At 37.8% G+C, this 1,153,433-nt stretch overlaps 12 protein-coding genes and 5 long non-coding RNA genes across 54 annotated transcripts; 6 read left to right on the top strand and 11 right to left on the bottom strand.

Annotated features, from left to right (window-relative positions):
- Positions 1-212,040: 212,040 nt before the first annotated feature.
- Positions 212,041-240,905, bottom strand: LOC148132384 (uncharacterized). The gene is made up of 3 exons (XR_015747931.1): positions 240,781-240,905; positions 212,707-212,903; positions 212,041-212,611 (listed from the first exon to the last, which is right to left on the bottom strand). It is a non-coding gene; the product is annotated as an uncharacterized LOC148132384 (long non-coding RNA).
- Positions 240,906-241,317: 412 nt separating this feature from the next.
- On the top strand, positions 241,318-815,003 carry ADGRL3 (adhesion G protein-coupled receptor L3). 28 transcript variants are annotated; one of them, XM_087957252.1, is made up of 28 exons: positions 241,337-241,485; positions 357,547-357,612; positions 440,032-440,166; positions 459,943-460,186; positions 480,006-480,219; positions 521,667-521,776; positions 553,526-553,540; positions 558,951-559,751; positions 590,040-590,120; positions 605,003-605,305; positions 608,426-608,529; positions 622,158-622,343; positions 631,470-631,508; positions 633,807-633,990; positions 641,607-641,729; positions 645,362-645,570; positions 645,968-646,144; positions 656,972-657,181; positions 660,729-660,949; positions 685,703-685,769; positions 688,979-689,070; positions 703,858-703,884; positions 716,780-716,948; positions 728,841-728,966; positions 738,189-738,285; positions 760,561-760,689; positions 788,808-788,825; positions 805,630-807,455. In XM_087957252.1, exons 4-28 carry the CDS (start codon positions 460,129-460,131, stop codon positions 806,424-806,426), a joined length of 4,557 nt encoding a protein of 1,518 aa, XP_087813378.1. In that variant the 5' UTR covers positions 241,337-241,485; positions 357,547-357,612; positions 440,032-440,166; positions 459,943-460,128; the 3' UTR covers positions 806,427-807,455. The 28 variants fall into 28 exon arrangements, with proteins under 28 accessions (XP_087813385.1, XP_087813378.1, XP_087813395.1 ...); XM_087957253.1 differs by lacking the exon at positions 241,337-241,485 and adding an exon at positions 241,625-241,831; XM_087957269.1 differs by lacking the exons at positions 760,561-760,689; positions 788,808-788,825 and adding an exon at positions 809,140-810,665 and having other exon boundaries at positions 805,630-805,719.
- LOC148132383 (uncharacterized) lies at positions 256,430-341,759 on the bottom strand. Its single transcript, XR_015747929.1, has 4 exons — positions 341,658-341,759; positions 335,918-336,016; positions 315,644-315,785; positions 256,430-257,903 (listed from the first exon to the last, which is right to left on the bottom strand). It is a non-coding gene; the product is annotated as an uncharacterized LOC148132383 (long non-coding RNA).
- LOC148132382 (uncharacterized) lies at positions 353,297-357,960 on the bottom strand. Its single transcript, XR_015747930.1, has 2 exons — positions 357,723-357,960; positions 353,297-354,341 (listed from the first exon to the last, which is right to left on the bottom strand). It is a non-coding gene; the product is annotated as an uncharacterized LOC148132382 (long non-coding RNA).
- LOC148132379 (uncharacterized) lies at positions 453,490-984,493 on the bottom strand. The gene is made up of 2 exons (XR_015747932.1): positions 984,075-984,493; positions 453,490-453,527 (listed from the first exon to the last, which is right to left on the bottom strand). It is a non-coding gene; the product is annotated as an uncharacterized LOC148132379 (long non-coding RNA).
- Positions 787,877-819,629, bottom strand: LOC148132381 (uncharacterized). The gene is made up of 4 exons (XR_015747928.1): positions 819,387-819,629; positions 816,480-816,599; positions 816,388-816,446; positions 787,877-788,811 (listed from the first exon to the last, which is right to left on the bottom strand). It is a non-coding gene; the product is annotated as an uncharacterized LOC148132381 (long non-coding RNA).
- SYCE3 (synaptonemal complex central element protein 3) lies at positions 836,356-844,297 on the bottom strand. Its single transcript, XM_026675523.2, has 3 exons — positions 844,162-844,297; positions 838,335-838,443; positions 836,356-836,612 (listed from the first exon to the last, which is right to left on the bottom strand). Exons 1-3 carry the CDS (start codon positions 844,174-844,176, stop codon positions 836,446-836,448), a joined length of 291 nt encoding a protein of 96 aa, XP_026531308.1. The 5' UTR covers positions 844,177-844,297; the 3' UTR covers positions 836,356-836,445.
- On the bottom strand, positions 848,505-880,411 carry FBXO40 (F-box protein 40). Its single transcript, XM_026675422.2, has 6 exons — positions 880,288-880,411; positions 878,651-878,763; positions 873,806-873,911; positions 860,989-861,018; positions 855,032-856,909; positions 848,505-849,283 (listed from the first exon to the last, which is right to left on the bottom strand). Exons 4-6 carry the CDS (start codon positions 860,989-860,991, stop codon positions 849,038-849,040), a joined length of 2,127 nt encoding a protein of 708 aa, XP_026531207.1. The 5' UTR covers positions 860,992-861,018; positions 873,806-873,911; positions 878,651-878,763; positions 880,288-880,411; the 3' UTR covers positions 848,505-849,037.
- KPNA1 (karyopherin subunit alpha 1) lies at positions 880,462-919,865 on the top strand. 4 transcript variants are annotated; one of them, XM_087957248.1, is made up of 15 exons: positions 880,462-880,568; positions 886,591-886,711; positions 887,043-887,176; positions 890,255-890,362; positions 893,226-893,325; positions 901,591-901,685; positions 904,206-904,337; positions 904,643-904,731; positions 905,075-905,174; positions 908,629-908,792; positions 910,462-910,540; positions 914,837-914,962; positions 915,497-915,624; positions 916,374-916,552; positions 917,398-919,865. In XM_087957248.1, exons 3-15 carry the CDS (start codon positions 887,048-887,050, stop codon positions 917,583-917,585), a joined length of 1,617 nt encoding a protein of 538 aa, XP_087813374.1. In that variant the 5' UTR covers positions 880,462-880,568; positions 886,591-886,711; positions 887,043-887,047; the 3' UTR covers positions 917,586-919,865. The 4 variants fall into 4 exon arrangements, with proteins under 4 accessions (XP_087813374.1, XP_026531223.1, XP_087813376.1 ...); XM_026675438.2 differs by lacking the exon at positions 886,591-886,711; XM_087957250.1 differs by lacking the exon at positions 914,837-914,962.
- Positions 923,560-934,452, bottom strand: FAM162A (family with sequence similarity 162 member A). The gene is made up of 5 exons (XM_087957251.1): positions 934,354-934,452; positions 934,033-934,167; positions 927,744-927,846; positions 925,932-926,040; positions 923,560-923,853 (listed from the first exon to the last, which is right to left on the bottom strand). The coding sequence occupies exons 1-5, from the start codon at positions 934,376-934,378 to the stop codon at positions 923,764-923,766; spliced, it is 462 nt and encodes a 153-aa protein (XP_087813377.1). The 5' UTR covers positions 934,379-934,452; the 3' UTR covers positions 923,560-923,763.
- On the top strand, positions 938,113-962,036 carry MIX23 (mitochondrial matrix import factor 23). The gene is made up of 5 exons (XM_026675453.2): positions 938,113-938,267; positions 942,170-942,295; positions 948,639-948,785; positions 957,242-957,301; positions 958,011-962,036. The coding sequence occupies exons 1-5, from the start codon at positions 938,217-938,219 to the stop codon at positions 958,059-958,061; spliced, it is 435 nt and encodes a 144-aa protein (XP_026531238.1). The 5' UTR covers positions 938,113-938,216; the 3' UTR covers positions 958,062-962,036.
- Positions 969,995-974,932, bottom strand: LOC113417201 (cystatin-B). The gene is made up of 3 exons (XM_026675457.2): positions 974,343-974,932; positions 971,511-971,612; positions 969,995-970,289 (listed from the first exon to the last, which is right to left on the bottom strand). The coding sequence occupies exons 1-3, from the start codon at positions 974,406-974,408 to the stop codon at positions 970,161-970,163; spliced, it is 297 nt and encodes a 98-aa protein (XP_026531242.1). The 5' UTR covers positions 974,409-974,932; the 3' UTR covers positions 969,995-970,160.
- On the top strand, positions 982,053-993,469 carry VTCN1 (V-set domain containing T cell activation inhibitor 1). Of its 2 annotated transcripts, none has more exons than XM_026675447.2 (4): positions 982,053-982,256; positions 983,350-983,754; positions 986,278-986,562; positions 993,227-993,469. In XM_026675447.2, exons 1-4 carry the CDS (start codon positions 982,193-982,195, stop codon positions 993,259-993,261), a joined length of 789 nt encoding a protein of 262 aa, XP_026531232.1. In that variant the 5' UTR covers positions 982,053-982,192; the 3' UTR covers positions 993,262-993,469. The 2 variants fall into 2 exon arrangements, with proteins under 2 accessions (XP_026531232.1, XP_087813407.1); XM_087957281.1 differs by having other exon boundaries at positions 982,140-982,256; positions 983,330-983,754.
- A 5,777-nt stretch (positions 993,470-999,246) lies between these two features.
- SIDT1 (SID1 transmembrane family member 1) lies at positions 999,247-1,066,778 on the top strand. Of its 5 annotated transcripts, XM_087957243.1 has the most exons (27): positions 999,366-999,481; positions 999,579-1,000,174; positions 1,004,835-1,004,956; positions 1,007,948-1,008,118; positions 1,012,497-1,012,542; positions 1,018,210-1,018,311; positions 1,019,967-1,020,050; positions 1,022,366-1,022,459; positions 1,023,202-1,023,273; positions 1,023,740-1,023,833; positions 1,026,026-1,026,063; positions 1,028,946-1,029,017; positions 1,031,435-1,031,583; positions 1,033,128-1,033,201; positions 1,037,493-1,037,559; positions 1,042,200-1,042,273; positions 1,043,146-1,043,269; positions 1,044,066-1,044,183; positions 1,045,454-1,045,590; positions 1,046,978-1,047,083; positions 1,054,816-1,054,830; positions 1,056,592-1,056,668; positions 1,059,079-1,059,125; positions 1,060,794-1,060,899; positions 1,061,620-1,061,730; positions 1,062,544-1,062,657; positions 1,066,020-1,066,778. In XM_087957243.1, exons 2-27 carry the CDS (start codon positions 999,968-999,970, stop codon positions 1,066,080-1,066,082), a joined length of 2,484 nt encoding a protein of 827 aa, XP_087813369.1. In that variant the 5' UTR covers positions 999,366-999,481; positions 999,579-999,967; the 3' UTR covers positions 1,066,083-1,066,778. The 5 variants fall into 5 exon arrangements, with proteins under 5 accessions (XP_087813373.1, XP_087813372.1, XP_087813369.1 ...); XM_087957246.1 differs by lacking the exon at positions 999,579-1,000,174 and having other exon boundaries at positions 999,250-999,481; XM_087957244.1 differs by lacking the exon at positions 999,366-999,481 and having other exon boundaries at positions 999,571-1,000,174; positions 1,026,026-1,026,060.
- Positions 1,066,779-1,072,296: 5,518 nt separating this feature from the next.
- Positions 1,072,297-1,099,274, bottom strand: USF3 (upstream transcription factor family member 3). Its single transcript, XM_026675424.2, has 6 exons — positions 1,099,138-1,099,274; positions 1,087,128-1,087,189; positions 1,083,938-1,083,966; positions 1,082,613-1,082,695; positions 1,082,016-1,082,112; positions 1,072,297-1,080,535 (listed from the first exon to the last, which is right to left on the bottom strand). The coding sequence occupies exons 1-6, from the start codon at positions 1,099,246-1,099,248 to the stop codon at positions 1,074,168-1,074,170; spliced, it is 6,750 nt and encodes a 2,249-aa protein (XP_026531209.2). The 5' UTR covers positions 1,099,249-1,099,274; the 3' UTR covers positions 1,072,297-1,074,167.
- A 4,755-nt stretch (positions 1,099,275-1,104,029) lies between these two features.
- Positions 1,104,030-1,114,610, bottom strand: NAA50 (N-alpha-acetyltransferase 50, NatE catalytic subunit). Of its 2 annotated transcripts, none has more exons than XM_026675450.2 (5): positions 1,114,477-1,114,610; positions 1,109,330-1,109,466; positions 1,108,179-1,108,298; positions 1,107,697-1,107,763; positions 1,104,030-1,106,593 (listed from the first exon to the last, which is right to left on the bottom strand). In XM_026675450.2, exons 1-5 carry the CDS (start codon positions 1,114,482-1,114,484, stop codon positions 1,106,413-1,106,415), a joined length of 513 nt encoding a protein of 170 aa, XP_026531235.1. In that variant the 5' UTR covers positions 1,114,485-1,114,610; the 3' UTR covers positions 1,104,030-1,106,412. The 2 variants fall into 2 exon arrangements, with proteins under 2 accessions (XP_026531235.1, XP_026531236.1); XM_026675451.2 differs by having other exon boundaries at positions 1,109,330-1,109,463.
- A 3,983-nt stretch (positions 1,114,611-1,118,593) lies between these two features.
- On the top strand, positions 1,118,594-1,151,420 carry ATP6V1A (ATPase H+ transporting V1 subunit A). Of its 2 annotated transcripts, none has more exons than XM_026675433.2 (15): positions 1,118,594-1,118,853; positions 1,129,135-1,129,233; positions 1,131,273-1,131,401; positions 1,131,744-1,131,958; positions 1,132,853-1,132,990; positions 1,133,576-1,133,727; positions 1,134,852-1,135,014; positions 1,136,398-1,136,506; positions 1,137,705-1,137,827; positions 1,137,934-1,138,048; positions 1,138,835-1,138,898; positions 1,140,156-1,140,359; positions 1,142,074-1,142,168; positions 1,147,904-1,148,075; positions 1,149,832-1,151,420. In XM_026675433.2, exons 2-15 carry the CDS (start codon positions 1,129,152-1,129,154, stop codon positions 1,149,922-1,149,924), a joined length of 1,854 nt encoding a protein of 617 aa, XP_026531218.1. In that variant the 5' UTR covers positions 1,118,594-1,118,853; positions 1,129,135-1,129,151; the 3' UTR covers positions 1,149,925-1,151,420. The 2 variants fall into 2 exon arrangements, with proteins under 2 accessions (XP_026531218.1, XP_087813368.1); XM_087957242.1 differs by lacking the exon at positions 1,118,594-1,118,853 and adding an exon at positions 1,126,424-1,126,445.
- Positions 1,151,421-1,153,433: the final 2,013 nt, after the last annotated feature.

Below are 1,153,433 nucleotides of genomic sequence, written 5' to 3'. Positions count from 1 at the left end.
GCATTCCATACTCATCTCTAAAAGTGTCACCTGGTAAGTTCAACTGTATTTTAACAGCAGGGGAAAATAAAAGCTCTCCCCCACAAAAAAAATTACCTCCAACTCATTCTTCAGTCAAAATTTCCTGTATGTAAAGTATATTATATTAAATTTAAGAATTCATGACAAAAAGAACTTCATAATATTCTGGTAGTTCCACTGGGAAACCAGGTTGGTCAGATCCCCTGATTTCTCACCTCCACCAAATCTACAGGGTCTGTGTAAATCAATGCTGAATACTTAATATTCTGTCAAATTGTACTAATCTAAAAAGTATTACTTGTGTGAGGCAATATGGTGGTCTTGCAAACAACCATTAAGTACACAGTTCAATGTGATCTTCACCTCCAACCAAGTAACCCTAGCCAGTTACATTCCAAGATATACAGAATAAAACACACCCAAGGATATGTGAAGACATCTGAACAAGTACTTTTTCAGGGTTTCTCAGCCAAGTAAAGTGAGACTCCGCTTGTAATCTACGATGTGACTGATCCACAACAAAGGTTGGTAGACATGTAAAAGACTCCAGTTTGCTCCTCCAAATTCAGATTCACTTAATTAAAAGTTTTTTTAAAAAAAACAACAAATCCTTCCCAGTTGATGGATTGCTTTGTCTGAGCCCTTTTGAGAGGAATAGGCTCAGTCAAACTAGAAAATACAGTTATTTTGTTAATCACACATGACATTCTGAATGTGTTAAAGTGATTAATTAATCTAGGCGATAACTTCTCGAATCCTTGAGGTAGAAATCTTTACCCCATCTAATAATCCCTCTAAAGCAGTATTCTCTTGTTGCAATGCACAGGGGACTTGGGTAAGATCTTTCAGATCACCCTCATTTCCAAATGCACTGTAGGTGTTAGCCAGCTATTGGAGAGGGATGCATGGATGGGTGCGTGCATTCAAATAGGATTTCATAACATAATGATACAAGAGTGTTAGAATTTTCAATTTGCAAATAGTCTCTTTGGAGACCACCTTTGCAACAATCTTTTAAAAAATATAAAAGATAGTGGCAGAGTTCACTGTCATGGAGACTAAAGACAAAGCAATAGTGGCTAGAATGAGGATTGGGTGAATTTCTCCACAGAATTGCTAAATGGCTTTAGCTTTTCTCAAGACTGCATAAGTGCTATTAGTTGTATGCTTGCAGAATGAAAAGACCAATTGTCTCATTTTTCTGTCAATTGAATTTATATAATACTACTAGCAGAAACCTGTGTCATTGCTGTATACAATTATCTTTCCCATTGTTTTACAATGAACACTAAATCCCAGCATGTGATGACATGCTTTGTTACTGGGAAATCATTCATAGGCAGAAAGATAAGGATATCAGTGCATTATGGAAAAAGAGAATGATTCATTCACTATTCTTTTCATGAATACCTCAGCATCAGGGCCCATAATGCCGTTTGCAGTTTTGTGTGATGAATCTAAGCTTTCATCCATAAAATATAGCTGTAAAATTGAAGAGATTCATGTCTTATTTTTTACATAAATCCAGGGGCAAAGGTTTCGGTGTCACAGTTACAGCTACCTTCAATCAGAAAGACAAATGTTAGTCTATTTTCTTTCAAAAAAATGAATATTATATTATAAAAAATACAGATAACATAAAGAATAGACAATAACATACAGCATAGATCAGGTTTTTTAAAGAATAAACCATCTCCAAAGCCTTTAAAAGTAATGCTCAAATTAGACATCCAGGGAAGCAGTACCTTTTGAAATTTCTCTGTAGATGCAAAGATTCCCATCTACAGATCAGATTTAGTCTAACTAATCTCCAGGGTAGCTTACTGAAATTCTACCCTTTCACCAAAATTCCTCCTATTGCCTAAATTCATGCTTCACATAAAAACTATATCACTGAGCAGTAGGCTGGGCTGGGGTGAATGGGAGTTGCCCTCTCAGAACTACAGTACACTCAGCTGGGTTTGGTTGGCACCAGTCAAGAGCTCAGGGGAGGAGAGATAGCGGTTTTAATCCAGGAATCTCTGGTGGCTGCAAGGGGCCCTGCTCCACAAGTTTTCAGTTGTGAGACCCTGTTCCTCATGGGAGCACTTGGGATTGTTGCTACAGCACCAGCCTCCTTGCTGCATAGCAACTTCTCTGCCTGAGTTTCCCAGGTTTATAGTCCTAAGGGACTTCCACTTGCTGTCCCCGGGGCATATGTCCAAAATGCATGAGAGCTCATGGCCTCCATAATGGCCATGGGCTTCTCCCAGGTCATTCACTCACTCACTCACTCACTCACTCATTCCCTGCCTTTATTATTTTCACAAATAACTCAAGGTGGCAAACATATTCGACACACTTTCCTCCTTCTTTTTTTCCCACAACAGCAACCATCTGAGGTAAGTTCAGCTCAGAGAGAGTGACTGGCCCAAATCACCCAGCTGGATTTCATGATGAAGTCAGGATTAGAATCACAGTATCTTGCTTTGTAGCCTAGGCCTGGCTTGGGACAGTGGCCTCAGACTTGGTTTTCTTGCTGGAGTCGTGCAATGTGAATTGAGAGAGAAACTCTTGTGCAACCCCCTCTCGAAAGGAGACGGGGCCCATTCGATTGATCTGCCCCTGGCAACTGATGGATCCAACTGAGTTTCAAAGGGAGCAAGGGAAAATACTTGCCAATCTGTTTCAGAGTCCTGTGGAGACTTTGTCAGATCCTTAGACAGGATTTATGGGGTCTTCTCCTGGCCCTTCATTCCCATTACTCCCAGAATCTCACTGAGCAGCCCTGTTCAGGGTCACCCAGACTCCAGTTGCCTAGGAGGTGTCATGTGGATGGATCCAAGTAATGGTGAATTCATCCTTGTTGGAGGGATGTTCCTGACTCCTTTTAAAGCGGTGCTGGTATGCCCCCTATTCAAGAAGCCATCTCTGGACCCCACCATTTTGGATAATTTTTGTTCAGTTTTCACCTCCTCTTTCTGGGAAAGATGGTTAAGAAGGTGGTGGCATTGCAACTCCAGAGGATCCTGGAGGAAATGGATTATCTGGACCCTTTTCAGTCACATTTCAGGGCTGGATATGGGACTGAAACTGCACTGGTTGCAACCATGAATTATCTCTGGCAGGAGCAGGGTGGAGGTGCTGTTCTTGACCTCACAGCTGCTTTCAATACAATCTACCACAGTATCTTTTGGGTTGACTTAGGGAGATGGGAATGAGTGGCACAGTTTTGTGCTGGTTCCTCAGAGGCCGGTCCCAATTGGTTTTAATAGGGAGTGAAAGATCCAACTCATGGCCCCTGCTTTGTGGGGTACCACAGGACTTGGTGTTTCTCCTTTTTAACATCTAATGAAACTGCTGGGTAAGAACAGCTGGGTAAGATCATCCATCAATGCAGGATGAGGTATCATCAGTACAGTGATGATAACCAGTTATATATCTCTGTCCCATATGAAGTGAGTGATCTAGTGGACTCTCTTCATGGTGCCTGGCTTCGGCTGAAACCTGGTAAGATGAAGTGGTTCTGGGTGGAGCCCTCTGTATCCAGGAGTTTATCATCATTGGTCTTGGGATTGCACTACCCCAGATAGACTTGGGGATCCTCTTGGACTCACAACTCCTGCTCAGGGAGCAGGTGGCAGTTGTGGCTAGGAGGACCTTTGGTCAACTTCATACTATGTGCCAGTTCCTCCTTTTCCTAGATAGGGAGGCTCTCCGTATGCCCTTATCATCTCTTGTTTAGACTACCACAATGTGTTCTCATGGAGCCATCCTTGAAAGTATCTGGAAGCTTCAGCTGGTGCAAGCTATATTGAGCCATGCAAGTTATATGGCCCAAGTAACACTCTGTTCCATGAACTGAACTGCATCTAGTTTGCTTCTGGGTCCAATTCAAGGCATTGGTTATGATCTACAAAGCCCTACATGGCATGGGGCTAGGCTATCTACGAATCCAGCTTTGTCCCATAACATCAGCCCATCCTACCCAGCCAGCCAGAAAAAGTATGTTGCAAACTCCATCAGTTGAAGAACTCTGGCTGGCAGAGTCTAGGAAAAGAGCCTTCTCTGCCATTCTCCCTGCCCTATGGAATGATCTTCCCTCAGAAGTTAGGCAGACCCTCCCATTCTCCTGGCTTTCTGAAAAGGGATTAAAACATGGCTTTACAGCAGGGGTGTCCAACCTTGGCAACTTTAAGACTTGTGGATTTCAACTCCCAGAGTTCCTCAGCCAGCAAAGCTGGCTGAGGAACTCTGGGAGTTGAAGTCCACAAGTCTTAAAGTTGCCAAGGTTGGACGCCCCTGCTTTACAGCCTTGTGTAGGGAGCCCAAAGAAGCACGCAGTCCTGGGTTGGATGGTGCTATGAAAGTTTTCCCTTTACTTTGTCAACTAATTTTTAACAGTATTTAATTATTCTTGCCTCCTTAATTTAAAAAAAAAATAATTTAAATTTTTAACCGAAGCATTTTGATTTTTCTATACTGCTTTATATTTTGATCTTTTATTGTACACCACCCAGAATCCCACTTTGAGGGAGATGGGCAGTTCAGAAATGTGAAAAATCAAACAATCAATGTATTTTGTTTCCAACCTGGAGCCTTTACTTCCCTTTTCCCCCTGCTTCTCCAACCACTAAAATCCTTAGTTTTTTTTCCCCTCTCTGCTCTGTCAACCACTTCTGACTGAAGCCAAACACATGCATTTCATAGTGAAATGCACGTCTAAAAAGATACCAAGCACACATTTCAGTTCAGTTTGTATCACTCAAAAGCAGCTCTTTTGTCTAATGAATGTAGGGAATGTTTTGCTTATTCCTGTAGGCAGCTACTACTGAAAGGTGATGGAAACTTCTTGAAAAGATTATTTTTCAGAAACTCTTGGTCTTCAGTTAAAGAACAAATACAACGGATGTATTTCAATTTCAGTGGAGTTGATGTTTCAAAGCGATGTGCCAGGAAGTAACTATTTCATGAAGATGATCATAAATTTTTAGGATGAGTTTGCAACTAAGAAATGTTTAAAACTATTCTTTTTGCAAATATTCCAGCAACAAGGCCATATGTGAGAATTGTGTGTGCAGGGGGAAAAAGTGAGGTCAAAGAGTATGGGCAGAAATTGGAGGTTGATCAGCTCCCAATTTTCTCCTTTGTATCAATGTGGCTTTTAAGTAAAGACAGTTATTGTAGCATAGAATTGGTATACTGAAGAAAATAATATATAATATATCAGAATTAAAATTGTTGATTGTTATTTTATTATTTGTGGAATTTTGCCATTCTGATCAAATCACACTTTTTTCAGTAGTATGGATTCCTTTCTTATCCATTAGGTATGCAGATACAAAAATAGATTTAAATATCATATAAATTATTTTTTTTCTTGAATGTCAATGATTGTAACAGATGCAGTGTCAGAAACAATACCAAAAGATTACAACTTTGCTTTAGAAAACATTATGTTAGTAGTTTGGCAGGAAGAAAGAAAGAAAAAAGAAGGAAAACCATTTCTGCCCAGTGTTTGCCTGAATTAGATTAGCATGGTTGGTTTCTTCATGCTGAACTGCCTCCATGTTTTTCCAGCAAGTGCTAACAAAATTTCAGAAGCAGTGCACAATAAAAGGAGAAGCCAGTTAACATGCTGGAGCCAATAAATTTAACCTGGTGCCCAAAAAACAATTAAAGTGGGTGCTGTTAGTCAGATAGTTGTGGTGGGAATGCCAGAAACTGGGCACTCTTGGTGGTCTTTGAGCCTGGTTGTTTTCTTGCAGGATCTCCCAGTATTTTTTTAAGATTCAGGCAGGCTTAGCTAGGGAGAGACATTCATGATGCTTGTTTGCAATCCAGCAGCAGATTCCTGTATTCCTTGACTATAAAGGTAGTCCTTGACTTACATCCACAGTTGGGCCCAAAATTTCTTTTCCGCAGCAAAAGAGTTGTTAAATGAGTTTCGCTCCAGTTTACAATCTTTCTTGCCACAGTTGTTAAGTGAATCACTATAATTCTTAAGTTAGTAACATGGTTGTTAAGTGAATCTGGCTTCCCAATTGGCTTCACTTGTCAGAAGGTTGCATAAGGCGACCACATGACCCTGGGACACCACAACCATCATAAATACAAGCCAGTTACCAAGCATCCGAACCAGCATTCAGGGGGTATGCTGCAGTGGTGGTATTCGACTAGTTTGGCCCGGTTCTGGCAAGTCGGTAGGAGCTATGAGCAGCGGTTCTCTGCTGGCTCTGCTGTTGGGCCCACCCACCCACCTAGGCTCTCATACTCACTTTTATCGGCTGAGTTTGAAGCTCAGCTGTTTTGCGCAGCACAGAAGAGTGCCACGCAACAGCTGCTGAAGAGACCGGGATTGTGCAGGCTTGCAGGAGGCGAGTTAGAACGTCTCTGCGCCTGCACAAATGCCTCTGCACCTCTGAGCCTGCACAAAGTGCACATTTGGTGCACGAGTGCACGCAAAGTGTGTGCATGCGTGCAAAGCGCGCCCACCAAGCCACGCCCACCAAACCGGTGGCAAAAATATTTGAATCCCACAACTGGTATGCTGCAACAATCATAATGGGAGGGGGGAGAGAGATGGTCATAAGTCACCTATTTCAGTGCTTGTAACTTTGAACAGTTACTAAACAAACGGTTGTAATTTGAGGACTACCTGTGCAAGTTATTTTGCTATGCTAATTCTTGGTCTAACTATTGAGGGAGAAGTGGATTCTATTACATCTAAATGTCCATTAGATCTAGTTTTATATCACATATGTAAATTCATACAATTGATAAAAGAAAATCCATTAGTTAATTTTCTGAATGGGTGGAAACAATGTATCAAAGTGGATTGATTATATCAATTTTCCACCCTACTTCAGAGACAATGGAGTTTCTCTATTACTTGGGGATGAATTCTGAAATAAAATTCTTCCTTAAATCTGCTGAATAGAGAACTGGAGAATTCAGGTTTTACTACATTCCAATCAGTGGTGGGATTCATTTTTTTTATTACTGGTTCTGTGGGCGTGGTTTGGTGGGTGTGGCAGGGGAAGGATACTGTAAAATCTCCAGTCAGAGATGGTATTTGCCAGTTCTCTGAACTACTCAAAATTTCCACTACCGGTTCTCCAGAACTGGTCAGAACCTGTTGAATAACCTGATTCCAATTGCAAGCATGAATATGCATCCTGAATAGTAGTTCTAGATGATGAATCAATAGAAAGTGGTGAAAGGCACATCTGGACTTTTAAAGTGTAGGAAGTACCAGATATGGAGATCATCTGCCTATTATACAAAACCTCCATATTTTGGAGATTCATCTTCAGTTTGTATGCCTTCATTCTGCCCTTTATTAATACTCCTTTTCCTAGAAGCTGGTATTGATGGAACTCCTAAAACCTTCTGGCTGAGTTCTGTGATATTTTCCAGCATCCCCGTTGTTCTCTTGTCTGCACATTTCCAATCTCTTATGCCGTAGTGCAACAATGTCATTTATTTGAAAATAATATTTTTGCAAATACATTCTCTGCATTTATTTTACTATCACTGCAAATCAATCAGAAAGACAATATAATGTACCAAAATATCAATGCAATTCAGTTCAGTATTCTCTTCCAAAAATATATAACTTCATTTAAGATCACTGAATAGCATTTAAAGAAGCATATCTCCAACGGGGCCAAAATTTCTAATATAGATTTTTAAATCAACTGCAGGTCCATTTCTAACAAGAGTATATCTTACAAGAGTTTTTCATAATGTTTACAAAGGGAAACAATGCACGATTCTCTGTACAGTATGAGAATCACACCTTCTGGGAATAGATGCTTGCAATATTTGTTTTTCTCCATAGAGGCATAAAATTACGGGGTGCTCATTGATCCATGCTCCCTAAAAGCTGATTTTTAAAAAAATACACAAGATTTTCAAAGACTGTTGTGGCAGGGAATAAGGAAAGAATCCTTATCTATATACCAAGAAGAAGGGCAGAGATGTAGGATAAAAATAGTGGTGGACAGTCAAAAGAGAAGATGCATTTTATTTTATTTTATTTGTTGTTTCTTGCAACTGAGTTGTAATCATTATTTACAGCTAGTGAAACTTTAATCCATAATCTGTATTCCTTCTTTTTCAGTATTGGGGAAAAAGAAACATATTTCATTATTTATGAGGGAAAATATTATTTTTTCAGTGATTAATTAGGTGATTTTTTTTAAAAAAATTCTCTGCTATGGATCTGTGACTGAATTTGATATAAACACAAAATTGTTCATATACATGCAGCTTATTTAGACTATCTGCTTGCATGCTCTTTTAAATCCCATTTCTTGATTATAGCATAATTAAGTGTAGATTTATTTATGCTCTGCCACTGATTACCAAGCTGTGTTTCTGGATAGTCATGCACTTTCTCTGATTCTTCTCACTCTCACAAAATCTATTCCATCTTTTCTCTTCTTTCTTTCCACAGTTCTTTACTATAACCATTTTCCTAACTCTTCTACCAGGTATTACTGGAAAACATTTATTACTTATTCTTCAAACTCTACTAAACTTTTTATTTCTAAATTTATACTCCATTGTTTAATAGTAAATTGCTTTCCCAGGCAGAAAAACTACAGTATTTATGCTATTGTATTTTTAGTATTCAACTAATAATAAAAATACAGTAGCATAAAATAACATGATAATAGAAGATCTAACAGCAGAGGTAAATTTTCAGGATAGTAAATAGAAACAGCTGTCAAATATAGATTGTTGATTATAGATTTAATGGGCCTACAGTATGTAAAATCTGGCATTAAAATGTAGTATTAACATAGGATGTTGCTTCTTTTCTATCAAGATCAGGCACTCACTTGTGGCCACGTAATTGTAATCCAGTCCAATCGTGATGCGGAGGCCTTACTGAAGACTAATTTCTCAGAAGGAAATCATTGTTACATTCCTGTATCTCAGAGTTTCCTCCTCCTCCTCCTCTCCCCCCTTACTCCTCCTCCTTAACAAAAAAGTTGACCAACAGATCTAAGTTCAACTTTAGAAACTGAATCAAGCCATGGAAGTTGTACTGATCCAGTATCTCAACCAGGGGATGGAAGACCTTTTGGCTCAGCAGCCAAATGTATTTCAATGGATTTCAACTATGTGTCCATCTCAATATTCAGCATTAAACTGCATAGCTGAAAAGTTTGTTTGCTTGCTTGCTTGCTTTTATATCTAGTTTTCCTGAAAATTAAAATAAGAATCATTAATGCAAAATAGAAACAAAGGCCATCAACATCATCAGAGCTGAGTTCTCAAAATGTGAAGTATATGCAACAGCCTCTACTATGACAGAAATGCTATATTCTGGCTCCTCACATTGGCAATTTAATTACAGTACCTGTAAACCCATGCTTACCAAAATTCCTGAAAAGATTCAAACCTTCCCTGACTTATAGTTGAAGACATTTTCTGTTCTGTCTACTGGTTTCTCATCCCAACCACAGAGTAACTGGATTGTTATACATACAATTGTGTATTCCTAAGCACTGAGAAGTTTCAGTAATTTTAACACTCATACAGAATTCAGTTTCCATGGAAGATATTTGCTGGAGGCTTGTAGCTTTACTGTGAGAAGATATATAACCTACGATGATATATTGCTACTACAATAAATTCTTGCTTTCCATCTGATTTCGGGGGGAATTTATAGTCCCTACTGGTTCTCTACAGCAAGTGCTTGGCTCTCTGCGCTCTTTCCTGACCCAGTTCTAACACCAAATGACTTCTTACTGTGTACACAGGTCTTACTCCTCAGAGATGAGTTGTCTCAATGCATCACCCATGTCTTCCTTAGCAACCTATGTCTCACTGAAATGCATCATCAGAATATTTTCAGCTTCAATGGGCAGCTGAACAAAGAAGTTAACATTCTTCAGCTCTGGCTGTCTCTAAATCATCCAGCCCTGTGAACTTTGCTCACAGCTTCTGCCAACTTTTCCCAAGTTTGTTGGACAAAGCAGAGAAAATTGGCCAATATTACCATTATGCAATTATTGTATTTAATTTATTTCGATCAGAAATCGGGGAGAGTAAAGTATAATAATCTGTATGTAATTAAGCCATGTTTCCAAGGAGAACAAATAGCTAAGTACTCAGCAATTGAAACATATAGCATAACCATAAAATAAAAAATACAAAAAACAAAGATTTCTGCTTTTTTTCAGTAGGTTTTTTTTCCTAGGGGAGGCTTCAACTTTACCTTCTTGCATAGTTTCTGCTCATAGTTATTTTCCTCTTCTGTTTTAATTTGTTTTGTCTCTCTCTCACAGAGAGTCTCTCTCTCTCTCTCTCTCTCTCTCTCTCTCTCACACACACACACACACAGAGAGAGAGAGAGAGAGAGAGAGCATACACTGCTTTGAAATTGAAACATCTGGGAGTTTTCCCTACAGTGACTAATGCTGCTGCACCAGCAGAATTCAGTTACATGGACACCATGATGAGGATGTCAACTGAGGAGTGGTAGACTCTACAGAAATTTTCATATATTTCCAGAGGTTTATTTCATATTTTAATGTCCTGGAAGCAATTAATTAGCAGGATTCCTGCCTGAAATCAAAATTAGTCAGTTATATGAACTGACAATTCTGCATGTAAAGGTGAAGGATTATTTCATCACTAGTTTTATCTAGTTAATGCATCTCATGTTACAGTGAGAGTAATTTCTGTATTTATTCCTAAGAATGATGGGTTAGAGCTGAGGATCTAATATACCTTTCAACCATACAGAAATTAGCAGGAATCACTCCTGCAGCTAGAAAAACCTTGTATTAAACTCTAACAACAGCAGGGAACTCAACATTCCAAAATTTATATCAAAGCATCATTAGGCTTTAACACAAATATTATACATTATTCACAATTAGAAAAAAACATTTATTTAAGACGAGAGTAAATGTGCACACACACACACACACACACACACACACACACACACACACACAACTATATCTATTTATCTAGATTTAGATCTATCTATATACCTAGATCTATACCTATAAAACCTTGAAGAGTTATTTTTTAATTATAATTATATTCCGCCTTTTGTTCAAGAGTTCAAGGCAAGATGATTTCCACCCATCAAAACAGTCTAGTCAAATGGAGAGAGAAAATGGCTAAAAATAATCCTTATGTTGATTGAGAATTTGCTGCTTGACTTAAATAGTTTTTGCATTTCTTAAACAATAAAAGTATTTCACACTTTCACCTATCATTCACTCATACATATCAAGCACATGCACTTTTAAAGTGCTTTATGATTTTAAATAATTTATAAATTGCTTTGGATGAAACTGGTGTGAAATGTCACCCATTTTTAAATGTCAGAATAAATAATTATTGCAACAACATATAAATTCCCCATGTAACCCACTATTTTTTCTAATTTAGAAACTGGCATCAGTGTCAGATGCTATTAAAAAAAATTCAGCTGCAGAATTTTACTATATTTTTCTAGAAGATCATATTTAAGAGCTTAAATCACAACACCAAAAATAACTAGGAAGAGCCTTTAAATAGAATAAAACTTTGCAGTCAAGATTGTGTCATGAAATATTTGTATCTAAAATACACTTCACTTTGGTTCTTCTTCTATTCGGTTGACTTGAACAAAAATTTTAATGGTCAGAATTTCCCCTTTCCAAAAGTCTTTAGAAACAATTTTATTCCATCAGAGTCTGCTGCTCTTTTTTTTGCCTCCAAACTCTGAATTGATTGCTTAAACAGGACACAGAGTCAAACCTAGTTGAAACAACTGAAGAGGAAAGAGGGGAGAAAGATACTTGAGGGAGTTTTTCTAGTTACACTTTGGGGACATTTTGAACTCAGGAACTGAGAACATGTTTTTTTTTTTTTTTTTCCGTTTAGACTGTCAGTTCTACTGGCTATATTTCTTGTACTTCCAAGTAGGTTGAGCTGGCAACTAGTAACAGAATCCAGCTTGCCTGAGGTGTGGTTGAAGATCTAACTGCAGACTATTTTACCATGAATCAAATCAGCTGAAATGTCCTTGGAACCAGGAAGTGAGGGGAAGAATGGTGGACAAAAGCAAACAATATATTTTGAGCATACTGTTTTCTATCTTCCATATTTTTAGCTATTGATAGCATCATAAAAATATGAAAAATGTGGATTTTACTGTAAACATGTTACAGATCTTTTTTATTCAGAAGGTCTGATCACCTAAAAATGCTGATACATTGCTTTTCATTCCCATCAAGCTGTGATTTCCCTTGGACAGTGATGATGATCAATGAGATCTGATGGGGGGTTTTTAGCCAATAAAACCTATTGGCCAGGAAAACAGATAATTCATGAAACAGGTTTTCTCTTGGAAATGAAAAAGCATGAGAAGAAGGAATGGGGGGGTGGGGGGGTGGAATAAACCCTAAACTAAACTTGAGAGTCCTTTAATGTACTACTGCTAAGGGAAGAATTGATCTGAGCCATAAAAGTCTAAAAAGCATAGAAGCAAATGTTTACTTTGGATTTCTATTTGAAATTAATGAGGAATGTTTTTATGTCAACAGCCCCATTAAATATTAGGAGACTTATTTCCAAGTAAACATCCACAGAATTAATGCCTGTATGCCACTCTTAGAACTGTATGTCTGTATGCCACTCTTAGAACAACCTAGAATATATTTGGAACCAATGCAGATTTGCATGACACTTGAAGAAAGGCTAGGTGTGAACAGCTAAGCCCTGTTAATTAGACAGGATGAGCATTAATCAGATCAATAAGAGGAGCTATTCTGTTAGGAATTAACAGACAAAGCAACTCTCCATATGCAAGACAATCAAAGGAGCAAGCCCAGTGGATGAGAATGACAACTAGAAGCAAAGGCATAAAAGATACTCTGTGCTGCTGCAAGTCAGAAATAGTTTTCAGCCCTTTATAAAAGAAACGGGGTCTGAGTTCTCAAGTAGATAAAAAAAAGACATTTTTAGCAGGAAGTTTGTTCCCTGAAAGGCAGAAGGAATGCAACAGTGCCCCATAGAATTTTGGTTAGCTAATGACTAATTACTATGAGGAACAAAAACTAACATGTACAGTCAGGGTGAAGGGTGCAGCAGAAACTCAGATTCGTAGTAGTTGATAATTTACTACTATGAGGAACTGAACTGAAACTGTGCCAATAAGATAGGTCAAGTAGGCTGCCTCCTAAAATCAGGGATGATACAGAAAACCTAGAAGACTTACCACTGATAATTCTTTTTTCCTACTAATCCATGGGGAACAAACTGCACCACGGAGAGCAACTTCAAACAACCAAGCCATTGAAGATCTAGGAAGGAAGCCCAAGCACTGGGAGCTCAGGTAATTATCTGAATGATGAAAGGCTGGCACAGCAAGGGTTGCACCTCCAAGGATTATTAAATTCGCCTTTGGCCAATGCACGATGAGCTTGATCAGGAGGACTTTAAAATGAATCTTCTCAGGGTCTGAAGATAAAAACCTTGAAGTGTGAATTTCAGATTATTATTTGTACAATGTAAATGGAGATAGGGACAGTGGGGCCTATTAAAGCACTGCAAATAAAATCAGAGAAATAATTAAGTCATAAATTTCCCGGCCTTTGTGGAAACATTCAAGAGGAACTTTTAAGTAAAAGCAAGTGGACTGTTACTGAACCCAGTTCCTGGTCTGTATGTGGAGGCGACCATGCAGTTTGCTCTCTGAGTTTGGTTGTTTTCTTGAAGATGTTTCATTATCCAAACTAGGTAACATCATCAGTGCTGTTAAGGAGTGGGGTTTGCTCTCAGGTTATATTCTAGTGGCTTGCCCTGCCAGTATTGGAGATGGTATTAGTGCAGGGCTGTCTAACTCCCAGCCTGTGGGCCAGATGCATCACGTGCTGGCCACACCCATGCCCAGTTTAGAAAAGAGGGGAAAAGTCCCGATATGTCACATGACACCACCATGATGACGTAAATTTGACACCCCTGTCTTAGTGGTTCTTTGGCTGGGCTGTTTACTGTTGGCTTGTTTGGTCTAATGTTAATCTTGAAATTTATCTATGCTTATCTGGGTGCTGATTGATGGTGGGAAATGTTTTAGTCTTTTTGTTCCCTTTTTGGCTTGTTGATTGTCTCTTTTGCATAGTTTATAGAAATTGTTTATATCTATGGGTCTATTGATGGCTAATTTGTCAGAGTGCCAAGCTTCTAGAAATTTCCCAGCATTTTTAGACTTGGCTTGGTCTAGCATAATCACAATAGTTTCCAATTGAAACTAGGTTTAAATGTGCCCATATGTTGTGAAATCAAAGAGTTTTTGTCATGTCTTTTAACTGCTACTTGATGTTCATGTCCATACTTGTCCTACATTTTGACTGTTACAGTCATTACACTGTGTATTATAGATGATCCCTGTTTTTTATTCTGGAGCTGCTGGGTATTTTAGTTTACTTAGGATGTTTCGAAGAACTTTAGTTGGCTTGTTTGGTACACTGATTCCATTTGGTTGTAGTAGTCTGGTGATTTCTGAGATGTTCTTGATGTATGGCAGTGTTATTCTTTATAAGGCTTGTGTTGGTTGTGCTATATTGTATTGAGTGGTCAGATACTTTTTCATAAAGATGCACGGATATCCATTCTGTTGGAATATGTTGTATAGATACTCTATTTCCTTTTTCCTGCTGTTCAAGGTTGTTCAGTGAGCTTGTGCTTGTCTAAATAAAGTTTTTATGCAGCTTTTCTTGTGGGAGATTGGGTTGTTGTTTTGTAGTGGAGCACTTGGTTGGTGCGGGTGGTTTTTCTGTACACTTGTGTTTCTAATTTGCCATTATGGTATCTGCTAATCAAGATGTCCAGGGAGAGTAATGAATTGTTGTTTTCTTCTTCTTTGGTAAACTGGATTCCTTTGAAGAAGTTGTTGGTTGGTGTGTAGGTGTTTTCTAGTTTGTCCTTTTTTATTATGATGAAGGTGTCATTTATATATCTGATCCAAGTCAACAAGCCAACAGTAAACAGCCCAACAAAAGAACCTCTAAGATCACCCCAGGGCAAGCCACTAGAATATAAACTGTGAGCAAACCCCAATCTCTTACTACCACTGATGATATTATCTAGTAATGAAACGTCTGCAAGAACACAACCAAGCTCAGAGAGTATCACTAAATGTCTATGGAGATTCCCAGTCATCCATGTCATGGTTGTAACTAAAGGTACTTTTCCAAAAGAAAAACCAGAAAGCCTAGTTGCCTCTTGAAAAAGCACTTTTGGGACAAGCTCACCCTCATTTCATCCCTGTGCTACAAATTTTTTTAGCTGAGGCAATTTTTAGCTGAGGTAATTTTTCCCTTTATTGTGATCAGACTCAAGAATTGGGTATCATTATGGAAGAATAATTCAGACAGTACAGAAGCTTCAGATAAAGGAGACGGGGGATGACAACTAAAAACTAATTTAAAGAGAGATTGATGGAACTTGGAACATTTAGGCATGAGAAGATGAATGAAGAGGATTCTTGAAATACTAGAAAAATGGTCAGTCAGAGAAAAGGCCTAGTTCAGTTTTCTCTCATACTTGTGGATGGGGCCATGCACAATAGATTTGGTTTACAAACAGATAGGAAAATTGTTGAAATTACAAGGGCAATTTCACAAAGAAATTATAGCACAATGACCTAGGGAGGTGGTGATGTCCCCTTCTGGGCAGAATGGCTTGATTAATCTGGATTTCTACTAAACTACTGAGTAACAACCTCCAAGCTAAGTGGGGACTTGCATTTCTCAATGTCACGTTCTTTTTAGGAATGGATGACTATCATTTTGGATTTCTTTCCATTTCCTATATTCCAAAAGCATTAAACTTTTCTTCATTTCTCATTGTTGCAAAGAAGCGATTGCCATACCTGAGGGTTATTTGTATGCTTGCAAATATTTTCAATTCCACAACATTTTGCTTTTAATTTTTGCCTAATATATATTTTAAAAAACATTTTTCCTTTTTGACTATATTTAACATAATTGTGGGCCAACTGGCAAAATTCTCAGAAAATTGAGAGTTTGGAAGTATAAGAAAGTGTTGGTCTATGTATTGATTTAAACATGCATCACTACACAATTTCACATTCAATGTAAAGTAAATGAACTTCATTCCTTAAATCTCCACACAGTAACATTCATATATTATGCATTCATAATTGTGTATACTATATACTTTTTAGCAGAATGAATTTAACCTCACTAAAGAAGATTCAAGGATGTAAATACACTTGAAAAAAAATGGACATGGCAAGAAAAATATTCTGTTCTTTTCAAAAATAAAAAAATCTACCTGGTTTGCTTAATGAAAGCAAACAATGTGCCCTTTCATTGTGTGGGAACTTGGTGCTGTTTACAATATTGCTTCTATTGTCTAATGAGTTTTTTTCAGAATCAAATTGTGATTACATCTTTGGGGCCCAAGGACAAATCAAAGTCTAACAGTATTTCATCCTCAGGACAACTAAAGTCTTAACAATCTCATTTAATTCAGAATTTTTTAAAAAACACTATTGCCAGCCATACAAATTATTCTTTTCAAACATTTCTGTGTTACATATACCTTTTATTTATATTGCTCAATCTGTAATATATGCCTATTATTTATACTTATCCACCATCTTAAGCATTGGACTCTGTCCAACAAGATGCAGCTCACTGGATACAAAAGTAAGATTCTGCACTTAGCAAAAACCAAATGCACAGGTACAGAGTAGGCAGTGCTTATGAGAGGGATTTGGGTGTCCTAATGGATCATTACTTAAGTAGGAACCAGCAATATGCCACAGCTGCCAAAAAACCCAATGCAGTCCTAGATTGCATCAACAGAGGGATAGCATCAAGATCATAAGAAGAGGTAAGACTGCTGCACAATACTGCACTAGTGAGGCCGAATTTGGAGTAGTGTGTCCAGTTCTGGTCACTTCAATACCAAAAAAGATGTTAAGGCCCTAGAAAGAGTACAGAGAGAAGAATAGAATAGAATTCTTTATTGGTGTAGTGTGATTGGACACACAAGGAATTTGTCTTGGTGCAAATGCTCTCAGTGTGCATAAAAGAAAAGATACATTCATCAAGAGTCAAGAATCATCAGGTACAACAATTAATGATAGTCATACGGTATAATAAGCAATGAAATCATACAAGGAAGAGTCAATATAAATTGTAAGGATACAAGCAACAAAGTTACAGTCATACAATCACAAGTGGGAGGGATGGGTGATAAAGAGTGATGAGAAGATTAATAGTAATAGTAGTGCAGACTTTGTAAATAGTTGGACAGTGCTGAGGGAATTATTTGTTTAGCAGAGTGATGGCGTTTGGGGAAAAAACGTTCTTGTTTCTAGTTGTTCTGGTGTGCAATGCTCTATAGTGTCGTCTTGAGAGTAGGAGTTGAAACAGTTTATGTCATGGATGTGAGGGGTCTGTAAATATTTTCACAGCCTGCTTTTTGACTCATGCAGTATACAGGTCCTTTATGGAAAGCAGGTTGGTAGTAATTGTTTTTTTCTGCAGTATTAATTATCCTCTGAAGTCTGTGTCTGTCCTATTAGGTTGCAGAACCAAACCAGACAGTTATAGAGGTGCAGATGACAGACTCAATAATTCCTCTGTAGAACTGGATCAGCAGCTCCTTGGCAGTTTGAGCTTTCTGAGTTGGCGCAGAAAGAACATTATTTCTTGTGTTTTTTTTATGACATTTTTGATGTTAAGTGTCCATTTTACGTCTTGTGATATGATAGAACCTAGAAATTTGAAGGTCTCTACTGTTGATACTGTGTTGTCTAGTATTTTAAGAGGTGGTAGTATGGGAGGGTTTCTTCTAAAGTCTACCACCATTTCTACAATTTTGAGTGTGTTCAGTTCCAGATTGTTCCGGTTACACCATGAGGCAAGTTCCAGTTACACCATGAAGCAAGTTGTACAACAAGTTGTCTGTATGCAGATTCGTCATTTTCTCAAATGAGACTAATCGCTGTTGTGTTATCTGCAAACTTCAGTATTTTAACAGATGGATCATTTGAGATGCAGTCATTGGTATATAGGGAGAAGAAAAGTGGAGAAAGTACACAGCCTTGGGGGGGCTGTGCTAATTGTATAGATGTGATTCTGCCTAGCTTCACCTGCTGCTTCCTGTCTGTTAGGAAGCTTATGATCCACTTACAAGTGTGTTCAGGTACTGCTAGCTGGTTTAGTTTAGTTAGAAGAATGTCTGGAATGATGGTGTTAAATGCTGAACTGAAGTCTACAAAGAGGACCCTTGCATAGGTATTTGGAGATTCAAGGTATTGTAGGATGTAGTGCAGGGCCATATTAACAGCATCATCTGTCGATCTATTTGCTCAGTATGTAAATTGCATGGGGTCTAACAGTGGATCCGTGATGGTTTTCAGGTGGGACAGCACTAGCCTTTCAAAGGTTTTCATAACTACAGATGTTAGAGCAAGTGATCTGTAGTCATTCAGTTCCCTGATGGAGGGCTTCTTTGGCACTGGGATTTAGAGCATTTGAAGCAAGAAGGAACATAGCACACCTCTAGTGATTTATTGAAGATTCGGGTGAAGATGGGGGCCAATTGGTCAGCACAGACTTTTTAAGCAAGATGGTGGGGGGTGAGGAATCAGAAAGCTGCTCCTTAAAGAAACATTGCCCAATTCTTAGCAAATGGTCTGGAGGCTAAACCATATGTTGAACAGCTAAGAAAACTAGCTATGTTTAGCCTAACAAAGAGATGCTTAGGGGTGACATGTTAGCCGTCTTCCAACATTTGAAGGGCTGTTATAGAGAAGAGGGGGTTGATTTGTTTTCCAAAGCCCCTGAAGGCAGGACAAGAAGCAATGGGTTGAAGCTGGGCAGAGGAAGATCCAACTTTGAAATAAGGAGGAATTTCCTGACAGAATGAATAATCAGTGGAAATGCTTGCATCCCGGAGTTGTGGGTACTCCATTGTTGGAGGTTTTCAAGAAAAGCTTACACAACCATTTGTCTGGGATGGAATAAGTACTCCTGCCTTGAGCAGGGTGGAGGGGATTAGAAGACCTCCAAAATCCCTTCCAGCCCTATGATTCTACGACCTGTACTTGTGACATTTTTTTATAAAGAACTAGATCTTCTATTATTCAATTGCATGTTAGCATTTTATGTACAATCTGTTTTTAAAGAATTTTAACAGTAAAGCCTTTAAAAACATTAATCAGGAACCAGTATCAACTGCATATTAAAATGGCTATAAAACAAGTTCTGAATATTACTAGTATTTATTTTTGTGTAATAAAATGTTTTTGCAAGAATTTCTCATAACAAATATGTCTTTTCATATCAACAGAAATCTAATTAGGTTTGTCACAAAATAAAGATTCATCAGGAAGTTGGATTCATGTTTATTAATTATTTATAGCACAATTTTTATTCCTCTCAAATGCATATTTTCTAAAACAACTGCAAATTATATTTTTAAATCATGTAATACTTCATGACTTTAAAAACAGCAAAATATTTAAATAAAAGTTCCAAGCACAAAGGGAGAGAGGAAAGTATAAAATGGTTTGCAATGAAATATATGTACATGTAAACTCAATCATCTAGGCCAAAAGCATGTAAAAGATTAAATCATGGCAACCAGACCAAAGTTTATTAAGCTGAGGTGTTTTGTTACTCATCCAAGTAACTTCTTCAGTCAAAAAAATGATAATTTTTGGTTAAGCATAGAAGTCTATATTTAATCAAAAATTGTCATTTTGATTGAAGAAGTTACTTGGATGAGTAATGAAATGTGTCAGTTTAATAAACTTAGGTCCAGTTGTCATGGTTTAACCTTAATTTTGCAATGAACTGTTGTTACCTGGTTTATTCATATGTGAATCCTAAGTTATCTCTTCTTTTTTTTAAAAAAAAAACATTAAGCTGGAAGGTTAAAAGTGTGGGAAAGAAAAGAGAAAAAAAAACTAGAAAAATAACTTCCAACTTTCATCAATTCAGATATTGATATATAATTAAGTAATCTCTTATTCTAAATTAAAAATAATATAACCAATATCTAACTCTAACAACATATCTAATATTTCTACAATCTTAAACAAATCTAATTATCCAGTGATTAATTAAAATGCTCATTATCAAATAATTATAAAAATAATCTTTATATTAAAAATAAACCTAAATAAAATCTTAAAATAACCAAATAGTCAATAATAACTTCTCCATCAATTCATTTTTTTCAAATCCACTCTTTCGTTACTAATTGTTATTTCTTTCATCTCTGTACATTATGTCACCACACCAATATAATCCTAAAAAAAGAAGTCCCATATTTCCCCCATTCTGTTCATTTATCATAGCAAAAGATCCATATTCTCAATTACACTTTGTCTTTACATTTTTATAAAAATCTCACTGAAGATACAATTCACCATAAACTTAACTCTTTAAGCCCACATATTTACCAATCATCAAAATTAATAGATGTAGACCAGATTCCCAGGAGGGAGGGAGTATATTCCAACACAGATAAACATATACATCCTTAATAAATATATCTTTCCTTGTATAATTGTCTTCTCATTACTAAAAAATAATTATTTCAACAGAGGTCATTTACTCAGTGTAGTAAATCCATTTTTAAAAAATCCTTTTTAGCATGTCACTTCAGTCTTACATGTTTCCAACAAGCAACTCTTTTCCCTCTATATCTTCCAATCCTTCATCCATAATCTCCAGGCTGTTGCTGGTCATGTATCCCCTCCTCTTCCATTTCTGTAAAAGAAGTTTAGTACAGAATACAGAAAACATAGACACACATTTGATTGGTGCATTTCCTCTTGTTGCTGCCTCTACCATAAAGTGAGATTATCACCTTGTCCACACAGATGTACCAGAAGAGATTAGATAACCATTTGTCTGAAATGGTATAAGATTTCCTGCCTAAGCAGGGGATTAGACTAGAAGACCTCCAAGGTCCCTTCTGACTCTGTTATTCTATTCCACCAAGTGAGGAGGGGACGCCCTTAACAGGCCCTATTTAGATTGCCACTGCACATGCTCACATGCAGCCCTTAAAACAATAACTGGGATCCAACTGGTAATTGTAAGGCCATTATTTATATAACTATGCATTTTTAGTGTCAGCCCTGGAGCCATTTTCTTTTAGCGTCTCCAGGGCTGCAGTGGCTGGGAGAGCTGGGGGAAGCAGGATGGGGGGAGGTAGAGATAACAAGGGCTTTGCAACCAAAATAAAATTCTTTCCTCTGTGAGCCAAGGACGTTCCCAGCAGGTGCGAAGAGGCAGGGACTGAGTCTGGGTGAACTTTGGACTGTGACCTGATCGGACCATGTGAGGGTCTGAAGGTGCAGGAGGAGGAAAATTGTAACTTTTTACTAGGGGGAAACCCGGGGGGGGGAGATTTTAGATTTGGGTTTCCCCAGATGTGCCAATATGACATGCCTAATAAATCTGTGCTTTGAGGAAGATGTTTGCCTCAGAGGTTTGATTCCATTGGGGGTGTTACTTGGAACCCTGACATTTAGTTTATAAATATATAACTGTCAGTCCATGTATCTTTAGTTTATATTTGTGCTAGTTTATACTTTTACCTGTTCTGTCTGCATTTTGCTATTTTGCTTTTTAAATTTGCCCTCTGACTCTAAATGGAATAAAATAAATATTCTTCCAAGGTAGATAGTAATATTTACGAGGATTATTGCAAGATGTTTTGTTCCAAATGGAGGTGTTAGTTTTTCATGAGCACCCACATAGCTATTTCTGTTCTTATCTTTGAACTCCATAGTTTCCCTCAAGTTTCTATATATTACATCTTCATGCTAGAGATCACTTACTCAAACAAGGCTTTCTGCAAGATATATGTTTCATTTAATTGCCTTTCATTGCTGTTACTTACATTTATATGCAAATAAAATTGTTAGAATACCACATTTATTTTTTTCCTCTAACTAAGACCTAATTGTGTGGATTATGTTTGAGCAGATAGAGGTAAATGTGAAATAACTCAACACTACTACAGGTGGAATTCTATCTGATCCTATAAGGGTGGCACAATATTGTCTTTGTCCAATCAAATTCTATTTTTTAAATTATTTCAGTTTGCTCCAATTAAGTGTGATGCTACAACGCTACAAAATAGATATGACAATAGCAATAGCACTTAGACTTATATACCACTTCATAGTGCTTTACAACCCTCTCTATGTGGTTTACATAGTCAACATATTGCTCCAACAATCTGGGCCCTCAACCTTGAGCTGATAAGGATCAAACTGCTTTTAGAACTTGTTACTTGTATTCTGGTGAGTTGGAAGAATTGGAAATGTTTACACTGTAAAGTATGCCTTTGGTGAGCCTGAGTAAATCCCCTTTTGGGTTGTGTGGTTTCTTGAGGCTGGTGGTGCAGTGGTTAGAATGCAGTATTGCGGGCTAAATCTGCTGACTGCCAGCAGTTCAATTCTGACTGGCTCAAGGTTGACTCAGCCTTCCATCCTTTCAAGCTCAGTAAAATGAGGACCCAGATTGTTGCGGGCAATATGCTTGATTCTGTAAACCACTTAGAGAGGGCTATAAAGTACTGTGAAGTGGTATAGAAGTCTAAGTGCTATTGCTGTTTCTTTCTTTTCATTCCCATTCAGTTTTTTTTTTATCCTTGCCATTTTTATTCTTAATTTGTGTCTATCAATGCATTTCTCCCCTTGTTTTTAACATTTTTTATTTATAAGAATCAATTTCAAGGTGCTGATTATCATCTTTAAAGACCTTGCCCATATTACTTTCAGGCCTGGCTCTCCCTGAGAGTATCTTCCCATCCTACTAGGTTAGATATGATGGGTGCACTCCAGGTCCCTTCTATTAAACATTGTCATCAGACCGGACCTCAAAAGTGCATCTTCATGATGACCACCTTTGAAACAGCTTCCCATCTGAGATCTGAGGGATCTCTGCTCATCTGGCTTCCCAGAGAGTTATAAAGATAAAGATAAACTAAAAGACTCAAGGTCCATCCCACCCCTGATAGGACCTGACGGTAAAGACTGCAACGATGACACCATTAAAGCCAACATCTTTAACACATTCTTCGGCTCAGTATTTGTAAACAGCAATGGATCATGCCCAGTATTTCCTAGCCGTACCACAGATAACCACAATGATCTAATACATATCGATTTTACAGAAGACAATGTTGAAAAAGCACTACGCAATCTAAATCCATCTCTATCTATTGGACCGGATGGAATATGTGCCTACTTCTTAAAAAAGCTATCCACTGCCATAGCCAAACCTCTAAGCATAATCTTTGAAAAATCTTTCAGGACCAGCTCCTTGCCTAACCTATGGTCACAAGCCACTGTCATCCCCATCTTCAAAAAGGGAGACCCAAGCCTAGTTGAAAATTACAGACCAATCTCCTTATGCTGCGTCACTTGTAAAGTCATGGAATCAATTATTAACCAATCCATCATCCTCCACTTAGAGACAAACAACCTACTCTCCAATAAACAATTTGGTTTCAGAAAAAAACTATCCTGTAATCTGCAACTCTTACACTGCAAAAACATATGGACGACACAACTCGACCAGGGCAAAGCAATAGACGCAATCTACATAGACTTCTGTAAAGCCTTTGATTCAGTGGTACACGACAAACTACTCCTAAAAATAAAATCCTATGGTATCTCTGGACAACTGCATAACTGGATAGTAGCATTCCTGGCAAACAGACAACAAATGGTCAAAATTGGGAGCATCCTATCAAATTCTGTACCTGTCAATAGTGTCAATAGTGGTGTCCCCCAAGGCAGGGTTCTAGGACCAACTCTCTTCATACTCTACATAAATGACCTCTGTGATCATATTAAGAGCAATTGCGTTCTTTTCGCTGATGATGTAAAGCTGTTCAATACCACAGACAATACTGCAACCCTACAAAAAGATCTTGACTATGTATCAGAATGGTCAAACAAATGGCAACTTCAAATCTCAACAAATAAATGCTCTGTCTTACATATTGGCAAAAAAAATCAGAAAATAAAATACAAGCTGAATAGTCAAGATCTTGTTGATGACCCAAGCTCTGTAAAGGACCTTGGAATACTCACCTCTAATGATCTAAGTGCTAGAGCCCACTGCAACTACATAGCCAAAAAGGCATTAAGAGTTGTTAACCTAATCCTATGTAGCTTTTTCTCTGGTAATATCACACTACTAACCAGAGCATACAAAACATTTGCTAGACCAATACTCGAATAAAGTTCATCAGTCTGGAACCCACATTACGTATCTGATATTAGCACAATTGAGAAAGTCCAGAAATATTTCACAAGAAGAGTTCTCCACTCCTCTACTCATTGTAGAATACCTTATGCCACCAGACTTGAAATTCTAGAACTAGAAAACCTTGAATTACGCCGTCTTCGGTTTGATTTAAGCATGGTATATAAAATCATACATTGCAATGTCCTACCTGTCAATGAATACTTCAGCTTCAACCATAACAACACAAGAGCACACAATAGATACAAACTCAAAGTTAACCGCACAAACTTGATTGCAGGAAATACGACTTCAGCAATAGAGTGGTCAATGTCTGAATACTCTACCCCAGGGTCCCCAACCGCGGTCGGACGGAGCAATAAGCCTTACCGGGCCGCTGGTTGCTGGGCACCGCCATCTTTGGTAAAAAAGCAATTTTCTCAAAAAGATGGCGGCGCCAGGAGTGAGCTTTCCGGGTGAAAGCCATTTCTACCCTCACCAGCGCTAGCGCCTCTGACGAAATCACTCGTGACGTCACGGAAGTGATTTTTCAAAAGATGGCGGCGCCAGCTGACGCGAGGCGCGGCGCCAGCTGCGCCGGAACCGGGCGCGGCGTCGAAAGGTTGGGATCCCTGCTCTACCGACTCTGTAGTTTCTTCCCCAAACCCCAAAAACTTTAACCTTAGACTGTCTACTATTGACCTCATCCCTTTCCTAAGAGGTCTGTAGGGGGCGTGCATAAGCGCACCAATGTGCCTACCGTCCCTGTCCTATTGTTTCTCTTATTCTTCTTTTATTTTTCTTATATGTACCCATTTCGTGTATTCACAACTATGTATACACTTATACTTATTATCTTGTAAACAATTGGCAAATCAAATAAATAAAAGGGGTCTGAGGATCTCATCTTGGTACCAAAAAAAAAAAAGAGAGAGACCTGGCTTTTCATACAAGCATTGGGCTAGAGAGAGAAGAATTGCAAAGGGGTGATTAGTCTGGAGCCTGGGTTGGTGAGGGGAGGATAAGCTATGTTTTATGGATTGTTGTGAGTTGTTCAGAGTCATCATATGAGATAGGCGGCCACACAAATAGATTAATAAATAAGCAGATCACCAGCAACTATATACTATAATGCTGTGCTATAAAATTGTTTTTACATTATCTGCCAAGGATCCAATCCAAAAAGTGTTTATACTCATTCTAACTCATGGTGATTTTCAACTACATGCAGCTGAAGAAATTCCAGAAATTGGTAAGTCCAATATACACCTAATCATATACTTGACCTGCTTAGAAGATCCTAGACTAAGATGTTATGATTACATTTCTAGAAATGAAGAAATAACAACTTTGTTAGTCTCCAAAAACATGCTTATTAGAAATAGAAATATCAAAGTTGATAATCTCAATAATGAGAATTGAAATGTTAAGATTATGGGACCTAGTACAGCTATGTTACAACTTCATTATTTTGTTTGATAAGTGATATAACTGAAATTGAAAATGATGTTAAAGCAGAGAATATTGATAAAGATAGAAAAAATAAAGTGATCGTCTTAAGGATATAACTGCCTAACTAGCACACTTTTTTTTTTTATTTAAAGCAATAAACAGCTTGCAGAAGAAATGTCAGGGTGAAGGAGGAGTATCACTGGAGCTCTCTATTTAAACTTACAATAAGCCACAAAGTACCTTAAAAGTCTTTAAAGTCTTCAAATAATTAAGATTAGTACCTCCCACTGATTTATACAAAGCTACTGATTTGTATTGTAATTGCTGCTGAGGAATTTGCTTAAGATGCTCAAGCAAGCTTTGGCTTTGGCTTTCACTCTCAAGAGGTAATTTCTTCAACTCAACGTATGACCACAATTGAACCCAAAATTTATGTTGCTAAGCTAGACAGTTGTTAGGTGAGTTTTGCCCCATTTTACAACTTTCATTGTTTCAGTTGTTAAGTTATTAACACAGTTGTTAAGTGACAGATTACATACCAGAGTTCTGAAGGAATTGGGCAGACGTGATCTCAGAATCACTGTACCACATCTTTCAAAGATCCTACCAAAGAACCAGAAAAGAGCTGATGTGGTTCCCAATTTCAAAAAAAGGGAAAAAATAGATCCAGGAAACTACAGATTGATCGGCCTGACATCAATACCTGGGAAGATCCTGGAAAAGATAAACAAGCAATAGATCTTTGAACACCTAAAAGCAAGCAAAGTTATAACCAGTAACTTCACAAATGGGTTTGTCAAAAATAAATCATGCCAAACAAATCTTATTTTATTCTTTGTTAAAGTGACTAAATTAGTGGACCAGCAAAATGCAGTGGACATAATATACTTGGATTTCAGCAAGGCATTTGAAAACCTACTTCTTGGTAAGCGAAAAAAAAATGTGGGATAGACAGCATCACCACACGTGGGTGACAATTCATACTCAATAGAACTATGTCTACATGGAGGGAAGTAAGCACCCCCAGGTTCCTTTTTAGGCCCAGTACATTTCAACATCTTTATTCCCTCATCTAAACTATTTAAATGAGGGAATAAAGGGAACTCGTCAAATTAGCAGGTGACACTAAACTGGCAGGAATAGCCAACACCCTAGAAGATAGGCTCAAGATCCAGATGAATCTTAACAGACGTGGTAAACCACTTCTGAAAAACCTTGCCAAGGAAACTGCAAGGACTTGTCCAGTCAGTCTCTAAGAATCAGATATGATTGAAAAATGAGAGGTTTTAAGCTTTGCCCAACATGCTGATGGAGTTATATGTCATATTCATCTCCTTGTCTGAAGTATCTGATCTATAATATGAACAAGTATTACTGTAGCTATCGAGATATTATATTTATTTAATAAGAACATTATATTTATTTCATAAATTTATTTATTAATTAAATAATAAGTATATCAATATTTATTTATTCATTATTTATTTGTTTCTTTGTTTAATTTGTTTGCTACTCATCTCACCTCTGGGTGGCTTACAGTGTTAAAAGCTCTAAAACTTTAAAACATAAATATTTCTAAAGACAATAAAATAGAATTAAAATCAGGAGTAAAATTACAGTTAAAAGCTGAAAAGGGAGGAACAGGATATGCAGTGGGAAGTAGGATTTTGTCATAATCTATCAACCATCTTCAGTGTGATGCTCCCCCGTTGGGTCACCAAGACGTCTGGCAGAACCAGGTCTTCAGGCCCTTATGGAAGGTGAGAGGCTGGGAGCCAATCTCACTTGGGGAGTGGGGTGGTTAAGATGTTCCAAAGGGCTGGAGCCATGGCAGAAAAGGCTTGTGTCCTGGACCCCACCAGCTGGAATTCCTTGGACAATGGGGCCCGCAGCATGCCACTTTTGCCAGCACAAGAGAAATGGGTCAGTTCCTCAAGTAACCTGGACCCATGCCACACAGGACTTTAACTCAGACCAGAAGCCAGTGGAGCTCACAGAACAATGGTGTAACATGGGCCACAAAAATTTGGTTGTCCTCCTAGGTCTTGGGAAAAGATGGATGGAGTGCCTTGATGGAACTGCTTTTGGTACCAAGAGACCAGATCCCATAAATTTTTGGATTGTGTTTTTGTTGTTTGTTATATTATGAGCTACCCAGAGTTTGTCTAGAGTCAGGCACTGCCTTAATTGAATGGAAATAAATAAATATTATAACATATCTCAATATACAGTCATTGGTGCCAGGAGATGTGATTATCTAGAGCAGTGTTTCGGCAATTTTTAGATGTGTAGATTTCAACTCCCAGAATTCCCCTACTGAGGAAGTCCACACATCAGAAAGTTGCCAAGGTTGAGGAACGCTGATCTAGAGCATCCAATTGCTTAATTAATTCATTTTGCTCCCGTCTTTTGTAATTCATAAAGCTGAGAAGCTGATAAATCCGATTTCAATGAGATTTCTCAGCTAAGGAAACTCCCTCCAAAGGAAATATATTCTTCTTTGGGTTGATAGTGAGGGGGCAATTGTTGTTGATGTCTGTACCATTTTTGGTACATTTTTACTAAATGCATTTTGGAAAATTACATTATATAAGGAGAATAAAAACATCATTTATCATTAACCTAACCCTTCTCATCTCTATGGGTGGTATGTGTCTTCCTCAATTTCAGATCCTCTACCAGAAGCCTAGGAATTTAAGAGCTGCACAGGATCTTAGCTTTTTCCAGTCCTGCAGTCTTCTGGACAGAGACCTCTGATGTCATTCCTGGGAGCTGTTGGAGCCCCTGCTCCAGCTTAGCAGTCCCTACCACCACTACGGTTACTTTCCAAATCAACTCTAGTTCCTCCTTCAAGCCCTGATACTTATCCAGCTTCTCGTAGTCCCTTGGCAACACTACATCTATTACCACCATTGTGTTCTGGTCCTTGCCTACTACCACACTATCTGGTCAATTGGCTACTTGCCTGTCTGACTGGATATGGATGTTCTACAGGATCTTCTCTTTCTTATTCTCCATGACCTTCTGTGGGATCTCTTCATTTGGACTTCGGAGGGTCTAGTCCATGTTCTATGCAAAAGTTCCTATATATTTCTCCTGGATGACAATGGCTTTGCCACTTACCAGACCCCACTCTCCCTCTTGATTGCTGGTGTGCAATTTGGATTTTGGATTTGGAGTGAAAATCTTTGTACATTGTGAGGAACTTCCAGGTCTTCACATCAGCAGTTTCCATGTCCTTTTTTGGCCAGCTCACTAAATTGAGCTGGCTCTTCAGGATCTCTTATCCTTTGGGATGTTGCTATCTACCTTACCTCCTCACTGAGGTGCCTGTATGACTGTGGAATATCAAAATTAGTCTGTATGTCTTCTGGGTGGCCCTCTGGTAGGTCTTACCCACCAGTTTTAACTACCTTCCCTCTCTTGACTACTATCCAGCCCTCGGAAAATGCATGGTGATCCAATTCTATGGAGGCTTGAGGAAATGTCTTGCAGTGCCCCTTCAAAGAATGTTACAGTCTTTTTGACAAAATAAATTTCATCAAAATGTAAACTAATACAAAATGGAGAGAACAAATAGAAAAAAAGAAAAACAAAAGTGCACCAAGAAAGAATAAAAAGAAATATGATGTGGTTTGACGATTAATCATAAAGCGATACTGGAAAAATGTGAGCTTTTTTGTAATTATAAAGTAAGAGAAAAGTTGTGATCAACCTTATACAGTATTTGCTGCAGAGGATATCAGAAGCTTCTGCTTTCCATTTCTTCTTATTCTGCATCCTTTCTCTTTGACAAAAATTGCTTTGTGTCCATGGCACAAAATGTCTGGTATAGGCACACCAAAGTCACGCCGTGTCACACCATTAAGTCACAGTTTTGTTTCCACAAAACCCTCATCTCGCAGAAGACTTTGATTGATTCCAAAAAACCCCACAAAATATTTATCAAAAGCATTTTGGAAGATAGGTATATTGTTGTTGAGTCAATGTACACTATAGACCTAAGGAGGGACAAATGTCTAAATACACCTGAGAGTCAAGTTCTATTAGCAGGCAACTCAAATTGAGCAAATTCTCAGTGAGCATTGAGAAGGAATTACATGTTGTTAAATGCACATAGCAAATTGAACATGATTAACTTGATTAAAGCTTAAAATTCATCAAATTACATATATTTTTATATTTAGTTGATTAATTGATTCCCAGTATTTCCCTTGCTGCAATTTAAATGGTGGCAGTAAGAACTGCAGATAGTCCTCAATTTACAATTGGTCATTTAACAACAGTTCAAATTTATGACTACCTCACAAAAAGTGACTTATAATCTGTTCTTGAAGTTATTCCCATCACACATGATCACAATTTGGATATTTGGCAGCTAGCTGACACTTGAAATGGTTAGAGTATCTAGCAGCCACATAGTCATGATTTGTGACCTTCCCACCTGGCTTCCAACAAGACAAATCAATTGAGGAAGACAGACTCCAGTAGTGACTATGTGATTCAATCATAAAATGAGCTTTGGTCATGTGCTGACTCACTTAAGTACTACATCACTTAGTGACTGAAATTCTTGTCCCAATTATGGTTGTAAATCAAGGACTATCTGTATCAAACCACTAACAAATACCACCAAAAAAGGGCTAAATAAAGATTTGTATCTCTTCTGGGAGATGAATTTTGAAACCTCCAGCTTTCTCTTCGTAGGCTCAGCCATTCCACTACAAATGCAATATACCAGATATACCAAAGCTTTATTGGCTCTCTTATTATTACATTTTATCTCAAGCAGGTAGAAGCTCTATTTCTTAAAAAATGTTATTGAAAATGGAACACAAGTTAATTTCTATAATTAATCACTATTCTCACCAACACAAACAGCAATTAGTATCAATGAATTGGATACACAACTTTTGAATAAAGAGGGGCACCAGACAAATATACCTATTCTCATCTATTTTACTCAATATAATTAAAGAAACATTAACACTGAGTAGTACGAATAATATTAGTATTAAGGGTTTCAAAATAAAAATTGAACATAATACAATTAATCTCTTTGATATGGTCCTTTTTCTTAAAGAGTTAGGTATAATTGCAGTTCTAAGTTAAAATAAATTTCATGCAATTGTTGGTTTATAAGTTGACTGTAATAAATCTTTGCTTTGTTAATTAAGTTCAGTAAAGAATAATAAAACAGCTTCAAGAAGTTCCTGGACTTCATATTGAAATGGACCAAAGGATGGAAGAGTAATTATCACAAAGGTTCCACATCAATTATAAATATGTAATTAAGACCTCTTTTGCTGAAGATTAAAACACAACTGAAGTCATGCCAACATTTTCATTATTACTGTTTGATAGACAAGCAGCTGTTAAAATGACTATGCTCCTCCTTTTTTATAGAGGTAAAATCTCTATTCCATTGCCCCTTGGTTTCCTAAATGACAATAAACTTTTTTCCTTCATTTACACATTATTAAAAATCAAGAAATATGCAAACTATACAGAGGTTTAGGAATATCACATTTGAAACATTTTAATATATTTCACATAAGTCAATTCATTTATGTCATTATAAAATCAAATTCATTTGTTTTTGCACAACTCACATGAAGTGACTTTGTGGAGCACATAACAAATACAAAGCCATTCAAAACATTTAAAAGAGTAAACATAAAGTTAAAACCACAGCAGGAAAAATATTACATTTAATACAGATAACACGTGGGCTCTGTATTATCTAAGAATCTCCAGAGTGCTGGAAAAACCAAGTTTTAAGGATTTCTACCAGATTGTAAGGATGGAGTTAACTTCACTTTCAGGAGGATGAGGTTCCAGAGGGTGGGTGCAAATGGCAGAAAACACTCTCCTCCTAGGTTCCATCCAAATTCTTTTGCAGACAGGACCTTGCAGCATGCTTCTTCTGCCAGACCTGATAGGACAGGATAATATAATCAGGAAGAAATGGTAGCTCAGATAACCTGGTGCCATGCCATGTAGGGTTTTAAACCACACCTTGAATTTGTACCTGGAAGCAAACTGGCAACAAATGCAGCTCACAGAGCAGAAGTGTAATGCATATCCTCCGAAGGGGACACATAACTACCCTTAAGTTAACAGTAATAAAAACAAATTTCATCAACATAACAGCATCATAGATTGCCTTAATCCACTCCATACACCCCTCCTTCTAAATCAACCCCCATAAGAAATCTTTCAGAGGCAATTTAAGTAGTCCTCAGCTTATAGTTCATGTAGTGACTGTTTGAAGCTACAGCAGTACTGAAAAAAGTCATGTGATCAAAATTCAGACACCTGGCATGATGGTTGCAGTCTTCTGGGTCTTTTGTGACCTTCTGACAAGTCAATGGAGAAGTCACATTCACTTACTGTAGTAACAACCATGTTACTAAAATAACAACTTCAGTTATTCACCTGTGGCAAGAAAGGTCATAAAATGGGACAAAACTTATTCAATAAATGTCTCACTTAGCAACAGAAATTTTGGGCTCATTTGTGGCCATAAGTTGAGGACTATCTGTATAGTGAGAAAGAGCAAAAATGTACTTTTTAATGAAATAAATTATTCAAATTATTGAAAAATTGATAGAAAGGAGGTAACCAGCTAATCTCTCTCTCTCTGTCCCCTTCTCCCTCTCCCTCTCCCTCCCTCCCTCCCTATCTCTCTCTCATTCAATATTGTCATATTTCTTTTCTCCAGCAGCTTCTTGTTAATTAATAATATACTGACACATGGTTCTTAAACATTGTTTAGGAAGGAAGTTAAATACGGGCTGAATTATATATCTCCTTGGTGAAGACATCAAAAGCTCCTCACCAAAGTGGCATGAGGCATTGAACAGCATGACTCACAATTTACAGTTTCAATCTACTCAGTATAGTTCAACATTTCTATTAATGACTTGAGAAAGAGAATGCAGAAACAAAATGAAAGGAAATTGTTCAAATATAAATGGAGACAAAAGACATTTCTTTTTGGGGAAAAAAATCAAAAGCACAAGTACGGAATAAGAAGTAATGTAATTTTTAATATATGTGTGTGAAAAGATATTATAGTGGATTAGAAGCAGATTATGAATCAAGAAGGCAGTGCTGCTGCAAAAGGCCAACATCATTTGAGTTTGCATCAATAGAGATAGCTTCCAAGTCAGGGAAAAGAATAATTGTACAAGTAGTTCTCACTTAGCAATCTCTCATTCAGTGACTATTCGAAGTTACAAATGGCTCTGAATGAGGAGACTTATGGCCAGGGATCCTTACAGTGTCTCCACAGTCACATGATCATGATCCAAACAGTTGGCAACTCGCAGTTACAATGATTCAGGGTCCTGCAGTCATCTGCCCACCATTTGAGACCTTCACTGTCCACTTCCAAACCAGGAGAAGCTGGTAGGAAGTTGCAAATTATGGCCATGTGACATTGCACTTAATGACTGCAGGATTCATTTAATGCCTACAACTGGAACAGCATTGTAAGTTGGCACAGCCAAGTGATTTTTCCCCCTGTTTATAACCATGTTGCTTAGCGACAGAGTTCCTGTTCCCAATTACAGCTATTTACTGAAGCCTGTATGTGTAGTTTATTTTGTAACTGTATCCAGTTATGAGGACTACCTTTTAAGAGTTGCAAAACTCTCGTGCGCTGCCCAGAGTCCCCTTTGGGGGGAACAAATGGCTTTATAAATTTGATTAATACATAAACAAAAATAAAAAGAACAGAAGCTGCAAAACTAAATCTTACAAGCAAAGATTAAATTACTGCTTGTGTTTAGCCTAGAGAAAAGATAACTTTGGGGGAGAGTGGGTGACTGGCATTATATCACAACAACAACAACAACAACAACAACAACAACAACAACAACAACAACGCCATAATTTCTGTTTCAGACTGCAGGATTTGTAGTAATGGTTTTGATTTATAGAAAGATTCTACAGGATGTTAGAAACAATTTTCGAATTGCAAGAGCAAGTCAATAGCAAATCAAATTAGCTAGAATTGATTCTCTGTAAAAGCAAATTTTGGCTGGCCATTTGGCTGAGTTTCTTGCCTTTTGATTACTGCACTGAGCTAGCAGCTGGGATCAATGGCCTAGAATGGCTTATTCCAGCTTGATGAGTCTATGATCCAGGCACCAGAGGCAGAAAACGAGCAAGGGAGTAGCTATCATAGATATGGAAAGCAGGCAGTAAAACAGATGAGGAAGTGAAGTTACTATATACAGTATGCTCTCAAAAACCCAGAAGACCGGTAGAGGGCAACAAAGAGAATGATATTTTTATCCTACTATTACTGCCATCCAGTGCCTGTGCAGATTTTTATACTACAGATGCAATAGTCCTATTTTCTTATCAGCCCCCCAAGGACAGCTACTCTTTCCCACATTCATTTCCCACATGTATATATATGTTATTTAAGTCATAGGTGCCTAAAGGCATTCCACATCTCAGTTTCCACACAATTTTCCTTCTTTGTCTGATAACATGCAAAGAACCATCTTTGCTGCACCTTGCACCTTGCTACTTGAAACCTCAGCAAATGTGCCACAATAACTTGAGAAAAAGTATGAGGTGCAAAGTGATTGCATCAGAGACAAATCAGAAAAGGTGAAATATAACTACAGGAGGAAACAAGGCAGCCTGATTTCCAAGTTAGACATTAATGAAGATTTGAAAAGCGATAAGTTTAACCCCAAATAATTATTTGATAAGGTCAGAGCTTTGTGAATTGACAGCTCTAAAACTAGAAGTTAATATGCTATCTGGGTTTGAAATAAAAGTGGTTTGCTTCAGCAGCTGAAGATAAGAAATCAGTATGGATGGGGGTTTTTCTCTAGGAGTTTGTGTTGCTTAACAATATAGCATTCTGTATGAATTATATGGAATGTAGAAGCCATGCATATTGCAGATGTGGGTCTCAGTAAGACCTTGAGACAATTAATATTATTATTATTTATGGTGGTCACATCATCAGATGTTCACACTTATCTATGGATAGGCAGATGTTGTTTGATGGGGTTAAATGTATCATTGCAGGATGTAAGCTATTCCAAGTAAAGCTGCATTTTGCAATTGACTAATGGTAATTTTGTCAATGCTGATGGTGTTCAAGGGGTGCTCCAGATATTTTGGATTTCACCCAAGGCACCTTTTAATATTGGTACTATCTCTGCTTTCTTTGCCACAGTCCTTCTATTTGCAGGTCTTTTTATTTTGTAATTTTCTCCAATTCTCTCTCTTTTATTCTGGTGTCTCCAAGTACTGAAACATCCACTATTCAGACTCTTCTGTCTTTCTTATTGACAGCAGCAGCTCTACATAAAAGAGATCAGAATTTCCCAAATATTTTGCCAGATAAAGAGTTATAAAATGAGTCCACGTGTCCTTTTAGAGGGTACAATATAACAGGACATGAGCTGCAGTTTCAATTGGCACCTTGTCCACATGGGCACAATCTGAGCTTCTATGGGACTTTTTTGTATCAGCCCTCAAGAACCATTGTGGAGAGAGCATCACAACATGCTAGAGTTAGTGCTCTCTGAAATTTATACAAATTCTTTCTCTCTATTCACTCATCTCTCTCTTCTCTTCCAACCACACACACACACACACACACACACACACAAACACACTTTTAATTATTGCTCTGATGTTATTATATTCAAAGCAGTAGGAGCTATATTCTTTCATTTCCCCAATTCTTTTTTTATGTCTGTGGGAAGTCCGAAGCAAGAATGAATATATATAGTTCAGCTCCAGAAATAAGGTGGCAATGTTCCTACACTGCAACTTAAAGGTGTTTTCTTAAGAAACAGGAAAGGAAGCTTGGGAGCACTGTGGGTAAGGAGTGGGGGATCATGTTTCACTCATCCTAGGCAGATCCAAAAAGAGTGTCCATTGAGATATGAAAGGGTTGAATGGAGGCTGACCTCCAATAGACAGATGAGGACAGTTCATTGAGTTAATTGGGAATTGTTGAATCAATAGAAATATTATGAAGAATAGCAGCTCCTGACTAACAGAAATGATGGCAACCTGGCAGCTGAGGAAAAAATGGCACAGGCAAATGCAGCCATTAGGAGAGAGTGGGTGTGCCAGGCAATGCAGCCAATCAGAGCTGGGACTGCCACCAGGTCAAAGTGGATTGCCTCCCCCCCCCCTTTCAAATGATGTAAGATGGTTCAGGCCAGAAATTTTGAACCAAATTGGGAAATTTGAGCAAAGGCTGTATTTGTACCAAGGTGGGAAGGGGAGGAAGATGATATCATTAGTTGCTGCACTCAGGAAACATAGGTGGCCCATATGGATGCTGAACCAAGCAGAAAGTGCAGCCCTGCCCCAGTTTGAAGGAGCAGGGGGTTTCCACTGGACCTGGCAAGAGAATTATCTGTCCCTGCCCTGGAAACCTAGACACAGTCTCCAAATCCGTGAGAGTGCTATTGCTTCTGACTTCAACATCAAAGAAGATAAAGACTACAAGAACAGTGGGAAAAGTTCCTTGGATAGGGTACTCTTGGGCAGGGATGGGATTCAAATTTTTTTACAACTGGTTCTGTGGGCGTGGCTTAGTTGGTGGGCATGGCTTGGTGGTCATGTTATTGACTGGGCATGCCCAACTCAATATCACTCACATCAAGGCACGCATCTCCTCGCCTGGCCTCTCATGCTGCAACAGTCGTAAGAGTGAAAAACGGTCATAAGTCACTTTTTTCAGTGCCATTGTAACTTTGAATGGTCACTCCACACAAGCAAAGTACCAGCAAAGGAGGGGGGAAAAACTCCAGAGAGGTTCCTGAGACAGGAAGTCTAGTCCTGCCAAGAATGTAATAAGGGTTAACAGAGAGGCAGTTTCTGTAAGCAACACCAGAATGTTTCCTTCCTGTCTTCCTTACAGGATTAGGCCAGTAATTTCTTCTAACAACTGGTTAGAATGTTAACAACCAGTTCTAACGAATAGGTGCGAACTGGTAGAATCCCATCCCTGCTCTAGGGACATTGCTCTTGATTACCTCTTGCTCCCAAGTAGGCCAGCAATTTCAATTCAGTCTGAGCAGTACCAACACAGGTTTAGATGGAGACTGGGAGATTTTGAGAAAAGAAGCATTTGCTTGGGCTGATTCCAACATTGAAGGTTCTGGACAGTCTGGCCTAGCCTGCTAAAATCAAAACAAACTCTGGTTTTCTATAGAACACAATCTTTTTCAGAAATCTAATAACCCTGCTTGCCTGGTCTTTGAACCCTAAACACAGGGTGTTCAGTGTGACTATACACTTTTTAGCAACTTTGCTGTAACAATTTCTTGCAAAGTGATTTGACTCAAGATTGCCTGAGGCATGACCTCACGCATTGAGCCGGAGAACATTCCCGTTGTGTGGGCTGTGCAGACCATTCAAAGGGGTGTTTTCCATGGCATGTTGTACAACTGAAGTGCTCCTGAAGCACTGAGCAACCCTTGTTTCCCCAGCTGTCTGTGCATTTGTGTCAATGCACACATCACACTTCCACAGGTATGCCAGCCAAGCAGGGCAGAAAAGGAATTCCGGCTGGCTGGCTGAAAGGCTTTTAAAGTAAATTTGGTGATCCAGAAAGTTCCCAAGGGATTTGTAATACTGTAATCCCAAATCAATCTCCCTTTTTATTTTACAACTTTCAAGATAGTTTGTCATGTTTAATGTAAGAAAATTATATGACATTGATGAGATTTTTTTGCTGTTAAATGAAATAGATATACACCTTATTTTAAATGTTTAATAATCTTAACTGAAAAATCTTGGTATTTTAGAAAGGAGTGATTGAACTTTACTCATCTGGGACCAAACTGACACTTGTAATCTGCTTGCAAAATGTATTCATTTTAAATCTATAAAATTTTCTGCCTTTTTGTCTCTGGGCAAATTTATCAACTAATTTCAAAATGAAAGTAAGGAAAAGGAGAAAAAAGATATAGTAAGTTTTAAATACAGGTTTGAGATATGTTCAATGAAGCATTATATGATTTCCTTATGGTAGGAATTATCTTAGTTGAAAAATATCCAAATAAAGATTCAGATTTGACATTTCTAAGCCTCCCTCGTGTTTGTTAACATTTGATGTAATGCTTAATATTTTTTAAGTTTATAAAAATTTACTTGAACTCATGTAAAGAGCAGTAGAACTGGGACTTGGAAAAAAACCAACATTTGTGTAAGTATAATGAATTTAATTTTGTCCTCAAGCCGTAATAATAGAAAATATTGCTGCCACTTAAGCTTCATCTTAGTCTTGCACGAAAAAGAGTCATGATTATATTTTAAATTTTGAATTTAAATTTAATTAAGTTAAATCATTTGTAGTAATTATTTCTAAATATCTTCCTTTTGGATTAATGTGAAGTCCAGTCACTCTTGAAACACTTTCTGTGATTCTTTGTCAGTGTTAATTATTAACACAGCAGAAAATGTGACAAGTTCACTTCTCAACCTACTGTGAGTTCATTTAATTCAGATTTCAATTGAGCCATATCTCTGCTTGTACTTTTAAGAAAATGAGCATATCATCTTGAAACAAATGTATTATGGTTAAATTCTATTTTTATACTTTGGCCTTAAATATTTTTATTCTATTATTTTTTGCTTCCATAATGTTGCCACATAGTTATTAAAATTGTGGATCCTTCTAGGAAAAAATGTACTAGTTCTCATTAAGACATAATACACAGGGATTCTTAGCCAGATGTTTTGAGATGTAACTCTCCGACCTGCAGTGGACAGTTTCACTTTCTCTGTCAAATGTGTACCTTCTCCATGTGAGACTGAAGCACAATCTGGTAGTCCTTTTGGACTCATAAGTCAAAGAACAGGTGGCAGCTGTGGCCTAAAGGGCCTTTGCACAGGTTCACATTGTGCATCAGTCACATTTGTTCCTGTACTGTGAGGGCCTCTATGGTTTGTCTGAAATGGTATAGGGTCTCATGCTTGGACTAGAACAGGGGTCGCCAAGCTTTTGGACCTCAGGGACCACCAAACTCATAATTTTAAATCCTGCGGACCACTAATATGAATTTTGACTGAGGGTGGCTTGCTGACGTTGGTGGGAAAGTCGGTCCCCTATTCCAGAGCTGCAGTAGCCACAGGACTGGCCCTTTGGTCATCCTGGAACAGCTGCTCTTCCACCCAGGTGCACCGGCCTGCGATAGACTGGAGGAGCAGCTGCTCTGGGATAACCAAAGGGCCAGTCTTGTGACTACTGCAGCTCTGGAATAGGGGACAGACTTTCCCACCAACATCAGCAAGCCACCCCGGGGCAGATTTCCTTCCCCCATCGTTGGTCTCACTTTCCAGTTCTAGCTCGCGTGGCTCTACTCAAGGTAAGGTTTGTGCCCGGCCGAAGGGTGGGGGCCAGCGGGTGGGTGGGACATGTGGGCGGTGCAGCCTTGTGTTCCTACACAGCCTGGATTAATTGCTTTGGAGGGGGGACATTTCTCTGTGGACCACCAAAATTTTCTTGCGGACCACCAGTGGTCCCCGGCCCACTGGTTGGCAACCACTGGACTAGAAGACCTCCAAGGTTCCTTCCAAGTTTGTTATTCTGTTATTCTGTCATCTTTCAACTGGATTACTGCAGTGTGCTCCAAATGGGGCTGTCTTTGAAGACTACTCAGGAGCTGCATCTGATCTAGAATGAGTGGTGTGGACAGTGATGGGTATGTCTCAGTATGTATACATCTTTACTGCTTTGCAAGTTGCACTGGTTCCCAGTTGGCTTTTGAGTGGCTGTCTCTCTGCTACTTTATGATAGTAGCTGTTCCACCTGTAGTTACCTTGCTCTCAGACCCATAGAGGAGAGACATGTTGCTCACCCCTCAAGAGAAGGAGCTGCAAACAGATGCAGTAATGATCCCTCTGTTAGTATCTTTATATGTTTTTCCCCTTTTGAATTCCTCTCCTTTTGTTCTTTGCCTCATAATATTGGTCTTTACTGGTCTGTGGCCTTTTGAATTAGTTATTTGGATCATGGTGAAAACCTCTTCTCTTGAGTTAAAATAGTGAATTTCAGCTTCAGAATATTTCAACTGCATTTTAAGGAAAGACATCCTAACTGCACAAGCATTTTGGAATCAATTATGCAAGGAGATAATACAGCTCACTGGATAGAAGAGGGAGAAGGACACCATCTTCCCCTCAGACAAACAAAATACATTGTGCGCTGAAGGAAGCGACCAATTTACTTCTGCATAGAGTGGTGATGGTGGAAGGAATGGCCTATTCAGAGAGTTGCTTGATGCCTTGTCAGTGCGCTTTTGCAGAAACTGAAAGGTGACACAACTCTGCAAGCATACTGATTAGAATTTCAAGGTTGAGTCCCAAAGTCCTGAGTATGTTCTGTTAGACAGAGTGGCATACCTGAATTGCCAGATGCTTTAATAGCAATACAACCTCTTTGCTTCACCTCTCTCATTCTGGAGGCTTTCTTATAAACTCAACATCAATAAATTGCTCTCAGGTTATGTTTGTGTTTGGCTCATTTCCTAAATACTGAATTTGTCTTTGTCCCCTCTGCTAAAACTGGCATGAAAGAGAACCAAAGTCCTCTCTGTGCAACTTTCTACCCTAGTTAACACCCATGATTAAATTAATTCTGATAATAATATATGACAACAGAGGTTCTGGCAGGCACTCCAGCTCTTAGCCAACGTTTTCTGTTCAGCATAAAATTGCTTTTCACTCAAACAATTGCTGCTCTCCTTCTGTTTATACAGGCTGAAACTTGTTGATAATAAATGCCGGTATTCAAGATATTGTACAATTTGATGAATTGTGCTTCTTGGGAGATGGACAGGAAGCTACAATTTATTATCCAGGATTTCATGGGTGCAATAAATATATAGCTTGCTTCTCATCTCCCCATTTGTCTTTTCAAGGTTGATTCTTGGTGTCTTCATGGGTATGTTTATGTCATTTTCTTAGCAACAATAGGGAAGTGGTTTGCCACAGCTGCTGCCTGTGAGACTACTCCTTATTTTGCTTTTTTGTCTGCCCAGAACAACCTGCAATCCTGTTATTCTTTGGAAATCTTATTCCCAAGTACTAACACGGCCAAACTGTGCTTAGTCTCTGCTCCAATAGGACCATCCAGATGCTGCCACCCGCAGAAAGACATATCTTTTACATATATGTATCATTTTGTAGAGCAGCATGGTGGCCTGGTGGTTAAGATGTTTGCCTGCACTCAGAAGGTTGAGAATTCTAGTCTAGGTAGTTTCTCTCCTAGGACGCAAAGAAAAAATATCTGCTGTGAACTCTACATGGCATCAAGAAGGACATTTCGCCAATAAGCAATCAGCTTGATCCAGTTGCCCCAACTTTACCTCTAATTAAGGGATTACAGGTTCATTAAAAATGTCATCACATTTTGTAGTGTAATGACAACCCCCAGCCGAGATCTACTGAGCCCTTCAGCAAATCTCAGCAGGCCTAAATGTAATCCCAAATGGACCCAATCACACACACAAGATTAAATAAACTCTCTATCCAGTGTGTTGTGTCATGGGAATTCCATAACCCAGTCAATGGATCCATTTTGTGCACCTAGTTAAAGAAATCTGGAAGAAAAGACAAAGCCCTCTCAGATTTGCCCTTCCTTGTAATGAAGTACTCTACCACATTCTTTGTTAACGTTTTCCATAATTGCTTTCAGTCAAATAATGATGCTCTAGACATATATGTGAGACAAGGCAACAGTGAGACGTGCATTTAAAAGGCTGTGCTGATGAGCACCATTGAAGAAAACACAGGATAAACATGAAGATCTACCACTGACATTTTTGTTTTTGATGTTATTATGTGCTGATTATAAAGTCACCTAAGTTGAACATTTCTCTGTTCTATCAAATTTGTGCATCTCAACTATAACAGACTTTACATTATGAAAAGTTAAACAGGTTGCTTAATGTGCCTCCACGCAGTTGACTACACAGTTGTCATACAAAGACAGTTATCAAATTTGGTCTAAAAATTTTAGTCAATTAATCACTCCAGAAATACATAACAATCTTGTGCTCTGTACCCAACTTTGGTTATTCTTTATAATAAACACAATGTAAATTGAAAAAAAGCCAACCAACCAAGACCAAAAAAAAGGGTGGGGGGGTCACGTAAGTAGCTGGTTGGAAAGCATTGTTAAATTTCAATAAAGGGCAATATCTGGACTGATACTTGAGTCATTCTGTAAATCGGAGTGGAGAACTATGGCCCTTTTATGACTTGTGCACTACAACTCCCACAATTCCTGAACCAAGCTGGATCAGGAATTCTGGGAGTTGAAGTCCACAAGTCATAAAGGGGCCATAGTTCCCCACCCTTATTGTAGCCAAAGATCCCCCTTTCAGTGTTTTACTTTTTGGGACCTAAAAGATAACATATTCTAAAGAAAGGACTAATCTAAGAGGGAGTTTTTCCAACTATGGGCTTAGGGTTGGCCATATAATATGCTTTGGCCTCCGCTGTCACAACTGCATTTTTAAATGCAATCTGGCTCTCAGCTGTTTCTCCGAATTCCAGACAGGAAGGAAAACAAAGGTCTCAAGGTAATGATCAAATGAGTCTTTATTCGTCCATACAATGCTCCGGATTCAGGTAACAACGAGTATCCAAAAGGATTTAAAGTCAGCTCTGGTGCGCCTTGCAGCCAGAGCTGTATTTATACACCAGTTAACAACTTAATGAGTTTATCCATTTATTTATTTGACCTTGAGCTATATACAATATATTCCATAGCCTAAGCAAAAAAGGCTATTATTTAAATCCATAATAAGATAACATTTGGAAACAATTTTTAGCATACCTGTAGAGTTAATCAACCTGATTATTACATTTCCAACAATTTTTAGAAAATGAAATACCTATTTTAGGAATCAGTACTGCAGTAATATACCATCAATAAAATATCTTGAATGGTTTTCTCCAACCGTAATACTCACTGTAAATTTAATATTATTCTATTGGTATTCCTATTGTTGCATGTCACTTGTTTTGTACACTTCTGCATTCATTTAATCATATTGTCATTGACTTGTTCAGTTTCTGAATCCTGTCTGCAGCAAGTCCAGCAAATGTTTGAAGTTTTCTGTTGCAAGTTTTTCTAATTTGGACAAAGTCTTTAAATATTCTACTTCAACTTTGTAATTATACTTTAGAAATGTACTACTTATGTGGAGATATTGAAACCACTTAGGTGATTGTGAACATTTTAAAGAAAAAAAATCAGAAAAGATTTCATATTTTTCTTATTAAATGTTATTATAGTATATATAGTTTTCTTATTAAACGAAGAGCTTGTTCTTCCTGAGACCATCATCTGTGAACTGTCCTTAAATATCACATTTCAATTCTTACTATGCTGCAGAGCCCCTGATTATGACACCAAACATGTAAACAAGCTAAATTCACTACTAACATGGGCAACATCCTGCCCACACACTTTTATCTTTCTTGGTGACTTCAATCTACCACACATTAACTGGACCCTAAACAAATGTAAAACTGAACCCATACATGCAACCTTCTACAATGCTGTAACAAACTTGGGACTGGAACAACTAGTAACCAACAATACTAGACTTAACAACTGCCTCAATCTCATCTTCTGCAATAGTTTGAATTCAATTTACAGAATACAAATTAAAGAACCTTTTTCCAACAGTGACCACAGCATGATTGAATTTTGTCTCGACATACATCCACACAAAAATAAATACAACGATGTGATCCCCAATTATAACTTCACAAAAGGCAACTATGATCTAAAAGACAACGATCTCTCATCCCTTGATTGGCAATTTCTATTCACTGGATGTAATACTGTTAAAGACCATTACAACATATTTTTACTTGAAGTCAAACTATATGTACCAATAACAACTCAAAAAACCAGAAAAAACAGATTACCCATAACAAAAAGGAAGCTTCAATCCAAAAAGAGATCACTTTGGCAGAAAAACAAATTTGGTCACGTTGCCAACTTCCAAAGCCGATAAAAAAATTTATGCCACCAGATAAAGACTGATTGCACCAATTATCACATTAAACAAGAAGAAAACCTTCTACGCACCAATTCCACCCGCGTTTTCTACAATTTTGGAAACAACAAACTAAAAGACTCAAGGTCCATCCCACCCCTGAAAGGACCTAATGGTAAAGACTGCAATGACGACACTATTAAAGCCAACCTCTTTAACACATTCTTTGGATCAGTATTTGTAAACAGCAATGGATCATGCCCAGTATTTCCTAGTCGAACCACAGACAACTACAATGATCTAATACATATTGATTTTACAGTAGACAACGTTGAAAAAGCACTACGCAATCTAAAACCATCTCTATCTATTGGACCGGATGGAATATGTGCCTACTTCTTAAAAAAGCTATCCACTGCCATAGCCAAACCTCTAAGCTTAATCTTAAAAAAAATCTTTCAGGACCAGCTCCTTGCCAAAACTATGGTCACAAGCCACAGTCATCCCCATCTTCAAAAAGGGAGACCCCAGCCTAGTTGAAAATTACAGATCAATCTCCTTATGCTGCATCACCTGTAAAGTCATGGAATCAATTATTAACCAATCCATTATCCTCCACTTAGAGACAAACAACCTACTCTCTAATAAACAATTTGGTTTCAGAAAAAAACTATCCTGCAATCTGCAACTCTTACACTGCAAAAACATATGGGCTACACAACTCTATCAGGGCAAAACAATAGACGCAATCTGCATAGATTTCTGTAAAGCCTTTGATTCAGTGGTACACGACAAACTACTCCTAAAACTGCAATCTTATGGTATCTCTGGACAACTGCATAACTGGATAGAAGCATTCCTGTCAAACAGACAACAAATGGTCAAAATTGGAAGCGTCCTATCAAATTATGTACCTGTCAACAATGGTGTCCCCCAAGGTAGTGTTCTAGGACCAACTCTCTTCATACTCTACATAAATGCCTTTTGTGATCATATTAAGAGCAACTGCGTTCTCTTCGCTGACAATATAAAACTATTCAACACCACAGACAATACTGCTACCCTTCAAAAAGGCCTTGACTATGTATCAGAATGGTCAAACAAATGGCAACTTCAAATCTCAACAAATAAATGCTCTGTCTTACATATTGGCAAAAAAAAAAATCAGAAAATAAAATACAAGCTGAATAGTCAAGACTTTGTTGATGATCCAAACTCTGTCAAGGATCTTGGAGTACTCATCTCTAATGATCTAAATGCTGTAACTACATAGCCAAAAAGGCATTAAGAGTTGTTAACCTAATCTTATGTAGCTTTTTCTCTGGTAATATTACACTACTAACTAGAGCATACAAAACATTTGCTAGACCAATACTCGAATACAGCTCATCAGTCTGGAACCCACATTACGTATCTGATATTAACACAGTTGAGAAAGTCCAGAAATATTTCACAAGAAGATTTCGCCACTCCTCTACTCATAGCAGAATACCTTATGCCACCAGACTTGAAATTCTAGACCTAGAAAACCTAGAACTATGCCGCCTTCGGTCTGATCTAAGTATAGTATATAAAATCATACATTGCAATGTCCTACCTGTCAATGAATACTTCAGCTTCAACCATAACAACACAAGAGCAAACAATAGATACAAACTCAAGGTTAATCGCACCAAACTTGATTGCAGGAAATATGACTTCAGCAACAGAGTGGTCAATGTCTGGAATACTCTACCTGACTCTGTGGTTTCTTCCCCAAACCCCAAAAACTTTAACCTTAGACTGTCTACTATTGACCTCACCCCTTTCCTAAGAGGTCTGTAGGGGGCATGCATAAGCGCACCAACATGCCTACCGTCCCTGTCCTATTGTTTCTTTTATTTTTCTTATATGTATCCATGTATTCATAGCTATGTTTTTACTTATACCTATTACCTTGTAAACAATTGACAAACCAAATAAAATAAATAAAAATAAATAGATTTTGCAGCCTTTGCAAATTAGTATCTCTCCACTGGTCACATTTCTTGGTACATTCACCTTCATAGAAACAGATATCTAATACTGAAGCAAAAAGCAAGGAGCCTGATTTAATTATATACTTTTAATATTCTGCTTATTATCAAATTTATTTTACAAGTTATATTTTTTCATTTGTATCCAATCAAAAATATTATACAAACCATCAGGAAGCTCTTTAGCTACTAAATGATATAATCTAGCCAGTAATCCAAGTTTAACAACCAGCTGGGTAACACTGGTTGTACTTTGATACTGCCACGATATTGCCTCTTTTGTCCTTAGATTGTCTTATATCAACATTAGTTAAATCTCAGTCAGGTGCCATGGAATGAATGTGTTATCATCTGCAACCATTTTGGCCCTGATGTCTCCAGCTAATCTCTAAATTTTATTAATTTAAATAGATGTTCCTTAAGTTAGTTCCATATCTCCTTTATCTGCAATATACTTACCTTTGAAAGGAGATCAACATTAATTGCAGAAGGAAATGTGCTGTAACCATGATGCAATTAGGTAGTACAATATTAATCCAAGGACTTCATAAATGAGGCCATAAACTTCAAGGATACAAAAATATCTCATTTAAACTTTGGAAGGCCCAAATACTATCAGTCAGAAAAAGCTGTTTTTCCTCTGCTGTCACACATCCAATTGACATCGCTTTATTTTGGCATGAAAACTCTCCTCAAATTTAACTTGGTAGTTCATCCAAAGCAAATGGTGAAATTCCTGTCCTTTGGAATTCTTGTTGCTATTCATTCATAACTATCCCAGGCCATGACTTCCCACCTGTCATGCCCCTGGTGGAGACTGACTCTGAGGGAGAGGAGGAACAGCCGACAGGGAGTGGGGGAGTGGGAGTGTGGCTCCGGAGGTTATGGAGGAGGCTGGGGAAGGGCAGAGGCCAGCTGGGCAGTCAGAGGAGGACCCAGGCCCATCCCCTCTCCATCCTAGGGCATGCAGGGAGGAGAGGATAAGGTAGAGACGTGGTCTACTTGGGAGGAGAGGGCCTTGATTCTCTTCATGGGCTGCAGCTGTGACAACTGAATAAGAGAACAGACATATGTACTCCAAACAAAGCGTGGAAATATCTCGAGTTTATGGTTCCACTCTGAGTTTGGCGTCCTTCCCAATGTGTGTTCTGATATCTGTGGACACCCTTATCTTGCCTGGTTTGTGTTGCTTTTTACTCTTTATAATTTAAACAGCATTTTCCTCCTTCTGGTAACCGCTCCTGTGGGAGTTTTTTTCAGTCAAAGATATTTGGAGTTTGGAAGCAAAGTGAAGGAATAAAAGGTGCTTCACCTGTTTTTTGGGACTGTGTTTATTTTGTATCCCACCCTGGGTCATCACACCATCTGGCAAGCAGTGGTTTGTTGTTGTTTTTTTTTTTGGGGAAAAAAAAGCTCTTCTTCTCCAGTCTGTGTGCATGTCACAACACTTTACCATTAAGAATGTTCATTCATTGGCAAAAAAATAATAATAATAAGGAGAGGACTTTTTATAAAATAAGAAGTAGAAAGTGGCTATAAGCTTTACATATTTTGACTTCTAGAAGGAGTAGAGAGGAGTTCTTTCTTATTTAATGGAAATGGGAATATGAGAATAATGGCTCATCCTGAGATGAGATCAGCTCTCCCCTTTGCAAACAACCTTGTCAATAGATCCTCATGATCTGTCACTGAAAATGGCTCTCTTTTTCCAGAATCAGCAGAATCTGAATCTGTAGAATGGACCTTAGTAATTAATCACTGCTTTGCTTTGTTTTGATGACCTTCTTCTAGTGTGGCATACTCTCCCAGATTGAAGATTGCTCAGGTGAAAGTCACAGGGGATTTAAATACCTTAAGGGGATTCTAGCTTTGCACTGTCTGCCCTTTAATGCCATAAAATGCTGAAAAGATCAGAAACGTCAAGAAGGATGCTGACATACTGCCTACCCTAACCAAATTTTAAAAATCACAAAATGTTTGACAGTGCAAATACAACCTGAAGCTGTACTTGTCCCTTTTCCTAAGTTATGCTTCAACAGGGCAAATATTTGTTTGGTTGACTACAACATCGAAATATCTCATCCGAAATCAATGGAGGTGAACTTGAAACTTGTAGAACCACAGTGAAACTGCAAGCTACTTTGTAAATTTCTAGAAATACAGGCAGCTTTCTGAATAGAGCCATTTGGTCAATCAGCCTATACTTTATTTATACTGAATTATCGCTCCAATTCCTTCAGCAAGAAGGAAAAAGCAAATTCAACTTAACAAATAGTAAAGCATTAAGGTCCTCTGAAACTGAGGAAAGGGCAGAACTGGTGACTCTTAGTATCCTAGGTGAGCAATAATTTTCCGAACTGACCCCCATGAGACATTTTTAGTACTCTGTTAAATCTATCCTCCAATTTCTCAAGTGTTTTATTCCTGTAGAAAACATATTAGTTTTTCTTCCTCAGTGTCAGGGCTTATTTTCTTTTGGTGGTTCAGGCAGCCCTTGATATTCACAGTGATTGTTCCAGCCAGGAAAACTACAGGTAAAGTGACCGTAGATAATACAATTATGAGAAAAGATACTTTATACATGCACAAAAGTCTGTCTACCATTTTTCAGATATCTAAACTCTATAACATTCAAATTACAGCTATGTGAAATCCTTCACTGTGGATAACAAGGTCTGGTCTTCATTTTCTAGCCATGGATACAGCAGATAACAAGACCACGGATAATGAGGGCCTCCTGGTTTCATTTTCTTTCTTTTTTTTCTTTTTCTTATTTTACTATTGTGTGATGCCAGAGGAAAGTTATTCTCGTTTGTTTTATTGGTGTTGCAATATGATACCCATTTTTGCCTTTGTAGACGCTTAATCATTTCTTTTTTCCCTCTCTTTTTTTTCCTCCCACTCTTCCTTCGAGTAAATCCCACCAGATATTGTGAACAACTTTCAAACACTATGCAATCAATCAGATTTCGATAAATGATTGTATCGCTGATGGTAAATGAAGTCCCTTGAGAGAGAGAGTTAAGTCATAGAATCCAATCAGGTATCACAAATGTACTGGAGGTCCCAAAAAGTAACAGAGAGAACAAGGGAGTTTCAGTGCTACTGCTGATTTTCATAAAACAATCCTTCCCCTTCCAATTTAATCTTGACTATATCCTTGTCACCACATGGAATATTAGTTGATCTGAAAACCTTGGAAGTTCTTCTTCATATCTGTGCTCCTTTCACAGAAACTTCAGAAGCCAACGGGCCCCTAGAGCACCCATTTGCTCAAATTCTTCACATCACTTATCCTCTTGCATGACACAGTAGTGTCCCCTCTCTACTTAACAGACATCTACTATTCTGTTGTCCTTCAGTGCCTCTTTTTGATCCCCAAAGAGTTCATTGTCTGCTTCTTCTGCAAGCTTTTTCTTCTTTCCAGCAGTACAAAATATATTTTATGGTTCTTGTTTCTAAATTGTTACTGTCTAGCATGGGGCTTAGTCTTTTTTTTAAAGAACTCTTCCTTAAGGTGAAACGCTTCCTCTGTCAGATCCTTTTTTTCCCCATCTGACCAGTCTTTATCCTCTCATTCCTTGAAATGTCCCACTTGCAGTTTTGATCCTCTGACTTTTTGTTTCCAAAGAATGGCTACAAGCTAGTACTTGCTGCAAATGCCTGAAGCATTGCCTACCATGACTATAGTGTCTTGGCCATTCATCTTTGAATGAACTTTTGAGATACCACTGGTAGACGGCTTTTCCTCTGTAGGTCTCAGATTATCCAAGTCTGTACTGTTAATTCAGAGTTGTTGTTTTCTTTTTAAAAAGTAATCCCTGCTTAAACTTGCCAATCTTCCCTGGGAGACTCTAGTTCTTAAATTTAAACAGAATTTTTACAAAATGATGTACAATCAGTATATGACATCAGAAAAATTGTCTAGAATAAGGATCCCCAATCCCTAGCTATGGATCATTGAACCAGGGCACGGAAGCAGTGGGTGAGCACGTGCATAGTTCCACTTGGACATACAGCAGGCAGGTGAGCATGTGAGCACAACTCAATTTGTGCGAGCAGCAGATGTATGTGCTTCATGTGCATTCACGCACTTGCCCACTACTCATCACAACTATCCCCTCTCCCCCTCCACAGGCTGATCTGCAAAGCTGGTAAGGTTGGAAACCACAGGTCTAGAATATATAAAGTCACATTTATGTCAGAAATGTGAACAAGAAGGGTCTGGTGGTGTGTGTGCAAAAAACAACAACACTCCAGATAATGTTGGATTTAAATACATACACAGATTTAGAGGATTTTAAAATATACAATTGAGGGCAGAATTTTTCCACTTGGAACAGTTGAAAAAAGTGATGGAACTTTGTCTTTATGTATGATAATTGCAGCAAGGTTATTGTACATACAAAATGAAAAGATTTGGCAATATCTACAATGGAGGAATGGTTGGTGAAGATGGTACACCTTGCTGAGATGTCCAAATTACTTTGCTTGGTTGGAGAAAATATCTACAATTTGCTAACTGGAAATCCCTAATGGATGTTTTGCATAAAACAAAAAAAATGAACTTATGAATTATAGTTTTGATGATGAATTAGGATAAATTATAGAAAGGAGATGATGTAGCTTTAGAGAAAGAGGCAAATTTATAATTGTACTTATAATTGGTGCAAAAATTGGAAGTTGATGAGTAGTCATTAAGTAACGACCATAATAGAGCTTACCTATTATGTAACTGAACTGACTTTACAGTCTTTTTTACAGTGGCCATTAAATGAACACTATAGTTGTTAAGTAAACCAATGGTTTCCTCTGGGCTGGTTTTGCCAAAAACTGAAAATAAATGCCAGTTTTCAACAAAATCATAGCAAAATATGGTCATCATGAGACACAGCAAATGGCTATAAATGTGGACCAGTTGCTGAGTTGTCAAATTGCAGTCATGTGACCATGAGGATGGAGCCTCTTCATAGGAACTTCGAATCTGGGTTATAAGTATCCCCCAGGGATATCTATTACATTTTCGGCTAGTCCTAAGTCGAGGACTACCTGTGTAGTCATTTAATTGATAGAACCCTTGTTCTGGTTCCCTTTAATATTTCTCTTCTTACTAATCAGGAAGCTGTGACTGGCAACTTGCAAGACAAACCCATGATGTATGTTTTCAGCACTCACAACTGATCCCATCCCTCAGAATACCGAACTTTCCTCTTCCTTATCTTTTGCTCTTGTTGAGCTCTCCAATTGGCAAACTCCAATCTATTTGCTGAGTGATCATTAGAAGCAATTTGCAAGACTTTTACATTTTGCCTAAAAGTTGAGTTGGGAGTTGAGCAAGAGGAGCAATGATAATCCCTGCTTAAACTTGCAGGGACTGTATTTCTGTACTGCCTGTAGATCGCAAACATTGTTAACCAATGGATGATAGAGGTCAATGGGCCATAGAGTCATTAGATTATTTAACAATGTATTGTGTGTTATAAGAAGACTGGGTACACTAATGACATTCACTGTTTGTGCTGCACGAAATGGCTCCTGTGAGCAAAGATAAGCATTAGCCTAGAATGTATGTAACAGCCAATCATCCAAATGAGAAAAAATCACTTGAGTGGTGTTTAATCCACTTACTTATCCAGACCTTTCATGAAAATAGAACTCTTAGTAATTTGCCAGCCAGGAAACTTGCTGTTCAAAGAACAGGGTATTAATGCTAGGCAAACCTTATCTCAATTTAAAATGGGCTAAACTGAAGTACTCACAATCAGGTCTTTACTATAGGCATTAGTCTGAGATGAGCCAGATGTCAAGCATCCAGAAAGTATCCATGACCTGGGTGCCATAGAAAAAGTGATCAAATTCAGGAATAAATTAGAAGCAAACCACCAACAATGAGGTACATAAGATATACAAATGTAGTTTCATAATGTCAATGAAGAACAAAAGCCAGTGTATGATATTGTGTAAGGTTGTCATGAAAGCAAGGAGGGTTTAAAGTATGGAAAAACAGAGTATCAAGGGCATTATCTACTTAGATTGGTCCAGTTTGCTCAGTCTCTTTTCTAAAAGGCTCATTTTGCTAAAGAAGGAGCAAACTTGGGTCTGCTGCACCATCAGCAGTCAGCTACCCAGGCACTTCTGGGTGATCATCATCATTCATGGTACTGGAAGAGACTAATCTTGGTACATCCTGGAGTGCCACATAAGCAGAGGTGGTATTCAGCAGGTTCTGATCAGTTCTGGAAAACCTGTAGCGGAAATTTTGAGTAGTTCAGAGAACCAGCAAATACCACCTATGAATGGCCCCACCCTCATCTATTCTCTGCCTCCCAAGTACCAACTGATCATCACAACTGATCTGGGTCTTCTTTTGTTGCCCTGCAGGGGAGAATGGAGCTGTAAAGCAGGTTAGTGGGGTGCGGAGGGAATGGGATTTTGCAGTAACCTTCCCCTGCCACGCCCACCAAGCCATGCCCACCAAGCCACACCATACCCACCGAACCGGTAGTAAAAAAAAAAAAATGAATCCCACCACTGCACATAAGCCTTTTGTGGCTGCTGCTAAGATAGACATGCTACTTCTTCCTCCTCCTTCACTTCCACCTCCTCCTTTCCAGCAGTGGGGTCCAAATGTATTGTTCCTGCATACTTTCTCCCTAGGCAGTCAGTCACCCAGACATCACTTTCCAATTAAAGATTAGGACTCTAGAATGATATATTATGAGGTGTGACTATCAGGTAGACAGGTGTCTTTATATGGAGAAGAGACTAAATTCAACACAGAAAAGTTGTCTGTTCTTAGCTCTGCCTTAAAAGTGAAGCCTTAAGAACATGTTTCACTTGTCAATTCTGAAACAGAATGAGATAGACCACATTCTTCTACAATTCTGGTATTTTAAGGGCTTTGCAGTTTTGTACTAAGAACTGTGCGGGCATGGGTGCGCGTGTGTGCATGTGTGTGTGTGTGTGTGCGCGTGCGTGCAATGAGACGTGCTCTTAAATGGGTAATCAACAGTAGATGGAATCAATGAGTTGCAGTAAACACAGCTAAGAGGTCAGTGAATGGAGTTACAAACTGCAAACTGCCTCCGCTTCTTCTTGTTCTTCAGAGCAGGCAACCTTACAGTAAATCACTAAATATAACAAGATACTGTATGCCAAAACACGGACTCCCAGAGTGGGAACAGTATATAAAATATAGATTATGAGAAGTTAAAATGAAAGCGCATGGGGGGAAAAAACCAACCATAATAGGAGAGAGATTTGGAGTTCATAGAACTGGTAGAAAATACTGAGGATTGTTCCCTGGAAAACAGGGAGAAAGATATTCAACCACAACAATACAAGAGCACACAACAGATACAAACTCAATGTAAACCGCTTCAAACTTGATTGCAGAAAGTACGACTTCAGCAACAGAGTGGTCAATGCCTGGAATGCACTACCTGACTCTGTTGTTACATCCTCTAACCCCCACTCCTTTAACCTCAAACTAACCACTATTGACCTCATCCCATTCCTAAGAGGTCTGTAAGGAGCATGCATAAGTGCACCATCGTGCCTACTGTCCCTGTCCTATTGTCCCCATTTATTCGTATCTATTCCCCGTATTCTTACTCATGTTTATACTTATATCTATTATCTTGTAAGCGATTGACAAATAATAAATAAATAAATAAATATGAAAAACAATGGAAAGACATAAAGATAGCAAGGAATTGTGAGTTCTTGGACAACCTCCACATGTGCCTAAAATTACTCTCAGTACCCAGAATACCAAATGAAATTTAGCTTTTAGACTTTGGGATTTAAAGATTAGACTACATTTGATTAGAGAAATACTGTAGTTTTTTTAAATACAAGATTACTTGCATTTGATAATTTACTATGTGTTAGATAAAATTAAGATGAGAATATTTTACAAATAATGGATTTTTGGTTTGTTGGTTATTAGTATTTTAAGATATTTTATAGATTGGGATTACTTGTTTAAAGATAGGGAGAGGTGATCGTATTCTTATTATCTCTGTACTAAAAGAAAGTCAGAAGTCAACTTGTAATAAATTTATTTGATGTATTTTTTAATTGTTTATAATTGTTTTGTTATTCCCTTTCCCCTTGCCCTTTATGATGTTTGTATCTTAATGTTTGATGTTGAACTTTAATAAAAATATTATACATAAAAAAGTAAAACTATCTAAATTGCCAAAGCTCTCTGGGCTCATTACAACACAAATATAAAAAAAAAATCAGAAAAGTCAAAAATCTATATTGAACACTGGAAAATGTAAAACAAAAAGTAACTTCTTCCACAGATAATGCCCTCATATATCTACTCATACAATGGCTATTGTATGCACAATACAAAATATCCACAATTGTGCATTAAAAACAGAACTAAAATTGGAAAATAAAAACATTTTTTAAAACAATTAAAATGGGAGAATTTTTTAGGAAGATTATTGAGAAATGGAAGCTCTTAAGACAATACTCTGAATTGCCTAGTATTGCCCCAAGGGTGTGTGTGTGTGTGTGTGTGTGTGTGTGTGTGTGTGTGTGTGTGTGAGAGAGAGAGAGAGAGAGAGAGAGAGAGAGAGAGAGAGAGAGAGAGAGCTTTAGAAGCCATATTGAGACCAAATGCTCCCACACTGCCACAACTGAGCCTGGGAAAGTGGGAGGGGAAATTTATTGGAGTGTATGTAGTTAGACATAATAACATTCTTTTTTTTAATTCAAGGTCATGTTATTTTGCGCATAAGTGAGGGGAACTCTTAAGTTGGGGCAGATTGGGGCATGTGATGTGATGATGGGTGCAGGGGATGGATTTGTAGTTTTTACTTATTGCAAGGAAGCCCCGAACTTTCAGATTCGGTATTCCCCAGTTGTGCCATTTACTATCCAAAATAAACTTTTGAGAAGATGTCTGTCTCTGAGTTATTGGCTGGAGTGGAGGTTTGCTGGAACGCTGACAGTGTGTATGTTTTCTTATGTTTTCACTGGTATTTATATGATTGGTATTTAGGTTTATTCGGGTATTTTCCAACATCTTAATATTTGTACTTTTATTATAGCGACTTTTCGGCAGAATCTCATCTGCCATCCTCAGGCTTGTGTATTGGGTTCTTTTTAATCGTGTGTGTCAGGCTTAAAAAGAACCCAGTACACAAGCCTGAGGATGGCAGATGAGATTCTGCTGAAACGTCGCTATAATAAAAGCACAAATATTAAGACGTGGGGAAATACCCAAAGAAACATAAATTACATACATACATACATACATACACACACACACACACACACATGTATGTATGTATGTATGTATGTATGTATGTATGTATGGTATTCAGCTTTGTTCGGGTATTTTCCCACATCATTGTAGTTGTGCTTTTAAAGTTGTAGCAACGTTTTGGCAGAATCTCATCTGCCATCATCAGGCTTCTGTATTGTGTCCCTCTGTGAGTCAGGCCCCCACAGGCCTGACTCACAGACGGACACAATACAGAAGCCTGATGCGGCACAACCACGAACGCGAAGCCAAACAGCAGGATCACAGCTCACCAGCTCAAATCCCCCAGCAACTAAGACTAACCTGAGCACAACCAAGCCCCCACCTGAACAGAACACACCCCCAGCCAATCAGAACACAGCCAACCCCCAACCAATCAGAACACAGCCAAACCCCAACCAATGAGAACACCCCCACCCAATCAGAACACAGCCAAGCCCCCACCCAATCAAGTCACACCCCCACTAGCAGTTAAAAGGAAGAAGCAGCTGCAAGCTCACATTACTCTGAGAAGCACAGAGCCGAAGACACAAGCCTGAAGATGATGAATGAGACTTCATCGAAACGTTGCCTAGATACTTCCAATTTTATGTGGGAGAAAACCCGAATAACCAAAGATCCACATACAAATACCTGCGAGAACCTCAGAAAATATATATATATGTATATGTATATGTATATATGTATACACACACACACACACACACACACACACACACACACAAACTTTTATCTTTTTTCAAGATATTTATTTGTTAATTTGGCTTCCATTTTTTTTAAAGGGACACTAAATTAAATAAACATATTAAAAATGGCAATGATAAGATAGGACTGAACGTTACTATAATCATATATTTATAGATGTAGACTTATGATTAAAATGATATATAATTAGCTTTTATTAAAATTTCATCTCTGTCCAGGATGTCCTTCCTTTCTTGTCTTTTTCATTCATTCAATTAAAGAAATAAAGGCAAAACATATAGAGATGAAAACCATTAGTGAAAACCATTCACTACCAGGAACTGTTGACCCTATGCAAAACAACTGATTCTTGAAGCAAAATGAAGTAAAACTCATTGATATCCTCCAAATCAATGATATTCCAATCCAATATAGCTCCTCCCAGAAATGGAAGAAAACATACATTTTATTTATTTGTGAAATTTATAGTCATATAAATGTATACTCATGTGTAATAATGGTTCTGCAACTCAACAAGACAGACACAAATTTCAACTGATAGTTTGAACTACAGAAAAAAACAATTGCTACCAACCTGCCTTCCATTGAAGACCTGTATACTGCATGAGTCAAAAAGAAGGCTGTGAAAATATATACAGACCCCTCACATCCTGGACATAAATTGTTTCAACTTCTATCCTCAAAATGACATTATAGAGCACTGCACACCAGAACAACTAGACATAAGGACAGTTTTTCCCCGAATGCCATCACTCTGCTAAACAACTAATTCCCACAACACTGTCAAATTAACTACTAAAACTGTATTACTATTCTTCTTCTCACCCTTACTAGTACCTATCTCTTCCCACTTATAGCTATATCCATGTTGCTTGTATCTTTACAACATATTGTTTGTATTGTTTCCTAGTATGATTTGATTGCTTATTAGTATCCTATGACTATCACTAAGCATTGTATCTTATAATTCTTGACGAATATATTTTATTTTTTCTTTATGTACACTGAGAACATATACACCAAAGACAAATTCCTTGTGTGTCCAATCACACTTAGCCAATAAAGAATTGTATTATATTCTAATACAATACACAACGAGCAGTGAGGACTCAACTGGACACTACAAGCTGAATCCTGTGGAAAGTTATCACCGTGCTGGACAATAAGGATAAATGTGGTTGCTGAAAGATATTCCAATTGTGGAAAGTTTTGTAACTGATATAGTACTGTACTCAATATCTCAAAAAGATAACTGAGAAAAGACAATCTGAATAGAAACAAGGAGCAACATCATGCAGCAACATGGCAATATAGAAAATTACCTTCCTCTGTTTTGTAATCCTAGAATTTAAAATTAACCCTTGAAACTATTTGCAGTGATCTTTTGTATCATTTTTGTAAAGATAGAAGAAAAAGGATTATTCAAAATTAATGTATGAATTCAGTGTCACAGAATATGATGATCAATTTGAGTTGTGATTCTTTTAAAGTAGGATTAGCAATAATTTTCCTTCCTGAATTTCACAGTGTCTGCAAGTTAAGACAGTTACCTGTATATATGCAACCTCTGAGTTTGGAGATGATGTGGCTCTGAATACCAATAGCAAGGGAACAGAAACTTTTTTCCTTTAATTGACTTCCCAAACTCCCTTGTGACAACTCCAGTGTTCCTCATTCTTCCTGAACCATTTCTCCAACAAAGAATACTGCCAAATACAGATGCAGCCAAATCTACATGAATTCACATCCTGGACTGATTTCCCCTAGGACTCAGCTTTGTGTCAAATGAGTTCTGCAGATACAATCTGAAAGACAGTTGATGAGGTATTGATTGATCTGCTTGAATTTCTTTCCTTAGAAGCTCCTCCATACCCATTGCACTCCTAAAATCTCTGTTTGGTGAAAATTATTTTATCTTCAAGTAGTTGGCAAACAATGACACCAAATGATGCTCAGTAAGTATCCCAAAAGATTACAGTTTGTAATAGGCTTTGGTTGTTAAACTAGGGCTTTTTTTTATTTAAAAAGAGCATCTGACTATTTGTGACTCCTGCTTGCTCAGTTTGAGCAATATGCCGAACTGGAATCTTGATTTAGTGTTTCTGAGTTGATGTGTTACTGGTGTAAACTCTTCAGTTTCCCTTTGACGATGGTGATATCCATTCAGTCAAATCTGACTTTTGGCCATTCTATGGGCCAGGGTCTCTTTGGATCTTGCATTATTTCTTTGAGCTTTTCTATGCTCTGGCTGTTGTCAGCTTTGATAGTTTCTGTATCTGGTATGTTTCATTTTCCACTTCCATAATCTCAAATTATTTGAGCTTCTGTAAGAAACAAATTAATTTTAAATGAGCAGTGAATGAATATGACATTTAAAACTTATATATTACTGTAGGGTTCTTTTATTTCCTACAAATGAAACAAATAAGACCAATTCATTTTCATTAATTGGCATATTAATGAATGCCTCTAATGCAGCTACAGCTGTGAAAATCACATGACTGTATTTCATAGGAAAGAACAGCTTTGGCCCTTAAAAACAGTCATCATGTCTTGAAGTTTAAGCAACCATTTTATTCATTCATTCAATCAATCAATCAATCAAATGTATTATAACTACCCAACTAAAACACACTCTTGTTCAAAACAAGAAAAGCGGCCAGCCTTTTCAAGCACATTTGGCATTAAAAAGTTGGTCTATCTATTTTTATTTTTTGATTCATCAATCTGATGTGCTCTTTGCAAATTAAGCCTCCCATGTTTCCCATATTTTAACAAAATTATCTAAAAACTCTTCTTCCTGCTATAAACCCATTTTATTTAACCATTTTATTTTTAGGATGAATTGTCAAACCACCAATGCTGCCATCTACCCCCAGACCCAAGTCTATGTAATAGGGCAATGTTTGTCAACCTTGGCAGTTTGAACATGTGTGGACTTCAACTCCCAGATTCCCCAGCAAGCATTCTGGGAGTAGAAGTCCACACGTCTTCAAGCTGCCAAGGTTGAGAAACACTGTAATAGTGTGTGTTCTTTATCATCCCCATTGTTCTTATTTTAACAATGGGTAGAAATCTTAACTATTTTCCATGAAAGGGGGATTTCTACTCTCTTCTTTCTCTTCTGAAATAGGTTTTATGACTCCTTATTAGTGTTGAAGCTGCTGCAGGATAAGTCAGGGATGCTACAAAGTGACACATTAGGAGAGATGCTATATCATTATGCAGCGTTGTTGCTCGAAGAATTCTAGGAAATGCTCTTTGAAGAAGTGGCAAAGTGTCCCTGGGAATTTCACGCCTGATGAAAAGTAACAAGGTTTCCAGAGACAATGTCTGGAAAAACCAAAGGACAGCAATTATCTGTTCTATGTGTCTGTTTACTTGACTATCCATAGTATTCTCAAGAGTCTTCTCCAACACTAACAGCATTAATACTTTACAACAGAGCTCCGTTAAAGCTAAAGTTTTCTTACAGAAATGGTGGCTAAACAATATTTTGTCACCTTTTGTTAGATTTCTGAGGATTTATTGTCTAGTTTTTAAAATGTGTTCTTTTTCATAGTACAGGTGGAGCAAGTTACAAAGAGGGTTAATATTTGTTTAGAGCAATGTGTATGGTACAATGGTCAGCTCAGCAGAGCAAGTGATATTAGTTCAACAACACTCATTGCAATGACAACTTTGATTCTGGAAAGGAAGATTGCTTTCTGAATTTTTTGTGACTGAAAAAAATGGTAACAAACTGCTCACTGTAGCCCCTCTCACTGTAATAGTAATAAAATGTTGACTGAATAAAGAGTGAGCCAGTTAAAAAAAAATTCAACAACTTAATGGTAAGACCTGTCAATCACTCAAAATATGAAGAAATCAGAACCCGCCCACGAAGCATTTCATGTCACCCATAATTTTGATGAGCATTCACATCTTCATGACCTCTGGGCCACTAATAATATATGGAGTAGTACAGGTTCCAGAACTGAACATTATGGCATTGCATTTTATCTCACGTTGGATAATCTGCTCTGGAACCTTCTCAGAAATCAGTGTCAGACTGACTGGTTCACAGTTCTCTGAACCCTTATTTTCCCCTTATTTTGAACATAAAGGTGATTCATTATAATCTTCAGGCAATTCAACATTTCTCAAGAATAATAAATGTTATCCAGCTTATCAGCAGTATTGATAGCGCTAGCATGCATAACCTTTGTTTGTTAGGGCCTCAACTGCAGCAACAGCAGCAGCATATAATAATATGGAAAGTGGATTGTCAGCCACAAATGGAGGATGGAATTCAGCTCCTCTGAGGTGGTATACAATTTCAACTAGCTCTTTTATGTCACTGAAATCACTATTGATGAGTGGGCAGTAACAGCTTCCAACACCCAATTTAAAAATTGATTACAAACAGTCTGAGTGGTGGAAAGAATTCAACATTATGTCCCCAAGGCCAAAATTTACAAATACCCATTTATTTATCAAAAGACTGGTGAGTTTCTTTCTTTTCTTAATACATTTGTGCTGCCAGGGTTTCAGTCAATGCTTGCTTTTTAGTATTTTGGAAAACTGACTTAAATTTCAAAGTATTTTAATATTAAAGTTGATTTTATAATATTCTCATTTATGCAAGCTCCCTTGGAAAGCAACCTAGAAATATAATGAATGAATGGTTTTTTTGTGGGTTCAAAGAGGATATGCTGTTGTACATTTCATCTGTTAACACAGAGGTGATTCTGCCATCCCAATCTGCAAGCGCAGAGTCTAGCACAATGGGGGCACTGAAAGTCCATTTTTGTAGTAATTGTAGGTGTTGTTCTGTGATGCTGTTCACCATTTTCTATCAGCATCTATCTTCAAAGCCAGGGGAAGCTTCAGAGTGCAAGGGTTGCCAGTGGATTCTGTCAGCAGCTGCAGCTTCTAGATTCCTGGGCTGGATGTCAAATGGCATAGGGTCTCTTTCACAGCATCTTTGTACTATGTGTGTGATAGACCTCAGGTTCAACCTGATAACTAGGGACTCAATGCTGGTGGACTCTGTACAAACCAAGATGCCCAACTCCTCATTCAGTTCAGGACCAGCCTTCTGAAAAAGTGTCAACATTATCTAACATCCTTTTTTTCTTGTTTTTCCTATAGACTTTGTCTTCAAAGTCTTTGTCTTCTTGGAGACTATCATATTTCAATGGTGCCAGCCAAATTCTTTTTTAAAATCATTGCTCCGATTCCTCCATTTTAATGCAGGAATTTAACATAAAATGCCTGCCTACAATATGTTTCTTCAAATAATTCTGGCATATGCATCTTCCCCTATGGACTGGATTATGTTTTATTCTATTTTAAATTTAGAAATATTTTTACCTTTATCCCCTGCTGGAACCCAATATTTTTAGAGTCTCAGCAAATTTTCCAGATTCTTTCAAATGCTAACTATGGCAGACCTTTTGTCAAGGTATACATGAAATAAAAAGGCCAACAGACTTTGGAAGGTTTATGTTCCAACTCACTCAAATATGTTGAGCATTTTACCAAATTGTATAATGGGGATTCTAAGCCACCCTTTTATCCTTGTTTTTTGGCACAGAACTTCAGGGTGGTCATTCAGCCTGAATGTTATGTCCTGTGCAATCTATTTATTTTAATAAAAAAAAAAACACTAACCACAGAAAGCTACAGTTATACACATTTTCTACAGCTTTCCCAAAGAAACAGCAGAATAACAGGTTTCAGCTCCAAAATCATAGTGGTAGCGTCATTTCAGCAACACAACCCATGAACTATTTAAGAACAGCAAATTATGCTTTTCTGGTTGTAGACTTGAGACTTCTTATTTATGTAGACACCTGGTACATACTTTTTTTCACTTGACAGCCTGCTTGCAAAAACAACAGAAATAATGTTACAGATTATTATGTATTTAGTGACCTGAAAACTCAATAAATAGCAATATTATCTGTTACCCACATGTATAGTGTGTATAAATTTGGCATTTCTGTACTTGGTGATCTGTTTAAGAGGAAGAACACATCACATCACACAATAATGTAAAACATTAACCTTAACTACGAGACAGGCATGTGTGAACTTTTAACTGCCTTTCTAAGGTCACAGCTGTCCCTAGAATCAGTGTTGGAAAATATCTTAGCGATCATCTAAACTAACCCACAGTTCAGGGCAGGATCTGCTCATATTTAGAATAGAATAGATCTGGAAGGGACCTTGGAGGTCTTGTAGTCCAGCCCCCTTGCTCAAGCAGGAGATCCTATACTATTTCAGATGGGTGGCTGTCTGGTCTCTTCTTAAAACCTCCAATGATGAAACATCCACAACTTCTGAAGGCAAGCTGTTCCACCGATTAATTACTCTCATTGTTAGGAAGTTTCTCCTTACATCCAATAAAGGAAGCTTCCTATTCCACTAATCAAGAGTTCTTACCATCGGAAAATATATCCTACTGTCTAGCCTGAATCTACTTCCCTGTAGTTTCATTGCTCTGGTTTTGATTGATGTCTCCAGGGTAACAACATCTCCTCTCTTCTCTCAATGATAACTCTTTAGAAACTGAAGACTTGTATTGTATTTCCCCTCAGTCTTCCAAACATCCCCAGTTCATTTAACCAGTGCTTACAGAACCAGATTTGTAAGTTCCTTCACTTCCTTCTGAACTCACTCTAGTTTGTCAATGTCTTTTAGACTATGTGTTCAATATTAACGCATTATTCCAAATGGGACCTCACCAAAGCAGAGTGGTCGATTGATTGTGTGCCCTAAAGTCATTGTCAACTCTCAGCAACTACGTGGATAATATTTTTCTCCAGATAACCTGATCCTTCAGCTCTTCCCCCATCATCACTGTAATTGAGTCCATCTACCTTCTAGTCATCCTTTTCTACTTTTTCCTTCTAACTTTCCCAGCATTAGAGCTTTTTCTACAGAGCTAGGTCTTTGCATAATGTATTCAAAGTACAGTAATGTGACCCTAGTCATTTGCTTCAAGTGAGAATTGAATTATTTGTACAATAAGCCATTTGTTTTCTTTTTTTCCTCCTTAGCTGAACTCAGAGTAGACTGGGACAATTATTTCCTGTTATCTACTCTTTTCATCCTATAAATACATCTAAAGATATTACTTGACTGTTTAACAGCTGCATCACATTCTTGGAACATATTCAGTTTGTGATCTGCTAGAACACCCAGACCCTTTTCATGTGATTTACTCTTAAGGCAGGTCCTTGTATTTGTGTCTTCTCTTTTTCTCCCAGATCAGTCATTCATATTTCATCCCACTCATTTCAGCCTGTTAAGCCTGGCAGGATACTTTTTTTTAAAAAAATCATCTTTTTCATCTGAAGCGATATCCACTCCATCATGTTTTCTGTTATGTACAGGTCTGATACAACCCCCTAAATCCCTTCATTCTGGTCATTAATAAAACAGGTGAGCCGCAGAGGGCACAGCACAGAGCAACAGGGCTCTCCATGCAGTGCTACTTTTCCAAGCTGGTATAAAGACATTTATGAGTATAATCTGGGGGCAATCGTTTGGCCAGTTGTTAATCCAGCTACTAGTTGTATCATCTAGCCCATATTTCACCATTTCATTAATAAGTATATCCCAAGCAACTTTGCTGAATGGCCAGCCAGAATTTTGTTTATGTTCTCATCAAAGACAGACAGATAAAAAAATATGAGTTAAGACATTCTGCCTTCTTACCATTATACGCTATTAATTTACCCCTTTCTCCATGCAACAGCTGCCAGCCCCCTTACATGTCCTTTTCTTTCTTAGTTACCCCAAATACTTTTTCCATTTTTGTCCAAAAAGAGATTTTTCACTCTTTTTTTCATAGGCTTCAGTTCCTAAAATGTCTGCTGACTATTTTGCATCTTCTGTAGGTACTATGTCCCTCTTCCCATTTCCTATAGGTGTCTCCTTTGTCTCTTCTTCTATGCTCTGTCAAATGAAGATGCAAGCAAAAGAGCACATGAATTTATTTGTTGGACCTCAGACATTGGCAGATTTAGATTTCCAATAGATGTCAGTGTAGTTGAAATCACCATTGTCACCATTGTGTGTTCCAGGCAGGCAGCTGGGCATATGCTGTCCAGGCTGTCTAAAGAAACTCCCATGACAGCATCACTTTTGTTTCTCTCTCTTTTTATTCTTATCCAAATACTCTCAACAAGATTTCCATGTTGTGTTTATTAACTTCGGTGGAGGTACATGGTATGCTTTCTTTATGTACAACAAACAGACCCTTTCTTTTGAGTCAATTATTTTTCAATAAGTCTTCAAATCATGTTTTGGCCAATGATTTCATACTGTATTTGTCCTTTTGATGAAGAATTTAATGTTTCTCCCATCTGCAAGATATTTGGATGCCTAAAACATAATGAATTACATCAATACCCTAATTAACAACTAAAAGCCACACACAACCAGGCACCATACAACCTTTGGTCCCAGTAATTGACTCAAATTGGATCTTGCATCATGAAACTTGAGACCACAGTGTGTCCCAAGTTTGTGGTAAATTGCTATGGTTGAGAGTATAAGTGGAATATATGAATATATGAAGTTGAAAGGGTTGTTTGAGACTGTTTTCATTTGCACACATTTCATTACCCGCTTTGATAATTTTTTTTAATTTTAATTTTAATTTGATTTGATTTGTCAATCACTTACAAGATAACAGGTATAAGAATAAACATAGTTATGAATACATGAAATGAATACATATAAGAAAAATAAAAGAAACAATAGTACAGGGACGGTAGGCACGTTGGTGCGCTTATGCACACTTTATTTCAATATAAATGAAAAACCATGTTCAACCCAATCCATGTAACATTGCTGCTTTGTAAGTTGTGGTGGCTTCAGTAGATTTATGGAAACAATTTAGGATGCTGATTGTCCACTTTAAAGCCTACATGACTGGTAGCATTTTGTACACTTTTTTGATGCCTCAGCAGTCAGCAGCAATGAACTGACTTTAAGTTTGGAAGCTAAGCATGATCTGGCCCAGCTAATACATGAACAGAAGACCACAAGGGAATAGCAGGACTCAAACTAGACTGGCAAAAAACAATGGCAACGCCTCTAATTATGGTCCATACACATGAACATGAGTCAGACACAACTCAAAGCAAACTTTTATCTGTAATGTGTTAAGTCTAGTTCCATTACAGTCCAAGTGGAAGCTGTATTTTTTGCACTTGCCCTTTGCACTTGTTGTTCTCCAGTTCCTAAAAGAAATCTAAGCACTTCACCAGTGAACTATAATTCACCCACTGAAATTGTCCAACTTCATTAGTCTAGTTGTTTATGCACCTGGAACATGCATCATTTCAGACAAATCTTTCTTGAGCTTTTTAAGATTTGAGCTTCCCAGTAAGGAATTTTACTGCCATAATCCAAAACTTCCCAATGATCTCTTTCCATTTCACTTATAGAAACATACAAACTTACACCATAGTCCCCTGAGCAGGGATTTGCACATTAATCAATTTCATGTCCTCTTTATTGCTCACATTAGCTGGCTGAAATTCCAATATTTTGTTAATTTCGATGCATTCTATGGGACAACATTAATTTCCCCAACATTTCTTTTTTTCCTTTTTTTAATGTGCATTTCCCTAAAGCATGTTTTTCAAAGCAAATTTCCATAATTTAAGCTCTCTTTTAAAATCTTGACTAGTGTAGGAGGAATAATGTGACATTCACAGATGTATTCATCTTTAATACTCTAATACCTACAGAGATATGGCACATACAACTGCACTATACTAATTTATTCCTATGGGAATTATATTAAATTTCATGTAGCAATACAGATAAATATCAGGTTGGGCTACCAGATCAGTTCTACAAACTTTCCAGTAGCATTAATCAATTTCACCTTTAGAGCAAGGAACAATATATTCAGAAAATTGGCCTATTCATGGCAATTTATCCCCCTTTTAAATTTTCCTGGTTTTGTTTACTCTTTTTGCACATTTGTTTGAGATTTATTGTGAAAACAAATCCCATGAAAATTGCAATATTTTTTTATTTTTCACAGTGTGCTTTCATTCACTTACAAATCAACTGGGTAAAATAGGATTAGGATTCTGTTCAGAGCATAATAATAATAATTTATGGTACACTCAGTTTAGATCAGCCTCTTTTCTAATTCATGACAGAAGGGAACTCCGTTTTTTGAAGTTGAAAACTTTCCATTGAATTGTTAACTGCAGACTATAGATATTTGTATGAATGGGAGAATACTTCATCTACTTCCTTAAAATAAATGGGAAAAACTCTTCCCATTGGTTATAGTAGCAAAAACTATATTTAGAAAATCTTCCAAATTAATCTACACCTCTTTCTAGGTAAGAATGATTAATTTTGGCATATGAATATCCCATTCAAAAGATTTTGCTACCTTACCCTTTGCTTGAGTTACCATGTATTGCCTGCAAAAATCTGGATCGCTATTAGATGGCTACCTTAACAACCTCAACTGTCTCTGGTTATATCATCTCTCCTAGAACAAGGGCAGAGGTGGTATTCAGTGGAAATTTTGAGTAGTTCAGAGAACTGGCAAATGCCACCTATGACTGACCCAGCCCCCATCAATTCTCTGCCTCCCGAGTCCCAGCTGATCGGCTGGGTCTTCTTTTGTTGCCCTGCACAGGAAAATGAAGCTGGAAAGCAGGTTAGTGGGATGGGGAGGGAAGGGGATTTTGCAGTAATCTTCTCCCAGGAGTGGGGAGGGAATGGAGATTTTACAGTATCCTTCCCCTGCCATGCCCATCAAGACACACCCACCCAGCCATGCCATGTCCACCATGCCATGCCCACAGAACCGGTAGTAAGAAATTTTGACTCCCACCACTGAACAAGGGCTTTACAAAGGTCAGGTACATCACTCATTCACAACCTTAAATTCCACAAAGGGATTCAGTGGGGCTATCTTTAGTAGGTGAAACTGAGTGTTTTTGTTCCACCTAATTCCTCCTTTGTACTACTGTACAATTTGGAGGTCACTCTTAGTAAGTAATACATATTTTTCAAATACCATTCTTGGATTTTTGATAGTTTACCCCAGTGCAAAGTCCGAGCTCAGGTCCAGAAGAATTTGTGACAGAATTCTTTTACAGCTTGACAGCTGAGTTCAGCCCTGGTTGTCCCAGGCTATTTACAGAAGACATGAAATATAGCTTGTCTTCCAGGTGGTCAGTTAAATGAGATCTACATGTGGATCACAGACCTAGATATCTCTGTCTCTGAGTGTCAAATTACCCACCAGTCCTCCACTTCCAAAAGTGAAATCCTGGGCATCTGAAGAATCCAAAGAAGGCGTCACTTCAAAAGAAACACTCCCCTCTTCCTTGGTGTGACATTTTCCTTCCTTCAGACCTTACCTTATAAAAGGAGAGAAGGTGACACCCTGCAAACGAGACGTCATGATTACTTCCATTTATCCACCAGATTCTCCATCTCATTCTCTCTCAATTTCTCCACAGCAACAACTTACTCCCCGAGAAGCAAGACCTATTTCACAGTGTGTGCAATTGGAAATGTGGTTCAGCAGGCAGATATAATCATACACCTGAGATAGTCAGGGAGAAGCAACCCACTTCAGTGAAGTTCCGGAAACAGAATGTTGCATGCTGGGCCATGCATTGGTCAGTGTATCTCACTTATTCCTGCTTCTCCAGGGTATTTTGAAGAAATTAACCCTATTTTTTCAAAACCATCCTATCCCTTTCTGGTCTTTAATCCATAAAGCAGTTGAATTCAAACCATTGCAGTGTAATTGGGCCTTTAAAAAACAAAAACAAAACCAACTTTTCTCTCTTCAGATTGTCTGAAGATAACTCCTTACTCCTTACTACTCCCTCCTACTTCTATGATACATGGAAAGACACTTTAGTGTAGTGCTTAAGGGATTAGACTTCAACCAGGAGAGGGGTTATTGTAACAAAGATTTTTTTATAAAAAAAAATCACACACATGTAAAACAAAACAAAAAAGGAACCAGAATTTCAATTCCACAGTTACATTTGCCATTTTGACTTTTCGTTTTTCTCCTCCCCTGCAGAAATGGCTGAGTCAGGCTGAAGTCACTATGGGGATACTAGGTGAGTTTGGGAGATTACTCAATCTCTCGCCTTGCTTTACTTCACAAGGTTGCTGTGGGGAGGAAATGAGGATAGGCCTAAGCCATTTTGAGCCAATAAATAACAATGACAAATATTTACAACAAATCTACCTCGTGTTTAGTTGGATGTTGTGGGTTTTGTTTGTTTTTTGAAACTTGAATATATTAATCTCTTAGGAATATAGTTTGCTTATTTAAATTAAATTCAGTAGTGTGGATTAAGGACTTTTTAAAATAATATCAGAAAATGAAAACAAGCAAAAAGAACAAAACATAAAAATATATTATGAAAAAATACTGTATATAAAAGCACTTTTAAAACAAGTAAAAAACTATAGCAGAAAAAATAAAACATACAGCAGTATAGAACAATAAATATAGTTCAGTGCATAATCATCTAATGCAAACATTATTCAAATACACACACATAATAAACATGCACATATATTCTATTGTGCTCATTTTTTTGTAACCTGGTCCTGAACCCATATTTTTGATATGTATTCATACAAAACCTACATCTACCAGCAATCAGTTCATAGGTAGGAAATGTAATAAAGTCTTCATTGAATAAGTGGAGTTATATACATTTATCTTTCTAATGTTGAACTATTAGACTTTTACCTATAATAATGGCATGCAGAATCCATTTATGTTGTCTCTTATCATATTCCAGGAACTAGTTATGTAATTCAAGAGAATATTATTCTTTGAAAATGTTGGCTTTGTTGCATAATTTACATTTAACTTCTTTCTCTCAAACTTAGTAAACATAGGACATTGTAAAAACATATGTTTTAAAGAAGTATTTTCCTTATTACATCTCCAACAAAGTACTGTTCTAGAGTCTACTCTAGACCATTCCTTTCTCTACAAGAATACAGGAATGCAATAAATTCTAAATATTATTTTTTTGTTCTATAATGGATAGGGCACCTTTGTTATAGAAGTTAAGACACTTTCTCATTGTCTAGGCAATATGTGATAAAGTATAGTTTATTGATTAGTCAATTGAGCATATCAAACATGAGCATCAGCCACAGTAAAATACAATAAAATGTGTTAGATACATTGAAGTGATATGTAATGGCTATGATGAGATAGAATTAAATTAAATACAGTAGGTAAGATAAAATGAAGTTAAAAGAGTAAGATGAAATAATCTAACAGAAGAATAAAGTAGAATACATTTTAATAAATAAATACATTTATTTTAAATAAATTTTAAATATTTTGAAATATTTCTTTTAAATAGATTAAAAAATAAATTTTAGAATAAAGCAATATAGTAGTAGAAGAAGAAAACTTTGCTAATTAAGAGTGTATCGAATATATAAAGCTGATCCAAAAATGCAATAGTTAATGCGAATCTGACCAAGATATTCTGTCCTCTTTGAGATGGCCTTTGAAATGAAGAGTGTAGTCTTACTGAGGATGTGGAGATTTGTTCCCTGCATCAATAAGACTGTTTCTCCCAAGTGCCCCGATATTTTTTTACTTTTTAAATAAAGATTTAAATATGTAGTTTTTTGAGGAGAGTACAATCTGCAGTTGATAAGAATGCATCCAATGTCTTCAATGTCTGGTGCTGCACAAACACACAAACTTTCTTCCTTTGAGACTCCATTCCCATATCTTACCATGAAGTCCAGTTGTTCAAACTGAGCTCTAGAAAAAGCTCTTCTGAGAAGTTGTTAAATATTTTCTGTAACTGGGAGGCTGATTTGTGTTGAGCCAGCCATTTTAGAGACTTGACACATTTAAGTGCTGCAATATCATCTTGGGCAGCCACATCAATAATTCTTTGTTTGAAAGCTTCCTTGGCCTTTAGAGCTGATTGGACTGGGAATTGGAGGGAGAATCCATATTGAGAGATGACATTTGAAAGTTGGGTGGCCCAAGGTTGCTTGTTGTGGGTGTGTTCTTCAAAATGCCATTTATATAAGCAATATAGGAACCTCTCTTTATTCCACTCATCTCTTATCACCTGCATATCAAATTGATTTATACATAAGAAATAACTATAGAAAGTAATAGGTGTTTTTTTTTTAGTTTTAAAATATTCAACCAATTGTTCTTAGGTGTTTGTGAAGCTAAAAATGCTGCTGGTCCAAACAATATTGTTAACAGATGTTGTAGCTGGAAATATTGCTACTGAGTTACATCTGATAGATGTATTTGTCTCTTAGCACAATGCATTTTAAAAATTCATTGCCATCATCTATCAAGTGATCCAAAGTCAATATCCCTGCTTTCATCCAATTTTTCCAGATCACAATTTCCCCCCCAATTTTTAATGTTGGATTTCCCCATAAAGTCAATTTAGCATGGCAAAAAGAATCAGATCTCTTTTTTTAGATATTACATTCCAAAGCTTTCTAACTAATACGATAGTTTTCAGAGATACTAGAGTTCTGTCAAATAAATTTATCTGTGTTGTTTAGCAATTAAGACAAACACAAATTAATCAAAGTGCCTTGGAAATTTAAATAAAAGAGGGGTGATCAATGGGTAATCATCTACAGAATGTCCCTATAGAGAAGGCAGTAGAGAAGAACATGGGCTGCGGTTACTATGGCACCCATGTCACAAGGCAGTATTGGATTTCATATCAAGTTATCATTCTTCCTGCATATAAAGCCTCAGAAAGTGTTTTGATGATGAAATCATAACTGTAGCATGGCAGCCAGAAGCTTTTCCCAACAACTGCAACCAGAATTCTCAACAGTAATGGAATGCTTCTGTATATGTGTGCTTGGGGAGTGGAGAGTAGTGATTCATTTGTGTCCAGGTGCTGGGGGTGGGCTAAGGTAAGTGTTTGCTGTAGATATATATATGAACAGAGATAATCAGGCAAGGCAGATTTTTAAATGGTTCGTTAATGATGAGAAACTGACTAAAAGTCTTAGGAACAGACAAGCCCATCAATAAGGTTGACCCTACTACTAAGTTCATTTCTCGGGCAGTGGGACTGAAGTTGTGCAACAGTTCTTGGAAGGGCATATACAATCCACAAATGGTATTATTGGACTTCACCCTGAGGAGCCATTGTACAATTTTAAGAATAAAAGTTTTGGGGGGGCAGGGATGATGGCTAATAAATTAAATTACTAAATGATTTTGCTTAATTTAATTTAATCTAGTAAATTCAAACGGTGAGCCGCTCAAAGAATAAAATTATTTTACAGTGATGCCTAACTGAACATTACAGTGAAAGTTTAAGAGAAATTTAAATGTTCCAAAGTGTTCATAAGAATAATTCTACTTCCTAAATGGGCTCACAATCAGAGTTTAGCCACAAGATCCCCAGATTGTATACATTTTAAAACTATTGTATTTGGGTCAGTCTTCACCAAACTACCTATGATGTTCCTACAGGTGGCCCAAGGCTTCTTAGCTCCCATTTTGATATTCCTAAAGTGTCTCCCTTGTATTTTATGAACAATACAGTGTTTTGGAACATTGAGAAAGAGAAAAAGGGATGGTACCGTTGAAGTTTCATGAAGAGGCTATGCCATTCTATTATATTTCTATTTTAATATTTATTAAATATTTTTTTTTAATTTTTTCCAAATTTTGTTCTATTGTACTTTACTAATTTATTTGATTCTTTTTGTTAGTTTTTATTGTTTTTTATTTTTTTTGTTTTAAATATGGTTTTACACTGTGTAAGCTGCCTCGAGTCACCATGGGTGAATAGACGGCAATATAAATTAAATAAATAAATGTGTTTTTCCCGCTGTTATAAAATAATATGTGGCATCGCATATTGAAGACACACACACACACACACACAGTCTCTATGCATGTTGACATTTCAGTTTCTGTAATATGTATCATAACAGAACAACTCAATCTTATTTAAGTCAGTGGCTATTAAGGATAAATGCCACAAGGGTTTAAAATCTCTTGGAATTAATTTTAGGGTTAATTATCAGATTTGTTTGCATATTTCACCCAAAAAATGAATTAATTTGAAGCTTATGAATTTGCATATTATTAAAAAAAAGTATGAAATGTGACTTATCATACTTTCATCTTGAAATAAAGACAAGAAACACATGGATGAGAAACTTTTTATTGGGCACTCGTGCCTCACCTCTGTCCCTGATTAACCTTACTTTTTCTTAAGAAGCTGGTGCCACCTATCACTGTGACATCACCTTGGCTCAGCCTCATGTGCCTTTTTTTAATTAATAACATATGGCCAAGGCACTCTCAAGTCAAAATCTATTCAAAAACCAGCCTGGAAAAACAATGAGACTACTTGAACCCAGGTAGCAAGATTTATCTCTAAAGTAGAAATATTTTCAAATTCACTATCATAGAGTTTTGACATAAGGCCACTATAGTTAGTTAGTAAGTCAGTCAGTCAGTCAGTCAGTCAGTCAGTCAGTTAAGTAAGTAAGTAATGGTTCCTTTGAGGGAATATTCCAAGAGATTATGTAAAAGCTGGTTAAAATATCACAAAATTTGAAATTCTCCAAAGCAGCTCATCATGTACTCAAAATGGTTGCTTGCAGCAAAATGCAGCACTTGCCTAATTTTGATAATATTTTTTTCCACCCAGACCAGCATGAATCCATTTGCTTAAAGATTTCTACGTTTAGATGTTTAGGGCAGAATTTTCCACCTGTGGGGTTGGGTTGGGGGACATCATTTTTGTACTACTTAGAAAGAAAGACATTTTACTTGGAATGCTCTGTTTCTGTCAGACATTCAGGTAATTATATCCAATTTGACTTTCTGTCTTACACGGTGCGCCTTTTAAAACTGTATAGCTTGGTTATTCTAAACATTACCCTATTTCTGTATGTATCTGCAATTATCTGGGGTTGCAAATGGTTTTCATAGGCTCAACTACAAGATTTTTATCCCAGTTTGAAAATACTTTGGAAGGTTCAAACATGGTACAAGCAGAGCTCAACTGGCTACTTGTTGAAGGCCCCCATCTTTTTTCATGTTTCCACATGCATCTTTTAAAAATGTACCACTGCTTTAAGAATTGAACTAATTTTAATGAGTGGATTCAATGTATGTAGCCATTCATCTTTTTCTTTTCTTGGACACCTTCCTTTTCTAGATGCTTGCTATCTTTCTCAGTGGTAGAAGTGATCCCTTGATGAGGATCGCTGTGCTATCCCAGCCAGTCTATAGGAATTGGATAGTTACTTAGGAATTATTTGCTGTCCCCTTAAGGGAATGCATCATGGTAAATGTAGTTAAAGGTATCCTGGGAAATGTAGTTCATGTCATGTGGCCACATCTGCATTCCTGATTGGCCACTAAATTGACCCTCGGGGGGTCAGGGGAGTTTTCTTCATTCTTGCCTGAACTCACGAACTCATGGCAGCTTCTTTCTATCACTACGAGATGGGTTAGGAGATAACCATCTTTTACTACGAGGCAGATATACAAAGGATTGGTCATTAAAGAAGAACTTCATCACAAACGTGAGTTATGAGGATACCTGATGAACCAATAAATGTTATGGACGTCTTGTTGAGTTATCTATCTGCATCTGTACAGCTTCAAATCCACATCTGTGCAGAAGGCAGAATAGTAAAAGATGTAGTCCTGAAACCCATCTGTATAAAGATTGTTAATTTGGATTTGTGATAAAGCAAAGTAATATTGAAGCCAGGAGTGAATATGCAATGTTAATCTAAACCTGCATGTATTATTCTCTCTCTCTCTCTCTCTCTCTCTCTCTCTCTCTCTCTGTGAGCATCAGTTTTTTTTTACATGCTGGTTGGATGGTGGGAGGGGTTGGAATTCCCCCACATGCTACAAACAAAGAGAACCAGTAACCCACCCACCACCCTCTTCTTTGCTCAATTTGTCTTCCTGCTATCTCAAAGACTCCATTTGCATAACAAGGAGAGTCAGATATTTCCCAGCTCTCAAAGGAAAACCAAACCTCTGTCTTTAAACCTTCTACAAATGCAGCAAGAGACTTTCAAACATCCTATTCTCTGGCTTAATCTGCGTCTTCCATTGTTGGCCAAGTAACCTTATAGCCTGTTTGGAATTGAAGGAAGGGGCCAGGTATTCCCCATCTATGTCTCTCTCCAGTTACAAACCCTTTCCAAACGCAATGGAAAGTTTGAGAAATCTTGCATGTATTGCTAAAAGGAAAGGCTTTGCATTTCTTATGCTCTCGGCTTCTTTGAAAAGGCAATAAAAGAGGCCTCTCCAGCTATTTTACAACCACTCTGGCCGGTTTATTGGGGTCATAAATCATTAGTGAAGGACTGTCTTCAAAGCAACGGAGCAATTCCTCCCCCCAAGTCACAAGGCTGATTCAAGCAAGGTATTTGAACAAAATAATTCAAGGAGCAATTTCTTTTGTTTAAAAGCCTAACGTTTCTTTATCTCCTCTCTTTACTAAAAAATTAAAAGCATAACATGGCCACAGTGTATGCAACTTACTGAAGTATTTTTCCTAATGAATGTTTCCCTTCCAGGGAAATCAGCTGACACTCAACTGTTAGCTTATAGCACCATCTGAAGTAGGCAATAAATTCCTTTGGGCAATCAGCAAACTTCATAGCCACAAGCCTCACCCCCCTAAAGAGAGAAATCAGACTCAAGTAAAGCAGCCTACATCTCCATCTGGTGGTCAAGAAGAAGAAATTTACAGTGAAGTTAAAGAATTCTTACCATTTTTTTCTCTTTTTTCAAGAGTGGGCAAGGAAGTCTTTTTTTCTCTTCAGCACACCGCTACATATGGGGCTCAAAGAAAAATCTCCCTGAAACTATTATGGACAATTTAATCAACTTAATTCAGAGGTCCCAAGAGTAACTGCAACCTAACATGGGCATAGCAACAGCGTCTTCCTGACCCTCTGCTGCCACCTTGTGAAGCAAGCGACAATTATAGGCATATTTCTGCATTCCACCCTCAAGTCTTCAGACTATGCTATGCATATTTCTGCATTCAGCCCTCTAGTCTTCAGACTTCGCGATGCAACCTCTAGTGCTCCCTTGTGTTGCAAGCTCACAATGCACCCTAGAAGCAGCCATATTGTGTGCTGTGCTAGCATCGCTCAGACTCTGCAGTGCCACCTACATGCTCAAGTATTAAATCCAGCAGCAATTCTAATTTCTGCTACCTGCTTGCAGCGCCCCCAATACAAAAAAAGGGAATTGCACAGAAAACTACTAAAATTTTCTAAATTTCTTCCTTTGCCAATTTGAAGCATGGCAACTTCCTCAGCCATGACAGATGTTTCTGATGTACCAGAAGACCCAATTCCTCCACCCACCCTTATTGTAAATGTGGAGCCTGATTCCCGAAACCCAGTTTTAAATGTCCAACCCTCTGGAGAAGCCACGATACCTCAGAAGGCCTACGACCTCAGACAGCATAGGAAGCTTACCTCACCTGCTGTGACATGCTTCAGAGAGGATTGGGAAAGGCAGTATCGCCATCATGCAGATGCATAGACGGAGCTGGTCAAGATCTGTGACACCCCCAAAAGCAAGTTGCCCCTTGAGAGCCTCTTCCTGATGCAGAAGGAGTTAGAGGAGCACCTTGCATGGTGGAGAGATAGTGAAAATAAGCTTAAATACATACAGTCAAACCTGGAAGACCCAGAGCTCCAGGAACACATTCATTGCTTCAAGGAGGCGAACAAAGAACGTGAAGACAGCATTCGGGAAGGCAGAAACTCCCTCCAGGCCACACTCCTCATTGCACTACAGAAGGAGCAAATACTGAGGGAGAAGATCACATCCAACAGAGATCTTCAATCACAAGCAGCTTCTTCCTACCACTCAAAGAAAGCCTCCTCCCTCCATCCCAAACTGGCTAGATCGCAGGCAAGTTCTAGTGTCTCATGCTAATTCTCTGCTAACGGCTCTCACCATCCTTCCAGAGCATCCTCCCGTCGCAGTGGCACATCTCAGGCCTCCAAAGCAGCAAGTTATGCCAAACAAGCTGTAGAAGCCCAGGTTGAAGCTGCAGCAGCAGAGGCAGATTTATGTATTACGACAGAGGTGATATGGCAGAAGGCTGAACTGGCCAAACAACAAGCAGAAATGGCCAAAGCTCAGGCCCAACAACAAGCAGAAATAGCCAAAACTCAGGCCCAAGTGGAGTTACTCGAACGACAAAGAGAGATGGCAGCGAAAACAGCACGGGCCACAGCATGGCAGAAGGCGGCCAATGCTGCCTCCCTCAACTTCGACCTCGAATACTTGGGAGAAGAGAGCCCAGATACATGGGTCAAGGCCTACATGGATGAGCAGCACTCACTACAAAATAAGCAAATGGACAGGGATGAATCTCAACCACAGACTCTACACGTCAGTTACACAACTGATGTTGTATGACCTAAAGTACGAGATTCACTTCCTACCAACAGCAAACCTTCCCCAACTGATGTTGTACGTACTAAGATCCGAGATTCTCTTCCCAGCACCAGCAACCCTACTGCAATGTCTCACACCCTGCTGGCCGAGCAACGTAACCCACCAGTGCTCACAACAACTTCTCGACGAGTCGACATGCCATCAACGACAATTGCCACACTCAATCCACAGGCAACAGTGTTCCTGCCACAACGTCAATACCAATCCAGCTCCCAGGCACCACAAGGTAACCGCGCCCAGCCTACACAGCAGCGTGACGCTCGACCATCGACCCCAGTGTGGGAGAACGACATCCTCCATAAGTACTGGGAGGAAGACTACAACCCATCATTATTATTTTTTTGTAAATTTTATTTGAGTTTTCACAAAGAGAAAAAAAAATACAAATAAAACATCTTTTTTGAAAGCAGCATAATCCTGGGTTACATTTCTTCATACAGACACAAATTCAGGTTCATGCTCATTTTTATATTCTATTCCATATCTTATTACTATTTTACATTTTCTGCATAGCTTCTCCCCTCTTTTATTTTTTTCAATTTTATTTTAATTATCTCACCTCAATTCAGATCATTGTATTTATATTTTTTGTCTGTCCTGTTTCAATTATCTATTATCTTTTCTCATTAAACAAAATTTCTCCTGTAGTTACTGATTGGAGTATGATGCCTTTATATCTTTTCCCTAAAGTTGTAACATTCAATATAATAACTTCCATTCGGATTCTGCTTGGTACATTCTTAAAATACACACTGTATTCTTAAAAAAAGAAAAAAAATTATAAATGTATATAATTAAAACAACATTCCATTCCAATTCAATTCTATCATTAATATTAATATTCATTAAAGTCTTAACATCTTTAACATTACTTTTCAATTAAATATCATACTTCTATGGGAACAATTATAAGCTTTCCATAGTTAATTCCCCCCCCCCTTCACTTATATTTTATAAAACATTAACTAATTAAAATGTTCCCATTCCTTCTTAATTCAATTTTCTCATTTATTTCATTTCACTTATTTTATTCACAAACATTTCACTAAATTACACTAACTATTTTATCCCTCATTTTAATCATACGTTGTTTCCAATTTTGTAAAGTTATTTCTATTACTAATATAACAATACAATCTTATGTACCTTTACAGAATCCCTTTTTCAGTTAGATTTTCACCCATTATCTCTAAATAGGTCCTCTTTCTCTATATCTTGTTCCGGTCCTTTGTAACTTCTTTTCCTTTCCTTCTTCCCTCTCTCCTTCTCTCTCCCCCTTTTTCCCCCTTGTCTCTCTATCTCTATTTCTCTCTTCTGTATTCCCCTTTTCTGTTGCTTTCCAGTATTATACTTATTTTTCGAATTATTTTTCTTTTCTTTGGTTGTTTTTTAAGTCTTAAATTCTCCATTCTCTTTCCCCCCTTTCCTTTTTCTTCCCCACATAGAATTACTTGTTCATTAAAGATGGCTTCTTCTTTGTCCCAGTCTTCTTGTTTTGCAGTCTTTTCTTGTTGTTTCTCATAGTTCCAAATCTTCATTTCTAAGAATTGAAAGATGAAGCCAAAAGAACCCTTCCCTTCTTGTGCATCTTCTTTGTACTTTTTAAGTTCCATTTTCAATTCATCCAGAAGTGGTGCCATTGTATAAATTTTTAAACAACCACCCAATTGATTTTAGTCATTCAAATATAATAACCAAAAATCCAAAGATCACCAAATAATCCAAATACACGCAAGCTGTTTCTTTTTTGCTCTTTTTTTTTTCACTTTCTCTTCCTGGGGTTACTATTTAGTTGCAAAGTTTCAGTTAAAATGTATCTTTTAGAAGTCTTGTTGAAGTTTTACTTTAGATTCTTTTTAATTCCAGGCAGTCTCCTCCCTCTTCCAGATCCTGCCCTTATTCTTTTTCTCTCCCTTCCTGCTTATGAAAAAGAAAGTTTTTAATGTCCAGAAATCTTTATTATTCCTTTGGCATTTTGTTTTATTTTCAGCTTAATTGCCTATTGATGTCAAAGCGGATTTTTCCGATTTCTTATTTAAGTCTCTTAGTTGTCAGTATAGGGAAGGAGAGAGAAGGGGAATAAAAGCCAAACCTTTCCCTTTTCACTTTCCTTCGCTGCTTCCGACTCTTCTTTGGGAGCGATGTTATTTTTTGTAAGTTTAAATTCCAGGGTACCTTGGTTGTTGCTTTTACAATTTAACCCAGTCAGCCAAAACTTTCACTTCTTATCTTCCTCCTGGACATTCTTTTCCAGTCAAGTTTTTCTTTGTGGTGGCCATTTTTGACCACTGCTGCAACCGCCTTCGGGAAAGGGAGTAATGGCCAGCTGAGGAAGAGAGATGCGGCTCTCCTTGACCCTGCTGGCAGTCTCCCCCCCTTCACCACCTCTACGGGGTGGCTTAGCCCCGAAACCAGCTGGCTCGGGGCGCTCCAGCGGCGAGCCCAGACAGAAACCACGCACGATCGCGGGTTTCTGTTTGTCGCCAAAGCCCTTCAAACTGGAAATCCCTCAACTACAACCCATCATTGACTTACACCCCAAATCCACCCACGAGAATCCAGGGGGAGAACCCTCAATGTCAATACCCCCCCCAACTCAGTAAATGCTGAATATTACTGGAGAAACTTGGCTGTACAGAGTGGAAAGCTAAATTTGCATGCCAACGGAGTTTGCGGATTCTCTGACAAGCCAGGTAGCGAGTATCTAGTATGGAAGAAACTCTTCCTGTGTCCCGTTCAGGTGGCATGCCTGAACCCTGATGAAATAATCGGACACTTGATAGCATGGCTAGGGCCACAGTCTGCCAAAATACCGAGGGCACTTTTGGCATCCCACTTAGACGACCCAGCCGCTGCCCTACAGTTATCATGGAAAAGGCTTGACAAACTGTATGGCGCTTCCGAGGACGTAGAAGCAACACTCTTGGATAGCCTCAACAGTTTTCCTAAAATTCCTATCGACAAGCCTTGCTGAATCATAGACCTCGCTAACATACTTGTCCAGCTGAGAATGGCACAATGGGATCCTAATTTACCAGCACTCGCCTGTCTCGATCACGTCAACACACAGAACAAAATTGTTTGAAAACTTCCGCAGGTGCTAATTGAAAAGTGGCTCCAGTTGACTGACATCTTCATGGCCAAGGGTCACCACCACTTTATACCCTTCACACTTCTTGAAGAATTCGTGGCCCACCAGGCGACAGTGTGCAACACACACCAGGCCCGTGGACTCAGAGCTGTTAGTCCTCCTAATGACAGAATGAACAACAGCAACCATATATCACCCTAAGGCCCTATGCACACTACCAGGGAAAGACCTTTCATGGTTGTCCATAACACCGAGATCGACTCCTCATCCACACACAGTTGGGGAGAGAACTCATCAGATACAACCCAATTTAGATCTCTGAACACAAGGAGAATACAGTTTTATCCTATGCACAACACTCGTCACTCGCTGAACAGCAGCACTGGGTTTGCAGCAAAATCACTGACCCAATGAAAAGAGTTGCTAAGGGAGTACCAATACTGCTATAGGTGTTGCGAATCCAAACACCCATCCAAGTACTGCACAACCAAGGTGCAATGCAACTTATGCCATAGTGACCAGCACCCGACCACGCTACATCCAGACTCTGGGCCACCACCGCAGATATCTCGTAAACCTCCTTCAGACAAGGAGCCTCAACGTAACACAGAAGCATGCAGGGCTCCTCGGCAGTCTGACAAACCGCAACCAAAACCAAGCATGAGTGTCAACTGCACAGCACTGTGCGCCGGTTCACCATGCCCTCGTTCGTGTCTTCCCATCTGTTTAGCCAAAGTGTATCCTGAAGGAAGCCCTGAAAATGCCATTAAAATGTACATGTGGATAGACACTCAAAGCACCTGCACCCTGGCCAGACCCGCATTCTTCAACCTCTTTGAGGTGCAACAGAATGAACTTCACTTCACTGTATCAACGTGCCATGGACCAAGAAGCACAGTGGGGAGGAGAGCTACTGGACTCTGCAGAGTCATTAGATGGAAGTACCCGATTCCCACTACTGCCCATATTTGAATGTGATGGGGTACCAAATGACCGCAGTCAGATCACAACACCTGAGGTCATAAGTAGCATGCCTCACCTACAGCACCTGGCTCATCACTTTCCCGCTCTAGATCCTACTCTTGCTGGAAAATAATGCCCCACGCACCTTTCTCTTCTCCAAGTCAGTCAGCGGTCCTGTAGACAGCCCAGTGGCCATCAAATCTCCACTAGGATGGGGGATCGTAGGAATTGTCAGTGACGATTGGATGCAGGCTCCAACCCAGGCAAATGCCTTAGCACCATCCATTCCAACAGCCTTCCAACTCCCTTTAACGCCATCAAAAACAAGAATGTCATTCCATACATCCACTAAGACCCTCTGCATGGGCATATGCCTTCGCAACACCCTTTCCAACAGCTTCCCAACGTCCTTTGACACCATGGAAGCAAGTGTACCATTTCAATCCTAAAAGGCCACCAGAGGTGACCAGCAGACTTGCACCAAGAGGCCGAACTTGAAGATTGAACCTCAATCTTGATCGAACCTTTGCATGCTTTGCTTTGTTTGATGCTTTATTAATGTTTACTGTCTTTTTTAGTTATATAGTTATACGTTATTCAGTTAATATTACTGTCTACTGCTTATATTAGTTTATAGTTAATTTTTTTTTCTCTTCTCTTAGTAGTGGAATTTACAATTCCAGGCAAGGAGTGTGCTGTCCCAGCCAGTCTATGGGAATTGGATAGTTACTTAGGAATTAATAAATATAATTTGTTATGGATGTCTTGTTGAGTTATCTATCTGTATCTGTACAGCTTCAAATCCACCTCTGTGCAGAAGGCAGAAAAATCGCTATTATCTGTTATATATTAGCATGGGTCACATTTCTGTATGTACATTATTTGCAGTCATCTGTATTATCCTAATCTTGACATTTTGTAAAAATAAATCAAACACAACAAAAATTAACCAAAATAACAAGTTTGAATGAAGTTCTGAAACTGCTTGATAAACTACCAAATCTTATATGAAAAAAAGTATAATACATGTAAAATATTTAATAATAATTTATCAACAAGACAAATATAGAAAAATATTTTAAGTACTCTATATAATGCAGTCACAAGAGAAATTGGCTTGAAATTTGCATGTGGCTCTGAAGAAGAAACTTGCTTACTGCAACTGTTAATTGCTAATCAGTTGCATCTCCTTGGTGTTTTGCTTCTTTCCTCACTAAATTTCTCAGTGAACTTTCAAAGGCTTAGCATTTAAAAAGATACACTAATTACTTTTTTTAAAACTCCCACCTACGTTTCATAACTTGTGCTGTTTGATTTATTAGCATTTTCAGACGATGTAGAGAGAAAGTTCTTATGTCTTGTATCTAGATTATAAATCATTTACATAGTGGAAGAAGGACTTGAAAAACAAGGGAAAGCTCCAGATTGATTTTGGAATTATTTGTTCCATTCCATTCTATATATCTCTATTTTACTCCTAGATTGTCCAGCTCTCTTGCTTTTTAGATTTTAAAATATGGGATGTAGAATTGGGAAATAAAGAACTGGGTCTTGTACATTGCCTTTATTATTTCATCTTTTTAAAAATGTTATAGCATAGTTACTGGATAATTTATCAATTAAATAATAATTTATAAATTAAAATATTAATAAATGCTCCTAAAAGGCACTTGGGTGTTGGAGTAATGTGGGGATAGGCACAGAATGAGGGAGATGATGAAGAGGAGAGGATGGATTCAACTAGTTGGAAAGTTGGCAAGAAAAGGGCAGACACTGCAAAGAAAATGAGAAATAGAGAAAGTAGGCAGCATCAACAATGGTAGAGATTGTTGCTTTAATTAACTTTTGTGAGTTAGCTGACATGTTATGCTATAGAAAGAGCTAAATTTGAAGGGTTTGTCATTTTTTGTTTCCTGCTTTTGTTGTATCTTCAGTAACTCAGCACATTAATTTTAATGTTAAAACAGCTAAAACAATCATTGGAGTCTGGATTGATTGTATTGTCTCCTCTAGGATCATGCATCCGTTGTAGCAGAAGCCCAATGTTGGGGTAGATCAGATTGATTTAAAACAGATTTTGGTTTTAATTTACTCTGAATGGAGCAGATGACTCTCAACTGGCTGCACTCGTATTCTAAATCACCATAAAGCTTTGGTCTGATGTTTGGGAGCATCTCTGGGCTTCAAATCAACCAGGCCGTCATGCCAAAAAGAGAGCAAACTAGGAGTCTTTGTCATGTATGAAAATGTATCACTGTGGTGGGGAAGGCAGAGATAGAGTGGAAATATTGGACCATTCTTGATCTTAAAGAGTGGGAAGATCTTGGAAGAAGATTCTTTGTTTTCCTATCTGTCCTAAGTAGTTCTGAGACAAAAAAATTAAACTATCAGGTAGCTATTAATTGTAGTAAGCATAAGCATTATTTTTTATGGAAAAAATAAATTGTTCCCCTACATTTCTGCTTATACTTTAACAATGAACCAGAATCACTTTTTATTATAAAAACAGATTAGAAGCAAAAATCAAAATATGGTGTTCAAAATTCTTCAACATTTGGGGCACTTGTGAATCCCTGCAGGAAAGATAAGCTAAATACGTTTTTGAAGAGGGGATGTTGTAAATCTCTCCATTTACGTAGGGTGCATGTTACCCCATCACCTCTAGCCCCTTCCATGTTTATAGTCAGTAACCTAAGACAATATTCCATTTCTTCTCATATGCTGGATGAATGGTTGGGCAAGTTACATGACTATTGTGTCAAGTCAATAGCTAATTGTCTATACTTAATTCTAATTTTGATGTTTTTTTTCTTATAGAACTTTTCAAGATACACTGCTTCACTTACAGTAGTGAAATGCTTCTTAAACCAAGATGATATTATTATTTTTTCTTTCTAAGCAATTTTGTCCATTATTTTTCTTATGTACACTTTGAGGTCCTGACTTTTAGTTAACACTTTTAAAATGGAAACTGTCTGAGATCAGGTAAACTCAAGACCAGACAAACTCCAACCTTGCAACATGTTCTGGTTACCTACATGCCACCATGGTAATGATTTGATTGTAGTGAACTGACATTTATTTATTTATTTATTTATTATTTATTTATTTATTTGATTTGCCAATTGTTTACAAGATAATAAGTATAAGTGTATACATAGTTGTGAATACATGAAATGGGTATATATAAGAAAAATAAAAGAAGAATAATCCTTGGATGTGCTGTTGAGCCAAAATTGCTGCTATAGTTGTGATATTTGCTTACCTGGGAAGAAATCTCACTGAAAACAGTGAGCTGCATATTTCAGCCACACTGCCTTAGTGCTTTAGTTCTGAATATTCATCAATACCACTATTTTTGAATGTAAAATTCTGAATGTAAAAACTCAGAATTCACTTCTAAATATCCATGTACAGGATTGTCCTGAGAAATTTTGTCAAAAAAATATACAAAAAGAAATGTGTTGGCTTTTCTTAGTGTTTTTCTCTCTTTTGTGTAAGGGCTGGGAATGGTTATGGCATAGCATTCTTTTTTAAAAAATAAAATGAAATCATTTTCTAAAACTACAATATTACTATACTTATTTACCGCAGACGAATTTGAACTTGCACAACGTATGAATTTGGCTAACTAACTTTGATTTATTGTAATGAAACAGAATAAAAATGACTGTTGTTCTGCGAAATTGTAGCTGTCGCAGTGTCCTTGTGGACTCATGATTGCCATTTGTGATCTTCCTTGCCAGTTCTCCATAATGGGGAAGCTGGCAGGAGGTTGGCAGGAGGTTGCAAGTCAATACTGCTCCAGTTACTTTTTCACTTACCTGCCCGCTCACCCACTTGTCTATGCTCCATAGTTCCAGCCCATGGCACCTGCTGCCCCCATCCTACCCCCGTGACTGCTGTGCACTCATTGCTCTCACCTAGAGCACCTGCTGGCTGGCCTGCTTAACTGAAACTGGAACAATTATAATAGAAGGCATGAACTGCCTACCTGCAGCAGTATCTTTCACCAATTTTCCTCCGGATTTTTGTCTAGATTGGCTTATAACTTCTGGCTGGGAAGCTATAGAAAGAAGGTCTTCTTTAGTACTGACAATGCCTCTCTCAGAGAGAATCCGTCCTTGTTTAAAAGAGGCAATTATTTAAACTCCACTTAAGAAACTTATCTTGGATGTCTCAGAAATAGACAATACAGGCCTGTCTCTAACCTTCTATGCAGTGGCGGATTAAGGCTCACTGGTGCCCTAAGCACTGACAAATTTTGATGCCCCTCCCTCCTTTGTACATACAAGGTTTTTTACAAATCTTAATTGTTTTTTTTCTTTCTTTCTCAACTTTGTGGTGCCCCCTTTGGGCCTGGTGCCCTAAGCACATGCTTAGTCTGCTTAATGGTTAATACACCACTGCTTCTATGGTTCTAGGACAACCAAGTTGTCCTAGAAGGCGCCAATTACCTTTCAAACTGAATTCAGAGCAGGCTTCATAGTTAAGGTAGACTTGGTGGCCTAACAGAGTCTCTTTATATAGACATCAACAAAGAGAGTGTAATTCTTTTGGTTCTTTGTGGTCTTTCAGTAGCTTTTGATACAAACAGGGTTTGATTACCTGAAAGATACTATTTCTCAGGAGGATTTCAGATTGTCACTTGGGGATAGTGACCCTTAAAGCAGATATTATGCTATGGTTTCCCCCAGAACTCTGTCTTGTCTCCAGTGATTTTTAATATCTATGTGTAATCAGTGAAGGAAATCTTCAATAGATCTGGGGCTGAATACTATCAGTATGCTGAATCTATTCCTTTATGGCATCTTTGGGATATGCTGTGGCTGCCCTGAATGCTTGCTTCAAGTCGGAAATAGACCAAATGAGGGATAATAAAAATAAACTGAACCTAGACAAGAATAAGATACTCGTTGTGAAAAGCCACAAGTGCAAAGAAATAGTAGTTTTGCCTTTTCTAAAAATGCAGAGTCTTCCAGAAGGAGTAGATATGCAATTTGTGGGTGGTTCTAGACCCAATTCTTTCTCTGATTTCCCACAATGAGGTAATAGTCAGGAATGCCTTTTCTTAGTTTAGTGTGTCCCTTTCTGGAAGACAAGGGTTTTTATAACTTGCTGTACCTGCTGGTTACCTCCTAGCTTGATAATTGTAATGCACTCTACATGGTGCTGCTTTTTTTTTTAATAAAGTTTTATTGAGTTTTAACAAAACAAATAAAACATCTTATTTGAGTACAGCATCGTTCCGGATTATCACATTTCCATACAGACACAATTTCATATGCATATTCATCTTATGTATTCAACTTCATATCTTATTACTCTTTTTCCAACTTCTCACTATTTCTCCCTTTACTTCTCTTAATTTTCTTTTATGGTTATCTCATTTTCTTCTTATTCAATTGTATTTCTTTTACCTAAATTTCTATATCTTTTTATTCATTGTACTTATACTTTTGTCTGTCTTGTTTACAATTTCATATGTTCTCTTCCAACATTCTTAAGAAGCAAAATTCCCCCTATGATTGCCAATCAAAGTGCAACACCTTTAAATCTTATTGTTATTGTCATATGAAATCTCATGAAACATTGAATTTGTGCATTCTAAAATTATAACATTCAAATTTCTAATATCTATTTTATATCATATAGATCTCATCATTCAGACTCTGCTTGGTACTTTCCCTTGAAAATGTAAAAAGAAAATTCTATGTAAAAATATAAAATATTCTAAAAAAAGACACATAGCAATATATAAACGTCACCTATATATATATATAACCAAAGATCCATATATGTATGTATGTATGTATGTATGTATGTATGTATGTATATATATGTGTGTGTGTATGTATGTATGTATGTATGTATATGTATATGTATATGTATATGTATATGTATATATGTGTGTGTGTGTGTATATATATATATATATATATATATTTGATTTGCCAATTGTTTACAAGATAATAAGTATAAGTGTATACATAGTTGTGAATACATGAAATGGGTACATATAAGAAAAATAAAAGAAGAATAAGAGAAACAATAGGACAGGGACGGTAGGCACGTTGGTGCGCTTTATGCACGCCCCCTACAGACCTCTTAGGAAAGGGGTGAGGTCAATAGTAGACAGTCTAAGGTTAAAGTTTTTGGGGTTTGGGGAAGAAACTACAGAGTCGGGTAGAGTATTCCAGACATTGACCACTCTATTGCTGAAGTCGTATTTCCTGCAATCAAGTTTGGTGTGCGGTTAACTTTGAGTTTGTATCTATTGTGTGCTCTTGTGTTGTTATGGTTGAAGCTGAAGTATTCATTGACAGGTAGGACATTGCAATGTATGATTTTATATACCATGCTTAAATCAGACCGAAGACGGCGTAATTCAAGGTTTTCTAGTTCTAGAATTTCAAGTCTGGTGGCATAAGGTATTCTACAACGAGTAGAGGAGTGGAGAACTCTTCTTGTGAAATATTTCTGGACTTTCTCAATTGTGCTAATATCAGATATGTAATGTGGGTTCCAGACTGATGAACTGTATTCGAGTATTGGTCTAGCAAATGTTTTGTATGCTCTGGTTAGTAGTGTGATATTACCAGAGAAAAAGCTACGTAGGGATTAGGTTAACAACTCTTAATGCCTTTTTGGCTATGTAGTTGCAGTGGGCTCTAGCACTTAGATCATTAGAGGTGAGTATTCCAAGGTCCTTTACAGAGCTTGGGTCATCAACAAGATCTTGACTATTCAGCTTGTATTTTATTTTCTGATTTTTTTTGCCAATATGTAAGACAGAGCATTTATTTGTTGAGATTTGAAGTTGCCATTTGTATATATATTAACACCTGGGCACAAACAGATCCCCCCTGATACCTCCAGCTCAAACACACACCAACCAGGCACCCAGATGAAACCCAGCTTCCTAACTAATGATAGCCGTCCATTTACCCGAAGCCAAGCTGCACTAAAGGCCTCCAATAAAGTAACACAATGCTGCCAGCCAATCAAGATACAAAAAGATCAAGATACAAAAATTTCCAAATGGCTGGTAAGCAGGAACCATCGCCAAAACCGAACACTTCAACAACAGAATAATCAGAGAAGCCATAGAGATAGAAAAACGCCCACACAGCATGAATAAAAGAGATGACACCTCCCGCTTACCAGCCATTTGGAAACCCGCCTCATGAACAGACGAGTACCTAACATGATGAATGACACCAGACCCACACCCACGAGGGGCCACACAAGATGCCACCACCACACTTCCACGTAAAAAGCAAACTCACACCCACACAGAAGATGAGACACGACCACAGACCAGAAGCCGCACTGCAGCTGCATCACTACCCACTTCAAACCCCTGAGCCATACATGAAGCGAACTGACCCCACCATGAAGATGCAGCATGACCACGAACCTCTCGAAAGCCAAACAGCAAGATCACAGCTCACCAGCTCAAATCCCCCAGTAACTAAGACCAACCTGAGCACAACCAAGCCCCCACCTGAACAGAACACACCTCCAGCCAATCAGAACATGGCCAACCACCCAACCAATCAGAACACAGCCAAAACCCCTACCAATGAGAACACACCCCCAACCAATCAGAACACAGCCAAGCCCCACCCAATCAAGTCACACCCCACTAGCAGTTAAAAGGAAGAAGCAGCTAAAGCTCACATCACTCTGAGAAGCACAGAGCTGAAGACAGAAGCCTGAAGATGATGAATGAGACTTCATCGAAACGTTGCCTAGATACTTCCAATCTTACGTGGGAGAAAACCCGAATAACCTAAGATCCACATACAAATACCATGAACCTCAGAAATATATATATATATATATATATATATATATATATATATATATATATATATATATATATATATATATATATATATATATATATATATATATATATATATTTTCTGAGGTTCTCGGGTATTTAGGCGTGGATCTTGTTCGTTCTCCTCTTAAGACGGTGAGCAGGCTGTCAGTCCCACTGCCCATCTTCGGGCTGGTGTAATGGTGGCTTAGTGCCAGTGCAAGCAGTGTGTGACCGGGCTGCCATCTCTCTTATATACAAGTCTTGTATATAAAGAGAGATGGCAGCTCCGGTCACACACTGCTTGCACTGGCACTAAGCCGAAAGCAACAGCCTGAAGATGGCGAGTGGGACCTCACGAAACGTTGCCTAGATACTTTGAATCTTACGCGGGAGAGAACCCTGAATAACCAAAGATCCATATATATATATATATATATATATATATATATATATATATATATATATATATATATATATATATATATATATATATAGGAGGTATTTCCAGTCATTGTTAGTTGACGCCTATTAATTGTAGCAGTTTCAGCAGACTCATCTGCATCATCATCAGGCTCTGTATTATGTAATACAGAAGCCTGATGATGGCAGATGAGATTCTGCTGAAACGCTGCTACAACTTTTTAAAAGAACAACTACAATGACGTGGGAAAATACCCAACTTTCAAGCCGAACACTTACATGTAAGTACCCGCTAAAACTTAAGAAACATATATATATATATATATATATATATATATATATATATGTGTGTGTGTGTGTGTGTGTGTGTGTGTGTGTGTGTGTGTGTGTGTGTGTGTGTGTATTACATATATATATATATATAAACATTTGTTTTCTGAGGTATATACATATATACATACATTAGTAAACGAAATAGTTATTCAAAATCATTCTAGTACTGGTATGAACCTTGTAAATCTTTCACGTTTCTTTTCAATATCTATCAATCTTTGAGAACAATTGAAATGTTTCCCTCCCTTCTTCATTATCACTGAACTGTTAATAAGCATACCATTGGATAGTCATACAGTTTTATCTTATAAATTATGTACTATTAATAAGCAAAATAATTATTCAAATTCATCCTAATCACTGGTATAAATTTCCTTATAATCTTTCACATTTCTTTTCAATATTTTATCAATCTTTAGAAACAATTGCAATGTTTCCCTCTCTTCTTTATTATTGCATTAATTATAAATAAACATACCATTACATAACAATACCGTTTTATCTCATAGATTATTTATTTATTTCATTTCTAGATTATTTACTTATTTCATTTCTTATTTCATTAGAGTATTCTACTGTCACAACACTATTTTTTGTACCTTTGCAGAATCCTCACTTTTAACTTAATTTAGCCATTGTCTCTGTGTTTTCTAGCTGAGCAAATACCTTTAATCCTAGTATGTTTCCCTTTTTCTTTATTTCCTGTTTTTGTCCCTCATAAGTTCTTTCCCTTTCTATCTTTCCCCTTTTTCTCATCCCTTTTTTATACCCTTCTCTCTCTAATTTTCCTTCTGTAGTTTTCTTTTCTGCTTCTCCTCACTGTTATACTTCTTTTTCAGACTATTTTTCTTTTTGGCTGTTCCCTTTGATCTCAAGCTCCTTTCCCCTTTTTTCCCCTTTTTACCACACTTTGCATTATTTGATCATTGAAAATGGCTTCTTCTTTGTCCCACCCTTCTTCTTGCTCTTGCTTTTCCTTTTGCTTTTCATAGTTCAGGATCTCCATTTCAAAAAATTCATTTCAAAAAATATGAAGCCAAAGGATCTTCCTCCCCTTTCTGCATCTTCTTTCTGTTTTTTAAGACTCATCTTCAATTCCTCCAGGAGTGATGCCATTTTAAACACTTTTGAACAACCACCCGATTGACTTTAAGTAAAAACAGAAAAAGAAAGAAAAAACCAATGCCAAAAACTTTTTTTTTAAATCACCAAATGATCCCAGACTGTTCCTTCTTGTTTCTTTCCTTTACTTTTCCTTTCTGTGGGTTACTGTATCTTTTAATAACATTTCAGTTACAATGTATCCTCAGGAGTCTTTTCAAAGTTTCACTGTTAATCCTCTTTATTTTTCCAGGTGGCACTCCATTTTTTCATTATTCCAAGTCCCACCCTTTTGCCTCCACACTTCTCCTTTTTAGGGCTTTAAAATGACCAAGAAAAAATCTTTATTCTCCTTTTGACACTTAGATTTCAGCTTAAGGTTGCCTATTAGTGTCAAAATAGATTAATATAAATTTCTTTCCATACCATTTGTAATTGTTAATATAAAGGTTAAAAAAAGAGTTTTTAACCTCCTTTTCTCTCTCCTTTGCCGCTTAAAGATCTTCTTTCAGAAGTATCCCTCTAGGTGCTTTTAGATTCAGGGTACCTTGCTTAGATATTCTCTGTTGTTTAGCCCGGTCTGTCTTGCTTTCCTCTTTGTCTTCCTCCTGCACCATCTTATCCAGTCGGGTTCTTCTTTGAGGTGGCCATTTCTGACCACTGCTGCAACTGCCTTCAGGGAAGGGAGTTTAGACCAGCCAAGGAGGAGAGATGCAGCTCCCCTCCACTCGACTAGCAATCTCCCCCCTCTTCACCACCTCTATGGGGTGGCTTCAGCCCCAAATCCAAAGGATCAGGGCGCTCCAGCGGCGAGCACAGATCGAAACCGCACACGATCACGGATTTCGGTCTATCGCTGAAGAGACCCAAACTGGAAGCCCATGGTGCTGCTTTGTGACTAGTCCACAAGCCTCAGTATAAAAGTTAGCAACAAGTAAATCCTTCCGGTTTGTCGGCTTCATGAAAGTGCAGGATTTGCGATCCTGCGCGATCCCCGCCGTGTTAGCCGCTTTGATGCCTCCGATTTATTGATCTGAGGCTAGGCAGCCATGAAGAGGCAGCTCAAGATAGGAGGGATCCGGACAGGGGTTGGGGTCTCGCAGACCCTTCCCCACCGGCTTAACCCTCTTCTCAAGCGAGAGCGGCGGTCTGTAATGGTCGCCACAAAGAAGCTGACAGCTGGACAAGATAGTGCTGGAGGAAGAGAAAGTGCTGAAGTGAAAGTTTCTTGGCTGAACTGGACTATAAGATACAAGTAATACAAGTAATATCCTGAAAATTCGGATTTTTTGAAAGATATTCCAGAAGAGATTTACAAGCGGGCAAGCAGAGTGAAAGTGTTTTAAGAGAAAGTTTACTCTCCTTCCACATGGACTTAACAAATGGATATTGAAAATCCTGCTATTTTATAGAAGGTAAAAATTTAAAGCTTTCTGTTATAAGTGGAAGGAGAGGACAAAAGAAAATTTTCATTAAGATTTTGCTGGAGGAGATGCCTGGAAGATTTTGAGATTGGAAGTTAATTGTAATGAGACTTTAAAATACAGATTGGGTTTTTTTTCCTTGCCAACTGATATTACCCCAGGAAGAAAAAGTGTGAAGAACTTTGTGTTCTGTTTGGACTGTTTGATGACTTTGGGATTTTGGGGAATTGTTTTAAATTTTGAATTATCTTGGTTGTTTTAAAAAGAAGAAGAAGAGAAAAAGAAGAAGAAAAGGTTTATAATGGCTTTATCTGTTGATGAACTGAGAGAGGATAAAAAAAGAAGGTAAAGACGGTGTGAGAGAAATTTTTTGCTTTTAGAAATGGCGCTTGCTACTTATCAACAAGCATAGCAATTAATGGAGGATACAGAAGAAGAAGAAGAAGAAGAAGTCATCTTTAATGAGTCTAAAAGGACATAAGACTTAAAAAAAAACATCCAAGAAAGAGAAAAATAAGATGCATAATCAATATACTGTTAGAAAGCAAAAGAAAAGAGAAATGTAACAGAGGGGGAGCAAAGGGGGTAAAAAGACCAGATGGGATAAGATAGGGAAGGAAGAAGGGGGGAAAAGCCAAAAAGGTATGAAATAAGGTGTGGAGAAGAAATCTTTTTTAATGGATAATGGGTAATGCATAACTTTGTTTCAAAATGTTTCTGCAAGGTACATGATAGTATTGTAGTATTTGTACGTGATAATTAGAATTTTATAAGGCTTAAGTAAAGATTAAAATATTAAAGGTTTAATAATGATAGATTTTAAGATTTAATAAAAATATTAAAAGGAATGTCTAAAACATTTAGTTTAAGTATAGAGTTTAATTGACTATTGTGTGGATGTTCGTACAAAACTTATTATTATGGTATTTGTTTTTGAAATAGATAATTGGAATGCTATGAGATTTAATGTTTTATATATTTAATTACTTTATGGATTTACTATTTTAGTAAGTAGAATGTACTAAGCAGAATTAGATAGGGAATTAGATGTTAATGTAGGGGAGCCGGATGGAAAGGCATCATACTTCAATTAGTGATTTCAGGAGAAATTTTTTTTTTTTTTTTTCTAATATGAATGAGATAAATGGATAATTGAAAAGAATGGACAAAAGATACAAATACAATGATTTAAATTAAGATAGAAATAAATAAAATAGAATTAAGAAGAGTGGAAAGCGGGAGAAGTTATAATAAAGATATAGAAGGGTAATAAGATAGGTAATGGTATATAAGTTGAACATGAATTTAATTGAAGTCCATACAAAGAGAAGTAATCCGGGGCCAAGCTACTTTTAAAAGAAGTTTTATGCTTTTGTGTTTGTGTGTGTATGTCTGATTGAGATTTAATAAAACCTTGGGAGAAAGCGAGAGGAATATTTGTAAACAAGGCAGAGGGAAATATGAATATGATGAGTATAAAATGGATAAATATAGAAGAAATGTAATTGAATAAGACTAAAGAGAAATAATGAGAAATTTGTTAAAAATATTTAAGTGGAAATGGGATATATTAGAATTGTATTGTATAAAACAATGTTTTATTTGCCTTGTAAAATTTATAATGGAAAGAGGTTCAATGTCTTTAATGTTTAATGATGCTTTGTTTGTCTGTAAAATTAATAAAATTTGTTTAAAAAAAAAAGTTAGCAACAAGTTGGTTTCAGGGAAAATGCAAAGGACTCATATTCCATCTGTCATTAGATCCAATTTGTTTCTGGACAATATACCCTAATCTTAAAGCCCTCCATAGTTTAGCTCCAGGCTGTTTGTGGGAACTCTTTTATATGAACCTTCACACTTAATGAGATCATCTGAGGAAATTTACCAGTCACTGTGAGCCTTTTCTGATGCTGTCCTAATGCATTGGAAAGTATACTCTGCAAAGTTCAGGTCTAATGTTTTAATTAATGTTTTAAAAACCTTAGAGCAAATCATCTTCAGTAGAAGTCTATTTATTTCTAATGTTTTAATGATGACTTTTAACCATTAATTTGCTGTTTTTATTTTTCTTACCAGCTACTTGACCATTTTTAATATCTTTTTTCTGTGGTTTTTTTTTTTTTTTTTGTAAATTGCCATCTGTAGTCAGTGGTATATCAAGTTAAATAAATAAATCTCTGCCTCAAAACAAGTACAAGGAGAATATTCCAATATTTTATTGCAGTGAAACTCTTAAATGAGTCTTGGCAATGCCCACTAAAGAATCAACCATCTCTGTTGTTTTCATATTATTTCGCAAAAAATGAAGTGGTTGCAGACAATTGATACTTTCTTATAATAGCCAATTGATTAATCTTTTTTTTTCAAATTGAATTCCAAAACAAGTAGGACCTCAAATCATACATTCAGATCAAATCCTGCCCTCTTCAAAATTCAGCCTCCAATGAAAATTGAATTAGGGCAGATTTGCCCAGACTTAAGACTGTAGATATTGATTGTGCCAAGATAGATTTTTCAATTTGTATCTTCTTGCTCCAATCCCTCCCTCTCTTTGACCAATTGTGATTTCCTCTTCACTTAGCATTCTGTAATGTTTACTGTGGTCTTTCTGAATGAATCAAAAGACCACTGGCAGTGGCTTATGGTTATCCACACTGTTGCTGGGATATCAGGAATATATATAAACCTAGATGAACAATGTTTAACTGTGCAACTGCTAGAAAAAGTTAAGCCATGTGATATAAGATGAGGTCACAACAGGTTATAAAGTAATATTAATGTAAATGATTCAAACCCATATATACTTTAAAAAGCAATATATCAGAAAGCTACCAAATTAGAAAATTTACCAACCGATGCACACAATGAAGGGGACAAGATGTTTAGCAATTTGCAGATTCCAAGATGTAAGTGGCTTTAACTTTTTAGTGCCTACTAAACTTATCAGAGTATGCCATCAAGGGTATCACCAATTTCTCTCTGGACCAGATGGCAACATGCCTCTCACCATCTGGAAAAGCTCAGCTGGATAATGCTGGGAAGATCTGCTAGAGGTGATAAAGAAATGTTTTACCACTTATTTCCAAAGAAGGGCTCAGCAATACATCTTGAAGGGAGCTATAGCTATTGCTATGGCGACCGAACCTAGCCATCCATTTGCTTCCTGCTGCATTTGATCTCCCCTTCTGCGCTGCTGCCTTGACACCACAGACCTCGCAATGAGTTGTCACAACAGACTCTAAGAGTGGGTGGTAAACCAAGACAAAAACTTTAGAAGAATTAACACCTTGAACTGTTTGGTGTGGTTCTTTGTCTCTCTGGGCTTGTTCCCTATTTTAACTCGGGTCTCCAGATATGAGGTCATGCTTAATTTATAATGCAAAGAGTTATAATGCATGTCAGTCCCATAATTTAGTATTAATCTCAATGCTTAGTGGCATAATTAATGTAACTTTATTTAAAGGTTAACAATATGAATATTGGATTGGAGAAGGGAATTAATGGGGAGAAATAGAAATAGCATTACTAAATTTTATCAAGAGAATCCAAGCTGATGGCAATGATTGCCAGGGTAAAGGAGCAAACTCTAACCTCTACCACCATTTCTGGGACTTTGATGTCAAAGCGTCTATTTGAAAATAAAATACACCAAGAATGTCATTGTGATGAAATCCAATTATGTTTAATTTCTCAAGATTATATTTATTTTTATGCCACCTTTTAAAATCAAGTTTACCCAGGCTGGATTAGAATAATTAAAATCAGATAATTTTTGAATAATAATGAAAACATGCCATAAATACATTAATTAAAGTGCCCCCCCCAAAAAAGCAGTAAAAGCATCAGACAACTTGGTGAAAATGTCCTATGTATGGTAGCATAGAAAATTAGCAAAAAAAAATCCTACTCTTAAGAGAATAAAACATTTTTATTTTCTCAAGTGTTCTGGAAAGGCTATTTTTGGTGAAGTACTCATTGGGGAAAATATTCAAGAATCAAGGGGTCAACAGCTAAAAGCTTTATCTTAAATAATCCTTCAGTGCACCTCACAGATCTATAGCAAGTTAATCAAAAATTATCTTTTAATACAGACTGTTGCTCGATGAGACATTCAGCTACAGTGATCCATAGTTATGGAAACTTCAGATAACTACATAGTATCCTACATATGAACCAATAATGAACTGTTCATTATTGATTTTTTCTGTCAATAAAGATAATAAGAAACTGGCATAGTTCATATTCCCCAAATCCACTCAGTATTTTGTAATCACTGGGATTTCCAGAACTTCCTCAAAGGAAGACTTTATAAGTCTTTATAAGACTTTATATAAGACTTTGCAGTGATTAAAATTATAGGCTACTGAACCATCAGTTGCTGTAGTACGACTTATCCCAAAAATAAGCCCTAGCATGTTTTATACATTTGCACCTATTAAAAGCCCTCCCCTCCCCCCCCAAAATAAGCCCTACTTAACAGCCTGCGCAGTCGGCCACACACCCATTTCATCTGGTTGCTCATGGTGCCATGGCTACACAGGGAGGTGGGGGGGTGGAGCAGCCCCATGCACTCTGCACCAGCTTACCCCAGGGCCCCCACAGCCAGGCCCACAGCTCACGGTGGTAGCACCAACAGCTATGTGTAGCAGGACCCCGTGTGGCCACTGGCCCACTTCTTCTGTTTGCTCGTGGCTGCAACAGAGCAGGAGGCTGAGTGGTGTGTTGGAGCCATGGCCATGAGGTGAGACAGGTGTCGGGGCATGGATGGCCTGGCTGCAGAGGCCCTGAGGTAAGCTGGTGCAGGGCATGTGGAGCAGCTCCACCCCCCTCTGCCTTGTGGCCACAGGACCAGCACATTGCTCGGCCACCTGCTCCATTGCAGACATGAACAAGCAGAAAAAGTGGGCCAGTGGCCACGCAGGGTCCTGCTGGATGGGGCTGCTGGAGGTGCCACTGCAAGGCAAGGCAGGTGTTAGGGCATTGATGGCCTAGCTGTGGGGGCCCTGAAGTAAGCCAATGTGGAGCACATAGGGCAGCTTCACCACCTCGTGCTTCATGGCTGCAGCATCCACACATCACTCAGCTTCCTGCTGGAGCTGCCATCACAAGGCAAAGCAGGTGTCAGGGCATCAGTGGCCTTGCTATGGGGGCCCTGAAGTAAGCCAGCATGGGGCACATGGAGCAGCTTCACCCCCCTGCCTCACAGTGATGGCACTGGCATGCCATGTGGCCTCCTGTCCCACCATGAGCAAGCAGAAGAAGTGGGACTCCCATACATAGAAAAAAAATTAAACAACCATTGAAAGTAAATCCCTGTGCTTATTTTGGGGCCCAAAAGAAAATAAGACCTGTTCTTATTTTCAGGGAAACACAGGTAGTTAGTACATCAGTTTATATTAATAAAAAGTACTCCGTCTATAAAAGCATTCTTCTGTATGCACTTAATGACAAAGGTAGATATAAAAGCACCTTCAAAGATTGACCTGATCTCACACAAAGCAGTTTCACCCAATTCAGAAAGTATTTCCAGAATGGTATTAGGTGAATTCACTGTGTCTTCAGCCTAGATCACCCTACAAAGCAACCAAGAATCTAAACAATCCACTCCAGAAGGAGTGTTTGTATCTGATCAGTCACTACTCTTTGAGCACCTTCTCAAGAAGAACCATTGGCCATGAGTTTAAAATTATTCAGATCTGAATCTTATGGTGTTTTTTTTCAAGACATCTCACAAAAGGCTCCTTTAATGTTGCCAAGCCCCCTTGCCTTTAACCGTGACACAATGATTCCTTGGCACAAGCATGACACTGTTTTCATCTTCTGCCTAGCCCATGATTAAGATAGGTTCAATGCATCCCTAGCGGTACCACTATTAAATTAGTGCTTTCTTATTTATATGAAAATCTCAAAAGTGTGTAAAATTAATGTGGAGTGAATTTAATTGGACATAAACAGAGAAGTGTTTATGGGATGAATAGAAGGTATCTTTCCCCTTCTCCAGTCCCAGCCAGAGACTGCACCAACCCAGACTTTTTAAAGGATTCATAAGATATGCTCAAGAACAACAAACCACTCTGCAGCAAGACTGAAGCAATTTAACCAGGAAACAACAGAACCAACCCTATTTCCTCTGCTATTTTTGCCACCAGAACACAACACAGAGAAATTCAGACATTTATAAAGATGACTGTATAGAAGAAGGAAAAGAAGAAAAGTGAAATCCTAAATAAAAATACTCTCCCCAAAGAGCCACTTTCAGAATTCTTTTCTATTCATATTTTTGCATGCTTTATTCAACTTGTTTTGACAAATAAGAGGACTTATCTCTGTCAAATGGTGGCAGTGTGTGTGTGTGTGTGTGTGTGTGTGTGTGTGTGTTTCTGTATAAAAAAATCATTTCTAACAGAAATAGCTGACAGCGACTTGATGAAAGATCTATCCTTCTACTGTGCTGTGATTGGTGGATGTTTTTCACACTGTCTAGTGACAAACTAAAGGTCTACTGAACCAGTCACTTTCTTATCACACACTGCACACTATTCGACAGTGATTTGGAATAAAGATAGGATAAGGACTTGCACTAAGGACAGCAAAATTCATGCAAATATTGGTGTTTTTTCTGCCAACTCAAGGATAGGTCAATAACTCTTTAACTGTATAGTGAGAAAAGGCTCTGAGGATAGCAATATACCTTTTTATAATGAGTATAAAAAGGTGAGCATTTCATTCCTGCAAGAGGTAATCAATCTAATGGGCAAGGTCAAAGAGGCAAATCAAACTCTTCCAAATCCATATGTCTTAAGACATCAAATCCATGTAAGAGAATTTGACTAAAAAAATGGCCTTTAATTTAATTTGGCCATTTAATGATCAAAATGGCAATCTAGGTCATAATTAAAATGATGACATTTGTTTCAAACTATCTAACTAATGCAATATCAAGGCTTCTGTGGGATTTGCTGGGTCAGATCTTCAAAGATCCCAAAAAACTTGAAAAAGCAACATGGGTGAACTGAAGATACAGTAGGAAAGGAGAATAGTTACTTTTTTGCCTTTATTATAGCAAAAAGGTACCCTTCATAATGCACTCTTAATCAAGCCTGAGATTAGTTTTCCTCTTCCCATATTCTTGTCATTTACCAGTTTGCTCCATTGCCTGCAGCTGTGGTTATATCAAGAGGCTGAATGAGCTCTGCACATAAGGAGAGAAAGTTCAGGAGGCATCCTGCCACCTATTCAGTTTATCTCTGTATTCCAGAGGGCAATATAAGGTCTTTGACAAGGACATCTCCCATACTAGCCAGAAAATCCCTTAAAGGGCTCTAGAACCCATTGGAATCCATTCGCTCCTAGAGGTAGATAATGCTACATCCCAGCCACATATTACAATGAACCGTCAACAAAGTTGTTTTAACTGGGGAAAAAAACACAGGAGAAAGATAAAATAAAAATATGATAAAGGAATCTCTTAGATTTTGGAAGAGGAAAAGATAAATGTCAAAGCAACTACTGTGTTATAATTGTAAAGAAATTAATTGGATATATATGGATTTTCCAACCAACTTTTTGTTGATTTTCCAATCAACATATTTTCTTTTTATCTCACTTTCAACATTTTCCCTTACTGAGCCTCAATTGCAGACATCTCAGTTGAAGACCCACTGGCTCTTGGATTGCAAGGTTAGGGCCTGCCAAGCTTGTTCCACCAAATCAAAGTTTGACTGCTCTGAGCAGCCCATAATAGTGATCATGAATCAAGTTCCTCTTCACATCTACTGAAAGTATGAAGTCAGGAATACATGGATGTCAGGGTACTGTGGGCATAAGTCTGTGTCACCACTTACCTACTGTATTTTCTCACAAATAAGGCCAGGCCTTTTTTTTTTTTTTTTTTTGACCCCTGAAAAAACGGCTAGGCCGTCTTTTCAGGGGTGACTTAATTCCCCCCCTTGCATCCTCGGGCGGGCGGGCGGCAACGGCTTGGATGTTGACCTCGGCGTTGGTGGGGCACTTCGTATCAGGAGACCTTCCACCACTGTTGCTTTCCCTTCTCCCCGTGCTGCCACGGCATTTAGAGCAACGCCGCAATGTTTGGCACAGACACATGCGGCCAGCCAGGGATCCTTCCTGCAACCGGAGCCCTGCAGAGACACTCGGCTTCAGGCGCTCCTGTCGCCGCCTTCCCTTCATCTTCGAAGGCAAAGCCAATTCTTTTAAAAACTATGCCCTACTACCGGTACGACAAAGACTCCCCTGCCCGAGAGGGCAGCCCAATCCCACATGGGGAGGCAAATCTCCCAGGGCTGCAGCGCAGGATCAGCCCACCCCGGGAGAAGCACCCAGCCACCATCCCTGCCTGGCGCCGGGCAGAGTGTGAAGAGCTTCGCCTGGGGTGAGCAGTGCAGCTGACAGGCAGGCCCTCCTGCCTGGTGGTGGAGCTCTCGCCAAGGCAGCGAGCATCTACCCACCGGGCCCTCCGCTCATCCCACCAGGGCCGCGTCAGAGCTGTGCAGGCTGGGCAGAGCCCAGAAAGCGAGCCATGGGTGCGCGCCCGCCTGCCAAGTGAACGAGCCGAGCTTGGCTTCCTTCCCAAGTCCCTCCAGCCCGAACCCGAAGGGGCCACCGGGAGAGGCAGCCCGGCAGTGATAGCAGCCACCCGTCCACGGATAGGGAGGCAAGGCGATGGCAGCGCTGCTTCCCTGGCTGGCGGAGAGAGCCCGAAGCCGTCCGTCCTTTCCACCCCTCGCCCAAACCGCCCCCATCCCCGCGCATCTCCAAATGCGCCGGCAGCTCCAAACGCTGCAGCAGCACGAGTATCAGGCAGAGGCGCTCACTCGGCGGGGCTCAGCTCGGAGGAGGACGTGGCGCAGGCCGTCACCTTGCCTCCCTGTTCACGGATGGGAAGGTGCTATCACTGCCTCGGGCGGCCTCGAGAAGGGAAAGCAACAGTGGCGGAAGGTCTCCCAATAAGAAAGTGCCCCACCAACACCAAAGTCAATGCAGGCAGCATCATATCCGGGTATGCAACAAAAGTACTTCCTAACGGCAAGCCCCCCCCCCACTCCCCCCCATTTTGCATGTTTAATATAGGCCTTAATTTGGGGGGAGGGGCTTAATTTGATTTTATGCCTATAAAACATTCTGGGACTTCCTATTGGGGGAGGCCGTATTGTTGGAGAAACACGGTATGCCCTATGTGAAACTTCTCATGAATTCAGGCAAACACTTGAATGTGTGTAAAACCATGGCCAGTAAATCAGTTTATATAAAATGTTAATTTGAAACCCAGAGTATAATTCAGGTGAGAAGAGAGATGGGAATTGGAGGATCATATGAGAAATGGAGGCTTATTAGTATACAATCATTTATAGTAACTGGCATGGATATAGAAAATTCTTTTTCTATATAAGTCTTTCCAGTAAACTGTTTCCCAAGAGGGAAGAAATGACTATGAGTTTGGTTCTAAGATCAAGAAGACACTGACAGGCAGAAAAAAATTTCAGAGCTGAAAATATTAGGCTACTACACAGTTTTATCCAATGAAAGCCTTTCAGTCAAAGGCATCTGTTAAGACAACCTTTAATCCATATGAATCCTGAAATGAAAATTGACCTTAATAATGACAGGTGGATGCATGTAGAATGGTGAGGAAGAAACATTGACAGTAATCCAGTCATATTCATTTTAGTAAAAAGACTTCTCTTTTGGAAGTCTTGAAGCAAAACTAAATTTGCTTTCTTAAAATTCTCCAAATACATAAACATGCTTTTTCTCCCTCCTAGCCTGCTATGCATCATGTTTTGCTATAAGTCTGCTTTCTCATGTAGGCCTCTCACATGGGAATGCATTTGACTGTTTGGCTGTTGCACAAGAGTGAAATATGGACCTTATTTATTTAGATGGAGGGCATTATAAACAGAACTGTAGATAACAAATCTGCAAAGTTTCAGGATGCCAGAAATGGCTCTTATGAAAACGAGCCTTTAAATTGAGAGAAAATGTTTCATTTGGGGGAAGGCATAAAAATGGCATTTATCATGGATGAATATTTAGACGACATTCTTAATTTTTTCAGGCATACTAGAAGATTAGCTCATGACTTCTCTCTGGCATAAAATATTGGCTTTCTGATCTGCATAACTGTAATTGTATTTGTTGGCACATTTCATTGGACAAATATTGGGAACTTTAGAATTGTACACTGAGCAGCATTGTTTTTAATATACTGTGTATATTTATATGATCAACAGTCTGGCTTCCTCATCCTGCTCCCCAACTCTGTGAGTATTTAAGTTGAGAAGCTGCTTTTCATCCTAACCTCTTGTCAACAAGGCCAAGATGGTGTGACAGCTGGCATTTTCATTGTGTTTGAGAAATGCCAATTACTGGTAAAAGTAACAGCAATGCAGCTATTGCAAGTATCCTCAGCACATTTACTAAATTCTGCAGCAGACTTGTTGTTGTTTTTTAAAGATGCATAGAGATATGCTTAGGATTTGCTTATTGATATTCCACAGACCTTCTCCCCCCACCTACAAAAAAAAGACAGTTTTTGTTATGCTGTGGGCAGCAATCAATGGGAGACATACAATCATATCAGAAAGCTTGCGTGGTCAAAACGATAGAGATATGGAATCTCTTAATAACTTAGCTGAAAAATATGGGGCTACACTGTAAGGATTGTTATATGATAATTTGTCTCATAGCTGCATCCTCTAGGTGAATAAATTCTTAAGTATTTGGGGACCTATTCAAATTGAGGTTTTGAGTGCTTTGCAACTATTACTTGGTAACCTTTCATGAATATTATCTGTACTTAGAACCTAAGATATCTTACAAACTGTGTATTTCTTAATTTATGGAAAGCATAATTAATCTCCAGTGAAGGCTTTCAGCTGTGTAAAGCTGTATGTTCTATTTTTAATGTCCTATTTTTTCCCTTTAAGGAGCTCTCAAGTAATTCACAATTAAATAATATAGTGAAATTTTTAACATTAAAACAAATAAAATAACTGGCAAGTATAACCCATTAAAATAAAATAAACTATTATAGAATGCCTATCATAAATGAAGAACAAGAGAATAGCTGAATCAAACACATTAATGATAAAACTGTTTTAATGATCCTTTTGGAAGCTCCTGAAATAGACTCTGTTGTTGCAAATCTTATAAAAGGATGCCACTAAACATTGAATTCAAAAGTTTCTCTAAGCTTCTGTTTTCTTGTAGAGTTTTCTACAAATGCTTCTCTCCATAAAATCACAGAGCAGAATTGTTTGTATGCTTATCATTAATGTTGTGCTTGCCTTAAATTTCACAACTCAGAGCACTCCCTCCACAATAAAAATTGGATATAAGAACTCAATATTAAAGTTCACAAATTCACAGAAAGAGTGACTGCAGCCATGAAATACAGAGATTGGGGGAAATACTACGATAGATCTTGAAATAATACCGAAATGCAGAGGTGTCACACTGATAAAGGAACATGTTGTCAAAACCAAGATTTTCCCAGTTGTACTATCGGAAAGCCAAGAAAGCTGTGGTATCAGAAAGGCTTAATCAAAACCAAGTAATGCCTTTGAATTGTGTTAGAAAAATGGCTGAGAATATCTTGGACTGTAAGAAGGACTAATCATTTGATTCTAGTTGAAATCATCAAACTATTAGAAAAAATACTAATAATGAAATTCAAGCTAGATATTTTGTACTTATCATGAGAAGGCAAGAGTAATTGGACACAAGCCTCATAAAAAACCAATGTTTGTGCATGTCCTTTAAGTCGGTATTGACTCCTGACAACTACCTGTGTTAACTAAAAGCCTGGCTAATTCAATGAACCAAGCCAAAAAACACACTGAGTCTGGGAAGGCTTTAAAAGCTCTTTATTTCTGCACAGGAGCAAGAGTCCTTGATTTCTTAACCAAGAGGGACAGTTTAGTATTATTTGTGCATAACTTTTATACCCTTTTAAAACAAGGAAAATTATTCATTAATTAATGCAAACTCACAAATCTAACATTTGTGTCCAAGCTTTGTCTATCCCATTATATTCTTAGCATATAACATGTTTTCTTCATTATAATACTGAAGGATGGGTTTTTAATATTATAATGAAGCAAAAAGTATAAAAGTTCACAAAAAGTTCACATCTTTGGAGTAAACTAGTTTGTTCTGGTTATTGCATTCCTTCTCTTATCTTACAGGTGTGCAGGCAAGTATTTACAAACCCTTCCTTACCCTTTTTGAAGACCCGAAATACTGCTACTCTTGAATTGGTCCCTGTAGTTTTCTTGGGAAGATTTTCAGAAGTGGTTGGTTTCTCATTGCCTCTACCTAGGTCTCAGAAAGAGAGACTGGCCAAAAACATGTAGCTGGCTTCATATCTCAGACAAGACTAGAACTCTTCTGGCTTGTGATTTCTAACCTGGTACACACCAAACTGGCTCTGTAAAAATCACTCAATCAAAAATAGCCTGACAAAAGTTAATGTAATTATAATCAATCAATGATGACCCAAACATATGCTTTCAAGAACTCAAAGAAATACTGGGCTTCCAGTTTGAGCTTCTTCGGCGACAGACTGAAACCTCGTCTCTGTGAGGCTTCGATCCCTGCTCGCCGCTGGAGCGCCCCGAGCCAGCTGGTTTCAGGGCTAAGCCACCCCGTAGAGGTGGTGAAGAAAGGGGAGACTGCCTGCAAGGTTGAGGAGAGCCGCATCTCTCCTCCCCAGCTGGCCATTACTCCCTTTCCCAAAGGCAGTTGTAGCAGTGGTCAGAAATGGCCACCACAAAGAAGAACTCGACCAGAAAAGAATGTGCAGGGGGAAGATAAGAAGAGAAAGTTTTGGTTGACCGGGTCAAACAGCAAAAGCAACAAATAAGGTACCCTGGAATTTAAATTTAATAACATTGTTCCCAAAGAAGATTTTGAAGCTGCAAAGGAGAGAGAGAAGGGAAAGGATTAGGTTTTTTTTTCTTCCCTTTCTTATACTGACAGCTAAGAGACTTAAGCAAGAAACTGAAAAAAAATCCACTTTGACATTAATAGGCATCTAAGCTGAAAATAAAAGTCAAAGGGATAATAAAGATTTCTGGATATTTAAAAGTTTTTAAAAGCAGGAAAGGAGAAAAAAAAAGAATAAAAGGGCAGGATCTGGAAAAATGGAGGAGACTGCCTGGAACTAAGGAATGGAACTGTAACTAAAAGGAACTTACAGTGAAATTTCAACAAGATTCCTCAAAGATACATCTTAATTGAAACTTGGTAACAAAATAATAAAACCCCAGGAAGAGAAAGTGGAAAAAAGAAGCAGAAAGAAACAGCCTTGGATTATTTGGATTTTTGGTTTTTGCATCTGGATGACTAAAATTAATCGGGTGGTTGTTTAAAAGTCTTTAAAATGGTATCACTCTTAGAAGAACTGAAAATGGAACTTAAAAAATGGAAAGAAGATGCACAAGAAGGGAGAGATTCTTTTGGCTTCGTATTTCAATTCTTAGAAATGGAGATCTGGAACTATGAGAAACAACAAGAAACGCTTGCAGAACAAGAAGATTGGGACAAAGAAGAAGCCATCTTTAATGATCAAATAATTTTAAGTGAGGGGAAAAAAGAAAAGGGGGGAAAGAGAGTGAAAAGTTTCAGACTAGAACAAACAACCAAAAAGAAGAAGAAGAATTTGAAAGATAAGTATATTAGAAAGCAACAGAAGAGGGGATTACAGATGAGAGAGTTAGAAGTAGAGAGACAAGGGGGTAAAAAGGGGAGGGAGAAGAAGAGGGGGAAGAAGGCAAGGAAAAGAAGTTGTAAAAGACAGAAACAAGAAATGGAGAAACAGGGAAAAGATATAAGGATTGTAACCATAAGCTTGTTTAGAGATAATGGGTGAAAATTTAATTGCAAAAGGGATTCTGCAAAGGTACATAAGATTGTTATATTATAAACAGAAATAATTTTAGAAAACATGATTAAAATGATGAATAAAATATTTACTGTAATGTAGTTGAATGTTTGGTAATAAATAAATGAATTAAAATGATTGAGAGAATTAAATGGGAACATTTGTAATTATTAGTAATGATTTATAAAAATATAAGTGAGAAATATGGAAAAAAAAGAATTAACTATGGAAAGTTTATAAGTGTTCCCAAGGAAGTATGATATTTAATTGAAAAGAAATGTTAAAGATGTTAAGATTTTAATGAATATTAATGATAGAATTGAATTGGAATGGAATGTGTGCTTTATTTACATATATATATATATAATTTTTTCTTTTTAAGAATATAGTGTGTATTTTAAGAATGTACCAAGCAGAATTCGATTGGAAGTTATGTATTATATTGAATGATATAATCTTAAAGGTATACATTGAAGCTTAAATAAGAGTTTGAATGGATAAAATTAAAAGATATAAAGATGTCATACTCCAATTGGTAACTACAGGGAAAAATTTGTTTAATAAGGAAAGATAATATGAAATTGAAACAGGACAGACAAAAGTATAAATATAATGATTTGATTGAGATGAGATAATTAAAATAAAGTTGAGAAAATTAAAAGAGGGGAAAAACTATGTAGAAAATATAAAACGGTAATAAGATATGGAATCTTCTTCTTCTTTTTCTTCAGCATTTGTCTCGCGCTCTGGCGAGGTCCGCTAATGTCCTTGAGTATTGCTTCCACGCCTCTCTGTCTGCCACGTATGTCGGGTCTGCCTTCGCGATCTCTAGATCGGCCTTGATCGTGTCCATCCAGCGTTGCTTAGGTCTACCACGCGGTCTCGCTCCTCCGACAGTCACCTTCATCGCAGATTTGATGATGGATTCTTCCTTAGCGCGACTCACATGGCCGAACCATCGTAGCCGGGACTGCCTCATGACCGTGGGGATGGGCACGACGTTGAACCTTCTACGCACTTCTTCGTTCCTGACGTGATCGAGTAGGGTGAGGTAATAAGATATGGAATAGAATATAAAAATGAGCATGAAATTGAGTTTGGTGTCTGTATGAAGAAGTGATAACCTGGGACCATGCTATTTTCAAAAAAGATGTTTTATTTGTATTTTGTTTTTGTGAAAACCCAAATAAAACTTTCAAAAAAAAAAAGAACTCAAAGAAATAGTATCAAGTTGAAATTCTGACAGAATAATGCTCATTGAACCATGAAAAGTCAAAAGCAACTGAGCTACTGAGGAACTTGCAATCCAATAATCAAAGTGTTCCAAGGTTTTTTTTAGAAAGTCAAAAAAGTTGCCTAATCTTATCCTAGAAGCAACATCATTAATAATGGGATGACTTTGCACAAGATAAAAAGTTTTTCTGAATGCTTTCTTTGTTTTTCTTCAAGTCCGCATTGCTGTTGTAACTGCTCTTCATTGTTACTTGCATTTTCTATTGAGAGAGTAGAAAAAATGTTCAGTAAGAGAAAAAGATAGGATATTTTCTGTCTTTTATGTTTGCATTAAATGCTTTTTCAGACATTTGAGAAGTGAGCAAAGCAACTTTACATTGCCTCTCTCCCATTCTGCTTATAAGAAAATGTGACAAGGTAAACACACAACTGAGTCACAAATTTATATATTTTTAACATCTTTTAAAACTATAAAAGGCCAGAAAATGCCAGACAACCCACTGAAAATGCATTCTTTGGAAATATTTAAATATCAGTTTAAAATATATCTAATATGCTGACTGAAATTATTAAATTAAATTTATGTTGTGGTTTATTATATATTATTTACTGCCATAACTTGGAAGAGGGAGATCAGTCCACACTTATAATCAGTCTCAGTCCAACATCTTAATTATACCTCACTGACTTTGAAATTCTAGTTTAAAAATTAATACAATGCATGAATCTAGTAATGTTAAGTCTTCAGAGTTGCCTGAACCATGAGAAGGGTGGCAAATAAATTTGATGAATAAATGAATGAATGAATGAATGAATGCATGAATGAATGAATGATTCAAGAAGTCCTAATTTTAAAAAGTGTGGTGTAGCATGAAAAGTAAACCCTCTGAAATGTTTGCATTCAGCACACAAATATCACAAGGCAAATTTATTTGTTGGGATCTCCACTTCACACCTGCCCCATTTTTTGTTCTCCAAAACAGATTTAATTACAGAAAATAGTCCATGACTAAACATTTCAGCATTTTAAAAAATGCTCTATGATTTATTACCCTTTCTCTAAATCCAAGACTTCTACCAGAGCACAGCTTTCAAATGTATTAATTGCAGCAGCAAATTGAACTCTTTATATTCCTTCTTATCAGCTGATTCTTGAGAGGAAGTATGTGTAATTATTCAGACAGTAAATTATTAGGAGGAATATAGAAAGAAAGTCAACTGTCAGCCACAATCACTTTGGAGAACAGAAATTACATGAGTTTCTGGAAATTATTAAGACTGAAAATGGACACTACAAAACTGCCAAAATGAATTGTTGCCACTGTCACGGTGAAGCCAGTTATAGAATTTTCTAAAAGTTCTTGAAAAAGCCCTCTCAGTTGTTCATATTTAATAGAATATGGCTGCCAAGTGCACCTGCAAACTTAATTAGTCATTGATTTGGGACATGACATAATAAAAGCAATATTGTTAAAGTCTACTACTCCCCAACATAGGGATGATACTTCTCAAAAACAAATTGGAGATAATCTAAAGTAGCGTGAAATAATAGTGATGGGAATTTTGTTATTTAATTATATATCTATTGGGAAGGAAATATTTAAGGACTAATCTCTCTAGGAAATGCCAGACTTTTCTTCATGGGCAATCTGCAGAGAGGAATAACTGCCTGTTTCAGAAAACTCATAATCTCATTTTTCAAAAGTTCTTTATTAAAATAGAGCCAGTATATAGACCTTATATAAACTGAATTATGGGACTAGAGTATTGTCATGATTCTGCTCATTTTGCAACTGATGCCTATTCTTGCTTTGCAGTGTTTTCAGACAAGAAACACTGGTACATACACTTCCTAGTAGGAAGCAATTGCTGTCTTATTTTTTTTAATGCCTTCAGAAGGCTTTTGTTGCAGAAATAATTTGTCAGCAGCTTGTTTACAAAAAACAAAACAAAACAGTAGGAATAAATACAAATTTGTAGTATTTTTTAATCTCTGTTCTAAATATCAAAATATTTACCTACTACTACTCTCTGTAAATCTCACTAAGGCTTCAGAAGATGAAGAAATGGATGTTTAGCCTAGTGCCAGACTTTGCAGGTTCCCTAGTTTTAGTGAAAAAAACCTGCAGTCTTAAAACTTGGAGTTCTTGCAGTCATTCTTGATAATAAAGATGGACTGTGGTCTGAATCAATAAAAAAAATGTTTCTCATGCTGCTAGACCCGCTTCCCAAGAAAACATATGGAGCTGTTAGTTTAATTAAAAAGACATCTGTATCTCAATCTTGGAATGTGGCAGTGAACAAGGCACACACAGAACTCCTTCTTTGAAGTTCTACAAAATACCCCATAACATTCTGATTAGTAAGCCAGTTAAATGTGGATTGAAAGACATATTTATTATATGCAGGCACAGCTGGCTTGAAAAGTGTATTCAAAGAGAGCTCATCAATGTGGATGAATTATCAAATGTGTGCTGCAAGGGTCAGCTTGGTGTCTTTCAGTATTTTTATTAATGACTTGAATGCAGTGATAGAGGAAATTCTTCTAAGATTGGTGTATATTATTTATTTGGATGAAGTAGCTAATATCTGGCAAGACAGAAATAAAGTTCAACATGGGTTTGGTAGTTTAGAGAACTGAAATGAACAGAATGAAATTTAGTAGACACAACTTACAATGTTTTTACTTAAGAAACAGAAATAAAATAGCAGATTAGGGTGGAGGTATCTGGCTTGATGATAGTACTTGTGAAAAGGAACATGGGCTACTGACTGGAAGTCAGCAGTGTGACCTGGGAGAAAAAATGTCAAAAGTTAAATTTAAGACTGAATTAATAAAAGTTTCAAAATTGAAGAAAGTAATAATTTCCAGTCTATTCTACATTGGTTAAATCCATCCTTAAGCATTGTGTAAAATAGAAACTACCGTATTTGCCGGCGTATAAGACGACTGGGCGTATAAGACGAGCCCCCAACATTTCCACTCAAAATATAGTTTTTGTTATATACTCGCCGTATAAGACGACCCCCCCACTTGGAGGCATGCTTTTCAGGGCAAAAAAGTCATCTCATACGCCGGCAAATAAGGTAAGTTGTAACACTTGGGGTATTCTGGATATAATTCTTGATTGACACCCCCGCCCCTTTCCCCCAAACTTACAAAGCCACCAAAATGCTTTAGAGAGGCAGCTTCGCCTTTCTCAGGCTGGCACTCAATTCCTCTCCCTTTCTTTGTGACAGCCCCCGCGTGCGTGCCATCGGGACTCCAAGGGTGGGGGGATGGACAGCTGCCAACTCTCTCTCTCTCTCTCTCTCTGTGTGTGTGTGTGTGTGTGTGTGGTGTGGAGGGTAATTCCGGCTATCTCTGGCCTCCGCTCGGTTTTAAAGTCGCTTGGCCGGTTCCCAAGTCGCAAGCGCGCGCTGGCCGGGAGACGCGGCGCCGGGTGGAAGCTCGGTGCAGGGGAGGCGGATCTTTCTCTCTTAAGCGGGGAGGGGAGGAGGGGACAAGAGGAGGGACGGGACAGGGGGCGGGAGGAGGTTGCTCGCCTTCTTCCACCGCCCACCGGACCCTTTTCTTCCCAAGGGGACCCTGGAAAGCAGCTCGGGAGCCGGGTGGCCCTGCCCAGCGGGGTCCCATCAGGAACTTCCCGAGGACACCCCCCCCCGCCCCAAGCACAGCCCTCCCGGTCTTTCAAAGAGGGAGGGAGAAGCGGGAGGAGCAAATTGCCGCCCCCCGCCCCGCTGCCCAAAAGGAGGGGTGCCACAGTCCACCCCCACCACCTTCTCCCCCCCACTCCCCGGGCCATTACGCGGCTCGGGGCAAGCTGGGCGAAGCGGCCCCGCCAGAGACTCTCCCGCTCCACCCCCACCCCACCTCCAGATTGGCCTCCGAGCGCCCGAGCCGGGCGGAGGGTGGGTGGGTGGGAGGAGGAGGAAGAGAGACTCCGGCTGGGCTTGAAGGGGCTTCGCAAGTTGCGGAGCTCCGCCCCGTCGCTCTTGCACCGTGACAACGTATTTACCGGCGTATAAGACGACCCCCCCACTTGGAGGCATGTTTTTCAGGGCAAAAAAGTCGTCTTATACGCCGGCAAATACGGTACCTCCTTTAAACAACGTATTTGTTCAAAATCTAAAAGTAAAAATATTGATGTGATGAATGCAATGTGATTTATTTGAATAAAGTTTTCTTGAATATAAATTATGTCAGTCTTCTCTTAATTTATAAATGGTACCTTTAAATAAATTGAACTTCAACTCTTGCCATCTTCAGGCAGCAAAGTAAAGAATGAAATTTGGTGACTTTTTGGTGTGCTATCAATTCTTATAATAATGTAACTTAGTGCGGGAATTCTATAAAAAGAAACCTATCTGTTGATAATACTAACAATCACAAGCAGCCCAAAATCATGGTTTGGTGCAAAATGCATAGAAGCTTGAAAAAGGGCTAATATAACCTGCATAAAGCCAGCAGTCTAATGACAATAGCACACAACCTACTTAGCCAGAAGCAATGCTATAAGCAGCTAATTAAGCAAAATAAAAGGAGATAAAAGCAGTTATAGCTTTCCCTAATCCTCAACCACAACCCTACCTCAACCGATCCACCATCACCCAAGACTAGGCACGCACGCCCCCAACTACCTCAATTCCAACTACTGCCGGCCTTAAATGCAAACTACTCAATGCAAGAAGCCTCGTGAATAAAATACCTGAATTTCTCATCCTACTAAATATGGCTAACTTCGACATTATATTTGTCTGTGAAACATGGCTCAATGCATCTCTCCCCGACTCCATTACCACAGTAAGAGACTATCATGTTTACCGATCAGATCATGAAAATCGTCGAGGAGGTGGTGTTGCTATCTTCTATAAAAAATCCTTACATCTAAAAAATATCCAAGTTACCCAGGAGCTTGCTCTTCCTGAGACCATCATCTGTGAACTATCCTTAAATATTCCAATTCGATTCTTACTATGTTACAGAGCACCTGATTATGACATCGAACATGTAAACAAGCTAAATACATTACTAACATGGGCTGCATCCTGCCCATACCTTTTTATCTTTCTTGGTGATTTCAATCTACCTCATATTGACTGGACCCTAAATGATTGTACAACTGAAATCATACACACAACCTTCTACAATGCTATTACAAATCTGGGACTGGAACAACTAGTAACCAACAACACTAGACTAAACAACTGCCTCGATCTCATCTTCTGCAATAGTTTGAATTTAATTTACGGAATACAAACTAAAGAACCCTTTTCCAGTAGTGACCACAATATGATTGACTTTTGTCTCAACATACATCCACACAAAAATCACCACAATGATGTAATCCCCAATTGTAACTTCAAAAAGGCAACTATGATCTTATAGACAACGATCTCTCATCCCTTGATTGGCAATCTCTATTCACTGGATGCAATACTGTTGAAGACCATTACAACATATTTTTACTTGAAGTCAAAAGAGTCATCAAACTATATGTACCAACAACAACTCCCAAAACAAAACAAAAAAGCAGATTACCCATAACAATAAGGAAACTTCAATCCAAAAAGAGATCACTCTGGCGGAAAAACAAATCTGGTCACGTTACCAATTTCAAAAACCGATACAAAAATTTATGCCACCAGATAAAGACCAAATGCACCAATTATCACATTAAACAAGAGGAAAACCTTCTAAGCACCAATTCCACCCGTGCTTTTTACAATTTTGTAAACAACAAACTAAAGACTCAAGGTCCATCCCTCCCATGATAGGACCTGATGGTAAAGACTGCAACGATGACACCATTAAAGCCAACATCTTTAACACATTCTTCGGCTCAGTATTTGTAAACAGCAATGGATCATGCCCAGTATTTCCTAGCCGTACCACAGATAACAACAATGATCTAATACATATCGATTTCACAGAAGACAATGTTGAAAAAGCACTACGCAATCTAAAACCATCTCTATCTATTGGACCGGATGGAATATGTGCCTACTTCTTAAAAAAGCTATCCACTGCCATAGCCAAACCTCTAAGCATAATCTTTGAAAAATCTTTCAGGACCAGCTCCTTGCCTAACCTATGGTCACCTAGTTGAAAATTACAGGCCAATCTCCTTATGCTGCGTCACCTGTAAAGTCATGGAATCAATTATTAACCAATCCATCATCCTCCACTTAGAGACAAACAACCTACTCTCCAATAAACAATTTGGTTTCAGAAAAAAACTATCCTGTAATCTGCAACTCTTACACTGCAAAAACATATGGACGACACAACTCGACCAGGGCAAAGCAATAGACGCAATCTACATAGACTTCTGTAAAGCCTTTGATTCAGTGGTACACGACAAACTACTCCTAAAAATAAAATCCTATGGTATCTCTGGACAACTGAATAACTGGATAGAAGCATTTCTGTCAAACAGACAACAAATGGTCAAAATTGGGAGCGTCCTATCAAATCCAGTACCTGTCAATAGTGGTGTCCCCCAAGGCAGTGTTCTAGGACCAACTCTCTTCATACTCTACATAAATGACCTCTGTGATCATATTAAGAGCAATTGCGTTCTCTTCGCTGATGATGTAAAGCTGTTCAATACCACAGACAATACTGCTACCCTACAAAAAGATCTTGACTATGTATCAGAATGGTCAAACAAATGGCAACTTCAAATCTCAACAAATAAATGCTCTGTCTTACATGTTGGCAAAAAAAATCAGAAAATAAAATACAAGCTGAATAGTCAAGATCTTGTTGATGACCCAAGCTCTGTAAAGGACCTTGGAATACTCACCTCTAATGATCTAAGTGCTAGAGCCCACTGCAACTACATAGCCAAAAAGGCATTAAGAGTTGTTAACCTAATCCTACGTAGCTTTTTCTCTGGTAATATCACACTACTAACCAGAGCATACAAAACATTTGCTAGACCAATACTAGAATACAGTTCATCAGTCTGGAACCCACATTACGTATCTGATATTAGCACAATTGAGAAAGTCCAGAAATATTTCACAAGAAGAGTTCTCCACTCCTCTACTCGTTGTAGAATACCTTATGCCACCAGACTTGAAATTCTAGAACTAGAAAACCTTGAATTACGCCGTCTTCGGTCTGACTTAAGCATGGTATATAAAATCATACATTGCAATGTCCTACCTGTCAATGAATACTTCAGCTTCAACCATAACAACACAAGAGCACACAATAGATACAAACTCAAAGTTAACCACACCAAACTTGATTGCAGGAAATACGACTTCAGCAATAGAGTGGTCAATGTCTGGAATACTCTACCCGACTCTGTAGTTTCTTCCCCAAACCCCAAAAACTTTAACCTTAGACTGTCTACTATTGACCTCACCCCTTTCCTAAGAGGTCTGTAGGGGGCGTGCATAAGCGCACCAACGTGCCTACCGTCCCTGTCCTATTGTTTCTCTTATTCTTTTATTTTTCTTATATGTACCCATTTCATGTATTCACAACTATGTATACACTTATACTTATTATCTTGTAAACAATTGGCAAATCAAATAAATAAATAAATAAATAAATAAATCCCAATGTTACAACAAAGAACCCAATCCTTTTTAGGTGCATCATGACAGGGCACCCTAGTAATGGTCCATCTCAAGACCTACCTATTGAGAGAAGTCTGGGAAAAACCTTTCAACAAACTCTGTAGAGGTGGCTCAGCATGGTTCATCAACCCTGACATAACTAAAAATAAAGCAGTATGATGTGTGTCCCTTTTTACAGCCATCAACAAATATGGACGCATTTCAACAACTGGAAACTAGCTTATCCCTATGTCAATGTATGTCGATCCCTATATCAAAAGAGTAAAACTGACTCTGCCGAACCCATTAGCTTCTTCAATATTTTCAGTAAACTCTATGGGAGACACCTGCAATTAAAATTTGGAAACAGGCTGAAACAGGAACAAGCTGTCCATGACTGATCAGCACGGCATACTTCAACATATGTTTGACAAATTCGCTTTGTAGAATATGTATCTCTCTCCTCTCAACTTTTACTGATGTTAAAGCAGCACTGAATTCCATCTCTCAGACTAAATTGGACTGGCTGAAAAATAATTTGGACTTAATATCATGCCAGTGCTATTTGGCATAATAGAGGTTATTCAATATCCAGTCAGGGCTCAAAAAGCAGTACTAGGCCTAAGTCACCCTACCAGCTTCTAAGGGCAGGCAAAAACGTGGGTTTCACCCATGCTTATTTATTTATTTAAGAAAATTAATTTAATTCCATATCTCTCAAGGGGTCACCTGACCCATTGGCAGAACCATGTCTTCAAGGCTTTGTGAAAAAGTGTCAAAGTGAGGGCCACGTTGTATCTCTGTAGGGATGATGTTCCACTGGAGGGAAACCATCACAGAGAAGGCTCTTCTTGGTCATGCTAGATAGATTTCCTTGGAAGAGGGAACCCATAGCATTCCCTACCTTACTTCTCTAGTGGGTCGTGTAGATATGACTTGTATAAGATAGTACTTCAGATAATCTTGTCCCAAGTCATGTAGGGTTTTCAAGGTGACAACCAGCACTTTGAATTGGGCCAGGAAGCAAATTGGCAGCCAATTCATCTCCTGCAGGAGAGGTGACACGTGCAAATCTAGGCTTGCCTCAAACCATGTGGGCTGCCATTTTACCAGCATCTTACCAATTATACCACATTGGCTGATATTCATGATTCCCATTGTCATCCTCTTCAGCAATGATCCTAGGTGCCATGCAGGGTTCCATAACTTGTGGCTTTAACACATGAACACCTAAATATAACTGTTATTCATTTGAAAAATTGCATATGTGTGTTAAATAGTTTCAACAGCATTGTATGTTTGATGAGGGAGGGTCATAGACCAGAACACAAGGTTCTCTGGAGTAGCACTGACAGTCAGGAAAACTTTACCCTCAGATCTTGGTCCCCTCATTATACTTCCATTTGCATAACTGTGGTTGTAGATGGGCTTTGGAAATTTCGTAGTGGTGACTGGGATTGCCTATGTTTCTTCTTTTATGTTTTTAAATTTATTTTTGGTGGGAGAGAAAGTTACTTTAATCTGTGGTAGGGATGGGTTTTATGATGTTTTGTGATTAAGATTGTTTTTGTATGCAACCCAAATCTGGAGGTGTGGATGGCATAAAAATATTGTTAACAATTAAATTAAATATTCATTTTAATACTGACTACATGGTTTTTTTCACTAACATTATACTATAGTTACATATGTCTTACAAAATAGACAGCCATCAGTTATCATTTAACCAAAAACTAGATTATAAAGAAAAATCATTGCCACTGGTAAAATGTAAAATAGCCACAAACCCACTTTAAACTTTCTTGAGGATACTCAATTTATTACCTTCTAAAAAACTTAAAGCTCACACAGTAAGATGAAATCCAAACATAATGTATATATATTTAATGAAAAAATAATCTCTCGTCTCATATAGTTCATTTAAAGCTTTGGTATACAATCTCACTGTAAAATAATTTTTACCAAATATACATCATCAATCTGTTCTGTGGAGCTCATTTCTCTGGAGATGCTAGTACTGAATGTAATTTACTTTCTAATTGCTCTACCTGGTACTTATCATGGCTAACGCAATTGAGCCTGTAACGCTAGACAAATTTAAAGGTGTAAATCTCTAGTGTGGTCTATTAAAATATTTGCATCTTGCTAAACAATATTGCTATATGGACTTTTTATAAATACATATTTATGCAGTTATATAGAGATGTTAATTAGTGCATGTCTACATCTCTTATAAAAAAAGATTACAAAATAATTTTCATTAAATCATTGAGAAGCTCTGCAATTTAAATGAAAATATTCAAAAGCTCTCTATGTAACAATGCAACACTTAGATTAGGTCCATCTGGATTAGTAATTACTTCTCTGCAGTTATGTTTCATATTGCTGCATTTGCAGGAACTATTAATGTATTATATTTGTGAAAGAGTGTCACATTCTCAACTTGATTTAAAATTTATCTATTTTCTCATAACTGTTTTGAAGTTTTTACAAACATTAACCCATATACCTCAATTGCAGTACTGCAGTTGATATAATACACACCATTTGTGAAATTATAAGCTATTTAGTCTATAACAATTGAGTAGCCTTACTGCAATGCTCGTAGTTATTTCAGGATTAGATTTATGCTGTTGTATATATGTATGAAATAAATAAGCTTCTAATTGATGTACTTTCCTGTACCTTGAAGTAGCAGCTGAGTGACAGGTTGATAGGATCCTAAATTTAGTTTTTATGTACCAATTTTTAGTAAGAAATAATACAGAAGTATATTCTCAATTAACACTGGTTTTCTATTTATCTTATCTGAAAAAGATCTGAAAACACTAGTCGTTGTACCACTATAACTAAACATTTTATATTTTCAAAGTTTCAGTTCTTCATAACCATCCATATGGCAAATTCTCCATAGAATAAGTTTGATGAAAACTTGTATAACATAAAAGAAAAACACCAGCTTTTTGAAATTATAGAAAGAGGTCTCTCTTTCTGTGTTCTGATCTTATGCATCTAATATTATACATAATTTGTGATAATTTGCATTAATTTGTTCTCAATGCTAACTTCTTAATTCATTAAAAGTCAACTTCTCAATTCCTGGATATATTATTTACAGTTGGAAAGTTATAAACAGTTAGAAGATAGTTGTACTATAAATGACCTATGAAGGAGATAGCTAGAGATCGAACAAATTTAAGACCCATGAATAGAACATCAAATATTAATCTTCTGTAAGTGTAATGTAGCCATCTAGACTAATGGTAATTAATATGATTAGCAAATTCAACAGATACAAAACTACAGCTAGCGCTAATTTTTATTTAAATGCTCATTTTAAACTATGAATTTTGAGCCTGGGTAAAAGACAGGATATAGTACTGGACAACTTTCTAGACTGGATCCAAGAATTGGGAGTGTTTTGGAGGGAAGGATCTATCCCTAAAGCCTTACAATGTGGGGTTCCCCAGGGCTAAGATTGCTCACTGTTCCTCTAACATCTATTTGAACCCACTGGATGATGTCATCTGCATGCTGATGGTATCCAGCTATACATCTCCATCTCTGGCAGAGCAGATGATGCTGTTTCAGTGTGACCCGGTGCCTGGAGGCAGTGAGGGTTTTTGATGGGGAGGGACTGGATCCTGTCCAACCCTAGTAAGATGGGTTTTTGCTTTGAGTTTTTGCCCTCCCCCCCCCATGGAGTGTTATTTTTGACTCTTGATGAGGGAGCACTTCCCCAGATAGAGCTGGTATACAATTTGGAGTCCTCTTAAGTTGCAGTTCCTGCTTGAGGAGCAGGTGACAGCTATGACTAAGGGGCGCCTTGCATAGATATATCTTATGTGCCAATTGCATTCATTCCTTAACTGGGAAGTTTTGCTCAGTCATACCTTGATCATTTCCTGGTTGGACCACTGTAATGTGTTTTATATGGGCCTTCTGAACGTTGAGCCATGGTGGAGCAGTGGTTAGAGTACAGTACTGCAGGCTACTACTGCTGATCACCAGCTGCCAGCAGTTTGACAGTTCACGTCCCATGGGCTCAAGGTTGACTCAGCCTTCCCTCCTTCCGAGGTTGGTAAAATGAGGGCCCAGATTGTTGGGGGAAATATGCTGACTCTGTAAACCACTTAGAGAGGGCTGTGAAGCTCTGTGAAGCGGTATATAAGTCTACGTGCTATTGCTATTGCTATAACTGATCCAGACTGAGACCACTCACAAAGCGTTAGGCTCTCTTTGGTTTGCCCATATTACATCATTGCTACGTGAGCTGCACTGGTTCCCAGTTTCTTCCAATGTGCTTATAGGATGGTGATCATCTCCTTAAAAGCTCTAAATGGCACAAAGCCAGTTTATTTGCAGTACTGCCTCCCCTGAAGGTACTTTTCTACCAGTGCTTGGAATAAAAAAAAATCATGCTCCAGATTCCTTCCTTTAAACGATCATCTGGTGGGACCTAGGAAATGTGCTTTGTCCTAGCAGTTTCTGTCCTGTGGAACTTTCAACTCCTCCAGAAATTCCAGAATCAGCCAGCATAGCATTATATCAGCTGGCTGAGAAATTCTGGCAGTTGAAATCCACAAGTCTTAAAGTTGCCAAGTTTGGGGACCTCTGGTATAGATGAATAAACAGAAATGATGGATTAGGGACCTATTTTTCCTTGTGGTGAGCCACCTTGAATTGGATGACCATATCAATTTTGTTTGCCAATGCAGACGTGTTATTAAACCACAACTGAGCTATAACCATAATTTAATGGAATTCCCATCAAAGTCTAGCTGTAGTAGTTTTATGAGTATTCTGTTCATTAGGCATCAGTCAATATTCCTGTATGATCTTGCCAAAACCAAAGAAGGCCAATAGCCTCTCTCTATACAGCATCAGCCATGAGCTGTAGTTGCATCCCACTGAACTCAGTTTAATTTACTTGCAAGAAAATGCTGGGATTGCATTGCAAATGAATTATTGAAACAGAAGGCTACTGCATGCTGAACTGTAAGGTCATAGCATGAGTGAAAAAAGAAATACCCCAAAGTCATTTCTGTTTTTTCTATTATTTCATTCCTGGCACACAGGATAATAGCAGATAGTTAGAGATAAGAAAAGGGCTTTAAAACACTTACCATTTATCATTTTCTTTAATTTATTACTATATTGCTATCCAATATTACTCATAGCAGTATCTAATCTAAATGTAATATATATTTTGTTTAAACAACTTTGGCAGGGATTTACCCAAATACTCTAACCTTAACCATTTAATAAGCAATATTTAACTTGCAAGACAACAGGAATGAATAATAATTACAGTATAGAACAGATTTTTGAAGACATATCATTTGAATTATGATACTTTGTTATATGTATAATTAATTGTCTAATTATATACAGTAGTATAGTATGGCTTGTTAATCCCAAAAGGTTCCTTTAGCTGAAAGTGGTCATTTGAATTCTGCAATGCTCTTTTGATTGAAAAACTGGGCTTGCTTCTGAGTAGACTAAAGTGCACTGCAAGCATTCTATGTGAGTTAGAAATTAAAGACACTGGGAAGAGACTGTTCCATTTGAGGATAGGGTTAGGCTTGCCAGTATCTGAAATAGCTACATGGTGTCTTTTATTAACAGTTTTTTGTCACATGATGAAGGTCTGCCTATCTAGCAATATATATATATATATATGATTTTGACAGCTTTTGTTTTGTGGCCTTGTCTGGCTGAGTTCCACTGGTCACCAGATACTAGGATCACAGAAATAATTGTTTTCTCTCATTTTAGATGTTATCTAAGTTCCCCCAAATCATTTCTGTTTCATTGTTCTGGGAGCAAAAGTGTGTTTGGAAGTTTTCTGCACTTAGATTCTTTAATATCACCTACTGGTGCAGATGATGCTTCAACTATCACAGGAGGTAAAATAGCAAGTATTAATTCCTGCCTCCTCTACCATAAAATATGACTCCAAATGGAATTTAATTCATGCTTGGTTTTATTTATTTAGCTTATGGTGGGGTTGCATTAGCTAGGAGACTACAATGCTAATGCAGAGAAGTAGTTTGGCTACCTAAGACTGCTAGCGCTACTTGGCTGATGTTTATGTGCTTTCTAAAGTGTGCCAGAGCAGGTGAGGTAGCACTGCACCATAAAGAAAGACTACCTCTTTGCTACAGCATCATCCCTCTTCCTTCACCAAAGCCAAATGGGCATTGCAACCGAGAAGGTCCAGCACCATCAGAATTCTAACCACCTGTGCATGGCTCATCTTCCCACTGAAGTGGTACCTATTTATCTATTCATGTATAACATGCTTTAAAATTGCTAGGTGGGCAGAAGCTGAGGTAAATGACAGGAGCTCACCCACCACACACTGCTAGGACTCAAACTGCTGGAGCTAAGTCCTTCTCCATGTCATTAAACCACTGAGCCACCACCACTCTTATGCTTGGTCTTATCTTCACTTTACTATCTTCATTGCTTTCAGCTTTTCATTAAATTCAAGAGTTGATGCAGAATGGGTCCAGCTCATTTCTGTACTCCATAGAATATCTTAAGCTTTAATAATAGCAGCAACTGAATAAGTAAGACCATCTACAACAGATTTGGGACCACTGGAATGATCAGGCCTCTAGGCAGAACCACATCCACTGACTTTGTGAATCCAAAAGTGAATTATCTACCACTTCTTCACCTAAGATAATCCTACATCAAATGTAATGGAACTGCAAGCCTCGGGCTCGATGCTGTTTGGACCATGAAATCCTGAGCCACTTATGATTGAGCCTCAGCAGTGACTGAAATATCCTAGGAAAAATATAGAATAATATAATGCCATCCTCAAAATTACAACTTTTGTTTGCTAAACTATCTCATCTCAAAGGCTTGAGTTCAATATTTTTGTTCAACATCTGGATCAAATGTACATTTTTCCATGAACTTTCTCAATATCAAGACATGCCCAATTTTACCTTTTACATATGTAAAATGGAGGGTAGGAAGGGTTTTCTTTTTGCTTGCACTATAAAGAAATGTCAAATATAAATTAACTAACTTTTTCTATTGAAAAAGAACTACCAAGAAGAGCATACAGCTCAGCATAACTGATATCCATATATCAGAGCTATTGTTTTCAATCGTATTGGTTCCTTTGACAAAAAATTACTGAAACATAGTAGTAAAATAATGAACTGCGGACAGGCCTGGCAATAGAGCATTTTAAATTCTATCCAAGACTAAAGAGATGAAATAATCAACATCAGAGCATGTGCTAAGACAGGAGAGTTCGAATGTCTACTCACACAGAAGTTGCAGCAGCAGAAAATATACTGTAAATTAACTGACATTTCATCTTGATTTGAATTATGAGGATATTTATGTTGGTTGCCATAATGTCAGGACTCATCATGCACTGCAGGATTCGAAATATGAAACCAGCTGATTTCGAGTTTCAACAGCCATCGTTATTGCTACCCACAAAAGCATCTCTGCATTTATCCTTTTATGATAGTGTTTGAAGAGCTAAAGCGTACCTCAATTGTCTGATTAATTAACCCCAAGGGCCACCTATTAAACTTGGCAGGCCTAATTATTTATTGCAATATCTTTCCTCTGTCCCTGCCAAAAAGATTCCTTCTGCTGAAGGTCAAATCCAATCTCCCACCCAGGCAAAGAGATTTAATGAGGCAGTAAGGTTGGGGGGGGGGAATCTTGGTATATTCAGAAATAAAAGGACATTTGCTAGGCTATTGATATTCTTCCTGACTGTTTCCAATATTTTTCAAGGAGGAGGTATCACCTGTGTTCAACGGCACAAGTTTCAACAACAATTGTGCAGGGGGGAAACCCACACTTTCATTTCTTTCCTCATTTATTGCCTATGAAGCAGTATTGCTGCATGAAATTCTCAAAGTATTAACAGGACTGAATTAAACCTAGAACATTTCTTACAGAATGAGGAAAGGAAACGTAGGAAGAATTTTAAAATCGCTGGGAAAATCTCATAGAGACAAAGGAAGAATGGCTGACTTAGTAGTCCCCAAGGAAATTAAGAGAAGATGAGGTGTAACACAGGAACCTTTTTATCATGGGACACAGTCATCGTAATTCCCCACCAGGGCCACAACATTATTTTAAGTGGGTTGCTTCAAGAACTTTGGGAAGTGTTCCAAGACAGACACTCATTTGCTATTAATCAAATGAGATTTGAGTTAAATGGTTCAAATCTGAAGTGTTGCATTTCCATTGAAAGTTCTGTGAAATATTCTGCATTAGGAAACTGGAAACAATATACTCTTAAGAACTTCAAAGTTCTGTCACAGCTTTTGTGTTTGGCATACATCTTGGAGACATTTCTAGTGGTCACTTGAAACCCATTTCCAACTGTACCATCCTTGAGGAATCTCTTTATTGATTCCAGCAGCATATGCTTGCCATAATTCCAAGAGATCCCCTTTTTAATGTAAATTTAATTCAACATCTTCCAGTTGAAATGAAATAGATATATATTCAAAAATATCCCAGAAAATATTCATTTACATTCATGTTCCTGCACCTGCTTTATCTCCATTTGATGGATGGTTATTGTTAGGGATAACATTGTTTACCCTAACTGGTTTGGGTAAAAATAATAAATATGGTATCATGGTTTGTTAGTTAAAGTGTGTGTAACTTTAACTGCAAGAATGTAATTAAGGGTGTGGTTGTAAAAGCACTATATAAGAAGCGAGGCAATTGCAGCTCTCTCTCTCTCTGGCTTACTGATCCCTAATTACTTGATGGATTGATGACTGCGTTCTTGCTGGAAAGGGGAGAGAAGAAGGAGTGTTGATATTTTCTCAACGGAGAGAAAATAAAGATTGGACTGATTTATTGTAAGTGTACTGACATTGGCTATTCAACACGGACTTTGCAAATAGAATATCCCCGACAAGACTTGACTGAAATTGATATATGACTAATGGGCCGTTTATAATGACTATGCTATAATTCTTAAATGGAATAAACAATATTTTTGATAGCACAAGCGTATCTGTATTTTTACTGCGTGTTAACTAGAAAACTTATCTCACACATTTACCTGTCTTCCTATCTGACTTCGCTGCACGTTCTGTTTAGTTTGTTTTCCTTAACACCCGTTGGGGAATCCAGGCTTAACACTGGTTATGGGCCCAGAGAGACTGCAAAGTCAGTTTAACTAGGATAAAAACAGGTTTATGTAAAAAGTGAGATTTTGTGTTGTTACACGTTACAGTAAACAGACAGCTTTGTTTTATCAATTATAGTTTTATATCCATATAGTGAAACATGGCACAAGTCAGTCTACAAAGTTTGTCCCTTATATCCAAGCTGGATGGAACAAACTATGTTTCATGGTCTATGAAATGTAGTCTACTTCTACGAAGAGAAGGTCTATGGAACATAATTGAAAACCCACCAAACGTAGAAGAATGGGATTCTGAAGATGAGGAAGATAGTAAAAAGATAGAAGAATTTAAACAGAAAAATGAACAAGCATTTTGCATCATAGGACTAACATTAACTGATCAGCAACTTGTTCATATACGCGGAGAGCAAACTGCAGTTGGGTGTTGGCAAAAACTGAGGAGGATTTATGTCCGAGATAATGTTGGTGCTCACATAAATCTAACACGGAAGCTTTTCCGCACGTATCTCCAAAAGAATGGAGATATGCTGAGTCATTTGAATACTATGAAAAGCATTTTCCAAGAACTTCATGAGAAGGAGTTAATTTTCTCTGAGCTACACCAGGTCTACATAATTCTATCTTCATTAGACGAAAGTTTTGATGACTACGTAACTTCCCTTGAAATATTGCCTAAAGAAAGCCTAACTTTAACTGATATCACTGGCAGATTGATTGAAGAGGCCAGAAGAAGGCTTGAAAGAGATCAGTTAAGGAGGGAGCAACCTCAAAAGGAAAATAATGAATCTCCAACTGCATACGCAATTAAAAAGTGTTTTAATTGTGGAGGGAGAGGACATTTAGCAAGATTTTGTAAGAAACCAAAGCGCCAGAATGCAAGCCAGAATGCTGTAAGCCAACAAAGAAGAAATAAGAATTATGAGTTAGCAATGTATAGTAATGGAGTTGTAAAAAATAATTTATGGGTGGTTGACAGTGGTGTGTCCCACTGTATTACAAATGATAACAAAAAATTTGTAAAAATGTCTATGAGTTCACAGCATATCTCATTAGCAAACGGATGGAAACTGAAGGCAAAAGGTGAAGGTATAGCTCATTGTTCTAGTATAAATGAGAACATAAAAATGTTATATGTACCTCAACTTAAATTTAATTTGCTTTCAGTTAGAATGTTGGTTAGATTAGGATACATAGTTACCTTTAAGGGAGATAATTGTTTAATTGAAAAAGAAGGTAAGAAAATTACTGCATCTTTAAGAGGTGACTTATATGTGTTAAATGATAATGGTTTAGAAGTGGCTAACACGGTTTATGATAATAAGAAACCTCATGATGAATGTATTCACTTGTTACACCGAAGGTTAGGTCATTTAAATTTTAAAATGATTAAGAGAACTGTTCAACTATCTAAAGGAATAAGTTTGAAACCTTGTAATAAGTATTTGCAATGTTCTGCTTGTAATCAAAACAAAAGCAAAGTTATACCGGCAAATAGAGTTGAAGGATTTACTACCAAAGAGCCTTTAGAGGTAGTATTTGCCGATATAATAGGTCCTAAAAAGCCAAGTTTAGGTGGTGCTAGATACATATTAAGCATTATGGACCACTATTCTAGGTATGGTTTCTGTTTTTTCATGAAGAGAAAAACTGAAACGTATACAAATTTCTTTAATTGGTTAAAATTTGCAGAGAGAAAAACTAAAAAGAAATTAGTAACTCTTATAACAGATAATGGTGCGGAATTTACAAATAATAAATTCCAGAATAGACTTAGAATGGCAGGTATTCAACATAAAAAGTCTGCACCATATAGGCCTCAACATAATGCATTTATAGAGAGACGAGGCCAAACACTGCAATCAATGGGAAGGACAATGTTATCTGATTCTGGATTACCTGACAATTTGTGGGGAGAAGCTATAATGTGTGGGAATCACATATTAAACAATGTTGTTAATTCAACAACAGGTGAATTACCATTCACTCTGTGGCATGGTAGGAAACCTGATTTGAGTTATATTCACACATTTGGTGCACCAGCATGGGTGCATATCCCTACACAACTCAGGCACAAAGGACAACGTAGAGCTAAAAGATTAATTTTTGTTGGATATCAAGCAAACTATAGATCTTATAGATTCTGGGAACCAGGTACATCTAGAGTATACTGCAGTGCTAGTGCACAATTCCTAGAACATATAGGATGGAATAGATTAGAGCAGGATTCAGATAATGATGTTATTATAGAACCCTATAAGAGGCAGAAAGAAAATAATAGTTATAAGAAAAGTCCAATTAAAGAAGAAGTCCATGAAGAGAAAATAGAATCAGATTCAAGAGGAAATAATTGATCAAGAAGTGATAGATAGTCAAGAACAGGAAATAAAGGAAAGTCCACCTGTAAGTCCTGTTATACCTAGACGCACAACACGTATAACCAGACCACCTGAAAGATATCAGGCAAGTATTGTTTGCCAAGTAAATAAAGTTCCTACTAGCATAGATGAACTTAAGATGTATCCTGCTAAGGATCAGGTGAATTGGCAAAAAGCAATGGAAAAAGAGTTAAATTCATTAAAGGAAATGAAGGTTTATGAAGAAACCAAATTACCTCCAGGAGAAAAATCCATTGGGTGCAAATGGATATTCAAAGTAAAGACTGGAAATAATGGGAAAGTAACTTATAAAGCTAGATTAGTAGCACAAGGATTTAACCAAAATGTATATGATTATGATGAGGTATTTGCACCAAATCTTAAGGCTACAACTTTAAGAGCCGCTTTAGTATGGGCAGCTAAGAATAATTATATAGTTAACCATTTAGACGTAGAAACTGCATATCTGCATGCACCATTGCAGCATACAATATATTTGAAAAAACCAGTTGGTATAAATGATAATAAAGTAAATAGCAATGATTGTTGGAAACTCAAGAAGAGTTTATATGGATTGAAACAATCTGGCTATGAATGGAACCAATATATTGTGAAAGAATTAAACAATATAGGGTTTAAATCTGGTTTAGCAGATCCATGTTTGTTTAAAAGAGAAAATAATGGAACGGTGACATTATTGTTATTATTTACAGATGATATTGCTTTGATTACTAAGACCAATAGTGAAGCTACTGAGATTATTTCATTATTAGCCAAAAGGATAAAATTAAAGCATTTAGGTGAAATTAAAAAGTATTTAGGATTGACAATTAATAAAACCACAAAAGGATTTAAGATATCTCAAGAGGATAAAATTTGCCAATTAATTAAATTGTATAAAATGGAACTTTGTAAGCCTGCAAAGACTCCAATGAGTCAGGAAATTTGCAAAATTGATGCTCAAAGTCCCAAATTTGATAAGACCATATATCAATCTTTGATTGGTAGCTTATCATATATAAGCAATTGGTCAAGGCCAGATATAGCTTATAGTGTTAATCAGCTGGCACGATATAATAATGATCCACATCAATGTCATTGGCAAGCATTAAAGAGAATTTTAAGATATCTTAAAGGAACAATGCACCATGCATTGTATCTAGAGCCAAAAGATGATTTGATTCTTAGTGCCTATGCAGATGCAAGTTTTGCAACTGACATAAATACTAGAAAATCAACATCTGGAATGGCTATATTATTTGGTAAGACTCTAATAGGGTGGAGGTCAATCAGGCAACAGCATATTAGCTTGTCAACGATGGAAGCAGAATTTTCATGTCTGTCATTACTATGCACTGACTTAATTCTGTACAAACAGTTATTATTAGACATGGGTATAACTGTTAAAGATTCCATTATTGTGTACGAGGACAACCAGGCAGCTATACAATTAGCTACTAATATTGCTGTAAAGACTAGATCAAAGCATACTGATTTAAGATACTTAAATGTTAGAGAATCTGTTAAAAATGGTCTAATTAAACTTGAGTACTGCATTACAGAAGAAAATATTGCAGACCAGTTTACAAAAGCGCAAGGTGTTGTAAAATTTAAAGAGAGTTGTGACAATTATGATTTAAAGGTGTAAATGGTTATATTATTGTAATATTATTATGATTACCCAAAAGGGGAGAATGTTAGGGATAACATTGTTTACCCTAACTGGTTTGGGTAAAAATAATAAATATGGTATCATGGTTTGTTAGTTAAAGTGTGTGTAACTTTAACTGCAAGAATGTAATTAAGGGTGTGGTTGTAAAAGCACTATATAAGAAGCGAGGCAATTGCAGCTCTCTCTCTCTCTCTGGCTTACTGATCCCTAATTACTTGATGGATTGATGACTGCGTTCTTGCTGGAAAGGGGAGAGAAGAAGGAGTGTTGATATTTTCTCAACGGAGAGAAAATAAAGATTGGACTGATTTATTGTAAGTGTACTGACATTGGCTATTCAACACGGACTTTGCAAATAGAATATCCCCGACAAGACTTGACTGAAATTGATATATGACTAATGGGCCGTTTATAATGACTATGCTATAATTCTTAAATGGAATAAACAATATTTTTGATAGCACAAGCGTATCTGTATTTTTACTGCGTGTTAACTAGAAAACTTATCTCACACATTTACCTGTCTTCCTATCTGACTTCGCTGCACGTTCTGTTTAGTTTGTTTTCCTTAACACCCGTTGGGGAATCCAGGCTTAACAGTTATTTCATCTACCTTTTGGCCATATCATACCACTGATAGTAATCCAGTAGATACAATGGATGAAATTATTAATCTGATTTTTTTCGGACTGACCTTTTTATTATTAAAATAGTTTTTGTTTTCTTCCCAGATGCTATTGCTGTTTCAAGATAACCTTCAAGGGATTGTGTAGAGAAATGTGCTATAAGAACATTTGTGACTCCTGCTCTCTTTTTCAGAATGGAGTTTTTCCAAATTCACCCTGCAGCATTTAGACTTATTAAATATATTTCAAGAAAAAGGGAAAAAAACACATGTTATTTACACTTATTTAAATGCTTTGTATTTGATTTGTGCGCCCTCCCAAAGAGATGAACAGAAGAAGTGAGAAATGTGGTACAAATTAAAAGCGATCACAACATTGTTCTGCTGACATATGGAATCAATCAACATCAGCCCTGAAGAAACAAAATGTAAGTCAATTGCTTCAACATTTGGGGGCATTGCTTTTGAGTGAAGGATGATGACTGAGAATAACCACAGGACTTTCTAATGTTGAAGCCCAGTTGGTACTAATCAATCTGATTATACTGCATGATCTTCTCACTGATCACACAGGAAATAATAAAAGACAAACTTTCATCAAGACAACATATTTCAAGCATCACTTATTGGAATTTTTCACTTGTTAAAAATATTAAGGCAAGATTAGCTGGGGCTCAAATATACAAAAAGTCTTCCATGCAGCACTGACACTGTCTAAACTAATTCATATGAAGTGTTTTAATCCAGAATACAGACATATTCAGTCAGTTACTGTTGATTTATACATAGTATACAATGCAGGTTTTGCTTTAAAATACACGCGAGTAAGGGTTCAGTTCTGTTTGCTGTAATTTACCAGAGCTGATTATTACCAATGCAGATTACAAGAACAATATCTTTATTTGTTCCGTATGACTTTCTCTTCTGATATTGTTCGGGGTCTATTCCAGCATCATTAAAGTTATTTTCACTTTAGCCAAGTACAATATAGTATTTACTAAGGTGCCGGAAAAATATTATTTGTTACTCATTAGTATAGGTAAGAATGACAAGGCTACAATGTTTTTGTTTTAAGTAGGTTTTTTTTTTCATTTTCAGATTATCTTTTGCATTGGTCTGTTTCATAAAGACCAAAACATAGACACCAAAGATTCACATATTGTATATTAAAGCAGTTAAAAAGTCATAAATAAAATAGATGTAAAATCCAAATCAGCTTACTGGAAATCTAATTATCAGCAGTGCTAGACAATTAAATACCTAATAGTAGTTGCAACTAATTTAGCAACCCATCAAGAGATCTGGTGATCTATCAGCTAAGAGTAGGGAAATAATTTTCTCCTCTGATCTTGCATGTCTTTGGGTTAAGAGAGATGCTGTTTGTTAATTTTGTCACATCATGTAGAAAGGTCATTGCAATAGAATATGTAAGATTATTTCCATTTCTTTTAACAATGTGACTCTTCTCTGGGTCACACAAAACTGCTGGCTAAGTATTTAGTATGAGGGAGTCCACCAGAGGTGGTATTCAGCAGGTTCTGACCAGTTCTGGAGAACCGGTAGTGGAAATGTTGATTAGTTCGGAGAACGGGCAAAAGCCACCTGACTGGCCCCGCCCCCATCTATTCTCTGCCTCCCAAGTCCCAGCTGATTGGCTGGGTCTTCTTTTGTTGCCCTGCACAGGAGAATGGAGCTGGAAAGCAGGTTAGTGGGGTGGGGACGGGAGGGGATTTTGCAGTAACCATCCCCTGGAGTGGGGTGGAAATGGGGATTTTACAATATCCTTCCCCTGCCACGCCCACCAAGCCACGCCCACAGAACCGGTAGTAAAAAAAATTGAATCCCACCACTGGAGTCCACTGTTTACAAACAAGAGTTTTTGGTTAAATTCTGCTTGAATGTCAGTACTGAAGGTCTTTTCTTTTTGTTCCAACCAGGCTCTCTCTGGACCAGGTGAAATTTATGTGAAAATTACCATGGGAAATGCCCACTTTAGTTTGCAACCCAGCCCATTCCCAGTCAATCCACTTTCAGATAAAAGCAAGCAATTTGAGTGAATTGAATCATTCAGCCAAGCCAGCAAAAGTATTTAGCCTAGTATTTCAACTTACAAAGCTATATGTAGAGCTCTGGTGAAGTTACTCTGGATTCTAATCTTGAATGAAAATTAGATATACATATAAACTAAACATCGATACTATATATATATATATACACATTTTTAGAAATTTACATCAAATTGCCTCAATGGGTTGTGATAGTAGGAAATTTGTGCACCATGGAGCAAACAACCAATGAACCTTGGCTCTAAACATTTTCATGTCAGCTCAGACATGCTTATTTCCATTAATGGTTGTCAACATACAGAATGGCATTTGAAAGCATATGAACCCAGTCATTGATAACCCTTCATTGTTCATTCCAGGTCATTGAGGCATGTAAGGAAATACCCAGATGTCTGAGTGCCCTAAATTGGTCAGAGCTATTAATTTTCCAGTGGTAATGGTCCCTTGGAGAAAATGACTGCTTTGGTTTTATTGTAATAGGCTGCTCTTCTCTGCAATATTGGGCAATAGCCCAAAGGCTCCATCTCGGGCCCAGTTGCAGGAAATGAATATTTCAAGCTTTGGACGTCTGCCAGTTGATGCATGGGCTGCTTATTCCTTTCCTAAATCTTGACACAAATGATGTTGCCTAGTGTTGAAGTGACATAACTTCTGTATCCTGCAGTATTAGTTCAGGACCCAAATGTTTCTACCTCTGAAATCGATACACAAGGGAGGAGCAGGATGTTGTATGGCAAAGGAATTGACTACAGCCTTGTCCAACACCAAAGAGTCTCAGTGTGACCCTAGACAGGATGCTCTCTTTTAAATAGCATTGCCTGAATACTAAGGCGAAAGTGAGCTCAACCATCTACATTGTGCACATCAGCTTTGGCCTTGAGGGTCTCTGCAGCAGAATATGCTGCCCCAGTGTGGGGTGCATCTGCACGCACAAAACAAGTTAACATCTCTGCCAATGAAGCAGGTAAGCTTAGGGACCGAATGTCATAAACCCACACCCCATCTGAGAAAATATATCCTCTCATTGGCATTGCCCCACTTAAGGTCAGAAGAGAGGTAGCAAAAGATGCTGAGAGAACTAAGCAGGAGAATGACCCTCAATGTTCTCTGAATAGATATGCTCCAAGCCTGCAGACCCAGATCTGGAACAGCTTTATGACAAGAGCAAACTTGAATTAAAAGGTGGAGGAAGGAGACCATCAAGCAAGGAATAACATTAAAGGAGGATATGGGTGATATTGGAGGGCCCTGAAAAGGTTGAGGGTTGGAGTGCCTAACTGTGAGATCAATAAACTCAGCTGGAGTTCTTAGCAGAAAACAACATCCTGTGAGAATGTGGAGAGACGCAAATCCCGGGCCATCTGCTGGTATGTCATCTACTACCAGAAATGTGTACCGATAATAATTTATTTTTGGCCAACGACAAAGCCAAGCAGGTGGCTTCATTCTGGCAATCTAAAGTTTAATCTAGACAAGGAAGAAGAAGTATTAATTCACTGAGAGATAAATTGTATCCATTGATAAATTGTTACATTGAATGACTTAGCAAAGATGTTGAGGCTCTAGAAAAAGTACAGAGAAGAGCAACCAGGATGATTAGGGGACTGGAGGCTAAAACATACAACGAACGGTTGCAGGAACTGGGCTTGGCTAGTCTAGTAAAGAGAAGGACCAGGGGAGACATGATAGCAGTCTTCTAATATTTGAGGGGCTGCCACAGGGAGGAAGGGGTGAAGCTATTTTCTAAAGCGCCTGTAGGCCAGACAAGGAATAATGGATGGAAACTGAACAAGGAGAGATTTAACCTGGAAATAAGGAGAAACTTTCTGACAGTGAGAACAATCAACCAATGGAACAGCTTGCCCTCGGAAGTTGTGGGAGTGCCATCACTTGAGACTTTCAAGAAGAGATTGGACTACCATTTGTCACAAATGGTGTAGGGCAGGGGTCTCAAACTCAATTTACCTGGGGGCCGCTGGAGGCAGAGTCTGGGTGAGGCTGGGCTGCATAAGGGATTCCACAAAAAACATTGTTTAAAAAATATCCTCAAATGTCATCAACAGTTAATGATTGCTCCAATACATGAACTGTCCTGAACACATGAATGGAACATTGAATGAAGATCATGAACAGTTCCTCAGAACATGGCTTCTCCAGCTTACTCCTTGCTGCCAGAGACTTGACAACGCTTCCTCTCACATATCTGAGCCACATGTGGCTTGAGAGAGGAGGCACTTGAGACCCTCAGTATGGCTTGAAGATGATCATCAGTAAGTCTGGACCTCTACTTGGACTTGTTAAAGTCCAGGGTGGAGAAGAAGCCACGACGAGGAACGGCAGCCGGGACTTCCTTCAGAGGTCCATTCCCCCTGCGGGCCGCACTAATATTATACTTTCATATCACGGTGGGGGCCACAGGATATCGTCCTGCGGGGCCGCAATTGGTCCGCGGGCCGCGAGTTTGAGACCCCTGGTGTAGGATCTCCCGCTTGAGCGGGTGGTTGGACTAGATGACCTACAAGGTCCCTTCCAACTCTGATTATCTGTTATCTGTTAAAGGAACAAAAGAAAAAGGAGGAAATAAGACAGCAGCTTAATTTATTACCTGTACTACAATTATATACTTTATTAACAACTTTACGGTATAGATACTCTCCTTTTTCTTCTCAGTTTTTCTGTTCCTCTACAATCTCTCTCTATATATAAAAGAATAAAAGTCTACTAAGTAACCTATCTTCTACAAGTTCTACAATGGTAAGGGATTGTGACAAAATTATGTGTAAATTTTTAAATTATATATCAATTGTGGTGGATTCATCGAAATTTTAATATGTACTGTCAAGATAAATATTTAAAAAGGTAGCATGACTGGAATTTGCTTGCAAAATGTGTACTCAGAAATTGTATGCAATTTTTGTTTGTTTCTGCTTTTCTATTCAGAAATACATAATATCAGTGCTTAGTCCTTTTTTCCCCTCAATGAACGTAAGCTATGTTCCTCCCTTATCCATCACCCTCCTTGTTTAGTCTGCTGCTTGCCAAAACCCATTCTCTGAGCCTCCATAACAAAAGGATATCTTAAAGCTGAATTCTTCCAGTCCTCCCCTACCTTAACCACAACATGACTGATTCTTTCCATATTTTAGAAAATATTTTGTCTATACAGTGTCCCCTGTTATTAATTCAAATAGCAACAAGTCTTTATTGGAACATGTAGAAGTTAATTTGTAACTACTGCTACTGCTCTATGATTTTTCTTACTGGTTAATTCTCTTGTTTCATCAGACATCCGCTGTAGTATCTGAAATAATCTATTAAATTTAGGAACTACTTGACTGTTGTGTGGCTTGGTGTATGTGAATGTTCATTGTCATTCTAACAGATTCTGGTTGTCTTCCATAGTGGGATGTAAGACACCTTGAATTTTTGTCTTGGGGCAACTGGGGTGCCATCCTGTGTTATTAATAATTCCAGATTGAGTAACCTTCTGATCACCAGATTTCCTGCAGCAAGCAGCGCATCTTACTTTCAGTCTTCTGCCCGTTGTTTTCACTTAACTAGAAAGTTGTTTCCGAGTTCTTGGTTTCCTTGCTACTCTTCTTTTTCATCTGTTGACTGTATTCATCCTACTGATTAACTCTAGTGTGTTCTAATATCAAGTCACGTTCTTGTCTGGGCTAGAAGACATAAATCACAGCACCCTATAATTCAGGGAGACTACACTGCAGTAGTTCTTTTACAACTGTAAACATGGAATTCACATTTTCCTGCGTTTCTTGTATACACTCATCAGTCTCGTCCCAGACACTGTGAGGAACAAGCATATTTTGCTATTTATATTTGTGCCACATACCCCCTATTCATGATTTATCTTCTTAAATAATAAACAACAACTGATAATGTATCTTGCTAGCCTCTGATGGCTAAAAATGTTGGAAAGGGAATTGCAATCAAAGATTTCATTAGAAGAAAGCAATTTGCATTCTGGACTCGCCATTAAAAATGTAGGGCTGTACATATCCTTCAAAAAGATGCGTGAGCCTGGAAAATGATTTTGCAGCTTGGGAAGTTGGAAAAAAGATGCTCTGTACTGGGGCTGTGGTTTGGATTTAAAGAGCTTGTGAATACACACACACACACACACACACACACACACACACAGCCTCCTTAAACCAAGCATGTTTTTCCTGAGCTCACAATACAGCTATGGAGGGCAGGTACATGAAGCTGGGGGGAAAGGCAGCCACCTTAAGGAGCTGTCGACAGGCCCTAGGTCAGCATCCCCCACTTGCTCAAAAGCACCTTTTCATTTTGAATTTAAGCATTGCACATTAGTTTATGCACACTCCCATCACATTCTGAAAAACCCCTGTCACATAATCTGTTCAGTAATAGGTGTGGCTGCTGCAAAGACAGGTGTGGAATGGCCTCCCTGGATCCATAGACGAGGAAATAGGTTGCACTCGAACTGAGCAGAGTTTTTCTGCCCTGATCTTCTTACCTCGGTGTTTTCAAGTTACGATGTCAGCAGTCTCATATTTTAAAACCACCGCAACCAAATGCTGATTCAGAAGACAACTGTCAATCTGGATTTAATCCTGGAAAAGTACATTGATCCCAGACACAATCCTGGTGTGGTAGACAAAGTGGTATTCTGTCAAAGATCTGTCTGCTTGGTTTTCAGAGGACGTCGCTTGCAAGGTGGAGCCAGAGCTCCTTATTGATTTATTGTGGAGTTGAGTCAATAAAGTGACAGAACAATAGAGCTATGAATTTTATGGAACATAAGCTAAAGTTCACTTTACAGGCTCAGCTATGATGCCAGTGACATCAAAGATGGAACATTTTTCAATCAGCACTGTGCTTGCCCAGAGGTATTTATCCAGCAGAGCTGAGTTTACAATAAAGTAATGGACATTGTTCCTTAGCATATGACCTCTATCCTATGAAATTATCACCCTTCTGTGGTACTGCAGACCTCAATGCAGACACACTTAGTAATTTTAGATTGGCTTTTCCCAGCATTAACCTTAACATTTGTTTTTAATAGATTGTTTTTAATTGTAGTTTTTATTCTGAGTTTATCGGATTTGTAAAACATTTCAGGATTTTTTTTTCCAGTGAGAAGCATTATCAAATACTATATACAAACCAATGAAATGTATGATAATCAGACCGCAGTGCAAAAAAAGAATCTTGAGGGAAAATGAACTTACATGACTACATTAAGATTCCTGTTTATTCTATGGTTAAATCAATGGAACTGGTGCAAATTAGTAACTTGAAAGAAACACATGGAAATTATGCAGACTTCAATTTAAGTGGCGCCCAACTCCAAATTGACTCTGGGTGGCTCACAACATAACAAACAAAACAACAAATACAAATACAAAGCTTGAATAGAAACAGTAAACATGGAACAAGATGACAAATCTGCTCAACATTAACATACACCCAATTAGGAGCTCCAATCATCCTAGCCCAGAGCAAAGGAGGAAGAACCAGGACTTTAAGACTCTATGGAACACTGTCAAGGTGGGAGCCCCCTGGATTTCAAGGTGAACCTCATTCCAGAGGGCTGGTGCTATGATGGAGAAGGCATGCTTTGAGGGGCATCCAAAAGATAGTATTGCTGTTCTGACCCAAACCCTTTTCCAATAAGACAAACAATAACCAAAGGGAACAGAAACCTTTTAATGATTCTTACAAATCCCCAGTTAAAAGGCTGCTGCAAACTAATTAACTTTGATAAGCACAAACTTTGCCAAAACGGTACAAGCCTGCCAAGAATCACAGATAAGAAATATTTCACAACATAAGTGTCTTCAAATACCAACTTAAGATACTGTTATGTCCACGAGACTGAGTTTCAAAACGTCTTTGCTTCCTGCAAAGAATGTTCGCTTCACAGCTGCCTTTTATCTTCATGAAGGAGGGGCCATTACCTTGCAGCCTTACTTCCGAGTCGCCTGTGCTGTTGTAGCTGCTCTTTCCTGCGAGCAATCCTGCGTGCACGCGCACTTGGCACAGGCTCCTCGGGAACCTCCTCATCGCTGCTGCCAGCCCCCACAATCTCTGAAGGCAGCAGTCCACTCCCTAATGTTCCTGGCCCATCATCTGAGTCCTCGCTCTCCTCAGCCATCCGTACCTGATGCCGGCTAACCACAACAATTGGTTAATCAAAGGGAATGCACTAACCTAGTCAGATCAAACCAGCTGGGTAGGCAGCACAAGAGTTAGACAGTTCTGAAGTAAATAGACCCTATGCTATATGGGGCTTTATAGGTCCCTGGACAACCCTTGACTTCTTGGGTCATCTATATATTCTGACCCCTCAATGCCTTCAGTGCTGACTTCTATATACTTCCTTCACTGGAAAAGTTGGGCTACATTCAGAGATCTATCTGGCTTAAAAGTAACCCATATTGAACTGGATAGCACAATCAAACATCAACATGACATTTTGTACAGGTAGTCCTCAACAGTTCACTTAGTGACCATTTGAAGTTACAACAGCCCTGAAAAATGACTTATGACCTTTTTTCTCACTTATGCCCATTGCAGCATCCTCATGATCACGTGATTTACATTCGAAAGTTTGACAACTGGTTCAATCATATTTATGACGGATGCGATGTCCTGGGATTGTGTGGTCCCTTTTTGCAACCTTCTGACAAGCAAAGTCAGTGGGGAAACCAGACTCACTTAACAACAGGGTTACTAATTTAATAACTCAGTGTAGTGGTGGGATTCAAAATTTTTTACTACCAGTTCTGTGGGCGTGGCTTGGTGGGTGTGGCCATGTGACTGGGTGGGTGTGGCTTTTTTTTGCTTTTTTGCCGCCCCCACCCATTTTGGGGAGCTTCCTAGCCTCAGAGGAGCCTCTGCGGGGGCGTTTTTGCTCCCCTAAGGTCCTCTGGGGCTCTGGAAGGCAAAAAATGGAGCGGGGGCTGAGCTCCTCCCTCCATTTTTTGCCTTCCTGGGCCTCAGCAAGGGGAAACCTGGCACAGATGATCTATGCACAGATGATTGTCCGGAGGGGGGGAAAAAAGAAATATCTTAGGCGAATGTCAGGTGGGCAGGTAAGCGAGCATCAGGTGGGAGGGCGACCGGATTGGGGGAGTGGCCAGCTAGAACTTACTACCGGTTCGGTGACCCACACCGAATTCTTGCTACCGGTTCACCCAATACGGTGCGAACCGGCTGAATACCACCACTGCTTCAGTGATTCCCTTAACAAATGTGGCGAGAAAAGTCGTAAAATGGGACAAAACTCACTTAGCAACATACATTTTCAGCTCAATTGTGGTTGTAAGTCAAGGACTACCGCATTGTGTCATATCTATTTTATTATAATGTTTATGTCATAAAAGGTTTTATAAAATTTACCAACTTTGCAAGTTCCAAAGGAGCCATGAGTCCTGGATTTTGGACACATTTTGTAAGTTAGTCCATTTTAAGTACCTTGATTCGACAATTGCTGCCCTATGATGCACCCTTTCTCTCAGTTAAAGGTTACAGGAATGAGAGTTTTAGTAGTATATAGATAAACAAGATCTTGAATCATACCTGGAAGCAATCTGGCAACCAGTGCTGTTTATGGGGAAAAGAGGTCACATGGGTGTACTGAAGAACACCCATTACTGCCTGCATTCTGGCCTTGTTCTGAGTGGTTTTCAAGGGTAGCCCTATGTAGAACATGTTGCAGTAATCAAGCCATGAGGTCACTAGGTCATGATTGAATGACTGACATGCTTCTCACTTCAGGAAAGTGTGCTACTGGTGCACCAGATAGATCTGTGCCAAAGCCTTCCTGGCCATAGATCCACCTGCTTGTGAAGCAGAAGGATTGAGTCCAGGAAGACCCTCAGGTTGCAGATTCCCCTCTTCAGTGGGGAAGTGCTACCACATCCAAAGTTAGAGAGAGAATAATATCTATAGCCACTAAGTCTTGATAAGATTGCATAAGAAAATGTTCCTCCCCATGTAGATCTGTGCAGCTTCCAGGCACTGGAGCAGGACCTCAAAGGCCTCACTTGGCTGGCCTGGGTTCAAATATATAATTGACTATAAACAATGGACCAATGATACCTGACCCCCAAGTGGCAAATAGGGTCAGTCAGCAGCTTTATGTAGATGTTGAATATCTGTGGAAAGAATGCCAAACCCTGTGGCATTACCCAAAATGGGGTGAGGTGGGGTGGGAGGCAGGGAAGCAACCTCTTCCCACAGCCAATACTAACTGAAAATGGTCTCAGAGTAGGGAAGACAACCATCATAAAACAGTGCACCCTTCCCAACCTTTAGAGCTGGCCCAGAAGGGTCCTGGGGTCCACAGTAGCTGCCAGGAGATCAAGGAGTACAAGAATAAACTCCTTGACCACCACCCCTCTCTGACTTCACAATAGGTCCCATTACAACTAACTCAATCTCTATACTGAAACTATATATTTACAGCGATATTGAATAAACCCCAGAAAACTAGGTATGGTTATTCCTTTGTATAAATAGGAATGGCTAGTCAAAACATAGATATTAAGACCTTTAACAAGGGGAGAACTGAGTGAGCATCCTTGCCAAGAATTGAAATGGTATCTTTTAATGCTATCTAGAATGTTACTTTACCAGTGGCAATGCAGAATACATTCAACTTTTGCCTCTTGTTCCTTAAATTCATCTAAGGATGTTATTCAGGAGTAGATCAGTGGTGGGATTCAATATTTTTTACTACTGGTTTTGTGGGCGTGGCTTGGTGGGCGTGGCAGGGGAAGGATACTGTAAAATCTCCAGTCAGAGGTGGTATTTGCTGGTTCTCTGAACAACTCAAAATTTCCGCTACCGGTTCTCCAGAACTGGTCAGAACCTGCTGAATACCACCTCTGGAGTAGATGTTCACAACTAGTTTCATGATTTTCCTCTGGATTAAGCTGTAATTTGGTAGTTATAATTCCTATCTAGAAAAAAAAAGCATATGTCAAATAAGTTCTTTTGAATGCAACACTCTATCTGTCACAAACAAAATTAATGTGGATCATTAGCAAGCTTCCCGTATATTAGAATACTACACAATTAATTGCCATTCCGCAGAGTTTGGGTTGCCATAAAACCTGGTTGGACTCTTAGTGAGTCCAATCATTGCTAACAATATGCTGATCCTCAAGGCAAAGCACCTACAAGAAATTTTCCTCTTACCTTGACCGCCAGAGCATTTAAAACTATCATATGATCTATGGGAGCTGAGAAAGATACTTATGCACTATCTTCCTTACTGTACTTACCTCTACTTGATCCATGTGATAGCTCCGGAATAAACTTTGCTTTTCCTATTAAGATTTAGTTCTTTAAGAATAGACTGCCTTGGAACTCTATGTGAGTGTTCCCCATAAATCCCAAAAACCCACATAAAGGCTACACTGCTGAAAAATGTTTTTCTTTGAATTGGTCAACTTCTGATATGCTTTGGATAGTTGTAATTTGTATACAGAAGTGATTGGCGCTTTCACATTTGTTGGAGTATCTCCATCAACTCTAATTTCACATTCATTTGCACTTAGAATTACTAGTGAGTCTATTTTCAGTGGTGAAAGAACTTAATTTCAGCTTTCAGTTAATCATCCACACATTCTATAATAAGTGTCTTGGAACTGAGTTTCTCATATTCCTTTAGCTTTCTATATCCTCTTTTCACCGTTCCCATCATAACTGTTTCTCCTCTATTCTTCATTCTCTAGAATACAAAAACATCCTCTTTTCTACTTCAAAGGTCTCTCCCAACTGATTCTGCACTTCTGTGTATTTACTGTGCTTGGCTTCTAAATGTTCAAATAGATTTGTAGTTCATTTCAGATTTCATGCATTGCTCAATTTGCTTTTGCCAGAATTGGAAGAAAAGAATTCCCCTTACTTCAATATATCATCCACAATGTCTCCCCTACCCCACGGCCCCATATGGAATAGAAATTAGCAAATCTTGGGAAGAAAGATTTTGCCTTGAAAGATAGGGCATATATTTATGAAATAAATTGTCATTAAGCATGCAATCCTAAACATATTCCAGTGGGCTTGCTTTCAGCCTTAGTATGCTTGCTAATTTTTAATGTCATATAAACATATATACAGTCACATCAGTATTTAGAATTATAGTGGTAATATTCAAGGATCAAAATAGTTTTAGACCACATTACTTGAATGTACCCATACAAATTTACCTTAGCTTTAAGATTTTAAGCCCTGTTGCTCAGTCCCAAAGAAAAGTAAGATAGCCTGACAATTTTAAAATGCTTTCTCGTCAAAGTATCTATGGATTCTTCTTTGCTGGTCCCTAGAAAAATTGAGTTATTCTAGTCTTCAATGATTGAGTGCACTTTACTTAGTTTCATCTGCTGTAATTATTTTGATATTTTAATTATTTGGGTATTAAATGTTATTTTCAGAGTTTGATTATGAATTTATACTTTAATTCAACATAACACAAACACAAGCAACAGGACATAATGACACCAGAGTCTTGGATTTTAAAAGAGCTGATTTCAATAAACTCAGAGAGAACTTGGGAAAGATTCCATGGATGAAAATCCTAAAGTGGAAAACAACTCAGGAATCTTGGGAAACTCTAAAAAGTATGATCATAGAAGCTCAGACCAGCACAATACCACTGAGAAAGAAAAACAAGAAACCCAAGAAGAAACCAGCATGGCTGAACAAAGATCTCTCGGGCAAATTAAAAGAAAAAAAAAGGACAAGAACAAAAAATGGGAAGAAGGACATACAACTAAGGCAGAATATCAGCAGATAGCCAGAATCTGCAAGGCGAAGTCTGGATAGCAAAGGCTCAGAATGAACAAAGACTTGCAAGATAATAAAAAAAGTTTCTTCCAACATATAAATAACAAGAAAAAAATCAAGGAAACAGTCGGTCCACTAAAGAGAGAATACGGGAAGGAAGTAACAGGCAACAGAGAGAAAGCAGAACTGCTTAACTCATTCTTTGCATCCGTCTTCACGCAAAAAGAAACTATAGCTCAACCCGCCAAAAACATAACTGTAAAAGATACAGACCAGAAATAAAAGTTAAAATAAGCAAAAAAATAGTAAGAGAACACCTGTCTGATCTTGATGAAAACAAATCACGGATTACATCCTAGAGTTTTAAAGGAGCTGGCAGAGGTCATCTCAGAACTACTGCACCATATCTTTCAAAAATCCTGGAGCACCGGGGAACTACCAGAGGACTGGAAAAGAGCTGATGTGGTTCCCATCTTCAAAAAAAGGGGAAAAAAACAGACCCAGGAAACTATAGACCAATCAGCCTAACATCAATACCCAGGAAGATACTGGAAAAGATACTAAAAAAACAGACCTGCAAAGTAATAGCTACCAGTCAGCATGGGTTTGTTAAAAACAGATCATGCCAAGCCAATCTTATTTCATTCTTCAACACAGTGACTAAATTAGTAGACCAGCAAAATACTGTGGACATAATATATTTAGATTTCAGCAAGGCATTCGACAAAGTAGACCACAACCTACTTCTTAGTAAGCTAGAAAAATGTGGAATAGATAGCACCACCACTAGATGGACTTGCAACTGGCTGGCAAACGGTACTCAAAGAGTAGTCCTTAATGGGTCTAAGTCTGCATGGAGGGAAGTAAGCAGTGTGGTACCACAAGGTTCCCTCTTAGGCCCAGTACCCTTCAATATCTTCATTAACAACTTAGATGAGGGAATAGAAGGGGAATTTACCAAATTTGCAGATGATACTAAGCTGGTGGGAATAGCTAACACCCAAGAAGATAGACTCAAGATCCAGATGGATTGTGACAGACTAGAACACTGGGCCATATCTAACAAGATGAAATTCAATGTAGAGAAAAGTACACTTAGGCAAGAAAAACCAAAAGTACACATATAGACTGGGTGAAACCAGGATCAATAGCAATAACTGTGAGAGGGATCTTGGAGTCTTAGTGGACAACCAGCTAAATATGAGCCAGCAGTGTGCAGCAGCCGCCAAAAAAGCTAAATCCTAAGTTGTATTAACAGAGGGATACAATCAAGATCAAGGGAAGTACTAATACCACTCTATTAAGCCTTAGTAAGACCACTCCTAGAGTACATCCAGTTTTGTTCACCACATTATAAAAAAGATGTTGAGACTCTAAAAAAAAGTACAGAGAAGAGCAACCAGGATGATTAGGGGACTGGAGACTAAAACATATGAAGAACGGTTACAGGAACTGGGCATGGCTAGTCTAGTAAAGAGAAGGACCAGGGGAGACATGATAGCAGTCTTCCAATATTTGAGGGGCTGCCACAGGGAGGAAGGGGTCAAGCTATTTTCTAAAGCGCCTGTAGGCCAGACAAGGAATAACGGATGGAAACTGAACAAGGAGAGATTTAACCTGGAAATAAGGAGAAACTTTCTCTCAGTGAGAACAATCAACCAATGGAACAGCTTGCCCTCGGAAGTTGTGGGAGCTTCATCACTTGAGATTTTGAAGAAGAGATTGGACTACCATTTGTCAGAAATGGTGTAGGGTCTCCCGCTTGGGCGGGGGGTTGGACTAGATGACCTACAAGGTCCCTTCCAACTTTGATTATTTGTTATCTGTTAATTACATTCCAAGCTTATTTGACATTGTTAAACCTGAAAGCACAATGAATATCATAAATGTTTTTTTTTATTTGTCCATCCATTTCTAGCCCACAAATGGGCCTCAAGGCAGCTTATGCTTACTGATGAAAAAATAATGATACAGCCATATGAAATGGAGTTCAAAACAACCAGTAAATATACTCACGATAGGATGGTGGTGGAGACAATAAAAGATCAACATAATCCAAATGCTTGGAGAAATAAACATATGTTCATGTTTCATTGAAAAACCGATTGAGACAGAAGCCTGTCAGACTTCCTGTGGGAGAAATTCCACATTCTGGGGATAACTTTTTAATAAGCCACATGCTGCATCCATGTCAATTGAATTTCTGAGAGAAACAGAACAAAGCCATGAACAAATTGGCAGACCCAGCAGATTAAACAACAGTAAAATGATGTCTTGAAGAGCAAAACACCAGGTACTGCATTTTGCATTGGATAATGTTTCTGGATATTTTTCCATAGCACATTTAGGAATAGAATCTATACCTGTCTCTACCTTCCTATATAGAAGCCATGGTGGTGCCATACCAGAAGTGGGCACCATTTTGGAATTGTGACCACTCCCAAAATGGTACCCGCTTCCAGGATGGCATGACGCTGTCTCTGTATAGGAAGGCTGTGTAGCAGATTAGTTGCTTCTCCTTAGAAAACACAATCTTTAGGGGGGGGAAAGTAAGTGAAAAGGGGCGTGATGGGGCGGGGGAGAGGAGACCTGAGAGTGTGGAAACCAGCAGGGCAGGATGCTGTACAAGGGGTGCCTCAGAGGATGAGGAAAGCCCTGGGAGGCCCAGAGTAGTCAACATGTGACCTGGGGAGGTGGCTGCAGTGCAGTCCTGTACCAAGGCTTTCCCCACCACCTAAGGCACCCTGTGCTACACTTAATGATAGAGTAGTTGCTTAACAAACACAACAGGGAGATTTGGGATTAGTTAAGGAAGGCAATCACGTGGGCATCTCAGTTAATGACTACCACAACTTATGACCATAATTCCACTCTCAATTGTGGTTGTAAGTCAAAGACTACCTGTAATGAAAAACTAGTCAAATTGATTTTCTTGCCATAGAAGGTCTGTGACAAATTGAGCTGGGGCATCGTATTTAAACCAACGTGCCTACCGTCCCTGTCCTATTGTTTCTTTTTTATTCATATCCATTTCATGTATTCATAACCATGCTTATAATTATACCTGTTATCTAATACTCGCTTGACAAATAAAATAAATAAATAAAAATAAATAAATTTTGGAAGATTCAGATTTAAGAGAGAATTTTATTAGATGGGTAAGATCACTTTACACTTCATAGAAAGCATAAATAACTGTCAATGGAGAGCTAACAAAAACCTGTGGGATACAAAAAGGAACAAGGCAGGAATGTCCAATATCTCCTCTCCTGTTTATTTTAGTTCTTGAAATACTAAACATATATACTGTACAAAACAAAATGAAAACTAGGAACTGTGGGACTAAAGCTTTTAAAAAGAAACTTATAAGTTGAAGACAACTTGGTGTTGGTTTTGGAAGTTCCATTAAAACAAATAGAAACATTAATAGAAAAATTAAAAGAATATGCTTCATTAGCAGGTTTTAAGATTAATAATCTTAAGATGAAGATGTTAGCAAAACACATGAAAATAGAGGATCAAACAGAATTAATGAAGAAAACAGATTTTAAAATAGAGAAAAAAGTAAAACATCTAGGTATCACTGTAACAAATATGAATAGAATATATTTCAAAACAATTATCATGAATGAAGGTAAATATACATGTCCCACTCCTGCAAAATAATTATGTTAGGGCATGGAATGAAGTTTAAAAAACACATGTTATGATGGGAGAAAATACAACTGTCATTCTTGGGCTGAATTTCTGTGATAAGAATGGTTTTTTTTGCCCAGAATGCTATTTTTGTTTCAGACAATACCTGTTTTGACAACCAATCCACAATGTAAACAGTGGCAAAAGGATAACTAACTTTGTATGGCAAGTAAAACACCACAAGTGAAATGTAATATGTTACAACCTGCAAAGAAAAGAGAAAGATTGGTTTGCCTGATTTGAAGTTGTATTTTGCAGCTTCTGGGAACTAGAAACTACAATATTAATTTAGATATTTAAAATTACTAGGTTAGACTTGCCATATTGAGACTACAGAATGGATACCAATACAGGTTGTATCTGGAAACATCTTTGTGGCTTTCAGGACACGAAATGTTTATATAGAAGAAATAAGAGACAAACACAAATTATTGACAAACTGTGAGATACTTCTGTCAAGTGGAATACAAAGACAGTTGTTAATGGTTTTCCTATTTATAATTATCAGAAAAATTAAAAGTAGACCAAAGTATAGTTTTTATTATTTTAAGACTGACTTTGAAGTGAAATTGTATACAAATGATGAACATGTGAACGCTAAAACATATAAACTTTACTGAAATTTGAAACAGATAAAGAACAAGAGAAAGAATGTATGATAACATGGGCTAATTTTTTTTTTGATGATTTATTTTATTTTTATTTTTTATTTTATTTATTTATTTTGTCAAACGCTTACAACGTAATAGAAATAAGACTAAACGTAAGTTTAAATACATGAAATAGGAACTAATAATTGGGGATAATAGGACAGGGGTGGTAGGCACAATTGTGCGCTTATGCATGCCCCTTATGATAATATGCAAATAGAACAATGGGAAAATACTGTATATGATTGAAAAGACTGACATTTACACTACATTATAAACTTAAAGAAATTTTTTATAAAAAGATATATACCATTTTCTGTAAAAGAATAAAATGACCTAATCTATGGTTTTCATAATTTAGGTAGGACAGATTATAGAAAGAAGAGACTCATGATGTAATTTTAGACAAAGAGGTAAATTTGCAGTTGAATTTACAACTTCTTTTTATAACTTTTTCTTTTCTGTTCTATTTTGCTTCTATCATTTTTTTCTTTTTGCACCTGAGCTTTCTCATTTATTTATTTATTTTATTTTTCCTTTCTTATTCTATTTTAGTTCATATTAACTTTTATTCTTATTTTTAAAACTTCCAATAAAATTATATTTTTAAAGAAGGAATCTCTGATTCTACCAATATGGAGATCTGCCTGAAATCAGCTATGGTTTTATCTGGACTGAGAATGGCTAATGCTAGGAAGAAAAGGACATACTGTAGTAATCCAAATCAAGATTAATTTGTCTTCTTTTGAAAGACTCAAACCTACTTAATAAGGTAAAGTGGAAAGAATTTGCTTCAGTCAGTAACCAAGGTGGCATAGTCCCAGAATGAGCCCCAGAGGAAACACAACCTAATTCTTAACGAATAAGAGAATTAAGGCTGGAATAAGGAACAAAATTATTGCCTTTAAGAATTTATATGGAATATTTCTAGGCTGAAAACATCCCTGTAGAAACATATTAAACTCAAAACTTCAGCTTTGAATAGTTTAATGGCTGATGGTACATAGTTGTTGCCATGTTGACTTGCATATCTAAATTGCAAAGGATCCTTTGGGAGCTCTTCAAAGAAGCAACTTTTCTTGATTGGTTTAGTGAGTAGAAGATTGAAAGTAAATACCTAAATACTTAAGTCACGACCTGCTCATAGATCTTTTATTGATCTTGGAGACCTGAAGCACTTTCTAGAGTTATTAAAATCTTTGTGATTAAGAGTAATTAATCTCAAGATGTTCCCTAAAGCACTAGGAAAGTTATGCTTCAAAGAATCTATTCAAGCCTACCTGGGTTATAGAACAAATAGGTCAGGGGTGGGTTTCTACCGGTTCCGTCTATCTCTGTAGAACCGGTAGCTCTGAAGAGCAGCAGAAATAGAACCGGTTCTATGTCTGCTGATGTTTTTGCCCACCCGCCCACCTGAGCTCTTACGTGACCTTTATTTCCTGATTTTTCAACTTCAGCTGCCGAACGAGGCACAGCTGCAGTTAAAAAAGCAGGAAAAGAGGGCTGTTTCAAAGGCTGCTTCTCTGCACGCAGCGTGCTGATGACGATTTATAGGCACACACAGCGGGCAGGGAAGCTCATAAATCCCGAACCGGTAGTTAACCCTGTCGTATCTCACCCCTGAAATAGGTACATTGTCAGTATAGAGAAGAATAGGGAGAGGGCAATGGGTGAAAGGTGGTTAATGAAATTCTGATTTAGCAAAACAAGTAGAATATCATCAATGTAAAACAATAGTGGGACATGAATACAGCCCTGTTTTATACCTGTAAAGGTGGACATTTGTATGGTGATATTAATCAATGCTAGGTGGCACAGCATTATACATTGGCCTATAGTTGAATGGCCAGGTCTAAACTCTGTGTTAATGGTTTAGTTTGATACTATCCAATGCAAGAGTTTACAGTATCAAAGTAAACCACTTTATTAATTAAAAATTAAAAAAACTGGTAAATTGCTGTGTCTGATTTGTCCTCTTTTTTTGTCCTGAGAGCTTATGCACTGAAGAAAAATTCCTTGTGTGTCCAATCAATCTTGGCCAATAAAGAATTCTATTCTATTCTATTCTATTCTGTTCTGTTCTGTTCTATTATTTTTTGTGTACAAGGAAAATAATGGAATTGAATCACTCTTAGGGAATCTGTAATGAGTTATTTAAGGCATTAAAAAGGAGAGCTAGCATAGATGCCAACCAAACAGTTAAATTTTAGAAGTTATTTTAAAATAATATCTTTGCCAGGGGCCTTGCTATTTTTTTCAGTTGGGAAATTAATTTTTGAACTTAATATGTAGACTGCAGGCCATTCTGGAAGGGGGTCATCTGGTGGCAGAATGTACAAATCACCACCTGGAGATGTATTAAATAGGCCATAGAAGTATCCATTTCAAGACTCAGAAGAGATCAAGTTGTTATTAGCCGGGTTAGATTTTACTGAGGATTGGGAAATGAGAACAGACAGTCATCTTTATTTGTTATGACTTGTTGGGTCTTGGTCCAGCTCTTTATTTCTTCTGATTCCATATTTTTGTTTCATCTTCTTTAATAGTCTTTTTATAACTGTTTTTGTAGAGTAAAATACGTTCCCTGGAAGAAATATCATTGTTACTTTGGACATTCTTACATCCAAGTATTGCTAATCCTTTCACCGTGACTTGTTCTATATTAAACCAAGATTTAGATTGATTGCTGATTGAATTGAAGAAAGGAGAAGATCATGTTTTAGATATTTTTGAGCTAAACCAATACTTTTTTATTACAGTTATTTATTTAAAGGCATTGCTACCATACTGAATGAGGATAACTAGAATCAGGAGACAGTGTCTCTGCCTAATTAAATTACTAGCAAAGGATCTTGCAGTGGTAGGTGTCTACTCATATGAAAAAGTATCAGAAATGTTAACAGTGAGGGGCAAACATATTACAAATTAACATATAATCAAAGAAGAGGTTCCTCTAGAACCCTAAATGATTAATTTTCCCCCTGGGCCACAAGGCAGAGGCCCATTAAAGGAACCTCATATAAAAAATACAGTTAATGTTGTGTTATGCGGAAACTGGGGGCTGGGAACCATCTTCCATTTATTTGCATTTATTTAAATGATTACTTTCTTGTTTCCATGGGAACATTCCGGTGTACCTTCAGTCAAATGAAGCACCAACCCAAAGGTAACATTTGAAAAAGCGAACCAAAAGCATTCATGAAAGTAAAAATAATTCCACACACAATTTTAAATCAGATTGTCTAAATAGGAAATGTTAAAGTAGGATGTAAAGGAAAACTTTTCTTTAATCTCCAATGCCTTATTCCTTTAATCATTCTGAGGAACAGTCCATTGTCTAATAAAAACAGAATCTCTGATACCCCAGAAAATTTATTTAAGAGGTTCCTAATGAAGCATGCATAAGTGCACTAATGTGCCCATTGACCCTACCAAGTTTTAACTTTTTTCATTTTGCTAGTTCAAAATTGTAAATTTTGTTTGACAAACAAACAAACAAACAAACTTGAGTTGGGAAAGGGGGTGAGTATTTCAGCTGAAATTTCTAAGAAACTACTAATCTTTTAGTACCTCTTCTTGTCATCTTTGCAGTCCTAATTTTTGATGGATTTCTTTCTGCAGCCTATTTGCCATTATTCAGCTTTCTTTTCCCAAATCTGCCATCTTAGAATGCAACTTTATAACCAGTCACGAACCCCTTTGAACTTAATGGGACACAGTTCTGGATAAACATGCCCAGAATTGCCCTGTCTGGCTCTAAATAATCTCTGGCAACAGCTCAGGCACTTTCAGTTTTTTGGAAATAAGTAATTTGTCCAGCCTTTTCAACTTTGAACACAATTAGTTGATTGAAAAGTCCTTAGAATATTTTACAACTGTTCCCAAAGTGGCTTCATGACTGACTTTAACTTTATTTGCTTTGTTCATGTCTCAATAGTGTTGAGTTGAATGCTAACGTTGTCCAGTGTATGACAGTAGGCCTAGTATCTGCTTAGAAAATGCAAAGCATTCAAGCATTCATTCAATGATTAAATCTACTTTGCTTGCATTCCATCTGAGCAATCTGCCTCCAACTTCTGAACTCTGTATTTTCTAGTAATCTAATTTATATTCTAACTACATTATCTTTTTTTTCAAATCTGCATCCATCTTATAAGCTCTTGATGTTTGTTCCACCTAAAATTATTTCAACAGCAAAGATAACAGAGCATCAAACATTTTTTATTTTACTTTGTAACTTACAACTGTTAGAACAATTATCTCAAACACCTATTCATTCAAGGACTGCAGAATTTTAATTCAACTTAGTTGAATAGTTATAGGTGGGTAGGTATGGTATGTGTTAACTACAAATGCATGGGTTAAGAAGGAAGATTAATCTGTTCAAGCTTCAATGGGAAGCATTCTTTTATTTATGATTTGTTTTTGTTTTACAAGCCCTTAGATAACATAATTTTAATTGTTCCCCTTCTTTTCTAAGGAGAATTAGCCACAGTTCTCTCAAATTTCACCATTGGTTTTGTTGAGAATTATTTTATGACGCTCTGCTGCTATGTGGGTTTATTTTATATTATGTATTTTGTTTTATCTGTTATATTGAAAGCCCACAGAATCATGCATGTGAGATGAAGGGCTATATAAATTGAACAAGTAAATAAATGACTTGTCTGTGACCATGGTAGAGCCAGTTTGGTTTAATGGTCAAGGCACAAGGCTAGAAGCCAGGAGAGGGTGCATTCTAGTCCTACCTTAGGCATGAAAGTGAGCTGGGTGACTTTGGGTCACTTACTTTCTCTCAGCCTATGTCTGAGATTTGGGTGACAAGCCAATCAGTCATTTCCTTTTGCAACTCAATGGCTCATACTCGGTTCATCTGAAAAAAGCAAACCCTGCATTTTCAGGAAAACATTAGGAAAGGGAGAAAAAAAACCTGTGACAATGCTATGACCCTCTTTTGAACTGAGATTGTTCAGTTCAGAGATTGTTCACTTCTAGTTTGTTTGATTCCCCCCTCCCCCAATAATCTTACTATGTGGATTCCCATGGAATCAACAGTGATTTCCCATCAAGATTTTTTCTGTAAGTGGTTGCTTCACATGCCATCCAGTAATTCTCAATTATAGATTGTTCATAATTTTTCAGAGTAATGGAGTAGTGCAGGGCATTCTTGTTACTGTGGCTGCACTGTTAAGGGAACATCAACGGATGGCACACTCAGCTACATCCTGAGGCTACCTGATACGGTCCAGCTGCAGGTAATTATTTTTTGGTCTTGGCCTACTCCACTCTTCACAGCCTTAGCTTCAAACGTACTCAGGTTGTATGGAAGTGGCAGCTCCACATAAGTCAAGGATTTTCATTATATTGTTTCTTATGCTGATTTGGCTGTCACTTCTCCTTCTGTCCCTAAAAGCATGGCTCAAGAAATTTACATCCAAGAAAGTAAATGGATATACAGTAGACCTCTTTCTGATTATTTTTAGTTTGTATTATGTAAAAAGTATATTGTCTCTTACAATTTAAACATGCACAAACACTTTGATTTATCTATTTAGGTGATGCAGCAACTTTTTAAAAGCTTGAAAAGCTTGCTTTTATTATAAATATGAATCATAAAATACACATTTCCAACTTTGTCATTTTCCCACAATTAGAGTAGTATTCATTTATATGCAGGGATAAGGATCTCAATAAATCCTTAAATGTCTGTCACTTTGATGTCCACATTAATAGGGGAGAAGTCCATTCCAATACTTTTCTAACAATATGTTTTTTCATCTTTGCAGAGCTTCATAATAATTTAAATCAATCCCCCTATTATTCTCAGATTGTGTAAAAGCTGCAAAAAGATGGAAGTAAAAGTTGTGTTTGCATTAAACACATTGCCATTTTCAGTTGTGGTGCATTGCATGCCACATAAAAGTAAAAGGAAAGCAGACCTTCTCTTGAAGCCATAAGCACAACTATACATTTTTGAGGAACTGTATGTCTGTAGTTTCCCCTTGTCTTGTATTAGATTGTTTTCTCATTTCCCTAACAAGCCTTCCAATTCTCTGGTGGTCTCCAGATCGGTAGCTTCCAAGTCCAGAAACAAATGGCCAAATGCTGCTGTATTACTCTGGGTAAGTTTGTATGACCAATCGCGTGAGTTAAGCAGAGTATGCAAACATAGCAATCTGGCTTTTAAAACTGCAGACACCATTGGCAGTTGAGAATTCAAGGCAACAGATGGTTGACACCCTATAAATCAGAACACTTTGCACTCAATTGAATCGTGCCAAAGGATACTGAATTCAAAGTCTGATACCATTTCTGTCCAATAGAGAATTATTTTGTGTTCGGATTTTAGAATGGTGCTACAACATATTTACTAGATTCCATTATTCATTAAGTGTATTTGACAAGAAGCAGTTCTGCTGGGGGAGAAATCAACTACCTCATCAATATCTCAATAATGAAAGGAATTCCCCTGTAGATCCTACTCAAGTTGAAATATAAAAGGCCCATGCTTAGATTCATCTGTGATGGCATGATATTCTCATCTTTTTCAGTTCTTGGTTTGTTCAGCTCAGCATAACGACCTTATTTTTTTAATGTTTCAGTCAACTGATCTAGCAAATAATTTTAGATTGAATTTCATTGTAGCAACTGCAGTTTACTGTCTCTTCAACCATTTGGTCAATAGGAATGCATCCAAAATAGTTGCCGGCATGTTGCTGAATTGAAAAGTATATATTTCTGAAACTGTAATATTCCTCCAGGTGTTCCACAGATAGTATTGCTAACAGATCTGTGCAAAGCTGTTACAGATTCACTTTGCAAAGGGATTCATCCCATGAAGACAACATGATTAGCTTCAGCAAAGTAAAAAGGTCACCCAATTTGCCAGAACAAAGCAATTTGGGTGCCTTCAGAATACTTTAGGGAAGTGCTCTTGGAGAAGGCGTTTTCTGGGTGATCAGGTTCATAGGAGCTTAATCCAGCTTCTTCTGCAGAAGTCACAACTTGGCAAGATAGGAATCATGCCGTTACTGGACTTCAATACACGCAGTATAACATAATCTACAAGGATACACTCTGAAAACATAACCAGAGGCATCAGTGAATGCAAAATAGTATTCACTACTGGATTACTAGCCAACCCAAACATACTGCTTCCATTCATTTTCAGTTAAATTGTTGAACAATGTGGAATGTGGAGTATTAAAATTAAGCCTGGAGAAGAGGAGGCCCATGGGGAGGATGTATCTGTCCGTACATCCAAGCAAGAACTTTACAATTTTATGGAATTTTAACACATAAATTTAACATTATAAAATTTTAAATATCAAAACTACTGAAACTTCTGGGATGCAGCCTGATAGAAACTGAACGAATGAACGCCTCATTATTTGACTATGAACTGACTTCAAAAGACTAGATGTTCTATTTTAACTGTATAGAAAGCTAGCAGGAGGAGGATTTGTTTCTAAGATCATGAGTTTCATTCTTGAATCAAGGCTGCCACAAATGACCTGGGAAAACAGCATGACTTGCTGCAATGTTGCTTCCTAATGAATATTTCTGTTCTGTTGCTCTGGCCAAGCTTCAATTTGGAGCACTGCTCTGGCTTGTCAAGTACATGTTTCAGTGATTAGTAATTTAAAACAGAAATGGCTGAATGGGTAGGTGATCCACATGCTCACCACTTGGGCTCAAAAGGTGACTTTCAAAAGCACATTCTTACCCAAAAGAATGATCAGGGCTAAGGATTAGTAAAGTTTTCATTGTTTCAATCGTCCCATAAATCTTGGGTCAATGGCTACATTTTCTCACTTGAATCTTGGTGTCCATTGTTCTGCTTCAGATTAGCAGAATCTACCCATAACTTTTTCAAGTTCTATTTATAGTCCTGATCTTGAAGAATGAACCTGATAGATTGACTAAGGAACTGAGAAAAAAATATAGATAAGAAATTATAGTAAAATAATAATTGTGTTGTAGTTAGCAAACATCCCTAAATGAAAATCAGGAATGTGCAATGAACTGTTCACTAGTCCCAGTTTCTGTATACAAAGCTAGTTTATGTCAGCAAATTGTTCTTATGTAGCTAGCAATATACGAGAATCCCAGGATACTCAAAACAAGGCTAAATCTGAGTAGTAGTTACACACACACACACACACACACACACACACACATATATTACTATGTATGTGTATATGTGTGTGTATGTATGTGTGTGTATGTATATATGTATGTATGTATGTTTGTATATATACAGTATTAGAGTAATCAAGTACTATTTTCCTGCTTATAAATATTAAAAACAAAAATGTGTTGTGCCCATGAAAAACATATGTGATAGTTTCAGTTTTGTTCTTAATTTGCAATAGCCTTAAACTAAATTTAGGCATTTTTATGTGCTTTAATTGGTATAATTCTAAACAGCTTACAGTCTCATCCATAGACATCCTGTTCTATTCCAGGATTGGCTCCCACTACTCCAAATCAATAAATATCTTTTGGATGTGAATTTGGGAGATTTGTTAGATTGATACAAATGTTGCAGCAATGGCTTTGGGGACACATCCATCTAGCAGTAATTCTATTTAAAAGTAACAATAGAAAAGTAAAGTTGCTTTAAGCAAGCAAAAGTCTAGAAGTGTATTGAAAACTCTGAACAGTTTTTTGTATTTAATGTAAGTTAAATACAACATGGGACCAATAGACCATAACTATTTTTTTTCAAAATAAATGCATCAGAATAACATGGGAAAGTATTTTCTTTCACTTTTTTTCCCTTTCTTTGTGATCTCCCCCCCCTCCCCCAAGTCTTAATTCTCCTGACGTTCCTTTCTTTATCATATTACTTAACATTATATTTTGTATAGTTTATTCAGTATATTTTGATGTAGTTATAATGGTAATGTACTTAAGTGAAACTGTAAAAAGTAGTTGATTTTGATTAGATCATATTCCAGAAATAAATATTTGTGAACTGCAACTGTTATATTTATCAGAAAGGAGTGGGTTTTTTCCTCCAAATAATAACCAGTGAATCCAGGGATGGGACAGACTCTTTTACATCCATTGAGGAAACACTCATAGCTGAGGATTTAGTTGAAAGCTCCTATCCACATAGATGGGTGGATAGGAGATGCAATGAAGTGGCTTAAGTCTTGCAGAACCAGGGAGGAGCCACTGCTGATATTTCAGAGGAGTAAGCAGGTTCATTCTTCTGCCCTCCTTTGTTGCTTATAACAGGGGTCTCCAACCTTGGCAACTTTAAGACTTGTGGACTTCAACTCCCAGCAAAGCTGGCTGAGGAATTCTGGGAGTTGAAGTCCACAACTCTTAAAGTTGCCAAGGTTGGAGACCCCTGGCTTAGAAGGCATTAACATAGGAAGATGTTACTCCAAAGAAGTAAATCTGTGTGTGTGTGTGTGTGTGTGTGTGTGTGTGTGTGTGTGTGTGTGTGTGTTCAAATAATAGAATTCAAAGCAGGAGAAGCCTCTGATACAGTCCTCATGTGAGTTTAGGGACAAGCTCTTTTGTCATCTTTTATTTGCAGTCAGTGAAGGTTGCTAAGACTCTTCTGTCTATGGAAGCTCTCAAGGTGGATGAGGACTCAGGAAAAGCCAAGTCCTTCTCCTATCGGTAGTAGAGAGTTACATGGATAGAGAAGCTCTCCAGTAAAGAATGTCATCTGTATATACTGCAAGAAGCAGGGAAAAAATGGTGCTAGCACAGTGACTGGAAAAGATTAATGGTCCTCAATCTATAAGCTGATGAATTCAGTGGGGCATATTTACAGAATAATCACACAGAGTTGCTTGAGCTTAGAGCCCACCACAAAGCCAGTAGAAGGAAAAAAGAAATACCCCAAGGATACCTTCCCCTGTTTCCACCCCAGCTTGCTTAGCATAAGCAGAACTAAATAGATTGATTAACTTCATAGAAATAGCTCATGCATACTTATCTGAGAACGTGGGCCTTTGCTAGTGATTAAGCATTTATAGGTTTATGTGTATTTCAAGCAACTTTCTGCACGAGTGAATACTTGTATGCGTATGCATGAGAAAGTAGTGTATGAGACTATTCATCTGTGCTGTGCTTCTTAGATAAAGTGCAAGAAACAACGTAGGTAAAAATTGCAGTTAGGGGTGCTGTAGAAAAATATTAAGTTTGTGGGAGTATATGATGTTGATTTAGGAGCCAGAGTCAAGTAGCTTTCTTCGATAGATCTTTATTGAAAAGGAATTTAATGCTCACTAACCACATTTATTTGGGGACTGTCACACATCACATGCCAATGTGTATCTACATTTGAAGGATACTGGAGACTTCTCCATTGGTGCGTGTGATGTTTCTACCCAAGAGATTATTTGCAAAGTTTTGATAAACCACTGACCTCTGCTTTCATAGAGGCATAAATGTGATTTGGAGATTTTATTACCAATTTGAGTCTTATAGAATATTCTAAGGCTTGTGATGGGAGTCTTAGGGACATAATTCTAAATGCTGTTATGTAGTGAAAATCATGTTCCAGCATTACTTTGAAAATAAATATCCATTTTAAAATTGATTTCAAAAGTGTATTAACAAGACGTGTGTGTTTGTGTGTGTACTCAGTGTTGACTCCTAGTGACTGCCTAGACATGTCCCTACAGTTTTGCGGGCAAGATCCTGGAAGTGGGTTGCCCTTGTCTGCTTTCCAGGGTTGAGGGAGAACGACTGGTCCAAGGTCACTCAGCTGGTTTTGTATCTAAGGCAGGACTAGAACTCACATTCTCCTAGTTTCTAGCCTACATCAAACTGGCTCTTTTAAGAAGACAAAGTGTTTCCCTTCAAACATCCTTACCTCTGTAATTCAAAATCACAAATTAGAATAACCTCCAGAAAAACATCAAAGTGCAATAGGAAACACCAAATGTAATCAGGTGAATATTCCTTTTTATCTAATCCTAACCTGACATCTCTTTGATCAAATAAGAAAAAGAGATTTTCCTCAAACCCACATTCAACAGGGTGCCTAACTACAAAGGCATCACTTCCTAGAAAACCAGCTAAGTGCATTTTCTTAGAATTCTTAGAGGGTGAGCTTTCGTCTTCAAGGAACAGGAACAGTACTTTCCTATATAAGGCACTATTGAGAAAGATTTAAACTGGGACCACCTCCAATAGCTGATTGTATATGGTGCTCTTGGAATAAACATCCCCTTTGGTTCAAGCAACTACCTGCATTCTTTATTCTCAGTTCAGAAATAAACCTGGTAGACTTCTTTATAACAAAAGGCAATGGAAATTTTGCTTTTTTGGTGAATTTCATAGCAAATAAGTAAAGATGATAGGTATTTTTTGTTTTCTTTCTCTCTTCAAAACATTTAAATACAGGCAGTGAATCATGGAAGGGTTAATCCAAATGGTTAATCCTATGAAGGATAAGCACATTTTAATGCCAATAACATTCAGAATCTTGAAGCAATGGACTTTCCCACACTAATGTGTGGCTGTAAACACTGTACCATAAGAGGGGACAAAAAACTGTGGGCCACAAGAAGCAGAAGTCAATTGCAGACCAATTGGCTGCTCTCTTGAGGAGATAATCAGCAAGCACAAACTTCACTGACTGATTATATGACAGATTATGATTGGCTAGTCCAAGGGTCTTCAAACTTGGCAAGTTTAAGACTTGTGGACTTCAACTCTCAGAATTCCTTAGGTAACATGACTGGAGGAGGAATTCTGGGAGATGAAGTCCACAATTCTTCAAGTTTGAAGACCCCTGGGCTAGCCTGAGGAAAACAGCAAAGAAGACTATGGGTAAAGCAGATACATGTGATCTGGAGATTACTGTGAAGTTTTAGAAGAGCTTCGTTGGTCAAAATGTTTATGGATTTGTTCATTTTGATCAAAGGTCTCCAAACTTGGCAACTTTAAGACCTGTAGACTTCAACTCCCAGAATTCCTCCTCCAGTCATGTTACCTCGGGAATTCTGGGAGTTGATGTCCACAAGTCTTAAAGTTGCTAAGTTTGGGGAGCCCTGATTTAGAATCACTAGGAACTGGACCTAACTAACTAGTGATTAACAAATTTCAAACCACAATCCTGTTCTTTGTACAGAATGAGACTTTCACAGGTATGATATCCAATCCCAATATGCATGTACTTGGAAATACTCTATTGCTTGGCTCCTGCACTCATCTATTTATTCAGTACTAAGACTTCAGAGGCCAATGTGACAAATCTGGACTACCTTTCTGGGCTCAGCAATTTGGGTTCACAAACCATCAGCTTTGCATTTCAGAATATGCACTTTGCAGGTTTGTCAAAACCAAGTTTTTAAAAATGTTAGTCCAACCTTCTATCCCCAAGCCATTTGTTTCCTTGACTATTAGTTTAACAACGTTTCCTTAAAACATGCCTTCATTTTCTAGAAGTCTCTGAAAGATTCCCATAGACATTTTTCACTCCCATGGGGTATGCCTTGATGTTGATATTCTAAGCTAGGGATTGAAAGGGTAGCCCCTTTGAGATGATGTTTCTCCCAATGTAGAATAAAGTAAAGTAAAAGTCTCCCTTGAGTTACTCCTGGTGACTATTTCTAGGCAACAATAAGGAAATGGTTTGTCATTACCTTCTTTCCTGAGTGCCTCAGGAAATTGTAAGAGTGGCAAGAGACTCATAACTGCAATGGTAAGTCTCATGGCCATATGAAGAGGAAAAGTTCTAAAAATGTTTTTCTCAAGCCTGCCATTAAGTGATGATAAACTTCTCCCACTCCCCCAGCAAAACGCAGCTTTCATTGCTTCTGAAATAAAAAGGTAGCTGGTAAGGTCTGTTTTTACAGCCTTGGCCCTAATCTTAAAAGAAAACAAAGCACCAGCACAGCAATGCTTCTCTGCCCATTCACCTATTCTTTATGCCCTTTCTCACAAACCTTCTTCCTAATCTTTGAGTATTTGTAGAAAAAGCCCATCATTTCAGGTTTTAACCACTACTTATTTGGTGTGCAGTTGAAACCTGACCAAGCAGGTTTTCCAAAGCAGTCAATGAGTGAAAGAGACTGAATGGTAATGGGACTGTGCAGTTTTTCAACAGGGTGCTTGGCTTCACTGCAGCAACTCCTCAGACTGTTTTGTGAACCAAGAACCCTCTTGTACTTATGTAAATCTGAGGCAAAGAAGCCATTTTTTTTTTTGTTCCACCCACCTCAATTGGCATTTGTAATCATTAGAATGTACAATCTATGCACAGAAGCCTCATACACCAGAGCTTCTGGTTATCCACTGAAAGCTTCTTATGTCCATTGAAAATGCAAGTGGATGCTGTGAGGTTAAACAAGAAGTCTCATTCAGGCAAAAAAATTGTTTCATCGCCTTGATTAAGAGAATTATGTCACAACCAGATATGCCAATTTGATCTAGCGATTAAGGCTCCAAGCTAGAAGCCAGGAGGATGTGAGTTCTAATCCCACTTTATGCATGAAAGCCAGCTAGGTGACTTGGACAAGTCCCTTTTTTTCAGTGCGACTCACCTCACAGGATTTTGTTTTTTGTGAGGCAAACAGGAGGAAGAAGGAGTAATTAAATATGTTTGAGTTGAGTGCCTTGAGTTATTGATAAAATTAATAAAGGTGGGATAAACACTGGATTTATTTTAATGTGCAGCTGGACATATTGTGTGTGGTAGCAGAAAAAAGATGACATATTAGAACTAGGATTTTGTGCTGTTGGGAAAATGGAGCTTCACAAAAAATAGATGTTAAAATATGTAAGAAACAATGAAAGAGAAAATTAAGATTGTCCCCTTTCAACTACTTAAGTAGCTGTAAATATTTATTAATATTTTGAATTACCTAGAAGCAATATGTCTTTTTTAAAATTTGTTAGATTTATACACTGCCTTTCCATTGTGATAGAGAAATCTCTACTACAGCATTGTGTGCCATTCCTTATCTCTCACTATAATCAACACATCAAAATTCCTCCCCCTCTCCCCCCCCCCCAAGATGGTTAGATTGTCACCTTCTGAAAGTGGGAGTGAAGAGCCTCTGATAAAATACTTCAAGCAACATCTGCTCTCTTGCATTTGCTAAGTCTTTGGTTCCGTGGCCTCTTCAATCATTCCATAAGAACACAGATGCCCTAGGATGCCATTCAGTGAGTGATGGCATATTGTGATAAATATACTGGTATTCGCTTTCTGACTCAACTCAAATTCTGTTTCTGGTTATAGATTTCAACATGGCACTTGTGCTAATGAGATGTTCAACATCAGTGCTATGAAGCTTAGCTGCTAGGAGACGTGTCATGAGTGTTGTCACATTTCTGTCTTCATTGAATATGAAAGAAAATGGACTAAATAGCATGTCATTGTAAGAAGAACATTGATATTGTCACGTTGAAGTGTCTCCTCATATTCTCATGACAGCTCTGCCAGATCAATGTTTGTTCCTAGCCCTGTATGGCTTTCCAACTTTACTGAGGATGGGAATGTAGCGAAAGCTTCATAATCAGGTCAGGATCAGCTTGAAAACGCCGACTCAAGAACTCAACAAGAGAGTGAACCGTTTCATTTCAAATACAAACATTTATCCTGTCAGATCCATACTGTTGGCATTTCTTGTTCATGTGATTTGTTGCCAGATGAATTTCTTTCAGCCTTGCTGTTCCATCTGGCTACATAATCATTTCATCTCTGAAAGTTGAGAGCCAGAGTTTTTCAGGTCAGGATAGACTTCACCACATTCAGTTCCTTATTTATTAACAGCAGAAACTTCAGCATTCAACATAGCCAGATGCATTTATTGCACTCAGGAATGTATGTATGCATGCACGCATGTTTTTTACACCACTTAATCAAAGAAATCTAAGTGGTATAAAACTGTAATAATTTATCAAGTGTAAAAAATCCATGTACTGTTTTTTTTTAAATTCAGATTTCTTCATAAAGACATCTAGAAAATCCCAGGACACTAAGATAAAAGCACAAATAAGAAGAAAAATTATACCCAGATGATTTGAAACTCTTGGAGAGTGAAAAGCAGAGGACAATTAACTTCTGCAGTGTCAAATTCAAGTTCCTTGAATCTCAGCCATGAAGTGTGCAAGTATGAGCTAAGGTCTATAAGCTGTTGAAATATGCATCAAATTTTGACTACTAAATTATTTGCAGATCAATCTAAAATGTTTGTACAATGAACACTAAACCAGCTTTTCAATAAATGATAGACGATTCTTCATTACCTTCCTTTTAGATTGAAAGACAGTCCATAAAGCAGACATCTTACTGATGTTCACCTATGTTCAAGGAAGATGCCTGCATGATTAAAATATTATTTCTAATTATTCACATTGTGTGTTATTGTATTTCACTGTGAGTCACCCAGAGTTGTCTGGAGTCAGGCAGCACTTAAATTGAATACATTAAATTGAATGATTAGATGTTGTGAACTAACTGCCTTGCTGCAGGCATTTTCAATTGCAGACAACACTCTTTTCTTCCACAGTTATAGAGTTCACTAAAAAAAAAAAAGTTTCTCATCACCAGATTTTGTTATGACTTTCACTACTACATACAATTCTGATTCAATTCACTTTTCCATCACTCTTCAGGGGAATATCAATGTTTCTTTAGTCAATTTTTTGATTAGACAGCTTTTGTTACTTTCTGAATGCTTTGCTGAAGTTCTGTACAGTCATTTGGAGACAAATACTAAAAGACCACTTCAGTCCTATGTATCAATTCTGCTTTATTTTACAAAAAAAAAAAAACAGCCAGCCAACTTGCTCCCAACTACTTTTGCTGGAAATAAGTTTGCACGTACAGTCTAGTTTTCAGTATTCCCTACATCTGTAAAAGGAAGGAAGCAATTTTCCTTTGCAAGTTGTTATAGGCCTTGGATAGGCTTGAAAACCTGTGTTGATGGGACTTCCGGTGGCGTTCTGGTCGATGATAGATCAGAGACTGCAATTGTGTGCGGCTTTGATCCATGCTTACCCTGTTGGAGGAGTCCTTAAAGGACTGGATCCATCTGACCCACCTCGTAGGGGTGGGGGGAAGAGGGGGAGACCACCATCTGGGTCAAGGGGAGCCTCATCTCCCTTCCCTGGCTTGGCAAACTCCCCTAGAAGACAGGAAGAAGCGGCAGTCTTTTAATGGCTGTCCTGAAGAGGAGAAGCTGCCAGGACACAAGTTTTGTGCTGGAGAGTTAAAGTGGTGAGCAGCATGGAACTGGATAAAAGACTTTGAATATTCTTTTTGATAACCCCAAAAAGTGGAAAGAAAGAGTCCTCATATGGAAGAGTGGTAGCGGCGAATGAGAAATAAGAGGAAATATAAGGTAAAGAAAAAACCAGAAATAAAAGAATTATATGTGATTAGAGACTAAATTTGGAATAACATACAGAATTGGACATTAATCAGGCATTGGATAAAATGCTGGACTTATTTGGAATTGGTTAAATCTAATATTAATGTTATGGAAAAGTGAATTAAAAATAAAAGAATTCTAAGAAGAAAGTGATATAGAGCACCATCTAAGAGTTAAAGATTTCCTTCTTTTATGTTTCTATGGAAAATTACTAGTTGTATATAACAAGATCCCCAGAAGCTTTATTTTTAAAAAAGAAGAGGGGATTACAGTTAAAATGGAGACTTTTGACAAGAACTATAACAGAAAAATTTGGCTTTTAATAAAATAAAGAATAACTTAATAGACCAAAGAAATGGAAGAAATAAGCAAATAATTTAAGTTGAAGCTCCAAAATTTGAGAGAGATGCTTAAAGAAAGAATGAGATTGGTGGAGTTAATGCTGAGTAAAGTAATGGCATCACAGCTTGCGGAACAAAGGAAGCCCAGAGAGGATGAATTAAAAGAGGAAAATAACAGCCTTGACGAACATGAAGAACAAAGACCATTGTCAAAGGACTTAAAAGGACTTAAAACAGAGACATCGACATTAGAGACAATAAATAAAAGAGATTAGACACTCAAGACTAAGAAGAAGAAGAAGAGAATACATAAGAAGAAACCTCAAAAAAGAGAACTGAAAAGCGGGGGAACATGGCCGACAGACAGGGAAATAAAAATAAAATTAGAAGGAAAAAAGAAGACTGGGGAAACTTAGAAAAGGGATACCTGGTCAAAATTAAAAGGAATGATAACCTTTCAAGATTTAGAGATAAGGGTTAGGGATTGTATAAGGGGGATATCACATGGGAATGCATATTGGCATTCAGTTTAAAACTTCTTGGAAATTATTTTAGGATTTTAGAACTATATATATATATATAATTGTATATGAATTATGCTGTTATGAATGCTTACATTGGAGGATTAAAACGGGGAATGGAAATATATTAAAATATTTTCACAGCCCTCTTTTTGACTCGTGCAGTATACAGGTCCTCAATTGAAGGCAGGTGGGTAGTAATTGTTTTTTCTGCAGTCCTAATTATCCTCTGAAGTCTATGTCTGTCCTGTTGGGTTGCAGAACCAAACCAGACAGCTATAGAGGTGCAGATGATAGACTCAATAATTCCTCTGTAGAACTAGTAATAATAGGGGATAAAGTACAGGGAATCTATATTTGTATGAAATGATATTGATATTGAATTAATGAATTGAAATATGAAATGGAAATTTATTTAAAGATGAGTGAAATAGATAATGATATGAGATGACATCATATAAGATTGGTGGAAATGAAAGTATGATTATGTACAAGTGTTATAATCCGGAACCACATTGCCCACGCAAAGAGATGTATAAAAATTAAAAAATAGAAAACTTTTTGGAAAAAAAAAAGGAAACCTGTGTTGACTCTACATGTGTCAAAGTTGACAACTGGAGCCTTTAGTGCTTTCACTGTGCTTATAAGGTTCCAAATGTTTCTGAATGTTCTCATTTCTTGTAAACAATTCAAACTTTTGTCAGAAATGGCATTTGAGTATTCTTTGCAAACAGTATAGTTTATCATGAAGCATGTACCTAATGCACCAAAAAGTCTATGGAGATTCTCAGTCATTCAGGTTATGGCTGTCCCAAAGGTGCTTTTTCAGGAGGCAATTGGTCTTTCTTGGTTTTTTTTTCCTTTGAAGACATTTCACTTCTCATTCAAGAAGCTTCTTCAGCTCTGACTGGATGGTGGAGAATGGAAGGATTTATACTCCTTGCAGACAGCTGGTCATTTGCATTCTTTTAGAGAATCGTTGAGGCCAGTTGGAGGTTTATCTGTGTCCACAGGGTCACCTGAGTAGTGCAAATGTGTGTGGAGTCTTCTTAGCTGGAGGATGTGTAGGGGTGTGATGCTGATTCGCCTCCTCATGGTACGCACGGATAGCACGGTAGTGTGAACCAAACAACTAGCAACAATTGGCAGCCAGACTACATTGAGAATTGACAGTTAACGACAGTTGGCAGCCAGACATCTTTGTAGAACTCCTGGTTCTCTAAATACATGGCAACAGATAAACAAAATGGGCCTTTTCAGTCCCAAAGGACAAGACAGATTGGGGACATTGTCAGAATATTCAAATTAATGTTGAAGGGCTCAGCAAATCTAAGAACCAATACATTTCCAAACTTTTATTTGAAAGGAATATCAATATGGCCATCCTTCATAGAGAACGATGATCAGCAATACAGCAGAGGTAAAATCCAAGGATTTGATCTACTGGGGCCACAAACCACCACAGTTATGGCACAGCTACATACAGTATGTCAGAAGGAATATAGAGAATGCTTTTCTATTGTCAACCTCCACAAACAACAATACACATGAAGTTGTTTCAAAATTAGGTGATCTCACAATAGTCAACCTTTACAAGCCACCTCAGATATCCTGGCCACAGCATGTTTTGAATGTCAAACCTCACCTTACAATTTACACAGATGATTTTAACAGCCATCGTGTAAATTTAGAAGAATCTGAATTCTGATTTCAAGTAAAACAGGATGACGTTGACTATGAGGAAACTTGTCCAGAACTTTCCTGGTTATTGGACTTGGCTGCATGTTTGGGCCTTCTGAGACAAAACACAAATCTGGGTTAGTTACACATTTCCAGGCAGCAGATTGGAAAGTTCCCTTGACTTTGACATCAAAAATCAAGTAGACTTTATTTGCAACAGCCCAGTCATAAAGCTGCTCCCCATTTTTATCAGAAGAGCGATAGTTCCATTCTCTCCACACCTAGACCATGGACCATGGACTATGGAATTTTCATGAAGCCAAATGGCCAGAATTTGCCAAAAGCCTTGACAGTATCATACAATGGATCCCACCAACAAGTCAACATTACTATAGATTTGTGAGGGCTGTACTTGCTTCAGCTAAAAGATACATCCCTCGAGGATCCAGAAAAGATTACATTCCTGGGTGGAACAAAGAGACTGAAGACCACTACCAGACTTTTCTACAGAGTGGTGACCCAGAGATTGCTGATGATCTCTTACACAGCTTTTATTGGGATTGTGGGGTATTTTGTGGGGGCGTGGTGACAAATGTTTTCCACAGAGTTCAAATTAAACAGTGAACAAAAAAAGGCATTACTTCAGGCATTACTTCTCATTCTATCTTTAGATTCAGCTTGGAGTAATTCAAGAGCAGAAAGTTCTCTTTCAAGAAACACCAACTGTTTAGATTTTAGGTAGGTACCAATTAGGTACCATTACCAGCTTCCTTTGTTGAAATATTGTTTGATGGGCAAGATATGTTTTCCTGGCTATTTGTGGGAAGATCATACTAAATCTAGTTTGTGGCTGCTTTGTACTCCTAGAGGGCAGTGATCAGTTCCATTTCTTCAAGCAAGTAGACTTTAATGGATCCTCTGCATAGTCTATTGTTGTCTGGGTCTGTAATGGTATGTGGGAATGGCCTTGGGAAATAGTGCAAGAAAACTCAGCCATGGGAATAATCAGATAAAAGGCAGCTTATCCCACAGCAGGAATGTTGGTAGGGCAAGATGCTTGGAAGAGACCCTCCCCTGTTTCTTGAGCTATAAAGGGGACAGGGGAGAAATATGCTTTCAGGCTTGCAAAATTCTATTCATGTAACCTTGTTACACAGTAGAATTAGTTCATCTGGCTGTTTCCTGTTTGGACTACCACAAGGCTTGACAATAGCCAAGGATGCTGCCTTTTTTGATACAATCTTAATTTGAGGACTGAGGACTTCCTCTGCCACTACTAAACACTCCTCTCCCCCCTTGGCTGCTCTCAAGTACATTGTCTCACATTCTGTAGTGCAATATTATCCACTCAAAATAGACAGACAAGTGGCAAATAAGAAAAGATTTGCAGAACGAGAGGTAAACATTTGGGAGGAAGTGGAAGAAGAAATAAGAGTGCATGCACAGAGACTATCAGGGGACTAGATCAGTTAAATAAAAGGATTAATAATATATGGACTGGGGAACTCTAAGGAGAATCCAAAACAAGAACAAACATTTGAACAAGATGTAACCAAAAAGAGCTACTGAACAATCTCTACTATTCACAAGTTATCTACAAACAAAGAAGTTCCCTACAGTGAACAAGGGGCAATGATAAAAAAATCTCCTTCCAATGAACTTGAGTATTGAAACTTGGCTGCTTGTCTGTGAAAACCAATCCACTTTTTCATAGGATTGAGTGCTTTCTTACATTCCTGATTCCATAGTATTTATCAGTCTGAATGGCAATTTAAGTGAATTGTATCCAAATGAGAAATTAGGTTTCATTGTTCTTTAATTTAGTGAAAAAAATATGCATCCATCTACTGTTTGTTTACCACATATTCATAATAACATTATTTCAGGGTCTGGTATATAGGTAATTCTAAGTTAATAACCACTGGTTCAGCAACCAAAAATGATACCTACAACTGGATTCCAAAGTTCTGGCTATCCCCAGCACTCTCACAGTCATGTATTCGTGATTTTGGTGCTTGGCAATTGGCTAGCACTTACAATGTTTACAATGTCCTGCAGTCGTTTGTGCAGATCCCTGACAGCTTCCGGAAAAGCAACATCAATGGGAGAACCAGCAGAGAAAGTTGCACATCACTCAGATAAGTCTCCTGCACCAAGCAGCAGCCACCCCAAGCCTTGCTGTGCTTGTACTGCACCATGCCAGACCCTTGAGACCCTTGCGTGTCTCCCTTGCACAAAAGCCATCCCAAGCCTCGCTGTGCTTGTGCTGCATCATACTAGCTTCTAGCACATTCTCAAATGCTCCCCTTTCCATGGTAGCTACCATAAGCCTTGTTGCACTTGTGCCACACCTGCACATACTGAGCACCCCTTCTGTCAGTTAACAGCCACTTACCACAAACAGTCTGCTTGCGAGCCATCTGGGATTTCCTGCCAGCTTCCACATTGACTTTGGTTGTTGGAAGTTCACAGGAATTTGTGAGAAGGTCCTTGCTTAAGATATTTTTGTGTCTAAGCGATGCAGCCACATTTTAAGACTACATCATTTAACGACAGAACTGCCATTCCCAATTACCATTCTTAACTGAGGGTTACCTGTATATCTGCAAATATGTCTGTGAATGAAGAATGGCCAGTAATATTTCAAAGTGATACCCATGTATCACAGCATTATGTCCAGTGGTGGGATTCAAAATTTTTTACTACTGGTTCTGTGGGCATGGCTTGGTGGGCCGGCAGGTAAAGGATACTGTAAAATCTCCAGCCAGAGGTGGCATTTGCTGGTTCTCCACACTACTCAAAATTTCCGCTACCAGTTCTCCAGAACTGGTCAGAGCCTGCTGAATACCACCTCTGATTATGTCTCAATGAAAACAGGATACAAGTTATTTAAGGTAGATTACGTTTTACTCAGGAAGTCCTCAGTTACCAAATCAGCTGTGCTACTGGCCACCATTGCAGTCCTAAATGTCTGGGAACGGCAGTTGAGGTAGAAGCTATATACTTAATGCTCAGAGGAAATATAATTTGATTTCATACATTTCATCTGGTGAAATCCCCCACCATCAACACAACCCTCATCCATTCCTATAATTACCCCAGGCAGTGTGATATGTTTTCTATTCCTCTTGCTGCTTCAAATTAGAAAATGTTAAAAAGAGGAAGCATATTAACAGGTCCTGCATTAATGCTGCCCCTCCTTCCAAATCATTTTAAACACGCAGATCTTTGCATCAACAGGAGGTAGTGCCATGTTGTATAGGGGCACCTATATTGCCCTTGACCCCATCATTGACCTGATACTGGTCATCTAGTTGGGTAATCAAGGCAAATCCAGATTCTAAATTCTATTAGTAAAGCAGTAGGGTTTGGATCTACCTCATCATTCTAACCAAGTTCCTCATCTGAGGTTCGTGTATCTCTGCTGTTGTGGAGGTATGGGCTGTAATGTTAACAGGATTTGTATGTGAGATCAAATGGATGGTTAATCATTTTGGATTTTCCCTGACTTCACTGGAAATATTCAAACTTTTCTGTAGTGTAAAATCAGTTACATAATAATTGACACTACAATCCGTGTACTAGCAAGCTTAAAAGACTAGGTTTCAGTCCTCTGAACATACATTATAACATTCTCCATTCTAGATCTTACAGTAACTAGGATACAGTGGAATAATTGTAATGATACATTGGGATAGTTCATCTATACTCACATCTTTTGACTTTGTTAGCACAGGTGACTTCAATGCAATTATCACTATGGAAATATCATCAATTTGCTTCCCAAAACTCATTCCTAATCTTAAAATTTAGTCATTGAAATAAATAAACCTTTTCAAAGCATCATTATAAAAACTGCATTTGGAAACTTATCTGTTAAGCCATGAAAACTGTACCATTTTAATTGCCCTTTCAAACTTATTACTACATGTTCAGTTAATTTCTTTCTTTATAAAACACCCTGTATTCACAAGTTCAATAAATCATATGCTAGAAAATCTGAAAACATTGCATGGTCTCTATACACAAAATAATAAGCCTCTTCCTGGATCATTTATTTATTAATTAAACCAAAATGGATAGCTTCCTATCTACCAGAAGCAACTTTAGGCAGTGAACAAAATAAAAACACAACACAACAAAACTACAATGTAAAACAACAAACAACCTGAGACCTCAATGAAGCATGGCTTCTTCCATCAACCACTCCATGCTGGTTCTATCAATTTCCTGGCTCCAGGCCATTTTCTGAAGGCCAATAAGACAGAGAGCATCCATATCTCCAGGGAACACAGTTTCATAAGGCAGTTTCCATGACACAAAAATCTCCACCTGGAAACATAACTTCACTGAGAATTTGGGTCATGGTAAATGGGGATACAGGGCCAATTCAAAGGAGAAGAAATAACTTAATTTGCCTTACTGATACCAATTTAACAAATTTTCCAGGTTTGTTTAAGAACTTAGCTTTCCTCTTCTCGTATCACTTGGAAATCCCACCAGTGATTCATGCTCATTAAAGCAAACAACCAAATCTAATGAACTTTCAGAACAATCCAATGCTCAGATAATGCAAGAGCAGAACCCTAGAACAGTGGCCCCCATCCTTTTGGGCACCAGGAACTGGTTTTGTAGAGAAAGGTTTTTCCGTGGACCTCTGAGGGCATGGTTTTGTATGCTGCCTGCATCCTGTGGCTGGGGCTTCATTTGTTTGCACGGACTGGTTGCTGGCATGCCGTGAACCAGTGCCAGTCCATGGACATGGTGGGGACCCTGCCCTAGAAACATAGAGATAAAAAAAGACCAGTTAGGATTTCAAGTCCAACCTGTAGCTCAGTTCATCAATACAAATACTGTCAACTTCCAATTAGCAAATCCCAGCCCGGCTATGGAACTCCCAAATGTATTCGGCTACCAGTCAACTCCCCTGCCTTATGCCACAGATCCCAGATTCTGTTTGCCGGACTCAGGCAGGGTCCCCAAACCTGGCTCAAAATTTGTCCAGATGGGTATCCACATCCCCCAGCTCGGGCGCTCCTTTGTCATGGAGGTACATCACGCACTCTGCTGCCTCATCCTCTAGGTCAGTGATAGCTAACCTTTTCCACATTGCATGCCAAAAGTGACTGTACCCATGATGCAGTGTGCACACAACTCCCTCACCCCTGCACATGCATGCATGACCCTCCTGCACTGCACGCCTCTGCACATGCGCACGCAACCCCCCCGCATACCGCATGCCTCTGTGCATGCATGCACATCTCCCATGCACGCATCTCCTCACCATGCATGCGCGGCAAATACCTGGCTGGCGGGGGCATGCGCGCATACACAGTGGGGCTCTTCTGGGTGACTTCTGGCACGTGTGCCATAGGTTCATCGTCACGGTTCTAGGTTCAAAGTGCACAGACTGATATCTAGCCACTGCAAAGAGTCAACTTGATAAGTCAACTTATTAATTTGTTCTACTATTTATCAAACGGTCACAAGGAGCCTTTTCTAGAATTTAGGGAGAAACTGCCTTCTTGTAACAAATCATTATTTGTTCTGCATTCTAAAGCAAGAGAGTATATATATGAGGAAGGGTCTTTCGGTGCAGCTTTCAAGCCAGCTGTGGTTCCACCAAACAGCCCTTCCATTCAGCGCATACTTATGATAAGCTCTGTGTAATGAATTTTTTATCAAGATATGGAAATCAAGAAATTAGGGATAGAGCCAATCTTTTTTTACCAGACTTTTGCTCAAATAATAGGATTAGTCTTTTCTTTCCTCTCCCCTGTGCCTTACCCAGATCTGACATGAAGATCTAAATCCCTCCAGAGTAAAACTAGGGTAGGAGAATATCCATTGTGCTGTGAAATCTTTCATCAATGGATGGAGATACTTGAATACAAATCTATAACTTTAGATTATTTTAAAAATTATTCCTTCTCAGCCCATGACATCTCAAACATTTCTGAAGCAATTTATCACTATAAATCTATAATAAAATAATAATCTATTAAATAGACATGCCAGAAAGAATTCATGGCTGGAGGAAAATGTTATTAAATGTTGTTAAAAATGGCTTTTAAAATGATGCCTGAAATGTGGCCTGTCATACCAAACTAGGGAGAAGGGACTGGTGCTGTTAAGAAACTTTTCTCCTTTTTCTTTATCATGTAAAATGATTTCGCCTACTTTTTTGTATTGTCTAATTTTGCACTGTCACGCTAATTTTTTTTGTTAAAGTTTTAAGGGGAAGAAATTGAAATAGGAGTCCTTTATAACAGTTTAACTGAAGGGATAATTTTTTAAAAAAGCTAAATATTTTCCCATCGGTCAATAATTCCTTCATTCTAAATTTTATATAAATCTATTATTACTGTATTTTATTGATTAGGCATTCCCATTTATACTTCAAACTTAACATTCTGTCATTTTTTAAAAAAAAATGTAAATTACAAGTTACATTGATGCTGATTGATGCCTTTTTAAAAAGAAATATCATTATATCCAGCTATTAGAGGGAATATACTCAGAAACAGAAATCCATGTTGCAGTCTCAAGTTTTTTTCTAAGTTTTGTTCTAGTAGGAGAATAAAAGGAATGGAAAAGTTGCAACAAGAAAAGGCATTTCCCGCCTTGCAGGAAACCCAAACTAAATTAGCTTGAAAATTCAGCATTTGTGCCTATCCTACCACTCAGGTTCCCTGACATAGACACCGGTAACACATTACTACTATCATTAATACCTACTGTCTTCTGTGAATTTGGTGGCCATCATGAAATTATTATTTCTTTTAGAATAAATTTCATTAAGTTTTCAAATGTTAAAAACATAAATAAAACTTTTTTTTACATCATGAAATTATTAATGATGTTATTCAAGTGTCTGCTATTTGCCCATATTCAAATAAGAATTATTCCCATATTGGCAAATATAAGCACCTGTAGTATGTCTTCTAAGCGGGCCTAAATGTTTATATGTGCTTTGACCAGTGGTGGGTTTAAAAATTTTTTACTTACCGGTTCTGTGGGCATAGCTTGGCTTTGTGGGTGTGGCTTGGTGGGCATGGCTTGGTGGGTGTGGCAGGGGAAGGATACTGTAAAATCCCCATTCTCTCCCCACCCCACTAACCTGCTTTCCAGCTCCGTTCTCCTGTGCAGGGCAACAAAAGGAGACCCAGCCAATCAGGTGGGACTCGGGAGGCAGAGAATAGATGAGGGTGGGGCCAGTCAGAGGTGGTGTTCCAAACTACTCAAAAGTTCCACGACCGGTTCTCCAGAACACCACCTCTGGCTTTGACTCTTGCCAATTGCCTGGAGAAGTCTCTACAGTTTTCTTGGTGATATTTTTAGAATTAGTTTACCCTTGCCTCCTTCCCAGTACTGAAAGAAAGTGACCACCTTAAACCACTTAACTAGCTTTATGTCTAAGGCAAGAGCAGAACTTCTGGTTTCCCCGTTTCTAGCCTGGCACACCAAATTGGCTTGCTAATGCTTATAAATATCACAAGGAGCATTGAGGAACCAAATATTTTTTTTTTATTTTATCTTTTCTATTTGTTGCTGTTTATATTTATGTTTCTTTTATTTGTTTTCCACAAGTCTTAAAGTTGCTAAGTTTGGGGACCCTTGATATAAACAGTGGTGGGTTGCTACTGGTTCTGACCAGGTCTAGCGAACTGGTAGTTCCGGTGAGCAGTTGGCCCCGCCCGCCCTTTCCTGCCCTATATTTCCCTGTTTTTTACCTCAGCTGATTCACGCAGCACAGCAGATTGTTGCGCCTCAGCTGTTTTACTCACCAGCGCTGACATAGAGGGTAAGTTTTTAAGCTTAAAATGGGTGGTTTTTGAATGCTGCGCATGCATGCTCACTGAACCGGTTGTTAAACCAGTTGCAAGCCCCCATTGTATATAAATACTACAATACCAAATAATAATAATAATAAATTACTTGTTTTTATAATAATACAATAAAAGAATAAAAACCCTGAGCTATTTGAAGACGTATTTATTTTATCACCCTCAAATCTCCCATAAGTAAGTTTTAGAGAATGATCCTGAGTCTTAAGAAAGGGGGAAAATCCACACAAGCCAAATATACTTTTTCATAGTCTCTCTTTTTCCTCCTCATCTATTTGGCTCTCTCTTTTTTAAAAGTTAAGCTAAAAAGTCTTAAACATTATACTTTCTGTTCACAAGGGTTTTGTTCCTACCCTTTGACCGTTTTGCTTGCCTTTCTCTACAACTTTTTCAGCTCTACGATATCATTCTGCATCCTTAACTCCATCTCCTTTATGAACAAATTTAAAAGCACATCTCAATGCAGACTCCCTGGTGTGTTCTATTTACTTCAATGCATCACAAGAACCGGCCATTGATTTCTACAGTCTGCTTTTTTCCCCTTTAACAGAAAGTTCCTTTAAAAGGTTTTGTGTGATTCCAAAGTCTGCTTAGGAGTTCTGGTAGCAGATTACCAAAAGCTTTGAGAAGGCCTTTTGTCTACAAGTCATCCCACCTACACTTTTAGCTACATTATTTTATATAATCGGATACAACCCTTTTATACTACTTTATGATTGTGAAGTAACCCCCAATTGGAGGAGATTTTTTTTAGATATAAATAAACTTTATTAAAGATTAAAAAGAAAAATATATACAATGTGTGGAATACAATGTTTAGTTGCAAACGAAACCAATATACAAATACAAATATAAACATAAAACATATATATTTCTAATCAGCTAAGATGGTGTGATCTTTTATTGAAAACAATTTTACTAATATTCATTTTCTGTTTTTGGTATATGCTCTAAATCTAACCACTTCGTTTTTCAAATCCTTATCTTTTAATTCCCTGGTTTTTCTCCCTAATCCAATTATACCATTTTTCCCAAGCTGTACTATATTTTGAGATAAGGATTTTTCAAATCCTTATCTTTTAACTCCCTGGTTTTTCTCCCTAATCCAATTATACCATTTTTCCCAAGCTGTACTATATCTTGAGTCTACCTTATCCTTAAGTTTTTGTGTAAGTAAGACTATTTCAGTGCAGTCAATAACTTTCTGAATTATCAAATTATTTGTTGGCATTTGGTCACCCTTCCAGCATTGTGCCAACGCAATTCTTGCTGCCGTGATTATATGGAGAATTAAGTATTTTGTTTCTTTTGCATAGTGCCCTTTTAACATTCCCAACAAAAATATTTCGGCCTTAAATTCTAGTTGTATATTTGTAATTTCTTTTATCCAAATTCTATTTTTTTCCAGTACTTTTTACTTTTTGGGCAAAGCCACCAAGCGTGAAAGAAGGTACCTCTCGTTTGCTTACATTTCCAGCAAGTTGGATTTAAGTTTGGATACATATTTGCTAACCTTGAAGGTGCCAGATACCACCGGTAACACACTTAATATTGGTTTTCTTTAGAAACAACTGATTTTGTTATTTTATAATTTTGTTTCCAGACTTTTTCCAAATCTTCCAGATTAATGTTGTGCCCTACATTCCTTGCCCATGCAATCATTAGGCCTTTAACTATTTCTTCCGCCATTTCAAATTCTAATAGGTAATTGTACATTTTAGGAATTAATTTTTCATCCGTTCCCTCTAGTATTTTATCTAATTGGTTCGCTTTTACCTCAATTCCAAATTCTTCTATATCTTTTTTATATCTCGTCTTAAGTTTATAATATGGCCACCACTCTATTTTCATCCCTTGTTCTCTAAGTTCTTGGTTTGTCTTTAATCCTCGGGAGTTTAGGACATCATAATATCTAATCTTTCTTGACAAGGAAGAGATATTAATTAGTTTGTTAGATATAATGTATGTTTTCCATTAATACAAGGTGTGACAGAAATCTAAGCATAAAACTATATTTCAGCCCTTGAGAATGGAACAAGGATAATACAGAGACTTTACAGCCTGATACCTTCACCTGCTTCCTGAAATGCAACATTTCAGAAGATGATTACTTTCTTATTGAGTAAATTGTATGTTTTCTGCCATCAAGGTTCCTTAATAGAAAAGTATCTTTTGGACCCGATAAATAGTTATCATATTTAGACAGTAGTCAGCATATAATGCAGGTTCTACTGTTGGTTCTTTAAATTTTTGAACTGAAACTGAAGTAGCTATATCACATTTATCTTTGAACATCTGGATTCGAACCAGTGGTCGGATTCAATTTTTTTTACTAACGGTTCTGTGGGCGTGGCTTGGCAGGGGAAGAATATTGTAAAATCTCCAATCAGAGGTGGTATTTGCCGGTTCTCCGAACTACTCAAAATTCCCGCTACCTGTTCTCCAGAACTGGTCAGAACCTGCTGAATACCACCCCTGATTCGAATCAAATAGATTCTTTCTTGTTTCAACACTCAATGTACAGATAGTCCTTGATTTACAATAGTTCATTTTGTTGTTGTTAGTCATGCCCATTGGCTGTCAGACTCCCAGGGGGTGGGGGGGCATCTTAGCTAACTTTGTAGGCTTTGTCTGAGTGCTGGCTGATGCAATCTTCCCAAACCACATGCTCTGGCCCAAGCCTTAATGTCCCCATTGGCAAGAATGGGAGGGCTGAGTTTCTGCCTCTCTTGAATTTCTACTTCTCTTTTAGGGAAAATATTCTGCCCTTTTAGTACATCCTAAAATATTTCATTTTTCTAGGAGAGGGGTGGGTGCTAACTTCCAACAGTCGTGTTGTATTGTGACCCCATGGACAACATTCCTCCAGGCCTTCCTATCCTCTACCATCCCCCGGAGTCCATTTAAGCTCACGCCAACTGCTTCAGTGAATCCATCCAGCCACCTCATTCTCACAGTTCATTTAGTGATGTTAAAAGTTACAATGCCACTGAAAAAAGGGACTTCTGACCATTTTTCAAACTTACCACCTTTGCAGCATCCCCATGCTCATGTGTTCAAAATTCAGGTAACTGGTTCATACTTATGACCGTTGCTGCATCCCAAGGTCATGTGATCATCTTTTGCAAACTTTTGACATATAAAGTCAACGGGGAAGCCAGATTTACTTAACAACCGAGTTACTAATTTATCAACTGTGGTGATTCACTTAACAACTGTGGCAAGAAAGCTCATAAAATGGTACAAAACTCACTTAACAAATGTCTCACTTAACAACAGAAATGTTGGGCTCAGTTGTGGTCATAAGTCAAGGACTATCTGTATTTCCATTATTTTTAAAATAATACTGCTTCTAGATTGAATTAAATGTAAAGGGAAGGAAAAATATGCCTCACTGCTTATGTCTTCCGGATTTAACCATAAGTAATATCAACTATCTTTACATGTCTATTTCACTATTCTTGGGGGAAGGGAGGGAGAAGAGAATGAATATTAGCCCGATATCTGTTTAATCTGCATAGAAAATATATTAGTGATAGGTTTGGAAATGATAGCAATCAAAATATTACCAATCTGAGATACACAAACAACACCACTTGGCTGAAAATAAAGGAGACTTAGAAGCACTCATAAATAAGAAATACAAACATAATCTAATTATTATAAAGGGCAAGGTGAGCTTCCATGCTTAGTGGACTTGCAATTGACATCGAAGGTGGTAAGTTTTATATTCTTTGATTGCTACAATAGATCAAGATGGATAGTGGATTACAGATTTTGAAAGAATATGAATCCTAGGAGGAAACAAATGACTAGCTCAGATTATGAAGAATAACGATATTTCAATGCAGCAAAACTCTGGATACTTAGGGCAATAGATTTCTAGCAGCTGAGAGAGTTGTACACTAAGGAGTGAGAGAAAGAAGACAGATGCCTTTGAATTATGGATTTGGAGATAATTACTGGGAGTACCATGGACTATAAGAAGAACCAGTCAATCCATCACGAACCAAATAAAGGCTGACAGATCTCTTGAGCAAACAAAAACACTTTGGATGTATGGTTTGAGCATATTATAAAACAGAAAAAGTAACTCTTCTACACAAGATAGAGAGAAGTAAAGAGGAGGGAAATAATAACTATGGTAGAGGGATAGAATCTGAGATATTAATATCTGCTGAAGACTTACTATTTTTTGCTGAGGGCAAGGAAAGTCTGATTAAGTGCCATGTATATGACTATTATTTCTATACTTTACTTTCCTCTATTGAAGTACAGTTTATTTTCTTATGTATCTTAATAAGTACTTAATAATACATATTACCTTTTTATCTTCTGCTATCCATTCTTCATTTTATATTTATTACCATCCCTAATGACTTTGCAGCTCAGCATACCAAGTAATCTATTTTTAATTGGTCACCCATTAAGTTTAATTTCCTTTTCCCATATACTCTCTCTCTCTTTTTATATATATATATAGAAACACTTGTTTTCTTTTGTATCATATTCCATGAATACACATTATGATCTATTCCCTTTAAAGAAGCTCCCTTCTTGTCTGCTGTGATCACTTTACGGATGGAATGGAAAAGGGATATAAAAATGAAAACAAATAAAGGCTATGCATGGTTCTAAATTAACCTTCATGGGTACTAAAGCAGCTTATCCAGTTGATATATTCCTTTCCCCTGTAAGTCTGTTTTATTGGTAAGAGTTAGTTACAAGTAGGGAAACTTTATCTTCTCATAGGGTAAAATAGGGTGGAAATCAACTGTGCTAGTAATGAGATAAGATACCTACCAACTGACTGATATTTCTCTACCAACAACAATGCCCACATTTTGTGTCCCCCTTTTTATTAATGCAATTCACTGGGGGGGGGAGGTTTTTTTTAACCTACTTGCCAATTGTATGATTCCACGATTTTCTGATTGCAACTTTTTAAAACCCGTGTTTCCGTGTTCCAGAACAAATCCCTGCACTTGTTTAGGGGCTAAAAGGTCACAAGTGCCTTCTATCTATTCTGCACAATAAAGCTTTTAAAGAGATTTCTGCCTGTGAGTTTGGTCTTTGCATGCCAGGTTCAAAGGAAACCAGGATCTCTTGGGACAGCATTATTTTTCCTTAAACTTTAAATATCATCTTCCCGGCCTTCTCCATATTTTGAACTCTGTATAATTACAAACATTAAAACTGAGCAGGAAATTCTAGCGATTATGTTTCACAAAGGGTCATTTCCATCTCCACTCCCCAAAATTTTGGATTAAAATAAGCCAGTACTTCACTGACCAAGTGAACAAAGCATGCTAATATCAAAGTTTTTGCAGAAAAAAGTGTTTGGAGAAAGAGGTTCATCTGCCTGGCTGCTGCTTGCTAGAGACAGCTTCCTCACCACTGCCTGCCCACTGTGAGCGACTGAATGCACCATGCTGAGCAAACAGAAGCTCTTTCAGAGACCCTGAATCAGGGATTCACAATTGCCATTGGCTCAGGCTCTGTACTAGGCTTTGTGTGGCATGTAGAGGCTTGCTCTTCTTGAGGGGGAGGGGCGTCCATTATTTCTTTACTTTCTGCTATTTTCTTTTACAATGCTTTGGGTCATATGGTAGAATGGAAAGATGAAAAGAAAGACTGTAAAACACACAAAAGCTGGAATAAAAGGCCAGGAGGTAATATGTAGGCTGAAACGAAGAATAATACGTGGTTGCTGAAATAAGCAAAAATGACTACGTACGAGACCATGCTTCTGCCCATTTCATGATATGGAAATGAGATTTGGGCATATTAGAAGAAACATCAAGTGATTTGAATGCAATGAGAATGGGACATTTGAGAAGTATGAGTGGAAAGGCTATGTTGGGGTTGCAAAAAAGTGTATGTAAGAGGAACAAATGATTGAGAGGAAGGAAAGAACAGAACGTTATGGTGAGATAGTAATGATGATATTCTAAAAAAAGATTTAAAGAAAAAAAGCCTTGTGTTAAGCAAAATGGTAAATAAAACAAGACGGTTGGCAAAGATAGAAAGGTACAGAAAGGTATAGTCCAATGATGCTTGTTTATATATTTTTTTTGTTTATTTATTAATACATTTAAATTTATTTATCAAATTACTTTTTTTTACAAAGTTTTTATTTTTTACAACAAACATACAAACAAAACATAAAAACATAAAACCCTCTTTCAATTACATACATACAGTGTGTCAGTTGGTTACAATCTTTTGTGCTATCCTTTTTTTTACCATTACTCACAAGTTATATAAATTCTCACCTTATCAATCTAGCTTGTGCTTATGCAATATCAATTATTAAACATTTATTTAACTAAACTATTTTTCCACAAGATATTCTAATTTTCATTATGATTTAATCTTATACATTCATCCAATGGTTATATATTTTGAATTGTATCCTATATCAATCTATTAACTTTTATTGTAAGGCTTACTAATCTATTTCTTTACCATGTCTTTTTATCTAACCATTGATAAAATAAATCCCATATCATATAAAATTGTTTATCCTCTTGTTCTCTAATTTCAAATGTCAATTTACTCATTTCGGAACAGTCCATGATTTTCTTAATAATTTCCTCCTGCATAGGTATTTTTTTTCATTTTTCCAATTCTTAGCAAATACAATTCTAGCTGCTGTTAAAACATTTACAATCAAATATTTCAATTCTTTACAATATATTTCCGGTATAATTCCTAATAAAAATATCTCAGGTTTAAAGTCTATGTGTTGTTTTGTCATATTTTCCAACCATGTGTGGATTATAGTCCAATATCTTTTTGCATCCAAGCATGTCCACCACATATGGTAATATGAACCAGGTATCTGATGACATTTCCAACATTTATCCGATTTATTCTTGAACATCCTTGCAATTCTCGTCGGGGGTAAGTGCCATCTGTAAAACATCTTATACAAATTTTCTTTATATGCAGTTGACATTGTCATTTTATAATTTTGAGACCACAATTTTTGCCATTTATCTAAGTCAATCCCATATCCAAAATTTTCCCCCACGCAATCATTGTTTCTTTTACTTGTTCTTCCTCTAATTTAAACTCTAGCAAATGTCCATAAATTTTTTTGATTACTTTTTCATCAGTACCTGTCAAAATTTTATCTAAATCAGTCAATTTATCATAGATACCTTCTGTTTTAGCATCTTTATCAAATCTAGATTGTATTTGCAAATATGAAAACCAATTCATTTTTACACCTTGTTCTTCCAACACTTGCATAGATTTAAGTTCACCCTTTTCATTCAATGTCTCACCATATCTGTTTGTTCCTTTTTATATATTATTGGATAGGAAAAAGCTTCAATAGTAGATAACCATAGTGGAATTTTTAAATAATATTGCTTTTTTATTTTCTCCCAGTTTAGAAACAATACTTCTTGAATATAATGTCTTCTAAAATACCCCTGGGTTTTAGTTCCCTTATACCAGAGGAAGGCATGCCACCCTAACAGCAAGTCATGTCCTTCTAAATTCAAAAGTCTAGTATTCCTTAGTGTTATCCACTCCTTTACCCACATCAGACTCGTCGCTTGATAGTATAATTCCCAACTGGGCAAAGTAAATCCTCCTCTTATTCTTGTGTCTTGTAACAATTTAAGTTTTATTCTCGCTTTCTTCCCCTGCCAGATGTATTTTAGCACTATTTTGTTTAAATCTTCAAAAAATTCTTTCCCTAATCTGATTGGAATTGTCTGGAATAAGTATAAGATTCTAGGCAATACATTCATCTTAATTGTAGATATTCTCCCAATCAGTGATAATTGTAAATTTTCCCATTTTATCAAGTCTGTCGCAATCTGTTGTTTAAGTTTAAAATAATTATCCTCCTTAAGTGTGCTACATCTTGGTCTTATGTGTATCCCTAAATACTTAACCTTATTTGTGACCTGGATCCCCAAAAACTTCCTCCAATTCTTTCTTTCATCTTACTAACATGTTCTTTGCTAAAATCTTTGTTTTATCTTTATTTATTTTCAAACCTGCTACTTTCCCATACTCTTCTAGTTTTCTATCAGTTTGGGTGCTGACTCCAATGGATCCTCTAATATAAATATCAGGTCATCTGCAAAAGCTTGTAATTTATACTCTTCTTTTTTAATTTTCATTCCTTTTATTTCTTTTTCTTCTCTGATGTTCCTATTCAGCACTTCCAGTGTTAACACAAACAACAGAGGTGACAGTGGACAGCCTTGTCTTATGTCTATAAAGTCTGTTAACTCTCCATTTATCATAACCTTTGCAGTTTGTTTATGATATATCGTTTCTATGGCTTGAGTAAATTTTTTACCAAAGCCCATTTGATCCAATTGTAACAGCATAAAAACAGCAATTCACAATATCAAAGGCTTTTTGTGCATCTAAAGACATCAGAGCCATTTTTTTTTTCGGGATGTGCCTCATAGTATTCCAGTGTATCTAAAATTATTCTCATATTATCTTTAATCTGTCTCTTCAGCAGAAATCCATTTTGATCAGGGTGAATAAAATTGTTTAAGTATCTTTTCAGTCTTTCTGCCAGAATTGAAGCAAAAATTTTATAGTCTGAATTTAATAGTGATATTGGTCTGTAGTTTTAAACTTGCTGTGGGTCTGTGTCCTCCTTCGGTACAAGTGTGATATATGTTTCTGACCATGTTTTGGGTATTCTCTGTCATAACTTCATTCATAACTTCTAATAAGTGAAGATTCAATGTTTCCTGGAATGTCTTATAGAATTCCACTGGCAAACCATCCGGACCTGGTGCTTTCCCAATGTTTTGCTTTTTTAAAGCTTCTGTTAATTCCATCATTGTTATGTTACTTTCTAACATTATTTCAATATCTTTGGGTATCTGAGGCAAATTTGCTTCCTGTAAGTATTGTTGAATTCTTTCTTCCTGAACATTCTCTTGATGGTACAGTTTTCCATAGTAATCTTGAATAATTTTTTTCTTCTCTGCATTTCCATAGCATACATGTCCTTGTTCGTTTATCAATTGATTTATTGTTCTCGAGTCTCTTTCCTTTCTCAATTTATATGCTAGCCATCTGCCTGGTTTGTTTGCATCTTCAAAATAGTTCTGCTTAGCATTTTTAATTTTTTTGTGCTATTTCTTCTTTTTCCATTAGCCCCATTTTATGTTTAGTTATGTCCATTTTAATTTTAATGTCCTTTTTTTGTGGAAATTTCTGTAGTTCTTTTTCCAAGTTCTTGTAGTCATCTTCCAATATTTTGGTATATAAAATGAATATGAATTTGAATTTGTGTCTGTACGAAGAGTTGTAACCCGGGATCAAGCAGCTTTCAGAAAAGATGTTCTATGTTTTTATATTTTATGTTTTGTTTGTTTGTGTATTGTCTTTGAAAATCAATAAAATTGTTTTTTTTAAAAAAAGAATAAATATTCTCTTCTTATCTCTCTCACTCTTCTCAGTACCTGTTTCAGTACTACTATTTCTTTATCTTTGTACTTTAGTGTTTTTTCTCTTGCCGCCTGCAGTATTTGTTATTTAATTATTTTCTTAGTAAATCTGATATGAACTTCTCTTGGCAGTTTATTTCTCATTGCATATCTTGTATAGACACGAAAAACCTCATCCATTCCATCCATCATCTTCTCTTTAGTTACTTCTAATGCTTCTGTCAGGATTTCTGTCATCATTTCAGCAAGGTTTTCACCCTTTTCTTCTTCTATATTTTGAAATCTAAAATAGAATTCTGATCTATCAATTTCCCATCCCAATGATTGCAGAGATCTGCCCTTGTCTCTTTCCAGTTCACTCAATCTGGTATCCATATCTCCAATCTTCATATCTCTTTGTACATCTTGTTCTTCAATTTTCTTGATTCTGTCCTCGTATTGCATCATCATTTGTTGAATATTTCCAATTTTCTCATCTGTCTTTTCAGTTCTTTGCTAAATATTCTCCATTCTCTTTTCAATATTATCTATTTTTATTTGTATCTTTTGACTTCCTTGCATAATCTTCTGCAGTGTCACTTCTTTCTTCTTCTCTTGTTGTAACATCACCTGTATTGATCGTTGTCCTCCAGATGGTGAGGAGGAAGAAGTTGGGATTCAAGAAGCTGAGCCTGGTATCTTCCTGCTCATCTTAGAATACTTAATAGGAAAATTGAGAAGAAAAAGCAAAAGCAGCCAACCGCCACTCCAATAAAAAAAATTAAAGCAAAAAATAAAAATAAAAAAGGGGAGGGAAGGGAAAAAATCTTCAGGCACTTGAATACCTTAATCCAATTGGTTCCAATTATGTAGAAAAAAAGGAAAAAAGGAAAATGGAAAAAGGATGAAAAAATAAAAAAATAGGAAAATATTTAAAAAGACAGAAATATGTATATTCCCCTTGCTAAAAAGGTGGAACAAAGGGAGGAGGGAGGGGGAAAAAAAGTAGTCTTATCCCTGCATCGAAGGACTCAAGTCCAAATATAAAAATCCAACTGGGGGGGGAGAAAAAAAGGGAAAGAGAAAATGCAATTCTGTCAGTAAGCAAAGCACTGCCACTAAATGTTCGAGGCTCTTTACTAAACAAAAAAACAAAATTTCCAGTTCTCTTTTCAAGGTCATTTCAATCTTCTTTCTTCAATTTCAAATCCAGACTCCAACTTTCAGTAGTTTCACAGAAGTGCACCTGGAAACAATCTACATGCTCTTCCCACTATCTTTTCAATGAAAAGCATAGAGTCCTTGAATGTAACACCAAATGTATCAACAAGAAAGAAAGAAAAACAATGTATCCAAGCCTCTAGGTGACAGTGCTACTTATTTCCCTTTCCTTTCCCTTCCCCTCTAATATTAAAACCAGGAATAAAAAAATAAAAAGAGTCTAAAATTATTAAAGAGAAGAAACAAGAGGGGAAAAAAACTTTTCCAAAAAGTTATTTTGCAAGGAAAAAATTAAAATTAAAAAGGAAAGACCAGTCCAGTTTAAAAATTGAAAAGTTTTTACAAAAATCCAAAGTTCCAATAAAAGAAAAAAACCTTCAGGTTTAATTTGTGCTTAATCTTGCAGACTGTCAAAAAGGATATTGTCGGTTTTTAAACGCATCTTTTTTTCTTTTTTCTTTCTCTTCCTTTGTTTCTTTCTTTCTTTTACATCTCCTCTTCTCTTTTCTTTCCAGTTTGTAAGACCGAGTGTTCTTTTTGTTTTTTTCTTTTGTGTATGTAATGTCGATATGTTTTTAATTGTAAATTTAATAAAATTTATTTAAAAAAAAAAAATAATTTGTGCTTAATCTCGCCGCTTGAGCACTTTTATCTTCACTTTTAAATTTAATTTTTAGTCTTTTAGGGTGTTCTCTCCAGAAAAAAATAAGTAGAAAATTATCTCACCAAACTGACACACTTTCTTTCCAGTTTTCTTCCGTTCCAGAGCTGTCCCAGCTTCAGCAGCTTTAATGGCTGCCTCTCCACCATGGGAAAAAAAAGGGCTTCTCCCCAATCTACCAGGGACTTTGTGATGTCCCTGGGATCAACAGGATGTGCCCTCCTCAGTCACTGTCTCTATGGGATGGTTTAGGTCTGTTGGGACCGTCCTGCAATGGAGATATCAGCAGTGATCTTAGAGCTTAAAGATTGCATGCTGTACCGCCGCGACGCCAGCTCCGCCCTCTCTTTTTATCAAATTACTTTTTACACCTGCCTTCAATTTCTTTTGCTTACTATTTCTATACACTGCAGATATCTTATTCTGAAAAAGAATAACATGATGGGCAGGTACATGCATACCTATGTATTTGCTTTTTATTCATTTTAAAATCTTCCTATATTCATTTTACTTTATTAACTTTATTTATGTTTAGATTTGTTTAATTGTTCATTTTACTCAGAGGGAGTTATAAAAGCAAACTTTACAAAAACTGCAGAATTTTTCTTCGCTGATAGGTAATGGTATGACACTCTGCATTTTTTTTTTTTTTTTGACAGCTTCTTGTGCTGATTAACGTTGGCAGCATTTTTGGAAGTAATGGGAGCTAAAATGTATTCTAGAAAACTAGGGACACTTCAACAGACATCTTCATTTCAATTGCTTCATTTCAGGTGATTGGAGATTGAAGATTCTTATAGACTGACAAAGGAACTGTTACAGCATTACAAGAGACATTATCAAACACAAAAAAACCCCCAAGTTCAATTAATAAAAAAGATTATCAGAAAAAGAAGATTAATGACAGATTGTAATGAACTTGTGAAGAGCCTATAGAGCAGAGAGGATGTAACTGCTATTTGCAAAATAAAGAAAATAATAGGATGGTTCTAGCTTGGTGCCACAAGGAATAGAAATAAAGATGTCACCAGAACATTTGCATCATAGGTATGTTAACCAACAGGGTTAGGATTGTGATAGGACAACCTCCTTAGATTCATCAAGTTTGCCAATAATAAATGACCACTTCCTGCTAATACATATAAGTAGAACTGAGCCATCAAAAATAACTACATTTATTTTACCACACACTTAAAGTTCCAGAAAGAAAGCTCAAGAACTTGGAGTATATTTTCATCTGTTTTTGTAGTCCTGTTGGGAGGCAAATTAAGTCATTCAATTTTTAAAAATCAGAGAAAAATCAGGATCTTTATTTTAAAAAAGTCATGAAATCAATTGCCCTTATTATCTGGCTACTAACATTTAGAGCATGAGAGACAGAAAAAACAGAATTAGCTCTAAGAAGGAGCATGTGCTATCATAGGAATAGCTAGGCTGGTTAGATGAATAACTGGAATATAAAAATTGAAAATTTATATTATAGAATTGTATTATATATTGAAAATATGCACACCACCTCAGAAATACAAGAGAATACAGTAGATTTCAAGATACTCTTCTATACCTAAATTAGAAATTAAATATATGAACATAGAACATAGAAGATAGATAGATAGATAGATAGATAGATAGATAGATAGATAGATAGATAGATAAAACATATATTTATATATGAATATAGAGGGGAAGGAGTCAAAAAGGGGATGGTTACAATGATAAGAGATATTATGTTTACAAGTTCAAATAAGAATGTAATATAATTGTGGTTGCTATGGTAAGGAAATTGTATTAACCACAAATAGTATGCACAAGATATTTGTAACCAGATGACACACTGTACAAAGAAAAGGTGGAATGTTTGTTAAATAAAATAAAAACATATTTTAAAAAAGATACTCTTCTATACCGTATACTTTCTGTATTGTTTTTGGTATCTATTGGCTAGCCATCCCAAGGAGAAGAAATGGGAGATGTTGTCTAAAAAACTTGTGGATCTTTAGAAAAAATATGATACTGATGGGAAATTTGATTATTCTGCAGTCTATTAGGCATCCCGGCAAGTATTCTTGACTTGTTAACAAGTTTCTCTTTCAAAAGTTGAACATAGGGACAACATTTTTTTATGTAATACTAACCAGTTACTAATCAGTAAAGTGAAAGTAGCAGCAGTATTCAGGGAAGTAGCATCTTAATGAGAGTATTTTTAAGAGAAAACAAGGTTGAGTGGGAATAAACATCTTGGACTTCATATAAGTTATTTTAATAAGCTCAGAAAAATGACAAAAATAAAATCATGTTAAGAGAAACTAATGTGAAAAAGATAATATGAGGAGGAATTCCTAATAAGGGGAAATGCTATAGCCATAGTTTCAAGGAACTGGTAAAAGACAATGTAGCTGCAGAAAAAAATAGTGATGATCTGAACATAAACAAGGATAGACATTAGAAACTGGAAAGAGGAACATATCATAAAGAATATCTCCAAGGATCCTGAAATTATAATTATGGAGTCAAAAAGGCAAAAAGATACTTATGAGCTGAATTTGGCAAAGGACACTAACAAAGTGTTTTCTTCAGACATATTTTGAAAAATGATAGAAAGATACCAGTTCTTAGAATAGAATAGAATTCTTTATTGGCCAAGTGTGATTGGACACACAAGGAATTTGTCTTGGTGCAAATGCTCTCTGTATACATAAAAGAAAAGATACATTCGTCAAGAGTCAAGAATCATAAGGTACAACACTTAATGATAGTCATAGGGTACAATAAGCAATCAAATCATACTAGGAAACAATCAATATAAATCGTAAGGATACAAGCGAAAAAGTTACAGTCATACAGTCACAAGTGGGAGGGGATGGGTGATAAGGAGTGATGAGAAGATTAATAGTAATAGTAGTGCAGACTTTGTAAGTAGTTGGGAACTGTTGAGAGAATTATTTGTTTAGCAGAGTGATGGCGTTTGGGGAAAAACTGTTCTTGTGTCTAGTTGTTCTGATGTGCAGTGCTCTATAGCATCGTTTTGAGGGAAGGAGTTGAAAGCTCCTTGGGCAATTTGAGCTTTCTGAGTTAGCACAGAAAGAACATTCTTTGTTGTGCTTTTTTGATGACGTTTTTGATGTTAGGTCAAAAACTAACAAAAACTGATTTTAGGTCATGTGATATAGTAGAACCTAGAAATTTGAAGGTCTCTACTGTTGCTACTGTGTTGTCTAGCATTGTAAGAGCTGGTAGTATGGGAGGGTTTCTTCTAAAGTCTACCACCATTTCTACGTTGAGTGTGTTCAATTCCAGATTGTTCTGGTCACACCACAAGGCAAGTTGTACAACCTCCTGTCTGTATGCGGATTCGTCATTGTCTCAAATGAGACCAATCACTGTTGTGTCATCTGCAAACTTCAGTATTTTAACAGATGGATCATTTGAGATGCAATCATTGGTATATAGGCAGAAGAGAAGTAGAGAAAGCACACAGCTTTGTGGGGGGCCTGTGCTAATTGTACAGGTATCAGGTGTGGTTCTGCCTAGTATACTTAAGTATACTTGCAGGGAAGATGACAACATACTAACTGGTAAGGAAAAAAGCAGAGATCTTCCATTCCTATTCTGACTCAAGATTTGGCAATTGGGCACAGCACATTGAAGGAACAAAATCATAGGTGTCAACCAGAGGGATGGGGAGAGTGCAAAAATGAGTGCCATAACGTCATGACAGAAACCCAATGTGTCAGAAGTATGATAAGGTTTGTACTGGGTTATAACAATGTATGTTTTGTTCTTTTTATGTTATTGAGGTCACTAGCAAATGCCCATCAGTAGACAGCAATATGAGGATGAAAGGACAGTCAGGAAAATCTGTTTATTTGGAATAAATTTAAAAGTCCAAGGCCAGAATAACTGCATTTTAGGATATTGAAGCAACATGGCTCAATTGAGATGTATTACCTTTGAAAATTCTAGAGAGTAAGTTAAGTGAATGAAGACAAATATACTTGTTTTGAAAAAGAAAAAAAGAAGTACTTAGGGAACCAGGTTAGTCAGTCTGATATCAGTATTAGGGAGATTTTGTGACTGAGGGTTGATCAATAAGAATTTCAAAATTAATGCAACTATTATTAAAAGTCCTCAGTGATTTCTCAATAAAGATCTGAAGTCTTAATTTTCCAGGATTCTACCTTTATCCAGCTCTTTTTCTAGAGGTTAATTTTAAGACATAACCATCACAAGCATGCTTATGGCCCACGAAAGCAAACAAAGTGAAATCAGTGGGTCTTCTAGAATCACAAAAAATGATTTGGGAAGTCACACGCAGTCCATCTATCATATGGTTCCCATCTTTGTTCAAAAACGCAATATAAATGTTGTGAGCATTATGCATATGACTTGCCATATAATCTGCTGTTTCCCTGATTTTATCATCTGACTCTATCTGTTACATAGCATATAATTTTAGCTTTTTCTTTTTGCTAGAAGTTTGGGTCTGGGTCGTTTTGGCTTTGTCCTAGTCTCCCAGGCTATATTCTGCCAAACTATTACCACAACTTAGACCACTTTCTCAAGAATCAATAATGTATCAAGAAATGAATAATAAAATTGGGGAATGGAATGCAGGAACAATATACATATGTTCAGAAATAAAAATCATGCAGAGTATCATATTGATAAAACATTTACTTCCTTGAATTTCTTCTCACTCCGTGTGTGTAGGTGCATATGTGTGTGTGTGTGTGTATGAAACGACTAGAGTTACTGACATGTTTTCATAAAAAGCTTCATAAGTACTTAGGACTGTTATATGCTAGAAAATGAATATTTCTTCTGTAGTGCTTGCTGTATGCAACTTCAGCAGCATCTGTTCTGACTGGAAAATAGCACAATCTAGGAGTGTAAAATCAGGACAGAATTTGTTTCATTGTGATGTGCAAAGTAGATTTAATTTGCTTATCTCCCAGTTTTCCGCATTTTTAATTAGTTAGTCCTCAAATTTCTTTACATGTTCTGAAGGCTCAAAATCTCTAGGCTCAAGGTAACCCCTCAGCTGAGTTCCTATCTTGACCAGGCTGAAACTACAAAAATACAAAGGCATGAACAATTTTTCTTCACCTGATGAGAAAAGGTAGTTCTGTTAGTAGGTTAGATGTTGTGAATTTTATGAGTGTTCTCGCTGTCCATCCTTCAGAATAGGTCAGAACAGGAAACAGATTCCATGTGAAACATTGGAATTCTGTTTTATTGATATTGATAAGGTTCACTCATCCTTCCATCCTTCCTAGATTGGTAAGGACCCAAATTGTTGGGGGGCAATATGAAAATAATGCTTACATTGTAATGCTTACATTGTAAACTGCCCAGAAAATGCCATGGGTGGTATATAAGCCTAAATTATATTGCTATTGCTATATAGGCTGGGTCATAGAAAGCCTGACAACATTTTCCCTTTCTTCTTTCTTATACAAAAGAGAATCAAGATACAGTCTCTTTAAGTTTTCTTCTAACTATATCTTCCTTCCTGGGGCTAAATTCATGTTTTGCTAACTACTGCATACACTCTGCAAGGTGTCTGTCTATGTGAAGAGAAAAATGGAATGGGGATGACTGTGAGCATGACAAGTTAAGATGGGAGAGCATGGATTTTAAACTGATAGGTCCTGTCTTGGAAACCCTATGCACATAATAAAGAAGGCCTCCTCCAGACCCTGGCAATTGTGTGTGAATTCAAGCATACTGCCATGCGTATATCATTAAGGACTGGGGATGGGAGAACAATCGTGGATAATTGTTATCTTTTGTCAGGGGGGAGGAAGTGAAATATTTAATGTAAACAACAAAATATTTTATTTAATCTGCACAACCCAGAGAGCTATTCCAGAATTGCTGCCCAGTTGACTGGGTTCATTGCAAGAGCAAATGTTGTACAGTTGCTTCTCATATGCAGGTATATCTTTTAAGTTTAAATAGATAGTAGGAAATAACGTATATCTGAATTTCTACAAGAGGCCAAGTTGGATGTACTTTCTGTGTTTGAACAATACAGAACCGCAGCATGGAAATTCACCTGATTACCCTCTCTCCACAACCTTGCATTTCAAAAAATATATAACCATTTTGGTTCCACACAACCATAAATGCTATTCAAATATCCTTATAATTGCAGAATGCAAAGACAGAGAAATGTGGCTTTATGCCATATCCTCTGATATATAAGATTCCCAAGTATATATCCATTTATCAAGGTTTTCTGCAGAGTTAGTCTGGTTTCACTGTTCCACCATTCCCAAGGAGGGTAGTTGTTTATTCTCAATAGGGTAGTTTTAATTTCTACTGCCCTTTTTTCCCTTTTTTCTTTTTCTTTTTGTAGTTTATCACATGGTAGTGGATGGAAAATCTTAAAAATTTAAGTATCTTGATGGCTTAGGAGATACACTTCTATTTTTAAATGCACCTGAAACTATTTCCTCAATATTGACAAAGTTATATTAGTAATTCAGTTCCATGTATATGATGCTACACTTGCATAATACTTGTGATATGCTAGCAAAGAATCTATAGCAATGATGTAATTGCAATCAGTGAGACTCAAAACTACTAGACTTAATTCATGCCTAGTAGATTTAGTGGACTCTTTGGCTTCTAATGTCAATATGGAGGAGTCTCTAAACCTTGGAGCAAATGCTGTGGAATGGTTGCAGGTGCCCTTATCAAAATAGTTTTCATCATACTTGACTTTTTTATATATAACCTTATGCTCCTCTGTTCATAGGGGATTAATAGCAACTTATCTATCTATCTATCTATCTATCTATCTATCATCTATCTAACTATCTATCATCTCTAATCTCTCATCTATCTATTGCTAAAACTCTGATTCCTCAATTGCGGTCATACAATGAGGACTATCTGTATTGTAAAACATTTTATGATATCAAAATTATTTTAAAACCATTTATGATATAATACAAAATATCTTAAAACATCAAACACACTTGATGTTTGACTATTCAGTTCAACATGGACTATTTACAACACAGCTATAATTCTGAGCATCTCCCTGAATTTTTAAGAACCTTTCCACTAAAGGAACTTCATTAGATACTCTATCATTATTGAAAGCATTGAGGGATTTAATAAAAATAAATAAAAATCTGTGAAACAAGGGATGTCTAGTAAATAATAAAATACGAACTGTTATAAAATACAGTAGTTAAAAGCATTATAATTAACTAAAACTGAAAAAAATGTCATTCTTAGAAAAGCAGAATTAGGGTAAAAATCAGTGGTTAAAGGGTGGTTTACTTATTTATTGCACTGGGGAAAGTTTTATTCATGAGTCTGTAATTCTGAATGAATATAACAATTGCAACAAAGGAAGTTTTAATGGATAAGAGATGTAACAATTGCAACAAAGGAAGTTTTATGAATGTAACTAATCTGTGGCTTTCACAAGCTTATGCAGCAAACTGTAGCAGAGTTTCCAGAAGCTTACATTAAATATTGCTGCTGCAATGGTTTTCCTTGTCTTTTATTATTCTTGGAAAGGCAACCAAAAGCCATTAACCCTCCTTGTCTAAATGCAGTGACTTGGACTGAACCCAATTCCTAAAGGAGAGGTCTAAGTTATGTGAAACATCCACACGGTTAGCAGTAAATGACACTGTACCTGACATTTCCATTAGAAAGTTGAAAGACTGGGTGATAGGAACTGGTCTATAACAGACATATGTGCTACTTCCAGAAGTCTTGCTAGTGTATGAAAGTGAGAATCTGAAATCTCCAGAGGTCCCAAACACATGGGCTGTTCTGTTTTGAAAGTATGATAGATAATTTTAGGTGGAAATCTTTTAAATTTTTACATCAGACTCTGTACATCAACTTGGCAGTGTAGTTCTGAGATTCTTGAATTGGTACAGCTAGACTCCTGGGTTTAAAATCAGCTTACAACAACATAGCACAAATAGATAAGAAACCTTATTGTATGCTAGGAAGAAGGCATTAAAAGAGGTGATTGCCCTATTTACCTTTTTAATAACCCCCCTTCATCATCAACCCTTCCCAGTTTAACAGACTTTTTCTATCTGCTTTTGCAACTGAGAAGCTGAGCAACTCTTTCATTGACATCTCAGAAATCCTGATCCACAGCTTTTGGGGAAAATGTGCTGCTAGTCTAGACTAATTTCCACACATGCAAGTGAATGAGATGGTAAAGAAGAGATAGCAGTTTGAATAATAAAAGGGACCAGTGGTGGGATTCAATTTTTTTTACTACCGGTTCTGTGGGCATGGCTTGGTGGGTGTAGCAGGGGAAGGATACTGTAAAATCTCCAGTCAGAGGTGGTATTTGCTGGTTCTCCAAACGACTCAAAATTTCCGCTACTAGTTCTCCAGAACTGGTCAGAACCTGCTGAATACTATCATATCATAAATGCTCATGCCATCCAAATCTCAAGTTGTCGCCTTCTAACTATAAAAGTTTCTTATTTCTCAGCAACATCCATTCTTTCATTCACACCAAACAACAAGCTGTGAAATACAATTTTAGAGCTTCCTCTTTTGTTTGCATCATATAAAACTTTAGCTCTCATTTTTTCCTTACCTGTATATTTAGATATACAGGAAGTCCTCGACTTACAAACACTTACTTAGCAACCATTCAAAGTTACAATAGCACTGAAAAAAGATGAGTTGCAACCAGTCATTACCCTTAATAACCCTTGTGGCATCTCCACAGTCACATGATTCAGGAACTTGGCAACAAGGACATATTTATAAAGATTGCAGCATCCCATGGCTGTGCAATTGCCATCTGTTACTTTCCCAGCCAGCTTCCAACAAGTAAAGTAAATGAAGAAGCCAAATTCACTTAACAACCACATATTTGCACTTAACTACAGAGATTTGCTTAACAACTGCAGCAAAGCATGTTGTGAAATTGAGCTGCGATACAATTAATGTCTTGCTTACCAATAGAATTTCTGGTCCCAGTTGTGATTATAAGTCAAAATTTACTTGTATTTTTTTTTGGCCATTATTTAATGGTACATCCATTGTTAAGGTTTCAATTCAAGCTTTGTTTTCATTGCTACTTAAGAAAACATTAGGGGGAGCAATGGCTCAGTGGTTAAAGACCACTGGAAAGCTGACAACCCAGGTTTGGGGTGCAAGTTCTGCATGATGGGGTGAGTACCTGTTACTCGCTCCAAGATCCTGCCAACCTAGCAGTTTGAAAGTATGCAAGTAGATAAATAGGCACCACTTTGGTGGGAAGGCAACAGCATTCCATGTGTCTTGGCACACAGTCATGCTGGCCACATAACCACAGAAGCGTCTTTGGACAATGCCGGCTCCTTTGGATAAGAAATGGAGATGGACACTATTCCCTAGAGTCAGACACAACTGGATAGGGGGAAAAGTTTACCTTACCTTTTATTTAAGAAAATAAGCCTACTCAGTTGTTATGAGTCCCACCAAGCATAAACAAAGCTGAAAGATACCCTTTTGTCACTTCATATATTTTAAGTATATGCAACTTGTAAACCTGTCAGAGTTTCTTATGTTGAAGACAAAGTGAAGCATCCAGAGAAGGGTAAGCCAGAATACAGAAGGAAGAGGAAAATACAGAGAAAGCCCCAGAGAATAACAATGATTGAGAACAAAATTTGGAAAAAAAGAGGTAATGGAAAAATTATGAATCTTTCCTGTCCTTTCATATGCAATCTACCTGGACATCAGATTCCTCAAACAAACAAACAAACAAACAAGGTTATGCACGTGTATCAGAAGTAGTTTTGGAAGAGCCAGAGGGTTTTATTTTTTAGTTGTTAAACCTTATTTGATACAGCATTAATTTTTTATAAACCATTCAGAGTTATAAGTGGAAACATAATTTTCTCAATAAATATATTTCTTTCTCTCCTTTTGTTTTGCTGACTGCAGGTCAATTATAGACTTGGAGGGGAAAAATTGACCCTTGTCTTTGGTGGAATATTCAGGGGCAATGCCATATATATATTGCCATTTTGGAAATTTGTTTTGTATTAAAATTAATGTGGCTGTCAGTATGTAGATATGCTTTAATTTAAACCCTTTCTAATAATAGAGACTGTGCTAAATCATTTCTTTGTTTACTACTATAGTGACAAGGAAATTGTGTCATCACCCATAAAAATGGCATGGTGCTCTACTAGATATTGTAGCAATTTTTCCTCATTGAGAAAGTCAAATTGATTCTAGGTGGAAAGCACATTTTTCAGGATTGAGAGTGCCTCTGCTAAATATCTGTTTCTCCACCATAGGCATCTAGTAAATATGCAAATCAGATCAATCTACTGTACTTCAGACAAATATTTTTGATTGTAAAAGGCAAAATAAGATAAATCCCATCCAAATCTATAAGTAATTGAGTGCTTTGGATGTGCAAATGTTTTCAGTTCTCTGTATAATTCTATAGTAGGGAAAGGGGGATGAAGAAGAGTGACATTAAAATGATTCAATTTTGGTACAATTTAATACTGTCTTACAATATCACAGAACCTACAGGTGACTCTGCCCTGGGCAGGGTTTGATCTAGGAGACCTCCAAGGGACCTTTCAGCTGTATTATTTTATGCTTCTATGAATTAGTAGTTGGCTGTATGACCAAAAGGTGCTCCTTAATGACTGGGGCTTGAACAGAAATATCAAATGGAACACCACAGGCCTTTCTTTGGCTCTGGAGCCATCTTCTTCCCCAATTTTGTAAATGAACTGAAGAAGGTGAAAAATTCTGCAGATGATGTAAAACTGCTGAGTCTGCAGATGCCATAAAATTAGATGATAGCTAATACATTAGATGAGAAAGAGGATATTTTAAAAAGATCTAGATAGGTTTAATTAACAGGTTTACATAAATGTAATGGAATTTAAGTTCTACATCTGGGCAGAAAAAATGCAAGGCAGAAGAATAGGATGGGAGACACCTGGTCTGGAAGTAGTAAATGTGAAAGGGATCCAGGTGCCCTTATTAAAGTTAGATATGAGCCAGCAGTTTGACGCAGTTGCTAAAAGGGCAAATTCTCTTTTGGGGTTAACAAGACCACAGAGTCCAGTTCATGGGAAAGAGTTGCTTCATTCTATTCTGCCTTGATCAAATCCAATCTGGAGTTCCAGTTTTAACTGTGATAAATGGGTGCAAGTTTGGAGATAGCCTAACAACATCTGTGGTGAACAGATGTGCAATAAAGCTCCATGAGGAATGGTGAAAGGATCTAGGTGTTTTATCCAACAGTCTCCAGATGTCGACTTGCTGTCACACAAAGGCTTATTCTCTGTTGCCCAGGAGGGCAAGATTAGAATCAGTGGATTAAAACTACAACAAAGAAGGTGCATGCTTATCATCAGGAAGAACTACTTGACCATACAACTTGTCAGCCAATTGAGCAGGCTGTTACCAGAGCCCTCAAATGAAGGCTCGAGAGAGATGCTACAGCACATCCTGCATCAAGCATGGGATTGGGCTAGATGACCTCAAACATCCAAGTTCCATGGACATGGGTTGGTGGGCGTGCTGTGGCTTGGTGGGCATGGCAGGGGAAGGATACTGCAAAATCCCCATTCCCACCCCACTCCTGGGGGAAGGTTACTTGAAAATCCCATTTCCTCCCCACCCCACTAACCTGCTTTCCAGCTCTGTTCTCCTGTGCAGGGCAACAAAAGAAGACCCAGCCGATCAGCTGGGACTTGGGAGGCAGAGAATTGATGGGGGCTGGGCCAGTCATAGGTGGCATTTGCCGGTTCTCTGAACTACTCAAAATTTCCGCTACTGGTTCTCCAGAACTGGTCAGAGCCTGATGGATACCATCTCTGGCCTCAATGTTTTAAATTTTGATTTTGGACAAAAAGTCTGTTTTGTTTAACTTTCGATAAGCTTTTTATTCACCAGAGGAAAAGTCTGTTTCCAAACTGTTATATCGAGACCATTACATCCCTTTTTTCTTTAGAAAGAAAAATAGAATTAAGACAATTAATTACTTTGAAATTTCTGAAATTGGGCATATTTCTTGGTAGATTACTTTAGAAAATTAATCTTCTCCTCTTTCCCCAAATTTTTAGGTGTTTCATTCAAATGGTTTACTGTGCTTGTATAACTTGTCTGTTGAAAAGTTACTATTATTGTTGGGTTTCCTATGCTAGCGAGTGGAATTCATAAATCAGTTCAATCTCTGTTAAACCAATGCATTTTCGGAAGGATCAATTACTACTGCAGGGTTGGGCTGTTCAGAGACCACGTATAGCTTCCAAACTTTTGTTGTTGTTGTTAAGCTCCAAGAGAATGCATTATGAACAATGGCAAACCACAAAGCTGTAGAGACAGAGTTGTAAATTGCCTGACTGGCTTAATGCACAGTCTCTTCAAAATAAAACAGTCACAAAGGTCTCAAAATAAGCCCATCTTTACTAATTTGTGTGACATCATTAATTAATTAATTAATCAGATGTATATAGCTGCCCATCTCACAAAAAGTGATTTTGGATGGCACTTTCAACAACAGTTGAAAAAAACCCAACAGATACAAAAATATAAAATGTAAAGATCTACATTAATAGATAAGTATTATAAAAACAAACCATAGGCAAAGAGAGGATAAGAATGGAGACTTCAGCAATGGAGCCACATAAGTATATATAGACCATAGAATACGGTTGGAAGGGAACTTGGAAGTTTTCTAGTCCAAACCACTGCTCAAGCAGGAGACCCTATAGTCAGGGGTGGGATTCAAATTTTTTAACAACCGGTTCTGTGGGCATGGCTTAGGTGGTGGGCGTGGCTTGGTGGTCATGTGACTGGATGGACATGATCATGTTATTGGCTGGGTGTGGCCAACTCAATATCACTCACATCGAGGCACACATCTTCTTTCCTGGCCTCTCATGATTGTGGGGATGCTGCAACAGTCGTAAGTGTGAAAAATGGTCATAAGTCACTTTTTTCAGTGCCATTGTAACTTTAAATGGTCACTCCACACAAGCAAAGTACCAGCAAAGGAGGGGGGAAAACTCCAGAGAAGTTCCTGAGACAGGAAATCTAGTCCTGCCAAGAATATAATAAGGGTTAACGGAGGGGCAGTTTCTGTAAGCAATACCAGAATGTTTCCTTCCTGCCTTCCTTACAGGAGTAGGCCAGTAATTACTTCTAACAAACTGCTTCTCCAAACTGCTTAGAATGTTAACAACCAGTTCTAGCAAATAGGTGCGAACTGGTAGAACCCCACCCCTGCTTATAGTGTTGTCTATCCCTTCCAGCTTCATGTTGTCTGCAAATTTGATGGTTCCCCTTCTATCCTCTCATCTAAATCATTTATAAAGATGTTGAAGAATATTGGGCCTAAGGCAGAATCCCGAGGACCTCACTGCATGCTTCCCTCCATGTAGATGTTCCATTGAGAACTATATGCTCAGGGTGGTTGGTTGGCCAGTTTCAAATTCAATTGGAGGTGGTACTGTCTATTCCACATTGTTCCATCTTACCAAGAAGTAGGCTGTGGTCTTACTTAGGTCTAAATAAACTATGTCCACAGCATTTCCCTTATCCACCAATTTAGTCACTTTTTTCAAAGGCAATAAGGTTTGTCTGGCATAACTTCTTTTTGACAAACTCATGTTGGCTTCTAATAATTTCACTGTTCATTTCTAGGTGCTCAAAAATACACTGCTTGATTATCTTTTCCAGGGATCAATGTCTGGCTGAATGGTCTTTAGTTTCCTGGATCCATTTTTTCTCTTTTTTGTACTGAGTTCCCTGGGAGCCCCAGACCAGATAACATAATCAGGTCTTGGGAGACTTTTAGAATGTCAAAGAGATGGAGCTAATCTAATGGGGGTAAGAGTGGTCAATAGAGCAAGTGTCATGGCAGAGAGGCACATCTCCTGGGACCTACCAAATGCAGCTCTCTGTGTTAAATCTAATGGGGTAAGCTGATGTAACCGGGGATAGGTGGTCTCTCAGATAGTTCACCTTTAGATCTTAAAACTAACATCTTGAATTGGATCTGAAGAAAAACTGTCAGCCAATGGACCTAATGAAGCAGAGCTGTAACATGAAACATGCACCATTTGAGGAATACACATAATTGCCTATATTGCTGCATTTTCTACCAGCTGAAGCTTCTAGATATTCTTCAAGGGCAGTCCCATGTAGACCACATTGTGCAACTGATTGTAAGCAGGGCCTGATTGTAAGCAGGGCCTGCTGATCCAGAAACAGGTGCAACTAGCACACAAGACAAAGCTGTGCAAAGCCCCTCCTAGCCATGACTGCCACCTGCTGATCAAGCAGGAGTCATGAATCTAGGAGGACACACTGGGTCTCTCTAGGGCAGCACCACCCCATCCAGCACGAAAAATGGCAAAATTCTGGAACAAGTAGGCCCCAAAATCCAGAGCCACTCATTCTTGCCTGGGTTCATCTGAAGCCTGGTATTCTCCATCCAGACCCTCACAGCCTACAGGCACTGAGATAAGATATTCATGCCCTTGCTTAATTCACTGGGGTGTGTGTGTGTGTTCAAATGGATTTCATCAGCATACCAATGATACCTCAACCCATGGAAATTGGATGGACTTATCCAGTCTCATATGGATATTAAAGAGGAAATGATACAATACCAAAACCTTGGCATCCCACATAGTAGGGACTGAAGGTGGGACCTCTCCTCCCCAATCACCACTGACTGGAATTGATTGACTGAAGAAAGGAAGCGAACAAGCACAATACCGGCCCACCCATTGCCTATTTTAATTCCTGCCTGATCATTGCAACCTTCTGCCACTGAATTTGATAAACAACTACCATCAAATATCATCTCATCTCTGCAAAAAGGTATATATTATGTAGATTATACAGAATGCACAAGTCACATGTTTTAGTTTAGGTTCTTTGCCATGATGGATGCTAATGAATATAATGAGCAGCTAAGTAACCATCTTCTCTTTCCTAATCAGCTTACGAGGATTTCCTGTATGATGCTTTCCTCAGTAGGATTCAGGTAAAGTGTATCCAGATGTCTTAAACAGGAATAGGGTGGTTTTTGTTTTGCTTTATTTTGTTTACCAAAACTCCAGGGAGCTGCATAATTTGCAACATATACAGGCAGGTCAAATACAAGATCAGAGATTTGGTTATATTTATAGGTGCCCTGATTGTTTTCATATACAAATTAGGTAATGTCCATTATCACAGTCTGGAATGTTTAAGGTACCTGGCAGTATTTACAATTATGAAGGCTATTTAATGGGCAAGTTGCTACTGGTGATATCTTAGGAATAATAGTTGAGTTTCCTACTGTCTTAGCCACAATTTCCTCTTTCTGTACCCGAACAAGAACAATCTTTAGTTGGACAGTAAATCAGTTTCAATATGAAAAGTGCTCAGTTTGTTTCTGCTGCTTATTCTGAACATTTCTCAAAATAGGTTGAGAAAATGTAACCTTGAATATAAATAATGACCTAAGAACAATATTAGTGGTGTTGGATTTGCTGTTGCAGAAACTGTGTTACAATATACCAATTTGGAAATTTGGAAATTTGGAAACTGTTGATTTCACTATGTTGTATTCTCCAATAATTGCTTGAAAAGCATCGTTAAAATTCTGAACAAACCTTTCAATCAATGTATTTGTAGTTGGTGACAAGAGTGCTGGCATTCCATTCTTTTTCAGGAATTTCTAAAACTGTTGTTCCTGTTTCCACATGGAGTTCTGTCAATACATCTATGATATGTGTGTGACTGTTATTGAAGTTGCTCACCTGAGGACACCGAATATCCATGTGTAGGCATCTGAGCAAGTTGTGCTCCTAAGTGGTCCTGAAGAGTCTATTTGAATTTTTATCTATTTATTTAATTAGTTTCAGTAGACACCTACCTCAGCAAACAACTCTGCGTGGCTCACAATTCAAAAGCATATATCACAATTAAAATCCTAAAAACAGTTTAAAACAATGAAAACAATAAAAAAATTAAAATACTAAAAAAAACATTATTTGCCCTTGTATGGCAGGGTATTCCCATGACTGAACTGGATGACTTTTGAACATGTCTGAAATCTGAGCAATTCATTGCAGGTTGTTCAATTTGTTACTGTATTCCCAGCCAAAAGAAAAACTACAAGCTAGCACCTTCAATTACTCCATGATGTTCAACATGATGTTCAACTCTTTGATTCTCAACATCTCAACACAGGCGCTACAATGACCCTCTCAATCCTCATGTGAAGTGACCACTGTCAAACATGAGTTAATCATGGCACTGATAAAACCCTATAAGCCAATGTTTTTGTTTTGCATTCCAGTTTACTGTGGCTTCCTGTGCAGTCTTGATCTATGTGAGAAAAAAATATATCACAGGTTATGTTTTATTACATTGAAAATTCTGCAGGGGTACTAGCTCTGCTTATGTGAACATTACCAAGAAGGCCAGAAAATCTTTATGTGAACCATCTTCTAGAAGATTCAAAACTCTTTATCACTTCTGCTGTATCTAAATTCTGCATCGCCACACTCAAAATAAGGCGTAACTGATGACAGGAATATCCACTTTTGTTTTATTCATTGCTTCAGTTTTATTACGTGTTAGCTATCTTGTTTTAGGTGACAACACATTTTTACCTTCTAGATTGTATTATTATTTTAGATTGTATTGTTATTTTTGCACAGGTAATTAATCTACCATTATAATAGCGTGTGTTACATTTTAAAATTCCTGTTATGCTAGCATTTTATCTCACCCATTTGATTTTACTTTAGTCTTGTATTTTTTCAATTTTTGCTGGTCACTGACTGATTAAAGACTATTTCATTATATATCAAAAGAATATCCATCCAATGTGGACATTTTGGACTGTCTTATTTACCATTATTGAGTTAACAATTTATCCCTATTTGCACAATTGTCTGGATTACTGAATTCTATTTTATATAGATTCCTCCAAGAAGCAATGCCTGATGCTACGTTGGAGCCCTTGTTGTAAATTAAAACTCTTTTTTCTGGACCAAAACTTGACAGTAATGACTGATAAGCAGTAAAGAGGATGACCCACCCTTTCCAAACAATTACTGGGAGAAACATTTAATTCTTCACTAAATTCTGCATTTCCCTTTTTTTTTTTTTGTGCCTAATTCTTCTCTGCAACTAAATGTGTGATGTAAAAGCTATTGAGTATTCACTGCCACTTTTCATAATATGAGCATAACTGCACTGATCCTATTTTGTGAAGCATCATAAACCAATTTCACCAGCAAGTGCAGGTTGTGATAGATGAACACTGCATCCAATGTCACCATTTTCTTTGCTTCTGTGAAAGCTTTTTCAAATGGTTTTGTCCACTGCTGTACATGTGTATAATTGTCTGCATACCTGCATGGATATTAGACCTTAATGGAAGTTGTAAAGTAAAACTGTTATTTTCATAATTGGAGCTTTATATTCTTCCTACTAGATCCATGAAGGGGTGGGTGATACACCTCTCAGTGTTCCCTTGCTAACTAAAGAATTGGCAACTGGTTTGTTTATAATGAAATGGATCAGTTGAAGGAATCCTGCTGGAAGATCCCCTTGGAAATTGCTTCTGAAACTCAGGTCCAGCCCCTGCATTAAAGCAAGAGCTATATATAAATAAGTAAATAAGTAAATTACAAGTAAATAAGTCTTCTAGGGCTAATGCTGAAGGTTATTATGTACAGTAAGTAGGTAGATATCCACTAGCTAGATATCCACTAGAAACAGAGATCCAAAAACAGCTGGATTGTGTGTGTGTGGGGGAGGGATTCAGCTATACAATAAATCAGGGGGTCAAACTCAATGTCACTGTGGGCCGCATCAAGGTTGTGTTTGACCTCGGGGGCCAGGAAGGGGCATAGCCAGGGTGGGCATGGCCAGCTTGACATCACTCATCGAATATCCATTTTCAGCCATGACGGCCTCCTGCAGGCCTCTGCCATTGAAAACAGAGCTCAAAGAGGCCATGCATGGCCCTCCGGGGCTTCATTTTTGGCCACGCACAGCCACACACGGCCCTCTCTAGCTCTTTTTTCACTGGTAGAGGCATCATGGGCTGGTCCTTTGCCATTTCCAGAGTGGACATGTGGTCCAGATCTAAGCACCCCAGGGGCCAGATCTGTGTTTAAATTCAAGTCATTATTGCAACTAAACCCATTTCTAAAGTAGCTCTCTCATTGGAAGGCACCTGGACATTGCAATTTATTTATTTATTTTATTTTATTTGTCAATCACTTACAAGATAATAGAGATAAGAATAAACATAATTATAAATACAGGAAATAGATACAAATAATTGAGGACAATAGGACAGGGATGGTAGGCACGACTGTGCGCTTATGCACAATAAATAAATAAATTATTCCTGTAATTTATAATTTATATCATATCATATATCATATCATATCATATTATATTACTTCCCATGTTCTTATTCCTTTAGGGATAAATATTTGCATCCCATAAAATATTTGAGATGTAATATTTGCTTCATAAACCTTTAATGCTGCTGGAAATTTTTTTAAAAAAGCTACTTGTGCTACACAATTTAAGAATTATTGTTCCCAACCAAATAGTTCGTGTGTGCCTACCAACATAATATTTCTTAAAAGACTACACCATTGTTCTAATAAAGTTACATTCCCATCAATTGGCTTTACCTTTTCTTCTTTTGCAAAGACTAGGATCTTTTTTAAAAAATAATTAATGGCCAGCTGCTCTGCTATGTACTTAGTGTTTTTTTTATTTTGATGAGAGAGAATAATAAACAAACATCCTCATCTGCACATAATGTAGTAAGTCTTATAAAGGTGTGCAAATCTAGGGGATAGAAAAACATTTAATAACTTAACTTATATAGAAATTCGACAAGGCAAAATATATTCTTGTCTTATATCTTCGAGTCCCTGATGATCCACATTCGCATGTAGATATTTTCATATAATGAGTTAATAATCAGAACAAAAATGGCAGTTTCTTTCTAACCCTTTCTTCTAAAAATTCAGTCAAATGCAGAGCTGAAATCCACAAAGTTGCATATAAGACAGAATTTATCTGTTTATTGGCCAAATGGTTGAAATCAAGCCTGGATTTATTGTCCTTTGTTTTGCATTAAATCCCACCTACATGAACCATCTTACTACGCAACTAATCTAGAAATTTGCAATATAAATATCTAATGCACAATTTATTTATGACATGTAACAAGCTGATCCATAACCAGCAGGGCTAGTTGTATCTCATTTTATAAAATGGATAAAGATCACAAGCCCTCGGCCTTTGGGCATATTCTCTATATACTCTAAGAAGTGTTGCAAGTATGAGAATCCACCATTCAAATGTTCTGCGGTCATAAATCCAGGAGCTTTCCCAGACTTCAGCTGTGAAATAAACTGACAGAAGTCAAAAGATGTAACATGAGGCCATTCCAGTAATAGATAGATTCAATTAAGATTCATTTCTGGAATCTATTGTGAAGATAGAACTAAAATATTCATGCCAGACATCAGCTGAGATCCCATGGTCGGTACAGAGTCCATTATCCAATGTATCCCCACTAATCAATGCCAAAAATGGCAGAACTTTTTAGCTTAGCAGCTGAAATATTGGTTGCCAGTTGCCTCCAAGGCATTCATCTTTTGCTATCTGATTAAAGCTTTGTATTGTGATTTCTGCAAATGCAGTGTTTGTGGATGACTAGGCCAATTTTTTTCCTACAAATTCCTTGGCAGGGAATCATGTTGAGTTCGAATTCATCTTTGACATTGCTCAAAAACTATTACTAATTTCAGTTAATATATAGTGAGATACTTTATGTTATCATTCTGGTATCACGACTTAAGACCAGACACATTGAGGAGTAATGTGCAGATCCTCAGTGGGGCAAAGTACAAAAAGTACAAAGTACTCTAATATATAGTAGCTGCTGACTTTCAATTTCTAATCTATTTCTAATCAACATCCTAGTGCAAGTTGCTCCAAATGAGAATTTCCAACTATTGGTGCTGCTGTTCTTGTTGGTTTTGCCAATTTTTTGTTAAGTATAAACTAATTTAATGGAATTTGATGCATTGACAGCTATTCATAATTTTTTATAAAAGAAAGATGGGATATATACAGTATATAACAGCCAGGACATCTTGTGGATATCACTGTAGGGGGTTTAAGAGGGTCCTAATCTTCTCCATCTCATCTAGTTCTGGAAGATATTGTTTGGTCTTTGGAATACTTTCAGTACTGTGTATAATCTATTTCATGTTAGTAAACTGTCATTTTTGCAGTAACTTTTCATACTTGCTTTAATTTCAGCTATTGAGATAGTTAGATCCCATCCTTCACCAATGTGGAGTGCTCTCCAAGTAACAGAGACTGCCAGAGTTCCCAGTCACCATGCCCATTACCAAGAATTCTGAGAACTGAAATCCACTTCTGGAATTTCAGTCCGCTTAACAGGGGTGTCAAACTGGTGTCCCACGGGTTGGATGCATCACGTGCAAGCCACACCCACCCTAGCTCTGCAAAGGCAAAAAATGTCATGATACATCATGTGGCATCACATGGCATGATTGAGTTTGACACCCATGACTTTGCTGGAGTTGCAGAGGTCCGAATTTGACAGAAATATAGAAGTATGCCATTATCTACAGTGTCATAATACAAGTAATATAAAACAGTTGTAATCCAAGGGGGATAATAAATAGCTATGGTTTTTAAATTAATATTCTGCATAAATATAATGTTCAGGGCAACCTTCAAATCACAGAAATCGTGCCCAACCCCATCAAGCATAGCTACCAGGCCAAATGTTTCTGGATTGCTGAAATGTTTATTAATGAACTTGTAGGATTTAATCTGATTTTTGTTTCACCCTATCCAGATTCCAAATACTAGTTCAGGAATTTTTCCTCTTTATTTAGGGTGGCAATGTGTAACTGAATGTCAACAATATACTGATGGCACCAGATTTTAAACCAACTGACTTCTCTCAATAACTTCTCATTCTACATTTATAGAAAATGTGTGAAACGACAATAGGTGAGTTTCATAGGTGAGCAAATTTCAAATCTTTATTGTCAATGCACAACATGTATACAATGAGATTGGCTGAGCCACCCTTAGTACACTCCCTCAACACAATACATCTCAATAACTCACAGTGAAAGAAAGAAAATCCCTAACCCAGTAAATCATACTAACAAACACACAATCCTCTATACATATATGAGCATAACATTACATTATGTACAGATACAGATAATCAGAGTTGGAAGGGACCTTATAGGTCCCTTCCAGCATGTGCTGGAAGTGGCATGCAGAGCCATCTCTCTGGGCATGCCAGCTATTGCCTGTTGTTCTTCCAGGTTCCAGTGTGCACATGCGCGCCAGCCAGCTGGTCTTTGCAAGTACATGCACATTATAAACTACGGGGAGGGGGGAGGGGGGGGGGGGGGGGGGGGGGGGGGTGGGAGGGGGGGGGGGGGGGGGGGGGGGGGGGGGGGGGGGGGGGGGGGGGGGGGGGGGGGGCCAATGGCCAGCACGGGAGACCAATGGCCATGTGCGCACCAGGAAGCTGACCTTCTGGCTTTTGGCACTCCTGTGTGCACCAGGGAGCTGCTCTTCTGGTTTCCATGTGCGCATGCATGAGTGCGCTCCCGTTTCAGCACTTGGTGCTGAAAAGGTTCGCCATCAGTGCCCTACACCATTTCTGACAAATGGCAGTCCAATCTCTTCTTGAAAGTCTCAAATGATGAAGCTCCCACAACTTCCGAGGGCAAGCTGTTCCATTGGTTGATTTTTCTCACTGTCAGAAAGTTTCTCCTTATTTCCAGGTTAAATCTCTCCTTGTTCAGTTTCCATCCATTCTTCCTTGTCTGGTCTTCAGGTGCTTTAGAACAGGGGTCGCCAACCTTTTGGATCTCAGGGACCACCAAACTCATAATTTTAGATCCCAGGGACCACTAATCAGTTCTGTGGGTGTGGCCTAATTTGTGGGTGTGGCTTGGTGGTCATGTGACTGGCTGGCATGGCTTGCATGTAAATATTATAAATATTTATATAAATATTGAATTTTTTTACAAAAAAGAGCAACTTTTACCCAAAATCAGGCAAAGCAGATAGATTGAGTTGCTCACAGAATAACAAATTCATTCACAGATCTATCTGCCATTGGCTAGCTCAGTATGTCACATAAAATTTGCTTGCAAGCAAACTCATAAAATTTGCTAGCAAGCAAACTTACAAAATTAATTCACAATACACCATGCATGTAAATATTGAATTTTTTATTTAAAAAAAGAGCAACTTTTACCCAAAATCAGGCAAAGCAGGCAGGCAGATTGAGTTGCTCACAGAATCACAGATTCATTCAGAGATCTATCTATCTGCCATTGGCTAGCTCAGTCTGTCACATAAAATTTGCTAGCAAGCAAACTCACAAAATTAACTCACAACACACCATGCATGTAAATATTGAATTTTTTATAAAAAAGGGCAACTTTTACCCAAAATCAGGCAAATCAGGCAGATTGAGTTGCTCACAGAATCATTCAGTTATCTATCTGCCATTGGCTAGCTCAGTCTCTCAAATTTGCTTGCCGTGAGTCTGCACTGAATTTGCTTGCAAGCAAACCTTCTAAGGGAGGTTCGGCTGTGCTGAGCCAAAGATCTAAAGACTAGCTAGAAAGCAAGAAATCCAACCACTTTCTGCTTCCTACCTAATCTAAATCTCCTAGTACAGCAGAACAGATGATGGTTGGAAAAAGGAAAAATAGCAATTTAGCAGCCAAGTTTACCGGGTAAGGAGTGAGTGGGCGGGGAGAGTTCCCGCGGGCCATGTGGGTGGCGCAGCCTTGTGTTTCTGCGCAGCCTGGATTAATTGCTTTGTGGGGGTGCTCTGGGGGCGAGATTTCTCTGCGCCCCACCAAAATTTTCTCATAGCCCACCAGTGGGCCGCGGCCCACCGGTTGGCAACTGCTGCTTTAGAAAATAGCTTTACCCCTTCCTCTCTGTGGCAGCCCCTCAAATATTAGAAGGCTGCTATCATGTCTCCCCTGGTTCTTCTCTTCACTAGACAAGCCATGCCCAGTTCCTGTAACCGTTCTTCATATGTTTTAATGTCCAGTCCCCTAATCGTCCTGGTTGCTGTTCTCTGCACTTTTTCTAGAGCCTCAACATCCTTTTTATATTGTGGTGACCAAAACTGGATGCAGTACTCTAGGTATGGTCTTACTAAGGCTTTATAGGGTGGCATTAGTACCTCGCTTGATCTTGATTGTATCCCTGTGTTAATGCAACTTAGGATTGCATTAGCTTTTTTGGTGGCTGCTGCACACAGCTGGCTCATATTTAACTGGTTGTTCACTAAGACTCCAAGATGCCTCTCACAGTTACTGCTATTAAGCCTGGTTTCACCCAGCCTATATGTGTACTTATTATATTGCACCAGTGTGAACATGTTGCACGTTGCACTGGCCCTGCAAGTCTATCATACTACATGGTTATAATATTATGTTGCATTCAGGAGTCTGACAGCCCACGGATAAAAGCTGTTCTTCAGCCTGTTCATATGACTGGCTATGCTTCTATATCTCCTACTTGATGATGTACATACAATTTTTAAAATCTCTAAAATGTAGACTTGACGAACATTCATCCACAACATAACACAGTTGCTTGAGTTTGAACATTAACTGCACACAGAGTGTTTTCATACCACAAATCCCTATCCAGAAGAATGGATGGAGCTTCAAAATAGAATTCATTTCTGGATTATTATCTCAGTAAACTAATGCACGGCTTTAGGTCTGTCAGCTCAGCTCACATTGTCCCATAGGGGCTGTTTTTGCAATAGGAACTGATGTAGTAAATGTTCACCAGATATATTTCCTGTATGGCAATAGATTGCTGAACTCCTCAGGAGAAAACATTTCTTCCATAGTCATGTAAGTCATGGGCAATATGAGTAAATAAAGAAGCAAAAAACTCAGAACATCATTAAAAATTCAATAGTCCAGTTTCCAAAAATGCACTGAAAGTGTTGTTCTTACACTGCAAATTTTATCTTTAGAAGTACAAGAATATTACATTTCTTCCTGCTGTTCCTGTTTAAGAAATAAATCCAAGAAGCCAAACCCATAGTTCCGTGTCAGAAAATATGTCAGGATTAGTAAGTACCATTTAATTCTGTCATTAATTAAGTTATAGTGTATTTAAAATCTTAAAAGGCTGTGTCAAAAAGAATCCATGACATAGACTAAAATATTTTATCAAGAACAATTGTGATATTGAGAAAAATATTTAGACTTGTTTAGGCTGTTAGAATATTAGAAAAAATAAGAAGTATTCTGTCCTGAAAATAATTCTGCACACCAACTTGCGTAGCGAAGAGTAAATGAACTCTTTCTGAAAAATGCTTTGAAAGTATTGTTAGCATTGATGCTATATGTGCTGGTTTGACATTAATTCAAGCTCTATTTGTCCCCTCCAATCTGTGAATGGAGGGAATGTCAGTTCAGATTTGCTGAGAATATAGTAACGGAGAAAGAAGTTGCCAAAAATGAATGGATGAATGGGTTAGATATACAAATTGTAATGAAAGCAAGTGACTAAAATGGAAAAAGTGAGTGAGAAGCTGCTGCCTTCAAGGACTTGAGATGGGATGGTAACCCTGCTACCTTTCTTGCTGTCATTACAGCAATAGAAGAAACTATGAAAAGGAAATGGTTGAAACTATCGGAGGACAAAGAGGACAAGCTGCTTTTGTTCTTTATGGAGAGCCTTTCTTGTATCTCTTTATGTGCACATGGTGAGTGGCTATCTGTGAAAGCTTTCTCTATTGAAAAGCCTCTTCCTCCAGATGAGGATTCTGGAAAACTAGGATCTCACTCAATGGAAATTCCATTGATAGAGAAGGACTCCAAGCCTGACATTCATCCTCTACAAATGCAGAGGAACTGAGCTAGAAGTTCTAACCATATTTACTTGAGGAATAAGAACTGCCATTTCAAATCACAATCATGCCCCAAATGTGCAAAATCACAATGTAAATTCCATCTTTCCGTGCTTTTGTGTTGCAACATCACAAGGGCATCTTAAAGAATGGAGTTTGTTTTAGAGCATTGTGACTTAGTGTGGGATACTTACTGTACAGCAACTGAATTTAATGAGAGTTATCGAAGTAAAAACTATTCATGAGTCATCTTGTTTACCTGGTTGTAATCAGGGAGAAGACAACTCAATATTCCAAGGATCCTACTTAAGTTTTCATCTTAATTTATAAGGAGTAAGCCAGACTAAATAAATCCTGCTTACAAATAACCTGGGGATAAGAGACATTTAATTCATAGAATTTACTATAGATTAAGCATACATAGTTAATGCTTCCTGGACCCAACTTTCCATAGTCTGAGGAAGAACTGGAGAAATCTGTAAGATATGTTTATGTATGTGCATACAGACAGGGAATCAATTAATTTTACAAAGGGTGTACATTATTCCACAGGCAATTAATTTGAATCAATAGCCATTTATTTATTGAGCTGCATTTTTTTTCCTGGTTGTGACCTTGATCTGGTTATGTAGCTTCTGCCTACTTATACAAGAAAGCACGCAGATACCTCCCCCCCACAAACAATGTAGATCAGTCACCTGCATGGACATAGTTGGTTTCAGTGGGAATTTGGAACCCTAAAAGATCCCCTTCAGCACGTTAACTTTTCCTTGGTGTATAGAACTTTCTCCTTCAAATCTTCAAGAGGAGGAACATTGTCTGATATTCAAATGGGGGGGGAGAGATAGGTTAGCTAGGTGGTTGAGTTTGCCTTTTGTCAAGTACAAGGATAAATGCCAACTTGGCCTATCTGCAGCAATAATCGGCTATGTTTAAATAGAGATATACTTTATTACCTATATATAAATATATGTTTAGGTTTCCATTATATACCAGATTTGGCTGCCTACGTTAAATATACCATTGTTTAAAAATCTTTTGGTTCTTTCGAAGTATTTCATAACCTTCACTTTATAAGATGATTGTAAAAGCATATGAAATAATTGGTCTATAAAGTCTCTTAATATCCATGCAGAAGTAAAAGTTTATGACATGGCAAACATGCAAACAGGATCTACATGACCAGTTTTAATAAATAACTTGCATGCTGCGAAGAGGTGTCTATTGTAATGGGTCCCATGCTGTGGGGATACAGAATAAAAGGCTTTTACTTGGAAGGGATAATGCAGCATGTTATTGTTGAAGATTTCTGTCCTTTTGCATCTATGCCCACTACTTAGGATTGACTGGTGAGTTTAGTTGATTTGACTAGAGAGCTGACAGTTTCCTTAAATGTGCTTGTATCCAAAATGTGTGTGCCCGCACATGGATGCAAAATGTAGCTTACTATTATTTGTTTATTCATTCATTTTACTTTTTTATATCATCACACATCAAAGCGGTTTACAGTTAAAAAAACCACAAACCCGACTCTATAATAAAATGCAACATAATAAAACATTGCCTTCAACTGGTGTCTAAAATATATAACAAAAGAATTAAATTTCAACCAGGAAAACATTCCAAAGTGCAGGCACCAAAAGAAAATCAACCCCCTTGTCTCTTGCAGCATACATATCATGGTTTTGTTTGATTTAACTTAGTTAACCAAGACATAGTTTTGCCATTGAGCCTGGAGACCCCCGTGTGATGCTTCAAGTAGCTTGTTTGATTATGGTTATCAGAAGAGTGGGGTTCATTGGGTTTTGTACTGGGGTTTTACATCTGTAAGTTGCTTGGAGTCACAGTGAGTGAGTTGGGTGGTCATATATATTTTCTTAATAAATAATATAAACTAGGCCAGCAATGGCCAAGGGAGTTCTTGTCAGATGTCCTGGTCTTAATATTTTTAGGGTTATAAATCTTAAAACCAGAACCTTTGTGCTGGATTGATAGCTATGTAGTAACCACTCAATGGATGAATTCATACAAAACCAAGTTAGATAAATTATCTACAACTCAGTATGTTGTGTGAGCCAGGCCATATACTCTTCCTCAGGTGTCTGCTAGATTTCAGCATTCCATCATCTTGGAATCAAAGGAGAAATAAAAGTTTATAGGAGCAAGTAGAATCTTCTGTGCCTTGGCAGAAAAATACTTCAGTTCACACATTGTGCTAAATAGTTTTCTTTTAAAACTGTTCCTCTAGCTTTTCAAATCTAATCCTGTTTCCCTGGGTTTCCATGACTTGTTAAGTGATTAAAAATCCCCCCCCCCAGCTATTCCTCTTCCACAAACACACCTGCATTTAAATGGAGAACACCTGTTGAAGAAACTCAGTAAGAGTTGAGATTAAACTCTAAAAGCAATACTTCATATAAAAGCACCATCCCCAGAAATAGTTCCATCCACTTCATACTCTGCTTGAATTTCCAACCCAAAACATTTCAAGGCAGAGAACACAAAAGCAGCACTTGATTTCTGCCAAATCCCCAATGTAACGCCAGCACGTTCAATAACATAAAAGCAGGGGTCCCCAAACTTGGCAACTTTAAGACTTGTGGACTTCAATTCCCAGAATTCTCCAGCCAGCTCCCAGGGGTCCCCAAACTTGGCAACTTCAACTCCCAGGGGTCCCCAAACTTGGCAACTTTAAGACTTGTGGACTTCAATTCCCAGAATTCTCCAGCCAGCATAGCTTCAACTCCCAGGGGTCCCCAAACTTGGCAACTTTAAGACTTGTGGACTTCAATTCCCAGAATTCTCCAGCCAGCTGGCTGGAGAATTCTGGGAGTTGAAGTCCACAAGTCTTAAAGTTGCCAAATTTGGAGGCCTCTGGCATAAGGAATCGGATTCCGCCCTACCCTACTCCGCTCCCAATTCCAGCGTTTGAAAAGGGAGCTTGAGGTGCACGGGCATCCTCCGACTAGTACTCGGACCTCTTTCCCCAGCAGAAAGACCATGGGACTTTCCCCGCCCCCTTTTCCTACCCGGTCGCACAGCCGGGCGTGCCTGTCTCATTCGCCCACCCACTCAGGGGTTTGTGGGTAACTCCTTCCCCTCTTCCACTTCGGCGGGTGTACGCGTCGGGAAAAATAGACTTCTCTCTCCCCGATATCGCGACTCACCGGAGAAAGAGGCGCGCCGGAAAGAAAGTCAAAAAAGGCAGCAGCAGCACAGAGAGGCGCCGAGTTTCCTAGCTGCTCGGGAGCTACCGCGGCTGCTTCCAGCCAGGCTACACCGCTGCCCTGTCCCTGACCCAATTCTGCTTGCTTGGCAAGCGCCGCGCAGACCGGTCCCTTTTCTTCTCCCACCGAAGAAGAAAACGCGCCGGGGATTCGAGCGATCTCTTCCCAGAAGCGCTCCGCCATCGGCTCGGTTTCGCAGAGAGGAAAAATAACCGAACGGCCGACTGGACCCGCACGAACTTCTCCGCGTCTCTGGAGCCAGCGAGGCGCCAACGGGCCTTCTTTCACCTCTTCGTCGGCGACCCGCTAGCGGTCCTTGAGTGGCGCAAATGAGACGGACGGCCGCTGTCGCGTCTCCTACCTTGCCTTCAGAACTGGCGCGCAGGTATATGAAGGAACTAGTTGCAGTGGAGGTGGACGGCCGCCGTTTAGAGTAGATCCCATCCCCGCCTCCTAAGCACACACCCCCTGCACTGGTTCTACCTAAGCAGCCACGGGTACAATCAACTTAAATAGCATCTGTGACTTCCAGTAGCTTAGCACCCCAGAGGTTAAAAGATTTTAATGTTACCTGCTGCAAAAGGTAAAATGCCGAAAGTATGGAGCTAGGGGAACTGATCCAAGGTACAAAGTGCAATCAGCTTCTGTTTGGACAGAAAAAGGTGAATTAGAAGGAGTAGACTAGAGAGAGGTACATGCGTTTCTTTCCATTCTCAGAGGATGAAACCCTGAAACAATTTTGGTGATTCCCAATTTGCAGTAAGCTTGATATGGTGATAATTTTGGTCTTCACAGATGCATCACAATTAACACATTTGTATCAATGGTTATGCCAACCCTTAAATTGCTTCAGTATATTATGGAGCATCTGGATTGTGAATTCTAATGTTTATGAATTCTTGGAACTACATTATTAGGAAATTCAGTCATACTGAAAAGTTGCTATACTGTAGGGTAACCAAGCGTAAACTATTGGGTTCAACTGCAGCAGAAGAAAAGTAATACAAAGAATTATAATCCTATTCCATTTAGCGTAGTGCATTAATGGACTAGCATTGCAACTCAGGTTTGGTGCTGGTACCATGCACGATTCTTTTGCAGTACATCATTAATCAGAAGCTGTGCTGTTGGGCATTTTACAACGTGAAGTGCTGCAATAGAGATGATTCACTCAGAACAGTTTAGTCCTGAAGCCAAACTGCAGAAAGAAAGAAAAATAGCTGTGATAAATGAGGGGTTAGTTAAACTGATCAAATACTATTCTGTTTTTTGAGGATTATGTTTACTACTTGCCTTATGCTTAACTGATTGACTGTCAGTTAATTTTATGGAACCAGGATTCATTTTAAAATGTTGAATTCTTTGGGAAAATTTTGCTCCTTTCATACTCTTTTCTACCCATTGAATCTTTGCAGCCTGTAAAGTTCCATTGTTATTTGCTCTTATTCCTCTGTTGTAATTCTTGCAAGAATGGTAAGACCAAGCACAATCTATTAAAGGCGGGGTAGAATAAGCACAGAAGTAATTAGTGAGCAAATGAAGCACCCTACATAATTTCTCAGTTCATTAGAAATACTGCACTAATTCTACATCAACTCAATTAAAAATGTGCTTATATTAAAAAATATATAAATATAAACCACTGATTACTGAGTAGAGAGTATGAACATGCACAAAAACAGTATGAACAGTGGATAATTACAGAGGAAGCAACTAGGGGACATGTTATTACTTCCAAGATTAGATTTCATTCTTTCACACATTTTGTTTTCAAACTGCAAGGATGACATTTTCTTCTAAAGCAAGCATTTGTAATGACAGTCAGTAAAAGTCAAGGATTCAGCATATATTATTGAGCTATTGTTTTGTTTTCATATTTATTGTTATATATTTTCAATCCTATTGCTATGCTGCTTCAAGTTCCTCATAATTAGGGAATTTTACAAACTGAATAAACTGATACTGGAAAAAGAAACATTCATATATAGATAAATATATAGGTACATTCAGGATTCAATCATTTTGAAATCTAAAAACACAAGTTTTGCTAAGAGACAGAAGAAACTATGAAAAAGAACATGTGTATTTCATGAGGAGAATAGCTAGAGTGGTGAACAGGGGGAGAAAAAACTGGGAGCAGGACTTGGATCCACATATACTTTCACCTAACTTCTTGAAATGAAGGGCTGAGTCTGCTTTTAGGAAACTGAATTTCCAAACAGGCTCAAGGAAATAATGATGAAAGCCACCTTTCTTTTCTCTTTGCTGGTAAAACCAGTAGATGTCAAACTAGGAAATGGGAACGCAAACTCATTAAGAAACCATGCCTGACTTTGCTTCTTTTTCACCCATCCATTTGTCTTTTGTGTCAGATCTTACAGAGTATAAATCTGCCAGCAGGAAATTTTTAAGTTGTAATTGTTCATTTGCTACATATATGCCGTATATTAAAATGGTATATAGTTTAAGAAGCCAATACAATGTATTTTCAATATTCATATTCATCCCTTCCTACTGCCCTTCCTTGTTAATTGTCTTCCAGTTTATTCAGTTATAAATTAATTGGATTTAAAAATATGTCAAGGAAGACAAGGAAGAAGTCCATTCCATTTTTAAATTTTTGAAAAAGATACACTTCTGACCCTTAATTGATAACAGGGTTAGATCTTCCAAGGGGCACTTTGTGTCAATTGAAGTTTACCAAAGTATTTCTGAAACAATGCCATGAAATGATGCAGGATCTTGTTGCTAAAGATTGGCACAAAAGGAACTGCCACACTTTGTTTTGAGCTGGTAGGAATAGCTTCTTTACATGATCAAGTCAGTCTTGATGCTGACTTGATCATGAAGCAAAGGTCTTCAACAAGGCACGGCACTTTTCCTTTGCATGGTGAAGACTCTCTTCAAAAGGCTCACATCAAACAATCTATCAGAATAGAGCTAGAAGGGACCTTGAAGGCCTTGTAATCCAACTCTCTGCTCAAGCAGGAGACCCTATACCCCTGATGGCATGCAGAACCATCTCTCTGGGCTTGCCAGCCTTTCCCTGCTGTTCTTCCGGGTTCCAGTGTGCGCAAGTGCACCAGCTAGCTGGTCTTTGCACACACATGTACATTATAAACCAGAAGACCAGATGGCCAGCACGCATGTGCGCACCAAGAAGCTGACCCTCTGTTTTTCGGTGTTCCCGTGTGCGCTGAGGAGCTGCTTTTCCAGTTTCCATGCACGCAAGTATGCGTGCGCTCCCGTTTCGGCACTTGGTGCTGAAAAGTTTCGCCACCACTGCACTACACCATTTCAGGTAGGTGGCTGTCCAGTCTTTTCTTAAAAAGATCCAGTGATGAAGCATTTACAACATCTAAAGGCAAGCTGTTCCACTGGGTAGTTGCCCTTGCTGTTTGGCAGTTTCTCATTAATTCCAGGTTGCTTCTCGCCTTGATTAGTTTCTATCCATTGTTTCTTGTGTTCTGGTGTTTTGGAAAATAAGTGACCCCCCCTCTTCTTTGTGACAGCCCCTCAAATATTGGAATACTGCTATCATGTCACCCCTAGTCCTTCTTTTCTCTAGACTGGTCATACCCAATTCCTGCAACTGTTCTTCATATGTTTTTGTCTCCGAGCCTTTAATCATCTTAACTGCTCTTCTTTGCACTTTTTCCAAATGTCAACATCTTTTTTACAATGTGGTGATCAAAACTAGATGCAGTATTCCAGGTGTGATCTTACTAAAGATTTATAAAGGATGCTAATACTTCACATGATTTTGATTCTATGCGTCTGTTTATACAACCAAGGATTGTATTAGCTTTCTTGGCCGCTGCCACACACTGCTGACCCATGTTTAAGTAATCATCCACTAGGACTCCAAGGTCCCTCTCACAGTTAATGTTTTTGAACCAGATTTCGCCTAATCTGTACTTGTATCTTGATTTGGTGGTGATGCTATCCCACATTTTTCTAGCTTACCAAGAAGTAGATCATGGTCTACTTTGTCGAATGCCTTGCTGAAATCTAAGTATACTAAATCTACAGCATTTTGCTGCTCTATTAATTTAGTCACTTTATCAAAGAATGAAACAAGATTGGTTTGACATCTGTTTTTAATAAACCCGTGTTGGCTTCTAGTTATAGCTTTATTTATTTCTAGATTTTTGCATATTATTTTTCCAGTATCTTTCCAGTATTGGGTTAGACTGATTGGTCTGTAGTTTTCTGGGTCTGTTTTTTATTTTTTTTGTTCCCCCTTTTTTGAAGACAGGAACCGCATCAGCTCTCTTCCAGTCCTAAGGTAGTTAGTTCCCCAGTGCTCTAAGATTTTTGAAAGATATGGTACAATGGTTCTGAGATAACATCTGCCAGCTCCATCAGAACTCTGGGATGTAATCCATCGAGTCCTGGTGATTTATATTCATCAGGATCAGACAGTTCTTCTCTTACCATTTACTTCCTTATTTTAATTTTTATTTCTAATCTTTTACAATTATGTTTTTCGTAGGTTGGACTATTGTTTCTTTATGCGTGAAGACTGATGCAAAGAATGAGTTAAAGCTGCTCTGCTTTCCCTCTACTGCCTGTTACTTCCTTGCCATCTCCTCTGTTTAGTGGACTGTTACCTTTTTCTTGTTATATATTGAAAGAAACTTCTTTTACATTATCTTTGTTCATTCTGAGCTTTTGCTTTCCTGACTTCATCTTTGCAGATTCAGGCTATCTGCTGACATTCTGTCTTAGTTATGTGTTCCTCTTTCCATTTTTTTGTATTTATCCTTTTTTGTCTTTCAGTTTATCAGAGAAATCTTTCTGCAACCATCCTGGTTTCTTATTGGATTTATTATTTTTCTTTTTCAGTGATATTGTGTTGGACTAGGCTTTTATGATCATATTTTTCAGAGTTTCCCATGCTTCTTGAGTTGCTTTAGGATTTTCATCCATGGGATTTTTCTTAAGCTCTCTCTGAGTTTGTTAAAAATCAGCTCATTTAAATTTTAAGACAGTGGTTGGATTATATTGTACTGCTTGTGTTTCATTATATTGAATTCCAATATGACATGATCACTCATTTGTGACCACGTCACAAGGAATCATTTGTGATCCACACAGACTTATTAAAGTGATTTCCCCCTAAATGCAACTGTGCTATCACAGGAACAGAAACATGGAACAGATGAACCTGGGAAAGCTCTTTTTGTAGTTTTATGTTATTTCAGTCTCTCCACTCCAACTGATCATTATATCAGATGAGAAAGATTTTTAATGTTCTGCAGTTATTTTCAGAAAATTCCATTACTGCTAATAAAATCCAAATTATGCATTCCAGCATTCATTTACTACAAACAAATCAAGCAGTAAACCTTTCAAATGTGGAAAAAGTATATAAAAATTGCTGAGATGTATTAGGTTGGCCATTTCTGTATCTTTGGATTCTTTAGATGGTTTGGAGTCGTCTTCTATTTTGACAAAACTGGTTTTACAAATTCTGGGCCATTTTCAAGGTGATGTTGTTGCACATTTATTGTTTTAAAAAGCACATGTAACTATAAAGCTGGTAAAGAACACAAAGATACGGGCCAGCTGTCACAAACTCTATAATTGACATGCTTTTCAAAGTCCTGCCTGCAGTGAATCCTTACCCTGGTAAATTCCAGATTTTCTTTGCTGAAAGGAGATAATTAGCTGTAAACCTTTCCTTCAGTGCAAACTTTTGCACTTCTTTTCTTCTTTTTTGTTTCAATTGATTTTTTTTTCTCCCTAGGGGGCTACTGGTAGAGCAACGTGAAGAGGAAAGAAGGGGAGAGAAGATACATAAGAAGCTAAGGAGACAAATTAAAGCTGCCCTGAGACTTAACATGCAGAGCAGAAAATAACAGGTCTGAGGGATGGAATCACTAATGGATAGCAGGTAATTCTTGCCACTGCTATGGGAATAAACTTTTCTTTCAGTTCTCACTTCCTTTCTTAGAATTCCAGGAAGTCAACCACTACAGCATTCATAACAGATAGCTATCTAACACTTAGTTAAATATACAAAGCTAAGGAGATTCTGTCCTCTCCTCAGACAACCTCTTCCATGTTTTAACAACTCTTATCATTGGATCATTTTTCTTGAAGTTCAACAAAAAGTGCAACCTTATAATTTGAATTCCTTATTTGGTCTTCTACATGACAGCCCTTCAGGTTGTTGAATACAGGCATCATATTTCTCTGCAGTTTTGTCTTCAAGCATACCCCATGCCTCTACTTCTTCCTTAAAGTATTTTCCTTTGCATCCCTCATCATTCTTGTTGTTCTCTTCCATTTCTTAATATGCTGCTCTTAGAACTGGATGCAATATTCTAGGTGCAGCTTGACCAATGTAGAATAAGGAATGATGATTTCTCTTGATCTTGACGCTGTATCGCTATAGGTGCAGTAGAGGATTGTGGGTTTTTTGTCCTTGATCACAATATTGGCTCACATTCAGCATGTAATCCACCAAGACACTCAGATCCTTTTCACATGTACTGCTGCCAGTATAATTTCCTGCCATGATATACTATTGCCTTTGTTTTTCCTACCAAATTGCATTTTTTTTTCTGTTGAAATTTATTCTTCTGGATTTTGTCCAGTGTTTCTGCTTGTAAAAATCCTCTGAATTTTAATACCGTCCTCCAAAGTGTATGTTATTTCCCCTATCATTCTGTCATTTGCAAATTTGATCATCCTTATTTTTGCATGCCTTATCCAAGTCATTTTTAGCAATAGCACTTAGACTTATATACCACTTTAGAGAGCTTTTACAGCCCTCTCTAAGCTATTTACAGAGTCAGCATTTTGCCCCCCCCCCCCAAACAATCTGGGTCCTCATTTTATCCAACTCGGAAGGATGGAAGGCTGAGTCAGTCTTGAGCCTGGTGAGATTTGAACTGCCAAATTGCAAGCAGCTGGCAGTCAGCAGAAGTAGCCTGCAGTACTGCATTCTAATCCCTGCGCCACCATGGCTCTTTAGATTTTAGATACCTTAAGGAGTACAGAGCCCCATGGCAGAACTTTACATCTGCTCTTTATACAATGTTAACGTGTTTCCAAAATGAAGGAAAAGGACTGTAACTATAAGGCTCCCCCTCTTCTTCTTTTTTTGAACAAATTTTATTTAATTAAAAACATACAAAACATAAATACACAAAAACACAAAACATAAAAACATAAAAAAATCTCTTTTCTGAAAGTTGCTTGGTCCCGGGTTAAAACTCTTGGTACAGACAAATTCAAATTCATATTCATTTTACATACCATTTCATATCTTATTAACATTTTCAATTTTCTATATAGCTTCTCCTCTCTTTTAAATTTTCTCAATTTTATTTATCTCCTCTCAATTCAAATCATAATATTTATTATTCTTTGTCTGTTCTATTTCCAGCTATCCATTTATCTTTCTTCTTTGAAAAAAAACTTCTCCTATACACTAAATGGAGTATGATGCCTTTATCTCTTTCCCCTATCTTTATAATACTTAATATAAAACACATAACTTTCATTGGGATTCTGTCTGGTACATTCTAAAATTATACTATATTATCAAAACCAATACAAATCTATTCATTAATATTGATATTCATTTATATCTTTAACATTTAACACATTACTTTTCAGTTAAATCACATACTTTTATGGGAGCACCTATTTTCCATAGTTATTCCCCCACATCACATATTATAGCTCATTATTTCATTACAATGTTCCTCCTTCTTCTACTTCAAATCTCTCATTTCACAAAAGTTTCACTAGGATAACATAGTCTAATCATTAATATTAACAATCATTTATATCTTAAACATTTTACTCATTTCAATTAAATATCATGCCTTTGTGGGAACACTTATGCTTTCCAAAATTATTTCCCCCCCCACATCACATACTTAAATCATATTTCATTACAGTACTCCCTTTTTCTTAACAAAAATTTCACTAGATTATACAAATATTTTATCACATTTTAAATTACATATTATTTCCAATTTCTATGGTTATTTCTAAATACAAATATAAAAATGCAATCTTATGTACCTTTCTAGAATCCCTTTTTCAATAAAATTTATCCATTATCTCTAAAAAACTTTTGCTTCTTCACATCTTGCTCCCCACCATTAAGGCTTCTCATCCCTTCCTTTCTCCCTTGCTTCTTCTTCTTCTTGTCCTCTTTACCCCCTTGTCTCTCCACCTCCCTTTTATTCTGCTTTCCCCCTTTCTGTTGTTTCCTAACATAATGTCCCCTTTTCACCTTATTCTTCTCTTTTTGGGTTGTTTTTCCAGATCTTAAAGTCTTATTTTCCTTTTTCTCTTTCTTTTTCCCTTCCCCGACCAAAGTTATTTGTTCATCAAAGATGGCTTCTTCTTTGTCCCCACCATCCTGTTGCTCATTCAGCTTTACATAAGTATAAACCGCCATTTCTAAAAATTGAAAAAGAGTGCCAAGGACATCTTTCCCTTCTTGCTTTTCCTTTTCATATTTTTGATATACAAGTTTCAGTCCATCCACAAGTGATGCCATTGTGTAGAGAAAAAGTTTTTCCAAACAGCCACCCAAGTGCTTTTAATCAGAAATAATTCTCAAAAGTTCCAAAATCACCAAACAATCCAAACAAGCTATTTCTTTTAAATACCTTCTCCTTCTTCACTTTCTCTTTCTGGGATTAAAGTTTAATCACAAAGTTCCCTTTAAAATATATCTTTTAGAAGCCTTATTGATGTTTAGTAACTCTTTAAAGTTCTAGGCAATCTTCTCCTTATTTTCAAATTTTGCTCCAATTTTTTTTTCTCCCTTCCCACTCACAGCCAAAAGATTTTTCCCATCCGCTGTCACGTTAGGAAGGAGAATGAAATGAAAAAAAAACTTTCCCTTTTAGGGTATTTGCAGCTTGTAACTCTCACTAGAAACAATATATACTTAGCAGCCTTCAAGATTCCAGGTCACATTCTCTTGCCTTGTCCCGGTTGAAAGCAGCTTTCATATTTCTTCCAGCTTTCTCCCTCCTGCACCTGCTTGTTCGGCTGCAGATTTCTTCGTGGCGGCCATTGCTGACCGCCGTTCCTCCGCTTTGGGAGAAGGGGGTTTTGCCGGCTGGGGAGGGGGTCTGCGACACCCCCAAACCCCTGTCCGGATCCCCCCTGTCTTCAGCTGCCTCTACGGGGCAGCTATATCCCCCAGATCCAAACGGATCGGGGGAACCTTGGCGGCGAACGCAGCAGGGATCGCGCAGTATCGCAAATCCCTGCCGCCGCCGAAACCTTGCAAACCGGAAGAAGGCTCCCCCTCTTCTTGTTATAAAAGATTGCCAAGGGAAAATCTGGGCCTTCGAGTAAGGCTAGGAAAGGAACAAATCCGAAGAAAACCTGGAGAAGTGCTAGTGTTCAGCACAGACAATATGAAACCAAGACAGCTTTTTCTGTCCTATTTTCTTTTTTCAAGAAAAATAAACAAATGTGCATAACACAGATTATTATCATTACTGTAACTGTTCCCTGCCTTCTCCCCTAGCAACCTCAAGAAATTATTGCAACTTCCCATTCTTTTCTTATATGCAAGTATGGCATTAATTGAAATTTCAAATATGACTGTGAAAGTTGGATCATCAGAAAAGCTGCATGCAGTAAAGTGGATGTTTTTGAATATTGGGCCTGGAGAAAATGGTTAGAATAGCTTGTCCACGAAAAGGACAAATAATTCCAAAATGAAGTAAAACCTGAGGATTCACCAGAAACACTAATAATGAAGCTACGGTTTAAGATATTTTGAACACATCACATATAGACAGGGGTGGGCTTCAAAAATTTTAGCAATGGGTTCTCTGCTGGGTGGGCGTGGCCACAGTGGGCATGGCCTAGTTGGCCTCCTGTACCATGGTGGGGAAGCCTCCCTGAGCTCTGGAGGCTTCCCTCAAGCCTGTGGGAGGGCGAAAACAGCCTCTCCAGGCTCCGGAGGCTCTCTGGAGGCTGGGAAGGCCATTTCTGGCCTTCCTTAACTTTTTGGGGGGGTTGTTTTTCGCCCTCCCCGAGCCTCCGTGTACACCCTGCGCTTACCTACATCCAAAATGGGCTGCATGGGGACTCCTGGGAAGGGCAGAGCAGCGTGGGCAGGGCCAGCCAGGAGTGGGATTTGGGGGTTCTCCAAACTGTGCAGAAGCTTAGCTAGAGGATCTACCGAACCCCTGTGAACCCCCAGCAACCCACTCCTGCATATAGGTAAAAGTCACTAGGAAAAATCTTGATGCTTGGAAAATTGAAGACAATAAAAAAGAGGTTGAGAAAAGGTAAGGTGAATAGATGCTATCACTAAAGACACAGCCTGTGCTTGCAGGAACTCAAAGAAGCAACTTTTGCAAACTGGCAAACTGGTGTCCATTGGATTACAAAGAATTTGAAGTGATGAACAATAGCAAAGGGTTGTAGCATTAACCAAGTTTGTAAGGATTGGCTCCAGAGACTGAGGGTTAACAAGACAATTAGAGAATTAGAAGAACTTGTAAATATCTAATCAAGTTGGAGAGAGAACATTATTTGACAGTTCTACTAAAATCATTTTGAACTAAGGTCTAAATGATTTTAATATTAAGGATTGTATAATCTATGAAGAAGGAGGGAGAATTTTGCAATGCTGATCTATAATTGGCAAGATTTCAGGAATGAACAGAATACAATGATTTTGCAACTCATGAAGTAATGTTTTTTCATGAAGGGTCAATTAATTGCAAAATATAGTATGGCTATTAAAATGTTTGATAAGATTGATAGTAACAATTGAAATTTATTAAAGTATAATTGAGATGTTTTTGATGTGTTAAGGAATAATGACAAGTTTAAACATTTGTTTATGTGCTCGTAATTATTAATATAACAAGATGAATGTTACGTATGTAATATCATTTTCTAATATATTTGTTATTTGTTCGTAATTATTAATATAACAAGATGAATGTTACGTATATAATACCATTTTCTAATATATCTGTTATTTGATTAATGCCCAATTATTATAACATCATTCTTCAAGCTTGTGCCCTCCAGATGTTTTGGAATTAAATACAGCTGAGAACTTGAAGCTAAAGTGCAATACATTTGGAGGGCGCTGGATTGGAAACAGCTGCACTGCAAGAAGAGCAAAGAATTATTACCGTATTTGCCGGCGTATAAGACGACCCGGCGTATAAGACGACCCCCACCACCACTGGAAACGCCTCCAGAAATCCCGGGGCTGCAGCGGCAGGGCAGAGTGCCAGGGGCCGTGGGAAGAGCAGTAAGGCTGCAGCCTCGGGCGGAGCGAGGCGAGCGGGATGAAGCGGAAGCGACGCAGGGATCCAGGAAGCCAGAGCGCCTTCGCTGCGTCCAACAAGCCTCCGCCGGCAGTGGATATACCGGCGTATAAGGCGACCCCCACTTGGAGGCATGTTTTTCGGGCAAAAAGTCGTCTTATACGCCCGGCAAATACGGTAATATTTTATTTGGACTGGAGAGAAAGCAAAATTAAATAAAAAAGTAGCATGTAATTCCTGGGAGAGCAACTGGGGAAGGAAGCAGCTGGCTTAAGTGACTGAGCCAGACACTGCTTAACATTTGGAGCATATTCATTTTGGGGTCTAAATCCATTTTCAAATCTTGAAGCAGCTTCAATAAAATTAGTTTGTCCTCAAATGTTGAGTTGCAATTTTTAATCTCGAATCCTCATCAAAATTGAATCAGTTCATATTACAGGTGTAATATGATCCCTGTGTTTTGCATAACTTAGCAGCTTAGGTGCTGATTTTGTGCCAAATGAAACTTCTGGACACCTGTTTTTTTCTGGGTGATTGCAGCCTCATCCTGTACAAACTGAATCATATAATCCAAGGTTGATTTTGTATTGAGAAATGGCACTTATATTTGCCTGGAGTTATTTTATTAAAATACAGAGATGTGAACCTACTAAGGATGACTCCATAAGTTAATAGATTAATATATCTTGCAAATAGAATAGAAGAGTGAGCATTGGTATTAGATAGCCAATATTTAGAGCCATGGTGGTGCAGTGGTTAGAATGCAGTACTGCAGGCTACTTCTGCTGACTGATGGCTGTCTGCAATTTGACAGTTCAAATCTCACCAGACTCAAGGTTGCCTCAGCCTTCCATCCTTCCAAAGTCGGTAAAAGGAGGACCCGGATTGTTGTGGGGGATCAAAATGCTGACTCTGTAAAACCACTTAAGAGAGGGCTGTAAAGCACTGTGAAGCAGTATATAAGTTTAAGTGCTATTGTTATTTAGTGATGATGGATACCTTGGATATACTTCAAGGGCCTTTGACAAGATCATTGAGGATACATTCCTCATAATTCTATGTATTTATTTTTGCTAGAGATCTATAGCAGCTGATGTATATGCTAGAGAGCATTAAATATGTTTTTTTTATTTGCCATTTTGGGGGGCTTCCCAGGGATGTTTATTAAGCTCTGTTGGAACAGAAGTTAGAATGCTATGGTTTCTTTTGATCCAGGCTGCCTTTTCTTATGTTCTTAAGCAATTCATTTGATAGCTAGGCTCTATGAGCAAGTTGTCTGGATGACAGATTGCTTGTATTAGATGGATGGTACCTAACAGGGACTGACAAAAATGTATTTGGTTTAAGATAGTAAACTTTACCAGAAGGGCTTACAATGAATGCTGTGACAGATGGAGATAAAATCTCAGAAATAAAGATCTTAGATAAAGACTCATGCTTCATAGAAGAAGATAGAAGTTTTGTGTTAATAGCCTATGAAATAATCAATTTAAAAATCAGAAAGGACACTTTCATAAAACACATCGCCTTTGTTATTGGTATGGTACATTAAAGCTGAACTTACTTTCGTTAGAGACTTAGAGCAATCCCTGAGAATTCAGATGAAGAAATTAGAAAAAGGATGATTAAAGTTTAGAAGGTAAGGGAGTTTCTAGAAGATTTAAAGGAGAATTGGAAGAGATCCAAATGGAATTGTCAGAAGAAATTACACAAAGATTACAACAGATGCAACAAGAATCTGAAAGGGATGGTACTGAATTAGGCACTGTATGCATTGACTTTTCTAAATTTTTGGCCAGATCATAGATTACAAATGGAACATGGAATATAATGGAGTAAATGCTCCTCAAAAATCATTTTTCTAATGGAAACTGGTGCTTGATGCAGGATTGGAATGGAGTGACACCCTGCCAACTGGACAGACCTTCTGAGAAAATATTAAAATCACTCAAGGCAAATTATCTTGAAGGTTTCTAGTTCTTTTAGATGGCTATTAAATGAAATGGTACAGAAACAATAATGGAAGGCTGCAAAAAGAAATTTAAATATTTTTGAAACTAATTGAAATAAAGTCACTGATTTAAGAATGATTTAGGATGCAAGTAATGCTTTTATTAGAGGTTATTTAATATAACATAGTACTGAACTTAAGAAGAAGAAGCAAGAGAAAGGATGAAATACTCTGGATAAGACAAAAAGAAAAGAATAAGTATAAAAATTTCCTGAGAAGTTAAGTATATCTCTCAACAAATTAAGTTTTTACAGCAACAGCTATCTATGTTAACAATAAGAGACATAGAAATAAAATTTAACTGTGTAAAGCAAAAAAAAAAACAACCTTTGAATATGTGAGTAAATCAGGGAACTGACTGATATTTAAACTAAGAAAAGAAAGAAAAACAAAACTATTGAAACAGCAAGAGGGAGATACTGTTATGAATAGATACTGTGGCAATGCAAAAAGCCTTTCATCAATATTATTCCAGTTTATATAAAGAATCTGATATTTCTTTGGAGAAAATAGATGAATTTATTGGAAAATAAAATTTACCAAGGATTACCGAAAAATAAAGACGAATTATGAATGGGCCTATAACAATAAGGAAAATTTTGGAAGCTATAAAAAAGAATAAACCAAGAAAGGTATCTGGATGGATTATCAGCTTTGTATTATAAATGTTTTGGGGATGAACTTTTACAACCTCTATAAAACACAGTAAATATTAACCCGTAAAGAGAGAAGATGTCAGAAATTTGGAAAGAGGCCAGTATAACATTAATACCCAAAGAGGGATAAGATCTGGTTCTAATAAGAAATGTAGACCAATATTACTCTTAAACAATAGCTAAAAGTTGTTCACAATTATTTTAGCTGAAAGACTGAAAATACTTTTGCAAACATTTATTCATAAAGATCAATACAAGTTTTACCTAAAAGACGGTTAAAAGACAACGTTAGGACTCTTTGGATATTTTGGAACATTAGGAACAACTTAATGAAAAACAAGCTGCATTGGTTTCTTTTATATGAAGAGAAGATTTTGACAATTTGAACTTGACTTTCCTGCTTAAAGTTTTGGAAGATGTGAATGTTAAGATGAAATTTATAAACTAGGTAAAATCAGTTTATATTTCGCAGAAAGCATAAACAATTGTTAATGCAGATCTAACAAAACCATGTGAAAACGGGCAAGACAAGTCTACTCTTTGTCCCTCTCCTGTTTATTTTATTTCTTAAAATACTACATAGAGACATAATTTAGGATGAGGGGATTGATGGAGTAAATATTAAACAAAAGACTTATAAATTAAGAGCTTTTGCATATGATTTGGTGCTTGTTCCTTAAAGAGAACTGAAATATTAATGGATATCTTAAAAGAATTTGATGTATTTGCAGATTCTAAGATTAGTAAACAGAAGATGAAGATGTTAACAAACATGAAAATCCAAGATCAAACAGAATTGATGGATAAAACAGGTTTTTGAGAAATTGAGAAGAAGGTAAAATACTTGGGTATCGCTATGACAAATATGAATTGTTATTTCAAAATAATTATGTTAAGACAATGGAATGAAAAAGATATATTAATTGCTGGAGAGAATTTCTGAGGTTAAGAAGAATATTTTACCTAGCATGTTATTTTTGTTTCAGACAATATCTATTTTGACATTGACATCTTGACAATGGCAAAAGGATATAAAAGGATATTAAAAAAGGATATAAAACGGATGATTCCGAGAAATAGAAAGCATTCGGAATTAGAGTGAAATAGAAGGCATTTGGAGTGAGATTTGGGTGGCATAGATATTTGTGGTGTGACAAAATTGAGGTTAGTTTTAAAAATCATGATGTCACATATCCCATATTGAGAATTTGGAATATAGGTAGTCCTCAACTTACAACTATAATTGAGCCCAAAATCTCTGTTGCTAAGCAAGACAGTTGTTATGTGAATTTTATGTCATTTTACAACCTTTCTTACCAGTTGTTAAGTGAATCACTGCAATTGTTAAGTTACTAACATGGTTTTTAAATGAATCTGGCTTGATTTTGCTTGTCAGAAGGTTGCAAAAGGTGATCACATGACCCCAGGACACTGCATCCATCATAAATACATGTCAGTTGCCAAGTGTCCAAATTTTAATTACGTGATTGTAATGGTCATAAATGTGAAAAATGATCATAACTTACTTTTTTCAGTACCATTAAACTTTGAATGGTCACTAAATGAATAATTATAAGTCAAGGACTGCCTATAGATACCAATTAGGTTGTGTCAGAAGAAACACCTTATGACTCTCAACACAAGCATTGTAAAAATGAGAAATGGTAAGTAAATACAAATAGCTAACTTATTGTAAGATATTAGGATTCTTTCAAAGGGGGCTTATAGGATAAAATCGAGAGAAGTGTTGGGAGTAGAGGCATATATTTTTGTCAACCATTTTCTTAATTATTAGAAAGGTTTAAAGTAAATAAAAGTATTTATGGTTTTGAACATTAATATTAAATTTGAAATAGAACACTGTACAAATGATGAACATTGCCAATTGTCAAAATGTAAACTTTATTGAAATTTGAAACAGAAGAACAAGTGAAAGCATGTATGATAAAAAAAATGGTTACAATATATAAATGGAAAATAGGAAAATATATGGCTGGTAATTTTGTGTTGGTACTTGTAATTACTATAAAAAAGAGGAAACTACTTCTTTCTGTTTCTTTTTATTCTTTTTTCTTTTGCACTCTTGGCTTTTTCTTTCTCCCTCGAGCCGCTCGGATCATCCAGAGAGTGGGAGGTGCTTCAGTCTGCATCGTTGAAGGCTGAGCTTAATTACTGAGGAACGCTCCGCCCTCCATCACGTGGCTCCCTTGCGTTCCCCAGTTTACGCTCAGCCTTCGTGAGGATAGGCTGTGTGAATCGTTTCTCCTTGGCCGATTCAAGACTTTAATAAATTCTCAGGTTTGCCCTTTTAGTATTGTCCTTCCTTAGCCTCTGCGCACTTGGGGGTGGTTTCTTCGGTAGCAGGGGAGCGCGTTCTTCGCCCCCAGGGGGGGATTAAGAGCGGGCGGTTTTTCGCGCTCCGGCTCCAACCCCCCCCCAATTTGGTTCCTTTCCTGCCGCTTCTCCGCGCCGCCATCGCAGCGGCTTATCTGATCGCGCTGTTAAAGCGCAGCTGGTGATCCCCCCCACCGAGAACGCCGATCGCCCCAGGAAGGGGCGAATTGTTTCTTGCTGCTTCGCTCGGCTCCTAAACTGCCGGGGAAGCCTACTCGCTCGAAGCGAGCGTTGAAAAGGAGATCGTGGGCGGCTGCCATTTTGGGCGCCGCCACGTGCCCGGGCGCCTTTTCCTTTCCTGGCCTTATTGCGACTGCGAAGGGGATAGCTCTCTTTACAGACCTTCCAGTCAGTGAGAGCATTTTATTATTCAACATTTGTTGGCTTTCCGCAGCAGCGCTCAGGGCAAAGACTAGCAGCCTATCCCTCCCGGTTATTGTCTGGGAGCTCCAACTGCTAAAGGCCTCATTTCAGTTTTTTTCAGGCATTCATTTGGAAAATTTGGATTTGGATTAACTCCATTCTCTGGAGTCACTCCCCCCTGGGAGCGTTGATACAATAATAATAATATAAATAAAATTAAACAATAATATTAATAATAATAAATAATAGATAAATAAATAAATACTATATATATATTTATATATATATATATTTATATATTGGACAATCATACATTCCAATACCATTAGAACTATATATATTTATAATTATACGCTGAGACGTGTATATATATTAATATTCATAACATTATAATATTCTAGATTTTATACATCTAAATTCCAAAAGGGGGCGCGGGCCAGCTGAAAGGACACCCGGCCTTTGGTCGTAAGTCGAACCCTTGGCGAGCCAACCGCCTTAGAACCTTATATTCAGTCCTTACTTCTAAAATGGCAGATGACAATTCCGCTAGAGGCCCTTCCTTGAAGGCCAAATCTAAGTCCTACCACTTGCGCAGGCAGGCTAAGGAAACTTCTAAGGGAACATCTAAGGAAACTTCCAAAGCCTCTCAAAGAGACGCCCTAAGACATTGGAGAAAGAATTTGACAGGCGATCTAGAGAGTCACAATCGGTGCCTCCAGCCCTCCCACCCTCCATTCCTCCTACCTCCAGACACCCCCCCCTCCTCCAGATTGCTCTTCCCTCTCCAGGCGCAGCTCATCCCAGGGGCATCAGGCCCCCGGATCAACGACCAGACAACTGCCCGAAGCTACATTCACGCCCACGGCTGCTGGTCTGTGCCAGGAGGAGCCCGCCACAGTCGAGATCCCTGCACAAATGCAGGCATGGATGGAACGGGCTATCCGCCAGGGGATAGCAGAGGGCCTTCAACAGATGTCCAGGTCCGGTCCCCCCTCGATGGCGCCCGAACACGACTCGCCATCAGTCAGGTCCTAGCCTAGATCGGACCCTACTCACGGTCAGGTACCTTTACAGGGGGACAGTCCTCTCCCAGAAAGGGAACTAGAGGAGGCCATGGAGGACCTGGACCGGTTCGGGGAGGAGGAGGATTTTGAATGGGGGTCTACGCACCAAGGGGAGCCCCTATCGGAGATAGACCCTATGGAAGGGGACATGTCCGAGGACGAGAGCCTCACTCCCGATCAACCCACCTTTGTGGGTCTGTTCAAGCCACACATGTTTAAATCGCTTTTATTTAAGGCCAAGAACATTTCTGGCCTGTCTGTTCAGTCCTCCTCGGCTCTCCCTTCCCCGGCGGAGGGACAAGAGGACGCCATTTTTAGGCAGCCCGTGGTGGAGGCGGAGGTTATTCCGGCCCCACCCATATTCCACGACCTAGTCTCAAACCAGTTGGACTCTACAAGGGCCCCCCCTGCCCCATCCAGCCAGGACAAGAGGTTCTTTAACCTCGAGTCGAGCTTCTGCAACCTGCTTAACACTCCCGAGGTAGATGAGCCCATCGTTGGCTTAGCATCCTCGTCCTCCCCCAGTGATCCCCTGGAGGCTCTGAAACCCGAGGACAAGAGGTCCGAACTAGCTTTACGTAGGGCTCATCAAGCTGACACCTGGGCCATTAGATCGGCCACAGCCGCTTCCTTCTTCACCAGATCTTCGATCCGGTGGCTCCGCCAACTGAAGCAGCATGTTCCCCCCTCTAACACAAGGGCACATCAGGACATCGCAAAATTGACGGCCGCGGCAGAATTCTCGGCCGACGCCACCTACCACGCAGTTAAGTTCTCCGCCCTGAGCAATAACCTCTCACGTTACAGCTCGCCGCCTGCTCTGGCTCAAACACTGGCAGGCGGGCGTAAAAAACAAGGTTAAGTTGGCCACTGCCCCCATTAAGGGGGACAAACTATTTGGCACCGCCCTGGAACCATTGCTATCCGAAACCCGAAGCAAGAAGAAATTTCTTCCTCCCCTTTTTCGGAGGCCAGATTCAAGAGTCCCTCAGCCATTTCGGAGAGGTTCCTCACGACCTTTCTACCAGTCACCTTTCCCGCCCAGGTATCCGAGACCCCCTTCCTTCCAGCCATTCCAGCCCCAGGATCAAGCCGATCCGGGCGACAGGAACAGGAGGGGCGGCAGCTACAGGCGGCCCTTCAGGGGTTCAGGAGGGAAGCCTTTCCGGCGCACCAGATAGATCCCGCCCCTCCCTTCCCATCGGTGGATACCTCAAGCATTTCACCGACCGATGGGACTCCTCCACTTCCGATGCCTGGATCCGAGACACCATTAGACTTGGTCTCGCGCTTGAATTCCAGCGAGCCCCCCCTGAATTTTTTATGGCATCCCCCCCCTCGAGGGATCCCACCAAACGCAACTTAATGGATTCAGCTATCCATCATCTCCTCAACATACAGGCCATACAACCCGTCCCACCATCCCAGCGGGGGCAGGGGTTTTACTCCCACCTCTTCATGGTCCCCAAATCCTCAGGTGGATGGAGGGCTATTTTAGACCTGAAACGCCTTAACGTTACCTGACCTACCGTAGGTTTAAGATGCACACCCTACAGTCCATTCTACTGGGCATCAGGCAGGGGGACTGGCTATCCTCTATAGACCTTTCAGAGGCGTATCTTCACATCCCAATCCGGCCTTCCCATTCCAAATTCCTCAGGTTCTGCTACAACCATCGCCACTTCCAATATGTGGCCCTTCCCTTTGGGTTGGCCTCTGCCCCGAGAACCTTCACTAAGGTCCTCGCGGCTCTGGCGGCCCATCTCAGGAACCTCCCGGTTCGTCTCCACTGTTACCTGGATGACATCCTCATCCTGTCTCACTCCAGACTCCAAGCAGAGAAGGATATCAGAGCTACTCTCTCTGCCCTCCAAGACCATGGGTTCCTAGTAAACTGGCAGAAGAGCCAACTGTTACTATCTACATGGATCACCCACTTGGGGTCCGTCATTGACTCAGTTCAAGGCAAGGTTTTCCTTTCCTCCGAGAGATCCCTTAGCATCCAGGAAACTGTCAAACATATCAGACGATCAAGGAAGGTAACACTTTTAGAATTGTCTAAATTACTGGGTAAAATGGTCTCATGTATCTCCATTGTTCCCTGGGCCCGTTTACACACTAGATCCCTACAGTGGTTCCTGCTCCCGTTCCAAAGGACCGGCAGAAGCAACTCAAAGGCCACGGTCAAGGTGTCTCCAAGGGTCCTCACGTTTCTCCTCTGGTGGACCAGTCCCGCCATCAACAAGGGACATTGCTTCAAGGAGCCCCAATGCCTCACCCTCACCATAGACGCCAGCCTGTCCGGATGGGGCGCTCACATCCACTCGCTCTCGGCACAGGGCAGATGGTCGCAGGCAGAACGGGCATGCAGTATAAACTGGTTGGAACTCCACGCCATCCACCTGGCCCTGTGCTACTTCCTCCCTCAGGTACGCGGGCGGCATGTCCTTATACTCACGGACAACGTCACCGCCAAGGCTCACATCAATCGACAAAGGGGCACCCAGTCCATACACTTGATGAGAGAGGCCGAACGCCTCTGCCGTTGGGCGGAGCGCAATCTCCTCTCCCTCAAAGCCGAACACATCTCAGGGGACTCAAACACTCAGGCAGACTGGCTGAGCAGGACCTCGGTGGACCAGTCCGAGTGGCGCATCCACCCGTCACTGTTCAGGGAGGCGACCATGATGTTCGGTCTTCCGTCAGTAGACCTCTTCGCATCCCCCCTCAACACACAACTCCCAAGGTTTTTCTCGAGGTACCCCTCCCACGGGGCCGAGAATTACAATGCCCTCCGTTGCCCCTGGCCCACAGGGCTTCTATATGCATTCCCTCCATTAGCTCTAGTCCCCAGAGTCATCCAGAAGCTCATCTCCGAGAAAGCAGAGCTGCTTCTGGTGGCCCCCTACTGGCCCAGACACCCATGGTTTGCGGACCTCCACAACTTATCTGTGGCCCCTCCCTGGAGAATCCCCCCGAACAAGATCTCCCTTTCTCAGGGGCCCCTCCAACACCCGGATCCTCAGTGGCTCCAGTTAGCCGTTTGGAGGTTGAGCGGGAACGTCTAAGAAAGGAACAGTTTTCAGGTTATTGATACTATTTTAGCCGCCAGGCGGCCTTCAACAACCCGAATATACAATGCCACTTGGAATAGTTTCTGCAAGTGGTGCCATAGTTTCCAGGTCAACCCTCTTTCACCCTCCATCGCTCAGGTTTTGGAATTCCTCCAAGAAGGTTTGAGGAAAGGACTTTCCCCGAACACCCTGAGGCGTCAGGTAGCAGCCCTCTCAACCATCATTGCTGGTGACAACATGGGGTCCCTTTCCCTCCACCCTCGCATTAGGGCTTTCCTCAGAGGAGCCACTAACCTGTGTCCCCCAACAGTTCACCGATACCCTACCTGGGACCTCAATAAGGTCCTCGTGTCCCTTACTAAACATCCCTTTGAGCCTCTCAGGGAATCCACACTCCAGTTCTTAGCATTCAAAATCGTGTTCCTGGTAGCCATTACTTCGGCTCGCCGAATATCGGAGATAGCAGCCCTGTCGGTGAGGAAGGACCTTTGCATCTTCCATGCCGACCGGGTGGTTCTCCGGCCGGACCCCTCCTTTTTGCCCAAGATCAATTCAGCCTTCCATAGGGCACAGGAACTCACTCTTCCGAACTTCTGCCCCAATCCCTCGCGGGAAAGGGAGAAGCTTTGGCACACCCTGGACGTGAGATGGGCCCTCCGCATTTATATTAAGCGTACCCGGCCCTTCAGGAGGTCCGAATCCCTGTTCCTTTCCTTTCAGCCCAAATCATTAGGCCACAAAGTGGCCCCTTCAACCATCGGCCGCTGGATTAGAGCTACTATTTCCAAAGCTTATTTGTCTCAGGCTCTGCCGGTACCCAGCGGCATAACAGCGCACTCCACCAGAAGTGCAGCCACCTCGGCAGCTTGGGCCACCCAAGCTCCAATTGCTGATATTTGTCGGGCGGCCACCTGGGCCTCTCCATCTCCCTTCATTAAGCATTATAAGATTGACATATTTGCTTCGGCGGAGGCCTCGTTTGGTAGACGAGTCCTCCAGCGAGTTCTCAAAGAACCGCAGAGACTCCCGAACCAGACGGAATCCCTCCCGTAGGACAGCCAAGCTTTGGTATGTCCCACTCTCTGGATGATCCGAGCGGCTCGAGGGAGAATGGGCGTTGGTCCTTACCTGACACGCCATTTCTCTTCGAGCCGTGAGGATCATCCAGCCCCACCCTTATTATTTCACCGTCTGGCGGGGTCTTGTTTCGGCCAAGGAACCTTCTTAGTATAGTAAGATGAGAGCACGATCTTCTCTTCACTCTCGTCTTCGCGCAAACTGGGGAACGCAAGGGAGCCACGTGATGGAGGGCGGAGCGTTCCTCAGTAATTAAGCTCAGCCTTCAACGATGCAGACTGAAGCACCTCCCACTCTGGATGATCCTCACGGCTCGAAGAGAAATGGCGTGTTAGGTAAGGACCAACGCCCATTTCCTTTTTCCTTTCTTTCATTTTCTTTATATTAGTTTTTGTTAGTTTTTACCTTTGTTTCAAAATACTTAGTTATTTGACATAAAAAATTCAATTTATGGGATAAACTGTAGCTTTTAATATAGAAAAGCAAATATTTTAAAATAAACATAACATATACCTTGTAGGATAATTCCCTTGCTTGGATGATAGCACTACCAATTGTTCAAAAGAAATAGAGTAGCCATATAGCATATAAAATATATCCATACTTTATCAGAAAGAGACTTGAATAAACCAAGTGAAACTGCTGAAAGTATCTGGATTAAAATAAGTGAATGAAGGAACTCATAAAAGCAGTCCTGTAGTTGTTGTCTCCTATTTTTTGCCCACGCAAAGAGAAAGTCAATTGCAGAGAGTCAATTGCAAATCCAAAGAGATCTGTCACGGATTTGGTAACAGAACATGATAAGACTTGAAGAATATTGTAATAGCCAAATAATTCCTACAGACTTAAAAGATAAAACCAGTGTGAAATTATGAGCCCTTTTTTCTCTCAACAAAATACTAGATCTACTTACCAAAGGAGACATTTTTGAATAATGAGGATCCTTTCAGAACTAAGAAGAAGCAAGGGCCAGATAATAAAAAGAAAGCCCATTGCTCCTGCTGCACTTAAATGTAAAAAGCAAGCACCATTTAGAGAAAGCTACATTGATTTTGCAAAATTTCTGGTTAGAGCATTACCTTGATCTAACCAGAATGTTTGTTGGTTAAACTACAGGGCAAAATTGCTTGGACCAGCTTAGGGTTTATGCCAGTAGTGGCTAAGCTTTTTGGGCTCCCATGCTGAAAATTATGCTCGTGCGTGCATGTGCGCGCTCGCATTCCAGCACCCAGAAGGCAATGAGCACGGGTCTCCCCCAGCACGTGCTGCACATCTCTGCACATGCAAACGTGTTTCCCGCTTACTCCCACCCCTTGCACATGCGCACCAGATACCCAATCATCAGCTGTCAGGCAGGCAGCGTGCATGCACAGTGGGACTCTTCCGGGCGACCTCTCGCGTGCCAGCAGAAGTGGTTCTGTGTGCCACTTCTGGCACAGGTGCCATAGGTCCGTCATCATGGGTTTATGCTATCTCCTGTGTAGAAAGAAGTAGAAAAAAAAACCAATCTGGAAACTAATTTATACATTTCCCCATTTCTATCACTAGAAGTTCCAACAAATAATGGAGAACATTCATAATTGGTTATCCTGAATGCAAAAAAAAAAAAAAGACTCTCAAGATGTCATATGCTAAAATAGTAAGGAACAAAGCTATTTCCTTTGGAAATTAGATTAATGTGTATTTTGATTAGGAGGAAAAGAGAATGCTAAAGTGCCAAAGACACTGGAAATTCTTTGGAGTGACCCTTCCTGATTTTGCTTTAACTTTTCTTTGGGAAAAGCAAGAGGTAAGTAAAACTAATTAACATGGAATCACCTTTTCTAAGTGTTACAAGCAGCTTGAAGAAATTGTTTTATTATAATTCAGTTTATGCTTGTATGACTACCAGACCTGAGAATAAGAATCTACATAATTGAATCTGGAGGAGGAAAATACCCAGTACAAGACTGTGTGCCCTATTCTTAAGTCCTGGAACTGGTCCAGAAGGATACCATGACTAATGATATTGAAAGCCACTGAAAGATCAGAGAGAACCAGGATGGCCACCTTCACTCCTGTCGGTGATTATTCACAAGCACAACCAATGCTGTTTTAGTCAATAGAAATAAAATCAAATTCGGTCCAAATAACAAGTCCAGACTGCTCAACTTCATGGAATCTGCATTAAGCCCAGAGTTCAACAAGGAGATATCCCAGTGACTTTATCCAACAGATCCCTACTATACTCCATAGTAGACCTAGAAATGAGCCTTCAGCTACTGCTTCTTCCCAAGAAGGAATGAGTTTCATCAAAACTGTGTTGCTGGACAACTGTCTGCAGACACAATACAGGTGGAAAAGTATGAGCATTTTGCCACCCTTATGACTATGAAGTAGGCCTTTTTAGTGGCTCTAGCTCAAATTAGGCTGGGATGCCCTATCAAGCTCCAATGGGACTCTGTGCATCTCTTGATCTGTCTTATCTCTCTTAAAAAGGTAAAGGTTCCCCTCCCACATATGTGCTAGTCGTTTCTGGCTCTAGGGGTGGTGCTCATCTCCGTTACAAAGCTGAAGAGCCAGCGCTGTCCGAAGATGTCTCCATGGTCATGTGGCTGGCATGACTAAACACCGAAGGAGTACGGAACGCTGATCCCACCAAAGGGGTCCCTATTTTTCTACTTGCATTTTTACAAGCTTTCAAACTGCTAGGTTGGCAAAAGCTGGGACAAGTAACGGGAGCTCACCCCATTTCGTGGTGCTAGGGATTCGAACCACCGAACTGCCGACCTTTCTGATCGGCAAACTCAGTGTCTTAGCCACTGAGCCACTGCTTCTTAGAGTCACTATAAATTGAGGGAATGTCAGGCTACAGAGCTTTTTCCCATTCAATTAGCAAGAATGAACTTCTGAGAACCAAACGTATCAAAAGGAATCCTTTATTGAGATGAGACAATTCATGTAGGAGTTCAAAGCAGAGTCTGAGGTCCCTCAGGCATACAGGGATACATAAGGGAGTTTAGAACCCCTCCCCTTATCCCGATGTGTATTTAGTGAAACAAAAGCCAGTATGTTAATTCCTCCCCATCCCTCTTGTAAGGAACGATCTTTCTCACAGTTTTCCAGGACATACCTAATTTCCCGCCACCCCCTTTTTAGAATGAACTTTTTCCAGAGATTCCCCAGATACATCTCACTGTGGAATTTTTATGATCTTTTCATCTCCTGGCCGTGCCTCTCGGAGGTGATAGGTTCTGGCCATCTGGCTTTTCTCCCTCCATTGTATCATGTGTGGGTTATACAAATTCGATATAGGGTTAAATATATTCAGGTTACATCAAGAAAGGATTTCTTCATCAGCCTCTTCATCCACTGAAGAAATGACAGATACATGGATCTGACAGGGAACTCCAGGATCTATAAGAAAACACTTCACCCCCACCATTCTTTCCATTAACCAAAACATCTATTGGACTATGCAGCAAACCTTCAGGAACAACATCAATCTGAATCCATTCTGGTCCATCCGATGTCTGGAATGGACATAGGAAACAGGTCTTACCTCCCTTCCAGAGAGCAGCTCACAATCATTCCAAGGCAATCAAAAAGAGATTTATTTTACATTTTTATTACATAAATGCTTTGACAGATTATTTGAACAGAAATTGGACAAGAGTGAAGATACAAAAAGCAAAGTAGGAAATAAGTCAGTACTAATAAAATATAAGTAAAAACATCATGAAGATTTTTGGTAACCTTATCACTTAGTTCCTCATAAACTCTTCTTTAAATATTACTATTGTAGTTTGAATGTTAAACATTGGAGGTTATTGCTAGTATCTATTCCAATCACTTTATTGTTTTTTATTGGCCTCTTTTATCCCCAAACAGTATTACAAATATCTGAATTCGCTTTGCTGTGCAGTGCATCATATATGAAGGAGCCATTCTTGCTTGAATTTACTTAAGCTCCTATATGCAGTCAGTTTTGCTACTTCTCCATACTTTGATCTTCCAGTTCTGAATCACTGGCAAAAGTTTAATTTTTTTCAGTAATGTGCAAATCTGTTCTTACAGCTATCAACATATATCTTAGTAAATTCTTGATACTTATTTGTTTTCTGGAATTATTCATAATAGAAAAATATTTGTGGTTTCAGTTCAAATTTCATTTTTTAATTCTTCAGAAGCTTTTGATCTACTTTTCCCTGTACTTTTAATAAAATGTTCCTTCTTTGTTGTAGCATTTCCAACATTTGTTATATTGGTGGAGTTAGGCACCATTTGCAAAACATTTTATACCAATTTTCCTTCAAATTAAAGCTTGCAGTAAACAAGCTTTCCACAGCTTTCCCCATTATTTTACTGTGATTACTTCTTACAAGTTTGGCATCCCCTTTATTGTGTAACAAATTTTTGATTTGTTCCATTTTTCTATCACATTTTAATCACATTTTATATATACATCCCAGTAGATGATCTTGGTTTTGTTAAGTGTTTGAAATTCTGTCATCTTTCTCAAGGTCCTTTCTTTTTTTTCTTGAGATCTCTTTTTATTATTCCGGCAATTTGTAAATACATCTGCTATAAGTAGATACTATAGTAGTAGATACTATATCTACTAGAGTAAATTTTTATCTTCATTAGGCAGTAATTGCTGGGCTGTCTATTTCTTGAGTGAGTCTGAATGTACAATATGGAATATGTGATTAAAATCTAACTGTAATTGTCCCTGATTTTGATTGTGATGCTAATGATGAGATTGCCAGACTCCTATCTCTTCAAATTCTTCTGTTGTTTCTTTATATCACAAATACGTTCAATAGTTAAACCAGCTCTGTGACTGCTGTTCAGAGATTTTATTCATTCTATTGTCGTAATAGACAATTTGCTCAATATAAGGGTGGGAAAGGCAAGTCCACCAATTTATATTGAATCTTGCAAAATTTTGAATCTTCCTCTCAGTTCCCCCCACCACTGCATATTTCTTTTATTGATTATTTTTTGCCAGTTCTCCAAGCTTTTGACTATCACTGAAATTAAGCCACTTGGAATGGGAAATCCATTTAGCCAAGACTATTTTATTTTTTCCAAAGTTATTGGGATCTTATTTTTCCCCCATAATTTATGTTTTTAAAAAACAACAACAACGTGATCTTGCCCTGATAATCTTCCCCATCCCAGATCACACCCTTCTGTCCCATTAGGGAAGCCAGTTCCAAGTGTGATCATAGTTACACACTGGGCCCTTGATGACTTGGGTCAGTTGATAGTGTGGTCATTAAAAATACCTTAAACCAGTGGTTATGTAGGAATGAGCATTTATTATGGGCCAATAAATTTACCATCAGTTCAGGCATGGCAGATATTCTGTAAAGAATTAGGGACATTAAATTGACTTATAATTGAATTTATCATTGCCACTGGCCACTAGGACTTGGAGATCTGTTATTAGATCCATCTGAAATACCAAATATAATTCGATTTGGATTGAGATAGCCTAACAATCGCTATGTATTTAGGATACTGAAGTTATATACAAAGCTTTACTCTCTAGATAGCACTCAGATTTAGCATAGTGATGATCCCTGTTGCCTGTATCTGAATTGTTCCAAATTATCAAAATTAAAGTGTAGTGCCTAGAACTGAATACAGTATTTGAGGTGAAGTCTAAATAATCCTGTTTCAAATAGAATTATTGTTTCCCTTGATCTGGAAGCTCTGCTTCCATTGATCTAACATAAAATAGTATTTGGCTTTTTTGCATTTACAATACTGATCATGTTCAGTTTGTAACCAAGTACTATTGTAAGATTTAATTTATAAGTGATATTACCAGGTAACCCTACATCATACCTAAGCATATGATTTCTATTTTCTGTTTCATTTTCTTATTTCTAGTGTATTTCTCTAAATAAGCAAGATAATTTTGAATTATATTTCTGTCTGCTATAGAATTAGCTATCCCATTCATTCATTTTCTGTGGGAAAATAGAATTGTGGGTTGAAATGCAATATTTTGTGTATATAGGAAATGCAAAAATGCAAATAATAGAATAAGGCATGCACAGATATTGCTGTAATTTGCTTTCAGATAACATGCAAAAACAATTGTATCATACAGGCAGGTTATCAAATGCAAAGCTGCACCATGCATGAATTGTAAATTCATCATTTTAAGTTCTTGACCTCCTGTTTTAAAGAAAGTAGCTATCACTTCTTGAAAACAATAGGTTATTTTCATGGGTGTTTTTTTCCCCTCAAAGGTCTCCCACTTTGTTTTTTGTCAAGTTTATAAAACCAATAGTAGATAGTACAAACTGATACATTGTGATTGATCGATCATAGATAGAAGAATATACACACATTCCAGTGTCTGTTTGTCTGTCTCTCTTCAGTCAAAAGGCTAGTTATTCAATCATTTTTCCAATCCAAATATTTTTATTATTGCTGATGTTCGATTCAGTAATCCGTCAACCATGCTCACACAATAACCCAAATTATTTTGCAGTAGTTTCCCCTTCCAATATTCATAATGAGAAGAATGGAAAAGGTAATATTCACAGTGCTCAGAAAGGAATATGCTCTAAAGACTATATGCCAATGAATCCTTACAGGACCTACATTTCATTAATGTAAAGCATCTTTTCATAGTTGCAGCCAGCAACAATTCTTAGAGAAAGAGCTATTATACTTACGTACAGTACAGCAATACTGTAAAACCATACACCGAGAAGTTAAGATTGTACAAAGCCTAGTTACAAAAGATCATTTTTATTTACTGCAGAGCTGCAGCAATTGTGTGAAGAAAGATAGGAATGGGGGAAGCAAATAGAGTTGGACATGTGGAAGGTTGAAATGTCAGCACCCCCTCTTTTTTTACAAATGACTTTATAGCCAACCTATTAGCCTGCCCTCACTTCTCAGCCTGATCTGAATCATATATGGTATGAATCATGGTATGCTGCAATTTTTGTGTGTTGTTTACTCTGGGGAGGTGTTGGGGGGGGAGTAAGAGGTAACAATACAGGGGAAAAACATTGACAAGGATAGGCATGTCTGTGATTCAGGCAAGTCCCTGATGCAGGAAGAAAATGGTCTTATGGAAAGCAGGAAAAATCTGTGTATGCGGGGGAGAGAGAAGATATCCAAGAGGAGCATTCTTTTTAACTGGAAATGAAACGGCAGCTCTTTCATGCAATGCCTATAGAGAATATTCCAAGACCTGAAGGCACCAAAAAGAAAATGACCAAAGGGGACTTGGAGTTACAGAGGTGGGGAAAGAACTCGTAAATGTTGGAGATGACAGGTAGAAAAGAAAGAAATACAGCTTGCAATTTCCTACTAACGTACTCGACAGTAAGAAAAGCGAAGAAGGAGATAAACCATCCAACCGAGCCGGGAATCAGTCGCCACTCTTGCCCGAGAAACCAAAGTCGGACTGAGCGCGTTGGTTTTTACCTCCTCACCCTTTCCCCGGCTCACTCGAGGGCGCCAAGCTGTAGGTGGAGCTCGCAACTCCAGTGATTCCAGATCCAGGTTTTCCCAGCGCGCCTCTCTTTCTCCCTCTCCTCCTCCCCCTCTTGCTCGGCTTCTGTGGGGGCTTCGGTCCGGGGGCTAAGAGCGGCGTTCATTGAGGAGAGGTGCCTTCCTCCATCCCTCCAGGCATCGAGGTCTTGGCTGTCGGCCCACAGTACTTCCGGGCTCTCACTTGTCCTTCGCTGCTGTTCTTGCGCCCAGGACACCGGCGGCAGGGTCGGTTGGCCCTTCGCTTAGGGCTCCGTTAGACCCTCGCCAGCTGTCTCTCTCCCGTGGCGCGGGGGGGGGGGGCGAAGGGGCGACGCCAGCCCGGGCTCTGGTTGGAGAAGAGCGAGGAGGGCAGAGGAGCCCACCGGCGTCGGGGATGGCGGTGACCTGGGTCTCGCCGTGCCTGGACAGGTGGCGACGACGGCGCTGCAGCGGCTCTTCTGAGCACTGAGTGGAGCGCAGCCGCAGCGGTGGGGCGCGCGCGCGCGCGCGCTAGGGCGCAAGGCTGGCCGTGGCGGCGAGCGAGGCGGAGGGAGCGAAGGAGTACAGCACGGCCCGCCGTGCGGGCGGCCTCTCCCTGGATTCTGGCTCGGGCGGGCGCGGCGGTGCGGGACTCGCTCCTCTGGACCCTGCGGAAAGGTAACTCAGATCGCCCTTCCTTTTCTCTGAGCTTTTCTGGCGGTGCCGCCGCCGGTCCCTCCCTCCCTCCCTCCCTCCCTGCTGCGTCTCTCCCGCGGGGACAGGCGGTGTTGTGTTCCGTCTTCTTGGGCGTGAAAGGGTCGAGAGTCTCCTTTTCGGCGAGAAGCGGTGCCGGGCATGTGCCAGGAGGCTCCCCGGAAAATGGCCCGTAGATGGGCGTTTGGATGCCATTCACGACAACAGCGCTGAGAGAGGAGGGGGAGCGAGACGAGGGACAGTGCTTTGTACTGGGCTGAGCAATGATGCCCCTCTTCCGCTGCAGCAATCTGATCCTAGCTGGCGGCAGGTAACGGCAGTCCCCTTTCTCTGGGAAGGGGTTGCGTGCATGAGCGGGAGGAGGTCAGCTACCCAGCTCTGCGGCGGAGCTAATGTGCTAGGAAGCCAGGCGGTGATGCCATGAAAGGATGGCATCGCGCTTCCTTCCCTCCTCTCCCCTCCTCTCCTCTCCCCTCCCCTCCCCTCCCCGCTCTGTTTGGGTCGCAGGTACGCTGAGAAGCTCCATCTTTTAAAGGCGGGAGAGGCTGGAAGAGGGACTGGGATCTTTTGGCCCGGGTAGCCTTTAAAAGGGAAGGGGGTAAGGAAAGATCGCCCGATACGCTCGAAGGGAAGGTGTGCTTCTCTCCGTTACTCAGTCGTCGGATGGTTCTGGTGCCTGTTCCCCTTGATGGGTCTTTTGGAGCCCGAAAACGGTCAATTTGGAGAGGAATTCTTCCCTTCCCTTCCTCCAGTGACTGTTAATAGAGCCTGCTTTACAGCGCCCCAAGTCTTGGCCCTACCTGGCGTTGTTCTCATTAACGGACGGGAATTCAATGTCGCCAATAGCAACGGTTCAGCTTCTTCTTTCCAAGCCGCCATAAAAATGCGGTGGCCCAGATGTTTAGATTTTCTTCTCCAGTTGCAAAGACGGGGGATTCGCTATTTTATTTATTAGAATATGTGAGAATGTTACAGTGTTTTGCTTTATTTGTGGTTCTTCTATGCAGAAGTTACTGTTTATAAACCTTAAGAAGAAAGGGATTGGTGGACTACTGATGAAAGCCTCTAGCTGTAATTGTCCAGGCATCCTTATCCTACACTTTAATGAATAAAATAATACATTTGTTGTTCCTGCCTTTCCTCCAGGAATTTAAGTCATAGTGCATTTTTCCTCATACCTGCAGCACTATGAACCAGGTTGGGTAGGGAGAAAGAGAGCGAAAGAAAGAAAGAAAGAAAGAAAGAAAGAAAGAAAGAAAGAAAGAAAGAAAGAAAGAAAGAAAGAAGCTAAAGTCAACCTAACTCAAAGGCAGACTTAAACCTAGGGAAGAGTAGCTCCTGTTTTTATTCTCCATATTTCTGCTTTTTCTGCCATTAATTATCTGGGAGAGAGAACTGTTTCCTAGTCTCTTCAGATAGATGTCTACATAAGTATTCTACTTTTATTAGGACAAAAAATAATAATCTGTCAGGTGTGCCTATAAATTACCCTATCTGCTTTTCCTATAAATGCTTTCTTCAGATTGAAATTAAAAAAGGAAGAGACCAAAGTAATGATTATAGAACAGAATTAAACAATACCTTTCAATTTCTCTTGTGTTTTTTAAAGGTAAATCAGCTGTCCTTACAATCTTGCATCTACTGTGTTACTATCACTGAGGTGATGCAACCTCTCTCTTGTGGCTTCAGCTGCTGCTGTTTTGTTGTTTGTCATGAGTGTTATTCCTTTTTTAGCTTAGCATACTCAAAGGAACTCTATTTTGTTGCATCCTGTTAAAGTATAAAGTAAAAAGAAGATTGGTATTCACCACTGATCTACAGCTGTGCAGAGTGCCCTTTTTTATGTATAGGCCTGTCTACACATTAATTCAAACTGAATTTTTAAAAAATTGAAATCAAAGTATTTCATTTATGAGAATCTACAGGATTTCAACAGATATGATCAGAACAATATATTGTGAAACTATGAGTAATTTTTGCTTCACTCTAGAATACAGTTGCCTGCAAACTCCACAGACTTATTGATGTACAGAAATTATTATTTTTTACAGTTTCTTTACATGGTGATGTTTGTAATTTTGAGGGGTTACCAAGTAGCATTTGTCTTCCAAGATAATTTTGTGGTACATCCGGGCCTTCTGGAAGATGAGATTTGATCCATGTTCTTTGTTTTCTGACAGCCAGTGTTTTAGATTGCTTGTATATTCTATAGACCGTGATGTCATCTGGAAAATGAACAGCAATTTGTGTTCTATTGCAATAAAGAACTAAGATGGAGCAATTTTAGTGCCCCCTTTGTGTGTACCATCTTTGTCCTTGGGTTTGATTGTCCAAAAAATTATTTGGATGTAGCCTGGTATTTAATTATGTATATTGCCTCTAATCTGGACCTATAACAAATAAGTTTTGAATTCAAGTTTCCACTGGCTAAGGTGTAAAAAAACCTGATAGTTACATCTCTATCTCTCTTTAGCCTGAAATGTATATATGGAAAACAACAGCAGAGTTGATTCCCCCTTTTGGGAATTTGCAGTTATGATTGTTTAAGGGAGGTTTTTGGAGTGCAGAAAGGGAAGAATACATATGCTAACATACAGTTGAGACTGCACAGGATATCCTTCATTCGCTCATGTTTGTTATTTATTGCCTTATATTGGGTGAAAATGGGAGCTTCTGACAAAGGGTTTGTGTTTCTTAAATCTAGCTCTACCTAGCAGTAATAATTTCCTTAGAAATGAAATAGCTTGCTGGTCACTCGAGACCAATATTTTACCATGTTATCGATTCCTTTCTGAGGGAAGAGATTATCTGAGTCTTCCCCAAACTCTTACTGTTTTTTTCTTCTTCTTTGAATATCTGCCTTAATTGGACTTGAAACTAAGATGTAAGTTGTGTAATCTTAGAAACTTTTTAGAATTCTTATGAATTCCTTAATGACCTATTTGTATCCATTGGATAATAATGTTTGAAAGACTTCTTTTACTTATGCATATTTGGTACAATTTCTGCATATAACTAATTTTGGTTGACATCTATGGAGAAACAATAGGTGTTTTATTTTTGCCAACAATGTATTGCAGAAGTGACCAATTTTTGGCCAAGAATGGTCTGCACAGACAATTTACAATGTACAAGTTTACAGTAATTTAAGAATCAAAAACATACGTGCGCATGCATGTAAATTAAAAACAGAAGGAATATAGTCCTTTAAAGAAATCAAGTTATTGTATCTTATATAGTTTAAAAGCCATGTGGAACAAAGTGCACGTTAGTAGTCAGCCTGAAACCAAATGAAGAAGGTAGCGTTCTAATCATATCAAAGATAAAGTCTTGTTTTGTATTCCCATTCATCTAGTATGTTTTTGTGATGGGACAGCAAGAGACTTTTCAGATATTCTGCCCCAATTCACTTATAGGTAATAGCCAACAGGATGACTTATGCCCAGAGGCTAATTGGCAATGGAACTGTTTGGATTGTGGCCAACCTAACGTACAAAGATCTTTCGTCTCATGAAGTCACATTATTTTGCTTCTCTGATGCATCCTGGCAGAACCAATCTATTGGTAAGATTTGCATTGCTTTGAGATAAGAGCCTTTGGTCATCAAAAATAGAAGCCACTTTTGGTAACCAAAGCAATGCTCCAAGACCATGTGAAACAGCTGTGTTTTCTGTAGTGAAATGCTCAAGTTATTTAATGTGCCTTAGTAATGCTTACAACAACCCTGAATGCTAATCTATTATACCTTTGTAGTATTATGTCTGTATCTGAGCCCTACATAATGCTGTCTACACTCCCTAAGTCAAAGAGCATGAAGTTGATTCTTAAAATGTAAATGTGCAATGCATACCTATAGAATCCTGGGCCTCTGATCTTTTAGTCTGTTAGTACTTCTAAGAACAAGACAAACATCACCACCACCACAATCACCACAGAATTAAATGGAAGGACTGGAAGGTTCCTTGGACAGTCCAATCCTTACACAGTTTAGGAATCCACTATGACATTTCCAAGAAATGACTATCCAACCACACTTCCGGTGACAGAAAGTGTACTGCTTATTAGGCAATCTGTTCCATTGCTGAATAGCTTTTATTATTAGGAAATGTTCATAATGTTCAGCCAAAATTTACTTCTTTAGAATTCAAACTCATTGTTTCTTCTTCTGTCTTATGGAACAATTGTGAAACATTTGCTCCACCTTCTGTATGATAGCCCTCAGATACTCAAAAACAATTATTATGTCTCCTACTTTTTTCTCCTGGCTAATTATGCCCACTGCTTCATCATAGGCATTTTTTTTTATTCTTTATCATCTGATTGGTCTCCTCTGGACAGGTTTCCATTTGTCAATGTCCTTCCTAAAATGCAGTGCCCAGAAGTGGATATTACTCTATGTCTATTCTAGGTCTGAGTGATGTAGAATAAACAGAATAACAGCTTATCTTGAGGTTGGCATTAAACATCTGCTGATGTAGCCCATGATTGCATTTGCTTGTTTTTCAGCTGCATCACATTGTTGGCTCATGTTCAACTTGTGATCTACCAAGACAATCAGATTTTTTGTTTTAGGTACTCCTGCCCAGTATGGACACTCCTTTTCTTTGCTGATGTTTCTGGGCTTTCTACCCAAATGAAGTTATACTTGCATTTTGGGGGGTTCTTCCCGTTGTTCCATGGTCAGGCTACTCTTGAATCAACATATTGTTCTATATTTACTATTCCTTTTTTTTGTATCATTTGCAAATTTAATAACTGTGTTTTCTAATTTTTCATTCAACTCATTTTTAAATGAATTGCACAGTGCAGGGCTACATACTATGCTCCTATTTCTCTTTAGGTAGTATCTTGAATCCTAGGACAACATAATTACTTTCCCCATTGTTTTTATCTCTTCAACCAGCTCTTTCTAGTGGTTAGGATTATATCAAGAAGAGGCAAACATCTTATCTCCTTTTTAACATCTCGGAAAACTAATTGGTTAGCAAGATCAATTAATTAGTTAGCAAGAGCACCAGTTCGGTTTAGTCATTAAGGCATCAGGCTAAAAACCGGGAGATTGTGAGTTCTAGTTCTCCCTTAAGTATGAAAACCTCCTGGATGAGTTTGGGACAGTCAAGATACTACTGAAAATAGGAGCATGGTTTGGGACCCTGTACTCTGCAATCCATTTATAAATGAACTTTCTCTCAGACTAACCCACCTCACATGGTTACTGTGGCAAAAATAGGAGGAGAATTAGGTATATTCGCCACCTTGAATTATTAATACAAGTTATAAAGGTAGAAAAATTAAACCTGACAAATCTTGGAGTCTTGGCTATGTTAATTTTCCAACAGATGTCCAGATAGTTAAAATCTCCCACTGTGACTATATTTGTATTCCCTGAACTCTTTCTAGTCCAGGACTTGATTGTCCAAATCTTCTCCCTGGCTTGTCTACAGCACTACCCCACCCAAAAAGATAGTGTTTCCTCTATTTTTATTCTTACTCCAAAGTTTGAAATTGGACTATCATATTCAGATTCCTGGATATGTGCATATGTGTACTTCCTTCACATATATCTTCCATCTCCTCTCCCCTCACTTTTGTATAGCCTATTCCTTTTTGGTACTCTTCAGTCATTGTGCTGCATGCATGAATTTCATCCTAATATATTTCAGTAATGCATTCTAGATCCTGCTTTCAGATTTCTAATTATTTTTAGTTGTTCACTATAGTCTGCATGACTTTGGGATGTTTGGGTCATTCAGCTTAACACATTCTTCCTGTATTTACATGGATATCATTGCAGGCATTTATATCCTTTAAACTTCTCCCAAACTTGTTCTCACTACTAGACATTGTACTGGTTTTTTTTAGTCTGTCTTCTCCCATTTCCATAGGAATTTTAGTTTAATTCATCTTAAATCCCTCTAGTTCAGATTTGCAAGGGACTTTTCAAAACTATTTTTCCTGGTTCTCATTAGTTTATCTCATTTTTGCCAGAAATTTTGCACTTATGAAATATGTCACATGTTTGCACCATTTACATAGCCCATTAATTACTTCCCCATATTCTTCTCTTTATGGTCTATTGTGCTCCAAGCCCCTTCACTCTCCTTCCAGTCATTACAGTGCCTTCAAGGCTGGTTCTAGTTGTGTCATTTGTTCCCACATAATCAGTACTACAGGGGAATGATTAGTGAGCATAAGAAATTTGAGGGAATCTCAAATAGCAATAGCACTTAGACTTATATACCACTTCATAGTGCTTTACAGCCCTCTCTTAGCAGTATGTATGCTCCAGAAAGTTTAGATACACATCTCTTGACAAGCTCTCTGCTTGCCAAACTCTGCTTCAGTTCTCAGTTCTCAAGAAGGAAATATCCAATCACCATCACTTGTAACTTCCTCTTCTTCAAAACTGGTACAAGAATCTTTGCAGAGTTTTCTTCCTCACTCGCTATCTAATGGCAGCTGCTCTTCATCCAGGGATCCAGAAGTGACATCAGTGAAGAAATCCTGGAATCTGTTGTGAAGTTCCAGAGAATAATAGTTACTCTTGGCAGGTGTAGGCAGCTTACAGTGATAATCATTGATAGATTAAATTGCCTAACAGTTTTTACTTCTTCTGTAGTCAGTGTGGTATAATGTTTAAGGTGCTAGGTTAGGATCAGAAGACCAATTTTAATATGCTATGAGCAAAATAAGCTAATTGAATGACTTTGGGCTAGTTTTTCTCTCCTTCTTAGCTGAACCTATCTTAAAGGGTTCCTGTTGTAGGGACAAATGAGAGGAATGAGCACCATGTAAGTTGCTTTGAATTCCCATAGAAAGGATGGGATATAAAACAACTAAGTATCACTTGCATTTGTATCCTATTATTCTGTTTTACAAATCTATTTCAGGAAATGTTGCATTTACTCTGTGATACACCCATGTATGTATTTGTATATTGTATATATTAACTCAACTGTAAATTTAGTTCTTGTACTTAAAACATAACTATTCTTAATAATATGACCTCTTGTTTGGATGTCTAAATTTTGCATTATGGACAGAATATAGATGAGAAACTTAGTTCTATATGATATTAGTGAAATTTGTGATCAAAACAAACTCAGTTATGAAGCCTGGCAAATATTAAATATGTTTGAAAATATTTACATAGTACATGAATTCATCTCTTGAAAACTAGTAATATCAACAGGATGAAATGGTTAAAACTGATGTTTTAAATTATAAGTGAATCAAAATTTTAAGCAAAACAGAAAAAACACGAATTGACATTATAGAGAACTGTATTATAGAGAACTCTATAACTGTATTATAGAGAACATCAGAACTGTAACCACCAGTGTTTTTAAGAAAAAGCATTTAGTTAAGATGATACTCTCCTCTCCCTTAGAATAGGAATTCTTAGAATACCTTTTTAATTCTTGTACTTTAAAAATTCTGCAGATGTGAAGCACCATATTTAAGAAGGTTTCTGTCCCCTCTGAATGAATGAATAAAGGAAGGAAGGAATGAGAATATATATACATACATACATACATATACCCCACATGTACTTCTTTTTTTTTTAGAATTTCTGTTTTTATATCTGAAAATGTAATGGAAGCATACATTAATTTACCAATTTGTTTAGCAGAATAACAGCCTTATTAGTGGCTATAATGTAGCCATTAATTTTTAATTTTAGTATGAAGGATCACAAGCAAACTTGTTTTAAATTACCTTCATGTTATTTGCAAAATTCCTATTTAAATCCCACCTGTTTCTCATCAGTCGCATGAAAATAAGTATGTTTTGTTATTATTTTTATAATACAGTACAATATTATTTATAATTAAGGGGATGCACTAAAATGAAGTAATTCTGGATTAATGTACTATATATAGAATGATGAATGCTGACAAAGATTGACTACTATTCTCATTTACTGTATTTGCAACTTTATAATTTCTTCTCAGGATCCGAGTTGCTACTAGAAATCAAGACTTTTATATGATATGGACTTGGGAATAGCCTGATAGAACTGGGTTATCTCTTGCATGGCCTCCCCAATTAGCTTCTGTTCCAAGAATCTATACTTGCTTTAAGAGCCCAGGGCAGCCTATGTTTCAGTCAACTGCAAAAATGCATCTCTGTTAGCTGGTTCAGTACTTAAAATTGCCATGAAGCTCCCCCCCACCTCCCACAGTGCAGTTGGTTATAGTGACAAAGGGAAGAGCTTTCTCTATTGTGTCACCAACATCATGACCATTTGGTGCTGCTAAAAAAACTTTTCAGTTGGGTGTATGATAATACTGTTCTGTTGTATGTGCTGTCTGCTGTACTGGATGATAATTACGGTGATTAGAGGAGTTGTATTTCCTACTTTTGTATACTGTCCTCCTAAGTGCGAAGAAGATAGTTAAAATGGTTAAGATGTTTAAATGATACACAGTAGGTGGAAAGAAGAATTTTACCCAATACCAAGTGCTTTATTTCAAAGATGAAAATAAGTATGCGTGGTTGTAAGAGGAATAGAGGTTCTTGGTGATCATTCAGCATTGAACAAATTGCCCTGAAGTCTTGGAGGATAATGCTTTTGGTCAATTTGATGAATCTAAAATTTGGCTTCACATTCCAAAGGTAAATGGACACACTGCAAACCGATCAAATGCTTGCCTGTTATTGGTTATTTTATTTTATTTATTATTTATTTATTTATTTGATTTGCCAATTGTTTACAAGATAATAAGTATAAGTGTATACATAGTTGTGAATACATGAAATGGGTACATATAAGAAAAATAAAAGAAGAATAAGAAACAATAGGACAGGGACGGTAGGCACGTTGGTGCGCTTATGCACGCCCCTTACAGACCTCTTAGGAAAGGGGTGAGGTCAATAGTAGACAGTCTAAGGTTAAAGTTTTTGGGGTTTGGGGAAGAAACTACAGAGTCGGGTAGAGTATTCCAGACATTGACCACTCTATTGCTGAAGTCGTATTTCCTGCAATCAAGTTTGGTGCGGTTAACTTTGAGTTTGTATCTATTGTGTGCTCTTGTGTTGTTGTGGTTGAAGCTGAAGTATTCATTGACAGGTAGGACATTGCAATGTATGATTTTATATACCATGCTTAAATCAGACCGAAGACGGCGTAATTCAAGGTTTTCTAGTTCTAGAATTTCAAGTCTGGTGGCATAAGGTATTCTACAACGAGTAGAGGAGTGGAGAACTCTTCTTGTGAAATATTTCTGGACTTTCTCAATTGTGCTAATATCAGATACGTAATGTGGGTTCCAGACTGATGAACTGTATTCGAGTATTGGTCTAGCAAATGTTTTGTATGCTCTGGTTAGTAGTGTGATATTACCAGAGAAAAAGCTATGGTATATGACTTTATGGCCATCATTGAAAGACTGGTTAATTGTCAAGTGTATTATACAGGTGTGGTTTGCTTTTGTTTCATGCCCAGTATATTTATTTCTCAAGTGGTTTTCCTTAATTTTTTCCCATTCCTCTGTAAGGTTCACTTCATTGGAAAGCTTTTGGAATATATTCTTTGATTTTAGTGTTACTTATTTTGTCACAGTATAACAGTCTCAGTAGGTAGCAAAATCTGGCCAGCCCTACCTACCTCGTACCCCTTCATTCCAATTATACCTTGCTGAAATTTAAAACAATTTTGGACTCTTATCTGTACTTGAGAACCATGTTGAAGTAGGCTAGAAGTCAAGACTTATTCTGGAGAGAAGAAAGGCAAACAACTTCCATGCTGTTGCCAAGAAAACGTGTCAATCTATTTGCTATGGTATAAAAAAATATAAAATATGTATATGAAAAGCATGAGGATAAGCACATGGAAAACTGATAGTAATAGCCAATTCAGTGATAGCTTAGCAAATTTAACTAATCGATCAATATTGTTTATGACTAATCAACTATACAAAATTAGAAACCGTATTTTAAATTTGTAACTTGCATCATATCTAAATGAATACATAATAATAATTGCCAGTGATTCATTTCTCTAAAGTATTCCAGTGGGGAGGAAGTTTGAAAAAAGGGCAACAGTGAATGCCCTTAGTGAATGGGTGAAAGAACATATGTTGTTTTGATTGAAATGTTTGTTGGGGTTAATTTATTAAAAATAAAGAGCATTATAGATCTTGTATTGTTTAATTCTTATAAGTGACCAAACTGGATAATAATAATCGTAAAAGGATTTTTGTGACATTTTAGTAGCTGAAAGCATGCTTTTATTTCTAACTTATAAAGAGAAATATTTCTTTGGGAACAACTGGAATTTCAGATGTTCTCATATTGTGAAATTTGGGTTTTTGTAAAGCAAGTTATATTCTTGAAAGACAAATGTGTTTACATTTTTTTTGCTATAGGCTACCTTGGGCTTTTACCATTAAGTATTAGGAAATTATTATAAAATACTTTTGTATTATAAAATATAATTTTCTTTGTTGCCTCTTATATGGACATCTTATGAAAAGCACATTTCAGTGTGTGGAGTTTTGGAACAGAAATTAATCTGATGTATTAAAGGACTCCGAGAGTGTTACAGTATAGAATACAATACCATACAGAACAGAATAGAAATGTTGCATTGATTCCTCTTCATTACTTTAGAGAGGCTTTGACTATTGTCTCAGTGATTTGCAGTATGTATCTCTGTTACACAGTTTTTAAGGCTCTGGCCTGAGGTTTAAGAATGGACAGATTGGTCTGAGGTTTAGGAACGAAGCGGGGAAATCTTCGCCCAGTTTCACTGTTCTGCATGGGTGGGTATCCTGAATGCTAAAACGCATTCCATTGATAATTCACCCTGTGAGGAGCCTTTTCAATGGCTCCCTGTTTTCCCCCTTTTCCAGCTCTCAAAAGCTATTTTAAAAGGTGCCCCTCCCCCTGACTTTCTGAATAGATTCCATTGCTATGTAGAACGGGAAGGGTTTTCAAAGACCATGTTAACTTCTTCTTTTTCTTCCTCCTTTAAAATCAGTATCTTGTCAGCAATTGTATTATTTATGCTTTGTCAGTCCAATGTGATTCATGTTTTTCTCATACCCATCAGAGGTTATTTTCCACCAAATGGTATTAATTGTAAAGATTTCTTGTACTGACTCATTCATTAAAGTGTGTGTGTGTGTGTGTGTGTGTGTGATCTGATTAATCCGGTCATGGCCATGGTCTGTTAATATGTAGTATTCTGTCAAAGTGACAAGAGTTGATAATCGCTATTAAAGGACAGAATCCTAATAGGGGCCTCATACCAGTCCTGGTGGCTTCTTGTTCCCCAAGGTGATTCCTGAAAGCAATATTTTCAGCAGCAAATAGCAGACAGGGAGAAAATAATCCATGCAGGGCCCTTATTTGGAATGGGAGCATGTTTTGCATTGGTGGCCCTGGACACTGTTGTATCGAAAATAAATCCAGCTACAATTTAGCATGATGGCTCAATGACATAATTCCAAAGACATATGAATAGGACTGTAGCTTCAGTTTGGTAAGTGGATTTAAGCTTATTCACATATGAAGATTTACCTTAAGTAGAATAGTAACACTTCTTTAATTATGAAAACGTTTTTGCTGTGAGAGACATTGAAGAATAAATCAAAGGCTCAGATTTCTTCATATACTTATAATGTTATCTAATTTGGGTAATGAAACATCTGCAAGAAAACAATGAAGTTCAGGGACCACCAAGGGCTCCTAGTATACTTATGGCATTGCCCCCCCTGCCTACCTCTCACTACTGTTGCCTTTCCATGTCAGACTGAAATAATTTTACTAATAGTCTTTAAGGAGTATTAAACCTTCTAAAATCTATGCCCCGTTTCAATAGACAATAGGTACCATCAAGTACATATAGATAGGTAGATACAATCAAGTTGAGTGCAATGTCTACATTTCTACCTGTCTACTAACAATTCAGAGCTCTTTCAGTGCTCTTTGAGATCTTGTCCAGCCACTTTTTGTATTGTCTTCCCTTTCTCCAGCTTTTCTCAGTTGTGCCAGAGATAGGACAATCTGTGGTCACCATGGGCTTTTTTAAAATTCCTTGTATTTGTGTAAGGTTGTGGCTGTTGACGGAGAGAAATGAGCAGTAAGGGGAAAATGCTTTGTACATTAGACACTGTCCTACTCTTCTGTGCAGTACGTCAAAAATATACAGTATTTAAGTTAACAAGGACCAGAGAGCCTATCTTTTTCATTCACAACCGAAATCAGCAATTTTTTTTACAAAAAATTAGAGCTTTTTTCTCTATTTTTATTGCGTCAAAATGTTTTTTTTTAAAGGATTTGATTAAAAAAAACCTCTAGCCAATATGTAACGTTTATTTAATGAAAAGAAAGCCAATCTTGCTTTTTTGAAGATTTTTGTCATCTTTTTAAATACAAATATGGTATATAACTAGCTGTAGACTTCAATTTAGACAAAACAAATGTAGGTCTGAACTTGTTTTATAATCTACAAATCATCCTAAACCCCAGTTAGGTTTCTACACCTTCATTTACTGTAAGGTTTATGAGTTCATAGAGTTTATGATTTTCAGTTGTGGGATTAAAAGAATCTGATCCATAGGACTGAATTTTATTGTGCCCTCTCGCTTTCAGCCTTGAGTTTTCTGTGCTATGGACAATTACTAGGGATTTGAAAGACTGCTGTGTATGTTTATGGGGGTCTTTATTTTGGTCCATATACCAATTGTGAAGTTTCATCACAATTAAAAACTTTCCTTGCCCCAATACAATAAATAATAGTATTAGCAGCAACAATAGTGACTAATAAGCTCTTTATGCTAGTCAGCTGGAACTCCATCAGAGGTAGCCAGGAAGTTTCTCTGGTTTCATAAATTTAATTATATTTCCTACTTTATGAAGAAATATAGTACATTGGGGATCAGAACCTATCATAATAGGTGAAGTTTTACTTTGTGTATGAAAACTCTGTCTCGATATCTAATAATGACAATATTTTCATAAACTAATATCTTACTAGGTTTGTTATCCATTCCCATTCTCATTATTGGGTGCAGTGTAGTCACAAAGCTTTTTCAGAAGTTGTAATTATGTAATAAATTGATAGTTAAGACCAGATGTCTATCTAGCTCAAGACAAGCACAGGAATGCATTTCAGGGTAAAAATAATTTGGCTTTCTCCTTTAAAGATTTAAGTTTAGCTAAGTTTCTTTTTATAGGAGTTTATCCAATAATGTATGACTTGGTATGAGAAGCTGCTGAAGTCAAAGATAATAATGTAATTGTATCTCTGTTAAAATGAAATAAAACCCACTCTTGCTCCATCTACCTGATAATTTATTGATAATGGAACAGTGATGTATTGAAAGACCACTTAAAAGAAGCTTTAAATTAGTTTCAAACTATGCTATAATGTTTATTGGTGCTTGTTCTCAAATAGTAATAATAAAAATTATACATTTCAACACTTTGGCTGTTAAAGAATGGCATGCATATCATTTTAATATTCTGAAGAAAGAAAATCATATTCATATTGGGAAAGATGAAGATAATATTTTTATTTAGTACTATAAGCTAAACTCACATATAAATTGCAAGCTATTTTGGATCTGGAATGTAATTGTGATTTCTATGAGAGAAAAAGAAGAGATATAGAAAGGAATTCAAATATTTATGTCCTCCTCCAGTTGTATGATTAACTAAACACTATACAGAAGTTGAAAACAGATGTATGTTAAATTATTCTGGAAATTCTATAGTTGATCCATTTAAAATTATTAGTGCTAAATATTGGTTTATTTAGCACTGGTTTATTGATTTATTATTGGTTTATTTAGCACTGCTTTTCCTTTCTTTTTGTAGTTATTTGCATATAGAAATGGAATTTATCATGTGGAGTATCCTGTTAAAAGCCATTTCAATTCTTAACCTTTGCAAATTGGACAAAACTTGTATATATTTGCAAGGGGACTTTTAAGATTTTGCTTAAAAAGATTTTAAAAATCCTTCAGATATTAGAACTACAAAACAAACAAAAGCCACTTTCATTTAAAATTATAAATTAAAAAATAATGTAAGGACATGAATTACAAAGAAAAAAGTATGTCGTAAATTGTAAGTTGAGGACATACAGGTAGTCCTCAACTTAATGACCATTTGTTTAGCAGCACGCTGAACAAAGGGAGTTATGACTCATGCCCAAAGTTATGGTTGTTGCAGCACCCAGCAGTCATGTGATAAAAATTCAGATGCTTGTCTGTGTGCCCATCCTTATGACCGCAGGGACACTGCAACTTCCCCCTATCCATCTATCTTCCCCCCAGAAGAGGCCTAGGGCCTTTAGTACTCTCAGCCAGCTGCCACTTTCCTCTGACCTTGACTTCAGCCATGAAACCATTGCTGCCACTGAGAAATGCTGCCTCATGCTATCCTCCAACGCATGTAGGCCTTGGGGAAGAGCAATTGCTCTTGCTACCCAGCATCCCCCTAAAATCTGCTATATGCTGCTTAACTTTAGGTGGTTTTTTTCCCGGTGTTGGAAGACCTGTATGGCCCATCCAAGTCAGCTCCCGGTTGTACCAGTCCTTCTTTCCCAAAAATGCCAAATTTGAAGGTCTAAACATGTACTATGTACAAACTGGATTTTTATTTGCTTATTTTTATGTCTAGCTTATAAAATTCAAAAGTTTAATTATCACTTGACGGCTTGAAGTTGAAATTATTACTACAAACAAGCAAACAAATAAATGCTGTATTACAAATAGACCTGTACACTTGTGAACTCTAAGGGCAATAGCAATTTTTTTTACCAGTTTAAGAAACACACTGATATTGGAATTAGAATAAATCTTCAACAAAAAAAAATTAGGAAATTCAAACATGTACAGAAAATATTTAGTGGGAAAAAAGGTGCGGGGAGAATTAAGACTCAAAATGACATGAAATACTTTCTGATTGGTTTTATTTATATTTTTTAAATGTCAAGTATATAATTACTTGCATTTTCTACTGTTTATGAGCTTCTTTAATTATCTTTTTATCATTTCCTAAATAAAGATTTGCCTTTTTCTGCACAAATGTATTTCCTAATATGTTTTTTATTTGGATGTACAAAACCAAGATTTTTTTTTAACATCTTAACTAATTTTAAAAAGCTGCATTAGGAAATTGTTAATTTTTCAAAGTAAAAAAAAGAAAAGAATCCTTCCTACCTTCCTTGTGTTTTTTTGGCACAACCCCCACTTTTCCACAGTTTGCATTATTAGACCGAGGTTTCCAGAAATTGAACTTTCAAAACTTCAATTCTCCTGTATCAATCTTTTAGTCCAACACAACAGTCTTTCATATTGTTGTCAGTGCATCTATTGTAAGATGTCATCTATGACATCTTTCTCCATACAGGCATCAACCTTAAGATTTCATGGACATGAAGACATGCCTACTCTGGATTCCTTTAATTTCAGAAAAGCCATTGCTGCTGCCTTACATAATTTCCTCCACCCAGTCCTGGTAAATGGACTTCCAACATACCAGTTGATCCAGGATTCCTAGATTTTTGCAACGGAGACCTAGTTTATGATGCAGTTTGACCACTTCTGATTCACATGATAATTCAGATGCTAATACAGCAAAGGCTACAAAGAGATTTGTGTGATTGAAGATTAGGTGGAAAACAGTTTATATATTGTGAAATTAGAAGAGAATTTCCATGCGGGTGTTGGCCTACTCATCCTCCGTGTACGAATACAAGAAGTATGTTCTTCTTAAAGAAACCCACAGGTTCCTTGATAGGTTCCTTGAAAGAGAACCCTACTGTGAAAATGGACAGAGAAGCTATCATTAAAAAGATTCAAAAGTTTCACATTCAAAACAGGATAAGCTCAAAATGTTCTGAAGGTTGAAATAACTCTTTTTAGGTTTGAAAGAAATTTCTCTGATCTCCCTCTTGTTTAAGAAAAACATTTTGCACATGTGTAACAATCAATTGCCTTTGACTTCTATCAATGTTGGGTAGCGATAGTGAATTGGTTTCATATTAGACATATTATCTGCTTTTTCTACATAGGTCCTAGTTTTTTTCCTAATGCATTGCTGGGTTCTCCCGTTTGTTTTATACTCCAGTTCCAACCACTAAAAGTTTCATTGCATTTCTTCATCTCTATGAAAGACTTTTTTCTTGTCTTTTGTTTCTTCATATTGTTCTTTCATGAAGATTTTTAAAAAAAATACTTTTACCTGTGCCACACCAATTCTAGCTGTTCTGGTAATTCAGTTCTATGAATTGTAAATAATTATTTTATGAGAGTCAGAAATGAAGCTTATTTGTATTGTACATAGGATCAGGTATGGGCTACAAGGCAGGCTTATTGTACTTCAAAGTAATCATATCCCAGACCTTCTGTCTTCAAAATGCAGTACTACGGAAAAAGAACAAAAAATAAGGGTGGAATAAGAGCAATGATGTATGTGTTCTATTCAATCTGTTTATGCAGCCACATAGGAGAAGAGAAGAAAAGGGGAAAAAACTACCATTAAGAAGGACCCAGGTTCAGCTGTAAGCTACCTTATGCAGACATTTTATAGACCATGTTTCCTGCCAATTTTCTAAGCTGGCTATTTGAAAGATGATGTGTTGTTCTGGGTTGTTTGTTTAAAATGATGACTTGGCAGTTTGGAAGATATTTATTTGCATGAAACTGGAGTTCCAAGTAACAGAGTAATTCCCACTGATTTCTGTAAAAGATTCATTGATCAATAGCAATTGTAATATGAAATAGTAATAGTTTCCCCCCCCCCCAAAAAAATTTCACTCCTGTACCTAAGTGTATTACAAGATATACTATGCAAACTACAATAGCTCATATGCAAATTAAAATACAAGATACAGTTAAAGTGGAATTACTGCTCAATACAACTACATAATGGCAAACATAGTTTCATTAGCTAGAACCTAATTGCTGCAATAACCTCCACTAGATATCATATATTCTTAATAAGCAAATAAAAATCAACCACCAATGCAATTTACATAAGCCATTTCAAGTTCTGTTCACTACTACCTTCCACAAAATAATAAAATGCAATCTAATGATACTGTTATAGCACTGCAAAGAAATGGCAGTCCTTCCACTAGCATGAGTATGAAATAACACTGTTTTAGCCCCTTTTCATATTTTATTAATTCAGGGTTTAATAAAAGGCTCAAAGACAATCAATTCCACAAGTCCATTATAAGATGCATAAAAGCCCAAAATTAAAGTGTTTGTGGTCATATGGAATAAAATCATCACAGGCTCCAGGCTGAGTTACTTATCCAGGCATAAAGGATTTATAAAATATGGGGAAGTTTAAGAGGCTAAATTGATAACATGATTGAACTGGAAGCTCTTGTAGTACTGTTTTGTATTCAAATAATCAGAAAAAAGGTCAGAAGTCAGAAATACAACCATGAATGAAATAATACATCAATTGTTCCACAGTTTTAGAGAGTATACCTGGTACTTGTCCTCAAACTAGAAATTCCTTTTTTTTAAAATTCAAATTCTACTTTTAAGTTAATATACATCACTTGTTGTGAAGCCATTGTGTATCAGAACACTCATGTCCCTGACAACTGTAGATGTCAAGATAAACCAAAAGCAGGAGTAGCGAAGGAGAGGGAATATAGTCATGATAAAAACAATAATCGTTGCTTTTCTTTTAGTTATTTCTTTCTGCCCATATTGAGTTTGAAGCATTGGATAACGTTCAAGCCAAGATCCTACAAGAAGTTTCAGACTGTTGTAATCTAAAATGAGAATTTGAGCATTGCTGGGTGCATAATGGGAAGAAAGAATCAATTTGAAGAACAGGAAGGTGAGATTCAACCAAGAGAACGATTAGATAAAAGCAATCTGAGCCCAGGCTAGAACTGCACTGGTGAAAGCATCTCTGGCAAGACTCTCCCTAGGTCTCATGAAGAGAAAGGGAGGGATGGGTAAGTGCATTCAGTAGTATTAGCATGCATAACTTTGCTATCCTATCTGGTCTATCTTGAAGGTCTGATAGGATGTCATTGGCATAAATATATAACTAAAAGGGTAGAATTAAAGGTTAAAGAAGAGAGAATAAAGAGTAAATGGAAACGGCTGCAGATCCTGAGGAACAACAAGTAATAAAGGAAAAACACGAGAAAAAGACACATAGGTATAAAAATAATGAGTGACCTGAAAGATAAGATTAAAACTAGAAAATTATGGGGTGTGTGATACAAAGTAGAATACCAGCATTTTAGATGCCAAAGCATCTAAAAGAACACCCACAGATTATGTTTGATTGGGATTGACTGCCAAAAGATGATATAAAATATGGGTAACAGAAGACTCTTTTGAGAGTCTTATTTTGAAACCTACTTAAAAGGAACCTGGAAAGATGAATAAGAAATTTAGAAAGACCAATTCTCAGGAAATTAACAAAACAAGAAAAGAAAAATTGAACATTGGATGGAAATTTGAAAAACACAAAAGCATCACAAGAGGAGTGGGTAAAGAGAAGACTGCTTTAGAAAATCTGGAATAGTTTCTTTCTGTAATAAACAAATAATCAACTCAGAAGAGAACTAAAAGTGAAGTATAAATTATATAAAGGACATGCACACTTATGTGCTTGTTCTCTGCTATCTATGAAACTCTTGTCAATTAAACTACACTGCTCAAAAAAATAAAGGGAACACAAAAATAAGATATCCTAGATCTGAATGAATGAAATATTCTTATTAAATACTTTGTTCATTACATAGTTGAATGTGCTGACAACAAAATCACACAAAAATTACCAATGGAAATCAAATTTAGCAACCCATGAAGGTCTGGAGTTACGCTCAAAATTAAAGTGGAAAAAAACACTACAGGCTGATCCAACTTTGATGTAATGTCCTTAAAACAAGTCAAAATGAGGCTTAGTAGTGTGTGTGGCCTCCACGTGCCTGTATGACCTCCCTACAGTGCTTGGGCATACTCCTGATGAGGTGGCGAATGGTATCCTGAGGGATCTCCTCCCACACCTGGACTAAAGCATCCCCCAACTCCTGGAGAGTCTGTGGTGCAATGTGGCGTTGGTGGATGGAGCGAGACATGATGTCCCAGATGTGCTCAGTTGGATTCAGGTCTGGGGAACGGGCGGGCCAGTCCATAGCATCAATGCCTTCCTCTTACAGGAACTGTTGACACACTCCAGCTGCATGAGGTCTAGCATTGTCTTGCATTAGGAGGAACCCAGGGCCAACCACACCAGCATATGGTCTCACAAGGGGTCTGAGGATCTCATCTCGGTACCTAATGGCAGTCAGGCTACCTCTGGCGAGCACATGGAGGGCTGTGCGGCCCCCTAAAGAAATGCCGCCCCACACCATTACTGACCCACTGCCAAACTGGTCATGCTGGAGGATGTTGCAGGCAGCAGAATGTTCTCCATGGCGTCTCCAGACCCTGTCACATCTGTCACATGTGCTCAGTGTGAACCTGCTTTCATCTGTGAAGAGCACAGGGTGCCAGTGGCGAATTTGCCAATCTTGGTGTTCTCTGGCAAATGCCAAACGTCCTGCATGATGTTGGGCTGTAAGCACAACCCCCACCTGTGGACATTGGGCCCTCATACCACCCTCATGGAGTCTGTTTCTGACCGTTTGAGCAGCCACATGCACATTTGTGGCCCGCTGGAGGTCATTTTGCAGGGCTCTGGCAGGGCTCCTGCTGTCCCTCCTTGCACAAAGGCGGAGGTAGCGGTCCTGATGCTGGGTTGTTGCCCTCCTACAGCCTCCTCCATGATGTACTGGCCTGTCTCCTGGTAGCGCCTCCATGCTCTGGACACTACCCTGACAGACACAGCAAACCTTCTTGCCACAGCTCGCATTGATGTGCCATCCTGGATGAGCTGCACTACCTGAGCCACTTGTGTGGGTTGTAGACTCCGTCTTATGCTAACACTAGAATGAAAGCACCGCCAGCATTCAAAAGCGACCAAACTATCAGCCAGAAAGCATAGGAACTGAGAAGTGGTCTGTGGTCACCACCTGCAGAACCACTCCTTTATTGGGGATGTCTTGCTAACTGCTTATGCTTTCCACCTGTTGTCTATTCCATTTGCACAACAGCATGTGAAATTGATTGTCAATCAGTGTTGCTATCTAAGTGGACAGTTTGATTTCACGGAAGTGTGATTGACTTGGAGTTACATTGTGTTGTTTAAGTGTTCCCTCTATTTTTTTGAGCAGTGTATTTTAGGACCATAACACAAATTAGACGAGAGGCCAGTTCTAGTAAGAATTGAAAATTGCAAGCATATAATAAAGTCATCATGACTGAACCACTCAGATTAATCTCCTGTTTGCCATGTTGAGTTTGTTTCAGGTATGCTATATGCCAGGGTTATTTTTTGGGGGGGTCTCAGGACCCTTTCTCACTTTTTAAGAATTATGGAGGATCCCCAAGGAGATTTTGTTTCTATAGGTTATTTTTATCATATTAAAAATTAAAACTGATGGATTTATAGAATAGGCTTTTATTTATTGATTGGATTATGCAACAACAATAATAAATCCATTATTAGATACATAAAGTGATACTTTAAAAAAATTGTGAATTTTCAAAATTTCTGTGTAAATATGACATAAAATGTTATCTGTTTTCCACAAGTCCTAAAACTGGAGAAAGAGAATCACATCAAACAAATAAATCTGCTGTTCCTTCACCACTGCTGCTTCTCTACAATTATTTACATGGATTTTAATATATATTATTTTTTAAGCATAGCTGGCTTTCATGAGAGGGTCTTTAGGGACCCCCAGTGGTCTGCAGACCACACTTCGAGAAAGTTTGCTATATACTATTTACTTGCCAAATTGTGTTAGATATCGTAGTTTCCTGGATCCTTTAAGAACGAATGATAACTAAATAAATTACTTTTTATTAGTAAATATTATTAATTATATTTAATCCTATGCAATATACAGCCTGTGGAAAACTCAAAACTCTTAAAAAATACACAGCCTTGATCACCCAAAGGGAAAAAAATCTAGAATATTAATCTGTGATCAAAATTAAATTATTGCTGTTGAATACCAATAAACATTTTTATTTTAGAAGAGTTTAATGACATATGCAAATATACCAGGACAAAATAGCCTATTAAAATGTTCACAAATGAAATTAGAACCTATCAATAAACAGAACTTCTGTTCACCCACATCTCTTAGCAAATACAAGTGTGTGCGTCATATAGAACCCTACTTTATTGGAGTCCTATATTGTGCAAAAAATCCTATACTGGCGCTCAAGCAAATGCCTCTTGGTGTCTGAGAGAGTTTCTTAGGTCTTATTTCCCCCCTTATTGTACTTATTCAGGTGTATGCTTTAAAAGGACTGGTTCCTTCTTTAGAAGTTGAGAAAGAACATGAGTTAAAATAAACTCTTCACAATTTGTCTGATGGTTTTGTGCTTTGCATAACAACTGCTTTTGCCCAGCTAGTTTTAAAAGGGCAGTGATTTTTTAGGGCCAGGTGTAAAAGAACAAGGGCTATATTCACTTTCTTTTACTTAGTTGATAGTTAGTTATACACCAATTGCTACTTATAGATTATATCTTAGTTGATAGTTATACACCAATTGCTAGTTAGAGATTATATCTTGGTAGAGTTTATTAGGTAAGGTGTTCTGTTATAATCAGGGGTCTCCAACCCTGGCCACTTTAAGACTTGTGGACTTCAATTCTGGGAGTTGAAGTCCACAAGTCTTAAAGTGGCCAAGGTTGGAGACCCCTATGTTAGATATATAATACAATTTAGATAATGTGTGTGAGAGGAGGAAGGAAGGAAAAGAAAGAAAGAAAGAAAAAAGGAAAGAAAGAAAAGAAAGAAAGAAGAAAGAAAGAAAGAAAGAAAGAAAGAAAGAAAGAAAGAAAGAAAGAAAGAAAGAAAGAAAGAAAGAGAAAAGGAAAGAAAGGAAAGGAAAGAAAGAAAAAGAAAGAAAGAAAAAGAAAGAAAACCTTATCTGTGTACCACTCAGGATTTAAGTTTCAGAACTCCTGATTTCCTCCATCCTCTGGCTCTGTGAACTGTGCCTGGCTTTGCCCTACTTCTTGGTAAGGTGAGAAGAGAGATTCCATTAAAGTAAACATAGAACTAATATTCAACCATAAGAGAAAAAAAATAAAGCTTGGAAACGTAAGACAATCATTCTGTGTTATACACTATGACTGACCATCATTTTTAAACTTCAATAAAAAATATTGAAAAAAATTTGGGAGCCCATCCTCAGGTAACATCTGTTTCACCATCTGGTGAGAGAGAAGTTTCCTGAAGATGGGCTCCCAGAAAAGTCTGAAAGCCTCTGGTCCTGGTTACTGACCCAGACTGGATCCTGCAACATTATTTTGGGATATGTATATTTGCCTTCATTCATAATTATTTAATTTTTTTGCCAGGGGTTTTAAAATTACCTAATGTTATTTATAATCCTACTATATTTCTTAATTTAGATCTTACTTTCACTTTAAGAAAATGAAGACTGCTTTTCTACCAAGCACAAAGTGTAAAGTTCATTGGATCATATTCCCTACAACAAAATACAGTCAAATGTTGCATGATATTAGCAACACCAAATAATGGTGCCTATAGATTTTATAAGACAATTTTACAGCTTTATATAGGAAAACATAAATAATCATTTTGCGGTCTATAGTGATAAAAAATTAAGTTGCCTCTTAGTTTGTAACAAGAATGACTCCTGAATAAAGTGCTCACATTAATCTTGATTTCAGTAAGATGCAAATATAATTTAATTTACATATATTAAAAATCTCTTTTCATTAATTATTTAAGATTATCTACATTTTTAATCCAGCTGCATTTTTTTTTCTGATTGAGTTGATAAGTCTCTAGAGTTGGCAGTATTACTTTGCAATATTAAATTAATATTGGCAATATTTTTGAAGCTTTTTTCAACACCAGACACATAAGATTATACCATCTGAAGAGAAAACAGAGTATAAGTGATTCTGGGTATTCATTCTGCTGGTAATTTTTTAAAGGAACATTTAAACTGTTCATTGTGGAAATAGTTAAGTGTGGCATTAAACAGATGCCCCCTCCCTCCTACATGATAGAGAAAAGGAAACAAATTGATATTATGGGTGAGAAAAGTTTAACTTTTTGGGAGCCCTGAGTTTTTAAAACAGCCTATTTCCAAGCAGGCTTCCTTAATCCTAATATTTCTTAGAGCAGGACAACCCTTGTTCAGACTTCTTTTATTGTTTGTTTGTTTTATGCTTTCAAGTCAGTTTTGACTCCTGTTGAATTGCCTGGATGTCCCTTCCCAAGTTTGATTTCAGAAGTGGTTTGCCCCTTGCCTGTTTCCAAGGTCTGAGAAAGAGGAACTGGCCTAAGGCCACCCAATTGGCTTTATTCTTAAGGCAAAATCAGAACTCACCGTCTCCCTTTTTTAGCCTGATGCCTTAATCAATACACCAAACTGGCACTCTCTGACATATCAGACAGAAAAATAAGTTTCTCTTATCTTCCAACAGGGTGGGCAAGCAGCAGATTAGCACTGCCAGATACAATTGAAATTGTGGGCTGTAGATCTGTGTTGAAACAGACAAGTATAACTGCAATTTTAAGGATTACATAAAAACAACGGCTAATAACAAAGAGTTACCCCAGAGGACAAAGACATTTTAATGGAAGGAAAGATAACACCATGAGTCCAGAACACCCAATATTCTGTGTGGTAGAATGGGAGCTGCACCACCAGAAGATCTTCTATCAATCATATTTCTGGACAATAACATTTTTCTCATTTTCCCAAGACCTGTCTCCGCATCAGTATAAGTGTTTTCTATCTACCAAATTATATTTTGGCAATATTTTGGTCCCAAATCAGTTTCATTCACAAACATCAGTAGATATTTTTATTTTATTTGCAGAAAATGGCCTGTGCCCCATCTAAGATATATCGAAACTTAGCTCCCATCTATCCTACTATTGACAATGTGTTGATAAGAGTTACTGTATTTCTATTCTGACCTTTTGCTTGCTGTATTCTACTTGCTTTCTACATTCTAATATTAGAATTTTCAGTTCATCATTTTACCTTTTGTTCTTGTCAGGAGTTTACAAATCTTTATTAAATGTACAGTGAGAATTATAGCACATCTCTGCTTTCAGGGAATTAAAAAGTCTTTTCCTGTTGGAATGATCAGCTCCTTCCTGCTTCTTCAGAGATCTTTCACATTGTCAACTCTATAGTTATTAAATCATCTAGTCAACTTCAAAAAGACTCATCTGTTTTTCTTGTAGTTTTTCACTTTATTGGTACAGGACTGGACACAAGAGGAGACACTAAAGATTGTACTTCTCTATTTGCATTGGTTCTGCTTCTCCATAATTCAAATATATTTTATTTATGTTATTATCATAATTATAATAGTGTAAATAAAATTATTTGAATCACGGAGAAGCAGAATCCATACAAATGGAGAAGCACAGCTTTATAATTATAATTCATAATGCTTTTTTACTACCAGAGAACTTCATTTTACTCTTTCCCAATGTTGCTAGGGTATATGGCCTCCATGATGGCTACTATCTTTTTGCCAGCTTACTGATGCATTGGTTCTTATAGTTCTCTCCAGCCTGGATATCTCAGTATAAAATAGCCAATTCACAATCATTTCTCAATTCCTTCCACTGGTGGCTATTACAGATGCCCTTTCTGGGCATATTCTTTGCAAGTTGGACTCCTACCACTACCCTTTCTAGAGACCAGAATTCATCAATCCAGCCTCAATGCTCTCACTCTTATGGTGTGGAAAATGTGGCTCTATTTCAGTACCAATAGCATTGCTGAAGTTATTGTATTTTGCAAATCATCTATTAGGGAAGCATGTAACTATAGATAAAGGAATTTCTCCTTGTTAGTAGAAAAGAATTCTGTCACATATAACAGATCTTATCCTGGCTTTTCTCATTTCTTTAAAAGAACAGGATCTCTCCTTGTTGACTATCAATGGCATGTTGGCAGCAATCTCAGCATTTTGACTGCCAGTGAAAGGACCCTCAGTTTCTTCTCACTCTAAAGTTAAACATTTTCCTTAACTGTTTATTATGCAAGTACATCCCATTAGAGACCCAGGTCCATTTGGAGCTTATCCTTGATTCTTTCTATATTGACTAAGAAACACTTTGAATGGCTGATGCAGCCTATTTCAGCCTATTTACTCACCAGAAAGTCTAGATTCCCAATTATTATTATTATTATTTCAGAAGAAGAACAGGTGAACTTACAAGCTCTTGAATCAGAGATGCTGTATTGAATCTTTTTAAGAGTAAAGTCATTTCATTTTCTGACATCCCCTATCAAAATTGTAGCCTTTAATTTAAAGCAGGATAATATCTTTTTCTCCACCCATTCTACTTTCTTCGAAAAATGAAAGTACTCAGTTTCTCCTGCAACAGAATACCATTTTATAAAGAACCTTACTTCTTTGTCTGTTTAAAGCATTTGCAAAAGTACTGTCAGTTTCTTCCTAGCTGCACTCTAGCAATTTTCTAACATTTTTATTTATTTATCACCTTGCTCAATAGTCTGCTATGTGAGCTTCAGAGGCCTGTATTCATTTTGGTTCTGGCATTAACACTTACCACTATGGGAACTTTGTAGAGCAGTAATCTGTTTTCATGAAGTCTGAGACTTGATGTATGCTCAAAGGGATGTAATTTTGGATTAAGCAATTCTGACTGCTTCATGGGCTATATAACCTGCCAAGGTAATCATGTTGTTTTCATCTCTATATTTGTGTTGTAGAGACAATAATGAAAAACCTCATTGTAACTTTGCTTTGTAACCATAGCATTCACTGGAAAAATGAAAGAGGGAAGTGCAAAATTCACCGAGCAGAATGTTCTGTGGAAGGTCCCATTTAGCTGTCTAGAGTGGTTTGATGGTTTCTGAAAGTAAGATCTCTGAACTGGAGATCTTAGAGTTGTTCTGGATTTGCACATATTCTGGATATATATGTTCAGAAACCACCAAATCACCTATGGAGTAGGATGAGTTCCCAAATTCTTGAAATTGTTATGTTCCTGGATCAGTGAATTTTGCACATTCCTTGGGCATACTACAGAAATATTCTCACAAAAACACTCTCATGAGTTCTGGAAATTAACAAAGATGTGTGAATTCAGAAATGATTACTTAACTGGAGTTAAATAATCAGAGTTATCTAAGAACTCTGTGCCAATTTTTTTCCTTGGCATCTATTTTTTCTGTGGCATTTCTTTTATAAAATGGTAATCCTTCAAACTCTTGCCTACAGTCTGAAGTGGCATAGGTAGGATGTAAAGATTATTATCTTTATAAGAATTGAAGCCTAGGTGACATACGATGCTAATTGTGTGTAGTTTCTTCACCCCATTTTACTATACAAAATGCAAGAAGAACTGTTAGGATTAGAGTTAAGAGTTAGTTTCTGAGATAGCAGTGGAAATAATGGATGATAGAAGAGGAGAGTGCAAGGCTAAGGCAGCAAAGGTAACAACAATGCATGATAACTAGAATTTGGTTCAAAATCTTGGAAATATGGAAAAGGTATCTAATGCCCTGGAGGTCTATGGCTAGAGAGTTGAATAACTCTCTGCTAAAGCATATTAAAGTTATTCATAACATATTTAAATTTGTTGTGGATTGGACTTCCGGTTGACATCGTGGCGTGAAAATAGCGGGCTCTGTCGAGCCCTGTGAAATCCAGCAGTAACTGCTGTCGGGAGACCCTTTGGGGTTATAGCCACCTTGGAGGGGTGGTGAAGGAAGGAGAGGCGCTTTGCTGACTACAAGGAAACCACAATTTTCTCGTTAGGTCCAAAGCAAGCTCTCCCCGAATGACAGCAGGGACGACGGCCATTTTTTGGCTGTCACGAAGTTGGGACAACTGGGACCACAATATTTGTGCTGGAGCGGTGTATGGGCAGAGCATTCAAACTGGGTTTTTACTCTAAAGATTGGAAGTAATAACAAGAACATTAAAATATAACTCCTAAGCTTAAGATAGCAGCGGATTGATACTTGGAGGAAAAAAATGAGAACAAAGAGGCAAAAGAAGCCTAAGACAAGCTAATAAAATATAGAAAGTTTGGAAAAAGCTCAAATAATTTGAAAAGCAATTTCCGGGAGAATTTATCTGGTTTATTTGTAATTTTAAACCCCCTAGATTTAATCAGAAAATCAGCTGTTTTGACAGACTATTTAATATTGGATTTGGGTTGAGAGAGCCATCTACTGGAAGAAGAGAAGTACTACAGCACTGTACTAGAGCAGCATACTAGAGTTATTTCAATACACACAAAGCCTAATACACAGAATAGAGGCAACAACATCTGGAGGACAGCCTGACCTTGACTCTACTGTTGACGACTTGGATAATTTGGAAACATTTACTGAGCCTTTTTTCCCCTTTGGAAAATTTATAAAAAGGAATTAATCTGCAAATGACTAAACTAAATTTGGCTATTGGATTATGGATTTGAAAGATTGGAGGAATCTAGTTGTTTAAATTGGACTTGGACTATTGGACTTAATTTGGACTTGGACTTGGATTTTTTATGTTATTGAACAGAACATCCTACGAGACAAAAGAAGAAAAGTGCTAGAAGAAAAGAGAAAAGGACCACTAAATAAGACTTGAAAATTTGGATAATTGGGAGATATATAAGTGGGGAAATATAAATTGTAAATTGTAAAAATAAGGTTTACAAAATGAATTTACAAGAGACAATAGAGCTATATGGAGAAATATTGTTTATGTTGAAAGATATGCGTGAATTTTAAAAAGACAATGAGACAAGGCTTAAAGATACAGAAATGAATGTAGAAGCTACTCAACAATTGCGGGGATGGGTGGGTGGAGAAGAATATGATATTCAAGAGATAGGTGAGAAGTTAGAAAAAGCAGTGGAAGGGGAGAAATAAAATGAGATGCAAGCAGTTAAAAATAAAGAGGAGAAAGGATTAATAAGTAGAAGACATAACCCCCTAAAAGTTTATAACAGAACAGAGAGAAAAGGAAAAAAAAATATCCTTAAAAAACATCGAAAATAAGCTTTGTCAATGGAAGTTCAAATACTACAGAAGAAAGAGACAAAAAGTACTCAGAAGGGGAATATTAGTAGGTACCAAGAGAGAGAGAGAGAGAGAGAGAGAGAGAGAGAGAGAGAGAGAGATACAAGATTCCAAGAGAAAAGGTTGATCAAAAATCAATAAACGATGGAATTTTAAAAAGGTTAAAAGATGATGGATAATGAGAAAATATTTCCATAAAATGGAAAAAAATATATAGGGAAAATAGTAGTATATACATTAATAGAAAACATAATTTAATAATACAATACAAATAAGTCAAGACAGTAGATGGGAATTCAGGATTAAGTAATCAAACTGTATTATTAATATTAATAGTGAGTTAATATTATTAATCTATATATACAAAAGTGAAATATCACTCATGTATCATCACAAAATCTCCAGAACCGTAAAGCCTACAAACTTGAAATTTGGTACATATGTTCCTCTTGGCTTCTAGGTGCTCACTAAGAAAGGATTTTTTGAAATGTCCATCAGAGCATTAGTATTTCATATATTATTAACATGCTCTGATGCTAAGGAGTTCTACTCCTCCTCCCCACCTGAAAAGAAATATGTTCCAAATACAAAGCACAAGCAGAGGAGAGGAGTTTCAGTTTTAGTTTCACAGCAGCAACCAGCTTTAGTACAAAACAGTTGAGCTAAGCCACGCCCAGGCTCCTTGCTGTCTCCTACTTGCTCACACAGCAAATACTGTTTCCAAACAGTCCTCAACTCTCTCACACACTGACAGGATGCTAGCCAGATGAATACCGATGGATACTGGTAGGCAGAGGCAGAATTTCCCCCCCCTTATTTTCATTCCCCAAAACAGCCCTATAACATAGTTCGTAGCGAAGCACGGGTATAGAGCTAGTTTAAAATATTAAGGACTAGAAAGTGTGTGGGATTTTGAGATATACTTTCAGGATTGATTAAATATTGTCAATATTTAGTGTTATTATTAACACTACACAATTGGAATATTGAAGTTATAGTGGAACTATGAATAATTCTTAAAAATATTAAATAATAGTATTTAGAGACTATAACTACAAGGTGCAAATAAATGCTATTTTTGTTTAAATGAACTAATGGGAAAATAAGAAATGGATTATGAAAAGAGTTTAGCACTGTTGAAGTTGTAGAAGTTGGAAGATTAGAATTATACATACCTAATTGTATTATTATTGTTACTGATGTTTAAAAAAGATTGGACCCAGTCAATGCAATGCCCACAAAATATGTATGTTTATACTGACAAATAAAAAAAAAACTTTTAAAAATACCTCTCTGGCTATCTCCAATGGAGGCACTAGTATGTCCCAATGTTATGGATTTGAACAAAACAGTAAAATATAAAGAATTAATAACAGTTGAGGGAGACTTGAAAACACAGATACAATTAAAAACACAGGGAATTGAAATTGAGTGGTGGCCGTACATTCAAATTCAAACAAAATATAAAAAAGAGAAGGAACAATTTAGATTTTATAATACAGATCAGGAACTTGATAAAATTTTACAAGGAAGCGAAAAAAAGATGATTACCAAAATGTACAATTGCTTATTGTAATTCAAAATGGAAGAGGAAACGGTCAAGGAGAGCATGATAACATGGACTAAAAATTGTGGCCACAATATTGAATTAGAACAATGGGAACAAATTTGGCAACTAACTATAAATTAATGTTATCAGTCTCAGATAAAGAAAATATTCATAAAATATTCTATTGCTGGCACCTTCCACCAGCAAGACTTGCTAAAATGTTCCCTAATATGTCACCTAAATGTTGGAAGTGTAACTTTAGCCAGGGAACGTATTTTCACATGTGGTGGACATGTCCTAAAGCCCAAAAGTACTGGTCTAAGATACAGACATGGTTAGAAGAGATGACAAAACTAAAGATTAAATTTAACCCAGAGACCTTTTTACTCGGAATGACAGAATCGACATGGAGCAAAAAATACCAGCATCTGATATCACATATCATCACAGCGGCAAGGATAGTCTTTGCCCAAAACTGGAATTCAACAATGATACCTACAGACCTGGCATAACTAATAAAATCCACCAATGCACAGAAAAGGTTAGATTAACCATGCTATTAAAAAACAAAGAAGAGGGAGATTTTTTCACAATTTGGAATATATGGTACAAATGGTTGAATAAAAAGAAAGTAAAGATGTCTAGTGAAATTGATCAAACAAACAACAAGGGAAAATGGGAATAAGGATAAATGTATATATAGCTATGTATATATGTAAAGTAATATAATTAAATAAATATTGTATTATAAATGTAATAATAAAATAAATAAGGATTTAGGAAACAAATTATAGATTTACCTGTAGCAAATGACTTTAATTGACAGTAATAGAAATGTACACTGCAATGAAAACATTGCAAAATATGAGAACATGTTTCTCTTTTTTTAAAAAAATGCTTTTTCTTTTTGAAATTTTGAATAAACATTATTAAAAAAAACTTTTTAAAAAATAAAAAAAATGTTGTGGATTTTGAATTTAAGCATAATCTGATAACCTAGCAAGATTACTTATCATAGTTACATGTCAATGAGTTGTGTACTTTGGCTTTTCTTCTCTTTGTACAAGCACTTTCCCACATGCTGCAGTACTCGGGTTATTTAAAACAAAGTGGGGCTGGGGGAAGGATAGCTTTTCCATGTAAATATGTGATTTGCAGATTTGGGTGGTTGTGGCTGGCATTTCCAATGGATCTGACAGTATTTGAGTTCTTAGTATGTTTCAGAGGTTGTTGTCTATGTGTAGTATGCTGAGTTCTCCAAAACTTGGAGCTGAGGGATGGGTTATGAGATTTATACCTTCAGGCAGAATTATCCCTCTCTCTGGGCACTTCCCCAGGAGGATTCTTTACCAGTTTGAAAGCAACTCTGGATCTCAGTGTTCCCAGTTGGCAATATGTAAGAGCAGATCTAATTTGCATTTGAATAATCAGTTAAGGGAGTATTATCTTTTTCAACACTTCGAAATGCTGAGGTTGTAGATAGTTCCATTCCCCATTGGCAGGAACTCCTGTCTTACCCACCTCCTGGCTTCTGAACTCACACCAGCCATATCTCACTCATCTCTCAACAGAGCTTCAATTTAGAAATATCTCTGGGGACCTTCTGTTTCCAAGGAATCATTTGGACAAAAAAACAACCAGCAGCAGTGCAGTGATTTACAGCTGAATGGCCCTTGCAGAAGAGAAGAGAGAAACATATAGCATTCTAATCCATTTTGGCCCATTTCACTTTACCTCAGGGGTCACAATATGCAGAGAAAAAGTTGCAAAGCACAGGTAGTTCCCGGCTCTGTTTCCAATCAACCATACTTAGAACTACTGTAAAAAATGCCTAGCTATAAAAATGTTAACCCACCATCCAGTTGGCCTCACAATTTGCAATGACTTTCAAATAGAAACAAGGAACAGCAGCTTTTTGAATCACCTTGTAGCCACTACTCGGGGATTTTGTTGAGTGCATGCAGTATGCTGTAATATTTTCCCCCTTTTGTGTAGAATGGGAACAAGGAAAATCTAGTTATTCCAGGTGTGACTTTTATTGAAGGTTACATTTTACATTCTTTGTTTTTGAGGGTGAAGTGAAAGTGGCTTCTGAGTTCTACAGTGCTGGGGCTTGTTATTCTGTCAGAACAGAAAAAATTACTCGCCATAACAGGCGTATTTCTGAACCCATAATAGCTTTGACATGAGAGGTATTTGTTGTTCCATTATTATAAAACTTTGGAGCAGAAATCCAGGATGCTGTTCTTAGGGAGAAATCAAGTGAAATACCCTAACCTCAAAAGAGTGTAGTGGACCACTTCTAGGCAACTAGTTTCACTATCAGCTTGATAATGTGCCCAATGATGTCCTTATTTTCTTCATTCAGCTTCTCACACAGTTAGGCCACAGCAATAGAAGGTTTTCATTAACATTACAGCCATCAACAAGGATTTTTCTTCCAGCAGTTTGATAGAATTACTCTGTAGGGTGTGATTGCAATTTGTGTGTATACACTTTTACATAATTCTTGGGATGTATGCTTTATTGCTTATAATCAAAGCACTAGTTTTTTAAAAACATGGGTATTTCTGGCAATGTTTTGATAACATTGACAACTTCATATAATTTGTTAGAAAAATGCTCCCAGTGTTCTAGAATAATTTCCTTTGTCTTAGAGACATTTGTGAACATTCTATAGCAAAAACAACAGTCTTGTTGCATCTCAGTTTAACAAAGTATTACTGCATAAGCTTTTTCATAGACCACAGGTGCAAGGGGAGATGAATTATATATGCATTTGTTGTTCTGGGAGTGAAAAAGAAGAAATAATAAAAGGGAATTCAGGGGTAAAGAAATGTAAGATGTAGAAACAGAAAAAAAGTACCAATTACAATGTATAATTTAGTTACAGAATAGTTTAGAAGTAAAGAATTAAAGGGTCAAAAGATGCTTGTAATGTATCCCAAAAAATTGAAATGCTTTCCAAGGATCTTAAATTTATCTACTGTCTATTTCTCCCTCATTTACATTGCATGTTAGCTATGAGGCTACTAGAAGTAATTAAATAAGGCAACATGGGGAGGAAGGAAGAAACTGAAAATGTTCCACATGGGTTTTCAACAATTCATTCTGAAAACTGAGCGCTTGTGGTTTCTCCCATGAGCTGTTCAGAACATCCAGAAGTGGGAGGTGCTTCAGTCTCTTCTGGAAAAGGCTGGGCTTAAAACTCCGGGACGCTCCTCCTCCTCCACGGGACACCTCCCCAGCGTCCCCCAGTTTTAGCTCAGCCTTCATGGTAAGAGGTTGTGCACTCCCTGACTGGAACGGTTTCTGATTCAGCTACTCAAAATTCAGGTTTGCTCTTGGGTTAATTCGGCTTGTAATTTTTCCCCAATTAATTGGGGATTTCAAGGCTTGTGGCTCTATTAGGTTATCCCCCCAATCAGTTCGAGAGCAGTTCTCTGTGGCTGGCGGCGCCTGCCACTCCGTAGGCAGCCTGAGACGGCCGCTTCAGGCAATCAGCCTATCTATTCCCCCGATTGTCTTATCTCTGTGATCTTGGTGGAGCACTCGCAGCCGTGGCTCTCTCCTCCGTGCCGTTTCGACTGACAGGATCATTTATCTGACTATTTAGAGAGTCAGCAGCAGCGGCTCGTTAAACTGCTCAGGCAATTAACATCGGAGATTCTGCCTTCCCGCCATTTTCAATGCCTGGCGTTCGAGCCTAAATACCACAGGCGCCATTCCCCGCTGGTTTCCCTTCTTGGGGACCAGGGCAAGTACCTTCCCACTCCACTTCCCTGGCATTATTTCTCTTTTATCTTGCTGGTGTTGGATAAGCAGGCTAGTCCTTAAACAGGAATTTCTTTGCAATTCCTTTTGGATCATTACATTGGAGTGAAGTTGCAAGTGCCATTTCAAACAGCGGGACATTTTTTGACAGGAAAGGATCCATCCAGGTCCTGTATAGCTGGTTTCTCTTGTTGGGGACCAGGGATCCAGAATATTTCTTGCTTGGAGCGCTTGGGGCTTTCCCTTGTTGGGGACCCTTAGATACTGTTTACCATATACTCAGTTTTACATATGTGTGTGTGTGTGTGTGTGTGTGTGTATGTGTGTGTGTGAGTATATATGTGTGTGTGTATAGATATATATATATAGACTTACACTCCTGGAGAAGCGTTCTACTTTCAACCACAGGGGTAGGCATCACCCCTAAATAATAATAATAATAATAATAATAATAATAATAATAATAATAATAATAATAATAATAATAATAATAATAATTTTTTAAAAAAGAAAAAAAATAAAGTTAGAGGCACGAGAATCAGTCTGTCAGACTGTGCTCCTTCTAAATCCCAAGAAAGAAATACTCAGACTCCATGGTGTAGAGCAGAATTTATCTTTTACTGGAAAATGAATGGTAGCAAACAGAATCAATTCGAAACTAAAATATTGGCGGGTAAAATGCATATACAAAGGGATAGAATTGCTCCCCCCTCCAGAGATCAAATGATTCTTCCAATTAAAACTTCTGAATAGGATCATGTGGTCATCTCTAGGTGATGATGAGGCTACTGTCAGTGACCTTGACATATTTTGATAAAAGTTCGCAGTTGCGCATATAAGAGGACAGAGGTTAGTGAGAAATGGAAAGTTACAACAAAGAATCCCCCTCCCTTTCCTTACCCAGCAAAGGAATGCAAAACACCTCCTGCCTTCTTCCCTTCGAAGATTCCCCCCTCCCACCATTTCATGACAGCCGAAAGAGAAGTAAAAAGCATAGCAACAAATGAGCCATAATTAGGAGCGGAGATATCTTGATAGGTAGGGATGGATATCTCTTGAGGCTGACATTCGGACCCCCTAGAAGAAGGACATTAGTCCCTGTAAGAGAAAAACAATCATGTATTAACATTGGCATACATTCCTAGGGTTTATCAGGTATTTGGCATAAAACTTTTTAAGCAAATCAGGGGCCCTAATGTCTTTTTCATTAACCCATTCAGCTTGGGAAGGAGGAAAATGTTTCCACGCTACAAGATATTGGACACGACCCCTCCATTTCCTAGAATCTAGAATTTCTTTAATCTCGAAATGTTGTTCCCCTCGATTAACAGGGCACGGGTGGATCAGACTGGGTCGGCCGCAAAGTACTGGTATGTTCTGGTTTCAACAAACTAACGTGGAAAACAGGATGAATACGACGAAGAGTCTTTGGTAAAGTCAGTTGAACAGTCACCGGATTTACAATCCTCTCAATGGGAAAAGGTCCCACGTACTTAGGACCCAACTTCTTCGACTTCTGAGTAGTCTGCAAATATCTGGTCGAGAGGAAAACTTTATCGCCACCTTATACATCATCTGTGGGGCTCGCTTTCTGTCAGCAAATTTCTTATGAGATTGGTGTGCCTCGTCCAGAGCTTTACGAACGACCGGCCAATTTTTTTTGAAGCTTAGATATCCAATCGTCCAACGATTGGATAGTGGGGTTGTCTCGAGGCAGTTCAGGTATGGGCACAAAATCTTGTCCCGTGGCTACTTTGAAAGGGGTAAATCCCGTACTGCTGTGTACAGAATTATTATACGCCACCTCCGCAAAAGGCAGTAAATCCACCCAATTATCTTGCTGATAGTTTATATAACATCTGAGGTACTGTTCTAACACCCCGCTTGTCCTCTCACAGGCCCCATTAGTTTGGGGATGATGGGCGGAGCTTAGGCTCTGGGCGGAGCCTATCAATTTCAAGAATTCTCTCCAAAAGTTCGAGGTAAATTGGACCCCCGATCAGAAACTACACGCTCAGGAACGCCATGCAACCTGTAGACATGTATAATGAACATTCTGGCCAATGATTTCGCTGAAGGAATCTTAGAGCAAGGGATGAAATGAGCTTGTTTGGAAAACAAATCAGTCACTACCCAAATGACAGTGTGTCCAACACTCTCGGGTAGATCTACTATAAAGTCCATGGAAATTTCCTTCCAAGGTGCCGTTGGCCTGGCCACATTCTGCAACAAACCTGGTGGTTTACCAGGCGGCCTTTTCGCTGAAGCACAAACTGGACAGCTCGCCACATAAGTCTCAATGTCCTTTTTCAGCGAAGGCCACCAGAACTGTCGTTCACCAAATGTAGAGTCTTCACAAACCCAAAATGACCAGCCGCTTTAGAATCATGAGTTTGTTGTAAAACTTGGCTTCTCAGGATTTGGGGTACATACAATTTTGCACCTATCCAGGCTAGACCATCTCGAATAGTGCAATTATTCGCATTTGCTAGGAACCACTCATCTGTTTTCAAAGCCTCTTTAAATCGTTCCATCAGGTCAGTGGACAGATCCCTCTCCTGGACTCTTTTTTGTGCTCTGGTAATTACAGGAGCAGCCAACTGTGTAGTGGACACGATTGGTCTTACCACTTCTTTTCGGATACTGTTGTATTGAGGCATTCTAGACAAAGCATCCGCCATAAAATTTTTTCCCCCTGGGATATACTTCAACGAGAAATTGAATCGCTTGAAAAACTGAGCCCACCTAACCTGCTTAGGAGATAGCTTTCGAGGAGTCTTTAAAGCTTCCAGATTTTTATGGTCCGTCCATACCTCAAATGGATGTTTCGCTCCTTCCAAAAATTGTCTCCAGGTTAGTAGAGCCCAACGGACTGCAAAAGCTTCCTTCTCCCAGACGGCCCATCTCTTTTCAGTGTCAGTCAATTTACGGGAAGTATAAGCACACGGCTGTAGTGTCCCTTTCTCGTTTAATTGAAGTAGAACCGCCCCACCGCCACATCGCTTGCATCAGCTTGGATCACGAAAGGGGCATCCATGTCGGGTGTTTCAATACTGGTTCTGCAGCGAAAAGTCTTTTTAGCTTTTCAAATGCGGCTTGGCATTCCATGGACCAGTTCAACGGTTGGCTGGGTTTTGGTTTCGGTTCCCCTTTGTCTTCAGAAGGTTGGTGATGGGCATTGCTATTTTTGCAAAAGACGGGATGAATTGCCGATAGAAATTGGCAAACCCAAGAAAACTTTGAAGTTGCTTCCGGGTTCTCGGGGGCCCATTCCAATACAGCTCGCACTTTCTCTGGATCCATCTCGATGCCCTCGGGAGATACGATATCCCAAGTAGTCGATTTTTTCTTGATGGAACTCACACTTGGACAGTTTGGCGTACAGTTTGGCTGCCCTCAGCTTGTGCAACACCGAGCGTCTGAGTTTCACATGTTCGTCTTTATTCTCTGTGTAGATGAGAATATCATCAAGGTAGACCAGAACCCCCTTGTATAGATGTTCGTGAAGCACTTGATTTATCATTTGCATGAAAACAGCGGGCGCCCTGTAGGCCGAAAGGAAGAACGTTGAACTGGAAGCAACCCATCGGGCAGTTGAACGCAGTCTTCCACTCATCGCCTTTCTTAATTCGGATCCTGTAGTATGCCTCCCTCAAGTCCAACTTTGTGAAAATCTTCCCCTTTGCCAGGTGGGCTATCATGTCCTTCATCAGGGGAGGGGGTACATATTCTCCACCGACACGGCGTTTAAATTTCTATAGTCCACTACCAGACGTTTTGAGCCATCTTTCTTCTCGCGGAACATTACAGGGGCCGCCACTCGAGGTCTGGCAGGCGTGATGAAGCCACGTTTCAGGTTTTTGTCGATGAACGCTCTCAGTTCTTCCAGCTCCCCGGTGTCATCGGATACAGCTTCGGTTTCGGGAGCGTTACCCCGGTAGAAATTCGATGCTGCAATCGGTTGATCGATGGGGAGGGAGCTCGTCAGAGGCTTTTTCACTAAACACTTCTCTTAAGTCCCAGTATTCCTTTGGGATTTTCTCCTCCCCTCCACTCGTTCGACACCTGCGGAAGCTACCTCGGCCGGAACTTGGGGCTTCGGATGGGGCTTCTCCTCCCCCTCCCGAGAGTGGGGCTCCTCCCCTTCCAGTGGGCGATCGGTGCGGATGCGTATCCACCCTTCCCTCCAGTTTATGAGGGGTTCCATTTCCGGCCAAGGTAGTCCCAGTATTAAAGGCTGTTCCATCCCAGGGGCCACAATAAAGCACAAAATCTCGCGGTGAGTTCCCATGGTCATTTCTAAGGGTTCCGTTATAAAGCTTGCCGGGCTACCTCCCGCCACAGATCCGTCCAATTGACAGAAAGCTATGGGCGTTTTCAAAGTTCTCAGGCCGATGCCCATGTCTTTAACTACTTTCATGTTAATTACACACCTCGTGCACCCCGAGTCCAACAAGGCCAACATCTCTCCCTCGGTCCCCGATGTAGGGTCCCTTAACTTTATTGGGATGGTCATGGGCCCCTGGGTAGGACTTACCGAGGCGTCATCCTCCGAATCGGTCTAGTCGAGTAAGGTTGGAGGTCCCAGCTCCTCCCCGCTGGAAGGGCGACCTCTACAACCTCCTCGCCTTCAGTCCGGTCTCGCGGGGCTTGGTTGGGGGTTTACCGGCTTCGTCCCTGGACCCTGCGGCTTTGGTGGGACCAACTTGACTCGGCACTCCGCCATCCGGTGGCCCTCTTTCCCGCAACGGAAGCAGGCTGTGGTCTTGGCTCTTGCTGCCATCCCTCCTCTTTGGGGAGTGGAGGCCTCTTGGGGGCGTGGGGGTTTAGATTTCTCCAGCCAGGGCCCCTTCTGCGTCTGTTTCGAGCCAGATCAATATCCACCTCTTCCGCCAGCAAGTACCACGACTGCAAATCACGTGGATCCTTCCGGGAGATGCACATGTGGTATACATCTTCATTTAAGCCGTCTTTGTAGGTTTCCACCAGGGCCTCTTGGGGCCAGCCTCAGAGACAGGAGACCAACTGCCTGAACTCCTGGGTGTAATCTGCCACCGATCTCCCCTTGGGTCAAGGTTTTCATTTTGATTCTAGCCCTTCTCTCTGCCAGGGGGTCTTCAAATCTTCTCCTCAATGCAGTCATGAAAACATCGAGGTTTCGCAGTTGGGGAGTTATCATTGAACAAAGTCACCACCCAGTCTGCTGCCATCCCTTCCAGGGTCCTGGTGACACATCTCACTTTGGCTGCTTCAGAAGTGAACTCCCTTTCAAATTCTGCCATGTAGCTTCCCACTTGCACCAGGAAAAACCCCAGGTCTCTGGGATTTCCTCCAAATTTCACATCTAAGGGAGGCAGGGGCGCCTTCCAGGAAGCACACCTATTGCTGGGGCTCCCCAGGCGGCGGGTGGCTGCACCGGCGTAGGTTGGGCTAGGGGGTGGGGTTGGCTTGACTTCTCCGGGCTGACTTCGCTCCCTCTTCCCCTCATACCTTTGAGCCGTGCCGGGCTTTTCAGAAGCATCCATAAGGAATCTGCCGCCTTGATCCAGCCTGCATTCCATCTCCTCCCCTCCTGCCACAGCCGTTCCTTCGCACCTCTTCGTCTTACAGTGATTCTGGGAGGAGGGGGTCGTCCCGATCTCTCCAACCAACCCCCAACGACCATCTGGGCATCTCAGCTGGGGTTTCTTCCAGAGTCAGGTCTGCCAGTAAATCAGCAGCCGGCATCTCTGGCAGCAATAAAGGCTGCCCCCCACAGCTCCCTGGTCCTCTTCATCGCTGGCTGGAGACGACATGAGAGGAAGCCCCTCGGAAGAAAAGTTGCTGTTTTCTCCGGGTGGGTTGATGTATTTTGAGTTTCGAATAATGTCAGACTGTGCTCCTTCTAAATCCCAAGAAAGAAATACTCAGACTCCATGGTGTAGAGCAGAATTTATCTTTACTGGGAAATGAATGGTAGCAAACAGAATCAATTCCGAAACTAAAATATTACGGGTAAAATGCATATACAAAGGGATAGAATTGCTCCCCCTCCAGAGATCAAATGATTCTTCCAATTAAAACTTCTGAATAGGATCATGTGGTCATCTCTGGGTGATGATGAGGCTACTGTCAGTGACCTTGACATATTTTGATAAAAGTTCGCAGTTGCGCATATAAGAGGACAGAGGTTAGTGAGAAATGGAAAGTTACAACAAAGAATCCCCCTCCCTTTCCTTACCCAGCAAAGGAATGCAAAACACCTCCTACCTTCTTCCCTTCGAAGATTCCCCCTCCCACCGTTTCATGACAGCCGAAGAGAAGTAAAAGCATAGCAACAAATGAGCCATAATTAGGAGCGGAGATATCTTGATAGGTAGGGATGGATATCTCTTGAGGCTGACACAGTCCTTCACAATGGAAGGTGACAACGTCTTTCGCTCCAAGACAAATAAGTCCCGAGATAAGTCAGTGGGCCCCAAAAAGGCCTCTAAGGTGGCGGATAAGGATGCCCATAGACAGCACCAAGCCTTGGAAAGGCAGTTGCAGAAACGGGCCAGGGAGGCGGACAAGATGGCTATGACATTGCTGGGGCCCTTGGACTTATCTATCCAGCCCAGACAGACTATCTCCGGACCAGATACCTTTCGGCTACTTCAGAAGCGGGATCCCTATCTGCTCGATCCTTTGCGCATTTGGGACACCATCAAACTCAGGTATTCCCCAATACTCCTGACTTACCAGTCCAGGGTCTTCGGGAGGAGGTGGAATTAGATGACCAGGATGTTCCCATGGAGGTGGGGTTGATCCATCAGATGGACTTGGGGTTGTCAGAGGCTGACCCATTAGAACGAGGAATGTCGGATGACGAAGGCCTCATTCCGGACCAACCTACCTTTTCTGGCCTTTTTCATCCGCACCTCTTTAAATCTTTACTGTTCAAAGCAAAGAACACCGCTAAACTAGGCACATCAAGCCCTCATTCATTATCATCAGGGTCTCAGGACGAATCCGAGGATCTAATATTCTCACAACCGGCTAATGAGGCAGAAACTATTCCTATCCCTCGTATGTTTGCTGATTTAGTACAAAATCAATGGGCATCAGCAGCATCCTACCCAGCCCCAACAGGGTACGATAAACGATATTATAATTTAGCACCAGAGTTTTCAAATTTTCTCAAAACGCCGGAGGTGGATGAGCCCATTGTGGCACTGGCCTCTTCTTCAACCTTTCCCAATGAGGCCGAGGAAGCCCTGAGACCGGAGGAAAAGAGAGCAGAGTTGGCACTCCATAGGGCGCATGTTTCTGATGCCTGGGCCATTAGGGCAGCTACAGCTGCGTCTTTTTTCACATGGTCCTCCCTACGATGGCTCTTCCACTTGAGGGATTTATTGCCAGCGTCAAATGTCAGAGCCCACCAGGACATTGCTAAGATTATTGCAGCGGCAGAATTCTCCACCAACGCCACATTTAATGTAGTCAAATTCTCGTCTAGAGCCATAGCATCTCACGTATCAGCACGGAGACTGCTATGGCTCAGACATTGGCAGGCAGATACCATAAATGCAAGCTGGCATCAGCCCCAATATCGGGGGATAAATTATTTGGCAGTGTCTTAGAGCCCCTGCTTATTGAGAATAGGAACAAGAAAAAAGTGCTTCCCCCTCTTTTTCGGAGGTCTGAAAACAGAACGCCCCAGTCGTTTCGAAGGGGTTCCTTTCGGCCATACTATCAAGGCCCATACGTTCCCAGATCGCAGAGAACATCAGGCTACAGGCCCAGTTTTAGACAGGATAGGTCAGAATCTTCCAATAGAGGTCAGCGGGGAGGCCAAAACAGAAGAAACCCCAGAGGTACCGGAGGCCGATTTTTTCATTGCCCCAAATGAGTCCCTGACAGCAGCTCCCATTGGAGGGCGGCTAAAATTGTTTGCTGATCAATGGAATAGTTCCATCTCTGATGCGTGGGTCAGGGACAGTGTTAGGTTTGGTTTGGCGCTAGAGTTTCAATCCTCCCCTCCAAACTTTTTCATTATGAGCCCTAGGTCAACAAACCCTACCGTGTTTCTCCAACAATACGGCCTCCACCAATAGGAAGGCCCAGCATGTTTTTGGGGCATAAAATCAAATTAAGCCCCTCCCCCCAAATGTAGGCCTATCTTAAAATATGCAAAATAAGGGGGAAGGGCGGGAGACTTGCCGTTAGGAGCGCCCGCGGGCAGGAATTCCTCGCCACCAGCCGCTCCTAACGGGCGATCATGGGGAAGTGTGGGGAGCTCCCTACTCCCACCAAACACCTTTGCTGCAGACACCTTTGGCACCCGCCGCTGTTCCTTTCCCTTCTGCCCATTCCGCCGCCACGTTTGCGTGCGCCGCCTTTAGTTATGTGCGCTCCGCTCTCTGGGCATCTCCGTGTGATCGTGACCCTGTCCTTTCCACCTGCCGCCCTTGCTGCTTTCTGGCTCTTTAGCGACCAAGGCTTGGCGTTTGGAACACGTTCGCGTTTGGAGTTGGTTTGGGGACTACAAGGCAGCATCTGCGCCTCTTCCGGCACGTCCTCTAGGCTGCTTCCGGAGCTACGGGACGCTCTCCGTTGCCTACCGGCCCTTCTTCCTTGGGCTCCCTGCCGTGGGGTACACCCACTTCCTCCTGCAAATTACGCCTCGCAACTCTTCTCTCCCTTTCCTCTCGCTCCAAAAGATTGTCATCGTATCCCGCCGATTCGGGCTTCCAGCCACGTTGTGATCCAGTAGTGAGGTTGCCATCTCGGATGGAGGCATCGCAGTCTCCCTCTCTTGCTCGCTCTGAACTTCGCACGGACCAAAATAAAAAGATCGCCCGCCGTCATGTTTGGAGCTGCCACTTCCGCGTTTGGAGCTCCAAATGGCGGCGGCACTCCAAACACGGAAGTGCCAGCTCCAAACATAGTGGCAGAATGGGCAGAAGGGAAAGCAACAGCGGCGGGTGCCAAAGGTGTCTGCAGCAAAGGTGGGAGCTCTCTGCGCTTTGCCATGATCACCCGTTAGGAGCGGCTGTTGGCGAGGATGCAAGGGGGGGAATTAAGTCACCCCCCGAAAAGACGGCCTAGCCGTTTTTTCGGGGCTCAAAAAAAAAATAAGGCCCGGCCTTATTATGTGAGAAACACGGTATTAAGAGAGCGTTGGTGCAGGAGGCTATCAATCATCTTCTGCGTATTCGGGCCATTAGGTCCCATCTGAACAACGGGGTCAAGGTTGTTACTCTCTATTGTTTGTGGTCCCAAAGAGTTCGGGGGGCTGGAGGGCAATTCTGGACTTCAAACGTCTGAACAGATCATTGGTTTATCGAAAATTCAAAATGACTACTCTCCAGTCCATTCTGCTCAGCATCAGAGAGAACGCTGTCCTGACCTCTATAGATCTGACAGAGGCTTATCTACATATACCAATTAGACCTGCTCACTACAAATATCTTAGATTTTGCTATTGTGATCGGCACTACGAATATATCGCCCTATCATTTGGTCTGGCTTCGGCCCCTAGGACTTTTGCCAAGGTCCTAGCGGCTTTGGCTGCCTCCCTCAGGATCAAATCTTTTCCAATCATGCCACGTTCTGGTCTTGACAGACAATATCACAACCAAGGCCCACGTAAACAGACAGGGGGGTACCCACTCCAAACTTCTGATCCTTGAGACGGCCAGGTTGTTCAAGTGGGCCGAGGCCAATCTGCTTTCGCTCAAGGCAGAGCACATAGCAGGGGCCTTAAACACACAAGCGGACTGGCTCAGCAGGGCCACGATAGATTAGACAGAGTGGCGCCTACACCCTTCTGTCTTCCAGGAAGCAGTGCGGAGGTTTGGGCAACCGGTGATCAATCTATTTGTCTCTCCCCTCAATGCCCAATTGCCCTGGTATATTTCAAGGTACCCGACTCAGGGGGCGGAGGCTGTCAACGCCCTGCGATGTCAGTGGCCTCCCGGACTTCTATATGCGTTTCCTCCACTCCCTGTAATACCCAGGTTGATCCAGAAGTTATTGGAGGAACGAGCGGAATTGATATTGGTCGCCCCTTACTGGCCCAGGCGAACGTGGTTCGCGGACTTACAGGACCTGTTGAGAGAACAACCTTGGAAAATTCCACCATCGAGGGTTTCCCTCTCGCAAGGGTCGGTACTTCACCCGGACCCACAATGGCTCAGTCTAGCTGTATGGAGGTTGAACGGAGCCGTTTAAGGACCCAACAGATTTCAGGGGATGCCATTGCCACCATACAAGCATCCAGATGGTCCTCAACAAATCATATATATGAGGCTACGTGGTCCGCTTTCTGTCGCTGGTGCCAGGGGTCTAAGATCGCCCCAACCGCCCCATCAATAGGACAATTATTGGACTTTTTACAGGAGAGGTTGACCAAGGGCCTATCTCCAAATACTTTACGCAGACAGGTGGTGGCCTTAGCCTCGGTGATATCCTGGGGTGACCTTTGTTCCATAGCGCACCATCCACATGTCCGCAGCTTTCTTAAGGGTGCTGCAAACTTACGACCTCCTGTAATTCACTGCTATCCCACTTGGGAGCTCAACAAGGTGTTAACCGCATTTACAACTGGCCCGTTCGAGCCTTTAAGAACCGTTAGTCTCAAATTCCTGACATATAAGGTAGTCTTCTTAATTGCGATCACATCAGCAAGGAGGATTTCCGAATTGGCAGCATTGTCGATGAGAAAGGACCTGTGCGTGTTTCATGCGGACAGAGTGGTTCTCAGATTGGATCCATCGTTCACCCCTAAAGTAAATTCAATCTTCCACAGAGCGCAGGAGTTGGTGCTTCCAAATTTTTGTCCGAAACCATCTCATAGACTGGAGCATCAATGGCATCGACTTGACGTTCGAAGGGCGTTAAGCATCTATCTAGACCGCACGGCGGCATTTTGAAAATCTGAGGCTCTATTCCTATCCTTCAACCCATCCACTTTAGAACACAAGGTGTCATCGACGACCATTGATAGATGGTTGAGAGCCACCATAGCTGAAAGTTACGAATGCCAGTCCATCTCAGTTCCTAAGGGCATTACAGCCCACTCAACAAGAGTGCGGCAACATCAGCAGCATGGGCCACACGGGCTTCTATAGACAAAATTTGCAGAGCGGCAACTTGGGCTTCACCATCGCCCTTTGTCAGAAATTATAAAATTGATATCTATGCCTCAGCGGATGCTTCATTTGGCAGAAGAGTCCTGCAGAGGGTCCACAGAGTTTAGGAGTGGATTTTGATCCAGACGGAGTCCCTCCCTAAGGACAGGCCAAGCTTTGGTATGTCCCACTTCTGGATGCTCTGAACAGCTCATGGGAGAAAGAGCATTGGTACTTACCTGATATGCCTGTTCTCTGTGAGCTGTGAAGAGCATCCAGCCCCACCCATTTCTTTCCGTCTGGTGGGGTTCCGTTCCAGTCAGGGATCTAGATTAGGTGATGAGTTCCGGATTTTGGCACTCAGTCTTCGCAAAACTGGGGGACGCTGGGGAGGTGTCCCGTGGAGGAGGAGGAGCATCCCGGAGTTTTAAGCCCAGCCTTTCCAGAAGAGACTGAAGCACCTCCCACTTCTGGTTGCTCTTCACAGCTCACAGAGAACGGGCGTATCAGGTAAGTACCAACGTCCTTTCTAAAAAAAATGTAGCCTCGGGAATAGTGAAATCCAATTTATTTGTCTAGCAAAAGTCACAATAAGAATAGCTAGCAGTTCCATTGGAAATAAAGGATATTAAGAATACCTGTTGACCTGATTGTGCTCTCCTGAAATAAATACAAAAGGGAACTACAAAAGGCATAGATCGTAACAGTGAATGGATTGTATCACTAAGAGACTAACTGGGGTGAAGAGAATAGGAGACATGGAGACATGCGAGGAAGAACAAATAGCAGTTTCTGAGAGATTAGAAGACAGGTTGGGGTGGAAACAGCAGCTCTAGGAACTGGGATGTTGGTTTTTTTGGAGATGAAATAATAGCTTTGGGATTGAGATGTAAGATGTGGGGAATGCAAGTTTGTAAGCTTTTCCCAGATTCCATAATTCTACCCCAACATCTGATATTCCATTCCCCAGGGCCCTCACTTCCCATTCTAAAGCAGGCACTCCTCAGCAAAATCTATCACCAAATGCTCACTAAAACAGGAAAAAGAAGGTAGGGAAAGCATGCAGAGCACAACTTCTACAATTCTTTCGAGTCTCTTGTTTTCTTCTGTATAACAGAACAATGTGTTGTATGTTTCTGCTATTCTCTTATACTATGTCTCTTTGTGCTTGTGTTTAAGCAAGCACCGAGAAACACAAGGTGGGCCATCCAGGTCATGATTAGGAGGGTGGGAAGCTTGGAATCAAATAATTGTAAGCCTCCCAGATTCATTTGATTGAGTTGTGTGGTTATAGAAATTGAATGAATGAATAAATGAATAAATGAAAATGGCAGCCTTTCTCCTCAAGAGGGAATCATGGGACAGTTTTTTCTGTATTTTTCTTTACAACCCCAATCTAGATCCAGCCCATACTCCAATGCAATATTTTTCTAATCCTACCAAATTTCTGCTTAGTTTTTGGAAGTTTATTCTTTTGATGGATAGTTCTGAACCCCTTTACAGTAAGTACTCAACCTATGACTGTAATTGAATTTTGAATGATAGAGAATCATAGAATCATAGAGCTGGAAGGTACCTTGGAGGTCTTCTTACTCCAATCTCCTGGCCAAGGCAGGTGACCTTATTGCATCCTGGACAAATGGTTGTCCAATCTTTTCTTGAAAGCGTCCAACAATGGAGCACCCACAATTCCACAAGGCAAGGCAATCCATTAAATTAAGATTGCAAATTGTGATGTTGTTAAACTGGTCATCATGTGACCATGCCAATTTTATGATCTTTATGATTAAATGAATTAGTGTGGTCATTAAGCAACCATTAAGCAAACAAAATGGTTATTAAATGAATCTATTGTCCACAATAGATTCCCCCCAAAAAAAAAAAACAACAACCCTGGAAGTAAACACTGGTTTCTGACACAGTTTCTGGCAAAAAAAAAACCAACCCAACCCAAATCACAGTCATGTGACCACAGGATGCAGCAAATTGGGGTAAATTGTCAAGTTTGTAAGTTGTCAAGTGCCCAAAAGGTGATCCTGTGGCCATAGGAATGGGGGCAGCTGTTAGAACTCTGAATCTGGCTCATAAGTAGCCCTGGGGAGGTTTGTCATTACTTTGAACAGTTGCTAAGCAGTCAGTTGTAAATCAAGGACTACGTGGACATGATTTGTTTCCAATACTCTTTTGAGCTGGAAAGGATTAAAATTGCATAATATCACTATGGCCAAGCAGTGGCAAGCAGGCAGTCCACTTGATTTGTCACAGAAGAAAAGCTTTAAAAATACACAATTAAAAATTGGCTAATAATTTCAACTCTTAACAGAATTATGAAATAAACTGATGAAAAGAATATTGTAATTAAATTGCGGCTTTTTCATCAAATTTCAAATGACCAATGTACCATTTCCTAATTTTTTTCTCAAAATTACAAAGGATTGTCCTCTGATTTACCTACAGCTACAATCCACACAGCTACATTTCAAACCAATCTGTTCAGCCACTTTGCAAATGCAACTTAATGACACCTGTTTCTATATCAATTTCTGTTTCCAATGCAAGATTGCCCTTCACTCAACCCTTCCCTCCTTAGCTAAAATCCACAGACTCTGTAATAAGATAAGCTGAAAGTGTGATCCTGGACAGCTAGTATTGCCTCATTTCCTTCCTATTTTCCTCAGTTGGTTTGGGAGCTGAACAAAGTTAAAATACTGCCATATAATGCAGCACTGAATGGTTTGCTACCAATCCTGACTGAGCTAGTCAGTTCTGTCACTGTCTAGTAATGTGTGGATCAGGAAGAGAAAGAACATTCCATAGTGAGATTAATTCATCTAAGAAGGCAGGCTGGTTGGGAGGAGTCTAAATCTGCTGGCAGCCCAATTGCTACTCTTCCGTAATTTTCTGTTTGCCTCTTCCCTGCCATTTCCCCTTGCCAGCAACTCCACCTAACTATCCATGGCTAGCAAGAATGTGGGAAGACTAAAAAATAATATCTCTGTTCCATTTGGGTTAAATACCGACATTTCATCGGATAACAGCACATAAAAGGGTTGGAACAGAATGAGCCCTGGATCTATCCATTCACAGGGAGCCTACTAACTGCTTCTGACCTGGCAGTTTTATCCTTCGCATAAGCTGCTAACCTGATTGCATCACCCCATTTAGGCATATGGTAGGACATCAACACAAGGCATTACTCCCCGAGCCCATCTGGATCTCCCTAGTTCCAGTTCTTTTAAACTGAAATACATAAATGGACAAATGCTTTAATGCCACATTAGAAACTGCAATATACAAGTTACAGAGAATGGTTTTGAATGATGTTATGATTGCACTACTGTCAAGAAAGCCAGAAATCCCCACAGTAAACCAAATCACATATACATTAAATATCTGTTTAACCCTGTTAACCAGCTGGTTGGCCCAGGGACCCAGGCTCATTTCAGTGGCCGTAGGGTTCTGGGAGCTTGGGAGAACAGCTGCCACCTTTACTTTCCACTCCGTATGTCCCAAAGATGCTTTGCCAAGAGGACTTTCTTGTTTTTCTTTTCTTTGAAGACGTTTCACTTCTCATTCAAGAAGCTTCTTTAGTTCTGACTGGATGGTGGAGAATGGAAGGATTTATATCCCTTGCAGACAGCTGGTCATTTTCATTCTTTCAGATAGACCTCTGCCTGACCACTACCTAGTTTAAATACAGGTTTCTACAGACAAAAACATGGCTTGGGTCAAACCACAGGATTGGGAAGCATTCACCAAATATATGACTCTGTGGACAGATACATCAAAGTCACGCAAGAAGATATTAAGGAAAATAGTCTAGCCTTTTTGGGTTGTGCAATACACATTAAGGAAGACGGCAGCCTTAATATTGAAGTTTATAGAAAACCCACACCTACGGATCAATATTTACATTTTGATTCTCACCACCCACTGGAGCACAAAATGTGAGTTATCAGAACCCTACAAAACCGAGCTGAAAGTCTGCCTATCAGCAAAGATGTGAAAGAAAAAGAACTAAAACGCAATCAAGGAAGCCCTCAGAAAGTGTGGCTATCCCAGCTGGGCCTTCATCAAATCCCCAAAAAGACCCAGCAGGAGCTTCTCCATAACAGACAAAGAAAAGAACAATAAACCCAAGAAAACACTAAGTAGAAGCTTGTCCACCCCAAGGATAAAATACCCAGACATAAATTGAGCAACATGGTATATGCAGTGAGACATGTGCAGATCTGTACATTGTGAAACAAAACAACCAATTCACAAATGCATGGCACAACATAGGCGAACAAACTCATCAGGACAAGATTCAGCAATCTATCTGCATTTAAAAAACAAAGGCCACTCTTTTGAAGATAGCAAAGTCCACATTTTGGACAGAGAAGACCGTCGGTTTGAAAGAGGGGTCAAAGAGGCCATCTATGTCGAAATTGAACAGTCCTCTCTCAATAGAGGGGCAGGGATATGACATTATCTATCTCCTGTCTATAACACAGTTCTTTCAGCAGTTCCAAGAAGGCTCCACACCCATTTGCACTACTCAGATGAGGATACAGATAAACCTCCAAATAGCCTCAACAACTTTCTAAAAGAATGCAAATGACCAACTGTCTGCAAGGAATATAAATTATTCCATTCACCACCACCCAATCAGAACTGAAAAAGCTTCTTGAATGAGAAGGGAAATGTCTTCAAAGAAAAACAAGAAAGTCCAGTTGCTTCTTGTAAAAGCACCTTACGGACAACCATGACCTGGATGACTGAGAATCTCCGTAGACATTCTGCTCCATATCTTCCGTCCTAGTTAGCAGAGTCACCACCAAGAATTTTCTGTCTTTGTGTGGGTGTGTTCATGTACTTGTTCCTTGAAGAGAGAAGTTTCCCAAAGAGAGATGTTCCCTGAAGATGGGCTCTAGCACAAGTCTGAAGGTCAGAAGACAAAATCTCGGGTCCTGGTGACTGTCCCAAATTGGATCATGTACTTGGAACATTGTAATATATTTTAATTGTTGTTCCTTAAAATTCAAAATCTTTACACCTTATAGAACTGGACAAATAGGTGGTTCTCTAACAGTGCAATTGTAGGCACACCTATACAGAGAACCATTGAATTCAATGGGTCCTACTCTAAAGTAAATATGATAACTATTTCATTTCAGTTTGGTGTTAAAGCAGAGTAGCATAATGTTTTTAATATCAATTCTAGTAGAATTTTGCCTTTTAAAAATTAAGCTTGCATATATCTTTTTTTACTGTTAAACAATTTTTAAAATGTTATAAACTTGGAATTGTTTGCTGGTATAAAAGTAACATATACACCACAACATTACAATTGTTTTGGATTACTCTTTAATTTCAGTGCTTCAGTTTAAGAATTTAATCCATATAGAGATTATATAGATCCAAATTAAAGCATCCTTGACAAATGACTATTCAAACTTTGCTTGACACATCCAGCGATAAGGAACTGCCATCTTTCTGGATAATTGATTTAACTGTCAAGCTGTTTTTTTTATTACAAAGATTCAGCTTTTAAAAACCATTCAGTAGGAATCTGCCTTTTCATAATATAAAATCATTATTCTATGCCCTTCATTTTGGGTTGTTGCTTTTGGTGTGATGCCACTTCAAAGGAGTGCTATCATAGCTGCCTTTAGCTTTCCTAAGACTAAGCATTAGGACATACAGCACTGTTCTTCAAATTCAGATGCCCAAAACTGCTTTGAAGCTCTTAGCAGCATACAAGTACTACTTCTGTGCAGCACTTTTTTCAAATAAATTTTATTAAAAGTTTTCAAAAAGAACATAAAAACTTACATAAATACAGAATTTAAAAAAAAGAAAAAGAGCGAAAAGAAAAAAATGCAGAAAGAAAACATAAAGAAAATAGAAAGGGGCTTCTGATTTCTTTTGCAGCAAATATGACCACAAGGTGGTCTCTTACTTTAGGATTACAAAAAGCTGAACCATTTCTGTTATGTAGATTTATTTTTCTAATAATCTTTTTCTGTTATGTAGATTTATTTTTCTAATCATCAAAATATAAGTGCATTTTTTTCTGTTTTATGGGAAAAGTGTATAAGGGGTTTCTAGTCAATCATAAATGTAGATATCTTTTCTCTAATCAAGGATATCAATCTAGACATCGCTGCAAAATCCGTCATCTTTACCAACCATATTTTTTGTGTCACAATGCTTTATTTAGTCACCATCTGAAAGAACTAGATTTCTTTAATAAACCAAACTTACAAAATTAGTCTGGAAAAAAAAAAACCTTGGTAAAATCTCTACTTTTACCATTACTAATTTTAGTTTCTTGAAATCCAAATCATGCCTATTCTTCAAAAAGATCTATATTTTTTTGAAAAACAAGTACAGGTAATCCTTGACCTTTACGTAATGGAGCCTGCTCATTAGAGTCATAAGCGAAAATGTCAGTTAAGATGGCCTTGCTTAAGGACCCCCCACTCTCTGCTTTCCCTTATGCAGTCATTAAATGAATGTGTGGGTCATTAAGCAGAAATTGGAGTGCCTCAGGAGTGGGGGAGGACTTAGAGGCCTAGCCCCAGCCTCCCCCACTCCCTGAGATACTCTGTGCTCTGCTTCTCATCTCTTGGCGTCCCCACAGCCCTTAAGCTTTCTTTTTCCTCTCACTGGAACTTTGCAGGCCTTTCTCCCCTCCCCTCCCACACTGGGTCCCCATAGGTCCTCTTCCTCTTCACCATTCCCACCCCCATCACCTATTGTGCACATATCTTTTGAAGATCTCTGGAGCTCCAGAGGATTCCTCAGCACTGTGCAGACTGTATATGGAAGCAGAATGGAACTGTCTATCCCTGGGCTGTGTGACAGCCTCCTGGAAAAGGCTTGCCATTTCAGTGCAATCACTGGGAATTTGGGGCAGGTTGAAAATGGTGGTGCTTCTGAAACTTCTTTCTGCTTCCCTAAAGCTACACAAGGAAGTGTCGACATGCTGAAAATGGCAGCCACTTCTGGCCCAAGGGTGAGTGGTTTGTTCTCCTTCCCCAACATAAGTTTGGAGATCTTCAAAAGATAAGCGCGCACTGGATGATGGATGGGTGAAGACCAGGTCCAAAACCTTTGGGGTCCCTGTAGGGTGGGATCAGGGTGGGAGAGGCCACATCCCTGCAGTCAGTTATAAGAGCAAATGACTGTGGGGGGTGCTGCAGCACCTGGAACTTCAAAACTGAGTCATAAGCATCTTTGGGGAGATATGTGGTAACTTATAACAGCCTCTAAGTGAATAGTCATTAAGCGACGACTACCAATATTCTCTCTTGTGCTGCCATTTGTCTATTTATATATATCACCCAATCCTCAAATGTCCACCATATAAAGGAAGACATATGATAGTTTACCTTGAGTAATTTTACTATTTTTCTCAGAAATCCTATTAATTTTTGGGGGGGAGGCTCAATTCTAATTTTCCATCAAATTCACAATCTCCCGCTTTCTAGCTTGGTGCTTAACCACTAGACCAAATTGGCATTTTAAACATTTGTAATCCATGCTCAGTCCAAAAATTTAGAAAAGGTCATACCTGTAGTGCCTAATTCAGTACCACTTTTTCCAGTTCCTGTTGCATTGTCATTTTTGTGCAGTTTCCCCAGAAAGTACCATTTCTATCTCCTTCAATATTATGTTATGGCTATCTAAAAATCCTCTTGCTTTCTGAATTGAATTCGGTTTAAATCTCTGAATCTCAAACAAAATTATTTCTCATTTCCAATAAAGCCAGATAATCCCGTTCTTTTTTTTCCATGTCTTTGCCTTGATCCTCTCTCTGATTCTCTAAATTTTATCATTAATTTGTTTTACCTCTTCAGGTATTTGCTTTATAGAACTTTCCATTTGTTAAACAATTCCCCTCATCTTCTCTCTCAATTTACAAATCTTTCATTCCTACTTTTTTTCAAAAGCATCCATTTTATTTTCCACGTGTTCAATTTCTAAATTTGCGTATGTTGCTCTAAAAAGCCTTCTCTTGCCATTTTTCTAGTAGCCATTTTTTTATAATAATCCAAAAGTGAAGGTGTCTCCAGCAAGCCACTCCTCCCCTCATTTTACTATCTTTTTGTAGTTTTGATTTTTTTTTGGTTTTGATAGCTCTTGGTAGTTTCAGCCAGAACACACATCCCATCTCCATAGCAACTAAACATCACAGTCTGCTTCTTTACCTTATCTTTCATGATGTAGAATCCTCCAATTAAATATACTCTTTAAGAATAAACAGCAAGTATTCCCACACGTCTGGTCTTATTAACTTAGTGCAAATTCATATCAAAGTACGTTATCATAAGTAAAAATGATAAAAATGAAAAGTAAAATAACTTTCCCCTTATCCATTTAAAAACTTTCTTAGATTTTTGAATCTTTAAATCAAAGTCTCTTTTCTGGGTTTTTTTAATTGTAAAAGAAGGTTTAACTCATTGCCTGTGGTCTTATCTTGCTGTAGAGAAATCTTCTGTAGACTAATTACTTTCAAAAGTGATTAAGAAATGAGGAAGGCAAAGCTTAATGTCCATCTCTGCTCCACTGCATTTAGGAACATAAATGAAACCCCCAAACTCCTGGCAGCAAAACTCCTGAGCCAAGTACAACACTATTTCCATTTTTGCAGTTTACTCACAAGGAACTGCCATCTGGAGTATACATGGTTTATCTCAGCATATCTCTTTTATCCACAGGGATTGCAGTGGCCAGAATCCACCTTCCAGCTACAATATCTCTCTGTGCCTTTGGAGCGTGTAAGCCCAGAATAATTTCCCCATGAGAAGCTCCACTTGTCTGCAACCTTGAAATTACATATATTGTACTGCCCACATCTGCTAACTGTCCCATTTTCCAGAATCTATTCTTGTAAGACATTTCCAGGCTCCTGATCATTCCTACTGGTCTTCTGAGAACTTGTTCCAATTTGTCTAATTATTTTCTTAAATTGAGATGAAACTTGGTCATTCCAGAATAGAACGGAACTATTACTACATATTTTGGAAATGTTGTTGATGCAATCTTTCTTACTTGCACTCATGTCACTTGTTGACTTGGATTCTCTTTATGATTGAGTACAACTGCAAGATCCCTTTTGTAAGTAATGACAACCTTGCGTTTTTTCTGGGTATCCCCCAATATGAACCTGTTTACTTGATTTAATTTTAAGTGAAAGACTTCACATTTGTAAGTTTTTTTTCTAACTCTGGAGGTCCCTATTATATTGTCCTGCTTATCAACATTCCTACTTTTAGCTATCATTTTCCATAGTCTGGTTTTGTTTATATATTTTAATTTTTTAAAATTAAAATAAATAACCCTGACTTGACGCTATACAAAAATGATTATTGATGCTATTACTTCTGAGTGCTGCAATAGCTGTCTAGCTATAGCTAGAAATATACTGCAGTTTCTGAGGGACTTCAATCAATGAACTGGCATACGGAATTTATGCTGCAGCAGAATAATTTAGATAGATGGGAGCATACCATCACAAATACCACACAGGTAAAAAGGACAGCAAAAAGGTCTTACATCACCATCCTCAGTGAACTGTCGGGTAGAGCTTTATTGAGTAGTGGTTGAGCTGCCTAAGGATAATCCAGTGATAGAGAGCCTGATCACAATTCAGTCACCTATTTAATAAATTTGTGGAGATAAAGTTCCTTGTATCTATTCCAAATTAAACAGTACATTTAATTAATAACCTACTGAGCTTATTATAGCATTTCTCATCAGAGATGGTGGGATTCGTATCAGTTGCTAAGGAAATTGATAGGGCACCAGTGGAAAGGTAATACTAGTTTTCTGTTCCTTGGTTCATTATGGCTGGTAACATTGACCAATGAATTAATCTTTGTATGTACTCTGTCGATGCACTCTGAAAGAGGTCATGATCCAACTTCTCTTAAAAAGTTATTTTATATTTTAAAAGATGTTAAGTTTTTAAATAACTTTTATTAAGTTACAGTAAACTTTCTTATAATGAGCTGATTTTATAATTTCTTATAATAAGCTGATGGACAGTACCATGCCTGGTCAATTAAAACTGACCTGGGTAGGTACTGATTATAGAGCCATTTTACTTTAGCTTCAGGCTTGGATATAGTATCCAAATAGCTTTGATTATCCTGATTGATGACTTACTGGGTGAGAGGAAAGGGCACTTTTGTTTATATACTTTATGTTCTTCTAGTGGTCATATTTTGGAATTTTGAGAATATGTCACAGGCACTCTCACAAAATGACTACCTTGATGAGCTTGTTTAGTTATAAAAGATCTACTTTGATGGACATCTCAAATCCCAAAATAGCTATTAAAGAGAAGGTAACTTAATGGTTTTTATCCATATTCATGTGTCCAAACTAGACAAAGCAATTGATATTCTAGATTGCTGAGAAGAGAATATTGCTATAGCACTTTTTGTTCTTCCATACCCTATCTGAACAAAAATATCAACTTTCATCACATATGATAGGTATACTCTTCTCTTATGCAACAGTTTCCAAATAGGAAACTCCAGTGAATCAAAAAATTCAAAGTGCTGTCAAATCACATTAACTTGGGCTATCAAAAAATCACATAGGAGAGGCTCAGTTTGAGTTTTGAATATATAGGAAGATAAGCCAAAAAGAGAGAGAACACCTCAAAATACTTTGCTTAAATTATTAGTTCTCTATAAAACCTTAGGTGATAATTATGCCTATATCCTATTTAGATCAAGTTAAATACCAGTTTCTTCAACTTCTGTTGGATTTTTAATATTCTACTTTATTTTGCCAACCTCATCCCCTGTTTTTCAATTATAGTGAATGTGAGGATTGATACTTGTGATGTAAGAAGCAGTAGTTTTCAAATTACAAATGGCATCACAGCTGCTCAAAGCCAAGTAACATACCAAATATTACTTAGGAAGGGCAGAAGGAAGAGGCTACAAGGGGGAGGGAGGGAGAGGGAGGAGGAGAGAGATATGTGGCATATTTGCAGTATGGGGGCAATAAACTGATTGCAGTTGACATTTTAAAAATGTATATCTTCCTCTCTATAGTCACGTTGTGGCTCTCTTTTATCCATATTTTACTTTTTCTAATGATCACACCAATCAGCCTCACATTCATTTTTTTTCCATTTTCAGAAAAATGTCCAAAAATAATTTCCAATTGTTGATAAATGCATTTGTTGTTCTTTCCGTATTCAGGCAAGTCAATATTATCATCTCTGCAAATTTTCTCATCTTTGCCAACCATTCTTTCATTGCGGATATTTCAGTCTTTTGATCTTTGTGCATCCCTAGTATCCCTTTTCTTGAGGATATGAATGTAAAATTTCCTTTGGTCTTTTCTAGTTGTCTATCCATTAGTCCCAAAGAAAAAAGGTATTAATCTTTAAAATAGTCTGATTATTTCATAATTTGAGGAAAATCCTTTGTAAGGAATACAAATATTAATGATCGCAGTAGACATTTTTGTCTGCAATGAAGATTCTAATTTAGTTGAGCGGTGTCTGTGAGACTTCTGCCAAGTGCCAGTTGAGCTAGAGAATATCAGGAAAGATTGATTTATTGATTTATCAGGAAAGATTGATTTAAAGTCCTTGAGTGAAAGTGGACACTGAATTCTCTGTACTAATTCTATTCCTCCATAGTGCTTCCTTCATTTTTCTGTAACTCTGGCCTGTTATATATTTGCACCACAGCAGTTATACCAAATGGTAAAAAGAGTAGAATGCCATGGTGCATAGAAGTTTGGAACTGGGTTCTCAAAGTAGATTAATTTCAGGCCATAATCATACTATTCTTGATCACAAAGAATGCCTGCTGGGTATGGAAGGTTGGAAATAGATATCTAGTTTTTCTGTTTGCCCCATGAAAAGATTCTGCTTCTTTGCTGCTTCTTTTCTTTTATTCTTTTAAACTAGCAGATTTAGTATGGAAAGCACAACCAATGAATTACATTTTTTCTGCAAAGGCTAATTAATTAATTATAATAAATAATTCTAAATTCTTGAGAAATGCTTTATGAAATTTACTCAAATTTCTAATTAATGAATTCGGAATTCTTGACAAATGCTTTACAGAATTTATTTTCACCTAAAGTGTCTCTAAAGTTTTACATTCTTATCCTCAAGTAAAGGGATATTAGGGTTGCTAAATTTGTCACATTCTGTTCTAGTCCCTCTCTCTACAAACCACCCCCCTCCTAAATGTTAACAATTGTATTTCTGGTTTCTATTAAATTTGGCATTTTTCATCCCAATGTAAGTTTTTAGCTTGGGTATAGAGTTTTTTCCTGCAGAAAATTAAAATAGCTCAAAGCATTTTTTTTTCATTTGGAAGAAGGTATTTCTATTTTTTCAAATTTACACTCTGACTTTGTTAGATTATACTACCTCTGAAATGAATAAAAAGATCCAATGCATCTGCCAACAAAAAACTATTTTGCTTCTGCTTTTCAATATATGAAAATAACATGTCAAGGGAGAAGTTGAGTGACTGACAGATTTAATTTTGGAGCACAGCAAATATTTACCTGGAAGGGCTGTTCTGTGTTTTAAAGATACAGTGCTTTAAAGATATTGAGTCTTATATAAGTGTTTCATTCTGTTCACTGTTTTTACCCACTGAATAATAGGGATCTTACTTGCATAATTTTCTAACATCTTTCTGTATTAAATTTGGTATGATTTATTCCTACAGAAACAGTAAATTTAACTTCAAATCTCGATGACTTTTGTTAAAAATGAAAAAGTCTTACATATTTCCAGTGACACCAACAAATTTAATCAAATAACACTGCAATCAATCAGAGATAAATCAGCCCTTTCTTTTTAATAATTTAGATCAAAATGAAATCTTGGTGCCTACCCCAACATTTTAACTCTTTTCTGTGATACTCATCTTTAACTAGGTGTTTCCTATTGAAATTTGCTTTGTTGAATTTATGGTCCAGAATTGTCCTTTGTGAATGAACAATTCTTGTTGGGAAGAAAGTGCCACGGAAAAGAATACTGAAAAAATCATAGCCAGTAAAAACTGAAACACGACAGCATACAACAATACAAGGAAGTCAACATCTAACAGAAACAAATTAGAGAAGGACCCTCCAAAATAGCTGGGTCTTTAAAAGACCACTAAAGAGGTAGCTGCCCTGATCTCCACAGGGAGGCTGTTCTACCAAAAGTTGGACCAAGATAAGAAACTATAAGATCTAGAACTAAACTAAGATAAGAAACTATAAGATCCTAAATGCAAAGAAGCAGGGGAGATAGACAGAGTAACAAAAATTACTTAGATTCACATTTCCTATTACAATTATTCATCCACTGTTCCAGAAAAAAGTGAACAAAGAATTTCAGAACTGATGGTGCAGGCATGAGACACAACAAAAAGCAATCTTTTGAGCATACATTTTCTGTAACCTCAGGAAAACAACAATAAGGGAAAGATTATTTAAACACACACATCCTTTGCTTTCTATTGTGTGATCTACGCTAGAAAATCTTGAATATTTAAGGAAGCAGAAATTCCTTCATATCCTGCTATTCAGTGCATAAAAGAACTGCTAAATAGGTGTTTGGGTGATTGGCATTGATGCCGTATTATGACTGCTGCTGTGAGTGTCCCACATTTTGACTGATTATGAAGTTGCCATCATAAAAGTAGCTTACATATTATTATTATTAAATTTATTTGCTGCCTATCTCATCATGGAGTTACTCTAGGTAGCTCACCACCATAAAAAATGAAATAAAAATAAAGTTTAAACAAAGGAAAAGTGAAATAGAACAAAGAAAATAACCAAAGAAAATGAAAACAAAGAAAATATATCAGTATGATTAGAAGAAGAAAAAAGATGGACAATTGGCGAGCAGAGAGCAGGTGGTGGAGATGGAATCTACTATCTTTAGACTCTTGTGGAAGGATGTTCCAAAGGATAGGTGCTGTGGCAGAGAAGGCTCCTCATCTGGATCTCAACAGCCGGAATTCTTTGACCCCCACTCTGTCGGCCTGAGTAGGAAAGCATATAATAAGCTATTGATCGTGGAGTAAATGTAAATGAGCTAGAGGCCTCCAAAAAAACACTGCACTCTGTGCAACATGAACAATGGTGTCCATATAGGGCAGCTTGCTGTTGAGTATCATGGACAGCATCTCTGCTGGGTAACTTGCTCCAGGGTAGGGATGACCTCTTCAAGAAACTTGCCATGATTAAGATGAAAACAGTGTTCATTTTTATTTATTTTAATATTAATTTTCAATATTGAGGAACAAAGGTTAGTGAAAGTCATAGTACTATTTCAGTAAATAATGAAAATTCCTAATGAACATAAGCATGAGAAAGTTTTCTACATATTCTTTTTGTTCATGTTTTAACATTCTGTTGAGTTATAAGATAAGATACAAAATACAAGAGAGCAAATAGGAAAGCAGTGGGGGGGGGAAGTGGGGGAAGAAAAGTGAGGAAGGGTGGGAATAAGAAAAAGAAGTGTTGATTTCCAATTTCCTCTTTTGCAGTAAAATAAGGTATTAACATCAAACCAGAACTTTTTGTTTTTTCATAGTAATATAAATTAACCATTTCTATAAGGATCTATCAAATTGGTAAAACCCCTAATCAAAGTTTCATTTGTTTCCACCTCAAGCACAAAGTTCAGAAGTGGTTTCCATGTAGCAACAAAAGTACTAATATTCTTTTCTTTAATCAAAGTAGCCAATTTTGCCATTTCTGCCAACTTCAACAGCTTCTGCAACCATTTGCCCATGGTGGGAATCAAGGTACCTTTCCATTTTTGTGCTCACAATAATCTTGCTGCTGTCAAGAGTTCCAAATTTTTTCTCCAAGTCCCATGAGACCCAAAAGGAAAGTTTCTGGTTTCATCTTTATCTTCATTTTCAAAGTTTTACACATCCATAAATGATAAAAAGTCCCTTCTTTACTTTTCCACTTCCAACATTCATTTGACATACCTTTATTCATCTTGGATAACTTATCTGGTGTTAAATACCAGCGATACATCATCTTATAAAATTTTTCTTTTAAAGAAAGTTTGCTACGTATTCTTAGAACTAACAAAGAAAAAAGCCATTATTGTCTAATGTCTCAAAAAAGGGAGTATGGTGCAAATGCTGCACAGGAGATACAAAAAACAAATCTGTGCTCAATTCTGCATCTGCTAGAAAAAAATGGATCAAACATAGATATTCTGAACCATTCTGCAATCAATTGAATAAAAAGCTTGCAGGGTAGAATTTGGAAAACTTTATATCAACATATAGTGGAAACCAATCAGTTTCTGTACACAATCACTATTTTCAAGTAAAGCATCTATAAAATACTGCAATCACTATAGTAAATCATACAACAGTGCTATCTGTGGACTTGTTTCGAGTTAATCAAAGACAATGGGCTTCACTCAATCAGCAGTGAACAAAACCTGTTGCTCAGGTTGCCACAGTGACCAAGGATTTCAATCTGGCAATTAGCCAGGAGGACGGACAGTCTTCCACTTTTTCTTTTGGTTTGAAGCACCTCACTTTTAACCCTGCTGCCATGCCTCTGTGTTTCATATAACAGAGCAAATTTGTTTCCTGTACTGTATTTGCACATCTGTATTTCTTTTTTATCTACAGTAAACTACCAGGGATTATTTTGATTGCAGCACCATGGAAATATGTTTAATAAATTAATATAAATAAATATAAAATGCACAAGTGTAATTCATAATGTATCCAAATAGCTAAGAGAATGCACCGGTAAGGTAATTAATTTGTAAATTATTATGATACCTTCTCTGGTTGGCTAGCATTCAGACCTTATAGCTCCCTTGCTGCTAAGTCAGATGAGGAAATAGTGTTAGTCTTTTTGGCAAGCAAGCATACAGAACAAGCCTCAAGACAGCTAATTAAATCGTACACTATTGCTCTTGCCATTCACATATATATATATATATATATATATATATATATATATATATATATATATATATATATATATATATATATATATATATATTTTTGTTTTCTTAAGTTTTCATGGTACTTACATGTATGGTGTTCGGCTTGGTTCGGGTATTTTCCCACGTCATTGTAGTTCTTTTAAAGCTGTAGCAACGTTTCAGCAGAATCTCATCTGCCATCATCAGGCTTCTGTATTGTGTCCGTCTGTGAGTCAGACTTTTACAGTAGTTTCAGATTTGAATTTGGGGCAGCCTATTGCTGTGCCAGAATGGTTTTTTTCTTCATCCTGATTGGTTGGGAGTCTTGGTCTGTGTTTATTGGTCTCGGAGTTTGCTGTGTTCTGCTTGATTGGTGTCTCTAATATCTTCTGTCTGTTTTTTTGGCTCTTTTTGTATCTTGATTGGCTGGCAGCATTGTGTTGCTTTAATGGAGGCCTTTAGTGCAGCTTGGCTTCGGGTAAATGGACGGCTATCATTAGTTAGGAAGCTGGGTTTCATCTGGGTGCCTGGTTGGGGTGTGTTTGAGCTGGAGGTATCAGGGGGGATCTGTTTGTGCCCAGGTGTTTGCCTGGCTTGTGGTGTGGAGATTTTTTGTTTGTGAGTGCAGGCTTCCAAATGATTGACAGCCTGGTGGAATCATCTCTTCTGTTCATGCTTTCTGGTCTTTTTCAATCTCTATGGCTTCTCTGATGATTCTGTGATTAGGGTTTTCTATAGTGGCCAGGGTTTTGGTGCCATTGAAGTTGATGCTATGACCTGTGGCTTCCATGTGTTGGACTAGTGAGGAAGTGTGTTCCAGATTTTTGACTGCATTTTTGTGTTCATCCAGGCGGGTGCTTATTCTTCTATTGGTCTGTCCAATGTATGTGGCCGGGCATGATGCACAGGGGACTTCGTATATGCCTTGGTTTTCCAGGTCAATTTTATCTTTGGGGTTGCTAAGGATGGCTGCTATTTTTCTGTCTGTTTTGAAGGCAGTCCTGATGTGATGTCTGTGTAGTACCTTACTAATTTTGTCTGTAGTACCTCTTATGTAGGGCAGGACAGCTGTTCCATAGGTCTGTTCATCTTCTGGGTCTCTATTATGTTTCAGTGTGTTTTTGTGGATCAAGCTGGTGATTTTGCTTTTTGTGGAAGCCGTTGGCTGTCAGTACTTTAGTCAGGGTGCATAGTTCAGTCTTAATGTGTGTCTTGTCTATATATGTGTGTGTGTGTATGTGTGTGAGTGATATATACATATAATACACACACACACACACACACACACAGAGAGAGAGAGAGAGAGAGAGAGAGAGAGAGAGAAATTACCAAGCTTAACCCCAACCACTAATTAATTAATTAATTAATTAATTCAAGGATCATGTTTTCTTGTTAATTTTAATTTGCTCTCTTGAACATTCTAACTTACTCCTCCCCTCTTTCTATTGTCCTGAAGGTTTAAGTAAATGAGGTTCAAAAATGTTATTATAATCCAAATCCCCTACCCCCAGTCAGGCCTCATTTATAATCTTTGAACTGTTGTAGCAGTGGAAAGAAGTGGCAGTTTGCAGAGGCATCACTCAATACTGCGTAGCAAGTGAATAAAGCTTTGGTTCTTAAATCAATGATGACAATTTTTAATCCGCTAGATTGCTCTTGTTTAATCCAGAGGGCACTTGTAAGGTGACATGTTACTGTAAAAAGGAATGGAAAATACAAACATTATTTATTGCATTTCTTTGAACAAAGGATAGTGGCTTTTATTCACTAAATTATAGGTAGCATTTTCTTTAATATATTAAAATGGTACTTAGAATTTTGGCAATGTGTAAATGTTTTATTATTAAATCTTTTAAAAGTTAATTGCATAATCAGCTTGTTTCCTTCCCCCAGGAAAGGAAAAACCTTTCCTTGCTTTGGCGGCCAATTCATGCCATCATTTATAAATTTATTAAAGCAATATAAAATGGAAAAATTAAAAGTGTAATCAGAGCTACTATATAATTTAAAACCAAAACCTTTCCAAGGTACTGCTGTCAGAGGTTGCAATCATGAGACCAATGAGTGCAATGAATTAGCTAAAGGCTATATACAGTACTCAGATATCATTATAGATTAGACTATCACAAAATGTGTGGTAAAGCACATGCTAATATAGCTCTGCTGTGCAAATGGCATTGGTTACCAGTTTTTTTCTGGGTCCATTTAAAGGTGCTGGTGTTGTCCCTTAAATCCCTACATGGCATGGGCCTGGTATATTTCAGAGACCACCTCTTCCCGGTTTCCTCTGTCCATCCCACCACATCTAATACCATAGCTATATTATGAATTCTGTTGTGTAGGAAGCCACATTGGGCAGGTCCTAGGTATTGCATTGTAGTATCATCTCCTCCCACCATTTCAGAGAAAAAGCTGACCTCATCACTCCTGAGCTTTCAACGGTTATGCCAGCAGGTCTAGGAAGTCCAGAACATGAAAGAACTTATGGGTGCGATGGTTCCATTATTATTGATATCAGTCTATTAATTTTCTTTTTTTCTTTTTGTTTAGTTCTGCTTTAATAGTTTTTAATGTTTCTTACTAATTATATATAATGGTTTTAGGTAACAATTGTTTTATATTTATTGGATTGTTGTATGCCATCCAGAAGACAAAATGGTTTATAGATATGCAGGATTGCCTACTTCTGATACCATCTTGACTCACCACCTCCTTAAGTATTTTTTTGTCTGTGTCTATCCTACAAACAGTGATGAACTTGCATTTTGGTAAAACAAAAATGTCAGTGGTGTTGCTGGGAATGGTTATGGTTTGCTGCGGAAATAGAGAGCTGCATTCTAACGCACATGAGGTTGAAAAGAGGTTGGGGAGGGGGATAACATATCTAAGGTTGTCATTTGTACAGTGGTTCTAACACTTTTTAGCTGCTGTTTATGTGTCTGTTAAAAGCTTAACTTGATTCTCTCCAGATAGCATCAGGTGCCAGAACTGAGATTCTGTTTTCCACAGTGCTACCAGCTCCATTGTTTCAGAAGCATCACTTTTAAAAATCTGTTTTAAAGGAATTAGGTAGCTGAACAAAAAGAAGAAAGTGATTAATAAAATGTTCATTTCTTTTAGGATGTGACTGTCATGTGTGGACTTGCAGTCTTGTTTTTAAAGAAAAAATAGTAGGTTGGTCATTTTTTTCCATGAGGGAAAAAAGTAATGTAAGCACAAGAATGTAAGGAGTTTCAGAATGAACTTTGGATATCACCCTTCTGCCAAAAAATAAAGAAAGAAAAAAGAAATTGTAACACTTAAACCTTCCCTTAGGTTGTAGTAAGTCTGATTCAATTCTGCCAGTGAAATTTCCACATACTCAGTTTTTCTTGGAATCATGTAGCAGCTACAGACAATAGCCATGCCATCCTAGAAGAGGCGTGGTTGTTTTAAGGAGTTGCATACTGGTGTTACACACATGTGTTTGGGAGCATGTTTTGCACACTCTAATGACAATAACCCCAAAATAGGGTATTGATTATATACTGTAGTTCTGTGAAAACCGAAAAATCTCATCTCAGGTTTTCAGAATTTGATTATATTGTCGCCATTAATGCTATCAGTGCTTCATGTGGGACCTACTGTACTAAAACACAAAGTTACTTTTAGTGAACAAATAATAACTTTTTTATTTTAATTAAAAGATAGTGTGTCTGTGTAAAAAGCAATTATCTCATTAGTTGCACAACTTTCAAGGTTTTGTAATATGGACATTTCAGGTCTTTTGGATATCCCCCTCCCCAAAAAAAGGACATGAGCTGTTCTCTATCATCCAATAATGCAGGACATGGTCATCAGTTACAGAAAGTCAGATTCTGGATAAATGTGAGAAGAAAAAACTTTCAGCAGTAAAAACATCTCAATCATGGAATCAAAGAAATAGTGAATTCTTCTTCACATGATTTACTCAACCAATCCTGTGATTTTAAGAAAAAATAAAACTACTTGGATAGTATTCATCCATAGCTTAAATATTTTCCAGAACGGCATAAAGCATTTGAAGCAATCGCTTCTCAGTGCCTGTTGGTGCACACAAAGCAGTTCTCCTCAAATCATTAAGCCGTTGTGTCTTAACAAAGCTCATATGACTGTCTCTGGACATTTTTGCATGAACATGTAGAGCAATTTTATATAGCTTTTGGATCTAATGGAAGTGCATTATACACATACATATTGTACATAACCACGTAAAATTTGCAAAATAAATAAATAAATATCAGGCTGCTTCAACAATTGGAAGAGAAATGTTTTATTTATACTACTGCATATAAAAAAAGCCCTGAATGTTTAATATATATTTTATCAGAACATTTCCCTATTCAGACAAACCCTCCAAAGATATTAGACAGGGACAAGATGCACAGCCTCCAGAGAGAGGAAGCTTGAATGTCAGCAGGAGGCTCTTCTCTCCACTCACTTCAAAACCTTAAAAATCGTTGTCTGTGCCAGTTGCTTCAACAGAAGCTATTTTAGCAATAGAGTTCCAACCACTGACATCTTTCTTCAAAGAGGCACTTGGGGAGAAACGCATTGTCAGACTCTTGGCAGCCAGTTTTCCTAAAAGCAAGATTCTCATTGAATCTTCCTTTAACAAAGTTAAGTTATATAAATTTCAAGAACTCAATTTTTCCTTCAGCTAAGGCAGAGAATTCCTTGGCTTTTTCCTAGTGATTCTTCCCAAACTGATGGCTGTGCATTTCCAAGACAATTGAGGAAAATACAACTGTAGATTCAAGCAGAACAGTCAGTGATCGCTCTTCCTGCTATTCCAGTCCCCCAAAGCACTATACAGGTGAAACTCGAAAAATTAGAATATCGTGCAAAAGTTCATTTATTTCAGTAATGCAACTTAAAAGGTGAAACTAATATATGAGATAGACTCATTACATGCAAAGCAAGATAGTTCAAGCCGTGATTTGTCATAATTGTGATGATTATGGCTTACAGCTCATGAAAACTCCAAATCCACAATCTCAGAAAATTAGAATATTGTGAAAAGGTTCAATATTCTAGGCTCAAAATGTCCCACTCTAATCAGCTAATTAAGCCATAACACCTGCAAAGGGTTCCTGAGCCTTTAAATGGTCTCTCAGTCAGGTTCAGTAAGAATCACAATCATGGGAAAGACTGCTGACCTGACAGTTGTGCAGAAAACCATCATTGACACCCTCCATAAGGAGAGAAAGCCGCAAAAGGTAATTGCAAAAGAAGTTGGGTGTTCCCAAAATGCTGTATCAAAGCACATTAATAGAAATATTAAGGGATGACCGCAGCTTCAAGAGGATTGTCAGGAAAAGACCATTCAAAAGTGTTGGGGACTTTCACAAGGAGTGGACTGAAGCTGGAGTCAGTGCATCAAGAGCCACCACACACAGACGGATCCTGGACATGGGCTTGAAATGTCGTATTCCTCTTGTCAAGCCGCTCCTGAACAACAAACAATGTCAGAAGCGTCTTACTTGGGCTAAAGAAAAACAGAACTGGTCTGTTGCTCAGTGGTCCAAAGTCCTCTTTTCTGATGAGAGCAACTTTTGTATCTCATTTGGAAACCAAGGACCCAGAGTCTGGAGGAAGAATGGAGAGGCACACACTGAAAGATGCTTGAAGTCCAGTGTGAAGTTTCCACAGTCTGTGTTGATTTGGGGAGCCATGTCATCTGCTGGTGTTGGTCCACTGTGCTTCATTAACTCCAGGGTCAACGAAACTGTCTACCAGGAGATTTTGGAGCACTTCATGCTTCCTTCCACAGACGAGCTTTATGGGGATGCTGACTTCATTTTCAAGCAGGACTTGGCACCTGCCCACACTGCCAAAAGCACCAAAAACTGATTCAATGACCGTGGGATTACTGTCCTTGATTGGCCAGCAAACTCGCCTGACCTGAACCCCATAGAGAATCTATGGGGCATTGCCAAGAGAAAGATGAGACACGAGACCGAACAATGCAGAAGAGCTGAAGGCCGCTATTGAAGCATCCTGGTCTTCCATAACACCTCAGCAGTGCCACAGGCTGATAGCTTCCATGCTATGCCACATTGAGGCAGTAATTGCTGCAAAAGGGGCCCAAACCAAGTACTGAGTACATATGCATGCTTATACTTTTCAGAGGTCCGATATTGTTCTCTGTACAATCCTTGTTTTATTGATTGCATGTAATATTCTAATTTTCTGAGATTGTGGATTTGGGATTTTCATGAGCTGTAAGCCATAATCATCACAATTATGACAAATCACGGCTTGAACTATTTTGCTTTGCACGTAGTGAGTCTATCTCATATATTAGTTTCACTTTTTAAGTTGCATTACTGAAATAAATAAACTTTTACACGATATTCCAATTTTTCGAGTTTCACCTGTACATCTTCATTTTCATAGTGTCTACCTGAATGCCTTCTAAAATTCAAAGGTGCATTTCTCCTGCTTAGTATACACCCTGTATTTCTGAGGTCCCATTTGTTTAATCCTGAATTCAGGGAGAAAAAAAACCCCAATTGTTGTCTAACAAACAAAATATTTCATTCCTGAATCCCTTAGAGATGAAAAGATAATTTGATAAAGTAAAGGCCATCACTGTATTCAGACTTTCTCTCAAGTGTGTCAAATATAGTTAAATATTCATGGCTCTCTTTCATGTCAATCAAACTGTAAGCCCCTCCCAAGTCTATTTTATAAAAAGACTTGCCATTAGAATCATTCCAGAAGATCAGAGACCTAGAAGTAACCATTGGCAGTTACACAATTAGTCTGAATTTACTTTTGGAAAGCTACTTTGTACTTACAGAGGCAGAAAACAATTAAGATCTAATAAATTGTTTTGCAGGTTGTTGTTAATACATTTCTTTCAACAAACCAATTTAGTAGATATAGACTATCTGGTGTATAGCAAGAACATGAGCTCTAGAAATCAAGATGATAGAACAATTGCTATAAGGAAAAAGGGGAGAGGAGGGGGTTAAAGACCATATGCCTGCCTTTTCCTTTGCAAAGAGCATTTTCCTGATAAAACAGAAGGAATGCCTGCAACTGATGGGTTTGACAGTTATGGGCCTATTTCATTTTAACTACAATAGGAAGAGGTCAAAGATAATTGTACAGTCACCAAACCATCATCAGTGATAAGCTGGACAATATGTTAGGAGATCAGGCCAGACCATAAAACGTTCCCCACTATGATTTCAATACGTATTGGCTGTTATGTCGTCTGACAGATAAAATCATTGTAAAATTCCTTTGCCAATACAATTAGCTGTTTTATGATGAGACTGATATTGAAAAATATACATCACAGCCAACTTGAGAGCAAGTTTACAAGTGAGCTAATATGTTGCTTTTTTACATTTCATGTCTGAACTCCCCTTAATTTCCCTCTTCTGACTTCTTGAAAGGACAGTTCCCTTGTTTCTTGAATTCTCATGGTTGGAGCACTTACAAGCAGCATGACATTTGATTTCAAAGATATTGTAGAGAAGAAATTCAAAAATCATTATTCAAGCATCACTGGGTAAATTTGCCCTGCCTGGATTTTCTTTACTAAAAGAGGAGACACAGAATCTCTCACTCTCTCAACATTATACTCTAAAATAAGTAAAATTCTGGTCAGTTGTGTAATGTCTTATTCCTGACCTTGTCTACTGGTAGGTATGGCACTTTTCCAAGAGCCAGCTAGTGTAAAATATCCTGAATTCCCACAGTGAAGGCCATAACCCATGGTACATCTGCATTGGTTTTGTATAGCTGAAATTGGTTCTATTTATTCTTAGATTCAGCTCCAAGGGGATCTAAAGAATTGTAGAGAAAAGGGGAGTGGATGTAGATAGATATAAAACTTCCTCTTCTCACCTCTTCTCTTCAGTGTGTCTCAGCTTTTGTAGCTTTCCATCTATAGATATGCAGTGTTGGAACAACTTCTCTAAGTTGTTTAGGGTACCCTGAGGAACTGGTTCATCTCACAATTCATTAGATGAGCCTTCTTAAATCGATCAGTTAATGATAGCTCGTTTCAGCCCACCTCTCTCAAATACAATTGAATTTCCAATATATGTGCCTGCACTCGTCACTTAATCTTGATGCAATCTGCAATTTCTTGATTAGTTGTGGTTGTTCTTGTAGAATAATCAAAGGCAGTTTTCATTTTCTGTATACAATTGAAATAGTTACAGGAACATTATTGTCAGTGATAGATATTGTCCATTTGGCAACCCCATCTGTTAAGAATTCAGGAATAAAATTCTGCTTGAACTCATTCTGTGGAAAACTCAGCTGCTCAAAGAAATGTTACACTGAATATGGAAGCCTTGGATTTGTCTGAGATCCATCATACTATCCAGAAAAGCAAAACAACATGGTTAGAGGTTCAGAAATGATAAGTGGCATAAGTATGGTAGCTGCAGTTGGCTCTGCTTGACAGAATTGCATCATTTCACTAGTGACATCTGAATGGCTAACTCATCTTGCCCTATTTGATGGATGCTGATATTTTCATCTCACTTTCTAAATATACCATATATAAAACTCAAGGTACTGAGATTCCTTAATACTCTTGCCTTCTCTTTTCCCAGATCAGCCTTGTTATATGGGTTGAACTGAGACTAGCCCAAAGTCACTCAGCTGGCTTTCATGTTTAAGGGAGGCCTGGTCAGCATCTTAACTAATAGGCAAAGAAAGAAAAAAGATTTCCCTTCCCTGCTGTTTCCTCTCCTTCTCTCCCCTCCCTCTCTCCCTCCCTCCCTCCCTTTTCTTTTTTTTCTTTTCTTTTTTCCTTTTCTTTTTCCTTTCCTTTTCTCTTTTCTTTCTGGAATTCAAGATATAGTGTATCAGACTCACATTTATTTATGAATTTATATATTTCATTTAGAAATTAAAGAAACTGAACATTGCATTTCCAATCTTCGGCTACATCAACAACTCTATGAGGTAGATTGGACTGAGAGAAAGTTTCCCCAAATCACCCAGTGAGCTTCTGTGACTAAGGATGGACTTGAATCTGGATTGCTCCATTCTAGTGCAATTCTTTAACCATAAAAACATATTGCCTGTCAGTGTTATAAAAGGAACTGTTTATGTTCTGATCTTTTGGGAAAAAGAAGAATGGATTTGTCAGAAATTGATTGTGAAGAGAATTCACCATGCATACTCCATCATATCCTCATTCCTCAAGCCAGGAAAATCTGATACTGAAAACATGGTTATGTCATTCATTTCAAGACTTTGTTTTCCTAAAGACAGGTGCATGTGGCAAATTGCCTGAAACTTTGTCCCAATGTATTCACCTATGTAAAGGAAATTAAATTGCAAGTTGGTGCTTTGATTAATATCTTGCTAGGAGGTTTTTTATATTCTGCCTGTATTCCAAACCCTTCATTTTAGTAGAATAAATGTTCATCTAGGATGATACCTTTGTTTTAACTACTAAAAGACCACCTCTAAAGATAAAAGCCCTGTTCTTGCAGAACAGAAATAATATGAATTTGACCTTTAATAGAAGTTAATAGTAATGCTGAGTTATTTAGCTCAATAAAACTAGAATCCAACAATATTTATATCCGTAATTACTAAGTTAAAATATCACCATACTCCTAACGATATCATGGCATTACTGGGCATCCTCCTATGGTTCTTTATAAAGTTGAGAATATAAGTTGCTACCTTAACCTCTCAGATAATTATTACTCCTGCAATTAACCTCTGGAAGCAGGATGGTTTTATTTATTTATTTCCGCAATTTCTATAGCCGCCCAACTCAGTCAATGACTCTGGGCAGCATACAGTTCAAAAATATATATTACAATTTAAAAATATTAAAAACATTTTGAAACATTAAAAAATAAAACCATTAAAAACATTAAAATAAAATAAAATAAAATATACATAAGAGCAAGATACTTGTCCCGTTAACAATATAGCCAGAAAATGGGGCTCTTCAGCATCCCAGGCTCAGAAACAGCCAGGTTTTTAGGGCCTTATGAAAAGTTAACAGAATTGAGACCATTCTAATCTCTGAAGGGAGGATGTTCCATAGAGCAAGGGCCACTGTGGAAAAAGCCCATTTTCTAGACAACCGACATGCTATGGCTGACAGGATCTGTAGCATGCCATTCTGCTCACCTGATTTGGGAAGAGACTCTTGAAAAAGATGATCCTTAGGTACTCTAGTCTCAAGCTATGTAGAGCTTTAAAGGTAACCACCAGCAACTTTAATTGCACCTGAAACCCACTGATAATCAGTGCAGCTCATGTAGAAGCAGTGTTACGTGTGTCATATATCTAGCAACATTTACTACCTGTGCGGCTGCATTCTGCATCAGGTGGAGTTTCTGAATGGTCTTTAGGGGCAGCCCCATATAGAGCATGTTATAGTAGTCTAAATTGGAGGTTTACAAGAGTGTGAGTTATTGTGAGTAGGGCCTCCCAGTCCAGGTATGTGCACAACTGGTGCATCACCCAAAGGTCTGTAAGGCCCTCCTAGCTACATCTGCCATCTGCTCTTCAAGCAGGAGTTGTGGGTCCAGGAGGACTCCCAGATTGCACTCCAGGGTCTATCTGGGGCCGTGTAACTCCATGCAGAACCAGATATGGAAGAACCCTGTGTCCAGGAGGTCACAATACCCATTGCCATTTTATCTTGCTAGATTTGAGTTGTACTTTGTTTCACCTCTTCCAGTCCCCAACAGCCTCCAGACACTGAGTTAGGATATCCAAGGGCATCACTGCAAAGGCTTGGGTTGAGATATATAGTTGGGTGTCATCTGCATACTGAAGATATATCACCCCAGGTGAGGGTGTACTTTGAAGAGCTGCTAGTGAGAACCTCCAAAAATGGCCATATAGTCTCCTAAGGCAGAGCAAAGTTTGATTTGCTGGTTTGGACCAAACACAGAAATGAATTTCATTCCATGCCTTTCAATTCCGATTTGTTGATTAATGAGAAGCTACAGGGTCATATTTTCAATTCTCTTTCTAAGTAAGTAAAGTTTATAGTTATCTCAATCATGGAGGAGCTCATTTTATCTATGCTGAAAAGAAGGAAACTTCAAATGATGCTTTTTAAAATTTGCTATTCTGTAGAGCAAAATTTGATCAACAGTGCTTGCTGGTCTAAAGGAAAAGCTGATAATGATGAGAAACTAGCTAAAAGTGTTCAGAAAATATTTAAAGTTATTTAAGAACTTTACATATTCTTACAGGTAAAAGAATCTTTTTTTGACCATGTTAAATTATTAATCAGCAGTCATGGAAGACACAGTTAATGTTTCATGGCATCTTACAAACATTATTTGTGAATTATATGAAACCAAAGCCAATTTATACAGAGGACGATGCCCATTGGGAACAGAACTTTCTGTTACTAATTTATGATAACATTATTTCTAAAGTAGCTATTGTCATGAGACATAAGATTAAATAATGACAGAATTCAGTCACTTTCACAGTAATTAAAGTGCTACTAAATATTCTTGTATTTGGAAAGATAAAAGTGGGACAGAAATGTTATAAATACTAATCTATATTATATTACATGCAAATAGATAAATAGGTATCACTTTGGTGGGAAAAATAATGGCATTTCATGCAGAACTACAAATCCAACCGGTGCCGGATCTGCCCAAATGCAAGGCAATATTAGTGGAGGGGAAAAAGCCCGGATGCTGCTGCAGAACACCATTAGCCACTCTGTGTGTGGAGCTAGTTCGCTTACTGTGGTATATTTCTGGATAGTGCACGAACATCAATTGAACAGACTTGCAGACTTAAGTAGCCAAAAAATTAATCTGTCTCAGCACTGTATTGTTCTGGTTCATGTACATCGCCATACACTAAATAAATGAACTTATATATCAAGGTCAAGAAATAAATTTCTCCTAAATTCCACACTAGAAATGCTAAAATCTATTTTAAATTAGTTACAATTAACCAACAAGTACCTCAGTCCCATCTTTCAGAAGCTTTAGAATCCACAAAAAGCTAGTGTTGGAAAGTTTCAGCAATTTTTTGGACATAGTCCTGTGAAAATTACTGCTGATCACTGAATTTGTTGTTAGATGAAGTGACTGAAACTAGGTCCATCACAGAGAACATCCTCTAGCCAGTTCTTGCCAGATGATTCCCCTCCCACCCCCGAATCTTTGCCAAAGAAATCTGAAGAGTTTGTGATAATTTTCCTTTGGAGTAATGATTAGAAAGTGGTAAAAGGAAGTGGAAAAGTCTGATTCTTGATTAATCTCATCTCCTTTTCTACTTGATGCCCCTGTAATCTCCTCTGGTTTCTTGATCATAAACTAGTTTGCAATTTTTTCTAGGATTTTTTCTTGGGCTTTTGTACCATTAGGTAGTGTGTCCAAGATTGAAATGGAAGTAATTTTCACTGATGCTGAAGGAAGAAGAAATTATAATTCAGGGGTCAGGTATTCTGTACCGCTTCTCCAAAATCCTGCTAGTTAAAAGAGTGCTTAAAAGCATTGGTTGATTTATTTAATTATTTATGTCTTCCTTTAGTTATTTTTAGAAATAACTTAAGGCTGCAAACATATACAACACACATTCCTCCTCTTATTTTCGTCACCATCACAACCCTGAGAGAAAGTGACTGGTGCAAAGTCCCCCAGCTTTCCTTCCCATAAAGTGGGACTAGAACTCACAATCTCCTGCTTTCTAGCCTGAAGCCTTAACCATTAGACCAAACTGGCTCTAATTATGTTAATGATCATGATATCCATTAGAAAACCAACTCTTTCAAGTCTGGTTTATGTAAAAAGATTCTAGATAGCATTTTCCTTTCATGAAAAAAAAAATCTATGCTTGTTTACTGCTGTGAGGGAAGTGTTGATTGGCAAAGTGGCACATAGTAGAGTTTGAGAAGAAAATCAGCAGGTAATGCTGGAATTCTTCAGTAAAATGAAACTGAATATAGTCAATGTGTATCTTGGACTTCAAGATACAGATGTTAGCAAGGCTAACTGAAATTTTGTAGCAGGAGAAACTAATAGCAAAACAAACTCAAGAGTGTCTGAGGTGGAGATGTTAAAAGCAAAATCTTAAAGTAATGCAAAAAGTACAAAACAAGAAGAACTAAGACCCAAGGTTAAGAATTACAATGGTTAGGACTAGGAGCACAGAAATCCTGGTTTGCATCCACCTTCAACCAAAATCCTCATTGATTGATTTTGCATCATTCACTCTCACTTAGCAGGATTGTAATAGAGAAATAGGAAGGAGTGCTATGTACACCAGCGTCGGCTGAAAAATAGGGTACACCTTTAATAAATACATATAACTGCATAAAAAGGAAATAGAGGTCAATAGAAACAGGTCACAAAGAAAGAGAATATGCAAATAGCTTGGAAGTGTAAAGATGTTGTCAGAAAGACTGAAACTCAGAATGTGCTGGGATTGAATATCTCTTCCAATCTGTAAATAACAAGACAATAAGAAGAAACAGTATGGTACCTTTTTAATGAAGAAGTAAAATGCTAATAGGTAACAAAGGAAAGATAGAACTCTTTGATTTCTATTTTAGTTAAATCGTCCAACAAGAGGCAATTAGAAGAGGAAGTTGTAGAATACAGATTGCAGTTTAAGATTAATAAAGACATGGATGTGGAATACTTACTTTGTGTTCAAATCAGATCAACTGTGTCCTAGGATACTGAAAAAAATCCTGAACTTCTGTCCATTGACTTTCAGAACATCTGGAGAATTGGTGAAGTGTCCAACCACTAGAGGATAGGCAATGTATAGTTTGATAGGACTCCCTGGGAAGATTCTGGAATAGATTGTAAAACAATTTATAAATGATTTGGAAATGATTACTAGGAATGTGGATGCATTTGTATAAAATAAAAGTTCTGCATAACTTTGGATTTTTGTTTTCTATTCAAATCTGTTAAATTTGTTAGTACGTTGTGAGATTGTAATATATATGATATATGTTGAATTCAGCGAAGTATTTGACAAAGAACTCCATGACAGTCTGATTAGCGAGCTGATTCAGTATGGAATGGTAGAGAAATTATATAGATAAACGTAGTCATCAGTGATTCTTCATTGAATGCCACAAAGATGCTACAAAGTTCTGTACTTTTTACAATAAAAATCTGGAAAACAAGAGTTCATATTTAACATATATATTTAAGATACAAAAATGAGTGGAAAACTAATTTTTAGAAGACAGAATAAAAATGATTTTGGTATATGAAAAGTTAGAACCCCAACCACAGTTCCAGTGAACACATTTAAAATTAGGAGAACATATTAAAGGAAATCTCAGAATCCAGCTGTTTTGGAGGATGTGACCAGTAAAAAATATTTACCACCCTAGCCAAAGGGTCCCCCCCCACACACAGTTAGGTACAATTCTGATCAAATAACAGACTTCCGTATTGATTATGAGCATGACATTTTTAGGGAAGCCAGAAGTGTATGTGGTTCTTAAAATCTTTGCAGAGTCAGAGGCAATTTTAGAAATTAAGGTAATGGCTCAAATGTTCTTTCTTTGCAGAATACTACCAGCAGAATGCTTGGTTAGTGTTTATTTTTAAAAATAAAATAAAATTGTTGAAAACTCTGGAGACCTCTGAGAATTAGGTATCAAAGATTTGATTTCAGAAGGAATGACTCTCTGCTGTATTTTAACTTCCTTTTTTAACATCTGCTGTTCTTTCTCAGATTGGAGAGAAAACCCATTTGTGAGATTCAGAAAGCAAGTTATAAGGCTAGATTGTAATGGTAAGTTGGCAGAGTGATGCAGAAAAGTGCCAATTAGAATTGCAAATGATACCATGCATACAGGCATGCAAACATGGAACTGGAAAATTGGCACTCTAAGAGCAAGTACTGATTGAATTTAGAGATACTACACAGGCAGGAAAGCTGGAGGAAAACAGACGGACATGGGATAGAGCTGGTACCATGAGAGAATATTCAGAAGGAGGAGATTGAGTCAAGTCATAGAACTCAAGACTGGCTAAGTTGTGGGCTTTGGTGCATACAAAAGGAATAAGTGACATAGTCAACCGTTTATCACACCAAGGTACTCATAAAGCCACTTGGAATATTTTCGGAGTGGAGGTATCAACCGTCCCACTCAGTACGTACATAAATAAAGACACCTGTGGCATCTTTTGTTGCCAAGAGTATAATTTACTGAGCTGTCATGGACATGGAAGTAATGAAGCCAATTCTAACATCTGTGTGGGTGAACAGCATAGTTAAACATTCTCCTTTTTCCCTGGTCCTCTCATTGTCACTTTATTTCCTCCAATCAATTATATTCAGTTTGTTTTGGGAACAGATTCTTTGCCCAGTGGACTTTCCCAACAGGTGAACTTGGAGCACTGATATGTCTCACCCCTGAATTGGTGCTTTTGCATTCCATTCCCTTCGCCCTTGCATTCCAACCCATTTCCTCACCCGTTGCTTCTTGTGTGGCTGTGAGTAAGGGTTTGCGAATCAAGCCATGACAGGAGGGCAGAAGTGGAACAGGGAGAGAGAAATGATGAAGACAGGGTAACACCTGGATCAAAGAGTACCTGTAGTAGTGGCAAAAAAAATATAACATTGGCATAGGCCTGCAAAAGTTAAGTCTTGTGGACACATCAGTAAAGGTTGAGAAACTGTTTAAAGACAGTCTTTCCTATCCCTTCTCTCTATTCAAACTTCTTTGCAGTCTGCTCCCTAACCTCAAAACAAAGCAATATTCCTTTAGAGATGAGAGTCATTTATAGCCCTTCCATTTTGAACAGAAGTATTTGGGATTGAGGTTCATTTTACGTTTATTCCCATTCATGTACTGCTGGGATTTAAACTGTTCCAGAGAAACCAAAGAAAAAATAATAATTTAAACAAAAAATGAATACAGGGCAGCCTGAAGGTGGCTGAAGAATCTTTTCTATTGTATAAAAGCTGCAACATTTTTTTAGGATAAATATGGTATGAAACCCAGTTTGATGTAATAGTTAAAAGGTCCCTGATTAGTAACCACAAGACCTTGAGTTCTAGTCCCACTTTTAGACACAAATCCAGCTGGGTGACCTTGGGCCAATCACCCTTTCTCAGTAGGAAGGGAACCATGCAAACCACTCGGTGGTGATATTCAGCAGGTTCTGACCAGTTCTGGAGAACTGGTAGTGGACATTTTGAGTAGTTAGAGAATCAGCAAATACCACCTCTGACTGGAGATTTTACAGTATCCTTCCGCTGCCACACCCACCAAGCCACGCCCACAGAACTGGTAGCAACAAAATTTGAATCCCACCACTGAAACCACTTCCAAAATATTCTAAAGAAAATGCAGGGACTTATCCAATTATAGAGGAATCAACACTGAATCAAAGACAGAAGATGATAGCACTACAGATTGAGAGGACAGAAAATTCTACAGATTGCTCAACAAAAAGTTGATTCAACAGGTCCTGGATTGAAACTTGGATATCACTGTTCCAGTATGCTAGAGATTTTTATTGGCATTGTTTGTTCAGAATTGGGATCCCTTCTGAGAATTACAAGTCTAGGATTTCTACATTCCACATCAGTAGCATTAGTCGTTCTTAAGTTCCTTGGTTTTGCTTTTTGAGAAGATAGAATTCCCAGGATTAAATTGGTAAGAATGTTTGCGGCACTGGTAACAGGCTTTAAGATGGCAGACACAATCAAGTAAACCCTTCCGCTTTTTACATAGGTGCAATGCATGTGACATACATTAAAAATAATTGTAGCTTTGTTCACCCAAAGCTTTATTGCCCATCATTTTAAAGCCAGTGACTTCTGCTGTTGTGTTGTGTATAAGAATTCAGAACCTTGTCTTACATTTCCACTGAACAGAAGGCTGGGTGCTACCCAAAAATCTCTGAATAATCTTACTTTACCTGTGGATCACTTCCACTAGGCAAAAACAAGTATAATTAGACAGTAAGGTGAGCCTTGAGAAAAAGGCAAGGTGACAGAAGCAGATTGGTAGAGACAAAGGTATGGTGGAGATAGGCACGGAGAAGCAAGAAGAGCATTGTATTCCACAGCTCAGATCAATAGCAATAGCACTTAGATTTATATACCACTTCACAGTGCTTTACAGCCCTCTCTAAGTGGTTTACAAAGTCAGCATATTGCCCCCAATAATCTTGGTCCTCATTTTACTGACCTCGGAAGAATGGAAGACTGAATCAACCTTGAGCCAGTGAAAATTGAACTGCTGGCAGTCAGAAGAATTAGCCTGCAATACTGCATTCCACCCAATGTGCCACCATGGCTCTTTTAGTATTAGCACAAAAATAAACTAAAGTATTAGCACAAAACTAAAAAGTTTAGAGAAATCCACGAAGCTGACTTTGAATGCTGTTAGAAGCTTGACATAAGCAAGGTTAGATGCCTTCCTTCCACACATATATTTGCTTCTTAAAAGTATAATCTTAAAATAGTACAATACTTATTTGGAGATAAAACTTGTTCACAACCTTGGCTTCTAAACTTAAAGCAACAGCATTTGGAAAATTGCCCTTTGGCAGACCAGCTCTCGCTCTCTCTCTTCCCAGAAAGAGCAAATGAGTGAAAGGCTGCAAATGGGCCTCGTTCCAAACAGTCATAAAAAATGTATTTTTAATGTAGTTTTGAGAGATTGAAACCCGTGTTCCTGCATGATCATGCTATAATCCTGCCATATTTGATTTTGGGATACCCCCAGAACCCAGAACAATGTTTCTCAATCTTAGAAGCTTGGCAAGATGTGTGGACTTGAACTGCTGTACTGGAGAATTCTACAAGTTGAGGTTCACACATTTAAAAGTTGCCAAGATTGAAAAACACTGCTCCAGGGAGTCCTAGATTATACCTGCACATCTTTTGAGAAGTAAGCATGAATGGGCAGCTTTGCATTGTGCATTGTTTTCAGTTCAACTTAAGGGGTCATTTCCATTGCTCACATTGAGGACTGATGTTTTTTGGCTCCTACCTTCCCTCTCTTTTGTTGGTGAAGTCGCTGACTGGAATGCTATTGATATTTACATTCATATATGAATGTATGCTGACAGGACTCCCATCCAGCAAAGTGGGGTCTTGTCTTTCACTTTTGTTCATCCTAAACTTAAACCTCCTGGCCATTCCTGGTCAGTCCATCTTCAACTGCTGCATAAAGCTAGTGTTTCTATTAGATGCGGCCCTCTAGGCAGCGATCCATATATCAGCCAACAAACATATCTGATAATGCACATATCTACTTACCGAACAATGGCCCCAGCACTCAATACCCCTGCTCAGTCCCATTACTGTATTTTATCTTAGTGAATGCTGAGTAGGACTGTTGCATGCACATCCTTAAATACTGGCCTCAAAGAAGCTCTTCAGCCACTGGAGTAACATCAGGAAACATCCTGGCTAAGGAGGATTATGCCAGCACTTATTAGGTGAGCCTTAAGAAGCAGCTTAAGAGTTTTTTTTTTTTATATATATATATTTGTTTTGCTTACCTAAAACAGTTCTCTGGGTAACTAAAACCCGATCAGTTAATAACATGTTAAACATAAATGCAAGTTTAAAAATATAGTACCATCTGGTTGAAAAAGTACCTCCATTTTTAATTCCAACTTTATATCAAGGGTAGCTATTTTTTCATATTGATAGCTGTCTATGGAGCAACCAAGAAAAACTATGATGAAACTAGTTAAAACAGAATTGTTATCAGTTATAAAAGGCATATTTCAAAAAATATGAGTCAGTGACTTTAATGCTCTGCGCACAGGGATTGTCACATCTGTAGAAGAAGTTTTGTTAAATTGGCTATTTAAGACTCCAATGGGGATGTTATGCTTTGTTATAGTAAATACTGTGTAGAATTTTGGAACAGAGCAAATTGAGATGCCTTGGAGTTGAATGATCCCCTGTATAATTCAGTTCCAATTGATTGAATTTTATTTAGTTTATCCTGGTATCCCATGCTGCTCATTCATTTCTACCTGCTTCGAGTGATCTCTTGCAGTGTCCCCTGCATGCTTATGGGATGAAGGCATAGGTCCTGCCTCCTATCCCATATCTTCCTTGCCACTGCAAGGTGCATAATAAACTCAGGGTGCTTCCACGATAAGAAAGGGCAAGAATCGGGGATGTAATATTTTTGGAAGGTGGAAACATAAAGAAGTATTTTACTCTTGTCAGCCAAATTCTGCCTCTGGCACTAGCTGTATAGATTGCTGTCGCTTCAGCAAGTATGTCATCATACTGATAGTGCTATAACGCCTTGCCTTGCCTCCTTCACTTGTGATTTTTGCAGCAAAGGCAGATCTGCCACCTACAAGAAATTATGCTACACAATTCTCCTGTCTATGTCCAACTTCCTTATTAGCAAACCAGTAATGCTACATGAATTCAGAATGCTCTTGATCCACTGACGCAAATATGAAGAGGAGCCTTTCATGTTCAGAAGGTAAACTCTGCTGCCTAATTCCCCATGGACAGTACAGCTTTTAGAAATTTCCCATTCATAACCTATTCAGCATCATCAATAATAAACGTTTAGAGTTGATATGGTAGAGCCATAAGATCAGTTTCCCTTATCTTTTGCAGCTAAGAGTGTTCATACCATTACTTTTATATACTGCAGTATCTCTACTATTTCCTATTTCTACTATGCTGTACATGCCCACCTCTTCCATCTGCCTTTTAATTCTTTTTGCAGACTTCTCCAGTAAAGTAGAAGCTTTATATGGCCACTAACTAGTATCTATTTTCTTTCATGGGAAGAACATTTCTGCCCTGCAAACTAGAATTCTCCCTCCCTTTCTGCCTCTTTTCATCTTTATATTGAAAAAAGTTGCATTGGTTTTGCCCTCAGGACATAACATGCAGTAGTTATTTGTGAGTGCATATGTTGGACCACAACTGTAGTACAAAAAGTAATGGCTTTGTGTCACTCATATCACAATGACACCAAAATAATACTATACTTCTAGGAGGCAATTCAGAACAAATCTGACAATTGTAAATCTAAGAAGGTTGTAAACCTGAAATTGTGTATGTGCGTGCATGCACACACATACTTGCTTACAGAAGTTACAAGAAAGTCTATGATTGAAATACAGACAATCCCATTAATAAATAATAGAGCCAATTTTCCCTTGCCATTTTGTGAAAACTTTTTCTGGGAGGACCAGAAATAAGAAGCTTAATAAAAGCAAAACCTATTATTTTAACTGGATCAATTTGACTCAGGATATTGAAACCACTTTTATTCCAACACTTTATTTTTCAATACTATAACATTACTACTGTGCTAAATACTAAGTAGTTTACTAAACGACTTTTAGGATTTTTGGTAAGATTATATTGAAATATTTAAAAGAATGTACACTCCAGTGGTATTTCTAAAATACTGTATATGCTTTTTGTATTTTGTACAAATGCATCACAGTTGGATTTTTAAAAAATTAGGTCTGATACTTCTGCAGTATCTTATAAACTCTCTTTTAATATGACAAGATGAATGTGCTGCAAGTCATATCCTACAGTTGTTTTGTTGTGGGAAAATAGGAGGAGGGAGAATTGTTAGGCATGTCCATCTCTATAAGTATGAGTTACTTATAAAGTAATAAAGGCAGGATAGAAAAAGGTGTAATAAATTTCCCTGTCTCCTCCCCCCTTGATTTTATTATTGATGCATGATGATGTTGTTAAAATATCTATTATTAAATTGAATAAGGGTGACAATATATCTTCTTTTATAACTCTCAAAAGTAAAACTTCCTCTGTAACACAATTATTCTTATGCATACCTTAGTGGGTTGATAAATCTGATGTTTACAGAATCTTTGGCAGATTATGTTTTTGTAATGCTATTTTCATAAATAATCCATCTGCAATTTAAGGCTTCAGATATATCTAATGAACATATTAATAAGAGAAATAAATTGATTTTACAGAAGTGTATAATATTTTAATATTTTTTAATAGGACTAGATATAATTGTCTAAGGAATAAAACCTGACTGGTCTGGTACAGTCTTATTTATTACTAGTTTAAGATGATTTAGCTATTAATCTAGCATATAGTTAAGATAGAATGTTAAATAGTAAAATGCGTATGGACTAACAAGTTGCATCTTCTTGATTTGGGAATAAGAGGAATTGGAATTGTGCCAGGTTGGAACATCTCTTTGATATACTGAATTACATATGAATAAGAACTCTGGTGTTAAAATACCCTTGGATTGTTTATAAATTTCACCAGTTAAGCCATTTAGGCTCAGTGATTTCCCACTTTTAAAACTTTCTATAGGTTTAATATTTTCAAATTCAGTTGATTTAGAATTTTAAGGATTTTAACTTTGTTTCAAGTAAAACATCCAACCAATCAATCAACTTATTAGCTACACATTTAGAAAAAAAATGAAGTTTTGGGGATAGAGATCCGTATCTACAACAGAAACTGAAAATATACAAGAATCAAATAAAACCGTTTTTATTTATTACTTAAGCCATAAAATAAAATCATAAATTTGTTACAAGTTCTGGTTCAAATACAGAGGAAAACATATGCAGCATTTACATGAGATGTAGTATATATCTAGACTTTTATGATTCCTAAAGCATTGGCCAAATGAAAATGTAAAAATAGAAGAGATAACACAAGAGGTTTTTTAGAAAAAAATCCCTACCTTGTAATCAAGAAGAGATGAAACAGCAGTTAGGATATAAAACCACATGACTCATGGATTCAAATAATTTCACCCTTATGCACTAATAAATTCACCCGTATGCATTTACAAATCACATGTTGCATTTTCCCAGCCGAAACTTGTCTGCAATCAGGGGCTGCTCATGGATTTGTAGTTTTTGTTCAAAGAAGAAGTGATTGCCATGGCTAGGATAGTTTTTGCACAGATTCATTTTGGGCACCAATTGAATTAGTCTAATCCCATGGAGATTTTCATCACAGAATATAAATATTTTAGCCAGGATCATGAAAATAAGTAAATAAAGCACATGGAAGAGAAAGTTGAATATGGATTTATACTTTTGCAGAAACACACTTTTTCATGAAGACATTTTACTTGCGAGTTGTGTTCTCATTGCTTACATTTTGCCCAGGTTTCATCCTCTGGTAACGGTTGCTTTCATGTCTTCATTTTTTCTTTAGTACTTGAAATAGTGATTCCAAAATACCACATAATTCAGAACTCAGTATTCTATAAGAAATTTGGGAGTTGATTTTAAATAGCATTCTTTCTGGGAATATCATTTTGAAAAAAAAATACATGATCCACTTGAAAATCTAAAGGGATATAAGAACAAAAGCTCCTTTACTATCTTTACCTGGATTCCAAATGCCTGTGAGGCATTTCCTGGGAAACCCTACTTCATCAAAATGACAATTTTCATTGGAAGAATGGAAAATAATTTTTTATCCAGTTTTTACGATTTGTTCATATGCTATTATAAATTCATTAAAACGGGTTGGAAGTTGGGTGTTCTTTTTCAAAAAAAAAACTGAGTTGATTACAACTACCAAAAAGATTAAATATAATTTTAAAAGAAATAACTACAATGTTTAAAACAAAAATAGTTTTTATATATCTATATTCACATTTTATATATATATAAAACAAAGCTGAATACCATGCATGTAAGTACCCATGAAAACTTAAGAATGAATAATATATATATATATATATATATATATATATATATATATATATATATATATATATATATATATATATATATATTATAGTATTATATATATATTATTCATTCTAGTTTTGTATTCATGCTTTCATTTTCGGTATTTTCCCACGTCATTATAGTTGTGTTTTTAAAGTTGTAGCAATGTTTCGGCAAAATCTCATCTGCCATCATCAGGCTTCTGTATTGTGTTCGTCTGATCCAGATGAACACTATACAGAAGCCTGATGATGGCAGATGATTCTGCAAAGCGTTCTACAACTAAAAGCACAACTACAATGACATGGGAAAATACCTGAACAAACTGAATGCCATATATATATACACAAACACACACACACACACACACACACACACATATTTTCGTAGATTTTCACGGGTACATGTATGTAGGTCTAGGTGTGTTCAGGTCTTTTCCCGTGTAAGATTAAGAGTATCTTGGCGACGTTTCGGCGAGGTCCCACTCACCATCCTCAGGCTGGTGCTTTCGGCTTTGTGCCAGTGCAAGCAGTGTGTGATCGGAGCTGCCGTCTCTCTATAAATACTGGTGGTGGGGGCTGGTGTGCTGGGCTGGTTGGCTGCGCTGCTGCCTCTTGATTGGTTGATGGAGTTGATGTTGGTATAATGGGCTGTGTGATGGCCTTGTGAGTTTTGTTGTGGAGATATCCTGGATCTTGTGCTGTAATCTCCTGGGTCGTTTGTGTTTTGATCTCTTTTCCATTAGCCTCCTGTGTAGTAACTGCTTGGGTAATGGGTTGTGTGATGTCCTTGTGAGACTTATTGCTGTGGTATCCTTGGTCTTGTGCTGTGATATCCTGGGTCATTTGCTGTGTTACAACTTGCGTTCTTGTGGTGTAATTTTCTGAGTTTTCTGATGTGATATCCTGAGTGGGTGGCCGTGATGTAGCATTCTGAGTTTTAGTCTGGCTTCGAGTTTGGGGTCTGGGTGTGTTCTTGGTGTGTGTCAGCTTGTTTGGTTTTGGGGTCGGGGGGTGCGACAGCTGGTGAGGCAGCCGTGGTCTGTTTTCTGGATGGTGGTTGTCCTTCGTTTATAGGATGGGCTTGGGCCTGGGTCTGATGAGGGGGATTGGCGGTGGTGTCCCATGTTGTTTCGGGTCTGGTGTTGGTTTTCGTGGCTGGGACTCGTTTGTTGGTGAGGGCTAGCTTCCAGATGTCTGGTAGGCGGGAGGTATCGTCCCATCTATTCATGTTATGGGGGTGTTTCTCTATCTCGATGCCTTCCCTGATTATTCTCTTACTGGAGTGTTCAGTGTTGGATATTAATTTGGTTCCTTCAAAATTAATTTCATGTCCTGTGGCTTTAAGGTGCTGGAAGAGGGAGGAAGTATTTTCTTCTCTTCTGACTGCGTTTTTGTGTTGTGTGATGCGTGCATTTATTCTCCTGTTGGTTTGTCCAATGTATGTGGCTGGGCAATTGTTGCATGGTATTTCATAAACTCCTTGGTTTTCTAGCTGGATCTTGTCTTTGGGGTTTCTTCTTATATATATATGCAGGTCTTGGCGTGTTTGGGTCTTTTCCCATGTAAGATTGAGAGTATTTTGGTAACGTTTCAACGAGGTCCCACTTGCCTTCTTCAGGCTGGTGCTTTCGGCTTCGTGCTTGTGCGAGCTTTGTTGCCAAGATACTCTCAATCTTACATGGGAAAAGACCCGAACACGCCAAGGCCTGCATACCTGTACCCATGAAAATCTACGAAAACAAGTGTATGTATGTATGTATGTATGTATGTATGTATGTATGTATGTATGTATGTATATATTATTGCTTACAATACTTCTCAATCTTACCTAATTCCCAGATGAATTACAAAAGAAAATTTTGTGGTAAAGCAGTGCTTTACACAAGTAAATTACACAATTTGATTACACAAGTAAAGAGCTATCTCCAGATTAAAGTTCTAATTGCACATTTCATGTATGATACTGTGTATTTTTTTTTCTCTGTGGTTTTCAGTTGTGAGGATTCAGCCAGCTGTAGTTTATTCAAGAAGATGAAATTAAAGAAACCTGAAAAAAAGTTTGGGAGAATTCTGTAGCTGATTGTGAACATCTCATGAATCCATATTTGAATCAACAGTTGGAATAGCTTTAGACATATGTCATTTACTGTCTTTTGAACTTGTGTGCGTGGAAGGTGTCCTTTTTGTGTATAACATGTTGTTTAGCCATGTTTTAATTTGGTACGTTTCTTCTGGGGATAGATTCAAGGAAAGGAAAATTTAAGTGGACTCGTATGATACATGTTGTTTCTATAAATAATCAAGGTGAATTCCTCTAATGCTAACTCAGTTTCATATGCTTTAGCTAGTTACAGTAAAAATGGATGGCATTCAGGCTTTCAAGAGTTTTTAAAAATGTTACTTAATAAATATTTAAATATGTTTTACTTTATTTATATTTAAATTCATTTAAAGGTAAATGGTTGCATATGAAAGTTGGTCTTTGCCCAGGCGCCACTTCTAGAAGAATGGCCACTGGTACATCACTCAAAATGAATGAAACAGTAACCTGAAATAATAAGCAAGTCAAAAATCAAGCCTATATTATGATCTTATTGTATATTTCATAACATCAGGCATTCATTAGTACAGATAGTCTTTAATTTATGATCACAGTTGGGGCCCAAATTTCTGTCAGAGATTGTTGAGGTTGTCAGTCAAACTGGATCTAATGTTACAATTTTTAAGAGGGTTGTTAAGGCAAATCATGCAGTTAAGCAAACCATACAGTCGTTAAGCAAATCCAACTTCTCCAGAAGGGGTAATTTTGCCATTACTCCTAAGCAGGTTACACGAAATTACAGGAATTAGAATGTAAGGTTAATAATAACAAACCAAGAACTCTGTTATAGGGCTTACTAGCACAAAACTTTTTAACAGACAACCTCTCATAAGGGAAAATAGTGTTTAATACTAATACCTGTATTACGATTGTAAAGGCTATGAAATGGCTACAAAATGTAGATTGGGAAGCAGGAATAAAAATTAATAAAACAAAACCAAAAAGATAAATAATCAGCAGATCAGGTAGTCGACTATAAACTATAAGTTATAATACATGAGGAATATACTATTTTCAGACTGCATGATCAGCTTCTGTAATTCAATCAAATATTAAATATGTGGGGAAAAAGTTAAAAATGCATAATAAGCACTAACAGGAAAGAGAAACAATACAAGGTTGAAATATAAGTGTCAGAGTGATCCTGAAATGGTTTCCAGCATTAATACAATTAATTAATACATTAATACAAAATTAATCAAGATATTACTCAAGCTTAATGTCTTGTTTTACAAGTAGTCCTCAACTTATGGCTACAATCGAGCTCCAAATTTCCTTTGCTAAGCAAGACAATTAAGTGAATTTTGCCCCATTTTCTGACCACAATTGTTGGTGAATCATTGCAATTGTTAAATTAGTAACATGATTTGAATCTGGTTTCTCCATTGACTTTGCTTGTCAGAAGGTCACAAAAGGTGATCACAAAACCCCAGGACACTCCCTCATAAATACATGTCAGTTGGCAAGCAGCCAAAATTTGATCACATGACTATTGGGATGCTGCAATGGTTGTGTGAAAAGTGGTAAATTGGGGGCTACGTGTATTTAGTAATTAATTAGTTTATTGACCATTTTTTTCTCCAAGGAGCCAATTTGATATATATGTTAATCCTTATATTTAAATTAATAAAATCCAGTAGATTTCTTAGGTTAAAAGAATTTTTCACTAGGTTTCATATCAACGGAAGAATTTTGGACTCCTCAGGATTGTCAATCAATATTCAGGTTTCTAATGGCAAAGAAATAGCCTCATAGTCTACACAAAGATGAAACAAAATTCAGAGAGCCTTCAAATTTTTGTTAACAATGGATGCTAGCATATATACTGGGAGAAAGATTTGTGAGATGATATTTAACAAGCACTGTTATAATACATTAAGTGGAGGGAAACTCTGAAAGACATTGTTAAGGGAGTTTGTGTTACAACCCTATTCCTGAATCAGATGGAAACTTTCCTGGATATTTTATATACCATGTTTCTCACAAAATAATTTTTTTTGGACCCCCGAAAAAACGGCTAGGCCGTCTTTTCGGGGGTGACTTAATTACCCCCCCTTGCATCCTCGGGTGGGTGGGCGGCGACAGCTTGGATGTTGACCTCGGCATTGGTGGGGCACTTCGTATCGGGAGACCTTCCGCCACCGTTGCTTTCCCTTCTCCCTTGCTGCCACGGCGTTAGAGCAATGCCGCGGCGTTTGGCACAGCCACGTGCAGCCAGTCAGGGCTCCTCCCTGCAACCGGAGCCTGGCGGAGACACTCGGCTTCAGGCGCTCCTGTCGCCGCCTTCCCTTTGCCTTCGAAGGTAAAGCCAATTATTTTAAAAACGACACCCTACTACAACAAAGCCTCCCCTGCCCGAGAGGGCAGCCCAACCCCACGTGGGGAGGGACTTGGGAAGGAAGCCAAGCTTGGGTCAGCCCGGCTCTTTCGCTTGGCAGGCGGGCGCGCACCCGCAGCTTGCTTTCCCAGCTCTGCCCAGCCCGCACGGCTGCGGTGCGGCCCTGGTGGGATGAGCGGAGGGTCCGGCGGGGAGGCGCTCGCTGCTTTGGTGAGAGCTCTGCCGCCGGGAAGGAGGGCCCGCCTGTCAGCTGTGCTGGACACCCCAGGCGAAGCTCTTCGCGCTCTGCCCGGCGCCAGGCAGGGATGGCGGCTGGGTGCTTCTCCCAGGGCGGGCCAATCCTGCACTGCGGCTCCGGGAGATTCGCCTCCCCATGTGGGGTTGGGCTGCCCTCTTGGGCAGGGGAGGCTTTGTTGTAGTAGGGTGTCGTTTTTAAAATAATTGGCTTTACCTTCGAAGGCAAAGGGAAGGCGGTGACAGGAGCGCCTGAAGCCAAGTGTCTCCACAGGGCTCCGGTTGCAGGGAGGAACCCTGGCTGGCCGCGCATGGCTGCGCCAAATGCCGCAGTGTTGCTCTAAATGCTGTGGCAGCAAGGGAGAAGGGAAAGCAACGGTGGCAGAAGGTCTCCCGATATGAAGTGTCCCACCAACGCAGCACCATATCCGGATATGCAACAAAAGTCCTTCCTAATGGCAAGCCCCCCCCCACCATTCCCCCCCATTTCGCATGTTTAATATGGGCCTTAATTTGGGGGAGGGGCTTAATTTGATTTTATGCCAATAAAACATGGTGGGGCTTCCTATTGGTGGATGCTGTATTGTTGGAGAAACACGGTAGTATAAAAAAATTAAGACTTCTTAAGTAGGAGATATAATTTTGTGAACAGATAAATATTAGATTAAGTTCATGAAAGTCTAGAACAAATGAATCTAACATGAACCAAAGTGGATGAATCTGATATAGAAAACATAAACAAAGTGGACCAATCTGTGTAATTCTTAGCTTTAGTTGTAAAGATACCTTCGAGATCAACTCTTGGTGACTGCATTCATGCAATTTTCGTATGTCAGCCCTCCAAGATAGATCAAACCCGGAAACCAAAGACATGCAAGGTGCAATACTACTTTTATAAGACTATGGTAACAGAATCTTGCAAGTTAGAATATGCCTCTCCCTCCCTCTTTAGGTCTTCAGGGGAACTAGGGACCATTATAGTAAAAGCACTTAGACTTATATACTACTTCACAGTGCTTTCCAGCCCTCTCTAAGCCATTTACAGACTTACCATATTGCCCCCAACAATCTGAGTCCTCATTTTACCAACCTCAGAAGATTGGAAGGCTGAGTCAACCTTGAGCCTAGTAAGACTCGAACTGCTAGCAGTCAACAGAAGTAGCCTGCAGTACTGCATTATATCTGAGATGTTTTCTCAATTTACATTTATGCCCTGGGCTCATATTTCTTTTAACTGTTGATTTGGTTGGGGCTCTTCCTTCTGCTCCTCAAGTTTATTCCTTCTTCCCATTGTATCTTGACCTTACTATGGATATGGTTTGCCCTTTCCTTCTTCAGAGTCTAATAAATAGTCCCAGAACTGCCACTCAATTGCTAATGAGGTCTGACCTTACTTGGCATTTATGGTCAAGTTGATGCTGTTTTGTAAACACTTTTGTTATTCTGGGCCAAACTACAAATTTCAATTTTCTATGGAGAATGAACATAAATAATAGCATTATTTGATGATGTTGCTCAAAATAGTAACCAGGCTTATTTATGTTGAAAAAAAATAAACAACTTGTGCATGAAACAGTCAGATAATATGCAGAAAAAGAAGTTAAGGAACTTTCTTAGTCTTCTTTTGTTCTCCACTGCAAATATAGCTTCTAAAAAAAGCTCAGTAGAAAACTCATAGAATTACTCATTATCTTTTGTTTCGTCTTCGATTCTGATATGTGTAATTAATTTGTCTCCTTATTGTATTACATAAAGTTTTCTCATAATACTTTCTGACATATTACATGCAAACAGTATCTGCATAATTGGTAGTAGATGGGAGAAAAGTTCTCTCTTGCCTATCCTTCCTGTATCTGGCAGGCCTTCAGTTTCATATTTTCTTTCAATCTGCCATATTTTTAGAACAGACTGAGACTTTAGAAAATAGCAGAAGTACTCCAAGATAAGTGAGTTGAGTTTCCACTCTACACCCTGCAAGCTTTTACTTTTGAAAATTAAACCTACTCCTAATTATAGTACAAAATGTGTATTAATTAGCATGCAGTTAAGATATAAAATACATATAAGCACCTCAGTAATGGAATACAGTATAGTTAATACACACACATCTCTCAAATCTGCTTCTATTTCTTTTTGGTTATCATCTTGTGGTTCACTACCTAGAGTCAACGTATGGTGAGAGGAGCTGTTATAAAAATGTAAACCAATAAATTAGAAATGTATTCATTTTATTAAATTCATTTTATTTTCTTGCCTTTGAATATCAGGAGAGAAAAGTGAAAATTTCACAGTAATTAGCTACTAAAACTTCTTGATCTAAAGCTTCAGACATAGTCTAATTTGCAGTGGTTACTCTAGAAATAGTCTAATTCGATCTAGAGAGCCATAGAAGCTGTGATCATACAAAACCCAGAACCATGGAACTATTATTCCTTAAATCAATCAGAATTGACTGGCTTCTACCAATACACTAAACCATTAACATGGATTCCTAAGTCATAGTGGTCGTGTTTAGATAAGACACTGAGTTACAGACAGTTTATTCTATGGCTTAGTGTGAATCTCGTCAAAGAAAGGTTGAGCTCTGTTTCAAACAGGAGAAAAGACAGATGGCTGGAGTTTGTTTTCAGCAGATTGGACTAGCTTTACGTGGTGCCAGAATATGCCAAATGTTGTAGAATTTGGCACGGGAGAATAAGGAACACTCATGCCAAATATCAGTCAGATAAGTTAGGGAAATACTGTGCAAAAGAAAGAATAGTAAAGAAACTCAATTCTTCCTAAATGTAATAAAGCTGATTGACAAGCAAAATTTAAGACTATACTTTTGCTTATAATGAATCAATAAGTTAATCTAGTTTAACTAACTAGCTAATTGAAAAGAGGACTATCACATTTCAGGCAACAAATTAGGCAATAAGGCAAACAATAAAAAGACAAAGTTTTACTCCACGCCACCAGAATCCCTTAAGAAACTTTGACTAACGCCATTAAACAGATTGAGAACTTTTGTGGAAAAGGACAAGCATCAGACTTATTCTTAGAGTCTTTTGTGAAACTTTGAAATACTTGTGGACTTCAATACAGGTTCACTTATGGGGCAGAAGATATAATACCGTGTTTCTCATATAATAAGGCCGGGTCTTATTTTTTTGAGCCCCCAAAAATGGCTAGGCCGTCTTTTCGGGATGACTTAATTCCCCCCTTGCATCTTTGGGTGGGCGGGCAGCGATGGCTTGGATGTTGACCTCGGCATTGGTGGGGCACTTCATATCGGGGTCAACGCAGGCAGCACCATATCCGGGTGTGCAACAAAAGTGCTTCCTAACGGCAAGCCCCCCACCATTCCCCCCATTTCGCATTTTTTAATATAGGCCTTAATTTGGGGGGAGGGGCTTAATTTTATTTCATGCCTATAAAACATGCTGGGACTTCCTATTGGGGAAGGCCGTATTGTTGGAGAAACAGGGTATGTAGTGGTACTAGCTTACCACTACTTGTAGGTTTCCGTCCCTATAGTATTGTAGGAAGAAAGCACTAGGCAAGGAGACAAATAGGGCAATATCAGTGTAGAGATGCTGAACAAAAGGAAAAATTAGTATGTTGTGACTGAGGATAAGTAATATAGAATACAACAGACTCTTTAGGACCTCGCAAGGCATGGGAATGTCCTATGGTTGTCCAGTGTATATTTGAGATAGATTATTGCTTTCTATTTTCAAGGCAATAGAATTAACTACTTAAAATATAATTCCATGGCAGTCCCAAAGGTGCTTTTTCAAGAGGCAATTGTACTTTCCAGTTTTTCTTGGAAGACGTTTCACTTCTCATCCAAGAAGCTTCTTGGATGAGAAGCGAAACGTCTTGAAAGAAAAACCGGGAAGTCCAGTTGCTTCTTGAAAAAGCATCTTTGAGACAACCATGACCTGGGTGACTGAGAATCTCTGTAGATAATTCCATGGCAGTTTCTGTATGTCAAATTTCCTCATGTTCTCTCTAGTAAATCCAGTGGATAAAAGAGGTTACATTGATATAAGGTGCAGGGAGAAGTAGGAAATGGAACATTCTGTCCCCGAGCCTTTCAAAAGGATCTTGAAGTCAAAATAAAGCACCAACAAACTGAAATAAACATGTTTTAGTAAAATTAGAGTACTGAAAATTTGGGTAGCATGGCAGAAGAAACTAATGAAAAATTTACCTCAAAAAGAGCAAGAAAGGAGATACCCAAAAAGGCTAGTCTCAAACATACCCAGTAAGGAAAACAATGAAAGAAGTCAGTATGGCTGTACAAAAATAAATACATGAAAAGTAATATTTCCAGCAATCTGTGAAGATGGCAAATACTAAGAGTCAACAAAGAAAATATTCTTACTTTGACCTATCACTCCAATAACAGACAATTATGAAGAAAATGCTGAAGGAGCATTACAGTTTAAAACTGGTAAAGCAATACACAGGAAATATTTATTTGGAGTTCAATTTTCCAAGTTTAAATCAACTGCATTTTAAGAAACAAAGAAAATATTTCCCAATGTTAGAGATTAGCTATACCCATTTTCCCTCCAGAAATCCTGGAAAACAGTAGGGCCAGACAACTGAATAAAAGTGCATATTATATAAAATCTGTGATCTGATCTGGTGCTGGAAAGATTGCATAACAGATGATAAAGCCATCTGTAAATATCTTAAAAACAATGCCATGTTTAGTAGAAATTGTTTTGTGCTGTCAGTTACATACAGAGCCAACTTTTTATACAAACTCAAGGTTTTTTTTTTTTTTTTTGCAGTTGTATATTCCTAATAGCAGTATAACAAACACGTTACAAAATACAAATGTTCTGCTTAGTGAGTGAAAACACAAAAGCTTACTATTCAGATAATCCAGAGAGACAAAACATCAGTTCAGGAACAAGCCAAATGTGGTCAGTTTCCAGTTCTAATTTCATTTGGGTAGGAAGGAATCCAGAAAGAGGGTTGGTTGCACAGAAAGGGGGTTGGTTGCAGGTGGATGGATGAAACATTCAATGCCACAAAGAAATAGACTGCAGCTTCCTTCATGCATCCCTTTTGCAGCTTCCTTCATGCATCCCAAACAAGATGGATCAGCAAGTATTGCAGGACCAATTGGCAAAAGAAAACTCAGGACCGTATTGGTTGGAAACATTCATTCTGCACTGAATATGGCTAAAATGATGATCATGATATGTCCTGGAAATCTTTCAAACTAATATTTTATTTTCATTGGCATTTGAGCATATTTCCAAGTAAATACAGAAGTCCCCAAACTATGTATGGTACTGTTTTCCTAAGTGTGGTTCTTAGGGTCTTTGCAGACCTCAAGGCGCTTATAGAAACAAAGTGGTAGTTAAGTTATGCTGTGCTTAGAATTTCATTTTTTAAAGTAAAAGAATCTAAACAAAATAAGATTAGAAATTAACTGAAAACAATAGCAATAACAATAGCATTTAGACTTATATACTGCTTCACAGTGCTTTTACAGCCCTCTCTAAGCAGTTTACATAGTCATCATATTGCTCCCAACAATCTGGGTCCTCATTTTACCGACTTTGGGAGGATGGAAGGCTGAGTCAACCTTGAGCCTGGTAAGATTTGAACTGCCAAATTGCAGGCAGTCAGCAGAAGTAGTCTGCAGTACTGCATTCTAAACACTATGCCACCACGACTCATAGAATTGGAAATAATACTATCTGTATTTAGAGTTTCTACAATGTAGCTGACCTACAGTTAATCGAAATAGATGTTTCTAAACTGCGGTATTTTTTCCATAAAACAGGTTCCATCTTTCTTGTTTAAAACTGTCAAATAAAGGATTTTTGTAATCTTTTGTCCCAAAAGCTTGAGAAACTTGGAAAAATCAAGAACAAGGCATTCATATATTTGCTATAATCTAAGAGCTTTCAATGGGGTAAAAGTTTAATCTGTTTTTCATTTGATTTGATTTTGATTATAAATAAAATGGGTGAAAATCAGAGGTGGGCTGCTACCAATTTGCCCCAGTTTGGGCAAACCCATAGTTAATTTTATGGCCAGTTTGGCAAACTGGCCAATCCCGCTCTTGGCTGGCCCCGCCCCACCCGCTCCACCAGTGGCGGCATTCAAAAAAAATTTCTACCTGTTATGTGGGCGTGGCTTAGTGGGTATGGTGTGTCTTGGTAGGCTTGGCTTGGTGAGCTTGGCAGGGGAACGATACTGTAAAATCTCCATTCCCTCCCACTCCAGGGGGAAGGTTACTGCAAAATCCCATTCCCTCCCCACCCCACTAACCTGCTTTCCAGCTCCATTCTCCTGTGCAGGGCAACAAAAGAAGACCCAGCTGATCCTTTGTGATACCAGCTTTTGTCAGATTCAGCACACAAGCCTATTTTCTAGCCATCTAATTTGACTCAGAATCTATTTCTGCAAGGTTAAAAATGGTAGGGGTGCAGCAGACATAAGAGGAAAACATGAGCAAAATTCCATTCTGTAAAAAGGGAAACTTATGCAACATGACAAATAATTTCCCAGAGCACTGGAACACTATATTACTATGAGCCATCCATTCAGTTACCTTATTCCACAGGTGTTAGGAATTCCTCTTGAAATTGAAAACGATGTGAGTATTTTAGGATAGGTGTTCATCATTGGAGATACTTGCAATTGTAAATATCTAAATTTGGTGAAAAAGAGCAAAATCAAGGTTGCAGCTCCTATTATAATAGTATGTATCTTGATAGTGTCATCATCTGCCACTTGCCACCCTATACAACAAGAGTAGCATCACCTACTGGCATATTTTAGCATGTTACAGCATCTAGTACTCCGTACTACTTTAAAATTGAACAGTAGAAGATCTGTTTACTTCTTGGTTCAAGGGAGGTATTTTTCAATCGGGGGATGGGATAATAGTTGATAGATTAGAGGGATCCTCGAATAGTCAGGGGACAGTTTCATTCTGGGGGCATGCAGCATTTTTTCCATCCATTTCAAGCAGTGTTTGTGATGTTTTGGGAACTGAGAGCAAAAGGCTAGTAGGGTTGTGTGTGGTCTGTATGTTTCTCAAATCATGGCAGGGACCTCAAACTCCAGAAATTCTGATCAGGATTTTTCCCCCGCCAAGCATCCCACTTTAGAAGAGTTGGAACCAGAAGGGCAGCTATTGGGCGGGTATATGTGTCTGTTGCTGGTGTTTTGTCTTGCTGATGAATCTACTGGCTGTTACAGCTCCAATTTTCTCTTGGTTTGTTTGCAAAATACAAGATTGCAGATAAAATTTTTGTGAATCAATAAATGTTGTAATGCTTGCAAATTCTTCTTAATGAGAACATGGAATATGAAAGCGGGCAGGAAAGGGGTTGTTCTGCCTTCCTCACCTGGAGTAAATATTTTGGATATGCCAAAAAATATTCTTGAAAGAATTTGGATACCAATTCATGTTGCAAAACCTATGGGGCTAGAGATGGGGGAAATATGTAAATACCATCTTGCCATAACTGCAAAAGTTCAACTATTAATCTCACTATCAACAACTCAAAGAATCTAAATAATTGAAACAGTTTCTTTCAAATGATTTCAAATAAGGTCTGTGTACCATAAAATGTACCATTAGGAAAGGAGGAAGGGATAGAAAAAGGATGCTCCAAACTAACAGGTGCTTTTAACAGAACTGAAATAATTTGGAAGGAAGTGGGATAAGAATTGTCCACTGTCCAAGTTCTCTGTGTGGAATTATTTCTTTTGGCCACAAATTCAAACTTTGGTCTGAAAAAGAAATAATCTTTCTTGCTTCATTATGTTTCTTTCTGATCTAGCTTTTGACTCATCTGAGAACTGTACAGCTCAGCCCTGACAGGAACAGTAATAAAGATGCAGTGTGTTGTTTATTATTTCAATGAATAGTTTAGAGAAAAAGGCAGGTGTTTGGGGAGTGACTTCGCCAACCATTTGTTTTTGTTTGCCGTAATTAGGCATCCCATCATATTCAGGCTGTATCTTAAGATTGCTATGCATGGTATGTTCTCTATTGCACTGCAAGATGAAAATTGATCACCAATCAATACTGTGTAATGATTTAATGCTCACCACAGTAAAAGCTGGTTGGTGGAAATTAGAATTGTGTATGTGTATGTGTGTGTGTGTTTTCCAGTCTAATCTTGAAAAGAAGCCGCAGTTCTGTGAAAATGAGACAACTTGGGGTGTATTTGGTTAAGAATACTAACTTCACTCATGCTGAAATAAATGTAGCAGATCTGAAATATTTAGAGTTTCATTCCTATTATAACAAAAATGATCGAGATTTTCTAAATTCTAAAATGAATGGCTTCAATTGGAAGTGAAATTATAATGGGAAAAATGTGAACTTTGTGGCACCCCATAGTGAATGATTGCTTGCACGACCTCTCTTCTTCCACTACCACTGACTGATACTGACCACAGAGAAATACTGCTCAGCACAGTGTTCCCAACTCCAAATCCTCCATGTCCAGAAGAATATTGTGTTTACTGTATTTGGAAATTGCTAAGAGCTCTAAAACAATGAAAAAGGTTGCATGCCCTATATGTTTTGATGAAGGTTATCCACTAGGATCAATATAATTTCTGTCTATTGCCTGAATCCTGATTGAAATAGATCTATATAATCCCAGGAAGAGGCACACCACTGCCTCCTAAGATTTTGATAACCTTCTTCCAGCTCTTCACACTCCTACTTACTTTCCAAAGGAAAATGGATACTGCCCACAAGTGGCTAAAGTCGTCATCACTTCCTTGGAGCCTACAAGCTGAAGAGTATCCAAGATAATTTTGCAAAACACAACTTTAATCATATACACTAATCATCTAGAGCAGGGTTGTCAAACTCACATCATCATGGCAGCATCATGTGACGTATCGTGACTTTTTCCCCCTTTGCTAAACTGGGTGTGGGCATGGCAGGGTTGCGAGTTTGACAGCCCTGATCTAGAGTCAACCACATAGAATTTGATGGATGGATGGATGGGTGGGTGGGTGGACGCACAGAATGAATGAATGAATGAATGAATGAATGAATGTATTTCCTCTGACCACACCCATATAGAGTCAAAGGAATTTTATCTTGTCTGGTCTCATTTGTTTTTGGCCTTCTGGCTCTGCCGCCTCCATAATCTCTCAGTGTACCAAGGAGAGTCCCTCATGATTGGTGGGAGGGAGTCACTTCGTTGGCATAATATAAAAAAGATGTTGAAACTCTAGGAAAAGTGCAGAGCAGCAACAGATGATTAGGGGACTGGAGGCTAAAACATATAAATAACGGTTGTTGCTGGTAGTCCAATGAAAAAAAGGACTAGGACTGACATGGTAGCAGTGTTCTGATATCTGCTGCCACAAAGAAGAGGAGCTCAATCTATTCTCCAAAGCACCTGAAGGCAGGACAAGAAGCAATGGATGGAAACTAATCAAGGGGAGAAACAATCTAGAACTAAAAAGGAATTTCCTGACAGTGAGAATAATTTACAGTTTGCCTCCAGAAGTTGTGCATGTTCCAAAACTGAAGATTCTGTTATTCTATTCCAAAAGAAGTTGGAGACATTTTTATTAAGTATTCTAGTCATCTCCATTTTTTGCATTTATAGATGCTACTTTCTTTTGAATTAATAATATAAAATATACTTCATGTTATTTTATTTATTTGTATTCTGCCTTTATTGTTCTTACAAATAACTTATGGTGACAAACATAGCCAATATACCTTCTTCCTCCTATTTTCCCTACAACAGGAACCTTATGAGGTGGGTTGGGCTGAGAAAGAGTGACTGGCCCAAAATCATCTAGATGGCATTCATGGCTAAGACAGGACTTGGACTCATGGTCTCCTGCTTTCTATCTGTTATATCATCCATCCAAGAATCCTCAATAGAATATATTTAGTCATTTACCTTTTGAGAGTCTAGACATTATCATTTCATGGATGGAGGGATAGAGGGATGGATGGACGGACAGAGAGACAGAGATTGATTGATTTAATATTTTAGAAATCTTTAATGTCCAGGATATTTCAAATCCCTAGTTTGTATCAATACTATAACATCAATATTCTTATACCTTTTCCATTTATTTTATTATATATTTTCTTCAAAATGTTTAATAAAGAAAAGAAGAGGAAGCAGTTTGACTATCTTTCTTCAGTTTCATTCTTGATCCTGTGTGGGCAAGCCATCACTTTTTGCATTACAAACTTAAAATAAAACAGAGGAACAAACCACAGCTCACAGTATCACTCTGTGTTTATTGCTAACAGGTTGTGATGTCTGATTACACAACAATACAAAGGAATGCCTTACACTAAGTTAATTTCCCGAAACAGAAATGTTGCTTTTTTTGTTTTTGTTTTCTACATTTTTAGCATTCAGTTGCACAAAATTATTTGTGTCTTCCTGTTGAAGTGACCTCTAGAAATAATTGTAATTACAATTGTCTAGAGATTGACAATTCATAAATCATGCCATGTCACCTCATAGCTGAATGGAGCAACTAAGCAGAATATCATTAAACCTCTTCAATACTTATATGTGGAACCAAATGCGAATTTAGTTTTCATAGATATTTTTATCATTATTGATTAAAGGTATTTTCTTAGGTGAGGCACAATTTAAAACCACCCTACAAATCATAGAGAACAGTGAAATTCAATCAATATGTATTTACCCAGCTGTGTAATCAAGAGAAAAAAATACACAAGGGAAAGCTAATTAAAACATTTCTCTCTCTTATCAATATGTAATCTGGTAGACACCCATCTTGGTGAATTCCCAGGTGTGGTAGAACAGACTGGATTTCTTTATCCTCTAATTAAAAAAGGAGAAAAAAGTCTAGTTCTAAAGTGAGAGAAACTGAACTTGAAAAAAGAGGCCTAGTTTTTATAGACATTTGAGTAGCTGCTAAATGTCAGGAATTCTGAAATTGGAAGGGGAAACAAAGGAGTAAGTTGATGGGTGTTCCCTGCATGTGCCTAGAGAGGTTTTAAAAGGTTTTATTTTATATCTTATTCAGTTCTCCTTGTTTTCAAGGGCAGTCCCACCATGTATGTACAATAACAAGGTGCTAGAAGGCAATGCAATGAGCACCAAGGCTACGTTTCATTTCTCCAGGAGGGGGCATAACTGGCAAAATATATCCTTGTCATATGTAAATAGAGTCAGATAGACAAAACTCTCATGATGGATTTTTTTTCCTGATACTATCCCACAATAACATTATATAATTAGAAGCTAATTTATTTAGTCACAAACATATCCCAGAATATTAGTTTTAAAACACCAAAATCTTTCTGTTTTTTTGTCAGATTATTGTTATAGAGTTAAAAAGAAACTGGATTTTTCTGAACAAACAATTCAAGCCAGACAACATGTTTCCCTATATCTTCTTAACCTTCATTTTCCAGAAAACCTCATTTGTAGTTTGCCTGTTAATTCAAACCAATGTTATTTGGCTACTGCTTCATTACTTGTGGGATTTTTTTCCAATTATCAAATCAAGGAATTTATCTATAACTCTCCCACAATCTACTAAGGAAATTGCATAATACTGTATATCTTGGTATTAGTAAGTCATTCAATAAAGTACCTTACAGAATTTTGATTAAGATGCTACTCAAAGGTGGGTTGGATGGCAAGACTATTAATCAAAAGTATTTTTCTGAGTCTAGAATAGGATATTTCCCAGTTTTTCCAACTGTGGAACATGGTAGGTAAAAAAAATAATCTTGAAACACTTGATGAAGAATCAAAGTACCAGTAATAGGAAATTGGCAATAATTTGAAATTTGAATTTATCTATTCATATGAACTTAATTTACAGCTTAAGAACCACCACTCCTCCCCTGCTATATTTATTTGTTTCTGTATTATCTACAATTGTACTAGTTTCTAGCCAATCATCCATATTTGGGGGGGGGTGGAGGTTGCATAAATGTGTATTGCATAAATGTGTATTTGAATTAGTCAAAAACAATATAAATATAATACACATATTGAAGGTTATACACCTAGAATGGATATGACAGTTTAATATTATAAAGGTGAAAAAATATGAAGGAAAATCACCAACTGGGATGTCACTTAGAATAAATCCCTGATGGTCTGATGCACAAAAACACTGCATGCTGCATAATAATATAGATAGAAGCAATGGATTAATATAGCAAAATTAAAAAAAATTTCCATAGTGTATTCTTGGCTGAAGCCACTCAAGCACCGTTCTTCCTCCTGCCTGGCTGGCTGGCTACCTGCCTGCCTTTACAAACATGATTCTCACATATGTTCATGTAGACTTACAGATAGTCTCCCTCATCAGAGGAAGTCTCACTCCAAAGGGAATTTGAAGACAGGCAGGAAATCAGTTTTTGTGCATGGGCACATGGCAGGGGAAACAGCAAGACAACCCCTGCATGGACTACTTGCAAATTCTGGTGATGTAGCAAAAGGGAAAGAAAGACCAGCATCAAGGCAGGAGCGGAGAGAGTTAAGTGCATTTGAGCTTTTCCCAACTCCCTAGTCCTCAGAACCTATTCATGTCCTGCCAGAACGCTGGAGTTTTGCAGAAAAAAAAACTTGCATTAGAAGGTGGTACTTAGTAGCGTCATTCAAATGTGATCCTAGGTAATTTTTCATGGTGTCATCAACACTTTTCTTACTCTGCAAATACTAATATCCTCAAATAGAGCTAGTTTGGTGGAGTGGTTAATGAACTAGATTAGAAACCAGGAGACATGAGTTCTAGTGCCATCTTAGGTATGAGACCAGCTGAGTGCCCTCAGGTCCATCAATCACTCTCAGCGTCAGGAGGAAGACAAGAACAAACCACTTATGAAAGTCTTGCCAACATAATCTCAGGCATTAGTTCAGGCAGTTGCCAAAAGTTAACATTGAAAAAATGTTTGTGTGTGAGAGAGAGAGATAGCCAGAAATGGCAAGTGTACATGTTATATTAGTTATTGTAGTATTGTACAGCAATCTCTCTCTCCTCCCTCCCTCCCTCCCGTATCTCCTCTCATGACTGCACTTCACCTTGGGTTATATGTCCCATTCAATTTAAAGTTAGAATTAAATTAGAACAAGTTCAGATACTGAACACAAAGATAATCCATAGAACTAAAGATTGTGAGGAGATATAGTGAAAACCCTTAACCTTCAGAAAGGAAGGCGAGGGAGTACATGGTAGGATATTTCAGGTATCAAACAAATTTACTATTTATTCTCCCAGGAAGCAGGATTACAAAAAAGTTACAAAATGGTGAATACCAAATAAATATTTGGACTATATCACCAAATTCCTTGGAAAGTAGTAAGATCCCTATTGCTGGATGTGGTTTAACAGAAGCTGTACATCCAACTGTTACGAGTCCTTTAATCCCAGTGTGATGACTTTATAAATCCCAACAAGAGCACCTACCATACAGGGGAAGATGTCAATAACATCAAATGGCAGGTGTAAGATGCAAGCAATGCATGCAGTGCTCATAACAAAAGGGTGATGTTTTTCAAAAATATGTAAATTGTTTGTTTAAACAAAGCTTATTTTATACTGATTTTAGGATATTTGTGTGTATACCCCATTTTCTGATGTGTCATTAACAAGCCCTGCCTCAATTTTAAAAATCCTGAATGATCTTGATTTCAGAAACTTTTTATTTTCTCTAAAATGTATAAAAAATAGGCCATTGAGGTTTTCTTCCTTCCATAATTTTTCCTAACATCCCATTCACACCCAACTCTTTTATCTCTAAACATATTTATCTTTGTTGAAATATGTATTATATTCTCTCATGGGATAACACCTTTACCATTTTGCAGCATTAGCAATTATGGCAATGATGATGTCAGTTGGCATAAAAATAGTTGCTACAGTTTGCTATACATGTTTTCATTTATCTTTGGACAAATCCAAATAGATTATAGCATTATATACTACAATAAATAAAATAGTTATTTCTTATACATACTCAAGATAAGATCAGTAAATATTTCTAAATTGATATAATACGAGGAATTATCACTCAGGGGTATAACAGCTGGTGGAAAAGATCTCTAAATACCTACTAGATTTTTTAAAATGAGTCTTAGAAGGCCGTAGAAATTCTATATCACGGGGAAATTAGTGTTCATTAATGTTGAATAAAGTTCTTTTTAAATCTGAAAATGTGGAAGGTTCTTTTAATCCATCTTGTTCATCCATAAACGATTCAGCAGGAACCTGGGCCTCCATATACTGAGAGATTTTTGTGCAGGTGGTTCTAATCCTTAATCATTTGATTCAACACTTTTGTGGCTTGATCAATTTAAAAGGAAGTGATATCATGTTTGTCTGTTAATCCTTGTATAATAGAGGCCAAGAGTCAAATATAGTTCATTGATTGCATGAATTCAATGGAAGATTGAGTCTGTTTCTTAATTCTGAATTTTATTCAGTCAACTATTCCATCAGTTTATTGAAGTGTAAAAGGTGCATGTAACAGCAGAAATTCCAAGTGAAAGAACAAGTTACTAGGGAATCAGATAGATCTGTTTGGCCTAGAATCCAGCCACAGTTTGAATGAAGACCATTATACTGAACCATTTGACTGCCATTAATGTTCCTGTCCATTCCCAAACTAACCACCACTAGTATTCCATAGCCAAGAAAACTCTGTGGTTGTATGGTTATATATCTCTGTCATTATCAGGAGTCAGGGACTTATTTATATTTGTATTTGATATTCCATCCCAAGAATATGAAAAAAGCTTATATTTATTATTAAAATAATTGAGGTAAAGCAAATTCTGAATCAAAATCAGGGAGGGCAACATTTCATTACTTACAGTTAAGGAACATATCACTTACTGTATGTTAATTCAGTCAAAGGAAGCTGTATATATTTAATTGGACTCTACATACTTCTGTTCACATTAGAATCCCAGCCATGGTGGATGACTCAAAATAAATCAACTTGAGAGAAGTAGGCTTGCTATCAAAAGAACTGGGATAATGTATAAACAATTGGAGCATTTTCTAACCTTTGGAGCTTTGATCTAGAGGATATAGGAATTAATGTTTAAAGGATTGGGGTTACCTTATTCCCACAACATCCCATGGTAAATGATCCCTCTCTTTCTGGCAAGCACCCCACCAATGTCTATTATGGAATCTAATATAGATTCTATTCGTTACAAGGTTTTGGGAAAGAGAGAGAGAAATCTGCTTCTTCAAAACCTTATTGTAAGGGAAGGATGAGTTAAGAGATAATACCGAAGGACATAATTTAAAATTCTTCTTGGATTTCAGAGGAGAACATTCCACAGAACAGGTGCCACCACAGACAAGGTCCATCTGCAAATAACTGGCAGGACAAAGAGGAGAAGATACTCTGTGAAGTACAAGGTCTTGCTATATGACTTATCCTAAGAGGGAAACAAATATATCTCTGCTGAAAAAGAAGCAACTGCACCAAAAAGAAGGAAGCAGAGCTACTCTTAAATTCAGCCTCAGCTGGAATTAGAGAGAATCAAGAGGGAGAAATGCAACAGACAAAGCAACAATAACTGCACAGTCAGCATATCAATAGAGTTCATTTTTTTTCAGTTAGAGCCCCAATGGAATCAACCACCCAGGAAATGTTAAAAAAAAAAAAGTCTCAACTATAGTTCTCTTAGCAGATGACCAAGTTGAATGTAGCACACTCGAAGGGAGAATCCATATAATTTTCCAACCTATCAACATAGAAGGAATGTATGAAGTTTGTGTCATCCATGACAACATAATGTCAGAAAAGTTTGTGCACAAGTGCATGCAATATTTGTGAACCTCGCTTTCAAATATTATTGAGCTTCAGAACTGACAATCAGTTTTTACCAGATTGTGGTGTGCACTGATCACAATTATTTCTTGTAAAAAAAATAGAATAACTGCTAACTGGAAACTGAAAATGAGAGAGTGTGGTTGCAAAGAAGACAGTTTTTTTTTTCATCAGAAATATGTCATTCTAGTTGTGTTCAGTGGTTAGACATCATACATTACTTTAAAAAAGAATAAGCAAAAATGGAACAGGTTCAGAGAAGGGGAACCAAGATGACCAGGGGAACTAGAAATATATCTCTGTGAAGAGAGATTGAAAGAGATAATTGGCTTTGAGAGAAACCAACTGAGCAGGGATATATAGCATTCTTCAAATACCCCAAAGGATGTCACATAGAAGAAAGTTAAGACCTCTTCTTTCTTGTTCCAAAGTGTAGGACATAGAATGATTTTAAGTTACAAGAGGAGCAGTTCAACAGTGGAATCAATTACCCAGACAGATGGTGTGCTCCTCTTCATTAGTTGTGTTCAAGGGAAGACTAGAGAGTTGTCTGTGGGAAAATTCCTGCATCGAGCAGGAAATTGACCTAAATGGTCCCCTACAGCATAGTGATCCATCATTCTTTCATATCTCCAGCTCATCCTTCCACCCACCCTGTGTTCAGAAAAGGAGTCTAGGAATAGTTTACAATTTCTGCAAGGTGCTCTGCTGGAGAGGGTATAATGTAATATTATTAGGACTGCTATCTCCAGATCTTAAAAACAAGATAGTTCAATTCAGGTAGTAAAATTCAGAGGCCAAGGATAGATACATGTCCAGTTGTGTCTGACTCTGGAGGCAGTGCTCATCTCTGTTTCTTAGCTAAAGGAACCAGCTTTATCCAAAGATGTTTCCATGGTTGTGTTATACAATTTAGGAGTTCTTATTAATGGGAAGTTTTCTTTAAAGTCTTTCATCAATGAATCTACAAGAACTTATAATTTTTACCTTTTAAATATTCAGAACATTTCTTCATATCTTACTTTTGAAATGGTTAAATACTTAGTTCAAACACTGGTGGGATCATCCCTAGATCACTATAGTAATAGCCTGCTTCTCACCCACTGGTTCATATCGTGAACAATTCTGTTGTCCTGGATCTCTCCAAATACAGCCAGGCCTTTGTTTTAATTAATAGCTATATTAGTTGGATCTTAATTATTGGTTTAACTTGTTGGTACCGGCCTTCAGTCAGATTATACAGAAAACCTAGTTTTTTGGGGGAATGATTATAATTTATGTTTCTGTATGCAATTGGCTTGATTTTGCAATCAAGGTCAATTGGGGTTTTCCCCCCTGTTTTAAATTAGACACTTCATGTTTTATGGTGCTTTTCAGTTTCTCTCTGGAATAAGTTCGCCTTTCAATTACATCTCGTAATTCAAAGTTAGTTACTAAGTACTACGGTACTAAGTTACAACTTAATTTTACAGGATATTTATGAAACTAGAAAAACTCCTCTTTCTACAGATTTACACTAAAGTTTTGATGATATTAGGATTTTTGTTCTGATATTACATTTTATTAGAAAATATATTAATTATTGTATTTTTGTTGTACTGGTTTATCTTGCATATCATTTGGTATTTTGGTATTCATGTTAATATAATTTAATAGTAAGTCAACCACAAAAATTACTTCAATAGTCACTTTTCTTATGGCCTCATGTAGAAAACAGTGCTGTAGTCAAAATGGGATAAAACCAACTTTTGTCATATCTGATCAGCTCAGAGAAGGTTGCAGTAGACACACTAGGATTAATTATACAAAGGCATTTTTCACAAGTTGCCTCCTGTAAATAGCTGAAAATCAGAGCGTGCTTTCAGATAACAAACCTGGTTGTTCAAGAGGAGAGAAAATCCCTTCCATAACAGGGTGAACTCCATTGCTAAGTCCAGTTTCCTCTTTATGCTGCATTCAAGACACTGATGTGTGTCGGAATTTTGATGATTAGGGCAATAGAATTGGGTGCCATAATCCCATCTTGCTGACTACTAAACCTACTGCCATCCTTACTTTAGAAAGCCAGGTATTATCTTAGCAGTTTCATCTAGATGTTAAACCTCATGGGGACAACTTCAAACTCAGTGGGACACTTAGGACAATTATCAGAGTTGAAGAGCATTCTTCTAGCACCATTTTCTAGAAACAATTGGCTGGAACTACTACCCTTAATGCCAACAAAGCAGAATGCCATGGCCAATAACATGGACATCTGCCAATAGCTCCAGTAGTTTTTGAAAAACAGTTTTGATAGCCTATCCCAGGTAAAAACTCAATTGGTATCGATCCAGAAAATCTGCATCATTGAGATGCAACTATAGAACTATGTGATCACTCTTTTCTCAACAAACTATATTGCAAGGAGAATATTTGAATCTGGTGTATAATTGTAAAGACCTCCTGAGTCAAGGCATAATTTTCATTAGTAAAGGCCTTATTTCTGCCTTTCTGTTATAGTATGGAAGAACATGACTCCTTGCAAGCAGGCATTGGTCACATTTTCTAACCGTCTGATACTCATCCAAATCCAGCAGCATGTCCTGGAAATTGGCAATAGAGCATCTGGTCAGCAAAATAAAATTTCTATAGAAAAGCTATTTAATCTGCTATAGCACACAGTAAGATGGTCAACAAAGATGGGAGGTATGAACTCCTTCCTCTTCTGTCTGCCAAATCTCCATGATGCACATGAGGTCAGCATTTCATCCAGAATTAAATCCTGAATAAGAAATTATTTCTGCTTCAAATATTATTTATGCTTCAAATAGATGTTTTAGCTTGCAAAAAAAGGAGGAAGGTAAGTGGGTGGGTGAGGGGAGAACTGTTTTATGTTGAAACCAAGAACATAAAGGAACCAAGAGGTTGAAAGCAAAATATAGATGAGTATTAAAAGGAATTTCCTAATAAGAAAAGCTGTTAAATAATGGAACAATCTGAGGTGGACTCCCACTTACTGGAGTTTTCTTGAACAGAATGGAACTCTCAAGATAATTTATTGGATACTTAGAGTAAGAAGGGAATTGGACTGATAGGTTTCACATCATATATTCTTGAATGTGGCATTAAAGAGTACAGTTTTCAGGTTGGAGATGCTTCCACTATTGTGAACTTGACTCGCTTATTAGAGTGCTCTCTGAAAGGAAGGCCAGTCAGTGACTGACTTCCTTTTCCTGCACACAAAAGCAAAGATGCATGTGTTCCCCTCTCCCAACAGAAATAGACCAAAAAAGGAGAAACGGGATTGAAATGAGCTAAATAGGAGGGACTGCCTGAAAAGGAATGAAAAAGAAGGCAGGAAAACGGATGAAGTTAAAAGGAGAGGAAGAAGTAACTGGGCAGTGAAGAAAATGAAAAGAGAGAAGCCCAGTTTGAGTAGGATAAAAAGGATATAACTAGCTAGACAAAAAGCCTTCCCAAGGGACAGCATGCAATTGATAGGCTAATTTTCATTTATTACTAGCATCTTTACCTCTTGCTCCCTTTATTTTCAACAGCTGTTAATTTATTAGACAATATAAGATGTCCCTTTTCCCAATTCTCAAACTACTTCTTTGCACTGGAAAACCCTGGGGGAAGGAAGACAGTAGAGTGCTATGCAAATTAATAATTCTTAATAAATTAAGGAGCAAAGACAAAGGTCCGTTACATGAAGCAAGATACTAAAAGGACCAAAAGATGGCAAAGGACTTACTGGTTAAATGTAAGGATGGCTTTCTTGAATCTTTGTCCATTCTAGCAGTATGCAAATCCCTAGTAACCCCCACCTCTAGTAACCATTCACTGCCTCTCTATTTCTTCTAGCTCTGTGAGAATCTGGATTCTTAAAGGACCCCTAAAATGCAACACCCATGAATCTGGGTCCTGGATAATTAATTTAATTAATTAATTAATTAATTAAATGTATGTGCCTCCCTCACTATCCAAAAGTGACTCTGGACATGAGAATATGGTCATATCAAGGTCATATCAAGAATATGACCAAAGGAGGCTAGCAGGCCCAAGGCATAAGGGGAATGCTATGGAACTAAAATATATGTGGGAGTCAAAAGTTTTTGTTTGTCCAACATATCCTTTGCAATATTGTGCCTCACATGCTGATATGTTGATCAGGCTTTAGCAGCCTGCCTAGCCACCAGCTTCTCTTTTTTGCCCCCCTTCTGAAAAAGAAAGTAGTATTAACAGTCCTAGGGGTCTGGCTAAATTTCAGGGCATTAACATTTGATAGCTAAAGGCTGTAATTGAGTTTTACAGTTTGTGAACGCCATAGGATAAAGGACCTTAGGAGAGGCACTTCCTTTGCTCTAGGCTTGTCAGGAGAGTACAGTAGACATCTGGAGTTCTCTGCTCTCAAAATATTTAATTTTGGCCTGTAAATATAGACAAAGCTTACCCAACAAAAGTAGCTGGGTAGAGACAAATATAATACAATACCTCTTGGTCTGCTTGCAGGGAGGTAATTGTAAGTGTCTATCATCTCTCCCAGTGGAAAACAATGTAGAATGTTTATTATGAATGTATTTGTTTATGTATTTATTTATATCCCACCTTTATTATTTATATAAATAACTCAAGGTGACAAACATATCCAGCACACCTTCCTTTTCCTGTTTTCCTCAGAGCAACTCTGTGAGATGGGTTGGGGTAAAAGAGAGACCGAGTGGTCCAAAGTCACCCAGCAGTTTCATGGCAGAGGCGGGACTTGAATTCATGGTCTCCCTCTTTCTAGCCTGGAGCCTTAACCACTAGACCAAATTGACTGTTGTTGTATTTCAGCATTCTATGCTATGTGTATTAGTGTCCAAGCAAATACAGATAGTGCTTGACTTATGGCCTGTCATTTAGCAACTGTTTGAAGTTTCGTCCCCTAGGGCACTTACAATCCAGTTCCAACAGCAGCTCCCTACCCTGCAGTCACATGACCACATGTTGAGCAATCAGCCAGCATTTTTGGCCATCTGCAGTGTCCTGTGATCACGTGACTATTTTACAACATTTTGCCGAAAACCAGCATTGACTTCTGTTCTGTGGCAAAAATGGCCCATAGCAAACAATTGGTTTGCTTAACAACTGCAATATTCACTTGATGATCGCCACGAAAAAGGGTAGTAAAATCAGGTTAATCATATGAGTGACCTGATTTACAACTGTCACAATTTATGGTCAGACTCCATTCTGGTTGCAAGTGGAGGACTATCTGTAATTTTAGGACTACAATCCAGTGGTGGGATTCAATTTTTTTTTACTAACGGTTCTGTGGGCGTGGCTTGGTGGGCGTGGCAGGGGAAGGATGCTGTAAAATCTCCAGTCAGAGGTGGTATTTGCTGGTTCTCCAAACTACTCAAAATTTCCGCTACCAGTTCTCCAGAACTGGTCAGAACCTGCTGAATACCCACCTCTGCTACAATCCAAATAATCTTCACAACTAGGTTTGCTTATATGTAAATTATTTACTGTGTTTCAGAATGTTTACTTTCACAGAGCAATAAGTAGCACAGCAGTGAGTTAATTTTTTTTCTCTATCTTCCTGCAATTGAGGAGAAATGGAAATCCTGACTTGCATTTAAAATAAGAACAAGTGACAAATGTACCATGTTATGTAGCTTGAAGATATATTTTAGTCATTTTTAGAGTAATATGTTACAATAAGCAGCTATAGAATTTTGAAACAAGTAATTTTATTGCAAAATAATAGTTGTTTTTTTAATGAGATGGAATTGAACATTTAATGCTGCTTTAAGTATTTTGCTTTTCTGTGTATTTTAACATTAACAAAATGGAGTCTCTAAGGCTGAAAAGAGATTGTATTTTCAGGCTAGCTTTGTAATAGTTTCCTGAAAAAAATTATAACAATTGTCTTCCAATTTAGCTGTGCAAATTTTGCAAAACCTCCAATCATATTCGAACAGATCCCTTCTTTTGCAATCTGCTGATGAATATATAAGCCAGCAGTTCTGGAATGAAACATATCCAATTTGCCACTTCATTCTCTTTCTGGCTCTTATGAAATGCAATTGGAAGTGGAAATGACAGGGAAGAGACTTCAGTTGGTGGCAAAAAGGATTAAAGAGATAAGACAGCACAAACAAACCAAATACAAAACACTTGCTACAAACACAGAGGCACATTATAGTGAAACTGTACATTCATTCATAGTGTTTCAAAGCTAAACCAAACTACATAGTTGCAGAACTCTCTATTAACAATGATAGTATAGGAAGGAAAAGGTCTAAATCAGGGGTATCAGACTAAAGGCCCGCAGGTCAAATCTCGCTTGCGGGATGCTTAGATCTGGCCTGCGGGGCCACCTGGAAACAGCGAAAGACCGCCCTGTGGTGCCTCTGCCAATGAAAACAGAGCTTAGGAAGGCCAACGTCCTGAGCTCCGTTTTCACTGGCAGAGGGTTGCAGGAGGCCGTTGCAGCTGGAAATGGAGTTCGAGAGCACATTTTCACTGAGAGAGCACTCGGGCCACTACAGGCACCCCCAACACGAGTGACATCGAGCAGGCTATGCCCATTCTGACCACGCCCACTCCAGTCCCCCAACCCTGATGCCCTCAATGAAATCGAATTTGACACCCTTGGTCTAGATGGAAGATCAAAATTTATTTCTATTTATTTTATTCGATATTGCATTTGTATGCCGCCCAACTCCTAACTTTAGAAAAAATATACCTAAAACAAACATAGAAGTAAAAGATAGCAAGGTGATAGAATCACACTGAATCAGGGGGAAAAAGAACCCTCATCAAACTCACCCTCACCAAAAGCTTGGGAGAAGACCTAGGTCTTTAAGCTCCTTCAAATCACCAGTTGGGTGAGGGCCATCCAGATCTCAGGGGGAACTTCATTCCAGAGAGCAGGACTGCTAGAGAGGAGTCATGCTTCCACAACAATCCTGATAGATGGCAATATTTAATCAAAGGTACCCAAAGTATGGCAACCCTGCTATATCAGATTATAACTATCTGTCATAAGTAACCAGGCTCTATGCCATATAAGGCTTTATAAGTAACCACCAGAACCTTGAATCAACTTGGAACCAAAGCACACCTGTTACTGCTGCTGCATTCTGCATTCTGGACTGTTGAATAAGCATCTGAATGCATGAAGAACATCAAACCTTTCTTCTGTCTGCTGTTTGTTTGCCTGAAATCTACGTGCTTTTCTACCCTGCTGATTTTCAATATCAGAAATGGGAAGACAACAGTTTTGAGAGACAGGCTACAGGGGTTGTAACTGATGTGTGTATGTGCACTCATAAACCATGGACCTCTATTGCATCTAGATCTATTGCATATCTAAGTGCATCTGGAGAAGGCGTGGGGAGGAATCCAACCAGGAGCACCAGAGTTTCCTAGGAGGAGGAGGTCCATTCCAGAGAGAAACCCAAATTGAGATACTGTGTTGTTCTGAGCTGAATAGGAGAAGGTAGCCACATCCCAGAATCTCTCAAGATATATCTTTAGGCTACAGAGTTTTAGTTTTAGTCTGGCAAGAATCTATTAGGTGTAAGCAAATAAAGAATTGGATCCGGCTGAATTTCACTGTGTTGTCTTTGGGTTTGGGCCTGACAATTGTCATTTGAATAAAAGTGTGTTGAACTCATTCCAGTTGTATTATTGTACTACTGAGTTTGGGGCTGGAAAAGGTTCTTTTTAACAGGTGCTGGCACTTAGATGACCTTGATTGGCATTGAAAAAGTTAAGCAGTATAATATCTGGTTAGTATTTAGTTGGGAGACTACCAGGAAACCATTATGCACTAGGTTACATGAACTCAAACATACATTCTGGATGTAGTAATGAACCATTTTTCTGTTGCTGACAAGAAGCAACAGGGAAGCTGAACTTAACCTGAATAAGACCTAACTTTCACCTTTTTAAAATTCCACTGAAGATGAACATGGGTCCTCATTATTCCATGTCTGAGCTAAGTTGGAATTTCTATGATTATAACAGCTTTATAAAAGAAGTAAAAAGGTCCAATGGAGTCCAGAAATACCGTTGACTAAGATTCATCCGGTCATCTAAATTAATAAGTTGAAGTACTGTTAAGTACATTGCAGTTAAAACTCTTTAAATTAAAATGCAATTGCTCTGTCAGCTTGAGAAGAAATTTATTCTAACCTTTTCCATAACAAAGTTCTCTTAAATTACAAAAAAAATATATACTTTATCTTATCGTTAGATAAAAGTGTATTTGTTTTGAGGTGAACCCAAAGGGATAACTGTCAGAACAAGCTTTTAAATTCTTTGTATATCCACAAAAGCACCCCCTAAAAGCAGTTAAGCCTTTGAAGAAAGAAGAGATGGAATTAGAGCAAGAATTGCTAAGGGCAATGCAGTACTGGAAGAGCTCCAAGTAATTCTAAGTTTAGGGAAATGAGCTGTTATTTTAAATTATTTATTTATCTTTGTCCTTAATGTTTTTATAATGTTCAGTTGACAAAAGTCTGTATCTTGAAATAGAAGCAATTATATGTAACTCTTATTGTAGCTTAAGTTTTTTAGGACTTTTCCTCCAGAAAATATTGACAGAAATTAAAATCTTTATTTCCTGTGCAAGGTTCTGCTGCCTCATTTGTTCTACACCAAGTGTGCTACTGGTTAACTGTGCAGAAGGGCATCTCATAACATTGTGAAAGAAAACTGGCATCACCTTTCTCACTAACAAAATCGTATGGCCCTATACATTGGCAATTCCTATTCAAGCATTTTTCACCGAAAACTGCACTACTCTGCCTTGGAGATTCTTCAGTCCAGTGAATTACAAATTTTGGGAAGAAGATTTTTTTTTTAATGAAATACTGGACAAAGTGTTAAGTTATTGAAATTGTTTTTGATTTATGGAATTATTTATGGAAGGAAGAAGGAGTCATCTTTTATATATCTTTTTTCCTTTTTCCTATCTCTTTGCATTCCTCTTTTTCTTAAATTTACTTTTTATATTTTCTTTAGCTTGTATTAGTTTAATTATCTTTGTACTTGTAAGCTTTAATTATATTATTTTTTTAAAAAAGAGACAGATCTCTGTTCTGAGCTGCCTTCTGCCTTTTCGATGTATTTTCCCAAAGGATCAGGTGATCAAGGTCACGCCAGGCATTTGCAAATGTATGGTAGTGTGTCAAGGATTTGAATCTCATTGCTGCAGTGCCCTTCTGAAATAGAATCATAGCAGTTCAGCTAAATACTGGTAAGAGTTATCTATAGTATTGGGAATCTTGATATTCCCAATATTACAAGGATTATAGCTGCCAGCCCTTCGGGGTAGATCAGATCAGGAAACCGATGCCACATGAATATTGGAACTCTGCCTTATCGTTGTAGACGATAATAACCCAATTTTGAAATGATTTTTTTTCTTCCCTCTTACATGACTCACTTTAATATAAGAGGGGAGAAAGATACATTTGATACTCCTCCTCCCCAACTGTCTATTCAGGTTAACCTGAAGTTTACACAACTCCTTCAGCCACTGGAAACCAAATAATCCACTCCACCCCTCCAGAGACTGGGTAGATCAGTCCCACCACCAGTTCCTGGAGGACAAATAGCTGCAATCACACTGACAGAAGAATCAGAAGTCACTCTTGCTCCACGAATGAGAGCAAATATACGTGTGCCAGGATAATGTTGCAGGATCTCATCTAGGTCAGTCACTAGGACCAGAGGTTTAGTCTTCCAAGGTTTGGATTCATTTTGGAGCCCATCCTCAGGAAACTTCTCTCAGCCTCTCTGCTTTTCTCTTCTCTCTACAATTCTGGTAGAGAGAAGTTAAATCCTGGTGACCAACCCAACTGGATCACTCTTGCTCCCACTGCTTTTTGCCCCTGGTCATTCTGTTTCTCTGTTTAGGTAAGGAAATGTTCTTGAAACAATGTTCCAATAGATTATGAATTGTCTATTAGAGATAAGAGGTAGATCATAGATAACATCTCCATGTCTGCCATGATTATTAGAATACCTCCTAATCTCTGCTGAAAGCTGAAATCAGTGAAATCAATTATCAATCCATAAATGGCTCATTTGGCTGTGGTCCTTTTAAGATAGTCTATGCAGTTCAGGGAGAGCCAGTCTGGTGCAATGGTTAAAGTACCTAGCTAGAAACTGGGAGGCTGTGAATTCTTCCACTTTAGGCACAAAACCAGTGCCCTTCTCTCAACCCTAGGAAACGGGCAAAGGCAAACCACTTCTGCAAAATCTTGGCAAGAAAACCGCAGGGACTTTTCCAGGCAGTCATCAAAAGTCAACACTGACTTGAAGGCACAGTAAATTAAATAAATGCCGTTCTTGGATCCAGAGTAAGATTTAGAAAAACAGAGCTCCATTTATTCATATTTTTACACGAGGAAGACCCCAACTGCTATAACCTTTTTTTTTTTTCAGGAGAATGGAACAAAGATTTATGAGAACTGCCATTCATAAATGTCAGTGCAGTGCTGCAGAAATTGCTGAAGGACGCCTCAGAAGCAAAGTGAAACAGTGCAGCTCCTTTGTGTCTCTTTTAAAAATGAAGAAAGGGAACCTGCTTTGTTTGTATCTGTTTTGATGGTATTTGAACAAATCAGCTTCCAATTAAATCACTCCATCTGAACTTTTTCCACCCTTGCTTTCTTTCAGGATTAAATGCCTCTGAATGTCAGCAATTGGAGAACAACTGGGTGCATTCTGAAAAGTCCAGTTGGGTTTTTATACCCAACTTCTTGTCTTGTACCAATACAGTCTCATGTAGCATGTTAGTAACATGGCATGTCAGTGTCAGTGTTTCAAGTAATATACCCATAACAAACAGAACTCCAAGGCAAATAGGTTCCTTAAAGAACAGTTTTATTGGATATATCATATTGGCACTGACTGATGAAAATCGACTCTAAAGGTTCCCGCGGTTTCACATAATAAAAAGTAAAAGTCCCCCACTCTTTCCCAACCCATCAGTCACATGGCCCAATCAAGGTGCTGTCCAGTTGCTTGGAAACTTCATTCCTCCTCTCTTCAGCTACCTGTGGGAGTGTCCTTGGTTCCCAGGGGAAACTATTTTGTTTTGGCTACAAAACCGCAGCTATCTCTATTCCCCTCTCCCTGTGCCTCATCACAAGGCCTCCCTGTGCCTTGGAGTGCTGAAGCCTCCAAGATGGCCTCAGTCAGGCCAGCTTCAGAATTGACAGTCAGAGGAGCACAATATGGCCTGAGTGTATTTCTTTCTCATAAAATACTTCCTGGCTAGGTCAAAATGGCCCCAATATTTATATTATTAATCTGTTTTTTTAATAAAATCAAAGGAAGGTGTTTTAGAATATTTCCCAGCTATCATTTCTACTGTGGGTTAAAAAATTAACATTTCTCTTCTGAATCTGGTTTTTGCTTTTGAAACAGTGGCACATTTAAAGAGCTATCATATGGCATATTTAATTTAGTCCCAATGAAAGAACTTTGATAATGTGAGAAACCCATTGAGAACCACAATTAAGTTATGAAACACCTATTATTTAAAAAAAACACTGTTTGAGGATAGTAAAGAAAGTTAAACTAAGGGAAGGTGTATTCTGTGGTATTTGCCTTTAACACTCCAGCAAGATGCTGCAAGATATTCTTCCTGTCTTCCATTTCCTAATCCTAAAAGACATATGGAGCATGTACTAGAGACTGTTCTATTCTTGCATTCCATTAGTGTACTAAAGTTTCTTAGAAAACACAGGGATGTACCATACGTCTGCTTGATGAAGGTTATCTGGAAGCAAAAGGGCAATTTTACAGATCATTTCACCCATCCCATTTGATGATATGGTTGGTCCGATTCAGCTTAAATATTAACTTTCCTAGGTATGTTGCAGATGAGAGGTGATTAGAGATGTCCAGAACAAATAGGTGAACATATTTTGTTATTTAAATTTGCCATTGGTTTTCTGTATAATTTTGGAACAGATACATTTTGCTGATTTGACTGTTGTACAAAATAAATAATGGGGTTTTTAATACAGCTTTTCAATTAATGGCATCAGTTCCAGGAAATATTCATGTACAAATGGTAGATTCGGTTCAGGGTTATTTTTTGCATTATAACCATCTAGCCATTTAGTTGGTAGATCTGGTTTATTTGACCCATTCTGAGTTTTATGTGGAAAGACATACATTTCATAATACTTCTTATTATGGTGTATACAAGTCTCTAAGAAAAACAATTCTGAAATACAATTGCTGCATAAAGATTTAAAGATAAACAGCGTGAGTACACTGGGAATAATTGTTTCAAGTGTTCTACATGCAAGGTTGAAGGCTTGCCTATAATTGTGAGAATTTATTGGAGTCCCTTGTATGTAATCATAATTTCTTCTTTTCTCCTTTTCCTTTAGAAATGCTGAATTTGATACCCTGCAGAAAAGATATATGGATTTCTAGCAGCTAAAGAACTAATACAGGTAAATTACATTATATATTATAGCTATATAGTATACACAATGGCTACTAGTACTGCAAAATGTTTTGGAATGGCATAAATTTAATCAAATTGTACTATATATTTAAGAACTTACAGGCAAACTCTGCACCTGCAGTACACAGGAGGTGAGCTGTGTATCTTCCGCATTTCTTGATAGATCTGTTGGTGAGCAGTTCAAAGGACACATGATTTGAGAAGTGCTACAGGAGAAGCTGTGAGGGCTATGAAGTAAAGCAAAGCGAAGCAACATGACCATTTAACTTTGTTCTTGTAGGTGAGGAGGCTGTTTTGCAGTGCTTTACTCATTGCACTTATTTGTTTTGCATTGCGTAATCTGCTGCTGTTAAAAAAATCTATACTTAGCCTATGGATTTGACAGCAGTATATCATGATTTATTATACAATGTGTGCCTGGTCCTGGCTGATTGGATTGAACTTTTCTATTATCTATTTTCTGTTTGATTCCAATGTCCATTTTGTGGTATCTAAGTGTAGAATCTATGTTCATGTTTTTGAAGCTGTCCTTTTTTAGCTTTCAAATTCATACACTCAGTTACACTCACTCAGTTGCTAGATGAAAATAGCAATTTACTCAAGGCTCCGTAGATAATAGCAGACAAGGAAAGAGATGTAAGTCAAAACAGTCTCTGGGAAAGAAAGTTTGCTTGTGTAGTATCACTTTCAGTAGGGACACCACAGAAGAGAAGTCAAATCTATTCCAAAATTCAGAGATCCAAGTCAGCCAGTCCAAAGGTCAAGGTTTCAGGAATCACAAGCAGAATCATAGAAACAACAAGCCAGAGCAGAAGATCAGAGAGTTGTTTCTAACAGAGGAACATGAGTCAAGATTGCTTCTTAAATCAGGCTGCAGCCAGCTAACTTTAATTAAGTTATTCTCTTGCTTGGCAAGGATCCTCATTGAGTGTCTTCATTCTACTTTCTACTCTAATCCAAGGGCGTGGGGTCCAGTTCTTATCATCTGATCACTTCAGCTTTTCTGATTGTACCTGTGTTTGAGCTGCCTCAGGTGATTCCTGACTTGGTGCCCCCTAAGGGTCTCCTTTAATTTCAAGTCCCTTTATTTTTCCACTCTTCACATTCCAGCTACACAGTATCATTTTCTTGAGGCTGCATTGAGACCTCCTGTCATTTATTTAATTCATTTTGTGCATCTAAACAGAAGTGTGTATTCTTGTTTAATTTTTATATCCACTAATTCTGCTCTTTTTATTGATTTATTGCTGAATGGTGTATTCTTTTTAATCATGTAGTCATCAGAATTGAAGTGACCCAGTCTATCTAAGGTTTCTTATTCCTAAAACATCCAGTTTAATTAATCCATGCTATGATTCTTGATTCTTAACAAATGTATCTTTTCTTTTATGTATACTGAGAGTATTTACACCAATCACACTTGGCCAATAAAGAATTCTATTCTATTCTATTCTATTCTATTCTATTCTATTCTATTCTATTCTATTCTATTTAACACAGTTAAGTTCTGATTTTTCCCTTGTTCATGCTTCTCACTTTCCACATTCCAATTGCATGTTTTCTCATAAATTAAATTCTTCTTTTTGATTTTTGTTCCATCAATGATGAGACTTCCTTGCAAATTTGGTGACCATTTCCAGATCTACTTGTGAAGATTCTACACTTCCTCAGTAATGAGGAATATTCTCTGACCTGGACTGCTTTCATCATATGGGAGAAAATTTTAGTTTATAAGTATTTTGAAGTAAGAACCATAATGGATAAAACAAGAGCTGAATCAATATCATTTTCTCTGTATTAAGATAACAAACTGACTTGTCAAATAGTGTCAGGTGATTTTTCTCAATTTCTTTAAAATATTTCAGTCAAAAGCCCTGACTGAGCATTACAATCAAATATCTACAAATTTATTTATATTTCCACCCATGCAGTCTACAGGAGTTGCAATTTATGTAGTGTAATCTCAGTCGACCTCTGTCCTTACTTTAATTTCTATTCTCTTTAACCTCCTCAGAGAAATTGACAATTGGTAATTACCATTAGAAAACTATTTGCAAGTAATTAATGTAGCTAACTTTTGAACTGCTATCTCCTAGCAAGATAAACTATCTGCAGTCCACAGATGTTAGATTCATATGAACCAATTTTCATGGAAATTAACTCAACAGCATTACTGTATTATTAATTTTTTTGTTAGAATATTTTTTTTAAAATAAATAGTGGGATACCATGGAATTGTGCTTGGTTTTACAACATATCAAAAATATTTATCAGTTCCCAGAGGAGCTCTGTATGTGGCATTGATTGACTTCAGAACAGCTTTTGATTTTGTTTCTAGAAAACAACCGAAGAACAAATTGGAGATTGCTGCTGGCACTTATTAAAACGTTGCATGATAACATCTATGTTCAAATCAGATTGACAGCCAAGGTCAGCTCTCTGCTGTGGTGCCTACTTCCAAGGGCATTTAACAAGACTGTATTTTAGTCCTTTGCTATTCAGTGTTTTATATCAATGATATGGTATAAAAATGCAGAAATCTGGAAAATCACCTGCCATTTAGCTATTACCTCAACTTTGCTTCTTGGATTGAGAAGAGCATTAAGATCAATTGCTTCCCACTGCATGTATAAGTATCTGTTTATTAACTATGAGAAAACAAAAAAAAATAGTATTTTTAAATACTTCCTTCCAAGATTTAAATATAAATAGCAAAATAATGGAACATTACTGAAAAGATATTTTTTCCCTGGAGGGCCAAAATTCGATCATTAAAAGTGGTAAAAAGTAAGGTTGTCAATATCTTAAAATAAAAAAGAATGGTAGTCAACATCTTAGACTTTTTTCATATCAGAAATAGATTTAAAATGTTTGAGGCCAAAGTAAATAGCATGGCTTTCAAATATCTGCTTAGAAGGTCATAGTGCTGTTAGATGATGTTTATTTTATTTATTTTATTTTTTTTATTTTGTCAAGCAATTATAAGATAACAGGTATAAGTATAAACATAGTTATGAATACATGAAATTGATACATATAAGGGGGAAAAAAAAGGACAGGGACAGTAGGCACATTGGTGCGCTTATGCACGCCCCCTACAGACCTCTTAGGAGAGGAGTGAGGTCAATAGTAGACAGTCTTAAGGTTTAATTTAGACAGTTTAATTAGACATGTTTAATTTAGACAGTTTAATTAGACATGTTTTATTTCTGCAATATTTCCCAAACCCAGTCGTTCAGGCATCAATGGCATCAGTGAACACTTGAGAATACATGGTATATGTTAACCCTTGGCTTAATAATACATGCCTTTTGACTGCTTTGACTCTCCAAGATAAATTCCAGCCTTCCTGGTGGAAATCACTTATTTGCATTTAAAGGTATTGTAGGCTTTCATGTAATGTGACAAACTCAGTGGGTTTTGAATAGGACAAACTATTCTTTAAGCAATTATCCAAAGTGATTTCAGTTAAGCACATCTTCCTTTAATTGAGACCAGTAAAAATTGTTGTACTTGCCCATTATTTGTTTGATGTTACATTCCAGAATACCAGAACAGCTTTTACATTGGCCTGTAATAGCCTTCCATCTGCTCTTTAAAAGGGCAGACATAGCATCTCTGTTTCCACACGGTGAATGGAAAATCAGAATTATACTGCACTGCATCCTTTATAAATAAAATCAAAACAAAATTTATCATGGTCATAGATCAGCATATCAATATTTAAAAAAATATATACATATAATAATATATATTATATATCATTTTATATCCAGTTTTCATTGCTATAATATAAAAAAGATATTGAGATGTTAGAAAGAATGCAGAGAACAACAGAGATGATTATGGGCCTGGGAGCTAAAACACGTGAAGTAGAGTTGTGCATGGGTATTTCTAGTCTAGTGAAAAGAAAGATTAGGGGTGACATGATAGTAGTGTTCCAATATTTGAGGGGCTCCCACAAAGAAGAGGAGACCACACCATTTTCCAAATTACCAGAAGGCAGGACAAGAAGCAATACTCATGGTACAAAATTTCTTGATTTCCTAGAAAAGATTAATGAAAGTTTAGCTACAGAATTTTCAAAATTATTTACAGTACTAAGGATAAATTGTACAAATTATACTTTATAATACTATTTTAACTGTATTGCTATTGATATTTTTGTCTGTTAAATCTGTCTACCAAATTAATCTGGTGATTAAGAAGTTTATCTAGTTCAATTGGCTATCTTAGCCAATCTCCCAACAACAGCAGGACTTGGATAGATGGGCTAAGCTTTTCCCAATGAGCACCTTCCAGAACCCTTGCCGCTCTCACAATGTGAGGCAGGCTCTGTTTCTGAGGCAGTGCTGGCCTTATCAAGCCAGAGACAGTAGGGAGTCTAGCCAGGGAAACTAGGCCAAGAGGCTGTGGCTGTCGCTATCTAAAAGAAGGAAGGAGGAAACAGCCAAGGAGGAAAAGCTCAGGAGCAGCCACTGTGCAGTGCTGTTCTTTTACCAAGCAAAGAATCGGAACATCAGTGAGTGAGCAATCAACCTTATAAGTCTCTCTGTTAGGCAAAGGGAAAAAAGGAAGGAGTCTATGAGTCAAGGAAAAAGAATGGAAAGTAGATGAGCAAAACATTAAGGAATTGAAAGATCTTTCTGCTTAGAAAACAGAAGAAAACAGAAACAGGTTTGGGTATCTCTTAGTAGGGTGTGTTTCCAATATTATATCATCCTAAATATTATAGGAAAAAATGCTGCATATTAATTCAGTTACAAAGTATTAATGTTTTGCTTCATGAAAAATGGTGCCAACTCAGTGGCCAAAATAAATGGCTATTTTGCAGCTTTGTTTCGTAAATAGCTGCTTCACAGTAGTTTTTTTTAAAAAATATTCAATTTATGTAATAAATTTGTTTAATAGTTATTGTGAAACATTTCCATTTCTTTTTTCTTGGTCAGCTTCTGCACCAGTATATGAAAAGGCTTCAGTATCTCTGCCTTCTGGCTAATAATCTTGGCTTCCTGCAGCACTTGCGTCTTTGAGAGCCCTAGTGGAAATACATGTTACTATCCTGTGCTTCTAGGAATCCAAGTTTGGCTGTTAACACCATAGAAATATATGTTGCAACTGAATCATTGTAGCAACAATAGTTTCTTATGGAGTTAAAAACAGTAAATCTGTGGTTTCCAGCATGAAGCCCGTAGGGCTGTGCAAAGCTTCAAAGAAGTGCTTTGCTTCAATGATACTTCAAACAAAGAACTCCTTAGATGCTGCTTCTAAGAAGCCTCTGAAGAGCAGAGTGACTGGCTGAGTTGCTTCACTTCGTGTTGCATATTTAGTACCCAGAAGAGGCATTTGTTCGTAGATAGAGCACTGGAAAGAAAATCTTCACATGCAAAGCATACCCCAAAACTTTTCTTCTGTCTATTACAGGCATGTCAGAGAAGGAACAATGCAGAGTGCCTTGTTGAATGCATTGCCTTTTGCTTTAATGATTGTTTGGGATTCATTTAGTTGTGTGCTTATTGGGGCTCAAGCACTGAATTAAGGACAATCCAGGGATTTCTCCATATTATGTCAAAAGAATTGTACACTTAGACTCACGTTTTTTCCATCTGAAGACTCAGAAATTCAACCTGGGATATTCTGCAAGCAAAGCAGAAGTTCTGCTAGTAATGAGCTAAAGCACTGTCCTGTATTTTAGAGAAATGGTGGGTGGGCATTTTGTAGAGTAGTAATGGAATCTATGCTGAGTTTCTTTTGCAGTAAGGATGGAGATGTTCACAGTTAATGTGGGACAAGACTTTATGGGAAAATACTATTTTATAACCATCTTGTGAAATATAAGGAAGGAGGAGGCAGATCTTCACCTGGGGGAAATGTGTCTCAAAACTGGGGAGATTAGTACTAAGAAGACTTGCCACCTGTCCACACTCTATGTACTTTCCCGAAGGAGGAACCAAGCAGACCCTCTTTGTTTCACTTGGATGAGCTGATTTAATTTTGGCAAGACGGTTCCTGATTGATCCCATTGTGATAACTTTTATAAGTGATAATCATCAAACCCCACATAGCTGGACAAAACCTGAGAAGCAAAAACAAGCCCAGAGATCAAAATAAGTTATATCTAATGCTAGCCTGGTTTGCAACATGTAATAAAAAATTCCTGTTTTCTGTCACTGTGTGTGGTGGTGAAGTTCTTGGGAACCCTTTCTAGAAGCATCCTCTTAATAAGTTCCATTTAGGTCTTCTCTGCTCCATGTAATCTTCCATGCTAGAAAAGACTGAAATGGCTTCTGATCCAACTGTCACTGAGCATGATTGGCTGCAGTTGTGGGCTGCAACTGGTTTAACAACAGGTTCAGTGAGCATGCATGTGCAGCATTAAAAAAACGCCATTTTAAGCTTAAAAAAGAAACATACCCTCTATGTTAGCGCTGGTGAGTAAAACAGCTGAGGCGTGACAATCCGCTGTGCCACGCGAATCAGCTGAGCTAAAAAACAGGGAAATATAGGACAGGAAAGGGCATGGGTGGGTGGACGGGGCCAACTGCTCACTGGAACTACTGGTTTGCTAGACCTGGTCCAAACCAGTGGCAGCCAACTGATTGGCTGGTATTTTCATAGGCAATAATATTCCCTTTCTTGTTCTGTTGTGGCTGGCTACCAAATTCTCCCTTCTTTGCATGTGTCTCCTACTTTCCACTTCCAGCACCACTTCCTGATTCTTACCAACGTCTTATAAACCACTTAGCCCAAAGGAAAAAGTTGCAGTAAAATTTCTATTAGCTAATACACGTCTGGTCTGGATGTTGTCTTTAAATACGTAGACAGACTTCTTTTAGCACCTGCCTTCTTTCATGATCATTTTCAGTTTATGATGGTGATGAAAATGTAACTTTGAAACCAACCCTCACATTTACAACTTTTTCAGGTCTGTAAAAAAACAGAAAAGCTCCATCCCACTTTCATTTTCCTAGAAGTAAATACAGGCAGTCCTCGACTTACAACTATTCATTTAATGACCATTCGAAATTACAACAGCACTGAAAAAAGTGATTTATGACTGGTTACACAGTTACAGCATCCGTAAAGTCACAAGAATAAAATTTGAGCGTTTGGCAACTGGCATGTATTTATGAGGGTTGCATTTGTGTCCTGGCTCATATGATTACCATTTGTAGCCTTCCCAGCTAGTTTCTGACAAGCAAAGTCTGTGATGGAAGCCAAATTCGCTTAATGACCTCATGATTCATTTAACAATTGCTGTGATTCATTTAACCCCTGTGACAAAAAAGGTGGTAAAATGGGGCACAACCCACTTAACAACTGCCCACTTAACAACTGCCTTGCTTAACAATAGAAATGTTGGGTTCTGTTGACGTCGTAAGTCGATGACTACCTGTAATAAATCACCAGAAATCTGGAGAAGAATGATAGGACTGGAATAATTCCCACTTTTGCTAGTGCCCCAAATTTTTAATGTATGTGCATAATGATAATCTGATTATTTATATGCATTGGCATAAAGAAGCCCAGAAGAAATCCTATATTTAAAATAAACAGTTCAGTTAAAAACATTATAAGCTCTTTTCTTTTACGTTGTTTTTTAGGATAGACACCCTAATGCCCAATCGCAGCTGCACCAAAATTTTGATTTCTGAACTATGTTTCCTGAAACAATAATCATTTCTAGCAGGGAAAGTTTTTTTAAAAAAAAAAATGAAATGTGAACTTGGTTCTCCAGATGGTATGCATTTCCATTATTGCCTGTACTAAATAGGAAGTACTACTTAGTCATTGGCTAAAAACATTGGAAAACATAAAAAAAAAGCCTTTTTTACAAAAATGTCATCCCCCCATCAGTTGCTAAAAAGAGACACTACTACAGTATATATTCAGCTACTATAGAATAGCTCCATTAAAAAAAAAGAAAGGAAACTAGGAATCAGGGAATTATGGCTCATCAAAGAGGCAACTGTCTTTCCTGTTCCCCCAAGGATGGGCTCATGCTTATATCGCTGGCAATATTACAGGCTTCTGGCATATTTGAATATACCAGGCATGTTAACATGGCTGGGTGAATTGCAGAAGCCATCTGTTTCTCTAGGAGTTTGGCAGAATCGGCATCTATGTCATTTTCTAGTTAAGAGGAGATTCTCCCTTAGTTAAACATTTTGTTGTTTGGGGGATTGGCTCAGTTTGTATGAATTCTGAGAGATTTCTATCCATGCTTGCAACAAGAAATTTTAAATGCTAAAATCTAAAGCCTTAGGGCAAGTAAAGAAATAGAGAATTGTGATTTCAGGATCACCGTATAATTTGATGTATTCTGAGCCTGGAAACTATGTAGCAAGGAAAAATCATATTCAGTGTTCTCACTTTAGAACAAAACACCCATATTCCAATAATTTTGCATCATGGTTAGGACAACATGAATATGTCCTAACCAAAAAGAAATTCTTGTTTTGAGTGGCTATTTTGATTTTTCTCGATGAAGCAGTTCATTTAATTGTATTCTAATTCATATTTAGCTTTATTTTTTAAACAGACAATCCTCCAACTTTGGCCAATAAAAGAACTGGAAAAGGTTCCATCCATGCTGCCTGCTTTGGCTAAGTTTCATGGGGTGAGAATTAGGACTGATGGGAGTATAATACAGTATTAGCAGTTACAACTGTTTCAACTCTTTCCCTCAAAACGACGCTATAGAGCACTGCACACCAGAACAACTAGACACAAGAACAGTTTTTTCCCAAAAGCCATCACTCTACTAAACAAATAATTCCCTCAACACTGTTCAACTATTACAAAGTCTGCACTACTATTACTGTTAATCTTCTCATCACTCCTTATCACCCATCCCCTCCCACTTGTGATTGTAGGACTGTAACTTTGTCGCTTGTATCCTTATGATTTATATTGACTCTTTTCTAGTATAATTTGATTGCTTATTGCACCCTATGACTATCATTAAGTGTTATACATTATGATTCTTGATTCTTAATGAATTTATCTTTTCTTTATGTATACTGAGAGTATTTAAACCAAGACAAATTCCTTGTGTGTCCAATCACACTTGGCCAATAAAGTATTCTATTCTATTCTATTCTATTCTATTCTATTCTATTCTATTCTATTCTATTCTATTCTATTCCAGGTTGAGAAGAATAATTTTGTATTCTGCTGATATGTCTATGGAGATTCTCAGTCATCCGGGTCATGGTTGACCCAAAGGTGCTTTTTCAAGAGGCAACTGGACTTTCTGGGACACCTTCGGGACATTCTGCTGATTTGGAAAATGTCCTGGGGTTGTGTGTGTGTGTGTGTTAGTTATGGGGAGGTTAGAGAAGAACCTTTGCACTTGCTTTGTGTATTTTTCTTTGGCAGAGTAACAGTTGGAAATTCAAAGGATATGTTCTTGAAGGGGAGTTGAAGGCTTGCCAACATGCTTGGTCTGACTTTGGAGAGCAGTGACAGGAAGCCAAATTGATGATGGTAGTGATGATGATGATGATAATGATGAGAATTTGTTACAACGTGTATGCCACCCAAAACTCAGCAATTAAATTGCAACAAAATCAATTTAAAAACGATAAAAGATGCCAAATGTGATGAAGTGAGGATCTCCCTCTCATTCTCAGAGGCTGATGAGGAACCAGGTTTTCTCAAGTCTTCCAAACAATGCACATGCATATTAGGGTGTGTCATTTAATGGGATGAAAATTCATTTTTACAATCTTTTCACATATTCTAAAAATATGTGTTTTTATACTGAGAATTAAAATCTTCTGTTATTTTTGGAATTGTACAATGTTTAGCTTGATATGGTAAATCCGCATCTGATCATATACCCCAGAAATACCATTAATTTTATCTTCTCAAAATTACACCTTGTGCTACAAAAATGAAAGTTTTTTTCTGCATGAATCTTATTTAGCTATGCAAAAAAGAATCCATGCAATCATAAACTAACATCAGAAAGCAATTATCTAAGTTAAAAAAATGTTTAAGCGAGTTTCATCAAGTCTTATTTTGATTCATTCTACATTAGCTGCCAACTTACTTCTTGGTCTCTGATATAACCCTTACGTTTCTCATGTGTATACACTATGCTTGCTGCCTTTGTAACATGTTTCACACACCTCTCTATTGATTGGACATGACAGGGCCACTGTGTTCATTGCATTGGTTCTTCAATGAACTTCTTTATTTCCACTGTAGTCAGTTTGCATGTCAAAGTTGGCTCATATATACCTTCAGACCAATCAGTCAGCTCCAGCAGAGTGGATGCTCTGGTTTGACCTCTACCCAGTGCATGGCACCACCTTTACAGCCAGGATCAACATTTGTAGAATCTCTTCCTTCAAGTTTTTGTCAGTGCCTTTCTTCTTCATGAAATACACCAGATTATTTGCAATCACTTGAGTGAAACAATGAAGATATCTTATACCCGGGTCACTGCACACAGAATAACGTTCTTCTTTGATGGTACTGGAGAATTGCTAATCTATATTGTTATGCTGGGGAATTGCTGGTCTGAAGAGTTATGGCATTTATGTAGTTATTTACCAAGCACATCTAAATTAAATTAAAGTAACCAAAATATCTTTACAGTCCCCAAGGCATGTCACAACTTTTGAGCATCGCTATTGTTGGAAATTGAAAGTTGAAAAATTTGACATTTTGTTAGGTATAACATTGATACCAAATATGGTTTGGGTGAATAAATATATAAAACTTAGATATCATGGTTTAAGTGCTTATCACTTTAAGCACAATGCAGCAGGCAATTAGCCGATTAAGGGTGCGGTTAGAAGTTACAATATAAGGAAGCATTAGAAGCTGGAAAGCTTACTGTGTGCTACTGTAACTGTTTTCTGCTGCGACTGTAACTGTGTGCTGCTGCGACTAACTGTGTGTTACTGTGACTAACTGTGAATACTGACTGTGAGTGCCTGTGACTGAACTGTTATTGTTTGCTACTGTTTGCTGATTTACTGCGTAATTCTACTGAATATCCAGCGTTTGTTTCTCTGGAGAGTGAAACCGGAGGAGGAGAAGATATCTTTATCGGCTGATAAAGATATTGCAAGGACTCTTAACTTGGACTATACTAGTGAGTCTTACTGGATGGAAATACTGTGAATGACTTAATGGACTGAATGACAATGCTTAAACTCTAACTGGATTAAAAACTATTTAAACTACAAACAGTGTTTGTGTTCAGTGTGTGTATACTCTGGGGCCCTTCCTGGCTTGACTACTGCTGCAATACTCTTCTAGGGGTTAATTCCCAAACCCTAACATTGGTTATGGGCCCAGCAGCATAGTCTAACTAACCAGGATATAGCAGATAGAGTTGGTGTGAGTTGCACATTACTGTAAAAACAAACTGTTTTAATTAGTTTAAAATAGTCAAAATATCTGAAGAGTAATGGCACAAGTAAATTTGTCACAACTGTCCATGATATCCAGGCTGGATGGAACAAACTATGTTTCATGGTCAATGAAATGTAGTTTACTTCTCACGCAGAGAAAGGTTTGTGGGACATTATAGCAAACCCACCAGATGTGAGTAGATGGGATCCTGCTGATGATGATGATAAAGAAAAGTTACAAGACTTTAAACTGAAGAATGAGCAGGCTTTATGCATCATAGGACAGACTCTCTGTGATCAGCAGCTTGTCCATATTCGTGGAGAAGAAAATGCTGCAAACTGCTGGGAGAACCTCAGGAAGATTTATGTTCGGGACAGTGTAGGAGCACATATAAATCTTACACGGAAGCTTTTCGAACGCATCTTCAGAGGAATGGAGATATGTTAGTTCATTTAAACTGTATGAAGAGCATTTTTCAAGATTTGCAAGAAAAAGAGCTTATATTTAATGAACTGCAACAAGTCTACATAATATTATCTTCATTAGATCAAAGCTATGATGACTATGTGACTTCGTTGGAAGTATTGCCAAAAGAAAGCCTCTCATTAACCGAGATTACAGGCAGGCTACTAGAAGAAGCCAGAAGAAGGCGTGAGCGTGACGAGCTGAGAGAAGATAAGAAAGAAGAGAAATTATCTTCAAAGCTTGAAAGAAACCAGCAAAGCAAAGTAAAGCACCCGGAAGAAGAGAATTTATCTTCGACAGCATACACAATTAAAAAGTGTTTTAATTGTGGAGGCAGAGGACATTTGGCAAGATTCTGCAAAAAGAAAAAGCCAGAATGTAAAAAAGCCAAAGAAAGCATTTGAACTAGCCATGTTTAGCAACTCTGATGTGAAGAATAATCTATGGGTGGTTGACAGTGGTGCATCCCACTGCATCACAAGAGATAAGACAAAATTTATAAAAATGTCTACAAGTTCTCAACATATATCTCTTGCCAATGGCTGGAACCTGAAAGCGAAAGGTCAAGGTTTTGCACGTTGTCCGTACATAAACCAGGATATAAAAATGTTGTATGTACCGCAACTAAAGTTTAATTTGCTTTCAGTAAGGGTATTAGATAAATTAGGTTATGTAATTACTTTTAAGGATAATAATTGCATAATTGAAAAAGATAACAAAAGGGTAACTGCAGCTTTAAATGGAACATTATATGTCTTAGATAATAGTAAGAAAGGGAGGCACAAACTGTATTTAATAATATAAAGCCTCATGATGAATGTATCCATTTATTGCATAGGCGTTTGGGGCATGTAAATTTTAAAATGCTAAAACATTACAGTTGAGTTATCTGAAGGAATAAGGTTAAAATCTTGTGATAAATATTTGCGTTGTAATGTTTGCTGTGAAGATAAAAGCAAAGTATTGCCTGCAAATAGGCTAAATGGTTTCAAAACAAAAGAACCTTTAGAAGTAGTATTTGCAGACATAATAGGTCCAAAGAAACCCAGTATGGGGGTGCTAGATATATACTGAGCATTATGGATCATTATTCTAGATATGGGTTTTGCTATTTAATGAAAAGCAAAACTGAAACATATCAACATTTTTTCAATTGGCTTAGGTTTGCTGAAAGAAAGTCTAGCGGCAACTGATAACCTGGTGACAGATAATGGTACGGAATTTATTAATAACAAATTCCAGAACAGAATTAAGGTAGCTGGAATAGAGCATAAGAGTCTGCTCCATACAGGCCAGAACATAACGCTTTTATTGAAAGAAGAGGCCAAACACTACAGGCAATGGTTAGAACAATGTTAAATGATTCTGGGTTACCTGATTCTTTGTGGGGGAGGCTACAATGTGTGCTAATAACATATTGAACAACGTTGTTAATACAACAACAGGTGAAATACCATTCACCAGATGGCATGGCAGGAAACCTGACCTAAGTTACCTGCACATTTGGTGCACCAGCATGGGTGCATATTCCTGCACAACTCAGAAAAAAAGGGCAACATAGAGCTAAAAGATTTTTCTTCGTTGGTTATCAGGCAAACCATAGGGCATATAGATTTTGGGAGAAAGGCACATCTAAAGTGTTATGTAGTGCTAGTGCCCAATTTCTAGAACATGAAGGATGGGAGAAATTAGAACAGGATGCCAATAAAGATGTAATTATTGAATCCTATAGAAATCCCATTAGTTATCCCTGTAACTTTAAAAATAAAGTAAAGAGACAAATACAGGATGAAATAGTGCCCATAAAGGAAGAAACAGATTCAATAGCTGAACAGGATGAGGAAGATGAACAGGTAGTAGTTCAACAAAGTCCTCCTGTAAGCCCTGTAATTCCCAGAAGAACTACACGTATATCTAGACCGCCTGATAGGTACCAGGCTAACACAGTGTGCCAGATTAATCAAGTTCCTAATTCTGTTGAAGAAATTAAAAGTATCCTAATAAGGAAAAAGAAAGATGGTATGCAGCAATGAATAAGGAACTGAATTCATTAAGTGATATGAAGGTGTATGAAAATGCCAAATTACCTGCAGGAAAGAAATCCATGGCTGCAAATGGATATTTAAGGTAAAAACAGATAAAGATGGTAATTTAATCCATAAGGCAAGGTTAGTAGCCCAAGGTTTTAGGCAGAATGCTAATGACTACGATGAGGTGTTTGCACCTAGTCTTAAGCAGCAACCTTGAGGGCAGCTTTAGTGTGGGCAGCTAGTAAAAACTATATAGTTAACCATCTAGATGTGAAACTGCTTACTTGCACGCCCCATTAAAACATATTATTTATATGAAAAAACCTGTTGATATTAAAAGTGAAAATAAGGATAATAATGATTGTTGGTTGTTAAAGAAAAGCCTCTATGGTCTTAAAACAATCAGGCTATGAATGGAACCAGTATATTGTAAAGGAACTAGACAATATAGGATTTAAAAGCTGGTTTAGCCGATCCATGTCTGTTTAAGAGGAGACAAATGGGAAAGTATCATTATTATTACTATTCACAGATGATATTGCTTTGATTACTGAAACTAATGATGAAGCAAATAAAATAATAGCATCATTAGGAAAGAGAATAAAGATCAAGCAATTAGGGAGATAAAAAGTATCTCGGTTTGAATATAAAGAAAACACGGAAAGGTTTTAAGATATCTCAGGAAGATAAGATAAGCAAATTGCTAAAAGATTACAAGATGGAGCTTTGTAAGCCGGCTAAGACTCCAATGAGTCAGGAGTTTAGCAACACTGATGAACAAAGCCCGGAGTTTGATAAGGTGATTTATCAATCTTTAATTGGTAGTTTGAGTTATATTAGTAATTGGTCTAGACCAGATATATCGTACTGCGTGAATCAGTTGGCTAGATTCAATTCTGCACCATGTGAAAGACACTGGATAGCAGCTAAGAGGATATTAAGATATCTTAAAAAGACAATGAATAATTCATTGTCTTTAGAACCAAAGGGTGATTTAATTCTGAGTGCTTATGCAGATGCTAGCTTTGCATCAGAAAGAGACACTAGAAAGTCGACTTCAGGAACAGCCATAATGCTGGGTAAGACATTAATAGGCTGGAAGTCAATAAGACAACAGCATATAAGTTTGTCTACTATGGAGGCAGAATTCTCCTGTTTATCATTGTTATGTACAGAATTAATAATGTATAAACAAATGTTAATTGATATAGGTATAACTGTAGATTATCCTATAATTATACATGAAGATAATCAGGAAGCAATTCAAATGGCCACAAATATTGGAGTAAAAACAAGGAGCAAGCATACAGATCTAAGATACCTAAACGTGAGACAATCTGTAAAGAAGTAAGATGATTCAGCTAGAGTACTGTATGTCGGAGGACAATTTAGCTGATAATTTTACTAAAGCCCAAGGTGCCAGTAAGCACCAGGAGAGTTGTGAAAAATATGGGGTTAGATTGTAAAGGTATTATATATTTATTTCACCCAAAAGGGAGTATGTTAGGTATAACATTGATACCAAATATGGTTTGGGTGAATAAATATATAAAACTTAGATATCATGGTTTAAGTGCTTATCACTTTAAGCACAATGCAGCAGGCAATTAGCCGATTAAGGGTGCGGTTAGAAGTTACAATATAAGGAAGCATTAGAAGCTGGAAAGCTTACTGTGTGCTACTGTAACTGTTTTCTGCTGCGACTGTAACTGTGTGCTGCTGCGACTAACTGTGTGTTACTGTGACTAACTGTGAATACTGACTGTGAGTGCCTGTGACTGAACTGTTATTGTTTGCTACTGTTTGCTGATTTACTGCGTAATTCTACTGAATATCCAGCGTTTGTTTCTCTGGAGAGTGAAACCGGAGGAGGAGAAGATATCTTTATCGGCTGATAAAGATATTGCAAGGACTCTTAACTTGGACTATACTAGTGAGTCTTACTGGATGGAAATACTGTGAATGACTTAATGGACTGAATGACAATGCTTAAACTCTAACTGGATTAAAAACTATTTAAACTACAAACAGTGTTTGTGTTCAGTGTGTGTATACTCTGGGGCCCTTCCTGGCTTGACTACTGCTGCAATACTCTTCTAGGGGTTAATTCCCAAACCCTAACACATTTCCTAATGCATATGTATTAAGCCTAGATCTCTATCAAGTCTATAGCCAACTAAACTACATATTTTGCTTGCTCGCTTCTTTGTTGTTGACACTCGTCTCTTACTATGTTGAATTGAATTCAGTTGATGATTAGTATTACTTCTAGTCAAACTAGACCAGGTTTGAAATGCAAAACCTGTGCAGGCAACAGGCCACTGTCCAGAGAAAGCGGGAGATTTGTTGTTGCTTGTGGACTATCTTGAAATGAAATCAACTGGAATCAATATGGCTTCTGACCTCCAGAAAGCAGGCTTTTACTCTGTTTCCATTATCTCTGTTGCTTTTGGGAATTTTATAAGTGCTTCTAGTTTTTAAAAACTCCCTCTGGGCCCAGGGGTCTCAAATTCTGCGGTGCTGTGCCACCTAAAATGAATGAACTTAACTGTATTTTTTGCACTATAACACGCTCCAGACCATAAGATGCACCTAGCTTTTGGAAAGGAAAACAAGGGAAAAAAATCTGCCTCTGCCTCTGCCTCCCAGCATCCATCGGTATTCATCCGGCTAGCATCCTTGCAGCAAATAGCAAACAGCCTGGTCAGTTTCATCACGTTATTGCAGCCTGATTTAACACGAGCAGCTGATCAGTGGTTGAATCAGCCACCCAGCATATTGCCAATCAGCTGTTCTAGGCAGTGGGGATCGCTGCCGCCGTCACCACCAATCAGCCTCCACACGTCCCATTTTTAGCCTCTGTGCATCCCATTTTTGGTCTCTGCGCATCCCGTTTTCAGCCCATTCAGGTGGTGGCGATTGGTGGTGGCAATCCCTGCTGCCTGGAATGGGCTGAAAATGGAACTCATGGAGGTCAAAAACAGGGTGCGCGGAGGCCAAAATTGGGATGTGCAAAGGTAAAAAATGGTTGAAAGGTGGGGGCTGGTGGGTAGAAGGGGCTTCGGCAACATTCACTCTATAAGATGCACAGACATTTCAACCCACTTTTTTGGGGGGGAAAGTGTGTCTTATAATATGGTACATATGCCCCACCCCCACCCCGCCAGTAAAGTTATCACTCTTTGGACAGTAAAAGAAAAGTCTTGACAGATTTCTGGTGAGTACAAATGCGTTTAATCAGAGCTCCATGGCAAGGCTGGCTGAAGATACCATAGGAGCACATCCTTATACCTGATGCCCTGACAAGAATGGTTCTGCCATCTAGGAGTGGAAGGATTAGATGTGGAATAATAGCAGTATTCCAGTATCTAACAAAATGTCACAAAGAAGAGATCAACCTATTCTCCAAAGCACCTGGAGGTAGAACAAGAAGCAATGGATGGAAACTAATCAAGGAGACCTAGTACTATGGAGAAATTTCCTGACTGTTAGAACAATTAATCAGTGGAACGACTTGCATCCAGAAGTTGTGAATGCTCTAACACTGGAAGTTTTTAAGAAGGGATTGCACAACCATTTGTCTGGAATGGTATAGGGTTTACTGCCTGATCAGAGGGTTGGACTAGAAGATCACCAAGGTCCTTTGTAACTGTTATTCTGTTATCTTTTGCATCCAGATGCCCAGCTGTGTTTTCTGGATTTGCAAGAGATGCCATACCCATTGTTTCCAGCATTTGCCACCCATTTCTGAAATGGCCATTCCCTTATACTCAACTAATGTCTACAGAGCAAGGAAACCCCAAAGAATGTGTAGGGCACAGACCCAGTCTTCAGAGCCACAACCCCTCCGTTAGTGAAATACATCAATATTTTAATAATTCTCTGGCTATACAGTCTACAAATGCAGCCTTACTGTTTTTCAACATTCTTTTAGCATTTAATATAGCATCTTTTCATCATTTTTCTTGGATGCTAACATTTATAACCTTTGACTCTGATATATCTTTATTATTCCCTTTAGATATCTAAAATACTACTTTTCCTTGCTTCAGTTTCACTTCCAGCCATTTTATCATTTTAAATAAGAAACAATTTCATTCTTTCATCTTCTCTCACATACCAGATATATATATATATTTCTATTTCATTAGTTAATTCATACTTTCTACCGCTTACTCCTACTTCCCAAGTCATAATCCTCCATATTCTCTGGACAGTGCCAGACAAATTTAGTCAATAAAGGTTTTCCCATAATGTTTTTAGTAAGGTGTGAAAAGTATAGGTAGAGTTACTGGTCTAAATTGTACCCATACTATTTGCAGTATTCCCTGCCAATATTATGGACAGTCCCAAAGAGTTTTGTCACATGTTGTCTAGTATGTCACAAGTGTAACCAAAGCCTGGTTTTACTCCAAGCATGCTTTTGGAAACTGGCATTTCCAATCTAAAAATTGCATAGTTTGCTCACATCCCTCAAACTAGGAGGCAAGGTATATGAAGTACACCAATATGTTTTCAGAATATAGTACATATACACAAACACACAAAAACAGTTTTTAAAGAGAGTATTTCCTAGAACTTTTTAAAAAGTGAATAAAAATACCATTAGATATATTAATAAAGACCAGAAAACGTACTATATATGATTGGGAAAGAGGGGGGGAATTGCTTATTTCTTTGATTTCCTACCATTGCTATTATTTCTTCCTTTCTTGCTCATGGGGATAAGAATAGCTGGAATTCTGATAAATGGAGAGGTGGGGGGAAATAATCATAGAATTCTGTAATTTTTGGTGAAGCTAGCAGTTTTGCGGTAAAATAAAGACACAGCTAATATAATACTTAGTTCGAATCAACATTGCAAGTTTTAATAATAGATAGTAATGAGTATTTCACTATTTAACATATTGGATTCTTTGTTATTTATTTGTTTTTTCTTATTGGATTTGTGTAATGCGGCCCATAACTCAGTTCTTTGGATAGCTTACAAACAAATACAACAGTATAGTATGAAGCAATACAAAACCAGGGACAGAAAGTATGCAGAGCATGGCTTCTACAATAGATATTTTTCCAGTGCCCTTTACCAGCAGTGGCCATAGCAAGGGTTTTTTTCCTGAATGAAATGATACACAGTGTCTGTTTGCATGCATTTCTGTACATGCAATTTGTCTTCATGGACTAGAATACATTCATATGTGTTGCTTGTATGCCTGTGAAGATCTAATCAGGGAATGTGCATTAGTGTTACCTCTTTTTGTGTCTATGTGTTTGTGCAGGGAGTTAATTAGGGTGGGTGCATATGTGTTTACCAGGTCTGTGTATGAGAGAGAGAATGTCTAAGCAGGGTTGATGTCTATGTGTGTTTTGTGTTTCTTCTCTCCCCTAATCTTGCATCCATGGATGGGATGCAAATATTTTTACTACCGGTTCTGTGGGTGTGGATAGGTGGGAGTGACTGGGTGGGCATGGCTTCTTCTTTTATTTGTGCAGCACCACCCCACGCGTTCCAGGTTTTTTTTTTTTTTTTTGCTTCCTGGGCCTCAGGGAAGCCTCCTGGGAAGCCATTTTTGCTCCCAGGAGGCTTTCTTGAGGCCCAGGAAGGCAAAAAATGGAGTGCGGGGGGACACACAGCACCCCTCCACGCTCTGTTTTTTGGCCTCCTGGGCCTCAGGGAAGCCTCCTGGGAGGGTGTTTTTGCTCCCAGGAGGCTTCCCTGAGGCCCAGAAAGGCAAAAAAAAATAGAGCACGGGGGTGGGGTGGGGGGTGGAGCACACACACATCCATGTGCCTCTTTTTGCCTTCTGGGCCTCAAGGAAGCCACCTGGGTGAAGCAGTAAGACAGCGAGGGGAATCCCAGCACAGCTGATCTTCATAACAGCTGATTGTTGGGAGGAAAAGAAGAAGAAGAAATACCGGTTTGGCTGAACTAGCAATTTTTAATACCGATTCACCCGAACCGGGCCGAATCAGTAGAATCCCAACACTGCTTGCCTCTATGTGTTTTGTATGGGTGCACTGTGAAGCAGAAATGTGGGTAACATGTTATAGATTACATGACAGGAGGGAAGAGGAGGAAGTACACCTTAACAATGGGGTGATTGGCAACAGGCTGAATCACTGTCCAGTTGTCTCTCCCATAGAGATGCTTGAGGAAAATATTTTCTCTAAATTATTTTCTTAAATCTGTCTCCGACCAAAATCCATAACAGATTCGGGCCCATTCTCTTCTGTTTTTGGAGTGTTATCCTGCTGATGAATAGAGAGAGTACTCACATTTTTAACTCAATTACTTTCTAACATTCCGTTGAGCTATCAAAAAACCTAAAAATTAGAGCACAGTTGGAATCAAAAGTTAAACAAAAACTAAAACAGCTGTTCATTCAATAAGAGGGCATCACACACTGCAACACAACAAAAACTAACTGTAGACAGATTCAGAAGCCAACGCTGTCTTTTCAACTGCTCTGACAATACTTTTACAGAATATTATCTACAAAGCTGTGGTTCATTCATTTTTTGGCAAATCCCCCAAAAAGGTTTGGATGCTTTGATGCAAAAGATGGCAGAACCAGTTAATGGCCAGAATATGCTTTTGATATTTTTCAGAAATGACCCACTGCTTAGTAAACTAATCTATCTTTATCCAAAAGAATAAATAGATTCAGTCACTGGGAATTGGGAAAAATATAAATTTAATACAGTATAATTATTATTTTATTAGATAGAAACAAATGTTACATTAGAAAGGGAATATCCAACATCATTTCAATTCCTCAAGATACTCCATGATGTGCCAGTTGCCTTCCTGAAAAAAATGTGCAAGTGGGTCACAAAATTGTTGATCTAGAATTCATTCGAAGGTTTAATCCTGTTACCAATGAATTAGAGACAAATTTACCAATGCAACGAGATTTGTATTCAATATTGCTTGTTGATGAACAATTATTAATATGGACAGTTCTTATTTAGCAACCACAATTTGGATTGCCATGCCAGTCATTAAGCGAAGCCATTACTAAGTGAAACATCACAGTTATACTGTAGTTTTCCTTTCCTTTACAAACCTGCAAAGGTCATAAATGTGAAGATTGGTTTTGCAAGTAATTTTTCATCACCATTGTTGTTATGAATGATCATTAAATGAGCCTTCTTTGCTTTGGTTCCTGCACTGTGGAACATATTACCTCCTGGAGTGAGATTGGCTCCCATTCTTAGGACATTTTGTAAGAGCCTTAAGACCTGGCTTCTTCTAGATGTCTTGAGGACCTAATGGGGGAACTTCATACTGGACATGGTTGACTAATTAAAGCTTAATCCCACCTCCTGTCTGTCTCCCCCCCCCCCATCCCCCCGTTTGTCCAGGGTCCTCTTTGCCATCTGATATTAATGATATTACACTGCTCAAAAAAATAAAGGGAACACAAAAATAAGATAACCTAGATCTGAATGAATGAAATATTCTTATTAAATACTTTGTTCATTACATAGTTGAATGTACTGACAACAAAATCACACAAAAAATGTCAGTGGAAATCAAATTTAGCAACCCATGGAGGTCTGGATTTGGAGTTACACTCAAAATTAAAGTGGAAAAAAACACTACAGGCTGATCCAACTTTGATGTAATGTCCTTAAAACAAGTCAAAATGAGGCTCAGTAGTGTATGTGGCCTCCATGTGCCTGTATGACCTCCCTACAATGCCTGGGCATGCTCCTGATGAGGTGGTGGATGGTCTCCTGAGGGATCTCCTCCCACACCTGAACTAAAGCATCCCCCAACTCCTGGACAGTCTGTGGTGCAATGTGGCATTGGTGGATGGAGCTAGACATGATGTCCCAGATGTGCTCAATTGGATTCAGGTCTGGGGAATGGGCAGGCCAGTCCATAGCATCAGTGCCTTCGTCTTGCAGGAACTGCTGACACACTCCAGCCACATGAGGTCTAGCATTGTGCATTAGGAGGAACCCAGGGCCAACCGCACCAGCATATGGTCTCACAAGGAGTCTGAGGATCTCATCTCAGTACCTAATGGCAGTCAGGCTACCTCTGGCAAGCACATGGAGGGCTGTGCGGCCCCCTAAAGAAATGCTACCCCACACCATTACTGAGCCACTGCCAAACCGGTCATACTGGAGGATGTTGCAGGCAGCAGAATGTTCTCCATGGCGTCTCCAGACCCTGTCACGTCTGTCACATGTGCTCAGTGTGAACCTGCTTTCATCTGTGAAGAGCACAGGGCACCAGTGGTGAATTTGCCAATCTTGGTGTTCTCTGGCAAATGCCAAACATCCTGCACGGTGTTGGGCTGTAAGCACAACCCCCATCTGTGGACATCGGGCCCTCATACCACCCTCATGGAGTCTGTTTCTGACCGTTTGAGCAGCCACATGCACATTTGTGGCCCGCTGGAGGTCATTTTGCAGGGCTCTGGCAGGGCTCCTCCTGTCCCTCCTTGCACAAAGGCGGAGGTAGCGGTCCTGATGCTGGGTTGTTGCCCTCCTACGGCCTCCTCCATGATGTACTGGCCTGTCTCCTGGTAGCGCCTCCATGCTCTGGACACTACACTGACAGACACGTCAAACCTTCTTGCCACAGCTTGCATTGATGTGCCATCCTGGATGAGCTGCACTACCTGAGCCACTTGTGTGGGTTGTAGACTCCATCTCATGCTACCAGTAGAGTAAAAGTACCACCAGCATTCAAAAGTGACCAAACCATCAGCCAGAAAGCATAGGAACTGAGAAGTGGTCTGTGGTCACCACCTGCAGAACCACTCCTTTATTGGGGATGTCTTGCTAACTGCCTATGCTTTCCACCTGTTGTCTATTCCATTTGCACAACAGCATGTGAAATTGATTGTCAATCAGTGTTGCTACCTAAGTGGACAGTTTGATTTCACAGAAGTGTGATTGACTTGGAGTTACATTGTGTTGTTTAAGTGTTACCTTTATTTTTTTTTGAGCAGTGTATTTGCTAATGATTTATTTGCTGTGTTTCTATGATTGATGATTTTAATGTTTTTTAAATGGGCTCATGCTTTTATCTTGTAATCTGCCCAGAGTCATTGGATATGAGATGAGCAACAAACAAATAACTTGGAGGAGTATTAGTTTCTAAGGTGGGAATTATCCCTGCCAAATTTTGGAGTGGTTAAGTTAATTCTTAAATATAAAGTAGCTGATTTTGATATTGAGCCCAAATACAAGGTATCAGCTTAGAGCACCTTTCCATAACTAATATTGCTAATAGACCAAGTCGGCTAGCCAATACTGATAATAAAGCATGCTAATTTAGTCATTCAAGACAAGGGGCTAGATAAAATGAGGTAGAGCTTTGAGTGGAATAATCAAAATAATGTGAGTTAACTGTAGTAAGGTAATACAAACAAACAATACCTAAGCATATTTTTCCCATGGACCAAAAGAGCCACCTTTACTTTTTATGTCTAAAATAGAAGAGAGAAAAAGAATTTCAATCAACACCCTATTTAGTTGAGTTTAGAAAGTCTCACAGAAGAAACTATTTGTCACAGAAAATGAAAGTGATTCAGTAATATCTGCATCTTCTCCGATGCACATTTGTAGCACTGGTTTTGTCATGTTCCAGGGAACATCTATAAAGAAGCTGATGAATGCACCTGAAGTTCCTTGGAGATATTTTAAAAGATTTTTTTAGAAACAAATCCTACCATAGCAGTTCAAGACAAAAAAGTGAGACAAACCGCTCTCTCTGCCATGTATGTCCTGGGGGAAATGAGGTTACTTGCATCTCTGGTGAACCAATTTCTTTTTCTATAAGGAGCATACCATTGCTAACCTCAGTGAAAGAAATTAGCAATTACATCCATAAATCACTGAGTAACTGGCCATGATGATGCTGTTGCATGAGAATACCTATATGCAAATCAAGTATGCAATCATTGGAGGTTTTTATGCCCCAATCCCAATACTAAAAAGAAATGAAAGTGTTACACTTACTCTCCTGTTACTAATTTTTTCTATATTCTACTAAAAATTTTCTATTAGAAAAGATATTTTCAAAACATGGATTTCACCTTCTAATCCAGTATTTCTCAGCCTTGGCAGCTTGAAGACATATGGACTTCAACATTTCCAGCATGCTGGCTGAAGAATTCTGGGAGCTGAAGTTTATACATTCTCAAACTGTGAAGGTTGAGAAACACTGCTCTGACTTTAGGAAATAATACTGTGTCTGTCCTACTTTATTTTGATGACCCCTTCATTCTCACCTGTAGACGCAAACCAATCTTCAGTGGACCCTCCAGGTTCTAGTAATATATTGACATGATGAAAAATTAGAAATTAAATGAAAGTGTTTTAATTTGTTAAAGCAGTGTGTCAACTCCCACAAAAACTGGAAAATTTCAAATTGAACAGATTAAACTATTTAAATATTTAGGAAAGTATTTCTGCTTTGAAGCAACAAACTTGAAAAAACTTATAGCTGATACCCAGAGGGCTTTGGAGCTTTAGAGTGATTTTCTGGTTAGAATAACTTTGTTCTTGCAGCAATCAAAGTATTTTGAGTTAAGGTCCTAAATCTCTTTCTGTATGAAGCAGTTTTAGAATTAAAAATATATATATAGAAACAACTCAGTCAACTTTTATTAAAACCATGCTTCATGTTTCTTGATCCATGATAAGCATACTTCTACAGTTCAAATTAGGCTATGTTTTTGTGGATATTTAAATGAGCATTTGAAATATTAACTAAAGCAAATTTCTCAGAAGGGAATGTACTTGCCCATAAGTTGATCTCCTAGACCTAGAGATTCTCAGCACAATTACTGCTAACATTTTGACTGAGGAAAGTCATGGTAGGCACTTTGATTTTGGTCTTAACCAATGACACATTCAAAGTTATTATTATGGAGGCCTAATTATTTTTCAGCTAATCTCTCCCTTTCTCACTTAATAAATCTTAATGTTTTATTCTACAGTGGGTTGGAACAGTGGGTCTAACAATATCCCATAGCTGAAATACCTCTGGTGATATTTGGATGAAGCCACTAAGACAATTCTGCAGGTTTTCTTTTTATTGCACCATGTACCATATTTGGTAATGCAAGTTAATATTTCTCATTCTTGCCAAAGACAGACTGACCTATAACTGGAATGCTATTGTGATTTTTTATGAAAATTACCAAATTCTAATCAATTTATTTTGCTTTTAGAAGATGTTGGATTTTAATTATTCTTAGATTGAATAATCTAGCTAGATTTTCAGCCAGTGTTTGACAAAATACTATCATCTTAATATGTTATTTTGTTTTATTGTATAGTATATAATTGCTTTCTTTTTGGTTGTTAGCTGTAAATCAAATAAATATGCCTGGATAGGGGTGCAGAAAGGAGAGAGGAATATGCAGGCAATTTCTGTGGATGCCGGGCTCCTCACTTCTAATTATTTTATTTATTTATTTATTTGATTTGCCAATTGTTTACAAGATAATAAGTATAAGTGTATACATAGTTGTGAATACATGAAATGGGTACATATAAGAAAAATAAAAGAAGAATAAGAGAAACAATAGGACAGGGACGGTAGGCACGTTGGTGCGCTTATGCACGCCCCCTACAGACCTCTTAGGAAAGGGGTGAGGTCAATAGTAGACAGTCTAAGGTTAAAGTTTTTGGGGTTTCGGGAAGAAACTACAGAGTCGGGTAGAGTATTCCAGACATTGACCACTCTATTGCTGAAGTCGTATTTCCTGCAATCAAGTTTGGTGCGGTTAACTTTGAGTTTGTATCTATTGTGTGCTCTTGTGTTGTTATGGTTGAAGCTGAAGTATTCATTGACAGGTAGGACATTGCAATGTATGATTTTATATACCATGCTTAAATCAGACCGAAGACGGCGTAATTCAAGGTTTTCTAGTTCTAGAATTTCAAGTCTGGTGGCATAAGGTATTCTACAGCGAGTAGAGGAGTGGAGAACTCTTCTTGTGAAATATTTCTGGACTTTCTCAATTGTGCTAATATCAGATACGTAGTGTGGATTCCAGACTGATGAACTGTATTCGAGTATTGGTCTAGCAAATGTTTTGTATGCTCTGGTTAGTAGTGTGATATTACCAGAGAAAAAGCTACGTAGGATTAGGTTAACAACTCTTAATGCCTTTTTGGCTATGTAGTTGCAGTGGGCTCTAGCATTTAGATTATGTTTTATCAGTTTGGGAGAAAAGTTGGTAATATTAGAAGGGGGAGATATCTGTACATTTTCTTTTTTTGCTGAGATCCTGAAAGTGTGTCCCATGAACTCCATTACCAAGGACACAATAGATTTGTGTGTGTGTGTGTGTGTGTGTGTGTGTGTGTGTGTGTGTGTGTGTGTGTGAAGCAGTTGTCACACATTTACAATGGGCAACTTGCTATTTACTCTGATATTCCTTGTAGAATTTACAGAATGCAGCCTTCTTGGGGGCAGCCCTAACTGATTCAGTATTGTTTGGATGTCCTTTATAAATGCTGTACATTTACTAGCCATAATTTATCATTTTGAAGGTCATACTTAACCTTAACAATGTGAGAAGCCCTGTAATAATAGGCCTCCTTATATTCAGTAGTAATATTGCAATCTGTTAATGCCTAGGCCCTGAGGAATACATCCAGATGGTTGGAAAAGCACCAGTTTTATCTGAATAAGCTCACTGGACATCCCAGTAGGAATACTATGCTTCAAGCCAACTAATAGAAAAGGATCTCTCTCTTTTAGCTTTTGAAATGATTGAGTTTTTCCCCCTAGAATTCTTAATTTTTAGTCTTGAACTGTCTGATCAAGTCTGAGATACATTTATGTGTATACATACATATGCATTTAATTTACATTAATTAGCTATCTCACACTTGTAATCTGAAAGGGTCACCTATTTGTTTCCAAGCCCCTCATGAATAAGAATGCTGTGCCAGAAGGCAAAGTTATATAAAAGCACTCTTCCAGAATAATGCCGCTTTTAGAGAGCAAGTCTCCATAAGCAAGAATTAGCTCTCAGTAGAAATTCTGAAGATACAAGAATAAAAGCAATCGTGCCCTCAGCCCCTACTTTATGTACTTTATTTAATGTATTTATTTGTATCCTACCTTTATTATTTTTGCAAACAACTGAAAGCAGCTAACATGTCTAATATATCTTACTCTTCCTATATTCTCCACAAAAAAGAATCCTCTGAGATGAGTTGGGCTGAGAGGGAATGACAGGCCCAAGGCCACCCAGTGGCTTTCATAGCTAAGGCAAGATTTGAATTCACAGTCTCCTGTATTCTAACCTGGTGCCTTACCCACTAGACTAAATTGGCACTGTTCACTTCTTTTTTTTTTTTTTTAAAGCAAATTTTATTAATTTCAAAGACAAACAAATCATCATCAACCATTACATATTTGAACCTTTTTCCATTATAAATTTTACAAGTCAGATAAAACCTTATTTTATACAATACAATTCTATTTTAAGCCATTTCCATATGAGCATAAAAATACCTCTTATCCAATTTCTCTTTACTTCTCTTTACTCTTATTCAATTTCACTATTATTATTTCATCTATTTCTTTCTGACTTGATTACCATTATTCTCATTCTGTATTTCTACAAGGTTTTATTAATACTCTCAAAAACATAAACACACAACAAACAAACATATAAAAAATCTTTTAGGAAAGTAACTTGGCCCCAGGTACCTCTCTTTATATGGGCTTCAATTATATTCATGCTCATCTTACATATCATTACCTATTTTGTTTACCATTCTATATCTTCTATATAAACTTCTCCACACATTTCACTCTTCATAATTCTATCTTATTTAATCCATCTTAATTTAAATCATTATATTTGTATCTTTTGCCCATTCTTTATTATCCCTCTATCTCATTCCTTATAATGAAAAAAAAAAAATTTCTCCTGAAATCACTAATCAGAGTATGATGCCTTTCTATCCTCCCCTAAATTAATTAGATTAACATTTAAAATAACACCTAATACCCAATCTGATTCTGCTTGGTACATTCTATCTAGTAATTTTTTTCTTTTAATAACAATAAAAACAGAGTAATAGATCCAAAATGATTAAATACATAGTTAAATAATAAATCTAAATATTAAATCTTATAACATTCCCATTGCCTTTCCCTTTAATATTTTATTACATTTTAAAATCAATCATTATTAAACATTTCAACATTTTAATTTCTTATTAACTCTTAAGCCATTCTAATTTTCTATTTCTAATACAGATGTTACAATACCATCTTATGTACCTTGCAAAATCTTTTTTAAGGAAATTGTACTTTACCCTTTGTCCCTAAAAATTCCTCTTTTCCCATCTAATTTCAAAGCTTTGTGGCTTTTCTCCGCCTTTCCCCTTTCTTTCTTCCCCCACCAAATCTTCCTACCCCTCCTTCTTCTAGCCTCTGCCTTGCTGGCATCCCTTCTCTGTTGTGTTCCCTTTTTCTTTTGTTTACTATCATTATATTTATTTTGCATCTTATTTTTCTCTTTCTTAAATGTTTTTTAGATCTTAAGTCCTTCATTTTCCTCGCTTTCTTCCTTCCTTCTTTCTTAGTTAAATTTTGGAATTCATTAAAGATGGCGCTTCGTCTTCTTCTTCTTGTTGTTTTTCTGCCTCCATCTGTTGTATTGTTTGTTGATAGTTAACCAGCGCCATTTCTAAAAATAGGAAGGCTTTTTCCATACCATCTTTACCGGCTGCTTTTGTTTGCTCATATTCTTCCCTCAGTTCCTCAAAAGAAAAAGCCATTATAGATCTTTTCTTTTCTTTTTCCCTCTTTCTTCTTACACCAACCAAGATATTTCAAAAAAAGTAAAACAATCCCAAAATCCACAATCCTCAATCAATCCAAGCCAAGACAAAATTCTCCCTTTCTCTTCCAGGGGTAGTATCAGACAAAAGAAAAAAGAAAGTCCAAATCTGTATTTTGAAGCCTTATTGGAGTTATATTTCTGTCTTCAAATCCTTAAGGCATCTCCTCCAACAAAATCAAACCAGATGAATATATTTTTTGTCCTCTCCCTTCCGACTTATCCCATAAAGCTAGTTTTACCTGAAAAAAACAGGTTTCTCAATATCCACTTATTAATTCCGTCGGGAGGGAGAATAAACTTTCCTTTCAGCACCTCAAAATTGCCGCTTATTTTCTCTTGTGGAAAGAAACATCCAAAAAGCCATCATTTCCAGGAATTATATTAAATGTATCTTAGAGTCCTGCATCAACCAAGAAAACTTTCACTCTCAAAAGCTTTCTCCTCTTCCTCCTGCGCATACTTGCCCAGCTGCCGGCTTCTTTGTGGCAGCCATTGCGGACCGCCGCTGCACCGTCTTGGGACTGTTCACTTCTGTCTAACATCTATATGAAGCCACTGGGTGAGGTCATCTGTAGTTACGGGATAAGGTAACATCAGTATGTTGATGATACCCAATTATACATCTCTTCTCCTGGTGAAGTAAGCAATACTATTGACATTCTGCATTAGTTTCTGTTTGCTCTGTTCAATTCAAGATTCTATTTATGATCTCTAAAGCCGTACATGGCATTGGCTGGGTTATTGAGGAAACTTCCTTTCCCAAATCATATCTACATGCCCTATCAACTCCAGCAGAAAGGACATGTTATGGGTCTTATCCATGAATGAATGTCATCTAATGGGACCCAGGAAGAGAACCATTTCTACTGTGGCATCTATCCTCTGGAACACCATTCCGATTTTCAATTCAATCTTTATTACAGTCAAGGACCAACACAGAACATCTTCCCTTTAGGGTCGGAATAGCCCTGATCTTATTGGTCATCTGGAAGGACCTGAACAGAATGCTTTGCTGTTTGACTTGGGAATCTGATATAGTGGCAGTGTGGAGCCTGCAAAATGACTGTATTGTTAGTGAGATTGATTATACCCTCCTACAAGATTATTATTTTGTTCTTATGATTTTGGTTATTGTAATTTTTAATATTCCAATCCGTCCAGGGTCATGTATGTGAGATGAACGGTTATATAAATAGAATAAATAAATATACAAGTAAATAAATAAAGCCTATGAGTAGGAGCAGAATGTTGTGGGGGTGGGGGGGTAGAGAGAAACAGGACAATGTTTCTCTTGTAGGCTGCGATATTGGACACAGCCACCCATTCCTTTTTTGATGGGGTGAGAAAATGATGAAGAATTTTATCCTGAGATACTTGCTGATTGGGTTTTTTTGTTAATTTGCTGTTCCTTGGAAACTACATATTGGCTTGATTTTGTCCTGTTTCTTGAATTGATCTTTCTCCTCTGAGCTGTTCAAAGAATCCAGTAGTGGGAGGTGCTTCAGTCTCCTCTTGGATAGGCTGGGCTTAATTACAAGGACGCTCCTCCTCCTCCACGGTACTCCTCCCTAGCGTCCCCAGTTTTTGCTCAGCCTTTGCAGGATTTTTCTGTTGGTTGGCCGGAATAGCAAAAAAGACTCTCCAAAACTCTCCAAGACTCTCAGGTTTGATTCTCTTTCTCTAATTACCCTCTTGAGATTCCTTACCAACTCCGTCAGTCTTATCTAAAAGAATCACCATTGACGGAGCTTCCGATACCTCGTTTGCGCCTTCAGCGCTCCGAGGGGGAAAAGAGGCTTTTGCCTCAAAGGTCTCTTGCCTTAACATTGCATTTGCTTAAACAGACCTCCATATCCATCACTCCATTCAGCTGGTTATCGCGAATTTAAAGAAGCGCCAGACTGAACAATGAGTGTGACTCGTGGTCGGTCAATTCTACAGCCCGAGGCATTTCCCCATGGAACACCGCAGGGGGTAGAAGCACTAGTGCTGATACCCTTCCCCGCTTGCCTTTTTCTTGTGCAAGATGCTGATTTAAGCGGGGGTAACTGCTGGAGGTTTGCGCGCCAAAACATCGGCCGCTATTTTGCCTAGTGCTCAAGCCAGGCAACGTATATTTACTGTGATAGAGTTTAATTTTACTTTCTCACTGGACTTATCTCACTGGACTTATCTCAATAAGACCAAAAGGTTTCAGCCCTGCTATTGCAATCAGAGTTTCGGTTGGCTGATTATCACAGTGTATTTCCAGCAGTTTTCACAGCGAGCACCAAGGCCTAAGTCCGCCTGTGCACAGCAGCTGTAGCAGGCCTATTGTTAAGGTACAAAGCCCTTGGCCTGATTAGGTGTTCTCCAAAATGTCTCTCCTTGTATTCGGTCTAATTTGGCTCCCAATAATATCAAATAATACTACTGATATTATTAACAAAAATATACATAATAATTTAATATATGTGTGTGTGTGTATATATGTGTGTGTGTGTGTGTGTGTGTGTGTGGATGTATATATATATATATATATATATATATATATATATATATATATATATATATATAGATTAATAATATAACAACAACAACAACAACAACAATAACAATAACAATAATAATAATTAATAATAATAATAAATATGTTCAAATTACTGGGGATTCTTAATTTCAACAGGCTCCCTGTCCAATCGTGGAACAGGCCCCTGGGCTTGCCAACCACCCCATGCTGCTATTTTACTATTCACAAAGATGTTATCTTTAGAGGCAATGGCAGGAGGCAAAAGTTCCAGAGCCACTTCCTCAAGAGACTCAACCAGGGCTCACAAAAGACCATCCTCCAAAAAGGATGCCCAAAGGCATCACCTGGCCATTGAATGGCATATGAGGAGAAATATGCAGGAGACTGAGAAGTCCACTACAGTCCCACCTACTCCACAACCAGCTGAAGCCCCAAACCCTCCTTCCCCACCCCTGGACCTGTCCTCACAGTCCAGGAGGGGATCCATCTCACAACCTCACCTTCAGAGCTTGGCCACAATGTCCGCAGCATGTCGAGCCCCCGAGGCCACATTCACCCCTACAGCAGCCGGGCTTCATCAGGAGGACATCTTACCAGACGAAGTCCCTGCCAAGATGAGGGCGTGGATGGAGCTGGCAATTTGGCAGGGCATCGCAGCAGGAGTCCAACAGTTTGTAGCCATCAAACAAAGATCCACAGTCTCAGATTGTGATTCACAATTCCTGTGATCGGTAAGCAGAATAGATCAACATTGCACACAGGTACATTCCCATGGGGAGTTTTCCATCTACCCAGACGCCCCCCTTCAGGAGCCACAGGAGGAGGGTGAGCAAGATGACCAATTGCTTCAGGTTGAGTCAGGTTCAGCCCATGGGACTGATCTGGCGCTGTCAGAGGTGGACCCTCTAGAATGGGGCATGTCCGAGGACGAAGGCCTTATTCCTGACCAACTGATTTTCACGGGCCTGTTTCGGGCTAGCATCAGCTCCCAGGGCATTCACTAAGGTCTTGGCAGCTCTGGCTGGACATCTCCGAGGTAGACCCATCTGGTTACAGTGTTACCTTGATGACATTCTAATTTTGTCATCATCAAGTTAGTCAGTCCGAACTAGACACCTGTTTTACAATACAGACTCTTCAACATCATGGGTTCTCTATAAATTGGGCCAAGAGTCACTTAACCCCATCAACTCACCTAATTCACCTAGAGGCCATCATAGATACCATTGAAAGGAGAGTCTTCCTTTCTCATGACAGGCAGGAGAGCATTAGACTCCTAGCTCAGGAGATCAGGACCCTTAAATGGGTACCCCTGATCCAGTTATCTAAACTATTAAGGAAACTGATCTCCTATATTTCAATTGATCCCTGGGCCCACTTGCATTCCAAAACCCTACAATGGTACCTGCTGCACTTCCAAAGGTCAGGAAGAGACACTTCCAACTCACGGGTCCTCAGATCCCTTCGCTGGTGGACTGCACCTGTCATCAACAAAGGTTGCCTATTCAAGGAACCCAACAGAGTGATCTTCACGACAGACACCAGCCTGTTTGGATGGGGAGCGCACTATGAACACCACACGGCACAGGGGCGTTGGTCTGTTCTAGAATCGTGCAGGATAAATCTATTGGAACTCAGAGCTGTCTTTCTGGCTCTTCACAGCTTCCTTCCACTAATTCAGTCCAAACACGTCCTGGTTCTAACAGACAATGTTACAACGAAGGCTCATATAAACAAACGGGGGTACCCATTTGGGTCAACTGATGAGGGAGGCAGAGAAGTTGTGCCTTTGGGCGGAGAGGAACTTACTCTCCATCAGGGCAGAGCACATCTCCGGTCTGTCAAACATGCAGGCAGACTGGCTGAGCAGGGCCACGATCAATCAGTCGGAGTGGAAACTGCATCATCACTATTTCAAGAAGCGGCCCTTAAATTCGGACAACCAGTGATCTACTTATTCACCTCAGCTCTCAACACACAACTCCCAAGATTCATATCGAGGTACCCAACCCAGGGAGCAGAGAATATCAATGCCCTTTGATGCCGTTGGCCACCAGGTCTACTGTACGCATCCCCCCCCCACTGATCCCCAAGGTGATCCAAAAGCTTCTGGAGGAGAAAGTGGAAATGTTACTAGTAGCGCCATACTGGCCCAGGCAGCCGTGGTTTGCACACCTCCGAGATCTGTCATTAGTGGAACCATGGAGAATTCCGCCAGACAGAGCCGCTCTATCTCAGGGTCCATTCCTATACCTGGATCCTCAATGGCTCCACCTTGCCATATGGAGATTGAGCGGTGACATCTAAAAGGTGAGAAAATTTCCAACAGAGTAATTTCCACCATTCTGGCTCCCAGGCGCCCATCGACTAATCATATTTACAATGCCACCTGGAAAATATTTTGTAAATAGTGTACTAAGTTCAATATTGATCTCACTTCTCCATCAGTCACACTACTATTAGAATTCTTGCAAGAGGGTCTGGACAGAGATCTTTCGCCCAACATCTTGCAAAGGCAGGTGGCAGCCTTAGCTTCGGTCATTTCTTGGGGTAATCTGCATTCCATTTCACATCACCCTAGCATTCGTAGTTCCATTTGGGGAGCCAAAAATCTACAGCCCCCGGTGATTCACCGCTACCCAACTTAGGATCTTGACAAGGTCTTTTCTGCTCTCATGAAGGGGCCCTTGAGCCTCTGAGGGCGACGAGCCTTCACTTTCTAACATATAAGGTGGTGTTTCTGATAGCTATCACATCAGCAATTTCTGAACTAGCAATTTCTGAATAGCTATTACGTTCTGAATTTCTGAACTAGCCGCATTGTCAGTAAGAAAGGACCTCTGTATATTTCACCAGGACAGGGTAGTTCTCCGCTCAGATCCAACGTTCATGCCGAAGGTCAATTCAGCGTTCCACAGGGCACAAGAGTTGATTCTCCCAAACTTTTGCCCGAAACTAGCTCATAGACTTGAATACCAATGGCATTGACTTGACGTGAGACGCACCCTACGTATTTACTTAGATCATACAGCTGCTTTCCGGAAAACGGAATCTCTTTTAGTTTCCTTTCAACCTAACACCCAAGGGCGCAAAGTTTCTCCTTCTACAATTGGCAGATGGTTGAGGGCCACGATTGCCAAAACATATGAGGCCCAATCACTTTCAGTACCTAGAGGCATAACGGCGCATTCCACAAGGAGTGCAGCAACATTGGCAGCATGGGCCACACAAGCGCCAATAGAAGAAATTTGCAGGGCAGCAACTTGGGCGTCTCCATCATCAGACACTATAAAATTGACGTCTTTGCCTCTGTGGAGGCATCATTTGGTAGGAGAGTGTTGCAAAGAGTCCACAAAGACCAAGAGGGACCATTGATCCAGACGGCATCCCTCCCATAGGACAGGCCAAGCTTTGGTATGTCCCACAACTGGATGCTCTGAACAGCTCAGGGGAGAAAGGGCATTGGTACTTACCTGATACGCCCGTTCTCCGTGAGCTGTGAAGAGCATCCAGCCACACCCAATTCTGTCTGGTGGGGTTTCTATTCTGGCCAACTCTTAGATAGGGTGAAGTACAGAAATGTGTACACACTTCAACTTCGCCAAAACTGAGGACGCTAGGGAGGAGTACCATGGAGGAGGAGGATCATCCTTGTAATTAAGCTCAGCCTATCCAAGAAGAGACTGAAGCACCTCCCACTACTGAATGCTCTTCACAGCTCACGGAGAACAGGCATATCAGGTAAGTACCAACGCCCTTTCTAACACATTTCTTACTCCTGGAGTCCTTATCAAAGGAGGATACCTGTTCCTGTCTTTTGATCTGTGGTAAACAAATGCTACCTTTATTAATCCCAGATGTTTCCCTCGTCTCCTGTATTGTTAGGCAGTCACAACACTATGGCCATGGATTTATCTCTCAATTCTTTTTAAAAAAAATAATTTTAAGATTTTATCAGTCAGTTCCACTCTCCTCAGGATTTCTTTACTGTTTGTAATATTCCAAACTACAAAGTGCCTCTTCTTCATACTCCAGTAGGAAAAAACTTTTAAGATACAATTGAAGTAAAGCTATCCGAGTAACCCTCTCCAGCGATATTGCTTTCCTATTGCTTTCATAGATGTAAAAAATGTATATGTCAGAAAAGCCAGCCACTTAATAATGTTAAAAAATACATGGAGTATCTACTTTACAGAACTTAATCTTACAGAGATAAAATATTTTAGATTATATATCATAACCCTTGTTTGAAAGAGAGATAAAAGAATATTGAAATTTGGATGAACTCTTGCTTCTAAAATGAATGTGACAACCAAAGATAATTTTAATATTCCTTTTTAAATGAATTCATTTTTAGAGAAAGTAATACAAATAAAAGAAATGGATAGACAGAAAGCTAGAGTAACAGCCAGACTCATGTATCAACCTATTAATTCAGTGACTATAACATAACATATTGTTATTACAAAGCAGCTATGATGAGTTCATTAAAATAATAGGTACAATGATAGAGCAACTTAACTTTAAGCATATATATTATAAATATTATTTGGTTCTCCAGCAAAAAGGATTCGGAAACCATTAAAGCATCTCTGAACTGGTAGCCTATTTAAAATTTGGCAAGCATAAGAATCAGGTCTGCCCTGAGGGCTCCTGCCATACTTTAATGATAAAACTTGAAAATAGATATGATCTAAAAATATTAAAACTGGAAAAGGAAACTCTAATAGAAAATAAGAAATATTTTAGACGTGGTTTTGTTAGATAATATAGTGAATAATTAGGCAAATTAGATTCCTTCTCTTTGGTACCTGAAGATCTATTATATACTGTATATTTAAATTTAATAACCAAATATTCTTTAATGGACTGGACTACATTGGCAACCACATGTGATCTGTGGAAACAAATTTTAAATTTGACAACATGTTGACTAATATGCATGTGAGAGAATTCCTAATCAGAATACTCCCAAAAAATTCTTAAAGGGAATTTCCATTTAGGAAGCTTAGAAATGGATTTGACATACAATCTCGCAAATGCATTATGTAAGATTAAGAGGAGATATTGAAGAAACTGCTTTTTAAACAACAAACTTGCAATAATTACAAGTTCATAGATAAGAAATGGAAGTCTGACTTTGTGCAAATCTGCTGCAGATTTTTCAGGTGCCCTCTAATAATGTTTAGGATAATGCTAAAAGATTATTTAAGTTAATGTATTATTGATTTAACAATTATACAACTGACTTATTGATTTAGTCCAGTGATTTATTACTGTAACTGTTACCGTTGTTTAAAATATCTTATGTATCCCTTCAACTCAGAAACAATCTAAATATTATTTATAAGGATTATTTACAAAATTCTCTGAATAAAGATGAGAATAAAAATAATCCATAAAACAACATATATTAGAGAGAAGTATAGTTCAATTACATGAAAATCCATCATAAAAACCTAATGCCTAAAATACATCAGTGTTGATCTAGTGCAGGGGTGTCAAATTTGATTTCGTTGAGGGTCACATCAGGGTCGTGTTTGACCTTGGGGGGCTGGGGTGGGCATGGCCAACATGATGTCACTCATATTGGGTGTGCCTGTAGTGGCCTGACTGCTTTGCCATTAAAAATGGGCTCCAGAGTTCTGTTTTCGGCTCCAATGGCCTCCTGCAACCCTCTGCCAGCGAAAATGGATCTCGGGAGGGCCACATGCAAATGGAAGAGAAGGAGGGAGGAAGGAAGGAAGGAATAATTTTGGGGTAATAATGGCTAAAATCAGGATATCTGAAAACCAAATTGATTTAAGAAGGCCTTTAAGAAAACATACTGTGTACAGAGTTATATTTTGCTTGTCCAGTTATTATTAAATATATATTTGTAAGCCAGTTTGAATATTAATGCTATAGCAAAATGAGAAAGAAATTGATTGATTAAATAACATCTGGAGTTTCTGACTATGTAATATATAATAGCTGTCAATTATGGCTGAGAATTAAGCATCTGGCACTTCATTGAGCAAAACATCATTTGATTGGCTTTGCAGACATTAATGACTTTTAACAAAAAAATCCAAGGTAATTTTGAAAAGAGAAAGAAGGTAGGGGGAAACAGTTCAGGTAATTATTTTATAGCTAGAACTGAAAGTATATTAGAGTTCTGACAGAGCATGTAATTATTTTTAAGGTGTTTATATGAAGAATTAATAACTGGGCATATTTAAGACTCATAAATATCCTAAAGAGACTATTCAAATTAATGAATGCTTTATGATAGAGACTTGGCAGTTAATTTTCAAAAGATTTACAATACAATACTATACACGTTTAGTTAAATTCAGTGCACCATACTCCAGGCCAGCTGGGAAAGGGGTGTAGCATGAAATGTACACATGTAGCTAACATCTATTTTCTGATGTCACTCTCAAAGATTCCAAAGGCTATAAAATGGAAGGACCGCTTTAGTTATGAATTGGGAATTACTTGAACTTTGAACCCTGAAAGAAAAAAAGAAGGAATTGTTTCTATAATTTATGACTTCTGGGTGAACATAATATACTGGTAGCCCTCCAGGTATTATCAGTAGCTTGGCTCCATAGTGTTGCTTATGGCTCAGGTTTGAAGTTCTGCTGGCTGCCAGCCCACCCTCACAAACACGTGATACCATTTTGGCCACTTGGCATCCAGCAACCATTTGCAGCATCCCACAGTCACGTGCCCACAATTTTCAACTTTTTTTTACTTCCAGATTCCATAAAAAAAAAAAAGCCCTTTAACCACTGCAACATTTGCCTGGCAACCACCGTAAAAAAAGTTTAGAAGTTTGGGCACAGTCATGTGGTAACCCACTTAATGACCAGCATGACTTACAACGATAGCTGTGAACTAATTACCATCATTAGTCAAGGACTAGCTGTACTAGAATATAACCTGAGAATAGATTTCATTGGCATTGCATAACATTCTCAATACGTGTTCTTCTCTTACTGACACCTTTGAAATCCCCTTCTGTCAATTGTTCTGTTTTTTGTGACTTTGGGTTTGCTTTTGTTTTCTTTGCTGCCATCTAACAGTTTTAAGCAATTGCAGACTCTGCCCAGTTCAGTTCATATAAGATAAATGTTGCTGTCAAAACAGAGCGTGGAAGGTATCTAGAAAAATGACAGATTTTACGTGAACCACAATTGGATATGTTTCACTTATGAAAGTATCTTTGATCATGGCAAAGCTATGTTAGCATAGGGGAGTTTTAGATTTCTTTTCTCCTCAATTTATCTTGTTGCAGAGCCTTTTGCCAGCTTATGTAATGCCAGCAATGAATACATGTCAACACATCCATGTTCTGTTAACAGGTAGTTGATTGGAATAACTTTTATAATAATTGGGAATAACTACTACTACTACTAACAAAAACTAAAATTCATAAATATGTATATATTTCTAAATATTCATTAATGTTAGTTGGCTAAAAGTTTCTAAGATCAGGTCTATTTTTATATGCTTAAAAAAATTAAAAAATCATTGTGTATTTTTGTAATCAAGAAAAAAATTCCACAATGCCATTAGAATTCAAAATGTTGAACACTAATGTGACTTTGTTGACAAAGATAAGAATATTAAATAAGGAAGCCTTTCCAATGGTGATGAATGGCCAGGAGAGTTGGGCATTTGATAGATGCCTTGAAATTATTGATTGGAAGTTGGTTACTAAGAGTATCATGGACTGCAAGAAGAACTAATCAATCTGTCCTTGACTTAAGAAGAATGACTAATTCCCCTGGGTCCTGAGGCAGAAATCAGTAAATAGAATATTTTGAGCAAGTGATGCAAATGGATGGTTGTTTTTTTTCTAAAAATGAATGGTTTAAAAAGTAGGGAGAAGACGAAGCAGAAGAAGATGATCACAGATAGGGCAAAAAGATTATTGTAATCTCCTGGGAAATATTAGTAGTTATTGTTAAAGACAAGTTAGGTTACAGTCATTAGGAGGTGAACCTAATTTGATGACACCTAAACGCAGAATAATAACATCTTTTCTCTTTCTGTATATAATTTATCATCCTTATGTTTGTAACAAGGGAATGCATATTCTGGGGTTTAAACTGGCATTATATGCTCTGGACAAGAAACATGTCTTTAGAGTAAACGTTAGTATAAATTTGTATTTTTAAAAAGCAAAGAAAAAGAAAGCTGAGATATTCAGGAAGGTGAGTTCTTGAAGCAATGCCATTTCTGAAGTTTTGCAGAATCCCAAATTTATCTCTCTAGTTTATCATAACATTTCTCCAGGCCTCCGGTTTATTAATGCATGATTTATTTATTTATACATTTATTTTATATCCCACCTTTCTTTCCAATCAAGCATTCAAGGCAGCTAATAAAAATAAAAGTACAGAACAAAAAGCAAGAAAAATATTTATTAAATGACAATTAGCAGTTAAAAGCCTTGCAGAAGAGATGTGTCTTGGCTGCTCTTGTAAAGGAGGGGGAGCTAATGGAGAGCAATGTACAGGGGATCAGAGCACAGGGGGGAACCCTCTTCTTTTTTGTCAGATGAAATGTATACATTATGTTTTGATTTTACTTTTAGAAGTATTATCAAGAAAATTATGCATGGGTGATGATGACCTTAAGCAAAGTAGTGTAGTTTTTGATGATTTAAACTTTATAATTAAAAGTGGAAACTGCAGCAAAAACCTCCTGATTAGTTTTCTTTTTGCTGTAGGATAGTGGTGGCTAACCTTTTTGGGCTCCTGTGCCGAAAATTGTGTTTGTACGCTCGCATGCCAACACCCAGAAGGCAATGTGTGTGGGCCCCCCATGCCCCCTATGCATGCACAAGTGATTCCCCCCCACACCGCCCCCTTACCTGCACTGCACGTGTGTGCACCTCCCAGCTGATTTTCGGCCCATTTGAGGTCTTTTTCGGCCTCCCAGAGACTCAAGGGAAGCCTCTGCAGCCTTTGGAAGCCGAAAAATGGGCCCATTTCATCATGTGCCCGCATAAATGGCTCTGCGTGCCACCTGTGGTATACGTGCCACAGGTTCGCCATCACAGCTATAGGAGATACTCCATATTCCTTTTGGGGACTCTTGTGCTGTTCTAAACAGTTTCACACATGCTAGGTTTTTAAGAGTTTTTTAGTTCTTCTGAATTTGATACTGCAGTTTCATCTCTAGTTTTGCCCATTTTGGTTTTGTGTCTGTTTCTACACAGGCACTTAATTTGCAGAGGCGTAAGAATACAGGCAGTAAAGTTAGTGGTGAGAGCCATGGTGGTGCAGTGGTTAGAATGCAGTAATGCAGGCTAATTCTGCTGATTGCCAGCAGTTCGATTCTCACCAGCTTAAGGTTGACTGAGCCTTCCATCCTTCCAAGGTTGGTAAAATGAGGACCCTGATTGTTGGGAGCAATATGCTGACTCTGTAAACCATTTAAAGAGGGCTTTAAAGCACTATGAAGTATATAATATACTCATTATACTATATACTAGTATATAATCTAAGTGCTATTGCTATTGCTTGTATAATCATCTGTCCCTAGTAACAACAGAAGTGTGGAATACTACAGGACAAGAACATTATTTGCTCATCATCCTCTGTTCATGCCTCTGTTGTCTTAATGCTTGCTAATTTAACACCAGTGTTTTTTCTATTTCTGATTATAAAAAGGTAACTTAACATAAGTGATTCTTGAGATATTAAGTCTCTACTTGGGCTTTACCAAACTTTTAGGGAGTGACACTGAAAACCTTTGCTTCATCCCAGCTGCTCTATTATTCTAGCCATCTTTAACCTTCCATCAATATTATTGTAATTCATTTGATTGTTGTTAGCTGTCCAGAGTCATTGGAAGTCAAGGGCATACAAGTTTAATATATTACAGTTGATTGCATAGTCAGCCAGATATTTAGACTGGGTTTAGCATTTTTAACCATATATTAAGTCTTTCCCAAGTCCTTCCAACCTATCAAGTCCTTTCCCTGAGATAGGTGGGTGTTGTTGTTTAACAATAATAAAGGAATCATTGCAGGATGTATAGTAAGCTGTTTCAAGTAGAGCTGTTTATTTGCAATTGATTGATGGTGATTTTGTCAGTGCTGATGGGTTCAAGTAATACTCCAAATGTTTTGGGATTGCATCCAAGATGTTTAGTATTATTGGTAGTATCTTTGCTTTCTTTTGCCACAGTTGTTCTATTTCTATTGTCAGCTCTTTCCAAATACTGCCACATTCACTACCCAGACTTTTTTGTTTTTCTTATCAACAAGTGTTAAGTGAGGAGTGCCATGTGGCAGGCGCTTGTCTGTTTGAATTCCAACGTCTCAAAACACCTTAACTCTTTTATTTTATATTACTTTGTCTATTTTACCAGTTCTTGTTTGAATGCAAACGGTATTTCTCAAGGTTATTCCAACACATCATTGTTACTATTTTGTCTGTGAGATCATCTTATAAGCAGCTAACTAGTTGGTTGATTGTTTCTTCAGCTTCTTTGCGGAAATGGCACATGCCGTTTGTTGCTTTCTTCTCAATTCTGGTTTTGTGTGCATATGTTTTTAAGGCTTGATCTTGTGCAGCCAGAATCAGCCACTCTGTCTCTTTTTTTCAATTTTCATGCTCTTAGCTATTGCTGATTCTTGTCATGCTTTGCCTGATAGTGTGTTAGTGTACTGGCCCTGCAGTGCTTTGCCTTGCCATGTCTCTTCACTTGGTCTTTCCTGTAAGCCAGTTTGGTCTCTCCAGTACTCATTAAGCTTTCATGGTGTACTAGCCTCAGTGTATTTTCTTCACTGTCCTTCAGATATTTTTCCAATGCCCATTTTCTTCTTCTACTATACTTCGAACATGCCATAGCCAGATGTGCTCCTTGTTAAATAGTTTGTCAATGTTGCTGCATGGATGAAGGGCATGATTCATTGTCATTATTTCTCTAGTATGTCTATCCCAAGGATCTTCAAACTTGACTAAGACTTGTGGACTTCAACTCCCAGAATTCCGGAGCTAACATGACTGGAGGAGGAATTCTGGGAGTTGAAGTCCACAAGTCTTAAAGCTGTCAAGTTTAAAGACCACTGGCCTATCCAGAGCGTCTACTTCAGTTTGAGTCCAATCCACTATTCTAGCTATATATCTAGCAACTGGAATTGCCCAGATATTAATCACCTTGATATTATTTCTGCCACTGAGTTTCAACTTTAATATCTTCTTCATTCCCATGATGTATTCACTTCTAACTTTCTTTTTGACTTTTGTGTGTTTGATGTTGTCAGCCTGAAGGATGCTGAAATATTCGTAGTAATCATCTTCATCCATTTTATGTTATTTCCATAGAGCATTTTGATTCCTTCAGTTTTCACTATTTTATTCCCTGTTGATGCGGGTGACACATTCATCCAGTCCAAACTGCATGCAATGTCTTGGCTGTATATATGGACAGAATTGAACAATGATTCCATTTCAGGTGGTGTTTTTTTCTATACAGCCACAAATAGTCCATGTGAAGAAGGTAGGATAGCCTGACAGATGATTTTGATGTTTGATAGTCATGGCCTGACTTGTTCAGTATAGTTGATAGGGGAATCAGTGAAGCTGAACTACATCAGCTATCACATCACTTAGCAGTTTGTTGTTGGTAAACAGGAGATTGGCTTGAAGTTGCCTGGTGCTGATTCTTTTATTGGATCGTTCATTAATAGGTTTGAGGTTTTGTCCTCAGATATTAACCAATGTTCAGTTTCACAATATTTTGTTAAACATCTTGGCAATCAATGGGTGCATACCTATTAATTATTTCAACCAAAAACCATGTACCTCATCTTCACCTGGTGCTGCCTTTGTGGAACTTTGAGTTCCAGCTGCAGCTTTTCAATGGTAGGTCTGCTGTAATACATTTCTCCTTATCCATAATTAAATGGTGAGAGGGAAGATCTGAAGAGAGGAAAGTTCTCCTTTTTTAAAAAAATAAAGTTTTATTTGGGTTTTCACACACAAAATACAAGTAAAACATCTTTTTTGAAAATAGCATGGTCCCGGGTTGAACTTCTTTATACAGACACAAAACTCAATTTCATGCTCCTTTTTGTATTCTATTCCATATCTTATACTATTTTCCATTTTCTATATAGTTTTTCCCCTCTTTTAATTTTCTCAATTTTATTTTGATTATCTCATCTCAATTCAAATCATTATATTTATACTTTTGTCTGTTCTGTTTCAATTTCATATTATCTTTTCTCATTAAACAAATTTTCTCCTGTAGTTACTAATTGGAGTATGACACCTTTATATCTTTTAATTACATCCATTCAACTCTTATTTAAACTTCAATATATACCTTAAGGTTATGACCTTCAATATAATACATAATACATAACTTCCAATCAAATTCTGCTTGGTACATTCTTTTAATACACACTATATTCTTTTAAAAAAAAAAGATTGTAAATATATGTAATTATAAACCCTCATTCCATTCCAGTTCAGTTCTATCATTAATAATCATTAAAACCATAACATTTTTAACACTTCTTTTCAATTAAATATCATACTTCCTTAAAAACACATATAATCTCCATAATTAATTTTTCCCTTATTTCTCTTCACATATGTTTTATAAATCATTAAATATACCTTTTGTTACATTTATTTATTGACAAGCATTCCACTGAATTACGATAGCTATTTTATCAGACATTTTAATCATACATTGTTTCATATTTTCTAAAATTATTTCTGCTTCTAATATAACCATACTATCTTATGTACCTTTGCAGAATCCCTTTTTCCATTAAGTTTTAAGTTCTTTTTTAATTCAAGGCAGTCTCCTCCCTTCCAGATCCTACCCTTTTATTCTTTTTCTCTCCTTTCCTGTTTTTAAAAGCTTTTAATTATGCAGAAATCTTTATTATCCCTTTGACTTTTTATTTTCAGCATTAAATGCCTATTGATGTCAAAGTGGATTTTTTTCCATTTTCTTGCTTAAGTCTTTTAGCTGTCAGTATAGGAAAAGGAGAAAACCAAATCTTTTCCCTTTTCTCTCTCCTTTTTAACAGTTTCAATTCCAGGGTACCTTATTTGTTGCTTTTGCTGTTTGACCCGGTCAACCAAAACTTTCTCTTCTTATCTTCCTCCTGCACATTCTTTTCCGGTGGAGTTCTTCTTTGTGGTGGCCATTTCTGACCACCACTGCAACCGCCTTTGGGAAAGGGAGTCATGGCCAGCTGGGGAGGAGAGATGCGGCTCTTCTCAACCCTTCTGGCAGTCTCCCCCCTCTTCACCACCTCTATGGGGTGGCTTAGCCCCGAAACCAGCGGCAAGCATGGATTGAAGCCTCGCAGAGACGAGGTTTCGGTCTGTCGCTGAAGAAGCTCAAACCGGAAGAGGAAAGTTCTCCTTTTGATAATGTGCCAATCCAGGTTTGAGGTTTTGTCATTAGTAGCTTCTTATGGCAGAGGGGGAAGGATAGTGATTGCCATTTGGAAGGCTCTGCCTGTGTCAGCCCCCTAAACAGATCAGACCAGGAAGCCAATTATACAGGAACAACTTATTGGCTGCAGTAAAAGAATCTTGAAAGTCTGTTTGTGCCCTTCCTCCTCCCCTCTGTTATAGTTCATTGAATTAGAAAGGTGACTGTCTGAGTCATTTCCAAATACTATCTTGTTGTTCTGGACTTAAAAAAATGTTTCCAACTCTTTTGCTTAGGTGACAGCTCCTGCTCATCTCTATTAAGGTCATCTTTTCTATTAAGATCACTTTCTATGGCCAGTTAACAAAAGCTCTGATCCATATAAAAATGAATGTGAGGCCTTATTCCTGAGGGTGGTTGTAAGTGACAAGCTGAAACCATAGCTGATGTACTGTTCTTCTGATGTGCAATTGCACCCCATCCAAACTGCTGGTTCTGAGTGGTGTTGATTTTCTCAGGTTTATTTTTTCTGGGGACTTTATTTATTGATTGATTGATTTAGATTTGTCAATCGCTTACAAGATAATAGGTATAAGTATATACATAGTTATGAATACATGAAATGGGTACATATAAGAAAAATAAAAGAAACAACAGGACAGGGATGGTAGGCATGTTGGTGCGCTTATGCACGCCCCCTACAGACCTCTTAGGAAAGGGGTGAGGTCAATAGTAGACAGTCTAAGGTTAAAGTTTTTGGGGTTTGGGGAAGAAACCACAGAGTCAGGTAGAGTATTCCAGACATTGACCATTCTGTTGATGAAGTTGTATTTCCTGCAATCAAGTTTGGTGCGGTTAACATTGAGTTTGTATCTATTGTGTGCTCTTGTGTTGTTATGGTTGAAGCTGAAGTATTCATTGACAGGTAGGACATTGCAATGTATGATTTTATATACCATGCTTAAATCAGACCGAAGACGGCGTAATTCAAGGTTTTCTAGTTCTAGAATTTCAAGTCTGGTGGCATAAGGTATTCTGCAACGAGTAGAGGAGTGGAGAACTCTTCTTGTGAAATATTTCTGGACTTTCTCAACTGTGCTAATATCAGATACGTAATGTGGGTTCCAGACTGAAGAGCTGTATTCGAGTATTGGTCTAGTAGATGTTTTGTATGCTCTAGTTAGTAGTGTGATATTACCAGAGAAAAAGCAACGTAGGATTAGGTTAACAACTCTTAATGCCTTTTTGGCTATGTAGTTGCAGTGGGCTCTAGCACTTAGATCATTAGAGGTGAGTACTCCAAGGTCCTTTACAGAGCTTGGGTCATCAACAAGGTCTTGCCTATTCAGCTTGTATTTTATTTTCTGATTTTTTTGCCAATATGTCTTCAATATGACTTCAATCTGCCTTCTTTGGTTGAAGGAATCAGAGGCAAGTCAACATAGGTTTGTCCTAGTCATCACAGACCCAATGCGTTAGAGATAATGCTTATGGTCATGATTTTTGAGTTAAGATCTGAAGGTGGGACATATTAACATCACCCCATAATCCTGATGAATCAGAATTTTGTTTCCATGGAGGTAACCAGTGCCACTGACCTTTGCAAGGAGAATAGTTCTATTCAGTCTGTCCCGCGGAGCTTATGGATCCATTCACTTCCTAAAGGTTATTCAGGGGTTGGTTTGAGTTAGAGGAGGGAGACTTTAAGTTCTTCAGCATTACACTATAGGGCTCCCGATAGTTCAGCTCTCTTCCATCTCCTAATTAATATCCCCAGTATATGAAGCCACTAGGAGAGGTTATCTATTACAGGGGTCCCCAACCGCCGGTCCGCGGACCGGTACCGGGTCGCGGAACAACCCTTACCGGGCCGCTGGTTGCTGGGCGCCGCCATCTTTTTTGGTAAAAAGCGCTTCTGGTGAGCTTTTCCAGGTAGAAAGCTCACCGGAAGCGCTGTTTCGTCATAAAAGATGGCGGCGCTGAAGCCTTCGTGAGCTTTTCCCGGGTAGAAAGCCATTTCTACCGAAAAAGCTCACCAGAAGCGCTAGCGCCGCTTATCTTTTATGACGAAACAGCGCCTCGTGACGCCACCGGAAGCGCCGCCATAAAGATGGCGGCGCCCAGTTGACGCCGCACCGGGCGCGCGCCCAGCTGATGTCGGAACCGGGCCGCGGCGCGTCGAAAAGGTTGGGGATCCCTGATCTATTACATTGTGGGTTTTAATCAACATGCTGGTGATACCTAATTATGAATCTCCACTCCATTCTGAACAGGAGATCTTGTAAAGTTTCCATTTCAGTGCCTGGAGTTTGTTAGAATCAGGAAAAACAAACTTAAACTTCGCTCCAGCAAGACTGTCTATGGATTCAGAAACCAGGAGATTCCAGTAAAATGCCATCATTTGGGCCTGTATGGACTTTCTGTGCAGAGCTGGTCCACAATATGGTATCCACGTAGCCGCTTCTACAAGCAACTTGGAGGCATGTGATCAGGAGGATCTTAGCACATCTACATAATTTGCACTAAATTGTAGCCATTCCTGGAGTTGGAGGCTTTGTTGATTTTTACTCTTGTCTTTGTCATTTCATAGTTGGACACTTGCAACTTATTTTATCTGTCAACAAAGAAATGGAAAATTAATTTGGTACAGAATAACCTGAATAGAAATGGGCTCCATTTGGTTTGACACTACTACTCAGGGAGCTATACTGGTTGAAAGTTCATGTAGTCCTCAAGTTACAACTGGAATGGCGTCTGTCTGTTCCAATCATAAATAGTAACAGTCATAAAATGAGCTGGTCACATAATTGACCCAATTTTTAACATTTTTGGAGAGGTTGTTAAGTGACCATAGTGGTTGTAAAATGAATGCCACAGACATTAAGCAAACCTATTGTTTTCTGTAGCACAGTTTTGCCAAAACCCAAAAGTTAGTGCCCGTTTTTGGTAAAACCTTGTAAAATGTGTTCCATGACCACGGGATGAAGTAAAATCTAAGACTTGTTCCATGTACAAGTTGACATCAAAAAGCCTGAGGATGAGCATTCCTTGTACAGTCTCCTTCTTTGGAACACCAGATCCACTGAGATAAAGGTGTACGCTTTTAAAGGAATATCCAAGGGGATATTAAAAACTTTCTCTTCCAAATGGTTTGTGGGCATGCCATAGAGCAGGGTGGGCAACTACGGCCCGCGGCCACATCCGGCCCGTTGGTCTGTCCAATGCGGCCCGCCCTGAAAAAAATAGCTGCCATTGGTCTGTCCAATCTGGCCCGCCTCCTGAAAAAAATCGCTGGGCATGGCGTATTGCCCTGTGCCGCGTGGCCCCAAAGCTGCAAAACAGTGCGGAGCGATCTAGGGGTAGGAAAGAAAAGAAATTTGCAAAGGCCTCGGCTGGAAGTTCGAAATCACCTTCGAGTGCGACCTCTCCGAAGGTGAGTCCCCGCTGATCCCCTTTTTTTCCAGGGCTTCCAGGCTTAAACTTTGTAAAGGAAAAGCTTGCAGGCTGGAGCGTCCTCCCGCCGAGGAGCGGGAAGGGTTCCACCTGGCGGGCGGGGCGGGCTGCTTGGAGCCACCTAAAGCTAGCCCACTGCTGGTGGAGCCTTGCACTGCCTTGGTGCCCCGTTTCCCGGCTCGCTCTGATCCATATAAAAATGAATGTGAGGCCTTATTCCTGAGGGTGGTTGTAAGTGACAAGCTGAAACCATAGCTGATGTACTGTTCTTCTGATGTGCAATTGCACCCCATCCAAACTGCTGGTTCTGAGTGGTGTTGATTTTCTCAGGTTTATTTTTCTGGGGACTTTATTTATTGATTGATTGATTTAGATTTGTCAATCGCTTACAAGATAATAGGTATAAGTATATACATAGTTATTAATACATGAAATGGGTACATATAAGAAAAATAAAAGAAACAACAGGACAGGGATGGTAGGCATGTTGGTGCGCTTTATGCACGCCCCTACAGACCTCTTAGGAAAGGGGTGAGGTCAATAGTAGACAGTCTAAGGTTAAAGTTTTTGGGGTTTGGGGAAGAAACCACAGAGTCAGGTAGAGTATTCCAGACATTGACCATTCTGTTGATGAAGTTGTATTTCCTGCAATCAATTTTGGTGCGGTTAACCTTGAGTTTGTATCTATTGTGTGCTCTTGTGTTGTTATGGTTGAAGCTGAAGTATTCATTGACAGGTAAGTCGTTGCAATGTATGATTTATATACCATACTTAAATCAGACCGAAGACAGCGTAATTCAAGGTTTTCTAGGTCTTAGAATTTCAAGTCTGGTGGCATAAGGTATTCTGCAACGAGTGGAGGAGTGGAGAACTCTTCTTGTGAAATATTTCTGGACTTTCTCAACTGAATTAATATCAGATACGTAATGTGGGTTCCAGACTGATGAACTGTATTCGAGTATTGGTCTAGCAGATGTTTTGTATGCTCTAGTTAGTAGTGTGATATTACCAGAGAAAAAGCTATGTAGGATTAGGTTAACAACTCTTAATGGGGTTTAATCAACATGCTGGTGATACCTAATTATGAATCTCCACTCCATTCTGAACAGGAGATCTTGTAAAGTTTCCATTTCAGTGCCTGGAGTTTGTTAGAATCAGGAAAAACAAACTTAAACTTCGTTCCAGCAAGACTGTCTATGGATTCAGAAACCAGGAGATTCCAGTAAAATGCCATCATTTGGGCCTGTATGGACTTTCTGTGCAGAGCTGGTCCACAATATGGTATCCACGTAGCCGCTTCTACAAGCAACTTGGAGGCATGTGATCAGGAGGATCTTAGCACATCTACATAATTTGCACTAAATTATAGCCATTCCTGGAGTTGGAGGCTTTGTTGATTTTTACTCTTGTCTTTGTCATTTCATAGTTGGACACTTGCAACTTATTTTATCTGTCAACAAAGAAATGGAAAATTAATTTGGTACAGAATAACCTGAATAGAAATGGGCTCCATTTGGTTTGACACTACTACTCAGGGAGCTATACTGGTTGAAAGTTCATGTAGTCCTCAAGTTACAACTGGAATGGCGTCTGTCTGTTCCAGTCATAAATAGTAACAGTCATAAAATGAGCTGGTCACATAATTGACCCAATTTTTAACATTTTTGGAGAGGTTGTTAAGTGACCATAGTGGTTGTAAAATGAATGCCACAGACATTAAGCAAACCTATTGTTTTCTGTAGCACAGTTTTGCCAAAACCCAAAAGTTAGTGCCCGTTTTTGGTAAAACCTTGTAAAATGTGTTCCGATGACCACGGGATGAAGTAAAATCTAAGACTTGTTCCATGTACAAGTTGACATCAAAAAGCCTGAGGATGAGCATTCCTTGTACAGTCTCCTTCTTTGGAACACCAGATCCACTGAGATAAAGGTGTACGCCTTTAAAGGAATATCCAAGGGGATATTAAAAACTTTCTCTTCCAAATGGTTTGTGGGCATGCCATAGAGCAGGGGTGGGCAAACTACGGCCCGCGGGCCACATCCGGCCCGTTGGTCTGTCCAATGCGGCCCGCCCCTGAAAAAAAATAGCTGCCATTGGTCTGTCCAATCTGGCCCGCCCCTGAAAAAAAATCGCTGGGCATGGCGTATTGCCCTGTGCCGCGTGGCCCCCAAAGCTGCAAAACAGTGCGGAGCGATCTAGGGGTAGGAAAGAAAAGAAATTTGCAAAGGCCTCGGCTGGAAGTTCGAAATCACCTTCGAGTGCGACCTCTCCGAAGGTGAGTCCCCGCTGATCCCCCTTTTTTTTCCAGGGCTTCCAGGCTTAAACTTTGTAAAGGAAAAGCTTGCAGGCTGGAGCGTCTTCCCGCCGAGGAGCGGGAAGGGTTCCACCTGGCGGGCAGGGCGGGCTGCTTGGAGCCACCTAAAGCTAGCCCACTGCTGGTGGAGCCTTGCACTGCCTTGGTGCCCCGTTTCCCGGCTCGGCGGTCCTGCTCGGGCGGCATTTTAAAAGCCTGCTCCCAGCACCCGAGCAACTTCCCAGCAACTTTCCGCTTCGTTTTAACTCGCGGGCGCTCGTGCCTGGCCCCGAGCCGCGCGGGCGGAGGGGAAGCCCGGCGGGCGGGCAGGCGGGCTGCTTGGAGGGGGTGACCAGGCGGGACTCCGGGCTTCCCCTCCGCTGTGCGGCTCGGGGCGAGGCGCGAGTGCCCGCGAGTTAAAACGAAGCCGAAAGTTGCTGGGAAGTTGCTCGGATTTCCAGGGCTTCCAGGCTTAAACTTTGCAAAGGCAAAGTTTGCAGGCTGGAGCGTCTTCCCGCCGAGGAGCGGGAAGGGTTCCGCCCGGCAGGCGGGGCGGGCTGCTTGGAGCGGGCTGCCGTGCGGCTCGGGGCGAGGCGCAAGCACCCGCAAGTTAAAACGAAGCCAAAAGTTGCTGGGAAGTTGCTCAGATTTCCAGGGCTTCCAGGCTTAAACTTTGCTCGGGCGGCACTTTAAAAGCCTGCTCCCAGCACCCGAGCAACTTCCCAGCAACTTTCGGCTTCCTTTTAACTCGCGGGCGCTCGCGCCTGGCCCCAAGCCGCGTGGCGGAGGGGAAGCCCGGCGGGCGGGCGGGCGGACTGCTTGGAGGAGGCTCCGGGCTTCCCTCCGCCAGGCACGAGCGCCTGCGAGTTAAAGGAAGCCGAAAGTTGCTGGGAAGTTGCTTGGGTTTCCGGGCTTCAGGCTTAAACTTTGCAAAGGCAAAGTTTGCAGACTGGAGCGTCTTCCGCCGAGGAGCGGGAAGGGTTCTGCCCAGCAGGCGGGCGGGCTGCTTGGAGCGGGCTGCCGTGCGGCTCGGGCGAGGCGCGAGCGCCCGCAAGTTAAAACGAAGCCAGAAAGTTGCTGGGAAGTTGCTCAGATTTCTGGGGCTTCCAGGCTTAAACTTTGCAAAGGCAAAGTTTGCAGGCTGGAGCGTCTTCCCGCCGAGCAGCAGGAAGAGTTCCGCCCGGCGGGTGGGCGGGCTGCTTAAACTTTGCTCGGGCGGCACTTTAAAAGCCTGCTCCCAGCACCCGAGCAACTTCCCAGCAACTTTTGGCTTCCTTTTAACTCGCGGGCGCTGCGCCTGGCCCCGAGCCGCGCGGCAGAGGGAAGCCCGGTGGGCGGGCAGGCTGCTTGGTGGAGGCGACCCGGCGGTGCTCCGGCAGCAGCAACAGGCAGTTTCGCCCAGGCTCCGCTCAGGTGTCCGGCTGGGGCTGTCAGGAGTTGCTACCGGCCGGTGCAGCTCCGTGCGGCTCCAGTCCCGCGTTGCCTTGGGAAGGAAAAGGCAAAACCAGGAGCCACTGAGCCTGAGCCTCCGGTGCCGCTGCTCCCGTTGCAAAGCACCGCCGCGGCTCTTCCTTTTTGCCTTTCCCTTCCCGAGGCAACGCGGGACTGGAGCCGCGCGGAGCCGCGCCGGTGGTAGCAACTCCTGACTCAGGGGGCCTCCGAGGGAGGGGAGCCTCCGAGGGAGGGGAAGGAGGAGAAGAGGGGGAAGGGGGGCGAGGGGCGATTCCCAAAAAATCTTGTGCTGACCCGGCCCGTCTGTCAAATTTTAAAAGTCAATGCGGCCCCCGAGCCAAAAAGTTTGCCCACCCCTGCCATAGAGGGTGACTCCTGAAGATGCAGCAACATATATTTTTGAGGGATTAGAAGGGTTTTCTAAGGACAATCGTATTTGGAGATGTTCTGCCTTCAGTTTAGTTATTTTGTACCTACTATTTAGCCTTAATTGTTAACCCCGTTCTGAACTGTGGGATGCATGTCATTCAGAGTCATTTCTTATTGGAGGGACATACAAGCTCATAAAAAGAAAAGAAACTGGGAACATAATCAATCACTAATGTTCCCCTGAGCGATCACATCTCTTTAAGTATAAAACCCTCTTTTGCTTCTTCTCCATAAAGAAAGGAGAGAAATGTTGCCCCTGCTCTGTATTTTCTGTACATGCTGTGTGCATTTGTCCGGCCATTTTCAAAAGCGCCTGACCCATTTGTACAAAGACAACAATCCCTGGATGTCAAGAGGCCATTCTTCCTGCATATAAATTCTCACTGAAAGCTGTAATTTTGGCACAGCCAGGCACCTTTCCAACAGTTCCAACCATGGTTGCAGGTTGTAGAGCAACAGTCTCTATGTGTGTGTGGAGTTGGGAGAACAGGTAATGGCTCACCCGGTGAAGTAAGAATTCAGTGCATCTGCATTTATAAGCAGGCAAACCCAAACCAGGTAGATTTTTTAAAGGGTCTAGAAATTTACTAGAGTGATTAAGAGATTCATTGTTAAGGTTGTCCAGTAAATCCACTTCAAGTTCAGTACATGAACTACACAGTGATCTATGTCCAAGTCCCATGGAGTTCCTGTGTTACAAGTAACAAAACAGAAGTTTTACAATTTGAACAGGGGTGCCGCAAATCCAGAAGAAAATTGTCTTGAGTGTCTAAGAAGATTGATGGCATAGGTTCCCCAGGCCACACTGCTAATAAAAGAAGCAATGCTATGGGAAAGGGCCCATAATAAGAGAAGAACCTCATATAATAATGCTTTTCAGACTTTTTGGTTGCCTGTTTGAATCTTAATCTAAGTTGGAGAAGGAAGGAATCTTGTTCCGGTGGAGCAATTTAGATAGATAACCTTTATTATCATTTTTACTGTGGGCATATTGACACACATTAAAAATGAAATTCTGTTGCCTGCTCTCAAAATGTACACATATGTAACACATGTATATACTTGCTATACACACAGAGAGAGATACAGATATAGGTGTGTGTGTGTGTGTGTGTGTGTGTGTGTGTGTGTAGTAGTAATGCTTCCAAACCAGGCTGTAGTGCAATATGACAGGATGCTCTTGATCCTCCCTCTATAGAAAGTGGTAAGGATAGGGGAAGGAAGATGTACTTTTCTCATGTGACGCAGAAAATGTAGGCCCTGCTGTGCCCGCTTCACCAGTGTCTCACTGTTGAGCAACCAAGCCAGCCTACTCATTAGCTGCATACCCAGAAACGTGATGCTGCTGACCACCCCCACAGGTGAATCATTAATACTGAGAGGTGTGTGGCTCTGCCTGTCTGAAATCGACAATGATTTTTCACCAAACCCTCTACCTCCTCGCGATAAGCACCCTTATTATCATCCTGAATAAGGCCCTCTACAGTTGTATCATCTGCATATTTCACAATATGATTGGTGATAAACCTTGCACAACACAAGTTTCGGATACGATTTTCCCACTAGGCATGACTTGTCCTCTTCTTTTCATAAGATTTACTTAGAATTTAGCTCAGTGTGCATTACATTGGTAATATTGTGCTCATTCTCTCACTCCCTCTCCTCTCCCTTTCGCGCTCTCTCCCCTTGAAAAACGACTTCAGTCATGGTTATTGGGATCTCAAGTTTTCTTGACTGCGGTATTTTTTACCCTTTTCTATTACTGTGAATTATGGATGAAAGGGAACTGTTTCTGCAGTGAGGGCTTTTATGTAACAGAAGATGCCACAGTGCTCTGTGAATGTAATTTAGGAGCACATCCTCAATGGTTCGCAGGACTAGAGATTATGGTTGTGTCCTTCTCCCCCATCTGAAATGGGCTAATTTCCTTCCCCTTGCAATCTGAACTTTGCCTCCTTCATTTGGAGGGTGCCAGGGGTGGGATTCTACCAGTTCGGCCCAGTTCGGGCAAACCGGTAGCTCCAAAGATTAAGGCAGCATTTTAATGGGAAGCCGTGTTTGCTATGTTTTCCCCTTTCCCCCTAATCTTCTGACTCTAGCAGCTATGGAGACAGGACTGCTAAGCTTGTTATACAGGTAATCCCTAGGTAATGAGCATTCCCTTAGTGAACATTTGAAATAAGTGCCCCCTAATGTTTATGAACTAATCCCGAAACTACAAATCCTGTAGCACCATGGCAGTTGTTCACCCTTATGAACAACTGCAGAGGCTCTGCAACATTCATCACTTTGCAAACCAAAATAGAAGTTCAGAGGAGTGTGTGTGCCCTTCCAATGCTCCATTTTGTCCTGAAAATGCGAGGTCTATGCAGGCCTAAATGGAGCTCCATTTTGGCTGGCAAAGTGCCAGGCGAGGCCTGTGCAGACCAAAACGCAGCTGCAGAGGGGCGCACACAGCTGAGAGGCTGGAAAGGAGACAGCTTGCTAGAACTTCACACAGTAGAGACCCAGCATGGCAGTTTGGATGGGGGGGGGAAACAATTGTGGGCAGCATGAGGTATTTTAGTGGGTCAGGGAGGCCTTGGGTGGTCTCCATCTCCAGCAGGAGACTTGTTCCATCACTAGGCCCCCTATGGAAAGTACAATTTGGGTGAAGATGATGTTTGCAGTATCCACAAACAGTGACTCTCATGTAATATAAGCAATATAATTGAAACCGAGGTGTTTGGTGAAAATACAATATTTTGATTAATTGTTAGCAAAGAATGAATGAGTAAGATACAGCTTGCCTTAATGAACTGGATTCATGAATCATGGTGTTTTGATTGATCAACTCAAAGAACTGGGTGTTGTTACTTTTACCTACAGGATGCTACCAGAACTTCACATTCTTTTACAAGTTGTTTAATGTGGGGCTGTCGTGCACAGATTCAGATAAAGTGTTATCAGTATATTGGTTATACCTACTATCATTAGTCTATTCTGTTTGTATCAAGAGAGGCTGCACAATTGCTGATCTAGCATTTTCTGCCTACAGTGATGCTTTGGATGATGGCCAGTACATTAAAGCTGAATAGGGAAAAGAGAGATTGACTGAAATAAGATAGTTCTGGGACTTAAATAAAGTACATGTTCTTGATGTGTTTTCCCTTTCTGTGAAGGAATGGGCCTTTCCTGCCCAACTGCCACAATGAAAATATTTCACCAGGCACATAGGTGGCTTCAGGAGCATCAACATTTGTCAGGTATAATCCATTCTGTCTAGCTACAGTTTCTTACATTAACAATTTTATAACTATATTACTGTCAGCATTTGCAACCAGTCACAATGTCATGCATACGGTGACATCATCATGTAGATGATGCAGTTATACACGTGCACCTCAATGTCCAACAGAAGGGTTTAGTTCCTGAAATTTGCAGGGTGATGTTAACATTCGTGTTTCATCATCTGCATCCTTGCTCCCCATGCAGATGTCCGTTACTGTCTTGCACCCTATAAGTATAAGTATATGATTGTAAGTCTATTAAAATCGTATATGCAACTATCTTTTAAAAAAAATACATCCAGAAGCTGCAGCTCACATGAAAGGCTGCCAGAGATTTAAGTCAGATCATGTTTCACTAAGCCTTAAATCATTATCCTGTAAGCTATCAGTTCTAGTTGCTTACTAGTCCAGGAAGTTGTTACCTGTATATAAAGTATCTCTACTGTCATCCAGTCGATTACTATTCCCACCCATTAAATCAAGACTTCTCCTTACTTGGCACGCTGAAAGATAGATAGAGCTAGTTGTCATCGGTGAATTGATAGATGTTTCAATGTATCTACTACAGAAAGGACTTCAGCATATTAAGGAACATTGAAAAATGTTTGGATTGCCACCCTGTTTCCTTGAATTAATATGCTTATTAAACAAAATGAAGCAAATAAATTACGTTTTAGCTGCCATGTTGAATAATAGTGCTTGAATCTCCATGTTTTCAAGGATACAGAGGAGATAGAAAACCATGCATTGAACTGTTATATTTTATGTAAGATCTGACTTCCAGGAGGATATTATTTGATTCTTCATTATCTGAATTCTGATTCATTTTGCTTCATATCTCTGTTTGTTATTTCCTCTTAGGGGATGAGACAGCTGAAGAAAAGGGATAGCCGATAGTTCTTATCTCCTAGAACAGTGTTTTTCAACATTAACAACTTTAAGATGTGTGGACTTCAAGTCCTAAAATTCCCACATGGTGACTGGAGAACTCTGGAAGTTGAAATCCATGCATCTTAAAGTTGCCAAGGTTAAGAAACATTACCCTATATGTAATGATGTGGCAAAATAATTTTGAGAATTTCACTGTGAATTTTCACCAGAAAGAAATCTGAGAGAACTAGGCTACCTCTTCATTTTTGGAGAATTGCCTAGGAATACCTTCTGGTTTGGGCATATATATCTCCTCAAATAATTGTTTTTAATAACCAGGCACATGAATATAAGTTTTCCATTAGATTTCCTCTCTACTGAGGGGAAACAAAAGGGGAAAAGAGAAAAAATCAAGAGCAGTCAATTTATGGCCACAGTACAGTCTGTAAATATTGTTGACAAGATTAGATTAGATTAGATTAGATTAGATTAGATTAGATTAGATTAGATTAGATTAGATTAATCACATTATAAATAGCAAATGATTCTTGTGCTGCAACACTTCTCCAGCATAAAAGAAGTGGGAGAAACGACTAAGGAAGTAGCAACTTACTTATTTGGACAGCCATTTGGACCCAAATGTAGGGGTCTCCTGCTTGAGCAATGGGTTGGACTAGAAGACTGCCTTCCAACCCTGTCATATTATTACTGTTACTTACAAGACAATCACTTTCTAGTTGTTTCTTACACATTCTGGTTAGAGTGGCATGTTGTGGCTATTGTTAGTTTAGCAAGGTTAGCTGATAGGATCTCAAAACAGGCTTCTCTAATGTGGCACACACACACACACACAAAAACCTTCCTCCATCCTAAGGTGAGGTGGTCTACTGGCCTCCATTTTGCAGGGCCATATATCTACTGGCCTCCATTTTGCAGGGCCATATACCTTTTGATTCTGAACACCAGATTTTGTGCTTGAGCCTGGGGCCCTGGGTGCAAGATGCTAGCCAATATCTGGCTGTGCTAAGAGCCTTGTATGATTCTCTGTGACCTATGTTTTTTATTTTTGTTTTATTTTTAGTAATTGTATGCATTTTTCTTTATTTTTCTTTATGGTGGCTAACCCAGGGCTGTGTTTGTGAAATGGGTGACCATATAAATCAAATAAATAAACCACAACAAAATAAAACTCTGGCAAATTAAGTATCTAGTGGCAAAGAAAGATGGCAATGAAGCATCAATGTCATTGCAACTACTTCTTTTCCCTTCTTTTTCTTTGTATCTTTCATTCTTTTCTCTGACACAGATTTGCAGACAACTGCTTCTTTTAAAATTAGCTGTGCATTATTGGCTAAAAATGGTGAATGAAGTGCAACCATTGTGGTGTTTATTTAAACATTCTTTGTGAAGAAATTGGGAAGGGAGATGACAATGAAGAATGTCTGCTTGTCTCAGCTGAGAGTTTTAAGAATTGCCCATTGCTAAATGTTCCATTTCCCGCAGAATTGTTTGAATGCTAGTATTCTATGCTTTTCATATGATAAAAGGTGTGTGTGTGCATCCATCTCTCTCTCTTTCTCTCTCTCTCTCACACACACACACATTTTAACATCTTATATTAAAGATAATACAGTCTATGAATAAGGAGCAAAAATGCAAACAGAAGGTAGCCCCTAAATCTGAAAAAAAACATTTTTCCTCTTTTTTCTAAGAAAACAAAAATGGAAAGAGCCATAATCATCACCCAAGTTGATGATTAACCTTTGTTGTAATGACGAGGCAGTCGAGTTGCTTGATCATGAACAACTGAATCATGATCCTCTTTATTGGAGTCTAGTCTTGCATTTATACACATTTTTAGTTATCCTCCATCATTGGTTAACTTTGGTTACTGCTTAACTTTGGTTACTGTTTAGCACAGTAATTAATACAATTAATTATCTCTAGTTAAAGTCTAACATATGTTTACTTTCTCTCTCTAATCCTCCTTTAGATAAGTGACTTTATTTGCCTGAGTTGTATTTGCTTGGAAACATTCTTTATCTGAGGTTTGCCATCCGAGATTGGAACATTCCTGCAATTACAACTCTACATATCCTCATTTTTTATTTTAAATGGAGGATTCAAAGATTTATGAATGTATCACATGTAGAGGATTAAGAGAGAGGGAAGCAGGATGAAACAATGCGAATAAATTTGGAATACATTGAATAAAACAACAGGTTGCAATTAGTACAATGATAATAATTATAGCATAAAAGAAAAACTGTCTGAGCCAAGACCAATCAGGGAGCCAATTGGTTAGCCAATCAAAAGGTGAGTAATGAGCATGGATATTATTTTGAATGTATGATTGTAAATTGGCAAGCTCATCCTCAATAGTTTTATTCAAAGAATGAAAATGCACAGCACATCCATGGTGTCCAACTAACATACAGAACCCTCCCTGACGGGCTAAAAGATAGTTTATGGCAAAACGCTGCTGTAAGACATCTTGATTTAAGTCTTCTATTTCATGCTGCAAATCACGAATAATAGCAGCGGTATCATTGATGGATTTTTCAAGTCTGCAGGTGAGACCAAGAATAGATCGTCTGTTTTCTCAAGCAATTATGCCAGGATAAGAGCCTAGAGTAAGGACTCCTGTAACGGCCCCTGCCAATGCACGGCCAAATGTAGAACCAGAAGACAATTGTGTGTCAATAATGACTTCATCATTACATGTAGGCCCCAGAGAGGAACGCCGCTGTCGAGTTGATGGGAGCGTACCTATTTGAACAGGTAGAGTAAAATAACCTATAGTTGCACATTGATAATTCTGAGGATGAACATTAGTGGCATATTTATCAAAAAAGAACCACATATTAGGATCCTTAAGCTGCCAACCAGCGCATATCGATCCTGTATTAGATTGATCAGAGGCATTAAAAATAGGAAAATTGTCAGGATACATATCAGGAGCTATATTAATTCCATGCAAAGAAGAATTAAAGGTATCTGACAACCAATAGTAGTCAGAACAATAACTATAATTCCCTAGCTTTTTAAATATGTGCTGGGCAGCATCATAATCAGACCAATTATGAAGCCAAGTGTGTTTAGCGTGACAACAGAAACACAGACCCCTTATAAATTGACTAACTTTCAAGTAATGCCAACGGACAGAATTCAATTGCATAGGGGGTGTAGAAAATAGCCAGGAGTGTGAAATAGATTGTAGTTGTGAGACAATAAATGTAGAAGACATGATCAAGTTAGGGGTAAAAGAAATTTGACCAAATGCCATTGGGGGCTCATAGTATAAAGTAATATTTGTGCCATGGGTCATAAACATGTATTGGGCATGACGAACCCACAAATTAGGGTTAAGACGAACCACAGAAGTGTCATTTTGTGCAGAAACACCATTAACCATAACAAGAAAATACAAAGTAAAATGGTAACAGAGTTAGCAGTAATAATAGCAAAAACAGTAGCAACAAGATTTTCAGGAGTCTGAGGTAATGAGGCCTGTTGCAGTTGTTGTTGAGCTTGATATGTAGTAGATTTAACCTGGCCCCAAGTGATGGGTTGCGGGCGCTTCAACCTTGGAAGCTGGACTTCTGTGTTCAGATGAAGATTGAAATCCGGAATCGGGTTGTGAAGGCCCTGATGCCATGCCATGATACAGACAAACACAGCGCGCTGGAACCCACATTGCTTGTCCAGTAGAAGGATCTTCCATGGCAGCGTAACCACAACCCCAGGTGATCAGCAGTGTAGGGCCTTTCCAGGTTGGATCTGGAGCTTGGCGATACTTTACCAAAGGCCTTGCTAAAGATTCAGTAGTTCGAAAATGCAAATTAACAGGTGAGTCTGCAAGAGAATCTAAAAAGGTTAAATAATTCCAAGTATATAATGCTACAGCAATGAGATTTTGAATCTTTCGCAGATGGTAAGGGCCAGACTCAGTTTGTAATTGTTTCTGAAGCAATGCCTTAAAAGTACGATGAGCTCGCTCAACTATAGCTTGACCCTGAGAGTTGTAAGGAATTCCGTGCACTAAGGTAATATTCCATTTCTGACAAAAGGTTTGAAATTCCTTACTAATATAAGCGGGGCCACTGTCAGTTTTAAACTGAGAAGGCCGACCCATTACAGCAAAAGAGGATAGGCAATGAGAAATAACATCTGAAGTACGTTCACGTTTTGAAGCAGTAACCCAAAGGAAGTGTGAATGAGTGTCAATAGACGTATGAAGATAACAGTATGGCTTAAAGGTTGAAAATTGAGTTACATCCATTTGCCAAATTTGATTAGCTTGGGTTCCTCATGGGTTGACACCCACTGGAAAGGGAACTGCCAGTTGCTGACAAGCTGGACAAGCACGGACAATATCCCGGGCTTGAGATAATGAAATTTTAAATTGCTTTGCAAACGATTTGGCATTTTGATGAAAATAAGAATGACTGGCAACAGGATCAACAAACAAAGACGCAACATCCTTTAAGTGTTCATCTGCCTTCTGATTTCCTTCAGTCAAGGGAGTATGACTTCAAATGTGTTCTACATGCAAAGAATACAAGTGAGTTTCCAAACTATTCTTTAAAGATAAAAACAAGGATAACAAATTCTTATCCAAAGAGAGAGCACAATAAGAAAAGGGAAGAGATTGCATAGCTAAATACACATATTGAGTATCAATGATCAAGTTAATAGGTTGGTCATTGAACAATCGTAAAGCCAAAATCACAGCAGCCAGCTCAGCATGTTGAGCTGAAGTCTGCGTGGCAGTAAATTTAGAATACCATTGTTATTGAATCTGCCAGACAACCACACCCCTTGTAGGTGATCCATCAGTAAAGACTGTAAGAGCTTTAGAAATAGGATTTCGCACAAAAATGGAAGAAAAGGCTGGATTTAAAGTAGTACTAACCACTATTCTAGGATCCTTGGGTAAAGAATACAACAAGTTTCCCACATATTGAGAAAAGGCTATCTGATATGATTCTGAAATCATCATCAAATGCTCATGTTCAACTTTTGTACGAGTGAAAGCTATGCTAATGAGATCCTGTCCTGTAAGATGTAAGGCTCGTTTACGACCTTTAATAATCAAATCCTCTAATGCTGATTGATAAGGATAAATGTTTCTAGGTGGAGTAGCTGACAAATTAATCCATTCATGAATGTTGACTGCTTGTGGGGATGCATTAGAATAAAGCCATCTTGTGGGTAAGGGTGTAGTGGGAAGAATAGCTAAGCAAAGTCCTATTGTTAAGGATATTATCCTGTCCACATATCGATGCTTAAACTTATTCAATATTTCTTGAAGGCATGTTCTTTGAGGATCAGTTAATACAACTAGATCTCCTGGTGATTGTGCTCCCTTCAAAGACTGAAATAAGGGCAACATATCACCAGTTGTAATGTAGAAGAATGGGCATGCCCAATTAATAATGCCAAGTAATTTTTGCCATTGTACTAATGCATATGATTTCTGTACTTGTAATTCAGGAAGAATTGGAATGGAGGAATGCAACATTCTATGTCCTAAGTAGGTATAAGGTTCTACCTTTTGAATTTTGTCTGAGGCAATATACAATCCCTGTTGTGCCACAATATCCGTTAACTCTTTTAACAACTTAGATTCATCAAAATCCGGGGCTGCTATCAATATATCATCCATATAATGATAGACTAAATAGGAAGGAAATTTATTCCGAAAGGGTTGAAGGGCATTATCCACGAAATATTGACAAAGTGTAGGGGAATTAAGCATTCCCTGAGGCAACACTCACCAATGATATCGTTTTGTGGGCATGCTATTATTAAAAACTGGGACAGTAAATGCAAATTTTTCTTTGTCTTGAGGCTGCAAAGGTATAGTAAAAAAGCAGTCTTTAAGATCAACTACCAATAATTTATAAAAATTAGGAATTAAGTTAGGATTTGGTAGACCACATTGTAAAGGACCCATGGGTTGGATACATTTATTAATTTCTCTTAAATCCTGCAGGAGACGCCATTTCCCATTTTTCTTTTTTATAACAAAAACAGGAATATTCCAAGGACTAGTAGAAGGTTCTATATGACCAGCAGCCAATTGTTCTTGAACCAATTGTTGTAAAGCAGCGAGTTTTTCCCTTGATAATGGCCATTGTTCCACCCAAACCGGTGTAGAACAGAGCCATTTAAGAGGAAGAGCCATCATCAAGAATCAAATGGGCATTAAGAAGAGAAAGGATATCACGGCCCCAAATATTACTATGAATATCTAGAATGTATGGTTGTAGGAAAAAGGACTTACCAGCAGATGTTGTAACATTAATTTCTTGAACACTCTGCCAAGCAGCTGTAGAGCCTCCTATTCCCCACAATGAAGAAACTGTTGTTTTTGGCCACTGTACTGGCCACTGTAAAGAGGAGATGACAGTAACATCGGCTCCAGTATCCAATAACCTTTGAAATGGTTGTTTATTAAGGAAGAGCATTAACAAAGGAAGAGAGGAGTTCAGTTGATGAAGTAAGCCTACAGATAAAGAAGTTGATCCAAATCCTGCATCCTCACGATTACCTATACCAGGAGATGGATTTTCATATGGAAGAAGAAGCAATTGAGCAACAGAAGAATTACAAGGAAGAACTTGAGGAAGATTCACCCAAATCTGAATCATGAGGATACCAGTGTAATCTGAATCTATTACCCCAGGCACAACAAAACAGCCCTTTTTGTGTGCAGAAGAACGAGGCAAAATTAAGCCAACTAATCCCGAAGGAAGAGGACCTTTAAATTGAGATGGAACTATTTTAACTTCCATCGGAAATTTAAACTCAATTTCCTCTTGAGTGATTAAATCGATCCCAGTGCTACCGGCTGTGGCTGGGGAGGAGTGAGAGAGACTGCTGGAGGAGTCAAGTAATATTTGCTTCCAATATTCAGGGATCGATGTATAACCATTTTTTATTCCTTTGGTTTACAAGTCCTCTTGTAAAATTACCACTAATCCTATAGTCTGTAACTGCCTTTTTAAACTCTCTTAAGATCTGATAAGGCAGACTCTCCCATTCTGCTACTTGCAGTCCAAGCTGTGGTCCCTGACCAGGATGATATTGTACTGGACAAACAGACAATAATTCTGCAAGTTCTGTTCCTGAGACAGAGGCATCCCTTTTACAAGTTTCAACCATTTTCTGAAAAGAAGACTGAACAATAGAGTCAGGAGGCTTTTGCCCTGTATCTGCAGGAGCTGAGGGAATTGAAGACATATATTCAGGTGAAGAAGGGGGACAAATGACAGCATTAGTATAACGTGAAGGTGGAGGTGTTAAAAGAGAAAGTTCATTGTGACCAAATTTTTCAATTGTATGCCTACATAAATGCCATACTTGCAAAACTTCTATTTTTGCTCGAGGTTCAGTATGCAATGTTTTCCCTATACATTCCCAATCAGTTAATTTTAAAGACCCCCTTTCTGTGTACCATAGGCACTGAGCTGCAATCTCCTGGACCAGCCTTAAGAGATTTCTCTGTGGTACCTTGGTATTATTTTTCTTCAACAAATAGCCTAATTCATCTACATGCTTCCTTTGTTCCTCAGAAAGCGAAGACCCTATACTTACAGAAACCAAAAGGTTGAAGAAACCACAAAGGGTTGAAGGTGCACCAAATCCTTGCCGGACAAAGTAAGAGGGTCCCTGTTCGGGTGCCACTTGTTGTAATGACGAGGCAGTCGAATTGTTTGATCATGAACAACTGAATCATGATCCTCTTTATTGGAATCTAGTCTTGCATTTATACACATTTTTAGTTATCCTCCATCATTGGTTAACTTTGGTTACTGCTTAACTTTGGTTACTGTTTAGCACAGTAATTAATACAATTAATTATCTCTAGTTAAAGTCTAACATATGTTTACTTCCTCTTTCTAATCCTCCTTTAGATAAGTGACTTTGTTTGCCTGAGTTGTATTTGCTTGGAAACATTCTTTATCTGAGGTTTGCCATCCAAGATTGGAACATTCCTGCAATTACAACTCTACAAACCTTAGTCTCAAATTTATCATTAAACTTCCAATATTTCTTTGGATTCATAATTTGACTGATACCTACCCTTGCTATGACAATGTCTCTTTTCTTCAACTACTGTATGTTCAGTTTAAAACAATTTTGGAGTCTTGTGTTGATACTGGTTCTGTTCAGCTAAAGATCTGCATTAAATGTTTGTTCCCAAATCATGTAGACTGAAATATATTTTCCGTTAAATTTATTTTGAGTTAAGAGATTTATTCACTAGAGAAAAAAGTTGCAAGTGAATGCAAATAAGGTGTTTTTGTTTGAAAGCTGTGATATATTACTATAGGATATTAAAGCATGAAGGTTTTGATTTATAACATTGAATAGTCAAGGTGAACAAACAATAAATTACAGCATTAGCCCTGCTGTAGATTTTCCTTCACCAGATGTCGCACAACTTGAGACTGAAACAAAGGGTCTCCTTTCTTCTCCCTTATCATGCCCCAGTTGATAGTATTAAAATTAAAGTGGTGTTGAAAATGCATGTCCTTCTGTGAAGTGACTCTCAGGGACTTCAATGGGAATGGGGAGGGGGGAACCCTTAATAAAACTGGGTCAGACTAGTGGAGGTGTGCTGCAGATCACAGTCATCATTTTGCACTAGTATCACTTTAAGATGAGGAAAGAGCACATTGCCATTGTGAGATCCGCAGCTAAGGAGTGGATAAAAATTAAATAAATGAAGGAAGAAATCTATGCAGGAAGTGAAAAACAACCCAACATTTTAATCCTTGTGGAAAGTTGTATTATTAAATCTTCCATATTTCCTCTTTTCTTTACCAGGAATGTACATATTCTGCTATGACTGAGTTCGAGTTCTACACAATTGTTGTATTTATATAACATACTTGACTAAGCAAACTGTTTTGTAGCTTGATACGATCGCCTGTTTCACACAGTGTAGATAAACAGGGCCATCTTCCTATAATATGCCGAACCACGAGTACCAAGCCCTGTGGAGCCTAATTCAGGCTATTGCATAATGAATATAATTTATCAGTTTTATAGAAAAAGGATGAAAATGTAGAAGAATGTCAGTGAACTCATGTAGACTATCTCTCAGCAACCATAGGATTTTTTCCCCTCTGTGATATTGAGAGAGAGTTTCAACTTGGATAGAAAATCAAGAATCAGTAGCTATCCTTCTCCAGCCTCTAAGTCTGCTTCTTCCTGAAGTCAGTAAATTAATCACAAGAAAATGGGAATGCAGAAGAAAGCACAGTGAGGGTTAGCAAGGGAAATGCTACGAGAGGCTATGGTTCCCTTGGACCACCAGCCCTGTGCGTCCTTCAAATTACCATATAAGTTATGCCAATTACTTGAAGGAAAAGATATTTATTAGGGGCAAGGGGAAAGGAAGGATAGTTATTGGGTAGGGTAAATATATATATATTTTCTGTTACAGGGAGAGAATGGAAATTATTTGGGGGGGAAATTAAAATATATGTGCTATTTTTTACTGATTTCTGTTCAGTTTGCCACTTGAAGAATATGAAATGTATTATGTATATCTGGGTTTACTCATAAATGTATCACATTTAGTATACTTATTAGATATAAAAGTATACATTAATCTGACAATAAGTATCAACTATATAGGAATGATTTTATTAATTTAAAAAGCAGAAAAACAATCCACATGATAATAATCAGTTATATACTTTCTCCTTACAACTATATATGGTATGTACCTTTTTTAGAAAAGAAAACCTAGGGAAAGATACGTTTGCCTTTCAACATAGCCTATTCAGTTGCATTTTATGAGCCAATCTTGACAGCTTCTGCTTATTTGTGTGTGTGTGTGTCTGTGTGTCTGTGTGTCTGTGTGTGTCTGTCATTTGGGCCAGCAGGGTACTGCAGGAGGCCATCCAAGCAGAAAGTGGTGTGTGTGGGGTTGCCTGCCACCCCTCCGTGCCCCATTTTGGCCATCAAGGTGCTGGCCATCAAGGTGCTGGCCAAAATATGTGTGTGTGTGTGTGTGTGTGTGTGTGTGTGTCCAGGCGTGCACCATTTTGCCTCCTGCAGCCCCCCCCATGCCCAGTTGTGGCTGACAGGGTACTGCAGGAGGGCGTCCGTCCTGTCTCCTCCCCTCCCCGCCAGCCGGCCCACGGAGGACAATTACAATGCTGATCCAGCCCGCCAAGAAATCCACTTTAAAACACCCCTGGTCTAGATGTTGACTTCCATGTAGTAGGAATATTGTATAATTCAAAAGAATATGAACAGGTCTGGTCTTACAATTGAGTAATTTCTTCCAAAAGTAACAATTGTAGGGCAGTGTACAAACATGTTTTAAAAGAAGCATTAATCTCCAACATGATAATTTACTCAAGCCTTTTTTGCGATGGAGTGCAGAAGAACTGAAATACAGAAACTTGTCATTCATTCATACATAGACTTAATTCCACTAGAATACCATGAACCACCACAACCTTATAATCTTTTAAAATTAAATATTCTCCCCACTGTTACTTTTGAAACAGAGTGCCTTATTAATGTGAATAATTGGAACTTCTCTATTTTATGTGTCCCTGTCTAATTGGAGCACTTTTGCTTCTGTAACGTTTTGCTTCTATAGTAGAAGAGATGCATATATGAAGCATGCATCTCATTATCAACTTGGAACAGTATGTTGATGCTTAAAATAGTTTTAAAAATTGTAATTCAAAGTGCAAAGTAAAAGCTACATTATTGCTTGAGCTGGTGACAGTCTTGACCTTTGTATTTTGTGTCTAATCAAATGGAGTAATTTACAGACTACTAAAATGGGGAGCTTATAGACTAACTTGCAGATCGTAATTACACTAAAGTTCATAGTCTTCCTAACATTTCCAGTGTACAGATTAGAAATTTTATGAATGTCCATGTCTTTGTGAAAATAATTAGAGCCTCTAGACATTAACCTTGCACTATATTTCAGTCCGCAACATATAATTTAATTAGATGAGCAAAAGGCTTGTTGAATAATGGATGTTTTACAGACTTCCAGTGTGGATACTGTTTGTAAATTTAAAGAAAAATATTTTTATTCCTAATCATTTTAAACAATAAAGTAAATGTTTCATCAGTATCTGCTAACAGAGCATTAAAGCCAAGTTGTTTATTCCCTATAAAAATGAAGTTTCTGAGAAGCTAATTATCAACTCATCTGTTTTTTTTTAAATAAAGTCTTTACTCATAGATAAGACATATTAAATTCAGCATCTTCAAGGATTAATAGAACTTTCAACAATTCCCAGCTAGCAAATAATAAAGAGAAAAAGAAACATATACATACTGTGATGTCTCCAACATAACAACATTTTTCTGTATTTTTAATTATTTACTTTGATTTCTTATAAATATTTTCTGCTAGATTAAAACACTGCACTGCTTAGAAATGTTTGATTTTGTTTTTGTTTTGCTTTCAGGGGGTTCTATTTAAAAACAAACAAACTATTTCTAATTAATAATATATTATGAATTGAATAATATACGCATTATTCTTCTATTCATAACCCTAACCCTATTAAAAAAGCAAAGTGTTGGAAGTCCAAATCATTATTTACTAAACTTAAAGATGTGGAAGTTGCAGTCTTTACCAATCCAATTACTATAAGAAAGCATAGAGGAATTTCTAAATCAAACAGGTGAACAATAAATGACTATTACTACTGCAGGAAGATATTAAGTCAAAGTGTAAACATGAATTAAGCATTCTCTTTCAAAGGAGTCTCTAAATCCTGGTGTTCTTTTATTTTATAGTATAGGATTCTAGTCAAGCACTATGAGAAGACTATTTGTTTTTGACATCAAATAAAAAGAAAGCCAAAGAAAAGTCCTAAATAAATCAATTATAGAACATGGAATAAAAGAAGCAAAACAGAAACTGAATTTACAGAAATAATAAATAAACTTTTTAAACTGTTCATTACTTTTCAAGTAATGAATGAGATGCAACACTGTCAGGTACATCTTTTTTCATGACAAGAACTCTTTATTTATTTATTTTATTTACAACAAGGGAAATGATCCAACTCACTTACCATCCTAGAAACCTCTATTAAATGGAAATGATAACCTATGTATACTAATACTTAAAGAAAATTAAATAGATGTTTTATCTAATTTAGAATATTCTGCTGAAAGTGGATTTGTTCCAAAAAGGTACATGAAGTGGAATATCCTGTACCCTTTCAATGGAGTGTACATCAGAAAACCAAAACAAAGTGGCTGTGATTTTTCTTGACTGAGAGAAAGCCTGTGATAATTTGGAATGGTCTTTATATTCATAAGTCTGAAGATGATGAACCATGGTTCAGTATACAAACATGGATATAGAGAGTTTGTAAGAAACATGAAGCTAAAATAATGTTAAACGGACTTTTATCACACAAATAATATTCATTTGACTCTTGGTGACTGCCTGGAAAAGTCCCTGAAGTTTCCTAGACAAGATTTCAGAAGTGGTTTGCCATTGCTTATTTCCCAGGGTAGAGAGAGAGAGTGACTATATCACATAAGAATAAGATTCAAATCATTACATAAAAACAATATCTAAACTATAAGGTTCCATATTGTATTTAAATCAATTAAGCTTCTGCAAATTTACTGAATTAAAAAATGATTTAGGAATATTTTTTGGAAAAATAGAATGGCAAACATTTTAATATGGAGAACATTAAAATTGTTCTCATTAGGAAGAGTATCAGCAGTAAAAATGAATCTCTTACCAATGCTCAGTTTTCAATTTCAAATTTTCCAAATAAGAATTGAAGACCAGTATTAAATGAGTGACAGAGACAAATAACTAACTAAATGTGAACAAATAGAAAAATGAAAATTAGGCTCAGTACAAGTGTTTTACAATACCTGAAAAAATAAGGTGGACTGGTAATACCAAATTTATTATCATCTCAACTTCTAACTTGTGTCACAGAATAGATATTATTACATTACTTCTTCTAGATGGTTTGCATAAATACCTTTCACTTGATACAAATAAAAATGCACAGCTTATAAGAAATCACTCAGCCATAAGCAATGAATTAAATACTTGTATGAACACTATCATCACCCCTTGCCTCAACATTAAATATTTATTTTCATGAAGGAATATCCACAAAAATATAATACAAACCAGTAAGACCTAATTCTTCATAAAACAAAGATGTAATAGTTTGAATTTTTTTATTCACAATGGTCTGAATGATCTACAAGTTTCAGTAACTTCAAATATGCAGTATACCTCAAAAGAAATGACACAAAAGGAATGACACAAAAATGGGGGGGGGGATTTATACTTAGAGACCTTGTGTTCTGGATTCTAACGGGTGTTAAGGAAAACAAACTAAACAGAATGTGCAGCGAAGTCAGATAGGAAGACAGGTAAATGTGTGAGATAAGTTTTCTAGTTAACACGCAGTAAAAATACAGATACGCTTGTGCTATCAAAAATTATAATTTATTCCATTTAAGAATTATAGCATAGTCATTATAAACAGTCCATTAGTCAAATACCAAATTCAGTCAAGTCTTGTCGAGGATACTCTTATTGCAAAGTCCGTGTCGAATAGCCAGTGTCAGTACACATATAATAAATCAGTCCAATCTTCTCTCCGTTGAGAAATATCAACACAGTAATCCAACACTTCTTCTCCTCCCCGATCCAGCAAGAATGCAGTCTTCAATAAGCCAGCCAGTAAGAGCCAGAGAGTGCCTTGCTGCTTATATAGTACTTTTACAGCTGCACCCTTAATTACATTCCTTTAGCTTAAAGTCACATACACTTTATCTGACAAACCATGATTCATCATTTTATTATCTTTACCCAAAACAGTTAGGGTAAACAATGTTATCCCTAACAACCTTGTGTTATAAGTTGAAAAGACTGATAACATAGAACTCAGAACATTTGTTGAGGCATATTTATAAGTTGCTATTTGCTATTCAAAAACAGAACTAAGTTGAAGAGTTCAGAATTTAAATAAGACAATAGATATATAACAATGGGAATATCACTTAGGGAAAATTACTACAAGATGTTTTACTGCTGGTATATTGCCTCTATTGAATAACAAAACAGATAACTCACTTTCTAAAACCTGTTACAGATATAATCATAGGTCAGATCATTTTTCACATTTGGTGAAAATACTATACAGCTCAACAATTTTGTAAGTCACTTTATGATACAATGAAACAAACATGAAAGGATGAATTCATTTTTCTGCCATCTATTTTTTGTTACACATTATTAAGCCTACTATCCTCACAAAGAACACTTAAGTTACCTGTGTATATGATTGTGACTGCCAGAACGCTTAATGCTTTTTATTGAAAATTACTTATAGTTTCCTTTCAGAATGGCAAACCACCTTATCTGAAGAATGATAATTAAACTTGGAAACCATTTATAGATTATAATTCTACATATAACAGAATAAAAGAGTTGGAAGGAACCTTGGAGGTCATCTAGTCCAAACCCCTGCTCAGGCAGGAAACACTATACCATTTCACAGGGGTGGGATTCAAATTTTTAACAACCGGTTCTGTGGGCGTGGCTTAGGCAGTGGGCGTGGTTGGTGGTCATGTGACTGGGTGGACATGGCTTGGTGGTCATGTTATAGGCTGGGTGTGGCCAACTCAATATCACTCACATCGAGGCATGCATCTCCTCGCCTGGCCTCGTGACTGGGGATGCTGCAACAGTCGTAAGTGTGAAAAATGGTCATAAGTCACTTTTTTCAGTGCCATTGTATCTTTGAATGGTCACTCCACACAAGCAAAGTACCAGCAAAGGAGGGGGGAAAAACTCCAGAGACATTCCTGAGACAGAAAGTCTAGTCCTGCCAAGAATGTAATAACGGTCAATGGAGAGACAGTTTCTGTAAGCAACACCAGAATGTTTCCTTCCTGCCTTCCTTACAGGATTAGGCCAGTAATTTCTTCTAACAACCGGTTCTCCAAACTGCTTAGAATGTTAACAACCGGTTCTAGCGAATAGTTGCGAACTGGTAGAATCCCACCCCTGCCATTTCAGACAAATGGTTGTTCAGCCTCTTCTTTAAAAACTTCCAGTATTGGAGCATCTGTAACTTCTGGAGGCAAGTTGTTCCATTGATTAATTGTTCTAACTGTCAGAAAATTTATCCTTAGTTTGGTTGCTTCTTTCCTTGATTAGTTTCCATCCACTGTTTCTTGTCCTGCCTTCAGATGCTTTGGATAATAGGCTGACTCCCTCTTCTTTTTGGCAACCTCTTAGATTTTGGAACACTGCTATCATATCACCCTTAGTCCTTCTTTTCATTAAACTAAACATACCCAATTCTACAGGGGTGGGATTCAACTGGTGTTACTACCAGTTCGGTGACTACGTTTTGCATACTAGTAAATAAAAATAATAAAATAATATATTGCAAATCAATATATTGAAATGATTTATCTTTAGAAACTTGTGGAATCCAATGGTTCCCAGATGTGTGTACAATTTTCCAATAGCTGGAATAATCAGTACTATCAATCTTGATTTGGAACAATGAAACTTAACTAAATTGTTTCTCAGATACTACAGAGCTTGACTGCCTCATGGGTTTACTGGACAGCAATGAAGCTGATCAATGAATAACTAGAAAACCAGGTGGCAGGCAGCTTGATAGGCAGCTTGATAGGCAGAAAGAAACACACTAGGGCTCATAATCATGCAATAGACACAGTTGAACTTTGATTGCTTTGATTTGTTTGTTTCTAGTATTGCATAGGATGAATGGTTGTATAGCATTAATAGAATTATAGAATCTTAGAGTTCAAAGGAGACATTTAGACCATCAGGTCCAAGCCTTTCCTCAGGGCAGCAATCCCAATTAACACACGTGGAGGCAATCTAGCTTCTCGGACACATCCAAGACAGGGAGCCCATTACTGTCTAGTTCACTGGTTGAATTGCTCTTAGTGTTAGGATGTTTTTTGGAACTATTTTTCTATAATTTAAATGAAATACTTCCTGTTACTCAATAGAAAAGAGCAGATATTGACAGTCATCTATGTGGTATATTTTCTGATATTTAAATAATCTATCCTATGTCCCCCTCTACAGCTTCTCTTCTAAAGTCTGAACATGTCCAGTTCCTTCTATTTTCATAGCATTCAATATTTAACCATCAATCATCTTCTTAGTCCCTACACTTGTTCTGTTTGCCTGAATCCTTTTAAAAGTATATACTCTAGAATTACAGTTAATATATAATCAATGCTCAATGCGGAGTCAAGTGGAGTTTCTTGTAAGTTGAAAACTGTGCACCTAAAATTATATTTGCGCACATGATGTCACATTGCTAACTCAAATTCAGATTGTAATGAGCTACTATTCCAAGATGTTTTCATAATCATTACCAGGCTAGGCTCTGCTCTGGATGTATATTTTGTTACTTTTCAGACAGTTTCACTAACCTACCAAACTGTTCTGTGCTTCCTAATGTGTTATCTGTAAATTCCCTCCATCACTTCATCTAAATCATCAATAAAATTGTTATAGGGTACAGGACTAAACCTTGTAGCAACCATTTTATATCTTACTCCAATCTGATGAGCAACCACTGATGAAAATCAAAAATGATTTTCAAATCAACTATATAATACATCCACTTAATTTTCATATAACTCAGACCATATTTAACCATGTTGATAAATCAGAGTCTAAGGGTGGGTAGGCTGCCAAGCACCCACAACCCCCACCTGTGGACATCAGGCCCTCATACCACCCTCATGGAGTCTGTTTCTGACCGTTTGAGCAGCCACATGCACATTTGTGGCCCGCTGGAGGTCATTTTGCAGGACTCTGGCAGTGTTCCTCCTGTCCCTCCTTGCACAAAGGCGGAGGTAGCGGTCCTGATGCTGTGTTGTTGCCCTCCTATGGCCTCCTCCACGGCTCCTGATGTACTGGCCTGTCTCCTGGTAGCGCCTCCATGCTCTGGACACTACGCTGACAGACACATCAAACCTTCTTGCTACAGCTCGCATTGATGTGCCATCCTGGATGAGCTGCACTACCTGAGCCACTTGTGTGGGTTGTAGACTCCGTCTCATGCTACCAGTAGAGTGAAAGCACCGCCAGCATTCAAAAGTGACCAAACCATCAGCCAGAAAGCATAGGAACTGAGAAGTGGTCTGTGGTCACCACCTGCAGAACCACTCCTTTATTGGGGATGTCTTGCCTATGCTTTCCACCTGTTGTCTATTCCATTTGCACAACAGCATGTGAAATTGATTGTCAATCAGTGTTGCTACCTAAGTGGACAGTTTGATTTCACAGAAGTGTGATTGACTTGGAGTTACATTATGTTGTTTAAGTGTTCCCTTTATTTTTTGAGCACTGTATTTCTATTCATTGTAAGCCACCCAGATTCATTGAGAAGTTAGGTAGTAACTAATAAATAAATAACGATTAAATTTCTCTGAGCCCTGATTAATAAGATTTGCTAGGTGAAAAGGATATGGTTACTCCACAAGAATTCTGATCAATACTTTCACTTTCAAATTTGAATTTTAAATACAATCAAAGCTTTTTGTTTTATTTGTCTCACCCTAATGGTGTGCTGGGAATTAAAGCTGCTTCTCAGAGGAGCCAACTTTCAGCTGGCTATAGTTTACACAACAGCTATTAGCCTCTTTATCAATGTGGGAATCCATGCTTAAAAACCACACACCAATTACACTGACTGAAAACTTAAATCTTAAAACTTAAATGGACATGTCTTTGCTAGACAGCAAATGGAAATTAATTAGTTTACATGTTAAACATACTTATTTTAAAAAAAATACAGGTGGTTGTTTTTATTGTTTTAATCATATTTTAATTATTGTGTTTGCTTTTTTTAACATAAGAATTTTGACTATTTTAGTCTGTTGTAAACTGTCCTGGGCAAAGCTGCTTCTAGAAGAGCAACGTACAGATTTAAACTACAAAATTAAATAATTATCTGTGTGCCAGACATACTGAGAGATACTCACTATTCATATTCAAATCTTGGAATTTCTGTGGTATTGTAGATACCACATCTGCCCTTTGGTTGGTATAATATATTGTATGGACAAAAAGAGCAATTTCATGTTATAGTAAACAATATGGCAGATGAATGATGGATATAGGGGAAAGGACTATAGTGAACAATAAAATCCTCTATATATCAATGTATTCATTTATTTGTCTGTTTGTTTGAAATGATTCCTTTGAATGGATGCCTTTTTGAAGCCTGAATATACTACTCATGAAACTCCCATGAGGAATAAGCATTTGTCTTTTCTTCAGAAAAGATCTGTATCCACATTTGTTTCTGTGTTTGTGCCAACACTGAGAATAAATGAAAAGCAGAAATAAGTGTAATATATTAGGCTGGGAGAACAACAAGAAAACTAAATTTTCTCTGGCCAAACCTGTCAAATAAGCCATTTACTTTTTAACATGTATTTTAACTGTTGCATAATTATTCAATTCAACTACTAGAATAAACATAACTTTTGTGAATGCAATGTTATACTAAGAATATTCCTGTTTTTATAATTAAAGGCTATGTGCTAATTGGGAAGTAATTTGTGTATTTGCATGCCATATCATGTGCTATTCTCTTTTTATTTTTATAAGCCAAGTGTTTAATCAGCCAATTCTATTTAATTTGTTTTATTTGCATTAGGAACTTTAATTCTCTAACACTGCTATTGGTGTTGTGCAAGTATGCATTATTCATCAGCAGTTGGCTCAGGAGAACAGGAGCCTTTTTGTCAATTCTTCACAATCATTTTAGACAATCCTACAGTTGCAAATGAAAGATAAATGTTTTAATGTTTCATTGTAGATTTTGATTACATGTTTCTAAGTATTATAATGCCAGTGTTTTGCCAAAATTTTATTCTTTCTTTAAAAAAACCACTTCCGGTACAGATTTTATTCTAAAGAATACAGTTTATTGGAAACTAAGATTCAATCCAATCAGAAAAGAGTTGGTCTGATGCGAAGTCGTCATGAAAGTCTCAACCCAGATTGTCTTACAGGGTCTGTGTAAAGAAAAATGAGTAAAGTTCTGAATGCCATCACATAGTCCTGTGAAGAAACAGCAGGATATAAATAAATGAATTCCCACTTGCAGGAAGATTTTCCTTATGAGAGAATGTATAGAGAGCTACTTTGTAAGCATGGAGCCTCTGTGGCGCAGTGGTTAGAGTGCAAGCTACTTCTGCTGCAGCCAGCTGCCTACAATTTGGCAGTTCAAATCCCACCAGGCTCAAGGTTGACTCAGCCTTCCATCCTTCCGAGGTGGGTAAAATGAGGACCCAAATTGTTGGGGGCAATATGCTGACTCTGTAAACTGCTTAGAGAGTAAAGCACTATAAAGTGCTATTGCTATAGATGGATCTTTCATGTATTTAAACCTCTGCTTTGAATGATTTGCCTGTTTAGTTTGTGCATTGGTCCATATAACTGATCTAGTACAGGTGACTTACAACACTTTGTTTAGCGACCGTTGAAAGTTACAGTGGCACTGAAAAAAGAGACATTTTTCACCCTTACGACCATTGCAGCACCTCCATGGTCACATAATCGAAACAGGAGCATTTGGTAGCTGACTCATGTTTATGATGATTGCAATGACCCAGGACCATGTGCCCCCCTTTTTCATCCTTCGGATAAGACAAATCAACAGGGAAGCCAGATTCATTTAACAATCCTGTGCCTAATTTAACAACTGCAGTGATTCACTTAACTCCTGGGGCAAGAAAGTATGCTGTCCCGCTCATTTGCACACACACATCATGGTGGTTTAGTACATTTATTAATATTCCCCAGCAATTCCCTCCACCAAAACCCCCGGAACTGACCCAATTAAGTCCAACCAAAAGCAGACCAATGCTAGTCCATAGAGCAATAGCCAGTGAATCCACAGTGCACTTGAAAGTTTCCCAAAGACAAATCCACCAGGCAGAACTAAATCCACAACACAAGAAGTCCAGAGTTCACCAGGCACAATCCAAAGTCAAGGTAGGGTGTCAGTCCAAAGCAAGACAGGAATCACAACGTCCAGGAAACACGCAGCTAGGAAATGATCACATTGTTCCAGCTTCATCTCCATCTATCCGCTGTGCTAAATAGCCAGCTTCTGGTGCATCCCATCAAGAGGGACGAGACTGCCACCTTGCAAGTAATTGGGATGACCTTTGCTGCTCCTGCTTTTCTCTGCCCTACATGTTCTCGGCTCAGGTGCAGAAGGCAGTTCCCCCTCCTCATCACTAACCAGCTGCAGTTGCATTCTTTCCCCACCTGAAGCCTCTGGGCTGTTCTGCTGCAGCTGTGCTTCAGCCAAATCGCTCTCAGCCAGCTGCTCTGATCCATTGACCAACTCCCATCCTGATGTGCTTGGGCCTGGTTCATCCCCCTCAGAATTATTATCTGGAGAGGTATCTGGGAATGCTTTTGGGGGAGTCATCACAGAAAAGTTGTAAATGGGGCAAAACTCACTTAACAAATGTCTCACTTAGCAATATAAATTTTGGGCTCAGTTGTCGTAAGTCGAGGAGTACCTGTATAGAAGCAACATAAATCATTTTCTCTTGACTTTTATATGTATTGATTTTTAATTTTTAATTAAAATAATTAAATAATTACTAATTATGTGCAATTATTTGTTGACCACCCTATACCAAGCATGAAAACATTTACTGGATACATTTTATATGTCAAAGCAGCGGCAGTTTCGAACAGCTCCAAATATGTCTCCAGGTTATTAGGGCTAAAATAATATTAAATGGTTTCTGAGATGCAAAAAGGTTAATTCAAAATAGAACATTCAGCAAGAAAACCATTCTGGTGGAAAATGTACATGTATATTTTTTATATTTAAACAATCTGAAGCCCTAAATAACAACCATCATGAGATGAAATCTTCCCCTAAGAATTAATCGACATTTATTACATAGTTCTGATCTGTAAGACAATTTCCTTTGGAAACCATTACTGCTGAAATTGTTGTCTATCTGAGTATTTATTCAATAACTAGTGTATTATGGATAATTTTTATATTTGAGGTATCCATTTATATGTTTGTAAACCCCTTTGTAGAAACGGCAGAATTAATATTTCCTTAAAAAAACTTTATTTATTTGAAAAGCAATATAATTTGGATAATAAAGGGCATTTATTTAGTTATTTACCGTATGGCTAATAAAGGGCAAAAGTGCATAATACTTTCAAAAGATAAATAATGGATAAGGTCATACCAACTGATGTATTTACAAATTCCTTCCTTCCTTCCTTCCTTCCTTCCTTCCTTCCTTCCTTCCTTCCTGTCATTGACTGATATTTTGACTTTTCCCTTAACTATATACAATATGTTACTCCTGGTTCCATTATAATTTCTTGAGGAATACAGGTAAACTCCCATAATGTAGTCATTCCATCTTCCCAATAGAAATGCAGTAAGAAATATCTACCATCATTCTGAACTGAAAAGCATACAACTAAAGATGCTGCACCATATTTTCTCAAGCTTTTTAGCGTTAGTTAACCTCAAGTTACCTCTTGTCTGGTAAGGATGACAAAAATTCTCAAGGTTTTTTTTTACACTGTCAGTTCTGACCAAAGAGTGCAAATGAAATATATTTATTATCCTCTTTGACCAAACTTTGCAGTAGAAAAAGAAAAATAGTTTGATGCAACAATTCTTTATTGGAAAAGGGAAAAAAACAATAGGACAATAAAGCTACATTTCTAATTAAATTATTGTAATTATAAAACATGGAGAAGATATTTGGTCAGCAAATATGTAGGGTTAGCTTCACTTTAAAAGTGTATTAGACAAGCTAAACAGTTAATAATTGACTAAATAACTAACTAATAATGCACTATGAGTTAACAATACAATATTATGGATATGATGAGTTTTACCTGACAGTAGGCCATTCTTTCAGGGAGAAAGTCTATGTGGTTACTAAGAGGTAATTCTAACATGATAGCACATCATTGCAATCATTGTTAAGTCTGTCTATAGTTATTACATTATCTTTTTGGTGGCATTGTTAGTACAAGCTCCTGACTTCCCAGAAAAAGTTCCATTGTCGATTGTAGGATACTGTAGGATGCAGTAGTAGTAGAAATATTTTGCTATTGTCACCATCTCTATAGAATAGGCTTGACAAAAAATTATTTACTTACATCCATTGTACTCATTTTCAGTATTCTGCTGCTCATGCTATAATGTTCTTATTTCAATGCCTCTAGGTTTCTAGGAGATGAAATAAAATGAAATTCTGTTCATTTAGAGAGGCTACTTAAAAAATTGTCCACTGTCTGAACTACCTCAATCTGACACATAGCTAAGGCTGCAACAAAAACTCATTTTTAAAAAATGGTAGAGCACTTATGAAACATGTGATTCATCAGCCTTTGTACAGTAGCACATCATTCTATATTTTTTTTTGTAAATTTTATTGGTTTTTAAAAACAAACATAAACAAACAAAACATAAAAACATCAACCTTTCTTCCATAAGTATACAAGCAGTGTGCCGGTTGGTTTACAAAAAATTTTTGTGCCTCCATTTCGTAGTCTTCAGTTATAGTTACATTGCATAATAACTCATATTATCAATCAAAAATTGAATACCCTAGTATCATTATTAATCAATCATTTGACTATAATTTTATTCATTCATATTCTACGAGATAACCATAATTTACTTAGTTTATTTTATAACAATTCATATAATCCTTTCAAATCTATCCTAAAAGCATTTTGTAGATATAATAAAAAAAATACATCTTTATATATTTATTATTTTCTAAAAATCTACATATTTCATTATTGTATTTTATTATCTAACCATTAATAGAGAAGGTCTCAAATTTTATAAAATTGTTTATCCTCTTCTCTAATTTCAAATGTCAATCTACTCATTTCAGCACATTCCAATATTTTCTTAATGATTTCCTCCTGCGATGGTATTTTCTCATTTTTCCAGTTTTTAGCAAATACAATCCTAGCCGCTGTTAATACATTTACAATCAGGTATTTCAAATCTTTGCTATATGTATCAGGTAAAATTCCCAATAAAAATATCTCTGGCTTCAAATCTATATTTTTTTTGTCATTTTTTCCAACCACATGTGGATTTTAGTCCAGTATTTTCTAGCGTCCGCACAAGTCCACCAAATATGGTAATATGAGCCAGGTGTCTGATGACATTTCCAACATTTTTCGGACTTATTCTTGAACATTCTTGCTATTCTTTTCGGGGGAAATGCCACCTGTAAAACATGTTATACAATTTTTCTTTATAAGCTGTTGACATTGTCATTTTATAATTTTGAGACCACAATTTTTGCCATTTCTCTAAATCAATCCCATATCCAAAGTTCTTCCCCCAAGCAATCATAGCTTCTTTAACTTGTTCTTCTTCTAATTTAGTTTCTAATAAATATCCATACAGTTTTTTAATCACCTTTTCATCAGTACCTGTCAAAATTGAGTGGCACATCATTCTAATTGACAATGCAATATTGCAGAATAGAAATTCAATATCAAAACTGTTACCTATATGTGCAGGGGTGGGATTCAAATTTTTTAACAACCAGTTCTGTGGGCGTGGCTTAGTTGGTGGGTGTGGCTTGGTGGTCATGTTATTGGCTGGGTGTGGCCAACTCAATATCACTCACATTGAGGCACGCATCTCCTCGCCTGGCCTCTCATGACTGTGGGGATGCTGCAACAGCCATAAGTGTGAAAAATGGTCGTAAGTCACTTTTTCAGTGCCATTGTAACTTTGAATGATCACTCCACACAAATAAAGTACCAGCAAAGGAGGGGAAAAAACTCCAGAGAAGTTTCAGAGGCAGGAAGTCTAGTCCTGCCAAGAATGTAATAAGGGTTAACGGAGAGGCAGATTCTGTAAGCTACACCAGAATGTTTTCTTCCTGACTTCCTTACAGGATTTAGGCCAGTAATTTCTTCTAACAACCGGTTCTCTGAATTGCTTAGAATGTTAACAACCGGTTCTAGCAAATAGGTGTGAACTGGTAGAATCCCACCCCTGTATACGTGTCTTGCAATGGTCTGGAAACCCTGATGAGGTGGCCTTGGCATGAATTAAAGCCCCCTAAAGGCAACAAGGGAGATCCTCAGAACTAAACATATCAGTGTCCTCGGGTAGCAGGAATGTAGGGCAGCAGAATAAGAAGTCTGTTAACTCAGCCTCTAATCTGCCAAGTTACTTTCTCCACATCATATGAAATTACACACATACACACACACGCACGCACTCACACACACACATAAACACACTTAGTGCCTGATATAAAAATTATATGATAGAGCAGTGGTGGCTAACCTTTTTGGACTCCTGTGCTAAAAATTTGCATGCACGCTCGTGCACTTGTGTGCCAGCACCCAGAAGGCAATGTGTGCGGTTCCCCCCCATGCCCCCCCACCCCTTGGGCATGCATTCCAGATACTTGACAATCAGCTGTCGGGTGGCGCGCGCATGCGCAGTGAGGCTTTTCCGGCAACCTCTCGCATGCCGGCAGAAGTGGCTCTGCGTGCCACAGGTTTGCCATCACGGTGATAGAATATGCATATAAAATCTTACTTAACAGTCAAACAGTGCAATCAACTAACTTTTATGGAAGCTTCTTAAATACATGCTAAAATTTGATGAAGTGGCTTATATTCTAGTTTGTGTAGTATTTATATATTCCTTCACTGTCTCTGTTGCTATAAATTCCACCTCTATAGGTTAAAATTCAGCATTAAAGTCTAATGCCACATAACCAAAAAAGAAACTTGCTGAATAAATCTTATGCTCCTTTGATTCTCAATACATCCCCATGTAACCCCTGAAAAGATTCCCTGGTAGATTAAGAGATCTACCAGATACGGTAGACTGCATCCTTTAAGTCTGAGTGGGAGAGAAAAACAAATGTTGCAATTGAGATTCAGTATGTCTTATTTGTATTAAAAGCATGAAAGAATACTCTCAGTCTCTCCATTCTCAGTTGTTTAGTTGAGATAGACATTGTTGGAGTTTTTTCGGTGTTTTTTTGGAACCAATATAGATCTACAGGTAGTTCTCAACTTACAATCACAATAAGAATTAGAAAATTCATCATTAAGCAGCGTGGTCATTAAGTGAGGCATCATGTGATTGCACCCAATTTTGCGACCTTTTTGCTGTGGTGGTTAAGTGAGCCATATGGTCATTAAGTGAGACATCACATGACTGTGACTTGTAACCTTCCATGCTGGCTTTCCCATTGACTTGCTGACATGCTGGCTTCCCCATTGACTTTGCTTGTTGGCAGCTATCTGGGAAGATTGCAAATGGTGATCGTGTGATTGCAGGGACAGCGTGCTGATTGTAAGTCACTTTTTTCAATGCTGTCCTAACTTCGAACAGTCTCTAAATGAATGGTCAAAAGTCGAGGAGTACTTGTAATGGCATTTGAATGAAAGAAGAAGAAAAATGATGTCATTATGAGTTTTACTTCTGTTATGAACTGTTAAAGAAAGTGGAAGTGTCTAATCAGAGGTGGTTGCCTATTTATCTCCCCTTTCTTTTGCAGAAGGAATAACACAAAGCCAAACAAAGTTGCACCTAATTTTTATTTCAGAGGGTTCTCTGGTGGTAGGACTGAGAGATGGGGAATCTATATCTGGAAGGAAATCCAATTGTTTGTATATATAAGCCCTTTAATTAGAACTAAAAATGATTTCTATTAAAACAACAGCAAAAACAATTGTTGAGACAAGCTTCCATATGATTTCTAGGTAACATTTATCTTCCAATACCATGCATTTCATGAATGGAGTGAATAGGATATTTGGCCAAAATATCTGCATAATTAACTGCTTCTGTTGATTTTTGCTTTATTTTCTTCTAAAGAATTGTGGATTTAAATTGATAAGCAGGTGAGTAATTTTTGTTTTTATTGATTTTATTAGGAAATAGCTTACAGGTTGTCTAGATGTCTTCAAAAAGAGGAAAATCCAAAACTGAGAAGCAGTGTCCATCAAGGCACAGCGGTGGTGGCAGCAACGCTATCTTCTCTTTCATCTACCGACGAAGAAGATGAAAGGGTAATGTTTTATTTGAAATAAATGAATAAAAATATTATTGTAGATATAAAAGAATGGCAATTTGGAGGGATATGCTTTAAGTGTGTGCTGATTAATTCAAACCAGAATTAATAAATTAGAAAGTAGTAGCTCCCAATTAACGGACAAGCAATCACATACTGAAATGCTATAACAAATTTACAGAAAGCTAATCAAACGTTACGAACGAAGCTTACATACTTGGAAACACAATCATACAAAAACTTTGCTATGAGCTGCTATTCTACTCAGCCCTCATTCCATGAGAGCATCAGTGGTCCTCACTGAGTATATTCCCCTATGTGAGTACACTGCAAAAACACATAGGCTCATTTTTTCATCTTCATTCAGTATTATAGACAGAACCTTGGTTCCTGATGAGGTGTCACTTTATTATCAGATCTTCTTCTAGGTAAGAAGGTTGCTACTCTAATAGTTGTATCAATCACAGAGATAGTGATGAAGCGACCAACCTATACCTGCACTTCATTAAACAGTCATCCGTGAATCCACACAACTGACCCTTCTACCTTGCTTGATCTTAGATGATCTCACTATTCCTCAGATGTATTGTGTTGAACTTAGAAACTGAAAACATTCAGTGGGTGCTGCATCTAGGTCGCTTGGTATGTGTATAAGACAAGCAATTTTTAGACAGTTCTAATGGGCTCTGCAGAAATGTGTTGCCTATGTGAATGGAGTCATAGGTGATCATTCAAAGAACTGATAAATTGATAAATAAATAATCCTTCAAAAAGCTAAGAAGCAGCAGGAGCTGGGTTTAGTCAAATACTTTTTCTGACCACAGAAAGATTGTGCAGCATTGTTCCTTCCATTCCTAAAAGGTAGCCAAAGAAAGAAATGCTCAGTATCATATTAAATGTTCTATTTTCTACTTGCTGCCAGAATGTTGGTAAGGTATTCAAAAGCCTGAAGCCATAAAACATTTTTCTGGCTTTGATCCAGCTCCATTTCTTCATAAAACTTAGAAGTGTGTTGAAAAAAATGCTCAGCAGAAGTAGTGTTCAATGTTTTCTTTAATTAGATAGCTGGAGCAATCTCTAGGGAGAAGGAACATATTAATAGTTATCTGGATCAGAAAAAGTTGTTAATTTTTTTTAGGAGAGGGGTGGTTCACCCATTTCTACCGTCCCCCCCATCCCCCCTCTACTTTTGAACTATAACAATAATTACTCTTCTTTAAAACTTTATGAGCAGTTCAAAATTGTAAATGTTGGTGTTTTAAAAGGTTATTTTTTGTGATCATGATCTTTTTTAAAATAATTGTATGCTTTGAACATTGTCTTTTGATATTTTGCTTGTGTGTGTATGTATATGTGTATATATTATATGTATTTTTGTATGTGTGTATCTCTTGGAATTAATGTGTTTTTGAAAGTGTGACTTGGTACATTAGGGATCTACACAAAATATAATAACCTAGGGCTTTTTTGTTTTGTTTTTACTAACTTTTACAAGCTTAAGAATAATATGTTTTTTGCAAGAAAGAGTTTTGTATAATAAAGAGGGAAAATGACAATGTTAACAGACAATGGTTTGACTCAAACACACACACTATATTGGTGAGCCTTGAATCCTTATACAGAATGCCAAACTGAACTCCAACTTATGTTGACAGAATTAGAATAAAAGTGTCACATTCTGCTAACCCAAGAGGAAATAAAGTTAAGGCTCCCAGCTGGCCATGTTCAAGAAACTAAGAGGTGAGAAAATAAATGAAGGCAAATGTAATGTTAGTCTTCCCACCTCAAAAGAGTTTTGATAGGCAGAAGGTTTAGTGAGATGATAAAGGTCATTCTGAGAATCCATCACTCCGCTTAGCTCATCTTTTCAATCACCATGTATGGAACTAAAGTTGTCTGCAATGATATATAATTCCAGGATTACCCCAGAGACAACAGAAGAGCCATTTACTTGCAAAATACTTTGTAAGGCTCTTTTGAAGGTTCCTAATTTAACAGTGCTTTAAAGCAGGCCCTTGTTTTAATTCCAAGACCTGTTCCAATGAGGTGATTCAATGGAAACTTTGCCGAATTGAGAGAAACTTTCACCTCACGAGAAGTAGAGGAAGAAATAATGTTAAGAGAAATGGGACCATTCAGTTACAGTTACTTCTACTTTTATTTCCTCAAACACAAATAGCCTACATGGGCAATCCCAGAGCTATGGAAGAAGCTCTAAGGGTTTTGCACTCCAACAGGTGAATCAAAATGTTGTGACTTTCATGGGCTTCAGACTAATAATTTCAGAAGCTATGGGCAGGTCATAGTCTCAATTTGCTATTTGTTCTGAAAAGGAAATATCATATATGAAAGACATAGAAGTGGAAATCTTGCCATGAGTGGATCAATACTTGATAAGGATTTTATTATTGCAACATATTCTTTTTTATTCAGGTAAAGGCAAGATTAGATAAAGTAATCCCCAGAGCATGATAGATTATAAATAGTGTTGGGTGAAGTTTTGTTTTTTTAATCTGGCTGGCCATCCTGTCAACAGCTTGATGCTTAGGAGTTACCATGTTAAGTACCAGAAGACCTTGGTACCCAATTTATAAATAACAGAAGGTGTTTTGGGTACTTGACATGGTAATTTTTCCATTATCCCTTGAAGGGTGCTATATAAAATAATTGTGCATGATGAAGTGTAAGGGCAAGCTTAAGCAAGTGTCATGGATTTGACCCCGTGAGGCTCAGAGAGTGCTAACCTGATGGAGGCAACCTCAGCTGGGTCGATCAGACAAATGACAGGCTGAGGCTGAGCAAGGTGAGCTGCAGCTGCAGTGAGTTGGCCAGGAGGCTCCAGGGAAGGACCGGAAGCAGTTAGTCCCCATTAGTGACAAGGAGGAGATGGAGTCTACACCTCCACCCAATCCAAGAACATGTAGGGCAGAGAGGAGACAGGCACAATGCCGGTGAGCTAGGCTGCACATGAGGAGACAACCTCACCCTCTTGAAGGGCCGCACCAGCATCATCTACTTAATCCTGCCCTAAGGACTTGAGTGTTGGTGGAGCAACGTGCCCAGTTCTGTGCCTTTAGTGTTCATGCCATGCATCCTGACCCAATTGACTCATGGATTGTTTCCCTGGACTTCCTGTGTGTCTGTTAGACTCGTTTTAGCTGGGGACTCTTGCCGTGCTGAGCTCCGAACTGAACCTGCACAATGTAGGTGCTTTCTGAGGACCTGTTTTTTTTTGGGGGGGGGGGGTGTTGAATAAACACCTTTAGAATTCTCACTGTGTGTGTGTGTGTGCGCGCGCACACGTGCAAAAGATAGTGGGGAGCAGGACAGCACAGCAATCATGGTATAGATCCAAGACTGAATCTGATTAAGTGTGATCCAGGCAGAGGCATAAGATATCTTCCTTAATTAGAATGGCATAGTAGAGAAGCTGGGACTATTCCTTGATTCCATCCATGAAGAATCACCAAAAGAATCCAATGTTAGAATGTTAGATAATCAAAACAATGACTTCATTAGTTCCAGTAGCACTCAAATCCATTAGCTATGAAAAGTTTCAGAAATAAAATCTGTTCCGTTTGTACTGTTTTTATATTATTTAGTAGTTAATAAAATCTGTCTGAGCCTGTTAAATAGTTTATCTCCAAGGAATTAGAGAAGCTCTTGGATCTATCTGAACTGTTACTGGTACTTATAAATTGAACCCTTCCCCAAAACTTTATATAAAGAGCCTCCAAGACTCTGTGCTGCCAATGATCATCTGCTGTTATTTCTTGAAGACAAGCGATTCTTTCATGCTGCTTTAAAAAGAGGCAGTAGTGAAGCTATTGCTGAAGAGTCCACTTAGATCTACCTGCCAATTTGAAATATTTTTATATACGCAATGTGATAAAGAAAGTAGTGGCCTGCCATTCCCAATTTTTAGGTTAAGGAGTTGCACCTTCAGTTTGACATGTACAAATTCTGTGTGATATGCTGAAGCTCATAAAGCAACATTGGCCAGGATCATATTTCATTTTACTGTTTTAATTTAAATTATGTTATTATTTCCATATTTCTATAATAGTAAAATTAAAATTACCAGAAGCTTGAGCTGTTATTTTCATCAGTAGTGATATTGAATCTTTCCCTCTTTACCACCCTCCCTCTATCTCTTTTAGCTTATATCTCCCTCTACTGATAAAGAGAAAATAGTGCAGCGTTTGGGTTGTGTATGCGTGGTTGTTTTTTTTAAACAGATGGAAGTGGAACTTGAAGAGAGAGGTTAACAGAATAGCGCTACTTTTTTCTATGAGGCTTAAAGCACCCATGTTATCATTTAATTTCCTTCAAACATCACAATTCAAAAAATTGAACGATTTTATCTTATGCATTCTGAAGAGCTCAAGATCCTTACACCAAACCCCAACATGCTATGCTGTTTTTGCACTCTTGAATTGAATTAGTGGATTATCTAAATTATTTTCAACCTGGTTTTATATCTGGATTTACAATGGAGGAAGTCTAGTTGTTCTAATGGATGATATACAGTATATTGAGAGTTGAGAGAGGAAGTAGAAATGTGATCCTGTTAAATACTGCTGGATCCCTTTGGTTACCATTCAGTGTGATATTTCTTTGGAGGTCTTGCCATAGTAGAGGTTCAAATTGCCACATTGCAGTAATTCCTTTCATGTCTCTACTAGCAGAATTATGCTGGGTGTTTTTGATGCATTCCCTTGGGAAATACCCTGGAAAGTGTCTCCCATGTTGTTAGTAGATATGTGAAATAGTTGGAAGGGTTGTCATGAATGTGATGATGATAATCAGTGATGCTCATCTTTCCTGTGAGTTACTGAGGTTGAACGCCTCTGAATATCTCCTGCATGTGGGAGAATGAAGGTGGACAAATGTTAAAGGTGGACAAATGTGGTTTCAGATTCTGGGTACTGAAGGGTATGGAAGATATACCTGTTCATGTGGATTGCACTTCTTCTTAAGGATCAGGTTTGCAAAATGTAATGTTCTCCTAGAAAAAAAATGAAAAAAGAGACAAAGAGATCAAATTAGGAAGCCCAGATAATCACTTTGTAACTATCATCTTTGCAATGAACGTTGAACATGTGGTGAAGATTTTTCAAAGATTTTTAGTAAGATTTTTCCCCCAAAAACGTAATAGCTTATTTAGCAAGGCTGATTGTATTGGTTTCCTTTGAAAGTTGTATTCCTTATTTCCCCCCCCCCCCTATATTTCTTTCTCCAAATAAATCCCATTTTTATATCTAGAAATTTGGTTTGTAGGCTTAATATGAAAATTACTCAGTAACACTCCCCCACTGCCAGAATCCAAAACCAATTTGGGCTAAGGGGAAAGATTGGCCTAAAGTCACCCGACTGGCTCTATTCCTAAAGAAGGACTAGAAACTGGGTCTCATCTCTCCTAGCATTTAACTTCTTTCCCACAGTAGACCCATAAGTTATACCTATGGCAGAATTTATAAATAATGGGAAGTAGTTATACTTTATTTGCTTCGGTTAGATCAATTTATTTTGCTTCGCTGAGCAATGTATCTGGTTTTTGAACCCACAATTTGGAGAATTCAGAGAAACTAAAGCAAGTTTAGAGAATGACACAAGGATAATCCAGGGACTAATAATTTCATCCTATGCAGAGAAAATAAAGGGGAAATCGTGAGAAGATAAGACTGCAGGAGAATATGATATCACTCTTCAAATGCCTGATAAAATATCACATAGAAGAAAGTCAAAGCCTCTTCTGGCTCTGTGTAGACTGTAGGGTGTGGAATAATGGACTCAGGTTACAGAGGAACAGATTCCAATTGAATCTGGGGGGGAGAGAATAACTGTAACAGCAGTGCAACAGATGGCTTCCTCTTCACTATTCAAGTCGAGTCAGAACAACTGTTTGTCCTCAATACTTATATTTACATTCTTGCACTGAACAGAGAGTTGGATTTGATGGCTGGAATGGTCCCTTCCAGTGCTATGGTTCTGTAAGTTACTCAACAACACCAGTTTCTCCACCAATCCACTCAAAGCATGAGATCCATGAAGCTGCATGAAAATAAAAATTCAAGCATACATGTCTATTTTAGAAAACCACCATTGTTCTTCTGATGCTACTAAGAAGAGAAACAAATGAGTGAGATGGGTGGTCCCTAAATGTAAATGAATGAATAAACAAATGAATGAAAGAAACTGAAAACAGGCAATCGTAAACAGGCAATTTCCTATCATTATTCTAGTTTAATGAAAAGAAGGACTAGGGGTGACATGATAGCAGTGTTCCAATATCTCAGAGACTGCCACAAAGAAGAGAGAGTCACCCTATTCTCCAAAGCACCTGAAGGCAGGGCAAGAAGCAATGGATGAAAAATAATCAAGGAAAAAAGCAAAAGAGAAATTTCCTGGCAGTTATAACAGTTAATCAAACTTGCCACAGAAGTTGTGGATGCTCCAACATTGGAAGTTTTTAAGAAGAGTTTGGACAACCTTTTTCTGAAATGGTATAGGGTTTCCTGCCTGAGCAGAGAGCTGGACTAGAAGATCTCCAAAGTCCATCCCAACTCTATTATTCTGTTATCCTAACATCTGATGCAAGAATGTACTTGCACTTCTCTCCTTGTCAAAAAACCTTGCCAGGACTTGCCCAGCAGTTGCCAGAAGTCAACAATGATTTGAAGGCAGACACACAACACCAACAACCTCTACCAAAAAGAGGAGAATCACTCTATCTTTGTTCAGTGGAATACCCATGATGGAGATATTTTTTTTAAAAAAACCTTTTCACTATGTTGATGAGCTTTTGTGTAGTATATTTTATTGTTTCTTCATCTCTCAACCTTGTCTGGAGGACAAAGGAGTATTACTTGTATTAACTGAATGCCACTTCTCTGTCTTTTGTCTAAAATCAAGGGTAACTGAAATAAATACACATACTTCTGGGAGTTAATTCCACTGAATACATTGAGACTTATTTTTGAGTAAACCAAACAGTTTACTCAGTTTTTGCAATCATGAAGAACCTTATTCAAATCCAGGATTATACTGAAAGAATGAGGCCTTGGCAATTATTCTTGAAAAGGAAATTTAGAAGATAGTAGCAGTTATTTAAAGATGATAATTCTCTGTCTTGTCACTCCATTTTATCTTAATGCTTTTTCTAAAGCTTTGAAATTGCTGCCTTCGCATAGAGCATATAAAAGAAAAACATATAAGGTCTTTTCTAAATGATACTCCTATTGGATTTGCAGGATGAAAGCAGCAAATGAAAAGTAAATCTCCTTATGCCTTAACACACACCTGCTCATTACTCATTTAACAAAATATACTAATGTATATGTGATGTATAAGTTTGAATTGTTCTTCTGGGAAGAAGAGACGAATATTAGTTTATGGAATGCTATTTCTTTTTCCCATTCCATTATTCTTTCTTAAACTTCTAATTTTGCAGTTCACCATCACCTCCTCTGTTAAGAAAAGCAAGTGCTATTTTCATTGTAATTTATTTTTGTGTGTGTGCAGGGGGGGTGGCAACCAGTGGGGTACTTTTTTGGAATTTCTGTCTAATAAATCAATCCTTGTGGAGTAAACATTAAAAATCATGGCATTTATGCCTGAGAAAACAGGTTTGCATTACAACCTCCACTTACAGGTCTTGAAAAATATATTGGATTAAAGGTAAATATTTATCATGGACACATCACATATATCATACAATCATTCAATAAAGAAAAAAAATTGTTGACTTCTTTGTTAACATTAATGAGCAATACGTTGGATATTCAATGTATTTGCTAGTGATGCAAAAGAATTTCTAAATGGGAATGAAAGGAACTGAATTAAATACTTTTGAAAACTTGTGGATTGTATAGATCCAAATATTTAATATGCATAGTACATGGGACAAATTTAAGTATGTGAATGCAAGTCTTGGAAAAATACCTATTGCCTGAAGCAAACAACTTGCCAATCTGTCACTCAGTTTTCATAAGTGGCTATTGTAAAGTACTTCATTAGCAAGTATGCTAGTGTTAATTAGGCAAATAGGTGGGAATGAGTTTCATTTATAAATGTGTTATTGATTTCTGCCTTGTTTTTATCAGGTGCTCTCAGGCAAATGCAGCAAACTCTCTCTGTAACTTAAGAGTGGGATGATGAGGGCGGGAGATGGAGTGAAACAAAGAAAAAAAAATACTCCTAAGCAGTGGCAAAGGGCTTTTTGTATTTGCTTAACCAACCTTGTAATTTGCATTTGGGTTGCCATTTTATGATGCCTTTTCTTTTATATTTAGGAGGTAATGCTGAATCCTTAGTTGTTTTGAAATCTGAACTATACACATCTGACTTCTGCTCATTTCCTCAAAGGGTTTCATTTTCCTGTTTAAAAATATTTCTGCGATAAACATATGCTATGCTAATAATGACCTCCAACAAAATATGTCTATGACTTTATGTATAATTATTAGGAGTAAAGTAATTGAATTCTGCTGAAATTACTTCTGAATAAACTGCATAGGAGTGAACAATTGATACAGAAATAATTATTTTTGAATCATTACTTCCAGTGTGATAATGGTTATTCACTGTTACAATAAACATCATGAACATTATAATAAAAAAGTCATCATACTTATTTTGATACCGCTGTGGATTCTTTTCCTTCAAATGTCACATAAATTCAAATTATATCACGTATAATTAAAGAACTGTAGTTCACATAATATGGCATGTTCTAGTGTTATTATTTTGTCTTGACTTTATTTATGAATACATCTATTCATGGATTTTTATTCTGCTCTTTATAATATAATGTGTGAAGTCCTCAAATATTATATACTGTGACTTGTTGAATAAACCATGGCTTAATGCAACACGTGAATTTAGACATTCCTTTGCTTTATATATCAATATTTCATTTTCTTTTCTGGCACCAATTTTATATGTAGAAGGTGGTTTAGGCACTCAGCCACACAGAGATAATATTCCTAGATACTGCTATGTACCTGCCAATCTCTAGACATTGGAAGTGCAAGAGATCATCCTGCTCAATTCTGGGAATGATGGGAGCCAATCAAAAACTACTAGTGGGCATCAGGATGCTTCCCTGTGGAAGGGGGAAATACAGTGCCAAGAGGAAAATGACCACATCTCCTTCCCCATTTCAAGGCCAACCCTCCTGTTTGCATGAGATCCACTCACCCAATGCAGTCAGTGAGTAGTAGTGTGGTCGCGAGCAATCAAGCGAGATCTTGATTGACTCAAGGAGTGGCCTGGAGCTTGGTGAGAGGCCTGGAATTTTCAGGCACTTGCAAGGACTGTCATTATTATTTTAAAGTAAGAGATTGTGGAAGATAAGGGGGAAGATAACAAAGATGTTTAATGTAGACCCTTAGAGAGAAAGAAATGAATGTTGACCAAAATAAAGGTATAATTGTAAATAAAAATAGAATTATAAGAAATAGATTTATAGCAAAAAAAAGAAGGAAAGTCAGAAATTAAATGCTTACCTATACTATTTTAGTTTTTTCTTTCTTTTTTTTAGTATTTATAATAGTATAGTGGGGATTTTGGCACTAAATTCAAAAATGTACACTTTTTTATATTACAAAAATGTTACTTTTCCCCAACCCTAGGAAGAAGGCAATAGCAAATCACTTACCAAGAAAACTGCAGGGACTTGTCCAAGCAATCTCCGAGAATCAGACACAACTTAATGTAAAGGAACAAAAACAATGGGAAGAATATTTAAGAAAATAGTAGGGGGGGGGGGGGGGGGGGGGGGGGGGGGGGGGGGGGGGGGGGGGGGGGGGGGGGGGGGGGGGGGGGGTTTTTTTTTGGGGGGGGGGGGGGGGGGGGGGGGGTTTTTTTTTTTTTTTTTTTTTTTTTTTTTTTTTTTTTTTTTTTTTTTTTTTTATTTAATTTTTTTTTTTTTTTTTAGGGGGGATTAAAATTAATGTATAGGATAAGAACTGTGGGATGTACAGAATATAGAAGGTTAAGCTCAAACTTTCTGGTGTTTTAAAATATTTTTTTTATTTTAGACTTAAGCAATAAATAATATCAATTTTGGGAGACAAAAGCCTGTTCTGTGTGCATCTGCTGTGTTAGTTGCAAAGAATACTAGACAATATCACTGTTCCAGTAGTATTTTGGATGCCGATAGATTTGGAGGCAATAGGTATAACACTTTACACTGCATTTAAAATTCAAGGAAATTCAGTGATTAAGAGTGCTGGACTAAAATTGATTACACCCAGAATCAAGTCCTCACTCAGCCATGATAAGTACTGGCTGACCTACTGATTACAGTCTCTCAGCCTATCCTAATTAAAATTAAAACAAAAATTGAAGAGGATAAAATAGAGAAAATCATGTATGTTATTCTGAACAATAGAAAAGGCAAAGTGAGTATCAGTGAACAGTAGTAGTCTCCTCCTGCTCTGAAAGTTTCTAACTTATGGTCTATATCAGGAGTGTCAAACTCAATTTCATTGAGGGCCGCATCAGGGTTGTATTTGGGGCTGAGGGTCACTCATTAAGGCTCCGTTTTCAGCCACAATGGCTCTCCCGGGCTCTGTTTTCGGATGTGATGGCCTCCTGCAGGCATCTGCCAACAAAAATGGAGCTTGGGGAGGCTGCGCACAGCCCATCCAGGCTCTGTTTGGGCCATGACAGCCTCTTACAGCCCGCTGTCAGCAAAAACAGCTTGGGAGGGCCATGTCGCAAGAAACTGTTTCATTGGCAGAGGCACCACGGGCTGGTCCTTTGCTGTTTCCAGGGCGGGCCTGTGGGTCAGATCTAAGCACACCATGGGCCAGATCCAGCCTCTGGGCCTTTACTTTGACACCTCTGGTCTATATAATATGACCATTGTGATTTATCTGAACAAATTTTAATATGGATATGGTTAAAAAAGAAATAAACATACAATTATTAGAAAATAAAACAGAATATATACACATTCTCCCATGAGCTGTTCAGAGCATCCAGAAGTGGGAGGTGCTTCAGTCTCTTCTAGAAAGGCTGGGCTTAGAACTCCAGGACACTCCTTCTCCTCCACGGGACACCTCCCCAGCGTCCCCCGGTTTTAGCTCAGCCTTCGTGGTAAGAGGTTGTGCACTCCCTGACTGGAACGGTTTTCTGATTCAGCTAATCAAAATTCAGGTTTGCTCTTGGGTTAAATCGGCTTGTAAATTTTTCCCCAATTAATTTGGCGATTTCAAGGCTTGTGGCTCTATTAGGTCACCCCCCCGATCAGTTTGAGAGCGGTTTCTTTGTGGCTGGCGGAGCCTGCCACTCCGCAGGCATCCTGAGACGGCTGCTTCAGGCAATTAGCTTATCTAATCCCGATTGTCTTATCTCTGCAATCTTGGTGGAGCGCAACTTCTCCTTGCCGTTTCGACTGACAGAATCATTTATCTCAGGGGTCCCCAACCGCCGGTCCGCGGACCGGTACCGGGCCAGCGGAACAAGCCTTACCGGGCCGCTGGTTGCTGGCGCCGCCATCTTTTTGGTAAAAAGCAATTTTTGTCAAAAAGATGGCGGCGCCAGCGCTGGTGAGCTTTCCGGTGAAAGCCTTTCTACCGAAAAGCTCACCAGAAGCGCGCTCACCATTTTTGGCGAAAAATCACTTCGTGACGTCACCGGAAGTGATTTTCGTCAAAAGATGGCGGCGCCAGCTGACGCCGAACCGGCGCGGCGCCCAGCTGACGCTTAACCGGCCGCGTCGAAAAGGTTGGGGATCCCTGATTTATCTGACAATTTAGAGAGTCAGCAGCAGCGGCTCATTAAACTGCTCAGGCAATTAACACCGGAGATTCTGCTTTCCCACCATTTTCAACGGCTGGCTTCAAGTTCACGCCTAAATATCACAGGCGCCATTCCCTGCTTGGTTTCCCTTCTTGGGGACCAGGACAGGTACCTTCCCACTCCACTTCCCTGGCATTATTTCTCTTTTATCTTGCTGGCGTTGGATAAGCAGGCTAGTCCTTAAACAGGAATTTTTTTCTTTTTGCAATTGCTTTTGGATCATTACATTGGAGTGAAGCCGCAAGTGCCATTTCAAACAGCGGGATGTTTTTGACAGGAAAGGATCCATCCAGCCCTGTATAGCTGGTTTCCCTTGTTGGGGACCAGGGATCCAGAATATTTCTTGCTTGGAGCGCTTGGGGGTTTCCCTTGTTGGGGACCCTTAGATACTGTTTCCCATATACACAGTTTTACATGTAGATATAGGCAGAAGTTTAAAGTCTATCTTGAACCTCCTGGAAAGTTCTGTCCAAATCCTTCTGGTGGTATAGGGCAGTGATTACCAACCAGTGAGCTGGGGACCACTGGTGGTCCGCGAGAAAATTTTGGTGGTCCACAGAGAAATGTCACCCCCAAAGCAACCCCCCAAGGCAATTAATCCAGGTTGCGCAGGAACACAAGGCTGCGCTGCCCACATGGCCCATGGGAACACAAGGCTTGTGTTGCTTGCATTGTGAACAACACGAGGTAGTGAGGGGAGAGGGAAAGGGTACTTGCCCCATGTGCCCCACACACCTGACCTGGCCACCGGGCTGCTTCTTTTCACTTCTTTCTTCTGTTTTTGGCTGCATGCAAGGAAAGCAGCAAAAAATTCTTTCTCTCCCCCAAACTCCACCAGAAATGAGTCTTTGGGACCCTGCAAGGCATCCTGCTCCAAGACACAGCAAAGACTCATTTCTGGTGGAATTTGGAGCAGAGAAAGAAAGACTTCTGCTGCTTCTGCTCTTTCCTTGCATGAAGCCAAAAGTGTCTGTCTGTCTGTCTGTCTCTCTGTCTGTCTCTCTCTCTCTTTCTCTCTCTCTCGTTCAGTGTTCTTTTGAAACCGTCAAACAGAGGGCGAAGGAGGGGAGGGCTTGTCCACACAACTCTAAAGCATTGCTGCTTTGAAAGAATCCCATGGGACAGCTCTCTTGGGGCCTTATGACATACAAGGTATTTCATGTGGGGTTTGTTTCAGGGAATTATACTGTCTGATACCCCACAACAGAATGGCCCTGGAAGGGGGTGCCTAGGCACTGTGATGACCCAGGGTGGGGATACAAAATAAACACAGTCACAAAAACCCGGTGAAGTCCTTTTTATTCCTTCACTTTGCTTCCAAGCTCCAAATATTTTTGACAGAAGACAAAAAAACTCCCACACAAGCAGTTACAAGAAGGAAGGAACACAAACCAGGCAAGATAAGGACTGGAGGACATACACAGATAACAGAATACACACTGGGAAGGATGCCAAACTCAGAGAAGAACCATAAACTAGAGATATTTCCACGCTTTGTTTCCAGCGCTCGCCCGTATGCATGTCTGTCCTCTTATTCAGTTGTCACAGCTGCAGCCCATGAAGAGGATCAAGGCCCTCTCCTCCACAGTAGACCACATCTCTCCCTTATCCTCTCCTCCCTGCATGCCCTAGGCTGGAGAGGGGATAGGCCTGGGTCCTCCTCTAACTGCCCAGCCGGCCTCTGCCCTTCCCCAGCCGCCTCCACAACCTCTGGAGCTGCACTTCCACTCCCTGACGGCTGTTCCTCCTCTCCCTCAGAGTCAGTCTCCACCAGGGGCATGACAGGCACCACATAGAAGAGAGTATGTCTGCACCAGGCTGAAGTTGCCAGTGTCAGGGCATAACAGGGGGAAAGATTTCTCACACTGAGACAGAGTAAAGGGTGTCCAGTCCTAATCAGATGCCCCTGGTGTCCAATCTGTCAACTATAAAACCTGTATACAAAATCCTCTTTAGTTTTGGGAGTGTGGCTCAAGTCTCATGATTTAATTGGAATAACTGCCGGAAACCTGACACAATCTTTAATGTGTAGGCATAGAAACAAATATTACTTTCAATTAATCTTCTGGCCAGATAAGTATGTAGATGTTTTCAGACTTTTCAAAGGTTTAATTAACTTATGAATAAGTGAATAAGTGGGCTTCATTATTTTTGATATCTCCTTTTCAGTTTTTGCACTTCTACAGTTTTTCAATACCAGTGTGATCTGCCTATACACAAGATACAGTATATTATCCCTAGAATGAAAGCATAGGTTTATTATTACTTCAAAGGATGGTTTACTATCACTTTGCTATGGATTATAACAGTAGAGGTTTAAAAGTAAAATAAAAAGAATAAAAAGAGTAGGTAGACTTAACTTCAAGGATTATTAAAACTACATTGGAGACAACTTGGAGACAACTAAAATGACTTTTTCAGAGGTTTACATAAAATAAAATGTACAGGACCAAAATAAAACCTACACTGGGAATGGCTGATTATGAGGGAAAGCATAGAACTACTAGGCATTTGAAACTAGCTGGCATTACTTGCAGAGAGCAGGTATTTAGACCAAGATTTGGGTTGGAATATATGTTGCAAATTGGAACAAGTTGGAAGCTCACTTTGACACAGGGCTTATTCCAAAGTGAAGTTTATACATCTTAACTAAATCATACTGGAAAATTGCAAAAGAGTAGATTTTTTTAAAAAAAAATTATCTTAAAGTACAGAAGGTGTAATAAATTCATATGGAACAATACAGACTGCCCAATTTTTAAAAAAATAAAGGTAATGTTTTAAAGTTTTTCCAAATGTGATGGGCAAGAAAGATTACCCAATAGAGATTTCTCTATTGTTTGTTGGTTATTCTTGGCAAATGTTGTTTGAAGTGTCTCTTGGAAGATACTGGGTTATAAAACAATTGGTGAATTGGTCTTGTAGCTTTATGATAAAAGTTAATTACATTTCCTAAGAAATTACATTTCTTAAGAAATACACAGGAAGCAAATATTGACATTTTAGGATGATTCCCAAAAGCCTAAAGCAGATTCAGCAACTATTTTAACATTTAAATAGTCCCCCAAATTTCCCATTGGCTCTCAACGTTTTATTTTGCTTATTGTAAGCATGTGATTTTTCCCAGATATTATGATTAAAAATCTGATAATAACCATGGACATTATAATATTGCCATGATTAATATGTGCACGGCCCATTTATTTCTTTATGCAAGTTATTAAAAAAATTATAGCTTCCTTTTCTGATTTTTCTTCTCAGGAAATTTGGATGTAAAGTCATCAAATAACATTTCTCCTCAGAAGATCCCATTATGTAAAGAGATCAGATAATAGATGAGAATCTTGGCTGCAGTGCTGGAGACTATAATTTATTTTTAATCAAGGATAGTGTGCAGACAGCTTTTTTTCACAGTTTAAAATGGACCAAATTAGAAAAAGGTGAAAAGCTATTCCAACATTTGGAAAAACTTTAATCAGTTCCTTATTGTAAATTGTCTTCCTATTATGTGTGGTCTTAAAACTATCCCATTGATCTGCATCATATTTAGGAAGAAAATGAAAAGTTTCCATTCTCATGAAAGAAATTTGAAGCTCTGTTGAATTAGAGATGTTGGATCAACATTTCTTTCTTATAGGATCATCAGTTTGGGAAACCTGGGCCAGTCTTGCCCGGAAAACAGATAGTTTCACGACTTAAAGTTTTTCTAACCTAATGTTATACATTTCCATCCTGAACATGTCTCTTCTACTTAGCCTGCAGTGATATTTTCTATCTGGGAAAATTGATTTGTGTCTCTGCTGTTGATCCTTTATCTGAATATGAGATTCCCACATGGGGAATAATTTTCTTTGCTTTTTCGTCATTTTTTTTCAAAGCTATTACAGATATTATGAACAAAAGTGACAAGAGAAGAAAGCAATTCTTTTCTTGACATAACATCAAGGCCTAGTTTTTGTAGGATTTATTATGCTGTCACAGCCAAATTTGTGTAGGACTTTATGCTAGAATATTGTCATAATAGTAATTTCAAATGTTTCAGAGCTATTTTTTTAATTAAAGTGTCTGCTTCTAACTACACAAATTCTCTTTCCTTTGGAATCTTTTACAACCTTCATTGAGGATTCCAAAGTCATAAGAGAATACTTGTGTGCCACATTTTCAATCGAGCCAGCTTGATTATGACACATTTTTGAAAGTGATCTGTAGGGTATTTTTAAAAAACATCGACTACCAAGGGTCGAATATAGTTCTGAATTACAGTCCACTGTGCATAGGTGCTGAATAAAAAGTAAATAAAGGCTTAGGAGGAGAGCAATTTGGTATAGTGGTTAAAGCACCAGTCTAGAAACTGAGGCACTTAGTTCTCATTGCACCTTAGGTACAAAGCCAGCTGGGTGACCTTTAGCCAGCCATAGGAAGCAGGTAAGGGCAAACAGCGTCCCAAGAATGCAGTCACCAGGGAGTGACTTGGTTGTTTTTTCATGCTGTGTTTGTTGTTTTTGATTAAGATGATGATGTTTTATTGCCCATTCATTTATCGTGCCTGTCCTTTGAAATTATTGAAATCAAGTACATATTTTTGAAGAATGCTAGCAATACTTTCACACAGGCTTATTCTGTGTGCTTGTCAATTATCAAAAGCCACCAAAACATCGTGGTTTTATGTCTTCATTGAGGCAGTGTTGAAAAATGATACATCAGTGTTCTATACAAAAATGACAGGTATAATAAAGTCAACAAAAGGAGAAAAACACTGCAGTTTTCAAATTTTCTGAAAATTGGTACCCCCACAAGGGAGGCAAATAACAAACATACATTATGGACCAAAACAGCCCTATACAAACTTGAGTGTGATGTCATGATGAAAGTACAGAATGGCACAGACATCATGTCATGGCATATATTCTAACATCACTGAGACTAGCTGCAGATGCCTAAGACCGGAAGGGTTTTCGTGCAAATCTATTTCCCCATTACTCAATGAATTTATCTCATATCTATGAATAAAAATATGAAACATGGCATTTAAGTTCTATATTGTCAAACTGGGCAACAAATCTGACAAATCCAAAATAACTTTTATTGTAGGATTTTAATAAAAGATTGGAAGTCTTTCTGGAAGAAGTTTTGTTACAGCAATAATGTACTTCAAAAGATTTCTAATAACTTATTTCCTTGTACATCTCTTTAATTTTCACTTAATGTACCTGCATAGTTTTCCTATGCAGTAAAATGGCAGTAATAACATTTTTATTGTGACTGTTTTTTTCTCCATAATTTTCAAAATCTTCCAATAAATTATTGACTTATTGAAATAATTATGTAAAAACCTTCCATCCACAAAAGCACATTTCATCATTATGAATGAGTGAAAGTATTTCAACAGTACTTCATGTCGAAAATAGAAAGGCACTTCTGATTATGTGATCTCACCATTACCTAGTAGAAGATACCAGTTGTAATATTGAAAGATGAAATGATTGTGATTCCATGATGCAAACTCCACCCCTTTGATACTTACATTATAACATTGTGCACATAGACGGTGCATTCAGAAAGTACTCAGACCCCCTTCACTGTTGTCAATTTTTTAATGCTGCAGCCTGGTTCTACAGTTGTTGAAGTTCATTTTTTTTCTCATTCTCTACACCTATTACTTCATAATGACAAAGCAAAAACAAAATTTTAGAAATGTCTGTAAATTTATTAAAAAGAAAAAACTGAAATATCACATTGGTATAAGCTAGGGCTCTAGCTGGGCTACTCTAGGGCATTCACAAAGTTGTCCCTAAGTCACTGCTGTGTTGTTTTGGCTGTGTGCTTAGGATCGTCATGTTGGAAAGTGAACCTTCTACCCAGTCTGACAACATGAGCACTGTGGAACAGGTATTCATTGAGGATATCCCTGCACTTTGCTCCATTCAGCTTTCCCTCAACCCTGACCTGTCCCCCAGTCCCTGTTACCGAAAAACACTTCCAGAGCATGATGCTTCATTGTTGGGATGATATTGGGCTGGCTTCCTCCAGACATAATGCTTAGAATTGAAGCCAGATAGTTCAATCTTGGTTTCATCAGACCAGAGAATCTTGTTCCTCACAGTCTTGAGAGTCCTTCAGGAGCTTTTTTGCAAACTTCAAGTGGACTTTCATGTGTTTTGCACTGAGAAGAGGCTTCCATCTAGCCAGTCTGCCATAAAGCCCAAATCGGTGGATGGCTGCAGTGATGGTTGTCCTTGTGGAACTCTGTCCCATCTCCACACAGGATCTCTGGAACTCCGTGTTTTTAAAAACTCAGGATTTTAGTCACCTTTCTTGCTAAGGCCCCTACTCCCCCAATTGCTTCTTCCATTTGAGAATTATGGAGGCCACTGTGCTCTTAGGAACCTTCAGTGCAGCAGGAATTTTATTATAGCCTTCCCCAGATCTGTGCCTTGCAATTCCTTTGACCTTACGGCTTTTGTTCTGCTACAGATGCACTGCCAGCTATGAGGCCTTCTATAGAGAGGTGTGTGCCTTTCCAAATTATGTCCAATCAATTTAATTTACTGCAGGTGGACTCCAGTCAAGGTATAGAAGCATGACAGCACTGGTCAAGAGAAATGGGAGGCACCTGAGCTAAATTTCAGGTGTTGTTGAAAAGAGTCTGAATACTTATGACAAAGTGATATTTCTTTTTTTCCTTTTTAATGAATTTACATACATTTCTTGTTTCACTTTGTTATTATGGGGTACTGAGTGTAGAGAGAGAAATGAGGTAAAAATGAATTTCAACAATTGCAGAATCAAGCAGCAGCATAACAAAATTGACAGAAGTGAAGGAGGTCTGAATACTTTCTGAATGCACTGTACATAAGGGGTGGAACATCTCAATGCTCACTTGATCTTTCTGATGAAGTCATCCTGCTGCCAATAACCTCTGCCTGGATTTATAATGGCATATGCCATAATAGTTGAATAAAAAAAGAACCTAAAATAAATTTGTACTTATTTGATTGATTATAACAGCTGTCTGAGAGACAATGAAATAAAGAGATGCAGAATAAAGAAGATAGAAACAAAAGTACTGCTTCAATCTGATGACTGTTTAAAAATGGACATTTAATATTGGTCCATACTGATAGAGTTTTGAATTGACTGTTTAAAGATTCCCCCTAAGGCTTATTTCATTAGGATAATATATTGATAGTTGCTAAGAATCTGAACTTATCTCAAGATATTAATATAATCACTTCAGAAAGTGATTTACATATACCTAAATTAATTACTCCCTCACCCTATTCCCAACTACTTATTCTCTCTCATTTCTGGCTGTTCTCAAATCTCTTTCAGCCAAAGAGCTATGGTAATTCAAACAAATCGCATGTATTTCAACCCATCATGTCAAGATTCTCTGGAACATAAAGTGTATTCATATATATCAAGGGTGTCAAACTCAAGGCCCATGGGCCAGATCTGGACTGGCCCATGGTATCTCTGCTAGAAAAATAGAGCACTGGGTGGCGTGTCCTGTTTTGGCTGACAGAGTGCTGCAGGAGGCCCTCCAGGACAAAAATGGGGTGCAGGGGGATATGTACAGGTCTTCCACGCCCCATTTGGACTGACAGAGTGCTGCAGGAGGCATCCGTCCCTTCTGCTGTCCATCCCATCCCCGGCCAGCCCATGGAAGACAGCTACAGTGCTGATATGGCGCTCAAAGACATCCAGTTTGACACGCCTGATATATATGATGAAAGCAACACAATACTGTTTGACCTTGTCGTGTTTCTTGTTTTGATTATCCAAACAAAATAATGACAAAATGTCCAAATGTGCCATTGACTTTTTGATACAGTTTTATGTCAAATGTTTCAGTGGTTATGTTGAGCTGAATAGCAACAGTTTACTTTGCCGTTTACTATGTTGAGCTGAGTATCAACAATTTACTTTTTAAATTAATTGTAACTTTTATTTTTATTTCTAGGTTTTGAGTTTTGGACATTTGTCGAAGGTGTTGGTTTTAGAGCTAGTTTATTCTGTCCTACGCCTGCTTCACTGAATTGCGATTAAAGTGAATATCCCTGAGAGGATTACCATCAGAGACAAATCTTTATATTTTTCTTCTGAAAACTTCCACTGTTGAAGTAACCTTATATTTTGGGCCACAGTCATGTGGTCATCACAGTTGCTGCTGTTCTTCACAATTCTCTTAGTATCCACAGTCCATGGTAAGTACATAAAATAATGTTGGTTTTAATCATATGAAGTGTTTCCTGGGACTGAAAATTTCCAGCACCTTCCAATTTGCAATTAGTGGAAAAGAGTTTGTTACCATTTTCTTAAAAATAATGGGGGAAATAAAAATGTATTTCTTAAAAATAAAGGGAGGAAACTTTTTCAGATAATTTTCTTTAATTTTGTTAAGCATATCTTTCTAACCTGTTATTCTGTTAATCTAATCTAGATATACTATATTGCTTGATAACAGCAAGTGTTCTTTTCTGAAACATTATGGAGGATTTTTTATTTCTACTAAAAAAGAGATGGAGGAACAACTGATGTTTATGCAATGTTAATTGTGATCAGAGCAGATTTAATAACTTAAATCAAGGAGTACCCAAGGCTGTCAATCCCACTCTTTGAGGAGATGGATATTCCTTTTGAAATAGTCAGGATACTTATCTTTGAATAATTTTTTTTCTACTGAACATCTACTGTGCTTCTGTTGTGCTTAAGTCTTGCCTTATTTCCCAGGGAAACTGATTACCATTGGGAATATATCAATTGTACTCACTAGTAAAATGGAGGCAAGGCCAAAATGGAGGCAATAATAGATGAATTTAGAACTTATTTATTTATGAATTTAGAATGTATTTAAAACTACAGCAAATGTAGATTTAATTAGATCTTATTTTATCCTTGTCTTCCTTGATAAGAGTTACAAATGTTAAAAATAGTGAGCCAGAAACCAGCAAGCTAGGAGGAACTGTTATATAATTTTTGAGAAAATATCTCTGACCTTCAAGGCCATGATAATGGAAAAGTGACCATTGCATTGAAAGGCAGGAGGGAAAGGTGTAAAATTTAAACCTTGGAGAAAACATATGTACTGAGGTTTCCGTGTTTGGATATTTTGTGTGTATAAGGTTTGTACTTTATCTGCAGTAAATCTGATTGTGCCACATCTGTGAATTTCATGGTGCCTGGAAAGACCAGATTTATTACCATGCTTGCATGAAGTCTGAAAGCAAAACTTTACTACCTATGTTTTCAGTGTAACAAAAGAGCCCGTGCCTTGAACCAATTTGTGATACAGATAGATCAGTTTACTCCAAAATTAACTCGGTAAGTACTAGGTAGAACAAAACTGATCACTATCATAAAGTCCCATAACAATTTTGGCCCAAAGTCTGGCACTCGTTGCTAGAGCAGCTGCAGCAGCCACAAACCTTCATTACTGCATAACTATCTTGTTGCCTGAGGATTAATATTAATGATCTAGTCAAGTAAGTGACCACCAACTGTGAAATCCTTCACTTCCAATAAGGTGAGCACACAGTGCAATATTACTGACTTTCAGCTGTTAGTTTAGGATGTTGCCTGGCATGAGAAAGAGGCTTCATTTACTAGCTTGAACAGGAACTGTCAGATGTAATAATGAAGAAACCCATTCAGCGGATATCCTCAACTTCTGATATCTCTTATGTGAGGATGTAGGAAGAGGGAAGAACAAAAGTGAATAGTGGTTTCTTTCCTTCCTCTTTCTATTCTGCCAGTTTCTTAAGTCATCCATTGGTACCCACACTTGATTTAATGCAGGCCAGTGGTGGTATGGGACCTGTTCAGACCGGTTCAGCTGAACCATAGTTTAAAAAAAAAAAAAAAGCCTCTCACGAAGAGCTGAGAGAAGAAAGAAGAGAAATGCAGGATCGGCCCTCCCAGCTGCCCCTGTGCTTTTCTCTTCTTTGTCCTCTCGGCTGATTGGCACTACAGGTCTCAGCTGGTGTGGGGAAAGCTGCACATGATATTAGGTGCACGTGCACTCGATCATCGAACCGATAGTGGAACAGATAGGATCCCACTGCTGACGCAGATTGGTTGGTTATCAATGGAGGACTTAAAATATTTGTGGAGGTTTTTTTGCAATGAGGTACCCTAAAATGTTCCATATCGGGATTGTCAGAAAAAGTGTCACTCAAAAATGAGTCTTAACTTTAAGGGGCACTCAGAAATCAAATGTATTCTAGATACTATAGGAACTATAGTCAGATATTTAGGCATTTATGTTACTCTTCAAACTCAGGCAGAAATATGGTTGCAAACTCTAATAGACTCTGGCACGACATATAACTTAATTAGCATGTAACCTAAAATATTTTTGCCCTATGCCCTGTCTTCCATCTTTGTTCTGCTCCTGGAAAATTTTGGACGTTTTCCTGAGATATGGTCCACCTCGTGAGACTACTGGAAGGGAGACTTTTTCCTTATCTCAACAGATCTGTATACGACAACACTAGGACCATTATGTTGTGATGGAATGTGCACCTGCAGGAACAATGGGGGAGACTTTGGCAACACAGAACCTTCCCAGAAAGAGGTCCAGATTAAGAAACTGCACAGTCTGTAGCTGGATGAGGAAGGGGAGAAGAGGTTCAGGGTAGCCACAGGCTAGAATCTCTCAGGATATATTTGGTGGGCAAGACAGTTATAGCTTTAGTTTGGCAAGATTCTGGACATTGGATGTAAGCAAATAAAGGATTGGACTCAACTGGATCTTGCTATCTTGTCTCTGGGCTTGCACATGACATATGTTAAGGCTTGGACTGATACTGTATCCAGGTTTGGGGAGTGGGACTTCATTTGATCAAACTGGAAGAAATATAAAGAAAGGCAACAAGGGAGTTATACTATGTTGGAATGAAAGTTGGAATAAGTTGTATCTTTCATACCTTGGCCATTGCTGACAGCTGGTTCTCTGAAAACAAGCCTGTTCATATGATATACACAATTAGGTCAAGAGGATTTCCACCCGGCTGAGTCAAGGATATTACCTATAACCTGAAAATTAATCCCAGGTAGCTGATTAGAGCTAAATTAAATCTCCTTGGTTAATGATACAAATAGGGCTGAGCTGTTTAATAAAGTGTTAACATTTGTTTCCCTACTTCTAAAGGAAAGCTCCAGACAAGGCAGAACTGCTAGGTCCTCTATCACTTTTTCACTTGGTATCCACTGAATGCAGATGGAAAAGGAGCCAAAAGGGGGTATATATGCTACCAACCAACTTCATCCACAATGCTGCTAATCCCAATCCAGTTGCCAGAAGTTGTTGGATTTCTATTATTTTTCTTCATTTGCTGCCACCCCAAAAGTCAAGATTTGGCAGCTGTTCAGCTTCCATTGTGATGGCTGGGAGGACTTTGCTCCCTTGCAATTAAATGTTATCAATGGATAGGCCTAAGGGAATGGTTGACTCAGTCAGATCATGTTATTCCAATCAAGTCACAGTTTCTTCAGGGGAAAAGAACATCTAAACTGGATGGCCTAAAGCAACAATGTTAGTTAATTCACTGTGTCAGTATCAGTATATTTCAACCATCACTTTAGAATGGATAAGTGAACATCATTTGAACATGGGTAGAGTGCACTATGTGTGGCCTTTGGGCTTTGTAATGTGTATTAGTCAGTTTTCATTGACTTTAATTCCTGCATTTTACTTGTCTTCTCTGAAAAATGTGTTAGCCCTAAAACGAGGAACTTGTAGAATGTTTTCCCCTTTTCAGGAAATTACTTGGTCATTTTAAAGGGGAAAAAAGTATGATCTGTTTTAATTTTTTTCCAAGTTGACTCATTAAAGCAACTGCATCTTTAAAGCAAGCTGTTACAGTAAAACCATGAAAACCGACCAGGATACTTTAAAATGACGAATTCCCATATCTTTGTGTTTTGATCCTGTCTTTTAAATGATCTGCAAAACATTCAAGTCCTATTATTAGCCATCTCACTGACACACACACACAATATTTTGGATTTCTTGGTGCTGTTCATTTGCATGAATATTATCTCTTCTACATATATTTAAATTCAGCATGATTAAAGGGCAATCATGTTGAATTTAAATACCCTTAGAATTCTATGAGTATAATGTTCTGTATTTTTGGTGTCTTGAAATAAATGTGAATAAATAAATAGTTGATACAGTGTTGATGAGAAAGTAACAGAAATGTCTTTGGACAGAGTGGCTCAATGGCTTACAGAAACAGATGAGCACTGCCCCATATAGTTGGCAGCGATGACTAGCAGAGTAAAATATGCAGGGACTCCTTTACCTTTTTTTTATCCTTGAAATAAAACTGACCTGTTTTTATGGTAGCAATCAAAATTTAAACTAATCTGTTTTTTTAGGATCAATTCTGAAGTTACTTTTTATTGTTTTTCTTTTGTATTGTGGTTGTGTGCTTGTCTGCTTGCACAAAAATGCACAAGGAAATGATGACATTCAGGTGGATCTGTAGATCAGAGGTCTCCAAACTTGGCAGCGTTAAGACTTGTGGACTTCAACTCCCAGAATATGGGAGTTGAAGTCCAAAAGTCTTAAAGTTGCCAAGTTTGAGGACCCCTGCTGTAGATACTTCAGCCACAATCATATAACTGAATCTTCCCTTTCTCCTGCTTGTTCTGCTGCCACCATCCATTCTCTTCCAGAACCAATCCTTCTCTGGATTGGTTTACTTTTCAAGCAGTTGAGTAGTAAATGTCCCTTGACTTTTCCGAGGTGCTTAGCTTAATGGAGATGAAGAGTATTCCAAATAAGGATGAAACCAGTCACACGGTGCCTCCTGGCGGTCAAAGTAACAGAATGAATGGGTTGATTCAGTAAATAAATTCAAGCCTTTTATTATGGATAACAAGATTAGGCAATTAATGTGAGTGAAAGTCAAAGGGAGAAATGAAAACAAAAAGAAAAATGGCAAAACTAACTTGAAGAGATTTGTCTCAACTGACTGCTTTCCAGACAAGATTATATATATATATAGAGAGAGAACAAGAACAGAGAGAAATAGGAAAACAAATGCAAATAAAGAAATCAGTACAACTCAGATGATTTTTCAATATACATACTCAAAATTAAATATCTCATAGCCTTAGAGTCAGTTTTTTACTTGCTTATTATTCTATCTCCAATCCAGCATTTTTGGATTCAGGTTTCTTCCTTACCTAGCATTTATTTTTATGTAGAAGAAATATTTCTTCCTTTTAGGACAAAAAAAAATTGAAAACAAAGACAAAACACAGCTGCTATATTCTTTCTTTTTTTGAGTTCATCTGATAAAAGAGTTTTCTTGATGCTGATCGATTTTTCAGAACTTGATTTTCCAGGCTCTGATGATCAATGCCCAGTATCGGTATTGACAGTTTTAGATTGGGCTGACAGATTCAGATGTAAACTTTCCTTTAACTTTTACTCTTTTCTGTCTTGAACTTCTTGGGATGTGATTTCTTCCAATTTACAATTACATAAACAATAAAAGGACTGCTATAGGAAGAAAATATGTATATGTACTTGTGGAATGGTAACAGAAAATTAATACTGATTATCAGTACTGGAATTGATGATGTCCCTAGTAGGTAATGAAATATCTGCAAGCAAACAACCAAGCTTTCAGAGCACCAAAAACTCCATAGTTCAACCTTGAGCTACAGATGTTATCTTCTACTGGAACTAATGTCAAAATCTATATTTGCTCAATCTGATTAAATATAAGATTCAAACATGTGAGGGAATGACTTTATGTGAGAACTCTTTGAGGCAATCCAAACAAGAAACCAAAACGATGAATACTAATTCTACCCTTATTATGAGGTTCCAATCACAAAATATTGCCTCAAAGATGTCCTCCCTTCCCTTCCCCAAAAACTGGGGGAGAGGGTTGTTTCTCTTTTGAGGTCCTTTCCACAGCCCTGTTCCTTTTGCAGGATGAGGTATTTTTTGTCTGACCATTGTCTAGGCTGTAGTTCTTCCTCCTCCTGTTTCCCAAGGTTATTTTCACAGCCCATTAATTTTGCTTCTCTGTTCATAATAACACACATTAATTTTTAAAGCCATGTCCCCTAACTGGTTTAGGAATTTAGCACTGGAGGAAGGCACAGGATTTCAAAAGGAAAAACGGGAGTTTGTGCTGGGTACAGAATCTTTAAATGTATAATATATTTTAAATAGCTCTTCATTTTAGAGAAAACAGCTGTAGCATTTGAAGAATAGATCTCGGAAATATGAAAGGGGGGAGGTTTCTACTCCATTCTATGTAGAACTCCTAAAAATGTACACCCCTCCCATCCCATATTAGACAGGAAGAAAGGTGCAGCTGCAACTAATGAATGTACCTGAGTTTGGCCTCCTATACCAGGTGTGTATTTTGGTTTCTTTTTCTAACTTCTTCCTTTAAAAAAACTGTGTTCATTTTATCACAGATATTTTCATTGGCAAAAGGCATATTAAAAATTATCACCATAGAAACACTGCACACTTGTTTCTAGCAAAACAGGTCTGAATTCAAGATTATAGTTTAGATAAACATTGAACACTGAGTGAAACAATACTATCAATGGGAATGCATATTAATTAATGTTCTGTGCTCAGATAATATCTAAAGAATTCATACTATTTAATGGTCTATGTGGGACACACAGAAACAGTGCAGTTGTATATTTATGATAATGTCTGACGTAAGTATATACTGTAGGTAGTAGTACTTGCATAATATCACTTACAGGTTGACATTTAACCCCCAATGCCCATTCCCATCTCCAAGCAGACATGCATTAGTATAACTCCCATGTATCCATTCCTTTTGTTCCTTTGAAATAATTGCTATATTCCAATTATGGGAATCTTCCTACCAGAGTTCTGTTATATTTATTAAATCAAATTTGCATTTCTCTACTATGAATTTGAACACATGTTGTTTATTTCTTTGAGATTTAATGTGCAAGTAACAAATAGCTTCTATAGCAGGGGTGTCAAATTAGATTTCTTTGAGGGCCAGATCAGCATTGTAAATCTCCAAAGGCCGGCAGGGGGACAGCGGGGGGATGGGATAGATGCCTTCTGCAGCACTCTGCTGGCCAAAAAGGGATGTGGGATGACCATGCTGCCCCCATGACCTGTTTTTGGCCTAGATGGCCTCTTGCAGCACTTAGCTGGGCAAAACGGTGCGTGCAGAGGCCTCCGCACAGCCTGTTTTTGGCTGGCAGAGTGCTGTTGAAGGCTGGGGAGGTAGAAAACAGGCCATGCAGGGGCTTCGTGGGACCTTCACATAACCCATTTTTGGGCGGTAGAGAAGGCCAAAAATGGGCTGCAGGGGCCCACATGGGCCCCCCTGAGGCCCATTTTGGCTGTCAGAGGCACCACAGGCCAATCCATTCATATTTCCAGGCCAGTCCCGTGGGCCAGATTTAAGCACCCCGCAGGCCAGATCCAGCCTGTGGGCGTTCAGTTTGACACCCCTGTTGTATAGAAATAGACATAGACCTTAAATCAATTAAGAAACCCCCCCCCTCTCTCTCTCCCTCTCTCCCTCCCTCTCTCCCTTGCTCTCTCACTATCTTCTCCCACACACACGTAAGAAGAATATCTTCTACAGGAATAAGAAAATGTGTCACTAGATTTTTTTAAAAAATTCCAATTATTAGAGTACCTGAGAGTTTCTGACAACATTTTTGAAATGAAATGTTTCCTATTTGATAGGGACTTTTTAAAAAAAGGAGAGAGAAAGTTCTTTTGATCTACAAGGATGAGAAAGTATACTCTGTAGCATAAAAACCATACCATTCTTTTCAAGGACCAGACAGGTTTCCAGAAGACTGAATAGATTCATATTTTTAGCATATGATGTAAGTTACATCTAATAGTCTTATGAAATATTAATAAATTAAATACTTATTTTTTCCAAGTACAATATGAACAGGTTAAATAATATTGAAAAATAAACAGTAATAAAGGATTCTTTTCTTTCAAGGAAATATGATAGCAAGGGCTATTTTTATTGTCCCATTTTCATAAAAATAATAAGAGCTAATAAGGTAATTCATATGTTTATGGGAACTCTGGGATTTATAGTCAGTCTCATTTTATATCAAAGACTAATTTGATGCCAAAGATTCCTTTTATTTTGGGTATTTGCTGTCTTGGTTTTCTGTTGTGTACGCAGAGAAGAGATAAGCTTTGCTTTTGCTTTTATTTGGTCCTGTGATTGAGAAATGTGTTGTTGTTTACATATGTGGCAGTGAACGGAAAGGAATTTGAGAATATGTTAAAGGTGCTAATCTGACCAATGCTGGTTGCTAAATGTCCTCCTAAGGAAGTCACAGTGACAAAGAAGATGACCCTCTAGCTAAAAAGTTGCTTTTTAATAATAGATCAGTTGGGGTCCTTTCACCCATGATTATTTTCCTTCCTTCAACTGGTTGCTGCTGCATTTGGTTTACTGGGGTCATGTTGAAGTACTAATCCAGTCTTAACATTCCTCCAGGCTGAATTCCCTGGAGGAATATTTGTGTTGTTGTTGGATTGTACTAGACCAGTTGTTTATTCTGAGGTTGTTCAATTTTTAATCAACACATGCAGCTAGGCGCACACATGATTTCATATTCCTCCTGGATGAAATCTATGTGTGAGGGTGTAGGAATGCTGGGTACTTTTGTTTTAGACTGGCTATTGATATGAACTTCTGCAGAAGCAGCATAAGTTAAAGTGTACTTTGAGTCATGTATTAATAGATTTGTTTTAATTTTTACTTTATGATAATGTATATTAAGCATGTTAATCATCCTATTTGGCTGAAAAATCATTCCAAATGCTATGGAATGATTGGGAATTCTTGACTGTTTTCCGTGGCTGTTTTTTCCTTTGATTTTATTTTTATTTAATGTATAAATACATTGCATTGCCATGAATGCATGAAGATACTAGTAGCAGTCAAAGATGTTTGGAGGTAAAGTTTCTTCAGTTTGCTGTTGGAATTTAGTTCTCTTTTTCTGGTAACACCTGAATCAGGAGAAAACTATGAAAATTCTGATGTAGTGACTAGTGCCGTTACATTTAATGAATGAACAAACTACGGTTAAATTATGATATCCTTTTGAAAGATGGAATTGGAGAATTTATTGTACGACTGATTACATTTCTAAAGAGAAAAACAGTTTGGAGATGCCCCTAAAGTCACTATTTTCTTAGTAAATAAGAAATCTTCTCTATTTACTTAGAAACCTAGTTGACTTCTGTGGCAAAAAAAGCGTTATCATCTTCTGGTAGTGTATTAAATATAAATTTTTGTGGCATGAATAATTTCGGCATTGGAAAACTCATTTAAACCCTACAATGTGTTTTATATGGGCCAAACTATAGTACTGCATAATTGTACTGACCTTTTTATATAGTCATCAAGACTATAAAGTCTTGCTAATCATCCAAATTACCAAGTAACCCAGTTACTTAGCAACTTGCTGCCCTTATATTTATATTTGTATGCTCTTTACACAGATCACTGAAAAGGGCCTTGCTTTATACCGCATTCTATAGACATGGATAAAGAAATGTGTACTGTATTTCACAGACTTCCAGTCCAATGCTTTAATACTAGCCTTTTTAATATATCTTATTTCCCAGTGTTATATTTCATGACTAAATATCATCTGTAACTGTCCAAACCAATATAAATGAATATATGATTTCTTAACTTTGCATTGTTTATGTCATGTGTATAGTGGTTGCAAGTACAGTGGGAGAATATCCAATAATGGATTTTGTTTCATTTAATTGATAATAGTGGAATTAATATTGAGCTTTGCTGTGGAAGTCGTTATGGTCATTACCCTGCAGATATTAAGCCAATGTTAAGAACAGAGTTATTTTTTTGTACATTTCTTTTACAACTTCTCAGTTTATTTAGAATATAATGCAATCAAGGATATAGATAAAACCAAAAAATATTCTATAGTTTCTATAGTATATCAGTTTTTAGAACTGATTTTAGATTTCTACATGTAATTTTTTCCTTATAATGGAAGGAAATAAAATGAAACATGACAACTATTAAAAAGAGTCAGTAGAAAGCATCAGAGAAGCAAATTGGAGAAAATTCTGGTGTGTAATTTAAATCATTACATGTATATGAAATAGAGCACACCCTTCCTGAATATTTAGAGTAAAGATGATTTATGTTGTATTTTATGTAGTTAGTTTCAGGTTGAACTTAGTGACCTGAGCAAAACTACTTTCTGGCTGCACTCCATTATACTGACGTCGGAGAAGTCATATATAAAACAGTAATCCAGGTTCGAGCTACATAGAACATCAAAAATAAAGACCCAATTTCCTCATTGTGACACATTATTTATTGTGACAAAAATACACTAAGGTATATCTTGAACTGTTCTAGTATTATACAGTAGCTCACAATTTTTCTAATTGGTTAGATTATTTTCTAAACTGAGGGTTTAATTGAATACATGAAAACTCTCACTAGCAGCTACTATTAAGAAACCTTATCTTACATTGGTTGGTAGAAGGTATCTCATTTGATTAAATAATGTAATGTTTTTCTCAACACTTGCTTTTGATATGATTCATGTTTAATGTTTTATAAACTAAATGTGTTAATCAGTAATCATATTACTAATAATACAGTTTACACGTACGAATGTATGCATTTCACAAGAACTGTCATTGTGCCATTTCCTAACTTGCTCTCATCTGAAGCATTTTCTTTTCGGAAAATATTTGAAAATGCCAAAAATTAGTCCAACCACTGTCTATTGATTAACCACTGATATATAAATCAACAAGCTCCTAAGAATGTGAAGATACCAATAGTAGTTCAGGGTTGAAATGAGGAGTCCTTGATGCTCTCCGATATTGTTTTCTTGCAGATATTTCAGTACCCAAGCTAGGTAACATCACTTCCACAAATACAACCCAAAATATGGAACAGATATGTAGGCAATACCTTCACTGTAATAAAAAAGGACCAATAAGAGAACACCCACAGAATCATCAATAACATATTCAAAGGAATCCAATTTACCAGAGAAGAAGTAAACAATAATTTACTACTTTTCCTAGAGATCTTGATCAGCAGAGACCACAATGGCAAACCAGAAACACAAGTGTAAAAAAAAAACCACCCACACAAACCAAGTGCTCCACTCCCAAAGCAACCTCCCACAAGAGAAACTCTTTAAGAACTTTATTCAAGATGAGCACAAATTCACTGCAACAACCTTGAACAACAAAAAAGGAAATAGCATCTATACAATGTATTCCAACAAAATGGATATCCATGCAACTTTATCAAAAAGTATCTGACCACCCAACCCAATACAGCACAACCAACACAAGCCCTAAAAATAATAACATTGCCATGCAGAAGAACATATCAGAAATCACCAACAGATTACTACAACCACATGGAAACAGGACAGCACACAAGACAACTAAAGCCCTTCAAAACATTGTAAGTAAACCAAAAGATCTAGCAGCCTCAGAAGGAAAAACAAGAATCATCTTCAACATACAGTGTAATGACTGCAACAAACACTACGTAGACAAACAGGCAAAAGTCTGGCAGAACGCATCCATGAACAGCAACTAGCAGTCAGAAGAAATGATGAAAGCTCTTTATTTTCATAACACATGGACAGACTTAACCATAGTTTTAATTGAGAAATTGTGACCATCCTAGACCTAGACCAAGCCAAGTCCAAAAACACTAGGGAATTTCTAGAAGCTTTGCACTCTGACAAATTGGCTATCAATGGACATATGTACATAAGCAATGTCTACATACTATGCAAAAGAGACAATCAACAAGCCAAAAAGAGAACAAAAAGACCAAAACAACTCCTCACCAGCAATCGGCACCCAGATGAGCATAGATTAAGTCCAAGCTTAATATCAGACTAACAATCAAGTAAACAATATCCCAATCAAGGAACTGCCAAAAAAACCAACAATAAATAGTCCAACCAATGAACCTCTAAAACTACCCCCACCAACATGAAAGGTCAAGCCACTAGAATATAAACTGAGAGCAAACCCCTTCCTTCCTCGAACTGAGGATGTTATCTGGTTTGGGTAATGAAATGTCTGCAAGAATATAATCAAGCTAAGAGAGCACCAACAACCTCTCATGCGGAGATATATTATATAATAACTTAGTTGTTAATTAACTTAGTTACAGGTCTGTACACTATAATTTCAGATGGGGTTTGTGTGTACAGTATGTTGTATTATTGTCATAATTATGGTTGGTTACATAGCTAGATAGATTTAGCATTTTTTCCATTTATTGAATCCTTCACAAGTACCTGGGATAGAAGGTAGATGTTATTTGATGGTGTTAAAGGATGTCACAGGATGTAGGCCGTTCCAAATAAAGCTGCCTTTTACAATTGATCGAATGTGATCTTGCAATGCTGATTCTGCCCAATCGATGTTTTGGGATTACACTCAATGCACCTATAATTATTACTCTTTCTCGTCTCTTCTGCTGTCTCCAGTTTCTGCCATATCCACTATCCATGCTATTTTGTCTTTCTTATCAACAATTGTTCAGTCTAGGGTGATATATGGCATGGACTTGTCTACTGAATTCTAAAGTCCAAGAGTACTTTAGCTCCTTCGTTTTCTATTGTTAGTCCCTCCAGTTTTTGCTTGCAGTCAAATAGTATTTCTTATAGATATTCCAATGCATTGTTGTTATTTTGTCATGCCATTGTTGTCTGTGCAATCTTTGTCCACATAATTTTGAGCAGCAATTCTACATCAGATAGTATTTTCCCATATATAGAATACAATTCTATCTATAATACTCTATAATAGAACATTACAGAATATTATATCATAATATATATCATTATAAAAATATTCTATAATACCCTGTCACCATCTGATGTAGCATCTACAGCTTCAGATTGTCCATGTAAAAAAGGTGGGATAGCCTAGCAGATGTTTTTGTTGTTTGATAGCCATGGCCTGACTTATTCCATATTGTTTACAGAAGAATTGGTGCAATGACAAACAGTAGTGGTGATACTGAGTCTCCTTGAACAATTTCTTTCTTGATATTAGCCTCGCTCAGCCTGTCACCACCCTTGACCAACAACTGTGTCTTCCATTGTGCCATTGATCTTTGCACAAAGCTTCTGATGTTTCTACTGATTCCTGTTATTTTGATTATTCAAAAACATGGCAGGGAGTTGAATGCTTTCTTGTAATCAATACAAGCTACATTCAAGCTGGTCTTCCATCATTATCATTATATTCTGAATACTATTATTATCTTCATTAAAGGTTAAAGACAATTTTCCACATTGATTCAGTATTGTAGATAGATGTTTGTTGACTTTGCAGCCTAGGACTGAAAGATGGAGACTGGTCTAAGGTGATGGCTAACGAAGGGCCAGAAGCTGGGGATCCCTTGTTCCTAGTCAGCTCCTTAAATTGAGCAGCCGCATCAGAAATTTAGTAGCCATCAGCTATGTTGTACAACCCAAATTACTGTATTTTGCAATTTACTATTTTAAATTATTGTAGTACTAATGTAACAAAATAAGATGATAGAAGGGGACCTGGGGAGGTTTTTTTGTTAGTGAACAGAACTTCAACACAAGAAAGCAACATTCTTTTGAAATTGCCGGTTAGAAACTATTGATTTGCCTGAGAGAGAAGTCGATTTTTGATCTTAGTAAGTCTTAGTAAGTCTATGATGGATGAACCTAGTAGAAATGAAGTCCCTTTCTTTTCTTTTTCTTTTCTTTCTGTTCTTTTCTTTTCTTAAGTGACTCAGGCTAACTGCTTGTTAATTGTATGGTCACGTAGTATTCCAATATACTGTCTCCCCAAAGGTTGGAAGGGGAAGGAAGGGCTTAAACATTCTGACTACACGCCCAGCCCAAAAAATCATATTCTATTCCCCTTTTTAAAATGTAGTTATTTTTTATTTTAAAAATACCAGACACAAGACTGCAGGAAGAAACACTGCTTTGTCCTATACAACAGACAGCAAAACAGATTTTACATCTCTCTATAGCAAATTTGTTCCAATCCTAGACAAGTATCAGTATCTGAAATTATACGATAAAGTATAATTTTGAAGTACAGTGATTCAGTTAGTAAGACATCACATGACCCTGCTGTCATTAAATGAATCACTGTGGTTATTAAAGGGGCCATGAGACTGCAACTTGAAATTTCACTGCATGTTTCTCTGTTGACTCAGCTTGTTGGAAACCCAGGAGTGAAGCACCCAAATCTCAATTATGTTACTGCAGGAATGCTGTTATGGTCGTAAAAGTTACCTACTTGGCACCATCAAAATGTAGAATGATTGCCAGACAGGGCAGTTCTTAAGCAATATAATGTGTATGTTTCCTGTTTTATGTGTATGATTTCTTATTTTGGTCCTAAAGTTCACCTCTTCATTGGCAAACCAACAGTTTTCAGTGAATCCTGAGAAGTTCTCATGGTATCTTATCTCAATCCCATTTGCTATGTTTGAGATGACATGGCCTAGCCAAGAGTAGATAGGGAATAGTGACAGGAAACCTCTTAGACATATCTTAAAATCAGCTATGTATTAATGGTGGAGACTCTCTCCAGGTGATGAAATGCATCACAATAATAAAGCTTAGGGTCATTTAGTATGGAATATTAAGAATCCAGTTTATCTTTAAAAATGGTGTTGGTCTATGGAACTGAATTACCAGATCATAGCTTTCTTTAAGTTTCTCCAACTCCAATCACACATTATATTGTACATCATATTCCTTTTCAATAAAATTTCATTTTCAAGGTTGAATGTGATGTAGAATGCACAAAGAGTATTACAGACAGATTTATTTATGTATTTATTTGCACTAACAAGACCACATGCCCACCTAGAGTAGTTGTGGGAATCTTAGCTACTGCTTATATTATTATCCTTGCAATTGTAATTTTAGTATCATTCATGACTATATTTTTTATTAAACTTGCATAACTGCATAATTATATTTTATGCATTCAGTCCAAAGCTTGCTTTCAAAAGCACAAGAAAGCAAATAAGCAGTGAAGGGTTTTTCTGTTTGGTTTTCTTTATGAATTTATATTAACAGTTCTTTAATTTGTGCTTCCTTATGCCTGCCTTGTTAGATAGTTGTGTCATTGATTTTGAATCTGTTTGAGTATATAAAAGCAGTGTTGATTTTATACATCTGAAATTACTAACAGCTGATGTTTAAACCAAAGAAGTAAAACTGGAACAAACATTGATAAAACTTACCATTTTAAATACCCACCCCTGAATAGTTGTCACAAAACACAGATGGCCATTGGATGCCCCAAAGCATAATCCAGATTGCCAGAACAGCTGGCTGACAAACAGAGCTGCGGAATCAAGCCAAAGTACTGATTTTGATGTAATGCTTCATTTTGCCACTTTTTTTCTGTCAACCACTAAGGATCTCTTAACACAAGGAGGAGAATGAAGAGGGAAGTGAGATATATTACATGGTTTGGAAGGGCAAGATGAATACGATGACTTGAAAGCCATCAGGTTACAGCTCCATGAGGGAAATGGTTGTCTCAGGATTTCCTCATGTTTGTCCCAAACCTCATGGCCTAGCTTCCAAAGCTCACCGTCTTGCTCGTCATGGAACATGGTAGGCTCTGCCAAATAGAGTCAGCTCTGGAATTGAAACAGAATCAAAATTAATTTGCTCATGCTTCCAACTTGTAAATATATGGTTATACTCTTGATGCTAAGTCAATAATGTTGCATAAAGAGGCTGAACATTTCCAACATTTCAGTTCTAATTTAACTAGGAAAAAATAATTTGTATGCCAGATGCTTGATTGTAATATCAGTAAATCTGCCTTAAATGTTCTGTTCTTTATTCATTTCATTTTTAAAGTTCAGGTGGGAAAATTAATTTTCCTTTCCTTTCCCTTCCCTTTCCTTCCCTTTATTATTCAAGGTAGAATAGTAGATTTCTACTGGCTAGCATTCTTGGTTTAGTTTACTGGTCTTCCCCATGTTGAAGTTTTCTGGCTACCTAGACTCCCAAAAAAAAAAAAAAAACCTGTAGTGGATGTTCCTTATGAAACACCTTCCCCTGAGATTTGGATAGTCCCTCCTTTCATTGCCTTCCAGAAGACTATTAAGAACTGACTCTAAGTGAGCCTAATATTTGTGTTTCTGAGAGGATGTGGGTAATAGCAATCAATGGTGTCCAAGAGATTTTTTAATCTTGTGTATTTCAGTGTACCTAATATCTATTAGCTAGTTTGTGTTACTTTATATAATATGGCCAGCCATATTTTTTTAAGTAAATGAATAAATAAACATGACGTCCCTTGGGTCATCATTAAAGTGTGGAAAGCACTGTAGAACACTGAAGAGATGATTATACACACTGAAATTGAAGATATTCATACACACTTGGCTACTTTGTAATTATGCTATTTTGAGACCATCACAGTTCATTTCATCAGTCATCAAAATTTTACTAAAAGTCTCTTCTCCTTTGAAAGATATGTTAAAAGTACATTCTTTTTCATCACATTGACTAAGAAATGATAGAGAAAGGTGTAGATTTTTCTCTATATGGATTCTAGAAGTATTTCATCTTGTTCTACGATCACACAGATAAGATTAAGATTGTCCTTTAAATTTTCAATGATTGTACATTTTTCTAGCTAGATTGTTCCAATTTTAATAGTTAGAAGGTAAATAAATAAATATACTATACTCCCAGTGATTCTGGGCAGTTAAAATATTTAAAAACAAAAAACAATACAAATATACAAAAACAGAACAAACATATTTTCTTTGTTACATTCTGCACAAACCTAACATAGATAATATTTGTGAGATTTTCTAGCTTGTTTATAAACCATCTCATTTTTGAGATTTCTTGGAAAAAAATACCTTTTCAGTTCTCTCGCCTGTTTTCCTACCAGAATGTCCAAAGTTATGGTGAATGGATTTATAGCTCTGATTTGCACCTTCATTGTTGTTGTTACTACTACTACTACTACTACTACTACTACTACTACTACTACTACTACTACTACTACTATATTATGGCATGCAAATTAGCTGTCCTTATCGGCTTGGTGAATCACAATATGTTTTTTTTAACCCCAAAATATATTATTGAGCCTCCTCACTTGCCCACATACCTTCCATATTGGTCTCTATTGACTTGATTTTGTTTTACTTCGTTTTGTTTCTGGGCAACTTGTAAGCAAGGCTACAGCCATTCACCATTTTATCTCTGCTGTTTATTGGAAGCTAATGATATTGTTCAAGATATAGGCACTTTCTGAAGCTGGTTTTCTGCAGCATACTCCCTTCTGTGATGGGTTGAAAAAATCCTAGGACACTATGACACCCAAGGATACAATTTTGGGACAGAGGACAAAAATTGTTTGATTTAGTCTTAGTTTACAATAATGTAGAGACTCATCCTAAGGAAAATATCAAATGCCATTATTGGGCAATTATTTTTTTCTCCAAGGGTAGAGAATTAGTTCCTGTTGCCAAGATGGCGCCGACAACGGCTGCCTCGGTGAAATGCTCTCTAATGATTTCTTTATTCCTTATTATTATCTGCAATTCACTGTGGATTTCATATTCACAAGACCATCTGCTAAGAATTAGGCAATGTTTCCTTAAGGAGCAGCTTTCTGATTCCCCACCCCCACCTGTCTTTGCAAACGTGGAGGAGATTCTAACCAATTCCCCGGTTCTTAACGAATGTACCTTTTCTTTATGTATACTGAGTATTTACACCAAGACAAATTCCTTGTGTGTCCAATCCCACTTGGCCAATAAAGTATTCTATTCTATTCTATTCTATTCTATTCTATTCTATTCTATTCTATTCTATTCTATTCTATTCTATTCTATTCTATTCTATTCTATTCTATTCTTAAACCTTATAAAGCCAAAACACCAGTTCTGATATTATTCATTACTCAGATGGGAATCTATGCAATGAAGAATGCCATGAAAGTGCTACAAACCAATTTTTTAAGAGCCATTCTTGCTGCCCCTAGAAGATGTATCCCTTGCCACTCTTAGACTTGAGGTACGGATGCATATAATAGAGCTGAAGGCCTGGAGCATGAAGATTAATTATTCTCCAATGGTCTATTAGCCTTATTATTCATGGAGGACTATTTTCTTACCTGGAGGGGTGCTATAAAGTCTGAGTAAGGCTTCTTACTCTGAATTATGAAAAAACCAGGCATGTACTCTCATAATGGATAGATGTTATAGAGGTCATTAAGATGCCCCAGACAGTAGAGCTGGATGTCAAGGACACTTTGGTTGCTGGCCAAATATTAAACATCTCTCACATTCCCTGGGCTGAGGAAAGATTAATACATTATATTCAACACTCGTACTGAATAGATATGCCAATCCCTTTTATCTGAACAGGTTTGCCCTTGTGGTTGAGAAGATATCAAAGCAATTGTCCATGTACTGCTGTACTGCAATTTCTAAGGGCACCGTGCCAGCTTAAGAATATATGATGCCCATAGAGCTTGGTGATTGATGGTGCCCATCAATCTGAACACTTGCATTTAGAATGATTTTGAAGCGGTGTGTGTGTTAGTGCTCCCTAAGCAGCCTAGGTCACTGCCTACTCTTAATCTAAAAGCAATCCTGGCAGGCACATATGGAATTCCCTACCTGTAACAGTATTGTAGAAAAACAAACTTTGATTAAATAAAACTCCTGGTTTCAGGTTCCAATGCTACCGTTATTAGTAATGGAGCTAAATTCTGTATTGCTGTGCTTGGAACATGCTATCAAACATTGTATCTCCAATTACTATGATTTTATATGTTTGTATGTGGATCATTGATCATCATCATAATCAGGCAAGGACCACTGAGGTGGAAATGTCAAAACTGATGAAGAGTTCTATTTTCATGAGGTTTATAAGTCCAATATCAATTCTCTGCAACAAATTGTCTGTTTCAAGCACCACTGATCCTAAAAATAGACACTTTCCTTACAAGTCTCCCTCATCTCCAAGTATTTTCATGTTTTTTAGAACCCTGCTCTGGCGGGAATATTCTTAGGTTATTCCTGGTTTTATTAGGGGATCTAGTCTTTAGGGGATTTATCTTATTTCATTTTTGTTACTCTCCTAGCCCATTCATAATAATAAGAAAAAATTAAGATTCAGTATGGATACAGAAGTACAATATGTGTTCAATATCAATGTTATGTTAACTTTATATTATGGATACACCTTATAATGTGAGCTGTTTAGAAATGCAGAGGGAGTTTAATTGCCCTCGTCATCTCAGTTTTTTGCAAGCATCTCACCAGCTATTTGAGAAACAGAATACTGGACTGGTGATCGTTTGGCTTGATCCATCAAGTTTCTAAATGAAGTGAACATTAATTAACATGTATTATATTATATTGTCTTCATTTTGGATGCAAAAAAAGCCACTTTTCCAAAAATTGTAACTGTCAGAAAAATTGGAATCTTGTGATGAAGACAGCAACAAAAGGAAAACATAAATAATATATAAATAAATAATAGCTATCAAAAGGGGATGAATGATGGGGACTGAGGAGAATATTTTTTATTAATATTTTGAAAAACAAAGGGTTGTGGGCTTAGTTGTGATAAACAAAAAAACCATCTTTAGAGTTAGGGATGTGCAGTGCTTCGGATTCAGTTCTGAAAAGTTGCTTTGGAGTACATAAGATTACTAGAATAATGTCATTTGCTGTATTTGAATTCCTATGTACATTGAAGCACTGCACAGTCCTACCGTGCTTCTAAATTCTTGCCTGTTACATAAATAAGTTTCTCCAGTTATTCATGGGTGAGTGGAAGACACTCTTCATGTGCTTAGGTTCATGTGATAGGTTTGAAAGGCTACAAATCATTTGATTTGACACTTCTATAAACTATGGGGAATATTTTTGTTTTAGATGCTTTGGTATCTACTAAGCATCTCTCTTATTTCCACAGCTTTTAGTCGTGCTCCTGTTCCTATGGCAGTGGTCCGGAGGGAACTCTCTTGTGAAAGCTACCCAATAGAGCTCCGTTGCCCAGGAACAGATGTTATCATGATTGAAAGTGCCAACTATGGCAGGACAGATGATAAAATCTGTGACTCAGATCCTGCTCAGATGGAGAATATCCGCTGTTATCTGCCAGATGCTTATAAGATTATGACTCAAAGGTAAGGTTTGAGCGTTCTTGCTGGATGGGTTTTGCTTTAATCTTGCTTGCTATTTATGAAAGTCTGTTATTGTTTGAGGTTGTTAAGGTATTTGCAATCTGTTTTCATGCTTCACAGCTATGGTAGTGTAAAAATGAACAAAAGAGTGAGTTACAAACCACAGAACTTTATTCAGATCTTTGGAAATGATTTAAAACTAAACTCAGTATTTATTGTACAAGAACCTCAAGTTGTTATGACCTTGATTTAGACATGTTTCATCTGTGGTCCCTTTATAGTTTCTCATTTCCTTTTATCTGGTGCCTTTTCTTTCTTTTTTTCTATTGACTTGCCACCCTAAAGCACATATTTTCTCTTGTCCTAAATTTTCCAGGGATTAGAAACTGGTCATGGAAGTATGTATTACATTAACTTCAAATGTGACTAGAAAATATTTAGAAGTGGATTTTTTTTTACTGGAATCCTTACAACTCCGTGCTTTGTTTTTTCCTTTTTTCCATGTTTGAACTTAGTCCCACTTTTAATTTAGGCCTTTGTAGATGTCACAGATGCTTCACATATGTTCGCTCCATAGTCCTTGCCCAGCCATGTAAGGTGAGTTGTAGATGAGGGACCTGAAATTGACTGACAGAGCTCTAACCTACTGAGTTAATGGCAGACGCTAGAATTAAAGCAGGATTCCTTATTTAATAGTCCATTAATTTAGACAGTACACCACACATAATCATAAGATGTATGTCAGGATTCCAAGTAACTTCCCCAACAGAATAAAAACTCCTAGGCAAGCATATTCCTCAAAGTACAGACTTATTAGGCATGTCACATTGGCACACCTGGGGAAACCCGAATCTAAAGTCCCTCGGGTTTCCCTCTAGTAAAAAAAAACATTTTCCCTCTTCCTGCTTCATCAGACCATCACATAGCCCAATCAGGCTGTAGTCCAAAGTTCATCTGGACTCACAGCCCACCTCTTCACACCTGGTGGGAACATCCTTGGTTCACAGAGGAAAGAATTTTATTTTGGTTACAAAGCCCTCACTTTCTCTACCTCTCCCCATCCTGTTTCCCCAGCTCACCCAGCCACTGCTGTGGCAGCCCTGGAGACACCAAGGAAAATGGCTCCAGGGCTGAAAAAGTACTTCAAAATTTAATCATTCCTTTTATGAGATTCTCATCCTCTATTCTGCCCTCTGGTCTTGTTCCTTCTTTAAAACAAACAAGCCAATCACTTCTGAGTGTGATACTCACATTTACTTCCAGCTGCAAATTAGTATATAATCCTCTTCTTGGTAGCTAACATTGCCTACTTAATCTTGCTTCCCTTTAAATGTATATGTGCAATATTATAATCTCTATTGGAACAAATATATTTATGTCAGCTTTGAGTTGGCCTTTTCTTTATATAAGTATGTCATGATCCTGACAGAATATCTGTCTTATAAAGAAGCATCATCATTCAACAAAATGTTCCTAAATTTCACATATGACCCCAGTGTTCCCAGAGATTATCCACAATTTATTTCTGAAATACTTAATGTCTATTTTTGTTGAAAAGCTTTCTAAATATCCAACCACATTTTTTATCATTTCATTTTAAATCCTCATTAACATTAGCTGTAGTAAGCATTTATGTCCAGAAAATATAAAACTAAATGCATTTTTAGCTTGAAAGCTAGCCTGGCAGGCTTTCATCTTAAAATAATAATTGATATTTGAACCTGTAATGGAAATGATGGCATACATTAACTATTATCTGTAGTCTCCCTCATTTCTGTTATATAAAATGCCTAGTGATTGTTTAACTATGAGATTATTTATTTCCTGTTTATTTGTTTACTCTTTTAGAGGCATGCAAGATTTTCAACTTTATATGCATTATATATGGTTTTCACTTTAATGAAAATATGAAGTTAAAACTGCAGTAAAGCTGGACTGTTTATGTGCAAGAAATACAACTAACATATTAAAATATTATACTGTATGTCTAGTACTCTTGTCATTTGAAAGACTGTCATTCCTATATTTCTTAAGTGTCTTCTGATTGAAAGAGTACTAGTCTGTAATGTATCTCGGAACAATATGTACATTTTTTGCTAAAACACAAACTTAAGATAAAGTATATAAAAACAAATTAGAGTTAGAAAAAGGAGAAACAAAATTGAAGAGACCCCCCTCTTCCCCATTCCTGTATACAATCTGTAGCAAAAAGTGTCATGGGTTGGACAGTAAGCAACTCCCCATTATTATTTCTGCTATTGTGGTTGCAACAATCCTCCCCAAACAGCTTACAGTCAGGGACAGCTTGTACAAACAATTATACATCAGAATACAATAAATACTACTTAAAAACAAATGAATGTTATGGCATCTTCAGAGATAGCAGTTGCTACCAATGGCCCTAGGAGAGGAAGAATCCAGCTGAGCTGCCTTCTGTGTAGTCTTTGTTGTCTGCATTTCTCCCTCACTCTGATTTTCTAATGTGATAGCACAGTGTTAAAAAATCAAGGGAAATACTGTTTAATCCATACTGGGCATTAGAGATTGGTGGTGATCCTCTTACAACTCTCCTAGTGGGAGATCCTTTTCAAGAGCAAAATCACCAATCCATTAGTCTCTTCCTTACAAATTGGATGTAAGCCAAATTCACACATACATGATATAAAAAAAGAGAAGGGGGGGGAGGGAGAACTATTAAATTCCTCTTCTGGCTCAGTTAGAAAGAAGAGATGTGATTTGTCTGACTGAAGGGGCAATATTCCAGGTCCAACTCTATTGGAAACATGGTCAGAGATTATTACTGACTTTAAAAAAGTTTAAATCTCCTGAGGAGATTAATTTTATCTTGGGGGACTGAGGAAGATAATATAGTCAAATCTTTTTTGTTTTTGCTTTGAGAAAACGTGGAAGAAGTACCAGGTGATTGAGGAGAGTCAATAACCCTACTTCCAAAAGGGATTAGAAAACCTGTGACCCATTGGGTCATTGTTTCAGAACTATTCCCTTACTTAAACTGAGAAACAGTCTGACCAAGGGCAAAAAAGCAGTGGGAGCAGGAGCAACTTTTGATTTCCTGCTGCCTTGACTGCCTTTTGACAGCCAAAGTTAGGATTGGTCTACAGCAAGGGTGTCAAACTTAGGCTTAGATCTGGCCCAGGGGGCCTCCCTGGAAACAGCAAAGGACTGGCCCCCAGTGCTTCTGTCAGTGAAAATGGATCTCGGAAGGCCTGGGCGCGGCCCTCCTGGGTTCCATTTTTGGCCATGACGGCTTCTTGTAGCCCTCTGCCAGCAAAAACAGAGCTCAGGGCGGTCCCTCTGAGCTCCTTTTTGCTGGGAGAGGGCTGCAGGAGGCTGTCGCATCCAAAACTGGGCCCGTGGGGGCCACACAAAGCCCCCCCTTGAGCTCCATTTTTGCTGACAGAGGGCTGCAAAACAAACTAAAAACAAAAGGAGAAATATTTCCCCTTTTACCTTTGAGCATGCAAGAAAGGGACAGGAAAGGAGAAAGGGAAAGAGGAAAGGGAAAGAAAAAGAAGGGAAGTGAGCAAGGAAGTAAGAAGAAAGCAGAAAGAGAGAAGGAGAAAGAAGAGGAGGGAAGGAAGGAAGATTATAATGAGAGTGAGTGATGTACTTGTGATGTACCTTAGTACTTGGCCACCACAGGTGCTCCCCCACATGAGTGACATCAAGCTTACCATGCCTCCACCCCACCCCCACAAGGTCAAACACAACCCTGGTGCGGCCCTCAATGAAATCGAGTTTGACACTCCTGGTCTATAATCCCTAGAGCCCTCTGGAGAGTTAGGACAAGACCAGCCTATTTGATCTCTAATGGATTAAAGAGCAGGAGCAGGAGGACTAGGGCAGGCCAGTCTACTAAACTTCTGAGTAATGATGTGACAACATTGGCAGCAATGAAGGAATCACAAATTTGCCAAATTTCAATTCCACAGAAGTTTTAGATCCCAGATTTTGGATGCTTTTTGTAAGTTAACTCTTTTGAGATATCGTTGTTCAAACTCTGTTTCCCTATGATGCAGGGGTGGGATTCTACCAGTTCGCACCTATTCGCTAGAACCGGTTGTTAACATTCTAAGCAGTTCGGTTGTTAGAAGAAATTACTGGCCTAATCCTGTAAGGAAGGCAGGAAGGAAACATTCTGGTGTTGCTTACAGAAACTGCCTCTTCATTAACCCTTATTACATTCTTGGCAGGACTAGACTTCCTGTCTCAGGAACGTCTTTGGAGTTTTTTTCCCCTCCTTTGCTGGCACTTTGCTTGTATGGAGTGACCATTCAAAGTTACAATGGCACTGAAAAAAGTGACTTATGACCATTTTTCACACTTACGACTGTTGCAGCATCTCCACAGTCACGAGAGGCCAGGCGAAGAGATGCGTGCCTCGATGTGAGTAATATTGAGTTGACCACACCCAGCCAATAACATGACCACCAAGCCATGTCCACCCAGTCACATGACCACCAAGCCATGCCCACCACCTAAGCCACGCTCACAGAACCGGTTGTTAAAAATTTGAATCCCACCCCTGCTATGATGTACTGTTTTGCCAGGGGTGGGATTCTACCGTTCTGTCTGGCTCTGTAGAACCGGTAGCTCTGAAGAGCAGCAGATATAGAACCAGTTCTATGTCTGCTGTTGTTTTGGCCCACCCACCCGCCCGCCTGCCCGCCTGGGCCCTTACCTGACCTTTATTTCCTACTTTTTCAACCTCAGGTGCTTTGCGCAGCACAGCTGTGGTTGAAAAAGCAGTAAAAAGGTGCTTTTTCAACTGCTGTGCACCCGCGCTGCTCAGCTGTCCAGGCAGCAAACTGACGACGATTCACATGCGCGCGCAGTAAATTGTAAATCACCGAACTGGCAGGAAAATCTTAAATCACCAAACCGGTAGTTACTACGGTCAGATCCCACCCCTGTGTTTTGCCCAGCTAAGGGTTACAGACAGGGGTGGGATTCTACCGGTTTGGATCGGTTCTATAGAACTGGTTGTTACGGTTCCCATTAGTTCGGAGAACCGGTAAATTGAGCCTCTGGCTGGCCCCACCCCTCTCCACCTGCTTCTCTGCTACCTGCCCAGTCAGTCCCTATCACGCAAGCGCTACATCATGCCTGCAGCCTGCTTGCCAAGCCAGCCTTTTGCTGCAGCCCTGCCTGATCTGATTATCTCCCTGGGTGAGTGCAAGACCCGGTTGCCTTTCCGCCACCACCACTTGCCTTTTGTTTTGCTCCTTCCCTCCCACCACTTGGAAGGACCAGCCCTCCCCGGACCTCCCCTCCACCGCCACCCCCAGGCCTTGCCGCGCCTCCCCTCACCAACCCGAGGCCTCCCCTCACCAACCCGGAACTTGCCATGCCTCCTCTCGCCGACCCAGGGCCTCCCCTCGCTGACCCAGGGCCTTTGCCAAGCCTCAGGGTGATGCAGCGATGGTGGCAGCCAGACTGCTTGCTTCCAGTAGCTGCCGACTCGGCCCTGCCCAGTGCCACTGTCGCCTGATGAAGCGAGCAGTCCCAGGAGTTCCTGCCCTCCCTTTCAGAGCTCCACCACCACCTCCTCTGCCGCCCAGGAGAAGCAAGCGGCAATAGAGGTACTTCAAAAGGGAGGACGGGAACTCCCGGGGCTGCTCACTTTCTTGTTCTCCCGCTGCCCACTTGTGTGTGTGTGCTTTGGAATGCCTCCACCCAGTACCACCACCATCGCCAGATGAAGTGAGCTGTCCTGAGAGTTCCCTCCCTCCCTTTCGGAGCGCCGCCACCATCAACTCTGCCGTCTAGGAGAAGGAAGCGGCAGCAGAGATGCTTCAAAAGGGAGGATGGGAACTCCTGGGGCTGCTCGCTTTCTTCTTCTGCTGCTGCCCACTCGTGGAAGGAAGGAAGGAAGGAAGGAAGGAAGGAAGGAAGGGGAAGAAGAAAGGAAAGAAGGAAGGAAGGAAGAAAAGGAAGGAAGGAAGGAAAGAAAGAAAGAAAGAAAGAAAAGAAAGAAAGAGCAAGAAAGAAAGAAAAAGGGAGAGAGAAAGGAAGTGAAAGGAAGAAAGGGGGATGAAAGGAAGGGACAGAAAGAAAAAGAAAGAAAGAGAGGGAGAGAGAGAAAGAGGGGGAAACAGAGAAAAAGAGAGAGAAAGAGAAAGAGGGGAGAGAGAGAGAGAAAGTGAGAGAGAAAGAGAAGGAAGAGACAAGAAAGAAAAGAAAGAGAATAGGGAAAGAAAGAAAAAGAGAGAGAGAAAGGAAGTGAAAGGAAGAAAGGGGAATGGAAGGAAAGGACAGAAAGAAAAAAAGAAAGAAAGAAAGAAGAAAGATAGAAAGATAGAAAGAAGAAGAAGGAAGAAAGGAAGAAAGAAAGAAAGAAAGAAAGAAAGAAAGAAAGAAAGAAAGAAAGAAAGAAGAAAGAAAGAAAGAAAGAAAGAAAGGAAATAGAAAGAAAGAAAGAAAGAAAGAAAGAAAGAAAGAAAGAAAGAAAGAAAGAAAGAAAGAAAGAAAGAAAGAAAGAAAGAAAGAAAGAAAGAAAGAAAGAAAGAAGAAGAAAAAGTGAATGAGATATATGGATGGATAGATAAATACATGGAAGGAGGGAGGGAGAAAGAAAAAAAGGAGAGAAAGGAAGGACACGAACCCTGGCTTCAGTAGACTCTTTGAAGCAGCACGGCAATCTAGAGCTGGCCTGCAAGGGATCTCAGAGGTCATCTAGTCCAACCCCCTGCTCTAACAGAAGATCCTTACAGAATCAAAGAATAGCAGGTTTAGAAGTGTTTGTGTGTGTGTGTGTGTGGCTGTCAAAACTTCAAAAACAGGTCAAATAGCTCTGAGGAGTTCAGTTATAAATTAGAACACTTGCTAAGCAACCGGCCATTAAGCGAGGGCCACTTGTGTTTGGTTTGCCAGCCACATGGCCACCAAGCCATGGCCGTCTGGTCATGTGACCAACAAGCCACGCCTACCCAGTCACACGGCCACCAAGCCACTCCCACAAATTAAGCCAAATCAACAGAACTAGTTGTTACAAAATTTGAATCCCACCCTGGTTACAGACATGAGAATTTCAGTAGTATATAGATAGTCTGATGCTGATATCTGGGAAGATTCTAAAGTAAACAATAAATGTAGGTTTTTTAAACTAAGAAGGGAATTGTGTTTATCAACCAATGGTTCCTTCTGACTCTAATTTTAGTCTGTGTATCTGTGTTATGAATACTTTGCTTCCAGATGTGCCTGATAACTTGTGATTTATGGTTATCTATTTATTTATTACATTTTTATCATTTTCTTTCCCTAAATTGGTTAGGGCAGCATTTAGATGCCCCACCTTTATAAGAATTGGTAAGAATACTGAAAAATAATATCCAAATATATTTTCAGTTGATATTTTAGAATCATTTAAAAACCATAATCAAACCATCCTTTCAGTCAATCAAAACATTAACATGCTAAATACTAGAAGGGGGGAAAATATTACAAGAATTTTAACTATGTTGAAAAGTCCCAAGTCTGCAGGTTGTAATTTTTTCCCCAACTTCTGGAAAGAAAGCCTTTAGTACACTCCTCAAAAATCAAATGTTGTTCTTTTCACAAAAATTTAGCGCATCCCTTCTACACAATCATCCTGCTCAATTGTAGTTGCCATCTGAAATCCTGTTCAGTAGTTCATTACAAAGGAGTTCTTTCTCAATGTCAGTATTAAAGCTTGAGGCTACATTTGATTATTTTTAGGTGGATTGCTAAGGCTTCTTTTATCCCCTTACTTTTAAATTAGTTTAATCATTGTCAATCATTATTCATGTTGTTTAGTTTTTATTTATTTATTTGTCCTTTTGAGTCATTGTTAACTTCCGATGATTGTCTGGGCTAATCCCAAAAAACATTTTCTTCACAATGTTTTTGGAACAAGTTTGTCCTTACTTTTTTCCTATATCTGAGAAAGAGTGACTGGCCCAAGGTCACCCAGTAGCTTCATGCCTATGACTTAACCAAAATATTTATTGGGGGGGGAGGGAGAGAGAGAAGAACATTTAAGAACCAAAACATTTATTTATTAGTCACATTTATATAGCCCTTCATCTCACAGCTCTGGGCAGCAAACAAATAATAAGAACAAACAAAAGAAACAATACAAATTATAAAATCCAGATTCATTTATTATTTGAATTTATATAGCTACCATATTTATTTATGTTCCCTGTTACAAAGAATCAGTGGTATTCCACTATATTTTCACTTTAAAAACTGCATCAATTAATTAAATAACAAAAGATACAGATGGTATATGTAAATGAGTTAGTAAATTAATGCAGAAGGGAATAAAGAAAGAAAAGGAAATGTATAATATATACTGTATATACTCCAGATAAATTAATTACAGTGGTACCTTGGTACTCAACTGTTTTTGAAATTCATCGAATTTGGTACTCAATGCCATGTCAATGTTTTGACATGAACATTTTTAAATTTTTAAAATCACATCTCCAACAGCAAGGCAACTGGACCCAACTTTTATTAACATTATCCAAGGTGTCCAGTATACATGTGTCCCAGCTGAAGCCAGTCCTGCACTTGAGCCCTATTCCCCTCAGAGATTGTCTTGAGCATGAACTCTTCGAACTCCTATTGAATTTATTGTCATCACTGCTATCAAATCTTCCCTCACAAGAGGGCTATATGGGTCATTTCTCCCCTCCCCCCATCCAATAAATTCTGAAATGCTTCCGGTTATATGAGACTGCAAGACAGTTTTACTTTATTGTATGAATTCAGAACCAAAGTGAACATGAGCCCTAGTTTACCACTTACCATTAAAACAGCACAGTTCTACAACTAGGTTTATACAGATACATAAACATTAGAATTATTTTATGCAGTGGGTGGTAATGCAGCCAAACAGAAAGGCATTTAGTGCAGGAAATTTTTGGCTTATAAAAAAAAAAGTTTCAGTATTTTATTAGCTTCAGGGTATTTTTATTCTCAATTATTTGGACAGAGTTCAGAGATATTTGCACAGTGCTGCTGAGGCCAAAAAAATTCTTATCTTCAGCTCCTGCTCAAATCTCATTGGAAGATTGCAAATGTTCCATGTTCTGTGTTTCTGCTTACCACCAACTTCAGGCTACTTATCTTTACTTTTTAATTAGACTTTTCTTTGTTCTATATAATTGACCTTGCTAACAGAAAAAAAATGTTGAGCAATAATCTCTTTTCCAACTGTGATTAACTTTTCCTTCCCCTTACCCTCATGGTTTTTCAAGCTTGCTGAAAATGTATTTGGCAGAAATAGTGTTTTCTTTTTTAACTTTTCTATCATGTTGGTTTACACAGTACTATTATGGCTAATAAATATATATTTAGTGCATGTAGGAACTGTTCAAATATCGGCTGCAATAACTAAGGCAGGTTGGGAATTTGTATGACTCAAGCACAGGCTTTCCAAAACTATTACTTCATTACTGTTTTCATTCTTTTTAGAGGGTGTAACACAACTTTAAATCCCATTTTAAATTATAATACTTGCCCACTAAAATGATATTTTTGGATTCCTTATATTTTGCAGGAGAATATATATAAATCTAACATGGACCAGTATTTGGCAATTTGTTGATGTTTTCCAACATGAATACTCACTCCTTCTTTCACAAATGCTCATAGGATCCCATGCATGGTCCTGCTATTATAGTGCAAGTTCTGCCCCTTTTCTATGCAGACAATCCTCAACTTAGAACCAATCGCTTAATGACCATTCAAAATTATGGAATAGTCCAAAAATGTTACTTATGGTCCATTCTCCAAGTTACAATTGATACATCTCTCCAACGAAATGATTGCATTTTGGGCGCTTGACAGCCAACTCACTTTTACAACCAGTTTGATTTGATCATCTAGTAAAATGGTTTTCCAGCAAAAAAAAAAACCAACCTTTGGAGAGTTGGATTGGGACCATATTACTTGCTTAACAACCATGGGATTATTTTAATGACCATGGGACTCGTTTAAACGACATTGCAAAAACAATTTTAAATTCAAGTCATGTGGTGACTCAATTTAAAACCACAACAACTTACGACCCATATTCTGGATTCAATTGTGATTGTAATTCAAGGACTACATGTATGTGTGTGATCTCACGTGGCATATTTCAAAATGGGGGGGAGCTTACATTGGGACAGCACAATGCTGATTTCATCATTTGTCTTCTGATGGCCCCCCCATACTTTTTTTTTGCACATAAACATTTCTTCCTTCCTTCCTTCCTTCCTTCCTTCCTTCCTTCCTTCCTTCCTTCCTTCCTTCCTTCCTTCCTTCCTTCCTTCCTTCCTTCCTTCCTTCCTTCCTTCCTTTCTTTCTTTCTGTATTCCAATAATTCTCTTCTAAAGTAAAACATGTGAGAGAGATATTATAGACCATGCTGCCACAGAATTAAGCATTAAGATCTGCCTGTCTGTCTTCCTGCCTGCTTGCCTGTCTGCCTACCTGCCTACTTACCTACCTATCTATCCATACATTCATCCAAAAGGCCTGCCTGCCCACCCAACCACCCAACCATCTATCTATCTATCTATCTATCTATCTATCTATCTATCTATCTATCTATCTATCTATCTATCTATCTATCTATCTATCTATCTATCTATCTATCTATCAATCTATCTATCTATCTATCTATCTATCTATCTATCTATCTATCTATCTATCTATCAATATATCTATCTATCTATCTATCTATCTATCTATCTATCTATCTATCTATCTATCTATCTATCTATCTAGCTATCTACGTATCTACCTACCTACTCTCTCTCTCTCCATCCATTCATCCATCCATGTTCGAAGCGCCGGCCCCGCAGGCACATTGGGAAAGTAGAGCAAAGCCAGTCCAGAAGGGAGGGAGGGAGCGGGGAGGGAGGGAGGGCGTGGGGAGGAGGAGGAGGGAGGGAGGGAGGGAGGGAGAGAGAGAGAGAGAGAGAGAGAGAGAGAGCTGATGCATCAGATTGAAATGAGGCCTAGTTTAGACTGAGGCCCTTTAAACAGGATCCATTGGACCAGATCTCCACCCTAAAAAAATATTTTTCCCCAATGTATTACAGTGCCAATTCTGAAGAAGGCAAAACCAAAATGTACTGGTAAATTACAAGGAGAACGCGCGCACACACACACACACACACACACTCCCTTCTAACCCTGCTGGAGCAAGTGATTGGACTAGAATAGATATCTCATTAGCTTTCTCCTCCCTCCCTCCCTCCTTATTTCTTTTTCTTTCTGTCCCTTCCTTCCACCCCCCTTTCTTTGTCCCTTTTTCTTTCTTTCTCTTTTCTCTTTCTTTTCTTCCTTCTCTCTCTCTTTCCCTCTCTCAGGCTTACCCCATTGACTTGGTGCACCGCTCTGCTCAGACTTGCTTGGGTAGGTCCCTCTGGTGCAGCGGGCTCAATGGGATTGACCTGTGGGGCTGGCACCTAGAGTAGAGCAAAGCCAGAGGTCGGTATTTTTTGCTGCAAAGAATCACAAAAGCTCCTGGGTTGTGCGCAAGAAGGAACACACATGTCAATGCAATTCAGCAACATAAAATAAAGAAATACAAATTTAAAAAATCAACAAGAATCGGCAAAGCATCTCTGATTAGATTCTATTCTCTACTAGAATCTAATCAGAGATGCTTTGCCGATTCCAGTCCAATGACCTGCTCCAGCAGGGTTGGAAGGGAGTGTATGTGTATGTGTGTGTATGACTGTCAAAACTCCAAAAACAGGTCAGGTAGCTCTGGGGAGGCCAGTCATAAATTCGAACACGTGCTAAACAACCAGCCATTAAGTGAGGATCACTTGTATTTGGTTTGCCAGTCACCTGGCCACGCCCACCCAGTCACATGACCACCAAACCACATCTACCTGGTCACGTGACCAGCAAGCCACACCCAACTAGTCACATGACCAGCCAGCCATGCCCTCAAATTAGGCCACGCCTACAGAAATTTGAATCCCACCCCTGGGTGGGGGGCACCGAGGATGAGTTTGTAGCACCAAGGGGGCGGTGGACTGAAAAAGTTTGGGAACCACTGATCTACACTTTCTTCTTTTCAACCACAGTTACATCTGGTGTACTATCATAGAATCATAGGGCTGGAAGAAACCTTGGAAGTTTTCTAGTACAACCCGCTGCCAAGGCAGAAGTCCTTATTCCATCCTGGAGAAATAGTTGTCCAATCTTTTCTTGAAAACCTCTAGTGATGAACATTCAAAACTCTGGGAGGCAAGCTGTTTCATTGGTTAATTGCTCTCATTGTCAGGAAATTTCTCCTTAGTTCCAAATTCAAACTTTTATCAGTTTGAATTTGGAAATCTCACAATATTTTAAACTGCTCATTCTCAACTACTTTTTCAATTCTGTGTTCCCACCAATTTTTCACTACTGACACATGATAATTTTTAAAGATGTTCCAATGAATCATTTTGCCCACTGTGTTGTATTGTTTTTTAATAATTGTCTGTACAATCTTCTTGCATGAGCTGAATATGTAATTTACTGTTACTGCTTCCTTGTAAAAACTGCACTTCGAATCATTTGATGATTTTTCAGTTGTGGCCTTGACTTCATTAATTTGAATAGCAGCCAAAAACAAGCCTTCAGTTTCTTTTTTTTTTAATGTACCATCTGTAAGCCATGCTTTGTTTTATCTTTATCTTCTTTCCCCTTGTCTTTTGTAGAAATAGACCATGTAATGCTTTTCCATACCATTTCATTATATACATTTGATTTCTTGTACATTTCTATTATAAGTTCCTATTTTTAAATGCTTGTTCTTCACTGTTTCACATAATCAGCCAATGCCTGCTTCTCTTCTTCAGTAGCTTGTTTGACTTGAAGCAAACTTCTACCTCCAATTGTGCAGGACTCATATAATCTATCAATATCACTAAAGGAATGTAATGTATAGTCAATAATTTTCTTGTTTTTCAGTCCAAACTGTCCAGTTCAGCTTATGTGCAGTTAATATTTCCAGCAGTATATCATACAGAGCCAGTTTGATCTAGTTGCTAAGGCACCAGGGTAGAAAGCAGGAGGCCATGAGTTTAACTCCTGGCTTAGCCATGAAAGCCAACTGGGTGACCTTCAGCCAGTCTAAGTGTGTGTGTGTGTGTGTGTGTGTGTGTGTGTGTGTGTACATATATAGTTATAGTTATGTAGTTCCCCAAAGTTATGTAGTCTGAAATAATATATTTAATTGATGAATCATGTGTGAATGTCAGTGCTGCATCCTTGTTTTTGATAAAGTTTTCATTGATTTCATAAAGTTAATCATTTTTTTACTTAATGGCTGCCAAATCAGAAAGGCTCAAGGCAATTTCCACTAAAAACTCTATAAAAAATAACAAGAATGTTCATGAAAATGAAATAAAACTGTTATATATACCATGGTACTTGCCAATAATGTCTTCTTTCACCTATTCTTTTTTAATTTAGCTTTAGAACTTCCAATAATTGAAAATCTGGAAATATTAGGGAACCTGCTATGTGCAAATGGTTTTGTAGATCAGCCAAAAATATCAATTCTTACCGTCATTTCACATATGTTGGTCCTCTACTTGATTAACCTATGAATTATAGGAAGTCAGGTTTCATACTACTGATTCTCTGTAATAAATGCATAAATTGCGGTTTGAGAGTATATATTTGACTTCATTGCTTTTGGCGGTATGTTATGTCAGTAGAATTCTGAACTAATGTTCTAACAAAACTCTAATGTGGACACAAATGAAGAAAGACATAGTTACTGTGATATTCCTTTGAGTATATGTAATAATTTAAATATGACCAAGTTAAATGTAAGTCTAAAGCTGATGCATATTTTAACATATTTTTATCCTTTATACTATTTCAAGCAAATTTCTAGGATAATAAACCTTTTTGAGTGGTACTTCTTAAGATTTTAACTGTATAAATCAGGGATCCATAACCCCTGACCGCAGCTTGGTCAGAATTGGACTGCAGAAATGGTGGGCAAGTGCACGCAGCTCCATTTGTGCGAGTGGCAGGTGCATGTGCCCGCCACTTGTGCAAATGGAACTGCACATGTGCCTGCCACTCACACAGAATCATCCCCTCTCCTCCCCCCTGTTCCTCCCCCCCCCTGCGGCAAACCAGATAGGTTGGAGACCACTGGTATAAATGGTATTACCTATATGAGAAACATTAAATTATTATTTTTTCAATTTCACACTTTTTATTTTATCCTTTAATTTGGCTCTCATTGTTAGAATAAAGAACTTCTCTCTGAATTCAGTTTGTAAGTTCTTTGTTGCATGCACTGAATTCTTTGTTTCAGATAATATGAGTTTTCAATTCTTAATGCATGAGGGGCAGAAAACCTAGGGTTGCAGATACAATAGATAATAAACACTGATCATTTTGCATACCAAAAACTTTCATTATAGACAATCCCGATTCTAAAATTGTTGCTTATTCTGTTTTTAAGTAAGTTAGAGTTCTGATATTATTATTTTTGACCAGTTTAATTCTGATATAACTTATGTTTTAACCTTTGTAAGACATGCCATTTAGTTTAACTAAGAGTAAGTACTTCTTGTCAGTTTATGTAAATTATGCAACCCTTTCATGGGCTTGATGCTATTATGAAATTCCTTGGATATTAAGCTTGAGAAAAAAAACAGCTGAGACTCCTAAATAGGCAATTCCTTTGGACAAAAAGTTAAAAATGTTATTATTTTTCTTAATTATTTTTTTTATTTTTAATATAATAATTCCATCTTCAGTTAAACAGTGTGTTGTCTGGGTACAAATATCTTTGTTGAATAGTAATCAAAATTTGCAACATCATTCATTACATTGGTATTTCTATAATATAAAAATTGTAATATTCCACATATTCTACAATATTAAAATAATAATATTCAACATATTAATTGTAATATTTGCTTATCTCTATTAATTTACCTTCTTTATTTTATTTCCCTGTTTCCCTGTTTTTAATTTCCATTTTTGTTATTTAACCATTGATAAAATAAATCCCATGTCAAATAATATTCAGTTTGCTCTTTCTCCTTAATTGCAAACGTTAGTCTGTTCATTTCTGCATATTCTAATATTTTCCTAATCAAATTCTCATCTGTATGTAACTCTTCACTCTTCCAGCTGTCTGCAAATACAATTCTAGCAGCAGTTAATATATGAATAACTAAATATGCATTTTCCTTACTATTTTGGGGGGGTAGAATCCCTAATAGAAATATTTCTAGCTTCAAATCAATATGCTGTTTTATCATCTTTTCCAACTACATATGTATTTTTGACCAGTGTTTTTTTGCTTTTGGGCAAGTCCACCATATATGATAATATGACCCAGGTGGCACTTCCAACATTTAGCTGACTTGCCAACCGGCAACCATGCTAGTGCAAAATGCCATCTCTTTTAACAGATTATACAAATACAAATTTTCTTTGTATGCAGTTGACATTGTTAATTTATAGTTCTTGTCCCACATTTTTTGCCATTTATCTAATTCAATTGTACAACCAAAGTTTTTTGCCCATACTATCATTGTTTCTTTTACTTGTTCATCTTCCAATTTAATGTATAGTAAGTAGCTGTATATTTTTTTTATCAATTTTTCCTCTGCTCCTGTTAGTATCTTGTTTAATTCTGTTAATTCTTTATAAAAACCATATAGTTTTGCATCTTTCTCATATCTAGAATGTATCTGCAGTTGTGAATACCATGTCATATCAATCCCCTGATTGTTGAATTCTTGTTTATTTTTGAGTTCCCCCTTCTCATTAAAATATCTTTATATCTAACAATATTTTCTATGTTAACGACATTTGGGTGAACCAGTACTTCCATTGTCGAAAGCCAAACTGGTATCCTCAAATAGTATTGTTCTCTGACTTTCTCCCATACTAACAATAATGCATTCCTAATATAATGCCTTTGAAAGTAACCATGTATTTTATTTTTCCCATACCACAAGAAGGCATGCCAGCCCAATTGTAAATCATGTCCCTCCAAAGTCAATAGTCTTTTGTTCCTCAATACAATCCATTCTTTCACCTAAGTGGGTACCACAGCCTGATATAATTCCCTATTTGGTAACCCAAAGCCTCGTCTATTTCTCACATCTTGCAACATTTTTAAATTTATTCTTGCTTTTTTCCCTTGCCAAATATATCTTAATATTACTTCATTGAGTTCCTCAAAATATTTTTCCCAGTTTTATCAGAATTGTTTGAAATAGATATAATAATCTAGGCAATATATTCATTTTTATTGTAGCTATCCTACCTATCAGTGATAATTGCAGGTTTTTCCATTTCTCCAGATTTTTTAATTTGTTGCATCAGTTTATAATAATTATCTTCTTTAATAGTTACACGTCTTGCTGTCAAATTAATCCCTAAGTATTTTACTTTTTTAGTAATCTGAATACCTATTCTCTTCATTAACTCTTTTTTCTGCATATCTGTGAGATTTTTAACTAACATTTTAGTTTTCTCTTTGTTTATTTGCAATCCTGCCATTTTGTCATATTCCTCTATTTTTTTAATTAGTTTAAGCCCTGTTTTTTGTGGATCTTCCAAAATGAAAACTAAGTCGTCTGCAAAAAAAATTTTAATTTCCATACTGTTTATATATCTTGTCTGACATTTCCATTTAATACTTCCAGTGTCAATATGAATAGTAGGGGAGTCAAAAGACATCCTTGCCTTGTGCTTTTTTAAATATCAACCTTCTATGTCATATCTCCATTTACTGTTGCTGTTTGCTTGTAATATATCACCTTAATTATATTAATAAATATTTCCGCAAAAGCCATGTCTTTTAACTGTACTAACATGAATTGCTAGTTCAGATTGGCAAATGCTTTCTGTGCGTCTAGGAAGATCGATGCCATCTGCTTCCCTGGGTGTGCTTCCTAGTACTCCAGCGTGTTTAAGATTATTCTCATATTTTATTTAATTTGTCTCTTAGGTAAAAATCCATTTTGATCTGGATGTACAAATTGGTTTAAAAATCTTTTAAGTCTTTCTGTGATTATTGAAGCATATATTTTGTAGTCTGCATTCAATAAGGATATTGGTCTATAATTTTTTATCTATTGTAAGTCTGAGTCCTCTTTTGATATGAGTGTGATGTATGCTTCCATCCATGAATTTGATAGTTTTGCTTCTAACAGTACTTCATTGAACACTTCCAGCATTGGTATACATAGGATTTTTTGCAAACCTTTGTAAAGTTCTCCTGCTAGACCATCTGGGCCCAGCTTTTTACCATTTTTTTGTCTCTTAATTGCTTCTGTTAGTTCCATCATTTTTTATACATGCCTTTAACATGGCTTTTTCTGTTTCAGGTATTTTAGGTTTTTATTTTAGGTTTTTATTTTATACTTTTTAAAGTATTGTTTTATTTTGTCTTCAGTTTCAGAACTGTCTCTTCGTCATATAGTTTTCCATAATAATTTTGAATTACTTTCTTTTTATCATCATTTTGATGGTAAAGGTTTACTTCCTCATCCATTAATTGGTGTATCATTTCTTTTTCTTTCTCCTTTTTCAAGCTATACACCAGCCATCTTCCTGGTTTATTTGTGTTTTCAAAAAAAATTGTCATTTCTAATTTTTGGTGCTAATTCTTCTTTATTATATTTAACTTGTATTTTATTAATTCCATTTGGTTTTTTAAGTTCTTTTTGTGTGTGTGGTGGTTCTTTTTGTAATACTGTCTCTAGTCTCTTATATTACTCTTCTAATGTCTTTTGGTTTTGTTTCTTCTTATTTTTCTTTCCCATATAAGTTATGACTAAACCTCTAATATATCCCTTGGCTGTATCCCATACATTTTGTAATGTGGTCTCTTCTTTTCTATTCTCTTTAATTAAAAAAATCTAATTCTTTTTCCATTAATTGAATAAATTCCTTGTCTTTTAACATTGATTCATTCAACATCCATCTTAATTTCCTTTTTTGTCCTTTCCATGTGACTGTTATTGGATTATGGTCTACCCAATTACGTGTTTCTATATTCAATCCTTGTACATTAGATTTCAGTTCAGCTGACATCCATATCATACCTATTCTTGACCAAGACATGTGCCTAGTTGAGTAGAATGAGTATTGATTTTCCCTAGGATGTATCTCTTTATTAAATGGATATAAACTGCTCATATCTACTTTGGAAGTATAAACAATATTCAGTTTGTATGAACCAGTGGTGAATGTGGTGGTTATATTTTCCAAGAGAGGAATCTTTTTTTTATTCTACAGTGAGTCCTGAACTAGATTGAGATCATAAAAATTACACAAATACATAGTAAGAATGGACAGTTTCTGTTCAACTCCCAATCCTTAAGAAGGATTAAGGACTATAGCATAGCCTCTTCCTCTGCTGAAGTAGGATTTCTGCTGAAGTGATGCATCTGATGAAGAAGCAATTTCCAGGGTCTGGGAGGAATTAACATATTAAAATTAGACATAGTCTTGCATTCATCTGAAATGAAGTTAATTGCTTTTAGTGATAAATAGATATGTTGAATTGTCTGCAATTTTACCATTTTTAGTTATTGCTTCATGATCAAAAGAATATGGTTGAGCATGGATGATGGAGCACAATTGTTAAAATATATAGATGTAAGATATTGTTGGAAATTTTTTTAATCTCCCTTCAAAAATAATTATTTTTATCCTTGATGTAGCACTCACAACTTCTGGATGCAAGAGCATCCACAAGGAGTTTGTGGATGATGCACAACTACAGGAGGCATTCTCAGGAATTCATTGTGAATTTCATTCATTGAGTTCAGGAGAAATCTTTTATATTTTGTGAAATGAATGGAATGCAATATAGAAGAAATGTGCCTGATCAATGAAGCTTAGAAGAATAAATCATACTGCAGCTATTTTCTGTTCTTTATGTATGATACAGTAGGGTACACACATGTTATCATATTGATTGCTAAATGATTGTATTGTTCTTCAAACATTGCACGGCAAGATTAAGCATTTTCTGTATTGTTATTATTTTAGTAAATATATGTTGCACAAAAGAGAAAATGCAAAAAGAAATGGACTACTAAAACATAAGCCCAAAAAATCCCTCATGTTATAAATGATTAGTGAGCTAACTGTTTGATTCATGTAGATGGCACATTATAGAAAATCAGAGGCTAGGTTATTGTCCCAAGCTGCTTCTGTTCTAGATGTTGATCTAAACTAGGAAATAGGGAAATGAAAGCTAATATCAAAGAATATGCTGCTATTTAAATAGAAAATGGAGCGTTGTGCCATAAACATAAGGCAACTTTTCAACAAAATCCACTAAATGCAAAAATGTAGCCAAGCCATATATTAACAAGAATAAAATGTAGTAAATCCTGTGGTTAAACTACTATTTAGATTGCCTTCCCTTTTCAACAGCCTTTAGTTTAGCTTCAAAGTTCCTATATTAAAAGTACTGAAGTAAAGACAGTAGAAATGTTACATGTGAGTTGATATACTATATTTATATCCCATCTTTATTATTGTTAAAAACAATTTAAACTAGCAAACATACCTAACGCTCCTCCCCCCTCCTGTTTTCCCCACAACAACAACTCTGTGAGGTGAGAAGGACTGAGAGAAAATGACTGGCCCAAAGTCACCAACTGGTTTCATGCCTTAAAATGGGACTAGAACTCACTTTCTCACTTTCTAGTCTGGTGCCTTTAACCACTAGACCAAAATGGCTCTTAAACCTATTGGAGGAATTGTTTGAATTGATTATTCATACTGTCCCAAACCATATCTCTTCTTTTTGAAAGATGGATACAATTATTTTCCCTACAATATTCCCTATACATTTTACTATGTAAAAATCATAATTTAGGGAAAGGTGAGCAGTTGTTCCAAATGGTTCCAGGGCCACTTGTTACAAATGGCATTATTATGTCTTTCATTTAAGAAAGCACATAGTAGAATATTCATATATGCCTAGGAAAATATTTACTGACATCTGAGCACAGGTAAAACAGGAAGGTTAAACGGTTTCCTTAAAATGGACTTTTATCCAGCTCAAATGAAAGTTCTCAATAAATACAAAATGTGCAAACCCAACTGGAAATAATGTTAACTTCAACAAGTAGATAAGCACAAACTTTTCCTTCATCATCGATGGTCCAGCTTCCCAACAAAAGACTACCTTGGACAATAGTGGGGCTTGGAAGAAGCCTGTAAGAAATTTTAATACATTTGTTTCTTATTGGACTATAAATAATTTTAGAGCTGGTGGTACAAAATCACCTCATTTTGAGTGGAAAATTTTGGGCTAAGGGATTCACATAAGATACTATCCCAATCACCACCAAGAAATAATTCTTCTTCCTCCTCACCCTCCTCTCCCATTAAGTGCCATCCTTTTCATGTTATCTTTGCTGAATTAAAGTGCCTGTTTAATTTATATTTGGAAAAACAACTTACTGTGCTTAGTGTACAATTCAGACTGTAGCTTTTACATATGTTTGCCTTTTGTTGTATTTGCATATTGTTTTGCTTATTTGTTGCTGAATGAAAAAAAACCAGGATAATCAGGATAAATAAATATAATTCACAATTTAAAAGCTCATTGGGTGATGGTAATATTCTCTTAGCATATCCTGGAAAGAGTTTCCAACTATCCATGGTTAATTGGATTGGAGCTGTCTCATTTCCCAATGACTTCATAAATAATTAATTGTTTTACTATTAAATAAAATACCCAAATAATGTTTTTAAATGAAAACTAATCTTTAAAAAGTGCAATAAGAAATATAAAATTATTACAGCAAAAGGCCACAATTTTTTTAAAAAACTTATAACAACATCATAATAAATAATTGTTTTAGAATGTAGAAGAAATTCACATTGTCTTACAATTTAAAAGAAAACTTCTAAATTGGTATATGACACCTTAGAAATTGTCTGAGACATATAAAGGACATAATTACTAATTAAAATGTTTTAAACACATGAAAGGACATTTTATCACGAATGGTAGACTTCTGCAAAAGTGAAAAGATACTGGATACAAATATATATCATGATGCAGAGAGTTCTAAAATTAACTTTCAGATGAAACCAGAACTTTTCTTATTAAGACTTATGGACTGTCAACTAGAATAGTCTCATGGACAATTGGTTTTATATATGACAGCTGCAGTGAGGCTATTATATGCACAGAGATGAAAGACTATAGAAACACCAATAATGGAGAAAAGGGTTTTGAAGATGGCTGAGTTTGCAGAAACACTAGAGCTCAATTGACTTGTTTGATTAAGGAGGGAACTACAACTTCTTTTATATTTGAGATATTGTAATGTCTGCAAGAAGAACTATAAACTTCAATCCATCTTAGTTTTTTAACACAAATAATTATCCCTAAAACTTGCTTGATTTATATTAACAGGAACATTCTTTTTCTTGAACAAGATTATTGATTTGCAACTAGAGTATATGAACTAAAGAAACACATATTGACATATCTTGATCTATCCAGTTACTATATCAATAGTTCTATGAAGCTTTAAGAGTGAAGAATAAAATCAGTTTTCCTCCAGGTGGTTTCCTATTTTCATGCCACTTTCAAGCTTTCCAAAATGCACCAAAAGAATTTTCTAAGACATGTGTTCAGTCTGAGTATCTATAGAGAATGGAAATTTAATTTTCAGAAAGTTATGAAAATTTGACAGCTTTTGGAAGTCTTCCTACAACTTATCAACCATAGAATCATAGGGCTAGAAGAGACATTGGAGATCTCCTCAGAGCATGGGTCTTTATTCCCTCCCAGGCAAATGGTTGTCCAGTCTTTTCTTGAAAACGTCTCCACAGCTCTGGAGGCAAGTTGTTCCAATGAGTAAGTGTCCTCACCATCAGGAAATTTCCACTTAGTTCCACTTTAGATCTTCCTCTAGCTTCCAGTTTGGAATAGCTTCCATCCATTGCTTCTTGTCCTGCCCTCAGGTGCTTTGGAGAATAAATTGCCCCCCTCTTCCCTGTGACAACTCTTCAAGTGTTGGAAGATGGCTACTATGTCACTCATAAGCCTTCTATGTTAGGCTAAACATACCCAATCCATTTAACCATTCATCATACAGTTGAGCCTCCAGACCCTTTAATCCCCTTTGTTGCTCTTCTCTGAACACTTTCTAGGGCCTCAGCATCTTTCCTGTACTGTGGTGACCAGAACTGGATGCAATATTCCAAGTGTGGCCTTACTAGTGCCATAATAAAAGGTACTATCACTTCTAGTGATCTTGATGTTGTCCATTTATTGATGCAGCCTAGGACTGCATTGGCCTTTTTGGCAGTCGCAGCATACTTCTGGCTCATATTTAAGCAGTGATCTAGTAAGACACCAAGAACCCCCTATTCTGTACTTGTGCATTTGGTTTTTCTCACCACTGAACTGCATCTTATTGCATAGGGCCGATGCTGAAGTCTGTCAAGATCCTTCTGAATTTTGACTCACTCAGTAACAATTATCTTTCACTGCTTTGTCATCTGCTTTTCTGGCCCTGAGGTAAAAAGCAAGAGATCAAGGTTGTTACACTGCAGGCTACTTTGTTCCTACAACTAGAATACTTAAATGTTTCAAATTTTGTTCTGCTGAAGCATGAAACACTGAGTCATTACTATCTAAGCAAATAACACCGCAAAGTATTGTAGGAGAGACTTGGGTTTCCATGAACTGAAGAAATCCAAGAGCTACCATAAAAAAAGGGGAGGCATGTTGTAGTGGTGGTGTTCTGTATCAAGGGAACCAAGGCAGCTATGTGCAAGCGTGATAGGATATTGCAGGAGGTATATTGTTTTCCAGATGTCTTTATATAGGATGTGTTTAAACCATTGCCAACTCTCCTCTCCTCTTGATACATGTGAAGTTGAATGAAGATGGCCACTAGCTTTGAAAGAATTATGAAGACAGCAAGATTTGGAGCAGGGGGGGTGAAAGAACTAGCGAAAGAAGTGTTTGGCACACACCAGTCTCATCAAGAGGATGTCACACTACAGACCTGTCAAACTCCAGCTTGCAATGTGATTAGATCTGGCCCGCAGGTGTGCCCTGGAGAGCCCCAACCAACCCCAGCCTGGCCAGGTGCTTCATCTAGGCACGCATACAGGAGGTGGCAAGTGCACAGGGTCTAGTGCGCAGCTGACCTGTGATGAGCACCATTTTGCCCCACAGGCTGACCATGTTTCTGCACCAGGTGGCTACCACAAAGCTGTAGTAGAGCAGCACATAGAGCCCAGCAGCAATGCCACACCTGCCCCCATGCCTCCGCCACCTCCATGGTCTGCTCGCTGGCCTGGCCCTACCTGCTGGCCCCACAGTCCATGAGCACTTCCCTTTCATTGGGATGGCCCTCGCCACTGCATGGGAAAGCCACAGCCACTGGCAGCACTGTCACCCTCCCTTTGTTCCCTCCTCCTGGCCTTCTCTTGGTTGTCTCCCATCCTTGGTCCTAGGGGGCTCCCTGGCCAACAGCAGCCCTGACGCCCTCTCCCCCTCCCCTCATCCCTTCCTGAGCACAGAGGAGGGGAGGGAGGAGAAGGAGGGAGGAAGGAAGAAAGGAGATGGGAAGGAGAAGGAGGGGGGCAAGGAAGGAGGGAGATTGGAATGAGAGGGAGGCAGCGTCTGAGAGAAGTCTGCCTGGGTACTTGGCCACCAACAGCCCTGCTGCCCTCTCACCATCTCCTTGCCCCTCCTCCTGGCCTCTCTTGGTGGTCTCCCATCCTATTGCTGAAGATGTTTTGCTTACAAACCTGTATCTTCTTGCAAGGAGAGGGAGTGGGCCTCTCTCTCACCTCCCATACCCATTATGAGCATGGCTGGGCACCCCTTAGGGGAAGCAGGACTGGGCTGCTGGGTCCAGGTACCCCAGGAGCTTGAGGACCAGGCTGGGCACTTGGTCTCTGCTGCCCAGGGCTCTGCCCACTCTGCCATCCAGGGGTCCTCTGCATGGCCTGAGGGGCACAATGAGGTTCCTCTGGTGAATGAGGCTTTGGTGCTCGCCTTGGTCTCACCCTCCTCCACTGGAGACCGTATCCCCCTCCCAGCCTTGCCTGTCCCCCAGGGATGGGATTCTACCGGTTCTGTCCACCTCTGTAGAACCGGTAGCTCTGAAGAGCAGCAGACACAGGACCGGTTCTATGTCTGCTGCTGTTTTAGCCCACCCGGGTTTTTACCTGTCCTTTATTTCCTGCTTTTTCAACTGCAGCTGCTTTGCGCAGCACAGCTGCGGTTGAAAAAGCAGGAAAAAGGGGCTTTTCCAACCACTGCGCACCCGCACGCAGTGCTGCTCAGTTGTCCAGGCAGCTCAGCAGGTCGTAAATTGCACTCACGTGACTCGTGCAACTCACGCATACACGCACGATGCAGGGCAACAGAACCGGTAATTATACCAGTCGGATCCCATCCGTGCTGTCCCCTCACAGGAGGCTGCTGCATGTGGAAGCATAGAGGAGAAAGTTTCGAGGAAGCAGTTTCCTCCGAGTCCAACTTCTGCCTTGGCAGATCTCTGGAGAGGAGGATGGGATGGTGGGGGAACTGCAAGAGGGAAGGCTGCCACAACAAGCCAGCATCCTTACCACACACTATTGGAAATGGGGATTCCCTTTCGAGAAGGGCCAGCCTCCCTCATGCAGGACCAGGGAGTGCTACTCCCCTGCCTTCTCCTCTTGCTCTCCAGAGCAGGGATCTTCAAACTTGACAGTTTTAAGACGTGTGGACTTCAACTCCCAGAATTCCTCCTCCAGTCATGTTAGCTCAGGAATTCTGGGAGTTGAAGTCCACAAGTCTTAAACTTGCCAAGTTTGAAGACCCTTGTCAAGGCAGAAGTTGGACTTGGAGGAAACTGCTTCCTGCAAACTTTCTCCCCCGTACTTCCACACACAGCAACATCGTCCTCCACCTCCTGCTTTGCTGGGAGGGGGCACCGGGCAGGGAAACACATACATACAACGTGTACACAAACACAACATTCCAAGCTTGGAGTCTTTTATCCACACCTGAGCTTGCCAATCATTCCTGGGCTTGGGGAGAAGGCCCCCTCCTTCCTCTGTGGATAAAAGTCCCCAAACGTGGAATGCAGTGTGTGCGCGCACACACACACACTTGGCTGCCATGAGTTTGAAGAGGCAAGGAGCCTGTCAGGCACTGAATGGTCCCCACATTGAGATATCCAGGGCAACTTGTTATATCCTGACCCAGCCATCCTGAGTCAGATGCACCCATTGAGTGGCATTGAGCCGGTTACGCCTAGTCACAGTGACCACCCAGCCACTCCTACCCAGCCACACCCACTTAACCACTGTGAGTCGTCACTTACATGCAATTGGCCCTTTGAGAGCAACCATAATGCTGCCCACAATGAAATTGAGTTTGACACCACCACCCCGTCACAGTAGAAAAAATGAAGAGGGTAACAAAGCTCAGAACTGAATATTCAATCAAGCGTTGGGACCATGGAAGGATGCAAAGGGAGAAGCAGGAGGTCAGAATGGGATCTCAGAGTGGGTACTCAAATCTATGGATTTCAGAGATTTCATTATGTCCCCAACTTCATTAACTGCATAAAGCTATGCTGAACAGCAGTGAGACCAAAGGATTTAACTTGTGCATTATTGCAGGCTGAATACCTTAATATGAATGACTCACCTTGTGATTCCAACAAATGAGGTGAGTGCTTTGAAGAACAAACATTGTAGAAATACAATATTTTTAAAAAAACAATAATAGAGACCTGAAAAGAGAGAATAGCAATGAATCAAATTTAAGACAGGAACTCTTGAGTACAACAACAAAGAACAAGCATTAGATCATTTCGCTCTGCATGGATATATTCCATCATTCATTTATATGACTTTACACAAGTTCTTAAACCCTAAAATTTATATGAATGCTGATGAAGCATTTGAAATATGAGCGTGCTTCATGTTGGTTAAATAACCTCTGCTTTCCAATTCTAGAAAGATGGATTCCAATTCTAGAAATATGTGTCTTTTATTGTATGATAAACTGCATAAACATTAAAATATACTTACCGAATAAAGAAAACTCCATAAATAAGCAATAAAGCCCTTCTTGACTGAAGAATATAGGAACAGAGAGAACTTTTCCTCTCCTCTAATAGAAGACTGAAGCAATAACCAAACACTAACAGGTGACCACCTGGCACTTTGGTTAGATTTTTTTATTTTAGAAAATTTTATAGCAGAGGTGTAAGAGTAGGAAAAGAAATTACACCAGGAGATTCAAAAGTGGCACATGGACAGAGCTCACTAGAGCCTCAGCACCCCATTCATGCCAGAGTTCCTGATTTTTTTTAAAAGCAGGAGTTTGTCTGATCAATATTCATGCAATTGAATAGGAATTGTTTGGTTCTTAAATTCTGGTGTAAGAGTTATTAAGTATTCTAGCAAGTTTAGGATATTTCACTGTCACAGAAATACTTAGAATGGTGACTGATGCATATTGTACCAGCAAGGAGACATGAAACACTTGGCACCACGAGACAAACTGGACCAAAATTGAACTGCAAGATGTTCTGTTTTGATCTTACTGTATAAAAAGATCTTCTGACAAGCGATACAACTGTTCTGTTTTCTCTTTTAAAATCATGTGTAAAACATACTACATTTGACTGTCTTGTTTTGATCATCCTTATCAAGGGGCGTATTCACTTTGATAGCTTCTGAAACCATTGCCAGCAATTTGTCATATTTGATTCAGTTTCCTGCTTTCAGGCTTTACAGCCATGACGACTATAAGAGATTGTTAACTCCCAGGATTTCCCTCTCTTTTGAAAACAAGCTCAATGGCACTATTTATGCTTTCTGGGGTGTGTACAATTGTAACTTAACTATTTGAAATGGAATATAAATAACACCTTCCTAACTGTTGCATGCTTTTTGTGGAGGTCCCTCCCTTCTGGATGGCCCTGCATTTGTTAGTGTGGTGTTGTTACTATTATTTTCTAGTTAGGAAAGAATATTACATGGCATTGACAGGAAGAATTAGAAAAATAGATACTTTGAAGTAGATACTCCAGGATAAATTTGTTAGAGCGGTTTTTAATAGCATTGCCCTGAAATAGTTTCAGTGAACTCAAAATTGACATTTAAATGCTTTCAATATAATGGGTAGCTTCAGTGGCATCCCCAGGGTAGGCAAGGAGGTAGAATGCAACCGCAGCAGCAGTGTGCTGCTGTGACACAAGCTCCACTCCTTCTGTATGTGTGTCATGACACCACATACATATACAAAAATGGTGGAAATGGGCGACCTGATGTTGCTTTTGCCATTTTGATGAAAGCAGCAAGATCAGACAAATGGGTTGCTTTGTTTGGCGGATAGAATACTTATTGCCTCCTTTTCTTTTCTGTCCTGAGGTAATTTTAGGAAACAGGGCTCTGGATGCTCTAAACAGGATTTGAAAGAAGTTATTTCCACCTTGAGTAAATACATGTCTCAGCTATTTATTAAAACAGACACCTCTTTTTCCAGGCTTCTATACAAACTAGGGGAAGATGCCACTGCTTTAATGAATCCAATCAATTCATCAGCATACCTTTAATGCAACTCTTAAAGAAGCAGCACAATCGTTTTGGGCTCATGTGGAAGCCAGGAAAATAATGAAAGGGCTGTTAGGACTAGCAAAGTGATGCTACTCTTGCAAAGACTTTGAAGCATTTCTTCCAAACCATTTTCAAAGTTTGCTGCTTTCATGGGCAATGCTTGCCTCAGAGCTTTTTCTCTTATGCATACCTGTTTCTGTCTCACAAAAAAAAAATATCTGAATTTTTTTGTGAACTAGCTTAGCTCTGTAACATTGAGCCTTTTCAAGCTATTCCCCATTCAGAAGAGAAAAGATTCTTGTCTCTGCTGTAATGGTGCGATTATGTAAACATGGAACAGTTTTTCTCTGACAGTGTTTCCTCCGAAAATGTTTGTTTTCATGTTTTTAACAGCTCTTTTTATTGTGGCTTCAGAGAGCCTCAGCATAAACCCCAATAATTTCTGTTTCAAAGTAATAAGGACTCCTTCTGAAGTGGGGCAGTGAATAGCTCTGTGCCAAGTGAGCCCCAGTGGTAAAGTTACTATATAAACCTTAACAACTAATACAAAACCCTGCCACCAAAAGGCACACCACTATCCCCAGGGTCCCTGCAGCTGTGTGTAGTAGATAGAAGATATATAGCTGTTGTGGTAGTAGTTCCTGTCCTCCAATAAGGTATTTTTCTTGGTTTTTACAATTTTTCTTTCATATTAGTTTATAATATAAAATACAAAAATACAAAAACAAAAAATAGGAAAAATAGGGGAGGGAAAAGGGAAGGGAAGAATGTAGAAAATAAAGGGAAAAGAAGGGAAAGAAAAGGTATTGACTCCCTTTGGTGCAGTAAAAGAAGATAGTAACATCAAGACTCAATTTTTTACTTTATATAATAGTATAAACTAGCCTTTTTTATATCAACAAATCTATCTAATCGGTAAATCCCAGAATCAAAGTTTAATTTTTGTCCATCTCAAGCACAAAGTCCAGAAGCTGTTTCCAAGTAGAAACAAATATAGTTATGTTTTTTTCCCTTTTATCAAAGCAGTCAGTTTAGCCATCTCTGCTAACTCCATCAGCTTTTGCAGACATTCATCCATTGTGGACGAAGTGTCCTTCCATTTTTATGCATAAATTAATCTTGCTGCCATCAACATATATAACGTCAGAGTTCCAAACTTTTTTCCTTTTTTCCTTTTACCATTAAAACCAAAAGAAAAGTTTCTGGTGTTATCTTTATATTCTCTTTAAGAATTTTCTGTATTAAAATATGAATCCTATTTCAATATTTCTTTTCTTTATCAAATGTCCACCACAAATGATAAAAAGTCTCTTCTTTACATTTGCATTTCCAACATTCATTTGAAGTACCTTTATACATTCTTGATAATTTATCTGATGTATCTTATCTTATCTACCAATGATACATTATCGTATAAACATTTTCTTTTAAATTATAATTTAGTGTAAAGTTTAAATCTTTCATCCACATATTCACCCATTGTTCAAGCTTTACATTAAATCCAAAGTTCCTTGCCCACTGAATCATACAATGTTTTACATATTTACTTTCCAAATTCAAATTCAATAATATTTTATAAACCTTAGCAGTAATATGTTCATCACTAGCACACAGTAGGATTTCTAATTCATTTTTAATGAAGTCAGACCTATAACTCTTTTTGTCTAATTTAAATCTTTCTTTCAGTTGTAAATATGTAAACTATTGGCAGATATGTCCTTCTGATTCTAGCTCTTCCTTAGGCTTGAGGATAGAATCACCAAGATTAAACTATATTATTTTACCATAGGTCCACCAGTCAGGCTTTGCCACCATTTCTTTTCTAAAAAAGGAAGAACACCCTTAGGGGATACCTAAAGAGGCATCTTCATAAAAAAAGCTTGTTTTATATTTATTCCAAACTCAATATTTTTCGTGGTTTTGACTTGTAAACATAGTTGGCATCTGGGGTGCAAGATATATTTTTTTTGTTTAAATAGTATAAATATAAATAAATAATATTTAAATAATATAAATAATCATGTAAAAATTCACCTATCTGGTGGTCCATTATAATCTTCATTCTTGTTGCTTAGAAATATTTTAAATTTTTTCTAAACTGAACCAAACTCCCTAAATGTCGGAGGATAAGGAGAAGCATGGAATACAAGAGAGAAACTGTGTCTTCTCCTTAATTAAATTAAAGGGAAGATAAGATAAGGATACATTAAAGAAAGCTTTCAGCATATGGTAAATGTATGTGTGGACTTCTATTTCTCTCCAGATTTTTTACCACTTCATAACATATCAGGATACAGTGCCTCCTACTCCCTAATCTTTCCATTTGATTTCCACCATTTCTTTCCTATGATCTAATTCTGGATTCAAATAAAGGAAGTGTATAGCTAAAATCTCCAGGTTTGAAATAAAGAATGAGCAAATATCTAGCCGCCATAACACCTGGGACTCACAACAAAATGTGCAAAGTCTAATCTTACATTTGGCAAGAAGGATAACTATTCCAGTTGCTTACCTAATTCTCTTCCAAACTTGAGCTTCCAGATACATTAGACTTCCCTACCTGGCATTGACAGTTCCATAGTATCTGCGGGTTATGGAGAGAAAATCCAAAAGATGTGGAAAACCTCATGATCTCTAGACTGATTTTACCTATGAAGTCAACCAAGACAGACAATTTATTAGAGTGCTAATTTTCTAGAAAATTCCATATTTATTTTAAGAACAATTTTTGAACTGTTCTTCTAAAAAACAGTGATTATAATTCTGAACCAATTCATTCATATTGTTCATATTGTTCAGCTTCTATTAAGACAGTACATGTGTTTATGTCTGTGTGTCTGTGTGTATTGAAGAATGGGTGGACAGACTGAGGATTCAGGTTGAGGAATGAAACTGCCTCTTTTTCCCCCCCATCTAGATGGTCGTCAATGTGTTGAATGCTTCAACTATCAGGAATTCCTTCAGTATAGTTCTGTCTGTTTAAATTGCTTTTCTGCTAAAGTGATTTAAATCACATTTCTACTAAAAAGAATGAACAGCATTTTTCTTTGTATCCCTGTTGTTTCTCAGCAGTGTCCCCACCCACAGAACTTTTTTTTTTTTTTTACAGTTTTGAGTTGCTGTAAATAAAATAACTTTCTGTCCCTCTTGAGTTTTTGTGTGCAGGCTTATAATGACTTTGATGTGGGCTAAGCCCTATTAGCTCCTTTTGGCTTCCTTTTGTTCCAAGTTCTCCATTCATAGCTTTCATTTTTTCCCCTCTATGCACTGTTTCTCAGTATGTTTATTCCTTGATCTCATTATCTTAGGGATTGATTTTGAGTAGGCATGAAAGAACACTTTTATTTAATGGCACCTATTTGATTCATGAGCCTAACTTTTGCTTGGTACTTGCAACTTAATTCAGGATAGCTAGATTTTTTTTTCAAATGTGAACCACCTAATGTAATCCCTCACCAGATAAATGGAAATGCAATTCATTATACATGATAATTCCATCTCAGGATGCTGTTTGGCTTAAAAATCATATACATAATTATATAAAATTGTGATATGGTTGGAAGGAATCTTGTAAATGTTCTTGTCCAATTCCTGATCAGGAAAGGATTCATTTTATAGAAAAACTTGGGAAAAAGTAATGAGAGATATGTAAAAGATGCTGTTGGCTATGATAGCAAAAGTTATGTATGAAAACAAATAGCTTTTATAGTTAAAAATGATACAAATCATCAGTGGAATGAACTAACAATTAAATACTGATACTAATGCCAACTGGATATGGATAAATATGGATTTTATGCTGTAGAATTCTATGTAGATGTATTATTTATTGGGGGAGAGAGGGAGAAAGGATATTAGTGGAAATCTGTAAGCATATCTGATTACTGTGGTTCTTATATTTGTAACTCAATATCAGATTTATCTGTTACAAAAATAGACAGTCATCTTATATTACCAGAAATCATCCCATAAAATGTTCCAATGTTCAAACTGAAAAACTGTTTGTTTGTTTTAGAATTAGGAGTTGTGATGTTGAGGCATTCACATTTATTTTTTAAGCTTAATGTGACTCTGTTCCTTGCATGCTTATTTATACACTAATACTGAAGCAATCACTTCCAGCTACATTTAAGCAAATGCATCAATTGATTTTTGTCGTACAAATTCTCTGCTTTTTTGAGTCTATCACATTGATATGCAAGACCAGGTTCTTGACATAGATAAATGTGAAGTGCTTCTCTGAGTCAGGGACTGTGCTCATTAGGAAGTGCTTTAGCTGTCATGTGGTTCAATATAAGATGGATCAGCTAGCAGAATTTTATATTGTATAGTTCTCCAGCAAGTGAAGATTGGCTTGTCCAGCTGGAAGCAAGACATTTGTTATCTTAATACAAGGAAACCCATTCACATGACACTGTGCTGCTTATAATGGATCACCTACAAAAGTACCAGATTGGGGGCATTTGGCCATAAATGCAACTAGTAGAGATAGAATTATTCTAAGATTGTAGTTCAAGAATGTTCTCTAAGATAGCTCTATAGGCATCCAGGTTTTCAATGTCTCAACTTTTAACAATTCTATAATTTTTACCAGTATTCTCCTTATATTTTACTTTTTGATTTGCCTTTCATTTCAGTCAAATTAAGAGCAGCTGGTGCACAAAAATAAAGTGACAATGGATGTCACAATAAAAGTTTCAGAAGAAAAAGAATAGGTACTATCACTGATGAATTGGATCCCAGGCCAAACAAACCATCTCAAAACTACAGCTGATGACTGATTGAACCATATGTAAATCCTGGGATTATCTGTTGAAAGCCTTGATTTCTTGGCATTAATTGTAAAGAAAACTCATTTTGTGTGATTGAATGTAGTCACCGAACCAGTAGTAACACCGGTTGAATCCCACCCCTGGTGAGAATGTACATGCTATCAATGCTTAAATGTTTATAAGTTCTACATAATACTGCACAGATAGAAACTTTTACTAGTTTTATTGTTTAGTCTGCTAAAGGAATGAAATTAATATAGAAAGTTATGGTAAGTTTCTGCTAAAGCTAAAACTCGGATGAGTTGTCTATTGAAAACAAATTTGATCAAAATAAAGAGAACCCTGGAATGCATTAGTATGATAAGACTGTTGTGACTGTGTTAGTATCATAAGACTACTATGACTCATCTCATCTCTCAAGTTCCATGAATAAGAAGCAGTGGAAAATAATCTAGTAGAAAATAATATTTTCACCATTCTGACTGTAAGACATCTTGCTAGAATAGCCAGTTAGTAAAACATTGCAGTTAGTGCAAGTTAGGTGTCAAACCAATTAAATCTAACTCACTCTTTCTTTGAATATTCTATGGAAATGATGGTAGAGTATTAAAAAAAATCCCTTTTTATGATGCTGTCATACCTTAATTAGGGGTAGAGTTGGAGCATCTCAACGGAATTGAAGTTTTACTTGGTGGCAGGGTATAATTACTAAAAATAAATAAATTATGTTTTTAGTACTATAAATGTTTTAGAACATAGAATAATAGAGTTGGAAGGGATCTTGTGGGGCATCTAATCCAACACCCTGCTCAAGCAGGAGACCCTATACCATTTCACGAAAATGATTGTCCACTCTCTTTTTGAAAGCCTCCAGTGATGGAGCACCCACAGCTTCTGAAGATAAGCTGTTCCACTGATTGATTGTTTTCACCATTAGGAAATTTCTCCTTAGTTCTATGTTGTTTCTCTCCTTGGTTAGTTTCCATCCATTCTTATTTTGCTTTTTGATGCTTTAGAAAATAGTTTGACTCCCTACTGGAACACTGCTGTTATGTCACCCCAATCCTTCTTTTCATTAGACTAGACATACCCAATTCCTGTAACAATTGTTCATATATTTTAGCTTTCAGCCCCTTATTCATTCTTGTTGCTGTTCTCTGCACTCTTTCCAGAGTCTTAACATATTTTTTATATTGGGCTGATCAAAACTGGATGCAGTATTCCAAGTGTGGTCTTATTAAGATTTTGTAAAGTGGCACCAGAACTTCAAATGATCTTGATTCTAGCCTTCTATTAATGCAGCCTAAGAATGCATAGGCTTTTTTGGCTGCTTCTGCACACTGTTGGCTCATATTTAAGTGATTCACCTATCCTGTATCTATACAGCTGGTTTTTCTTGCCTAATATAAAACCTTACTTTTATCTATGTTGAATTTCATTTTGTTGGAAAGGGCCCAATGTTCAAATTTGTCAAGATTTTTCTGGCTCTTGAGCTTGTCTTCTGGTGTCTTTGATATTCCTCTCAGCTTGGTGTCATTTGCAAATTTAATGAGTTCCCCTTCTATTCCTCATCGAGATAGTGTATGAAGATATTGAAGAGTATTGGGCCCAAAATGGAACCTTGGGGTACTTCCCTCCATGTAGACGTAGTTGCATTGAAGACTACATCATTGAAGAGTAAACAAGAGTAAACATGTAAACAAGCTAAATTCACTACTAACATGGGCAACATCCTGCCCACACGCTTTTATCTTTCTTGGTGACTTCAATCTACCTCATATTAACTGGACCCTAAACGAATGTACAACTGAACCCATACATGCAACCTTCTACAATGCTGTTACAAATCTGGGACTGGAACAACTAGTAACCAACAATACTAGACTTAACAACTGCTTCGATCTCATCTTCTGCAATAGTTTGAATTTAATTTACGGAATACAGACTAAAAAACCCTTTTCCAACAGTGACCACAATATGATTGACTTTTTTCTCAACATACGCCCACACAAAAATCATCACAATGACATAATCCCCAATTATAACTTCAAAAAAGGCAACTATGATCTTATAGACAGCAATCTCTCATCCCTTGATTGGAAATCTCTATTCACTGGATGGAATACTGTTGAAGACCATTACAACATATTTTTACTTGAAGTCAAAAGAGTCATCAAACTATATGTACCAATAACAACTCCCAAAACAAAACAAAAAACAGGTTACCCATAACAATAAGGAAACTTCAATCCAAAAAGAGATCACTCTGGTGGAAAAACAAATCTGGTCACGTTGCCAACTTCAAAAGCCGAGACAAAAATTTATGCCACCAGATAAAGACTGACTGCACCAATTATCACATTAAACAAGAGGAAAACCTTCTACGCACCAATTCCACCCGCGCTTTTTACAATTTTGTAAACAATAAACTAAAAGACTCAAGGTCCATCCCACCCCTGATAGGACCTAATGGTAAAGACTGCAACATCATTAAAGCCAACATCTTTAACACATTCTTTGGCTCAGTATTTGTAAACAGCAATGGATCATGCCCAGTATTTCCTAGCCGAACCACAGAAAACTCCAATGATCTAATACATATCGATTTTACAGAAGACAATGTTGAAAAAGCACTACGCAATCTAACACCATATCTATCTATTGGACCAGATGGAATATGTGCCTACTTCTTAAAAAAGCTATCCACTGCCATAGCAGAACCTCTAAGCATAATCTTTGAAAAATCTTTCAGGACCAGCTCCTTGCCTAACCTATGGTCACAAGCCATGGTCATCCCCATCTTCAAAAAGGGAGACCCTAGCCCAGTTGAAAATTACAGACCAATCTCCTTATGCTGCGTCACCTGTAAAGTCATGGAATCAATTATTAACCAACCCATTATCCTCCACTTGGAGACAAACAACCTACTCTCTAATAAACAATTTGGTTTCAGAAAAAAACTATGCTGTAATCTGCAACTCTTACACTTCAAAAACATATGGACTACACAACTCGATCAGGGCAAAACAATAGACGCAATCTACATAGACTTCTGTAAAGCCTTTGATTCAGTGGTACACGAGAAACTACTCCTAAAACTAAAATCTTATGGTATCTCTTGACAACTGCATAACTGGATAGAAGCATTCCTGTCAAACAGACAACAAATGGTCAAAATTGGGAATGTCCTATCAAATTCTGTACCTGTCAATAGTGGTGTCCCCCAAGGCAGTGTTCTAGGACCAATTCTCTTCATACTCTACATAAATGACCTCTGTGATCATATTAAGAGCAACTGTATTCTCTTCGCTGATGATGTAAAGCTGTTCAATATCACAAATAATACTGCTACCCTTCAAAAAGACCTCAACTATGTATCAGAATGGTCAAACAAATGGCAACTTCAAATCTCAACAAATAAATGCTCTCTCTTACATATTGGCAAAAAAAAATCAGAAAATAAAATACAAGCTGAATAGGAAAGACCTTGTTGATGATCCAAGCTCTGTAAAGGACCTTGGAATACTCATCTCTAATGATCTAAGTGCTAGAGCCCACTGTAACTACATAGCCAAAAAGGCATTAAGATTTGTTAACCTAATCTTGTGTAGCTTTTTCTCTGGTAATACCACACTACTAACTAGAGCATACAAAACATTTGCTAGACCAATACTCGAATACAGCTCATCAGTCTGGATCCCATATTACGTATCTGATATTAACACAGTTGAGAAAGTCCAGAAATATTTCACAAGAAGAGTTCTCCACTCCTCTACTCGTTGTAGAATACCTTATGCCACCAGACTTAAATTCTAGACCTAGAAAACCTTGAATTACGCTGTCTTCGGTCTGATCTAAGTATAGTATATAAAATCATACATTGCAATGACTACTTCAGCTTCAACCATAACAACACAAGAGCAAACAATAGATACAAACTCAAAGTTGACCGCACCAAACTTGATTGCAGGAAATACGACTTCAGCAACAGAGTGGTCAATGTCTGGAATACTCTACCTGACTCTGTGGTTTCTTCCCCAAACCCCAAAAACTTTAACCTTAGACTGTCTACTATTGACCTCACCCCTTTCCTAAGAGGCCTGTAGGGGGCGTGCATAAGCACACCAATGTGCCTACCATCCCTGTCCTATTGTTTCTTTTATTTTTCTTATATGTACCCATTTCATGTATTCATAACTATGTATATACTTATACCTATTATCTTGTAAGTGATTATCAAATCAAATAAATAAATAAATAAATGAATGAATGAATGAATGAATGAGTACCATTTATCTGCCAGTTGGTGGTAGTGTTGTCTATTTTACATTTTTCTAGTTTGCCAAGAAGTAAGTTGTGGTTTACTTTATCAAATGCTTACTGAAATCTAAGTATACTATGTCCACAACATTTCACTGATCCACTGATTTAGTCAATTTGTCAAAGAATGAAATAAGATTCATTTGGCATAATTGGCTACTGGTTCTAACTTTGTTTGCTTGTAGATGTTCGCAGATTTGTTGCTTGGTTATCTTTGCCAAAATCTTCCCAGGTATTGATGTCAGACTGGTTGGTCTGCAATTTCCTGGATTTGTTTTTCCCTTTTCTGAAATGGGAACTACATCACCTCTTTTCCAGATCACAGATAATATCACATTGTTCCAAGAACTTTGAAAGATATGTTTCAATAGTTCTGAAATCACATTTACCAGTTTCTTCAGAACTCTGGGATTTAGTCCATCTCCTGTGGTTTAAATCCATCTAGAGATAACAGGTGTTATCTTGCCTTATTTTTGCATATTTTAATTTGCATTCCTAACCTGTCGTTTACAGTTCTGCTTTTGGTGAGTTGAGTATTAGTTGTTTTTTTGTGTGTGTGTGATACTTTTTGCAAAGTATGAAATAAGCAGTTCTGTTTTCTCTCTACTGCCTATTACTTCTTTGCCATCTTCTCCAATTAGTGGACTGATCTTTGACTTTTGTCATGTTTTTTATTTTGTTGAAAGAAACTGTTTTTATTGTTTTAACATTTGTTGCAAGTCTTACTTTGTTCAAAGCCTTAGCTTTCCTAACTTCATCTTTGCAGATTCAGGCTATTTGTGGGTATTCTGCCTTAGTTTATGTTTTATAGTTTATCTTTCCATTTTTTGTACTTATCCTTTTTTTCTCTCCGTTGGTTTGAGAGTTCTTTATGCTACCATGCTGGTTTCTTTTTGGTTTTGTTGTTTTTCTTTTTTAGTGATATTGAACTGGACTGGACTATAATTCTATTTTTTAGAGTTTCCCAAGCTTCTTGAGTTGATTTCCCCTTTAAGATTTTCATCCATGGAATCCTTCCCAAACTCTCTCTGTTTTTGTTAAAACAAGCTCTTTTAAAGTCTAAGACACTGGTTTAATTATATTCTATGCTTGTGTCTGTTTTATATTGAATTATAATATGACATGGTCACTCTCTCCTAAAATTCCTGAAAATTCAATTCCCTCTATCACTTTTTCACTGTTGGTAAGAATAAGGTCCAGTATAGCTGCCTCATAATTGCCTTCTCAACCTTTTGGGTGATGAAGTTGTCAACTAGGTGGGTGCAGGAATCAGGAGTACTGCAGAGTGTCTTCCAGTTGATGTCAAGGTAGTTAAAGTTCCCCATTACTATTGTGGTTGGTTTCCTACATATATTGGTTAACTACCCTGATTTTAAAAGGAATAATCATAAATTATGATAAAACTACCACTACTAATACATTCCAATAAATAAATAACTTGGCAGATCCCTTGAATCGTCTGCTTATTACAGCTTTTCAGATTTGAGGCAAATAAATAGATTCTTTGTTCGTATTACAGATAAATAAAATGCTTCTTCTTTTCAGGCACAATAGAAAATATAATATAAACTGCAACTATACACCAAAGACAAAATAAAAGCTTATTATGTCATTTTTTGCAAAAACTGAGGAACTGAGATGAAGGACTGGCAATAATATATGGCATAATAGGGTCAGTTTTCTACTAGATGAAATAACTAATATATGGAGAAGGAAAAGTTAACATTTCTATTTATGTGTTTTAGTTAAACTTATACCTTTTTACATTCCCTGAGACCTATGTTGCTGAGATATTTATGTCCTTTTCTATGCAAATTAATTCAAAAGAAACCAGAATAGTGATAATTTTAAATTCCTTGACAGAAAAAGAAAGAAAAATAGTATTACTGTTGATCAAAAAAACTTTACTGATATACCTTTTATCACATTTTTTGGAAGTGTTGCCTAGAATATGTTGAGAGACAGATTTGTTTGTGGAGTTGTTACTATTTCAAAACATTTTAGTAAATAAGAACTTTATATGATATAAAATATACATTAGGTAACTATTATAGAAATAGTAGTAAATATTTGTAAGATTGGCAATTAACAGGAAAATAAAAAAGGAATTACACATTTTGACTCCATAAACTAAGGTCAAAACTTAATAAAAACTATGAAATACAGAGAGATACTTTAGCTGTATAAAATGTACTTAATCATAATTTGTAGACATTTAATAATCAGGATGCCATTTAATGACTAGGGTATAAACACTATTTTTTTAATGTAACTTCAAAATGGAGTTGCATTGAAATATTTACAAAAATACTTGTTTTTGCAGGGAATGTAAAAATTCTTCAAATACAGGTAGTCCTCAACTTACGACCACAAAGAAGCCACAAATTTATGTTGCAAAGCAAGGTAGCTGTTAAGTGAATTGTGAATTAAGTGAAACGGTTGGGGCAGTGGTGGGATTCAAATAATTTAGCAACCAGTTCTCTGCTCTGGGTGGGCATGGCTGGGTGGGCATGTGACTGGGTGGGTGTGGCCAACTTGATTGGTCTCACCCTTAGGAAATTTTTCCTTAGTCCAACTCACAATAAAATAGCACAATAAAATAGCACTGTTCCAATATATGGAATGGAATGGAATGGAATGGAATAGAATAGAATAGAATAGAATAGAATAGAATAGAATAGAATAGAATAGAATAGAACAGAACAGAACAGAACAGAACAGAACAGAACAGAACAGAACAGAATAGAATAGAATAGAATAGCAGAGTTGGAAGGGACCTTGGAGGTCTTCTAGTCCAACCCCCTGCTTAAGCAGGAAACCCTACACCGTTCAGACAAATGGTTATCCAATCTCTTTTTAAAAACATCCAGTGTTGGAGCAATCAACCAAAAACGTCACAGCTCCTGGAGGCAAGTGGTTCCACTGATTAATTGTTCTGTCAGGAAATTTGAGGGGCTCCTACAAAAATGAGGGAGTCAATCCATTTTCCAAAACACCAAAAAGCACAACAAGAAACAATGGATCAAAACTAACCAAAAAGAGAAGCAACCTAGGATTAAGGAGAAATTTCCTAAGGGTGAGACCAATCAACCAATGGAGTAGCTTGCCTTCAGAAGTTGTGAGTGCTCCATCATTAGAGGCTTTTCAAAAGAGTGAGGGAAGTATACCCCAAAAGGAACTACTAAAACAATGCAGAAAACTTAAAACAGCCATTCCCCCTTTTTAAAAAACAATGTCAACCCCAAAGCAAATGCAGCAGCTGAGGAAGAAACTAAGAGCAACTGCTCATGCTAATTGAAAGCCTGGGCATGCTGCCAAAAGCCATTAACCCTTCCAATTCTATTCTATGTTCTCTATGTTCTAAATTTGGTACCTCACAGGAGAAGCAATACAGCTGGCTGGACCACACATGCATTAAATTCATGGTCTGTGATCAAGCAGCATCATTGTCCCCTCCTGTGTCTTTTTCCCCCCAGAAAAAAACAAGAAGTAGCCAACACTGCAGCATAAAAGGTCTTGGGGAACTCCAGGGAGTATCAGCTGATCACAGAAATGTTACTTAATACTCTTTATAATGAAAATGTTTGTAATCTTGTCCTTCTTCCTGAAGGAAAGAGGTTCATCCCATCCTAAGATGGGTGATTGGTGGGTTTCCCTGCCCTACTCCTGTCAGTTTCTGTTGTTTATTGACTTTATTCAGTGTGTGTCAGCTGCATTCCAGCTGAATTGTTAAGTGGTTCTTGGCAATCTGCCTGGAGCTATTAACTGAAGGGAGAGAGAAGAAAAAAACCTCTCTTGCACTTTATTTTCAGCCGATTCTCCGAACTGCATAAGCAATTAACTAACTGTTCGGGTGAACTGGTGAGAACCGGCTGAATCTCAACACTGGGTTGGGGTCTCTAGGATACACTTTAGGTTATTAGAGAGCCAGTTTGGTGTAGTGGTTAAGGCATCAAGTTAGACACTTGGAAACTAAGAGTTCTGTCCCATTTTGAACACAAAGCCAACTGGTCACCTTGGGCCATCACTTTATTATTTTTATTCCAGCTTATTGATTACTAGTATGATCTGAAGCATAACTATTAAGACCCTGAATAACTTGATTCCATCTACAGCTCTGTTTTCAGGCACAAAATAATGACTTGTATGTTGCTAGTTTTTAGTTGATTAACTTTCGGCATTCTGAACTGGTATTTGAATATATTTTATATAGCTATAGCTATCTTTATCTATCTCTCTATCTTTAAAATAGTGCATTTGAATTTTGTTTTAAGTTAAACTTTTTGCCATCAGTTTAGGTACTTTTACTAAAAAAAAAACCTAAATAATTATTTAAAATCGATACAACAGAGGTGATTTCCTGTTCTAGACATAAATTTTTATTACAATGATTCTTATTTTTTTATTGTGATGCTTCAGACAGCTATCAGGCAGCTTTCATGGATGGATGGATGGATGGATGGATGGATAAGGGAGGGAGAGAGATAGCCATATAAAATGTATTCAGACAGACAGACAGACCAAGCAAACGTATGGAGGGTTTTCTGCTTTTAACAGATGGCAGTATTAGTGCCAAGAAAAATCCATGGGTACGTGTCTGAAGTCACCAGGAATCAAGCTTATCTTGAAAACGGCTGTATCTTTCTAAAGTACTGTAGTCATAATATTTTTGAATTAATGAAATATTATCCTGAATGTTGCCTAGGCTTTGGAATTATTAGCTGTGTTACTCCAATTTTTATTCTCATTTTTATTCCCATTTTTCAGGTGTAGCAACCGGACCCAGTGTGCAGTGGTTGCTGGCCCAGATGTGTTTCCTGACCCTTGTCCAGGAACATACAAGTACTTGGAAGTGCAATACGAATGTGTCCCTTACAGTATGTATTATTATTACTATTGCCGTTGCTATTATAGTTGGTGGAGTATTGTTGATCTGAATACTCAAATTGCTATAATTGTTGGCATTCAGTTTTTTAGGTTCTCTCATGCTCACATAAGTGGCTCTTGACAAACTGAGGAGTGGTGTACAGTAGAGAAGTTGACTAATGTAGAATTGTGGTTCTCAACAGGAAGCCATCTAGTTCCATTTCCCCATCCCCAATAGTTTTATTTATTTCACAGTAATTATAGCCTTATGGCTATATTCCTTAATGGTTCTGAAAAAGTATACAGGTAGTCCTCGGTTTACGACCGTTTGTATAAAGACAGTCCAAAGTTACTACTCTTACAGCCTGTAATGCAGTTCTGACTGTCACAAAATGTCACACATGCCCCGTTTCAATCACACGATTGCAACTTGGATGTTTGGCAGTTGGCTCACATTTATGTCCGATTGCCGTGTCCCACAGTCGCCTGATTTCAATTCCCTCCTCCCCTTTTTTTTCTGGTTTCTGGCAAAAACTACCATGGAGGAAAGTTGATTCAAACTAATGACAGCATGTTTTTCTTAATAACCATGGGATTTGCTTAATGACCACAGTGACTCGCTTTATGACCATTTTAAAAATGGTCATAAAATTCGATCTGGTCACATGGTGATTCAACCTACAACTGCAGTGACTTACAACCAAAATTCCGGTCCTGCTTATAAACTGAGAACTACCTGTATTCCAACATTCCAATTTCTGAAAGAGGACAAGCAAGGAAGATTGTTTCCATATTTTCCTTTTGGGATCTGCAGGTATTTCATTGGTTAACGCAGGTAATCCTAGTTTAGCATCACAATTGGGATTACAATCTTCCTTCAGCTTTCCTTCTATTTACAGACCTGTGAAGCTCATAAATGTGAGGACTGGTCACAGAGTTACTTTTCCATCATTGTCATTAACTGCAAACAGTTGCTAAAAGAGGCAGTTGGTAAATGTGGATTACCTGAGTTGAAAATTAGTTGAGGGACAAAGATAACATTTTGGTCTGTTTCAGCACTCTTTTTCTTATATAAAGAGATGGGAACTTCTGCAGTACTTAGCATGAATTTGTAATTTAATTATTGCTTGCAGTTTAATTATTGCTTAATTATTGTAGTTTAATTATTGCTTAATTATTAACAAAATCTATATTTTTATTGTGAAAATACCATTTCTGCACTGCTCTTTTGTAATTACTCTCAGAACAATCCTCCCATACCTTCTTTCAGTGTAAAACAATTTCAAACATTATTGTTTGAACAACTTTGCATTTACTCCATCACAATTGTAGGATTTTCACAAAACTAAACTTGATAACTGGCTTTCAGATTATAATGTATTCTTCATCTATCCAAATGAGTATAATAATATTTGAGAATATTTCTTAAAATGAAAGGTTTCTGAAATGGGTAATATCTGAGACATTTTAGGCCGAAATCTTATTCAGCCGCAAATAAGCCCCATTGATTTTATAGATTTTATTTCTAAATAAATAGCAGCTTGCATAGGATTAAGTTGTTAGAAGAACAATGCCTATTGCTATTGAACAATTGCTAGAAGAGAAAGAATTTGAAGATTCTCAGAGAAGAGTCATTTTGGGAAAGAGGAAAGTATTTGAAGTAATTGAGTTAATGAATGAATGAAGGGAGCAGATCTGAGTTGGAAACTGAATGAATAGACATGTAATAGATTTTTGGTCACGCCCATTTTGGCAATTTTACTAAAAGAAGTGGCATAATTCCCACAATAAAGTGTATCCAAAGTATATATGGCCAGTCTATCTGTCTATCTCAATTTATACTGAGCCATTTGAACAACGGGGTTGGCAAAGGAGCTAATAAGGCCTTGTAAAATAGTTTAAGTGTTGTTTTACAAAAAGTTCAAATCAACTTAATTCAGTTCAAATACTGGGTAGCACACTAAATTGCATCCACTTAAAATGTCCTGTCTGAATAAATTCATCTTTGTTATGGCTTAATATGATGACAAATGGTACATACTATTCAGAGGCAAATATGGATTCCTACAATAAGATTGACTCAACTACCCAGCCTCAATTTAATCTGATATTTTGTACTAATCTAAGGTCTCAAGCATCTTTCCTCAAGGCAGAATAGTGGGGAGTTAGATTTTTGTTCCATAGTTTAAGGAACGATGCAAGAAAATGTTCTGTTCCATATATCAACAAACATATTTGTGCTGTGTTGTGCCTCCAAAGGTGAGGATATATTTAAGAGGATTTCTTTTGCTCAAGTTAGTGTGAGAAATTCATATTAAAAATCTAGTCCTCAGTTAGTTAGACAATGAACCATCTAGCGCTTTAAAGATTAGAACTAAAATCTTCAACTCTATTGTATCTATGAAGCACTGGAGATCAGTATAGGTTTTTCAACTCAGACAACGGTGCTAGCTAAAGAAAGAGTCACTTTGGTAACAAACAGATTGGTATCCTAGATCAATTTATGGCCTTGAATTCCTTGTTTGTTGCCATAGTAACTAAGAATCTGTTCCTTTCTTCTTTACACTACTTGCTGCCAACCCTGAAATAACAACCCCACAAAAATTAAAAAGTCAACCACCACCACCATTCCTCTCAAATAAAGCAACCTCCTTTTGTTCAGGGTGTTTAAATACTGTGATCTTTTCACCTTCAAATGATTGATCACAAATAACTAAAATAATCTGTTGTCTCCTTGAACAACAGAATACGGTACTGGGAAAGATAGGATTTCACTCATTGTCAAGTCTGTTTCTTAAAAAGAAAAAATATTTTTAATGATTGTTTGCTTTTGAGGAGGCAATTAATTGTCTTTAAAAGTTTCTAGAGAAGTAACTTGCTAGATGCCAACTTTTTCCTTATGTCTTCTCTGGCAGTATTATAACAGGATATAACAGCAACTTCCAGAGCATCACAAGATAGAATTTTCACACTTGTCATAGCCTTCCACAGTCTGCAGTACCCACAAAACAGCCAGTTTTTGCACACCCCAAAATGTCACAAAACTGTCATGAGAAAGATAAATACTAAAACCAGTAGATTTGAGGGGATAGTTTAAGATCTCCTGCCAGACCCCTTCTTCCAAGGGATTCCCAATACATATTTGTTATGATGAAGTATCAGCAGTCATGCTAAATGCCCTGACAAACCATACACTGTCTGAATAGGGAGATCTTAGGTCCATCATGGGCTTTTATTTTTATTTTATATATCAAATTTAGAAACCACCCATCTCCCTTAAACTTTCTCTTTGACTCAGGAATAGGCAAATATAAAGAGCTTTGAATCTTGAGAGTTCAGAGACTAGAAATACAGAACGTTAGAAATCTTCAAAGCACTGGTCCTAAGTGAAACCTGAGTGGTTTGGGAAGCTACTATGCTTTGATTTGCTGGCTCTTCTATGCAAATAGATGCAGTCTACTTTTTACCTGTTGTGCTTTTATATAAATGGAATCATATAGCAACATCTTTTGGGGATAGAAAAAAAATAATTCCATCTTTATATGAAGATCTATTGATCAGATGCTTTAAAATAAGGGAGCCCAACCCCCGGCCACGCAAGCAGCAGCTGAGCAGGTGAGCACGCAAAACTCCATTGGTGCCAGCAGCAGGAGTGCACACTCACACATTAAGCTCCACTTGCGCAAATGAAATTTCGTGTCACGCACCTGCCACTTGCACAAAACTATCCCCTCTTCCACCCCACCACCATTTCTGCCGGTGCTGCTGCCAGTCCACAGAGCCAGAAAGGTTGGGGACTGTTGTTTTAGAATAATATTGTGCTATGCCAAAGCTAGGATGTTGTCATAGGAAGCATTTCAATTCCCTAGGACACATTGTTCCTGTTCATGTGCTAGGTTTCCGTGAGGGATGTCTAGAAACCAGGAATGTTCGTGGGGCAAATGAGGAGTCAGGATAGCAAACAGAGCATTAAGATGTAAACCTCATACACTTGGAATGTGCATGCATGTACAGAAGGGGCAGGGCTTACATTGCAGTGTGGCATCCTCCAAAACTGCCCCTTTTTCTATTCCCTCGAGGTGATCCTGGAAAATACAGCTGATCATGTAGAGATCAATCATAATCTTACCAAACTTTTGCATCTAGAACCTACCTATTTCACTGTAGACATGGAGCTCTATTTGTGGAAGTTGGCTTTTCAGTGAAGTCACCAGTACAACTTCATTCTGCCCCTCATATGTTGAATTTTATCCAGAGTAAATGGCCTAATAGCTACTGTTTTTCATGTCAGTAGTTATAAATGAAATGAGGAGTTACAGTTTTCAGTGCAAAACAGAAGAACTAGAGTTCATCAGTAGAGTTAGCCTCATTTCTGATGTGCTGTGCGGAATGATAACTCGCAGTGATAACTCACTGTGGCCAACTCACCATGGCCATCTTACCCTGTGGTGGTATTCTACCAGTTTGGCCCGGTTCTGGCATACCTGTAGCGCAGAAGTTCGGTGGATACTGAACCGGTTCTCTCCGAGGAGCTGCTGGAGCTGCTGTTGGGCTCACCCCCACCCACCCACCCTGGCTCCCATACTGACCCTTATTTCCTGCTTTTGAAATGCAGCTGCTTTGTGCGTCACAGCAGATTGCTGTGCATCAGCTGCTGAAGCGACAGGGAGAGCACAGGATTGCAGGAGGTGAGTCAGAAAGCCTCTGCGCCTGTGCAAAGTGCACGTTAGGCATGTGTGCATGCAAAGCACGCCCACCAAGCCACGCCCACCAAACCAGTGGTAAACTATTTTGAAACACACCACTGATCTTACCATAACTAAACTAGTACGGCCATCTCGCTGTGGTCAAGTCGCCACAGGACAATTCACTATGGGACAGTTCCACACAGAATAACTCAAAGCAATAAATGTTTTCTGCCACTGTTTCTTCAACATTATTTCCATTGACAAAAATGGAGATAATATTGAAGAAACAGTGCATACAACATCTATCGCATTGAGTTATCCCATGTGGATTGTCCTGTGGCAAGTTGGCAACAGCGAGTTTTCCCATGGTGAACTGGCCATGCCATGTTCACCAGGATGAGATGGCCATGATGAGTTGGCCACGGCCAGCTGTCCTAGACCCTGCTGAATATGTATCAGGTCTTCTTATCAAAATATAGTTTTCATAAGTCATCTGGTACAATAATATGTCACATTTTATAGTCATTTAAATTGCTAAATATATCAAAAACCTGTTTTGTACTTATTTTCTCCACTACCAGTAACCAAAATTTTGTCACTTTTTTCATAGCAAGACAGATTTTTTTCCCCACATCTTTGCCTTCAATCCATGGAACAACTGTGTTTGCATTTTTCCCCTCCTTTACCCATTTTCTTCTCAGAACAATCATTGTTTATATTAGCTGAAATCTGTGTTATTCCCTTGATAAATCTGTTAGCATTTGTAAAGAATACCTTTTTAATACCATTCTTCACTTTCTCCTTCACAGGTCCCTGGAAACAGAAACTGTTTCTGATTCTCACCTAAGAAACTGCATGTGCAAATTGATTTTTTGTGCATAGCTTTATTCAAGACACTGATCTTTGTAAATCTATATAATGTTTTGTTTTTAAAGAAATGTCTCCCGATTCATCTTAAATCAAAGTTCATTTGTTTGCCAAGGTCCACGGTGATAACATGGAAGAAGAATAGGTAGCTAATACCGGAATGAAATGGAAAAAAATAAGGATATCTTTGTTAAAAGAACAAGTGTTTAGTTCCCACTTAGAAAGACATTTAAAAAGTTCATACTTTCATAGACTTTCATTTTGAAATATATTTCTGAAGCAAACAAATACAATGAGTGTTATAATGTATAGACTAGATCATGCTTACAACACTAAAAATTAAACTCGAATATGAAGCATATTCACATATAAATATATTCACATATATACATGACATAAACATAGCATATATGTATACACCATTTGCATCACTGTTATTCACTATACTTTATCTGTCTTTCTATTTTTAGAAACCATCCTTAGTTCCATCGTGACTATACATCAATTCATATATTGCATTTTTTTCTTTAAATTTCCCAATTCTATCAAACCATGACTTCCTCAATCTTCCCCTTCTCTTAGACTCATTTACTACTTCTCCTGCAGTATATTTATTTTGCAGTTGGACCCTCATTTTTATTCTTGACAATCTCAATATACTACTTTCATACTAGTTACTCATGTGTTCAGTCCACATTCATGAGCACATATTAATCTCCAACCTTTTTCTTGGGTTCTCACCAAGACTTAAGTAACCTATTACTGTTTACTTCTCCTGTCAAATTCAGTTTTCACTTCCATACAACAAGTAGGCAGAAGTACATTCTTATGCACAGCCATTTTCATTTCTTTCAGTATCAATCTTCAAAACAGATCATCCATTACCCATAGCCTTTCTTATTAATATTTGCATTTCGTAAAATTTCTCTATACACTTTCCCATATTTACCACTTTTCCTTGTACCAAGGTACACAGATTCATTTATTTGCACTAATGTTTCATCATTTATGTATATCTTACAGCAGAGGTGGTATTCAGTAGGTTCTGACCAGTTCTGGAGAACCGGTAGCAGAAAGTTTGAGTAGTTTGGAGAACCGGCAAATACCACCTCTGACTGGAGATTTTACAGTATCCTTCCCCTGCCACGCCCACCAAACCATGCCCACAGAACTGGTAGTAAAAAAAATTGAATCCCACCACTGTCTTACAGTCATTCACTTAATTTTCTACCCATCTCCCAGAGTGTTTCTTATGAACTTGTGGCTGTGACCTTTCTTGTCTAAGTATACTTGTCTCAGTGGATGACTGCCCAATCGGATTATGTGGGATTTATCCAGATGCTTATAAAACATTGAGTAACCTTGCAATGCGACTAGTACTAATTAAAGCTGATTAAATGTCAACACTATTTTGATCACTGTATGAAAGGCAAGAGGAACAAGAAATGCTTAGAGAGCTTATTGCTTAAGCCTACCAGCTTATCCAGAAGCTGAAATATTCAAACCTTCTTGGAATGATGGAAGACCAAGATTGAGCCTTGGATCTTCTGTACGCTTGTGATCCACTTCTAAACTACAACATCGTTCCCAGGTAGCTAGGTAGCTGGAAAACAGTAAATGGGACCCCTTTTATCATATATAAAAGCAAAGTTTCATAAGATGTTTCCATTTGCTTGTTCATTAAGCCGAAAGAAAAATTTGTTTACATTCATTTTTGAAATCTATTAAATCAGAATATATACATGATCCCAGTATTTTCTAGCATTCTTGCATGTCCACCAAAGGTAAAAAGTGTGCCATCTGTATGATCACATTTCCAACAAATATCTGGAATTCCCTTGTACATTTTTGACAGCTTATCAGGTGTCATATATTAGCAACCCATCATTTTTTTAAAAAAATTACTTCAACCCTTTCTTGAACATACTCTACTATTGATCGAACTATATATTATATCCAAAATGTTTTACCCATTTTATCATACACTTTAACTTGCTCATCCTCTGTATCCATTTTTTATAAAGGTTTGTACATCTTAGCAATAATGCGATCATCATCTATACACAACTCCACATCAAATCCAGTCTCACCATTTTCAGATTCATAATTTTTCTTATTAACCTTCACAGAGAAACCAATGGAGTGTAAAGCCTTCCAACTCTTACATTTTCTCTTGTTTTAAATTTAAATTCTCTTTGGGAAAAGTTCAGCAGATCAGCATATGTTAACTATTTTTGCGTAAATATCATTTCACTTCTCAAATAAGCTTCTTGAGATTAAAACCATAAAGGGATGTTGGAAGGCAATTTTGCCTTATACCTATTCCAAATTCTCAATATGGCAAATCTAATAAAATTATTTTTAAAGTCTACGTTAACCTTAATTTTATGGTACCACAAATAGCCATACCAACCAAATCTTAATCATGTCTTTCCAATTCCAATAACTACTTATTTCTTAGTCATCCATTTTTATTAATACTAAACAATATACAATTTCATGTCTAGTAATCCTCTCTTTCTTTAATATCCTGCAGCAGTTTGTATTTAATTCTTGCTTTCTTGCCTTGCCAAATAAATTTGAAAATATCTTTTTGCCATTGCTTACATTTTATATCAGTTGCCAATATAGGTATTGTCCAGACAAAGCAAAGTTTTTTGTTGTTGTTGTTGAGTATGAGTATAACCTTTGTATGGTTATTGGTGTTTCTTTCAATACTTTCTGGACCGTCTGAGAGTTTTCACTACTTTCACTATATTTTGTACATCTTTGGATGTACAGTATTTTGGATATGTATTTTTATATGTGCATTTTAACAGTATTTTGTATGGGCATCTTTGGATGCCCATAAAACAGGCAGAAATAGAAAGCTAGTTATATATTATATTATAATCTGGATAAACACATTACTAGTTATTATCATAATAAATGAAAACATACACTTGACAGTGTATTTGTTGCTGACAGAAAACTCACATGGCTTACCCATCAGTAAAAATGAGACACATACAATTTAATGAAGATTTCCAACTCAGTAATACATTTAAATAAAATCTTCTCTTTTCATCAGTCCTGAAACACAGTAAATATATTTTATGAAGATCCAGGTAATACAAAATAATGGTATCTTCACAGCTTTTTGACATTACTAATGGGGAAAAATGAGACAAAACTGCAACCTGAAAAAAGTGAGAGCTCTTTTCTCCAGTTCTTAATTATTTTGGTGCAAACAATATTTAGGGGAAGTGGGACTTTTTTTCATAGATTTAGAGGCTATTTAAACTAGTGATTTAAAGTGCCTTCTCACTATAGAAATCCATATTAATGCATCACTGACAGATGGCTACCTACTGACTACTATATTTGAATGTTTCTGAAGAGAAGTCCACCACTTCTCTGGATAGGTGATCTCCCTATTTGATCAGTGTGTACTTCCTTTTACCTTGAGATTCATTTTTCCTATTATGTTTACCTGTGATGAAATCCTACAAAATAATTGGTCTGAATTCATTCAAACACACTTTTTGAAGTCCAAAATATGCTTGTATATTTCACTCCGTTTCGATTAAAGTAAAAGCTCCAGTCTTAAATGTTAATTTTGTCCTAATGTTCCAGCTAGTCCAGTTTCATTTCCTTGACTACCTTTTCCCTATTGGTTTGTATTAAGTCAAGATACTTGATCCTTTTTTGGCTTCCTTTGTCCTCTAAAGGATAAAATTGTTCCAATCATCTAAGAAATCCCTGGAAGGACTGTCTTAGCAGAATGTGTCTTCCAGCAGATGTCAAAGTAATTACCATCATTACTAATTATGCCTGTTTGCAATATCTGCATTGCTGTAGGACGGCATCATCCACATCTTTTCCTTGTTTGGGCAAGCATTTTTTTAGTTTGATTATCTTTACATTGTTTACTGTCTTTCATAAAATTGGAAAACTAGTTTAAAATGATTTTTCTGACATACATTTGCCTCGTCTTTTTACAAAAATAAGGAGCTATTAGACAGTGAGATGGGTGGCATATAAATTAAATAAATAAGAATTTGGATGGATGCTTGATTATTGATTATGTGCCATTACATCACTGTTCATTCTGATGTGTAGATTACTTAAATCTGACCCATGCTTTTTTGTTGGAAACAACCATCTGTTTTCTTTAAATTTGCTGGCATTTTGTTAGAAACTTTACAGAATGTTCTTCTGTTACTTGCCATATTTCTGTATGTATTCCATCAATTCCTCTAGCCTTCTGATATACTAATGACCGGAATGCTGCTTTAGTATAATTCTTTATTGCTTAGAAGTACTTATAAATAGGGGATATTTTCAAAGACATCTTGGATGTTAACATCTCTCTGTATAGAATTTCAGTACACAGTTAACACCATGGCCACCTGATTGGAAGTGATTGATCTGTATACCAATACCAAAGAAAGGAGACTTAACAGATTATGCAAAATACTATACAATATCCTTAATTTCAGAAACTAGCAAAATGATGTTTAGGATCATCCAATACAGATTAGAGCTGTACATGAAAAGGAAGATATCAGATGTTGAAGCTGGCTTTAGAAAAGACCAAGGAACAAGACACTGTAGATGGAGCAGACCAGGAAATGAATTCCCAGGAAGACTAAAACATTTTTTATTGAGATTAGCTATTGCAGCAGAATCTTACAAGTGTTGATTTCCCTCTTCTTCTTTCCTACAGTTTAGTGAATTAGGTAGATGAACAGGCCATGCTAGAAGACGAGTGAAATGCACCAGCAGTCTGGAATCCCGAGACGCCTGAAAGAGATCTAAATCCAGCCCCCTTGAAGTTCATTGGCTCTTATCTGGCACCAATTTGTATTGACTAATAGTAGATGAGATTCTTGTGAATAAGTTCAACGGAATAAACATGCAGGACTTTTGAACTCTGTCCTGGCTTCTTGGTTTCTTGTGCCTGACATTTCTGAAAGTTACTTTGCTTGGCTTAAAAGATACTTCGGTCCCTTTTACCTAGGTAACAACTCCTTCATGTTTCTGATAAGGACAGCCTTCTTATTCTACTTGCTAATACATACTATATTAGTTTAAAAAAAAGAATACAACAAAGAAATCATCATGTGGTTAATATAAATATTTGATTTGATTTGAAATCAGTATATGCTTCACTGATTATGTAAAGACCTTTAGTTGTGTCAAGCTGTGAAATGTCCTTAGGAAAAGAGGGATTCCATTGTCTTCATAAGGACAGAAAGTTGCATCCATTGCAAAACATGGCAAAACAGACTTGCTCAAAGTAACTGTTGAAATTTATGATGGACTCCCACCCCAAAAAGGTACTTACAATCCAGATCTGATGTTTTACAGCTACCCTTTCCCCATAGTCATAATCATATTTTGGATGCTCAGCAACCAGCCTCCAATTTCCAGTCTTTAATAAAAGTATATAGTTCCCTTCTTGATCAAACATGTCAATTTGGTTACTTCTACAAATTCAGCCATCTTTACAATGTTTGTTTGTTTTTTTGTTTGTTGATATGCTGCTTAGTCACTATCAAGTGACTCTGGGCAGGTTAAAAGCAAACATAGAAAATATTAAATTGTAAAATAAACAAAAAATAAATAGGTTACACACCAGAATGCAGTGGGATGGGTAGAAACTCCTTCCCAGTGCACTAACCACCTTTAGCATGGAATGCCCCATCAGATCCCAAGGCAATCAGCAGAAGCAGGTTTTGAGGCTCTTACACAAGGCCAGAAGGGTGGGGATGGATCACACCTTGAGGGGAATGATGTTCCAAAGAACGGGAGCCATAGCAGAAAAAATCATTCTCCTGAACCCACTGAAATTCCTTGGTTGACAGGTCCGTAATATCTCCCTTCACCTAGAATGATGGGGACAGAATCTCATGGGGCGAGTGGTTTAAGGGGCTTTAAAAGTCATAACCAACATCATGAATTGGAACCATAAGCAAACCATTATTGCTGTTTCTTACTCTTCCATCTTTAAACCCTGCATTTTTTGTATTTTTGTTTTTGAGTTTGTGTTCTGACGAATACATTTATTTGTTTATTTGTCCATCTCACAATTGAAACTAATTCTGCAGTCTTCTCACTTAATTTCATCAATGTTTATCCAGACAACAGCTAATTTATTCAGTAAATATGATGCAATTCATTTGGCCTCGGAAACAGGTTTTCACTGACCATATTTATTTAACATTTCAGTCATGCCTCTTCATCCTTCATCCTACTTTTCACAATTTCCTGTCAGACCACCTAACTTTGTGTTAGAAAAGACTGAACTAAAATAGTTGAATAACTCTTTTTTCTGTTACTTTTTAGCATGTTGCCACTTCCTTGTGTAGCTGGTGTATTGATTCTTTTCTGTTTCTCTTTTCTTCTTATTGTTCTTAATGTTTTTAAAAAACAAACTACAATTCATTCTGAGTTTTATCTTTCTTGCCACTGTTGCTCCAGTTCCAGAATATCTCTATATTAATCCTTGTTGATCTAGCCCTCTTTCTATTTCCTATATATGTCCTTTTTTCCAGATCTTCTCTTCTGGTATAGCTACATTGATCTCTCCTGTTTCTCTACATTTTTCCCCCAAATTAAAAGACTCACACCCATCTTGAACTTCCTTTTCTATTAGCTTCTCCTCATCATTCTTATTCTGTTTTCTTGAAAAGACATTTTTAAATTATACTAATTAATTATACTTTATTGAGTAGAATCAAATCAGGGATCCTTTGCCTCTTACTTCATTCTCTGAAGCAGAAAGATAAGCCTTGAAAGGTCCTTGCTTGGCAGAACTTTTCTCTCCTAAAATATTGGGGCAACTGAGCTCTCTCAGCCATTTTTCCATATATATTTGAGTTTTGTAATTTGCTTTTGGAAGCAGTAATGACTTGGTTGGGCAAATCATGGTGGATTCTAACAAAGGCATTGCTTTCATTTATTCTAGTTTAATCTTTTTACAGTATAACCAAATAAATTCACTGGATTTCAGAGCAGGGATGTAACTGTTAGCCAGCTTTTGTTTCTATTCCTTTTGAATAAAGGAATTAAATTACAGTGGAACCTCAGGTTGTGACTGTAATCCATTCCAGGACTTAGGTCACAACCTGATTTGGTCATGACCGTAAGCATAACCGACTGTGCATGCGCAGTCCAGAAAAATGGCACTGAAAGGGAAATCGCCGTGGCAGGGAAAATCGCCGTGGCAGGGAAAATCGCCGTGGCTATGTTTGGTCTTCATCTGAAGATATGTTTGCAATCAGAAGCAAAATGTTTCCAAAAATTCTGGTCATCACCTGATTTTGTCATGGACAGAAGCATTCGCAACCCAAGGTTCCACTATATATCCTTTAGTCACTAAAGAGATATTCCACGGGCCTCCATTATGCCCTTTAAAGCAGGGGTCGCCAACCTTTTGGACCTCAGGGACCACCAAACTCATAATTTTAAATCCCAGGGACCACTAACCAGTTCTGTGGGTGTGGCCTAATTTGTGGGTGTGGCTTGGTCATGTGACTGGCTGGGCATGGCTTGTATGTAAATATTATAAATATTTATATAAATATTGAATTTTTTATAAAATAAGAGAAACTTTTACCCAAAATCAGGCAAAGTGGGCAGGCAGATTGAGTTGCTCACAGAATCACAGATTCATTCAGAAATCTATCTATCTGCCATTGGCTAGCTCAGTCTGCCACATAAAGTTTGCTTGCAAGCAAACTCACAAAATTAACTCACAACACACCATGCATGTAAATATTGATTTTTTTATTTAAAAAAAGAGCAACTTTTACCCAAAATCAGGCAAAGCAGGCAGGCAGATTGAGTTGCTCACAGAATCATTCAGTGATCTATCTATCTGCCATCGGCTAGTGCAATCTCTCAAATTTGCTTGCCGTGAGTCTGCACTGAATAATAGAAACTTCAGTCCTAAGGGAGGTTCGGTTGTCCTTTAAAGCAGAGCCAAAGATCTAAAGACTAGCTAGAAAGCAAGAAATCCAACCGTTTCCTGCTTTCTAGCTAATCTAAATCTCCCAGCACAGCAGAACAGCTGATGGTGGGAAAAAGGCAAAATAGCAATTTAGCAGGCAAGGTTCCCAGGTAAGGAGTGAGTGGGTGGGGAGGATTCCTGCAGGCCATGTGGGCAGCACAGCCTTGTGTTTCTGCGCAGCCTGGATTAATTGCTTTGGGGGGGTGCTCTGAGGGGGTGCTCTGGAGGTGAGATTTCTCTGCAGCCCACTGTTTTAAAGTGTATTTCCCTTCCTATAATGTTCAACTGATTTCTATTTATTACTCTAACTCTGAAGAATGATAAATTGTCTCTGTTTCTGTTGCTATGAACAAATTCTATATGTCTCAAATCACAACACAATATTGATTATAGGTGGTATTTGTAGTAACTCAAGGAATTCCTATTAATTTATATTTTCTGCCCTGTTTCTAAAAAGAATAATTTCTCCTAGAAGAAAACAAGCTACTGTAGTTTTAAATTATTTTTTAAAAAATTCACTTACAAGAGGCAAAACCAGTGGTGGTATTGTACCGGTTCGGCCCGCTTCTGCCAAGCCAGTAGCGCCAATGAGCAGCAGAGAGTGAATCGGTTCTCTCCAACACTCTGCTGTTGGGCCCACCCGCCTACCTGGGATCCCATACTCACCTTTATGTCCTGCTTTTGAAGTGCAGCTGCTTTGCGTGGCAAGTAGATTGCTGGGCGGCAGCTGCTGAAGTGACAGGAAGAGTACAGACTTGCAAGAGGTGAGTCAGAAAGCCACTGCGCCTGTGCAGTGTGTGTGTTTGGCGTGCGCGCACACGCAAAGTGTGCCCACCAAACCAAGCCCACTGAACTGGTGGTAATAATATTTGAAACACACCAATGGGCAAAGCTCTACAGGAATGAACTTGCGTAGATATCATTTGAGCAGTAAGATAGGGACAGGAATTCTTTTGAACAAAAAAAATATCAATCACCCACAAATCTACAATGCCATATAAGTTCAAAGGAAGATAACTTTGCTAATGTTTCTAGTAAACCTGAAGTAAAATCAAAAATCAGTTCAGTACCATGAAGCAGCTGTTGTTATGATATCAGTCAAGATATATAGAAGCAATCCTAAATTGGGGCAGAACACTTATGTAAGGGTACCATGACTACAAAATGCTGAACTTCTTCATTTTAAGGGAAACTAAAATGTGTAGGCAAACTTGTAGCCTGGATTTCAAGAGTGCTGACTTTAATTCCATCAAAACAAAGCTAATTAGGATTTCATGATAGTAGAAGTTAGTAGGTAAATGAGCTCAGGATGTTTGGAGTGCTTCAATTAAACCAATACTAAACGCAAAACAGCAAATAGTTTCCAAATGGAAAAGAAAAAATTGGAGTGTGTGTACAAAATGATAAATAAATATTGAAAGCAGAAAAGAGCAAACAGATAAAGGGCAAAGGAGTCAAGATACGTTTAGTAGGATGAAGAGAAAACTGAATTGGGGGAATATTTGAAGGGTTATCAAAAGATAAAGCCTCTTTTTTATTATCGTATGATCAAGAAGTCAGGACAATCAATTTAAATCACAAGAAAACATTTTAATGGAGCATTCTAGCCGTAATTGAAGGTAGAACCAATTATCCAGTTAATGATGATCCCTTGTTTATTTAATGCGCTCAAGAAAAGGGGCAACCAATGCTTTAAATCTTTAAATGCTTTAAATAGTGGGAGTTGTTTTTGATAGCTCAATGGCCCCTTCCAACTCTGTGATTCTAAAGAGATCATTAAAGAAGTTTACAAATAAAGAATTGGATAGCAAAAGCTCACAATGAGGAAAGATTAATGAAGAATATAAGAACAACAAAAGCAAGAAAAAGAAACAATATTCCAGCTGCTTCATGAGGATAGCAAAATGTTAACTCATAAATATAAAAAAAATAGCATTACTCAATTTTTCTGGCTCAGCCCCCTCCTATAGGGGAATTTGTGTTCCCCAGGAATCTGTGATAGACAGGCTGAAGGAGCAGGATGCTAATTTGAGATTAAAAGAGAAATGTTTAGTCAATACTAGTAATTCTGATAGAGTCAAATGTGTGGTCTGATTAATTGTACCCTAGGATACAGAAAAAGACCTGATGAACATTTTGTGAACTTGTATTATTATTTTTATATATACATTTTGGGAAACAAAATGTGCTAGTGATAAGAGAAGAAATGTGGTTCCAATCTTTTAAAAGCTGAGAATAGAGAAGACTATAGATTGGTTGCTGTAGTATAATTTCTTGGAAATATTTTGTTGATATTGATTGATCTATTGATCTATAAGCACCATGAAAAGAGTGCAGTGATTATTAGCATGAAAAACATTTTGAGCTTGGAATATTTCTGAACTCAGTGGCCATTTTAAGCTTTCAAAGTAAATATCCATATTCAAATAATTTATGCTGACCTAATAAAAGATGGTTATTTTGTAGTGAGATTGGAACAAAAACATATCCATTATCACAACTGCATTGTTGTAATTGTTGCTATTGTTATTTTTGACATAAGAGTTGTTTTTAAACAAAAGTCCAGCAGAAACCTAGTAAAACAGAAGGAACCAGCTGTTTCCTTGCTACAATTAGTTGAGATTAATAGGATAAGAGCAGGGGTAGTGAATGTAAGAAACCAGAACTTGTAAATCATTTTGGTATGAAACATCTACAAGAAAGCAACCAAGCTCAAAGAGCACCAAGGATCCCTTATTTCAACACTGAGCTGCAAATATTCTCCTTTATCAATACATACTGCACAGCATGATAAGTACGTGGATATAAAGCTGGTACAAAATTGTACACAAAAGATATTCATCAAATTGAAATGTACTATTGAGTAGGATGACACAACTACTCTTCATCTACTCTTCAAAAGTTTGAATAATGGCTTCAGTGAAAGATAGAATGAATTTGCAGAAGCCGTAACATTAAATGGCACAATTAGCAGACTTAACATTCAAAACAGCTAGATTAAGTTTAACAGAAACAATTCATCTAGGAAATTAAATGAATAGGAACAGAATGGTGGATGCCAGGCTTGGCACTATTTGGGAGAAAAAGATATAAGGATAGTACTTAAAGACATCCTGGCTATAGCAGTGGTGATCTAAATTGCATTTTAGTCACCATTTCCAGGACCAGGTCGGGGCATATCCAAACTCTTTGGTCCTCTGGTTGCTTTCTTGACTGACTACTGTTAGACACATATTTAAAATACCCAGAAATACTCTTTGTTGTGATTGGAGCTTGTGTTTTTGAAGATTCCTTTTACTAATGTTTCTTTTGCAGATGTCTAATTTCACTTTCTATTTTTCCATTGATTCCATTGATTGATTAATAGTCAAATTGAATGTTGACTATTTTTGATACTGTGAATAATATTGACTTCCTTGTAAATTTCAGTTCATTGTTCTGTTATGTTACCTTTCCACATATAGAGTAACATTACTCCCAATACTCACTCACTAATCCTTCCTTTACATCAGGATTATTTAACCTTTTTGGATCAAAAGCTGAACTTGGATTTGAGCTGACATCCAGGATACACATTACAAGACACAGGAAAAGACCGAGCAAAAAAATTAAAAAGTTGGACAGGGCAGGACAAAGAGTTCTACTGTACATGATAAAAACTACACCTTCAAAACTGAGGGTTCCCTAAGGATTTTCACAGACATGGCAGCAAATAGTAGTGAAATATTTCAAGGCATCGCAAACTGCTCCCCTAGGGAACTTACTTCTTTGCTACAGAATTGTATTCACAGATAATACGTATGTCCTGTTGTTCCTCTATTTCACCAGGTGCCTAATGATGTGCAGTATTTATGTTCAGTTTTGTCATCAGAGACTTCCATATCTTCTCCATTTTGATTCTGTTTTTGTCACCCTGCACTGTTCTATACTTGTTCTTTGCTGCCTTCTACATCAGCTATTACCTCCTACCATAACTCACTTTCTAGAGCAGAGGTCTCCAAACTTGGCAACATTAAGACTTGTGAACTTCAACTCCCAGAATTCTCCAGCCAGCATAACTTAAAGTTGCCAAGTTTGGGGACCTTTGTTTTAGAAACTTTCCTCATTCCAGTGACTGTTACCCTTTAGCATCAGTGAAAGCACTGTAGAAAGTTAGCCAGAAATTTGGAATCAGACTATGCTGGTAGGGGACACTGTTCTTTTTTCTTTTTTATTTATTTATTGCTTATTATTTATTTATTGCATATTTTTGTTTATATATTGGAATGATTTTATACCATCTGAATTGTTCCAATGCTGACTGGCGCATAGCAAACATACAATAATATAAACATAATCATAAGGGAAGTAGAATACCAGTGCAATCGTGTTTAAATTATTTATTTAATTATTCTTCAGAGTCATGCTCAATCTCTCTGCCTCAAGGACTTCTGACTCAGTGTTTCAACCATATCTCAGAAGAGAAAGCAGCATTCTCCAGGGTAAATCCAAACAAACAAAACATTTTTTAAAATATACCCCCACTGGATTACTTTCCAACAATAATAAAAAATTAACAAAGAATAAAAGCAATATATCCCAAATTATATTTATAATCACAGTGAAAATAAAGCTGCAATCTACAAAATCTCCACCAATTTACTACCTTATAAGATTTACAATAAGCCACCTTTCTGCCACTCTCAAAATCTGCTCACAACCACTTCCACCAACCAGTTTGTTTTATTGAAGAAATAGTTTTAAATCCATCTTAAATACAACCAAAATGTGAGGATCTTAGAACAAAAGAACAAAATTAGAACAAAAACCACACTGAAATATGCAGGAAGGAACTCAGAGTACACTTAGTGATACAGCCATTCCTTTTTGTAAATGCTTTCTAACAGAAGGATACTTCTTTTAAAGAAAATATTGCTTGTATTTAAATCACACAGCAATCTTATTGACAGTTGCTTGAGAATAAGCCACATTAAAAAATTGAGGTTTTCTTCTGAGTTAGCATGCATAGGATTTATGCTATACTAGGTGGATTGAGGAGATTGCTTTGCAGTGTTACAAATAGATTTGGGATAATGACTACTATAAATATATTTTGAATGGTATTTGCCTTCATTTGGCTTGGCCTGCTCACTGTAGTGGAGCAATCTGTATCATCTGAATGATCAAATATTTGTTTGTTTCCTCTTCTGGAGTTTAAATGTGAACTGTATTAATCATAGGAAAGAAAATAGATTCTAGGGACGCTCTTACAAGATAGCATAGCTATGCTTTTGATTTGCTTTCTTTGAATGAAAGAATCACAGGTGATCAATTAGCTTAGCCAACAATGTGGTAATATATAAATAAGAAAGAGTGGGGATTGGAGGGCAATGTGGGGAGAAGGATAGGGTGAGGGAATCGGTGTGCAAAGGAGGGAGGGAGGAAGGATTATAACATATCTTTGAAGTTTTTGGCAGCCATGTGCATCCTTGTTCTAGGATTATCTTCAATAATTGCATTCACAACTGCTAGCCATTGATTGAAAAAACAAGTTGGTAGACCTTCTTATGAATGGTATTTAGAAAATGTATCAGAGCAGGCTATGAGCACCTTCATGTTTTGGAAATTAATTCAGAAGTTGAATTAGCAACTTTTATTTGGTGGTGTTTCGTGCATTCCCAGTTAGTGTACAAGATTGAAGTGTTCGATGGTTTTGTTTGCATGTCTTATTTTTGTTACAGGAGAGTTGGAAAAAAGGACTTTGAGCACATATAGGATCATATTGTCTTCCCATAATATGATTTTCCAGGCAGACAATTTTAAATAAAGCTTTATCTTTTATATGAAAATATGCTTTTGGAATAGTTGAATAACTGAATTCAAGATCTGTATTTTAGGTTTTGTTATTGGAATGTTGTTATGATTTGCTTCTCTGCATTAATAAAAGCCAAATATACAAAGGGGGAATATAATAAAAGAGAATGTGGAGAAAATGAATTGCATGTGGAAAAAGACAGTGTGAGAGAAGAGGAAGAATGTGTAGCTTTATTTCATTTATCTGGGTTAATGGAAGTTGGAGTAAGGGATGACCAGCATTTTCCTGCATGGAAAGAAGAGGAGTACATACTAAGACTGGGCTGTGTTTATATATGGCAGAGATGTGGCTATAGAAGGAGAAGATGCTGAGTGAATCTCAAGAGGATCCAACTTAGTTGGAAATAAAATATGCAGGAAGTGGAGTGTATGTAGAAGAGTATGTGAAAAAAGCAACGAAGTTCGACTTGGTGTCTTGTGTACAGGAGTAACTTATATGTGAGTGTGCAAAAGGGAATAAAGGATGGAATGTCCATCTGGAATGGGAATTGTAAATGATAGAGAAAAGGTGGCATAGGTGGTAATATATGTATTAGGAAATTTGCAGTGAGGATGTGTTTCCTTTGGGGAGGGGAGATTATGTGTTTGTAGATGCGGAGCAGTTAGATGGATGTGTGTGGAAATGGGAGAGGGATTTTGTGTATGTCAGGCCATACTGGAGTGGAGAAACTGTGTGGGAGATGGTGGTATCTATGGAGGTGAAATGGGGCAGAGTAGCATGTGGAATGTATATTGAATGAGTGCAGGGATGCATTGTGAGGGAAGTCAGATAACATGCGAACAAAGTATAAGCAAAGATCTTAACTATATTCTCCAAGCTATTAATTTGTAAGTTGCAAGGCCCTCAGGAATTAATGTCTTTCACATGAATTAGGTCATATGAGATTTGACACCATATTTGTTTCAATGTGTGCTGCAGTCAACCTGTGCTGAATGACTAAAATTTATTTCAAAAAGGTGCTCTGAGCCATTCAGGTGACCTTGTTCACTTGGAAGATACTAAGAGATTATGCATTTTGCTTCAGTGAAGTGATTCAGATGGTCTCAAATTGGTTTGCATGAAGCTCCTAAACAGCACTTCAAGTCTCACCTCCCCAGATCTGCAGGCCAGAAGTCATGAACAGCCTGTTGAGCATTTTGGCAGTGTGAATCAGAGGTTTTAAGGCATGCCCAGCTGTTTACCCTAACTTGCTTGGATTGTTTGCAGGCACAAAGAAGGTGCCAACAATGAGGGAGCTCTGGTAACCCATGCGGGGATAGGAAATATCCTGGATAGCCTATTATGTGCAGCTGTAGTGGTGCACCTTCCCTCAAGGATAAAGCAGCACCTGTGTCATAATTTGTACCATAGTCACCTACTCCCAAACACCCTTGATGTTAATTGGAAAGTTGTGGCAATGTGGCATGGTTGACCAAGTAGCTGCAATGTAAGCAGCAAGCTTAAAGTCACCAATGGTTTGCTACTAGAGGGAAGACCCCTGAGGGAGAAGAGGGAGAGTTATTACTAGGACTGAAGTGAGATTAAAAAAGAGTCAGGGCAGTAATGTAACTAGCTCCTCTCTCATTCTCATGAAGATAAAATGAGGGAGGGGAAACTCTTTCAAACTTCAAAGATGCTGTTACTATAGTTTTACAATAAAAATAGCACTGACCTACAGGACAATGCTTCCTAATCTGATCAACCGCAAAAGATGGACAGTTCTGTGACACCATATAGTCTGCCCAAGAGGTTGACAGACTCCTTGCACATGGCCTTGCATGGATCATCCTCCAAAGTCCATGGTGCTGCTGCCCAACTTCACAGTTGTTATACATATGAGGAGGTTTGGAGCTACCCTTAGGAAACCCCCTCAGCCAGCACTTTGGAATAAGTCTCCTCTGAGCCTTCTCCAACAAGCCCCCCCTCAACTTACTCTCAGACTGCAAAGCAGTGCCTCATTCAGAGCTCTATGTATCAAAGCATTCCTTTAAAGCTTTATCATAGAAATCATAGAAATATCCTTCATGATCGTGTGTCTAAGTCTTTCATTGACTGTCTACCTAGGATTAAAACCCGGGGTGGGATTCAAATTTTTTAACAACCTGTTCTGTGAGCATGGCTTAGTTGGTGGGCATGGCTTGGTGGTCATGTGACTGGCTGGCCGTGGTCAAGTCAACATCGCTTACATCGAGGCACGCATTTAGGCCAGTAATTTCTTCTAACATCTGGTTCTCCGAACTGCTTAGAATGTTAACAACCGGTTCTAGTGAATAGGTGCGAACTGGTAGAATCCCACCCGATTAAAACTGTTGTTTACTTCTTCAGTACTTTCTCCATTTTTATCTATTTTTGAGCTCCAGAAAATAAAGCTATCTCTCTCTCCTTTAAATCTTATCATCAACTACAAGTTGACTTGCATGCATTTTTATGTCGTTAAAACAAAACTGGGTGTTTTTTTTTTACTTTCATAATACACTATTCTAACTTCTTTTTACTTTTGAATAATGATGCTCTATCCTCTGAATATATCAGACTGTCGGTGTTCTGGCTAGTTGTGATCATTCCTGCCATTCTTATACTATATTAGCTCTTTAAGATATTCAGAAATGGACACATATCATTGCCTCATTCTCTTTTCTTTCCTGGTTCTCCAAATTCAGTTTTTATAGCAGCTTCTTGTCTTTGTAAAGGCTGCTAAGAAACATAAAGATAAATCTCCTTCATACATTCTTTTTCTATTACCCATCTTAGGTTAGCTATCCAATTTCATTTTTTCTGTCTTTTATGAAATCTTATGTTTTTTGGCATTTTGTCTCTGTATGTAGCTCTATTCTCCCTAGTAACATTTTAAACAAAAAATTGTCTAAAGAATTAATCTAATTTGTACACTCTCTTACATTTCTGTTGTTTTGGTTAAGCATATAAATCAGGGGTGTTGAACTCAAGGCCCGGGGGGGCAGATTTGGCCCGCAGGTGCTTAGATCTGGCCCACAGGGCCGCCCTGGAAACTGGAGGATCGGCCTGCAGTGCCTCTGAGTGTGACCTTCCTGAGCTCCATCTTTGCTGGCAGAGGGTTGCAGGAGACATCGCAGCTAAAAATGGAGCTGGCGAGGGCCACAGACGATTCTCCCAAGGTCTGTTTTCACTGGCAGAGGGTTGCAGGAGGCCATCGCAGCTGAAAACAGAACTTGGGAACCTGTTTTCACTGTGCTCGAGCCACCACAGGTGCCCCTGATATGAGTTACATCACGCATCCCAGCCCGTGAGGTCAAACACAACCCTGATGTGGCCCTCAATGAAATCAAGTTTAACACCCCTGATATGAACCAATATCTTCCAATTTCTAGGACACCACCCCCCCAATATCATTTTTTACACTTGACACACACTTGACATAGAATTATTAGCAACTGTCTCTTCTCCTGAAACTCTGAATACCGTATTTGCCGGCGTATAAGACGACTGGGCGTATAAGACGAGCCCCTAACATTTCCACTCAAAATATAGTTTTTGCATGCTTTTCAAGGCAAAAGTCGTCTCATACGCCCGGCAAATACGGTAAGTTGTAACACTTGGGGTATTCTGGATATAATTCTTGATTGACACCCCCAACCCCTTTCCCCCAAACTTACAAAGCCACCAAAATGCTTTAGAGAGGCAGCTTCGCCTTTCTCAGGCTGGCACTCAATTCCTCTCCCTTTCTTTGTGACAGCCCCGCGTGCGTGCCATCGGGACTCCAAGGGTGGGGGATGGACAGCTGCCAACTCTCTCTCTCTCTCTCTCTCTCTCTCTCTCTCTCTGTGTGTGTGTGTGTGTGTGTGTGTGGTGTGGAGGGTAATTCCGGCTATCTCTGGCCTCCCGCTCGGTTTTAAAGTCGCTTGGCCGGTTCCCAAGTCGCAAGCGCACGCTGGCCGGAAAGCGGCGCCGGGTGGAAGCTTCGGTGCAGGGAGGCAGATCTTTCTCTCTTAAGCGGGGAGGGGAGGAGGGGACAAGAGGAGGGATGGGACGGGACAGGGGACCCTTTTCTTCCCAAGGGAAAGCAGCTCGGGAGCCGGGTGGCCCTGCCCAGCGGGGTCCCATCAGGAACTTCCTAAGGACACCCCCGCCCCAAGCACAGCCCTCCCAGTCTTTCAAAGAGGGAGGGAGAAGCGGGAGGAGCAAATTGCCGCCCCCGCCCAGCTGCCCAGAAGGAGTGGCGCCACAGTCCACCCCCACCACCTTCTCCCCCACTCCCCGGGCCATTACGCGGCTCGGGCTGGCTGGCACGACGGCCCGCCAGAGACCCTCCCGCTCCACCCCACCCCACCTCCAGATTGGCCTCCGCGCGCCCGAGCCGGGCGGAGGGTGGGTGGGTGGGTGGGAGGAGGAGGAAGAGAGACTCGGCTGGGCTTGAAGGGGCTTCGCAAGTTGCGGAGCTCCGCCCCGTCGCTCTTGCACCCGAGTGACAATGTATTTACCGGCGTATAAGACGACCCCCACTTGGAGGCATGTTTTTAGGGCAAAAAGTCGTCTTATACGCCGGCAAATCGGTAGTTCTGTGGGTATTCCATCCATGCCTGATACTTTCCTATTTGTCAGCTAGTCTCTTAGATGTACTGACTCACTTTTTAATGGAGTCAGCTCCTGAATATATATCCTTTCTACAAATGTATCTGTCATTCTGTAAGCCCATATGAAAAGGGTTCAGTATAATCTTCCTTTAACCACATTTGCCTCTTTCAGATCTTTTTGGTGAGTACTCTTTAGTATTCCTATATTAACCGTACATCCTCCTGCGATTTCTCTGATCTTCTCTCATTTCGCTTTTTTTATATTCCTGTTTGTTGACATGCTTGATTAAGCTATCTTTCCTAGCCCCACCTTGCTTTAGAGTTGAAAGTCTCTGTTCATTGTATAGCCCTGTTGCCCAAGGCTATCCTGATAGCTTGTTCTGAAAGTCACACAAATCTTTTACCCTTGGGATAGTCACTTAGTCCCATAACTTTTCAGGTTCTCTTTCATATAAAGAAATCTATTCAATTTGTTCTTTACATTGCCTTTATATTCTAACTATATATTTTTCAGGTTATGTCTTTCTGGAACACCTGCTCTCATTAATGTAACATGGTTTATTTATTCAGCATCCTGTCAGCTTCAACTGAAATATAGTTTTGGTCATAAAATCAGCACAAGAAACCATAACAGAGTGAAATTATAATAAATACACACAATATAAATAGAAAACTACAGCTTTGCACATCTAGAAAAGCCCCTAGGCTCTCAATATCCTTTGTTTTCAAGTTGTTCTAAATCATGCCAGCCTCAACTTGAACCACAGAGAAGGGCAGAGGCTGTTCTATAAAAATGGGGAGCATTACAGGCGGAAAAATGCCCTTGGGCCCTCACACCTCTCACCAAAGGACGGTGATGTATCCTGAGCATCCTTATCTGGGATGCAGTTCAGAATAAGCAGCACCCAGAAGGCAGTTCTGAGGATACCTTGGCATCAATCCATGTAAGACTTTAACGGTTAAAACCACCACTTTGAATTACCCTCGAAAACTTATTTGTAATTAAAATAACCCCTACCGCATCTTGTGTTATGTAGCCACAATAGCTGTCACATCCAGATTGCTGCATTATGTACCAACCACAGCTTTCAAGTGATCTTCATTTCTACTCATGTTCTGAATCATATATCATACATAGTACATAGTATATAGCATATCTAGGTGAAAGCGGCTTTCTCCACTTTAATAACATTTAGTTGTTCTTAATGCAACCAATTTGGCATGCTTTTATTTCTGCTTTGACCATTTCAGATTTTCTTGGTTTGTAGAACTCAAATTCCTACCAAAGACTGGGCTTTCTTGTGGTTACATTTCTGTCTCCAGACCTACTTGTGAATGTTCTATGCTCTGCTCCAATAACTAGAGGCTCTGAGAGTTTCCTCATCTGGCAAACAAACGTATTTAAATATTATAGACATGTCCAGTACTTTGTAAGGGTCTTCAACTGTTGATATAGATGTGGTTTGCTATTGCTTGGTTTCAGATTGATTTTGAAATTATTTATCCTAGGTGGATTTACTTCTTTCACTTCTGCAGTACTAGATCTGCCCTCTACTAGCTATGGATTATTCTTGGCTTTCCCCTCTCCTTTTAGTCTTACTGACAAGGATGGATTTAATAGGAGTTCTGTCTTCCAGCTTATACTGATCTCAGAATCAACGAAGTTAGTGAGTCCCCCCATTTACTAGAATTAACAGGTGTGTGATGTAACTATTCCTACCTTAAAAAAAAAACGTACCTCAGAGCACCTAGTTCAAATTCACCCTCAGTGGTAAAAACTAGTTTTCTTTGTAATGAGTGGCATTTGAAAGCTGGATTAAACTACAGATGGTGGATGCTGTTGTTATTAGTATCTTTCTGAAGAGTTCTGAAAAGGAGCAAGTGTAATGAACACATTAGACAGTTTTCTTCCTATACACACTTCTAATCCTACAGATACAGATAATCAGAGTTGGAAGGGACCTTGTAGGCCATCTAGTCCAACCCCCCACCCAAGTCGGAGACCCTACACCATTTCTGATAAATGGTAGTCCAATCTCTTCTTGAAAGTCTCAAGTGATGAAGCTTCCACAACTTCCGAGGGCAAGCTGTTCCATTGGTTGATTGTTCTCACTGTCAGAAAGTTTCTCCTTGTTTCCAGGTTAAATCTCTCTTTGTTCAGTTTCCATCCATTATTCCTTGTCTGGCCTACAGGAGCTTTAGAAAATAGCTTGACCCCTTCCTCCCTGTGGCAGTCCCTCAAATATTGGAAGACCACTATCATGTTTCCCCTGGTCCTTCTCTTTATTAGACTAACCAAGCCCAGTTTCTGCAACCTTTCTTCATATGTCTTAGTCTCCAGTCCCCTAATCATCCTGGTTGCTCTTCTCTGTACTTTTTCTAGAGTCTCAACATCTTTTTTATAATGTGGTGACCAAAACTGGATGCAATACTCTAGGTGTAGTCTTACTAAGGCTTTATAGAGTGGTATTAGTACTTCCCTTGATCTTGACTGTATCCCTCTGTTAATACAACTTAGGATTGCATTAGCTTTTTTGATGGTGGCTGCACACTGCTGGCTCATATTTAGCTGGTTGTCCACTAAGACTCCAAGATCCCTCTCACAGTTACTGCTATTGAGCCTGGTTTCACCCAGTCTATATGGGTACTTTTGGTTTTTCTTGCCTAAGTGTAGGACTTTACTTTTCTCTCTATTGAATTTCATTTTATTAATCCTTCCCAATAGGGTTCAATTTATTGAACAAACCCATTTTGGAGTATATTATTGCATACCACTTTCAGATATATGGCCAGCAAGATTTCTTCCATCATGTCATTGTCATTCTATTCTGTTATTCTACTGTCATTATATTTGTTCTAAAGTTTTTCATGGTGAGCGGGAAGATATGTATCCTCCACTACTCTGTATAAGTGTGATTGTGTGTAGAGGTAATCCTCAACTTATAACCAAAATTGAGCCTGCCTATTATGGTCATAAGTTGTGACAGTCATAAAGCTGATCATTCATGTGACTGATCCAATTTTATGACCTTTTTTGCAGCAGTGCTAAAGAAAATGCTGCAGTTGTAAAGCAAACCATTGTTCACTATGGACATTTTTGCTAAAAAATAAAAATGAATTCTGATTTTCAGCAAAAATATCATAAAAGTGCCAGGTACACTGCAAACATCCATTAAGGAAGGCTATTGCCAAGACCCCAACATGCAGCCCTTTGAGCGTGGGAGAGAAAGGGAGGGCCCAGGGCCCAGCCAACCAGAACATTGGAACTGAGTTGTACATAGCCTTGAGAAGGCCCATTATACATTCAAACATTCACTCAGCAAATGTTAATAAAGCAAGGACTACCTGCCTATGTATATCTGTGTAGGTGTGGGGAAGCAGTAAATGAGAATCCACTTTCAGAAAGTAGTGGAACCCTGTTTTGTCTTTTCTAAATTAAAAGGTACCTGATATATTAAAAAAAAAAGTACTGAAGCTTGAGTTGCAGGACATTCTACATAGATGTGATTGCAAGGCTTTTTTTTCTGACTTCAGGAATTAATGGAAAAGAAAATCATTTGATTTGCACCATCATTTTATTTTTATTTTTAATAGAATACAGGTAATCCTCGACTTACAATGGTTTGTTTAGAGACTGTTCAAAATTACAATGGCACTGAAAAAAGTGACTTATGGCCATTTTTCACACTTATGACCATTGCAGCATCCCCATAGTCACATGATTTACATTCAGATGCTTGACAACTGGCTCATATTTATGATGGTTGCAGTGTCCCAGGGTCATGTGGCCATCTTTTGCAATCTTCTGACAAGCAAAGTCAATGGGGTAGCCAGATTCACTCTACCTCAGAGTGCTGAGGCTACTGACTACCAGGAGTTCGATTCTGACCGACTCAAGATTGACTCAGCCTTCCATCCTTCCGAGGTCAGTAAAATGAGGACCCAGATGGTTGGGGGCAATATGCTGATGTTGTAAACCACTTAGAGAGAGCTGTAAGGCACTGTGATGATCAGGAGAGAGGCACAAAAGCAACAAAGTCACAAAAGTAGATAGTCCCTTTAATACCTCCAACTTGGCTCCCAATGTCCAGTTATCATCAGCTGGAGAAAAAACTCTCCCAAGAACAGTTTTTAAAGGGAAGAAATTCCATCCGAACCCAAAGTGTATATAAATTATGAATAAAAACCAACACAAACCACGCTGCAGCAATTAACGAGATAGGGCAGGATAAGGAATTGAAGACTTCAAAAGATAACAAAACACACACACTTGGGAGGATGGAAATCAGATAAGACTTGACAAACCAAAATAATTCACACTTTGGTTCCAGCAAGGTACTATGCTCAAATGCCCTTTTTAAATCCTGTTTTCCCAGCTGCAGCTAATGAAGGGAAACAGGGCCCTTTTCTCCCCAGTAACCCACGTAACTCACATTGCTCCCTTCTCCGTTCCTCCCTGTGTGCCCTAGGATGAAGAGGAGGTGGTCCTGGGTCTTCCACTGAAGGCCCAGCTGGACTGTGCCCTTCCCCAGTTTCTTCCACAGCCACTGAAGCCACACTCCCACTCCCTGTCAGCTGCTCAACCTCCCTCTCAGAATCAGATTCCAACAGGGGCATGACAAGCACTATGAAGCCTATATAAGTCTAAGTGCTATTGCTACTAATTTAACAACTGCAGGGATTCACATAACAAATGTGGCAAGAAAAAACAATTACTACCCACCTGCCTTCAATCGAAGGACCTGTATACTGCACGCGTCAAAAAGAGGGCTGTGAAAATATTTACAGACCCCTCACATCCCAGACATAAACTCTTTCAACTCCTTCCCTCAAAACGACGCTATAGAACACTGCACACCAGAACAACTAGACACAAGAACAGTCTTTTCCCAAAAGCCATCACTCTGCTAAATAAATAATTCCCTCAACACTGTTCAACTATTTACAAAGTCTGCACTACTATTACTGTTAATCTTCTCACTACCCCTTATCACCCATCCCCTCCCACTTGACTGTTTCCTAGTATGATTTGATTGTTGATTGTACCCTATAACTATCATTAAGTGTTGTACGTTATGATTCTTGATTCTTAACGAATGTACCTTTTCTTTATGTATACTGAGAGTATTTACACCAAGACAAATTCCTTGTGTGCCCAATCACACTTGGCCAATAAAGTATTCTATTCTATTCTATTCTATTCTATTCTATTCTATTCTATTCTATTCTATTCTATTCTATTCTGGGACAAAACTCACTTAAGAAATTTCTCATTTAAGAATATAAATTCTGGGCTCAATTGTAGTAATAAATCAAGGACTAGCTATACAGTCTAAATTACAGTTTGTAAACCAATATGCAAATCAAAATTAAATTATCATTCATTTGTGTACTCCACTTTTATCAATGCACAGTAACTATAGTAGGCCTGTTTAACATATGTTTAACATATGTTTAACATATAGGACTAAAATATTTAGTAGGGATGAGGAAAGAACCAGGAAATATATTAAAATAAAAATATATCATTTTTTCCCATACAGATGTAAGGAACCTGACTTGTTTTAAATATTTGTTCTTCTTACTAGCTTTCTAGCTGCTGAGTTGTGCTGCTTGTAATATTAGGGGTTCAGCAGTTGCATATATGAGAAGTCAGAAGAAGAAATAATGCACTGAGAAAGTAAACATAAGGCAGCAAGACCTGAGAAGGAACAATAATTATATAAGCCAAATCTACTTCCTTCGTGTTCTGTCTTCTAGTGATCTGCTAAGGAAATGAGTTTTGTTTTATACACTAATGAAGGAAAAGGAGACTTCTGAATCAAAAAATGCAGAACACAATCTGGTCCCAAGTGTGTTTCCAAAACAATCTCCATGCATGCTTATTAGCCGTAACAGTGAATAACAGTGAGTACTAGCTCCCAGTCTCCCAATTGCCTCTAATTGGATAATCCCAGGCACTCATTGTGATGTAATTCCATCAAAGCTCTCGTGTTCTCAGTTCTTGCTGCCTTCCTCGGTGAAATAGCCTGGCATTTTAAAATTCTGTTGTTAGATTCCCTCTCAACATTCCGCATTACATTCACAGTATTTAGCTGCCTTTGGGGGTTTTCTTTCTTTCTTTTTTTCCTTCCATTCGTGTCCGATTGATCTCAAATTCTCAGAGATCTCCTGGGTAGGTCCCTGCTGTTTTCTTCCCAGGGTTTTCAGAAGTGCCTTTGCTTCCTTCCTAGGGCTGAGAGAAACTAACTAGCCCAAGGTCACCCAGCTAGCTTCATGCTAAAACGGGACTAGAACTCAGGTCTCCTTGTTTCTATCCTGATGCTTTATTACACCGAACTGGCTATTTACAGGGTTGCTAACTGGGAATGGAGAGAGAGAATGTTGGAGACAAATGTGCTTGGAAGCATTTCTTTGGTCACCAATTTCCCATTTGGTTCTTAGAATACACACACACACACACACACACACACACACACACACACTTCTCTCTCTACTGCTTAGTATTCCAAACTATCAATTGGGTAAATACTTATCTAACGCCCATAGCCAGGGCTTATCATTCAAGAAGTCCAGGCCAGCTTGACTTCGGGCCAGTCACACTCTCTCAGCCCAATTCACCTCACAAGGTTGTTGTGGGGAAAATAGGAGGAAGAGGTGTGCTGGATATCTTAGCTGCCATAATTTTTAAATATAATAAAGGCAGGATATAAATAAACTCCAGGACATTTGCTGAGTCTAGTGTCACAACTCCTTATTTTTAACACACTTCCCTGGTTTGGAACAAGAATTATTTGTGACTTTATCTGCCTGTATGTTTACTATGATTACAAATAGAGAAAGTGGGCATTCTTTAAATATGAGCTCAGAAGTTTTCCTTTGTTGTTTTAATATAAGACTATATAGTGCCATTTCCCCATCCTTATGTTCTGATTTTGACATTAGATAGAAAACCTTTTAATGTCTGCAACAATCCAAAATCAGTTAAAATCAGAGGTGGTATTCAGCAGGTCCTGACCAGTTCTGGAGAACTGGTAGTGGAAATTTTGAGTAGTTCAGAGAACCGACAAATACCACCTTTGACTGGAGATTTTACAGTATCTTTCCCCTGCCATGCCCACCAAGCCACGCCCACAGAACCGGTAATAAAAAAAATTCAATCCTATCACTGGTTAAAATCCTTTAAATGATATTGTATTTGTGCTTTTTGCTTTTTCTAAATCAATTCTTGTTATTAGTTTTTGAAAACTGTGTACCATTAAGAAAGCAATTACTTAATGCACTTATAAATCATTATTTTTATATTACTTAATTGATGGGCAGTTGGTTTATAAAAAGTATATCATTCATGAATTCATTAATAAAAAGCTGAAGTTTTTATCATATAATATTGTTTTTGATCTATTGTTTTTTTTCCTGATTAAAATGCAAGAAGAAATGTGTTCTTTACTAATGTAATGCTATTGGAGGTTGCAGGCTATGACATCTTTTCGGGAATATATTCTCATTTGGAGACAATTCCTGGAATTAATGTAATTAGGAACTTTCAGTCATTAGGATCCTAAACTTTTCACATTAAAATTAATACAAGTTTTATAACGGTGTTAATGGTTTCTTGGAAATGATGCTGAATGCCTTTTAACACTGTAATGTATTTTTTTTTAATTTAAAGACCTTAGATCTTAGATACATCATGTTCACAAACTGTAACTGAAAATGAACCAGAGGCTAAAACTTCAATGCAACAGCAAAGATGTCTGCTCAGTACAGTACCATTAATCTATTTTCTTTTTCTCTTTCTTGCTTTTCTTCTTTCTCTTCAATAGAAGTGGAACAAAAAGGTAATTAAATAGCTTTCACCTGTTTTATACATATACTCATTCTAAGCAATTCAGGGATAAAATGTTAAATGCTTAAATGTTAGTTGAAGCTCTTTCATCATTAACCTACACCACTTTAATCTCTTTTATTAAAGATTTGGTCAGGGAAGGAGTGGCTGCTATTTAATACTAACATGTCATCTTTTTGCAAGAAATGTTTAATAGTACCATTCTTCTTTCCTACAGATTGTTTTAACAATTACGATGTATTCCTTCTGCTTCCTCACAATTTATGGGAAGCATATGAAATAATTTGCAACAATACTCACATACTGTAGTATTGAAAATTGTTTTTGTATAATATTTAATATTAAACATTAAAAAGCAGAATCTCATGCATGCCTGCTTATAAGTAACTTTTTGGACTTCAGTGGTATATTTTTTTGAGTGTGTACAAGCTATAGCTTCAAAGTTTAAATTGAATGAAGAAGGGTTTGAATAGTTCTTGTCCAAAAATTGAAAAACTAAATTTTCTGTACTGTACATGGTTTGAAGCCTAGTACAGACAGCAAAGGATCAAGACCACATTGCATACTTTATTCCCTCTAGCTTAATGTTTATGTTTACTTGACCCAAAGTCTCACTTTTGGGAGAGTTTGGATCCATAAGTACATAGAGAACATATATTTCTACATTTGAGTGTATACTGTACAAACTTAATATAGATTTCTGAAGATCTAGGATAAAGTTGATTGGTATACTTACTACACATTTTGTTGTTGAAGTTTGCATTATCAAAACCATAAAATATAATAGTACAATATCACTTATTTAATAATGAATTTATTTATGCACTTACTTGCTTATTTTACTCATTTATTTATTATTGTTTGAAACTGACCCCTGAAGTTCTCAGGGCAATGAATAATCAGTTGAAATCATATTAAGGAAAACCAAACAATATAAAAGAAAGCATAGGAATCGTCAATGCAAAATCACTAGCAACAATAAAAGGAAGTAACATTAAATGTATCTATAAACTCACACTAATGAAGCAGGCCATAAAAAAAGTTCTAAAACCACTAAAATTGTTTTTCAATGCTGGCAATGGAGAGCACTAAAAAAAACAAAAAAACAGTATAGATGCCAGACAAAGGCATTTTAGAAACAGGCCATCATCACTTTTGTGACTTCCCTTCTTTGGTGAGAGCAGATTGAGATACCTATAAATTTTTGAAGGCCCAAATGTTTCTTCAGGATACATCCTTTAATGCTGTTTTGTCTAGACAGAATCTTAGTTTATTAGCTCTTTAATCAATTCTTTATTCTGCTTCTGAATATCAATGGCCTTATTTGTTTTAGAAAAGGAGAACTGGGTGTCACCAGCAGCATATTGATAATAATATGCATATTTAAAAGCTCAGGAAATAAAGACCGGAGGAACCCATTTCATAATCTCCATGAAATAAACAATCATCTCAGTGCCACTTTTGGAATTAGCTATCCAAATAGGAGGGAAACCATTGTGCTAACTTCTTCTTCATCCTAATTTGTTCATAAAGTGAATGGGATTAAAAGTTGTTGAGAGAAAATGACTTTAGTTCAAAAGTGTCCATTGAGGGTAACATGCAATAATTATTTTAAATTTTCAAACTGCACCATTAATAATATTTTATTAAACTTGAATGCTGCCTGGCTCTTAAATAGCAGCATGCTCACAACAGCTTCTTTTGAAGAAGCTGGGGCAGCCCATGTTCCTTAAGGCAGTTCCAACATCATCCAGTTAACTGAAAAATCACAAGTGGACTGGTAACTAACTGTACACTAGCTTTTTCATCATAGTAGATAGAGGTGACCCTGGGCAAGACTCCTCTGAGAAGCATTACACTCATGCATTCACACAACCACACGGTGCCTCTCCAGCTTCTTACTTTTCACTCCTGCAATTTTTTTCAACCTCCAAGAACTAACGAAGTAGAAGCACAATAACTAGCTAAGAGAATGTTCCTTAATTTTCATCTAAGTACGAATTTGTTTCATTGAACACAAAAATGCTCTTGCTTGGGCACTGGCAGCTATCATTTTAAATATACATTTTTTTTACATACCTCATTCCATTTTCAATGGAAATACAAAGGGACTTGTTTCCCCCTACAATTTGCTCAGTTCAAAGGTCTGGTATTTACAGTGCTTGGGAATGCCTATGTTTAAGGTTACAAGAAAAGTGATGAGGAAAGTATTCAAAGTGATATCTTTCAGTGACAATCCAATGTGTTCAGTATTTGATTTTGAGAGGTATCCTTTAGGGCACATCCACAGCATCAATGTTTCTGTCACCCCCTCATTCATGCAAAAGGAAATAAATTGCTAGGGAATTTTTCCAGTCATGTTTTTTAGTATATCAAATGTGCAGATTTGTCTGATGTTCTGTAAAAGAAAAGAAAAAAAGAGGTTGCAGAGCCAGAAATGAAAGTTTTGAGAATCAGAATTAGGTTCCCAAAAGGAAGTGATATTCAAAACTAATCCTGAAGATAGAGAGTATTGGGTGAATGTACTCCAATAGTCCCAGTGCAAAGGAATACTACTGTAGAAAGAAAGGGAATACATCTCTCTTTGAAATTATATTTTTTTTAAAAGATTGAAAGAAAGAGAAAGTAACTTTTCAAATACAAGCATGAAAGCTGAAAGTTCTGTTCCTACTTTGAGCTGTTACTGCATTTCAATCACTCTTTTAAGGAACAAAGGATATTTGCTGAGAACACTCATGTCCAGGGGTCCTTGGAAATTTAGTCTGACCCTAAGCGTTTGATCTAAAGCAGGGGTGTCCAGCCTTGGCAACTTTAAGACTTGTGGACTTCAACTCCCAGAATTCCTCAGCCAGCTTTGCTGGCTGAGGAATTCTGGGAGTTGAAGTCCACAAGTCTTAAAGTTGCCAAGGTTGGACACCCCTGATCTAAAGCATGGCTGTCCAAACCTTTGGCTTGCCTGGGCCACTTTGAGTGAAGAGGAATTGCCCTGGGTGACATAGAAAATATAACTAATAATCACTTAATAATGTTAAAAATTTACAATTTTGTAGGGCTACATTATTAGCTGTCCAGGGCCATATGTGGCCCATGGTCCATAGGTTCTACGCAGCTGATTTAAGACCCTATATAGGATTAAAAGATGTCTTCTGATTTCTTGAGCCAATAATAAAGTAGCAGAAGTAAAGCAAATTAGGAAAGCCTGGTTTAAACATCTTCCTACACTCAACTAAATATTACCTTACTTACTTAGAATTAAGGTCCAGAGCAAGTAGGCTTAGGATAAAAAAATGCTGTTGGAAGAAACCATTTGGAGGGAATCATTTCCAAACAGAAAGAAACCCAAAGTTCACTATCTAGCTGCAAAAGGAAGAGCCAGAGCTGTCATTTCCCCTCAGTTTTTTCATCTCAAAAGACACCATAGAATATGTGAAACATTTCCCACCCCCAATAGTCTCTGGCAAAGAAAGTACATCCCTTTTTCCTCATGGAACTGTAATTCCTGGGATGTGCAATTCTGATTGGCTTGAAGGCCAAACACAACACTCAGGGACAGGGCTGCCATCAGGAATTCTCGAGGGTGAAATGAGTGCTGGAAAAAGCACCAAAGGGATCAGCATCTGTTGCCAGTTTCTAATTGGAGCTGACGTAGACATACCGAGTAAAGTTTCTATCCTACTTCCTTCTCTGCCTTATTTTTTCAGCCACGGCTGTTGCTGATCTCTTTAAAAAGTATCAGTTTCAATATTAACACATATTTCTTTTTGAAATACCAGTCCTGATGCCAAGCTGAGCTTTAAGTGAGAGACTGGCCTCCATAAATAAGGCTCTGCTATATAGTTTATGTGGGAACACTTCTTCTGCTCATGCTTTGCTTCGGTCCTTCCGATCCAAGATGATGCCATATTCATTCTTTGAACGTTGGGTAGAAATAATAATTGAGAGCCCCCCAGGCTCAGGTGCCAAAAGGAAATTTTTGAAGATGGATTAAACCTGTAAGAAAATTCCCCTTCTGCTTCAGTTGCAAATACCATCCAGTATAAGGATTGTTCTAAGAACCAAAACAGAAGAGGAAAGGATTTGCAGGCCATACTTGCTATTATCCATTAATTGGTACATACATCCCAGCTGATGCTGTTTGCATTTTTATAAACCAACATATTAAATGCAAACATGAATTTCATGCCATACCTTGTTTGGCTTAGTTTTAGACAGGAAAGGGGAATTCTATGCATTACACTTTTTTTGACTATTTCCATTTTTGCTGGGATAATGAGTACAGAACTTAATGTAATAACTGTATACAAAAAATACACCTTATCTGAACCAATGCAATGTAATGCAAGGGATTACATTCTGAAAAATTAAGTACTGGTAGTTCTCAACTTATGACCACAACTGGAACCAAAATTTTCATTGCTAAGCAAGGCACACCCAATCTGATGACCTTTTTGCCATGGTTGTTAAGAAAATCACTGCAATTGTGGTCGATAAGCAAACTTAATTTCCCTCATTGATTTTGCTTGTTGGAAGCTGGTTGGGAAAGTTGCAAATGAATCACGTGACCCTGGACCACTGCAACATCATTGCCAAGTGTGCAAATTTTGATCATGTGACTATCAGAATGCTGTGATGTTTGCAAGCACAAGAACTGGTCATAAATTACTTTTTTTAAGGCCATTGTAACTTTGAGTGATTGCTAAACTAATGGCTATAAGTCAAGGACTACCTGTACAATAGTTAATCATATAGCAAAATTGGCATTTAAAAATGTTTCTTAAAAAGAAACGGAAGTATATCTAAAACCATATTTTGGTGTTGGAGGGAAATAATATTAGTTACAAGATTTGTGGAATGGAACATCTCAGCAGGTCAGTCTTGGCAGTTATGAATTTGCTTAAGTAATGTTTTTATTTTTATGTATTTCAGAGGACATTTTAATGCTTTAACTTAGTCTTCCTGTATTGCATTTTGCTTTTTGCTTTTTATTGCTACTGTTTTTTTTTCCTTCCTCAGGACACATTCTTTTAATTGTTTATTATTTGCTATGGATTCATTCCAAATGTATTTATGTGGCAATTCCCCAGCCCTTTTTAATATTTAAACTGCACACCATAAGAATGATTTCTCTGAAATAGAGTTTAAATGTCTTTTTAGTTGCTTTTTTGGTTTTATAGCAATATATGTTGTATATGTCATGTCAAAGTTAAAAATTATAATCCCTATAAATTTCCCCTTGTAACCTTTTTAGTGCAGAGCACCATTTATGTATTTTTAGAGTTAGGAGAAGATTGATATTTTTAGTTCTTCTCCTGGAACTTGAGTTATAAATGTCTAAGTGCCAAGAAAAGTCTTCTATCACATTTAATAATCAATTTTACTTTTAACCTCTTCCTTCCCTTCAGTTTTTCTTTGCCCTGGACTACTAAAAGGAGTATACCAGAGTGAACATTTATTTGAATCTGATCACCAGTCAGGAGCCTGGTGTAAGGATCCACTGCAGGCTTCTGACAAGATTTACTACATGCCGTGGACACCATACAGAACTGACACTCTGACAGAATATTCTTCCAAAGATGATTTCATTGCTGGAAGGCCAACAACAACGTACAAGCTCCCACACAGAGTGGATGGCACAGGGTTTGTGGTGTATGATGGGGCTTTATTCTTCAACAAAGAAAGAACAAGGAACATTGTCAAATTTGATCTACGGACAAGAATAAAAAGTGGGGAAGCTATCATCGCTAATGCCAACTATCACGATACATCCCCTTATAGATGGGGAGGCAAATCTGATATAGACCTGGCTGTTGATGAGAACGGTCTTTGGGTGATCTATGCAACAGAACAAAATAATGGTAAAATAGTCATTAGTCAGCTAAACCCTTATACCTTGAGGATTGAAGGGACATGGGATACATCCTATGACAAAAGGTCAGCTTCTAATGCATTCATGATCTGTGGCATTTTATATGTAGTGAAATCTGTGTATGAAGACGATGATAATGAAGCTACAGGAAATAAAATTGACTATATATACAACACTGAACAAAGCAAGGAAAATGTAGTGGATGTTCCATTTCCAAATTCATATCAGTATATTGCTGCAGTGGATTATAATCCAAGGGATAACCTTCTTTATGTATGGAACAACTACCATGTGGTTAAATATTCATTGGATTTTGGACCAATGGACAGCAGAACAGGTAAGGTTCTTCGATAAGTTTTATTTTCTGTTATCTCTTGATTTGCAACCAATTTAGTCCGTGGCTAAGGGCAAACTTTTTTCTTCCATTAAAAACAGCAGGATGGGAGTTTGACTGGAAAATAGATCAAAAACGTCTATTTGTGAATGTTTTCTTTCACCTTAAATAGCCTTCCTCTCCTTGACTTCTACTCCAGTGGAGATGAGAAAGACAGTGATGGGATTCATGTATCCCTTTATATAACCCCTTAGGAGGTTTATCATTTATTCAGTTAACATGTTCTCGGTGCAAGTCATTGTTGTTCATTTGCATTGTCATTTATAGAAACATAGAAAACTGACAGCAAAAAAAGACCTAGTGGTCCATTGAGTCTGCACTTTGAAGTTTTTTATTACTATGATTTTATGATTTTTATGATTTTATTTTTGTTGGATGATAAGTATGTGTTTATCCCAAGCATATTTAAACTCAGTTACTGATGACTGACCCACTATCCCTGCTGGAAGTTTGTTCTAAGCTTCCACTATCCTTTTTGTAAAGTAATACTTTCTAACATTACTTCTGAACTTTCTTCCTGACAGTTTGAGGTTATGCTTCCATGTTCTTGATTTTTGCTTAATATTGTACAGCCTCTAGAATGTTACTCATACGTACCCTTAATATATTTAAAGTTTTCAATCATGTCTCCCACTTCTCTTTTGTCCTCTGAGCTGTTACTTATCTCTCTTGATATGTTTTCTCCCTCAGATCTTGCATCATTTTTGTGGCCCATCTTTGGACTCACTTAATGTTATCAATATCTTTTTATAAATGAGATCTCCAGAACTGGACACACTATTCCAAATGGGGTTATCTGAAGCCTTCTATAGATATGGGGTTATCTGAAGCCCTACATAGATTATGATTTATATTACAATTTGAGGTTATATGTAAATTCATAAATTGTGCATTATTCAATGAACCATGTTTAAGCAAAATATATAGCTTAGCTCCATGCTTGAACACAGTCATAATCTTTATAGTTAGAAAATATATCTTGAACCTCAGGCAGCAAGTCAAAGAGAATTCAGTTTTAGGTTAACTCTGCATAGTTGCAGTATATTAGAAAAAGCTGCTTTAGGATGTGAGGAAGCATCTTTTGAATAATTAAAGCAGCCATGTCTTTCTAAGGTTTGTGCTGCTCCAGAAGCGTCTACAAACAAAGACAGAGGCAACCAAACTGAGCTTCCAAAGCACTCAAAATATCCACTTCCTTCAAAACAAAGTACTTTGCACATTCTGCTTTGCATTCCCAAACACATCCTTTTGCAAAGATTGAGAATGTGGAGTGCCACTAGATCACTTTGCAATAATCATGGCATTTAGGTTGGTTAATGTCTTACAAGTGAGGCAATTATTGTAGTGCCTCTTCTATCAGGATGCTAGGCCTGGAAAGCTAAATTCCTCTTGGAAGTCTGGACGGTGAGATCTCCCACCTTCTTTCATGCCTGGTTAAATGATCTCTGCCAGCAATTTTTGTTTAACTATGGTATTGCCTAAAGAAAAGGTGGAATCCTAATGAGACAGCAGAGGCTAAGGTGCTGAACAGTAATTCCCTAACAATATTTTTGAGACATGATCCCACAGGAAAAACCAGAATCCTTGTAAAATACTGCCACCAATGCCCAGTCCTGCCAGATGGTTAAGAAAGCCACCATGTTCAGCAATAGGAGATAAAGCTAAGGTGGCAATGGAGCGGCAGTTTCCCTGCTGAATGAACTCTTTGTGATATTCAGTGGTAAGGAAAACTGATTTTCATACACAAAAAAGTATCCCAATTAACAAAAAACTGCTAAAAGTGAAAAAGTCTGCCATAAAGGGACCGTGTATCAAGATGTTGATCAATGTGGAATTCCTTTAGTCACAGTGTTAATTCAAGCATGCAAAACCTGGATGGACTTGGGAGACATAAAAAGCAAATTTTAGAAACAAAGCAAATAATTGAAAAATGTGGCTTGGCATAAATATAGAGGAAATATTTGGAGCTTTATTAGTTGGGATGCTTCAGAAGAGAAATTCATCACCCCATATAGAGAAGATGTTTCTGACTCATGGTTAAGCCATCCAGGAACATGGTAGAAGGCCATTTGTAGCTTTTTTGTTAAAAGCAATGCTTCAGAAAATAATTTCCAGTTAATGAAAGAAAAAATTTATTTACTTATTAAATAAGTAAATACTTATTATGTCTTTATTTTGTGTAGTTCAAAGTAATAATGTTCCTTTTTCTTTGTTCCATACAACAACAACTTTGTGAGATAGATTGGGCTGGGAGAATATGATTGGCCCAAGTTACCCAACTGGCTTCCATGCCTACTAGAAGGCTTAAACTCATGGTCTCCCGGATATTCCAAGCTTTTCTAATTGATCAAAATGATTTTTAATTGATTACCTTAACAACTGCTACATGAATGTTATATTTTCTAAAGCACCATTGACTGTTTAGAAAACAGTATACTGTTGCAGTGTTGAACATTTGTATACTGTTGTTTTCTGGAAGCTTTAATGTAGATTGAAATGAGATGGTTATTTCCATTTTGTAGTCAGAGGAATGAAACCAAAGAATGAAGGAATTCAGCAGAGGATTAGCAGACCATCAATTTTCAGCAGCAAGTCAGACAAAATGGGAATTAAATAGAAACACAGAGGAAGGAAATGAATTCGTGGTTTGGCAAGGAAAGAAAGGTGCCTTATATAGTACAGGGAATAGAAAGATAGCCATCAAGATATGTTTTTATTTGTTTTGTTCCTATAGCATTGATTTTTTTTTGAAGAGCAACACTTTACCTAATCTCTGGAGTGACATAGAAGAAATCTAAAAATACACAGCTGTGACTCATTTACTGGTAGAATATTGTATCTGTTCCTACACACTATCTTTCAGTACAAACAAATCTGAACTTGTTTATATTAAAGTTTTAAAATATCAATTGGCCCTATTACCACCCTGTGTTGATATAGTTGTAGAATACTGAACTACAGGCAATAATTCTTTATGGAGATAATTGTGGTCATGAAGGGCATCTTGCCAAGTGCTCTGTATATAGTGTAGCCTTTCTTTTCAGTGGCCATGATTAAATAAAAATCTTAAAATATATGTTCCAGTTTCAAAAAGACCCCTAAAATGATGCAAAACGATACAATAAAATAGAATATTTTTTAAAAAAAAACAGTCTAAACTACAGAAACAATAGTCATTGAGACACCACCAAATATTGCCAGGATTCCATAGAATTTAGTAGCAGTGATCACCTCCCAGACTACCAATGTTCAGAGAAAGAAGAGGCTTTCCTGAGTGCCAGCAGAGATGGTGCGAGTTGACCTTGGGTGGGACTTTGCTTCAAAGGAGAGGAATAGCTACAGAAAAAACATGCCCTTGTGTGCCTGATATGGGAAGGATAGTACTTCAGAAGTCATTCATCATTCTTACTGGATTAGCAGAAGCTGTTGAGGGAATGTGGTCCCACAAATATCCAGAGCCTAAATTGTAGTTGTCAAGACTGGCAGGGGCACAGTTAGGAGTTACACAAAATGCTTATAGCAAAGTCCAGGGAAGCAGCTCTCATCTCCTCAGTATTAGTAGTAATTATTAATTGATCGTTGTGGCCATATCAGATCAAATAAAAATAAAATACAGGATCTAATTCCAAGATAAAATAGATAGAAATGAAATACCCATAGGAATTTCCAGGAACAAGATTAGGAGTCAGAACTTTATCAACAGACCCAAAGTCCTAGACTTTGTAAATACCACCAAAGGATGACAAAGTGCGATCCTCAGGTCCTACTCATTTTCCTTATCTTCAAGCTTAGAGCCTCTGACTTCTCAAGGCAGAGTGGTTCAGAAACCTGCAAGTTACAGAACTGATTTTTCCAGGTAAGAATTATTGGATCAGAATAATCCCTAAATACTATTAAGGTAACAAGCATACTTATCACTTCAGAGATAGGAAATGGACATTTTAATCTTGTTTATTACATATTTCTGGATTATATATCATTTACAGCTCAAAGGAAGGAAAATACAGTAAAATAGGACTCATTATATCATAAAGGAAAACCAAACTGAAGTATATTGTTTCACGAAAGAAAAGCAAATAAAAGATTATAAGTTGTTTCTATACTTTCATTCTTTTGTATACATTAAGACAGTGGTTAACTGAAAACCCTAGGCCAGTGGTCCCCAACCTTTTTTATGCCGCGGCCCGGTACCGGCATCAGCTGGGCGCCGCCATCTTGTTTTGATGAAAAAGTGCTTCCAGTGAGCTTTCTACCGGAAAAGCTCACCGGAAGCACTTTTTCATCAAAACAAGATGGCGGCGCCCAGCAAACCAGCGGCCCGGTAGGATTTGTTCCACGGACCGGTACCGGTCCGCGGACCGGTGGTTGGGGACCCCTGCCCTAGGCTACTTATTTAAAAAACAACAACCTGTAAATGCACCTGCTACAAACAATTGCTGCCCTTTATAAAATATGTAATATTTTATATATCCCCATAATAAAATATGTAATATCAATAAAAATAGAAGAATATTTTTGGGATTTATTAAACATTAAAACTGTTTTAAACAAAGTTATTTAACAGAATTTGTACTTATTATAGATACTGTAAATGTAGATAGACATAGACATACAGTAGACATATACATACACATATCTTTAAACCTGAGACATTGATTTCACTGGATTTGGGGAATTTTGTATTTTTGTTTGTTTGTTTTCTCCACAAGGCAACCTAAAATCTTGTGCAGCATAAAATAGAGTGCCATATAATAGGACATATAGAAAAGCAAAAAATCCCATTTGGAAGAATAAACAAATCACTTAAAGGAGTTATAGATTCAATATAAGATCTAAAATATTCTATTAATAAAAATTATTAAATACATAATAGTGCCATTAGGGACATGTTTTAGGGAATACAGAGATCAAATCATATTTTTTTATCCTGATTTATTTTTAAATTATTAATGTAACATGAAATACGTACATCAAACCTTCCACCCAACTGCATATTACTTTAAAGAAAAATCCAAAAATTGATGTCATAAAATAAAAAGTTAAAAATAAACTAGGAGAAAAAGGAGACAGAGATATACTTTAGCAGGCAATGTTTACATTGTGAATTTTAAATGTTAGAACATAGTCAATGATTTTTGCTCAAAATGCATGCAACATTTTAAAAACATTTTAAACATTTTAAAAAAAGAAAGAAAACTATAGTGGCACACAGTAGGAAAACACACTATTTATTTACTTATATAAAGTAAAGCAAAAATATAAGTATCACTAAATAAGTATCACTAAAAAACATGTATATAGTGGTTATTTCTTGATTAGGGAGGAAGACAGAAGAGCAGGGTCAGGAAAAATAGAGTATATCTGACAGTAGGTATTACTAAGCCTATTACTAATTCAGTCCAGAGCTTCCAGACTGTTTTATTCCCAGAACAGTAGATTTTGCACACTAAGGTTTCATCTTTTGTTTCCTGTTGCTGCTGTTTCCTTCTTTTTCTCAGGCATGCATTCTCTCCTAGCCCAAAATATGAATGGATATGGGGGGGGACAGTATTCCGCCAAACAAGATACCAAATTTATTAATGTAAAGAACATAGAAATAAAAGAGACAAAACCCAAATAAAATACAGAGCATTAAGTCCCCAAATCCTCCCCAAAAAGCTCTGTCTTCAGCTTTTTCCAGAATGCAACAATGTTGAAGAAAACATTAATCTCTAATGGGTGGTCTTTCCAGAGGGCCAGCTTCAGCACCAAAAGACAGCACTTCTGGGCTTCAGCCCTTTACCACCTGAAAATGGGAGAATGGTAGTTGTTTCTCCCAGCATAATCAGACTTACTCTAATAGGGAGATATAATCCTGCAGATAACTAGGCTCCCAGCCATACATGACTTTATAAGTTAATACCAACACTTAAATTCCACTTGGAAGCTACTGTACTGGGAAGCCAATGCAGACCTGCAGAATTAATGCAATATGTGCCTAGTAGTCGATTCGTATGAGCGCCTGAGCCAATGTGTTTTGTATCAACTGAAGCTTTCAGATGTTCTTTAAAGGCAGCACCATGTAGAGTAACAATTTACTCTTACTCTCATGGTGCTGCCTTTAAAGAACATCTGAAAGTCTAAATAGCTAGTTATGAGGATAAGAGCCACTATAGTTGGGTCCTCTCATCCAAAGTACAACTGGTGCCCTACTTAAAACTAGACAAAGGTCACCTGGTCACAATTTCTACATGCTGATCTGTCAAGAGCCCTGAGTGCAGGAAGATGCCTCCCACTCCAGCCATGGACTTGCTCCTTCAGTAACCCTGTACAGAGATTAAATGGAGTGCAGAGCATCCCCAATGCATAAACAGTAGCTCTTTCTTCCTAGAATTTAATTTTTTGTTTCTTCCATCCACACCCATGCAGCCCTCAGGCACCAAGTCTGACAGCTTCTCTGGCCTGAACAAGGTTGCAATGCGTAGTGGGATACCATGTTACATTGATGATACTGAACCCTTAACCATAAAATATATCTCCCAGCAGCTCCATGTAGATGATTAATAGCAAGAGAGGGAGAGAGCATTGACCCCTGGGGTATTCCACAAAGGAGCAACCATGGCAGTGGTAGGGTTCAAATTTTTTTACTACCAGTTCTGTGGACGTGGCTTGGTGGGTGTGGCAAGGGAAGGATACTGTCAAATCTCCAGTCAGAGGTGGCATTTGCTGGTTCTCCGAACTACTCAAAATTTCTGCTACCAGTTCTCCAGAACTGGTCAGAATCTGCTGAATACCACCTCTGAACCATGATCTCTTTCCTCCAACTACCACTGATTGTAACACACTGCTAAGCAAGGAGATGAACCATTGGCAGACAGTGCCTCCAATCACTAATCTTTGCAGCCGTCTAGAAGGACGTCATGAGTCAGTGGTATTAAAAGCTGCTGAAAAGTCCAAAAGCACCAAGTCAAGCATATTGTCCCTGTCTAGGTATCAACATAGATCATCAGTCACAGTTACCGGTGTCATGTGAAGTGCATAAAGCATGCTTTACTTCCAGATACGCATTCATTAGATGAAAACATTCATATAGAAAAGTAAGCAATAAACTCACCAGATAAATAGCACAATTGTCAGTTCTCCACTGCCACCAAAGCTTTTTTGTCCAGGTCAGATTCATCTATAAAAGCACTATTTCATAATTAAATAAACCTATAAAAATACAGAGCTAGAAATAAATGACTTTTTACAAATTGTCTTTTCAATATAAGTATAGTAATTAAAATAAAATAACACATTAAAATAAGTATGAATATATGGACATCTTAATTAGTTGAAAGCAGTAGAACTATATTTTAAAATATAAAGTTATTAGTATTCATCTCTTTTTCAGTGAGCTATATTTAAAAAAAAGTTGTCCACTATTTTCGGTCTCCTACACATACTTTGGGAGCTGCCCAGTGTTATATGAATTCTCATCCCTCAAAAGTTTTGTTATAATGTCAGTATCTGAAGATCTATTCTACTGCCAAGTATGGTCTATTCCCCCAAAAATCCTTATTGAGGTGGCATATAATTAGGAGGAGAATAAATAATATGATTTTTCCCCAGTTTCTTTCCTACAATAGATAGTTTCATAATGAACCAAGGAAATGCGGACAAATATCCCATAAAGGATTGTTGGGGCCTGAGATACATTTTAATGCAAGAAAAGGAAGAATAAATTTGGGAAATAGGGTGATTTATCATGCTTGCTTTTAAATTTATGGTACCATTTGAAAAAAATGAAGTTGTTGATGATTTCCAAGTTAGCCCCAAATCATAGTCATAAATCTGGCTCTGTGGGTTGACTCTATTATAAATAAATATATTCAAGGAAGAAGTAATATAATTCAGATTTCCTCTTGATGGACCAATTTGAACTCAACTATTTTTTACAATATAAGATAGATAAGTGATATCTTGGCATTTGAAGCATCGTCTTTCAAGGTTATAATACTGATTTATTAATTCATGTTATTATACATGGTACAACCGTTTCTACTTGTAGGAATGTTGCTGGAAGCCCAGGGGTTTAACTTATTTAGAGAAAATCCCTTGGCCCTTATTCTTATCTATTCTTTACATGGATTTTTCAATGTGGAAAGAGGAAAAAGCATTCATTGTGTAGTAGATGAGTTAGACTGAGTTCCGTATAATATTATTGAATGAGTCTGTCTTCTTGTTCTACTGGATCTGTCAATACCATATTCTTTAACAGACTATCTAGGAGTACTTCAATGGCACAATATTGTTTCTCTACATTCTGCTGCATATTTCTTGAGTGAGTAGTTCTATGTGCAATACACCAGGCAATGCCAGATTTAGGTATATGTTAAAAAAGCTGCCGCTTAGGTATGGAATCATAAAATCATAAGGCTGGAAGTGACCATGAAAGTCTTATAGTCAACCCCTGCCCAAGGCAGGAGATCTTATACTATTCCGAACAAATGGCTGTCCAATATTTTCTTGAAATGCTTGAGTGATGGAGCACCCACAATTCTAGGAAGTTAGCTGTTCCATTGAATAAATGTTCTTACTGCCAGGAAATTTCTCCTTAGTTCCAGATTGGATCTCTCTTTAATGAACGTCTGCCTGTTGCTTCTTGTTTTGCTCACATTTGCTTTGGAAAATAAGTTGATACTCTCTTCCCTGTGAAAGGCTCACAAGTACTTGGACGATAGCTATCATTTCACCCCTAATAAGCCTTTTCTTCATTAGGCCAGACATACCTAGTTCCTTTAACATTTCATCATATAGTTTAGCCTCCAGACCCTTTTATGATCTTTGTTGCATTTCTCTGCACTAGGGCCTCTAAATCCTTTCTGTACTGTGGTGACCAGAATTGGATGCAGTATTCCGAGTGTGGCCTTGCTAATGCAGTATAGAGCAGTACTATTACTTCTCTTGATCTTGATACTATATCCCTTTGTTGATGCATTCTAGAACTATATTGGCTTTGTTGGCAGCTGCAATACTCTGCTGGCTCCTACTTAAGTGGTGGCCCACCAAGACACCAAGATCCCTCTCACAGTTACTAGTGTTGAGTCATGTACTGTCTATATTCTATAGCTGGCTTTTGTTTGTTTGTTTTTTGCTGCCAAAGAGCAGAACCTTGCTTTTCTCTCCGCTGAACTGCATCTTGTTGCCTAGGGCCTAACACTCAAATCTATCAAGATCCTTCTGAATCATGGGTTTATCTTCCAGGCTGTTAGCAATTCACCCCAGTTTGGTATCTTCTGCAAATTTGTTGAGTTCCCCTTCTAACCCCTCATCTAAATCATTTATAAGATGTTGACAGCCAAGACTCTATATGTAGCTTCCTAGCTTTATATAGCTTAGGACCTCACCAAATCTAAATAAAGCACCGGCTTCAGGCTTAGCCCAATTAGAAATAAAATGTATGTTGACTGTTCTGGCCCCATGTTCTTTTTTTAAAACAAACCTTTAAGGTAACTATTTTGGTGTTTAAGTGATTGATTACTAATTCTTGTTTGCAGAATTCATCTGTCTTTGTGAACCTACAATCAGATCTAACTGGGTTGAGGGAATGTGAGTCAATGATACTATTGTCAATATATGTCAAAATAAGTACTTTCTAGTCCAGAATAAATAGAGGGGGAAAACTGAAGAGATGGAAGCTCAAGTACTAGATTTTTTTTTATTTGAAAAGAAAAAGAGACAAAAGATAATCCTTTTTAAGGTTCTTAATACCTTCCATTCTAAAACTTTTCTAATGAATTTTTATTGCTTTTTAAATAGTAATAGAAAAAGAAGAAAAAGAAAAAACAAAATATAAGGATACAAACATAACAAGTAAAAATACAACAGAAAATAAAATAAGATATTGAAGGATTTTATTTTATCTACCATATATACTCGAGTATAAGTCGACCCGAATATAAGCCGAGGCACCTAATTTTACCACAAAAAACTGGGAGTTTTTTTTTTGACTCGAGTATAAGCCGAGGGTGGGAAATGCAGCAGCTACTGGTAAATTTCAAAAATAAAAATAGATACCAATAAAAACTTTCACTAGGACAGTTGAGAATAAGTTTGATGTTCACAATTTCCTCTTTGAAAGAGACCAGTAAATAGGGAACAAGAAGATGAAGAAAAATAAGTGTGTTTTTCACACTTTTCACACTGCAGTGGACAAAAATGGCATCGTAGGAACAGGCTTATTCTCAGTCCAAAGGTTTTTTTGTGATTTCTTCCCTGATTTAAGGGAAATTTGGGAAACGATATCACTATCATGAAAGGTTTACTAACCCAAAGAAGATGATGATGACAGTGGGAGGCAGGAGTCACTTCTCCTTGCAAGAAAAAAGCAAGAGCCGTTCTTATGATCTCTCTCTCTCTCTCTCTCTTAATACAGTCAAGCCCTTTCCAGCACGCTGGGATCTGTAGCCTCAGCTTTGTACCTTGCAAATGCAAAATCCCGGGTTTTCCATTTGCAAGGTGCAAAGCGGCGGGGAGGATCGCGCATGCTGGAAAGGGCTTGACTGTATTACGGGAGAGAGAGAGAGATCATAAGAACGGCTCTTGCTTTTTCACAAGGGAGAGTGACCCCTGCCTCCCACTGTCATCAACATCTTCTTCTTTGGGTTAGTGAATCAATTAATTTGGGAAATGATCTCACTATCATGAAAGTCAGTGTTCTCTGCCCGTGGGGCGTTAAGAAAACGCCCGCGGCATATCCACGCCCGTGTAAGGGAATCAGAAATCCCGCGTTCAACGCCTAGCACGCAGCTGTGAGCAAATACTGGGAAAACCTGATTGATCAGAAGGAAGGAGGCAAAAGAGGGAGGGGGTGGACGGAGGTCCCACTGGTATTTGTGAAACACTTGGTCGGCAGCGCTTAAAGTCAACGTCCTGGCTCCCACCCACCCACCCACCCAAAGCCACGAAGTCCCAATTGCGCAGCCCAGAATCGCCCTCCCTCGGGGCAGCAACGACGCTGTGCAATAAAAGCGCCCTGGCTCTGGGCTCTAGGCTCATAAAACAACGCGAGCCGAGAAATGTTGGCTCCGCTCAGCTTGTTCCCTCAGCCCCAGCTGCTTTCAGTCCACTGGGAGGAGGGGAGGGAGGTGGTGGCGGCAAGCTCGCGTTGTTTTCTGAGCTCCAGGCTCATAAAAAGCGCGAGCGAGGCTTCGGCTCCCGCTCAGCTTCGTTTCCTCAGCCCCAGCTCTCTCAGTCGCTCGGGAGGAGGGAGGAGGTGGTGGCGGCTGCTCGCGCGTTTTCTGAGCTCTAGGCTCATAAAAAATGCGAGCCGAGGTCTTCTGCTCCGCTCAGCCGTTTCCTCAGCCCCAGCTGCTTTCAGTCCGCTCGGGAGGAGGAGGAGGAAACGGCTGAGCAGAGCCGGGAGCGACTCGGCTCGCTTTTATGAGCCTAGAGCTCAGAAACAACGTGAGCAGCCGCCACCACCTCCTCCTCCTCCTCCCGAGCGGACTGAAAGCAGCTGGGGCTGAGGAAACGGCTGAGCGGAGCAGAAGTTTACCTCGGCTCGCGTTGTTTATGAGCCTAGAGCTCAGAAAACAACGCGAGCAGCCGCCACCACCTCCTCCCCTCCTCCCGAGCGGACTGAAAGCAGCTGGGGCTGAGGAAACGGCTGAGCGGAGCAGAGTGACGCGGCTCGCGTTGTTTTATGAGCCTAGAGCTCAGAAAAGCAACGCGAGCAGCCGCCACCACCTCCTCCCCTCCTCCCGAGCGGACTGAAAGTAGCTGGGGCTGAGGAAACGAAGCTGAGCGGAGCCGAGCGACCTCGGCCGCATTTTTCTGAGCCTAGAGCTCAGAAAACAACGCGAGCAGCCGCCACCACCTCCTCCCCTCCTCCCGAGCGGACTGAAAGCAGAGAAAGCTGAAAGCAAGAACTTTTCTGCTTCCGATTACCCCATGCTTAAAAGTTGCAAAGGAAACACGGAAGCAGGAAGCGGCTGCCCAGCTCCGGAGCTCCACACCATTTTTTTTCAGAGGGAATCTGACTCGAGTATAAGCCAAGGGGGTTTTTTCAGCACAAAAATGGGCTGAAAAACTCGGCTTATACTCGAGTATATACGTGTATATAGCACTGGTGTGACTTTGGAACCAGCAATTACAGGCTATTAATTGCAGGTGCTTTGGCTGGGCAATTATTGGCTATTAAGTCAAAGGCAGATAAAGCCAAACAGTCTAGAAAACTTGCAGAGATATTTCCAAGAATCATTTATTTATTTGGAAACTAATAGTTCTTACCACTCATTTTAATGAGGAATCACTTACAAAAGATGAAAAGATGGTATTTACTAAGGGCCAAGCTAAATGTATATGGTAAATTAATGGAAGCCACTATCAAGCAAGTTATGTTCTACTGAGTAACCATCTTAGAAACCTATTTAATGTAAGAAGTTCATTGAAGATGCAAATTTAACATTTTTATAGAGAATTTCTAGAGGAATATCAATATTATGCTGCATATTACTACTGGATTCTGAATGACTTGCAACTGACCTTCGATATATTGATATAATCTTGACTAAAATTGATTTTTGCCCTATCTGCTTGACTTGTTTAATCCTTTGGATAGTTTTGCAAATATATTAAGGAAGTTTTAGAAAGAAAAACATTTATTTCATGCATTTCCCTTATGTGCTTAGTTTCAATGAGATTTCATAGAAAAGAAATTTCTCTTGATCAACATTTGGGCAATATGCATGCAAGAACTTGCATGCTCCTCTTTATACTTAGATTGCTAGAAAAAAACATTTACCATTGGGAAATTATATCTCTAATTTAAGAGTCCCAATGAAGGGCCTTTGGTTTGGCCATAAATCTTATTTGAAGAAAGCTGTAATACCCCCTAGCTTACTACGTCAACTAATTGGCCTAAAATATTTAGGTTTCCATTCTATTCCTTTCTTTATGACTTGGAACATTTAAACTCATCATGCAATATGTAGGAATATTGCCAGTATTATTAAATGGACTGACAAATAAAAAATGATCTATTCTGGATTTTGTTTCTATATTTTGGAGGATAGAATATCTTCACTGATTTTCACCAGGGCCTTTATGAAGCTATAGAATCTGCTCTTGCATTTTCTGAAATTCTGAAATTTTCTGGTAACCAAAGAGGAAGGTTAGCAGAAAGGAATAAATCTATCAGAAGAAACCATTAAATGTGTATTTATATATATTCTCAGTCTTTTGACTAAAATCAAATGTAATATATGGATTAGTAATTTCTCTTCTCAAACTGGTAATTTAAAAATTATTTCTTAATCAAATGTATATAGCCACTCATATCATCAAAGGCAACTCTGGGTTGTGAACAAGAATTAATAAAAACAATAAGTAAAAATATTCCTGAATTTCTGGTCACCTTTTTCAATGAATCTTGATCCTTAGTCATACCATACTTCCCCGTACACTACTTGCGCAGTGAGGTAAGTTTGCCTGGGGCTCGTGTGCCCGCACAAATGGCTCTGCGTGCCACCTGTGGCATGCGTGCCATAGGTTCGTCATCATAGGTATAGGGTCTCCTGCTTGAGTAGGAGGTTGGACTACAAGGCCATCAAGGTCCCTTCCAGTTCTATTTTGAGTTATTGAAATAATACGATGTATTTTTTGGTCAAGTCCTGGCCTCTGTAGATTAGAATTCCTGTCAGGTTCATATGCAATCATATATAGATGTATGCAGAAATATTATTCTTCTATGGGGAGGAAAAAGAATTATATGTAATAAGTCATCCTTTCTTTTCTTAATCTCAAGATTCATTTCCTTGCCGGTCAAGATTAGCTTTGGCCCCATTGCTTTATGGGTCAATGTAGGGCAGCTTTACCTTACTCTCAAGTGTCTCCATATTTTTGGAATTATATTTTCTGGTAGGTCCTAAATAAGAATGCAAATGGTATTTGCTTTCAGGTATTTTACACTAAATTGCCAGTTCTCCGATAAGAAGCAATACTATATAGTGATCTATTCTTAGTTCAAAACCTTTGAACAAAGCAATATACTGTATATTAGGAAAAGATATTTAAGGAAATTGTTCAAAGCCATTTATTAAACGGGGTTGTATAAAAATAATGATTTATTGCTCATTTTGTTATCAATAGTTTACATTAGGAAAAGTTGCATAAATTATCTCAAACAACCTCCAAATGTAGATAAAGAATCCATAATAACAGACTCAGAAGGGAACTTAGAGGACTTCTAGTCCAACCCCCTGCTCAAATAGGAGATGCTGTGCCATTCCAGATAAATGTCTGTCCAGTCATTTCTTTAAAATCTCCAGTGATAGAGCACCCACAACTTCTGGAGGGAAGACCTTCCACTAATTAATTGTCAGGAAACTTCTAAGTTGGGTCTCTCCTTGAAAAGTTTCCATCTATTATTTCTTGGCTTTCCCTCAGGTGCTTTAGAGAATAGGTTGATCCCCTCTTCTCTGTGACAGCCCTTCAAATATTGGAAGACCGCAATCATGTCACCCCTAGTCCTTCTCTTCGGTAGACTGACATACCCAGTTCCTGCAATCCTTCATCATAGGTTTTAGTCTGCAATCCCCTTATCATATTTGTTATTCTTCTCTGCACCCTTTCTAGAGTATTTTTTGCATGGTGGTAACCAAAACTGGATGTACTATTCCAAAAGCAGTATAAAGTGATCTTGAGCAATGCATTGCTGTACTGATGCATCCCAAGGCTACATTGGCTTTTTTGGCAGCTGCAATACATTGCTGTCTCATATTGTCTATTTGGACTCCTAGATCCGTCTCATGTTTACTGCTCTTGAGTACCTATTTTATACCTATGCACTTTGTTTTTCTTGCCCAGGTGTAAAAACCTTAATTTTCTCACAGCTGAACTACATTTTGGTGGATAGGGATATTCAGAAAATAGTTAATTTTATGCAATTGAAAATAATCCCTTGAATATATACTCGTATGACATGTTAAGTGAATGTTTTCAACTGATTCAAACATTCATAAATAAATAATACCTGAAAAAGTCAAAGAGGAGGACAAACTATACAAGTATTGGTTTCTTTTCCCATGTTCAAAAAGATGTTGAGATTGTAGAAAAAGTACAGAGAAGGGCAACCAGGATGATTAGGGGACTGGAGACTAAAACATATGAAGAACAGTTGCAAAAACTGGCCATAGCTAAGTGGCCATAGTTCATAGTGAAGAGAAGGACCGGAGTGACAGGATAGCAGTGTTCCAATATTTGAGGGGCTGTCACAGAGAGGAGGGGATCAACCTATTTTCCAAAGCACCCAAAGGCCAGGCAAAGAACAATGGATGGAAATTGATCAAGGAGAGATTCAACCAAGAAATAAGAAATTTTCTGACAGTGAAAACAATCAACCAATGGAACACCTTGTCTTCAGAAGTTGTGGGTGCTTCATCACTGGAAGCTTTCAAGAAGACACTTGTTAGGAATGATCGTCACCTAACAATTGGGTTGGCAATATATAAACCAGGATAGTCATTTAATACTGTTGTATCTTTAAGAGAATGTTGTTATTGTGATTGGCTGAGATTCCTCCAACGGCCATAAGATGGAGCCAAAAACCTGGTTTGTTCTTTTTTGCATTTCCTTTGCTTTCCTTTTGCCTTTTGCCTGATCATCATTCTGCTTGAATTGCTGTGAGTCTTGCAACTATTTGCAAACTGCGTTTACTGAACTTTGTTTATGATACTGGTAAAGAAAAGGACTTCATTTTTGGATTATCCCTGGACTGATTATTTTGAATACTGACTGCTTTAACCGTATATGATTTGGACTGTTTGTTGGACTTTGTTTACCCGTTTACAGGAAGTAAAACTTACATTTTACTATTCAGTGTATCTGTGTGCTGGTTGTGTGTTATTCATCACCACTCTCACTATGTTTCCCTGAGTGTACTCATTCTCCTAACAGGGAATACCTCAACAACACTGGACAGCCATCTGTCAGAAATTGTATAGAGTCTTCTGCTTGAGCGGGGGTGGGGGTTGGACTAGATGATCTACAAGGTCCCTTCCAACTAAGTTATTTTATTCTATATTAGGAATGTTGAAGGAAAGGCTAAACTCTCTGAGAAGGGCAAGCAGGCATAATTTATACACATGACATAACCTACAGTATATTTGATATTCTAGTTGGCAATATCCACTGCCAAGGTGCATTGCAATACAATGTAAAGTTCTGATACATAGTTACCAAGGAAGATCACAGTAGGATGAAAAATACAGAATAATCACTTTGATATGAATCTTATCTATCAGTAAATAAAATAGCTAATGGGAATATGTTCCCATGAAATAGACAGTTTGTCCAGCTATACTATCTGCAGCAGAGTTGGAAGAATACCAAGTAATTAATACTATTTTACACCCCCTAGAGCCAGAAACAACTGGTACATATGTGCGAGGGGAACCTTCACCTTTTAAACCATATACATGATAAAGGTAAAGGTTTCCCCTGTCCAGTCATGTCTGACTCAAGGGAGTGGTATTTCTTAGCTCAGGGAGTCAATGTTTGTCCAAAGATATTTTCCATGGTTATGTGGCCAGGGATATGGTGAGCATGACTGTATTCCGAGATGCACAGAAAATTGTTTTCTTCCCACCAAAGTGGTACCTTTTATCTACTTGCATTTTCATGCTTCTAAACTGCTAAGTGGCAGCTGGGGCAAGTAACAGGGGCTCACTCCATTGCATAGCACTCGGGTCTCAAACCCGAATTCTCAGCTTTCCAGCTAACATGTTCCGCATTTTTAACCACTGAACCATTGCACCCCCATTTATATACAATAAAAACTATATTTAACTTTTCCACTAATAATTTCAAAGAGGGTACAATGTTAAGTAAACGTAAAAGTGTTGACTTGAGAAAAAGTGGAATATAACTAGAAAATAAAAGCAAACAAAAAATCTTGGTAGTTTGAAGGATATGTTAGTGCTGAAATATATTTCAACAAAAATTAAAAGAAATATTTTCTACTTAAGTTTGCCTTAAGATAGCTGATTTTTTTTAAAGAAAATGAAATATCAATAAAACCAACAAGCTACAAAAGTGTTAATATCTTCTGAAATGCCAGCATACCTATTTTGACTGGATTCATGATAAAGCACAGGATAATAAATCTGATATAGACTTATATAACTGTTGACTAAAATGTAATTAACAAGTTTAGGTATGTATCTATTCCCTGAGTATGTATCAATGCTGAATATGTAAATACCGTGTTTCCCATATAATAAGGCTGGGTCTTTTTTTTTTTTTTGAGCCCCGAAAAAATGGCTAGGCCGTCTTTTCGGGGGTGACTTAATTCCCCCCCTTGCATCTTCGGGCAGGCGGCGACGGCTTGGCTGTTGACCTCAGCATTGGTGGGGCACTTCGTATCGGGGTCAACGCAGGCAGCACCATATCCAGGTGTGCAACAAAAGTACTTCCTAATGGCAAGCCCCCCCACCATTCCCCCCCCCGCCATTTCGCATGTTTTAATATAGGCCTTAATTTGGGAGGAGGGGCTTAATTTCATTTCATGCCTATAAAACATGCTGGGACTTCCTATTGGGGGAGGCCGTATTGTTGGAGAAACAGGGTAGCTATGCATGTGTTTAAAGTATTTCTTACCATTTTTTGGAGCTGAAAAGGCCCAACAGGAATCTGAACATCAAAGAACTACCCAATCCTTGCCCTTATGTTTACAGTATAAAAACAAGGTCAAAAGCTCAAATGTTTGGAATTAAGGGGAAATTACCAATCAATTTTTAATGTTACCCAGCTGTGAAGGAAAAGGCTCACAGTTCAAACATAAGCTTTGCAAGATCTTTAAGGAATGGCCTTATAAACCTTGTTTTACACAGCTGTAATGCAGACTGAAATTAGTTTTCTCTGAGGGGAAGAGCAAGGCACAGATGTAGCTTTACGATTCTAGTTTTTTATATCAAGTTTTTTCTTCAAGTGGAGGGAGCAAGGTGATGTGACCATCCTCAGAACTGATGAACCTGTTGTTCTTCTGCACTCGGCAGTTGCTTCTAATATCCTTTCTGAAGGAGGAGTTGTCAAAAGCAGGAAGAAGTTAAGATGGCAATACTTCGATGTCTGCTGGGTCTTTTCTACTTCCTTGGATGATTAGAATTTGGAGTATAAAAGAAGTTGTGTTATATAGCACACGTTTTAGAAAGTTGAGTGGGGAAGTAAGAAACATTTGGGAAAAGTGCATCATAGGGGGTTTGCATAAAATAATTTGTATATAGCAGTGATGGCTAACCTTTTCGGCACCAAGAGCACAAAGCACGCATGCGTGCATCCCCAAAATGCAATGCACACACACACGCATGCGTGTCCCCCATGCATTCACCCGCCTTCCACGCATGCGCAGCAGAGACCCAAAAACCAGCTGGCTGACGGGAGGTGCACGCGCAAGCGTGGCAGAGCTGAGCTGGGGCGATGGCTCACATGCCCACAGAGAGGACTGTGGATGTGTGCTATAGGTTCGCCATCACTGGCATGTAGGAAAGTTGTCTATAAATATATCTGTGACAAATAAAAAAAATAAAAAAATACATCTATATTAGCGGATTTGTGACAACAAATGCTGGGTTTTTTTTGTTGTTTTTTTAATGCATGGTATAGTGAGCAGACAGAATTTGGGCTGTTTTGCCCAATTCTAATTAGAACATGAGACATATTGTTATTATTATTATTATTATTATTATTATTATTATTATCAATTTCATTATCATTATCATTATTATTTATAACTGACTCTGCAAAAGGAGTCCCAACATAAGACTGAAGCCAAACAAAACAGATGCATAGATATAGGGCAGAAGAAGCTAGCCATTATATGAATCATTTCTTGTCATAATCAAATTGTCATTTGTAACAAGCTCGACAGGAATAACAACTGAGAAGCAGCTGCAGTGAAAGCTAACTCAATTTTAGACTAAATTAATAGAAATACTGTTTTCCGCTCACAAAAACATAGAAGTTCACTTTAATTCACCCGAATCAAACCACACCTAGAGTATTTCATCCAATTCTGCCATTAAAGTTTTAAATAAGGTATAGACACAACGGGGAAGACCATGAAAGATAGCTCTTTTATGATATGAGGAAATATTGAGCATATTGGATATAGTGAAGAAAAGACTGAAAGCAGAGAGAGCATGACAGCATTCTTCAAATACTTGGGACACTGTCACATCGAGGAAGACAAAGATTAATCTAGGCAGTAAAACTGTAATGCAATTAAGTTACAATAAATTAAATTTAAGTTGACTATAAGGAGAAATATCTTAAGAGTAAAAGCAGCTCAGTTGTGAACTCAATTACCTAGAGCAAAGGTAGGCAATATGATGCAGACCATTTTCAGCCCATTTTTGGTGGCAGAGGCACCTTTGATATTCCGAGGCTGGCCCCACAGGCCAGATTTAAGCACCCTGCGGGCCAAATTCAACACACAGGACTTCAGTTTGACACCCCTGCTGTAGTACTTTTTCATGTGTATTACAGCCCATGATAGGAACGTGTCTATAAAAATAAGTTCTAATTGATTTACTTCTGGATGAAGTTCAAAGAATAGCAAAGTTTGAATTGTTAAAAAAACAACTGAATAATGTCTAATGCAGGGGTGGTATTCTACCACTTCGGCCCTGTTTGGCCAAACAGGTAGCTCCGAGGATCATCTGTGGGCGATGATCTCGGTTCTATACTGGCCTTGATTTCCTGGTTTTGAAGCTCAGCTGCTTCGTGTGGCACAGAGGATTGCGGCGCATCAGCTGTTGGAACACACAGGGAGAGTGCAGGATTGCAGGAGAAGGTCAGTATCAAACCCTCTGCATGCTCACACAAAGTGCGCCCACCAAGCTATGCCCACAGAACCAGTGGTTAAAAAAAAGTTGAATCCCACCACTGGTCTAATGATATTCAGTGCATAAAGAATGTTATGCTAATTATGAGAGAAAAACAGGTGATACTTAGAGAGGAGGAATATATTGTGGAGAAAGAAAAATGTGCTCTACAGCAAGGCACGCTGGGAAAGCAGGCAATTTCTCGGCATTTATAAGCATAAGTCAGAACTAGAGGCAATCCTCATAACACCCAAAAGCAGACCTTGGAGCCCACCTTACATCCCACAGAAATACCTATTACTTAGAAAGACAATCAAGTGTAAGTTAAATTTGAGATCACTATTGCAAAGCAGCAAGTGGAGAAGTGGAGGGAAAATTCATATTCTGTGAAACAAGAGTGGCTTCGAATATACAGATGTTTCTATTACCGGAAGAGCTTACTTCTGAAAAATGAAGAACTAAATGAAGAATAAGGTTACTAATATAGTAACGGTTGAATGCAATGACCTACCAAATGAAACATTAGAATATTCCATTATATGTGCATTTCTCAGCTCCAAAGCAGAATTCGTTGAAATAAGTAGGAAATGAAAATATGAGGGTTGGGATAAAAATTTAATAGCCCTGAAACAGAGAGATTAAGATTGCAATTTTATGCATAAATTCCTGGAACTAAGCACCATTGTACTTAGTGGGGATGAATACTGAATAGATGTGCAAGAGATTACACTGTTAAAAATAAAGCAGCCTAAAACAAAGAGATTTGAAAGAAGCAAAATACCCAAAAGAGATTAGAAATATAGTAGAGTGTTTAACCACTGTGAGACCTACTCCAGAATAAAGCTGTATAACACAGTGCTGTAAATGATAGTTAAGTGATAGGAGCCTCTGTGGCGCAGTGGTTAGAGTGCAATACTGCAAGCTACTTCTGCTGCAGCCAGCTGCCTACAATTTGGCAGTTCAAATCACCCCAGGCTCCAGGTTGACTCGGCCTTCCATCCTTCCGAGGTGGGTAAAATGAGGACCCAAATTGTTGGGGGCAATATGCTCACTCTGTAAACCGCTTAGAGAGGGCTGTAAAAATACTATAAAGCGGTATATAAGGTTAAGTGCTGTTGCTAAAGTAACCAAATATTCATCAAGGATTCTATTATACATATAAAATCCTCAGCTGATAGGCCACAGATAATTAGATGCAATTTTAAAGTTGCTCAGCCCATCCCACTGGTGCACTTGCAATAAGTACTGGGTGATTTTGCTTTTCAACTTTCTAATGTCGTTACGGAGGTGCAAGTGAGCAGAACTGTACACCACTGTCTGAACACAGTCACCTTATAAAGTTGTTGAAATCATAGCATCTTTATGTACATGCCACTCTTAATACTTTCTCCAAGTAATTTGGAGTTTAGCTTCTTTATAGTATTTGCCTGGTGGATTCACTTTGCAGGCCATTCGTGGTCAGCTCTGGCTCCAGAAGTATGCCTCTTAAAGAAAATTTGGAATAGGTTGAAAGAAGATTAATGAAGATGAGCAAGAGAATGTGAGGAGAGACTGAGATTTTCATCTTTGAGAATAATAGGATAGCTTAGTTTACGTGAAAAAATGTCAGACAGAAGAAATCCATGCCCTGCACTTTAACACTGTAAAAATAAGATATGGCATGACATGAAATAATAACATACTTGCTGAATACTATGAAGGAATTACCTAAGGAGACCATGGGTATTTTTCACTAAATGGGTTCAAGAAAGGGTTGAAGAGACATTTGTCTGGATATTTTAATTTGGATTTTTGTATCGATCAAAGATTTGGAAGTGATAGGATAGGGGAAGAGAAAATTCAATCTTTAGAGTTTTTAATACATCTGCCCCAGAACAGATCTAATATTCAATCATTTAAGGAGGACAGTGTTGAGCTCAAAAAGACACAGTGCCTTCCAGCTTTTTGTCAAATACTACAGCAGCACAGAATATATAGTGCAGTGCATGACAGGTTTTAGGATGGCTTCATGTGCTTGTGGAATTGTAGACAGTATTAGACAGAAGAAAAATGAATATATAGGAGAATTAAGTTATTGAGGCTGATACGTGCATACAAAAAAAAAATAGGGTTTATTTGGGAAATAATATGGGTAATAGGAAAGCCTACATTCCTAGATTGGGAATCTCTGCATTCAGTCACTCAAGTCTTGGTCATTTGACACCTAGACTATTGTAGCACCCTCTAAATGGGGCTACCCTTGAAGAGTATTCAGAAGCTACAGCTGGCATAGATTGAGGCCACACAGACAGATCTTGGGATCCATAGAGTGGCCCATATTAGACAGCTGTTACACAGGCTGCCTATTCCCAATTTACTTCTGGGTTCAATTCAAGGTGTTTAAAGCCCTTCATGGTATGGTCCAGGTTATTTGAGGAACTGCCACATCCAATGGGATTTGTCCATTGGGACATCGTGTCTCTGAGATGAAAGGCACATCCACCCTTTTGGCCTTCTGAAAGGACCTAAAGACCTGGCTCTCAATGGGGCCAGGGACCCAATGGTGATGGTGGTTAATGGACCAAGACCTCATTAACTCCTCCCTGTGTGCATCTTGCCCCTTTCTTTCCATCTTTGTGGGTTTTTAAAATCAGTCTTACTGTTAATACCTATTGTTTTATTTTTACTCTTGTTTATTGGTTGTAAGCTGCCTAGAGGTGACAATAAGATGGGAGACGTATCAGTTTAATAAATAAATAACTGCATCTACAACTAAGAGCCTTAGTATGTTCTCCTCCATTATGAAGTGAAGAGACAGACAGATGAGAAAGAAGGCTGAACTGAAAGAGGAAGGAAGTGATGAAAGTTGTTCAAGTAGTCTTCAAGAAATGAAGGCCACTTAATGACCATTCAAAGTTATGAGTGACACCCCAAAACTACGTATAACCATGTTTCATAGTTAGGACAGCTGCAGTGCCCCTGTGGTCATTCACCTTTACAATAGGCCAGAGGGATGCTGCAGGGTCCCATCTCTCTAACTTCCATTTCGCTCCCATGGGAACCCACAGCATTTGGGCCTGCTCCCCAGGCCTCCTGCAGGCAGCCACCATTTTAAGAGTTCTTACAATTCCTTGCAGAAATGTCAGCTGCTTTCAGAGTTTTCTGCCTCCATCAGCTGAATGTCAGGAGGCTGCAAAGCTCTCCTGGATGGCTAATTGCGAGGCTTTGGGAAGCCAGCCCTGCATGCAAAGGCAATAGCTTCAGGACAAGCTTTTCCTTGCTTAACCCCTTCCCTCCCCCCCCCCCAATCAACATTTCTTCAAAACATGAAACAAGAAAGGCTGGGAGGGACAGATTTGGGGGGGGGGCTCCCTCCCAATTAGGTGCTGAAACTCATCCTGAAGCTGCTGCCTTTCCATGCAGGGTTGGATTCCCTAAATCTAGCCACAGGCAGCCAGGAGAGGCTTGCAGCCTCCTGATAGCCAGTTAATCAGTGGCCAGCTAATGGGGCAGAAAGCTTTGAAAGGCTCTGTATCAAAAAGGTTAAAAAAAAAGAAAGAAAGAAAGGCTAGGGAACTGGTCCTTTTTTTTGCTGCAGGAAGGCAGGACATCTTGGCTGGAGGAAGGGCAGGGGCAAAATTAGGAAAGGCACCCAGCGTTTTCCTTCCTCATTGCTTCTCATTGCCAAGAGAGCTATGCAGTGGGCCATCTCTTGAATGGGGAAGGACTTGGGAAGCCTAAGGCAGGTGGGGTTGTGCCAGCACTGGGTCTCCCAGGATATCTTCCACCCCTGAGCTCCACTTAACAACCCATGTATTTGTTTAATGAATACACCAGGGAGAGCAGGGATGGTTGGCCACTTCTTGAAGTAGTTCATTTAACATTTGTCAAGACTGTAACTCAAGGACTTGACTGTCTACCCGATCAGAAGCATGTTACATGGAAACATGAAGAGTTTATATTTTCAAAACAGACCAATGATAACAGTACAGAATATCACTGCTAACATCTCTACATCTTTTATCCTTAATGGTCAGTAGGCTTTTAGATGCAGAAAGCCAGTCCATTCCAATAATTCATTTTCAAATTCTGGAAATATTTAACAGGGCTGCTATTACCTGGACCTCGTAGTATCCTATTGTAAAAACTGAGATTATATTAGACATGTTGTATTTCTCTAGAGCTATATAACATTCTCTAAACCATATCTGTTGCATTGTTTCACTGAAGGTCAGCAATTTCACATTCAAGATATTTAAGAATACTTCCTAGACCAATTATTTACTGGTTTTCTATTTGATAGGAAAGTTTAGAGCTCTATTTATTGACATCAGATCCCGATTCTTCAGTTTGCTTTGCTGATAATACCAATTTTTACCTGCATCTTCTGCCACAAAGATAATAATTCATTTTTCCTCTCAAGATGACCTTGAGCATTATGGCTTAATAAATAGTGGCTTGTGCCTAGTACTAAATTATTGTGGAAGGCATGTTGAAATTGTCCTCCAGAGTTATTCTGTAGAATTTGGCCTTTTTCCTAGTTTACTCAGATATATGGAAGATATATATCATGCAGCTGTTTTTTTCTTATCCTTCTGGAGTTTATATTCAGAAATGACTGTATTGTACTAGATCTTTTCATTCCATCAAGCTTCCAGTATGCTTTCTTTCCAGTCAAGGATTCCAGCTCCCTGTTCATGGTTTGGAGATAATATTTGCTTAAAAGCACTCTTTATTCTTCTCCACCTCTTTGGTTTATGCATTGTTCCTTCTTGATTAGCTGTTATATTCTACTTTTTCACTGTGCTTTATCTACTTTATTGACTGGAAGGCTTGCTCTCCATATTCCACAATTGAACTGACTATTACCAACCAATAAAAGGGGATAAGACCCAGGATAGATACGATGATCATGGAAAGACAATGTGGATAAAAAGTATTAAGGAAGAATCCTGCTGGCAGCAGCCTAGTATGTGCAAGGTTAAAGGAACTAATGTAGTGCCCCCAAGGGCTGCAGTTTGAGATGATCCCAAAGAGTGGGCTTCTGCATTTTTACTTGGCATCTGTAACTGGAAAGTCAACAACTTTGATTCTAAAAGTCAGCAGCCTGATTTGCCCCTTTTGTAGAAGTCTGACTTTTTCCAAACTGTTCCCAAAGCCCTAGTAAATTTGAATATTATGTTTACTTTTTTACTCTATATCAGAGTTCTATACAACTCTTGAAAACTCTAGGAACCAAGCTATTTTTCTAGTACATTATGAGAAACATTTTCGAGAAGATTGCAGGACTGAAAACAAAGAAAAAACTGAAGTACTAGTCAAAAACCTTACAGATAAACAGAAAAAAAACTTAATGAACAAGACAGATATCCATATAGTCAATAAAGTAAAATGTTTAGGAATTCAGCTAACAGCCAGATGTGCAACCATTAAAGAAGACAACTATTGTAAGTTGATACAACAAATCAAGTCAGACTTGAAGTGGAATAATTTACAATTGTCTTTGATAGGAAGAATAGCTACTATAAAAATGAATATTTTTCTGAGATTATTATATCTATTTCAAACAATTCTGATAAAGCTGGAAAAAAATACTTCAAAGAATTAAATAAAACAATGTCAAGATATATCTAGCAAGGGAAACCAACAAGAATAAGTCTGAAAATGCTACAATATTCTAAAAATAGAGGGGGCTTTGAGTTGCCAGACTGGGAGTTGTACTATCAGGCTTTGGTACTTATATTTGTTTGTTTGTTTGTTTATCAAATTTATATTGCCGCCTATTCACCCATGGTGACTCAAGGTAGCTTACATGGATGAAAGAATGGATTAGTTTGAGACATTGGTTTGACCTTGGAGAGACATGATCTCGAACTGGAGTGGCATGCCTTTTTATAATATGGGAAAAACAAAATGCATAGCTATTTTGAAAGACACTATATTAGAAATGCACTATTGTCAGTATGAGCAAAAACTAAAGAACAACACTATTTGAAAATACCAGTCTGTCTTTCTACAATGGAGGCACTGATACATCCAAATGTTATTAATATGGAAAAAAATGTCAAGATATGAAGATATTTTGAATGAAGAGGGGGAACTTAAAACTAAACAAGAATTGAGGAGTCAAGGGATTGATATAGCATGGTGGTCACAAGTGTAGATACAATCTCAATATAAGAAAGATGCTAAAATGTACAGTTTTTATAAAGAACCAATAGAACTAAAAATGTATATACACTGCTCAAAAAAATAAAGGGAACACTTAAACAACACAATGTAACTCCAAGTCAATCACACTTTTGTGAAATCAAACTGTCCATTTAGGTAGCAACATTGATTGACAATCAATTTCACATGCTGTTGTGCAAATGGAATAGACAACAGGTGGAAAGCATAGGCAGTTAGCAAGACATCCCCAATAAAGGAGTGGTTCTGCAGGTGGTGACCACAGACCACTTCTCAGTTCCTATGCTTTCTGGCTGATGGTTTGGTCACTTTTGAATGCTGGCGGTGATTTCACTCTAGTGGTAGCATGAGACAGAGTCTACAACCCACACAAGTGACTCAGGTAGTGCAGCTCATCCAGGATGGCACATCAATGCGAGCTGTGGCAAGAAGGTTTGCTGTCAGCGTAGTGTCCAGAGCATGGAGGCACTACCAGGAGACAGGCCAGTACATCAGGAGACGTGGAGGAGGCCATAGGAGGGCAACAACCCAGCATCAGGACCGCTACCTCCACCTTTGTGCAAGGAGGGACAGGAGGAGCACTGCCAGAGCCCTGCAAAATGACCTCCAGCGGGCCACAAATGTGCATGTGGGTGCTCAAACGGTCAGAAACAGACTCCATGAGGGTGGTATGAGGGCCCGACATCCACAGGTGGGGATTGTGCTTACAGCCCAACACCGTGCAGGACATTTGGCATTTGCCGGAGAACACCAAGATTGGCAAATTCGCCACTGGCACCCTGTGCTCTTCACAGATGAAAGCAGGTTCACACTGAGCACATGCGACAGACGTGACAGAGTCTGGAGATGCCGTGGAGAACGTTCTGCTGCCTGCAACATCCTCCAGCATGATCGGTTTGGCAGTGGGTCAGTAATGGTGTGGGGTGGCATTTCTTTAGGGGGCCGCACAGCCCTCCATGTGCTCACCAGAGGTAGCCTGACTGCCATTAGGTACTGAGATGAGATCCTCAGACTCCTTGTGAGACCATATGCTGGTGTGGTTGGCCCTGGGTTCCTCCTAATGCAAGACAATGCTAGACCTCATGTGGCTGGAGTGTGTCAACAGTTCCTGCAAGACTTGTTTTAAGGACATTACATCAAAGTTGGATCAGCCTGTAGCGTTTTTTTCCACTTTAATTTTGAGTGTAACTCCAAATCCAGACCTCCATGGGTTGCTAAATTTGATTTCCATTGATAATTTTTGTGTGATTTTGTTGTCAGCACATTCAACTATGTAATGAACAAAGTATTTAATAAGAATATTTCATTCATTCAGATCTAGGATGTCTTATTTTTGTGTTCCCTTTATTTTTTTGAGCAGTGTAGTTATCTATTGAGCATTAAAATGGAAGGAGATCAAGTAAAAGAGACAATGATAGTATGAACCAAAAATTTGGTTACACAATAGAGTTAGATAAATGGCAGAAACTTTGGGACAGGAATTATAAATTAATGATATCAACTGCATATAAAGAAAGTCTTTACAAAATGTTTTATAGATGGCATTTTTCACCCACAAGATTGGCAAAGAAGTTTAAGGACAAGTCCGCTAAATGTTGGAAATACAACATCAGGTTCGAATTATCATATGTGGTGGACATGCCCAAAGGCAAAAAAAAAAAAAAAATTGGACTAAAATACATACATGGTTGGAAAAAATGACTCTTGGGCATTTTACCAGAAAAATATAAAAGGAACACATATTTGATTTTACATTTTGCTGTTGTGCTAACAGCGGCTAGAATTGTATTTGCACAACAATGGAAAAGTGAACCATACAGAGGAAAACGTAATTTAAAAATACCAAAATGTGCAGAAATGGATAGATTAACACTCAAAATTAAGGAAAAGGAAGAAACTGAATATTTTTTTAATATGGGACTCATTTTATCAATGGCTAGCCAATAAAAACAGGTCAGAAATATGGAAATTTAAGAGAAGGATTAATTTTTATAATCTTATAATGGAAGGTTTATTAAAATGAATAAGCAAATATTATCATTATTATGAGATTAATACCAATATATGTAATGAATATTATTGTAAACATTATGGTTATTATTTCTCAAAATTATTTGTACACAGACAACACACTGATTATTTAGAAATGGAATTTTTTATCTGTAATAAAACTATAAAAAAGAAAAAAGAAAATAAAACTCTGGGAACCAAGCTATTTTTCTACTACATTATGAGAAACATTTTCGAGAAGACTTTCTTGGAAATCCTAGACTCCTATCAAAGAAATTAGCTTCCATTTGGAAAATTAATGTCATGAAACAATTTCCATGTCATTAGCACCAGGATGCACCACAATTGCTAATTCCATTTGTCATTATCTGTCTATCTAGGGAATTGGTAAAATGCACAGCTGGTGTAAATTGACAAGTCAATGTGCAAAGTACAGATTTACACTGATTCTGTACATACAAATTCATACCTGTACTTTTCATGATCAGTTTGCTGACCACTATGTGATTGTAGAAAAATATCCTCATTTTGAGAGGATGCAGGTTCAGCTGCAAGCACTGTATTTCATTCCCAGTCTCTTCATGTGACACATTCTTTCTCCTAATCTCTCATTTCCTGTAACTGAAGACCAACTGCTAGCAGAGGCATAATGCAATCTCTGGCAATTAAAATTGCCTCAGCTCTTCTGAATTAATTAACTTGCACTCTATGAATGTGTACGCTTTATACTAAGCATACACTGAGAACCTGTGCCTGTAGCAATCTTATTGTAACTGTCATTTACAGTAAAATATGATGCTGGTAATTTCCATGCCCTTACTATTTTACTGGTTTGTTACCTCCAGATCTGGCTTTCTTTAATGTGGTTCAGGATGGGAATTTCAAAGAATTTCAAAGAAATTCACATTGATCATTTAAGATCAAATACATAGCTTAGACTGTAAACATTTATAATAAGATAAAATAGCATTTATTAAACTGTTTTTGTATAAAGTGGTTTTAAACTGTTATACTAAATGGGAAACAAAATAAAGATGGTATTAGGGAAATGTTTAAGTAGATATATAGAAATGTGTATATTTATAAAAAATTATTAATCAGGGAAAACTTTATAAAGTTATCAGATGATAGACAAGTCCATTGCTTCCAAACAAAATAAATAAAAATGACCAAAACCAAAATTCTGAGAGCTGTACAAACACATTTATAATATGAATTTATATTATAAATAATGAAGGTGATTTAAATTTATTGGAGTATTATTGCTGCAACTGAATCTGGGCAGAATGAAATAATATAAAACCATTTATTAATGCTTTGTGTATATTATGTAACTCATTATGTGATAAAATATTTTAACAATCGAGAACTAATCTATTTACCAGCCTTCTGAAAAATGATTTGGGAAATAAAAATCAAATACTTTTGCTTCAAAGTATTGAATAAATGAAATGTTTAAGGAAATCCAAATATTAACCATCCCTACACCAACTTCTTTTACATTTATACCAAGCCATGCTTTTGAATCCATTATCCTTGATTTGTAGGAACCAAATGTGGAATTTAATTGTTTTATGTTAAATATAAAGTTACATTGTGAAGTAAACCTTTATTTGTATGGCTACCATAAGAACTGGGAAATTTGTTAGCAATGTAATTTGTTACTATTAGGAGATTCAGAATCGAGCTTTAACCCCAACTCATTAACATAACTTTAACCTTCTTTTCCTTGCTGTTTTTCCCCCCCTCTTTTTTAGTACATTACTCCCTGGCCTATTCTTGCTTTCAGATTTATGGGTCATTACCAGTGGTGGGATTCAAAATTTTTTACTACCGGTTCTGTGGGCGTGGCAGGGGAAGGTTACTACAAAATCCCATTCCCACCTGACTAACCTGCTTTCCAGCTCTGTTCTCCTGTGCAGGGCAACAAAAAGAAGACCCAGCCGATCAGCTGGGACCCGGGAGGCAGAGAATAAATGGGGGTGGGGCGGTTCTCTGAACTACTCAAAATTTCCACTACCGGTTCTCCAGAACTGGTCAGAACCTGCTGAATACCACCTTTGGTCATTACATTACCTATATTAGCCCCTTTAATAATAAACTTTAATATTACCTAATATGAATGTAATTAGATTATTTTAGTGAGGTGAATTAAGACTCCCAGTATGAATAGAAGGGCTAGAAATTCATGTGCTCTCTTTGTCAACAGGACAAGTACATCATGGTCAAGTTTCCTATCTTGTTCCTCCAATTCATCTAGACTCAGATCTTGAAAGACAATCATTTAAAGGTGAGTTGCCATTTAAATCATTCTACCCTGAAAAGATTCATTTGTTAATTGGAGTTTGTCAAAATTTGATCACATAAAGTTATTGAAAGGATTTGCTGTTGTTGAACGGATTTGAAAGTGTTTCTTTCTGAAATTAGTTTTAATATGTATTTTATTGCAATGTTGTCATATATTTAATTCAAGGTTGTTTTTTAATACTTTTGTCATACTATCTGGGCCTTATTGTTACTCAGAATTAATTGAATAATTCCCTAAAATTTAGATTTAACATGTGTAATATAACTGGACACATATTTTGTTTATCTACTTAATCTATGTTTATTCACATTTCATATTTAAGTTTTTATTTTTGTTTTCATTTATTTTTAATATTTTGCATTTTAATATGGTCTGTTACTATTCTTATAAGCTGCCAAAGTCGTGTTTTGTGAGATGAGCAGCTTATATATTTGTATAAAAATGAATAAATTATAGAAAACAAAAAAGTACACCACCAATCTCAAAACAATTTAGAGTCATCAAAAATGATAGCAGGACAAAAAGGACACTGGCTATTCAATTTAGGCTGTAATCTGGTGGATGAACAGAATCTTTTCAATTACTTTCCAATCTAAGAACTCAATTTTCTAGCTTTGATTTCACTGTCAATATACAGTGTTACTATGCATTTATATCCAACATTTTAACAGTGGAAATTAACACTACTGTCTTCAGCTTTAAAGGGCTGCTCTGGCAGATGGCTTAGCTGAATGTTTATCTTCTGTAATTTGCTAGTGGTTTGGATAAACCTTTATGTATTATCCTAGAGAAATCCCATAAAATGGATGAATGTCATATCTTCCAAAATAAAAAAGTGGGGGGAGGAAAATCCAGTTAATTAAAGTCTAGTCAAGCTGTCATTATTACCCAGGAAGATTCTAGATCCAAATAGCACTTTTTAAAATAATGTAATAATTACTAAAAGTAAATATGTAATACTAGAAAAAAAGAATGGCCAAATAAATCTTATGATTTTTTTCAGATATCTTCCTTGGAGATACCGGGAAGGCACATAGATACAAGATATATCTTCTTTGTAACAAAGTGATTGATACAGTGAATATTCTAATTAAATATGGGCTAAATGACATAAAAATTAAGTTAATATATTGGGGGCTTGAAAGTCAACTCAGAGTGCTTATCAATTTGGGGAAAATATTATATAAATGATCAAAAGATTCAATATTAGTTCTTTATTCTTCAACAATTTTTATTAATGAGATGGATGAAAAAATGAAGTGAATAGTTACCAGATCTGTACATTGTCCAAAATTGGGTAACGTAGCTTTAGATTAGAACTTCAGAAAAGAACTTTAAAAAAGAAATAAAAGCTGTGTTAGACAAATTGTGTGAGAAATAACAGAATGAAATTTAGCAAGTGATAAATATAAATTTGGCTTGGCTCTTTTTCTTGTTGAGAAATAATTTGAAATAGTAGTTGTTACAAATAAAATATGAATCAGTAGAATAATGTTGCTACAAAAGGACCAAATACAATTTGAATTGGAATTAACAGAAATCTAGTTTCCAAATCATGAAAAAAATGGTACATTTTCCTTCTTTGTATCCTTTGTATCTTATTTTATGTTATAATTCAATAAAAATGTTAAACTTGAAGAAGGGTCAGGAGAATAATCAGGGATTGAAAATTAAATCTTCCATTGTGAGATTTAAACTACTTGGAATGTTTAACACTGAAAATACAGGTACAATTGAGGGACAGATATAATCACAAAAACTTGAAAGAAATGTGTCACACAGAAGGTAGCCAAAATTTATTCTTGATTTTAAGGAATGAAATCAATGAAATCAATTAAATTTCAGAAATAAAGATTCTGACTGAATTGGACAGGAAAGGGAGTGAGGAAGATCTACTTAACCATAAGAACAGTTTGTGAAACTATTTTCCAGAACAGCTGTGGGTTTTCTTTCATTATTGGCTGAGCAACCAATTATAGTGGAGCTCCAGAGAAAGAAATCAACACCAAAGATTATTGAATGCCTAAAATGAGAATGAAATCAATGGGATTTGCCCATTAGAACACATGCATTCCTAGCTACATTCCCAACTTTATATGTGGAATGTATTTAAGCATCTTGATGAGTTTGGGCAAGGAAACATCATATTGTCTTAGTAGAAGAAGGTAAATTAGAAAAAAAGGTAAACACGAGCTTGGTTCAGAGGCAGGCAGACAACCACCTTGATGTAAAGTAAAGGTAAAGCAATCCCTGCAGGTTATAGTCCGGAAGCTATTACCGAATATACAGGGTGGTGCTCATCTCTGTTTCAGAGCTTTTGGTTACTCTGGATCAAAGCCTTATGAGTAAGACTCAATTGAGATGTTATGTAAGACATAAATGAAATACAAATAAATCATATATTTCAGAGTAAATATGTATTATCAGTACATCACTCAGTAATTTCTTCATGGACCAGATCAAAATTCGTTTGAATCTTTTTCTGCATTTAGATGACAGTTCCCCAAAGCCGTGTGTCTTCTCGATGTAGAATATTTTTAAAAACTTTTATAGTCCATTAGTGTTACACCCTTACGGAATTATTCTTGTGGGCCCTATTACTATTTAATACTCTTAGTGCCTTCAAGAAAAAAATCCAATAGTACCGCATATCCTAGGTATTTTACTTGGGCCAATGGACCTTCTGCATTCCTTTTTAAGAATCAGGTTCATTTCTAAATTGTTCTTAAGGATGCACCACAGCAACTGTGGAGGGAAGAAAGTCCTACCTCAACACTTGGGATGCAAGCCCTGCCCCTTTTGTATATGCATTTCCTTGCTTTTAGTCTCACCTTTCCAGTATTCTTATAGGACTATAGCTAAAGAGCTTCCTAAAAAAGTGTAGCTTCTTCTTCAGTGTCTTACATTGAAACTCTTGGTTACTTCGGATCAAAGCCTTATCATCAAAGTGTCCATCCACTTCAGATTTTTTTAAAGAAAGGGCAATAGTACAGAATGCATTTTCTCTTGCCTTTCTAATTTACCATTTTTATTTTTTTGTTCAAATGATAGTTAAATCATTTTAGATACTATAAAGTTAATTTCAAAGCTAATTATTCTTGAAAATAAATTTATTTAATCTTTTTTTTTTTTCATGAAAATATTTAAAATCTCCCCAATGGAATTAAGAGAACCAACAAGGGCAATTTATATATTATTATCTCAATAATGTATTGCATTTAAGGTACATTAATTAAAAATTAGGCTGATTAGAGAAGCTTTAAAAACATAATAACAAATACAGGAGATAAAAGGTTTTCTGATTCAGTGTGTTTAAGCATGACTATGGCCAGGCTATGCTACATACGGTTGCCTTTAGCAAACATTCTTAGACTATATCTTTGGAAGTTTAAAGGTGAAGAATAATCCAAACCTACAAATCAATGTTCTTGATCTTGTCATGTTGTTTAATATTGTGTGCTATTTTAATTATTATTTTGTTACCAAGGTCATATAAAAAAGTTGTTCCCTCTAAATGTTTTGTACTTCAATTTTTATTACTCCGGTAAATATGGCCTATGACATGACATTCTAGGAGATATAGACCATCTGGAAGACATCAGATTGCCTGCTCTGAGTATAAACTAATTTTATAGAGTGACATGTTAAAATGATATCCTTCTTTTCTTATTGCCGGTAGCTATATAACAATAAAGTGTTATGTCACTCAATCAGTTGATAGAAAGTATGTAAAAGGAAAAAGAAAAACAGAGGGGTGAAATTGTTCTCCAGACAAAAATATTTTGACATTTGTAGAAAGGGAAGGAAGGAAGGAAGGAAGGAAGGAAGGAAGGAAGGAAGGAAGGAAGGAAGGAAGGAAGGAAGGAAGGAAGGAAGGAAGGAAGGAAGGAAGGAAGGAAGGAAAACAAGAGCTGTACATAATCTGCAACAATATAGAAGTGTCCAGTTCACAGCTCAGTCTGCCATTCCCTTCTCACAAAAAGTTTCACTTGGGCCTGAAATTGATCACTTCTTTTCTTGTTCTTCTATTTTTATGCTTCTCTTTTGTAACTTTGATGACTATATTCTCTTTGCTTTCTGTCTCTGGGAATGTCTCAGGGAAAGACTATCCATATGGAAATATGCTTTTCTCTATATACTGCAGCAACTTTTATCCCTTCTTTATATGGTAAGAAAACCACATGTCTCCTTACAGAGGATTTTGCGATGAGCAAAACAAAAGCAGGGTACTTTTTGGGAGCAGTAATTTCTGCCAAAAGAAGCAGCAAGTGTGAGTGTTTGAGGCAACACTAATCAGTAATTCATTTAACTCCATGTCATAGCTAACTACTTATTTTCCCAGAGGGCTGTTCATTTGCTTGCCTGGGTGTGGGCAAGTTTGAAGGCTCTTTTTAACCTGCAACCTGCCTTTTTAGCAAGGGCCACAAGCATGCATCTTGGCTTTTTTTTAACCTGCACCTCATGATTAGAAAAGAGAGCCAGTGATGTGATGATTAAGGCTAGAAACTGGGAAACTGTGAGTTCTAGTCCTGCATTAGGCACAAAGCCACTTGGGTAACCCTCAGCCTAGGAAGTAGACAATGGCAACCCACTTCCGAAATCATCTCAAGACGACTGCATGGACTTGTCCAGGTATTTGCCAGGAATCAAAAACTGACTTGAAGGCACACACCATCATTAGACGTTTCTGGCAATAATATTTGTGGAATGCCCACACTGCATAATATTTTGCTTAAAAACAGAAAGGAAATTGAGTGGAAGAGGACAGGAAGAAATTGCTTTTCCCCTTGGTTGCATAATTCACTCAAGGTAGCCCAGACAAGAAACCAAAACCATGAATATTAATAGAGTTGGCGCTTTATTATGAGACTACAGTAACATAACCTTGCAGGTATGAAAGCATATCCGCCCGCCCCCCTTTTGTCTTTTCTTTCCAGGGAACTAGGGAAATGTCCCATTTCTTTTTTTTTTTAAAGAGTTTTTATTAAAAAAAAAAACATACACATACAAAACATAAAAACATAAAAACATTTTATATACATACAGTGTGTCAGTTGGTTACGAATCTTTTGTGCTATCCTTTTGTAGTCATTACTCACAGTTTATATCAATTTTCACATTGTCAAAGTAACATATGCTTATATATTTATCAGTTATTAATCATCCATGACTAAACTATTTATTCCATCATTTTATACAAGATATTCCAATTTTTTTTTAAATTTATGTTATACTTTCAACCAATGGTTATATATATCTATATTATGTTTTGTATCAGTCTATTAAATTTTTATCATAGAATTGTCTAGTCTATTACATTACCATGTCTTTTTGTCCAACCATTGATAAAACAAATCCCATATCATATAAAATTGTTTATCTTCTTGTTCTCTAATTTCAAATGTCAATTTACTCATTTCAGCACAGTCCATAATTTTCTTAATAACTTCCTCCTGCATAGGTATTTTATCATTTTTCCAATTCGTAGCAAATACAATCCTAGCCGCTGTTAAAACATTTACAATCAAATATTTCAACTCTTTGTTATATATTTCCGGTATAATTCCCAATAAAAAGATCTCTGGTTTAAAGTCTATATGTTGTTTTATCATTTTTTACAATCATGTGTGGATTTTAGTCCAATATTTTTTTGCGTCCGAACATGTCCACCACATATGGTAATATGAACCAGGTATCTGATGACATTTCCAACATTTATCCGATTTATTCTTAAACATTCTCGCAAGTCTCGTCGAGGGTAGATGCCACCTGTAAAACATCTTATACAAATTTTCTTTATATGCAGTTGACATTGTCATTTTATAATTTTGAGACCACAATTTTTGCCATTTTTCTAAATCAATCCCATATCCAAAAATTTTCCCCCAAGCAGTCATCATTTCTTTAACTTGTTCCTCTTCCAATTTAAATTCTAATAAATGTCCATAAAGTTTTTTAATCACCTTTTCATCAGTACCCATCAAGATTTTATCTAAATCAGTCAACTTATGATAAATACCTTCTGTTTTAACATCTTTGTCAAATCTAGATTGTATTTGCAAATATGAAAACCAATTCATTTTTACACCTTATTCTTCTAATGATTGCATAGATTTAAGTTCACCCTTTTCATTCAATATCTCACCATATCTAACTGTTTGTTCCTTTTTATATATTATTGGATAAGAAAAAGCTTCAATGGTAGATATCCATAATGGAATTTTTAAACAGTATTGTCTTTTTATCTTCTCCCAATTCAAAAACAATGCCTCTCGGATGTAATGTCTTCTAAAATACCCCTGCATTTTAGTTCTCTTGTACCAAAGGAAGGCATGCCATCCCAACAGCAAGTCATGCCCTTCTAAGGTCAATAGTCTACTGTTCCTTAATGTTATCCATTCCTTTACCCACATCAGATTTGTCGCCTGGTAATACAACTCCCAATTGGGCAAGGCAAACCCTCCTCTCGTTCTTGCATCTTGTAATAATTTTAGTTTTATTCTTGCTTTTTTGCCCTGCCAGATATATTTCAACACAATTCTATTTAGGTCTTCAAAAAACTCTTTCCCTAGTCAGATTGGGATTGTCTGGAATAGATCTAAAATTCTAGACAATACATTCATCTTAACTGTAGATATTCTCCCAATCAATGATAATTGTAAATTTCCCCATTTTGTCAAATCTGTCGCAATCTGCTGTTTGAGTTTAAGATAATTATCCTCTTTCAGTGTGCTACATCTTGGTGTAATATATATCCCTAAATACTTAACCTTGTTTATGACCTGTATTTCTAAAACTTCTTCCAACTCTTTCGTTCATCTTGCTAACATATTCTTTGTTAATATCTTTGTTTTATCTTTATTTTCAAACCTGCTACTTTTCCATATTCTTCTATTTTTTCTCTTAGTTTAGGTGCTGTTTCCAATGGGTCTTCTAATATGAATACCAGGTCATCTGCAAAAGCTTGCAATTTATACTCTTCCTTTTGATTTTCATTCCTTTTATTTCTTTATCTTCTCTAATATTTCTATTCAACACTTCCAATGTTAACACAAACAGCAGGAGCAACAGTGGACAGCCTTGCCTTGTCCCTTTTCTTATATCTATAGATTCTGTTAGTTCTCCATTTACCATAACCTTTGCAGTTTGTTCATAGTATATCGTTTCAATGGCTTGAATAATTTTTTTACCAAAGCCCATTTGTGTCAATTGAAATAAGATGAATCGCCAACTCACATTATCAAAGGATTTTTGTGCGTCTAAAAACATCAAGGCCATTTGCTTTTCAGGATGCGCCTCATAGTATTCCAGAGTATCCAAAATAATTCTCACATTGTCTTTGATTTGTCTCTTTGGCAGCAATCCATTTTATTCAATATGGATAAAATTATTTAAATATCTTTTTAATCTTTCTGCCAAAATTGAAGCAAAACTTTTATAGTCTGAGTTTAATAGGAATATAGGTCTGTAATTTTTAACTTGCTGCAGGTCTGTATCCTCCTTCAGTATAAGAGTAATATATGCTTCTGTCCATGTTTTGAGTATTCTTTTCTTTAGCATAACTTCATTCATAACTTCTAGTAGGTGAAGCTTCAATATTTCCTGGAAAGTCTTGTAAAACTCCACTGGTAAGCCATCTAGACCTGGTGCTTTCCCAACATTCTGTTTTTTAAGGCTTCTGTTAATTCCATCATTGTTATATTTCCTTCTAGCATTGTTTCAATATCTTTAGGTATCTGAGGTAAATTCGCTTTCTGTAAATATTGCTTAACTTTTTCTTCTTGAATATTCTCTTGAAAGTACAATTTTCCATAGTAATCTTGTATATATTTTTTCTTCTCGTCATTTCCATAGCATACATGTCCTTCTTCATTTATTAATTGGCGGATTCTTCTTGATTCTCTATCCTTTCTCAATTTATAAGCTAGCCATCTGCCTGGTTTATTTGCATCTTCAAAATAATTCTGTTTGGCATTTTTAATTTTTTGTGCTAGTTCCTCTTTTTTCAATTTGTCCCATTTTATGTTTAATTATATCCATTTTATTTTTAATGTCTTTTTTGCGGGGACTTCTGTAGATCTTTTCCAATCTTTTATAATCATCCTCCAATGCTTTGAAAGTCTTTTTCTATTTTCTATTTATTTTTCTTGTTATTATTATCAAGCCTCTTGTGTAGGCCTTCATCGTGTCCCAGAGATTCTGTAAAGATGTATCCTCTTTTCTATTTTCTTTAAAAAAGAAAACAAGTTCTTTATTTTCTGTTTAAAGTCTTTTTCTTTTAATATTGTATTATTTAAGGTCCATCTAGATCTCCTCTTATATCCTTTCCAAATAACTATCACTGGATTATGATCTGCCTAGGTGCTTGTTTCTATTTCAATCTCTCATATGTTGGCCAGTAATTCTGCTGACATCCATATCATATCTATTCTAGACCATGATGCATGTCTGTTTGAATAAAAAGTGTATTGCTTATTTTCCACATTTCTCTCTCTCCATGCATCTTTTAAGTTAAATTCTTCAGTTATTCGAAAGAAAGATTTTGGTAGTATCTTTCTAGCTTTCTTTGTTGATTTCTGCATTTTATAGTCCAACATTTCATTAACTATTCCATTAAGATCTCCCATCATACAAATATTAACATAGTCCAATTCAATTATTTTCATATGTAATTTCCTGTAAAATTCTTCTTGGTTATCATTCAGAGCATAGATTACAATTAAAAGTGTTTTAACATTATTGTCCATTATTTCCACCATCAAAATCCTTCCATCGTCATCTGAGTAAATTAATTCTGCCGAAATTGTATCTTTAATATATAAAACCACACCTCTTTTTTTAGTTTGTGCCAGTGACGTAAATAATTTCCCTAATTTTTTTTGTTTCAATATATATTCATGTTGTTTTTTGATATGTACTTCTTGTAGGCAAATTATATCAAATTTTATTTTTTCTAATTTGTGAAATACTTTCCTTCTTTTAGTACCCAAATTAAATCCATTTATGTTAATCGTAATCAATTTTCTTTCCTCCATTTTAGGCTTTGTGAGGGGTTTTTATTGCTCTAGTAGGTCTTAATTCTCATTGCTCTCTGGGTACACCACCTACTGCACCTTCTTCTTTTTTTTTTTTCAATTACTGCTATACACTCTTCTTGAAATTCAATTAATGACTCTTCCTTTCTTGCTTCTTCCTCCTTTCCTCTGAAATATTCTAAGTAGAATAGCTCAGCTTTTGCAACTGTGTCAATTCTGTGTCTTTGTTCCTGCCAGGTGAACAAGAGGCCTTCTGGCATCAGCCATCTGTAGTTTACTCCTCTTTTAAGTAACTCTTTGGTGAAAAATAAGTATTCTCTTCTCATCTCTCTCTTACTCTTCTTGGTACCTGTTTCAGCACCACAATTTCTTTATCTTTATACTTTAAAGTTTTCTCTCTTGCCACCTGCAGTATCTGTGTCTTGATAATCTTTTTAGTGAATCTGATATGAACTTCTCTTGGTAGTCTGTTTCTCATTGAATATCTTGTATAGACACGGAACACTTCATCCATCCCATCCATCATCTTCTCTTTGGTTATCTCTAATGCTTCTGTCAGTATTTCTGTCATTATTTCAGCAAGATTTTCACCTTTTCCTTCTTCTACATTTTGAAATCTTAAGTAGAATTCTGATCTATCAATTTCCCATCCTAATGGTTTGCACCTGCCCTTCTCGACATCGCTCAATCGAGTATCAATATCTCCAATTTTCTTGTCCCTTTGTGTATCTTCTCCTTCATTTTTTAAAAATCTATCTTCATATTTCATCATCATTGTTGAATATTTTCTACTTTCTCATCTGTCTTTTCAGTTCTTTGCTCAATATACTCCATTCTCTTTTCAATCTTCTGAATTCCTTGCATAATCATCTCTAATGTCACTTCCTTCTCTTTCTCCTGTTGTAAGATTGTCTGTATTGACCATTGTCCTCCAGATGGTGAAGAGGCTATTGGTATTGAGGAAGCTGGGGCTGTTGTCTTTCTGCTCATCTTGTAGTGCTTACCTGTAGAGAGGGAGAGAGAAAAAAGAGAAAAGGAAAAAGGAAAAAAAAAGGAGCGCAGCAAGCAATTGCCACTTCAAAAAATAAAAAGGGAAAAAGAAAAATCTTCAAGCACTTACGTACCTTAATCCAATTATTCCTCTTAATAAAAAGAGAAAAAAGGAAGAGGATAAAAAAGTAAAAAATTTACATTCTAATTTATGGAATAGAAGGTTGAAATCCAAATATAAAAATCCAGCTGGGGGGGGGGAGTAAAAAAGGAGATGAAAATAACCTAAAGTTAGGCCAGCCACTGCCACTGAGTATCCAAGGCTCTTTAATAAATCAACTCAATGTTTCTAGTTCCAATATTTTCAAGGTCACTTCAATCTTCTTTCTTTCAACTTCAACTCGAAGCTCTAATTATTTATAGTTTCACAGATGGGCACCTGCACAAACGATCTGCAATGCTCATCCCACTATCTTTTCCAGTGCAAAGCTCAGAGTCCTTGAGTATAGCACAAGTACATAAACAAACAGAGAAAAGAAAGAAACAATATATCCAAGCCTCTAGATGGCAGCGCTACTTTTTTTCCCTTCACTTTCACCCCCCTCATGTATCCAATACCAGGAACAAAAAGAAAAAATGAAATCCTTCCTTTTAAAAAAAAAAAAAAAGTAAAACTCAAATCCAAAAGAAGAGCCTTAATCAAAACAGACTTTCAAAAAATAAAAACAAAGATGGAAAATTTAAAAGAAACCAGTCCAGTTTAAAATTCAATAGCTTTACCAAATTCAAAGTTCCGATAAAAAGGGGGGAAAACTTTCACTTTAACTAGCTTAATTTCACCGCTTAAACTCTTTTCTCTTCACTTTTAATTTCACTTTAAATCTTTCAGGGTGTTCTCTTCAAGCAATAATAAGTAAAAATTCATCTCACCAAACTGACACATTTTCCTTCAATCTCTTCCGTTCCGGAGCTGTCCCAGCTTCAGCAGCTTGAATGGCTGCCTCTCCGCCACCGGCAAAAGGGCTTTTCCTGGATCGACCAGGGACTTTGTGATGTCCCTGGGATCGACAGGACGTGCCCTAATCAATCACTGTCTCTACAGGATGGTTTAGGTCCATCAGGACCATGCAGCAGTGGAGATATCGACGGCGATCTTGGAGGATCAAGATCGCACGTCATACCGCCGTGACATCAGCTCCGCCCTCCCTCCGGAAATGTCCCATTTCTTCTGTGGACTGAATTGTCTCTTATCTGACCATTGTCCTGGCTGTAGTTCTTCTTCCTCCTGGCTCTGAAGGTGATTCTCACAGGCCATAACATCTACCCATTAGCTCAATTGTGGCATGGAGAACAAGATTAAAACTTAAACCATCTTAAACAATTTACAGACTATTGCACATTTTATTTACATTGCATCTTCCTTTTTCCATTTTTACTTTAAAGTGTTGATCTTTTGCCTTGGTGTATCTTAGGAAGACAGCTTTGCAAATATTGTAAGACGAAAGTATTTGTTACAAAAGCTAGGTATTTACAAGAAGAAGTCAAATGGAATGTAGGTTGTCCAATGTAAACAAACTCTTTGTGACTAGAAAATACGCATCATGGAATACTGGTGAAACTCAAATTGTCTATATTTAATTCTGTAACAAAATTCTTATTATGCATTCTTTTTATTTAAAATTTCCCCACTGGTTGTCATGAAAACTTTGCACTTCTGTCTTGGAAAGGCCCAAGCATGAATGATGTTTTATATTCTTTCAGTTAACCACAACAACCTCTTGTTGGGAAATATTTTTGAAGTCAATTTTTAAAAAATCCTTAGAATCAACAGATTCTGGTATTTTGCAATACCCAAACTTCTGGAAGTTTCCTGATATTTTACAATTGTTTATTAATTCCATACTTAGCTTTTGACGCAAATTTAAACAACTTTATGCTTATCAACATTACCAATTTAGAAATCATAGTTAATATTGATATAAACTTATTTTTATCTGTAAAGGTTTGAATTTTTTAAACATTGGAGTATTAATAATCTCCAGTCAACACTGAATAAATACCACTGATCCCAAATAATATAATATATTACTTATGTCTTTTAATAGTACAATAAACAATATAAAGGAAAACTCCAGTTTCCCATTCCATGCAGGAATACAATTTAAACATTCACAATATCCTCTCATTAAAAGTATTCCAGTGAAGTAAAGGCTATCAACCAGAGTAATTAATTCTGCTACTAAATGACTTATGTTTTTCCTAACATAATCTGCCTTTCTATAACTGAAATTTCATTGTACAAAGGAATAGTTTTCTTCCACTAAAACATAGTGAAGAAACTTTGCAAATTTTCCTAATATGTTGGACGAACTCATACAATCTTCCATTTTCATGCTATAATCCAAATTAGAATACACACAAAAAATAGTTTCCAGCCTCTGATTGATTGCATTCCACTGTAGAAAACCCATAACTTCTTTGATTTATTAATACCACTATCAAACAATTATAATTATTTTTAAACAAAACCTGTGAATGTTAGCCATTATTCTAGGTCCTGTCCTTTCTTAGTTTTGTCCTGTTTGGTACCCTTTAAGATACTTTGAAGTGTTCTAACATATTGTCTCAGTTTTAACTTTTCAAAATTAATATTGCTTAAGTTTTCCTTCATTCAACTTGAGAGCTAGTTTTAGGTGTCCTGATTATACTCATTGCTTCCTCTGAAAATGCACAGTTTGTTGAACTCTTTCTTTAAGAGAAGTAGTCAATTCCTTATACATTTTCATGAGCTGAATATGCTTTACATAAAATTTTTGAACCTGTTATATATCTACTTACATGTAATCTGTTTCCTAGTAAGGGACAGTGTTAATCCAGTATGACTTGTTCTTAACAAATGCATATTGGCTTTTTGTAACCCTTGGTTTCAATATGCTTTGCTGACCATCATGATCATCTATTGATGCCCAACTCTATTTTTCTGTGTCCCCCCGTTTCCCCAATTTTGAGGACAAGCAAAATATTTGAATTCCTCACATCTGACACATCAGCTTTTGTTTAGGATTCATCAAAGGTACAGTAATAAAATTTCAGCTGGACCATCAGCAAGTTCCCACAATACCATATCAGCAATTCATCTGGCTCTAAATTTTAAAACTCATTCAGGGTTAGTTCAATTTGCTGATTCTGCTTCTGTTATTCTCGAGTTTCAATCATGCCTCTATGTTCTGCTCTTCACAATTGCCTAGTAAAAGACATATTTTCTTGGTGAAGAACATCAAATTAAACTGGAGTTTGAGTAGTTTTCTGTTAAGCAGCCCCATACTTTTTTTCCCCTTTTCCATTTCTCTTCTTACCTCATGCTTCTTCTGTGTTGCCACATTTCATTTCAACTCCCCATATCCACCTATCTCCCTCCTCCAGGGGAAAATACTTATGGCTCAGCACATGTGGCAGTACGTGGGCATCATTGTGGGCGCTGGCATAGCTAATCAGTCAAAGTCTTCTTGCAGGGTATCTAGTACCAGTGGCCCTTCAGGACATTGGTAATGGCAGATGAGTTACAAGCATTGCCAGCCAAGGCAGCAGGTGCCCTCAACACCTCACTCAAGACTTAAAAGCTTACTCCATAGTACTTCTCTGTTTACCATATCAAATGCTGCTGTGAGGTCTATAAAAGCAGCAAACCTTTATTATACGTGAAGTCAGTTTTGTCTTTTATTTGCCTTTCCTTTTTGGTCTAATTTCCTTTACTGCTCTAATACAATTTTGTCTTCCTTCCTTCCTTAATTCTGAGCATTTGCCCAAGCATCATCATCATTACTGCTATCATTACTATTATTATTTCATGGAGGAACTCAACCATCTCTAAGGTGTTGTAAGTCTTGACTGCAAAGTACTGTCTATTTAACTTCAATTTTGTTTATCAAATCACTACTTTCAGGTTAATGAAGCAATGTTCCATGTGAGGAAAAGTTCATTTGCCACCTCCTGCTACTGAATTTTCACCCCAGGACTCAGTCTCCCTTGCCATTTATTCAAAAACTGGCTGCTTTATATTTCTTCTGGACTCCCTGCAGCAGCCCAAACTCATTTAGCAGGGAGCAGTCATTCAGGTCTCTCAACAATGGGAATTAAGATACATTCCTTGTAATCAATAGCCATTAAGGAGATTAGGTTCCTTCTCCTCCTTGTCTTTTTCCCTGTTGAATACCATTGCTGATCATCTGTTTGCTCTTCTTCTTCACACTCTTACTTATTTCAATAAATATTGAAAACTTTGTTTCAATTCATTCCTTTGGATTCAAAAAGAAAAAAACAGGAAGTAGTCTAAAAATAATTTAGCCTAATCACGTTTCAAATATTACCATAGAATCCCGTAGTTGGCAGGAACGGGTGGACGCCATCTTCATGCCATCCTGAGCAACTAGCAGTTCAATCTTTTCTTGAAAACTCCCAAAATGAAACATCACAATTTCAGGAGGCAGGCTATGAAATTTTAAAAATTAGCATGCAATGATAAAATAATCCCATGTTTGTTTCAAAATTACCTCAGCTGTTTTACCACATATGCACATTTATCATTTGAATGTAACTGTATTCCTACAGAATGGCAAGTAGGGGTGCTTATCTTAACATTTAGCCATTGTTGTAACTTTATTATTTTTTATCTATTTGGTTAAATTGGATTTAATTTTTTTCTTGTTTTTTAATATCCTTAGATTCCCTAAAGAATAGCAACATTCATATATTCCCAATTCTAGCAGAACATTTCATACCTAGGAAGAGGAACAAAAACATAAGATTTGACACTAACTTGCTTTTGCTTTGAATTGATAGCATCAACATCTGGAGGAACAGGCCTGGGTGGGACTACCACAGTCACAACAAGCAGAGCTATTACAAGCAGCACTGTACACACAACCACTGTATCAGCTCTGGGTAGAAGGAACAGAAGCACAACTACACTTTCTCCAGCTTTGGATAGTCTGAATGAAATGACAACACATCTGCCACCTGCCTCTTCCCAGCTGCCTGCAGTTGGTGCAGAGAGTTGTGAAACCGTGGAAGCTCGTGAAATCATGTGGTTCAAGACCAGACAAGGACAGGTGGCTAAGCAGCCATGCCCAAAAGGCACTGTGGGTAAGCCCTAGCCGGATGCTATTTCTTTTCTCTTTTAAGACATTTAAGCAGGAGTTATTTAATGTTAAACAAATAACAGGGTATCAAAGTTTTGCTTGTCCTTCACCTTCTTACTGTCTTTGCAAAATGATCTGTGTGGAGGTTTAAAAAAACACATTAGCATCAAAAGGCCTTTGTTATGTTTGTTAATCACCTTTTCAACAATGATTGTCCCTGGATTCTGAAATGATTTAAGGGAATTTCCTCTGCCTTGATCTGTTTTTTTGCAAAAATCCTAATTTCCATGTGAGATGGTAAAATGAAAAGAAAAAAGAAACTTCCTAATGTCCCCTCTTATTTATTTATTAGATTTTTATCCTGCCTTTATTATTTTATAAATAACTCAAGGCAGTGAACATATATAATCCTCTTTCCTCCTATTTTCTCCACAGCAACAACCCTGTGAGGTGATTTGGACTAACAGAGTGACTGTTCCAAAGTCATCCAGCTGGCTTTTGATACAGATCCTAACAAGCTCCCTAACTTTCTCATTGAAATTGGCAGGATAGTGTATGGAATGCCAGCCCATGAATCAAATTAAATCAATTTTTATTGCACCCCTTTAGCAGTACAAAGCAAATATAACAGTATGCCCAAAGATGAAAGAAAATGTAGATAAAAAGCTTCACTCAGCAATAGGCCTAAGGATAAAACTAAAGGATTAAAATGAATAACAGAGAGTGTAAGACCATTTTAGCTAAAAGAACATTTAAAAATTAAAACCGTCATTGAGTGATTTTGATTTTTTTTAAAGAAAGAACTTAATTCTTAACTTAGAGTTAGACCACGTCTAGCTGACTATTAACCAGAGCTCCAGGGATGTTTAGTTATTTTCTTATTTTAAATACAGTCAGTAGAACTTGGCTATGGCAACTATCACAGAGTGCCTGAAAGAGTGCAACATTTTCTGATAATATTGATGGTGGAACATCCCATTTCAAGGTGCCTTTTTGGACCTTGGTGAAATAAGAATATCTATCCTCCATATATTCTTGTTGCCTACATTTTAAAGATTGTTTCAGTTCAGAATGCTGATGGATCAGGCCAATGAAAATAGATTTTCATGGCACAAAGGCTTCCCTTAGTATAGAAAATAGTTGCCTGAATTTTAATAGAGGCATCTGAAACTAATAAAGAGGAATGTTACTTGCATATTAATTGAAAGTATTAGTGCTTAACAGAGTTGCTTGTTTGGTAAGATGGGCAGCTGGAAAAATTAAATAAAAAAAATAGAACAAATAAAGTCAATAATACATGTTAAGGAACACTTGTTTTCAGTGTAATGTCCTTTTTGATTATCCTTTGAATAACATTTATGTTGGCAATGATTTAATTTGCTCTGGTATTATATCAGTTAGGCAGTCTATTAATAAGAGGTTGTTTTATAATTTTGTTATATAGTATGACATTGTAGCATAACAAGGTTGTTATGCATTTTATGTATTACCATGATATTTTATAATAGTGTGACCTAAATATATTGTTGAACATGTCAGTTCATTAACAAGCTATAGTATTAATTTTGAATACCTATTTTCCATTGGATTGGAATTAAAAGATCAGAGACAGTACTTGCTTTTAAGATCCAAATCAGTAAATTGGAATCAGAACACAGCTGCTCCTGTGTTCTAACGTAACAGTGTGTGAAAGACTAGAAGATGGAAGGCAAATTATTTTGTTCATCATTTCTCCCTATGTTCAGAATATATATATGAAGCAGTAAGATTCAGAATTAAGATGCTCTGCTGTACTTTAATAGAGTCAGTGATTATATTTTTAAAAATACTGTAATTAGTGCAGTTATTAAGTAGCTATTTGAGGGTTGTTGTTTTTTCCATGAAAAAATATTTTTGAATTCTTAATGTTTTCATGTAAATGTAAAGATTGGCATGCAGAATTATTTTCAATTTGTTTTCCCCACAATTTCAATTATGGGAAATCATCCCTGTTTGGCTTCTGGCGTATCAAGTGCCCCTATATGCAGTTTTTCTTAAGAGTATATCAGCTATGAAAGTCTAAGGCTTTATTTATAGTATCTAAGGGTGAGGCATTTTTAAAAGTTATCCTTGCCATAAAATAATGTGGATTGAGAGCACTCCTTTTGCCTTTCATTTAGAAACAAGGGATTTTTTAAAAGAAAAAAAGGCTTCAGTTTCATCTAAATTTAAGTTAAATAAAAATTCATTTCACAGAAAGTCTTTCATAAGATCATCCATCATATGAAGGTGGAGGTTCATTCTCCGGGCATTTGAGTTGGTTTCTGAAACATCTTCAGTGGAATTTAGGGAATGTCAATGTCGGTATTCTGCTTATAAGGCTTCATGCAGTCAGTAGGTCTTGTGATGGTGAGGTCACATCAGGTGAGGGTCACATCAGGCCAGGGTCTTGTGATAGGTCTTGTGGTGGATCATATGTGGGTATGTCAAGTGAGGGTCTTGTGGTGGGTCAGATGTAGGTCACGAGTGAGAGTCTTGTGATGGGGAGGTTGTGTCAGGTGAGGTTCATTGCTGGTTGGGGGGCTTGCGTGGCTTTGTTGAAGGTCAGTGCTGTCTCTGGTTGGTTGTGTGGTTGATTTGAATTCTGAGGGGTTCATAGGCTGGTTGTAGGTCAATGTATCTGTTGATGGAATTGCTTGTGGTATGCCAGGCTTCAATGAACTCACAAGCAAGTGATAGTGTGGCCAATGATTCTTGTATTGCTCCAATCAAACTGGTCCCATCATATATTTAGTAATTTCTCCTTTTGGTCACATTAGACCCTGTAATTCCATGGTTGTTTTTTCAAGCTCTGGGAGCTGCCTCCAAGAATTCAAAACCTGTGTCGAATTCTGGACTTCAGAGTAGTGTTCTGTGCCAGAATGTTTATTTTGCATTATCTCAGTGATAGCATGAGTTTTCAACCCAGATAATTATATCAGAAATCTAGATATATAGGAACAAAACAAAGTTTGTTTTCTCAATCACAGTGATATCTTTCTAAGGTATAAGTTAATGCATGAACTAGGAGGAAAAGAATTCTCTTCTTCAAAAAGTCATCTTATTTGATTATTAATTCAAGCATGACATTGTATTATAATTTCAGGTGTTTCGACATTCCTTTGCCTTGCTCCTGGTGGAAACTGGGATCCTCAAGGGCCAGACCTCAGCAATTGTTCCTCACTTTGGGTCAACCACATCACTCAGAAGGTAACTGTTCACTTAGACTTGATATATTTGTGCTAACAGTGTATGTTACAGTCATTCTGCATTCATTTAAAAACAAGATTTTGTAATCAAAACTTTGACTAAATCAAAGCAAACTACTCTATGCAGCAAAATAAAAAGCTGTGGAGAACTATGTCAGACAAAGGTATAAAAAAGGCTGAAGATCAGTTCAGCACGACTTACCTTAAGTTAGAGATTGACTCAAGGACTCCATGAGAATAATCAGAAATGTAAATCTTTGTAACTTAAAACTTTTAGATATCCTAAAATCTTTTAGAAGAAATGTTTTATTATGTAAAAAAAATAGAATGTAACACATGGATGAAAATGCAAAAAAAATACTTTCAGATTTTACTAGTATGGATGTTAGCTGGAGAATGTATTTATTATAACCACTAGTCACAATGCACCTATGCAACATTTCAGGAGCACATGAAATAATGTCAAAAATAAGTACTTTGTGCTGTTCCTACATTTTATTGCCCTTTGATATCATAGTTTATTACTTTTCTTTTAGTTTTCTTCACGGTAAAAAAAAAGATTGTGTCTGATATCTTACTCTCTCAGCATAAAATTTCATGCATTTCATGAAGTGAAATATGACTAAATAAGGACATGTTTACAGTTTCAGTTCTAGCTTCGTTTGGATATTTTCCCATACTCTGTCCTGTAGGAATGGAGGAATGGAATTGTCCCCATTAAAGTACCTTCAGTTTCAAAGAATTGCATTATATTAAGTAATCTAATCTTTTCAGGAAATAGATTGAAATGTCATTTAATTACTCAATTTTAAAATGTTATGATTGCTAGTTTCACATTATAAAATGGGTAAAGACTTTCTTTTTCAAGTTTTACAAAATTGCTAAAAACTATTTGTAACAGAATAACAGTTATTTGTGAAATAAACCAAGCAGAAGTTCTTCTAATATTTATTTTTTTCTTCATGGTCTTAACATTTTTATAGTGTTTCATATGAAGTATCTAGTAGCTCATTTTAAAATAGTCTACATTTTATTTATTCTGTAACTGATGTACTATCATATTTGAAAAATGGAGGAATAGTTTTATTAATTTGGTTGCTCTGGGCTGGAGATTATGTCTCCAAACATTGGTCATGCTAGATTCTTAATGTCTTTTTATTTTTATATGAATTCATTATTTATAACATCTATCAAAATTGTCTTTATTCTATGGATAAATGACACTATTCCTTAGCTGTCTTTTCTCTAAGTTCTTCAATGGGCGAATTGAAGATCTTAGAGAAAAGACAGCTAAGGAATAGTGTCATTTATCCATAGAATAAAGACAATTTTGATAGATATTATAAATAATGATTCATATAAAAATATAAAGAGGGCCATTTGAAGATGTTTTCTTGTGCTTTATTAGGCTCATGCAGTGCTCCCCATATATTGTTGACAGGGGACAACAGAATGGTGGATGCAATCAGGTAACTGAATATCTGCCCCTTTTGATGTCTGTGCAATGTGTGAACATACCTTAAAAGGGAGCTGAGCTTCAGTCACCTGGTCACACCTGCTTTTGATCACTCTTGTGGATGCTTCTATATATACACATTGCTTCTTTTTCAGTTAAGCAGTGATCATTGCAACCCTGAAGTTTTGTGATTTGGCTTCTTTAATTTCTTAAAGCAATTAGTTAAAAAAAAACACCCTAGTGAAATAACGCCACTGTCCACAATTCAGTGTTTTACGTAAAAATGTACCTTAAAGCAGAGATTTGTACAATTTGTAACTTTCAGATGCTTCCAGACGCCCCATTTGATCAATAGGGAAATTGGGAGTTATAGTTCAACATCATCTGAAGACCACAGATTCATCATTCTTGGCTGAGACTGACATCCTATTTAGACCTACTTAGAAATAAGTCTCCTTGAAATCAGTGGTGCATGTCATATAAGTAACTTATAGGGCTGCATTCTTATTAGTATTTTGCAACTTCATTTTATTATAAAACAAATATTTGGTATGTGTTTTACCTATACTTTTTGCAATCTGTTTTCTTCCCCAAAACCAGGATTTTTTTAAAAAAAAGTCCAGTATTTTGTATAGTTCCCTGTTCAAAATATAGATCAGCTATTTCTTCCTTAGTTCTTCTTTTAAACAAAACAGAGCTGCAACAGGACATTGCTCATTGGTTATCACAGAGCTGATAATCTAAATCTGTTTCATTTGTCTCATCTATGTTCCAGGCAGAATGTAAATTTTGTAGATATAATACATCTCAAGTCTTCTTAATAATTTATATCAGGATGGTATATACAAGTACAGTACTGTCAACTTTTCAGAGAGACATGCAGTATATACAGATGTTACTTTATGCCATGCTCCTTGGGTATGAGGTTTACATTACTTCCCTCCCCTGAAGGTCTACAAAGATCTGGCTATATAGGACTGATGATTCCCAATAGGGATAAAAGAGGTCACATACTGCCACCAGATGAAGATATTGGTTTTCCTGTTACTTTCTCTTAATGTGATAATATATGTGATAATAGATAATCAGAGTTGGAAGGGAGCTTATAGTCATCTAGTCCAACCCCCCCCCCCCCGCCCAAGCAGGAGACCTTACAGCATTTCTGACAAATGACAGTCCAATCTCTTCTTGAAAGTCTCAAGTGATGATGCTCCCACAACTTCCGAGGCCAAGGTGTTCCATTGGTTGATTGTTCTCACTGTCAGAAAGTTTCTCCTTATTTCCAGGTTGAATCTCTCCTTGTTCAGTTTCCATCCAGTATTCCTTGTCTGGCCTACAGACACTTTAGAAAATAGCTTGACCCCTTCCTCTCTGTGACAGCCCCTCAAATATTGGAAGACTGCTATCATGTCTCCCCTGGTCCTTCTCTTCACTAGACTAGCCAGGCCCAGTTTCTGCAACCTTTCTTCATATGTCTTAGTCTCCAGTCCCCTAATCATCCTGGTTGCTCTTCTCTGCACTTTTTCTAGAGTCTCAACATCTTTTTTATAATGTGGTGACCAAAACTGGATGCAGTACTCTAGGTGTGGTCTTACTAAGGGTTTATAGAGTGGTATTAGTACTTCACTTGATCTTGATTGTATCCCTCTGTTAATGCAACTTAGGATTGCGTTAGCTTTTTTGGCTGCTGCATACTGCTGGCTCATATTTAGCTGGTTGTCCACTAAGACTCCAAGATCCCTCTCACAGTTACTGCTAATGAGCCTGTCTATATGGGTACTTTTGATTTTTCTTGCCTAAGTGTAGGACTTTACTTTTCTCTACATTGAATTTCATTTTGTTAGATACGGCCCAGTGTTCTAGTCTGTCAAGATCCATCTGAATCTTGAACCTATCTTCTTGGGTGTTAGCTATTCCTGCCAGCTTAGTATCATCTGCAAATTTGGTAAGTTTCCCTTCTATTCCCTCATCTAGGTCGTTAATGAAGATATTGAAGAGTACTGGGCCTAAGACAGAACCTTGTGGCACCCCACTGCTTACTTCCCTCCATGTAGACTTAGACCTATTAAGGACTACTCGTTGAATATGGTTTGTCAGCCAGTTACGAATCTCCACTTTTTTCTAGCTTACTAAGAAGTAGGTTGTGGTCTACTTTGTCGAATGCCTTGCTGACATCTAAATATATTATGTCCACAGGATTTTGCTGGTCTACTAATTTAGTCACTATGTTGAAGAATGAAATAAGATTGGTTTGGCATGATCTGTTTTAACAAATCCGTGCTGACTGCTAGTTATTATTTTAATTGTTTCTTGATGTTGGCAGATTTTTTTTATTATCTTTTCTTTCTTTCTTTTTTTTAAAACAAATTTTATTAATTTTAAAGACAAACAAACCATCATTAACCATTAAGTACACAAACCTTTTTCCATTATAAATTTTACAAGTCAAATAAAACATTATTTAATACAACATAATTCTATTTTAGACCATTTCCATATGAACATACAAATATCTCTTATCAAATTTCAAGGTATTTCTCTTTACTCTTATTCAATTTCATTATTATTATTATTTTTCTCTATATTTATCCAGTTTATAATTATCATCTATTTCTCTCTGACTTGATTACCATTATTCTCATCCTACATTCCTGCAAGGTTTTATTAATTCTCCCACATGCATAAACACACAAAACACAAAAATATAAGACATCTTTTAGGAAAGTAACTTGGCCCCAGATACCTCTCTCTATATGGACTTTAATTAAGTTCATGCTCATCTTACATGCCATTACCTATTTTATTTACCATTCTATATCTTCTATATTAATTTCTCCACACATTTCACTCTTCTTGATTCTATCTTATTTAATTCATTTTAATTTAAGTCATTATATTTGTATCTTTTGTCCATTTTTTATTATCCATTTGTCTCATTCCCTATAGTAAAAAGGAAAAAGAATTTCTCCTGAAATCACTAATCAGAGTATGATGCCTTTCTATCATCACCCTAAATTAACATTTAATATAACACCTAATACCCAATCTGATTCTGCTTGGTACATTCTATCTACTAACTTTTAAAAAGAAAAATAATAAATCCAAAATGATTAAATACATAGTTAAATAATAAATCTAAATATTGAATCTTATAACATTCCAATTATCTTTTCCAAAAACAAATGCTACAATAATAAGTTTATAATAGCATCAACACCATAGTCAATTAGACTCTTTAATTAAACTCAATATTCTAAACATTCCCTTTAATATTTTATTAGGTTTTAAAATCAATCATTACTAAACATTTCAATATTTTAATCTCTTATTAATTCTTATAACATTCTAATTTTCTATTTCTAATACAAATGCTACAGTACCATCTTATGTACCTTGCAGAATCTTTTTTAAAGAAATTATACATTACCCTTTGTCCCTAAAAAAAATTCCTCTTTTCCCATCTTGTTTCAAAGCTTTGTGGCTTTTTTTCTGCCTTCTCCCTTCCTTTCTTCTCCCACCAGGCCTTCTTACACCCCCCTCTCCTAGCCTCTGCCTTGTTAGCTTCCCTTCTCTGTTGTATTCCTTTTTTCTTTTGTTTTCTAACATTATATTGATTTTGCATCTTATTTTTCTCTTTCTTGGGTGTTTTTTTAAGTCTTAAGTCCTTCATTTTCCTTCCTCTCTTTCTCCTTTCTTTCTTAATTAAATTTTGAGATTCATTAAAGATGGCATCTTCTTCTTCTTCTTCTTCTTCTTCTTCTTCTGCTACCTCCATCTGTTGTTGTGTTTGTTGATAGATAGCAAGCGCCATTTCTAAAAAGAGAAAAGCTTCTTTCACAGCATCTTTGCCTTCTTTTTTATTTTTTCATATTCTTTTCTCAGTTCATCAACAGATAAAGCCATTGTAAATCTTTTCTTTTCTTTTTTTCCTCTTTCTTCTTAAAACAACCAAGATGTTTCAAGAGTTAGAACAGTCCCAAAGTCCCAAAGTCATCAATCAGTCCAAGCCAAAAACAAAGTTCTCACGTTCTCTTCCCGGGGTAATATCAATTAAAAAAGAAAAAAAAAACCCAATCTGTATTTTAAAGCCTTATTGCAATAAATTTCAGTCTTCAAATCCTTAAGGCATCTCCTCCAACAAGATCTTTATATATATATAAACTTTATATACATAACTATATATACATAAACTTTAAAAGAACTACAATGACGTGGGAAAATACCCGAACCAAGCCGAACACCATACATGTAAGTACCCTGAAAACTTAAGAAAACAAATATCAAACCTCTACGGGAGGAAATAAACAGCCAGATCAAAACCTAAGAGAAACTGGAAATTAAAAGAGCAGGAATACTATGTGACCTCCAATTCCTACGCAGCTGCAGAGACAACAATACTACACCAACCTGCTTCAAATTAACATTTCATCAAAGCACAGCAGCCACTAAACGTATCCTGAAAAGAACTGAAATGGCTTTACTACGGAACGAACTCCACAGTAAGAGATTCCGATTAGATCAGTTAAACAAAGATTTGCTAGCACTGCACCTGGAACTGAGCAGCAAAATCCACCCTCTACTTTGGGACAAGATAAAACAACTTACAACTTGGAGAGCTGATTCTGAAGGTATTTACAAACAGGAAAAATTATTGAAAAAAATTAAAGAAATTAGAACATGACAAGAAAACCCCCAACAACTCACAACAACACCTGAAACAATTAGTGCACAATGTTTCCAACAGAGAACTCACCAAAACAGAAACAGATGTTCTAACCAAAGGATTCAATTATGCTATAGCACCCCAAAAAATCCCCACAGAATCCATCATATGTGCAGTAGAATCCAGCCTAACTAAATTAAATACAGATGAAGCTGATAAAATAAGACACCAAGTTACCAATATCCTATGCACAAGCAAGCCACCCAAAAGCAACTTACAGAAAAATGAAATTAAAGCACTACAAACCCTGAAAAGAGATAGCAGCATAATCATCCTCCCAGCAGACAAAGGAAATGCCACTGTAGTAATGGACAGAAAAGACTACGAAACAAAATTGACAGACCTACTCCAAGACTCCACATACAAACCCATAAACACAGACCCAACCACATATCTGGAAAAATTAACCAAGAAGAAAATTATAACCAGCCACATAAGCAAAGAGATCCAACACACGATTATACCCAGAGAGAAATCTTCCAGATGCCCCAAACTATACGGCCTCCCAAAATACACAAAGAAGGCATACCTCTCAGACCCATAGTCAGCTCCAGAGGAGCACCACTACAAAAACCTAGCCAAATACCTAGCAAAGCAGCTACAGCCCCATGCTGAAACAGCAGCTTCACATGTACAAAACTCATACCACTTCTTGGAAATGATCAAAGATCTACACGTGGAGCAAGAAGATCTGCTTGTAAGTTTTGACGTGGTTTCCTATTCACTCAAGTCCCGATAAAAGAGACACTTGAAATCATCAAAAATAAATACCAACCAGCCAAACACCTCATGGAACTAACAGAACACTGCTTAACCAACACATATTTCATATACAAAGGACAAAGATACAAACAAATAGAAGGAGCCCCATGGGATCACCACTGTCACCTGTCATTGCTAACCTGTTCATGGAAGAATTCGAATCCAGAGCCCTGGCCAATGCCATCCTCAAACCCAAACTATGGTTAAGATACATCGATGACACATTCGTGATTTGGCCCCATGGACAAGAAAACCTAAACAATTTCCTAACACACCTAAACAGCGCACACCCCAAAATCAAGTTCACCATGGAAACAGAAACAAACAAACAACTACCATTCCTAGATGTACTAATCTACAAAAAAACAAATGGCACACTAGGACACACCATATACCAGAAGAAAACCCACACCAACCGCTACCTCAACGCCCAATCCCACCACCACCCAGCACAGATAAACTCCGTGGCTAAAACACTAATTACCAGAACCAAACGCCTGGCAGACAAGACACACATTAAGGCTGAACTATGCACCCTGACTAAAGTACTGACAGCCAACGGCTTCCACAAAAGCAAAATCACCAGCTTGATCCACAAAAACACACTGAAACATAATAGAGACCCAGAAGATGAACAGACCTATGGAACAGCTGTCCTGCCCTACATAAGAGGTACTACAGACAAAATTAGTAAGGTACTACACAGACATCACATCAGGACTGCCTTCAAACAGACAGAAAAATAGCAGCCATCCTTAGCAACCCCAAAGATAAAATTGACCTGGAAAACCAAGGCGTATACGAAGTCCCCTGTGCATCATGCCCGGCCACATACATTGGACAGACCAATAGAAGAATAAGTACCCGCCTGGATGAACACAAAAATGCAGTCAAAAAGCTGGAACACACTTCCTCACTAGTCCAACACATGGAAGCTACAGGTCATAGCATCAACTTCAATGGCACCAAAACCCTGGCCACTATGGAAAACCCTAGCCACAGAGTCATCAGAGAAGCCATAGAGATTGAAAAAGACCAGAAAGCATGAACAGAAGAGATGATTCCACCAGGCTGTCAATCATTTGGAAACCTGCACTCACAAACAAAAAAATCTCCACACCACAAGCCAGGCAAACACCTGGGCACAAACAGATCCCCCCTGATACCTCCAGCTCAAACACACCCCAACCAGGCACCCAGATGAAACCCAGCTTCCTAACTAATGATAGCCGTCCATTTACCCGAAGCCAAGCTGCACTAAAGACCTCCATTAAAGTAACACAATGCTGCCAGCCAATCAAGATACAAAAAGAGCCAAAAAACAGACAGAAGATATCAGAAACACCCATCAAGCAGAACACAGCAAACTCCAAGACCAATAAACACAGACCAAGACTCCCAACCAATCAGGATGAAGAAAAAACCATTCTGGCACAGCAATAGGCTGCCCCAAATTTAAATCTGAAACCACTGTAAAAGTCTGACCCACAGACGGACACAATACAGAAGCCTGATGATGGCAGATGAGATTCTGCTGAAACGTTGCTACAACTTTAAAAGAACTACAATGACGTGGGAAAATACCCAACCAAGCCGAACACCATACATGTAAGTACCGCATAAAACTTAAGAAAACATATATATATATATATATATATATATATATATATATATATATATATATATATATATATATATATATATATATATATATATATATATATTTGTCCTCTCCCTTCCCACTTATCACAAAAAGCAAGTTGACAGGTTTCTCAATATCCATTTGTTGATTCCATAGGGAAGGAGAGTAAACTTTCCTTTCAACACCTCAAAATTGCCGCTTATAATTCTCTTCTGGAAAGTATCATTCAACCATAGTTTTCAGGATGTTAAATGTGTCTTAAAGTCCTGGGTCAGCCAAGAAAAACTTTCACTTCAAAAACTTTCTCCTCTTCCTCCTGCACATTCTTACCCAGCTGCCGGCTTCTTTGTGGCGGCCATTACAGACCGCCGCTGCACCGTCTTGAGAAAAGGGGGTTTTGCCGCCTGGGGAGGGGGTCTGCAACACCCCCAAACCCCTCTCCGGATCCCCCCTATCTTCAGCCACCCCTGCAGGGCAGCCTTAGCCTCCAAACCCGTCCGGATCGGAGGCACCAAAACGGCTAGCGCCGCAGGGATCACGCAGTATCGCGAATCCCTGCCGCTAGCGAAGCCGACAAACCGGAAGTTCATTATCTTTTCTAGTATCTTCCCGGGTATTGATGTTAGGCTGATTGGCCTATAGTTTCCTGGGTCTGTTTTTTTCCCTTTTTTGAAGATGGGAACCACATCAGCTCTTTTCCAGTCCTCTGGTAGTTCCCTGGTGCTCCAGGATTTCTGAAAGATATGGTGCAGTGGTTCTGAGATGACCTCTGCCAGCGCCTTTAAAACTCTGGGATATAATCCATCAGGCCCTGGTGATTTGTGTTCATCAAGATCAGACAGGTGTTCTCTTACTATTTTTTTTTGCTTATTTTAACTTTTATTTCTGGTCTGTCTTTTACAGTTATGCTTTGGGCGGGTTGAGCTATAGTTTCTTTTTGCATGAAGACAGTTGCAAAGAATGAGTTAAGCAGTTCTGCTTTCTCTCTGTTGCCTGTTACTTCCTTCCCGTATTCTCTCTTTAGTGGACCGACTGTTTCCTTGATTTTTTTCTTGTTATTTATATGTTGGAAGAAACTTTTTTTATTATCTTTGACTTTTGTTGCAAGTCTTTGTTTGTTCTGAGCTTTTGCTTTCCTGATTTCGTCTTTGCAGATTCTGGCTATCTGTTGATATTCTGCCTTAGTTGTATGTCCTTCTTTCCATTTTTTATACTTGACCTTTTTTTCTTTCAATTTGCCAGAGAGATCTTTGTGCAGCCATGCTGGTTTCTTCTTGGATTTCTTGTTTTTCTTTCTCAGTGGTATTGTGCTGGTCTGGGCTTCTATGATTGTACTTTTCAGAGTTTCCCAAGATTCTTGAGTTGTTTTCCCCTTTAGGATTTTCATCCATGGAATCTTTCCCAAGTTCTCTCTGAGTTCATTAAAATCAGCTCTTTTAAAATCCAAGACTCTGGTGTCATTATGTTCTATTGCTTGTGTTTGTGTTATGTTGAATTCTAGTATGACATGGTCACTCTCACCCAAGGTTCTTGCAGTTTCAGCTCCCTCTATCACTTCTTCTCTGTTTGTAAGAATTTAGGCCAGTATGGCTGTCCCTCTAGTTCCATCCTCTACCTTTTGGACAACAAAGTTGTGAGCTAGGTTGGTTAGGAACTTATTTGATTTCTCACTTGGTGCAGAATTAGTTTTCCAATTGATATCAGGATGATTGAAGTCTCCCATTACTATTGTTGTGTGTTTCCTACATATGTTTGTTAGTTGGTTGGCAAAAAGGACATATATTTTTCTGCTTGATTGGGTGGCCTATAATATACACCTATGGCCATGTCATCCTTTTTTTTCTTTTATATTGACCCATATGCATTCTAGGAGGTTTTCATCTTTGCTTTCATGCATTTCTGTAGCAATATAGTGGTCCTTTACATACAGTGCAACTCCAGTGCAACTCCACCTCCTCTTTTATGGGGTCTGTATGTTTGTATCCTTCTACCAGTATGTTCCAATCATGGGTTTCATCCCACCAAGTTTCTGTTATTCCAACTATATCATATCTACCTTCATGTATTTGTAGTTCAAATTCACCCTGTTTGTTCCCCAGACTTTGTGCATTTGTATATAGGCACTTGAGATCTTTATGACTGATGCTGTGTTTATTTGTCTACATATCCTGTGTTGTGCCTGCCTGCCCTTATTTTCTTGCCACCTGTCTGATTAGTGCACATGGTATGGCACTCACTATTAAATGCTTGGTTTTGGTTGGCATCAAGGTTGATAATCTTACCTGCACAAACATCTATTTTACATGCACTGGTATCCTTGTTAATTTTAGGTTGCTGGTGGCAGAAATGTTCTGTATCCATTAATTCTCTGTCCCCACTGTTCAGTTTAAACGTTTATCCAGAAAATCTGTGAATTTAATGCCAAGTAACTCAGTCCCTTTCTTTGGTGGATGCAAACCATCTCTTTTGTACAGTTTTTCATTGGACCAGCTGCAGACATCATGACAAATAAAACCAAAGCCTTCCCTTTTACACCATTCCTTTAGCCACACATTAAACTCCGCTACACGCTGACCTTTCCCTTTTTGTTCCTTGTATACTGGTAGAACCTCTGAAAAGATAAGCCTACAGCCCATACTACTACTTCCTTCTTTCTCTTTTAGTTTATATGGATTAGTCAACTTTTTCAGGTGCATGACTCATTAATTACATGAAAAGAAATATAATTGTTGTTTTAATAATTAAAATTTGTATTATTTATTATGTTGGCTCAAAAAATTCAACACAAATAAGAAAGCTCTTTCCTGTGATTAAAACAAGCTGTACCAACACAAGCTAAAGAGATCAAGATGTCCTCCTTGTGAAAAAGGACATACACAAAGAACCTACTGAAATGGGTGAATGCCACAAATCTATAGGGTGGGAAGCACCTGTCCTCCAAATGTGACATCTGAGCATTTTTTTGAGAGAGAAATTGTATCTTCTGATGCTTTTCCTGACTCGTGGGAAGATGTTGTGGAAAACAATTTGATGTTTAAGAACTGACAAAGAATCTGATGTCTGCTGTGATTTCAGAATCTATCTAAGTACAGAAACTTCAGAATATGCTTATTTTACTAATATGCTTATGGTATCCCTTGCAGCTCTGACATTTTAGGGAATGTCCGCCATTTTAGGGAACTCCTGTAGATTTTATTAATATTTAAATCATTTATGTTTGACGTGAATTCTATTCAAAGAACATTTCACACAGAATTCCAGAACTCCAATGACTTAGTTAAGTCATTTGTTTTAAGAATTATACTGGCCTAGCAAATGCTTCAAGCCCTTTCAAAACCTCAAAAATGCTATATTGTTATTGCCGATATCGGCTGGGCTGCTTTTTATGTTCCCTCATCATGAAACATACACTGGTCAAAAAAATAAAGGGAACGCTTAAACAACACAATGTAACTCCAAGTCAATCACACTTTTGTGAAATCAAACTGTCCATTTAGGTAGCAACATTGATTGACAATCAATTTCACATGCTGTTGTGCAAATGGAATAGACAACAGGTGGAAAGCATAGGCAGTTAGCAAGACATCCCCAATAAAGGAGTGGTTCTGCAGGTGGTGACCACAGACCGCTTCTCATTTCCTATGCTTTCTGGCTGATGGTTTGGTCACTTTTGAATGCTGGCGGTGATTTCACTCTAGTGGTAGCATGAGACGGAGTCTACAACCCACACAAGTGACTCAGGTAGTGCAGCTCATCCAGGATGGAACATCAATGCGAGCTGTGGCAAGAAGGTTTACTGTGTCTTTCAGCGTAGTGTCCAGAGCATGGAGGCACTACCAGGAAACAGGCCAGTACATCAGGAGACATGGAGGAGGCCGTAGGAGGGCAACAACCCAGCATCAGGACCGCTACCTATGCCTTTGTGCAAGGAGGGACAGGAGGAGCCCTGCCAGTGCCCTGCAAAATGACCTCCAGGGGGCCACAAATGTGCATGTGGCTGCTCAAACGGTCAGAAACAGACTCCATGAGGGTGGTATGAGAGCCCGACGTCTAAAGGTGGGGGTTGTGCTTACAACCCAACACCATGCAGGACATTTGGCATGTGCCAGAGAACACCAAGATTGGCAAATTCAATACTGGTGCCCTGTGCTCTTCACAGATGAAAGCAGGTTCACACTGAGCACATGTGACAGACGTGACAGGGTCTGGAGATGCCGTGGACAACATTCTGCTGCCTGCAACATCCTCCAGTATGACTGGTTTGGCAGTGGGTCAGTAATGGTCTGGGGTGGCATTTCTTTAGGGGGCCGCACAGCCCTCCATGTGCTCACCAGAGGTAGCCTGACTGCCATTAGGTACCGAGATGAGATCCTCAGACCCCTTGTGTGACCATATGCTGGTGCGGTTGGCCCTGGGTTCCTCCTAATGCAAGGCGATGCTAGACCTCATGTGGCTGGAGTGTGTCAGCAGTTCCTGCAAGACAAAGGCATTGATGCTATGGACTGGCCCGCCCGTTCCCCAGACCTGAATCCAGTTGAGGACATCTGGGACATCATGTCTCGCTCCATCCACCAACACCACGTTGCACCACAGACTGTCCAGGAATTGGGGGATGCTTTAGTCCAGGTGTGGGAGGAGATCCCTCAGGAGACCATCCGCCACCTCATCAGGGGCATGCCCAGACATTGTACGGAGGTCATACAGGCACGTGGCGGCCACACACATTACTGAGCCTCATTTTGACTTGTTTTAAGGATATTACATCAAAATTGGATCACCCTGTAGTGTTTTTTTCCACTTTAATTTTGAGTGTAACTCCAAATCGAGACCTCCATGGGTTGCTAAATTTGATTTCCATTGCTAATTTTTGTGTGATTTTGTTGTCAGCACATTCAACTATGTAATGAACAAAGTACTGTATTTAATAAGAATATTTCATTCATTCAGATCTAGGATGTCTTATTTTTGTGTTCCCTTTATTTATTTATTTTTAGTCTAGCCCATAAAAAAACCTTATAATGTTTTCACTTTTTTTTCCAACCATAGTTGAAATCAGGAGAGACAGCTGCCAATGTTGCTAGAGAACTTGCTGAACAAACAAAAAGCCACTTGCATGCAGGGGATATCACTTATTCAGTTCGTGCCATGGACCAGTTGGTGGGATTATTGGATGTGCAGCTTCGAAACCTGACACCTGGTGGAAAAGACAGTGCAGCACGAAGCTTAAACAAGGTAAGAGATAGCATCTTCTAAATTCATGATTGTAGCTCGTGCATTTAGCCACGAGAATTCAACTCTGGGGATGGGACATTGTGACCCTTTTGAATAGAGCTCTTTGCTTTTTTGTGAAATCAGTTGCTCTCTATTTATATAGCTGTGGTTTCAGAAAATATCAAGATAGGGGAATTGTGTAAAATATTTTTTTGAACTTTAGTTTCTATGGATTGTAGGAATGAATAGAAGGATACACATAAGTAGTAAAATGTATTAATCCCCCCCCAAATTCTCCAGTTTCAATTCCCCTTTCCCAAGTTCAAATTAAAATAGAGTTTTAGTTTCCCTTTACCCAGTTTTTAACTAGCAGGCACAGGATAGATTATCAGTAGAATAGTAATTTTCAATTTCTACCCATTCTACATTTAGTTATTTAGCGTATGGTACCCATTCTACAATTAACCATTTATTGGGTGGTATGTCTTTTCTTCAGTAGGCCATATATCATTTTACTAGATTCTAAAACTATGCATTAGTTTCTCCTAGCATAGCTATTTCTACATATGACATTACAGTATAAAAATAATTCTATTCAATGAGCACTGGAGATGTAAACTGATCGAGTAACAAAAAAAACTGCAAGCAAACAATCAAACTCAAAGACCACCAAGAACTCTACCATTCAACCCTGAGCTACGTGTATTCTATTGGTAGACAATCCTATGGATTTCTTAGCTAACTTTAACTTTTGTGAATGACAGAAACAGAAACGTAATATCAGGATAACCTATGCTGTAAAAATAGTTTGAATATTTACATCATATTGAGGAAACTCCAGTTTTTACAGCACTAAAGAATGGTACTGAAGTTTTTTTTAACTTCTTTATTTAGTCAGTTTTGCTTCTACAAATCCCCCGCACGCACACCCCACCCTCACTTTCCTTCTGTCCCAAGAACACTTCCCAATAATTACCATGTGAGGAAAAGGAAGAGGATTGCAAACAAAATTTGCTGTCTGAGTTCCTAGTTCTATGTAATGAGGTTCTGAATATACTGTACATCAGCTTTGCTGACTAAGTAATTCTGGGAGTTGAAGTCCACAAGTCTTAAAGCGGCCAAAGTTGGAGACCCCTGCTGTAGATGACATTTTTCTGGTTGAAACTAATGGAATTTGAGACCCAAAGCATTTGGGAGATTGGAGAACACTAAACTTCAGTGGCAGTGTAAACACCATGGAAGAGCTCTGGAAACTTATTAATTCTTACCGTTTGCCTTTCTTCCCTGCTGTCATTTTCTCCTGCTCTTTGCATTTATGGGAAAAGAGGGGTGGGGTGGGGGAACTAGTCCCAGGACCCAAAGTGCAAAATGATGTGCTTGCCTGCTTTCTGGATTTCTAATAATCTTCCTCCCCTTTTTCCAAACTTGTTTTCATTGTCAGTTTTGAAGACCATTACCCCGCTTTCTTCCTCTTCATGTATCTGTGTTTATAACTGAATCTATAGCTATGTTATTGTGAGACTGATTGAATAAAAAGTGTAGTATGCCCCAGATATCCATTTGATAACTCCAGTAATAAGTATTTCTTTATTAGATTCATGTTGAAGTGGAAAAGTGAAATCACTGCTTCCTATGCAAAACTGGGATAGACATAACAGACTAGCATATTATAGAAAAGACTAGGTTAGAATTTCATTACTGCATTGGGGAAAATTTTGTTCATTTACATGGAGAAACATTCAATCGTTTATCTACTTTGTACAGGAATCAAGTACAGCTGGCAGTAGCACTGCCCAGAGATTTTTCAGTCCAACATAATCAAAATGTTGTCAACTCGTAAAGCATTCCTGGACTGCTCTTGAGTTGCCATAGGCAGGAGGGGGGGAAGCTTGGTTGCTATGACCAGAAGCACATTCCATGCATACCTTTCTCCAGATTCTATCCCAGGTTACTAGAGCAAGCCGGAGAGGCGTGTTTTCTACAGCCCGCAAAAGTGTTCCATTGGAGAATGTGATTTATGACGCACCCTGGGAGGAGGGGGGAAACAGTGTCATAGGTGGGCAGTAAATTATGTGGGGCAGAGAGAACTGCACTTGGGCATGTTCCTCCTAATGAATAATTGGATTTCTTTTGAAACTTCGCTGGAGACTCATGAATTAATTAGGGCATCCATCGGAACCCTGACAGTTGTACAATATCTAAAATAACATATTATAATTAATTGTTGAAAATATTGGGATTAAAAATGGCAAGCAGTGTAAGAGCAGTTCAACAGTGGAATTAATTACCCCAATGCAGGGTTTCCTTTAAGCTCAAGCAGAATTGAACCAACTGTTCAGCTGGGATGTTTTAATTTGGTTCCCCTCACTGAACAACATGATTGGTCCCAATTGCCTATTGTCAACTCATAAAATAATTCTATGGTCTTTTAGAGTTGCCAACAGAAAGGGAGGGGGGAGCATTGCGACAGCTTGCAAACTGAAACTGCATTCCATAAATGCTTTCAAGATAGTAACTAGGTGACCGAAGTTTCTGCCGCATAAAATTCTAACTGGAGAGAATGATTGATGACTCTTGGATATGGATGGATCCCATTGGAGAATATGAATTATGATACACCCAGGGGGTGGGGGGAAATCTGGGTCAAGGGTGACAGTGAATGGTGTGTCTCAGAGTCAGCTACACCCAGGCAACGCCGCACCTTTTAACTCCCAATAAATCCTTTTGAAATTTTGGAAGTTTGACTCGAGACTCATGCTTTAAATGCCGGAATCCTAACACCTATCTAGTTCTTTCCACTTCTAGGACTTTATGTTTCCTTAGGTACTCAGGTCCAAGGTTGATCTGTAGACCAACATCGCCTTCTTGTACTGATTACAGAAAAAAAAGAGGTGCTATCTAGAAGACTTGATATTCTGACTTCTGCCCAATATTAATCAAATGTTAACAATATTTGACAATATGGCAGAGTTTTCTTTGTGATGTCATGATATACACATTTAGTCATTTTGCATGATCATGGTTAGGAACCATCCTGAAGATCAGCTTCTTTCAATGTGATCTACAAGAACTCTCAAGTGGCAAATAATTAAATAAAACAGATAAAAAGCATTCTTGTCTACAGTCCCCATTTGAATAGCCTGAATACAATTAGAACAAAATAATTAATTCAAAAATAATTAACCTTTCAGGCCATTCAGAGCTTTTGCTGTAATCCTCTTCTTGTTTCTCGCCATGGTGTCCAAGGACTAATACATGTAAATGAGGAGGCATGTGAGGAGGAAAGGTTGTAAGGAAGCCTTTTGCCTCCTGACAATTTTACTTGCTATTGTATAATGTAGGGTAGCAGTAGCATAATTTCCCAGTTAGCATTCTGGTATTTAATTCTGTTATTTAATTAGGTCCTTCTTGAAATAGTGGTTCAAGTGCTAATTTTTATAACTATTCTAATTGTGTGAAATAATTAATTGCATTTGGTTATTAAGAGATAATATTCCTCTTCAGTTATGCCTGAAGTTGCTAAGTGACCAAAATGTCAATTAGTTTCCTTGGGAGTAAATACTGACATACTGGACTTTCAGATTTACTGACTTCACAGAGTTCAGGCATCCCATTGGGACCAGATTGTTCTTAAAAAAAAAAAAAAAAGAGGTGCCACCATACCTAGTATTATTTTACATTTTACAATATACCTGAATTGTATTTAATAACAGTAAAATTTTATTTGTCTGTATGCATTTACCTGGAATACATGTCTGTAGCTCATTAAAGGATACATCTTTTAATAGTAGTCTGAAAAGGTGCTACCAAACTCTTTCTTATGTCTTTGGAAAGTTCTCTCCATACATATTCATGGCCAAGGGAGGCAAAAATTTAAAAAGTTAGGAGAAGGAAGAAATGGAGTAACAATGCAACTCAAGTGGCAGTTCCAGTTCAGTTCTGATTGCAGCCATAGGATCCATATTAGAATCATTTTAATCTAGAGCAGGGGTCTCCAAATCTGGCAACTTTAAGACTTTTAGGCTTCCATGGCTGCCTGAGGAATTCTGGGAGTTGAATGTGCAAGTCTTAAAGTTGCCAAGTTTGAAGGCTCTTGATCTAGGATGTTAGAATAAAGCTTCACATCCTCCATTAGCAAAGCATACTAATTATCTTCTCAAATTATCATTATCTTCCTCACCTCAGTGAGACTCTTGATGATCTTGCTGGTTAGTGCAAGAATGATATTGTTCAATATGGAAGTATAATTCACTGAAAGATACAGTAATGTGACTCCCTCTTCCCATCTGCTAGCTGATAAGTAAAAGACCCCCATTCTAGAAGGCAATGTTTCATATTATTCACTGAACTTAAACAAACTATTGCTGTTGATGTTACTTGGACCGATCATGTGGGGAAGAAAAGGCAGTTTGTTCCAGAAGCTGTGTAATCGGGTGGGATTCAAATTTTTTAACAACCGGTTCTGTGGGCGTGGCTTAAGTGGTGGGCATGGCTTGGTGGTCATGTGACTGGGTGGACATGGCTTGGTGGTCATGTTATTGGCTGGATGTGGCCAACTCAATATCACTCACATTGAGGCACACATCTCCTCGCCAAACCATCCAAGTGTGAAAAATGGTCACAAGTCACTTTTTTCAGTGCCACTGTAACTTTGAATGGTCACGCCACACAAGCAAAGTACCAGCAAAGGAGAGGAAAAAAACTTCAGAGATGTTCCTGCGACAGGAAGTCTAATCCTGCCAAGAAGGGTTAACAGAGAGGCAGTTTCTGTAAGCAACACCAGAATGTTTCCTTCCTGCCTTCCTTACAGGATTAGGCCAATAATTTCTTCTAACAACCTGTTCTCTGAACTGCTTAGAATATTAACAACCGGTTCTAGTGAATAGGTGCGATCTGGTAGAATCCCACCCGATTAAAACTGTTGTTTACTTCTTCAGTACTTTCTCCATTTTTACCTATTTTTGAGCTCCAGAAAATAAAGCTATCTCTCTCTCCTTTAAATCTTATCATCAACTACAAGTTGCTTAGAATATTAACAACCGGTTCTAGTGAATAGGTGCGATCTGGTAGAATCCCACCCCTGTGTGTAATCCTTTGGGAAGTGCAGAATAGAGAGTCTTGAAGTCCACACGTGGTCACCCTGGGGTCTCAGATTTCCTATTCCTGCTTTAAGACAAAACAAGAATGAATATATCAGCTTAAGAATAACATTTTAGTACAATTTGTTAATTTGAATAAGTTTAGTAGGCATTCTGTTTCACTATTTCAGTCTCAGCACTCCCTTCTTCAGACACAGGAAAGGACTGAGATAACCCTATGGCACAGATGTAGAGGCCTTTCAGAAACTATTAAAGGGAAATTACAATCCACTGGGATACTATTTTGCAATTGTATGGTGGCGAATAGTGGCAAAGCAATTAGTTTTAAATGAAAAGAATGCAAATAAAGAAACTTCTGTGCTACTACCATCACCTGCTAAGATAAGTTCCCTCCAGGGCATACAATTGTTTACATTTTCTTCTCTTTGTGTTCCCCAAATCACTATTATGCTTGTTCCTCCCTCTTTCTCTCTTCCTCTTATTTCCAAGAATCACACAGCACAGAAAATGTCGGCAAAGCTGTAGCTGAAACATTGTTAGTTTTGACTAGTTCACACATGATTTCAGGATTTTGTATAATTTTGTCTATTAGTTTTAGGTCTCAGCATATCAAATTATCCTCTCTTTCAATCCCATTTCTTTCAGAATCTCACTGTATAAACATGGAACATTCATGTTTCTCAGAAAACATTTTGTTTTTAATCATATCATAATGATGTTTAGGGTACCAAGTATATATTTTGTATTTACAAACCAAAAAAAATATATAATAAAAAGTGTAGAGGAAAAAAGGGGGGAAAGGTAAAAATTTAAAGAAAAAAAGATATATAAAGAAATAATTTTCCATTTCATCAAGACAAATCAATAACTTATTTTTATCTATTAGCAGATAAAAAGCCTCATCATTTAATCATCAAATATCCATTAAAACACACACATGCAATTTCATATTCTTTCTTTTAAACAATAGCTTATCATTGCACTTTCAGAGAAAGTATATCATTTTCTCTAAAAGTGCAACAAAAAACTTTTTCTCAAATATTATCTCATATCTGTAAACAAATTTTTAAAACTTCATCAATTCAAACTTAATCAAGAAAAAATCCATTGTTACCAAAAGCAATTTATTGAAAATTTTGGTCTTTAATCCTTTCAAATCATATCATACAAATTAATTGTTTTCTTCATCATCTCTCAGAAACTCCTTCCCAAGTTTAACACTTTTCTTCATTTTGAATACTAGAGCTTATCATTTTCTCTAAACATGCAACAGCAACAACAACAAACCCTCATCTTTTGTAAGGCCAAAATAAGAAAATTGTCCAAGTCACAGTTCTTAATAGAAATTAATATGTCTAAAGTCACTTTACTTTGGATATTTATGTGACTTTTTTTAGTTATTAAAACATCTGCTTGTTTAATTTCTAAGTCATCTGTAACACCTTGGCAAATATTATTGTAACCTGTCTTTTTAAATCCATATCCAAAACAGCCTGATTCTTAGGATTTCTATTCTATCTCCTCTTCTTAAATCTGTTTTTATAATAGGAGACAATCTTAAGAGAAATTTCTGAGGTCATTGTTGCTAAATATCCTTGAATGCTTCCAAAATTAAAATAGTTTTCTCCATTCTGTATTATAATCTTTAGTTTTTTTCTTGTTGCCTCTAGTAACCAGCCTTTCGGGTTTCTCTAATCCACAACATTTTCCCATGAAAAGATTTCATACACTTAAGACTCATTCTCTTCATATACTTTAATAGGATTTTGAACAAACCACAGGATTATATGGATTCTTATAATTAGTTCCAAAATCTTATTTCCAGTCAATCTGGCCCTTTAGTCCATTTATAACTATCCAAAATATGGATAAAGGGATCATCCCATTATTACTTATTTCCAAATAAAACATTTTCTTTAAGTTTTTAAATTTACATGAAATTTCTTTTGCTAAGGATTGAAAGAAAATCATTCAGTGTTTAAAATATGTCTTTTTGAAGGTTGTTAGTATCCAAAAAGCAATTTACAAGCTATTTCCAGAAGTGATTAAGAAAGGAAGTGTATGAACCAGTCTCCTTTTGAAGACTTCAAATTGCAGCTTGGGTAAAACTTCTTACTGCCTCTCCAGAGAGATGTCTCCCACGGTGAGACTATGTTACAGTCTCACCATGGGAAGCATCTACAAGAAGCCCTTGTGATCCAAGTTCTCTTCTTTATCGGAGGACAATTTTGAGGCGTCAATCCATTTATCACTTCCTCATTCTGCCATGGTCATTGGCTCCATTGAAAGCAAAGATGTCTTCAGTCCACCTTTGTTCCCTGGTTTAAATAATCTGATAATAGTCCATATTACTAGTCCAATGACACTGAGATAATTTTTTTTCTTTAATTCTGTTGGATTAATTGTTAGTTAAAAACAGGTTAGAACAAAATCTATGAATCATCTTTGAATGACAATTATCATATCAATAATAGAATAATAAATGTTTCAAATATATTGATATGTTATATACTTATAAAAATGTATCAAAACAGATTTGGAATCAAGATTTGTTATTTTTTATTCACTCTTTATTTAAGCCACCTAGAGTCACCTGTGGAAAGAGGGAATGCATATATGTTTAATCAATAAATAAATATAAATTCATTATAGTATTTTTTCTTGGATTTTCTTCTATATCCCTCTCAGTGAAAAAGCTAACCACTTTGGCAAGGATTTTCATTTCAGATGGAATTTGCATAAATCTGTGTAGTATACTCAAGAAAGAAAATATTCAATTTGCAGTTTTGCAACTTCTTTATCTTTCCTATATAGCAAGAAAATTATAAATTACTCAGTTTAACTATATTTTGAGAAGGTTTTTGTCAACATTGAATTATTTGTACATTTAAAAAATGAATGCTTCTGAAACAACATTGTATATACCCATGGCCTATGGAAGGCAGTCTTATCAAATCTGGATGGGACTACCATATTAATTCTCACTGTGAATATAACACTATTTATGTTTGCACTCCTAAACATTATGTGCAATGCAAAGCACTTTCACTTTTGAGAATATTTCCATGTCACTGGGTTTTTTTTAATTTAAAAAAGTATGAATTGTAGAAAAGCCACCAATTCTTAGACCCATATTATTGTCAGATGATCTACTATTTTACAAGATCAGGGAATAATTATCTATCTTGAAATATGGGACTTTCCAAATGTTATTGTGGAAACATATTATTTTGAACCACTATGATTGTTGTAGTGGTTCTATTGTAATTTATCTGCTTTAATAAATATTTTATAGGTACTTTTAAAAGCTCTGCTCTTCTTGTTGCTATGTTTCTGATCACTCAAATATTCTCAACTAAATTCACTTAAAGAGATTTTCTAAATTTCCACAACACTCATTATGCTGTTTTTAAGTTTATGTTTTATTCAGAGAGAGAAAGAGAGAGAGAGAGAGAGAATAAGTGAATGTAAATGTAAGCTTGTTATTGCTTCATAAATTATTTCCATAGAGATATTCTACTTAAATTTCTCTAAAATAAGTTAGTTTAGCATATTGTAATTCAGTTTTTTTAAAATATACAGTAATTAGATAATTGGCAAAAACGGCAAGTTCTCTTAAATTCTATTCTGATGAGCGAAGTTCTATATTTGCCAAGAGACTGAATGAGACTGTTGAGTTATAAAAGAGAACATGGCCTATGGCAAAATCATAACTGGAAATTCTAAGTCCTAAATCTTTGCTTGGTTTTATTACATCATAAACATTGCTTTGTTGCTTAGTTTTAAGTAACTTAAACAGTCTTAAAAATAAAGAGGTATTTTTAGGATAGAAAGATTTGAATTGAAATCTATAATGCTTATACTTTATCTTAATAATTTTAATAACTTAATAATTGTATCTGGTGTTCAGTAGTTAGATGCCTAGCTTAGAGTCTATAATATTATTAAGAAAAAAGTACTCTTGTATCATTGTTTTATATATTTTGTTTTCTTCTAATGCTAATTTATTAAAATTCTGTTTTCATAACTGCCATCTTTGTGGAACCAGCTTCAGAAACGGGAACGTTCTTGTAGAGCTTATGTCCAGGTACTTTCCATTTTCTCATTCAATATATCATTGTTTTGTGTGCTCATTTTTACTACTATTATTATCTACTATTATTATTAGAAGAATTGTACAACTCTTAGAAAAATAGCTAATTATCTAGTCTCAGGAATCATTAATTAAAAAAAGGAAAAAGGATAATAAAAATATCTTGTTGAAAAGTATAATGTATCTGAAAGTAAAGATCTGATCAGAAAAATCCCATTAACTGAAATGATTATTTCTGTGGCAACTTATTCTTTAGATAATGCTACCACAATATGTGGATGGTTTGGGTGATTTCAATTTTTCCCATTTTCACAAGTGATTGGCACCAGCTTTTTTTACATTAGATCTGAAAATCAATTATCACATGATTATGTATCCTATAAGTTATATGTGAAGGGTAACTACCTGTCAAACTGTCTTGTCCTGATTTTTCTTTTTTTAATAGATTATATTAATATTAAAAAGTAACTAGATGAGGGGCGGGCATGATGAAAACTGCTGATTCCTAGAATTGTCTTATGAACTACACAGAGCACAAAGGTTTATTGTCCATGATATTCAGATAGCAACACTTTTAAAAACACATGCAAAATATCATATCAAGGATAATTTACTGAAATTTTACAAATGGTTTTGATCTTTAATGATTGTTAAAATTAAATTAATTAAATTAAAATTAAACCTCCCTTAGTTGTTTAAGAAAAGATTTGCCCATTCCCATTCTTCTTTTCCAAGAGACAAAATGCTGCTTTGAAAATGCAACTAAAGGTATGAATGCATAATATCTCTATAAACATAAGCACTCTGAGAGAAACTGGAAAGGAAATAGATCAGTGGTGGGATTCAACTTTTTTTTACTGCCGGTTCTGTGGTGATGGCTTGATGGGTGTGGCAGGGGAAGGATACTGTAAAATTTCTAGCCAGAGGTGGTATTTGCCGGTTCTCCGAACTATTCAACATTTCTGCTACCAGTTGTCCAGAACTGGTCAGAACCTGCTGAATACTACCTCTGAAATATATATGTGTAGAACTAGATATGGGGGCCAACCAATAAGTGAAGAGATGTCAGAAGCAAGATTTTTTTTTAACTTTCCAAATATTTGTAGTGGTCTTCTTCATCTAGACTCTTGATTTTATTTCCATAGGGCATCCTGATTCCTTCAGATTTCAGTATTTTTCCTTTGTTTGTGCTGAGGGCGGCACATTTGCCAAGTCCAAACTCCAATATCTTGCAATATCTTGATTGTATATACAGACAGTATCGAGCAGCAATTTTATTTCAGATAGTGTTTTCCATACAGCTTCAGATCACCCATGTAAAGGAAGTGGGATAGCATGGCAGATGTTTTTGATGTTTCATAGCTATGACCTGACTTGTTCAGTATTGTTGACAGAGGAATCAGTGCAATGACAAACAGTAGTGGTCATAGTGAATCTCCTTGAAAGAGTCCTCTCTTAATATTAACCTCTCTCGTTCTATCACCATTGATCAGCAACTCTGTCTTCCATTTGCCATTCATTTTTGCAAAAAACTTCTGATGTTTCTCCCGAAACCTTTTATTTCTAGGCACTTGATTATTCAGTCATGTGGCAGGAGTTGAATATCTTTTTATAATCATGCCAAGCTACATTCTAGTTGGTCATACTTCTCTTGCAGTTTTCCAAAATTATTTTGTCATTTAGGGGCTAATCTTTTGTTCTTCTGCTGTTTGGGCAGTTTCTTTTCTGCTTAGGTAGAAAGAGGTTGTTTTCAAGTAGATGCTATTGAACTACATCAGCTACTATACCAATTATTATTCTTATTTGTTTTAGCTGAACATACACAAAGTATATTTTGATTCCAGGATGAACAATTAAACTATAAAAACACCTAGCTAATTAAAGACTGATCCCAGCTTAAACATTGGCTTTGATTTATAAAAGATGAGGGTTACACTTGAAAGTAAAAGTGGAGGTCTGTTGAAGCTAACATATGAGCAAGCTCATATACAAATCTGTCTGTTTATAATTTATGTTGTAGAGATTTTAAGGTGGGTAATTTAACATGTATTAATTTCCACTCTTTTTGGTTCACAGTCATAAATAATATAGTTTATCTTTATTTATTAAACATATCCTGATTAATTTGGAACATGTTACTTTTGCTCTCATGTAACTGTTCATTTTTAAATCTTCACTAACATTTGAGAGCTGTAGTTTGTTACACTGGAAAATGTGGTCCTGTTGCTTGTTATGTTCTTTTTAATGAATGGAAGGGGGCTGCCAAAAACCCATTTTTCTCCTCTTTCACAGGCCATGGTTGAAACAGTTAATAACCTCCTGCAGCCACAAGCTCTAAATGCATGGAGGGACCTTCCTGCGCGTGATCAGCTGCGGGCAGCCACCATGTTACTGGACACTGTGGAAGAAAGTGCCTTTGTGCTTGCAGATAACCTCCTTAAGACTGATATTGTGAGGGAGAGCACAGACAACATTCGTAAGTAGCAAAAATAACTTGGGGGAAATACATTTCTTCAGTTGTATCTTAGTTCATTTTTTGAGTCCATTATTTGTATGTGATAGATATATGGGAGAACTCAGTTCTACAAATCTTTAATGAAAGCTGACAAAGATAGTGTTACATGTTGTATTCTAGCTGGAATGAATGAAATATGATAGTCCATGCTTAGTGAAAATGTCAAACACATTTCCATGGGTTGTAGAAACACTTAATAAGATCGGTGGCATTTCTCAATAGTATTCTGCATACTTTTAAAAGAAGGCCTCATCATACTTACTTGTTGTTTGCTTTGTTTAACTAGTATAGGTTATACAAAATATATTAGATAAATTCATTCAGTAGACTAATGACTTACTATTATCAAGAATGAAGGCATATCCAATAAGCAGCCAAGTAACACAGTACAGTAGATTCTTTGGAAATTATATTTATTGGAAAGATAAAAATACAACTGTCAATACAGTCCTGGGCTACATTAATTGAGGGATAGAATCAAGATCACATGAAGCATTAGTATCATTTTATAATACTTTGGTAAGACCACAATTGGAATATTGCATCCAGTTTTGGTTGCCATGATATTAAAAAGCATACAAAGAATGGTTGCAGGAATTGGGTATGTCTATTTTAATGAAAATAAGGGCTAGGGGTGACATGATAGCAGTGTTCCAATATCTGAGGGGCTGCCACAAAGAAGATGGGATCAACCTCTTTTCCAAATCACCTAAAGGCAGGACAAGAAGCAATGGATGGAAACTAATCAAGGGGAGAAGCAATCTAGAACAAAGGAGAAATTTTCTGACAATTAAAACAATTAATCAGTGGAATAACTTGCCTCCAGAAATTGTGGGTGCTCCAACACTGAAGGTTTTATGAAGAGATTGGGCAACCATTTGTCTGAAAGTATATAGGGTCTCCTGCTTGAGCAGGGGATTGGACTAGAAGATCTCCAAGGTCCCTTGTTATTCTGTGTGTTAAACAGAAAATAAATGAATACGTGACACAAGACTTGTGTAATGGCTTATTGTTTCTATCCTTTATACATCCTTTACACTGATGTGTTCAAAAATTGAAGTATTGCACTATTTTCCCCGCAGTAAAATTCATGTTAAGCATCAAAGTGAACTGAAATAAATATTGTCTTACAGTTTGTTGGAATAATATTAGATAATTATTGAATTCAAGCAGTACCTATCTTGGCATCTCTGGGTACAAAGTAAGTAGCAACTGAACAGTGGGGTTTTTTTTATAATTCAGTTCCACTGCATATTGTTTGAGGGGATGATATGGTCTTATCACACACACACACACTCCTCATTATGGTGAGGGGCAGCAGTGGAGATATTTCTGGGAGGAATGAGCAAAAAACATTGTATATGCCAAGAATATACAGTATCATGAACTAAGGCACAGAGTTACAGTAAGCAGGCAGCAGCAATATGGGAGGATGCTGGAAGTAGTGGTGACGTGATTTCATACTGCACAAGAGAAGACAATAGCAAACAACTGCTATACAATAAAACCACATTAACAAACAAGATAAATTGATGATGATGTAGTGTTGGATTTTGGACCTCTCAAGCTGGATGGCACTCAGTGTGCTACCAGGAAGAGCTGAGGATGGCACAATAGATTAAAGCCATCTACATACTGATGTTACCATGCTGGAAAATAAAATTAAATCTCCATAGACAAATTACAGTGAGAACATGGAAAGTAAAAAGCATGAACAAGGGAAAGTTCAACACTGTGAAAGACTAAATGTATCGAATATACATTGTCTTAGACAGCAGTGCATTGAAATGGACTAGATCTTTGCTAAAAAGATTGTATTATTTATTAGACAAGATAGAAAAATCATAGTTCTAAAGCCAGAAAGGATAAAGCAAGGCAATATATGCACCCAATGATCAAATAAAATTACTTAATATTACTATAATAAATAATATCAAATAATATTACTTAGATTTACGGACAACTTTTTAATACAGGTAGTCCTTATGTTAGGAAAGTCACTTAGTGATGGTTCAAAGTTATGACACCCTCTCTCCCAAAAACATTTATGACCCAATTCCGAAGTTATGTATGTTGCAGCACCACTGTGTTCGTTTGCCCTTATGACTGACCACAGAGATGCTGCCACATGCCCCCTGCCTATTTCTCCCACAGGCACTGGGCCTGCTTTGCTAGCCCACTTGGTTCCACATGCTGCTCCCCACCCCATCACCGATTGCTCACTTACCTTCAAAGATCTCCAGAGTTCAAGATGTTGTGGTAGGAAAGGAGAACAGGCAGAAAAGTGGCCGTCTTTTTCTGGCGAAGCTGTTTTTCTTTTGTCACTAGCCTCTTGCCCAGCGTTAGCTCCACTAGTACTGATTACACTAGTTAATGGTGGGTGAGGGAAGGCATATGCAGCCAATGGCAAAACTCTCTTTCCTGCAGGCCTTTCTCCTCTTTGCAAAAGCATTTTTGCAAAGGTGAGAGAGACATTTAGAAATGTGAAATCCATTGCATTACTTCATGAGGATGATTGAGTAAAGGAAAGGGAGAGCACATGGGTGTTTGAAGTAGGAGATGAAAAAGATCAAGCCAGTGATCATGGAATATACCCATCATAAATTGATGCCCACCTGGTGTTTTGCACTATTGATTTAAACGGAGATAGCATTGCCATAATAACCTGAGAAGATGGCAGTTGTACTCCAAAATATCAAGCAAAGACAATATGTTACAATATGGGTATTGCTACTAACACCCTTGCTAACTGCAGTTGAGTCACAAGAGTCACTTCAGTTATGGAAGTTTTCCCACAGAAGCATGCACAGTTCAGATATTTTTTACTTCTAAACTGCCCAAAGTCACAGGTGAAAAGGGTGATGTAAAAATTAGATAGAGATAGGTAGGTAGGTAAGTGGGTGGGTAGGTGGATGGATGGATGGGCGGGCAGATGGACAGACAGACAGACAGACTCACTGAGTTAGTAACTAATATATTTGTTGCACCTCAGTTGAACCATTTCTATGCTCAGATTATCTGTATCTCCATTTTATAAGTACCAAAACTATTTCTAAAAGAAAATTGATGTCCCCTTTCTCTACTGAGGTAACTTTTATCATGCCTATTGAGAAGACAAGACTGAAATAACATCTTTAAAAGAACCCTTGGTACTGTAATATGATATTTCAACAAAGATATCATTTGGTAGATGATTTTTTAAATTAGTTGAGGTTTTAATGCCAGACCTGGAATGGAACCATACTTAGGAGATTTCAGCAGATATTATTTAAGAATGAATTTAGCTGTCTCATAAACATCTCTTGCCCTTATTAATCTAGAACCATTTGAAGTGGCATGTGTTAATTATGGTACATTTCAGGCCAACTGTCAATTTTATGCTTACGTTTGCTGAGACATGGCATTCCAATAGCCACAATCAGCTATTCTGTGGTTACAGACTGAATCATTGAGGCCATTAGATTCTGGGACAGTAGTAGAGGTCTCTAATGTTTTAATCATGGACTGATAAAATACAGTGAAATAGCAGAATTCAATGAGCTCTTTACCCCATTGTGTCCGAAACTTTTCCCTCAGGCAGCATGGCCTGATAATTTGGTCTCAGGTGGCTCATGTTCCAAGAACATTATTAAACATGAATGCTATAATTGCTAGATGCCAAGTTAAAGGAGATGAAATTGGGTAAAAAATATGCCGATGGTCTCCTCGTTAACCTTATTCCAATGCTTGGAAAAAGGGTACCAGTTTGCCAGATTTTTCTGTTGTAATACCTGGAATTAGCTACTTTCCAAGATTTAATCAATCAATTAGCTAATCAAGAAGATTCTCATTAGTTAACTATTTCATTCCTAATAAAAGTGTATTCAAACATATATCCATCTGTACTGAGTGTAGACATCATTTTGTACAAGGTACATACCATATAATATTTTTTTATAAAATTGAGTGATGGAAGGGCCCATCATTCTAAACTCCCTGCTCCATGCAAGAAGCCAAGTTAAAACACACCCAGAAGACAGTTGTCTAGGCTCTCTGGTGAGGGGGAATTCAACATCTTTCCAATTATTAACTCTTATAGGATTTTTGTTCCCCTAACTTTTAATCAAAACCTATTTTTTTATAACTCATACCATTATTCTGTATTCAGTCCTTCTTCAATGACATCTTTTCAGGTATTTGAAGAGAGGTAGTGTATATCCCCACCACCACCAAGTCAGTATTCCAGGTTGGATCTGTTGCAAAATAAAGTCAAGTCATTCCCATGATTCAGACATTGTGCTTCATTTGAGTTTAAAATTTTGTTTCCCTTTCTTCCAATCATATCCCGTGGACAACTCATCTTCAGGTTGTAATTAAGTACTGGTCCCAAAAAACATGGACTGGTTGGCCTCAGTCATGGGCACCCTTTTCACCAATAGAAATTCTTTCCTGATCAATGAAGCTTGGAGTAGAACAATCATGATATGCACAGAGAGGGAGGGAGGGAGGGAGGGAGGGAGGGAGGGAGAGAGAGAGAGAGAGAGAGAGAGAGAGAGAGAGAGAGAGAGAGAGAGAGAGAGAGAGAGAGACCAGAAGGATCAAAATAATTATACCCCATCAGCTGGATGGTGCAGAATAATATTGTGATAGAAGCATAAGCAGAGGGTTCAGTGTTCTATTTTTCTCTACAATATATCAGTTGTCCACCCAGAACCTCTATAATGTCTTATTCAGTCTCTTAGAACCAGGCTCTGGGAGAATCTAGCTGTTTCTTCTATTGATGCCTTTTTCTGTCAGTTATGAAATTACATAAGATGGAAGCAAATTCATTGTAGTGCTTTTGGGCAACAGTCCCCAACCTTTGTGATTGCCGGCCCAGCTTGTTGGGGGGCAGAAGGGGAATTGGGCCTAATTCCAAATAGGCCATGGCCAGGTAGTGGGCTGAGGCCCAGGGGTCTCGTACCTACTTTAGGGTACCTATGATCTGCATTCATAAAAAGGTGGTTGTGCAAGGTTGCATTTTGGTGCCCCTACTTCTTAACTCTTAGTCTTAGTTCATTAGTCTAGGTTTTGATAAACTTCAGTTTCCCCACTACCAGACATGCTCAGTAGTATGGTTTTGGCCTATTTAATAAATTTTAATGGCTGCCCATCTTTTATACATAATACAAGGCAGTGAACAATTAAAACAAATAAAAATACACTAAAACCAGGATTTGAAAAGCAAAGAGCTGCCAAGAACTTTCATAACTTCCTATACTCGGATTTTTATAAGTGGGCAGTGCAGCAATCCTCCTTTTAACATATATGGGCTTGAGATGGGGCCTGTATACTCTTGTCCATCATTGCAATGAGAAACTAATAATTAACTACAAAAAAATGTACTAAAGTAGACAACTTCTCCAAAAGATATGTTCTGTCTGTGATTCCTGGAAAATCAAAAGCTTCAGAATATATCAAATTAAGATTTTTAAACATTTGGACACATCCTTCCAAACTATGATAACCTGGAATCATCAGCAAAGAGATGTTACTACCAGGACATATAATCTCTCAAACGCAATTCTGCATATTGCTAACTGCGGCAGCAATAACCATATTCCAGCTGCAAAGGAACTCTTCAGAGCCAGGATCGTTAGCCACCTGTTATATATACATAGGTGCTTTTCTATTCCAATGCAAGCTCTAGAGATGTTGTTCAATCCAAAATTTTGAGAGCTTGTGGCAAGTGTCCCATTCTGTATCAGATTCGTTTCTGAGATTGGAATCTAGCCTAGTTGTCATATGCAATTTGTCAACTCATCGACAGAACCCTGCCACAGTTTCTGCTTGAAATTTTGGAATAAAATTTCCTATTTTTTTTTCTTTTTTTTTTTTGGCAACTTTATGGCCATCGTGATCTTGCAGGACAATTTTATCTGATCTGAATTGATGAACTGATGATACAAAGAGCCGTCAACACTGATATTTAGAGTGACTTAAGCAAAAACCCATTCCTCTATAGACAGGACTTATTTGGGATCTCTGTCTTTCATTTTTGCCTTTTATGTATTTTTGCCATTTAGAAGGAAGATTCATTAATGTCTCTAAACAAAATATATTTTGCACCTGTTCAATAAAATGTGTTTCCATCTTCATATGCCCTGATAAGTTTATCTAATACCTTCTTAATCCATTCTCATGTCTGTTCAGAGGAGAAAACCTTTCTAGTGTTAGCTAATAACTCACCAATTAACTGCTATATATTGTGGCCATTTTCAGTGTTCTAGGGTCTTATGTGTTTTGTAGTTTGGGTAGTTTTGTGCAAGATCCAGTTTTTATATTGTTGCAAGCAATCAGCCTGGGGTCAAAATAATTCACTACTAAAACAAGAGACAGATGGAAATAGACCCTTTTTCCCAAAAAGAATGTTGCAGCCTTATACCTTGTTGGTTGGAGTGCAAAGCAGTACAAAAATTTGAACATTGATTTCATTACAAATAGCGCTTTCACTTGGTACATGAGAATCATTTGAATTAGTTTGTTAGCTTTATTAGCTTTCCTATAATTAATTAACTGATCAGATTGCCATCTTGTTAAATACATACATACATACATACATACATACATACATACATACATACATACAGAAATATTGAGAGAAACTGGTTGACTTCTCAAGCAATTTATTCTATAAAAGTATCCTATGTAGACTATATGGTTCCGTTAGCTAGGACAAGTTGAATCTATATTCTTATTCAGCATGATGAATTGCTGCTAAGGAGATGAATTAGTTTTATTGATTGGGATAAAATTATGAACCTCCATTTTGCCAGATCAAATGAAAAGTTTCCCAGACGTAATAGGAATGTTATTGAATATTTGAAATATGTGGAAACATCATTTCTATTTTGTAACAAAATGTTGCCTTATCATGAAAAATATGAATTTTGATATGGATTGGTTTGGTTATTTTGCTTGGATTTAAGGCTAAATGATAAATTATAACTTGTACTGAAGATATTGCAACATTGAGCTTTATATGCAAGGAAATTTATGTATCACAGAACCTGAATATAAACATGTTTAATGAATTCTCTCTGCCTTGCAGAAGTTTGTGTTTATTTGCCATCTAAGCAGCTAAGAGAAATAATATCACCACCTTTTTTCTCCTTTGGCTGTCACTACATCCGTGCTTATGTTTCAGGGTGTGAAATTCTTGCTAGGGATCTTCCAGCCAATTTTCCAATATCCAATTTGCAATGGAAAAAATGTTGGAAGGTAATATTTGGTGAGCTCTTTATGCTCCCTACTGTTGTGTGTGAAAGTCTCTTGGAATGATGAGCATAGGTTTGGCATCAGTCCGTATCATTTTACAAATCATCTCCAGTAATTTGATCTGCTCTGCAGGGTGCTTTGCTGCCTGTTTAATCAGCTAAAAACAGGCAACTCAAGCACTGGGAAGAAAGAAAGCAAAGTCAGCAGAATCCCCCCCCCCCCAAAAAAACCATCTCTATTTAAGGCATGCTGATTTGAACAAACTGTTGTTTCTCCTCTTGTCCTATAATCCATTATCAATACTTTGCACTTACACACATTCCATTTTTTCATACTAATAGAGCTGGAAGTTGCAAGGCTAAGCACAGATGGAAACCTGGAAGATCTTAAATTTCCACAGAATACTGGCTTTGGCAGCACCATCCAGCTGTCAGCAAACACATTGAAACAGAACGGTCGAAATGGTAAGCTCAGCTCTTCACTGCTGCTTTTAGGAGTGGAGAAATGTTTTCTTTTAAGTTTAAATCATAGCACTTTCACTGTCTTTCGGGCTATAGCACATTATTCATGTAAGTCAAATTGCTTTATTGAATCAAACAGACAACATACAATAGCTGAATCCTCAGAACAAAGTCTTTGGATCCTTAGCTGCCCTGGTCTCTAGCAGCAGCAGCAGCTGCTAAATGCTAGGTCAGCCTCAATAAGTTCTTCCCCATCTGAGATATATTGTACATGAGAGGGCTGGGCTGGCATAAATAACTGAGGTCAGCCTGAGCATAGAAGGCAGTTCCCTCTCAGAAACTTGACCACCCAGCTACAACTCCAGGGGCAGGGAAAGTGAAGTGGCTGTAGTCATTTGGGAGACTGATGGCTTTGAGAGTTATTGCTGTGCAGATAACCATATGAAATCCTGTTCGTGCATTAGGGCTTTAGGGATCAGATGGAATTTGCTGTTGCTATACCAGGTGTCCTGGTGCACAGCAGCCTCCCAATCTGAACATCATGATTCTGTTGCTACACTCACAATTGAGTTTTTCAACTTATATTACTTTCAATCTGCCTTCCTTGCATCCAGAATCAGATGCCTTGAACCCTGGGGTTCAAGACCACCTTAGGCACAAGGCCAGCTGGGTGCTAGCCTTGTCTTTAAATCAGCTCTAGAAAGGAGCCTATGGCAAACTGTTTGAGCAGCTGTCATACAAAATTGCTTGGATTTGCTCTGAGCTGGACTTCAGCTATGTCAGTCCTACTGAGTTGACTGAGACCAGTCTGGCTTGTTATTTGGGAAGAGTTTGAACCTACTGGTCCCAAGAAAATTAACAGAATCCTTGGAGCAGCAAGCCTGTCTACATATGTATTAATTCCATATCTCTCCTGGTTGGTGAAAGCCTCCAAGGAGATGCTGTATAGTTAGTTCAGATTGTGCCCCTTCAAGTTAGTCCTTGAAAGAGATGGCCGAGTCTGTGCTTAAAGAAGCAGTGATCTGCCCACTCTTCAAGAAACCATTATTGCACTGAATGGTAGACACAAATTTTGTCCTATCTCCATCTTTTCCTTTTTTGAGGAATCTTGCTGAAAAAGTGATCAGTGACCTCTTTACACAAACACGCAGCACTGAGATCCATTGATCATGGTTATAGACCAAACTCTGAAGGATCTAGGATGAGATAGTACATATCTGAGGGAGAGAGATGACAAAATCCTGCTCCAAGTCTCCTGAACTGTTCCAAAAGAATATCATAAGAAAATAAGAATATGGACAGTGCCCTGGCCCATCTGGTTCAGCAGTTTACTCTCTCAGTGGCCAACCAACAGCACAAGGAAGCTTAATATTGGTCCATTGACAATAGCAGAAATGTAGGAAAGTAATGTTAAATCATAGCGAAAAGGCCTAGAAGGAAAGAGCATTATTACATACAATTTTATCCATAGTCTGAACTAAAAACATTTGTCTCTAAAGTAGACTTGTCAAGGGCCACAGTTCGTCTATCCACAATTTGTCATGTAGTTCCCAAATTAAGAGTGATTGATTTTTAAAAAATCCATGTATTGGGAAAAATGTGTATAGAATGCATTATCAAAAGAAAGGTTGCTTGCCAAATCATCTAAATGAAGTTGCATTGAAAACATATATATTAGGAAATATAGGCACCAAAATGCATACAAATATGAAGATGTTCCTGAGCACAGTAGGGGTGAAGGTGCAAAAGGCAAATACGTTTTTTTATTTATTTAGGCTTAGAACATGATGTAAACATGGTGGTCATTTCTGTAATTTGATTAAAGACTGACCAGAATTTATGAAACTGTTGCCTAAATCATATATAGTATCATTCTCATTGTTTAACTCAGTCTTTCACAACCTTGGCAACCATAAGATGGGTGGCCTTATCTCCCAGAATTGATGGGAGGCTGGAGGATTCTGGGAGTTGTAGTCCACCCACCTTAAAGCTGCCAAGGTTGAAAAAGCTCAGACAGCCATAATATCTTTATTTTCAGAAAGCACCTCATATAGTGTATTGTACATATTATGATCAGCCTCGCATTCAGTGGTTCTGGCACGGCAGTGGCAACACATTTGCAGTTCAATATGCTAGAAGTCTGGTTTCTATTCACTTTACATTTCCTTCCCATATGGCCATACCTGTTATGACTGGGAGCTTAATAACCCAAGATGTAAGGCTTGTTATTATGGCTTTGAAATTGGAAGAACATACTCAGGGACTGTGTTTTGTGTTGTATTATATTTTCTCCATCCTTTCTTGTTTTGTAGTTATTTATGGTCTGTGGGGATTTGGATTCCATTTTCTGACTATTCTGGCTGCCCATACTTTAACTTCATGGCTGCTACTTTTTTTGTTAAACAAGAACATTAAGACTTCTTTTAAATTAAAAGTGTGTTTTTCAAAGGGATGAAGGGATTGGATGCAAATCTGGTTCTTTTGGGAGGAGAACTTATACCTTTATTCAGTTCCAAAACCTCAATATTTCTTTTTTTCCCCTCCCCATTGGCCAGTATTAATTAACCCGATAAATACTATCCTCATAAACAACAGCTAGAACTGAAATCTTCATGTAGGCTTTTAGCAAAAGAGTGAAGAGTAAAGGCAAAAAGGAAATGTTATAAGACCAAGTTATCAAACTGTCATTATTTTCCCCAGCCTTACAAATTACAACTTTGCTTTGAAAGTACAGCATTTTTCTTCTGTTCATAGGTACCTTTAGGGGCATAAATATTAACAAGTGGATTCTTTTTGTTTATCCCATTTTAGCCCAAGTCACCTCTTAGCCATGTATTTGCCATATGCTAAATAAAAATAAAACCTCTTAGCCCTAAAACCCTTGCCTATGCACTATTTCTGTATTTCCATATTCCTGTGATTTTTGAATTTTCAAAAACAATCTCATCAAATTGTTTGAACTTAAGACTGAACTACACTAAGGGAATGGTAGTGGGTAGCACCTAGACCTACGCTAGTTGAAAGATCAAACACCTCTAGATTGGTACAATAAATAGTGCTTTGCTAATGCTAAATGCATAGCTGGGCTTGTGACTGCAACTGAGGTTAAAAGTAATGAAAATGTGCATGTTTTCCTACAAATATCTCAGTTAGAGGAATAGGAAAGGATTATAGTTTGATTAAGAAAAGACTTTCATAAAATTGACACAGGCTGCAAAATGTCATGAATATGCGTTCCAAAAAACACACACAGATTATCTCATGGCTGAGCCTGAGAATCAATAGGCCTATATATGTCTAATTGCTTTTAATGCTGTGGAAAAGTAACCAAATTCCTATTTTAATTAGTACCAAGAACTAGATAATAACACTCACACTGATCCGGCAATGTTACAGAGTAGTGCATCTTTATATATGGCTGTATTACAATTATCTTTATTGTGATGATATGTACAGCAACTCTGAATTAATTACATTAATCACTTTCTTCACATTAGTAGGTTGCTGCACCACCAATCCTGCAAGCAGTTCTGAAATTTTTTAAACCCCATTAATAGAATGTAAGATTAAACAAAAGATTATGGATTAGAAATTCTGAGAGCTGATTTAATCAATTACCAAATTTTCTGTTTCAGGTGAAATCAGAGTGGCCTTTGTCCTATACAACAATCTGGGCCCCTATCTATCCACAGAGAACGCCAGCATGAAATTAGGGATGGAAGCCATGTCTACTAATCATTCTGTCATAGTGAATTCTCCCATCATCACAGCAGCGATTAATAAGGAGTTCAGCAATAAGGTTTACTTGGCTGATCCTGTTGTGTTCACTGTCAAACACATCAAGGTGAGGACTTGCTTCCCTGACAGAAAGCCTCATATTTTAGGGTGGATTATTTTTCATTATTCCTGAAAACATCATACAAAATGTTCACTTCCTCCCCTACCCACAATATATGACACTTTTCAGGCAAAGCCAATCCCCCTCCCCAGAAGTTATCTGAGCTACTTAAAAGATATATAATCTCCATTAAACACTTGGAGTTTATAATTGTTTTGTAGTAGAAATGAAGTAATTCTGCAGATCTGACTTTAGCTCTAAACAAATCAAACAATTGGGGGAAGGGTAATTCTTAAAATGAAAAGAGCAATGTTTCTGTGACGTTCATCACCCTCTGCTGCTAATGACTGAACAGAGCTGATTTAATTTAGTACTTTTTCATCTATTTATTTCTTCCCTATAGCAATCAGAAGAAAATTTCAACCCCAACTGTTCATTCTGGAGTTATTCTAAACGCACAATGACAGGATACTGGTCAACTCAAGGTTGTCGGCTCCTCACAACAAACAAGACACACACAACATGTTCCTGTAATCACTTAACCAACTTTGCTGTTCTGATGGCCCATGTGGAAGTGAAGGTAAGCAATGGATAAATACAACTATTAAAAATTGGAAATGGTTAAAGGATGGAAGGTGGTGTCATTGTATGTGAACAATATTACAATTATACACCTCTTGCTGAGAAAGTGATGCCATTCACTTGTCTACTTAGTGCCTGCATGAAGAGAAACCAGCTTTAACTCAACCTTGGCAAGACAGACTGGTTTTGGACTTTTATCCATGCTTGAGGGCCTGGTGATTTGTCATATTTGATGAGGAAGCACTCTCTCCAACAGAGTTTGTAGGCAATTTGGGTCTCCTGGACTCATAGTCCTGCTGTAGCAGCGGTTCGCGGTCATGACTAGGGAAGGACTTTGCATAAGTTCATATTGTGTGTCATTTGCACCCTTTCGGAGACTGGGAGATTTGCTCGCTCCTGGGTTAATTACGTCTTAGCTTAATTCTGTAACATACTCTACATGGGGCTGCCCTTGAAAATTTCCTGGAATTTGTGCTTCATGTGGTAGCATGCAAAGTTCTGTGTATTATATATTTTATTTGTGTAACATCATTGCTATATAAGTTGTTCTGGCTTTTAGTTGGCTTTCTCAATACACCTGGTTATCACCTTTAAAGCCCTATATGACATGGGGTGAAGTTATTTATGGAACTGCTTTTCTATGAAGATATCTTCCCATCCAGTCAGATCAGATAGGTTGAGTATCATCAGGCCTCTTCCCTTAAATGTTGCTATCTGGTGGGATTTTGGAGGTGTGCCTTCTTTGTTGCTGTCCTGGCCTTTTGAAATAGCCTCTCCACTGAGATTCAGAGACTCCAACATTGTTAGGGTTCCAGAGGATTGTGAAGGCATTTAGCCAGGGTGGAAGTGAACCCAGCATATGTGGAGTGATTATGTTATTATAGGGTTGTGGTTATAGAGCGTAGTCAGGGGTGGGATTCCACCAGTTCGCGCCTATTTGCTAGAACCGGTTGTTAACATTCTAAGCAGTTCGGAGAACCGGTTGTTAGAAGAAATTACTGGCCTAATCCTGTAAGGAAGGCAGGAAGGAAATATTCTAGTGTTGCTTACAGAAACTGCCTCTCTGTTAACCCTTCTTGGCAGGATTAGACTTCCTGTCTCAGGAACTTCTCTGGAGTTTTTTTTTCCCTCCTTTGCTGGTACTTTCCTTGTGTGGCACTGAAATGGCACACAGTGGCACTGAAAAAAGTGACTTATGACCATTTTTCACACTTACGACTGTTGCAGCATCCCCACAGTCATGAGAGACCAGGCAAGGAGATGCGTGCCTCAATGATATTGAGTTGGCCATGCCCAGCCAATAACATGACCACCAAGCCACATCCACCCAGTCACATGAGCACAAAGCCATGCCCATCAACTAAGCCATGCCCACAGAACCGGTTGTTAAAAAATTTGAATCCCACCCCTGAGCGTAGTGGTCTAGTTTTGGTGTAGTTTCTACCATGAGGCTAGAAACTGGGAGAGTGTAAGCTCTAGTCTCACCTTAGGTACAAAATTAGCCGGGTGACTTGGGCCAAGTATTCTCTCTTGAACCCTGACAAGCAATGGCATACCATTTCTAAAATTTTACCAAGAAAACTACAGGGACTTGTCCAGGCAATCATTAGGAGTCAATACTGACTCAAAAGGTAAGGGATAGATGGAGGGACGGACGGGGGAGGGAGGGAGGGAGGGAGGGAGGGAGGAAGGAAGGAAGGAAGGAAAGGAAGGAAGGAAGGAAGGAAGGAAGGAAGGAAGGAAGGAAGGAAGGAAGGAAGGAAGGAAGGAAGGAAGGAAGGAAAGGCTAGGTAATGATTCTTTTTCTTGTTATGGTAGCAACTACCGTGTTTCTCATATAATAAGGCCGGGTCTTATTTTTTTTTGAGCCCCGAAAAAATGGCTAGGCCGTCTTTTCGGGGGTGACTTAATTTCCTCCCCCCCCCCCCTTGCATCTTAGGGCGGGCGGGGACGGCTTGGATGTTGACTTCGGTGTTGGTGGGGCACTTTGTATCAGGGTCAACGCAGGCAGCACCATATCCGGGTGTGCAACAAAAGTACTTCCTAACAGCAAGCCCCCCCGCCATTTCCCCCCCCCATTTCGCATGTTTTAATATAGGCCTTAATTTGGGGGGAGGGGCTTAATTTCATTTCATGCCTATAAAACATGCTGGGACTTCCTATTGGGGGAGGCCGTATTGTTGGAGAAACAGGGTGCTGTAAATTATTATATTGCTCATTGTTTCTTTAGTTAAACTTTCTGGGTTGCACATTTAGTAATGGGGGCACAAGAAAGCCTAAAAGGGTTGTGTAGTGATTGACCAATGTTGCGTCCCACATTTAAATATGCTTTATTGCCTTCGCATCTGGTTCATACTAAGGGAGAGCCATATTAAGAACTATATTAAGAAGCTAAAAATAGCACAAAAAAAATACTCATTGGATAAAATGGGTTCTCATAATGATCACCTCAAGAAAGGTCATAAAATTGGGCATGGTCACATGGTGACTCACTTACATGTCCAGCATGACATGACAGTAATTCCAGGTTCAATTATGGTCATAAGTTATGGCCCATAATACACCATAATTGTATTCTTTTCAGACCCAGAGAAAGGGAAGAGATGATTGTAACCATCAGGACACCATTGAAATTTTGTGGAAAACTAAAGGTGAAAACAGGCATAAGACTTGGAATGTGTAAGGGCTTAAGCTTGCGGGGCAAGCCCTATTAAATGCCAGTAACATATCAAAAAATGTCAATCACTCAAAGCTACCAACTGACTTTCCAAGTATCTGTTAATTCAGGAAGGAAAGAGGAAAAGGAAGAGGAAGAAGCTTCACAGTCTATATGAATTTGGCTCCCACATGCATTCATGTTTCTTGTTTTTCATTTCAATGTTTCTTCTGTCTCAAATGACTTTTGAAACATTCTGTAGAAAGAAAGAAATTGAGCAAATTCTCCATTGGCTCAATTCATCATATAGATACAGCTATTCCTAACATGGAGAGGATCACATTATACCTCTTGTCATATAAATGCTAAAGGCAATTGGCTAATCTGTCATTTAAGTTGTTTTATTATTGCATTCTCTTCTGTTTCATTATGACTATACATTTGGGGGCCCATTTTGTACACTGCTTTCTTGTCATTTGATGAAGGGTGCTTTAGAACTATTTTAATGAATACATAAATAGATGGTTGCTTTAAATGAATGCATAACTTCAGGGCCAATGAATTTTATTCTAGTTTAATAAAAACAATTTAATGGAACTTGCTGATGCACTGTTAATCTCTTGTCCCTGTATTCATAAGATTTGAACACACAGCTATAGCAGAAAGAAAACAACCTTGTCACTCAGAGATAGATACTAGGGAAAATACTATAACTCATTGTTGGTTATTTTATAAATACCCTGATAACTGTACAGTGATTTATAGAAATTATTTTGAAAGCAGACCCTTGTAGAAAATGTAATTGAGATTGTATACCTTAACTGCATGAGAACTACAATTACTGAATTCTACTTTGAAGATTAAGATTATAGTGTTGCCTCTAACCTGGATATGAAAATTAAGTCAACCTTGGTTCTCTTAGATGCTAGTTATCTTGTCATTTCCATTCCTGATGCACACCAAAATTTTGAATATGGTTTTCACTGATCTTATACTTATTCCATCTTTAGAATGATATATACTGTACCATTCATTTTCTTAAGCTTTTAGATAATTATGTACTTAGTCTCTCTTCCTGCCATGGATTTATGGTAGCTATTCTTATGCAGCAGATAATATGACCTCTACTACTATGATCATGCCATTGTCTTACTCACTGTAAAAAGGTAAGAAAACACCTATCTAAACTTGACAAATATAAATCACCAGGACCTGACAGATTACATCCCAGAGTTCTAAAGGAGTTGGCAGATGTCATCTCAGAACCCCTTTACCACATCTTTCAAAAATCGTGGTGCACTGGGGAACTACCAGAGGACTGGAAAAGAGTTGATGTGGTTCCCATCTTCAGAAAAAAGTGGGGGAGGGAACAGACCTGGGAAACTACAGACCAATCATCCTAACATCAATACCTGGGAAGATATTGGAAAAGATAATAAAAAAACCAGATCTGCCAACGTCTAGAAACAAATAAAGTAATAACTAGAAGCCAGCATGGGTTTGTAAAAGAACAGATCATGCCAAACCAATCTTATTTCATTCTTCAACACAGTGACTAAATTCGTAGATCAGCGAAATACTGCGGACGTAATATACTTAGACTTCAGCAAGGCATTCAACAAAGTAGACCACAAGTGGGATAGATAGCATCACCATCAGATGGATTTGTAGCTGGCTGACAAACCATACTTAACGAGTAGTTCTTAATGGTACTATGTCTACATGGAGGGAAGTAAGCAGTGGGGTACTACAAGGTTCCTTCTTAGGCCCAGTACTCTTCAACATCTTCATAAATGACTTCGATGAGGGAATAGAAGGAGAACTTACCAAATTTGTGGATGATACTAAGCTGGAAGGAATAGACAACACCCTAGATGATAGGCTGAAGATTCAGATGGATCTTGACTGACTAACAAAATGAAATTCAATGTAGATAAAAGTAAAATCTTACACTTAGACAAGAAAAACCAAAAGTACACATATAGGCTGGGTGAAACCAGGCTTAATAGCAGTAATTGTGAGAGGGATCTTGGAGTCTTAGTGGACAACCAATTAAATATGAGTTAACAGGTGTGCAGCGGCAGCCAAAAAAGCCATTGCAATCCTAAATTGCATTAACAGAGGGAAGTCATTTGGAATAAATTCACTTGGAACAATTATTGTAGAAACCAATATCAAGGATATAATTCATAATTTAAGAAGGATGTCAGGAAATCAACTGAGATTGAAGTGTGAAGAGAATCTAGGGGACTCCAACACACTGGTCGAGTGATATAATGATATAATCGAAATCAAGTGAGGTACTAATACTACTCTAGTCTTAGTAAGACCACACCTAGAATACTGCATCCAGTTTTGGTCACCACAATATAAAAAAAGATGTTGAGACTCTAGAAAAAGTGCAGAAAAGAGCAATCAAGATGATTAGGGGACTGGAGGCTAAAACACACAATGAACGGTTGCAAGTACTCAGCATGGCTAGTCTAATGAAGAGAAGGACCAGGGGAGACATGATAGCAGTGTTCCAATATTTGAGGGGCTGTCACAGAAAGGAGGAGCTCAAGCTATTTTCCAAAGCATCTGAAGGCCAGACAAGGAATAATGGATGGAAACCGGTCAAGGAGAGATTCAACCTAGAAATAAGGATAAATTTTCTGACAGTGAGGATAATCAACCAATGGAACAGCTTGCCTTCAGAAGTTGTGGGAGCTTCATTATTGGAAGCTTTCAAGAAGAGCAATCTCTTGTCTGCCATTTGTCAGAAATGGTGCAGGGTCTTCCTGCTTGTGCAGGGGCATTGGATTAGAAGACCTACAAGGTCCCTTCCAACTCTGTTAATCTGTTCTTCATATATTTATATGGATGGATCTGAAGCATAAATAATTACGACATAGATAATGTTGTTGTTGACTTGGTTTGGGAGCTAGAGTTGAAACTACTGCTTCCAGCTCTTGAAATGTTTCTTCTTGGGTTTACTTATCTGAAGAGGATTCTTGACTAAGGACAGATTAAATTAATTCTAGGCAATTGAACAAACCTTTCTTTGAAGCAGTGTTATAGATTTATAGCTGTTCTAAAAATATACCAAATTCTTTTCAGAAATGTAAACTTGCCATAAACATTGCAAGTTACATCTTGTAGGAGATTTTGCTTGTTTCATAAAATTATAACATTGAATGAAACATTTGGTAATCAAGCCCTATCATCTGCTTTGTGATCATTTATTCTTACTCCTTTCTCAACTTCTCATATTAATCAAGTACATAGTATCAGTTTAAGAGGATTTTTTTCTAAATTTTCCCATTTAACTTCTCTTAGTTACTTCTTAGCCACAGTCATTTGGAATAAATTCACTTGGAGCAATTATTGTGGAAACCAAAGGATATAATTGTTAACTTAAGAAGGATGTCAAGAAATGAACTGAGATTAAAGTTTGAAGAGAATCTAAAGCAGGGGTCACCAACCTTTTGGACCTCAGGAACCACCAAACTCATAGTTTTAGATCCCAGGGACCACTAACTGGTTCTGTGGGCGTGGCCTAATTTGTGGGTCCATTTGATGGTCATGTGACTGGCTGGGCATGGCTTGTATGTAAATATTATAAATATTTATATAAATATTGAATTTTTTATAAAAAGAGCAACTTTTACCCAAAATCAGGCAAAGCAGGCAGGCAGATTGAGTTGCTCACAGAATCACAGATTCATTCAGAGATCTATCTATCTGCCATTGGCTAGCTCAGTCTGTCACATAAAATTTGCTTGCAAGCAAACTCACAAAATTTGCTAACGAACTCACAAAATTAACTCACAACACACCATGTATGTAAATATTGAAATTTTTATTTTAAAAAAGAGCAACTTTTACCCAATATCAGGCAAAGCAGGCAGATTGAGTTGCTCACAGAATCATTCAGTGATCTATCTGCCATCGGCTAGCTCAGTCTCTCAAATTTGCTTGCCGTGACTCTGCACTGAATTTGCTTGCAAGCAAAACTTCAGTCCTAAGGGAGGTTCGCCTGTGCTGAGCCGAAGATCTAAAGACTAGCTAGAAAGCAAGAAATCCAACCATTTCCTGCTTGCTAGCTAATCTAAATCTCCTGGCACAGCAGAACAGATGATGGTTGCAAAAAGGAAAAATAGCAACTTAGCAGCCAAGTTTGCCGGGTAAGGAGTGAGTGGGCAGGGAGGGTTCCCGTGGGCCATGTGAGCTGAGCAGCCTTGTGTTTCTGCGCAGCCTGGATTAATTGCTTTGGAGGGGTGCTCTAGAGGTGAGATTTATCTGTGGCCCACCAAAATTTTCTCACGGCCCACCGGTCGGCGACCATTGATCTAGAGGACTCCAACACATTGGGCAAGTGATATAATGACCTGGTGTGTGATATGACTAATAAGAAAAAAGGGGGATATAAGTGACATTTTTTAAAAAACTGTTTCCTTCTTTCCTTCCTTTGTTTTTTACTTGTGACTTTCAATAAAATGTGTTGTCTTATAAAAGGCACCACCAGACTTTTTCTGTTACATGATTAACAGCTAAAACTTGGATTCCATAGGAAAAGCTACATTTCAGGCTAATCCTGATTCTGGATATTTTTGCATAGATTGTCTGCCTAAAGATATGTTTAACATATTGAATCTTAGTATTCAATTAAATGGAATATTGACTTTAAAATGTTCAAGGGAATAAGGCAAGGTATATTCAAAATTCACCAGGATTTCACCTTAGGATTTGGTGGAAGCAGTCCTATGCCAATAGAAGGCAGTATTACATTCGTGACCCATATTTGAGCAATACCTCAGTTACAAAGCAGAACATTACACTGACAGAGCTGTTTTGCTAGCAAAAATAATTATAATAATATAATTGCTGCTTATGCTAATAGAGTGAATGAATGGTAGAGTTGTGATATCATGTAGTATATTATGTGTGCGGTGAAGCAATTTTCTGCTGGAGGAGAATTTCTGCTGTTTTGAGTTCATTGATTCCCTTCATGGGCATTACCACCATAATACTCTATCACTGTCATATTTTCATCCATTTTCTAGTTATGTATTAAAATCCAGCTTTCAATCAAAAGTGGTTATCTGAAAAGGTGTACTTGTATTATAAATTTGCTGTCTGCCAGAAACGAGGTTCATGTTTTGTGTTTATATGATTTGCAAAATTCTCCTTGGTGTAAATCTTCCTTGTACGGTTTAGATATTAAATTACTTCAAGTCATATTCTTTTTTATCCAAATTTATTTTTTTCTTTAAAATGAACTTTGCACTGTTCAAGATTCTTTGTTCTCAATGTATGAGGGGGAGGAATACAGGTGCCACTTCATTCAATACTGATGAAATGGCATCTTTCAAGAATTGTAATGTCTAAGTGTGTAAGTACATGCTAGTTCAAATATTAGGAAATGATATAAACCCTCTGATAGTAACACTTTTCCCATAGGTTTGCTGTTCAGTTTGTAGAATAATTGTCTATTTGGGGCAAAAGATCCCATTTGGATGTGTCCTAGAATCAGTAATGCTAGCGGGATTTCCTAAGACTAAGGGAGTGCTTGACCTACACATATATGGATTTTGATAGGGATAGGATGTCTAACAAATGAGTATGACGAGAGCTGATGAGTATGACGAGAGCTTTTGTCATAAGAATATTTATCAGTCTCACCATTGCTTTCTACCCCTCTGCCTGGGTGGCAAGTTTTGATGTATGCTATACTCAGATTGTATCTGCCCCCTTGTGCCAATGAGATGGCACTGATAGTTTTGATGCTATTGGATTGGTTGTATTATAGATACCCATGATTAAACAGTGATATTGCTATATTTCCCAACCTTTTCAAGGGCAAATTTAATCATCAAAATTTCATTACATGAAAAAAACAGATGACAAATGAGGCAGAGGAACAAAGATGAATTAATTTCTATAAAGCTCTCCTGCAGAAAGAATACATAGTGATTATCTCTACATTGAAGGAACTAAAATGTTCACAATCTTTGGTCTCTATCACTGCTGGATCCCTCAAAATGTTGATACAGCCAGTTAATTGATAGAGACAGATTCTGGGGAAGTTGGAATACAAAACAAGGCTTCTCTGTTAAATCCAGAAGGTATATAAATTTAGGACAAAAAACAAAGGAATTATTCACTCTGACTTGTCATTGAGCTGACAATTAAATCAACTGTTCTGTAAGATGAACAATAAAATAATTGTGCCAGCATCTCTGGGAAGGGTCCTTCTAAACAAATTCCTCATGCAGTCCTATTATATACCATGGAATTTGAGCAAGTTATACATATTAAGGAGAAAAACACATTTTATTAGGTTGAATTCAAGTTCTAATGATACTTCAAAGACATGAACACCAAATTATAGCAGGAATGAAAATGGATCTATGCCTGCAGATAGGCAAGTGGCTGCTTCGAATACTAGAGAAGGAAAACATTGTAGTTAATTTAATTGAATTCATTCAACATCTGTTTCAATTCAAACTTGTGGAAGGATTTCATGCTGAGGGGAAGCTTACTCAATCTACTTATGGCTGCAGTATTGTCTTACTAATATATAAAGTTAGACTTTCAAGATAAGGATTTCTATTTCAACATGTAATGTATTTCTATTACAGGAAACCTGAAAAATAGGTTCTTTTGAGATAAATAGTTTTTAAAAGCAAAGAGAAAGGTGAATAAGTTTTTCTTCTATCCTTCGTAATTTTAATAGATGTACGACCTTGATTTGCAGTACATATAATTACAGATGAAAATAATGTGAACAGTCAGTCAGGTGGAAATCAAATGCAAAATATTGGATAATCATGTTAAAATTTGCATTTTCAACATTGCTAGCTTTGCCTTCTTAATATTCTAATACTATATATAATATTTAAATCATATAAATATATATGTGTGTGTGGATATATATATAAGTATATGTATATATATGTATTTAATCTATACTATAATAATTTAAAAAGTGGAAATTCATTTTAACGTTGATGGCTTTTATCTTCTTGAAATGAATTACCATACTTTAAAACATTGCCAATATGAAAGGATGAAAAATGCAATCATTATTCTCTCTAAATATTTCATTTCATTTATTCATTTATTTAACAATATTTATAACCTACCTCAGTTCTGGCAGAATCTCAGTGGGATCCCTCGATATTGCAGGCAGAGAATTAAAAAAATATAATTTATTAAAATAATCAGTGAATAATCAAAAACCTCATAGGGGTCCATGAAGCAAAACTAATTAAGGACCAATATCATATTGATCTATAATTGGCCTGTGCAAAGTGATTTAGATTCATTTCATTTAAGCAATTTTTGCCTTGGAGATGATGCCGTTTTCTTTACTGAAATGAAGATGTAATCTGCTTTACTTCTTTGAAATAACTCAGATAATGTTAGATACTTCAGACCAGATTCAGTGGGAGAAAGACCCTCTCAGCATTCCCCTGCAGCCCTGGCTAAAAGTATTCTAGGCCAGATACGGTAACTTCAGGATCTCATAGACCAAAATTGTCCACCTAGCTCAGAGGTCTCCAAACTTGGCAACTTTAACTATGTTGGCTGGAGAATTCTGGAGTTGAAGTCCACACGTCTTAAAGTTGCCAAGTTTGGGGACTGACCTAGCAAACCTTCAGAACATACCAAGGATGTTGCACCCTCAGAAACTTTCAGCAAAAATTCCTCTCAGACTTCTCCTGCACTACTTTCCAGGAAAAGCTTCCTTTTGTTTTCTCCCATAGTGCAAGCAATGTAGGTGAAGTCTAAGGAGAGTTCAAAGCAGTCTGGTGTGAAGCAACATGGTTGCTTTGTTTTTGAAGCAGCTTGTTTTATTCAAAAATTTGCCAAAGCAAAGAACCCCACTTTAAGTCTCATGCTGCAGCACAGATTTGATCTAGATTGCTAATGCTATTAATCTATAATATGCGTCACTTACGTTCATTGTCTTTGTGTAGCAGAGATCAAAACTCAGATGATACTTTTCAGGATACTAACTTTTAAGCGAAACAAATGCAAGAAAAAACACAAGCAAACAACATCATCTTCAATTATGTTAATATGCACACTATACATTTGTGAGAGAAAGATGTCAAAGTGTCTCAATTAAGCTTTCTTAGATTTTGAGAGTCAATTGATGATTTTTTTTTTAATTATTTGCAGCATGGAGATGCAGTCCATGATCTGATCCTGGATGTCATCACTTGGGTTGGCATTCTTCTGTCCCTTGTCTGCCTTCTGATCTGCATTTTTACTTTCTGCTTCTTCCGCGGACTCCAAAGTGACCGAAACACTATCCATAAGAACTTGTGCATCAGCTTGTTTGTGGCAGAACTTCTGTTCCTCATTGGAATCAATAGGGCAGACCAACCAGTAAGTAACCAGTGAGAAAAGATGAATTTTATCTTTTTCCCTATCTCTGGCTTAGTAATATTACACCACTGGCAAATTTTCCATTAAAATTAAAATTATAACTAGCTAATTAGAGTAATCACTTGGAATTGAGGGGGCACTCATTTCCCCATACATTTTCAAATAAAATGTCCCAAAACCATGAGAAAGCTTTCAATCTCATAAAAATTCATTTTCATGCTGGATTTTAAACATCATGAGGGGTGGAATTGGAGATAACAGTTACTGTAGCCCTCAGCATTTAGAAGGGTTTTTTTCAGCTATACCTTTTCTATATGATCTATTTTCTGGCTGACTGGCATTTTCATAAATACAGAAAGCTTAGGTTGGTTTTATATTAAAAGTTTTGATTTTGTTCAGTCATTTAATTTTTTCCATCTTTTCATGACCCAGTGGATATTCTTTTGACAGGACTGTCTATCAACATTGAGTTTTTAATAAGCCGATGCTTATTTCATTAATGAAATAATCTAACCTCTTTATTTTCTGTCAGTCTCAAGAAGAAGATATTGTATCTCATAACTATAACAGATGGTTCAACCTACTCAAGATGGTACTCCTTCAAACAAGGCATATGTTACAGAAAATAATTACTTTTAAATAGAGCTTATTTGGATTAAATATGCCTCCTGAAACTTTAAAGATCTGACTCTAAAGTCTTTATAACAATTTATTCAGGATGAAAAACACCTCTAAGAACAGAGATCCTGCCCCTATGATATTGCTAGGTTGAATGTATAATTATGGACACCACTCATGTAGTTCTATCTATATAATCTTTAAAGAAAGTGCTCTTCATAATAGTATGTTCCCTACAAAGTGAAATAAACAAAACTTTGACTTTTTTACTTTATCCTCATTCTAGCCCCTCGAATCTTTTTCTAAAACAGTTAATTTGACTTCTTTCGCTTTCCATGAAGAGAGGTATCAGAGATTCCCATTTGGTCAACTATATGATTTTGAAGTAACTCCTTTCAGCCTCATGTTTGTTTGCTTGTTCGCTCGTATTCTGCCTTTATTATTTTTACAAATTTTTACAAAAGCAGTGACCATATCCAACTCTTATATACAGTTATTTATTCATCATTAAATATCCTACCTTATTCTTGACAAATACTACAATTCAGAAGGGATGACTCAGACAATTGCTAAGTGCACATACAGCATACATATCTCTTCCCATTTTAAATAAGAAAATTACTGGTGTGAGAAAAATAAGTGAGATACTTTGAACTGAATTCTAGACATTCAATTCTAGTTTTACTAATTTATTAGATACAAATTTCTTTTTAAAGTGCCCACCTAATTTGTGGGCCAAAAAACTGAGTAACAGGGAAACTTTCCAAAAATGTATCAAAGGTAGGATTCCTCACATATGATGATAGTAGCATGACTCCTTGGACAATTCCCTCATGATTCCTTTATTTGAGGTTTAATAATAGTATGAGAAGCCAGTTTCCAACCTGATGTCAGGATATGGTATTGGAAAGCCAAACACTAACATGGCACCCATTTGAGGATCCAATCTGAGTCGGTCACTCCGGAACCAGAGCTTATTTTTCTAAGCTTTCAGGCTTGTAACCTCTTTGGATAGTTGATTCCCCTTCCTCACCAATCTTCTTTTGTCATCAGCACTTTTTCCCCCCAACATTCACTTAGAATCTATCTTCTCGCATATAGTGACAATAGATAACCTTCTGTGTAATGCCGTTTTACGCATTTGAAAGCTAATACTATAGTCTTTCTCATCCTTTTCTCAATGCTAAACATCCCCAGAATCTACATTCTCTCCTTGTAGGACCTGATCATTTTTTTGCTCTTCTCTAAACCTGTTCCAGTTTGTATGGTATTCAGAATTGGACAGAAGGAGGGATCTGGACCAATAAAATGGAGCAGTTACTTATCTTGAGTTGGAAACCATTTGTTGATTCAGGATTTTTTTTAAAAAATTACTGGTCCTTTTTGTAGCTACATCACACTGCTGATTATATTCCAGAATTCTTTATCTGAAATCCTATTACCATGTAATTATCCCCCATGGCACATTATTATATTGAACCGTTACAGTTTTTGTTTTAAGCCTTTAGCCTTGTGTCTCAACTATTATCTTGCTTAGACTTGCAATATTTTATCAATTTCTATTCTATAAGAATGCATAATGTCCAAAGTAGCTGTTTTTAGTTATTTTCTTGCAATACCTCAATTAAACTGCATAGTTCCCCTGTTTCATATTCTGAAGCACTTCCTTACCTCATTTAGTATTTCTGTGTATGTGTGTGTGTCTTCATATCAATGTTGACTCCTGGCAACTGTGCCTAGACACAAGGCCCTGCAGTTTTCTTGGCAACATTTGGATGGATTTACTATTGGTAAAGTACTGTTTGAAAACAAAACAAAACTTTTTTATTATGATGTAGTCTCTCTTGAGAGAGAGAGAGAGAGAGAGAGAGAGAGAGAGAGAGAAAAGAGAGAGAGAGAGTTAGTTAGTTAGTTAGTTAGTTAGTTAGTTAGTTAGTTAGTTTGGTGTAGAGATTAAGGCATCAGGCTAGAAATCAAGAGACTATGAATTCCAGTCCCTCCTTAGACACAAAGTTAGCTGGGTGAACCTTGGCCCAGGCTCAGCCCTAGGAAGCAGGCATGGACAAACCACTTCTGAAATCTTACAACAAACCTGCAGAGATTTGTCCAGACAGTTGTCAGGTGTCAACACTTAGTTGAACACACCAAAAAAAGAAGGTGGAGGTGCCCCAGTAAACCAGATTTTACATGAGGCATGTTTGAGACAAATGATGGTACTATAGTAATAAAGCAGATAATTTATAGTGTCTCCACAAACTTTCTCAAATATATGTCTTGAGGTCTTTAATTCAAAGGTGAGAGTGTAGGAGAAGCTTGCCTACTTCTTTTCTCACAAATAGTTAACTTTTAATATGTAACAAAGCCTGCTTTACTGCATTTATAGGATTTCTCACCATTCTTTATTTGCAAACTCATTCATTCTCTGTATATTAAGATCCTTAGAAATGGCAACACCTATCCATGTTCTTGGAGACATGGATATCAACCAAGCTACTGATTTTCTGGGTGGGGCAAATGAAAAGTTGTGTGGTTGTTGTTCAGCAACTTTTTCTACTTTAGAAACTGTTGAAAGCAGAATGCATGGTTTTGCAGTGTGCATTATAATTTTAAAAAGATCGCTCATTCCAAAATCCAACTGAACACATGTAAATATGTGAGTTGGCATATGCGTCTAAACAAGTAGTTTAATCTGATACTGTATCACATGTGTGAGACATCGTAATGGAATGGTTTTTCTATGCAACAATAATTAAATGGTTGAATCCTGAAAATAAAGTATAAATTAAAAAAACAAGATCCATCCATACGCTTATACCTCCAATTTAATGTGTAAATAGCAGAAGGGTCACCTAACTGCATAATTTGCACCCACCCTTAATCAACATACACACATAACTACTGTTCTACTTTGTCTTTTTTGTTTTCCCAGATAGCCTGTGCTGTGTTTGCTGCTCTGCTGCATTTCTTCTTCCTCTCTGCTTTCACTTGGATGTTTTTGGAAGGAGTGCAGCTGTACATAATGTTGGTGGAAGTCTTCGAGAGTGAACATTCACGTAGAAAATACTTCTATTTGGTTGGCTATGGCATGCCTGCTGTAATTGTAGCTGTTTCGGCAGTAGTAGACTACAAAAGTTATGGCACTGGAAAAGTGTGAGTTTCATTTTGTGTCCAATTTGTGGTTTGGGAGGGGAATCTGAAAAATTAGTAGGAATGAATATGGATTGAACAGAGACAACTGTAAATAAATAGACACAAAAGGTAAGTTTATAGTCTGTGTGGAAAAACCATTTTCCATTTTAGAAGAATCAAAGTGTGCCCAAGATTAAGAGAGTATGGAACCTACACATACCAAAACATGAAATTAAGTAAAAATTGTGCCAAGGGAGCAGTGCAGTTCAATCTCTATACTAGTTTTACTTTTTTAATCAACAGAGCTTTGAGCCAATTTCCAAAACATGGTGAATAATTGATAGCAAATTTTGTCACTCATCATTAGTCATTTATTAGAACATTTTGACATGTGTGAATTACATCCCACAAAGCCCACCAAAGTGTTAAATGGGGTAAAATTGTATTCTCTGAGTTGAAAGCAATAAAATGACATTGAGTGCTGAAGAAATGTCATATCTATATACTGAGAACTGTTGTCTCCAAAACTAACATTGGACTGTTCTTGTTGGATGGTCAGACCTCTTTTCGCCTTTTCTTTAGGATGAGCACAATAGTACTGAACCTTAGTCTCCATCCTGCCTTTGGTAGCAGGAATTTATTGATGAAGGATTTCATCTGCATGTATTGGCAGGATATCTTTAAAATATGGTAGATCTCTAATCAGAGGTGGGCTGCACTTCTGTTGACAAGGGGTTCATTGGTTGTGAGCATGCGCACGCTCCCTTTACTCGTATATGCCACTTTGGGGCTGAAACACAGCTTCAAACAGGCAGCTAATCAACTCAGGCAGCTCCAGTGAGTACAGCAGGGCAGCGCAGAACTTGCCTGGGTGGAGGAAAGGTTAGTTATTTAGGGAAAGCATACAACAAGAGCTGGTGGACGGGCCCAGCCACAGATCATAGCTAGGTGTTCGCCCGAACCTCACCGACCATCCAGCAGCCCATCAGTGCTCTAGATAAATTACAAATCCATCAGGGTATGATCATCACACGGACACCAAAAATCTGAATTTCTTAAATATTTCTGATGACAAGCAGTCCTTTCCTATTACATTTTTTTAAAAATCCTCTTTTTTGGCCAGGCATTTTGTATGTTATTTGTTGGTAGGCTGTTCATTATTTGACTTAAGTACACAGAAAAGCCTCAAAAGGCCTTTCTTAACAAAGGAGCAGAAGACAGGGTACACTTTTATTTGACACCTCGGGTCATAGATATTTTTGGGTCCCTTGCTTAAGGAATAGCAATATTTCAGGCTCCTCCAGATTTACGCCTGTCGCCCTCTGGTGTCCTTCTGAGGTATTTATTTTGTACCTCACCAATTTTCTCAGTGAAATGGAGTTGTGGGTTTTGTTGAGAAGCAGCCACATGAACCCCATTTGGGGTATTTAGTCTGAACCTGTGGTGCTAAATCAAGGAAAACTAGCCTGATATAGGGATTTTGTGAGTTAGAAAACTGTGGCGTGGTTCTGATTTTAACATGTGTGAACTCTAAGAAATCTGAGAATTCAGTTAAATCACTATTTATGTAACCTTTTCAAATCGAAAATAGAGAGAGAATAAGCACATTTTGGTATCATATTAGAAGAGATGAAATATTTGAAACATTATTGAGCAGGAGAAGAGGAGATTTCAGGGTCCATACAAGGTGGATATTGTGGATAGGTTGTTGTTGGGTTTTCCCTCCCATTCTGCTAAAATGCTTTATAAACTCTTGGTCCCTTACCATTAAGAGTCTGCCCAATGAAGCATCTCACCTTCAGTAGAGCCCTTGTTTCGTGCAGGCCCTCTTACTTTCATAGCTTTTCTTGCTTGTCTCAGGAACCTGGGAGTTTAGGAGTTTACCCCTTATTTTGCATAAAACAGAAAAATTGCACTTATTTGTGGTTTTGATGATTTGAAGAAAATGGACAATGGAAGTGTGATCTTTGTTTTATAATCATAGAGTAAGAGGTGGATTTGAAATCATACTTATATATGCTGCAAAGAAATCAAAAACTTTCTATTTCTTATTCCTTCCTATACTTGCTTTTTTTTCTTTCTTCTTTTCTTTCATTATTGTTTTTACTCTTTATTTGTTTGTGTTAGTTTTGATGTTCTTTGTAAAACTGTCAATAAAAATTAATTTTAAAAAAGAAAAACAGGAAGGGTTATGGAAGATTCATTAAAATTTATGTTAAGCTATAATTTGAGGAGAAAATGGCATACAGTGTTTTACAGATGGTAAATAATAAATTAGACAGATCACTTAATGATTAATAAATTAGACAGATCATTTAATGATAAATATTGGAAATTCCATGATAAGGGTTGAAGAAAGTGGTGTTTGTGTAAAAGAAACCTCAAAAGTGCTGGAAAGAAATCATTTTAATATTCAGAAAATCCTAAAAGTAACATTTCAACTAAAACTACAAGTATTTTTATTAGGAATAAATCCAGAAAACATAAATGAAAAGTATCACAATTTACTAAGATATATGTTGACAGCTGCAAGAACAAAGTTGGCACAACAGGAAGATGGAAACAGGAACAATCTGCCAACATTATCAGATTGGGAGACCAAAATATGCAGCAAGGGCAATTTGTAATAAGAGCTTAACTAAATTTATGCAGGAATTGTTCCCTTAAATAACACATACTACACCTCAGGGCAAATTTAAACATTTGGAATATAGTTTCTAAAAAAAATTATGAGATCAATTAAAAATAACAGATGAAAATACTTAAACAGAATGCTTTAATGTTCACTATAATGTTCAGTGTAAAGTGTAACTATCTAAATTATGGTGAGTCATTTGGGGAAACAAATGAAAGGGAAGGGAAGAATATGTTACTAAAAAGTTTTCCCACAATACTTTTTATTCATGCTTAGCAGTTGTTCCTTTTTGTTCCATCTTATTTTTGTCTTTATTTATTTCATTATCTTAACAATAAAAATAGTTAAACCCAAAAGAAGAACTAAGCAATCTGGATTGAGTGCTATAATCTCAATTTTTTTCATCATATTTATTTAAAAAATGCAAATTTGGGTAAAATTATTTAAATTGAGCAAAACTATTACTTGCTCTTAATGCAACACAGTAGGCTTCATAGATAGTGTTCTCTAACAAGATTGGCAAAATGTTTCCACATGTAAGTTTTCCAAGTTTTGTTTTTTATCATTGATAAAGATTTTGATCTGTACACATTAATTTTCTTATCACATGCTGGTTTACTATGTCAAGAATGCTAGCAAGAGATTTTGTTTTAAAGCCATTTTGTTATTTTTGCTACGATTTGAAGGAAATCTCAGCTTTCTATAAACATGGTTAATCTACCCTAGGTTGACTTACTATTTAATATATTTCATTTATTCTTCCTCTGTGACAGAAATATCACAGAAATCTTTATTTTCTTTCTAAATATTTTATTTATTCCTAATTATTAGAGAAATGTGCAAAGATTTTATAGCAAATTTAGTTTTGGCTTGATGAAAGGCATGTGTGGAGAATGTTTCAGGTTTTTTTTACTTTTTTTTTAAAGTAGCATTTTCCATCTATAAAGAGAACTTCTTTTAGAAAGCCCTTTAGATAATTCATTCTTTGTTATTGTATCAATTACCCTTCAGGAATTACTCTGTTCTGCATCTAAAACATGTCATTTTTCCTAGTTGTAGTGTACTTCTTATCTCAATTGCATTGATTAATAAATGGCACTGACTGCTAGCAGGGACACAACTAGTAGCTAGTTGACCTACCATGTTTCTCATATAATAAGGCTGGGTCTTATTTTTTTTTGAGCCCCGAAAAAATGGCTAGGCTGTCTTTTCGGGGGTGACTTATTTCCCCCCCTTGCATCTTCGGGCGGGTGGGTGTCGATGGCTTGGATGTTGACCTCGGCGTTGGTGGGGCACTTCGTATCAGGGTCAACACAGGCAGCACCATATCCAGGTGTGCAACAAAAGTACTTCCTAATGGCAAGCCCCCCCCCCACCATTCTGCATGTTTTAATATAGGCCTTAATTTGGGGGGAGGGGCTTAATTTCATTTCATGCCTATAAAACATGCAGGGACTTCCTATTGGGGGAGGCCCTACTGTTGGAGAAACAGGGTAGATGGAGAAAACAACCCTGGAAAAGGAGGAAGAACTGCTGGACAAGACTTAACATGTTCAGAAGCAGCAATTTATTCCAATTGATGATGAGTGTAAACTGGGACCAGAAAAATCTTACCAGATTGTAAACAGTCCAACCCCACTATAGCCTAGTTTTGTTTGGTGCAAATTCAACCCGCCAGTTGCTTTGTACTAATTTAAATATTGGTTTGAAAGTCCAGTACTATTACAATACTGGACTTGTACAATACTGGTACAATACTGGTATTGTACTATTATAAGTAATGGTATTGATAATCCAGTGCTATTGTCATCTATTATTGTCTGAGAGAGGTTTTTCCCCTAGCTCTAGATAGAGATGCCGAGTTTCAGTCTAGGAACAACCAGTACTGTACAATGAAGGGATGGCTCCATTTTTTGTACCTGTGAAAGTCAGCCTAAGTTTGTACCTATGTATATAAATTAACATATCTACAGTAAGTTTTATGCAAAGTTATGTAGGGAGTGAATGTACTGTTGTTGTTTTTTTAAGAAAACAATGTTTCTGAAGGACAAATTGATCTAGACCTTCCTTCTTACAAAATCATTGAAGAAAGAGTACACTATAGTAGGGTGCTTATTCCAAGGTGACAGTTAAGATCATCTACTGAAATGGGGAGTTGAGTGAAGTAATATTTGGAAGCAGGTAATCATCAAGAACTCAGCACAAAGGAAGAACAATTGATTTGCAACAAACTTGTACTTTTGCCAGAGTCAGTTCCATCAGATATGGAAGCAGCAAAAACTTAAAGGTCAAGTTTGCAATACTGGTCAAGGAAAGACTTATTTCAAATAAACATTAGACTGCAATAAACAAGAGCAAAAACAACAACAACAAGGATCTGAATTCAACAGCAAAATAAAGATTAGTTCCATAGAGATGGTCAGGGGAAGAATTTAAGAAAATTCATTTTGAGATCTACAAATTCATTCATCAACTCATGTGCCAATCATGTGTCAATTACAAAATTGCATGCCCTTCCTTTGTCTTCCCCTCTCTGAAATGTAAGCCTGGACCCTCTGACGTTGGAGACAGGAGATGTTTGACATAATTGAAAGCAAAATAAAAACCAGAAGAATTATAGGACAAGCTTTCACCTGCGTGGCAAATCAGCTTGAAATTGACACTTGGTTAAAGATTGGAAGGGTTAAAGGGTTTTCTGTCTCCTAATAAGTATGATGTGCTTGCTTCTTTATGTGACAGAAAAAATATGGAAGGACGACAAGAAGATATATTAATTGCCTAGAGCATGTACAAGAATGATACCATCCCAAGATTAAACCATGCCCATACTCTCCCAATGTATTTCACATCAATGTTTGAACTGCTAATGTCACAGTGATCTCCATCTTTGAGCAATTTACTGAAGCATGATGAATTAAACATGTTTTCATTCATTTCTACAAAACTTTTCAAACAAATAGTCTGGAAGGTACAGACCTAAATAATATAATGGCAGAAGAAAAATATTTGGCAAAATAGTGAATAGACGAAAGAAAGGGAGAGAAGTAATCAATCTGAAATTCAGGCATTGTTTCCAATTCAATAGAAAACATCAGCAAAGAGGGGGATGCCTTTTTCATCATTTAAAAAAAAAGAAATTATGCTTTAACACCTCACTTTCTTCCCCAATGTTTCTAATAATGAACGAATGCCTATGGAGATTTCAAATAGCATGATCCCTTATTTTTCAAGATTATCCCATGATCTAGCTTTTACTCCCCAATTTTGTTGCAAATACAGCCTTCAAGGTCATATGTTGAAATGTAGGAGACATTAAAAAAAAACAAATATAAATACATTAAGAGTCCATGCAAATCAAGCAAAATGAAAAAGAAGTTCTCTTGTCTTGAGGACGAACGTAGATATAGAAAATAATCCCTCCATGAGATCAGACACAAGTAGAAGTATAGAAGGTGAACAATTTGTTACCTCATTTGTGACTGACTCATGTAAATCAATTCTGTGCATAAATTTAAAAAAACTCTTTTGGCAGTCTGCTCCACAAGCAGATTGCTCTTAGTGGTAATTATATTAATTGAGAGCAGACTAGAAGTAATTTACCAGGAAGCCTCTGTCAGAAGATAATCTGCTCAGTTCTGGGTTGTTGTTTTTTATTCAAATCTGTAAATTTTCCAGAATTTACTAACAGATTTAATAAAACAGAGAGAAAGAGCATTGATTCAAGAAACAAGTCCCTCATCAGTGCCATGGAGTATATGGCATTTGACCCTTAGACTCTTCCCAGTGAAATTAATCTAGATGAAAACATAAACAAGATGGTAGTCTTACAGCAGAGACTCCATTCAACCTTAATTCTGATCCTGAGCACAGATCTGTAAATGAAATCAAAGACCAGTTTGAGAAGATCAAGAAGCCATTTAGTACCAAAAGTTTATGACAAAGTTTCATTCCAGGGAAAGCAATATTGTTGTGAAAAAACAACCTAAAAACTCCTAGGGCAGGAAGAAAGTTTAACCTTCTGAAACCAAGGAATGAAATTCCTGGTGCATTGAGCCATAGGCCAGGGCTGTTTGTTTTCCTGTAGCTCAGATAAAACAATTGTAGCATAATTGCTCCCCCTGACTGAGCATTTGTGTTAATGCATTCTCAAATTTGAGCTCATCTTTGTCCAGGAAGCTGATTGTCAGGCAAAATGCAGACGGATAGATAGATATTCATCGGGCAAAATGAAATTGGGAGAAATGCCAGACAAGGATCCGCTACTTTTATTTCCATCAAACCTAAATGTCACATGCTAAAGAGCTCCATTTAAAGACTGTGAAGCAATTACATGATTTACATTTAGAGTCTGCAGCCTTTTACTAATAACTGTGTATATTCTTTCTGCTACCTGTATCCAACTACTATTCAAGAATGATGTTGCAGGCTCATAAATTTGACAATACATTTATGAGTCAATTCCCTGGAAATACTAGCAGCTATAGGAGGTGACTTTAATGCTAGGGTAAGGTTCTCATATATAATCCTTTACTTTAACTTTGAACTTGCTGAACAAATCGAACAAACATTTTTTCAGTCAGTGACCAGTACAAAAAAAAAGAGAGGAACTATGCATATGTAAATAAATAAATAAGTAGGTAAACTTAAAGTAGCATAAAATATGTTTGAACTAATCTAGTCCAGTTAACTAATCCTTTAAAACCTAGTATCTACTTTATTTGCTATATTACAGTACAATCCTTGGCTGGGTGCACATATGAATAAATAAAAGAAAATGAAATAGCTTTCTGGCATACAATACTAAAGGGAGATAAAGCACAGAATTTTGCCTAGCTAAGGCTGCTGATATTGAACCTACATTGATAACATAATTTCTCAGCCTCCGCTTCCTCTATACTATTTCCCATTTTTAAAAATGGCTATGCTTAACAATTTTGAACTCGTATTGTTTCTTTAAAGCTGTTGTATACTCCTATTATTTTGATTAATTTTGCATAATAAAATAAATAAATTACTTAGCATAATAAAATATAACTTTTAAATGATTCCAGTAGCACCACCACCCACATTTGCCCCAACTAAACAAAAGGTATGCCACTGTAGCCTATTAGTCAAATAAGACATGCAGCTTTCTTGCAGGATCCTTCTTTCAGTAATTTACATCTAAAAAATATAAGTGAAATCTTTTTAGATGTAAATTACTGAAAGTGGGGATTGACCAAGAGCTACTATGAGTGCCATCAATGGTTCAAAAATCAATGGTGTCTTCTTACACTATTTGGACAACTTAACACTGCCAGCTAGAATCCTCTTACACTATTTGGACAACTTCAAAATTAATAAATAATCATCTTCTGTCTTGGAAAGTTATTTGTCCCTCCCAAGTTTAAATGCAGAAATGAGTTCTTCTTATAATCAAGTGGTTGAGAAAAGTAAATATTTTTCCACACACCAAAAGCATCACAATACTCATGGTGCTGCAAGACACATTTGTGACAATTTGTAAATAAACACTGACACACCCTGGTTCTGTAATGAAAAACCCCGGTTTGACAAGGAATGTGTTAAAACAATGAAGTATCTGGTTGCCAGATAGTATGCTCACAGAATCAGCTGAAGCACTGTTTCCCATTACTGTAGATATTCAAATACTGTATAAAGTAGGCAAAACATGAGTATTCTACTTACAGCATTGTAATTTTTTTAATAAAGATAGTCGTAAAAGTATGGCATTACTTATAATTAGGAAAATCCCTGGATATCCTCATGAATTCTTTATCAAATTCTGGTAGACCAAGTCTCAGACTACACAGTCCAAATTCTTAGGTTTTATTACACTCCCCACAAGTCTAGGTACCAATTTACAGCTGAGTAGACTATAGTCATGCTTATGCTGGACCCTAAAGTTTCTATTCATATTGAAAATTACAAGTGCCATTCAATTTCTCTCTTGTATTTTGATCTGTGATCATAACCCTATCCACACTGAATAACATCGCCTCAATAAAAGGTTGAATAAAATTAAAACATACAATCAGATTATGGAACTTTGCTGTCTTAAATATCTGTGGCAACAAGCTATCAAACTAAAGCTTAAGCACGCACAGTCTGGGATTGAATTGTCCAAGTTTCGTCACAGCAGAGTTAGCAGGAAAAATGGGGTTGAGGAACAATTCAGAGATCAAAATTCACAGACAAGGTATAAGTAACAACTTCTAAGAGTTAAGCAGCAAGGTGTTATATAGTTATTAGCAGAAATCAGTTATCCACAAAGCCACATTTTTCAGGTTTATGATTGAGAAGCCATTATTGATTTATCAATTTATTATCTATTTACTCATTTGATTTTTATCTCACCTTTATTTTTGATCAACTCAAGGTGATGTAAATTCTTAAGGCCTCCACCTTCTATTTTCCCTGTAATAAATGTACAAGACGTTGAGAATCCATTGGTTGGATGGCTGATGCGAATCCACTGGTTGGGCAGCCATTTAATAAATAAAATAATGAGGGGGAGGGGGAGGAGGATCCAGTAGCAAACTGGTCACAAGGAGAAACTTTTATAAAGGAAGCTTTCAAGCCCTCATACAAGTTCAACCAGAACTAATTCTCCTGAAGCAGGATATGGTCTACTTGGGAGAAGTTCCTGATTCCCCAAAAATAAACCATTACCCCTATGATAGCCTTCCTTGGATTCTGGTGTTTCTCTATGCCCCTGTCCTCTCAGCTTGGTGCAGTCTCCACTCTCCAAGACTTGGTGAAAATGTAATTTCATCAGAGCATAAGCAGGAGACTTTGTTCTTTAGGTCAAGACTTTGCCAATTTTTCACCTCTCCTTAGATAAGGAGATAGGAATATGAACATGTTTGCAAATAAAATAATTAAAATGCTCAAAAATAAGTTAACTAAATTGTATACTTACTACCATTGTAGGGTTAAACACAGTTGTATGCTTAAACACACTTCCAAGTCAGGCTTCACTCCATGTAATTTTCTTAGCAATGGTAGACAAGTGATTCCTGGTTGCCTTCTTCCAGGGTGATTCTTTTTATTTCCCAGGCTAACCTAGAGCAAGTAAACTAGTTGTCCAATATTTCCATCATAACACCTTAGGTAAAGTGGTTTGTTCTAAGAGATACAATAAAGATTTTTCTCTGGGATCTAAGTAGAGAGGGAAAAACAATCAACAATGCTAAGATCTTCGGTTTCATTTCAGTCAAAGCTTCAGCTATAATCTACCATTGGAATTTCTTTTCTTTGGAAAGGAGGACAACAGATGTTAAGAAAATTATAGAAGGCAAAAAGATTTTATGCAAGGATGGCAACAATAAAATACAAATAAGGTGAGGATTTTGTGAAGAAAAAAGTTAGTCCAAAATACTGAACTGAATAAAATGAACTCATAATCATATGATTTTATCTCTGTTCAGATCTATATTTTTGTACCATCCTGTTTATATTAAAATACATATCAACATTATGAATGTTTGATATTTCTAAGTACGATGCCTCAAGCAAAGTACTCTGGAATCTAAAGACTATAAATGCCCTCTAATTCTGAAGAAAGGTCAACATCTCAAAACACTTTGTGATTTTGAGATGATAGGTTGAGAAATAGGAATCACTTAAAGCTATCCTAACCTAATGATTTTAAAAATAAATGATTGCTTAGATTTGGTTCAGTAGACTATAACTCTTCGACACAAAACTTGCACCCAATTTCCCTTTCTTTGTTGTTTTAGCCAATATCATTTAATAACACTGGCTTAATCTGCACCCATAAAGAAGATAAGAAGTGAGTGAATTTTATTAGAATGAAAATACCTAGAAGAAGTACCAAGACTCTGAGATCTGTGTCCTTCCCAGATTTTTGTTTTTCTTTATAAGATAGATGAGAGATGGATGAGAGATAGAGATATAGATAGATGATAGATAGATAGATAGATAGATAGATAGATAGATAGATAGATAGATAGATAGATAGATAGATAGATAGATAGATAGATAGATAGATAGATAGATAGATAGATAGATGATAGATACATAGATAGATAGATAGATAGATAGATAGATAGATAGATAGATAGATAGATAGATAGATAGAGAAACTGGATCTATTGTACATTCCACCAGATAAAAATTTCTGTACAGAATATATATCTGAAAATGAATGATTGATTGAATGACTGAATGATTGTACTACCCTACAAATATATTCAGTTCAAGACAGGATACAGTGATACTATTTAGGAAATAAAAATCAATTCATCAGTGTAAAGTAGCGGTGAAATTGAGGAATATTATCAAGCTGGTTTGATCTGATTGATGTGAACAGGGTATAATTATTTTTCCATTCTTCCTGGCGTTCTTTTGGAGGGGTGTTGGGTCCTGACTCCAAGCTCCTGAGCTCTGGATCTTCCAAACCTCTTCTCGTTCTTACAGACAGGAGGCTAGGGCTTTGTTGTGGCTTGGAGTAGTTACTTAACTGTAAGTTACAGTTAAGTGGTGGATGTCCTTGGAGCCATTTCTGTACACGGGGCTGGAGTCAGGAATAGAGGCTGTTTCTTAATATAGTTGCAGTTTTAGTTAAGAGACAAATGTAGTAGTGTCCGACATTTTGAATTCAAAGCAATTTGAGTTTGAAACAGCCATTCTGTCCTCAGTAGAATTGCCATAGTACTAAGCTCATGGCATTCTAATTTTAAGCTTGAGATGTTTCAGATTGAAAACATTGTTATGTTCTTAAAAAAAAAAGAGGAGGAGGAGTGGTGGAGGGAGAAGCTATTCTCCCTGCAAGATCAAATACATAACTCTGTGCACTTCTACATAAGGCTTCTGTGCCAATCTGGAAACTGTTTTAGACCGATGTGCTTACATAAATTTGGCAGGGTTAAGGAACAGAGCTGGTTGAACTTAATATGGCATGCATGAACAGGTTTGTTTTATTTCATTTTGTTGTTCTGTCTATTTGCTTTATGCCACTAATATTATATAAGGAAAATGGAAATCTGAAAGCTTTACAGCTCCCCACCAGCCAGGTCAGCTCAGTCAAGGTAAAAGGAGTGAAACTGACAAGGGTTTTGTCTGTTCCATCTTAATTTCAGTACTGTATGCTTCAGCCCCAAAAGAGACTACCCGGTTTCGCTCCCATTGTTTCTTTCTTTATGTGGAATTGAGTTGAAGGGAGAAGCACAGAATCCTTTTCAATCCTTAATTTTGCCATGTCAAATCAAGTGACATATACAGAAGGAAATCTGTTCTACAGGGTTTGAGGAATGACAGCTGGCAGTACAAGGTCATTTTAAGAACAACAGGAACAAAATTTATCCTTATTTTATCCTTCAGTCAATATAGATGGCTTTAGTTAATGTCCTTTGTATAGCAATTATGCATGGTTACATGGTTAATATCAGCATAAATCCAAGTCATATTTCGTCTATATTAGTTATGATCAGTGACTAACACTAACAATTCCTATTTGGTAAATGAAAAACTGATGAAAAACCAGCTAAAAGCTGGTGTGGAATGCTAAGTTGAATCCTAAATAAAACAGAGACCTGATCATTTTTTACTTTTATTCATTCTAATCTCTATCATAAATAACATATATTCCAATCTTGAAAGTATGAAATAGATAGCATGTAAATATTCAGAGGTTGCAATAGGCTGTAGATAATTACTAGGATTAGATAATTCCGTTTTGTAAATATTGGTGCAACTGTGCTTTGCAGTCATTCTAAAAGGAAATTACCATATAGATTGATGTATATAAAAAGCTTAGGTAAAACTGGAGAGCATCACTCAATGTCCAATGTTAACAACAGAAAAGCTATATTTTCTTTGCAGGCTTGAATTATCTGGAAACCCTTTTTAAAGCTTCACATGCTTTTTCAGCCAAAGTTCCAAATAGCATCTCCACAGTTATTTCTACACAAATATAACTGCCTCAAGATTGTATTATAGAGTGGAAATTTTTCCTGTATCCAACTGAAATCTATTTCCCTCTAGTATAAACCCATTGTTTCTTGTTTTCTGGAACAACTCTGAAAAATTCTTCCCCATCAGCTTCTTTAAATACTAGAAGACATGTCTGTCTTTAATCTTCTTTTCCCCAGGCTAAAAATACTAAATACTTCTCCTGTATTTGTCTCCATACAGTCAAATTTAGTCAACTTTAAATTTGATAATCATATTTCCTGACCTTATTCAAGATGTAGAGCAGGTACACCACTACTCTCAGTAATTTTACTGGATATGCTTAATCAGTGAGAGCCGCGGGGGTGCAGTGATTAGACTACACTATTGCAGGCTAATTCTTCCAACTGCCAGCAGTTTGATTCTCACTGACTCAAGGTTGACACAACCTTACATCCTTCCAAGTTGGTAAAATGGGGATCCAGATGATTGGGGGCAATACAATGGCTCTGTAAACCACTCAGAGTGTGCTATGAAGCAGTATATAAGTCTAAGTGCTATTTTTATTCAACCATTCCTATATCCATCTAATAGAAGCATTACCCGGCCTACACTTTGCCATCTTGTCTACTAAAATATCATGGAAAATTTTGTCACATGCTTTGCTGAAGTCAGGACACATTTATAGTAAGTCTACCATACTCCCATGTTCAACTAAACTGGCCACTCAAAGATAAAATGACTAAATAAAGTTAATTTGGCCTGACATATTATTGATAAATCCTTGTTAACTCTTGCCAAGCAGTGCATTCTTTGCAAAATGCTCATCAGTAAACTATTTAATGATCTTATTTCAGAGTTTTGCCTGGTACCGACATCTAGCTGTCTGATCTGTAGTTACCTGAAGCTTCATTTGTCCCATTTTTGAACATATCCAATATTTTGACACTATGATTGTTCTCCACTGTTTGTCAAAAATTAAACAGGAAGAAGATCCAAGATTACATTTGCAAGCTGCTTGAAGACTATGGGATGCAATGGGGACCCTCTATATATCAGGCAACCCTTAATATAAGTGCCATATATAATAAACAGTGAAACAGAGTTTCTGAGCAGAAAAACATCAGCAGTATATAAAGGAAAGCTATATACTATCAATCAGTAGCAAAGTTTCTTGTTCAATAATAGAATTCTTACTATAGACTTCTTTGCATTTGAAATCAAAGTTTCTTTTTTTGTACAAGATAGAGGTGCAAAAAAGCAAAGGAGAAAGAGAAATAGAAATAAAAAGAAAAATTCCTAAGAAAGCAACTTCCTAAACTCAAACCAAGTATAAAAATTTCACTATCTTTTCATCTCTTAATTAACAAATATAAAACTCCTCATCCAATAATTCATCTCTCAAATATAGACATATACAACAGGTAACATATTTCCAATCCAGGTGTCACCAAAATGTCCAGATAGAGCCCTAAAACAATAACATTAATTAACATATGTAAAACTAAACATTCCACATCTTATTTTTTAGCTGTAAGCAAATCCACATTTAAAAGTGGTAAGTGGTCCCAATATCCTAGTGTGAACAAAAATAAATAAAATCCCCAAATAACAATATGTTACATTCAAATAAACATATCTCAATTCTAAGCAAATCCACATTTAGAAGGCAAAAAGGAATCCCAGTATCCTAATATAAACAAAAGACTGGAATTTAACATAACAAAGATTGATAATATTTCCTTTAAATAGAACAAGCACACAAGCAGTCCAAGCTTTTTAAGTAAAAGGACTAGGATACATAAAGTAATGTAGGGGGAAAGCCTAAATACCATGTTAGGTTAAGTAGGTCCAATACATAAACATTTTTCCAGTCAGATGTCAGAAAATTAAAAAGAAAAAGAAAAACCCACCCAAAATTGCAAAATGCTCCCTTTTAACCCTGGTCAAATAAACTGATTTTGTATTCCTTCTTTTAACATAAAACAATTTTGTTCTTTAATCCATTATGATGGTTGTTGATACTTGCTTCAAATTTCTTCAAAACTTTACAACAGACTTTACAACAAAAAATATACCAATTACTTTATGGGATTGTCATTTTTATTTCCTTCTTAATTTTTAAAGCCTCATCCAGGATATTTTATGTCTAGTGAAAAAATCTTGTCCAAATACTTGTTTATGTTGTTTTTGGATATGCTGTGTTGCGTATCATTTTTTGTAACACCCTCTTTTGGGAACAGACTGCAGTTCCTATGTATATTTCTGAATGTCATTATAAGTTGCTTGATTTGTTATGTCTTTAATATCAAAAACAGTTTTTCTTTTCCACAAAAATACGTTTATTCTTTAAAATTAATTTCAACGTCTTAATATATAAAGTCCAATATTCCAATGATTTCTAAGTCCTTAATCTATTTAAAAATTTCTAAAGCCAAAACCTTGCCTTGCTTCTTGCTGTGTATTTTAAATACTTAAAGGTTGTAAAGATGTATCTTCATTTTCTTATATTAAGGATTGAAGGCACTCTCTTGATATTTTCAGCCTTGTAATTTGAAGGTGTCTGTCTAACTTCTTTAAAACAGACAATTCCTGAAAGAGGTTAACAAGAAAAGTGCAAAATTAGTTCTCTTTGAAAGACTCTGTTTGCAATTGGAGTAAGTATGACAAATTCCTTCACCTACCGGTTCTCCCATTCTCCAGAAACTGCTGTTTTGCAGTCTCCTTCTGAGAAGCAACCATATGGAACACACCTTGGGTGATCTCATGTTCTCCCTTTAACCAGCTAAGATTGAAGGGCTGGAGCTATCTTCAGTCTGCCATTCTTTCTGGGAAGTCCTGAAATCAAAGTAAGCGTGCAGGACAAGAAAGGGGGAGAGGTTTCTCTCATACTAAGATCCACTGCTACATGCATTTTCCTCCATCCTTGCCATTATAAGAGTGCTGAATAGTTTTTGTTAAGTCTCCTCACTCTGAGAGGACCCATGCAACCTTGATTTTAAAAATTATTTCAGATATACAAGAACTTCTTAGAACCTGAAGCAGTGGCCTGGAGGTGGAGGTCTCATCTCACAATCAGGAGGCTGTGAGTTCGATCCTAGGTAAAGGCTAATATTTGGAATAGACTCTCCTGCTCGAGCAGGGGGTTGGACTAGATGACCCCCAAGGTCCCTTCCAACTCTGTTATTCTATGTTCTATGTTCTGCTTATACCTTCCTCATTGGCAATGCAATAGTCAGTTGTCAAACAATCTGGTACCAAATCAGTCAATAAGCAAAAGTAAGAATCAGATTAAAAGGTTCCTTCCAGTCAAAAGATTGGCTTCTAGTCTGCTGCATTGCTTGAGAAGGACAAAGAAGTACAATGATATAAACCTTCATTTTATGATAATGAAGATTTTTATTTGATATACAAGAGACACAAGAATTATTTCTAATGGCCTCATTAACTTTGCTACAATAAAACCACTCATCAAACCATGGGTATTCTTGGAAGTCAATTCATGCACTAACTGGCTAAAAAAAGTCTGACAGATCTGATATCCTCTTACAGGGATCAAAAAGAGTGCACACCTGACCTGAAGTCAAGCGTGCTTTATGCCATTAGTTGTTCCCTAGCAGGAGTTTCTTCTGGGTTGAAGTACTGTATACAAAAAGTCATCACCCAGTGTAATTAGAAGCTAAAATAGTTGAATGTCTTGACCTGATGATTCCATGCATATTTTATTTCACTTCCCTCTCATGCCAAGAGATTGTAGCACTCGATGCATGTTTACTGGATGGCTTATCAAAGGTCAAACAATGAAGGGACACTAGAAATCTCCTTCCCACCAAAAATCTCTACCACAGGACTTCCGGTATGGGATCTCCCATATGCACCTTGTGAGCCTCAGTTACATTTAAGCAATTAATTCCTTAGCAAGCCTTCTCTAATAATACTTCATCACAGCTTTACAATGTTTTTGACTAACCATAGAATTACTAGATTCATGTAGTTATTCTTAGCATATCTTATTACTCAAATTAACTTTTTCCCCTTAATGTTGCCATTTTTGAGAACCTGAAGCACTATCATCTGATGGCATGTTTATTAAATACGGTATAAATAAGTCAATTATATTCAGGAGTTTATCTATCTTAGATCTTTCCATTTGCTTGTCTTCCACAATTTATTTGCACTGGCTTGCAGTGACCTCTCTATCTAAAATTTAATATCATCCCTAATGAAATTTTTTAAACTTAAGAACTAATTTAAGGGGAAATGCCACATTCATATATATCATCAATTGTTTAAGACTGAACAAGTCAGAAAGGTTGAATTTATATTAGCAAGATATTGAAAATGGTTCCTTAATAAATATTTAGATATCAATGACTTTAAAGAAAAATATGCTCAGTCCAATGGAACTATTTAATCAGAGAACTACTTAAAGCTTATCAACTTCTTGATGCTTGAAGGACTAGTAACCCATTAGTTAGAGGTTATATATCAATTAATCCGCTAAATTATTCAAGAAAATTGGTATCTAAATCTGATTAAGTTCATATAGTTAGCAAAGTTAAAGTTGTAACAGACATAATCTCCCATTCCATTCCATTTGATCTGCATACTATTTTAGCTCTACCATACTTCAGTTTTAAACAGAGATCATATCCTTTTTCTATTGCATAATATTTTGATTAAATACTATATTCAGAGGATATGCAAAATGATTTTCAAGTAAATGATCTGAATTTAAACCCTATGTTTTATGGAATGCCATGAAAACTGCCTCTAATAGGTATTTAGTATGAATTGTATGTTATATTTAAAAAGAATTAGTATGAAAAAATACAATGGAAGTAGGAATTAAATAAAAAGAAATGGGATTTCCTGAAATTTATTCTATTTCAAATACAAACTGCAAAGACTTATTAATACTGGACACTAAAGATATTAATGTACCTTTCATTTATGTGAAATATAGAAACTATGAGATTGAGTAATATTATTCAGTAATATTAGTCCCAAGGCTATTAGGTATTGGAACTCTGTACTATTGGATATATGGAACAAAGAAAGAAATGCAAATGGAAAGTGATGGTCTATACGTGAAAGAGAAGTTAAATTCATACCTCTGAAGATTGTTTTAGCATAGAAGGTTGATCCAGCAATGTATGATAATAAAGAATACTGATAAAGGTTGTTACAAATCTGCAGTTGTAATGGTGCTCAGATATAGTAAAAGTTAAATAGTGTGTTTATATAAAAACAATTCGTTTATTCTGATAGTTCTGGTAAAAATCTATAAACTCAGAAAAACTGCAGCTGTAACTAGTGACCAATCTCAAAGGAAGAAGACATACAGAAACAAAACTTATAAGCAAAAATTAAAGTGTGGCATAGTAAAAATGAATAATGGAAATTATCAGCTGTGGAAATTCAACATGAAAGTGCTTATCTCCTTCTCCAAACACTAGGTCAACATTAGAAAGAAAGGTGCAGTGCAGGTAGAGGTACTGTATGTGCATGTATTGCACAACTCATAAGATGAAGCCATGAAGCTAGCAAATGCACAAACAAATTTATTTCTTGCAGGAACTAGTAGAACAGAAGAAGAAGGGAGAAATGAATGCCAATCCTTTTAAGGTTAGAGAAATTATCAAGCAAACAAACAAGTTTCTAAAGAAAGACTGCTTGATCTGGAAGACTAAACAATCCAAACAGGTATCCAGAATGCTCAAAGAAAGGCAGACAAAGACAAGCCCCAAATCAGAGAAAGAATGAGTGAGATACCGCAGAATTATTTGGTGCATTGAACTTGACAGCAAAAAAACAGAAGACTAGATATCAATCACTACATCAATGTAGAAGGAGGGGTATAGATTTCTGTCTTTGTATGTCATGCCACTCAAAGGCATATGCAGAATCTTTATTTGGATGTGCCTTATCTAGATGAAATGACTAATCAATAACAGCTATCACGACATTTCCACAGAAACAAGTAGACCATTTAGTACAGAAACATTTCTAATTAATGGATTTGCAAGTGAATACATATATAAGATATCCACCTTGGGCAGAAATGCCTTTGAATTGCATCATATAAAGGGAAAATTGATTCATACTTCATCAGACATGAACAGCCAAAGAGAGTCAAGATGCAAATTCCGCAGAGACTTCTACCAGAGCACAAAAGACACTAACAACGTATTTTAGCATCTTAATTGATGATTGTGCCATTAAATATACACCTTACAAAGTATAAAGATGCAATACATAAATGTAGTTGCTGGTATACCAAATTGTTCCTGTATAGTGACCCCAAGGAAATTATTCAAATTGGAGGGCAGTTGTGCAATTTTCATAAACTCAGCTGTGGTCTTCAAAAGATTTGGGGAAGGGCAGAATGAGTTTTGATTAATGTGCTTCCTCCCACCTTTGATTTGGGAGGGCAGTGTTTCAGTTACAAAAAGTGCTACCTCCATAACCTACCTTTATCAGATTGAGGTTGCTTCCCTCAGTTTCAGGGCAGCCATCCTTTCTCTTCCATCCTCATCTCACTTGCCTAGAGGGGAAAATCCACTGCAGTACTTATCATTGTTCTGAACCTGTGGAAGGTATGTGTATGCGTGTCACTCTGAGCATCCTTCACCTACTCCAATCATCAGTGGCACAGTTTCCTTTAAAAAAACCTCCAGATTTACATTAATTTTCAGTTTGTGCATTGCCACAGGAATATCAATCACACAATGTCCTAGAAGATTGAGTCTAGCAGTTCATTATCTTCTAAAGAGTCCTGCATGAGAAGTCTTGGGTCACAATGCCAAGGAAAACATTACTTTTGAGAGAGAATACCTTAGACCAATGATAGCAAACCTCAGAAACAGCTGACTGACATGAAATGTCCTCAGCAAATGGTTAGTGTAGCATTGTGACATTCTCACATTAGGATGTTAGGTATCCCAAAACTAGATCTAAAGCCTGATTCTAAACTGGTCTACTTTAAACAACTCCTGAAGAACAGGGGCTATGGTATCATGCAGATTTCTGGCAGAAGATTTCAGTGAGTAACTGTGACCACAGAAAAATACATAAACTGCTTGCTTTAATGGGGAAAGGACTCAGCATTTCTGCCCAGAATGTTTGTGCTGGACAAGTAGGATCTACTTAAAGTATACTGTATGGTCTTAACAATATCCAAGCCAAGTCATATAGATCAAAACCAGCACTTTGAATTGTATCCAGAAGGCTATATTTTTATCTTTTTGAAGCAGAGATGCCAACACATGTAGAAGAGTACTGAGATGACCTTGGAGAAAACATTGCTTTGGTTTCGCATGAGTAAACATGAGCCTGAAAAAAACTGAAAGTATAAGAAAGAAATTCAACATTGCCTCACTTTGACTCTCTTTGATGTAAGAGGGTGGGGGAAATGAGTTAGGATTTCAATATTTTATTTAATATTTATCTATTTGTTTGAATGTATTAGCTGCTAAACTTCAATGGACTCTAAGATAATGTTATTTTAACCTATGCTGATTATATATAGTTGAAATTCTAGTATTTTTTTAATGATGTTGGTTTCCTGATCTTGCCTACCTTGAAGGACTGACAGCACTCAGGTTCTATGCAAATAACAACTCTTATTCACTAATAAACAGGATGCTGAATTTTGTCAACTGCATTTCAAAGACCACTGCATAATTTAGTCACAAGAAGAGTATGAGTCACTGTTGGCAGGATTATCTCCTACAGAAAGTGCCACAACTGGCACACCAGTTGAAGCTGGACAGAATCTCCCTTCCCCAACCATGGTCTCCATCTTTTATCTGATTTTTGTCATGAATCTGGAAAGACCTCCTCAGACCATGTACCTCCTTTTTCAAAGAAGGTGATATTCCGTTCAGATCGTCAGATGGTTTTTGGTCAAATAGTGACCAGTCTTTCTGGAATTCAATTTCAATCTATTTCTCCACACCTGGACCCTCACAGAATCTAGGCACAAGGTCAACACTTCTATTACATTACAGGCTTGAGGCCCAGATATCAATCTGGGCATTATAACATACTCATGATAGTCCATCACAAAGTGACAGAAGATTTCTCCCAGTAGGTTCGTGTAAATTATTATCTGCCCATACTATTACTTACTAAAAGTAACCCACTTAGGAAGAAGCAGAACCACTGCAAAACAGTGCCCCTCATTTCCAATCATTACAGGGATCTCAGAAGATAAGAGCAATGGAAGATAATTAGTGCCAACAAGAAGTAAAAAAGGACCAGAAATGACTCATTGTCCTCATCCAAGGCCCAAATAGATCTCCCACCAGCACAAACAGATTGGTTCCTCTTGTCTGTGTGAGCATGGAATGAGAACAATCTAGATAATCCACTGATATGGCTAGATCCAGGAGGAGCCTCTTCAAGGCAGATTGTATCTTTGCCTCATTCAAGGCACATGCACTAACCCCTCTTCAAAAAAGGAGTGATTATCTCCTTTACCATCCAGCCATTGTCTAAGTGATGACTGATTCAGATTGCAAGCCACTCTTCTCCTGGAATGGTTCAAGTTTAAGGGTCACTTAGACCTCAGAACAGATATCACTGATGTGATGACTATGCATTGTTTGCAATTATATTGCAAATACTGTGATCATGCCTGAAATTGGAGTGACTTAGTGGGACAATCACATATTGATTCTTTAATTTAAAGGTAAAGGTTCCCCTTGCACATATGTGCTAGTCATTTCTGGCTCTGGGGTGTATGTGCTTATCTCCGTTATAAAGCCGAAGAGCTAGCACTGTCTGAAGACGTTTCCATGGTCATGTGGCCGGTATGACTAAATGCTGAAGGCGCATGGAACTCTGTTACCTTCCCACTGAAGTGGTCGCTATTTTTCTACTTGCATTTTTACATGCCTTGAAACTGCTAGGTTGGCAGAAGGTGGGACGAGTAACGGGAACTCACTACGTTACATGGTGCTGGGGATTCGAACTGCCAAACTGCCGACCTTTTGATCAACAAGCTCAGCGTCTTAGCCAGTGAGCCACTGAATCCCTATTACATATCTTTAGAAAGAGGTAAAGAAAAAAATTAGTAGGTTTCATATCAAAATGGAGCAAACTGAAACTTAATTCAGTTAAGAGACTTATAATAGTTTTAAAGAGAAAAGAGGATTATCTGGTTTATAAAAGTAATCTAGCTAGCCATTTATTTATTTATTTATTTATTTTATTTATTTGATTTGCCAATTGTTTACAAGATAATAAGTATAAGTGTATACATAGTTGTGAATACATGAAATGGGTACATATAAGAAAAATAAAAGAATAAGAGAAACAATAGGACAGGGACGGTAGGCACGTTGGTGCGCTTATGCATGCCCCCTACAGACCTCTTAGGAAAGGGGTGAGGTCAATAGTAGACAGTCTAAGGTTAAAGTTAAAGTTAAATTTACTCTTTGGCTAACTCATATCTTTTCTTTAAGGGATGGAGTGTCATGGTTTCCAACTTGTATGAGTTATGAATGTCCATGAAGAAAATATAGTGAGACATCTTTCCTCTTTTGGTCCTGAGGGAGCAAAAGCACTTTTTTGCAGGGTAAATCAAAGAATAATGCCTCCCTACTTTATCCTGCATGGAATCCTCTGTAAATGCAGGAGGAGACAAAGAGTATCCAATTCCTACCTCTTCCTACACAAACTCATGATATAATTGGAAATACTTGTATATTGTGGAATCATGTTTTTCTTCTCACTACAGCCCAATCCCAAGACATAATTTTCCCCACTGGAGTAGGTGAGAAATGAAATCACGCCCCTATGCTAGAAATAGTTCTCCAAAATTCCATATAATGTGTGTTTTGGGGTTTGTGTGTTTGTTTCTCCCTCTCTCTCTCTGTGTGTGTACAGCTTACACATAGTGCACACCTAATTAGTGATTACTCAACAGTCAGGTAGAGTTACTTAAGCATATATATTCTTTTGATCTACCAGAGGATGCCTTTAAAAGTATAGGAATTTTCTCAGGCTGTTTTATTTTTGAATCAAGTAAAATCTGACAGATTTTACTTTATTTGATTTAGTCCACTGTATTCAAGCATTTTTGCTGATAGGCAACTTTGAGGGGCAGGATGAATAAGCACAAATAAAGTTTGATGTGAACATGGTTATAAAATAACTATTTCTATGGCTTTTTTACATAGATATTTTCTATGTAAAAATATCTATGAATTTCCATAGAAATTGACGAGGGTATTTTAGAGACTTGATGATGTTCATGTCTTTGAACATGCTTTTTGAGAAAACTTGATGAACTGGTAAAATACAGCCTTCCTCATTACAGGGACTACCTTTGTTAGCAACCATTTGCAAAGTACTATGGTAATAAATGGTAGTAAACAGTAGTAAAGTAACCAATGTGGATAATTACATCCAAATTTCTGCACCTGCAACCATATGCATCGGAGCAAGAATAACACTGGCATTGCTACACAAGAGAACTTTATTTAAATGATATGGCAGCAACCTACAAACTTTGTATCCTCTGTCCGTGTGTGTGTGTGTCTGTGAGAGAGAGAGAGAAAATATGTGTGTGTGTGTGTGTGTGTGTGTGTGTGTGAGAGAGAGAGAGAGAGAGAGAGAGAGAGAGAGAAGTAGTTCACTTAATGACAATTTTACCAGAACAAATTCCAAAATAAGGACAGACTGTAAAATATAACTGGAGCAGGGTAAATATTGTCCATACTTTGAAAAAGAGAGTGGAAAAGATGGTATCAAAAAAAAATCCAAAGGGCTGTAGATTGGTCAGTTTGCCATTATTATCTGGGATGATTCTAGAGTAGATCATAAAATTATTCAGACCGTGATACTATTCAGTAATAACCATGGATTGGTTAAAGGTAACTCTTTCTATACTAGTCTTATCTTATTTTTTTTAATTAGGTAATTTCCTTAGCAGATTTTGGAAATGTTGCAGACTTTGATGATTTCAGCAAAGCATTTACAAAAAACTTCCAGATAATCTCATTAACAAGTTAGTTAAGTATATGCCAGATAGTATAAATCAAGAGGATACATGACTGATTAAAAATGTTACTAAAGGATTGCTCATCAACAGCTCATCATAAAAACTATTATCAACAGAAAGATTTTTCAAAAATGACAGAAAATAATAATTTATTTTTATTTTTCATTGGTCAGACTCCAGATGAATTATTGTGTACAGCTCTAGATTTTACATTAAAAAGGATTCAAACTAACTGGAACAGATGCAGAAAAGGGCAACGGAGAATTTTGAGGCTAGAAATAAGTCGATACCTGGAATGTTTAGCCGTGGAGTAAGAAGACTGAGAGATGATATGATTCTTGAAATGTTGTTAAACCAATCACTGGAGAAAGCAATTATGTTTGGAATAGTTAGCAGCAAAAGGAAACCAGGCTGTCAAAGAACAAGATGGCTGGGCACCATCAAAGCTGACACCAGCCAGAGCATAGAAAAATTCAAAGAAGTAATGCAAGATTGGACTCCCTATCGCAATGAAGATGGTCTAGGCTAGATACTAGGCAGCCATCTATTTGTGATGCATAATTTGGATTTCTGCATTGCCCAGAGGCTGGGCATAATGACTTAATGTTACCTTCCAGTTCTGAGATTCTGTCTTGTAGCTAGTGATACCTATTTTGTCGCTACACAAATTAGAAATGGAAATTTAATTTCCAAGATCATTAAATGCTAGGGATATTAAACATAGACAAAATTAAGTGATGAATAATTTAGATTACGAATCTCCTGGCTTAATCATAGGTTCATTTCTAGAAATATTCATGAGGAAGGGAGAAATCTGTATCTGGTTAAGTTTCAGACCTGCTAATTTATTTTTCTCTTCACTTAATTTTTAAAGATTTTCTTAAGCAAAAAAGTCACCTACTGTGAAGCTGATAGCTGCAAAGAATGGCTGTAAGCTAGATTTTATGTCTGTTTTCATAATTATTTTTAATTGTGAACATCTTCAAGTAAAATCTGTGCTGTTTCCTTGTTTCGTCCAGAAGCTAACACCTGACTTTCTCAATAACATTACCAAAGACAAAACATATGATCCAATTTCACTGAAGAAGCAGTGTAGCATCTCATGCCTCTTAATGTAATATTATACAACCCTCATTTATCTCTATTCACTTACTCCTGATATTTATTTCATGCGCTATCCCTGAATGCCATTTTTCTTCCATTATCATTTCAGATGTTGGCTTCGACTTGACACCTATTTCATTTGGAGTTTTATAGGACCTGCAACTTTGATCATTATGGTAAGAATTCTTAATTAGCTATGCTGTTTTCTGGAAATGCATCTTTAGGATCTTGCATGTCTTGCATCAAATGTAACTTAATTGGGAAAGGATGATGTCAGAAACCTGTCAGTGGTATTTTCCACCATGGATGAACATTATAAAAATGTTTTGCTTTAAATCCCTGAAGATATTGTCACTGAATAGGAAAAAGCAGACTTGGCCATAAAACGATAGCTCAAAGAGAGCAGAGAGTAAGCCTTTGCAGGGGTACATCTAGTGTACCAGTTAGGCCTTTTGCTGGATCAGGAGGTCCTTCAGATAGTCATTCATGCCCTGGTCACTTCACAATTGGATTACTATGGAGGCCACTCAAAGATCCAGCTGATACAGAATGCAGAGTAACAAACAGTGATGGTGATACTGTGCTATGGTCACATGACCCCACTGCTTTGGGAGCTGCACTGGTTACCAGTTGGCTTCTGGGTGCAATTCAAGATGCTGATTATGACTTTTAAAGCTCTTCAGAGCTTTGGACCTATGGAGGGACCACTTATCTTCAATTGTGTGTGACCCTCTGTTCCATCTGATACAATCAAGGAAGATGGATGTGCTCAGGCCCAATCAATTAAGCAATTTCATGAAATCCATGAAGACTCTTCTCAGTTGCATCATCGGCCCACTAGCTCAACATCCCCCCCACCCCAGGTTCTTCAGCTCAAAACCTAGTTGTCTTTCAAGGCCTTCACTCAAAGTGGCCCCTTCAGTTAAGTTTGGTTTTTATTGCTGGTAGTATTTTTCTTCCAGTCAGGTGCAAGTTCTTGTTATGTGTATTGTTTTTTCCTTTTTATTTGTAATAGTTAAGGAGTTGAGTAGACTCAAAATTGCATAATAAAAGAGTAAACATGCATATTTCCTTAAAAGACCACTTTTCTGTAAAACTTTTCAGGAATATTCATTCTTTTATTTTTCAGTTAAAATTAAAATCAGAGAGGGCTTTTTGAGAATTCACACTAATTTGTGTGAAAATAAATCTCTGGTGTATTTCTTCAGGATTAAGAAGTAAGAATACTGTAACAGTATTCTTTTATGGGTGTTTTCCTTGTAAGAAAACGATTCAGTGCAAATCTATCAACATTTTTCCACGAGTGTTTTTCTCCCCATGCCATTCACTTTATCTGTTTCCTAGACAAGATAATGGAAAGATAGACTGATAGAGTGACTGACTGATTGGCTTTTGGGGCTAGTTTATTTACTGTGTGTTATTTGAGAGTAATCAAACTCTACAATGCATCATTCCAGCCAGCATGTTATAATATTTGTGAGTTTTGAAGGTAGAATAAAAATCTGAAATAGAAGAGAATTTTAGATTTTAAATGGCAGGTCACACTCCAGATATAATTTATTTAGCCATATACAATCAGCAAGATCTATATTTATAGCTTTACTAGCTTTACTAGCTACACTGGTTACCGTGTTTCCCTGTTTTATATTTTTTGCCACCAAATAAAGCACCAGGTCTTATTTTGGGGGGATGTCATCCACTGACTAACCTCAATTGCGTGTGTGTGTCCCCATCCACCCCCCCGGCCTCCTTTTTGCTGTCAGAGGCCTTCAGGAACTTCTTCTTCTGCGGCCAGGAAGGCTTTCCTGAAGGCCTCTGCAGCTGATAACAGAGCTCCGGACTGATCAGGAGCTTTTTATCAGCTACAGAGGCCTTCAGGAAAGCCTTGCCAGCCTTGCTGGTTGCAGAAGAAATGGGCCAGCAAGGCAGGTGTTGGGGTGTGCAAAGCCTCGCTACAACTGTCCAAAGGTAAATAGTAGGGCAGCTCCACACACCTCCATCCCCACCCTAGCTTAATTTTTACCTGTGCACACTGGAGTAGGCAGGATCTTAATTAGGGCTTATTTGGGGGGTAGGGCTTATATTGGGTGCACATGTAAAAATCAAGCTCAGGGTAGGTCATATTTTCAGGGAAACATGGTATTTGTGTAGTGAAATGTTTAGAATGCCTAGAGGCTAAATAGAGTATTGTCCCCTAAAGGCTCATATCTCATAAAGGTCTTCCTTTTTAAGTGAGGGAAGACATTGAGTAAATTCACTCAGTTGCCTCCTCTGATTCACTTGGATTCTTGGTGTCTATTGGAACCATTATCCTTCAGAGAAGATTTGCTGCTCACAAAATGACTGCAGTGAGCTTTGAAATAATATTTAAAAAACCCTCTGAGATTGAAATCATTTTTACATAATTCAGCATATGATATAACAATGCTGCCCTCAAAATGAGAAAATATATAAGAATTAATGGCTCCCTTTAAAAGGATCAAAGCCTTTTGGAGAATTTTTGTTTTCTAAAGACTCTTTTTTAAAAAGTTACTTTGAAAAATTCTACTGAGCAGAAATGCTAAATCTGGTTTATTCTGAGTTAAAGGTGACATTTTTAAAATCCAGGATCTTAATGACTTACACCAAACTAGTAGTTGAATATGTTGAAATTGCCTGGTTTTCATAATGTTTCAGGACATTATAGAAACAAAGTTCTTGTAGTGTAAGGGAGGGTATCTCTACCTTGTCTATTGAAATCTGCTTTTGTCTATTTTTATGGTACTGCTTTTTATTTGCAGTGTCCTACATACGGTATTACTAATTCTGCCTTGTTCAATCTTACGAGTTTTATATATCAATCCTAGAATTGCTTGAAGAACAAAGATAAACGAACTCCAGAGACTCAGTGACCCGATGTGTCATGTTTCTCTTTTACTATTAGAAAAACCATTAAAACAAGTTTATTGTGGATGGCATAGTTTTGTGAGTTTTATTTACTGCTTTTCTATGAAAAGCTTTCTGTTTTCCATGCAAACTAAAAAAAAGTCCAGTGGACTTTATCTGCTGTGGATAATGCAAATAGTATAATTCTCATTGAGTACATATCAGTTTATTCTTCTTCAGACTTGGAGGTAGAAGGTCACAGGACAAAAATTCATCCATATAAAATGAATAAGTATTTAAATATACTGCCAGAAAAAATGTTCCTAATCTTCCGGAGAGGGTGGGGACGACATCTACTCTAGAACATAGATTCACCTTTACTGTGTGGTATGGACAAGTAATTCAGTCTTGAGCATCTCTCTCTGCTTTTGCAATATTATAGTCTATAAATAGTAGAACTAGATTCATCCTTTTTCCTTATAACTTGCCATTTTATTTTATTTATTTGATTTTATTTCAGCTTAATGTAATCTTCCTTGGAATTGCCCTTTATAAAATGTTTCATCATACTGCCATTCTGAAACCTGAATCAGGGTGTCTCGACAATATCAAGTAAGTAAATCCTTCCCCTTTTCATTATTGTTTCCAGCTGAACTACACAATGGAGTACCAAACTTGTGTCCTCACACTATATTTATGTCCTGAGTGAAATTAAGGGTGTCAGGTGTCAGAGACAATTAAATAACTAAACTAACTTGCAGCAATTTACTGTGGATTCCCATTAGTGTTCATGTTCTATTATTCAGTTTTTCACACTAATGTCTTGCTTTGGGTTGAAGGGCAGGTAAGTCATATTCAGGCATAGCAAGCACATTGGAGTTTATTTTTCAGGAAGCCATGGTGAGGGTCAGTAATCTTTCAAAATGATGGACATAGGTGTCGAAATAATAATAAGAAAAAATAGCAAAAATATCACAAATCTGAGGTGTTTATGACATTTTAGCAATGTCTTTCTCAACATTTGTGTCAGATTTCAGAAATCTTGCGAGACTTTGGTCATATAATTATATATAGTTTGGCAGTTATATGAGTGCCATTAGGATAACAATATAATTTGTACTTAATGTTGAAACAATGAATGCAGAAGTAGGAAATAATTTTATGTTGTTGGTTTAATTCGTATTGCTTGAAATATTTTGAATGCATGGGTGGATTTTTTTTTCTTGATTCAATGTTAGCAAGAGTAATGTCTGGCCCACTTTTCTATGGTGTAATATATTGAATGTCTGTTTCTGCTTCTCTGTTGGAGTGACTATGTGGCCCTTGGATGATTTTGTTTAAATAAATCAAAACAGAAACAAATCATGAGGACAGTTTTAAAAATGAATACTTTGAATAACAGCCTCTTGAATTAAACAAAATTGGCGAACAGATTTTTTTTTAATATTAAAGGAAAGTCGGGTCAATTATTTAAAAATAATATTATTAAAACTAGTATTTAGAAAGACATTACACAAACTGTTTCAGAAAGATTATTAGAGATTATTACAAAAAAACACCACTTGCTTTCTTTTCATGAGGAGATTTGCCACCTTTTGCAGCATCTTTCCTCTGACACTTACAAATACTTTCCAAAATTACATTTAGAAGAAAAAGCAAGGAACAGGTATTTCAGACCTTTAGCTACTCTTAATCTTGTAAAGTAGTCATTCCTTCTCCTCATGTAGGCCACATACAAGAATACATGCCTCTGTACATGCATAAAGACCTGGTGACTTCTTTCAGCAACACAACAGATACTACTTCTATCTCCCCACCCACCCACCTTACACTATGTGTGTCTATGCACCAAGACAAATTCCTTGTGTGTCCAATCACACTTGGCCAATAAAGAATTCTATTCTATTCTATTCTATTCTATTCTATTCTATTCTATTCTATTCTATTCTATTCTATTCTATTCTATTTTGTTCTACAGTGGTTATTTGAACACATAAATGTCAAGTGATTACTGTTGAAAGAAAGAAGATGGAAAACTGTTGAAAGCACACACCGAAGCTGTTTTTGAAAAAAAAAATGTTTAAAATGGTGAAATAGATTGAAAAGGCAATTGATGGTCTGTATTTGCTTTTTGAAGAGAAATTGCTCAGCCTATGAAAATCATTCTCTTTTAAAAGCAACAAAAAAGAATCAATCCATCATTCTTGTCAGTGAGCATACACAAACCTCTGTCCTGTGTCTTCATTTTGTGTGTGTGTATGTGTGTGTGTGGTAGGGGAAGGTGAAGAAAAGTGTTTGAAGAGAACTTCAAGAGGACAGCTGATCTATGATACTCTTCAAGACCTTGATGAGTCTGTGGCCCTTAAGTTGGGATCTATTATCTTAAAGCTTCATTGAGTTGGATAATAATCTCTTAGCTTGATTCATTGGGGGGGGGGGAGTTGTGTTACCTTCCTTGATGATCATCTGGGAAAAAATTCTATCTATCTAATCTACTTCCCTTTCCAGCATTCCTAAGATTTCCAGAATTAAAAATGGGTTTAGTGACACTCTTAATGACAAGAATTTAATGAGTAGTTTTCTGAGTAGACATCTAGGTATGTAGATGCATATGAACAAATCATAGGCAAATTGATGTCTTATCATATCCAATCACTGACAGAGAGATCTTATAGGATTTGGGGAGCAAGGTGATGACCCTCTTCTCCTGGAATGTGATCTGGTTTCTTGTCTGCTGGGGAAGAGAGATTGAACTGGGAGCATGTCATGGCAGACTGCCCACCCTGGTTGTCCTGTCACCTTACTTGAAGGTCAAGAGGCATCCTCTTGGTATTGCTGCTGATCCATAATCATGAGTCATCATGGTTAATAATTATTGTAAACACCTTCCAATTTCTAATGATTATAAAACAACACTACTGCAATTAGAATACTGTTTGTAATCCACTCCTGGAAAATCCTCAGTCTCATAATTATCACTACATGTAAAAACCAATTTTACAGATTAAAAGTACAGCAAAATGTCAGCCATAATTATTAGAGGCAGAAAAATCTTTTTTCCAAATAAGGCTGTAAGATTTGGTTAAAAAGATGAAAGATAGAGTTATAAAATTATGTGAGATAAATTACATCCATTTCTGTCTGTTATCCAATGAAGCTGATTTGTACCAAGAAAAACTCATAGCGTGAATTCATAGCCTTGCAGCCAAAAGAATCAAAGGGAGCTTAAGAACACACTGGTTGCAAATGTAGCAATTAGAACAGTGGTTCCCAAAGTGGGTGGTACTGCCCCGTGGGGGGCAGTGAGTTGCCTTAGGTGGATGTGCTAAGAGGCAAGGGGGCCGGCAGGGGGGTGCTAAGAGGTGGCAGGAGGGCGTTCGAGGCGCCGGCCCCGCAGCGTCACACCATTGACTGTTGCAGTGCTCCGTAGCTGGTGCCTCAAATGTGGCAGCTCCGATGCACCACTCTGGTGCAACAGTCAATGGAATCCGTGGATCACCTAGGGAGAGGCAGAGGAAGGGAGGCTTTGACCACATCCAGTATCCCGCTCAGCCAAGCCCACCCCTCTTTGTAGTTGCTTTGCCTGACAGCAAGTTCACAGGCTGCCCCTCCCGCCAGGGATCAGCCTCCCAAGCTGCCCCCCATGGGGCACTCACGTTGTAGAGGGTGATGCTGTTCCCTCCTTCCTGGAGCAGGGCACGGTTGAGGAAGCCCAGGGCAGGTAGCTTTGCTCTACTTTCACAACGTGCTGCCGCTGCGTTCGACACGCTGGCTCCGCAGGCTCACCCCATTGAGCCACTCCGGTGCAACAGTCAATAGGGTGACCCTGCGGGGCTGGCACCTCGAATGCCCCCCCTGCCACCTCTTAGCGCCCCCAAGGGGGCTGGCAGAGGGGTGCTAAAAGGTAGCAGGGGGACGTTCGAGGTGCCAGCACTTCAGGCTCACCCCATTGACTGTTGCACCGCTCCAGAGCCAGCGCCTCGAATTCGGTGGCAGCAGCTTTGCTTTACTTTCCCAAAGTGCCACCACTGTTGCATTTTGTCTGTCTGTCTGTCTGTCTGTCTGTCTGTCTGTCTGTCTGTCTACTTATCTACCTATCTACCTACCTACCTATCTACCTATCTATCCATCCATCCATCCATCCATCCATGCATCCATCCAAAAGGTCTGTCTGTCTGCCTGCCTTCCTGCCTACTACCTGCCTGCCTGACTGTCTTTCTGTCTACCTACATACCTACTTACCTACCTACCAATATCTATCTATCTATCTACTTATCTACCTACCTACCTATCCATCCATCCATCCATCCAAATGGGGGGAGAGAGAGAGAGAGAGAGAGAGAGAGACCTGATGCATCAGATTGAAATGAGGCCTAGTTTAGACTGAGGCTCTTTTCCACATTGAAACATCTTTGCCAGCACATTGAAACATCTTTGGCTTCTATTAAAAGTTTTGTGGATGAAACATGGTCAAGACGCTCTCACATTTTGTTGAGGCTTTAAACAGGATCCATTGGACCAGATCTCCACCCTAAAAATTACTTTTCCCCAATGTATTACAGTGCCAATTCTGAAGAAGGCAAAACCAAAATGTACTGGTAAATTACAAGGAGAACACACACACACACACACATGCAGACACACACATACTCCCTTCTAACCCTGCTGGAGCAGGTGATTGGACTAGAATAGATATCTCATTATCTTTCTCCTCCCTCCCTCCCTCCTTCTTTATTTCTTTTTCTTTCTGTCCCTTCCTTCCATCCTCCCTCTTTCTTTGTCCCTTTTTCTTTCTTTCTCTTTTCTCTTTCTTTTCTTCCTTTTCTCTCTCTCTCTTTCCCTCTCTCAAGCTCACCCCACTGACTTGACTTGCTTGGGCAGGTCCCTCCAGCTCAATGGGGTGGACCTGCGGGGCCGGCACCTAGAATGCGGCAGTAGCGGCATGTTTGAAAAGTAGAGCAAAGCCAGAGGTCGGTAATTTTTGCTGCAAAGAATCACAAAAACTTCTGGGTTGTGCACAAGAAGGGACACACATGTCAATGCAATTCAGCAACATAAAATAAAGAGATACAAATAAAACAAATAAAAAATCGGCAAAGCATCTCTGATTAGATTTTATTCACTACTAGAATCTAGTCAGAGATGCTTTGCCGATTCTAGTCCAATGACCTGCTTCAGCAGAGTTAGAAGGGAGTGTGTCATGTGTATGTGTGTGCATGGCTGTCAAAACTCCAAAAACAGGTCAAGTATCTCTGGAGAGGCCGGTCATAAATTAGAACACTTGCTAAACAATGGGCCATTAAGTGAGGACCGCTTGTTTGCCAGTCACCTGCCCATGCCCACCCAGTCACATGACCAGCAAGCCATGCCTAGCCAGCAAGCCATGCCAGCCAGTCATGTGACCAGCAAGCCATGCCCACCTAGTCATGTGACCAACAAGCCACACCCTCAAATTAGGTCATGCCCACAGAAATTTGAATCCCACCCCGGGTGAGGGGCACTGAGGATGAGTTTGTAGCACCAAAGGGGCGGTGGACTGGAAAAGCTTGGGAACCACTGAATTAGAATATAGAATAATAGAAGACCTTGGAGGTCTTCTAATCTAATCCAACCCCCTGCTCAAGCAGGAAACCTTATACCATTTCAGACAGTTTTTGAAAACCTCCATTGATGGAGCACCCACAACTTCTGAAGGGAAGCTATTCCATTGGTTGGCTGCTCTAACCGTTAGGAGTTTTTTCCTTAATTCTAGGTTGCTTTTTTTCCTGGGTTAGTTTCCATCCATTGTTTCTTGTCTTGCCTTGTGTTGCCAGCAATTGTCTGCAATCCATTAAAGCCGCTGTATCTTTTCCCAGCATCAATCCATTAAAGCCGCTGTATCTTTTCCTAACATCAATCCATTAAAGCAGCTGTATCTTTTCCCAGCATCACAGTGTTGCCTTCCACAGCTACTTTATGATCACAGGAAAGACCTATTTGGTTAACAGAGTTGCAGAGAAGTTCTGTATTCACAGTTCTGCATAGTCCAAAATACCTTTTTGCCTTGAAATTCAAAGTACGTATAATTGACATAACTTACTTTGCCCAGAAAGCATTACTAGATTGTCTGTAAAAAAATGGTTTAAACTTGGAAAATAAATATACCAACCACCACCACTGTTGTTGTTATTTGTTACATTATTATATGTTACATTCAGTATCTGAAGTAATTAACTGAAAATTGTGAGAAGGCTGGATATTAGATCACATTGATTAATCTAAAGCAAATATTTTCTTTCACATGCTCTGAATCTTAGTTTAGTTGACAAATGCTGACACAACTGGTAGGTCTGCTGATATTTAAAAAAAAAAAAAAGAAATTGAATGCACATGTTTCTTTGGATTGCTCTTTGTGGTAGATAGGAAATCATATCTATTCAGAACATTCAGTTTAGTTTGCTGTACAGAATAAAGTTTCTGTATTACTTTTTCTTCAGATAGACTAATCAGGTAGAGAAGCTGTGTTCAACTATTATTCACAGAGATACATTTCCAGTGAAATATTCTTGAGAATCTGAGAATGAAACAAAAAGAAATAAAAGCTTTTCCACTGATACTGTCTTAAGAAGTTAAGATAAGTACACACAACTCTGCAGTCAGAAAAAGAACTTGCTGTATATTTGCTGCAAGAACAAAGTTATAGCCATGCTTTGTGGATCAAGTAAAGAGAACTTGGAACAGTAAGTGGCCATATTTCAGCTCTTAAGAAAAGACGATGTGATTATATCAAATCAGTTCTGTGCAGTTGGAATTCAGACATAGCTTTTAAAAACTCACAAAGGAAAAAGCTCTGGTTCTCTAGACAAAGCATCGGAAACTATGCTGAACGGACAGCTAGAAATGAACAGAGTGGATTCAACTGTACCTTCAAGAGGACAAAAAGAGTTGTAAGAGTTGGTGACTTGCTACAATGAGGAATAGAAATTAGAAATAATATATGCTGGCCAGATCTGCTGGCTTTATCTGTGTGCTGTTTCCCAAAAGGCCCATGAAAAAGCAAGTGCTTAAATTCATCAAATAGATCTTTCAAAGAATCTATGGCAGTGTTCCTCAACCTCAGCCATTTTATGAAGTATGGACTTCAATTCCCAGAATTCCTCAGCCAGCATGGAGAATTGCTAGCCTGGCTGTGGAATTCTGGGAGTTAAAGTCCATACCTCATAAAATGGCTGAGGTTGAGAAATGCTGGTCTATGGAGTTTCTCAGTCATGCAGGTCATGGTTATCCCAAAGGCGCTTTTTTCAAAAGGCGACTGGACTTTTCTTTATTTTCTTGAAGACATTTCATTACTTATCCAAGAAGCATCCTCAGTTCTGCCTGAATGCTGGGAAAATGGAAACATTTATATTCCTTGTAGTCATCTGGTTGTTAGCACTTTGAAGGTCGGATATGGTAAAAAGAGGCCATCTGTGTTAAAATTGATCAGCCCTCTCTCAACAGAGGTGGAGGGATACAACACTACATTTCTCCTGTTTACAACACAGTCCTTTCAGCAGTTCCAAGAAGATTCCATCCCCATTTGCACTCTGATTTGGGTGACCCTGAGGACATAGATAAACCCCCAGCATTCAGTCAGGACTGAGGATGTTTCTTGGATAAGAAGTGAAATATCTTCAAGAAAAAACAAAGTCCAGTTGCCTTTTGAAAAAAGCATCTTTGGGATTGAGTCACAATGATAATAGACTCAGTAATTACCCCAATTTCCCTTGAGAGACAAGAGCTGCAAAACAGTCATTTTAGGACATTTCTTTAGGACAAGAGGTGGTATTCAGCAGGTTCTGACCAGTTCTGGAGAAGCAATAGTGGAAATTTTGAGTAGTTCGGAGAACCAGCAAATACCACCTCTGACTGGAGATTTTACAGTATCCTTGTGCCATGCCCACCAAGCCACAACCACAGAACCGGTAGTAAAAAAAAATTGAATCCCATCACTGTTTAGGACATTGTTTTCTTTCAAAAGGATAGAGGAAAGTATTTGGTGTTTAACTATTCTTGACTCAATTGTAATTAATTTAGTTAAATGTGACCATTTAATATTGTAATATTTGGTCAACCAAAGCTCAGCATAATCATATGTGTAGGTTAGATTTATAAAAAGCCAATTTTAATAAATCTGTAGCCATGATTAACAGGGTAGATTGTAGAAATTGTTAATAAGGAGCTGAAAATGTAGAACTTCCTAAATAGATCGTTTTAAAAACAGAATTGCAAACAATTTCATGGTACCCAATGCCCTGCTCATAAAAGGAATACAAATTAAATCATTGCTGAAATGAATTTGCAACTTTATTAGTTAATTGGTTCCACTGTCAAACTACAGTTAGGACATTTTTTGAAAATCCAAACTTCTGTATGATCTTTTTTCCACATATCTCTGTGTGGTATTGATATAGCCTCCCAAACCATTAACTTTTTTCTCAAAGCTATTCATTTCCAGCTCTTGCCATTTCTTTTTATAAATTTGATTTCTGCCCCAGTTTCTTTGAATTTTTCTTAGAATTGGACACAGTGCTTGAGGTGAGGCTTGACCAAAGTAGAATAAAGTGAAACAATTACTTCCTGTGATTTGAAAAACTATACTTTTCTTGATGCAGTCTAAAATGAGTTTAACATTTTTGCTGCCACATCACACTACTGGCACATATTAAGTTAGTAATTGACTACTATTCCAAGATCTTTTTCACAAGTACTTTTACTTAATGTGATATCACTCAGACTATATTGGTACATTTGATTTCTGTTTCCTAAATGCATAACTTTGCATTTGTTAAATTTCATTCTTTTGAATTATCATCACCTTTTTCTGAATTTCTCTCTTCTAAGATATTCTGTTATTCCCCTCAATTTTGAAACAACTGCAAATTTGATAACCTCGTCTATATCATGGTTATGATGATATAACAATTTTGATTAAACATATTATTTTACATAATGAAATGTTGAAAAGTGCAGGGCCCAGGATTTAAGTGTATAGTCATTCAGTATTAACTAGAGTTTAACAGTGAACTACTGATTAGCTGACTGATTTCAGTACAATGTTAGAGTCATCACTGCATCCATCTAATTGCTATCACAATATCCAGCCAATGCTTATCTAACTACTGAACCAGAATGTCAGGGAGGATTTGGTGAAATGTTTTGCTCAAGTCAAAATATATGTTAATATCATTCCCATGGTCTACCAAAGAAGAGATAACTCTGGACTTCAAAATTGCTTTGACAAAATCATATGGAATTTTGGTAATTACTGTATGGTTTTCAAGCTTCTTATATACTGCTCTCTTTTCTTTTCTTTTGCTTAAGAATTTTCCAGATCTAATCTTTGTCTCCTATATCTTTTTCCCCAAAACCATTTTACTATTATCAGACACATAACTATGGGCAAGCATTTTGTCCAATAACTGTTAATAAAAAATATTAGTAATTATTTCTGTACTTTATTAGAATTCACGTTTTGTTCCCCATGTTTTTTCACATCTTTGTGAAGCCATTGAAAAAGATTACTAAGAAATTTTGCACATCTTAAAGCAACTGTTTACTGAGCCCTCAAAGCTTCCTTCATAGCTGATATGCAATTCTGGCAGAAGACATCTGTTGTTTAAAATAATATTGATATGCTCTGTTGCATGTCTGCATGCTCTCTGAAGCACATATTGCCCCTTGAATCTGGATTTCTGCACAGGCATAGCATCAGTGGTGTTCACCTAATATGTAAAAAAAAATCAAGATGGTGGTTGTGACAGTGCAATAGAAACTCCATCTATGTTATGTCCGAGGCAATTCTTGGACATAAGTCCACACATCTTAAGTGTCTAAGAAGATTCTTGAAAAAACATATTTGGGACACATATCTTAAAGTTGCCACATTTGAAAATTACTGGACTGGATTATATGCCCATTATATTTATCCCCAGATGACATTGACACCCCACAAAACTCACTGAGGCAAAGGACAAGGCAGCTAAGAATAGGCACAGCCTAGGTGATATTTATTTATTTGTTTGTTTATTTATTTATTTTATATTGCTTCCTATTTGCTCATGGCAACTTAAGGTGGCTTACAGAATAAAAAACCACATTTAAAACAATAAAAACTTACAAAAAGAATCAAATTAATATAGTACAATATAACACAATCACCCCCCCACAACTCCCACCCCCTGCCCCAGCGACAGCAGATGACATGAGCCATATAATGGGCTCCATCCTGCTCTGGGTTCCCCAGGCCCACTGGCAGAACCAGGTCTTCAGCCCCTTCTAGAAGAGTATTAGAGTGGGGGCCGTTCTAATCTCTGGAAGAATGATGTTCCAGAGAGAGGGAGCCACCATGGAGAAGGCCCTTCTTCTGGGTCCCACCAAGTGTATCTCTCTCAGGGATGGGACCCACAGCATTCCCTGCCTCCCCGCTGTAATGGGTGGAGTAGATGTGACTGGCAAGAGACGGTCCCTCAGATAATCTGGTTCCAAGCCATGAAGGGCTTTAAAAGTGACAACCAGCACCTTGAATTGCACCCGAAAGCAAATCAGCAACCAGTGCAGTTCCCACAGGAGAGGTGATACATGTGCATACCGGGGTCTGCACAAAACCATGTGGCCGCTGCATTTTTCACCAACTGGAGCTTCCGGATGCTTTTCAAGGGCAGCCCCATATAGAGCGCATTGCAATAACCAAGACAGGAAGTGACCAGGGCATGAGCGACTGTGAGTAGGGACCGTTGGTCCAGAAAAAAGCATAACTGGTGCACAACCTGCAGTTGTGCAAAGGCCCTCCTGGCCACGAGTGCCACCTGCTCTTTCACCTGCCCTAGATTACGCACAGGGTCTGTTTGGGACAGTAACACCCCATCCAAGACCAAAGGTGGCAATTCTCCCTGAGCCAACGAACCCCAAACCCAGAACCATTCAGTTTTGCCAGGGTTTAGTTTCAACCCATTGCTCCCCATCCAACCCCTAACAGTCTCCAGGCACTGCGAGAGGGAGGACACAGCATCACTTAACTCACCATGGGCCGAGGCATACATATCATTCATTGTTTAGAACTCAGGACTGTTCCCCTGAGCTTGTGGTCTTTTGCCACTACTGCAGTGAGACCAAACACAAGCAATTAGCTCACAGAGAAATCTAAAGTAAGTTCAAGTGCAGAATTAAGTTTTCCCATGCTTTTCAACTCACAGCTAAAATCCTTTTATTTATCTTTTCTTCTCCTTCTCCTTCTCCTCTCCTTCTCCTCCTCCTCCTCCTCCTCCCTCCTCCTCCTCCTCCTCCTCCTCCTCCTCCTCCTCCTCTCCTCCTCCTCCTCCTCCTCCTCCTCCTCCTCCTTCTTCTTCTTCTTCTTCTTCTTCTTCTTCTTCTTCTTCTTCTTCTTCTTCTTCTTCTTCTCCTTTCTCTCTTTTATTGGACTCACATAATATTTCTCCAAAACCATTGCTCTGTGGAATCACAGCATCACTGCTACTGCCATTGAGATGTTCTTCTATGTTCAATTTCACCCTACTTCACTATTCCACCTCCACAATTTTCTTCTGTAAAGTGCCTATTCTTTTTATTCATTACAGATAATTATATTCAGTCAACACTTAAAGTCAGTCAACACTTTAAGGGAGGTTTAAGCTTATCCAGTTCATTAATTCCTGATTCAAATTAAACCTTGTTTGCCTGCATATCAGCTATCATTATATACTATGTATATAATGCTCAACCTTAGAGACAGAATCTACTGTATTTTTGCCTCTGAATCAAGACAGGGTTTTCTGAGAAATCTTCTGCCTTGGTGTAAATTGCATGACTTACAAGGGTGATGGAGATTAATTCTGACTAAGTCAATTAATTAATTCTTATTCAACCCTAGGAAATTGGATTAGGTCCCTTACTGCACTTACTGGACTCAACCCTTAAGTTGTCACAGTATGTAAATATGCAATATTTACAGTTGCATGATCCAATCTGAGTCGATGACCAGGACCAGAGGTTTACTCTTCCAAGCTTTTGGACTTGTGATGGAGCCCATCTTCAGGGAGCTTCTCTTTACTGGAATATGTGCTTTGGGTTATTCTATGAGAATAGAATCTTTACAGTGATCTTTTTCCTGTATATGGAGGTGCTGTATCTGATCGCATTGTCTCTTTTCTCCTACTCTGGGTGAACAGAGTAGATAGCTATTGTGAATGAACTTCATGAGCTCTTGAGTATTTTGAGGGTCCATATTTTGAGTATGAGAAATGCTTGTATGTATATACTTGGATCAAAATTCCACATTCTATTAAGGCAGAATCTCTTAAGCTGTGAGATGTACCTCGCTTGTAGAGTCCATAGGAGGTAAAATAATTCTACTTTTCCCAAAGTTTCATTTTATCATTTTCATTGTTCATTTGTTTTCATTTTGGTGTTTACATATTTAGGGGAAGTGTGTTCTTTAAGATTATACTAAAGGGATATGCAAAAAGTTTAAGAACCCCTATTTTAAGGCAAACAGAAAGTCTATCCTTCCAGCCCCAAGAACAGTAGTTTTGAAATTATTTGAAGAGGCTCTTCTAATTACCTTTCAGGTTTTGTGACTGTGTGTTTATGTGTACATGTATGTCAGAGAGATTCATTCAAATCCTTTTATATAGCTTGAGGACAATATGTGAAAAGTTTCACTCACCTGGCTCATTTGAAACTTCATATTTTTGGTCATCATTGGTGGGTAATATTACTAATTTATTAGGTAATGTACTTCTTGGAAAGTAGTGCAGCTTACCATGCTCAGACTTCATGCAACTATAAATCTAAGGAGTCCCAAGTCTATAAAACAAACTAGAACAAAAAAAAGGTCCTTTGGCTAAAAATATAGTATTGTCAGTCAAACTTCAAGGACAGTCTGGCTTATATTAAAGTATCATACAGAAAAGATACAATACCTCACCAATCAACATTCTTAATACTTGGATTATTGTGATGGGTCTTTAATGGTAAGTATCAAACTGTACTGTCCAAGTGATTATTCAGTAAGTCTGATTATTTTTTAAAACTTTGGGTAATATTGTTTTAAATGGCAACACAATTGACAATTCTAGAAGCCAAATAATGAATTGAAACTTTCATGTCATTTCAAGGGCCACACCACTCATTATAATCCTATTGTCCTCATTTATTCGTACCTATTTCCTATATTCTTACTCATGTTTATACTTATACCTATTATCTTGAAAGCGACTGACAAATCAAATAAATAAATAAAATAATAATTAAGCAGGAAAACTAGTAAAACATGAACTACTGAAGCTAAACTCTGTCCTGAAATAGTTGCTTTTAGCAAACAGCTGAAGCTGGTGGAAAATACTCCAAGAGCTGTTAAGATCCTGTATAGAAAAAAGTGCTTCAGATCAGATTTGACCACAGATTTTTCAATTAAGGAAGCATTATGGAGGCCCTTCATCTTTCTTTGGTTTAGTTACATTTAAAAATGTGGAAGTAGTTTTGGTGGAAATTAATACAATGTTAGCAGAGCTTTGAAGAACCTTACAATCGAGAATAGATTTAAGCAAATCTGCTCATCATTTCTGACAGTTTTTCTTAAAAGATTATGTTTCTCTGCACAAATGTTATACTTTTAAGAATGATTGAATTGGCATGTTTAAAATGTTTGTATTTTTCCTTGAGATAACATATCTATTCATACACATATACAGACATTGAACTATTTTGTTTGTTTCTGTTTTTATTTGTCTTTCTTTTTAATTCTTCGGAGGGTTTTGTCTTAATGTTTCTCTGTGCAGTTTGTTTTTTAAATTAGGGAGTTATGATAAGTTGTGAATTCATTTCCTTTTGAACTAGCAATTTTTCATATTGACAGAAGCAATTTATTTACTTACTTATTTGATTTCTACAGATCCCCATCTCAGCAAACAAGTCTGAGTTGCTCACAATTGATATGTACCATATCAAACCAGTATAGTATTAAAAATTGATGTATCATATCAGTGTAGTGGTTAAGGAGTTAGACTAGGAGTAGCGAGATTCTAGTCCAGCCTCAGCCATAGAAGCTGGCTGAGTTACTTTAGCCCAGTCTATCTCCTTCAGCCAATTCTACTTCACAGAGTTATTATGTAGAAATAACAGGATACAACACAATATACAGCATCTTAAACTGCTGCAACAAAAGGTGAGATACAAATCTAATAAATGAATAATAAATTTAACAAACAACTGAAAGAGAAGAAAATGTTTCTGATTTTTTAACCCAGAAATTTCATCTATTCCTTCTAACACCTCAATTTGGTTAAATGATAATGATGAGAGGCATCCTAGTAAACAATTCAGAAATGGTAATAGGTATAATCAATCAGAAGTCATTGTTTGATTATTAGACATTGGAACAGCTTTCCTCCGGAAGTTACGGGTGCTCTATCATTGGAGGTTTCCAAGAAGAAATTGAACAAACATTTGTCCTGAATGGTATAGATTATCTCAAGTTCAAGCAGGGGTTGGACTAGAAGACCTCCAAGGTCCCTTCCTACTCTGGTATTCTATGTTGTATTATTACTTTTAGCATCATCAGTGCAGTGTAATTTGTACTCTTATTCTAAGAGAGCTGATGGAAAAACAGATTCAGCCAAAAAAAAAATCTCAAAGTGTTTGGAATAATACATTGATGACGACATAAATATTTATAGAGATTTTTGTTCCACTTATGGAACAAAGTTGCAGAGTATTAACTTAAGATAGGAACTTGCACACACACATATAGCTTGTTGGGGGTTGGGGAAATGATGTTCCATGTAACTGATGAAGTGGAGTATAGTCAACATCATTCTTTGTCAGTTTTCCTGTCACAGATTACACACCTCCCTGTTGTAAAAACACCCAAACTTACAGAAAATATCTACTCAGCAGTAATAGATATAAGAAGGAAAACAAGACTTTTGAACTACAGCTTCATCCTTTATTCAAAAATTCATGCAGATCATAATTTTCATGTTATATTTTTTAAAAAGAAATTGTCATGCGTGCTTATTTTCATATTACAGTATGTTTGTTTCTGAAATGATTAATTTCAAAAGCAGGGCATGAAAATCAATGCTTAGTCAGAAAGTACAGCTGCAAAAATATTGCTTATTAAAGGCTGTAGAAATGTATTGTTAATTAAACAACATTGGTGATTTTTTTCCTTGGTTGTTCACATTTTTAATAGGCTACCAAAACATTATCTTTCAATGGCATTAAAAGAGGTTAGTTTTCAACCTGGTTATCCAATTGTTTCTCTAGCTTTCTATGATTTGAATTGGAGATGAACTTGTTTGATTGCTTACCTACATGGCACCTTTTTGTCATTATATTCTAATGCTGACATTCTTGTCTTTATGTCTATGCATTCTTCAGCTTTGAGGATAACAGACCCTTCATCAAGTAAGAATGACCTGAATGACTGATAAATTCTATTTATCAGTGTGTTCCCATGAACTGGCTGTCAGATCAGTATTTAAAACCATTACAGCTTCTGTCATTCACCTTTGAGAGAGGCAGAAGAGCAAACTGTGAGGGAAAAACTGTAAGACCTAAAGTGTTATGCTGTATCTATCTTGATTGGCAATTACTTGGACATCCTATTCAATACTATTTATTATAGCCTTGAGATGCCTTCTCCATTATATCCAGAACATTTATTGTGTTTTAGTTTATACTGGCTGATGCAGGTGTTTGGCAGGATTCTTTTTAAATGCAGGAGTTTGAATGCTCTTTATTTAATGTGAAAAGGGGATCCTAAACTGACAACTTAAAGATACACCGCAATAAATAATTAATCAAAAGTATTTAGATCTGTTATTTACATTTTTTGAAAACGGAAGACTTTTAATAACAACCTTATGTGTAGAACAGCTGAATGTTAAGAGACACAGCAAAATATTAATTATGGGCCTTAGATAATGCACCACCCCAAATCCTGCAATCAGTGGTATTATCTTTGCAAGTACTGCTACTTTACAGTGGACTTTCAGTTTGTTCTTCTGGTGAGGAGTCATTTATCGTTCATTTATTTTGTCTCATTCTCATCATTGTCATTCTTTTACAAGATTATGAGATGCAATCTATTACATTGGGTTTGTGATTACTATACAGAGTCCAAATCTTAATTATGTATAATTGTTAGTGTTAAAATATACCAGTTTATAACAAAATATTATCAGCTGCACCTTTTACATGCATCAGTTTTACACACAGACACACAACATGGAGAAAATAGTTAATAATGTACTTCCTGCTTGATGCACATCTGTTACTGATTTGATTATACACTTCCTAAATCAATCATCCTGCATTTAACAAAAGATTAAGAGGAAGATTTTCTACTATATATTTTTAGGAACAATAGCAGCCTCAAAGAAAAAAAAATATTTAGAAGAGTTGATGAATAATGATAGTGCTTTTTGGTCAGGGATGAGATGAATAAGTTATTAGAAGTTCTGGTGGGTCTTAATTCCTACAGTAGGTTTTTCTCTTTGCAGCTGGCTGCCTCATTATGCCAGCAGAAGCCTCTACCACTACCATTATTCCAGTGATAGTTGGGTAAATGGAGTGTATTTAGTTTGGAACCATGGATTCTAGAAGTCAGTGGAAATGCTTAACAAAAAAAAAAAACAATTAATGTGAAAAGTGCAGCAAAAAAAGGAAAACGCTACTTCCTCAGCTTCTACCTTGGTTGATCTAAGTAGTCTTAGAAGTGCTCATTTCTCTGACAAGGTTTTTTTCCAATAGCATTGATGGGACAAGATCCTTAAAATATAGATTAACCTACACTTCTTTCAATAACTCTATTCCATTATTGCTCTTATATTTTGGAGGAAGAGCTAAAGTTGAAAGAAAATACTTGCCTAAGTCCATTGTTGTTCCCTGGACATATTTCTTGGTCCTGCCAAACTCCCACCTCCATTTGACAGTTCATATGTATTTTTAGTTATATTTAATTTTAGGACACTGGCATCTTACAAAGCCTATGAACAGATTTCCAACATTATCTTTATTTACCTGAATGCCTCGGGCCATGTATGACTTTGTTAGAACATACAAATGGGGAGCGAGGGTAGCATTGTCACCAGATTGCCTTCTAAATGTATAAATGTTTTTAAAATAATCGACAAGTCCGCCCTGGAGACTTCCTGTGAAAGGGTCCATCACATGCTCTCAAAATTCCACATTTTCTCACCAACACAAATATGTATGGAGTTTTGCTCCATGTCAACTTTCATAATATGGTTGTTATGTGCACTAGAAAATTCCTGATTCATAATTCATTTTCTTAGCAAATATATGATATGGCCTAGCTGACCTTGTGCATACTTGTTCAAAAAGATTTCCAAGATTGGATTTGGCTAGTACTTAGAGGAGAGACCTCCAGGTCAAACAGGAGCAGTAGCAGGAGACACTGTCATGGACTTCTACACTGTTGCCAAGAAAACTATAGGAACATGCCCCATGAATCAGAGTGATGTTTATAAGCAATTCATATCTCTCCTAAAATTGACAAATAAAAAAACTATTTTTTTCGAAAAATAATCTAAAATGAGATTACAGGAATAATTTTCTTGTATCATTACGTTTCATGCATTTTTAAAGGGAACTCTGAATAATAACATATCATTATAGCACCTTGTTGCACCATACAGGTTCTCCTAATTCATTCTACTTAATTATAGATTATTATACTTATTCTTTTTATCAAACATTTATCCTTTTCAGTAATACACCAAAATCACTTTAGATGATCGGCCACCTTAACCCTTAGAATATATACAATACACTACATTGTTGTTTTACAGTACCTAAAACTCAGCTAATCAAATTAGTACTTTATTTCAGTAATTGATCTGCCTTAAATAACATAAGGCATAGAAACACAATTACATAAGATTAAAAAAATGAATGATATAGAAATGGAATAAAGAACGATAAATTGAACATAGCAATAATAGGTGAAAATTTATTAATTCAAATAAACCAGTTAGATCTCTGAGAGTATTAGCAGTAAATCTTCAGTTAAGAGGTTGAGGTTGGCCAGATAAGCAATAGACAACACATGGATTCCCAGAAAATTTAAATTATTTTTATACATCAACATAATCTTGAAAATCTGTTCAGGCTTCTCTATTTCCCTACTCATACTAAACAAACTAAGGTGGGGTTATTTTGAGTTTCTTTCTCATTGCTAGACGGTGACAAACACTAGACAAGTTTTCTCCAAATCTCTCCATAATGCCTTCCTTTTTCTTTCCCCCTTAATGAATCTCCCATATCTTCCACAAAGTCAACTGTATATTTTTTATAAGCAACCATCATAAGTTATAACTAAAACAGATAAAAAGTTAACAGTTATGGTTAAACTTTGAAGAATTTTAATTAAATCAAAATATCCCTACTAAGATCCTGGCAAATCTTTCTGACTATTAAACAGAAGTTGACAAGATTACAAGAGAATGCATCACTCTGGCCAGCTAAAAGATAATTGAGATAAAAAGAACCAGGACAGCCTGGCTACGAGTTAATAAATTTATAACACAGATGTGTGTGAACTTCTGTTTCAATGGCTTCTGACTTACAGTGACAAATTCATTCAATGTATGAGGTTTTCTGGAATTACCCTTCCAGAGACTGTAGTTTGCAAGGCATTGCATTGTGTAAAATCCAATCATTTCATGGTTAATAAGTGTAGTATGATGACAAAAGGCATCATATAGATTGCTCCTTTTCCCCATTATGCACACTGGCAGTGGAGCAACACATTATCATTCATGTAATCTAATATGTCACCAAGAAAGTAAAATATAAAACAGTAGAAGTGATATCTAATTTCTAACAGGGAGACTAGTTTGAAGGCTCATTCAAATATCCTCTGTAACTGCAATTGGAAAATGCCTTACTAATAATTCTCTAAGAACACAACCCTGTGACAGAGCTTTTGCCTCAACCCCAGAATTAATCTGCAGTTTATCCATGCTGTAAATGGAGGTTCCAAACAAAGCTGGAGAAAGCAGAAGCCTCCATCCATCCCATAGAGGAGGTTTGATAGATGGCTACGCCTGTGAGTCTAACCATTTGTCAAAATCCACATCCTCTGCTGAGGAAAGCATTGGGGAAAGCAGTTGGTGATGTCACTCCCCCATCAGGAATTCCATGGATCACTTTCCTTAATTTATTCCCTACTAAAGCTAAAGAGGCAGAAAGAGCGAGGCTGTTGAGGCAGAACAAGTGATGGTAGAATATTTTATGCCATCTCATAGGCTGTCTATACACAGTATTCCTAAGAGCAGAATCATGTACCCAGACAGTTGGTAGGTTTCCCATCAATAGATGGGTTCAAGAGAAACCTAGCTAGTAGTGCCTTAAGTCTGGTTTCCTGCATTGGACTTAATCATCTAAATCCTTCCTATTCTATGATTTTGTAAAGAGGAAAAAAAAATCCAAAATTGTTACAGGAATACAAATAGTCAACAAACAAAATTATCTACACAGAACTAAGCCTTTATGCACAGATAAAATATATATGCTGTTGAAGGACATTCTTTTCTATTAGAAATTTACATACAAGCTAACTACTATTTCTGATTTTCTAGGATCATCTTTGCCATGTAAGATATGAGCTTCTCTTTTTCCTATTCACTAGTTACAAGCAGATCTCTTCCTTTCAATAAAAAATATGAAATTCATGAAATGTCTATAGATCTAGGAACTTGGATCTGTGACTCTTAACCCTGTTTCTGACAATTGTGTGAATGTGGGAGCTTCATGTAAGGCTGCAAGCATCTTATATTCTGTTAGTCTACCAGGTAGATTAGTCAGAAAACATGCCATGATCAGCTAATTGTACTGTATTGTAAGATTAAAGGTATTAACATAGTCTTGCAAGTTTGAAAGTACAATTCTCCCCCCATCTCTTCTACTTCCAAAATATTAGGGAGGATCTGTTATGAACTCTAGCCTGCCCACTATCCAGCTGTGGACCATGCTATCTCTTATCTGACCACTTCCTAGGCAGCATTTCTGGGCCCAATCCCCCAAGGTCTATCTCATGCAAATTGTGCCTATTTTTGCTTTGATAAGATCAAGGTGTCTGACTCTATTTCTCTGTGATTTCTGTTTCTAATTGTCTTTTCTAACAGTCTCATTCAGATTTATTACCTTGGTTGTGATTCTGAGAAAGCTTGCAAACTATGATGATTATCGAAGTGGAATATGCAGACTGTGTTTGCATCAGAGAAATATTTTTTCATAAAATCAAGACAATTAGAGTAGAGTTTATTCTCAGTTATGAAACCATGATTTATAATTAGTTGTGCAGGCCCAGGGCATATGTGAAAGAAGATTTTTAACATAATAAAATGGGTTTGAACCATTTCTTTCTATCTCCCTATTGTCTTGTGACTAGTTGATACTGATTGTCATATGAATAAATAAGCAAATCAGGCAAACTTTCCCCCCCATGAACAGTGAAGACTTATCTGTTAATTAATTTATTAGAGCATTTTTATCTAATTATTATGTTTTCTAAAACAATTCATGAGAGTAAAACCTGTAAGATTGGCAGAAGTTGCAGTCTGAGAATGATGGAATTACAGTCTATATAAACTAAATGCTTCTAGCCTCTAAATTCATAAATATTAAATTGGAGTTAATATTTACTTCAATTCTCTTCCAGATTTCTGGCACTGGAGCAATAATTAGTGAGTTTTTGTTCACTGGAAAAGTTTATTCTTCTGGCAAGAATTGTAGCCAGTCAACCAGCTACAAAATTTTAAAGAATTTGACTTGGCTACCATGCAGATAGTTTTATACATTCTCTGCATTTAATTATGTTTAATTCAACTTTTCTATAGTACTTTGTGCCAAATTGCAGCACAACACCATAACAATTATGTCAATATAGAAAATTAATATCTGTAATGTTGTACATCTCTCTCTGCAAAGAATAGTTAAATGCAGTGGGCATGCTGTGTGAATGCTGTCTTGTATGAAGCTTATTATTGCTTGTGGCTCTGAGTCAGCAGAAGTAATATGTTGGAAACAAGGTAATCAGAAATAGTATTTGAGTGAGGCACTTCTGCTTCGATTATTCTAAAAGTCGTATTAAACTTGAATCAGATAACACTACCAATTATCACAAAAAAATATATCTGCTACTATAGCTAATATGCAATTCATAGAATTTGAAGAAGCCCTTAGCATCTTGTTGCTAATTAAGCCAAATCTTTTGAATTATATCAGGGAACCAATGACCCGAGACTTATGTGTAGCTGGAATGATTCCATATCATAGGCTTCAGCTCTGCTACATCATCTTGAAAAAATGCATCCTTGCCTTTTCCATTTTCTATTAGATGTTAATTATGTAATCTCAAGCATCTCTGCCTTTTCTGAATCCAGTTTGTACACCTGTTATTTCACAGTCCATATATTGATAACATTTGGATTGAAAGATATGGAATATTATCTTGCTAGCATGTGAGATAACTGCAATTGATTCATAGTTTGAGTAAAACTGCCCGTTTTGACGTTGGAATATAAAGCAATCTTTCCAAGTCCCTTTGTCTTTTCCATACCTGCCTATAAACCACAAGTAAAGTCTCATACTATTGTAATATTGTTCAAATTCTGCAGGTATTTCACCAATTCTTACTATCTAGTTATTAGCAATGTTTTCTCACACTTAATTTCACTTTCCAGACTGTTTTTTCTAGAATATCTGGGTCTAGTTCACAGATAAAACTTCCATATGTATTTGCGACTTGGATATTTGTTTTGTATAGCTCTTTTTTATGTTTATAGCATCTTCACTTTAAAAAAAAAAATTTCAGCAAATCTCTGCCTTTATTTTTTATTGTACCTATTTTTGTATAAAAGTTTCCCTCCATTGCTATATTTTTCACAAATAAATCCCATTCAATTGTTATCTTTATTTTCCTTGCACTATTGATTTAGACATAATTTACTGTCTTATCTCGCTGTTCTCAGAAACTCTGTACTTAGCTGGGTAAATTTTCTTCTTATTTGTTGCCTGTTGCTTTCTCCTGTTCTTCAGCCATATTCAGCAGAACAACTGATAGCTATTTCACTTTCTATTGCTTTTCTATTTTGGAATATTTTTATGCTTAATAATGTCATAAATTTCAGAGCAGAATTCTTTAGGCACCCTATTCATCAAGTTAAATCAAATAAATATATTCATAACCACTACATATAAAATATTCCTGAGGTCATATTAGGTTTGACTGATAATTTTGTTTTCTTTACTGTCAATTCTGCAAGATATTCATGATGGAAGCCACAGTCAATTTGATATGTTAGTAGTTTTTTCATCTTAATTTGCAGTGTATCTACTTAATTAATTGTGGTGTTATCCATATGATGATGCCAATATTTACTCTTTTAGATTGTTGGAAGAAGGCATTTGTGATAAACACTGAATTTTCTAGGCACAATTCTATTAATATATTTAATATTTTACTTATTATCATTTGATTTCCAACTTTAGCATTCCAGATTCCTATAATTTTTATGTTCTGTTGGAATATTTCACTTCCTCTGTATCTGTGGGTGGAGCATAGATTTAGATAATTAATATTAATTGGCTTGTTTTGGACCGCAATCAAGATCATTCTATCCTTTTGTAGGGTTGTATCCAAGCACTGACTTGACACCCTTTGATGGCTTCTTGATTTCTTCTGTGATTTTCTTATCTGAGGTAGAAGATTTGATGGTCCTTGTATGTAAAGTGATATTACAGTGCATTTCTGTTCAGTGAGTTCTAGAATATCAAACTTCAGTTTTGGCATTTAACAGCAATAAGGTTTCTCCAGATTCATAGCTATAATGATGGTATCAATAATTTACAGCATTGAACTTTTATCTTTGGTCATATCAGCAGCAAGGTATCTTTTCAGGTTTAATCCAAAAGGAACACTGCCACTCTCCTAGTTGCCCCTTTTCCCTATAGCCATCTGGAAACTTCCTGTCTCTGGAGAACCATCTTCCAATATCATGTTGACATTAACCTAGGTGTTAAATGCAAATTAGTTTTCTTTTCAGATTCCTAAAGTGGATTATTTCCATCCTCCCGTGGATCATATTTACTCTGATCCCTTGGCAATTATGAGTAAGCCTTCTAGGAGTATACAGCTTCAGCAGAATAGCTCATGGTCTCATTTACACAAGCTGTTTTACCACTAGAAAGCAACAGTTCCTGAAGAGGCCACCTTATACAGGCTTCAACTTTTTCTGCAGGCTTCTGTGTTCTTTGATAAAAGCAAGCACACCCACAGATCAAGGGCAAAAAATTTCCTGGGCAAAAATATTGATCCCATTGTCCGAAGACAAAACTGAAATCATTCTTATTTGCAGTAGCAACAAGGATCAAAGTTTTTTTTAATTGCAATGTCTGTAATACTGTGGTCACATGGAGAGCACATACCTGGATTTTCATTTCATTTCCTATAGCAATTCTGTTTTCAGTTGCCTTCCCAACAAGCCTCCTAATATCAAAAGTTTCTGGGGAAGAAAACTCCACATTCAGTCCTCATATTTGCAGGAATTTCCAAAACTGCTGGGTGATTCAAACTTTCTGACACTCATTAATTTTTAATAAAATGACTGGCAACTTTTCATTAAAATATTAACGTAGCTTATTTAAGGTATGTAAATTGCTTTATAGTTATTTTGCAAATTTTCTAGTAGAAATTTCATTCCTGCATTTGTGGGTTCCTCCTTTCCTTATAAGACAGTATCTGCTGGGTATATTCATTGTTTAGAATGTCTTTTCTCTACAGATATGAAATTGGGGCAGAACCAGAAGTTATAATCTCAACATACAAATATAGACACACACAGAGAGAGAGAGAGAGAGAAGGACATTTAATAACATTAGATTTCTTGTGATAAAATTTAGAGATGTATTCCATCATCATAGTACCATAATATTCTCAGGCACACAGTTTGTAGCTCCGAAAAAATTCTCATTACCCATGAAAATAGAAATAGAAATAATTCATTTTTTTCTTTACTTTCCATGATATTTCAGGATTACTATTCCTTGAATAATCAAATATTTCTCGATAATCTCCTTATATTTGTCCTGAATTTTCCAAAAGAAAATGAAATTGTCCTGCATTTTATTTTGCCACAGTGCTTAATTCATTTAATGCATTCTAGAAACATATAAGTCTCTCATATCTGGGCTGCAAAAATCTGAACAATCGCTAATTGAGAGCACAGAAGCAAAAATGGCATCTAATGGTCATCTGAATTTTTGCATAGTTTTATGATTGTTCCACATAATTTCAAACTACAAGGGTCTATAACAGTTCCAGTAGTGCTGATTCTTGCATCTGAATTCTCTCACTGATACTTTGTTATCTATAAACAGTATACATTTTAAATTGCTTTTGCTGCACCTGCAGTCCTATTGCTCCTATTTCTTTCATTTCTAATTCAGTGAAAATGTTGAATAACTTTGGTGTTAATCAAACATATTTCAGGTTGGTCTGGTAACTGTTTCTGTATAATTAGCTCTGTGCGATTCTGAGACTTCTTAGGAAAATACCAAAATTGGTACATAAAGATAAATTCAGCTAGGAACACAGCCAAATAGAGGCTAGGACACAATATCCCTGGTAGTTTACCCACCTTTAGATCCCATGCACCTACTACTAATACAAGAATGCATTGTATGCTCACTGAAATGACCTTCTACAGCAGGGGTGGGCAACTATGGCCCTTTTATGAATTATGGACTTCAACTCCCAGAATTCGGTTGCCCACCCCTGTTCTACAGGCTTGAAGTATTCTCCTTGACACAGAATGGAACAATCCTGGATCAGGCCAATCCACAATTTATACACTGCAGCCTCCCATAGTTAAAAAAAAAAAAAACCTCTTACAAATTATCAGATTAATCTAAGTCAAAATAACTATGATATTCCAAGCCATATAATATTTTGTAACCCATATTCCACCACCAAGGAAAATGGTAGTTCACTTCCCACTACTATTTTTCTGTCACTATTATTTTCCTGATCTTTTTCATTCCTTTAGAGACAGTTTTTCTTTTCTTTTCTTTTTCAGATAAGTTTTTTTATTTTCAGTATAAACATACATATTTTATGAACATTGCATTAACTGGGTCAAGTCTTTTTAAGCAACAATAACAATAATAGTAAAAATAGGTATAAGTAGTTCTAATGTAGTTCAACTTCCACAACTTCAACAGGGCTAATAATCTTTTTTCAAAATCCATTTCTCATTTTCCCATTAATTCATTTATACATAAAAACATTTCTTTGTGCCTTGTATTTATAGTCCCTAAATACTATTTTTTAATATTTTCAAAGAATTATTCATAGTTCCACCATAACTTCAATATTCCAAATGTGTAGGGTTAATAATAACGCTAAATACTGACAATATTCAATCAATCCCAAGAGTGTATCTCAAAATCCCGCACAGTTCCTAGTCCTTAATTATTTTAAATTCATAATATAAGTTAACACACTATTAATATTGATAATACAGCTTAATTACCTAATCCTAAATCCCACCTACTGATTTATTTGGATTATATTATTAAATTATATTTTCTATTAGTATATATACTACTATTTTCCCTGTATATATTTCCCCATTTTATTGAAATGTTTTCATCCATCATCTCTTGACCTTTTTGAAATTCCATCGTTTATTGATTTTTTAATGAACCTTTTCTCTCTTTCTTGGAATCTTGTATCTCTTTTTGTTTTTTTGTACCTACCAATTTTCCCCTTCTGAGTACCTTTTATCTCTTTCTTCTGCTGTATTTGAACTCCCATCAACAAATCTTTTTTATTTTTCTTAAGGATATTTTTTTTCCTTTTCCCTCTATTCTATTATAAACTTTTATGGGGTTATGTCTTCGACTTATTAATCCTTTCTCCTCTTTATTTTTAACTTCTTGCGAGAGACAGTTTTTCTAAAGAATAGAATCAGTGTAGAGGCTCAATCTTTCTAAATTCTTTCCAAGAGTATTCAGAGGCCTTTTAAATCCGTCCCTAGAAATTCTTCCTTTGAATTTTGTAGTGATAAACCCAGAATGCTTGTTTATTTATTTTTGTGTTATTAATATGTTTCATATTCTGAAAACCTGAACTGTTTTCAATAAGTAGACAAGTATGAAGTTAAACAGTTCATAAACATAATAGAAATAGAATAAAAACAATCCAGCCCCTCTCCAAATATTAGTGAAGTTAATGGCTATGGAAGTCAATCATACAACGCCAACAGTTTCAAAGATGCCTAAACACAGGGGCCAGCATCATAAGAGGGAAAGACATTCCAGAGAACAGATGCTTTGCAAGAAAACCTCAACCAACTGTCAAGCTGCAGGTTGCAGAGCAGAGAACAGGGCCTCACTGGAGAACTGTAAATCTGTCTCCAGGTTGGTACCTGGAGACAGATTTAATTGAAGATTAACTGTTTCAGTTTAGTAATACCAGCTCTCTGGGTGAATACTAGGCTGGCAACCAGCACAGAGATGCATGCATGATAATGTTCCCTATTCAGGAGCCTAGTTGATGAACTGTAGGTTCCAGAATATTCCAAAGGAAAGCCCTAGAAAGTGGATTATATTAGTGAGTTTTGAAGTTACTGATGCCTGAATCTGTGTAGCCAAGCTATTTTTATTCAATAATGGGCTCTACAAAGATCGGCTGTTGGAGCAGCAATGACAGATCTAGGAAGCCCTTCAGAATGTGAACTTGTTCCTTCAGGGGTCTACAGTTCCCTCCAGAATAGGGAATACTTTTAATTCCTATTCCTACCCAGGAGCCATTGACCCACAATGCTTGTGTTCTACTGACGTGGCCCTTATCTGTTTTCTACGCTATTGCATTCAAGCAACAATTTAAGACTTGCATGGCCTGTCCTGATCCCAAAGTCACCAATTAATAGAGCTGGGATGACACCGTACCCCAAATGTTCTCATTACTGTATCAAACCACTTCATAGGTATTATAGATGACACTGTAAGTAAATTGTGTCATTCCAGAGAAAGACAGTCGGGAAGCCAAACTACAATACTGTATCTCAATGTTTTGCTCTAGAACAAGTTGCTGGGAGTACATAGCAGCACTCCAGCAGTTCCTAATCCACAAAGCCAATACAGACTGATACTGAAATCAGTGGTGATTAAATATAGCAGAAAAATCCCATAGGAGAACAGATTGAAAGCATTTTCAGAATGGAAAAGGGAGGTGATGTATGATGAATCATGTATTATAATATCACAATGCAAATTTTGCCCATTACATAGTGGTGTACGCTGTTACATTGATATGTAACTTTCATGTAGACACAACAAAAAAAGGGGCAGATGTTATACTATAGCACCATGACACGTTTTGTCATTTTGGCACCATGGACAGCAGTTGTTAGTATGTCCATACCATGTCCATACTGATTATGTTCCTCTCAAGGGAAAGTAATCCATCATATTAGCCAAGGGAGATTCTCTTATGATTAAGCCAGAACAGAACTCAGACTGAAGTGGATCTAGAAAATCAGTACTTATTAATAGTTAATAATACACTTTGGAATTTCTTCTTTTAAAAAACAAGCAATGCTTACAACAAAACAGAAATTTATGGGCAAAATTTATTTTGAAAGCTGGCTAGGTTGTATTTAAATTTTGGTTCAGGTTATTTAATATACAATTCATTTGAAAATACATTATGCAAAGAATTTTGGAGCCAGCTAACTGCAGAAAATATACAAAATGTATAAAGCCATCTGCTAGTGTTCCACCATTGCACTTTTTAAAAATAATAGGACTGTTGTTCTCTTAACTGTCCTCGTTTTTTTCCAGAGTGATTTACGTAGGATCAATGTGATGAAGCTTTAAAAATTAGGCATTTAAGAGAAGGAGGCAAATTTAAAATATTTTTTATTTTCCTCTACAGTGTCATATATCTCTATATTTTATTACATCTGCACTGCTCTGCTCAAAAACATTTGCTACAAGCCTGTTTTTCTAGAGAGGCATTTTCACGCTCATGACATTTTCCATCTATATATTTTCTTCAGATTATGAATTTGATAATAAACTGCATTGAATTCAAAAAATTCATTTCTCACAAATATTCACATTCTGCCTTTCTTTTCATCAAAGAATAATCTAAAATACTGTTGTGTTCATTGAATTGTTTTCTTTATCAGTCAAATACACTTCTTTTCTGTCCTTTCTTTTTTCTTTCTTTCTTTCTTTCTTCCTTTCTTCCTTCTTTCCTTGACAGGTCATGGGTTATAGGTGCAATAGCTCTGCTCTGCCTATTGGGACTCACCTGGGCCTTTGGACTTATGTATATTAATGAAAGCACGGTGATCATGGCGTACCTCTTCACCATTTTCAATTCTCTGCAGGGAATGTTTATATTCATTTTCCATTGTGTTCTCCAAAAAAAGGTAAGGATGATGCGATGTTGATTTTGATGATGGTGGTGGTGGTGGTGGTGGTGGTGGTGGTGGATCTTTTAAAGAAAGCAAGTCAGGTGCTTAATATCCTAATAACAACAACATTTTTAATATATACAGGGTCTTATATTTTGCACTTGTTGCGCCTTGGCTTTTAATTGGTTTGCTGTTCATAGAATGTGTCTGAACTTCTGATAAAAATGAACAGTTATTAATGATCATGGAGCATTTCATTCAATGTATATTATTTAGAAATACATTTAAAAAAACAATCCCTCTGAATTTCTCTCAGAATAGTACTATTCCAATTGATTTTACCTTGGCAGCAGTGTGGCAACTTTTCAGGAGCCAGGGTGTTGATCTGGCTTTTGTAGTAGAAGCTTTTGTGATAAGAGAGAACCAATCTGGTGTAGTGGTGAAGGTACTAGGCTAGAGACTGTGAGTTCCAGTGCTGCTTTAGCCATGAAAGCCAATTGGGTGACCTTGGGCCAGTCCCTCTCACTCAGCCCAGCCCATTTCACAGGGTGGTTGTTGTCAGGAAACTAGGAGGAGGACGTTGTGTTGAATATGTTTCCTGCCTTGAGTTATTAGTAAAAATAATAATGCTGGGATATAAATAAATAATGAAATATTCTTGAAGAACTTGCTTTTGGCAGATACTAGTACAACCTGGTTTCATCTGTTCCATCCAGATAAATGCAGAGATGGGGATTTTGTTAGCCATCAAACAGTATAAATTTTCGGTTTCAGTTTTTTAGGATCAAAGATCAGCCAAAAGAACTTTCATTTCATTGAACATAATATTGGTGTACATTAAAATATTGAACGTGGGGTGAAAAGTACATTTTGAACTATGTGTTTTGAGACTAAGTAATCCATAGCAATCTTCTTTAAAATTGTAGATCCAACTTTTGTACAGGTAGATACAGAAAATTATAGGCCAGAGAGTTTTAACATATCCTGGATGAATTATTATTAATAAAATAAGTAAGCGTATAGAAAGTCACATCTTTTTAAACAACAGAGTTTTTCTAGTGTTAATCTTACTTCACAACATTTAAAACTGCTTTGAATGTCAACAGTGGATGTGATCTACATAGGTTAACTTTATCCATTGGAATTTGAATTAATTGTTTCCAAGTTGTTCCAGTCATTCGAATGTACCTTTTCTTTAGGTATAACTGAGAGTATTTACACCAAGACAAATTCCTTGTGTGTCCAATCACACTTGGCCAATAAAGTATTCTATTCTATTCTGTCTATTTAGGCTTCAAAAAGACTTTGACGAAGTCTTTCACTAAAACTCTAGAGTAAATTTAACATCATTGGGATAAAAGGAGAAGTTTAATTTCTGAGTAACTGAACTCAGTGGCTTGTGGGTTCTTTCTAACTCTTTGATTCATTGAAGTCCTTTAATGGATTGCTAACTAATTAAAGAACAGGGAAAAGAAAGAAGGAATTAATGGATAATTTCCATAAGGTGGAAGTATCCAAAGTGAGGTCTCCTAAGGATTTGCAGTGAGATTGCTTTTTAATATATTCATAAACCACCTGAAATTGCAGATGAGCAATATGGCATACATCTCCAAAATTAATCTTTCCAGCCTGGAAAAGGGACTTTAAAATGGCAAATGTAATTCACAGTAAGCAAGCAGCAAGTGATGAAGTGCCATCCAGGGCCTTAAAATTCTTGGCAATGTACCATATAACAGCATGGAACCTTTAGAGGATTAGAAATATTTCTCCAATGCTTCCTGGAATAGCAATATGTCCACACAATAATGCACATTGAGATGGTCATTCCAGGTAGTGAAGAAAAGAAAAAGCAAACACTTAAAATGGACATGATGAGAAAAATGTGAGTGGAATTAGTAGGGAGATTAGCAAGGGAGTTCCCAGGGGAGACTCTTTTGGAGTGTGTACCCTTTCCTTTTTCTTTTTACCTATCTTCTTCTTTCGGTCCAATCTAATCTTCATCTAGCATTTCTCTGTGCTCAATACCACAGGAAGCAAATAGTGAATACTTATGTGTGAGTTTGGCTAGAAGAGTTCATAGGGAAGAATCCAAGTAACATGGACAATGACCTGAAAAACAGATAAAATTGACAAAAATATAGCAAAAGAGAAGGTGAACTTGCATTATATGTTAAAAAAAAAATCACTACACCTGTACAGAAATGCATAAAATCAAAGATGAATGGTAAAACCTTGAATGCATATGGATTAGTATAAAAGGAAAAAAGAATGACATTGCCATCCAACCAAGCAGAAGAAATAGATGAACTTTTTTGCTAACCTGTTAACTAATGTATGTAGGAAACATACCACAGTAGTAATGGGGGACTTTAACTACCTTGACATCAACTGGGAAACAGACTCTGCATGACATGGGATATCGAACAGGTTCCTTATGAGCCTAGCTGACAACTTTGTCATCCAAAAAGTAGAGGGAACTAAAGGGTCAGCAATATTGGATTTAATTCTTACCAAAAGAGATGAAATGATAGAGGGGGTTGAAGTTGCAGGAAGTTTGGTGGAGAGTGACCATGTCACATTTGAATTCAATATAATGCAGACACACATAATAGAACCAAATCAGACAAGTATCTTAGACTTTAAAAGAGCTGATTTCAACAAACTTTGAGCTTTCCATGGATTAAAATATTAAAGACAAAACAACTCAGGAAATTTGGGAAACTCTGAAAAATGTTATTATAAAAAGCCAGTCCACCACAATACTGTTGAAAAAGAAAAGTAGTAGTAGAAGAAGAAACCAGCATGGTTGTATAAAGAATTCTCTGATAAACTAAAAGAAAAAAGGAATAAGTATAAAAAATGGAAAGAGGGACACATAACTAAGACAGAATACCAGGATATAGCCTGAATCTGCAAAAATGAAGTCAGGAAAGTTAAGGCTCAGAATGAACTAAGACTTGCAACAAATGTCAAAAATAATTTCAAAAGTTTCTTTCAACATGTAAAAAAAAACCAAGAAAAAAGTCAAGGAAACAATTGGCCCACTAATGGGAGAAGATGGCAAGGAAATGTGAGTAGCAGGGAGAAAGCAGAGTTGCTTAATTCATCCTTTGTATTTATCTTCATGCATAAAGAAAAAAAAATAGCCAAACCTACCAAAAACAGAACCATAAAATACAAATTAAAATAGGCAAGAAAATGGTGAGAGAAAACCTGTTTACCTAGATGAGTTCAAATCACCAGGAACAGATGGATTACCCAGAGTTCTGAAGGAGCTGGCAGACATGATCTCGGAATCACTGAACTATATCATTCAAAGTTCCTTGAGCACCAGGGAACTATCAGAGGACTGGAAAAGAGCAATGTGGTTCTCATTTTCACATGCACAAAAAAAAGAGGGAGGAGCAAAATGGATCCAGGGAACTGAAGACCAGTCAGCCTAACATCAGTACCTTGGAAGATCCTGGAAAAGATAATCAAGCAATAGATCTGCAAACACCTAGAAGCAAACAAAGTTATAACAAGAAATCAATATGGTTTGACAAAAACAGGTCGTGCCAAACAAATCTTATTTCATACTGAGACTGAATTAGTGAACCAGTGAAATAATGTGGACATAGTGTACTTGGATTTTGGTAAGGCATTTGACAAAGTGGACCACCACCTATTTCTTTGTAAGTTAGAAAATGTGGGATAGGTGGCATCACCACCAAATGGATTTGTAACTGGCTGACAAATTGTAGTTAGCTTGTAGTCCTTAATGGAACTACATCTACATGGAAGGAAGGAAGCAGTGGGGTACCCCAAGATTCTGTCTTAGGTCCAGTACTCTTCAATATCTTCATAAATGATTTAGAAGGGAAACTCATCAAATTTTCAGATGACACCAAGCTGGCAAGAATAGCCAACTCTTCAGAACACGCTCAAGATTCAGAAGCATCTCAACAGGCTTGAACACTAGGCTCTATCTAACAAAATGAAATTCAGTGGTGATAAAAGTAAGGTTTTATACTTAGGCAAAAAAAACCAAATGTACAAGTACAGAATAGGTGGAACATAGCTCAATAGCAGTAACTGTGACAGGGATCATGGAGTGCTAATGGACAATCACTTAAATATGAGCCAATACAATCCTAGACTGCATTAACAGAGGGATAGAATCAAGACCACATATAGTATTAGTACCACTTAATAATATCTTGGTAAGTCACAACAATATTAAAAAAATGTTGAGACTCTGGAAAGAGTGCAGAGAAGAGCAACAAAGATGATTAGAAGCTAAAACATGAAGGAATGGGTATGTCTAGTCTAATGAAAAGGACCAGGGTAACACAATAGCAGTGTTCCAATATTTGAGGAGCTGCCACAAAGAAGAGAAGGATTCAGCCTATAGCAACAGAAGGAGGACAAGAAGCAATGGATGGAAACTAACCAAGGAAAGAACCAACCTAGAACTAAGGAGAAATTTCCCAACAGTGAGAACAATTAACTAGTAGAATGCTTGCCTTCAGACGGTATGGATAATCCATCACTAGAGGTGTTTAAGAAAAGATTGGGCAGCCATTTATCTGAAATAGTTTAGGGTCTCCTGCTTGATAATCTGGTCCCTTCCAACTCTGTTATTCTGTTAATTATCTGTTCTGTTAAGTAGTGAAAAAAGTGATTGTGTTACCCTTGGATCTGTGATATCCAGGAGGAGGAACTGGAAAAAAAAAAAAACGCAGACCTGCATACATATTAGACTTTCAGTTGGTCAGGGGAAACGTAAGTGAGATTCAATGCCTTGAAATCCTAAACAATAAAAACATTCAAAAGGGATGGGAGATAGGAAATTCTATAGAATGAGATATTGAAGAAGCCATCAGAAATTATTCCCATAAAGAATTCAGTTTGGATACATGCAGAATTTTATAAAATGTTGAAAAGCAAAAAGGGCATGCTTAGCCAATGAAAAGGGGATGATTACAAGGCAATTTCTAGAAAGGATCTCTATTAGATAAACTAAAGCTGAGAATGAGTTGAGACTTAGCAAAGATACCAAAATAAATAAATAAAAAGGGCATGTTAGAAATAAAAGGAAAACCAAAGACAATATAGTTCGACCGTGAGGAGAAAGTAGTGTACAATATTCAGTGGAGCTTGCTCTTGTCATGTCAACCTTTTTAACAGGTTTAGTATGTAAACATAGGATGATTGTTCCAGCAAGCCAGAAACACTATCATGTTTTGTTCTCCCTTTCTCTGATATCCAGTGTTACTCTGTTAGCACCCACCTACCTATTCTTTTGAAATGGCCCAACATAAACACTCATTGTTTTCATCAAGACTACATAGAAACTGGCCTCTGAATAGCACGTCTTGATTTTAAGAAAGATCATCTAGGTCAGTCAGTAAGCTGGAACCATGGCTAGACTCAGGGGTGGGATACGACAGGGTTAACTACTGGTTCCGTATTTACGAGCTTCCCTGCACACTGTGAGCCAAGCATCTGACGCAGCCTTTGAAACAGCCCTTTTTTCCTGTTTTTGTAACTGCAGCTGTGGCTTGTTCGGCAGGTGAAGTTGAAAAATCAGGAAATAAAGGTCAGGTAAGAGCCGGGTGGGCAAAAACATCAGCAGACATAGAACCGGTTCTATGTCTGCTGCTCTTCAGAGCTACCAGTTCTACAGAGGTGGACAGAACTGGTAGAAACCCACCCCTGTCTAGACTTGATGCCTGCTACTTTTCATCCGTTTCATTTCCACTTGAGTAAAAGGGCAGGGGCCAGCTTGACTCCACTAGTCATCTTGATTAATCTATTAAGATTTGTGTCACTATTAAAATTATTCATCTTTTGATGACCTATTTGGAAATGGAAATGTTATGAGACCATAGTGAGTCATTTTAGCATAGTTCGTCATGGAAAAATAGCATGCAGATAAAGATAGTAATGGAAGGATGTAGTTGTAATCCAATATATGTCCTGGGGAGCACATGAACAAAAAGGGAGGCACATAAAAACTTACTGTTTTTTTCCATGGTTGGAAAGGGTGGATAAATATAAGTTTAGCCTTAGCAATATGATTTATGATGTATTTTGGCACCATGGAAAGGCCCAGTAGTTTCTCAGCCACTGATTAGTCCCAAGGATTACTATTATAATTATACAGTATTATTACTCTTACTGCTGTTGCTGCTTCTCAAACTAAATAACAGCTACAACAAGTACCTTTTGGTTTGGTTTGAATAAGGAATCAACAGTGAAATGGTCAAACTCAAATAAGTTGGCAGCTAAAACAAAAAAAATGTAATTAAAAAACTTGTCCAACTTGAAGAATGGTTAAAATAGCAAATGTAGTTTGATGAGACTACAAGTTGTAAGACAAAGTGAAATCTCTGTATATAATAAATGATAATTATAATTTCATAATATTATCCTAAAAATATTGGATGGCTCTTGTAAAATATGCATGTTAACAAAATTTCTATCTGTCAGTTCCAAAAGGCCACACTGCTTGGATCCACAACATATACTACACTAATACATTATGACATCCTAGGTCCTAGGAAAGAACTGGATGGAATGAAACCAAAACCTGCTAAACCAGCTGTGATTTCACATTTTTGTGTCTTTAATGATTTATTGTTTGGCTTTTATGCCAAATCAAAATAAAAAATATTTTATAGAATAAGATTACTTGTTATAAAGTAGAGTAAAAGACATAACTAAATGAAAATGAAAATGGTATTTCTATATCATTACTACCATTAACCAGCCAGTTCCACATATGCAGTTCTCAATTGTGGTGTTTTGTTCAGATAAAGGGCCATATTATATATTATTTTGGAGTTCTGACCTCACATGAAATAAGTTGTTTTAATGCAAAGATCCCAAAAGGCTGTCTAATGTGAAATCCAAGATGTGACTCTTATACAGTTGACATTCAAAAAATATATGTGCTATGTCCTTTATCTCTGGAGCTTCAAAAAAAAAAAAAGTACATTCATCATAAATCCATCTGCCCAAATTTCACTCAAGTAAATACCTCCCTAACGTTCTTGAGCATTTCTGTATTTAATACTCAGTAATTTGGAAAGTGTGTTTAAAGCAGCTAATCCATTTCAATGTGCCAGCTTACTGAGGATAGCAGTGTCTTTCAAAGTATCTATAGTATAGCCAAAATTCTTTGTGCAAAAATCTTTTCTTTTGTCTTCCAGAAAGAGTCAGACAAGAAACAGAGACCATATATTCCTGATATAATTTGTCAGTTGTGCAATCCAAAAGGTCCCTAATTGAGATTTTGCCTATTCTATTAGACATATTTTTGAGGTCTTTAGTTTCATAGCCTTGGTTTGCACCAATAATTGTATGGCCTGATTTTAGACAAAGAACAAATTGTTTAAATTTCTAATTCAACTCACACTGCAGCAGCTGAGCTTCTTTTATCCACACCCAAATGATGCTATGCTTGTGTTTGTTCTAGTAATGGCATGCGTTGTAAGCCCCAAACTTCATCTCCATATAATAGTATAGTGGTAATGTTGACTTTTCATGCATTAATTGGAGCTAAAACATCTGAATCCTAATGCTTTGTAATTTATAACATTGAATTTCTACCTGCCCTTCTCTGGGTGAACTCCTTTGATGATGAAGGAATCCAGATCCAGTCTCATAGAAGATTACATCTAAATAAGGAAATATGTTAGCTTGCTCAATTGACTCACCATTTAATAGCCATCTATGGCTGAGATAGTTTTTTTTTAAACCATGATCTTTATTCTGATGTATTAATAATCAAAGAATTATTAGGGCAGTAGCCAAGTCTTAACAATCTATGCAACCCAAAATAGAAGAGTATTGTCAACATATAGTAACATATGTTGAGTACCTTAGTCATGTGTAGTACAGAATCCTTAATCAGTCGTGGTAAGTCATTAACATATAGAGTGAATAGCAATGGTGCAACTATGCACCCTTGTCTTACTCCTTTGTAAGACAGTCAATTCTCCTTGTCATGACTTCTTTAACCCTAAACCACACCCAGTTTACAATATACTTTTTACAGTATTTGTCTAAAGTACTTTGGTCAGTGCAAGCAGGCTGTATTCTGTATTGAGAACAATTAATTTCAATTTCCTCTATAATATTTTTCTGTTTACTCAAATGCTGCACTAAGGTTTATAAAGGCAGCAATCAGCTGGGTCACCTTACTGACATATTTGGTAATTAGATGGTTCAAGCAATAGTGGATTGTCTGAAGTCAGCTTGTCCTTCTGCAAGAATGTACAGTACTTGTCAGCTACCCAGCTCTCAACTCTCCTCAAGAGGAACCTGGCATATATTTTAGCACAATATCCATTAGATGCATGAGCCTGTAATTGCTAGAATCCTTTTTAGGAACTACAACTGCCATCTTCCCCCTGACTGCAATATGGCAGACACTATTTATATGTATAAATAAACCTACCAAGAGAGAGGCTCATGGTTGGATAATTTTTGAATAGCTTGGCTGGTAGAAAGTCCTCAACAGGAGCTTTATTTATTGTTCTTCATACCTTTTGTAATAGATTTAATCTTGTTTTTCTAATACTGGTAGCCATGGTGTAGTTTCAGTAGGTGGTAAATTGCTGTTTAGTAACTGTTTCTCAACAGGTTCCAGGGAGCAAACAGGTGATGATATTAATTTTCCCAGTCCTCAGCTGTGATTGGTATATTGAATGTGAATCTCCATTCTTTCAGGATCCCAGCTAAAATATAGCTGAATTATGACTTCTTGCTGACAGCTCATGTCCTGACCAATTTGAAGCAGCATGGCTCCCCCAACCTTTGAATTAACAAGTTTTTTGTATCCTCTTCTTAGAAATAGCATCCTAGCCTGTATATATACAAAGGAATGCCTCTGAGCAAATCTCATAACTGGTTCTTCAATCGCTTTTTCATCAAATGAGCTTCTTTGTCAAACCTGGGAGAACTATCTATAAGGAAACTTTTGGAGGAGGGTTTGATTAATAGATGTTTTTAGTCAACATGTGACACAAATTTATGAATGCATTGAAGACTGACTGCTAGTCAGTTGTGAGAGAGTGGACTGTTAAGACCCAACTGATAGCATTCTCTGATTTGAAACTATGCAGCAAGGGTGTCAAACTCATGGCCTGCAGACCAGATGCATCATACGCTGGCCATGCCCACCCCCAGTTTAGCAATGGGGGGGAAAGTCATGCTGTCATGTGACGATGATGTGACTACACAAGTTTGACACTCCTGCTATACCACATTGCCTTGGTAGACATACTTTGGATCATATTAACCATTTTATTTTATTCTGACTCATCCCTCAGTTAACTAACATGTTTGAGTGTAAGGTGGATCCTTGCCTCCCAGAATTTGAAAATTACATTTAAAAATCAGCAGTCAACTTTAGACCAGCATTATTATCTTTATTTATCTCTTGAATGCCAATGGTGATTATCAAAAAATTATTTGAGAGTTCACTATATTGACTATAATCATATCATGTAATAAAGGGATGTATTTTTATGGAACAAAATTATGCTGGTAAATGAAACATTTTTTCAACATTTTTATATCTGAATTTAATGGCCAGTATATGAAGCAAATTATTCCTGTTATATGATTTCTCAACCTGCCATTGCAATTATTCCTTAGTAAGAATACACAATCCCCTTGAAGTTCTCCCTTTATACTTTAATTTTTTGGTAGAGATGTATCAGCACCGAAAATCTGGGAGTTATAATGGGTCACCTACCCCTGCTAAGCAGGTGTCTTGTAAAGCTATTTTATCAAATTCTGAAAAGAATCTCATCAAATCAATTAATATTCTATACTAGAAACTATTCGGGAATTGTTTCAAATTCAGATAAATTCTAGTTTGAGCTTAGTAATTGGGAATTTCATTTTGGATACTTTTCTGAAATGATAGGGACACAATTGGGACACTTCCAGGTAGAACGTGTGTGTCAAATTTGCTCTTATACTTGGCACAATTCTAACCTTTTTTAGAAGGGACAAGTTGCATGTATTCATACATCAAATGACAATAAGGGCACATTCTGGGTAGAATTCAGATGCCAAAATACAGTATATGTTAGCTAAATATTTCCCCTTTCAATATCTTTAAAGTCTAATTGAGAAAAGTAATGCAAAATAGCTAAATAGAATTTCCAGAATCTGAAGCATTATACTTCAGAAGTGAATAACTGGATATAAAGGCTTTATGGCAGAAGATGTCTAGCTACCACTGAAGAGAAAGCATTATACAAATACTGATCCTTGATCTTAACGGGAAGCAGGAGCCTTTCAATCTTAGACAATTAAGCAGTTCTCATATGGTGAATTAAAAATGATTAGTATATTTAGGTTAGTAGGAGTCTGGGTGCTTCTGTGATCTCATGGGCATTATTTTACCTGGATTGAGTGTTTGTAATTCTTCTGGTGAGTTCTTCAAAGCATGTGGTTATGTCATCAATATCTAGCTACCCAGCTTCTCTTGGTCTTTAATTCTAAGAAGCTGGGAATATTTCTTAATAATCAAGGCAACTTCTCCTTTTCCATTGTTCATGTTCTTTTTAAAGAAATTCTATCTTTTCATTGCTGTATTTCACTTATAGATTTCTTATTAGGTCTAAGTTAATAGATACAACCATAATATGAGTATTAGAATATAGAAAGTGAAAATAATGACATTTATGAGTAATGATCTTTTCTGAATTTTTTAATTGAACTACTCTCACACATTCTCATAAGTCGTTTTGTTTATTGTAGGAAAAGAAAGGTAATAAACTAATAAACCAATCAATGAAGTCCTTACATTAAGTCCTTCTGAGTAGCAATCTCCAACTAGCACAAAATTCAGCTGAAAGGTTTTTAATCAGGAAGAAATTTCTTGTCACAGTTTAGCCAGCAGTGAAATGGCATCATGGAATGGAACTTGAGTTAAAAGTGGTTGAGAATCATTTTGTATGGCTTGCATTAATAGCCAGAAAGCTGTGTTTGTCTGAAACTGCAGTTGATGTATTTATTAAGGATTGATTGGTTGATGGGTTATTAATTCTATTTCTCTATTCATATTGAAAATTCAAGGAGCAACTAAAACACAATATTCAAAATTTAAAACAAATATTAAAATTATAATAGGAAAATGTATTTAAGTGGGGGTTTTTTCTTTATTTCCCAATTTATGCTGTTTTTTCCCTGTATTTATACATTTCTACTGCAATAGACCTTGGCTAGATGAAAATAAATATTCACTTAACAATTAATAGAATATAGAGTTTTTTCATGTAAATTGATTTAAAATGTAAATTATAAAAGTATCTGCATTTTAGTGGCTAAATTACAAATAATAATTAGCTGAGAAATTAAATGGAATAGAGTTGGCAAGAAATACATGTGACCCCAATACCGATTATATTTCTTCTGATCTATGTAGCCATGGATAAGATATATGTTTCTATTCTACTTCATATTGAAGAAGTTTTAGATGGACTTGCTCTGCTTTATGGAGGGGTTTGGTTTTTTTGTCCTCTTAAGTTTCCTGGTTTATATTGTAAAGTTTAAAAAATTCAATCATCTTGTACTTATCTATGTTGAAAGGTGATTATATGAATGAATGAACCATACATGCAAAGATGTAGGGCATATTGGCAGAGGAAAATGGAAATTTCTGAATTAGATAGATAAACTTTCTTTTTGTACCTCCAAAATATCTAATTTTATTACTCCTCAAAAAGTCTGGATTTTTAATTGAACACCTTCATAGCAAATACTATATATTTTAAAATATGACAGTAGCAGTCCAGAAACAATTATAGTTGAATCATTTTCCCAATACATGCACATACAAAATCATTTTCAAAATTGAAGAATGGATTTCCTGCTAATAAATATCACAATTTAATTTGTTAGGTACGTAAAGAATATGGGAAATGCCTGCGTACACATTGTTGTAGTGGGAAAAGTACAGAGAACTCCATCGGCTCAGGAAAAACTTCTGGGTCACGAACTCCTGGACGGTACTCCACAGGATCACAGGTAAAAAGTATTTCTTAAGTTGAAAAAATGTAGTTACTTTGCCCAAATAATTAACTTTTCAGTCATAATTGTTATAGTTCTTTTCAGCTAAGTTTCTTTAGCAATTTCCTTATACAGTTTGCTTATACAGTATCTACACAATAGGAAAATGGGCTGACGGGGGTTTATAAAAATAGAAGATTTTCACTTCATGTCAGATTCTGCCCCAGATTCTGTGTTCTGAGAAAAAAATACTTAGCTGTTGTTATTAATTGCATTTTGATACTTTTGAAGCAACGTGTTCAACATGGCTAACAAGAAAAAATACATAGAAGATGTTACAAAAGTACAGTCTTAAAAGAATTGTCATTATGACTTGTTCAGAACTTTGAAAAGCTCAAAATGAAAACTCATTTTGGCCAGGGGTCCCTTTTTTTTTTCATGCATGCCTAGGCACAGATCCCTCATTTCTCTTTGAGGGCCACATCATAGCACTTTTGATGATATGCAGTTATCTTGTTTGCTATATAACTTATTTCTAGAAATATTAACAAATCCTTCGAAGGATATGTGGACAGGAATAAGCAAGATACAGTTAACAATGAGTCCCTGTAACTGGTTTTCCCTTAGTCCTGGTACTCTTATTCTGAGGGTCATAAAGCTTTTCCTTCGTGTGATTGCAAAGTTGTCTTTTGGTCTTGGGGAGGACATGTAATGGGTATCTATATATGCTTAGGCATTTACTTAAAAACAAGGTTACTGTAATTGTTCATCACAGCTACAAGCAAATCATTGCATGTAAATCATGAAAGCCACAGAGGTACAAAAGACTGCTCTGGCAGTCATGTCTCCAAAATCCTCTGGAAATTATCATGCTTTGCCTCGTGCTTGTTCAATGTCAACCACTCAAAGTCGCTAGCAGTCAAGCAATATAAAGAATGAAAAAGAAAGAAAGAAAGAAAGAAAGAAAGAAAGAAAGAAAGAAAGAAAGAAAGAAAGAAAGAAAGAAAGAAAGAAAGAAAGAAAGAAAGAAATTGGTACGACTTTGAGTTCTTCCACACAAATTGTTAACCATAGGCAGAAATGCTTCATTGAGAGACTTGAACAGATCACATCAGCTTCATTTTGTCTTGTCCCAGCATGGATTGCAGCTTGCAATTGAGCTTCCTTGTCTCATCTGCTCCATTGTGTAACATTTTCAAACACACACATATATTTTCAAACAGATATTTCTGTTCACTGGTCACAGTATCCATAAACATTCTGTATACAATGAGAAGGGCAAGCTCCTATAAATCCTGGCTGGTTCACCATTTCCTATCTGAATGTACAACAGGTATATCAATGGTTAAACCAAGTGAGAGATTATCAGAAAGGACTGGACTTTTCACACACACATAACACACCCTGCAACCAGTAAAAAGAAGACAGGCTAAAAAAAGATGTGTAAATATACCACATTCGGGTAGAGATTCTTGAAAACAGGTGGCCCCTTGGGTAACTCAGTCCCAACTCATGTAGAGCTTTAAGGGTGACAATCACCACCTTAAATTGCACCCAGGAACATATCAATGCAGCTCATGCAGAAGTGATGTTATGTGTGTGTTGTATATCTGGCACATTTTATTAGCCATGCGGCCACATTCTGCATCAGTTGAAGTTTTTGAATCTTCTTCAGGGGTAGCCCCATGCAGAGCAGATCCCTGGATCCCCAGAGCGGATCCCCAGACCCCCAGATTGTGCACAGGGTCTACACTAACCCCATCCACAACTAAGGATGGAAAATCCTTGTCTCCACAGGATCCAAGAGCCCATAGCAACTCTGCTTTATTAGGGTTGAGTTGGAGCCCGTTTCATCCCATCCAATCCCCCAAATATGCCACTGTTATAGAAAGGTGGGATACTTATTTTACTTTCTTTTGTGGGGAAGGGATTTGTTTATGAATATAAAACAGAGAAAATGGGGAACGACATTCCTCACCAGTAGATGAGCATTGAATGGCTCTGATGTGTCTTGCTTATTTTGGTGGGCAGGAATGAAAATGTATCAACTGCTACCAGATCTGGTCAGATTAGCCATAATAAAATGTTTTTAGTGTCTTGGTGAGTGAAATTCTATGAACAGCCGTGCTTTATTCCACCCCCCCCCACACACACACTTCTTCCCTTTTTTTATTCTATAGTCCAACTTGCAATGCTGTAGCCCCTTTTTTGTAGTATGCCCATGAAGTTACTCAGAATTCTTTTTCAGTGCCTTTCAGGGTGCTGATCTCAGATTCTTCTCCATTATTCTGCCAATTTGCTTCACAATAAATACCAAATCTTCCTTTGCTCCTGTTATTCATTATCAACTGCTGCCTCAGACTTAACTTGTCCATCTCCTATAATGTGCTTCCAGAAAAGACTAAAATAGTGACATTACATTAAACAAAAGATAAAACACTGGTGCAGTTTTCCTATTTTGAGCTTGTCCTTTAAAAGGGGTTCTAATACATCAGAATAGGTTTTATTGTTGGGAAGGAAATGAGATAAACGAAGAAAGAAAACTCAAGCCCTGAAGAGCTAGGAGAGAGCAGAAGCAGCCATGAAAGGGAGAGAGTAACGCCAGAATGATGGCAGCAGTGGTCTATAGGGACATCAGAGGACCCAAGCTTTTAACAGAAGTTTAGTCACTGGTAGTGCACCAGCTCACAGTGCCAGCATTGAAGAGCAACCCAAAGACTAACCACTCAAGAATGTACAGTATCTAAAGCAAGGGTCCCCAAACTTGTCAAGCTATGCTGGCTGAAGAATTCTGGGAGTTGAAATCCACAAATCTTAAAGTTGCCAAGTTTGGGGACCTCTGGTCTAAGGGTACAGCTTCAGGCCCAGAGCAGTTATAAGCAGCAGAAGAGAGTCTCTGAAAACCCAGCAAATCCTATCTGACCGCAGGACCAAATGCTAGATAGCTCATTCTACCTCATCCACACTATGTGACCTTGAAGCAAGTTTTCACTGTGAAAAAATATACTTTGCAATAAGTATATAGCACAGAAAACACAGCATAAAATGTTAGTTACTGGCTAAGAGATAAATTAGGATCTTGGATTATAAGTGATAAGGCTAGTAGCATAGGGATACAATACATGAGTAGGTTAAACTTTAGGAAGAATGTTTAAAAACAAACGAGATTGAACACTCACTTGTGTAAAGCTTTTTATAATGAAAGGCCTGCTTATAGGAATTGCCTTCTTCCCTTGCCTTTCTGTCCCTATCCCCAAAATGGACCTATAACTCTTACCTTCTGCTGTTTAGCAAGTATTTGTCTGCCACTTTCTTTTTGGCTTGGTCTTCTCTCTTTTCCTGCAAACAGGGGCTCTTCCTTTATATAACCTTCCGATTGCAGAAAGGGGAAGGGTACACTGAAACCCTGGTCAGACTTCCCCCACAAGAATCTCGGTATAGAGTGCTGAGAAATGCTTCATGCTAGCTGCTTTACAGATGGAATTGGTGGGTCAACTTGTGTCCCTGGGCACCACACCAGAGACTCGTCTCTCCACTCTCTGGTGTTGATCGTTCAACATTTCAGTTTTTAGTTGGTAAAGTACACAAACAGATTCAAGAATTATTTGGAGGGGGGTTGCAAATGTACTTTTGCATTGAAATGCATAAGGAGTTTTCTTTCTTTACCTTTATTTAGGAAACAGCACATGAGCATCTCCGGAGTGTGTGAGGGGGTGTGGGGGGGAGAGGGAGAGAGAACACTGCAACAAAGCAGCACAGATTATGTACATGCACTTGATGTCATGACAGTATTGTGTCACAGTACTATGTCAGAATGCACATTTTGTTGCTTTGGCATTGAATGGACTTCTATGACATGGTGTCATATTTGAACACTGGTTCTCCACTGATTTATAGAAGATTTCTGAACAAGGTTTAAAGTGTTGGTTGGAACACATGCAATCCTAACAGCTCAGGATACTTTGAAGGGCATTGCTTCCACATGGTTCTCACTTGTTAAAGATTTGATCTGCTGGCTGACCAGCAAATAGCAGGGAGACTGATTGGGGGGCTGGGGGGACCTTGGAAAAGATGCTTTCAGTGGCCCTAAGGAAAACCAAAGCTGCCTTCAATATTGATATTCTTCAAGCATCATTCTTTTTCTTTTAAATTTTCCAATGCCTTTATCTGAGTAATTTGCACTCCTGCAAATGTGATTGGTTTTGTAATGTTTCTTAGCCAGATTGTTTGTTAATCTTAATTAATTGTTCATTAGTTAAGTTCCTTATTGTTAAAATACAGAATAACCAATAATAATAAATATATAAAAAGTAAGTGTTCTTTTAAAAAATGCTAAGAACAGATAAAACAGTCAAAAAGTGCTAATGTTATTCATAGCCTTAACATAATTTAGTATCTTGTGAAAGGATTTTCGACCCAAAATTTCACAAGTGGGAGCAAGTTCATGCTGAGTGATATGCAGCAAAATTAGAACTTAACCAGAATTTGCAGGCAAAAATGGTTACTTTTGGAACCTTATCTTTTTGTTGCCATTTTGTTTGCAGATTTGGGAGGTTAGGCGAAGTCATCTAGAGCCCGTATATAAAAAAATAATATATAATGAAATATTACCTGTTCACAGGTGTTCTTTGTGTTCTATCCGTTTCCTTGCTTCAGTTTTGACAGACCTTTGTCAAAATTTGAAAACAAAAATCTTGAAGTATGCTTGTGAGAGAAAGAAGATCAAGTAGGGTATGAATGAATCTTAACATGATTTTTCTAGATCGCACTGTAGCAGAGTATTGAGGATTTTTAAGGCCCAGGTGTTGAAAGGAAATTACGAGACCCAGACCTTGGAATCCAAAAATAAGTTGGTTTTATTTGCGCAAACAAGTTCACAGTATTTTAGTGAGAGTCACTTCTGAACAACTTTCTTATAGAACAGGACATGCCTATATACTTCTTCAGAAGGGGCAAAACACAGAAATATAACTTGTCACAGCCATTCATTGGTTACTTGAAACACAGCTTTCCCTCTCCCCTCTTGCTAGGCTAGGATGGCTGGATGTCACAAACCCATCTTACTAAACTCCCTAGCTTGTGGTTTTGTTACAAACGAGACAAGATACCTTGGCAAATATGACTTTGTGACCGACAGATGATCCTTGTGGTTTTAGCGTTTCACACTTCCTTGTTCTTTCTCTTGCTAATACCACATATTTCACTATCTATAAAACTTGTATCATTATTTCTCTAAAATTAATATATTTTTATGTCCTGCCTTACAGGCATCTGCCAAGAAGAAGGAACCTCTAATGTTTTATTTATTGCATGCTATTTTTTTATCATAACATCATAACTATTTCACAACTTTCCAGGTTTCTGTAGCGCTGAATAACTAGGTTCTTAGTTTGGTTTGAAATTTCTGCAGAGGAAAAACAAGCTTTGTGTTGGAGTACCATAGTAACATTTTACCTCTAGGTAATAATAGATAGAGGCAGACAGATAGACAGACATATGGCAGATTTGAATCAATTTTTTACCTGTAATAACCCTTTATTTCCACACTTCTGAATTACTAAAATTATACTACTATTGATTCCTAATACAAAAAGACAAAAAAACTATATGTAGAGATTATAATTAGAAACATTATTTCTATATTTTATTCTTGCAAAACTATTATATATATATAATATATATATATACTATAAAATATAGTATAAAAATAAAATATAGTATAACTATATTTTATTCTTGCAAAACTAATAAATAAGCACTTTTGACAGATATTTTACTAAATTGTATATAACAATAATCAGCCACAGTCATGCTGATGTTATTGTGCATGAACAATATTTTTAAATTTAAATTCGGAATGAATTTAATCTCGGAATGAAAGCCAGTTAATTAAAACCAAAATTAAAAATATTCATTTAAAAGCCTGTTTTTAAAAGTATTTTTAAAAACCAGTAAGCCAACAAAGAGCTATTGTTATCTGTGGGGGGAGGGGCAGGAAAGGACATAATGAAACTATGTGCTTAATCAAACTCTCCCCTTACTTACTTACATATGCTGTGCAGTAGTCTGAATATGCTGAACATATGCTATGACAGTTGCAGTTTTCATCATTTTTGTCATCAAAATTAGAAACAGTAGAGAAATTTCCATAGAAATGGAATTTGCATAGATAAATTTCAATATTAAATCTATTAAATTGGAAACAGCTCCTAAAGTGGTGGATTTCCAATTGATTGGTTCAAAAAAATCTTAATTTCTTTTATTTTATTGCATCTTAACCATTTTTTAAAAATGGTTCTCCTATAAGTCTATCCTGTTCTAATTCTCATTCCTTGATAAATGTGGATGCTGAGATATTGACAGATAGATCTATCAATATTCGCTATTATTATCTGCCCAGTCTAGATTGAATATGAGCGCACTCATTTCAGATGGGTTTTAAGCCAATGGAGACAGCGTTAGTTGTGCTTCTTGATGATGTGGTTAGTGACTGGTGTGGGTAGTGACTCTCTGTGACTGGCTTGAGGTTTGTTAATATCACTAAAGTGATGATAAAACAATTATGCATCTTGGGCTGAGGCCATCCAAGTGATACGACCAAGGTCTTGTCCCAAATTCTGAAAGCTACCCAGGTCTGGATGTGGTCTGGATGTAGGATTGAGACTGAGGCTCAGTCCTAACAAGAATGAGTGACTGCAAATAGCTGGGCTCTGGGTCTTGGGATCTTCCATTTTTTATTGTGGATGGTTGCATGTAGTCATCCAAGCATGATGGATTACCAAGGGTTGTTTTTCTTTCTTTCTTTCTTTCTTTCTTTCTTTCTTTCTTTCTTTCTTTCTTTCTTTCTTTCTTTCTTTCTTTCATTCTTTCTTCCTTCCTTCCTTCCTTCCTTCCTTCCTTCCTTCCTCCTTCCTTCCTTCCTTCCTTCCTTCCTTCCTTCCTTCCTTCCTTCCTTCCTTCCTTCCTTCCTTCCTTCCTATCTATCTACCTATCTATCTATTTATCTATTTATTTATTTCTATAACCACAAAGCTCAACCAAATGACTCTTATACTCCCAGCTCATACTTACCAAACAGATGATAGCAAAGGCCAAGAAGGCTTTTGTGCACATACTTCTTATGTAGCAGTTGTGCCCTTTCCTGGCCTGAGAGATCCTTCACGTCTTAGTTACTAATGAAAGGATTGCTATAATGGGGGCTATAATTACTACATGGGGGCTACCTTCGAAGATTATCTGAAAGCTACAGTTAGCAAGAATGCAACAGCACAGGCAATGGTGGCAGGTTTCATTAGGCCACCGTCAACCCATTGCTACACAAAATAAACTGTCAATTGGCAGTGCAATCCAAGGTGTCAGGCATCATCTATAGAGCCCTTCCTGGCATAAGACCAGGACAGCATGCCTCCAATTGTTTTATCTGTCCAACGAGTTCTGGCAGAGTGGACATGTTTTGGGTCCTGTTGATTAAACTGTGAAATCTTGTAGGACCTTGGAAACATGTTTTTGTTCTGGTGACACCTGTCTTCTAGAAAAATCTCTCTATCTCTCCCCCCTCCTCCCTGCCCCCTCCCTCCCTCCTTCTCTCTCTCTCTCTCACACACACACACATCTCTCTCACACACACCACACACACATTGAGATCCAGATGACCCCACCCTGAAAATTTTCAGGATCTCAATGTGGCTGCTCTCCCAGGCTTTGGGGCAGGGAGGTGGTTGAACACTTTTATGTGGGGGTGCTTGTCTTCAGGCTACTTGTGATTTCTTTGTGAACGTATTTCCCTTTATTTTTTAAAGACTAGAACACATAAAATCTAAATACTTTAGAAGAAAGCTGGAATTTAAACTTAAATTAAATTTAAATTTAAATCAGGTTTTTTACCAGATATACATCTTACCTTTCTTTGAAGGGTGGCATAAAAGTGCCAAAATTAAGTTGTCTTTTGAGTTCAGTTTGAGAATTAATATTTTATTCTTCTGAAATTGTTTGCTGTACATGTATGTATACATTATATTTCATTAACAGAATTTAGTGCCAAAAAGGTTTATGGAAAATGCTGAAACTCATTGCAAATGAAATATTAATGTAACTAGTGAAAAATATAATCCAAATTACTGCATTAATTTTTTCTCAGAATATTTTAAACATAAAGCATCAGGCATGCCACATTTCTTCTCCTCATTACATTTCTAGACTTGGGAATTGAACATACATTTCAATTTATATATCAATTTATAAACAATTATTCTACATTTATCTGAGCAGTTATCTCAGATACTTGCATTCAACAATATCACTTACTTTCCTAGTGACAGTCTGAATGTTGGAGAGGTAGAATGAGTATTATGTTTTCATTACATTAACTGAGTGGGAAACACTTTTGTTTTTATTTACCTACTGATTTTTATTCAAGAGCTCAGGGTACCGTAAGTAGCATATCTCCTCCTCGTATCTTTTCCCACAACAATGACTTGTGCGGTTGGACTAAGAGAAAAGGGTCAGCATTAACTCAGCCAGGAATTTTCTGTGGCTAAGGGTAAAACTAAAGACAACATTTTAACTCCTTTACTGAACTGGCACTTGTACTGCTTGCAAGTTTCCAATTTGGGGGGGAAAAAATCCTGGTTTAGATGAATTTATTCACATTTTAGCATAGTTTTGGGTAACTTTCTGACTTGAAGTCCACTTTGTTACTTTTTATCTTGTTTAAGGGACAAAAAAGAAAGGTTTGTGAATTTGTGTTGTTATAGAGTGAGGGGGCTGAAGACAATAAGCTTTTTTTGAGTTTTTGGTGAATTCTAAGAAGTGGAAATTGTCTTGAACTTTAACATACATGTTTTACCCCAAAACATTCTTGAAAAGGAACAAGCGACCCCCCCCCCTTGTTCCAGGGTAGGTGTTAGGTGGTCTTATAAGTGCATGAGCTTCTGAAAGATTTAATGCACTTGGTTTCCCCAAGTCAGAAAAAAAAAAGGTCCAAGACTTTCAACTTGACCCACTGTGGGCATCTCTGGAGGGCGTTCATGTAAGCTGCATATTGTCCACCCTTGCCCTAGGAAATGAAGGGGGAGCTCTTTGCCCAGAAAGAACAATTTCAGAGAGAAAATCAAAACACCTTGCTTACTTCCTGCACTGCCACAAGCCATCTCCACAGACACAGAAAGAAGCAGGTCGTTGTTTCCTATGGATCCTCTGCTTGATATTCATCTTCTGCCCCTTCTTCTTGTGCTTCTGCAGAGCCGAATTCGCAGGATGTGGAATGACACTGTTCGAAAGCAATCAGAATCCTCCTTCATCACTGGTGATATAAACAGTTCAGCGTCACTTAACAGAGGTAATTATGGACTTTTCAAATACATATGACCTTTGTAATTATGAAGAATCTAAACAGCAATGCTTTACAACATGTAGCATCTTGTTCCCTTGAATTAAAATGTTACCACAGAAGAAAAGATTCATTGTGCACTGTATTTCATTAATAGAAAATATTTCTTTTAACTTTCTCTCAGTTCTTTAACATGGATATTAAATGTTGTTGAAAGTCAGTTGCAGAAGGAGTAGCAGCAGTGAGGCAGAATAGTTTTGAGGTCAGACAGGTAAAGATATCTGTCTTCTTAATGTTACTGCTATTGCAGTAACAAATATTGTCAAACTTAACGGCCACCCATGAAAGGTGTTGGTAGATCCTGCTAAACTCTGAAGTCCAAGAGAAGGTTCCATGATGGAGAAAACTTGCTGCATAATGTGAAGTTATGCCATTTCCCCAGCCTAGCCTTCCTGAGTCTTTCAGAGGTCAGTGGGAAAATTCATATGAATATCACCTACATGTAGTAATGTAATGAAGATGTTTTCAGCCAGCCTCAACATTGGATCTAAAATTAAAGCTTTCCAAAATCAAAGACACCAATGTTCTGAACTCCATTAAAAGACATGCCAGAATATTCCTCTTGGGGAATGTTCTCTCTCTCACTCTCTCTCTCTCTCTCTCACACACACACACACACACAAAAAAACACACTGTGTGATCACTAGCTTTAGAAAACAACTTTCTCCAAAAATTTCTGGGAATGTTAATTGGAGCAGCAATGAGGGTAAGTGTATGTTTGTATGGGAGAATGAGGGTAAAAGTAGTGCTGAAAAACAGATCTGAAATCCCCAATCAGATTTTGGCTACAGAGAAACAGCCATTGGGGAGGAAGGCAAAACAGTGTCTTTCAATGTCACTTTGCATTGCCTTTTTTCCCCCCCTCTGAAAATCCCAAGAATGATGCAAGATGACGGGTGTTAGTCTTCCAGGGGAATTGTAAGTAATGGCAGTTTTCTGAATGGTTTCCTCTACCCTTCTGGGGGCATGAGAACTACAGCCATGAAAATAATGGCATTTTTACTCATGCTGTACAAGCTTCAATAGCTGTAACGGAGGACAGATGGGTCTCTAACTTAAAAATACAGCCAGAAAAAAAATGAGGTTACCATAATTCTATTTCATGTTTGAGATACTACCATATCTTGTACAGTTCTTCCAAATATTTTTCATTCCTTCCAATGACTTTCCTGATTGTCCTTCTGTGACATTGTTCTGTGTTTTTTTTCTCAACTTTTCTTAAGCATGGTTCCCAGAACACTATTAAAATCTTAAGAAGAGCTTAGTAGATACAGGAAATAATAGTCCTGTGATTCAGAAACCTTATTTTCCTTGATACAGCCCATGTTTGCCTTTTGTACTTCAATGTTATACTATAATTATAATTGAAATTCTGTGATCTTTTTCATAAAGCCAGTGATTCCCATTCCATGCTGATAATCACTGCATTGCTTCCAAAGGGTTTATATCATTGCAAGATACTCTGATCTAGAATTGTCCCAGGTAGATGCCATACTCTCACCTGTAATTCCCCACGTTCTTCTGGAGAACAAGCAATGCTTGCCCTCTTTCAGTCATTTGGCTTTTCACCTGTTGTCCAATGTTTTTGAAAGATAATGGACAACATGGTCACTGTCTTCTATATGTTAGGATATAATTCATCCTCTAGACTAAAACTCATTTGAAGTTAGCAAGTGTTCTTTGTTATATGTGTATTAACCTCAAACTACAGCCCTTCATTTTGCTCTTTATAATCACCTAGTGGACCATAAGAAGCTACCTTATTGGAAAAGACTGAGACCAAATAGAAACTAACTTCCTTTGTTAACTTATTCTGCCATGAACTTCTAATCGCCATTATTGTACATTTGTTAAAAATTGTTCTTCAAGTTCAAGATATTGCAATAATAAGAAAAAAGACTTTGATGGAGATGAATGAGATCTTTAAAAAACCACAAGGAAAAAAAACAAGCAAAAGTTTGCAGAAGATGCTAAGACACCTTCCTAATTTAAATGAGCTTAAAAAGCAAATGAGGTATAGCACAATGAGATTTGAAAGATTGTTCTCAGCACCACCACACAGACGAGACCAGGACTCAGCTGCTTGTAGACAATGAAAGTAGCCTTAACCTCAAGTGAATTAGGAAGGTGTCTGTGTTTAGAATTACTTCGCATTCACCATCTCTGCCCTGCCACCTTTTCACTTAGCTAACCAATTTTTTTTTATTACTTAAATTCTGAGCCATCTACAGTACATGCTCTTGGGACATTTAGCTTTGTTTCTAAATCCATTTCTGATCATCTAGAGTAGCTGGTCTACTGTAGCTGGCCTCCCAATATAGAGACACCTAAGTGAGAATCTTTTTTCCATAAATTCATTAACTGAAATTAATATTTTATTTCCCTAGCTTCCCTCAACTGTGTCAGTCTTCCCCAGCCTCAGTATCCTCCACATATCTAAAGTTTTATTCTTCCCAAAATTCTCAACAATGGCCAATCTAATTATGATTCTCCCTCCCTAACACCTTAATCACTGCAGGTTTATTATTTATATTATCACTTTCTCTTTCCTTATAAATATAACCAGAACAGGAGGAACGTAACTAACACTTTCTCAATCACCACCTGACCTTTTGCAATAGGTCTGTTCCCATAAGAGAAAACATATTATCTATCTGAATTTTCAGGGCAATGGTTTTTTTTGGGGGGTGGGGGCGGGAATTAACTATTGAGAAACTCTGAAGAACCATTACTGTTTAAAAGAAATATCTCACTTTAAAATATTACAAACTCCCTCCCCCTCTTTTTTTTTCTTTTTGGCCAAATATCTTACTGCTTGGTTGCAGCTCTGCCCATAAGGTTGAAAAGAAGTTTCAATTTTCTCCCACTCATCTTGCTAGACACACCCACGACATCAAAACTATATCTGCTTCCCCATTAGCCTCTTTCAATCTCACTTAAAATGTAATCTGCCCCCTTCAGGTGAGAAATAATATTTGAAGTAATTATTCCTACAGCAGCGCTAAGAGAAAAACACTTCCGCTTAAAAGAAGATACTGTACTAAATGTTCATGTTAAAGTGCAGGGATTCCTTTAGATAATTTATGTTTCCAAATATAATAAAAAATAAATTCAAAGAGTAATTTTTTAAAGTATAAATATTGATGGCAATATTAATTACTGCCTTTTAAAAAGCTTTCTCCCTGGATGCAGACCAACCGCTTGTAAGCCATGGATCATCAACACTCTCATCTTGACTTGTCTTGCTGGAGGCCCTAGTTGCCTTTCTCCCAGCTCACTGTTTTCAAGTAGATTATTTGGCAGCATGTATGAGGAAAAGATGCCACATTTAGGAAGCAGACAAACAGCAGAAGAGAACCTGCAGCAGCTTCTGATCTTGAGAATATAGAGCAAGGAAGACACACGTACTTTTTAGGCTTAAATGTTGTAAGTGCTATGATATCCTGTAACTATCTAGCTGTCCTCTGTAAAAACAGATAAAATGCAGGGGCTTATAGATTTCTAATCCAGATGTGGGGTTTCTTTTTAGCTTTAAACTACCATTTTTAAATTTTTAACATGTTTCAGTTATTGCCTTCCTCTTGAGTCATTTCAAGATCTTTCAATTTTTAGGGCCACCCACTTCATCAAATATTAGGTGACTTACAAAATCCCAGAGACAATTAAAACAGTTAAAATATGCATAAAGACACCACTAAGATTAAAAGTCACAGAACAAATTGTAGAGATTGGAGAACTGCAAGGCTAGGTGATTTTATCTGTTTCCAAGATCGGTTATTTTTCTATGGCCCAAACCTCCATGTAGTAGACATAAGTTTATAATGGTAAAGACTATACAATATCCAGTTCTGTGGCAGATCCATAAGTTGGTAATATGCAGAAGAAACAGAGAGCAGGGGCAGGGTGTGGGATGGAATTTGGTTAGGAGCAGTCACAATCTTGGCTCTCTGCTTGGGGTTTTAAGTGGCTTTTAGAAACCTTGTTGTCCTAAAGAAAGCCTAGAACCAGGTAAATTAATCATTCTAAGTATTTGGGTACCTGTTCACCCTCATTTATGGCAAAGAGGGAGATTCTTTCAAAATACAATCCTACTGATGGGGAGCAGAGAGCAAACTTCAGGCACATTCACCTGAAGACCTCTTGTTTTTCTAGTCTCTGCGAAGCCCGAGATATGGAAAATTGTCTGCAATGTATAATCATCTTCTCTATTTCCTTCCTTACCTATTTTTCTTCATCAATGTTGTCTCTTTTTCCTTACCCAGAAGATACCTACTCCCTGAATTCTCTCTGTCACTTATTTTAGTGAGTTTTTCATTTGCTGCTCCCCTCATCATCTAGCCAGCTGCTGACAATCTATTTGACAATCTGATTTTATATTCGATCTTTATTGTAAAATGAAAATTATTATTTGGTTTGTGCATACACTATGCTTAAATCATTATATGTTGTGGGTTTATGATTATATAAATTTTTTAGCACAGAGACAGTTGTATAGGAATGTGAGTGGTACCGAAAGAATACAGACGGATGAATGAAAGTTATGTGTGAATAAGAGGGGAAATAGAAAGTGTATTGGCGTGGAATTACAACAAAAATGATGGAAGGTTGCTATGGTCATAGAGGAAAGAATAAAGTGAATTCTGGTTCTTTTGCTTCAGAAGTAAAAAATAAATTAACTATTTTCCAGTTGTAGGATTTGGGTTGGCCATAAGAAAAGTCTTTCTGAAGTGTAGAAATTTCCATGCCCTACTGGACTAACATGACTATCTTTTGAAAGTTAGGTTTAGTTTTTGATCCAAATAGCCTACCCTTTGCTTCTTATTCTAAAATTGTAATCTATTGAGACACAGCTGCTTCATGAGGAAGTTAAATGAATTATTCAAACTTATACAGAACCTAGTTAAATGTATATGGGGCTTCCTTTGTATAATCCAAATTTTCCATTGATTGAGCCCCCTCAAAGAACCCACAAAACAAGTCTGCATCTTCCTTGCATTACAGTTGGGGTATTGGGGTCGGGATAGAAGAAATATCCCGGTGACTTTGCAGAGGTAAGAGCTCAGCCTATAATTTCCTGATCCTTAACTCGGGTACTACAGTTTATCAGCTCTGCTTTCCTCTGCATTGAGTAACATCAGCTTTTTGTGCTATAAATAGATGATTTGGGTGATTTTATCTCAATTTTGTTTGGTTTGAAATATTATTTTCCATCTTATATTGCTTTTATATAATATAAATCCCCCCCAACTATCCTGTGCTATGTGGCTTGAATCAGAATCATTTGGATAATAAAAGTATGTTTGGTGTTTCAACAATTTAGCTTTCACAGGGACAATTATGTTGCAGTCTGCATGATTCTTTTTAAAACTTCAGAACAATTACGAGGAGGGTAATTTGTAAACTCATGAGAAGTGGCTTGGGCTTGCCTGAACAAGACTCTGTGATTCTCCTTGTTATGGCAACACAATCTGCTTCAAGGAGGTACTTCATATGACACAAAGCCTCAACTGTCATGAGAGGGCTCTTGCAGGAATTGCTGAACAACACAGAACAGGAAGGACAAGAAAATCAATGCATTGACTGCATATTGCTACCATGCTATTTGGCCAAGTGCTTTCAAAGGAATGGCTTGTTCAAAGCATGAGCAAGTGACAAAGCTTTGCATGGTCCTAGTGATTAGGAATGCACAGCAAGATAAAGCTCCTTCCCCAAATTCCTCTAGCCCAATAAATAGAAAGAAAACAGCCGCTGGATTAACCTCTGACTCTGCTTTGGTACAGGGGGAATTTCCTTGAGACCGAAATGTCTCTCCAAAAGAGGCTACTAACTAAGCGAAGGGAGAAGAGGGCACCACCATACTTGTTCCCTTCATGCAGAAATTAGAGCCTGTTTGTTTGTTCGTTTGTTAAATTTGTTTGCTACCCATCCTGCTAGAAGGCAACTCTGGGTGGCTTACAACATTAAAATATGTGTGAACAGGAGTTGCAGGCAAGTTTCTTACAGAGTTTTGGAACTACAACACTGGCTGGTCTGTTGGAACCAGTGGGAGGAATAGAGTACCATATCAGTTCACACGGCTGAGGCTATCAAAATAAATACTGCATGTATTAGAATTGAAGTAGTGGCAGCTGTTTCCAGGTTGGAAATGAGAAGTGCTGTTGGATCATTCTATCTTTGCTTGATGGCTGCTCAGAAGAAGAGCAAGACCAGATAGATACTTTTTCTTGTGGGCCCACCTGGGTTAAAGGGGTGGATCACAGAGACTGACTACATTTAGGAAAGAAAAGCTGCCAATAATGTAACATGGAAGCTTCCTGAGGAGAGGAATGGCATGATAGCTGCTCTGGTGGAAAGGAGGAACCAAGAGTGTGGAATGACAGCTGCTGGGACTACAGCAGTGAGCCTGGGAATGGAAGAATATCCCTTTCGTGTTGTTCAAACCGCACACAATAAACATAGTAGGGAATTTCTGAAAATACCTTTCTCTGTGAGTTTTGCAAGACAGAAGCATTTGGCTTTGCTTGTGAATTCCCTGGCTCTTTCTGACACTTGTCACCCTGCCCTACTAGCCCAACTGAGCACCAGCCACAACTGCACCTACCCTATCTCTGACTATAAATGCAAACTTAACATTTCTTTACTTTTGGCTATTATGTCAAACTAAAAATGTAATAGTGGTTTGGCATTCTGCCTTCTATTTTTGTGACACACAGAAATATCAAGATTGGGTTAAAATTCCTGTTCACTATTCTAAGAGATTCTAAATATTCTAAGAGATGTAGGCCCTTGTAATTGTGACTATAACATATATGAGTATTTTTATCCATCTCTGACTATCTGATGACTTATTCTATGTGAAGTGAAAAATACTTGTAAAATGCAAATGGCAAAACAATATTGGCAACAATAGCAAGAGATAAGTTTAAGTGCTGTGTATATATTTGATGGCTTTTAAAATCCTTGTTCTTAGTCTTTATGCATCATACATATAGACCATGCTCTTGCACAGATGCATCATAAGAAATGTTAGGTTGCTGAGGAAAAAATTGACTGGAGCCACTTCCCACAATTCCCTCAGATTTTTTTGGGTGGCAATAGTGGTTTTACGGCCACAGCAATAATGTTCTTAGGACTTTCTCTGCCTTCCTCTTGTGAAAATGCAAAAAAAAAGTTACTTTTCCAATTTATTTTCCTCGTGTTTATTTTCCTTTTCTTATATAAAATACCTCTGACTTTTGACTTATGGCAAAAAGCATCTGAATGCTCAGAAATGTGAGAGCAAGCTACCACGCATGGCACTGTCATTGTGTTCTTTGTCTTAGATGATAGCATATAGTTTCCCATCCTGCCAGAATGTATGAAAACGTCCTATAATCTTACCTTTGGGTGCCCACTTGAGAAAGATGTTTTTAGCTACTCATCCAAACCTTGGGGATTTGTCTACGGTTTTTGTTCCCACCCATAGAATAGCTGTCAGATCTATTTCTGGTGCCTTAGCTACCTTCTATAGTTTCAGACATATGAGTGAAAGATGCATAATTACTAATGTTTCCAACTGATTCCACATCCTGTTGAAATAAAAAATAAAATAAAAAATAAAAAATAAAATGGAAAGAAATAGCCCTCCATTGACTCAGAAGAATAAAAAGAGGCCCACATGCCTTTTGTCAAGGAATCTCTGTTTCTATCTACAAATCTTTCTATTGCATCATTGTCAAAACTCCTTTTGCTACCTTCTTTACTATCTGTTTTTTTTTTTTTTTTTTTAGTTCTGACAGTGGATGTCAGTTCACAGTCTTTGGACTGTGCCCCTTTTGGGTTCGATTTCAGATTATTACAAATTTAGAAATCTTGTAAGAGATTTTGTGATTGAGCATCACTCCTGTCCCTTATGGTCTTGATCCGCATAACATAATACAACATGATGGACCACTGTTATTATTTTGGAGAGAAATGGAGGAAGTGATTTCCTGTGGGAACTCTTTCTCCTCTTTGTGAGTTTCCCCATTTTGAGTTTCTACTGTATCTCCCTCAGTCTTCTCTTCATAGGGCTGAATTTGTACAGTTTTCTTTATGGTATTTTCCAGACTCATACTCTGATTTCATACCTGTGATGAGCATTAAAGACTGGTTGAATGGGTATTTCCATGTCTGAAATAAGAATCTAACACTAAATATACAGCAAACAGGATTACAAAATATATAAGATTCAGTATTGCAAATGTCTGGGTATACAGGTGAAACTCGAAAAATTAGAATATCGTGCAAAAGTTCATTTATTTCAGTAATTTAACTTAAAAGGTGAAACTAATATATGAGATAGACTCATTACATGCAAAGCAAGATAATTCAAGTCGTGATTTGTCATAATTGAAATGATTATGACTTACAACTCATGAAAACCCCAAATCCACAATCTCAGAAAATTAGAATATTACATGCAATCAATAAAACAAGGATTGTACATAGAACAATATCGGACCTCTGAAAAGTATGAGCATGCATATGTACTCAGTACTTTTGCAGCAATTACTGCCTCAATGCGGCGTGGCATGGAAGCTATCAGCCTGTGGCACTGCTGAGGTGTTATGGAAGACCAGGATGCTTCAATAGCGGCCTTCAGCTCTTCTGCAGTTTGGTCTCATGTCTCTCATCTTTCCCTTGGCAATGCCCCATAAATTCTCTATGGGGTTCAGGTCAGGCGAGTTTGCTGGCCAATCAAGCACAGTAATCCCACGGTCATTGAATCAGGTTTTGGTGCTTTTGGCAGTGTGGGCAGGTGCCAAGTCCTGCTGGAAAATGAAGTCAGCATCCCCATAAAGCTCGTCTGTGGAAGGAAGCATGAAGTGCTCCAAAATCTCCTGGTAGATGGCTGCGTTGACCCTGGACTTAATGAAGCAAAGTGGACCAACACCAGCAGATGACATGGCTCCCCAAATCAACACAGACTTCACACTGGACTTCAAGCATCTTGCAGTGTGTGCCTCTCCATTCTTCCTCCAGACTCTGGGTCCTTGGTTTCCAAATGAGATGCAAAAGTTGCTCTCATCAGAAAAGAGGACTTTGGACCACTGAGCAACAGATCAGTTCTGTTTTTCTTTAGCCCAGGTAAGACGCTTCTGACGTTGTTTGTTGTTCAGGAGCGGCTTGACAAGAGGAATACGGCATTTGAAGCCCATGTCCAGGATCCGTCTGTGTGTGGTGGCTCTTGATGCACTGACTCCAGCTTCAGTCCACTCCTTGTGAAAGTCCCCAACACTTTTGAATGGCCTTTTCCTGACAATCCTCTCCAGGCTGCGGTCATCCCTGCTGCTTGTGCACCTTTTTCTTCCACACTTTCCCCTTCCACATAACTTTCTATTAATGTGCTTTGATACAGCACTTTGGGAACATCCAACTTCTTTTGCAATTACCTTTTGAGGCTTTCCCTCCTTATGGAGGGCATCAATAATGGTTTTCTGCACAACTGTCAGGTCAGCAATCTTTCCCATGATTGTGATTCCTACTGAACCAGACCGAGAGACTATTTAAAGGCTCAGGAACCCTTTGCAGGTGTTATGGCTTAATTAGCTGATTAGAGTGGGACACTTTGAGCCTAGAATATTGAACCTTTTCATAATATTCTAGTTTTCTGAGATTGTGGATTTGGAGTTTTCATGAGCTGTAAACCATAATCATCTCAATTATGACAAATCACGGCTTGAACTATCTTGCTTTGGATGTAATGAGTCTATCTCATATATTAGTTTCACCTTTTAAGTTCCATTACTGAAATAAACTTTTGCACGATATTCTAATTTTTTGAGTTTCACCTGTAAATTATCAATATACCATCTTTTAAAATAGTAATAGCTTTTTTTCCAGTAATGTAGGAAAATATATTAAAGTTTTAGTATTTTGATTATTACTTTTGCAGAATTAAATGTTGAAAGTTATCTTTAAAAGAACACAGATTCTAATCTCACATTCTGAAAACTAAACTTCCCATATGTATACAGAATAAACTTTTTACTTGATTACTATTTTCACAGAATTATAGAACTGAGTTGGAGGAAAATACATAGGTCATCTTCTACAAGTATCCTCTTCCTATACCTATTATATTCTATTTCTTTTTCCTAAGTATAGAACTTTGCATGTTCTATTACATTTCATTCTAGATATTCAAGCTAGATTGTCTAACCTATCAATGTTGAATTTTATTTCTGTCTTCTAGGGTATTATTTATCTCACCCAGTTTTGTGTCAACTGCAAATTTGATAAGCATTCCTCCATCTCTTCATTCAAGTCATTAATGAAACTGTTGACGAGTAGAGGACCCAGGATTGATCCTTGTGGCACCCACTTGATACCTCTCTCCAATTTGATGAGGAACCACTGATGAACACTATTTGAGTATGATTTTTCAAGCCAGCTGTGGATCCATGTAATAGACATGCTATCCAATCCATACTTAACTAGCTTCCTAATCAGATTTCCTGAAATTAACATATTTAATGTCTACTGAATCCCTAAGGAAATTTTCCATTCAGAAAATAAGGAATTCTTCTTGACAAATCCATGTTGACCTTTGGTAATTACTGTGCTAACATCAAGCTGTGTTATTCTCAATCAGTCTCTTTATGGTCTTCTCTAAAATTCTCCCAGCTACAGTGTCAGATAGACTGTAGCTCTGTGCTGCTGGATTCTGCTTTTTCTCCTTTTTGACGAGAGGGACTGCAATTGCTCTTCTCCAGTCATCTGGCATCTCATCCAATCTCTGGGATTTTCGAAGATCAGACATTAAGGATCAGCCAGACCATCAGCAAAGTCCTTCTGTACTCTAGAAAGCAATACACCTATCCCTCATTCAAAGAATTCCTTGACAATTTTCTGTCAATTTCAAGTTTAATTTCTGCCCCTTCATGTTCCTCTTCACAGTTGTCTGGTGGAATATATGCCCCCACTTTGGAGAACACAGAGCCAAAATACAAGCTGGGTAGCTCTGTCCTTGTTGCATTTTAGCATTTTGTCATCTTCATTAAACAGCTGGAATACTACGATTTTGTCTTCTTTTTTATTCACATAATTAAATAGTTTCTGTTCTGTTTTGCATCCTGTACCAACTTCACTTCATGTGAGAGTAGTTTTTCTGATACTATCTCTGTAGCTTATGTATATGTATCCTTCCTTGCTGATCTTTCTATCTCCCATCTGTGTCCTTTTTTACCTTCAGATCTTCAGTAAATTTTTATGCAGCTACATTGACTTCTTATGCTGTCTTTCCTATTTTTCCTAATTGGAATTGCTTGCAATTTTGTTTTTAGTATATACTTTTTTAAAAAAAACCATCTTCTCCTGCTATGTAATCCTATTTATCTTGCTCTGACTTTATTAAAATACTTTTGAGATTTTCCAAAATATATTTTTGACTGCACTCAGCCTATTCCTTCCCTTTTTATTTTTAAATAAGTAATATTTTTCACTTGCAATATTTTAATCATGGGAATCATCCTATCGTGTCTATGCATGTCATGCATTTTATGAGCCAGTGTTGTTTCTGATTTTTCACTGAATGTTTAATAAGACCCATTGTAACAACATATCCTCTTCCTTCTCCAGTGCATAAGTCCTTATTGTAGGATTTCCATCTCTAGGTTGTACACAATTCAGCATGTCCTGCTAATCAAGCTTGCCATATTTTGGCCAAACATTACAAGTCCTTCTGAGATGGAACCCATTTCATGTCAGGTAGTGCAAACCATGATCACAGAAACCAAATCTCTCCCACTGACATACTCAGTTATTCACCTATATTCTTCTTTTTTTCCCCTTTATTCTCGTGTATAACTTTATAGTCATCATGTGATTAAAAAAAACATAAAACAGCATAAAAGCATAAAAATGCTTACATAATAATAAAATCCTAAAATTAAGACAATTATTTTCCTGCAGAAAGCAATAGCAAACAAAGCAAATAAAATAATCCTTAGAACAGGTAGAGCTTCATTGTAAGTAGAGTTCAAGTTGTATTAGAAAGGACATTGAAGGAACATGTGGGCAAATTTGCACTGCCAAAAATACTGTAAAATGGCTGAAAATAAGACATTAAAGTGGACCCCAAAACAGAATTCTACATGTGTTAGAATACTGATTATGTAATCTGCCTGCCTGAAAAGTTTCCTGTTTCCATCACTTGAGCTTCCAGATTCTTGAACTCCTTCCTCAGACCTTCAAAGATCATAGTAATATGGTTGTAAGTGTTCTTTGCAGAATCATTGTCCTCATGGTGCAGAAAAAAAAGGAATAATTGACAGTGGACTTGATAAGCCTTGAGCATGAGAAAAATAATAGTCCTGGAAAATGAATGAAGAGTCAAGATAACTGGAAGAGGGCAACCTTTCCCATCTTCAAAAAAAGAGAATAATAAAATCTGGGGAACTACATATTACTCATCTAACATTTGCAGACAGATCTGCTAATCAGAATTGCCAACAACAAAAACCTGGGTGGAGTAGCTAATACGTGGAAGGCAATCTTTCAAAATGCTCTTGAGGAATTGGCTGAAAATAGCATTTAGCGAAGACAAATGCAGCATTAAACACTTCATCCATTTTCTAGGAACTGTTTCTGTCAAACTCCAACAAAAATCCTACTTCTGTGACCTACAATTCACAATTGCCTGAAGGAAAATATAACCTCTTATCAGATAAGATGAAATGAAAATAGAAGTAGAGTAGTTCTGACTTTTCTTTTTAATTCTTTGCTATTTGACATCTTCACTGAGCTACTGGTACACTGTTTGTTTTTTTTCCAAATTTTCTTTGAAGTGTCAAAATTGGCCGTTTTTGTTGCTGTTAGCATCTCTCAGGAACCTTAGGAAATTTTGTGCATTTCATTTCCCAATACAAGCTCTGTAATTGCTGTAATTCTTTAATTTCAGACATTCTTCTTAGTTCACAAGTTCCTGTTTTCATCTCCAGTATGGATCTGGATTGATTTTCAGCCTTTCAACTTAGTCAGCTGACTTCCTTCTTTCACTTCTTGAAACAATATGTTATGATTACTGTGTCTATATAGTTTTCTTGGCAAGAATATAGTCACAGTCCGCTTTAGATATGGTTTATTGTGCAAGGTAGATTACAGCCCCTGGATTTCCGCTGTTCTCCCACTAAATACTAACCAAGCCTGACCTTGCTTAATTTTGTTTAAGCTAGTTAGCTAAGAACTGCCACTTGCTGTGACATTCATTTGTTTAAAATGTTTTTTTTAATTCAAAGTAGATGTTTGATTAGCTCACCTTTAATTTCCTGTAAAATCAAGCACTCTGCCATTACCTGATGCCCTTTCCCAACTCTAAAAAGTCTTCTCTCTGAATCAGATCCAGGATATGTGATCCTTTGTGTCCTACTTTGTCAGCAAGAGATGTCCAAGATTTCCTGGAATTATAATATTTGGACAGTTTTTGCCTTAAGCAAATCTCAAGTTAAATAAAGTCCACCACCATTATTACTCATTTATCATTCTTTCAAATGACTGCCATTAAGTCACTCATCTCTGAAATCCATTCCTTTATATCTGAAAACGCGGCATTTCTCCATCTTATTTTTTGCTATTATCAGAACATGAAAAAAAAACTTTGTTCTGAATTTGTTAAATTCCAAGTAGTCACTGTGTAATTAAGTACAATATTTGTACTCTTTAAAAACCTGAGTTTTCTCAATTGTCTGTCAATGTCTTATATTATATTATATAACATTACTATTATAAAAGAAGTATAAGGAAGAGCATGACCATTACATTAAACCTTAAAGTGCCCTCAAATGCTTTCCCACACCAATATTATTGCCCTCCTCCTTCATAAGTATAAAAGAGAAAGTCATCTAGAAAAATTGCCTAGCTATTTCAAAAATCCCGTAATAGTTAGAAAACTCCCAATTATTTGGCATTTTTACCTTTAATCTAACATGTTGTATATTATTTAAGATATTCAAAACATTGAGGATGAAATGCAAATCAAACAATAATAAGAGCATTAACCCAAATATTCCACTTGGACAGTAAATAGATGTCTGTTTCTATTTATTTCCTAATGTTATATATCCTGTTTCGTGTATCTTTTTTAGCCTTTTGTGTTAAGCCCATAAATGCATCAAGGCTTATTTGCACAGTATAGCATTATAAAGCATTCCTGACAGATGACTGACCCATTTCTTCTGGAAAGGGAGCATTATTCAGTTCCCATTATTCCATAACATGCACTCTGAGAGAACGGAGAACAAATTGTTAGGCACTTGAAGAAAGTCATCATTTTCTCCTCTGGGTATCTTTTCCAAAGGCTAAGGACTCAACTTGCATCCCCTAACTATCATCATTGTCTTTATTTATTCTTAGTCCTGTTTAAATCCTTTCATGGTGTCCAGGAATGAAATGGGGTTTGCCCAGCAAGACTGTAGTGATAATAATTTGGACAAGGAAGAGAGAGGGTTTTAAAAAATGTGTTTTTCCTTTTTACAGCTCTATATTCCAGGATTTTTCCCTCACAAATACTCTTGGCAAGCTAAGCTTCTCCTCAAGTTTAACATTGGTGCCATTTATTTTTGCTGATGCCTTGGGTGAAAAAGTGGAAGAAACCTTATCAAAAATGATGTTAATACAAAACTAGGTAGAATAGCTAATACTGAAGGAAACAAAAAAAATTGATTGGTTGGAGAAATGGACTAGAAATAATAGAATGAATTATTTTAAAATGCAAAAGCATTTTTAAAAAGTTCACTTAAAAATGAAAGCAGGCATAGGATAAGGATGACTTGATAACAGTGTGTGTGAAATATATTTGGAAATTGTATTTGATCTGAAAAGAATAAAAAGATATTAATAAATCGGCAGGCATGGCTGCTAAATGGGAAGTACAACTGCAGGATCAGTGAGGTTCCAAATCAAAAGAAATTATTATTTCCTCTCTCTTTGGAAGTGATTAGAGTCCCTCTTAGTTACTGCTTCCAGTTCTGAGCACCACAGAACTGAGAAAGCTGGAACTGCTTCAAAGAAAAATGAAGAGGATAATCAGGGATCGTAAACAAGGGATTGTAAACAGGGTTGTAAACAAGATAAAGAGAGAACAAGGCATATTTTCTTTTCAGGATAAACGACCAAGAAGAAAAGCAATAGAAATGTTCAAGTCTGGTGTCACACACAAAAAGATAAAGACTCTTTCCAGAAAACAGGAACTGAAACAATGCTTTTATGTTACAAAAGGGTAGATTGTGCTTTTTCCAATATTAAGGAAGTAGCCTAACTAGTTATCAAGGATAGTGGTGGTTTTTCCTTCAGGAGATGAGCTCGAGCAAAGGGAAAGGAACACTGAGCACAGAATAGACTTGATGAACTAAGTGACTCCTTCAGCTCTCTTTTTGCATCATGCTTTGATTAGAGGAAAAAATGTGGAAGCTGAGGGATCATAATGTAATTGTTTAATTAATTAACTAGGTTACTTAATATAATGGGAACTAAACTGTCTGTGCCCCCTCCCAAGTTGCGAAGGAAATCTTTCATGCTAACAAATCGTAACTGCCAATTACAGGTAATTCTTGTTTAGTTACCATAACTGAGGCCAGCAACTTGGTCACTAAGTGAAATGGTCACTAAGTAAACTTTTGGTTGTGCTTATGATCTTATTTTGGCTTGTCTTGCCTTTACAGACCTGTGAAGGTCTTAAATGCAAGGATTGGTGGCACAGTTACTTTTTCATTACTGTTATAACTGAAGTTTGCTGTACAAGACAGTTGCTAAACGAGGACTACGTAACTTAAAATCAACGCACAGTTTCTGACTAGTCCAGGCTAAATGTATTAAAGGCTTTTAAATGTATCAAATGTAATACAGCAGACATCCATTGATGCTGGTCAGCAATACATTGTTTACTTTTAAAGTAATTGTTTTACTTTTACTTAAGGATAAGGGATGAGATCTGAGGCTCAAATTCTTTGGCCCGACGAGTTAAGATAAGTTGTACTATCTCATACCCAAAGTCCAAAACATTTCTAGAATTCCAAAAAGTTATGACAGAAACACCATCGTTCATTTCTGTCCTTTTCACAAAATATCTGAGGAAATAAGCATGAAGAAAGCTCTTTTAAAAGAAAATTGGGGAAGGTCTCCAGCCAGCTAAAGCGTGACATGAATGATTGTTTTCTGGTGATAGTTTCAAGTGATCCCACAGATGGCCCATAAACAAATTATTCTGTTCTTTTGAAGTTGATAGCATAGATATTAAAATATGGAGAATATACTAGAGCAGGGGTGTCCAACCTTGGCAACTTTAAGACTTGTGGACTTCAACTCCCAGAATTCCTAAGCTGGCTGAGGAATTCTGGGAGTTGAAGTCCACAAGTCTTAAAGTTGCCAAGGTTGGACACCCCTGTACTAGAGGTTGAGCTTTTTTGTTCCTATTTGCTCAGATTTCTTTCCAGCCAAGCCCCATGCATTTTGGTTATATGTATTCAGGTAATTACTATAAACATAGTCAGGATGTCTTACAATAATCAGTGAAACAGATCAGCTGCAACTGCCAAAAACATCAATTCAGTCTTAGGCTGTATCAGCAGAGGGATAGAATACAAATCATGTGAAGTGATAGTAGTGCTTTTATATTGTTAGTGGTAAAACCACCCTTGGAATACTGAGTCCATTGGTCAACATGATGTAAAAAAGATGTTGAGGCTCTAGAAAGAGTGCAGAGAAGAGCAACAAAGATTATTAGGGAACTGGAGACTAAAGCATATGATGAATGGTTGCGGGAACTGGATATGTCTAATCTAATGAAGAGAAGGTCTAGGGGTGACATGATAGCAGTCTTCCAATATTTGAGGGGCTGTCACAAAGAAGAGAGGGTTGATCTATTCTCCGAAGCACCTGAGGGCAGGACAAGAAATAACAGTTGGAAGTTTATCAAAGAGCAATCTAATCTAAATTTCAGGTGAAATTTCCTGTCAGCGAGAACAATTAATCAATGGGTTGGTTTGTCTTCAGAAATTGTGGGTGTTCCATTACTGCAGATTTCTAAGGAGTAATCAGACAGCCATTTATCCCAAATGGAATAGGGTCTCCTGCTTAAGAAGAGGGCTGGACTAGAAGACCACCAAGGTCCCTTTCAAGTCTTTTATTCTGTATTATGTATATCATGTTGTTTTTATCTAATATTTGCAACACTTGTTTTAGTGCACAAAATGTGTACTGGAATTCTCTTTCCTCATCCTAAAGCAGAAATGGTTTGAACATTTGGACGTCATTAATGGGTTTTTATTCTCAGTGCAATGAGTATTTATTCAAACTAGTTCCATCATATTTTATGCATACTTTCTCCAATCTGCTAAACTTGGAATAGCCATGCTGGCTAAGAATGTTGGGGGCTGTAATCCAATTCATTGTAAAGGAGAACAGGTTGCCCTAAATAATTGTTTCCTAAAAATTAAAGAAAGGTGAGAATTGAGTATGTTTAAATTTATAAATTATAACTTGGTAATTATATGATTTACATCACCATGGAATATGGTATATACTATATATCTTGGCAACTAAGCTCAAACGTTAATGCTGAAATAAGAATATTAATTTCAAATTAAAACTCGAAATTAAAATTCGAAATGCAAATTATTTTTATTTCAAAATGTAGTTTCAAACATTCTGTTTTAAAACTGTACAACTTTTGTCAGTGTTGTAAAAAAAATCCATTCCACATTTAGCATTTAGTGTGGTATAGCAGTTAAGAGCAGAGAGATTCAGATTCAACTCAAGCCTCAGCCATGGATGCTTATTGTGTGAGTTTAGGATAATCACTATCTCACAGGCTTGTTGCTATGAATACAAATTGCATCAGGGAGCCTTATGCACACAACCTTGTGCTCTTGGGAAAAGAATATTTTGATCAGCAGGAAGTTTCTGAAGATGCCCCCATTGTCAGAAGTTTGATGTTCAGGTCTGCAGGAAACAACCTTCTCCTTTTGGCTCCCAAGCTATGGACCACACTCCCTAAGCAGATGGCTTCTTGGCTTCTTCCAGGATTTAGAAAGATGATAAAGGCTCATCACTCCTTGATTTTAATGTTGATATTATTTTCAATTGTGTTACTATTGTTGTACTCTGTATTTTTATTATTATAAAATGCATTCAGTGTTGGATGAAACAGAACAATGGGCAACAAATCCAGTTCAACATCATCATCCAAATGGATTAACTTAATAGGGATATGCACCGACAGGAGCCATGGTTGATGGTGCAGTGGTTAGACTGCTGCATTGCAGGCTACCTCACTGCTGATTGCAGTGAGGAGTTCAATTCTGACAGACTCAAGGTTGTCTCAGCTTTCCATCTTTCCGAGGTTGGTAAAATAGGGCCCAGATTGTTGGGGGCAATAGGCTGACTGCTTAGAGAGGACTATAAAGCACTATAAAGCGGTATATTAACAGCTGTTGCTATTGCTATGCAAGTTAATCTACAATTATTTGGGGATGGAAGCACTAGGTTTCCTATAGGTCAGTGATGGTGAACCTTTTAGGGACTGAGTGCCCAAACTGCAACGCAAAACGCACTTAATTCATCACAAAATGCCAACCCGATGATTTAACTTGAATAATGAGGTTTTGTGAGGAATTTCAATCACTTTTTCACAACTTCTCCTTAGTGGCACTGGATTTCTTTAACAGCACAACTCAGGAATGATGGGAGTGTAGTGCAGTAGCCTCTGGAGGGCCATCACATCCTTATTCCTTCCTTTCTTCTTTTCCTTTCCTTTCTTCCTTTCCCCCTCCTCTGATTTCACCTTCCTTCAGGGGTGGGATTCTACAGGTTCGCACCTATTCGCTGAACCAGTTGTTAACATTCTAAACAGTTCAGAGAACCAGTTGTTAGAAGAAATTACTGGCCTAATCCTGTAAGGAAGGCAGGAAGGAAACATTCTGGTGTTGCTTAGAGAAACTGCCTCTCCGTTAACCCTTATTACATTCTTGGCAGGACTAGGCTTCCTGTCTCTGGAACTTCTCTCTTTATCCCCTCCTTTGCTGGTACTTTGTTTGTGTGGGGTGACCATTCAAAGTTACAATGGCACTGAAAATAGTGACTTATGACCATATTTCACACTTACAACTGTTGCAGCATCCCCACAGTCACGAGAGGCCAGGCAAGGAGAAGCATGCCTCGATGTGAGTGATGTTGAATTGGCCACGCCCAGCCAGTCACATGACCACCAAGCCATGCCCACCAACTAAGCCACGCCCACAGAACTGGTTGTTAAAAAATTTGAATCCCACCCCTGCCTTCCTTCCCTTAATCCTGTATATTGTGGTTCGTCATTGTTAGTATTTATTAAAGAATGCTGTGTAGCTTAGAACCTCTCAGCAAAAATAACAGCAGCTATTGTTTGTAGCTGAAGCTATCCTAGGCTGTAATTTATGCATATGTACACGCGCACACACACACCCTATTTTTACTCCACTTTCCCTGGGTCCTTGGGAAAGGAATAGCATCTTTTCCTCATCCCCATCTTTAATAAACCCTAATCTCACCTCACAGTCTTTTCGCTACTATTGTCCACCTTGCTTACCCCTCTCCTAAAAGTGAGGCTAGGGAAGAAAGCCAGGAGGGGGAATCTAAGGGGGAGGGAAGAAGAGACCCAGGCAGATCCCTCTGTGAATAGCCTCCCACCCAGATTTTGACTGATTTCTCTCTGATCCTGTGATGAATAGACCCCACCCCTGTTTTTGGACTCTTATTTTATTTTCCCCATTTATTGGGGGAAATTGGATTTTTATTGGGTCTTCCCCCCACTCTATGCCAAAAGGAAAGCCAGCCGGGCTTCTCCTCCTAGAAACATCCTTTCCCCTGCTCCCTTTTCCCTTACCCCCACTCAATCCCACTTCGAGACAGAGGAGCGTGCACTGGAAACACATGTTAGGGTGACGTCGGAGCCTCCAGCACTTTCTGACCCTCCAGCACTTTAACAGCAACTCTCCATGCTCCTCCAGGCCCAGCTTGCTGAGATGGAGGCTTGCCAATGGAGGTGCTTCTGTTGCCCCCCACCCCGGGGCTTTTGTGCTCAGCACTCAGAGGGGGAGGGGAGTGCTTCCCCATGCCGCCCCCTTCTTTCTCTTGGCCCTGCCAACAAAGGAGGAGGAAAGCCAGGCTTGAGAGATGGCCCCCACCCCGCAAGATCTGCCCCCACCATTCTCTCCCAGCCTTTTTTGCTGGCAGCAACAGCAAATGTACCACGATGAAGGCGGAATCCTGTTGCCACGCAAAGCAAGCACAAGGGCTCCCGCACTAAGGCTCCAGCCCTCACCACCGCCACGACAGAGCGACAGCTCTTTTGTTCCTCTGCCACAACAGGGCCACAGGGAGCCGCAGTAGAGAGGTGAAAGAGCTGCATGGGTCGCATTGTGGCTCTGCATTGTAATAGGCTTCAGGAGGAGGACAGGACCCTGCACAAGTGAAAAAGTTCACTCAAACAATTCCAACTTCACGGGATCTTTTTCTTTCGTGAGAAGTTGGAATTGATTGAGTGAAATGTGGCGGAGAAATGGAATTGGAGCTGGGCTGGGATGACAGCATGGATGCCCAGAGAAGGCTCTGCATGCCACATATGCCATAGGTTCACCATCACAGCTATAGATGGTCATACCTATAGATATTTCCAATAAGGAAATTATGTACCTGAGTTCCATTTGCTGGGTTTTAGGGACATCCAGTTTTCCAAAAAATAACAATATGCCCCTTTTCACTTGGAGCACCAATTGGAGCACCACGGATGCCTTCACTTTTTTTCATAGTCATTGGTAAAGGAAAAGGGGTTCCTGATTGGTTTGCCAAAATACTGAGCATTTCTCCAGGTTCATTTTTTGTACTATTATAATGTATCTAACATCCCACCTGAAAGGTTTGTCTTGTACAGTATACTTTTACATCATTATTGTCACCATTCTTTCCTCTCCTATATAGTTCCTATAGCATTTTATGGTCAACTGGTCAGCTTGCAAACCATCCATCAGTTTTTGGCCCTGCAGAATTATTTCTTGCACAAGGCCAGCATCCTGGAATATTGTCAGAACCTCATCTTGTGCCAATCATTGACAGAAGGTTATCCATTTTTAAAAAACAAGAATTCTTGAAATGTTTGGCAACGACTCTGTTAAAATAAAGGAAAGCTTCACAAGACAATAATTTTTAATCAGGCTGTTTGTTTAGGCAGACTTTGGAACGTGCTTGTTTACTCTCATGCTGGGCAAAAACATTATTTTTCTTTAACTTTGATTGCTCATATCAATCTTGTCTGGAATCTAATTTCTATGGATAAGGGTTTTCATATCTGTGATCGCTGAATTAACTTTTAGGTTTTGTTTCTGGGTGGATTACTTTATATCAAGAGCAAAGTACAGATTGGGCCTTGTTGAGGGCACTATTGGAAGAGTTCAAAGATGAGTTTAGGGACAGTTCATCATAAAGAAAATCTGTCTCTGTGTTTAGGTAAGACTCAACAACAAATTGATAGCACACAACCAGTCAGTTAATCAGGAAAATTTGCCAATTTTGGCTACTAAAAAGTTTGAGAGTTGGTTCTTTGTAAAAAAAAAAAAAAACCAGAACAGAATTGTAAATATGGAATATGAAACCATAATATCTGAATGTGGTATAATAAGCTTCTGTATCATCACAAAGTATTCACCAGAAGTACAATCTGACTTAGGGGAGATCCTGTTAGAAAAGGACAATGAACATTATAGCATTATTGCTCAAAGCAATCTTCTTCTTTTTTTTTACTTTTTGTACTCTTATTTGAACATCCTAAATCCTTTTGCCTAGAACCTAGAGAACTCTGAAGAAAAATTGTGACTAACCTGATGGTGTTAATTGTGCCATTTTGTTTTGGCTGTCTTCCTTATATTTGTTTGGCTTTTTCTACCAAGTTTCTCACAAGGGTTGAATGTAGCAGGCATGCAGAGTAACACTTCAAACTTACATTCTCAAAAGTTGGTTTTGCATCACCGCAATCCATTTCTGTCTTCATTGTCAGCAGTGTCTGCATTGATGGCATTTAGCTTGTTGCTTGAAATAACTGGCTGCTTTTAATCAGGACTGTTTAAATTGTTGTCAGTCTGAATATTTTCTTTTCTTTTTTTTAATTCAAATTTGCCTGATTGACTTTTTTTTGCTTTTTTGTTCTGTTTTGTTTTGTCTTTCTCTTGGCTGCTCCAGGAGCCATGGCTAACCATCTTATAACCAATGCTCTCCTTCGTCCTCATGGCACTAACAACCCTTATAACACATTGCTCGGGGAATCGGCCGTCTATAACAACCCTTCTGTCAGCATGTACAACACACCAGGTGTCGTGGAGCTTCTCTCATTTTTTTAGTGAGAGTCCCATGATGTGCTTTTATAGACACAATTTTTCTTTCTTTCTGTTTTCTTTTCTTTATTTCTAATTGAGCACAAATATTTCCCCATGCATTTCACAAAGTCCTTCCATTTCTTCCAGGCTTTTTGGCAAAATGCCCCAATTAATTTTGGAAAATCTTTTTTCATCCTATTAATCAGAATATGAATATATATATATATATATAAAATATATATATAAATTTTGATATTTTCATTTTTATTTGCTCTTCAGTTCTATCCATTTAATCTCTTGTATATTTATTTGACAATCATTCATTTGAGAAACAGGAACACTGCCAAGGTAAGTGATGCTTACCATTTATTTTCAAATTTAAAGCATAACTAGAGGAGGACAGAGTATAAGTCAGATGTGTTTTCCTTAAAAAAAATGGTAATAAATTGAAGTTGACTGTCTTTACATTCCACTAAGATTAGTACAGCTGAATATTAGCAAATTGTCCACTAGTTTCATTTTAAAAGCCACAGTTGATTAGTATACCATTCCACCTGACCAGGATTGAATTAGTTGACCTCATTATCCTGCAGAATAATGCATAGGTGTTATTAATTACAGCCAAGGTTGTTTTATACCTTGCAATAGTTGCCTGAAATTTAGGTCACAGCAGTAACCTCAAAGATTCTGAAATAGGTAGATTCTCCTTCACCCAGAGAGACAAGATGTATTTTATGTTTTAAAATGGATTTAATTGCATCTAAAAGCTATTATTCATTCTATAACATTACTCGTATGACTACATTTTATTTTCAAAAATTAACTAAAATAATGGATAATTGTGTTGTACACCATCATAAGAAATTATTTTTAAAAATTTCCTTGCAAATATTGTATGATTTTTACAAGATACTACAATTTCTTAATGTTTACACCAGATAAATCGGAACTAAATTTCCCCCATGGAATATTACATATACATATGTCTGCTAAGAAGTCCCATAAAATTTTAAGAGACAGTGTATTCCCAAATAAACATATGCAGAACTGCAACATTACAACTCAAATGTGTTCATCTGTATAACATCTTCATTCTAATGTGGATGAAGTTAAAATACATATTTTCAGCTGGAGATTTAATTGCAAAAAAAAAAAAAGGAACATGTCCCCTTGCCCATGCATAGAATGGCAGAATTATTCATTTAATCATGTGTTAGGTTTGCATGCTTTTTACACAAAAGTTACTTTTGTTTCACATGAATTTATATGCAATTTCAGAAAACATGGTTTGGCCAAATGTCAGGGCTTATCTTGCTAATATTTTAAATCTGGGTTTCTTGGTAAACAGCTCTCCTGATATACAAGTGTTTCATTTCAGCTAAAGATTGCAATAAATCACCAATATGCTGAAGTTTCCATAGTCAATACATAGTAGATTATGGAATCTTGAACTTTTTCTCTGGATTCATTCTGCTCTTCAGGATTGGTTTCCAGGACCAATTGGTATCCATCTACAGTTAATCCTCAACTTACAACCTTTCATTTAGCGACCATTCAAAGTTACAACGGCATTGTTACAAATTGATTTGCAACCAGTCCCTTTAATTATGACCATCACAATATCCCCAGGGTCAAATGGTCAAAATATGGGTAATTGGCAACAAGCATGTATTTGCAATGGTTGCAGCATCTCAGGGTCGTATGATTGCCATTTGTGACCTTCCCTGTCAGCTCCAACAAGCAGGAACAATAGGAGAAGTTGGATTTGTTTAAATGACATGATTCATTTAACAACTGCAGTGATTCACTTAACTGTAGCAAAAAAGAGGTCATGAAATCAACCAAGACTCACTTGACAGTTGCCCTGTTTAGCAGTGGAAATTCCAGTCCCAATATTGGTCATAAATCAAGGACTACTCCAGTGAAGTGCTTTACAACTGATTCTGAAGTCACACAAAACTGATCCCAATATATTTCTATGCAGACAAAGTGGCACAGTTTTGCACAGGCACGCGTACACAAAATATTTGTGTCATGTATGTAAAATTGCATGATGTGGAAGAGAGGGAGGGAGAATATTGGATTCAGCAGTTCACTGATTTGCCCTCGAATCTGAGTTATAATCATGACTGTTGATTAGCCCTATCACAGTTCCCTAAAAAGCAGAGAAACTGTGGTCATAGAGAGAAAACCCTAGGAAAATAATTACAATTATTTATCTTGATTAATTGTGACAGTTTTTATGCTAGTTGCATTAGCAAGCTGGCCTTCCCTTATGACTAGCATTGTAGAAAAGACCAGCAAGTTCATATGTTATACTTGCACCTCGGCTCCAACAACCAACTGCACTTCATTTAGGAAAGAACCATCATCCCTTGCTAAAGATTTTAACCTGGTTTGAAGACCATGAATAATTTGTACCGTACCTGGCATATTTCCTCCTTGCATAATGAACTAACTTGCCTGTACATTTCATCCTGTTTTATTAACTGATTAAAAACTATAACCATTTCTGCCTTTTCCCCCATAATAGACTTTGGAGAAACTCCATTTATCTGAAGCTTGATCTGAATGAAAACACATAATCAAATTGAGCTACTTCCAAATAGCCCATATCAAATTACCATAGAAATTCATTGAATGGCTTTAAGTGTGAAAATTCCAACATAATTCTTAAATAGACTGTTTTTCATAGATCTAACTTGTATCCCTATGTTTAGAAGTAAATAATAATCTGACCCCTCAATAACAAGTATGGACAGATCTATCTGTCTGTCTGTCTGTCTGTCTATCTGTCTAGCTAAAAGGTTTATATGGGCACTCATCACAATATAATCCTCGGCTGCTTAGAAAAAAATCAAACTCATATCGTAAGAATAACCCCCCTCCAAGTTAAAAAAAACATCATACTTTTAAGTAGGCATCATAATAAGCTCACACCAGCTATACGTGCTGAGCTCAATTCACATCCTGGCCCAGAGCCTGGGGACCATGCAACATCTTCAGGCCTTTTAAAAGTTCAGGAGGTTAGAAGCCTCAGTGGGGAGAATTGGATGGGCACTGCTACAAAGTGGGTCCCTCCCAACAGATAACATCATTTGATAGATGGGACCTTCTGGTGGGGCAGATGAATGCCTTCAGATCAAATCCCAAGGGTGTGGGAGGGAACTGTTGCAAATTGATTTTCCAAACAATCACTGGGATATATGAATAAGGAACTTAGACTAGAAATCTACCATAGTCTGTTTTCTTACCCCTAATTAAAAACTGGGATACCTGGATCACACAGCAAAAAAAATTCCATGTTGCATATAGCTAGAGAAGTAAAGCTTGACGTAGATAGACGATCTCAAAATTTGGTATATTTAGTACATAGCCTTACTATCCCAGGAAATAGAATGTGTAACAATAATAAAACAATACAGGCAATCCTTTTTAGTGACCACAATTGAGGCAGGCAACTTGGTTCTTAAGTGTCGCTAAGTGAAACCACAATTGTGCTTATTGTCTTATTTGAACTTTTCTTTGCTTAACATATCTGTGAAGGTTATAAATGTGAGGATTAGTTGCGAAGTTACTTTTCTATCAGCATCATAACTATGAGTAGTCGCTAAACAAGGATTACCTGTATGATTTATATGTGGGAGGTGAACTCTTGTCTGCAACTCCTGATGCCAGAAGGCATGAGATGAAATCCTATTTTTTCTGCCAGACATAACCTGTCAAATTAGGTAGTGTGCTGACACAAAGCCTAGGAAAAACAAACACTAAAGAGCCAGAAAAGAAAGGGGCAGCTCCATTTTTTCTCTTTTGCTTTTTTTCTCACAGGAGGAGCTAAAATATCTCCACCGGTGCTGGCTCCTGATAAATCAATGCCCCCAGCCTTTAGAATCTGAGTTTGAAGATCCTGGAAAAAATATTTCCATTTAGGGAATAATGATGTTGGATTCTGATTAGAGTTTTGGATTTCATTTAGTAAAAAATCATTTGTACTATGTACTGGTTATATTTTGCTTTACTTATTCTGCCTTCATGCTGTCTGTATATTCCTGACTGGTGAGTAAATTCTGCAGAAGGCATTGTCTTTTGTTACTGTTTTATTTTCTACTTTTGTCTTCAAATCTTGACTAATTCTTTATTTGCCTAATAAAAATTTGAATTCTAAATGAGCTGCTAAATCTTATTCCGACAAGGAATTTAGCCCATAGCACATGCCAGCTGCCTGGCTTAAACTAGAATGAGAATAAAGCAGGTCTGGAACTTGCCACTGCTTGAGTAAACCATTGCAATGAGAGGTTGTTGGTTTTTACTGGAATAAAATTGATGGTAACAAATTTACCCTGTAGACTCTCTCCTGAGAATTGTGAAGTGTGCAAAAGGGTTGTAAGTGGAAGATCAAGAGTTCTTCCTCTGACATCAAGCCTGCTTGTTGTTTGTAAATTCCTTAAAACTTAAATGGCAGATATTCAGGGACTGAGGGGATAGCCTGGAGGGTATGTGTGTTATGGTTGTTCCTCAGTACTTAGGATGTTATTATTACATAGATTATATTGTTATTTTATTGTTTGTTGATATGCTTAGTGTTTGATTTTACTACCTTTCTGGAATATAAGCCATTCAGAGTAAAACTTGATTGAAACAGCAAATAGATCTAATAAAATAAATAAATCTAGAAAAGCCAAAGGACTTAGGGTTCTTGTTCTATTTGTAGGTATCTTATTGCATAGATATTTTCTTTGGCTTAGGATAATGGTACCTTTTGGGCAATAACTTCTCACAAACTGGTAAACTGAAAAGCCTGGAGACCTGTTTTATCCCACTTCAAATTCATGTTTTCCAGTATAGACTCAAAGTTCAATAGACTTTAAAGTGTATAGACCTTAAAATCCTTAAACATCCGTATTTCCAAAATATTCTTTTTTTCACCTTAACGTATCTAACCTCCAGCATCCTTAGATTGGTGGAAATTGTTGATGAACTAGTCAGTGAAGGAAAACAGAGCTTTGGCTGTTTCTATCCAGGCCCAAGGAAGAGCAAACATCAAAGGAAAGAGAAAATGGAAATGTTTTGCTCCAGGAAAATGGAGGGAAATACATTTCATTTAACATTGCCTCAGGAAAGCATATAAGAAGCATCGTGGCCCAAAATTCCAGCAATTATCTGCAACAGATGTGTCGTGTTTGTTCTTCAACCCAGAATAATATGGACTTCACCTAGAATCAATTAATGGAAATTTGGAAAGCAAAACTTGGTGGAGTAGATGCTAGAGCATCAACCCTACACCTTATTTGTCAAGATGAAGACTTACTGAATAGCAGTGTGGAAGTCATTGCTCACAACAAGCAAGAAACCAAAGTCAAAACATGCAACTTCACCAAGGGACCTGGCCACATGACACTTTTAAAAGCAAAATAATCACAAAACAGACCATTTTTGTAGTAGTTAGCAACCAGCTCCAACCTCCACTATCCATAGCAGCTTCTAGAAATATAAGTGAGCTCCAAAAGTCCTTCAAATTTAATACAACTTTTCACAGAGGAAGTAATCTATCAGCAACCAAGAAAAACAAGAGGAAATTGTGTTTGTAGATAGAACATGAGAGGAACAGAAGTTCCCATTTTTCACCAAGATTTTTCATTTCAACATATATTCTATCTCCCAACTGTCCAAATTCAAATTAAGATGGAAAGAATGTCAAAGTTCATTGAACCTGCTAATCATGGACCCTTCCTACTTATCTTGGGGCTAAGGTGATATTCTCCATTAGTTCTTCCCTTTGAAGACAAAAACCTGTCAAGGAAAAGAGAGAAAAAATCAAATGAACTAATTGCATAGTCGGTGCAAGCAACATAGCATTTTTCACGAATGATGCAAACTTCAGAGATATGTAGTTGCTAAATGGGAATGTAATTCATCTTTTTTAGTCATTACTAAACAAATTCATCTTTGGGTGGCAACTTGGTAATTTGATCAGGAAGGTTTTAAAGTAGAATTTAAGGAGGCAGGAGTTATAAGAACCATTGGTGAGTAACAAATTGATAAGTAATAGTTAAATACAGCAGTAAAACAAAGTCTTTTGGAAAATATTACATTAACAATGAAGCAAAGAAAGTACACATATTTTTTTTTAAAGGAGAGATTGAATATAGAGCAATTAACCCATTATGTTAAATGTCTCTACATGTCAACCCTTTGAGGTAAGCAAAGCCATGAAAAAGATGCAGAAAGGATTCCAGGAATATTCTATAGTATTGCAGAGTAACAGAATTTGGAAAGCTTGTCAGAGTTTGTTTTGCCTCATCTTATACCAAACTAAATAAAAATGGGATTATTTTAAGTTTCTTTTCATACTTTCCTATTTCCCAGAACTAACTCATCTTTTTTCCTCTCTTAATTGTTCATTATTCTCTTCCTTTTCCATAGTCAGATTTATATTTATTGATATTACACTAACACACAAATTATGAGTAACAAGAAAGGTGAGCTAGATGTGATAAGACACAAAGTCAATTATAATAAGATTCTCCACCTCTGGAAATTTTTATTAAAAAGATGGACAGCCATCTCTAAAGTTTATTTAACTAGTTTTCCTGCAACACTGCAGAAGGTTGAATTAGATGGCCTTTGTGGTTCCTTCTAGTTTTCAAATTCAATGGTTCTCTTTTTCAGTAGTGTTAATTCAGTGGAGTAATTTATGTAGCCATCAAAACACAGTAGCAAGCTACCTTGACAAAACTGATTAAAAGGTAGAACTCTAGCAGAGGAAAACAGGAATTCTGATCTCCATCATGTTGTCCTCCTATTGCAAGGACTATGAACTGGGTGAGGGATTATGGTAAAGGGGCAGGGATATTATCTGTGAAAAAAATTATACCCTCCCGATTTTATACCACAATGACAGTTCAACAGAAATAGGCCTGGAAGAAAAACTTAACAAATTACCACTGAGTGACTTTATAGCAAAGAGTTACCAGGCTGAGGAAGAATCCAAGTCAATTAATCCTGAACCTTGAATAGCCAGAAAGTTTATAATTATCAAAGGGTTTTTAATAATATTAAGACTTCTGTGAAAATAATGAGTCCCTCAGTGAGATAAATGTCTGGAACTGTTTAGATTAATTTTTTACTCTAACAGAAATAGAAGTAAAGAAAAGATCTGACAAATGGAAAGCCCAGTGTTAATAAGACAATCCAGACAGAGTTGTTAAAGCAGTTTGTTTTTATAGGATCAAATTCTTCATTGTGGTTTTATATCCTTTTTAGCTGAAGCTAGTAAAATGATAAATTATATGAGATTGGTGGATACATTAAATTGCAATCAAGACTCACACGAAAAGTCTTCTTTTTTCTTCTTTTCATAATCAAGAATAGAGAGGAAAAAATAACAAAATGAATAAAAACAAAATACAAAAAGAGAAAACAAAACAATGCAATTACAATAATATAAACTGTATGATTAACCGTACTCATGCATAAATAAATGAATGCATGATTCTTTATATAGCAGTTCAGTAAAAAGAATAATCCCATTCCATTGCAATTGCCCTGCAAGGTCTATAGGCAGTTCATACATGAGAGGCATCAGTTTTTCAATTCCCTGGGTAGCTGGGGCCATAAATGTGTCTTTCAGTTTTGAAGAACTGATCTTGTGGCACTAGAGAATCTATTTCCATTGTCCAGCTCTCCGTTTCTCTGCAGTAGCTATGAGATTCCAAATAATATATATACATCTGAAAATATTAAACTTTGTTTGAAATTAATGTATGCAATTACTTCTTCCCCAAAAATAATTATTCAGGAAATTGCAATACATAGATTTTAATGATGCACATTCTTTTTCTGTACAAACAAAATAAGCTTTATGAAATTTATAATTTTATTTTTTTGTTATATAAGCCATATTCTAAAACCTAATAAAGTTGCCAATATTGAGATTAAAGCATTTTCCCACTGTTTAGGAATAATATGGGTCACTAGTTTCTAATGACATTTAGTCTTTAAGCCTTGAATTGATGTATTGATAATGAATATTTATAAAGATAAATTGTAAACTTTGGAGTCTCATAGAATTTTATGATTCTTTCTAATTACTTTGAGGCTGAACATGTCACTGGTCCAAATAAAGATATCAACAAATGCTTTAATTGTACATACTGTCAGAAACTGATAAACGTTATTCATATTTTAAGATAAAAAATGATTTAAAAATGCATCATTATCATCCAGATGATTATCTGATATAGAGATCATCATCTATCCAGATTTTCCATAAGGACATTTTCAAATCTATTTCAAGATCTGGATTACCTCACAACACCAATTTATCATTAGAACGATATAAATGTATTTGATTCAATAGTAACGGGATGGGAGATATAGCAAATCTATTTCATTTTTATCAATCCATATAAACATTCAAAAAAAGAATTTCTGCCAAGTAAAAATCTAAAAACTGGTACTAATCAAAATATATAGAGTGGTACAATTCAAGATCCAGAAAACTAAAACCTGCATCTTTAACTGACAGTTAATATCTTTTTCAAAAATGTCTTTACAACTGGAGAACTCCATGAAACTGTACATGAAACAGTGCACAATATATGAAAATGTTTTCTGGATATGTACATAGAACATGCCTCTATTGTTTGCAAGTTTCCTGATTATTATTTACATAAATTACATGGTTTAATGCAAAAATTATCATATAGACCAGTGGTGGCTAACCTTTTTGGGCTCCTGTGCTAAAAATTGCATGCGCGCCAGCACGCACACACTCGCGTGCCAGCACCCGAAGTGTAAATGCATGTCCTCACGCCCCCTACACATGTGCATGCAATCCCCCCGCCACCCCCTTACCTGCACTGTGCCTCACAGCTGATTTTTCAGTTGGTTTGAAGCCTTCCTCAGCCTCCCAGAGGCTTGTCCAAGCTCTGAAAAAGGCCACAAATAACAGCCTCTGCAAGTTTGCTTTTCAGGATGAATTATAGGCCCGTTTCACGTTACTTCATGGATATAGATCATCCCATGATAGGATCCTAATTTATTCAATTTTGTGATAGGAATGGGTTCTAAAGTTACATTTCAGAATCTCTTAATTGTTAGCACAAGATGATTCATTTTGAAATATCCCAAAATATCAAAAAATCAAAAGTTTGTTAACTCACACTCAAGGATTATCATCTAGGTGTAAGTAGTAGTTTTTCTTTTTCATTCTTCCATCCATACCTTTTACACTTGTAACATAAAAGAATCATGTTATTTTTATTTGTGTGCACAGCAATTAAGGAGCAAAAATAGACTTGGAGAAAGCTATATACATATTCATGACATTTTTGTTTCCCCAACTTGTTTAATTTACCTTAGAGAACAGAGCATTTATATATATTCTATTGCTGTTTCCACCTTTAAAAACACCTCCTAAATTTGCTTATAAACATAAGTTTTCTTAATTTGTTTATTCATTTTAAAGATTTCATACATAACATTGCTTCAGGCAGTTACAAATGCCATGAAAAAATGTAAACAGTTCAAAGCAAATGTAGCATTACTAATGTGAGCCCAGTGGCTTTAACTATCTACAATTACTACCTACTGTCAGTTTGCTGCTTAATTCAAAATTTAGCATAATACCAACCCAATAAAGGATAGATATATCAGAAGCATAGGATTTGGTAAATTACACACGTTGCCAACATCCAAAAGCAAACACATGATCCTCGACTTACAGCTGTTAATTTAGTAACCATTCAGTTACAATTGCACTGGGAAAAAAATGACTTATCAGCGTTTTTCTCACAATGATTTCACAATCATTGCAGCATCTTGGTCACATGATCAAAATTCAGTTGCTTGACAACTGGTTCATATTTATGATTGTTGCAGTGTCCTGGGGTCACATGATCACCTTTTGAGATCTTCTGATGAGCAAAATCAATGGGGAAACCAGATTCATTTAATAATTGTGTTACTAACCTAACAACTGCAGTGATCCACTTAACAAATGTGGAAAAGGAAGGTCATGAATGTGACAAAATTCAGTTAACAAATGTCTCGTTTAGCAAAAAAAAAAAAAAAATTGGGCTCAGTTGTGGTTGTAAGTAGAGGACAAACTGTATTTAGAACCACTGAAGCATAGAGTTGAAGTGACCAACTTGGGTTATTGAGTCTAATCTCCTCTTCAGTGTAAGATTCCAGGGGCTTTTTCATTGGTGTGTTCTAGCCTCTGGTTGAACACATCTAGTGAAGGGGAGCCTGTCACCTCTTTGAGCAATGAGTTCCACTGTGGAACTATTCACCCTGATAGGGAGTTTTTTTCCTAATATTCAACTGGAATTTGATTTCCTGTAAAGCACTTTCCAAAACAATTAATCCAGGCTGTGCGGGAACATAAAGCTGTGCTGCCCATATGGCCCGTGGGAACACAAGGCTTGCATCACTTGCATTGCGAACAACATGAGGTAGTGAGAGGAGGTGGGGAAAGGACGGAGGGGGAGGAACTTGCCCCACTCACCCCACATGCCTCGCCTGGCCACTGGGCTGCTTCTTTCCACTTCTTCTGCTTTTGGCTGCATGCAAGGAAAGCAGCAAAAGTCTTTCTTTCTCTCCACCAAACACCGCCAGAAATGTGTCTTTGGGACCCTGCAAGGCATCCTGCTCCAAGAGGCTACGCCAGCGTGACAAGTCTCACAAAGACTCATTTCTGGCGGAGTTTGGGCGAAAGAAAGGAAAACTTCTGCTGCTTCTACTGCTTTCCTTGCATGAAGTCAAAAGTCTCTCTCTCTCTCTCTCTCTCTCCCCCTCCCCTCCGAGAACGGAACTGGAGACGGTATCCTGTGAACCTTCAGAATGTCAAAAATGTTTTTGTAACATACAACAAAAGGGTAATTAACATGTTGATTTCAATAACTTTTAAATGCATTAAGGGTTTAGACTTTGAAATTAATTAAAATAATCCTTCCTGTGGGAAATATTCTATATTTACATCTGAATAACTGATAAGATGACTTTGAAGGCTGGTCACTAAAGGTCACCAGAAACAAATAAATGCATCAACAGATCCACTGAGAATGGTTTATGACTTTTGGGCACATAAACTTCTTTTTCAGCTATCTACAATGATAGAATGGTATTATTGAATGGTATTATTGAACACATTTTAATGAATAAAGCTGAAATTGACCTAAATGTGGATTTGAAAATGTGCTGTACAGATACATGGGAAAAGATGAATCAGTGGATATATAAAAATATGAACTGTAGGTGATACAAATGAAACAGACTGAGACATTAAGAATTAAAAAAAGCATACAAATAATAAATCAGAAGAGTGATATGAATAACCATTACAAAAGTTGTAAGTTGTAAGGAATTTTAGGAGAGGAGACAGTAAGAATCTGGAGAGTGATGTGGATAACCTCTTCATAGTGGAACTACAAAAGGGGTTTGCTAAAGTTATCAATGATCTTTAGGTATTATTTGAAAGGACTTCTCTGAGAAAGGGGAAAGAATACAAAGCTAGTTTATTTAATAAAGATTAAAATAGATGGATTGCACGCTCACAACCAGTGAATCGGTTGTTAACGTAAGTGCAGCCCACCTCTGTAATATGGGGCAGAATATGAGAACAAGGTTAAAAAAAAATATTCTTTCTGATATTGAAGGATTGTTCTAGAGGTCAGAATAAAGTAAAGTCTAGATAGTTAGCCAATTTTGGTTATTTTTATCTGATTGGATCTTATTCTTTAAATATTGGTTTATTGTTTTCAATATTGTCTGTAGAATTAATTTAGAAATTTTAATGAATCTGTTTTGATAGTTACTCAGTATGGCCTAAATATTTATTTTTGGTTGTTTCATAATTTTAATTTAAGCTTAATGCCAATTAGGGCAGGGTATCTAGGTGTCTACATTATTCTTCATTACATAATTACTTCAATTTTTAATGTCTTCCAGAAAACATGTCTTCTGATATTGAGATGGTATGAATCTTTGTTCTCTAAATATAATCAGCTGGTAATGATGAGCAATTTTTGAAAAAATAGAAATTAATAATCATTTTAAATATCTGTATATATATATATATACTTCAATGAGCGATTTATATGGAGTGCTCACAGTGTGACAATTAGAACAAATACTTGGATTATTTTTCTTTCTCCATGGCTAGTCAGTTGGTAGATTTTACATTCTGGACTGTTATAATCCAGCTCTTTTATGTTATACAGGAAATAGCATTAACAAGGACCCTGAGATTTCACAGCAGATATATCTAGATCTATAATATTTCCTCAAAGGCTTTCAGTAGGATCTTTATGAATAAAAACTTACCATTCTGTAATAGCAAAAGTTAATTGGGATCTAACCAATGCAGAACAAAATATAGTTATTTCCTGAGAATTAGGAACTAGACTTCTGTTCTTCTGTCTAAAACTATATTTTATTAATAATTAGAAGGAACGTTTCTAGATATAATAGGAAAATGTATTGAGCCAGATATCAGCTTAATTATAAAATGTTGTTTGGATGTATTATCATTTTTATTTTATCCACCAAATCATCTAATGAATGTTCATTTGGAGACACTCTGTTAATCAAATTCTGCTTTCTGGATCAATATTTACATTGAAGACTGAGTTCCTTCAAATGTGTATGTTTGCACAGTGCATATTTTTGCATTTCTCAATCCACTTTTAACTGCAACTGAATTGGACCATAATACAAAAAATAATATTTTATTTCCTAAAATGGAGATAGTGCTCTTTTAAATTCTCATAAATTGGAACTATGACTTTTAATATGTGTTCTTTAACAGTATTCTGGCATTAAGATCTCCTACAACAAACACATTCCCTAGAGCAGGGGTGTCAAATTTGCGTCATCACATGACATATCAGGACTGTTTCCCCTTCGCTCAACTGAGTGGGGGTGGGGCTAGCATGTGACGCAAACAGGCGGCAAGTTTGACACCCCTGCCCTAAAGGAAAAGTTAAAATCAGTGAATATATAACGTGAATATGGGATGCCCCTGGCCCTGATGAAGTAGACAGGGCCCTTGATGCTGTCAGTGCCACCACCTCTCAGTTAGATCCTTGTCCCTGCTGGATGGGGAAAGCCTCCAGGATGGTGACTAGCAGGTGGGTCTAGACAGTGATTAATACATCATTAGAGGAGGGGATATTTCTGGATGCTTTTAAGCAAGCTCTGGTTCACCCCCTCCTTAAAAAACCATCACTGGATTCCACCTGTCTGGACAATTTTCATGCAGTTTCCAATCTCTCATTCTTAGGGAAAGTTGTAGAAAAGGTGGTGGTTTGGCAGCTGCAGAGGTCCTTGATGAAATGGATTATCTGGACCCCCTTCAGTCAGGATTCATGCCTGGTTATGGGACAGAGACGGCATTGGTCACGCTTATCGATGATCTCTGGTAACAGCAACATGGTGGTAATGAAACCATCCTTGCTTTCCTTGACCTTTCAGCGTCTATCAATACCATTCGCATCCTTTTGGGCCAGCTGCAGGGGGTGGGATGAATGGCACACTTCTGCGCTGGTTCGACTCCTTTTTCTGTGGTAGGTACCAATCTGTATTGATAGGGAATGAGAGGTCCAGCCCTCGGCCACTATTCTGTGGTGTACCGCAGGGCTCGGTACTTTCTCCACTTCTTTTCAACATCTATATGAAACCGCTGGGTGAGATCATCCGTTAAGATATATACTGTATGCTGATGACACCCAACTCTATATTTCCATTCTTAGTACCCAAGTGATACTGTGGCTTCCCTTTTGTGGTATCTTGATGTTGTGAGGGCCTGGATGGGGGACAACAGCTTTGATTGAACCCTGGTAAAACTAAGTGGCTTTGGGTACACAGGGATCCGGGGTCTGGGACTTTGTCCTCTTTGACTCTGGATGGGGTGGCATTGCCCCAGAAAGACCCAGTCTGCAGTTTGGGAGTTCTCCTGGACTCATAACTCCTGTTCAAGAAACAGGTGGCAGCTATGGCTAGGAGAACCATATATTGTGTGCCACCTCATATTGTGTGCCAGTTGTGGTCTTTCCTGGACCAGTCCCTAGTCATCACACAAGTGGATTAGTTTAATGTGCTGTACACAGGATTACCCTTGAAGAGCATTTGGATGCTACAGCTGGCATAGAGTGCAGTGGTGTGGGTATTTTTTTTGGTGGGGGGGAAGAATGGCCCCTGCGACAACACTGCTCCACAAGCTGCAGTAATTACCAGTCTGCTTCCAGTACAATTAAGGTGTTGGTGATAACCTTTAAAGCCCTTCATGGCATGGGTCCAGGTTACTTGAGGGACCACTGGGATTGGCCTGTACCACTCATGCTGGCAGAGGAGACATGCTGTGGGTCCTGTCAGTCCAAGTATTCCGGCTGGTGGGGTCCAGGAGGAGCCCTTCTCTGCTATTGCTCCTGCCCTCTGGAACTTCTTGCCTCCCCCCATTTTCACACATCACGCTGCTGCCACTACCACTGCCACTGCGCCAAGTTCCAGGCTTAAGAGGCTCGTGATGGTGATGGCAGTGCCAGTAGGTGTGGTGAACGGCAGGGAGATGGTGGTAGGCAGGCCGTCCCATTCTCACACCCACCACCATCTCCACTGCCACCACACTGAGCTCCAAGCCAAAGAGGCTGGAGACAGCATGCGAATATGGGGTGCCCAGGCTGCCACTGCCCCACCCACCACCACCACTGTCCTGGCCTCTTCAGCCAGGAGCTCAACAGCAATGGTAGCAGCGGCAGCAGTGTGTGAAAATAGGAATCTCCAGCCATCGCTACCACGCTGCAGTCTGCCCACCACTCACTCGCTCGCCTGCCTGCTCGGCTCTCCCTCCAGCCACCCACAGTGAGTTGTCCCCACAGCAAATTGGCCATATGGAGTTGTCCTGTGGCAACTTGGTGGTAGTGAGTTGGCAGAAGTGAGTTGGCCATGCCAAGCTGTCCCATTCTGTATAATGCCAGGAAGGGGCCATAATTCAAGAACTATTTGTAATTGAAGTTCCACCCACCTTTTGCATGCAATATTTGGGACTTTGATTGTCTGGTCCCACCCACCATTTGGGTACTTCCTCTAATACCTTGAATACCTCTGGATTTCAGAATTTATGAGCTTATCAGTATCATCCAATGAATAAAACAGTGTTTTAAACATAATATATTGCCATGTAGTTGCTTTGGTAAATTGTATTCATTTTACAAAACCTCAGATTATTTAAAAGTGCAATTATTTTATTGAGAATATTTATCCTATTTTCTGCCGAAGTTTTCTGAAGTAAACATCCATTTTAAACACGAATTGAAGCCAAATGTTATGCTTACTTCCTATTTTCTCACTGGTTGTATACCAGCCAGTATTCTGTATCTGTTTGCTGCCACCTACTGACTGTCCAGAGTCTGTGTCCTACTTATGACAGCCCTAATTTTGATGGCCATATTAGGATATAGGTGACAAGACATTCTGAGCAGAATCCTGGTGAGGAAGGTAGTGTGTGAAGAAGTGCTGGAGTAAACAAAGAAAGTAGGAAACAGGGTAGATGTAGTTGTAAGTTGTGAATTGTGACTTGGAATGTCAACAATGTTCCGATTCCTCCCCCCCCCCATTTTTTTCTCCTTTTCCCTTCCATATCCCTGCTGCCTGTCTGCTTGTTTAATAGAGATATTGATAATATAATTAGGCTTTGTTTATGCACTTCTAGTACAAGGATTCATGGGATAGCATGCATTTCCTGGGGACAGTAATAGGATTCTGTTGTCCTCAATTGTGACTTTTGTCCTAGGTACTAATGAAAAATGCAGGAGGACTCTTTGTTGTGTGAGTCTGGGAACTTGAGCGTATCATGTCCTGTTCCCTCAATCCTTTTATAAATAATGTGGAAGATCTCTCATTTTAGTTTTTACAAGGCTTTTTGACCATATTGATTTTCATGTCTTTGCTTTTCTTTCTGATTGTAATCCTACCATCCAGTGTTGCTATATTTTGTACAGCAACTTGAAAAACTTGCTGGGAATTAACCAACAAGAGTTAGATACCAAAAAAAAAAAAAAAACCAAACAAACCCCACCCTCACTTAAATACTTGTGATGTTGTATTTCCGTGCAGAAGAGAAATCCTCTCAACAGCAGAGGTTCTAGTTTACCTTGAAAACAATGTGTTTATTATAAGAAGTGAACATAGGTTGGTCAAGCACAAATCTAGCGAGAATAAACTGATTTCACCTTTTGATTAATTTATTTGACTGTGGGAGTATTGCAGATATATTTTTATTTCAACAAATCCATTTTTGATAGCTAATGGATGGATGACATGGCAAAACAGGCTTGAGAAGCACAGTCAAAGAATTCTCAATTCTGCTCATCAGACTCAAGGGAGGGAGGTCACTTCTAGAGCTTGTCTCTTTAGCATTGTTATGAATTATTTCAAGAAGAAAATGGAAAGACTGCTTTACAGGTTTGCAAATGGCACACAACTGGACAGGAATGCTAATAATCTAGAAGGTAGAAATAAAAAATGAGTTTGATAGATTAAGGAAATTGGTTGAAAATAACAGAATATTAATCTAAAAGACATAAATGAAAAGTGTATGTGCTCTAGGAAACAAATTAAATTCAGAGGTTTAGAATGGAAGGATATCTGGCCTGGCAACAGTGCTGGGAAAATGATCTTAGAACAGAAGTTAATTACAAACACCAGTGGTATATGATTACGAAAAAAAGCAAATGTAATTTTAGACAGCATCAATAGATGTCGAACTTTTAAAGCACAGAAAGTAGTACTTCTGCATTGGTCAGATCCAAACTTCTAGTGCCACGGTGCCACTATATGTAAGAAGAATCTGCACACATTGGAACAGTTTCGAAGAAGGCAAGAAACATCATAGGACCAGAAATGAAGAAAATTGACAGATTTGAAGACATGTTAGCATTCTCCATGTTTGTAAGAGCTGCAACTTCTTTATTGTCTCTGAACGCAGAACCCAACATAATGCTTTAAATAAGAAGTTCAGATTCTAGAAAAGAGAAAAAACATAGTCATAAGAGCAGCTTGATGTTTAATACCAATTTCCTAGGGAAATGATGAGCTCCCATTCACTAAGCTGAAATGGTGGTTGGACAGCCATCTGTTGGACCTGATTTTCATTTAAATTTCTCCTTCGAGCAAAGAATTGGACTGTATAGTTAAACAGCCTCTTTCAATTCTATGATTTCATAAATATTAATGATTTGTTTTTCTCCATAAACTACAGTGAGAAATGCTGTGCTGTGGTAATAAAAATGTTATGAGAAAAGAATAGAGAGGTCTGGCTCAGTATACATTAATGAGGGAATAAAACATTTCATTTGGAAGGAGTGAAAAAGAGAAGGTAATATACATCTTTAATGCAGAATTAGAAAAAAGAATTTCTTAATTTGAAATTGCATTCTAATACAATTATTAGAATTGATGGAGGGTAGTGTTGCTATTTCTAACATACTTCATGTTCGATGTTTGACATAATTAAGAAGTACATTAATATTCAGCATGCCCTTTAAATACTCACAGTCTGAGTTCTTATTTATTAAACATGGAAAAGTCAAATTCAAAGGCTTACAGGCTACCTTTATTTCCACAGAGTTAAATAATGTGGCTTCAGCTAGAACACAAAGGGAAACCACACTATAACTTTTAACAATAGACTGAGTTTCAAGGAGGCGGTTATGAAGAAACTTTCCTTGGGGAAGTGATTGATTGGACTCAAATGCACCATTTTTGGCTATGAGAAAAAAAATATCTGGAGGGTGCTATTTTCTGGACCCACTTGACTAGTGTTTTTAGCCAAGATATGTGAGCATGACTGCTTCTGCTGCCTTGGTATTAGGAAGCTGAGGAGTGTTGGGATTTTCTATTAGTTTCCTTTGACCTTTTATTAATGTCCATAATTTCTCTCAGGGTCACTTTGAATCACTCACTTTTGATCCTTGTAAACACTTTTAACAGTAGGCTTCAACCTTTTGGTCAGGCCATCTTTAATGTTGCTTACCGTTTAATACCTAGATTATCTTATCTCACACAATGCTCCATTTTGCACCTATTATTTATATAAGACTACTGGGAGAGGTCTTGATATCTTTGAAGTATATTGCCACCATATGCTGATGCTGTCTAGTACTCTGTCTCAAAAGAAGCCATTAATTCCTTTAATCAGGGTTAAAGTCAATGGTTAATTAAGCATCTTCTAGAATATCCTTTTATCTGTCAAGCTTTGTTTCTCAACCTTGACAAGTTTAAGATGGATGTCTTTTTTTTGAAGACATTTTGCTTCTTATTCAAGAAGCTTCTTCAGCTCTGACTATATGGTGGGGAATGGAAGGATTTATTTATATTCTTTGCAGACAGCTGGTCATTTGCATTCTTTTAGAGAAAGCAAAGTCGTTGAGGCCACTTGGTAGCTTGTCTGTGTCCTTAGGGTTACCTGAGAAGTGCAAATGGAAACTGGAACTGCTGAAAGACTGTGTTGTGGAGTTGTGCTTTCTGCAGGATGCTTTCTGTCCTGTCCCTTCCCTGTTGAACACAGGCACAGGCTGCTGGGGATGAGTCTGTGTTGTCTGCATCTCAAACTGAAGCTCAAATGCTACCTGTAGTCTACAATTTTTCTGGAAATCTGTTCATACTCCCATACCATTTGAAGGGTGTTCATTCCAAAGTGCATAGATTGACTGATGACTGAGAATCTCCATAGATATTTACGATGGGTGAACTTCAACTCCCAGAATTTTCCAGCCAGCATTACTACTTCAGTGTAAGAGGAAGGCTGCATAATCAACTTCATAGCATAGCATAGTGTAGCCTAGCCTAGCCTTTGCATTTCTATTAACAAATGAAGGGAAACCTAACCATTTTTAAGTATGGTAAAGAGCATAGATTTACTGACACGAGGAAGAAAAGTATGTCTATGAAACTTAGGAGAAAGGGAAAGGATGCAATCATCTGAATGAAGATGACCTGCTCTTGTGGAGTGGGTGGAGGTTTCAAAGACATGCAAAAAGGTATAAGTTTAACTATAAGAGTTCAAATATATATCAGAAAGTATGAATTGATGTCACCCATGTTTATTTTATATTGCAAATGAAAGGAGGAATCTATATACATATAATGCAATAATTGTCTCTAATACTTTAGTAAATTGTGACAATAAAAAAAATCTACAGATGGAGAAAACCATGCAATATTTTGAATAAATGAGAAACAGGAAATATTCTGAGAGGAAAAAGAATATGGAAAAAAAATGGATCATTTGGACAAACCAAGAATGCCATTTGAAGTATAGAAAAATGTTTACTTGTTCTGAGTAGATGGCTTATTCATGCACCCAGATGAAAAAGAATCATTAAAATGAGACAGTTGATAGATTATAATAAAAGATTTAGAGTGATAGTACTGAAAAATACAAGAATGATGAGTTTCTGAATATGAAACAGATAGCTATTTTATAATATCAAGAGTAGATCTTGGGAAAATAGAAAAAATATGTAAGAGGCGGATAGAAAGATATCAAAAAACCTAGAGTGAAATTAAAATGAAATTAGTAATGAAATTAGTAAGAGAATGGATGAATTCTAAGGATAGATTAGATCAGTGTAAATTAGAATATACATCTTGCAACAGAATGAATGAAAAGTGAATGCAACAGATTGGTCAGTAGAATGAATGGAAAGGGAATGCAAGAAAAGAAGGGTTGGAACGTAGTGAAAAGAATTCTGTGAAAGACGCCAAGGAAGGAAAAAGAGGTGGAGAGGGAGAAGGCATGATATGGAGAAGGATACAGAGAAGGATGGTATCAGGACAGAATGGCATCAGAAGACATGCAGCACAACAGCTGAGAATGGCAGAAAAACAGTTTTCAACGCAGCAGCTGAAATAGTAGTGCAAAACTGCATATTTCAGTCCTAACTCAAGAGGAAGCAAAAGATCATAAATAAATAAATTCCTGAATAAATCTGATCTTTTAAAAATATTAAATTTTTAATTACATTTGTTTTTCAAAAATAGATTTTTGAAATTTTAGAATTAAAAAAAATTCCATTCTATTGCAATTGCACTACAAGGTCTATAATTAATTCATTCGTAAGATGCAAGTAACATCAACCCTTCTATTCCCTGGGTAACTGGGGCCTTAAATGTGTTTTTTCTTTTTTGTATTTTATTTTTATTCATTTGTTATTTTTTTCTCTCTGTTCTTGATTTTTAAAAGAACAAAGGACTCAAAAAGTAAAAAATTAGATCAATTTATTACCAAAAAAAACCCCTTCATAAAACCATTTTTTTTTTCAAAAAAATAAATAAATTACATTACATTTTAAAAAAATCTAAATCTTTAAAAAAATAAATTTTAAATCTGAGCCACTCGTTCAACACTTCCACTCCCTCATCTTGTTGGACCCCATCTGCCTGCGCTTGGCGGTCTCCATCAGCTCTAGCTCGTGGAGAGAGGGTTCTCCCCCCCAAGCCGTTAGCTTGAGGCATGGAGCAGCCACTGGCGGCAGCCTCAGGCTGTTTCCTTCTGGTGGGTGAAGGGGGGCTGCGTTCTCATCTGCCTCCCCATTTCTGGGCGGATGGGTGAGCATGGGCACCCCGGTGTTGCTCCGTGGTTAGCTCCAGTTTAAACTTAGGCTAGCTAATTGGAGCTTTGTGGGTTGGATTTGGCTTCCCCTCCCTTTGGGGAGTTTGATAGTAAACCCCCCCATTTCTTTCCCCCTTTGTTTTGGGCAGAACGACTGCCCCTCATTGCGAAGGGTGGCTCGGTTGAATTTCTCCCCCAATTACTCCAGGGATTCACCTTGGGTCCCAAGTAGGGATGTTGGGGTTCTGACTTCTTCCTACTCCTTCATACACTTCAGTCGTCCTAGTTCACTTATGGGTTTCCCCAAATGATTGGAGATAGGGTGGGGAAATTTGGCCTCAGCTGCTTTTGGGACTTTTTTCCACCAATATTCAACCCTTTCCGCTTTGGTCATTGAGGCAGCATCCTGGATGTCTCAGGGATGGTCAGAGATGGCTGCCCTTGGGTTCCTGGAGTTCCCTGGATGGGAGTAGGATCTGCCTCCTTCTGGGTTGTCAGGAACAGACTTTCTTCAGAGAGTCTGCCCTCTGCCATGGTGGCCTGAGTTTTTTTCCATGCACCCCAGGTATCAGAGAGAAAGTGGAGAGTCCTCAGGAATCCCTGTTGTTTTCGGTTAGTTTTGGGAGAGCTGGCTTGATGTCGGGATTCGGACCAATGTGCTAATAAAAGCAGGAGCCTCGAACCATTTAGCAAGAAAAATCTGGTTGTTTATTAGCAGTGCCATGTCGGCACGACCTAGGTCAGTGGTGGCTAACCTTTTTTGGCTCCCGTGCCAATAATCGTGTGCGCGCTCACTTGCACGCACTCGCGTGCCAGCACCTAGAAGGCAATGCGTGCTGGCCTCCCTCCATGCCCCCTCAGAGGAATGAAATCACCAGTTTGTATACCAGGCAATCTATCATGGGAAATATGCTGTCCCCTAGCAACAAAGATTAAATATGTGACTAAAATCTAGGTTGTATATTCTACAGAATAGCATTGAAACTGTTCAGTTACTCTAAAGTAAAGCACTCAAGCTGTTTGTTACTCTTATGGGGAACAAAACAAAGCAAAAAAATAATACTTGATGGAATGATGGACAAAAATAGGCTGTGGACAAGAGGGGAAAATGCATACTGAAAAAAATAAGAATGAGAGAAAGACATATATAAAGAGAACAAAGATAATTGAATTTGGAGTCAAAGAGAACAATTAAATTAAAAGAGGCAGAAAAATATAGAGCAAGGTTTAGTTCTAATGGTTTTGAAAGGGAAGAAAAAGAGCAACAAGTAGCCAGCAGCAGAACAAATGGAATTAAAAACAATTTAGGATGAAATTGAAGAGGCAGAACACCAGAGGGAGTATTTTAAAGATTTGTATGAGAATAATATGTGGAGAAATCAAAGTCAAACAAATGCTTTAAATTTTATTGCCCAAGAAAAAAAAATAGATGAAAGGAATTCAAAGTTGTGAGAAGGCTTCAGGAGAAACATTACAGTGGGACTGGGAGATGTATTGGGATATGGAGGTGGTTTGTGTAGGAAATGGTTGTGCATCTTATTTGATATTTGTGTGAAGACTGTGTGCCTGATTATTCTACTGCTTCAAAGGGATATACAAAAGAGTGAATGCAAAACTGCAGGGAGATTACTGTGCTAAATATGCTTGGTCAGGTCTTGGTGGAATGGAGCAAGAAAGGATAATGCTCCAAGAAAATAATTATTTTGGAACTGCAAATTTTGGGACATTACGTCAGGTAGGATGAACTGATCAGATTTTTGCTTCTCAGAAGAGAAAGATATAGATGTGAGAAAGCTAATTTCATGGCTATTGATATATAAAGAAAGCATATGAAAAAGCGATCAGGTGGAACTACAAGATATTTTGCACAAAAGTTGTTAGCACAATGTAAAAAAGAGCAATATATGATGGAAGAAAAGCATGAATTGAAAGCATAAATTGAATGCTTAGCAAATTATTTAATACTGAGCAGGGAAAATAACAAAGAAATGTAGATGAATTAAAGTATTTTAGCAGAATGCTGGTGAATAGTATGTGGATATATTGCAATATTTGTCAATATTTGTCAAAAGAAACAAAACTGGCTTTAAATGAGAAAGTGCTTTTGCCCACTTAATTGTATACAGTTAGAGCTGGGGAAATCTAAAAGTTCAATGCAATGGGAAAACAAGAATATAGGGTAAAACAAGAAGAAAAGGTGAAGAGTGAATAAATGTTGGATCAATGTAATGCAAGGATGAATGACTAATATGAAAAAAGTAAATGGAAGTGGTTTGGCGATATAGAGAGAATGTATAAAGCCTGAGTCTTCAGAGAGAAGTAGTATGAATGAAACAAGAAAATGATTGAGAAAAGTCATGGCTGAATGAAATTCATATGTTTAAAAACAAAAGGCAGTTTACCATGCAGTTGTATGAATGTGGTGAAGTAAGAATGATTTGTAGGGCTCAGAAGGTATACAGAGATATGACGAGTGGTGCTATTGCAAACTATATTTATTCCCATTCCTTTTTCTTACCTCGTGATTTATTTCTTTGGCTTACTATTCCTTAATTATTTTCTGTACTTTGCAAAACATTGTTTTCCCCAAAAAGGAAATAATGGCATGATGGATTTTTACATATTTAAGACATTATTTGAGGTTTCATTTGAGAATTGTTGCAATTCATTCGCTCATAGTTACTTTATATTTTTCTTTGCCATATTCAGTTTTATCTCTTTTATACAAGTGTTTTATAGATCAATCCCGCAACTCTCTAAAGAAGAATTATGTGAAATCAGTACTATGTTCTTTAGTGCTGAGACTTATTTTCTGTATAGGAACTGATTACATGGAAAAATCTCCTGTCTATACTCCTTCTTTAGGAAAGATAATTTCTCCTGATTGCCAAACTGTCCTATGAGAATAATTTAGTCACTGATGTAACAATGTCTAGGAGAAAGATAGTGATCTGGAGCAATAAAGTTCTGAAACAAAAATTCTTGATAGTGTTAATCTAATAATGACCTCTGGGCTCCAGCTAAACAGACCCAGACCCCTGACAAGAGTTGGCAAAGGAGAGAAACAGTGCATCATCAGTAATGAATGAACAGTGCATCATCCAGTAATAATGGTCATAGGAAAATCCCCCAACTCCATAGATTCAGCTATAGGGCAGTTAACCAGACCTAACCTTGCAGCTAATACCTCAAACTTGTTTGTCACCCCAGTTTACATTTCTTAAACCAAAAGATAGAAATTTCTTCTAGTATTATAGGGGCGTGCATAAGCGCACCAACGTGCCTACCGTCCCTGTCCTATTGTTTATCTTATTCTTTTATTTTTCTTATATGTACCCATTTCATGTATTCACAACTATGTATACACTTATACTTATTATCTTGTAAACAATTGGCAAATCAAATAAATAAATAAATAAATAAATAAATAAATAAATAAATAAATAAATAAATAAATAAATAAATAAATAAATAAATAAATAAATAAATAAATAAATAAATAAATAAATAAATAAATAAATAAATAAATAAATTATGGTTAGATGGTTATTATGGTTAGGACAGTTTTATTCACAATTCCTGAAATGCAAGCCTGGGTCTTGTTATCTGCTACTTTCTTCTTCATTCCTCAGGATCGCTTTAAACTGAATTATGATACCAAAGGACATTCTGAATTCCAACAAGTTTTCTGCAATTGTCCTAAGACAAGAAACATGACTTAAATATAAACAAAAAATTTCAACTAAAATATATTTCAAAGAACTTTAACTTTCAAACTTTGCATCTGTCATTGCATTAATCTAATGTATAATATCTAGCTGCAGGAAAGAACATGACCAATATCAAAGATACTCCAGATCAGTGGTGGGATTCCAATTTTTTTACTACCGGTTCTGTGGGTGTGGCTTGGTGGGCATGGCCATGTGACTGGGTGGGTGTGGCTTTCTTTCTTTTTTTTTTTGCTTTTTTGCTGCCCCCACCCATCTTTGGGAGCTTCCTAGCCTCAGAGGAGCCTCTGCGGGGGCAGAGAAGTTATTAACATTATAAAGTAAACTATCTTAATTATGTAAAAAATAGGCCATATTTTATAGAAATTGGTATGAGGAAGTATCAATACATTTGAAAAATCTATGACCATCATTTTGAGGGGGGTGGAAATCTAAAGACCCTTACAGCAAAAATGCCTTCATAGAGAGTTCTGTACAAAGGAGAAAAATATTTGTGAGAAGCAACACACATGCACATACAAATGATTTTCTGATTATAATGAAGCTGATGGTTGGAGTTGGGAGCTTGAGGCAGTAGTACAAGAGATGAAATCACATTTTCCCTCTCAAAATGAAATCAGTTGTTTGTTCAACTAATTCAATAGCTGTTCTGAATGGGAGGCAGAACCTCATCAAGAAGCAAATACTAAAATTAAACTTTTCTCTACCATTAGTATTTTTACAACCCAGGAGCTGTGACTAGCTGAACTTGCAAGAATCAGTTGTGGACAAAACACTTTCCTTCCCAATCATAACATTTTACATAAATGCCAAAAGTGTCATTTTGTCTGTCTCCTGCTTTTATCACTGCTGCTTGACTGAAACACTTTCCAACACACTGCAGCTCAGGAGGAAGAGATCAGAATGAGAACTTCATGAAAGCCCAAGGATCAAGATAGAGTGGATCCTGACTGGTAGATTCCTCCCTAGAGAAATAGAAGTCTCCTCTCTCACTCTCTTAGTCTCAACTAAAGTCATGCCCCAACCAAAGTCAATGTCCACTGTAATGTACACATTACTGGGAATGAAAGTCATAGATAACCACATCAAAAAGAAATAAAACAATTTATTCAAGATAATTATATTTCATTAATAGTGGCATTTGCAGATTGTTGAATAATAACTCAATAATCTTTTCACTGCTTAAGTAATTAACATGATTTGATTGGAAGAAACCTCTTCTTACAATCATAGGAGATAAATGTGAACTGCTTGATGAACCATAGCTCATTCACTGCTTGTTATCAAGAAACAGAGAAAACTAGAATGATGCCAAAAAATCATAATTCTAATTTTGTGTGGAATACAAAGGGTGAGGGAAGAGGAAGTTGCCTTTTTTTTGTAATTCATTTTCCTCCTCCTCCTCCTCCTCCTCCTCCTCCTCCTCCTCCTCCTCCTCCTCCTCCTCCTCCTTGATCTTGCATATTTTCTTTTCAGTAAATTACCACCTGGCTGTGAAGGTTAAAGTGATCCTTATTTAGTGAGAAGGAACAGTAAGCAAACTTATGTTATTGCTTGTATTACATTCAACAAAAGACAGTAATGACTTTCCCATACTCTGCCATGAAGGAAAGTGAAAGGAACTTACTGTTCTCCTTTTTTTCTAGAAAAAAAATGGCTGTGCACTCCTTCAAGTTTTATGAGAGCTCCGTTACTCCCTCTTAATAAATATGACTGATCAGGCAACACTACATTTATTTATTTTTTAAATGTTTACAAATGCAGTTCTTTTTTTCTCAGGCACCTTCTATTCATCTGGAAATTAAAAGTAGGATGTTAAAATATTACACAGAGTTCTAGTCCTTCAGTACATATCTAATGAGTCTTGTGTCACTAAGAACTGGTTTGGTGTAGTAGTTAAAAGAACTCTGCTAGAAACAAGGAGACTGTGAGTTCGAATCCTATCTTAAGCACGAAGCCAGCTGGGTGACCTTGGGCCAGGCCTTCTCTCTCAGCCCTTGGATGCAGTCAAAGGCAAACAACTTCCATAATCTTACCAAGAAAACCAAAAGGGTTTGTCCAGGCAGCCACTAGGAGTCAAGACTGACTCAAAGGTGCAAGAAAAGAAGTGTCACTATGTATTCAGTGATTAATTAGTAGTTAGTAAGATGCCTGTGAATATATTACTACAATGAGTACGTTGGAAAGAGTTAGAAAGCCAGACAAGAGACTTTTCACATCTACAGGTGGCCCTTGTTTAACAACCAATCACTCAGTGACCATTCAAACATATGACAGCACTGAACATTGTATGACCACTCCTTATCAGTTGTCATATGATCGTGATTTGTGACCTTTCCTTTTCAGCTTCAAACAAGCAAATCAACAGGGAAGTTGGCAAGAAGTCACAAGTCACAGTCAAGTGAGGTCCTTGCTTAATAACTCACATAGTAACAACAATAATCAGGAGAGTCATAACTGCCCTTGCCGAGTAGCACATCATATTTTTTCCCATTTACGACCATTTTGTATAACAATGGAGCTTCTGTTCCTAATTAGCATTGTTAAGTGAGGACCACCTGTATTTCTCATAAGCTTCTTCCTGCTACCATGTTAGTCGAACAGTGTGGAAAGTACAGGAATTGTGTAAGAATAAAGCTAGAGAGGAATATAAGTACTGTAGTAGAAGTATACTTGCTCTTTAAAACATGGGTTTTTAGAGCAGAAAAACAGCAGTTATAAAAAACAGCCAGTTTATACTAAGTTAGTTTGTCAGAGCCTGTTATTTTGGTATGAAAACAAAAAATTGTCAATGTTATTCCATATGAGAAACTACTTCAAATAATCCAACAAGACTACACCACCTGGTATAGTGCATACATGTGCAATCAATCATACACTTTAATATAGCTACAGTTAATATTTCTATCTTTCGTCAAAACTAAACAAAATGTCTCAAAAAAACCCTGCAAAATTTTTATATAATAAAACATTCAATCCAGTGATGGGATTCAAAAATTTTTACTACTGGTTCTTGGGCGTGGCTTGGTGGGCGTGGCAGGGGAAGGGTACTGTAAAATCTCCAGTCAGAGGTGGTATTTGCCAGTTCTCCAAACTACTCAGAAATAACCTTCAGTAAAATGAAATTGGATTTTCAACATTGTTGACGGCTAATCTGTTTATTCCAAGCATTTCTATTTATTAAGACCAGCTTTCACTGAAGTTTTCTGATTAGACTAAGAAGTGTTCTTGGATCCAAACAGTATTTTACCAATTGCATCAGGCTCGGCACTTAGAATGCTTGACGTTGTTTCTGAAATGTTTCTCAAAACAACTGTTTGTTTAAGAGTATACAGAATATTATGGCTGAAAAAAGCTAACATGATATCCACAAAGAGAAACACCCATGTTAATACAGAATTGGATTTCAATATTTATGCATCAGATGATGTAATTAACAAAAAAATATTTACCAGTATAATATACATTAAATATTTTTATATATGGATATATACCATGATACTTTCAATTTCAGTTTCTAATTTTGATTTTTTTCTTTCAAAAAGCCGATGATGAGGTGAAAACAACTTCATTTATTATTATAAATATGTGACTTATACTCAAATAGAAACAACCCATGTAAATAACTTCATTTGCTTCAGGGAGTTGAAATAGTTTCTGTTAATACTTTTTTCTGCATATCATCAATTTGCTTTTGATTCATATTTCTTCTATTGTCACTGTAAGCTTACTTGTTGTTTTTTCTTTCCTTTTCTTCATGCTGTCGTTTAGAGCCCTACAGAGAGACAAGTATGGGAGTAAAGCTAAACATTGCATATCAAATGTAATTTTTTTAGTTCACTTTTTAATGCATCATATATCAGTGATGTACATATTTAAAAACAATTCATCTCTCACAATACAGAATCAAGAATAATAAGCCATATTTTATAACTATATACAGATAGTAGATATGTCGTGTCTGTTTCATTTTGTTTTTCATCCAGTATGTTTAGTTTTGTGTAATTGTATGAGAATGACATTTCTTTTTAATTAAGAATATTTTTGTCTGCAAAATCATACTGTTTTCTTGCTGTGGCACATTTCATGAGAACTATATTCATTTTCAATGCAAGGCAATCTTTTATTTTCCTCAAATATATAAAAATAATAACTTCCAACTAATAACTGTATGCTTTTGCTGAAAAAGCAAGAAACAATGCCTTAATGGGTAGGCATAACCAGCTTGGAGTGATCCACTAATCTTTGCAACCTTTAACTATTATGTGGATTGTTAATATCAATTTAAACGACAGAAAATGAATGATTTTGTTCTGCATCTATAATGGCTATTTTTCACTCGTACTTTTTTCTGTCTATATGAAATATAGATACTATAATACCCGAATTACAGTGTGGTAAAATACGCCTGAAAACATTGTGGGTGGGGGGGAATTGGGGAAAAAATGTACTTAAGATCAGAAAAATTATAAGGTCTGCATGTAATGATATTCCCCAATCACAGGGCTTTACAGATGCAGATTGAATTCATTGTTTTCAGAAACTTTGTCTTTTCTGAAAGTGAAAGGCCAACAAATGGCCAGCAATTTACTTCCACAAAACGATGCTGGTTTAGCCTTGTCTGCTCTTTCTGGCAATAGCATCTCAATTAACAGAAAAATGTGAACCCTTTGCATGTGTCATCTTTTGCATGTGTTTAAAAGATTATAATATTAGAGATACTCAGATGGATCATGAGTGCTTGAAGACTGTTAGTTATTCTAAATAAGGGTTATCACCCAAAAGCTGCAGTGAGATGCTTTTTTGGTACTTCCAACTCCAGCTATTTCAGAAGTGTGTTGATTCACATGACTGACAGAACCAAATAGGAACCGTATCACAATACTTTTAGTAGGATCAGCTAAGAAAAGGAGCTAGTTTTTGAATGTCATAGTGCTTGCCCTAATGTTAAAAAAGAAGAAAAGCATGTTTTTTTTCTCTTGTATGACAAAACCATGTTTGCAGTATGTACCTATCTAAAGATGCCATCAGCTAGGAACTCAGTTACTTTGCATCCACCAGGAAAGTGTGAAGATCAGCTGGGCATGTTAGGACAAAGCAACAGTGCCTATGCTCCAGTTAAAAATACCAAAGCTTCAAATCTCAGTCATTAGTAAAAAAATTAACTCAAAGAAAACATCTACTGTAATAAATCTGATATGTGTTATAGTTGTCTGACAGGTGTCAGACTCCAGGAAGAAGCAAGACTACTATGTAGTCTTGGTCAGTGTTTCTCAACCTATGCAACACTGTTATGTGTGGACTACAATTCCCAGAAGTCCCCAGCCAGCAATCTACAGTGTAACTTCCTGAGTTAACATTAAAGATGGAAAAATTGTTTTCCCAAGGAGGGTTTTTTAAACTGAAAATATACATTGATCTAAACCAGGTTTCCACAAAGTGGTCAATATTGATCCCTAACAATTAATGAGACTATCCAACATGCCACTGGGGCTACATCAAGGAGTTGATGTCATTGCTGTTGTAGTAAGTGGTATTAGTACAGGTATTAGTACCACTATTGGTAGTAATACTGTTAAAATGGTATTATTTTTATATAATCAATATTTTCAAATTGATGCACAATCTAAAGCTCCATGAAGGGTTGATACACTGAAGAGTTGAGGAGGTGGGGGCTTGATCTAAACACTTACTGATGTGTGTTTATCTCTCCTTCATGTTGTTGTCCACTATTAATAATTATCATTCTTGAAAATGAGACTGAGACACAGGTTCACTATTTGACTGAACTAAAATAATTTTATTAAACATTTGATAAACACCTTTATCAAATTAGGGTTTGATTAGGGTTAGGCCCAAATGGTATAAATGTATATAACTAATCATACCAAGCAACATATTCTTATTTATAAGCAATTGGTACCTGCTATTTATTGCATGAAAATGAAAATCCACTTTTGGATATTATATCTCCCAAAATAAGATAAAAGGCATCACCACTTTATTGCATTCTTATAAAATGCTGCAGCAGAACGGGTTTTTTTTTAAAAAAAATGGGGAACAGGAAATATAATTATAGATGTTATAATTGTCACTATTCTGTAGATAGCAAACACTACTACGTTAAAGTAATGGGTAGACCAGTATCCAAGGTCATGTGTCCTACAGCAGAAGGCCAAGTGGTTTTTTGTTTTTGTTTTTATTTTTGCTCCCATTGGCTTCAATAAGGAGAAAATAACAAAGACAACATACAGTATGTTTGTAAAGGAATGAAGTGTGGATCTAAAGTCACCACTGATTTGACCTCAGAATTCCTCAGCATGTTCCCTCTTTGCCCTAATCATTGGTCAGTCATCTACCACTCTTGGGATAGCAATAGGGCAGTTATCCAGAAGTTATCCAGCTATACTGCAGTTATCCAGAAGTTACACTGAATCTATGAAATCTATCCTTAATGCTATCTAGGTATAGATGCCCTCAGAGGGATTCTAAAATTGGAAAACCAGGTTATAGGCTAGATGCAGAAATCAAAAAACATCTCGCAAGAAAGCAACAGCAAGCCACTTCCATATCATTCCCCAAAAAACCTACATAGGCAAGTCCCTGAAGTCATCTAGGGTTGAGTTTGACTTGAAACTACACGCATATAGTTTGATTGTGCAAGCTCATTGCCGAGAGGCAATTTTGGGAATTAATATTGCAAATAAAAGAAATAACATTCCCTTTTTAAAAAAATCATTAAGCTGATTTAAATAAGCAAAATTTTATATGAGAAAGGAATTTATTTAAACTGTGTATATCAACTATAAAAGCATAATCAAAACTAACAGCAGGAATAACTGTTAACTGTTGCTGGTGCTGGCCTCGTTGCACTCCAAGTGGCCTTATTTTTTATATCTTTTGGTTGGAGAACTTGGTCATCTCTTTGCAACATAAACATGAACATGTTTGTGATAGAATCCCCAGGGTTCACTGAATGTAGAAATCTTGTTGACAGTTTCTAGTTCAATAGATCAGGTAAGCCTAACTAAGTCAAATAGGACTAACCAGATGTGTTCTAGAAATCCACAAGGAGAACACCAGAGATAATGCCTTTTTTCTCTCTTACATACAGTTATCTATATTTAACACATATAAGTCTTCCATGTTCAAGGTATGACAGTCATTGCTATCAATCAGTTATTAATGGCACTGACCTCCATATCTAAGCCACCTTTCCAATATTTTTAATTGATGATTCCTCCATACATTTTAAATACAATAATTTCTATAGGTTAATGCTAATGTCATGTAGCTCTTTTTATCAGATTTGCATGCTCTAGCTCTTAATTTCAGGAGACAATTTCACTTTCTAATAACAGAGCCAGTATAGCACAATATTTGTGCCTTTCAATTGTGGAATGCTCATTACTCTCAGTCCAATCTAGCTCATAAAATTTTTATGGGAATAAAACTGGGGATGCAGTTGAGATCTCAGGAAAAAAGGGAAGGATTGAAACATTATTGCATAATTAATTAATTAAGGGATAATTAAGTTTATGGTTTGTAAATTTGCTATTCAGAAAATTTTGGTGCAGGACTTTTTGGAAGTTCAAGTTTTCTGCTTAATCTGAGATGAATATACTCTGAATGGTATTCCACTGATTGAAATTCTATGCAGACTTAGAAATAATATCCACTACTAGATTTGCTACTGAGTCAGAATGAAAAGAATTAAGCAAACATCACTTGGTTTGCAGTACACTGCATTCTGCCACTAAATGCTGCTTATCTCTTTAAAAATAAAATGAAAAGAGATGTATCAGCAATTTCTTCAAATGTGTATTGATGATATCCTGGTCTCCATTGCCTGTCCTCCCTAAATGATTCTACTACCCTAATTTGCTGTGTCCTCCATCGGGAAAGCCATACTATACCACGCCTTACTGATCAAATAGCTATATAGAAATCTGGACCAGTTATCTGACCAAAAAGTAGGGTGAAATCTCATCTGGCTTACTGTCCAAAGGTGGCCTGTTGATCGAAGGGCAGAAGGGGAGGAGTAAAGAAAAACAAACTGAAAACAGTTTCAAATATTTATTCTTGCAATTGTGCCTAATATAAACAAGTTTTATGTACATCTTTATGTACATATGTAAGGAAGAATGAATTACTTAGAAGCCCTTTTTAAAGTTCAGGTTACTCTGCTTTGTCATATACATTTTCTCAGAACTATTTTTTCTTTCAATTTTTACTAATGCTTTTAATACTTTTTAAAGGTATGATTATACCTGTGCATGCTCAATTTTCAATAGCAAACTTCTTTCCTGATATGTGTATATTTTCAGACTAACAAAACTAATAATGTAATGCCCAATCCCATTGAGCCTCAACTGAACCTCTGGCCATTTTTTAGCCCTTGCCAATACAAGCCAAATTGGAAGGTGGACTTTTCATTTTGTTTTAAAGATGGTTTAGCCAGCATGCTGTCAGAAGTTCTTCAAACTGATTCCATTAATTCTTCACTTTCCTGTTTCCAGAGTCATTTTATTGGGAGAGTGTGCAGGGTCTTCTCCATGATTCTACAGTAATTCTTTTTCTCTATGCCTGGCTTCCAATGTGGTGGATTGCAACTTCACACCTGGGGAGCAGGGAACAAGGGATACTAGAGGAGATGGCAGGGACCATCTTCAGCTGTTTACCTCTGTCTGGACTGAAGGTTTCCAGATGTGTTTGGCATATAAACTCATGCAGCTTAAGGACCTTTTTGTGATCTTGGAAACATAGAATCAGATGGTTAGAAGGGAGCTTGGAGGTCTTCTGGTCCAATTCCCTGCCCAGTGCAGGAATCCTTACACCATTCTGGAGAAGTGGCTATGCAGTCTAGTAGCCGTATCTTCATGAGGCAAGCCGTTTCTCTGCTATTTAGTGTCCCAGAATCAAACCACCAGGATCCCTATTACCCTAAATTTTGCTCTCTTGCATATTGTTAAGATATTAGCATTCCACTGTTCATCCCACCCATTTCCAGTAACAACGCCTGCTAATATTTTTTTTAAGAAGTCTCTGGCCACAGAAAGCATAATGGTTGCAGAAGAATGTCTGGCAGCTTGACTGAACTGCTGGACCTTACCTCACTGCTTCTGAGCGACAAAAAGAGCAAGACTCAGAATGGCCCCAACTGCACCGAAAAGTCCACATAGTGGTCTCCAGAAAAGGAAGCCATTAAGTTGGAAAGTAAATCATTCAAAAGTACCACAAGAGTAGTTTTGGGGAAATGTTATGCATGCTTATTCTGTTGAGTCCATTGAGACCTACCTGTTTGCTTGGAAATAGTCCTGGAAATACCCTGCTAAGTATATTAACTGGTTTCTCGGTGCTCCCAAATCAACACGAAAAAAGAAAAGTGAAAGTTTTCCTGAAGCCAAGTTTAAAGAGTCCTTGGAGTACTCATCTCAAATGATCTAAGTGCTAGAGCCCACTGTAACTACATAGCTAAAAAGAAATTAAGAGTTGTTAATCTAATCCTACATAGCTTCTTCTCTGGTAATATCACACTACTAACTAAAACATACAAAACATTTGCTAGACCTATACTTGAATACAGCTCATCAGTCTGGAACCCATATCATGTATCTGATATTAACACAGTTGAGAAAGTCCAGAAATATTTCACAAGAAGAGTTCTCTGTTCCTTTACTCATTGCAGAATACCTTATGCCACCAGACTTGAAACTCTAGACCTAGAAAACCTAGAACTACACCGCCTCCGGTCCGATCTAAATATAGTATATAAAATCATACATTGCAATGTCCCACCTGCCAATGAATACTTCAGCTTCAATCGTAACAATATAAGAGCACACAATAGATACAAACTCAAGGTTAACCTCACCAAACTTGACTGCAGAAAATACGAATTCAGCAACAGAGTGGTCAATGTTTGGAATACTCTACTTGACTCTGTGGTTTCTTCCCCAAACCCCAAAAACTTTAATCTTAGACTGTCTACTATTGACCTCGCCCCCTTCCTACCGTCCCTGTCCTATTGTTTTTTATTTTTCTTATAAGTATCTATCTCATGCATTCAAAATTATGTTTATTCTTATACCTGTATCTTGTAAGCGATTGACAAATCAAATCAAATGTAAATGTAAATGAAGTTTTCTTGGCGGTGTCACAGAAATAGTTGCCTACTATCTTGTGCAGAATGTTTTTTATGACCAAACACAAGGACTGCAGGTAGTCCACAGATTATAATTCTTGTTCAGCAACCATTCAAAATTACAGTGGCAATAAACAAGGAAGATGAGGCATCTGTTGCAACATCCCTGATTACTTTATCATGATTTGGGCGTTCAGCAACTGGCTCACAATTATAATGGTTGCAGTGTTGCACGGTCATACAATTTCAATTTGCAACTTCCTGGTTGGCTTCTGACAAAATTAGTGGGGAAGCCAGCAGAAGATTGCAAATTCCTCCCATCACGTTTTTGCCAGCCTACCCACCCTACCTAAATACCTGCACGTGCTCGATAATATCTGCCCATAACACTCACCCACTCATAGGTCTTGCCTAGTGGCCTCTTTGCCTGGGACTCCCACTTCTTCCCATGTCATCACATGAGACCCTCAGTTAATAACCCATGCAGTCCATCATTAAGCAATTTAGTGATTTGATATTGAACTTTTCAACTGCATTACTTAGAGATGGCAATTGCCTTTGCAATCTGAGGACTACCTACTACATTTCTCGGGGGGGGGGGAGGAATCAGCAAAGTGCAGTAATTTTGAGCTTGACTCTCAACTGCTACATGGATCCTCCATTCAGCTTTCTTGGCAGTGATGCCAAAGTGGCTTGCCATTGTCTTCTTCTGGGTGTTTTTTTATTTCTCTACCTAGCCTTAGTATTTCCTCACAACCTCCCACCAACTACTAACTGGGCTAGACTTGCGTAGCTTCTGAGTCAGATCAGCCACAGGCTGCCACAACTGAGTTTAGGACCATTTGTTGTTCAGTCACTAAGTCATGTCTGACTCTTTGCAACCTCATGGACCATAGCACAATAACCCCCCTTTTCCATTGTCTCCTGGAAAATTCGTGCCCAAATTCATGTCAATGGTGTTATATAACTATCTTATCCTCTGCCAAGCCCTTCTCTTTATTCATCAATCTTTCCCCACATCAGGGTCTTTTCCAATTAGTCCTCTCTTCTCAATTAGTGCCCGAAGTATTTGAGCTTCAGCTTCAGCATCTGTCCTTCCAAAGAACAATCAGGGTTGGTTTTATTTAGCATTGACTACAGAATAACATAGTTGGAAAGGACCTTGGTGGTCTTCTAGTCCAACCCCCTGCTCAAACAGGGAGCCCTATACAATTTCAGACAAATAGTTGCTCAGTCTCTTCTTAAAAACCTCCTGTGATGGAGCATCCACAACTACTGGAGCAAATCATTCCACTGATTAATTGTTCTGTCAGGAAATTTCTCCTTAGTTCTAGGTTGCTTCTCTTTTTGATTAGTTTCCATCTGCTGCTGCTTCCTTATTTGGACTTTCATGACTAATCTGCATTTTACAGCTTTTTTTTTGGGGGGGGGGGATAGGTTGGACTGCAGTTGACCAGTTCTGCTTTCTCCCTGCTGCTCACCACCTTCTTGCCATTTTCTCCCATCAATGCTTTTTTTTTTAAACAAATTTTATTAATTTTTACAAAACAATACACAAACAAACAAAGCATAGAATGTAATAACATAAGAGATCTTTTCTGAAGAGATCAATAAAACATCTTATTTAAAGACAGAATAGTTCCAAATTATCACATTTCCATACAAGCACAATTTAATATATATATTTACCTTATCTATTCAGCTTCATATCTTATTCCAGCTTCTCTTTATTTCTCCCTTTCCTTCTATTATTGGAATTATATTTCTTTTACTTTAGATTGTATACATTCTTTATATCCATCTGTCTTATTTACAATTTCATTATTCTCTTCCAACATTCTTCTTACGTTCTTCTAAGATTTTATTAATTCAAACATGGACATACAAAACACAAAACATAAATACCTAAAACTTCTTTTTGGAAAGCGGCTTACCCCGGGTTACCTCTTTTTATACAGACATTAATCAAGTTCATATTCACTCAATATACTACCTCATATCTTAATTAACATTCTGTATTTTCTATATATTTTCTCTCCTCTATTCACTCTCATAATTCTATTATATTTATTTCATCTCATTTTAAATAATTATACTTGTATCTTTTGTCTGTTTTCTTCAATTATCTATTTATCTTTTCTTTCCAATACAATATTTCTCCTGTAATCACTGGTTGAAGCATGACAACTTTTATCTTTCCCCTAGATTTAATACTTGAAATAATACATACTTTCCATACTGATTCTGATTAACACAAAGTGAAATAATAAAACAAAAATAAAAAAGACCTTGAGTTTATAGTATGATCAGAACAGCATTCCACAGAAAATTAGACTCTATTATTTACTCTTAAACATTTTATATATTCCCTTTAATACATTATTAACTCATATAATATTTCAATTTTTTAACTCAATTTCAAGTACTAATATCTACAATACAATCTTATGTATTTTTGCAGAATCATATATTTTTTAATTTAAATTTTACCCTTTGTCTCTGAAAAAAAGCCTTTTTTTTTTCATCTTGTTTTAAACCTTTATGGCTTCTCTTTCCTTTTTCCCTTCCTTTCTTATCAATTCTGATCTTTTTGCCCCCCCATCTCCCAAATTCCACTTTTTGAATCTTCCCTCTCTGTTGTGTTTCTCTTTTCTGTTGCTTTCTGGCATTGTATCGATTTTTCATCTTATTTTTCCCTTTCTTGGTTGCTTTTTTAAGTTCTAAATTCTCCATTTTCTTTCCCCCCTTGTTCTTTTGAGCTATGATTTTTTGTCCATTAAGGATGGCTTCTTCTTCTTCATCCCGGTCCTCTTGTTCTTGTATTTCTTGGTATGTAAAAATCGCCATTTCCAAAAAACAAAAGATAGATCCAAAAGAGCCCTTACCTTCTTGTTTCTCTTGTTGTAGCTTTTGAAATTCCATTTGTAATTCTTGCACAGATAATGCCATTTATTATTATTATTATTATTATTATTATTATTATTATTATTATTATTATTATTATTATTATTATTATTATTATTATTATTTTTAAAGAGCAACCCAAATGTTTTTAGTCCTTCAAAGAATAATCCCCCAAAAATCCCAAAGTCAGAAAGTCACAAAGCAATCCAGATCAGAACAAACTGTTCCGTTAACACTTTCTTCTTCTTCTTCTTCTTTCCCCCCCCCTCCTCCTGGGGTGAGATTCAATTAGACAGTTTCAAAATGATTTTTTAGAAGCCTTATTGTCATTGATTTCTAATCTTAAAAACTTCAAGCAGTCTTCTTCAATAGAGTCTTAGAATAAATTTTTACCTCTTCCTTCCCCCTTATAGCAATAAACTTTTAATTTTTAGTTCCAATGTTCCAAAATCTTTTATCCCCTTGGCTTTAATTTTTAGGTTTATTTACCTTCTTTGCCCAAGCAGGTTTTCCAGATTTCCGTCTGCTATTCCGTAGGGAAGGAGAGTGAGAAAAATAACTTTCCCTTTCACAACTTTCTGCACGCTTGCACAGTCTTTCTGGGAAACAATGTAGCAACAGAAAAGGCAAATTTCCAGGTTTTAAAGGCTCCTCTTTGTCCCGGTTCAGCCAGAAAAAAACTTTCACCTTCTTCCTCCTGCGCAATCTTGTCCAGCTGCAGGCTTCTTTTTGGCAGCAGCCATTACACGACCGCGCTCCACCCGCCTTGGGAAAAGGTTTTGCTGGTTGGGGAGGGGTCAGCGACACCCCACAATCCCGTTCATTTGCTTTTAGCTTTATTTTTATTACGGGATCCCCTATCTTCAGCTGCATCCTCTAATTTCTCCCATCAGCTATATCCTACATAACAAATGTGCCTTTCTCCCAAAATCTATATGCCCTATGGTTTGCGGAGAAGAAAAATCCTCTATGCCCTTTTTTTTGAGTTGAGGAATATGCACCCATGCTGGTGCACCAAATGTGTGCAGGTAACTTAGATCAGGTTTCCTGCCATGCCACCTGGTGAATGCTATTTCACCTGTTGTTGTATTAACAACGTTGTTCAATATGTTATTAGCACACATTGTAGCCTCCCCACAAAGAATCAGGTAACCCAGAATCATTTAACATTGTTCTAACCATTGCCTGTAGTGTTTGGCCTCTTCTTTCAATAAAAGCATTATGTTCTGGCCTGTATGGAGCAGACTTCTTATGCTCTATTCCAGCTACCAAGTCTGTTCTGAATTTGTTATTAATTAATTGCCATTATCTGTCACCAGGGTTATCAGTTGACGCTTAGACTTTCTTTCAGCAAACCTAAGCCAATTGAAAAATGTTGATATGTTTCAGTTTTGCTTTTCATTAAATAGCAAAACCCATATCTAGAATAATGGTCCATAATGCTCAGTATATATCTAGCACCCCATATCTGCACCCCCTGGGTTTCTTTGGACCTATTATGTCTGCAAATACTACTTCTAAAGGTTCTTTTGTTTTGAAACCATTTAGCCTATTTGCAGGCAATACCTTGCTCTTATCTTCACAGCAAACATTACAACGCAAATATTTATAACAAGATTTTAACCTTATTCCTTCAGATAACTCAACTGTATGTTTTAGCATTTTAAAATTTACATGCCCCAAACGCCTATGCAATAAATGGATACATTCATCATGAGGCTTTATATTATTAAATACAGTTTGAGCCTCCCCTTTCTTACTATTATCTAAAACATATAATGTTCCATTTAAAGCTGCAGTTACCCTTTTGTTATCTTTTTCAATTATGCAATTATTATCCTTAAAAGTAATTACATAACCTAGTTTATCTAATACCCTTACTGAAAGCAAATTAAACTTTAGTTGTGGTACATACAACATTTTTATATCCTGGTTTATGTACGGACAACGTGCAAAACCTTGACCTTTCGCTTTCAGGTTCCAGCCATTGGCAAGAGATATATGTTGAGAGCTTGTAGACATTTTTATAAATTTTGTCTTATCTCTTGTGATGCAGTGGGATGCGCCACTGTCAACCACCCATAAATTATTCTTCACATCAGAGTTGCTAAACATGGCTAGTTCATATGCTTTCTTTGGCTTTTTACATTCTGGCTTTTTCTCTTTTTGCAGAATCTTGCCAAATGTCTCTGCCTCCACAATTAAAACACTTTTTAATTGTGTATGCTGTTGAAGATAAATTCTCTTCTTCCAGGTGCTTTACTTTGCTTAGCTGGTTTCTTTCAAGCTTTGAAGATAATTTCTCTTCTTTCTTATCTTCTCTCAGCTCGTCACGCTCACGCCTTCTTCTGGCTTCTTCTAGTAGCCTGCCTGTAATCTCGGTTAATGAGAGGCTTTCTTTTGGCAATACTTCCAACGAAGTCACATAGTCATCATAGCTTTGATCTAATGAAGATAATATTATGTAGACTTGTTGCAGTTCATTAAATATAAGCTCTTTTTCTTGCAAATCTTGAAAATGCTCTTCATACAGTTTAAATGAACTAACATATCTCCATTTCTCTGAAGATGCGTTCGAAAAAGCTTCCGTGTAAGATTTATATGTGCTCCTACACTGTCCCGAACATAAATCTTCCTGAGGTTCTCCCAGCAGTTTGCAGCATTTTCTTCTCCACGAATATGGACAAGCTGCTGATCACAGAGAGTCAGTCCTATGATGCATAAAGCCTGCTCATTCTTCAGTTTAAAGTCTTGTAACTTTTCGTTATCATCATCATTAGCAGGATCCCAGCTACTCACATCTGGTGGGTTTGCTATAATGTCCCACAAACCTTCTCTGCATAGAAGTAAACTACATTTCATTGACCATGAAACATAGTTTGTTCCATCCAGCCTGGATATCATGGACAGTTGTGACAAATTTACTTGTGCCATTGCTCTTTAGATATTTTGACTATTTTAAACTAATTAAAACAGTTTGTTTTTACAGTAATGTGCAACTCACACCAACTCTCTCTGCTATATCCTGGTTAGTTAGACTATGCTGCTGGGCCCATAACCAATGTTAGGGTTTTGGGATTAACCCTAGAAGAGTATTGCAGCAGTAGTCAAGCCAGGAAGCCAAACGAGTGGAAGGGCCCCAGAGTATACACACACTGAACACAAACACTGTTTATAGTTTAAATAGTTTTTAATCCAGTTAGAGTTTAAGCATTGTCATTCAGTCCATTAAGTCATTCACAGTATTTCCATCCAGTAAGACTCACTAGTATAGTCCAAGTTAAGAGTCCTTGCAATATCTTTATCAGCCGATAAAGATATCTTCTCCTCCTCCGGTTTCACTCTCCAGAGAAACAAACGCTGGATATTCAGCAAACAGTAGCAAACAATAACAGTTCAGTCACAGGCACTCACAGTCAGTAATCACAGTTAGTCGCAGCAGCACACAGTAACAGTTACAGCCAGACAGACAGACAGTTCACAGTAACTCACAGTTACATCCAGCTCACAGTAAACTCACAGTAAGCTTTCCAGCTTCTAATGCTTCCTTATATTGTAACTTCTAACCGCACCCTTAATCGGCTAATTGCCTGCTGCAGTGTGCTTAAAGTGATAAGCACTTAAACCATGATATCTAAGTTTTATATATTTATTCACCCAAACCATATTTGGTATCAATGTTATACCTAACACAAGCCTTAGTTCATTTTGAGCCTTAGCTTTCCTGATTTTATTTTTGAAGGTTCAGGCTATTTTCTGATATTCTACTTTAGGTTATTTGCCCCTTTTTTCACTTTTTATATCTGTCTTTTTTGTTTTTCAGTTTATTCGATAATTTTTTGTGCAGCCATGCTGGTTTCTTTTGAGATTTCTTATTTTTCTTCTTCATTGGAATTGTGCTAAACTGGACTTTTATAATCTCATTTTTCAAAGTTTCCCCAGATTCCTGGATTGTTTTCCCTTTGAGGATTCTCATCCATAGAATCCTTTCAAAACTCTCTTTAAGTTTATTGAAATCAGCTTTTTTGAAGTCCAAGATTCTAGTTTGACTTTGTTGTATTTCTTCTGTTTGCATAGTGTTCCAATATTGCATGGTCACTCCCTGCCAATGTTCCTGTAACTTCCAACACATTCCATCATTTCATCTCTGTTAGTGAGGATTAAGTCCAGAATGGCTGACCCTCTAGTTCCTTCTCTGCTTTTTGGAAGACAAAGTTGTCTGCTATGTTGTCTGTCATGAGTCGATTTGATCTTCCACTAGGTGCAGAGTTTGTCTCCCAATTGATGTCAGGATAGTTAAAGTCCCCCATTATTATTGTAGTATGCTTCTTGCATACCTTAGTTAACCTAGTTAACTCTGTTTGGTTGGGTGGCCTGTAGTATATGCCTATAGCAATGTCATTCTTTTTTCCTTTTATATTGACTCAAATATATTCAAGACGGTTTTCATCATTGCTCTGCTGTGTTTCTGTAGAAATATAAGTCTGCTTCTTTTAAACAATTTAAATCCTTCTAACTGTATACTCCGTACAAGGATTTCATCCTAATTTGACCTAAATCTCCTTGCAGTCCAAGGGACTTTCAAGAGTCTTCTCCAACACCACAATTCAAAAGCATCCATTCTTCGGCATTCAGCCTTCTTTATGGTTAGGACCATGTAATACTCTACATATTTATTGAGAAGGACCTGGAAGCCTTTCTTTCCTAAACAGGGTGGATACTAGGGAACTGCATGCATCCAAGAGCCTTTTTTTTAAAACTCTCAGCGTATTTTGGAAGGCAGGCCTAACCTTAAAGCTCAGTGACATAAAGCAGCCAAAGAGCTGATGAGAATAGCTGGCCCAGATAGTGATTATTTTGACTAGTAAAATGTGAAGTGACCTGCTCCCTGCCCTGATGATCTTGTTATAATTATTGTCCTGGGAAGCGTATCCTCATGGGCACTTCTCACCAAACTCATCTGGAGACCCTTCCCAAGGATCTGGAGATTCTTGCCTAGGACTAAGCTACTGGGAAATTTGCCAGGAGGGACAATAAGGACTAGCAGCAGCAGGAAAAATAGAGAACTTTCCTTGCATCTCAAACAGTCTAAAGATGGTAAGCTCTTTTAGACTACTACTTTTGGGAAGGGTTCTATTGGATCCTGGGTGCCTTCCCCAATGCTTTTACATAAATTATCATTGCCTTAGCTTCCTTATTGTATAGAATCAGCCACCCAAAACTTAGTCCACTCTATTTCTTTTTTATTCTTGATTGGTAAATACAAATGAAATAATTGATTGAAAGGCTGTTATTTAGGAGCATGACTGAAGTGGGCAATTAATTGAAGATGAATCAATTTGAGTTGATTTGGAGTGCATTTGTAAATTAAAGGAACAAATTAGTTGGGGTTGATTTGAATTATCATCATGATTATACCAACTAAGTATTTCAGACTGTTGATATGATCATAGATGCTTATTTTATTATTTTAATTTTTACCTATATTATCTGAGTGATAAAGCTCTATATAGGTAGGTTTTGTTGCATTAAAATATGTCAAGACTGTAGCGATAGCTAATGAAGTATGGTGAGAGGGATAGTGGGAAATCATTCTCTGTGTTCATAATTGTAGAACATATCTGTGTTTAAAGGGAATACATAAGAAACTATTAATTCCAGAATATAAATTAGTTAGCAGGGGCAATATGATTTCGTTCAGAAAACTAACATGAGAGGAAGAATTAAAATCAGTCCTTCCAGTACTACTTCCTTTATCTCATCCTTTTTGGCATCTATTGGCACATCCCTGCTCTGTTCTAAAACAAAAACAGTGGAGAATCAAGCAACAGGTTTCTTGGCATTTTACCGGTCTCGCATTTAAGGAATGCAATAAACATGTGGTAGTTCATAATATTTAGAAATTTTGTATGCCTTAATTTGCGAATGGGAAGAAAGTAAATCTGTATGATAGATCTCTGGGTTAGATTGCTGAAGTGTCAAACATTTAATATTTTAATAGTAGCAGTAACAAAATTATCAATCTCTTCCCAACCCTACTCAAATAATATAGCTGGTATGAAAACATTTATGCTAACTAGGACAGGTTTTTATTATGGAAGATTTTTGAGCCCTCTTCACCTGGTATTCTGACCAAATTTCTCTACTCATTGTTTATCATTTACAACAGGCTCAGATTCAGTTTCTCAAAGTTCTGGGGGGGTATGGGAATGAGCTGAATTCTGCCTATCACTGCCTTACTCCTTCTTTGATTATATTTGATGTACCTAATAATCATAATTAGATACATCTGAACTGCCAATGCTTAGGTCAATTAGAATAAGGTGGGGAAACTTATGGCCTTCTAAATGTAGGACTATAATTCCCGTATCTAAGGTTTTATTTTCAAGATTCAATATATAAGATGAATAAGTTGTAATTAAATATGTATAACATGCAGTTGCTGCTAATCAGTAAAAAAAATAAGTTTTGGTATTAGAGTCCAGCCTGAAAAAAATAGCCCCTGAGCCCAGGAATGCTTCTTGAATTCCAGCTGTTTCTGGATGTCTAGATGGTAATGGTGGCAAAGTAATGCATTTCTAGAATTTGTGTCCTATATCAGTTATGGCCATTTTGAACCAGTTAGATGAGTTCATATTTATTCAAGCTTTGGTTCTATCACAGTTAGACTACTTCAGTATAACCTATATGGAACTAACTTTAAAGAGTATCCAGCTACTTCAACTGCAGCAATTAAGATGTTAACTAGTATGCAATAACATCATGTATGCTTTAAAATGTAAGACAGATACTATGGAACACACAGGCACATAGGCTCACCTCTTTAAAGCATTTTTTTGAAGCTTCACTACTAGCTTGAAAAGTTATACAGCTTGAACTACAACAGTTCATTTCAAAGCATACAGAGCCCTAAATTAATTTAAACCTATCTTGAAAGACCTGTAGTTGCCAGTTGTTTTCTCAGCACAGTTAAATTGGTTAAAACATTTTAACACAGTTAAAAATATTAGAGCAAGACTGTCTGAAGAAGTGTCTTTCACAGTATGAAAGTGAGCAGGCATTGAGATTCGCAAGCAAGGCTACTGTTTTTAATGCCCCATTTGTTGAGCACAAAACAAAATATCTTTATTTGTGTTAATCCCAGTTTCTTTTAATCAATTTTAACTCCCACTCTTTTAGTCTACAAGAAAAGAATATCTTTCTCTTCAACCAGGCCTTTTGAGCTCAGATAATAATTCAGAATTTTTTAAATTGGATTTCAACTGTTTGTACTTTACATGCTGACTTTTTAGCCATCTTCAGTGTACTATGGAAGACAAACAATTTACAAATTGAAACAATAGTTAATGGAGAAGGTTTAAATCCATATTTCCATGTCTTGAAACCCAATATAATTTCATTTCTCTTTATTCCCTTTCTTACACAATTACTGTATATTGTAACAAACAGTTTATTATTGTTTCTTAGGACAGTAGCCATGCAAATCAAGAGTATATACAAATACTTTTTGGTACAAATCAAATTTTCTTATGTGATATTTTTCAGAGGGGCTTCTGAACAATGCCAGGGATACAAGTGTCATGGATACTCTACCACTGAATGGTAACCACGGCAATAGCTACAGCATTGCTAGCAGTGAGTACTTGAGCAACTGTGTGCAAATAATTGACCATAGCTATAACCACAGTGAGACTGCCTTAGAGAAAAAGATTCTGAAAGAACTCACTTCCAATTATATACCTTCCTACCTGAACAAACATGAATGTTCTAATGAACAAAGTAGGAATCTGATGAACAAATTTGTCAATAATCTTGGCAGTGGGAGTGACGATGCCATTGTTCTCGATGACGTCACCTTGTTTAACCAGGAGGAGAACCTGGGCTTAGAACTCATTCATGAGGAATCAGATGCCCCACTGTTACCCCCAAGGGCATATTCTGCAGAGAACCACCAGCCTCACCATTATAGCAAAAGACGGATTCCACAAGACAACAGTGAAAGTTTTTTCCCCTTGCTAACCAATGAGCACACAGAAGATCTCCAGTCACCGAATAGGGATTCTCTTTACACTAGTATGCCTGCTCTGGCCAGCATGCCAGGCACAGAAAGTGTCACCACCAGCACCCAGACCGATCCCTCATCAACTAAAGGTGGCGATGGCGATGATGTGTACTACAAGAGTATGCCAAACTTGGGCTCCAGGAACCATATCCAACAGCTACACACTTACTATCAGTTGGGGCGGGGCAGTAGTGATGGATTTATAGTTCCACCAAACAAGGATGGGACCCTGACAGAAGAAACCTTGAAAGGACCAGCTCACTTGGTCACTAGTCTATAGAACACTAAGTAAACATTTTAATAAAACAAATGCTCCCTGTACATCTGGATTATTGTCTGGATTTAAATCAAAGCAGTGGTAATATTGTGTGTTCTCCTACTCCATATTGTTCTAAACAACCAACAGTTCTCATAACTTTTTAATGGAATTGATAGGCCCATGAAGGAAAAAAAAAAAGGCTAACTGCCTGTTGTTCCCCCTCACCCAACACATACACTGGCGTCACATCAGAGAGACCATATGCTAATGAATGAGATGCAAAAGGAAGTGGTCCATTGTGTGGCCTTCTCACATTATACTGCATTTGTTTAAGCATCTTTGGGTGCTGTCTTCTTAGTACCAAGGACCTGACTTACAAAAGGCCAAACATGCATTTGAAACTACTAGCAATGATGCGTCTAGATTGGAGTGCTGCACAAAACAGAAGCAAAAATAGCAAAACTGTTTATTCTGAATCTGTATCACATAATAGTTTGGGGTTTTGGTTTTTGGTTTGGGGTTTTTTTTGTGTGTGTGTGTCTCTCTCTTTCTCTCTCTCACCACTTAATTTAGCCAAAGCTCACTGAACTGTGGAGCAAACAAAATCTAATGAAATAGAAAGTTGGTAATTGTATGCTACATGGTATATTTTTATGTTTTTCTGTATTAACTGATGATAATTCTAATGGCAGAAAAAATGGAACAGTTCCTATGTAATGTACAGATACTAGCATTGCACATATAGTCTACTCTTTGTTCCGCCAAAACTTGCGTCCCTGTTAATGTGGTGGAAAAAAAATCCTTTTTCTGTTGTGCTGGTCTTGCAAGTTTGTCTACCAGTAGAAACAATTCTTTTCATGTATTCTTTATTTGGCCTTTTATTCCTCTCTCTCATTTAAAAAAAATCACTGAGTAAACAAAGTAATGATTCTTTAATTTTGGGTTATGTGATATCACACTCTGTGTGTTTGTGTGTCAGTATGCAATATATATAAATGTGCATATAGACACAGATAACATCCACACAATATACTCCGTTTCTTTTATCTACGGATTTGCCAACAGTTTCTTTTTTTCAGATCAGAAATTTGACCCACGTGTTTCCAGGGCACAATTGATAAGATGCAGCAGCCTTTGTGGTCATCAGTCCCTTCACCAAGGCATTATGTCCCTTCCAGTAGCTGGGATTTCATAATGGGACTTATGCAGATGAACATAATGCCTTTACAGGAGTCAAAATCTAACCTCAGGCTAGGAACTTTCACTGCGATGGTTTGAAAAACTGCTTCATAGCAAAGATATTTTTAAAAGCCTATTTTGAAGTGGTGAAATATATATATATATATATACACATACATACATATATATATATATATATATATATATATACACATACATACATATATATATATATATATATACAAACCCTTCCATTATTTTTCCTAACAGGAAATGTATTTATTTGACAAGGTTTAAAGTAATATAGACCTTCCCAGGAGGTAAATTAGCAGCACAGATTTTACTCTTTTTTTAATTTATGATGCATTTTGTATGGTCACCCAGTTGAATGACCTCATTACTAATATTTGTTGTAACAGTGAAATTTGTTTGCCAACCAATAAACAACTGATTAAGATTTAGAAGGCACTGTATATATGTCCTGTACAATCAGTCTCTTCTGATTTATCTCCCTTTCTATCTTTAGCAAAAGAATATTAGTTCTTTTAGTGCTGAAGGTAGCTATACAAATGAAAGGATTACTCAGCACAGACTGATGTAGAGAAGGAAATAAACCAGGTATCTAAACTTGTGAGGCAGGCATAAAAGGGAAGGGCCTGGGGCTTAGCTGAGGACACGCTGACTTTAGCTTTAGCTAAAAAGATGAGCTATTTTTTTTACATACATTTTTCTACCATATTTATACTGTATGTAGCATTTACTGTTTGATGGATCTTTGTAGATCATACCAGCCCATAACATAGTGGCATGAAACAGTCCCTGTGCACCTTTTATGTGGCCATTTTGAAGAGTTAATTCCAACAGATAACAGAAGGCCCTTAACTCCACTACTGATATTATGTGAGTGCTGTAGGGCACTCCTGGAGTAATCTGTGAATGCAGAATTCATATTTGCAGTTGTGGATAACAGCAATAGCCCTTATGATACTCACAGGTGACAAAACTGGGAGTTAACTCAATCTTCCTGCTACAGCTACCCAGAATACTAGAACTGGATGTAGTGCAGGTAGTCCTCGACTTACAACAGTTCATTTAGTGATCGAATTTACGACGACACTGGAAAAAGAGACTAGTGACCATTTTTCACACTTACAATTGCAGCATCCCCCCCCGGTTACATGATCAAAATCCAGACACACGGCAACTGGCTAAATATTTATGACAATTGCAGTGTCCCAGTGTCCTGTGATCACCATTTGCAACCTTCTTACAAGCAAAGTCAATGGGGAAGCCATATTCACTTTACAACTATGGCACTAATTTAACAACTGTGGTGATTAACTGTGGCAAGAAAAGTCATAAAATGGAGTACAAACTGACTTAACAGACGTCTCACATAACAACAGAAATTTTGGGATCAATTTTGGTCATAAGTCGAGGACTGCCTGTATACAGAGCAAGGGACATCTTGATCAGCTTTGGGATTTGCTTAATTCTCTTCTCCCTATCATAATCCCAAGAAAAATATTAATTGTTACATTATTTCCATTTTCAGAAGCATTTCGACGAATTCCTTGAAACAGAAGTAGCTGCTTCAAGGATGTTCCAGCTCTTACTTGGTTGAAGCTACTGTATTATGAAGGGCACATTACTTGCATTAATGGCATTCACGTACAGTAATGGCTAATTTGATTCTGTTTTGTGAAACAGAAATGCAAATACATTTGAAGTCTCTCCTAGATCTTTTGTTCTTGTTTTACTACTTGGTCCTTGTTAATTCTCTGGAAAGGCAATATTACTCTCAGTTGCTTTAACTGGCTTTAACCATGGAGAAAGCCTTCTAAATTCAGGAGGAGATCAAATAGCTGTGCTGAATTGTATCCTTTGAAGAGATGTAGATAAAATCCCTTTGCTATTCCATACACCCCAACCTAAGTGCTCTTTTGTTGATACTTGCTTGCAGGATTTTGCAAAATAAAATTAAAATCCACCAGTTCTATCTGAAGTTGATTTACTGAGACACATACATTAATCATTTTTAAGTGACTTGATTAGGAAAAGATGAGAAGAAACAAAGAACATAGAAGAGAACATCTCAGGAAATGAGATGTGACCAACATAATTTATTACTTTTGTGAGTGTTGTGCACATTTTCCTAACTTTTAGGAACATCTCAGGTAGATTTTCTCTGAATTTACATGGAAGCAGACCAATATTTTTCATACCCCTATCTTTTAGCCTGATGAAGGTGACAATCAAGATTGAATCAATGTGTGGAGGGAAATGACATTTCGTCCACTCTTTCCATCTCCCAATCAACACACAACACACAGAAATGTTCATCAATGATAATTGTCCTTTGCAAAAGACAGTTCTTTTATTACTGCATTTTTCTTATCTCAGTGTACTAAAATCAACAGTATGGACCTCCACAGCCCCACCGCCTGTTGTCATCTTTCTCTTTCCTGTGTGTTCTCCACCCACACAAATGTGCAAATGTCAGTGCCCAATCATTCAGTTTCTATGTGGACACAATGCATTGCCAAGATTCAGCTGACTACTTATCAGCTGTAAACCTGACCAAAGAAGGCGTTCTGCTCCCTTGCCATATGTGCAGGGGAAGATAAGAAAGAAAGATTAAAGCAGCCGGTGAAAGAGCAACTGTTGCAGCTTCTGTGACAAAGAAGGTCTCTCTGTGAGAGATAAGTCCAGTAAGAAAGGCACCATGAAAGAACTACAAGTATCAATGAATATATGACTTAGCTCTGTGGGGCAAATAGGAACACACAACACGTTAGAAACACACAGGCTGTTAAACTCTAGTGGTAGGACTCTGTAAGACTTAAATGCTGAACATAAAACTCACACCCGAAGACTAAATCTTATACTCCTCCCCCTCTGATTTGTCAGCTTATTTGGCCACACCTCATGACATGTCTTCCTGCATAGACCCTGCATTTCAAACATACACTCAAAACGTTGTTACTGTATATTAGATAGCTAATATATATTAGATACCAGAAGCATAAATTAGGGACGGAGTCTTCTTAAAACACCAGTTGGGCTCCAAAAACTAAGAACGACAAAGTTCTTCTGAGCAGTTTTGTTTATTGTTTCTTGTCCATAGATGAAATCTTTCCAAACTAAACAAACTACTTACACCATTAAAGATAGTCTTTGAAGACTCCCAATGGAAGAGCCGTTCTGGCTCTCTTTCTCCTACTCAAATGATCTAAACTTCACTGTCTTGCACTCCCTTCTTCTGGGGAATCCAGACTACATTCCATCACAACACCTTGTTGACATAATTATTCAACTAATAAGTGGTCTTTGTAAACAAAAATGTTGCAATGTATGACAACTGTATAGAATTGCTATTGTTCAGGATTCCACTCAGGACAGGAAACTAAGAACTCGGATGGCATGATTGCACTATTTTCCTTTCTGTTTTTAAGCCTAGATCTTGCTGAACTACAACTCCAGCAAACCTAGCCAACATTGCCAATAATTAACATGCCACAAATGTAGTTGTGCAAGGAATAAAGAGTGACACATTATCCATCCTTACATTAGGCCTGTGCCTACTGCACTGTGCCTATTAAAGGCAAGTTTAAGAGTGGCTGGCATTCCTAAACCTATATGATCTTAAATATACTCCTGAAACTATAGGTTATATAGTGATGTAGCATGACTGCAGGAAAATGGGCACATGAATAGCATTTGAAAATATCCCCATATGGAAGGGATTTAAGTTCATGGTGAACATCCTCCAATCTTAACTCCTACCATTGATCTAGCAGAATAGGCCCTTTGTTCCTCTGCAGTCCACTTCCTTCCTGCTTTCCACTTCCCACTTTAAAAAAAACGCTACTTTTCATTCCAACTTTGAAATGCTGTTATCTCATCCCTGTCTTCCACTTGATTCTATGAGGTCCTAACATTTTGTGTCCCAGCATTTTGTAACCATAGATTTAATTGATATTTACAGAAATCTTGTTCAGGTATACAAAATATCTGTTTGCACCGAACACATAGAAAAGTCCAGATGGAATGTGTAAGACAAACTTGAATGCCTACCAAAAAAAAGGGGCGAGGGGGAAATATGCATCACATCAGACACTTTGTCCTAACATTGGGATGTCATTTCACATACCAAAGCTTTCTTGACCTGCCATTATTGACAAATCATAAGGATACCCATTCCCATTTTACAGCAGTTTGAAGAAGTTACTGTTTTTAATATATGAACAAGCATTTTGCTGCCAGAAGTCAAAAATGGAAAACTATTTTTAAAAATTTGGACTGTATATATTTCTTTATATTTTATTTATTTTTTATTTTCTATTAAGTAACATTGTTAAATAACCATATAATGACTTCAACATGACATGAATTTATAGGAATTGACAAAGAATAGCTATCCTTCCAATATTGCCCTTTTAAAATACTTTTATTTGCACTCATAAAACTATGCAATATCTAATTATATAGTCCCTCTGTTAATTCCAATATAATTAAGAGAATATGATCATCTATAAAAATCAGGAATGCTCGAAAAGAAAAATAAATGTTCTTTGAAAGAGAGCCACCATAGCATAAGATCAAATCATATTAACTAATGTTGTGTTTTGAACACCAGATTACCAACAATTATATCTACACCATTCCCCCCCCCCAAATGGTTTATATACACCCACGAGCCTTTTTTATTGAATTAATTCCCTGCATTACTAAGGGGAAGCAGGGGAAGGGATAGGAAGCAAAATTGACATGCAGGGTGTCATTGACAAGTAAAGCCATTTCTTTCCCACTGCATCCTCCATATCTTCTGTACCATGTCCCAAACAATGTTCCACATTTCTGATTCCTTTGGGCCTTTCACTTCCTTTTCTTAGGACAAAAGTTGATATGAAAAATGTAAGAACTTACAGCAGATGTTTACCTACTAAATTTATTGATATGAATGACTTAGATGGTTAAATTAAACCCAGACATTCCCTACCATGATTAAGAATCATAAACTAAGTTTGCTGTCTGGTAGATGTATGGACATTTCCCATCCTGATACGAGCTCTACATTCCTCTTGAATCATAACTGTTGTTTTCTTTCTTTTACCTCCCTCACATTTGCCAGATACAATAATGGTTTTAGTTCATTATCCACTCATATCTTCACAACAAGCTAAGCTGTATCCTTATGTCATTTTGGAATATGTGCATGAGGGTGTGCAAATTTAAATATTCCCACATATGGTATCTTGGAAATTTCCCTGGTACCGAGGAACTAATCGATATTTTTTACCCCGATTTTGCTTCAAATGAAGAGTTTGCCTGAGTTTGGAATTAGACAGAACAAATACAAACTTAAAAACATTGCATTGCAGAGTACTTCTGATCAGGATTCCAAATGCTCCATTCTTTTGAGATGTTCCTAAATTGTGCAAAATCGTTACCATTTTGCTTACAAACACGGCACTTTCTCTATTGAGCATAAATGCAAGGTAATGGGAGGGGGCTAGAAAAGCAGCAGAGATTCTTGAGATTCTTCCAACGGGAGGCACACCTTTTCAAAATTCTAGTCCAAATTCTAGTTTCATCTCTTCTTAGAGATACATTGCCTCTCTCCCTTGAACTCCCCGCCCCCCTGCGTATATGTTTTGTGACCACTGAGAAAGTCTGTTTCCCAGGGCTCTTGGGGAGCAATGCTTCCGCTTGAGTCTTTTATCATTTTCTGCATTTTGCCACTGTTGCCTGGTACTTTCTTCATGTTAATGGATGGTTCTGTTTTGGCCCTGGGGGAATTGATTAACTATTAGTATAAACATGCAGGTCACTCAGGGTCTATAACAGTGCCTAAAGAGATTGGAAAACAGAAGTATAAAAAGCAGGAGTATTTCCTCTAAAGTGGACTTTATTTCAGGTGCAATTCTTTTTTTAAAAAAAAGTTCTAAGCATTTACAAGTGAAGCCAATCTGCATTCAAGTCAATGGAACGTGAGGTTTTTCCATGTAATGAAGTGCAAGTACTGATCTGAGAACCAATCCGAGGAAGATCTTAAACAGCCCAAGCTTTGCCCTTAAATGAACAGTGAGCAACTCCTTCACATAGCCTTCCAACGCACCAAGAAATATAACTGGGAATTTGTAGGATTTTCATACCCTATTCTCTCAGCCCATCTTGAAAGAATTGACAAAAAATCCTGATGAACAATATAAATGACCAGAATTAAGCTAATTTACCAGAAAGCTATGAAATAAAGAAATATCCTAATTATTACATCTATTATCATCCTGGAACAAATCCCTGCATTCTGATAAAACCTAAGTTTATGCTCTTCTTCCTTTAGTGCTGGGAAATTGATAATATGCTAGGAAGTTTGAATAATCCAGATTTTATGTTTTTCTCTCTAATATGCATTCAAAAGTCTCCTTACCACATCAAATTAGAAGGATTTTTTTATCATTCAAATATATGCCCAGCCTAGGTAACGGTGACTATGATGCAGAAGTGGAATTCTCTTCAACAAAATCTTCCCAGTCTTCACTAAAAGACTGGCATTTGCTGATCTCAGAAATACATAAAAATGAGATTCTCAACCTATCTAATGACATCTAACCTGGATACTAACTGGCTTTGATTTCAGACCAACATCTCTGTACTGCTTTGAAAGCTGAGATCCTACACACCCTGGTAACATGTAACTAGCTGATTTTACTGGTTTCATATAGACTTGTGTGTTTGTTGCCTTCCTTAATCTTCCTGTCTCCTCTTCATATCCAAATAAACTTGTTTTTATATCTGGACATTTAAGTCTAATGTTTTTTTTTTAAATAATTTATCCTAAAAGGTTTCTAACATAGTTATTAGGATTTTCTTCAATTGTTTGTTGAGCTTTGTTATGTTCTGTGTTTGTATTTCTGGGCCATAGAAAGGATTTACAAAGCAACTTTCTTCTTCCTAGAACTGGGCTGGGGGTATCCTCTTTAAAACTTTTCCCTTGGCCAGATGCCTATCTTTCATGGGAGAAGAATCCTTGGAAAGCAGCAGATCGTCGCAAGCAAAGTACCTCCCTCCCAAATCCCCATCTGCCCCAGACCTCTGCAGGTTATTTTCCAACATATTCCTTTCTATCCCAGAGCAACTGATTTACAAATAATATTCAGTTATGAATTGTTGCAAAAACTCTACATACTATTGATAAATCCAAAATCTTAATCTGTTGACAAATACTTTCATGTAAAGAAAAAAACATCTGGTCATATTTCTATGAAATGTTAATTTTGTTTGCAAAAAGAAAAAAATATATATTTTATCAAGTTCAATTTCTGAAGCCTTCCTCGGGACTTTTTTTCAGCCAACAGCCCTGGACTGGCCAACAACAACGATGACCATACTTCTTTATAGATCAGCCCTCGTTACCCTGGGCTGGGCTGGATCTCTCCCTTCATCTCAGCAGTGGGACTGTCTGACCAGCTTTGTCGGTACTTGGAAAATGCATACAAAAAAACCCTCACATAAAAAGCTTAATGCCACTTTCAAAAATCCACTAATGGAAGATTTACAAAACCACAAATGCAACTCTCAGGGAATATATGTACCCTCCAATTTATTTATTTTTTTGCATATCTAAAAAAAAAACATGTTGTTAAACATAGAAAAATGTGTAGCAACCGCCCCAAATAATATATGCTATATATTCATAAACAACAGCTTTTTGCTGCTTCTCAAGTAGAAAGAAAGAGCAAACCAGGAATGGGCCAAAAAAGAAAGTACTATACAATATGCAAAATTGATTAAGACTTGGTAACAAACTATTATTAATCCTAGGGATATGTACTGTATCATAATCATCCATATTTCACATTAAATGGTTCAATTTTATAGCAGAATCGCAAGGGTATGTAATAAAGCAGAATCTCTACAAAGAAGCTCAAATTATTTGAATCTATGTATTTAACCTGGGATTGATCAATGATTTAGATCTTCAAAATGCTACAAAAGCAGGGGCTGATATCTATAAAAACCTTGACATTGTTTTGGTTTCTCAATACTATACAACACCAGGTTCACCTTTTATTACCGAGCCTAGTTTTCAAAAACTTTTTCATATAGTTAAGTATTAGAAATTTGAAATGACCCAACATCCTGAGGTCAAAACAGTTAATAAAGAGATGATACACCTGTTTTTTGAAGTTGAAACAGAGTATTTCAAGTTCTAGACAGTTCTAATTTGCATTTTGTACACTGCTGCTTTCTAGTTGCAGAACTTTGGAGAAGTCTTTCATCTGTATCAAATGGACTTACACTATGATGCAGAATGACCATAGCAAAGCATTCATTCAATCTAAATAGCTATAGGATATTATAGGATATTATAGAAGAAATCATAATCAAATGGTAATAGGAAAATTTATGGACCATCCCCACATCTTAGTATTAATGTTTAGGGTATCCTCAAATTATTATACATATTTAAATACTGCATCTTGTTAGCAAATGTCACCAGTAGTAACAAAAAACAATGAAGTCTATCAGTATGTAATGTGGCAGATTTAAATTTTTCATTCAATAGTTACTAAACAATGAAGAGGAGGAGGTCAATTAGTACTACTCCCAATTTGTAAACTCTTTTTAAATGAAAAACCCCATTTGTTTCAATCTGGACAAGCATTTTTCTCCAAATGGTAGATTTTTTTAAAAAGGTAAATGTTTCTCCCTGTCCAGTCATGTCCTAATCTAGGGTTGGAGCTCATCTCCATTTCATTGCCAATGGAGACAGAGTTTTCCAAAGATGATCTGTTACCTTCTTATCTCCAGTATTTGCATGCTTTCAGAAGCAAGTTGACTCATGTGGTTAAGATGCTGAGTTAGAGTAACCAAGCCCATGTTCAAAACCCAAGTTTTGCCGTTGGGCAGGGTGAGCTTCCGTCCTTTGCTCCAGCTCCTACCAGGCACATGAAAAGCCCCCCCAACTGATCCTCCCCAGGCAATGGTGATGGCATCAATCTAAGAATACTGAAACAGAAAGTTTATGACCTGATTAAATATTTTAAACTTACAAATATCATTAGGAATCTACTTCAGAACCATATGTGGAATTCCAGGGAAAGTGAAATACGGTAGATGGAGGAATCAAAGGAACATCTTACCACCGGGTAGTATATTGTCTCTAGCTCTTCTTAATATTTACACCAATGATCAGCTGCTCCCTAAAGGTACTAACAAATGTACATATGCTGATATTCGAGCAATGCATGAACAGGGGAAAACATTTGAGGAGGTTGGACAACATTTAATTGAAGACCTGGCAAAGCTGGATCCCAGTTAAGACCAAAGCCAGCAAAAACTCAGATATATGTCTTCCATCTTTGCAATAAGCAGGCAGCTGGGAAACTACATATTATATGGAAAAGAGCCTTATTGGAGCATTGCTACCGCTCTAAATGTTTAGGGTCACTTTATATAGTGGGAATTTTTGTTGATTATTCCAATAATAATTTACAGAAAAACATATTGCTTTTATGTCATTAAGAGTATAAAGGAATGTTTTGGCTTGGTTACTGGGAGTACCTCATCAACATATCATTTCAATTTATGAACTTGAGCTGCTAATGTAACTCTTGAAATATTATCTTGACATATTTTTATTGTTAATAGTTCTTAAGCCAGAAAAATAAAAATTGGGAAAAGAGGTGACACTGTGTTCCCTGCAGATGGTGCATTGTTGTGTTAAAGAGCCATTTATGTTGCCATGGATTTTTGTTCTTTATAAATATTTGTGTCCAAATGAAAAAAATTATTATCACAATTCATTTTTCTCAGAACAGCAAATATGGAAGCCATTCCAAATTGTCAAACACTTTTTCTACGTCAATAAAACCACAACCAATTTCTTTCTTTGTCAGTAACTTTTAAAATATGTCTTTCATACCTCTCTGGAACAAATCCAATCTGATTGAAATGTAACATTCACTTAAAGGATATATTTTATTTATTCTTTTTGTAAGTATTGCCATAAAAACATATAATCTACTTTTAATAATAAAACAGTTAGGAATGACTCTGGGCAAGTCAAAGCTTTCTTTCCTTCATCTAAAAAAATTAAATAAAAATTTCCTTGCGTGATTTCCTAATCCCATTCATCACTTCAGTAACCAGAATTTTTGGAAAGACTTGTTACAGAAATATCACTGAGTCCTGCTTCTTTATTTTTGTCTTCACTTGATTAAAGTGTACTTTTTCTTGATCTGTAAATTTTGTAAATAATGTTTTAATCAAATATTTCTTAATGTTTTGGGAATTAGATCTGCTTTATAATCTGGAGTAATGCTTTCTTTTGTCACAGAAACATGTTTAACTCCACCCCGAATGAACCTAATGCTTTTTTGTTTCTTGTATATTTGATAGGTCAATTTATCTGAATTACTGCTATTTAGAAAACATTTTTCTTGATTACCTTCTTATAAATTTTTGCTCCCATTATCTCTACCTAATTCTGTATTACTTTTATCTTTTATTCTAAACCCAAAACTAGATTGAATTTATGCCTTTATTCTAACAGAATGAATCTTTCTGTTTCCTCGTGGTTTGCTTTCTAATTTAATGCCAGAGAGATCAACAAACATATTGTGAATTTTTTGCTAACATCCCATACTGTCAATAAAGAGATATCAGAAGTGAAATTGATTTGGAAGATCTACAGTTCCTGATAGCACTAGAGTATAATATTCTCTTGTAATATAAAAGTTCATTAAGTCTCCACCTTTTTGATCTGGAAATTTCTCTGTTTAGTCTTACAATCATTGGATTACGATCTGGATAAGGAGATGCAACTTCCACATTTATGGGCTTGGTTAACAAGGAGTTAGAAATCCAACACATGTCTATCCTTGAATAAGTGTTAAGCTGAAGAATAATAAGTATTCTCTCTGTTGGATATTTATATCTCCACACATCCAAGAGAGAGAACAATGATATACAGGCTTAGAGGTTTGGGGAGGTTTGCCAGTTGGGATGAAAACCTCATTCATATCTTTATATTTATATGGCTACCAACTTAAACAATATGACTGACCAGCATATAAAATTATTTAAAAATAGAAAAGAAAATAACATATTGGTAAATGCCAGTAAAAGAAAATAAAACAAATCACGATCAAAAATGAAATGTATTGTATCCCTATCAATCTATTCATCCTGGATTAAATGCTTGGGGAATGAGTCGGAGATTTACTTTCTAAAGGTCTGCAGGATTGCAGCCAACTGTATATGGGAGGAGGGAAATCGTTCTAAAGATCAGGGTTTGCCACCACAAAGGCACATCTCCTAGGTCTCATAAGACGACATTCTTTCAGAGAAGGGACCCAGAGTCTGTCCTGCCTGCTGTAGCATGTGGAATAGGCAGATAACCATTGGGAGAATGTGATCCACAAAAAAACTGGGCCTATGCCATGCATACTATAAAGGTAATATCTAGTACCTTGAATTGCACCCAGAAGCCTTTGGAGAGCTATAGCAGTTTGTGAAGAAGAGTTGCTACATAAATATAAGGAATGCCCATTACTGGTCCAGAATGCATCACCACATTCTGGACCAATTGAAGCTTCTGGAGAGTCTTCAAGAGGAGCCCCATGTAGAGCATATTGCAATAATCTAATCAAAGGACAATTAAGGCATGAATGACCATGAGCAGGTACCCTTGAGCCAGTAATGAGTTCAACTGGCATTAAGACAAAGTTATCCAAAGACCATCCTGGTCACGGATGCCACCTGTACATCACATCTGAACAAAGTGCCACTTACCTCAGACAAAGATGAAATCTTTCCAGTTCCAGAACCTGTGAGGCCCCAAACTCAACCATATCCTCATGGTCTCCAGATACTGGAATATACTGACAGTTTCACTGGAGGCAAATATATGCAATTCAATATCCTTCAAATATTTATTTATTTATTCATTTAATTTCTATAGCCGCCCAACTCAGCCAGGTGACTCTATTGATGACAATAAGCTGACAGGACTAGCCAACACCCCAGAAGACCAGCTCAGGATCCAAAAAAAAAAAAAAAGAATCTGACAGACTTGAACAATGGGCCCTAACCAACAAAATGAAGTTTAATATGGAGAAAGCAAGGCTTTACACTTAGGAAAGAAAACCCAAATGTACAGGTTTGGAATAGGTGAAATTGGCTAATCGAATGCACAAGTTGTTAAATGCACATGAGGTATCTCAGGTTGAGGAAGGCAATGCAGGGGGGCTAGTGATGGAACACGCCATCTGCTTAAGACCACCCAAGGCCTTCCCCAACCCACTGAGATACCTCATGCTCCCCACAATTGTTTCCTCCACATCCTGCCATGTCAGGTTACTTATCTTGTGAAGAACTAGTGAGATTCTCCCCTCCAACCTCTCTGCCATGCAAGATCGTGGCCCCCAGAAACTTCCAATCTCTGCACAAAACATTTGCAAAGTGATGGGATGCTTTGAGGGAATGAAATCGCACTGCCTCCAAGTGTCCCATCGACTTGCAAATATTTTGCATGAAGAAGACTGAAAGCTTCTGTCTTCCAGTTTGAAGGGCTTCGGCGACAGACAGGAATCCGCGATCATGCACGGTTTCTACCTGGGCTCGCCACTGGAGCGCCCCGAGCCGGCTGGTTTCGGGGCTAAGCCACCCCGTAGAGGTGGTGAAGGGGGAGACTGCAGGCAGGGTCGGGGAGAGCCGCATCTCCTCAGCTGGTCAAACTCCCTTTCCCAAAGGCGGTAGGAGCGGTGATCAGAAATGGCCACCTCAAAGAAGTACTCAACTAGAAAAGAACGTGCAGGAGGAAGATAAGAAGTGAAAGTTTTGGCTGGCCGGGCTAAGTTGAAAAAGTAATAACTAAGGTACCCTGGAATTTAAATTTTATAAGAAATAAGATCGCTCCCAAAGTAGAGTCGGAAGCAGCGAAAGAAAGTGAAAAGGGAAAGGTTTGGCTTTTTTTTTTCTTCTCTCTCCTTCCTTATATTGACAATTAAGAATAAGAAATTGGAAATATCCGCTTTGGCATCAATAGGCAATTAAGCTGAAAATATAACAAAATGCCAAAGGGACAATAAAGATTTCTGGACATTAAAAACTTTTTCTTCTATAAGCAGGAAGGGAGAGAAAAAGAATAAGGGCAGGATCTGGAAGAGGGAGGAGACTGCCTGGACTTTAAAAGAATCTAAAGTAAAATTTCAATAAGACTTCTAAAAGATACATTTTAACTGAAACTTTGCAACTAAATAGTAACCCCAGGAAGAGAAAGTGGGAAAAAAAATAAAGAGCAAAAAGAAACAGCTGTGTGTATTGGGATTAGTTGGTGACTTTTGGATTTTTGGCTATTATATTTGAATGACTAAAATCAATTGGGTGGTTGTTTAAAATTTTTTACAATGGCATCACTTTTTGATGAATTGAAAATGGAACTTAAAGGGAAGGGTTCCTTTGGCTTCGTTTTTCAATTTTTAGAAATGGAGATTTGGAACTATGAGAAACAACAAGAAAAGACTGCAAAACAAGAAGACGGGGACAAAGAAGAAGCCATCTTTAATGAACAAGTAACTCTATGTGGGGAAGAAAAAGGAAAGGAGGGAAAGAGGATGGAGAATTTAAGATTTAAAAAAACAACCAAAGAAAAGAAAAATAATTCGAAAAATAAGTATAATCCTGGAAAACAACAGAAAAGGGGAATACAGAAGAGGGAAGTAGAGGTAGAGAGACAAAGGGGTAAAAAGGGGAGGGAGAAGAAGAGAGGGAAGAAGGAAAGGAAAAGAAGTTACAAAAGTCCAGAGCAAGATATAAAGAAACAGGACCTATTTAGAGATAATGGGTGAAAATTTAACTGAAAGGGGGATTCTGTAAAGGTACATGAGATTGTGTTGTTATATTTGAAATAGAAATAACTTTAGAAAATTGGAAACAACATATGATTAGAATGAGGGATAGAATGGTTAGTGTAACTTAGTGAAATGTTTGTGAATAAAGTAAATGAAATAAAATAAATGAGAAAATTGAAAGGAAGGAATGGGAACACTTTAATTAGTCAATGTTTTATAAAATATAAGTGAAGAGGGGGGGAAATGATTATGGAAAGCTAATAATTGTTCCCATAGAGGTATGATATTTAATTGAAAAGTAACGTGAAAAATCTTAAGACTTTAATGAATATTAATATTAATGATAGAATTGAATTGGAATGGAATGTTGTTTTAATTATATACATTTATAATTTTTTCTTTTTTTTTTAAGAATACTGTGTGTAGTTTAAGAATGTACCAAACAGAATCCGAATGGAAGCTATGTATTATATTGAGTGTTATAACTTTAAGGGAAAGATATAAAGGTGTCATACTCCAATCAGTAACTACAGGAGAAATTTTGTTTAATGAGAAAAGATGATAGACAATTGAAACAGGACAGACCAAAAATATAAATATAATGATTTGAATTGAGATGAAATAAATACAATAAAATTGAGGAAATTAAAAGAGGGGAGAAGCTATGTAGAAAATGTAAAATTGTAATAAGATATGGAATAGAATATAAAAATGAGCATGAACCTGAAATTGTGTCTGTACAAAGAAATGTAACCCAGGATTATGCTGCTTTCAAAAAAGATGTTTTAATTGTGTTTCTTTTCTTTTTGTGAAAACTCAAATAAAATTTACAAAAAAAAGAAGAAGACTGAAAGCTTCTGGGTGCTGTGATCTCGTGGCCTGAAGTCCCATGAAATCACGGCCCTCAGAAGCTTCCAGTCTCCATGCAAAATGTTTGCAAGCTGATCGGATGCTGGAAGTGAAATCATCCCACTCTCAAAGAAACCGCAGCAGAGAGGAGGTAGATCTTCGCAAGGTGAGTCCAGTGTGGCAGGGGGAAAGTAATTGTGGAGATCCACCAGGGGTTATGTGGAGACCCAGCAGGTTCATAAGGGTGAACAACTGCTGTGGTCCTGCAACATCCGTAATTTTAGGATTGTGTCATAAATATTTGGAGGAGTGATCATGTAACTTCGAATGGTCACTAAGTGAACTGTCATTTGAGGATTACCTGTATAAATAAGAATACAAAAACAGAAAAAAGAAAGTTCAATAACATTTTATAATACGATATATAAATAACCAAATGGAAAAAAAGGAGAAAAATGTCCTTAAGCATGGTGAGTTAAAATAGTTATTGAACAATCAAGTTGTATATTAGGAACTGAGTTTCATTATAGTTTCATATAATTCCAACTGAATATTTAATTTCAAATAAATATTTCTTATGTTGGAGCTCCCTCTAGTGAGTAAAAGAAAAATACGGGAATTTTAAAAATTAATTGAAGAATTTCAGTTCAAATTATTCCAAACAAGTTGAATAGCATATAATGCGGTAGTTTCTGCAAAGTAATAATGTTTAGAAGATATGAATTAATACAATTCTTAGCAGTACAATTGCATAAAATCTATTTTATGTCAAAGCAGTGTTCCTCTGTGTTTGTCAATGTGTCTTTTTCAGTAGCTGTCCATGTAAAAAAATTGTGCAATTCTAAATGTAATTGAAATGAAAACTATTGCACTTCTGATTAGTTCTGCAGGATTACTGCAGAACCCACAAAATATACTTACTGTATGTCTATTCCTTTTTGAGATAAGCAACAGTGTGCAAAGCACAGAAAAAGGAAAGAAATAGTAAAACAAAGACAAAACAAAGAACACGAGAAAAGGAAATTCAGCCAAATTTAGGCTACACCCACAACATTTGCCATTACCTCTCATTTTTGATATTCTTTCACACCATTCTTGCTTCCCTCACATCCATGCACCATTTCATACATTACCTTTTTTTTTTTTTTGGGGGGCTTCTCACTTGTCTCTAATAAATCCATACATTCCATCCAAACTTTATTTTTCTGTTTTTCCTTTCCTTTCAAATAAGGAGAAATTTTCTGACAGTGAGAACCATTAATCAGTGGAATAGCTTGCCACCAGGAGTTGGGGGTGCTCCATCACTGGAGGTTTTCAAAATAGACTGGACAACAATTTGATTGGGATGGTCAAGTCTCCTGCTTTGAGCAGGACTTTGGACTAGAAGACTTCTAATGTCCCTTCCAGCCTTATGATTCCTTATGTTTTATCCCCTCTTCGTATATTTGTTTTGCAGTTCTCACATTTATTCTCTCTATATGATTTAATCATTTCAATGTACTTATTTCTTTTGACTTTAGCCTCTAATCATTCAGCACATACCACACACGCTTCTCAAGTTCCCCATTCTCATTGCATTCAGATAACTTCAGAGGTGGTTTTCAGCAGGTTCTGACCAGTTCTGGAGAACCGGTAGCGGAAATTTTGAGTAGTTCGGAGAACCGGCCAATATTGACTGGAGATTTTACAGTATCCTTCCCCTGCCACGCCCACCAAGCCAGGCCCACAGAACTGGTAGTAAAAAAATTTTGAATCCCACCACTGGATAACTTATATGTTTCTCCTAAAACTCAGATCTCACTTCCATATAATAAAGCAGGCAAAAAGCCATTTTTGCTTACTTCGATATTAATGTCTTTATACATGCTACTGTACATATTATCCACTTCTCCCAGCATTTGCAAATCTTAACATCATTCATTTTCCCATTTTTAGTTGGTACTGTATCAAGATACATAAATCCATCTACTTAGTCTTTTCTTTGCTATTTACAGTACATATAATTTCCTATTGTTCACTCTCTTTTCCCTGTCAAACACAACTATCTTAGTCTCTGATGCATTAATTTCAAATTCATGCTCCTTGTTGCAGCATGTAACCTATCTCAACATTAGCTATAAATAATTTAGGGTTATTGGTTTTTTGCATACTCTCGTGTTGAATAAATTGCATAGTCACTTCATAAGCAAACTACACCCATATTTTAATATCCACTTCCAATTATACCATATTCTTTTCCAATCTTAACATTTTTCAATGTTCTCTGACCAATAATTTCATTTTTATCCATTTTTTCTAGACAATTATTCCATCTTTTAATATATCTCTATACATAGCACTTCAACTTATATACCATTTCACAGTGCTTTACAGCCCGAAGCGATTTACAGCGGGTGTCGCCAGCCTTTTAAACCTCAGGGACCACCAAACTCATAATTTTAAATCCCAGGGACCACTAACCGGTTCTGTGGGCATGGCCTAATTTGTGGGTGTGGTTTGGTGGTCATGTGACTGGCTGGGCATGGCTTGCATGTAAATATTATAAATATTTATATAAATATTGAATTTTTTATAAAAAAGAGCAACTTTTACCCAAAATCAGGAAAAGCAGGCAGGCAGATTGAGTTGCTCACAAAATCACAGATTCATTCAGAAATCTGTCTATCTGCCATTGGCTAGCTCAGTCTGTCACATAAAATTTGCTTGCAAGCAAACTCATAAAATTTGCTAGCAAGCAAACTCACAAATTAACTCACAACACACCATGTATGTAAATATTGATCTTTTTTAAAAAAAAATAAACACTGTTACCCAAAATCAGGCAAAGCAGGCAGGCAGATTGAGTTGCTCACAGAATCATTCAGTGATCTATCTATCTGCCATCGGCTAGCTCAGTCTCTCAAATTTGCTTGCTGTGAGTCTGCACTGAATAATAGAAACTTCAGTCCTAAGGGAGGTTCGGCTCTGCTTAAAAGCAGAGCCGAAGATCTAAAGACTAGCTAGAAAGCAAGAAATCCAACCATTTCCTGCTTCCTAGGTAATCTAAATCTCCCAGCACAGCAGAACAGCTGATGTTTGGATAAAGGAAAAGTAGCAATTTAGCAGGCAAGTTTCCTGGGTAAGGAGTGAGTGGGCGGGGAGGGTTCCCGCGGGCCATGTGGGTGGCGCAGCCTTGTGTTTCTGCGCAGCCTGGATTAATTGCTTTGGGGGGGTTGCTCTGGGGGTGAGATTTCTCTGCGGCCCACCAAAATTTTCTCATGGTCCACTAGTGGGCCACAGACTACCGGTTGGCGATGGCGACCGCTGATTTACAGAGTCAGCATATTACCCCAAACAATCTGGGTCCTCATTTTACCAATCTCAGAAGGATGTAAGGCTGAGTCAACCTTGAGCCGGTGAGACTCTACTACTGAACAACTTTTCCTTCCTTCCTTTTCTTTTTACTCCAAGAAGTCCACTCTTGATAATAAAAAGATTAAGGCCTGTCCCACATTTATGATTTTTATCATGCTCTCTCAAACAATATTCCATTCCAAGGTACATCATTTTTTTCCCAATTCTTATTCCTGTCTTCATCTAGAAGGGTTGAATAGAGAAAAGCAGAGCAGAGCAAAGAAGAGCAGAGAAGAATTTAAAAAGACATTTGCATATATTTCAGTGGACACAATTATTTCCATCGCCAAAGATTCCAATGCAGAAAAGTTGTGAACCTTGGAACTGTAATAGTTTTGTACTAACAATCACAAAGTAATTATTTTGCTGACAAGTACTCCTCTTCCATAATATAATTCTCCAAATGGGAACAGAAAAAAGCAGGCTAACTCCTAGAACCAAACCATAAGGGAGGGGGGACCCAATGTAGAAGGAAGCATCACTTCAGTACACCTGCAAGTAGTAGAGCAAGAATCTCAACAAAACCTTAGTAAGTACCAAATCTTTTGCAAATCAGACATACTAAAATGTAGAAAAGGCTTTAAAATAAAAAGATTCCCCTTTTCTGTATTTATATTCATTTGAATGTTTATCTTTAGAATTTGGCTTTATCCCAAACTGAAAACATGTGACAGGTACCTAATCTGGAAAAGTTAATTCCAGACAACTGCTAGATAAAGACCAAAAGAAATGGATCCGTGTGATCCAGAAAAACAGTAAATCCCTTTTTATTCATAGACTGGAAGAGATGTTGGCCTCCTCTGCTTCCCCTGCAGCATATCCCTATCGCTTCTTGGTCCTAGGAGAAATGTCCCAAATGGAATGGAAGGCGGGATCTGATAAACTCACCTCTTGAAAACAAATCCTAAGCCCAGGTATGCACCAAAGTCTTTGAACCCTTCCTCTTTGGGAAGCTGCCATAATATCTTCACCCACTGAGGTGCTGTCTACCTTAACAGATTGGGACTCATTTCCTACTTCATGTCCCCCAGGCAGTTGGTCTTATCTGAAGGCAGAGTTACTTTTGATGAATTCTAAAATTACAATCTAAACTTTCTTTAACTGAATATAGGCTAAAGGGGATTGTTTACTTTGGAAAATTAGAGAGAATGTGAGGTTCTCAGTTTCAGAATTGTCAAATCAGGACTGGCCCTACTGAGTAAGAGAGGCAACTCAAGGTCAGTAGCATCTGGTAATTGGATTGGCAAGGTTGCACTATATCCAACTGTCTTTACTCATGAGAAAATTGTAGTGGAAGAAGGAACACGGAGGACTCTTTGTTCTTTCTTTGCTGACACTTTTGCAAAACCATCCATAAGCTAAAACCCAGCCTACCAGAGTTCCTATCTATGTCAGTTAGCTGAAATTACTCAGCATAAAGGAAAACAGCAGAGAAGAGGGTGGAGGAGAAAAAGAGAGAACAGGATGCAAAACTATCACCCCAGCCTCATCCCATCCATCTGCTCGCATATCATCAAAGCCACAGAGACAGAGCTTCTGCCTTTGCAAAGGCAAGGAGATGGTCATGAATTACCAACTCATTGAAGATCTCCTCTATCATAGAGTCCCTGCCTCTTCTTGTCCAGATCATCATCACTGGGGAAAAATTAAAGGACTCAAAGATCAAAAGTAGCCATGCACCCTCTTTCAAGAGTGACCATGAATCCTTCCTTTTATCAGAAACAGAGAAAGAGAAGGAAAGGAAGTGGATTTTTTGGAGAAGGTGCTTCAAACAAGCTTTGTCTTCTCCCCAGTTAGGTAAGCTTCAGCATTTGCAATAAGCTGGGCTAGAGGGTGGAATGAAATTTTTGTTTTCCTTTTGTCAACCCTACATTACCTTTTGTGCTATAATTTTTAGTTAGGCTTCAGTCCAGTGGTGCGATTCAATTTTTTTTACTACCGGTTCTGTGGGCATGGCTTGGTGGGCGTGGCTTGGTGGGCGTGGCTTGGTGGGCATGGCAGGGGAAGGATACTGCAAAATCCCCATTCCCTCCCCACCCCACTAACCTACTTTCCAGCTCCGTTCTCCTGTGCAGGGCAACAAAAGAAGACTCAGCCAATCAGCTGGGACTCGGGAGGCAGAGAAAAATGGGGGCGGGGCCAGTCAGAGGTGCTATTTGCCGGTTCTCCAAACTACTCAAAATTTCCGTTATCGATTCTCCAGAACTGGTCAGAACCAGCTGAATACCACCTCTGCTTCAGACCACAAGAAGCTTACTCAGCTTATTGCACTTTAAGCATGCATTCAGGTACCTTCATTGTGTCGTCTCACATGCCCCCCCCATCCACTGATTAAGGGGAGAAGATAAAGCCTTTCTGCCCAGTGGGTAGAGCACCTATTTCATAAAATATGTCCCTCCCCTCTACCGTTTTATCTCATAGTCTTTTTTTCTTCAGGACTGTAGGGTAACATGAGTGGCAGCTTAAGAATTCCTCAGGTGATAGCAGTTTCCTTGCCAAATTGGAAATGGAGCATCAGAGGAGTTTTAGAACAGCTGCCCTTAATTTTGCAAGGGAGAATTACATAAGTGGGGTCCTTGGAAAGGCTCTGAAAATGTTGAGTTGTACAGATCTGTTCAGGGGTCTTGTTCCTGAGTTTGCCAGCTTGAATGGAGACAATTTTTCCACTTCCCCCAGACTTGAGGCATGAATCCCCCACCAGCCTCATTGCCAAAACTTGCTTGCTTCTGAGTAAGAAAGAACTGAGGTGCAAGAACTGACCCCATCAGAAGAGCTCTCTGCTAGAGTTAAAAGGGAAGGAAAGTAAATATAATTATTATTCAAGCCCCCATCGATCATGGTCCTGAATAGATATGGTTTGGATGAACAAGGAATTAGAAAACAATGTGAAATATATAGATATATTGAATAATACTTGGGCAGATCATAATCCCTTACAGATAATTTGGAAAGAACAAAAAAAAAAAAATAGAAGATGGATGTTAGATACACAAATACTGAAAGAAAAAGAATACCTACAAATGATTAGAAAAGAAATGGATTTTTTCCTTAAAGTAAATAAGAATCAAAATACAAATCTCCAGAATTTATGGGATACAAGAGCTTAGTAGGAAGGATTGCTGCAATAAAGATGAACTTGCTACCAAGATGGCCATGCTTATTTCAGACTGTGCTGGTAAAGTTAAACAAAAAATTCTATGGGGTAGTAAATAATATAACAAAATTTATATGGGAAGGTAAAAAACCTAGAATCAGATTAAAACTATTGCAGAATAATAGATACAGAGGTGGTTTCGGACTCCCTGATTGGGAAATATATCAACAGGCAGCAACATTAACTTGGATTAGAGATTGGATATCCTTAAACAACAGGAGAACATTAATGCTAGAGGGACATGACTTGCAAGTTGGATGGCATGCCATCCTATGGGAGAGAAATAAAAAGACATATTCATATGTTAGGCAACATGTAATTAGGGAGGCATTAATAGAGATTTGGCATAAAATTAAATCAAAACACTATACTAAGTCTGGCTTTCGACTATGAAAGCAATGTTCAATCCAAATACTATGGATATTTCTAAAATGTTCAGGTATAATCAGTTATTAGATAATCATGGAAACCTAAAAACAAATCAAAAATTGAAGGAAGAAGGAATCAAATTAGACAGGTGGCCCTACCTGCAGGTGCAAACAAAGTATAAAAAAGATATGGAAGGACTTCGGTGACAGACCGAAACCGCGATTGTGCACAGTTTCGATCCGTGCTCGCCGCTGGAGCACCCCAAGCCAGCTGGTTTCAGGGCTAAGCCACCCCGTAGAGGTGGTGAAGAGGGGGGAGACTGCCTGCAGGGTTGAGGAGAGCTGCATCTCTCCTCCTCAGCTGGCCATTACTCCCTTTCCCGAAGGCGGTTGTAGTGGTGGTCAGAAATGACCACCTCAAAGAAGAATTCGACCGGAAAAGAATGTGCAGGAGGAAGATAAGAAGAGAAAGTTTTGGTTGACGGGGTCAAACAGCAAAAGCAACAACTAAGGTACCCTGGAATTTAAACTATAAAAAAAAAAAAATAACACTGTTCCCAAAGAAGATTTTCAAGTGGTGAAGGAGAGAGAAAAGGGAAAGGATTTGGTTTTTTAATTCTCTTCCTTTCCCTATACTGACAGCTAAGAGACCTAAGCAAGAAATTGAAAAAAAAAATCCACTTTGACATCAATAGGCATTTAAGCTGAAAATAAAATGTCAAAGGGATAATAAAGATTTCTGGATACTTAAAAGCTTTTGAAAGCAGGAGAGAGAAAAAAACAAAAGGCCAGGATCTGGAAGAGAGGAGACTGCCTGGTATTAAAAAGAACTTACAGTAAAATCTCAACAAGACTTCTAAAAGATACATTTTAACTGAAACATGGCAACAAAATAGTAAAACCCCAGGAAGAGAAAGTGAAAAAAGAAGCAAGAAGAAACAGTTTGGGAGTATTTGGATTACTTGGTGATTTCTGGATTTTTGGTTACTGCATTTGAATGACTAAAATCAATCGGGAATGGCACCACTTTTAGAAGAACTGAAAATGGAACTTAAAAAGTACAAAGAAGATGCACAAGAAGGGAGAGGTTCTTTTGGCTTCGTATTTCAACTCTTAGAAATGGAGATCTGGAACTATGAGAAACAACAAGCTTGCAGAACCAAAAGATTGGGACAAAAATGAAGCCATCTTTAATGATCAAGTAATTTTATGTGGGGGGGAAGCAAAGGGGGGAAGAGAATGAAAAGTTTAAGATTTGAAAAAACAACCAAAAAAAAGAAGAATAGTTTGAAAAATAAGTATAATATTAGAAAGCAACAGAAGAGGGGATTACAGAAGAGAGAATTAGAAGTAGGGAGACAAGGGGGTAAAAAGGGGAGGGAGAAGAAGAGGGGGGAGAAGGAAAGGAAAAGAAGTTATAAAGGACAGAAACAAGATATAGAGAAACAGGGCAAAGGTATAAGAATTGAAAGTATAAGCCTGTTTAGAGATAATGGGTGAAAAGTTAATTGTAAAAGGGATTCTGCAAAGGTACATAAGATAGTATTGTTATATTACAAATAGAAATTATTTTTGAAAATATGCTTAAAATGATGGATAAAATTTTTATCGTAATCTAGTGGAATGTTTGTTAATAAACAAATGAAATAAAATGAATGAGAGAATGAAATTAGGAAAGGATAGGAACATTTCAATTATTATTAATGATTTATAAAATATAAGTGAAGAGAAATATGGGGGGAAAAATTAATTATGGAAAGCTTATAAGTGTTCCCAAGGAAGTATGATATTTAATTGAAAAGAAATGTTAAAGATGTTAAGATTTTAATGAATATTAATGATAGAATTGAATTGGAATGGAATGAGTGTTTTAATTACATATATTTATAATCTTTTTTTAAGAATATAGTGTGTATTTTAAGAATGTACCAAGCAGAATTTGATTGGAAGTTATGTATTATATTGAATGTTATCATCTTAAAGGTATACATTGAAGCTTAAATAAGAGTTGAATGGATAAAATTAAAAGATATAAAGGTGTCATACTCCAATTAGTAACTACAGGAGAAAATTTGTTTAATGAGAAAAGATAATATGAAATTGAAACAGGACAGACAAAAGTATAAATATAATGATTTGAATTGAGATGAGATAATCAAAATAAAGTTGAGAAAATTAAAAGAGGGGGGAAACTATGTAGAAAATGTAAAACAGTAATAAGATATGGAATACAACACAAAAATGAGCATGAAATTGAGTTTGTGTCTGTATGAAGAAGTGTAACCCGGGACCATGCTATTTTCAAAAAAAGATGTTTTATTTGTATTATGTTTTTGTGAAAACCCAAATAAAATTTTCAAAAAAAAAATACTACCTGCTTTAACCATGTATGATTTGGACTGTTTGTTGGACTTTGTTTACCCATTTACTGGAAGTAAAACCTATATTTTACTATTCAGTGTATCTGTGTGTTGGTTGCGTGTTATTCAACACCACTCTCACTACGTTTCCCTGAGTGCACTCATTCTCCTAATGGGGAATACCTCAACAAGTACTTTTATTAATTTATCAGCTTGTTTCAGGCAACTGGGCAGATAAATTGCTGGGCTTGCTTTGTAACAATTGTCTCAGCTTTGACTGGTAAACAGATTTGCCAGGTTTCAATTTCTAAAAGTTGCTAGACTTGGAAGGAAAGCAGTGTATATTGAATGACTCTATACAGATCCCAGAAATGATGCAAACCATTTTCACTTGGCTTGCTGCAACCCCTTCTGCAACTCACCTTTTAAGGTGAGTTTTGTATTCTTCAAAAATGATAGTGCCCAGGACCAAATCTTCATTTCCTTTTTTATTTAGGGTTAGATATATTCTAAATTATTTATCAGAAAACTTGAGTCATTTATTAACCAATTAATTACTTTTAATTAGCAATTATTGTTTATTAACCAATTCTAATTTGAAGCCATCATTTAGAAACTTACTGAGTCTACACAAGGTTTTCCAGGGCCAGTGATCATGCACTTCTGATCTACTCCATTTTCAGAACTGTATTTGCAGAAACAGGGGCCATTTTCAGAGTGCCTGTAATGTATTGTGTCCCCTCCAAAAATGGCACCTGCCTCCAAGATGGAGCCATGCGGTCCAGCAACACCAAGGGACATAATGGTCTGCCCTTTTTCCTCACACGATTTCTGGAACTCATCTAAAGGTAAACGTGCAATTGGTGATGGGGAGTGAGGAAGAGGCTGTGGGACTCAGGACTTGAGGAACAGGAAGCAGACCATTTGGTGCTTCAGTGGCTGGGGGAGGTCTTGGGAAGTCCAGGCCAGGTGGGTTGGGCTTGTGCTGGGCCTCCCAGAGACTTTCTCACCTGAGGCACTCCATGCTCAGTTTAATGCCTTGCACAGTCATTAATGACCTGTGTGCTCACTTAATAACCACACTGGAGAGAGCAGTAATCATCTCGCTTAAAGACATAGTTATAATGGGTAGGCTCCATTGTAGTTGTAGGTCGAGGACCACCTGCAGTTTATAAAAACAGGTTCCAGCTTTCTAACTGTGAAGGCTCTAGAGAAGCAAGAGATGAAGTTTCATATAAAGCCGTTTCCTGAGGTAAAAAAAAATATATTTGGCAAAAGGAAAGGAAGGTGTCTCAGTCGTAGACAATAGTTACCTTGGAAATAAATACATTTCCCTATTAGATAAAATGACTTAAGATCAACACAAAGCACTTTCACTTGTTTGTGAAATGCTCTTATTTATCTGTTTAAAAGCAAAAACAAATCAAATTGTTCAGATCAAGCTCAATTCCTGGTGACTTCAAAACACCTATGTAATTTTCCCAGGAGCAATATAGAAAAGTTTTTGTCTTTTTTGAGATTTATAGCCGAAACTTTCCTGGTGGTCTCCCACTCAATTATTAATCTGATGTGGCCTGCATTGACTTTTCTTCAGCCAAAGTTGGTCAGGTAATACCTGATAAAATCACCTCTGATTCACACTTTAGGCATCTTACCCTTAAATAGTCAATTAAATAGTCAATAGTTCATAGAATGCTATCCTGGCTTTTAAAGAGAAACAAACCTTTGAACCAATCTTCCAAATGTTTTCTTGACAATAACCTTTGAAATTCGGAAACCCAGAGACATTTTTCTCAGATTTCATTCTTGGGATACTGGGATGTTATAACAAAATCATGGAATGTCTAGAGTGGAGTAAATAACTATTCATAGTATGCTGGGGCTCAGTCACTGATTCATCATAGCACATCATACAATATGATCTCAAAGCCAGTGGTTCTGACCTGTTTTGATTCAGCAATGCCATTATGGGTCATAGCTTCTTGGATGAGAAGTGAAACATCTCCAAAGAAAATTCAGAAAGTCGAGTTGCCTCTTGAAAGTTACCTTTGGGACAATCATGACCTGGATGACTAAGAACCTCCATAGGCATATTTCATTCTGGTTCGTCTGGGAATTTTTTAAATGTATGCATTTCATCTCCTGCTCCTATGTTCTGCCACTACAGTCCAATTTTGCAATTTATTACAAAAATGTTTGAAATTGCTGGTTTAAGTTTGTCCAGCTGGAATTCTAGTCTTCTGGCACTTCAAATGTAAAATATTACTGTTCCACTGAGCAAGGATATGTACAAAGCTCACAACAGCTCTTTTTATGCTGCTGTTTAGGAGTAAATGCTAGCAGCTGCCTTGGTTGGGATTTCTCGCCTGTGTATTTGTTTTTTAGTATCTTTAATGTTCCTATACCACCAAGCTAAAACAGAATCTTTTGTTTTGCTGCTTCCCACAGCTAATCAGTTCCAAGTTGCCCAAAACAAAACAACATAATTTTGGTGACTGAATCTGCAAACTTCTAGACTGCTGACAGAAATTTAGACAACTTAAAAGAGATTTTAAATATTTTTGAAGAAATCTTGTTTATAACAGTAGATTGACCAAAAGTAATTAATTTTTTAACCTGCCCTAGAAGTTACTGAAAGGAATGTGGGAGATTGGGAGCTGTTCTAAACAAGGGGAGGGGGGAGGGGGAGAGAGAAACAAATCTGTTTTCATATTTAAGGGCAAAGGTTTGGGTTAGGGTTAGGTTCATACATTTCATACAGTTTTCCATACAGCCCTATATAATAGCCTTTTGCAAAAATGTATTAAGAATAACCTGTAGCCAGGTTTTCTAGAAGCAGGTTTGGAGCAGTCAGTTGGTCTACCACCATATCTTTTCTGTTACTGATATGCTTGGGGTGGGGGAAGGGGAAAATCAGGAAATAAGACTTGTATGTTTTCATAGAGATAACGTAAGCCAAAAATGGCAAGTAATTCTGAAAATCTTAGAATTCTGATCTTTTTTTTTCAGGCGCAGGTGCATTCGCAGGACTAATGAAAGGAAACATGGAAGCAATGTGTGCTGCTGTATCTCCTGCTTTAAGAAACAACTATGAGTGTTCAACACTCAACATTTGTATCAGTGCAGAAATGCATCCTGATCATACGATTTTTGACTGGGTGACATCATAATTAAGAAAAGGTAATGAAAGAGCGGTTACTGATTACTAGAAAGTAATTAACAGTAACCCTATTCTGAAAATATACTGTGTGGTATACTTGCCACATACTGTAGTTGAACTACTAACTCCCATGTAAAGGAACCCTCTATAAAGATATGCTGTGTCATCAGAACTGTCAATAGTTCATAAATACAGCACAACTACATGTTCTATGAACCTTCCTTGTCTTACACTCATGGGGACAGGTGTCAGCTATGCTTGGGGAGTACACATTCATGAAAATGTATCACCTGAATGGGACTTATGAACACTATAAAACTGCAATAATAAATGGTAGCCAATGCTTATTATAGGAAAATGTAACAGAAACCACCTTTCAACAGTCTTTGCATATACAAAACAAAATTCCAATGAAGACTTTGTCTCCAGATTCTGTATAGTATCTATTGTTTGACAGAGCAATCACGACAATGGTCACTTCTCAATCAGCTTCACTGGAGATTTCAAGAGGGTGGAGCTTCAGCCTCCTTCTCTGCATGCATTGCATGACATGTTTGTGTCTGGAGACTTGAAGCACCACTACTGCAGTCACTACCACCAAAACTTACTCACAGCACTCTTACTCTCATAATAGGTGAGATGCCTTCCTACCTTTTGAACATAAAGAGAAAGAGACCCTTATCCAAACAGTCCCTCTGTATCTTGATATACATACGATTTTTGCATCTATCATATTGTACTACCTAACAAGAGCAACTTTTCTCTGTCATGAGGGTTCATTCCTCAGTCTTGAATGCTTTCTGTTCCACTTTCGCCTGTCACTTTCCTATCTCCCTCTACCTTCTTGAACATAGAAAAGCGAAGAGAGCTAAACAGATTCTTTGCATCTTCTTGGTGCATCCGTGCTTCTACCTCATCACTTTCCAAATGTGACTTCTCTCCTTGTCAATCAATGCCAAGAATTTCAAACATATCTTCTTCTACTCTGCTAACTTCACTAGTATGGGTAGCCATTCAGTATGTTCTTTATCTCATATCAGAAGGTACTTTTCTCCCTCCAACTCCTCTAGACTTGCCTCAAATTTTTTAAAAAAGCGCGTAACTGTCTTTATTTCATCTTCTATCCCTTCACCTCTCATGAATTATATTGTTCTATTTCCATCTTTTGGTCTTGACATACATCTATCATCTATCCTATCTCTTCCCTGAATTGTCTATTACTGTATATTATGGATACAACCTGTGTTGTTGGCATGCTAAGATTTGTTTTTCTAAAATTGATCCTTATGTGTGAATGCCCTCTTGTGGTCAAATTATTCTTATCTTATTTGTGATTTAGGTCTGCACTGGTACAAATGCTGTTGGGAATAAACTGGATTGAATTTATAAATTTTTCTTTCATGTATATATATATAGTAAGATCAAGGCATCAGTAACTTTAGTTTCAATAACTCCTATTCTTAAGGTTATTAATTTTACAGGATAATAGGGGAAATAAATTTGAGAAGAATGTTTTGTGACTGACATCATCAATGATGGAAAAATAAAATCATACTGTAGTTGTGCATACCGCTTAAACGTTTGAAATATTTTCATTCAAGAATAAAAATTGAAACAGACACAGCTTAGGAACATATTTTTTTAAATGTATTTTGTAAATAAACAGTGACCACACTACTCAATACTAACTCTTCTACCACTGATTTCAAAAACAGTTATTGTTTTGGTTCAGCACTTTTAGTCTCCTTCAACATTTCTTGCCAGTTTTTCTCCATTTCTTCCTTACAAGTGAGAAAGGCATCTTCCAGACGTCTCATTGAATTGGCCAAGTCTGGATTAGCACGCATTACCACCATATCATAAGCCATCCAAGTAGCCTGCACTGGGACAACCCAACAGATAAATTCAGTGATTCAATGGGTGAATTTGAATGGGATGAATAAGAAAGTAATAAACAATAAACAATAACAGAACTGCCAATTCTAATTCCAATTTTTTTTCAAATGTGTTATTTAAAGATGCAAGCCGATGCTTGCAAATTTTTGTATTATGCTACAGAAAATAGTTTATTTGTCTGTTGTTTTCCATTTCACTAATCCTCAGAGTAGTTCTGTGTCACAATTTTTAATTATAAAAGTTCTTGTTTTGACTATGTGTGCATTCCTGATTACTTTTAACATGGACACTATGCTGTAATGTACAGATGTGATAAACAAATTTGTTAAATAATTACCAGTAATCACACAATGTTGTTAGTCCATTAAAAACAGTAGTGTGAATGAATCAGGAATTTCTCCATAAAAAGGAAGTTAAAATCTCTTCCCTGAAATGCACTCCTGATGAACACAGGAGTATGTCAACGGGGGTTTTTTGTTTTGTTTTTTTACATAATCTGATTAATATTATCATAGTTGCTACATGTTTACAATGTCTTAGAGAGACCAAATTTTTATTTGTACAATGATATTTTAATGAGAGCAAAATCAATCAGTCAAATGACTACCTGTTTAGCGACTATTTGAAATTACAACAGTACTGAAAAAATATGACCAGTCTTCATACTTATAATCATTGCAGTGTCCCTACAGTCACATGATTGAGCTTTGGGTGCTTTGTAATTGGTGGGTATTGTCACAGCATTCTGCAATCACATGATCACCATTTGCACACTTCACAGCCATCTTCTGACAAGCAGAGTCAAAAGAGAAGCTGGCAGTAAAATTGAAAGTTGTAATTATGTGATGTCTTGAGTAACGACTGTGGATAATTCACTTAATGACTGCAGTGGAAGTGAGATCCTAAGTCCATCAGGGTCATGTAATACAGTATTTTGCTTAGCAACCACATCACTTAGCCTTATTATTGGAGTTTTTCTTCCAGAGTTTTTTTAATGCATTAAACATTTCCAATAATACAATATTCTTTAATGAACTGGAAAACCTAATCTGGAAAGATGGATTTCAATACAGAGACATAATGAATTGAAGATATTCAATCTTTTCCCCCAACATATTATCTGCTTCCTTGACAACATGTTTTTAAAGGCCCTTAATACATATGCAACATTTTATATGGAAAGGCAGAAAAAAAATACCTGCCATGTTTAACCAAGATAAACAAAAAATTGCATTCTTTACTAGTGTGTTTATAATTGGGTCTGCACATTTGCAAAATGGTGACAATTCATATAAGAAATTATTTTAATTTAGTACTTTAAAAAATTCTTCTGAAAAATGAAAAATAATTATGGTACTTAAATATTTATGGAAATATACTTAAATGAGCATTTTTTCTGAAAAAGCAAAATAACAAAGTCCCTAAGAACAAACCACATTAAGCTTAATTCCATGAAATACTAATCTGCAGAAACAGATCAGGCTACATAAAACTGTTCTAGCATAAAAACCCATACTTCTTAACTATATGCTACATATGACCAGTGCTACCAAATGGGAATGCACATCCAACACAGTATCAAATTTAACAAGTTACTAATAAGCATTGTAATTCGAATGCACATCTACAAAAACTGCAGTAAATTCTTATTACTCTGAACTGACAATTTGTTAGCAATATATAAATACACTTCAGGAATATGTCACACCTGATAATTTTTCCATGTCTTCCAGAAGTTTTTCCAAATCCCTGTTCAAATCTTCAAGCATTTTTACCATGTTATCATAACTTCTTTCGCAGGGTTCACATTTAGCCATCTAATAGAAAAAAATGATATTAATAGTAATGCATGTGTGAACCTATATTTGATGCATGCAATAAAATGATAGTTTTAATATTTTTTAATATTCATTTTAAGCATTTTATCAAACCAGAATATTCCCAGCATAACTTAGAAACAATAAATAAAAATAGTTATTGAGTGCAGACCCATCCAGGTTTCAGAGGGTGCTCGAGATTGTTCTTAAGTTTGGTTAAGGCCCTGGTCGCTGCTTGAATATGGCAGTAGCGATGCCTTCAAACAGATCACACCATTGCACTCTTCTTGTGCATACTTTGACATGCTTCCTGGTTTAAGGAGGATCTTGGAAGGATCAAATTGCTAGGATTTGTTCCAAGTTAAAGTTTAGCTGGGCAAGTCCTATGGATTTGACTGAAGCTTGATCCTGGGTTATCTATAATTATTTTGATGCTAGTGGACGAGGAAATGAATAGAGTTCTTGCAACTGTGGATACAGTACATGCAATTTTGATTCAAGCTCCTCCTGGTTGGTCAAGGCCAGGAAGATGGCACGTAGGTTGATCTGTCTAGTAGCAAATTCTTCCTTGAGAGAATGGATGGTCCTGATGCTTGAAACAGGCTATGGTCTATGCTCCTTTTCAAGAAGAAATCATCACTGAATCCTGCATATCAGGACGATCTTCATCCAGTCTCCAACATTTTTCCTGGAAAAGGTCCTGGAAGAAATGGATTATGTGAATCTTTTCCAATCAAATATAGTCCAGGATACAACCCTGAGAAAGCTTTGGTCACACTTGTAGATAAATTTTGGTGGACTCGGGATGGCAGTAATTCATTCATTCTATATATTTTTTTAACCTCTCAGCAGCCTCCAATTCCATTAACCATGGTAATCTTTTGGACTGACTTAGTTGATTGAGTACTGTCCTGGAATGGTCTCCTCCTTCCTTCAGGTCCTGCTCCAACCAGTGTTGTTTGAAGGAGCGCAGTCTACCTCTAGGCCCCTGCTTTGTGGGGTACCACAGGTGTTTTTCTCTCCTTTTTAACATTAGGGTGCAGTCTTACCACCACACTTATGATATTCAAGTTTATATCTCCACCATAGTTGCTATCAAGTGAAGCTACCAAGCTTTGTCACAGTTATAGAGGTTATGGGATCTGAATGGTGAACCACAGACTCCAGTCCAATCGTTCCAGGATTGAATAGCTGTCAATTTTTGAGTCCTACAAAAACTGGAAAATGTTTAAACTTTGTCTTTGAGTGGGGTAGTCCTACGCCATTTGAATTTATTTGGAGACATGGGGGTCCTTCTGAATTCACAATTCCTATTGAAAGAGCAGGTAGCAACTGTGGTTGAAGGCATATCTGCAAAACTTTGCCTTATACATTAATTGTGCCTATTCCTGGAGCTGGGAGCCCTGTTCTCAATCATTCATGCCTTAGTCATCTCCTGTCAGCCTTCCCAGGTAGGACCAGACCAGACAGGAAACACAAACAGATGAGCTCATTCTACTTTATTGTAAAGCAACGTGAACACAACCTTACAAATCTGAAAGTATAAATCTCCCACCATCTCCTTTACATCCTGAGAAACTAGGGAGGGTCCCTTCTGAGCCTTTTTCTCTGCCCATTATGCAGCTGCAAGCTATGCCCTCTCTTATCTGGCCATTCCCTTGGCAGCATTTCTTCATCTGCTCTCCAGGTCTTTCTCACATATGGATTATTGCAATGGATTCATATAGTCCAACCCTTTGCCCAATGCAGATATCAGTTATAATAATATTACTGATAAATGATCATGTGGTTCTGTTTAAATATTTCCAAAGAAAAAGTTCAGCATCATTCTTGAACAATTCTTACTATGTAGAAGTATTTCCTAATAATCAACCCAAGACTGCTGCCTGTGAACACTGAACAGTGAACATATATCCACATTTTTGTCCTATCTCCTATAACAATTCTTTTAACTCATTGTTCAGTTTGTCTCCTTCTCCTCAATAGAATTCCTCTGTGAAACACTTGTTTAATATGTAGGATAATCTTAATCTTTCCCAGTGTGAATGTTTATTCAGAACAATTGTTTTTATTCACATTCTTATCCAAAAATTTAAATAGCAAATGCTACTATTGCTTATACTGAAGTCTACTGAATCACTTAACTTTATTCTAAAATAAGTTAGATACTTGTTTTGATTAGTCAAAAATATCTTTGTTGAATAACCATTGATTTATTAGACAAATGAAACAGATTTCAGAATTTTAGCGTAATTTCAAAACGAAAACCAAACAGGATATGATCCCTGTAGATCACAAAAAAATATGTCTCAAACACCACATTTCTTTAACTAGGTAGTCCTGGACTTTCAACTGGTTAACAACTGTTGACAGTCACGATGGTCACAGAACCAAGCACTTCCGGGCAAGGTAAAACATTGTGCTACCTTCTTCCCCTCCTCCAGTTACAATCACATTTTGGACACCTGCCAACTTGTTTGGCAACCTGTTCACATTTACAACTAGTTGACAAGTGTCCTGCAATCATGTGATTGCAGTTTTCAATCTTCTCTGCCTGCTTCTGAGGAAAGTTGCTAACAAACGAGACAAAGGGTTTGACATGCCCACCCCCACCCAAGCACACTGAGGAATTTTACTCACCTTCATGCAAAGAGGGGAATACTACGCTTGTAGGACTTATTTCTGGGGATGATGAGTCTGCATATCGGGATGAGGTACTACAGCTATCCCGCTGGTGCAAGAATAATAATCTTCTATTTAATATTAAGAAGACCAAGGAGGTTATAGTGGACTATAGGAAAAAAAGAGCAGACATTCAGCCACTGTATATAGAGGGAGTTCATGTGGAACAGGTGGTTGAATGTAAGTTTCTCGGGACCATCATTACAAATGACCTGACTTGGAGCGTAAACACCGCTGCTTTAAATAAGAAGGCACAACAACGGTTGTATTTACTAAGGATTCTTAGGAAACAACAACTGGCTGAGAGTCTACTGACTACCTTCTATCGGAGTTCAATTGAGAGTATATTATCCTACTGTCTCTGTGTATGGTTCTCGAGCTGCACAGTGGCAGAGAAAAAGGCAATTCAGAGGGTGATCAAGACGGCCCAAAACATCATTGGCTGCTCACTCCCCTCTTTGGAAGAACTGTATAGGAATAGATGTAAGAGGAAGATACTTAATATATTGAATGACTCCTCTCATCCGGGACATCAGCTCTTTGAACTATTACCATCGAGAAGGAGATTTAGGGTATTAAGAACAAGGACGACCAGATTTAAGAACAGTTTTTATCCAAGTGCAGTTTTGAGTTTGAATGCAGGGTCATAAGATTTTTGTGGAATTTAAATGGCTGAGAGTAATGGGGTATTTACATTTTTAAATTGCATAGAGATTATTGTATGGTTGGTTGTGTTTAGTTCAATTTTTTTTCTTTTAGTGGTGTTTGTCCCGTTTTACTTTGTGGAAGAGCACCTCATTTCGTTGCACCTGCTTGCGAGTGTAATGACAAATAAATTCTTATGTCTTATGTAATAGTACTGACCTTTGGTTAGTCCCATCAACCTTAGGGGTCAGGATTGATCATTTTGTGGAACCTTTTGTGGAATCTAAGGGCTCTTTCCACAACCATGCTGTAGTACTGTTTATATGTTTTTACATCAGAATGTTATATCAGAATGAAATATGCTGCCCATTACTGTCCCTCTATTATACCTGTCCCAGATTAGCAAATACCAGACTTATGCATTTTAAGGTTGCCTTTGAATAATATTAGAATAAGGGAGGAAATACTATTACAATACTTGTATAGCTAATGATTTATGCCTGTCTCACAGATGAATGGATGAGATAAAGTCATGGAAATGAGGTAGAAAAAAATATGCTGGCAGTACATATTTGTATCTTTTTGATATGTAAGTCTGGGTACATAGCCTATGTTCTGGTAGTTCCGTTATTCTTTGGTAGGAATTCTTCACACAGGGTTAATGCTAAAGACACCTCTCCTTTGGAGTGGCAAAATATTATTCGTACTAGAATCCTAGATCTTGTTCTTATTTTCTGTTTGTGAATACAAATACTTTTGTACACTACTGCCTGAATACTGTCAATACATTTTCCAAACACTGAATGATTTGTAAATAATTTGTAAATTGCTCCTTTAAAGCAATTGGAAAAAATGATATTGAACGCCCTTCACAACTGAAGGAGTAGACTTTGTAGTTTCAAGGTTGAAGTACATAACTATCCCACATGTATGAATGAATCTGAAATACTTAGGAATTAATCTCATTAAGAGCAGTAATAAAGACATACAAACCTATTTATTGCACTTGATTAGATTGTTGATTGGAAGTGTGTCAAATGAAACACTCTGTTCTGGGTTTACTATTCAAAATGCTATTTTAATGATGGAAACCTACTTTAAATGAAGCTATTTATTTTTAAGCCAAATCTGAATGTGGGTCATTCTCTATTTCAATTACTTGGAATTTGGCTGTGGTTTTACTTCATAAAAATTGTTCATAATATCATAACAAGTTTGGATTGTGTTTAGTGTATTTAAGTGGAGAGATATTGAACATGGCAACCTTCTAGACTGCAAATGAAATATATAAAATATACATTGTACTTTGCAGCGTTTTGCCTCTACTACAAATATACAACCAAAATACAAAAACAAAATCACAAAGTTTTGTATTACCTAAACAAAACTAATTTAATTCTGCAATGTCCTACTTATATATCAATATATTCACAATGAATTTAACGAATGTTTATTAAGCTTGCATGTAATATAGCCACATTAATCTTAATATAGCCACATTAATCTTAACATTTAGTCAGAAGTCTATGGTATTCCATTTAATAGGACTTACATCCAAAGAAAGTTACATTTAACATTGCTGAAATATAATTGATCATTCAGATAATTTTTTTACTTCAGTGGTATATACTTCTCAGCCGTCAAAAACATGTTTATCTGCAAGTAAACTGAAGTCGGAACGATACAAATAGGTAACAGGATATTCATTCCACTGACCTTAGTTCCATGAAAATTATGTCGGATTGGGGTATAAATTAAACCAAGTCATTAGTATTTCCCGCCCCCATGAAGGATAAAACTATTTTTATGAAGGACTTTTAAAGAACCCTACGGGATAAACTGCTCGCCGCCCCCGTGATTGAGGAAGACTGGCTTAATGTGGTCCATTCCACTTATTTTTTTCAATACATTTCACTGAGGTTTAACACACGCAACATACACATACACACGAGACAGGAACTAAATATTTTAGGAAGGATAAGATATACTGGATCACCGGTTTTGGCGCTGAGTTAAGAAACGCGAACTTCCTCCAAGACTTCTCTCAACTACCGCCAAACTACTTGGCTAGAAAAACCAGACAGCGGGGAAACGCGGGACTTTGACAAAAAAATTTTTTTTGTCCCCTTGAGTATCTCGGGAGGAGGACGGTGGTCGTGGTCCCTAGCAGCCCTTTCGCCTCTTCCAGATAACGATCTTCACACAGGGAAACGGTCGGAGCTACATTAAACCTAACTAGGGAGGGAGAGGGAGAGAGAGGCCGCCTTCAGTTTAGCCCTCCATTGCCTCCCGCCCCGGTTTCACAAACGGTTTCTAACGGCCTTCGCAACCAGGGTGAACTCGATCTGCTTCCCTTGGGCCGCCAGTATCAACCTCCTTGGGCCGACCTACCTTCTCACCCGCCATCCCTCCTCCACTTCCCCGGGGCTGCTGAGGCTGGACCTCCGCTTCGTCCTAAGAGAACAGACGCCGCGCGGTTGGTGCGGGAGACGCCCCCACGCGCCTCTTTTCTCGGCTGCCGCAGCGGGAAGGTCCCTGGGCGTTCGTACCCGGCACTTCTGCCGACAACTTTCACCGGGCGTGTGATGTTAAAGAAAAAAGAATTCATTAACTTTTCACGTACAGTAGGACGCTTATTGTCTCATCACGCACACGTTATATATAATTTTGTCTTTCAATTGAGAAAAAAAATATTTGTCCATTCTGCATCGAGCACTCTTGTGTTCTGATTTTATTTTATTTATTTATTTATTTATTTATTGAATTTATATTGCCGCCTATTCACCCATGGTGACTCGAGGTGGCTTACAGAATGTAAAACCATATTTAATACAAAAAAACAATAAAAACTAATAAACAGAATCAAATAAATTAATAAAGTGCAATAGAACAAAACCCGGAAAATAAATAAATAAAAATCAACCCCCCACCCCCAACTCTCACCCCACCCCACCCCATGACAGCACATCACACTAGCCATTTGATGGGCTCCATCCCACTCTGGGTTCCCCAGGCAAAACCAGGTCTTCAGTGCCTTCCGAAAGAGTATTAGAGTGGGGGCCATTCTAATCTCTGGGGGAATGATGTTCCACAGAGAGGGAGCCACCATGGAGAAGGCCCTTCTTCTGGGTCCCACCAGGTGTATCCCCCTCAGGGATGGGACCCACAGCATTCCCTGCCTCCGTGCTGTAATGGGTTGAGTAGATGTGACCAGCAAGAGATAGATACCCTCAGATAACCATAAATTTTCCTCCTCTAGTGTTAATTTATAGTACTAGTTAGGTTTATGATAAAAAAAATCAAGGTTGGGTTTTAATTTAAGAATATTTATTTTTGTAAAACTCATGGATGTTCAACCAATAGCACACAAAATATAAGTAAAAGTGAATGCATAAATAAATTAATAAGTTGAGTCTGAGTGTCCCTGAACTGTTCTCTGAGTCTCTTAAAGCAAAAATTGGGTTTTTGCAGAGATATAGTGAACTAACAGCCAGTCAAAAACTCTAGTTTGTATCTATTAAATCAGAAGTCCCTAACCCGAAGTCTGTCAATTGTTTTGTACTGTAATTTTGAAAAATAATCGTTTTAAAAGAAAACAGGATAAAAAGAAGATTCAAACGCCTATATGGCTGGTGCGAATTGCTTCTCCTTTTTGGCCCTTAGATAAATGGAGGCTGAAGGGCACCTGATGGTCACCTTCCTCCTGTTTGGAGGAATATGACTTGCTGTACCAATCAGGACTTCACTGGCTGAAGGCATAGAATAGCAGCAATAGTTTGAGATATTTGGAAGCCTATCTTTGTGAAAGACATGGTGGTGGCAGATCCTATTTTCAGGTGAAATGTTTGGACATAATAGAATGGCTATTCTTCCAAAAACAATGATGCATGTAATCTATGGGATGTATGTCGAGTAGGCCTTTTCTAGGGAGACTTCACAAAAGAGAACTTTTGTCTCTGGCCAATAAAGAGCACTTATTTTTCATTCCCCCCGCTTCTTCTGCTGCATTTGTGAGAATCCTAAAAACAGTTACTACCCAAAAAAACAGGTCCTCCTTGGTTGTGCACTGCTGACGTTCAAGGATGTTAATTCTTGGGGTATGATTGATTTGGTCAGTTAAATCATATAAGAGCCACTGGGTTTTTAAATGTGTAATGAGAACAGGGTCACTAGCAGAAATGGGTTACAGTAAGTCTCCTCAGTCAATGATGATAACCAAGTTCAGAGAACACTAAGAATTCAACATTTAATCTACAGCATTATTCAGTGCTCAGAATAATGTTTGACGTCATATGAGATGAATATCAGTTACATTAACAAACCCTGTCTGTTTTCAGGATCACACTGTTGCTGCAGGAGGCTTCTGGAAATGCTGGAAGTGGCCACTTTTACAACCATTAAATCGATACATAAGCTAGTGGTGCAAAGAGCCATGGAAAGATACATGCTCCGCATTACAAGACAAGATAGAAAGACCTGCATATGGATTAGAGAACAAACACAAATATACAATATCATCAAGAGAGTGAAATAATTGAAATGGAAATGGGCTGGTCATATAGAAAACATTTATTTATAGTAGGATATAATATAAACCTGAGCTATTTACTGCATGCACATTGAACTTGTTCTCTAAGAGGTCAAGGCAGTATAAGTAGCAGTTTCCTAATTTTATTTCTACAAGAAACCTAGTTGGATTAAGAAAATGGTTAATCCAAAGTAATTCATAGAACTCTGTGGTTGAATAGGGGTAGAATTCCAGTCTTCCCATTTCTTCCCATTTCATGTTAAATACACATGCATTGTAAGATGCAAATCTGAGTCCTCGGGACCACATACAATGGCTCCCCAGACCTAGATGCAGCCTTTATAGATCCTTCATATTTGCTGCTGAATTCTAAAATATTATGTTATGAAACTGAAAAAAATATGAAATATATAAAAGTGATCACATAAAGTATTTATTTAGATAATTTATGCATTGTCCAATCTTAACTTACAAGGGCATTCTCTTAAACAGCTCTCAAGGAACATTAAAGCTTTAAATAAAACAGCATTAAAGCATAATTAATATCAAACATACACACTAAAATAGTACTTTTAAATCCACATCCAAATGCATAACGAACATAAATGGAATCTGCTTGCTTGCAACAAGTTAGTGCATTCTGGGATAACAGATTAGACTTTCTTTCATTGAAGAAAGCTATCATATTCCCAATAATATGGACACCACTTGATGAGCCAAGAGGGACAATATGAAGGATCACATCAGGCATTAGGATCCACTAGGCAAGTAAGCAATGAATGGGGAGTGGAGTATGAATTTTGGGAATGTAAATCAGCATATATATTTTAAAAAGGAGAAATATAAAGAAAAGTTTAGGGACTCCGAGAACTCAGAGCAATTCTGAAAAGCAGAAAATTTTGGGACTTGGGCAACCAGGAAAAAAAGGGGCAGGAGAAAATATGCAGAGCTTTCTGCTTTCTTTTTCTTGTTTTCCATTTCTCTTCAGCCAATTCTCTATCTCCTGATCTCTACAAATGTAGACTCTGATGTCAGAGGTAATGAAATACAAAATAAGCAGCAAAATAAAAATAACGGGGGATCCAATGTCAACAAATGAATATTTTTTTTCCTTCAATTAAAGTGCTGTGTAAATCTTTGACATACTGTTTGAGGAAATTTTCCAGTCAGAGCTTTCTAGTGGTTAAGAAGGTTGAATTGAGAGAACTGATGATGAAAGTGAGAACTGAACCCAAGTAATATATTGCATAGTTTTTATTGCAATAATTGAGGAAGAACCCAAACAATTAATTAAACCTTAGGTCTAACATATTCATGTTCTACCATGAAAAATAAGAACATTTAAAGTTTTAATGTGTCTAAAGTGTGAAAGAATACTCCATTACAATGTATCTTTTAGATCTGATAGCCATTCCTTCTTTGATGCTCTCTGAGCTTATATTAAAATAAGAGCAAACCCCAGTCCCTACTTGCACTGATGATGTTACCTAGTTTGATAATGAAATGTCTGCACGAAAACCACCAAGCTCAGAGGACCCCACAGTTCAACCCTGAATTACAAATATTATCTTCTATTGATACCTTCCACTATCTTACCTAAGACTTTAATAAAAATATTAATGAGTAATAAATATTAATGAGCCCTATATGGAAAATAGGGCTCCCATAAAAGTATGTGATTTAATTGAAAAGTAATGTGTTAAACGTTCAAGATATAAATGAATATCAATACTAATGAATAGATTTGTATAATTTTCGATAACATAGTATAATTCTAGAATGTACCAGACAGAATCCCAATGTAAGTTATGTGTTTTATATTAAGTATTATAAATATAGGGGAGAGAGATAAAGGCATCATACTCCATATAGTGTACAGGAGAAGTTTTTCTTCTTTTTTAAAGAAGAAAAATAAATAGATGGCTGGAAATAGAACAGACAAAGAATAATAAATATTATGATCTGAATTGAGAGGAGATAAATAAAATAAAATTGAGAAAATTTAAAAGAGAGAAGTTATATAGAAAATTGAAAATGTTAATAAGATATGAAATGGTATATAAAAGAAATATGAATTTGAATTTGTGTCTGTACCAAGAGTTATAACCCGGGATTAAGCAACTTTCAGAAAGGAGATTTTTTTATGCTTTTATGTTTTGTGCTTTTGTGTATTTATGTATTGTATGTCTTGAAGAATTAATAAAACTTGAAAAAAATATTAATGAGTAAAGAGGTCCAGAATTGAAGCTTTTGGCACCTCACCCCACTTGATTCTTCATTCTACTTACATTATGTAAAAAATAAAGATATGTCTACCCCATTTTCCACAATCAATTAAACAAATAATCTAATAAAAAAGTAAATAATCAAGAAGAAGTCTAGCAAGACTTCTTGAGAAATCTATGCTGACCAATGTTATCAAACTGTTTTATAGAAGACCCTCTCCTCAGAGCTAAAGTAATTTTATTCCAATGCGCATTTGGCCGTTCAATTGGGTTAGTTTAGTTTTAACTACACTTAATTATATCTATTAATGGTTTTAATAATGTTGTTTTATATATTCATAAATAAAAAGTCCTCTAGAACTTCTAGAGTCAATGTAGGAACCAAACATTATAAAATTAGAGCACAGTATATTATCCTGACCAATCAGCAAACTATAAAAAAAAACCTTGTTAACCTATTAAAACAGACTATACAGTTCATTTCAAAGTATCCCAAATGCTTTGACATGTGCTTTCAGAAATCAGTGCAGTCTTCTTGAAATTTCTTGGAACCAGGTCCACATCCATGTCTGCATTTAAATGTGGAGACCAAATTCTCTTCTGTTTGTTCCTGACATATAAGCATGCTAGTAAGCAAAATAGGATCCTGTTTATGTTCCACTTCATTAAAAGGACACGTTTTCAAGTGTACAGCTATGGAAGCAATATCGCTGAGTTGCCACCTATCGATAGTGGAGAACAGGGTGCTAAATTTCCAGATCTAGAAAAAGAGATGAACAAAAGAGAGTAAGAAAATATCAGTATTGTGATAATAAGATCTTGCAAATAGCTCTTCCCTATATGAACCAAAGGAAAGTATGGACAATATTTGTATATTAATTATTTCAATAACTTTGAAAACAGGAAAGTGTTTATGTATTTTATTCATTAAATTTATGTGGCCACCGATCTCATTGAAAGAATAAATACTCTCTGGTTTTTAAAAAAATGAAAGATAGTATCAATTATAGGAATTAAACACCTCTTTGATTTTAACAAAATATTTAATGATGTGCTTTAGGTCAAAACACTAAAAATCCAGCATCTATTTTTTTTTTTAGATGTTGAAAAAGCATTTTATATGATTTCTTTAAAACTCTTGGACAAGTACTGGTTAACATGGACATCGATAGTTTTGTAGTCTGCATTGATTTTTTTTAAACCTCTAAGTCATATGTTACTACCTTTTTAAAAGAGCATTTCAGAATTAGAGATTTTAGTCAAACACCAGATGTTCACTATTGTGCTTGTCAGGAAAACTATGCTATCTGTGGTATCTGTTGATAAATAAAATATTCTCTATAGGAGGAAATATTTTTTATTTTAATGTGATTCCTAGGCCCATTTTTGATCTATGTAGTTACCATCTGATGTTGATATAACAAGTTGTTGGTTAAATGCTTTAATTGAGATGGTTGGAAATTATAGTAAAATTTCTAGATAACTTTAGCTATGGATGTGGTACGGGTACAGATGTTAATATACTTCTTATTTGAATGTTCTTGTTTCCCTGATTCAAATACAAAATATATAATTCTTTGGATTCATGGAGGATCTAAATAAAATCCAACTTAGAACTAAACAGAAATTTCCTGACAGCGAGAACAATTAACCCAGAGGTCTCCCCGGTCTATGGACCAGCACCGATCCACGGCATGCCAGAAACTGGTCCATGCAAACAAGCGAAGCACCATCCGCGGCATGTAGGCAGCACATGAAACCACCCCTCCTCTGGTCTGCAGAAAACCTCTCTCCATGGAACCGGTCCCAGGTGCCCACTGAGGGGCCATTGAATTAACCAACGGAACGACTTACCTCCCAGAGCTATGGATGTTCTATTACTAGAGGTTTTCAAGAAAAGATTAGAAGCCATTTGTCTAAGATAGAATAAAGTATCCTGCTTGGACAGGAGATTAGACAAAAAGACCTCCAAGGTCCCTTCCAGCCCTATGATTCTATGATCTTTCCTATAGATGTTATCACCTAGCCAGGTTTGCAATAGGATATATTGTCCCTCAAATTGTCAATGTCTAAGTCATTTCATGTTTCAGGATTAACTGTAATGCACTGTTCTACCTGTGACAAAATTGATAATCAATATGGACCTCCAATTATAAAATCCTTGAACTTTGCATTGTTAACTGCCTAGTTGCCTCATTTTACACCAGTGGTAAGTTCTGACACATGTAAAAACAGTCCTACATATTGTACACTCTAATAATCCGAAGATGTAACCAAAGCATAGTCTTGACTCTTTCAGGGACTTTTGCAGCTGGTACTATAGTCATAATTACATAAAGATGCTCTTCGTTTAGCTGCTAATTATGTTCAGTGAGAGATAACAATCAAAGTGCATTGCCATACTACATATCTATTATTTCTGAGATAATATAATATCACACAAAATACGCAGTCTCCATGTACAGCTTCTACTGACTAATACCAATCCATCTTGTCTGGATTTAATTTCAGCTTTCTTTTTCCTAGCCTATGGTGATGGGAAACTTTAACTTGGCTCCTGTCTGGGAGAGAATCAGTGACAACACAGACATTCATGGTCAAGTCACATTTTAGACCTAGTTTAGAGAGATGCAAAATACCTTAGACTGGGGGACATCTCGAAGGAAGTAGTGATTTACCCTTTTTCCATGAAGCCATCATTTGCCCTTTATAAAGAAGGTTGTTGAGAATATGTTAGAATTCCAGTTGCAGAGAGCCCTGGAAGAAATGACCTGGCTATTTTAAAAATCTAATTGCTATGAAGTTGCTGATCCATTGTTTATTCCTTGAGCAGGAATTTTGAATTTGAATTTAAAGTACTTAGCTTGCATCCAGTAATAATCCACAGTATAACTACGTGATTGGAGGTTCTATGGGCCTATCACAATTGGCACATTTTGTATTTTGTCATAAATTTAAATTGCTAAAATTTTACATAGGCAATACATTTGGAAAACTTTTTTCTAATAATTTGGAAGCATGGCCCAAGATTCTGCACTACACTGCAGCATTGGAAATATTAAAGATTGATAGAATTGCTTTTGCTAGCAATGCTAATGCTGTTTATTTGCCAGAGGCATCATGTCAGTGCTCCAAAGGCTGAGGCAACCTGGCTGATTGGATTGTTTATACCAGAAGCAGCTGCTTTCTGTTCTTGGAGAAATGAACCAAGATATTGAAATTGTTCAGCTTGCTCAATCTGAACTCCATTAAAGTGGCCTGAGAGTTCTCAGTTATGAATATTTTGGTCTTGTCGGTATTAATGGTTAAGCCATGAGGATCAGCAGTTCTTACATCAAACAGAATGTTGTAGGCTTCTCTTTCAATCTCTCTTTCAATTAAAAATAATTCCTGTCAGCAAACATGAAATCTATGATAAATTCCTTGTCCAAATTTTATATTACAATGAGTAGCAAAGACTTTTCACATTATTGCATCTATCACAGAGTTGAGCAGCAAGGAATATGCAATGCACACTTGTTTCATACCTGCATATACAGTGCAGGGAAGCCTCCGGACATTTTGCCATTAACACAATGAGAACATTGTGATCCTCTATACCTCCTGCAGGAACCTACTCTTTTAGCAAGCACATCTTTGGCAGTGAGTGTTTTTTATGATGTTGGTTGACTTGATTCCATTAAATGCTACACAGCAGTGAGCCTCTTTCTATACTTGATGTGCTCCACAAACAAGTGTACAAATATTTGGTAATAACATCTTATTTCTTCTGAAGCTGGTTCTATTATTTTGTGATACTTTTACTGGTTTATTTTCATTAGTCCCTTGCCCACAACTGATAATAGGCTAAATTATTCATGTACTCCTGGGTGCAAAGTAATTGATTATAATCAATAGTGTTCTATTTTATGACTAAACATAGGGTTGTAACTTAGTAAGAGTTGGTTGAGATTCATATAAGCCTAGTAAAACCAGTCAGTCAGCCTATCCTCATTATGATTGTACCATGGACAATTTAGTTGCATATACTGCAGGAAAAAAATGAAATAAAACCTACGTTCTTATCAATATCTGTATTCATTTAATTTTTTCTATATGTTTGGATGATTCCTTTCTCAAGAAAAAAATAGAATGAACGAATAAAATAGTATCACCTTATAGTATATTTCTAACACCCAATTAAACATTACATTATTTACTGTATTAAATAAGAATATTCACAACAAAACGATTTGTAGTACTTCATAGCAAATGTGAAGTTTGTGTCATGCATATTATGAAATGTTACTGTGACCTGATATAAGCTCACTTATAAATTTAAGTGAACATAAGGTAACATAAAAAAACAAACAAATTAAAAATAACCTTTATAATAAAGCAAAGTTTAGAAATTTTGGGTACTTAGCAAAATGGCAGCTTTTGAGATTGGATACCAGAACTCGTAGAGGGTGATTATATGCCCGTCTAGTTAAAATGAATTATATGTATTTTGATTATTCATTTATTTTATTTATTTTTATTTGATTTGATTTGTCAATCGCTTACAACATAATAGGTATAAGTAAAAACATAGTTATGAATACATGGATACATATAAGAAAAATAAAAGAACAATAGGACAGGGACAGTAGGCACGTTGGTGCGCTTATGCACGCCCCCTACAGACCTCAGGAAAGGGATGAGGTCAATAGTAGACAGTCTAAGGTTAAAGTTTTTGGGGTTTGGGGAAGAAACCACAGAGTCAGGTAGAGTATTCCAGACATTGACCACTCTGTTGCTGAAGTCGTATTTCCTGCAATCATGTTTGGTGCAGTTAACCTTGAGTTTGTATCTATTGTGTGCTCTTGTGTTGTTATGGTTGAAGCTGAAGTATTCATTGACAGTTAAGTCATTGCAATGTATGATTTTATATACCATACTTAAATCAGACCGAAGACGGTGTAATTCAAGGTTTTCTAGGTCTAGAATTTCAAGTCTGGTGGCATAAGGTATTTATGTTTTATAGGCATAAAACATAAAGGATATGGATTCACAATCTTTGTTCAAACATACTATTTATAATAATATATGATTAAACTTCAGTGGAACTCTTGTTAAAGAGGTAGACTTGACGGTAAACTGCTGTTATATTCATGCATATGTCTACCTAGTTTTTTTGAAAGCATTATGTAAGTGACTTATGCCATTGACTTCTTTAAGGGAGGTTGGTTGTTTTTTTTTAATATTCCAAGGCTATTTATCACTAGTATTTCCTGGGGGTCCCCCATTTAAGCACAACCTGATCAGATCCTGCTTAGCTTTTAAAGATAAATCAGGGTTGAACAGGTTTTGCTACTTAGATCAATGGAGCTGTTATCACAATGTTTTATCAGTTAGTTACATAATTTTTATTTTCATTTATCAAATTTTTAAATCACACATGTCCCTCACAAAGGCAAGCAATTTTAAAAGGCAAGGGAACAGCTTTCAATGCAGCCTCATGCACACTGCAATACATAACTGTTTGTCACTGAGATAAAAAAAATGGAGCTTGGAATCTAAAGTATGCAAAGAGGATTACCTCATGAATTGGGGGCTATGGTTTGGCCAATTATTTTGAAATTTGTCATTTGGAAACTCTGACCTTTCATTTGAGAAGTTTAAGTCAAATTCTATAATCATGCAATTCTGCTTGTCACAGGATTGTTTAAACTATAGTATGTTCATGTTTAACTAAAATTACAGGTAGTCCTTGACTTATGACTACAACTGAGCCCAAAATTTCTGTTACTAAGTGAGACATTTCTTAAGTGAGTTTTGCCCCACTTTACAATCTTTCTTGCCATAAGTTGTTAAGTGAATCACTGCAGTTGTTCAGTTAGTAACCTGGTTGTTAAGTATATCTGGCTTCCCCACTGATTTTGTTTGTCAGAAAGGTGATCTCATGATCCAGGACATTGCAAGTCATAAATATCAGTTAATTGCCAAGTGCCTGAATTTTGAACACATGACCATGGAGATGAGGCAAATGTTGTAAATGTGAAAAATAGTCATAAGTTACTTTTTTCAGTACCATTGTAACTTTGGACAGTCACTAAATGAGTAAGTTGAGGACTACCTGCACTTTGTGATGCTAAAATATGCATAACTTAGAAGCCAAATATAAATATCCCCCTGTCCTTCTATTTGGATAATTCTGCTGTACTTGTCAGCTTGGAAGCCATTTTTCTTTGAGGCTTCTGGGCTGCCACATTCAGTCCCTGGGAATTTGGGAGGGGGGATTTCAAAGGAACGGTGGAAGATTAGCCACAACAACATTCCTTTCTCAGAAAGTCAAGAACATGTTACCCTGCACCTGGAGGGGAGTGACTGGGAATAGTTTCCAGTTGGAACGAAGTGAGAATTAGACAATGTGATGGACAGTTGGGTGCAAGGGTTGGATTTTGGGGGTTTTTTTTGGGTTAGGGAAAACCTGGAACTCTCAGATACTTGGAATGCTGATAGTACTTTTGGTACCCCCAGCGCTTACCTTTCCACAGACTCTCCACGATGTTCTTCCATGAGAATATCTTTTCTTTTCCCATAGCAGAAAAACCATTCCTCTTTCATGGAGCAAAGTAGCACAGATATCCCTCATCTGTACTGACACCTGAGCCAGCTGAGACAAGCTAACACTATCCAAAAATCCAGCAATGTATTTCAGAATCTCCAAGGGAAGACTAGTTAGAGCAATCCTTTCAATCCTTTGTCTACCTCTTATACTTTTCTTGGCTTCTGAGAGCACAGGATCAATCTCTGGCTTAACAGCAAATGCCATGAGGTGCTGGTTGTAGATAACATTTGTCTTTTGCTCAGAAGGATGCCAAGGATATTGAACAAAAGTGCATCCCAAATAGGCAAGTGGGCAGCGACGCTGGAACCACCCATCTAGGGAGGACTGGATATCTGCATGAACATTCTTGAAATGTGAAGAAAATTCATCTCTCCTAAAAAAGTGGTTGCAAGAGAATGTAAATGCAGAGCTGCTTTTGTTGTATCTTTGGGTAACACTCTCACTATGGAGCTGTAGATGGAGGTCCGGTGGATCTTTTGTATCCAAAATATCTGCTAGAACAGCTTTTGAAGAAAAAGGTTGGGCAACAAAGCTGTATGTTTGAGTCCCGAAATCCACATATAAGGCATCAGTGGACTTTGTTTTAGATATCTCATGACCTTTTAGTTCCTTCTCAAGAGCGCACAACAGTGTGGTTTTTATTGTGTTTGATTTGGGAAGTTCTTCAACACCTATGTCCAACTCTGAAGTATCCAGGGATACGCTCTTACCTGGCTTTTTATGTGCCACAGCATCCCCAAGCTTTGCTCTTTTGCCACAGTAACTAAGTGGTGGTCTGAAGGTGGTCTCAGTCTTCAGTTCCTGAGCTTCCAGGTTTCCATATACAAAGTCTTTTTCTCTGGGAGTGCAAGCAGCCATCTGACCAAAATGTATGAGCATCCTTCCATGGTGCACCAAGTACATGTTATACTCCCCAACAGGAACTTCATTCTTCAGTCTCTCTAGCACTCCATCTTGCCATGGAGCCAACCCTGTTTTTTCAGCTGCTAAATTGATTTGATGGATTTTGTTTTTTTCAGTGCCTTCTGTACTGCTGGTTTCTGCCACAGTGTTATCAGAATCATGTTCTTTACATGGAGATCCACTTTCAGATGCATTTTTTGTATTTCTGGTTGACAGGTCTGATACCTGGCATGCTTTAAATTCTTTACTAAACATAGTTTCCCAGCTTTTGTAACCAGTCAAATCCACCCCTTCTTTAGTTTTCGCCAGATTTTCACGTTCCTGTTGGGTGAGCACAGCTGCCTCAGCTTCATTTGTTGTGCTCTGTTCAGCAATTCCTCCAACAGCTTTTTCTTCAAAGCAGTCAATATCATCTGTTGTTTCTTCCAGGGTACAAGCCCCTCTGCATTCTGGGAAAAGCTCAGCCATTTTGAGTGCTTTAAAGAGAGCTGCCTGATCTCTCAGAGCTATGGCTACATCCAGGCACTCTTCCTTGGGCTGTTGCTTCATAATGTTCTCATGAAGAATGGCTTCAGAATCTGTACATGGCCAACGGTTCCATTCCATAGAACAGGAAACTACGCTGGCAGGGCAAACTTGGAGATGTTTTGCCACTTTAAAACGGGCCATTGTAAAAGGGCAGCCATAAATAGAATTAAGGCATGAAACTTGTTCCAGGGGACACAGGAGTTTATGATCATCCTCTTTGCACATATGAAAAACAGCACCACAGTGAGAGTGGCAACTGATCACCACACATGAGACTGAAGGCTCTGCTGGAGCTTGGCAGTATTTGTTGAAACACTTCTCACAGTGCTTATGTAGTCCAAGTGGAGTCCGCCGCCTGCTAATCTAAAAGAAGGCAGGGGGAAAAAAGAAAAGCAAGTATTCAAAGCATTTAGGAACACTGAAACAATGTTTATAGATAAAAGAATTCTGCATGTTGAAATGTAAATGAAATGTTTTACACAAAAAAAGATTTGGCAGATAACCAGCCATTTTCAAAATAACGATGAGATGTAGCTACAACTCTGCAAATTTTTAATATAAAAATCAAGTAACTATTCATCCATAACCAATAAGAAAATTACGACTGTCTGAATCATCGCAAAACATGAATCCTGAACCTACAGTGAAATTAGAATAGAATAAAACAGAAATGTTATTGTCACTTTAAATGTACACTAACCAGCATACATTAAAATGAAATTTCGTTGAATTCAGCTTTCAAAAGATAACCATTATGTATATACACACATATATATGACACAGAGAAATATCAAAGTCTAGTTCAAATGTATACATGTGAATAGTGAAAAAAAAAGAATCCTGAAAATTTACAATAAGGAACAAAGCTGTTAAAAAATCTAGTAGTCTTGCTATAAATATCTCCTCCCAGAGGGAGCTACAGACTGTGAAGTGGGTGTTTGGAGTTTCTAACGATACTTTGAGCTCTAAGCACATAGCATTTGTAAACAGTATCCTGAATAATGGGAAGCGAGCTTCCTACAATCTTCTCAGCTGTCCTTACTATTCTCTGTATGGACTTTCTATCTGAGGCACTGCTACCACCAAATCAAATTGATGCACTTGTTAAAATGCTCTCAATCATGCCTCTGTAAAAAGTAGCCAGGACAGAAAGAGAAAGATGTGTTCTCCTCATCCAACGCAGGGAATGCAGATGCTGCTTTGCATGCTTCACTAAGGATGACATGTGGAGAAACCAGTTCAGAGACCAGTTAGTTATCTGCACCCCAAGATACTTAATACTACTGACCACTTCCACAGCCGATACAAAGCCTTGATACAAAGTGGAATATGACTATGCCGCTCTTTTTAAAATCAACAATGATCTCCTTTGTTTTGTTCACATTCAAAACTGGGTTATTTTTATTGTACCAGTCCACCAAAGCCTCCACCTCCTCCCTATAAGAATCTTCATTGTCATCCTGGATAAGCCCCACCACTGCTGTATGGTTCGCATACTTCACAATATGATTCATAGTAGACCTGACACAGCATTTAGGGTCATCAAGGTGAACAGTAACAAATTCACAGCCGTGTGGGGAACCTATACTCAAGGAGATGGAATTGGAACTTTCCTTCCAACTTGCACAAACTGGCGCCCATCAATAAGGAAATCAAGTATCCAGTTACATAAAGAAGTATTAAAATCTAATAGGCCCAGTTTGTTCACCAAATGCTGAGGAATGATTGTGTTGAACACCGAACCAAAGTCAACAAACAGCATTTGCACATGAGTATTCTTCTCCAGGTGTGTCAAGCTAAGATGAAGCATGCAAGAAAGTGCATCATCTATAGAGTGGTTCTTCTGATAAGCACACTGTAATGTGTCAAATGTAGGGGGAAGGCATGAAACAATATAGTCCTTTAACAATCACTCAAAACACCTCATCATAATGGAAGTGAGAGCAACTGGACAGTAATTATTAAGGCATGTAATTATATTTTTGGGGGGAGACTGGTACAATGATAGCAGTCTTAAAACATGATGTAATCAAGGCCTGACGCTGTGAAAGATTGAACATATCTGTAAGAACAGAGGCTAGCTGGTCAGCACATACCTTAAGTATTTGCCCAGGTGCTGAAATTTATTTCCCCATTACCCAAAGCTACTTTCTCTTTTAAATGTGGTTGTCCGCCTACAATAAAAGAAGAAGCAACCAGTGTTTGACCAACATTTAATTGGAGAAATAAGGCCTAAACTGAACCTGGAAGTATATTACAGTTAATCTTTGACTTAGTAGCACAATTGAGCCCAACATTTCCATTGTTAAACAAGGCAGTTGTTGGGTTATGCCCCATTGTGACCTTTTTGCCACAGTTGATGAGCAAATCACTGCAGTTAAGTGAATCCAGCTGTTGTTAAGCAAATCTGACTTATCCCATTGACATTGCATGTTGGAAGCCAGCTGAAAAGGTTACAAATGCTGATCACATGGCTTTGGTACAGTGCAACTGTCATAAGTACCTGCCAGTTGCCAAGCACCCAAATTTGATCACATGACCATGAGGATACTGCAACAGTCATAAGTGTGAAAACTGGTCATAGGTCACTTTTTTCTGTGCCATTATAACTTTGAACAGTTTGTGATCTATTTTCTGTTTTTCTTCTCTACATAGCACTTAGACAAAAAAAAAAAAATCAACAAGTAGTCCTTAATGGTATTATATCTACATGGAGGGAAGCAAGCAGTGGGGTGCCACAAGGTTCTGTCTTAGGCCCAGTACTCTTCAATATCTTCATAAATGACTTAGATAAGGGAATAGAAGGAGAACTTAGCAAATTTTCAGATGATACTAAGCTGGCAGGAATAGCCAATACCCTGGACAGATCAATCTTGACAGACTTGAACACCGGGCCCCATCTAACAAAATGAAATTCAATGTAAAGAAGTCTTACACTTAGGCAAGAAAAACCAAAAGTACACATATATACTGGGTGAAATCAGGCTTAATAGCAGTAACTGTGAGTGGGATCTTAGAGTCTTAGTGGACAACCAATTAAATGCAAGCCAACAGTGAGTGGCGGCAGCCAAAAAAGCCAATGCAATCCTAAATTGCTTTAACAGAAAGGAATACAATCAAGATCGACTGAGGTACTAATACCAGTCTATAAAGCCTTAGGAAGACCACACCTAGAATACTGCATCCAGTTTTGGTCACCATGCTATAAAAAGATATTGAGTCTCTAGAAAGAGTGCAGGGAAGAGCAACAAAGATGATTAGGGGATTGGAGACTAAAACATAAGATGAACGGTTGCAGGAATTGGGCATGGCTAGTCTAGTGAAGAGAAGGATCAGGATAGACAGGATAGACAGGATAGACAGGATAGCAGTGGTCCAATATTTGAGGGGTTGCCACAGAGAGGAAGGGGTCAAGCTATTTTCCAAAGCACCTGAAGGCCAGACAAGGAATAATGGATGGAAACTGAACAAGAAGAGATTCACCTGGAAATAAGAAGAAATTTTCTAACAGTGAGAGCAATCAACCAGTGGAACAGCTTGCCTTCAGAAGTTGTGGGAATTTTATCTGTAGAAGCTTTCAAGAAGAGACTGGACTGTCACCTGTCAGAAATGGTGTAGGCTTTCCTGCTTGGGTGGAGGGTTGGACTAGATGACCTACAAGGTCCCTTCCAAATCTGTTAATCTGTTAAAGATCACTGCTGCAAGTGTAGTAATATGTAGATGGACTGTTTGAATATACCAGTGGATCATTTGGGAAGAAAAAAGGAATAAGCAAAAAACAAGGAGATAAGAAGAAAGCAAGAAAATGTCTTAATTGTCCTCTTAACAGATTAAGCAACTTGAAACAGGTTATTTACATTAATTACATTAATTTGCATTCTTTTACTGAGTAGGGAATTGAGATTTAGACATCATAAAATTTCAAATTATAGAAATTTGCTCATTTCTACATCTAATTGTTTAACTATAGTTGAGGACTTCCAGAGTTGCTTAAATGACTGGCCATATAGATTTTTTTAAACAATTTATACTCATCAGCACAAAAAGCAATTAGCATCAGATAGCTATTTTCTATAAAGACAGGGTTATGAAATTATTGAACTATCAATTATTATTGGATTAATATCCCATTTCTTCATTTAGGAAGTAGAGAAAATAAGAAGCTGAGAAACAGAAATTTAACAGAAGCCCACTCATCATTCATAACATGGTTTTTTGTTTCTGTATGAAAGTGGCCATTGTAGTTCATTTAATAAACCAGAGAAACAAACATGATTTAGCAGACTATGCCAACTCAGTTAACATTTGAGAGACTTTACCTGCTGGCAATTATTATAGAGAACCATTATTAGATCACCACCTCAAACAAAACTGAAGGGTAAATGACACTAACAAAAAAACACATTTTTTCTTTATAACTATTATTTTTCAAATGTACCTACCATAGTTCCAGTCAGTTGTCTTTGATGTCTCTGGAAGAAAAATTAAAATAGTTAATCAAAAGAGATCAGCTCCTTCCTGAAATTTAAAATGAGATGTGTGATACTGCATTTAAAGAGATACTATTGAAAAGCAATACCAAAAGTATGGTTTTAATGCCATTAGCTTACAGATTGTATTTGACATTTTATTATTAGAATAAAAGGAGAAGGATAAAAGATAAATTTACCAGAATTCCTAGGATGGCTTGAGAGTCTATTCCCCTTGAAAATTATACCTATTCCTTGCATGGAATAGGTATAATTATATAAGGCAAGGCCCAACAGTTGTGCATGTCAGCACTTAAACAGCAATTAATATAATTTGGGCAGGGGCAGTTAACACAGTAATAATGAATCCCTACTTCTTTCTCCCAGTCAAGACCAACAGTAGAATAAAGAAGGAATTTTGAGCCAACCAGATCCATATATATATTTTGTAATGTCACCCTATTAGTGATTACATGTTTTTGTTAAATCAAAGTGAATGTGGGTCTCCTCATTCTTAATACTATGATATTGCAATAGATTGACTATAATAAACATTTACTTTTCCTCCTAGAAGCAGAAAAGCCACACATTCTGACATACAGTAAACTCTTCAATGCTATTAGTTGGCTACATAATGAGTTTACAACTTCCTCCATAGTGTAATTGATGCTTTCAATGCTAGGATTACTAGGAGTAAAACTAATTAATTGATTTAAACCCAGAGACAAAAATGCAACTGACTATCCATTGTTCATGTTTCTGCATTTAAAAAGATATGCAACTTTTAAGATATGCAATAATATGAAATAATTTGCATATACGATATGTAAAAAATATGCAATATGTAAATGGACTCCTCTCAGAAATTTTCATGCTGTTCCACATATGATTAAGTATAACTGACTTTGTGATCATGTCCATACTGAAGATGGAAAGCTTCACCAGATGACATTCTCATTATTATTAGCCATTAAGGTTTGAGCACTTTTAAAAAGGTTGCTATTTCAGATTATGATATTGTTACTAAGTCAGTTTGACAAAAAGAATTAAGTGAGATTGCATTTGCATAATAGTAATATAAACAAATATTTACTTTTCCAAATAAATACTTTTCAGATGAATTATTTCAAAATATTGTTTGAAATTTAAACAACATATGTGTCAGCCTCAAGATATCTTCCATAATATATATTCTGCATCCTAACTATTGCATCTTCTGTGCTGCTATGCAAATCTATTTCTTTCGGCTGTCATTAGCAACGGAGGGAGGGGGGGACTTGGAGGGGAAGAAAGCTGGAGGTGTTTTGCATTCCTTTGCTGTGGTTAGCAAGGGGAGGGGGATTCCTTTCTTTAACTTTCCATTTCTTGGCTAGCTTCTATCCCCTTTGCGCAACTGCGAACTTTTATCAAAATATGTCAAGGTCAACTGACAGAAGCCTCATCACCACCACCACCACCACCGGGAGATGGCCACATGATCTTATTCAGAACTTTTAATTGGAAGAGTCATTTGGACTTTGGGGGGTGGGAGCATTTCCATTCCTTTGTATATGTCATCTGCCCGCCAATTTCTCAGATTCGGAATTAAATCTGTAGCTTTCACTTTATTTTCCAGTAAAAGGATAATTTTGCTCTAACCCATGGAGTCTGAGTATTTCTTTCTTGGGATTTGAAGGGAGCACAGTCTGACAATATGAGACTCCTTTTTTTACATATTTCCATAGATAAGAAAGTATGTGAGACTTATTTCAACTAGTTGACTTGATAATTTATCAAATGCTCATAGTATATCAACTAATTTTATATACGACTTTGATAATTATCAATCAGATATATATTATCAGCATGCAATAATATGTGTTCAATGCCAGTTCCTTTTGTATTCAGAATATCCTTCAATTTCCATTAAGACAGGTCAATAGTCCCCAAACCTAATTTACTATAGGAGGAGATGAAAATCATCCTTGATGAATTCCACAGGGCATCCTGACAGATGAGGAAATAATTCATTTTGTAATATTCTTGGCTCAAATATTAATATAGCACATCTTAATGCAGTGAGTAAAAAAGGCAGCTGTTAAATTAAGATTTGTTCTGAAAATTTAAATTATTTTGATATCTCAGATATTCTGTACCAAGTTATAATGATCTCAGTTTTTCTTCTCTCATGGACCAGTCAACTAAGGGGTGGGATGCTAAAAAATATGTCAGGAATAAATCTGAATTGAAAAAAACAAATTCTTGTTGCAAAGAATTTAACTACCAAATCAAACTTTAGTCCTTACACTTATAGCATTTTCCATGTAGGGGAATTAAAAATTAGTTGAAATTGTCTTATAGTCCAAAAAAAGAAAAATTTCCAGCTATAATTACCTGGTCCATAACTACTACTCTAAAAATATTTAAAATATGTATATAAAAACCTGGAAAATGCTTAGTTAAGCCATATTAAATAATTCATGCAACTTGGTTCTATCTTTTGGAGCTTTTGATAACTACAACAACTTCTGAAAGAGAAGTATAAGACAATCACAGTTCATCAGCTCCCTGTATAATTAAAACAGAAACAATAAACAAGTCCAATGAATCATAATATTCTGCAGTTAGAAGGGACTATTAGGGTCATCTAGTCCAGGAGTGTCAAACTCATGTAGTCATGGGAGTATCACATGACGTATCATGACTTTTTCCCCCTTCGCAAAACCGGGCATGGGCGTGGCCAATGCGTGTCAAATCCAGCCCTCAGGCCACGTGTTTGACAGCCCTGATGTAGTTCAACCCTTTGAAACATGCAGGAAAATTATTCAAATCATCTTTGTGACATTACATTTTTATCTGTCTTCAAGTTAGTGTTATTATTATTATTAAATGTATTTGTCACTCATCTTGTAATTTGAGGCTTGTTGAACCCCTCATGACTGCCTGAACAAATCCCTACACTTTTCTTGGCAAGGTTTTGCAGGAGTAGATTGCCATGACATTCTTCCTAGAACTGAGAGAGAATCATTGGCCCAAGGTCATCCAGCTGGCTTCATGCATAAGATGAGATTAGAACTCCTGGTCCCTGGTTTCTAGTCTAATGCCTTAACTGCTAACCAAACCAGCTCCTGACATAACTTGTCTTGACTGTCTCTCTCTTCTTAAAAACTTCCAGAGATGAAGAATCACCAATTATTGTTAGTAGTAATGTCAGAAAGTGTTTTCCTTACATTTAAGCAAAATCTAAGTAGCTGCATATTGCATCCATTATTTCTGATCCTAGTTTCTGAGGCATTGGAGACTAGTTCTTGATCATCTTCCCTATGACATTCTTTTATGTATCTGACATTATGTCTTCCCTCAGTCTTCTTTTTACATTTCAGGTTCCATCAGCTATTCTTAAAGGACATGCTTTTAAGTCCTTGCATCATCTTTGCAACCATCCTTAGAAAGTGTTCTAACTTGCCCATACCACAGATTATACTGCTTTAAGTGTGATCTCATCAATGCACTAACTAAGCTGACTAAGTTGACAGATTTTTGCTAAACCAGTAAAACAATTAAAAATAGATGATCTCTGTTAAGGTATTGAGATTTAAGAGCTGACCAGTTGCTATAAGGCTGATGCAATGTAAGGCTGGTGCAATGAGAATGAATCAGCATTGGTATTGCCTTTTTAAGACTAAGGATGGCTCCACAGAAGTCTTTACCACTTTAAGAAGTATCTATATAACGGCAGCCATTAGAGAGTACGTTTTCTCTCCTTGTGTCCTATATCTATTGCAGAGTTCTCCGTGTAGTGTTAAGAAGATTGATTGCTTATCAGCAAGTTTGATTGCCTACCATATATATTACAGTATATGTCTTGTATATAAACCACTGTTAAATGTCTAAGCCTCTGTGTGCTGTGTTTTGTTCCTGGGTTGTCTCATTATAGTAGTCACGCTGCAAACGTTCTGACAATCTCTTTGCCGGTCAAGGAAATGTTAAGTAAATTAAGTATCCCTCCTTTTTCCATATTCATTGGGACCAGAATTGGAGTTGTAAATGGAATGAAACACCTTTTAGAGCTGTCATTTATTTTCTTGGTGAACAGGTCCAATGGAGGTCCTTCCCTGTGTCACTTACTGATATACAGTTGCTCTTTTCAGAGAATCTCTTCTGAGTGAAGTTCAGGAGGATGCTTTAGCTGTTCATTATAGTTTCTACCTTTGATCAAGTTAACTAAAGTGCTTTCATAAATGATCTTCTTGACACTTCTGTCACATTAACTTTCTTTATTAAAGCTCCAGTCTGTGATTCTTAAAATAACTAGCATGCTGATTGATACATAGCCATCTTGAGTGAGAAGAAGATGAGTAGGAAGAAAGAGAAGTTTAGTAGTACTAAATCAGTCTAAGTCTATTCATGCTGTTTATGATAAAAACCCAGGATACTTTTCAAATGTTCCCACTCTGAATGTTCTACAAGTATATCCACTATTTCTGAAGTGAAGCAGCTGTAACTGACTGCTAATTGTGTGAGTAACATGCCAGATGATAGTATATATCCAAATCTTCAATTTTATCAGTGACCTTGAAAAAGCAAAGCCAAAATAAACAGCTTTCAATGGTGGGCCAGGAAAAGAATTATTTATTAGAGGTTAGCCTCATTATTCATACAACATACAAATATTTTATCAAAGGATGAGCTTTCTGAAACTTTACAAGGGTTAATGAGTTTTTAAAAGATATTGTTAAACTATGGAACTGTTGAACCACTTTCTGCTCACACAAGTCTTTAACAGCTCGACTGGGCTACTGATATCTAGCAAAGTAATAAATCCAAATATTCCTCCCAAGAATTCAAGAACTATTCAGTTTAGTAATATCCCAATTTCATAAATTAAGAGCAAAAAAGCTGACCACAGCACACTTAAATCTACAGGTAGTCCTCGCCTCATGACCACAATTGAGGCAGGAACTTTGGTCATAAGTCATTGTGATCATAAGTCGAGTTACCACATGACTGTGTGCATTTTTGGGGGTCCTGGGCCTGTGTAACAACACAGGAGGTTACAACACAGGAGGCTGATAGACACACAGCCAATAAATACCTCAGCCACACATGTTCTTACAAAAAAGCCAGCCAATCTGCAAACATCAACTCCATCAACCAATCAAGAAATGACAACACAGCCAACCTCCCCACCAGTATATATAGGGAGACGGCAGCTCTGATCACGCTTTGCTCGCACAAGCATGAAGCCGAAAGCACCAGCCTGAAGATGGTGAGTAGGACCTTTTCGAAACGTTGCCAAGTTGCTCTCAATCTTACATGGGAAAAGACCCGAACATGCCAAAACCTGCATACCTGTACCCATGAAAATCTATGAAAACACACACACACACACACACACACGTTTACAACTGTAAATATACAACAGTGCTACCGTTTTGGCATTACATTTACCATGCATACAAAGATATTGCTAAACCATTAATTTTCATATTATTGATATAATATTTGATTTTTGGTTCTATTTATCCTGGCTATTTTTGTTCCGACCTTCCCTTCTTTTTTGTAACCACTGATAAAACTTATTCCACATTTCATATTAAACTGATTCCCCCTTATTTTTCAATTCTAAAGTTAGCCTATGCAATTCTGCACAAGCCATTATTTTCCTTATTATTTCTCTTTCTGGTGGTATGGTTTCATTTTTCCAATATAACCTTCTATCATTATTCCCAAGAGAAATAATTCTGGTTTAAATGGAATATGCTCTCCCACCATTTATTCCATCCAAGTCTGTATCAATCTCCAGTATTTTTTTTTTCATAGTTACACATCCACCACATGTGGTAGAACATACCTGGTAAGTCCTTGCACTTCCAGCATTCTGGGGATAAATTTTTGTACATTTTGGCAAGCCTTGCTGGGGAGAGGTGCCACCTGTAAAACATCTTGTAAAGGTTTTCCTTATAAGCTGTGGCCATTGTTAATTTCCTATTATTTGCCAGAGATTCTGCCATTTAACCAGTTCAATATTATCTGCCAGACATTTGAAGACAGAAGAACAACTAAAGAACAACGAAAGAAGCGAGCACTCCGCAAAGCCAGAGCTGCAAATGCTGCAACAATGGTGCCCACATGTCTGCACAACATGTGGCACAACATTCCATGCCCGTATAGGCCTTACCAGCCACTTGCGGACACACTGTGGACAGCCCAAAACCCACTAGATGTCAAGGTCCTCTTCAAACATGATGGACGAGCATCATGAGTTTGAGAAGACTCAGGGAGACAGTGGAGGACAGTGGGGGCTGGGATGCTATGGTCCATGGTGTCACAAAGAGTTGGACATGACTTAGTGACTGAACAACAACAGGGTTAGGCTTAAGTTTACTTTTCTACCTCTTGCTAAGTGAGGACCATGTCTTAACTGAGAAACCTCCTTCAGAAAAAAAATGGCTTAGGAACCGTGGTGGGATTCAAAAAAATTTATTACCGGTTCTGTGAGCGGTTCTTGGTGGGCGTGGTGTGGCTTTTTGGGTGTGGCTTGGTGAGTGTGGTAGGGGAAGGATATTGTAAAATCTCCATTCCCACCCTTCTCCAGGGGTAAGAATACTGTAAAATCCCTATTCTCTCCCCACCCACTAACCTACTTTACAGCTCCGTTCTCCTGTGCAGGGCAACAAAAGAAGACCCAGCCAATCAGCTGGGACTCAGGAGGCAGAGAATAGATGGGGGTGGGGCCAATCAGAGATGGTATTCTGAACTACTCAAAATTTCCACTACCGGTTCTCCAGAACTGGTCAGAACCTGCTGAATACCACCTCTGTTAGGAAGTAGAATCTCCCCCTTTTTTTTTTCTTTACTCCTACAACAGGTATAAGAATGGTTTTGCTTTTTTTCTTCCTTAACAAGGTCTATTGGAAGAGTAGAGGGACCTAATCTTAGCAATATTGTTTCCTGCCTTTCCCTCAGTGGTGAGATTCAAAAATTTTTACTACTAGTTCTGTGGGCATGGCTTGGTGGGTGTGGTGTGGTGGGCGTGGTTTGGTGGGCATGGCAGGGAAATACTGTAAAATCTCCATTCCCTCCCACTCCTGGGGGAAGGTTACTCCAAAATCCCCATTCCCTCCCCACCCCACTAACCTGCTTTCCAGCTCCGTTCTTCTGTGCAGGGCAACAAAAGAAGACCCAGCTAATCAGCTGGGACTTGGGAGGCAGAGAATAGATGGGGGCTGGGACAATCACAGTTGGTGTTTGCTGGTTCTCCGAACTACTCAAAAGTTCTGCTACTGGTTCTCCAGAACTGGTCAGAACCTGCTGAATACCACCTCTGCTTTCCCACCTCAGCCTATGTAATTCTATGAACACTGAGGCTGCATCCATTGATAAAATTTAGTGGGTGCCCTAGTTTCCACTCATCACAATAATAGAAAAAAGGGTTAAAAGAAAAACTATTCACCTCATCTTCATGTTGACCTTGAATCTCTAAGCTGCTAAGAGGCACTATGCAATCTGGGGTGCTATTTGAGGTTATGACTGATTCTCCTGGGTTATCAGAATGTTCCCACTAAATGAAGGAAAGAAGAACACCAATGCTCTTTCTCATAAGTCTCTTGTCAAATCCTGGTAATAACTTTACTAGGAAAATTTGTCTAAGTTTATGAGGGTCATAAAAGTCTCTCAGTGTATGACAATAGGAGTGAAGAATTTTTAAAAAATGATTTTTAAAATTGTCCTAAGTGCAAACTTTACCAAAGACTCTCTTATGCTACCAGTAGATATTGTTAGGGATAACATTGTTTACCCTAACTGGTTTGGGTAAAAAATAATAAATAAGTTATCATGGTTTGTTGGTTAAAGTGTGTGTAACTTTAACTACAAGAATGTAATTAAGGGTGTGGTTGTAAAAGCACCATAAAAGAAGCAAGTCAATTGCAGCTCTCTCTCTCTGGCTTAATGATCCCTAATTACTGGATGGATTGATGACTGCGTTTTTCCTTACTGGAACGGAGGAGAGAAAGGAGTGTTGATTTCTCAACTGGAGAGAAGAGATAATACGGACTGATTTATTGTAAGTGAACTGACATTGGCTATTCAACACGGATTTTGCAAATTGAGTATCCCCGACTGGACTGACTGAAATGATACATGACTAATGGACCGTTTATTTTGACTATGCTATAATTCCTAATGGAATAAACTATATTTTTGATAGCACAAGCGTATCTGTTTTTTACTGCGTGTTAACTAAAATACAAACTTATCTCACACATTTACCTGTCTGCCTATCTGACTACGCTACACATTCTGTTTAGTTTGTTTTCCTTAACACTTGTTGGGGAATTCAGGCTTAACAGATATAACAAATCTAGAAGCAGGTTTATTCCTCCCCCTTGCAGGTACACAAGATAATTTTGCAAGGAGGAGAAGTAAACATGAAAGGTTGAAAATCCCTGGGAAAAAATGTATTCATTTCAGTATGTAGATACATGGTTAGTCTTCCGAAAAGAAAAGGGCATATAGATTCTTGTAATTGTGATTAACATGTAGAAGTTTCTGTAGTTTATTGAATATTATCTTTATTGCTCTTCACAGAAGGCTTATTTGTAAATGCCATATAAGTGAATTACTAATAAATAATAAACTTACTTATATTAATGTGCAATGCTTCTATATTTAAAATATGACAAGTACTGTACTAGTGATTTATAACATACTCCAGCCATTGTTGTGGCAATATATCATTATCAAAGAAAGGCTTTATATCACTATAGCAATATATGAATAATGCTATAAACACCTAGTGCAGAAATGCTATATATCACGTTGGTTTACCTTTTTAAATAAATATAGCATTGAAGTTGCAACTCAAAAACATTGACTCTTTGTACTTTTATTCTTTTGAATATAAGAAGCACTTAAGGACAGAGAGCAAACCAGAGATGGACTACTTGTTCTCCTTTTCCCTGATCTGAAGATGTAATCTTCAGTAACTGCTTGACTTTGTCAGGGTTGGGAAGGAAGAAAAAGATGGGCCTGGATTAGTACTTGGATGTCCAAATTACACCAGGGCTGTGGGCTAGAGTGGGAAGTTGAAAAAACATCCTAGAAGGCAGCACTCTTATATTGCAAAGAAAACAGGATCATGTTCAAAATGGTGATAAGGAGACAAGATCAGCCTGAAGATGGTACTTATTCTTCAGAACTCTTCCTTTGAACTGCTTTCTGAAGTACTTTTTCTCCCCTAACTTCTGCACTACATCCTACAACACCTTGAATCTCCAAATACCTACGCAAGGGTCCTCTTTCTGACTTTAGTACAGCATTCAATACCAATATTCCAGACATTCTTCTAACTAAACTAAACCAGCTAGCGGTACCTGAACACACTTGTAAATGGATCATAAGCTTCCTAACAGACAGGAAGCAGCAGGTGAAGCTAGGCAGAATCACATCTGATACCTGTACAATTAGCACAGCCCCCCCTCAAGGCTGTGTGCTTTCTCCACTTCTCTTCTTCCTATATACCAATGATTGCATCTCAAATGATCCATCTGTTAAAATACTGAAGTTTTTCAGATGATACAACAGTGATTGGTCTCATTCGAGACGACAAATCCGTATACAGACAGGAGGTTGTACAACTTGCCTTGTGGTGTGACCGGAAAAATCTGGAACTGAACACACTCAAAACCGTAGAAATGGTGGTAGACTTTAGGAGAAATCCTCCCATACTATCACCTCTTACAATACTAGACAACACAGTATCAATAGTAGAGACCTTCAAATTTCTAGGTTTTATCATATCACAAGACATCAAATGGACACCTAACATCAAAAACGTCATAAAACAATGAAGAATGTTCTTTCTGCACCAACTGAGAAAGCTCAAACTGCCCAAGGAGCTGCTGATACAGTTCTACAGTGGAATTATTGAGTCTGTCATCTGCACCTCTATAACTGTCTGGTTTGGTTCTGCAACCCAGCAAGACAGACACAGACTTCAGAGAGTAATTAGGACTGCAGAAAAAACAATTACTACCAACCTGCCTTCCATTGAGGACCTGTATTCTGCACAAGTCAAAAAGAAGGCTGTGAAAATATTTACAGACCTCTCACATCCTGGACATAAATGGTTTCAACTCCTACCCTCAAAACAACACTATAGAGCACTTCACATCAGAACAACTAGACACAAGAACAGTTTTTCCCCCGAACGTCATCACTCTGCTAAAGAAATAATTCCCTCAACACTGTCAAACTATTTACTAAGTCTGCATTACTAATACTATTAATCCTCCCATCCTTCCATTTATCTCCTCCCACTTGTGACTGTATGACTGTAGCTTTGTTGCTTGTATCCTAATGATTTTTATTGACGGTTTCCTAGTATGATTTAATTGCTTATTGTACCCTATGACTGCTATTAAATCATATTAACTTTATCATTCTTGACTCTTGACAAATGTATCTTTTCTTTTAGGTACACTGAGAGCATATGCACCAAGACAAATTCCTTGTGTGTCCAATCACACTTAGCCAATAAAGAATTCTATTCTATTCTATTCTATTCTATTCTATTCTATTCTATTCTATTCTATTCTATTCTATTCTATTCTACTCTGCGATGACAGAAAACAGAGATAAAATTGTCATTTATTTTGGCAAACTCTATTCTCATGAAATCAACATGAACAATCATATTTGGCATTGGAAAACATTGACAATGTGTATCATAAAGTAGTTTGCCTCTACTTAACCACTATTCTAATCAAACAAAGACAGAAACTCTAATACAGATGGTTCTTGCTTAGCAACTACAGTTGGAACCAGCAAATAATCATTATGCAAAGTAGCTGCTAAGTAAAACTGCAACTGTGCTTATGATCTTACTTCAGCTTTCCTTTGTTTTTTCATCACCGTAACTATAAATTGTCACTAATCAAGACTGTCACTAAATGAGGAATACCTGTATAGACACAGACACAAACAGGTATACAGGTCTGGATATGAGTATATTGTATGTATGTATACCCATTCATAGATAAATGCCTATATAGAGAGAGCCAGTTTGGTCTAGTGCTTATGGCTTCAGGCAAAATTCCAGGAGACTTAATTCTAGTCCTGCCTTAGGCATGAAATCCAGCTGGGTGACTTTGGACCATTCAATCTCTCAGCCTAACTCATCTCTCAGGGTTGTTATTGGGGAAAACAGAGGAAGGAGTATTAATATGTGTGTGCATTATTTATAAAAATAATAAAGGTGGGATAAAAAAAACTTCTAAAAAATGACCTACTGCATTCCTTTTGACTCCTAGTTGCTCAGACCTCTCTGTCTGCATAAAGTTCTGCTAGCCTGCAGAACAGCCTTCCTATAACAGAGTAATAGAGTTGAAATGACCTACTGCATTCCTTTTGACTCCTAGTTGCTCAGACCTCTGTTTGCATAAAGTTCTGCTAGCCTGCAGAATAGTCTTCCTATAACAGAGTAATAGAGTTGAAAAGATTCTTGGAGGTCTCTTAATTCAAGCCCTTGTTCAAGGCAGGAAGGCCTATATCCGTGATGGCGAACCTAAGGTATGTATCGCCCCAGCTCAGCTCTACTACACATATTGCAAGTTTGCTGTTACCAGTGCAATATAACATGGTATTATAACTTCAAGTGATCTTGATGCTGTCCCTCTATTGATGCAGCCTATGACTCCATTGGCCTTTTTGGCATCTGCAGCACACTGCTGACTCATACTTAAGTGATTGTTACCTTCCCACTGAAGTGGTACCTATTTATCTACTCACATTTGCATGCTTTTGAACTACTAGGTGGTCAGGAGCTGGGGCAAGTAATAGGAGATCAGTCCGTTGTGCAGTGCTCAGGTCTCGAAACCAGGCTGTCAGCTTTCCAGCTGACAAGCTCAATGTCTTTAACTGCTGAGCCATTGTACCCCCTTCATTTATTACAAATCATCATTATTACTTAGTACAAAGTTTTTTTTTCATTTACTAAGATTCCTCATTATTATTTGATACAAAGATAGATAGGTTGAGGGCTATATGCAGCTATAAAGGTTCTTTTTTTTAAATGTCCCCAGCCCATTTCCTCCCAGAAATTTCATCTTAGATGAGTAGTGACAAATTCCTGAAAAATAAAATACAATTCCCCATGGTATTTGTCATAAAACAAGAATGGTATATAAATCACAGTTAGGTTTAACACACTTCAAAAACAATGCACAGCCACTGACATTCCAGTGCCAACAACTGTGTGATGTCATTACATTATCATTCTGTCCACTCTGCCTCTAAGCTTATCAGAAGAGAAATAAGAGCACTCCTGGCCTTCTCTTGATTTAATGTCCTACGGGAGGGAGCCCTGGCACTGAAAAGAGATTCTAAAGATGAGATCATATCTTAGGCTGACTATCATCTGTTGACGGAAGTGGAATAAATACAAGACAGAAAAGAAAGTAACTAAGATAAGAAAACTTTAAGACTACACGTAAACTTATACATAAACTGTGCAAGCGCTGGTGGAGTTAGGGAGGTAAGTATCTGAAGCAGTTAACTCAAATAGGTTAATGCTTAATATCTTTCTTCAGTTAATTAACTTGATATATATTTCTTATTTTCTAGTGGAAGTACAGTAGGTCCCAACTTTAATCAATCTTTCAAGCTTCAAAATAGTCTAAATATTTGGACAAAACAATTTGCAAATTAACTGCATGTTATTCTTTTTGATGGTGATTTTGACATAACAATATAGTGTTTATCTTCCAGCTTCTGTTCGAAAGGGTTTAAAAACACAAAAAAGCCTTACCGTTAAATGTACAATCTCTTTTCATGTACACAAAGTTCTCTTGGATTTATCCAGTTGAGCTGAAATGGCCGGAGAATGCTTGGAGCAAAACACTGTACAAAGAAATCTGAGGAGGCAGGAAATAAAATAACTGAAATGGATCCATGTGACATGGACTGTTAAAAATAAAACTGATGTACTCAGCAGCATGATTCACTTTATGGAACACTGTCCTTTCATGGTATTTCTCTCCACTACTGCTAGAGTGATATTTAACAGAGTTGCTGTTGAACAGGTGATTCATATTTTAATAAAGGACACTATTACCAGTAAAGGGCAATGATATTTTCTTTGCTGTATTATAAAGTTTTGCATTCCTTCTGCCTTTTATTTTTCACTACAAATATTTTTCTTCAACCTTTTCCATACTTAGCAGCCAGATCACAAATCTTTATTCAGTACAAAATATCTGAAAACATAAAGTTTAAACTATCATTATGAATCTTACTGACATTAAACATTAAGTAATAAAGCCAAGTCCAAATCATAGTTAAGATGCTTGAAAGCAGATATGGGTTGGTTGTTCTTTTCTTCCATCCTAGGCAGCAGCTTTTCATTCCATTTTCTAATGAGTTTTATTCTGGATTTATAGAATTAGGCCATTGTTTTGACTAATGCATGGATCCTACTATCCTACTCCTTGCAAATTTCTTTTTAACCTCATTTTGAAGCACATCTACAGTAACACATTTTCTTCGAAAAAATAAGCACAAACCAGGAAAAGGGAAAATCTAAAAGGGGTTCATAAGCATAACAATATTTATTTGCTATATTTATAACTTTGCTTTACAAAAAAAACTTAAAGAGCAAAACAAAGGAAAACTTTACAAAAACGTACATTCTAAGAAAAATATCTAAAATCAAACAGTATATGTACATTTATTTTAAAAAAGCAATTCAATTTCCATATTTTACATGAATGTGAAAGACTGTGTGATACTTTTTGTAGATTAAAAGCTAAAGGACAAACGTGCATTTAAAAAAATTAATAATGTAAACAATGGTTTTCTGAAATAAAGGACTGCCCTCTATAAGGACACATCTTCACTATAGACATATCATGTCCAAAACTGAAATAATTCCCATTGTGGCCAGTTTGCTTTTGGATAAACTTCCAAGTTTTGTTAAAATGGAGCACACAATATGAGAAAATATTGACAATTGAATTAAATCCCAATCTGACTATAAATTGGTCAATAGCAGATTGTGATTAAACCTGCCATTCCCTTCTTAATTGTTTTCCCAGTTCTATGTCCCATCTCATCACTGTTTCTAGCTGTTTAATAATTGTATACAGGTAGTCCTTGACTTACAACCATTCATTTAGTGACTGTTTGAAGTTACAACAGCATTGAAAAATTTGACCATTTTTTTTTCATTTATGACCATTACAGCATGCCCAAAGTCACCATGATCAGAATTCAGATGTTTGGCAGATTCAGAATCAGAATCAATCTTTATTACAGTCACAGACCAGCACAAAAATTAAACGTTAAAATAAATATGCTCTCTAAAAATATTGGAAAATAACTAAGCAAAGTAATAATATGAATAAGGATAGTTACCGGTAATTATTTAGGTGTTTTTTCCTTATTATAATTACAGCAGCACAAAATGTTGCTACTGCAAGAATGGTATCTGGATTTGAAACCTCTAGGAGATGGTGCACATAGAAATTATCTGATTTCCCTAAAATCTCTCCAATTGAGGGAGGATATACATTGATCTGATGTCCCTGTAGAACTTGCAATGCAATATAAGATATCTTCAACTCCCCCATTGCCAAATGTACACATTCTGCTCTTAGGAAAAGTCAGATCTTTCAGATACCTTGCTGGTTTCCACACACCCCATTTAATACGATTTCTGCTGTGGAGAGATATCCTGTTAAATTCTAGCTGGAACTGTATGTCTCCTATTCTATTGGTAACCACTTGCTAGGCTTGATCCTGGGATATAAAAAACAGTGGGGAAGGTCCATAGAAGGCCAGCTTATGCTCCATTGCTTGTTCGTAGTGGGAGGGGAAGTTGTCTATCAGGACTAAAAGGGTCAAACCCACTGGGAGGAATGGAATTTTCAACCAGGCCCTTATTTGAATTTGAGCCATTCCTGTCTCAATTCTCAACTGCGCATTTGATGTCACGTTAGGTGCAGCTAAAATGGATCGCAGGAATTTTGTTTGTATGGTTTCTTTCTTTAAAAAAATCCTGTTTGTGCCCCACAGAGAATTTGTCTCAGTGTTTTAGCCTCAACTAGTTTTAAGGCTGCAGGAACTAATTGTCCTCCACCAAGGTAAAAAAAAGTGTTTTGATGGCCTTTGAAGACCTAATGGCTGATTGCATTGTATGGTTCAGATGTGCCTTCCAAATACCTTTCTTATGGAAAACCATCCCAAGGTACTTGAATGTCTTCATCCCTGGCATACTCCACTTTGTGCACTTATTGAGCCAGATAAAGTCCCTTGTGGGTTACACCTTACTTTTAAGGTGGAGTTAGAATATAGTTTTTGTATGGGATAGGGGAGGGGTTTATCAATAGCAGTACTTTTTAGTTTATTCCAGAGAGTACTTCTGGATATCTAATCAAAGGATTGTTTAAAGTCAAGGAAGGCTACAAAAAGAGAGGATTTCTTTTTATATGTATATTTTTGTACAAGGTGGTGAATACCAAAATATGATCAACTGTTGATCTCCCTTCCCTGAATCCAGCTTGTTTGTCTTTAATTATGCCTTCCGAGATTATCCAGTTTTGAAGTTTGTGGTTTAGGTGTTTAGCATACAACTTGCTAACAACACGCAGTAGACCTGTAGTTTCATGGATTGTTTTTATTGTTTGGCAACTGGTTCATATTTATGGTGGTTGCTGTGTCTTTGGGTCATGTCACCTTTTGAGATCCTCTGTTCTGACCCAAATCTGGTTCCAAGAAAGCAAACACAAGACAAAGGCAGCAGATAAAAGGTTGCTTCCAACTAATTAGCTCCGACAAGAAAGAGCCTTGCCAAGTTTTTGCAAGGCTGCCAAAAAACAGCAGATAAGAGTTTACAACACAAGAGTCTTCAAATACCAACTGTAATGTCCACGAGGCTGAATTTCAAAACGTCTTTGCTTCCTACAAAGAATGTTCGCTGCACAGCTGCCTTTTATCTTCTTGAAGGAGGGGCCATTACCTTGTAGTTTTACTCCCGAGTTGCCCATGCTGTTGTAGCTGCTCTTTCCTGCGAGCAATCCTGCACGCACGTGCACTTGACACAGGCTCCTCAGGAACCTCCTCATCGCTGCTGCCAGCCCCACAATCTCTGAAGGTAGCAGTCCACTCCCTAATGGTCCTGGCCCCTCATCTGAGTCCTCGCTCTCCTCAGCTGTCTGCAGGTGATGCCGGCTAACCACAACATCCTCTGACAAGCAAAGTCAATGGGGAGGTGAGATTCATTTAACAACTGCAGTGATTCACTTAATAATTGTGGCAAGAAAGTAACTAAAATGGGTCAAAGCTCACTTAGTAACTGTCTCACTTAGCAATATAAATTTTGGGCTAAATTGTGGTCATAGGTCAAGGGCAGCCTGTTTTCATGGGCAAAAATGGCAACAGAAAGTAACATCACAAAACAAAAGGGAAACAGGGTACCTTTCCATTCTTGTTTTCATTCTATTTTTTAAAGTAATATGCAGTATATTTTAATTCCAATATAAACTCAAGAACACGAATTTGAGATATTCCATTAATAGATTTGTATTCCAGAAATGGCTTTGAAATGAGATTTCCTAGTTTTTGCAGCCTAACAGCCTATTGTTTTCCTCCACTCACACTGGATAATGACTTACAGACTGGGAGAAGAGATCTAACAGTTCACCCATTCCCAAGAGTAATTATATAATTATGAAGGGTTGTTGATACTAAAACTGAAACTCATGATGAACTATAGTTAGTATTGCTGGGGAGCTCTTAGTGCTTCTGCCTTTCATCCAGTATTAAAAAATAGCAAAAAAAAAAAAAAATGTTTTAGGACCTCTGGCCCAAAGCTCAGGAATTAACAAACTTTGTAAGGAACTTCGTGTCTCTCTTGAAATTCAAGGATAATTCTGTGCTGCCTTGCATGTAATTATAGTTTAACTGTAACATTTGATTTTTAAATCAGTGAGATCAGATCTCTAGATATCAAAAGTTTACTGGAAAAGCTTTACATAGTCAAAAATAAGATAAAGCAACAAGCACAGAAAACTCAAATTAAAATTGAATTTTAATGAGTCTATGGCATGGGTGCAGGATATCTGCAGAACCATCCTTCCCCAATGGGATGGGCCCACCCCACTTGTGCTGGCAGAAGGGGCCTACTGTGTAGCTGGTGAGATCCCCTTGGAATATTTTGCTGCAGGAGGTAAGACCCCCCCACACGCCTTTTAGCCTTCAAGAAAAATTTTAAAACTTGGCTATGCTGGCTGGCATTGAGTTCTGAAGGAGAAGCTGTTGGGCTGGAAGTGGTTGGTGCATTAAGACAGAAAGCACGTCTTAATGTCGTGCTTGTCCACCTACCTCATGGTTTTTTAGTGAGCTTTAATTTTAATATTTTTATACTTATAATTGTCTGGATATGTCTACATTTTATCATGCTGTAAGCCACTCAGTCACTTTGAACTGTGAAATGGGCACCAAATAAATTTAATAATAATAATGTTATTTAATATTACTGTATTAACTAGATCTATAGGATCTTGAGACTTCAAAAGTTTTACATTGCAGAAAGGCTTGGGATAACTCATATGGAACAGCTTATCCATTCAGATCTTTCAGCATGGCATCAACTTACCAGATGTGCCAGTGGCTTGCCAAAAACCAGCCCCTGCCCTTCCTCCTGAAGTTTGGCAGACCTCTACTCCCCTGGTCTTTTGCACAGCACTGAAGACCTGGCTTTTCCAACAACTGCTAGGACAAGATGAGTATCATACCAGGTTTTTCTTTAATGTGTTGGGTTATCATTTTAATATGGTTATTTTAATTTTAAATTGGAAGCTGACAAAGTTTGTTATAAGATGGGCAGCTATATAAATGTTTTAAATAAATACGAGTTTTTCAACCAGGAGTTGAATGGGAGAAGTACAGCCATATTAGTACTGAGACCACAGGATGTCAACACTCTGGTCTGTCTGGCACGCTATAGTAGCTTCATACAGTCTTTCCTGAAGATAATGCTGCAAGATTGTATTGGCATCTCAGTTCTTGTCTTCTAATGTCCCATAGAATTCCATCTTGTTCTGATCATCACCCACTCTTACAATAACCAGTCCAGTTCTTAGCATAGGGCAGGGAAATGTGTTGTGGCTGATGCATAGTGATGATGCAGCAATATTACCATTTGGGATAAAACTGGGGGTTGTGCCTCCAGCAACCAAACAGTGTGCTTTATGGTTGAGATTTCAAGCATTGAGCATTGAACAATGTATTCTGGATTAGATGTAAAAAAAATGATATCCCAAACACCTTGTGTGTTTATAACACAGCATGGAACTGCTTTACAGGATGTTCAGAGTGGCAACACCCCCTTCCCCAAAGACACTAGAAACTGATCATTTCATCCAATAGGTTTCATATCCAATGTTTTTATTAGTTTGTAGATTATTTTAAGATTTATCCCAAGAAGTCAATGTTGGAAATGTACTACTAATGCCATAAAATAAAAATTCCATGTTTCTTTGTTTTTGGTATAATATGATGTTATTTGTGCCAAGAGATGGCTTCTGGTGGAACCTACAAAAAATGATTGTCCATGTTTTTGTGAGAGTGAAACGAATCATTCTGTACAAAAAGATGCAATCCATAATTTCCCATGGAACCTGGGGGGAAAATCACATGAAATAAAGTTCTGTGTCAGATCTCCTGAAGAGAACTTTTATTAAGTTTCCCACAAATGATGCAAACTTCCCAATTAATCTACCTCTTTCCAAGATCTATTGGATAAAGTTGCAGAGGGATCATTTTAGAAAATGTGCATGTTCAGTGTTCCAGCTGCACCAAGGGTATCCAAAAAGAACCCACTTTTTGGATTTCCTTTTTTTTAAATCAATTCAATTCAGTTTATTACAAAGACCAGAGACCAGAACAAATAAAAACACTCGGTAAATATCAGTAAGTAAAATTCTACCATAAAATAATAAATAACAATTAAAGCCTATGATAAAATCCAGCTTTTTAAAATCATCGTTATGAGGAATGCTCATGGCCCATTTGCTTCCTTTTTTAAAAAAATTCCTTGTGAATTCCTCTCTGTGGGCAACCCCGCTGGCTTTAGTTTCCCTGTCGAAGGTGCGTAAACACCAAGAAAGAAGCTGCAACCTCCTCTCATTCAGTGGCTCGCTGAGCAAAGCGATGGATGTCGCCCGGTTATACTTTCCGCCCTAGAAGCAGCTAAAGAAACGGCTCGTTCGTTACGCATCTCGCGCGTCTTACATGGGATCTTTCTTGCACCCCCGCGGCAGGTTAGTCCGGCAAACCTCCGCTCCGCATCTCGTCAGAAACTTAATTCTCCCCAAGCCGCTTCTGTCCCTAGACTTATTTACGTACAGCGGACCGGAAGCTGCGCCAAATGGCTGGCTCAACCGCGCCTGCGCGCTGTAGCTTTTCGCACCCGGCTTCGCCTTGCGTAGAGGGAGGGGCGCCTGTGCGCGCCTTGGGCCCAAGAAGGATTTTGGTACCGTGTAGGCCGGCTCTTTAGCCGGCCGCAACCGCAGGTATTGGGGGTGCTGGTGGTAGGTGAGGTGTGCGCGCCTGATCCGAGGGGGCGGCCTTGCGTAAGAGAGAGCGGCCGCAGGGCTGCGTTTCGTCCAGGGCTGTGAGCAGGCCAGAGAGGAGGGAAAAGGAGTGTGCGCGGCCTTTTGATTGGGGGCGCCCGCAGGCTGAGCCTGGCGTCCCCCTAAAGGGGAGCGGACTGGAGGGGGCGAGGGGCCCCTCGAGAAGTCGGCAGGGCTGCTGCTTCTTACTCGCGGGGCGTTGAGGTGGTGACTTGCGGCGCTGGAAGGTAGGGGGTTACTCGGGAGGCATGAAGTAGCTGGACATGGCCTATCTTCGCCTTCCAGGGTTTAGAATGAAAGTTCCCCTTGGCATTTCCCTACCTGGGATGGTTTGATAGTTCCAGGGACTCAGCTTGGCACCTGTGGAAGATTTGGGTACCTTTTGCCCATTGTATGAAGCTTGGTCCTTTTTTATAAAATACTGAACAGAATTTTCACACCAGTCTTATTTCCTTTGGGGGGCGGGATCAGTCCCTGTCAATTGCCCCTCCGCCTCCTTGTACAAAGAAGCGAGTCTTGCCCAAATATTTAAGAGTATGCAGATCTTTATTTTTCTGTTAATTATTATCATTAGACCCAGAGTGTAGCTGTTTCAGAGGAGACAATTAACCAAATTGTTTTTCTGAGAGATAACAGTATTGTAAGTAGTAAATCCTGTCGACTTGCACATAACTTCAGGGATTTCTGAGATACGACAAATAACCATTCTTGTGAAGTTCAGAGGTCAGTCAGTGAAATTCCATACACACGGAATTTCATATCCGTCTTTTTTCCTCATGCCTAGTTTCCTTCTTTGTAGCTGTTGATTTTGGATTCTTCCAGAATCAAAACTATATAATCACTTAGCCAACCAATTAAAAAGGATTGGTATCCTGGATAGAGAAATGTTAGATATATTGATATTAAAGATGGATTATAATCGTAGATGAGTGTTTTGCACTCATTCTGTTTACAAAGTGAATTTCACTTCCATAAAAGATCAAGTACATGGTTTAGGTATTCTCCAATTCAAAGGAGGACAGTTAAATCACTATGAGAATGATTGATATATTTTTGATCCCTCTCTCTACTAACTCTAACCCTGTACTGTTTCCAAGTGAAATTCAACATACTGGTATTTACAAAATCCTAAACAGTTTACATTCAAGCTACAAGTGGTACGTCTCTTTTGGTACTTATCTACTTGGACCTTAAGTTCTTCCTCAGAGTTGCTTATCCTGATTAATCAGAAGTATTCTGTTCCTTGGTATTGCTTCATAAGGAATGGTCTCCCCAAGAGGATCACTTATAATCTTTGTTATGGTACTTTGGTACCATACATTTTTCCAGTTATTCTAACAACTTTTAGCACTTCTAGATTGTTTTATTGCTTCATTTTAAAGATATAGAATGGAGAATCTGTTTATTTTAAAACATGGATTTTAAAATTATGTTAAGTTGTGATATGTTTATACGTGTAAACTGACGTACATATACCAAGCATACATCAATTGTATCTTTGTACCTGCTTGTCCTTTTCTGGCCACATGTCCCTGCATATTCCTCAGGAACCAAATGTGGCCCTTGAGCCAGGCAAAGGTGAAGATGAGTTGTTTATCCAAATAAAGTTTAAACCACCTGATAATTTACGGCACCTGCCTATATTAAGCATATAAGAATAACTTTGACTCGGTGGATAAAAACGTGTAAAGATTATTTATTGCATGCATGCTAAAATACTTCAAGCTCAGAGAAATATGGAATATTTTATTTTAAAGCTACAATTCTTACATTTTCTTTGAGAATGATAATAGCACATACTGACCCCTGCCCTTATGTTCAACATGGATATGTCTATGAAATGCTACTTGGGGGTAAGGGAATCAATTTCCATTTCAATATTGTACAAGCATTATGTATATATAAAGCTGAAGTATTTGTCAGAGGGCTTGTGCTATTTATTTTAGGAGCATTGCCAATGAGACATGAAGGAATTCTTCAGACTGCTGTTTTTAATTCCTGCAATATGTTTTGGGTTTAACTAGATGTTTTATTCCATCTCTCTAGCTGTAACTTTCTCTTTTTATATATCAATCTGTCTAATTCACAGTGAAATCTATTGTAAATGACTAAATAGGTGTGATCTTAATTAAGGACTTTCTCTGAGCTTATTACTTGAACATATCATATTTTTATTTTTCCTCAACTGACATGGTTTATGTTTCTGGAATGGTAGCTCAGGGGAAGTTGTTTCTGTTTTCTTGGTCATTATATTAAGTACTTTGATTCTGAAATGGTAGTCTCTTATGTTTCCCCCCTCCACTGGAATTATTACAAAACACACTAGTTCTGTCCATGCTTATATAAAAGTATGTAAGTGGAACTTCCTAGTAAGTAAATGGCAAATGTTTTTCTGGATGCTTCTAAAATCTTTTTAGAAGATTTGTTGAATTTCTTAAGTTCTTAATTATCTGTCTTGTCTTATGGTATTATTATGCAAGTACCCTGTTCTGGTAAATTTTGTTTTAAAGCAAGGCATGCAACTTTTGTCAGCTTGAGGATTTTATATCATAGGGTTGAACTCTATCAGTAGGCAGAATAGATCCGTTTTTTGAGAGTTTGGAGTGAAATTGATGCTATAAGCCCCAGCAACATCTCTTCTACTTGTACCTGTCTACCGTGAGAGGTTTCATGGACAGCTCAATGAATGCTATATGGGCTGAACATTTTTGCTAGTTTAATTAATAACATTTATTTCAAAATAAAGATAATACAACAGAAAATTTTCTATTTATAGGACATCTCGGATAATGTTTAACAAAAGTTGGTTATAAGTACCTTATTTGGCAATGCATTTCTGTAGTTAGATTAACTCACATGGTCTCAGCTTATCCTGTGATTGACATATTTTGGACTATTTTCCACATATTATTTACACAATTATTAATAGAAAGACTTATGTGGCATTGTGATTTAATATTGTAGAGAATTCAAGGGTACACTCTCATGGAAACTCAGAGTTTCCTGCAACCAAGGCTACTTTCTAGGAGGGATATAAGGAGAAATTCTCAAGTAAGATAGCTCAGGCCCATGGAGGAAAGATAGGACACAAATTTAGTAAATAAGTAAATGATCTTGCTTAGTAAGGGTACATATGCATCCTTGGCTGTGTTTTATAAATTTGGAATTTATCAAAGCACCAAGAATTGTGGAGTTCTTGCACAGGGGAAGTAGTCAAAATAATAAATACAATAATAGATACATATATACTAGGATTGTTGAAAGGTGTAGCTTTTCAATGTTGGAAATAGCCTCTTTTTCATGTATTTTTTCTCTTTGGACAGAAGGATGAATAAGAGAATTTTCAAGCAAGTTGGCATACACTTTTGGAATTTTTCTGTTTCTGACACAATTTTCCAGGAGTTTTTTCCTTTACTTATTTACAATAATATATGTACATATTTTTCTCTTAGTTTGTTATATGTGTTACTTTTCTGAATTGTTTTTTCTTATACTACATTGTTATAAAATCACCAGATTTGAGCTGATCCCAACTACCTTCTTTCTGCCTGCCTCACCATGTCTTATTGTCAGTTCAACATGAAGCTTGTTGTCCATTTTATCTTAGTGTCTGGATTTATATATGGCAGTGTCTTTGATTTTATTTACAGCATTTTGATTACAGTATGTTTATGAAAATACAAAATGCCCCCAGAACTGATCATGCCCATTCCAGTAACATATTGTCATCATTCTCCAAGCACATGGAATCATTTTCTTAAGAAATTGTGAACTGTGCCACAAAAAAGCTCCTCTTAATTGAGTCAGTTTTACCTTTGAGAGAAATTCACAGACACACAAATCTGTCTATGGAAAAACAAGAAGAAGAGGAATAATAAAAGGAAGAGAACGGATGAGCCTAATTAATGAATGTTTCTAGAACTGGATGACAAGTCAGGCATTCAAATACAGGTTTATAGAGAAGACTGGCAAATTTGTAAATGAATTGAGAGGAAAGCTGGCATTTAATGCAAAAATATTTAGCTTTTGGTAGAGAATGGGTTCTTGATTGCACATTGTAAGCTTGCAGAGATATTGGGAATACATTGTTTAATATAATGCTAGAGGGAAAGGAGACAAATTTAGACTTTTCTATCAACCATGAACATATGAATGAGAAAGAGAAAGTATTTTGTGTAGAAATCAGATAACAAAAGCAATAGCACTTAGACTTACATACCATTTAATAGCATGCAATCATTGAACCGGTTGTTATACCAGTGGAATCCCACCCCTACTTCTACCTATAGAGATAAAGAAGCCTTCAGAACAAATGTTCAAATCCTTCCAGTTGTTTACATTAGGAGTTGCTTAGGGGTAGCAGTAGTTTTGGTGCCAAAGACCATTTGGACCATCTTTCAGAGTGCAGTGAAGGTCCATTAACTCAAATTCTTTCCTCAGATCTTCTTTTAGCCTAAAATCAGTTTATATAGAAAACTTATACTATATTAAGCTACCTAATTCACAACTGCATTGCTTGAGGTTGACTGACAAAATAATTATTTCTAATACTTTCTGTTACTGTGGTGTAACATAGTACAAAGCTTTCCTCCATCCTCTGTTTAAAATCCACTACCTAATAAGGCAATCTGCTTAACTGTAGGAGAGCCATAACCATTAGGGATTTTTTTTTCTAATGTCCATAAAACATCCATTTCCTTGTAATTTAAGCCAGTGATCCCCAACCTTTTTGACTCCGCGGCCCGGTACCGGCATCAGCTGGGCACCGCCATCTTTTTTTGACGAAAAAGTGCTTCCGGTGACCCCACCGGAAGCACTTTTTCGTCAAAAAGATGAGCGGCGCTTAGCGCTCCGGGTGAGCTTTTTCGGGTAGAAATGGCTTTCTACCCGAAAAGCTCACCGGAGCGCTGGCGCCGCCATCTTTTTTTGATGAAAAAGTGCTTCCGGTGAGCTTTCTACCCGGAAAAGCTCACCAGAAGCACTTTTTTACCAAAAAAAGATGGCGGCAACCAGCGGCCCGGTAAGACTTGTTCCGCGGACCGGTACCGGTCCATGGACCGGCGGTTGGGGACCCCTGATTTAAGCCATTGTTTGTCTTCTGGAACAACCAAATGATTCTGTTTTTTTCTACACAGTAGCTTTTGAAGACTGCCAACATATCTCCCCACCATTTTCTCCAGATTAAGCATACCCAGTTTCTCCAACCCAGAACTAAGGAAAAATTTCCTGAAAATGAAAACAATCAACCAGCGCAATAGGTTGCCTTCAGAAGTTGTAGGTGCTCTACCACTGGAGGCTTTTAAGAAGAGCCTGGATAGCCACTTGTCTGAAATGGTATAGGTTCTCTTGCTTGAGCAAGGAATTGGACTAGAAGACCTTCAAGGTCCCTTCCAGTTCTGTTATTCTATTAACTATATTTGATAGATTCGTCTTTCCTGAACACTAATCTTTGCCTGCTTTCCTTTGGATATGCTTCTGTTTGTCGAGTTCTTCTTGCCTAGAACTATATGCAGTATTTGTAATCAATCTACAGTTGAGTTGCTGAGCAAAATTGGTTTATTGATTGTATCAAGGTGAAATAAATCTTTAAGATAAGCATGAGAATAAAATAAAACAAAAAGAGCCATATCCTGTTAGAAAACTCTTTTATGTATATGTGAAATTATTACCTGGTGAACGTTTTGGGCCAACATTGTCTGGAATTGTAAACTAAGACCGATCAGTATTTGAGAATTACATATATAGATATGGCTGTGAAATTCAAGTAAAGCTTGAGTTGAAGAATTCCTTACTTTTAGGTTACTTGCAGTAAGAATCTATTTGGGTAAGACTTTTTTGGGCTGTGGTTTTAGCTTGGTTAGATTCTCAGTGGTCAAGAAAAATTGAAGAATGAGCAATAAAAATGGGAAAAAAACAAGTCAGAAATCTAAATCTTTGTGTCTCTTTAACATTATATCTATAGTGGCTGTAAATTAGGTGAAGGAGAAGGGAAGTTGTAGAAACTTGAAAGATATCAACTAGCTTTAGTCCATTTATTAAAGAAAGAGGAAGAAATCACACTGATTCTTGGTTCATTTTTCCAGGTAAATTTATTCTGATTGCACCTATTTTCAGATTTGGCTTGTTCCAGTTTGCTTGCATTTTCTTCTCCTTTTTATTTTTGAGATTATGTTTGATTTGCTTGTTTTTCTTATTAAGGCAAGATAGTTGCTCAGAAATATCTCTAGTAATAATTAGACAAATGAGGCCAATATTAAGAAGAATAAAAATAGCTTATCAAACTGTTTTTTTCTCAAACAAGATAATTCCTCTAAACCCTTTTCACTATTGATTTTAAAGAATACGCTTGAAGTAAAAACATAAAGTTATATGTCACTTGGCACAGATTTCCTTTCTAATCTCTTCATTGTTTAGAAACCATGACATCTTCAGGAAAAGAGAATTTTCGACTCAAAAGTTATAAAAACAAGTCTCTGAACCCTGATGAAATGCGTCGCCGTCGGGAAGAAGAGGGCCTTCAATTGCGGAAGCAAAAACGAGAGGAGCAGGTAGAATGAAATGCTATGAACATTGAAAATGTATATGCATATACGTACACATACACTCATACATACGTACATATATATATACATTAAATATTTAGTGGAAAATCAAATTATCAAGGAGCCAAATGTTGACTTTATCTTCAAAAATAAGAAAAAGAATGTTCCAGGAACTAAAGGCCAATCAGTTTGACTTTGATACCTAGAAAGATGCTAGTGCAGTTCATAGTGACAGGTCTGTAAACATTTGAAAAACATTCAGTGATTACTTGAAATTAGCATGGATTTCCTAAGAACATATATTGTTAAGACTCATTTGATTTCAATTTCAAGGCATACGCATAGCCTTTCATGCTGTGATCTCACAGAAAATGCAGAGAATATATAGATAATAAATAAAATAATAAAAGTTGAGATAGTGCAGCATTGCTATCATTCTTATATATTAAAGGGGAATTGTTTATTACTTGTATACTCCAAGTGTTAGAGCTCAGCTGTTTTTTGTACCCAACTAAGCTTGTACCATTCCTTGTTTTGAGAAAGCATTCAAATTAAATTTCTAAGGAACATTCCAAGCTCCTTGCTGTGTCTCCAATGCAGGTTTTTTTTTTAATCTCATGAGGCTGGCAGTATAATTAAGACCAACACTTATTTACACATTATTAGATACTGGGCCAAAATTTTCACATACTGCCCCTTTAAGTCTGGCACCCTGGATTCTTATTGATAAGTTTGATGTATCCTGGAATTTCCTTCAATCAGCCCTGCATGTTCAAACATGAGAATGAAGCAAAAGTTTTGAGAGAGTGAACTGAGGATATTGCTAGCCAATTAAACTAGCATTTCTTCCCAAATATATTTTTTGACTAGCCTCTTCATCCTGCTAAATATTTACCAAATCAACCCTTTAGCATTTTCCCTAGCTCAATTCAATGGCCACCCCACAGCAGGGAGATAAAAGGGCGTCCCGTTGGCAAAGGCTTTGCCCATGTGACGAAAGGGCTAACAAAACTATAAAATACATTTATTACAGTGCATCTTTTAGGCTGGCACACGTTTAAAGAAATCTGGTCATTCTTATTGGCTCTGTTTATAATTTTTACTTTCAAAGGGACATGGTTCTCTTATTGAAAGTTTATCTAAATTTTGTTATGTGTTATACAAAATTTACTGCTTCCCATGTACATGTAACAAGTTTCAGATTGGAATACATTTTATTATATACTGTTCATTGAACATACTACATATTTTTTTTCTTCCCTATTACTTAGAAACTTAAATTTCTTAAATTGTAATTATGTTCTTGTGAAATAATAAGGAAGAAGAAAATATGAGCTTTTGGACATGCTTTTGGTGTTTGGTTTCAAGTACTGGATAAAAGAGTTCTACTCATAATGTTCTTTCTAACATTACATGAATTTTCTAAGTATAATTGTGTTGCAGTAATTTAAAGAACTTTATATTTTATATGAAATAATGTAAAATATGTTTAGTATTCTGCTACTGGAAACTATTGAAATTCAGAAAATCTCTTTTGTTCTACCCCAAGGCCAAAAAAATTAGTAGTGCTTTCTATTACCTACTCTCCAACTTAACAGAAAATATGTCACTGATTATTTTAAAATATGTGAAATAAATTGTTTAATTAGGAGCTGTGAGCCCCTTTCAATATGTAGCTCTGTGACTCCCAAACTAAATTAACTAAGGAAGCCAGCAACTAAGAAAGTTTGGAAACTTTTGATTTAGTTGATAATCTTCTGGAAAGGTTAGTATTTCATGTTTTAAAGCTGTTGTACAGGCAACTGAATGATCCTGCTCCTCTATACTCTTACGTCCCACTTAAAGTGGACTAACAAAACTGAAATTCAGAGGCCGCTACTTTAGGTTAAAGGATATTAGTAGCTGTTTGTCATTCTGTTATGGATGTACAGCAGAATATCTACACCAGGGGTGTCCAACCTTGGCAACTTTAAGACTTGTGGACTTCAACTCCCTATATTTATAAGCTGGCTGAGGAATTCTGGGAGTTGAAGTCCACAAGTCTTAAAGTTGCCAAGGTTGGACACCCCTGATCTACACTCTTTCAGCTAGATCAGGGGTGTCAAACTGACGTCATCACGGCAGCATCATGTGATGTATCGGGATTTTTTTTTTTCCCTTCACTAAACTGGGCATGGGTGTGGTCAGTGCATGACGCATCCGGCCAACAGGCCAGGAGTTTGACAGCCCTGAGCTAGATAAAGATAGACATGACAGCTGAAAGTGGGGGAGGGATAGGATTTTTCAAATACATTGCACAATATTTGTATTTTGCCTCAATTTTATACTCTTTTCCACAGTATGCAATTGATATAGAAAGTCTACACATCCCTGTTAAAATGCCAGATTTTTGATATGTTAAACAAAATCAGAAAAGATAAATTACATCATCTTTTTTTCAACCTTTAATACAACATATAAGCTGTATAATTCAATTGAAAAAACAAAGTGGAATCTTTTAGGGATAAAAATAACAATAACAATTTACAATAACGTGGTTGCATAAGTGTGCACGTCCTCATAAATTTGGAGCACTTTTGCAAGGAAGAATGGGCAAAGATTCAGAAGGCAAGATGCCAGACTCCTTCCTCAAAACACTGCTGTCATAAAATCAAAAGTGCTTCAACAAGGTATTTGTTTAAGGTTATGCATCTTTATGTTATGCATCTTTATGTACCTTTCTTTTATATTTCCCCCTAAAAGATTTCAATTTGTTTTGAATAGTACAGCTTTTATGTTATGTTAAAGCTTGAAAAAAAAAACTGATTTATCTTGGTCTGATTTTTTTTTACATTTCAAAAATCTGACACTTTAACAGAAATGTGTAGACTTTATATCCATTGTATATAGCTGATTGTATAATCGCAATTTTCTCCAACAGTTATATTATTTTGTGCCCCTCCTAGCATTTTTTTTCAAACATGACTGAAGAGGTTATAGAGTCTAGGACCTTATGATTGTTTGATAAATTGTGAATTGTTTTATTCTCTAAATTACATACTTTTAATTTTAATATCATTTAATATCATTGCATTTCTCTTCTAGTTATTTAAACGTAGAAATGTTGCTACAGCTGATGAAGAGACAGAGGAGGAAGTTATGTCAGATGGTGGTTTTCATGAAACTCAAATGAATAACATGGAAATGACATCTGTAAGTCCATAATAAAATGCCAAATCCAGTCTGAACATCTGGCTGACTGTGTGATCAGCCATTGTAATAATTTCATTATTGATCATTTTGAAAGCTATAACGCAAAACACAGTTTTCTGGAATCAAGATATCTACTAATTCATGAACAGTCTCAAAATAAGTACAGTGAAACCTCGGGTCACGACCGTAATCCATTCCAGGACTATGGTCGCAACCTGATTTGGTTGTGCCTGGAAGCATGACCATCTCCGCATGCACGGACCCAAAAAAAATTGACGCTGAAGGGGAAATCGCCACAGCAGAAAAAATCGCCATGGTGGTTTTCGGGTTTGCTTGGTAGCCACCCGAAGATCTGTTCGCAACCAGAAGCAAAACAGAAGCAAAAATTCTGGTTGTCACCTGATTTGGTCGCGACTAGAAGCGTTCACAACCCGAGGTTCCACTGTATATTTTATGCTACATTCTTGCCTTGGGGGGAAAAACCCCAGATAAATAACAGTTGGGCTATGCACTATATATGTGTTATTGTATTTATAAGCTATTTCCAGTAGTTTTAAGCCTCTTGCAGATAAACAATCTACACGGTATTTATGTTGCACAGTGACATAGTCATTCTGTTCTATATAGGAGAAACAATCTCTATAGTTACAGTATTTCTGCAGGATATTTGCAATGCTGGAGGGAAAACCCTAGCCTAACATCACTTTCAAAGCTATACCTGATTATTTAAAGGGGGAATTGAACTACTGAACTTCATTCTTGCTAGCTTTTGTCCCATATCTTCTTTCAACCTGATATTGCTTCTAGCAAAATCAATACCAGACTTTTTTACAGCCCTGATTGAATCTGAAACTTAAATAAATTGATTTTTCTTCAGAACTTTTTTTCTTCCATTCAGCTGTGCCTGATTCTAGACAAGTCCTTGCAGTTTTTTTGGCAATATTTTTAGAAGTGATTTGCCCTTACCTGCTTCCTAGGGCTGAGAACTGGCTTTGTGCCTAAGGTGTAAATTGGAACTGGTGGTCTCTGGGTTTGTATCCTGATGTCTTACCACTGCACCAAACTAGCACTCTCTGGAACTTAAGCAATGTATTATTTGAGTTGGGGGTATTTTTTGGCTGCCATTCTTTCCTAGCTAAGTGTTTTTGGTATTGTCTGGTTTTAATCCTATGTACAACAGAGAGTTGTAATTATGAGATGGGTGGTCATATCAATTGATATAAGAAGTAAATATAAAATAGACAGAAAATTTAGGAGAAACCATGTGTAGATTTGGAAGTAAATGCCCAGTAAGCATTCTGTAATTATCCATACCAACACTAGTTACCATTCCAGTTTCCCTCTGAAGCAGGGGTCTCCAACCTTGGCAACTTTAAGCCTGGCAGATTTCAACTCCCAGCTTTGCTGGCTGGGGAATTCTGGAAGTTGAAGTCCTCCACGCTTAAAGTTGCCAAGATTGGAAACCCCTGCTCTGAAGGATGTTTTAGTAATAAGTTTATGCTGAATCTCCATCAACACATGAGCGACATGTGATGGCCTCTTAGTGCTTAGAGCTGGAAAAGGCAAATCTTACACCTCCTTCCTTTTTCAGGCAAACTTTCTTTCAGATCTGTTCTTATCAAAAAGCCAACATTTCTAACTCACCTGAAATGCATAGATTCCTTTTGTAGAACCTACATGTTCTCAAAGCCTGACTGCCAAATCATTTCAACCTGAGATCTATTTTCTCTCAGGCTTTGGTCCCTGAAAGTCTTCAGCACAAAGCCAAACAGAGCTCTCAAATCTCCAAAAAATTATTTGTCTCTCAGAGGGACTTTGCAAGTTTGAAACAGATCTTTTTCAGGTCTCAAGAGACGATTTCCCATCCATCACTAATGCTACAACTGGATTTACAGCATTAAAAACTTATATTAAAAATACTTAGTCCTTTTGACTAGCTCCATCTTTTCACCTGGCCTAATGATTACAGCCTAACTTATTTAGCTACTTATAGCGAGATATTTCCCATTCTTTAGAATCACAGCTGCCCTGTTAGTATTCTCTGTTAATGTTCCTGCGACAGTGCTTCAATTTGATAAAACCCATTCATATTCAATAATGTACAAAATTAAATTGTCATGGCTTTGTAGAAGCTATTGAATGTTAAGTTTTGCCACAGGTCCTTTTGTTTCATAGGTTCAGTAGGTTGTTTCCATTCTATATAGTCTGAGTTATTCCATGTTTGGATGCCTTCAAACACCAAAGGGGAAAGAGAACTTTAGTCAACTACTATGAAGATCCTTTATAGTTTGGTGTGAACATGGTACAGGTAGTCCTCGAGTTATGACCACAGCTGAGCCCAAAATTTATTTTGCTGAGTGAGAAATTTGTTAAGTGGGTTTTGCCCCATTTTACAAATTTTCTTGTCACAGTTGTTAAGTGAGTCATTGCATTTGTTAAGTTAGTAACATGGTTGTTAAGTGAATCTGGCTTCCCCATTGAATTTGCTTGTCAGAAGGTCACAAAAGTTGATCTCATGATCCAGGACACTGCAACCATCATAAATACATGGCAGTTGCCAATCATCTGAATAATCATGCAACCATAGGGATGCTGCAACGGTTGTGTTAAAAATGGTCATAACTCACTTTTTTCAGAGCTGTAACTTTGGTCACTAAATGAACTGTTGTAAGTCGAGGACTACCTGTATTAGGTTGTATAGGTAGTCTTTGACTTACAACTACAATTGAGCTCAACATTTTTGTTAAGCGAGTTTTGCCCGCTTTTATGACCTTTCTTGCCACAGTTGTTAAATGAGTCAATTTAATTTTTTTGAATTTAGAAGCAGTGTTTTAGTTAATTTTTTTTCCATTTGGAATTGTAGAATGCAGTGATCACCTCCGACATGACTGAGATGATCTTTTCCAACAGCCCAGAGCAGCAGCTCTCAGCTACCCAAAAGTTCCGAAAACTTCTTTCAAAAGGTGAGTGCAAGAGTGCTAGAGAAAGTTGCTGCTCCTAGGCATGTCTTGTGAGTTTCCATCAAAGTTGTCCTATTATTAGCAGTTACTACACATCAACAGGATGCCAGGTAAGGAGCCGAGGAGTACCAGTGCCAAAGAAACCTCCCTGGATGCTCATCAGGCTCATTCCCGTTCAACTTCCTACATTAAAAAAATAATTAAAAACATTGGATGGGTGGCATCTTGAAAATGTAGAGCAAAAGTGCAACGATTTCATAATTTCTGAGAATGCCTGTGATCCCTAAATTCTCCTAGAAAAATACAAGCTGAATGGTTGCTTCCCTATATTTCAGTTTCATGTCCAGAAAATAGACAAAGGTAAATAGAGGTCGTAGGTCATGTCTTGGTGGAGGGTAAAGGTTTGTAGTTAGCATTCTGGTGCCTTGAAGCTATACAGTGAGGTAAATTCAGAATGTAATCCAGAGCATTCAGAGATATGTGCATTGCACCTGACTCAAATAATTTAAAGCAGCTGAATTTTATTTATTTTTTGGTCTTTTGTGGCTGGCACAGCAGGAATAGATTCTTAAGAAAAGCTACATTTAGTTAGGAATTCCTAACAGGTGTTCCATGTCTATCCCAAAATATTTTGCCTTTCACGTCCTAATCACCGCATTGCTCTAGCAACTGTTTATTCCAATTCAACTATATGCCCGCTCAATAATCATTTTGCAGCTGCACTCACATTGGGTTTTCAGAATACCCGATAATACCCACCATCCCAAAGAGGTTGTAGAGGAAAGAAATTTAGAACACAGTGTAAAATAATTCATATTTTATATAACTTTTATGGATAAATATATAGAGAAACAAGTGGATGAAATGATCTTATCTAATTCTAAATAATAATATATTTTAATTTCCTGTTCCATTCATCATTCATTCATATACATGTATTCATACTTACTACACTATACTTTGGGATGATGTCATAGAAAGCACAAAGTCGGAAAATAGAGAATGACCTAGTGCGTAAGCTGTCCGTAAAAGTTAAAATATGTAGATTTTTCTGTAGATGAAGTCTGCTCTTCTCTTTCTCAACAAGATTAGAGTTTATTCAGTTTTATAAAACAATGTGCATCTAGGGATCCAGTGTTTCACAGTGGAGGAAATTTTGCTTGTCTGGGTTGCTCTTCTCCACTCGACCTAAGAGGAGGATCAAAATATACAGTGTCTCTGATTTGAAAAGGTACTCGTCTTCCTAAAAGTCTTTCCCCGACCCCTCTGCAGCAGCCTCCCTTCCACAGACTATCCCGGGAGCAGCTCTTGGCTCGACAGCTGAGTCAATAGATTCCACTTGTGTCACCTCTGCAGGTGAACAGAACTCATTCAATCCCCATGAAGAGCTGAGAGCTTCCTACCATGGGGTAGGAAGGGATTAAGCCTAGAGACAACGAGCAGCCAATCCCCCATCTCCCACGACCAAGTGATCGGCGTTTCATCTGGACTTCTGCCATTGGATGCACCAGGTAACCTTGGCAGACTTCTCCCCACCCAATCCTCATGGCCTATTTCCCTCAATGGCAAAGGAGACTACACTACCATACAGGGAACCTCCTCTCTGTGTAATAAGTGAGGCAACCAATATCTTGAGGAAGAGAAAAGTTGCCACCTTGATGGGCATAGACTGCATCTATCCTTTTCAAGTGAATGCTCACCCAGCAGAGGAAGAGAAAACACTTGTTCCTATCTTTTTATTTTTCATCCTTCTATATTCTGAAGGAGTTTATCACAAAAACTGAAGGGGTAGGGCTGCTTCTTCCAGAGTAGGAGCATGTAAAATCTTTATTTGTACCTAACAGACTGAATGGGAGGAGCAACCCAGAAGAGTATTTCCCTCTATCCACTGAAGGAAAATGGATCTTCATGGAAATTGCAAGGAATTGTTTGCTTCTAGTAGATTTTGCATAGCATCTTTGCTGTTGGGTTCTTATTTTGTAAATCACTTAACACGCACAACATTTTTTGTAGTTTTCCTATATCTTCTCTCACATACCCTCACACACGCACCCTCACACACCCTTCTTATATTTATGTAATCATTTTCTTAATTCTGCAACACAAAATGAAGATCTAAATGCTACTCTTGGTCTTTATTAATACTTAAAGGCAATGTTTAATATCTGACTACTAGCATATTGAATATAACCAGTTGTTACTACTTAGTTTATCATGTTTCTTTTTTTTTAATTATGTTCACAATTTGTCAAAACTCAAATTTCCCACCTGTTGAATTACTGTTACAATTAGAACACTTTTATAATGTAATTGAAATTTGCCTTCCTGCAACTTAAATCCATTGTTCAATTTGGATTCTGTATTTTGTATTCAAAGAATAATTTCTGCGTGAGATATTTGAACAGGGCATTCCTATTCTCTTCTAAATATTCAGTCCTTAAGACTTGATTTTGCATAATTCCTTCAACCCACTTCACAGAACTTAGGTTTTGGTCCCTTGATCATCCTCATCACTTTTCTATGAACATGTTCCAGTTCTCTGGAATCCTGAATTCATTCTCCTGAATTCTTAAAATGTAGGCCCAGAATGAAACACAGTATTTGGGATAGTTAGACCAATGCAAAATGATTTAGAAGTTATAATTCTTTTGATCCAGAGTAAAGTTGTATTTGTCATTTTTGCAGCTACATCATCATGATTTCCCTTTCTAGTAAAGATATTAACTATCCTATCCAATTTTAAGCCATCTACAGAACGAATAAGCATTATTTATGCCTCCTAAATCAAGTAATTGTTAAAAATAACAAACAGTACGAAGTCCTAATACTGATTCTTATAATTCTATGCTTAATGCATTCATCTTTATCAGTGGAGGGATTCAAACATTGTTGCCACTGGTTCGGTGGGTGTGGCTTGGTGTGCACGCTTTGTGTGCGTGCACACACTTTGCATGCATGTGTGTACCAAATGCGCACTTTGCACAGGCGCAGAGGCATTCTAACTCGCCTCCTGCAAGCCTGCACGATCCCAGTTGCTTCAGCAGTTGCCGCACAGCACTCTTCTGTGCCGCGCAAAGCAGCTGCGCTTCAAATTCAGCGGATAAAGGTGAGTGTGGGAGCCTGGGCGGGCAGGTGGGTCCAACAGCAGAGCCAGCAGATCAGCGGAGAGGTTTGGTCTCCGCTGCTTATTGCTCCTACCACTCTCCAGAACCGGGCAGAACCGGTCGAATACCACCACTGATCTTTATACTCAGCAACTTTCACAAATTCTGAACTTTAGTTTTCAATAAATAGCACTATGCTTTTTAATTGTCATATGGGCTTCTTTTTATGCCCTTCATTTTATATTCACTGGAATTATTTGTGATAATGCTTTTAGTATCTCCTTTAAAAGAAATTCTTACGTATCTTAATATTCCCATAAGAATATTCTGCCACGGGATCCTCTTGATTATTGCTCTACATTTATTAAAATCCACTTTTTGAGGTTTAAAGTATGTTTTTGACTATAGTTAAATTTAATTGACTATTAATATTTTTGTTAGAATCATGCGAAGAACAGCTGACCTTCCTTCACCCTCTGAAGGTAATTTGACACAAATCAGAAATTTGATTAGAACTATACTTGACAGGGTTTTTCTTAGTGGTTGATTTAGATGATTAAACCCCTCCCCCTCCTTTTAAAAAATATTTGCAATTTGGTTTTAGATACACTTGCAGCGTCTTTTCCTTATGTGGGCAAACAGTAATTGACACCAACAATAGTAGTTTTTAATTTGTTGCCCCACTTATATTAACCCAGATGTTCTCTACACTATTATTAGATTTGTTCAGTTGAATTTCTGAGTAGATGTAGAGTATTCACTATTCATTTATTTAATATTTCCTTACCTGTTACCAAAGATACTCAAAATCAACACAAGGAAAAGTTAGACTTAAAATAAAAAATATTGAAAACATTTCAAAATGTCACATAAAAAGATGGCATCTTACACTTCTGTTTTTTTTAAATAAAGTTTTATTGAGTTTTAACAAAGCAAATAAAACCATCTTATTTGAGTACAGCATGGTTCCGGGTTATCACATTTCCATACAGACACAATTTCATATGCATATTCATCTTATGTATTCAACTTCATATCTTATTACTCTTTTTCCAACTTCTCACTCTTTCTCCCTTTACTTCTCTTAATTTTCTTTTATGGTTATCTCATTTTCTTCTTATTCAATTGTATTTCTTTTACCTAAATTTCTATATCTTTTTATTCATTATACTTATACTTTCGTCTGTCTTGTTTACAATTTCATATGTTCTCTTCCAACATTCTTAAAAAGCAAAATTCCCCCTATGATTGCCAATTGGAGTGCAACACCTTTAAATCTTATTGTTATTATCGTATGAAATCTCATTAAACATTAAATTTGTGCATTCTAAAATTATAACATTCAAATTTCTAATATCTATTTTATATCGTGTAGATCTCATCATTCAGACTCTGCTTGGTACTTCCCCTTGAAAATGTAAAAAGAAAAATTCTAAAAACATAGCAAAAACTATATATATATATATATATATATATATATATATATATATATATCTATATATAGATATAGATATAGATTATAGATATAGATATAGATAGATATAGATATATAAACATTAGTAAACAAAATAGTTATTCAAATTCATTCTAGTACTGGTATGAGCCTTGTAAATCTTTCACGTTTCTTTTCAATATTTATCAATCTTTGAGAATAATTGAAATGTTTCCCTCCTTCATTATTATGTTAATTGTTAATAAGCATACCATTGGATAGTCATACAGTTTTATCTTATAAATTATTTACTATTAATAAGCAAAATAATTATTCAAATTCATTCTAGTGACTGGTATAGATTTCCTTATAAATCTTTCACATTTCTTTTAAATATTTTATCAATCTTTAGAAACAATTACAATGTTTCCCTCCCTTCTTTATTGCATTAATTTTAAACGTACCATTACATAACAATACAGTTTTATCTCATAGATTATTTACTTATTTCATTTCTAACTTATTACAGTATTCTACTGTCACAACACTATCTTTTGTACCTTTGCAGAATCCTCACTTTTAACTTAATTTAGCCATTGTCTCTGTGTTTTCTAGCTGAGCAAATACCTTTAATCCTAGTATGTTTCCCCTTTTTCTTTATTTCCTGTTTTTGTCCCTCATAAGTTCTTTCCCTTTCTATCTCCCCCCCCCCTTTTTTTTCTCATCCCTTTTTTTATACCCTTCTCTCTCTAATTTTCCCTTCTGTAGTTTTCTTTTCTGCTTCTCCTTGCTGTTATACTTCTTTTTCAGACTATTTTTCTTTTTGGCCGTTCCCTTTGATCTCAAGTTCCTTTCCCCTTTTTTCCCCTTTTTACCACACTTTGCATTATTTGATCATTGAAAATGGCTTCTTCTTTGTCCCGCCCTTCTTGCTCTTGAAGTTCTTCCTTTTGCTTTTCATAGTTCAGGATCTCCATTTCAAAAAATTCAAATACGAAGCCAAAGGATCTTCCTCCCCTTTCTGCATCTTCTTTCTGTTTTTTAAGACTCATCTTCAATTCCTCCAGGAGTGATGCCATTTTAAACACTTTTGAACAACCACCCGATTGACTTTTAAGTCAAAACAGAAAAAGAAAAAAAAATCCAATGCCAAAAACTTTTTTTTTAAATCACCAAATGATCCCAAAATGTTCCTTCTTGTTTCTTTCTTTACTTTTCCTTTCCATGGGTTACTGTACCTTTTAATAAGATTTCAGTTACAATGTATCCTCGGGAGTCTTCAAAATTTCACTGTTAATCCTCTTTATTTTTCCAGGTGGCACTCCATTTTTTCATTATTCCAAGTTCCACCCTTTTGCCTCCACTCTTCTCCTTTTTAGGGCTTTAAAATGACCAAAGAAAAATCTTTATTCTCCTTTTGACCCTTAGATTTCAGCTTAAAGTTGCCTATTAGTGTAAAAATAGCTTAACATAAATTTCTTTCCATACCATTTGTAATTGTCAATATAAAGGTTAAAAAAGGGTTTTTAACTTCCTTTTCTCTCTCCTTCGCTGCTTAAAGATCTTCTTTCAGAAGTATCCCTCTAGATACTTTTAGATTCAGGGTACCTTGCTTAGATGTTCTCTGTTGTTTAGCCCGGTCTGTCCTGCTTTCCTGTTTGTCTTCCTCCTGCACAATCTTATCCAGTTGGGTTCTTCTTTGAGGTGGCCATTTCTGACCACCGCTGCAACCGCTTTCGGGGAAGGGAGTTTAGACCAACCAAGGAGGAGAGGTGCGGCTCCCCTCCACTCGACTAGCAATCTCCCCCCTCTTCACCACCTCTACGGGGTGGCTTCTGCCCCGAATGCGAAGGATCGGGGCGCTCCAGCGGTGAGCACAGATCGAAACCGCGCACGATCGCGGATTTTGGTCTGTCGCTGAAGAAACCCAAACCGGAATAGACTTACACTTCTGTTTTAAGGAGTAGAGTCAAGTCACATTTCTGAGGAAAATTGTTGAACAGGTTTAGAGGCTGCAGATAAAATCTCTATTAAAATAAAGATGCAGATATTTAGCATAAAATAGCTGGATTATTGGTAGTTACAGTTAACTGCATTGAAAGCTAATCCAATAACATTAAATTGAAGAAAACATATACACAGGAAAGAATGAAAAATATAGATCACAAATAGAATTGCTGAATTTCAGCTGCTTCTGTCTCTGTATTTGCACTATATAACAAAAACTCATTTTTGTTGCTTTCTCTTATTGAAGTAGAAATTGGGAAGCCTATTTCTTCTAGAATCACTTGTTGTATCATTCCCATGTGCTGCTTTTTAAAAATTGTCCTTTTCTTCCTCTCGCTGTGAAAAAAAGAATCGTTCAGCAAACACTCCTGTTTCTAGAACCATTCAGATAGCTAAATTACAGTTTGAGACTATTGAAGTTCCAACCATACCTGGTTCTACACTTTTGCATATTTGTTGTTGTCATTAGATGGGAGGAGGGATTGTGACATTGATCAGATGGGCACGCATCTCCTCGCCTGGCCTCGCATTCTTACAATGACTACTTTCAAATTCCTAGTCTTGAAGCAGGCACTTGCATGAAAAAAAATAAAATGTAAGATTTATTAAGGAAATAACATAGTGATAAAATGGCTTCTTTCAAGTCTTTTTACAGCTTACAGTCTCTAATGTTCTTTTCTCTATTATGGAGAAAAGGCCTATCCAATAAGAACAGGCCAGAGATGGAAGAGAAAGGACATTGAACTGAGATGGAAGGGAAGGGAAGGAAGGCTGAAGAATTTCAGTTTACCCAACTGGAGGCATGTTCTTTCGAGACAGACAAACAAAATAAATATTTTAGAAAAGGAAAGAAATAAAGGACAGAGTCCCTGTCTGCATTTGTTGCCCTAGAATTGTTTGGTTTTATAGGAGCAGAAAATCAATTGGTGAAAAGTTAAATTCTGTAATTTATGTTTGTGTGTATGTGAGAGATAAATAGTTGGGATGATATATGAGTGCACAAATAGTTTAAAACTTTTTGTCAGGATTCCAGCAATCGCCCTAATTAAATCATGATTCTTGAGCCAAACTTCAAAAAACTTCAAAGGATTCATTAGAGGCGACATACTGGCATTGCCCTGTATGGAGCCAACTCTGGCATATGTAATTTACAGTCACCTGTGCCCCCATTTCCCCCCTCTCCCCTGGGTGTCTCATAAACCAGATTCTCCAATTAAGCATGTTCACAGGCTGGGTAATTAAATATATTCACGGGCAAAAGCTCTGGTAGTTTAGTTATAATCTTTTAAAGGTAAGTACGTTCGATTTCAAACTGCTGCACTGCTCTTCCAGATTTCCTCCCCCCCCCCTTTTTATGGCAACTACTAAAACAGACATAGGAATGTTTTATAAGTTGACACCTTTAACATGAATCTATGCACTTCATACTAAATTTTATCATATATTTTATAATTAAAATCAGTTAAAAGTTGTTAAACTATGAGTTAAACTATGTGTTTATCATTTAATTAACAATTAATTATCTTAATTTTCATTTTTCCCTGCTCCCTTTTTGAGAAAATAGCATCTGGTTCAAAATATGTTTCAGTCCATATCTTAAAAGAATGATTTTGCATTTATGATACAGACCATACTGTAGCTATCTGCCCAAATGTTAAATTGCTTCATATTCAAAGAATAACAGTGTTATTTTAATATATTTTCATTTTGTATCATCTCAAACAGAACCAAATCCTCCTATAGATGAAGTTATTAGCACACCAGGAGTTGTTGCAAGGTTTGTGGAGTTCCTGAAACGGAAGGAAAACTGCACATTACAGGTGTGATGTTTGTGTGTGCTCATTAGTTTGTAAAATGCATATTCATACATAATTTTAAAAAATCTAAACTCACTGCAGTCAAGGTACTGTATGATAACTCAAAAACTTTTATCATTAAAATTTTTATTTTTACAAAGAACATGGTTTCATTTTAGTTTATTTCCACTCAGTGAAACCATGAATGTTAGTTTTTATTTCCTATTTATTTGTTTATAAATTGTTTAAATTCCCAAATGAATGCATAAGTACAGTGGTGGTATTCTACCGCTTATGCCCAGTTATGCCGAGCCAGTAGCAGCGATAAGCAGCGGAGATCGAACTGGTTCTCTCCGCCCCTGTGCTGTTGGGCCCACCCGCCCTAACGGTCTCCCATACTCACCTTATCCGCTGAATTTGAAGCGCAGCTGCTTTGCGCAGCACAGAAGAGTGGGCGGCAGCTACTGAAGCGACCAGGATCGTGCAGGCTTGCAGGAGGTGAGTTAGAACACCTCCGCGCCTGTGCAAAGTGCGCATTTGGTGCGCATGCACACATAAAGTATGCACACACGCAAAGTGCGCCCACCAAGCCACACCCACCGAACTGGTAGTAAAAATATTTGAATCTCACCACTGCATAAATATACAACTAAATGCATGTTTAATAAACTTTAATGACATTCTTGATGTGCTATGACCTCTTCCCCTCTATTAGTGAGATGTTTGTGTGCAAAATCCCTTGAGTTTAAATTAAGGTGGAAGGCTACAAAAGTGGAATATGTGGGTTTGTCACGATTTGCATTGCGTTGTTTGATAGAGTTCTTTACACAAATCTGTCCAAAGGATCAGTATTAGCTTGAACTAATACTAGTTTGGTCCATGAGTCTTGTAATGTTGTTCAGGTAGTAGACTGATGACTAAGGGCTGCTGTTTACCTTCCCTGAAGCTTTTCCCTATTGTTATGAATTTTTGTCTCTCTCTCTCTCTCTCTCTCGAAAGGGTTGCAAACCTGGATGCAAATATTTCAGTATCCACAATTGGAGATATGAAAATAAAGACAAATAGTTCTGGAGATTTCTCCCCCACCCATCCATCCCGTTTTTTTTAAAATCGCATCCAAGATGCTCATTTTAAAATGGTGGGCTTTAAGCAGCCAAATCTTTTTCTTTCTCTTCCTTTTTATGTGTTTTCCCCATATTAATCATTTTGTATATGTGCCTTAAACCACAATTTGCATTATGGCTTGTTTATAAAAATGTAAGTTTAATGGTGCCTAAGACAAATGATCCAAATAGCGTGAACCATTCCACAAATAATGTGCCCTGTTTGTTAATGCTTTGAATGGCTTCTGAAATCCAAAACCTCATAAGAAGACTGTGCCTACCATTCCTCAGTTTGCACATGCTCTTCTTGTGTTGCATCAGAAGGCCTCAGAAGCATTGGAAGAATGACATGCATAATTTGGAGATTGGTGTGCACAACCATCTTGCAGTGCTTTGGAAGGCCTCAGAAGCTTTTTGAAGCATTGTGAGAATGGAGCGTGCTATTCAGAGAAGGGCACAAGCAGCCTCGGGAGGAAGGCTTGGCACAGCCAACAGCCACAGAGGACCAGGTTGGGCGGTGCACCTTGTCAGTAGTGGGAGGAAGATGATAAAGGTGCGCTGTGCATTGCACGGGTGGCTGGGGCTTTGCAGTTGCAACTTTGGGGATCAAGTGTAACTATCACTTGTTCATTGCCACTGTAACTTTGGTTGCTGAATGAGTGGTCAATAAGCAAGGACTCTCAATTGTGATAGATTACTAGATAGACAGACATATAGAACTTTATTTTGGTCATTGACCAATGTATATTCGATCAATAAAATGAACAACACAAAAGTATCCCCTACTAGAACTACTAGCAACAATTTGTGGGTGAAGCTTACACATAATTAGAAAAAAATTGCTACTTTTAGGGAAATTTCTCTTGGTTATTTAACAGATGATACAACTAAAAGCTGTCAGAGTGACCAGGAAATTTAAAGAAAAGAAAGGTAATGAACTGGTGGTGAATGGCTCTGTAGAACTGGTAATACAGAAGAACATGGCTGTGGTTTCTATGGCACCCATATCATAAGGGCAATATTGAGTTTCATATGGAGTTTTTCTATATTTCCCTTCCGGGAAACTGGGGAGAATATTAAATTGAGCTAAAGATAAAACTGTCTTAAATTTGAGAACTGATATGATATAAATAGGCTGGTTTGGACACTGAAAGGTGGTTATTTGGAATTATAGTGTGAATGAAAGCAGCAATTTCTGTTTAACCTTCTATATCTAAGAACCTTTTCTTCAGATCCATCTTGATCTACCTCTCTAGTTAGATAGTATCACTGGAGAAACCATAGATACTTAGATACTCAGATACTAAAGACATCCTTGTATTTCTTGTTATTATTTGTAAGTTATATGTGACCTTGTAAATTCAAATGAGTATAAACTAATGGAATTTAATGTTATATTTTAAAAATCAGTGACTGAAGCTTTTTCTATCTCCTAATGCAGTTTGAAGCCGCCTGGGTTCTGACTAACATTGCCTCTGGAAATTCCCTTCAAACTCGGATTGTGATCCAAGCAGGAGCTGTTCCTATCTTCATAGAACTACTCAGCTCAGAATTTGAAGATGTGCAGGAACAGGTTAGTTAGATTCTCAGAAAATAAAAAGGGGAAAGGAGAATAGTACGGATTTCCCCACAACTGAAAATTGTCTTTATAGTGTTATTCTATCTTACTAGATTGCTATGTTGTGTCTTGTTTTACTGTGACTTTATGATTTATTGCTGTTTAAATTGTATTGTTTTACTGATAGTTAGCCTGAAGGTATAGTCTTTAAATCTTCTTAGATGGATAATATAATACTATAAAAGTCTTTGTAGTGGAATACAGGACACTGAAGATTCTACTAAACATATTTAATACTGACTCTTTTCTTTCTTTCTCAGGCTGTTTGGGCTCTAGGTAATATTGCAGGTGATAGTACCATGTGTAGAGACTATGTACTCGACTGCAACATCTTGCCCCCTCTATTACAGTAAGTGATACAAATGGTACTCAGATTTATTAGTAAGGGTGATACAATCTTTGTGAAAAGAAACAACTAAATAATCTGGATCTGTTCTGTGCTTGGATGGAATACCACAGGGGAAACTGACTTATGCCACTTTCATTTCCGTGATGAAAATGAAATAAAAAGTGTAGTGTAGATAAAATAAGGAAGTGTTTCACAAATTGGTAATTTCTCATTAACAATAAAAAGACACTTACAGTTGGTTCATAAGTAATGCATCCCATAAGCCTGAATAATAAATATATAATATACGGTCAATCAACTATGCAGGAAAATGATATTGCAAACCTCTTATTTCTATTTTCAGATTGCTTTCCAAACAGAATCGTCTTACCATGACTCGGAATGCAGTATGGGCACTATCTAATCTTTGCAGAGGGAAGAACCCTCCTCCAGATTTTGTTAAGGTACAGAATAAAATTCAAGAAGAGTTAATGTCCCAAAGGTGCTTTTTCCAAAAGGCAACTGGACTTTCTTGAGTTTTTTCCTTTGGAAACATTTTACTTCTCATCCAAGAAGCATCTTCAGTTCTCGTTTTTTTCTGGGTTTTTTTTTCCTGTTACTTTTTCTATTTGTGGAAAAAGTTGTTCACAATAGGTTTATTTTCCCAGAATGCCTCATTCACAATTACTTTCTCATTCTCAACTCTACCTATTATTGCTATGTTACTGTAAACTATAAATAATCTTTCTGGAATATTTCTTTGGAATAGCAACCAGCTCCTGCATAGAGAAGAAGTGGCTAATTTTTCATTATTAATAGTAGAGGGGGCAAAGCACTTCAAGTACAGTAATTGAGAAACAACAGGAAGTTTCTTTCCCTTTTTGCAAACTTATTCAAAACCATTGATTTTTTTCAGAGTGAAAAACAAGATTTACATGGAAGAAAACAGGGGTCCAAATTCTATAGAAATATATCATAGGAGGTAAAACATAGCTCCCATGGTTAAATAAAAACTTTTCTAAAGAAACAGAAAGCCAGACTTGCCAACAACATCTGCTTTATTTTTGGTATATTGCATAGGATGTCACTTTTGTGCTCATCTGTGTAAGTCATAGGCTTGTGCTTGATGCACTGACCTCCTGTGCTCAGGGAAGAAATTCATTCTCTTGAACACCAGATAGTTGATCTATAGAGTTGAAGAAATACAGAGGGGAGATAATTTGGGAGCTATTAACTTTATTTCAGTCCTCAAAAAAATAACTGGCTATAAAGAAGAATTAGGAACTTGGAGAAAGACATAATTGTGATGGCCTCCTCGGACGCTTCCCGAATGCCTCTCCGGATGCCAGCTTGAAGGAAGATGAGCTGCTTCCAGGCATGTCACGGAGAGGTAGTAACAGGTGGTAACCAGTGGCTTTAAGCAGACAGCAACAAGTCCACACACAGAGTGATCACAGGGAGCGATCAGATGAGCAGCTAGCTGAGCATGGGTCAGTTGAAGCCCAGCTGCAGCAGGACAGCCCTGAGGCTTCAGGTGGAAAAAGTGCCCAGCTGCAGCTGGCCAGCAGGAGGAGAAGGAACTGTCTCCTCCACCCAGTCCAAGAGCACAAAGGGTATAGAAGAGACAGGAGCAATGGAGGCCAGCCCGCTTACTTATGAAGCAGCAGCCTTGCCCCTCGTGATGGGCTGCACTGAGTGCCACTATTTAGTGCAGGAGGAAGAGGGGAGCAACATTAGGGAAATGCATTTGTTTTGGTACCTAGCACTTACCAGCCTCTTAGCTGAGCTTCCTACCATGACCATGTACCGTATTTTTCGGACTATAAGATGCTCCAGACTATAAGACGCACCTAACTTTTTGGGAGGAAAAAAAAAACTGCCTCTGCCTCCCAGCAGTTTGCCTCCTTGTAGTAAACAGCCTGGTCAGCTTCACCAGAGCCTGATTTAGCAGGAGCAGCTGATTAGCAGTTGGATCTGTCTCCTGATCAGCTGTTCCAGGCTGCATTGATCGCCGCCACCCATCTGCACTGTTCCTGCCCATTACCGCTGCCACCTGTTGCCTCCATTTTCAGCCTGTTTCAGGTGGCAGGGATAGGCGACATTGGCGTTCATCCCCACTTCCTGGAACGGGCCAAAAACAGGGTGTGCAAGGGCCGAAAATGGGGTGCTGGAAGCTGAAAATCTGTTGCGCAGAGGCCAAAAATGGGGCACGCAGAGGCGGCAATAAGTGGCAGCGGCAATGGCATGGATGGGTGGCAGAGATCCCCACAGCCTAGAACAGCTGATCGTTGGTATTCCCGGAGGCAGATCCAACCACCAATCAGCTGCTTGTGCTAAATCAGGTGATCTTGCTATTTGCTGCAAGGAGGCAAATTGCTGGGAGGCAGAGGCTGAAGGGTGGGGGCCGGTGTGTGGGTGGGGCATTGGCAACATTTGCTCTATAAGAAACACAAATATTTCCACCCACTTTTTTGCGGGGGAGGACGACTGCATCTTATAGTCCAAAAAAATACAATATTTTAGACCCTAGATTTGTGCCTTGCACTTGCTTTTGCCTTGAATCCTGTCTCCAGACCCTGGACGATGGATTTGGTATTTGTACCTTGCCTTGCTTCTATTTTGTCTTGCCTTGAGGGTTTCTCCAGCTTTATGGATTCATACTGTAGTCATTCCGGAACTGAGCTGTAAACGTTGGGGGAGGGTTTTCCTTGTTGCTGGATTGGGGATTTTCTGGGGAAGACTCTTGGAAGGGTTTGGAAAGCCTCAGTAAACCTCTTGAATTCCTCTTGAGCTGGAGCTGGACAATAATTTCAAAGAAGACTGAGATGAATGCATATTCTTTCATACCAAGGACACTCCCCCACATAGTTGATGACAGGAGGAGTTTGTGATGGGTATAGAACACATGGTAACTTGTCTACTTGAGGAAAATATTACAGATAAGCTGCTATATGGGAAAACCCATTGTGGGAATACTGTAAATGCAATTACAGTATATCTTGATTTCATCAACAAAACACTTGAGAGTGTCAAGTGATTGGAGATGGCCTTATCAATATCATTCATTTGGACTTTCAAAAATTATTTGACAGAATTCCTCTTCAAAAGTTTTTGAGTAAACCTAATGGTCAAGGGATAAGAGTAACTGTCTTAATAAATAGCTGCATTATTTTTTTAAAAAAATAGGTGAATTAATATAGTGTTAAGAAAGTTTAGTAGCTGTATTGCTGTTCTAGTGTGAGAGTCAGAATATCTCCTTCTCTATTGCCTGTTTTCTCCTGGCGTACTCCAGAATAAGCATTCAAATCTCCACCATTCTTACTGTTTAAAAAATGTTCTCCAAGAGACTAAAAAAAAGAAAATGTTGATAGATATTTTTTCTTTCTCATTGACATTTACTGGTAATTATATCTTTGTCTTGTTTTAAAGCCACAATTATTCTTTAGGAATTAGGCAGGAAGTCAGTAATTTCTATGTGCATGGAAAGCAGGAGCCCTTTCCCAACAAAAAATTTGTTTACCTCTGTAAGGTTCCAAATGTTATGCAAAATCAAATACAAAAGCAAATGTATTATTAAATGGACAGACATTTTAAGGACCAGCAATTTGTCATATAATACATATTTCAGTTTGGGTAAAATCTGAAAGAGGAATTGGTTTCTAAATTTTGGTTTTATTTTTCAGTAGAAACTGAAATTCTTCTTAATTTCAGAGTATTAAAATCAACAGTGATAATCCATTTGTTACATACATTTTACTCCAATTATTTAATCTTTGGACTGGTTCAGTTTTACAGTCTACACTTGAAGTATAGTGGAGCACTCCTTTTATACATAAGAATTCAATTTTGGCATTTCTTGAGTCATTTTAATAGAAACCATTTATTTGATTAATTATTTTCCTCTTTCTTCCTTTGTAGGTATCACCATGTCTGAGTGTCCTTTCATGGCTGCTGTTTGTTAATGATACAGATGTTCTAGCAGATGCATGTTGGGCTCTCTCCTACTTGTCTGATGGACCGAATGATAAAATTCAGGCTGTGATTGATGCTGGAGTGTGTAGGAGACTTGTAGAACTGTTGATGTAAGGATTTTAGAACAAGTAAATGTAATTTTTAATTGAGTTATCCTGTTTCCTGTGTCAGTGTAAGATTGAATCAATGTTTGTTTCACATTCAGTGATTGATTCATCTGGTTCCAGTGCCTCCTTTTTGAATAGCATTTAAAGAAGCAGTCAACTTGGCTTTACAGCACATTTTTCTGTCTAGCTATGATCTTGATGAAGAATAATTTTCAGAGTAATGTGTTTATTTGGAAGTAAAACTTGCCCATTTGCAATATCTCTTTTAGTTGCCCAGTCTTCCTTTTGCCACTCATTGAGGGCTATGTAACCAACTCTTCCTTTGTATGATTCACAGTTCATGAACAGCTGGGAAGGGGCATCTTGACATTGCTGGACATGTAACCAAGTTTAATAGTTGGAGGCTTTTGTGGGGAACTGCACACGTCTCAGTGAGATAATAAACTCAGAGGGATTAAGGATGACTGGGTTATCTATACTAAATGACAGAACAGCATAGAAAGAATCCTTGGTTAACGTTAGCTTTAATGAGGACAATATAGACACATTTTGCTTAAGCAGATTCATATCTGCATACCTTTCACTCCCACACATGAATAACAGATATCCACAATTGGCCAAGAAGAACGGAAGTAATAAATTAGAGCTTCATATGGTTTTGTATATATATGGTTCCCTCCCCTCATCTGATAGCTTCTTCTGATCTCGCAAAATTACAAAATTTAATATGAACAATTCTGGACTTCATGTTCATAATGCTGGATCACATAGCTTAACATTCTGAAATGTAATATTAAACAAATATGAACTATACATGCAGTGTAGTCTCGTACAAAGACACTGAGTTAAATCTTTTTATACGTTCCAGGAAAAAAAAATCCACTTTGCTCCCAAATGAACTGATACATTAGGGAAGTTTTGAGCGTTGCTTATATTTTTTAGTAATTTGCTATAGTTTCTGAGTAGTGAAAATTCAAAGAACAGGAATTTGTTTACTAACATTTGTATTCACTCTGGACTTCCATTAGGGTAATATTTTTCTTTCATTCAGAGACACACACCCCCCCAAAGTAACAAATAGTATTTTTTTAAAAAGTACTGAATTCAGAGATGTTACTTCTTTTACACATGGTTTATCCATTTGACACTAGAAGATAGATTCTTATTCATTCTCCATCTTGTATTTTTTAATTATTGGTAATTTAAATATCTAAGTTGTACATAGTTTTCATATATGGACTCACATGGTTCTTCTCAAACTGTGATGTAGTTCTGTCTACTTTTGATAAGCAGTTTTTCTTTAACCTTTCATGACTCGTTTTCAAGAAATGTGACAAATTTGGTTGCAGCCTTTGTTAACAACTGTACAGCAATATTATAATAAGCAACATTCAATATTACTGTTACATAAAACCCAAAAGCAAAACACAGCCAGAAATGTTACAATGTCATATGTTCATGAGTATTCATTGAAAAAAGGTAGTATTAAAACAATGACACCACATAGCAATCATCACAGAATATCTATATTTGAATAAACATTTGTGTATATTTTATAATCTAGTAATAATTTCGCCTGTGGTATCAGGTTTGGATTTTTTGGAGTCTTCCTGTGCTTCTTGATTACTGCAGAGCATTATATCTGTTAAACTGCACCCTTTTCTTGTTTTAGGCACAATGACTACAAAGTGATATCACCTGCCTTGCGAGCAGTTGGGAATATTGTTACAGGAGATGATATCCAGACCCAGGTATTAACTTTTCATACAGGAACTTAATGTTCCCATATTTCAAACAAGTTTTTTTTTCCCAAAAGCCAACATGGTTCCCTTATCATACTTCAGATTTCAGTACTTTGAGGTTTGCTGAATGCTACTTTACAGGGTCTGAGACACATAGTTTGCTGAATAGGTATGTGTCTCCCTGTAAATTTTATCTATTTGAAATGCACTTATATCTTTAGATCATAAATAATTTCACATGATCTGGTATATTCCTTCTTAAAGGTTTAGGAATAGGATCTATTGCTTTTTAATTCTTATTGTTCAACTCTTGGTAATAAAATACAAAATTGTTGAATTAATACTTATCCCTGAAGAACATGATTTTTTACATAGAATTTGAATAAAAACTGGTATAAAAATGTGAGTTGGGGGAGGGAGGACCAAGCTCATTCTTCACTCTTTACTGTATGTGCTTTTCTTTTTGTGAGGGTCACACATATTGTTGCTTATTAATGTATTAAAAAGAGTCCATTGCTGAGTGGTTGAGCAGGTGGTTTCAACCAGATCTACATATGAATTTTCTGTAATGCCTGAAGATCCATCATGTATCATAAAGTGGTGTGGAAATACTTAAACAAAAACATTTCAATAAGCTCCTAATCTTGAATTAGGACTTTAAAACCTTCCTTAAATAATGGAAAGTTATTGGACAGTACTGTTGAAATGAATCCAACCATTTGTCTCAGGGTAAGACTACCTACATTTGTAGGTGGTTCCTTGATGATAGCTGCTTTTTTTAAACACAGGAATGTTAGTTATTACACATTTGGTTCTGAACATGTTCTCCTTCCTCAAAATGAATCTACAAATGTAAATAATTTGTGGTGTTTAAACAGGTGAGTGGTTGAGTATCAAATAATGTAGTGATCTGTATCCATAAATACGCTTGTTATTTCCAAGTGCAAGACTGGAAAATCAGGTCCTCAAATAGCTAGAAGTACATTAGTTGGTCAATCAATCAATATTATTGATAGCTCCAGTTTCTCTTAGTCGATTGTCCTGTAACCAATTTTATTCTAATCCTTTGATTTTGAGATGGTTGGGAAGGGGGGAATGCAGCATGCTTAGGCTTCAAGAAAAATCTGTTTAGATGTTGAGGAATAATATAAGTTTGGTGTAGGCTAACATTTTCCTTCTCACTCTGTATCCTCCATCACCTTAACCCCATCCTTAAATCATAATAGCCAATAATTGCCAAAGAGCAACATAGATTATTATCAGTTTTTTATTGGTTGTATGCATTTATTAATATTTGACTCAAGCATTTGCCCAAGCATTTGATAAAATATTCTATGATATTCTGATTAGCAATGATTAAGCATTGATTTTATGGTTTGACAGTAAGTGTACATGCTACTTCAGATGAAAATGAAAATAGCCAAGGATTATCAGCTACATGAAAAGCTATTATGTGTTAGGTCTTCTATAATTGATAGTTTTTGGCTAATCGTTCATATATTCTATAAGAGAATAAGGCTGACCCTTTTTATTAGATTCATTGGATCATTTTTAAACATATCCCCAGATTTCCCATGGTCTTCCAGCTTAACGTCTATTCTGAACTATGTTGGATCTGCTACACTAGTACATTTTAAATACTTCTTAATTTTACAGGAATTGACACCACATCTTTCCCAGAGTTTTCTAGTTGCCAGTGGGGAAAATTGCCCGTGTATTCTACTCGTTGTTTTCTGGTTTTTTTTTTTAACCATAAATCATCCATTAAAGCAGGGTTTCCAACCCCCAATCTGAGGATTGATACCGGTCCATGGCCTGCTGGGAATTGGGCCGTGCAAGCAGCGGGCGAGTGCACGGAGCCTCATTTGTGCATGTGCAGGATCTAGATTTTGCATGCACATGATCTAGGTTGCATGCGGGAAACCATCCCCACGCAATGCTGCTGCTGTTGCCGCCAGTCCATGGAGCCAGAAAGGTTGGGAACTGATGCATTAAAGGATAGGTCAGTGAGGAATTTTTATCAAAGGCACTTTGAAAAATCTGAGTATATTGTGATGATTGGTATATCTCAGGGGTGGGATTCAAAAATCCCAGCAACCGGTTTGCTGGGTGGGCGTGGCCTACTGGAAATTCCGGAAGGCCCGTTTTTCCCCCTCCCAGAGCTTCCACGTGGTCCGCACTTACCTGCATCAAAAATGGGCTGTGTGGAGACTCCTGGGAAGGGGGGCAGCGGGGGGGGGCAGCTGGTCAGTTCAAATACCAGTTTGGCGAACCAGATGCACATTTCTAACCAGATGCACAGTTCTCCTGAACTGGTCCAAGCCGGTAAAATCCCACCTCTGGTACATTTCCATCCACATGTCTGTTGATATTCCAAATATTTTAGGTTTTGTTTCAGAGAGACTTGTCCTTTATGTAGCAGCTTTTTTTTAATTACCATTTCTATCAGTGTGCTTGGAAGAAGTTTAAGCTAACTGCTCTTCAGTTTCTCAGATCTTGCCTAAATCCTTTTTAAAAATTATGGCTACTATGTTTTTATGATCCTGTAATCCCTTAATTCAGGTTAGAATCAGGGCAACATAAAAAGTTATATACAGCTCAGCAGAGCTGTCAGATAACCAGTCAAATCTGCGGCTCTCCTATAATCCCTTCCACCAATCTGATACGTAAATTGGTTTTACTGACTGGTTTTGCTTTCAGATTCTTTCCTGTTATTATTTAGGCAGATGTAGCAAAGACTTTAGTTAGTTATCTGCACATTTTTTTAAAAATGTGTAGGCTACCTAATAATCAGTTAAGCTCAAAATCCTAGTCCACAGTCGTTTCCTCTATTGTAATAAAACTTATGTGGCAGATGCCAGTCAGCATAACCTGCCATTGATCTATAGTTCAGGTTCAAGCAGTAGATTTAGTATGTTGAGAGAATTGCTGGTAACTTGGTGTTGGATGGCTGTTAGAAAATAAAACTATGTATTCAGTTGTTGCTTATGTTAATACTTCCCTGAGAATTTCTTTGAAAACATATTGGTTATGAATATGGCTTACATGGCATATTCAGCTTTAATTTTATCTTCACAACAAAACATCTGAATTTGATTGATCTGAGAGTTTCAAAATAACCCAGTAAGCTTTTGTGCAAGTTACGTTCCCAAATTTCTCTAAAGTCCTAACCCAATATTTTTATCATTACATACACACTGGGAAAAGCTGGATTAAAGAAAAGGGCAAGATTGCTGCTCCTGCCCAAGCTCCATCAAAACACATAAAAATCCTCTCTGTAGTGCTTTTTGCCTCCTAAACATTTGTGCACATCATAAAAGGAGCTGCTTTGTGCTCACACCACTCTTTTGCTTAGCAAAAAAGAAATTTTCTTTTTTACACTTAACAATCTTTTTTTAAAAAAAATAGTATTAGAAGGCACAGACCTGCGCATCCACGAAGATGCTTCATGATGCTATGAACAGAGTAGGTTTCTTCAGTCTGGGCTCTGATCTGCTGCCAGCATGTTGGCTCCGTGATGCATGTGTGTTGTAGACTTACAAAACAAGTGTACCATTTCAGATCTGCCTTGGTCAGGGACTGTTGCCCAGCAGCATTAAGGCCATTAGCCCCCCACTAGCCATATGTGAATGCAGATAGGTCCCCTCAAGTGACCTACATGAGATCTCCATCCAGGGTCCAGTAAAACCAGGGAACTACATGGAATCAATCTGATGTGCAGCTTGAGTGCTATCTCCCTTTAATATCCTTTATTATCCCATTGTTTTGAATTTCACATTTCCAAATCCTCACTTAAATACAAAAAAAAAAAAAAAAAAAACACTAGTAAACAGCAAAAAGAAACAGAAACACATCAGCGTAGAGTGCTGCTTCTGATGCCACAGCATGATAGCCCTCAGCCATTCTTGGTTAATCTCAAAAGTCTCGTTGGGGGTGGACCTAGTTAGTACTTGAATTGGGGGAGTGTAAGAGGATCCCAGGGCTATAGCTGAAGAAGCATCACAGAACTTGCAAATGGCCCATATTGCTGCTATGAGCTCCACTCAGGGGAGTTTCCTTTAGCCTTTGATAGTCATTGTTCATATTGTTTCCACTGACCATCCCTCAAGTCCTTTCTCACTGGATAAGCCGATCTGCTGTCATGCTTCTCTCTGAAAGTTTTTCTTAAGGTTCTTTTTTAATTACTTGCTGAAGTCTAGGACCACACTTTCTGATGATGTTTTGTGCTTCTGTTAATTATCCCTATTTCTTTGAAGTCAATACATCATCTGAGTATAGTCTAAAATCTATTCTCCCTTTTTCTAGGTAATACTGAACTGTGCAGCCCTGCAAAGTTTATTACACTTGTTAAGTAGTCCTAAAGAATCAATCAACAAGGAAGCATGTTGGACAATATCAAACATTACAGCCGGAAACAGAGCACAGATTCAAGTAATTAACATTTTCGGGCGGGAGAAATAGGGACATATTAGCAAGGGCAAAGTGAAACGTCTTTATAAAGCTTTTGAAAAGGATGTAACTTTCTCCTGGTAATCCAAAAAATGTTATATTGTATTTCTAAGTAGAAACTTTTAAGAGAAGTGAACTCCAGCTATATTGACATTTAGCGACCACAGTTGGGACTGGCAACTTGGTTGTTAAGTGAAGCTGTGATTAAGTGAAACCATACTTGGGGTAATGATCTTACTTCAGCTTTCATTTGCTTTACAGACCTTCAAAGGTTATAAAAGTGAGGTTAGTTGCAAAGGTAGTTTCATCACTACTGTAATTGTGAATGGTTTCTGTACAAGGCAGTTGCTAAACAAGGACTACCAGTTACCTGGTGTCAAATAATATAGTGTAGACATAAATAGGGGTAAATGCACATTGCTATGACTACCACTAAATTCTTATTTAAATTAACTCTAGGAAGATGGTTTTTTTTGTCTATAATTTTCATTTGATATTAAATCCTCTGTTTTTCAGACGGTCATAGATGCTAATATTTTCCCAGCTCTAATAAATATTTTGCAAACTGCTGAGTTTCGGACAAGAAAAGAAGCAGCTTGGGCGATCACTAATGCAACATCAGGTGGCTCAGCAGAACAAATAAAGTAAGTAGTAGTGAATTGCTCATAGATGATTGATCAAAACCATTACGAAACATTAAGAATGGAGATCCAAGAGCTGTATGTTCTTGACCCCCTTAAAACAACCCCCCAAAATCATGCTATTGAAATTCATCAGAGTGCCATTTTTGACAATGCAGATATTTATATTATTGTGGTTAAAAGTGCAGAAGAAAAATAATAAGATTCTACAGTGCTTAATGCATTATTTTACATTTTAAACCTGCCAGACTTTTCAAAAAATGAAAATAACCAATTTTGGTTCCATCTTCCAATGATATCACTGCCAACTTTCTTCTGTTCCTTTAGAAACCAGACACACCACCCCTCAAAAAAACCCCAAACATCAACCAAACCCTATCTCCATTGCATAACAATTGCCTGCCCTTCCTGTAATTGCTCCCCGATACTTTAAAATAGAAGAATTGTGGTAAGAGCCGATTCCATGTTTTATTTTGTCTGGCCTGCAACTCATTTTATTTGATATATCTTCATTAATGCTTTAGGTTGGTCTTTTAATACTTTTTAGCAGTTTTTCTATTTTACTACTGACTGAATACTTTCCCAGAGAAAATTGATTATTTATCAGTAATAATCTTCCTTATGTATTTAGGACATTTGAGTCATATTAATTTTATGTTTCAAAATTATCTGTCCTTACAAGTGATATAACTATGATGTTCATGTTGATCAACAAAATCCTCTGAGTGACTTCCAATTGGTATGGTTTTCAGATATCTAGTAGAACTTGGTTGCATCAAACCACTCTGCGATCTCCTTACTGTGATGGATCCAAAGATTGTGCAGGTAGCACTTAATGGACTGGAAAACATTCTGAGGCTGGGTGAGCAAGAAGCAAGAAGAAGTGGCACTGGCATTAATCCATACTGTGCGCTCATCGAAGAAGCCTATGGTAAGGATGATGGCTAGAAACCAGAAGATTGAGTTGGTCTAAGCCCGCCTTGGCAGGAAAGCCAGTTAGGTCAGCTCCCCTCTCAGCTCAACTTGCCTTATAGGGTTGCTATGGGGAAAATTGGCAGGAGTATTTATGCTTGCTGCCTTGAGTTAACATACATAAAAAGGTGGGATAAAAAAGTAGTAATATCCAGTAGATTGGTCTTGCTTGTTTTCCATTGTTTATTTTAATCTGAATTTTAGTGCAATGTGCCTATTCTTTCACTCCCTGTCTAAAGCACTTATTATAAGCCTCTTTGCCTTCATCTTTGCTATATGCTTCCTTTTAGTTGCCTCCTATATTCCATTTCAAATAATATTTGTATATTGCCATAGAAAAGATTAGTACAAATATAAATCTGGTTTTTGTTCTCAAAATAAGAACAAGATTTGAAAATTCTCTAATTCTATTATATAACCCAACAAAAGGTCGTGGAAGCCATATCTTGCCATTTAAGCTATACTTGACTACATTGGGTAAAACAAATATTTATTTCAACTGTAACATTAAGAGATTTGGAGAACATGTAATTATTTGTACACTGCATTCTCTGTTGTCTAGCTGACACCTGCAGATTCTAAGATAGTAAAGAGAACATTAATTAATAAGGCTCAACCAACTTTAGTGCCAAAGGGACCTATAGCATCTTGAATATTGCAGTGCTAGTTTTTTTTACAGTTTGCATAAAAATAAGTGAGTTCAGGCTGTCTGTTAGTTCAGTTTCTAGGTTTAGGGAAAGATTGAAATAGAGCAACTATATCTTCTAGTTCAAAATTTGATGGAAATTCTGTATTTTCTTGCAGGCCTGGATAAGATTGAATTCCTGCAAAGTCATGAGAACCAAGAAATATATCAAAAGGCCTTTGACCTGATTGAGCATTACTTTGGGACAGAAGAAGAAGACAGCAGCATTGTCCCACAAGTAGATATTGGCCAGCAACAATATATCTTCCAACAGTGTGAGGCTCCCATGGAAGGTTTCCAGCTCTGAAGTGCTCCTGTCTGCCGTTAATGTAGAACTCTGAGTGGTCTCATTTACCATAAATGTGTGAGCTAATTTGCTTGCTTTGCACATGCACTACCTTAAACACAACTGGAAAAATATTTGGCTCTTAGTTGTAGGATGCCACTTTGATAAGGGCTTATCTTAAATACTGAGCCCATTGTTCGGAACTGGTGCACTTCTGTAAAGATACTGTTTTTCCTGATTTTTCCTATTTTCCTAATACACTGAAAACGTAACCCTAGAATCTCAAAAACAAGGACATTTCCATGTGGAGCATTCTTTACTGTCTACTGAGACTTTTGAGAGACTCTTCCTTCCCATGCATTCCTTTAGGTGCCTGCCTTGTTCAAAGAATTTAAGAGAAATAGTTAATGCAGACTCAGAATTTGAGTGGCATTCTTCTGTGCGGCAGCCTGGATTCCTGTTAATTTATAAGCATATTATTCTATTCCCTGCGTTTATGGCAGCCCATGAATACCTTTCTCCAGGTTTTAGGAATATTGCTAATTGTCAGCAAGCTGATTTCAGTGCTCCCATTTTGACTGCATAGGATTTGGAGTTCCTCACTTTCTTCAATGCAGACAGGGAATCAGCTCATCCTTCTATTTAAAACATAGCACTTTCTTTGACATGTTCTAAATTGGGCCATTGATAGAGAAAACCTCTCTACACTGTCTAAATTAGCAAAGCTTATTTAAAAGCTCTTAAAGAGTACTTTCACATCACCACTGATGTGATGAAAACTTCCAACTTAATTTTTTGTACAGCTCCATCAAACAAAGCTGTATGTATGGTTAATATTCTAAATTATTGATGCTAGGACACTTGATCCCTGGTTTGCATCTGCTTTCACAAACACCAGTTTCTAAATCAAATCAGACAGATTGGTTATTAGCAGTTTCATTAAAAAATACCAGAAACCATCTGCCCTGTATAATAGATTCCAACACACTCAAATAATAATCTGTTTCATGGTTAAACTATAAACACTTCAGCCATTTAACACTCTTGCACCTTTCATTTAGTTTTCAATACAGCTATCTCCAATGAAAAACTAGTACTTCAGCCTCTGCAGCAGCTAAGAGCTTGAATACCATTTGGGTAAGATCAGGTTGGAGGTCTCTAATAAGTTTGGATTTAAGACCTTGGAAATGAATACCAGTTGCTTTGATCTTCTCCTACATTCATGTTCTCTGATCTTTGTAGTATAATATAATTATTTCAGGAGTGTTGTCCTATGAATGAATTAAGTGGCATTTTCATTCAATTTAACTTGACCTTTGTTTACGCTTTACAAAAGAAAACTAGCATCAACTACAACATACTACTTTGTCAAACCCTGATCCGAATTCTGTGTCCCACATAGCTTCCATTGATATCTGCAGCCACCACAATCCAAATTATTGTATTCATGATAGCACTCTCTTATGCTGAAGGTGCACCATAGGTTACGATGTCAGTTGAATTTCCTGTTTGATCTTGGGATATTAAAAATAGAGCTAAGATGGCTAGGATGGTACATTTCACAATAAACTAATTGTCCATTTTGTTGATTGTCCAGATTGTTGGGCCCCACGTGAGAGAAGGAATTTATGGGCTCATTTTAATTGTTGTGTACATATAACAAATTTGACTCCAGATGATGTGACAATCATGCTTCCTGATTGGCTACAATTGCTTTGGGAAGAGATCCCCATTTTTAATACCAGAAGTCAGATGGGTAAAAAAATCTTACACATAGGAAAGCAAACAATACGCAGTTTGCAGTTCAATAGTAAATGAGCAATCTAACATTTTTAATTTTATATAATCATCTTTTTTTCTTAAAGAATGGTAGAAACACTGATGAAAAAAAGTCCATTTTATTTCCACAGCGGTTTTGTTTTTTTTGGTGGCTGGGTTTTTTAAAGGATAAATTTCTGACTACATGTTGTTTCTATATAATATGCTTTAAATCATGTACTTTATTGCATAGTTGTTCTAGAGAGAGCTACGTATTTTGTAAATCAGCTTCAATGAAGTGTGTATGTGATACTGAAATGTATCATGTACACCAGTACTAATGTGTGTGCATATTTAGTTTGTACATGCACATACACACTCTTCTGGGACAATTGCTAATGTGTATGTATATATGTATATTTACACAAACTTCACAGTGGAAGTTTTTCTCTGAAGCTCCTAGAATAATGGTGCATTGGTGTTTCTTCTAGTAAATAATGACAGTTCTCTCTTTAAAAGGGTGAATTAAATCATATATTCAAATGAATGGAGTGTGTATGTGTTTATAGAAGAGTTAATTAGATTTATTATACAGGTGAAATATAGAAATAGACTGTACAGTCCAGAGTTGTATAATTGAAGTATTTTAGATAGATGAAGCTGTAAAATGTTACTAGTTCTGTAGCCTGTTGAAGGTAGTTATTTGTTTTTTTGTTTAATGTGGAGCCAAGGAGAGGAGATAAACTCCTGAAACAAGTGTCAACACTTTTCAGGTGGCTTGAATGGAATGTGAAAGAGGACTGTAATTGTTATGTTGTCTTAAAGTGATTCAAAAAAGAGGGAGGTGGGAGAGTTTGGAAAGATCTTTGAAGAGCTTGTAAACCTTTTGTTTACTAGGGAAAGCCAACACTGTATTTAGTATCCTATTTACATATCCACAGTTATAGTCACAAGATTTTTGGCAGTAGCAGAGATTCCTGTAATACAGTGGGATGGGATGATTCTTTGTGAGTGGCAGGCGTGCACATATGCACAGCTCCATTTGTGTGACCAGAGCTTTGTGCGTTCACATAAGCGCCCACCACTCACGTGAGTGGAGTTCCGCACGCACACTGCTTGTGCAGCCTAGTTCCAAACAGACCACGGCCTGGTAGTGGGCCACAGCCCAGAGGTTGGAGGAGCCATGCTCTTTTAATAGTTCCAACATAGGCCAGAAGAGTGAAGGAAAATGAATATGGAAAGACGAATTGTTCTTTTCCTTCTGTGATAACCTGTACTTTCCATCACTTCATGAATTCAGGGCCAATTTCAAAAATTAAGGCTAACCCTCTTCTGTAATTCTACAGATAGTCCCCAACTTACAACCACAATTGGGACCTGAATTTTAGTCATAGGTTGTTGCAATTATATGTCAAAATACCACATGACTGGACCCAAATTTTAGATCATTTTTGCAGTCATCATTTAGTGAATCGTGGTTGTAAGTCTGAATCTATTATACAGAAAGGACATTACTTTTGCTAGAAAGTCAGTCTTGTGATCATGGAGGTCACATTTTGCAATGGCCAGAAGTACTGTACAGCTCATAAAGCACCCTTTCTGAGAATGTTGTAACTTTGGTTGTTAAACAACTGATCCTTTGTTTAGGATTACCTGTACCTTGATCTATTTCCTAACCTGAACTGCAATGGACATTTTTAACTGGAAAGGAAGAATTAGATTGGGTTCTGCCAGCAAGCTTGGCCGAAACTACAGGATATAATCAGTATTATTCAAGTGAGGAATTACATTTCATAAAATGTTTCTTTTTGTCTTAAGAAAATGTGTAAATTTTAAAGAAATAATTACACATCACTGACAGATCCCAAAAATGCAAGAGCAGATTAGGACACTTCAGGAGATTTTAATTTAGCATTAATGCAGATAAGTTTATCTTTGTCATAGTTTTTGGAGAAATGTCAAGTAGAATAATGAGAATTTGAACTTCAAGTTGCTATCCAGTTGCTAGAATGCCATTGCTAAGTACGCATGGACAGCACTATGGTTAGCATAACTGCTGTGTAAGGACAGCCCCCCAATGGTAAATTGGCTGTTCCGCCAAATTGTTGGCAATTAACAGCTAAGGAAATCTTTCTGCAGTCAGGAAGAGACAGCACTTGTGTGTCTTAATGAAATGTCATTTTGTCCTGAACTAAATCCTAAGTGAAAATAGTTACTAACCTGCAGTTTAAAACCTGGGGTGTTGCCTTATGAAATGCATTATCTATATATCATTCTTATTAAGCACAACACAGTAAGAATTTGAGCATAGGTTGCCAAAAGAGATGGTTATTGCAGAGAATAATTTTTGTGCCCCAGATACAGATTCTGTGCTGAACAAAGCACAGAAGAGATTTTAGTAAAGCCTGTATGATTCCATTAATAATGTACATGGGAATTTCTCCATTCAGTTCTCCTTTGATAATTTGAGATGCATTTTATTTTTAAGTTGTTTCCTTTCTGTTTTTTCCTGCATTTAATTTAAATTTAATGCTTTACTTTTCAAACTTTTAAACATATCTTCTATGCATTGTACTTGGAATTCCATCTGAGTTGTATTGTCAATTGTCAGCCATGTTCTCTGACAACCTGACTTCATTTTTAAAGATTCTTTTTAATTTAACCAATTTTGAAATTGGCATGCTCCAGCACACAAAAGACCCATAGACATTTTTTTTTGCAATGGGAAAAAGCAAGTGGCTTCACCTGGGTTGTTTTTTTTTTTTTTGGGGGATATCCCCAATTGTCTATTTTTTTAAAAAAAATATGAAACAATGGATGGTATGCCCTTCCACTTTGTCCTTTATGATTGGCCATACCCATCATGGAAGTCATTTTGTGAGAATGTTTATAACATGCCGCCTCCTTCCCAATTTGTTCTGCTACTGGATAATTCTGAAATGGTATAGGTAGTCCTCAACTTACAACAATTTGTTTAATGACTGGTCAAAGTTGCAACAACACTGAAAAATGTGACATGACTGAAGTTACGACCTTTGCAGTATCCTCATGAACATGTGATTAAAATTCAGATGCTTGGCAACTGGTTCATATTTATGACCACTGCAATGTCCCAGGGTCATGTGATCACCTTTTGCGACCTCACAAGCATAGTCATTGAGAAACCAGATTCACTGAAGAACTGGGTTACTAACTTATCAATTGCAGTGATACATTTAACTGGCAAGAAAGGTCGTAAAATGGGGCAAAACTCACTTAACAAATGTTTCACTTAACCTCAGAAATTTTGGGCTCGATTGTGGTTGTAAATTGAGGATTGCCTGTATTAGAAACTGTACTGGGCATGACCAGCTTTCCTTAGTCAAGATTAATATTAAAACTGATGTTCAAAACAGGCTTTTCTCAACTCTATTCTTACCATAGTTCATCTCCCCACCTATTGACCTTACATTACAAAAAACATGAAATATAGCCTTTCCAACTGATGCTACCTGCTTTGCTTTCAATATTATCAGCTATACTTCCATAACTAGTGCACAAAGCTGGTTCTTTTGCACATGCTGTAACTACAGTACAAGGTTAAGATGCTCTTACCAGCCAAATAAGACATAAAGTACCATCTAATTTAATACTTAATTTCACATTAAACTTCAATTGCAACTTTTGGAATGAATCTATTTTTTAAATCCCAGCCTTTTGCATCTTTTCAAATATCCATTTAATAAAAAAAATGAGTTCCCATTTGAAATAAATATTGGCATGAGCAGTATTGGGAAGCAATTAAAAGTATGCTGAATGGTTTCTTAAGGCCTTCATATTCTAGGTAGCTTTTAGATAGTTGCTGTAAATACCATGCATTTCTTGCATTTCAGTATTCTGGTTTGAAATTAAATCATGCATGACATTTATTTCATGAAATGGAAAAAAATGTCCAAGAGTATAAAGAATTTTGGATACAATTACTAGACTAACATACTAAAGAGATACAACTTTAGGGCTATACTAACAAGGCAAATTATCTGTTTAAGTTTACATATAAGTGGGAATAAGTACGAATTATTTTACCATTCATGTATATGTTACCCAGTTCAGATGAATTCAGTATCCTGGATAGATCCATTTATTATTAGAGCAGGGTGTATTTTACAGGTTACAAAGATATTTTATATATATATATATATCTCCCCCCTCCCCCCAGCATCCAGGATTTAAAGAAACATTCTAATACATAGATTCAGACTTTCAAAAACAAAATGTGCTTTTGTTTTAGTCAGAAATGGAGTCTTCCATCAGAAAGAATGAAAATTTTAGAATTACCATTGAACTATAAATTTTATTTTTATTTTTTTTGAAATGTGAAAAAATGAAGTAAATGTTTCCTATGTTGCTCTTCCAAATCCTGATGAAAATTGCACACCAACAGATCTAATCTTCTTTTTGATTATGGCTTGGCAGAAGTACTTTCAGCAGTCTCTTCTATCGGCTCAACACTTTGGTGCATATACCGCAGTGATCTATATTTTGGAGCATCCTGCAGCAGAATGATCATAACATGGAAAGTTAAGAGACAATTAATCCTGTCATTATTTCCAGAGCATGGCAAATAGCTGCCTTAATGTTCACTTATCTGTAATTCTGAAAATATCCTTAACAGGAGTGGACAGAAGATAAACTTGGTTATCTACTAGATAACACAGAGTAAATCAGCAAACGTTCAGATTTCTAACTTCAGCAGTAGTGAGAGCAAAACAACTGCTTCCTAAAATAACCCAGAGGTATATTTCTAAGCTACAGACTTTATTCAGGTCAGTTCGGTCTAAGGCTTAGGAGAGTGCAACAAATATCTCTCAATTGCTACCATTTTTCCATTTACATTCATTGTTCTAAGAATATACATACATGTATAAATTCTATAAGCCTGAAATCTGCAACAGAAGAGAGGTAAGGTGGGTAGCCTATGTTTTTACTGGGCTACTCCTTCATGTTCAAGTATGTTTTGTCTTTTTGGATTTATGTGTCACTCATCTCTTTGGAGGTAACACTGGGCAGCTTTAAAACATTAAAACCAGAAACATTAAAAACAGTAATAGCGGTAATCATAGTTATACTAAAAATTGATTGGGAGAGGGGGGGAGAAAGCATAAACATGGGAGGTAGGGTCTTCAATCTACTAACCACCTCTACAGTGATGGCCCCCTTGTTGGGGACCCAGGCACACTAGTAGAGCTAGGTCTTCAGGCCCCTGGGAAGGTCAGGAAGATCAGTGCAGCTGATCTCACCTTGGGAGGCATGATGTTTTAAAAGGCAGGGGCCACAGCAGAGAAGTCTCTTCAGGATCCTGCCTGTTGGAATTCCTTGCCTGACAGGATCCGTAGAGTGCCCCCTCTGCTGACATGGATGGGGGAAACCAATCTCATTGGGGTGAGGCAGTTCCTCAGTTACCTGGGATCCAAGCCATACAGCGCTTTAAAGGTAATAACATCTTGAATTGCAGCCAGAAGCAAACTAGCAGCCAATGAAGCTCATGAAGCAGCAGTATATCATGGGGCAGTTGAGGCTCCAAGAACTACCTGCACTGCTGCATACTGCACCAGTTACGGCTTCCGAGCTATACTCTTCAAGGATAACCCATTAGAGTGCATTGTAATAGTCCAGGCATGAGATGACTACGGCTTGAGTGACTGAGTGCAAGGACTCCTGATCCAGGAAGGGGTGCAACTGACGCACAAAGGGTGCAAAGTTGGGCAAAACTCTCCTGGCTATTACTGTGAGCAGAAGTCGAGAGTCCAGGAGAACCCCAAAGTTGTGCACTGGGTCTGCCTGGGGTAGTGCAACCAAATCCAGATCTAAATGTGTTGAGTCCTGGATCTAGGAGCCTCAGTGAGAGTGAGAGTGCAGTACTGCAAGCTGCTACTACTGCAATTTGGCAGATCGAATCCAGGCTCAAGGTTGACTCAGCCCTTCCATCCTTCCGAGGTGGGTAAAATGAGGACCCAAATTGTTGGGGGCAATATGCTGACTCTGTAAACTGCTTTGAGAGGGCTGTAAAGCACTATAAAGCAGTCTATAAGTCTAAGTGCTATTGCTATCTTGAAGCTCCATGCATCCAAAGCCAGAGTTTGGTCTTGCCAGTGTTCCATTAAAATTGTCCCCTACCTGGGCCACCAGTGTCCAACACTGGAGGGGAGCAAGAGCATCATTCGGGTCACCAGGGGTGAAGATGTAAAGTATGTGGTTGGAGTTCTTTGGACAAATGACGGATACAACAACAATCATGAAGTCATTGTTATGTATATAAGGAAGAGAGCACCCAAGAGACTCGTTGGGCATTGTTTACGCTAGATGATTGACTGATTTGACTGATTGGCTCATATAAACTAAGTGTTTTCTACTCCATGGAAAATGTTTAAACAAAAGGGAGAAAATAATGCAGTCCCATAGGAGAGTTGCAGATTGATTGGCAGGGGCTAGGAAAGTCATACTTTTATTGTCAATTATTGCAGAGGGTCTTCACACTATTTTCAATGAGCTTTGAAATATAATTGAATAATGAGTAATCTATTAATACTTTTGTTCCCACTTTCAACCCTGTAAAAATTTTCTACTAACCTGTTTCCCTATGACAACTGCAGATACAAAACCCATAAGCAGGATAGCCATTGCAAAGTAGGCAACTCTCACACGAAGTTTGCTCCTTGTTGCACTCATTATCTTTGCCCTTTAAAAAGCAAACATAATGTTATCCCATGGAAATGGCTATATTGCATGTAAGATCTTGAAGGCAATCCTCCCATGGTTTTAACTTACACTTAAATTTTACTAGTTTAACAGTTTAAAGCATTTGCTCTGTCTTTATTCTACTTTACTTTATTGTGATATTGCCATTTCAATTAGAGAGATAATAACCTATTCCAACAGGAGAAAATATCAAATCTATGTGATGGATCATCTCTGTTGCAATTCTCTTCTGCATACTGATAGGTGGCTAAAACAAAACATTTGAAGAGACTCCCCAGATGAGTCACTGAAAAGCAATCATACTTCCTGTTAATTACAGTAGGATGTTTGCAATTTCCTATACAGGCTTATGAGAAAAGATGAAACAGCATGTTTGCATGACAATAGCAATGACAGTGAAAAGGTAGGCTTGTACTATGAAAGTTAAGAACAGTGGACAGCTTTCTCCAATCTGAATGTGAGCCAGATGTTTGAGCTTCAATTCCAGAATTTTCATTGCTCATATTAACTAAGGAAATCTAAACATCTGGACAAAGATGTGTCTGGAAAAAGCTAATAGTGCTTACTGAATCATACTTACAATTACTTTTTAGTTCAGCATCCTTACAAGAGGTACAAGAGTTTTTTGCAGATAAAATATGTCCTCTGAACAAGACATTCCATTTAGCTGCCAACAAACGTTATTCTCACCAAATTTACAGAATACAGAAGGGAACTTGGAAATCATCTAGTCCAACCTCCTGCTCAAGCCGGAGAAACTATACTGACTTGATTACCTTCTTCTCTGTGACAGCCCCTCAAATATTGGAAGACTGCTATTATGTCATCCCTAGTCCTCTTAGACTAATTCTTGCAGACATTCATCATACACATTTGTCTCCAGTTCCCTAATAATTTATTTATAAAATTTAAAAATTTTACACAAAAAGTTATATAATTTAAAAAATCACTATTTAAGCCAGTCTACCAAAAACTATCAATATTGTAATTCCACAGTAGTATTCGGCCTTATTTAGCCTAAAACAGATGAAAATCCACTTGACTGAATATCCCAGAACACATGTTTTATAAGTCTATTATGTTTTATAAGCTTTTATTATCTAAACAACTAAACAGACAAACTTTTTGGTAGTTCCTCAAAGAAATGACATAAGTATTTGATGTGAGTTTCCAAATCACAGGCTGTAATTCTGTTCTACTCTACATCTGTCAGACTAAATCTAGATTTTTGTGTCAAGCTTTGGAAAAACAATACTTCAAGATTCAAACAAATTGGAACAGGAAGATGGAAAAGTGGTCCTACAAAGAGAGATTGGGGGAAATTGTTTAATCTTGAGAAATAAAATTTCATGAGGATAGGATAATATTCTTCTAGTTCTTGATGGGAGTATTTTGTAGACAAAATAATCTACAGTCCAGAGTGCATTTTGTAGCCAGTTTACAAACTGCATTATAGACAGAGCAAATTGGCTCAACTGACAGCAATTCCAAAGGTGACTATAAACTAAAAGCTGCACCAAAGCTTCCAAGAAAATAGCAAGTTGGCCTCAGATTGCTGCTCTTGTATTAACATGTCCTCATCCCCCACCAATGACCATCTGCCTTTTCATCACATGAAAAATATGTATCTACTTGAAACAATTGGTGTCAGTGACGATCATTTTTAATGGGTAATGAACATACGAAATATGCTGAGGTATATCTTCTTTTTTCTTGAAGCGACCTGACCACAGCAACAGTTTCTTATCCCATTCAGAAACTTCGTGGCTAAATGGGGAGGAGCGCACTGCAGGAGAAACAAAAGAGAAAATGCACCACCTGAAAACCCAAGGACAAAAGGCAGCATCAGAACTGAATTCTAGCATCACAGCCAAGGAACCCCATGGTAACGTACTGTATAGACAGAGAATAGAGAATAACACAGTTGGAAGAGACCTTGGAGATCTTGTAGTCCAGTGATGGCGAACTTTTTTGTTGTGGTGTGTCGAAAGCGCGCATGCGCCAACAGCCACAATGCAATGCACCCTGTCGCCCCCTGCTCATGTGCGTGCAACACCCCCACCCCACCCCTTTACCTGCACTGCACATGCATGCACCTCCCAGCTGATTTTCAGCCCGTTTGAGGCTGTTTTCGCCTTCCCAGAAGCTCGAGGGAAGCCTCTGGAGCCTGAAAATGGGCCTATTTCAGCACTTCCAGTATTTCCTGAAGGCCCGTTTTTCAGCCTCTCGAGGCTGCTGAGGCTCGCCTCGAGCCTCTGGGAGGGCGAAAACAGCTTCCCTCGAGTTCCAGAGGCCCTCCGGAGGGTGAAAACGGGCACTTCTGGTATTTCCGGAAGGCCCTTTTTTCGGCCTCTTGAGGCTGCAGAGGCTTTCCTCAAGCCTCCAGGAGAGCGAAAACGGCCTCAAAAGAGCTGAAAATCAGCTGGGAGACGTGCGCATGTGCAGTGCAGGTAAACTTGGCTGGGGCTCGCGTGCCTGCTCAAATGGCTCTGCTTGCCACGTGTGGCACACGTGCCATAGGTTCGCCATCACGCTCCTATACTATTCTGCACAAATGGGCCGTCCTCTTTCAACAATGAAGACAGTTTTAGCCCACAACAAAGAGAAGCAACTGTGCAAATGGCATTCATTCCCCCACTCCTATGTGATAGCAGAGGTAAACATTTCGCTTCTGTGACTCCCAGACTTCTTGCCATTATTCCTCCTTTCATTGTTCTCTCCTGATATTCAGATCAAAGGGATATTTTCATAGCAGCCTTTTCTAGAGAGCTGGGTGTAATATATCCAAAGTAAAATAATTTGACCTCATTATTTGTGCTTCAAGTGAGAACTCTGGGTTGACTTGTAGTTTTCTTGCTGCCCAGGGTACTCAAGACCAACACCAAAGATCAAAAGCATCAACAATCCACCTCTCTTCAACTTTCACTTCCATAAAGTGTCACAGGAAATATCATGGCTTTGCACTAATTAAACTGGATTCAAAACCTCAGTCAGCAGAAGGCTCACAAACTAGTCTGAGTACATCATTCTAATCTAATGTGCTGTGAGGACTGTAAAAATACAGAGAGGGCTGTATTACATATAGGTAGTCCTTGCAATCACAAACAATTTCTATTGCTAAGCATGGCAGTTATTAAATAAGTTGCACTCGGTTTTACAATCTATTTTATTTTATTTTTTGGGGTCATGAGGTTGCTAAGTGAATCACTGCAGTTAAGTGAATCTTGCGCTTGTTAAGTGAAACCAGCTTCCCCCATTGACTTTGCTTGTCTGAAGCCAGGTGGGAAAATCCCAAATGGAAATCACCTTCAGATGCTGCAACCATTGTAAAGACATGCTGGTTGTCAAGTGCCCAAATTTGGATGCTGTGACTGGAAATGCTGCAATACTTTTAAGTTGTAATTCGCCTTTTTTAGTGCCACTGTAACTTCAAACTGTCGCTAACAAATGGTTGTAAGTCGAGGGTGACCTGTATATGCTTTTTGGATTCAAAACATAAATTACTAAAAATAAGATTCAAAATATCAAACCTGCTAACTCCCCTGAGAATGGAGCCTGTGTAAAATAGCAGTAGCACACCTGCTAATATTGCAATTGCTAGTTTGAAAAAAGTTTACCTTGCAAGTTAACCTCTGTTTACTTCCCTAGAAAAAAAAAGTCTTACTGCTGAATAATAAGAGATAGGAAAAGAAATTATGTGGGTGCCATTGCACTATATATTCATTATGCAAGAAGGGGGAAGCCTTACATCAGGGGTCCCCAAACTTGGCAACTTTAAGACGTGTGGACTTCAACTCCCAGAATTCTCCAACCAGCTATGCTGGTTGGAGAATTCTGGGAGTTGAAGTCCACACGTCTTAAAGTTGCCAAGTTTGGAGACCTCTGCCTTACGTTCTCTCAAACTTTATGAAATCAACATTTTGAAACCTTTAAGCCACTCATATAATCATTGATTTTTGCTGCAACCATTAATCATCAAGATATGATCCTCACTGTAAGTGCACATTTGTAATTTTCACGGTAAATTTATTGTCAGTCCAGCCAGAAAACATAAATTCTGCAAAACATACAATTTAAATCCACTCACCTTGCATGCTTTGTGCAACTGAGAGAATGCACCTTTTGTTAGCAAGATAGAATTTAGTGATGAAACATTTCATAAAGACCTACAAGAATTAATTGAGTGACATACATTATACAAGGAAAAGAAAACATATCCCCCAAAATAGGGCTCAAAAGAAAAAAAAAGAAAAAATAGCTCAGTATCCTTGGTTACACCACGAATATAACATTTCCAACCATCAGATATATTTATGAATTCAAAACAGTTGGAAAATCAATGTTCAGTGCTGTGATCACAAGCATGTGATTTCAAAATAGTAGATAGATCTCCCAGAAGGAGAATGCAGCTAGCACTGTTCTATCATCAGCACGGTGGGGGACAATTCCTTGGAAAAACTCTACAAGCAGGGGTGGGATTCAAATTTTTTAACAACCGGTTCTGTGGGTGTGGCTTAGTTGGTGGGCATGGCTTGGCGGTCATGTTATTGGCTGGGCATGGCCAACTCAATATCACTCACATCGAGGCATGCATCTCCTCGCCTGGCCTCTCATGACTGTGGGGATGTTGCAACAGTTGTAAGTGTGAAAAATGGTCATAAGTCACTTTTTTCAGTGCCATTGTAACTTTGAATGGTCACTCCACACAAGTAAAGTACCAGCAAAGGAGGGGAAAAAAACTCCAGAGAAGTTCCTGAGACAGGAAGTCTAATCCTGCCAAGAAGGGTTAACAGAGAGGCAGTTTCTGTAAGCAACACCAGAATGTTTCCTTCCTGCCTTCCTTACAGGATTAGGCCAGTAATTGCTTCTAACAACCGGTTCTCCGAACTGCTTAGATTGTTAACAACCGGTTCTAGCGAAAAGGTGCGACTTGTAGACTCCTGTCTACAAGTCACTCTAACCCAGGGATATCAAACTCAGGGCCCATAGCCAGATGCGGCCTGCAGGGTGCTTAGATGTGGCCTGCAGGGCCACCCTGGAAACAGCTAAGGACTGGCCCATGATGCCTCTGCCAGCAAAACGTAGCTCGGGAGGGCCGTGCACTGAGCTGTTTTTGGCTGCGATGGCCTGCAGGTGCTCTGCCAGTGAAAATGGATCTCAGGAGTGCCGCGTGGCAGAACACTGCAGAAAGCCGTCACAGCTGAAAATGGAGCCTGGGAGGGTGCCCCCAAGAGTAACATTGAACTGGCCACACCCAACTCGGCCACACGCACCCGGCCACCGAGTTCAAATACAACCCTGATGCAGCCCTCAATGAAATTGAGTTTGACATCCGTGCTCTAACCCATTCTTTCTAAAGTTTGGCAACTTTAATTTACATGGGCCAACTCTCAGAATTCCCCCCACAGCTTAAACTTCCCAAAGTTGAGAAAAACTGCTCCCACCATTATATCTGAATATTCAACCATGTCCATTGTTTTGATTCTTGTGAGCTACTTTCTACCAAAAAACAGCACACAATTCCTGTGCAGTTTCATTTGATACAACAGTGGGATTGGCACAAATGCCACTAGTGACCAAGTATGCAATTCCGTGCTGCTGTATACTCACAAACTGCAATGGAATATGCATCATCAGGAGCAGTTGGGGAGAGTTTTGAGAACTGAGAGCTTTCTCAGAGAGAGGACCAGATTAAACAACTGCACAATCCTGAGTTGGATAAGGAAGTAAGAGGTTCAGGGTAGTCACACCCTAGAATCTCTCAGGAAATTCATAGGGTTATAGCTTTAGTTTCGCAACTTTGTCTCTATTAAGTATAAGCAAACAAAGGATTGAACTCGCTTGGATTTTGCTGTGTCACAGGTAACTCAATACTACTCTAAACCTTTACGAGTAGCTCATTTCATTGAGAAGCTTTAGTTGTTCATTTAATAATCAATGTCTCAAGTGTTCTCGGTGGCTATCCCCTTTAAAGCAGAGAGCCTAGTTTCAGGAAGCTTCACATACTAATTGTGGCTTGCTTAAATGTAAGAGCATTTAGAAACTGATCATAATCAAAATAGGTACCAACTAAGGTATATGTAACTACATGCCTGTCAATTTGCCATCAATAAATGAGAAGATTCTAGACCAAACATAACGTGGTCTACGTGAAAACATTTTGAAAGAAACAGTTATAAATCAGTTCAGATTTGTCAAAAAGTCAAATTAACTTTATCTCATATTTTAGTTGAGTAACTTCCTTAATAAATTGTGGAAATATTGTACATCATGACATTCTGATTATTCAACTAATTAAATAGGGGAATGGCATGACACTTAAAAAGTATGTAACTGGTTCCAAAACCATAACTCAATTTCTTGTTGAAGATTCCTTGTCAAACTAAAATTTATAAAAATAGATGGTAGGAACTGGAAAAGTTTTAATCTTAAGAAAAAATTGTATAGGAATGTTTCAAATATGTGAAATGATGTAATATAGAGAAGGCTACATCTGTTCTTTATTGAACATGAGACAAAATAATGGATTTAAGTTATCAAAAGAAAGATTCTGATTGCTTTCTAACTTTTACTTATTTATATATTTATAGCCTGCCTTTATTTTTATAAATAACTCAGGCTGGCACACATATCTACTACTCCTTCTTCCTCCTATCTGCTAATAGGGCAATTCAATATTTAAATCAATTACCCATTGATATAGTGGTTTTCCCTGACTAGATTGTTCAAGCAGAGACATATTTATCTATTTGGAATGTTTAATTTAGATTCAGCAAAGAGTTGGACTGTATGCCTAAGTGACCCCTTCTTATCAACTATTAATAGAATATTTATTCTTCCTTGATATTCTCAAATACTTCAGTCAAGGGAATGATACAGAAATCCAACACAGAAAAATGCCTTGCTTCTAAATTAATATACCCTCTTTTCCAAAAAGAGTGACTCCATATCCTTCCCTGCCATCCCAGAATCTATATATGGGATGACTGTATATTATTGGTCCACTCTGTTCTACTAAATTTTAAGTATGTTTATATCTTGTTTTGACATCCCTCTGTCAACTTTTGTACAATGTTTAAAATAGTTCTTAACTCCATATATTTCTGGAATGTGAATTCCTTACAACAAAAAACAAAAAAAAGCAAAAATACCAAGCCGATTTTGACACCTGTGACTTCCTGGAGAAGGCCCTGAACTTTTCTTGCCAAGATTTCAGAAATGGCTTGTCCTTGCCTGCTTCCTACAACTGAGAGAAAGAGACAGGCCCAAGGTCACCTTGCTGGCTTTTTGCCCAGTGTGGGACTGGAACTCATGGTCTCCTGGTTTCTAGCCTCACACCTTAACCACTACACCAAACTGACTTTCTTTTTCCTGAGGGGCAAATTAAAAATTTGCTCTGAATGGTTTGAGTGTGAGAGTTTGGTACATATATACAACTTCCTAAAATTGGAGTTTGTCTTTCTGCATATATAGTTTTAAAACTAAGGGAATAGACCATACAATGTAGTCATCTACTGGCTGTGTTCATCCAAAAACACAACCCATGGTCCATCTAACCAGAACAAACCACAATTACCTGGATTGACACACCACAAGCTATAAGAATCATGGTTTGCTAACGGTGGTTGAGTTCACATAACATACCAAGAAAGAAAAAACAAGCAATCACATTTTGGTTCAGCATACTGTGTAAACCCACAGATGTGTCAACTTCCATTCATACTTTTTTTAGGCCCTTAATATTTTCTCATATGTTCCAAGTTAAAAGCCTGATCAAAACCAAATTTAATTGCGACACCGATCTTAGTAGAACTAGAAAGCACAGGCTATTGATCTCACAAATAAATCAAATTCTCCAACTCTCTGAAAAAAGCAGTTTCCTGCATTTTGGGGCATAAATCTACACCATGTGAATTGCTCCCAACGAAGTATTCACAGGATTCGTCAAGAAATTATGAAGGCTCCACTTTACCTGTTTCTCTGAAATGCGGGGTTTTTTCATCGGCCTTATCAGGTTTGCAACGCAGCCTATTAGTTGTGGAATACGGTCTTTTAGCAGCACGTGCAACCGAAAAAATGCTCTTGTCCAACCTCCTGACAATTTTGCCTGGACGAAAAAGAAGCAGGCGTATTAAATTAAAGGCGAGAAATGAAGTAACCCAATCGCTTGGCTTCCGATTCCTCTAGCTGGAAAGATCGGGTAAATTTTACGGGACTGAGCGGAAAAGAAGGGGCTCCGTTTTCTAAGGAGAGAAAACCTAAAAGCTGCTTAGCAACCAACAGAAGCACCCACCAACAACCAGGGATAACTCAGACATGATCGCAAACCGTCCTTGGATTTCCGCGATCCGACTTTGAGTTTCCGGCCTTCTCCGCTCTCCTGCTCCCACCCTCTTCCGGGAGTGGTTGGGTGGCTGAGGCCGACTAGTGGAACCAGCGCGAACTTCAAATAAAAGCGAGAGTGGAGTGCAGGGAGGAGGAGGATTGCTCCTTAGGATAATATGGATTTCTGCTGCTAGCTTCATTACTCTAGACACTATTTTTATGTTAACTTTAATGTGATAAAATGTCTACTATTTCAGGGGTGGAAATAATTTTCATTGCCCTTTGGGGCTTTCCTAGAGTTAATTCATATTTTCTTTAATATGATGCCAATATATTCTGATAAAAATACAGTATCAACATGTTTAGATTGGTTCTTTCACTGGAAAAGGTAAAATATAGCCTTGCTTTTATTGAGACTAGAATGCTGGATCTAGTGTGGGAAGGGACCAACAAAAAATCTTGGATTGTAATAATAGCCCATACAAGTTGGTCATCAACCAGAAATAACTGCTTTTTATAGTGGCATAGAATTCCTAGACTGGACAATCCCTCTTACTGCCTTATATGTTACTAAAAGAATCTGATGACTACCTTAAATGCCTGCATTGTTAGTAGACATTTGGCCTCTCATTTTTCCATGATAGAGAATCACAGAGCCCATCCTCATTTGCACCTAAATAAAATACAAATACACCCTGGCAGCATCTTATTTCTGCCATACCCATAAAAATAATGTAGGCTTAAGAAGTCCTTTGTAACCACTCCCTCCTTCAAGCCAACAACAGCTGTAAGGTGACTCTGTATAAGATACCTTTTACCCCCTTTTACATCAAAGAAGTCAGGTGACCAGCACCAAGCAGCATTTATACATCTCCTCTCAGCTGGTTCCTGGTCAAACTCATTTGCTCTCATAATACTGTTGTTTCCTTATAGAGTTGGACTCAGTAGCTCTAAGCCACTGTCTAACCCAGCTGAGGCTCTATAACTTTTGCCTGTTTAGTGCAAAACTGAAATATAGAACCATGAGTTTATGAGACCTCACTCCATCACTTTGAAAACAGAGATCAAAAGAATCTGGAAATTGATGCCTAGAAGTTATTCTTCACCAGCTGTAAGGGCTGCATATTTACAAGCCTGGCAAGATTTTTGATAATGGAATAAACAATACTTATCTGGAGGAATGTGAAGATATGTACTGAGTTATATGCATCTACCCCATGTCTACCAGAGATTTAAATGTGAAAACAAGGGAGATGTCTGATTAAGGTGACCCCTGAACGTTATGATACATGATTGAATTTATAAAGCGGAATGTCTCCTGGGATACAGAAATGTAGATCTCTAGCTGATGGCATCTATAGCATGCCTTCTTTGCCTAATCTAATATAGGACAGGCTGAAATCTCTGGGGAGAAGCAGTCCCTCAGATAATCTGATCTCATGCCATGAAGGGGTTTTAAATTTATTTTATTTATTTATTTGATTTGTCAATCACTTACAAGATAATAGATATAAGTATAAACATGAGTAAGAATACAGAAAATAGGTACAAATAAATGGGGACAATAGGACAGGGACGGTAGGCACAATGGTGCACTTATGCACGCCCCTTACAGACCTCTTAGGAATGGAGTGAGGTCAATAGTGGTTAGTTTGAGGTTAAAGGAGTGAGGGTTAGAGGATGTAACAACAGAGTCAGGTAGTGCATTCCAGGCATTGACCACTATGTTGCTGAAGTCGTACTTTCTGCAATCAAGTTTGAAGCGGTTTACATTGATTTTGTATCTGTTGTGTGCTCTTGTATTGTTGTGGTTGAAGCTGAAGTACTCATTGACTGGAAGGACATAGTAGCAGATAATTTTAATGCTTAAGTCTAACCGTAGGTGGCGTAGTTCAAGGTTGTCCAAACCCCAAACCTCAAGCCTGGTGATATAGGGTATTCTGTTGCGAGCAGAGGAGTGTAGTACTCTTCTCGTGAAATACTTCTGGACTCGCTCGATTGTATTAATGTCTGATATGCAGTGTGGATTCCAGACTGATGAGCTGTATTCGAGTATTGGTCTGGCAAAAGTTTTGTATGCTTTAGTTAGCAATTCGATATTTCTGGAGAAGCTTCGTAAGATTAGATTTACAACTCTTAATGCCTTTTTGGCAATGCTGTTACAGTGAGCTCTGGCACTTAGGTCATTTGATATGAGAACTCCAAGGTCCTTGACAGAGTGAGGATCATCAACAAGGTCATATCTGCCTGGTTTGTATTTGGTGTACTGATTTTTTTTTACCAAATGTGTAGGACAGAGCATTTGTTGGTCGAGATTTGGAGTTGTCAGATGTTTGACTATTTAGACACATAATCAAGGTCGCTTTGAAGGATAGTAGCATTATCAGTGGTGTTGAATAGTGTTAATTGTGTTTTAATAATAATTTAAAAATAGTGTTTTAATGAATTGTGTGTCACAGTGCAAATCCACCACTTATGTACAACCTTGGGGGATTGGACTAGAAGCCCTCCAAGGTCCCTTCCAGCTCTATGATTCTACCTCAGATTGAAGAAACAGCTCCTAAATTGGGGGATTCCTCCAGCTTGGGAGATGCATCATGCAACAGAAGTAGCCTCTCTTTACTCAATTTGTATTGAAATTGTCTCTTTTCCCTTCCCACAGAGTCGTCACTGTCATTGATAGGATTCCCTCAAAGAAGGCAAATAACACCTTAAATGATGTCAGCAACCTGAAAGAATATGCCTGGGACCCCAGTCTCACTAATGGTGCTCTATTTTCTTACCACTATTGATGCCACCCTTCTCCGAAACACATGACCCAAAGGCACTATAGGTAGGGGTGGGATTCTACCGGTTTGGACCAGTTCAGGCAAACCAGTCTGAGCACACTCACCATGCAAGCTCACCAAACTGGTTGTTACACCGATTGAATTGCACAGATTATAGGTAAACCACAGTTGTGACCGGGATTGCTATTGTGTGTGGTTATAAAACAAATTGTCAAATGACTGCACCAACTTGCAAAAGCAACTCCCCACTGCAGTTACAAACCAAGAATCATTGTTTACCACAAACCCTAGGTCAAGCCAAGCCATTCTTTGTGTCATCCAACCACAAGCTTTGATAAAATTTCTGAAGGCTTCATTGGTGGAGGGTGGCCAAAGAGGAAGAGATGGAGGGAGATAAGCAGGTCTGGGAAGCTGTAGCACCCCTGTGGTTGTAAGTACAGGTGGGCTGCCAAGCTCTGGGATTTTAATCATGTGTACAGTGGCCAGAACGTCAGTGCCCAACTACCTTTTAAGAAGTTTAACTTTTGACAAGGTTTCTTTTAAATAAATATTATCCCTAAAAGTCCATTTCTTATAGCCGTTTGGAATGGTGCATTTCAACCTCTCTTCAGTCTCCTTTGTGGCATGCCCTGGTTCGCACATGGCTTCAAGATCGGTTGCATGGGCTAAATGAGCTATTTTTCCTAACCGGCTTGCCTAAACAAGAGCTTCAAAACATCCCAAGAAAGCTGCCCCGAGAAAAAGACCGGCTGCAGGTCTTGGTTTTCACCTCCAACGCGGCTGCTGTTGCTTTTTAAAATAGGTTCGAAGCACTACTTGACGAGTTCAAGATCTCTAACCACCTGCAGCCAGGCGCTCTAGTCTAGGCCAAATCAGTGCCAGGGAGCAGCCGAAAGCCCGGCGGCCAGCACAATAGACGCCCGGCGACTTCCGGCCCGGCTCGGGATCCCGCGGAAGCAGGCTCTTGGCGGGGCGAAGGAGCAGGAGGGGGCGGGCCTGCCCCCGTCGCGCCTTCCAATTGGCTGCGTTGAGACCTTCCAACATGGCAGCGCCCGGCTCCGCTCTAAATTGCGAGGACTTCGCTGAGTTTCAGGTACGGAGAGGAGGAAAGCGAGGCTGGTGGAGCCCGGCGTGGAGGCGCCCGGGACGTTTCCCTCCCCGCGGTCGGCTGGCACGCGCAGATTCGCCTCCCGATGTGGAGTTGCTGCGCCTCCTCGCTCTCCGGAGTACCTTTGCTCGCGCCGTAGAGGGGGAGCGGAGCGGAGCGGGCGAGGACAGCAACGTGGAGCAGACTTCGAGAGATTCTCCACGCATGGAAGGCTCGTTTTGGGGGTGGGGGGGCTTGAAGGAGAGCCGGGTTCCTGGTTGCTGTAAAAGGTTTCCTTTGCCCAGCACACCCGACAGCCGTGCACGTGCGTGGAGGGATGCCTGCCTGGGTGTAGTGTGTTCGAGGTTTTAGAAACGCTCTTCCTTGCAGTTTTCTCTAAAACAGATCGGCATTACTGCATTGCACGACGGAAGGAAGGAGTGAGAGGGTGAATGTTTTGCCTCTCCGGAGGACCTTGGGGATCCCTTTTAGAAAGTTGAATGTCAATCAGAACCTTCCTTTGTCCCGCGAAAAGGAAAGGGTCAAATGGCAGATAATAGGAGGTGGGAGCTGAGAGACTATCGGGTACAATGAGCGGCAGAATAAAGCATGGAAAAATTCTGAATCGAAATAGAATAGACCAAAGAGGGGAAGAGTTAATTTACACATTTCTTTTTGTTATATTTCTGTAATAATTCTTATGGTAGCTTCAATATAATTTTAAAGTATTGCAAAGGCATAGAGAATGTAATCTTGCTCTTTTCATTCTGTTATTTTAACCATATTGAAAGGGAGAAAGGGTTTGAATAGCTTCCCCTGAATGAAAAGGTTGGGCTGGAGCAGGAATGGTGGTCTCTTGAGGTAGAATAACAACATTAGGAAAGTGAACTATCCTGGGAGCAGACAGCCTTTTTTTTAGTACGAAAAGAAGTCTCTGTAGCATTCCGATGCTGCTTCAACACAATACCACAGACATCAGTGCTGGAGACAAACATGTCATTGCTGGTGTTCCACTGCATTTTGTTGGTCGCTGCTGTTACCTAGAGTAGCCAGGAATATTAGGACAAGACCTGGAATGTTGGCCTCTTTAGATTAAAGTAGGCATGGGACTGCAACCATTGTCCTTAGAAGTAAATACGGGTAATACTTCTTTAGCTACCATGAATGGAACCAGCAACTCCATTATTAAAGGAAGTGAACACTAAGTAAAACTATGAATGTACTTACAATCTTATTTCAGCTTTACAGGTAGTAAACATGAGGATCAATTGCAAACTTTTTCAGCACTGTTGTAACTGTGAAGAGTCACTAAACATGGTCTATTTGTTGAGTGTAATGGGATAAAAGGGCTAGCCAGGACAAAAATGGGAATTATGACTGTTGAAACCAGAATAACTCAGTTCTGTTACTTTATTTTGTGGTCTAAAAGTTAATTGTGTGAAGCGTAGCAGAACAATAAAAGTTAAGCCACATTTGGGTTTACAGTTACTGTAATGGCAAAATACTGCATTAATTACAAATTCAGAATTGATCCCAGAACCAGTTGTGAATTGCTTTGAGACCCTCTAGCGCAGAAGTGTCAAACTCGCGTCATCAGGGCGACATCAAGTGACTTCCTGTTTGCTAAACAGGGCATGGACGTGGCAAGTGCGTAATACATCTGGCCCACGGGCTGCGAGTTTGACAGCCCTGCTCTGGCATTTGGTTGTTTTCACCAGTTGAACAGCCCATCAGAGTAATAGCACCTTAGTGCTATACTGGAAGTAACAAAGAATGTATCCCTTCAGGAGTACTATTTGTATAGGTGCATGGTAATTATTTTTCCTATTCCTGTTTTGCATTACCAAAATTGACTGGATACGGTATTATTTTTTGGAGAATTTCCCTTCTAGATTTTTATTTGTTTCTTGGATTTCAAGGCACCTGACTCAAAATGTCAGCTCACAATTTTTAAAAGTCTATATTTAAAAAAAAAAATGAATACAGACCCATGGACACAGCCACATAAAAAAGCAACCTCCGTGAACCCAGAAGAGATGACAATGATCTTATTTGTAGCTAGAGACTCACTTCTCTGTGAATGTGAATGCCTAGCTATTATACCAGTGCACCCCAAACTTGGGTTGGGTAAAGGTGGTTTTTCTTGGATAATGACATATAAGCACAATCACTAGAAGGACATTTAGATTGACTTAATGTTTAATCTAAGTTGGGTAAAAAGGACTTTCTGATAAGTGCTTTTGGTAATGAAGGAAAAAGTTTGGGAAGCATGGCATTATAGTGTCTCACAAAGATAAGCTGTGTGTCATCCTGATGATCCTGCTGCTTAGTGGGATCCTTCTCCAGACTCCTTGATCCTGTATCTCAATTGAAGTTGGAATCACTTTGAGGGTTGGGCAGTTTACATCTCCATCCCCATTGATAGTAGACGTCCAAAAGCTAATTAAAATCAATTTATTTCAGAGGGCTTTGAAGTGAATTGTGACGTGTTTACAATTTTAATTTAATTTTATGTTTAGTTTATTGTGGATGTTTTGTTGTGTTTTGAAATTGTTGTAAATCAGGGCAATGATTTATTGTAAATTCAATAAATGGGTAAAAGAGTGAGTTGTATGAGAATATGTCCATATTCAGCTAAGGTAACATGAGGGTGGGGAATTCACTCCTGCTTGATGAGAACTGAGTTAGGAAGACAGCAGCTTCAACAGAAGCTAGGTTACTATCATTGAATGTCTGTCTCAGGTTTGGTTGGATGGACAATATAAGTGATTGTTCATGGATTTTAACTATTTCCCTCCCTTTCTGAGAATATTAGAGCACACATGGAAAATGAGATGTCCTGAAATGGAGAGGTAGGGGGAGGAGGCATCGTAAATAGAATAAGAGAAGAAAAGGGCATCAACAAGCAGAGGATGTAACTGGATTGGGCATCATGTATACTCTGATGACATGCACCTCTGTTTCTCCATAATATATCCATGTTCAATCAGATTTATTTTTGAGAAAGCATGTCCACCCAACATCCTAAACCACAAATCAGGCAATTAATGTACTCTATTGTGTTAAGTAAATAGCCAATGTAGATAATTTATTGTTCAGTGCATTATACAAACTTATAAAACTGAATGAGTAAATCATGGCTAGCTTAACCCTGAGAAATGTACTTTGTAAATACAATAATAGAATTGTAGGATTGGAAGGGATCTTGGAAGTCTTCTACTGCAAGTCCCAACTCAGTGGAAGAATCCTCAGACCATCCCGGAAAAATGGCTGTCTTGTTTGAAAATCTCTGGTGATGGAGCACCCATTACTCCAGGAGGCAGTCCTTTAGTTGGAAGACTGCTATTGTGTTTCCACTTCTCTTTAAGAGAAATATACTCTATTTCTTTAACCATTCTTCACAGATTTAGCCACAAGCCCCTCACCATCTTTGTCACTCCTCTGTGTTTTTTTTCCAATTCCTCAGCATCTTTCTTGTATTACGGAAAAGGGGTGGAACAAGATGTATTCCAGTTTGTTGAATTCCAGGTCAGATATACATTTAAGATAATGAAGTTATTGTGCTATTCTTTTCATAGAAGGAATCAAATGACCTGTCCAGTAAAAGGCATCACAAAATTTTCAAATGTAGACAGTCATTTTTGTTGACTATGGCTTTTGATCTGGAGATTCCTGCCCTGAGCAAGGTTTAGACTAGAAGACTTCTAGACTTCCTTTCAATCTTATGATCTATTATAGTAATCTGGCACAACCAACATGAAAAATACTCTGCAAGTTTCTAGGAATTTTAAATATGTGATTCAAAAATATATTACCTGATCTGGTTACTAACATACTGTTTATTTCTTTTAATTTAAAATTTGCAACATTAAGTCTAAGTTTTTCCTCCCCTGCCCCCTCCCACCCAGGAATTGCTCAGGGTAACAAGACAAATTGATGACAGAATAGTCCATGAATTAAATACTACAGTTCCAACAGCTTCTTTCGCAGGAAAAGTTGATGCTAGGCAAACTTGTGAAGAACTTCATCATTCGGTAAATATATTTGTCCTTCCTCTTCATTTAGCTTTTTTCATTTAAAATCTGATTTTGTTTTCACCAGATGTTGTGATTATTGGCAATTTATAGTGCTATAGATCTGGGAGTGCCAACATTTAGGTGACCACTAGATGACAGCAAAGGTTGAGAATTTTCTGTAGTTCTTTGCTGCCATCTAGCTGTTTCTTGCAGTTCATATCTGCTGGCCTTTTTAATCATAAGCATATACCAGTATTGTTTCTTCATTGTTCTTGTCACCAATTTTCCTGCTTGTGTCATATACAATAAAAGATACTTATCTCAAATGGGAGACAGAGATTATTGTACTTCTTTCTCCTCCATAGTACCATATAACATAGAATCTGTGGCAATGCTGTTCCTTCCAAACTCCCTCTTGTTTGTGTATCTTTTTTAACTCTGCCAATTTAATTTGTATCCTGCTTTTAATTATTTAAGTACATTTATATACAAAAATATATAAAGATAACTATACTTCTGTTCTGTCTTATTTTAATCAAAACAGATCTTATAAAGTTAGTCATATTGTGTTGTATAGTTGTTGCTAATGTTAAGGGTATTTAACACTATGAGAATACACACACACACACACACACACACACACATTGATCCAGTGTGGCTTGATATTTTTTATTTCCAGGCTAGGACAAGAGAGAGTGACTGGTTCAAAGTCACTCAGTGGCTCTCATCCCTAGGGGAGATCTAAAACCTGAGTCTCCCCAATCATAATTTTGCATTTTAACTTCCCCATACTAGTTTTTATATAAATTGGCACATGCACTATTGGCAGATAGCAATTATTGGGGTGTTTTTTTCCAGCCTCAAGTAAATTATTACTTTTGTATAGATATGGAATGTGTCTCAAGAAAAATGGCTTTGGCAATTTTGTAGCTCCCACAGGTCTCAGCTCAGATTTTTAGATCAATTAATATTATAGCCAGAAAGGGTTTTAAAAACCACCAATTAATTATATTGATTTTGGTGCATGAGCCTCAGGTTTATCTGTACATGCAGTAGACCTAATCTATATTAGTTTTCCTTATTGCACAGGCCAAGAGGGTTTGTGCCCCAAATTAAACCATAAAATAAAACAGGTTGTTGTGTTTTCCAACAGAAAAGACTTAACCAAAATCCTTTTGCTCCTCATACGTCTACTTGGACGTATGAGGAGCAAAAGGACTTGTGATTCATTTTAAAAATTCCTGGGACGATTATTTCATTGTAAGAATACACAAAGCAAACAAAACAAATATTTATAGTGGACTTGGCACCAGGGAATAGTCCAACCACAATAAAAAGTAACAAGTAAAACCAACAACAGTGCTATGCATGCTACTTATACTCCTGAGTAGAAGTCAAGGTATAAATCTAATAATAAATAAAATATTCATGACATAAAAGAAATAAGCAAATAGGCATTGCGAGTTTATCCACCAACCTGCTGTTATTTGTTAATGTCCTGCCCTCAGAGAAATATGCTACTTTACAAAAGTAGCAATCCTACTGTAGTAAGTTAGCCAAAGAGACTGTCAACTCCTTATCTGTGAAAAATTAGTATGGATATGACAAGCTTTCTAATATCTTTGCACGTCAATTTGCAACAATCTCAGATAATTAGAGTTGCCCCAACATGCTATTCCTTTTACATCACTACTCGGGTCAGGCCAAAGGAAATACTCATCTGGTACCTGAAGCTGTTAGAGTTTGGTTGGGACAAAATGGACTGAAACTGAACTCAAACAAAATGGAGTTGATGTTTGTTTGGGAGATTCTTTGCCAGCTCCATTTATAACTCTGGATGGGGTGTTCCACTTCTTGAAGGAGCAATTATGCAATCGGGTTTCTCGCTATAACTAGATTAGGCAGGTAGAGGTGGTGACCAGAGAGGCCCATTCATGCACATATTGCCTCACAATGTCATATAAAAGGCTGCTTTGAAGAATACTGGAAGCTGAAGTTTGTGCAAAATGTGGAGCTCACAGTCATCACATCCACATAATGTCAGTGCTGTAAGTCCTGCATTTGGTTCTGAATGCAATTCAAAGTGACATCTAACATCCTAGATGGCTTGGCTCCTAAGTATCTTTGGGGCTTCCTCCTCCTCCAAGTGGAATCTGCATTGTGGTACATGTTCCCCAACAAAATCCATTAACAGTTCTCCATTACTAAGACATTACTCCATTACTAAGATGGCACAGACTCACAAACATTTTTTTTTTGTTGCAAACCCAATATTACGGAATAGCTCCTGAGATCAAATCAGCACATATCTTAATTGCCCTCCATAAGCAGGAAAAGTAGCTTTTCCAGCGAATATTTGAGGAGATGAGGAAGTTAATGTATTGTTTTCTTGTTATATTGTATTGTTTTATTGTTGTAGACTGTCCGTAGCCAATACAGATTACAGCTGAATATTATAAACATTGAAAACAATATATTTTAACATGTAATACAGATACAAGATTCTGATTTAGTTACAAAAGTGCTTTGAAAGTTATGGGGGTACAAACCTACCAACTTTCTGCAACCCTTTAAAACTGCCTTTCTTTTCCCTGGATTGGGCAACAGCCAAGAAGGTGACACCATCCTGCTAATCAGGACAATGGGCATCATGTTGACTTTCTTTTAAGAACAGTATGTTGATATAAGCTTCATTAAGAGATACCGGCACAGTACCAGAGTCAATTACATTCTAATATAAATTTAAACAAAATATCCATATTTCTATTATATCCTTTTTCTTCATATTATTGAGTCTTGATATGTCTCCAAATATGATCAAGTAATATCAGTGGTTCCCAAACTTTTTCGGTCCACCGCCCCCTTGGTGCTACAAACTCATCCTCAGTGCCCCCCATCCAGGGGTGGGACTCAAATTTCTGTGGGTGTGGCCTAATTTGGGGGTGTGGCTTGCTGGTCACATGACTAGGTGGGTGTGGCTTGCTGGTCATGTGACTGGAGGGGGCATGGGCGTGGCCAGGTGACTGGCAAACCAAATACAAGTGGTCCCCACTTAATGGCCAGTTGTTTAGCAAGTGTTCTAATTTATGAGTGGCCTCCCCAGAGCTACTTGACCTGTTTTTAGAGTTTTGACAGCTTTAGATCAGGGGTCTAAATCCCACCCCCTGCCTGTGTGTGAGAGAGAGAGGGAGAGAGAGAGGTTGGATCAGATCTTTCTCTCTCTCTCTCTCTCTCCCACCAATGCCAGAAAGCCACCGTCAGTCAAAATTCATATTAGCGATCTGCGGGATTTAAAATTATGAATTTGGTGGTTCCTGAAGTCCAAAAGTTTGGCGACCCCTGATCTAAAGGGGTGAGCCTGAGAGAGGGAAAGAGAGAGAGAAAAGAAAAAGAGAGAGAAAGAGAGGAAGAAAAGAAAGAGAGAAAAGGGAAAGAAAGAAAGAAAAAGGGATAGACAAAGAAGGGGGATGGAAGGAAGGGACAGAAAGAAAAAGAAATGAGGGAGGGAGGAGGAAGATAATGAGATATCTATTCTAGTCCAATCACCTGCTCCAGCAGGGTAAGAAGGGAGTGTGTGTGTGTGTGTGTGTGTTCTCCTTGTAATTTACCAGTACATTTTGGTTTTGCCTTCTTCAGAATTGGCACTATAATACTGTACATTGGGGAAAAGTAATTTTTAGGGTGGAGATCTGGTCCAATGGATCCTGTTTAAAGCCTCAACAAAATGTGAGAGCTTCCTGATAGTCTTGACCATGTTTCGTCCACAAAACCTTTAATAGAAGCCAAAGATGTTTCAATGTGGAAAAGGGCCTCAGTCTAAACTAGGCCTCATTCAATCTGATGCATTAGGTCTCGCTCTCTTTCTTTCTCTCTCTCTCTCTCCCTCTCTCTCCCTCCTTCTCTCCCTCCCTCCCAGACTGGCTTTGCTCTACTTTCCCGATGTGCCTGTGGGGCTTTGAACACGGATGGATGGATGGATGGAGAGAGAGAGAGGCAGGCAGGAAGGCAGGCAAGCAGACAGAACTTTTGGATGGACAGACAGACAGACAGACAGAATGCAACAGCAGCGGCACTTTGGGAAAGCGGTGGTGGCGGCTTTTCCCAATGTGCTGCCACATTGGAGGCGCCGGCTCTGGAGCGGTGCTAATCAATGGGTGAACCTGCAGGACCGGCCGGCTCCTTGAACGCCCCCCTGCCACCTCTTAGCGTCCCCAAGGGGGCCGGCAGAGGGGCGCTAAGAGGCGGCAGAGGGCGTTCGAGGTGCCGGCTGGCCCTGCAGGTTCACCCATTGACTAGCACTGCTCTGAAGCCGACTCCTCCAATGCGTAAGCGGTGGCACATTAAGTGCCCCGCAGCCACGTTCAATGCACCACCACCCTGCCGCCTCTTAGTGCCCTTCTGCTGGCCCCCTTGGGGATGCTAAGAGGCTGCAGGGGGGCCTTCGAGACTGTAGCACCGCTCCGGAGATGGCGTCTCCATGGGTGAACCTGCAGGGCTGGCTGGCGCCTTGAATGTCAACTTGCTGCCTCTTAGCGCCCCTCTGCCGGCCCCCTTCCCCCAACACCATCCTCCTCTGCACCACCACGGGCTTTTACCCCCTGGAGATCGAGCTAAGAGGTGGCAGGGGGGCCTGTCGAACGCGGCCATGGCGGCACATAACGGTCACCACTTCCACATTGGAGGCGCCAGCTGCGGAGCATTACTAATCAATGGGTGAACCTGCAGGGCCAGCCAGCACCTCGAACGCCCCCCTGCCATCTCTTAGAGTCCCCAAGGGGGCCAGCAGAGGGGCGCTAAGAGGTGGCGGGGGTGGTGTATCGAACGCAGCCGCGGCAGCACATAATGTGCCACCGCTTCCGCATTGGAGGCACCGGCTCCGGAGTGGTGCAACAGTCAATGAGTGAACCTGCAGGGCCGGCGCCTCGAATGCCCCCCTGCCACCTCTTAGCGCTCCCCTGCTGGCTCCCTTGCCTTTTAGCACCCCCCTAAGGCATCCCACCGCCCCCGAGGGGGTGGTACCACCCACTTTGGGAACCACTAAAGTATATGTTTAAGTTTTCAACCTAATTTTATTTTGTTAAGATGGAGCTGAAGTTCTTGAATTTTGTACATTTATATCTTAGGTATTTTATATGCTTTATTGTAAACCAACCATGTTGCTTTAATAATCAGTGACCACTGTTCTATCCAGCTTACTAAAGCTTTGCCATAAACATGTTGATGAAGTTTACTTTAGTGGAATGCAATACATGCTGCTTATACATGCCACTTTGCAACTCTTGGTTCTGGAAAAGGATCCATAGCCTATTGGGACAATGAGAACTTTATATTTTGTGTTTGCTTTCCTCAAAATGCCCTTTCATTTTCCAGCAGCATAAGAAATAAATTAGTTTGCACATATTTTGTTCAGTAATTTGACAGTGCTAAACCATTTTTATCTCAATATATTTTTGAAGCAAAATAGCTGTTTCCTCTTTGAAATTATTGTAATTTAGCCAGCAAAATGTCAATATTTTCACTTACAGAGGAATTCTCCGGTTACTAAGAAAGCCCTACTGAGATGTACTCAAAATATTGCAATTGTATGTTACATTCCATGGAAAATATTTTTGTTTTGTCCTGCATAATTGTCCTTCCAAAATCGATTTGTGAGATTTGATAAGCTTGCTATTAAGTTGTTATATAGCAGTATTCAGAAGCTTTTCATCTGGAATCTAAATGGAAGACATTTTGTTGTCATTATATTGACAAGATAACCATCAAATCTTCAATTCCTTTAAATTCACGAGTTGTATTTTATTTACTTGTATAAGAAGGTGACACTTTCATCATCTCCATTGGTAGATAAAAGGAGGGAAAATGATGACCAAGAGAATGGAGGTTTTCTCTTGATTTCAGATTGCCTGCCTATTTAAGGTAGCTAAACACAGCATTAGTTATTGTCAAGTAGATCTACATAAATACAAATAGTCATCTATTTCACAGGCCTTGAAATAGGCAAAAGTTTGAACAGAGAGCATTGCAATTGAGTGTGCATACAAATCAAGGAAAGGTTAAATGAAGCTCCTTTAGGACCCTTGCCACACCCCCTTTTCAAAGAAAGTGAATGTAAGTGGTATTTTTAGAGGACAAGGGTTTTTCCGCTAACCACTTATTTAATAGCTACAGTATCTGGGTATCTATGAACAAAAAGTGCTTAGAATAATAAGAAGCTCTTCTGCTTTGTCCATTACATGTGCATGGAAAGTGGTAATTTTATGAAAGCCTCCTCAAGTTCTGCTTTTATTTTACTTAACATTTAACTCATTATTGAACTGCTTTCTTATCTGGTTTTCTTTGTTTATATTTACTGTCTATTTAGTTGAAAGAAGCTCATGAAAGTAGGGAGAGAATAATCAAAAGCTGTATTGCCCAAACTTCTAATGTAGTAAAACTTCTTCAAGAAGAGAGGAAGAAATCTCCAGATGACATAACATTACTAAAGCAACTCAGGAAAGAGCAGACAAAAGTAAGTAGCAGAATTTGGTTGCTTTAAGTTCTATTATATAAAATATGATTGAAAATTGACTGTTCCAGTGGCACAGGAAAGTAAAATATGTAAAATTACAAAAATAGTTATCTGTGGTTTGACATTATAATCATCCTAATGCTGAAAAAGGACCAGTTCTCTCTAACAAATGTTTCTGTCATTAGATATTCTTCTATACCCATGTTTCACTGGAGAAAACAGATAGAAATAGAAATCATGAATTGACAGACTGGCTGTTGCAGATTGTATTATTAGATAAGGCAATGCCTTCTTCAGTTGAAGCTCAACACCTGGCATCTTCGTGGGCATATCTGCAATTTTCTCAGCCACAGTATGGACCAGCCATGTCATATTTCCGGATATTAGTTCAACTTCCCAGTTTCACCTTGAGCCCTGGGAGTTCATTCTAAGCAAGCCCGAGCCTGCTCAGCCAAAATCAGCTTGGTAATACAACAGGATTACTCAGAGAAAAAAATTGACCCTGTGTTCTAGTCCTATCTTAGGTACAAAGCCAATCACCCTCTCTCAACCATAGGAAACTAGCTATAGCAAACTATTTCCAAAAATGTTAGGTAAACTGCAGGGTCTGGTCCAAGTAGTTGCACGACTGTCTTGAAGGAATACAAACAAACAGAAAGACAAAAATGAGGAATCTACCATCAGTATCATTTTCTCATATACTAAACAAAATTTATATATGCACACACACATATACACACAGTTTTATATTGTATTACATGTACAAGTATTCATGTCTTGTTAACCACACATAATTAAGTCTTGTTTATGGAAACTTGTACAAACAGATGTTCTATTGATTAATATAAATTAATAATTAAATTATTATTAATGTTTGCTAGCTGAAGTCAAACAACTTGAAAGGAAAGCAAACGTGAAAATTTAATCTATAAACCATTTTATACATCTAAATTTCTAAGCAGTCCTTGGGACGCTTATTTAGATATAGAAAAACAGGTGAATGGTGCAGACTCTTCTGTAACAATAGTAAAGTTTGGAGATCCCATGCTCTATCAATTTTTTACATTTTTGTGATCTTAAAATGTACTGTATCCATTTCAACTGCTATCGAGTGGCTTCCCAAACATTTGGCATATTATCTATTGTTAAACAATCTGAGTATTGACAAAAGAAAAAAGGTTTCCTGAAACAGAACAAATTGTGAAATCATTTTTTGTCCAGAAGAGAGCAGTACAGGGCAAGGCGACTAACATACTTTGAGCACTGCAACTTCAACAGTGAGCTGGAGCCCTCAGTTTCTTCCTAAAGGGTTGCAAAGGGGTCAACTGGATAGAAAATAAGGCTCTACTAACTATTTTCCATATGAATGTAATTTCAGGCATCAGAATCTGCAAAATTTTTATAAGGCAAATGTGAAATGATTTAATATACATTTCTACATTTCTGTTGATGTAATAAGACTGACATTCTTGTCTTGACTCACTCATATTAAAATTAACTGCAATTATTACCAAAAAAAACCCTGTTTTTTTTAAACAGCTAATTAGGATGACACATTTATAATGTGTCATTATAAAGACACATATGTTGAATAAAGAATTTGTCATTGTGGGGATTTACACCATCTATATGACAACATCATCACCAGGTGATCTAATTATTTGTGTTATTGTATCATTATGCCACTGAAAAAATGATATAATTTGCATCATTTGATGACATCATTATGCAAATATTGCAAATCACAGCAAAATTAAGTCTGCTGCACATAAAATGTTGCATTAAAGTTAAAATAACCCATTCAAAAGTATATTCTCTGCTTTCTCCTGAGAGCCGTTCGGATCATCCAGAGAGTGGGGGAGGTGCTTCAGTCTGCATCGTTGTAGGCTGAGCTTAATTACTGAGGATTGCTCCGCCCTTCATCACGTGGCTGCCTTGCGATCCCCAGTTTACGCTCAGCCTTCGTGAGATTAGGCTGTGTATCTCCCACTCTTTGGCCGATTCAAGCATACTCCTTTTTATTTCAGGTTTGCCTTTTATTCCTGGTTCTCCCTTAGCCTCTGCGCAATTGGGGTGGCTGTAACAGGGGAGCGCGTTTCTTCGCCCCCAGGGGGGATAGAGAGCGGGCGGCTTTCGCGCTCCGGCACCAATCCTCCCCCCCCCCCTTTCAATTTGGCTCCTTGCCTGCCGCCTGTTTCGCGCCGCTCTTATAGCGGCTCTACTCGATCGCGCTGATAAGCGCAGCTGGTGTTCCCCCTCACCAAAACGCCGATCGCCCCAGCAAGGGGCGAAAATTACTTGGCTGCCTCGCTCGGCTCCTAGGTGTGCCGGAGAGGCTTATGTAGTGCTCTGAGCGGCCTGGGATTAAAGACTAGGTGGCAGCTGCCATTTTGGGCGCCGCCGCGCGTCGGGCATCATTCTAATAGGCCTCGCTGGGCTGCGAAGGGGCTAGCTCCTGTTGTAGGCCTGCCAGCCTATGAGAGCTACTGCAGATTCAATATAATTGGCTATCTTGTTGGCTTTCCGCAGCATGCTCAGGGCAGAAAATCGCAGCCTATCCCTCCCGGTTTGTGCCTGGGAGCTCCAGCTGCCAGAGGCCTCACTCCAGCCTCAGGCGTTTATTTGGCCAATTGGAGATTTTTAACATTATATCTGAGGTCACTCGCTCCTGGGAGCACTGAACAGATCCCTGTTCATTTCTTGTATATGAAAAATAAATAATAATAATAATAATAATAATAATAATAATAATAATAATAATAAATAATAATAATAATAATAATAATAATAATAATAGTAATAATAGTAATAATAGTAATAATAATAATAATAAAATATTATATAGACATATACATATATATCTATTGGTACATGGCAATAACGCATTACCAACACTGATTGGATTACATATACAGTGCTTATACGCATGTATATATATTTATATTAATAATTATAACAATAATAATATTGTAGAACTTACATATCTAAATTCCAAAAGGGGGCGCGGGCCAGCTGAAAGGACACTCGGCCTTTGTTGTAGGCCGAACCCTTGGCGAGCCAACCGCCTTAAATTGGAGCTATAGTCCTTTCTTCTATAATGGCAGATGACAATTCCACTAGAGGCCCTTCGTTGAAGGCCAGATCTAAGTCCTACCACCTGCGCAGACAGGCTAAGGAAGCCTCTAAGGAAACTTCCAAGGCTTCTCAGAGAGACGCCCTAAGGCGCCATAGGGCACTGGAGAAAGAATTTGACAGGTGATCTAGAGAGGCACAACCAGTGCCCCCAGCCCTCCCACCCTCCCTTCCTTCTACCTCCAGACACCCCCCCCCTCCAGATTCCTCTTCCCTCTCCAGGCGCAGCTTACAGGGACACCAGGTGCCCGAACCAACGACCAGACGAACGCTCGAAGCCACTTTCACGCCCACGGCCGCTGGCCTGCGCCAGGAGGAGGCCGCCTCTGTCGAGATTCCTGCGCACATGCAGGCATGGATGGAACAGGCTACCCGCCAGGGGATAGCAGAGGGCCTTTAACAGATGTCCAGGTCCGGTCCCCCCTCGATGGCGCCCGAACACGACTCGCCATCAGTCAGGTCCTTGCCTAGATTGGACCCTACTCATGGTCAGGTACCTTTATAGGGGGACAGCCCCCTCCCAGAAGGGGAAATGGAGAAGGCTATAGAGGACCTGGATCGGTTCGGGGAGGAGGAAGATCTTGAATGGGGGTCCATACACCAAGGGGAACCCCTATCGGAGATAGACCCGATGGAAGGGGACATGTCCGAGGACGAGAGCCTCACTCCCGATCAACCCACTTTGTGGGTTTGTTCAAGCCACACATGTTTAAATCCCTGATATTTAAGGCCAAGAGCATTTCTGGCCTATCTGTTCAGTCCTCCTCGCTCTCCCCCCTCCGGCAGAGGGACAAGAGGACGCCGTTTTTAGGCAACCCGTGGTGGAGGCGGAAGTTATTCCGGCCCCACCCATATTTCACGACCTAGTTTCAGACCAGTTGGACTCTATAAGAGCTCCCCCTGCCCCATCCAGCCAGGACAAGAGGTTCTTAACCTCGATTCGAGCTTCTGCAACTTGCTTAACACCCCCGAGGTAGACGAACCCATCGTTGGCTTAGTATCCTCGTCCTCCCCCAGTGACCCCTTGGAGGCTCTAAAACCCGAGGACAAGAGGTCCGAACTGCCGTTGAGTAGGGCTCATCAGGCTGACACCTGGGCTATCAGATCGGCCACGGCCGCTTCCTTTTTCACCAGGCCCTCGATCCGGTGGCTCTGCCAACTGAAACAGCATGTTCCCCCCTCTAACACTAGGGCACATCAGGACATCGCAAAGTTAACGGCCGCAGCAGAATTCTCGGCCGACGCCACCTACCATGCGGTTAAGTTCCCCGCCCGAGCAATAACCTCTCACGTTACAGCTCGCCGCCTGCTCTGGCTCAAGCACGGGCAGGCGGACATAAAAAACAAGGTTAAGCTGGCCACTGCCCCAATTAAGGGGGACAGACTATTTGGCACCGCCCTTGAGCCATTGCTATCCAAAACCCGAAGCAAGAAAAATTCTTCCCCCCCTTTTTTTTCGGAGGTCAGAGTCAAGAACCCCTCAAGCCTTTTGGAGAGGTTCCTCCCGACCCTCCTACCAGTCCCCTTTCCAGCCCAGGTATCTGAGACCCCCCTCCTTCCGGCCACTCCAGCCCCAGGATCAAGCCGATCCAGATGACAGGAACAGGAGGGGCGGCAGCTACAGACGGCCCTTCAGGGGTCCCGGAGGGAAGCCTTCCGGGGCACCAGATAGACCCTGTTCCTCCCTTCCCATCGGCGGACGCCTCAGGCATTTCGCTGACCAATGGGACCCCTCCACTTCTGATACCTGGGTCCGTGACACCATCAGACTTGGTCTCGCGCTTGAATTCCAGCGCGCCCCCCCTGACTTCTTTATGGCATCCCCCCCTTCGAGGGATCCCACCAAACGCAACTTAATGGATTCAGCCATTCAGCATCTCCTCAATGTACAGGCCATTCAACCCGTCCCAACATCCCAGCGGGGGAAGTGGTTTTACTCCCACCTCTTCGTGATCCCCAAATCCTCAGGGGGATGGAGGGCTATTCTAGACCTGAAACGCCTGAACCGTTACCTGATCTACCGCAGGTTCAGGATGCACCCTTCAGTCCATTCTACGGGGCATCAGGCAGGGGGACCGGCTAGCCTCTATAGATCTTTCAGAGGCGTATCTTCACATCCCAAACCGGCCCTCCCATTCCAAATTCCTCAGATTCTGCTACAACCACCGCCACTTACAATATGTGGCTCTCCCCTTGAGTTGGCCTCTGCCCCGAGGACCTTCACTAGGGTCCTCGCGGCTCTGGCGGTCCACCTCAGGAACCTCCCGTTTCGTCTCCATTGTTACCTGGATGACATTCTCATCCTGTTCCACTCCAGACTCCAAGCAGAGAAGGATGTCAGAGCTACCCTCTCTGCCCTCCAAGACCATGGGTTCCTGGTAAACTGGCAAAAGAGCCGACTGTTACCATCTACACGGATCACCCACTTGGGGTCCGTCATTGACTCAGTTCGAGGAAAGGTTTCCCTTCCTCGGAAACATTCCTTAACATTCAGGAAACTGACAAACACATCAGACGTTCAAGGAGGGTGACACTTTTGGAATTGTCTAAGCTACTAGGTAAAATGGTCTCATGTATTTCCTTTGTTCCCTGGGCCCGGTTACACACTAGGTCCCTACAGTGGTTCCTGCTCCCGTTCCAACGGTCCGGCAAGAGCAATTCAAAGGCCACGGTCAAGGTGCCTCCAAAGGTCCTCAAGTCTCTCCTCTGGTGGACCAGTCCCGCCATCTACAAGGGACATGGCTTCAAGGAGCCCCAGCGCCTCACCCTCACCACAGACGCCAGCCTGTCCGGAGGGGGCGCTCACATCCACTCACTCTCGCAACAGGGCAGATGGTCTCAGGTAGAACGGGCATGCAGTATAAACTGGTTGGAACTCCACGCCATCCACCTGGCCCTGCGCAACTTCCTCCCTCAGGTACGCGGGCGGCATGTCCTCATACTCACGGCCATCATCACCGCCAAGGCCCATGTCAACTGACAAGGGGGCACCCAGTCCATCCGTTTGATGAGAGAGGCCGAGCGCCTCTTCCGTTGGGCGGAGCGCAATCTCCTCTCTCTCAAAGTCGAGCACATCTCAGGGGTCTTAAACACCCTAGCTGACTGGTCGAGCAGGACCATGGTGGACCAGGCCAAATGGCGCCTCCACCCATCACTGGTCAGGGAAGCGACCAAGCTTTTTGGTCTCCCGTCAGTGGACCTCTTCGCATCCCCCCTCAACACACAACTCCCCAGGTTCTTTCTCGAGGTACCCCTCCCAGGGGCTGAGAACTACAACGCCCTCCATTGCCCCTGGCCCTCAGGGTTTCTATATGCATTCCCTCCCTTAGCCCTGGTCCCCAGAGCTATCCAGAAGCTCATCTCCGAGATAGCAGAACAGATTCTGGTGGCACCCTACTGGCCCAGGTGCCCATGGTTCACGGACCTCCGCAACCTATCGGTGGCCCCTCCCTAGAAAATCCCTCCGATCAGGATATCCCTTCTCAGGGTCTCTTCCAGCACCGGATCCTCAGTGGCTCCAGTTAGCCGTTTGGAGGTTGAGCGGGAGCGCTTAAGAAAGGAGCAGTTCTCTGACCAGGTTATCGATACTATTCTAGCTGCCAGGCGGCCCTCCACAACCTGGATATACAATGCCACTTGGAATAGTTTCTGCAAGTGGTGCTCAGTTTCCAGGTCAAACCGCTTTCACCCTCCATCACTCAAATGTTGGAATTCCTCCAAGAGGGTCTGAGGAAAGGTCCTTCTCCGAACACCCTGAGGCGTCAGGTCGCAGCCCTTTCAACCGTCATTGTCTTGACAATCTGGGGTCCCTTTCCCTCCACCCTCGCATTAGGGCATTCCTCAGGGGAGCCACTAACTCGTGTCCCCCAATGGTTCACAGATACCCTACCTGGGACCTCAATAAGGTCCTGGTGGCCCTTACTAAACACCCCTTGAGCCTCTCAGGGAATCCACTCTCCAGTTCCTAATATTCAAAGTAGTGTTCCGGGTGGCCATTACCTCGGCTCGCCGAAAATCAGTGATAGCGCCTTGTCGGGGAGGAAGGACCTTTGCATCTTCCATGCCGACCGGGTAGTTCTCCGGCTGGATCCTACCTTCTTGCCCAAGGTCAACTCAGCCTTCCACAGGGCACAGGAACTCACACTTCCGAACTTCTGCCCCAATCCCTCGCAGGAAAGGGAGAAGCTCTGGCACAACCTGGACGTAAGACGGGCCCTTCGCATTTACATTAATGTACCCAACCCTTCAGGAGATCCGAATCCCTATTCCTCTCCTTTCAGCCCAAATCATTAGGCCACAAAGTGTTCCCGTCAACCATCGGCCGCTGGATTAGAGCTACTATTTCCAAAGCGTACTTGTCCCAGGCCCTGCCGGTTCCCAGCGGAATAACGGCACACTCCACTAGAAGTGCTGCTACCTCTGCAGCTTGGGCCTCCCAGGCTCCAATTGCTGAGATTTGTCGGGCGGCCACTTGGGCCTCCCCATCTCCCTTCGTCAGACATTATAAGATCGACATATTTGCTTCGGCGGAGGCTTCGTTTGGTAGACCGGTTCTACAGCGAGTCCTCAAGGAGCCGCAGAGATTGCAGGACCAGACGGACTCCCTCCCGTAGGACAGCCAAGCTTTGGTATGTCCCACTCTCTGGATGATCCGAACGGCTCTCAGGAGAATGGGCATTGGTTCTTACCTGACACGCCATTTCTCTGGAGCCGTGAGGATCATCCAGCCCCACCCTGATTAGTTTCTCCGTCTGGTGGGGTCTTGTTTCGGCCAATGAATCCCTTAGCTTAGTAAGATGAGAGCAAGGTATTCTCTTCACTCTCGACTTCGCGTAAACTGGGGATCGCAAGGCAGCCACGTGATGAAGGGCGGAGCGATCCTCAGTAATTAAGCTCAGCCTACAACGACGCAGACTGAAGCACCTCCCCCACTCTCTGGATGATCCTCACGGCTCCAGAGAAATGGCGTGTCAGGTAAGAACCAACGCCCATTTGCAATTTTTCAGCTGGGCTGAAAAGAAAAAAGATTTTCTAATTTCTCACCAATATGAATTTTAGCTTTGTTCTCTTCTAAATGTCTATAAAATGCTTACTACTTCTAATATTTAATTCCTCAATATTTTACAATGAAATTCCAGTTTTTCATAGGAAGACTTATTTACTGAATGGTGGGAAAACTTGATTAAATGTTTTATTTTAATCTGTTTTAAGTATATTTTTAATATTTTTATCCAAATCTATTTTTATACAGTTTGTCTGCTTATGGTCAATCCCAACTGTTATGCTAAGTCTTTAAAGCCTTTCTTCTTTTCTTTCTCTTGTAGTTGAAATTAATGCAGTCAGAGTTAAATGTTGAAGAAGTGGTAAATGACAGAAGCTGGAAGGTAAGGAACAGTCCTAATTTGTGAATTTTTGTCATACCATATTAAGGCTCTGATTGAAGAGGGATGAAAGCTAGGAAAAGAACTATAGTTCAACTTAAATCCAAATATGAAAATCAAGTAGAAATAGCTTACATCAAAAAAAAAAATGCATACAAGTAGTCTTCAATTGTAATGGAGCCCAGAACTTCCATCATAAGTCATAACTCGAGACATCCATGTGACCAGTCTGATTTTATAACCCTTTTTGCAGCAGTCACTAAGTGAACACTGCAATTGTTAAACAAACACCACATTCATTAAGCAAGTCAATGCATTCCTATGGGCATTCCTTGCCAGGAACCAGCTGAAAAGGTTGATTTCTGACAAAAATAGTGTTGCAAATCCTGTCACATGAGCACAGAACTGCAACTGGCCATAAAGATCATGTGATTCCTGTCATGTGACTACAAGGATGCTGCCATCAGAACTTTGGAACAGTTCTGTCATAAAAACCTTTGCCCGCCACGTGTGGAAATATTTCAACCAGTTATTTAACCCCTTTTATTCTGAAAGTTTACAAACCTGGACAACTAGATATCACTAGTTTTGTTTTTCTGAGCACATACATTTGGCTCTGATTACTGCTTTGAAGCACAGAAGCTAATTAAGTTTTTAGATATTTGGATCCATTCACATTTGTATCAATCAATTTTCTGTTTTGCTGTTTTAGATATTTAATGAACGCTGCAGAACTCATTATAAGCCCCCAAAGACCCAATAATGCAAATGCGGGGGGAGATTCCCCTGAAAGTGGTCTTCAGTCATGCAAATAAACTGGAAAAGAAACATGGAACAAAATGCATGGGACCTCTTGAAAAATGATACCCACGGGATCTATGCTAATAAAGATCAACCAACTGTTAATTTGTACAAGATATTAGAAGAAAAAACATTAAAAATATTCAGATGGAATGTGATGTCACATACTTGGCCTCTTTTGATACAGCAGCAAATATACTTTACTTTTATCTACTCTCATATATCTGAAGATTTTTACATATAAAACAATGTTGTACTCTGCTAATTATGTAGGTTCTTTTCAGACTGTGAGAAATATTGATGGTAAACAAAACTTTATTCTAATTACCAACATTGTATAATCCTAATGTAATCACATCACATTGTGATGGCGTGTTTCAGAGATGAGAAAGACTTATACCGCGGAGGTCCCCAACCTCTGGGCCGCATTGAGCAAAGCCCCATCTGCACATGTGCGGGATCCAGGCAGCATGCAAAACCACGCCTCCCCAGTCCTCAGAAAAACTGCCCTCCACGGAACCAATCCCTAGCGCCCTTAGAAATTTTTGTTGATTTAAGTAAAGCATACACAAAGAATTAGTAAGGTTGAATTTTGGAATATTTTGTATGAATATGGATTTCAGGTTTGGTTTCTGAATGTGATAATAGTACTGTATGATCGAAGTAAAGTACTGTGAGAATAAATACAATACTTAGTAAAGAGTTCCATATTGATATATATGATACGATATCATCTTAGTTGTTTAATGTAGTTATGCATAACACTTAAGGGATGCTTGTAGAGACAGTATGGTTTTGGATTATGTGCCATCAAATTGACTATGACTCTCATCATTATGGAAATCTTTCAGAACTTCCAATGGTGCACCCATCACCATTGTAACTGAGTCCATCCAACTGGCTGCTTGTCATCCTTTCCAGTTCCAAGGACAGTTGTTTTATCTGTTTGATATTAGTTTGGTATTTTTTATATTTAATTTTGTGTCTCCATCTGGTTATGACCAGGGGTGGGATTCAAATTTTTTAACAACCAGTTCTGTGGCCGTGGCTTAGTTGGTGGCCATGGCTTGGTGGTCATGTTATTGGCTGGGCGTGGCCAACTCAATATCACTCACATCGAGGCATGCATCTCCTTGCCTGACCTCTCATGACTGTGGGGATGCTGTAACAGTCGTAAGTGTGAAAAATGGTCATAAGTCACTTTTTTCAGTGCCATTGTAACTTTGAATGGTCACTCCACACAAGTATAGAACCAGCAAAGGAAGGGAAAAAAACTCCAGAGAAGTTCCTGAGACAGGAAGTCTAGTCCTGCCAAGAACGTAATAAGGGTTAACGGAGAGGCATTTTCTGTAAGCAACACCAGAATGTTTCCTTCCTGCCTCCCTTACAGGATTAGGCCAGTAATTTCTTCTAACAACTGGTTCTCCGAACTGCTTAGAATGTTAACAACTGGTTCTAGCGAATAGGTGCGAACTGGTAGAATCCCACCCCTGGTTATGCCCATGTATAAAAGCATCCTTTTGGTTGTTTGAAGACCATGTTAGCTATGAAGAAATGATTGGAGCCCTAGTGGTGCAGTCGTTAAAAGTGCAGTATTGCAGGAAAACTCTACCTACAGTCAGGAGTTCATTCAACTTTTCATCCTTTCGAGGTTGATAAATTGAGGACCCAGAATATTGGGGGCAATATGCAATAATGCTTCTACATTGTAAATAGCCCAGAGAATGCTATAAAGCGCTGTGATGTGGAATATTAATCTCAATGCTATTGCTGTTGGTTACAGAAATAGATAGACTAATCTGCTTCATTTTGGTTTTCTAAACCAGCTATTTTTCATCTTTCATGTTTCCACATCTTGGTTGAATGGCTTTTTAGCAGGTGCAGAATACTGCTTAAGGGGTTGTCTATTAGGACACAGATCTCTCTCACAGTCACTGATTATTGAGTCATGTACCACCTATTTTATACCTGTACATTTGGGTTTTCTTGCCTAAATGTATGATCTTAATTTTTTTCAGCACTTAAATTGCATTTTGTTGGATAGTCTTTGTTGAAGTCTGTCAAGATTCTTCTGTACATTGAGACTGTTTTCTAAAGTGTTCATTATTTCCCCCACCCTGGTGTTTCCAAATATGATGAGTTCCCCTTCTGTCCCCTTAAGAAAATCATTTATGAAGATGTTAAATAGCTTAAGACAGAACTTGGAGCCACTCCACTGCATGTTTCCCTCCATGTAGTTGTAGATATATTGAGGATTACCTGCTGGGTGCAGTTGGTCAACCAGTTGTGAATCCATCTAGTGATGCTGTCTATGCCACACTTTTCTATCTTACTAAGAAGTAGGCTGTCATCTACTTTGTCAAATGCCTTACTGAAATCTAAGTAAACTATGTCCACAGCACTTCTCTAATTTAGTCACTTTGTCAAAGAAGCCAATAAAGTTTGTCTGGCATGATCTGTTTTTGACAACCTCTGCTGGCTTCTAATAATTGCCTTGTTCATTTCTAGGTGCTCACAAATGGACTGTTTGATTATCTTTTCCAGAGTCTTTCCAGATATTAATGTCAGGCTGATTGATCTGTAGTTTCCTGGATCCACTTTTCCCCCCTTTTTGAAGATGGGAACCACATCAGCTCTTTTCGAGTCTTCTAGTATTTCCTCAATGCTCCAGAGTTTTTGAAAGATATATTTGGGTTTCTGAGATCACATCGGCCAACTCCTTCAGGAATCTAGGATTATGCTATTAGTACATTGCACTATTAGTATTACACCATTAGTACTCTAAAGCAAGATTATAAGTATTTTAGTATTTTACGGGGAATTGATTGTATAAACAGAATCAATTGTAAAACAAATTATGAAGGAAGATTATAGGGATCAAGAGGAAGACTGAAAAAAATTACAACTGAAAGAGTTGATGAATTGCAAAAACAAAAGTATCAAATGATAAATTAATACGGTGGGAGCTAGGATGATTTACAAAGATCAAAAAGTATGGAGAAATAGTGAATGGTGTTGGTATATGTTCGTTTCAGTTAAACTTCCTTCTCTTTTTCCCATATCATGTATTTAGTTTTTTATACCTTTTTCCTGAGCTCTACATAACATTTATCCTGAAAATAAATAGCCAGAGGAATGAATATGTATGACTTGAGAAACGTTGAAGATTTTACATAAAAGTGAAAATTGCTTCTAGTGTTTTTGCACGGAAACACTATTTTGATAGGCATATTTAGAGTTTCAACATTGACCAAACTTTAATAACATAGATGTCTTGATGGAGCTCTTTCTACATTATTAAGTTTCAAAACATTTGTACAGTATTTATTGCCCCTCAGCTGGTGATAGAAATTGCTGCCCTTAAGCAGGGTTGGTGGGGCCTCATTAGTATGTTGATGGAGACTACTGGGGCTAGGGGCCAAACTGGGAAACTGAAAAACCTCCTGAGCAAAGACTGGCAAACAATCTCCATGCTGTTGTCTATAAAACCACATGGTGGTGTCAATAATGTCAATGCGAATTTTGCTCAGCAATAAAGAGATTTTAACCTTTTATTAGAATGGTGCAATATATGAATATCCAAAGATCACAAGATATGAATGAAGAAAATTATTTCAGTATTAAGGGAAGCTCAGGCTACCAAGTTTGGAGACGTTTCAAACAAAGCCACTGATAAGAGGTGAAAAGAATTATCGGGACTGAATGCCTCCATGGATAATTAAATAAAGGTTGCCTACATACTTCTATTGATTACATTTGTAGGAAATTCCTCAGATTCTGAGTTAGGTTTATCTGATTTAACAAAGTTGTATATTCTGCTAGCAACTTGCTAGTAGGAAGTTTCTTGCAGCATTTACTCAAAATACCATCTCTCTCATAACATTTGTTGCCCTATTACATTTTGTATCTTTCAGACATAAATTCTTCTCTAAAACAAGCATGTTAATCTGTCTCTTTCAATGTTTCCTTAAAGAATGTAGGATTTTGCTCTTCTGGTCATTCTACGGTATGTTTCCTTATCCTTTAATGAGTTGGCCTACTTGCTGGTTATTGGTGATTTCTTTTTTCTTCTTATCTGAGGGTCTGATAAGCTATCCCTTGATTTCTTTTTCTGAGTTAATCTATACATGTCCTCTTTTTTAAGTCAACCCCATTGTCAGTATTGCATGACTGAGTCAGTCACCATGTTAGGGCTGCAGAGAAGCCCTAAAAGACCTTGGAGTGTCCCTTATTCAAAGCCCTTGTGTAACATTTTGAGAGCATTATCAACAAAAATATAAACAACTAAGACAGCATCTTCAATAATAAATACGTTGCATGTCTGTTGAGAACAAATTTATTTTTCTGAGTGAGCACATGTACAAACTCGGGTGGTGTGTATAAATGTTTATAAAATGAAGTGTGAAGTTCAAGAATCAGGAGCGCATGCTGCTTATTGCTCCAGATTGACATGTATGCCCCCCCACACACACACACCTGGCCTCTATTTTGCTGTCAGAGGCCTTCGGAAAGGCTTCTGCAGCCAAGAAACAAGCTCTGGATTGACAGCGAAAGGCCTCTGGTAGTGAAACGGGTGCAACGCTTGTTTCTCGGCTTTCCAAAATGGAGGCTGGGGGGGTGCTGTGCGTGAGGAGTGGTAGGTGGCTGCAGAAGTGGGCTGGCCGTGGCCACATGGGTTCCTCTGGATGGGGCTATTGGTACTGCCACCGCAAGGTGAGACAGTCAAAAAGGCATCCTCAAAAATAAGACTTAATGCCTCTTTTAGAGGAAAAAAAAAAATAAGACCAGGTCTTATTTTCAGGAAAACACAATATCTGTCTTCCCTTCAACTTACTTGGAATCTATTTTATCTCCACAAAAACACCCCTGTGAGGTAGGCCTCAAATTACCAGTGAGTTCCCAAAATTGGAAAAGAAACTTGAGCCTGGGTCTCATTGGTCATCTCTTCAATTTCTGTAACATACTGACTCGTTCTCACATGCTAAGCCAAAACGAAACTAACCACATTTGGACTTCATTTATTTATTAAATTTATATGGCACCCATCTCCTCGATAGGGTGACTCTGGGCAGCTTAGAGAACAGAAAAAGATACATAGAAAAGCAATTAAAATTTTTAAAATTGCACATTGACATTTTAAAACTATGCAGAAAACCAGGATCAAGAAGACGGATGGGATGGGGTTGAGGTCTTCTTACCACATCAACAACCTCCAGTGATGAGCACCCTTCTCATGACTCCAAGCCAGCCAGCAAACCCAAATTTTAATGCCCTTCTGGAAAGCTAAAAGGGTGAACGGTTCTCATCTCCAGTGGTAGTGTGTTCCACAGGGTGGGGCCACAGCAAAAGACACTCTTCTCTGTGACCCCACCTGCCTGAATTCCTTAGTAGATAGGGTCCATAGCAGGCTTCTTCTGCTGGTATGAGTGGGACAGGCTAGTTTCATTGGTGTGATATGACTCCTCAAATAGGCCCAATGCCATATGGGGTTTTAAGGGTATTAAAAATAATTAACTATAGTCTTGAATTGGACCCAGAAGCAAACTAATAACCAATTCAGATCATGCAGCAGTGGTGTTATATGTGGCACCCTAGGACTTTCGAATACTCTTCAAGGGTAGCCCCATGTAGAGCACATTGCAGTAATCCAACTGAGAGATGACTAGGACATAAGTGACCTCATGATCCAGATAAGGGTGCAATTGTTTCACAACGTGAAGTTGCCTAACGGCCTCCCACTCTTTGAACAGGAGTCGCGAGTCTAGGAGACTCCCAGGTTGCCACACCAAGTCTGTCTGCAGTGCAACCCCATCCAGAACTGAAGACTATATCAGCCAGTTTAAGAGGTGCCTTGCACCCACAACCATTCCATCTTGCCAGGGTCCAGCTGAAGCCTGTTGTCCTGTATCCACATCCCTACAGCCTCCAGGCACTGAGAAAGGGTGGCCACAGCATCACTTGGATTATCAGGGATGGATAAGTAAAGCATAGTGATAATACTTTGTCCAATTGTTTCATGTTTGTTAAAAAGAAGCGAGTAGAAGCTGAGCCCTATGGCACCCCACAAGGGAATGGCTGTGGGTTGGAATTCTCTCTCTCTCTCTCTCTCTCTCTCTCTCTCCCTCCCTCCCTCCCTCCCTCCCTCCCTCCAAGCCCCACAGCCAACCCAAAAAAATCCTATGAAACGTCAGTCTATTCTGAGTCATAGATATGCTTAGAAGAGGCTGGGCCTCTGCTGTAGAATTGGGAACCCCTTATGCAGCACCAAAGTAAAGTTAGTATGCACCAACCAGCAGCACCAGAAGAGTACCAGTAGATTTTAAAAGTTTCATTTTGGCGTCTCCCATTTTTTCCCCTAGGTCATTCAGACCGAACATACCAAAAGAACCCGACTGACAACCTTTCTCACAGTTCCTTTCAGGTTCATATCCAGTGCAACTTGTTAACCATTATCTAGCCAGTTACTCTAGTCAGATAACAATGCCAAATATTGTAAAATATTTCAAGTCATACCCTTAGGACAGGGATCCCCAACCTTTTCGACGCCGCGTCCGGTTCCGACATCAGCTGGGCGCCGCGCCCGGTACGGCGTCAACTGGGCGCCGCCATCTTTTTATGACGGAAAGGCGCTTCCGGTGGCGTCACCGAAGCGCTGTTCGTCATAAAAAGATGGCGGCGCCAGCGCTTGGTGAGCTTTTTGGGTAGAAATGGCTTTCTACCGGAAAAGCTCACCGAGCATGCTGCGCCGCCATCTTTTATGACGAAACAGCGCTTCCGGTGAGCTTTCTACCGGAAAAGCTCACCAGAAGCGCTTTTTCCAAAAAGATGGCGGCGCCCAGCAACCAGCGGCCGGTAAGGCTTGTTCCGCGGCCCGGTACCGGTCCGCGAACCGGCGGTTGGGGACCCCTGCCTTAGGATACTTAGCACATATTATGTGAAAAGACAGTCTCTGTTCTGTACAGAATACACTCCATTCTGTGGAGCTCAGCAACTAAGGGAATCAATGCTTGTAGCTACAGGTAGTCCTCAGCTTATGACAATTGACCCCAAAATTTCTGTTGCTAAGCGAGATGTTTGTTAAGTGAGTTTTGCCCTATTTTACGACCTTTTTTTCCCAAAGTTGTTAACTGAATCACTGAAGTTGCTAAGCTAGTAACACAGTTGTTAAATGAACCTGGCTTCCCCGCTGACTTTGCTTGTCAGAAGGTTGCAAAAGGTGACCACATGATCCCGGGACACTGCAATCCTCATAAATATGAACCGGTTGCCAAGCATCTGAATTTTGATCATTGACCATGGGGATGCTGCAATGGTCATAAATGTGAAAAACGGTCATAAATCACTTCTTTCAGTGCCATTGTAACTTTGAATAGTCACTAAATGAACAGCTGTAAGCCAAGGACTCCATCTATGGTTTAAAAAGCATGACCTCAGTAACATAATGGTGAGTTGTCATCACTTAGATCAGGGTGTCCAACCTTGGCAACTTTAAGACTTGTGGACTTCAACAACTTTGCTGGCTGAGGAATTCTGGGAGTTGAAGTCCACAAGTCTTAAAGTTGCCAAGGTTGGACACCCTGACTTAGATAATATGGGTTGATGCATTAAAAGAGGCAGTGATCCTATGCTACAAGCCCCACCTCCATTGGTTGGCTTGTTCTACTCCCATGAGGTGCACCATTTCCTGTAGTCATCTGAATACATAGAAACGAGTAGGAAACAAGTAAAAAAACGAATAAGAATTGAGGCACTAAGGAGGACAATAGATGATGGATAGAAAGAATTGCTTTATAAATATTAAGGAAGCTTGACTGTAAGCTGGAGAAGCAGAAATAAACTAGTTAGGGGAAATTCTGTGGGTTTTTTCTTTCTTTTATGGTCTTTATAACCAAAAAAATGATAGATTAAAGTTTATAGAGGTTAGGCATCCTTTTCCTAATATAGGTTTATTCGGGGGGCGGGGGGTGTCCCTTTATGGAGCAAAAAAAATAGAAAGATTAAAGGTTTATAGATGTTAGGCATCTTTTTCTTAATGTAGGTTTAAATAATATAAAAAGGATTACTTACATTTGATTGTAATAAAGAATACTAATATGGTAAATTGGATTAATAGATTTTTTTTAAAAAAACGAATACATAGATCTACATATGTTAACTAATTAGGTGGAATGTGGTTAGGCTTAACTCCTAGCAACCATCTTTGATAAAAATTCATAGCTGTCCCCTAACTATTCCAGTAATTGCGTTGATCCTATCCATCTCTCCATCAACTGGTTCTTTCCAAATAAAAAACAATGTTCCTCTATTGTTTTTTTTTTTTTTCTAAGGTTATTGCTGAGGCATGTGAGCTTATTCAGTGTTTCTGAATTTTGGTGACTTTGCGATAGGTGGCTGGGGAATTCTGGAAGCTGAACTGCACAAATCTTAAAAGATGCCAAGGTTGAGAAACATTGATCTAAGTGACAGAGAAGCGTTATTGCTCAATTACAAATAAACTTTAGACGCTGCTTGATTAGACTTGTTTTAAAAACCTATTTGCAAAGCTGTTCTGGGAATCTCTGCCCAGACTTTCGACAAGTCAATACCACCTGATTTTTCCCCATTAGCTGTGTAAGACTCACCGCTCCTCTAAGTGAGTAGATGCCCTGGGGCCAAAGGGTGGCGGTGTAAAGCAATCGACTGCTGTTCTTTCTAGGCACATTATTTTTGTCAATGTCCTCAAAACATTTCAATTACAATGGAAAAAAAATAGAGCACTTCCAGAATATGCAGTTTCTTTTTTCGACATGAGACAATGTTGGTCAGAAGTGAATATGGATATTTGTGTTTACTCTAACCTCTCTCTCTCTTTTTTTTTTGAAGGGCCTCTTCCTGAGCAATTATTAACCCAGGAAGACAATATGTGATTTGCTGAACTATTGTGTTGTTAATCGGGTGATACTGCTATCTTTTGCTTTGTCCCTGGACAGATCAGGCAGAGTCAGCAAATTATTAGGTTTGGAAAGATTCATTGGGCTGGTTTTCTGAGTGGCTGTTGGCTAAGCAAATGTCTGAGCATGTGGTCCAAGGGGGAGGGTCACACAGCTGCAGTTGACTCATGGATCAGATGAGCAACTGATGAGTAAAGACATAATTCTTTCAGTAACTGCTTCCTCTTAACCTTATTTTTTTAGAAAAAGAACAGGCGACTGGTGGCCCATGAGGGAGTAGTAATAGGAGAAATGGAGAAGTTGAAACTGCTTCCTTGCTTGCTCATTTGATTTATACACTCACCTTACACAGCATAACCTTGGACAGATCACAAACAATACTAAAAACATTAAAAATAGGGTGGGGGGAGGAACCCACAATACTAAACTCCTGGTGTCCCCAGTTGTAGCACATTGACTGCTCCATTTAGCTTCAGCCTCACATTATCCCAACCCTGTCGGGGAAAGTCAAAGCTTTTGGAAGGCTAGAAGGGCAGGGCTTACCAGATCTCAGGAGGAAGGGCAGGGGGCACTGCCTAGATCCCACTAAATGGCTATATTTAAGGAAGGAACCTGGAATCTGCTCACTCGGCAGACCTAATGAGCCGTAGTGGCGCAGTGGTTAGAGTGTAGTACTGCCGGCTACTTCTGCTGACTGCCGGCTGCAATTCAGCATTTCAATTCTCACTGGCTCAAGGTTGACTCCGCCTTCCATCCTTCATAGGTGGGTCAAATGAGGACCCAAACTGTTGAGGGCAATAGGCTGACATTTAAAGAGTGCTGTAAAGTACCGTGAAGCCATATATAAATCTAACTGCTATTGCTAATGGAATAGGCAGATACCCTCAAGATGCAATCTGTAAATGACCTGACCGTGGATCATTAAAAGCTTTAAAGATAACAAGTATTTTGAACCACACCCAGAAACTGAAAGCCAGTCCAGCTCACACAGCAGCTATTTAACATGAGCAAACCACAAGAGTGCCAAAAGTGCACCTGCAATCTCATTCTGGACCAGTTGCAATTTCAGGATGGTTTTCAAGGGCCAGCCTCATGTAGAACACATTGCAGTAAACCAACCAGGTGTGACTGCAAACAAGGCCTCCTGCTCCAGGAATGGATGCAATTGCTTCCCAAGATTAACCTGTGTCATAGTCGCCATCTTGAGCAGGCACTATGAGTCTAGGTCTAGGAGGACATCCCCTACCAGCTCTGTCCAGAGATGTGCAACACCAGCAAGAATCAAAGATGATGTCTTGCCAGAACCTTGGGGTGGGGATTCAAAAACCCAGAATCATTTAATTTTGAAGCCGATTCCTCCCTATCCAAATCCTTATAGTATCCAGGCACTCAGTCAGAATTGCTTGGTTGGCCAGAGATGGAAATGAGTAGCTGGGTATCATAAACTCACTGATAATACCACACTGTAAGAAATAACCTTGAGGAAATAACAGGAGGAAGAGCTAAGACAACAAATTAAAAAAAAAAAAACACCAAGTTCAGGGCAGAAATGTAATACAGTATAGAAAGCATCTCAGACCTGACCCTCCCTGGTTCTTATGAAGACAAAGGGAAGTGGGTCCATATTTCAAAATTTATTTAGTATAACCTTATAATAAAAGTACTATTAGTTTCCATGACTTTGGTTTCTAAGTTTGAACTACTTTGGAAGATAGACATATACAACATGCCATCGGATAAGCTCTTCCAAGCTGCATCAAGTAGATAGATGTTGAAGAGGAAGAGTAAAAGACTCAAAGCATTGACTTTTCAAAAGTAACTGGACTTTGTTTTTCCTTGAAGACATTTAGCTTCTCACCCAAGAAGCTTCTTCAGTTCTGCCTCAAGCATTGAGACACCCCAAATTGAAGAGGCCAAGGGTGTCCACCAACTGGAACCTACTGAAGGAGAACCATAGCAAAACTCCAACTCCCAACAAACCAGAGCTAGTCCTGGAAATGATCAAAATCAGTGATACTAAAACCAGTGAAAGATCCAGGAGGGTCAGAATGGATGGACCACCTCATCCCAGGCCCTCCACAGTTAATCCACAGACACAACTAATGCTGTCTTAGCACTATAACCAGGCCTGAACCCTGACTGAAAAGGGTCTAGATACTGCAGACCAAGCTGGTATTAAATAGCAACACCCAGAGAGTCCAAAGGTATCAGGGCTTCAGATAACAGGCCTTGTGGCTGAGCACAGGGGTCAAAATATACTGTAGTATTGGCCTTAAACACAGAGCCTTTTCCACCTTACTTCCTGATGCCCATCAACAAATAGAGTTCTCCACTTAGAGCAAGCTTTTACTTTCTCAGAATAACAAAGTTGGAAGGGACTTGGAGGTCTTCTAGTCCAACAGCAGGAGAGTCTTTATACCATTCTGGACAAATGTGTCTGATTTCTTGTTAAAAAAACTCCACAACTTCTGGAGAAAAGCTGTTCCACTGATTAATTGTTCTGACTGACAGGACATTAGTTCTAGGTGGGTTCTCTCCTTGATAAGTTTCCATCTGTTACTTCTTGTTCTGCCCTCAGATGCTTTGGAGAATAGGTTGACCCCTTTACTGTGACAGCCCCTCAAATATGTCACCCCAGTCCTCCTCTTGGTTAGACTAGACATACCCAGTTCCTGCAACTGTTCATCGTATGTTTTAGCCTCCAGTCCCCCATCTTTGTTGCTCTTCTCTGCACCTTTCTGGAGTCTCAATATTGCTTTTGTATCCTGGTGACCAAAGCTGGATGAAGTACCGTATTCCAAGTATGGCCTTACCAAAGCAGTATAAAGTGGTACGAACACTTCACATGATTTTGATACTGTCCGTCTGTTGATACAGCTTAGCCTCTCCCTGCACCTCCATTTTACCTACCCAATATACTGGCTAAGGGAAGAGCTCCAACAACAAATTACATGCAAAACTAATGTCATATCATTTGTTTTTAATAGAATTAAGATGTGCAGTGCAGATTTAACAGTAACATGTTTATTTAAAAAATGGTATTTTTTTTACTTTTGCAAAATGAGCACTATGTGTATAGATAGATGTATATACCCCATAGGAATGTAACAAAAGATCTTCTAAGTAACTCTTTAAAAATAAGTCAAATCCTCAAGCTTTTCTTTCTTGCTCTGGTAATTAGTGAGCTCCACTGGCTTGTTTTCATGGGGGAGCCTTTTGTACACTCGGACATGAAAGTACTCTTCATTCCCCACATGGATCTAGAAAATAAGAAAAACAATCAGATCCAATACCAGACAGAGAAAGCGAAAGTTAGTCTAATTAGCAAGAAATACTGCTTATAAACATTTTACAATATCTCAGGAAGGTTAGGAGTGTGTCGGGGGGGTCTGCATCCAGATCAAAGAGGGGATTTTGGCATCTCCCTCTTTCCTACCTTGAAAATGGACTTTAGAGTAACAGAGTTGGAAGGACCTTGGAGGTCTTGTAGTCCAACCTCCTACTCAAGCAGGACACCTTATGCCAATTTAGACAAATGGATGTCCAATCTATTTTTAAAAACCTCCAATGTTGGAGCACCTACAACTTCTGGAGACTACTCATCCTATGATTAATTGTTCTAACTGTTAGGAAGCTTATTCTTAGTTCTCGGTTGCTTCTCCTTGATTAGTTTCCATCCATTGCTTCTTAATCTGCCTTCAGGTGCTTTGGATAATAGGTTGATCCCCCTCTTCTTAATGGCAGCCCCTTAAATATTGGAAGATAGCTATCATGTCACCCCTAATCCTTTTCACTAACCTAGACATACCAAATTCTTGCAACCATTCATGTTTTAGCCTCCAATCCCCTAATCATCTTTGTTGCTCTTCTCTGCACTCTAGTCTCAATGTCTTTTTTATATAGTGCCAACCAAAACTAGATGTAGTATTCCAAGCGTGGTTTTACCAAGGCATTATAAAGTGGCATTAACACGATCCCTTTATGCTCCGTGCACCAGGGTTGCAAAGGGCTCTATCAAACCTGTTATTGGCCTTGACAGAGACTCCTCCAATCCATCACACAGCAAAATGAATTGCATTTATACAACTTAAAAAACTGACTTGGCCTTTTTTTTTCCTGACCCACTACCATTATCGGCACAGAGCACTCATGGGAGTTGTATAGCTCCTGCATATATTACCTGAACCACCTTTATTATATCTATTAACTGGGCAGCAAATATTAGAACACAGATATTTTTTCTTTTAATTGGCAGCAGGCACAGTGACTATTGCCACTTATAGGGAAATCTAGAATGTTTTCATTTCCAGCCGATAGATGAAGTTTATCACTCACAAAAGTTGGGGAAATCTGGGCTGTAAAATCTGAATGATGGCTAGAGAGTCGCAAAGAGGTATTGGGCGTTTTTACAACCCAGATAAGGTAATCCTATGCAAGAACAAATTTATACTATAGCATCTTATAGGAACCACATGTACTACCTTGATGAAGTAGTTTATTCCGGCAACTACTTGTGTTTTATATGAAACAGCATCGAAGGTGCCAAACTTTCTGCTTTCTTTTTCTTCCAGTTGTGACTTTATCTTTGGGAACAGAAAAGGAGAAAAATGCATGTTGTTGCTGTTTAAAACACACATCCTGCAATGCCACAGTCATTATTGAAGATACAAATACAAAATGCAGAAATGAAATAAAAAATGAAAGTTGAAAAGATGCTCTCTAAAAAGATATCACTGAAAGCATCTGCTTTCCAGCTTGAAATGCCCCCAAACCAAATGTGGTACATTCTTGAGGCAATGTTTTACTGTTTTTATTCCATGCTTCTGTTCAAAGTTTATATTTTTATAATGCCTCAGTCTTGGGGTGTTCAAGCACACTTCTACAAATTATACCTCACTCCGGTTGGCCCCAAGAGCCAGTTGTTCTACCCCATTTAGCATTTGATGGATAGATTCTAGAATTAGAAGTGTTTGCATCACAGATGAAGAATTAAACCATTCTTCTTTTCCAGCTAAACATGAACTGTTATGTTTTATGACTATTTGTACAATCCCTTCCTTTTCTGTTTCACATTTCACATTAGACTATGCTTAGTTTAATTGTTCTGGAGTGTTTTGGGTGTCCAAATCTAGTAGAAATGAAGAAAGAAATTTCGGTGGCTCACTAAATTTACCATCTTATTTGTCTTACTGGGATGGAAGCTCCATTGATCTCAATGGGATTTATTCCGATGCAATACACACAGTTAGGGGTATTTAAAAAAAACAACAGGTTACCCATCCTGTCTTATAAGAAAGTTTAATTAACCAGCACTATTCAATTGGTTTTTGCTTTACTGTTAGAATGGAAAGCCTATGTTTGATGTTTTATCATCATTTCTATTTGAAAATTAATTCTACAAGGGCAGGTAGAATTCAGTGCACTTGTGTTTAGAGTCCTGCTCTAGAACCAAATTCCTGTACAGATTACTCACATAATAAAGCAAATTATTTCATCTCATATGACTTCTAATTCTACAAAAAGGAGCAATTCCGATGGGCTGCTTTTAGAAAATGCATTATGTCACTGTTTTCTGAAACATAACTTAATAAATAGAGCCACAACTAACTTAGCTTATGCCACATGTTAAACCATCACAAGTGGTTTGCTTCATAGTACAAAGTATGCCAGAATCAAGGACATTTTATGTTCTTTTTTATTGTAAGGTCATTATAGTTTAACAATATGTCACTATGTCAATCATGAATGTTTGCCCAATTGTAAATTAGAAAATAATAATCAAGGAACTAATAACCATGAAATGAAATACTGCTTATTCAGTCAATGACCAGCAAAATAATAATGACTGCCAAGTAATTTTGAAGAAATAAATAGGAGAAATTATCCTGTTCTGTGGAAAGTGACGCACAAAACTTTATTTGCTAAACTCTATGACACCGCAAGGTATATCAGGAACCAGCAAAGATATATTTGCTTTGCTGCGCCTGGTAGATAATCAGAAAGAGCAACAGAGAAAGCAGAGCTACACTGCAATGAAGTAGTGCATTAAGAGCAAATGTTTTATCCTCTCATTAAATAAGAATATTTGGGAGGGGGATTTCTTGTTGCTTGTTTGTCCTAAATCAAGACCTCATATTCTTCCAATTGGTCAGTCTTATGAATGAACATTCTGCCCAGATAATTTTACAAATCTTGTATGGAAATGCAATCTTTACAATATTGCAAAGCACAAGCAAAAATTTAATTCTGGATATTCAACCAGCTCTTTACTGAAGTGTCTGACTCAGGTAATTTTCAAACTTTAAAAGAAATACAATACCAGAAAATAGATGCTATTTCCTGAGTGACAATTGGGTCCCCAGAATGAAGCAGCAACTTTAAAATATCAGTTTAAATGTTTCACAAAATAATTTCTGGATTATTATTTTTTAAATTATCCTGCTTCTTTCATATAGAATTCAAGGCTGTAAATATACCAGATACTCTTTCCTCCGGCTATTTTCCTCACAACAAGCTGCTAGACATCTCTCCTGCAAAAGATATCTCAGCCTATGGAAGGAAAAGGGGGCATGGGGCACACGTCTCAGAAGGGATCCTCCCTAGTTTCCTGGAAAATAAAAGCAGAAGGAGGGGGAGAAATACTTGTGGGCTTTTAACAGTGTGTTAATATACTCTTACAATAAAGTTAAGAGGTAGTATTCATAATTGTACTTCTTGTCTGGACTATCTCGAAGGGCTAACAGGTCAGAGCCTTTACAGCAGGGGTGTCCAACCTTGGCAACTTTAAGACTTATGGACTTCAACTCCCAGAATTCCTCAGCCAGCTTTGCTGGCTGAGGAATTCTGGGAGTTGAAGTCCACAAGTCTTAAAGTTGCCAAGGTTGGACACCCCTGCTTTACAGGCTGAAGATTATCTATGGGGGAGGGCAATACTCATTGCTGCCATTTGGGTGTTTTAAAGGGAACTTGAAAATAATGGAAGGAGGCGACCGCCCTCCAATCTGGGCTTGTTATGAGCGACTAAAATGCATCCACTCGGCTACCATGGGACACCCAACGGCAGATTCCAACTGAGCTCCTTAGATTTTTTTTGGTCAAACCACAGCCATGAAAAGGTGAGGCAAGAAGCAGAGCAGTTTCATCCCACCACTACCCGGCCGGGCTTCCGTCCAAGGCTACGACAATTAAATCGCAGCCTCCACCTCCGAATACCCTTAAGCCCCCCTCGTCCCAGTGCCCCAATTAGAAAGGAGAAAGGTTTTGTTCAGATGGCGTCAGGCGAGGATGCCAAGTTGGCTTTTTTTTCTTTTTACCTCCTGCGTGATTTGCTGCGTCTCCGCAGTCGCTGCCTTTGGCTCGGAGAGTCCGCCGCACGACATCGCTGGTGGAGGGAAAGGAGGTAGCGGCGCCCGTTCGCTGTGCAAACAACAAACTCAGCGTTTCCTCCCCCTCGCCGTCCAGGCCTTGTATCAGCTGCCCCGTTAGGGGCGTAACCAGAGGGGGGGGGTGAGGACCAAGCATCTCATTCGATGGACAGAGTATTTCCGGGTTCCGAAGCCATTTTTGGGAAACCTGCGCTGTGAGTCAGTCAAAAAGCTGGGAGGCTTGAGGGAAGGGAGCCGGCTGGCTCGTGTCGGTGACTCAGTTAATAGTGCGTGGAAATAAAGGCTAGGAAGAAAAGGAGGAAGGAGACGCTTCTTCTAACTCCCGTCATTTTTATTTGAGCGTCTTAGTTCCTAAACGCTGCGCGATTGCAAGACAGAATGCAAATGCAACCCCATTATCTTGGCCGGTGGAGGAAACGGTCTGTTAATATGGAGGCAGCGTTTTCACATAATCCTCAATCTAAACCAAAAACATGTATGGGAAGCACGGGCCCTTATTTTTACACGTCATCCCCCAGAGGCCACCGGCAAATCCTGTGTATCACAGCTAGCCAGTCTTTTTTGGCAATGCCTAACATTAAAGCATGGATCACCTGTGCGTGGAGTCTTAACGATCATTTTAGTATTACCAGGGATCCCTCCTGAATGAATTAAAGCAAAAGAATGATAAACGGAGCCTTGTGAACAACAAAGCACAAGACGACAACACACTCACTTGCCCAAGGGGCATAGAAATGGGAAAATCCATGCCTTGCATGGTATTAGTTTTCCTTGTTTCTAGAATAATGTTTAAGTTGTTAAAAGACTGACAACAGTTCATTTAGTGACCCATTCAAAGTTACAATGGCACTGAAAAGTGTGACTTACGACTGTTTTTCATAGTTACAAACTTTGCAGCCTCTCCAGGATCATATGATCAAAATTCAGATAAACTTGGTTCATATTTATGACAGCTGCTGTTTCCCAAGGTCACTTTTGCAACCTTCTTACAAGCAAAGTCAATGGGGAAGCCAGATTCACTTAACAACGAGGTTACTAACTTATCAACTGCAGTGATTCACTTAACAACTGAGGCAAGAAAGGTCGTAAAATGGGGCAAAACTTAATTAACAATAGAAATGTTGGGCTCAATTGTGGTCATAAGTCGAGGACCATCTGTTCCTGATTCTTATGAACTGATGCCTCAGATCCACAGTGATAAAGGAACAAAAATGTATTAGCAATAATTATTTTTATTTTGAGTAAAAATGATCTCCAGCTAATCTTAGATGCTTTGGAACAGTTTTAACTATAAGAGTGCTCAGAGGTGGTTGTCCACTGGATTTGAGGGTTTGCACTTATCTTGTATACAGGGACTTGACAGAAGTGCACATGGCCACAAATGTGTCCGTGTCCATGATACAATATTTGCTGAACTATGGATGCTCAAAAGCAATGTTCATCTAATAATAAACATATACAATGACAATATTGCAGTGCTGTAGAAGCTTCTAGGTCCTGAGCTTTGAGCTGTGCAATTGAAACTTTGTAACTGTGTTTTAGTTACAGCTGCACATTAAGCAAACCATGGAAGAGCTGCTAACGATACTCAGTTTTATATCTCCACCCCAGATCACCTAAGTGATGCCATAGACTGGTTCTGTTCCAGTGTCCACAGGCAATGGCGGCCTAGATACAATGTGACCCTGGATATCTGAAGTTTTACATGCAGCAGACAAAGGCATTTCAATATAGGTTCACAATGGTTTCTTACCAAATGATCCCTCCCCAGAGAAGAGAAAAGATAGGGGGTAGAAAAGTAGTGATCCCAAGATCACAAAGTGGCTAATCCATGTCCAATAGTGGGTGTGCCATGTAAACTCTATAGAATGATACTACTAACAATATTTCAGGATCTATGCTAGCATGAAAAGGAGACTATATAAATATTTAATTGCTTTAGGATGGCATTTAACATGCTGAGTACTGGATTTTTGATCAACTAGTAGTAGTTAATTAAACCAAAAATTAAAATTACTTTTAAACAATATAGTATATTTGTATATAAACTGCAGCAAATTTATCAGCATTTATCAGACTATTTCACCCTCTACATTTTCTATTCCCATAGCATGTATATATTTTTAATTTTCACATCTAATCTATTTCTTTCCCAAAAATACACTTTCTTAGTTCTCTCTACTTCATATTCCTGAGACACTTCAGTTGTAAAACTATTGTTTGTTTACCACTGAGTTGGCTATTGATAGTTTCTTCTAGAACAGGGATGTCACATGCAAGCCACATCCACCCCAGTTCCGCGAATGGGGGAAATGTTACAAAACATCATGTGACAGCAACGTGACACCGTGAGTTTGACACTCATGTTCTAAAGATTCAAACACATTCAAACACAGAAGAGTTCTTAGTAATTTTTTATATAAAGGGCTGATAAGATGAGGCACTTCATATAATTTTACAGGGCACTTTTTAAAATTTGTCTAACTCACAGCAGTAGCAATAGTCTCATTATGACCAACATCACTACAAATGATTTCTGAAATTTCCTGATCTTAATGGACTAAGGCAAGGGTCTTCAAACTTGGCAAGTTTAAGACTTGTGGACTTCAATTCCCAGAATTCCTGAACTAACATGACTGGTGGGGGAATTCTGGGAGTTGAAGTCCACACATCTTAAAGCTATCAAGTTGGAAGATCCCTGGACTAAGCAATCAAAGAACTGATAGAAAACCACAGCTTTTAGTTTATAAGATGAGGGGGAAATCTCACTCTTTCAAGAGTCTCAACATCTTTTCTGTATCATGGTGACCAGAACTGGAAGCAGTATTCCAACTGTGGTCTTATACCAAGGCAGTATATAGCAATACTAACACATTACTTGATCTTGATGCTATCCCTCTGTTCATGTAACCTAGAATTACACTGGATTTTTTTTGGCAGCTGCAGCACACTGCTGGCTCATAGTTAAGTTATGGTCTGTTAGGACTCCTAGATCCCTCTCACAGTTAATGCTGATGAGCCAGGTACCACCTATTCTATATCTGTTCATTTGTTTTTCCTTTCCTAAGTAAGGCCTTTTTTTCACCACTGAATTGCATTTTGTTGAATAGGGCCCAGTCTTCAAGTCTCAGTTTAATTCTCAGTTTCCAAATTCAGTAGGTTCTGAAAAAGTCTTTGTGCAAATCCAACCAGAGAAATAACTTATTGCTAATATTTTCTAAGAGTCAACTCAGAAATGAAATTGACAATAATTCAGTATCTGGACTTGAGAAATATAATTAATTGAGAAATGTTGACCCACTTTGTGGAAGCATAAATAATATGGAAGAGAGTTGACTGAAGATGTGGAGTTAAAATAAATAATATATAAGTTTCAGGATACTGAGTTCCATAAAAAGCTCTAAGAAAATAGCTGTAGCTGGGCTGCAAAGAAGCTAAGCAACTTGATAGTGGAAACTTACTGTTTATTGCCCTCTACTGTTTGCTGGATTAATTGCAGTCCAGATATGACTCCTACTCAATGTGTTCCAGATTCCAAGAGTCAATTGGCTATTTTGAATATCAGCGAATATTGTATAAGTTAATTTTTTTCCTGCTCTCAGGGCTGAGCAATTACATTTCTTGTCAGGATTTTTTTAAAATTATTAAAAAAGATCTGTACTGCAATAATCAAAATAAATCTGGAATTTATATTGCTCTGCATACCCCTGACATTGACAAATCTTGAAAACGTCTGCCTTTGAGATGGGGACTTGAAAGATGGGGACTTTTAAATCAAAGGCATGTTCCCTTCACCTGCATCTGAATTATTTCTGTAATGCTGGTGCAACGCCGTTGCCTTCTGTAGTCAGTCTACCCAAAGATGTTTAAAATTTCACAGGGGAAGGGTGTGCACTGTGCATGCACCTTCTTTTCAAGTCTGCTTGTGTCTTGAGGATTATTCATTATAGGATGCTTTTAATCCTGCATTCATGTTTGTGAATAATAAGTTTTAGCATAGTTCTGACTCAGGACTTGTCTTTTTCACTTAAGGTTTATGTAAACATTTGGGGAAGAATAATGTCATTGAGGGTGATAAGGAGGTGATCTGCCAGGAAGAAAAGAATAGTATGAACCAGCAATAATTTAGGTCTAAAAAAACCAAAGATCTGACACTTGGATGTGCTTCTTCTCAGAACGGCATTGTTTCCTTGAACAAATAAGGGTGAGTTGTTTTTTTGTTACCTGCAGATGTGATAGTAGGAAAAAATGGAGAAGTAAAATTCATCATTGGCTCAGTGATGTTTAATAGCATTGGAAATTGCCTTGGCTGAAGCTTTTGATATAGAACTTTGAAAAAGCTTACAATAACGAATATACACTGCTCAAAAAAATAAAGGGAACACTTAAACAACACAATGTAACTCCAAGTCAATCACACTTCTGTGAAATCAAACTGTCCACTTAGGTAGCAACACTGATTGACAATCAATTTCACATGCTGTTGTGCAAATGGAATAGACAACAGGTGGAAAGCATAGGCAGTTAGCAAGACATCCCCAATAAAGGAGTGGTTCTGCAGGTGGTAACCACAGACCACTTCTCAGTTCCTATGCTTTCTGGCTGATGGTTTGGTCACTTTTGAATGCTGGTGGTGCATTCACCCTAGTGGTAGCATGAGACGGAGTTTACAACCCACACAAGTGGCTCAGGTAGTGCAGCTCATCCAGGATGGCACATCAATGTGAGCTGTGGCAAGAAGGTTTGCTGTGTCTGTCAGCGTAGTGTCCAGAGCATGGAGGCGCTACCAGGAGACAGGCCAGTACATCAGGAGATGTGGAGGAGGCCGTAGGAGGGTAACAACCCAGCATCAGGACCGCTACCTCCGCCCTTGTGCAAGGAGGGACAGGAGGAGCACTGCCAGAGCCCTGCAAAATGACCTCCAGCGGGCCACAAATGTGCATGTGGCTGCTCAAATGGTCAGAAACAGACTCCATGAGGGTGGTATGAGGGCCCGACGTCCACAGGTGGGGGTTGTGCTTACAGCCCAACACCGTGCAGGATGTTTGGCATTTGCCAGAGAACACCAAGATTGGCAAATTCGCCACTGGCGCCCTGTGCTCTTCACAGATGAAAGCAGATTCACACTGAGCACATGTGACAGATGTGACAGGGTCTGGAGACACCGTGGAGAACGTTTTGCTGCCTGCAACATCCTCCAGCATGACCGGTTTGGCAGTGGGTCAGTAATGGTGTGGGGTGGCATTTCTTTAGGGGTCCGCACAGCCCTCCATGTGCTTGCCAGAGGAGCCTGACTGCCATTAGGTACCGAAATGAGATCCTCAGACCCCTTGTGAGACCATATGCTGGTGCGGTTGGCCCTGGGTTCCTCCTAATGCACAATGCTAGACCTCATGTAGCTGGAGTGTGTTAGCAGTTCCTGAAAGATGAAGGCATTGATGCTATGGACTGCCCCGCCCATTCCCCAGACCTGAATCCAATTGAGCACATCTGGGACATCATGTCTCGCTCCATCCACCAATGCCACGTTGCACCACAGACTGTCCAGGAGTTGGGGGATGCTTTAGTCCAGGTGTGGGAGGAGATTCCTTAGGAGACCACCTGCCACCTCATCAGGAGCATGCCCAGGCATTGTAGGGAGGTCATACAGGCACGTGGAGGCCACACACACTACTGAGTCTCATTTTGACTTGTTTTAAGGACATTACATCAAAGTTGGATCAGCCTGTAGTGTTTTTTTCCACTTTAATTTTGAGTGTAACTCCAAATCCAGACCTCCATGGGTTGCTAAATTTGATTTCCATTGATAAATTTTGTGTGATTTTGTTGACAGCACATTCAACTATGTAATGAACAAAGTATTTGAAAAGAATATTTCATTCATTCAGATCTAGGATGTCTTATTTTTGTGTTCCCTTTATTTTTTTGAGCAGTGTATTAATTCACATCCACTTACCTTTGACTGCTATACTAATAAAAGTTTCCTAATAGATTTTCTTAATCTGTACAAATCTCCTTTGGCATAGAAATAGTAAATATAGATTTTTAAAAATATTTGCATATGTATTGTTTTTTATTTCTTTATTTTGATTGCTTTTGTCACTACATGCTTTCCTACTTAATTCTGTTTCTTTATAATAATGTTTTTCAATCTGCAAAAAGAAAAAGAAAAGATGGACCAGCAAGTCAATCTATTTCATCTAAGAGAGAGGATTAGTTTCTGAGAAGATTCGTAAAGATGAGTCCTGATGGTGCAGTGGTTAGAATGCAGTATTGCAGGCAAACTCTACCCACAGTCTGGAGTTTGATCCTGATGGGCTCCTGAAGATTGACTCAGCCATCCATCCTTCTGAGGTCAGTAAAATGAGGGTCCAGGTTGTTGGGGGCAGTATGCTGATTCTGTAAACTGCTCAGAGAGAGCTGTAAAGCATTGTGAAGTGGTATATAAATCTAAGTGCTATTGTTAAATTAGTGGTCCATAGAAAACATGAACCAACATCTGCAGCTACAAACTAAGCTCCATTCTGTACGCTTTTCTCTGTTTGGACTTTATAGAAGTGGGTATTGTATGAATTCTTCTATCAATACAAAAACTTGAGAGGATATTAACATCAGGGGTGGGATTCTACCAGTTCACACCTATTCACTAGAACCGGTTGTTAACATTCTAAGCAGTTCGGTTGTTAGAAGAAATTACTGGCCTAATCCTGTAAGGAAGGCAGGAAGGAAATATTCTAGTGTTGCTTACAGAAACTGCCTCTCCGTTAACCCTTATTACATTCTTGGCAGGACTAGACTTCCTGTCTCAGGAACTTCTCTGGAGTTTTTTTCCCCTCCTTTGCTGGTACTTTGCTTGTGTGGAGTGACCATTCAAAGTTACAATGGCGCTGAAAAAAGTTACTTATGATCATTTTTCACACTTATGACTGTTGCAGCATCCCCACAGTCATGAGAGGCCAGGCGAGGAGATGCGTGCCTCGATGTGAGTGATATTGAGTTGGCCACACCCAGCCAATAACATGACCACCAAGCCATGCCCACCAACTAAGCCACGCCCACAGAACCGGTTATTAAATTTTTTTAATCCCACCCCTGATTAACATATAGGATTATTTGTGATTAATGAAAACCATCAAGGTATATAATAGTTTTGCTGATACTGAGAACATGTATTGATACCAAAACAAAAATAGGCAAGCAATTCTAATAAAGCAGAATCCAAATCTCACTTTGCACTTCAGTTCAAAATGAGAATATTTTGTGTGCAGAATACTTTGAATGTAAATGTTTTGAGTTCAAAACAGGTTTCTTCAGTTCAAAATGCTGTATTTAAAACATTATTTCAATTGAAAAATGCTAGCAGGCAGAGGGTTGTAATTTTGGATATACATACATACATACATACATACATACATACATACATACATATCCAAATTTCAAGATATATATACAATTTCAAGATCCCCTTGTGTTGAAATTAATGCCCAAACTAGGCCTAAGTGAGAGTGTATACATCTTCCAAAAGAAAGCATACTGTGTGTACTTCATACACACTGTGTGGACATTGTATGTAAGCGTATCTGAGCTCTATTTTAGGTTTTGTACATTTCACGATTTGTTTTCCCGGCCTTAGAGCTCAGGGGAAGCTAACTCAGTGATGCAATGGTTAGGAGGAGTTCCTGGGAAAGGAGCAGCAGCTGGTAGCAGAAGGAGGGCAGGCTGAGTTTGAACCTGGAGCTTTAAGCAGGAGAGTCTCATCTTTGTTTCTTAATGGAAAAATGGCACCCCCTGCAATCCTCCTAATCTGCCCTTCACTCCTTCTGTTGCTTATTTATCATGCAAGTAAGTAAACTTTGAACTCTTGTTTTCAATCCCCTAATGATCAATATGATATTTTAAAGAGAAAGATACCTAAGAAAATGTATTTTGTCCATTAAGTTTTAACATGATGAGCTGGTGAGTTTATGAATGCAATTTTGTAACCTGATAAGGGCGTTCCTGACTTTCCATGTCAGGAATTTTATATATAAAATATGTAAAATAATCTATATTTTAGATTATAAATGAATCATATTCTAATCTATGTTTAGATAATACATATAATTGTCAATATACTATATTGACATTATTTCATGGATTATATTTTATTTAATAGATAACTAAAACTACCTCAAAAAGTTTTGAAAAGCAGAATAGAATAGGAGTTGGAGGGGACCTTGGAGGTCTTCTAGTCCAACTCCCTGCTCAGTCAGGAAACCTTATGCCATTTCAGACAAATGATTGCCCAGTCTTTTCTTAAAAACCTCCAGTGTTGGAGCATTCACAATTTCTGGAGGCAAGTCGTTCCACTGGTTAATTGTTTTCACTGTCAGGCAATTTCTCCTTAGTTCTAGGTTGCTTCTCTCCTTGATTATTTTCCATCCATTGCTTCTTGTCCTTCCCTCAGATGCTCTGGAGGATAAGTTGAGCCCCCCTCCTTTGTGGCAGCCCCTCAAATATTGGAAAACTGCTATCATGTCAACCCTAGTCCTTCTTTTCAAAGCCTGTGATGGGAGAAGGCCAGAAATTATTGCAAATGGATAGGCACACCTGGGGCTCTCAGATGCTGTTTAAATGATACGCAAGGAATATGATAGATGCTCCTATTTCCAAGTTAGGTCGGGCTAAGTTGGGTAAATGAGGAAGAAGAAGCTCAGCAAGATGGTTAGTATGTAGGAGATATGTACCAGGAATGTAACTAACTGATCTAGAAAATAATATATGGCAATTATATAGTATGCTTTATTTTATTTAAGTTACAAATGGTTGAGAAAAAGCATAGCTTATCTAATCCTTGTGGTGTACGGGAAATATTAGATTCATATCAGCAATTGATTGATTGATTGGTTTTTTCCCCCTTGATGGCTAAATCTAAGATGGCTATTCCATTATCTAGATGCAATGAATGTGTTCAGGGTACGTCCGTTCGACAATATTTCTCTGCCCTGCCAGTTCTCCTTTGTGGATAGCACGGAAGGTTTATCCTTCACCTGGGAGAGGGAAGATATCAAGGAGGAGCACGAAGTAGAAGATGATGATTTTTACAAATATTTTGTTGGACTTCATGATTTTTATCAGTTTTATCCGAAGGTGATATATAGCTTTAGCAACAACATGGAACAAGTGGAAGAGCGGAATTCCCTCTATGAAGGCAGAGTCTGGGTGGATGAGGAAGAGATTCCAGAGGGCAGCCTGACCCTCATGCTGGACCAGGTTCAGTTCTCTGATGAGGCTATGTATATATGCAAGGCCACTAATACCCGGGGCAGAGGGTCAAGAAAAATGAAGCTTGTTGTGGAAGGTAAGAATGTTTTTGTTATGATCCAGGGTGGGATACAAAATAAACACAGTCATAAAAAACAGGTGAAGCCCCTTTTATTCCTTCACTTTGCTTCCAAACTCCAAATATCCTTGACTGAAGACAAAAAACTCCCACACAAACAGTTACAAGAAGAAGCGAAAAAGCAACACAAACCAGGCAAGATAAGGGCGTCCACAGATATCAGAACACACATTGGGAAGGACGCCAAACTCAGAGTGGAACTATAAACTAGAGATATTTCCACGCTTTGTTTCAAGCGCTCACCCGTACATATGTCTGTGCTCTTATTCAGTTGTCACAGCTGCAGCCCATGAAGAGAATCAAGGCCCTCTCCTCCCAAGTAGACCACGTCTCTCCCTTATCCTCTCCTCCCTGCGTGCCCTAGGATGGAGAGGGGATGGGCCTGGGTCCTCCTCTGACTTCCCAGCCAGCCTCTGCCCTTCCCCAGCCTCCTCCACAACCTCCAGAACCACACTTCCACTCCCTGTTGGTTGTTCCTCCTCTCCCTCAGAGTCAGTCTCCACCAGGGGCATGACAGTTTTCCAGTTTTGCCCAGTTGAAAATACCTAATACAGGAGTACTGTGCTGTGTAATTTATCTTTTATAAATTGCTGACACTTTTTTTCTTCTGGTATGAATTTTATCTGTTTATTCTGCAATAAGCCTGACTTCTGTAGAAGAATGCTCATTTCGAAGTGAATATATCTCCTCTCACCAGATTTTTTAATACTTTATCTTGCTTAGAAAACAAATCAAATCATAGACTGAGGGATATATGACTTAGCAATAGATAGTAAAATATGCAATAAAAACAATAACAGGGAATAAAAGATAGTAATTAAAATTTAAAAATATCACAGCATATTTTTTAAAAAACTAAGCATAAATTTAGATTCCAACAATTTTTGTATATACACTGCAAAATTGTTGCAACTCAAAATTTCTTGGTTTCAATCTTTAGACAATCAAAATTGAGGCAGAATATGAAGGGTAAGTGATTTTTCAGGAACAATTTTTGAACACTGGACCTACCATAAAGTGAGACCTGTCATCTTAAGGTCTCTTAAAAGGTTACTAACAGTAGTGCGTCCTATTTCCAAATGGCGAGAAATATCAAGATTCCACTGTTAACTTGACCTTCGGTAATTTTTGAAAATTATTTCTTTTACAACTTTGTTTCTATAAGATAGCTTGCTTTTTTAAAACGTATGCACAGAGCCTGAGCTTGATAACATTAAAAGCATTAACATTTCAAGAGGAATATTTTTACTAACGTAAGAGAATTCAGAATGCGACAGAAATTGCTGGTATGTCTAGTAAAACACAGAGTCTTTTTCTGAATATATATTTTATCCCTTCAGCTGAAAAGGCCTAGAAATAGCAACAGAAGAATAAGCTGGAGTGGTTATGTAGTTTGCTTAATTAGGAGAAATCGCATTTCTAAGCAAAGCAAATCTCAGCAAATTCTTACATAGTTAATCATGAATATTGGCTAAAAGATTATCTTGTTAAGATTTTAAAAGGGTGAAGTTGTTTCCAAGTTAAAACATTATTTGATCAACAAGAGCCTTGTTTTTTCAGTAAATATAGAGGAATGCAATTTCACCTGACCTTTCAAAAATGTACATTTTATTTCTTAAGCATACACCAGAAACCAAGCCTAGCTGCATTATTCCCACATTCTGCTAAGTCATATTATGAAAATAGAGGAATCTATTTGATATTATTACTTAAAGCAGGGCAGCAAGTAAGAGAGGAAAGTTAGAGCAGAGGACTCCAAACTTGGCAACTTTTAAGATTTGTGGACTTCAACTCCCAGAAATGTCCAGCCAGCATAGCATAGCTGGCTGGGGAATTCTAGGAAGTCCACAAGTCTTAAAGTTGCCAAGTTTGAGGACTGCTGAGTTAGAGGAACAGAATAAAATGATCAGCAGTAAATTGGGAATAGCTCTCAGAGTGATAATCCTCAAAAGTAAAACCAGGCAATAAAACTGGTATATTTTTGGGAGTCAGAGGTGAACTTGAAACTAAGTAACCAGAGAACAAGGGACATGACTATCAATGCCGAACAGAAGTATTTATATAAGTAAAGGAGAAGCTTTGAAGATTAATTTTCTGGAAATAATGTGTTCCTTCTCACACCCACAATTTATGCCCTACCATTTTTTCTTATTTTTCTTCTGAAGAAATTGAGACATTGCAAGTCATAGCTAAGATATAATGAATCTTACTATAATACTAAAAAAAATATCCTACAGCAGATTTTCAGAAGTTCTAATCCAGCATTTCCCACATCACATTTTCTATATATCTAGGGCTTTAGCTCTTCCAGTTCTACAGTCTGGATGTCCAATGCCTCTACTGAATTGATAACTACTGGAAATGAAGAATACAAGCTCTGGAAACCTCTGTGTAACACGTTTGAGACATCTCAGAGCAATTGTTACAAAGCCGTAATTAGATTATTACTAATTGTTCTGTTTTTCCACTTCTCTCAATTAGATGCTGAAGAGCCACAGGTGCAGTTCAGCACAGTCGATGACATACTTGTAGCCAAGTGCATCTCAGCAGGCTGGTACCATATGCCTAAGGTAACCTGGCGTAACCGCAAAGAAGAGGATCTGTCCGGCTATTCCAAAACAGAGATTCTGGAAGAGAAACAGGATGGGTCCCACCGAGTGGTATCTACGTTACATTACCCTGTGTTACTCCATGAAATCTACACTTGTCACATTGAAGAGAGCGATGTGCTCAACAGACCTGTTAGGTCCATCCACAAAGTTCCAAGTTAGTAATTTCTTGTTGAAAGTCTCTGTTGGGTGTTGAAAGAAGAAATACGTTGTTAAGCAAAGGAGCATGGATTAAGCATGATAGAGTAGCTGTTTTCTTCTTCCCAGCAACCTTGCTCAGAATGCTATCTTTCAGTGGTGGGAAATGGTTAAACAAATCATTGGGCTAGGAGGAAGGCATATGGATTTTTCCTTGTTCCCATTGACTGTGGTCAAGAGTACAAGAGGCATGAAGGAGAGGGCGGCTCAACAAAGAGAGGGTGACAGTGCAAGTGTGAGTGTTGGCCTTTGAGATGTTGCTGATTATACATCCCAATCATAATGCTTAATGGAATATGGCAGTTATATTCAGGAATGCTATGGTATTACAGATTCCCCAGTTCTATAGTAGTTTGTGTGTGACAGAGATACACAGACAAACAAAGATGTGATGAATATCAGAAGTAATGGAGGAAAGATGTACGCACATGTAGAATCATGGACCAAACCAACAATTTGTGTAGATTGTTCTCCAGGGATGGGATCCGACCGGTATAACTACTGGTTCTGTTGCTCTGCGTCGCATGCACATGCACGAGTTGAGTGAGTTGCGTGAGTGCAATTTACGACCTGCTGAGCTGCCCGGACAGCTGAGCAGCGCTGCGTGTGGGTGCACAGTGATTGGAAAAGCCCTTTTTTCCTGCTTTTTCCACTGCAGCTGTGCCACGCAAAGCAGCTGCGGTTGAAAAAGCAGGAAATAAAGGACAGGTAAGAACCCGGGAGGGCGGGTTGGCCAAAACAGCAGCAGACACAGAACCGGTTCTGTGTCTGCTGCTCTTCAGAGCTACCGGTTCTGTAGAGCTGTACAGAACCGGTAGAATCCCACCCCTGTTGTTCTCTCATGAGTTAGTATTAGTAGACCCAATATAGTTCTCCTGTTTCTTGAAAGCAGTTTGGCCACATGCAAAAACAATCAGCTGGATCTGATTATCCATCTGTCCAGGCAAGAGGAAGGAGTAAAAACTTCCACACTACTCTTCTGAATATTCATGAAGGTTCAGATTGAGAGTTGTGGTATCTTAAAAGCCATTTCTGGTTTGACACTCAACAAGATGTCATTTATTCCTAGTTAGAAAACTGGCTTCTCATTTCAATTAATGCTTGTTGACAGCTCAATTTTAAAAATACATCTTTAGAAATACATTCCATTGAATTCAAAGAAACTTACCATATTTTTTGCACTATAAGACGCTCCAGATCATAAGATGCACCTAGCTTTTGGGAAGGAAAACAAGAAAAAAAATCTGCCTCTGCCTCCCAGCATTTTGCTTCCTTGCAGCAAACAGGCTAGTCAGCTTCAGCACAGCCTGATTTAGCATGAGCAGCTAATTGGCGGATGGATCGGCCTCCCCACCGCCATTGCCACCATCACCACCCATTGCCGCCGCCCATTGATGCCTCTGCACGCCCCATTTTTGGCCTTCGTGAACCCCATTTTCAGCCTCTGTGTGCCCCATTTTTGGCCTTTGCACATCCCATTTTCGGCCCATTCTAAGCGGTGGGGATTGCTGCCGATCGCCGGTGCTGGCGCAGATTGCTGCCTTTTGGCAACGGCGAACGGCAGCGATAGGTGGTGATAGGCAACAATAGGTGGCAATAGGCAGCGGCAGTAATTCCCACCACCTGGAATGGGCGAAAAATGGGACGTGTGGAGGCCGAAAATGGCCAAAAGATGGGGATGAGGGGGATTCGTCAACATTTGTTCTATAAGATGCACAGACACTCCACCCATTTTTTTAAGGGGGAAAAGTTTGTCTTATAGTGCAAAAAATATGGTAATTATCAGTAAAATTGGCAACTTTAAAGAACAGGTGTTTAGAACGTCAAAAGTGTTTTATTCTCTCTCACAAACAGTAGACAGAATGTGGGGCCCAATTAGTTTTTCTATATGCATATCTCCATTTTCTGTTTGCAAAAAACAGAAAAAGTTAATTTCTAATATAGCAATTGATAGTGTACTTAATAATTGAGATTGGTATACTTAGTTCAAAGATGTAGCAGTACTACTGATGCAGCTACCCAAGGGGAGTCTCACAAACCTCTCTGAGAAAACAAAATGGCTCCTGGCAGGTTAGTTATGTAGAAGTAAGTTCTATTCAGGTGATAATAGAACTATTATCTATTCAGCATTAGGCCACGTTCTGTGGTAATTTGTGTTGATATAAGATTATGTAAGTACTTATCCTGAAATTTTGAATGAGTATGAACCTGTAAATGTCCCTATAGCAAAATGGGAAAACGTTCTTCTCTTCAGGGGCAGATTCTTAGAAGACTTATTTCCTAGTGAGCCAACGTATCAATTGTAAATGGCCCTATTTATTATTTATCTTTCTGGCACTCTCTTTTTTCTTTGACTTTCTCATCACAGATCATTGCTCCACTAGTGATTTGCAGGGTATTCTAGAGCATCCGCCACAGTAGAAAAATAGCAGTAATATTTGGTTCCACACTAGTGATTTGTAATATCTCACACCATTGTTCAATTATTGCCGTGGAAGAAATAGTCTTCGTTATTGATAGGTTGCCACAGCAATGACAGCGGGTGACACTGAAAATGCTATAATGCTGTAAATGGTGAATGACAGCTTTTTAAAAAATCATTTCAGTGAGTTGTATGATACGGGGAAGACACTATGCAGTGGGCAAGGGGTGTGTGCTCTTCCTCATGACTGCATTGTTGTGCTTTCCTCCAATCCATGCAGCACCACAAAACCATCCTGGGATATTTCTATTCTGCCCTCATTGATGAATCTCATTCTGCCTCAGCAGTGAGCAAAGCAAATGATGCTCTTCTTAAGAGACTCAAATGGGGCAATCAGAGGAGAGTAATTGATGAAATTCTCTTGGCTTCACCTGCCTGAAGAAACAATGCTATGTGAGGAGAAGACAAGTTTTCACAGGTGGTAGAACAAGCCATCAAAATATGGTTAGCTGGTCAGTGTTTGTTGGGAAGTAGTTCTGTCTGTTCTAGCAACCAGTGCTTTATTGAGTGAACCCAACTAACTCATCTGCAGGAATGGATGGTCTGCATGGGAGTATTCATTCTATCCAAGTAAGCAGGAAACTGTCGGCTTTATCAGGCAGAACATAACATCATCCCCTGCAGTAAAGTTGCCCATCCAGCCCTGGCACATCCGGCAGTCCTGCAGCTGATTGGGGGTGGGGGTGGTACTGAAGGGCACCTACTTGGAAACAGGCAATCTTCCAGAAGACTGATGGACATGTTTCCAAAAAAGTGGGGGAGTGTTAAACAATTTATTCCCTCTGCCTTTTCCTTTCCCCCCTCTCTGCCTCCCTCTCCTCCCTCTCTCTCTCCTCTTTCCCTCCCCCTCTCCCTCTCTCTCTCCCTCTCTCCCTCCTCTCTCCTCTCTCTCCCTCTCCTCCTCTCCCTCCCTCTCTCCCTCTCTCTCTCTCTCCTCCCTCTCCTCTCTCCTCTCTCCCTCCCTCCCTCCTCTCTCTCTCTCCCCCTCCTCTCTCTCTCCTCTCCCTCCCTCTCCTCTCCCTCTCTCTCCTCCCTCTCTCCCTCCCTCTCTCCTCTCCTCTCCCTCTCTCTCTCTCTCTCTCCTCTCTCCTCTCTCTCCTCTCTCTCCCTCTCCTCTCTCCCTCTCCCTCCCCTCTCTCTCTCTCTCCCTCTCCCTCCCTCTCCCTCTCTCCTCCCTCCCTCTCTCTCCTCCTCCCTCCCTCCCTCCTCCTCTCTCCCCTCTCCCTCCTCTCTCTCCTCCTCCTCCTCTCCTCTCTCTCCTCCCTCTCTCCCCTCTCTCTCTCTCTCCTCTCCCTCTCTCTCCCTCTCTCTCCCTCTCCTCTCTCTCTCCCTCCTCCCTCTCTCCCTCTCCTCTCCCTCTCCTCTCTCTCCTCCCTCCTCCCTCTCTCTCTCTCCCTCCCTCCCTCTCCTCTCCTCTCCCTCTCTCTCCTCCCTCCCTCTCCTCTCTCTCCCCTCTCCCTCCTCCTCTCCCTCTCCCTCCCTCTCCCTCCCTCTCCTCTCTCTCTCTCCCTCCCTCTCCCTCTCTCCTCTCTCTCCTCCCTCCCTCTCCTCTCTCCCTCCCTCCCTCTCCCTCCCTCCTCTCTCTCTCTCTCTCCCTCCCTCCTCTCCCTCTCTCCCTCCCTCTCCCTCTCTCTCCCTCCCTCCCTCCTCTCTCTCTCTCTCCTCTCCCTCCCTCCCTCCTCCCTCTCTCCTCCCTCCCTCTCCTTCTCTCTCTCTCTCCTCCTCCTCCCTCTCCTCTCTCTCCTCTTCTCCCTCCCTCTCCCTCTCTCCCTCTCTCCCTCTCTCCCTCCCTCTCCTCCCTCTCTCTCTCTCTCTCTCCTCTCCTCCCTCCCTCCCTCCCTCTCTCTCCCTCCCTCTCCTTCTCTCTCTCTCTCCCTCCCTCCCTCTCCCTCTCCCTCTCCTCCCTCTCTCCCTCCCCGCTCTCTCTCCTAGCAGAAAAATGGGGACAAAGTGGCCCATGTTTAAAAACAGCATTTCCCACTTTTGCTCCCCCCCCCATCCCAAAGAATGAAAGGGGATTAAATCACCAGGGACAGCAGGTTAGAGCAAAATCTATGTTTCAAAACAGCTTTCACCACTTTCCTTGCCAGCTTGAAAAAGAGATACAATAGGCAGGGGATTACTTTCCTGGAAAATGAGTGACACTCTCTTGGTTTCTCCTGTCATGCAAGCCCAAGAAGTCCTGGAAAGCTATGGTTGCCAATAGCCTCAGGTGCTGGGCAGGTTGCAATCACTAGCCATGCCCTCCCTAGGCATCCTTGGGGAGATGTTGAAGTTGTTAAAACAGGAACTCTTGTTCCAGGAGAAAACTAAAAGCACACCTTTAACATGAGAACTTCTAAATATGTCTTTGGGCTGCTACTGCAGTGGGCTAGAGTTCCCAAGGCAGCCTCATGAGGATGTGCCCTTTAACACTGATTAGGGAGGCAGTTTCACACTGTGATTAGTGGACCATGAGGAAGAGCCCAGAATCTGATGGGCAAGTTGTTCTTGCCAATGATCTGAAATGATAGCTAGTAAAAAGAGCCTTTGAAATTAGGGTGAATGGCTGCATGAAACTAGATCAAAGGTATCATGATGTTTCAGGTAGCACATTCCTATGATAGAGGTGAAAAGGTTTCAGGAAATTAACTTTTTCCAATCCATACAAAGTGTAAGCATAAGCACATGGGAAAACAGGGAAAAATATTTTACATAGGAAACTATGAAATACACCTTAGCCCATGTAAAATTGATGCAGTAGTTGGGATTTCAAAATGTTGGTATCTGACCATTAATAGCAATGAAGTTGCTACAGAACCAGACAGAAAATATTAGCAAGTTTGGTCCGATGGGTCAACCAAAAGTGTATGCGTAGATATATAGAAGATATAGATACAGGTAGTCCTCAACTTACAATCATTCATTTACTGACGGTTTGAATTTACAATGGCACTGAAAAAATTACTTATGACTGTTTTTCATAAGACTGTTGCAGCATCCCCAAGGTCACATGACCAAAATTCGGATGCTTGGCCACTAGCGTGTATTTATAACAGTGCAAGTGATTCACTTAACACCTGTATCAAAAGTGGTTGTAAAATGGGGCCAAATGCACTTAACAACTGTCTTGCTTAGCAACTAAAATGTTGGGCTTAATTGTGGTCGTAAGTCAAGGACTACATAAATAAGTATGTATATAGGTATTAATATGTAGAGGTAAATATCTGTGAGGACCCAGAGTGGGATACAAAAGCAACAAAGTTACAAAAACAGGTGAAGTCCCTTTAATTCCTTCAACTTAGCATCAAAGGTCCAAATATCATTAACTGGAGAGAAAACTCCCCCACAAACAGTTGCGAAAAGGAAGAACTTCATTCAAACTCAAAATTATAAATAGAATAATTATAAATAGAATAATTATAAATAGAATAATTATAAATAGAATAATTTTATAAATAATTATAAAATTATAAATTATAAATAGAAAAAAACAACACAAACCACACTGAAGCAATTAAGGAGACAAGGCAGGATAAGGGCTTAAAGATGTCCATAGATATCGAAACACACTGAGAAAGACGCCAGAACTCAGATAAGAACGGACAGACTAGAAATATTTTCACGCTTTGCTTCCAGCACTGGCCCATGCACAGTTTGTCCTTTTAAACAGTCCTCACAGCTGCAGTCCATGAAGGGGATCAAGGCCCTTTCCTCCCCCATAGACCAGGCCATTCACGTTTCTCCCTTATTAATTCCTCCCTGCGTGCCCTAGGATGAAGAGAGGATGGGCCTGGGTCTTCCTCTGAATGCCCAGCTGGCCTGTACCCTTCCCCAGTTTCCTCCACAACTTCCAGAGCCACACTCCCATTCCCTGTTGGCTGTTCCTCCTCTCCCTCGGAGTCAGATTCTAACAGGGGCATGACAATGTCTATGGAGACTCTCAGTCATCCAGGTCATGATTGTCTCAAAGGTTTGAGTCAGAACTGATGAAGTTTCCTGGATGAGAAGTGAAACGTCTTCCTCCTCAAAGAAAAACACATAATCCAGTTGCCATTTGAAAAAGCACTTTTGAGATATGCAGGAGTAACTTTTTAAAAGAAATATACTGGTTGTTTGTATGGCTGGATTTCTTTTAACTTTTTAACTTTTCTTTTTCTAGAGAGGAAATATCACAATATGTACAATCACTACTAGAAAATCAACACCAAGTTGATGCAGCGAGGGAAAATAAGCACTCGTTTTTTCATCATATCAGCTCGATACAGTGCCTGCAACAGCAGAAGGAAGAGGGAAAACACAGAAAATGAGACAATACATTTTGCATGTTGAAAGGAGGGATTGTTTATATCATTCTGTTAGATGTTTGAATTAAATTGAATTGAATTAAAAACTGCCAAAATAATCCATTTGGACAACCAAGACTGGATTGAGTTTTTTCATACTAACCGGCGAGGTGTGTGTGTGTGTTGATAAGCCCATCTCCTATACTAAACCATCCCCAACAGATGCCATTCGGTGGTAGAAGACATCTGGCTGAGGGGAGCCCACCTAGCCTCTAGTCCAGATAAATTATTTCATTGTTAAATCAATCCTGCCATTAAGAAACTTAAAAAGTAATAAAAACAATAGGAATCAAATATAAACATAGGTCTGCAGCAACCAGTGACTTTGGTCTCATTGAATTTTGTCTTTTGTTTCAGAAGCAGAGAAAAATGTTTACAGGATCGGATTGCTAGCTTTGCACGCAGCTTTGTTCTTTTTTGATTCAGGCTTAGGAACAGCAATGGGGGACTTAATCTTTCTTCCTGTAATTAAAATCTTTCATTACATTTTCTGCCTTCTTGTAAGAACAGACAGCAGGACCTTGATTTTCTTGTCTCGTATCCTTTTTCAGATATTTCAAGGGAGCTATCATATCCTCTCCTCAATTCTCTTCCCAAATCCCCCTGCCCACCATTTGTCTTCCTAGGACTTGGTTTTTAGCTGCCTCCTCATCCCCACTGCATTTTTTTTTTGTAATTCAGCTGAATCCTTCTTAAAAGGCAACACCCAGAATTGGACAGAACACTTGATAAGGGATCTGAACATTATATCGAATAAAGAATAGAAAATAATAATAAACCAATCTGGGTTGGTCACTGGGACCAGGTGTTTTGTCTCTCGAGCTTTCAGACTCGTACTGGAGCCCAGATTGGATCCTGCAACGTTATCCTGGGACACACATATTCGCCTTCACTTGTGAGAAAATAATAAAACACCTATGATAAGGAAAGCAACCAGTAAATGTGTCTCTCCCCCCCCCCCCCCCCCCCCGCAAAAGATACAGGTCTCTCCCTCTCCAGTAGCGTCCAATTTTAGGGGTGATGCTCATCTCCGTTTCTTAGCCAAGGGAGCCGAAGATATTTTCTATGGTCATATGGAAGCATGACTATACAATGAGGTACACAGAACACTCTTACCTTCTCACCGAAGTGGTACCTATTTATCTACTCGCATTTGCTTTCAAACTGCTAGGTTGGCAGGAGCTGGGGCAAATAACAGGAGCTCACCCTGTCACATGGTGATTGGATGTTGAACTGCCAACCTTTTGATTGACAAGCCCAGCCTATCTTAACCACTAGGTCACCACATCCCCTACAAAAGGTCCCCAATGACATCGTAATAAAATAAACATAGCCTGACCCTGACCATACATAAATTACTTCAGATACAATACTGCAATTTATAATGACAACTGATAGCCACCAAGGCTTTCCAGAGTGGCTTAGCCTTTGCTGCCTGAAATGCCTATCCTGCAGTGGCCAATTTGATGTTAAGAGAGGCAAAACATTGGTGATGATGAAGACAGGCTAAATTCTGCAGTTAAATCAGGGTTTCTTGACCTCAGCAACTTTAAGATGTTCAGCTTTTAAACATCTTAATTCCCCTACATCCACACACCTTGAAACTGCTGAGATTGACAAAGACAATGTAAGAATCATTTTGGATACTCTGGAATATTATGAAGCACACCCTGAGAAGCAAATGGCCTTGATGTTTCTAGATGCTCAAAAAGCCTTTGACAATGTGAGTTGGCGATTTATTTTACTGCAACTGATACAAATGGGCTTTGGTAAGAAATTTATCCAAGCCGTTGAAACAATATATCATGAACAAACTGCAAAGGTGATGGTGAATGGAGAATTAACAGAATCCATAGATATAAGAAAAGGGACAAGGCAAGGCTGTCCATTGTCGCTTCTGCTGTTTGTGTTAACATTGGAAGTGTTGAACAGGAATATCAGAGAAGAAAAAGAAATAAAAGGAATGAAAATTAAAAAGGAGGAGTATAAATTGCAAGCTTTTGCAGATAACCTGGTATTTATATTAGAAGGCCCAATGGAAACAACACCCAAATTAATAGAAAAAATAGAAGAATATGGAAAAGTAGCAGGTTTGAGAATAAATAAAGACAAAACAAAGATATTAACAAAGAATATGTTAACAAGACAAAAGAAAGAGTTGGAAGAAACTTTAAAAATACAGGTCACGAACAAGGTTAAATACTTAGGGATTTATGTTACACCAAGATGCAGTACCCTGAAGGAAGATAACTATGTTAAACTCAAACAGCAGATTGCGACAGACTTGATGAAATGGGAAAATTGCAACTATCATTGATTGGGAGAATATCCACAATTAAGATGAATATATTGCCTAGAGTTTTATACTGTACTTATTCCAGACAATTCCTATTCGATTAGGGAAAGAGTTTTTTGAAGATTTAAATAGAATTGTGCTGAAATATATTTGGCAGGGTAAAAAAGCAAGAATAAAATTAAAGCTGTTACAAGATGCAAGAATAAGAGGAGGGTTTGCCTTGCCCAATTGGGAGCTGTATTACCAGGCAACAAGTTTGATGTGGGTAAAGGAATGGATAACACTAAGGAACAGTAGATTATTGACTTTAGAAGGTCATGACTTACTGCTGGGGTGGCATGCCTTTCTCTGGTATAAGGGAACTAAAACACAGGGGTATTTTAGAAGACATTATATTCGTGAGGCACTGTTTTTGAGTTGGGAGAAGATTAAAAGACAATATTACTTAAAAATTCCAACATGGATATCAACTATTGAAGCTTTTCTTATCCAATAATATATAAAAAAGAACAAACAGTTAGATATGGGGAGTTACTGAATGAAAAGGGTGAACTTAAATCTATGCAAACGTTGCAAGAACAAGGTGTAAAAATGAATTGGTTTTCTTATTTGCAAATACAATCTAAGTTTGATAGACTCCAAGGCAGAAGGTATTTATGATAAGTTGACTGACTTAGATAAAATTTTGGTGGGTACTGATGAAAAGGTAATTAAAAAACTATGGACATCTATTAGAATTTAAATTGGAGGAGGAGCAAGTTAAAGAAACAATGATTGCTTGGGGAAAAATTTTGGATATGGGATTGATTCGGAAAAATGGCAAAAATTGTGGTCTCAAAATTATAAAATGACAATGTCAACTGCGTATAAAGAAAATTTGTATAAGATGTTTTACAGGTGGCACCTATCCACGACGAGACTTGCGAGAATGTTTAAGAATAAATCGGATAAATGCTGGAAATGTCATCAGATACCTGGTTCATATTACCATATGTGGTGGACATGCTTGGACGCAAAAAAATATTGGACTAAAATCCACACATGGTTGGAAAAAATGATAAAACAACATGTAGATTTTAAACCAGAGATCTTTTTATTGGGAGTCATACCAGACATATACAATAAAGAACTGAAATATTTGATTGTAAATGTTTTAACAGCAGCTAGAATTGTATTTGCGAAGAACTGGAAAAATGACAAAATACCTATGCAGGAGGAAGTTATCCAAAAATTATGGACTGTGCTGAAATGAGTAAACTGACATTTGAAATCAGAGAACAAGAAGATAAGCAATTTTATATGATATGGGATTTGTTTTATCAATGGTTGGATTAAAAAGGCATGGTAATATAATAGACTAGATAATTTTATGATAGAAATCTAATAGATTGATATAAAACATAATATAGATATATATAACCACTGGTTGAAAGTATAACATAAATTTTAAGATAAAACTTGGAACATCTTGTATAAAACGATGGAATAGTTTAGTCATGGATGATTAATAACTGATAAATATATAAACATATGTTAGTTTGATAATATGAAGACTGATATAAATTGTGAGTTAAATGACTACTAAAGTATAGCACAAAAGATACTTAACCAACTGACACACTGTATGTATATAAAATGGAAGAGGATTTTATGTTTTTATGTTTATGTGTATGTTTGTGTTTAAAAATAAAAAAAACTTTTTAAAAAAAAAACTGCTGAGATTGAGAAGTTCTATGTTGAACAACCCCCCCCCCCCCGCTCCACTTCCCAAAAGGGTAGGGAAAGCAAGAGCCTCTCCAGAGATAAAGAAGTCCTGAAGACACAGAAGACTGTTAGTGGTTGCAACAAGACGGAAGACCCTATTTTCGAATACTTCCCTGCACCTATGCAATCTGTTTCCCACTTCTGGGGAACAAAAACAGCAAGCAGTGGGAGGTTAAAAACCTGGTGCAGGTAGGAGTTTTGAGTGAAGCTGGTTGCCTCGTTGCAATTCAGAAGTCTGTTGTCACAATCTGTGTCATATGTTGGTGGCTGTTTCATAACTTCTAATTATGTGGCAACCACTCAAACGTAGAGTTAGTTGTAACTATAGGAAAAGATTGCCCACGCACAGCCATAACAGAATGACAATTGCTTTTCCATCTCATGCCTCGTAGTTATACAATATACTGAATTCACCTTGTTGGGGTTAATTACGCAGTTTTATTGGTCAGGGGGAGGCGGGGGAGGAAGGTCTATCCATGACCAGGCAGTAAAAGATACAGCCGTGACTTCAAGGTCATTATTCACCCGTTTCCTCAGCCATGGTGATGTTTGTGAATAGCGGCTGACAGTCTGGGTGATGGGACATCTGCTTTCTCTTATGGAGCAAGGTGCCTGCTTTCAAGCCAGAGATGGGCAGCACACTGGCAGCTGCTCCCCTGAGTAGGCCACAGACCATAAACAGCCTCCAGGCAACCAATAAGAGAACAGCAGCCAGGAAGACAAAGCTGCTTTGTGATTTCTTCTGCCTTTTCTCTGTTTCTGCTGCCTTCTGCTGTTTTGAAGGATTCCCCCAGCGCAGCTGAATGCAGGGTAGGATGACACTGTTGTCCTGCCTCAAACAGCAAAGGACCTTTTGGATAGTGCGGTCCATAAATGATCCCTACACCACTAAACAAGGCATTATTTACTGCTTTCAGAAGAGCTCTTCATGGGATTCCTAAATATCTAGCGACCATTTCCTAATGTCCTTTTGAGGACAAGTAAAGTAAAATCATAATGCTGGTAGCATAAGTGGGCAAACTGATTATTTAGAATTATTCCCACTAGACTAGTGTTTAGGCCAGATTTAGAGAAGGAAACTGTCTTGGGAAGCACCTAATCTTGGAATGGAATAAATAGGTTGGAACTTGGAAGGGATTTTAGAGGATATCTAGTCCGATAGCGGTCCAATGAAAAACATCCTGTATTGCACCATTCTTGCCAAATTGCTAACTACCCTTCCAGTGTCAGAAAGTCCACAAGCTTCCAACCCTGGAATCTATTCCATTGCTGAACTGCTCTAATTATTAGGAACTTTTTCTTGATACCCAGGCAAAATCAGTTCCTTCATAATTTAGACCTGTTGTTTCTTGTCTTCGGAAACAAAACTCAACAATTCTTCTCAGTCTTCTGAATAACCACCTTTAGATACCTGAAAATAACAATTATGTCTCCTCATAGTCTTCCCCTCACCTCCTTTTGTTTCCCGTGTAAGCATGCAGGGCTGGTAATTGGCCCAAATTCTGTATTCATTCTAGTCCTCGCATCTCTTCTCTGTTCTTAAGGCTTTACAGGAGAGGGTGAGGGGTGGTAATACAGTATATAAATAAATAGAAGTAAAACATAAAGTTTGCACGATTCCCTAAGGGCTCTCCCTAGACTAACATCTCAAATCAGTATCACCATCAGAACTCTACCTTGCTGAATCCCGCAATAAAAGTGGGGTAAATCCGGGTATAAGCTTCGCTATTCAAAACGAACCCCCGTCCAAAGCATTGCTTAACAAAAGGCAAAGGTGTGGACAAGATAGACCGGACACGATTGAACGAAACGCACTTAGGAGGTTTCCTATGAAAAAGGCACGGAACTTGTAATTTTTGTCCCCCTGCCTGCCGAAGCGAACACGCCAACCCCAAGCACGGCGTGGGGGAGGGGGCGCAGAAGGACGGGTTACGCTCCCGCGCTAAGAGGCAGACACTCGGGGGACGCGGGTCGCCGGCGGCGGCAGAGGCAGCTCACTTCCTGGGCTCTGGTAAGTTCGACCGGGACATTCTCCGCGTTCCGCCAAGGAAGGCAGGAAGGCAGGCAGCGCTTCACCTGGCAGCTTCTCTTCCTTCCTTCCTTCCTAGACGGATCGAGGTCTCCGCACGTGCGATCCCAGGCTGGATGCGCAGCTGCCGAACCCCGAGACTGCAGCCTCCTCGTCTGGTTTTTTTTCTCGTGGAAAGTTGCGTCCAGGGAGATCGGCGTTCTCCTTCCGAAGTCCGGGGAAACCCGGCCTCGCTTCGCCGCTCAGAGGCGAAGACCCACTGACCACGCCTCGACCCGCTACGGATGTCCCTCTGAAATGAGCCAGGTGGCAAGGAAGAAGGGCGGGAGAAGCCCCGGGCGCGGCGAGCGGCCGGCGGCGGCTGGAAGGCAGCGAGGTAGCGAGTAAACAGAGGGCGCCAGGCCCCGGGCTCGCCGAAACTCGCCCCGGCCGCTCTCCTGTCGGCAGCCTCGTCCATTTTCGGCGGAGATGAGCGGCTGGGCAGGGCTGGCCGGGCTCCTCCTGGCCGTGGCTGGAGCTCAGGGGCAGCTGCTGCAGCCGCCGAGGGCGTCGCGGAGTAGCCTTCGCCCTGGCGCCGCGGAACACGCCGCTCAGTTCGACCACGTCTTCAACGGGACGGTCAACCGAGGCACGGAGCGGCTGTACTCCTTCAACTACACCAGCCAGGCGGGCCAGGTAAGGTGGCGGCAGGTGCTCCCTGGGGCAGGTGCGGCTGGAGCCCTGGAAGGCTGCGCTGCTCGGAGAGGGGGTGACTCGGCTCGGCTGGCGGGCTCCCGTGGCGAGGCGGGAGGAGACCTCCGGGGGGGGCAACAACGGCTGAAGGCCTGCGGCGGGGCTCAGGTGATGGGGAAGGGAGGAGAGGGACAAGGCCTAGCGATTCGGAATTGAAAACCAGTCGGCTTCTTCATTCATTATCCCTTTCAGGTCCCCCTCCGCCTCCCGTTTTGGCAGTTTCCCAGGAGCTAAGCTATTTTTCTGAACTTGCTTTGTTTTTATGTGATTGTTTCTGCAAATAAAACTCCCATTTAAACAAACTTCAGATTTCCCTGTTCTTTCTGAGTCATGACAAATGCTTCTGTTGCTTCCTTGAGATAATGTCAGAGCGCATGTTATCATGGAATTACATAACAATTAACCCCACATTGGTAATCACAGGTTATTATTCCATCCATGTATCACACTGGTGGTTGTTTTGTTTTGAGGGGGATAAGCAATGTTATTCAAAGTGCAATAAAAGAAAATGTGTTAATAAGAGATTAAATTAAAGAGATGCTCATTCATTCTCTGTAAATGATCTAAATGTATTTCTTTCAATTAGGTAGAGTCAGGTTTACATCAGTGTGTGTGTATGTGTAAACCCTGAAGTCTGACAATGCACAAATGAAAGAAATATATATTCTTTCATTCATTTTCTTTAAGTATATTTCTTTCATGTCTATCACTTGCTTTTGCATTCCGTCCAATTTATTTACTTTTGACTCTTTCTATTTTACCATATACCAAAATAACCCATTCGCTTTGCATTCAAAGTACTTTTGCTTCTCCTGATATTCTCCAACTCTCAGTTCTATGTAAGAAAGAGGGCAACGTATTCAGTATATTTGCTTATTTTGATACACATTCCGTCTTTGCAGTAATATCCTTATTACCCACTCTCTTTTTATCAGCAAAGAAAAAAATACAATTACCTGGAAATGTGAAAAGAACAAATCCTTCACTGAACTAAAACATAAAAATAATAAAGCAAAACATGTAAATTTTTAACTTGCCAACCTTATAGACAAGTCAATGTGTGTATGTGTATGTAAAATATAAAATTAATAATTTTTCATTCCGTATAAGATTTATAATAAATAAAGGAGAAATGTTTCAATCCTGATGTCAAAAAACTCAAGGTCTCATTGTGTGGCCTCAAACTCACAGAAAACTACTGTTCTGCAGCCTCCCTTGAGGAGGAGCAGCTGTCTAGAGCAATGTGGGTGATTTCCCTTTCTTTCATTGTCTAGAGAGGTTTCAAAGAATTGATCTACTCACCGGGTTCTTGATTTTTCCTGTGATCATAAACTCTGCTTTTGCAGAGCCTCTTCAGTTCACTATAACTTTTACCTACTTACTATCCCTTACACACAAGTGAAGCCTTAATTTGAACAGACCAAGTGGGGTAAAGGTGTGTCCATTGTTCCCATGTCTCTATTTAGCATTATGTCTTCCTGGTGACATTAAAGCATTAGCATAAACATTTGCTGTGCATTATAGGCGAATGGCATCTTCTAAGCCCTACTCCCTCAGTTGAAAGAATAGCCTCCTGGAAGAAGATCCCTCCTCTTTTGAAGAAGCTACGTCAGGCTACACCTGAGAAAAATGTCTATGGTGCAATACGTTGCCTACACAGGTAGTCCTTGACTTATGACCACACTTAAGCCCAAAATTTATGTTGCTAAGTGACACGTTTGTATTGTCCCATTTTACACACTTTCTTGCCACAGTTGTTAAGTGAACCACTGCAGTCGTTAAGTTCATAACATGGTTGTTAAATGAATCTGACTTCCCCATTGGTTATGCATATCAGAAACTCACAAAAGTTGATCACATGGCCCTGGGACACTGCAACCATCATAACTATGAGTCAGTTGCCAAGCGTAGGAATTCTGATCAGTGACCATACAACAGTGACGAGTGTAAAAAAAGATCAGTCATACATCACTTTTTTCAGTGACATTGTAACTTTGAACGGTCACTAAATAAACTCTTGTAAGTCAAGAACTACCTGTACTTGCTGAGGAGCTTTGTCTTTGGGGGAATACCTTCTGTCTCACATAGAAAGGGCTAGAAGTCTTCTCATCCAACCTCTTCCCTAAGGCAGGAGTCCTTCTTCCATTCCAGACAAATGGCTGTCCAATCTTGTCTTGAAAACCTTCAGTGGTAGAGCACTCACAACTGCAGGAGGAAACTGCTCCATTCATTCATTGTTCTCACTTTCAGGGAATTTCTCCTTAGTTCCAAACTGGATCTCTCTTTCCACTACTGGTAATTGTTTCTTGTCCTGCCCTCTGCTGCTTTAGAGAATAAGTCCATCCCCTGTGACAGCCCCTCAAGTACCAGAAGAAGCTATCATGTCACCCCCTAATTCTTCTCTTCCTTAGGCTAGCTATAGTTAACTTTCCTTAGCTGTTCATTATCTCATTTTTCAGGGTTTCCCAGGCATGTCGAATTGGTTTTCCTTTTAAGATTTCCATCCAGGACATTCTTTCTAATTTTGCTCTTAGTTTGTTAAAGTCAGCTCTCTTAAAGTCTAAAACAACAGGCTGACTTTGTCCAGTCACTTTTTCCTACACTATGGTGAATTGTATGACATGGTCAGTGTCCCCAAAAGTTCCTACAATTTCCATTCCTTCAACCAATCTAACCTTATTAGTTAGTATAACCAATAATGTGATTCAATCGGTTCGTACCGGTTTGAGTGAACCGGTTGTTAAATTACCCCTCCCCCTCCTCCCCACTATCAAAGTGGATCGTGGGTGCTGCGCTGCAATGGAGAAATGGGCAATGGAGCGGCCAGCGGAGGAGAGGAGAAAGCCAGTTTCCCTCTTTCTTCTTCCTTCTCCTCCTCCTTCCCTTGTGCTGGCTGTTCCATTCAGGGGTGCGCTTCAGCCGCTTCGCACAGGTTCAGCCAAACCGGATGTTAATTTTACATCTGGTTTGGTGAACCGGTAGTTTGGATGACTGGCTGGCCTTGCCCGCCCTGCCCCACCCCTCCCAGGAGTTCCCATGTGGACCATTTTAGATCACAGGTAAATGCAGGGCCTGTGCGGAGGTTCAGGGAGGGTGAAAAACGGGCCTCTCAGAAGCACCAGAAGGCCAGAAATGGGCCCGTTTCTGGCCTATGAAGAGCCTCCGGAGCCCGAGGAGGGCGAAAATGGACCTCCCAGAGGCTCAAGAAAAGTCTCTGGAGTCCAGGGAGAGTGAAATAGAGGCCCCGCGACCATTTTGGCTCCCTGGGTGATGCAAGAGGCCAATTAGGCCATGGCCACCATGGTCACACCCACCCAGCAACTGGGCAGAGAACCGGTTAAATTATTTGAAGCCCACTCCTGGCTCCATTGCCTGTTTCTCCATTGCAGCATAGCACAGCATCCACGATTCACTTTGATAGCAAGACAGTGGTAATTTACCAATTGCTTCACTCAGGGTCAGGTTAGCCATCGTAGGAGGCTCATCTGCATGTGCAGCGGAGCTGGAGGATGAGGATGGGCCATGCCTCCTGTGACAGCCAACCTGACCCTGGGCAAACCAATTGTTAAATTATTTGAATCTCGCCACTGAGTATAACTGAGCTTCTAGTTCCTTCCTCCACCATTTGGGTGACGAAGTTGTCAACTAGGCACATCAGAAACCTGTTAGATTATCCCTTGACTGCAGAATTTGTTTCTCAGTTGTTGTAAGGAAGTTAAAGTTCCCCACTGTTGAACACCTTGGCTAACTGATTAGCAAAAAGTTTGTCTACATGTAGTCCTTGATTTACAACAGTTTGTTTAGTGACCATTCAAAGTTACAATGGCACTGAAAAATGTAACTGATGACTGTTTGTCACACTTATGATCGTTGCAGCATCCCCATGATCACGTGATCAAAATTCAGATGCTTGGCGACTGGTTCATGTTTATCATGGTTGGGGTTTCCCTGGCTCACATGATCACTTTTTGTGACCTTCAGATGAGCAAAGTCAATGGGGAAGACGGATTCACTTAACCAGATTACTAACTTCAGTGATTCACTTACTGTAACAACTGTGGCAGAAAAAGTTGTAGAATGGAGCAAAGTTTACTTAACAAATGTCTCGCTTAACAACATAAATTTTGGGCTGAATTGTGATCATAAGTCAAGGACTACCTGTATTTCCTCTGCTTGATTGAGTGGCCTATAGTTTCTTTTTCCTCTAATATTCACCCAAATACTTTCAAGAAAGCTTTTATCCCTAGTATTGCATACTTCTATAGTGGTGTAGCAATTTTTTACATACAAAGGAACTCCTCCCCCTCTTTTTGAGTCAGTTGGGTCTGTTTCTTTTGAACAATTTATATCCTTTTAGCATATATTCCTATCACTGGTTCCATCCGACTAAGTTTTAGAAATTACAGCAGCATTGTACCTGCCCTCATGTATTAGGATTTCATGTTATCCCTGTTTGTTACCCAAACTCTGAGCATGCATAATGTCTTGATAAGTCCGCTTCTTGTCTTTGTGAGCCGCATCCTAGCTTACTCCCATCAGAAAAGGATTAAAGCAGGCATTCACTGATGGGAGTACCCAGGATGTCTTCTCTTTGTCTATGCAGGCAGATGCCCTCCGTGTTACCGTGAAGAGCGACTCCAAAGATGACCAGTACCCTGTCTTGTTTGTAGTTCGGCAGCAAAAGGGGGTGCTGTCCTGGCAGCTCCCTCTCATTTTTCATGGGCTGTAAGTAATCGCTTCCTGTCATATTTATTTCTATCCTGTTTGGTTTTTCTTATTCCAACTTCTTACCTCAAATTCCTTCTAAAAAGATTCCTTAAATGGGAGCTTTTTACACTTTCCCTGCTAGAGAAGAAGCGTTCCTTCAGTTTTTTTCACAACATTACTTTGTCGTCTATTTATTCTTTATTGTACAGAGAATTTACCAAGTTAAGTGTGTAGAGATAAGGACAGATAGTAAGTTTAAAAAATAATTCAGTATTGCCGGTTTAATCTCTTTAATTGTATTTAATTGAATCCTAATAGCTATTCAAAGTTGATAGTAATTTCCGATTAAACAACTTTTGTTTTTACAATATTGGTTTTCATATAATCTTGGGCATTACCTTAAGCTGTCATTTGAGTAAATATGCCTAAAAAGTATTAAAATATCCAGCCTTTTCTCTGCTAAAAAGCTTTGTGAGATATATTTTGGATGTGTGAAAACTGTTTTGTTTTTGGAGTTTTGTAAAATAGACATGCACAACTCAAAATGGCTGGAAATATATGTTTACTATGAATTATACCTCTTTTGTGTTATACTTAATGTATTTGTTAAATTTATATATTTATATTAAAATGAATCCAAACTGGCTTGTAGTAAAGTACAGATATAATATGTTAGGAACAATGGGAGTAATGAAAGAAATGGGAGCACAATATATTTGTTTCAGCACAGTCAAGATAAGAGCCCGCTATCTGATCCCACTCAGTAATTAACAAACTGTTCTGAACAAGCTAGTTTTCAGGCTATCTTCCTGTGATAACCCAACTTGGAGGTTAGCAGAACATTAATTCTTGGGGTTTCTATGGCAAAAACAGAAATATAAGCTTCGTAGTACAGGATATCCATTTTTTCCAACATTTTATATTTGATCTGTCAGGGTAATTTCATTCTTTTCAAAAAACATCACCTTTTGAGCAAAAAAAAAAAACCCTCTAACCACCAGCTTGCATTTAATATCCATCTACAACTGCTTCCATATTTTTACTGCTCCATTTTGGAAATAAAAGAAATGGGTGTCAATGGCTGGCATTCAATTCAAAATGATTTCAGGTAGCTACTGGAGAACAAAATGAAAGCCTTTATTGTAGATTGGTATAAAAAATAGGAACCTGTTTTAGCTTTCTGGGATTAGCTTTCTCTGTTCGAACTGAAGCCTGCAGGTCTCTAATCAAGATATCTAGCAAGAAGAATATTGTGTTTTGATTATGCCATTACCTTGTGAAATCCAGGAGAATAAACAGAGATTCTTATTTCTGTTGGAAACCAGTCCACAAACTACAAAAAATATCCCAGGTAATAATTATGAAGTGAAGAAATAACACCTAGATATATTGCAGATTAAAATATATAATTCTCCAAAATTGGATTATTCCAATTCATCCTTCCAAATTCAGTTACATGAGTAGTTTTACTTTTTAATCCCTTCAGTTGCTGGGTTTTTTTTTTCAAGCATTGCATCTTTTAAGGTACTTTAAGACTGCAAGTATTTCAAAAGCTGCTAGGGCATTTGGGCCATACTGTTTGATTAATACCTGTTTCTGTTATATACATATATTGTCAAACAAACACTAGAGAGAAATTATACTCAACACATAAACTCTGAAAATATTTTAATAGCTATTTGAAATCAGCTGAGTTAAAGTGTTGATCTGAGCATTCCAATAAAATATATTTTCTTGCTATTACAAAATTTGGCTTATTCCATAACACCAATATAACAATTTATAACAATATGATTTCCTATCATCAAAGTGATTCAGGATCAAAATGTAACTGCTTAGTAATCAAATATGTCTAGCAGTTTCATAGCTGGAAACAAAGATTCCTGTCTAGCAAAGCATATCAGAATTTCCAGAGTGTTAAATCTGTACTCTTCAAATTGGCTGAAGAGAGGAAGACTTATCAAAACTCATCAAAAATCTTGTGCAATAGTGGTTTGTTTAGGGACTCTCTGGCTAACTAATCTTGAAAAGGAGAAATAGAGTCAGACACTGTTAAATATCTGGATAGGAGACCACCAGGAAACCCCAGAGCTGTGGTCTAAACTGCGAAGTCAAAAACACCTTAGAAAAAAACAAGAGGACACCTTTTCTATATTATTACCAACAAAACTGCAGGGATATGTCCATAAAATCACCAGAAATTGAACTCAACTTGAAGACTTCACTCATTACCTTGCATCTGTTTTCTTGGCCAAATTCAAGTACAGAACATGGATTCTAGGCTGACTGGTGCTGGACAGACTTCAAAGAGAAAAGGTCACCAGCAATTAGGAATCGATGCAGAAAAGTCAACAGGCAGATAACGAGATATAAACAGGATTAGTGAAGGTAGGTAACAGAAGATAAGGCAATGAGACAAAAGGCATGATAGATGTAAGCTATGGAAATTGTTCAGGTTAAAAAGCTAACTTGGATGTCAACAAAGTGCACGGATTATATTCAGAGTAGTACTAAAGGCCAAGAGATACTCTTCACCCACAGTGCTGGAACTGTTCAATGCCTGAAAGAATAGAGCCCTTGTGACGCCACTTATTGGCTCCTAGTTCATGACATATTCCAGACACAGTAACACTTCTGCTCTGAGTGAAGGAGTTATTTTTATCTCCTCCCTTCTGTTTTAAATGGCAGCTTGTTTTATAACATAGACATAAATATTTGGATGAAATTATCTTCATTTAGATAATATTTTATGGAGTCTGAGTGCAGGACCTATAGGACCCTCAAAGATTTGTCTGACCTCATCTTGCTGTCCTTTAGAAACACTTTTTAAAAACCTGAAGAGTTTGAAGAGTCCAGGGCCAGGTTGATTTATGATCCCAGCTGGTAGAGGATGGATAATTAGTATCTAAGTATATGTTTTTCTCCAAAGCATTATTTATACTCAACCATGTGGGCTTTTTTAAAATGCAGGTTTTATTCTGAATGTCAGATTTTGCTTTGTGTTGGCAGTTACCAAAGAAATTACAACTACACAGAAGTCAGTCGTACACTCTGCCCATCTGAGTCTGTACCCATGAATGGATCTTCCGAGCAAATTGTATTTATAAATGTAGCTTCCATGGCTCCTTATGATGCCCACTATCAGCTGCAAGTTACCAAGATTAAGAACTTCCAACTTAGGTGAGTGGTCAGTTTCTGGATTTACCATTTCAAAACAATGGAAAACTAAAGTTTTGTTGTTGTTGTTATTGTTGTCTGGAACACTATATCAAAAATAGCATTGGTTGAAAAATTAACACAAGAAATCCATCTTTAAGCATCCTTTAGGTAAGGATTATTCTACTCATATTTGATTGCCATGTTTAACTAAATTTATTTATTAATCAAATTCATAGGGATGCCTATCTCCTAGAAAGTGACTTTATAAATATATAACACAGCAATTCTCAATAGATTATCCTTATACAAATATGATTTGGGATATAAATATTAAATATCAATGTTTAAAGTGTTCTTTTCCCTTAAGATTATAAAGGATTATTATATACTCCCATTTATATATCATTTTGTTTTTATTCTTATGCTGTTATTTTCAATATTTGTTCATCTGTTTAAATAAAAAAACAAAAAACCTCTATATTTTAAAAATTCCCATGGACAAGGGGAATGGGAGGCCAGAGTTTAAAAAAAACACTTTTTTTTTAACTGATTACAAGCTGTTTAGATTGCCTGCATGGAGACAATGCAAGCTGTAGGCATATGTCCCGCTGATGCTGCAGACTGAAGTAGGGGGCGAAATGCACAACTGAGGATCCCACAAATGTGACAGGAATAACACAAAGAACAAGAAGAGAAACAGCTAGAACCAAACCCACAGAAAAAACATTAGCAATACATTTATCAATCTAGGCAATAAGCTATAATATAAGCAGCAAAGGCTTCTTGCTAAAAATATTAGCCTTCTATTATATATGCTGCATATCCCCACTTTTGCATGTCAAACCAATTTATATGCATAGCTGACCAGAAACAGAGTGAAGAAAGCAACATAGTGCTAACATATGGCATGCAAGCTAAAAAGGTTTAGCCTGAGTGTCAGCAGCTTGCTGGTAGCATCACCCTGTCCATCTGCATCCGCCCAATTTTTCCTGCCCAATTCTTCAGGTTTGGATTCTCTTGCCTACTGGTCCAAGGGCTTGCCTCACCTTTTAGCCTCACTTAATTCTGAGTGCTAATTCTGCATGCATCCAATTCTTGCACCATTCTTAAGAAGAATTTGGAAGGTTTAGAGAAGTACAATGAGGATTATCAGGTAATTAGAAAGTAATTACACAGTTGGTCTTATGAAGACAGAATGAAGGGGTTAGAAAAGTTCAATTTTGAGAAAAGGTAATTGAGAGAGTTTGAATACAACAGCAGTTTTCAAACACCTGAATGCTGTTGCAGAATGGGGAAAATACTATGAGCACAGTAATGAAGTCTGCAATTATTTGCATTTCTTGGATCACAAGGGAAAATTTACTGGAGCACTGGGGAACTATCTGAGAATGAAAAAGAACTGATGTAGTTCCCATATTAAAAAAAACAGATCCAGAAAATTATAGATCAATGAGCCTGACATAAAAACCTGGAAGATGTTGGAAGAGATAATCAAACAACAAATCTACAAACACCTAGAAGCAAACAAAGTTATAATCAGAAGCCAACATGGTTTTGTCAAAAACAGATCATGCCAAACAAATCATGTTTCATTCTTTGACAAAGTGACTAAATTAGTGGATCATTGAAATGTTGTGGACATAGTTTACTTAGATTTCAGTAAAGCATTTGATAAAGTAGACTACAACTTACTTCTTGGCAAGCTAGAAAAATGTGGGATAGAGAGCATCACCACTAGATGAGTTTGTAATTGGCTAACAAATCATACTCAACGCGTAGTCCTCAATGGAACTAAATATACATGGAGAGAAGTAAGTAGTGGGGTATCCCAGTATTTTTTGATTCAGTACTCCTCAATATCTATGGTCTAGATGAAGGAATAGAAGGGGAATCCATTAAATCTGCAGAGGATACTCAGCTGTCAAAAATAGCCAACACCCAGAAGACAAGCTCAACATCCAAAAATATCTTTACAGACTTTAACACTGGCCCCTAAAATGAAATTTAACATAGATAAAAGTAAGGTTTTACAGTTAGGCAAGAAAGCCAACTGTATAGGTGCAGGATAGGTGAAGCTTGGCAGATGCCAGTAACAGTGAGATGGATCTTGGAGTCCTAGTGGACAATCACTTAAATATGAGCCAGCCAATAATGTGTGGCAGCAGCCAAAAAAAGCGAATGCGATCCTGGACTGCATTAATAGAGGGTTAGGATCAAGATCTTGTGAAGTTCTAGTACCGCTTTACAAAGCCTTAGTAAGACCACACTTAGAATACTGTATCCAGTTCTGGTCACCACAATATAGAAAAGATGTTAAGAATCTGGAAAGAGTGCAGAGAAGAGCAACAAGAATGATTAGTGGGCGGGAGACTAAAACATATGAAGAACAGTTACAGGAATTGGGTATGATAGCAGGACTCCAATATTTGAGTGTCTCCTACAAATACAAATGAGTCAAACTATTTTTCAAAGTACCAGAAGGCAAGACAACAATGGTTGGAAACTAACCAAGGAGACAAGCAACTAAGGAGAAATTTTCCTGAGAGCAATCAATCAATGGAACAGCTTGCCTTCAGAAGTTGTGGGTGCTCTTATCACTGGAGGCTTTGAAAAAGATCCTGGAATGGTATCTGAAAGGGTTATACCCTTTCACTAGAAGACCTCCAAGGTTCCTTCCAACTCTGTTATTCTATGTTCTGTGTTCTTTGTTTTCAACACTTCATATTCAGAACAGTAGAAGAAGTCATTATCCGCAGAGGAGGAACTTGTTTTGCATCAAATAAATATGATACATTTTTTAAAAAAATTAATGGATTCCTTGGAGCTTTAAAGGAACACAATCCAGAGTCCCTCTAAGAGTGAGATGGAAGTTCTTAAATATGACGGATAAATAAATAAACACAGATTAATTTTTTTTATCCTATGACCTCTTTACAGTTGCAAGTAGACAGAATAATTTTTTTCAGAGTAGTTTGATACTATGGTACTGTTTTGCAAGTGTTTAAAGAAAAGGTTTAAGACAAGTGTTGTTGCTTATGCTTTATTTTTAGGTATTTGTATTATTTTAATGCACTTGAGAATTACTAGGTAAAATCCACAAGTGCATATCTGCTGTTACGATGGCTTATGTCTGCATGGTGCACTGCGGCAGTGATTTTATATTCCCTCCAAATCTTCCCTCTGTATCAAAATCCTTTCATTATTATTTTTTCTGTAGACTAATTTTTTTAATCCTCTATTTTTTATATACTGTTGATGATTTAAGCAACTTCAGGCTCTTTGTGAAATAATGATGTGTCATCAGTGAAAGTATCTAATAACCATGTCTACTTTTGGTCTCCTTTTCAATTATCTTTGTTTTTTCAAGTATCAGGATCTTCTCTGATAACTCCTACCCTTGCATCATGTATCCAAAGTATTTAGCTTCATTGCTAGAGTTTGGGGAAAGCAATCTGGTTTCATCTGGTATTGAATAATTTGCTCTTTGCAGTTCAAGGTATTCCCAAAAATTTTTTTCTAGTGTCAATATTCAAAAGATCAATTTTTCTTCGTTCATTTTTTAATGATCCAGCTTTTACAGCCATGTGTTATATTTGGAAACCTATGGCTGCAACAGTATCTACTTTGATTGTCACTGTGAGGTTTCTGTTGTTTAGTACTGTATTTTGTGTAGATATGCCCAGGTAATATAAATCTGTTTCATGGTTAAAGTCATCTTCCCTGTGAATTTTTGAGTCTAGGAAGATAAAGATGCTTCAACTTTCCCTATTTGCATTGAATTAAGTCTATCTTCTGTCATCTATTTTTATTACTATCAGCATAGCATATCTGCATATCAGATGTTGTTGAATTTTGTCCCAGAGATTTAATTCCTATTCTTCTAGTCTAACATTTCTCATGATATGGTCTGCAAATAAGCTAATAAATAGACAATGTACAACCTAGACACGCTCCTTTTCCAATTTTGCCTTACTTGCTCTGTATCCTCTTCTAACTGTTGCTTCCTGATCATCATACTTCAATAGGCATAGAAAGTAGCCCAGTTCACAGTTTTCAAAGGCTGTCCATTTGTTGCGATCTACACAATCAAAAGCCTTAGTCTCATTGATAAGGCAAAAACAAGTGTCCTTCTGGAACTTCACTGTGTTTTCCTTATAAAGAGAGAGAACCAAATATTTGAACTCTATAATGTATACAAGATATTCATCAGTAGGGTTTTTGCTTATTCTAAAATCATCTATATTCATATTCATCAGTCACATGGGTGAAGCTAATTTGGAAAAATGAACCTAGCTGTGGATATCTAATGAAGTTCTTACCCTACAGTTTCTAACTGCTATCTTACCTGTATGTTTCATATTTTATCTTAATATCTGGACACATTTCCTTTTTTTCGCAGCATGGACACTACTTTTACATTCACTGCCAGCCCCTCTCAGCCACAGGTAAGTGATAATAATTATATATGGTAATGATAAATACCATCTTTTCAAAGTTTAATTAAAATCCAAGGTGTTAGAATGTTATTTTTGGCTATTTATTAAAATTGGATATATTTGCCCTATATTATAAATTGTAGGGCAGAATGGAGCCAAATTAAACAGCTATTAATAAAAAAGCCTCAACATTATAAAATCAATGCTTATACATAGATTAAAGCCTCCAGTAAGACACAAATGTTTGTATAAATAGCCAGATCTTCATACTGGAAGGAAGTCACTATTGCTGCCAACTGTACAATTTTATTCATTGGCACTGAAATGAAATTGCATTCATGCCAGCTGTACATAACTATATACAGTAATGGGCAGCTCTTAATGACAGGATGAAGAGAAGAGTCCAAGAAGGTACAAAAGCAGCTCTTCTTCATTTAAGTCAATATCTAGACTGTGTAGGACTTTGGCATTACTAACTACCTCTATATAATGGGCAGAGAGGCAAGTGTAAATTGATAAAATCTCTCTTCTGTCTTCTTGGATTCTTGCGTCCAAACTAGATAAATCTCCCCTGGAGGACATGGAATGCCTATATATAATGGCAACTCTGATACTCCAGTCTAGATGAATGCTATACTAGTATCTGGGTATCTGATGCTGGATGACATCAATGCTAACTCAACAAGGTCCTCTACAGTACTCAGGTGTGGATATTTAAGCCAGGGAAGAACAAGGTTCATTGGTTTGATCTTGCAGTATTAGTATTAGAAGCTGCATGAACCTGATAACAAAACTGAATAAATACGTTAAATCTCTTTAAGATCCAGGTTGTATTGGCAATCAGTCTCTGATCATTACATCAGTTGACGATAAAAGAGATGCTAGTGATGATTTCCTCAGGGATGAAGAAACCAACCTGGCATATATTATCCACATCTAATTTATCCTATTACCCTTGTTTGTAGAACAACAAAAACATTAAAATAGCAAAAAATATAATTTCAAAACAGCATTCTTTAATAAAGTGAATCAGAAATATAAGACATAATGGAAATGTGGTTTCAAACACTTTTTCTTTCTTTAAATGCTATTAGTTTTGGAAAGAAAGGTCCTTTCTGCATGATGTCTTGCTGTATCCAGTGCAGCTTCTGACCCACAATGTCCCACTGAAACATACAGGGAAAATCTAACAGTGGAAATCAGCAACAATATAAGTTTTCCAAATTTCCAGTACTGCAATTCCATAAAAATAAAGAAACATCGATAAAATATGTAATAGCTAAATAAATAGGCAAAACTGTTGCGAATAGGAGATGGTTTTGACAGGTAGCTAGAGTCATTCAGCAGCGTAATTTAGTTTAGTTTACTTTTATTGTCATTGCACGTCGTACAACGAAATCAAACACCATCTTCAGGGCACATCATGACCATTACCATGAAAATAAACACAAGCACACATCCTTCACCCTTCACACATTGAACTGGAAACACCCGATACCACACCAACACTGCACTATACAGCAGAATTCAAAAGAGCTGCTGCCCTGGGATAGAAGCTGTTTTTCAGCCTATTTGTCCTTGTTTTTATTGTTCTGTACCGTCTGCCAGATGGTAATAGTTCAAAAAAAGGGTTCCCAGGATGAGATGGATCTTTGAGAATGTTTTGAACTTTCTTAAGGCAGCGGGAGCTATAAAGCTCTTCCAAAGAAGGGAGAGGGCAACCAATGATCTTCTGGGCAATGACGTTAACCCTCTGGAGTGCTTTCCTATCTGCCACCGTGCAATTGGCAAACCATTACAGAGGTGCTGTATGTTAAAATGTTCTCTATGGTGTAGTGGTAGAAGGTCACCAGCAGTTTTTCATTCAGTTGTTGTTTCTGAGAAGTCTCAGGTAGCATAATCTCTGCTGGGCCCGTTTGACCAGGGCTGCAATGTGAGGTCTTCTTTTATGGTAACACCCAGAAACTTAAAACACTTCCTCCACTTGGTCTCCACTGATAAGCAAGGGCTGGATGTCTGATCTGTTCCTTCTATAATCCACTATAAGCTCCTTGGTCTTATTGGTGTTGAGGACCAAGTTTTTGTCTCCACACCACGAAAGCAACCGGTCCACCTCATCTCGGTAGGCAGACTCATCCCTCCTGGAGATAAGTCCCACCACTGTTGTATCATCAGACCCTCTCTGGGGGGAGACAAGTCAGTCTTTTGTAGGAGAGCAGGGATAGTCTGGTAACAAATGGTCAATAGATGGACATTAGGATCAGGACTAGGATAATCCAAATGGATGGAGTAGAAATCTACAAAATATACCAAAAAATTGGCAGAAACAGACATCATTTTTTTAACCAATGAAAACAATATGAAATATTTTTTTTAAGTGAAGCACCCCTGCAATCTACATACTATGTAGACTATCACCTACTAGAGAGTCTCAATAAAAAATATTTTAACATATCACCCTAATTTAAACTCTACTCTGTCTATATGTCTGATGAAGTGAGCAGCCTCTGTCTTTTAATAAAATTTTGTCAGTAAGAAAAGCTGCAACCAGATTCTTTCTGATTTTCACCAATGTGATGTGACTGAAAGATAAGTTGCATAGTAAACTGCATTTTTTCCTTCTGTTCAAGTCACTTGCGATTCTGCCTTGACTAGTCCCTGCTGTTTTTTTGGCAAGGTTTTTTTGGAAGTGGTTTCCCATTTTCTCCTTCCTAAGGGTGAGAGAAAGTGAGTAGCCCAAGGTCACCCTGTGGGCTTTGTGCCTAAGGCAGAATTAGAAAGAAATGGTAGGTTTAAGCCTTAAAACAGGAGATGTAAGGGCACAGATAACTAAGTAAAATGTCTCTTAGAGGAAGGCCATGTTGTGTGCCATGTAATCCCACAATGCAAGCCAAAAAAGCGAATTCCACTTGATAGTATAATCAATTACTCAGGCATAGAAGGACTTCCTTTGAGTGGTTCAGCAGAAGTAAAATTTGGATAGGCATCTGTCCATATTTTAATTTGAATTTCTGCACTGAGCATGGAGTTGAGCTTGAACTAAGTAATCAAATCATAGAATTGGAAGTGACTTTAGAAGTCAACTAGTGCAACCCTCTGCTTAGTACACTTTCAGGAAGAGCACTTTTGACAAACAACTATTTCACCTCTGAAGATCTCCAGCAGAAAAGAACTTTCCCCTATATATGGCATCCTCTTCTATTAGCTGGCAGCTGCTGTGATCAGGAAGTTCTTCCTCTGCCTGGCCTATACCAACTTCCTTGTAATATTACCCTATTGATTCTGGTCCTGCCCTTGAGGCAAGAGAGATAGCAATATTTGCTTACAATAGCAGTAGACGGCAATATTTGATGGGTGTGTTAGCCCTTCGAATATTTGCAAACTGGTGTCATTTCTCCTTCAGTTATTTCTTTTGAAGGTTAAATATAGGTAGACTTTTTAAACCATTCTTCAGAGGCAATGGTTTCCAAACCTTCAGTATATTGAGTGGTAATTATCAAATCAGAAAGCTTCTAGAGGCAATGCTGAAGGTGTATTTCCTTGACAATAAAAAGCAGAGGAGCAGGGTTTGGCCTGGCAGGGGACACTTATGGGCTTCTTTGCCTTCATCCCCCATCTTAGTTTGTGCTTATCCTCTGCTCATTCAGTTTCCAGCAATATCTGGCCTCACTCGCCTGTTAAAAGTCTGCCGCATTGCCATCCCTTCAAGGAAAAGGGGAAACAATGCCTATTTTTTCCCCTTTGGTAAAATGAACTGATTTTTTCCAGAACCTCCTAATTACAGATAGTCCTCAGCATATAACCAGAACTGGGATCAGAATTTCCATCGCTAAGCAAGGTGGTTGTTAAGTGAGTCATGCCCAATTCTCTGGCCTTTTTTGCCACAATTGTTAAGCAAATCAGTGCAGTTAATATGGTCATTAAGTGAATCCATTGACTTTGCTGTGGGAAGCCTTCAAATAGTGATTACTAAATGTTTTTACGAACGGCCTGATGGGAATAGTAGGCTTTTAATTGTGAGTTATTTCCCCAACTAAATATTTTAAAAATGAGAATAGTAAAATCCAGTATGAAAATAAAAACCAATAAAATGAAAGTGGGCCATTTTGGGTCCTTAGAATGCCTTACAAGGCTGATTTGGTCCTTGGTTTTGTACCCCCAAAGATACCTTTTAATTGTACAGCAGTTAAAGTGAGGTGGGGAAGCTTTGATAACTGTGCCAGGACAGCACTGAGCATTATAAAAGTATGGTGGAAAACAGGAAGGCATTTCCTTAATTACCCCAAAGGTGCTTTTCAAAAGGCAAGTGACTTTGTTTTTCCTTGAAGATGTTTTGCTTCTTCAGTTCTGAAGTTCTTTAAATCTTTAAATATAAGGGGAGCCCCAGTTACCTGAGATAGTCATGCTGATGCCACCATGCATCTGTGCCTGACTTGCTCTGTTGTCAACCATGACCTGGATGACTGTGTTCTGGTTCGCCGGCAGCCTGTGCAGACGGCAGCGGAATCGGACAGTGGGGAAGAACGGGGATCAGTCTGGGAGTCTGGAGAGGATGCGGACGAGGGTCCTGCATCCGATGCAGAGATGGGGCCAGGACCATCTGGGAATGGGGTGCTGATTCCGGAGCCTTCAGAGTCTGGCAGCAGCGAGGCTGAGGAACAAGGGGAGCCTGTTCCCAGTGCGCGTGTGCGCAGAGCTGCTAGAAGGCAAGAGCAGCTGAGACAAAAGGGGTGACTCAGGAGTAAGGCTTGGAGGTGATTGCCCCTCCCATAAGATATAAAGGACAGGCAAAGGTAAATAAATCTTTGTAGGAAGCAATGTCATTTGTTCTGTTCGGATTAATCCTTGAAGCTCTGTGTGGACTTTGTACTTCGGTTGTTTTTTTTATAATTCATTTGGCACTCTAGCTGTTGGCAGCAATTCAAAGGAGAGAAAGGTGGGGATTGTTTGGGACTCATTACCGGCTGGGAATGAAAATAATTCCCAGTGTTAAAATAAAACAAGAGTTATTTTAACTAAGCGTGTGCTTAATTACGGTCTCAGGAAGCCTTGGTCAGAACAGACTGAGAATCTTCATAGACATTTCCTTCATTAAGTAAAAGCTTTGTCATCTCTTCCAAGCCATTAGAGATATAATAATTTTTATTTTATTCTTAATTTCCCTCTAGATTAAAGTTAAGCAATTATATATTCACAAACTGGAACTCTTCCAACCAGGCACTAACCAGCCCAAAGCTTGCTTTACTGTGGTGAAATTGTTGTATTGTGTGGATGTGAGAGCAGTTCCCTGAGTGGCTAGTAGCTGAAAAACTTGCTTCATTTAGCATCCTTCTCATACATAATATACATTTTCATAGGGTCTCTGGTGGCTGATAGTCACTCTGGAATTTGGGCTGCTATTGGTTGAGGGATTATTTATTGATCATATTTATGGGATTAATTTTTGGTTGGGGTTTGAGTTTAATGCTGATTAATTATGTGGAGATCCTTACTCCCATTTAAATAAACCCAGGAGGAGCTCTACTTTAATTATTACCACTCAACAGGGCAAGTCAGGTAGAGACTTAGAAGGCATGATGGCATCAGCATGACTATCCTGGATAAATGGGTCTCACTCTTACTTAAAGATTATCCTTATAGCAGAAAGGATCATAAGCATATTTTCTCCCTTCATAGTACTTTTTGTACCAGTTCCCTCCTGATGTGGATTCTGTCATCGTCAGAGTGATTTCTAAGACAATCTATCCCTGCTCTGTGGTCTCCATCCAAGATATTGTGGTAAGTCCTGCTAGTTTATGATAGGCTACTTGAATATTGGCAGTGTTTGCCTTTGCTTATGGTACTATTGCTGCTCAATTGTAATATTTAATGTGAAGTGTGAATCAGATTTGGAGCATTCCTACATTCTGAGTCAAATTGGGCAGCTCAGACAGATCTGAGGTGCCTTCAAAGCAGGTAGATTCCAAGCCTGAATCCTCCCAAAGTTGTTTGTGTTCACTTAGGACACAGAGAGAAAAATAGTTTGCCTGAAAACTGATTAATTTCTTGACAAACTTTATCCAAAGAAGACAAATATCCAGTTCAGAGAAGAGGCATGCAGAGATAACCCTGAAAAAGGAATTCAAGGAAGGGTTACATTAACATCTGCTTAGCTATGAAAGAAAGGAGACCGTGAGAAAGAAGCTCAAGATTGTCCCACCTTGATTTTCTTGGGTATAAAGAGAAGGACAGAGAGAAACCCTTGTCGGGATTTCAAGATTGTGTTATTACACCTTGCAACAGAGTTCCAGTAGCCATTATAGAGGCTGTTTTCTGACTCGACTTTTCTCAGAGGACTGACAAATTGGCTGAGGAGGAAGGGAGGACATTGTTTTTGTTAGTGACATTACTAACTTCCAGTAATAATGAACAAGAACAGTGATGATAAAACAGTCTTGTTTTACTTTCAAAGTGTCTCACAAAGAAGAGGCAGGTGCTGTTTAGGAGGAAAAGCTGTTTCTGCCTTATTGAGAGTGAGAGCTGTACAAACGTGGGGTGGAAACACAGACTCTGCATGGCCCAAACTTGCACTGTCCCCCTTTTCCGTAAGGCAGAAATGATACTACCTTATTACAGTCATTCTTTCTGTGTAGAAAGTAATTTTTTCATTCCTCCCCTATTCATTCCTCCCCTATTCATTTCCTTCTTCCCTTCCCACGTTTGTTCCTTTTTCCCATTTCCCAGGTCAGATAACCCTTACCCTCACCCCCATCTCACCTTTTCTTTTCCCTGTTTCTGCTGCTTGGAGGGAGAGCAATGTTTGTGGATACATGCATATTTGTGTGAGTATGACATACATTAATGTTATGCAGAGAGTTCCTTGTGTAGGCTCAATGAGTTTGTTTGGGTGTGTGTGCACTCACAAGTGTAGAACTCCTTATCTTATTTGTTTGTTGTTTATTTATTGTTACTTGTTTATAGGGATGGTTGGCATTTCTGCAGGTGGTTTACCTGAATTTGGCAACCCTATGCTGAGAAAGTGGGAAACCTGCCCGTTGCACAGGAGTTTTGTGTGTGTCATTTGTTTCTTCTCTAGTATTCATTTTGGGAGAAGGGTTCTTTGAAATTCAAGGTCATCTTCCATTTTGATAAAGGTGGTGTATAATAGTACCATGTGTGCTTTAATAATTCTTTCTTCTAGGCAGAAACATTTTTTTTAAATGGTATACAAATTAAGCAAGCTCAAAGTGGCTCCAACAGGGAGCAACCCCAATTGCTCTGTGGTGTAATGAAACATGGGAATAAAGTGAAAGTCTGGAACAGTTTGAATGGCTCTCTTCTGAACTGTGATCGAGAGAAGGAGAGAATCGGGAAGTCCTGCCAGGAATCAATTCCAATAATCAAATATACACAAGCAGAGGTAGCTCTCTAATCAGCTTTTTCATCTGTTGCAGTGTCCAGTTTATGATTTGGATTATAATGTGGAATTTAATGGAGTTTACCAATCAATGACAAAGCAGGCAGTCCTCACTGTGCAGGTGAGTGGATGGTGCTGTCTACTGCAGTCAATCTGCTTTTGTTGGAGGGGGCCAACTAAACCAATCTACAGTCAATAATGTGGATGGATAGAGACATTTTGGAAGGTAGAAGCTTGGCTGGGAACATCTGTCCATATTTAGGGAGAAAAGCGTGGGGAAGCTGGCAAGCATAATAGAGGACAGGCAATACTAGGCCAGGAGAAGTTGACTGCAGGCAGATGAGGAATGATTGAGTAATGTGGGACAAGTCCAACAAAGGGAGGGAGAAGGAATCAAATGTAAGGAAAAACATATCAGAATATTGTACGTTTCCTTGAGTTTGAATACATCGATGCTATGCGCACACACAAAAACATACCTGCAAACAGTTGAGAAGTCTCAAGGAGTTAATTTTCATTAGGAGTACTAGTGAGAGCATGGTCACTAAACCAGAGATAGCCGATAATCTTGGGTCAAGAAGCATATTTGGAGTTTTGAGAAAATGTTGAGGGAAGCATCATGGCCCCCTAGACCCCTTTGGCAGCTCCAGAAGACACCAGGTGTTCCAATTTTTGAAAGCATAAATAGCCCTTTTCAGGATCATGATTTCCTTCTTTAGAAAAGAATTAGGGTCGAAATAGGTAACTTAAACCTCTTGGAAGCTCGAGACCCTCTTTTCTGTAATAAGATCTTAACTCCAATTGTATTTTAAATGTTTAGTTATACAGTAGTTTATTGTGGTCTTCTACTAGCATAAAGTAAAAATGTAGACATTATGAAATGAATAGCTACTGTATGTCTTGAAAACAGTCTGTGAAGATAGTGAATTAAAAGATAGCAATTAGTATTAAAAGATAAAGTTAAAAGATGGCAAAATAAAAGCTGCAAATGTTTATAAAATTAAGAACTACAAAAAAACCTCTAAACTAAAATGAAAATTTAATTAAAATTAACTGCTGAATAAAATATACTATAATTGCAAAAATATTTAAAGGAAAAAAATTCATTAAAATTCAGTTGTGCCGAGAAGCTATAGAACTGAATAACCAAGAAATAGCAGGATAATAATTACGACTGATTAGCTTAGCTGGCACTGACTACCTGGCAAATTTTACACACTATGCAATGCAAACATGGCAACATTACATTAAGAGAGAATTACACTCAGGGAGCACATACAATAAGTCAGTATGGCCTGGGAAAATACAGATGGTTGTGTAAAATGGGCAGGAAAGGAGGACAGGCTGGAAGGGACTTGGGAGGTCTTCTAGCCCAATGTAGCCCAAGGCAGAAGACTTCATTCCATGACATGGTTGGTGGCATCTTGACAGCACAGATGTTCTTGGAAGAAGATCTTTCTTTCATCTTCCATCTAACACAGCAAAAGAAAGGCATTGGTAGTGAGCCAGATCTTTCAATGGGTAGGAGCTGTGTAAGATATGCAGCTGTTGTTACTATATATATATTACGGTAAGAATCCTAACTGAAATAATGTTATTGATTTGCTTATGTTCAGTTATCAACAATCATAAGTGCAAAATACAATGAATATTGCATCTTTTTTTAAAAAAATGCATTAAATTACATTAAAAACCTGAAACAATGTGAAAGCGCACCAGCCATGACCATTGATAAGAATTTTGCAATCTTCTTAGGCTTCTTTCCATTTTGCATACATTATAGGCAATTTAAAGAAGGTAAGGTATTGCTTGTCCAAAGATAAATTTGTTGGGGTTAAGGTCACTTGATTTCATATGGATCTAGTCAACTCTGCAAAGAATATTTGTGACACATGATTTTTGTGCCATAATACATGGGCATAATAAATAATGGGCACATCTTGCATGTTTGTCACAGTAACACATTTGTGGACTTGCTTTTGCAATGTGCATAATAATATATGTTGATGTTGGTTTATCTGTACATATTGACAGGATTTTATTTTATTTTTTTAAATATAAGAAATCTTTCATTTTGTATTATAAGAACTAGCTTAGAAGTAGACTCCTTTTTTTACATCTTATGTTGTTTTAGACTCACTACTGGCCAAACATAGCTACTGCATGCTAAACCTTTGGAATTCTGAATAATTTCTACCTAATAATTTCCTACTGACTTCACAACAGTGAAAGAGCAGAATAATTGCTTTTATTTCAATACCTTCTAGAAGGATTAAAATTTGCTGTTTTTAAAGAAGACAAGTGGAGAATATGAAGATCAGGACTTATTTGGGAGATCAATGCCTCCTGTTCCTCCCCTCCCATACTGCCCAATTATCTTTCCTAACTATAGTTGTCTAACAGCATTACAAATTATTGTGTTTTTGTATTGCACAGAAAAAGGACTTCCCAAGCAAACAGTTTTTTGTTGTATTTGTCATAAAGCCAGAGGACTATACCTGTGGCAGTTCAATACCACCCTCCATTCAAGGTAGGTGAGTTATGATCAAGAAGGCCAGAAGAATACTGTCTCTCAAAGTTTCTGTCTTGGATTGTAGTTATCCTAGACCTAGACTGTTATGGCAATCACAATGAGACATATATTTAATTTCCTTGAAAGAAGTCAAACTAGGTTCTGGGAAATGGAAGCAAGAGTTTCCAGATGGGCACCCTTCTATGAAGACACACTGACTGAAGTATGAAATACTGAGGCCACTCAAGCTGTCACTTTAAATGCAGTGTCTTCTGCTCTGACTACCTTTCATGCTGATCTGGTCATGTAAGACGGTGTTAGTCAAGATGCCTTCACAATATAAGGAGTCGTGGCTCAGTTTTTTATCTTTCTAATTCAGGAACAGAGCGTGACCTACACAAATCTCTATGGCAGTAATGGGGAACCTTTGGGCCTACTAAGGCGGCTTCCTCTTATTTAGGATAGAGGAAAGGCCATTTAGCTGGGAACTCTACCTTGAGATACTTAAATCTCAATTAGCAGCCTCTAAAGGCTTTCCTTCCAGAATAGGAAGTTCAATGCCACAAGCAAATGTATGTTCTCCCTCCACTTCACCGTCTCTCTCCCCTCTCCCCTCTTTCCATTCAAGAATTCTCAACTATTTTGATTTCTTTCTTTCTGGAAGCCATGGTCTAGTACAGTTCTCATGACCTGCAAACTTTTTGCATGATCAAATCATATGTATGTACATGCATGTATGTATTATGTTTCTCCTTTTCAGGAAAGACTAACTACACATGGAACCTTCAACGAATGAAGCATCTGGAAATGACAGTGTTACCTTCAGTTAAAGGTCTTGAAACATAATTCTGTATTTTCCTAAAGTTAACAAAAACCAATGAACCTCTACTATCATTACAGTTACAGTTTTATTAAAATAGTACAAAATAAGGCATAACATACTCAGGTGATATTATGAGTTTACACACTTGCATGTGCTAACTGGTTGATTCTCTCATCCTTCAATTTGCTGTAATCCTATTTGGCACAGATTTTCATTCCAGTACAAATACTGGATTTTGAAGAAATGTTTTTTCTTAGAACCACAGAATAGAACAGATGTCTAAGTCTTGATTGCAAATTACCTTACAAATCTATCTTCCCAGTGGAGAGTAATGTTGAGGATTGCACATAGTAAGAGGAAGAAGTGAGCATTTACCATTTAAGCATGAAGTTGGAGGAGCGAACAACATGGTAGCAGAGGAGTGAGCTATAATTTCTTCACTTACTAATGGTATATGCTTGTGTCTTTTTCCTAGGCACTGTTTATATACATGCCATCCTTTTCAGTTTTCTGACCTTCTTCTCCTTCTATCTGGGTGCGCTAGTGGTTGGATTTGTGCAGTACATCAGGTACATAGACCATTTAGCACTGTTTAATAAAGCATGTTTCCATTTACTAAAGTGTTTAGGGCTGTGTGATGGTATAACATATGATCAAGGCACAACACCTGCTTTGGATTATGAAAAATTACAATAGACTAATTAAGAAAGTCTTGTACTGTATGTAGATGAAAGGTTGTGATGACATTAGCACAATAACAATATCATTAATGTGACTGCTTTTATAATACAGTATAGAGACAAAATGGGTTTTCTGATGGTCCTTCTTCCATATCTACAAGCATTCAAATTGCTTAATGTCTGCCACAGAAATAATAAACTGTTTGTCTGGACCATACGTGGTACATCTTTGAATGTTAATTTCCTTCCAACAACGTGGTTCACCACAGTATTCATCTCTAGCCAAAAAGGAATTACCATTAGACATAAAAGCACATTCAGTAATGTCCCTTCATATTTATTGCATCTCCAGCATAGAAAAAGGGACAGCCAACAAGAAGAGTTCAATATGTCCCAAAGATTTGATTTGATTGAGTTTTTAAATAATAAAATATTTAATTTTGCATTTCTTAAAGCTTTGGTTTTCTTATATACATATACCAATTCTGTACTCCATACTACCTATATAGTATTGAAATTTATTTGAATACTAGTGTTTAATTTCCTTATAATACTGAATTGTTGGTTTAGTCTAGGTAAACACGTTGTTGGTCAAAACTTTGTCTAGTACAGAGAAAAATTCCACTTCAGTGCCAAATAAGGAACATAACAAATGACTCAATTGAGGATATTGTAATTTGGCAGTTTATTTTGGGGTACTTTTTTAAATGTTTGAAAATATTCTTACATTAATTAATTAAAAAGTCTTTAATTAGTTTAAAAACATTTTTCAAAAAATAAAAAATCCAAAGTCTTTTCCTGCATTTCTAAATAAACATTATTCCAATGAGTATATTTTGTATGATAATGAAAATCAGATTTTAATTTCTTACCTGGAAAGGCCCATACATGTCAAACTACATTAAATACTGGAAACATCATAAAAATTCTATTATAATTAGCTCTAAGAACATACAGGAACTTTAAAGATATTTAATAACATATCTTAACATGAGACCACAATGGAACATATTTAAGATGTATCCAGTAATTTCAATTCTAATGCAGTCTTGGTATGTCTTAAAATCAGGAAAAGTAAAATCACAATTTGCTTGTGAAGGATGTATTTTTGAAATCATCTTGAATATTTATTCTTTCCTTTTTAAGATTCAGTTAAGTTTTAAAAACTATTTAAATTGAACCAATGTAGGCATAACTCTCAAATGTGAATGTAGAAGCTATATCATTTTCACTACATTTACTCATCCCCCAAACTCAGGGTTAATTTCATCGATCTCTCTAGCTCAACTTTCGCCAGGGTGAAACTATTTGAAATATTCATGTCAATTAAGAAATATTTTATTGGGAATAAATTATTACATAATAAGCTATGTAAGAGAGTCAGCACTGAATTTAAAAAATATATTTTTGTCATTTTGTCATTATTATTTGTTATATATTCTGAATATTTACCATATTGTTGAAAAATCTCTACAAAATATGATACAGAATTTAAAAGACTCAAAATATTATCTGCATATAATAGATTACATTCATACATTATCATATAGTGTTCCATTAGAATGTCATCACATTGATTTATTCAAAGTATCAGTGGTTCCAAAACCAAACTAAATATAGATGAACATAAATTGCATCCTTGACATGTATTCTTTTGCATTTCATAGCAAAAAAATACTCCTATTCATAATCACCCAATGATAATTAGAATTAATATGTAACAAAAAATCATGTAACCAAAAAAAAACAAAACAGTTTATATGTTAGCAAAGGCTTTTTGCAATTACCTTTTTGTAAGATAATAAATCTAATAATCAAACAGTATCAGATGCTTGAAATCTTTTTATAAATCCAAATTATGCAGGATATGTTCTTGAACTTTTGTGCCAAAGTAGCTGTTGGTTTCTTAGCAGCAGTGTTTTACAATGAAAATGGTCAATAGTTTCACCCAATTCAAAATGATCTTGCCAATTTTTAAAATAACTATTATATAAAAGTTATAATTTTATGATAAATAGTTGCCTCTTACTATTTAGAGACATTGATGACATCTATATGTTTATATTTGTGCTTGATTTCAGATTTCATAGGAAAACATCAATAGGAGGACTTAATGGTGGTAATTATGCGAATATATTGTGTTGCTATTGTAGAGTTGGAAGACATGTCGTGAGTTATTAAGTTCAGTCTTCCAAGTGGACCTAAATGTCAAAATATGTTTTGTTAGGGGAACTGTTAGGCTCTGTACCATCATTGCTGTGAGTTGATGCCTTGAAGGAGCCAACTTCCTAGCGAAAGTGTAGATTAGTGACTATAGATATGAATGTTTATCTTTAAATTCAGTGATTTCCTAACTTTCATGCAGTTTCTGAAATAAAATCTGGAATCCTCATCAAATTGATTCTTTTTCCATCTTTTCTCTGTCTCATCATTAAGCCGTGTGGTTGTAAAGTGCAAAGTCACTGACTATATCACTTAGTGATGGCAATCCTGTCCATCCATGATCAGTTGTTAATCGAATCTCAGCCAGTCATTAAGTGAAGACCCCTCCTGTTCCAAGCTATTCTCATCCTCCTTCCAGAGATTCCATCTAATTTATCAAAATCCTTTGTTGAACTACTTAATTTTCTTTGGTTGCATGCCAATCAGGAGAACTCCCACCTGATGTTTATTCATCAGCTACAGTATATAGATACTACCCTGGATATTATTAAAATTTGTTATTTTTTCCAGACAACAAATCAGCAGAATTTTAACATAGAGGTCTATTCAAAACTCTACATAGTACAAAAATGTAGTGTATCCAGGGGATCTACAATATCACTACAACTGAAGTCTCTTCCATTTCATTCTATTTAGACTTAGATTCTGTTGATTTTCATCTCTGTCACTTCTGCTATGATGAGCCAACTTATATGAATTATTCAAGGCGGCCTTTTCCATTTCCTTGCCCAATCCAACTGTTTATCTGGAAAGCTGAGGAAGGTGTTTATTGACACTTTTTCACCAAAGAACAAGCAGCCTCAGCTATCAAGGGATTTTTGTAATCTCAATGGCCCTGACTTTTTCTTCATTTTTCTTTTTGAACTGAGATGTATAATTCTCCTTGGTATAGATGATAAATCTATGAAATTATATGAGCAAGAAAAGGGGATATTGTATTTTCATCCCTCTATCACCATTATTTTCTCATGTAATCTGTCTCAATCTATACCACATTGCTCAGTTTGTATCTGGGCATTTTATCCTTGCAGTGGACAAGCTTCTGCCTGAACTATTCTTGGGTTTGAAGTGTGCACCTATGTTCTGTTGGCTGAAGATCCTCCTGAGCTTTTCTGATATTCCTGCAACATATGGAAGAGAACAATAAATGAAGCAACGTTGTCATTCCATATGTTGCAGGAATAGTGGAAAAGCTCAGGAAGATGTTCAGCCAACACAACATATGTCTACACTTCAAATCCAAGAATACACTAAGGCAGAAGCTTGTCCACCCCAAGGATTAAACACCCAGACACAAACTTAGCAATGTGGTATATGCAGTACAATGCTGTGAGCCATGTGCAGATCAGTACATTGGGGAAACAAAATAACCATAAATGCATGGCACAACATAGAAGAATAAACCCATAAGGACTACATTCAGCAGTCCATCTGCATTTAAAAAACAAAGGCCACTCTTTTGAAGACAGCAAAGCCCACATTTTGGACAGAGAGGACCACTGGCTTGAAAGAGGGATCAAAGAGGTCATCTATGTCAAAATTGAACATCCTTCTCTCAACAAATACGACGTCATCTATCTCCAGTCCACAGCACAGTCCTTTCAACATTTCCAAGAAGGCTCCACACCCATTTGCACCATTTAGTTGACCCTGATGACACAAATAAACCTTCATGTGGCCTTAACGACTCGCTAAAAGAATGCAAATGACCAGCTGTGTACAAGGAATATAAATCCTTCTATTCCCCACCATTCAGTCAGAGTTGAAGAAGCTTCTTGGATGAGAAGTGAAACTTCTTCAAACAAAAATTTAAAAAGTCCAGTTGCTTCATGGAAAAGCACCTTTGGGACTATCTCAGGGTGGTTGTATTACAGAATCTTGTGGCTCTGTGCTGTCCCAATTAACTCAGATGCTGTTATATATTTGTGTCTCTTAATGTTCCCTTTTACAAAATATTTATTTTGTTGACATTGCATATATTTTTTTGTATGTTTCCAGCAATTTTTGTATTACAATAACATTGAGCATGCTAACTTCCTCTCACATCGCTTTTTAATGAAAATATTATCCAATACACTTTGACTCTTGTGATTCCTTTCACATGTGTGTACACTTTTTGGGCTACTCCCTCTAAAGAAGGTTAATAGTTGGAATTATACAAGGCTATTGTAACAATTACACCTAAATAATGTATTTGAAAATCTTTAATTTTTGAAAACTTCATACATATATTATAATCATGCTATTAAATAGAAGTAATCAATTTTATAGACAACAGGAAATCATTTAGGTAATAAAGTAACTTTTAAGAAATAAATTTATTTCTTACAACACAGAAAACTATAAACATTTAATTCATAAGCTCTTTATAATGTGAAGCTTAAATAGAGTCATTAGGTGACTTATGCATTCTGATTTCCCCAAAGTGGGAATTTTGTTTTCTGCTGCCTGGGATAGGCCAAGATAATAGAAATGTGGCAATTAAGAAGGCTTCTCAGCCTGAATGGTCCATCCCTAAATCCTTGAGATAGCTCAAGGATTCTGCTCTGGACTTGGCCCTCCACCTTCCTTCTCAAGGATTCATTTTTTGAAATTTGCTATTATCAGAAAGTTGGGTTTTCATCATCTGATAGTAACAGAGGGTATAGTGCTTGGCAATGCCTAAAGCCAAATGGAAGGAGACATCTCTTCTCAATTCTAAATATTTGATTATCCTCTCTGTTGGGCATGTTGGACAGTTGAAAGTAAAAAGCCATTCCATGTTGGTTTACTTTGTAGGTCCTGGGACTATGACTTCTTCTCATCCTATCACTGCCAGCACCCCTGAAGGAAGCAGCTATGGAGCTATAGGTATAGTAATTCTTCAGTCTCAGAGATGTTTGCTATGTCTGTATCCATTATTTAGCTAGTAAAAATAGTGCATTTATGTCCATTGAGCTGTTGCTTGAAGTTGAGGATCAACTTGTCATTTTCAGTTTTGTTTCTCTTCTTTTCTGCTGTATTTTTATTGTAGTCCATTTCTATATCCCTTTCTGTCCAAATTTTTATGTTCCTTTTCTCACATACACATTTTTTAAAATACTATTTGTCTAATGTAGAGGGAGTCAGCTTTTGGTAGCTGGAAAGATAATTGTTAGTCTCAGAATCATGTAAAATAGGAAGAGCCATGGTACATGCTGTACAAGACAGAGTCAAGATTTACAGCAACAGTAGCTTGAATGATGTTACTTAGTTTGTAGGTAATAAAATGTCTGCATGAACACGACCAAGCTCAGAGAGTGCCACCAATCAAACAGTTCTATCATTATCTATTTGATTGGCTTTCTGACTGTCTATCTATCTTATTTATCATTTATCTATCTCTATCGATAGACACACACACACACATATATATATACATACACATAAACACACACACACAAGCACACACATATAAAGAGACAGAGACAGAGTAGCAATAGAGATATGCTGCAGCTGCCAAAAAAGTTAATGCTGTCCTAGATTGTATCAACAGACGAATGGTATCAAGATCACATGAAGTATCATGCATGCAAGGTATTAGCAGTATATACTGCACTGTTAAGGCCATACTTGGAATACCACATCCAGGTCTGGTCACCATGATACAGAAAAGATGTTGAGACTCTAGAAAGAGTGCAGAGAAGAGCAACATATAATGAACATTGTGCTGTTGCAGCAAGAGGGGGCTGGCGGCACAGGCGGGCTGAAGCAGCGATGGAGACGACTGGAAGGTGCAGGAGCACCGTGCTACTTGCATTTTCATAGCATTCCCACACCTTCTAGCTTGCCTCTCCTGGCCTGGGCTCTTCCTCGATGTCTGCGGGCTGTAGGGAGGGCCCGGGGGAGGAAAAGTACTGGCTGGTGATGGTGGGAGTAGGTGAGTGGGCAAGTCTGTGCTCACCATTCAGTTCAGAGGCCCAGAATGGGGCGTCATCAGTTTTCTTGTCCCTCTCGGTGCTCTGCTCTGACCTGGGCTTGCTGCTGGTGGGTGGGGTCCTCCTCAGGAGATGTCCTTGCCCCATGGGGAGAGCCCAGCATGCGCACGCTCTGGGGAGAGGCTTCGAGGCCTGGAGGGAGGGACCCTTCTCTGCTTGGAAGTGGCAGGAGAAACCTGGAGCTCAGCCTCGGGGAGTCCTCTTGTGTGGAGGACGAAGGTGGGGGTGTTGCCTGGTTATTAGGAGCCCGTCTTCCTTGGAGCTCTTTTGGTCTGGGCATCTGACACCACCCGCCCTTCACCAGTCCTGTGACTACTGCAGCTCTGGAATATGGGACCAACTTTCCCACCAACATTAACAAGCCACCGTTAGTCAAAATTCACATTAGTGGTCTGCGGGATTTGAAATTATGAGTTTGGTGGTCCCTGAGGTCCAAAAGGTTGGCGACCCCTGCTCCAAAGCACCTGAGTGTAAGTCAAGATGTAACAGATGGAAACTTATCACAGAGAAATTCCATCTAAGAACTCAACCTCAACAAGTTCTGTTCCTCTAAAATATACCTCAGATTTCTTTGATTTTCTTTCTCTTTTCTGACAAGAGCTGTTTCTTCACCTTTCCTCAACAATTCTTGCCTATTTTGGGCTGTCATCACTGCTTCTGGTTGGCAATATCTTCTCAAAAGCAGAAAAATGCCTTTCACTAGGCGAACATATCTCTGCAGACTTTGCCCATTTCCCCTTCTCTTTTCTTATATGGAAGGAATACTTCAACACCATGGATGTTTCAACCCATGGTTAGAAGGAAAATTCATCCCTGCCTGCTTTCTGTGTGGGGTGACAAAGCAACACATGGTATTATGTGCTACAACTGACCCTTGGCATTTGCCTTACTGGAATTAAAAATTTTCCTAGTTGAAATTTATCTCCAAAATATAAATTGAGCGAGTAAACTAGTTGTTAAAAGCACTACTACTTATGGAGGGGGGGTAGTTCTCATACAAATTATTATTTCTGAGCAAAGGGATGTAGCAGAAAATGAAGACATTGGCAGAATTCATACCCATGTAGGAAACAGAAATGAAGATGAAAGTGAAAATTATGAAGATATGAACTGACGGGGACACTAAAGACATTGGAGAGACATGATGCTCCTTACCTGCTTGAATTTGTTGTTGTTTGGCAGTATAAAAAAACCAATATTCATTGTTCAAACCTTATGAGAAAGACTTTCAACATTACTATAAGGTGGTGTACTGACTCACATAAAAATGAACAAAACAACCAACTTTTGTACCACAATTTTCATTTTCAGATGAATCAAACTCCAGTGGAGGTCAAGAATTATCAACTCTAGATCGCCGGCCTCCTTGTGGCAGTGATACAGATAGCTCAGTTGAAGAGGAGAGTGATTTTGACACTATGCCTGAAATTGAAAGCAACAAGAATGTAATCCGCACTAAGGTCTCTCTTGCAAATGGCTTTTGCATTTTTATAAGAATTTTTTTAACATATCCTTTCTCTACATCATTGCAGTTATATTTGAAATGCAACAAACTAAGATCTAATAACAAGGGCCTTCAAACTTGGCAAGTTTAAGACTTGTGGACTTCAACTTCCAGAATGCCTGAGCTAACATGACTGGAGGAGGAATTCTGGAGTTGAAGTCCACAAGTCTTAAAGCTGTCAAGTTTGAAGACCCCTGATCTAAAGCTTTGCCTTGAGAACATATTTACATGTTATTGTCAGCTTCTTCTCCATGTTCAAAGAATAAAATATTCTGAAAAATGATGGATTGTAAATATTTAGCTCAGATGTATGTGAGGAAGCAGTGCAATCCTGACTTTTATAGAACAGGCTATTCTCTACTGAGGAAATTTGCCCAGAAATTAACCCACTTTTAATCAAAACATAAAGACACCAAAACATATCATTTTTAATCAGAGTGTTTCTGCAAAGATTTGTTGATAGAAAGCTTCTTAGCTATAAATGTCTGGCCCCCAAAGAAGGTTTAATTAATCAGGTTCTCATTTGTTATTTATAATTAGAATTGAATAGTATTGCTTATTTTATTTCCTTGTATTTATCATATTTATCATATTTTTTAATCCCACCTTTATTATTCTATAAATAACTCAAGGCAGCTAATATACCTAATAATCCTTCATCCTTCTATCAAAGTCATCCATTCAGCTTTCCTGCCTAAGGCAGGATTAGAGCTCACAGTCCACTGGTTTTTAGGCCAGCACCTTAACCAGTACACCAAATTGGCCCTATATTTTCACATTTTATTATTAATTGCTCCCAAAATCTAATTTTACAGTGTTATAACCTAAATAAATACATCATAACTATAGTTTTGGGATATAAGCTACTAGTTCAGGTAGTTGTGTTTTATGCAAACAGTAGCATAGGACAGCAGGTACAAGGTTTATGTGAATTCTTGCTGTTTTGAGTATAAATGAAATTAAAAACAATACAAATTCCTTCTCATACCACCACTGGCTGGTTGTACTCTCCACACTCTTTTTAGTGACCTGTGATCATGAAACAGCACAAGAAGTTTCAGAATCTCCAATCTCTCTCTCTCTCTCTCTCTCTCTCTCTCTCCCCCTCTCTTTCTTCTTCCCATCCTTCCAGCATCATCTTTGTCAGGCAGATTTTAGTGCAACTTAATGGTTGTGACTGTGAACCACTCTGTTTAATCACAAACTGTGTGATTCAATCTTTTCTGTCAAAATATTTACTGTCAAGAGCTGGAGTGAAATAAATCTTTTCTTAATTTATATTGTGCAGAGTTTTTGAATATGGTTCTGGTCACACTGGTAATACAGTATGTTAAAATTCAGGAGATTGTTCTCAGATGCCTTACTTTAAGGGAATAAATTTGGTTTCATGTGCTTGCCTTGACAGGTTTGAATGACATTCCTGAGCTGAAAAGCTAGATTGTATTTTAATCCTTTTAATCTTTTTAAAGACTATGAAGAGCTTGTCCTCTTTCTTTTTAGATGTTCCTTTATCTGTCAGACCTATCCAGAAAGGATCGGAGAATTGTCAGCAAAAAGTATAAAATTTATTTCTGGTAAGTTACTAACAAGTTAATGGAACTCATTGAACTCATTTTTCTCTCTTCTTCTCATAACTTAAACAGAATCCTTTCAGGAATTTTTCTTTGTGAAATAAGAGTCTCATACTGGTTAAATATGGGTTTCCCAGGGCCACATTGGAGAATTTTGCCTTGATGAACCTAGAAGAGAAGTAGATTTCATTGTTTAATTGTTTCTGGGGTGAGTACCCAGAATGGGCAGATTTTATACTGAGTAACAGGGACATGAGCCTAAGAGGCAATGACCACAGCACTCTGCATAGTAACCAGAAATGTAGTGGCAGCCAATGCAGCACCTCAATATGAATGTTAGCCCTTTAGGCCTGGTCAGGAATGATTGGAATGCTATTTTATTGATTTAGGCCAATGTTTCTTTTTCTTTTTTTAATAAAAGTCTTATTTAAGTTTTCACAAAACATACAAATACAAATAAAATATCTTTTTTTGAGAATAGTGTGGCCCCGGGTCACTTCTCCATACAGACATAAACTCGATACATATTTATCTTATACATTCTAATCCATATCTTATAACTATTTTCACAATTTTTTCAATAGCTTTTACCTTTCTTTACTTCCTATAGCCTTATTTTAAATTATCTTATTTATTATTTAAATTATTACCTTTCTTAATTAAATTACATATCTTTTTCTATTTTTTAAAATCTTTCTAATCAATGTTTTTATACTTTCGTCTGTCCTGTTTAAAATTTCATATTATCTTTTCTCATAAAGCAAATTTTCCCCTGTAATTACTAGACTGGAGTATAACACCTTTGTATCTTTTTTGAAATCTTATTTAAAAATTTAAGTTACATCTTTACAGTTATAACATTCATTTTCTAACCTCTATTTTATATCACATACCTATTTTCAATCGAATTCTGCTTGGTACATTCCCTTAAAATACACACTAAATTCTTAAAAGAAAAAAGTATGCATGTATGTATGGTATTCAGCTTTGTTCAGGTATTTTCCCACGATATGGAAGTTGTGCTTTTAAAGTTGTAGCGACATTTTGGCAGAATCTCATCTGCCATCATCAGGCTTGTGTATTGTGTTCATCTGTGAGTCAGGCTTTCACAGCCGTTTCTGTTTTAAATTTGGTGCTAGCCTACTGCTGTGTTAGAATGGTTTTTTCTTCATCCTGATTGGTTGGGAGTCTTGGTCTGTGTTTATTGGTCTTGGAGTTTGCTGTGTTCTGCTTGATTGGTGTTTCTAATATCTTCTGTCTGTTTTGTAGCATTTTTTGATTGGCTGGCAACATTGTGTTTCCTGTATTGGAGGCTTTTAGTGCGGCTTGGCTTCGGGTAAAAGGACGGCTATCATTTATTAGAAAGCTAGGTTTCATCTGGATGCCTGGTTGGGGTGTGTTTGAGCTGGAGGTATCAGGTGGGGTCTGTTTGTGACCAGGTGTTTGCTTGGCTTGTGGTGTGGAGATATATATTTATTGTGTGTGTGTGTGTGTGTGTGTGTGTGTGTGTACAATAGTCAAGGAATAATTATTCTATTCAAGTACAGTTGCCATTAATTTAATAACTATTTCTTTTCTTTTAACAAACATTACCTAGTAATATCAGTTGTCTTTCACTTTAATCATCTATATTTCATATTTTACTTATTACTGTCTTTAAATAAAAAACCAAACAATAGTTATTAACAGTAGTCAATAAAGTTATTATTCTTATTCAAGTTTATCTTGTCAACTGATAAAAATCTTCCATGTTTCTTTTCAGTTTTTTTAAATGTTTTTTTTAAATCATTGAGAGCCTTATTCTCTTTACAAACAAATATTCCACTACACATCAATAGAAATTTTTTCTATCACTTTAATCATCTAACATATTTTCTAACCCTTTCCGATTTCTAATATAACAATGCTATCCCATGCACCCTTGCAGAATCCTCTCAAGTTAAATTTTAACCATTGTCTCTGTGTCTTTTAAATAGGTTTATACCTTTAATTCTTGTACGTTTTTCCTGTACCTCTATATCTTGTTTCTATCTTTTGTAGCTTCTTTTCCTTTTCCTCTTCCCTCTCTTCTTCTCCCTCCTTTTTTTATTCCCTTTTATATTTGATTCTCCCTTCTGTGATCCTCCCTTCTGCTTCTTCTTGATATTATGATTACTTTTCAAATTACTCTTTTTTTTGGTTGTTGCTTCAGTGCTTAAGTTTTTAACTCCCTTTCCCCCCTTTCCCTTTTTTACCCCACTTAAAATTGCTTGGTCATTAAAGATGGCTTCTTCATTGTCCTGCCCTTCTTGTTCTGCCAGCATTTCTTGTTGTTTTTCATAGTTCAAGATCTCCATTTCTAAAAATTGAAATACGAAGCCAAAATATCCTTTTCCGTCTTGTGCTTCTTCTTTTTGTTCTTTAAGTCTCATTTTTAACTCTTGAAGGAGTGATGTCATTTTAAAAAAATTTAAACAACCCCCAATTGATTTTATTTTATTTCATTAGGATCCTCCATCCAAAGTTCCAGGAATCATCCAATAATCCCAAACTGTTTCTTGCTTCTTTTCTCACTTTCTCTTTCCAGGGGCTTTGTTATCTTGTAACAAAGTTTCAGCTACAATGTATCTTTTGGAAGCCTTGTTAAAATTCCACTATCAATTTTTTTTAAAGTTCCAGGTGGTCTCCTCCATTTTCCAGATTCCACCTTCTTTTTTCCTTTTTCCCTCCGCTGCTTTCTTTCTTTTTTTAAAGAAAATTTTTAAATTATCCAAGAATCTTTATCCCTTTGACACTTTATTTTCAGCTAGAAATAGCCTATTAATGTCAAAGTGGATTAGTATCAATTTCTTATTCGAATCTCTTCTTCTTAACGTTCCAAGTCAATTAAAACTGTCAATGTGAGAGGAAAAAAAGCCAATTCCGTTTCCTTTCCCTTTCTCTTTTGCTGCTTAAAATCTTTTTTAGGAATAGTATTAGTCTTTAGAATTCAGGTTCCAGGTACCCTAAATAGATGTTCTCCATTCAACCCGGTCAGTCAAACTTTCTCCTTTAAACTTCCTCCTGCACAATCTTGTCCGGTCGGGTTCTTCTTTGAGGTGGCCATTTCTGGCCACCGCTGCAACTGCCTTTGGGAAAGGGAGTAATGGCCAGTCGAGGAGGAGAGCTGCGGCTCTCCTCAACCCCGCTGATGGCTCCCCCTTCTTCACCACCTGTACGAGGTGGCTTTAGCCCCAAATCCAGGCGGCTCGGGGCGCTTCAGCGGCGAGCACGGATCAAAACTGCGGACAATCGCGATTATGGTTCATCACCGAAGAAGCCCAAACCGGAAGTCCCCCAGGCCAATGTTTCTTAAATTGTAGCTCAAGGACCCCTGAGCGTCCCACAAGACATCTTAGAGATCTATGAAATCAAATTATTTGCCAGATATTAAAGATGTTAGCAAAAATTGAAAAAGACACACTTCTCATCATTATTTTTTTATTTGTTAAATAGTATTAAGAAATATAACCCATGCAAAGACAACTTCTTTTGGGGTCCTCCATCATTTTTAAAGTGGAAAGAAATCCTGTGAGGAAAAAGGTTAAGAAACGTTGATATAGGCTATAGTAACAGAGATTTTCTCTTTGTTGCCTTCTCCCCAGAGAATTAATGCAGAGACTCTGGGTTTCTAATGTTTTCTTCATTTCCTAGGCTTAAAAACATGTTTTGCTAACTGATAACTGCACAGTTTTTCCATGGTTGTTTCTGTGGCTCTCAGTATGTGCCACTTTGCTGAATTGATCCAAGCAGATAAGTGCATTTTGAATAGTCCAAATAGTTTTTAGAAGTAGATCCAAATAAAGTAAAATTTTCTAGTGTGGTCTCCAAGTGTAGAAAAGCCCTGTTTGTTTCCTATTCAAATACTAATTAGGTCTGACCCTGCTTAGTTTTTCGAGAATCACTGCAATTAACAATAGGAATAGAAGAAATAATTATTATTGTCATTGCTTCTGACACTTATATATACATACAGGCATGTATTTCACATAAGCATTTATTTGGGCCAGTTTGGCTTTGGTTGGAATTTTAACTTTAGGTTAACAGCTTTAGAAATGTGGGGGTTTTTTTTATGTCTCTATCTTTTTCTCCACCCTTTTCCTATTGCTGAGGGGGGTTATCATAAATTCTGGATCACCTTGGCATTTATAGTCATGTTAACTCTATGTTTGGTTTAAGCAATTAATTTTTGCTTTCTTTACTCCAATGAGACCTTTTATTAAAGTTCAGTGGAAACACACACATTAATTTAAATACAATGCTTTGTTTTCTGTAGGAACATCATCACAATTGCTGTTTTCTATGCTTTACCTGTGGTCCAGTTGGTGATCACATACCAAACGGTGAGTTCCTGTGCCTTCTGAGCACAGACTAAGTTTCCAGGTTAATATCTTTTCCTACTTTTTACCCCCAGCTCTATTGCTTTGCAAACTGTTTTTAAGTTCAGTTCCAATTATTTACGTTTTGGCTTTTATAGCGATGCCATGTACTGCTGAGAGCAGGAATCTCACTCTTAGACAAACTACACTGAAAGGATATAACAAACCGCATTTTCAACATTTCATCCAGGCCTGCATGAGAATGCCTATTACCTCAAGAGCATTATATTTTAGTCTGTTTACTTTAGTGATTAGTAAAACCTGTGTTTTATTTGACTTCTTACAGAAATGAAGTATCGAAATAAAATGAGTTGAAAGCTACAATATTATTGATAGTCAAATCTGCAATGCTCCTTTCTCCTTTATTAATCTGGGTTTAATGTAAAAGATACTCAACAAAGTTAAACAACTATCATCAAATTTCTTGGTAACCAATTTTTGCTTGGTCCCTAACACTCAAAAAAATCCTAGCAGAAGGCCCTATTATGGAGAGTTTCTGCTTCTTATTTATTGTTACGGTGGTCACATCCAGCCATATGATTCTAGAAGAGGCTGATTATACCCTATCTGTGGTGGAATTTGATTTTGAGTTGAGGGGAGGAGGCTGAGTAGCCAGAGTCCCTTGTGAGGAGGAAGAGATTGAAGGGTGACCCTCTCTAAAACTTCACAGTATTTATTTAGTGGTTGTACAGTAGATGCTTTAGTCTGGCAAGATCCCTATCTATAGGCAAACAACAATAAACATACTGTGAACATCTCATCATGTCATTTCTGGTTGTTTGCACCTAACCCAAGCCTTCCATATGATCTCCTTGCTTTGGCCACTGGAATTGGAAAATAACCACAAAAAGTGGCTATGCTTGGCTTCCTCCAACTCTGACTTCCAATTTCTCCCAGCAAATTATTTCTGTCTTTGTTTGCCTTTTCAAGCTTTCTAATTGAAGTCCGAAGGAGACATAAAAGGAGGGAGGAGAGGGGAAATAAACTATGCATCTCCTTGTCTTGATGGTAAGGACATGGAGTAGTGGAGAGCATTGTAGCTTCAAATGAATATTCCCTATATTTAGACAATAGGAAGAGAAATGAATGGAACTACCGTATTTATCGGCGTATAACACGCACTTTTTTCCCCCTGAAAATAGGGGCAAATGATGTATGCGTGTTATACGCCGATATAAGCCAGCGGAGGCCGGGCGGTGCGAGCAGAGGGCAAGCGGAGCGGAGGCCGGGCGGTGCGAGCAGAGGGCAAGCGGAGGCCGGGCGGTGCGAGCGGAGGGCAAGCGGAGGCCGGGCGGTGCGAGCGGAGGCAAGCGGGGCGGTGCGAGCAGAGGGCAAGCGGAGGCCGGGCGGTGCGAGCGGAGGGCAGCGGAGCGGAGCCGGGCGGTGCGAAGCGGAGGCCGGGCGGTGCGGCGGAGGGCAAGCGGAGGCCGGGCGGTGCGAGCGGAGGCCGGGCGGTGCGAGCGGAGGGCAAGCGGAGGCCGGGCGGTGCGAGCGGAGGGCAGCGGAGGCCGGGCGGTGCGAAGCGGAGGCCGGGCGGTGCGAGCAGAGGGCAGCGGAGGCCGGGCGGTGCGAAGCGGAGGGCAAGCGGAGGCCGGCGGTGCGAGCAGGAGGCCGGGCGGGCGGTGCGAGGCGAGGGCAGCGGAGGCCGGGCGGTGCGAGCGGAGGGCAAGCGGAGGCCGGGCGGTGCGGGCGGAGGCGGGCGGTGCGGCGGAGGCCGGGCGGTGCGGCGGAGGGCAAGTGGAGGCCGGGCGGTGCGAGCGGAGGCCGGGCGGTGCGGCGGAGGGCAAGCGGAGGCCGGGCGGTGCGAGCGGAGGGCAAGCGGAGGCCGGGCGGTGCGGAGCGGAGGCCGGGCGGTGCGAGCAGAGGGCAGCGGAGGCCGGGCGGTGCGAGCGGAGGGCAAGCGGAGGCCGGGCGGTGCGAGCGGAGGCCGGGCGGTGCGAGCGGAGGGCAGCGGAGGCCAGGCGGTGCGAGCAGAGGCCAGGCGGTGCGGCGGAGGCCGCTGAGTGCCTCGTTTCCTTGGGAGCTGGGAGAAGGAGGCCCGCCTACATCGGCCTGAAGGCTGGCTGCTCCTTTTGGCTTCACGGGATTCGCTTTCCACGGTGCACAAAAGTGCCTCAAAAAAAAAAAAGTGCAAAAGTGGAAGGTGTGCGGAAGAGGGGGTAGTCTTATACGGCGAGTATATAACAAACTCTATATTTTGAGTGGAAATGTTGGGGGTCGTCTTATACGCCCAGTCGTCTTATACGCCCGCAAATACGGTATTACTGTATGTGCTGAAAATATTCTAAAATTATTTCTATAATATATATATATATTTAACAAAGTGCTAGTGTATTACATAGATGTTGTGCAGCAGTGTGCACAGATTTAAAGGAGACCAGAATGGCAAAATAAATCTGCTGGGGGGGCAAAGAAATACTGACGTTTGGGAAATGCCTCACTACTTATGATTGGCGTTGTACAGAATGTAAATTTACACCCCCTGATACTACGGTACCTTACTCTTTTTTAAATTTAAACTTAGGTAAAAAGTATACCACTGCAGTGTGACTACTGGTATCCCTAATGGATTTAAAACAAAAGCGTGGAGCATATACAGCTGCTTTCAAGTTGAAGGTTGTGGAATATGCCAAACAACACGGAAATAGGGCTGCAGCAAGGCATTTTGGAGAGCCACCAACAGAATGCACAATACGAGAGTGGCGAAAAATGGAAGAAAAACTCAAGACATTATCAAAAACAAAATGCAATTTTCGCAGCGGTATTGTTAAATGGCCAAAATTAGAAGAACAGGGGAAGGAATTTGTAGTAAATCATAGAAAAGCTGGTATTGCTTTATCAACAAAAATGATCATTATTCAAGCAGTGAAAATCAGCAAAGAGTTGCAAATACATGATTTCAAAGGAACAGCATCATGGTGCCAAAGATTCATGAAGAGGCATGAGCTTCGGATGCGAACAAGAACCAGGATTGCCCAGCGATGCCGGATGATTATGAAGAGAAGATAATAAATTTTCATAAGTTTATTATCAAACAAAGGAAAAGAAAAATTTTTGAAATTGGTCAAATAGGCAACATGGATGAAGTACCACTCACCTTCGATGTTCCTTCAAACAAAACTGTGGAAGCAAGAGGTGCCAAGACAGTAACAATTAAAACTTCAGGGCATGAAAAAAATCATTATACCGTGGTCCTTGCTGTCACTGCAGATGGAAACAAGCTGCCACCATTGGTCATTTTTAAAAGGAAAACTTTGCCTAAAGAGAAAATTCCAAGTGGCATACAGGTGCATGTTCATCCCAAAGGTTGGATGGATGAAGAAGGCATGAAGCTTTGGATTAGAAATGTGGGGTGAAGCGCCCAGGTGCTTTGTTAAAGAAGCCATCCTTGTTAGTACTGGACTCATTCAGATCTCATCTTACAGAACCAACAAAGAGAGAATTTAAAAATGCAAAACAGAAATAGCTGTCATTCCAGGAGGACTTACATCACAATTGCAGCCATTGGATGTTAGCATTAACAAGCCCTTCAAAGCCGTAATGCGTGAAGAATGGAATAAATACATGTGTGATGAAAACCAACATGAAATGACGAATTCTGGGCGAATGAAAAGACCTGGCATTTCAAAAGTTTGTCAGTGGATAAAGACTTGTGGACTCAGTTAAAGAAGATATTGTTATCAAATCTTTTAAGAAATGTGGCATAAGTAATGCTTTGGATGGTGAAGAAGATGAGCTGATTTATGAAGATAGTAGCAGTGAAAGCAGCAGTGTTCATTGCGATTTTGAAGATAGCAGTGAAGATGAAGAGTTTCTTGGTTTCCCAGATAGTGATTTCTGAGTAAACTTTTGTAAAAACAAAATATCCAAGTTTCTTTTGTTAAAACAGTTGCTTTACTGTCCTTTTGCATTATTTACCTTATAAGTGGTAATAATATTAATAAAAAAAAGTTCTGAGCTACCCTTATTTTGCTTCAAAGTTTTTATTTAGAAATTTAAATTTTTTCCTGAAATTTCCTCTTAAAATGAAGATGCGTGTTATACGCCTGTGCGTGTTATACGCCGATAAATACGGTAATTCCCCAATTAAGACCTATAATGCCTGCTACATATTTATGTTTCTTCATGAAAAAATAGAATGCATGTGCATAGGAAATGGAAATGCATTGCTGTGGTGGAAAAACTAAGATGGCACAGAAATAACACTTGTCAACAAAGATTTTGCTTCCTGAAGTCTTTGGAGTGTATCTTACAGATTTTTGCCTACTAATTGTGAAAATAATCTGTAATTTAATCTATCACATACTGTTCTACAGAAATCTTGTTTTTACACAACGGCAATTTACACCCTTCAGTACCTGTTGGCTATGCTGCACACATGAAAGAAACATACCAAACCATGGAACTGTTGTTAAAGTACATCCAGTACACCAAATATAACTGGAATATCTGTGGGGATCTAAAAGTAGTGGCTCTGCTGCTTGGTATGAAGCTCAGATATACCAAATATTGCTTGGCTGTTGATTGTCTTAGCTGAGATGTGCAATAAATATAAGTAAAACTTTATGCCGAGTTGTTATTTCCCCCCCCCTTCCACTTTTTAGGTGGTGAATATAACTGGAAATCAGGACATCTGCTATTATAACTTCCTTTGTGCTCATCCACTGGGAGTCCTGAGGTGTGCATGAAGATCATTCCTAATTTGGGGCTTGGGTTTTAATTTGAGTTTCTTGTTGTGTAATTGGGAAATGGGGATGGACATTTTCTGTGGGGTAAGTGGTTTGCAATGAGTATAATTTTTTGCATGAAGTTTAATGTTTATAGACGTGTAGAATATAAGGATTGGAATGCATCTCTAGTCCAACTTTCTGTTCACTCCTGAATCCATTACTATAGCAGTATTGATTGAAGACTAATAACATCATTTAATAAAAACAGAATAAAATCCTGTAAAAGAAATACTGACAAAACCAAAAGCCAAACAAAAGGAAGCTCCGACTTTACTATTTTTAACTTGAATTGAAGGAATTTGACACACACATATAGAGGCAAGTTACATGCACATTTAGTGGGTGGGGGCAAAATTTCCAGGTCTGATAGTAGTGGCTTGGGTTTTAATTTGAGTTTTTTGTTGTGTAATTGGGAAATGGGGTTGTGGCAAGTGTAGTCCTGGATTCCATTCCCCCAAGGCACCCCCAATAGTAATTTTTTGGGGAAATACTGTAAATTGGAATGACTATATACAACTATATTTCTTCCCCAGTTCTTGATTATGAAAAACATTTCAGATGGCTGCACCTGGGTTTGCAGTTCTGGGGCCTGGGGTGTCAGATTATTTCATTTTCCTCACTTTTTCTCACAGTGTTAGCCAAGCAAAGCCAGTGTTATCACTGCTGGCTCCATAGCCTTGCAAAAGACAGCTTTGCACATGGGATTAGGATGACCCTTGAAATAAACAGAAAAAAATACTATTTTACATAGTTGCATTCCCTTACAATTACTTTATATGCTCAATTCCAGACATTATATGGCTTTTTTACTTTTCCGCAGTGCTTTCAACAACATCCTCAGTAACATTGGCCACATGCTGCTAGGTATCCTTTTCCTGTTGATTGTATTATATAGAGACCTTCTTCATCGTCGCTCCTTGGAAATGAAAGATATCTGTGCAATGGTATACTCCCTACTTTCTTGCTGGGTAAAGGTGGCCTCGTGGACACTGGCATAAAGTGCCTCTGTTTTTCTGGTTCTCACAATGCCAGTGAAGCCAAGGATTTTGCTACAGGAAAGGATCCTTTCTGTTATTTTTCCTTCATAGAGCTATGCCTTTGGGCAGATTGCAATCTCATGGTTATTTTACAAAGACTTTGTTTTAATAACCAGGCAGTTGAATTAAAAAGACCTGGCATTTGTGTTGGGGAAGGTGTTTAATTTTCCTCTAGGAGCATCTTGCTCAAAATTATTTTCCCTAAGTTCTTTTCTCTCAGTGAGAGGAGATCTCTGAGTTTCACTTGCCTTCAAACTAGAAAGTTTCTGTGGGGAAAAGGCTGAGCATTGAGAGCAACTAGTGAGAAGTTTGAGGCGGCCAAGACTGAGTTGCAAAGAAACCCCAGACAGGAAAGAGAGGCTGAATATGGGTGAGGAGGGGGTGACTTTAGAGAGGTGGGAGGGAGGGGGAGCATGGGCAAAATCAAGAAAATTTTTTACAAAAACACATCAAACAGTAAATTTATTTTAAGAAGGCAATTCACCTTTCATATTTTTCACATGGAAGTAAAAGACCACATCAAGTGGTACTGTTTGTATGGTAAAGTGTGGTCTACTTTCTTCAGTTAGTTATTTGATAATAATTTTAGTTGCTGTTAATTGGGTGTTAATTGTTTTATCTGTTCATTTAATTACTTGTTCTGAATGAAAAAAATAAGTTATAAAATAGTGCTTGGTTCTTCCTGTCTTTTCTTACCTTTAAGGAATATGGGATCCCTAAGCATTTTGGCCTCTTCTATGCCATGGGTGTTGCTCTAATGATGGAAGGTGTCCTCAGTGCTTGCTACCACGTTTGTCCAAATTACACTAATTTCCAGTTTGGTAAGTGGAGGGGGCTTTTTCCAGTCAAGACCTGTCAAAGCCTTCTGGCCTTTTGAGCAGGTTGGGTTTAGTGGCATCTCAAGATTTTAGAAAAAGAAAAGCAAAACAGTTAAGCAAGCAGGACTCAGTTTCTAACATTTCATCACTGTATTAGGTTTGCATGCTATTAGCCTAAAAAAAACAGCTTTTTTGTTTTCTTTCTGAAAACTAGAATTACAAGAGATGTTCAGTTGACATAACAATGTTGAATAAGTGGCTTCATTCACAGAACGGACTGTAACACAATCAAACCTTCTCCATTTTAGATGTATATATTGTGCAAACGCAGCTTATGTATGTCATTTTCTTTTGGAGGAGGGGAGGAGTGGGGTCTTGCCTTATACCGGTAATCCTCTACTTACAACCATAATGGAGTCCGGAATTCCATCATAAATCATGATGGTCATAAGTAAAGGCACCCGTGTGACCAGACCTGATTTTACATTTTTTAATGGAGATCTTTAAGCAAGTATCTCAGTCATTAAGTAAATGTGTTCATAAGAGAACACTGTGGTTATTAAGTGAACCAGTGGATTCCTATGGATGCTTTTTGCCAGAAACCAAACAAAGAGGCCAAAAAACAGCAAACAACTGTTGTAAGTCATGAATGCTGCAACTGGCAATAAAGGTGAGCTGGTTGCTCAGCACCCAAATGCTTAGCATATGATATGTGTATATGTTGTGTGTGTACATGCATGTACATGCGTGCAGCCATCAGAACTCCAGCAACAGGTCAGGTTTTGATGGGTCTGGTTGTTAAGCAAGGACTATCTGTATTTTAAAATTGCTGTCTGTCCTCTTGATTTTAACAAACTAATTGAGTAAGATGCATAAAATTGTGCTGTTACCAATTCTAAAAAACAATTATAAATATACAAAAACAAAATGTGTTTTTATACAGTAACCAGTTTTTTACTACAACTAAGAGGTTCCTCTGCTGGCTATTGGTTTGAAAAATTAGTTCCTCATACCTTTAGTCACTAGTTCCTACGGTCTTTATGCTACAATCAAAAGGGCTTAGACGTCTTGCTCTGAAATTAACATTGCAATCTGGAGAGTGGGTTTTATTTTAGTATCTGGCCTCATTCTGGCAGTCTCAGCCCTCTACAACAACAGATCTTTTAATGATTAATATTATTAGTTAATAGTTGGTCTAGAGTGATAGTTATCTCTTTAATGTTAACAGAAGTAACCACGATAAGAATTGTTCTGTTTTCTCTTCTTTTGGCAGACACCTCTTTCATGTATATGATTGCAGGATTGTGTATGCTAAAACTATATCAGACTCGCCATCCTGACATCAACGCCAGTGCTTACTCAGCCTATGCATCCTTTGCAGTCGTTATTTGCCTTGCTGTACTTGGAGTGGTAGGATGTCTTATGCAATGATGCTATTGTACATAGAGCCCAAGTAAGGCAGAATTTCTGGGTGGTGGGGGAGACACTTCTGTGGACACTCATGAACTTAAACTTAACTTTCATTGATGCCAAACAGCAAAACAAAAACAAAAAAACAAGCAGCTATAGATGCTCAAGTAGAGGCACAATGGCTTAGCAGTTAAAGGCACTGAGCTTGTCAGCTGGAAAGCTGACAGCCTGGGTTTGAGACCTGAACATTGCACAGTATGAGCGCCTGTTACCTGCTCCAGCTCCTGCCACTTGGCAGTTCAAAAGCATGCAAATGCAAGTTGATAAATAGGTACCACATTGGTGGGAAGGTAACATCATTCTTTGTGCCTCTGTGTATATAGTCATGTTGGCCATGTGACCATGGACCAAGTGTTTTTGGACAACCCTGGCTCCTTTGGCTAAGAAACGGAGATGAGCACTGCCACCTAGAATCACATACAACTAGATAGAGAAAACCTTTACCTTTATAAGTGCTCAACCCCATCCATTTGAAAATTTGGGGTATCCATTTGAAAATTTGGGGTATCCAAAGCTGGTGGAGAAATAGTATAGAAATAGGAGAAATAGCATGAATAGGTCTAGATACCCCAAGGATTGTGCATGCTGGATGAATTTCATTGGGGGCCAATTTACTTCTGGATCCAATTTAAGGTGTTCATTATCACCCTTAAAGTCCTTCATGGCATGGGACCAGGTTACCTGAAAATCATCTTGTCCCAATGATGTAATGTAGACCTTCCCACCTGGTCAGGCATAGAGATATGTTATGGATGCATCAGCTAAAAAATTCTGACTGAATGTGAGATAGAACTGTGTATTAATAAATAACAATGTCATACATTCTTGTAGAAAGTATTTTAAGTATCATAGCCTAGAGAGTGCTTTTCTCAGAATCCAGGATCAGTCCCTGATTTAATGAAATTATCCAATCAGTAAGTAAAAACAGTTCAAAAAAGTAAAAATAATAAACTGTAATAATAAACTCACTATTTACAGCTCAAATACAACTCATTGCCTTAATAAAATAATCCAAAGTTGCATCTACATTTAGTTTGCATTTAGATTTATGGAAATGCAATTTGAGTATGATTACATTAAAATATAAATCAGACAATTATCTATTCCCATCCCTATTCTACAGCTGCATTACTAAGTTACTGTTAGATTTTTCTGATTATGTTAATTATTGATTTATTGGTATGTCTCACCAATCCTTTCTAATCATCAGACTTAGTTTAAGTTGGAAAAAAGTTCACTATAAAGTTTTTAATATTTTTTTATTTGAAAGCCAGGATATATTACTTGTGTCCGATATTGGGATAACTATTTATTTATTCCTTCCAAGGTTTTTGGGAAAAATGTGTGGTTTTGGGTCCTTTTCTCCATCATCCATGTTGTGGCCTCTCTTGGTCTTAGCACCCAGATTTACTACATGGGTCGTTTTAAGATAGGTAAGTTTTTTACTTGGAAGTAAATCTAATTAAGATCCAATTATTTTAGGATTTTAGCCCAAACATTGTTGAATAGCAGACAGAATAGTTTTATATTTTGGAGAATCTGCTGCATAAGCAATATACTTAGCAATGTATAAATTTTGTAAGAAATTAGAGATTTGCGAAACTGATTAATATAATCATCCATGGATATATGTTGGTGTGTGTGTGTGTGTGTGTGTGTGTGTGTGTGTGTGTGTGTGTGTGTATCCTCTATGTAAAGTCAAAGATAAGGTAATCAGTGAAGAAGCAAACCCTTGAAGTTTGAACTAAAATAAAATGAAAATGTGCCACTGTCAGGTAAACTTGGAAAATTAAAACATGAAAATTGAGGGTCAACCTACCTCTGGATGGGCTTATCCATGACTATATACAATATTTTTTGTTTTCTTTATTTAGTTAATTAAAAAATATTCTTTAAAAAGAAATTATCCTGAAGACTGCTGCTTGCATGAAAGAAAAATAGATTAGCTTTATTTAGTGTTACGAGACCCCAAGTTACTTAAGTCTATCTACAAGTATAATGTGCTGTCTTTCAATTGGCTGAGGTAGTAAATTGCTCAGTTCAGAATTAGAAGAAAAATATAGATGAACTGAGAGGAAGAAAGTGATAAAAACTTTGAGAATATCAGCCTAGTCAATAAGACTATGTTACATGTTACATAAGGACCTGCTAAGTAAAAAAAAAAGGCTTCTTGGATTAAAAAAGGAGATAAAAGTGCAGAGTCTAGCTCTACATCTATCGTTCTGGGGGGTTAGTACATTTATAGGCACAGAAAGCTGGTGCATGCATTTCCTTCACAATGGCTATCGCACCAGTTAACGATTCTGATTCTTCACAAAAGCCTTTAAACTGATCTCTTGACTATGACTTGGTGAGTATCTCAACTGCTATCTCTCCTGAGGGTTAATACTTGTGTTCAACAAACCCATCCTGCAATGCATCTTGCACATGATGGTACTTGGTATCATTGTGCTTTGTATATGAAATCAAAATGCAATTTTTGTTGTTCTCAACTATAATTCAGCTTATCTATCTCAAAGTCCAATATTCATTTGGGTAACCAGCTTATTTTTTTTTTTACAAAGTAATGCTGCGGATACACATACATATTGAGATAAAATGTTACAGAGGCAGATACATATTTTGTGATTGAGAGAACTATGAACTGCTTTTTGCTAATTCATCTTTCCACATAGTAAAACAAATTTTTGAGTAGATTTTTCTGTCCTTTATATCTCCATCTGAGCTGCTAGTCTGGAATTATTGTCCATAGGTAACATTAATTTTCAATCTGCAATTCTCCTTAAGTGTCTTTCTACTATCTTGATTCCATCTGGTCTTTCTTTGTTGATGCATTTACCTTCCTGCATAGTATCCCTATTGCTGATGTTGGTCCATTATGAAGAGAAAGTGAGCCAAGTAAATAGTTGAAGTGCAGAGATCAGAGTCAGAAGTGAAGAAGGAAACAGATGAAAGCCTTGAGAATATCTGTCTACCCAGGACTGTCAAACTCCTGGCCCTTGGGCCAATGTGTCATGCGCTGGCCATGCCCATGTCCAGTTTAACAAAGGGTGGGGGAAGTTCCGATACATCATGTGATGTTGCCGTGACGATGTGAGTTTGACACCCCTGGCCTAACCAATAGAAAGCATTTACATAGAGACATGGAAAGCAAGTCTTTTTGATAGGAAAAGAAAAACAGAATTCCTAACTACCTCTACATCTACTACCTCTAATTATTAATAGGTTATAAGTTCAGAAAGCAAATGCATTCAAACAGACAGAATATGAGAATGAGATTTACTCTTTCTTACTGTTTTTTCCTCCGATGGATTACATTTGTTTCTCAATCTTGGCAACTTTAAGATGTATGTATTTCAACTCCCAGGACTCCCCTGCCAGCCAGGTTGAGAAATAGAACTGCAGTAAGAATCCATGTGTTAGGCATCCAGAAAGTATCCATGATATCAATCATTCTGAGACATTTCTCTCCAATTGATTTATTTAGAAACAGATCTGGCATCTCAAAGGCAATTTCCCAAGTGAAATTATTTTCACGCATTACACCAAATCCACCTTATCTCCTCCCTTCTCTCCTCCCACTTCTACACTTCATAAATCACGAGAACCAATTAACTGCCACTGGAATTTCTTAATACAACCTACAGAATAACCTTGAACTTTTCAACTCTTCCAACTCTCTAAAAAAAATGTGGCAGCTGAATTTTAAAGCTGACAGGCGTCCCCCCTTGAAAACTCCTCCTCCTAAAAGAAAGGAAAGAAAAACCAGATACAGGGGTTAACACATTTTCCTTAACCCCCTTCCCCCCCCCATGAGGACCCTTCAGTTTGTGGGGAAAATCCTCATGGAATTGGTTAACCAATTGATCAGCATGAACATCCCAACTCTTTACCCAACTAGCATCCGAGAAAGGGTATCCTTTCCATAAGACCAAATATTGCAATCGGCTACGGTATAATCTAGAATCGAGAATTTTTTGAATTTCATAATGTGTTTCCCCCTGTACGATTAACAGTTTAGGGGGAGCGATTGGCAGTGATCTTATCATTGATGTAGTAGCTGGTTTTAGTAAACTACAATGGAATACTGGATGAATTTTCCCCAATATTCGAGAAAGACTTAATTGGACAGTGACCAGATTGATTATGTTTGAAATTGGGAATGGACCCAGCTTCTTACTGGGCAGTTTCAACCAAAGATACTTACTTGATCAACAAATATACTTTGTCCCCTACTTTAAAAAACGGTTGAAGGGATCTATGTTTATCCACCTGTTTTTTATAACTTTTTGCAGCTTCGGTCAAAGCTTTTTTTGTATCTTCCCATACTTACTTTAATGAGTTCATCCATTCTGTTAGGGACATGGATGAGGGAGGTTGTCTAGGTAACTCTGGCATTGGGACAAAATCCATTCCAGTGTTGGTTTGGAATGGAGTCTATCCCGTGCTGCTATGTACTGCATTATTGTAAGCAACCTCTGCAAAAGGTAACAACTCAGCCCAATTTTCTTGTTGATAATTTACATAGCATCTAATGTATTGTTCAATCAATCACCCTTGAGATGAACCAATTGATTTCAGAAATTCCCTCCAAAATTTTGCGGTAAATTGTACTCCTCTGTCTGATATTATTCTATGAGGTACTCCATGTAGTCTATAGATATGTTTCATGAACAGCTTTGCAAGTTTTTTCGCAGATGGAAGTCCTTTGCAGGCTATAAAATGGGCCTGTTTAGAGAATAAGTCAATTATAGTCCAAATGATTGTATTCCCTTCACTCTTAGATAATTCAACAATAAAGTCCATTGCGATTTCTTCCCAAGGTTGGGTTGGTTCAGCAACTTGTTGCAGGAGGCCAGGGGATTTTCCAGTTCTGTTTCATTGTGGCACAAATTGAGCAACTTTTTACATAGTCCTCAACATCAGCTTTCATTTTTGGCCACCAGAACTGTCTTCTCAGTAAATGTAGGGTTTTTAGGAATCCGAAGTGGCCTCCCAGCCAGGAGTCGTGGCTACGCTTTAGTACCAGTAGTCTTAGGGTTGTGGGTACATAAAGCTTAGTCCCTTTCCAAGCTAGTCCATCATTCATTGTCAACTCGGTTTGATGGTCCAGGAACCAAGGGTCTGTCAATAGTTTTCAATTCTGTAGTCAGCTTATCTTCCAGGTGTTTGGGGTTACGGTTGGCTTGGGCTCGAGTGGTCACTTGTCCTGCCAATTGAGCTTCTGAAATTAAGGCTTGTACTATTTCCTCTCAGTGGCTTTCAAACTGAGGTTTTCTGGACAGAGCGTCCACCAGTACATTTTTCCCTCCGGGGATATATTTAATGTTAAAGTTGAATCGCTTGAAATATTGGGCCTAGCGGACTTGTTTGGGTGATAATCTCCTAGGGGTCTTTAGAGCCTCGAGGTTCTTATGATCAGTCCGTACCTCAAAGGCCTCTGGCGCCCCTTCTAGAAAGTGCCTCCAAGTCAACAAAGCCCATCGTACGGCGAATGCTTCTTTCTCCCAGACCGCCCACCTTCGCTCTGTGTCTGTCAGCTTTTTGGACACATAAGTGCAAGGCATCAATCGGCCTTGAGAGTCCTTTTGCAGCAAAACAGCTGTAGCAACTTCAGCAAAGGATGGAATGAATGGAATGTCTATAGAAGTTGGCAAACCCCAAGAAACTTTGAAGTTGTTTTCGGGTTCTGGGGGTTGCCAGTCCAGCTCCGCGTTCACCTTTCTGGGGTCCATTTCAATCCCCAGGTTGGATATTCGGTAGCCTAAGTAGTCCAACGACTCTTTGTGGAATTCGCATTTTGAGAGTTTCACATATAATTTGAAGTGACTAGAAGTTTTTCTAGAACTTGTCGGACCAATTGAACATGGTTTCACTGAAGATAAGGATGTCATTCAGGTACACGAGGACCCCCTCCCCTGATAAAGATGCAGGTGTAGCACCTCATTGATGAGCTGCATAAACACTGCAGGAGTCCCCTGAAGTCCGAAAGGCATGACTATGAATTGGAAGCTACCCAGTGGGCAGTTAAAAGCAGTTTTCCACTCATCTCCTTCTTTGATGTGGACCCGATAGTAAGCTTCTCTGAGATCTAGCTTGGTGAATATCTTGCCCTTCAACAGATGGTTCAATAAGTCCTTCTTAAGGGGGAGAGGGTACATGTTTTTGACGCATATGGCGTTCATGCCTCTAAAGTCAACCCACAATCACAATCCATCTTCTCCTTGAACAACACAGGGGCAGCTAGTCTTGATTTGGCAGGCTCAATAAAACCTCGTTCCAAATTGCTGTCAATGTATTTCCTTAATTCAGTCATTTCAGCAGGCGTCATGGAATACATCTTTGGTTTTGGTAATTTCGCCCTGGGTTCTAATTCTATGGCGCAATCAGTGGCTCGATGAGGAGGTAAGACATTACACTCTTCTTCACTGAATACTTCATCCAAGTCTTTATATTGGTCAGAGACCTGGGGGTTATCTGGGAGAAGGTGGGATGCCATGGATGCTGGCTCAGGCTCTGGGTTCAAGCTGACCAGTGGCTTTGTAGTGAGTGGAAGAGGGGGCAATTGGCCTGGTCCAATGAGGATTTTTCTGAATCCATCCTCCCATTTGATCATCGGGGCCCATTTGTCTAGCCAAGCAAGTCCCAGTATGATTGATTCTGACATCTTGGGGGCCACTAAGAAGCCTATGAGTTCGCGATGGAGCCCTAATTCCATCTTGATCAATTCAGTCATCTGAGTGGCTCCCCCCCCCCCATTAAGGTTCCATCCACGTGCTCAAATCTGATTGGGCGTTTTAGTGAGTTAGTTTTTATGCCCAAATGTTCAACGATGGGGAGTCCGATAAGACATCTAGAACACTCAGTACCAATGACAGTTTCTAAATCCCCGACCTCCCCCGTGTTTGGTACCACTACCTTGACCTTGACTGTAAAAGGTATGATGGGATCACTCACCATTGAGTCATCTTCGCAGGTCGGGTTCTTGGGGACGTGGTGGCGGTCTGGTGGTCCATTTCTCCCGTCTGCACAGAGGGGGCTTTCCCAGCTGTGTTTGGCAAACCTGCCCCTGGCCAGAGGTCTTACTTGATTCTTCCGACCTCTAACAGATGGATTAGACTTCGACTGCGGAGCTTGTGGTACAGGAGCAGGGGCCAGACAGTCTGCTGCTCTATGGCCGGCTTGGCCACATCGGTAACATTTCAGCACCCTGGTAGGTTGGGTACGAGCAGATTTGGCTGATCCGCTCGGTGGTCTCCTAGCCACAATTCTCTTAGGCAGGGCTGCTGGAAGGGGTTTCCCGTGTGGGTTGATGCTGCGATTTAAGCTGAGGGATGCGACATACCATGATTGTAAGGTCTCTGGGATTCCCTAATTTCACAGGCTTTCTTTACTTCTGGATCAATGGCGTTTTTAAAATAGTGTAAAGTCATTATTTCAGGCCAATCCATGAGGTGGCTTGCAACCCTTCTAAAGTCCCAAATGAATTCTGGCAAGGGTCGCTTGCCTTGCCTCATTTCCATTAACTTCTCTTCATTCTCTGCTACCTTGTCTGGATTTTCAAATCTGAGTCTTAATAATTGAATAAATGCATTTACATCGCGTAATTCAGGGGCTTGTTCATTGTGTAGTTGGGCCACCCAGTCTAAAGTATCCCCTTCATTCATCCTGTTTGTTATGGCCGTAATCAAATCGCACTCTGTGGCGTATTGATCTCCAAATTGTTCTATATGGGATCAGATTTGAGTGAGGAAGTAATTGAAATGTTCATGGCGGCCATCGAATATGGTCTTAAAAGGTATTTGGTCCAGCCTAGGTCGTGGTTGCGGAGGTGGCACAGGCCAGGTCCTTGCAAGTTGTACTGGAATGGAAGGAACTGGCCTGGTGGCGTATGTAGGCTGGGTAGGCCCCCTGTATCCTGGCTGGGTGGTGCCTCTCTGGAATAGGGGTCTCTATGGCCTCGCTGCCGGTTGGGGCTGCATTTGTGGTGGCCAGGAGGAAGATGGGTGTGGCCTGTTTCCCTGGTCAGGTGGAGGGGAAGTGGTTGCTGTCTGTTGTCTGGGTAATCCCCCTTCAGACCAAGGCTGGGTTAGTGCTGGCTGCCATTGGCATTGAATCCACCCCTGGCCTGGATAAAATCCCCACCCTGGATACTCTCTGCAGGGGGCAAAATTCCCTCTGGAAAATGAGGGGATTGCCTCGGAGGCTGCCACATACCCTCTGTCAGATGATGCGTCTTTCTGGCTTCCTCCCACTAGCATCTGTATCGTCTCCTCCCTCCAATCAGACAGAATAGCAATCTGGCTGGGGCTCGAGAAAGATTTCTCTTCAACCGGCTGGGTTACCTCTGGGTTATAACAACTTCATGAGTTGAAACACTTCGGTATAGCTCCCAAACCTCTTTCTTCTAATGTCATTCTGAAAGCATCCATCATCTCCTCCAAACAAAGGCTTGCAGATTCAATTAATGTTCCAGAGGGAGGGCCCCCATACTCTCCCCCCTGCATCTCTCCAACTTCAGCTGATTGTTGATAATTTTCCATCTCAGGAAAAAGAACTCGGAGGTATCAGCCAAGCCCCTTCAAAAATTAAAAGAATGACTTGGGAAATAAATGTTAGGCATCCAGAAAGTATCCATGATGTCAATCACTCTGAGACATTTCTCTCCAATTGATTTATTTAGAAACAGATCTGGCATCTCAAAGGCAATTTCCCAAGTGAAATAATTTTCGCACGTTACACCAAATCCACCTTCTCTCCTTCCACTTCTACACTACATAAATCACGAGAACCAATTAACTGCCACTGGAATTTCTTAATACGACATATAGAATCACCTTGAACTTTTCAACTCCTCCAACGCTCTAAAAAAATGTGGCAGCTGAATTTTAAAGCTGACACCATGTTGACTTTTTATGCATTACCTAATACTGACCCATTGGACATGTATTTATTTGTGTTGTGTTCCTGAAAGCAACAGTTACTTTTCAGCAGGTAGTGCTTTTCACAGGAAGAATAGAGCTGCTAATTGTGTATGTAGGTACATTTTGGTTGGCAAGCGTTTGAGGACACCTCCTAGCTGCCTTATACTCCCCTTGCTGTGTCAATATATTCTTCTCACAAGCATTTCCCCCTTCTTTTCTTTTCTGCTTCACTTGGAGCCAGATGTCTCTGATCCAGGTAACTAGCATTTGGTGTTAAACCTTCCCCTTTTGGACTAAGCAAAAAAGGATTTTGGCAGCAAGACTAAGAAGCATGCTAATTTTTCTGGATTTTTATAGAAAAGTCAATAGCTTGAATCCCCTTAGTCTTCTGAATAGAAATTGTTAAACAAACCAGATGGCATAATTACTCTATTATTTCTCAAGAATGCTGGTTGCTGGAGATGGTATAAATGAGCACCTTTCAGCAAACTTACTGGCAGATATGTTTTTTATAAAATGCTTTCATAGGGCCTGATTTTAAAAAGCAACCTACAAAAAAAATGGTAGGGAAGCTGAGTCATATAGAATGATGGTATCTCTAGTTAAACATTGAAAAGACCTAAGAAAATAGAAGGTCAAAGTTACTTCCTGTTAGGGACTTGGAGCAAGGCATAGTGAAGACAGCATAGCTGACACAACCATCTATTCTGAGACTTGGATAATGGTACCAACGATTCTTAGAAGAAAAGATAGCCCTTCAGATGCACATGCTCTTAGTTGCATGAAACTTTTAAGTACAGTATTAAAGCAAGTATCTATTTACATTCAAAAATGTATTGGGAATTATTGAAACATTTCCATTCACCCTGTCTTGGTCAAGATTTGACCAACCTCTTGATAAAACTAGTTTTCCACTGTGTGGATTGTGACGCAGTGGCTCAGTGGCTAAGATGCTGAGCTTTTTGATCATAAAGTTTGGCAGTTCAGCGGTTTGAATCCCTAGCACCATGTAATGGAGTGAGCTCCCATTACTTGTCCCAGCTTCTGCCAACCTAGCAGTTCGAAAGCATATAAAAATGCAAGTAGAAAAATAGGGAGCACCTTTGGTGGGAAGGCAATGGTGTTCCGTGTGCCTTCAGCGTTTAGTCATGCCGGCCACATGACCCCAGAGATGTCTTTGGACAGCGCTGGCTCTTCAGCTTTGTAACGGAGATGAGCACCGCCCTCTAGAGCCGGAAATGATTAGCACGTATGTGCGAGGGGAACCTTTATTTTTATCTTATATTCGGATATTCCATGTTATCTACGTTCCGAAAGAATCAACATTTATGTATCAGCCAGAGCTGGTAGAAAGCAGTTCATGTCTCAGAATGTGTCTTTAAGAGATAAGTCCCATTCAAAGTATTGCTCTACTATAGTAGAAATGAGCAATTTACAGGAATCAGTAGAATTAACTTTCTTTTTCTATTTTTTCAGCCTCAGAGAGGGTAAAAGACCAGATTGACAGTATGCTAATTGTAGATGGGACTGAAATGTTAGTTAGAAGGACCTATTTCTAAATTTAGATGATTTAGGGGTGAAATGAGTAGATAAATTCTTACAAAGGTTTGCCATGTAGCAAACAAATTGGGAAAAGCTATATTCCTTGAAAGTTAGTATTTTTGCTGCTTATTTTTGGCTACATATTCTGGAAGTGCTCTGGAAGATGTAAAAGGAATGTTAGGCCTGTAGCCTGTGATTACCAATCCATAACTGAGATTACAATCATCTCCTACAAAAATCCATTCTTAATTATCTCAAAATTTCCTAGCTTTCAGCTGCCTAGTAATCGTATAAAATTAGTGTGAAAGTAACTAGTCGTCAAGGATCCTTTGTCCTTTTCTGAAAATCAAACATTTTCCAATCTACTTTGTGCCAGCTCTTGCTTCTCAGTCCTGGGTTATATATTTGCTTCAACGTGATCTCAGTCAAATGCTGATTGCCATATTTTAATTCCCTTTGTCGTTTTCTGCCATAGACCTTGGGATTTTTCGACGCATAGCTATAGTATTGTACACCGATTATATACAACAATGCAGCCGACCCATGTACATGGTAAGTACTTTTTTCAGTTCCTTGAAGTTATCTCTGATGGATTATGAAAATGCTTTTCTTTCTCGTTTGAAAACATATAGATTAGTTTAAATAAACACTAAATAAATATTAAATTTGCCACTGTAATAGTAATCTACAGTATTTTCAGAAATTACTTTGACTTCCACTTGGAATTCTTTTTCTTGCTCTCGTATGAGGATGTGCCTGCTCAGAACCACCATCTGGAACTTTCTTAGTGGGAGGCCCACTCTCTCCCCTGTGCAGATAGTCCTCAAAATCTGACCATTCATTCAGTGATCATTTGAAGTTCAGCTGCTGAACAAATGGTACTTATAACCAGTCCCTGAAGTTATGATCATTGCAGTACCACCCCCACAGTCATATGATATATGAGTACATGTTAAAAAGATACATCATCCTGTTCTCCTTGAATAATTATTATGTAATTAAGTTACCAAATGGTAGATTTTGGTTTAACATAAGAATATATGTCTCCTAATAGAGATAATAAGTTCCCCTTAAATGTTTTGAAGCAAAGACTGGGCAAGCATTTCTCAGATATCTTTTAATCTGGATTCAGGATTGGAAACAATGGACTACAGCACTCCTTATGATTTTTTTATAAGTTTTTGTAACTTAATTTCTGAATTCAGATGACAAAACTACTATGGATGATGGAGGGTGATCTGTGTGTGCATGGTATACATGGAATGCGAGTTGAAATTTCTAAATGATCCAACATGCTCTAAAAGCTTATAATGATGCTAAAGCAAATGCAAATGTATATCAGATATGCAACTTCACATCATAAACTTTAAGTATTAACATTAGCATTAGATCCTCCCATGCTGCACAGCATATCGGGCAGCAAGGCCACTCCAGCATTTTTGGTCTTGGGTGAGTGCTTCTGCATCTTTCTGTGTGATGTTTAGAGTCTTTAAGTCTTCAATGAACATTCTTCACCATGTATTTCAAGGGCGTCCTTTTGGTTGTTTGGCATGGGAGGGGGTGTCCATCTCATTGCCATCTTGAAGATTTGATAGTTCTCCATGTGGAGAATATAACCTGCAAACTGCAATCTTCTACATGTGACAATGTTATGTAGTTCGCAGGAGAAACCATATTACTTCATTAAAAGTATGGACTAAATAGTGAATTTTTAGGATTCAGCGAAGGCATCTTTGTTGAAAGACATCAAGTCTCTTGTTAATACTTGCTGATGCCTTCCAATTCCTGCTGGCATAAATGGCTGTCAGGATCACTATAGAGGCAAGCAAATGGAGTTTAAGTTGTAGTGATAAAGATGACGAGAACCAGATTTTATTCATCTTCTGTTGCTTTCCCAATGCAGCACTTGATCTCTACCTCTGCATCACCATTTCAGGCTACCTAAATACACTACCCAAATAGGTAAACCTTCCTACTTCCTCAAGTCACTGTGATCCAAGTGTGATTCCCCATATCTGTGCGGTAGAGCTCACATACATGATCTCGATTTCTTGACACTTATCCTGAAACCAATTTTGTTTGCATCTTATTTATCTAAGGCAGTCATCACTTGTAGTTTCGTCTCATCTTCCTCATGTAGGGCAATATCATCTGTAAAATCCAGGTTGAAGATGGTCTTGGTCAGAATAATGAATGCCTTTCCCAATGCGGGATTTTCAATGCATAACATAGTCGAGGGCCACAAGGAAGATGAGTGGTCACAGAATACAGTCTTGTCTAAGTAGTAATTTCAAATAAGTTCATATGGCCATCTTCGATCTTAATCCAGCAGCTTGATAGTATAAATCCTTAAAGATAGTAATGAAGACTGTCAGTAAACCATAAATGTAGGATCTGCCAGAGAGATTCTCGGCGGAGATTGTCAAATGCTTTCTTAAAACCAATAAAGTTGACGGCCAGTGGTTGCCGATATTCAGTGCACAGTTCTATATTTCATAAGGTGAAGATTTGTTCACAGCAGGACCTTCCACACCGAAATCCAGCTTGTTCTTCTCTCAGACGTTGGTATATGGCACTTTGCAGCTGCCTAAGGGAACTATGTGAAAAACCTTTTCAGGCACTGAGAGGAATGAAATGCCAGTTGGTGCACTCTTATCCTTGATCAGAACATTGGAGCTATTCCTTATTCCAGTCTGTTCATTAGAAATGTAATAAAGAGTTTTGTTGCTTCTTGTGCCTCAGTGCCTTTCCAGCCATTCTTTCTTGTCTTCACAGCAATTTCTCTTCACCATTTGGTTGAGCTCTATACATTCCCAGTTTGATTTTTTTTAAAAAATTTAATCCACATAATTTTAAGTATGCTGTTAATTATTTCCTGTTGTAAGCATTGGGATAAAACAGAAAAATGTTGCTATGATTTGATTTCAATTGTTCATTTTTGGTTATTCTTTCTTTTCTCTAGGACAGAATGATTTTGCTTGTTGTTGGGAACCTGGTTAATTGGTCTTTGTAAGTAGCAAATGTATGTTTGTAGATTTATCTTGGACAATCAAGAGATACAAGTGTCTGTTAGAGAAGCTCTGTCTCTGAAATAGTTCTGTCTACTATTTTTAAAACATTTTTTCAAGTTGACAAATTATCTGATATTTAACAATTTCTTCCCATTCCTTGTTTCCCACCCTGGAAATTCTAGAATTCTTAATGTGATTATTGCAGCATAGGAACCAGACTTCATTAGGGAATTAACTTGGTAACTATTTAGAACACATAGTTCCTCCTAAAGGAATTTCTAGTTCCTTCCTTTCCCCATTCCCCTTATATGGTTCAGCCTTAAGTTTGATTTAGATTTCTGTGTCACTGCACATGCAGGGAATGTATGTGTCTGTTGTTCGGAGACAGTGACATTGTTATTGCATTTATATTAATATATGAATATTAATGTCCTGGCTAAGGGACATTCAAACAACAATCTGTTTTGCCTTTGCCTGCCTCCCAGCAGGAAATTAGTTCAACCAATCAGTATGTAGAGCACACACTTCCCTGCAGCACACATAGTTGAGATTTGCAATCTACAACCTACACTTACCCATCAACCCCTTCATAGCATATGTGTTGACAACTATGCACGATTGTGGGCAAGTCCTAATCAAGCCTAAAGGTGTTGCCAACCCCAGCAGGGACTCAGGAACAGCCTCTGCATGAATAAGTCCAGTGACTCTGACTTAAGCTTGATTTAGACTTGTTTCTGCAGTGCCTGGGAGTCATGGTCAAAATCGTTTGATTTTTGGAGCCATTTTTAATATATATTTATTATGTCTTATCAATGGGAATAACATACAAATCAGAAAAAATACATCCAACAGTAATAGCACCAAAAAAAATGTGTCCAAAAAGGGGGAAATTTTTTTTAAAAAATGACTCAGACAAACAAACAAACAAAAAGCACCTTGGCTGGATGTTGAAAATAAAAATAAAAAATACCTTATAAATTCTCCCCTTACATAATGGGTCTGCATAATGAGGGCAAGGTGAAACATGAAAGTATAAACTTTCTCATCCTTATTTAACAAGAAAAATATATAAACATATATTTCAGATGAGGAGGGGTCTAGGTAATAATTGATATCAATTATATGAAAGAAAAAAGTCAACATGTTCACCCAAATAGTACACTAGTCTTCAGATTCCTTTGTTAACCATCTGTTATTATGTTTAACATGAAGAAAGTCCACAAATGGTTTCCAGTCTCTTATAAAGCTGCCTAGTCCATTATCTCTAAGCAAGGCAGTTAATTTTGCCATCTCTGCTAATTCAGTCAATTTTAAAATTCATTCTTCAACAATCGGCATCTTCTTTCCTTTCCAGTGCTTAGCAAGTACAATCCTTGCAATGGTCACCATGTAAAGAAATACAGTCCCAAATTGTTTTTTGATTGATATATCCATTATACCTAAATAAAAGTTTCAGGTTTTATTAATATTTATATCTTGAGTATTTTCTGCATTATAATGAAATCATTATAGATCAAGATGTTTTACAACTATAATTAAAATGATTCATTAAAGCATCGTTATATTTTTTTTGACCAGAAAATCATAATTGTTCTAAACAAATTAATCTGGATCAGTTTTGCATGCAACCGTCTTGGATTACATTGCCTTTATTTTTCTCTCTTAGCGCAATTTTTGGACTAGTATATCGGCCAAGGGATTTTGCTTCTTACATGCTGGGCATTTTTATCTGCAATCTTTTGTTATATCTTGCCTTTTATGTCATCATGAAGGTCAGTGGTTCTTATTACTTGTTAGTTAATGTCAGTTATATTGCCAAACCTAGACTGCTTTGAAGGGGGGAGTAGATTATTGTATGGTAGAATATGTTTTGTTCAGTGCTCAGCTTTCAGATCTGCCCTTCAAGAGTTGACTACAGGTTTTTAAGCCTTTGGATAAGAGACCTCAGAGAATATTATTAATTTATGATGAAGTTATTCTTCAGAGACAGAGATTGCATATTTTGAATAATCAGTGTACATATGATTTATATAAACTTGGAAAAGCACAAATCAACTATTATATTAAGTTAAATACAGGTATTAACTACATTCCAAAACCTCAAACTTAAAGAGGAAAACACCATTTATCAAAGTTTACAATTATGGTCAGGCTCCTTATATGGAAATACCAGATGAAAAGAAGGAAGAGGAAGGCGCCATACTTGCAGTCAAAGATGAGATTAGCCCTCTTCCAGGAATGAACTGCTGTCATTTTAGGATACCTGCGCATTTTAGATTTCTAAGCAATGCTAAGAACATGGTAATATGGAACAAATTCAGGTAGATTTGTCTTCCTTTCAACCAGGGCTGGAGTTAAACTGGCTTGAAAAGAAAGCTAGACTGGCTTGACGTGAAAATGCTAGCTTTGCTAAAAAAAAATGATTAGTCCTCCCTTTTTTATGCATCTCATAGGAAATGTTCATTCAAATATTATACTTTTTGTCTTTCCAGCTACGCAGTTCAGAGAAGTTATTGCCTTTCCCTCTCTTTTGTATTGTGGCCACAGCTTTAGTTTGGGCTGCAGCTCTTTATTTCTTTTTCCAGAACCCCAGTAGCTGGGAGGTAAGTTCCTTCCTTTCTATTTGCTTCTGTTCCACTTCAGGAGTATTTGAAATTATCATAGATTACCAGAAAGAAAGGAGCCAAAGAAGCATTAGAGAATATATGGACAAAATTTCAGAATCAAAATTTTGTTTTAAAACTCAGCTTTAGTTTCCTTCACTGTGACCTAATTTCTTGTGCCAAGATCTATAGAATATTAATATAAAACTAGTGTGATCCTTTAACTTATTGTTGAATCTAAGTCATATAGAAACATATTCCATTTTTCTCCTTCCCTTTTTTATAAATACATTTCAAAAATTTATAAAGAACACATCTCTTGAAACCATTCTTTAACATAAAGAATATAAATTTCTACCTATATAGGGACCATTCTATTTTCCTGAAAGGTTTGGTAAAGCCAGAGCACGGCATTAAAAAAGCAAAACCATATTTTTGGTGTGCAATTCAGTTTCACCAATTACTTATAAAAAACTTTTTATTAATGCTGCTGAAGGAAATTATCTGACATGTTGCTTTTGAAAATCATGGACATTATATAGTTGGTACTATCATTTTAATTATATTTGATATTTATTTTATTACATAGCTACTTACATTAAATGCCCTCTGAAATTCTCAGAGCAGCTTACATAGGAAGCCTTAATAGATTCATTCATCAGTTTTGTCCTTTTCACCACTCATTCCTCCTTCAATTGGAGTAGTGAGTTTGATAGAAAAGATCATTTGATCACTGAGATATAAGGCTAGATATAAGGTTACATTTTTTGTTGGGAAACATCTAAAATTCACTGGTTTTATCATTTCCTCCAGGAAACTCCAGCACAGTCTCGTGAAAAAAACCGACCATGTATCCTTCTGGGATTCTTTGATGACCATGATATCTGGCACTTCCTCTCAGCTGCTGCCTTGTTCTTTTCATTCTTGGTGAGATTTTTCTTAATAACAAAATAATGTTCTAAAGCAGTGGTTCCCAAACTTTTTCAGTCCACCGCCCCCTTGGTGCTACAAATTCATCCTCAGTGCCCCCCACACAGGGGTGGGATTCAAATTTATGTGGGCGTGGCCTAATTTGGGGGTGTAGCTTGCTGGTCACGTGACTGGGTGGGCATGGCTTGCTGGTCACGTGACTGGGTGGATGTGGCTTGCTGATCATGGGACTGGCTGGCGTGGCTTGCTAGCTGGGCATGGGGCTTGCTGGTCACATGATGGGGTAGGTGTGATTTGGTGGTCATGTGACTGGGTGGGCGTGGCCAGGTGACTGGCAATCCAAGTATAAGTGGCCGGTTGTTTAGCAAGTGTTCTAATTTATGACTGGCCTCCCCAGAGATACTTGACCTGTTTTTGGAGTTTTGACAGCCATGCACACACATACACATGACACACTCCCTTCTAACCCTGCTGGAGCAGGTCATTGCACTAGAATCGGCAAAGCATCTCTGATTAGATTCTAGCAGTGAATAAAATCTAATCAGAGATGCTTTGCCAATTCTTGTTGATTTGTTTTATTTGTATCTCATTATTTTATGTTGCTGAATTGCATTGACATGTGTGTCTCTTCTTGTGCACAACCCAGAAGCTTTTGTGATTCTTTGCAGCAAAAATTACCGACCTCTGGCTTTGCTCTACTTTTCAAACATGCCGACACTGCCGTGTTCTAGGTGCCGGCCCCACAAGTCCACCCCATTGAACCCACTGCATTGGAGGGACCTACCCAAGCAAGTCAAGTCAATGGGGTGAGCCTGAGAGAGGGAAAGAGAGAGAAAGAAAAGAAAGAGAGAGAGAGAGAAGGAAGAAAAGAAAGAGAAAAGAGAAAGAAAGAAAAAGGGACAAAGAAAGGGGGGTGGTGGAAGGAAGGGACAGAAAGAAAAAGAAATAAAGAAGGATGGATGGAGGGAGAAGAAAGATAATGAAACATCTATTCTAGTCCAATCACTTGCTCCAGCAGGGTTAGAAGGGTGTGTGTGTGTGTGTTCTCCTTGTAATTTACCAGTACATTTTGGTTTTGCCTTCTTCAGGATTGGCACTGTAATACATTAGGGAAAAGTAATTTTTAAGGTGGAGATCTGGTCCAATGGATCCTGTTTAAAGCCTCAACAAAATGTGAGAGTTTCCTGATAGTCTTGACCATGTTTTGTCCACAAAACCTTTAATAGAAGCCAAAGATGTTTCAATGTGGAAAAGGGCCTCAGTCTAAACTCATTTCAATCAGATGCATCAGGTCTCTCTCTCTCTCTCTCTCTCTCTCTCTCTCTCTCTCCCTCCCTCCCTCCCTCCCTCCCAGACTGGCTTTGCTCTACTTTCCCAATATGCCTGCGGGGCTGGTGCTTCGAACATGGATAGATGGATGGATGGATGGATAGAGAGAGAGACAGACAGAGAGAGACAGGTAGCTAGATAGGTAGATAGATTGGTAAATAGGTAGATAGGCAGGCAGGCAGACCTTTTGGATGGATGTATGGATAGATAGGTAGGTAAGTAGATTGGTAGGTAGGTAGGTAGGTAGATCCATGTTGGTAGGTAGGTAGGTAGACAGAAAGACAGGTAGGCAGGCAGGCAGGCAGACAGGCAGACATTTTGGATGGATGGATGGATAAATAAATAGATAGATAGATAGATAGATAGATAGATAGATAGATAGATAGATAGATAGATAGATCTATATTGGTAGATAGATAGGTAGGTGTTATGTCTCACCTGGATAAACAAAGTAATAAGTCCAAATTTCCAGCTGAAACACAAATAAACAGGCAAGTCCGGTAATTGCAGGGTTAACTTCCTTAATCCTAAAACGTTCTTGGCAGTCTCACGCCAGCTATCTGCCAAGTCCGATAAAGAAACATAAATCACACGCCAACGCCACACAGGAAAATATGCAGAAGCTTCTTCTCATAAATCAACAAGTTGTCCCGAACAAGGAATCAGAGCTAACACGCCCACTTTTATTCCCTGTGGGGCGTTGTCAGTCTCTCATCTCAGTCTCTGATTTGTTCTTTCTTTTTACGTTGCATTTCACGCTTCTGCCTGCGTCTTTGCCTTGCATCAAACCAGCATTCCTCGGCTTGATCCTCAGCCAAGTACTCCAGCATGCTCTCCTGATTATCTGCCGACACCTGAGGCACAACCAGGGAGGAAGGTCCTGGGGAGGAAGGCAATTCCAAATTCTCCAGCAAAGCAGGCTCAAACCTCAGAGCCAAATCCTCCTCTTCCTCCTAGCTCAAGTCTGTGTCCTTTAGCAAAGCAGGCTCAAACCTCAAGGCCAAATCCTCCTCTTCCTCATTGCTCAAGTCTGTGTCTTCTAACAGAGCAGGCTCAAACCTCAAGGCCAAATCCTCCTCTTCCTCATTGCTCAAGTCTGTGTCTTCTAACAGAGCAGGCTCAAACCTCCGAGTCACAACAGGTACGTAGGTAGGTAGGTAGACAGAAAGGCAGGCAGACAGACAGGCAGACCTTTTGGATGGATGGATGGATGGATGGATGGACAGAAAGAAAGAATGCGACAGCAGTGGCACTTTGGGAAGTAGAGCAAAGCTAGAGTGGGAATTGAAGTTAATTTTAGAAGCCAGAGGCTGCTTCTGATGGTTTGAAAAGATCCCATTTCTCTAGACACCACTTCTCACTCCTATTTAGCCAGCTGGATTTTTGTTGTTGCTGTTATTATTCTTGGCTTGGATAAATATCCTTGAAAGGGACAACTTGCAGAACTTGTTTGGGCTGCATTTAAAGGTTTATGATTTAAACAACTTCCACATAAGAAAATGTTAACACAATATAAATAATTTTCCCCTTGTCACCAATTGGACCAGATTGTATTTCAGATTTTTTACAGAACTGAAGTAACATGGGTGTCCAGGGAAAAGACAAATTATTATTGAACTCATCACATTAATTGCTATGACTTACGTGCTTGCACAAAACATCAGAATGCAAGTACTATAATCTTATTTATTTATATATTAAATTTGGGGACCACCCATCTCCCTCACGGAGCACTTCTGGGCAGTGTACAATACAAAACATAAAAGTTATTATGGTATTTGCATTGTATTACTACACGATTCTTGGCCCTATCGGTTTGCTGTAGTGACATCTTACAATATGGTATTTGCATCACCAAATCCTAAATATTATGTGCAGTGGGAAAAGCAGCTATTATTCAGATTTCTAGGAATAACATGTCAGAACTATCCTGACTACAAAACTGGTAAGACATTTCTGCTTATTCTTTCATTTTGTACCAAGAAAAAAAAAAAATCTCTTGACATGCGTGTGATACTTTCTTGCTCTAGGGCTTGCTGACCCTGGATGATGACTTGGATACTGTGCCACGGAACAAAATTCCTGTCTTTTGAGCTACAGGATAAGAACAGTATTTGATGCTTCACAGTGAAATTTGCTATGTGGAGCAGTCAGAACAGAGCACCAAGTACACATTGGAAAGCTTATTTGAAACAATTCCCATATAGAAAACACTGCAAAATCATGTCCTCAACATCAGCTGGATCAGATCTATAGTATAATAATACATTATATTGAAACTAATCAAGCTGGGGTGTTCATAGGCTGAGGCCATTCTTCACTTTCTTATAATGGATCAGCTTTATTCCCAGCATTGTAGTTTCTCAAGTTTGTAATTTACCAAATGTACACGGAATGATTGCCCTTTTGGCCACAGTGGTGGTATTCAAATGCTTTGAAACTCAATGAATTTGGTACTCAATGGATTTTTACACAATTTTTTTATCCCAATACTCGTGTTTGTTTGGTACTCGATGCACAAGCTAGAACTTGTTGGGGTCAGTTGCCTTGTGACTCACTGTATTATTTCTCATGGGAGAAATTTGTTTGGTACTCATTGTGTTTGGTACTCATCATGCCTCCCGGAACCAATTAATGATGTGTATGAAGGTTCCACTGTACTTATGTTCTGTTGCTTGATTAGTCAGAATTACTTTATGCAATACTGAAATATCATGTAAACATTTTGCAACTGTTGCATTTACTACATAAAATTATAGTAACTCATTCTTTTTGTACCAGAAGACACATTGGAGACACCATCCCTTTTCTTCCTATAGATCAGGGGTGTCCAACCTTAGCAACTTTAAGACTTGTGGACTTCAACTCCCAGAATTCCTCAGCCAGCAAAGCTGGCTGAGGAATTCTGGGAGTTGAAGTCCACAAGTCTTAAAGTTGCCAAGGTTGGACACCCCTGCTATAGATCTTTAGCCAATGTGAATAGTGCAACCCGCCTCATTTTCAGGGGGAGGATAGTATCTTGGAATATACTTCTTTGTACAAAACAGACTTTCTCTGCTCAGCTGGAAGGTGCATTTCCTCTCCATGAGACTGTCATATGCATTGTATTATTTCTTTTAACTTATGTTTGGTTCTCCGACAGGTAATCCAGATGCAGTATTACAATGCTACTTACTCTTTCTAGTCATCTATCACTATTGCTAGTAGTGAATTATTTTCTGATAATCTACAGGCTCTTATTTGCTGTTCATTTAAGCTCGTGCAAAATAACTTAGGTGGGTAAGACAGAAAAGATCCAATTGTCTGGGTAAGACAGAAAAGATCCAATTGTCTACCTTATTCCTTAATCCCAGAATTATATTCAGAGGATGCTGTATAGACGTTTGTGCCACACTTTGCTAAATTTAAATTAAAGCATGTCTCAGTATTATCAACAAGAACTACTTAAAGATGTTTATAAACCTTTAAGTATATTTGGACGTTTTCTTAATGATTGTTTGGCAGCTAATGACAGCCCAGTTGTCTTATCAATTCACTTCGGTTTAAAAAAAAATGCTAAACACTAGAATTCTGCATCTGCTTTTCTCTAGGGTAAACCTGCTGTATATTTAAAGGAAATCTAAGAACAAAGGAGACTTTTTCTCCCATCCACAGGTCTTTAATGCATGCCTGGGTGGTGTTTTGCATCAGATTCCAAAAGGGTGCGAGAGTGTGCAGAAAGAAACCATAACTTTTCCAATGCATGCTTTGGGTGTTTTTCAAACTTGACAACTTTAAAATGCCTAAACTTCAACTCCCAGAATTCCCAGTTAGCATCTTTGTTTTAATAGCTGGAGATTCAATAGCTGACCAGCTGTTGTAAGGTTGCTGTAAATGCTGATGCAATGAGAATGAGTCAGCAGGGTATTGCCGCTTTTAAGACTGAAGTTGGGTCAGCAGAGTTATTGCCACTTTAAGAAGCTGTCTATAGAGACTTCCGGTTTGAAGGGCTTTGGCGACAGACAGAAATCCACGATCGTGCGCAGTTTCTGTCTGGGCTCGCCGCTGGAGCGCCCCGAGCTGGCTGGTTTCGGGGCTAAGCCACCCCGTAGAGCTGGTGAAGAGGGGGGAGACCGCCAGCAGGGTCGAGGAGAGCCACATCTCTCCTCCTCAGCTGGCCATTACTCCCTTTCCCGAAGGTGGTTGCAGCAGTGGTCAGAAATGGCCACCACAAAGAAGAACTCGACCAGAAAAGAATGTGCAGGAGGAAGATAAGTGAAAGTTTTGGCTGACCGGGTTAAATTGTAAAAGCAACTACCAAGGTACCCTGGAATTTAAACTTACAAAAAATAACATCGCTCCCAAAGAAGAGTCGGAAGCAGCGAAGGAAAGTGAAAAGGGAAAGGTTTGGCTTTTTTCTTCTTCTCTCTCCTTCCCTATACTGACAACTAAGAGACTTAAATAAGAAATCGGAAAAATCCGCTTTGACATCAATAGGCAATTAAGCTGAAAATAAAACAAAATGCCAAAGGGATAATAAAGATTTCTGGACATTAAAAACTTTCTTTTTCATAAGCAGGAAGGGAGAGAAAAAGAATAAGGACAGGATCTGGAAGAGGGAGGAGACTGCCTGGAATTAAAAAGAATCTAAAGTAAAACTTCAACAAGACTTCTAAAAGATACATTTTAACTGAAACTTTCCAACTAAATAGTAACCCCAGGAAGAGAAAGTGAAAAAAAGAGCAAAAAGAAACAGCTTTGTGTATTTGGATTATTTGGTGATCTTTGGATTTTTGGTTATTATATTTGAATGACTAAAATCAATTGGGTGGTTGTTTAAAAATTTATACAATGGCACCACTTCTGGATGAATTGAAAATGGAACTTAAAAAGTACAAAGAAGATGCACAAGAAGGGAAGGGTTCTTTTGGCTTCATCTTTCAATTCTTAGAAATGGAGATGTGGAACTATGAGAAACAACAAGAAAAGACTGCAAAACAAGAAGACTGGGACAAAGAAGAAGCCATCTTTAATGAACAAGTAATTCTATGTGGGGAAGAAAAAGGAAAGGGGGGAAAGAGCAAAATTTAAGACTTAAAAAAACAACCAAAGAAAAGAAAAATAATTCGAAAAATAAGTATAATACTGGAAAGCAACAGAAAAGGGGAATACAGAAGAGAGAAATAGAGGTAGAGAGACAAGGGGGTAAAAAGGGGAGAGAGAAGAAGAGAGGGAAGAAGGAAAGGAAAAGAAGTTACAAAGGACCGGAGCAAGATATAGAGAAACAGATTTAGAGATATTTAGAGATAATGGGTGAAAATCTAACTGAAAAAGGGATTCTGTAAAGGTACATAAGATTGTATTGTTATATTAGTAATAGAAATAACTTTAGAAAATAGGAAACAATGTATGATTAAAATGAGGGATAAAATAGTGTAATTTAGTGAAATGTTTGTGAATAAAATAAGTGAAATAAAATAAATGAGAAAATTGAATTAGGAAGGAACGGGAACATTTTAATTAGTTAATGTTTTATAAAATATAAGTGAAGGGGGGGAATTAACTATGGAAAGCTTATAATTGTTCCCATAGAAGTATGATATTTAATTGAAAAGTAATGTTAAAGATGTTAAGACTTTAATGAATATTAATATTAATGATAGAATTGAATTGGAATGGAATGTTGTTTTAATTATATACATTTATAATTTTTTTTCTTTTTTTTAAGAATACAGTGTGTATTTTAAGAATGTACCAAGCAGAATCCAAATGGAAGTTATGTATTATATTGAATGTTACAACTTTAGGGAAAAGATATAAAGGCGTCATACTTCAATCAGTAACTACAGGAGAAATTTTGTTTAATGAGAAAAGATAATAGAGAATTGAAACAGGACAGACAAAAAATATAAATACAATGATTTGAATGTAATGTAAAATAGTAATAAGATATGGAATAGAATATAAAAATGAGCATGAACCTGAATTTGTGTCTGTACAAAGAAATGTAACCCGGGATTATGCTGCTTTCAAAAAAGATGTTTTATTTGTTTGTTTTTTCTCTTTGTGAAAACTCAAATAAAATTTACAAAAAAAAAGCAGCTGTCTATAGAAAGGTGGCCATGAGAGGAGATCTCTCTTTCCTTGTGTTCTATTTCCATTGTAGTTCTCTGTGCAGAGTAATGAAGACTGATTGCTTGCCTGGTGTGTGCCTAACACGTATATGTATGTATATAGCAGTCCTGTATATAAACCACTGTTAACAGACAAAGCCTCTGTGCGTGTGCTGTATTGTGCTCCTGGGTTGTCTCACAATAGTAGTCACGCTGCAAACACTCTGACAGGTTATGGGCCCAGTACACAGAGAAGGCTAGAGTGACCGCAGAGACTAGGGAGAAGAGAAACCCAGTGAGTGCCTGCATCAGAGCCAGTCATAAAGTTGTCACGTTTGAAAAACACTTTTTCTAGGTCTCTTTTTGGAATCAAGCCAAAGCATTATACAGCCTAAACACACTGTACTCCAAGTCACATTTTCTAAAAATGTAGCAGCCCCAAATGTCTTTTCCTACCCCTAAACAATTTGCTGATCAATAGATCTGAAAACTATCAGCAAACTACTGTCTTTGCATAGCAATCAAAGCAATGCTGTCTTTGCATAGCAATCAAAGCAATGACCCACTATTGACAACAACGTATGTTGTGTCCAAGAATCAGCCTGGCTATTTTGAGGTTCTCACTATGGCCGAGCAGGTGGGCAAATAAAATTGGAACAAACTAATGGGAAACCACAGACAGAATTGCTGGACTTTTAGTTATTTACCTTCTTAAAAATTACAATCTTAAACTTTGGGTATTTAAATGTAAGATAATTGGTTTTGCTTTTAGTTTTTCCTGTAGGGGAAGAATTACAAAGCACAAGCAGAACACAAAATGATAGTGCACAAACTGTACATGTTTAAAAATAAAATACTATTTTGTTTATATCTATACAATGTTTACAATCAATATAATTTTACATGTAATAAAAATCTGAGATTTTTTTTTAAAAAAATCAATGTTGCAGGTATTTACATACAAATGCATTCAACTTGTAAAAGATGTTAAAATAAAAAAAAACCTCATTTACAATAATAAACGTTCCTTACAAGTTTATCTTCAAAATCTTGAAAATTTCTGGGGGACCTTAAGTAGTAGAATATTACAGAATGTACAATAAACATACATTCTTAATTTGCTGAAAAGTGTAGCACAATCATCATACATTTCTTAATTTCAAAACAAGAGAAAGTTTAGACAAAAGTTTTATTTGTCTTCTATGTGCACAAGGAAACTGCCTTGAAGGACAGCAGCAAAAGAAAGGTGTGACTGCAGGATGTAAACCTGTAGGCTACTGTGCTGTGTGACAGCAAGTTTTCTTTAACTGTTCCCATTAAAAGAACAAGGTGTGACTACCTATAACCAACAGAAGCTCTAAGGTATTATAAACATACATCCCATGTGATCTATAGCTTCCATTTTTTTCAACTGATTCATCCAGTATTGCATCCTATAGCAACTTAGTAGTAAGTAAAGATCAATTCCTCACACATCCAAAAATTGACATCTTATGGATTTTATAAATCTCAGAAGTCCCCAACGCTTTATGAGCTTTTCTAGCATATGAGAAGCTTCAAATCAGATCAGTGTCAATAAGACAATGTGATAAGATCACAGAATTTATGAGATCATACAATGGGAGATTTGTATTAAAGTTAGAATCCTGAAATAATTTAAGATAAATTGACAGAATATTAATATTTTAATAATTTCAAAATGTTAAAAGCATTCTTTAAAGATTTCTTCATGCCATTTTTAACCGAAGGGCACTATTACCTGAAATAAGAAAAAAGGGATTTGCAGAGTACATGGAATCTCATTAGGGAGCTGGTGCTCTTTTGCTTATCACAATCCCTGTTAATAATCAAAACTAATTTATCTGCAATAGCAGTTTTACCACTGCAGGCAATACCAAGAGATATATTGAAAATATATTTCCGCATGAAAATGCACTTGAAAAATACTAGTAATAGTCTATACCAGGGGTCCCCAACCACCGGTCCGTGGACCGGTACCGGTCCGCGAACAAGTCCTACCGGCGCTGGTTGCTGGCGCGCCATCTTTTGATGAAAAAGTGCTTCCGGTGAGCTTTTCCGGTAGAAAGCTCACCGGAAGCACTTTTTCATCAAAAAAAGATGGCGGCGCCCAGCTGATGCCGGTACCGGGCCGCGGCGCCCAGCTGATGCCGGTACCGGGCCGCGGCATAAAAAAGGTTGGGGATCACTGGTCTATACTGACATCTACCAAAAATTCTAACAAGAAATACTGATAAATGCTCAGAAAGTAACTATTGGTTTATATGAATACATATGAAAGTCTCAATACTTTTTTTAATCTACTGTCATAAAAATTGTTACACAAGCCAATAGGCAGAATATCATATTCTTCAATCAAGACTCCCTCTTTGCACAACAACTGTCTCAATGAAAGGGAATACAGGTTCTCCTATTAATTAAATACTCTGCCATTTACGTACATTTTTTTTTCATCTGTGCATCAGACGCTTCCAATAAATTTTCAGAAAAAAAATTAATACTCAGAAATCATAAAAGCACACATTATTGCATAGAAAATTTCTTCAAGAAACTGATTTCCTCAGCTGGTCAATATATTTTTATCCAATTCACTTCCAACTGTTTCATTTGCACTACTTGTTATGCATTTATCTGGGTTTTTTTTTCATCCTTTTAATATGATTACAGGGATTTCTTTTCTGTAAACAGTAGCATAGCCAACTCATAAGAGGGAAGAAAAAGAAAGTAAAACTATACACTATCTAGCCCTATTTGTATAAACTCTTTGATCTGTTAACATGTTCTGCAAAAATTCTAACCCAGTAAATCCTGGAAATACAGGAGAATACTTTTAAGAGCAAACATCTCTAGCCACTCATTGTAGGAAGACTTTCTTCATTCCTACTATCAAAAGCAAAGTCTCTGCCTCAAATTGGGCTTTGTAGAACCTTATAAAAGAAACAAAGAATTAGCAATTTATCAAAATAATACCTTAGACAATGATGTACTGATGCCATCATAATTTTGCCATCAGCTGTGTGGAGAGACAAATAGAACCAATAATAGTGTTTTTTAAAAAATCAAAGGGGTGTACTAAAATTGTTTTGAGCCTGACAAAAATATTTCCTTGTTGCTTGACCCAGTGTTTTGGAATGCTAAATCAACTGGGTGCATGTGTGCGTATGTACGTGTGCATGTGTGTGTGTGTGTGTGTGTGTGTGTGTGAGACAGAAACACTTTCATTCTCATACTGTCAAGACCATCATTCCACTAAATGCCATGTGATTCTTTCATCATAATTCCCTTGACTTGACAAAATTATGTTTATATATGTAATTAGTTTGCCTACAAACGTCTATAACTCCTGTTCATTTTGCAGCCTCATATATCAACATTTACTAGTTTCTTATTATTAGGGAAAATTTAAAATAATAAATGTAAAAAAAGGGGAGGGGAGGAAATCTCCTAAGAGGGTTTTAAACAACAAAAAACAACAAAACAACAACCCAATACCTGAGAAAGCACATGGTAATCAGTGGCAAAAAGAATGAATTCTATATTGATTGGGAGGAAATTACTACATTATTATTTCTATTCCTGTTAACTAGAAATCTTGAAAATGAAGCAATGATTTCCATACGGTTTCATAGAGGTTATCAGAAACTAAGCATGGCATTAAATTGAAACTGAATAATTTATAACAAAGAGATGCTTATATCAATTTTTAAAATCAATCTAAATTTTCTCCATACATCGTGCAAAACATTATTTTCCAAGGAATATAAATGCAATTCTTCAGTTTGTTTTCCTAGTCCCATTTTTCAAAGAGATGGTTACAATAGAAGGGTGAAGAGTGTCACATTATCATAGGCTGCTGAAACAGGTTAAATTTTTAACACCTAGTTTGCACTTAGGGATGCATAAGCAATCTGAGTGTTTATGTGTAAGCCCAAGAATAACCTACAAATGAAACGATTCCAGAGTGATTGTTATAAATCTTTACAAATGATTAATCCAAATCTATACAAGTATATATGCATTACACATATAAAAATGGGCATCCAAAAAATTCACCCCTTCCCATTCTTTTCACACAGCTGAACTGCAGTCATGACCGAGAATATGGCTTATATTATGGGCAGGCCGATTTGATGATTGTTTCAAAGAGTCAGAACCAGATGTATTTGCTATTGAGAGCAATGGTGAGATTGCTGATCCATCTGAAGGAAGAGCTGTAGCTATTTCTGGGAATAACGAAGTCAAATTAAAATTGGACAAGTGTGATGAATTAGCCACATGCATTGGAGGCATATCTGTCAAAAGAGGAAAGCTTGGCTGAGCAAAACCAACTGGCCGGGGAGGTGACAAAATAGAACCAAATCGATTATTTAAACCTCCACCATTTGGCTTCTCTGTACTTGGATTAGAAAACATTTGGTTAGAAAAATAAGGAATTGAAATGTCATTAGACAGGGGGGGATGCGCAGGAGAATATGGTGGATAGAAAGACGGCAATGTATTTTGAGGATCAACTGGAATCAGAGCTGCTGTTCGGGTAGCATTGGGTTGAGTTACTGGTGGAATAAATGAAGTGTTAGCATTTACTGGGGGATTCATTCCACTTTCTGGAATAAAAGGGAATCCAAAATTTTGAGACAGAGTGTGCTGATCAACAGCTGTACTGTCATGAGAGACATGTGGCCCTTCAGGCATGAATCGTACAATGCTGCCCCTTTTTTCAAGGGTAGGCTGCTGTCGTCCAAGGATCATTCCTCCACCAGTGGATAAAGGGATTTGGGGAAGAGAAGGTTCAAACACATTCCCATGCCTCTGATTTGCAGAACGATTCCTTTCAGACTGGCGAATTTTAGAGCCACTGTTATCCTGTAAAGGATGTCTCGATCGATCAGTGGCTGAAGAATTGGTTTGACGAACAGATGGAGGAACCTGGTCAGCATTCCCACGAGAAACCGGTGCATAGTGAAGAAGACGCGTAGCTCCATGTACATTGCTAGAAGCTGAGGCATTTATGTGACCTTTTGTTCCATGGCTCTCTGTTATTCTCATGGAATTAGATTTCTGGATGGAAATATTAGGACTTGAGTTACGGCCCTGAATATCTCCAGAAGAACTTGAGAAGGGAATAGTTAAAGCATTGTTCCTACCATTAATAGTACCAAGAGACATGTCACAACTTTCTCTGTTCTGATCATCACCTTCCCTCCGAATATGAATACTTTCTCTTGCTGGGGCACAATTATAATCAACATTTGAGGAACTGGCACACTGTGGATTTCTCTGATGCTCTGAAATTGCTCTTTGGCTTCCATTTGCTTGATCTCCAAGATGAGGAATAAGTAAACTTTGCATGAATCCTTGGTGGCATGTATTCTCATTGTCTCTTTGGGGAGGGAGAGGATTTCCTGCTGAAATGCTTTGAACTGGTTGATAAGACAACCTTTTTTGTCTGTCTATTGGTGGTCCAGCATTTTGGGCAAGTCGAAAACTCTGTGTCTGCATACCCCTGAGAGAGTTACTTATTTCATTACTTCTTGAAGATTGCACATCAAAATTACCTGTAGGCTGTTGGTTAATGGCATTCACCTTGAATGTCTGACACTCAGAGAGTCTTTGAATGTCTGATCCAAGTGGATGATCTACAGATACACGACTTTGTGTATTATGAATTACCAGTTCTTTATTCCTGGATATATCAGCATAGTTTCTCATTTCAAGATGATCTGACACTTTGAAGCTCTGCATGGATACTCCTAGCCTGTGTTCTGAATTAGATGAAGACTTTCCAATAAGTGCCTCTGCAGAGTAACTACTAACTCTATTTCTTTCTTGCCTATGAGGGAGACAGGGAACATCTGGTCTAGAGACAATACTAGATTGAGACACTATCTGCTGCTCCAAAGCCCTAGAGTTCAACATTCTATGCATCTGACTATGTCCTGAGACATGTTCAGAAGGAACTCCAGAACCTGGCTGTCTGCTGCCCACATCTGATGACTGCTGATGCAGAATGTCCTGACTTGGATGGCTCCGTGGGTGGCTATGAGTTCTACTCAAAGCAGAATTCTCACAATTCTTCTCAGGCTGGGTAGAAGGATAATGCTGCTGCAATTGTTGAATCTGGGAGTGATGGGGATGTGGCTGGCTACTCTTTGACCGTGATTGGTCATTTCCATGATGCTTCTGCTGTAAAGTAAGTGTGGTGGGCTGAGTGGCTTGAATTAGACTTCTCTTTTTCTGCAGCTGTGCCTCTTGATGCAATAGTCTTTGCTGATGGGCAATATGGGTTTGAGAGTGTACAGAACTTTCTGCAGGAGAAATATAATGCTGAAGTTGATACAATTGATGCCTTTCTCTTAGCTGTCCAGCCTGCTGTTGCTGCGGTTTTATATATGGGTGATTAGCCTGAAGATGAGCCATACTCTGAGAGAGAGCATGTTGGATAGGCTGCAGATGTTGTCCTGCCTGATCAAGGATAGGTGGATGAGAATTACATTGAACTTCAGCTTGCCTCGAAGTAGGTGACACAAAATTGCTGGCTTGAAATAACCTGCTATGGCCATTGGTATGTCCTTGATTACTCACTGATACTGCAAGATTAGATGAGTTGGGGGGGATCGGATTCACACGGATTTGATTTTGACCCTCAATATCATCAGCTGTTTGATTCAACAGAGCCATGTCTTCAAGCTGTAGAGGTGCTGTCTGGCAATGTTTCTGCCTCTTTGATGTAGAAAGCATGTGATCATCTTGAACAGAACGCTTGGCTGATTCTTTGCGGCTTTGTCTTTGCTGCTTTAAATGGGGTTCACATATCTGTGGACCTTGCATCGTACTAGTCTGAAGAGCAGATAACTGTTCTGAAGGATACTCTGCCATCAACCTTGGAGAATGTCCTGGAGACTGAGTCATATATGAATTAGCAGGGACAGATGGAGTCCCAGATACAGAAACAGTTGTTCGATCTGAAGATGATGGTACACCTGAGCAGCTTACTGGAGGATGTATGATGCACGTTGGATGTATGAGATTATTCACATTCAAGCTTGAGGTGTTCGAGGGTTGTGGAGTTGGAATCTGCAAAGCTGTATCAGCCATTTCCAGTCTAACAGAACAACTTTTCTCTGCAGACAACTCAATGTTTATTTGCATCGAATTCTGGGTACTGAAATTGTTTGGCCCCGTTTCCATTTGATTAGTGTTTTTCACTGGGTGAGCTTTGAATGGTTGGTCTCTTCCTAGAGGTGTTACTTTACTACCCTTGGAAATAGAGGTTCCTGACACTGTTCCTGTATTTTTTGCAAGAGTCTCTTGGTCAAAAATTGCTCTTGCAGCCAGTGCTACAATATCTGTTTGCTCTGAAAATGAGCAAGTGCTATGTGTGTTCACCAAAGTGCTGTTGGAAACATTTTCTCTACATGTATCTGGCAACATGGATGCAACAGAAAACCCACAACTGCTACCTGAACTAGTTGACATGGGGGAATCTACTTGCCTATTCGCAGTGATAGCTTCCTGGTCGGAGGTGCAAGAATTAGAGCGTGTGAGGTTTTCTTCTTCAGCATTTATCAGCAAGAGTTCTTCTTGTTTCCTTCCCAAATTATCATCTGAGCTGATATTTGATTTTGTGCTTTGGGTACAAAAACTGGGGTGCTCTACGGAAAAGGATTTTTGTACATCTCCTACTTTATTAAACTCTGAAAACATTTTGGTTAGGCCCTGTTCTTCCAATAAATCTGAGGCCTGCATTACAATGGAACAATTTTGTTCCATCCTGCAGATCTCTGAGACTTCTGTTCTGGGAACATTCTCTGTATTCGTTTCTCTATTTGAAACTGACATCTCAGAAATTTGAGAAATTGTCACTGGAGAATCTGAAGAAGAGGGTAGTAAAGGACTGGTGGATATACATTTGGATAGTTCTGATAACTTAGAATTTGCTGTTGAGTTGGTTTGAGATTTACATATTTGAAGAGGTGGAGAAGCACGGTCTGTGGAAATTGCAGGAACTACCTCAAATTGACCCAACAAGGATGATTCAAGAGACAATGACCTAGGCACTCCAGCTGCATTCAGATCAGGCGTCAGAGTAGATTCCATGTTCTGTTCAGCTCTCAGTCTATCTTTGGTGTGAGGATCAGAAGCATGTATATCATTTGGTGATATTCTACAGTTTGCCTGTGGTACAGCTAAGCACTGCAAAACAGGCATATTTTCAAGCAATATGTCACTTCCTGAATGTTCAGATGCAGTTGTCATATTTCTATCAATTTTTTTGCATTCTTTCTCAGGATCTACTGGACATGCAAGGCTGTTGCTGGCTACTGAGGTTTTCTTAGTACCTGCATTTTTATTAGACCATTTTGAACCCGAACCAGTAGCTTTGGGGGGAGAAATGTCTAGTGAAGTTGAAGTACAGGTTAATCTAGAACTCTCCGCAGCTGAAGAGGAAGGTACTGTCACTGTTAGCAAAGCAGGAGATATTGGTGTGGTTTGGCTACTAACAGTTTTGGGGTTGGTAGGTGGATTGCCAGACACTTGTTGACAGCTTTGGCCAGCCATCTGTGATATGCTTTGATTGAGGTTAGCTAAAGCACCAAATGCATTGAGGGCAATGTTGGTATTTGGATCTTCACTGGTGGTAGGCTGAATAATTTGCATAGGGGTTTGATCTGAATCTCCAGAACAGGATTTCATAGGCTTTAATGCAAACAACTGTCCATTTAAAGAAATGGTTTGTGGAAGCTTTTGGTTAGACATTGAAACAGAAAATGTCTGTGTCAGGCAAGAAGACGTTGAAGAGGAGGGTCTTGGTAAAATATGAACAAGATGTTTCCCACCAAACATATGAGGGCCAGAGGCACTTTGTATAAGATTGCCAGCATTTGTTCCATTCACAGGCATTTTAACAACTGGTGGTGTTGAGAAAAAAGAGAGAGGATTTGGATTAGCAGTTTGTATTATTACAATCTGTTGGCTAACAGTCTGATTTGGGAGTTCAGCTCTCAGCACTGGAGGACAGGAATTAGCATTAGGAGGCTGGAGAATTACAATGTTCTGATTAATAGGTGATGTATTGATAGGGGAGGTTATTGGCTGAGACACTTGAATCACTTGCATGGCTGGATTCACGGGAAGGAGGCTGCTTGCAATTTGTGCTCTAGGTTGTGTCTTACTAATTAGTGGCTGAATAGGTAAAGATGGATAGGAAGGCAAGCCAACAACCAATTGGTCAACTGGGTGTTCATCTGGAATTGGGGGGTTATTTAAACCAGCGGCATTGGCCAGAATCTTGTTTGGAGTGGAAGCTATAATACTAGCACCATTAATTGGCTCATTTAAAAGGGCTGTCATTATGTTGGATGGAGTATGATTTAGAGGCTGAACAGTGCTTCCAGCTAGCTGCAGTGTAGTCCAGGTGGTCTGGGTATTTCCAGCTGAAGTGATTCTCATAAGATTACCAATGCTTTTTGACTCTGGAATGCCAACACCTGAAGAACTGGGAAAAGACCATTTCTCTACAGTAGTAGCAGGCGCTATATTCAATTCTGTTACAGCCTTTGGGGTTTCTTCTGGAGCTCTATCATCTAGGCTTTTGAAGACCTTTCCTGTGGATGCCTTTCCAATAGATGCAGCACAGGCTGGGTCAGCTGCAGAAATTACACAGCTTCCTAGAGACCCACTTCTTGAACCCACTTCTGTTGGTATATTTTCTTGTTGACAATGAAGCACATCTATACTAACACTGGAAGAAAGGCTGGGGCTTGGTGCACTTGTTTCCTCAATCAGCTTCAAACTCCCTTGTTTATTTTTAGATTTGGAGATGTCATTCTCATCTTGTGATGAAATTTGTTTTCCACTCTGCAGTCTTACTAGCTGCGAGGTATTCACAGAACTGGCAGCACTTGTACAGGTAGATGTGCCTTGCTTGTCCTCAGAGGTAGATTGCTCAAGAGTTTTTTTGTCTGTATTTGGTAGGCCTGATACTAATGATGAAACTGAAGTTTGAATACCTGATTTGACTGCTGTTGAATAAATACTAGAAATGGTTGCAGGAGTGTTGCAAGTCCTCTGGACAGGAACAACATTAGCTGTCTGTTTCTGTAAATTATGTCCTATATTAAAAGTTATTCCTTGAACTGATGGCCCCTGGTTACTTCCACCAAACTGGCTGCCATTGGAATATACAATGATATTCTTTTGCAGTTGATCATTGGGGATAACAACAGAAATATTTGTATTCTTCAGATTTTCTTTCTTCTTTTGTGTCTGATCATTCGGAATTACAATAGAAACGTTTGAATTTTTAAGATTCCCTTTCCAATGGATGGTAGGGTCATCATAAAGGCAAATGTCATTAGCTTTCAACAATGCTATGTAGCGCCCATTTTCTTTCTGGAGTTCATCCAATTGCTTCCGGAGTTTTTTTATTTCTTCAGCTGCAGAGAGAATTGTAAGAAGTTAAATGCTAATTAGGAAAAAGCGGAGAAAAATCTAGTCGATTAAGTGGTTGATGGCACTTGGCTGAGCCTGTCCCTGCTATTATCCAAATTGCTATGTGAAGTTGGGGTTGTATTCATTCTCCTGTTTAATCCAGTGCCTCATTCCTGATTAATGTGTGAAAAAGTGCAGGTATAGAGGCCCTCTTAAAAAGGAACTGTTTCTGTTGTTTTTATTATTGCTATTCAAATTCATATTGGACTTTCCTATTGAAGAAAATGGTTATTTAAATGTTAGAGGATAATCAATGACAATATGCAGTAAAATCTAATAAATCCTAAAGATTCTAATGTAAAGAAATTAGTGATCCTATTCTTGGCATATAATTTGGGTGAAAATATAGATCTAATACAATGGGATAAAATTTAAAAATAATTAAATTGCTGTTAATCTCGGTTATTAATTACACATTAGACTTAGATCTGCTTTCCTATTTTTAACTACAGGTAGTCTTCAACTTACAACCACAATTGAGCCTACAATTTCTGTTACTCAGTGAGAAATTTATTAAGTGAGCTGCGCCTCTTTTTACGACTTTCCTCGCCACATTTTTTAAATGAATCATTACAGTTTTTAAATTAGCAACACAGTTGTTAAGTGAATCTTTTCCTCCCATTGACTTTGCTTTTCAGAGGATAGCAAAGGGGGATAAAATCACTCTGGGACACTTCAACTGTCATAAATGTGAATCAGTTGTCAGCACCCAAATGTTAATCACATGACCATGGAGATGCTGCAATGGTCATAAGTGTGCAAAATGGTCATAAATCACCTTGTAACTTTGAATGGTCACTAAATGAACTGTTGTAAGTCGAGGATTACCTGTATGATTTTTTCACATAAAAACTCTTTCCAAGAAAGCAACAATCCTAGCTCATACCAAGGCAGATGTAGTAAGAAGTAAAATGAGCCAATATTTTAATTAAAATATTAGTAGTAACTTTATTACTATTATATTATTAGATCAAAGAAAATAATAATTTGAACCATAAAGATTTGGAAAAACAGTGCTGAACTTGCTGGAAAGGTTTAATAATAGTTACAAACCAAAGGAGGAGCAGCACAAACCTTTATTTTAAAACCTGAATGCAATAAAAACAAGTGTGCCAATTTTATATAATGTTGAGAATAGTAAAAGCTTCATTTGCTAATTACTTTTATTAAATATTAACACAGATATACAGTAACAGTGGAATATTTTAGAATATTTATCAATGCTATAAACTGAAAGCTTACCACCTTGTAGCAACAGAGCCTCCTTCTTCCTGAAGTGGAAATAGTTTGAAATTATTCAGTCACAGAAGGAAGAGAATGTGGTACTTCATTTTGTTTGGTGATGGTCCATAAGGCTTTCTGCAGCAGCCCCAGATAAATAAGGAAAGGCTATAAAATGTTACATTCATAGAATAATCTATTCACCTTGTTCATTGTTTCCTCCATTCAACAGGAGTTCATCATTTTGCTTTTTCATTTCTGTTATATATTTGTATGCTTGATCCAGAATCATGTTCTTACTCTGTAAAGGAGAGATTTTGAATTGATTTATAATGTCCAAAGGAAAAAGTAACATTAAATCTAATAAAGCTAACACTACCATCGATCCATGCTAATATAATGTATTACATAATGAAAACTTTCACAAAACAAAAATCTTTCCAGAAAATTTTTTCATAGCTTTTTTGCTTAGAAGTTTTTTATATATCTCCTATTGCAACTGATTTAGACAATTTCAAAATTATAATCAATTTCATCCAACTTCAACATAATCTTTTTTGTTAATATATATTTTAAAAAGATTGATAGCCACTTCACTTAATGACAGAACTGCCAGTCACAATGGTAGTCACTATACAAGCTATCTGTAATAAGACACTATATTTAATTGTATTTCACAATTAAAACTTGACTATATTTTCAATTTATTAATCCCAAGTCTTGATTGTCTGAATAGGGACATTAGAAGAATCAACTCTAAAGCTGGTAATACAGCTGGTATTAATATAAGTTCCTACTTGCCTGTTTCAGTGCAGGAGAACATGGAATTAGCTCACCAATTCTGTTTATACCAGCATTGATTTTCTTTTTTCGATGCCTCTCCACTATAAAAAACAGAACCCATTGTAGGTATATTTATAATTACAGTTTGCTTGGAAATAATAACACTTTTCTGTTTTGATAGTCTTTGGTTTTGCATACTTAAAAGAATCATCTGGATTCCACCAATATTAAAGTTCCTTCCAATTGAGAAACATGGTCAGCTGAAGATGAGTTCATGATTGTGGAGGTGATGCAGTGGAAAAAGGAGCTCGTGAATGAATCAATTCCCTGAATTCCTCTTCAGAATAAGGAGAGGCTCTGGGATCTACCATAATTCTTCATACAGATGCTCCCTGCAATGAGACTATACATCAGGTGTCTCTGATGGGTTTTAGAGCTCTGGATGCTAGAAGATTCATTTTGTCCAAACTGCGGTTCAGAGCCTTCAAAGAGATATTGGGTTTGCCTACTTCTGTACTTAATCACTTTCCCTGGAAGTGACTTGTAAACTGCTTTTTGAATATTAAGAATTTTCAGAAGGACAAGTTTTATTACGCTGGGTGATTTTCCTCAGTAAAAATTTTTTCATGTAGGTCTACGAGCTTAAAGAATAAAATCAGAAATAAGCAGCAAAGGGGTTATTAGAAAGTTGATTTTAAAGAGTTTTTAAATGGGCTAAGAGGTCAGATTGACCATAAAAAATTAAGAAATAATTAAAAGAATATTTCTTATGGTTTGTTTAAAATCTTATAAAAATATAAGATTTTGAATTTAAGTGTAAGAAATTTTTCCCTTAGAAAATGAGGATTAGAGAAGAACATTTAAGGAGACCTGGTTACTAGAGGTAATCAGAAAGAACTAAAAATTATAACTAAGATGCAGACACATTAATATACAATGGCAGAAAGTATTTTAACTCTGGAAGAACTCAAGGATAATTGGCGAAAGTGTACTCAGAATTTTCTTTTAAGATTGCTTGTGAATATATAAACAGGTTCAAAAGAAGATATAAAAAAGGATAGAACTGAGAATGAGGCTGTTTTGAACACAGATTTAAAACTGATAGGATTCGTTAATGATGTTACACAAGATTCACAATGAAACTCATTGATGTTTCAATAGCTAAAAGAGACACATAAATAATAATTCAGAAAAGTGATATATATATGTGGATTTCAACTCAGAAGAGTAAAAGGAAGTCTCACATACCCACACATATTTTGGTCTTTTTGCATTTTTCTTAGTTTGTATTAGTTTGTCTTTGTATTTTTAAACTTCAATAAAAATTATTACTAAATTCTTACCTGCATTGTGAGTCTCACGGTTTTTCTTCCTGTTTAAAAAAATATGAACTATTTATTGCTATTTAAAGTATTAAATCCATAACCATTTGTAAAACAATGTTCTTCTATTCTGACAACCACCTATATACAGTGAATATTGTAGCATATAACTAATTAGCCTGTTTATTTTTAACACAAGAAAATATATATTCCCTAAAACATACACACACAAAATATGCACAAAATTGCATACATAAAACAAGCACAAAATGAGGCTTTAAAATGGATTCTCTTGTGGAAATTCAAGCTATGAACAAAAGCTACAATAAGGATCACTATTATGTCACCAGTAATGTTAACAAATATTAACCAGTAGTGTTAACAAATATTATAGACATAAGGAACAGGGGAAACATTATAAATGCATATGTAATGGATAGATTTTTTGTGTGTACCAGAGTAGGGGATTATGTCAGTGGTCCCCAACCACCGGTCCCCGGACCGGTACCGGTCCGCCTACTTTGCTTGGGCGCCATCTTGTTTCAACGTGCTGGATCAAGTGCTGGTTTTGACGCCATCCCTCAGCCTCGACTAAAAACGTCAGTTCCACGCCATGCGTGGCTGGAGAAAAAGGGGACATTGAACAGGGTTGCCATCTGGCCGTTTTTCCGGCCAAATACGAGAAATCTGGCCGTATTTCTATCTGTTTGGCTGTGAAAAAAATGATGTCTCCGGCCAAAGAGAAGTCTGCCCTCAGCAGCGCCAGTCGGCGGCCTGAGGGAGAAAGGAACGCGGGGTAGGGAGAAAGCTCGCCTCAGCGGCTCCGCCACGAAGCGCCTCTTTCTGCCTTGGGAAAAGGAGCGAGAGCGAAAGCGAAAGAGGCGTGTGAGCCAAAAGCTGGAGTGGGGTGGAATGAAGGGGCTCAAATCCCGATCCAGACCCCTCACGGGAGCCCCCGAAGGCAGCCCTGGGGGTGCCAGAGGGGCGCCGGGGCCATGGCTCAGCGGCGGCGGAGCTGTCAGCCGGGGAAGGATGAGGTTGCGCGACGAAAGGCGCCGGGTGGAGGTGAAGGCAGTCGCCGCCCGAAACAACCGGAAGAGGAGAAGAGAAGAGAGCGAAAGAGACGAGAATCAGCAACATTCTGCTTTAGCCAAGCTACACAGTGAATATCTACTAAAAGTTTGACTGGTTTAATATGGATTTATTCTCAGGTAATTGAAAGTCTTATTTCAGCTGGAAGAATTCTAGACAATGCTCTGCTTGCCAAGGGGTTGCAGCGAAATGGGGTGAGAGAGATCCGGAAAGAAGTGGGCTCTCCAGGTATTTGGAATGAATCCCCAGAATTCCTTATATGCCTGGATTTCTGAACCTCAACAACTTTAAAATGTGTGGACTTGGACTCTCTGAATTCCCCACACACCTTACAATTGTTGAGATTGTGGAAAGCTGAATACCATATGGGAGATCAAACCCATCCTAAATGTAAAATCTGAATTGCGGATTATTACCTTACAAAACGCTTTTGGAGAAAACATATATTTTTGCCAAACATATATTTTGTTTGATCATGATCAACTGAATCATGATGACTTTATTGGAGTCTAGTCTTGCATTTATACACATTTTTAGTAATCCTCCAACATTGGTTAATTTTGGTGAGTTGATAGTGTAATAGTAAATAAAATAAAAAATAAAAATAAATAAATAAATAATAATTAAAAATAAATAAATTAAAAAACCCTAACCGGTCCTTGAAAAAGTGTTCCTGCGTGAAACTGGTCCCTGGTACAAAAAAGGTTGGGGACCACTGGATTATGTTACATAAATTTAAAATACAATTTTATACCTATAAATTTCTTACATAAAAACAAGTTTAAAGAACATTTTTCCTGCCAATGTTCCATATATCCCTACTTCAATGACATTTATTCTTAAATCTGAATAGAATAGAAATCATGTATTGGACCTTAGAAAAGCTTGGCACTGTCATGGCAGGAATGCAGAAATGTACTGGTAACTGGCAACCTTGTGAGATTTGGCATTTCATTACTGCATTTCCTTTTTTTCTTAAAGAAGGGTGTCATGTGAAAAACACTCTATTATCCTGATAGATGCTACACCAAATAATTTATTTTTCAATTACTGTCCCTGCAAATCTATTAAAACGACTGTGTGTATGTATATGTACATGTACACAAATACCACGATTGATTAACTGATCTAGGTTTATCTCCTCCAATCCCAAAGGACTCTGGGTTGCTTATATTTAGAAAGTACAAAACAATTTATAGCTACATCTGCAATTACAAAAACATCTGCATTTGAAGAACAAGCAAGCAGCAAAGAACAACTCTGGGTGGAGGCTCGCTACTAGCAGTTCCATGTCCATTTTTTAAAAATGCAATTGCTTTTCAAAAACGTAGCAAAATGGACACTAATCTGATTTTAGGGTTGTTTCAAAAGAGATGCTTTTGTATTCAGTTTTCTAAGAAATCCAAGAAACTTCATACAAAAAAAAATGCAATAACTGTTTATATCACAAAGGCATATTTCTCACACTGGCATGGAATGGATGGAGAGCTATATGCAGTATATTTTTGCACACACACCTCCCACCTCCCCCATATTTTGCAGTAAATTCCTGCTGAACCATTTAACTAATAAATGGATTTGTTTGCTAGATTAAATTCTAGTATTACTGATATGTATGCATGCTACATTAAACCAGGTCAGACAGTACTGTTACTTAACAGCTACTACTGTTAAGCCACTTCCATCCAGATAAATAACAGCTCAGATAATATAACAAAGCATAGTCTGTTATAGTTCACCACTATTCATTATGTTGACTGATAGCTCATCTACTTTTGTAGTATCTGGCTAGCTCAGTATTTTTTCATTTTTGTCAAAAATAATAGAATATGATAGTTTAATTAAAATTGGAGCCCTCCTCAGCCCTACTTCTTTCGTGCCTATTTTATCCTTTTCAAATGTACAGGCTGTTTAAAAAAAACGGGGTGAGCAGAAGCCTGCAGTCAGAACACCCTCCTTTCTGTGGTTATTCTAGTCTTCAATCTCTTCTTCCAGAGGCTGGAACAGAAAATTAATCAAAGCACAGGGTCAATGCAATCTCACTCAAATCAGTATCATTTATTCCTCTGAAGCAAGGATAGGATTGTACCATATACTTATTTGCAACTTGAAAACATACCGGTGCTGCTTCTTAAGAGGAGCTTTCTCTGTCATCTCTGTCATAGTTTGAGGCAAAAGAATCTAGGAAAACATAAAAACTCATCACCATCTTTGAAGCTACTATATCAATTCTCATTACAGTTGAAAATGCATGGTTTTTCAGCAAGCTTTTACATCTGTGTTTCTAGCAATCTTTCACTACAATTTTGAAATAATTTTACATTAGCACAATCAACTTATTAATGAAACTGTCAAAGGTGTTAATATACCTATTCACTGAACACTGAAGCAGAAGCAACAATGTAAAGTATCTCTATTTAACTACCCATATATTATTTGTACCTACCACCAAACTATTTGGCTTACTAGTGTGTGTCTGAAATACCAAAGCCTTGTTTATATTTTATTTTAATATTTTCATAAATGACCTAGCCATGGGGGGGGACTCATCAAATTTGCAGATGACATAAAGCTGGGGGGGACTGCTAACACTTCAGAAGATATCCTCAGAAGGATCTTGACAGACTTACACACTGGATCCTATCCAACAAGATGCAGTTCAGTGGGGAAAAAAAGGTGTTTCCTACACTTTGGCAGGAAAAAAAATGCAAAGGTATATATATGCAGCATCTGACTCAACAGTAGTGCCTATGAGAGGGATCTAGGTGTCCTAGTAGAACTACCACTTCAGAAATATGAACCAGCAGTGTGCTGCAACTGTCAAAATGGCCAACACAGACCTGGGCTACATCAATAGAGGGATTGTATTAAGTGATAGTACACATTGGTGAGCCCACACTTGGGATACTGCATCCAGTGGTCACAACAAGGGCAATTCATGAGAAGGCTGACTAAAAAGCCCTATTTCTGAGTCATGAATGTTTAAAGTAATAGCAACATTCAATTTTATATTTAGTGTAAAATGTGTGCAGGAACTTTAGTGAGTCTAATTTTTATTAGTTAATAAAACCTGTATCACCCAATATTAATCTACATAAGAATGGCATATTGGTTGGCACTCATGTCACTGATTCTTGTTAACATTTTCTCAAATACACTATTTTGAATACATACATACATACATACATACATACATACATACATACATATATATATATATATATATATATATATATATATATATATTTTTTGTTCTGAGGTTTTGTATGTGGATCTTTGGTTATTTGGTTTCTCCCGTAAGATTGGAAGTATCACACACACACACAGAGTTGAGAGAAGCTGAGATGTGAATGAGACACATCACATACTCAATCTCGGATATATATATATATATATATATATATATATATATATATATATATATATATATATATATATATAATCAAAATATATATCTGAAATGCTTGATAACAATACAGATATGCAAATATTAATCAGGAAAAAAAATTAAAAATGAAAAACTTGCCTGAAAACATAAAAACAAATCAAACAATTCAGGGAGTTCTAATATATTACTAGATAAACTTATATGCTTCTCTATGCTTCTCTACCTAAAAAGAAATCAGTTCAAATATTATCACTGCATGCATATCAAGAATCTACTACCATAAATAATGCTAGATCAAAAACTCCATAAACCATAATAGAACATAGATATATGTACTTAACAAACAATAACATGATATTGAAATTCATATGCACTTTCATACTAAATATACCAACAGAAGTCAAGCCAAAACTATACATAACTGAACAGAAAGGACAAATTTCAGTTAGAAAATAATTTGACAATAAATGGGAAATCCCTATTAAAAGTTCCTTTTAAGTGTTTTGTATTTAGCTTATCTGTTAGCCAATAAAAGAAACATGCAGAAATAAATCTTTATACAGGTGATGGCTACATAAGGAACAGAAGGCAAAATTATTATTTTTTCCCTGCCTAAAAGAAACAGAACATACATACAGCATTTATAAAATGAAAATCTATAGAGCACAGGAAAAAAAATAAGGAGAATGGAATAAACAAGTGGCCACTCTTCAGCTCACAACAGTGGACAAGGGTTTTTGGAATTGAATACAAGAGCAATAGTAAATTATTCAAGAAAATAACTTTCCTTAAAGAGAACTATCACATGGAGGAACACGCTCAGTGGAAGATATTCTTTACCATGCAATTAATAAATCACTTTTAGGCTACTGTAGGAAAACAAGGACAGACAATGGGTATAAAGCAGCAAGAATACAGAGCTGGAAGAGGAGAGCATTACTACTTTCTGAAAGAAGACAAAGGACATAATTATGGTCCGTGTGATAAATGTAAATATATGCATAGCAGATACAAGTACTTTCCAAGTTTCATGAAGTTCACCAAGAGTTATTTTTCCCAGTTATCCATATAGAGAAGAATACAATACTATCAACAGCAATTATCATTCTATTTATCTCGGGCTCTTTGGAGCTCTAAGAAAAAAAACCAATCTCTTAATCTTTTATCGGAAACAATCAAATCAATCACATGTTCAGATTTTTTTAATTTGCTACATGTACATGTACACAGTTTAAAGCATGTGTGTGTGGGTATGTGTGTGCAGAATTGTATTTCATTACCACCATTCATTGGAGCTTAACATTCAACAACTATTACCATCCTATACATTCCTACTTTCATATATATCTAAAATAATGTAGCTGAAATAATTCCTGTTTTAGGACATATATTTCAGCCCATTCATGCATAAGTAAGTCATACCTTTATTTTTATGCACACATTCATCAAATAGCTGTCATGCTGGTTCTGCCTTGACCCTTTCTGGGGTCTTTCAGGACGCTTTTTTCATCTTTGATTTTTTCCCCAGAGCCATACAAGAGGGACTGAGGAGCAGAAACAATCTCTTGTGAAATTATTTTGAGAGAGAAGCAACTAGAAGGAAAAGAATATATAGTAGTGCCAAGAAAACAACAAAAGGAGGACCAAATGAAAGGAAAAAGAGAAAAATAATAATAATGGGGTGAGGGGAGAGAAACTCAGTCCTGAAAACAAGAGTGACAGTTAAACGGAATCCAAGACAGAGCCAAGAACATTTTTTAAAGAGAGAACTGCAGTTATTATTTCACCATCTCTTGGATATATTAAGTCAAAATGGCTTCTTTTTTAAGATGATATTTTAGTTAGCTATTAGGTTATTAATCTGTGGCTAGTTGTAGTATGTTACTCCAGGCTTGCAGTTTGTAAAAGAGGAATTTTTCATTAGAGGACAAAAGAGTGCTGCTTCTGCTATCACTGAGGGAAGAATACTGGCAGAAAATGGGCATTGTGGTGAAGGTGAGGCTTGACTGCAGTTAAGGTTCAGGGTGACATGCTGAAGAAACAGGGCTACCAGACGATCAATAACTTTTGAAGTATGTTCACTGAGTGACAGCTGGGGAGGGAGCCTCTTACTGAACTCACTGCTCTTTTAGTGGACTTGGGAGGCTCCCAAGGAGATTTTCATTGGGTAGTGTGTGTTCTTCTCTGTCCTTATTACATCCCAATATATTTATATGACCACCCTGCTCAAAGATGGGATAAGGTATCTGCAGGCTGTCTGTATAATTTTGCAGGTTTCTTGATGGAGAAAGTCCTAGAGCTAAATGTCAATTAGACATGGTGTTGAGCATGTCTTGTGCAATGAATCAAGGATACTTTTGAGCTCATTAAGCTCAAGGAAGTGGATAAGATTCTATCTATGAGACGAGTTTGCCAAATGCAACTTGATTCATGCTTTTCCTAGTTCCCCCAGGCAGGAAGGAATTGGCTGGATTAGGGGAATTGACAATGCTTGATTGTAATGCCACTTGTTTTAAGAGGCATTTATGTGCTATCTCCTGAAAAAGCTCTCCTTGAATACAGCCAAACTTCCTTTTAATCACCAACTTGCTGAAGGGAGGGGAGTAACTCAAGCTTCAAAAAGTGATAATGATATTGGTAGAAGATATGAATTATCTAGATTCCATGAGATGGAAATAATATTAATTACATTGGTTGATGACCATCTAAACCTTGATGGGGGACACTGTATCCTTCCTAGTCCTTTTAAAATTCTTAGTTGCTTTTGATACTCTGTCTTGATCATAGCATCATTAGTCAGCAAGAATTAGGGGTTGTTCTACAGTGGCTTTTTTCTTGAGTGGACAGTTCTAATCTATAATCAAGGTGGAACAGTGTTTAAGGGTGTAATTTCATCGATGTGGAATAACACAGGGCATAGTGCTCTCCTATTACTTTTTAATTGTATTTTTCATTTTTAATATTCTGTAAAGAATATAATAGAATAGCCCAGAATAGTACAGTCAATGTTCAATCACAAGTTACACATAACACTCAATTTATCAATAGAACAGTTATTATTAGCATTTGTATAATCTTTCCAGAGCTGATAAAACATGACTTGTTCCTCTAAAAAATCAGTATTAAATTTTATCAGTCACTTTTTTCATAAGAGAAAAAAATAACTGCAGATCAATTATTTAATGGTAGGCTGTCTAGAAATTTCCAGTTTAGAGCAATTCTTTCTGCCCCATCTTATGATTGTGATTGATGCCATTAGGTTGTAACCATACAGGCATATTTTCTCCATTACAAACTGTTCCTAATCTTTCAGCTCTTCCAACAGTCTCCATCATATACTAAACAAATTGTTTCTTAATCTTTCCGCCTTCTCAGGACCAGATAATCTTTTCCCAAAGTGCTAACTGATCTCCCTTATAGAACATGAGAAAGGCATCTACAAGGCCTATTTTACTATTTACTTTATTTACTGCTTAGTCAGACATTTAACAGCAATAGAAAAAGTAAACACTTAAACACTGTAAAATACTGAAAAAAGTATTTATATACTGAATATTACCTTGACAGAGATATATAGCCCTTAAACCAAAGGGGCTAAAGCATTTTTAAAGTATGGGATGTCCAAATAACATTTGGAAATAGTTCAGACAGATGCTTCCCTAAGTCACTGAACTATAAAAAGGAGAAGAAACAACACAGACTTTCAAGATTCTATTTTATACCAAATCTCAATAAAAGTAGTTTTAGCTATCCTGTCAAGTTGATTCTTAGCCTGATTTATCTAGTGGGGCCAACAGATATATCTCAAGTCCTGTCTGAAACAGTAATCAAAAAACAAAATGATTAGACATTGTTATGGAAAATAATTTTTCAGTACATTACAGTACTGAATTTGTGTGTTTTCCAAAGATCTTATGCAATAGGCATTCCATCTTTTTTGCTTAAAGCATTTGTGGGAGAACAATTTTAGTGCTTGGTGCCAGTAATTGTTCTCCTTTTGTAGGGCAAAAAAATAATGATAGTCCAAATTGTTTTAATTGGTAACATTTTACTACATACAGTTTACAAATAATTTTATTGAGCATTACTCTAAATATTTAAGTGGTTTAAACTGTTTTATGGTGGCTTCTCCAATAGACTATTTAAATATTAGATCATTTCTCCTAACTTTGGATTTTATATGCTTAACCTCTAGATATTTCTCAGCACAATAACCTATGTTTTTAAAACATTATTTTATTCAATTGTTATTATTGAAAGAAGAATCATAATCCTCATCATATAATAAAAATTCCAAGAACCTAAAGATAGAGGGAAGAACTCTAAAGCCAATATATAACATACTACTGAATTTATATAAAGATTACACAGTATGGTTATGACAATATAGCCTTCTTGTAGTATTCATTTCACTGATACTATTAGCAACCCAGATTAACTTATTTTCACTTGGGCAAATGTATTAGAATATAACGGAGTATACTAAATACACTAAATCTTTATCTGCATCAATATTGGCTAATGTCCATACCTACTGTATACTGAATCAAAGGCAGTAGCCTAATCCACAAATGCTATATTAAAACATTCTGTAATACTGCTGATATCTTTTGAAGCAAGGTAAAATAAAAGTATTGGTCAATTGTGATCTGTCCCTTTCTGAAACCTATTTGTTCATTTTAACCTTGCCAATCAAGAACTATAGTTGTGTATCATTGACATACTGGTGACATGAACTTTCCCATCAGCTTCATACAGATTTTAAATAATACAAACTTAAGACGGAACCTAACAAGATTCCTCTGCACTATTCTACCCAGCAGAAGTATCTCAGTACTATCTTCTGATAACATTCAAGCAATAGAGTGAATCTACTAGACACAACTAGACACAAGGACAGTTTTTTCCCCCGAACTCCATCACTCTGCTAAACAAATAATTCCTTCAACACTGTCCAACTATTTACAAAGTCTGCACTACTATTACTATTAATCTTCTTATCACTTCTTATCACCCATCCCCTCCCACTTGTGACTGTGACTTTGTTGCTTGTATCCTTACGATTTATAATGACTGATTCCTAGTATGATTTGATTGCTTATTGTACCCTATGACTATTGTTAAGTGTTGTACCTTATGATTCTTGACTCTTGATGAATGTATCTTTTATGTATACTGAGAGCATTTGCACCAAGACAAATTCCTTGTGTGTCCAATCACACTTGGCCAATAAAATAATTTTAATTCTAATAAAGTGCAATTGCCTTTTGTCCCACCTGCATGTGCAGCTAATTTTTTAACAAGTTCCATAAGTGTCATCATGGGCCTGCTATCTGTATAATTAATACAGATTATCCTTCAGAGTGGTCAAAGCCATCTTCGCACAAAGCCAGATCTAAACCCATAGTGGAAACAATCTAGGTTATCCATATTCTCCCAGGAATTAAGAGATACAACTTCCCCATTCTCTCAATAGCTTGGATACATAGGAATGTTGAACATAAATAACTATTTTTTAAAGATAATCAAGCATGCAAATTCTTAATTAAGATTATCACTGTCTCTATTAAGAAGGTAGGGATCTCTTCTTATCAAAGACAGGTGTTCCACTTGCAAAGTGGAATACTTAGAATGAGCATTCTAGGCAGGAACATACAATAATAATAGGTACAATAACTAAATAGTGGATTTACTTCCATTAACATCACCTCTTCTTTAAGAAAGGAAAAAATAAAACTGACTCATATATTCATACGGTGCACTAGACACCCCAGGTATATAAATTTGATAATTATATTGTCCAATACAGTGTCAATGCCAGCATTATTCTATATGATTTTATCCTTGAAAAATTGTGCAAATTTCTCAAAACTGTATTGGTATGCTGCCTGAGGCCATCAAGCCTTGTTCTTTACTCACTATGGAAAGTCACCACTTCTTTGCATCTGTGATTGCGATCAATTATCAATTATAACCATTCCTTATACCATGGTAAAGGTCAACCAAAAAAGACTCTTTTGAGGATCTTACAACTCAGATGGTTCATAAAGGAGAATATAACCTTTCAAATAGTATGTTCCAAAGTCAAACAGGTATTTAAAGATCATAATGAATGCTACGAACTATGGAGTAGAGCAAACCAGTAGCCAATTAAGATGTTGAAATAACTGAAGTACATGAATTATTTTTAAGAATAGCTCCAAATAGTACTAATACTATTATAGCTACAATTTCCTTATCAGACTTTTCCTTATAAAGTTTAGACATACTGATTGTTAGGATTATTTATTGATTTTATTTATATCTTGCCTTTATTGTTTTTATAAATAACTAATAAACTGGAATAGGTAGAACTTTGCAAGAACGTAAGAAAATGTATCCAAGAAGAAACACATCAGTTTAACATGAAGCTTGTGAAAAAAGCAATTGAAGAAAACAAAGGGATTAATAGAGCAAAATGCAAGCTTATAAAATACAAAAAAGGTTTTTCATTAAAACATGAAGATGGCTCTGTGTAGGACAAGACAGGAAATGTTAGAAATAATTGTAAAATTCTATTGAGAGCTATACAAGGATCAACATCACTCAAAAGTAACAACACCCACAAAAGAGGAAATGCCAAATATTCTAGTACGGGAAGTTATCAAGTGCCATAAAATCAATGAAAAATGGCAAAGCTTCAGGAAATGACTGTGTTACAGTTGAAGTGTTGAGTCTTGTGGTCGTAATTTATACAAGATGCTGGCAAAATTATACTTGATGCCTCCAAGAAGAAAAAATACCCAATGCATGGAAAAATGCTGAAATGATTCCTATGCACAACAAAGGGACCCAAGATTATTTAAATAATTATTGCCCAATAAGCCTTCTTTCAGTTATCTACATGGTTTTCACCAAAATAATAACAAAGAGTATTGAGAATATTAAATGATGCATAGCCAAAGAAGCAGGCAGGGTCCAGAAGTGGTTACAGCACAATGGATCAATGGATTGTTCAGCAAGTCATTGGAAGACACAATGAGTGCACCATGCCTCCATGCATGGCTTTCATTTACTATGAAAAGGCATTTGAGTCAGTATTCCAGCAAGCAATAATCAATGCATTGCTCAACCAAGGCATAGACACTACTTACATAAACTTACTACAATCAATATATGAAAAAACAATAGTGACAATTTGCTTTAATTATCTTAAAGTGGAAATCAACATAGAACAAGGTGTATGAAAAGGTGATAAAATATCACTTATCCTTTTCTCAGTTTGCGTTGAAGATGTGTTTTACAAACTAGACTGGGCAAAAGATGGAATAAAAATCAATGGTATTTGAATCACTTAAGATTTGTAGGTGGTATTCTCTTCTCACATGACCCAGAAGAGCTACGAAGACACATATAAGAGCTGCACAAAGCAGGAGAATAATTTGGCTTAAAAATAAACCTGAAAAAGAGCTAGGTTATATTTAATAAATTCACCAAATAAATATTTTCTTAATATCTGGAGAAGAACTAGATGCAATAGACCAGTACATAGACCTTGGCCAACAGATCTCAATGTAAGGTGATACAAAAAAGGAAATTGAACAGCATGTTAAATGTGGCTAGAAGAGATTTGGCAAGTTAAGCATAATTTTCAAGAACCTCCCCCTATTCCTGGAGAAAAACATTTTCGATCAGTGTGTGCTGCCTACTCTAACACATGCCAGTGAAACATGGACACTAACCTCACATACAAAAGCTACGAGTGGTACAAAGAGCCATGGAAAGATACATACTCGGCATCAGAAGACAAGATAGAAAGACCTGTACATGAATTAGAAAACAAAGGAAATATACAATGCAATTAAAAGAGTAAAAGAATTGAAATGGAAATGGGGCTGGTCACATAGCAAGAAGAACTGATGGCAGGTGGACTAAAGCAATCATAGAATGCATTCCACTTGGTAAAAAGTGTCCACAAGAGACCTAAACAAGATGGAGTGATGACATCAGCAACTATTGGGGCCAAATGGCAAAAGAAAGCTCAAAACTGTATTGGTTGGAAACATACAGAAGAGGTCTTCATCCTGCAATGGATAGGCAATGGTTAGAATGGTGATGATGATAAATAAGTCAAGGTAACAAATATACTTAATACTCTTTCCTCCTCCTATTTTCCTATAACAACCCTGTGAGGTGAATCGAATTGAGAGTGTGTGATTGGCACAAAGTCACCCAGCTGGCACATACCTAAAGTAGAAACAAAACTCCAGTCTCCTAGTCTGGTGCCTTTAACCACTGAACCTATCAGAAAATAATCCAGATCCATCAATATGCTGGGGCTAATCATTAATTCTGTTGTTATACCACCCACCAGGTTCCCCCAGATGGAGTACATCTGAACCCCAATAAGTCTAAAATGTACCAAATATCTGTCTTTCCATGACAATAGAATTATAGAAGTTTTTTCCAGGATTTGCTCACCATTATCCCATCTAACACAAAAATATTAATAAAAATCTAGTCTGAGTTTTTGAAGCTAAATAATAATTAGAACAGGATTATCATGAAGTCCCAAATCAGTATTAACAAGATCACCTCAACAGGATCTCTCCAAACAATATAAAGTGATTTAAGCTATCATTTAGCTTAGTTCAAAACATGAGACAAGTGTGTACCAACTAAGTTCCGTTTTGTCTTGAATATTCAGTTTCAAGTGCCCATATTAAAAACATTTCTTCCTCTCAGTTCTAATTACCAAATGCTTATTTAAAAGCCTGAGGTTAAAAAAGATAGGCGATGTATCTTCTTGCCTTGGTTTTTATGAAAGAAATCATGTCAACAGGCTCATACAGCATTCAGAGGAATGAATGGGGAAAACTGCTGGTGGGATCCAGCAACAGAACCTTTAAGGCAAAGAAGCATTTTCCAAACTGGGCAATAGCTTATAATATTTTATTTTCCTAGCTGCCTACCTATCATCATCAGCTTTTTCTGCTGTCTACTAAAACAGTGATCCCTTTTGCTAACCAGTTGCCTTTTAATATATATTTTATTTTTGCATTTCAGATTCCATTTTTATGCTACTGCATTTACATGATTTTACACACTAATTTCAGTCTTGTTTTACTGTTTTCTGGCTTTATGTTTTGTCTAGTCGTGCTTTACAGATAACATTGTCCTTATTGGATTGGCTACAGACTTTGTTACATATGGTTTTGTGCTTGTAATAAAACATCTATCTATCCATCCATCCATCCATCCATCTATCCATCCATCCAATCAATCAAATCTTGTCTCTTTTTAGAACAATTCCTTCAGCTTTAAAGATGCTATACCTAATAAAGGAAGATGTGCAGTACAGTACCTCCTCATTCTGAGTGTTTATGGCTTATAGTAGTAAAATGAGATTTACTAATGCTGATTAAATGTTTGGGAAATTTACAGATGTATGTTTCTACTAACTTCTAAATCAGTATTCTGGAAAAATAGTATTTTCTTATAATGTCTTACTTTGACTGTGACACAGGTGTTGTACTCAATCTTGCTATTTTAAAAAAAAATTTAAAAAAATTTGTCTGCCACATCCTATAACCAAGTTCTCAAAATGCAGATTAAAAAACGTAACAGCCCCAATCTTCTAAAAAGCAACGCATTTCAAGTGATATTTGGAATAGTCACCGGGAAAGAAATTTTGGAGAGTGAATACGTAAACCCACAGTGATATAATGTACTAGATAGAGATTAGCACCAAATAATATAGATTTGAAAAGACCAGCCCTTTCTTGCACTTGGGAATAGTGATATATCCATCCCTAAGGATTCATTCATTTCCCAGAAGCTTTCCTATCCCATTTCTGATACTTCTTCCAGTCCCTTGGAAGAAGTCATGGAATCCAGTCCCTTGGAAGAAGTCAAAAGGCATGCACAGTCATTGAGATTTCAAGTCTCAACGACAGTGTGCATTTTCAGGCCTACAACCAAACATTTCAGCATGGATCATTTGCCATCATCTATCCATTCCCAGGCATTGTTTTTCCAGTCCTGGAGTTCTCATTCCATTTCCAGGTCTGCCTTGGTGGTCTTGAGAGCCTTCAGATTACAACCTTCTACTGGCCTGTCCGAAGTATTTCTCATTGTTTTATCATTTCCCTGGGATAAGGATCTAATGCTCAAACTGCATTTTTTTTTAATCAAGATGGATATTTGATAAACATCACGTAAATAAAGAGTAACAAAAACGTTCCCATTTCCGGACCTGAGCGTGTTTTACTTCGAAGAAACAATCCTAACCTTTCCTACCGATACCTTCCTTCTAGGATCCACTCCTCATTTTAGGTGTAGCCTGCGCTGCCTTCTGCGGAACTCCATCATCATGTCAATAGTAGACCTAGCTCAACTCCCTTTATTTCCTACGGGCCTCTGGAGAGCTCCCGAGGTTTTCCAGTTGAAAGGACAGACCAGGTCCTGCCACAGGGCTCCGGAGAGAGGGAAGATGACAACGTCTTTTGCTCTAAGAAGCAGGTCTGCGGAAGCCTCAGAAGCGGAGACTGAAGGGGAAAGCCCTGCTGGTACGAACCCAGAGAGGCTTCCCGCGGAGCTCTGCACTCGGAGAATGGGCAGAAGTTGAACCCGGGATATTTCGGGTGCGGAGCCACTGTAGTTTGGGCCAGACCTCCCATCCACCCCCCAGGCCCAGGCTGTTGGAGGGCCTCTCGCCCAGCCACCCGGTCCTCCTGCTGCGACCCTGGCCGGAGGGACTCACCGACGGAGTATAGGGTGGGCTCAGCAGCTGCAGCCCCACCGAGGGGACCATCCTCCTCCGGGGAGGCCTCGCCGCTCCCTCCCCCACTCTCGTATCCCTGTGTGCACTCATACAAAATCCCACCCATCCCTCTCTGAACAGCCAATGCGCGACCGATTCCCCGCCCACTTCTGTCAATCAGCGATCCAGAACAAGGCCACCGAGCTTGGAGAAAGGCGAGGCCGGCCCACGAGCGCTTCATTGGTCGAAGCGCCAGCCAATGAGCGCCCCACAGGTTTGAGATTGACGTTCAATGGGTTAGATTGAGGAGAAATCGGAACTGCCTCAGAGGCAGATCGCGGGGAGATTCGGAGCGAGGAGCTGAGACCCTTTCTGAAAGGCGAGGAGCGGAAGCGTGTTTGGAGATAGCCCTTGAAGTCAGTTCAGATTCGGTTTCTTTGCCAATTTTTGGCTGTCCCCAGTTCTAAGCACAAGTCCGTTCTGCTTCTTATGTAGTAGATATTTGACTTGATTCATACCATTCTCTAAAACGGCGTTTCTCAACCTCAGCAATTTTCAGATGAGTGGACTTCACTTCCCAGAATTCCCCAGCAAGCATAGAATTCTGGGAATTGAAGTCCGTACATTTTATTAAGATTTTTCATAAGACAAAAAGGAAAATCAAAAAAGTGGAAGAAAAGAAAAAGGTAATATATAAATGAATTCCGACCTCCTTTTCAACACATTACAACACATTACAATTTAATTGGCCCCTCCCTCTCTTAAATATTTATTTTATTTTAACCCTTCACCTTTCTCATTTAATCTGCATTTTTCTTAATATTTAAATCCGTAATTCATTTTATTTTTTCTTCTCTCAGAAAAATGTCCATATAAGGTTTTTAATCTTTCAAAAAGGTTTCTGTTATTTGTTCTCTGACTGAACAGGCCAGTTTCATCATTTCTGTAAATTCTGATATTTTCACAATCCATTCCTCACTGTGAGAATTTTCATTATTCTTCCATCACTGAAGTCTTGCTAAATGTGATCTATTTGCTAAGAACGTAGCTGTTGTGGTTTGCAAACTATACAAAATCTCAGCCCATAACATGTTTGAATTGTGATACTACATGCTAAATCATGTAAATATTTACATGATTAAGGATATCCTTTTTAAAGGATATATGATATATGATAACTTACTGTTGTTTGCTAAAAAGGAGCATGAAAAAGTTCCCCATTTGTAGGTTTGAGTTTTTGCACATTACATTTACAGCTAGGAAGTAGATTTTTCAATGGAGGTTGGTTGAGACAGTCACATCTCATTATGATGGATGTTACAGCCATAATCCCAAAGAAAATTCAGAAGCCTGCCAAGGTAGTGTTTTTCCATTATGCATTTATAGAAATTAAAATCAATACAAAGTATACATCAATCTACCTCGTCTACTTTGAAAACATAGGCATTGACATAAATAATTTTATTAAGGGGCAAACCAAAACTGCATTGACATCTAGGAATAGATCATCCTGAAATTAATAATAATTTCTATATTTGTACAGGTTAAATTTGTCAAATGTATTTAACAAAGATTTCCAGCTGACTGAAATGCAGTTTACAGTTTTTAATTAAAAAGAAGTTACTGTTTAAATATCTGAATTAAAATAGGAATTGTATCAAAGGTAGATGTGTTCCTGATTATTTTCCTAGTTCTCTGCCTTTCTGTAATGTTTCAATATTAGTAAAAGTTGAAAACATTATTATCATTTCACTTTGATTCTGAATGTTACTCTCCACAGAAAAGAGTAACATGAAAGTTTATTTAATCTGAAGAAAAAACATACTTGATCCATAGCCATTCAGTTAAAAAAATAAATGTAAAAAAATAATAATAATCTGAGTTGTGGCCTTCCTCAATGGGGAGACTTCTCTCAGGAGCTACAGTTGTTGCCTGTAGAAAAGTTTGTGTTGAATGCAAATTTGCAGAAATGTAGTGCTTTGATACAATTTCCCCTCAAAGGTTAGTGCTTCAGAATAGAAGTAATCCAGAAATCCATAGCCCAGACACTGTGGGAATTTATATAATAGAGGCCTCTTCTATACTTTTATTTGAAAGGAAGAAAGTTGCGGGGGGGAGGGAATAGCCTGCACAAAACCTTTGAAAAGAAAAATATTGTCCTGTCCTTTGAAATGCAAGTGTCTGCTGAAACAGAGAGAATGGGTTTTTATTTATTTAGAAAAATTAGAATGTTTATTTATTAACCTTGTTTGGGATTTTCAGCACTGCTTATTGGGCCAAAGAAAAATCTGTTTCTTGTACTGCTGCCAGCTTTTTCAAAATTTTAAGTACCCATTTGTTTTCTTCAAATCTACCTAGAAAAACATGTATCGCCTCTCCTGTGGGAGCTGCATTAGTTACCAATTTGCTTCCGTGTGCAATTCAAGGTGCTGGTTCTCACCTTTAAAGCCCTTCAAGGCTTGGGACCAGATTATCTGAGGGACCGTCTCTTGCCAGTCTACCTGACCCAATCAGAGCGGGGAGGAAGGGAATGTTGCAGGCCCTATCCCCAAGGGAGATACACCTGGTGGGGTCTTCTCCGTGGTAGCTCCCTCTCTCTGGAACATCATTCCCCCAGAAATTAGAATGGCCCCACTCTAATACTCTTCCGGAAGGCACTGAAGACCTGGTTCTGCAAGCAGGCCTGGGCAACCCAGAGCGGGATAGAGCCCATTAAATGGCTCGTGTGATCTGCTATCACCAGGGCGGCGGGTGGGATTTGGCAGGTGATGTTATTTTGTATTATATTAATTTATTTGTTTCTTTGTGTTACATTTTGTTTTGAATGTGGTTTTATATTTTGTAAGCCACCTTGAGTCATCATGGACAAATAGGCGGCAATGTAAATTCAATAAATAAATTTTAAAAAATAATTGATTTTATCCTATCTTAACTTTCCAACAACCCTTAGGGAAAGTTGGGCTAAAAGCAGCCAGCTTTTCTATTACGTTCATTACCAAAATGGCTCTACTTAGGATGTGCTGGACTGATTTACCTTAAACCATGGGGTTGGGGATCCCTGGTTTAAGGTAATCAGTCCAGCACATCCTAAATAGAGCCGCAGTGTGGGATGCAGCCAGCATGCAAAACCATGCCCCCTCTGATCCATGGAAAAATCTATCTCCAAGGAACAAGTCCTTAGTGCCAAAATGTTTGGGGGACACTGCCTTAAACAATGAAAATTGCAGTAGAGAATCAAGAGGTTGAGGGAAATGTTATGCAGATTTTAATTCATGCTGCCCAATAATATGTAATAAAAATTAAAAGGTAACATTAGGGAAATGTTTGTTCCTAATGTTGAAAAATAAACTTGTTTTTAAGTATAAAGGCATTACCTAAGATCTATGGGCAATGCAATTCATCCTTGTTTTGCAAACATTTTTCACCAAAGTATTCAATCTTCAGAAATGCTCAAATTTTCCTAGTAACAGTAATGTGGCACATGTTAAAAAGTGACTTTTCTTCTTCCAAATCAGAAATTTTTTGTATGTAGCAAAAACTGACATTGTGAAGCACCCATAGATTAAACATGAAGCCAAAGTTGGTTATTTTGGAGAAAGATACACTTCCATAGTTGGAATGCAGTTTTTATTGACTATTTCCAGGAAGGACACATTGTAGTATCCTCAAGTAATGCTTCTGACTGAATTGATTATGTAAAGGTTGACATTCCTTTTAAATTGTACACAAGGAGGTCCTGAATATCAGAGCTGGAACATTTATGAACCATATTCCCCATTCTTCCTATTTGTCATGAATGCTGGCAAGTGATAATTGCATAGTGGCACTGGTAATTTCTTTTTACATATCTGGCCTTGGCAACTGTGGTAATCTTCAAGGATCTGCTAATAGCGATTTTGTATGACAGGCATTGATGCTCTGTCATGTTTGCCAATTGCCACTCATGTATGTCTGATGGAAGAGCAGTTTTAAAAGCACCTAACATGCAATCAGATCCATCACTACATCTTATTGAGATACTATAGGGATAGTTGGGAAAGGAGGAAAACACCTGAATACTTTGACTTGAGCGTGGATTTTTATTTTATGTTTTTATTAAATTTTTAATCCACCCATCTCACTGTCAATGAGATTTTTTAAAAAAAGTTTAGTGTCTAAAATTAACACTCTATAAATGTTTGCAGGGGCTAAGAAGAAATGGTAAGGGCAATGCTTTAAGTTCAAAGAGAATTCAAAAATACAGTAAATTTTGTTCCTATATTCAATTCCAAGGCTGGAATCATTGAATGAGGTGGAGAGGGAGCCCAAATGGAACAGACTGGGATAAACCACAGCTGGTTCTTTCAGCAGTGTCAGTGCTTGGAGGGTTCTTTCCCACAGAAGGACCTAAAGATGTGAAGACTGTTCTGCTGTGCCTTCTTGGTGAATCTTGGTAGATGAGGATGATCTTTAGCGAGGTACAAGAGAAAGAGGAAATATCCATTTGCAGACAGCCATTTAATTCTGTAGTTTGAACACTACTTATAAATCTTGAAGCCTGACACAGTAAACAAGGAAAAGGAACAGGTGTTGCAGAGAGACTATGACAAGGAAGACTGCCTTCTGATACTACAGGGCAGGGCCTTTCCCAGACCAACAGATCCCCTGTGCTCAAAGTATAATTTTAAAAGGCCATTACGGTATCTTAAAGATAAAAGCTTTTATGGTTATTGCGGAGAAGACAACAGATTTCCTCAAAGGCCCAAGTCTTTTTATATGTCAAATAAATTAATTCAAATTTATAATCAAGAAACTGGACTAGAAAGTTTTAGAGAAATCTTGCAATTCAGTTGAAAAGTGACCCATGTAAAGGGGGTGGGTTGCTCAAATTTAGTAGGCATCACAGGGCCAGGTTAATTAAAACATAGCTAGAATTTATTTAGGCTGTAATAGCATGTCATCTTTAATGGACATAATTAACGAAATACTTTTATCTATACAAAAATATTCCCTCTTTCCTGACATGTACAGATACTTTCTTCTTGCATGCCATGGTTATCTATATATCAAAATGTATTTTTATGAAGTTCACTTTCACAGTTGTGCTATCTATGAGAAACTATTTTGTGCTAAACTCCTTTAAGATCATTCAGCTATAGCTATGAATTAATGTCACGTATATTCCGTACACATGTCTAAATAGAAGTGAAGATGATTGAACAGTATTCCCCAACCGATTAGTATAACTATACATATGCTGAAAGGCAAGAGTGGAAAATTTCCTGCTTTCCCTGTGAGGTATTAAAAAGCATCTATTTTAGATACTCCCGCATTTGATTATTTCAAAAGGCAAGGCATTTCCCATAATTGGCAAATTTCTGCAGTATACCAAGATAATTAAGCAATCTGCTGCTCTTTGCTATAGTTAGGCAGAGAGAAAACAGTCCAGGGAGCTAGGAATTGAATTCTCTGTTTTTCTAAGTAAGGAGTAGCCAAGTTATACAGAAGTATAACTTCATTTTCTGATTTCTTTCAGTTTCTACAGCACATAGTTACTGCATAATGAATATCTCCAAGAAATACTGAAAAATACATTTACAAAATGACAGTGACTGAAAACATGTTTTAAAAATTGAATTTTCTTGAAATCACAAAGGAAAACTGCCTGAAAAAACAAGCAAGAGAACCATTTTAAATCTCAACTTTCAATTCTGGAATAGGGATATACCTTTTCCTTAGCACCAGAAGGCAGTTACGGACTAACACTAATTTGTCTCCAACCTTCTTCAAACTATATGCTTTATCTACCACTAATAAGGGAAGAGGTATGGGCACATAAGCTCAAGGTGCACTTCAACCTCTTTGTAAAAGGAAGACAATTTCTGAGAAACTAAAATATAAAACTTTGCAAACTATGACCAAAACATCAGTATGAAAATCTTTCCAACTCAGGGCCTCCACAGGAGAAGCTTAATCTTTTTTTAATTGGAATTATGTAGCTTGGAGAAAGTTTATAATGTACTGATCTAATACTCATTCAGGATCTTCTGCTAGGATTGTAAGGAATAATGAAGATTCTAGTGTTTCCAGTTCCTTTGTAGTAAATGCTTCATAATGCAACTTAATTGAATTTTCCCAATTTGGGTTTCCTTTGCTTCCAATTCAACATCACAATGAAATTAAAACATCCAATCACAAGATTACACTATAACCACACAATCCCAAAAAATTCTTTTTCAAAGCAGAAAAATGTGAAATACAGCTCAGGTCCAAAAACAGAAAAGAAATACATTTTAATATTGATTTAAGTGATAGGGTAGAATCTTTCCACTGCAACTGGCTACATTTCCCCAAATGAAAAGAATAAACTGAATCTGACATTGTAGTACTGAATGCCAGGTACTCAAACTGAAGTTGCAAACAAGAGCATAACAAAATACAAAGCAAGAGCTCAGCAAAGTAGGCTACAGTTCTCATATGTCATTAGGAGAATGCCAAGTATTTGCTGAATCTTTACAATGCTCCCCCAATAAGCCATGCTTCTTGGTGTTTTACAACACTCCTTTTTTAAAGATGAAAGTCATTCTTTAAATGTGTAAGAAAAATAGTTTTAACCATCTTGTTTTAAGTAACTAATTTCAGCAAACCAGCAGAGCCATTTTCAGAACAAAGCTTATTTTTTAGTCACCTGCTTTAACAACATTAAACGTTTGTTCCTCCACTGTGCCAGAACCAAGGCATGTTCATCTTTCCCCATGAAATGTATATAATCAGAGGATGAAAGAAAGATGGTATAACCCATTTGGATTGTCACCTACACCTGTCAAGGAACATGACATCAGCTGGCCAAACCTAGTACAAATAAACCATTCATAAGACTGATGTCTGTGTATGTTCCAAAGATCAACAAGGCCAAACCTGCTAAATCAAGTTCAGAACTAGAGAGAAATAACTTCCAAATTGGAAAAGCAATATGGCACTGATGCAAGGTATTGCTTAAACTTTGTCCTTCATCAGAAAAGCAGAAGGATCACACATGCTGAAGAAAAAAAATGACCTTTGGAAGACCATATGAAGCCTCCTCTCCCTCCTCCCCCATTAAAACTTTTTTATCCCAAAGAATGCAAAGTAGAGATATAAAATAAAAACACACAATTTGACAATCCTTAGGAAGTTATTAATTTGTTGGACAGGTACAGCACGTATTAGGAAAAAGGAAACAAAAAACCAAAACTCCAGGCCTTCTTTCCTTATTTGGTGACAAGAAAGTGCAAGAAAGGGTTTCCTGGGTTTTGCTCAGTTGTCAGATTTTTGCATATCTGTGTTCTGGCCAAGACAGGGGACTTTGAGACTTTTCTGCAGCACATGCGCATCTGCTGGTTCTATCCTTTTGTAGTAGTTCTTCTTTGTTTCAATGATCTCAAATCCAAATTTTCGGTAGAAATCAATTGCTGATTCATTGCTAATCTGAACATGCCTAGGACAGAAAAAGAAACAATATACTAGAATTTGGTTCCATGTATTAGCAAAGGCATTTAGGCATCAGAAAAACAAATGAAAAGAAAGACATAGAACATAGGCATAAGTTATGTACTGCCTCACTACAATTCGTTGTCAAGGACTACCTATAAGCCTACAAAGGAAAGGAAGCTTACCAGTTAGGCTTAATCTGCCCCATTCTTTGATTCCTAAACTGACATTGGATCTCCTTATCCTCTCCTAAATTTTCAAACTGCAGTTTAGAATTCCCATAGAAGCACTACCCTTTTCAGCTTTAATAGTGAAAGCAACCATTACTATTCTTACTCCAAGAATATTAAACATGAATTGTCAAATGCACTCTTCATTCCAATGACATAGTCCTTGACTTAGAACAGTTCATTCGAAGTTATAATGGCTCTGAAGTTACGTCACTGAAAAAAGTGACTTATGACTGTTTTTACAGTTATGACCTTTGCAGCATCCCCATGATCATGTGATCAAAATTCAAATGCCTGGCAACTGTTTCATACTTATGACCATTGCAGTGTTCTGGGGTCATGGGATCACCTTTTGCGACCTTCAAAGTCAATGGGGAAACCAGATTCACTGAACAACCATGTTACTAATTTAACAACCACAGTAATTCATTTAACAACTGTGGCCAGAAAAGTTGTAAAATGGGACAAAACTCACTTAACAAATTTCTCACTTAGCAACATAAATCTGGAGCTCAATTGTGATCGTAAGTCAATGACTACCTGTACAGCAATTTCTATGGAAAGACCGCAGATAACAATGGTAATCAAAATAATAGGTGATCAATCTACAAGTGGGCCATGTTGATACCTGAGGTGGAAGAAGACTAGAACAATGCCTACATTAATGGCTGCAGTACTCCTTAGCCTACAGACTTCCAGCTGCACTTACAGAGGGTGGGATCTGTCCTGTTACAGAAAAAGTTGGACAATTCTTGATCTAAGCTTATTTTTCTTTGAACATTTTAATTTTTATGCCTTAGTATTAAGTTGAATTAAAAATGAACACAAATAATTGAAATCCCCCATGCTTAAATGAAATCAATCAACAATATTTACTTACAGATAGATATTATCAAAGGTGCCATCTTTTTCACAGATGTTTAACACATGATTCAACATTTTAGTTCCTGAAAAAGAATTGAGAAAGTACAAAAGAAAATCATGTTATTTCTAGACTTTTTCAAGTTTTGCGAGTTTATATCCCAAGACCAGCAACACTGCTTCTGAAATCAGAATCTCAACTCCAATATTTGAGATTGCGCTTATTAGTTTAAAGAAAAAATTAAGGGTGCTTTTAGAAAATAACATCAAGTATGGAAATGCATTGTTAAATTACTGAATTTATTAGCTACAAGTTGATAGTTTGATAAATAACCCTAATAACTGCTTCCATTCTAAAAGCTTCTTCATATGATATATGAAGTTTGACTTTTCATCTAGCATCTTGTACTATTTTATTACTGGAACGAGTACAGAAATAAGTACACTTTAAAGCTCAAGAGTCAAATAAAGGCCACTCAGTATTTGCTGCCTATTCCTTACCTATTCCTAACCGTCGGTAAGGGGCCAGACATCCAAGCGTCATGATGTACAGTCTTTTCTGATTCTGAGAATGATCTACTCTACAGCACACTGCGCCCACAGCAATATCATTGAAATAGGCTGTCAAAAAGAGATGGGAACAGAAAGAAAGCATATACTGATTTTTTTTAAATTTACATGAATAGAATTCAAGACTTTTTAAATTTTCATATATTACATTTTAAGTCAATTCAAATGTTGAATTGAATCAATTTAAATGTTGAATTGAATCAATTCAAACAAGGCCTAAAACTCACTGAAACATATGCTAGTTAGAAAGGTCAGTTATTTTGAGGAAAAAAATCAACTATGGACATCAAAAACAAGCAGATTAAAAGAATACTAGGATAGATTTCCATAATAGCTTTTTATGTGCAGAAAATATGTTTTGTAAAGGAAGGTTCAAAAGCATCAACATAGAGCACAGCAGTATAATCAATGGGACAATGGAAAGACATTTCCAAAGACACACAGATTTTTTGTGTATATGTGTGTTCCTTTGACCCAGTGTTGATGGCAGGTGAACGCCTGGACAAAATCCCTGAAGGGGGAAAGATTTCATTTGTGGTTTGCTCTTGCTTCCTTCCTAGAGCTGAGAGACAGCCACTGACCTAAAGTCACCCAGCTAAGATAGGACAAAAGCTCCTGGTTTTCAGTTTATAATATACTAAAAATCAATCAAAAATCTGTGATGAAAAGCTAAAAAAGGAATGATGTTTTTTATCATTTGAATTTTAGCTGGAATAATCATAGCAACTGAGAGTATATTGCAATAGTCTACCTTAGAGATTGTAAAGGCTTGGGTGAAAGCTAATCACTCACTATCGCTTCAAGAGAGTACCTGAAGAGATATTGAAGATGACAGAAGGGTATGACATGTTCTCGAATTGTTCCAGAGTCCAGGACATGGAATAACAATCTCAGATTAGAGGAAATATAGATTCCAAAGATTGGGGAAACAGTTCAAAAATGTAAAGTATCACTTGGACCAATATTATGTCCAGCCTCATGTGATGTACAATTAAAGAAATACATGAAAAATATGTTCAATAACATATACAGCATTAGATAATTTAGCACCAACCCACTAAATAAAGATCAAGAATTTATACCCAGTTTGGCAAGCTCGCCGACTTCTAACACATCCTTGTAGAACTTGTCATTGTAGCTGACAGGAAAGATGACTTGGTTTAACCTCTTCAACTGCTTAATGTTGTGTGGTGTCACATCACCCAATTCGATCCGGCTACTGGAACAAATCAAAACATGCTCAATACCTCTAGGAATTCCACTTTTATTAAATTACAGATGATTTAATAGAACACTTCAACATACCTTAAATGTTAAATTCTCAATTCAAATACTTTGCAATTTTATATAGAACAAATCTGAATTATTATTCTGAAAAGGAATTGTGGCCATTCTGATTAGTAAGAAGAGAACCTAGTTTATATGAAATAACTCAGAGTTACTGTTATTTATTTAGAATAGAATAGAATTCTTTATTGGCCAGGTATGATTGGACAACAATTTGACTTTTACCCTGTCTTTATTACTTTATCAGACAAAGATACCAAAATCCCAACACAAGCTTTTTGTACATGTACAGCATCGACCCAGGAGGACCCTGGAACTAACTCCTTTTAGGGCCATGCAATCTCATGCAGAACAAGCCTATTCACTGAAATTCAGCTGTCACAGGAGTATCAAACTCAATTTCATTCAGGGATGCATCAGGGTGGTGACCAAAGAACTCTGCCAGCAAAAATGGACTCCTGGGCTTCATTTTCAGCTGTGATGGCCTCCTGCAACCAACCCTCTGCCAGCAAAAATGGAACTCGGGAGGGTCACACACGGCCTTTGAGAGCTCTGTTTTCACTGGCAGAGCCACTGTGGGCCAGTCCTTCACTGTTTCCAGGGCAGCTCCATGGGCCAGATCTAAGCACCCCGCGGGCCGGATCTGGCCCCCAGGCCTTGAGTTTGACACTCCTGAGCTATCAGAATCAACCTTAACAATTTGTCTTGTCTCAAATCAGCTTCAACTTATATTCCCCTCAATCATGTCCTTAATAGTCAGGGAACATACAGAAGTTGCTGAGATATTCAATTCTGAGCTTTCGGAAAGAGTAAGTTCTTCAAACCCATGCATGATCATTTCAGACAGAGTTAATATAGGTATTACATGAACACAAGACACAACTTTCGGGAACATCCTCTCACTCTGTAATTTAAACAAATAATCATTTTCCAAAAGTATTAAGAGAAATAACAGTGGAATCACAATAAAACATTACTTCCAATGCTCAGCTATTCAAACTCTAAAGGTATACAATGGATGAGGTAAAGGTAGTGAATTCTACAGTATCACTAGAATTACATTCTTTCTTTGACAATTTTGGAGCTGAATCCAGTTCTCTGAACGGAACAACAGAGATAGTGACCTTCATGTCAGCTTCATAACAAAGTACTACACATAGATAGGGCGTGGCCCTATTCACACAATCTCCTTTGCCTCCAAAGTATAGCCACCCAAACATTGCCCATTTCATAAGGTATCAAAGGGTTTTTGGGAATGAGTATTATTCTGGATGCTAATTCTTTTTTTCCACAGCTTAATATGTCCTTTTAAAACTAAACTTTAAAAAGTAGAAAGAGTTAGGAATTCTGAGAAGTGTAAAGGAAATGCTTATGGGCTAAGTTTGTCAGGGATCATATCTTTGCTGGGTATCACTTTATAGCTAGGATAAGCAGGTTCCGGGGTTATATCTCTGCCAGCATGCACATAATAAATCTGTATCTATAATCTCACTTCAGATGCTTAAAACATACAAGTACAAATACACATATCCACATATGGAAACAAATACAGCACTAAATACCACATAGTATGGAACAAAACTACACTTTTCAATAAAAATCAATGAATAATTAGTGGATTTCTTCCATATGTAATTGTGCAGTGTTAAATTACAGCCTTAAAATCTCACTTAAACTACCATAATAGTAAGACAAAAGATAGAACCGAACAAATAAAAAGTAGTAAGAAAGATAAAATGCATTAAAAGACTACCTATCATTTCTCACTCAAAACTAATTTATAAATTGAGAGGTCCTTGGCACTCTGAGCTTGGTTGTTTTCTTACAGATATTTCATTACTCAAACTAGGTAACATCTTCAAACAACCAAGCTCAGAGAACATCAAGGATCCCTTATTTCAACTCTGAGCTACAAACATTTTCATTTATTGGCAACTTATAAATTACATATTCCAGATATAGTACAATGCTGGTGTACCTAACTATAGTCCATTTTCATTGCAGCAATCATATTAATTCCAAAATATCACAGAACACAGCATCTTCCTGGAACAGACATGGCAACTCCCATCAGTGATGGAACATGTTGTCAATGACATGCTCATTAGACATGGAAGGACCATAATGAATAATGAAACACCTACATGAACTAGCCAAACATACTATCCTCACTGAATCAATCACTATATTGAAGACAACAGGGATACCTGAAAACAGAGAAGACAATCTAATCATGTGACGTATGAAATTTGTAATTAATGTTCACCACCTAGGATTCTATACCACAAAAGTTTGAAGCTTCAACAGATCTTATGAGATTAACTGAAAACCGTGGATAAGGAACAGTCAGCTTACAAAACAGTATTTTATGCAAGTACTGTATATGTATTTAAAAGGCAGTATTGGTAAAAAGTTTGTTTAAAAAATTATCAGTATTTTTGTAGCTATTTAATCCATGAACTTTTTAAGCAATTGCTATTTATTTATTTAGCATATGGCAAACACGTGGACTCATAGTAGTTCAAATGTCAATGTCCAATCCATCCAGCCATTCAAGGACAGGGCAGTCCATGCTGAAAAATAAACAGACACTGGACCCGTGCAACCTCCGGATGGACACAACGTGATGGATATTCTGTGGAGGAGCAACACAGTCACACTGAGGGGCAGAGACAAGTCCCCACTCAAACAGTGAGTCCTGGCAAACACCATGCTGGGCACGGATGCCGCTCAGAGATGACCAATGCTGGCGAGGAAGGCCAAAGTCCGGCACCTCACATGCAGGACCATCCATGCAGCTGCCTGTATCTGGGCGCCGATGTCAAAGCTGCCAGACAGCTGCTGAGCGAGTGCCAGAGAGGGCCCCCCTGGATCCAAGCCTGCCAACCAATTAGATGAGGAAGATCAGCATGCGCAGGAAGAAGTGGGCCCCTCACAATTCTGTTGTACTCCTTCACCAAGGCCTCCTGCCCTCACAGAGCCAATGATGCAATGTGGCTCAAGACTGGGACCAGACGGGTTGCCAGAAGTTCTACAAAGATGTCTGGCTGCCAACTGTCGTTAACTGCCAATTCTTCAATGTAGTCTGGCTGCCAATTGTTGCTAGTCATTTGGTTCACACTTCCGTGCTATCCAGGGTGCACCACAAAGAGGCAAGCTAGCATCACACCTCTTATTCAATTATTCAATTTAAAATCAACTCTATTTATAAGCTACTTGAGAAACATCTGAGCTGAATTTTTTCTCAACCAAAAATGTCAGTAACTTCAATTTTGAGAACTTTATTTTGCTGAGTGTTAAACAATACTTTGAATGCTGTATTTATTACTTTCTTATTCAAATAAGGGATATTAATAATTGCTCAGGCACAATTCTAGGCTCTTTGGCTGATTTAATGTTCAAGGCTCTTTGGCTGATTTAATGCCCCAGGGGCTATTAACTGACAAACTGAATAAATCAAGCCAGATTAATCCATGTCATTAGTTTGCACCTTAGTGTTAAATTAATAAACTACAGATAAGATAAGTAAGCATGATATGCAATCTCAGCAATGAAGTATGACATAAAAGCTGTAGATAGATGCTATCCACCTACAGTGCTGTTTATTCTTTGCATTGCTGCTGGAAAGTGCCAGAAGCTTGGTCAGTATAACACGAAAGCTCTGCCAAATGAAGCTTCATCCATCTTGAAATGTCTTTTTATCAGCATTTCAAGGAATTGAAACATTGGTAAAAGTAGTTAGATTCTTCTCAAAGATATGATTCCAAAGACTGCCTTTTGCAAGAAAGAAAAGACCAGCTTCTTGTCTCCTTGTTGAGAGACCAGACTGAGCTTTAACCTTTGCACTGTTTGAAAGACTAGTAATCTCTTTTCAACCTTATGGCCTTGCTGAGACACATGACTTGGAAAATGAAATATCTGGATGGTAATGAAAGATTCTACCACAAAGGTCTCTTTGGGCATATAATGGAATAACTGAGGGAAAATGGCACAAGCTATTATATCTGTTGAAAGAGGATGATTGTTTAAATTATGAAGTGACTTGGTGGGGAGGGAGGCTGTAGAATCAGAACTGAGTGTTCAAGGTAAGTGAAGCATTTGAGAGCTGTCCTGACTTCCAATTTGAAGATGTAATACACACACACACAAAACCTTAGTTTTGCTTTATGAATTAAAGTTGTCTTCCTAGTAGTGGGAAACACTTGTGAGCTCTAGATATTTAGTTCTTTTTAAGCTACAATAAGCTAAAGTAAAAGAAGAGATACAGAGAGGCATTCCACCAAACCAATTTTATTTCAATAATATTTCAACCGATTGAAATAGTTCAATCTTTATCCCCCTTTTATCTCATATTATGATCTTAAGCTTCTCTCCAGGGCAGCCAGATACAAATAGGACTATATTGTATCACTAAAAACAGCTACAGATTATTGAAAACCGACTGCTCAGCACCTGGGATGGCACAACACACTAAACGTTATTGGAAGTAACAGGAACTGCATTTTCAGGGCCTTTTTTTGGACTTACCATAGTTGTGAAAGGAGGCTAGGCTCTCATTTTTACTGGTGCGATACACCTTTAATTGGGACGTGATTCACTTTATGGTGCAATTCCGCGCACGCTTCCTCGGGGCCGAATTCAAAAAGCTCGCCTCCCCCTCCCCCCTCCCCCGCCACAGCGCCTCTTCTCTCCCAGAATATAAAGTTACGTACTCCCTGAGCCAAGAACAGCCACACGGGCCGCCCGCTTCGTTTTCATTCCCCTAAAAAGGCAGGTGAACGACTCCCAGCAGTCGTTAGGCCAGAGAAACAAAGAGATGCCGTCGCCAAAAGCCCTGAGATAATAAGCCGGAGGTCCCCCATTCGCTTAGAAAGGATCCCTCGAAGCCACCCCACGGATGTCCGAGAGGAAAAAGACGCGGCGGCGCCGGTCCCGCACTCACCCCTTCATAGCTGCTGAGGGCCCAAGATCTCGATCCAGATGTGGCAGTCAGGCTGCTTCTGCTGCCACTCCACATGGGCCTCAGACCGTCCCGACCGTCCGCGCGAGTGTGCGCGTAGCTCCGCCTCTTTTCCTGGCTCAACCTTTCACCCAACACTGACGTAGGGTGACGCAACGTGACGTGCGACGGCCACCCGCTTCAGACGTAGACCAGCTCTGCTTCTACGCTAGGCATCACGCAAGCGCAGCGCCTCCTCTACGATTGGTTGCGAAGGGCGTGCGAATGGTGCTTTCATTCACTTGGTTCATTTCCGGGTTCAATATTCGGCAGGTCCCTTCTGGCGAAAAAGAGTATATTCTTTTCTTTTTTTTCCAAAGAGTAAACAAAAAGACAAACACCAAAATGGGTTGCGCATTTCACTTGAAAAAAAAGTTTTAATAAGGTAGATGTACCATAATTATACTAAAAACATTCGGACAACCTCTACATGTCCCCTCCCTCCCATTTCAGCTTAATATGTGTTGTGTTTGTACCCTATAGTAAGAAAAAAACCCGATTAATCAACCTATGTGATATTTTACGTTGTTTAGGCCGTGACTTTTGAATTTAAGGCATCGTCTCAACCAGAAGTATTGGATATTTTGGATTTATAGAAAATGCATTTGTAGCTTATAATAAAGTTTACAAATTTATACAAAAGTACTGTACTTTTTCAAACTTGCTAATCTAGCGTGTGGCTAGGTCATGATTTACAAACAGTAGTGAATGAGATCACATAGTGACTGAACCAACCAATCATGTTATGGCTTAGCACAATATACAGCATTTCACTGATAGCAAAATATTAAAGAAACATACTTAGGCCTGAATCCAGGCATATTTTAAATTAAACATATGTCTTATCCATTATTTGTATCCATGGTTTCTTAAGTTAATCTTAAACCACGAATACAAATTAGATTGCTGCATATCTAATATACAAATAAGATTGCTGTACAATCAGGCCAGAGATTGCTGTACAGTGTATTAAGAGAGATCAGAGCAGCAAAGAAAAGCTACTCTAAAAAGCTGAGAGGAATCAGTTATCAACAAATGAACCAGCAAATGTGTGGAAGTCTTAAAAATATTACTGGCTACAGCAAACCTCCTTCCCTTGCTGAAGGGAATCAACAATTGGCAGATGCTCTGAATGTGTTTTACTGTAGGTTTGAGAGGAATTCACTGTGAGATACATCAACAACAGCCAAGTCTTTTACACTATTTCAGTCAAAAGCCTGGAAAAGCACCAGACCCAGACAAGGTAACACCTTGCTTGAAAGCTTGTATTGACCAACTGGCCCCCATTTTCACCCACATCTTTAATAAATCACTAGAGATGTGTTATGTTCCTTCTTGCTTCAAATGCTTTACTATCATCCCAGTGCCGAAGAAACCTTTCATCAAGGAACCGAATGACTACATACAGGTTGCTCCGATATCCATAGTTATTAAAATCTTTGAAAGGTTAGTGCTGGCCCTCCTGAAAACTATCATGGATCAGCTGTTAGACCCTTTGCAATTTGCCTACTGAGCAAATAAATCATCTGATAATGCTGTTAATATGATACTGCATCTTGAATCCCCAAGACCTATGTAATAGGGGTTCTTTTTGTAACTTCAGCTGGACAGTCAACACCATTATTCCAGAAATCCCCTCTAAACTGATTTAACAAGCTGTGCCTGACCACATTTGCAGATGGATTATAAGCTTTCTAACAGATAGGAAGAAGCAAGTACAGCTAAGTAAAATCACATTGAATGCCTATTCAATTAGCACAAGAACCCCCCAAGGCTGTGTGCTCTTTCCATTACTCTTTCCTCTCTGTATCAATTACTGTATTTCAAAAGATCTCTCTGTTAAAGTACTGAAGTTTGCAGATGATAGTTTGATCTTTGGTGAAGTTTGTCATTGGTCTCATTGGAAACAATAATGAGTATGCATATAGAGGAAGGTAGATTAACTGACCCTGTGGTGCAGCCGGAACAATGTTGAGCTGAACACTTTTATAACTGTAAAGATAGATTTTAGAAGAAGCTCTCCTATCACCTCTTACAATATTAGGCAACATAGTATTAACAGTAAAGACCTTCAAATTTCTAGGTGGGGTGTCAAACTCACAGTGTCACGGTGGCATTACATGATGTATCAGGACTTTTTCCCCTTTGCTAAATTGGGTGTGGGCATGGACAGCATGTGACGCATCCAGCCTGCGGGTCAGGAATTTGACAGCCCTGTTCTAGGTTCTATTATCTCCAAGGACTTGAAATGGATATCTAACATTAGAATCATCGTTTAAAAAGCAAAGAACAAAGAATGTTCTTCCTACATCAACTCAGAAAGCTCAGATTGCCCAAGAATCTGCTGATACGGTTCTACAGAGGAATTACTGAGTTTATCACATGTATCTCAATAACTGTCTGGTTTGGCACAGTGACCAACCAGGACCTGTTACAGACTTCAACAGAGAACTACAGAAAAAAACAACTGCAACTAGCCTGCCTTCCACTGAGGATCTGTATATTGCACAAATCAGAAAGAGGGCTGAGAAAATAACTATAGATCCTCCTAGAATCTGTATGGGTCAATATAAAAAGCAAAAAGAATGACATTTCTATAGGCATATACTACTATTCAACAAGCAGAAGAAACAGATGAACTTTTAGCTAAACAACTAACAAATATATGTAGGAAACAACATGGTAGTAATGAGAGACTTAGCTACCCTTATATCAACTGGGAGACAAACTGTGCAGCAAGTGGAAGATTGAACAGATTCCTAACCAACTTAGCAGACAACTTTATCATCCAAAAAATAGAGGGAACTATAGGAAAAGTTCAACTGGACCTAATTCTTACTAATAGCAAAGAAATGATAGAGGGTGTTGAAATTGCCAGAACTTTGGGCCAGAGTGATCACAGCATATTGGAATTCAATATAATGCAAACATAAGTAATAAAACATAATCCAGCCAGTGTCTTAAACTTTAAAAGTTTAATTACAAACACACTGATTTATAAATCCTAAATATCCAAGTTAACTGGAGTGGCATCTCTGTATCTTTAACAATGCTTAAGATGTTGCACAAATTGTCACTGACCTGGTTCACATATGCCAAAAACACTGGTTTGCTTGGATTTCATCTCCAATCCAATTGTATTCATATAACATAATTCATGGGTTTGTTTGTGAAAGTTCAGCTTTAGTAATTGGACTTAATGTATAATAAACAGTCCTAATTTGATTTGCTCATTTGGAGTGTATTGTATGAATTTAGGTTATTTGTATTCTCGAACTTAAAAAGCAGATCTAATTCACATATTGCATATTCTTCACTGAAAGTAAATATTCCTTACTATTAGTTTTTCTCCAAAGATGATATTCCAATTTAACAAATATCAAGGTTGATATGACAGTTAAAACCTGGTTTTTTAGTTCAGCATGTTAGAATGTAGGAGTGATTTCTAAGCCATGGTTTACTCTTATATGTGAATTATAATTGCTTTTGTGGGAAGGAATACTCCACTGTAATGCAACGAATGAATGAATAACACCATGTATAAACACAATGCATGTTATAAGTTGAAATTGCAGACATTACAGCCACAACATGCAAACTGCTTATTTGCCGCCTTTGATTTTTTTTTAAACAAGAAAGAATTCTGGACATATTGTACCTTTCGTGACATTTGGATTAATAAAACGATTGTCCACCTCTGCCTGTCATTCGTTTTCTTTGTAGGACTAAGTTGCATTCACGCGATATTTCAAGCCACATGCTGCTTTGATTTGTGTCCTGCTGTGATTTGCAAATCAGGTTTAGCGTGCTGTGCAAAGTCATGGAATTCCGGTTTATTTTATTACAAAATGGGTGCACGCGCGAACTCTTTCCGCTCTTTTTCATCCCCGTCCTCTGCCTGTCGGTGTTCATTTCAAAGGACAAGGAACGATGACCACGATGTGTAACAGCTTTCCCGTTATTATACAAAACACGGGCGCGACCCACGGGCACCGCAGACCAACGCAAACGGAAAGCACGTGACGTCACTTCCTCTAGCGCAAGCGCGTTGGGGTTACCGGGGAAGGTCGTTCTTGGGGGAGGGAAGTGGGAGGTCGCCGCGATTGGTGGCGGAGCGGTCAGCTGCTGCCGGCGCTGCAGAACGGGCGTGTCGCTTTCTTCCCCGGAGGGCAATTCCGTCGAGGGAGGGGAGCTTTCCGGAGCAGGAGGTTCCTTTTCTTTCCATTCCCTCTCTGGCCTCCGAGGGTCTTTGGGCGGAGCTGACATCTGTGCTTGACCAAAAGATTTTTCCCCCCTCCTCGAAGAGCAATTACTGCTTCGGTGAGCCTCTTGGCGACAAAAGGGTTCTGGTTCATTCATACCTTTAAGCCGGTTCCTCCGCAGTGTGTGTTGTTGCCTTTGCAGCCAAAGATGGGAAATAGTGCCGGCTATTTCCTTCCCTTCGCATTGATTCTGTTGGTTTCTGTGTTGTGTTATTTGTATTTCAGCTTTATTCATATTAACCCAAGCGACGTCCAACTGATTCTATTTAAGCGTCAGCTTTCCGTGTGTTTTCCCAAGGTTACAATTAGAAAAATATGTCGATGGTTAATAGTCTTGAGATTTATTCGTTGGCTGTTCTTGCCTTTAATTTAGAATAAAGTTGCATTTAGCTATTTATATTTTGCCCAGGAAATGTTCTTCTTGATAATTTTTTTAATTGCTGGGATTTATCTGTCATTATAATAAGAGAGAACCAAAAAAGGAGATTAAACGGTCAAAGGAGGGTATCAGATATTTTGTTCTTGTCCTTTAAGTTTCCTTTTGTTCTTGCCCTTTAAATTTTGCCTCTTTTGGTTTTAATATGGATAATCTTAACATGCAGATTTTCTACAATTTAGTTCAGATTCCAGTTAAAGATTTCCACAATGATTTGGTGAAAATATTTGAGTGGTATTAACATACCTTAAAAGTAATAAATATAAAATTCATCAGCATGACCCTCAGATTTGGAGATGATTGGGAAATCAGAGCACAAGCTGGGGTGGGATACCCCATGAGGACATGAGCATCCATAAGAGCGAAGTCTCTGCAAATAGAGTCCCATGAGATTTCCCAGCCAGTAGATTTACCAGATTACTGAATGTGATATAATCAAATGAAATGAATCAAATGAAAAGAACCCTCTCCTTGTGAGACTGGAGATTGCTATGTCAAATAAGATCCAAGTCACTTTTGAATAACTGAGCAGGTTTGAAATGATAGTTTATTAAAATGCTTATCTTTCAATTAGGTAACCCTCCCACCCATTTTCATACTGTTACCAGTTTCCAACCAGTATTCCTTCTTCCCAAACCCCATGTTTTCTTTGTCGTGCTCTTAGTGTAATTGCTGTAACTACAGGAACAGAAAGAGGGAACTAAAACTAATCCAGCCACATCATGACGAAGCATGCTGTATGAATAAGACCAATAATTCTTTTGCTGTATCTTAGGAGTCTTAACTTCTCAGACTGGGTTGCCATATCATACAATTTTTACAGGGCAAAGACCAAGCTCCAAAGTATAGGTTGCTTTTTATTTTTTTCCCTTAACTATTTTAATATTGTACATTAATATTTTATTCACATTTATTAGTTTTCTATAATAGAAAAATTAATTCCCTGCCAAAAATAAAACCTCTTTGTTTTTTCCTTCATAATCATGACACACTGAGATTGTTTTCAGCATTTTATTAGTTTAGTAGTCATTTGAAGTTACAACAGTATTGAAAAAAAGAGACTTATGACCATTTTCACTCTTATGACTATTGTAGCATCCCCATGCTTACATAATCAAAAATCGGATACTTGGCAACTAGGCATAGATTTATGATAATTGTAGTGTCTTGGGCTCATGTGATCATCTTTTGCAACCCCCTTTTCCTTCCTGCTTAACTTGAAAGTCTAGAGCAGTGTTTGCATAATTGTAAACTAAGCCAAGATATATTATAGCACAGTGTTTATTGAACAAGACTGTAAGATTTAACTTTACAGTGTTATATGTATCAACCAATTGGAGTTTATTTACTCAATCATTTAATAAACCATGAATCCAGAGACTCACTTCACAGAGCATCTTTAGCTAAAATGTGGTTTATTAATATGTATAAATCTAGATAATTAATTTATATTCCATATTCTGTGCAAACCCCAGCATTATCTCTTAAGGTAGTAAACAATGGATGTATTAACCATTGGTTAGTTACTAGTATTACAAATTAGTAAAATCAATTCTAAGTTTATTTTAGCTTAGTTTCTTTTGTTAATATCCAGAGCATATTCCCTCAAATCCAGCGTTGTCAAAATACATTATTTTTGTATTTGTGAGTGTGCTTTTGGTTTGTTGAGGGATTTGTTTAGACTTGAAGAATTACCATGCAATTAAGGTTTTGTGTATGTGTGAATCCAGCCATTGAACTTTGTAAACAATAGTGTGTGGCTTAGTATGCTGTATGAATCCAGCTATTTATATTCTTTCAGTAAACCATGACTTACCATGATATGTCAACATTGTTTAGAATTTGTGAGTTTCTTTAATGGGCTGGAGGTTTGTTCAAGTTTATCGTTTTTGTTTATGTGCAGTATTGTGTTCACATGGTTGTCTTTTTGGTGTAAACTGTACTTATATAAATGTCCTTGTGTAGAGTCATGTTATCCATATATTGGTTTTAATGGGCTGTATATTCTTGATTCTTTAAGATGTCGACATATAAATCTGTCTTTTTATGCAAGTTTATTGTGCAAGGAGATGGTAATATGTTTCAACAGTATTTATAGTTTTTGTATTGTACTTTCATAGTGTCTGTGGTTTAATAAAGATCCATGTTGTCCATGTTGAATATTTTTGAGCATCAGTGGTTTCTCTTCTGTGACTTGGATATTTTGTTACCTTTTGTGGAATATTTGGAAATTCCAAATCCCATTGGATTCTTAAGGAGCAACGTTTTTCAACCTTGGTAGTTTTTAAGATATGTGGACTTCAACATGTTGGCTGGGGAAATGTGGAAATTGGTCCACACATCTTAAACTTGCTGAAGTTGAAACTATGGAGTAACAGGTTTGTTGAATATCAGAGCCTATTGCTGGGTTTAGAAATGGTAACTTCACTTCCATGTCTCTCTTATTTAATTTAGTTCCCAAGACACTGATTAGATTATGGAATAATTTTTTACAGAATCCTTTTCTTAATTTGGCTTTGGAAAACTGACCTTGACGGTACCATAGTTTATCATTTAGTAGAATGGAACATCTCAGTCAGAGTATCAGACTGATGGAGATCACGCCTGGATGTTTCACCATTAATCATTTTTTCTCTTTTAACTAGTTTGTGTCAGAGGTGGGAAAAATGAATAAATCATCATGATTATTTATGGTCTGTCGAGAGATAGCTGTCAAGTATCTAATACTGTATTCTAAGTGTTTTTTTAAATGTAAACATGGTAGCATTTCAGCAATACACATAGTATGAAATTCAAACAATCCATTGTACTAGACGAAAAATAATTCTGAAGAAATTCTAGTATAGTAAAACTTCTTTAACCCATAGCTTTACTAAACACATCAAAAGTATGTCATCTAAAATGACCAAAACACAGTAGCAATTATATTCCCCCCCCCTGTCCCCGAAGTATATTCCAGGAGCCCTGAAGTTATATTTAGCAAAGGCTCATGTACAATTACATTTTTGCACATTTGTTAAAACTACTCTTTGAGTCCTCTCCTTATAGAAGACAATTTTGAATCAATATAGTTCAGGACCATCTCAAAAAAACCTGCAGTATCTTGGTTTCTCCAGAGAAGTGCTTTTGATGATGGGATATGAGTGTGCAAAGATCTGGAAATCCAACAAGATTGGGCTGCTCTTCCCACACATGTTTATTGGAGCAATTAAATTCCCCCTTTTAAAGCAGTGAGATATTTATGTCAAACAACTGTCCCAAAAATACGAAGGGCATTAACCTTCGTGTGCTGCAACACATTTCCCACAGCAGATTGGGAGGGCCAATACAAAAAGAATACTATATGAGCTGCGACTGTGCCCCTGTGGACAAGGAACCATACAGCTCACACCCTGCTATACTGCATTTTCTCTAAGGGCTCAGGGACTCAGTTTATAACATCTTACCTAATAAAATATCTTGGAAATACTGATCTTTTTTACAGAGTAACTACTGTTATAAGATCAGTATTAGTAGTTTTTTGGAATGTGGCCAAATTCTGTTATGATATATGTAAAATTAGGCAAACTTTAACTGCCCACTGTTAAACCACCAGCAAAAGCAATATTTTATTCTGTCTGTCTTATTTTTTTTACTTTTGTTTTAATGCTCTTATTTGTAATGCTAGTCTGTGACTATGACCATAATAAAAATTTATTGATCTCCTTTAAACATGCCAGGTAGTCTGCTTTAGTAATCTTCTTAATGGATGTCTAGTATTTCAAAGTATTTCTCATTTCCATTTAATATAGGATGATTTTTGGAAGAAGTTTCTAAAATTGAAATTATTTTAAATAGTAACAATCCACAGTTACCTTCTAATAACTTTAAAAAGTTCATATCACATGACTACCAGAAAACTTGAATTTTCTCACAATTGTAAATTTTAATAAAGAAATAGTATAAAATATACAGTGTCAATATATTCTAAATACATAGAATTAAGTAAAATTCTGAGAAAATGAAGTCAAGACCCAAGAACTTAAAATGGAGAAAAATGCTTATATGTTTTTATATTACAGTTCTCAAACTTAAATTTTGTTTTAGTTTTATAGTACATAATACAGATTTGCTATGTTAAAGCAAGGATTTATATTAATTACAAAATTTTAATTTATAAATATAGGTACTGTGTTTCTCACAAAATAAGGCCGGCCCTTTTTTTTTTTTGACCCCTGAAAAAATGGCTAGGCCGTCTTTTCAGGGGTGACTTAATTCCCCCCCCCTTGCATCCTTGGGTGGGTGGGCGATGACAGCTTGGATGTTGATCTCGGTGTTGGTGGGGCACTTCGTATTGGGAGACCTTCCGCCGAAGGTGCCACCAGGAGAGGCTGCCCGAGGCAGTGATAGCGCCCACCCGTCCGCGGACAGGGAGGCGAGGTGATGGCAGCGCTGCTTCCCTGGCAGGCGGAGAGAGCCCCTGTCCTTTCCACCACTCACCCAGCCCGTCCCCGTCCCCACGCATTTCCAAATGTGCCGGCAGCTCCAAACGCTGCAGCGGAACGGGCATCAGGCAGAGGTGCTGACTCAGCGGGGCTCAGCTCGGAGGAGGACGCGGCACAGGCCGTCGCCTTGCCTCCCTGTCCATGGATGGGTGGGCGCTATCACTGCCTCGGGTGGCCTCTCCCGGTGGCCCCTTTGGGTTCGGGCTGGAGGGACTTGGGAAGGAAGCCAAGCTTGGGGCGGCCTGGCTCTTTTGCTTGGCAGGCGGGCGCACACCCGCGGCTCGCTTTCCCAGCTCTGCCCAGCCTGCACGGCTCTGGCGCAGCCCTGGTGGGATGAGCGGAGGGCCCGGCGGGGAGGCACTCGCTGCCTTGGTGAGAGCTCTGCCGCCGGGCAGGAGGGCTCGCCTGTCAGCTGTGCTGGGCGCCCCAGGTGAAGCTCTTCGTGCTCTGCCCGGCGCCAGGCAGGGATGGCGGCTGGGTGCTTCTCCCAGAGTGGGCCGATCCTGCGCTGCGGCCCCGGGAGATTCGCCTCCCCATGTGGGGTTGGGCAGCCCTCTCGGGCAGGGGAGGCTTTGTTGTAGTAGGGTGTCATTTTTAAAATAATTGGCTTTACCTTCGAAGGCAAAGGGAAGGCGGCGACAGGAGCTCCTGAAGCCAAGTGTCTCCGCAGGGCTCCAGTTGCAGGGAGGAGCTCTGGCTGGCTGCACGTGGCTGCGGCAAACACCGTGGCATTGCTCTAATGCCGCGGCAGCAAGGGAGAAGGGAAAGCAACGGTGGCGGAAGATCTCCCGATACGAAGTGCCCCACCAACGCAGGCAGCACCATATCCGGGCATGCAACAAAAGTACTTCCTAACGGCAAGCCCCCCCCCCGCCACCCCCCCATTTCGCATGTTTAATATGGGCCTTAATTTGGGGGGGAGCGGCTTAATTTGATTTCATGCCAATAAAACATGGTGGGGCTTCCTATTGGTGGAGGCCGTATTGTTGGAGAAACACGGTATTTAAATGAAAAGTTTATTGAATGTCACCTATATGGCATTTAATAAACCTTGGTGGGCATTCTGGTCCATTGAATACAAGCATTATGTAAGCATTTAACATCTATTGCAAAGTTCAGTTCTACGTCTGTTCTGAAGAATTGAGCAGCATGATTAGTGTAATATCAGCACATAGTTGTTTCCCAGAGGTAACAACTATAGAACAGAATTTCATAGTTTATCTCTTATTATATTGAAAACCAGAATGTCAACAACTGTGAGAGTAGGCTGAACTAGTTTGTAACAGCTGACTTTGAATTTTCAAAATCCATGCAAAATCATACTTCATTCCAGGTATGTCCAAAAGCATGGAATATTGCTATTCGTTTGGTCTGACTTGATACAGTATCATTTACTACAATGTTCATATCAATTGTGCAGCTGAAATATATTTTCTTATGTGAAAATGTGGGTCTAATTTTATCATAGCTGGATTACCATTTTATAGTGATGTCATTGGACCATCCCAACATAACTAAATACAATAAGCACTGCTAAGAAGTAGATAGACTATGTCTTCTCAAAGTGAGAAAAATATTTTACTCAGCTATTAGCTCTGACCTGTGAAGAAGTAAGATACAGCAAATAACCTTGTTATGATCTGAAAACCTCCTTGTACTCTAATCAAGGTAACAAAAGCTGGGCCTGTATAGTAAAAATTAAATCCTTGTTGAGCTTATGACAGATTTATCCTACTTTTGATAGGTAGATCTTATTATAGTGTACAGATACTCTTAGGCTTACGACTGGTTGCTTAGTGACCATGGAGAGATACAACAGACTTCCCAAAAGATATTTACGACTCTGTTTCAAAGTTATGGCTGGTGCAATGCCCCAGTGGTCATTCACCTTTAATCGGAGGGATGTAACAGTGATCCTCCACCTATTTCCTTCTACCATCCCACTCTGCTAGGTCTCTCCAAGCATTGCACCTGCTTTTCCCTCCCACTGGGTCCCCGTCCCCTTACATCCATCATGTACTTACCTTCTGAAGATCTCCGGAGCTCCCAATCTCATATTGAGGAAGGAAGGCTATTCCATCTCTTAGTGTCCCTAAACCATACAGCCCAGGAATGGAATGATCTACTCTGCTTCCCTAAGACTGTGATATTGTAATGGGTATCGCGGTGGGCAGCGGGGCCAAGCCCTGTGAGGACCTGGTGCATGGGCAAGGACTTCAGGGATCCATTGAGTAAGGAAACAAGCCCAAGAGTTGAGGGGAAGGAAATGGAGTACAGGGTATTTCAGGGGTTGGGAGAGGCCTTGGGAGAGTCAAGAAAGATGGATCTGTGCCTGTGCTAGGCCTCCTGGGACTTCCTCCACTGCTGAGGCACCCCATGCTGTGCTTAACAACTCACACAGTGTTTAACAACTTCATCAGAGGTGAAGGGTGGCAGGCTTCATTAAGGTTGTAAGTTGAGGACTACCTATACTGTACTGAAAGTTTTAAAAACTTTGAAGCTAGTTGGTCTTCTAACAATACATTTGCAACTGCAACAGCCCTTGTGGAGAAATTGATGAGTCATCAAGTCAAGTGATTATTTCTCAGCCTGTATGTGCGTAAACTCTATTTTAACATATTTGTGAGAGTTTCAGGCAAAGCAAATTATTTCCAGTTTCTAATCACGGTACTTAAGAGGTTCCTTTTATAACTTTATAACCTTGGTGGATATTTTTGTTCATTATTTAAGGTAAGATCTAGCTTGTATTTTTACTATAAAATTCTTTGGAAGAGATTGGTTCTGAAGTGAATTATAATTGAGAAACATAATTTCACTACTATAAAAGCTTCAGTCTCTTAAAATATCACATCAAATGATGTTCGGTATCAGAATATTATCCCACAGTAATAACTAAATGAAGCGGTACTTTTAAATTTGAGATAGGAAAATCCTAAATGGAGAATGGTTTATATTGGTATGCCCATACATTTTCAGATGAGTTCTTCCAGCTGCCCAAGTTCAAGAGGCTTGACATGTAGCAGTGATAATTGGCTGATTTATTGAGTTACTGATTTTATTCAATCGCCTTCAGGGAGAAACAGAAACGAAAAGGCAACTAAGAGCTAAGGTCTGTCTTCTTTATGATTGAGAGGGAGAGGGATAAATAAGGGCACAAAGAGAATCTAAATATAACACGTCATTACTGCTGAAAATGTGGACACATTTGAAGATAGGGTTGTAGAATAAATTATGTTTAGAATGAACTGCTTATCTGGATGATATAATTATGCTAATAATTTCCAATTTTCATTCTCTTGTCCTTATTTCCTTATTTAGCTATCTTTTCAACTCTTCTAATTTCCACAGTTTTGTTCCTCCTTTATGTTTTCCTTCCTTTCCAAACACAGCTACCCGTTAATTTATGTCCATCCTGTTTTTTTCTTCCTTTTTGCTGTTTCTGCTGGAAGGCAGGAGATGTCTCTGTACTGTTTATTGTGCATGAGATTGGATGGTGTGTCACATGGAATGGTGGGGATATTGCAGAAGGTGTTAAATTACTCTATAGATAGAATACCTTGTTGTAGACAATCAGTTTAATTCTTAATTGTTTTTAGTGCTGGCCTTGCTCTTTTTTGGAATGTAGCTTCTTGTACACTTGTACGGGAAGAGAAAACTGTGTAGAATTGGTTAGATTTGGCAAGCATATGTTGACAGGGAATTTGAATATCCAAGAATATTTGTTTCTTTTATTTTTTTCTGGGGGACCATCTGAAATTTAGGGTAATCTTTCTATATTTCTGCCTTTCATTTTTGTTTTCTGGGTGTAGTACTTCATTAGTAGTTCTTTCTTCAAATATGTTTGATTCTTTGATTCTTTTTCTAGGGCTTCAATCGCATTTCACTTACTGATGCATCACAAAGGACTAGGATACGGGTGTCAAACTCGATCGTGTCATGTGACATATTGTGATGTATTGCAACGTTGTCTTTGCGGAGCTGTGGTGGGAGTGACATATGATATAATTCTGGATTAGGATGTCCCCTGTGGCATTTTTTACATAAGGGGCTAGTAGCATGATATCAGAGCCATTTCATATCAGAATTCTAGAATTGTGGCTACTTTCAAAGCTCTTCAGGGATTCAGAATACTGCTTCAAGGACATTCAATTCAAATAATTGCAAACAACACAAAAGAGAACCTTTTCCCTCATACTTCTTGATCAGTAATTGAAGGTTTGAAATTGGTGCACCTGCTTGTACAGGTAATCCTTGACTTATGACCATAATTAAGCGCAAAATTTCTGTTGTTAAGTGAGGAATTTGTTAAGTGAATTTTTCCCCATTTTTAGGGCCTTTCTTGCCACAGATGTTAAGTGACCCATTGCAGTTGATAAGTTAGTTATATGGTTGTTGTGAATCTGGTTTCCCCATTGACTTTGCTTGCCAGAAGGTCACAAAAGCTGATCACATGACCTCAGGACACTGCAACCATTACAAATATGAACCAGTTACCAAGCATCTGGATTTTGATCACATCATGGGATGCTGCAAAGGTCATAACTGTAGAAACGGTCATAAGTCACATTTTTCAGTGCCATTGTAACTTTGAATAGTCACTAAACGAACTGTTGTAAGTCAAGGATTACCTGTAGTACAATTAAAGGCAAGTAGCAGTAGTTGCATCTTAGGAGTTTCCAAACCAAAGTGCAAAATGTACTTTGTACTTTTTGCCACTGATTTTCCATCAGAAGACAGTCAGATGCTGACTTATTTATAGGGCTATGCAAACCATGGAAAAGAAATGTTTTGCAGAGTCTTTTCAGATAGTTAAAGCAGCAGCAGCAGCATTTGCAAGGTTTGCATCAGGCAATGCAGTCTTTCCTGGTTGTCAGCAGTAATACTACCGGGTATATGCATTTGCTCTCTCCACTTCAGACAAGGGGAATTGCTGTGGTTCAGAAAGAAATGCTAGTAATTCTTTGAGGGCTTCAACAGATATATGCCCATAGGCAATGCTATAGTTGGTTATCTAGTACTTTCATCTATTTTGTTAGGATGCACTGCCTCACAGTTTATATAGTTTGATATTCAGATGTTTAATTTCTAAGATTGCAGATCTGAGAGGATGCAGGTACAGATATAATACTTATGCACTCAAATAGTTGTATTCTACACATGTTAAGAAGAATATTGAGTGAACATAGGAAGAGAAAGCGAATTCATTAATTTACAGTAACACAAGTACAGGAATGTTACAAGTAATATTACTTGTTACAACACAAGTAAATTATGCTCAGAAACTCTAATGGTGGGTAATGATTAATGGCATTAATTCTGCTTTGCTAGTTACTGACTAAGATAATCTGATTTAATTGGAAGATTAAATATTTTCTCTCCCCCCTTCTCCAATGCCCCATTATCTCCACTCATTTTTCAGATTATTGAAGATTTAAGATGGATTTCTCTAAACTCCCCAAAATCCGTGATGAAGATGGAGAAAACATGTTTGGCTATGTCTATGGCGTCTCAGGGCCTGGTAAGTGGTGCTTTGTTCTCTTTGAGAAATCTTTTTCTCTTTTACATAGCAAACATTATGAAAATTTCTCATTTTGATGGAGATATTTTTATGCTTGGTACTATTATTTCTGTGGACACGAACAGAAGAGAGCATGGTTCTGTCCTAAGTGTTTGCCTTTTGCTGTTCTGAGCCTTCTAGAATGATGCTGTTTCCTAGTGCTTTCACCAGATTTGAGGTCCATTCCTCCAGCACATGGGAAGATTTTCCTTTCCTGCATGGAGGGGAAGGGGAATTGCTTGGTGCACTTGGCCACAAATCCAACCTTCTATTTGCAAACTTCCCCACTGACTTTATGATGAAGCTGGCAGAGAAGATTGCAAATGACAGACAATAAATGATTGGAATCAGTTAGCAATCACATGATCACAAGGCACTGGGCAACAATTTTAAATATGAACAGATTGTCAAGCACCCGAAATGTGATAATGTGACCCAGGGGTTGGGACAGGTGCAACATTTTATAATTACATTTACATTAAATGGCCAGTCATAAATTGAGGACTGCTTATATTCTTCAGAGCATGTGTAAAATCCTGATTCCTATTTTATGCATACATAAAGTACACTTGCATAAAATTCTTTTGCAGATTAATAGACCTTTGCTTTAATGGGTACCTCCTAGTCTCAGTATTGGTATTTCATTTGGAGTCCTTACCTTTCTCAGAGGTCCTTCCCTTCTTTCAGTTAGAGACTCATTTGCTGTTTCTGAGCTACAGTATCACACAACCTTTCTTCCAATCTTGTTATGATGATGTGATTCTTTTTGCACTGTTGTTGGAATGAAATGGAGAACTTACATTGTTCTGTGTGAAAATATACAAATTATAGGCAGTTCAGTTTTGAAATCTTCTGGCATGATGATCTGGTAATGCAAGATTCACAGAAGGCAAAAAAAAAACATTGCTACAGATAAAGAGTATCATTGTAAAGAGACTAATACAGTTCTATGCATGTTTACTCATATAAATGTGCATAGGATAATAGCTTAGCAAATTATTTTTATCAATAGTGCAATAATTAGAAGTGAGAAGATAGGGTGATCATATAAAATTTGACACAAAGAATGTTTCAGAAACCAACATTAAAGAATTGTCACATAAACTGTGATATATTGTTTAGTGTAATTTACTCTAGCCATACATTTCTCAGATTAAGAAACCATTATTTTTTTTCTTACCATTACTAGATTCTTTTCCTCCTTTTCTTTCACCTGCTTCTTTTAATTATCTCAGGTAGTTGTGTTTTTGTTGTATGGCTGGTGTAGCTTATCTTTGTCAATCACTTGTTTATATTATACTATTGAAGAAAAAGAACATGGAAGAATTCTTGGTAGTTCTCACCAGCATTTTAAGGTACAATGATACACTTTTTAAAAGCTCATATTTTCATGAAAGTCCTTTATGATACTCTCTCTCAAACATGTATCCTCCAAATACTTCACTATAGATTTGGTTATAACAGAAAGCCAGTCAGGATCCAGTCTAACCCACGTTTCAGAAGTTTTTCTCTTCACTGAAGGATTCTATCCAATTTCTATGATAAATGACAAGATAAATGACTTTATCAGTTTAGAAGATTGATGTGGATCCCGTAGTAACCCATTTAGGCCTACCTCATTGTGTTACCTAAAGAGTTCAGTAGGGCTTCTAGAAACTTTAAATAAATGAGCTGGTAGCTGAATAGCTGAGCAGAGAGATGAAATTTCTTGTCCATGACTGTTCCCAAAGCAAGATGAATGCTACATAGGAGAGTTTCTGTACTTTAGAGTGACTTCATCTTTTTTCTGACATTACTATTTTTTTGTATGTCTCATATTTGTTAGTTGAGTTCATGTTCAGAAAACACTAGATGTGATTCTGATCCTCATATTTATATATTAAAATAATGCTTAGTTTTTTCATGCCAAATGACAAGATTTATAGTAAAGAAAATATAAAGCTACTATTTGTTAGAATTATAATTCAAGCTATATAATCCTTTTCTTTGGTTTTTCTTAGTGGTCACTGCTTGCAACATGGCAGGAGCTGCTATGTATGAACTGGTACGAGTTAGCAATAGTGAACTTGTAGGAGAGATTATCCGGTTGGAGGGTGATATGGCTACTATCCAGGTATATGAGGAAACCTGTATCCTTTTAGCTGACATGCAAGTTTAGCTTAAGATATGAGTTTAGAGGGCATAAATAATGGAAAGACAAAATATAGCCTGTTTTAACAACTATAAGCATTTAACAATATTCTTATGCATAATACCAATTAACCAAAATTAAAATTAATTAGCTGGAGAATTTAGAAAATTATAAGTGCAAACATGATTTATAATATGAAATGTTTTGTTTAGTTGGTTAACAATTAATCTTTGGAATGTTAACAATATTTCTTTTGGCTCATCATCAGAAAAAAATTTACAACAACGCAGGTTGTATTTGACACTGTTTTCTAGAGTAATTTCCTCAACAAATTTTTTAGCTGGTGTTTCAGTTGGAGATCCTGTGCTTCGCACTGGCAAACCTCTCTCTGTGGAACTTGGCCCTGGTATCATGGGAGCCATTTTTGATGGTATCCAAAGACCTTTGACAGATATTAGTAGTCGGACTCAAAGTATATACATTCCCAGAGGTGTAAATGTGACAGCTTTGAGTAGAGATATCAAATGGGACTTCACTCCTATAAAAAACCTGCGGGTAAGTTATTTTGGATTCTTTGAAATATTTCAGTAGATGTTGGCACATATTTGAACTAGGATTTTCCATACTAAAATGGGAACCAGTATACTAGCATCCATCAACTGTTGTACTTATAATTCTTTTTCTTTTTTTAAAAAAATTATTGTATATTTTTCATTATTGTTCATCCACAGTTCCAATTTTACAACATCATTGTACTGGTTATATCAAGTCCTTTTTTTAACATCATAATATACATCCTGATTGTAACTATCATACAGTATAATCTCTTTTGATTACATGTTATACATCATGATTATAACTATTGTTTTCATATTTATACCATAATACGCTATTACATTTATCATTTTGTGCATTTTAAATTCTATTCACATACAATCCAATAGTGATATTGCTTACATTGTTTATTCTTACATATTTCATTATATCTGTATTTATTTCTATTTTGTTATATTGAAATATTAAGATATTTCTTGATATATAAGGTAACTTTACCATTACCGTAAGTCAAAGCTATGGTTCACCGAAACAAGAAGGATTTGTCTTAATGGATTATAGAGATACATTCAGTATTGTGTGTATGTTTTCACTGTTTATATATGTATTATATATTCTTTATATTATATCTCCACACTTGTGATGATAAATTTTTAAGATATTTTCCTTGAATGATTTGCCTGTACTGTGGTGTTCAATTCATCATCTGTATTAAGGGAATGCTCTACGTTGTGTTATTAGAGAAAAAGAAAAGGCATTTGCGGACTGTCAATATAAGGTCCTCAACCACTTTTTCTAAAGAAATGTGGAGTTTCAATATGTCACCCATCCTTATAGTAGGCATTCATATATAGAGCATGTATTTGTAATTTAAGAATTTCTTTTTAATTGCAGGTTGGTAGCCACATTACAGGTGGCGATATCTATGGCTTAGTGAATGAGAATTCCCTTATAAAGCACAAAATCATGTTGCCTCCACGAAACAGAGGTACAATAACATACATTGCTCCACCTGGAAATTATGATGCATCTGTAAGTTTTTCTTTTAATTAAATTTGCTAGTCTGTTGCCTTTCCTAAATAATATATGGATTTTGATGCTTTAGACTGGTACTAAATTGGAGGAAAACATTTCCCATTATTTGCATTCTTAAGTTGTAGGGGTGCTACAAGTTTGAGTTAAAAAGAATTAGAGAAATGTATAGATAACAACCTTCCTGTCTAATTTCCCTGACAGTCATGTGTGTGTTTGTGTGTGCATGTGTGTATCTGTATCTATATCACTGAAATTAGTGTATGGCTGAACCAATTCTGATGAGAAATGACATGACTGTGTGGAGTCTTACAGTATTCATGAGCCAATAGCTTTAAAATTATTTGTACTTTATAGATAGCCTTCATGGTGCCCTGAATTGCTATGGTCAACATAGCTTTATGGAAATATACGTCTTTGTTTCTGTGCTCCCCTACCTCAGCTTTACACAAATTCTTGACTCCCTGCTTTACTAACATAGTTCTCATTTGACTAGTGAAGTTAGCTGTAGCCTTGTATTGACAAGGTTTGTTTGTTTTCGTCTCTGTCATCTGCATTGATCTTTATTTTGCTGCTTTCATTTAGGATGTTGTGTTGGAGCTGGAGTTTGAGGATGTGAAAGAAAAATTTTCAATGGTCCAGGTCTGGCCTGTACGTCAAGTCCGTCCTGTCACAGAAAAGTTACCTGCAAATCACCCTCTTTTAACTGGTCAGAGAGTCCTTGATGCACTGTTTCCGTAAGTGCCAGTTGTTTCTGGCTGCTTTTTTGTTGAAAGTGATCCGTTAGTGCTGTTTCTTTTTTATGAATCACAATTATTTTATAACACAATGTGATTCCTTCTCAGCCTGAAAGCTCACCAAGTGAGCTGTTTCTCAGAGCCAGTTCTCCTTTCCAGGCTGCCTCACACTGTAGTTGCAGTGTGAAAAGGGAGTTTGAGTGACGAGGCAGGAAAAATATTGAACAAGCCAAAAATAAATTAGAAGCACGCATATTTTTTCAACATTGAAATATGAAACAAATTCCCACTGTAAAATTTGCATCTTGGTAAATTTTAGTTTCAGATAAAACATTGACTTTCAGAGAAAAGGGTGACTATGTTTGAAATGGAGTATATTTCTTTTCTCTTTTCCCCCCCCAAGACCAATATAGAAACTAGAACAAAGAATTTTTTGGGTTTTTTCTCTATGCACTCTGTCACTAAGTATTCAGTTGATATGTGAAATCTTTTATAAATGTATAAATAGAAATAGTACTTAGGCTTATATATTGCTTCATAGTGCTTTTACCACACTCTCTGAACTGTTTACAAATGTCAGCATATTGTCCCTAACCAAATCTGGGTCTTCATTTTACCAACCATGGAAAGAGAAGAACTTCTTAAACACCCATACATACATACATACATACATAAAGATGTAATATTTCTTTTATTCAATATCTTATCTGTATCTACCCTCAGGGCTGTAATAAATTTGAATTTTCTGGAACTCCAATATCCAGAAGTAAGGGTTCCCTCCCAACTTTCTTCTGAACCCAAACAAAAGGAATTTAGTAGTGAGTTCTTCAGGCTTAAGTGTGTTATGTCGACAAAGATAGAATTTTGCTCACTTTTTATAGGCTCAGGTTATTTATCTTCTATCCTGGAGAGATAAGATTTTTGGGATGAAATATCAATTGGTCACTACACAGTTTTCTCTGGAGTGGGAAGAACTAGAATGCCTACCAAAACATGGGAAAGAAATGGTTTGAAGCCAGCCAAATGAGATTATAGAGTTGCTGGTTGTTTTACAAAGCTCTCTGTACAACACAGCATGATGTTTTCTTCTGATTTAATATGAATGTTGTTTTTTTAATATCTAGGTGTGTTCAAGGAGGTACTACTGCTATTCCTGGGGCGTTTGGTTGTGGAAAGACAGTTATTTCCCAATCTCTTTCTAAGTATTCCAATAGTGATGTTATTATCTATGTAGGCTGTGGTGAACGGGGAAATGAAATGTCAGAAGTGCTCAGAGATTTTCCAGAGGTTGGTACTGGGAGTTGGCAATACTGTGCAAATGAGAGTTCAGGGGGGAGGTTCTGGCTCCATGTTGCAATTTAATTTAAGCAATTATGTTGATTTTCAGGGGAAAAAATCAAAAACATTTTTGGAAGCCTTCCCAAAAATGTATTGACTTTTTAGTTCCCTTTAAAAGATAATAGAAATATTGGTTTATGAGGTTTACAAACATGTTTGTTTCTGATGTTTGAAGTTGGTTGATTAAATAATAACACTTGGGAAACATTAAATAAAAACTTTACATAAAAAAAGATTTCTATTTAAAATCTTTTAAATAGAAAATAAACTGAGAGCTTCTGGCACCGAAGACAAATTCCTTGGTATATCTAATCACACTTGGCCAAATAAAGCTCTTCTCTTTCTCTTTCTCTTTCTCTTCCCTTCCCTCCCCTTCCATTCCATTCCATCCCATTCTATTACTGTTTTTATGGAGCTATTGCTATCCACTCAATATGAGCAGAGTTGCCTTAAGAACCAATTTTTACAGAAACATTTTAATGGGAAACCTGTAGGCTAGATGCAATCCCAACTTATTTCAGTGGAGCCCCCAACTCAATTTTAATGGTTCTTAGATACAACCACATTCACTCCCATCCTCTCTAGTTACATCATTGTATACTGTACAACCTTTATAAATCCAAAACTGTTAAGCAGATGTGCAGTCCCCAGGTCCAGGAAAAGGCCCCAACTTGATTCAAAATGTAACATACTGTAGTTTTTAAACTGGCTGGTTTAAAAAATGGTAAACAATACAGAATTGTTTTAGTGTATTTTTATTTTGTTTTATTTTTCTGCTTTGTATCTTGACTTGAGATTATTGATAAAATATTTAATTATTAAAGTCTAGTAGTCATCTAAATTTACATACATTCAGAAACAGAAGCAGCAATTATTAGAATTGAATTTAAATGAAATGAATTTAAAGATAATTCTTATTTATGAAAAGAAACAAAGAGTGTTATGACACCTTAAATACTAACAGACTCATTTTAGCAGAATCTTAAATGGACTATGGTTCGTTTCATGTAGTCTTTCTGATTTCTATACATCCTACACTGAATTTTTAGGCAGTTATCAAAATGGTTTAGGGATATTTGGCTGAGTTCAGTTTTTGAGGGCAGATTCACTATTATCATAATTGAACCTGTTATAGTTCCATGATTCAGGACCTTAAATTGGGCATATCAACCTTTTTTTAAAAATCTGTGCAAAAATATTGTATCTTTTGCATTGTAATAGGATAATAATATTGTTGGGGAGTTAAAATTTGTGAATCATTCGAGTATCTACTTTTATTTTTCCTTCAGAAAACTAATACCCTTTTGTTTCCATTTTTCTTTTGATTTGTAGCTGACTATGGAAGTTGATGGTAAGACAGAAAGCATAATGAAGAGAACTGCTCTAGTAGCAAACACTTCCAATATGCCTGTTGCTGCCAGAGAAGCCTCTATCTACACTGGTAAGAAATGTGAAAACAAAGATGGAATTGACTTAATACTTGTTTCTTGGTCTTTTCGCTATTGATGGCTTTCTCCCATTCAAAAGGTGCTTATAACAATTTGCCTGTAAACTTAACTTTGACCTGTGTCACTAAAGATTACACTCAAGAACTGCCATTAATATAGAATAAAACCAGAACTGTAATAGTAGTGTCTTGGTGCCAAGTGAGGTTGATTGGGCAAGCAAGGGAACCTTATAGAGATCTATTTTATTACCTCTCTTGTAGAGGCCCTAAAGACACTGAGGGCATTAGTTATAGATTTAACAGCCTTACCAGGCAAACCAGGCAAGAAACACAACCAGAAAAGCTAATTTCTACTTTATTGTAAAACTACTTCAAAAGAATCTTGCAAGTCTGAAAGTATAATTCTCCTGCTGTCATCTTTACAGTCCAAGACATAACGAAAGTCCCTTTTGGGCTTCTTGCTCTGCCGATTTTACAGCTGTGCATTATGCTGCCTCTTTTCTGCCTGTTCCCTAAGCAGCATCTCTTTGCCCTGTCTCCCACAGTCTTCCCCACATACCATTATAAGATTGTACTTTGGGTCCCAATAGATGCAGAGTCAGATTTAAACTGCTTGTTATTGTGTATAAATCCCTTAAAGGTTTGAGCCCTACCTACCTGATTTTTTCATACAAAACCAAACCTAAGCAAATAGGCATCTGAAAACCATGACTAAAGAGGACCTCTCTTACAAAAACAACTCAAGAGTTTTTGTATTGTACAGCAGGAGCCCATTTCAAGGAAAATGCAAACTAAGGAAAGCTAATTCCATGATACAGTACAATGGTTGGTGAGAAGAAGTAAATCATGAAACATCCCCAAGCACTTAAGTATTTTATACCAAATGAGGGCAGCTGGCCGATCATGTGTTGGCCTCAGCACCCAATGTGCAGTCCCAGGGTCCCCTATAAACTTGGTCCTTTTCTGGTTTTGGGTGTGTGAAACAAAATGCTTTGTTTCCAGCATTTAATTAAAATGAAGAGAAGGAAGAACTATAAGAAGCAAATGAATATTCTTTTTATGCCTAACAATCAATTTGTACACTTTGATACAAATCTTAGATTCTGGAATTCTTCTTGAAGATTTCTCATAAGCCATCACAGGTGAAGGTCTTTCTATGTAATATATGACTTGTAATTATTATTGATCATAGGGATTACCCTGTCTGAATATTTTCGTGACATGGGCTATCATGTCAGTATGATGGCTGACTCAACTTCCCGATGGGCAGAGGCACTTCGAGAAATTTCAGGGCGGCTGGCTGAAATGCCTGCTGGTATGCATTTTCTTTTTTGTAACTTTTGGGGGAGAAACTGATTTCAAAAGTTTTGATTTTTTTTGTCATCAAAGAAGCTAACTTGCATTTTATTGGGTGATTGTAGATAGTGGTTATCCAGCCTACCTTGGTGCTCGCCTAGCTTCTTTCTACGAACGGGCTGGTAGAGTGAAGTGTCTGGGGAATCCAGAGAGAGAAGGAAGCGTTAGCATAGTTGGAGCGTGAGTATATTAAAGACAAGATGTTCTTTTTCTGCACAGTGTATATTATTTTGCACTATGGTCTCTTATCTGACCATCTTGTATTTAGGAAACATTCCCTGAAATTAAAAATGCTTGTTCATAAAGTGAAACTGAAAGAGATAATGGGGAGCATTATATAAATAAAATAAATAAAAAAGACATTTCTTGTTTCAAGACAGCATTAGAGAGATCAGTCTGCAATTTGTTACAGTTGTCATTTTCTTGCTACTATACAGTTTTTCACTGTTCTGTGAATATTATGCAATGTCTCTGATTCATTTTAAGAACTACAGTCATAAATCAAATTGTTCATTTAAGTATTTTCTCTGCCCATTTATATTTGATTAAATATTCATTTTCTTAATATCTTTCCAACTTAGTCCTTACCTGATTTCTATAAAAATATTTAAAATTGGGGGGTGGGGGGGGGGGAACCATAGTTTCAGTGGCAAAACTCATACTTTGAATATCATTTCTGACAACCACTGTTATGATTGAGGAAGATTTTTCTTTACTGATCTTACTGAGATCGCCAGAGAGGGCAAAGCTAAAAGTTCAGCCTTCATTGGGGGTTGCAATGGAACATTCTCAACGATAAACTCGCAGCTCAGATTTCTGCTTGGAAAGATGCATTTAATTAGGAAGTCCAAGCCTAAAAAGTGAATTGCAAACATACTGTATAATTGATGGTCCTTCTCAATTTGATGTATTATTACTAATTGTGATTTCCCCTTTCTGTCTTTTTTCTCTCCTATCCCTATTCAGTGTATCTCCTCCTGGTGGTGACTTCTCTGACCCAGTTACTTCTGCTACTCTGGGTATTGTTCAGGTAGGCAATAACTCTGCTTTCTGACTAGAATGGAAGCTTTAATAAAAGCTTATTGAATCTAGTTGGTGAGTCTGTTACTATGAAAGACTCAGTGTTGTTTGTTATTTTTAATCTGTTTATAAATATGTAGACCCATAGGTTTGGGTGGCCAGCCTGTAGCAAATGCAGTAATTAACCATGTACCTTAACTACTATTCTGGTTCTGAGGTACTTAGTTTGCTGCCCAGCTTCCCTGGGACTTCTTATTCATAGCCCTGTTTCTTCTAACAATGGTTCTGTAATATTCTGGTCATCTTTTTTACCAGTTTATAGTGAGACAACTAATACTCATTTTTTAAATTTTGGTTTAACAGATCAGATCTTATGGTAAGAATAGCATTGAGGAAAGGTGTTTTCTTCATCTTTAGTTATAGGCAGAAGTTTATGATATCACTTATACATAATCTGATACAATTCAACATTAATCTCAAATGCTTATTTCTTTTTTGGAAAAGGGGGTCAATTACGGTTCTAAACATGTGATAATTCACTCAATCTGATGACACAACTTCATGCCTGTGCAGAAACAACTGCACTCAAATATGTGAATTAAGATATTTTGATAACATTTTTTTTTTCAAAATGTAATGCATATCATCAACCAAAATGGCATGCTTATGTTAGGGAAGTGTAAAAAACTATACATTTGTGAAAATCATAGAAAAAATGCTAGCAAAATAGTTTTTATTTTAAAAAACAGAAAGTATGATTGTATATGGGTAAAGTTGGCAAAAGGAAGAAATGAACAAAATAAAATTGATAGGCTTGCCCATCCTTACCTGTAAGGAATGTGCCAAAAGAGAGATCTGGTTCATTCAGAATGAAGTCTTCATTAGATATATCACACTTGAAGAACATGGAATCATTTGAAGAATTCTTGGTTTACTTGAATCTCAGCCACAGGAGACAACTTGTAATAACTGAGTTTTAATTTGTGAGCTTATCATGCAACCTTTTGTGCTATGCCATTAATGTAAAAACTCTTCTTAGTTATTAGATACAAGCTAATGGTTTGCACAGAACAAAGTATTCACTTTCCTTTTCAGTTTTGAAACTCATTGGTTGTTTTTAGTCAAACTGCACTTTGTCTATAGAATGCTTTTAAGTTCAAGTGTGAAATCCTCTGCTTCTTGTGGTCTTCTCCTTGAAGAAGTACTCGGAAGCAAATGCAGTTGTTAATTGAGGATGCTCATTGACATTTTATTACTTTTGGGGCAGGTGTTTTGGGGCTTGGATAAGAAGCTTGCTCAACGTAAACATTTTCCATCTGTAAATTGGCTCATTAGCTACAGCAAATATACACGTGCTTTGGATGAATATTATGATAAGCATTTCCCTGAGTTTGTTCCCTTGAGGACTAAAGCAAAAGAGATACTGCAGGAAGAGGAGGATCTTGCAGAGATTGTACAGTTGGTGGGGAAGGTAAGTGAAGGAACATTGCACTTACGGATCAGTTTCTATATCTGAAGCTATTTGGATTCATTTATTATTTAATTAGTTATAAAATGCTGAACAAATAATTCCCTCAACACTGTTCAACTATTACAAAGTCTGCACTACTATTACTGTTAATCTGCTCATTACTCCTTATCACCCATCCCCTCCCACTTGTGACTGTATGGCTGTAACTTTGTCGTTTGTATCCTTACGATTTATACGGACTGTTTCCTAGTATGATTTGATTGCTTATTGTACCCTATGACTATCACTAGGTGTTGTACCTTATGATTCTTGATGAATTTATTTTTTCTTTTATGTATACTGAGAGTATTTGAACCAAGACAAATTCCTTGAATGTCCAACCACACTTGGCCAATAAAGAATTCTATTCTGTTCTATTCTAAAATAATTCCAAAGGAATGTAGAAACAAATGTTAAAGCTATACCAATTGGCAATTTTTGAAAATCTGATGAGATACTTTCAGATGAGATTTTAAGAAAATGTGTTCAGTGCAAAGATGATGTCTTGTGTGTTTGTGTCAATGGTAGTTTCAAGATATTGGAGACATTAAATTTTACTATTTAAACATTTGCACAATGTTAGTATTGCTGTTAGGTGCTGTAGATAATCTAAAGTAATACAGTCCTAATTAAACACTTCCTTAGGCAAAATACAGTAGAAGTGAAAGTTTTTGCAACATAGGCAAGTTCATGTTCCCAACCATCCAATGAGCTGCAAAAGACACCATCTGTTTGTGATACCATCAAAGGTGACAGGACCAGCAAAGCATTCTTATTCTCACCCTTATACTCATACATGATTCAAAATTGCCATCTTTCAAATCAATTTTGGTACATTTGGGGAGGGTCAATCTCCTATTCCTTTATCTATCCTTAAATCCTGCCACAATGCTAAAATTAGACTGAATTCAGCATCTGAGTAACTATTTTGGGACATTTAAGAATCGGTATCATAGCACTGATCCCATTCTTTCTTAAATGTTGAATACATTTTAAAAAAAATATGCACCACCAATATTGGCCATTTTGTTGCTGGATTTCAAAACAGATGCTGGAGGAGGGGGTAGCAAGCAGATCATCAAATTACTCATTAAAGAGAATTAAAAAGAAGCAGTAAAGAACAGAAAGGTTTGGAGACACAATTATTAGAGACAAGAATAATAATACAGGTAGTCCTTGACTTACGACCACAATTGAGCCCAGAATTTCTGTTGCTAAGTGAGAAATTTGTTACGTGAGTTTTGCCCCGTTTTACATTTTTTCTTGCCACCGTTGTTAAGTGAATCGCTACAGTTGTTAAGTTAGTAACACGGTTGTTAAGTGAATCTGGCTTCCCTATTGACACTGTAGTGTCAGAAGATACTGCAGATATAAATATGAGTCAGTTGCCAAAAAGTAGCATTTTTCAGTGCCAAATAGTCACTAAATAAACTGCTGTAATTCAAGGACTACCTCTAGTATGATTGATAAAAGTGATTTTTCAAAGTTAATATTATAACAGCTTTTCTTTTCATGCCAACTGGGAGAGATGTCTATATAAGTAAAAAGCTAAGTAGATGTTTTTCTGTGAAGATTCTCATGATGTATTCATAACAACCAATTCTTACATTTTGATTGACTAGTTATCTGGATCAGATCACTCTTTTAAATGACTTTTTCTTCTCTTTCACCTTAGGCTTCTTTGGCAGAAACAGATAAAATTACACTGGAAGTTGCCAAGCTCATTAAAGATGATTTCCTGCAACAGAATGGTTATACCCCATATGACAGGTATGACCATGGGGGATTGGATTTTTTTCTGTGGGGAATTCTGTCTGCAGAGACTGCTTGGGTAGAACTTCTTCTGCACAATAAAGAACCACCAATAATTTGCAGGAATGATCTTCTATACTGCAGTGTCAGATAATTTTTGTTTGCTTTCCCAGAGACTGATAATTTGAAATGAAACGGACAACTCTATCTTGGCAAACAGGGACTTAAAATTTTGATTTCTTCCTTTATTTCATATCACATTTTTCCGTGGCTTTATGGACGTTGCTTTGAAACTGTTTACTCTTGTTAATGGGTACTCTACAGTACTCTCTCAACTTTCCATAGAAACTTATTTTCTATAGAAAATAGATATACTGTAGAAAATAGGTATAGCATATGTCTGAACACTTTTGTGTTCAGGCATATTCTATATCTGGAATATTTGACATGTTCAATTCTGCCTAGGGGATTTTATATCAATTTTTCAGATGTTAGAAGAATTTTGAAGCAGTTAACGGTTTGCCACCTTCCTCCCATTCTCACTTCTTGCTTTGTTGTGCAGTTTGATTGCAGCATTTTATTTTGCTTTTTCAGATCACCCAATTTTCTCTTCCTGTTGCTTACAACTGCAAAAAAAGAGCTGTTTTAATTGACAGATAGCAAGTAGTCTTTCAAACAGGTTAACTAAGAAACTGTTACTACTTCTCCTTGTGGTAGTAGTGTTAACATTTCAGAATTGAATTCAGAGGGGAAGATATCAGTGAGAGCAATAAAGTGATTGTGGGATTTGTCTTCTATTTGCTTTTTTTAAAATTTATATTAAACCTAGGAATAAAGTGAGATGTGAGGTGATTGGGATTAATATATATTATTTAAAATGTTATAGTTAATGAATTAAAATAAAAGTAATAGTATTATTAATTTAATGTTGACTTAAAATAGTTTGATGAGCAGTACTGCCCAACCCTGTTCACATTCTTGCTTGAGAAGCTGATGCACCACACTCTGTTTTAAGCTGAAGGAATCATAAATTACATTCTACTTAAATGACATTTTCTAACAGAGGGCTTTCAGTCACAAAGGAAGCATCTCCATGTGCTCCTTCAGATCAGTTTTCACATATTAGTTATCTTTTTCTTACATTGTTCTTAATAACATTAATGTTAAGCTAATGGTGTGCTTGTTAACAAAGGACAAACATCACCTATCACTTTGCAGATGATCGTATAACATCGCCAATCCAAAAAGGGGAAAGGTTCGATTAATGATAAGCTCATATATATAGAAGAACAGTAGCTGCAAATATCTATAATTGTTCCAGAATGGGATTCATCTAACTGAGCTTCGTATAATAATTGAAACTGCTAATGGTGTATATCTCCCCCCACCCAAGTTTTATTAGATTTTTATTTTTAAATAAACCTCAAGATCACTACATGAACAGTGTGGCCCCTGGTTATAATTTGTTTTGATACAAACATCAATAATGATATTCATAATGGTTGTTATATTAGTCAAACATAAAATCCTAATACATGGTTTTTTTAATGTAGTTATTCAATATTATATTCCATTTTAATGCCAATGATGTTATAAGCATACACGATACATCTTTCAACGTCTAATCTTTTCCATCAAATTACTACTTATATTCTATTGTATAAAGATTATATCTGCTAATATTCCCCCTATTTCTTATTTCTAGCTCTATTCTAACTTCTAGTCAGGTCACCCTTGCTAATCCTAATATTAATACACATGTTTATATAAGGCTTAGCTCTTCATTATTTAATTGTTCAAAGTCACAATACACCATTCAAGTACCAGTCTTCCTATTATTTAAATATACCTTATACATTTAAATACATTTAAATATACCTTATTTTTACCTCTTCCATTTTTACATTTAAATATACCTTATTTTTACCTCTTCCAACCTCCAATCTTTTCATCTAACTATTGCTTCATATAAAGGTGTGTTCTTATTTCTATTTCTATTCAAATTGCTAGTCAGTCCATCATTATATTTTACACACACACACACACACACACACCTCTTTCTATCCATCTTAATACTTCAATTCTTATTCATTTTTTGGTTTGCCTCCCATAGTCCTCTCTTGTATATCAACATCTGTATCTTCACCATCGCGACTGAATATTTCTCCCATCTCTATCCTCCTAAGCTGCCAGGTCTCCAAAGTATCCACCCAAACCCCTATCTCCCTTTCAAAAATATCTTCCAAATTATCTGATTCCCTTTTTAAATCTCTTAAAGTACTTTTCCATTGGTTTATTTCATCAGCCATTATTGTCTTTATCATCTTCTCCTTCCCATCTTCCTGCTTTATTTGCTGGTTTGTCTGTTCATTCTTTTCTTCCGTTCTTTCTGCTGTCTCCTCACTTTCCTGTACTCTTTGATCTTCATTCATCATCAGTTGTAACGTAGTTTCCATTTTCCCATATATGCCTTGCATTAGGTACTTTATCTCTCTATGATTCTCTTCCATAGTACCCCTAATGCTTTGGAACATCAATGCCATTTCTCTTGAAATCTCACTCTTTCCCCTGATGGAGCATCTTGTCTTAATTAGTCCCTCTCTTACTCAAATCCAAAAACAATACATTCCAATCCAATGTTAGTCCTCAGAAAATTCAATAATCATAATTCTTTACATCTCAGGATTATTAATCAATTCCATTTAAATAGTCCAGGAAGCTTCCGCAAATCATTTTGCTTTACTTAAGTCTTCCATAATAGAGCCTCAAGTGATCTTAAAGTAACTAGTTATAGAACAATCAATGTCACACAGTTCTCCGGATGAATGTTGTTTATTTTTCCATCAAAAAAAATGGTTTTCTAAACTTGTAGGGATCTGGTATATTCCATTCACCAGTAGAAGGCACCCTCAGCTTCGGTTTCAGCGTTGTTTCAAATCTTAAGGATTTAATTAATCCAAATTTAGTTCAATTTATGGAAGCAAAGTCAGCTATTCAAATAGATTCAAAGGGATAGTCCAGCATTTTATAATGCCTTTCCAAAACAACACCTACCCAATTTAAGAGTCCTATTTTCTATATTTTAAAAAGTCTTTAGCTTCTCTTCCCTTAGTTCATCTTTTGGGTCTAGAATTTTTCTCTCTAAGATTGTTAGCCGCTTTTAAAAATAGTTCTAAGAGTTTCTTTTCTGGATTTTCCTCTTTCTTTTTTTCTTTAAAGTTAGGGTCAAAATAAAAAGGAATCTTCTCACCCAGCTTCAGTCACTGTTCATCTGCACCGCTCCTGCACATTACTAATGCCATAGTATAAGAAATGTAATCTCTCGTAAAACATGAATGTTCTTTAGAACTATAAGTATGCTAATATAATCAATAGGATTACAAGTAAGCTCATATAATTATAAATATGGTTAGAATCATTTTGTTGTACTATTACTGTTGCTATCAGTATATATGTTACTATTTCTTTTCTTTTTCTTTTTTTCTTTGGTAAAATGGCCCGGACAATACACTGTATTCAAAATATTTATATATAAATTTTAAAAACTTGACTTAAAAAAAAGGAATGCAGTCTCAACAGTCCAATAGTGCAATTTAATTGCTGATGTATAGATGTGGATTTTCCATAATAAATCTTCATGTCTCATGAAATCTTTCCTGGAATTTGAGCTTCACAATATTCTTTTTCAAAAGCAGAATCAAGCACACAGAATTGATGTAGCTCTTCCTAATCCGAAATTGAACAAAATGATTTTTGTGTACCATTTTGTATTTCCGTTCATTGCAACAATATTCATTGAAAACTTTAATTTTTTATAAAGCCCCTTCATATGGTTGGAGTACAGGTAGTCCTCAGCTTATGACCACAATTCAGCCTAAAATTTCTGTTGCTAAGCAAAATAGTTAAGTGAGTTTTGTCCCATTTTATTACCTTTCTTGCCACTGTTATTAGTGAACCATGTAGTTGTTAAATTAATAACTGTTGTTAAGTAAATTTGGCTTCCCCGTTGACTTTGCTTGTCAGAAGGTGGTAAAAAGTGATCAGATGACCCCAGAATACTGCAACTGTTGTAAGTACATGAGTTGCCAATCATCCAAATTTTGATCATGCTGATGTTGCAACAGTCATGTGAAAAATGGTTGTGACTTTTTCCAGTGCCATTGTATCTTTGAACGGTCACTAAATGAATGTTATCAGTTAAAAACTACCTGTAGCTTTCTTAATGCTCTTATAACTTCTTCTAGATTAACTGATTAGACAATGCTAGCATTCTTTTGAAGAAACTTCATAGTGAAAGTATTGGCTTAAAACAGATTGCAGCCTCTCTCAACTAGTTTCTGTGGGCTAAAATGATCTTTGTTCCTCAATGTATTTTAGAAAGCTTGAAATGTTTGTCACAGGGAACAAAGACAGAAAAATGGGTATCTTTCTCACAAGGAGTTTTTAAAAATCTAGAATGAAGGGCTAGGATTCAGCCTAATGTAATGTTAATATAATTGTGATGTATAGAAGGGTTCCTAGTTGACAGGTCACAAGTTAAGAATTTACTTCCAATGTCAGTCTGTGAATATTATTCTGAAATTTAATCTAGGATAAACTGGATCTGGGCCTTTAGCTTCTATACCGAGATAGTAATTATTGGATACGTCTGGATCTCTGGTAATAAAGGCTTGTATTGCATGCTAAGTATACTCTGACATACAACTTTTCCCCACTCAGTAGTCTTTTGCTTATTTCCCCAGCAGTTTAGAAAACTGATTAGACCCCTATTTTAACTACACTATGCTATTTTTTTCTTCTCACCTGGCACTATTGGGGCTAGCCTACCTTTGGCCAATACTGTTTCATATCAACTCACAGTTCACGTGAGTAGGGACTGCTATTTCTGTTCTAAATATATCAAAGTGCTTTGATGCACAAATGCTGAAGATCCAGCTTTCTTCATCAGTTTTGCTTTCCAATTAGCTATAAGTGTGTTGAGGGCAACATAGGACAGGTCCTCAGTTGGTGCCGTGAATGCCTTGTATATTCTCAAAGTTGCTGCTTTATCATCTGCATTAAAGTAACTAAGGGGAAAGAACCACGTGGAAATAAAGGCAAAGATATCAGCTTTATTCACCCTCAATATTTACACCAAACAGTGCAACATTCGTATTTCATATTTTCTGAGAATTGGCCTTTTGTTAAAGTGTTTCAGTTGTAGGCTACAATCTCTTTCACTTCTTTCATATGTTGAAACATTGTGCCATTTCTTTCTCTTTTTTGTCATCGAGTTCCTTTGTGCTCATTCGGGATATTATACTAGATTCATATTCTGATGATAGTCAGCACTTGAAGCATGAATGCAAATAATAATTATGGGGAAGTAACTCCTAGTCTAATCTTTCAGATGTATCTTCTGTTAAAAGTGTTTGGGTAGTTTGTCTACAACTAAAGAATTACTTACAAATAAGCAAATCGTTCTATAACCTGGGTGTGCTATTCAGATTTGTGTAATTGCTGAACTAAAGATACCATGATAAAAAACTATGAAAGTTGCTTATTCAACCCATAGAAAACATCCTCTACTTCACCTTGTTTCCGTATATTCATTATCCATTATAGAAAGCTGAATTCTATAGTCAACTGCTTTGCATGTCAATTCTTTCACAAATGTTAATTATCAAATATAAATATTTGCTAACCTGTTTGTACAATTTAGTCATTAAAAAGTTCCTTAATTCTACGATAAATTTTGCTACTATTTTCACTAGGTTCTGCCCATTTTATAAGACCGTGGGGGTGCTATCTAACATGATTGCATTTTATGATATGGCACGCCGAGCAGTTGAGACTACTGCCCAAAGTGATAATAAGATTACATGGTCCATTATCAAAGAGAACATGAGTGAAATCCTCTACCGACTTACCTCTATGAAATTCAAGGTATGTACTCTGCATTAGGATTATAACAAAACAATATGTATAAGGAGTCCTCAGTGTACGACCACAATTGGGATCATAATTTTCATTGTTAAGTCGTCGTGACTCCGTAGGTTGAGTCATCATGTGACCGGATCCGATTTTAAGATCCTTTTACCATGGTTATAAATTGAATCATGTGGTTGTGTGAATCCAGCTTAACCAACAATGTATTTTGCTGAAAACTGACAAAAGATGTTTCAGATTGGGATCATGCGACTTTGGGACACTGGTCATAAATATGAGCCATAAATCATCATTAAGCAAACAGTTGTAAGTTGAGGGGTACATTTAGTAAATATTTGAATTGCAAACAAAATAAAGCAGTGCTGGGAAAGTGGGGGGCTTGTTCTGATCCCCTTTTTGTGTATTTGTATTTGAACAAATGCAAAAAGTTACTGTCGATGGCTATGCAATGATTTCTGTTCAGTTCAATCAAAATGACTGCTTTGGCATGGGCATGAAGGCAGATACATCACCTACTAATAACAGAATAACAATTGGAAGGGATCTTGGAGGTCTAGTCCAATCCCCTCCCAAGCAGCAGACCCTATACTATTTCAGACAAATGGCTGTCCAATCTCCTCTTAAAAACTTCCAGTGTTGGAGTATTCACAACTTCTGGAGGCAGATTGATTAGTTGTTCTGTCAGGAAATTTCTCCTTAGTGTTCTAGGTTGCTTCCTTCATTGGTTAGTTTCTATCCATTGCTTCTTGTCTTGCCTTCAAGTGCTTTGGAGAATAGGTTGACCCCCTCTTTGTGGCAGCCTCTCAAATATTGGAATACTGTTATCATGTCACCCCAGTCCTTCTTTTCACTAGATTAGACATACCCAATTCCAGCAATGAGGTGACTGATTTCAAGACTGTGCAGCTGGTAAACTTGTGTGGAGACCTGATTATGTTTTTGATCATATTTAGACAACTATTTAAAATTCAGTGGGATTCACAAACTATGGTATATATATCAAGCAATTTCTTATTCTTTTATTGCCCTTGTTCATATTCCAAATCAAATATAAGATTGTTGTTCCTTTAATATTTATATTCAGGGTTGACAAAAGTGTTTAGTTTTTTAAATGGCAAGACTGTGTTAGGGATAGTCACATTTATATTAATAGGAAGCAAGAGATAGGTAGGTCTAAGTAGTTCCAATCTCGTAATGTGATTTAGCAAGAATTGTAGAACATCTGCTTTACTATAACTTGAGCTGCTGAAAAAACAAAGTGGATGGCCTTGTTTTCTTATCATGCTAGAAAACTGCTTCATGGTTGGCATTAATTGGCTGCAGACCTCCTTTTTAAAGTCTGTTTCTGTCATCTTCTGGTACCTGTTCAAATTATGTACAAAGAAATGTTGCTAGGTCTTTCGTATCACCTCTGGACTCAGGAAGGAGGGTGAAGCATTTCACAATTCCTTTTTGAATATGAAACTTGGTACACTTGCAGATTGCTATTTGATTTGTTACTATTATAGCAGAAGTGAAAGAGAAAATAGTAACTTGCTGCATGAGGAGGTATTTATCAGTCGGGGGTACCTATGCTGGCTGTTTTGTTTTACTACAAGGGACAGGTGGATCTCATCCGGCATATCAAAGGACCAGGTCCCTCTGCACCATTGGTAGGAATTCTGCAATGTTAAGATATTCATGACATCTTCTGAGGAATTGCTCTTTCTAAACCTTTTGAGTGATTATCCAATTTCGCCCTGTTGAATTTCAGGATCCAGTGAAAGATGGAGAGGCAAAGATCAAAGCAGACTATGCCCAGCTGTTTGAAGACATGCAGAATGCATTCCGCAGTTTGGAGGACTAGTAATTCCCACTTCAGTGTTTCTCATTTCAATCTTGCCTTTTACTAGTAGAAGATGAAGATATACATTGTGATGAAGATTACTTATAACTGGAGAAACATTCCAATTTAGTTTGATAGTTGTGTGTGTCTTTGTGCAAATGTAAAGCAGACTTTGCGAAAGTCCCCGTAAGGCTTGAAGTCTTCTCACCAAATTTAATCCTTCAACTGTTTCTCTTTTTGGAAGAGGATTAAGGTTGTTAAAGTATATATTTCTTCAGGGAGGAAAAGCAGTTAAATCAGTTTTCTACCACAAGTGGTCATGCATGATGCTTCAAAGGTAGTTTTGCTTATTCTTTAATGCTGCTGTTGTGTCTATAATCAATAGAGTTGATCAGAATTGTAGATCACAATATTTTTGTGCAAAAGCTCTTCCCCATTCTTCTTAATGTGCTGAGAAATCTTCAGGATTAGAACTGATGGGCAAAAATGATTCTATGCTATGCCATTATTATTTGAGGAAATGTATGCCTTTTGAATGTACATGCGAGTTGTTAAATTATTTTTCTATGCTTTTTATGCTTGGAAATTATGGACCAGAAAAGATCAACCCTTCTTTTATTTCTGGCAGTTTGCTATTTAGAACTGTAAGTATCCTTATTTGAGCAAATGTAACACTATAAACTTATAAAACTTATAAAAAATGAAAAACCATGGAATAGTTGTACAAAATATTTTAAATTTACTGAGGAAGAGAATGTTGAAACCCCAAGCTTTAATTATAAAAAAGCTGCTAATCCTTTCTCATCTTTCCTTGTAAAGATCATTATGTCTAGGGCTTTCTTATAGCATGTTAATAGCAGGCCTTGAAGATCATATATAATTACAATTTAAATAATGTGAAAGATAATCTTTAAAAGTTTCCTTGATTGAACCTCCTACTGCCATTGTGACATTGCTGCAAAATTTGTCTGAATCCTCTGTGGAATTCTATTTCCTTGAACATTTGTAAATGTATTATAATATGAAGTACGATTATAAATATGATGCAGTGGAAACTGGAAACAAGGTTGCTAAACACTATAATCAAGTGATAACATATTTCCTCTTCCTGACCACTTTAACTATAGAGGTGATGGCCCTTCTGTTTCTGGTGTGTCACTCAATTATCAGTTTTGAGCCTTTCAAAAATGTGTTTTTTTCTCATTTAGGCAATGCCAGTTAAATTTAATAACTGCATTTTCAATTCTTTTGAGTTTTATATTTAGAAAGTTAATTTCATTTATGCTGTGTTTGCAGAATATGATATTTGAATAATTAGCACAAAGCAGTTTTGTTTCTTGCTGAAATCCTTATTGATTGTATTATGTTGTAGCATTCTATGCCTAGGAAACTGATTAACTACTATAACTTTACATATAGTGTATTATGCTGCTTTGTTCTGTGTCTCACTGCCTCACTGTGCAATTTATTTTTGGATAAAAATAAAAAAAAATCTCTTTGTGTCAGTGTTAGAAAAATGATGCTCATGTCATGATATTACAAACTCAATTGTTCCAAGAGAAGAGGAACTGATGGGAAGAACAGCATTGTATTTATGGCTTTGTGTGTATTTGTTCAAATCTTAAAGAATACAGTTGTGTTGATAATATACTATTCTTGCCCTTCATAGAGTGAGTGTTTCTAGCCTTTTAATTGGTGCTCGATGTCAAGACATTACAGAATTTAGTAATATAAAAATGAGTAAACTTAAAACTGTGCTTATACAGTATTACCTAAGCACTTCAATACTATATTCAATTATTATCTTAAAGCTGATTGGAAATTATAGATATTGAGATTCAGGATTATATATATTTAAATAATCAGAAGCATTTACTCTCAAGCTTTAGGATGATGTTATTCTATATTTCTTAGAATTGGAATTTGCAGGATTATTGGAAATGCTTTTTTTCCATCTAATTTTTTTATTTCAATCTACATATAATACATTAACAGTGTGTCATCAGTATATTATACATCTCTCATTGCATTATATTCATATTAATTCATACTTCTTCAATATTTATTTTCAACCTTACTCTCTCCAGATGCCTACCACCATATCAATTAAACATACCGTATTTGCCGGCGTATAAGACGACTTTTTTGCCCTGAAAAACATGCCTTCAATTGGGGGGGTCGTCTTATATGCCGGGTCGTCTTATACGCCGGCAAATAGTAATTGGGAAGCACTGCGGCTGCCCGTGGCTGAGGCACTTTTGCGCACCGTGGAAACGAATCCCGTGAAGCCGAAAGGAGCAGCCAGCCTTCTCCCAGCTCCCAAGGAAACGAGGCTCGCACCGCCCGAGCTCCGCTGAGGTATCCGGCTGGGGCTGTCAGGAGTTGTTACCGCTGGCGCGGCTCAGCTCCAGTCCGCGTTGCCTCGGGAAGGAAAGGCAAAACCAGGAGCCGCTGCTGCCATTGCAAAGCGCCGCCGCGGCTCTTCCTTTTTGCCTTTCCCTTCCCGAGGCAACGCGGACTGGAGCAGCTGGAGCGCGGAGCGCGCCAGCGGTAACAACTCCTGACAGCCCCAGCCGGATACCTCAGCGGAGCCCGGGCGGTGTGAGCCTCGTTTCCTTGGGAGCTGGGAGAAGGCTGGCTGCTCCTTTCGGCTTCACGGGATTCGCTTTCCACGATGCACAAAAGTGCCTCAAAAAAAAAAAGTGCAAAAGTGGAAGGCGTGCGGAAGAGGGGCGAGTATATAACAAACTATATTTTGAGTGGAAATGTTGGGGGGTCGTCTTATACGCCGGGTCGTCTTATACGCCGGCATATACGGTACCTAATAATACCATTATTCAATTTTCTCCGTTTTCATTTTATTTTTTTTAAATGAAAAATTCTCATTTGGCAGTGTGGTTCCAGGTTTTACCTCTCAATACAAACATGACCATAGTTACCTACTCATTTTATTTATTTAATTTCATATTGCATCATTCTTGTCATTATTAAATATTAAGCTTATCTTATCCAATTCCAATTCATGTTCTCATATCTTATTTTACAATATTATCTAAAATTCTTATCTCAATTCTATATTCATTTATTCAATTCCAAATCTAATATATCTCATTCCATTTTTCTTAGTATATTCTCATCTTATTTTACAATATTAATCTAAAATTCTCATCTCCTTTCTATTATTTCTCATATTATTTTTGTCACATTTGTCATTTTATCAATCCTTATCTGTAAACATAGTTGTCCCCTCTAGTTAATAATTTGAGCCAACCACCTTCATTCTTCCTTAATATCAATCTCCCTATCTAGTATAAAACACAAATATATTTTTCTCAGATTCTGCATTATATTTTCTCTATGAATCATCTATACATTACAAAATACTATTTTCAATATATTCTTATACATCCCAACATATTATCTTGCGGAATCCCCTTCCTTATCCCTTTTTTTTTCACCCATTATTTATTTTTATTTATTTATTTGATTTGCCAATTGTTTACAAGATAATAAGTATAAGTGTATACATA

The sequence above is a fragment of the Notechis scutatus genome, chromosome 2 (genome assembly GCF_049901735.1).
Source record: "Notechis scutatus isolate UNSWTSFEM ecotype Mainland chromosome 2, rNotScu1.2, whole genome shotgun sequence".
Taxonomy (NCBI): domain Eukaryota; kingdom Metazoa; phylum Chordata; class Lepidosauria; order Squamata; family Elapidae; genus Notechis; species Notechis scutatus.
The sequence above is the reverse complement of the archived record's forward strand: the minus strand, read 5'-3'. Positions and strand labels throughout refer to the sequence as shown.

What these genes read in the sequence shown, in the direction of transcription:
- ADGRL3 (XM_087957252.1), top strand. Translation starts at nt 460,129, where the DNA reads ATGTGGTCATCACAGTTGCTGCTGTTCTTCACAATTCTCTTAGTATCC. An exon ending in TCAACCACATCACTCAGAAG is followed by an intron (nt 608,530 to 622,157) that starts GTAACTGTTCAC and finishes TTCCAACCATAG; the next exon opens with TTGAAATCAGGAGAGACAGC. An exon ending in TCAATAGGGCAGACCAACCA is followed by an intron (nt 657,182 to 660,728) that starts GTAAGTAACCAG and finishes TTGTTTTCCCAG; the next exon opens with ATAGCCTGTGCTGTGTTTGC.
- LOC113417201 (XM_026675457.2), bottom strand. Translation starts at nt 974,408, where the DNA reads ATGTCGTGCGGCGGACTCTCCGAGCCAAAGGCAGCGACTGCGGAGACG. An exon ending in CGCAGCAAATCACGCAGGAG is followed by an intron (nt 971,613 to 974,342) that starts GTAAAAAGAAAA and finishes CTGTTCCCAAAG; the next exon opens with ATAAAGTCACAACTGGAAGA. An exon ending in GAATAAACTACTTCATCAAG is followed by an intron (nt 970,290 to 971,510) that starts GTAGTACATGTG and finishes CTTATTTTCTAG; the next exon opens with ATCCATGTGGGGAATGAAGA.
- FAM162A (XM_087957251.1), bottom strand. Translation starts at nt 934,378, where the DNA reads ATGTCTGAGTTATCCCTGGTTGTTG. An exon ending in GATATACCTCAGCATATTTC is followed by an intron (nt 926,041 to 927,743) that starts GTATGTTCATTA and finishes TGCTTTTTAAAG; the next exon opens with GGCAAAGATAATGAGTGCAA. An exon ending in CAGTTGTCATAGGGAAACAG is followed by an intron (nt 923,854 to 925,931) that starts GTTAGTAGAAAA and finishes ATTCTGCTGCAG; the next exon opens with GATGCTCCAAAATATAGATC.
- FBXO40 (XM_026675422.2), bottom strand. An exon ending in CGTGGAGAGTCTGTGGAAAG is followed by an intron (nt 849,284 to 855,031) that starts GTAAGCGCTGGG and finishes CTCTTTTTCTAG; the next exon opens with ATCTGGAAATTTAGCACCCT.
- ATP6V1A (XM_026675433.2), top strand. Translation starts at nt 1,129,152, where the DNA reads ATGGATTTCTCTAAACTCCCCAAAATCCGTGATGAAGATGGAGAAAAC. An exon ending in CTCCTATAAAAAACCTGCGG is followed by an intron (nt 1,131,959 to 1,132,852) that starts GTAAGTTATTTT and finishes TTTTAATTGCAG; the next exon opens with GTTGGTAGCCACATTACAGG. An exon ending in GGTTATACCCCATATGACAG is followed by an intron (nt 1,142,169 to 1,147,903) that starts GTATGACCATGG and finishes TATTTTCACTAG; the next exon opens with GTTCTGCCCATTTTATAAGA.
- MIX23 (XM_026675453.2), top strand. Translation starts at nt 938,217, where the DNA reads ATGGCAGCGCCCGGCTCCGCTCTAAATTGCGAGGACTTCGCTGAGTTT. An exon ending in GTGAAGAACTTCATCATTCG is followed by an intron (nt 942,296 to 948,638) that starts GTAAATATATTT and finishes CTGTCTATTTAG; the next exon opens with TTGAAAGAAGCTCATGAAAG. An exon ending in TAAATGACAGAAGCTGGAAG is followed by an intron (nt 957,302 to 958,010) that starts GTAAGGAACAGT and finishes TTGCTGTTTTAG; the next exon opens with ATATTTAATGAACGCTGCAG.
- SYCE3 (XM_026675523.2), bottom strand. An exon ending in AGACATGGAAAAATTATCAG is followed by an intron (nt 836,613 to 838,334) that starts GTGTGACATATT and finishes GGGTTGTCCCAG; the next exon opens with TGCAGGCTACTTGGATGGCT.
- NAA50 (XM_026675450.2), bottom strand. An exon ending in CGGCGAGCTTGCCAAACTGG is followed by an intron (nt 1,108,299 to 1,109,329) that starts GTATAAATTCTT and finishes TCTTTTTGACAG; the next exon opens with CCTATTTCAATGATATTGCT. An exon ending in TTACCGACGGTTAGGAATAG is followed by an intron (nt 1,107,764 to 1,108,178) that starts GTAAGGAATAGG and finishes ATTCTTTTTCAG; the next exon opens with GAACTAAAATGTTGAATCAT.
- USF3 (XM_026675424.2), bottom strand. Translation starts at nt 1,099,248, where the DNA reads ATGAGTGCACACAGGGATACGAGAGTGGGGGAGGGAGCGGCGAGGCCT. An exon ending in GCCCACCCTATACTCCGTCG is followed by an intron (nt 1,087,190 to 1,099,137) that starts GTGAGTCCCTCC and finishes ATGTTTTCCTAG; the next exon opens with ATTCTTTTGCCTCAAACTAT. An exon ending in TGGAGGAAACAATGAACAAG is followed by an intron (nt 1,080,536 to 1,082,015) that starts GTGAATAGATTA and finishes TTCTCTCTGCAG; the next exon opens with CTGAAGAAATAAAAAAACTC.
- KPNA1 (XM_026675438.2), top strand. Translation starts at nt 887,048, where the DNA reads ATGACATCTTCAGGAAAAGAGAATTTTCGACTCAAAAGTTATAAAAAC. An exon ending in TTGAAGATGTGCAGGAACAG is followed by an intron (nt 904,338 to 904,642) that starts GTTAGTTAGATT and finishes TTTCTTTCTCAG; the next exon opens with GCTGTTTGGGCTCTAGGTAA. An exon ending in GGCTCAGCAGAACAAATAAA is followed by an intron (nt 915,625 to 916,373) that starts GTAAGTAGTAGT and finishes TATGGTTTTCAG; the next exon opens with ATATCTAGTAGAACTTGGTT.
- SIDT1 (XM_087957243.1), top strand. Translation starts at nt 999,968, where the DNA reads ATGAGCGGCTGGGCAGGGCTGGCCGGGCTCCTCCTGGCCGTGGCTGGA. An exon ending in ACACCAGCCAGGCGGGCCAG is followed by an intron (nt 1,000,175 to 1,004,834) that starts GTAAGGTGGCGG and finishes TTGTCTATGCAG; the next exon opens with GCAGATGCCCTCCGTGTTAC. An exon ending in GCAGCCGACCCATGTACATG is followed by an intron (nt 1,056,669 to 1,059,078) that starts GTAAGTACTTTT and finishes TCTTTTCTCTAG; the next exon opens with GACAGAATGATTTTGCTTGT.
- VTCN1 (XM_026675447.2), top strand. Translation starts at nt 982,193, where the DNA reads ATGGCACCCCCTGCAATCCTCCTAATCTGCCCTTCACTCCTTCTGTTG. An exon ending in GTTGCTTATTTATCATGCAA is followed by an intron (nt 982,257 to 983,349) that starts GTAAGTAAACTT and finishes TCCATTATCTAG; the next exon opens with ATGCAATGAATGTGTTCAGG. An exon ending in AATGAAGCTTGTTGTGGAAG is followed by an intron (nt 983,755 to 986,277) that starts GTAAGAATGTTT and finishes TCTCTCAATTAG; the next exon opens with ATGCTGAAGAGCCACAGGTG.